Here is a 1,087,731-nt window from a genome sequence, read left to right on the forward strand (position 1 = left end):
ATGAACGTTAAGTTTTCCTTCGTAGCTGCAGCAATTCGTAAAAATGATTGGACATTAGACAGTATTGACTTTGTATTAATTTAATTTGTGTCTTGATAAAATATTACTTGCACTTTAGCAACTACTGTTAGTCTCTATAATATATTTTCGTACGTAACGCGTCGTTGCTTAGTAGAACCAAAGAGTATGTAAACAAACTTAGCAAAACGTATTTATATAGCAGCTTATCCAAACATACTTAACTTACCAGCTTATCTTTGCAGACTAATCGGACATAATTACAATTGATTTTCATTGCAACGTCTTTTATCAGCGGGGTCATTTCGACTGCTAATCTACCGAATCCGTCGACTACTAATTTTCTCGAAACTCGTATAATGCGAACGTAAACACACAATATGGCCGCCGCCATTATATCGCTCCGAATAAGAAAAAGCCGAATCGCCTCGCGAATGCAACGAACTTCCAGACGTATATGCATCGGTTACCACTCGAGATTGAAAGGGAATGTTTTCGGGTTTCGCGGATTGGAAAATAAGTGTAATAAGTCCCCAATGATTTACGATGTGGATACTTTATACTCGCGGATAATTGGAACCCGGCAACAGTGGTAACAACTTTTATGCGTGAAATAAGAAAGGCACCACCACGTAGATCACGGACGTTCATTCGCGCGGGTTAACATCGAATTATCTTTCGTGGTGTAATTATCATTACCCGTGTGTAATTAAATTATTTCTCGAAGCCTTCGAGGAATTTAACCTGTTTTACCGCTTTTAGAATTTCGCTTGATAGCACGATTGTACACACACAAACCACGGGTTTCAGCTACGTAATTACGGGTACGATAATTCATCGCCGCGCGTTGCGTATATGTGTGTGTGTAGGTACGCGTGTTACGGACGTACGAGTTTCGTTAATAACGGTTTGCACCTCTACCATGGGTAATTAATGCTTCCCACTACGGGCGGCGGAGCTGATTTCGTATTCGGGAAAAAAGAGATGTCCTTATTATCTTAAACACCGGCTTTCGGTCAAATCTGGATTTGTCGATCGGCAACGATCGGTTAAAATGCTCTGGCCGCGTCTCGCCATCGGGGCGATAAATTTTCAAACGCAGGGGAACAGCGAATGACCGAAAGGCACGTTTCGCGTTGCTTTGTCCCTTCAACTCCCCTCATGCCTCCCTCGACCGCTTTCCTTTCTGCTTCTCTTCTCTTTCTTCAATCATTCCGTACCGCTTCACCTTCCTCTGCTCCTACTCCACAAATTTACAATGCCCTCGCTTGTAATAAGCGGTTGCGCGCTTTGTTCACGATTATGAGCTCACTTCGGGTACCGAGGGGACTTATCGAGTTAAGGCTCCTCTGACCGCGGAACACCAAAATATCTGCCCTTTGAAATCCAACGCCGCGAGCAGAAAGAAAGATCTTCGTTTGTAAGTACTTGTTGTCATTAATCGGTTCGTCGCCAGTTCGTGGTGAACCGGACGATTTTATAAGTACGTATATCGAACATGTTTTTCAAAAGTTTTCTTGACGTTAAACTCTGTTGAGATAATTTTCGGTAAACTTAGTTTATCCGAGTTAAGTTAGCTATGGAAACAACGTATAGGGTGTAAAGATTTATTTGTCGTTGATGAATTTTCAGACCTCTGATCAGGAAATTTTCGTTACTTCTAGAGAAATTATATTTTCTTTTAAAATATGAATGGAAAACTTTGATAGTTACAGGGACTCGGAAAACTTTAAACGTTCACTGAAATGATCGATACTTATTTCGTAGGTAAGTAACGCCAGTTGCATGTTAACGAAATTGGTGTTACCTGAAAAAACACATGAAAGAGGATCACGATTATAGAACAATAGAAAGGTTATTCTGCAATCGATAACGTAAAAAAAGACTCTACTAAAACAGAAAATTATATACTTTCTCTGCGTGATCGGAGCAAGAAATGAAAAAAAAACGGCAGGTACTAGTTAATAAATCAAAGATTTGCCGATATATCGCCTTTTACGTGGAAAAGGGTGAATATCAAATGTGATAGGAAAATAGCGGATTCTATTCCATTAATATTTAACAAGATCTATGCGTTCGGAGCAATAGAAAGTATATTTTTTAGTGTCTCAATTGCAAAGTGATAGGAATGGCACACGAACGACCAAGATGGGGGAGTCACAGTGTCAGTGGCGGTGAAAAATTTGCCAATTAAAAAAAATCTCATTTCTCCTGGTAACGAGGGGCGGCGTGCAATTAACGTCAGCGGCGAAAATGATTTATGGGGTGAGTAGAGAAGGGTGTGAGTCGTGGGCGAGAGGCTAGCTTATCATAAATTAATGAATTATCAGTTCTCACTGCGTGGTATGAGGACACGAGGGAGGAAGTGGCACACTACGTCAATATTTAAAATATTCGTCGGTGTACTCCGATCTCCTAGAAATTCGTTTTGTGCCAGTTATTTTGTACGCAAAACTTCTACTCATTTCTCGTAGTTTTAACAGCTAAACTGCAATATAAATATTTTCAATAATAAAAATATGTAGGCACATTAAAACAAGACGAGTAATTTTTATCTGTCAAACTTTCACGAAACTTTTTCCGCTCAATTCACTAAATAACATAATATTACAAGACTGAAGTCTCCCTTTTCATATAATTTCTACGTGTAATTACGTATTCAAGATACATCAGAACTACTTACACGAACTTATAACATCAACTGCTACTACAACTTCAACAGAAATCCACGTAACAAACAAAAGCATTCAAACGAAAAATATCATTAGACCATCAAGGGATGCGAATACGTCAGAACCTAATATACACGGCAGATAGGCATAGAATATCGATTATCCGGCAACCTATCGGAAAAGTTAAATAGTGATGACGTACAGGACATTCCTACTTCGTCGACCGTGATCATCTCACGGAGAAACAGGGTTCACGGGTCGGCGCATAGGCGCCGCCACTGTTACCAACATGGCCACGTGCTGAACGTGTTTACGCGAAAGTACGTAATCATTCGTATGTTTCTTGTTCATACGGCGAAGTATTGTCCGCGAGATTACGGTGCTGAGTTTTTTCGACATGCGTGCACGGTGACTAACCGTTATTAGCGTGCTCCTTGAGGGCATGGCTGGTGCAAACAAGATGTGCACCTGCGACATCAAGAATGTGAGTACCTGTTCCTCTGTCAAGCAGGATGCACCCACTAGTAGAGTGGTAAGGAGTTACCGACCCCATGGAAGTCTAGCCCGACTACTTTACGAGAAGCAGCGGGCAGACGAGCAGCTCGAGGCCTACGACAAAACTCAGGCAAGTACAACTTGGTAACTAGGTTACGTAGCCTGTCCAATACTGATCCTCAGTCTCGGGACCGCGGGTATGTGCTTGCATTGCCGCCTGAGGTCACGCCAGCGGTCTCGGGACCGTAGATACAGTAGGTCACGTCGATGAGCGTAATGTTACGTGTACGTATCTTCCTCCTATTTACTTTTATAATAGATCTCTGCAACACTACAACATGACATATTTTTAACAACAAGTGTCGTAACAATAACTACTATATTAATGTAAATACATTGTAATATTAACATAAACTAAACATAGCGTATATAATAATAAACTACAAGCAATCATCGTGATAACCATAAAATCATGTCCAGTACCACGAACTCGTGCACCGAACGGTGTAAAGAACGGTGAAAACTAAAGTGGATCGCGATTCGGATAAGATAATATTGATTTGAATGCAACCGATTCATGCGTTATCGTCGAATTCGATTGCGCGTCCGGCCCGACGTCAATGTTAATCACGCTTAATTATACCGGGCCGAAAAAAATCCCCCTTTTCCGAGAATTCGGTCTTTAAAATCTGGACTCCGGTCACTCCGAAGTGGTGCCGCACGGGCCAGCGATGTAATTAGGATGCTGAGGGAGGAAACGGTCCACCGGGGGAGGGGGGGAGCAGCGTGGGGAGAGGAGGAGGTCAGTAATAATTAGTACAATTACCGCGCAAGGCCAACCACTGACTAAAACCTCTTTCCTCGAAGCTGCTCAAGAGTCGAGACCGCGGCTCGGTAATTACGGGACAATTACGTCCTCGATATTCCTGAAACATCTCCGAAGCGGCTCCGAGCGGTGCGCCCTCGTCTTCGGTTCTGTACGTGAACCACGAGTTGATCCTATTTAGAATTACCCTTGTTCGGTTGTTTTTAATTTCGCTACGATGACGGAAGCACCGGTTGATAGTACGGAGTTCTATCAATATAAGCGATACGTCACGACCCTGCAATTTGCGGTTCGTGGGATTATCCTCGCGACGATTCGCAAACGGTGTTGCTGCATACTAATTTTAATTGCTTCGGTTATACACGGTGCGTACATTAAGTTAGCGTACGTGCATTCCTGTAGAATGTTGAAGAATGATGCAAAAGGCGAACGTAAATCGACGAAACGATAACGTTTCCTGAGTTTCAAGATCTGGGAAATTAAACAGCGTGATTCAGCGTGATTGGCGACGAATGGAAACAACGTAATTGTTGAGTAGAAGACTGGAAGGAAATCCTATAACTGAATCGAAGTCGAAAATTGTATAATCGTAAACAATTATGGTAAATATTTCCTACTGAAACTATTATAAATTTCAGCAAGGAGCGTGCAAGAATAGTCACCGCTATTTCGAACGATCGCATTGCAGAATGACATTGCCAGGACAAAACGTACATACGGTGAATCAAAATTTGCGAACTCGGTTCGACAGGCGAGATGAAAGCCCCAAAACATAAATAACTCAAGACATTTGCGCAACATCGTTTGTACATTGGGCGCAACTCGCACGCCTCCCGCGTCGACAAACAATATTGCTGCGTCCTCACTGTCGCGACGTACACAAACAATAGTTAATGTCCCGTCGCATATCTGGGCCTAAGTCAAATAGAGTGCGACGCGCGCGCGCGAGAGGCGCGGCGGGCAGAAGTAAAATCCATTCGCGGACGAGCCTGACTAGCGGAAGAACGAAGCTTTTATCGATGTTTGCGAGAACCTTCGCTACGACAGAGAGCAAATCGATTCGGAAGGCTGGCTGAGCCGAGTGCTCGAGCAGGTGCCCGCAGGAAAAGAGAAGAATCCCATTCGGTCGCGTGAAACGAGAAATTTGAAATTCGTGAAGAGGGACGTCCCCGCGAGATTTCAACCCCCAACTCCGACTGCGACCAAAATCGACGCAAGACGTTACTTCCTCCTCACCCCCCGGCCCTTCCGCGCCAGCCAGCCAGCCAGCCAGCCAGCTACCCTCCTCTGCCTTCCGCGCTATGTTTCTAGGGCTGCCAACATCTAATATCCCTGAGCAGTCTGAAAACTTTACTCTCAGACAGAGGGGCGTGAATATGTCGACCCGACGGTGTTTTTAGGTTTTTAAAAGGCTGGCGTGCGCGCACCGTCGTCGGCCGCGAGAAAAGGGAGACGGTCTGCGGGAAGGCGCTCCTCTAAAATATTAAATGACTGATGGATGAGACTCCTGAGAGGGAGAGAGAAGCGGCCTTTAGACGACAAAGATATCTACCACCGAGACGTTTGCGTCTTCCTACAAACCGCCGCTTTTACCCCGGGAATTTTAACTTACCACCACTCGCACGCCAGTTGTCGTAGCTGTCGTCGATCTTCGCGCGTCAAGAAACTCTCCGACGTATGCGTAGAGCTTGCGAAATCCCTGCGACGACGCGCGTGTCTCGTTCGAGCTGGCGATGATGATAGCGACACTTGCGATTACGATGTTTGCACCCTTGAGGTAGAAGGAAACACTGTTCTACTTGCGGTTTCCATTGGTTCACGATTGATATTGATAAAGAGACACGATGGTAGATAATGGGATTGTGATGTGATCGTGATTGTGCATGGGAAAATGCAGCCTCTTTAGAAACCTCCATTTCGGGGTAAAACTGTTTTCAATAGCCTTCATGAAACTACGTTTTTGAACGGATGGATGCTGAAAGAACTGTTCCTTATTTTTAAATCCTCTTTTCAAAGACCGTTTAATTGCCGAGTCTTCGAACGATCCGATTCGAAACTCCAAGGAAACCGTTACACAATGAGCAATGAGGAAAAGCAGATCTCCTCAGTCCGCGATTTCTAGACATTTGAAACCAGCTGCAAGATAAATCTCAGTTACGATAAATATACAGGCCGAGTGGACGGGGTGGCGAGCAACGGCGCGCGGCGCGCATGATCGGGAGTAAATGACAATGTAAACAATATCGAGCGAGTGCCGATAACCGGTACACGGTACGCGATGAATGCAAAAGGAGGAACGGTCGTTATCGGTCGCAGGGACGAGCACGCGGAGATTGTTTGAGGAAAGAAGGTGGCGAAGATGATACGTCTCGGGCGTTTATGGCCCGGGAACGGAGTCCCGGGTGTTCCAGGGCAGTTCCAGGCCGAGCGGAATCACAGCGGAAGATCTAGGCCCGATCCACCGATAAACCCGGATGGCCGGCGGATCTTCGTTTATCAATTGGTCTGATCGCGGCGTCCCTTGCGAACGGTCGCGTCAACGCGGCCGGTTTCGCGGGAAAAAACTGATTTCTGGAGCCTCGCGTTGCCCCGGCCATCGAATAGTCGTATTTATGTCTTTATTCGTAACGCAGAATACCGGTTCCAAGCGAAGAACAAGATCCGCCGGGGTGGATTCTTCAGCGCGTACATGATACGCTTTGTCGCCGAAGTTCTTACGCGTCCAACGCCGCGGTCCCCCTCTCCGGAGGCCGGCCGAGTGAGGCCGCTGATTTGAAATTCGAGGAGCAAAAAATCGCAAAAGACGAATCGATGAAATGAAAGATTCCATTAAATCCTGGGCTCCCTCACCCCACTCCCCTCGCTTTTGCTCGCCGGCGTTTCTCATTTCTGTCAATTACTTTTTACCGGTCCCAGCGTCTCATCGCCGGTAATCATGCAAAAATACTAAACACGGCACACCGGGGTTTTTGCGTTTTCTTCTCCCGACTTCGATGAAGTTAGCTATGATGCTAGACCCCTCCGGCTCGCTTCTCCTTCTTCTTCCTCTCGATGCCCGCCTCGTACCGGCTGCTTTTTTCGCGATCGTCGTGGATTAAACGCGACAGTTAATTTTGTACTTACTGGGACCTGATTGTGTGAAATTCAACCGCTGAACTATTGGTAATTGCAATAATACATGTCACGATACAACGAACGAATGACGGAATCAATGATGTCGATGTATACAAGGTCTGAGTTGGGTGTTCGAGCTGTGAATCGCTATAGATTAAACGGAGCAATTGATTATATGTACCATCTGATTGTACCAAGTACTGAAGTTTCCATAGCTATAATACGAATGCTTCCATGCGTATGGTATACATAAAAATTAACTATCACGGTTGGAGGTGTACGCGGTAAACCGATAACATGGATAACTTGAAAATCTAGAAGAATATACATACATACGGATGGAGCTTCTTTCGAGAACAATAATATCTTATTATCAGTTCTACCAAATGCTATCTGCAAATATGTGTAAGGTAATCTAATTATTCCAAGAACGCCGCGAAAGGCAGTCGCGTCTACACGATGTCGACCGATAACCGCTGGGTGAACTCACGTGTACGCGATATCGGCCTCTAAACCCGTTGGAACCGTGAAGAGGCATCGCGATATCGCTGCCGTGCCGAGCGGCATTAACGACTGACAGTTCTCCATGGCCGATGGTGGAGGGTAGAGAGAAGGCTGTCATAACAGCACGGAAAATCCTGGAAATCCTGTTGAAAAAATGCACTTAGAATGGGGCGGATGAGACGGTCGAGCCGCACACATCGTAATTTGCAAGTTATTTTGCGCGGCTATACAGATCGGATAACGAAACCGCGGTACTGACACAGATCGTTATCGGCTCGTTCTGGAAACATTCCTCAGGCGCACGACGTAAATCCAAGGACGTACGTAACAAGAGAGTACTCTTCCAAGCGTTTCACGCATGATCGATCGTGACCGTGCATCAAGGAAAAAGGAGTCGAAAGGATTATATCGATTCCCCTGCGTGCGTACCACGTCCGCGTGCATGCGCCCCATACCTGATAGCGATCTAATTCATTTTGAGCCTATCATTCTCACCGGGCTAAAGTGATTCGAAAATGATACTCGCGAGCAGGTATCGATCCCCTTATTCTTTTCGACCCTTAATCGCCAGGGTGAATTTCTCATTGCCCTGAAATTTCTGCGCGTCGTAAATATTTTGATGTTTTGTCTACAACAGATGAATCGCGTTTCGAAACTACAGTTTAAGAACCAGTGGCGAAGGTAGCTTTACAAAGTTGATATTCAAATTTACTACGTTCTTACAATAGTATTAACTACACCGTTAAAACCCAACGAAAGAAGATAATCAAGCAACTACAGAATCTACGAACTTACCGCGTGCTATCCCGTGGTATACGAGCGTGTGATGAAAAAGAAAGCCGTGTTCGAAGCGGAGCAACAGCAGTTCGATCGTATCGAACGTGAATTGATGCACGAAAATTTATACTCCGCTGAAACGTTAAATGATTTCGCAGGCGGAAGAAGTGAGGATAAGAAAAAGTAGGCGCGGAGAAACGACCAGACTTTGAATCGCGGCGAATTAGCATAAAGTAACTTATACGGATCAGCTAATAGCAGAATTTATGTTCGAATAATTCAGTGGCTCGTTCGTAAAACAGAACCTCACACCGTGCAACTGCTGTAGATGTCTTGGGTCATCGCCGCCTTACGAGTTCGAGGATTTACGAAAGTCGGGACGTCCTCGCGCGCGAACGAACGAACGAACGAACGAACGAACGAACGAACGAATGAACCGATATATTCTAGGTGCGGTTGAGTTCGTTAGCCGATCGTCGATCTCGATGAAAACTCACGGTTAGTTACACCGACGCCTTTTCCCGCGCGGTGATTCTGCTTTCCCAATCAACGGATGCCGCCTGTGCTGGCTCGCGGCGCGGTAACATCTAAAAAGGGGAACCTCCCTCTTCGCTTTTTTGCTTGATTCTGAGGAAGGTCCTCCACTAATGAGACGTTTCGTTCCAGTTCGAAAGGAAAGGTGAACGATCGGTTGGAAAAAGCGTCCAATGCAATATGCTTCGTTGACGGATCGAGATGATCGATTCCGCTCTTCGCATGTTTGCGAGTTTTACTATCGAAACTGTTGATTCTATCTTTACATTAGCGTGTGACCTTATGGAATTTTTCTGCTGTACTTCGAATTGATCATTTACGCAAATGATTGGCTCGTGTGTCTACTAAGAAAAATTTGTAACAACTTCTCGAAGACACGTTAAGCGCTAAGGTAGATGCTGATCAGAGCTGCTGATTCGTTTAAGCAAAAACTACTTGCGCAAGCCGAATCCATTGGAACTTTGCTGCTCTTTTTAGCAGCGTAACTCGGTTTCACTGAGCGTTTTGTTCGGTGAAAATGAGGAAGCGAGGAGAATATTGATTTTTAATGTCTTTAGGGAGAAATGCCGCACGCGCGGGGGAATAAATAATGGGTTATTAATGTAGCTAGTAGTTCAAGGTTGTCTCGGAACTTGACGATTGTTAGCCGGATTTATCGCATGTAGCGAATCACGTTATTGCATCACCTTGATCTCGTGTGGCGTAAATGGACTTAATAAATTCGGTTTTATGACCCATTTCATTTAGACTAGTTTACTGGATAGTGGACGTAGGAAATAATGCTTGAAACATGAACTAATCAGAACCGCGGCACGCCGGTACTGCCGCTTGCATCGGATATTCAAAAACGAAAGTAATAGATCAATTCGAGGGAACTGAGAATAATTGAAACAACAAAATCGCATTACGATTCGATCACGCTAATATACATGAATTAACCTTTCTACCTTATTTCATTTCTTCCTGCAACATCCACTTACGAGCAACACGTTCAAAGCACCATTCACGTATCCCCAAAGATACTCGAAAAATAGGAAACTCGACGTTTACCAATGCGACAGGAATATCATATTACACGAATTATAAAATACTTTTACACTTGGTATTGACGATCTCCATGGACACACGCTGCCTGGGCATAAAGCTTGACGCGTTAGTGAGACGTTCGGAAATATTTAACGCCCGTTGTAAACAATAATTAGCCGAGATCGTGAAATCGGATGGCAGGTCGAGAAAGGTGAAAAGATCGCGTCGATTCTCTCCCACGGCGCCAATATAACGCCCGTTGGCTCGCGCCCGCCACCGCCGCCGCCGCCGCCGCCGCCGCTGCCTGCAGCAATAACATAATGGCACAGGAAGAGAATGCGTTTGACTCGCGATCCAACACGCTCGAGGAATCCGAAGAGCTCCACGTACGAGCGGCCAAACATCCCTAGTATTCCCCGCCGAAAGCATAAACCGCTCGACGGCGTTGTTTATTGTTCACAGTTTACGCCGGGTTTACGCGTGCTTCACGGGGCCCCCCCTTCTCGATCCGTGAATACGAGAGATTTCCAGAAAAAGGAACCCGACACGGCTGGAAAGAAATGAACCGGCCAGAGAGAGGAGAAATCCGAGATTCGACGCTCTCTTGGCAGGTCTCCATTTTATTTTCCCCCCGTCGAATTACAGATACCGGGAAGCGAGAAACAATTCCACGGTGTGACGCGACCGCTGATTCAAAGAACATTACGCGTCAATGCTAATTTTAACGCTTTAACCACCGCGAGCCTGTTAATCGGCTTTCCAAGCGGGAACACTTGATGATCGGTAATTTATTAAACTTACAGAAAGACTCGGGACGACACGGCGTAACGAGATTTCCCCGTATCTTGATTTTAACCCCTTGCTATACGATATCGAGTCACTCGTGAGGAACTTCTCAAACGCGAGTTACGAAAAGCAAATGTTATTCAGTTAGTTTCGACGGGAGTTGAATGTTGTTTTTCTATTATTAATTGTTACGTTCTGGTATAAAGGCGGATATAGAAGAATTGGGAATTTTCCTTTGTTTTTTGATAAATTATTAGCGACGAAGTTATTGTAACGAGCATAGTTTATGGAAGAAACAATAGGACAAAAGGTTAACGCGATCTGTAAAATGATCGATGTGACAGGAATATTTTAATATAAAATTCATACATGTGCACTGAGTTTGAAACAAGAGAAATTACTTTGGACAACTTAACGACTTCTCCTAGCTATTGCGAGCATTGTTCGCGATTAAATTGCATATGTGTAGCACAGATGAATTCAGGCGATTTTATGAAATTAAGGTTAGATAATAGTAACTGAAATTTCTCGTGGAATAATATCGTCGGAACACTGTGGCTTGAAAGGAGAATCTCATTGAACGGCGGTCAGCAAATTGTGGCCGAAAAGGAAAGTCTAGCGGACCGTTATTGTCAGGTATCAACAGGTCAGAAAAGGTTTGGCACTTCGGTCACTGGTCGCTTCCTTTAAGAGATTACAGTCAGAAAATCGGTCATCCTAGAATTACGATCCATAAAAGATGACGGCAATGTAGTCGATTGTCTGTTGGTATCCCGTTAACACTCCAGATTTTATCCAACATTTCCTTGTTAATTAAACCTCGACACTGGATTAATCATTCTATTAAAAATGTTGCCGAACATCAAACTCTCCGCGAGAATCATATCCCGACACTTATCCCACTCTCTTCAAACCATTCGTTTCAATCGTAAATCGTTTAATCTAAAAACATAACAATAATACCGTAGTGCCTATGAAAATCCAGCTTAATAAAATAATTAAAGAATGCTCCCCGTTGAAATGGGTTTTTTTAAAGTTGTCAACTGACAGCGAATATCCGCGTGATTTCTAATTTCCGTAACAAATTTCTAAAATGTACGAATACATAAAAATCCCGTGAGATTTGATTGTAACGTTCACTTTATTGTGCCTTGCGCTGTAAAGTGCGCCGTAAATGCCTGGGTAGCCGCAGTCTAGTTATTACGTTTCATATATCACGCGGAAATTAATGGGAATGTTAATTTCGGATACTCTCTTAACATTTAGCCGAGCGATCTCGCGTGACGAAGGCAGTCAAAAATATCGTATCCCCGGAATGCACCCACTGACAAGGATTCATGCAATGATACGGTTATACGATTGTGTTTACGTTTCGCAAGCTTTCCTACGCACCGTGGTGTGCCGCTATAAAGGGGCGCATAACCATTTCAAACAAAGTGCGCTGCTGAACACGAGTCTCGCTCAATGATCAACGGGAACTTCCATAAACCCGAATTATGACGTCAGACTGCTGTTTCGACGAAAATGACAATTACACTCGCGGTTTTCCATTTATTTTTCACTCGTACGACACGTCGTATAATGAATAATTCATAAAATAATTATCTGTCCTTTCCTAGTTTGAAACAGGTAATACAACTTTTCGAAAAATTGTACAAAAGAAGTTATCCTGTAAATTTCAGACACTTGAATTTTAAATTATGAACTCATTATTCTTGCAATACACTAGAAATTTTATATATTCGTAAATCTTTATTAACCTTTTGCGCTCGAGTGGTGACTCTCAGTCACCGCTAGACTTGATATAGCAAAATTATAGTCTTATATAGAGTATTATACCTCGTATAATGAATCGATACGTGGAGTATTGGAACGAAATAGCCTTGTTACTTAATTTACGTACGTTCTCTCGTTTGTTAGTTTCAAAGAACGTCGCTTATATCTCATTGAAGAATGTTGCACGTTTCTAGTGAAAAACTTTTGAGTGCTAAAGGTTAAAAATAGCCAACAATCCTAACGATGCAATCGAAAATCAATAGTAACGTATACTGTAGAATACATTCCAATAAAAATCTAATTCAATCATCTCGCTGCTTATAGCGTCTTGTTCTATTTACCATTTTACTATTTATCATAAAAGGATTTTAGAACAGCACGAAAGGAAGTAAAACGAAGAAAAGGGTTACCGCCTTTATAAAAAAAAATGGACCCTTTGTATTTTCTTTTGGCGCTGCGCGAGACGTTGATTTAGATGACTGTGATTTCCGAGTTGGCTACTTGTTACCCCGAGTCCGGGAGGTGATTGGCGTGCGGCGGAGACTACGCGGAAGGTGTGCGAATCCGATTCTCTTCTCCTCTACCCTCTTTGACTGATTCATTCCGTCTCCATCCGCCGGTGCGCACCGTCACAGAACGTCGCCACTAATGACGCAAAGAGGAATGCTGTCCGGCTGTCGGTACGGCCGCGTCGGTAGCCATTTGTAATTCGCCGAAGAAAAAATTGACAAAAAGTCGAATCAAAGTGTGATGACGGAGGGAGATGACCAGCTACCTGCAATTAACGATGCTCGCTGCCAGATGTAATTAAAATTGTGTGGTTCCTTTTGTTCATCTTTTTCCCTCATCTGTGCCCAACAGCTCGCCTTTTTTAATGAATCCTTTCAATTTCGCCTTCCATCCTCGATGTTCCAATTCATTTGACCGAAAAACAGTCGTCTAGTTTCTCGTAAACCCGAAGCGTACTTCTATGCGTTTCTTATTTCGCGGATGCAAATAAAATCTTGACGCCTCTCGGACGTTACAGATAATTTTGTAAACGGACGTGCTAAACCGACTCAATTGTCGTAAATTATTTAAATAATAATGAACAGTTCGATACGAGGATGTTTTAATCTTACCGATGGTCAAAAGAACGAAATGGTTGCAGATCTTCGGAATCTAATTAATATTTCGTAAAATGATTTCATTGATATCAGTAAATTCATTGTCCTAAGATTCTTCGTTGTTTCGATAAGTCTACTGCGAGAAACTCTTAAGCAATGCTCCAGAAAAGAAAAGTAACTTCACCAGTTTATAGACATTACTGTAAAACCAATTTCCTACGCAACAACATCGCACACCTCCATTGGTGTTTAAATCCATGTTTAATCATGCACGTACTCGGTAGCTCAACGAACATTTCGCAGTTGAACATCACGGAACCTCGCCGAACTGACGATGCACCGGTGTCACGCAACGTCCCGTGAACACGAGCCCACCAAGCACGGGGCCCGGGCGACCATAAACTTTTCGGGGAACGCGCGCAGGAGGGGGACGGAACTTTCGGCAATTACATTTTTATTGCGACCGATTCGTGCATTTCATCGTAGCACATTGTATCAGTTCCGTGGCGATTTAAAAAAAATCTGGCCCCGGCGGCACCACCCCTTCGCCGACGATGACAGAGTCGACAGAATATTACAGAGATCCTCCAGTGGAGTTAATTCCCCCGGCGGGGCCCGTGCAGGGGTACTGTTTTAATTAGAAAATCTAATTGATGGCCGCGTACGGTGTGGCTGCCGAGCAATCCATAAACGACTTCTTAGAGCTGTGCACCTGGCCAACACGGCGTTAATTACTCACCTTCTGTGGCCAGGGTCCTTCCATCTCTCGCCTCCCTCTTTCTCTCTTTCTCTCTTTCTCTCTCCTATCCCCACCCTTTCCCAGCATCGTTCTACTCATTTTTTACGAGCTCTCTCTTGACTCTGGTGAGCCTGAAAGAGTCACAAGAGTAGGAGAACGAAGAGAGGGGCTGGCGGAAAAAAGAGGAAAACGGTGAATCGGTAGGATGAAGGAGGACAGGTAGCTAAGCTAAAGACACCGGGATGAGAAAGAGGAATAGAGAGACCGTGAGTGAGAGGAGGTTGCAGGGTGGTTGACGAAGAGAAAGAGAACGATAGAGGGGGTGGGAGAAGGAGAGAGCAACAAGTGTCTCCCGTCGCGAGGCGCAAAAGCATTCCTAATTACGCCCCTGCCCTTGGAGCGAGACGAGAACGAGACAAAAAGCGCGTTGATTACATTTTCGTATAATTTCATCGGCCGGCTCTCGCCATTAAGAGCCACCACCGCGCGCAAATTAGATCGATTCTTTAATGCCCGGAGCCGCGTAATTGGTTCTCATTCTCGGAAGCTGACGATGAAATCGGATATCTGTCGTGTATATGCCCAGGCCAACGGGGTGGACCAGCGGGACTCGAACGGGCCGCGTCGGGTGCGCGGCCCACGGTAATTGCTTCTCCGACTGTTTTGCGGTTCCCCGCGCCGAAACCGTGCCACCGAAACCACCCTTTGCGAGCGTATCGTTAATGTCGCGATACGCCCGGCCGATAATGAAGCGAGAAACGCTTTTTGCCGGACAGTTCGCGGGATGTTAATGAATCGTAACGCGCGGCGCGGCTGTTATTTTAACGCGCTCGCACGTTCCGCGATTTCCGTGGGCCCAGCGAGCGCGCAGTCGTTACGCGTGCCGTGATTGCACCGCACGGAATTGAAACTGTTCGGGAACGTTTGCATGCTGCGCACGGTGCATGTGATGATGTTTGGGGGCTTTGATTGATTTCTGATGCTAGAGGTTTGTTGGGGAGATGCAGAAGATGATGGAGTTCGATGTTTCTTGTCTTCGACCCTGTAGCCGTAACGTGGTACACACGTCTTGGTTACTTTATTCGTTTTATAGAGAGCAGGTTGCATTGGTGTTTTGAACAATTTTAATGCTTTCGAAGCGCATCATATTGAAACACGCTTTTGATGATCAACGTATTTTATTTATCTCTGATTGTTTTTACTCTCTCTTTTTCATTGGTATTACAAAGTTTATTGTAATTATTCAGTGTAAACTATAAACTTCACCCGGAGAGAGTTAATAGATGTTTTGAAGCTTCTTCGCGATAGTAATATGTATTCTTGAGTAGAATACGCATCGGTGCTCGGTATAATATCGATTACAAATCAAATTCTTTGGACTTATAAACACAAAGACATCTTAGGCATTACTTCTTCAAGACGATTGTGTTCGCGTAACAGACAGTATAAACAAATTGATAGAACGGTGTGCACAAAGAAACGAAAGCAGTGTTTTGGCACCGAAATCACTTTGGCTGGTAACTTCTCGCTAACATCGCAAGAAATTTGAAGTAAACCGAGCAGGGTTACATCGACTGCGCAAAGTTTGAATATGTCCGTGGTTCTTGTTACAGTGGTACAGGGTGGACGCAACCAAGATTCGGGAGGATTTGGTCCGTTTATGGATCCCCCTTGGATCGGGACCACAGTGCGACCAACCTGACAAAACTGCCGAAATCTTCCTAATGAAATCCGTTGAGAGATCAGACTCTTTACCATTACAAGCGTGGCATTCTCTGGCAAGATCCGCTCTGTCCTGGTTCATCAGCCGCACATCCATAAATGGGTGAGTACCGGGCCCCCGGAGCCCGACTTTCTTCAAGATTACAGAATTTATTCCTTACTATTAGAGTGTCCCGGAAAGTATTAGGTATATCAGAACTTTGGTTTGCTAACAAGGAAACTTTGGTAACCTGAAAATTCCACTTTTGAAACTTCACGGATTTCTGGAGCTCCTCAGTTCAGTTACCAAGCAAATGTTTCTTTTTCTTTTTTTTTTGTATTCGACGTGGAAACACCTCATTAAAACTAATGTGTTTTTTCTTCATTCCCTTCTGTAACTTAATACTCCAATAACAAACGAACGAGGTATGTATAGTATCGGTGAGAAGAGAAACCAGAAGGAATGAGAAAAAAGATTATTCAAGTTATCGAATGTTCTCTGAAACGCCCCAATAATTTTCTTTATTTTTAATATCGAAAGCAAACCATGGTTAAATGTTACCTCAGTTTATAATTTATACACATCCATCGCAATGCGTAAAATATCAAATATCGTTCTATTTGTAAGCCTTAGGATATCCAAAGAAAAGAGTGCCATACAAGCGTAACTAGTTTCTCGCGTTTTTCAATGAACAATCGTCGTTTCACGTTCGCATTTAACCCATCAATTCCAATAATTGCGTAAAAAAGACAGAAAACCTTCGTACTCGAAAACCACGTGCACTATCAAGTAGTTTACATTCATAAACAGTTCACCTAAAGCCCTTAAACCGTCTCATAAACCTCTCGATTGCCCAAGATCCACGCGCTCTTAATCTCTCAATTTATCATGCATTCCGAGGAGAGACCGCTTAACCTTAATCACCCTGCCGATGCATAAAATACCAGCGTTTAAGGACGGGTCGGCCAACCGATAACGCGCATCAAATTCAATTAAACTCTCCGGTGACGCGCCGAAAACCCAGGATAATTTTCCCGGGTGCGATCGCGGAAACGCCGGGGAGCCTTGATCCCCTATTGTCGCGGAGGGTTTTCTATAGTTGGCAGGCAAGGTGTCGGCCTACCGAAGGCAGATCGTTCGCGAGGTGATGAAAGGAGGCTTTCCCTTCTCGCCGGTTAATTAATAACCACGCAGATACGATCTCCGCCTATCTCCGCTGTCCGATGAAGCTCGACAAGCTGGTGGCAAAGGGCCTAGCCATGGCTGTGCCCGTCTGCTGGCTACGGCTCTTAAGGTAGGCCCCGGCCAACAAACATAGTGAGGAAGAGAAAGAGAGAAGAAAACGGAGACGAAACGGAGCGCTGGCGCGATAAAGAAAGGAAGAAAGAAAGAAAGATGGGAACAACGAGCTGAGAAATAAAGAGAGAAAGAGAGCGAGAGAGAGAGAGAGAGAGAGAGAGAGAGAGAGAAAGAGAAAAGAAGAGAGAGGTTTCGACGGGCGAGAAAGAGGAAGAGAAATGGTTATTGATGACCAGCTTTGTTTGCCCCCCGAACCGTTTATTAAAATCCAACGCGGGTGATTAACCTCTCCCCGGCTGCGTCGTCCTGACAGCTACCAGGCGAAAATACCACCGCAGCCGTAGCGACGGTGTATATAGGATTGACCGGGGAACCGTTTATTAAAATCCAACACACAACCAGAGCCTATCCGAGGCGGCTACTAGGCGGAACAGCTCCGCGCCGGCCGCTTCATGAATTAGAATGATGTAGAAGTTTCTTCGCCGGGTTCTCGCCCCGGCCGAATTGAGCAATTAACGCATTACGAGCCGGAGCCGTTTCGGGCCCTGTCCGCGGGAGGATAAATTCCTGATAAAATATAGATTTTCGTGAAACCGTTTTATTGATCGTAAAAGCGGATGAAATGTATCCCCGCGTCGCGCCCCCCGTAAAAGTCAATCCGCCGAGATAGTTAATATTATTCGTAATGCTGTAAATAAAGGTGAGTTACGCGGTGGGGCGTGGGTAGAGGCGAGCCACCGCGGGAAACGTAATTAGACCGGATGCAGGGAAACGTCTCGGAAGTGGAATTAACGGATCGAGCGAGGAGGACGTTAAACCCGGACGCTTCCTGATCCAGCGGGGAGTCGTACGGTTTTGATCCCTTGCCTCGTCGCGTTGTACTGGACTAAGATTCGTTCAATGAAATTCAACACTTGGCGCTCGAAAGTTTTCCACTGGAACTGTTCGATACTTTTTTATGAGATATAAACGACTTTCCTCGAAACCAACTATTAGACATAGAGTTAGCAATGACAGCCTTCTATGGATTCTATTGAGTAAACTTATAATCAGTTGAAAAGAAGAACGGATCTTAATCTCCATGACAATATTTATGAAACAAGTTAATGTAGTTGTCTTTACGTCCCAATCAATTGTACCGAACAGACGTGTTTATTTATTGTCTTAGTTAAATGAAAACTGGTTCATTATTCTCCATTATAAAAGCCAACACTAACTAATGAGAAGCCGTACGTAAATTATGAAACGAAGCTACTTTATTTCAATATTATGTATAAGGTTTTATTAAATTTGTTATATCAAATAATGACTGAAAGTCACTACACAAGTGTAAAGGGTTGCAATGTATATTATTGTGTACTGTAGTGTATAAATGTATCATGTGTTACATGCTATTTGTTGTTACAGTAAAATTAAAGAATGTAGTAGCTTGTTTTGAAACTAGACGTATTATATCGTGTTTTAGACAAATCGAAGGGAACGAAGAACTTTTGTCGTTGATTAAAAGGTTCGTTGAAGTAGTAGTAATCATTTGTAAGAAAAAAAGACTGTATAATTTCAATGTATATTTAATACGCACGTTATATACAATGCGAAAAGAAGAGGTAGCAAAGTGCACACAAGATTCCGCGTACCAAATTGCACCGCCTTATCGGTTGGCCGTGTGCCATGAAATATTAAGATAATCGTCTCCCTCGTATTCAAGTAACAATTCGACGATATCAGTTAATATTAATCATGCTTAATCTTTCGACTTCCGCGACCTCTCAATTGAGCAGGGTGTCTTAACGTCTTAGCGCACTGTCTGCGGAGGACTTTAATTTTTTACCATTCGCTTGGTTCATCACGTCGATTAAATTTATTTTTCTATCAATGAACAGTATTCGTGTACGCTTATCTCGTTTACATCATTGTCGAAAATATAAGTATCTAATTTGAAAAAGAAAATATTAATTATAATTCAAGAGCCTACAATATTTTCCTCTTTTCCCTGCTCTGTATCTTTCTTCTACTCTGTGTCGTATTCATTAATATTTATCATTCATTATTACCAAATATCTAAATATAAGTCCAAAGTTGCACAAGATACGAGAAGACGTGTAAAATATCCAAATCATAGTACTTTTAATGCATTTCACAAAAAAGAATAACGTTCCATCGCACTGCTGTCTCCCCATTTACGATACCGAAAACTTCGCATAAAACTCCTCAGTCTAGTAACGACCGACGAGCACGCCCAAATAAATATAAATCGCAACCGGCGGGGCCGCGGGGGCCTGTTAACGACGTGCAAGGATAATTCACTGTGACCCGCGCGCGGGTAACGTCAATTAACGGACGCCGGTGATCAACCTTGATCGCGCGTATTTACAGCGAGTTTCGCCGTAGAAAATGACGGGTGCCGAGGATGAAAAGAACGACGACGAAAGTCACCTGGGTGACGTTCATGTGACGTTACAACACGCTCCCGCTGAGAATATTCATTACATTCCCTGGTACGGTTGATCTCCTTCGCGCCGGTAGCTCCTGGCTTCGAGGGCCCCGCGTTCGCTCTCTTCTCTCACAAATTAATCATAATTAGTTGCGAGATGTCCTCCAACGGTCCATTCCGGCCGGTGGCCGGAACGGGGGACGGAGGCGAGAGGCCGTGAAAGAGAAACGGTGAAGGAGTGGAGAGGAGGGCAATAAAAAAGGAACGAGAGGGGAAGGACACGAAGAAAGGAGAGACGAAAGAAAATCAGCCGGTCGAAGCGTGCATCCGCTCCTCTCGGCACTCGGGCTCGGGAGGGTGACCGGCGGCCCGGCCCGTTGCCTTTTCGAATCTCCCGACGCCATCCTGATTTTATTTTCGGCCAAATTGCGCGCAATTTTCGACAAATGGGCAGGTGTCCACGTAAGAATCCTTTCGCAGCTCCTGACGTCAATTAACAATGATTGGTCGTTGTCGGATGGTTATTACTTCTAATTGTCGGCCGGAAATCTTCGACGCTGTTGTAACCACGCGTTTCTGCTATTTCCGCGGCCCGCTGGATTGCATCCCCAATGCAAATTCGATCGCTGATGCCCGCCCACCTCCGCCGAGCACGGAATAATTACGTGTGTTTCTTCCTTTGCTCTAATACTGTTATTTGCCCGAATTCGTTGAACACACACTTCCGCGGACTCGGGCCCGCCGCGCTCGAATCTCGCCGGTGAACGGACCCCCTGAGCGGTAGAGGTGCGAAGACGCGTGTTTAACACTTCGACCGCCGCGTCCGGCGAATTCGGCGATGTAATATTTTGTACGGATTTGGAAATTGATCCTTTGCACTTGGACGGTGACTACCAGTTGATATTTGACGCAGGAAAATTATGAAGTTTAATGGTTGATGTTAAACTTTGCGTAATGTTTCGCTATGTGAAGCGTTGAAATAAAATGGTTTTGTTCGTTAAATTGGAAGGTTTAATTTCCTCGGGGAGGTATAAGAGTTTTAGTGGAATTTTGTTGTATTGAGAATAACGATTGCTGTAGAAAATGTGGACCCTTCAGCTTCTGCTTCGTTAGGAAAATTGTTTTGATTATACGAGTCATTTTGTGAGTACCCTTTTGGAGGCCAACATGTTAAGTGGTGGCTAATTAGGAGGGAAGATTGAGGAAGAATTTGTGAACCATGAAAGTAGGAACGATAGATGAAAAAGAATGAAAGAGGAAAGAAATCGAGTGGAATTTTTGTCTTGCACACTATTTATGAAGACATCTTTTTAACATCTTTTCTAGGAAAATAGAAGATTTCTAAACGTTATATTATACTTTTTATTATCGAATGTTCAGACATATTAGATGAAATTTCACGTTTCAGTGGCATGAAAATTAAGAAAATGATTTAAGATGGATTTTCGTAACCATGAAATTCTACGAACTTCTTCATTCCCAAGGTAGCTTAAATGTGTCCCATTACGTCCACCTATTTCTGTTACACCCTGTACGTTCCGTTACTACCTGCTAAAGGAAGACGATCGAGGGAAGGAACTTTTTAGCTACGTATGCCACCTGTTATCTTCTTGCTTTTTCTTCTGCCTCCCCATCGTCCTCATAAACGTAACTTCTGAAAGGAGACTTTACTTTGTTGCTCGTATCGCGTTTGGATTAGCAATTACTGCTAATACGAGAACTATTAGCATTAACCGAATCACCTTATCACTCGCATCGCGTCACTACGGTTTAATTCATTTGCATAATGACTAAAACTCGATCACCTTATTTTGTTTTTCAAAATTAGACGTCTGTTTTTGTAAAGAAACCTTGTTCCCGTCGAACATTTTGTTATAATGATTTTCATGGGTGAAGAGAAGTCTACAGGAGACTATAACCGTGAATGTTACGCAATTAATGTTAATGTTCGTTCATTATTTATGATTATATAGCATCTGTCTGTTACCACGTGAATTCGTGCCCAAGACAGTTTCTGTAACGCGGATTTCTTTAAACACAGGAAGACGGTACAATGATGAGAGAGGAATAACCGGTGGATCCACCTGATCTCCTACATTCTATCCGAACATGCGCAGTTGGAGCGGTCATTAATTCCTGGTATACCATAACTCTATATTTTAATAACCCGTGAGAGGCCGTTACCTAACAGCAACCCAACAAAGCTGAGGCAAGCCAATTGTTTAATTCGTAACACGATTTGTTCTAATGGCCACTTCAGATTTGGTTTCCGAGACACTAAATACCATTCTATAACTTTCTTAATACAGGGTGTTTCAAGTGTTTTCACGCCAAACTAATCATGAAAATAAGTAATATCCATTGTGTTCCACTAGCAACAGTAAAAAGTATTTTCGCTTTCAGTATGTGTATCGCGAATGGGGCTGAACTAAAAGCTGACCATTAATTAGCGACAATTATACGTTTCCCTAGTGAGCTTATTAATTTTTAATTTGGAAATGAAACCGCGACACGTGAATCGTTTATACAATTGAAAACATATATTTTGAATGTCGGACTCCCAGGTGCTGAACCGATGAAAGGATTAATCAGTAATTAGCAAGGCGCAAACTCCAGATGAAAGGAAGGGTGGTGTCTGCGAGTGGTGTGCGTTAAACCGTCAGGCACCGCCCCTCGGTTATAATTAGTGGTCATAGCACAGGAGGCACAGAGAGAAAGACGGAAATCTGCTCGTTTCGCAGGGGTCGATGAGGCGGCGCCCTCACGCTTTTCCATTAGACGCGAGAATTCGCGCCTGCGCCTCTCGATTAATTACGGAGAGGGTTGCCAATCGGAAGAAAAGCTGGAATGCGCGGTCCGGACGCGCAAACGCGCTAATAATAATTATTGACCAATCGCAGGATCCTTCAGAGAAAAAGGACGAATGGATTCGGTCGAGTCACCGGTCATTTTTATTTTTCTTCTTTGGTTCTTAGAGACTGTCGTGGAGGAAATTTTAAAGACTACTGAAATTAATTGCAATGGAAAATTGTCGGTCATTATAATTTTCGTCGCTGATCGTTAATAAAATCTTTCTTTTCCTTGCTTTCTTCTAATAATAAGAGGCGATTTTTCGAACTAAAAATTGTAATTGAGCTGTGGATGTTTATACAAGTTTGTGGTTTTCCTGAATTTTATTAATTCTTGTCTAACTGATAATATAGATGTCAATAACAAATATTCGCGTGTGTAAGTAAAGTACAAGAATTTTAAGCGAAAACATGTTTATATGATAAATATTATATTTGTAATATTTTATTAACATTTGTTGGATATATGTATTGTTTATGATTGCAATTTAAATAGTTCGTTGCAACTGCTAACTCTTGCAAGAAGTTACGGTTATACGTGGAATCAATATAAATTGGAAATTTCTAGATTATAAATTGATAATTATGAGAAGAGAAGTGGTAGCAGTAAAGTAAATCGAGTTTGAACCGAGGACATATATTTGTATACTTAAATAATTCTCGCTAATTAAAAGATGCGGGCGCAGATGTGGGCGTTTCTCGAGGATCTGTCTCATTGGTACAACTGCGCGTTTGCGCCGTGCTAATTACTCATTAATCCTTTCTCGAGGAGCGCATGCTCAATGAGGAAACTGAAACGCAACCAAAGTGATGAAAGGGGTGTGTCCCATTCATTTTTCACATCGGCCGTTCGCACGTTCCGAGTGCCCATCGACGCACGCGATAAATCGAATTATCCTTGTTTCTTATGGAGCAGCATTCGTCAAATCGATTTGATTTGTCTTTATTACACGAGCATAAGCAATAAAATTCAGAAGGTTACCCATCAAGAATGTCACTCAACCCAAAATATCTGATCCTTATGAAACTTTGTGGAACAAAAATTCGTTTCCATTGTTAAGAATCCTGTAGTTACTCATAAAAATAAAAATAAAGAACAATTTAAATTTCATCGAAGTATATGTATCTTCAAATTAAATTACAATATTTCATTATGTCTTGTAACCCAGCAAATATTACAAAATCCGCTGCCCACTTATAACTATCGTCAAACACTTACGTCGAACTATAAAAAAATCAACAACGTTTTACCTGGTAGAAATTTCAGTCACTTCCAAGAAAGCAACCTCTACAAATCAACGCACTTCACAGTCTCGTAAAGTTTCACCATAGTCCGAAGTTTCAATTTGATGAACTTCGCCTGTCTTCGATATTCTACAACCCCCCCATCGAATTAATAGTAGAACTATCGGGTAGCTAAGAACAATTTCAAGTTTCCTCTGTCACGATTATTAAAAGAATAAAAATAAAGACTGCAAACTCGTTTCCACGGAGGATTCTTAAGCCGATTTCAAACCGATTCAACTACGGGGAAATCAAAATCTACAAACGGCTCAAAATCTCAATAAATACACTCTGACGATCCCCATGACAAAATACATAAATAGAAGCCTTCCAATTCGACTGTTGGCTGGTCGCATCCTTAATCACCGGTGCCGGCTACGGTAGAAGCATCCCCAGAATAAAAAGGAGCCCGGACTTTGTAAAAGGCAAGAAAAACCGGGTAGAAGCGGATCGGGCAAAGAACAAGGGGACCCAAGGAGAGGAATAACAGAGAATCCCGGGAGAAGGAAAGTATAGGGAAAGACTCACGTTTAAGGATCCCGTTTAAGGATCTCTCTCTATCCTTTCCGCGACGCACCCTTGCTTCCCCCCTCCGCTCGCCTCCCCGAGAAAACGAGCGAAATAACAGGCACTTGTGCTTGCCACCCACGCATCCCTCTCCCAACCCCCAACTCCTCCTTTCCGTCTTCCTCTCTCTCACTCTCTCCCCTCCCCCCTTTTTGCTTCTCTCTCTTTCTCTCTCTCCGTCTATCCCTCTTCGTCCAGAAGAGAGAGAGAGCATTTGCAAACTCCGACGTGTACAATAATAATTACTGTCCGCAGATACTCCTATCCACCCTTTCTCTCCGTTCTCCGGTCTACCACCACCAGGACGAATGGCGTGGCCTCCCCTCCAGATATCGCGGACAGGGTGGTCCTGGTCCACGCCTACCCAGCATCCCTAGCTCCGAGCAACGTCCCTTTCCCTCTCTTTCTCTCTCTCTCTTTGCCTCGCTTACTCTCCTTCTCTTTCCATCTCCTCCACCTCCCCTCTTCTCTCGCATCCCCTCGAAGGATCTCCCGCGATCGCGCTCTCGTTCACCGTGCTCGCTCTTCTCTGTATGCCAAAGCCGAGGGAACGACGCGCTTCGAGGAGAGAAAAGCCGTCTAACGAGAAGCCGACGCATCGCGGGTGGTTGCGGAGGGGCAAGAGGAAAAGAGGAACGACGGGAGGAGAGGGGGTGAATGCTAAATAGACGTTAGCTACGTTCCTTTCTGTCTCCTACACTTCCGCTCCTCTCTCTCTTTCTCTTCTCTTCTCTAAAGACACCATTGTTCCCATCTTTCTTTTCCTCTCGTTCGCCTCCGTCTGTCCGTCTTCCTTTTTCTCTCTCTGCTCTCGCGTGTATATACACGTAGGGTTACGCACGCGTACACTCTCATTCTTGTAAATTGTCCCCACCCGATTTCCAGTGTCCCCCCACCACCGACAGGCCGGAACCTCGCGTACTCTCTTGAAATAAGCTTGCCCCCTACCCCCGGGAACGTATAAACATACGACGCTCGACGGAAACAACCGAGAGGAACCGAGGAATTCTCTACATTGTCGCTCGCGGACGAACACTGTCGCGCGATCGCGCGCGCACGCTGCGTCAGCCGGTCGCTCGTATCCCTTTCTGATCGCGTGTTCCCTTTTTTTCCCCCTTTTGCTTTTGGTATTTTCTTTTTCTTTTTATTTCTTACGTGTGCAAGTACACAGGTCTAGAGCGTCGATTGTATGATCATGAAAAAAAGGAGAGGAGGCTTGAAAGCGTGGGGGTGGGTCGAGATGGTATCGAGACAAGATCTCCCTCGATACGACAGATTTCGACTTGGTTGCCCCACGGAATTTTTGAGTCTCATCGGAATAGTCGATTTCGGAAATCTGTTTGGCTCTTTCGACGCGTTAATTGCTGAATCAGCACTCGCCGCAGACAATTGGAACTGATTTCTTGATGAAAGAGTACTTGAAAAGCCGGGACTATTTCTTAGCGGTGTTTTCTTAACTACTTTGGGTTAATGAGTCTTTAACTTAAGAGTACGGGGAACTGTTGGAAAATGTAACATTCGCGTAAGAAGTACGCACTATTATAGAACACAAATAATTACGGAATCAACGTAATAAACTGCTTCAGAAATGAAAAACAATAACTAAGTTTATCTTGCGTGCTATCTTTTTGTTGTAAGGTACAGGATTGTAATTTTATTTATTGTATAAAGTGTAACGTTATAATTAACGTAATATCTGTAAAAGACAATGCGTTGATTATTTGCATCGTTTCGGTAATTACAATAATAATTTCACTTTGATGGAAGTATCAGAATGGGAGGAATTAAAGGAAACAATGGAGAAGGGAGGATCCTAACGAGTTCGAAAATCAATCTCAGGCAACTGAGGCTTTGAAACGTCTTCCGCGAAGGGGAAAAGGGGATGACACGGGGAAAAAGGAAGAGAAAGGTCAGGATACCACGTAGCTCGTTCAAAGCGACAAACGAAGGTAAAGATGACTGGATAGATTCTTTAAGCGTTGCTCCAATCAGATCCCATGTCACTCGGTTCATTAATCCATTCAGGGTGTACTCTGAAGTGTCCCACGTTGTATCACAGAGTTACACTCGTCCGAATGTAACGACGTGAATATGTAATGGCGTGCGGAATACGAAGAATCCGGAGCGTGACAAGATTCAATCAAATTATAATTGTACCCTAGCGATGTACCTTTTACAGCAGTTTATGCTGAATCAAAGTTTGCATCTATAAATATACGGTTGTTACGGTTGTAGCTGTATTAACATATCGCCAACCGAACACGTTATCTAGCATGTACGATGATTCACAGGTTTCGTCCAATTGTTTTCGAATGTTACACTTAAATGGCCGCATCATTATTTTCTGATTGCTTTTCTTCGAGGCCAATGATTTTCTCGTTTCAAAATGTAAAAGTGAAATACAGAATAAGAAATTCTTATATCCGCTAAACTCATCGATAATTATCATTAAGAACATACTTTGAAAAAATGTTCTCAAACTTTTAGTAGACAAAATAATAAACTGATAATCTTTTATGATAGATCGTTACTGTAACAATATCTACGCCCACGGTATCAAGCTTCGCCCTGTTAAAAAAATATATTTCCAAAGTTTTCGGTAATCATTGTGTGCTGGCGATGAGATTGTAACTACCCGCATCGGTTCGCGCGACCGATACCAAAGAGTAATCCAGCAGAGAACAGCGCGGTTGAAACGAAGATTTGCAAACAATAGGCCCGAAGCGAGCTGGATTCTTTAGATGGCGGCTTGATACGCATCGAATTTACATATTATTGCTATTATTAGGTAAACGGTCCTTCGAGCGCCTCTTTAACACTACGTGCTCGCCCTTCCAGGTATTTTACGAGCAACCGCGAGAGGTCCCCGCTAAGAAAAGCAGAGTCTATAGCTAACACAACCACTGTCTTCTGGATCGACAGAAACTGAATTAAATAAATAACAAGATAACCATCGGTATCATTGAATCGAAAGCAACAGAGGTGTTGGTTGAAAAGTTCGCACCAATTTTACAAACAATCTTCATATATTTCATCGTTCGATCTTGCCATTCCTACTAAGTTCAACATTCCCCAGTGTTTTACGAAACATTTCTTATTGAGCAATTTCAATCTCCAAACTTGCCACATCGTTCGCAAACAATTCTTTCTAACAATTTATTCGTAAACTTCAGCGTTGCCCTTGGCGTCTCGTATGCGAAAACTTCAATGAACGTATCAAAAAACGGAAAAAATTATAAAAAAAATCAACCAACCGAAGTTTCGATTCGCCAGGTGAAACTACACCTTCGATTTCCAACTTCCGCGAATCCTATAAATCCGCGACCACCGACAGAACATCCAAAATCAGGGTACACCGGTGTTGCTAACAGGCGTGCTTATTCAATTAAAACGCGTTGGTCACGCGTGAAACGCATCTCTCGATCTGGCAACGTTGCACGAAGGCGGATCTGGCCCCTCTAGACCGCGTGACGCCGATATCGAAATTGAAGACGCGGCTTCGGAAGGTACCGGGCCCCCGACGAAGTCGAGGCAAGGCAAAAAAAAAGGGGAACCAAAGAGGGATTGGTATCGCCCGATAAAACAGGGCGACGTTGGGAGCACCGATGGGCCCGGAACGATTCGAACGAAGAAACACTGGGCCCCGGTGCCGGGGCGGGAGGGAACGAGTACGTACATACAATGGGGGCCCCGGAGAAGAGGAGCCGAGAGCAAAAGCGGTGAATTAATTGTCGCTCGCGCCGCCGACGAAGCCGCTACGATCCGCAAGCCAGATTTGTGAGCTGCACGCGTGTATATCGTGTGTGTATCTCCCCCCGTTCAACTCCTCCTTTCTTCCTCCCTCCTCTCTTGCACTTTCTCTTTCGCGCACTCCTCCCCCGCCCGATCCCCGTTTTATTCTTTTCCCTCTTTGTCTCGCGCAACAACAACGAAAAAGGGCCGCGCAAAAGGCTACCGGGACGCTGATGGGGACTGACACCGAGAACAAGCTTAGAGAATGAAGGAGGACAGAGGAAACGGCGGGTGTAGAAAATCAGCGCTGGGGATGATGGAAATAGTAACGAAATGTTTCCAATATTTAATTGTACATTCTTCTTTTTTGGACGTTGATATTGGGAATTTGGTGAGACAGCAACGATTGCGAGGGAATTCTTTGGTGAAGAGTGAAACGATTGATATAATTAAGATTGTAGGATTTGCGATAAAGGGAAATGATTGACGAACGTGGAATTCGAGTTTTCGCTGTGTGCTTTTGGTAAAACAAAAATGGCCACGAAGGGTTTTTCTGTTGAGCTATCAAACAAAATGGGAAGTCGGTAAGTTAATTTTAGGGAATAGTTGTTTCTAGCTTCTTTATAAACGAGGATACTTCTCGGGCAACTGAACAATAAATGAATCTCGGTTATTATTTGTTACACTGTAGAAGAGGTAAATATGCTTCATTGGTTGCCTAGGTAATAAGAAATAGGAAAGGGTTACCAGGTCCTATCAGTAAAGAAAAGAATGTGGTGGAGAAACCATAAGATGTTACGAAATATTCAGCAACCAGGCCATTTCCTCTTTTTCTATTCATCCCTGCCTCGACATAATTTTTTTCTTTCGTGTCCTCTTCTTTTTCCTCTTCCTCTTCTTCTTCTCCTCCTGCTCCTTCTTCTTCTCCTTCTCCTCCTCCGTGTTTTTTTTTTATTTTTATTGATTATTCAATGGAAGCCAGGGGGTGCTCGTTAATTGATGGCACCGGCCATGGCCGAGCGCAGAAAAGGATAGAGAGAAAATCGAGGTGGGTCCCCGGAGAAGGGTCCACGAGACCACCATCGCCTTATTTATAACGCTGGGGGTAACCGAATTTACGATCAAAATCCCGCGTTTCGCGGCATTGATGGATCGCCGCGGCCATGCGCCGCTTTGCGGCGGCGATGGTATTTTCAAATGAACCCACCCTTTTTCCTCGTGAGACCCGCCAACGGCCAGGAAGACTTCCACCACCGCGTGCCGTCATAGAATTCTATCGGGCTTCGCGACATCGGCCTGTCGGTCCGATTTCGTATACAGCTGTCTCCCGTCCCGATGGCCCGCGGAACGTTCGGCGATTCGCAACAATGAGATGTAGAAATATGTGTTACCGTTACATCGATTTATTCGTTTCGGCTGCTTTGCCATTCAGCCTTCCGCTTCAATGATTCAATAAATTAACAAGTTTAAACTCGTAACGCTCTGCCCCTTGGCACAGCGACTACTTTCGAGATTTGGAGATTGTCTATGAAAGGTTCCACGGAACGCCTATTTTTATCCGACGAACGAGTATTCGTAAATGTACCGAAAACAAATCTGATCGTAAGTTTTGTTCGTTTTTTTATGGTACTTTCGGTTGAGAGTCTTTCAGAAGTTTCTATACGAAATTCGATTTATAGGATTCTGCATGCTGAAGCAGGAGTAGAGAATTGATTGTTGAATAGGTCATATTTCTTTAAAATGCAGAAGTTACGGGGGCCTTACAGTATAAGGAAGCTAATGATAATTTTAGGTAAAAATTATAGGCGTTCATGTATGAAAGTTGCTGTAAGGGGATGGTAACGTGATAAACTCGCTAGGATCAGATTTTACTGATTTGGCTCGTAAAAGAACCGATCCACAATGAAATTATTGTTACAGATTGCTGGGTCGAGGTTCCATGCACGTGTTTTCCTCGGAACAATTTCAAAAGATGATGGATGCGAGTGGCTTTACAGGACCGTGGACCTCTTTAGTGGACTTAGGAGCGGGCGATGGTGCTACAACCTCGCATGTCGCACACCTCTTCGAAAAAGTTTATGCTACAGACATATCAGCGCCAATGAGATGGGCATTGGCGAAACGAAAATTTACGTGAGTCTCGTTTTTTTATCTTTCAGCGTGAAATGAAACCAAAGAAGAGAACGCAAGTTTCTGTCTGCATTTGGAAGACAGATCTTCAAACGTTTGCATCACCTTACCATGAATTTATAGAATTCCTTAAATTCGAATTATAAGGTACCAAATGCCATTTTAACTATTACATAAGAAATTCTAAATTTAAAGGGCCATTTTGAGTCTCATCAGTTCTACATACAACAACTTATACATTAAACGCTAACCCCGAAAGATTATCTGTTAAAATCCTTAATAATCTCTTCACGTGTAGATCATCGTTCGATACAAAAACGTTCCACGTTTCTTAGGTCCAAGATTGGTCACTTTCGATGTCCAATATTCAACGTTGCCCTCAAATATCAGGATCCAGAGATCATGCAAACACGAAATCCACGTTCACGTTACCTTTGTTTTTCAGGGTGCTCGACGTAGAAAAATGGCACGAATCCGGGCCATTCAACGTGATACTCTGCCTGAATCTGTTGGATCGTTGCGACCGGCCAAACACGCTGCTGCGACGCCTGAAAAAGTCTCTAACTTCCGGCGGACGTCTAGTGGTAGCTCTAGTTCTTCCGTTCAGCCCGTACGTGGAAGTCGGGGAAAGGGGTGATCACAAACCGTCGGAATATTTGCCGGTTAAGGGGAACGGTTTAGAGGGTCAGATCGCCAGCCTGGTCGACAGAGTATTCGCCCCGCTCGGCTTGAAGTGCATCGCATGGAGCAAGCTGCCGTACCTTTGCGAAGGCGACCTCGGTCAGGCGTATTATTTTCTGGACGACGTGGTCTTCATTCTAGAGGCGCAGCCCGATAGCGCACAACCCAGTGAATAACCAATGCAGCTTTACCTCATTAGCGTCGCACGACTCGAGACAGCCAGCGAGACGATACGGAGCAGAGAAGTGACTTTTCGTCCTCATTGACCGGTTACCGAGCGAACGAAAAAGTGCAGCGTGAACGGGAACACTTATTTTACTGGACGCACGGCATAGTTCCCCCTACCAGAAAAACTATGTCGCGCGTCTATTGCTTAGTCACGCTTAAGAGCCCACTCATTTTTGTTCTATTTCCTTCGCTCGTAGCTGCTTCGCTTTTTTGAAAAGTTGATCACTGCTAGACGTAGTAGAGGTAATGGCCGGCGACGAGGTTCACCAAAGAGTGACGCTAAAAAGGTAACACTGTAGTCCAGTGATTCCCAACCTTCACTCACTTTGCATACCACTCGACGAATTGTTTATCTAAGTTTCTCAAGTTAACAAGACATTTGTATTATTACTATTATTATTATTATTATCATTATTATTATTATTATTATTATTATTATTATTATTATTAATACGGTTGCTGTTGTTTGAAACTGCTATGTCGCAACTGCGAATGAATGATTCAACAATAGGATTAAAGGATACAGTCAGTTGAAGTTAATATTTAATTAACACGCGAAATGCATCACGTTGGTTAATGTATTGAATCTTTTACGTTTAACTTATTAATACACGGAATCTTTAATATACGTTGATATTTATGACACGCGCAACAAATGTTCAATGCGAGATACAGACAGAAATCAGGAACTCCATTCGGTATACCGTATTTATTTCCAATGAAGGTATAAGAAATGACATCCCTCTCCGGCATTGTTCTGTATTCGTGAGTGACAACAGAAACTTAAGTTCAATAAATTAATAAGTTAAAGTCCGTTCTACCTTTTTCCATTGTTACATAATGTTTGTCGCATACCTCAGGTTGGGAACCACTGTCGCGGTGTCGATAGCTTTTCGAAGGTCTCGCACGTTCGAGGATTTTAGGATAACTTCGCGATACTCCCGCTTCCGAGTGGACGGACACCGGTTGCTGGATGGGGACAAAGGCGACGGCCGACATAATACAACGTACACACAAACGCCGCGCACAGGCAAGTCACACTTGTAAAAACTTTTAATGATTGCTGTCATGAATGAGAATTATGCGAGAATACAGAAGAGCAATACTGGCAAGCGACAACGAGCTTAATTTGCAGATACAGCGGTTTAGCGTCTTGGTGTATCATATCGTTAACTGATTGCTCATTCGTTTAAGCGATGAATGAACAACAAACGGTGCACATTTTACAACCATCATACTGTCAGTGTCAGTGCAGAAAACATGTACACGATCTGCGGTATAAATACGACGCGAGAGCAATGAAACTCGGAAACGTATTCTGAACGATCTACATTTGACCTCGCACCGTTCTACTTAGTTTGGTTTCTTTCTTTTTTTTTTACTTTTTTTCAGTTCGACCCCCCCGCGCTTGGCTTTTGTACCATTTGTCAGAGTCAGTTTCCGTGCTCCCTCATCTTAATATCTTTCGCATTTACAGAGTTGTTCCGTTTAATAACGTTGACCACCTGAGATACCTCTGTGTCATGACAAATCGGAAAACAATCTTGGAGAAGCTACAGTTCATCTTTGTAGATCGCTACGTATTCCGTCAACACTTTGAGACTGTAAGTATTTCATTAACCCTTCAGATAGGACTGAGCTTGCTGCGCAGCTACATCGATCCATGGGGAACTCCGAGCGCTGGCAGGATTGCTTCCGCTGCTTCACAGCGAAATGTACTTGTACTGAATAGTGTATTAAATATTTGTTATTGCTGGAGAAGCGTCCAATCTTTTTCAATGCAGTACATAAATTAGAACCATTATAATCACATCTTAACTCGTTTAGGCTATCTGGTACCATTTGAAGACATTCAATGATTAGGGTGAAAGATAAATTGAAGGAATGTTACTTTCAATCGAAGCTAAAGGGTTAAACATAGTAACAATTTTTCGTTGCTTCGTCAAATCAAATATCCATTTCGAGTACAAACGATATCGTCGTTGGACGTTTTCCAAGTGTCATTCGAAGTGAACGAGATATTTCATTTGGTCGAACGATGGGAAACCGCTTGCACGCAGCGACTTAGTCATAGATATGCTTAATCGCGCCGATACTTCGACAGCGAGGCGAACGTTAATACGCTCGCGATAATTTTACATAGCTACTAGAGGAAATAAGTCTGTTTAGTTGCTGTAAATACACTTTGGTGTGTAACTGGTAATCGTGAAATCACTAGACGATACTGCTTTAGACCTTATTACCAAATTACATTAAACGATCAAAAAAAAAACACGGAGCGTACAGGACTCAAATTTCTCCGAGGTTTCGGATGGTGTGCCGAGTAATTCAGTTGATACAGAAGATCCCACATGCAAGAGAGAAGCACGAAATCAATGTGTTAAATACCTGTGTAGTTTCGTTCGTGGTTACCAAGCATAATCCAGCCTGAAGATACAAAATGAAACAATGCACTTCGTGTAAGTTCAACAAATGTCGCTATTCGAAATTCCGTTCGACCGTAGACATCGATTAATTTTACCACAAAGTTTATTGACTCGTACCCCATTGTTTTCTTTCCTTTTTCTTTCTTTCTTTCTTTTTTTTTTAATATTCCGATTACTTGAAACGATTAATAACTACGTGTAACTTCATATCGCTAACGCGTTACATTATCTTTGCACGATATCACCTCCGATCAATAATATATTTCTCCATAAATAAAACTTCGTCGTTTCTTCTCAAAAATTGATTTAAGGCAAAATCTCGAAAGAAACGTCGCGCCTATGATTTTGATAAAAAGGAACATATCACTTCGATAAGGACACGTCTTAGAGTCTTGGTAAAAAACTTACGTGTAATTTTGTGCAACGTAGAATATTAATTGAACACTTTCTATTTATAAAAATAACTCGATCACTCGTACATTCGATATTCTCCGATTCAGCGTACCCCGTGAAACGTGCCCGCACAATGAATGAAACGCGCGTGTACCTTATTTACATCGCAAATTCGATTAAGATAAGAGTAAAGTAACGAAAAAGCTAATTTTCTGTTTGATAATAATATGTACACAGGTATGAACGAAAGCATCGTCGAACATCAAAATCTGAATCCTGTTAACAATTCATCGTCACGATTGCTGCAGCAGGTGTGCGAAATAAATATACGCAAGAGCTTATAACGAATACGTTTACGCAGGATGTTAAAAGAACGGGTTCGAAACGTGGAAAGCCATGTGTTACTCATCGAATCGAATGAAAAACTGCTCGATTCAACGCTGACGGAGAACTTAACTTTGTCACGGTGGAAAATCGTCTCGATTCGCGTTAGAAACGATCTGTTTTCTTTCTTTGCTCGCACACGTTTACGTAAGCATACAATTATTTCGTGAGTATCCTTGGTTGTGTTACAATGTACAGAGAATGATAATAATTCATCGTACAGACGAGAACAAGATGATTCCTCGTAAAACAATAGACATTAATTTCAGAATAAATTGAATCTCTTCTTCGTCTACCTGTCGCTTGACCTGCTTTTTCGATTATCAAGAGGATAGAATTCTCTGTTATAATCATACGTATATATAATACTATAAATAATGAATAATGGAATGAAAGTGTAACAAAAATCGACATGTTTCCGCGAAAATACAGCTCTTGTGCGAAACAATTTCATTCCATATTCTCGATTTGATTTTCACGTTTCGAATCACTTTCTTCTCGATTGTATCACAAATTTTGTCGCCTTCGTGTGTAAGTATCTTGTATATAGGTACGTACAGCTATCAGTCAAAGATACAAGACCCGGTTTTAGAATTAATGAATTAATGATGCTTTATAAAAAGGCTTGACGAAGAAAGTAATTTATTATGTACATTTCAATATACCCTTAGACAAATTTATCATGGTTATTATACGCTCAATAAAGCGTTTCAGAAAAATAGAGGCAGTAAAGAAGCGTTTCTTTGAACTTAGGAGTATTCGCAATAGTTCACGGTTTGTTCATAGCTTTGTTTAGACACTGATTGTTCAAATTGAAGATTATATTGAAAATTATGTCCAGAATGATAGATTTCTAAATTGGAGATAACATAAATATATCAGATGCTGTGAGCGCATACGCATTCGGTGGCTACTTGTTCACATGAGCAAGGAAGTACAGTAAACACTGAATTAAAATGAACAAATCTCGATCGTCGAGAAACATTAAACCATGAAACGAAGTACAGTATTTCCTCAGTTATAGTTACACTCTTTCGTCTTTGTATAACGTTAGAGTATCGTCAGTAGAGTTTTATTACGAAAATTGTACTTTCCTTCATAAGATCATCGAACTTACTGTACTGCCTCTTACACTATTAAGGTTACAGTAAAATCATTAATTATTAATTCTGATATTAATTATATACAACTTGTTAAATCCATTGCACGATATTGCAATATCCATTTCACCGAACAGTAAACGAATCACATTATTAAAGCCAAGAATCATTGACTGCGACAAAGTTAATTTCTCGACCCACGTTCTCTTTTCCTGCGACTCAACGTGTACTGCCCACAGTTAAAATCCTAATTTCTCTCATCCCCCCCCCCCCTCCCTTTTTCTCAGCTTTCTGTTTTCTTTTGCTTCGCCTACATCCTGTAGAAAGATCGTTCAACGCAAACGTACACACACAATCGCACGTGTCCATATAAAAGTTTGCTATTTCATAGCCGAAACTTTACACTCATCGAATCCGTGTGCGAACGGGATTCGTGCATTCATCCGTTTCTTTTTTTTTTTTACACGCTCGGTACGCGAATTCATTGTTTATATTCAAAAACGTTACAGTCCGCAACTTGATAATATCGAGCAGGAAGGAAACATTTCACCGTCGCAGATATGCGCATATAACAATTGAATTTAAAACGATTTCTTTTAGTAGTTTCTTTGTCTTTTCACAACCGAAATAAAATGCATTTCATCAAAAGACATCAATGAGATAACACATAATAGTTTCTTTTTTTCTCTCTTTTCTTCATATTTTTTTTTATCACGCATTCGCGGTTTCCAGAGGTAATCTCGTTTTTTGTTTTTTTTTTTTGCTTTTTTTCTAAATAATTATTAGCGCGCGAAGAGAAAATTTTGAGCATCAGTTCCAAGTCACACCGTAAAGACTTTGTTTTTCTCTTAGTAATGCAACTTGTTCACGATTTAGTGATACATTCCTCAGAACGAATCGATCAATGATTTTTTTTATTGACACGCACCCCACATGTTGCCAATTCTGCCTATGGAGCTTATTCGTTATTACAAGTCTCAACATCGTTCACTTTTTCTACCGAATAATATTACACTTAATAACAATATACATAGTAGGAAGCAAAATTGAACACATACGCTCGGAATCGTCAATGTAAATAATATTGTATTCATTGCTTGAATATGTAGCATAAGAGAACAAAATGTTTGAATGTTTTCCTTTTTAGGAAAAACTTAACCAACGAACAATATCATATCTCAGGAATGATAACGCAAAAAGTACTGCAAAATTAATGAAAAATTGACTGCACATTCAGTCATTTAGAACTTCAGGATAATTACTGACTAATGGAAAATAAAAGAATAGTAGATACCTATACGGAAATATTATTTTCTATAATAAGGAAAAGATTGTGAATATCAAACATTTCACTCGTTTTTTACACTTTACATTCGAACACTGAATAAAATAATGTTTACGCGAAAATTCTATGCACGCGTTCAGTTTTTCCCTTCACTGTACGTTCAATCTATTTTTACAAATAAATAATAATTCGTTTAATACGAATTTCAAGACAATCATATATATATACAAGTTTAATGTTTCACTAGAAAAATCTGTCATGGCTACGATTACTTTAATCAAATATTTCACTAATATACAGAGTGTTTCGCAAAGAACATGCCACCTGTAAAATTATGTCTACGTATTGCCAATAATAAGTATAACTTTCCAGATTGTACTATTTTATTGCAATAATGCAAGATTATCGTAAAAGGAGTAAACAGTTTCAATGCTTTGTGCAAAAAGATTTATTCAAGATATCGAGAGACACGTTGAGCCAAACCATAGGTGCGCTCTTAAATTAAAAAAAAAATACTAATTTTAATGTAAACTTTTTCAATGTATAAATTGACAAACAATTTTCCACTTGTTAATTGATCAACATGAAATCCCAATGTAACACCCTATGACCTTTTTCATGAGGGTGTTATTTAAAAAATAAGATTATTTACCCCCTCTATTTCTTTAAATATAACAAATTTAAAACAGCGTATCACGGACTCTATTACTCCCATTAATAAAGACTTGTTAAAGCGTATTTAGCAAGGATTAGACTAGAGTAAATTGATGTGATCCAAGAGTTATATTTATTAGGAGGAATAGAGCGTATCAACATCACCATTCGATTATTGTGAGATACCACATTCGCAGACAGATCACTATCTCGGTTAGGCAGGTTGTTGATCGAAGACAATAATCAAGCGAACGGTTCCAACAAATACTCGTACCGTGAAAATTCATCCAACTTGCTGAAAGACCAAACTCAAAACCTTCAAACCTGTCTCGATGAGAGTAACCGACGCATCGGAAACGTACCCCTAACAGAAAATAGCAACGACGAACTTTAAGATCAACTATAATCAGTAACTTGGCTGATTGGAGGTAAATTTGCCCGAGTTTATCGTTGCCGAAGATTGGCTTTTAGGAAACTAACAATAATAAAATATCAATGTTTGGGATTACTGACTGTGGAATGTTTTAGAAGAAAATTTCTACTTCAGTCCTCGTCAAAATATCAAAGATTTGATAAAAACAGTAACTTTGATACCACTAGAAGTGGCGTATACAGCGGTAGACGAGTAATAAAAGCGAAAAAGGACCGACTGAAAACGTGTACGTACACGAGAAGTGATCGTTTCGAATAATTTATTAAATTCTTTTTAGGAGAAACAGGCTAAATGAGCAAAAAGGTAAATGAATTTTGAGATCTATTCAAATAAACTAACATTATTGCAATTAATATTTAATTACGTAATAATGTGTAAAAGAGAACAATGCTTACACATAATACACTCACATATCAAAAATATCGGTTACCATATTATAAGAAAAATATTAATTTCTTATGATATGTTTCTCATTTTAAAGCCATTTGAAAAAATCTGTTTTTCATGATGCACTCTGTATAATGAACGTTAGAAGATTCAAAAAGTAAATAGTATAAACTCAAATGATAACAAGAATTATAATCATATATTTATAATTTCATAGTTAAGGTATTCTCAACTATGAATAAGTATCAATTATTTCAGATGTAAACAAATTTCATTTCTAAACATCATTTAAAATTTTAATATGCACCTGACCCTCGATTTACGCAAAACTCCGTTGCACGTGGATTCGATTTACATGAATAAAAATCGCGTACAGTCTGTCGGTACAAGAAAAAACAAAATATTGGAAATAAAAGCTGGTATAAGTTTGAAAAATACATATTTATTCCACATAGCTTAACAAAAAGTTAATAATAATGATATTTCAGAAAACAAACACATTTTATACGATATGTTACTAAATTCAGATCGCGCATAAAAAGTATTGCGTAAATAGTGTTAAAAAACGTGCCGCTTAAATCGAGGGATGAGTGCATATAAAGTTCTTTTATAAAAGGTTTTTCGTAACCGAAAATGTAGAACAAAATTTTTTTATAAGCAGTTTCATTTTTGAGAAAATTTGGATTTAATGGTAGTGTGTAAGCACCAAAATTGTTAGAACAATCTAACTTTAACTATAATAAACGAAATATGCAAACATAAGCAAAATTGCAAACAAAATTTTCACAAAAATGAAGTCTATTACAAAAACAATTTATTCTATATTTTTAACATATTTTCATTTAGAAATATAACCCTCACTTTCTGATTATACGTTAAATTACGAAACACCTTCTATAAATTCATAAATAATATTCACAATGTCTATAAATAATCTTTATGATATATCAATTATTAGAACACAAATGGTGACTTATTAAAATAATATATAATAACAAAATATAAATGCTGTTCTATAACACTTCCAAGTTGCAAATTATGTAATAATTTGCCAATAATTCAAAATTAGCTAGTCATTATTATCAACTAAGCCCCATAGGCAGATCGTAAAGACTCATGAAAAATTATAGCAACAAAGTAAAGCTGTTTTGTATCTGAAATAATGGTATGAGTTTCGATTGACTATATATAATTTTGTTCACTACCCACATTTATCACAGTCCACGCATGACTCATTTTGTCTCTTAGTATTTTGAGGTCCTAAACGCCAACAACATTTGAGCAATCCTTCGGGTGATTTAAAGATAAAACACCCATCTAACCCATAAACACCACATGACTAGGACATCATAAAGCGCAAAGATAGAACCTGGTCTGACACTTAAAAAGCGAAGACATTGTTTAGTCTAGCTTGCGTTGTTCGCACAAGTCTTCTAAACCTCCAGCCTTTCTGCATAAAAATTATAACTCTTTATTTGATATCTCTAGTCATGTAACGAGGGTATATTTATAACACAAACCATATGAAATACTTACAATGACGGGAGATAAGGTGTACCCGTATGATCTAGTCGATGTTTATCTTCACTTTTCCAGCTTGAAACAGGAATTTGTGGAGGTGGCAGAAAACTTCGTAATGACTGCACCAGCTGTATAGTATCAACCAGTGCTGTAATAAAATAAATGATGAAATATACATATGTTTCGTTAACTGATGTAATGGAACAAAATTTTGAAAACAGTATTCGCGAATCATGCATTAATATAACAATGTATAATACAACATTATCACATTGAAAAATTGATTATAGTAAATTAAATGGTTTCTTTTACTTTTTTGCAAAGCTTCTGATTGCTTTCCATAAGGTTTACACATTGCAGGACGTACACAAGCCTTCATTCGTGCCATATTTTTCATAACTTCAGCAAAAGCCCTAACTATTTTCTCTTGTCCACCTGTGAAATAATGAAATTTAAATAAATATAAACTATAATCATATTCACTATATTTTATAAACACTGTGGTTTACTAACTACCTTCTGAGTTTGTAGATGACCGAGATCCTTTCTCATTTTCCAAAGGCCAAGCTCCATTATGTAAAGCTAACAAATCCTTATTTGCATTTCCTATCCCTTGTAAGTTACCTAAACCAAGTCCAGTGAGATTGTCCAAATTATCCAAATTTGTTCTTAAGAAATCCGTTAATTTATGATCAGTCATTGAAATTGTAGGTACTAAAGATTCATAATGTTGTTTTCCAGTGGCAACTTTTTTTTCTTGTGACACAGGTCGATGTGGAATATTTAATGATGGACGGCTTGGAGGACGTTGAAGATTTATTTGATTTCCAGCACCTCTAATTTCTGACAAATCCGTAGTAGATCCTCCTCCCATATGAGTATTTGGATTAGCACCACTTAAGGTCTATAATAAAGATATAAAATATTATTAAATTTCAGGTATTCAATAAATAATAAATTTCCAGACAAATTAATCAAAATGCACGTATACTTACTGCTTGAAAATCTGTATTATGAGGGAAACTACTACGTAAAAGAGAAGCAGTTGTTTCATTGTCTTGGATATACGTTGGTGGCATATGTCCCATTTTTTGAGTTAGTTCCAATTGATTTTTATAAAAGCGACACGCAGGATTTGGACAATTTTGTACCACTTCTACTATAAATTCTTTTTCCATACCAAAACATTCTCTTCCAATAGTGTATGATTCCATAACAGCTCTAACTGTACCCTCTAAGCCCAAATGTAAACCATGTGGACCATTCATGTGCTTTAACATCACAGCATTCGCAAAATGTTCATAGGGCAATATTATCTTTCCATTTTCTCTAAGGACTAGCCTACCCTGAGAGTCCAAAGCTATTCTTGATGCCATCATCCTGTTTATATGTTATAATACACATTATAAAAATACTATGGAAATTTAAATATTGCATTAAATAAAAAGTTTTCTATAATGAGAAAATACAAATAAAAGTTTTATTATATATATAAATTTTAAATTATGTATCCTTACTGCAAATAAGCACCACTTGGGATCATAGATGCATCCTTGAACTCGGAAAAACATTGAAGAAGTTCGATGCTTGAATTCCAACCTTTATTTTGAAGATATGCTTGTAATAACATGTACATCTTCTCCGTAACATAACCAGCACTACTAGGTGCACCAGGATAACCAGAACCTCCGCCTGGTGGTCCCATTTCGGTTTGCATACCTTTGGCAACTATATTTTTCATAGTTTCTGCCAAGTCCATTCTATACAAAGATAATCATTCAATTTAACATTTTTCAATAAGCACACAATAATAAATTTCAAAACTAAAAACATTAAATCATAAATAAAAGGAATGACTAAAATTAATAAATTGGTAGATACAGTAACTTTATATCAGCATTTATTAAAGTGTCATCATTTTCTAGCAATCAAAATTACAAAATTTTCTAACTTGAGTAATTAATTTCTACAAAAATAATCGAAAAAAAAATTACAATGTACAGTAACCGTACCGATGCTAATTGACACAGGTAATAAAAAGGGATCAGGAAAATACGTGTAGGTTGCCAGGGTAGCAAGCTTGGCATTTTAAAAGTCCATGCATATTCGAATCCTCCGGCCATTGTTATTTTCGGGATGAAGACGTCTAAAGAAACGATAAAAAAACACTGATGCGAGCCACCGCCCCCCTTTAAAAACGGGGGGAATGAACGATTTAGACACTCACCCCGCACCAAGCACGATTTTCACTCACTTGAAGTGCAACCGGGAACGCTACAGGGTCCGTATATCATCCTAATCGCCGTTACTTGACATACCCTCATTAATGATTCTTCTTACATTTGCAAATAACATAAATCGCGATAATTATTTCCGCAAGGATTATTTACGTTGCTGGCCGCCAGGGGCGCATTGCCTTCATGATTTTTAGCGTATCCGTTCCGTTGCGTATGTATATATTACACCTACGACACTTCAGCGCTTACGCGACGCTACTTCGCGCATTTATCAATACATTTTACTTTTTGCAATTGATATTGTTTGAAAGCTTTTCAATATTTTGTGCCAAATCAAGCGAGAGTAACATATCAGTTGCGACATCTTCATTGAATATACTTTTTTAATAAACACGAGGTTTATGTAATTTACTAAAATACACTTTTGTATTTCTATTATAAACTACGCTTTTCGATGTATGAAAATTATATCATGTATGTACATGTGTACACGCATGTGTGCATTGCGTACACCTGACATATATATGTACATATTGGATAGCTTTAATTGCTAGTACAATCTAAATCAAAATTAGGCAGTATATTTCTTATTACTTATTTACACTTATTTATATTCTAAACTATATTCGAGATACCTTTCTTTTTTTTAGTATCCATATAGGCAAACAATAATTATATAAATTATGACAGAAAGATGACTTAAAAGGATACGAGATAGCAATGCGTATTTATGTATAGATTTGTGTAAGATTAAAAATAAAGAACTTTTGAGATTTAAAGAGATGATTATAAAAAATAATAAATAAATATTTTACGTGTATTACATTATTTTTGTAAACTACTGATATCTAAACAGTATGAATCCTTTAATATTAAAATATAATGTGTATTTATAAATTCTACATATAATTTATGTATTTAAATTCATAATTACAGTAATGTAGTTTTTATTATTAGAATGAAAATTACATATATACATAAGTATACACGTAGAATAAACGATTTTCTAAAGTTTAATGTGATAAAACGTTTAATAAAGTTTTATGAGGTTTTTATTTTATTTATAAAAATAATTAAATATTTTAAAAAGTGAATTACATTTTCAAAACAAATCGAGTAGAAGCCTTTTTATATAACTTTTATTTATGATGAAAATGAGAAGTGCTCATCATTATTTAATTGTTGAAACAAATCTTGTTTTAATCAGAAATAATATATTTATAGATAACAATATATTTTCTACTATGAACAAATTGTTAAAGGAATATTAAAACTTTTAAAAAAATTACTTCAGGAAAAATATTTTATTAATTAAAAAATTCTACCTAACAATATTTTATCTTATTTCTAAAAGTAATATAATTATTTTGGGTGCAAGTAGTAAGTAGATTTGATAGTATTAAAAAGACAAATTTCTATTTAATTTCAATTTCAGAAAATTAATTTATAAAAATCTGTATTTATATACACATTTAGTTTATTTACACATATAACATATTATTTTTTTTATATATGTATGTTTTTTGTGTACGCAGTTAATTTCATGAAAAGGAAAATTTAAATTTAAAATGCTTTCCGACAATGGTACCAATTGTAAAAGCAGAAGAAAGAAATATTTCAAACAGCGTAAACATGGCCTCGCGGTACGATCACGGTGTTCAGCGAATTTTAGCAAAATTAGAAGCGTCTATAAATTCAGAAAATTTTTATGAGGCTCATCAAATGTATAAAACTTTATATTCTAGGTGAGCTAATAATATAATTAGTCGACATCATCAAAGAACTCTTTTAGTGCAATCGTCGATATGATTGCTTAACCTCTTCTTCCAGATATCTTGGACAGAAAAAGTATTCGGAACTTTTGAATTTACTATATGAAGGATCTACAATTTTGTTACAACATGAACAAGTATGTAATGTAATTTATCGCGTTTCTTTTTTATAAATGTTATAGGTATTTTTCCAAAGCAAATACTTTTCAAATGAATATTATCTTCATTATCAAGTGCTTCTTACAAATTTTATTCTCGAACGATCTATATTTAAATTTTACTATCTGTCGTCATTAAACGTAGTATACTTTATTCTTCATATTGTTACAGAAACATTATAAAATAGTTTATTTTTTTAGTAACTGTATAAATCTAGAATATTCTAGAGACTATTATACTAAATCGTTCACTCGCATTTTTATTTATACATATGTATAGTATATATGTATATATATGTGTATATATATCTAATGTCAACACAGTATTTACATAGCATTTTACAATAAAATAAATTATATATGACACATATATTCTATGATAATATATGAAATAAAATATCTAATACAAGAAATCATTATCCATTGCAGTATGCCAGTGGAGCAGATTTAGGAATTTTATTTGTAGATGTTTTAATACGATCAGAAACGATACCTTTTGAACATTATTTTAAAAAAATTACTAATTTATTCCGTTTGATGAGCCCTTCATTGCCTGAAAGAGATACATTTGTACAATCTGCTCTTCGATGGAGCACAAGGAGTACAGAATATAAGACAGGTCATCCTGATTTACATCAAAAACTAGCACAAGTATTTTGGAAAGGTAATTAATGAGAAAGGAATATCAGTAATATTTTATTATTAAAAATTAATTATAACGTATTTTAGAAAAAAACTATATAATGGCAAGACAACATTTTATACATAGTAAAGATGGAACAGGATGTGCAGCAATGCTTGTGGAATATCATCAACAACGTGGTTACACGAATGAAATAGATCTTTTTATTGCTCAGGCTGTCTTGCAGTAAGCATATGTGCTATTCCTTTTATACGGACAAAATTTATAATTATATGATAATTCTATGAATTGTATGCTCATATAACGTTATAATTATTTTTTCAGATATTTGTGCTTACAAAACAAAGTAACCGCACAGGAAGTTTTTAATTCTTATACTTCGCGACATCCGAAACTAAATTGTGGTCCACCATACCCCCTTCCATTATTAAATTTTTTATTTTTTTTATTAAAAACAATTGATAGGTAAGTGCAAAATAGGAGTTACTAATTTGTGTACTTCATGTACTTATAATTAAACTTTTTCAGTGGTAAACGTACTGTATTCACAGTACTTTGTCAACAGTATCAGACATCTATAGATAGAGATCCATGTTATCCACACTACTTAGATAAAATAGGGCAGTTGTTTTTTGATATCCCATCTCCACGCCCATGCAATGAAGGACTACTTGGTTCTATTTTACAATTATTTGTTAACAATCTAGAAGATGAAGACTCGGATGATGAACAGAGAAATAAAGCTTCAACTTCACATGCAATACAAGAACTCGACTGATCAAAAGTTAGACGTCACTGTGCAATGTGATGAAAGTAAATAATAAACTTAAATACATATATTCGTATATATATAGACATACAGATATATGTGTATATATATATATGTATCTATATATACATATGTACGTACATATATATTAATGTCTCACATATTTTCAAAAAATGGTTTATATTATGCTGTCAAATTTTCAAAAGAATGCTGCATTGAAGTAAACTTTTTTAAATAACTTGTATAGATAAAAATTATTTAATCTAAAAATATGTGAGATGTATTACAAGAGGAATTTTTCAAAGTTGTAAGTTTTGCATTCTGAGTAGTTTTTAAATATTCATAGAAAAATGTATTTGAGAAAGATAATGATTTGTCTGCATCTCTTTTCTCCCATTTTTAAGATCTATTTTGATATTATATTTGAAAAGATATATTTAACATCATTAACCTAAAAGTTAAAAATTTATTAATTATACGTGCAACTGAACTTAGACATTGAAAAAAATCCTTAGATTAATTACAATTCGTACATAACAAACATATTTAAAAACAAATTGTGTTTAAGCGTACTTCCTAAGATGGAGATTTATTTTATATATACCTAAACGTGTGAAAAATAAACATGACATGCATATTTAGTTTCAAAACAAGATTGCTTAATAATATATTATTTGTTACTACATCATGAAATAAGCAAAGTAAATTGAACAGTAATAAATATCACAGTAACAAGTAAAAAATTTATTTATTAAATACTATACTAATATAAACACGTATGTTTCAAGTTTCAGTAAAAATGATATATTTAGTTAATACAAGGAAATTAATGGTCATGATTCTATAATAAAGCACTTTTTAGTACTAAGAAGTATGATATACTATTATTGTGTATTGGATGAAGAGAATACAGAAAAGAACATTACAAAATTGTAAACTTGCAATAAATATATACATATACTAATGTATATTCTATATGCGTTTATGTATATTCTTATACAGATGCATAAGAGTGCACAGAATATTCTTTCATCATAAATATAAAAGCTTATTTTTTCATAATTTATAAATGCAAAAGATATTGTACAAGTATGCGATGCACTAATTATTATAAAAATTTGTGCACGTTAATTTTATGCTGAACATGAACATGTGGTTTCTCTTCTGAGTTTAAACAGATGATATGTAATTGTTTAATTTTCCATATTATTGCATAGTATTTCAAAAGTAAAAATTTATTAAATTCATATGGCACAAACACTAACGTTTACAGTTACATGATTATTTTTAATTATAAATGAAATTCAGAAGTAAAGTATTAAAATATTAAGTACAGTGGGATCCCTGTATAGACTCGCGCTACAAAGTCCAAATAGATTTACAAATTACTATCTTATTAATTGAGATAGTCCCAAGGATCACCATAATTAATAATTTTTTGAAATATTATGTCACTTTTTACCATTTCCGACGGCGTGGCTTAGTAGCTAAGTCTTTTAAATGTACCCTCGTAAAGGTTTAGAAATAATGCAGTGGCGTGAACCTTTACAAAAGTCTTACTGTATATAAAATATTGAATTTAATAATGAAAATGAACTTCACATACCTATATGTACTAAATGTATTTTATTTTATTTCAAAATTTATTCAAACAAAATAATTATAGGATATTGAATGTAGTACTCAAAAGGAAGGAAAAATTAATTAATATAACTTCAAAAATAATTTTTTAGTATTAAATGTGAGTTTTTGTTTCCAAAGAGGAATATAAATTATTTACAAGAACTTATCTTGCTACAAGAATATATGTAAATAATTAGATTCTTTGTTACTTTCACAAAATACTTACTAGCGGAACATCACACTGTACATAGAAGGATGTGACCTTTCTTTTATGTCTATTATACATTTCTAGTAATTCAGAATTTTTCATTAACACCTATATAAGTGAGTACATTACACTGTTCTGAGATTGAAGTATTTAATTAAAAAAAGTAAAACTAATCATTCGGGACAAACATGAAAATTTAGTTAGTTATCATGTTCCTGATTAAAATCTAATGAACATAAAAACGCAAGATCTTATTCTTTATAAATTAAGTGTAAACATTTTTTCATTGTGAAAGTTACATTATTAGTATCAATATGTGACTCTAATTTCATTGAAATTTTAATGAAATATTAATTGCAAAGTAAAAATATGCAGTTTTACAATAAAAATCTATGGAAAGTTAATAATACGCATGATTGTATTAATAAAATAATTCAATTTAACCAAATTTTTACTTGAAAAAGGTAAGCAACAAATTCCAATAAAGATATTTATATTGACGATTGATGCAGATCATTTCCATTTTACAAGAAAAAGTAAAATGAAGAATGAAACAATAAACAATTAGAAATCCTTTCTACATGTATAATTGTAGGAATGAGATAGTAAACATAAAGTATTTATATCTGTATAAACAAAGTTATATGAAAAGATTTTTTAATCTTTTGTTAATAGTAATTTGTACAAATAAACATAAAAAGTTGAGACATTTGTATAAGATACACCTACATACAGTTGCAATAATATATGTATATGTTACTACAAAACCTAAAAAAAGGGATATAAAATCTAATATACTACATGAACAGTGCAATATTGTAATTCATATAATCTAATATTTTAAAAATGTAATTAATCATTTTGTTGTATTCAGTTTCCTAATGTACTCGTAACAAATGGCTTTTTTTAAGTAATTTATATTTGTAAAATATTGTGTCTATAAATACATATTTAACATTAAATTTAATAATGTATCTGTAATCCTTGTCAAATAATTAAGTATTGAACAAATATATTGTCACTGGTAGTTCTTTCTACAAAACTACTTAAAAATAAATTCATAAAAAAAGATTATGTAAACACAAAATATATAATAATGGATTTATTATGATATTAGATTAATATAAAAATTAGTATAAAAAATAAACGATGTCATGTGATTAATATGTTTCATGGCCTGGTATGGGAAATTGACTGCAGAATGTTTCTACTTTTTTCTTTAAAGTTGCAACTTTTTGTTTTGTAGATTCATCAGTGCTCAGTACTTTTTTAAAGTCAACAAGTTTAGGTCCAGAAATCTTTGTTACTTCCTTGGCAAGTAATAAAGCTACAACATTAAAAATAACAATAACACATTTCTACTATTGTTTATATTATAATTGTTTACTTTAATATTGATATACCTTCGTGTATAAAATCAACAACTTTATCAATATCTTCTTCGACCAAACCACGAGTAGTTATTGCTGGAGTGCCTAATCTAATACCACTACAATTCACCGCACTTTTATCACCGGGTACAGTATTTTTATTGCAGGCAATAGAAACATCTTCTAAAATTTTTTCTGCTTTCGCTCCTGTAAGACCTACAGGTCGTAAATTTACTAGTAACATATGTACATCTGTACCATCTGTACTAATTTTGTAACCATATTTTTGAAGTCCAGAACAGAGTCTCTTTGCATTAGCTACAATTTGTTTTTGGTATTGAAGGAATTCTGGAGTTTTAACTTGCTTCATTGCTGTTGCAATGCCTGCAATTGCATGGTTGTGTGGACCGCCTTGTAATGAAGGAAATACTGCATTATTAATCTTATCCTCAAAATCATACATAACTTTTTCTCCTTTCTCTATACTTTTAACTCCTTTACGGTAGAAAATTACACCAGCCCGAGGTCCTCTGAAAATTAAGATATTTAATAACAATTACATTTACCAGATTCGATGGACATTCAATTGAAATTAAACAAATTACCTTAAAGTTTTATGAGTAGTAGTTGATACAATATCGCTATATTCAAATGGACTGGGAATTACTTGAGCAGCAACTAAACCTGATATATGAGCCATATCACTAAATAAATAAGCATTATTTTCATTTGCTATTTCCCTGAAACGCTTGTAATCTAAACATCGACTATAACAGGATACACCAGCTATTATAACTTTTGGCTTAAATAATCTCGCGTTTTCAGCTAACTTTTCATAATCAATTAGACCAGTTTGAGGGTCCACTTTATACGGCATTGATTCAAAAAATATTGATGTTGCAGAAACTTTTTTAACTACATTAAAGAAACCTAAAAGATACAAAAGGAAACTTGTCAAATTTATAGCAGACCATAAGAATATATAAAAATTTTTGATAAATTAATATAAAATCTTGATATTACCATGAGTAAGATGACCTCCATCAGGAAGATCTAAACCCATTATACGATCATGGGGCTGCATTAAACCAGTATAAACAGCAAAGTTAGCTGGACTTCCTGAATATGGTTGTACATTACATCCCCATTCCTCTGGATTTAAGTTAAATGCTTCTAAAGCACGTTTTTGTGCTAACAATTCAATTTCATCAATATATTCATTTCCTCCATAATACCTAAAAAATACAAGCGCATATAAAAATATAGAAAATGTATTCACAATTTTAAAAAAATAATAAAACAAAAATATACCTATGTCCAGGTAGACCTTCGCTGTATTTATTATGAAGACATGAACTTAAGCATTGCAATACACTAAGGGATGTAAAATTTTCACTAGCAATCAATTCAAGACTACATGTTTGTCTTTTTTTCTCTTTCTCCATCAATTCAAAAAGTTCTGGGTCTGTTTCCCAAACATTTTTATGGATTACACTAGTCATGTTCTATATTAAAAATAATAATTTTTAAACTTACATAAAACAGTTACTTTGTATGGAAAAGATTACAAATAAATGTACTCAAACATCAATTATTTATTTTAACAATGCATCTTGTATTTTCATATTGCTTCTTTTTTAAAAGAATCTTACAATCTACTCATTTATTTCATGAAGTTCAAAGGATATTAACTGGTACCCTATTGTACACTGTATTAATACAATTAGGTTTTATTTATTGAAGGATACTTATATTATATCTAAAGCACGAATGAAAAGCAATTATATAAAATCTAATCCTATTATTTCATTTGTTTTAATTAATAATTTTTTAAATTTAATTTAACGAAATTATACAAATCTTAATGAAAGTACTATATCATAATATCATTCATTGAGTTAATTTGTTCTATTTAAAATGCAACATTTCGACAAAATTAAACAAAATATATTTTCAAAGGATCTATATATATATACATATATATTTCACTTACGGATTTTGAAATGCAACAGGTGCACGAAAGGTATAGGTTACGATTTGAAACTCGAAATACTTCTGGAGGGAATCTTCGGATAACATGTTCTTTTATACATCGAGTTTGACTGATTAGCAGATTTTCAACCAATTGAAAGCTGCGCTGATTTAAACTGGACCAATTCCGAAGCATTGCTAAACGTTTCCTAATTCATTATATATAAACATTACATGCGTAATTTGATTGTAGATTTTTTTTTAGTATTCAAGAGTATTTGAGAATTTGTTATCAATTTAATATTGAAGAATTATTATTCCTGTTCTCAAGGAAACGTAAAATCAAATGTAATGTAATTTGATGTAAACATAAATTTGAACTGTTTTTTTACTTCTCTAAAGAATGCACAAGAAAAATAAAAGTATAAGAGTTAAAAAATAAGTCCTTTCTCTGTTACTTTGAAATAGGTACAATAATTCAAGTAATTATTATTAATAACTGATATTAATAATAGATATAACTGTACTTTGATATTGTGTATCGTATTCTATAAATGATGTCACTTGTTATTCACTATAATTCTTCTATTTATAACAAACAATACGAACAGATGTTACGTATCTCCATTAACAGCACTGATTTGAAAGTAGTTCATGAGAGATGTACTTTCTTTCGTTATGTACAAAGTTTGTATGTTCGTATCGCGTTTCATACCGGTCAATCCAGTCCAGTTTTATCAAGACCTTTTGAACGTTTTTTTCTTATCGTTTTACACAAAACGAAATTTCGAATATTTCCGATACGCTCTGTTCTTCTTCAATGTTACTCGAGTAACGAAATACAGAACAGATATCACAAACATACAATAAAAATGAACGCTTTAAAATAATTAAACAATATTATTTAATAAGAATTATATTACAGAACATAATATATTTGCGTTACGCTGAAAAATTATTTCATTCATTGATAAAAGTGTTTATTTTCTTGCACTTGCATTTATCATGTTTTGCATGAAAAAAACATATTTTGATATCGTATATATATACATATATATGTTTTCCAGTAAATTGCAGTAAGAAACGCAGTAAATGTCAGTGAAATAATAACATAACATCTGATATTGTATGTATCTATTTAAGAATTAAAAAATACACTTTTGCTTGATTAGTTAGAGCAAACGGGAATTGGAGAGTTAGAGGATGCTAGGAAAAGAAAATAGGTTGTGCAAGGTTTGTGGTTAAGAGGAAAACTGGAAACACGTATCAGAGATGCATAGACAGAGGAATGCGCAGAGGCTGATAAGGATGGAAGAATGAGAGTGGAGTAATCTTAAGTAACAATTAAGAAATAAGATCAAAAAGAAAGACATAAGTCAGTACTGTCGATGAAGCAAGCAAGAATAACCGGTGGGGGCAACATAGCTCTAAGTGCTGTTGCCGATTACGTTATCGATACATATCGATAACATAAAAATACTATCGATAATTCAGTATATCGATAATATCAAAATATTATTGACAATTAAATGTATCAAAAATATCATTCAAAATGAAAAAACAAACATTTTATGTTCACTTATAGTACGCAAATAATTATTACAAAAAGCAAGATTAAAACAATATTAGAAAAGTAATTTTTATATTTTAATAACGATAACAATAAGAATAACACTATAATAATATATCAATTATCATATCCATTACATTGTATCAATTGTTTGAATTTAGAAGATATTAAAACTTTCTCAATGTTAATGATTATGACTTTCAAATATTTATCTATATGAGCATCCTCTATTCTGACAAATTGTTTTCTAAAACAGGCCAAAATCTTTCTAGCAGATACACAAGGTTACTGCCGAAGGTTACTGTTATTTTCGATAGTAAATTTCAACAGGAATATATAAACTTGGTCGATACAGTTATTAAGCGTTATATTTTTATTTATTCTTATTTTGCTTAACAATATATTATAATTAGCAATATTATCAATAAAAACTATTGTACTGAACAGCTTCTTGAAACCTGTTATTCATTATAGGTTTGAATTGTTCATATAGTTTTTGATTTAGATACGCAGTTTAGCAATACGTACTTACGAAACATAACAGTATATGATAAGATCCAGGAAAAACACAAGGAAGTAGTTTGTCAAACAAATTTTGTTCGGTTGGCGGTAACAACTTTATTATAAAACGAGATCTTTAACATAATTATTGTTTAATGCTTTATTCAGAAAGTAGCATAGTATTCGTTAAAATAATCTCGAGACCTTAATTAAATCGTGTAGTTGAAAGTACATGGCTGATCGTTATCAAACAAAACAAAACATTGAGTCACAAATCATTTGTATAGTTTATAATCCATATGAAATAGTGCAACTTGAAAAAATATTGTTGACTCTTTACAAACACATATTGTTGTATTATAATTATTTATATCACTTCACACGACATTATCGATATTGCAGAAAATATATTTAGAAGTAGATACTCTCCTTAAGAACGTATTTAATTTTCACTTAATTGAATATACTTTTTAGCGTTGTTAATTAATTATACTATAAAAACCTGCTACGCTGATAGCTGTGATGGAGTTAAAAATATCATGAAACGTGGTTGTAATTTGCGATTAAAAATGCAAAAGAGAATGGATTGACAGTAGATAAGTACATTAAAAGCCATCGATCAGAATAGTAAACAATTTCTACTTAATTTATTTAAAAAATTATGTAATAGTACTGTTACTAGATTTATAGTTCTCCGTACGACAGACGATATTTTCAACATAATCATTATTACCATGAATACTGTTTAAGAAAGTCATTTTAAACATCGTGTAATTGCAGTAACACGGCAGTTGATACGTATAATAATATAATAGGTCACTTAATAAAAGATATTTTAATAATTGCAGAATAAAATGCATTATGTAACGTAACAGATATCTGATAAAACGTACCACTAAAAAAAACAACATTCTTACACAATATAATTGATTAAATTCGAAGAAAATATCTACAGTTTTTTTTAAGTTTTCCATCAGTTTTATCCAATACATGCTTCGTGAATAACTAAAACAGATTTTTTGATAACAACGAATTTGCACAAAATAAATAACAAGTAACTTCGATGATGATAGGAAAATATTAAATGTTGTGCATAACAACATATTTACAATTTTAGTATTATTTAAGAAGAGTTTTCATGTAATATTTATGTACAAAACTTTCACCTAGAAATGAGGTCATGTGTAACACAATCTTATTTAAATGTTGCTATTATAAATGTAGGTAGCTTTTATAATACTTTAGTATGATTAATTAGTACAGTTTATAAAATATGACTGTTATAATGTACTTCTTTTCTAATACTATACAAGAATAATATTAGAATGTTGGCGTTAATAAAATTAAGACTTGTAAAATCGAATTGCTTGTGTTAGCAATTTCTTTTTATTATTAATTATTTTATTTATCCACACCTGCATTATACCTTTTTTGCCTAGAAAGTAACTATTAGAAAGTTATAAGTAAAATTTATAATCGCAATTAATTAGCCGCTACAAAAATATTGAAGCATGTTTTAAATGCTTAAAAACAAATCATAGAGTGTTGTTGTTCCTCTGCAGGTCATATATGATATATTCTTATAGTTTCATTTTTTATTGCAGAATAATAACTTAAACAATTCTCTTTCTATAAACTGTTTATGATTACATGGAAAAAATACACAGTTGCTATTAATATCATTATAAGTATCCGTACTAGATTCAACTAAAAAATCATTGTCATTATTGATATTTATGGAGAATGTAACAATGACAATGATATATATAATGAATACATATATGTATATATTAACAACAAAATATATTTTATGTTTTCAGAATGTCAAAATTAACATGCATGTTTTAATTTCCTTCCAGTAAAGCAGTCGCGTTTAGGTATGACTTAACAAAAGACATTCTGTCTATTGTAATGTCGCTTCAAATCTACGTCTTACTAAGAATGCGGTCACACATTCACAATGATTTCAATATTATTAGAAAATTTTAATGTTCCGTGTTTAAAAAACACTTTGCATTTTGCGTCACTTGAAACCCTCGGGTTTCTACATTTTTCATTCCCCTCCCCATATAATATTAACACACAAAAATTGGTATCCTGTTTAGAATTATATTTTACACAATGGTAGTGCCAACGATGTTGCAGAAGATACCGAAATTAAATTTGAAAACTGACGTAACTAGCAATAAGATGTGTGTTCAACGTGTAAAACACATACATAATTAAAATCACGGTTTTAAGTAATCAAGCTACCTGTACAAGCACGTTTCGATTTTTACAGAGCATTGCAACATTTCTTCGCAACTCCGCTACCCAACTTACGTCGTTACCACTGTACGCCGCATTGGTTTTTCATGCATTATTATCTTACAGTTGAACTCGCCAATTTTGAAATGTGCTCAAGAAGCGCTCAACGCAGTGAAGTTTGATAATTCTTCTTCACTGTAAAAACTATACTTAATATTGTTTAACTTTAAAGTTACTGTTTGAATTCGTTTACAGTAATTTATTATCCTAAAAAACTAATAGTTAAATAAACTGAAATTCATTTATAGTTTATGTTTCATGTTAAAAGTCAGAACACTCATTTTTTTAACAATGGTAACAAACTAATATTTCAGATGGAAATTTTATTCGTTAAATAAATTGAATAAATTGCTCCACCTTCTTTCAATATTTAATAGCATTCGTAAGTATTTCAGAACTACGAAAGTTAAATGTGTTTTATCGAAAGACTTTCATCACAGTTAAGGCAGAAAAACACTGATTGAAAAATAACTCGTACGCAATAAAGGAATTTTCGTATAATGTTGTGTGGTTAGTACTAGACAGAAAAATATTTGGAAGCAGATTTGTAATATATCATGAATTATAGACAAAACCGTAAAATATTATATAACTAATAAAGCAATATATCTGACAAAAATGAGCATGAAATGAGTTTTCCATTTAAATAATTGTTTAGCTTTTCGCATATTCAATACAATTACTTGTATTTAATGTGCAATGTGTTGAACATTTGCTATACACGACGCGTTTAGTTTATTTCTTAAATTAAAATTCTGCCTCATTAATGTGTTAGTCTACTGTTATATATTTGCAAAGTTTACTAGAATCTCGGTAAAGTATATTAGGAAAAGACGCATAAAACACACACAGACAAAAGAATATATTCAAACGCAAAAGGCTCCAGGGTGTTTGGAAAGCAACTCAAGAATTTAGTTGTAAAACGTTTAAATTTGATATTCCATATATAAATTCTTTATATAATGTTAAACGATTGTTTAGTTACATTTTGTTTTAATGGATCGATACTTACATTTTCATGTATGAACAAATAACACTATAAACAAAACATTAATGTTTATTTTCTCGTAAACATACTTTAAAGTGCAGAATATAAGATTATAGGACGAGTATCAAACTGCGTTTCAAACATCCTGAATATAATATGAAGGAGGAGTGTATAGACAATTCTTTTCTGATAATGAGCTTTAAATATTACATCACGTAGAACAGTACACAATGTGTCTCTTTGGATCTTATTAAATCAATACAAAGATTTTACGTGGCAGGATCAAATAATGAAAATTTAAAAAAAATTGAGCCCTTCTATGAAAGTAATATGATGCTTCATTCATAAATACCTCTTTCATTCCTGACATGAGGATTCTTCATTCTGCGGTTGTAATCCATATTCGCTTTCATAATGAAATATCAGTTTAAAGAAATTCTTGTTCTTGACTGAATCGAATGCATTGAAAACACTGCCTTCAAAAATACTTATAAACGACTGCCATCAAGCGACAAATATATTTACAAATACAAAAATCGATTTCACAGATAGAAGCGTCTAATCCATTGTTGGTGCATAGTGGAATCGATGTTGTGCCATCGATCCAGCCACTACGTAAAATCCCTGTCGATTCGAAAGGGAGAACTTACATGATTCATAAAGCGTCATTGTATGGTCATAACACTCTCTTAATCCATCGTATACAAAGCGTAGATTTACCTTTCGTTAACATGTTCATAATATTAAAACCACGCTCTATCTGCCTGAAGAATCGAATACGCAAACGCATTTCCAACCATTCTGTGTCAGACGACGCTTTCTTATTATAGAATCGTATAAATTATATGAGTGGCTGCCTAATTCCTCTTCACAGGATGAAAATTTAATTGTAAATTTTAATAGCCTTTTCGAGGTAGTTGATTCGAGAACGCTTTGGCGCTTTGTTGACGTGTTCCAAGCCAAGCCAAGGCCTGTTTGGCGATGTGCCTGCGTTTAAAAGTGGATAAACTACAAAATTTATTCCTTATCAGCATCAATTAAAAATTTATATAACAAAGAGATTGGTTATTTTACTTAAGTTCGTTTGATTCCGTTATCAACTATTACAAATTGCTTCCTTGTTATGTATACTTACTCTGACTTGGATGTGTACGGAAGTCTGCGAGATTCACAATGTATTCTGGCGAATCCATAATAAAGTGTGGCTTTCCCATTGTCACCACCGCGAACTTAAACTTCAAAGTTTTTTTATGAATTCTCATAAAATATCAAATAAAATTAGATTAAGATGCCTACCTTTTCAAATTCCTTTTCTTGTACTCCCAATTTCTTCAGTAATCTCTCTTTCATCTTTGGGAAAGATTCACCCTGCAACAAGTATACATGACATATATAAGTAAACAGATAGATAGATAGATCGAAACTAAATTGTTTACTAAAAAAAGAAGAAATAATAACTGTATAGTGTATATCTATTCAATTGTGATTACCTGTTTAATTTTAAAGAAAAAGGGAATACCAAACGTCGAAAATACATCCTTATGAAAGTGTGCAACAGGAATTAACATTTCATCTTCTGCTAAATTTAATTCATCGTTTGGAATTTCTTCTATCCTGTATAATTTTGTGCCAGTTGTATTTAAGTTATCTAAGGGTACATCTTCTCTTGGGCCAGGCGACAATTTACTAGAAGTGATTTCTAGTATCCTTAATTTTCCAGATCCGTTTTCCGACAATTCTACTTGTTTCTTCGCTTCTTCAAGCAAAGTAGCCACAGTTCCGTTTTTGTTAGGGTAAAGAATGATTTCTTTTTCTTCCTTAAGGGATGGACCAACCCATATACATTTAAATTGTTTTTTGTTTTCAAGCTCATTTACTCTAATACTGAGCTGCTGATAATATAATTTCTTTGTTTTTGGTTTGCAATAAGAAACCAAATCCTTCAGCGAACCTTCATATGTACATTTTAGTGGATGTCCAGGTGAGTCTTTATAGCTACAAGTATATAAATGTGTGAGTGATAATATAGATTTAATAATACCTTTATAAGATATTGTTTACAGTTTTTAAAATATCTGTTATAAACTTATTATATTTGCTCCACAAACATAATGTAATATTTTTTAGTAATTTTGAGAGAAAAAATAAATACCTTGAAAAAAATGTTCACTTTTAGAAATATTCTCTATATAAGGACTCGTTAAATTCTCATAGCTCGTAACATAAATAAGTACAAACTAAATTAGAAAACATACTTAATGCTGATATTTAGAAAATTATAAAATTTCAGTTTTCAAATAATAAACTCCTAAACTCATAATACTAGATCCAGTTAAATAAAATGCAGCTAGGCTATTAAATTAGATACAATTTAAGAAATAATAGAAACGTAATGCGAGTATTTAACCAGTCTGTTCAAGGAACATTAACAATAAAATATCGTTATTGTTAAAAAATTAGAAGTTCTTACTTTTGACATTTAAAAAATTGTAGGAGGTACGGATCAGTGCCAACTCTTTGTGCTACAGCTCTTGCCATTTGATCATATGTCATTCTCAAAGAGAGTTCCATTGTAAAACCTGGATCATTAGGAATCGTTTTGTCACAAAATGTTACTTCCACTCTGTAAAATAGGTCCCTGAAACACGTTAAAAGTTTTTACATATCTGCTTGTAATAAGATAATTTAGCATAAATATTTGTACAACTTACTTAAAATATTCTTTACACGTTGGAAGTTCATACATCTGATTGTCTCCTTCCTTTTGAAAGACAATAATGTCACCGTCCATTAATTCATCAAGGCCTTTTTCTAATGGATCTGTTAAATTATCTATTTTTTCAACCAAATTTGGTTTAATTTCTTCAAAAAGTGCTAATTCTGTATCTGGTGGAAATCCAGCTCTTTCATTCAAAATAGGTATAAGTTCCTCTGTATAAAACACATTATGTAAACTATTTTGCATTATTATACAAATAAGAAAATTCATATTACTGGTTGTGATGTTTGTATCAAGTTAAAGTAACGTTCTTAAAAAATTTATAAATAATACTAAAGAAATGAGTGACTAAAAAAAATGTGATATTTTTAATATTTTTAAAAAATTATAAACATAAGATATAAAAATTAAATTATAAGAAATATGTAACAAGATTTATCAAATTTATCAGTTATTTGGAATGAAACTTACGGACTTTAGTTGTGACAGGCATATAATGATGACCACAATAATGTATCTTCTTGTTTTTGGGATCATATAATTTAAAAAATAATAGAACATCAGTGTCTTTATCAAAAGGTGGCAGTGCCGTTAAATCTGAATCTGGAGGAACAAGTTCAACAAATACATTCCATACATTTGGATTTTCTGAGCACTGGTAAATAGATTTTTGTGTATCAGGTTCTAACTCGAGTGACATTGGTCTACAAGTATGATTCGAACGCACATTCAGTGGCCATAGACGAATTTGCTCTGTTGGATATTTCTGCAGAAAAATCCCACTGTATTAGTTTACATGAATTATACTGAATATATGAAATTATAAGAAATATACGAGAACTGAGTATATTTGTTCCACACAATATTCATTGAAATGTAATATTTAAATTGTTCTTAAATATCGTGTTTCCAATCACCTACCGTACTTGTAGATGATCACAAGAATATAATATACAACCAAGCTAATGGCACATATTAAGAAGTCACACTGATACCTCGATATTAATTAATTCAAAATATAGAAACGTATTGGTGACAATATTGAAAATTGAATATCAGGTAAGTAATAGCATGAAAAATTGTTTAATAATTACACTTACCAAGCTATCACTCAGCAATTCGAGAAACTCGTGCAAGGTACACTGCTTACGTACGCGAAATATACGATACCAAGCATGCTCTGGATCATACAAGTCATTTCCTTGGTGACCGTCAAAGTTATCCTCGAGAAGGACGTTGACGGTTATATACAAGTATGCTTCTGTTCTCTCCTTTCTTCTTATTTGTTCCAGCCTCTTCTCCTCTTGCAACCTCTCCACCAGCTAGACCAACAAAATTAAAATTATCCATATATATACTAAATTCGTCTCATTTGTAATTTTTCCTCATCTGTCTTCTAAAATTTCAATTTTTAGAAAAGCAGTGTACTAGTATCATGCTTTTGCGATTCGAGGACAGATTGTAGTCGAAACACCAAAAGAATGAATTTAATTTCTCATTTTATGTAATTTTAATTTTGTTCATCTGCCGCAATACAGACTACTAAGTCAAACAATTACACAATGAAAATTATTCAGCTATAAATGATGGTTCTAAGTATACTGAAGGTAATGTAAATACATTTAATCTATCTTTAACGAATTATTAGATAACTGTATAAGTAGAAATAATATTTTAATTTTGTGAATGGTACTCTCAAATTCTATGAAGTCACAACATTTTAGAATTTATATTATAAATTAATACAATATTTTTTGCAAAACATAGCACATGAATGTTTTATGCACAAAATTAAAAAAAAAAAGTGTTATACAATTCTTATGAAAACTTGAAAATTCAAACTGTAATTTATGTATTAAAAATCTTTTTTAAGATATGACCATTATTTGTGCCGAATAATAATAAAAATGTAATGTATGATCACAGCAGTGTGGAGATGCTTTACAATAACAAATGTGAAACAAATATGTTTTAAATTAAAGTGTGGCTGCAAATTTTCAATAAGTAGAAATTAAAAATGGTTTCTAAATAACTAATGTCAATTCTATTTTTTAAATGTTCTAGTACTCAACAGTTTATTTCATATTTTTTTTACTTTTTTATGTCTAAAATATTAGTATATTATTTATAGGTACTTTATAGCTATTATGAAGCAGTATTCACTCTGTCGATGATGCATTGAAATTTTTAATTTATTAATATATAACAACAAATAAATAGGTGGCATCTGTTGATGATCATATTGACTATTAACATTGACAATTTGATGAATCAACGACTCGATTAATTGATTCAGACCTTATTGTAAGGTTCACTGCCTACTGTTATTATTTAAGTTAATTCGAGGTGTTAATTTACGAAAATCATGGATCTGATTATATAAATTACGTTTCACTTCACTTGTTAAATAATCCTCATTAAATAATAAACACACCATAGAAGACATGTTAAGGAAGAAGCAGACATTATCAATAAATCCTACTTATTGTTCATTTCTCTCTTTTATCTCTTAACTTTATACGTTTCATAAGTTCAAACTCATTGCTTCAGATTAGAATTCTAATAATTATCTCACTATATTAAACTAATAAGTCTTTCATGCCCTTATTTTGCTTATACTATATTCACACATTTCCAACCTACTCTGCGATATGTCTGTGCATTCTTCACTCAAAGCTTTAAAATACTACAATACAATTATTCGTTTCAGTTATAATATTATACAATATTTATTACAATAAACATTTTTAAATGATACTAAGGCTCATCACGATTACACCTAATAATCAAATTCTATATCAGCCCGATTGTGATTCTTTATAGGATCTGAAGTGTAACGCGTACATTAATTATGGCTGTTTTCTCTTCAGTCAATTAATTAATATGTATAAATATATTATATACAAAGTGTTCGATTATAGATGGCTATCCTTTAAGTGGAAGATTTTACACATATCAGGATAAGACGAAACTTCAATGTGTCGAAATTGCAATTTCGATTTCATCTTCAAATTATTAATAATTCAAAATGTTTCTAAATTATAGCAATTCGCTAATAATGACACGTGTGACGTGAGTCAATGCGAGCGCAGAAATATGCAATCGTCAGATGCTTATCTTGAAGACACAAATACTTCATATAACATGCTTTTTTAAATCGTTGTACAACATTAAACTTGTTTACTACAACAGTATATTTAATCCCTAATAATATTTTGGTCGTACGATCTTTCGTTAAATGATCGTTGTTAGTTTAGTAATTTGAATACTTTTAAAATAATAAAAATTAGTTATTTTTACTTTAATTTAATATCAATGTTTCAATGTGTGATGTGTCAAATGTTTTGTATATAGGTATAATGGATAAAAAAATATTTAATTATTGGCGCCCTCAACATTCACAGTGCATAACAAGCTAAAATTGACATATAGAAACTGTATAAATCTTGGTCAACAAATATGTTTAATACTGTACAACGATTTATGTAGAAATTTTTAAAAAAATCATATGAGGCTTTAGATCACAAGTCTGATAGAAACATATGCGTTTCTCATTACCTGTTGCTGTTCTTATTTCTGCTAACATGATTTACATAACACTATTAATGAATTTTTAATCACTGATAATTTTAAATTGAAATCCTCACTGCAACTTTGTCATTCTTGATTTTCGTCTTATTTTGACAAGTAGAATAATCCCTCAAAAAGATGACCAACTGTAGTCAAGTATACTGTATATAATATATATTCATTATAATAATATTATATATATTATATATATTATATATTATATGTTTTATCATATATTATATATATAATATACATGTTATATTAGTATAAAATTTTCAAGTAACAAAAAAATAAATTAAAAATAAACAAGAATTGTAATTTTTTCATGACTCAATCGTCCATACCGAAAATCCTCTGTCTAACAGTTAAAATATTTTTATTGAAATAGAACAAATCTCTATATAACACGAATTATAATTAATATATATTAATATATTTCAGGTAATAATGATGAAAAATTTTATATGCAATGTTCAGAACATTTGCACAGGACACATTTAGGCAAATTATTACTCAATTCAAAATAATATGTTTTTTTTCTCCATACGTAACAACATTCAATGAAATAATACGCGTGTAACACTTTGAAAAAGATTTAATGTGATATATTACGTATACACGTGTACCGAAAATTGGGCACCATGTATTTAGTATCAACATTTGGTGATATAACAGCCTACAGCTGATAACACTATAAATTTCTGTTCATAAAAAATATTAAGAGAAATCTTATAACAAATATCTGGAAATATCTGTGTATGTATATAGAGACATTAAAAAAAATATTAATTTATTAAATTTAATTTGTAAACTTTATTTTCTGATTAATTCATATATCCAAAATATTTGATCTATTTGGATAGGTTTCTATTTTGATAAACTCATTTCACCTTCGTATGTAATCTGATATTGTGTTGTGAATTTTTGATCTCATATTATGAGCTAATTAGCTTAAAATATATTTAAGAAGTAGGAAGAGTTTCATCAAAAAATAATATAAACAATTTATAACTCTTTCCAGTTCTTTGTATTGGTTTCTCTTGGTATATTTCTTAAAAATCATGAATATAGAGATTTGGATTTCGAGAACTTTGAGTACACGGACGAAGAGTCGTAGTCTCTGTGTGTGAGTCTTTAATTGAGTCAGTCGTGTCTTTGTCACGTTCAAGGTCGCTCAACTCCTGGGAAAGTTCTCTTTGAAGGACGTTTCTGACCTCTTGAGGTATATCCCCTTCCTTAACTTCTTGTAAGACGTTTTCCAATTCAGAATTCCTTATATACACCAGCATATAGGCGTTCGTACAGTGTTTTACAGCCATAGATATGTCCTCATCCTGACCACCATAATTATGATCAATGGCTTCCTGTTTCGTACACCTCGAGACGACATCATCATCAAATTTGCACCACTGTTCGAGAATCGAGAGTATAATTAATGATTGAAAAAGTAATCGTTTTGAAATGCATTATCCTTCGAAAATAAAAGTAAAATAACTAAACACTAATTACACAGACTAAACATACTTTTCCATCACCAGCTGGATTGATGAATACAACATAATGACCACCATGATTATCTCCACTATGAACTAAGACTGCGTGCAATGTATAATCTGCACTCGTTGCTTCTTTATTTTGTAAGTATTTACCAAGACTTATTTTGTCATAGAATTCAAACCTTCGTAAAATGTAACAATGTATAAATGTTTTTAAGTATAACGTAATCGACACAATACAACTTAAAATCATTTTAACATATTTAACATAACATTTCTTACCTGTCATTAAATTTGACTGAACAATCTGTAACTGGATCATACTGAAATCGCATTAAATGCAGGTATAGAACTGGAGGAAATGACGAAAAGATAACTCCCTTTTCTGCTTCTTGTAAACCATGTTCTCCAGCGTCATATTTATTATCGCCATCCAGACTTTCAGTGCTTACATAATCATTAAAGGATTCATAAACTAAAATAACAATAAATATTTACTTAATATAACATTTTACACATTATAATGAACATAAGTCTTTAATCTTAAAAGCAAAAGATACTGTATTCAAAATAATAATAAGCTTACTATTCTTCTTTCCCTTTATATTTAACTGTATATCATAGAAAGTTTCAACTCTAGTTGACTTATAATCAATATTTTTACATTTAATAAATGACACCATTTTCCCTTCAAATAATTTTGGTACTGTTCCCTCTACACAGGTTCCTTTCATTTTAGTTTCCAACTTATCTAAAAGCTGAAGGGGTCATTGGTAAAATAAATATATTTAATAAAATTTGATTCAGTAGATCCAATAATTTTGTTGTTATATACTAAATTATTTCCCTACCACTCGTAAAAATTCTTGTACGTCATGTTGCATAAAGGAATCCAGTGTTTCCCAACCAAAACTTTTAGTTAGTTTTTTTGTACCTACTGGTTTATCAGAAAATTGTAATTCATGAAAAACCCTCTGTAAGGCCAGAGCCACACTCTTACTAGAATCATCACTTTCCGTTGGCATTTTGTAAACAGCTTTTCGTAACTGAAAACATTATGAAAAATTTTATTGTCATTCCTTCATATTTCATATTTTTCTTCTAGTATTTCCAAAAAGTTTCAAACCGCATATATGTTTGTTTTTTCTTACATACATTTATTTTAATCAGAAAAAATTGGGAGACCCTACATACAATGTTTGATTCATGATTGATACACTTAACTTTAGAACATTTTATGTCTCACTTACCTGATTGGTAAAGTACAAAGTTTGAAGTAAAGAATTCATATAACACGTAGCACCTTGATTTTTTAAACCTACAAATCCAGTATGTTTTTTACTATCCCAACTGACACCATGCGGAGCATCAGCCATCACATGAACCTAATTTAATCAGTCAAATATTAAAATTTATATTATCTATATCTCAAAAAAACTAATAAAACAAATCAGTTATAAAAAACATCAAATGAAAAAAGAATTTTTTTATTTTTCATTTTATAAAATCAAATGTTACAAACCTCAAGTGTAATAGAGTCATCTTGAATGTAACCTTTATCAGGATCCAAAAGATCCTGCCATGTCATAAAATGACTAAATCCCCAATCATTCTCTTTACTATAGAATAAATGTTGGATCTCTAAAAAAAAAAGACATATACACGTTTGGATATACATAAAAACATATATTTACTAAAAAAAATTCAAATATAGAATAAAAATATACTTGATGAAAATAAAATACTGATATATTATGGTATACTAACTTCTGCTAAATGGTTCTTGACCTTCTTTGCAAGAAAGTAACCGAAGATCTGCATTCGCGTAACAACTCCAGGACGCTGATTCACTTTCTCCATTGCATTGAAGAAAAAAACCAAGCGATCTTTGAGATCTTTCTTGTGTTTGACTGGATCTCGGCATTACCATTATTTTCCATGGCAAATTACGAACATAACACGGTGGTGACAACTGAGTATCTTTCATTGTAGAAACATTTTCTACTACAAAGCGAAATATCACTTCTGATCTTGCTTCATCTAATAAAAGATAAAAATAATATTAACACAAAATACTCCCAACATTAATATACATGATATAATAAATATTGTCAAATTACATAGTACAATTACAAAACTTCTACCCAACAAAAACTTGTGCAATATTTAAATTAATAATCTAACTGAAATTTTATACATTATTAAACTACACATTGTACAATAATTATCAAAAATAATATTAGATGGTATTCCAATATGCATTGCCAAAGAAAACTTCTAAAAGATATTTTAACCAAGCAGTTCACAAAAATAATGAAAATAATTCCATAATCAAGAAACTGATGGTGTAGAGTCAAGGAGAACTAAGCAATTTATTTATCCCATTCATCTTATCTAGTGTCAATGAAAAATGTGCTCTTACAAACATCTTTGCACTTAGAATAATTTAAAAAAGATTTAAGAAGCAATTAATAGATTATTTTCAAAGTATTCAAGAAAATTATATTTTAGTATGGAAACATATCTTTAAACACTAAAATAATATATTCATATAAGATATATATAAAATATAAATACAAGTCATATACAGGCAGATGAATTGTTTATATGTTAGTAACTGTAACAGAAAAAGTTAAGATGAAGGGAAAAAGATTAAAACATGTCAGTAAAAGATTTTCAAATAAAACAAGCCTGAAAAATATTTATTCAGAATAGAATAGAATTCTGAATAGAAAAAAAAACACTGTAAAAGTGTGTATTTCGACCTTTTACAATGCACTAATAAATCAAACTCTTTAAAATAAGCATTTATATTTGATGAAATTTTGAAACGTCTAAACACAAAGAATATTGTATATAGGGAATTAAGATTTATTCAAATCTTCTTCAGCTCAATATTTAAAAATACCTAGTTTTTGTTAATACAGCAGATAAAAACCAAAAGAATCAATCTCCAGTTAGATAAATTATTACTTTTGGTAATGACATTATTCGTTACAATTAAGTGTCGAATCAATCAAGTTGAAAATATTTTAAGGGTGATTAAAAATGATCTTTTTAATTTTATAAATAAAAACAGTTAAAATTAATTTCATTTTTTTATATCCAACTTTATATTTTCAGTTCTTAACATGTACTTATACATAGAAATATATGTATGTGCATTTTCAAAAATGTAACTTTAATACAGCTGTTAGGAAATTAAATGTTTTCCATTGTAACAAAGAAGATAACATTTTATAAAAAACATTTTCCAAAACAAATTTATGGATACTTTGAATCATATATAAAAAATATATCATATGCAGAAATGCATAATAAAATTGATCTTAATATAAACTTGTTCAAATCTATAGAAGAAATAGAATCAAATTTCACTTTCTGTGTTTATTCTTTCAGAATAAAAAATATGCAGTTATATACATTTCTTGTAAATTTCTAATCTTTAACTAGTACAATATGTTGTACTGTACTGTACTGTACTGTACTGTACTGTATTCTACTGTACTGTACTGTACTGTACTGTACTGTACTGCACTGCACTGCACTGCACTGCACTGTACTGTACTGTACTGTACTGTACTGTGCTGTGCTGTGCTGTACTGTGCTGTGCTGTACTGTACTGTACTGTACTGTACTGTACTGTACTGTACTGTATTGTACTGTACTGTATTGTATTGTACTGTATTGTACTGTATTGTACTGTATTGTACTGTATTGTATTGTATTGTATTGTATTATATTGTATTGTATTGTATTATATTATATTGCATTGTATATGTATTAATTGATGTTTAACCATTCTGAAAAACTACTAATTGTTAAATTCTCATATTTTATAAATAACTTTTAAATTTGTAATAACATGAAAAATGTGTACATTTTTACCTGTTCCAGACTATTGGAATATATTTTATATTATACCAAAAGTGAAAGTAACAGATAGGTCAACAATAACATTTTCATATTTTATTCTAAATTCTATGATAAAATTTCATGAAATAGAATATTCAATATGTTCACTAGTAGTATTTATTTAAATTTATATACGTGTAACAAATAACTGAGTTGCTTACAGTTTTATTGAATTTAAAATTGAACTAAATATGATTATAGTAATCAACAAAAACATCAATGAACTTTATACAATTAAAGTGCATACAGTTTTATACGATCACATGTATTATATAGCTCTTAAGTAATAATATTTATTAATAGTTATACAAAAATTTATTAACACTTACGTCAATTAACTCTATTTTTTTTTAATTTTTATCTTAATTTTTATCTTGCTGATCATTATGTTTTACAAATTAAGAACATTTTTTATATAATACAGTATCACTATGAAAACTATCATTTACCAAAATAAAAACTAAGTACTGTATTTTAATACATATTGAAATCAAATTAATAAAAATAATTTCTTTTCTGATAAAAAATAATTAAACAATATACAAAATCTTATAAAGCTATAATTTTAACAAAATGAATATTTTATTATTCATATATTACCTTCTCCCATTTCTTGATCTTGAACTATACAAGCTAATTCTGATTCTCCATTCATAGGACTAGTATCATTACCATCTCCGCCACCATCGTTTGGTGTTTCTAAAAGGTTAAAATTAATGTATGTCTTTTGAGAATTATGTATATGAAGAAAATAGTTCTTTAAAAGAGGAAATGAATTTTTTTTCATGAACATATTGAATAAGAAAAATCATATAAATTGTGTATAAATGTAAACATGAGTGCATTTAGCATTCATTGTATTTTATGCGTTATTATTAAAAAAAAGAACGATATACATTTGTGCTAAGGATTATCTGTTAGGATATATAAATCTGTAAGACTTATGAAAGTATCCATGTAATAATTTATATAAATATTTCACAGAAATACTAAGTTGTCAAATTTTTTTCATCATAACACAATCAAAAAAAAACAAATGAATGTTCTAACCAAATGAAAAACTGTTCTCAATTCTGTATGTTTGCCTTGTTGAAAATATAAAAATTGTCCTAACCTTCATTATTACTATATTTCAATAAAAGTTTTGTTTGAACGTTTCAAATAATTAATATTTTCAAATAAAAGAAAACATCTACATAACAGGCTATGAATTATTATGATAATAGAATGGAAAAGATTCTAGTCTTATAATAAATTAAAATAATATAGTACACCAATACCACAACTCATGAACTGCTCTATATATGAATTTTTTTCATACTCCATTTTGACCTTTAAATACGAATTTAATTTTGAGAAACAAACCAAGATGCTTTTATGATCCCAAATTATAATATTATAGAACATTGGATTTCAAGATACGAATTTCAGACTAGAACAAATTAAATTCACAAGTTGAGGTACTGTACTTTTTAATCATCAGAATAAAAACTTAGTTTCACATTTGATCATGTATATGTGCTCCTAACTATACCCTGATTTTATTACAAAACTATTACTACCACTGTTTTTATACACAATATAACTTTTCAATTTATTTTATTGAAAAATAAATCTGTGAACAATAAAAAATTATTCCACCATTTCAATTTTTTTTAAGTTACAGAATCTTTCTTACTCCACTTGTATACAGATCTTTGACCTACCCTATATATATAATTCAGTTAAAAGATTTAAAACTTTTTTACTTTTAGCTGTAACAACATAAAAAGAATTTATTTTCAACGTGTTTTGAATACATTTTTATTTCAATGAAAATTACCATAAAAATCGTGTCAAGAATTATTTCTTTTATAATACCCTCTTCTAAACTCCTTCACATAATATTTAAAAGCGGTAACATAAATGAACAAATTCAATAAAAATTGTTACAAAATATAAAATGTGATACATGAAACATATATATTGTACATATATACAATAATATTCAATAAAAACAAAAATAAAAGAATTCGACCACAATTCTTGTAATGCAATGTTATAGAAATGAAAATAGATTGCAATATCTACAGTGTTATAAAGTCAAGAAATATTTTTGATAACCTTAAAAAGCAAAAATAAAAACATATGAAGCTAAGTTAAAAATAGGAAAAAATATACGTAAAATGAAATAGGAAAAGATCAAATATACCTTCTTGTGTGTCCATTTCTTCGACTTCATTGACCTGAACTGGTGCCAGGTTGAGCTGTTTAAGGTTTTCCTGGTCGTTAACGTGGTTCATCGCAATGCCGATATTGATGGTCGTCTTGATTGCGCCGGGAACCTCGGAGGCGGCTGCCGCCGTCGAGGTTACTTCTGTAGGTGTTTTAACTAGTGTAACCACAAATGAATTTTGAGCACAAATGAATTTTGAGCACAAATTGATTGTTGTCGTTCAATATACTGACTATTTTCGTCGAGGACGGATGGTTTTTGCTGAAGCAAATTTTGTTGAGACTGCGGCTGTTCGATTCCAATCGCAACCAGATTCGCGTCACTACCACCACGACTCGAAAATGATGTAGGTTTACTACACAACGATGATTGATATTTGCTTGCAATGCGCCCAATTTCTGCAACTATCAAGTGCCCCCGCTGTTTTGGGGGACGCCCACGACATATATTCTACCTTCGAACGATATTTTCGTAATTCTTACGTTGTTCTGTATCTTGTCGCCACGGTTGTATCTTTTCTTACTCTTACGGCACCTGTCTTGCTTGCACTTCTTAGTTCATACTAGTTCGCTCTTTCTCGCCCGATCCGAGAAACGGTTTTCGCACCGCAGGACCGGCGCGCTACTCATCGGGAGACCTACGTACTTCTTGCGAGCCTCAGCTTCTTTAGAACTTAATATTTGTTCCGATCACTGCTATCAAACCCTTGTGTAAATAAATTTTTTACCGGTACCTCTAGGTTTCTAACGTGCTCACCAGTGCACTCAGCTGACGTTTCCACGAACAACGACAGAACGACCTGCTTGGATGATCGTCTCTTAAGTCTCTTTTACGCGAAAATAAACAAAATGGCGACGGACCGCACTGCTCTGCTGCCTGCCTAACTGTTCTGCAGGCAGTTCTTATAGGTCATGAAATTTTTGTAACTCTTCAGATTGCGTACCCAATGAAGTGTTTTAATTCGTAGTCGCGGGAAATATAAAATGGGTACAGAATACAAAAGTAAATTAACAGTATTACAAGACATTAAACAAAAATTTATCTTTGTTACTTCGATTATATGATATATAGATTATGTTATGTACCAACATGATATTCAATAAAATCTTTAAAGAGTGTTTCTATAATAGATGAAAAATATATGTATATTTTAATATATTTGTATATGCACCAATATAATACATTACTGTTATAACTTCAATTTGATGATGAGAATAAATAATATTACATAGGCATTTAAAATTCTTTCTTAACTGAACCATTCAATTATACTCATGTATGACATTACTACTTAATAATAAATTATTTTCACAAAGTAAACAGTTTTCTGTAGTAAACATTTTTATTGAACTGTGCAGTGAAAATCCAGTTTATATCATAAATGAAATGTAGTGTTTTAACAAATACTCTAAAAATATACTAACGAAATTGAAATTTTAAGCAAACTTTGTACACTATATATTTGTTCATCACTGTTTAATGAATATATTTATTAATTTTTCATCTACATATTTATATAAATTCCAATATATTATACAAATTTTAAAACTAATAAAACATATTGGTTATATACCTACATATATTCCTATATTTACAAGTGTAATAAACTAACCTATAACGAAAATACTAAACGTGAAAATAATTTATGTAAGTGGTTATACTTTGTATATTTTTGTTTTTATATGCATACTACAAAAAATCAATAATATAGGTAGATGTTTTATCAATTAAAATATTTTATTTACATAAGTGCAGTGTACTATTAAATAGTTATTAGTTTCCACTCTAAATTGATTTTCATGTTTATGGATTTATTTCTGAAAAGGTAATTCTGCATTTCTAGCATTTGATTGGTCGCTACATTTAAGCGTAGTGGTTAAAGCAGGAAAGGTGGTGCGTTATTCGCTGACGTAATTTTTATTCTAAATTTACATTGGATCATCTTTTACATGAACATAGACTCGTACTTGTGAAAATGCAAAAATCTTTTTTATATAAAAATTTGATTTAAAGAAAAAAGTCGAACTATTGTTAACGTTACATACCAGTATCTTTCAGTTAATTAAACGATTAGGTATTTTGGTAATTAATTTATAATGCATAGTGTTAAAAATTATTTGAACATTTGAAAGATAAAGTAACAACTGCTAATAAAAATCGAGAGATTTAATTAGCTCTTCCTTACCATTAAAAGAATGCCAGGGTAAGCACAATTATTTTTCTTGTGAAACATACTGTTATAGGATATCTCTTCCACCGTCAAAAAATCGTTTACAGGTATTTAATTTTAAATCCGTTATTATCAAATATTTAAAATCATGTTTCTTGTATTTCGTTAATATAATTAGATCAAATGGCGCAGTACTCGAATGTCACAAAAAAGAAAAACAAGCATTATTTAGAAAAATCAAAAACTTATTCACAGTAATTCATTTTATTGACGTAAATGGTGGGAAAATCATTCATTTTCACATACACTGAAATTTGTATTGACTTGATTATTTTGACATTGTTGACTGCTCACGAGTTAACTCGTGTTTTCATTTCCAAATGTTGTTGATCGATCACGAATTAACTTGTATTTGCACTTGCATTAACTATTGCAATTTTTGAAATGTAGAGCAATATAGAATATTGCAAAAGCAAAATATTAAATGTTACGTAAAAGATGTGTCCAAAGTTTCATTTCAATTCATTATGTATAAATAAAGTACATTGAAGTTTATTTAGATTGTTTCACTTCCACATTTAATTACGGAATAATAACCGGTGACATGTGATAGCTTCTACGTAAAAATAAAATTATTATTATTATTGACAAAACTATTAATCTGTGTAATTTATTAAACAATACATATATAAAGCACCAAATGAAATAATGTTAAAGTTAGGAATAATTGCAACTGAAACATATATTTGATTTATTCATAAAATATTAAAAAAATTATAATTAATAATAAAAATATGTACTTTATTGAAGTGTTACAGAAATGTCTTTAGATCATATGTTTTGTTCACGATGCAGAGAAGGTTTTGTTGCACATGAAAAAATTGTTAATTCACATGGAGAATTATGGCACCCTCAATGTTTTGTGTAAGATTCATTAAATATTATTTTATTTGCTATTATATATAATGCAGTTAAATAAAACATTTGTTTTTTTAAATTTTTCATTTCATTAGATGTGCACAATGTTTCCGACCATTTCCTGATGGAATATTTTATGAATTCGAAGGGTATAAATATTGTGAACACGATTTTCATGTTTTGTTCGCCCCTTGTTGTGAGAAATGTGGTATGTAAGAAAATTTATTTAATCAAATACCACACATTCTATGTAGATATTTAATTTTCTATGTAGATAAATTTATTCAATTAAATTATAGGAGAATTTGTTATTGGTCGTGTAATAAAAGCTATGAATGCTAATTGGCATCCAGGATGTTTTCGTTGTGAACAATGTAATGGTGAATTAGCGGATGCAGGATTTATTAAGTGTCAAGGTAGAGCTTTGTGTCATGCTTGTAATGCCCGTGTCAAAGCAGGGGCATTTGGAAAATATATTTGCCATCAGTGCCAGTATGTGTTTGTATATTTTTCATGCAATATATTTTTATTTTATTTGCATAACCAATATTTAATAATGAATTTTTAGTGGCGTAATTGATGATAAACCTTTACGTTTCCGTGGAGAATTATATCATCCTTATCATTTTAATTGTACAGCTTGTGGTATAGAGCTGAATTCTGATGCTAGAGAAGTAAATTCTAGACCAGGTTATGCAGCCAATGAAATGGTATGTATTTATTACATTATATAATTTTTAAATACTAATTCTTTTAATATATAATGGAAATTATATTATTTAGAATGAACTATATTGTTTGAGATGTCATGATAAAATGGGAATTCCAATTTGTGGAGCATGTAGACGTCCAATTGAAGAACGTGTAGTCACTGCTTTAGGTAAACACTGGCATGTTGAGCACTTTGTCTGTGCAAAGTGTGAAAAACCATTTTTAGGTCACAGACATTATGAAAAAAAAGGTCTCGCTTACTGTGAAACTCATTATCATCAACTGTTTGGGAATTTGTGTTTTGTCTGCAATCAAGTAATAGCAGGCGATGGTATGTATATTATCTGAATATACAATAAAACTTTTTGTGTCGTAATATTTTTAATAATAATTATAAATTCTTCTAATTGAAAACCTTGATTAAAATAATCTTTTTCTGTTTTAATTTTATGTTTCAGTTTTTACAGCTTTAAATAAAGCATGGTGTGTTCATCATTTTGCGTGTGCATTTTGCGATCAGAAAATGAATCAAAAAACCAAATTCTTTGAATTTGATTTAAAACCAGCATGTAAAAAATGTTATGACAAATTTCCACAGGAATTGAAAAAGCGTATGCGCCGTATGTACGATTTAAATCCGAAAAGAATACCAGCTTAAAGAAAAAGATATCAGAATACTTATCTAAGCTATTTAATGCAGAGAAAAGTAACATTCAACACACCAATGTTAATTGCTAATATTTTTTTATATTATTTCATGTATTTGTATTTTATACTTTAATCTGTTAAGTAATTGTTACAGAGGAAATGTTGGTACACATATTGTGGGAGTTAGCTTGTTTGAACTAATAGTCATCTTTCTTTATATAACTGCAAAATTATTTAAAAGTCAAAGTGCCTTATTCTACACATCTTCAATTGCTAAACTTAATTCTTGACTTAGACTACATGTGTAAAAATATATTTGTTATATAATGTCTTTATGTATAAAAAGCTACACCCCAGTGAAATGTTTACATTTTTAAGAAAAATCTAGGTTAATTGTAATATTAATATATTTTTATGATAGAAATTGCATGGTTGCATTTTGTACACAATTTTATAAATTCAATGCTATATTTGTTATATAAACTGTATCGTAATAATAATATATATGTATAATTAATAGATTGTATTTTCATATATTATGTAAATTGCAATGTTATGAACAATGTTCTGTTATGAAAATATGTAGTTAAAATATTATTTAATGGAAGAAAAGTATCAGACACTTTATGTTCAAAGAGGGATACCACAATTTACGTTATTAAAATTTTCTAGAAATTTTATTTATACATATACTTTTCTTCTACAGGATACCAGTTGTGTTTTCTTGATACTATACCACAGTTAGAAATAATTATTGTTTTAATAGGTTTTCCTGTCTTTGTACCAAACTCTTCGATCTGAATAATAGGAAAGATTATGTAACTATCAAGGCTAACGAAATGTCGCGTTAATGAATTTACAAAATACTAAGAAATAATTACTTTATAAATATTTGAAAATCCAGAAATAACTTTTCCAAAGACTACATGTTTTCCATCCATTGTTTCTAAACGTCTAAAAGTAAGATTGAATTTAGAATCACTTTTATTCCCATCATTACACATGGACAATATTCCTGGACCTGCATGACATAAATTAAAATTTTCATTTTCAAATGTATTATCAAAAACGGAAATTCCGCCACTTCCATTGAACTTTGTCACATCACCACCTTGACACCAATAACCCGAAACTATACGGTGAAATGGTGTGCTCCTGTGTGTTAAGCAAGAAATACTTTACTTTTTTATAAACTATCAATTTTAAAATATTATTAGTATCTTTTATGAAGTTTACAAAATTTATTATTACAAATGTGTTTACTTATATGAAAATCCATGTTTTGTCCCACGACATAGTTCAATGAAGTTTGCACATGTTTGTGGAACAACATCGTCATAGAGCTCTAATTGTATGGTTCCTAACTTTTGCTTGTTATTCTGAATTTCTATTTCGAAAAAGCATCTAGTTCGAATAGAAGCATTTAGTTCTTTCATTAATGATAAATCTTTGACCATGCAATGATCTTTATTTACATGAGGCACTGCAATTTGAGCTTGAAATTCTTGAGCAAATCTGAATGAAGGATATTCCTATATACATATAAACATTTTTTTAATTTTTATATTAAAAATGGATAATTTACCTTTTATCCCGAGCTACTTTCTTTTTCGTTGCTTTCCAATTTTTTATAAATTCTCCTGTAGGATAGTTACTCCTAACATTGTAAATATTTTTTAATAAAGATTTATTTAATTTCATAATCATTTTGTTTTTAGCTTCTTGATTTTCTAATCTAGATGTATATTTAGTACATGTCATCCAACAGTCAACCTTTCCCTTTGATAAATAATATTACAAATAGTTATTAGTACTATAATTCGTATATAAAGAGATATTGTTAACTTTATTGTAATAATTCGGTTTTAAGAGATTATCTTATTTTATTTTCATATCAGTTATCGTTAAACAAAAAAATCGAATATAAATAAATAAAATTTTAAATCACCGGAAGTATGTAAAATTAATATGAAATAGAGTTTAATTCTAAATTTTTATATTTTTTTTATTAATGAAACAAATATTTTATAGGTACTTACTCCACTACGACTAATTATGCTCATCCTTTTCAACAATTCCATATTTTCTCTATCTAATTCTTTTATTCGATTTGCATCAAGAATTAAATGATGTTTTTTATAGTAATAGGATATTTCGAACTTTGGAGGCTTATTATCGATTGTAGCTACAGCTTCACGAATTCTTCGTTTATATTCTTTATAAGTCTTTTCATCCATAATTTTTTTATGTTTCAATATTTAGACTTTTAAATGAAAAATGATTTTATGAAGTTTTAAATTAAATGTAACAAGTTATGCTCCTTAATGAAATAATATTACGTAAGTGTATTTCTATCTTAAATAAAAGTTCTTACCATTAGTGTATTGCAAATTAAGTAGAGAAAATAATTTAAAATTAGCTAAAATTTGATTTGAAAAGTATATATCAACTTACGAGAAAATCTGTTATATATTGATAATCAAAATATTTCTACTTTATTTCGAACATCTGAATGGTATGAAATAATTGTAATAGAAATTTCCTGAAAAGATAGTGTGAAATAACGAGAGGATACAACTGTATAAAGAAGTCAAAAGTACTTTTAAAATAAATTGTACTTCCGATAAATTATTCAATAAATTACTTAACACATTTCAACCCTCTCCTTAACTAAAAAGGTAATAACAGAGATACTAGTTTCTCTTTTTTTGTTCAATTTTTTTCTATTTAATCATCAATTTTAGTTCTTTTTTGTCGACTTACCTAATTAATGCTTGTTTAATAAAATAATTTATTGTATTACCTACTTTGTTTACTATGCATATTTGAAAATTCGCAAAATTTCATGTCATTTATATTACAAAAACAAATTCACTATAAATCTTGTAATATTAAAATAAAAAAGTAAAGATTTTATATTCATGTAATTGATGCATGAAAATGTCTACTGTTTATATTTTTCGATTTTGTTTTGCAGATTACAAACTTCACAGCTGGTTTAAAAAATGTAGCACGTCTAGTTACTATCATTAGTAGCAGTTCATAGCACTATTCAATGAATGCTATCGCATAAATACTATTTGAACAATAATTATAGTTCAGTATGCCTAATATCCAAACGTATTCATACTTTTTGTAATCATTATATATTTCCTTTACCTATAAAAGATGACATTAATAGCATAAAAGATCTAAGGTTAATTAAAAAATAATCTTCAAAATACTTCATTTAAACAGGTGAAACTAGTAGAAATTAATTGTAATATGTAATTAGTGACTAATTTAGACTAATTTATGTCAGAAATATTATTGCAGAAATATATCAAGAAAATGACGTCAATGAAGGTTATAAAACGTTTCAAAATGATGGCCGCAGGAGGTAATGTTATTCCAGAATTTCGTGATACATTTCAAATAGCTAATAAAAAACATTTAACGTGGTATCCTGGACATATGAACAAGGGATTAAAAAAAATGCAACAACAATTAAAGAATGTAGATTGTATAATTGAAGTTCATGATGCTAGGGTGCCAATTTCTGGGCATTATGCAGACTATAGTAAAACTTTGACTGGGATAAAACCCCATATTTTTGTGTTAAACAAAGTTGATCTAACAAACGTGAAGTTTAGAAATCCTATAATAGCTGAATTAAGAGATCAAGGATTATCAAATGTACTATTTACTAATTTTAAAGATGAACGTTGCGAAGGAGTTAAACAATTGTTACCATTGGCACAAACATTAATTAAAGAGTCAAATCGTTATAATAGAGCAGAAGAAAAGTCTTTTGCAATAATGATTATTGGAGTTCCAAATGTAGGAAAATCTTCACTTATCAATCGTCTAAGAAATAATAACCTTCATAAAAAGAAAGCATTACAAATAGGCGATGTAGCTGGTATTACAAAATCCGTATCAACACGTGTAAAAGTATCAGAAAATCCAGATATCTATGTCTTAGATACTCCTGGAATTTTAACTCCTACAGTGAAGGATCTTTATTCTGGTCTAAAGTTAGCATTAGTTGGTTGTATGCAAGATCATTTAGTAGGACATGAAGTACTTGCAGATTACTTATTATTTTGGTTCAATCAACAAAAGTATTATGAATATGTAACTAAATTAGATCTACCAACTCCTAGTGATGATATATTATATGTTCTTACTTTTATAGCAGCAAAACTGAAAAAAACTTTAAAGATTAAGAATTATGATGGAAATTATATAGTTAAACCAGATCTCAAATTTGCAGCAGAGTATTTTATTCATTTATTTAGAAAAGGCGAGTTAGGAAGTTATTGTTTAGATGAAGATTTATTACATGAATCAAGAAATCTTGTAGAAATGTAAACATATTCTGTAATAAGTCAGGAAAATAATTTGATATTGTATAACTATACTGATGTAATATACATGAATATAAACCTACAATATATTTAATGTATCTGTATAAAATTAATTACACAAAAATTAACTTATTATTACAGTATAAAATATATTACAGCATATTTATAATTAACATGTAATCATTTAATCAATTATTAATTAAATACGAAAGTATAAACTGATACATACAACATTAAAATTATTTTCCTTCATTAAAACCGAGCGTTGTAAGTTCCTGTTGATATATAAATGGTCCCTCCAATATACATGTAACAGAAGTACTGTTACTTTTACTTAGCATCATTACTTTCTCCAATAGTGGGTCAGTATCATCCTTCGTATATATCGAGAAGTAAAACTTAAAAAATTTTATTTTATTTTGCACTTAATAGTGATTTAATAACGCGAATGTTTGAGATATCGCTAAATTGAATTGTTTAAATAACTATATGCGCGAATTCTTCGGAACCTAAACAAATTAATAATACTTATTAATATATTACAAATTTAGAAGAAATGTTCGCAAGATTAACATTTTATCCAACATTATTTTATAATGTACTGATGGAAAAAGTTTCGTCGAGAAAATGGTACGACAGAATTGATGAAACCGTTATATTAGGCGCTTTACCATTTCGTGGAATGACTAAACAGGTACGTATATTTATGTCGCGAATTAGTTAGAAAATATTTTTAAATTAACAATAATGATTTGAAAAACGTTATTAGCGAAAATATATTTCTGCATACAAATTAAAACTATCAAACAAATACGTTATTAAAAATTTCAGTTAATAACCGAAGAAAATATTGCGGGAGTTATTTCGATGAACGAAGACTACGAATTAAAATTATTTTCAAATACTGAAAAGGTATATGTAATTTATTAAAAGTAACATTTAATATGAAATATTAAGTAGAGTATTTTTTTACTTCTCAAAAATAATATGTATGCATAAAATAATAATATAAAACTTTTTAGGAGTGGCAGGAACATAATGTAAAATTTTTGCAATTATCAACAACAGATATTTTTCAATCACCTTCTCAAGAGAAATTAATATGTGGCGTTAATTTCATTAATAAATTTTGTAGTATGTCAAGTGAATTAGATCAATCTGATTCTGCTAATACAAATGACCTTTATACTGGAAGTGTTTATGTTCATTGTAAAGCCGGAAGAACGCGTAGCGCAACATTAGTAGGCTGTTATTTAATGATGGTTAGTTCAACGAATAATTTTAAGTACTATGTATGAGAAAAAAATTAACGATTAATCTTTTATAGAAAAATCAGTGGTCTCCTGAAGAAGCAGTAAATTATATGAAGACGAAAAGACCACATATACTACTTCATTCAGCACAATGGAATGCCCTTAGACTATTCCATAAAAATAATATAGAAAATACAAAATAATAGAATTGTTAAATGGGTATAATTATGTATTTTAAAAAAAATTAATAAGAAAATAATATATTGCATTTTATTAATTTATTTTTACAATTTTATAATAAATATATTTATATGTTTTTTATATTTGTAAATGCAAAATTTTTAGCTGCACTAACTGCATTAAGCACTAAAGATTCTGAAGAGAGTTTTGGCACATTTGTTGATTTCATACTAGCAACCAATAATGGATTAGAGCCTCTGATTGAACCATATTCTGCATTGAAAATTTCAATAACTACTTTTATCCATGCTCGTGCATTAAAAGTGTCACATATAATTTCCTATAATGAATAGTTGTTATTAACATATGTAAATATTTAAACCTCAAGTTAAAATTCAGTATTATATTGAATACCTGGGGCACAGAACAGCGTGCTTTTATTGTGTCATTGTGATATAAAATAATCATTATGGGAATATTTGAATAGAAAGATATAATTTCATGAAGTGATAAATACATAGGATTTTGTTGCAAGCAGTGAACGATATAGGAATCTGAATTTGTACCTTTGATATTCAAAGTTAAAGCAGACCTTTAAAAATTACAAATATGATAAATTATAAAAAAATTTTAATTAGTTTTTTAATTACATTTTGTACATAGTTATAGATTGTAATACTTACATTTCTGCTTCTTTTGCTTGTATCAAAGCATCCTTATCTAAATCTTTTATTTGCTTCAAACATTCAATTTTAACAAGATATGGTATTGGCCTTTTTTTACTAACATTATTTATTTCATTTTTTATTTCCTCACTAATTGATTTAAATGTGTCATATTCAATCTTCTCATTTTTCAATTTATGTTTTAACTTCAAAATTTTCCTTTGTACATTCTCACCTGCCATTCTAGCAGATCTAGCAAATGATCCTACAACTCCCTTAACAGTAAAGTTTGTCGTTGCTTTTTGATCGTAATCTAGCAAACAAAAGTGTTCCAATATTCCAGTTTTATGTACATGTGTGCCACAACATGCTTCCCTAAATGAAGTTTTTAATATCACTTATTTTAAGAAGGTATGTATATAAATGTATACAAAATAATGAATTAAATATTTATATATTTGGAAATACTTACTTTGATCTTAAGTTAGAAGTATCGATTTCCACAAGTCGAATATTTGTGTAAGGATAAATGGTTCCTGGCGTTAGTGTTACGAAGTTCTCTGCCAATAACTCAGAAAAATTTAATATTTTTGTTTTAACAAAAACATTAGCCTCTATAACATTATTTATAAATATTTCAATTATTTTTAATTGCTCAACGGAGAGTTTTTCTCCAAAAGAATTAAATTGAAATCTTAAAAAATGTGAAAGAACTGAAGAACTGCGTGGGTAAGCAACAGGTAAAATTTGCTTCATAATTACATTCAACAAATGTGCAGCGGTATGATGTTGCATTAATCCTTTTCTATGATTAGAATTGATGGATACTGTACAATTGTCTCCAATTTTTATCTTTTCATTTAAGTTTCTAAATGGAAGAGTACTTTATTTATGTGCTATATGTTTTTTTATGAAAAAAATTTGCCATAATCACTAGAAAATCGAACTGAAAACTTACTTTAAATTGCTGCATGCAAATTTGCCAAAATGTATAACATAATTTGCAAATTTTTGCACATTATTTGTATGGAAAATTAAACCATTTATACAAATAGTCCCATAATCTGATCCTTGTCCACCTTCAACTGAATAACACAATGTTTTATCCAATAGAATTCCAATTTCATCTTCTTCATTCAACTTAATGTCTTCACTTGTAATATTATTCTTATTGTCCAATATTAAATTATCTAAAATAAATGAAATGTATGTATTTTCATGTTTAGTAATTAATGAATTTTAATGAATAATTTTTACCATTTACGATCATTCCTATAATTTTACTTTTAATTGTAGGAAACTGGTAATTATTTCCAACCCAAACATATTCATATTTAAATGTGTCATCAGTTTTAGGTACACAATTTTGTTGCAATAATTTTACGAATTTCTGTATAATTATGTTATTACTTTTATGTAGTCCATATTTTGATTGATATTTAACATTTTGTAAGTGATTTTGGAAATCTTTTTTGTCAAAATGTAAAGATTCAATGTCTGCAAGTTCAGCTACTGTTTCATTGCTTAAACCATATGTGTCATACAACTTAAAAGCCACATGCCCTGGTAATGTTCTAGTTGCTTTCCTATGAAGTTAACAAAACATTTAAACAAAATGCTTTTAAAAATAATTATTATTTAATACCTACAAATCTTGAACTATACTTTGCAGATATTTATATCCATGTAGTAAACCAGGAGCTGTCCAATCAGTAACTAATGATAATTCAGGTCTCATTTCAGTGATTTTCTTCCATTCTTTTCCAGACGTTTTCCTTAATTTTTCAAATAACTCTTCTTCAAATTCTATTATTTTTTGTACCTAAATTAATTATGTTCCTTTATTCCTAAACATAATAAATTATATATAGTAGTATAATCATATTACCTTTTTAAGATTCGTCTGTAATTCTGGATAAACATCGCCCAAATTCTCTGCTACAGTATATGAAAGTTCTGAAAGTATCTTTTCTTTCTTAAATACCTTCTCACCTATATCAATAGCTTTTCTTATTATTTTTCTAAGTTTCTTACTGAAAATGTTATTTTGTATAATACTCTATAATAATAATTATATTTAATGATTAAAGCTATTTACTTTTCCTCTGGTATTGTTCCATCTGCTAAAGCAACAGTAATCATTCTACTATGATCTGCTAATATCCTATATCCACTATCAATACTATTGTGATCATTAGAAAATTGTCCTGTATAAGCTGGCGCTTTTGTGTATATCTCAATACTTTTGAAAAGTGGTTGGAAAAGATCTGTGTCATAATTTGAATTTTTTTCCTGTAATAATGCAACTAATCTTTCAAATCCCATACCAGTATCCACATGATGCTTTTGTAGAGGTATTATTGTACCATCTGTTAATCTAATATAAATTAGTGTAAAATTAATAATTAACTTTTAGTAATTTATCATAATAATAATTATCTATATCTTAATTACTTTCTGCATACCGTTCATATTGTATAAAAACTATGTTCCATAATTCTGTGAGATCTGAATAGCCTTTATTGACTCGCATGGATTGATTTAATTCTTGTTTTTTATGGTCTATATGTATTTCTGTACAAGGTCCACAAGGCCCACAAATACCCATTTCCCAAAAATTATCTTGTATACCAAATGGCAAAATTCTATCTTTGGCAACACCAATATTTAACCAAATGTCTTTACACTCTAAATCTGGTTCTAATCCTAGCTGTTCACTTCCACCAAAATATGTTACGTATAAAGAGTTTTTCTTAATTCCATAATGCTTTGTCAATAGATCCCAAGCATAAATGCATGCTTCTTTCTATAAATTAAAATTTTTATTTACATTTCTTGTTTTAACATCTCAAAGAGGAATAAATACCTTAAAATAATCTCCAAAAGACCAATTCCCTAACATTTCAAAAAATGTATGATGATACGTATCATTTCCAACAATATTTAGATCATTGTGCTTTCCACTAATTCTAATACATTTCTGAGAATTTGTAACTTTCATCATAGGTGGATCATAATGGTTCAAAAAAATTCCCTTAAACTAAAAAAAATATATGTAAACAAATTATTATTGACATAAATTAATCAATTTATAAGTTTTTATAAAACTCAAAAATACTTGATTCATGCCGGCATTAACAAATGCAATTGAATCATCATTGAGTGGTGTAACAGGACTTGATCGGATAAAAGTATGTCCCAAACTTTCTTGAAAATAATCCAAAAATTCATTTCTGATTAACTTTGAACTCTTTTTAATAGAACTGGAAGTATTGGAACTAAACAATCGTGTCGATAATACAAAATTCATTTTTCTCTTCATAACACCGTTTTAATATTTATTAAAAAATTTCACGATTATAAAAGAAATTTTAAAATATTTATTGTTATATATATGTACTTATAATAATATTAGATGTAACATAATTTCAGTTGAAATGTTTGTATTTCATTTTTAACCTCTAACCGGTTAAATCTTAAGTAAATCGAATTTTTATTAAAATATCTAATAGTAAATATAAATTCTCATAAAATTTTACATAAACTTTCATATGTAGACTATTGTTGTATTTTAATTAGTTAATAAGCACATAGGAGTAAACATTTATTTACAATGTAAATTTGAAATCAGATGTGTGGAACTGAAAGTTCAAGAGTTCCATAGTGATTTTCCCCTCACGAAGAGTTGCCCTCTCCATACCTACTTTTACCTGTTTGATTAACAATTCATACAACTGCTCGCAACCAATCTCAGGCAGCTCCTAGAATAAAGGTAGTGGGGGAATGATGATCGAAAATCACTAGCATAAGGAGAAGCAGTTAGTCATCTCTGGGTTAGGGATAAGTAGTCTTTCTGATAAAAGAAATGAATAAATAACAATTGTTAATAATTTTTATTAATTTTCAAATAATTTTATTAATTAAAATAATAGACTAGTTTATATAATAATTACATATTTAAATAGAGAATATGTGTATAAACACTATGAAAACATGCCTTGTTATACAAGTTCTCTAGTGACTTTTTCATTATTCCGTTAAAAGTGGTAACACGGAACACGAACCTTATCGTTTTCCGTCAAAAGTGTTCAAGGTGGAAGTCGTTGACGCCATTTCGTACCTCGTTTCGCTGTTAGCGTCACGAAAGTTTCTTCTCTTTTTACTTTAATTTCATTTCGCCAAAACGTCGCAACAACATGTAAGTATCACTATAATTTCCTAGTAAAATATTTGATAGTGAAAAAGGTCACAAAGAAACTTAAAGTTCAAATTACAAAGCGACTCGCGTATCATCAGTTACTAGGGCACGCCAAGGGCCGGTTGTTTTTAGACATCTTTTGCGTTGTATACTTCGCTTCATAGTATCATACCTTCGAAATTTAGTGCTTGAAATATTAATATATACCTCGTGATAATATTAATAAGTATATTTACTTGTACAATACAAAATTGTTCTTTTTTTGTTTTTAATTTAAGTGAACAAAAATCTGATAACTTTCGTGGCCTTGAAAAATATATAAGCGTCTTTTGCGTTTCCCGGAAAATGGACACCGAACAGGTTTTTAAACAATTTTTTCTATTAATTTATTTTCTATATAAGATTTATAACTTTTTAGGATTAGTTTTAAGGAGCTTTTCTATTTTACTTCAAGAAATTTTTATAATTATTTTGTTTATTGTGTAAGGCGTTTGTTCTTACAATAAAATTAATTAGCGTTGTATGAACCTTATTTGTTATTAATATTCTTGAAGTGCTATAGTTTCTCCATTTCAGGAAGTCTCAAGGAAATGCATATTATACTTCTATGTAGCCATTTCTTCCATGGGTATTTATTTTTAATAAGTATTCAAGGAGATTCTGTAACTATTTGAAATTCTATTTTATATTTCTACTATATGTGTAAATAATTTTTTATTTTTTTTTTTATATATATTTGAGAATAATAAAAGAGTAATATTTAAAGAAACATAAATTATTACTTAAGTTTTTTCGTATATGTGCCTTTTCATCATTTTTAAACTTTGTAACATATTAATGTTCTGATATTAAATTGGAAATTACATTTTTCTTTTATTGCTGCTTTGATTTTATATCAAATATTTACAGTTGTATATATATTTAAAATCTTTTTACCAAAAATATAAATTGAGTACTAAATGAAAAAAATTTATGTAATATTTGTGCAAATACTATACTATAAGATATTTAGATTAGATATTAATATAGAAATAAAATTATTTAATACTAAAATTACGATAAATAAGGAATAATGATTCTAACGTTTTTCTATTTTCAGAAAATGGTTTCGTCTAATCAACCGGTAAGAACAATGCTAATAGTAAATTGTATTTATTATCTTGCATCTGTTAATAATTTCATTATTTATGCATTGTATATAATATTTTATGTATTTAACAAAAAATGTAAGCATAGGTATGTAACGTATAATTCTTAAGTTTATTTATATACTTTAGTAGTATTAAATAATCTTCAAATTAACAAGCTCAATAATATTACATTATCATTATTGTATGATTTTTGTAATTCCATAATATCATTTGAGCAAGATTAAATCTCAAACAGACACCATACTTTCGATGTACAAAAGTATGGTCGATTTTAGGGGTACAAACAATTATACAATATTTTTTTATTTGAATAGTGTCATCTTTAACTACTTATATGTACTATATATTACATACATAAATATCGTAAAGAAATATGACTAACTACACATTTAAATTTTCCAGAGAAAAACAAAAATATTTGTGGGTCGGTTACCAGAGAATTGTCGCAACGATGAGTTGCGACAATTATTTTTACGTTTTGGCGAAGTAACGGAATGCGATGTCATGAATCGGTATGGGTTTGTCCACATGGCCCGAGAGGAAGACGCAGCGGCAGCGATCAAAGCTCTTCACAATTCCAACTTCAAAGGGGCGACAATCAATGTGGAACAGTCAACTGGCAAATCACGAGGGGGAGGAGGAGGACGCAGGGATGGAGACAGAAGAGGTGGACCAATGAGAGGTGGTAGAGGAGGACGAGACGGTGGTAGAGACGCTCGTCCTGGACCATACAATGATAGAAGAGGTCAGTAAACATACGTACATCATTTTCATTTCGATCGAACTACTTTCTCATTGTTCCTTATACTTTTATGTGAATTTTGTATTTATTAAATTTATTAGAACATATATTTATTGCACTTTATTTTTCAATTCACGAAAACCAATTGATCACAATGAGGAAGTAGTGAATTAAAATAATACATGTTTTTAATGCAGACTAAAAGACCAACTGATTATCTCGGCATGCTTTACAGTTCTTCCGATCCAACTCGTTGGTTACGATGGATCTGCTGCAGGTGGCGTCGCAACGGGGTACACCGATTACAATCGTGGCGCTGGAGACTTTAGTGGACGTGGAGCAGACTTCGGAACTGGGTACACCGATCGTGGAGCGTATGGACAAAACGTGGGAAGCGCGGCAATGGGATACACTTCTACAGCGCCTGGAATGGGAGGAGGATATGGACCAGCAACCGGAGCCGTCGGAGGATATGGGCCAACCGCCACCGCCGATTATGGTCGCACTGCAGACTATACCCGCGCTGCAGATTTTGGAGCTAGAACAGATTATGGTAATCCATGTGGTAAGTATCCTTAAATAAATTTCTCGCAAATTAAAAAAAAAAAATAACACATAAGAAGGTATAATTTTGTTACATATCAAAATTTAATCTATTCGATTTGCAGTAGTTGGAGGTGGAATGACTGGAGATTTTAATCGTGGTGCACCAGGTCCTATGGATTATGGACGTACTGATAATTTCGGTGCAAACCGTACAGTTGATTACACAGCCAGAAATGACTATGATCGAACTGCAACTGGACCTATGAGAAACGGTGGTGGCGCTGTTGCCACTACTGGGTATGGAACAGGGTACTCAGATGTAGGATATGATGAAAGTCACTGGTAAAGTAATTTATATTATTTACTTCCCAGCTTTAGATTTAATTTTATGATTTGACGTCGGATCACTTTTCACTAATACACCCGAATAAACCATATTTGGTTTTATCTTTTGAAGTAACTAATTTTAGTAGTAAAGGTTTAAGTTAGCATGTATTACGAAACCAAAGAAACGTGTATACTTTTCTCAAAAATAAAACTCCTGATAAATTTCTTTAACACGTTCGCTGCCATCCAGAAAATTTTAAGGACTACCATAAGCCATTGATTCTATCTTTTCTTAGGTAAATTACTAATACATTCACAAGCTTCTGCCAACAATAATAGCGAATTTCTGATGTCGCAAAAGAAAATGTAATATGATATTAGATCGAAGTGGCATTAAAGACCGTCAAAGAGCTGCATCGATTATTCTGTAGTTGTAAGTGTGTGCGGTAATTCGTCTGTGTATCCGCGAGCAACATTGAAACAATGTCGACGGGTGGGGCACACGAGACGTCCCGTGCCATGTCGACAGTGTTTCTACAGTGGCAGGGGACGTGTTGAAAGAAGTATTTCGTAAAAGAACAGAAGTTTTCGTTTCCTAAAAATTCAAGAAAACAGTTACGAATTGAAACTTCATTTTTATTCTAACCTGTGATGCTTCTACTAATCTAATGTATCTAAGACCAATGTATCTTAAATTAATATTATTTGAGCAAAAGTTTTGGTGCATTATCCAGGATAGAGTGAAAATAAGTTAACGTATCCCAATTGTGTATGACAGGGGTTATCCGGGCGGGCCTGGGGATATGATGGGTGGGCCCGGGGGGGTAAGTCAGGCAGCTTCGATGGCCTACGACAGGAGGGATGGTCCCCCTGTTAATGATATGACTCCATTTAACAGGCCAATGAGTACTGGACCTAGCTACAGCACTGGGGCACCTAGTTACAGCACTGGTCCTGGACCACAAGCAGATATGTTTAGTAGAAGACCCGGCAGTGCCGTCCCCAGTGGTGGATATCCGCCTGTTGGTGGAGGGTAAGTTAAATTCATGTTTATATAACATTGTCATATTTCGATTATTCTCTATAATAATGTAATATTTCATATCCATACTAGCATTTCATTTAATTGTTATTTTTTAAGATTCTCTAATATGATCAGTACATTGAACATCGGATAATTGTAACATCGTTATCCCTACCATATCCCCACCAGGTTCCTTTTAATACACCATAGCGCTTGATAACCGGTCGCGGTCGAATGGTGTAACATGATCGGACTTTCGTCGAACTCGGCGATTTCAACGTCTCTTTCTTTTCTATTCGTAGTCCTTTTCTATATCCGTAACTTTAATCGCTTATTATATAAGCAATTGTGATCGTAATTTTATCGTATTTGGGTGTCCTTTTAATCAGTAGAACATAACAAACACGACGGTGAAAGTTTCATTCATTTTTTCTTTACTCGCGTTGTCTTTTTCTACGTCCGCCAAGTTAAAATCTTCGTTTTTTAGGGCCGATTCGATTCTACCTCTTCATAATTGCAACCTTCCGGTCCCTTTGAGTGTTGCAATTAGCCAATGTTCACTGTAGATCGTAGTGAGATTAAGAACTTCAATGAGTTAAGGAAAGTTTGTATTATTTTTTGGTTCAGAAGGTTGACTTTTAATATGGGTCTCTATTTACATATTTATTGTTGATACTATTATTCGAATAAAATAAAAATGTGTTTACTTTTATTTATAGTTATACCGAGGGATACGACAGACCAGATGCTTATGGTCCCCCGCGCGGTGGTGGACGGTAAGTCTTATTCTTTCTTGTTTTCATTACGTATATTACACTTTACACGACTGCGTTTTCCAAAGTGACATCACAGCGTTGAAGAGCGATAATTAATTTCTGCGAATGATCGTTCGTTAATTATGCGACCACGCTCTTTTTGCGCAATGTATTCTATTCGGTCTAACACTGAAATACCTCAGTGCTCACGTTTTATTGCGGATTGATATAGGCTAAACATTTTCTGTAAAAGTATAAGGTGTGACACTTAGCGCGACGGTGGGTATATCCTTTGATTATAAAAGGCGTATTCTTGTATATGCAACGACACACAAATGATTTATTATTGTCGGAAAAAATAAAAATAATCGCCCTGCAACTTTTTTAATGTTGAGTGTAAAAGAGAACAGAGGTAGTTTGTTCATTTATTCTCTCATTTTATTCCTTTTTTTCACATTCTTGTAGATTGCCATATTTTATTTAATAGATTAATTATCTGAAATTGATATTGTAACTAGACTGAACAGTCGTTAAAGGTACAAAGTACAGGATATGAAATGCGTCTTTAACGAGCAACGAGAATTTAATGGAACCACCTGGATGTGATCTTAATGAAAAGGGATGGTCAATGTTGATATAAATTGCAAGAATTTTAATGATACCATTTTATTCGTTATAAATTAAATAAAACAAAGCACAAGAATATGTTAATATGTTGGTAACAAAGTAAAGATACGATGATCATTACTATTTATTTACAACCGTTGAGGAAAAGTCATTTATCAAATGCTACCTCTCTTCTTTTGTGTACTCTGCGGTAAAAGTTCACGAATTGAGCGCCCACGTGATCGAAGTTAGTTGCGATTTATCATAAACGAAGTTTTCATGCGTTACGACACACTGCGCCTCTAAGCAGCACATACGTTTTCAAGATGCGTGCGGTCAATTTTTATTTTACTTGAAACATAGTTATGCTGGGAAAACGTGTGTATTCTGTTTCAAGATTTATCTAACTACAGCTGAGACACGGGTTTCTTACGATTGCGTTGCGATATTTCTATTGCGTCCGTTTCAAACAATCTAAGGAGAAAAACGTTTTCAACGTTTATAACGGAAATTTTTCTTTAATATGATTGAAAACGCGAATCGTGGATCGAAAATACATATTAACGGCTACTAAAATCGTCTTCTATACGTTCTTGCGACAATGGTAAAAAATGCCTTGGATGCGGCGATAAAATGATTTTCAACATGTGACAACTTATCAGACTTGGGAACAATCAATATAATACGGCTAGTGCTAGCCCATTGTACTACAATCTCAAGTGACAAATATCTCTGATATGAAGATCGTAAAATAATCGTGACACTTGAATTTTTAGTGACTTCAAGTTTCATCCATGAATTACTTACAATGTTTACTCAATAAGGGACATTATTACTTGTTTTTATTATATCACACATGCAGCGTGGATATAATACAATACTTAATCTTATAGTATCGTCCAATGGGTATTATTATAGAATAAGTATTGTGATGCCATAGTATTTTACCCAAGTCTGGAAGTTATATCATTCGATAAATGTGTGTTCCATGCGTTGCGACAAATACTATGAAAAGGGATTAGGTTCCCTTAGTATCTTCAGCGACAGGATTAAATAATCGACGGAAGAAAGAAAGAATTTCTAATTTAATTCGCGCATATCAAGTGTTACATCTTATACTTTCCAGCCTATTGCGCCGCTTGCGGTGATCAAAGAGGAATTAATTGTGCGATTTTTCATTTTTTTGACCTTTTAGCTTCCCAGGTCCGGCAGACGCGATGCCACCGAGGTACTAAAAGCGTACTAAAGCAAATACTAAAGCGCATGCGAAAGGCTCCCTTTAAAAAAATGCCTGTTTAGTGGTGGTCGTTCGCTTACGGAATCGAATACCTAGGAACTGCCCTGCGTCCGACATACAGAGTCCATACCATTACATACGATACTATGTATAATGATAGATACACGATAGATCTAACGTTTAAACGCTAACTTAAGGTACGGTAAGAATGAGAAGTATCAATGAGTAACATAATCAATAATTGATACTCAAGTAAAGATTCTTCGAAGAGCAAGAAGATGATCATAAATTGAAATTGAGATAAAGAATTGTAACATGGTATCATAAAATGAATTTTCTGTGTTGTTCATTTTTTTTCCAGCAAAGATATAGTGGGTATTTTTTTTGTGCGATTTGTATTCGTAGTTCTTTCCTCTGATATTTCCTATGTTTTTTTTCTCTTACTCTCTCTCTTTCTCTTTTTTCTCTCTCTTTCTCTCTCGTAGTGGTACAACCCATCTTGATACGGTGTGGGTTGAATTATTATCAATTTTTATCTATCTTAAGTCACATAATAATTACACACATCCTAGTATAGTTAATTCTTTCGTTATAAGTTAATATTATTTAGATCAACAACAATGGTGACTTAGGCTATTAAGCAAAAAAAAAAAAAGAAGAATATGCTGTATAATCTTTTTTTACACGTAAGAACTTGGATAATGTTTTAAATGTTCATTAATAAAGCGACAAAACGTGTTTGCTGAAGTTATCAATGTACCTTAACAGAATGAAAAATAAAACTAAAACGAGTACGTCTTCAACTCTTTCGGCTACATATTTTGAAAGTTTTCTAAACAATACCTCATGTGCGATTTCTTTGTACATAAAATTTTCTATAGATCCAATCCACTAAATTGATTGCACTGATCGCACTTTGATTTATACTCTCCAAGCAAGACATTGTTTTCAAATTTTCTCTCTGTTGAAACATACGATGCTGATTAGTTATTATACAGAGAAGGGGTCATCGAAGTCGTTTAAACGCAAGATCAGGTGAAATGTGACTCATTCGATTCGAGCTTTACTGTCTTCCAGCGAGCCAACTAAGAATAATCAGCGCGCGTGTAAATGTGGTATAGATAATCATTATTTTGGAGACGTTCTGCATTGCAGAATACTTTGTTGTTCTATAGACGATAAAAGCCTTGCTTCTTTCATTCTTATGCAATTACTTTTATCTTTTAAATGCTTGAAATTGTTATAACAGAATATAATTTGTGTATTTATCGTTTATAATGTTTGACCTAAACAAATTAAAAGCTGAAAAAATATCTGTAAGAATTTGTCAATAAATCATACTTATTTTTACACTATATTTTGGAAAAAAAGTAGAATCATTAAAACAACGAAACAAAGCAAGATGTGATGTAGAACGTTGATTGGAGTTTGATGGAATCTACATGTGTTATACTCAGACAGCGTAATCTTGAATTGTGCGACGAACCCGCGTAAGCGCACCGCACTTCGAATCCTGGTGGCATATCAACGTCAGATTATTGAAGAAACTTATGCGTGTGGCCCGTAGATGCGACACTCTGGTGAATAGTGCAAGCTTCGATATGCGGATTACGTGCTACAAATTGCGTTTGCGCTCAAAGCTGGCGGTGCTTTGAATTTAAACAGAAGGTATGTTTAACGCGTGCGCCCTTTACTCTTTGCCCGTTTAAGCAACAAAAAAAAAAGATATATACACACACACACACACACACACATACACACAGATATATATGTATATATATACTATATATATATATAAACAAACTGAAGAAACAAACAGACACAATGTGTCTAAATATCAATCACAATATTGCGGACACTAAAATTGACGGTAGTAAAAACTACCGGAAACGTTATGATCGTCGATTGTGAAAATACCGTTGCGATGATGCTGCGATAGCGATTGCTTTTAGCATTTAATACGCGTTAGTTCTAATTCCATCTCTTGATAGATCAGACCAGCATTTTTTAAGTTCAATTTGGTTTTCTTCAAATAATGCTGTATTTCAATTTTCGTTTGATTTGATTCCAGAATCAAGATTTTTACGTGGTTAATTAATAACTTCATAATTAAAAGCAAAATTTTACATTCAATTTTTTATGCAGAGTAAGATAACATTATAGCACGTGAGTATTGTAATACAATAATGCACGTTGCTATAATATTATTTACAATTTCAACGTGTTACATATGAACTTAAGTAACGTTATCAGTAAAATATTTTAATTGTTACTATTATTTTTTTCCATTTAAATGGAAATACGGATTCTGAACTGTTTCCTGGTGTTAATAATATTAGTAAATATTTTTAATAATCCTGCTTTTAAAACTATTGCAACTTTTGACAAATGACAAGATGGAATTAGAACAAATTATATTCCTGCGAGTACATTTTTCACGTGAATTAGTAATATATTGAATTAACAAACTTCACTTGGTTTAAGATTTTATCACAATTTGTATACTCGATTCCTGAACCATATGCAGCAAATAATATAATTTTTTTAATAGATTACAAACGGGATGAGGATACAACTGGACTATGAGATGAACTCAAACTGGAAGTATGAGTCCTATTATACCTTCCTATACTCAGGTTGGTGGATTTAACGCCTGAAGGAAGACAGAAGAAGAAGAAGAATCAAAGGAAGAAAAATGGATTGTACTTGTAACCATTAAAGTGTAAGAAACATTATTTTTTACTCCAATATTTCTACAAAAAAAATTACTTTGATATCCCATTAAATTTCGTTAATAATATCTTTATCCCTTCACACAATGTAAGAAATTAATTCTCATATATTATTGAATATTAATTAGCAACTGTTACAAGTTTTCTTTATAAAAAGGGTAATAACAAATCCTTTATACAAATACAAGAACGTGTATTTAATAGAAGTTGCGGATGATATGCAAAGACAAATTGTAAACATTTTCCTTCTGAAAGAAATTTGTATCAAATATTTAATACTTTTTGAATTATAATAAATTCATTTCACAATTGTGTTATATAAGGAAAAGCACATTTGGAATAGTTTTCTACTACGAACTAAAGTATAACTGTACTATGTAAAATAAACTATGTACAGAATGTAAACCAAAATATGTTACTTCACGTGTATATAACATATTTAATATGTTACTTATATTTAATTCTCCTATATTAATGGAAATGCGAAAGATTTTATATTGAAGAGTGTTTAATATGGAAAAACTTAACGTTTGATAATATATTTTTTTTTATTACCAAATATTAAGTTTCTTTGTACCAAATGGTGTTCAATAAACACAATTGCTATATCTTATCTAGACTAAACAATACTAAATTGTGATTTAGGTAGTATTTTTTTTACATATTTTTTTTATTTTATATTGATTTCAAAATAAGGTAATTGGAAACATAATAAAAGGGATATTTTATTTTTTAAGTAATAAATTAAATTCAAATTAGTTTTCGAAACCTTCATTATTATTATCCTCTTGCAAATATACGAAATAAATCCTTTTATGCCATACATTAATTTTTCTCATATGTTTGTTTTTATAAAATACGTAACACATGCATGCACACATAAGCACTCTTATATAAAGTTTTAATACATGGAATCTAATTATTTTATTTAAAGATTGTTTGTATTCTTTAAAAAAATAAGATTATTCATACATTTTATTTAATACTTGCGCCAGACTTATATTTTAAAACGAACTTCGAAACATTATAGAAATGTTTGTTATAAAAGCTGAGGTTCAGGTCCAACTCCGCCTGCACGTCTGTAGACCAGCAACGCTACATCTGTAATTAATTTGTTGAGGTCATTTGGATCTTCACATTCTGCGTATACTCGTACTACATCTTCAGTTCCTGATGGTCTGGAAGTTTGTAATCATTTCTTAATTAGTAATATAGTAAATAATTGATATCTGTTCAACATGTAACAAAATTTTGTTATACCTAACAAAGGATCGACCTTTCCTATATTGTGATACCACTTTATCAATTTCGTTTTGTAATCCTTCTGGTGTTACACACTTTCTTCCAGCATCAATTGTTGTTATAAGATTTTTTTCATTAACTTTTACTATTAATTGTTTATTTGGTAAATCTTCGTAACTCTTTTCCCAATCTATTATACTCCAACCCTTTGCATGTAAAATAGTTTCTACTAATAACATGTCACTAAGAGCATCGCCAACTGTTTGATTTATCACATCAATTACATTTAGTAATGTAGAAGCAGCAGATTTTTGAAAAGTAGACGATCTGAGAGTTTTAAATAAATCATAACATGTTGAGTAAATGATAAATAAATATTATTACTAACAAAGTATGTTTAAATAAAATTTACTTGGGATCTGTAATAGCATTTTTAAGCGTTTCAATAACATTATCCTTGAACAATACAGTTCCATGTCCATTTGCTTCAAAATATACGCCTATATCAAATTTTAATGCTTCATTGTGTAAATGTTTTACACCAGTTGATGCACATACAACTGGAATTTGCTGGAAAATGTAATTAATGGCATTTAAAAAATAATATTAATTAACGATAATACTAATTATTCGCTTATACCAGTATATTTGAGATGTAGTTAGTAGAACCACCATTAGCATAAGCTGTCTGTATCAAGCCAAATTTAAATGATAATCCGCATTCCTGTAAGAGTTCTTTGAAATATCCAGCAATAAGTGTTGCTATTCTATCACCATCCAAAAGATGAAATTTATTATTTTCATCTAAGTAAAAATAGACTATTCTATCTGCATCCCCATCTATCGATACAGATCTAACATTAGTAGTAAGATTAAAATTTATAGGTGGCACTTGTTTGACTTTAACGTAATCAGCTCCACACTGTAAAAGATTTTTGCTTACTGACAGGTGTCAGAAGTAACTTAGATTATAAAAATGAAACATTATTATACCATGTAATTTAATTCCCCATTTCCATCATTGTATAAATGAATTTTTAGAGTTGTTCCTAAATACTTCTGAAATTCTTTTGTAGCCATTGCACCAACGCCATTAGCAGCATCTAATGACAACTCTGCTACATAGCGACCATTATTGATCTTATCTTGTCTTATATGTTTAAATGACTTTGATAATTTTTCATAATAGCCATGTAACGTTGGATTACCATACTTGTTATTAGTGTTTGTACAAGCAACAAGGTAATGTAATTGAGGAGTTGTAACTATTCCGAAATCCTTTACTATTCCACCTGGAATAGATTGAATTCCTGCTACGGCAGCATCAAATAACATTGGACTACTTTCTCTGGTATCTCTACCAATTATTACAGTTGCCGTTATAGACATATTAATATTTTGCTCTTTTATAATTTCTTCTAAATTAGAAACCAAATTTGAATTTTCTATATTAGCTAATTTTGTAGCAATGGGTTCCCAAGAGGCTTCTAACATTTCGCCAGCTGGGTCTACGAGCTTCGCTCCATTATCTGATCCAATATTGTGACTTGCAGTTATCATTAAACCAATTGTAGCTATTAAAAGGTGAAACTTTTAAAATTTAATATGAAAGTTGAAATATGTAAAAAATAAAATTTTATTATATTACCATTTTTAACTTTAGATCTTAAAGCTGCTAAAATTCCCATTCTATAAAGAATATGTCCAAGAAGGTTTGCTCTAGAATAACATATTAATACATTCATAAAGAATATTGAATTAATATATTCAAATAATGTTCCATATTGATTGAAATACTTACGTTGTTCTAAAACCGGCAGTACCATATTGTATATAAACATTATGGCTTTTGTTATAATTTTCATTGATTACAAATTGTAATTGTGAACATTCCATTGCTTATTTGTAATATATTGCTTTTTTTATTGAAATGTAAGTAAAGACTTTCACACGTATGTGCTGGTGACACCTGTTACATCCGTTGTTTGAACTACACATCAGAAAGTGAAAGTTAAATTATGTCTTCAACGATAAGAAAAAAATCACAGAACGTTGGAAATTTTCTTTAACCTAACAAAATTTTTATGCATGTGTAAATTAAGACTCGATTTAAATAGACTTAAGAAGACAATTTAACCTTACTCATTATCTTGTAATTTATTTTAAGAGGATGAACATAAATTAACTTACCTTTAATAATTGGCAATAAAAGATATTTCCTTAATATATGATTTTTCGGTGCTTTGGGTAAAATTGTAGTATTTCTCTTATTCGTTTTAATAATTCTGCTATCTAACTAACATATAACTAAAGTAACTAAAATATTATTCATTGGTTTTTAGAATAATACTATCATATTTTATTAAAATACATTCAGTTCATTTAATTTTTCAATTTTGCTAGACAGATATAACAATTATGGACGAAAAGGAAAGTTTTTATATTATTCTGTATTTCCGAGTTATGAGCTTACGATGTATAAATAATTGAAAAATGAAGATACAAATATTATAAAACAGCTGTACACGACTGATAAAATCACGACGTCATACCATCATAAAAGCTTAACAAGATAAGTTCATATTAAATATAATTTTCTTCTATTTTCAATATTTTATTAAACATATTACATAGTAGAACGACAAATGACTATTGTCAGAATTATTTCATATATATCTAGAAACTACTTTATTACATGGTACATCTAAAGTGGAACAAATCAAATGAACTTAACGTATGTTAGAGTAACATAATATTAATGCAAAAAATTATCTAAAATACATGTAAGGATACATAAATTCTACTTAAATACATTTGTTTATATGTGTTTATTTACCCATTTAATTTTATAGTGACAGAAAATATTTCACTTTTAAATTAAATAATATAAGAAAATAATGATAAATGAAGTCTCTGAAAATTACACACATTTATAAATGACATAAATTAAAATAAATACTTATGTAAGGTATTAAAATAAATAATTAATTAATAAAACTGTATTAGAGACTAGTTTACTTTCATCAATGTTAAATTAAAATCATTTTTTTTAATGCTTTAACTAAAATTTTTATCATCTACTTCAGCTTTTATAGAATTGAGTTCTACTTTTATATTGTCATGAGTCTCCATAATTACATTTTCTTCTTGTACACATTTTCTTATCTCATGTCCAATGGCTGCTCCCAGTGGAGGAGGAACCGCATTTCCAACTTGGCGATGTTTATCAAGTATAGTCCCATAAAATCGGAAACTATCTGGAAATCCCTGAGATCTTGCACATTCACGTACACTGACCACTCGAGTTTGCGCAGGATGTAAAACTCGACCCTAATTCAATTTATTTGATGTTTTTTATATAATCATTACTTATTTTTTAAATAATGTAATACCTGTTTTCCCATAGGTTCAGGATTCGTAATGGTTGTACTAAAAAATCCATCCCATTCCAATCTACCATATAATCCAGCCCAGTGATTGTGTCGATTTCCTGTATGAGGAAGACACCATGGAATCAGGGTGTTAAATTGTCTATCTGTAGGATCACACGATTTTCCTGTGCTACAATTACACACTCCACGATATGCTCCAGTAGAGCTTCTTCCAACCTTCTTATCATCATAAGTGTAGTCCCTTAAACGAACATGAGATATATTTTAAAACACTTGAGTATCTATAAATTTGATGTATTATGTTTTTTACATACAATTTTTTTGCGTATGTACCATCGCTTAATCTCACTGTAATATTTGGCAGATCACGCCAGTCTGAACCACTAGCAATTGGAATATGAGCTATCCTAGCTTCCACTAGGGGTGCCATTTCTTTACATATATGATCTCTTAATAAAGGTTGATATTGTTTTCCTCTCATCTACAAAAGTAGAGATTAGAAATTTTGTAATACAACAAACATTTATTTCAAGTTTTATTACTTTTCGTTGAAAATGTGACATTGGTTCACTGCTATAAGACATCTCTTCTTTATTCCAACCATTTCTGATTTCTGGTAAATCAGACATAGAATCTTTGACGCTAATTGTTCGAAACGGAGCTGAATCTATCCAAGTACAATTAGAACTATACTGAAATAATATGTAACAATGTACTACTACATTATGCTACTTATAAATATTACTTATGAAAAGAATTGTAAAATATAATTATATTAATTAGGTACCTTTTTATCATTGACTAATACACTTAATTGACATGCACGTTTACTAAATACGTGTGTTGGTTCTGGATATTTTGGAAGAATTTGTCCAGGTGCAGCAGCGAAAATGATCATCCTATGTAATATAACAAAATAATATTTACAAAAACATACTCTAGAACCATAATATATACAGTTGGAAAATAAACCTTCGTCTCGTTTGAGGTACTCCATAGTTTCCAGCTTGAAGAATACCAAAAGTACATTGATAGCCCATTCGAACTAGACATCGTAGTGTTAATTTTAAAACCATACTTTTTTTGAAAGATACAAAGTTTCGTACATTTTCCATAACGAAAAACTTAGGCCTGTAGTAATCACAGAATGATAAATAGGACACAACAAGAGAGTTTTTAAATAAAGAATACTGTCTTGAATTGAAACGATTCATGCCACTAAATCCTTGACATGGTGGACCACCACAGAGTAGCTCCACCTGACCTTTTTGAGGGAGTTTTTGACCAATATCATTTGTTATGTCTCCCTGAAAAATGTATTAAATCTATTATATAATAACAAGACAAAAAAGTATTGCAAATAATTCGTTATACTAACATCCATAACTTTCTTTAAGAATACATTACAGTCTTCTGTAAATACTGTTGCATGGGGATTGTTTAACCGGTATGCATGAGCAGCTGGTTCTTCTTTCTCAATAGCCCATAAACATTCAGAGACACCAGCTTGATGTAAACCTTCAGATAATCCTACAATAAAAATGATAGTTAATTTTTAATTTATTAGAAAAGTATGCAATAACATACGTACCACCACAACCCGCAAACACGTCCAGTGTTTTCAATTTATTTGTTATTGTTTTGTACTCTATAGGTTTACTCGCAAATGCTTTCTTCTGGTTTTCTTCCGTTTTTTTACCTTTAGGTTTCAAATTACCTTTATTTTTACTAGTCTTACCAATGCTAATAGCATGATAAGGTGGCTCATCAATTTTTTTTTCTTGAACATTATAAGCATCAGTGAAATAAAATCGATTTGGTCCTGATGCAGACCATTCATCAATAGATTGATTTAAATTTTCGGAGTAAGTAAGATAACATTTACCAACAACTTCAGTAAATTTGACAGTGCATACTACAAAAAAAATATTTTATATGAAACATATTTACATTATTTATTCTAATCTGTATGTATAACATACCTTCATCGCTCCAATAAACCATATTTAAGTCAACTTGTTGCACTAATGTAGGATCTTTATGGGTATTTTCGGGTCTATATAATTTATTTACTTTAATATTAATATCAAATGGTAAAACTATTGAATCATTTGTAGTAGCGTATATCGTATTTATATATCCTATGCAAAAAGGATCAGGAGTATCATAATTTGAACCTTTAATATGATCAGACGACTTTCTATAAAACTCAGGATACATATCTTCATCTACATTTTCTTTTTTTATTTTTGGAACATCTTGATACATAGTTTTATACTTAAATTTGAATGTTCCTGGCTGTAAAAATACTGTGGTTCCAACTCTATAGTCTTCACCTTTATATTTTATAAGTCCATAAATAACTTCTCTGCTACTCTTTTCTTCAATTTTTTCATATACCTTAAAATATTTTTTATTGTTAAAAAAATCGTTACATAATAATTATTTATAATTTTATATACCTTTGGTGTACTGGATTGTTCTAATAATCTTAAACGAGCACAAGCAGGACAAAAACGATGAATATTTTCTTTACGGAGACATTCCGGATCAGGTGAAGGATCCTCAAATCTAGCAGTTTCATGTGTATAACGCTGTTGATAAAAAAATGTTTTACCATCCACATCCTTTATCTCATTTTCGAAGCTTAAATTTGTGTTACCTATCACAACATACATGTAAGATTTTTTAATTGATTCATAAAATATAATTGTTTGAATTATTATATTAAATTTTCACCTAAATCTGCCCAATTATTTGGAATTTTTTTAAATATAACGGTACACTTGGATCTAATCGACGTAAAAGGTACATCATCACAATCGTCACTTAAAAACAATTCTATAGGATCTGACGTCTCTCCCAGAATTGTATCATTTCCTCTATGAAACCAGTTTGCATGAAATTGCTTTCTACCATTTTTATTTTCCCACATGTAAATTACTTTAGCAACATGAAGTGGAGTACTTGGATTTCTGGGCTCAACAAGTACATAATCGTTCAGCTGTATTTTTTCATCGCCTACCATAACAGATTTATAAAATGTTCTCTGGTTATCAATAGCAATTTGATTCTCCATCCATACAATGTCTTTTTTAAGTTCTTTGAAAACTTTCTTTCTGCTTTCTTCTTCATCTACTAGATTTTCAAACTGTTCTTCATTTTCTGGATCAGAATCTTCTGCTTCTTGAATGGCCATATTTGGACATCTTCTTTTAACACAAGCCTGTTTACTTCTTCCACTCCCTCCAAATTTGATCATATCTTTACAAGCATTACAAAGACCACAGTCAGGTTGTTGACAATTTTCACACATTCCACACCTTTGTCTTTTAGGTCCCTGTATTTTGAGTAAACAAAAATTTATACAAAATACATTTTAAAGATTGCAATTATTACAAATATAAGTACTTACCATTGTTATTTTATCATCATGTTTAATTAATTGATCAGCAAAAATATTTTCAAACATATTATTGACTAATTGTGTTGTGGTTGCTTTTGTCCATGCAGGCTTTTTAATTTTCTGTTCTCGTCGTTGTGTTCTACGAAGTGCTGCTCGTTTTCCTAAAGTAACACCTGCAAGATTTGCTAAAGCTCGCATGCACGGACTTGTGATGAGGAGGGAATCATCTGACTCAGCAGAATCATCAAATGATGATACTTGATCACATACAAACTGTGCATGTCGCAATAAAGTATCTTCACTAATTCTTGCTATACCTTTAGGTGGAACAATAGTCTGCAAGTTATATAATTTTAGTATAAGAATATAATATTGAAAAAAGTATTTTTAAAAATATATTTTAATTACTTGAAGATTGTTGAGTAAATCTTCATAAGTTGGATTAGTTTCATCTAAAAGAAACTCAATGACCAGTTTACTCATATATATTTTTTCTTTAATAACATCTATGAAAGGAGCATATACTTCTGATGGTTCCATTAAAATATATTCCGCAAATGCTGTATTGAAACCTATAAGAGCCAATTCACCTCCATCGAAGCCAGAAACGTACCATTCGTTTATTGGTCCCATATCTTTAGCAGGTACTCCACCTTCAGGTGAAGCATCCTCTTCGTAAATTGCTTTTATATATCCAGAAAAATATAACATTACATTTTTTTCTATAAGCCCAGTATCAAAAGAACATAAATGACCATTTTTATCATATACACTAAAATATATAAAGAACTAAAATGTATATCAATTAAATTAAAAAAGGATTCCATAAAATAATAAATATAAAATTTTACCTGAAATGGGTTAATTTATTTTGTGGATGTTCATCACTTTCATGTATGAATGATTCATCACCATTAAATAAACATAATTTTGGATCAGTTAAAGCAATATCTTCGTCAACAGCTCCATTCGGATGTCCTGGATAGAATTTCAATTCATCATTCAATTTTTGCCGACAATATTCACATTTTCTAGGAAAAGTATTTACTTCTTTAAATTCATTTTTTACTACATTTGTGTCAATTTCAATTTTAACTTTTTTTTCAATATTTTCCTCCAAATATTTTTTTCTCTCATGCGGACTTTGATTTTCTTTATCATATTCAGTTTTTATTAAACTGCTTTCTTCTAACTCCTGTAACTTTTCTTGATTCCTGGCATTCAGATCTATTCTTTTTCTTTTAGCAATTTGTTTTGAAAACATATCAAGTATTGATGGTTCATGTTTAGTAGATTTTGAACTGCTAGGTCTCATAACGATATTAAAGTTTATTATTATTATAATTAATATAATTCTAACTGTATTTATTTATTATTAAAATAAAAATAAACTTATGTAAACACAACACTGTAACAGTCTATAATTAAAATATAATTACATACAAATTATACGAGTTATATAAAATGATAATAGTACATCATCAGATAGAAATAATTAAGAATAAAGTTATTATTATTTACTAATTTAGTATATTTTTATTTTTAATATTTTAAACAGATTAACTTTACTATGTATTCCGTTAGTTTTCACATTCTTGACCTCGTACGATTTCCCGCCATCAAACACTATTGCCAAAATAAATTTTCTACTTATAAATATTAAGAATAGGGTAATAAATTATTCATAAATAAATATTTTTGTCCTTATCGGATTTTTAAATTAAATTTTGATAAAAGAAATTTTATTATTTTAGAATTGTATATATTTGTATTTATTAATATTTATAAATAATATTGAAACACATAACTTAAGTTGGTAGAAATCAGCTGTCTGTAACAACACTGTATATATCCGATCGTTCGTTTCAGTTAATTTTGCGCGCGAAAAGAGAATTTGTTTACATTTTATGTCATCTATTAACTAGGATAAAAGTGCCGAAAGTAAATTTTATAATTTCTATAAAAAATGTTTGTATAAACAAAATCTATATCATTAGATACTGACATTATCTTATGTTCTAAATAGATAACCAATATTAATAAGGGGTTTCTCAATTAAAATAATGTTATTTTACATCTATTTACATAAGAACAACTTAAAATGAAATTGAACTGTACTATAGAAGTTAATAATAGAGTTTCCTCGACGAATATAGTACGAAGGAAATCCCAACGTTCCATTTTAGCAATTGGGAGACACACAGTGAAAAACAATGACTTATATATCCTTTGGCAAACGTTACAAAATAAACAGGGTGTTAAATACAAGGTAAAAAATATTTTTATTAAAAAATTAAATAATGAAGAAAAATTAAATATCTTGTTTAAATAATTTCAGATTGATAGTAATATAGATAAAATATTTATCAAATTTATTAATGAAGGAAAAGCAACAATACGTCTAATAGAACCTCCACATGACTTAATTATTCAAGCTGATATAATTCAGTTAAAAAGTTTTATTCATGTATTAAAACTTGGGATGTCTAAACAAATAGATCCATCAATTTTAACTGTTTCAAATTTAAATCCAAAAAGCATAAGTTCCGTTCCAAAAATTAAAGTTGTGATTAATAAATCTTCAGAGTATCCAACTTTAGAGGGTTTCCCAAGAACGACAGAAGAACTACATTTAGTTGGATTAAATAGAAAATCCTTTGATAGACAAATTTTAAGGCTTCAAAGCTTGAGAATATTGAACTTATCCAATAACCAGATTTCATCTGTACCAAAAGAATTAGGTTTATTACAGCATCTACAAGAACTTAATTTATCACAAAATCGTCTTGATAAAGCTGTGAAATGGACGTGGTTGGACCAACCTGCTATAAAAAATAATTTAAAATTATTAGACATAAGCAATAATTTGGTATGTTCACATTATATAAATGATAAATATATATGTATAAAATAATTCTAATTACATTTTTTATGCAGTTAACAATGATACCGAAAGAGATTGGTAAACTGTATGCTATTGTTAATTTAAAAGCTAGTAAAAATATGTTATTGCATTTACCGCAAAGTCTTGGATCATTACCTAATTTGAAATATTTAGATGTATCAAAAAATAATTTAAAATACATGCCAGGAAGTATGAGAAATTTACGACTAATTTTGCTAGATGTTTGTGACAATGAATTTGATGGTGAAAATTTGAATTCTTTGGCTAATATAAATGTACCTAATTTAGTTGAGTCTGCAGGCAAATCAGTCCTTAAATCAAGGTTTGTAAGACTTATAATAAATATAGTTAGTAAACCATTTAATTATATGTGTATTTTTGTTTTATTTTTTTTAGACTTCCATATGATGCAAGTATAATTCCACTCACATTAGTAAAATATTTAGATGCAGCAAAGTATTGTGTGTGTGGTAATCCTTGTTTTGAATGTTTCATAAGAAACTTTGTAGAATTTCACTTAACTACAATTGCTACTAGTGTAAAATCATCAGGACATGTTACAGTACCATTTGATTGTTACTTTTGTTCAAACAATTGTGTATACTGCTATACAAATGTTCATTATTGAAACAGCAAAATTTTTATTTTTATGTGAAAATTTGTATGATCAGGTATAAAAATAAAAAATAACATATAAGTAATTATAAGTAATTATAATAAGTTTATCATATAATTTGTCTTCGTACATCTATTCTTCTTTAGCATGCATAACAAAAAAAATCGTTTAATATATAGCTCGTTTTGGAAATTATCATTACATGTGTAACAGGAGATAAAAATGATTTTATTTGAGATATATCACATACAAATATGCATTACAATACATGGTTTGTCTTAAAATGAGTGGCAATAAAACTTTTACTTTGTTATTAGTATTGTTGAATTAAAATTATGATATTAAATTTATGTCTATGTTACTTTATCACATACAGTGGATAAAGTCAGTATCACCCATGAAGAATGCAGCGTATCATAATTTATTAAATATTAAAAAGATTTTAATTAAAACGATTTTAACTAACCCAGTAGGATGAGAACTTCAGAACAGTTATCAGGAATAACATTTGCAATAATTTTTTTAAATATTGTATGCATTATCACTTTAAAAAAAATTACTTTCAATAAAACTTAAATTCAACAATAACATTTAAAAGGAATTATTTTCAAACTTTTTTAATCAAAGTATATATTCAATTTTCTTCTGTAAATAAAGTTACTTTTAAATTGACGTACAAGTATGTAATTACAATACTTATAATTTTATCTGTTTCAAGCCTATTTCAAATGGTCCATTTATCTCTTTTTTCAGTTCCTTTGACAAAATCAAATTCTGATTCATCCATACTAACATAAAATTTCCGTGGTGTGACGGTATTTTTTTTGCCTATACGTGGTACAGAAAAATCAATATTTTTATATTTATTTTCATCTAGTTTTCCATATGCATGTATAGGTTGAACAAAAACTTCTGAATCTTCTGGATGCGGCACTAATTTCATAGGATAGTTCTCTTCGGTTAAATTGTTTAGCTGAGAAACAGTTTCTTTCTGTAGTATATAATACAAATATTTAAGTTTAACACATTTGATTAATATTCTAGATAAAGGTACAATATTCATAACTAGTATTCACCTGTACATGTGTTTCACTTTTATGTTCCTTATGTTTAGAAGTATTTGGTCTCCGTAAATCATGTAACGATATTTTATGATTTCTTAAAAGTCCTCTGATTGCTGCATTTCTATTAAGTTTATACAACTTCAAAAAATATTCCTCGTTTTCAACATCTCCAGTTACATCATTATTTTTAGAATCATCTTTAACAGAAGAATTTAAAGTAGCTTCTATTTGTCTTGCCTTTAAATGTTTCTCAAGGTTTTCATTTGAATAATTGATGCCACAATTAGCCTACAAAGAAAAATTACTTTATTATACAAAATAATAATAATTCTCTAAGTAATGACATTAACATATAATTAATTTGGGATGTATATATTGAATTAAATTTTTTTGTATAAAAAGATTTTTATTACACTTTATCATTAATAGATGTTTTTACCTGTTTAATAGCAAATGCAATCTCATTTTCGTATAATTGTTTAGGCAAATCGTTGAAATTTTGTTCGAGATCATCAGTTTCATTGTTGTCATCTTCATCGTATAACTGCAAGATCCAACATTTAAAACATTTATCATAAAATAACTGCTAATTTATAATATTAATTTATTGTATTAAATTAATTTTATATTTTGAAAGAAATTTAAACTAAATTATAATAAAATTATAAGTTACAATTGCTATGTTATGTTTTCCAATGTAACACTTTTTTGTATAAAAATGATTACGAACATTCATATTGCGTGGACGTTTTGGTTTGCTTAATTTTGGATTTTTTTTAGGTACATTTGATTTTCTTTGTCGTATAAATGATGAAATCTCATCTGTGAGAGGTATCTGCGTTGCTTTTTTAATGTCACTATATATACTCATTGTAAATTAAAACTAAACTCGGAACAACAAATCTAAACAAAAAAAATACATGTACAAATTTCAGTGCAAATAAAACATTCTTATTCTATTATATTTATGTAATTAGGTAGACATGCAGATATCTTATGGATAAAATGAAAGTCTGTAAATTTTGCTGGTCACCAACGATAACATAAATTTTCGTGTTTTACCTTTCAATTACGTTTGAACTAACAAACTTCTGGGTTAAATGTCATTTAAGGTTAAGAAGTAGCTGTTTGATCATGTTTCATTTGGTAAGCAAAGAAATCCATTGGTTAGTTTGAATGATAAACAATCATAGAATAGACCAATAAAGGTATAATATAAGAATTTCAGTTATTCAAATTTCAAAGATAATTGGAATCATTTTTATGAATTTATTTGATATAGTTTACGTACTTTAATAATAAATGAACGTTTGCGTACATAGTATTAATAAATAAATATTATTAAAATAGAAAGAAAAAGAAAAACAGAAATAATAAGAATTTTATATTCTATGACTTTTCAAGTTTCAATTTATGTATTTCCTATTACCTGAAAATGGGATGTATTCGTGATTTGTATACGGGATTTATCCCCTCCTTTAAAACTAGTCATTGTAGTTGAATCATACAATGACGCTCTTTGGAATAATGTTTGTTAGTGAGCTGTCAACGGTGCAACTGTTTCAGTGGTTATATTTATATAAATGATAATTATTTATTATACGCTACGTTACTATATTTTTAAAGTTATGATTTAACTGTGTTTTAACTGTGAAAAATTGCGATTACTAATTTTTCAAATTACGTAGTCAACTGGAAGATATAGCGTTGCACGTGGACAATGCAGGTTAGAATTTGACAATCGCTTGACATATTTTTGAATGAGATATTTTGAATATATACTTTTGTGGATACAATAGTTTTATTCATAGTATGAATATATAGCATCTTATAATATCAAAATAAAGGTAATTTTAATCGATTTGCATTAAATAATACATTTTTCAATGCTGTGTGACACTAAGCAAATTTTTATCAGGTTTTGATCGCCATTTAACAAAAAATTCATGCTTTTACGAAATTTGTTTCCTTAAGTTTAAAATTTAGATTTCATTTCGAACCTAACTTTGTTTAAATTAGGATCTACTTGTTATATCAACAGTATTTACCATATACATTAAGCTATATAATAAGAGAAAATGAAAAAGAACAAGATAAAGGTACGGAAAGGTGACGTTTAGAGAATGTCAAGCGATGTTATCAAAACTAAAACGAGTTTTCGATTTAAAGATTTTTATCTTAATTGTTATTCAGTTTGCGTTTCCCGTAAAGTAAATTTTAATTATAGGTAATTATGTAGATAAATTATGAAATGGGAAAATTGTTTCCGTGGCGTTTTCAACGAGACCTAAAGTTTACATTTCCACAGAACAGGCATTATCTTTTAATCGAAAATTTGGTTCTTGGTCGTGGTGTTTTGCTCACGTCATGGAATATCAGTCGATTCTGTAGAAATATTTCAATAAATGTGTTATATTATTTTTCGCAAATATTAAAAAGTTTCGAAGTATCGGTATAAATATGTATTTAGGACACAATTAACTATTACCATGTTTTTATTTGGTATCTTCACTATCTGTAATAGCTTTACAGGACACTCTCTTACCTAACAGTAACTTAACCTGTCAGGTCCAAGGATTCCATTTTCCATTTGAACGTGTGAATAGTGAACCGTGAATAGTTTAATCTTACTCGACACATGAAAAATTTGTAATCTGATAAGTTATTAAAATAATATTAATCTATTCCTTTCTAATATATTTTTATTTGAAATACTTAAGAAAAAAGGATTAATAAGTATGTTTTTTAGTAGAAAAATTTAATTAAATTTATACTTGCACCTTTTCTTGAGAAGTTCTTTAAATCGCTTACTTTCTTAGCATTTCAATGAAAGTGTAAATTCTTAATATAGATTTCAAATTGAATTTTAGGGAATAAAATCTTTATACAATATTTTTGTAAAAATTATGTTATTACAATAATTGAAGCTGATGTAAATTACACTTTCAAAAAAATCCTTCATTTCAATTTATTCCACTGTAAAGTAAATAACTATAAAGAAATTGAGAGATGTGTATTACGCATTAATTCAATCATATAATACAACAATTTATTTCTGTAAAACATTTCTAAAAGGTACGATATATGTATGTGCATGTTCAATGACACCCTTCATGTTATTAAAAACAACAAATAAACATTTCAGTTCAAAGCATTCTAATGTTTAATTCACTTATTGCTAATTGGTCGCTGTATTCGGTGAAACGTGTAATTAATACGAAAGTTTTAAATTACACTCCTCGATAGACGATCGGACGTATCCCTGTAAGATCAGATCGAAGAATAATTATATTCGAAGTCGTTTATTCTGTAATAAAAGTTTATGATGTCATAAAATCACACGTCGACCACTAAAAAGGATTCGATTAGCAATTGAATAAGCAGGAAGCAATGCTTTTTTAGTTCATCCGACTTAAAAATGTCGCGATCGGCGCATGTAGTACAATAAAGAGGACATTGATCCGGTGAATGATTTCTGTTATCAAACCGGAGGAACAGTTTTCCTTACGTTCGATAAAAGGATCATTCACATTACGCTTTATAAATTTATTGTCACCTGGACCTACATAGTCTTCGGTTTATCCTGGAACGACCTCTAAAATGAACTTGCCGTCCAGGTTCAAATTGACCCATTTCAAAATTTTTATCTCACTATTAACGGAATCACGAAGACACATTTCTAAAAGATTGCGCAATAAATTACCGTATCTACAGGCGAATAGAACAAACAACATACGCTTCAGGTCCTCCGAAATATATTCAGACAATTTTTATATGAAATTATAAAGAACCAACTTTAATAGGTCGGCAGTCCCAGTGTTAAGAAGCGTTAACGTTAAGCCCACGCGTAGAAAATTGTGGGATCATTCAGTTTTGGACCTCTTACCGTTCATCTTGGTGGTGGTATCGAAACGTTTGTACGTAACCGCACCACACGTGTCGAGTCCTTTGGTGGGGCTTAATATCGGGGGAAGGGGCAGGGCAAGAGGGTGGGTAGAACATTTAATTCGAGCTTGCGAGGGAAGTCGTTGATTGAAGACGAGGTACGCCAGTTGTGCTTGGACGTTGCTTCGAGTTGGATTGCTTTGTGTTTTTGTTTCTTTTTTTTCTCTCTCTCTCTCTCTCTCTCTCTCTCTCTTTCCTCCCCTTTTCTCTTTGTTTCCCTCTTTTTTCCAGAAATGTGTCGTACAGTTTCGTGCACGTGAAACCGTGTCATGAAACCGCGACGATAAATATCCCTCCGCTGGCAGAACGGTTTCCGCGCGTCGAAGGGTGTAAATTCGTTTCACGGTTCTCCCGAATTTTCCGGCAACCCGTCGATTTCGTTTCGTCCGAGTCGAACGATGACCGGCCAGCCCCGTTTCCTCGCCCTTTTCGTTCCGAGCACGAAGTTTCACGAGATAATTCCCAATTCGGGGGTCTGAGTAAGATGTGCGCGGCGGTTCAGAGGTGTACGGTGCTCTCCCCCCATTCACGCGAGGATTAATTAACGGCAGACTGTTAATTATTACGATCGAGGCGAACGTACCGCCGAGTAAGTAAAACACATATAATCTCCCGCAAGAGCATAATGTTAAAATTATTCCGCTTTAGTCGCGTGTTGCTGATTCATTCGTCTTGTGCGTTGATTACCCCTGGTATAACCGTTATTATGCTCGAGAGAATGTTTTGCACGATGAAAATTATACATTCGCTAAACGGCCGAGACGCTCGGGGCACGTGTCTTTCGAAATTTCCTGCGGATCAGCCGTGCCGTACGCGAAAGAGATTACTCGCCTATCGTTGCACGGTGTACGTGAATGAACTAAACTACACGACGATGAGTCGCATTATCGTTTATTTTATCTGCTTATCGAAAGTATCGAATATCTAATCAATTGAAGATTCCAACCAACGCGACACACGTTTTTTTCCCCTGTTTACCGTGATATTATTAGCAATAAGACTTCGGCTCGCTGTAACTAGAAGGTTAGTCATTAAAAGGATATTCGTTTGCTTCTTAAATGTCGCTTGAACTCGATAGAAAATCTATGCCCGTCGTAAGTGAAATTTTTTGTTCACCGTAATTCTTTGTTTTCTTGTGTTCCACCGCGCGCACGCTCTTGGCTCCATTGTTCTCGCCGTGCAGAAAAGAACGGCGCGCTTCGAACGACGCAAATAAATAATAAATTGATGGGAATAGGTGCTCGAGCTCCTATCGTAACGGTATGAAACGCGGCTTTTAACTACGCGTAGATATCAGAACCGTGTGTCGGAGGGTACGGACGCTTTCCCCCCTAATTACCTCTTGTAGCGGCGGCTCGGTTAAAAAATGCTTATCCTCCCTCTTGAAAATGCGGATGTGCTACCATGTTTTTCAATCAAGCGTTATTAATCGAGGTTTTTTAAACCTCGACCTAATTAACGGTGGCGCATTTTTATTGGCACGTGAATACGCGCTGGCTATACCGCGCTGAATGGCGGAACTATTCGCCGCCGACGGTTTTTCACGGAGTGTTTAATGAAATGAAACTTTATGAAAAAAAAAAAAACAGAGAAAGAAGAAAAAATGAGAAAGAAAAATATGAAAGTTGTCTCGAATAAAGAGCGAACGAAATTACTGTAGTTTTCGTTCTTTCTTCTTCTTTTTTTTTTAATACTTTTTTCCGCCGGGGGGAAAAAAGGTAGGCGTCCAGAGGTACAATAGACCGAAACTCGCGAATATTGTATCAACAGGTGGTCGAAATAATTTCACGTATATGTGCAACGATCGCGGGAAGCAGACCGAAAAACTTATTTTTCATTTTTCCTTTTGCTTCCTTTCAGTTTTTTTTTTTTTTTTAATTCGATCGTTTTGCGACTCGTTCCCGCGAATAACGGGCCCGCGCGTTGTTTCTGCTGTTTCTTCACGGCGAATCGGTTCCAGCGATAATCGGAAAGTCAAAAAAATGAAGAAAAAAAAAACATAAAGTATCAAAGACGTTTGGAACGCGCTATCGGAAGACAAAGGGTTTGACCGTAAGTAGGTAATCGAGTGTGTCAAGGGCAGGCAGACGATATTAAGAGGCTAGTTCCGGTTGATTGCTCTCATTGTATCATTCATGTCGCTTCAATACTCCAAATTTTCGACCTTTCTCGTTAATCGCGTGCTTTTTTCCCTTTGTTTCTGTCTGCTTTCTCGTTGTTTTCAACGTGTTGATCGATGTTGTTTTTTCAGCGTGTTTAATCAACGCCGCGTTTATATTATCAGGGGGATCGTTTAAGTCGGGTAGCGAACAGTGTTATTTACATGTTAATTGCTTTACGATCATAAAACATTGTCTCGGCGATTAATATTAAGTACACTTGTGTAAATTAATCGTCCTAACTGTTTTGCACGCGGTATAAATGAGTCGTTGTTGGATTTTCTAATTGTACACGCTGCGGCTTCGGGAAGAGGACAGGATCAGGTCTGTAAGTTAAAATTGGAAGATGCGAAGCTGCATCTGATTTTCTGTTACGACAATTACTCGTTTAACCTCCCTCATTTACTTGTATGTATCGACGGTTCCTCCCTTTCATTATGTTTCATCTTTCATCTGTCCTTCGATTCTTGCCTTCAAAATCTGATGTCTTTGTATTTCTCTTTCTTTTTTTTTTTCGAAAATAAGCGACGAACTGATATTATGACTTGTTGTATTTTCTCTGTAACTCGCGAAGATGTTCAAGAACCATTGAAATACTTTCTTGGAAAGAAATTCATTACCACTGCAGTTGACTCCTAATCTGCTGAATCTATTAATGTAGAAAGCATAACTTCGCGTGACTTCGCTTTCTTTAAAGGCGCAGATACATCAGCAACAAACTTGCGACACTTTTTTCTGATAGCGAGTTTTGCGACGTATATACGTATAGATGCATCTAATATTACCAGTTGTAGGTCCAATTAATTTGCGATAGCAATAAAATGAGATAAAGTTAGAAGTGTAAGTACTTCTGCAAATTGCTGTCGAGAAAAAAATGTCGTATATCACTTACTAATGCATCTGCGCTTTAGTGTTGTCTATAAACTCATGAGTTTTGCAACAGTATTCGCCGTGCAGATGTAATTTATTAACTGACCCGACATTTCCTTCGAATGAATTCAGTTTTTGCCGCTTTTACAGAGATCAACGGAGCAACTGACGAATCGCTGCAGTACAGCGACCCTTGAAGAGGTGCTGGACAATCAAGAGGGAATCACGTCGCGTACCGTCTCCGAAAAGATCATGAATGTCTGCAAAAATACCATACGCTGGGTGCTTCTTGTCGACGTTTTAATCGTCCTATCAGGTAATTTTCTTTCATTTAACCGCTTCACCTTTTCATCGAGTTCGAGTCTCAACGTCTTTCTTGCCGCGCTTTTTTCCTGATTCTTTGATATTACGTTCGACGTTTTCTTCAATCGCAAGATTACTGAATTTTGCTGTCTCATACACGGTCCAAAAATCAATCTTTACCTCAGTCGTTGATAATACCTCTAAGGATCGTTTTAGCTTTCTGCTAAAATCAAAACTAAATTTTAGCTGCCTGTTCTCGGATCAAGATTCGCGTTAGACAATTGTTACTAGGTAATTATCGAATCAGTACCAAAATGAAGTTGCTTCCTACCGTAAGAAGATTCTATTTTCAATAGCAGCGAAACATCATTTCGTAAGTAAACATTTACACCGACTCAGCGAAATGTTAAATCCTATATCGCGCGCAGATCTGCGCGAATGTGACACAGATTACAGTGTTTATCGTATTGCCTTTTATCGCACCTTTGAAAATACGCGATTCATCTGAACGTTTTGTTTTGTAATTTTATCGATGATCGTTGTTTTTCGTAACCGAGCTGCTTATTGATCCAATCGGTCAACTCCGGTTTTCGAGTTTTCAAATGTTTTAACGTTAATGCGTTTGGTTGCCTTTTAACATTTTCTATTTGACATAAACTTCTTTGTTATCGGGCTCAGTTACATGATATAACAAGAATCCTTTCACGCAAAAATTGTAATGATAATAAAGGTTGCTACAAGGGTGCACCATTTTATACACTTACATGTTCAATGGATGAAACCGTAGCTGTTACAATAACAATGTTTACTTGTTCTCCCAGTTAAAGAGGAATTTCCAGAATCAATGTACACTACCGCATCACTTTTCTCTATTTTTTGTAAAGTTGACCGACTTGGTTAATGAGTGGCCGATCCACTGAAATATTAAGCTCGGCGAGACTTCGCATCCGCGTCAGCTTTGATTTTGAAGCGTACAATATCGGATTGCCAACATGTTAAGCGTTCATAATTATGCCAATTGACATTCCGTACCTATTAAATTCACACGTTTCTCTGATAACAACGGGGAAACGAGAGTTCGCCAATTGAAGCGGCGGTTATTACATTAGTAGGAAATTGCGCACTCGGAAGTGCGTATCGTGTACAGTTTCCTAGACGATGCCTGTGATCTCTGGAATTGCAACGGTTGTTACACCGGAACACAAAAAGAACAAAAAAAAAAGGAAGAAACACGAACGATGTTGTCGGTTGTTCACCGGATTTCTTAGAGGAGGCAATTCGAAAAGGAAAATGAGGGTCGAAAGTCCTATAAATAGGCCGCCGCGGATGAATACTCAATGAGATAACCGTTACCGAAGATTAGTACTGCCCGCTTCCTAAAGTTTTAGTGGGTGTTCGAAACGAGACCAACGTTTTCTCGCGCGCAAAGGTCAATTACGACGCAATGACGGTCGACGATTTCTTTTAACGTTTATGCAAGCTTAATAATAATTGAAATAAATCATTGCCGGTCCAATGTACAATATCTGACGCAACAGAAAGTATAAAAAATTAGATCGAATGCTTATTACTTTTTCTTCTTCCTTTGGTTTACGTATTATCATCGTTACCTACTATCATCAAGATGTCGAACTTATTACGTTTAATCGCGTGACTACAAGAAAATTTACAGGTCCGCATAATTTGTACAATTTACAGATTTATAATACGTAAGATAAATAATTTCCAGTTAGGCATATAAGAACAACAATCGTTTCAAAATAGATTTGTCCCTATCATTGAACCAGTTTCCTGATTATATTTAGTTTTTCAAATATGACATAAACGCGTGCCAGAAGATTGCAATGAAAATTCGATTCGGCCTAACGTCCCTTTTATTGACCTATTTGTGCCTTCTACCGGCCATCTTACGTCCCCGTTACGGTACACTAACTTCACCCACCTATTTCACAAACATGAAATATTGGTGCTACACCTTATCTAAATCTATTTGGTCTCGCGTTAACGAACAGTCTCGAGATTCTATATTTAATTACAACTTATTAATAAACGATAGCAGAACAGGGCACAAAGTAACGGATTCAAACAGTTCTACCGCTTCGAGTACAATGAAGTAATCAATTGGCCACCGAATGGGATAATTTACTTTAGTACCTAATTTCTTCACATCTGTTCATTGTAATGACCAGTACCAATTCCAGCGAGTACCATTCATTACATCCGACGTTCCTTTTTCATTGTTTTTAAAGAGGGACATACGCATAAATGATTTAAGAGGGTATCGACGATTGAATGGAAGGCGGTTGATCGATCGTATTAATAGATTGAAAAGGTGGTTTCAAATGAACATACACTAGAAACGAAACCATGCATGCAACGAGAGTTGACTTGAAAACCGCGGGCCGAGTAATACAATACCGAGCTGGACGACAGTCTGCTTAGAATTTTTTCCGGGCGTGCCGCATTAAATAACTAGGCGTACATGTACGCGGTGAGGCGTCAATGAACCGTACTCTTATACAGCGAGTTAAAGGATCGTAGAACAAAATTGGACACCTTGTATGGAGATTCTTTTCCCGGCGCGTACAGAGAGATCCACGTCGCTTGGAAAGATAAAACGATGGTAAACGAAAGATACGGTTAAATAGACTGAAAATAATTACCTCGAAAATAGAGGGGATGATCGTTTCATTTCTATTGTGTTATTCGAACGTTTGGGAGCTAAGCGTGTGAAAGATTGATGATTTACGTATATTCCTCTCTTTAAAATTACAGCGTCATGCAGTGGAACATTCTGTTTCTATTTTCTTTTCCGCGATGCTTTTCTCCAGTTTGAAATAAATTGCACGATTCCTTTGAGATTGAACAGAAAGTTGATCATTTAGGGGATATTTTCGACGATATTCGAAGGAGTATTTTTTCTGGAAGAATAAGCAATGCAATGAATAAAATGTTTGATACTGTTGGAAAAATAAAGCAATACAATGGTTCACTTTCTTTATGTGATTATTATACGTTGTTTTTACGATGCGATTGTCGAATGATTTCTCACATTTTCGTAATTTCGAAATACGAAGCTACACTCGAATGTTAGGAAGTCTGCGAACTTGTCACTTCCTTTTTCTTGATTCGCAAACAGGCAGAAATACTGAAACGATCGGAAACTTTCTGCCAGCAATGTATGCGTTTCGTTTAACGTTCGCTCGTAAAACGTGGAGGATATATTACATATTTATGCGACACGACGCTTGTGCGTATAGCATGAAATTAAAATTCCCAGACATTTAACGCGAATTAAATAACACGCAAGAATTTATTTTGCGCATTTTTATAATAATCGTGTGCAATATATCGAAGTACAAAGATTCTTCGTACAACGTGTTCCAAGAAATCGTAACAAGTGTGTCCTCGGTGCATTTAAGGGACACAATGTTTGAAAAAGAATATATATAAATACTGTAAAGTATGTTTACATTCGTTGGACTCTATAGATTTTTTGTAAATGTAAGAAATGTATGTTTCTTTGCAATGATCGAGTCATGAAACGTTTCTCCGTGATGTTTCAAATGTTCAATGCATCACTTTTCGGTTGAGTCACATAGACCACAGAAATTTCCCAGCACAGACGAAACAGAAACCGCAACGAAGATTTAATCTTAATGTATAATGCGATAGCTTAAACACCGTGGTTTTTACGATGGGAAGTCAATGAAATTTTAAATTGTTCCAGCGAAATAAGTATTACAATAGCTATGTACATCTGTACACGTACCCAAGCACCTGGCTAGCATGTTCATTCGATTTGAAACCCACTTGTCTCCTTTTCTATACATTGTTTAAACTTAAAAGGTATACACGCGTCTCACAAATTCTTTAGGAAACCTGAAAGAACGGCTAACGCTACGCATTAATCTTTTCCTTTTAAAACGTTTTTTCCAACTTCCTGTAAAAAGAGCTATGACTCGAAACCATTACGTGAGTCAATCCGCACAAATGGCGACTTATTTGGAGTACGTGCTGTACACGTTGACATAATACTCGATATGAATTCTCCTAGCTTCAACCGGTCAATTTTATCAAAAAGAATTGAATTCGATTTACTTTGAACGTTAAATAATCGTTCGCCACGAAATTGGCACTATACATCTAACTAACGTATATACGTTTGTCACGCTTGAGCTTTACATTCCTATTCAAATTTACCAATCCCGCGAGGCCTTGTCAATTACGCATCCGCAAAGACTACGCCAGGCGTTTCGATTATTGCGCACAGTAAAAAAAAGCAGTTATTCCATAAGCAATGCTCTGAAGATTAAAAATTATTGCTGAGTCATCCGACGAGCAATTAAATAAGTAAACGTGGGCACCGAGTGTGTCATTTACGAGCGTACGCTATTTGGAATAAGTTCTTCATCGATGGCAGTGAACTCTTTCCGTTGTAGAGGAAAACGCGGGCGGACTCTTTTTATCAGTGATTTATATCTGAGCAATTTGTATGATCGCGTGTGAGATTTACGCATGCGTCTTAAACCGGGTACTTAACAATTGCTCAATCTAATAAACGTACAGTACATTCAACGGTATCGGCTGGAGCGAGCATTTAAGCGAAGAGCGCACGTACATATTTTCCTCGTTTCATTCGTACTCTCCTTCTGTCGTCCTCTCTCTCCCTTTTTTCCTACCTCGCGCTATTTTCTCTTGCCTATCCTAGCTTTTCCTTCGCGCTTGTCATTAGTCTCGTTACGAATCTCCTCATCATCGCTTTCCTTCTTCTTCTTTTCTTTTTCGTTTCTGTCCCCCTTATCCTATCCGAGCTCGCCGAGCCCGCGCATGTAACATTTCCATTAACATGGCCAGGAACAGGAACGAGATCGAAATCAGGAGAGGTGTAAACCGGTTGGTGTTTAGAATCACACGACTGTTTACGTGGAAAAGTATTCTTAATTTCGGTAAGTAAAGAGAGGACCCGCGACGACGAGACGATAGCGAAACACGCTTCTTTTCACGGTTTCTCCGGTGAAACTTTCATGTTTTCACTCGCGCGTCCTAGGCGTGTTCTCTTTTTTCTCCCTTCTTCTTTCTTTGCGGCGTTACGCGCTGCCTTTATCGTCGTTTTTATCTGTGTGACGAATTTCTTTTTCTGCTTGCAGTTATTATATTGCTAACGATACTGGAGTTTGGATCGGTACCGCAACAGCGCATCGGCTTCTACTGCAATGACCCGAAACTTTCGTTTAAATTTATGGGGGATACCGTTTCCATCACGCTGCTTCTGGCTGGATGCATTGTAGCGCCGTTTGTGGTGGTATGTGAGTCCGATTTTTCGTATTTTTATTTTCCATTGAAGATTTCGTTTTGGGAAGCTACGAAAATTATTGAAGTCAATGTAATATTGTTATATTTCTTTAAATGGATTTCATACATTTTTTTTTGTTTAATATAGACGCAACGATAAATTATTTGTATATTCGGAATGTAGACGGTTACTTTATTTACGGATTAAAATGGTAACGAGACACATCCGAATAGGACGTTTTATCCTGCTTTCTTTCTTCTGTTGAGAAACAGTTGTTTTTCATGTGTTAACTGATCACAGAGGGAATATATAAAGGTCTATGTACAAAATTGTTTTATTCGAATGGTATATAATTTGCATCCATTTGAAATGTAATAGCGGTTATTAAAATTCGCGCGATAAAGTAACCTACATTTAAAAATAAAACGTTATTTATGCGCGCGAGGCGAATATGAAAGTTGTCCGATGAAAATTTTAAAGATAATGTTATTGTTTGTTTTAGATGTGGTTGGCGGAATACATGTGTCACTCCGCCGATAGCTACGACATATCTTTAGGATGCGCTGGTTCAAGAGCGAAGCAAATATGGTCGTGGTATGGCCACTACATGGCCGGAATAATTGGTTTGACGTTTTTATGCGATGTCATGAAAACTCTGATCGGAGAACCGAGACCGCATTTCCTGGACACGTGCAAGCCACGCGAGGCTCAGAATTGTACTCACCAGTACGTACTAAGTTCGTTTTCTCGTTACCGTTAAAGATAAACAGTAATCTCTCTCTCTCTCTCTCTCATTTGAGCAAATGTTACATGATCCAATTCGACGTTTTGTTTCAGATACATCGAAGAGTATACGTGTACAAATACAATCGATTCAGAGTGGTTTGTTTCTGACTCTAGTAAATCATTCCCTTCGGGACATTCTGCCCTTTCCGTGTTTACAACTGTTTTCGTAGTGGTAAGTCTCAATGATAGGCTGTATTCACGTTTCTGTTAATTTATAAAATACGTGTTATCGTATAATAATAAAACAAGAGAGGTATTGCATTAAGATGTCGATCTATTCTCCATGCTAGCGCTGCACAACGAGTCGTTTTTTGAGTGCAACTATCCACATTTGACACAATATCAAGAGGGAATTGTTGTTATTGTGGTTTGTTAATTAATTCTGTTTTCGTAACGAACTGAAATAGCGATTCTTCATCTGTTGGTTCTTATTTTATTTAATAACTATTATAGCGTTTCTATATAAAATTAACTTCGTTATACTACATTCTAAATTATAATAATTAAGTTAACAAATATTATATTCTTTTAATGTAAGAGAATCAGAAATGATTTCTATCGTAATAGTGTTATATAATTAATGTAGAGAGTTAAATCGGATTAGAAAACTGTATGATTTTACTTAAAAGATTAAGGTGATATAAGTTAATTAAGAGATTATTGTTCTTATTGTTGCAGTGGTACTTACAAAATCGTCTGCCGAGCCGGACATTCTTCTTAAAACCATGGCTACAATGTATGTTATGTTTATGGGCTGTGATATGTTCGCTAAGTAGGATCATTGACAACAGACATCACTGGTGGGATGTCCTCGCAGGTTGTATTTTTGGCCTAACATTTAGTGTGTTAACTGTCACAGTGCTATGTCGTGCCTTTCATATAAATCGTGTTGGTTCTCATATTTACACTGAGCCAATAGATAATGGACAATTAAATTTCAATGGCAAGAGGCATTCGAATGTAAAAATTCTACATGAAACAACAGATCTTCCAGAAGGTTGTGAATTAAAGAATGCTTCGTCAAACTGGAAGGAATGAGAATTAAATGTTTCACAAATTTACTACCATTCATTTTAATAGATTAGTGGAGGAACTTAACTGTGTGACAGTTTCAGTTGAAAGAATTGAATTTATTTATTTATTTCTTCTATTAATATAGAAGTAATGATTTAATAATAAAGAAAATTCCTTGGGCGGGAAGTAAAAAGTAAGATAAAATTGTAGTAGAATAAAAATCTCTGTTTATTAATTGAATGTTTAAAAAGACTACTATTGGCTTTTTGAAAATTTGAATTAATGAATGGTACTATTAATTGCTTACCTAATATATATGTATGTAGGTACATATATATAAAGAAACATTATTTTACTTGGAGATAAATAAAGCAAGAAATTCTAGAATCTTTCAAATGGCGCTTTTTTCATTCTGTGATATTTGATAATTGAAAAGTAATGCAAGATGATATTATATTTTTTATCACAAAAGATAGATTTATCAGTTTTTACTGTTATCAAGAACAAAGAAAAACATACCTCTATTTTTGTGATTAAAGTCGAATTTGTAATGGAAGTTCTATAGATTTTCTAAGAAGAAATCTTTTAGCACAAGTATTTATGGTACTATGAAGAAAAACGTGAGTAATTATTAGGACGTAAATAACGTTAATCATTGTAATAACAATAATGATGATAATGGTAACAATAGCAATAACAATAGCAATGAAACAAAGAGACACAGTGTTCAATAGTAATAATTTATGATGCACATAGGTTTATTACTTATTCCATTATAGTAAAGTTCGTACAACAAAAAGAAAATGCTGATAGGTACAAGGATCAATCTGGACCTATAAGTATTTGATCTTTAAAGTTATAGTAATTTAACATTCCATTTTAAATGCAGCTAGAGTATATTTACGTAATTAGTACGTGTAGATCATAGAAGGAACTATACAACTGTATAAAGTATTAAAGACCAATATTGTGAAAAATATAGAGGAAACTGTCTATATTTTAATCTTCCACTGCAATTACATTCCAATTGTGATTCAGAATTGTAAATATTGTATAAGTATACGTGTGCGAGAAGAAATCCTTAGTTTAAAAACATTGTAATATAATTTTATTTTAAGGGAATATGTATGTATAGTATATGGTACAACTCTGTATCAATTTATATTTACAATCGTGATGTGAATGTTTGTATTAGTTTATATGAAATAAATAGCGATTACGCACATTCGTATAATATTGAAACATTCAATATACTATTCCTATACAGTAACTCATTTTATAAATATTACATGTTTATCTATTAATACATTTTATATGCTCTATTTTATTTGTTTATATAGAAACAATTTGAAAAGAATTCATCATTAAACTTGAAACTTGACCACAACAAATAATCTCAAAATAAACGAAACAAAACACGGCGCGCAAAAGTTCAAATATTCATTCTGTAACTCCTTAACATTTCTGCTTGCAAAATTCAAGTTTCAACGAATAGTTTTCTCAAAAATATCATCCGATTTTAGACATTTATCAATATGCAACGTTGCAGATTTATTACTCTTTTACCACTTCAAATTCTCAAAATTAAAATACACACCTAATATAAATTCACTCACATTCAGTCTCACAATAGCTAAACTTTTGTTTCCCCTTCCACAAGACTAAACGCAAACGTAAAGTTTCCCGAAACTTCTCACGACTGCCCCAACGGAAACAACAACGATCCGTAGTCACCAGCCAGATCTTCGCGAGTGTCACAGAAAATGCCACTTTCCTCCGGAATAATTAACAGAGACAGCTGCGCGTCACGAAGTAATTTTTCCCCCGCCGACGATCAACACTCGTCGTTCAATGTCATAATACATTTTATCCCATTGCGATACGCGTAGCGGTTCCCGTTGTAAATCGACGAAATCCCGTCTCGTTGCCTAATAAGAGATAAAAAAAAAAAAGGGAGGAAAAAAGGAAGAGCAGCCTACCGACACGCGATTATGATGCATAACGTCCCCGGCAAACCGGCTTAATCAACAGGCAACACGTGTAAACACACAGGTTTATTCATTGAAAACTTTCCCTCTCGTTGATTTTTTCTTTTCTGTTGGCGCGTAAACGGGTGCACCGAAAACGAGCGATTTAATTTAGTGGGCACGCGTACACACCGCAATAGCTGAAGCATTTTTTCGTCAAAGGTCCGCGCTCTCGGCCTCGCTTGTTCCTTTTTTTTTCCTCCCGCCCCCAACTCCTCTGTCCCTCTCACACTCTCTCTTTCTCTCTCTCTCTCTCACTCTCTCTCTTCTCTTTTTCCAACGAAACAATTGGTCAGGGGGTGAATGCGAGGCAGTAGTGGAGGCAGAGAGGGGTGGAGTCTGGAAATGGGCTGGCAGGAGCAGAGAGATTGCACCGAGGTTGACGTGTGTATGTGTGTGCACGGGTGGGTGTGGGTGTGCATGTGCACGGGAGAGAGTAAGGGAGTGAAAGAAAGAGAAAGAGAGAGGGATGAAGTGGCAGATTAACATGAACCGATGTGGGCCATTCATAACTGATCTTTCTCCTTTCCTCCCCCGTGCTCTATGTATACACGGGCCCGTGCACGACGATTTATAGAATTGGAAAAGCGATATCGGAAAAATAGTAAACTTTATTGATGAATCCCTTCCCGACCTCTAAGAGATATCACCGCAATCGAGTCGACCGTGTTCCCCTGCCGCCGTTGTGCCACAGGTGGCATGTAACCAATCCACGATACGCTGTACGGTAATCTTTTATTTGTTATTCGGGATTCCCTCTTTTTTTATCCGTGTAATAATTTTAAGCGTGGCCGATCTCCGACACATCTTCGAAGCTGCGAACCGTGGCGGATTCTTGCTCGACTACGATATCCCGTTTAGCTAGTCGCAAATAAAGAATATTCTTTGATTCGTAATTGGACATCGTGTACCTGTACGGAGCGTGGATTATAAAATTGAGAGGTTGTATTGCAGATTGGGAAGTTCGTTGTATCGTGCGTTGGAAATGAGATTTCTCGGTGTTACTGTTTTTAGAGTTGTCTTGAGAAGATTGTATTTGTTCAGACGTTTTTCATTTAATTATCGTTGTAATGAAGTATTGGTGTAATGTGTTCTATGTAATGTATTATTCGTTGATAGTTATTTCATTTGGATCCACGGGATTGTAGGAAAATTGAAATTATGTTCAGAAGTTATTCTGGTAATTTCTGTTTGTAATTATTACTGGTAACTACGTGGACTTGATCTCAACCGCGCGGTATTGTGTCGGCTACGGTTATATCAAAATTCAGCATCTAATAAGACGACCTTGGTAACCCGGAAAGCAGCGCAACCTATTTCAGATACGTCCCAGACGTTTTAATGTAAATATTCGATGATACTTCGTTACGACGTTTCGTTTTGAAGTTTGTCCAGCACTTTTCATCCGGGGAACCATTAATTAAGTATATCGCGTTCCGTTTTTATTTTAGTCAAGAAATATTTACCTTTTTATAGACCGTTTTATATAGACTCCGAAAATTGGTTCAACAGCATGAAAACGATAAATAAATATACTTACTAATAATGTCGAAAATGAAGAATATTTGTTGCCCTTCACCTTTGCAAAAATCAATTACGAGGGTAACGCTTAAGCACCTTGTATTTCATGAAATACATTCTAAAAAAATAAAATTATTTCGATTCTTCTGTTTTCACATAAACGGCAATAATTTAACGTAATCCAAGAAGAATGTAAACAATTAAGGGTTACATTACTATTCGAAAAATCCTAGGAATGAAAAATCAAAGAAAGAGCAAACAACGGATGTATCGCACGTTAGATTCCATTCTTTACACATTCGCGAAAATTTAATCTCCCTCCTCGCAAACACCAAAAGAAACAATGAAATTCCTTAAGTGTACCACTAGAAAACCAGCGATCGAGGTACAATGAAACATCGCCGATTCGTTAACAGCCGCAGAATTAGGCAGCATTTCTTCGTATCAGAACCTGAAATCAAAGTCTAAAAGAGTACCCGAACCAACGAACGTACGATCATCGATCGTTTCTTGCTTTCTCAGACGAATTCCCAGCGCCAAGAGTGCTTCTATCGCGTAAAGCCCTAAAACCGCGATAAATATTCCCGGAATCGCCGAGAATCGGTCAGAAATTACCATAAATTTCGTGGTTGGACGGTAGTCCCGGCGCGGCGCGGCGGCCGGGTACGAAACGCGATATCGGGTCGAATTCGGCGCATTTACAGGCGAAGGGTTAATATTATCTTCCGCGTAATGACCGATGGTTAGCGGGGGCCGACATTATTCTTAAGACGGCGACGAAATGCTAAGAGGGGGTGGTGCCTGGCGCGGTTCCGCACGGGGGTGGGAATAAAGTATCGAAGTATCGATGCACGGGACACCGTACCCCGGCGAGGACTTAATACGGTGGCATTCCCTTTATACGTGGAATGGAGCACAACGTGAGATCTACTTTAATCCTAATATACCATACGTACCGGGGACCGGCGAAATAATGACTCGTCCCGTGGAAACGTCGCGGGCGGCGTGCGCGCGTTACGAACGGGATCGGGACCGGTCGTCCGGCCGGCGTCATCGATCATCCTCGCTGATTTTCGGACCGTATGAAATTTTCGATTAAGTCGCGTTAGACGGCTGCGCTAGTTATTCGAACTTGTGCGCCGCGGACGAAACATTTCCAGGCAGGCGTGTCTGTTCAGCCAGCGGCGAAACGTTTGTCCTCGAGTCTGCGGTGTAACGGCTTATTATCGGACGCGCGGACGTTGTAAATGAAAATGTTTTCTCTAGAAACTCGTGTACCGCATCGGATATTCGATATTCGTTGGAATCGTTTCGGTGATGTCGACGGAGTAATTGTGGGAAATATTGGGAGCCGGTCGGCCGGTCAATTGTTTCGCGGTTACGGGTAGAGGCGAGGGAGAATGTACGCCAAGACCAGAAGGACGTCCTGTGACGCATTCAATTGAAAATCTCAAGGCACCCTTGTGCACCGTTGGACGATAATTTATAGGGTTACATTACGTACAATATGGATCAGTTATTTTGGTTTAATGGAACGAAATTTTTAACGAAAAAATCCACCGACGGCTTTCGACGCGTGGCCGACCCCGCGATCGGCTCTTTGATCGACCAACGCTCGCGGACGATGTTCAATAAATTTAAAGCGACGTGATCGCATTGATTTTTCGTTCTTTTCTCTTCTTTGCGCGTTAATAATTATTTCTCTGTTTCATTGGCCCCTTCGATGACGATATACGGGTCGTGCGGACGTTTAAAATCGGATGCCCGATTTAAGAGGAACGAGGGATCGTTAAATAAATTGGGCGATTGAGAAAATTTATGATCGTAATGGAGGATGAAAGATGGGGAAATTATGTAATTGTAGCTGGAAATTTCGATCATGGTCCAAGGATAGGATTTTTGGTATTATAATTTTAATAGGGTCTGGGAGTTTCGTATTTTTTCGCGGCGGTGCATTCGTAACGCCGATTATGCGGACAGGGAACATTTCTGTACGAAATTAAATTGTACTTCTGTGAATGTAGAAACTGCAAAGCCAATTGTATTATAGGAACATGGGGGATACACGGTGATGAATAAAAGTATTAAAGATATTTATAGAAGTACAAATCAGAATTTGCTGTGAAATTCCGTGGAAATTTCTGATACATTGTTTGGAAAAGAAAACATACGTTTTTTTCTAAAATATAATCGTTGAGTCTGAAGTTTTACTGCTGCACAATTAAAATAAATAATCAAAAATGCATGAAAGACTATTTTCAAGTGTTTACTATTTTACAATGTAAATTACGATTATACTTTATAAACGATTGGATATTAAGCATTTGATTATACGTCATTCGTCTAAAAATACAGATTTTAATTCGACGTTACGTTAGAATATAGTGATTTCTAGTCTTTCAAGTGATTACACATATTTTCTGCAGACTCTAACTGTAGAAATTATGAAGAGATTGATAACGTATGAGATTTAAATAAGTACATGACATTTAATTATTACTATAATATTAAGCATGTATTAACGTAGTAATAAGTACTATATAATGATACAAAAGTAACATTTAATTATTGATATAATCCAATACTCTAAAAACAGTAGTATTTGATTCTAACAAACGACATTTCAGCATAATCAATATTTAAAGTTGTCCATATCTCTAAATGACTAATATCGGAAGAATTTCGCACGCATTTTTCTTGCGCACTGTACAAACCTTCGCATTGAATTGCACCTGTGAAGGGGAACCCTTTCCGCCGCGCGTTTCATTTAGGGCCGGGCGAATCAAGCGAGCTAGCAAACTGCAAATAATTATGTAACATAAACATTCGCGTGCTCGTTACGCAAATGTACGTTTCAACTAACCGAACTAATTAAAGAAACTATAACGATGTAAACATTTTAAACTAAACGAAACTCGGTAATCTAATAATAACAACATTTCAATTCACGTTTAATACCTTTTTAATGTTCACCAACTATCATTTTATGAGAAACGTGCTTCCAAATGGCGTATTCCATAAAATAAACATAATCAAAACCAAATAAAGGAACCAGTCGAACGTCATAAAAGACATTACCCGTTCGCAGCCGTGCCATTAACACCAAAATTCGACAAAACGACCAAAAACTTTGAAAGGCCCACTTCACCGAACAGATTTGTTTACAAACTTTTCTTGAAAAGACGGACCTCGTATTCACCGAAACTGCGAATAAAACGCGTATAAATGATTCGAATAATTTATACAAAGGAACACCAGGTCTGTCCCGTTGTTCGGGGGGGGGGGGGTGAATAACAGTCAGTGATAAAGGGTCAGCGAATGGGCGCGAGCGAGGGAGAAAAAGCGGTAGCGTGGCAGGCAGGGTGAGACGAAAGAAAGGATGCTCGCAGGCCTAACGGAGCACTTTCACCTGCCGCCCCTTAAAGGGTTAAGTATCCCAAAGAATGGAGGATCATCCGGTGAACGGACAAATTTATCATCTCGAGGGAGCCAAGGAAAGGAACTCGCCGGCCGTCATTAACACGATAAAATGTTTAATCGGTACTCGTCCGGCCGAGTGAACGAAAACCCTTCGATCATTCGTCGAAACTGTCCATCCCCCAACGAACGCCCCTAACGCCTGGAACGCGACCCCCGCGGGGCCGCCGCGAAACGGAATATTTATTTCTTTAATTTCGCGATATCTGCTTGAACGGAAGAGCAGTTGATACGTTCCCTTTAATATATACAACATAAAAAGTTTCACGACGAATAAAGCGAGCCGGGAGTGGGAAGAGAATGGATGCGAGCGAGCCGAGCGTTGGCCAGAGGGAGCGCGAAGAGCCCGAGCGCCGAGGGTGGGTGGAAAGGAGACGGTGGAGAGAGAAGAGGAATCATGGGCAGGGTGTGAGTTAGGGGCGCGAGCAACTGGGAAAGAAAGAGGGGACCGACGAGAAAGCGAGAGGGTGGCTCGCTGGTGGAACAGAGAAAGCGATAACGGCGGCGGGTGGCGGCCGGGACGCCAGGGGAGGTTTATTGAACAGAGAGGGCGGACAGTCGAAAAGATTTTGACCGAAATTTCAGGCTTCGCGGCTCCCTTTTTTTCGTCGAACCGGGACCTGCCGAGCGTTGAAGAAAAAATTATTTGCTGGAACAACCGCCGGTTGCCGGTACGCTCGAAGTCCGCCGGTTCCGACTGACGAATCGAGACGGAGATCGACGGTTTTTCGACGGGGACGGGGGCAATAATTTATCGTTCGGCCGGCACGAAAGATAAAGAGAAACGCGGCACGGGCGAAACGAGAGAGAAAGAAACGTACCAACGGCAGAACGCGGCCGGGAGGGAGACGGAGAACCGGAGACGGAGAGAAAGAGAGACGAAGGGGCAGAGAGACGATGGTTCTAAGCTACAACGGCTTTTATACTGTCCACGCGTACCAGCGAGCGAACGCCGCTCAGAATTTACTGGGACTTCCGGAAAAAATCTTTTTTCTCTGGTTCGATCGGGCTGCCCGGTGCCGACATTACCAGAGAGAAGTTTCATTTTTCCGGCGAGCCGGCGGAATTCTCTGAAAATGGTGTAACGCTCGACGATGGTCAATTCCATGTCGGTCGTCGGGCTCTCGTTTATTTTTGCATTTTAAGGCATTGAAGAAAAGAAAATGTTAAAAATAGGAAAAAGCGGGCGCTCGTACACAGGGTGAGTCGAAGAGAGGGCGGTCGACTCGGGGGAGGAACTTGGCAGAGGGAAAGATGCACACAAAAACGCACTGACGAACGTACAATGAAGCAAAAAGGGATATCTAACATGCGAAGGCGAAGCGGGAGTCCGTAGGCGCGGGAAAAAGTTGCGCTGTAAGCCTCGGGACGGTAATTCGACCGGAAATATAGTAAAAAGTGGAAATTTTCTTTTACAAAATCATCACCGACGAATTATGGGAATATTCGGGAAATTCGGGAAATTCGGAATCGGGAATAGGGATAAAAGGTCGGTTTGTGTATTGATATTTTTTTGTAACAGAGTATTAGTAATTCAAAATTTGGGCATTTCAATAGGACTCTATGATCGATATCAATAAATTGTTAAACAATTCTGTTTCAATGCTTTTATTCTTTAAATATTAATTCGTATTAATAAGTAAAAGGTTTTTAAAAGAAAGGTTTCATAAATTCCGCAGTGTTTTAAAAAAAGACATTTTTAATTATGATAATTCTCCGTCCAAAATATAGTATCTATTGTAATTAAAACCTGCAGATAGTGAACGTTTAATATTTATTTAATTGTGAGAAAGTAATGACGTTCATGGACTGTAATTATGAAAACAGTATTTTTCATTAATACAATGGAAATAAACGTATTCGTACGAGAAGCATATTTCTATATTACTGATTGAAGTCCAATGTGTACATTCGTATATTATATATGCAACGAATTATGATCAGTAACAATGATTTGTGAACAAAGTAATTTCATTAGCAAAATGTACCAATAACACATAATTATATCACGAATAATAGACGAAATGTAAGCACATTCTTATCCCCGACTGAATGGCCTCAGTTACACGACAAAAAAGAAAGTTTAATTCTCATCGTGTTCAATCTTTCGTCATACATTTCTTTTATACTAAACGCTCATTTCCGAACATTCTGAATTATACATAATTTATCGATTAAAATTCAAACAAGGGAACTTTCGAAATAAAAAGATAAGTCACAGAACCATCTCAGTTTGTAACTAGAACATCACAACGGAAATCGGTATAAAACACTCGAGGACTCGCGCAACGAATTTCTACAAGCGAAACGTTCTTTTCAGGTGGAAACATTTAGACTCCAGTACAAGGGTTGAAGTGAAAGAATCTCCAAACACGACAAATACTAGGCCTGCGTCTATTATATATATTGAGTACTTTTGTCTTTCAACATCTCGCTTAGCCGACGAATTTCACTGAAACGACAGTACTTGTTGCACGCCTGGCGAAGGGTCGGAATCATTGGAAAAATCAAAATCCTGTACAGTTTGGAAGGACACGGCGGCAAAAACAAACATAGAGCTCGCGAAGGTATTCAGGTAGTTTCCTACATTGAAGCGAATCCGCTTACTTGTTCGCCCTAGAGCACCCTGCTTTGTGATGAATGTCCGCGCTTCTCTTCCGCCCTCTGCCATCCCTCAACACTCCCCTGCTCCTGCTGCGCCAGACCTCTATCCTGCACCTAGCTGGTTCACTCCTTGGCTCGCGCTTTTGTCTCGAAGAATGTGCACAATACCTCTACCATGGAACCCAGGCCCTGGCCCGAGCCTTTCCTTGCTCGGTCTTTCTCTGTCTCACTCTCTGTCCCTCTCCTTTTTTTTTTCTTCCTCTCTTTCGGCTGATTCGAGTTCCGTGACTCTGTGAAAAGGACTTAATCACATGCGGCACGAGGGATTTGTCCCTTCTCAGGTAGTTCACGGATTTCTTTTCGTTCGACTGTACAGCCCCTTTTGAAAAAACGAAATTCTAACAGGTTCGTTTAACCCTCCTCGACCCATGCCTTGCTTCTCACTGAAAATCCTAGGCGCAGGTCTAAGTTGAACGTTCATCGTGGGATATTAATCGTAAAACGAAAAAGGAACGGAATATTTTATCGCGAAAAAATACGAAGAACGGTACCGGGCTTCTACCCAATGTTCTTGCGATGTTCGGGGGCTTTCGTTCTAAAGGGAGCATCCGTTAGGAAAGTTTCACGTTGTAAACTGTTGTTTTTGTTTTCATTTTATTCTGTACGCGCGAAGCCGTGTGCTTTGTGTCTGGAATTTTATTATTGAAACGTATTTTGATGGAGGAACTTGTAGGTCTTTCGGATTAAGAGTCCGAAGACCAATTAAGATATTCATGCGGGTACTCTAAATTTTTCTAGAACCGTAATATTCATCCGGTCGCTTTCTTCATTGCGCCAAATGCCCTTTATTGCTTCAGATTCTTAAGAAGTCGTTTTCATTAGGCACCCCCTAGCTTTTACCTATTTTTTTCAGCTTCTTCGCTTTCTTTAGAATATTTTCAAATAATCACTTACCACTATTACCAGAACTTCGACGGAACTTAACGTTTATATAATTTCATAACATCTTCAATGAATCTAATCGCTTTTCATTTCGGGGACGGTGGTTATTATCTAAATGAATGGGCCACATGATTGTAGTTCCCCGACCCAATGAAAAATTATTCAAATAAGAATCGATACTAATTATAAAATACAATTTGCCGAAGAAGATTATTACCTAAACCATACATTGTAATTTAAATACATGATTGATAAAATAAAATTGTTCGATTGATTATACAAATCAAAATTTTGATTGAAGGCATTGGTTATATCGGGCCTAATTAATTATGAAGCAACTGTGGTGATGTTTTCATAAATTGTCGAGCACTTACCTTATCAACACTTGTCGTAGCTGCTATTTGTCAAACACCTTTCAGCGGTCGAAGGGAAGGGGATGAGAAGAAATGAATACTTTTTTGAAAAACGTAACGTATTCTATATTTAACAAACATTTTCCTCGTGTTAGATATTTACAGTTACATTGTATGTGTATATTCACTAACACATTTGTCGTCAAATATTTACAATAGGTAATTACAATGTCGTTTCTTTCGTTGACTCCGCGACAAAATAGTCTCAACAGAACGCATGAACGTTATTCACTAAGTATACACAATTTGTATGCGATGCGTTTAGTTTAAGAGCCTTAGACGGCGAAGATGCGTAATCTGTAACCTTTAACACACTCGAGTATATGTGTAGCGTATATTTAGCTAATAAAATTTCTTTAACGGAGGAGGATTTTTGGTTCGGTTGCATTTTGCCAGTCTTTTCGCTCGCATAAAAGAAAAATCTGATGTACGTTTGTACAGGGTGTCCTGTAAGTAGCATTAGCAATCGGAGAGAGCCATTCTCCTATACAATTTATTCTACACTTCCCGTTCATTTCTTCGCTTGATATCATCCCCTCTCGATTGGCAGTACATTTTACGGGACAACCTGTGTATATTTTCAGATATGTTTTTCAGTGACTCCCACTAAAAATTGTTTAATCGAGCATAAACAGAGAGATTTCCCTAGTGCGTACAACTTCACACCATATCATTCGATGTTTTTTTTTTCCTTTCACGAGGTACAATTTACATTTATTACGTATGTCAAGACGATTGTGTGTATATATATACATTTCATGAGACTAATGAAAAGTTCGCAAATGATTTTCGCGTTGAATCTTCGAACACAAGGACTAAAAAATGTTTAGAATGAAACAGGTGTGTCATAGCAGAAAAATACCCTTGTCGTTGTCATTTGTTTTGATCGACGAGAAAATCGATATTTTAATTTCACTTAATTTCGTTATAGAATCCATATATTGCTTTCAGAATTAGAAACACGTATTTTATGTTATACAATACAGAAGTTTATTAAAATCTTTTATTGCGGCATGTGCGTATTTAGAATCAACTGACTTCGTTCATCGTATACTTCTTTACTTGTGATCTTTAATCTATTAAATATGAAATAGTTGCTGTAGCAAATATTCCTGCACGAAGTAAAAATATTCATTGTATAATTATTATCCTGCCACTGCCCCTTTGAAAGAGGATACATGCAAAGACAAATTATAATAATTCGTTTTTTTTTATTAATATTTCTAACATCATTAATTACTGAAAAAGTATAATCTACTCCAGTACATTGACTTTTTCTGTGCATTTTGTTTTCTCCATTTCTAATAGTATCATAAATTGCAGAATGGTTAAGATTATGTATATTTGTGAGATTTTAAAAAACAAAATATAAGATTTCTACTTTAAGAGTAATAAAAAGGTTTAAGTAATGTAAAATGGAAGACAAGATAAAATTAAATATAAATTGATAGAATTAATGACAATTTAGTAATAATTCCCAACTACCAAGTTTTCAACCAAAAACATACTACCAAGTAATTCAAGAAGACACTAATGGAATACCTTAACATGGTAATAACAATATTGTTTACTGCTATTAGAGATGAATGTGATTTAATAGAGAGAACTATTGTCAGAAACCCTCATGAGCATGTCGTTGCCTAAAATTAAAAGTTCTTATGAACTCAAACAATAATACACAATCCAAGTTTGTATTTTCTGTTTATACTATAAGGCATCAAAAGTCGTTACACCCTGAATCCTTTCACATATCGAACAGACCGTCCAGTGCATTGCACAAGACTTGAAATATATGTAATCGCATAAATGCTTGTAAGGAGTAACACTTTTTATTTATCTAACATAAAGTTTAGACGTGACAATAAAATGACTTATTAGTTTAAAGTCATAACAGTAACTAAAACAAAGCTGTTATCGTAGAAAAATTCTATTATTTTTTATAGAACCAGTGACAAAATAAAGTAAACTTTAACATTGTGATAGTTATTAGTTATTGTCATTAATTAAAATAATAACATGCACATTGAATGTATACCTTCATGAAATATTTTGTAACACAACGAAAATATACATAATTGTGGTGCATATACTCACCTTTCGTTAACACAGAATTTTGTGGCAGAGACAATGTTTGATACGTGTACCAAATTTGGAAATAAGGAAAAGGAAAATATTTGATTGAAAATGATTTTAAGAAAGTGCTTTTAGAAAAATAGTCATTTTTATTTATAAAATACTATCACAATTGCATGTGTGCACATATATTTTTGATTTATATTCCTGTCATTCTTGCATTACTTTTTTTATGACTCATGAATGGTAATTGTAAAAAGCGAACTTATCTCTGCAAATAACGAAGTAATAAACAGAATAGTCCTTGTCTAAACGTATTACATGATAAATTTGTTAATATTAAATGAATAAACATAAAAGTGAAAAAGTTCCGATCCAACCTAGTAGAAGTTCCACCAATACGGCGAGACTTCACGATTAAGAAACTAGACGAGTACCTTGAGCAACGAATAATATTGTTGCCTTGCTGTCACATCATGAAAAGAGCTGCCTCCGATATAATACTGAACTACAGACAATCTACAGATAGAAGATTTTATACAAAGTATGGCACAAGATAGAAGTCTCTCATTGTTTCAAATGTTACGTTTTCGCGGAGATAATGAAAGTGTCTCTAACGATCTGCAAACAGAGATACCTCCGATCTTTGCTATCAAAGAGGGCAAATATTGTAAAAAAAGAAGGGGACCGGTACAGAATCGTTTGTACTTTGTGACTGCAAGATACGGTACGTCCAAAATCTTATTATTCTCATTCAAGTGTGCTGCCAATACGACGCTGATGCAGTTATGTCAAACAAATATCTTACAAATCGATCGATGTCGCTTAAAGAAAACAAAATGGCGACCTTCATATAAGAAGCTGATGCTATCGTTCAATTATAACTAAAAGAAAACAGAAAACAAAACTCATGAACGTGTTCTTTGTTCGACTGTGGGCGTGAGTATGACGGGAATGAAAAACTCAACTTTCATTTGTACCAGTATAAAAAGAATTGTATTAACAATATATTACAAACGGTTAACAAACATAGTTACATTTCGCTGCATCAGCGTCCAACGAGAACAGCGAGTTGATATAAAATTCCAGAGCGCGTGTGTCGAGTTTCGAGTTTCTTGAGAATAACCGTAACGTTATATCGCTACATTGAAAACTGCACTTAACGCAACTTTGAAATTTGAAATGAGTAGAATACGCGACGTAAAAAGTTATTAAAAAAAAGAAGAAGAAGAAGAAGAAAAAGAGGAAGAAGATATTCCTCGTTTTTTTTTGTTTTTTTTTTTGTAAAACCGCTTCCAAGAGAGGGAAGTTGTTTTTCGACAAAATGATATGCAATGCCAGCAACTCGAGTAACAGAAACCGATCTCCTTTACGAGACACAATTAAAACTAAATACAACAATTTCGAACTGAATGAATTCTCCGTCTATTGCACTTTCGACTCAATCAAAACAATATTCGAAACAATGGCTTAAATTGTATAACAAAAAAACAGAAAGAAAAATGGGAAACGATGTACCGAGTACAATTTCTCTCTCAACTGAAAATTTCTGTTCGTTCGAAACAATAACAAACCTCGGTTCATGGAAGGACGCCTTTAGACAATAAAATGACATAAAACAATGTCGTTTAAAAATATTATTGTCTTATCTCTTTTCTATTCCCAACTCGGGCTCGAACCGTCATCGAACAATCGAATTTGTCAGTCGTAACGTAAGAACAACGCAGCCCGTTCCCTACGCCTTCAATCCCTGCCCCGCGGTTCGGCGGGAAATTTGAAATCGATACAAATGAACCGGCGTCAAATTTAACGTTGTTCAGGCTCTACCTCGCTCTAATTTAACGCCTATGTGCTTTCTTCAACTCCTATTGTTTACAATATTGTTTTAATTCGCTATATATTCAATCGGTTAACGTACTTTCAACTAAACTTCTTTTTTTTTCTGCTACTTCTCGCGCACGTCTTTCACCCGTCTTCTCGCTCGATTCTCACTTGTTTATCCTAACGCATTTCTTTTCTTCCTTCCTTTCTTTCCGTCAATAAAAAATACGTGTCCTCGCGTAACTCGCATGAAATACAAAGAAACGTACAACCGAGTCGCCTACCTTGAATAATAATAATAATGGTAAAAGAAAAGAAATGAAAATCAGTAACTTCTGTACCAATTAAACACTGCGTTCAAAGGCTTACAAGTTAATCAAGGAAAAAGCGTTTTTTTGAAGCGAGTACAGTATTTACTCCAATAATTCACGGCGGCCGAGCATTGTAGACGTGTGCTTCCCGTGTGGAGAATGTTTCGTTTCGTTTCGGTTCGGAGTGGATCACAAGGGGATATACACCGTGTAACTTTGTAGAAAGTGTTGGTGCCGGTGTGCTTGGAAAGCGAGCAATACTAGAGTAAACACTGTAATGCGTTAAAATGAAGCCGGTGACATAGCAATCGAATCGCGACAAAACAAAAACGAAACAGACGATCACAATGGCTCTCCTTTCGTACTCTTTGGTGTAACATACAAAATAATTGTACAAAATAAACGTAGCTGCCCGAACGAATAATTAAAGGTTCAACAATATCGTCACAGAAGGCACACGAATCGAAAAATCTGAGACAGCGGCTCGCAAAATTTCGAATCAGAACGGTGGTATCGATCTATTTACCATGGACAGAAGCAAGGCGTGACCTATATTTAAAACTTAACAGCGAAATCCCTTCGAAATAAATGTACACGCGCGCGTAGACGTAACATTCCGTAAACGTATACGTATATACACACACAGGGCCATGAAAATCTGAGAAAACAGACGATCCTACGCGCAAGAGTAAGTCGTGCGAATCGACGTAAATTGCACGCAGAATCGTTTAAAAGACAAAAGAGAGGCAGAGAAAGAGAGAGAGAGAGAGAGAGAGAGAGGGTGTGAGAGAGGGTGAGACGAAATAGGAAAAACATATTTAAGTTTGCGTGTGCTTCAAGCTCATTCGGCTATTGTGCAGTTTACTGCCTTAATTGACACCGAGCAAAGTATTTTGCAAGGAACTAAAATGTTTGGATCTACAACACCGGAGACTCTTATACGATGACTTCAACGACTTTCAACGATCGGTTTGTTGATCTGACCGTGGAGGAAGTTCAATGTTAGACGTTCGTAACACAACTGCTATCCTTACTTGCAACACCAACATCTCCGATCAGAGACCAACCAAATTGTTACGAATAAGGCCCATTATTTTCTAGGTCCAAACATGCACAGCTCTCATGGTAACATGTTATGGTTTTCGTAGCAAGGGTATGCCATACGCACGCACATACATTCGCACACATATGCATCGGACACACACGACATGCCTACGCGCGCGCGCGGATTACTTTAAACATATACTTGATGAAGAACTTGCACGTGTACCATTGGAAATAATAAAATAATGCTTTGGCTAAATTGTCGCTCGGTTTGGGCAAAGAACAAACATTTTCCAACGGATTGTGACGATGCGACCCCGGTTGAAAACCCAACGTTCCACCGTTTCCACGACTCCGACCCGTGTTGTTCCTCCTCGAATCGCTCGTGGCTCGTCCGCGATCGCTATCACGGTGACACGGCAGAGACTGGTGTTTCTTGGTAGCAGCGGGCGCAAATGAGACGCGAGCGGTTCGAAGATATCAGCGGAATGGCCGCGGAGACGGGGAATTCCGGATTTCGGCCCGGAACGCATCCGTACACTTGACTGTACGCAAACATGGTCTCCGAAGTTCATTTACAACTATCGGATGTATCGGAAAACGAGTAAGATCAAACGGGAACAGGTTGATCTATGGATCGTTCCCGGTGAAGTTGGTAAATCAATTTAAAATGGCAACACCGCTCGACGTTACCGCTTACTCGGAGTCATTTGGTAATTGTAAATGGGTTCCAACTTCTTGAAATCGTCCAGACTCGATCCGAGGTGATCCCACCTAATATCGCGTGTATCACTGTCATTTTGTGGTTTTAATGAAAAAAAAAAAAATAACAAGACCGGATATCATTCTCATCGTGATTATGCTAAGCCGATACCGCGAATCATGTGATTTACACTTTTCCAGTAAACAAAATGTTGTCGTTCTATTAGTTTACTCGTCGTACGTTACAATCGTTGTAATCTCGACGTGAATAATTGGAAAACAATGTCTGATATTCTCTGTTGCAATGCGATTAGCGTGTCCGATCGCAGCGGCTGGGATTCACGGCGATACCTTATTCGCTGCGTGTTTCGCGAATAAGATCGTCGCTGCGAACGATTCGTCTAGATAATCGACAAAGATCGAGTCCGGACGTAGCCATGGTGCACATGTAGGAACAGCTTGGAAACATGGAAACGAAATAAGAACGAGTTCTGCTCGGTCAAAGGTTTCTACAAAATGAACAAGAAGAAGAAGAAGGAAAAGGAACAGGAACGGGGGGAGGGGGGATAAGAATAAGATTAAGAAGAAACGTCTCAACTAGTGGCACGATTAACACGTAAGACATTGCATCATTAACCCTACATTACTCAGTAACAAGTGTATACGATGAGCGGAGTGTTGAACGATTCGAAAATGCATTTCTGACGAAAATGAAAAGTCTCGTTTTCCCTAAAATGGTTCCGACATTGAAGAGCAACGGCCGAGTCCGTTTTCAGATCTCGCAACGATCGAGCAAAGAAACGACAAAATCGGAATTACACGGCGTGTCTACTAGATCCCCGGATCGTCGTGGACCCTGAACGCCGGGGGGGGCCAAGACGAGGGCCGAGAAGCGTTACGCGTAAACAGGAACGTTATGCGATCGCATTGCGAAGAAAATTGGAACGAAGGTGTCCTTTGGCCGAAAACTCTCGAGAATCGTGAAAAGCGACGGTTAAGAGAAACCTGGATACACCGTCGTCGAGGGAAAGAGCAAGGAAACACCTTGCCCGTTCACGAAGGACGCGAATACTGCTTAGAAAAAGCCATCACCGCACGTGCCATAGACCAAGATTCAACGTACTCAGTTGAGGCAGTTTCATGATTTTTTCGAGTCCGTTGGTACTTATCCTGGTGCATCCGTAAAGATCGATGCATTTCAGGTGTTTCATTTTCTCCGCGATCGTGTAGAGCCCCTTGTCCGTCAACCTACTACACTGGCCGATGTTCAACGTCTCCAAGTCGTGCAACGTTTGAGCGATCTTGCAGATCCCCTCGTCGCTGATCTGGCACGCGGACAACGACAGTGACTTCAGGTTGAACAGTCCCTGGGAGATGTTGACGAGTGCCTGGTCATCGATTTTGTCGCAGAACGAGACGTCCAACGACGAGATCCTGCTCCCGCCCTCCGCCAGATACGCCATGCCGACGTCCGAGATGTTGTCGCAGGACCGAAGGTTCAGCTCCCGCAGGCTGGGCATCTTGGCCAAGTGTTTCACTCCTGTGTCGCCTATGCAGACGCAGAACGACAAATTGATGGACTTGAGAGTGGTCAGGCCGGTGGATATGTGTCTGAGCGCCTCGTCGGACACTCGCTGGCAGTCCTGCAGGTTAAGCTGCTCTAGCGCGAAGTTGCCGCCGGCCGTATCGATGTCCACGATCCCAGCCAACTGTTTCATTACACAACTAGTGGTCGTCTGAGAATGTATGCCCGCCAGGTAAGCGATCCCGTCGTTGCACACCTGCCAGCAACTCCGCAACTCCAGCTTCTTCAGTTTCTTCAGATACCACGCTATGCATAACAGCCCGTCGTTGGTGATGTTCCTGCAACCGCTTAGCTCCAGGTGCTCCAAGTTCGGCAGATACATGGCTATCCAGCTGAGCGAGATGTCCGAGACTTGCTTGCACAACGACAAGTTCAGCTCGGTTAAGGTGGTGTACTCTTGCGAGAACGCCTTCATCAGGGCTAAATCGTTCACGTTGTAACAGCCGGACAGGTTCAATGATTCCAGGTTCGGCACGCCTTTCAGAACGTCGCCCAGGCCTCGCCTCAGCGATAACACTTGGACCCTCTTCACTCCCCTCTTGACCAGGCTGGCGAACAACGCCGGTGCTTGTTTCCTGAGGTGCAGCTTGGCCTCGACGCCGCGCCACACCGACCTGTGGTACGCGGCATCCCTCCACGCGACACACACTTGTGCCGCGCGTCCTTTGTCCCTAACCTCCAAGTAGCTAAAGATCAACGCGAGGATCTCGGGATAGAGGCACGAGATGTGGGTACTGGCCGCGACGCTCTCGCGGTTCCCCTGACCGGAAGGATGCCGGGGCAGACCTTGCGGGAACGTTGGCAGGCTGACCGTACCGCTCATATAATGCGCCTCGTTACCCGAGTTGTAGAGGATCGGCTGATTCTGGGACGTCGGGATCGCCAGGTGCGGCTGATGTAATTGGTAGTAGTGTCCCGAACGGTGAAGCAACGTAGTGCCTCGGTTCCCCGTTAACGCCGGAAGTTCCGTCATCAACAGATGACTTTCCTCCATGTTGACCGGTGTATGTGTACATGGACTCCAGGCCCCACATGCACATGCACACGCACGCACACACGCAAACACGCACACACTGGGGTCTTACGCGAGTCTCTTTAGGCAGAATTCTCCTTATTTTCTCCGTCCTTTGTCCAACCGTTTCGTGTGTGTCCCCCCACTTTGTTACAGTCTCGAGGCTTTTCTCTTACGTCTCTTCCTTTCCGTTTTCTTTCTTATTGAATCACGAACGGCGACCGATACGAACACTGCACGAACGTAACCCTCCACGGATGCGTTAATTCGAAGTCGACACGGTTTAGTCAGTCCATCGCTGTTGTCTCGATCATGTCGATGCATCGATGAAAACCACGGCTTTGTATCTTCGACCGAAGAGCAGTATATCTTTAAAGTTGAAGAAAAAGAATGTGTACGCGTGCATGTGTACGTGTGTACGTATGTATGTTTGCTGTGTATTTTGCGCGATGCGTTTTCTATGTGTATGCGTGCGTTTGTATATGTGTATCTGTGTGTGTATGTAACGTAAGAGACGGAGAAAGAGACAGAGAGAGGAACAGCGTATCGGTTGTTTCACGGTTTACGCAAATATCGCGTCGCACATGGAACACCGCGACAGAGCGTATTTTTTAATTCGCGTTTCCCTTCTTTTACACGTTTCTCGGTCCGTCTTTGTTCCTCCCGGGTTTCCTTGTTCGCTCTCTCTTGCTCGTTTCCTCGCCTTCCCGTCTCTCCCCACCTGGCCGGCCTCGAGACTCCCTCGCAACCCCCCCTCTCTTCGTCGTCTCTTTCTATATACGTAGAGATATGTGTATATATTCATCTACGGGCACATAGCACGCGCGCGCGCGCGCGCGCGTCCTCCTCTCTGTATGTGTAGTGTGCGCACAAGTACTTTTTTCCTTCTCTTTCTCTGCTTGTTACCGCCCCACCTCGTCCGCTCACTATGCCGATCCTTCTCTTTCGCCCGCCGCGGTCAGTTTCTTCTCTACACTGTCCCGCTCGTTGCCACACTGAACACCTCTTTTTTAGACACGCACATCGCCGTTACGTTCCCCTGGTCGGACAGGCACCACCGACGGGAATTTCCATGCGGTTTCGCAGCGACGGACAGACGAATGAACGAACGAACGGGTAAAGCTCTATATCCCCATCAGGCTCGACGGTAAATTCCCTCGGAGATGCAAACGGTGAAAACGTGTCCGTAGAAGTGCTCGGCGCGACCAGCTTCAAACCGACATGTTGGGGAAAACATGAACCGGTGCGCTGCCAGCCGCGAACTGTTGTTCCAGTTGCCCAAACTCAGATGTCGTGTCGTCGTTCCGCGATACAGGCGGAGCAACCGAGCTCCCAGCGGCGCGACGATTGGCCAGCAAACCGCGGCCACGCGTCACGTGACTATGCCGGCGAATATCGATTCGGGTTGCGCTGCGGCGGCATTTTTAAGTTTTCGTCGGGTAGGGGGGGTGCAGGACCTCTCGCGTACGGCGAACCACGTTGCGACCACCACTGAGGAGAAGCTCCTTCAATTTTCCTACGAGTGCTATCCCCCCCTTCTTTTTTTCTCTCTTTTCGAATTTCCGATTGATCCTTCCTGTCCCATACTTTACACCCCTTTCTTTCGATCTTTTCTGTACTACGATTTTGCTCGTCGCAATTCTGCACCGATTCAAAAGAAACGTGTACATAAGAATTTTTGTTTCTTTTTCGTTCTTGGCAATATACGAAATATATTCTACCTTGACGGAGAGAGTTTAGGAATAATATTGATGAAGGTACCAATGTAACATGTACTGTTATGTTATTCGAGGAAGCTGCGACGAGATGCGTGTTTCGTTTTCACAAGGCCGGGCCTGGGAATTTAAAAATGAAATGGATTATGTTAAAAATATGCTGGATACTTTACGTTATTATATAGATAACCATTGACGACTGTGAATATAACATTGGGATAGATTGTAGACTCTTGTAATGTTATGAAATGATAAAACCAAGGTTGAAAACCTTTTTTCTTTTACCTTTTTCAATCCGTTGGAACATATAAAATCATTTTCTATATAGAATTCAATAAAAATTTTACGGCGGACTAGTATTCAATACGCTTCCGAATCAATAGTAAATTACGTGAGGATAAATTACAAGCTAATTACGCGTTTAATGTTAATGATACAAATAATTTATATAAAATACCGAGGTAAATAAAATATCTACACTGACCTGAATATATATGTATAATACGATATTAAAATTATTGAATAGATGAAATTTAAACGATTGCATATTCGAGAATAAAATTGTTGGTTTTATAAGTTAGCAAGAACGAATAATTAACAAATTTGCTATTATAACAATTTTGTTATGACTTGTATTGCAAATATTTTGTATTGGTTGTTGCACCATTTCTTCTTTTTAGTAACTGTGTTAATATAAACTTAATTTGTCTTGAATTTTTAAAATAAAAATGATTAATGAATCGTTCATATAAAGTGGAATTATAAATACATAAATATCCATAGATTCGAAAAAAATTTATTTGGCTCTTATCAATTGTCCACTTATTTATACATTTCAAACGATAGCAAGTAATAAATAATTAATAGGGATACAAAATGATTACGTATATACATAAACTGCTATTTATTTATTTATAGTTTCAAGTGTATAATAGTTCATATTACAATGTTATTTAATAACTGTATAACAGTAAACAATATCGAATATAATTGATTAGAATACTTGTGATATGCCACTAAAACTGGCAAGTAGAATATTTACACGTTGTAAGATGCCGCTTCATTGCCATATTAAAAAGATATGTTGTACAGATTAAAAAGTTGCAACAACATCAATTGTGTTAATTCATAGGGTATCATTCGTGACGGTATTACAGCGGCAGCTGGATAGATATCCTAACTATTATCACAGATGGAAAGAAGACATTTATCGTATTACTATAGCATATATTGAGTGTAACATCATATGTGACATATAGTTCAAGAATAGAGTCAATATTTAAAATAAAAGAATTAAAGGAATTATAAAAACTTGAATACCACATATAATGTAACAAATAATTATAACCATAAATTTTAAAAAATTTAATGACAGTACCGATATATGAATGTATGCCACTATATGTACCTCTTACAAAAATAAATGCTTAAACATTGTTAGAAAGCAAGAACTATACATTTCTATAAACGTATTTTATTGTTTTCTAATTTCCGACTGCATCACAATATTCCCATATAACATGTTACACGCTTTATAGTATTCCATCCACATTGTATTTACTATCATCTTCAACAAATTATTGAATACTTACATGTTTATCTTTCCTGCTTTAATCAAGATTTTTTCTTCATGCTTAACAAATAATAATTTTACTACTGATTTTCATTTCGGTATTATAATTATGCAAACCAAAATGTACACAAATGCGAAAGGGCTACAAAAGCATTGCTTGCTTTCACCATATATAGGATTTAAATTATAATACTATGACAATATAGATCGCTCGCATTATATTTATAAACACTAAAATTTACACATGTGTTCTTATCATTCCATTAGCACTGAACAAACTGTACAAACGTATTATTACACTAAACAAATATGGTGTGTTAATAATATACCACAAAAAAGATTGATTCAACTTCTAATTACTGTGATGTAATTCATCTTGTGCCACATAAAAAGCTTGCCTCTGTTATACCGTAAATACTTCGTATTGTTTATTTTAATTTAATTTGTTTAAAGTGCACTAAAAAGCGTCATCAAATCGCAGGAACCTTACACAATAAAATATGCTAAGTTATCTGTTAATAATATTGATCGCCTCTTATTGATTAAACACTAAATGTTATGTATTTAACATTATTCAGCTCTTATTATGGTAACTCATTAAAAAAATTTGTCCGTAATTACATAAATCTTGTACAACTATACATACATACATACATATATATATACATGTATATATACATGCATTATATATATTATATATAATATATATAATATATAGACATATATATATATATATAAACATCTATATATTATACACATCTAATAACACATATAATATATGTACATATATACATATATACCTTTTCTCTTCTTATTTTCGAAAATTTAGATAAAGCTTAGTACAATGTACTTTATCTTCCACTTTATATCATTTTGTATGAGTTATGGTATACAAAGCACAAATAAAAAGCAATTATATTGTGTCGTTTCTTTTATCTTCTTGTACTAATTTTTTTTGTAAGTTATATAATACAAATAGTTTTTTATGTTTTTTTTGCTGCATTAAAAGCATGCAGCAGTGGAAAGTAAATTGCGTACAAAGTTTTTCTTACTTAATGAATACTACACATTCATAATATTTGCATCCTATGTATATTAAATGTTACTAGCATCAAAGTATAATTCTATAAGAATACAATCTTCGATGTAATTTAAATACAAAACTTAATAGTTTTATAAAACATTGGTGTGTATTATTTTATATGTAAATTTTGTTGTAATTTACTTCTGTTATCATTTCAAATGAATATAATAACAGATCTCATGCTTATGTGTTGCTGTTAACAACATTTCTTTTTATGTTGCTTTGTGCTTTTTCTCAGGTTTACTGTTTCACTGGTTTGTATAGCTTGTCGTTCCTTCCTTTCTTTTTTGGTCCTAAGCACCTGCCGTGTTATTGCCATAAACATCTAAATACAACAGATTAGTATAAGCTGGAATTAATTCAATATACTAAAAAAACATTACAATTAATATTTTTATTACATGCTAGTAGTCAGAACAAAAATAAAATTTAAAACATTTGTTGAATACAAAGAAGAATTAAAATTCATTAGAACAGCTGTTGATTTATGGGTCTTCATATATACTATGAAGAAACATGTATAAATGTCTTTTTTATCACACAGAAATGAAATTGTTACTTACTTCTTGAACATTAATATTGTCTTTAGCAGAAGTTTCAAACAATTGAATTCCCATTTGATTAGCGAATCTTTGTGCATCTTCTGTTAATACCACTTTTTCATTTGGTGCATCATTCTTATTTCCTACAAGTACCCTGTTAACCACTTCACAATTTTGTTCAATTTCATGTAACCATCTTTTAACATCAGCAAAGGAGTCACCACTAGTCACATCATACACAACAATAACACCATGTGCTCCCCTATAGTAAGTAGAAGTTATTGTCCGAAATCGTTCTTGTCCAGCTGTATCCCAAATTTGGAGCTTTACTCTCTCACCATCTACTTCCACAGTTTGTATTTTAAAGTCCACTCCTATTGTAGTTATATAACTGCCATTAAAAGTATTGTCGGCGAATCGTAAGAGCAATGAACTTTTACCTACACCTTGAACAAAAAGTAAAGAAGAAAGTGTGATTAAATAGATGTAATTGTACGATAAAATTAAAATATTTATTTTGCATAATAAAATACAGTTACTGTATATTTGAACATTCAAATGTTCTACTATCTCACTATTGCTTAGTTTCCTAGAATATTTTTATATTTAAAAATCCTTACATTTAAAAATTAATTTACATTTATGAACAAATAATGAAATATTTTAATTAAGTATTCGATCAATAGCAAAAAATTATGTACTCTATATTCATGCAATGTTAAATATTATTCAATTAATTTAGAAAATTATATTACAAATAAAATAAACGTAAGTTAAATTGTGAATGTACTAATATATTATTGTTTATATACAAATTTGAGAAGGAAAGTTCATATAGGGTATTCATGTAGAACCAATTTATATCTGAACCTTTATTAACCAAGTACAAAATATAATTTTACACAAAGTCTAATTGCGATAAATAAATTAAATTCTACAAATTCCTAATTAAACTATAACTTTCTGTAACATTGTGTTTTTTAAAAATGTAATTTTATCATTAAACATATTACACATAAATAAAAATTCGTACACTTACCACTATCTCCTATTATTAGAAGCTTAAATAAATGATCATATTCCCGGGCCATTTTGACATGTATGACGTGCAGGTTTATTAAAGATTCGCTCTCGAAAACAATTCAGAATATAGACGACACGTTCACTGTACAGTAAATTATTTCGTTTGTATGTAAGCAGAATGAAAAAATGAAATATCTGAGTTTGTGCAAATTGCGACAAAGCTTGCGGCTTGTCCGAAGTAAAGAACTCTAGTATCAAATCAGCGCCATGTTTATTTGCTGCGATATCAAAATTCATTATCACTACGGAGAAAAAACTATATTCGTTAAAGATGACGCCTATACCATATCAACTTGTAATAATCTACGCGTTTCATTATTTTAAAAACTATTTTTACTTGTAATGATTTACTTGTGCTTACTAGCAAATATCATTCGTCAAAAGAAAAGCATACGTATAAAAATGATTTTCATTAAATAAATAATTTTGAAATATTAAAAAATAATGTGTTCCTTTATGATATAAACTGAAGTATTAAGTTACTGCACCATTGTTCAATTTTATCAAATATAGTATTATGGTTTTATCAGTGTTTACTAACAAATAAAATGTATAAGTTCGTAAAAATTGAATATAAAAATTTCTTTAATTTCTCTATATTCAATTATTCACATTAAAAGTATTATTTCAGTTAACAATAACTATTACATGGTAGAGCATAAATTTTATCTATTTCTGATTGGCAGACTGTAGTAATGGTGTATACTTTACCAATTAGAAGTCAGAACGTAGTTAAAATACTTTTCGTTGGAGAGTAGTTGAGTGACAAGTATATATTATTTCCCCAACTATACTATAGAAAAATTCATATTTAGTAAAATATAAAAATATAGTAAGTGTAAAACACGTTATAAATTAAATTTTGTAAAATTAAAAAATAAAAAAAGGTTAATAAAAGAATTGTAATTACTACTTAAAATACAGTAGATTATAGGTTGTGTAAACAATGTATATAGATTGTAATTCTAACCTGTTCTAAATGTTTTCTAACTTTGCGTATGCATCATCTTTTAAATCATTTTTACATTGTATCAAGAATAATCCTGTTTAGAAAACAGAAAGTAGATTAAATACGTTGTTATTCAGACAATTTAAATTGCGAGTTGTTATGTTTTATGTTTCATGATGGAATTCTAAGTGTTTTGTTAATTTCAAATAATCATAAACAAGAAAATGTCAGGACCAATGGTATTGTGCCAATTATGGATGGGTGGAGTAAGTAAAAGCTATCTGTAATTTTTAAAAAATACACATTTTATTATTGTAAAAATTATTCTAAAGTTTTGCTTCTGTTCTCATATTACATATTTTATATATAATTGTTTAGTTAGAACCGTATATGACAGAAAGTTTTATAATGAATGCTTTCCATAAAATGGGAGAACAACCACAAACTGTTAAAGTTATGAGAAATCGTTATACTGGTGAACCAGCAGGATATTGTTTTGTACATTTTCCAACTGATGAAATGGCACTTGATGCGATGCATAAATTAAATGGCAAAGTAATCCCTGGTTCTAATCCGGTAAGAATAAAATATTTATTATACGTATAATTATGATATCTCTCTAAATTTTTATTACTTTTATGCTTTAGGCTGTAAGATTTCGATTAAATCATGCTAGTACAACAGGAAAACCAGCAGCAGAAAGAGAATTTAGTATTTGGGTTGGAGATTTGTCGACAGATGTAGATGACTATTCTTTATATAGAGCATTTGCAGCAAAATATAACTCAATTAGAACAGCAAAAGTAATTTTGGACAGTTCTGGATTTAGTAAAGGATATGGTTTTGTGAGATTTGCTAATGAAGAAGAACAAAAAAATAGTTTAGTTACCATGAATGGATATAGAGGATTAGGAACAAAATCACTAAAAATTTGTAATGCTGTTCCTAGACCTTGGAACAAAATATCTGGGTACTTAAAATATTTGCTACATTATTCATATTTACACAGTGTGAATTGTACATATTTAATATTTGATTTTTTCTGTTACTTCAGATCTACCCCACCACAGTCGTCATCTGACTATACAGCATCAAATATGAATTCGGATGCTTATAATTATTATGATACATCGTCATATTGGAATAGTTATAGTGCATGGCAACAGGGTTACTATGAAAGTGAACCTACATCTGATGGATATAACAGTTACATATCAGATCAAAAACCTGAAGAGGATGAACTAGAATTAATTGGTAAGAAGATCTCTATACATTTTATATTAATTGTGTAACAATATTCTACCTGTGTAATTTATTTTTAGAACGTATAAAATTATAATTTTCTTTGCCTTTCATTTTACAGAACATTCTATTCCTGTAGATATTGATAAACTTAATAGAGAAATAATAGAACAAGACTATAATCTGTGGGATGCATTGGAAAGTTCAAAGTGGATACCATGTGATACATTAGAATTATGTTATTAAATTATCATTTTTAAATTTTATATTTATTCATATTTTTATTAATGACTTAAATCAATTTCTAATTCATGTACAAAATTTATACTAAAAAACATCTTCAACTAACAAATTGTGGCAAAATAAATAAAATTTTTAATTTATATACTTCGTATATATTATAAGTAAACATTATATACAAGCTTGATAACAAAGAACAATATTTGCTAGAATATAAATGAACAAAATAACTTAATATTCCTTTAATAGCAATAATCAAGCATATACAGTGTTTCATAATACGTGAGCAAAGCTTTAACATTTTGTAAACTTGTAGAAGGTACTAGGTAATGAATAGACTGCGGAAATTTGCGCATTTATGGTATGTGCAAGTTTACAGAATATAACAAAACATATACATTAATATAAAGACGAGTATTTTTATTCCTATCACAAAGAATCACCTACACTGCGAAAAACATTGTTTCTCTTGTTTAGATTTTTATAAGTCAACCTATGAAAACGAGAATTCACATAAAATTCCGTAATTTAGTGATAGACTTTTAATTAAATTAAGCATTCTGTATATGCCCTCACAGCATTATTAGTGTAAGAACACCTCATTATAATTATAAAAAAGTTATGTATATATAATAATAACTTGTAGCTTACATAGTCTTATAAATCTTATTTACTATATTGCAATTTTGCAAACTCACTATGCAACGTAAAAAATATTATGCTATGTAATTGTAATATTGTGGATTGATAGCGAAATAATAATTATGATCATGAATCAATTATGTAACATTGTACTAATTTATGAAAATGAGCATTTTCTTAATGTTATATATCCTCATAAATAATTTATATTCAATTATTCATATTCTTCTTTTACTACAATTGATTCCATATCTGATAATCTAGATGTTACAGTTGCTAAAAGCTCCGGTGGCAAATTTACAGGCGTTGCAGTGGATTCCTCGATATTTCGCGAAGAGTTAACATTGGAGCTAACCATGTAAACTTGTAAGACACTTTTTCCAGGTTCCTCTGGTGATTCCTTTGATAGAATGACCAAGGACCCCGGTTTTACATGATTAATATTTGGTATGACTGTCTTATCAGAATTTTCATAATCAGTTTCTGGATTAATATTAGTATTTTCAAAAATTATGTTATCTAAAGCTTTTGTAGTATTTTTCGGGGGTATAGATTCTTGATCACTTGATTCATAATTCAATGTTTCATTATCAAGTGTATTTATGTCTGGTCCTTGCAACCTTTTTACTTTTGGTAATCTTCCAGATCTAGTTGGTCGTACGTGATAAATTTCTGTATCGCTATCGAAACCAGAGCAAACACTCAGTGATCCAACATCTTCTGTTTCAATTGAAGATGCTTCTGATGTTCTTTTTTCGTCTTTTACCTTTTTACGTTTTTTCTTTTGTGTCTTTTTAAGCGATTGTTGATGTTCATTACCTTCTATATTTTCATTCTGTTGAATTAAATCCAAACATTCTTCTTCATCTGATGCATCCATTTCTCCAATACTAGTTGCTACAATTCCTGCAAGTATAAATTTTGTTTTTGGTAATATCATAATATTGTGATAAATATAGCAAATAAATCATTAAGTTCCTTTCATATTTGAAAAGAATGTCTAAAATATAAATACTTAAAATTAAGATTCAATTTAGCTTACTGCATTTTCGCTTTCTGTCTAGTTTTTTCATTAGTTTCCCTTTTGATCCTGCACGTTTTTGCTTTTCTTCTATATTAATACGTTCTCTTTCTAAATTGTCCAATGTGGCTGTAAATATAAATTAAATTTACAATTTAGTTACATATACACATACAAAGTTATTAATTACAAAATTTACCTAATGATTTTTCTAGTAATTCAATATCAAATTCTTGATGGTATTCAAGTGCTTTTTCTACCAGATTTCTGTTCATTCTTTCTTCTTTTTTATATTTCATTTTAATTTCCTGACGTGTGCGATTTGGAAAAAGACTTTGCATCAACAGGAAGTCAGTGCCAACTGTATTTAGGGCTTTATAAAATTTTAGAGTTTCCCATTTAGGCCATTCTTTACTTTTATGACGTTTTTTATAGAACCCACCCCCCGTATCATCATCAATGATTGCTTCTTTTGATAACATTTCACGATTTTTCTTTGTATTGGTTTGTTCTATAACAAGACTTTGTTCATCTATTATTAGTTGACCATCCGGTCCAACTTTTACTTGTGGTACAGGCATTGCGGATGATGGATCATCCTCATTTTCTTCTTCTTCTTCTTCTTCTCTAAGTTCTTCAGATCTGTAATATTGAATAATTGTTCAATGTTTTGTTATATTACTTCAAAAAATATTAATTCTTCTTAGATTAAGATACTTACTGACACGTTGAAATTTTTCTTGTCACTGTTTCAGATTCTTTAGATCTTTTCATAGGATTTGTAATAGGATTATAATATATTAGATCATACATAGTAAGTTTACTTCTATCTGGTGTCTTATTTTCATGCTTTAAATTAAATTCTCTTCTGGCATCAGCTAATTTCCTGGCAGATTCAGAAACTAAAACACGTTTCTTCTGACCAACTTTTGATTTTGTTAAACTAGTCATTTTAGTATTATTAATAACCTTATCCTTAACAACTTCGGTTGCATGAACTAAATCATTTTTTACATGATTGGTAACAGTAGAATTTACTCTTTTACTATCATCTTCAGATTCACTTGCACTTGCACCGCTTCCCTGTATGCTATTTCTTCTTACTCTACCACCGCTATCCAATTTAGGTACTGGCCTCATAAAATTTAATCGACTCTGCGTTAATTTTATAGGAGAACCTAAATATAATAAATTACTAATAATTTTTCATTTTCATCCTTGAAAAAAACAGTTATTTATTGTATTGTCCATTAAACTTACCAAGTTGTGTTGTATTTGTGTTTTCTAAAGGTTGTAATGTTTCTTTTCTTGATTCGTCAGAACTTTGTTTAAAATCATCTTTAGAAGTTTGATTGTTCGTTTCATTCTGTATTTCTTCTGTTACTATTACGTTTTCTTGTGTTTGCTTTTCCTGATTTTCTGAAATTTGTTGTTGAAACACCAAAGAAACATCATTAACTTCATTATCAGTTTTTTCAATGGAATCGGTTGTAGCTATAGATTCAGTAACAGTAGTTTCTTGAGTTGTTTTCCGTCTTGTTGGAACAGTAACTGTAGCTTTTATTCGTGCTCGCTTCATTTTGTCAATGTAAAAAGTGAAGAATACCTGTACAGATTTAAAATACATTCATGAGGAAGAAATACTTTCTATCCTTAACCTACACGAATTATTTATTGATGATTATTTACCTGTCAACAGTTTACAATGCGTATTTATAAAAAAATAAGCAATGTAACATGTATCTATCTGTTAATGTGACATTTTATGTTTATTCATTTTTCTCGCCGCTCAAAATAAGAAAATGGTTTGACTATTATTATTATCGTTAACATTTTAATAGTTTTATATAATTCTATTTTATTTTGACAAATTGTTTACAACATTACCATAATTTAGGAACATTTATAACATATATAAAACAATAATAACGATATCATATCTTATATGTAAATGGAAACAGATTTCCAACTTGCTCACGTTAGGTCAATATGTTTCAATGTTTGCACATGATTTTGTGCCCTCTATGATCGTACTGATTTCTAACCCTCTACATCCCTATAAGGTTATTGAATGATGCGATAATATGATTTCAGTATAGCTCATGTTACCGAAAGTAATTCACTATAAATGTATTTAAATGAAAATTGTTAATAAAAAAACATTTTTTAAAGTATTTTAATTTTTCTTTTAATGTTATTCCATCGTAGATATGACAACGATATTGATTTATCTTACACTGATACCATAAAGTTGTAAATTCTTTTAAAGTATACTTATGAAAATGTGGCAAGATAATGAAGTTCGATTTGATATTTCTTATAAGTAATGTTTTTCACGTTTTTAATATACCGATGTAATATATATATTTTCTGCAATAATAATTTTTCAAACTGTTTAATATTTTATTGTAACACGTATTTTCTATTTTTTTTTTAATAAGTAAAACGTTTGCCTTGGCTAGATAAATATTACAACTTCATATATTTTATCAAAGAAGTATCAAAATTTAAAGTTGTATTCTATACTTTCTATATGCATTTTTTGTTAAGGGAAAAGATAAAATTCTTTATATTTTATATAAAGTACTGAAAGAAAAATGATTCATATATTTAATTAAATTTTATTTAGTCTCATGCAATTACGATTGGGAGAGTTTACTGCTGATAAACTTGATTTAATTGAAGATACAAAAGGAAATGCAGGCGATAGTGGAAGACTCATAATAACAAACCTTAGAGTAATCTGGCATTCGTTGCTTCTTCCCAGAATCAATTTAAGTACTGATTCTTATTATTTAAAATTTTTTTCTATTAGCAGTTGCACAATTCTATGAGATTATTTTTTACAGGTATTGGGTACAATACATTTATTACAGTGAATTCTAAAACTATTCACACTGTTAGTAGTAGTAGTTAATGTTATGTAATATTTTTTATGTTTATAAATTAATTACAACAAAACATTAATTTTGTAGTTACAAGGAAGACATACGCAAGCACTATACATTTTAGCTTCTTTTCGAAATTGTAGATACGAATTTATATTTACAAATCAAGGTTCAAAAAGTACAAGACACTATACATCAGTTATTGGTATATATAGGTACAGTTTTATTCTCAGCTTTAAGTATTTGTTTTGTAATTGATATACTACAAATAATAAATATTTACATTAAGTTTATAGATCTTATAATTTTCTTCTAAAAATGCAATATTGCAGAGCTTACACTTCATCCAAGATTTATCGAGAAATTAAATTAAGAAGTGGTATAATGAATGAAAATCAACTGACTTTATTGCCACAGGAAACAGTTCATTCTACTTTACAGGATATTTGGAATCTGTCACTAGAACAGGTAAAACAATGGTTACATACTAAAATTATTTTATTTCAGAAAAATTAAACATTATAATATATTTTATTAGGGAAATATTGGAACTTTTATTGTAACAAATATACGTTTAGTGTGGTTTGCTGATATGAATTATCAGTTCAATATATCAATTCCATATTTTACAATAGCAAATGTAAGTAAACGTATTAAAACATACTATCAATATATAAAAAAGAATTTAACAGTTTTGATTTTCCTAATAGATTACTATTAAAAATTCAAAATTTGGTCCAACTTTAGTTATTGTAAGTACAGAATCTAGTGGAGCTTATATATTAGGTTTCAGAGTTAGTCCTCCCGAGAAGCTTTACATTTTATATAAAGAAGTTTCAACATTGTTTAAAACATTTGAAAAATGTCCAATTTTTGGCATAGATTATACATTTGAACACGAGGTAACACTACAAATACAAATTTACTTTTACTTGATAATTAATTAATAACTCATTTCAGGCACCTTTACAACGAGAAATAAATATAGAACAGTATTCTGAAAAAGAAGACAACCAGATCGAAAATTTAAATGTTTTTGGTTATTATTTTTCTGAAGGAATAAGTCAAAAAAAGCCTAATATTACAGATTATTTAGGTCTTGCTGCAGAGAAACCTAAAGAAACTAGTACATTGCAGAATATATGGGAACTTATACCTCAGAATTAGATGTATTATATACTATATAAAAAATTAGAAGAATTATTAAGTTATAAGGCACTTTGAGGGAAAATACAGAGAACAATAAAACGTTCGTATGTAATTGTTTTTAATATTTCAATAAATTAATAGAAGAATTGCACAAATGTTAAGTATTTTGAAAAAAGAATAATGTAATTGTACCATTTTTGTAGAAAATGTTTCATATTCTTAACAGCATTTCAAATATAGTTTAACATTTTATTTACTGAAAAGTCAACAGCTACAAAGAATTAATAAAAAAATAGATAATTAGAATTAAAGTATTAATATTCTACAATATAGCGTTGAATAAGTCTTCAAATATATAGTTGCAATTTTTAAAAAATTTAACTCGGTCTACAATTCAAAGGTTGTGTAATTGACTGATCCTGTTGTTCATCGCCATCTTCACTGTATTCAGCCTGCTGAATAGGAAATCCATATCCCATATTCATAAGCGTTACCACAAATGGATCGGTGTTCATACGTATCTGATTTGCATTTGCGGCATCCTCTAGATTCTGAATTTTTCTGTCATTAATACTACCATCCTGTATTAAGCATAAAAAATAATATTAAAATTCAGTAAAGTACTGTATTTATAATTTATTTTTTCAATAATTACAAATAAAAACAAATACCTCAGGTAAGGGACTCCATAATCTAATCACTGGATCAATACCACTAGTAGCTAATAAACATGTAGATGGGTGAGGTTGAAGACAATTTACAATTCGTTCATCTCCTCTCAATACACGGATAATATTCGCGGTATTACGATCCCAAATAAAAAAGGAACCATCGTCTGATCCTGCCACAATATATTGACCATTGCTTCAAGAAAAAAAAAATTGGTAATTATCAATGTATTATGAATGGATAAATATTAAAACTGATCATTTAATTATTATCAATATGTATGCTTACTTTCCGAAGAAATTAGCCTCTTTTATATCAGTTGTAGTGTTGCAGTGACCACAAAATCTCATTTTGTAGTCAATTGCATTACGTCGCCATTCTTTTTCATATTCTGATATTTGATACATTGACTGACTTATTTTATAATCTCTACCTGATCACATAAGAATCATGATAAAAGAAAGATTTTAATATAAAATAATAATAGTGTAACAATAATGATTTAAAATATACCAGAATTTATAGCATCCTTTATATCCATTCTTAATGCTTGACATGCAGAATTAGATGCATATTCAGGAAATTTTTGTTGAAATTCTTTAAGTACTTTATCAGCTTCGGCTGCACGATTTAAGTCATATAGACAACGCGCCAGTCTAAAAATATACGTTTAATAATAGATTATATTTTATTTAGTAAATGAAATACCATAATATTAACATATTAATACCTAAAATGTGCTTTCACATGTCCTGGGTCGAGAAGTAATGTCATTTGACAGTCTTTAAGAGCTGCATATATATCACCATCCCTATAGAGTATACAAAATTTCAATAATTGCTTTTTTTAAAACACTATTAATGTATCATTTTTTATTTATTCAAGCATGAAATACAGTAATTAAATGTTCATACCAAGTTCGTTTCATATATGCTGCAGCTCTGTTAGCATAAAGCACAGCAGCTGTAGGACAATAACTAATTGCTTTAGCATATAATGTAATTGCCAATATATAGTTATGTTGTTCAAAACATTCATTAGCCTAATGAAAAAATCAAGTTCATTTCAATGCTTCTTACACTTGATTTAACAAATAAAATTAGTAAACTTACTTGAGATTTTAATTTTTCAACATGAGGTGGCAGGACTTTCACATTTTTTGTAGCATACTCTATATTATCCTCATTATCTTTCTCCATGCAACACTTCCCAAAGTCCCCTACATTTATTCCTCAATAATTATTTATAAACAACTTAATTAAACAATTAGTCAACGTTAATATAATTACCTGAGTAAATATTTGTATAACCGAAACATGTTTTTACGTTCTTTGGATTGTTAATATCAAATAAATAAATTTGTTCACCACCCATGTTAACAAGAAGTTCATTCCCATCAGCACTGAAGGTTAAGTATGTAGTAGTAAAACTCCTATTAATGTCACGCTGTCGAGACCGCAGATGGCCTGTTCAATATCAAACATTAAATCTCTGTTAAAGCAATTATGCTATACATAATAAAAGAGGAAGATAAAGGTGAAGGAGTCGTGTATGCTATTTCTGATCATATGAACGAACCCGCGATAAAGTACTGTGCACAACCCAATGGTATATTCTCATCTGGATCACCTTCACCAGCACGACGTGTATTTCCCCTCTCCCAATCACCGCGATGGCCCCAAATAATAGGCACCTAAGAAATGGTAAAATAATAAGATTTTATTGTAAACCAAGGGGATACATAAATTTAAGCTTCTCCTATATTGATAATTACCTGAGAAAACTTAATCATTCTGCGATCATACATTCGTATATAAGCATCACTAGCTCCAACAGCTATTAATTCTGGTCGTTTTGGATTCACTGTGACACATTTAGCTTCTGCATATCGACCCATATGATTGACAAGATCTATTAATACAGTACTAAATTCATTGCTTTTACAAATGTGTGGAGTACGAATGTCATGTTGTAAAATAAGACCGTCTTCCGCAGCACTCCAAAACAGGAAAGGAACAGTAGACGTAGTGGCAATACGTTTGACACGATTTATATGACAATTGCATATAAGTATAGGTTCAGAGAGCGTTAAATCATGAACTCGTACTTCGCCATCCCCCGCACCCGATACTAGTATACTATCATTTGATTTTGGCATAAACTAAAACATGTATACAATTAAAAAATTGAGTATTCTTATTATTTCAAGAAGAACTGAGTTTTCTATATTGTTAAATTACCTTAACAGAAAATATATTTCCATCGTGACCTGTTTGCAGTACTAATTTTTTTTTATATCGAAATGGATCCCATAAGATGACATACATATCATCCGATGCTGAAGCAAGAATTCTGGAAGTATAAATTAATTTACCTTTGTTATATAAAACTACGTAATCAGGTTATTGCTTTCTTTAAGATATGTATTTTTTGCATTATGCGGTCCATCTATTACAATATTTTTAATTTAATTTAATTAATAACACTTACTGTCCACTTTCATTCCATTCTAAACAGTTCACACATCCAGCGTGTCCAACTAATTCTTTCTCTAACCCTAATCGAGAAATCAAATTTTCTGTAACATGTAATTTTTGTGAAACTGTATACGTTGCAGAATCCTAAAAAAGTTGTAAAAGAATTCAAATAAAATATAGATACATTAAGATTTATATGATTCAAAGATATATACCTGTATTTCACGTTGCCGTACCAAATCCAGAACTCTATAATCTTTGTCATATGCATTAAGCATTTCTATACTTATTTTATATAACGCTTTATTGTATGGAAAAACTTAAATATCTTCTGAAAATTGTAAAACGACAATTATTTTCATTAAATGTATAGAAAAGTTGGTAAAAGGATAAGGATGATTATTTTATGTAAGGGGTAACCGTTCATTGGACATTATAAAAAAAATTGTAATATGAAAAGGTTGAAAATAATTTGCAAAGAAAGTCAATAGAAATAAATAGTTCAGCACATTATAAATATAAAACGTATTCTAATAAAATAATTTGTATGTATTCTGTTAAAAAATGTTAAAACACACATTTGATCGGTGTTCTTTTACATATCGCCGTGAAATTAACAATTTTTATACGTTACCAATATATAACATTTTATTGACCAAGTTTAAAACATAATAATACATATTTACTTCAAACAACATAAAATACAAATTTTTATTACGATTACATTTGATCTTCGATTGAAATTTATTACCCAAATACACTGTTTTTGATTTTAATGTTAAAGTTTATTATTATTTATAATGTTTTACAAAATTTATACCTACTAATTAATACTCTATATTGTTCAAAGTTTTGTTGATTGTTAAAATTGTTCTACACTGAACTTACGTTTAATATTCGTTTGTCTTTCGTAGTTCCATCACTCATTTAAAATTATTCATCTATTGTGTTTCGATAACATTTTTCTCGTTTACAAATTCATCGTTTTCACAATTTAATTAATGTTTGGTTCCGTAAACATTGAAATATATACATATGCACAGTAGCATATACATATTTTTGTTGCAAAAACTTGTCCATATCACTGCAAACTGCAGAAAGGCACTAGTCACGTTTCAACTTTTAATTGGTAGAATATACAGGGTCTATATTCAGGGTGTCACCCTGTATATTATTATCGCATTCTTTCAATTGGAAGTTTAAATTCCACTATCCAATTACATTGACATATTACAGTTGAATGAAGAGATATCTTGCATTTCATACATATTATATATACGTTTAATATATATATTTAACAATTATGTGTGTATTTTAAAAATATATGTAATTATAATGTTTTTTTTGGAACTTAAATATTTTATTTTTTAAAAACTGATGGACCGATTCAATTAAAATTTGACATAGAAGTTTTTGATAGAAGTAACTAGATCTTATCGCCGAATTTTTTTTATTCCACGCTTCATTTTTAATAAATTAAAATAGGATGATTTTTGAGGGAAAGTCATGCATTTGTATTTAAATTATTACTATGTTGTAAATAATATTTTTAAGACTAAAATTTGAAAGAAGTTAATTTTTTATAAAAGATGCATGTTATTTCCATTTCAACGAATACTACTTTAGTATAGTGTTAAGTTTCTGCTATGGTCACGTGGTTTTGTTATGATATGATCCATCCATCACGAATGAAAAATAAACTCGTATCATTTAAATGTAATTGAAATTTTAGAAACTTATGACGTTTGTAACGATAGTTTAAGTATTACCAGAAACGAGGTATAGTATTACCTTTAAATTGGCACACTTTTAGTGTTAATTGTAATAGTCAATATAAACAAAAAGTAACATAAAGAATAAATAACAAATTGTATTTACAATGTAACACTGACATGAGCAAATTAAATTAATATTATTTTGATTATTATTTTATCCAATTTTATTTATAGAGATAAATAAAGAAGGGAATCATACATATCCATATAACTGGTGTTGCTATGACAACAAAATAAGCAAACATAGTGCTCCCAACAAAGATGTATTTTTTTGTAAGCAAAAATATATTTTTAACTTTTTATTTTACCTTTTTTCAGATACTTGTTGCAAATAAAGAAGTTCGTGAATTTTCTCAAATATCAAATTGTAAAAATAATGAGTATTTTGATAGTGCATCAATGTCTTGCAGTCATTGTGATATCAACAAAAATTTGAAACCATCTACTAATCGTAAGTTTCAAATTATTTTAAATAAACCATGTAATAATTTTATACTTATGTTATCACTTGGATTTTTTTTTTATAGGACTGCAATGCGTATGTAATAAGTATAGTAAACATATAAGTTTAAAACATGGTTATCCTGAATGTGTTTTTTGCGGTTACAATAGAACAGTGACTAGAGATGGAAGAGATTGTATTTCATGTAATAATACAATATGTGAATGTAACACTAATGAAATACAAAGTAATGATTAAAAAGGTTTATTTATAGTATTATATTACATTATTATTTTGTTATTTATTGCTATAATAATTTTATAGTGGATAGAGACATAAATGGTACATTACTACATGTTATGTACTGTTTTCCCTGCCCTAAGAATACTTATCCATCTTTGGATGGGTCTAAATGTTTATCCTGTGATGATTTTGAATATGAGTATTACATAAATTACATATATTTATCAAAATATTACACATGGATATATAATCATTGTTTATATACAAATATCTTACCAAATGATCAATATCCAAACATTACAGATGTAATAAAATATAAAAATCAGAATGTCAATGATGACAATTATTTTAGAAAACAAATAGAAACTGCATTATATTTATGTAAGGTAAGCATAAAAACAATGTAGTATGATAGAAAAGTATTTAATAAAATGTATTTTTTAGCGGAAACATAGATCAGCATGTGAACACTTATCAAATTTGTGTGCTTTGAGCTTCTATAATAATAAAATTGCTTGTGCATTATTTGTACAAATACAAACAACACATGTATGGTTGTTTTATAATAAGAATGAAACTGCATCAGTACTAAATAGCAAAAAGATTACTCAAAAATATAGTTTATCAAGAAATAGTAATGTATGTAACATACATCATTTAACACTAGTACAACCAAACCCATCATAATAAAGAATTTTAAATTTCTTGTTTTATATTGTACTTACTTAAAGTTCTGTATGTAGGATATTTCAATACTTTATCAGTCAATATGTTGTTTGTTCTAGTGTTGAAAATATTTCAATTAAATATGATATATTCATATATTATATTTCTTTTAGGATAATTTATTGAATTTTACAGTTGCAACATTTTCTTTATATGGTAATCTGAAATCGTTTGATACACCTGACATGCCTTGTAACTTATTAAAAAATGTTCAATTTGGTGTAAACTATAAGAAAAAATGTAAACTCAGAATCAAAGATTTATTGTCCGCAGAAATGGAATTTATATCTCCCTACTTAACATTTATAGAAAATAAAAATGTGTTAACGCATACATTGCCCGTGCTTATCAAAAATATGAATCGAGTAAGTAAATAATTAGAAAAATATAGTGAAATAATAATTAAATTTGTTAAACACGTAATGCTGTGAACTTATTACTTTGAAATTTCAGAATACTAATGATATATTACAATGGCAATTAGTGCGAAAATTTTTTCTTATTGATAACATTAGTGGCTATAAAACAGTACGTTATATGAAATCTCTAAATATTATGTAAGTTATTCAAACTACTTTAATATTCTTAACATCTAATACGTACTGAACTTAAAATTTATAATTTTTGCAGTGTTAATGTTCAAAGTTCAGAAGCTAGAGATAAAATATTTCCACCTTTATTTATTGTTGAATATACTGACATAACACAGGAACAAATCAGTAAAAATACTGATATTACACTGAATTATAAAATTAAATTTGTTCTAAAAAACAACAGTATTAGCTTTATTTTTAAGGTAAAAATTATATTAACAAAGTTTTTGTATATAATTATAATTATAAATGTATAATGATACATAAAATATTTTTGTAGATAATCATAGGAATTTTCTTAGGATTAGCTATAAGCTTCTCCGCTATAAAAACATGGAATCACAATAAACAACACTGTATTGTTTTTTCATATATAAAAACACTGTTTTGGTTATTTATTTATGCTGTGGGTACTGCAGGTACAACGATTATTATAAGTTTAATCAGCTTATGTATATACATATTTATATTTTATAAAGGGCAAACAACACCATACATAATATTCTCTGATGATATTAGTGAAAGCATCATTATAGCATTCACTGCAATAGCATTTCTTTTTAAAGTGAGTACTTTATTATACAATAAAATAATTCTATAATTATTATAAATTAATCATTTGTCATTTTTTTATTTAGCTTGTAGAAATATTTGGTTTTATTTGTCAATGCTGGAATCTGAAAATATTTTTCATTGATTGGGAACAACCAAAAACTGCAATTAATCAGTTTAAATATGATCGTTCATATATTCCTTTACATAAACTACATACAAACAAATATTCAAAACATAAACAAAAACCTTTCCCAATACTAAAAGATCTAACAACCAGTAAACAAAAGAAATCATTAAATACATTAGACAAATATACTAACAATACATTTAATAAAGATGGAGGTAATTTTCCAGCTGTATATTCATTATCAGAAGATTCTATAGAAGAAGTAAATGAACAAAATAATTTACATGACTTATCTATCAGTATTTGGAGAACATATTATATTGCCAATTGTTGGCTAAATCTTCAAACAATACGAAAAATAAATATTATAGTACAGTTATTTATTGTTTTAAGTGTATTTCAGGTAAATAGGAATTGCATTGAAGTAATAATTTACAATTGAATTTTATTTAATTTTTATATTTCAAGTAGATCATACAACTATATCCATGGATTCTTGCAATACCTGAAATACCATCAAATTTTTCCGATGAGGATAATAATTTTATTTTGTATTATACAGTGTGTATTTTGATGTACGTTATAATATATTGCATTCAATGGTTATTATACATTGGATTTTATGAATGTTGCGTAACAAGTAAAATGCAAGAATTTATAAATTTATGTTCTAATGTAAATATCAGCCTACTTATTTTACCATACAATTATTATGGTTTTTATATCCATGGAAGGTAATGTGTATATAGTAGCTATATTTGGAATGTAGTACCTTTAATTAACTATTACTATTTGTTTATAACAGGTCTGTGCATGGAGTTGCAGATATAGATTTGACTACTTTAATGAATAATTTAAAAAGAGAAAAGAACAACTTGTGTGCATGTAAAGGTCTCTTACCTGGAACAATTGAACAAACATTCATACTGTCATTAACAAAGGCATTCAGAATTGTTTTAACAGATTTTTCAAAACAAACAAAAGTCGTATGTGTTATTATTATTATGTGTATTATAGTTTAGTTTTCAAAAGTATATTAAATATTGTAATGCTTCTATATTTTCAGAACTTAAATAGTTTCTTAAAAACAAATTATACATCTAACAAAAACTGGGAACAAATTTTTCATGCACAAATTAAATTGAAACAGTTTTTATGTAAATTTATAGATCATTGTTTCAAAGATATGGATTACATTATTAAAGATCAACAATTTTATGAAAAATTGTGCAACTTTAGGTTTTCTTGCAATGAAGAAAAGTCAGTTTTTTACATTGGTAATGTTTTTAATTTGTATGTCAATATAAAGGTGTTTTATCAATTATGTAATTTAAATTTTTTTCACAGATAATAATCATTCATTCGATCAAGTATTACTTTATGGGAATGAATGGTTAATAGCTACATTCGAGTTATCAGTATTTGCTTTTATGATAATTCTGTTGAAAGACTGTGTATTAGCGATAACAATTACTGTATTAATATCTATGTTGCTATTCCTAATCGCTAAATATAATGGGAGAAAAATTTTAATTAATAATGTACTACTAGATAAAACATTTTTAATGTAATAATACTAAAATATCAAATAGAAAAAACAATTATATTCTGAAGTATAATTTATTTTATAAGATACAATTTATACTACAATAAGAATGTTATTTTTATGTTATTATATGTATATGTAGTTCATTTTTCTAAAGCAAATTAATGATGACCGCCTTCATGGTCACCACCTCCATGGTGACCATCTCCATGGTGACTGTTATAATCAATTCCAAAATATTTTTCTATCCCTATTGTTATTAAAAATGCTGCGAACCCTAATGCCATACCTCTAGTATTAGCAATTAATAATTGTTTCTTCCTAGGTATTCTTGAGTTTTGATAACGCCAGACTTCATTTCTTAGCCAAGGATCTTTTAATCCTTGTTTTGCTAATTCATCTTGAACTGCTTTAAGTTTTGGACAATTTTCCACCTTATATATATCAGGGCTTGGAATTTCTGGAAGTGGTCCATGTCCATGACCCATTTTCTGCAATTAATTCATATAATGCAAATTTCGTTTAGATTATTTGAATTAAATTATATACATAATATTATATTCTTATATTAATTATATTATTATATTAAACAAATAATTAATATATTTAACATTGTACTGCATTTAAAATTTTCATATTAATAAAATAAGGTATAGAAAAAATAACAAATAATGAACAAAAATTATTAAAAATAACTAAGATTATTAAACAGAAACAATCAAAATATTTATATAATTATTATAAGTTTAAAGAAATATTTATATCAGCGATACTGTAAATTTTGAATATTGAGGTTAGTTTAATATATGTGCTCTATATCAAAGCTATATATTAGTATTATAATATTACTATAGTAAACTGTTTAATCTAGAATAAGTATGTTGACATAAAATGAAATATCTTACACACTAAACAGATCGAAAATTATCGAAGAGCGTAACAATCACAAGTCACTTTACTTTTGGTAATATGATACGTACTACGTGATACGAACGTATATATGCTTTTATTCTATTAAGGTATATATATTTGAATTTGTTTACAGTTGGATTAATAAAAATGTTTATATTTAATATGAATTGTTTATCATCATTATTATAAATAAATGGTATCGATTTTACTATTGATTTTGTAACGTATTATTGTAAACTTACTACCAAATATAAAAATATACTAATTTTTTCATGAAATCAGTCTACACAGAAATTAAAAAATTAATATTTTTGTATGTACACATAAATCCTACATAAACACATTAATTAAATTTGATTTGAAATGCGCACATAACGTATCACCTAGGTATTTACGTGCTTACTATTAGATATTAGTGGTATAAATTTCTGTTAAAATCTATATTACTAAAAAGTATCTACTTTTCTAATTGTCTATACAATTTGATAAAATATTTTCATTCTACATTTATAACAATGTGTATCAATTAAAAAATCTTTATTATAATTTTTCATTTTCTTCAACTACTTTATTGGGGATTTGTAGTATAGTAATGGAATAACAAAAATATTTTTAGTAGAAAAATTATTTTTACAATAAGAAGATTTAAAAATTATGTACATATTTTGTTTATTCAACTGTTTATTTTAACTTTATAATTACGTCGCTAGGTGGGTGTTCCTTCAAGTGTACTATTTTACGTAGATGTTTCACCATCTGTTTTTCAAAGCCTACCCTTCGTACTAGCTTCGAACTGAGCGTTTCGATTGGAGAATCACGTTCGTCCTTTCTTACTATTTCCGCATTGAAAATTTTCCAAGTTGACGTTGAATAGCGACTAACTAGCCTAATTTGGTTGATTTTCCTTGTACACAATGTTCCATCATAAATATGACAATAGACGAGCAATTTAAGTGATTCATAGAAAAAATATACTTGTAAGATACATAATTATGTGACTAAATGTGAGAGATTGTAGTGTAAAAAAAAATGTTTCATCACGAATATGAGAAACGGCTGTTGAAGTCGAACAGCGAGAGCCATATAGATAATCTGGCAGGTTCCGGACTCTATACATCAGCATACTTTTCACCAACTAAAATGGTGAATAATAGTTTTGATCGATTTATACCAACAAGATCTGGCAATAATTGGCAGACAACATTTTCAATGATATCAGAAAACAATCGAAATGGCATAGTCACAAAAAAAGCTCGTGAGAATGGGGAAGGTAGTCGTGATGGTATTGCCTATTCCTGCCTTTTGAAAAATGAATTACTTGGAGCAACTATAGAAGATGTAAAAGGACAATGTGAAGAACGCAGAGTACTTTCACCACTAGTTACCAAAAATCTTTTTAAATATACAACACCCACAAAAGATCATACATTATTAGATCAGAGTTTACCTTATTCTCTATCACCACTGAGCGCTAAAAGCCAGAAACTTTTAAAATCTCCTAGGAAGGCAACTAGAAAGATTTCAAGAATACCTTTTAAAGTACTCGATGCTCCAGAATTACAAGATGATTTTTATTTAAATCTTGTTGATTGGTCATCTCAAAATGTTCTCAGTGTTGGTTTAGGTAGCTGTGTCTATTTATGGTCTGCATGTACAAGTCAGGTGACTAGATTGTGTGATCTGACTAGCGATGGAAATAGTGTAACATCAGTTGCTTGGAATGAGAGAGGAAATTTAGTTGCAGTTGGCACTCACCTAGGCTACATCCAAGTCTGGGATGTAGCTGTAAGCAAACAAGTAAGCAAGTTGCAAGGACACAGTGCAAGAGTTGGAGCGCTAGCTTGGAATGGTGAAGTTTTATCATCTGGCAGCAGAGACAGGTTAATATTACAAAGAGATGTTAGAACTCCTAGTGTCGTTAATGAAAGACGTTTAGGAGCACACAGACAAGAAGTCTGTGGACTTAAATGGTCTCCAGATAATCAATATTTAGCCTCTGGTGGTAATGACAATCGACTTTACGTATGGAACCTACATTCCCTTTCACCCATACAAACTTACACAGAACATCTAGCAGCCGTTAAAGCTATTGCATGGTCTCCTCATCATCATGGCCTATTAGCTTCTGGAGGAGGAACAGCTGATAGGTGCATCAGATTTTGGAACACGTTAACTGGTCAACCGATGCAATGTGTTGACACTGGATCCCAAGTTTGTAATTTAGCTTGGAGTAAACATAGTTCAGAACTAGTCAGTACACATGGCTACTCTCAAAATCAAATTTTGGTTTGGAAGTACCCTAGTTTAACACAAGTCGCAAAATTAACTGGACATTCATACAGAGTGTTGTATTTAGCAATGTCACCGGATGGTGAAGCTATTGTAACTGGTGCCGGTGATGAAACCTTACGTTTTTGGAATGTGTTTAGTAAAGCACGCAGTCAAAAAGAAAATAAGTCTGTATTGAATCTTTTCACTAGTATTCGATAAATATGATAAATTTCTGTAAAAGGACAATGGTTTTATGTATAACATACATATATTTTATGTATAATACATATTGAGTGCAAGTGCATATGTGTGCAAGCACACATGACACACTATATACACAAAACACATACGCGTATATATATATATACACACTACAAATGCACGAATATAGTATTTTAAAAAATTATAAAGTATGCAATATATATCTATAGATAATTTACAAATAAGAATTGGTGAAATTTATAGATTAAGTTTATAAATGCACAATTTACATTTATAGAATCCTATGTGCAATAAGTTATTATTTGTAGAGGATAAATATGCCCTTATAAGGAGAATTAAAAACAATATTATTTTTATATATTTTTTTATATAAATATTTTTATACACAACATACTCGTATTTCGTAACAGTTTATAGGAAGTCTGATAAATACAGTATATACTTTTATGAAATATTTTCTTTCATGTTTTATTTTGATTGTATTGCATTGATTAACTAAAGAAAACGACAAATTGTATATTTATATTGTTTTTACTGTAACAAAATTAATGAAATGTCATATGTCAGTATATTTAATGCAATAATATTATTGTACAGTGCTGTTCATGAATTATGAATAACTTCATTTACTCTGTTTCCATTTACTACATAAGTATGTTTGCCTTAAATGTAACGATGCCTGCAACAGAGATTGAGAAAGAAACGAATTAAAAATTTTTATTCATGAGAAGCACTAATAAAATTCCTTTCAAGGGCGTATTATTCTTTTTATGTAAGATTTCAAAACATTTAGTCACTGTCTAATACAGGCTGATTCAATTTCAAAATGATCATGCAAATCCTTAAAGACTATTTTTTTTAACTCTTGTAAGCACATTAACTTCTTAAGAGTTAGAATATTTCTTTTTCTAAGCAATTTGTATTATTTTATATTTTACAATAAGTAAAGTGTACAAATAATTTGAAATATGACTTATAAAATAAATTCCTTTATTTATGTAGAAATAAAAATAATATATTCACATTTTTAATTATACATTTAAAAAATTGATGCTGTAATTAATAAAAATAATGTGCAAGTTCTTGTAAACTAAAGTCTAAAATTTATATTGATGTAACTAAATATAACTAATTTATAGTTCACAAAATTATGTACAATTTATTTTTCAAAAATTTTTAAACTTCTAAATCATGTAGAAAATAAATATATTCTGAAATTAAGTGATATGGTTTTTTATAAGTGAACTATAAAATGTACAATGTAATTGTACTTTGTTTTATGTAATAATACTTTAAACATTCACTAATGCGTACAGTGTCAGTCATTATACATTCAATTAATATTTCATTTTTAAATATTACTATAATAGTCCTGAATTGTAAGGAACAGTATATTTAAATAAAAAATACATATGTAATTGTACTTAATATTCCATAGAAAATTGAGTTTGGGATAGAAGGTATGGTTAAGTCTATATGTTTGAAATAATTGTACTTAGTTTATAAAATTCTAAGACAACTTGTTAATCAGGTAATTTATAAATCATAAATATTTATGTAAACATAATTAAAAACAAATGAAATCAATCTAATAAAAGTTTTGCTGCAATAAATATGAATGCTATGCAATTTATATTATAAATATTGTAATGAATAAATAAATTATAATACTATTATAATAAGAAAAATAACTGAATAGAAAAATATAAAGATCATTGAAAGAAGTTTGATACAAGCAATGAATTAACTTGTGTTCTCCGTTTAACAAGTTAAACATACAGAATAGAATGTATTCCATTTTTTCTGTATCATATCTTTAATATATTTAAGTATAACTTAACAAAGTTTATATTTGTAATTCGTAACTCATCGAAATGTACATTAATAATTCTCATAAAGTACAATATGCTCTAAACATTACAAAATATATTAATTTCTAAAATGCATAGATTATATAAGACAATCTTTATATTAAGTATTTGAAATACATAATGTTAATAAAATTGTACTGTTATATTGATATAACCAAGCTGTAGTTCTACTCATGCTGTAAATTGTAGTTATTAATGTAAGTTGTAAAATGATACGAACGATTTAAGTATGTCAACATTTTATTTCAAACGTCAAAAGTTTTAGCGCTAATTAATGATTTTAATTCTATGATATTGCAATGTAGAATTTAACTGTTTAATTATCTTTCATAAGAATTTCATTTCTTGACGAAACTATCAACAGTCAAGTAATTATTGTATCCTCTTTCTCATTATATATCGTTATATTTAAGCAAATTAATTACAAGGGAGTTTTTATTTGATTATATACATTATTATATATATATATTATATATATATTTACATCCAGAAATATTTGTGCAATCATACATTTTGTCTTTTGTATGTATTTATAATCTATGATAGCATATAATTGTTTTATTCTTTTTCTTACTATATTTTCTTTTTTATAAAATTTATATTAATAATACATTTTACATATACGTGGCTACATAACTACTTATAAAAACATTTTAGAAGTTCATGGCAATAAATGATTCATGTGTAAAAAAAAGAATTGCATAATATATTTTATCACTTATGTAAGAAAATGATAACAAATGAAATGTACTATATAAATACATTTATGATGTACATTGTATATTAAAACATCTGTAATTATGCTTTTCATGAAAAGAGTTCGTAATTATGTTCTAATTAAAGTATACGTTATAATTGTAATAAATGAACTACAATTTATAACATGTTTTGTTATGAGTATATTAATTATACAATTTTACTCATCTTGGGATTTTTTCTTTTTTTTCTTTTTCTTTTCACTTGAAACTTTATCGCTACTTAATGATGTAGTGTCTTCACTTTTTTGAACATCTTCTGTTTCCTGTTTAGTTTTCTTTTTCTTTTTCTTTGTTTGTTCTGCAAAAAAAATATTAATATACGTAATACAAAATTTTATTTTGGAAAACTTATAATTATATAAGATAGGTTAAGAAAAATGAAACCAACCTATTGTTACTTCAGATGAATCATCAAATGTTTGAGAAACTTCTAATTGTTGATCTTCTGTGATAGATGTGGAACTAGCTTCTTCGGTTGCTTCTGCTTTAATTTTCTTCTTCTTCTTCTTTGTGACTGGACTAGTTTCATCTTCTGTTTTTGCTTGAATTACATCTTGTTGAATTACTGATTCTTCTGTAGTCTCAGTATTCTGTCTTTTCTTTTTTTTCTTGGGAATCTCTTCATCTTGTTTCTCAATAATTTCTTCAATTATTGGCTTCTTATCTTCAATTTCTGAATGTCGTCTTTTGCTACTTGGGAGAGTTGAATCAGCGGATGCTGGATACTGAAGATATTCACTTTTAGTCTGGTATTTTTCAAATTTTGCTTTTGCTTTACCTGTACCACTAATTCTACGAAGATTTCCCTCTTCTAAGATTCTCATACGTGCTTCCAATTTAGATTTATGTTCAGCTCCTAGATCAAAATTACTGTCTTCTCCTAATGCGTCTACCCTGGTTGCTAATGCAGCTTTAGCTGCCAACATCCTTGACATTTTTCCTTTATTTTTTACTGAAGTTTGTCCAACCAGTTGCGCATGATAGATTAAACCATATTTTGGAGTATCTTTTTTAGTTTTTAGTGCTCGAAAGAGAGCTTTTTCTGCTCCAAGTATTTGTACTGTAGAAGCTGGATGCTTAGCAAGGTTGATTAATGAACCAGCATGTGAAATTAATCGAGCTCCAACTAACTCTCCAACTAGTACAGTTAAATTTGGAGCCATTGCCATCATTCTTGCTTTAAGGTAATCATATAATTGTGTTCTATACTGAGAAATTTCAATAACTTGATCACATAAGTGTTGAATATTTAAAATATCATCTTCAGAGATTTCAGTTCCCATAGATATCTCAGCAGCTTCTTTTACTTTCTCTTCTACGTCTTCTGGTAATACATCTGATAAATCTGAATTACCAGTGTTTTCCCTGGTTCCAATAATTTTTACTGTTTTTACAAATGCTATGTTGTCTGTTACTATTTTCCCAAGTTCTGGGAAGTGCCAGCCATACCACTCACGACAACGCATAACATAATTATTTAATTCTTTATCTAAGTCGTCTAATAGACAAACAGCTTGAATTATCATAGTATCAATCTTATCAGGTGAAAACTTCAGTTTATATCTAGATAAACTGTGTGCTAAACCTAATGCCATAGCAGTCATTTCTTTTTTTGGAAGACCAGCAAATAAACCATCTATCTGACTTCGAATACATCTCATTAATTCTTGTATAGCGTTATTACTAATGCAAGATAAACTTAGTTTATCTTTAATAGCATTTCCTAATTTAGCATCAGCAACGGCTAACTGTTCTTGAAGTTCAAAGCAATACTTCTTTAAGATTTTTTTCAATGATTTGGAAAGTTTACCTTCCACTGCAGCTGTAGTAGCTGCTAAAGCTTCAGTAGTATCAGCAAATTTCTCGAAATGTTTTAATTTTACTCTGAAATAATCAGAAAAATGTATTAATTATAAACATATTAATGTATTAATGTATTAATTATATATCATTGCAATTAAAAATTATTTTCATTATTTTTAATGAATTTGAACTTATAAAACATTAACAAAATATTTTACTTACATTTTGCTAGCAGCTTCAGGTGTTTCGAAGTCTTGAAAAAGGTTATCTACTTCCGCTAACTTACTTTCATCGAGTAACTGTATGAAAAAATTATATTTGACGTTAAAGTGTAATTTAATTTATATGTGTTTTCATTTATCATTTCTTTTGTATCTTGTACCGTAATTAAACAATATTAACAATTTTTTTATGTCTGAACACGTGCTAGAATATTAAGGGCATCGCCGCTGAACATATTAAAACGATATTTACCTTAAAAATGGCATATCCAGCTGGGGTTTCAAATAACACCAACATTTTAACCAATTTTATACAGAAGTATAAAAATTAACAACTTTTTAATGATTTTCGCATCTATAGTATAAACTCAAATTATAAGGGAAAGATTTGTAATATAAGTTTATGTGTGATTCTACAAAGCCCCACTCCAGCGCTAGTGGAAACTTGAATAATAGAAGGGCGTTTCAGTTATATTATATTTTTGAAACATGTGTAGTACAATTATATATGTAACATTCTCATTCATTTTCAGCATATTTTTATATTTAAAGCATGAATTTCATAGTATTTTTTAACGTTATTTTTTATTGAAAAGACGAATGCTGCAAGGTCATATTGCATGACCGTATTTCATTTTAAATAGTTGGCATTTCTGTAGTTAAGAAATAGTGGTATTATTTAAGTTTGGTGTATCTGATATTTTTACTACATTAAATATAATTCTGTCTTTTTTTCTCAATAAATTTCGGCTTAAAACATGAACGTAATACCATATATGCATTCTGTATGTGCAATATACTACAAAATATACGTTATTTGTAACATAACCTTTCTTCCAATGATTGTAAACATTTCAAATCATTATTTATATGAAAAGTATTTAATTTTTTCCAGATGTTTATAATGAATCAAAATAATTTCCTAAGAAGGTGCATTCATGTTAGTGCAGTGCATAATAGAACACAAGCTGGACGTTACAGACCTAAAGCCAAACCTCAGCCATTAACATATGAAATGGCAAATCCTCCTCATCATATTGCCGCCAGGAAAGCCTGGAATTCTTGGAATACATGTACATGAATAATTTTTTTCTAACTACTATTTCTACAATTTTTAGTTAGTAAAATGAATCAATATCAATTTGCTTATTTTTTTTAGCAAATGTATTAGGTGGAAACAGACCATCAGAAACTGCTGTGGAAGATATGTTTATTAGAAATTTTATGAATGGAACATGGCCATCATTTATTCTAAGTGAAGTAATTATTAAACGGCAACATAATATGATTAGAATTTCTGCTATTATGGCATTAAAAGTCTCAGTTAGAACAATATATTTCTTAATAGGCTATAGTGAAGAATTATTAAGTCTTTGGTTGCATTGTCCAGTCAAATTAGAGTTGGTTGTGACTGCATCATCAAAAGATGTTATATATAAAGTAATTTAATTTTATGTGTAGGAATGTTTCTTTAATATAATTATATTTAAATTATGATTATATAAATAAATGTATTATAATAATAAAAGTAATTAGATTTTGTTATCATATGAACTTTATAATTGAGTATAGAAAAGCTTCTACTCATAATTCCAGGCGCGTAGTCACGGCCCTGTATATCTGTGGCCGGCGAGCGATGGCCGTGTGGCGCGAAAGTTCCGTTCGCGGACATTTTCTTACCCTGTCCCAAAGAAAAACCAATGTTACGTTTCCCACGGGGGGTTCCTCTTCAGAAATGTCTGCAGAATCCAATGGTGCACAGCAAATTCGTGCTAGCCAACCCACTTTTCGTAGAAATGTAACAGAAGTGCATACAAAGTACGCGCATCTACCTTTTTTAAACTTTGATCACCGTTTACAAACATTTAATGATACGCAAAATTCAAAATTTTTATCGCTACGTGATCGGGCATGTCTCCTTTATTTTTTGCGACAAATTTTAACTGCCTATCGTTTTTAGTTTTCACGTAACACTTGGTTTTCTGAAAAATTCGACTGTTCTTACAAAATCCCAGTTTTTTCGAAAACTGGACCTGACCCAGCAATTTGGTTTTCGGATTTGTATTTAGGGTAAGGAACTCTATAAGAATTACATAGTGGCTATTGCAGAAACTAACATAGGTCAAAATTTGTTCCACAGTGTTAGTTGTTTCAGTGCAAATGTTCTTATAAAGGAATTCAGATATTAAGAAAGTTTATAATTACTTGTTTTACTTAAGGTATTCATTTTACTATGTAAAGTCAGCTTTAATCATTAGTGATGATAAAGTACAACTAATTGGATAAGAAATGCGAGGATGAAACAGGTATTACTATATTACATGGTACCAAATAATTTCATTGGGGACTATAAAGAATATATTCTGTATCCATTGTAAAAAAATTATAGCAGAAGACTAGAAATCTAACAATTGGTTTGGTATTAATTTTGTAATGACTATCATGTAAAAAGAAATATTCTCAAATAAAAATATTGTGCGTGTATTATGTTTAATTTAACTTTAAAACTGTTATTTAGTGCAATTTATACTTAATACAGTTGTAAAGAAAATCATAAGATAACATAATAATTATGCTTCTTGAATATTTTCAATTTATTTTACGTTAGTTAATAAATCGTTACATTCAATCATGATTCAAACGCAGCCCATATACAATCATTGCATTTTCAATAAAAAGTAAATTACATGTCACTTGAAAACAGGTATTTAAATAAAAAGGGTATTTAAGTGCAGACTGACAGAGCATTCAAACTTTTTTTTTATATATATTCTACTAAACACATTCTCTCTTTCGTTATGTCCTTACAACTCTTATCTTCAATATTCAATCAGGACCGTGTTGCTACTTATTTGTACTTTCCATACATCTTTGAGTATTTATATGAGTGTACAGTAATGAGGAATCATTAATAATTAATAAACTATAATTTATTTTGCTATAAAACAAATCTATGATATGCCAGATACTGAAATTATTGCAATAATTAAAACTTAATATATAAAAGTGAATAAAGACTATAAATTGATGACCGTGTTGTATTTTTTATGTATTACATCAACATATTTAATAATTAAAAGTTTATAAGGCATTTAAGAAGATTCATAGATGTATATTTCTTAAAAAAATTTTGTTTACGTTAAAACATTATTTTGTGTTAGAAGATTAAAAAAAGAATTTTATGAAAGAAGTTTTGATTCCAACATTTTTATGCAAATAAAGAATGTCTAAAAGCATACACGAAATCTGATTGAATTTACAGTATTAACACTGAGATTAATTATTTTTATGACGGACGCAACAATTATGTTATAATGTTTACAATTGTTTGATCATGTTTTTATAAAAGTACAGGCTGAAATGTGCTGTGCTTGCCTTATTTTATATTCTACTATTACATTCTTATTAATGGAAGTCAAAAATTTACATTGTTGCACAAAACTGTGTAGAATGTAATAAACATTGCTTGTATATTGCACTTTGTTGTAGCAAAGAAGTAAAATAATTTTCACCAAATTATCTTTGGATTTATATTAAGTATTATTTTTCACCTAACATAATGGGATTATTTGTAAAAAAAGAAGTGATACGCAAAAGTCATTACGCATTGGAAACTCTATTGCAGCTTACAATTTAATAGCTCATGTAAGTTTATGTTTAACATGTGTTCAAAATGAAACTAAATATTCTAGTGAATAAAATTATATTAATAGATCTATATGTTCTGTATGTTGTAAAATAAGGTGTACATTATTACTAAAATATATATTAGAAAATTATTTTTTGGTGTTTCTTATTCTACTGTTTGATAATATTTACTAAATTCGAAATGTACTTTTAGATAACAATACAGTATATTTTGATAGCACATAAATTATCATTTTATGTAACTTATTCACCAAAGCAATATTATTCCACACAGTATTGTACATGCAATGTATTACTTTTATGTATATACCCTTAAATTATGCAGTATACCCAGAATTACAAAGTATAGGTATTTACTACATATAATCGATGAAAGTGTAGAGGATGTCCTAAACATTTTAAATAACAGAACTTACTGTTTGCATCACCTAGAATTGACAATTAATATTAACCACATAAAAATATTTACCTACCATCAACTAATTTAAACCTAGTATTAAATTTTCTATGTAACGGAGAGGCTCAGAAGATTGAGAATTAACATAGTTAAAAATATCTGTGACATTGGTATTATAACAATACTAAAGGTTAGATGAACTACTTTAAGAGATTCATTTTCCTTTAATCGAGTACAATTATTAAAGTTGAATTGAAAGAACTTTGTATTAGTTCAATGAATTCTCATGTTACAATTGTATTTAAAATTCAAGAAACATCACTTTTATTGCGTTGATTCGAGATAAATTAAATTTCCTGAATTATTTTTAATCTTTCTTTATCATAAAAGTTGACAAAACAGTTCTTTTAAAACATTACTTGTTGCAAATTTAAAAAGGATATCTTAAAATTAAATTGTTATTGTATTATTCGTCTTTTTATGAACTTGGAATGGTCTTATTTGTAACATGCCATAATTAAACTGTAAAATAAAATAATTAAATGTCTTCTTAGTAGATATATTTGCAGAAATCATTAAACCTTATTACTAAAGAATGTACTTTTTTTTTATTAAATCTTCTTTATTGTTAAACCATTTTTTATTGAATAAGTAAATACAAATACTTTATGTAATGATAAATTTATAAGGGCAATCAGTTGAATATTTATATTTGAAAACGAATTTTGAATGATTTTTGAAGTTAATAGAAATAAACTAAATGAAACTAATATTATGCAATTATTAAAATAAAATGTTTATTTAAATAATGGTTCTATCTAAGTACTGCATTTATTGTCATACGATCATTTCTTTCTCTAAACAGTTCTATTTGTCATCAATTATAATACACAAATATAGATGTACTAAAATATTAATTACGACATGTAATAACATAATTTTAATATATCACTAGTTGACTAGAGTAAATTGATCTGTTCTAAAGCAGTAATAAGGAATATTTATTGATATTAACAATCTTTTTATGTATAGAGAAATGAAATGGTAAAATATGTTGTTATAGAAATTAAATTGAATGCTTGTAAAGATTTCATAGACTGTTTTCATTTATAATCTTATGTATTTTCATCTATCACAAGTGTTGTATTAAGTATTAATACTGTTGTATTTGACTAAGCAATAAAAAGTTGAACTTGATATTTCTGCACACATGAATGCATTTAACATGCGTGACTTGAATTTATTAAACACTGATATGATATTTCTTCATTCTTTAACGATGCTTTAAAAATGTTTACGTGTATGCAATACACATTTATAAGTTTATAATATATTTGTAAATTTTACATGTCAAAATTAACTATGTAATTAAATATAAACAACTAAACTTTTATGAGAATTCATCGAACTGTGTTAAGAATGCATTCAGTACAGCATAGGACACTTCTAACTCTATTGCTATATTTATTTTGTAAAAAAGAAACCACATTATCCTTAATATAAGAAAGAATTAAATCTTTGTTGCTTCTTATAGTGTACTTTGTATTGAAATTTATATGAATTCACATTAGCAAAAGTGGTGTTATTACACTAAAAGACAGTAGTTCTCAAGACATTGCAACAAGTCAACAAAGCATTAGCTTATGTAAGAAAACTGTTATAATTTACATAAGACAAGTGTTATTCATAAATTAAGAGATTTATGTTTTCTTTATATTTTTTCTATAATGTAATTGTGGATGTGTATATTAAAAAGATTGAGCTGATAACATGAATAATGCTAAAATTAAAACTAAATTAATTAGTATGAAAAACATTTACATCGAGAACTACTGTGTGTAGAATAAAGTACACGTATGATGTCTAAGCCAAAATGTTATATTAATCATTAATCTTCTCGAGCTTCTATTTGATGAAGTTATTTTGAATACTATGGCACAGACTCTGTGTGCCAAAATGCACGAAAACGCATATTGTCGTATAATATTTTCATACTTGTACAAACAAGATGATAGAGATTAAGTGCTTGCTTCGTTAACATTTGAAATAAATTGTTTTAATTTGATTCAGTACGAATACTATTTAAATAATTTGTATTATTTATCTAATCATTTCAAAATGAAACATAATTGTATATTTATATGTTAAAATATTCAAATTACGGTTAATTTTATAAGCATTCTTACTTTGTTGATAAATTGTAATAAAAAGTTACATATGGAAATCCTTAAAAGAAACTGTGATCAAATGCTGTTCATTGTATCTCAATACAACCTGCTTTTACATATCAATGCTATTAGTTTCATCCATCAAAAATAGCAAAGAACATTTTTTAAATAAAATATTTAAAATATTATTTTTACAAACAAAAAATGAAGTGGGATAAAATGTAAAGATAATGTTACTTCCTTGCCGTAAAAAACATACAGGTATTGTCAGGATTAAAAAATGTTTGAATTCTAAACATAAGAATTTCATATTACGTGGAAAACAAATACAATGCAACAATTTTTTTCCTATTACATTAATGAATCTATTAAGATGAAAAAAAAATATACGAATTTCGAACTATTCACGGTTGAGCTCTTGAAAAAACGTTGTTACATGAAGCATGAACATTTAATATCATACATCTTATTGATGTTAAAATAGATACATTTATTGTAAAAAGAATGAAAATTTCGATTCTTTAAAAACTACAAAGTATAATGTGCAGTTTCAATTTAGGCCCCAAATTACGAGTAACCGTGGTAGTATATTTTGTGTATTCATTGTTCATTTGATTGAGTAATAATGCGATTTGTGGATAATATATGAATACATATACAAATAGACACTGCCATTTCTATTCTCATTAATTAAAACTAGAATGTAATTATCTACTTTATACAACATTTACTACACACATGACTTTGATAAACTAATTACATACTACTTGTATAATTCAGTTGTCGTTTTTACCAAATATGAATAGAACACAAGTCTATTTCATTTCGATTATATTCATTATCTATAATGAAGATTATGCAACATGTAGTCATTTCATTTGAAAGATGTTTAAAAGTATTATTGTAAATAAAGAATTTACTTCATTGTTTTATACTTTATGAAATATTTCATATACGTGTTCTATTCTCATTGAAATAAAAATAAAACTTAATAAGGTAGTTAAGTATAATTAAGATATTATAGAACTCGTAGTACTATGAGAAAGATAGGATAAAATTTTTAAATGAATAGTGAACTGTTATGGTGCTTACCATATTATATATTCAATATTAGCGTGGTAAAATATTTATTGCAATATTGGTCTCGTTATTTAAATAATTCGACAAAAAATCTAACAAATTTACTTACAAAATTTTTAGAAAAAGATATTAAATTATTTTTAATACATATCTAAACAGCAGAACTTATACATTAATATTTTAGACGCTTTCATACAATTGACTGTAATTAAAATATAATAATAAATACAATTTTTGTAAGTAATAAATGAAAGTAATATCTATCCTTATCTTCATACCTTTTTAAAATGAAACCATAGCGAAAATAATGAAAAATGTCAATATAATCTTGATTAACATAACAGTAAATTAAATATTAATTAGAATTTAAAGAATGACAGAAAACATCAATTGTATGTACTTAAAAAACAAGTATAAGAAAGCTAATAATCGTGCAGCGCAACTGAATTAACAAGTAGTACATTGGTATGGTATATATTAATAACTGGAACAAAATCTAATAAGTGAATGTTAACTGATTTTCACGATGCTATGATTGATGAACATCATTACATTATCATACTTACAAATACACTCACTACAATATCATCTATTTCTTTATATAACATTATCATTATCAATATACGTGGCCAATAAGAACAGATTTGTACTTGCATTGAAATTGTTAAGTCAACTCCAATCACTTCGCACAGCCCAGTATAGCGTGTATGTTTTCATTATTTTTTGTTTTTGTTTTGTTTAAAAATACAATTTCTTGTTGGATGGCAGCATTCTTATAAAAAAATTGGCTTGGAGAATGTTGTAATGACATTTAGGAAGAGATTAGGGGGTCTTCTAGTAGATACTAACTTGTTAATAAATATGTGAAATTGTTCCAATTGTTAATGTCAATATCACAGAGGCTTGATCGGAATATCTTTTTGTAGGAAAATAGGTATCTACATATTACGATGGTGATAAAGGTTACGATACTCTTAATATGGGAAAGGTAAGTCTTAAAAATGCAATACACTATACATGGGCTAAACGCATTACAACACGACTCCCTTCACCTGGTCATTAGAATTGTTCATCAATATCTGATAATTTGTTGAATGTGCGGTAGTATGGAGTATTTGTAATATTTGCCATTAGAATAGTCGTTGACTGCGAGTGATATTGCTAGAGCCAGAAGTAAGAGAAAAATGTGATGGAGATTTTTTTCTTATTATTGTTTATTTCCTTATTGTTACTTGGGCCTAGTACGCAGCGGCTGCTACCTTCGTGAGATCAATCCATTGCTTGTTCCTACTGTTGGTGTCATTTCTAGTTCCACCAACAGTGGAAAATGATCTGAAACAGAAATATGAAACATAATTATAATTGATAGTGTTGCTTAATATTCTATTTAACAAGAATTTGTGGATATACCAGATGGAACATGAGGGTGTGGACATCCAACTACTTTATGTTCTCTAAACCAATCTGCACTTAATGGACCTAAAAGTCCCAATGGTACCATACTTTGTTTTGAGTAGAAAATGTAGTCTATTATTCCTTTGAAATCGAATCTGTAAAATTAAATGTTATGTAATATAAAATTATATGTATAAGTATACTTTTGATTTAGGAATATAAAACTTACGTATAATTAGTATAGGGCATGATGTCTTCACTATAGGCAGATGCAAGTTTAAAAGAGTGGGTGAATTCATTAGGTTTATCGCAACCAGAGATCTTTTGTAAGCATGATTTATAAGCTAAGTCTTTAAAGTCACGGTGGTCGGCCGCTACTCGTCCGGATGTAAGAAACTCGATTACTCCTGTATTGTAATAAACATGAATATTTTTTAAATTTAATTTAAAAATATCGATCTTACGAATAGATACGCTTGTTCTCACTACGTTAAGATACCCCATACACGATCAACACTATTCAATACATTCTTAATATTATATTTACATTGTTTATATTATATTCTGAGCACATTTCTGAACTATAAATTTAAGTAAATAATAATATGTTGAAAAGTTATTTTTTAAATATGTCTGATTAAATTTAAGGTGCCAAAGTATATAAAGTACCTTGAAACAAAAATTATTGTAAAAATAACTGTGTAACATTTTACCAGAATCAGGTAAGGAATTGAAGTCACCACAAAGTAATAGTTGAACATTGGAAGAGTCAGGCTTGTGACCAAGTCTGAAAGACTGGCCAGCTTGGTCCAAAATGGAACGTAATTCATTACTGAGCATCATTGTTTGAATTAATTTAACATCACAAAATTCTGGATCCCAGTGAATGTGTGCTGTACACACTAAAATTGGTTGCTGAACTTGTGCTGGATCAGATGGCAGACCTGAAAACATGGAGTGTGTTATATAAAAGAAAATATTATTCTACATTTTTTATAAAATCTTAAGTAAAACAAATTTAGCAATTTTAAGATTTCTTAAGATGTTTATATTTGAAAAATGACAATGCATATCTTTCGAAGTTCAGTTTTAGAAATTGAATTCTCTTTATCCGAGGAAAAATTGTCTTTTACATGTAAAACTCTCCAAGTTCATTCTTTATCAATAATAAAATTGATAAAAACAAAGACAAACCAGGTATATGCGAGTGCTGAACAAACTCTAGAATTTTAAGATTTTCTTATTCTATATAAAATGTATTATTAATTAATATCCCATAACTTTTAATCCTGATATTATTATACACCTGTTTTGTTTTCAATTCTAAAATCTATTTTTTTATTAGTATAATGATAGTTAATTACCAGCAATATGTTTGATCACATCATTAATATGGTAATATAGGATAAATTAAAAAAGAAAACACATGTAAAGTTTAATAATATAATTTATTTATAAGCTATAGAAAATAGTTAAATTAATAATTCACATAATTATATTTAGGTACAATATATAAGATATTAATAATGCACAAAGAAATATTAAAGAAGACTTTAACAAATAAAAAATTTCTCTGTTAAATAAAAGTAAGAATTTTCCATATAAGATATAAACTTTTAAAAGGTGATTTATTTATATGTAAAGAATGTTTTATGGTAATATATTTTTTACAGAAATTATATAAATTTATTGAATATTATTAGAATATTACTGTTGTTGTGAAAGCTCCGTAAATAAGAATACAAGGATAAGCAATTAAAGGACGTTGATTTTCTTCTCCACATATGGTAGTAAGTAATCTAGATGAGGAAAGAGTTGCCCAAACAACAGCCAATATGGCAAGACTTAATCCTATAGACCCTTTCAATGTAGTGAATATACTAAAACTAGCAAGTACTACTATAGGTAGTAAACAATATCCCAAAACAGATGCTATAGAAGATAATGTGATATTGCTTCTATGGCTCATTAGCGACAAAAGAATGTACATGAATATACAAAATGTCACGGCTAAGCCATAAACATAACTGAAATTAGCTTTTGAATCTGACAATGATAAACACGCAGCAAATACTATGCAGAATGCGACTGGGCCAGCCAAATCGGAATCCTGAAGTAGATAGTTTGCATCATCAAGTTCTCCTCTTTTGTGAAATGGATTTAATACAGCCAATGTTCTTTGTAATATTCGTTTAGGGTCTATACCCAGTTCTTCCAAGAGTGGAGGTTCTTCTTCTTCGTCTACAAATCCATTTGATCCTAAATTTTCATATGAACTATTATAAAACATGTCTTCAAATATACATATATAACTTTTAGAATGATTTAATTGATCACCTTTTGTAAAGTCATCATGATTATACATATCACTACCGTATGTATTTGGAGTGGGGTTTAAAAAACTTTTTTGGTTATAAGAGGAATAACTCTCAGATTGTTGGTCACTATATGTCTGAAACTCGAATTGTTGGTTAGGTTGACCAAAATCAGAAGGATCGAAATTATACTGTCCTTGGACTGGTTGGCCCAAATAATTTTCTAAGCCAGTATAACCAGACATTTTGACAACTGTTTTACAATTTAACTGCTTGCAATATGTGTTGAGATTTTTGAATGGAGTTTAGAAATTCTTCACCATATAGAGGAATTCACGCCACCTAACGTAAGAAATTGGATTCAAAAAATAAACAGCTTCCATCTGTTGATAAAATTTGGACCTATTGGCTTTTCAATTTTTCTACTATAAAATATAATTAAAATTTAAGAATTTAGTCTAACAGTGAATTCGATTAAGTAAAGAATATTAGACACAATTAAAATGTTTTGTTTACAGTGCACACAACAAATGAGTGGATGTAAACTTGTTTCAGTAAAAGGAATTTCGTTTGCAAGATAAAAAGTACTATTGTTATATACATTTTAAATATTTATTTTAATAAGTATTTAAAGCATAGAGATATTGATAATTCATCAGATAGTCAGATATTAAAAAGTTCTAATATAAATAAAATATAGCAACACCGTTCTCCACTTTTTCAGCGGTCGGTAATTTCTGAAGAACCAGTTTTTCTGATAGCTGTGCTGATAAAGAAGAGGTTTTTCTTAACCATCACAGTTTAGTTTGAATGTACGCGTTTGAATAAATGGGGATAGAGTTTACCTTTTAAATGTAACGTCTAATATTCAGCATCAACTTACAAAAACATTAAAGACACTTTCAACATTTTACATTCTGATGAGAAATATACATACTCTATGCGACCCCATATTTCTTACACGTCGTATATAATTTAATAAATAAACTATAGATGAATTTGTTTTATAAAAAAAAAAATAATAGACTTTAATGCAATGAAATTTGTCTCTAAGTTTCTTCAAACAATAGCAATAAACTTTTTTGACTTTTTAACTTAATAGATTATAAATGATTAATTACAGGTCACATGTAATACATGTGACGGTGAAAATGTTAAATTCAGGATCCTAACGAGGTACAGGCAAATTTGAAAAAGATAAGAGAAAAAAAAAGAAGAAGGGAAAAGGATTAACGATGGTAAATCTTTGCTATAATGTATTCACGAAGTTACACCTTGAGATGCAAATTAATACGTCCTTGAGAAAAAAGAAAATTCAATAACACATGGGGAACGTTTGTAAGATTGGTACGCGCGATAGGATTGGCAGTCCGGCATGAATTATATGGTCACTCTTGTTTATCTGTTCCAAACTCGTACCACTCCATCTCCTTCAGATGTTTCGAATATACGCTCTTCGATGAGCACTACTGGCAATTAATTAGTCAGTCTCTTCGATTCCCACCAAGTCAGATCATTTATTTTCCGGACTAGTTTTATAATTTAGGCGTGTTTCTATCATTTCACCTTTAATATAGCTCGCTCGAGAAACAGAGCAATCCTTTCACGATGTTTTAATTATCAGTATTAGTAGCTCCAATCATAGTTGAAATCTCGAATACAACTTCACAGAGTTCCCTCTATATTTCATGGGAAATTAATGATCGAGTCTAGGTAACGTTCTAACGATGCGTAATACTTTATACTTTTAAAACGAAACGCTTTTGATAGAATTAGAACTTTCGTGTCGAGAGCATGAATCAAATTTTCGCTAAACATGGTATATCTCTGAACTTTGTGCTTTGTTGACCCCTTTAGCGTTCTACTTTTATTCGCAGCATTTAATCATATTCCTCGAAATGATTCCCTTGGTAGACAGCACTTTCATCTCACCTTTAACCACTCTTATTAGCTCGATGATCTTTTAAACATTTCCAATTACATGAAAATGATGTTTTTTAAATAATTTTGGAGTTTCATTAATGAATAAAGTTGCGAGGCTTTTCACTGTAGTTCCTTGTGAAGCAACAAACTCGTTTACATCTATTACACTTCGCATAATGGCCACAATAACTAATCAAGTGAATACTCTGTGACGTAAAGGTTCTCAGCAGAATGGTAAATTGCTTTTATCGTCGCACAGTAGGGTATTTGCCAGATCTGAGCGGCCAAAATTAAAGACAAGTCTATATTGACTTTTTATAAGAAAATATAATGTAATATAATAATAGACAATAAAATGCGTCGTGCAGAGGGTGATCATAATCATTGAAGAAATAATATAGAGAAATTTGTATGAATACAGTTCCATTGCCGTTTGGATACTTCATACGTAGCAGATGTTTTGAAGCATGACTCTGCACGACAAAATAGAATCGAAAATCAACGGAGACGAAATTAATAATAGCGCGTAAGCAAGTCTCCGTCTTTGTCCTTCGCACTGTGCGTTACAGTCGTGTTCGTACTGACCTACCTCACGCGTGCCATTATTGGTGAAACAGAGAGATTTTTTCCCGTTAATGACTTGGAAACGAAGTTAACACCGCAATTTCATCATTCGTGATTTTCGTTTTAATTAACTTGCACAATCTCTCAAGATATCTACTACATACATTTGAACATCGTGTAGGTACGTGTCCGTATGTAATATTGATTGATTTTTATTTTGTTAAAAATATATTATCGATGAATTGATTTTACAAAGAATGTTTGTGTTCCTAAAACTTTAGAAAGTGAGCTATAATTTCTTTTATTAGATTTATGAGAAATAACTGGTAGATAAATAATCGCTTGAACATATCAAGCTTGCCTTTATCTTCGCTGTAATCACAAAATCCGTAAAATTTCTTTAGATATTTTCATAGTTTCGCATAAATTAAACCTTGTTGAAATTTAAATGATTTCAAAAGTTTAAAACTTTTCATCGACGCGTGTACGCGAACGACGACCGGTCATTTATACGTTACAAGTCTAATGCTTATTAGGTCATCCCATAAGCAATCATTTCTTACCAATTTTTTTAATAGAAAATGACAGAACATTTTCGAGAATGGCATTAAGAAATTACTCGAAAAATGGGAAAAGGTCATACGCAACGACGGTTAGCACGTCGACGATTTAAAGAAAACGTAAGTACTAATCTTTCACACTAGAAATTAGCATGAAAAAGACGACATTGCTTATAGAATGACCTAATATTATTATAACATCAGAAGATTCTGTTACATACCGTTGTCCCAAGCAGCTTCCTTCGTTCTAAGCAGAGCGGCAAGTCCAATGTTGTCTTTGGGCATCACTCTATTCAACATATTGTCCGAGCCCTCCGCGTTCGCCATTGCCAATTGATTAAATTCGACTAAATGCTCCTTTATCAAGGTAAATCTATTGAAACAGAAAACCAGAAGCGGAGCGTGAGGATTGTTTACGGCGAACGTTAATCTCGGGCATGCAAAACATTCCATCGGCGAGAGGGAAAAAGAAGTTCCCCCGTTCGATTCGACGATGCGAAAGAAGCGTTGCTACTCGGGGCGAGTCAGACGATTTTCGTGATGCAACTCGTAAGGAGGCGTATTACACGCGCCATGTGGAATATAAACTTCCTCTACGATATGTGTTGCACGTATAGTTAGGAAATATATTCTTTACCGAATACCTATTACCCGCCATCATCCCTCTTACGTCTTTAAACCCGTAAACAAGATTGAATCAACGTCACCGGTAAATACGTAGTTGCTTAACAGATGATGGGCGGGAATTGCGTAAATACTTTCACGAGAATGTCAACTGTGCACGATGGAAATAAATTTATTATCGAGGAATTAGCAGTGTCTTAAACTTGGACCGATCACTGAAGGTGAAACGGTCACGACTATTCGACAGCAAGTATTAGGTAACAAGAATATTGTATAAGACATTTTTCGAAACACGATATTAGCAGAGTAGTATACAGAGAATACAGTTATAAAAAGTAGTTTTATTAAGTTTATCCCTCTGCAGACGAGAAATTTTGAACTTTCGGGAACTCTTTCCATAAAGAATCGAATCATGTATCGAAATCTTAAATATTAGAGAAAAACCACGTTACTAATGTCTAATTATTTGAGTAATTAAATTGTTCGTTTGCACCTTTTACTTTTAGATATGAAAGCTCGAAGTCGTTATCATAGCGATATTCGACTGCAAAGGTATAAATGCGTTGGAATACAGGAACAGGTGAGTGAAATATTGAAACTGATACGACGATAGACGAAAGACGACGATCGAAGTCTCGGAATAATCGTCGAGCACCGGTATTCAAATGTTTCACACTTACTTGGCTGTTCGGTAAAAGATAGCACAACCATCGACGTATTTCCGGTCATTCTCCGCCATTGTCTTCGCCCGCGACTTCGGAGAAAAAATTCCATCGTAGCCGTCGTGCTTGAGCTCGGGCAGAAAAAAATTGTAGAACTGATCTGTCTCCACCTCCTGCAGGCTGATTATATCTGCAGCGTAATGTCTGATCTCGTCCAGAATCCCCTTTTTCCGGTATTCCCAGTCGAGTGCCCAGCTTGGACAGTAACCGTACACCTGACGGGTCGCGTATTTGTCGCATAACACGTTGTAACACATCACTGTGAATATACCTGTAATATAAATCGGAACATCGTATAGGAGCGTGAATGATTAAATCTAGCTAAAAAATTCTACAAGATATAAGGACCCTTTATTCATTTTGTTTATAACATTTGTAAGTTCTTGTATTCGAGGATATAATTAATTCATTTATTAATTTGCCTAGATTTAAGAAGGCTAGGAGACTCCTGCAAAAGAACAGACTTATTTGTAGTTGGAACCTAAGTTGATACTCGGAAAAACGAATTTAATTTTATGAAATTAAAAATGATTAACAAATGAAACAGCTTTGAAACATTAATATTTCCAAAATATTTCCAAGATTCTTAGGGAATGTTTCCCACAAGTAAATCTCCGCTCTTCTACGTAACAGCCCAAGGTTTCGTTTATCTAGAGCTTTCCTCTAGATATCCTCTGCCCCCATTGCTTCATGTTTATTCAATTTTTCATTTTCTCCGCTGCGTTGCAACATTCTCGAAAATTACACGCGTTACAGTTTATGAGACGCAACTGGCGACATCAAATCTCTTCCTCGAGCTTCCGAAAACGTTCGAAACATTCCCAATTGTACGCTAGACTTCAACGACTGCCCGTGATCCCGTGAAATATGAAATCCAGCCGAGAAAATGAATGTTTATTATTGCGATCGTTCGAACGGTACAATCAGTTGGTTGGGGTTCGACGAAAGACGGTTTTTTCCACGATGAGCAAATGACATGTCACAAATCCAATTTGATTTCAGAGGCGGTTTTCGTCGTGCCCATTCGGCCGTACGGCTTTTCTTGAGAAGTGGACGTCGAAGCGTGCTACAGCCAGTGCTTACTTCAGTGCCTGTATACTTTATTGGATTGCGGCAGATACCGCAGCTCAATTATTTACACTCTCTATAGGCAAGTTGCTCCCGGCTCCTAGCAACCGTTCGCAGTAATAGGACCACTGATTTACAGCTTTAACTCGGCCGTCTATCGCGAACCTGCGCTGAAATTAGTTCGAGCGCATTGGTAAAAGCAATATACGGAGATCCTCGCCGTAGAGAATCACGATAGCTCTTGACTAAATCATCTCGCTTAATCCTGATACTGTCACTATCGATCGTTCTCCACTTACGCTACCGGAAACATTTTTCTATCATCACAAATGAACGAGACGTGTTATTGTTAAATAGACATTAAACCTTTTTTAACATGTCTCCGTTAGCATTGGATCCGATTTATAATCGCATCTCATTGGTAATAAGAAATATTGATCGTTCGCAAGCCAGTTCATTAATCGTTTCAACCGCAAGGGCCACGGAACGCTTTCACAATGTTACTACAAAAAATAATTGAATCTTGCGATCCCTCTTTCTTGCATGGCACGCTGCATGTTTTTAAGAACAATAGAACGCGACTGTTGTTCATTCGACGGGTTTAATATTTATTTTACGTGATAAAATGTTTGACAGAGGTGATACGAAAGTGGCGTTTCATTGTGTCCGAATTAAGAAATTGTTTGGTGTAGAGGAGACGAATATAATTGTCTGATGTTTGCGATAAATGAATTTTGTAAAAAGTGAATTTTGTTAACACTAGAACTACCGTACCAGTCAAAATGATTGGTTTCGATTTTCTTGCTTCGCATTTATTGATACTTTAGAAGCGTTGAATATTCGAAATAATTTCGAAAATAAATAGTTTCATTTGAATACTATGACAAATATCGGAAGAAACTGAAAAAATCTGTTATTACAATTTTTATACGGATTACATGTCAACCATATTAAATGCTCGGTAGTTCTCCAGTATTAAATCGTGAGGAGGATATTTATCTACACGCGGGAAAAGTTACAATACGAAGTTCCAAGGGTAATGGATAGGTGGCGGAAGCTGGTACTAGCTGCACACATGGAAAACCATCGCTAAATGACAAGGTACAGGAAACCATTAAACCAATTTATGAAGAGCTGACATCTGATGAATTGTTGGGACGATATCTTGCTGCATTCGTATCGAATAACAATGAATCTTTACATTCATTGATATGTATCCCCGTTATAACCGACGAGTAACATGCCGGTTAAAACTATATTTTATCGTTAAATATTCATAACCAAAGAGTCCAGGTGTATACGTTTATTTAAATCTTTAAAAAAAGAGACATTTCAGAGACTACTTCAAAAAGGTACACCTAGACGAAAGATACATCAAACTCTGATGTCTACAGTACCCATTCGTAAACAAATAATTTAGTTACTCGAACAACCGAAAGTTAAAGTAAAAATGTTCTTTTTCCTAATATTCAAGAGTGCCATATGGAATTTAGCTTCTTCCGCTAAGGATTTCGAATACTTCAGAAGGTCTTCAAAGTATTAACCCTTCGCACTCGAGGGGTGACACTCAGCCACCACTTGATCTGATATAGCAAAATTATTAAGTCTTATGTGTAATATTAACACGTTGAATACCACGCGATTTCATACAGCGAAATACACAAAATGGAAAAAATATAATATTAGATAATTCGATTAAATATCATTATTATTATTGCACGTTCATCTAGGTGAATGTCACAGCATTAGGTAGCATTGTTTATGATACAGAAATCTTTTTAAATAATCATAGTTCAACTGAGTGAGCTACAGTGATTCGATTTGATTGGCTTTGAATAAATATCATTAATATGATTTTCAACAAATATTAAAATACACTTGCTATTAATTCATTCTCCCTTTATTTTTTAATGTGAGCCTTTTCAAATTTTGTAGATGCTATTCGTACATTTTTTAATGATCGTTTTTCAAGCCTTACTAAATTACATCGAATTAGTTCGGCATTTTTCACTTAGATACAATGTCTACGGTCGGCGCTAAAAGGGTTAGGATTAGAACCGATGTGAAACAGGAGTTCGATCAATGGACAATGGATCCAAATGGTCGCTGAATGGTTCACGTGATCTTTGTCCACGGTTGCTTACGCAATTAAGTAAGTAACCCGATCAGATTTTCCGAGACTGGTTCGGCTCGCGGAGTTGCCGGCTTTCACGGTTCCTCTGGCTGCCATTGACAACTGCTTTCTCCGCGGATCGCGTAGCAAGAACACCCACGCGTTGAATATACGGGAAGAAAGGAACGATCCTCCGAAGTCTAGGGATTAAAATCTGCGGCTGACAGGAACCGGATAAGTCTGTTCGGCCGTCGACGATCGAACCCCATCGTCGAATTCCTCGGCCGTGACGCGCGTGTTCGGTAACCGTTCAATTATTAAAGTCGAATCGATACCTTCCTTGGAATTCTATTTCGAACACTTCGTCGGTCTATGCGACTCGTTGCTTTTCTCGGAGGAGGATTTCGTGTTCTCATTTTTAACCAGTTAACTGTGTTTGACGAGTATACACGTCATCGTAAAGCTTGACATGATACTAATTCTTTCAGCGATGAATTCTTTATTTTTTCACATAAACAAGTAATTCTTCTTTGTTTCGCTTTGATCTTTCATTAAAATATACTCTACGTGCATTCGTCCTGCGTTCGACGAGTACACGCTCCATTTTTCGATTTTATCGCGCACAGAATCAGAGGTTTTTCAAACTAAATTCCACAGTTAATCGGTTAATATACACTGTCTGATTACAAATGTCTCTTAAACCTTTGCGGATCACGGTATTCTTGTTTCTACATTGAAAGCGTCGGTGTTATTTAATTTCATTATAGATTAACACTTTCACCGCCACGAGAAGTTTCAGCGTTTCGTATAATACTGCTCATTCTTTTATAGCGAATGCGAATGGTATTAGAATTAATTATTGGAGATTTTATACTATTATATAGTTATTTTAAATATTTTTAAATTACATTACTAAATAGTTTTATTCGACACCGATTTTCTTATTGCGATTCTTTTCAAGGAATTGGGAAGCTCCTGTCATCGGTGACCACCGTGGCAGTCAACGCGTTAACATGACGTTTTAATCATTTATTCAGGAATATTTGGGATATACTAAAGTTGTATTTGCGTTGTGGAATTGTTATGTTGTAGGCAAGTATGGTAGAAATTGGTGAAATGCTTAATGATTCTGTTGATTTAGGATCGCAGAGGGTTAACTCTTTTGGTGCCGAATACTTTTCTGAACTTCGAGGAAACTAGTTTTATTCGTTTTTCAAGATTGCCACGGGTACTCTGTAGATGCAATCCTTTTTAGTCTGTAAGTCGAGACTCCGCAAGTTTGTCGTAAAATTAGAGAAGGACTGTTTCACTAGAGATGACACTTCAGTGTCTACACTGCAGGCTCTACAGATAGTAGATGGTACGGGCAGTGTTGGCAATAAAGCTGAATAAACATGATATTTTACGGGGAAAATCATTCTCTTTTATGCAGGGGGTAATGATGTTTTTAGTAGCTTCTAAGCAACAACGCCGGCGGCGATGAAACACGGAACTGTGCTTAGTAAGCGTTGGATTATGACGAAACTAAGTCGCGCCAGAGTTGAAAAACGTTGACCTGTGACTGCAGGACTTATCTCGTAACAAGAGTCTTAAAAGTGACCACCGCAAACGAGCAAAGAAATAACAGGTGTACCGTGGTCGTTTCAAGGGAAGAGTTTTCAACAACAGAGCACGCTGGAATGCTGGTGTAGCAATTTGTTTCAATTTTTCAGTTCGAGTTGACGCAAACGTGTTACAAGGGTCCAAGCAAATAATCTTTATCGTTAAATGAATAATTATATTCTCGTCTATTTATCCTCGTCTGTTCAAAAATTGCGGGAATTATAACTAATTAAATATCGTTTCATGTTATGAATCTGGCAAATGCAAAACGGTAACAATATTCGTAAAAAGAGCCGCTACGAAGCAGCTTTTTAGTAATATTTAACATCGAGTTCGTAGATCGCGAATTCGTATAACTGTTCCATTTCTAATTATTCATGTTCCCTACATGTTCAATCTTCATGCACGGCCATTTATTTTAATAATCTGGACACGGTCGGTGACTTTATAAGCAAGTATTCAAGTAACCACGTATTCCGTAAAATTACAATATTTAGAACGTTTAACTAAACGAATTGCAAACTGCTAATTATATATATATTTTTTTTCAAATAACGCATTAACACGATTACACTTGCGAATTATTAACGATCACTGCACACCGAATTAGCAAGACCATAATGCTTTAACAGCCGTTAAGTAGCGTTTCACGAATTAACTTATCAATTTAAACATTCCCAACATTTCAGTTTATTAAATGTTTCTAATCAAGGTTACAATTAGATGTGGTTCGCAACGTCTCTAAACTATCCGCCCACAAATATCTCGAAAAGAAAATCAATCTTTCGAAATTCCCAAGTGTCGCAACCTGCCACGCGAGGTGTGAGGTACGTTTCCATATTAATGTCCGCATATTAACGTTTCCATATTAAACGAGTAGAATTTTTAAACACGCCCAACCTTCTCGCGAATATTCATCCGCTGCGAGCGCGCGTGTCCCTGCCATTCAGCGTGCGCAAGAAAAACAACCGGAGCAGGTTGTCACGTTCCATAACTAGGTGCCGGTAGAAAATTTCGCGCTCGCCCAATACGTATTACCTTCCATCCGGGCCTGACCGTTACAATACCGCTGGTTGCCCTTTTTCCTATCCTCCATCTCGACCCGGGAACGCGTGGAATTATTTGAAATCCGTTGGTCGTGATGGGTTGATACGTGCAGTAACGCGGAATGGGACTAACGACCATGCCAGCAGGACCGTGCAAATTACTTCTTGCGGCTCTCGCGACGCCCCTGACAATCATAATCATTACCGGGGCCCGTGCATGGTCAGACGTGCTGCGCAGCTTCTTTGGAAGACAGTAATTATGCGTCATTATCATTCCGACGTTCCGCCCCCTATCCACCCCCAGCAGCTCGACCGACACAATTAGACTCTTATTAGAATGACCATTTAAGCTGCAATCATTACTATTGTCACTTTCATCGTTACCGGCTACCCGGATTGCCAGATTTCATTAATAACGACGCCTTTTACTTTCGCCCGCGCCGGGCGGATCGTTAGGCGGCCATCGCCGCTTGTTAACCCTTTGCCCCATGATTTATTTCTTAGTACTAGACTTACGGACACTTATTCTACATTTGATTTGATCGTTTCTAGAAGACTACACGTTTGTTTATGTAGAAATTAGTGTTTCAAGAATAGAGCATTATAAAGTGTAGTTGCATGATAGCATCCGTCAAGATCGATTTAAACTGTCGCCAAATAATATTCGACAGATTTAATACCCGTCATACCGACGGGTTTCGGAAATCTAGTTTAAGCTCAACTAAGTGTATTGTCAATAATTTGCGACAAATGCGGAGAATTTCATTTATTGTAAGTACACGATAACTTTGAAGCTGAAATAGTGAAAATAGTGTTTCCCCTCGATCCACGTACTGTGAGGAATATTGATTTCTATTAAATTGATCAGAAAATCTTCACCAAGAGTTTCACTGGTCATTACAGGGCAAGGGGTTAATCTAGAAATCTTTATTGCGAGTCTTAATTGTCGTTGTATGATAAAGGGTTAATGCGTCGATGATGAAGCTTCTTAATCGCGAACGCGTCTCTAATCATTGTTAGACCGGTTCATTATTATGCTACCGATCATCCGCGCTCGTGTCCGCGCGTTAACTGGACAAGCGAAAAGGGAAAAACACGGTTGAATATGGGGATGAAAAGTGGCCGCGAACCAAGATACCGAGGAAAAAAACGTCCCCTGTCGAATGGCGAGCCCCCGTGCTCGCGAAGGGTAGTTACAGGGACATATTGGACTATCAGTTTTTCTTCTATTTTTCCTATTTTCGTCGCGTGCAAAAATTCAGGGAAAAAATCTGGCACATCGGGACAGACGTCAAGCAATTTTTTCTGATTTTTCGGTTGAATATGCCGGTCGCACGAAATGGAAAACGATGCGGGGTTCGAAGGAAGGAACGGTTTCTCGTTGCTTTTTGATAGTGATATCGAGTAAATATAATTCTGCGGGGACGTGTTCCAATAGTCGCTACGAAATATTCGGTACTCTCAATCGCCACTTGATTTGATACAGTTAAATTCCAAAATATATAATATCAATCCCTTGCCATACGATTCGTTTTTCAACGATGATCGATACATTTACTTCGTTACCAATAATGGATTACTAATACTGAGAAGAGACAATAATTCTGGATATGTTCTATGTATATGTTTGCTCTGAACTATAATAATTGATAACAGAGGAATAATATTCAATTTGAATTCTCAAGAACCGAGCAATATTTATGCTTGTTAAATTCTATTTAAACACGAGTCTGACGCGTTATTGTAAGGCAAGAGGTTAAGCTTAGTATAATGCATCGATATATACAATATCGGAATAAAATATTTTTGTGAAGAACTTTCGAGTGTAAAGGGTTAATATAAACCTGACCTTCGATTTGCGCGGACCTTTTTCACGTGAGCCTCTTTTTACGCGGTAAATTGGAACACTATTTACACGATAGTTTTTACGCGATCTGAACTTAGTAACAGTATATATAACAATATTTTCTTTTCTCCTGTCTTCACCGACAGGCCCTCTATTTACGCGATTTTCGTTCGCGTCAAACGAACCCACGTGGGACGGATTTTCGCATAAATCGAGGATCAGGTGTATATCCACAACTTACTGTTTCATCGTAGGATTACAATAAACAGTATACGCGTGAAATGAAATCTATCATTTCCTGATCAATTATACCCAACTGCTCTGTTATTAATATTACTTATTATTAATCCCGCGTAACTGTAGACGGGTCACGAAGAAGACGGAATTTAAAAAAACAATGAATGCCGTATCCCATAATGAAATGATCGATCCCCTCTGTGGCGTAGAGGATCCGACAATAGGCGGTTTTTCTATCCCGCTGATGGCAGATTGGCCAGCGTCTTTCTTTATTCCGTTCAGGTGTACCGTTTTCTACCTCTTTCTTGATGTTGCGCAATAAATCTGTCCATATGGCGCGGTATAGCCATCTCCAGAACGAAACCCGCTGGTTCAGTGGCTCGGCGTTGACCAATGGTCAAGGTGTTCGTAGTTGGGGCAGGCAATGTTACCTTGCCTCGCGGGACATTTATTAAACCCCCTGATTCCCCCACACGTTTTATCCTTCACGATATGCCATCCCAGTGCTTTCTATTCACCAGCAGCTAATATTTGTTTAATTTCGCTCGTGGATTACGCCGGTTCCATTAGAGACCTCAATTAGACTATGCTTTATCTCCTTGTTCATAGAACGCCCTAAAATGTTTGTTGACATCTGGGCTACCTGCGAAATCCGTTGCTTCGTACTCTTTTATAGTAATCGTAAAAGTATATTTATTCACGTGAAAATTTCTTTAAATCGGTAATAATTTATTAGAAGGTATTAATATTTCTTTAATAATCGCAGAAGAAGCAACTGTTGTAATTACTGTTAAGTTATAATTACCTTGTATCAATTAATTAGTGACCCTACTGAATCTAGCGTTAGTCATTATCTAAGGAGCAATTGAAAAAATCTAGAACTTCAGTTTATGATCCTTTCATATCAATTAATTAGTGATCCCACTAAATCTAGCGTTAATCGTTATCTACGAACGAATCGGAGCACTATTGTATTTCTTTTTCCCACGAATACCGACCGAATTCCCAATGATGAAACGTGTTTGGCACACAAGTTGCTTCACTCACGTACTCGAAGGGCAATTTCGAAGTTTCTTCCGTCCGCCATTGTGCGCGACGTTGAAAATCGGTGGTTCGACTTGCGGCCGCGGATTTTGTATCTCATGTCAGTCAGCTGTGCTTTTGGCCACACGTACAGGCGGACACACCGACGAAAACGGAGGGCAATGCACCCAACCACGGGTCTCCCCTTTCAACGTTCAGCCACGATTTTTCCGCAGCTTTTAACGTGTTTCCTCTTAATTCCTCGTTTTTTAATAATACAACGTGCACTTGTTCCCGGTAATTTTTCATGCGCCACGCAGCACTTCGACGGAACCTCATTGTAAATGAACCCCTTGCCCTACAACATCGTGCGAGACTCGCGACGAAGATTTCCAACAGAATTTCGCAAATAATAATCTCTTTCAATTCAAATGAAATATCCAGTTTCAATGATCAATCACAGTTCTCTAAAGGAAACATAGACATCGAATGACCGTGAATCGTTCTCCTTCTTCTAGTGAATTGGAAGCAATCAAATAGTTCTATCGAGTGCAACTGTGAAAGAAACCATAAGGCAAGGGGTTAATGTAGAAGACGTGCACGCAACAACTTCGGAAATAAGCGTTCCGCGGTGAACATTCACGCGGATTCATTGTTACGAAAGAATGTTCCACTTCTGGGCGCAGCGTGTTAATCGTTGCCGCGATAATCGAACGCATTGTGCGGCGCGTTTCAATTACACTGATTAATTCGTACATACCACGCGTCTGCTCGTTGCGAAGAACGCGCGTTCGCGTGCGCAGACGAAGGTTTATCACGTTCAATTCTAAAGTGTTCGTTACCGGATCATATTTGGTAATTGTTTCCTCGTTCGCACAGGTTTCGTCGAGATCGTCGGTAAATACCGTTCAGCGAGGAGGAAGCCGGAGAAAAAAATGATCGAACGCCTCTCCGTTACGCCGGTTTTCGAATTAATGACACGCTTCATATTTGATAATCCCTCTTTAATGGAACTTCAATAAATCCTTCTAAGGAAATGTTAAATTCTGATTTAACTGCTGCCGTTATAGGGCGCAGGAATAATAAATTACTTGCTGGCGTTGAACGCGTTCTCGGATTACTTATTATGTTTCTAATAACAGTAACTAAATATATTACCATGCGATAACAATAACGAACCCATTAATTCAGCTGAAAAATTGTTTTCTCATTCTGAAGACTATTTAATATCGTTTCATTAACGTCGGTTTATTTCCGACTCGACGATCCAAACGAACGCGATTTTATCGTTGGAAGAGATTAGATTGTTTTTGTTTAACTTACATGTCGGTCTCGTCCTGTTTGGTCTCGTCAATGGTATCCACGGTCTCTGCGGTGGATGATTTGCAGTAACTGTAAGCAGACGAAAACGGTCATTAATAACAACGCGAATCAACATTTTATTGCGGTGCCGAATAGGGGACGGTTCCCGCAGCGTGTTCGTCCGTGAACGTGTGTCTAAGCCGCACTCGAATTCGAATCAAACTAAGGAAATTATACGTTCGAATAGTCGAAACTGTACGAAATTTGTCGTTCTCCTCAACCGTGGAATTTAGCATTAAAAATCTCTCAGCCATACACCAAACATAAAACATCAAAGCAAAATGAAAGAAGAATCACAAGTTTATCAGACTAAATAAGTAATCAGAATTCAGAAGATTAGTATTATTTATTTCAAGATGACGGCTGTACTCATCGAACACGGTTGACACGTTGACCGCCACGAGAATTTTGAGTGTTTCATATAATGTTACTCATTCTTTCGCAACGAAGGCAAACAGTAATAGAAAGAATGATTAATAATTTATCACAACTCTTAAGTCGCACTATCGTGTAGTTACATACACAACTAAATATTTTTATTTGACATCAGTGTCCTTTCTCTAATTATTTCCGAACAATTCGGAAGCACCGATCATCGGTGATCAACGTGTTAACCGATTAATCCACGAGCACCTAACAATTGCGTATCAAAGGAAAACGAAAAAAAAAGTAAATCAAGATCTTTCATGATCCCTCATGAAAGAACCAGAAAATCGTCCAACCGAATTCCTTATTGAAACACTCCGTGAAGCCAGTCGGTCGACGTTCGAATAAAGATCCCGCGAACTTAGTCTTAACTAAATACGCACGATTTCCCTAGCCGTCCCTTAAGATCAAATAGAGATTTAGTTTGAAATTCTAACGAAACGTTTTGAAAGTTTTTGAACTCGGTGCGTGCGCGCGCGCGCGCGCGTCACTATCGTGCAGCGCCGCGGACCCGGGCAAACGAAACGCGTCGAATGACAGCGCGAACAAATTAGAAGTTCCGAGTTGCACATGCACGAAGGTTGGGTTGGTTAAACCCGAGTCCCAACTAGAAGATTACTAGCGAACTTTGTCAACTGTCGGGATCCGGTGTAAGGAGGCGATGGGCGAGGGATGTGTGTGTGTGTGTGTGTGTGTGTGTGTGAGGGGGGGAGAGAGGGAGAGAGGGAGAGAGAGAGAGAGAGTGCTCTCTCGTCGGTCTTCAACTCGTCCGTAGCCGAGCGACGACGTCGAGGGCTTTGAATTGTTAATTCTGATTACCTTCGCGCCCCGGCGTACTTTGCTTCTGCCACTTATTTAATGTACCGCCATTTGTGCCGGAGTTGAATCACGCCTCGGGATTCTAGGACTTGTTACCGCTGCTTCCGGGGACACCCAAATGTTCTCCGTTACGAGTCATCACGCGCGGCGAGACCTTCGCGAGTGATCGTTTGGAGAAACTTACGTGTTCAGAGAAAAACGCGTTTCAGATTAGTTGCACGGCAGATGTGCGGTGCGACATTTAGCGAGAGGGGACCAATTGAGTAATGCGGGAATTATAGGTGAAGATTAATCCTTTGCACTGGTGAACCGTCGGACGTTACTTGATTTAATGAAATCGTTTAACGTTTGATATTGAGCTTTGTGTAATGTTTGAATATGCAGAATATTGAAATAAAATAGGTTCGCTGTTTACATGTGATTTCTCGTGGAGGTAATTTGAAAGGATACGGTTCATATCTCATAGAATGAAAAGGAAATGTATGGTTTCCTCGTTGTAGATTGTTGAATTTATCAGTAGAGTATAATTGGTGTAGTGTAAAGGTATTTATCAGCTAACTGTACGAGGGACAAGAATGAGAAATACCGTGAGATCTTGTGTTTTCATTTATATCTGTGGCATTACTAGAATCACAGGTTCAGAAATGATTGTCGCATTATACGAGAATAACGTGCATCGATGGCGGCGTATATCATACTGATCGATCATGACGTAAAAGATTGTACACAGCTTGTAATAAAAAGCGGAGTCGAGTCGAATGCTACAATATATAGGCCTCGCTAATGTAACGTCGGAGTCGACCTAATCAGCGATACTGACGCTGCAACGTTGCAGTGATATTGCTGGAGGCAGATAGTAGATCGTGCTGACTGGGTTATTATAATTGCAGAACGATAGAGGATGGCAGAAGGATGCCGTTGCAAGAACGCTCATTAAACTAGTTCATTACACCTGCTTGTACTAATGGGTCTCACTTACGAGAACCCAAGATAATTAAATAATTTAACGAATGTCACTCTCTTTGAATCACCATTAACAGAGGGTATCGGGGGCCGAATGTATAAAATTGTATAATACCGCGGAAATGCGAAAGGGAATTGTGCCTGGCGAGCCTCCTTCGACCATTCTTCGTCACGCAAATATAAAATATTATTTTTAACGAAGATTAATAGCGCACGATTATTATTCTCGTTAAATCCGCACGAGTTACCCGGGACGTTTATGTGTCCACGATTTGAGACTTTAGTAGCGTTCGAATAAAATCGGAAACTGCCGGGTTACGGATTTCTTGTTACAATCATGATCACCTTCAATCTTTTCGAAATGCGACAGGAACAAGTTCTTTTTCGAAATTAAACGATGCACGGGATGAACTGTTTTTGTAGGGAATAATAACTTGCAATACATTGACAAAGAAAAATTGTTCTGATTGAGAACTACTGAATTATGACTAACTTGTTAATTACTATACTTATAAGTACCGTTATAAGTATAGTAGTAAGTAGTTATAATATTTATAACTGCTATATGAATTAAGTATACTAACCTATAGCTATACTATACTAAAAATACTAACTTATAACTACTAATGTAACTTGTATAGTTATAATACTTATAAGTAATAGTAATATAACTAATAGTTACAATACTTATAAGTAATAGTAATATAACTAATAGTCATAATACTTATAAGTAATAGTAATATAACTAATAGTTATAATACTTATAAGTAATAGTAATGTAACTAATAGTTATAATACTCATAACAATATCAACCGATACTAGTACCACATTGGAAGTACGAAATTGTACTTCTAATGCTTCGAAACGAAGTATAACATCATAAATTAAAATTTCCCTTTTCTAATTTGTACTGTGTACGCCATAAACATCCAACATATGAACAGTTTTTTTTCCATGTAACCCTCGCGTGTTATTGAAGGCCAACACAGCGAAGCATTCCCCATGAATGTTCTCAGGGTTTAGACAAAATCGAATGGAAGAGCTGCGGATATCGAGGGAAAATCAACGACTTAGTCTCGCGGCCAGTTTTATCGAGATATAGAGCAATAAATTCTTGTCTTGAGATTGAATGTAGCGAAACAGAAACGGATAACTCGATCTATCTTGCTGCTGGCACACAGTTACAATTATGATGATCGGAAGATACTGGGAGCGGATCAATAACATGCACGACGAAACAATTAATTGTAACTGATCGGTTCGACGTGGTTGCCTGGGAATCGTTGTAAATCGTTTACACTTGTTTCAGCCGCGGTATACGATCTGTTCCAGAATTATAGGACGTAAGACGCTGTTACTTGTAATCCAATAATTTATTATATCCTGTAAACGCATTTCACGTGTGCCAACGTATACACGCATATATTATGCATTAAAAAATTTACAAGTATCCCTTTAAAAACCTCTCTATTTAACCATTTCTTCTTAGTTGGCAGTAGATTTATGGAACCCGTCAATTTGACGGATATTGGATCCGATAAATATTATTAGCTTTAAAGATCGTTAATTGTAATTTAAGAATGAAATCCAAAGGGAAGATTAATAAAATAAAACATCGATGCAATTTGTAATTGAGACGATTAATTACGAATATATTAACACTGATCTATCGTAACCGGTTAAATAACTTGGTACAAAGTAAAGGTAAACAAGTTCGGTGAGAAATTTTTCTTAGTGGAGATCGAAACGGAAGGAAGGACAAAATCAGAAAAATGTTTCAACGGCTAATTAATCAATAAATGATTAATCGAGCAACGTAGGAATTGATTTAAACTTAAACGAAAGGAAGGAAACGCGGCATTTTAAATATATTTTTAAAACCGGTCGACTGGTCGGTTCCTGGTACGAGTAACGTTAAAGATATCAAATGAGCTGTAATTATAAATGAAAGATCACGTTTTTTGTGTTCAAAGAATATCATGTCTGTTAATTTCCTGCATAGATTGAGAGCTTGTCGAAACTAGTTTCGATATCTGGCAAGCCAAGATACCGATACACGGATGCGCGAATTCGATTTCCCGAAAGTTGATTTAGTAGGTCGGTACCGTGACACGCGATTCCAAGTGACAGTTAGAAATTATAGTCGAGTAATAAAAACGCGGTACCGATTCACACGTAGGCGAACATAGACGCAGCTCCCGGTGTGCCGTAGTCTGGACGAAACGCAAGTGCCATATAACTTTTAACTGCTTCCGAGGAACATGTTTAATTTTCAGTCTACGGGCCACACCTTGCCTGATAAGAATCGTTCTTTCAACAATCATATCGGCTGGTATCAGTCGGCGATGTCAGTCCTGGTGAAATGCAACTAGATCATAACGGGACTGCCTGCGAAACATCCGATCCGAGGCAGATAAATGTCCTGCAACAACGCCACGTCACACTGGATTTATGGGGACTGATAACTATTATGTCGCAATACGTTTAGACGGATTTGCTTCAACATCGTGTAAATCAATTTCGAGAGAGGTTTCGCGCGAGTATACTATTATTACGTTTCCCAACGGGTAATCAACTTTGTATAATAATAATAACGGCGATGCTAAGAAATAGTTGACAATAAGATAACTTACAATAGTTTGTTTTATGGTAATAGCGAATATAAATTATTTTCTTTTGTAATATCCAGTACACGTGTGTCTGTAAAGTTTCGAAATAATAGTGTAACTGCGATAGCATCGAGGCTACGTAAATATTTTCAATTGAAGGACAACAAATATTTCTGTATACAGGTGTCCAGTTTCATTCTAAGCTTTTAACGTTCAGATTCAAATTTTTGATGACTTATGATGCTCGTCCGAACCTTCCTCAAGGTGATCATGTTCGACTTACAGTAAGCCTCCACCTTAATACAAGGAAGTTTCACAGTCACTCTGAGATAACGAGTTCTAGAAGCGTACTCTAAATCGTCTCCCGCCGTTCAGGAATAATCAAGCAGTAATGATGTTCGGCGGACAATAATCGGCTGGCTTACCGTCGGTTAGTGGCTAAATCAGAAAAGTTTTCGCAATCTTCCGGGCGTGAAAAGAGAAGCTCTTTTCTGCTGAAACTGTCAACAACTCCGATTAGTTTTAAAGTAAGCTCTCGTTTTCGACCTTCGTCTTCCATCGATCCTCGTTTATCAGTAAGACAAACCCGAAACGTGTTAATAAACTTTTCAAGTTCTTTCTATCTCAATGGCTTCATTTACCCGCGGAACCGACAAATAGACGATTCCGAGCAAAATCATTGTGCAGATAGTCCGAGTGCATTATAAATTAACATTCTTGACCATTAGGTTACTAACACGTTGTATCACGGTTATTAATGACTGTTTCTTTACAAATGAATATAAATAAGTGGTTAGTGGTGTAGGCTGCGATACCCAGCAGTTATGGACAGAAAAGTGAGGATCCTTCAGCCTGGAGGGACACCAGAGCCTCGGGAGCCTAGCAGTGATGAGACCCTAAGGTTGAGGTCTCATTGGGAATGAGCCTCCAGGCGGCCGACTAATGGGAAGGTCGAGCAACTTTTAGCCAAGATCAAATCCAGACTGTGGCACCCAGACATTACGAAGGAAAAAGCTGAGCTCTCTTAGCCTGTATAGCTGATTGAATCCTTGTGACTCAGCAGCTAAGTCTGTGGATAAGTAAGCGGGGATCGTTGAGAGTAGCATAAGCACGATCATCTTTATAGATCTTGTTGGGAATATGTTTAGTTAAGTTATCCTGTAAACTGTATAGCGTATGACTTTTAGTAATAAACCATATAGATAATTTAAATATAAATATATATAAATCGTGATAATTCCAACATAAATTTTCATGCAAACCGTGAAGAACCTGTCATAACTGTTATTGGGAATATCGGTTTCGCAATCGATATTATATTATATTTAATCAACAATCGTTTCTATAACCGTTATTTTTTGGTTTTGCATTTCTTTCGGAACCGAAAAATAAGAGTTATAGAAGCGATTGTTGATTAAACATAATATCGAAATATTGAATGATAGAACAACAGGTTAACGAGGTTACGAGAAGCAGTAACATCCCAAGTTTTCTTTATTCTTGAACTAGGAATCTTCTCCCGTTGCACCACGAATTACGCTCCACTTCGTGTTTTAAATGGTACACGAAGAGCGTGCACGCAAGTGCGCGCACCGTAACCACCGGCGTGTCTTTAAGCACGGCACTCGTACGGTTTTCAGTGGTATCGTCGGTGAAACGTGTCCCCGCCTATCGCGGGTATTAGTGTGCATTTTCAGGAGCACGCGGATGGCAGACACGCGTGGATGCTCGAAACTGTGAAAGGCTCGTAGCACGCGAAACACTTGGGGCTCCATGTCAAGGGGGCCCAGGAACAATATAACGGCGTTGCATAAAGGCAACTCCCGTGCGCCTCCTTTCCAATGGCTCAATGCAAATGGCTCGCCCCGATGCCATTCCCTTCAGCGCCGAACCTTCTTCCAGCACGTGCTTCATCTCGAAACGCCGTTCAGCTCGGCGATTCATCGCGAAACCCAAACCGAAAATTCGCGCAGACGTGTACAAATACGAGACGTACTCTCTTAACACCTGGATTTTTTAACCACAACAGCATTTCTTGCGATTCGGTTCGGCGATAGACGATCCAGATCGATTTACGAATTCTCGAATTGCTTGTTCAACGTGTTTCGCCTAGCCTAGTTCGCGATTTAAGCTTACTCGTAGATTAAAAACACAACTTGATAAACGCGATACTATCCAGATATCGCGAACGTTGCAAATGAATTCGACCGTTTCATGAAATAAAGATGAAACCAAAGGTAAAAAGTATGGTACGTTGCTGTAGCATCACGCTTCGTGAATCATTACTGACGATCCTTCAAGTTTCATGCACGCAGCGAAGCTGAAAAATACACCGAAACATGCAGAAACCGAGTTCGCGGCGGAGTAATTACAATTTGTTGCGCGTCCTATGTAAATCAGGAGCCGAGGCAGCGTTCCGCGCGTGCATAAACAGGGAAAACGGACTTACCGGGCCGCGAATGTTATTTAAACCGCGTCATCGGAATGAATCGCGCTTGTCTAAATTACCTCGGTTGAATTAAAGCCTCGGTCCCTCGCGGCTGATTAAATTTCAACGCGCGTGCCGAAATCCGCGCCCCTTAAAATAGGAATTTGTAGGGCAGCGGCGGGGTGGAGGATCAATGAAAAGGTACCCACGCCTACGTGTATGCAGAACCGGAAGGATATCCATTCCGAAGGCATCCCGGATTTTCAGATAATAAGGTGCTCCGGCGCGCCATAGATCGCGTTCTGAAAGTGGATGGACCTTTTCAAGAGCAGTCTCATAAATAGTGAATTTTCGCCCGCGCGGCGAGTGGTTTATGCCGGCAAGCAAAAAAGACGAGAAAAGAGAGAAAGGGGATGAACGCGAGATTTTCATAGAAAGTGATCGATGGAAACGCGCCCGCTTTCACGACCGACAAGGCGTGACTTGTACAGCATTGTCTGCGGTTTCTTTTAGTAGAAGGGAAATCTTCTTCGTCCCTTCAGTTGGATAATTCTTTATCGAGTGCCCTCTCGAATTTTACAGTTCGCCGTACTCGTGGATTTCTATTGATTAACAAATCTATAAATAAAGAAAATAAAATTGATAAATTATTCATAACTTATTCGTATGTTCTTGTTGATATTTCCCGTAGCAACCTGGAGTAACCGTCTGTTGGTAAAAATGGTCACAATAGAGTTCGCATAAAACTCATCAAGGATCGTTTGAATATTCTCGCGATTTCCTCGATAAATATCGATCAATTTATTTCGAAATTCTGAATCAGGTTCCTGATTTCTCAATATTTACTGCTCTACTAGCCAAGTATTGTCCCGGACACACAGAGCGCACGTGCAATTAGAAAACAGAAACGAGATGTTGGCGAAGGTGTCGAGACTAGGCTCATTAAAGCTCGTTACTCATTCCTCTTTTTAGCCCGGCGTGGTTTTGTGCCTTGATATCACCGATTGATAAAACTGCCCGTCCCTTTTCCACCCCTCACAATTAGCCGGTCCCGCCATGGAAGCAATTACCCGTGCAAGATACATTGTAAGTTGTCGACGGCCACACGCACGAGAGCAACGTCTTTTTCAAGTGCGTATGATGGATCGTTTTGTCGGCTTCGCCGTGATTACATCGCCCGGATTATAGACACCATGGAAAATTGAGTTCATTCATGCGCTGGTATCGATCTTCTATCACGGACAGGTGAACGTTTCGCATGCGGTACGCCGATGGGATCTGAATTGTCTCAACACGTCCCGAGTCAAACAGTTAAAGAGATCTTCAGGTTTAGAAGATTCCTGCACCGATTTGTAGACTTTGTTTTTTTAACAATAGACTGATCGTACGTATTTGAATTTTCTTTTTTATACACGTTTCCTAAGTCTCTGATGTTACACGATTGCTGTTGGAACGCGCTGACTCATCCGTCGTTGTCAATGTCAGCTGTCACGAACCTACTCGTTAAAAATTCATCTGAAGCCTGTATTACGTTTCGTGACAGTTTCGTTCGATAAACATCAATAAATGCATCATGGTTTTATTATTTACAACGATTACGATTAGGATCGTTTGTTTGAATAGGAATCCGTTGAAATTAAAAGTAATTGAAGATAAAAGACGCAATAACGGTAGAACGTTCGCCCAAGTTTCCGTGAACCGTGGATTTCAGGCGAATTTGGTTGTAAACCTGATACGACGTGCTTTCGCGTATGTTCCAAGGCAACCAGGTCCTCAGAAATAACGAACCTTGTCAAGGATATTTCAGTTTTAAAACGTTCCGTGACTAGAAACTCAAAATTCTTGACGCGCTCGCAAGGCCGACGAATAACAGCATTACGCTTTCATTTCTACACGTGACGTTTCTCTGAATCACGTGTGGTCCCCGGCTACAGAACGTCCGAGGCAAAATACGCCGGCAAGTAAGACGTATAATTGACACGTCGCATCCTTGTTTTCTTCGTTGACGTAGAAAATCGATCGGAATGGCGGCTGAATATCAAAACCACACATCGTTCCATCTCCTCGGAGCGTGATTACAGTGTAGCTTGCACCGAACGTTTCCTGTTCCATTACAAAACGGTACAGGTTGCCGTGATGCTGCAACATTTTGCCCCGCGACATACAGCAAAAAGTTTATTAACAAATACGTTTCAGCGCTGCGCACGTAACGAATGGCAGCGTAATGTTTCTAAAAATATTGGAAGACATTTCACGATCACTAGATATACGTAGCAAAAAGATCTTCGGTAAATTCAATGTTCTATTTGAAACAAGTTACAAATGTGTAATCAAGTTGTCGAATCCGGAAGTTCAAAATATTATGAAACCTTTCAAAAATTTCACTTGAAAGTGAAATTCGGCATGAAAAAAGAATTGACATGTATTAGGCTTGACTTACTCTACTTACACAAAGTTTCATAATTTTCTGAATTTCCGGGTTCGATAACTTCCCTTGTATTTACGACAGTCCAACAATTTTTTGGAAGGTCACGAATACCATCGTGATAGAAATCGTTGGTTTTAACGAAACGAATTTATTTAGCCAAGTGAAGCTCGTCCGAAGAACTGTTTACCATTGTCCATTTACACTCGATGACTAAGACTAGGAGTGCAGGTCTAACCGGTTACTTTTCATCTTCTCTCATCTGGTTTTCAGCATTAACCCTCTGTACTCGAAGGTTTCACTAGAAATATTTTTCATACACTTTCCGACGACATTCTTCGAAACCAACAAGAAAACATACACAAATCGAGAAATAAAGCAATCTCATTTCAATATTTCAAATTTCCAGGTGCTACATAGAAAACGTTTTACTTTCACCATATCAAATCAAGTGGTAACAGAGAGTCGCTTCTCAAGAACAAAGGATAAATTCGCCATTCGTCTACGGTCACACGCAACCCCCGAAAACTATAAACAAAACGCACATCGAAAAGTCACCTCTGTCGACCAGCTAGACACCAAGTGGTCCCCAAACAGTGCATAATAACATTCCTCGCGTCGCTGGATTATTTCACTGTTCCCGCACGCTATTCCACATCAATATTTTCAGCGCGCGGATACAGCACCGGCTCCTTTGTATGCGGAGCAAACAGAAGCTTTTTGCAGCATGTGGCATTTCACTGGCAACAAATTGCCGTGCAACAACTTGTTTGTAAAGTCAATGAATAATTCCTATCTTACCCGTTTCCGTGACCCCCAACTTCTTTACGGTTAACGCACGTTCTCTTGTCCTTTTTCTTTCTTTGCCCGTCCCTCCGTCCGTCCGTCCGTCCGTCCGTTCGTGAGTCCCTTCTCTCTCCGTATGAAACATTCTTCGCGATTCACTCTTCACTCCCGGCATGATGTCCATTATGGCCGGTTACGTGCCATCGACGATTTCATTAGAATTCTATGTATCGAGGGATCATGGCAGAGTCCCGCCTAATAAGAGCGTGCACGGCGGAACCCTTTCGCCTTTCGAATAACGCGGTCCCGATAAAAATTCTGGGAAAGTCAGGCGAGCCGACCCTTTATCCGCGACACGGTGCACATAAATCGTAGCCGATTGCTCGACCTTCGAAGAGGGTCGACGCTTTTAGGTGGGCGTAACCCCGTTCGAACCCTCGAGAAATAACTGGGTTTTCCGGATTTTTTATATGGGGCAATTGTTCGGGACCAGTTTGGTATCTTACCATCGTATTGATGCGTTATTGTGAAGCGTTTAACCGTTTTTCTTATAACATCCAGTTAATATTGTTGCGTTCAGAGGATTTAGAACAGAAATTAGCGAATGCAAATTGCCATTCTATCCTTCTGGCAGGGGAATCCTTTAGTTTTAGTTTCGGAGGTATTGTACAAATATACTTTAAACTCTTAGCTTTGAGAGATTTTCAGAGAGTTTCATCAAAATCGGTGTGTGCTGATCGAAGAGGTTCCGTTTTGAGTTAAAATTCAATGTTACTTTTCTATCGCGAATACTGAATCGTTGGAATGAATGTATTCTCTTTTGTTTCCAGTAAATTATTAACAGTAGGACAGTTCTGTCGAGAGAAGTTGCGAAATAAATCATAGAGCAAGGGGTTAAGTAAGAGATTTGAAGCGAAAGATCCTTCTTTTTAGAAAGAAAGTGAAACTTATTTGATTTTAGGTTATCGGCGTAAAACTGGCGGTAAATTGCGGTTGCAGTTAGAAAATCGAATTTATTCCCATTAACCGTGACCATTGTCATTCGGTGCTCGAGCTTCTGTGTAAAATTTCAAAAGGAGAAAATGGCGGAATCTCAAACGAGAAGTTTTAAGCATTCGTGTTAACGAGGGATCCGCTTTCTGTCCTTATGACTAAAGAGTGGAAGCTTGGATTAAGAAGAAGCTCCGTTAACAGCCGCAGAATCTTATTAGAAATTCAAATGCAAAATTTGAAGTCGATTAGTCGACTGTGACTCGAGTTTTCGCGTCCGCTGTAAATGGAAAAGCAGTTTTATGGAAAAAGGCATTTCAAACTCTAGCTAAGACGACGAGCCACCTCGACCGTCTCGTTCGGAATGTTGTAACTTTGTCAATTCTTCGAATATCTACACCGAACGTACCGTATAAAGTCTCTAAGAAGTCAGCCTATAAAAATGTGAAAATAATTATGTATGGTAATTCCATAGAAGACGACCACATTTCCTTCGAAACGCGTTTAAGCCCTTGCCCTACGATTTATTTATCATCGATAATTTAGGAGAAAAAAAGCAATTCTGATGCTTTCTATATCTACGTCAACTCCAAAAGCTAACGATTGATAATAGAAAAGCAATATTTATATTCTAAAATAACACATAGATTCCCCAAATTCAGTTTAAAATCTTTATCGTGAGTCTAAGACGACATTGTAATTAAAACACTGAATCTAACTTCTAAACAAACTGTCATTATCTCCTTACGAAACAACCAACAAGAATCAGAATCACATTTGACGAAAAACGAAAAGACACCGATTGCAATAATAATCATATTTATACGAGATAACTGAAGTGGTCGTCTGTCTCGTCCGGCCATCCCCCGTGATTAGCCTATACTATAATCACCAGACAGTCGCGGCGAAGGGAAAAAATGGGGGAAACAGCGGAAAAAGATGAATGATATGTAAATGGTATGCTCAATTTTTCTCGTCCGTGAACCGAGTTCGGCGTTCGAAGTTTCCCCAGGCGAGAGAGCTGACGGCCCCATCCGCGGAACAACATGCAAATATTATAAAGTACCCGAACTCGGCGCGACCGGAGTTGTTCTTTCACCTGAACGAGGAAGTTAGCCGGTATTTCCGCGTTCCGTGTGCGTACCACCCGCGGTCGCGGACTTGTTTCGGCTTCACCCCGACTGACCTCCATCCATTAGATTACGTCAAGTCAGGATATAACACCTGACGCGCCTCCTGTGTACCTCTCTCCATCTATATGCGAGATCCGCCGGCCTGTTCGGCACATTTGCCGGGCACCGCTCATTTAAAATCACCACGAACGTCCGACCGCGTTTCACCCGGCGTGGCGTTAACGCTCCTCCCCGTCTGTGAAACGAACTCGGAAGTTATTTTCGCACCGACTAAACATACCAATCTCGGGGGATTGACAATTAAAATTGGACTGCGCGTTCCGGCCGTCCTATACCTGGCTTGCTCCGACCAATGCTGGAGATTATTCGAATAAAACTTTGTCCGGGCGACAACAACGAATAAATGATTTATCGTTCTTCGGTGATTTTTTAAATGAGCATTGGTTACCCGTGTGAACATTTATTCATTTGACTTACTGTTCGTTATTCCTTGTTTTTAATTTAGTTGCTTTTGAATGAAATTAGCTTTACCTTTGATTGAGTTGTTCAGATTAAAGGTTAGCGAAGGCTTCAAGACAGCGATTAGGAGACGTCGAATTAATTCGTTTATTGGGAGAGATATTGTAATAAGGATTGCACCGAATGTTAATGGATTGAGGTGAGTTTTATACGGAATTCAAAAATGAGACGTGCAACTTGATTCCGGATAAACGTATAAATGTATGCAGATAATTTCTTCAGTAATTATTGTTATAGTGTCATTACTGTATTCATTATCTCAGGTATTTAACCTTTTGACCGACCATAATGAATGAACTCATCAGTCGAAAGTTTCTCCGCAGCGAACGAGACGAGTTAACTCGTCAGAAACATTTCACGGCTGCATAATCTACTCGAACAGAGGTCGTTTCTCGTCAGATAATTCCTCGGTGAACCTTCGAACGGCCGATCGTCTGGGAGCGACGCGGGAGGTCAACGTCGGATTATTTACGACCCGCATGAAACATTTGATAACGTTCGTTCATACTGGAACGAACTTTTTTACCGACAATGTAACTTATTATATTGATGACCAACTTTTAGTACACATTACTGCGGAATATTCAAAAAGAGAACAAAGTACACCTTTTTCAGAAGATAAATTAGCTCTCTTTATCTGTAATCTAGACAACTTTAAAAGAATATCTTATCAATAGATCACTATCGACATGTCATAATTTTCTATTATTTATTATCAACAGATAAACAATTTTGCAAAGGTTACTAAAAAGAATCAATGAAACTGTATTCAACGGGAAAGATAACATGATTTTTTAAGATAATTGGACTCATTCTAGAGTGTCACAAAGATTGTTTAAAAATTTAGTAAGACCGCTACAATTTACCAAATGAACAATATATGAATACATACAAAAATCGGATTCTTTCTGGAATAACACAAGGATTGTTTGAAAAAAATCACAAGAATCCATCGCGATTCATGCATACACCGACAATATTCCGTTATCCGTGATTGCGAAAAATGGATCCACGTCGATGTAGAGGAACACGCGACAGGGATAACAGATGCGTAAAAAATAAAGAACAGAAAATGGGTAGAAGAAAGATCGGTTCATTTTACCCCCGAACGACTGATTGGCGTATCGGGAATGGTCTGACATTTGCATAACGAAGAGACGGGATACAAAGCGACGGATGTTGGATTCTTTCTCTTAGGCAGGCCGACATCCGCCCTCTCACGGGCTGACAACGATTTCCCGGACATTGATGGCATCGCGCCAGGGTAGAGTCTCTCTTCGGTCATAGATAATCGATACCACCTATCGTGTCGAGCTCTTGGTGACTCGGCTGCGAAGAAAAAGAAGACAAAGCGGGCAGGGACAGGGAAAATCGTGGAAAACCCGGGGAACAGGGTGAACGGAACGCTTCAAAATGCGATCCACGTCGATCCCGCCATGTTTTGCGACTATACCGACGTTTACGAGTATCCAATAATTGCCAGCCCGGTTCATTTTCCCATTCGAAGTATAATTTATAGTTTAGTTTCAAACTGCGAGCGTTCTCCCTGATTTTTATAAAACGTTGGAATTATTTTTGATTTTGCTTCTATCCGAATAACTAGTTAGTGCCCTTTAACATTATGTCAGTATAATTTGCCTATTGTTTTGGGTAACAAGGGGTGTTATCGAACCAGGAAATCCAAAAATTATGGAATTCTACGTCTAAATGGAGTAAGTCAAGCCTGATACAGTGCAATATTTTTTCGTGCCGAACTTCACTTTGCAGGGGTGAAATCACCCCTTGAAAAATGAAAATTCTTCTTTTCCGTAGATTATCCTGGCAACGGTAAAAGATAGTGAAAAAGAGTTACAACAAAAACTACATTGTTATTTCACGTCTATGAAATTGGAAAATAAAATTTTATAGACGCGAAGAAGCAATATACTATTTGTTTAAACTTTTTCTTGCTATCTCTCACCGTTCTCAAGATAATCTACGGGAAAGAAAAATTTGCATTTTTTCAAGGAGTCATTTCAGGCCTTCGAAGTGAGGTGCGGCACGAAAATATATTGCGACGTATTAGGCTTGACTGATTCTACTTAGATACGAAGTTTTACAATTTTTGATTTTCCGGGTTCGATAATTTTCCTTGCAAGACGAAATTTCCATGAATTTTACGAACAACGCTGAAGATCTCTGTATAAAGCGACTCTTTTACAGTTCCTTACGAAGGCAACATTTTCAGTGTTATAATATGATATCACTCTTACAAGAATCATAACGCTTCGTATCAGTGGTCGCAGGTACTGAACTGTCCTTCAGAAACAAGGTCCGGGCAAAGTCACTGATCGACGGGCTACGTTAGAATTGGATTATAATCAAATCGTGACAGAACGTCGATAACATCGGCAACACGAGGACAACGTTCTTACGGCGAGTCTTCAAAGGACATGAGTCAGTGGTAATGTTTCACCGAAAGCATGACGACGCGTAATCATTCTTTGCCCCGCCTTTCACAAAAGGCGCAGCGCCAATAACGACGCATGCCGTTCGAAACTTTTGTACACTCCTACCTCCATTTACGCGGAGTGTCCGTTCCAAATGGACTCGTTTTGCGCGAATGAAAATCGAATAACCAGAGTCTGGTCAGTGCAAAGAAAATAAAATATTGGAAAAGAAGCTGATCTAAGTGTTAGAAGTACATATTTATTTCACACATCACATTCCTCTACTGTTTGTTTTGTGGAGTCAATCGACTTGCCCAATGAGTGGCCCAATTGTACGACTGTAAGGTGAATATACGCGTTTCTTAGCATCATATAATTTTCGAGACTGAGGAATTACAATTACAACTTAATTACACCTCGTACGAAGTTTTGGCTGGGAGTATTCAGTGCTCAAAGGGTTAACAGCGACACGATAATAATGACAATTCAGAGAACAAAAGTAGATTTTACTCCGTGTCACTAAATCCAGGTCGAGTGAATTGCTGTCGCGTGTAAACAATGTTCCGTAAACAGTGTTATATATCTGACCTCGTAAAAAAGGGATTAGCATAAATAGGGGGACGGTTGTACGTATAAGATCAATGTGTCTTTTGATCCGGAACAATTACCCACGGTCTGAAACGGTTCAGAAGTGTGTCGCCGATAATTCCAATTACAGAAACAATAACGGTGCGCGGGGCACGCGGTTTACCCTGTATATAGACGTAACAGTTTGCGAATAATGCCGCGATGCAGCTGCAACACGGGCCGGCCAGCGAAATCATAAATCCTCGGTCAGCAGAAAGCTCGGTGCCCGTGACGATCCCGACTGCATTGGTGGCACTTGATGCTCCACGTGCGGTCTTCAGCGTGCGCTGCGGCTACTCCCCATTAATAATTACAGATACCCGTGCGCGATTGGTCCGCAGGACATCTGGGCTATTTATTGCCGCGTAATGATTATTTATTAATCCCGGTGTACCGTCGACGGCCTGTACCGTCTCGCAAATGTTTGTCGCTCGGAGAAATACTTTGTTCGAACTCTCGAACACGTCAGAACCAGGCGGGCAGCTTCCGGTACCGCAATTCCTTGCCAGCGCGCACCGAAATCCACCGGTTGTTTTATTATTTATCTGTAACCTGTTCTTTCGCTGGGATATTTATCATTGTACCTTCTCACGAGCGATCGATCCTTTTAACTTGTGATTTATGATCGTCGAAGATACACCCTCGGAATGTTAATCTTTACGATTTCACTCACTGAAAGTCGATCGGATCATTGGAACACGGAATTTTGTGTACGTTTCGACTTGGATGTTGCCAATTGTGCTAGATACCGTGTGTCTCATTTGTCTTTACGACAGTGGGACTTTAATTAACGTCGCTGTTAATAGTATTCTAGTTTAATTTAGGTAATCGGTATTTTAAATCTAGAATTAAAGTGAGGTTCTACTGTTTTATAATTAAATTTTGAGCGTAGCTGGAGCCACGCGTTCCTTAACCGACTTACTCGACAATGTGGTAAGTGGAAATGAGGAATCTCGCTGACAAGGGCTCTTCGCGTGAAACTTAATTTTGTAAATTAATTTGTAAATATACATATCCATGAATAAATTTAGAATAAACTTGAATGCTCGTTGGATTTAAAGTAAATAAAAGGATAGGAGAAAGGAATTTTGAATGCGGAGTAAAATTTTTTCATTCGAGTCCTCCCTAGGAAAATGAAATGCGAGTATTTGGGGAACGCGAGTGTGTTTGGCTAATTCTTAATTAAATACGGGAGATAGAATTGACACGGCGTTATTCTACATATGAAATTAAATTAAAAGCGTACAATGAAATTGTTGTATTCGACGCTTCAGAAAAAATTGAGTTCGAACGTGTTTCGTCAACAGTTAGCCGGACGCCGGTATGTTCGGGAAATTTTCGAAATTGCTTTTCCTCGAAAACCTAGTTTCAAATAACAAACTTCTATTTCACATTTTTTACTTATTTTCTCATGCAGAACAACCCGTTGTCAATTGTGTCATCTGTCGAGCGAGACAGCCATGTGTGCGTATTTTCCTTAAAACTGTTCAATTTTGATTTCTTGGATGAACCATTAATTACTATTAAAAAATTTAACATAGAATAATCTACAAAATAATTATACTTATTACTATAAAACAATTAATTTTAAAAATCTAGCGTAGAAGTATATATTATAAAATATTCAATTTTATCAAAACAAATTCAGTAATTTCGAGTATTTTGAAAACATGTAGCAAATACCTGAACGGTCCTTCAAACGTTCACACAGCAAATGCAAAAACGAATCGTTTGTCCGACGAATGATCAAACATTTCTAACGGTACTTTATTCCTAGCTGTTAATGTTGTTCAGTAACCTCGGTTGACGAATATCCAAGCTAAAACAGAGACAGATAAGAACGTCCGCGTATAATGTAGGAATTAAAACGTTAACCCCAGCGATACGAGCATCAACAGGAACGATACCCCGCGGACCGAGTTTCCAACCGCAGTAAAAGGATATTAAACGAAGTTGTAGATCGCTGATAAAGGAACGCCTTTACTGTAATATCCTTCGCGTAAAACAGCCAGATTCCATGTCCGAGATTAAAACAGCGCTATTCCCCAACACGGTGAAGCGTATCTCTTTATCCGATCGAATCGACCTATTTTCTTATCTTCGAATTCAACGATCGTTCGTTTAATCTGCCATTCAAACGAAATTTATAGAAAACCAACGATGCTTGTGTCCACCAAACGGTCTTCGAGCATTGTAACGTTCTTCTAAAAATTATTATGCCATCACATTTCCTTTCACAAACGAATTTCATCTTCGAATTCAACGGTCGTTCTTAACCAGCAAATCAAACGAAAATAGATAATCACCAATGTTTCTGAAATTGTAACCTTGTTCCAAAAATGATCATATCATTACATTTCCTTTTACAAACATACAAAATGTTTTGTACATTGTATCCTCCTTCCCACAATTATCATAATATCACATTTCTTTTTGCTAATAAGTTTCAGTCACCGCACGATATTCGAAAATCAATGTACAGTTTTTTTTTTTCTGAAGCGTGGAGGTTCGTGAAATCGATATTCCGATCCGTAAGAATCGCCGACGATGAAAAAATCGTTTGATCTTTTGTAACGTCCGCGCGCCATCGATCCGGGCGTCTGTAATAATTGTCTTTCCTGTTGAATTTCGTGTCGGACGCGTGCCCCGACAGAGGAATCGAGAATGTTCCGACAGGATTGGCACCATTCATGCGAGCCAGAACGTTCACAGCTGTCGATGGTGTGTTTGATTTGCCAAGTCGTCAAACACAGAGCGGAAATGAATCTGGCCGGTCCGTTGGCAACGCGATCGCGCGCTCGTTGCTCTGTCGCCGTTGCACGCTCGGACCGTGCAATAAAAATCATACACACCGTGTCAGTAGTAACAATTCCAACGCAATTACGAATATTCCTATTCGCGTTTCACTTTTGATAGTTGGCCGCTGTCACGGTGTCGTGACTTCTGCCAATTGACATTTATCGGAAACGTGATTCCTTTTGCTATCCTACACTCTGCCATGCCCAATTCAAATATTCATTTGTACCATTCCGCGTTCGAGCGCAGGTATTCAGTTGTTTTTTTCACGGTAAGACTAAAACGTTGCATCTCGTAGTTGACGCAACGCCGGCGTTATAGGTAAACCCGATGTAACGAAATATTTTTGTATTTTTACTGCGGGAAGCGAAAAATTCAAGAGAGAACTTCACGAAAATGGGTCGCTTCGTGTTGCGAAATTTATAAAGATCTCTCAAGGAAACGTAAAGAAACAAAAGTAACCGGGATCTTGCGGGAAAGCGGCAGAAAGAAGCGCAGATGCTGCAGAGGCAAGCACGAAATAGATATTTCGCGATGAAAAGCGGCCCTAATAAATCGTGGCTGTACGTGATGAAGGAGAAAAGATTGCTTTAATATAATATAAGTTTCGACAACTATCGATACAATTATTGGTGAAGTGCAAACTATCTTTACGTTCGATCTTTACGAAAAATGTCCAACATCTGCAATGTTCAATGACACTTCAACGCTTTATAACTTAGACAAACATATGTTTCTATACTGTAATACTGACTGCCATGACGGTTGATGGCCAACTTAAAAACAATTATAATATGTAAGAAGATACGTAATTAAGTATTAAGTATCAATGTAATTAAGTGGATAACAGCATAATAAAACCATCACGATGCCAAACAACGAATAACCATTCCTATGTATCCCTACTATGAAAGAATAAGCATCACACAAGCAGCTTAAAATTTTCAAAGCAGCTACGCGTCAAAAGCCGCCCGCAGCAGACCGCGCAAAACCGGCGTCAAATCAAAACGTCACCGAACTCTCCTTCCCAGTTCCCAAGGACTGAAAATTCCTCTCGCGAGTCACCAATTACGGAATTCAACGCACAAATAATTTCAAAGCCGCGAGCGCATTACTCAACCGTGTTGCGTTGAATTCCCGCGAACGTTAGGCGTATTGTCGCGGCGAACAACAATGAGCCGAACGATTAAAATTTTCACGGGATAACCCGTCCTCCCCGCGCCGCGTTTTTCCGTCACGCACAGGGCCGACAATGCACGCAAAACGTGGCCGACGCGAAAGCCGCTTTGCGCCCGTCACAGGAGCAATTCCGTCGCGGAGACCTCGCAAATACCGTTGCCACGACGCTGAAGCATTTAATCCATTGCCACGGCTCGCATTGTTCTTGCCTTGCCGTTGCGTCAGGACATCTCTCTCCCTCTTCTCTCCCTCCCCCCCCCTTCACGCCACCCAACAACCCTATTTCTCCTTTTCTCTGTTCCTCCGCCCCTATCGTCCTTTACCTTTCCACGGCTGGTTCTTTCCTTGTTCCCTGTGACGATGGCCTTGCCGGCCAGTTACCGCTCCAAATCGGCTTTCTCTGCAACGCCCTCCGCGGCTATTGTTTTAGCTGAATTTAATTACGCGTCGGATACGAATCGTCCGAGTCCGCCGGATGAAATCCTCTTTGAATGCGCCCTCCCTCCGCGGTCCTCGCTGCTCCAGCCACAGCAACGCAGCCGCCGGTCGCCCACTACCGTTCTAACTCCACGACACTTCGACCAGACCTTTTGTTTCCGGCCCGGGCTGGCTCGCAGGGGTGGAGAAACGAGTGGAAGGGGGCCCGGGATTTATTTAATCGGAGAGCCAGCCCGACGCGACCGAACCCGACCTGTATTCGCCGAGTTGTGTTGCCACCGGGTTCTTTGTGGCCCGTTCCTCCTCGAAGGTTTAGCTCAAGAACGACGAATCGCGGCTTTTTCGCGAATGCGATCGCGCGTTCCTACCGCTACGGATTAAAGGGTCCGCGCGGACAACTGTTTCGATGGAAATTTAAGGGCGGCGATCGTTTTTTGCACGGGCGAGTTTTGGTGAATTATTCTTCGCGCTGTCGGCGGGTGGGATCGTTTGCGGAAGACGATTTGCGGGGTTTTGAAGTGAGCTTCTTTGCGGATGATTCGTTACCGATTTCAAGGCTTAACCCATTGCTTGCCAGCATTTCTTTTAATGACAGTCTCCACGATTGCAATATTTTATTGAATAAAATGTATCGTCTTTATAAAGTATAAGTAATAATCTCTGTGATTTCCTCTAGTTTATAGTACGTGTTACATTAGGTGAAAACACACGTAAATGTAATTTACTCTTCTTTGCACAAAATACGAAACATTGATGGTTGCAAATATGCGACACTGGCAACGAACGTGTTGACGATAGTTCGGTTAAGGTTTTTTGGGGTGACATATTCTTTGTAAGATATGCAATTTCGTTTCGGTTTAAGAATTCTATATATTTTTGTGTACGTTTGAATTCCTTAACAGTGACATTCCACTTCAAATTTGTGCGAGTATATACTTATTTGTTCTCCAGTACACTTCTTCATTACATTTTTATGAGAACAGAGCTGCAATTAAAATTTGTTATACTACGAAAGCAAATATTTACAGCCACGTCGAAACGATAGAAACGACGAATAGTCCCGTTAATTTGCGCAGCAATACATTTTCTGAACCCAATCGACCTAAGAATTTTCGAACAACGTCATCCCATCATCAAGCTCAGACTCCGGCGCAGCAGGCTTTTCTGCGCAGTCCGTCTCAGAACAGAAAGCCTCTAGGAACCGTTACAAATCGATTACACGAATCGGTCCGGCTTCGCTGTTACTGTACCCACACCGGTCGAACGTAATGCACAGTCACCCTTACAATTTCAGAAATAATAGCTGTGTAATCAGTAGCGTAATCAGAGATGTAGGTCAGAAGTGCGAACGTTCCATTGAAATCCTCTTGTACGGCGCGCGAGGAGCATCGAAAACGATCGATCCTTCCCTATGGGAACTGATTAAGGACCGTCCGAAAGGAAAACGGTAGTTTGGAGTGACACACACACAGACAGACAGAGACAGACAGAGAGGGAGGGAGGGAGAGATGACCGGTGGAATAGTTTCGTTGATTTGAACGTGCGTCGTAGGTGTCCGCGTCCGTATTGACGGAATGACGGCGATGCAACCGGTCGATCCGGTCGTCGGCTCGTTCGATTGAAACTAACGCCGAGTGGCAGCCCGTGGACATTGTAAACGGTTCGAACCGGCTTAATCAGCCATTGTATGGTGGTGCGGTTACGACGGCCGGTCGGAGGGGTTGAGTCGACTGTGCACGCGTATTTTCCACGCATAGGCTGATTCAGCTGGCTACCCTGTCGACAGCCCTTTTGATTACGTCACTGGGATTGCATTTAATGATCCCTTAATCCGCTTGCATCATTAGGGAGTTAGAAGAACCAGGTCCGCGCGACCGATTCGATCTGCGTGTTCGCAAGATCGTACTCAAAAATATCTTTAACTCGTTCGCTATCGGCATATTTTTCTGTACGAGTCTTCACGGTTGCAATATTTTATTAACCCCTTGCTTTGCGATTTACTTATCAGCTGTGATCGACACAACTACTTTGCCATTAATAGTTTATCGAAGAAAGACAAATTCTAGGCATACTCTATGCCTGTGTTTGCTCTGAAGTATAATTATTGGTAACAGAAAAGTAATATTTAATTTGAATTCGAAAAAGTTGAATAATTATGCTGGTTAAATTTTATTTAAAATCTTCGGCACCAGTTTGAAAAGTTGTTATAAGGCAAGGGGTTAAATCAAACGTATCACCTCCGTTTACGGAATATAGATACTGTTCAAGAGAAAAAATTTTCTCGATTTCTTGTATATTACACCGTTGGAATATCAGATGAAAACACATGTGAATGTAATTTGCTCTTCTTTAAACGAAATATGAGATATTGACCGTTACAAATACGTGGCGCATGTGAAATGATGATACCCGGCGAGATAGGAGAATATTATTTAAGTAAAAGGACGCTAGAAATTTGAAATTTGATATTGCTGTGTTGAATAAACGCTGCAATGTATGTTTCGAATTCGGTTAAGTCGATCGTTTTGTTGATTAATATCAAATTGCTAGAATGTTGAATACTCGTCATCAGATAGGCTCGGTCCTTCCAATCTCCAAGGCTTCGTTTCTACTTTAAATTCCGAAACTTGCCTGAAGACGAGAAAAAGGACTCCGTGAAACGTTTCAAAAAGATTCAGTGAAAACGGAGGAAAGAAAACCCAGCAGACAACTTTAATGATGAATGCGCTGGCAGGCACAAAACGAAACGCTCCCCATTCTTTTGTCTTTCCGCACCTATTCCTTTCCGCTTCCTTCATTCCGGCGTTTCCATTATAGTCATCAAAGATATATTATATATATATATATATATATATATATATATATATATATATATATATATATATATATATATTCCGATGCAAATGGATCAAAGAAGGATCCTTTGACGATTCTTTTTCCAATCGTAACGAACAATCTGCTCAGAAACCGTGCTCGTAAGCGTCATAATAAATATCCCGAAATTAAGGAATCGGCTTTACAGTCTCGAACCCCGAAGATAATATTGAAACGTTCGAATGGAGGTGTCGTAGTTTCGGTGTAGTTAATATCGTTTCAGAACGATCAAACGACGCAAGGAGATTCCATTGTATCGGATATCCGGCGCGAAGAGCGTTCCCAAGCGCCATTACGGATTCCGCTAAAAAGAGTGCGCGCCTTTAAATTCTTTTCGCTCACCGACCCGAACGTCCCGCTTCCCTATCGATTCCTACCGGCGCCGATGTATTAGCCTTCCCTTCTGCCACGGCATTCGTATCGTTGGTCCACGCGATAACGATAGATTTTATTACGGATCGTAATACGTTCTCATTACAGGACGTGCTCGGAAGGTTGAATGGCGCATCTGGTGCGTGTGCAACGTCGGTCTCGTAGGTCACTCCTCTCCTAACGAGTCGCTTGGTTTCCCATGCAAGCGGAATGGAAAGAAGATAAATTTAATCGATAAGCAACAACGCTCTTCTTCCATGGCGGAGCCAGGGGGAACGAAAAAAGAAAGCGATTTAATAACGCGCCAGGGATTTATCCGAGACGGCGAAATCTGGTATTCCTCCGGCGGATAATTAATTTCCTTCTTGCGTATTTGTTGGTTTAATGGGCATGCGCTATCGGTCAGTCACGGGATCGCTCGCTCGAATCTTCGAGGACTCGAGTTTTGCCTGTTTCTTGTTGTTTTCAAGTTTAATGGTTATCCCCACGAGTGAAAGGTAAAACGACAGCGCGCGTTTCCACGTCAATTGTAACGGGAACGTCTTTGAACTTGATTTTCTCGAGAACGAGAAAATGAACTTTCTTCCGCGTTCGCAATACGTTTTCGCAAAAACAGTCACCTACTGCTGGCTTCCGCTGTGCTTCCGGTAGCGCACTGCATACAAAACACCGGCTAAATCGGGAAGCGCCCGGTCTCGAATCCTTGCATTTTCACGGAAACGGTTCTACGAAGATTGTCTGAAAATCTACGGTTTTTTCAGGTTTCAGAAAAGTTTCAGGATGGGTAAACTTTAATCCTTCGGGGATAATTTCTATGTGCGATACTGACTTCGATATTATTCCTGACGGTCGATAGTTTTTTAAATATTCAAGCGTCATTTCTTCTAGGATTAACCCCTTGCGCTCGAGAGGTGACTACGGTCAGCACTTGATTTGAAACAGGAAAATTATCTTACATACAATATTAAGTTTTTTACAGTGCATCAATACGTGAAGCACTGAAATAAAGTAGCTTTGCTTCTTAATTTATGTATATTTTCTTATTACTAGTCAGTTTCAAAGAATGTCATCTTATTAGAAAATGTTGAGCATTTCCAATGAAAAGCTTTCGAGTACGAAGAGCAAAGTAGCTACGAAAGCCATTGAAATTCGAGAGAATCGCGATAAACCGACGATCGAGCGTCACTCTTAAAGAACTAAACCTACATATCACCGACGACGGATCTATTTCTAAAAGCAATCCCGACTGAAAAACGTGCCAGCATCGGCACCATTATCTCGCCGAGTAAAAGGGAAAGTAAAACACGTCGCTCATTCATTCCCCGGCGAAGCACGCGATCGTCACTCGAAAAGAGAGCTCCGATCCAAGCTCCTCCGAGATTATGTTCGGATCGCGGCGGAACGGGACGGAGGGACGCGGTTTATCGGCGATCAGGGCACGGGGCGCGGTAAGTCGAACCGCGAGCGAGGGGTGGGGAATGGCGGCGGTCGCGGGTTTCTCGCCTCGCAAATCGAATCGATCGTATCGATCGGGGAAAGAAGAGCGATTCGGTTAAGCGGCGTCGAGTAGTTAACAGGGAGGGTCCGATGTAATTCATCGATCGCCGGGCCCGGTGTTACTGCCGGACGCTAGATATCGATAGCCCTTGGAATGCTGTTCGTGGACAGCGGCTCCACCAGCGGCGGACAGCTTTACGACCATCTAAAACACCATTACAAGTCTCACCGATGCAACGCTTCTGTGTCGTCGGCTGTCCTTCCCGCGCGTCCCGGAACCCCCGTCGATTCTCTATTCACTAGGATAGTTCCCCCGCGACCCTAACAATATCGAGTACCCGTGAATTACATTCCGAGGCTGCGCGCCACCGCCACTTAAAAGTGTTAAGACACCTTCAGCTTCCACGGGAACGGGTTATAGGTTTCGTATATCAGGGTATTTCATTGATACACCGCAATGTTTAGTAGTTTTTTCTTCAGTATTACACTTAAAGAACACGCAGATGATGTTTGGGCGAATCGTTACGTTTGAGTATCACTTCGGTTTCAATTAACCTTTTAGCTACTATACGCCACTATAGTGGCTTTCGGGTGTATCGTCTTTTTGAACGGTACGCCATTATAGCGGCATAATTCTTTCTCTATCATCGATAGCTGTGCATATTATAGTCTAATCTAACGTAATTGCACAGGGGAAAATACTATCGGTCTCAAATCGCAGTGCTACATTTATAACATGTAAACCGCGACAAACCTTGTAGTACTAGGGTATAGCTTCGAGGATAGTCCTGTCGTAGCTAAAAGGTTAACACGTTAACTGCCACGAAAAACAAGAGCGTTTTATATTATCACTTATTCTTTTCCTATGAAGAAAAAAAATGAAGAATTATTAATTGTTTATTTTCGCTACTGAACATATTTATTTGACATCGTCTATGTTGTATGTTATAATTATTTTCTTGTAATTTTGAAGCTCCAGTCATCGGTGACCGCCGCGGCAGTCAACGTGTTAAAAACTGAAATGAAGCACGAACAATTCGCAGCGGGTAAACCAACATGGCCGACTATAACCCAGGACACGAGCGATAAAGACGAAGTTATTCCAGCGTGCCGCCCTTCCACGCCGACTAGATGGCGCGCTGACGCGGGATCGAGGGAGGGAACTCTGTCAATGCCGGGTATCGACTACTTATGATTTTCATTTCCGACACGCGTTGAGATTACGATCGTAATTACGGAACGGAAGTCGGCTCGGGGATACTTCAATAGGGGAGACTGAAAGTGGCGTCGCTAATGGCGTGCTAATATTTTAGTTTGACCAGGTCGTCCGTTGACGTTCCCGTCCGGGAAAATTGCAAATATTTCAGCCAGAAACCGAATCAAGATACCGATGCCGGAAGTTGTAACAACTCGGGGGGTTACTAGTCTATTTATCACGAGGGGGCCGGCACGAACGCGACACACGAAGCGAAACATTTTTCTTCAGGCGTTTTTTTTTTTCGCGGGATTTCATTTCTCGTCCGCGTATTATGGGACGACTTGTATAATTAAAATGGCGGGGAGAGACGAGGCGTCCCGCCGAACTCGCGGAATGTCCTGTCGGGTCCCGGCGTAATCCTTCCGTTCCCGGAACACCGTGTAATTCGGTCCGGGCAAGATTCAAACTGCATCCGTTACGGGACTTCTCGTTGTGGATCTAGCGTACCGTGACGCCTTTCCGCGAGCCGGAGCTTTGGCGAAAAGTATAATTGGAACCGGCGAACAATTCTGTCGGGAGGTCCTCGTTAAGATTCTTCTTTAAAGCGGGGACTCGATTCGTGGAAGTTTCCACACAAAGAGATGAAAAAACGGAAGACGCGCTCGCCGGCATATTTTTCTTCCCGCACACGCTCGCGTTCCCTTTTCGATCCTATTTAATGATTCGTCGATTATGTTTCTCCCGTGTATCGTGCGGTGAGCACGGAAATGACAATTTCGGACTATAACGCAATTTTCCACTGTTCTACAATTTCCGTACTGTTAATTGCGCGTGTTCGAATTATGCTACTGTATTATCACTCGAATAAATATATAGAACTGTATAGTAAATATAAACACAGCGGTAAATATTGTTAGAAGGAATGAGAAATAATGAATGTCGCGTTTCACTTGAATATTTCGTGTTTCATTATCATGAATTAAGGATTTCGTAACAAGAAAATCAATAATTTCATCGAACGCGAGTGTGTTTAGCAGCGAAAATCAGTTTGACCCAAATACTCGTTGCTCTCTTATGGGAATTTATACATACCGATTAGATGAATTACGCTAAATGCATGATTCATCGATAAATATGTTTCACGTGATTTTTGTGGCGAGACACACACGGATTACATCGAGAATCGTGAGAAAAGAAATTTCACGCGACAGGTAAATGGATGCCCGGTTGCAGATCCAAGATGGCCGGCCAGTGCGAAGGATGCGGTGGAATCAGCACCGGTGATTCAACCGGCCAATTACGCGTGAACGCAAAATATCCTTAGCGTTACATATTTATGCGAGCAATTGCCTCCTCTATGCGTGCTCCCCGGTCCGTTTTCTTCTTCTTAGCTTCATGTAATCCGATATGCAGATGCACATGTGCATCACGCGCGGCGGTCCAGCGAGGAAGAGGATCCCGAGTGCAACGATTCATGGAAAGGTCACGCGGTAATAATTAAGTAGACGGGGTAACGTGTATCGAAATAGAATTTTAATCATCCTAGCTTAAATGTTTTATATTTGACGCTGTATAGGCCGCGAGAATCTAATCTTCTCGCATGATTTTGCGTGTAACACGAATTAGATATACGCTCTCACCGGGGGTCAACGTTAATGGGGTCGGGATCAAGAGCGAACGGAAAAATGCTTGTTTTCCGTTTCACTGGACAAACACAAGCCAGTGTTGTGTATTGGATTTTATCATGCCACTGATAATACATAGAGGATGAATCAATTGTATATTATTTAAATACATCACAGTATTTTATACCTTTCTCAGGATGCACACCCCGAACAAGGTTCGTAAAGGGGTTTACCTGAATATTAACATTTTCCCTATCATATCCCTCGAATTCGAGCAACACAATGTATTTGTACAATTACAAACTTCAATTTCGCCGATAACATATTGAATAAATCAACCTTTCAATTTGTGCAATGCAAGAAGCTTAACAGAGAAATTACCAAAAAGAATCTTAACTTTCCGGTCTCAGTTTCGTTTAGCAAAATCATTTCGTCTACACAAGGCTGATAAATATTAGTTGCTTCGGCCAAAAATCAATAAGCAACATCTAAAAATTCCTCACCAAATCTTCATCGACCCACTTCAAACATACCAGATCGTCTCAAACATGATTTAACCACATGTTCCATTAAAAAATGAATAACTCAACCGATTTTTTGTATAGAGGACAGTCATCGACAATGCTGTCGATAGCCGTCCGACAGCTCGAGCGTTAATACAAATAATTCCGTCGCACTGAATCCGTCCGAATCGCTGGAGGGGATCGAGCGGAGTCTGGTGCGGGTATATACTACTCGATTCGAGCGGTGGTGCCGCACCGTGCCGGGCGACTTGCTTTTGCCGAGGGCTGTAACAGCTCTATGTATTACAAGAGTGCTCACGCGATCTAGCGAGATAATTATTACGATGAAGTATGCAGTTCGTCAAGTGATACGCGAGCAATTGCGTGCAACTTCACCGCGAGCGATCTCGGCGGGGGGTTGCGGAGGGGGCGAGAGAGATCCGCGGCGAGAGAAAGAGAGCGTTATCGCCTGCTCGCCGCGCGTATTATTATTCCTCGGTGATTATTATTCTTACGCCGGTGCGTATACAACCTCCGCGGCGAGGAATGCTCTTCCGAGAAGTGATATTTAATTAATACGCGGCTGAACGCCGACCAGAACAACGTGTTCGCCGGTTACTTTAGGTCCCATGCGTAAATTTATTCTCGCCCTTATCGCGATAGAAAGCAACAATTATTGTATTTCCCTCGCAGTTGAATTATTCGCGGAACACGCGCTCGTCGGTATTTACGTTTCTGCTGTTTGGAATCCCAGCTTCTACGCTTTCAAGCCCGGGTAAAATATTTTCCTTATAAATAGGATAATAAAGCTACGGACGTGTTTAGGGGTAAGTTACTACCCCGGCTCGCGATCCGACTCCGAGTAAATACGGAATATAAATTGTTTCTGCGCGCTTGACACCTCGTTTTTCGAATAATTTCATTTTGCTGCCTAGTCGGTTCCGCGTGTTATGCGATATAATGGTTGTTCTTTTATCTCTGTTACTGTTATTTGAATGACAATCAACGTGAAACTTTGAAATTGATAAAGCTGATTTTTGTGGATACTGATTATTATATTTAGAATAAAGATATTTAGGATTTTTCTTCGTCATTTATATTAATTTTAGATTAAAGAACACCTATATATAATCTATTTTGTGACGTATTCTCTTATTCAACTGTACCGTGTGTTTTGAAGCGTTTTAATTCAGAATAAACTTTGATACTATATGACTTGATTTATATTCTATTTATTGATATGTACTTGTTATATTATTATATTACTATATTCTAAATATTACTATATGTTCACTATATTACTATATTCCATTTACCATTAAACGCTTACTACATTACTGCATTCTACTCATTAAAATTCCTGATCACTATATTCAAAGCGATCGAATTCACATTGCATCTAGTTTAGATGCCGCCCAGGTCCAATCTACGTAATTTTACTGTTAGCCTTATCATCGTGCTCCGCGTATCACGGAAACGGCCGTCCGTAAGTGCGTGTAATCACAAGGAAGCGGTGATGAAGAATAAAACGGCCGCACATTGTTTCGCGGTAGTACGAAGGAACAATGTGGGTGCCATTGAACACTAACGAACGCCTACCCGCCGCCAGCCCATTGTACACGGGCCCGGTTGTCCTGCTCGGAACCGCATAAGTCGGTATTACCGCATCCCATCCCGTGTCTGCTTTGCATACAAAAAGTGTGGGCGCATTGTCACGTAAATTAAGATATAAATACAGCGTGTAAGGTAATGATGGGTCTGCAGATCATCCGAGGATGATCCAGAGACTCTCTGTCAAGGTCGATTTGCATAAATTCAATGAAGAGACAAAGGTGACCCCTCGCAATCCTGGGACAACGCCAGAAAGACAATGTACACGGTGTTCAAACACAAGGCAGACAATTTAAGGGATGATTTTACGAGAAAAAGATAGAGACTCGGTTGAAACTTCTTCCCTAATGAATTTTAGTAAACTAAAGCAACATGTGTTAACACGTTCGCTACCAGCATTTATTTCGGCGACGATTTTCTGTAATATTTGAGTTTCTAAATATAACGACATAGCTGTATATAACAATATGCACAATAAAATTTACAACAAAAGTAATTAAACCGAAAGCAGGCAACTGTACTTTCCAAATATTCCCAAATTCCGCTGCAAAGAAACACTTAAATCAGCTCTTCACGCGCATATAATCCAATAATTCTGCTCTTCGTTTGAAGTCAACTTCAATTGCGCGTCCCGTAGTTCGTTCGCTCGATGAAATCGAGATTCCTTTAAATCGCTAATCCACGGTGAATCCTTCGCCGGATGGAAAATATTACAAGAAGAATCGTCACCTCGCGAGAGCCGTTTGATTCGAGGGAAGGAAAAAATGCTTGGTTCGTATCGATAGCGAGTCACGAGAGTCGACAGCTAAGAAGGAAGCAGCGGAAGGAAAAGAGAAAAACGTTAGCAGCAGCCTCGACGATTCGCGAGTGCTTTATAGAGCGTGCGGATAAAGCAGGTCCGGAGGAACGTCGCAAATATGAGCTTTCCGCGGTCGTAAAGGACACACAAGCGACGCCTTCCAGTGTAGGAATATTGCGCCGGAGTTCCCGTAATGGCGGTCGCCGTCTTGTATCTCCCTCCCGCCGTTTCATACCCGAAAATCTTCGCGGAGGTGGTAAATTCCAAGTATACGCCTTCTGTAGATCATTTTACGATCGTTTACTGGTTGCGATATTGGCGGGGATACGACGATGAAGGACTTTAATGTATTTGCACTTGTCCTTGAACGGATCGGTACAGTGGAAGCATTCGCCGGCATTACCATATCGACATGCTTGACCTAGACCGGGGGTTGGCAAACTATTTTTCCGAAGGGTCTGATATTCGATATTTTTAGACCCCGCTCGCCAAGAGATAAAATTGAAGCCGTTACGCGGACAGGCGCTCGTAAAATCCGATGTTTCCATGGAATTTTTACTGACGAAAATTCGAGACGCTGTTGTCGAGGAGTTCGTGTTATTCGTACGAATCGCGGGTATTGCTTGCGCCGTCTGTAAAGGGAAATTAAGGTGGCTTAGTTCGGACGAGAGCTGTGAATAAAGTATAGTTTGAGGTTGGACGAACTTTTTGATGAAAAATGAAATTGAATCGGGTAACCGAATTGTATGAATATCATTCGTCTCTCTCATTTTAGGTTAGAATAATCGAACAGAAATCAGTTGATTCATTAATGAAGCGAGGCAAATTGAAACGAGCAACTGAATTGTATAAATATTATTCGTTTCTCTTATTTTTGGTTAGAATAATCGAATAGAAATCAGCCGATTCGTTAATGGGGCGAGACAAAGTATTTTTAATTAGAAAAGATCTGAAAATAATTTTCTTTTCATAGTAATCGGAGATTACGGAAATTTACGAAGAAGAACCACGTTCATTTCACGATAGTTCTGCCGCAATAGGATTTAAATGAGGTTTATTCGAAATCGCGCAACATTGATCCAGTTCGGTACAGGGTGAACTTTCGACGACGGTATTTAGGGCTACTTGCGTGTTTCCGACCACGATCATATCTGACGCGAATTCACCGCAATTGCGTGTATTCCCATCGAGTGTATCGAATTAATTAATGCCCGCCACGCGGCGGTAATGTTTGGCTGGCTAGCTGGAATAATGAACCGCGATCCGCTAAGCTATGTCTATTTTCGATTACACGAGAATCTACTCAATTTCTCTCCCTACGTGCAGACCTAAATTAAGGAACTATACGTGTCACGTTTTGTTCCCTTTTCCCTCTTTTTCTCAGATAAATACGTGACAGCAAATAAAATTTATTAAGCGCATCGCATTCATAGTAAATACTTACGCAATTTACTGAGTTTACCAATTTTTAATCAATCAAATCGGGCAAATATTTGAAGACAAAACAACAGTATGAAAAGAGAAACTGCAAATTCTTTATAAATCAGAATTCTACGTTAAATCCTATTTCAGTTAATTTTTTACTGAATTTTCGTAAAAAATGGACTTACACTGTTTTTATAATAAATGAAGTGAAGAATTGAACTAATTGCTACACTCCAGAATTATTCTTCCTTTCCGAACCGTTCGGAAAACGTTTATTTGCCACGGAACCGTTAGTCGCAAGAAACAAGCAGCATCGGCAACGAGAACGAACTGAAGGGTGCAATGTCGGTCGCCATTACCGGGCAGCCTGCTCCATTTGTTCCACCGTCGCGTCATCATGAAGTCATATTTCACGACTTATGGTAATTACGTTCTACCACCCAGAAGTTACGTTTGCACATGTAGAGCAGCACGCGGGTCTCTTTCTCAAGGTCCATGTATATTTATATGTGCGTATAAATACATGCACAGCGTTATACTGTACAAGATACCTCGTAATATTTCGAATTTTAATGCATCAATATATTTCAATAGCGAACAAATTACGTCGTTAATCTCAAGCAACATGTACAAACAATGTTCGAAGAAACATGCGTGAGAGATGATTTAAAACGTTGATTTGACACAGAAATCGAATAAGAGTATAAATATCTTCATGTTTGAAATAGTTTCACATCGATTTACGTTCGAAGAATAACAAAGTATATACAAAAACATTGTCATTTAACGTTTAAGCAACGAAAAATATTTTAATCGCACATATAAGGGTTGAATGCAACACTTATTTCTCCCTGTCGCGTTTCCATTGGAAAAATAAAGACACTCTGAAATAGTCAGAAAGAAACAAACAACCGAGCGAGCGACTGTTTCCTCGAAATGATTACGTGTCAAATAACATAAGAGGTTTGCAGGTATCACAGAGAGCAGCTTGCAGACGTCCGTCGAGCTGTGCACGTGCACGAAACATATGCACCGGCACATGTGCACGTGAAACAGGAGACCGCACGAACCTCGGCGAGCGACCGAGCGGATGCGTATTACGGTTTTCAAGGGACGAATTGTAGCTATTTGTCGGTTCAGCTGGGGATATCAATCTCCAGTATACGGGCCTGACGCCGACACAAATTGTCGCTACGGATAATACAGCGATACACCGTCGAAAGTTATCACGCTGCCAAGTTTCGGGGATGTTTCAACGTCGCATCCGACGCGTCGGAATTATCACGTTGACCCGTTGCCTTATGATTTCTTTCTCGACCATGATCGATGCGACTGCTTCAACAATAATACTTAATAATTTATTGAAAAAAGAGAAAACAAGGCTTACTCTATATCTACGTTTACTCTGAAATATAATAACTGATAATAGAAAAGTAATATTTAATGAACACGTTGACCGCCACGGCCACCGATGACCGGAACTTCTAAATTACTAGAAAACAACTACAAGAAGAAGACTGATGTATCAAAATTGTTGCGTAGATGGCTACATAAGAGTGTAACTTAAGAGTTACGATACCAAATCGTTGCTAATTAATTCTAATACCATTTGTCTTTGTCACGATGCGATAAGTAACGTTATCCGAAACGCTCTAAATTCTCATAGCGGTGAACACGTCGATAATTATAATTTATACCATGAATAGTATTATAATTTGCCACCGTGAAAAAGAGATTCGCGTAAAAAGGTGGCGCGTAATGGGAGGGACGCGTATTTACATAGCTTTGATCGTTCGAACAGAAATTTCCCTGTTCTGTTGCGACCCAAAAACAAACTGGCGCAACGTTGCCGTTCGGAACGCGGCGACGAAAACAATGTCTGCCCGCGCAACGCTCGGCGTAATTCATAGTCCGCAGTCTAGTCGCTTGTCTCGGGACCGCATTTCAGAGCTGCCTGCAAGTCGCTTTCGAGATACGGAAGACGAGAGGAACGGCGACGGGGGAGAGAAAGAAACGGATTCGCGTTCCACCACGCCGGCTCATTAGCAGTCCACCTTACTACTGTGTTGCGCGCGCGCCGGATGCGTTCTTTGTTAAACATGATAGCCTATTATGCAACATAGAAATATTTACCGGCGAGCCGACGACGAGCCGAAGACACGAACGTTTCGCGTTCTTTCGTCTTTTAATGGCCCCCGCGAGCATTTGCGTACTGTACCTGTGCAGCTAGGTACACGACGCGAGGCACCTGGCTTAACGATCTCGGATTACCCGCGAAATACTTCCCACGCGGGAACAAGTGTCCCGTCTTATCGCGGCGGACACGTGAAACAATAGTTCGTTCTTTGTCACTTTGCATCCTTAGACCAAACGCGCGAGAGGTGTGCGACCGAATGTCGCAGCGGCGATTGTTTTGGGGAGAGACACGAAGTTCTTTTATTTTTCTTTTCTTTTTCAGACGCCAGAGCTTTGTGTTTCTATTGGTGTTACTATTGTAATGCTGCGACGTTTGGTCGGAAATTAGAGGTGGAACTGTACACGAGGAATATTTGGTAACAATGAAATGCAAGACGGGTCGAAGCTAAAGAACGGTTAATTAACCATGTAATTCGTTATAACGGAGCATGGTATATAGAAGCAATATTTGGAATAAAACTGATATCACTATTATACGAGTACATGTAATTCGCATCACCTTATCCACGGCGATGTCAATTTCATTAAAATTATAAGAGAAACATTAGATACTCGTTACAAGAGAACGGGGGAACTAATCTTCGTCCCGATAAAAATGTAAAACGCTCGGAAGCGAACAGTCGTTTTATACGCGCCCTCCTTCCACGCGTTTTCCCGATGGTGGATTTTTCGTCTGAAAAATCTGCTCATCCAGGAAAGTAATGCACGAATAATCCGCAGGTTGTCAGGTATACGATCGAGACTTTTATTAAAACGCAGTGCCGCGAAAAAGTAATATTAGGTTTACGGACCTGGAACCTGTCGATTTCCAATCCCGCGAAGGGGAGAGGGAAAAAAAGAAAAAAAAAGAGGAAAATACGAAGCCTTCCCTTTTCCCGGGGACGCGAATATCGACTGCCAGTCCCATTTAGTCCAAGTCGTTCACCCGTCCGTGGTCTCTTTCCGGACCGGGGAATGTTTGTCGAAGTCCAACCATCTGCCGCAATTGTACTTTCGAGGAAACTTTGAATGATTCCGTCCCGATTCGCGAATATACGCGGCGGCGCGCCTCGTGTATTTCGTGCCGGCCGTGAATGTAACGTTGCCCGATGTGTCGCCATTATTCCCCGCGACCTTTTGCAGAATTTCTGTTTCGAGAAGGGAGAAAAAGAAAAATCGTTTCCGACATGCGTAACACGGGATGTTTTAGCATATTTTAGAACGTTTTTGGAGTGTTTATAAAAAGAAAGGGAAAGAAGAGGAAGAATTTAAACGCGTGGCAAACGCGAAGACGATGAGAGGCCAGAAACACGATTCATTCTCTTAATCTCGTTTCCCACGTTTATCTAATTATCGCCCGGAGAAGCACCTTTACCATTTCAGTAATCGTTAAACGAAGCATCGAGAATTGACCGTTTCCATCGGTATAAGGCATTCTAGCGTGGAATCGGCTATTTATTCCACTCACAATTCCAGTGTAATCGTTAAACGGAATTCAACATTGACTGTTTCCACGATCGCGCTGGTATAACTGTTGAATCGGCGGTTTGTTTCGCTTTAAAATTGCAGTAATCGTTAAACGGTGGAATTAAAAATTGACCGTTTCAATCATTGTGTAGTGGTGCCAGTAGTGAATCGGTCATTTATTTCGCGGCGAACGGGAAGACAATCGTTGCGAGAGAAACTCGAATCAATCTGTCGAAAACAGGATTCATTCTCTTAATATTGTTGTTTCTCGCAATAATTAATTAGGTTAATCCAATTATCGTTCCGAAGAACAACAATCCGTGATAATCTGTAATAATTTGTTTACACTTGAATAATTTCATTTGTGTCACTTATCCCGGGGCGAATGGAAAGACGATCAGTGCGAGGGACACCGAATGAATCGATCGGGAACACGATTCGTTCTGTTAATCTGGTTTCTCGCGTCTATCTAATTACTGTTCGGAGCAGAACAATCAATAATAATTTGTAATAATTTATTTACGGTTGAGTAATTTCATTTGTTTCACTTCGTGACGAATTGGAAGATCTGATCCTCTTCAAGGCTGAATTTTTCTTTTTAGAACAAAGATGATTTTAGTTTTCTTTTGACTGTAGTCTATTTCGTTTAAATTGATACAAATACAAGAATGCGAAGACAGACGAAGACAGTTATGAAAATTATACGAAAATAAAACAGGCGTCCGTTCGATGGATTTTACTGTTAACCTAAAACCAAATGTACACACATGTGCCAGCAACTTTGAACAGGTTAATCTCGTTTCTCCCGTTTATCTAATTACCGTTCTGAACAATAGTCCATAAAAACTCGTAATAATTTATTTATGGTTGAATAATTTCATTTGTGTCTGTTATTTTATTTATTCGATCGATCGCGAGTCGGCTGTTCGTGCGATCGCCACGGGAAAGGCGCATCGATCCGCGACGATGGCGGAAAAAGAAGAAGTCGGTTCATTTTTCGCGGTCATCGCTTATCTATCCCGGGGATCTTGTAAGTTGTAGTTGCTCGACGACGACGCGGAGACGTTCGCCGGCATTGTGCGTGCGACTTCATATCGGGGATGTATTCTATCTGCGCCTTGGGGTCTCTCCGGAGAGCGACGTCATCGCCGTTGTCGGAATGCATCTATTTTTATGGGATCGTAAAGAGTAGACGATCTTTCGGGCCGATATCGAATGACGTCCGAAGATACAGCAACGTCATTTGCCGGTCGCACAAAGGATCCACCGGGCTGGATATCCGGCGAAGTTCCGTCGATTGTCTTGAAGGTCGCGTTGAGTTATTTATACGGTCATCGAGCGAATTTCGATGTCATCTTTTGTTATCTTCTCGACTGGATCGTAGTCTTTTATCGTAGAATTACCTAGTGTTCGCTACGATTGATATGTAACTCTTGTAAAAGTTACAATAACAGATGTTTTTTATTTCTGCTGATATTCGCTACATTACGGAAGTGAAACTATTACATTTTTTTATACAAGCATTAACCCTGGAGTTTAAGGCGCTCTAGTCGCTTAATAGTTTTTTAGTCCAAATGCCATGTTTTCTAAATTGTTAAGAAACTGCACGATCCATGTGAAAATATGCTGAGTAGTTTTTTAGTTTAATTCAATGATTTCGCCTGTTTCTCCATTTATTCCGATTTACTTAACCATGTATGAAAGTGAATCACATTTGCCAGTTGCTCCGTGCTCGTAAATCGATGTGACCGATTCGAAAGATTACGATGGTAGGTCCGGCAACACCCCGTGGGAAACGGGGAACGCTAACTGGCGGAGATCATCCTCTGACCCGTAGATGAGGGAGTATCGTAACTCGGCACTGCAGTTCTGGCTGGTGTGATCGCGGTTTGCTCCGCGGCACCCTCATTTTTGTACTCTTTAATAAGAGACTTCTTCTCTGATTTCTCTCATGTTCGAACCAAGGACTTCTTCCTTGATTCATCCCCTTTGCTTCTTGGCCCGATAATTGCTCGGCGTACTGCGAGGAATATCCAGGTATAGTTTAAGTCATCTTATAAGGCAAGATTAAATTAAAATTAAGTTTGCATCTCCTTGTTTTGCTCTTGTTTAACACTAGAAGTATGGAGCATTTAATACGATTAATATGTAATCCCTATAAAAATTGTAACAACAGATTATTTTCAGTTTCCTTGGATATTCGTTGTAGTATTCAAGTGAAGCTAATTATTTTTGAAACCATTTCAAATATTTGACACTTTCGAGATATCAATAATAGCGAAACGGGGAAACTGGAACCAATCATTTCGACTGGTACGGTAATTCTAGTGTTAATCAGAGTTCTCCGATTTGTCTCATGTTCGAATCATGGACTTCTTCCTTGATTCACTGCCTTTACTGCTGCGACCAATGTATAGTTAAGGCTAAATTAAGTTAGAATTAAAGTTGCGAAAGAAGACGTCAATCGTCCGCCGTGAGATACTTCATTTCATACTCAAGAAAAAAATCAGCTGCCCTGGGAGTATTATTAAGTGCGATATTAACAAATGCGATAACAATAATTGCGTTGAAAATAAGATTTAGAATTAGAAAGGGACGTCGATGGAACTCAATTTCCATAGGTCTCCAATCCATTATCTTCATTACAATATTTTCTGTAAAAGGATCATGGTAAGCTAAGTAGCTGCGATTAGATTAAAAAATAGATAACATTACGTGTGCGACAAAGTAAGGACGTTCGTAAGGACTCGAAGGCAGGGAGTCGAAAGACATTAGTCAAAACATGGGCAGTGGGATCGAGTTCACACAGGCAGATCGCCGTCGATTAATCCACGACACATGAGTACGCGTCAGCATCGCAAAACTTCGGGTGTACCTCCAATGACTCTCCTTCCATGAATCAGAGTATAGTTTCCATTTTTCTTCCACGTCAGTTTTTTAGTCTTTTGCGAGATATTTTAAAATAAACTGCACATGAACTGATGAATACCATAAATCCAAAGATAAATTGCAGTACATACCTTAAAGTCGAAAAAAATGTGTCACGCGACTGAGTCGAAATTAATGACGTACCTGGAACATAAAAAGTGGCAATCATGACGATCACTGATCGACTAAGTACATTACGTTAATTATATTCTTACACGGTAATAAGGACAATTTTCAATTAGTAATAAACAATTCCTGAATACTTTATGTTTACGGTAGAAGATATCTAGAATTAATTACCGGATAATTACGTAGCATTCACCGATTTCGTCGGCGATCCAACGAAAATTTCTAAAAAAAAAGGCGGATGAATAATTAGGCGTCGTGGTTTCCTTGGTGAATTCAATTATCCCGTGATATTCTTTTCGTAATCCCATTATCAAATAATCCTCTTCCCGTAATAAAGCGCATCGTTTTGCGTCTCATTCGATTACCACATAAGAGGCTTAAATTCGAACAGAAAAAACGAAGGTATCGTGTAATAATATTCACTGGCCTCGAGCAAGAACTACTGGCGCTTGTTTACTTGCAATTTGGAAATCAATGAGCGATAAATCAGCAGGGAGCAACACCGCAAAGAAAAGGATTCTGTTAATCAGAAAGGTAATTGTAACCTCGCAACGGTTCAGCGTATTCCAAGCATTCAAACGAAAGTAGTATGGATGTTATTTTCAAGGAAACCGAATTTCATTTATGATATAAATAATATTTATTTTTATAAAAATGAAATTCTTCCCTGCAGATTTTCGTGCTTCGTCTTATTTTCATTAAAACCCGAACGTCAACTTCGTAAATAACCGCTTAAAACTACAGATCGGTCCGGTAAAATCGACTTCGAAGTTCGGAATCGTTAAAACCGCGTTCTCGATAAACTTTTTATAAATTGGAATAATCCCTCCGGTAGATTAGCTTGCCGATAAAAGAGAAGAACGGCGAACTCCGGAGTTTTATAGTGTCGGGGCGTTGCCCTTTCGCCGCGGAGAAATATTTAATTGAAAAACCGAAAGCTCCGCACCGCGGGACACGTGACCGAGTTTCGAGCGATAAGCGTCGCTAATTAACAGATGTATCGAGATTGAATTCCGACGAGGACTGAAACTTAATTTAATTTCAAGCGTGGCCGGGAATAAGTTTCTCGCCACGTGAAATCTGTTGCCGGGTAAGGTCGTCTCGCTCCTTTTGCGCAACTCTATTTTAATCACTGAAAGCGTTCACGCACCGCGCGAAACGTTAATTACACCGCGGCGCGGTATCACACACGATTCATCGGAATTGGTCGATCCCTATGGTAGGAGCTATGCAGAAACAAGCGTACGATAATGTTTCAATTAAGGGGATGCGTCTACTTTGCGCCGAGGTGAAGAAAAATCGTCGGGAATATTGTGGAAAAGTGCGATGTTCCTCGAAGATGAAATCTGATTGAAAGTTTCGTGCCATTAACTAGTAACCAAGACACTGAGACCAATAATTACTACGGTGCATCAAAAATTCAATTTTATCGGAGAACGTCTAATAACGAGAATAATACTTATTACCATCTGTCTTCTTTGTTTGTGAAAATTCTCATTTTTGTGGGTCGTTTCATGGAAACTGTGAGAAGGAATGAATTTATCCTACATGCTTAAAGATTGTTACTATAATACATTCCAGGTTACTGTACTATAACATATAGTTAATGTAATATTTGATACACTTGAAATCAAATAGAAAAGGTTATCTAACGTTCGAACGCGTACGGTTTCGTTTGGTGTTCGAAAGCGTTTAAGCTGCACGCGAGAGAGATTTCTGTACCATTACCGGCGAAGTGAGTAATTAAGTGGTCTGCACATGCATGCAGCACACCCTGTATTAACGAGTAATCTGATGAGGCGACGTTTCGAAAATGAAATTTAAATTTCGTCGATTCAATTCAGGTACAGGAGCGTAACGGTTTTAATGAAAATCGAGATAGTCGACAAAGCCGCCACTGCCAACTAGCGTGGCTTGACGTGGCGTGTAACTGTAGACGGCTTGCTGTCACGCCGTCCGAGAAAGTGCTTCCTAGCCTGGACGGAGATACGATATCACAGAAAATCATTTTCCAGATCGTACCCAAGATAAATCATGAGCCGACTATTGCCTGACCACGCCTTTCTTAGACGTGCCGGCGTTTCATTCTGTTAGGTGTTCCCTGGAACAGAAGTTCAGGAGGTCGCCGAATGATAGATGCGTCCGAGCACCTGTACCGCCGTGGAAAAAATTAATTCCAGCGCCTTCATTGAAAAGTGGATATGGTTCAACGAGACTAACCTTAGCCTGTCCAATCTTAATCGTAATCTCTGATAATGAAACTTGAACTGGAATTACATGGATGCCCACTGTTTTGCTCTATCTGTGCTATAGCTGTGCTCTTCAAATAAAAAGCGTGAAACTTATGCTGAAATGTTAAACATCATTTAATCTGTATGCTTCAGTTTGAACTTGACGATTAGTTTTCAAAGAGAGATCCAATGGAAACGCGTGTAACATTACATCAAGTTTTACGTAGAGCAAATATTACATTCTAGTAACAATAGAAATCTCTGTTTCACAATTTGCTGTGAAAGCTTCTATGAATAGAGATAGTTTCATTAATCAGTTGATAAATTCTACGAAACAATTCACATCGTTATCTTCAATCTTCCTAAAGTCCTTTCCAAAGAACATATTCTTATAATGAAATGCAACTAAAAAACTAATCCCGTGCCATGGACATAAACATCACCAAAAAGAAACCCAAAAGGGAAAGATCCATTTTAACGAACGCAAACTTCTCGTAAAATATCATCAAACGCGGCTGTTCGTCAGAGTCGACGTTCCTTTTGAGGAAGGCGTGGCCGATGAGCAACCGTGACCGGGTCACGCCAGTGTCGGGATACTCGCCGTCAAAAGCGATTTCCGGACTGGCAGAAAAGTGATTTGAGAGACGATGAAGAGAACACAGGCTCTCGCCTGTCCCGCCTGTCCCGGCTGGATGCCCTCTGGACCGGGTGATTAAGTCAGGCAACCGTTACCTCTTGGGTACAACACGCTGTGGATAGTTACGTGCCAGATGGCCGCATATATTCGAGGTGTGTCTGGCTAATATGACTGATTGCAATCTCCCCGAGACAGAGAAGGAGAGAGCCAGCGGAGAGTTAAAGTTTCGTACACACGTTGAAGCATGTTACGATGCATCGACACCTACTCTTCGTTCCGCAGGAGCTGATCTCTGGAACCTAATTTGTCAGCTTATCTAACGTCATTTTCGATACCAGTTTGCTATTCATCGATACAGTTATGAGTGACCAATTGGTTATAAACAAAACAGGGAAGTTACCTCGGACACCTAGGTCTTTTGAAAGCTGCATCAGCATCAGTTTGCCTCTACAGTAACTAATCTTCTCACTTCATCGCATGATTCCAGTTGTTTCTAATACCCAACTATTGGTTCGTAACATAAATACAATTCATAACATATCAGTATTTTTTTGTCTTATTATTTCAACAAAACAATCAAACACCAGTGCTAAGATCACATGGAAGTGGCTGCTTGTTTGTCACAGTTCGCACCACAAGCTATTTAGTTAACACGTAATAAATACATACAATGCAACATGCGCCATGAAACCTAGCAATCGATGCACTCGTCGAAACGTGTTTCAACGTGTGCACGTGGCTTAAGGCTTTGCGGGGGTTAGCTGTGGGTCCTGGCCGGCTGCCGGCTGTTAGCTCTCCGCGACTCCACCCGTGGCGAAGGAGACTTCGCCGCTAAACTCTTGGCCGTTGCTTGTTGCCAACCTCCCGATGGCCTAACAGACACGCTTTAATAAATGGGGTCCGGTCGGGGTTACAACCTTCATCAGCGGAGATACACCTGATAGCATCGGCAATCTCGTCACGCCGGTCCGCGCCATTATTGAAGCGTCTACCGTGCGCTTCGTTGCAACGGAGACACGACCCGGTTCTCTACGACGCGACGTCGACCGGGCGGGATGGTTTTCAGGGGACCCGGTTAATGGAAAGGTGGTTCTGTTTGTTTATCGTTTGGGTTTGTGGACAGTGCCTTTGGAAGATTCTTGTCGGCGTAAAGTATATACCCACGAGTACTCCGTCGCTCGGTGTCGCGGAAATTCTTATTGGACGGCGGCGCTGGAAGTTCCGCGCTAAGTGTCGGGACAAATTAGGAATCTTTAGGTCGAGTTTGATTTCAACTTGTCGCGGTCCTTGATTCCGTACGCTCGAAGCAATGCCGAGGGGCAGGGGATACGAATATCAGTAATAACCAAACTGTGGATCTTTATCGAATTCAAGTTGTCAAGAATATCATTAGAAAACTGGATTTACGACAGAAAACAGTTCTTTTTCATTAGAAGCACTATACTTTGGATGTTTCATGAATTTTCGTCTAGTGCATTCTATGCGATTTAGTAACATGTCAAATGCTCTCAAATGCTTGAAAGTCCGAACACTAGTAGCAACTTTATCGCAGGTTCTTTACATGTGCGTTTCGAAAAGAGAAAAGGACACGATCGAGAGAAGCTGAAGAATCCTAGTAGTGTTAGAGTAATATTCGTTCGTATTATATTCGACATAAAATTCTATTCTTATTCGAAATGTTCACCTCGAAATTACTGGTCTGAATTAAAAGTTCGCCTGCTGACGGATGATAATTTCACGAATTAATGTAAGAAGCCAACGCCTTGAATGAGAATAAACCACAATTGTTACCCTCTTTTTCCTTCAGCGGAAAGTTATGTTAGTCATTCATCCGTGTCAGTGATATCGAAGGGATCAGGTGACGGACCTCGGCGGCCGCGTTGGCCGCATCCCCCATTACCGGGGTGTTTTTATCATACGAGTCGTAAAATTCAATCGCAACGACATTCTACGGCAATAACCCACATTTACACATCATAATCCAGGGTAATGTTTGCGAGAAGCTACCTGATAACGATGTAGCGAGTGTGTAATCATGCAGTTTCGCGTCCCCAGGATGATGATCGGCCTCGGACTCGGAAGAAAGGATGCGAAAAGCGCGCTACGCAATTTCGTCCAGTTCCCCCTGGCTCGAATCAGGTTTTCCGATCCACGACAAGTTGAAGACGTCAGACTTGATGCAATCTAAATTGCAGAGGACGCTGGTCTTCCGACCGATGCCCATTAAAGTACCCGATACTTCCGCCGCACCGCCTTTTTTCGAAGACAGATTCTTTCTGTGTTAATAACGAGCGTGGATGCAAAAAGAAACTGAAATATTGGAATCGTCCAGAGGGCACTCCATTTTCTATCATTCGATTTTTGTTGCTGCGAAAGTGGTTTCGCGCAAATTGTCGGGAAATGTATTGATTATATTAGGATATAGTGCTATTAACTGAAATACCTTTGCAATAAGATGCTAATCAGATTTTATTATGTTACTTTGTTGATTATGCGAGTAATCGATGCGGATGTTATAGGAATCATAAAAATAGATTTATATATATTATACTATTATTGGTGTTTGCGTTCTACGAGATCAGTTCGAATTTCTTTCCGAATTCCAAGCGATCGAGTTATACAATCGAATCGATACGCAGAGTAAATTCCGAACCCGGTCTAATCTAGTTAAGTGAATTAATTTCACATTGAGAGTAGCTGCCTGAAGCAGTCACGAGGGGTCAAGGGAAGCTGCGATTACGCTACAACAGGTTGCCGATGCGGAATGCTCGGGTCGACCGCAGAGCCTTCTACTTTAAGTGTGCAAGTTCTCATCGAAATACTTTTTCATTCAACAAGCATGTGTTAACACTATTGAAATTTACGATGCTGCGGAAGTTTTCCTTTTACCTTGGGAAATTCGATCAGCGAACAAGGAATTACACGTTAAAAATGCATATTGCGAGCTACTTCAACTTCTCTGCTTAACAATTGTTACTAAACAGTCTTCAAAGTGATGCGAAAGTTTAAATACAAACCCTAATGCTAACAATGTAACCATGAAAAGAAGATTTTTCACACGAGCAATGTATGTCGATAGAAGGGATTCTGAGAACGGAATTAACTTTTCACGCGAACAGCATATATATATCAAACAATTAATTTGCAATATGAATGATGCATCTTAAATAGGAAGCATAATTTCTAATACGAACAATGGGTCTGAAAGAAAGATCATGCTTGAAACGATATAAACGTGCATTGTTACCATCAGGTACAAAATTATCCCAGAAATAACGCGAACTACTTTGTCGGATACTGTTTCAACGAATCAACAGAAAGAATAGCAATCCTATAACCGTAATTGTTCCGTTCCGAGTAACGTCTGCACGTTATTTGTGCGGCTGGTATTTACATTCGTAATAAACCGACATATTATTCCGCGAGCGATACAGCAAGAGAGAAGCAATCAACACGTGCGTCGTTTTCGATGTACCGTTAGACTCCTTTCAATTTGCGGAACAATACTGTCATAAACCGCGACCCGCGCGAGACACGCCTGACGATCGGCGTGGCCAATCCTCGGAATCAGCCGGCTAATTAGGTCAGGCCACCCTCCACCTTCAGGAATTTCCGCGAGGAATTGATAATCCGAAGATTCCTAACCCGTTCCTTCGTTCGTGTTATGTACATGCGATTATACTTGCAGAATAAGCCGGTTCCATATTCCGGGCTTACGTTTATTTCGTCACTTTTTGCATCCGTTTCAGCGGATTTCACTTCGAGCGCCTTGCCACGCCGCATTTCTGCTGCCATCGATTTGCATAGGTAATTGAATCACAAAGATTCAAGGATTCGACCTGGCTCCCAGCTCCACGAATTTCTATCTTTATTTCTCGACGTTGTTGCGCGTTAAATCGCATCGAGACCGTTCGCGCCCGGAAATATATTTTTGAATCAGAAATATTTCGTCGATTTGATTTTGGATCCGCTCAACTTGCGTTTCCATTTTTCGAGTTGCTACACGCATGTTAAACTGTATAAAAATTATTGGAATCGCGAGGTTCGATGTATTTCCACAAAATATTTCTATCTCTGTACTGTTCATCAATTGGTTCTCATAGAAATTACCTTGATCGCAGAAATTCGACAATTATCTTAGATCTTAGATATTAAATTACATAAAAATTTCATCCTCCGAACGTCTAAATACCCAGATTTTGTATCTACGCTTATATGACGAAGGAAATAACATTCTCATGATCCATCACGTCGCGTCTCAGCGAAATCTGATAACAAAGGATCAATATATCCGCCGGAGAAACTGTATTAAAACAATTTCCCCGTCCCGACAAAGGAATGCAAGGATATCGAAAGCTGTTATCAGTTACCCGTGAATAGAGCTATCAACCGGGATATTTTGAAATGGGGAACACGTGGCTAAGAAGGTTCCGGCTGCACGATTGCGGGAATACACCGTGCCGCATGAAAATGATCGGTGGATCGTGTATATTTCAAAGGATCCATTTAACCGGGGAAGAAAAGGAAACCGCGGGGAATATTAATTCTTCGTCTGGAACGGCATTCTATTTTTCCGCGGCGTTTCGAGCGAGTTCCTTATACGATCACCGGGAAGTAATCAATTATGCATTTCGATGAAGCACGGGACACGGAGTCGCTATTTCCTTGAACGTTACCACGTAGTCAGCGCCGCTAAAGCGGCTCCGCCATCCTGCAGTGAAAGGGAGGATAGGGAAGAGAATGGTAGGAGGTATCGATCCGATTCCATTTCTTCTTGCCAGGATGGTGGATCGTGCAGGTACAAGTTCGCTCCGTTTGAGCTTTTAATGGCCAGATACGGGGAGCCAGCTTACGCAATTAAACCGAGACCTTTAACGAGTTTCCACCCTTGCGTATCTCGAGAGCTAAGTGAATTAAATCCGTCGGTACCTATGACTGCGGATTGCGGACTGCGCGTCGATGCTTCGAGCGGACAACGAACGATACTATTGCTTGCCCCGACGACAGGCTAATTTCGTTTTACGCCGACTCCAGCGGCTTCGTGGCAAGTATTCGTATACTTTTCGGATCGTTCGTTGCATCCGATTCACGAGATATACGAAATCCCGAGTGACGAAAGTGGTTCGCCAGCGCGGAAGCAAACGATAAAAAATAGACTGATAAAGTTCGACAGCGTCCTCCAACAGAGGCATTTCAAAAACCGAGACCTATAAACGGTGGGAGATTAACTGTTTCAACGAATGGAATTTTCCAGGATCTAGTCGTATAGTCGAGGAGATGTTATTAAAGAAACTGTTTCTGCTATTTGGATTCTTTTAATTCCAATTGTTTACGAGATATTCGATGGAAGATCTGTCCCGAACTAATTCTAATAATTCGCACCTCTTTGATATAAGTATCGTCTCCTCCTCTAATGCGTCAACTGTTTTTTACTACTTGATAAAGCTTATTGACAGGTTTGACAGGCATGCGATATTAAAATTAAAAAGAAAACGGAGACTAAGAAATATGGAGTGGGATCATTATCATAAGTATAGGGATCACCGATATAATCGCTGTATCGGTCGCATTATCGCGTCAAACGATCGCTGGTCACGCCGTCTTAGTGTCGGTATCGTTAATATAATTACCAGTGACGACGACGTGAGCCGCGCGGCTAGAAGACATAGTATACAAGCCCGCGAATAAAAAGGGAAAAAGAGGCGCGGCAGAGGCAGACCGAATTACAGGATCGTGTAGAAGAGACAGCAGGAAATCTGACGTCGAGTGGAAATGTCACGCGAGCCAGAAAACACGGTCTGACGTGTACGTCGTGCGGCTCGATCCGGGAGAGAACCGCATAGTTACGCGAATTTTTCACCGCATTGAAAACCCTCGACACGCCGCGCCGGGAAACAAGGACGCGGAAGCTGAAAGGCAGCTCGGATGAGAGGAACAGGGACAGAGAAGGGGAGGGAAAAAAGGGGAGAGAAAGAACGACGCGCGTCGAGGGAAACTTTTTCGAATAGAAACTGATATTTCCGAGGTACCGGGCGCGCACCTTGGGTACCGAGGGTGACTCAAAGGATCGCGGAGAGTGCTCGAGTGACTGAGTGACGAAATCGAAGCCTGGCTATCTATCTCCGGGTGTTTTACACGGGGAAAAAGGGGCCGACGCCGAGGAAAACAACGTCCACGAGAGACACTCCTGCAGCTGCTAGACTCACTTCCGCGGAGGTTTGTTCTTTGTGAGCTTCCTTTGGTAACTAGTCGCCTAGGGGCTGAGATATATGTCTGTTGATTGTTCGAGAATGATGAACTGTGCAGAGGTTTAAGAAAAAGAATGTCAGAGGGTTTTGGAGTATTGGAATCGAACAATTTGTGGCGATAGGAGAGGTGCTTTGGAAGTTGAACTTCGAGTTCAACTGAGTTTCTTTTGATAACTTGTGGCTTAGGGGATGAGATATGTGGCTGTTGGTTGTTCAAGAATGACGATATTGGGTTTTGGAGTATTGGAATTGAGTAATCTGTGGTGACAGGAGAGTTAGTTTGTAAGCTGAGACGTACAGTCTTTACTAACTTTGAATATATTTGGTGACATTAATAAATAGGAATTATTCTGTACGAAAAACTAAATGAAAAATGCAAAATAATATATTTTCGTATAATACTTGCAATTAGTTTTAGAGACAACCGCGTTGAAAGTCTGGCGCATGTGATATTCGATATAGGCCGATGTGTCTGACCGTGATTTACTATTTCTACTTCTCGCGAACACAAATCTGTACGCGCTAGATTTTCGAAGTTGATTAACTCCATCGCTGTTTCTTAAGAAAGTTATATTCTACATTTGTCATTTATTAATGGAATATCCTATACTTCTATCGCCCTTTAATCTCTGATGTACAAACACCTGTAGACCTTACTCCACCAACAAATCTCTTTGAATTCTAACATCGAATGAACTTACACTTCAAAGAACAATGGACGATTAATATCCCCTTTTATCTTTAATGCGCAAACATAAAAAAAATCTCTCCAGAACTGTCGCAGGACGCAGCACGAAGCTCGAAGGAATCATTATTTCCCTGGCCCAACTTGTACCCTTCCGCCTTCCGAACAATGTCCCGAAAAAAACGGTCTGCTTTTACGAGGCTGCTTTAAAAATTGATAGAATTTCTGAGCGGTTTTCGAGGACACAGCTCCGGCCCTTCCCATCGTGCGCACGATGAAGAGCACTTGCTGCTCGCTTATGTTCGCGCGCGGCCGCGATGCACCGCGAACGCTCTTTCACGCGGAATCTGGAAAACCGAAGTTCGATGGGTGACGCAATATGGACCAGCAGCGATGTCGTTGCCCCACGGGTTTTGTCTGTAGAGTTGGCAAACAGCATGCATCAGGAATCACCGAGAGGTAGTCGAACCCGGTTGGCTAGGTGGCTTGACCTATATAACCCTAGCGAAATACGTTCGCGCGCGGAGACCGAATCTGAGAACGACGACTCCTGATTTATTCCTAAATAAATTGGTACGCCCGAGGAATACAAACGCCGCGGGACCAACGACATCCGAAGTCCTTTGGAATTGTATTTTGGATTTCGGAAGAAGAGCACTGAAATTGGTCGCGACTATATAGTTCGCGTTGCTACCCGTGCGCTATCCGGTTCATTTACAGTAACTTCACTCCCGCATGGTTTATTAAACTGTTCGCGTTTCGTGCAGTGTATACAGGGTTTCCTGTATCGTGGAAAATTGTAGTTTCCGATTGCTTACGTGTTGCTGATGCTTTCTAGTCACTTTAACGTAGGCTGCTTTAGTACTCATTGGATGAACAGTTGATTGTTAATGTTTTGCTCTATTTGTGGAGTCGACTGGTGAAAACTTCAGATTTAGTAGGACACACAAATACGTTCGTAAAACTAATTTTCCTCTGGTAAATGATTAACGATAAAGACGCTTTAGGCTTGCCAACTTCGGTGCGACAAGTTAGGCTAAGTTTGTTTCTCATGAGATCAATTTCTAATCTACAAACCCCAATGACACGCGTTTGATCCTAACAAGTTACACTTGACCCGAAATCTTATCTCCTCGCAGTTAAGGGAAATGCGCGAAGAAATCACGAATCAACCGAGGTCTGCAAACCCAGCTATCCCAAAGGTAAACAACAAATTCCCTAATACCCAGACTGCCAGACACCACGCGCAAACAAGTTCGCTCCTCTGGTAAGAGAAGTCCTCTGGACCCTAAGAAACTTCGCTCGCGAGTATTCCTTATTTGCCAACGAAATTCGCGCAGCATACGGGCGTATCGTAGAGCTCGGAGGCTCAGAGTGGAAAGAAATCTCGGTTGGGTATCTCTCGATAACCGTTCGATTTACAAGGAACACGTTCGCAGAGAGTGGCGGCGCGTGTACGCCTCTGAGAAATTGGCTGATCATCTACAAGCTAAACCGGCACAGAGGCAATAGCAATCGACCATACGCTCCATTTAATCCCCTCTAAAAAGACTCCTAACGCGTAGCAGAGGCAGAGTTGCTGATATCGTACCACTTAAAGTACTTCCAGTTACCGATGCTTCTTCGTAGCGTTCTTTTTAATGAAAAAATATATAAAATGACGAGGGAACCTTACACGTTCGCTACACAATTAACCCTTCCGACAATTAATTACATATTTCATATACCTTCCTCCGAACTTAATAAAGAAACCCCAACACTACCAACAGACACACAGAATTTCATCTAAACTCCATCCGAAGTACTATCCTCCGTCTAGCTATCCAATAGAACGACTAACGGCAATCACTAACACAAAGCACAACTGAGTTACAATTCGAATTCCTCCGAAATAACGCTAATAAACGCATACACTCGTCCCATACACCTACAATTATCACGTAAGATCAAAAGGATGGACACGTACACACCCCAAAGACTCTCATCAGACGCGTGTATGCGTCCACGGCACTGGAAGGGTTGATCAATACCGTGGGCGAAGGACACAGCGAAAGATCCCCTGCTCTAGTGTCGTCCTGAGTGCCAACTCTCCGGTAACGCGGGGTACGTTACACGTCGATGCCCGGCGTAGATCGAGGCCTCGGCCAGAACGCAGGCTAATGCATGTCCGTCGCCGGCGCTGGCGCAGGTGGGCGCATGCCACGATCCGCGTGTCGCGATAACATGGCCAGCTCAGTTTCTATCTCCCCGGACAACTTAATTCCGGTGCCAACCGGCCTGCGCGCCGTTGGCCCCCGTCTCCAGCGTTGGCCGCGAGGCACCCGGCTCCCCCCAGAGAAATGGTTGCACGGCCCCGTGACGAGTCTGCCGGTTCGCCTGCCCCTCTGTTGCTGGCTTGCTACTCGTTTCGCCGGGCGATCGCTGCCACGGAGGAGCTTTACAACCGCCGCATCCCCGATACGCCGCGCCGGCTTGGCTTAAAACGAAGCCGCGCGGCCAGGCAGACCGGGGGTATATCTCGCCGTGCCGCGCCGCGCCGGCCACTTAAACTACGAGTCGATGCTCGTTCCCCATTACCCGCTTGCCCGGAGAGTTAGACCCGCGAGGGGCGCGCGTGACGTTCGAAAAATCTTTGGCGAACTGCGGGAATGCCTGATAACTGATTTCTCGCCGGGAAACATGGCGGGTTATGCTGGTACCGCGACTGGTCTTGGGACAGTTTGGATTCCGTTGATTGGAGGCTGATATGGGAGATCTTCGAGTGATGGAGACTGGATTTTATGTGCTCTTTGGGGAGTTATTTCTTTGAAGTGATTAGAGTGGTTTGTAAGAATGCGAAAGTATGCCTTTTTGTTTGGAGCCGATGGAATGTATGCTTTGGGATTTGTTTTTGGTTAATGGAGAATGATTATCGTGTGCTGTTTAGGAAGTTAGTGGAGAGGAGTGAACGAGGGAAAAATGTATAGGTAAATGCAGCTGGTTGATGAGGATTTCCTGGAAGCAATGATTTTTCAGAGTATATTGAAACTTTTGGGCATCTGATATAATATGGAAATTTGATTTCTTCTGATCAATATGCAAACTACAGGGTATAAGTACTGATATTGGTATTAATAATTTCTCGTCACAAATTCCCGACATAATCGAAAGACATTAACTGTTATTCGATAAACAATAACATTTATGATTTTATAGTAATTGGCTGAAACATAGTACCGTGAACGTTAATATTAACACTTCTATCGATATACAATTCTGGGTAGACCGGCGTCCCGGCGAATACTTAATCATCGACACTTCGCTCCCGAAATGCCGTGAGGATGTCCATTTATCAATGCAGGGTGTTTCCTTTATTATGCCCGTGGAACGGCAATTTTCGATACAGGTCGGATATAATGACGCGCGTATATCATTCTATAGATCATTAGAGGTAGCAAGTTACTTGTTACAGTTACCCAGCGATAATTAGTGTTTCAGCAGTCGGTATTAAATTCTCCCGTTGACAATGCTCCGCTGTTCCCCCGGCGCTAAATCAAAGACAAGATGCGCCGCAAATTATTTGCAGTACTATTGCGTTCCCCGAAGTTGTTCAGTCGCGCGCAACTTCCCGTGATTTACGTTTATATGCGTACCCGCGGCCATTCGCCGAGTGTTGAATAACTTGTCACTTTCCGCTAACAGCGGCCTTTTTCTGCGGGATTCTCACGGACCCCGCTTGATGAACGGGCTCGCTAGGAAAATTAGAAAAGAAACTTTAATCTTCCGACGCTAAAACGTCCCTCGTTACTTACACGGCAGAAAACATCTGTGAACTCGTAATCCCGAGATTTGATTACGGAGCAAGTATAGTTAATCTACAACTTTTTCCCCTACGATAACGAGACTTTCAGGTACAGCTGAAGCAAACTAAAACGACGGTTGACATTTAATTCATATGTACCAGGTACATTTAAATCAGAAGTTCAATCCCTGCAACGAATTTAACTTCACAAATTGCTCGTATTCAGAGCACGAAACAAAGCGTGATATAGTACGAACATATTTCCATATACAAGGTGTTCCCGCAATTTTCAGCGTTCATAAACAGTAACCGCACCGTAAAGAAGGAAACGAGAAAAACTTTGATCACTTCCTACGACCAGTATACTGGCGCGTATAAACTTCTTACGTCCCGACAATACTCAAAACCAGTATAACCATTTCACGAAGCGAATTTCAACGGAAAACTCCCCCCCCCCCCCACACACACAAGCTCCCCTCCTAAGGAATCTAAAAATCCTTATTCAACCCGTTCTCGCGAAGCGTTTCACCTATCATCATCGGAGACGCTTAAAAATAGAATCCCGCCTCGATCATCGTTATATCTCTATTCGATTCGTTAAACATCGATATTCACGATGACTGTCCATTACCATGGTCGTCGTTCCACCGGGGAAAAGAACGCGTCGATTAAAATCGTTGCGCCGGCACAAAGGACATCGAAGGAGGGTAAGAAACAATATCAAAAGTGTCTGGCGGCGATGCGCTCGCGCTCGCGCCCGCGCGTTTCCCTTATCTGCGTCCGATATCCCCGCGGCGCGGCGAAACGAAACCGCGCGGTGAACACGCGGTGCCCCTTTAACGTTTGTCGTCCGCCGGCCACGGCTAGTCACTTTCCAAAGAGGAGATCGGGAGCCGATAGGTTCGGGCCATTGCATCGGGTAGTACGGCCGGCCGACTGAATGCCAATTATCTGATCCCGCGTATTGGCGGACGGTACGCGCGCGCGAGCATTCGGGATGCAACGTACGCAGGAGCAATATCCAGATGATTATCGTGCGCAAGGCTCCGCGGCCGCAATCTTCTGACCGGATCGTGGAGCGTGCCATTATGCGCGGCGTGCTTCTTCTCTGCCCGATGCGCGCATGCGCGGCCGGAGTACCGATTTCGGGGAAGTCCCTATTTCTCCTATAGTCCTCATGCCACGTCTGCGCCGACTGTTGCGGTTTCTTGCATGCGTTTAACCCGTTGCATTCACTTGAAAAATGAATCGATGCAACTGCTTTGTTGTTAATAATTTATTAAGAAAAAGAATGATAAGCATATGCAATATCAATCTTTAGTCCAAAGTGTATTAGCTGATAGTAGAAGGATAATATTTAATTTGAATTCGAAAGGGTCGAGTAATGTTCATGCTTGTTTGATTTTGTTATTTGACACGTTACTGCATGGCAAGTTGATATGACTGAGTGGGTCAAATGACCTATTCTTGAATCTTCTTTCGCAGTTATTGAGAGGGTGACAAATGTTTGTTTTAGAAGTGAGTAATGAAATTGATTTAGTAATAGGCAAGCTGAATGACAAGTCAATTGAAATCTCAATGCACTCTTCGAGTTTCTATAGAAAAATCAGAGAATTTGATTTGAATGCTCGATAGTTTTAGTGTTAACTATGTTATTTGTTACTGTACACGTTGGGCAACTCACCAGTTCGAGCTGGAGTGTTTATATTGTAATTAACTAAGTGTGGTATATCAAAGTATTTATATTAATAAGTAATAAATTCTGGACGGATACTTTATTTTAGGGGAAGACTGAAATGGGAGAGAATGAAAGAAAGGAAGGAAGAGGTGCAAGATAGACATTAGTAGTGAAGTGAGATATTAGTACGTGTTACCACATCTGTGCCGACTATCGTTGAAAGGTGACTTGAATTCTAGGCACACATGAACAAGGGCAAGAGGAGTCTTTCTTCGCTTTGTTTATAGTTTCGATTGATCGTGCATAACCATCGACGAATAGCAAATCACTGTTGCTCTATAACGTTTATACAAGTTTAGCTTGTTGGTATTTGGCACAGATGTAGCACGATGACTATACTTTAGGCTAGCTCGCTCCAGCTCTCCAAGTAAACCACGTTTTACGTTTTATTACATAGAGGCCCGAGTCTTTCTCCCTCTTTCGCCGGCCGTTAAAAAATCGAATCGCATTTTATTACCGTGGCGAACGTTCGATTCGTTACCGATAGCGAGTCCGCCGTTCTTGATTCCCGTTTCCATTCCGCTCGCCCATGGCGGCGGTACGCTCCACGCGATTCTGCCGGTTACACGTGAATATTGAATAGGGGCTCTCGCGAGGAGGATACTCAGAGATAATGGGGGATGGTACCAAGCCGACTCCGTTTTAATTTGATCTGATATCCGGCGAACACCGATCGAAAATTATTTTATTCGTTAACCTTGCTTGCCCGCGTCTGATCCATCGGCTGGTTATTGGAGGGTATCCCGTGCGTATGGTGCCGTCGGCATTATGCTATGTATAATGGCGCGTTTACACCAACCGGATGGGCGCCCGTACGCCCCCCACCTTGACGAACGGATATTTTCTTGTAATCGCATCGGTCTACGTCTAGACCACCGTTAACAAACGACAGGTGCCATTACGGACATCTCTGGTACACGTTGGTACAGCTGCATTTCAAAATGTATTAGAAACTTATCGACTGAGTTCATTACTTGACAAAGTTTCGTTACGACGGGTACATTGGCATTTCAATTTTGAATTCAATTTTGGAAAAAAGCCACTTCAAAGTTCAACAGTGATTCAGCTATTCGAAAGTCGCTCCGAAAGGGTGAAATGGATCGAACGAATTATTTTATTCCGTTTCAACGTTTGTTTCTGTTCTTTGTTTCTTATTCGACAATGGACGAATGCTAGCTTAGTCTGCAATTCTGTCGCAGCAGGGATGAACGAGCATTCATTCGGTTGATGTAAACACTCTTAACGCACCATAAGGCACCACCGCGAGCGAAATTGTTATTCGCGTCCCCCAACCCGCGTTTCCGCCTCTTGAGGGAGCTGAACCTTTGTAATTTCGCGACAGCGGCCCCAGCGATACCCGTACTTACCCCCTAACGGAATCGGACGACAATAATTGCGGCACTGGTGGCGGCGCACGTATACCTGTCCTCTCCATCCCCTCCACGCCACTCTGATTCGATACTACGTTCCAATGAGTACCGGCCCGTAATGTCTTCTGTCATTTCGCCCTGCGACAGTGGGCACGCTAATTATACGCTGATACAGATCGGGCCAATTAGTTTCGTAATTACGCTCTATGGGGGACAGCAAAACGCGAATTTCTACGAGGTATCTCGTTCGACGTGTTCGGGTTCCCGAGTTGAACGGTGGATTTTAATTCTGTGTGGATGCTAGGCGAACGACTTCGGGCTCGAAGGGTTTTCGTTGGACGCGGAGAGAACGTCACGGGGAGAGAGAAGTTTGTTTCATAGCAAGTGTTGTTATAATAGGGATCACTATGGTAACCTCTTGTTGTATTATTTACTTCTGCTACTAGGCTCGTGTTATTTTTTGTTATTAACAGTTTAAAAGAAACGCGAGGAAACTGTCCATTCCAGTGGAAGTGCAAGTTTACTTTGAAAAAATAGATTGGTAATAGCAGAATAGTTATTGATTTTTATCCATGCGCAATGAACGACAACGGTAACTCGAAGTAATTTCAATAGAAAAAACATATTCACGCATGAAAGTCATAGATGTATTTCATTGTTAATATTTTATTGATTATAGATACAAATGTTGTAATATGTTTAATGGCAAAATTTTACTGTTCATGACGACAACTTTTAAATAACTCCGTTCTGGAACCTTCGAGTGCAAAGGGTTAACTACCGTGCACTTTCGATGCGATCCTCCGTTTCACTTTATTCAGTATCCATCGTATCATCGTACGAAAGCGACCTCAAGTTCCTCAATGTCCGATATGCGGGATCTTTAGCGTATTCACGCGTGCCTCGTTAAACGGCGCGTAGGTAGCTAATGACTCTTGAATTCATGCAAATCGCATGCATGTATGAAATTAATCTCGATAGGACGTTCTTAGAGCAAATACGATCGGTCCCGGGGAAGTCGGTAATTAGAAGCCGTGGTGGGGGACGGAGGGGAAAAGGGTTGCGAAGGGTCGAGAACAAGCGAGGGTAGGATCGCAGCGTTAAGGTGCGTTTACAGCAATCGAATCAACACTCGTTCGACTCCCTTCCTAGAGAAGTCGTGTTTGTACGGCGTGAATGGTAACCGAACTTTCCGGCAAACACGGGTGAATGTTCGTGTAGTTTAAAAGGAACTTCAACGAATCATCCTACAGTCGACTAGCACGGGAAAACGAAGGATCATCATCTTACATAGGTATCGTTTCATCGAATTCTCGTACAAGAGATTCAACAAGCGAAAATTTGACTCATTATTCAATTACAAACATATAGAAGTAACTATAACAGAACTTCGAGCATAAAGTTTTATTTTTAGTAAAATACACACCGAACAGAAGATAAATAATCGAAGCTACCTATTTCGAATTGTACGTGTTGTGCTCCTTCTAAATTCAAATTACAAAGGTGAAATACACGTCAACCAAGCGGTAAATATGCAATTCAAATCACAGACCTTTTGTATTTCGAGCCTTGCGAGTAATAAAGGTTTTCGCGTTACAGAGCTCGCGTTACGTAGCTCGCTCCAGCGTTTGTCTCTAAAACCGAGCAATCATCGTTCACCGGGGACGGAGGAATGCTCGTTTAGACTTGAATTCGAACGAGCGTTCGTTCCGTCAGTGTAAACGCGCCATTAGAGCGGACGATCGAATCGACGCGGTGATATATGTAGCAGACCCGCGAAACAGATGTGCGAACACGGGCTTATCCGCGGCTTGATATTCATAGAACAATCAGGACGTAATCAAGCGTAACATAATTATCGCCGAGGGCTCGAATGAATCTTGGTCGAAAGGCGACGACGCGAGTGCTATACGACGCCGCGGCGCGAACCGGGCTCGGACAAGACCCTCCAGCGACCGACTGGGTTATCAACGAGTTGAAAGCCTCGGACTAGCCGCTCATCTACTACTTTCTTCCGTTTCTTTTCTTCCTTTTTTTCTTCATTCTTCGTTCGCCGATGGAAATTAATGTTTCGAGGAAACCCAGTCGAATTAATGATCGACAATTACAGAGGGTTTTTACGCGCGCCGCGTAATATTAACGAGCGGCACTACGCGGCGGCCAGATAACTCAAGATTAATAGTTTCCATGTCGGGCTATTTACGTGTCGCTGAATTCAATTACACGCGAATGTGTTTGTACGTACGTTCGTTTCAATTGAATCGATCCTGTGCATCGATTTGCTCGGGGGACCGTGAAAATCGTAACACTGCGGTCGAAAAGTGTGATGTTGCGTGTGGGAAGATCGAACGTCAGTTTCCTTTTGTACGATCATGTGAAGAACATTTAGAAATTGTTTTAATTGAGTATCTCGCGGGACTAAAGCTTCGTATCGATGGTCTGAACCGAAGCGTTTAATCCATTCGAGACGAATCACATACCAGGTGTGTAAGTACCTGACTAAAAAGACCAATCGCAGGCCGGGCGTGCAATGATCGTGAACTTCTATTATCGGTTAGTAGTGAAACACTAGCTTGCTCTATTGGTTAGTAGTAAAAATTAACCCTTTGCACTCGGAAGTTCTTCGCTGTAAATGTTTAACATTTTCTGATGAGATACGGACGATACTTTTTTAAACTACCCTCAATGGAGATCGTAAACTAAGGAGCAAACCTATTTTATTTCAATATCTCGCATATCGATGCATTAGTGATCTCGTGATAATATTGATGCATTCGATTGATGTTTCATTTTTATTTAGTGAAAATTGTGGAAAAATGAAGATTTCCATCGATTTCAAGCTAAGATCCCAAAATGAGTAACCCACAATCAAAATTGTTGGGGTTGCTAAAAATGAACAGGAATGGTAATAATTTCGAGTGTTGGTTCCGGGGGATCGCGTTTAAAAAAGAATCCTGGTCTCGAATGGATTAACACGGACAGGATTAATTGTGGAAAGGAGAGACGGCTACGAAAACTGTACCGCTGTTTAGTTTCTAATTAATTAAATTCAATTACATTCGTGACTTTATTTATGTCCGAGCGAATGGCCGACGGGTGTCATCTCCGCTGTCTGCGAGTAACAACTAGCAGCGTGCGGCAGCCGCGAGCGAGTTACTCCAATTACTGACTTCATTACTTTACGCAGTAACGCGTACATTGAACGCAGGCCGAGCAAGTGATCATTCGGAACTCTCGTTATAACGATGAGTGGCTCTTAAACAGTAATAATTTCTCCTCGGCCTTTTATTCCCCGTTCCCGCGCTCTCGTTCCGTTGGGATTCTCTTCTCTCCCTCCCGTTGCCCGGAAAACTGGGATTTAGCGTTGGTTTAACCCTTTGGACTGGAAACTCTTTACGCTGCACGTTCTCGTTACTTTCTAGTGAAATATAAATGACATTTTTCACGACCAACAGGAATGTAAACAATATACGAGTCAAAGGTTGGAACAAGTTCACAACATCTCGTGTACAATTGGATAACAATTTGATAGTGATTATTTAGAATTTTAGAATTTTGATGTATCAGTATAAATGGGCGCTGTGAATTATCTTTCGAGCACGAAGGACTAGTTTTTCGCTATTATTGTTTTATATATTTACAGCCGGCCTACCACGTCCAGGTTTCGTAGTTGTTAATTTAAACATGCGATTACGTAAACGTGTAAAATGTAACTTAAACAGTGCGAAAAATTTAACGGCTGTGCAGCCGTAAAAATGGCCGACTGTCTTTTAGAAGTTAATCTCCAAATGTAGGAAGCTTTAACAGTCAGATGGAAAGTGTAGTGGGTCATTACTGGCCTACGATGAAGCTCATTATGTATGTATAACAAACTGATGTATTCTATTATATTGTGCACCGTGTCTCGATAACTGAAACTTCATTTTCCAATAATTTTGTTTCGAAGTACTAATTATTCAATGACCCAATTTCGTTGTTGGACGGTATACAATGAAGCTTTGATAGCGAGCTATAGGCGGCCGTAAAAACGTCGGAACATTTCTGTTTCGTGAAATCATTTCAAAGAATATTTTCCGCGTTTCAAGAGAACGAACAGCGATACGATAATAATGGAGACTCTTTCGGGCGGATTCTCTTTGAAAAAATTCTGTGGTTTCGTATAATAATTTCGTTGCAATTATGATCATTATAAAGCCGTTACGAGCGAGCTTGGGAACGAATCAGTTAATTAATAATCGGACGAAATTCGGAAATGTTCCCGACAGAACGGCCGATAAACGTCAATGGGAATAATTAGATTTGGCAATCAGTGTACCGGAATCAACTTTTTCGTTACGGATGAAATGAAAGTAAAGCCGGGGGTATTAGAGAGTATGAAAACGTTTAAAGGTACGGATGACATTGCAGATGATTGCATCGAGGCCGCCTTTGTGCTCACCCTCGCGAACGAGCTGGCAGTTATGCAACTCGACGATATTGCATCGTATACATGGGAATCGGGAATGCAATCGAGGATCAAAATGGCGGCAAACGTGAGCGCGCCGCGTACATGACCGCGTCAAAAGAATTTCCTCCTTTTTTTTCGAGCGGAGAGAGTAATCCTTACAATTTGAAATAATGTCAAACCAACACGACCGACGCGTGAACGCAATTTCGGCACGCGAGTCTGTCGCCATCATTATCTCCTAGGGAATCGTTTAAATCTCGCCCTCTGCTTAACAATACATTCCGTTTTAGGAAAGTCGAATAAATCGATTTTCCATTCTTTCGCTATTCCACGCTTATAATACATTAAAAACTCTTTTCTGTCACTCGTTTCACAATTTGCAAGTTTTAATTCACTTCATTTCTTTTTTAAAGGTAAAGTCATTTACGTTTCACTAAATTTTTGTTATAATATCAAATCACGAAAAATAGATATTTGGCGAAAGATGATACTCGATTGAAATGATATTCGATATGATCCTAGAAGCTTTGATGTCTTCTAATTATGAAATGAAAGATCCTGTTAGCGGTTCTCCTCTCATTTCCAGCAGCTGGGGAAATAATTGGAACGTTCGTGTGAAAATGAAACGCCCGGTTTTAAACTGATTCATTACGGTGGCGTATTATCATCACGAAATTGGCCGAAACAACTTTCGCAGGGGGATCACGGGGATATGCTCGCGCAAAGGCGAACCGTCCGCAGATGTTTCAGGTATGGTTGATCCATTTCGCGGTGAATTTACTTGCCAGTTAAGAACGTACCCCGGGCAAACAGTACGGGATGTACTCAACCGAAATACATTGTGTTTGGCCCGTAACTGTGGCCTTAACTGCTAGATAAATTCGCCGCGAAGTGGATCAAACGGACATTCGTTGGCCGCCTCTTAAGTCCCTGTAATTCCATAGTTGAGCGTTAAGTAAATTCAGGTTAAGTATCCCCCCGCAATACTGCGCGGGTTACGATCAAAATAAATAAGCCGCGCAGCGGTCCAAATCGTATAATTAGGGGAAAAGAGTGTAAAATTGAACGTAAACGGACACAAGTATCGTTGAATGTTTCGTGTACTGCAAATGCTATTTAATCGCTTAGTGATCTATTATGTTTATAATTTATTATATTATATTTATATTATTTTACATCTGTATTTAAAGTTCTCCATTCTCCGTTGCAGATCTTGTCAGAATTAGTTAATACTTTAGATCTTTCGATATTTTTGATAGCTACCTTTAATTCCAGAAACAAGAAATAAATGATAATTAAATCCTAATAAAAGAATTTTATTGCTACTCCACTTACATCGTCCCTGAAGTCATTCGACAATGATATGAGCCACGAAAGTTACGTATAGAAGTATATTAATATATTATACATTTCCTAGCCTCAAATATCCCCAAGAAAAATGTTTCGAGATCTACTAATCTTATCGATTTTATTTTGGTCACGTTCGATTTAGAATATACGACTGCATAGGAAATGGTATTCTGATCAAACAGAAACAGTTCCGTAATTGTTTCTTCCTCATCTGCAGATCTGAACTATCTCAATTATTGAAGCGCAGTAAAGTTTATGGGGTTTGCTTTTGCTTAAGCCGGGAACGTTTTCGTTGGGCTGGAACGACAGGTGAAAAAAAGGTGAACGGGTGTCGGAACGATCGAGGTTACCGAAATTATAAACGTCCATGCTTCGAGCAGTACTTAAATTAAATTGGACAAACAAATAAACACTTTGCTACCTAGCATCAGTCATAATGGCTCGTTGGAAATATCGTTCTGGTAAGAGTTGAATTTATCAGGTGATTTTTTACCTAGGGAATCACATGATTCGTGTGCTACTTGAGCACTCGCGCGGATATATGTATACAAAATGGTCAAGTCCTGCATGGATTGAAACCTTCAATTGGTTACGCGTCTTAAGATCGTTGCGCTTGTATAATTTGATTTGAAATTAATTTTCTTTAACAAGAATTTCATTTACTTCGTCGAAAGATAACGCGCAAATCCAATACGGAATCTAATTGTCCTTCTCAGCTAAGTAAAAGTTCTGATCGGAAATTTGATGATTGATACGAGCTGAAGCCATGCTTCGAATAAAGGTTCCACGATAGCAGCATCATAATTCGAGAGTATCGAGCGCAGAAAGAAATTTCGTACGCTATCCCAAATCAAAAATAAACAATTATTCAACTATTTCTCATTAAACCTCAACACTTTCAACATAGCCTCCACAAGAAACCATTCAACCAACACTCCGGAAATCCACTACTCCCTACACCACTCGAAAACCCTTTAAAACTTTCAAAATCCCAAGCACCCTGAAAATCTCGAAACATCCTCATCTCAATAAAGAATGCGAATCGACAAAATACTAATTTCTACACGGTACAACCGTTAACATGTTGGTTGACACAAAAGACTTTAGAGTTTTATGCATCGTCGATTCGTTTACAGGATAAAAAGGCACAGTTACTTATCATTTGACATCGCGATCCGTGTATTACATTACCTAATTACTCACGCTAGTAAACATTTATTCTACATCAGTTATCTCACGAATTACAACTGTTTCCATTAATTTGAAAGCTCCGGTCATCGGTGACCGTCGCCAGTACGCCAACGGCACGCGATGGAAACAATTTTTTCCCAGTACAGACGATTAAATTCAAAGTGACAAAGCCAGGTCGCTCACTCCGCGAACCCTTCCGTGCCGAACAACTACATCCCCGGAAGAAAAAAAGAGGAATGAAAAGCGTCTGGAGTTTCCGGCGGCGGTGTGCATTTTGCGAAACGGTCTGTACATAAGTGAACGCGAGGGTATTGCAACGCGATCCCCGGTGTATGCACTCATCGTGCCGGCTGGTTAGAGGCCCGAGTCATTCTCTAGCGTCGATTGTGCCTCGGTTGTATCGCGCTGAACGATCGAATCTCCCTCTCTCTCTCTCTCTTTCGCTCGCGCTCTCTCTCTCTCCATCACCGAGAAATAAGAATACACGCCCGCGGACATGTACATCCATTTCTGAGAGATGTCTGCGAGCATGAACGATAACGGCCGGATCGTGAAATAATTAATTTCACGCCTCTGTAATCTCCGCGATCGCGTATCCCCGATAAACCTTCGGATTTTTTATCGGCCGCCGCCGTCTCCCCGCCGCACGGCGCGCGCGCACACAGGGCGTCGATAATTCGAAAACGTGTTCTGGAGATTATGGCCACCGCCGTTTGTCACAATTATCTGACGTCCGAAGGATTTCTGCCGAGGATCCTGATTTATTTATACCGCCGAATCCCGGGAACACTGAACGAGTACCGTACAAGCAAGTGGCTTTCGATGCTCGCGCGTTTTCTTGCCACGGGAGAATCTCGAACGGCGGATTTGCTAATACGTGGATTCTGCCATGGTGGTCACCGGTGACCATCCGAGATGGTTGGAAACGATAAAACACTAAACACTAAAACACTAAATACTAAAACTACCAGGCGGGTCAAAATGACCCATTCCGGATTTCTTATTTTTACAATTATTAAAAAGGTAACAGATGCTTCTCGGAGAAATTATTAAGGAAATTGATTTAGCAATACGTAAACAGAATTTTAGAATATATAAACGGAATTCCCTTGGAGTTTCTATTGAGGAATTTCAAAAAGTCAGTTTAACTGCTCGGTAGTTTTAGTGTTAATCCTTCGGGCTCAAAAAGTGACTCACAGCCACCACTTGTTTTGATATAGGAAAATTGTGGTGTTACATACATGTAGTGTGAAGCTTTATATAATGCATTAGTATGTGAAATATTAAAATAGAATACCCTTGGTTCTCCAATTATACATGTTTCCTCATTATTTGCTTTGAAAGAAACTTGTTAATATTTCAGCGGAATGTTAAATATTTCTGATGGAAGACTTTCGAGTTTAATGGGTTAGAATACGAAAATTGATGTTGAATGAAAATGCATGTAGCTAGGTGATAGTGTGATATGAGTATTGTGACATTGAATTATTAATAATTATTTCTAATGCTGTTTGTTTTTGTTGTGGAAATATTATTGTATTAAATAATCAACGTGTTAATGTCGACGGTTCTAAAATGTCAGTTATCTAGTGAGAAATTTATTATACGAGAGTGCGCTGCGAGTTACATTCATCGTGAAATGTACGTTTGCAATTGATGATTGTTTTACTGATCGCTAAATATTAGAATATATACGATATAAATTACGAAGCTTATTTTCAGAAAAAACCGATACTGTGATGATTATTGGTACGTTTAATATAATCACGAGTTTTTCGTTGCCTTCGTTTATCCTTCATTTTTAAATAAGAAGATTAGGAACCTCGGAGGAAATCTGCTGGAAATATTGCCTCACCGTTCGGATATTAATTTTCGAGCTGAAAATTCAGGCGAACGCTTTTCGTTAAAGGCGAAAGGTTGCCCGATAAAGTGTTTCTCGCAATTATTTTATTTCTTTTCGATATTAAATTCTTTCGCGAATCAAGGGCGACGTTGCTTCTGGCCAAGCGAGGAAGGGCGTTTTCCGTGGAAAATATTTGTAGCGTTTTAAGTCGACTGCCGTTGCTCCTGTTTGATACCGGAACCCGTAATCCGTGATTGAAATTCTCGAGCGATGCCGCTTTGTACTTGAAACTTTTAATTGGCGGAATTCTCTCGATTTGCTTCCATTCGGTATGGACACAAATGTTCCTCGCCAAGCCGGGGAACAAAGACGGATTCGGTTCGTGGATCCCGTGCGATACCGAGTTTCCGGTATATACCCGTGACTTCTTGAACAATCGTCTATTACTTGGACGAAGAGCTTTGATCGTTGCGCCGTGATATCGAATTAAACTCGAAGAGGATCCTGTCGGAAGCAAGGAAGTAGCTCTAAACCGCAGCACGCCACGGGAGACACGCAATGCCTCCTTCCGGCGTTAAGTAGTGTGAACAATTCGCTGCCGAATGCTTTTATTATTTTCATAAAATAGTTGATAATAAAATTTATGTTGCGAATTTGAAAGCAGCACAAGTCCACTTTTTAACCCCTTGCCTCGTGACAACGTGTCGGACTCGCGGTGAAGATTTTTAACACGATTTAGACGAACATAAATGTTACTCGATTTATTCGAATTGAAAGTGAATGTTATTCTTGTGTAATTAATGATTATACTTAAGAGCAAACATAGATATAGAATATGCATGCGATTTTTCTCTTTTTCCAATAAATTATTAACAACAAAGTAGCCGCGTCGATCAGAGTTGGGAATGAAATTATAAGGCAAGGGGTTAACGATACTCATATGAGTTACTGATGTAACCGCGTTCAGCTCATTCAGATCTATTTAATAACATTAAACATGTACACGTAAGGAAGATGTTTATGTAACCAATGCTTGCAGCAAGAATCAATAGGATACATAACGAATGAATGAATGAACGAAGATGAAAAGAGAGATTGATGTTCTCGTAATGTTGATTGGTTGACTTGTGCTGTTTGGAATTGAAGTTCTCAATTTTCTATTGTGGATGTGCAGCTTCTAATCTTCTTGAACCAAGAAATGTTATTCCATGCTTTTCACTTATTTTTTCGTTCAGAATTACAGTCTTTTTGGTTGAACCAGTATGTTGATTCAGAATGTTCCGTGGTAAATGAAGTATGATGTTTAAAAGTAATTCAATTAGTTGATTGATTCAAAGTAATGGAACGATAAGAGGAACAAACGGCGCAAGGAAGGAAATAAAATGGCGTAGTAAAAGAGAAATGTATGAGAAAGAAGTTACTGGGCGCAGCTTTAACGCGAACTTCCTAGAGGAAGTCTCGTTTTCTTAGAATTACTTTCTTTAATTCGTTCTGTCATAAAATTTACGGTAGAAGGATTCTCTTATCAATGTACAAGATACTTCGTTTATCTCGGTACTCACAGAAATCTATAGAAAGATATTTAATGGTGTTTTCATGCGTCCCTCTGAGAATGTTTCACTTTCCCAGAATTATTTCCTTTAATTTGCTCATTGTCGGTTATAAAGTGTACCAGGAAAAGTGCTTCGTTATCGATGTACAAGATATTTCTCTTATCTTCGTATTCATTCGAACCAATAAAAATACACGTAAGAACGGAGTTACTATGTTATCAAATGCCAGTTCAACGCGCACTTCCCAGCGAATGATTCATTCTCTCAGAATCATTTTCTTCAATTCGCTCATTATCGGTTACAAGTGTACCAGAAAAAAACGTTCTGTTATCGACGTACAAAATACTTCGTTTATCTCGTCACTAATTTAAATTAACAGAAAAAGTACACAGAAACAAGATTGTCGACGCGTTAACTGTCACGGTGGTCACCGATGACCAGAATCGTTTAAAACACAATTACAGCGCATAAGACGAATGACGTCAAATAAAAATCTTCAACAACGTAAATACTACGCAACAGTGTAACATAAGAACTGTAATACCAAGCAATTAATAATTCTTCCTATTTACCTTCGCCACAAAAAAGTAAGCGATTCACAGATCGTTCAAGACTACCATCGCAACTTCAACACGTTGACCGCCACATCAAATTCAAGTGACAACTTTTTACACGTGCAAAAATCAATTTTCTCTATGAAACATCGAACAAACTTTATTCCACTGAATCTAACGTGCAAGAACATTAACAAATCAATCGCTATAAGAAACCAAAAACTCCCAATCTCCATTTCCTTAGCAAAATTGCTCCGATGCTACCTGCAGCTCGACGATCGCCGATCCAGCGATCGGAATACACGACGTTTCACTTTCCCAGAACGACTTTCTTCGATTTCCTTGTTCATAAAGCGTGTGTACACGGCAAAAATCGTCTGTTATCGACGTACAAGATACTTTAGCTTATCTCGTCGCGCGGACAAAATCTCCACGGCGGTCACGCAGACCCTATGCACGGTAGCTTGTTCCAGTGCTTTTTAACGATGCGTGGGGGAGGGAGAGAAAGAGAGAGAGAGAGAGAAAGACAGTGGGGGAGAGAGAGAATGAGGGAGAGAGAGTAGGGACGGTCTAATCGAAACGCGACGAATATCCACATCAGCTGACCCCGCAGGGCAATGCGATGCCTATCTCGCTGACAATTTGTACCGGACCACGCAGCCCGGACGGGCGAAGCGTCTGATGCTGCCCAGTGATTAGATTCTGATAGTCGCGCTGCGTCTAACGGTACCGTGGCTCGAACAAAGTAGATCCGTCGTGGCCTTTTCATCTCGACGCGATGGACATCTAGGGTCAGTTTACCATTGACACGTATAGCCGGGCTCCCCGGAGACGGGAAACAGTTTAAAGCTAGCCCGATCCACGGCTCGTGGATGCCCAGACGTTATTTCCTCCCGGCCAATCGGCCGTTCACGTGAAATATTGATCGAGATGTCCTCTCCCTCTTTCTCTATCTCTTTCTCTCTCTCTCTCTCTCTCTCTCCCCCCCTCTCTCTCTGGCTCGTCGACTTTGTACATTTTCCGATGGAACGGCCGACATCCACCCTCACCGAGGTAACGGGAACGCGTAATGACGGAGATCATCTTGTCCACTCGGGAGTGGATCGCCTGAACCGTCAGCTTTTTACCATTTTTGATCGGGGAGGGTTTGCTGCGGGTAACCGTTGAGTTTTCAGCGGGTTCGGTGACCTTAGAGGTCTTCACTGCTTCAGCGATCGGTACATGGTAGCTATTGCTGGCAGAATGTTTCTGTCATCGCGTATTCAATATACAGAGTGGTTTAGCTTGTCGTTTTCTAGCTCTCGCGTGACGATCGCGGATCGGTGTTCGTGGCGATCGTTGTCTAGTCGCTGTAATACGTGTTACTGTTTGTTGCATTTTATCGGTGCATTGATTTTAATGGGGATATTAGGTTTAAAAGTTCTCTTGTTGTTTTTCGCAGTGGGTTTACGTTCGGAAAATTATGAGATTCGACATTCGTCGAAGTAATGGGTTCCGTGGATCTGGTTAGCATCTAGAATCAACCGTTTGCACTCGAGAGGCGACTCACAGTTGACATTCAGTATCATACATGATATAATACAACTAAACAGAAAATATTAAAGTAAAATAATTTTATCCATTGATCCATGTATTAATCAACTTAATGGAATCAATAATTCAATTAATGTTCCACTAGAAACTAATAAATACATGTAACCAATAGAAACTCTCGCAAAGGGTTAACAATACAGCGAGCTTCGCGTAGCTCACGTACTCGCGGGGAGCGATGTCTGTAACATCGCATCGCGCCGGAGTCCGTTACAGTAATATCAAATTATCTCCCGTTAAGTTATTTAAAGTACCACGTCATAAAAATTTAGTATCGGCGCCGAACCGGTGCCCTTTATTGGAATCCGAAACGCGGCGTTCATTCTTTAATTATCCGCTTAATCATTTCGGGACTTATGTCGATCGAGTAATTACACGTGTCGGCGTATGGTCGAGAATCATTGATGCGCTTTCCGGTTCATTAAGATCGCGTTCATTACCCGGCTCGCGCAACCAGAAACGTGAATGGAGTTTCGGCGCGTAGCTACCTGGAAACAGTCCGCTCGACAGAAGAGTTACTCCCGCGGGTAATTAAGCGAAATGTAGTTAATGAGGTTAATGGACACAGGGGAAAAAGAGAAACGAGGGAAATGCTCGCAGGAAAGAAAGAAGGAAGGAAGGGAAGAAGGAAATGTAAAAAGATTAACGGCTGATCTCCGTGGCCCATCAGTGAAAGCTGGTTTCGAATGGCAGCATCGCGTTCGCGCTCCCAATTGGCGGAGTGATCTACGAGGATTACGAGCGTGTTTTTTAATCGAGCGACAACCCCTTTTTTTTATTTAACGAGGATAACGTTAATCTTGCGCCGGAATTACTCGTTCACATAAACGACGAATAGAAAGAAGCATTCTCGCTTATTTGGAACGCGATCATTGCGAGCCTGTGTAAGTGTATACACTGATGCATTATATTTTTCAATAAAAGACACTTTCCAACGGGATAACAATTTCTTTTTCATTCGGTCGGGAAATGAAACTTCATTTCGTCCCGCGATTATTCATTTCAATACTTTTTATAGAAAGGATATTTTTATTCGTTACGTGTAGGAAGATTATAAATATCCCAATAAACTCCCCGATGTTAATCGATATTTTTTTGTTCGTCGAGCGTGTTCATTTTATTTCAGTAATAGACTGTCTTTCTTTAATAGATATATTTATTTTTTAATCGATAATACTCTTCGATAGAACGATAATGTTTACCATTTGTTCAATGTTCAATCTCGAGGTGTAACCATCCACTATCACAAAGAAATTTGCAGTAAATGCTTCATTGATATATACAATAATGAATTTCTATGAACAAATTTATATAGAAGTTCTCCGGATCTTTTCCTAGTGGAAAATGCTTGATTTCGAATACGTGTATTTGCACGGATCAAATGTATCGTGGCTACAATGAAAAAAGGAAACAATAAATGTTCATGGAGATGAATGGAACTATATCGGTGCTCACGATATAGATGCGCCGAGGGACAAAGTTTTACTTGCAAATTTCATTGTAAGGGCACGGTGATTGATGACTGACAAAGATGTCCTCTGAACCGGAGACGCCTTCGCGTACATTTTTCACCGCGAAGGAAAGAGAAAGATTTATAGCCGCGTCGATTCGCGCGGAATATACCCACGGAATATACATACGTAACCGTCGATGCTTTTGTTCGATGCAACGAGTTTTCATTCGACAGACTACTCCATGAAAGCCGCATAATACGCGCCGGAGTATCCCACGAATATTCACATCCTGATTCCCGAAAACCCTTTCTCCCTTCCATTTTTACGTTAACAACGATTCCGACGTTGCCCCGGCAACCTTATATTTCCCGCTAGATACAATCATTCCTTTTTTCATTTATTCTGCATCGCCTTCCGTTTCACATGGTTTATTTCTTGAATTTCATATAATCGCCTCGAAACGATGGAAAAGGGATTTTATGTTTCGTATCGAAATATTAATGAAATATCCATTAATATCGATCAAGAAGCATTTCGAGAATTTATTATCGAGTCCTAAAATGGTTCTTAAGGGAACCATTTAATAGTCAATGAATAAATTCATAGTACGAAGTAACAAAAATGTTGTTGTTTGTCATTTGATTTTAGTAAAATAACTTTCATTCCTTATTATACACAGTATTTCGAAAATGCCACTGTTTTTGTAAAAGATAAATGGTTTCAGAAAGCCGCATTATTGTTCATTAGGATTTGACAAAAATGAACGGCCACTAAATAAGTGGTTAAACGAAACGAAAACAGAGGTAAACTGGTTTACTGGGGATTTACCGCGCGGCAACAAACAGGATATATTATTTTCAATGGGCAAGGTATCAACATCGGACTTTATTACAAAATTATAGGAAAAGCTGCACCGTTACGCAATTGAATTATAATCAGTATCGCGGAAGCGGCAGTCGTTAATATTCACTGACGTTTAATTGATTTACAAAAAGGATCGGGCGCTGCGCGAAGTAACATGTAAACCAGCTGGTTCTTAAAGTGTTGAGATAGTCTTTGTTGATCGCCGGATCCAAGCCTCTCTCTCTTTACGGTCCCGATGGGTTTACTGCCACGCCGCCGTATCGTTACTTCCGAGTATACGTTCTCCGATAAAAAGAGGATTCGTTACAATATATTTTACGTCACTGCCCTCCCCGAGTGTAAAACATTCGGAATTGTCTCCTAAATCAAATTATGAAACAATTTTTCGATCTTAATCGGAAAATCGTTGGGTCCCCTATAGATTGACGTTATTGTACATACTATGACTAGGATCGACGGATGTTCGCGCAGGTAAAAATGAAAGTTTGTGATCACGAAAAAAAGTAGGATATAATGTAACACTATAATGGAATATAGTATTCGATATAGTATATACAATATAAACTTCGAATTCTTCATGTAATTGAGAGAGTGAAGTTCTCCTATGTTAATATTTATTTTCTAATCCCACGAAGTCGTTCAACGGTAACGCCATGGGTTTCAATTTTTACGGAATAAGTGGCACACCGCAGAAGTCAACCTTACCGCACGCTGAATCATCGCCGAAACTTTCACCGTTTCAAATTTCCTCGGCTGATTTAGAGCGTTCACTATCGAGCCGGTTACAAAAATATCGCAGAACTAAAATATCTTACTTAAAGAACTCGAATTGTCGAATTTATATTAAAATATTACATCCTTCGCACTTTCAATATCCTCACATCCCAAAAATCTCACCGAAATCTTCGTTCCGTGCAAAACTATTTTTCAAGCCTAAACGAACAATCTCGTATCAACCCGCCACTTACCAGACGCACAAGAATATGCAACAGAACCGAAAAGGAACACTCGAGGCAATACATTACTCTCCAGAAAGCTGCAGCACAAAATGGTCCCCGTGAGTGCCACTTTTACGTCCATCATCCAGTACGCACCGAGCCAAGATTCGTCTCCGGACGACATCAAAGCACGAAAGTAAACCGTCCGCCATCCGTTCGGTTTTACGAAGCGTTCCCAAGAGGGAAACCTAAATATTTCAACGGGAACATAAAGACAATTTAAAGCGAATTCACCAGGAGCACGTGCTCGAAGATGGAAGCTCGACCGGGTACCGGCGGTTCATCGGAAACAGGAGCTTTTCAGTCGACTCTCATCGATCCATTATTTCTTATCCAGAATTTGCAGCGTCTCCGAGTCGTTTCTCGGCTGCGTGGTAAAATCGTGGAGAGAGGAAGGAAACGAAAGTGAATAAGAGAACTTCGACGGCGGGCTGCGGCGAGGGACGGGAGACCAGACAAAAAGGTTGGCGGTCGCGTCTGGAACTAATGCATCCATGGAACCGGCCGAAGAAAGAGAGTGGAATAAGGGGAGGGAGTAACGGAGAGAAAGAGAGACAGAGAGACGGCGGAAGAGGAGGAAGAGAAGGAGGTCCATTGACCCAGTGACACACTTCCGTTTCCATTTTCCGTGAAATGGTAACGCCGCTCGAGGTATCCGGACCGATGGTGCCACGCGTGGGCGTGAACGCGAGTGCACGGTTGCACGCGCACGTATACGTGCTGCACACGCGCGCACAGTAATATCCCTTGGCTTTTATTCATGGATCTTTCGTAAATCAGCGACGCGGGGATAAAACTGCAGCGCTGAGTTGGGAGAGGGCGGAACGTTGTTGGACACGGTTCGCTGTGATAAACGTGATATTAAGTGGAGGTTGTTTGGTGATGCATGGCGATAGTTTCGGTAAAGAACAACATAGACCAGAGTTGTGGAAGTTCTTTCAGTCTGATGAGTCGAATGATGGAAATATTGAGAAGATCGGTGGGTATGCGTTAATGGAGAATGTTGAAGGAATGACAGAGAGTTGAAGTTACGGATGACTGGTTTCAATGATTTCACGATGAATAAGGTATGATAATTGGATGCCGTAGAGTGAATGTGTTGTGGTGTTTGTACTTAGAACAGAAAATCGTGTTTGATGGAATATCGTGTTTTCCGTCGATTATTATACTCTTCGTGAAAGTAATATAAATTGAATTACTGGGAAGAAAATCGTATTAAGGTATTTGTAAAAGTGAGTACAGATAGGAACTGGAAATCTCGAAGACAAAGGTACTTATAGAGATTATAGAACCGAAGGTAGATCTTTATAAGAATCGTTTCACATTATTTCGTTTCGACGAGTAATTTATATTTGGACCTGTATTCGTACACACCGCGAAACCGTGTATAATGCAACCATAACCGGAGCATTATTCCGGATAATATAAATGAGTTCTAACGGAAGAAGTGTATTACACAGGTTCGATAATTCTTAATATTATTTAGGGATGGCGCGCGAGGAACACGAGTGTATTAGGGACGATATAGTTAACGTTCCAGTTAATGTTCGAAACACGTGGTCCGTGTTTCCTGCGCCTCGTTTCCGGCAATGAACGGTATCGCTTGAATCGAGAGATACAATATGAAGCAGTGGAGCGTGATCGTGCTCGTTGCCCGGTGTTCATCTCTTAATTCGATTAATTCAAGTAAATGGTGATTCATTGCGTTTCATATAATATACACAGGATGTTTCACTCCACTCGTCAATTTATAAGATCTCCCGTCTCTTCCGCCGTTGCCGCGATATCAGAGAAATATCGTGTATCGACGGGAAGAACTTAAAATAACGTAAAGGGATTAGTACGGTTCCGGGCGCGATGCGACCGATGAAGTTTCTTTTAAACCAATATCGACGCTTGTTTCGAACCGCTTAAGCGCGAAGAGAGATTATTTTTAAGACTCGCTCGTCGATTGTGTTTCCGCTGTATCTGTATCGACGTAATGGATTACCGATATTTTTATTGGCACGTTCGCCGTCAATCGTAAAAGTTCGTGAACTGAACGATACCATCTTCCTGGATGCGTGTAATATAATTAAATCTGTTTCTCGGATGTATCACGTGTCCTAAAAATATGGAGTCATGTGGACAATACTTATTATTTCCAGAAGTGTACACTGAAAATGTCTTCATTCTTTTGTAAATTAAAGCTTCCTTTTAATACACATACTGGATTTAAAAAAAATTCTTGACAGTAAATCTTTCGTTCATTCATTGTTACTATACGATACGCCATAAAGTTGTATTTAAATAATACGAACTGAGGTACAATAAAACGGATTTTCGGTCTATAATCTGAAGGACTATAAGAACCTCGAGAACCTGTCAGCTTAGCGCCGAACCCAGGATCGATGTCTCATCGGAACAAAGCTTTTAGACGGCCGATCATTAGGGGGTCGGGTAACTTTTAGTCCTAACCGAATTCAGGCTATGGTATCCAAGTCTGGAGGATGAAATTTAGCAGTGACGAGATCCTAGGTTCGAGGTTCCATCGAGACAAAGCATCCTGGCGTAGAGTCAATGGGAGTGTCGTAATGCTTCTTATTCTAGCAGAATAAATGTGGAAGTAAAAATGTGAATACCTCGGCATCGGGTTATCATAAATTCAAGAACTCAGCACCGCAGCACGAATGACATTCCAATGTTACAATTTTTGTATTAGAACACGTGGTCGATAGGATAATCGAGGAATGATCAATAATTCATTAACGCCATATCTTAGATCCTTTCATCATGGAATAGTCGAGTACACGAAATTCTATGCTAAATCGCAGAATTCCAACGATCGAAGAAAGAAAAATGCGAATTACCGTCGAAAGCTATACGTTCGCGTGAGTATCGATAATATTGGAAGATATTCTGTTTAGCAGGATGTTCGAATATTAGGATACCTGCGTAATGGTTGTTCAGATAATGGAAGTCTATGGAAGTCTGGGCGCGCGGCGCTTGCCGACAGCATTGCCACATAGAAGTAAACGCGCGTATACGCTCGCGCGGAACGCACGGACTTTCGCAATTATTCCAGAAAATAAATGAACGGAACAGGGCCATTTATAACTCCGGCTGTTTTCACTTAAAGTATTTAACGTAGCTGTGATAATGATTTTCCATCGGGATGGGTGCACTTTTTTTCTTAGTTTTTACGAGGAGTACTTTCCGAGTTGTATGACAGCGCGGTGACTGTAAATCGCGATAGGGGCGTGCAATACGGCTCTCACAGTCGCCTGGTATAGACCGCATCGAAGACCTTCCCTTGTATATATATATATATATATATATATATGTTCACCGTGAGCCCAATATATTGCTGTTCACGTTTAACCTCCATTCCCTCTTTCATCCAGCCAACATCTCCTAAACTGCGTTCGTTCGCACTTTTGATTATTAATTTTTGAAATATCATTTCCATTCCCAGCGTTTAATGAGTTTCCGATATCGACGCGAATCCGACTGCTATTTTCTAGACGATATTCTCCGCGAGATACTGTTCTCCGGAATATACTTCTCTGTGTGAATTACTGCCTTTTACAGAACAGCGCTTTCAACGTTCACTACTGTTCTCTGAAAAAAGCATCATCGTCGAATATTCCTTTCTACGAAATTACATTATGTTATAAATCTATGAATACACGCGATTTATTTTATTCTGGATACGATTTAGATTTAGAATCCATCTCGTTTCGATATTATCTGCTATTCTAGAAAATATTCCTCTTGGAATATCTGTTTCGCATACTATACTCGGTTATAAACAAATACAAAAATAATGGAATAGAAATAAAACGAATACAAAGGACTTGCTTTGTTCTAGATACGACGTAAGTTTAGAATCTATCTCTTTTCAAGATCAACTGCTATTATTTTAGAGAGTATTCCTCTCGAAGTAACTGTCTTTACACACTAAACTCCGTTGTAAACAGATACAAAAATGTTACAATAGAAATAATACAAATACAGATGATTTGTTTTATTCCTCATACGACTCGAGTTCGGATTCTTCAAAAATAGTCCATTCTCGCGAGACGATCGGCTCGACAGTGCGATTTATTGAGAGTACCGTTGTCAGTGGGTCAGGAAATTAGGTCAGGTGGAAGGAAGGCAAGCGGTAAGGGCCAAGTACAGTTATCCCCGTCTGGGCTGATCCATGACTCCTCACCTGGAGGTTCTTTTGTGCGCGGAGAGGAAACGATGGCCACGGATAAAAAGATAAACCGGTGGGGCCGTGGGCGAGATGCATCAGAATCCACGCGCCGTGTCGCGTCGCGTCGCGTCGCAACGGATTTACCTTTGGCGTCCTTTGTAGGGAATCCAACGACGCGGAGAGCTTGTCATGAATTTCGATTCCGTGAAAAACGCGGCGGCGACGTTAAGCTTTTTATTCTACCTCCCGGGCTTTGTTTGAAATAAAATCGCTGCGATATGATCGTAACTCCTGATTTATACGGAAACACTGCACCGCAAGGATGATTGATATTGTTCCTATCGTATGGTCCCGCAAAAAGGAGAATATTTGGTGGGCGATTCGAAAGAATGAGAGAATTCATAGATGTATTAGGTTTTAGTTTATAATGTTTCCGGCGAAGATTAATACACTTTTTTCTTATGTTATTGTATTAATATTCTTGGGGAATTTAGTGCTTGCAATGTAACTCGTAAACCAGAATGCTTGAATTTCGAAGAAAATTTGTTCCAAAGTGAAACTGTTCGGATCTCACCGTTTTATAATCAATTCCACGAGTTACATCTTTCGAGGGGCATTATGCAATATTTAAATATCGATAATTCCAAACTTACAATTTCACCGAGACCGGTGCGAGTTAACGACACGATAATGGTGCATAATATTTATGTATCCCTCGAATGAAGTCCTGAAATCACGCGAAAAACCGAACGCTGCACAATGGTATGATTAATTAAGGGAGCCACTGATTAACGACCCGACCGTAAATTACACGCATACGTTTAAAGTAGATATTGAAAGATGTAACAATTAGCACTCAATCCAGTCGATTCCCGCGTAGACAGCAATTTAAATACGACGATAATAACAGTGATTTATGGTCGATGACCCACAGCTGTGGTACCCTGGTCAGCTCTTTTGAACAGAGTCAATGGTGTTACTTCGAGTAAGGTAGAAGGGGGTCATTAAGCTACCCTAGGAGGTGATTATCCTACCTAAGCAGCTGATTAAGGTATCTGAGTAGTTGGTGCAGCTAACTTGCGAAAATTAGGTATCCCGGAGTGCTGATTAGCCGGATTCTCCAAACTAAAAAACGACGGGCAATTTAACGGGCACGACGCAGGGAGGAGGAGGAGAAGAAGAAGAAGAAGAAGAAGTCAAGTGCTCTCTGTGTAAGAAGTTGATTAAGTTGCTGCTCGAGAAAGAATTTGATTAAACTGCACGGATACCGGTGACGCGTTATCAATGTTAACCGGCGAGCTTTCCGGGACACGCGTAACGGCCGGCCGGGGCTTAGCTGCTGGCGAGCAGGCGATAAGAAAGTAGGAGGCCAGCCCAAATAGTCCTTTCAGCTTAGAGCGGACTTGCTGCCACGATAAAACGATAATAATATCTATTATTGGTAAGCTGAACAGATAAACGTCTCATAAGACCCGTGATTTCGTTGAACGTAAATGTCCCTTATCCACGAACGTGTTCTTAACTGATCAGTCGCTTCTTTGCTGGCATTAGAAGTGACAAATGTCTAAGTTAATACGGAGTATTTTAGTTTTACGAATAACTGATATGCAAACCTTAGATTACCAGTAGTTTCGATGCGTATTTTCAAAGTTATTTATTTTATAAGAGTAATTGATAGAGTTATCAAGTTACATATCGGCTAATATTAAGTGAGTAGATTAATGAAACGAATATCACATAGAAGATAACTTATTCTTTTCTCTAATTCGTCGACATTAATTTTCCTGATTAAAGAGTCTTCCGATGAAGCGTTTGATGCAGCGAAATTTATAATACAAAAGATATTAATCTTCTATCGTTTACGAACAAATCTACGGAAACATGAATGCGAATGTTAAGAAAAAGTTATTTCTATTTCAATGTCTCACCACATATATTATACGAATCCGAGAAAATTATATGAACGCAAACGTGCAACTTCATTCCCTTGACACGTTCGTTCGTGGGCAGGTTTCGAGTGTATCATTGAAAAAATGTGCAACGGTGCTCGCCGCGAGGGAACGCGTCACGTATACGAAGATATGATACGCGCCGCGCAGGCTGTTCCAGCACGTTCATTTTAATTCTCCGAGAAGCGTTCGGCTAAAAGGCGGATGTCCTCCCTGACTTACGTAGGTTAGAATTCAATGAGGCCGTACATTCTGTTATATACCATTTTCGTCACAGCCGCACGCGGCCACGTGGTGTCCTGTCTGCGACAAACGAGTCAGCGACAAGGGGGAAGACACGTGCACGCTCCTCGCGCATATTCGCAAGTCTCATCCTAAACGGTCGCGACATTGCTCAGTCCAGGTACGAAATAGTACCCTGTCACCCTCTACTCTTAAGTAGATCAACGCGTTAATTGAACAAAATTGGGAAACAGGTTGTTGCATGTCGCCAATACAGAAAATAATCTAATTATGTCATTCGAGTATAATAAGTTCAGTGCTACGATACGAAAATATAAACTGTAATCAAATATTATGTCTTTTTTGTTATTGAGAACTAGGTTTTACCTTTCTCTTATTCAATATCTTCTTTGTTATTAGAAACATGCGAAAAGCTTTCACTCAAAATATATATTTCGGATAAGGCAAATATATGTACAACGTGTGCATAGAATAAACATGTAAATTGTATAGATAACGTGCCTGGATATATGTTTATGGTTAAAATTATAAGAAGGTTACGATTAAAATCGTATTGATAACACATTTCGAGAATTTCAATAATATACTTCGATAATGATCAACGATAATATCGGATTTTTTAAAATGACAGGGAGAAGAGGAGGAGTCAAGGAAACCGTCCAATCGAATTACTTCGAAGAGCTCCGTTAGAACAGACGGTAATGTTAAAACAAGCGAACCCAGGAAAGTCTACGCGACGCGAGGTACGTTTGTCGTTTGAACAAATTCTTGGTGAAATATTAAATCGTTCGTCTTGGATAACAGTGGACACGTGGAAGGCACACAACGAAAAAAAGGTCTGTCCGCAATGTAAAAAGGAAACGGTACCGACGCTTCACGCTCGCGGCGATAAACTGACAACATCGCATATCGGAGCATTGTGTCTATTAGGGTAAGTCGAAATCTGGTATTAAAAACCATAAGAGTGTGCCATAGATTCTTGACATCTGACGTGTCCCAGTTTTATTTAAGAGATGATCAATTTAAAAGGGAAGAAGGTATTTAGGTATCTCGAGGATTGTCGCGATTTTATTCGGAATTTGGAAAATTAATGAGACATCGTTATTCAGGGTGATAAGGGTAATCCTTCATTCCCTTATATAATTACGAAAATAAATTAAATTCTTCTTTTTATAGTTGCTAAGAAATACTTACTTCATCCATTGACCCTTAGCGCTCCAATCGATTTTGTAACTTATAAAACTCGAATCTACCGTGGAAAGTAGAAAATGTTATATTATAAGATTTCTTAGATGTTTTGTTTTAATTCTTAGGACGAAATACGTTGGCAACGAATGTAGTGATTTTAGGGTGGTTCCTTAAGTTCGTTCAGTAAAATGTTTAATGTTATTAATGGTACAGTAGTGGAGCCTCTGGAGTGCAAGGGTTAATAAATATACTACTCCAAAAACGAATTAAAAAGTATATTGTTCCTTTTTCTACATTTTTGTTTTAGCTCTTTCTATAGTTTCATAGTTTGCTGCATACTGTCTAATGCATGGTGAGAATATTTTTTCACGTCCCAACGATTTTCCTTTGTGCCCCTTGTTTTGAAAGGGTTTACAGATATAAACGAATGTTTTATACACATTTCAATCTGTTTTTGACGGTTTTCGATCGGGTTTCAGCATCCGGGGCAAAGGAATTCTTTTGCGATCGATACGTCGATTCACATGAACGCTAACACGAGTACTCTTATTTGTTACAAAACGTCATGACCCGTGATAGATGCTGGCCACTCTGTTTTGTGCCGTTGATGATGAAGCGCGCGAAGAAAGTCCGAATGATCTGTCCTTTATGCGGATACGTGTACGGCAGCTATCAGTACAAAAATGCTGGACTGTCGCCGTGCAAGACGGATTCTGAAGAATCGCAGGCGAGACTGTCATCGCCGCCAATAAGTTTTCGACTGCCCACGACGAAAGGAGACTGAAAATCGATGTCGTAAAAATCACGAGAGTCGATTTGTGAAAAAAGAAATTCTGAAGCACTTCTGTGATCCATCATCAATAAAATTCAGCCACGTCGATTAATCATGTCCGGTAGTTAAACTCGAACCTAGGATGTCTCGAAGGAAGTTTCGGAGATGCCGATAAGATAATTAAATTTCGAATAAAAGCGATCTCGGTAAATTGTTCCATTGGATATTGAATAATAATTACAGGCTAAGAAAGATTAATCGACAAAGGAAAGGATCAACTCTTTCGTCTATAAATGTTTCTCGTGTCAGTTACTTCGTTTTTGTTATTCACGAGCGTCGGATCAGAACAATGGTAACACAATTATTGGCAGCGAAAGTTCGACCCATTTTCATTAAGAAATTAAATGTTTCATTTCAAAATCGAGAGTCGATTAGCGTTGTGTGTTTAATTTAGAACTGAAAGTTTATAATTCCTTTGGCATTGAGATTTTCCAAACAAGGAACGAAAAGAATTCTGATGGGAATCAATGGATAATTGTGTATTCCTCATTGAACGTCTAATGTTTCGAACTATCTACCGACCGATTAAAGCTTGCTTCGGTTTCTTGTGTAATACACGACGGTTAAAAGAAACCTTAGAAGAGAAAAAGTTTCCCCGCTTTCGATTTAATCGTTCCCCAGAACCTTTTTCACTTCCGAGTTTCGCGTTTCCGTGCTAAAGAGATGAACTGCAGAAAGCTATATTCGTAATGAAGCCTCAGAGATGCATCTGCCAAGTGTCTTTCAGCAGTGCAATTAATTTTATCTTGATTTCAATGTATAACATGACTTGCAAATATTCCTACATTTTTCTAAGAAATACGAACAATTCGTTTTCCACGGTCAAAATATTTCTATGGATAAAGTTTACACTGAACTTTGCCATTATAATTTGATCATGAAATACACATGCTCGACCACGCTTTATATAATATATGCTTCTTAATTTCACCACTATATATAAATTAAAGTCATATCAAATTGCAAAGTATATTCAATATTCCTCATAGCTTCAAAACAAAACGTTTATCAGCTTAACATTAAAGAAAAACACGTTACTGCTATCGATATTAATTTTACAACAAAATATTGCATTAGGAATGAAATTTCTTTTCAAGTGGAGGATGTAAATCTTCTAAGATTCTTTTATTATAACATTAAGTATGAATATATTCATATAATTCGTTGAATATAGTTTAACAGCGTTACCTACGGCTACAGTCTACTTATAAAAAATTGTCAGGCGTATTTATCTGCGCGTATAATGCATACACGTGATATATTTTCCATATTTCCATTTACGTTATAAATTAGATACGTTACGTACACTATACTATAATTTGTAGATCATTGCCAAGGCTCTAGGTACACAGTTAAGGTTTAACTCGGTTCTAAATGGTTGCACATAATCTGTCTGGTACACTTAATGGAGCTAGTCGCGGCCTGGTTATGGCGGGGCAGTATGAATAAGCTACCAAGTAATACAGTTGCTATTACTTTACCGGGATCTGCCTCACGCGGAAAAGGAATTAGGGAAATGGTATTACCGGGCAAACACCTAACGAAAGCGAGCGTTAACTTTTATACATCGTGTTCGTACAGTAACGCGTAATAGCTTATAATTAGCGGTGTCCTTAAGCAAAAAGGTGTCAGTTTCTATTAAACCTTGCCTTGGAAAACACGTTTTACATTTCATTATAATTCTCGTTGCTCTAAATTCCACGACTTTATTGCACAGTCCGCGTTCCATGCATCCGAATTTTTCAACATTACAGATTTTTAGAAACGTTCCGTATTACGTAATGCCTTGCGCGTTTCCATGCGATTAGACTGCCGTTCTAGATCGTTCTTAGTTCAATAAATTCCTAAACTCACGTCAGAAAGTGCCGTGGACCTTTTCCAAGCTTGGTTAACAGGTTTATAACAGTTTAATTATTGATTATTAGATTTGTAACAGTTCAATGACAGATCGGTTAGTGAAAGGATTGTAGTTAGCTTTGCTCCTTAAATGATGGCTTGAAAGATTCACCTTGAAGTCTGTTTATATTTTATTGTGAAAAATGTATCTCATATATTTCATATATTTTAGAATAACCGATTATTTTCTTTGAAACAATGTTTCAGGCTTGTTTCGTTTAACTGAGTTCGTTTACAGTCACAGTAAGACATCAAGCGGTTAGGCAAAAGGTAAAGAATACGCATTCCGTGTGTAACGGGTTCATATTAGTATATAAAACGAATACTCTTTCTTGGGGCGAGATCAAGTCACAATAAAGAGCAGGATGGGGAGACCTGCATTCGAGTTTATCCTCCATAAACTACAAATGGCGCACGGTGGCAGTGTTATTCGTAGGAAACGGAGGTAAGTTGCGCCCGTGATCCGTCCCTTCCCTTCTCACCTAACCTAATCTTACTGACGGTAATGAGTCAACTCCAGTTTAATTAGGCACTGAACAGGCGTCTGGATACACAGTCTGCGCACTCGGTCTGGGATCGTTTGCCATTCGCCTCTTTCGTAGTATCCCTGCGCGGTACTTACGACGGTGGGACGTTAATTATTACAAAAATGAATAACCACTGATTAACGAAATCCTCGCAATAATGATAATAAAATGGAGAAAGAGAATTCCTTATTTCGTTCCAGTTCAAATTATGAAACTTCGAATGGAGAAGTTTAGTAACTAAATGCAAGGGTTCAGACAAATTGTAGATCCCGGCAGATTAAACGCCGTATTACCGTTAATTAGACGAAACAATTAGGAAAAGTAGAAAGTCGTTTAGTGATACTCCGCTCGGGTTGTTGAAGTATACAGGAGATAATAAATAAATTTAGAAGAATTTATCTACCGTACCTTTTCGAAGTGTGACAAGATTTTCTTGCGCACGAACTGTCTACGTACCTGAAAGCAAAAGAGAAAATATCGTTAAAAAACTGTAAACAATCGAATGAAACAACTGTTAAGTTGCACGGCCACGCTCGAGCCTGATTCCGGTACGGATTACTTTTCTCACGGTTTATACGTTCATTAAGGAATTAACGCTGGAAATGCTGAATGCCGCAAAGTGACACCTCCTCTATCATATATTTTACTCGGTTGTAAAGATTAAATTATCAAAATTATAAAGATGTTCCCGCGGGGAATTATCGGGGAAATTTATATATCCTGTACGCGTTACGATAAAATTCACGCCAGGTCTCAATAAACGTACTCTCGCGATTTTTTTACAAGGCATTAGAAACCGGTAACTCCTAACATTCGGTACTCCCAGGCATTAAGAGTTACGAGCCGCGTAGCTCCCCGCTAATAAACCGCGGCCAATAAACGAAAATAATGAATAAGTGGAAAACCGGCGTACTGAAATCTTAATCTGAAAAATGCCGGAGGAATCGCATCCTCGTCGTAAACCTAACAAATGTTTATACCCGTAACACTTAGCGTCCTCGCCGTAAATGAACTCCGCGTTCCATATGCATGAACCAATTAGAAAAGAAGTTCACGAATGCTTTCTAAACTCGAAGAGGCAACAGAACGGGAAGGGGGGAGCGAGGGGGGGGGGGGGGAGAGAGAATAGAGGAACAACGAGGAGAAAGCGAGAGAACGAAGTATCGTTGCCCCGTAAGTTTAATGGTTAAGTTGTTCGCCAACTGTCTACGCGATAAGTTCATAATGCGACTCGTTTACTATTGATAACCGTGACTGCTCGTCACGCGAACTTCGCAACGACCACGTGAACCTGCGACCAGCGGAGAAGTCACGCCATTCGGTCTAATAGGTTTCGCAGTTGCGGACTATCGGGCTCCGGTTGAATAACTTCGCGCCTCCAGCTTGCTATCGACACCTTTGTTCAGAACTGGCATTGCTCCGTAACAATCCGTGGCAGCTTTAGCTGTTCGCCGCTCCGAAATTCGATGGCTCGGAAGGATCCGGGGTCAATTTGTCGAAAGATTACTAACTCCTCGCTTTGGACGATGTTGCGTGATCCTTGAATGCTTTAGAAAACAACTTTAATGAGTGTTGAAGCATTCGGATTGGGAAGGTGATTCTTAGTTGCCATTTAATGGAACGCAGATGAATTAGAAAATTTGAAATTTGATGTTAACACGTTGACCGCTACGAGAATTTTGAGCGTTTTGTATGATGTTGTTCCCTCGGGACGAAGGCAAATGGTATTGGAATTGGTTGTTAATGGTATCATAGTTCTTGTGTTATACTATTTTTTAGTTACATGTGTTAATACAATTACACATCTTTACAACTATATATCTTTTATATAATTGTCTTCGAGCATTTTGGAAGCTTTGGTCATCGGCGACCACCATGGCGGTTAACGTATTAAAATGTTGTACCATGAACTGATATATGAAACATTGGAATAAAACAGTAATACTTAATGTATGCAGGATGTTTGTTTCTGTTACTCGTGAAACGTGCTATCGACGTTTCGTTAGAATATAGTGAATACTTATAATGTAGATTGTTGTCGATTGTGAAGGGTTGATACGTATATTAAATGAAATATGTTAATGCTAACATATAATATCTAATTTTTGAGACATTTGAAAATTCCGTCGATGTACACAATTGTTACTGTGCAATCATGAACTCTCTTCATATAAATAAAACATGAAAATTATATCGAGAAGGCAATAATAATTGAACAACAAACCTCTCATAGAATTCTCATTTCTACCGTCAAATTTTCCAAATCTGAAATGACATCTCGAAAATAAAGCAAGTCGGATAGTTATATATTCATGAAAACGTAGTTCAAAATGTTTTGTAAAATTTGTTCTCGTAAAATTCTTCGAGAACTCGGTCGAATTCAAACTCTAAAAAGATTTTGCGGAGTGCCCGCTCTATCCGAAGGTTGGATTTTCGCGCGGTGAATCATTGTTCGGGGTGAATGTCTTGAAAATCTTGTTATCGCGAAAAAAAGGGGCCGTACATAAACGGATACACAAGGGACAGGCGCGGGAATGGCGGAAGGCGGCGGCGGGGAACGGGAAGAGCGAGCCGTAACTCGGTTCATGGGTCACAAATAGAACGTACGCTTTTACCGCGCGCGTAATTCGGGAAATTGAAGCCGGCAACGCGGGTAAACTGCTTTCTCGTTACTTTCTTTCTTTCTTAGCTCTGGGCGACTCCCATTTTTGCCCTACGGTTTCCCGTCGGCCCCAGCGACCTCTCTTCTCCGCCGAGATCGCGCCGTTTTTTTAAATTAATACAATATAAATGCAAATTGAACGGCACGGATGGCTGGCGATCAACGATCACCGCGGCGGAAGTTCCTGTTTTTGGAGACACTGGACGAGCGTATTTTTGAAAATGTTAATCACTCATTTTTCGTCGATGCTGGTTTCATTGTTTGGTCGAGACACTTTTAACGGAAAGCTTATGTACGTTGGTAATTCTTAGAGGAGAGGAATATAATAAAGATACAAATACAAAGAAGGATAATAAAGATTACAGAATGAGTTTATTTATTATTCAATTTGTACCTTCGTTGTGTAATTAGTCGCTATGATCTCGCGAGTAATCATGTATTTGAGAAAATTATATATTTTAGCGTTTAGGTTACTTGACTCGTGATGTATGGTCGATTCACGTTGATTGATCACAAAATTTTCTACGGGTTGTATTTCAGAAACACCGAAAAAGAATTACCAAAGATTTATGAAATATGTTTTTTTCAGAGCCCCGAGTTAACCGTTCGTTCTTTCAATAACGGCGAATGAAGAATCGTTTCAGTAGACTCTGTACATAATGAAATTTTACGCGAATGCTAATTGCCCGCCGGGAAACAGGTACCGAACGGGTTGTTAGAGTCCCTATCGCGATACCGTTAGAAAGTAAACGTTTAAGGTAACATTTGGCAAGGAAAATAACGGCGACTGTTGCACGGATTTAATTAAAAAATTCTAGTGGGCCTCTTAACGCCTCGGTTCCTGCGGTTTCACGCTGCTTCACGTTCGAGGGATTTACTTCTGCCACGACACTTGCTCCGCTCTTTTTACCCCCGGCCATTTTTAAATATCGACACGCGATAACTGATGTCCAATACTTACCACAGAAATTTCACTATTTTTCGTTCCGTTAATTAAATCGATACCTGAACTAAGAGTTTGGCGTATAAATTTAATAACTGCTCGTTAATTAAATCAGTAACGATTCCCGGCTCGCCCGTTCGTGCAATTAAAATCTGGGAAGCACTCGTTTCAAACCGGCCCGCAATAGAGTGTCTCATTCATTCGATCTTTACCGCGCGTATCCCTCCTAACGTTTCAAAAGTGAGCGATATCTTTCAACGACGCGATGACGTACTTCCCTCTCCCACAGTAGCCAAAGAAAAATTCGTAGTAGACGCGTTAGCACGTTGACTATCACGGTCATCGATGACCGGAACTTTCCAATTACTCTAGAAGAATTATAACTTGTCAGATAACTGATGTCGAATGCGTACGTTCAATATCGTGAATAACTGAATAACAGTGTAAGAATTTCGGTAGCAAATAATAAGTAACTATTCCGCTGTATCAGTCGACGCGTTAACGTTCCACACGCGATCACGAGTTAAAATGTGATCGGACGAAGGACGAAAAAAGGGGAGATCAATTCGAGAGAACGACGATGCGAGCGGTTTCATTAGGAAACTGCACGTTCAGCCGCGAAGAAAATTAATTGGTGCCCGGTCTAATTGCGTCCAATCCTCTTCGTTTCGAATATTTATTAATGCAAAATCGTTTCGATGTCTGCACGGGTTAATGAGCAAAAGTTTCTCTGTTTAAGCGGAATCGCGCGGTGGACGCCGCGTAAGTACCTATGAAAGCGTGAAATATCAAAGGGCAATAAAACTTGAATTTATACCGGCGGCGCAAAAACCGGCCCGTATATTTCCGTTTGCGCGTATTTAGATATCGTCCGTTTCATTAAAGGCCGAGCGTATCCCGGCGCGGCGCGGTTCTCATCAAAACACGATAGCCCGAGCGTATCGTATGCCGGTGAATAATGGCGGAATCAATTTGCGGGTTAACGAGACTACGACGACGCCGGGGTTAATATCTAACCGCTGTTAGACCGCGACACGGACCGTTCCTTAGAACTAAATGACCTCGTCCAGTCGACAGTTTCAATTTGCGTGCAGAAACGATTAACCGTCCAACCGAACCGATAGGCTGGCATGCACGCGCTCGCCTACCGGCTATGTATTTCGTTCTAACGAAACAATCCCGGCTACGGGTCGTTCATCCTGAAATCCGTCTAGGATCGGTCGAATTGGCTCGCGGCCATTTTCGGTGTCTTTACGAGCCCGTGTTCACTTTTCGAATATTTAGTAGCAGGGAACTGTGCTTTTAATGGATCCTGCCGTTTCGTTTGAGAATATCAATCATCGAAATTGAAATGTTGACGTGTCTTCATAGCGTGATTTTGATATTTCTGTGTATAAGGGTCTTAAATGTTAACTGGAAATACCGTTGGGTAAAGGAGTCGTTTGGTAGTTAGTAAGTTGCAAGGTATTTACGACGATGTGTGCTTCATTAAGTATAAAGGAACATTTTACATTTCTCGTGTGCAAATTGATCGTGCATCTCCATTGAGTGCATCTTATCCTGGCGCAATTTTCAACCTTTATTGTCCAAGTTTCTCGGTTTGTCCCTTTATTCTGCGGCTCCTTTCACCCTTCGTCTACCCAATTATACTTTCCTTTATTGCTGATTTCATTTGGTTTACCGCTTCTTTCCTCGTAATTTCATTCTCGCCTCCATTCCCGTCTTTTTTCATTTCGTCCGCTCCTCTTTTTCTTCGAGGCTCGTAGCAGTCAAGCATCTACGTGAAATTGACACGGAGTGTAAGGAAGAAATGATATCACGAAGCGTCTTAAATCATTAACAGAATTGTACAGCTTATCTGGAAATTAATAAAAGCGATATATTAGCAACGAACGTACAAAATAAAAGGCTAAACAGAATAACGCATGTTTTTAACATAAAACGATAGTATCAAGTTCAAATAACAATTTTACTGTATTTTGAACATCCGCGTGTACTGTAATATGTGAACGAGACATCTTGTATCCGATGACAAAAGACAACTTTTAATATCCATGTCAATAAGAACAGTTGATTCACATAAGAAAGTTAATTTTCAAATGTTTCCAACCAGCGTTACTCAGAACCAAACACCACGAACGTTCGGAACGGAATCGTGATTTTAGTCGCCGCGTCGGACATTCGTTTCTCTGTTTCTGCAAATATAACTTCTAACCTTTCCACGCTGTTTACCATTTGGGGCGCGTCTCCCGATCATTCTTTTCCAATGGGACCGCGAACCATCGAAGTTTAACCAGCCGTAATTTCAGCTGGCAATTACGGATACTCGCTCGTTGTTGTAAATGTAGGGTCGTGAGCTGGCTGCTAATGCACCAAATGACCTAGGTGCTTTACCAACGAAATTCCTTGCTTTAAAGCCCGCTCCCGCGCTTTAAAAGCTTCAAGAAAGACTGTCAGCTCTGGTTCGACTCTTTCACGCGACGTTAACGCGTTGACTACCGCTTCAACGGTTATATGGGTCAGACGGTTCTTTGTTTACACTTAAAAGTGAATTCTTGCGATTATGCATTACATAATACCAATTTTACTTCGGTTCACGAGAGGCACGAAAATTGAAACTACACTTGTATAAGATTTGAAATATCCGAAGTTCTAAACATCCCTTAGATGTCCGTAGAAGCAAATACACTTGCTTCTTAATTACAATCTTTCCTTGAACCCTAATTCAATCTTTCACTTTAGAATATCTTGTCACATCGATGGCAAATACACCAAACAGAATGTAACCCGAATGACAAACGAGACTCACGGCGAAGATTTCCAAACGAATACAACAAAAATCAATGTCCCCTGTTGCCTATCTATATTCAAAGGACTATTCGCCTATTTCCGATAATTCACCTCCAAAGACAACATATACTTTCGACAAATAAAAAACACCTTCGCCTGTTTCACAAGCTATCGATAAAATCAGTTACTCCAGCTTGAAAGAGAATCGCATGGCGAAGGGTTAACGAATAAAATTCCACTGGCAACCGTCTACAAACACAAGCGTAGAGTCGCAGAACTTAAACCGCAGAACTGCCGGCGATAAACCAGACCCATCGAGTCGCAAACTGGATATCTCGGTCGCAAAAGGAATCGCGGAGTCGTTGATGCTCCGCCGTTTCCACGGGGGATGAAACTTTCGCGTTTACGGAAACACGCAGCGCGGGATAAGGTATTATAATCTTCGGGGTCCGGTCGGTTTCATTGTTCAGCCTCGGGGACCAGCATCACTAGCGCTGCGCGTCGCGTCGGGAGCAGCGCCGGAGATTTCCGACGCAAGGTGGGCAAGGCGGAAATTTCTTGGGCTAACTATCGTAAATATGCGGTTACTTTTCTCCTCGGCGGCCGTTAATACTTTCCTTCCTCGTCTGCCGACTCTTTCCCGCCGCCGGCTACACGTGTATATGTGTACGGCCGTGTACTTCGCAAATTAGCACCTTACACGAGCTTACAAATAAGCCATCTAACCGCGCGTTCTCAGCGAACGCGCACCGTGTCTGCTCCTCTCGTTCCAGCCCGATCCTCCGTCCCTGCCTAGCTCTGCGACGCGCGGACGGCCTTCCTTGTCCCCGTCAAATTTCCTGTCATTTCTTCTGCCAACTCGCCGCGCCGGAGGAAGCAATAATAACTGTACCGTGTTCAGTCATTTTTGACACGTTCGCCGGGGTTTTAGCGATAATGATCGAGGCAGCGGTTCGAGGCAACGTTTACGGTCGGAGCGCAGCTCTTCATGTAGACGCGCGTTCTTGTCGGTTGTTTTGCGGGAATCAGATTGAGGATCGGTTTCTGTTGAGGGGTTTTTTTTATGGGAGAGGGTGGGAATGCGATCGAGCTCCGCGGATGGAAACGTTTCGAAGATGACGCGAGAATTGTTGGGTTCAAGGTTGAAGTTTAAAGTGGCAAGTGTTGGACGGTGGGGTCGACCGTTTGATGATCGCGATGTGTGGCAGGTGGACGGAGGAAAGAAGGAAGCTAGACATGTTGTTGAATCGGAATATATTCCCAATTTTCTTAGAACTGAATATGGAATCTCGGAGAAAGTTATGGATGATTTTAGTTGGAATAATGTTTAGGTAGGTGTAATTGTTAGGTACATCCTCGTTGGTTGTTCTGCGAAAACCGGATCAAAGATCGGTTTCTACTGTTGAACGAAGGATCTTTTTACGTAGTTTTGAAGATTTGAAAAATTTTTTAGAGACTTGAAATTAATTTGTAACATGCATGTAATGAAATGTATAAATATGAATACTAAAAAATATAATAACAGATGCTTCGGTAAATCACTAAATGACATCCACCACTGATTATACACTTTTTAATCGTTGCTAGAATATTCGAAATAAACGAATTAACAGTCAATTAACAAGAAGTTTAAACAGCACTTCCTTCGCTCACGGAGAAACTAGTTTGAAAAAATTAAGTTTGATATTCCCCGAAACACGCATAAAAAGCGGAAACTTTAAGATCCATCTGTAAGCAGTTGCCTCGGCAAGCATGAAACTCTGCAGAAATATTTTTCCTCCCTTTTTCTTCGATAATTTCAGGTATCACGGCACAGAACGCCGTAAGATGAGACTCTAATCGTTTCGATAACGAAACGGACATTCCGAGCGGCCGCTCTCGAGTACATCATCGCCGCAATTAAACTGTCTCCGGCGCGTCCCATTTGGAACTAAGTCTCGTCCTTTACGCGTGTGGCTCCGAACGACAAGATAATAATCTCCGCCCCTGAATCACCATTAGCGGATTCGATCGACTTATTCAGCCCGTGTTCGACGCGTAATTAGTTTCTCCAACGAGATCGATCGCGAGGCCGCACTATGGGGTATTTGCATCTCAAACGCGGTAAAAAACAATTTTACCGAATGAAACCGTGTCCGTCTGTCGGTGTGTTCCAGTGAAATGTTCGAACGTTCGCCGGTGTTCGTCGATGTTCGCCCAATTTCGTCGACGTTCACCGAATATATTCGCTTATGTGCGTCACGCTCTGATTGGAATCGATTACTTATAAACATGCAATTACTAATTCTTACTTAATGAATCAGTATGTACCCCACACCATCCCACGCGATGATTCTTATATATATACAGGGTGTCCAAAAAGGTTGAGACTAAACTTGTATTACGTATTATCGAGGTCAAATATATGCAAGAAGTTCGTATAACATTATATCCGAAAATTCCTTCCTCTGCAGGAATATATCTTCCACGACTAAATGTTTCCGACACGATAGAACGACTAATAGTAGAAGTCTCGTATGTCAGGACATATAAACAATAACTGCCACTAAGAATAATACGTACACGATTCTGTACAACTTGTAACACCAATTTTGCCCGTAAATTTATGACTGTCTACATCTTCCCAATAAAGTATTTTCGGACATGAATTTATATGAACCTTTTTCATTTATGTGACCTCAGTAATACATAGTACACGATTATTCCCAACCATTTGGAACACTTTGTGTACAAGGTAGAGGTTCTCTAGTTTGATAAATGTAGAAAATTGGTACATTCAGAATTTTGTCCTGCTAAAATGTCCATTCGTTTTACACTGTGCGCCGGGGCAGAAGACGCGACTTTATTTCCGCGGCGTCCCGACGTGTAATAAACCGGCGAAGAATGGAACGCGATCGTACCCGAGCATCTATATCGCCATGCATCTGTCGTTGACACTATCATCGTCGTTCCTCCACCCCACCGATTCTCTTTCGCTGGATGCTCGTGCGATCGGTCTCCCCTAGCCACCCTTCCTAATCTCGCCGAGCTTCTTCCTTTCGTGCTGTTATGACCTGTGATACGTATGGGACGTGTAGAAATTGCTATATAAGGAATTCCTGGAAGAACTACGTCGTCGCCTGGACGTCTTCTGTTTTTGCTTCAAAGACGCACAGTGGGGTATACATTTTAAAAATTGTACCTAAACCGAAGTATTAACCTTCGTGTTCTGTTAGATTTGTTTTATTAGATATTATATTTCCTTTCTCGTTCCGTTTCTTTCATACGTCTCCGGTAAATTCCCGAGCGACCCACCCTCGCGCTATCCATCGATTGTTCCTCGGACCCCAGCCAATCGCCTACTTCGCCGGGCCGAAGACGCGTGACATATTTCTTTTAGTCGCGTTTTCGCACATTCGTGGGAATTGCCGGCACTAATCGGAGGGCAAACTGGCGTCGGTGATAGAATTTTGCGGTAAACGCTGCGAACACAGCGTCTCGAAATGTACGCTCGCCTCGTTATCGAGGTTGAAGTCAAGTTCACACCTGCTGCGTTCTAGTTTCGCCGAGGACACCGTAAGAAGATTGCTGGAATAAAAATTTACCTCTCGAATAAACGTAGACATAGAACAAGTATGAAATTCGTTTCTTTTTGTAATAGATTGTTGATGGCAAAGTAGCTTTAGCAAGCATAACTGTGAAAAAAATCATACGCCAAGGGGTGAAAAAATCGTAACTTAATCGAAATCTCCTTGAAATGCTGATTCATAGATTCATTAGTTTCTTAGATATTCTATTTCCTCCGATATTAAGTTGGCCGCAAAAAGTATGCATATTTACCGATAACAACATAGCGAAGCAGTAAACCGAACAGAGAAAGAAGTAAACGTGTGTCCGAGGATTAAGATCTCGCGTTGAAGAGATGCTTACGATCGTAAAGAATTAATATTGCCGACAGGAAGGGGTAAGAAGGAAGAACGTATCTAGAATTTATCCAGGTTTGTAGAAAGCTTCTTCTGACCTGGTTCCAAGAAAGAAGAACGTTAAGTTGTATAGAACTCTGCACTGCTTAACCTTTTTGCTACTGGCGCCGTCTACTGGGTATCCTGTACGGGATCGTACAAATCGATAAGTGGCAATGCACAATAAAAAAGATCAGTTTAACACGCAAAGGAAAAGTTTCTTTATACTAATCACTGCCTTCGAGGCTGTTAACATTGAATGTTTATGTAAATGTAAACCGTAAGCGAGGAACGAACATATCGATTAAATCTCAGTCGTTAACGACCGACAGTCAAATTCAATTTTCTTGAAAACGAGCCATGAGAAATCTTTACTCTGCGTTTACGATCCATTCTTACGATAGTCCAGTGAGATTCGATGTAAGATATTTATCAAAACCATTTTGGTCTCCGTAGAATATTTCATTATCAATCATCTCCATTGAAATTTAGAGTTCTTCAACACAAAATCTATAAACTCGAACGGTAAGAGAGGAAAGTATGAATTGATGCTTATGAAAAAAAGGTAACAAACGAATGCGATTTTCTCCTAGCTGATATCAAACCTAATCTAACTTTTTACAGATATAAATATTAAAAACCGCCGAGATAAATTATAAGAAAATTCTTAAATACCAGTGAAGGAAGGAACTACGCATCTTTCGTTACTTAAATAATTCAATTATTGCAAGAATAACATCGCCAACATGATGACGTTTTGTTCCGAAAGGGTTAAGCATCCCGCGCGATTATTCAGCGAAGAAGTTGGCGAATTAAAAATTATCGAATTCAACCCGGTTACTCAGGTTTAATTAGTAATCGCGTTCGAGGAGTAGCGGTAACCGCTAATTAACCGGCTGAGACGCCACGCCGGTCGCGTGTTGAATAAATCGACTGGCCAACGTCATAATCCCTGCGGCTCTCATTCTCTCGTCGCCGGCGTGTGTGTAATTCCAGCTGTTCGATTAAAACGTTCCCGATCTCCTCGTATCTCCGATATCCTCTCGTGCCGGCTCGATAAAAATGTAAACATGGCCACGGATCATTTTCGTTCTTTTCCTGCGGAGCGAGGAACAAGGCGGAGCGAAGACGCCCACTGATATAGAGCCGCCGATTTGTTTGACTCCCCTGGAACGCACCGGCGGAATTGCATCCTGATTAACTTTCTGTAACGGGCGTCGAAAAGATGGCGATTGATCATCGTTACTGTTCATCGGCACGCAGATCGTCAATGATACGAGCGGTTGGAAATAATAGTCTGGCTCCTACTGAGTTCTCGGGGAAAGTTTCTGCGAAATGATCTTCGATTAACGCTGGAACTACCAGTGCCAGTCGAAATGACAGGTCTTGCTTTCTTTGTTTTGCAATTACTGGTATCTTCACAGCATTGAATATTCGAAATGATAGTTCGAAAATAAATAGTTTCACTTGAATACTGAAAATAATTTATTATTGTAATTTTTATAGGAATCACATATCAATCATATTAAATGCTCGGTAGTTCTAGTATTAAACGAATACTGATATTACGATTACTGATGTTAATAATTCATTAATTAAGTAATCTTCGTAGTTGTAATATCACAATTTGATTTCTTACATTGACCATAAATCAGCAACTGTAACAAAATACTTACAGAATGTTTCTGATACGAATAAAATGTTTTTCGATTTTCAATTTGAATATTTCTTTATTCGAAAGTCTGGATTAGGGTTAGGCTGTTTTAATCAGTGACCAAAAGAGAAATCATTGAACCTGTCTTCTGTATATGGAACAACGGGAAGTAAAAGGATAATCGAGCTCCACGCTCGTCGAAATGAGATTTAACCTTGGTGTGTAACACAGATAAGTACCAGTAGATCGTATAGATGAAAGTGTTTAGTGCCGAACCCATATCTGACTTCACATTATATAGACATAACCTTGGCTTAGCCTAGACAGAATGTGTATCAAATCTAGACATCAGCTATATTTAGCCAGTACCTTCTGTAGAAGTAACCTTCATTCGAAACAGTTCCGACCTAGTATCTATGCGAATACCTAAACACTGAATGGTGAATTAAAATTTTCTGTGAATAATCCCGCGGAGAGATAGTCATGTAACATTACAAATGCGCTAATAAACGTGTTAATTTACTTAATGACCTGTATAACAAAAACTAGCCTCAACAATTTCATTTTCCCCAAAGCAAGAAACAAACGAATCCTCTTCTACAAGTGAAACCTTTTATTTAATAATCGCAGAAACAACAATCGAAGTGTATAAAGTAGTCAAACAAAGAAGAAGAATATATCATAAATACGTCCTCGCCACTGAAACGTGATGCCAGAAAACTTCCATAGATTCTCATGAAACGTAAATCACTCGAAGATGTCTAAAGAAATATTTCGGAGCAACATGGAGACACGAACCTGTTGAGTGCTATGTGTCACCGGAGACCCGCAACCAAATCGAATTACTATAGTTCACTCCATTAAACGATGATCATACGAAAACATTTTTATATTACAACATTCAGCTAGCTGACCACGCAACAATAACAATGTAATTCAATCAAACGATTTAATATTATATTTTTCCATTTGGCGCATTCTGCTGTATCAAATCATACGCTATTCAACATGTTAACCTGGAAACTCCGGAACAATCTCGACACGTTGAATCGTAATCCGACGAGGGGTTAATTGTCAGCCCTGCACCGTCGCGTTTTTCGCGTTTGGACGGACAAATCGGTGGAACCAGGGCCGCAATCCACAGCTCGGCGAAACAGTGCACGCGATAAGTTGCGTATTCACCGGAAACAGTTAAAACGGTCGTTACGCGGGTCGACGGCGTCACGTCGGCCGACGAATCCGAAGTTTCTTGCCGTACACGCAGCGCGCCGTTGGTTATACGTCGCGACTACAAACGCCTTCTCATCGCGCCGGGGTACACCGCAGCCTGGATAAATTACGAGCGAAGCCAGCAACGCGGCCGATGAACACGCGGCAACATTAATTCCCGGCTAAAACGCAGGGACTGCAGTCCGCGGAGCGCCGCGCGAGTTGTCCCAGGAAGTAGGAATTTCGGTTCTAAATCTTGCGCGAGTCGTAAACCCGCCGATTTCACTACGAAATGCATCGCGGCAATAACGGTAATCAAGCAATTACAGACGCCCTTTGAACCCCGATCCCGGGCATCGCTTAATCGCCTGATCTCGTTTCACCTTGACGCATCGATTCCACAAACACGAGCATTCCGACCGATCCCCCTCCACCCCAGCCGACGATGATTTATCTCGCGGCCGAGATCCCGCCGCGAGTTACTTTATCGTTCGTAATTCCACCGGTGCGAAATGAAATTACAGGGTGCACCGGGAAGTGTGGCAACGACGAGCCGCGAGCGGTGAGTTCCTCGTGTAAAAGTTAACGACAGAGGCGATACAAATTTCTGCTGCGGAAGCATTGGTTTCCGAAGAGATTATCGGAGATTTTACGAAATTTTAGGAAACCGCTGAGTAAAGGATGCGCGCGGGGTTAACGATTGGTATTTGTGTGTTTTGGAACTGTTATGCGATTTTTTAAAGTGTCATAATTTGTCATAATTTCTCCCTGGAAAAATAAATTCCCCGCGAAGCTCGCGTGCTAGGCGAGAAAAGTGTTCGATTAAACACGCTTTAATTAAAACAGCGGGCCGATAAGACCGCGTTGATTCACTTTCGCATAAAGGGAACGGCCAACGGACTGTTTCGAACTAATCCAACGCGTCGCTCGGGGACATTTGAATTTTTATCTTCATAGAAGCAGATGGCCGGTGTGTCGCGCGCCTTCCGGTATCCGATAGCGTCCGTGTAAATCCTCTCTCGTTCCGTGACCCTTTTATCAAGACGTGTAAAGATTAAAACGGTACCTCGGTACGTAGAAAAAGCTCGAGAGCAGAGCCAGAAATCTTTAGCGTCGCGACGGTGCCACTGTTTATCGCGGGCGGACATCTTTATTCGAAACGTCCACCTCGTAACTCGGCTTACTCTCTCCATCTACCCCTTTTCTTTCCACCCCCGTTCCCCGCGCTTTATTGCAACCGTGTAAATTCTTGTTTGCGCTCGTTCCTCCTTGTGCTTTAATGGATTTTCCTCCTCCTCCTCCCACACCTCACGTCACCCTGCGCCAGTGTTCTCCATCCCTTCGGCGATTAATCGCGAGCGTGCATGCGTGTTCCGGTGTGTTCGATTTTTACACCGGTATCGAAACGTTGAATTATTCATGGTACCGACGACGACATTCTCTCCGCTCGTCCTGGACTCGGAATTGATATTCGTCGTCGCCGGCACGTAAATTTATTACGAAACGCAATCATTTTGCTAGATCGCGGCCAGGTTTCCGTTCGAGTGCGGAAAACTCGAAACCGACGAACTGAATATCGTCGACGCGCCAGGGAAACGAAATCTTTTCGGTCGAATTTACCGTTTCGGGTGAATGTGTAATACTGGCGTACCTGTTTTGCTTAAGTCGCGTAAGTCTGTGTAGTTTCGCCGGGGTAACGATCGTTCGATTGATGTCTGGAGAATTCATTGAATATAACTGTGTGATTGAAGAAATGCAACCGCGTTTTAGTTAGGGAGGACTGATTGAATATGACAGCTTTAAGAAAATGGACGCGCGATTGCGTTAAAAGTGGTTTAAACAACGCGAGAGAGTCGAATGTGTTCGTTTTCCAGAAAAGTTATATTAGTTTTCGGTTCGACCGACGAAAAGTGTTCTAAAATAACAAATTTGAAAAAATGCTCCCCGGATGGCGCAGAATGTACCGGGGATGCAATCGAATAGGGGGCAAGTTGCTCGAGTACGAGAGTGCACCAGGTCAATGTTTGTACTTATGCTGCCTACTTTTAGCGGTGTCGAGGGAATACCTCGAAATGTTGAATCTTTAAAGCTATCTTTTACAACAATGGTAAAGAGTGAGCAGCTAACAGTCGAGACTTTACGTATATAGGGTGTCCCCGGACGGCTGCGGCCGTTGGAGTTGGGTAAGGGCTTACCGTGCATGCAAAAGTAAGTTGAACCGGGAATACGATTTTTCCTTTATTTGGATGGTAAACGGCGTTTTTATCGATCGTATGAGAATGCGATTGTCTTGCAACGGGTACTGTATACTCAATAAATTTGTAGATGATTTTATTAGTAACTGTGTCCTTGGTAACAATAAGTTTATTACATGTGATCTTATTAACAGCAAGTTCATTGGTAACTGCATCTTTATTGACAACTAGTTAGTGATAGTGTTATTTTTAATAATAAGTTCTTCCTTTTGATTTATCGAAGGTGGATGATTTTTGTTATTTAGAGAACGTTCATTTAAATGCTGGTTGTTGTTATCATTTTCTTGGTGAGAATACATTTATTATAGCCGCGAAATGTTTCGTGCGTTATCACGAGCACGCGATTTTTGCTTCTTAGAAAAAGTTCATTTAAATGTTGGTTATTGTTATCATTCGCTTGGAGAGAATACAGTTATCATAACCGCGAAATATTTCGTGCGTTATCACGAGCACGCGATCTATATTTCGTTTAAAGTGTAAGCTGGAACTATTGTAAGGTAATTTGGACCCGGAATGTTGAATCTTTAAAGCCAGTTTTTAAAACAACAGCGAAGAGCGAGCAGCTAACAGAGTTTATGTATATAGGGTGTCCCTAGACGGGTGATAGAACCGAGCAAGAGGTCAATGTGCATGCAAAAGTAAGATGAGTGCCCGCTACCATTTTCGTGCGAGGTAAAAGATACTTCCACGGATTCTAAGCATGTAATTATAATAGTATAACAGAATATCGTTTATCAAACTACAAGAATATTTTACATTCAATTCAATTATAATTAGATTTTAATCATAAACATAACTTCCATAACGAGTGCAAAACAAAAGTTACACTCATCGCCAAGAAGTACTGCCTAAGCAATCAAAGACCCACCGAAAAATGTAAACATTCAAACACCATAAAGCTGACCATAAACTATCAAACAATTTGAAATACTATCATTATCAAAACAAAAACCGTATTCCAAACGCGTTCGACTGCACCGAACATAACGAACGCGAAGATTTATTTATTCCCATTATGCTCCGCTATACCCAATTTCCGTTTCACCTCGAATCAACCCGACGAGCCCCGGGAGCGGGAAATCAAACGAATTCGGGGGGGTCAACTCGATTCGTTTCAATCCTAACTTTCAACGCCTCCGATCGATCTCTATAATGCGCAACATTTTCCGAGAAGCTTTTCAGCCCGTATCCACGCTACTCGTCGCTCGACGCGAACTCTTCCACCGTTCTCGATTCCCCGGCATCAGCGCATCGCATCGCCGCGACGCGCCGCGCGTCCTCGCGCATAGATCGCATTCGTAGACACGTATAATACACACAGCCGCGTACATATGACATGTATATTATGTATAACACGAATACGACACGTGCATGCGTGTGTATTTACACGCTGTATACGTACACACGTTCAGCTGGTTGCGAATCGAAGCTGCGAACAGCGCGAGGGAGCTCGCCCGCGAGGCGCTACTTAAAATTTTCAAGCAAGAATGATTTATGAGGAGGTCTCGACCTCACCAGTAGTCGACCCTCGACGCATTCGTGAAGCATACATTTTAATCTTAGTCACCGGCACATGGGCGGTTTCTCTCTCTCTCTCTCTCTCTCTCTCTCTTTTTCTTTCCCGCTCTTTCTCTCGTTCTCTCTTTTCGATCCGAACGTCGACGTCTTCCGCGTCATGCCTCCTCCGACCGTCCTCTAACGGCCAAACGCCAACTCCTCCAAGTTTTATGGAACGTCATCTCTCCTAGGAGGAAGATCCGTCCTCTCCGCGGAAATCTCTAGCCGCGCAGAGCATAGGAATTCTTGAATTATCGCCGTCGTCATTTATTATAATTATTTTTCATCGGCCGCGTCTGTAATTCCACGGGACACCGGGCGGAGGTGAAGCCTGCTAACCGGCAAAGAAATCGTTTTCCCGCAATATTTCAATATCTCTTCTCGGTGGCACGCTAGCGCTCGAGAGTGTTCGCTGTACCGTGGATGTGTATTTACATGTATGCGCGTGTATTTCATTTTCGTAAAACTTGAGTGGAAACTTGTGCTTGGAATTCGCGTGATGCGCGCTGGGGTTGAGTAGTTGGACGGAATATTGGTCCGCATGAAGTGGATAATGATGGAGAATCAAGTGTTTTGTTCGGTACCTCCTTCTTTCTTATTAATTTTTTGTGTATTGACCCCTTACCCTGTGATTCATTTCTCAACCATGATCGACACGACTGTCATCAACAATTTATTAGGAAAACAAAGAACTTCGATGCTTATTCTATGTCTCCGTTTACTCCAAAAGTTAACGATTGCTAATAGGAAACTAATATATAACTTCTATTTAAAAAAAAGAATAAATAACACTTAGATTTCTCAAATTCAGTTAAAAATCTTTATCACGAGTCAGACACGATATTGTAGGTCAAGGGGTTAATTCGTCCTCTATCGAGACGCAGTATCAGCTTCCCATTACGAATATTCTTCAAAAGTCTGAGACGATATCGCAAAGCAACGAGTTGACAAAGTAATTCCGCATTCAACTCCATGTTACTCCTACAATCAAAGGTGCCCGTGTATACGCACGCGCATAAGAAGGAAGCAGCGAAAGGGATTTCCAGAAAGAAGTTCATCAACGCGCGCTCCCCGTTCCCGTATTCAAAAGCATCGACAAATGACGGCCGGGGTCTAGATAAATGTAGCGTGCCGGCCGAGCTTTTTCCACGGGGGCGAGTGTAACGCATCGATTTTCCGACGACGACGTACCGAGGGCCGTAATTCGCAGACGGCGTCCCGGTGAGCCGTTGTTACTGTGTCCCTCGTGTTGCTCTTTCTGCACCGTAGGATTATTGGTCGAATGTACACCCTGTCAGTGTGCCGAGAGAGGCGGAGGGGAGTTACGAAGGGGCGCTTTCAATTTGATTGCGATTCCGCGGTGTGTGGTTTACGACGCTCCGCCCGGAGCAATGGGCCCTTGATGAGAATTATATGGCGGTCGTCGTGTCGCGGAACCATGGGCCATTCTTCGCGGGCCGGGCACCCGGGCTTGTATTGTCTCGTGAAAGATGTGGATCAGCGGCGCAGAACCACTCGAAGCGCTTCGAAAAATCGCGCGACACCGCCACGGCTATCCCTGAATTTATTTCTGTCTGGGATTTCGAGATACTGTCTCTAATGGAACTTTTTACAGCGTGATTACCATATCTCCGCGCGTCAGCTGGGGCTTATTTAACCCCTTCGACGGGAATTTATTCGAAGGCGATGCTGTATAGGGGGAAGCGAATTTTTTCAAGTTCCAGTGGACAATTTCGAATATTAGAGTTCTGATCTTTGGAACAATATAGTTTTGATCGTGTAGAGTAAAGGAATTTGATTTAATTCTGTTATCGAATGTTTCGGGGGTGTAGTTGATTTTTGTTATTTTTTTTTTACTTGAAGGTAACAGAAGCAATTGTCGCTTTTACGTTGGCATGGATAAGTTGGGTTCGTCGGTTTTAGTACTGTGCTTTTATTTAGTATTTCGTTTTAGTTTGAATTCAGGGGTTCGAGGTATTATAACGCGAACTATCTACTACGAGAATCTACTACGCGAACGCGGAAAAAGCGAAGGAAACATAACTTCGGATTTAGATACATCGAGAAAGGCACAACTATTGTACGGAGGAACGGAAGTATTAGAAGCGAACCGCAATCTGGTCGTTCAAAAGTAATATCGAAAAAGGAAGGTAAACATAACGACGTTTCTGGTTATTGAAATGGATACGCCTGTATACGCGAGTTCTGAGACATATTTTAGGGTTAAATTTAATACTAATAGCCATATTTAAATATCATTTGTTGAATGACAACATAAACACTTAGTCGCATTGTAATAAACAATGTAACAGATAAAACTGAATAATTATAATCAACAAACGTGGACATTAACAATTTCGAATGGCATTAGAAATATACATTTTGAAAATTTGCAATGTAGGACACACGATCGATTACTTCGATTCAGATGAAAGTTCGCGAAATTTAGTGAATCGATTGTTACTGACATTCCAAAGTTCACCGGCCACAATAAAACTGCCCGATCGCGTTGAGATTTCAACTCGTTACTAACGGTACCGTCGATCTGCGTGTACACGATCCACACAAGGTAGAGTCATTTTACATTTACGGTAGCATGGATTACACGAGTGCACGGAGGAAGCCTCTTGTAATATGACCGGAAAAATCGGCAATCTACAAAGAGACTATCAAGCTGGTGTCTAACGTTCAAAAGGACACCGAGCGGAATTAATGTCTAACGGTAGCCAGGATTAGGCACGAACTAACATAACATATTGTTATGTCCGGTAATAATCGCGAGTAACCGGATGAAATGTCTAAATAACGCTGTTTAGAATCATGATTAACGTTTCCCGAGAAATCATTTTCGCAATTAAAACCAGAAAACGTAACAAGGAGGAGTTCCACTAATTTCCTGAATATCATATCACGCGCTATAAATTCGAACAACTCGCATTAAATTCTTTCGGCTTTTTGTATAAGAAATCCTGGATCGAGACTTATAGTGTCGACTGAACGTGTTAAATCGGTCGGTAGTAAAACCGACTGATGTAATCTACCAAAACACAATAGAAGAAACATGTTACGAGAATATACAACAGTGCCCCTTTATCCGTATCAATTCACTGCTTATCTCATCTTTCGATAATTGAAGGTTCAAATGAGTTGTTAAGTGGAATACTAGTTAAAATACTCTAAATAGCAAATTTACGAAATGTTACAACATTACCAAACTCTTACATATTTTAAAATTCTAATATAGAAGCGATTCGTCCACTTACCACCTGCATTTTTTATCTTCTTCACCTAATCGCATATCACTTTCTCAACCTCCTTCGCCCTCTTCCCATTTTATTGAGCCTTTTCACCAAGAACACATTCAAAACTTAACGAAACCACAGAAAAGCGTTATTATCATATTCTCCATCTTCAACAACATTTCAACCTAAATTAACCTCAAATTACAAGACCCAAGAACTAAAATCAATCATTGAACACCAAGATCTCCAACATCTTGGTGCAATATCCAACAGTTACTTCGTCAGCAACGAAACCATCGCGAGGTAGTATGACACAGGCAGGATCTTGGTTAGCAGCGATTCAGCTCAATTCAACGTCGAAGCGTGTCCAACTTCCTGAGACCAGCTCATGTAACGATGCTCCGCCGGAACAGGGGGCATTAGGTGGGCGGATGAATCCGTGACACAGGGCGACAAGCTTTCCGGTCAGATTCTGAATAGATAATGCGAGCCACGATGAAGATCTCATCAGTTCCGCGTAATTAACTCCCACTCCTCGGCGAAAGGTTGTTACACGCGCATGATAGCCGTGTTATCCGGTGTCTTTCGTTAGGCTCCGCGAGCAATCGCATCTCGCTGCACACACGCGTGTGTTAGATGTCAGATGCGAACGGGCAGCAAACGGGTGGATCTGTGCAGCAGCGAGGAGGGCGGGGACTGACCGGCCGGCTGGCTGCCGGATTTTTATCGTCTCGGTAGTGCAGTCTTCGAGGTAATCTGTTCTGAAAGGGTCGGAAGAAGACCAATTTCGCTAAGAGAGCAGTGTCCTTAAAGCAGTACCCGAGCACAAAGACTGCGTTCATTGAATGGTCGACTTTCATGTCCTGGGGAAATAAGTCAACCTAGACAATTTCTTCCCGAACGTGGAATCATCTTTCAAACTGTTCGCCGCGTTGCGCACGTTGCTCGAAGACTTTGGGACTGGGTTATTGATTCATTGTTGTTGTGCGCGCGTTGGGAAATGTGGGGATGTCACCTTTATTTATTTAACCTGGCTGAAATATATTGGTACTTGGTAACTGTTAAATGCAATAGTTCTCTATCGATTTTCAATGAGTTTTCTTTGTAAATGGGGTGAACATATAATTTAATTGAAACCAATTTTTCATCGAAACATCAAATATTTTATTAAGTTTTATATGTCCCCTTTAATTCATTTTGTATTGTTCTCATATTCTTTTCATTATCCTAACATTGCTTTACAAACAATTCTCGTTTTTGACTAATTAACCTCCCAAATTCAATGGACATTTTGAGTCTAACTAAAATAAACATATCGCCACATCGATATAACAGTTGAAGCAACAACAATGGAAAACGAGTACCGTATCGATGCAAATTCAACTCGGACAAATGACTAAATAACAATTTGCCCGTTCAATTTTGAATCGAACGTGAGTTCAACAATCATTCCACGATTTACCTAATAAAGTCTAAAATATTTCCGCCAGCGCGCTCTCGTCGGACCACGCGGTGCAACGGTCGCGTTTGGTACACCCGGTATAACACGCCGATCGGGAGCACCCGGGACAAAACGAGCAAACGTGGGACGCGTGCGTGTGTATACCGGACGAGGGACGGATCGCAAATTGTAAAATCGAGTCCTGTCCCATCCGTCAAATAATTTTTTGTTCCTCTTCCGGGGGATCGGGATCGGGGCCCCTGGAAGCGTATAATGAGCGACGTGCCAGTCGTCCACTCTAATCTCAAAATTACACGATATTTTAAAATAGCGTACACGCTTCCAGCAACCGGCAAGTGTCATTACGCCGGTTCGCCGTGCACCAATATCAGCCGCTCCCATTTATTGTACAAGATTATGCACTTTATTATTATCGTCCCGAACAACCGGTATAATCCGTTCCTCTGGCCGTGCCATCTGCTTCCCGGATTGTTGCTCGTGCCGATCGGCATGCCGGTCTGTTTCATTCCGGCGATGAGCGCATAAACATGTTACCTGAATGGTTTCATTCATTCAGCGCCCCCCCGCCGTAACCCTTCCTAGCCAGTGCACTCGCTCCGATCCCCTTCCCTTTCTCTTTGTCTTCATCCCCCCGGCCAGGCGCTGCCAACGCGCCCGATAGAGAATACGAGCCCCAGATGCACGTGCAACTTGGACCCTTAACATTAAAACTACCGAGCGATTAAATCGACATTTGGATATTCGTCTACAAAAAATTCCGAGAGTGCATCCATTGAGACTTTAGTTGATTTACAACCCAATTTGCGCATTGCTGAACTAATTTCTGTAATAACTTCCCGGAGGAACATCTGTTATCTTTTTAATAATTGCAAGAAGAAAGAATCATGAATGGATCATTTTGACTTGTCTACTAGTTTTAGAGTTAATCTTTGATATCATGATTGTTTTGTGCAACCTGCAAAAAGTCTGATCGTTAAGTAACTGTAACGTTAATGAATACATCGGGTTAGAATAAACATTGTCACATTTGTCTTTTGTTGTAATTGGTAAGGATGATGCGTTAATGTTTGCGTTAATGTCTATATAATGATATGTTTCTAAATGCAAATTTTTGTTATAATTTGCATTGCTAATTGGCTAATATCTACTGTAATTGTGTGCATTTTTGGGGAATGTTTTTTGAGGTGGGTTTTCCTCGATAATTTGTTTGCATGTAACGGAACCAGGTTCATCTTTGTTATTTTGCAATTTAATGAGCAGCTTGTAGAACTGTTTCCATGAAAAATGCGACGATGAAGGATGCGGTTATGATACAAGATTATTTTGCTACGATATGAAGAAGTTTCCGTGGTAAAACTGGTTTAATGAAATATTAACTAAAAGCAAGCTGTCTGTTAGATGATACAGAAACTTGTTTCACAATAGGAACAGACAAAACGGTTGTGCCTAAAAAATGATTCTTACCTCACAGAAGAAATCGCCTTGTATTCATCCTGATCAACTGTGATTAATTGATTATTTTATATCTTTCGAAACTTATCATTATTGTTTGCATTCATCCAATAGTATCAATCGTAAACATTATCCACGACCATAGTTTTATTTCGATCCAGAAATTAAATGTTTATTTTACAAGGCGAGCATTCGGAATGCTTAGCAGTACTCGAAGAAGCAACATTTCAGCCGTCATGAATCGCCAATAGCAACTTCCGCGAATGTTACTGTCGAACTACAGATCACGAACGGTATTTTCCATATTTTATACAATATTTTCGTTCGCAACGGACCGTCTTTTAAATTTCCCTTTTGACCAGCGCAGTATCTACGACACGGAGATTCGCCGGCGAACCGGAGGATTTGCATTCTACCCGGCTCGTTTTACTCCCTAGGATTTACGTTATTTCTGAGTTTGCTACCGCGCCCGACGAGCCATTTCATAAACATGAAAGTTCTGTGACGCAACCGGAATAGCAAAACCAGTCAAAGTGAAATCTCTTCAACGGCGAAGACAAATAACAGCAATGATATCGCTCCTTGGCACGGGGAACGTGACGGCGCGTCACTTCTGCCTTTTTTTTCCCCCTTCCTTTCGTTTCCACTCGTTTTCATCGCGTCGATCCACGCCGCTTCGCCAATAAAGAACTCGGCGCGAGCGCAGAAGGTAAAAAAGGGGATACAACTTGCGAACGTCGCGTTCAAACAGCTCGCCATCCAACGCGATGATTCGCATTTCGCGAAACGTTGTTACGATAATAAACTTAAAGGATGGCGTTCTCAGTTGCTTTGATTGAGTAAGTCGGACCAGGGGAATTGAAAAATTTTATATGCCATTTTTTGATCATTTAGCATTCATTCGACATTTGGTGTTTATTGTTGTTACAGTTACTATTATTGATTGTTCTTTATTGGGAAGTGGAAGATTGGTTTCTGATACGTACTACTTGAATTTGAACACGTATAAAGTGCCTCAAATGTTAAGAAATTAAATTGAAATTTCGAAGTACTCTACAACTGCTACTACTTGGAATTTTTAAGAAAACTTAAGACTACGCAAAACCTAGATTCCTTAAATCAGGAAACCACAGTGAAGGTGTCATCGTGTTGAAGTTTACAGCCACAGATATAATCTAAAAAGAGTAAAATCCATTCCTTAGTACAGGTTCAGACACTAACATTCAATAGCCATGGAGGGAAAATTGAGGATCTTGCAGTCTCAAAGAGTCAGGACCTCGGGGACTTGGTGGTCTAGCACTGATGGGATCCAGATGTCGAGGTCTCAATGAAATAAAGTCTTCAGTTAATAAGAAAGTCGGGGCAAATTCGGTTCAGAAAAAGATCACACGATATATATATATATAGAAGATCAAAACTATGTTATACAACAGAAGTGAGCCTTACAGCAAAACCACCTCGAAGACAATAAGCAACATAATCCTCTTCGAATGTTTGCCTACCACCTATCATCGTATTCAGTAATTTCCAACCAACTTTTCTACGCTCAATTCACAAACATTTCAAAACCTTCAATACACAACCAAATAACCACCGGAAGAACCACGATTAAAACTTACTAACAAAACACCGCCGTTCAAATAACAAGACACGATCCCCCTCAAACGCGTTGCATCTCTCCGTGAAACGCCGAAGGGTCAACAATAAACGTCGAAAGTGGCAGACGCGAAGGGGGACGGAAAACGCGTGCTAGGTATCAGGGAAGTTAGCAGGTAGCGGTTCGCGCAGGCCAGCCTCTCGGCGACCAATTAGTCACTTCCGGGGGAGTAACGGAGGAATCCGAAAGGAGGATACCGGGAATAATGGAAACGAGTGGAAGGGGGACGCAAGAAACCGAAAACGTGGAAAACACGGCGCGCGCGTTCGTGCCCGGAGAAATATATTTCACGTTTAGAGCTGGGGCTGTTTTATGACGCATTCCGTTGTCCAATTAAAAGTTAGATCACAGGAACGGGAGGCGGAGGGGGCCGACGCGACGCGGCGTGGCCGCGATCACCGTCGCCGCGGCCTGACGTCGACGACACACCGCCACCGGGAACAGGTTTCATTTTAACGAACCCGGTGAGCTCTCTCGGTCGGTCTCCCAGCTCGCTCCCTGACTCGGCAGAATTCACCATTTCGACGTAATAACTTCTCTCCCGTGGTGCCTATTGCATCCCGGCCGTAAGGATCCGTTCTCGTTCGTTGACATGCGCGAGCGGCGATGGGGCATAACTTTCGTTATCGCAAATACGCGGCGATGAATCACCGGTATCCGGCACCCGTGCCCGACGTACACGTGGGGGCGACAGGTCCGAAGGCATAGATTTATTCCGCTTTCAATTGGCCACACCCGATATCCCCGTGGTAGCGTTCTCTCTATCCATCCTTGCCCTGCAGGACGCACGCTTGCGCTGACGCGCAGGAGCCAACGACAGACCCGATACACCTGACCACGAGGCAGCTGGGTGTACAGGGTGCAACAGAACCTGTGGCACCCACCAATGGACAGGGGATAGAGGGACAATAAAGAAAGTTCGCAGAGTCGTGCTTCGGTGGGATGCTAATCCGTGAAAATCAGTTTCCGAGGGAAACGCGTTTGTGTTGAATACTTCAATGCACTTTCGTTTAACGGTAGATCTGCGGAGCGGCACGACATTGTCTGACGCATGCTGGATTTTATAGACGTTCTTTGATAAATGTTTTACGCCGATTTTAATCCTTTGCACTCCGATGCTGCGGTTGCAGCGATATTGTAAGATAAGTTTATAACTCCGTTTTTAATCGAACATAACTTTAAAACGTATACACGGTTTTTTCATGACAAAGCAGGATCTTTAATCTTTCACGCGCGCGTATCATTGGAAATACTCCTGAAGTAGCTGGCAGCTCGTAGTAAAAATAATTCGGAGTATATTAAAAATTGCTCGAAATGCAAACGGTTAATTGGTGCAATTACAGGAATATGTATCTTAATTGTCTATTTTTAATACTAAAACTAGCGAGTAGTCAGATTGACTTTTTTTATTCTTCTGGAGATAATGTAAAAGTGTATTTATTATGATTTTCATTGGAGTTTATTTTAGTGATTTCTCGAAGAAACACTTGTATCTTCTCAATGATTGTGAAAAAATGAACCAGGAATAGGTCATTTTGACCTGCCCGGTAGTTTTAGTGTTAAGCTTCTATTTTCTAAGATCTAAATGAACGAACACTAATTTTTCTAGCAGCAATAGGATAAGTTACATAAACGTTCGTGAATCCAGTGTTAATCGCGAATTCTGAAGGTAACGATTATTCCAGCAAATTAAGCTTCTCGCTATTGCGAATTATTTGCGGAAATGATCTTTAACTCCGAAACAACGTGGAAAAGTCAGAATTTGTTTCTTCTTTTATGCCACGCGTTCTGTTACACCCTGTATACCGGCTCGATCGGAGAAACGGGGCTAAAAATCTCTGCGCGGCGAAACCATTGGAGGTTCCTGTAATTATCTGGACAACCAATTACGCCCGTTAAGCCTTTCCAGCCTCGCCGTCTATTATCCCGTATTTTACTTTTATTTAGTCTCGTTCGGGATCTCTTAAGCAGCCACCACCGAGTCGTCTGCTCATGCGAAGACACATGAATTGTCCGTTACGAATTAACTAAATGTATCCGCTCCGTTTCACTGTCGAGCTTTTGTTTTTCAGCTAACGTCCGACAGTGGACAAGACGGGAAAAATACGATATTAGGCCGGCTGAGTTTAGATGCTCGATGTACTCGTAGGTTTTCCTTTGATTCAATGCTGTTTTTTTTTTCAGGCGGATTATCGGCGTTTGCCGTCTGTTGTCATCGGGTCCTCGAGATAATCAAGCTGCACGCACTCGTTAGACCGTTAATCCTTCGCGGCTCGGATTATTCTCGATCTTTTCGCTCCGAAACTCGTATCGCATAAATAATTCCACTGGATAGTTTAACGGCGCTGCCTAGTGATTTATTCGGGGATATTTCAGACGTAATAAAATCGTACTTAGATATACTATAAATATAACAGAGACTGTTGTGAATTGCTCTCCGATATAACGTAAACAAACGGAACAAAAACTGGTAAAATGAATGTCGAGTTCGCCTCGGCAAAGAGCAGCGAATAATTAAAAATTAACGACGATCTCTGATCCACTGCGTTCTTTCAAAATTTACGAGGGCTCGTAATTACTTGTTGTTTCTTTCTGCACTTTCCTAAGTTGGGCGTGTCCTTTATGCAGTATTCGCGTTAGTTAACGCTCTAATGGCAATCGTTTCTTTACTGAATTAAGAATAAACGCAGACAAATTTTCAACGAATACGTATCATTCGAGAGTATATTTTCATTTTTACACGATCGCAGAACGTTTACACCGCGAAGGACAGAATCTAGGCAATTTTAATGCGACGATCGAACGGGAATTTTCGATGGATCATTCATGATTCCTAAACGCGGCCGGATCGAAGTCGTACGTTATGAGGTTAAATACGTAACAAGACGCTTAACGAGGAAGGAAATCGTGTCTAAAAGCTTTCAGCCTCGCATTCTATCTTCATTTATTACTCTTATTTATTTCCGTTGTTAACCTCTTAATTAATTCGAGCATGACGAATTAATTGAATGGAACTGAAGCCGAGCTGGAACTGTACTCACCGCCGTTCATTTTTCTCCATTTCCGTCTTCCTCGTCGCGCGTATTAGGACGCGTTCTCGGCGAATCGGCTGAAAGCTTCGGACACGAGAAAAATCAACGTTTAACCGTTCCCGGCCGGTTAACGATATTTCGAGCGGAAAACGCTCGCCCGGCGATACAACCCGAGACAGAAATAAAATTAATAATGGTCAACCGGCGGTGAATGTCGACGCAATACGCGGATGTTACGGTTCCATAAAATGCAAGAATTGTTGGTCGAACGGGGAAGAAAAAGCGAAGAATTCGAGACTGGACGGAACGAAACGTGAACGCCGGATTAACCCTTTGCACCCGAGAGGTGACTCTTAGTCGCCACCTGATTTGATACAGCAAAATTATACAGTGTTACATATAATATTAATGCCGGAACCATCGAGCATTCAATAGTATTGATACACAATCTTCGTCAAAACAGATTCAATTCGATCTTTTCGACATTCATTATAGCATTTCAGTGAAACTACTTATTTTCATAACCATTTCCGACATTTAATACTGTCTAAACATTGATTACTGCGAGAAAATTTAAACCTGCCGTTTTGACCGGTTCAATAATTCCAATTAAGCTTCGTATAATGCATAAATATATAAAACACTGAAATAAAATAGTCTCCTTTTTTAATTAACGTATACTTTCTCATTAGTTCCAAAAAACGTCGTCTACCCCTCATGGGGAAGTAAAAGTCGGATCATCCTCGAATCTGTAAGATCCGTACAAACAAACATCAACGTTCCCAGAAACAATAGAACAAACTACACAATAAACATCCGTAAACCCGATGCCAATAGTATACAGAGTCGCGGAGATCAGGTTCGATCGGATCGAAGTAACAGTCGACGCGTCGCGCGACGCGGCTCTTTTTGCGCGGTGATCGAGAAAACGGGGCACGTCAGAGCTGCACGTATCCAATGTTGCACGATGCTCCACTTAGGAAAGCGATGTAATGCTTGTTACGCATTAATTGGAGCACGGCCGTCCGTCCAGCCGGCGTGTCTTAAATCCGAGAACGATCGATGAAATTTTCATAAATCTCATAGCGGAATAATCTCGCGCGGGGAACCGGCGAACGCTCGGTTAGATATCGGCGCGCAAGAACCACGATACTAACCGGTGATGTCCCCGCCGCGATATCTGCCACTTAATTACCAGTCCCGTAAGGAACGCCGATCCTGCTCGATGGGGCTTAATTACGTTGCGTCTGTTTTGTGCGCGCGGAAAAAGGATCGCTGTTTGGTAAAAATCGTCCGACATTCTGGCGAGATTTATTCCGTCGCGCGAAGTGGATACATCATCGGGACATCATCCGGAATTCACCGATAAAGCTCTCTATTAATCTTCGGCCGTTCGGCTTTTTCTAATTATTCACCGTTACGCCGCGGACGGTTGGACGGGCGGCCGGATGAGGGGGGAGGCACGAACTATTAGCAGCGAACGGTACTCCAATTTTAGTCCGCGCTGCTCGCTCCCGATGATCCATCGCGTTGCCCAGGGGTCGTGTCTTCGGGTGTCAGACGATGCTTCTTACTTTGTATTACAACGTGTTCGGTAATTGCTGGCATAATTCGCGGCGCGGAGGATCTTCTGGGTGGTCCGCGCGATTGTTGCGGGTAGCTGTCGTCTTCGAACGATCCGGGGGAAATGGGTGGGGGAGACGAGCTGTTCTCATGGGCTTTTTCGAAATTTAGGTTATGTTATGGATGATGATATTGGGTTTTCTAGTTTGGAGGTTGAAGTTGTAATTGAATTCCTTGAACTTGAAGTGAGTTGTATGGCTTTTTGTTTTTATAGTAGGCACTTGAGAGATCGACACGTGATTTAATTTTCTGTATTTTATTTCTGCATTTTCTTGTTCGATTGATAGGGAATATCGCTTTATGATTTAATTTCGGACCACTTCGACTCGAATCGATTGGTTGGACAGATGTTTTAAGTAAATAACTCTGTTAAGAGATGCTCGAAATTCTTCATTACATTTCGAAGATTCTATGTACCGCTTATCTGTTCTTGAAATTTCCTGGGGAATTTGTAGAATGTGAATGGACGTTGCCTTTTAAATAGCTTCTGCGGATAGAACATCGATGGTCAAAGACATTTTGTATCGACAAGAATTTGGAATTTCAATTAGTTCATTCTTGATTTTCCCATGGCGAATTATCTTTTAATCCTTTTCTCACCTGTTAGAGAACTGCCTATATAATTCAAATGCATTTAAATTTGCGTCGAGAACGTCGGCACTTTTGAATTTTCAAATTATTAAAGTGCAAACTCAGAAAATAATTCCACCTCGTGGAATTTATTAAATCAGTTGTAATCCGACCATGCGAGCCAAGGAAATTCTAATATCACTACTCACTTTAATATACGAGATAAACGAGCCATTTCGAAAAGAACGTCAGAATTGTACTAAAGAAAAAGAATCGAGCCGGATCAGAATTCACCAAGGCAATTAAGGGTAAACAATAAAACACTGCAAAGCCATTCTCACTCGTCGTGTAATAAACGTCGCAGCCGAACTTATTGAATACGGGAAACAAAAGAAATTTCGCCAATGCGAAGTCCCCTCGACACGTATCGAGGTTACCATTGAAAAAACAAGCTCGTATTTTACGTAAGTGTTACACGTTCCATCTTCTCACGTTCGCAGTTATTGAGGCACCAATAAAATACGAGGCAGGAAGGCGAGTTCTTCCAACCTCTGCTTTCTCTAATTACCAGCTCGTGAGACTTGGTATTTAACTCTTGAACTAGTATCCTGGGATGATGGCGGATTCTTTGTCTCCCCAATTCACCAAGTACCGAGTTTCGTTATAAGGTTATACTATGTGACGTAGTCGAAATTATTTTCCATGTTCAAGTAGAAACCGACGCGAGGAATAAACTTAAATTTGCCTTTTGGAAAAACAACGTTCCCAGCAATGAAATTCGAGATTTAGCCTGCATAATGTTTGTGTGACCCAGGTTTCAGTAATATATACATCTTCCGGCGACGATCGTATTCGTTTATCTTGGTTCTACAGAGAATCTCGATAATTGAAACTTTCACTGGGATGATTTACATGTGCCGGGATCGTCATACACCGGAGACGATATGTAGATCAGAGTTTTATGTAGGGTAACCGATTTCAATCTACAAATGCTAATTCCATGGAAATTAGGTTGAAGTGAAAAAAACTTGATTATTAGGGGATTAAACGTGAAAGGTGAATGGGAACACTAAATTATGCACTTGGACATTCGCGAACGTAGCTAGGAAGATTATTCTAAGACTAACAAACATAGGAAACGATCAAAGTTAATGAGACTGCACAATACGTTTCAGACATCTCGTGATTTTATATTGAATTTGGAAATTAGAATTTGTACATCAAAATTCTCCATCGTTCCTAATATTGATGAATTACATTTTGACATAAGAAGTTCAAATGGAAAATGCTTTTAAAATTAGACGAACATTATATACTATTACAATCATACCTTTACCGAACACGAAAGAACTTCCTCTTAGCAAGTAATCCACTTACCTGAGAACAAAGTAAAAAGAACGACCATTAGAAAAAACCGTATGCAACGAGAATATCATAATTACTATCAAAATTGAAATTTTAATATAATTCCAACGATATAGGGAATGTGTCCATTACCGGTTTTTTTTTTAAATTACCATTACCAAATTCTATGTTACCAGTATATCGTAATAAATTCCAATCCCTGACCACACCAGGCAATACTTTCCCCTCTGAGAACAACAAGAACCCAACAAATTTTTTAATAACATAAAAGGCACGGTTTCAAATACTTTATCAAGAACTTCGGAGTGGGTCTAATAGCATTGTGGAGGCTGCTGCGTTATTTTGTCGCGAAGAAACGCCTGCTTTTCGTCTGCGCTGCTAATAACAGGCCACCTCTAAGTACTCGGGCTTTACGTCATCAATTATTCGAAGAAAATTTCGCTCATCTTACGAGCACCAGCCACGAGAGCGACCGGAGAACCGCGCGGCCCTTACTGAAAGCGATGCTATCGAGGAAAACGCGGAGCGCTCCTCGTATCATTGACCCGAGCAAGACACGTGACTCATAATTCATGATAAAGTAGCTTGAATTACAGTGCTCTGCAGTACCGAGCGCGTACAGAGCGTAATCGTATATTAATGCCCGAACGCAGCGTGCACGTATTATCGGCCAGGCTAACCCTTGGCCTTGATCCTATTAAACTCTTCCGACTGTCTGCGTTTAAGTGGGAATCCCATTTTTTCCTTGATGAGGAGTATGGATTCTTCGGAATTTTGCGTTGGAGAACTATGAATGTGTTTCTTTAGGTGTAACTTTTAGTTGAATAGGGTAATTATGGGTGAGATGACACAATCTTATGTAAATTGTCAGATATCTATATTTTCAATTGTTTCTAGTATAACTGAGTCTCCAAGCCTATTCAACTATTCTTCGTATATGTAATTTACTTTGATAAATATGTTCTGTTCTGTTAGTTGTCAAGGATATTTATGATGTTCTTTCAAAAAAAGTGGGACATCCTTCAATGACGCAGCATATACTTTTATTAAGTTTCAGGATTTTCAGTTGGATTTATATGTATGACGGTTGACATAGTTACGAGAAAAGTATTGAGTTTTGAGAACAGTTTGAGGTTTATCAGTTTGAGGTTTTAACTATTTGTTACAAGTTAAGGATATACCTATGTCACCACTTCTAGGTAATAATCTGTATGCTGTTTTTTAATTAACACAAACTTGGAGAATTTTTTTAGTAAAATTGAATATTTTATTGACATCTCTAAAAAACAGCTTTTTTGTGTTAATTGTAGGTTGAGTGATAGTCATATGTACACGAAAGGAGAATTTTTCATTTTAAATGATATCGAGGCCAGGTATCGTGACAACCGTCATATGAGTAGCATTATGCTACTCATAAAATGATTGTTCATTTCATCCTTTGTTTGACTGAATATTTGTCTGAATATTTGTCTGAATAAAGGAAATATTTTCCAATATTCAATTCATTTCGTGAATATAATTTCATGGCATTCTTAACTGTATAAGAAATACAGCAGCAAGTCAAACCGGTAATTGTTAAAATATTTCGCCAAGTTGAATGGCAAATAAAATAAAATTTCTAGCATTATTTGCGACGTAAAGGTAATTAAGTGTTTGAAATAAATCATTACTTCGAATAATTGTTCGACATCTTATTTAAAATAAAATGTAAATGGTCCATCCTGTTAGCAAGTAGGATAAATCAACTGGAACGGAAAACCGTTCGCGATTTCACATTTTCATTTTCATTCTTGACTAGGAAGATGCCAGATAATTATGAATAACGGAAATTGGATAACGTATTGATATAAATACACGGCGGATCAAGGGTCAGGCAATATGATTTTTTCTGGGATCTTTGTGGTGGTGGCAACTCTGTATAGGTTTTACGGTTTTTTGTAGATTTTAGTAGACGTGTAATCAGCAAGGCATATAATAGGATGACTAAGCATGTAATCAACGAGGGTTATAAAAAACCGAAGCGAGGTGAGTTGGCATTATCATGGTATAATTCAAAGGCTAACTCAGTTCTATAGAGGAATGGCAGAAACAGTGATTCAATATCAAAGAATTTTTATAAATTTGTTTCATGATACGCTCACTTCAAATATATATATATAGTAGCACGAGGAATGATTCTAATGTTCAATAATGTACTCGGGATATAAGATGATAAATTCCTAAATTGAAACTCATCTTCATTAATTAAGGACAGAACTATTTTATTTCATTCTTTATTAAATTAAACATTGATATATTATACAAACTTTAATATTGTATGTTATTTTCTATGTTCAATCAAATTACTAAAAGTCGCCTTTCAAATGTAAAGGATCGAGTCACAATTTTAAAACCTGTCTTTCAGTTCGAATTCAGTTTCAAATTTGTATCACAAGCCTGACACGATATATAGAACGAGGGGTGAACACCTTGCCCTACAATATCGTGTCAGATTCATGGTGAAGATTTCAAATACAATTTAACGATCACAAATATTATTCAATTCGCTTGAAAGCAAGCTGCATATTATTTCTTTGTTATCAATGATTATACCTTGTAGCATACGTTGACATAGAATAGGAGTGGAATTTCCTCTTTGTTTCAGTCAATTATTAATATCAAAGTAGCTAGATTGATCACAGTTCAGAAAGAAATAATAGGGCAACGGGTTAAAAGTAGTGTTAAACGATATCGGCGGCGATCAAATAATACAAGACACCATCACCAGACCGTTCAACCACGGGTCACACCAGGCGTTTGGACATAGCCCCCAAAGCGTCACGTCCCGCGCCGAATCAATTGCAGCCAAGCAAACAGCCGTGGGCGTTCCGGCGTTGGTCACGCGACTCTTTAATAAATAGCTTCGATCGAATTTCATTTTCAACTGGGGTCAGCAAGTCGGCCGCGCAAGTCTACGAGAAGAGGGCATTTTCGCAGGCAATCGGCGTACACCTCGCGATAAATTATCCCAGTTCGCCGCCGATTCGCCGAGGCATGCCGACATTATTAGTCACGACAATGCCGCTCGGCTAGCAATAATTCAGCTCGTGCTTTCTTATATTTATAATAATTACACCTTGCGCGCCCAGCGGAGACCTCGGCCAGCTTCCGCCATTATTTTCTCTCTTTCCTAGAATCGTCGCTCACACCCATCGATTCGTCTACTTTTCGCTTGCAACACAGTTTATTATTACTTGGTACTCTAGGTTCTGTACCTCGCTATTTTTTCATATTTCTAGATTTCATTACTTAACAATTTCAGGGATTTTTAATATCCGAGAATTTTTAGGAATTTTTGGTATTCAGTGTTCAGTGATTTTGAATATACGATGAATAATTGTTAATCCTGTACGCACTCTGATCATGAAGTTATAGCACTGTACGAATTAATATTAATTACTTGATTATTTTTAATATTGATAATTGTATTTTTTAAAAATACATTAGGAAGGAACCTAAATTTCATTAGATTATTTTTTGACAAATTTCGCCTCCTGTATACAATTTTACCCAATACGTGATTTAATTGGAATTCATTGTATTAGTTACAGTAGCAGCTGAAGAATTAATGGTATTTGAAAATAATGTTTTGAATATTTTTAGCACGGTTCCAACGTCACAGGATGTCGCGTCTATATTTAATAACTGGATATTTTCCCGAAAAATCGTAGCACGTGGAACAATAGGCTCGTTTGTACACCCGCAGAACAATCCCCAGAATTTCTGGGTCACAAATTTCCCCGGCGCAGCCATGAATTTTCGATCCGTAGTAACACAGAGTAAACAAGTCGATTCACCAATCAGAAGTTTTAACCGGGCCGCAATATTTCACGATCTGAAAAACTTTGGAGATCTTAGTGTTCTCGCAATCAGTTGTAGTAGTATCGATATTAAATCATTCGCCGAACTCGTAATTTCAGTCTCTAATAAGAATTTTAGGCTAAAATAAAGGGAGAATTAAAATGAGATTGAAATAAAGGGATCAAAATACCATGAAAATTGTTCCACCTTTTTGGAGTTACTCAACACCTTTGGAAACAATGTTGTTCCAATGCATATTCAATGATTTCTTGTTTAATTATACAGACTGTTGTGGCGCTAGTATACAAAACCGAAACGCCGGGCGCATTTCTCATCGTAAATTCACTGACACGATACTAGCAATACTCTTCTACGTATTCATACATATTTAACGCTTGATCGACAGGGTAATCTTCATATAAATTACTTTTAGCCAGTTTCTGCCCCGTCTACGACAAGAAGAGAAAAAGGCGGCAGAATTTTGATTCGATCACTTCACTATTGACTGATCGTCGTTATTAACGAGACATGACAATATAAATAGGATATTATTATTCATCAATTGCTACCATTCGCAGCGTACAATTTCCCATCGTTTACTTTATTTCCCGCAAAAATTCTAACTTGTTCCTCGTTGTATAATTTGGTTTTCATGTAATTTATATAATGATCACGATTATACTCATATATAATTCAAATTTCATCCGTCATAATAATCTATATTCTTGTCGTGCGTAATATTAGAGTTCAAATGAATATTTCATCCGGCAGATTACATAATTTCAATCAAATAAAAATGTGAATTATTAATGGAAACCTACACATTCGTTAATGGAACAGATTATTCGAAAATAATCTTCATCGGGACTATGGTGTGCTTTATTAATTGTAATACTTCGTGCCGGTGAAGTCGAAAAATCGAGAATTACGGTTACCACGGAATAATGAAGAGTATCGTGATAAGCGAACAGATAGCGACTAATGTAGCATTCATTAATTAAACCGTTACGTCGGATCAAGAACGTATTACACCGTTGGACATCGCGTTCAACGGATTCCATGTAATAAAACTAAATAGTATCGAGATTTATAGGAGGGGTCCGCAATCTTTGGGAGCGCGATTAACTAGAAACTATTTAACTCGATGAAGTCTGCTTAAACTACGTCGTACCCTTACGGCCATCCAATATCAGACCGCCGATATTTCATCTGATCACCGTGATCCGCGAAATTGGATGGAATTGTCTGATTGTTGCAGAGAAAGTGAACCGTTGTTACGGAAGTTATTATCCAACCAGAGTTCAATTGTACTATATAAAAGAGAAATTCGCCAACACCAGGAGCAGATAATCTTCGTTACTCGATTCACAATTAATCAATCGTTTGTTTCATTGAACGACTTCTTTAATTCCTGCTTTCCTATAGAAATTGTACTAACAATTTTCCAAATAGAAATTAATACGGCTTGAACGCTGAATGCTAGAACAAGTGAAAATAAATTGTTCAAAAAGGTTCAGGATTCAAAGGAACGCAATTTTCCATGAAAAAATTTATCGAAAGTGTAGAATAGAATTTGTTTATTCCGGTTTACGAAAAAGCGATGAATTTCAGCATGCGGAGTCAATAACTAATCAAAAGCATGTTCGGTGTATTTTCAACCATGAAAAACAAAAAAATGACAAATAAATGTTTCTCTAGACCTTTTATCTTTTTATGTAAAAAGATTCATTCATCGCATAGTTTTTGTAACGAAATACAACACTCGCAAGTATCCAATACACACGTACTCGCAAATCTGCAATTCTAATTTTTTCAGAATATATTCTGAATTCAACGGTTTAAGAAAAAGAAATCACTAATATGGAAGGTGATTTTTTATAAATATTTTGATAGTCAGATTTCTTAACACTAAAACTACCGGACGAGTCAAATTGATCGATGCGAGGATTTTGATTTTGCAAGTATTTAAATTATGAAGGTGTCTTTGCGAAAGATTTTAAATTAAATATCTGAACCTGTACAGATACAAAACTAGGAGACCCTTCGAATCTCAAGAAACCTATTGTTCTAGTTTTTATAAAAGATTGAAAATAAATCACTCTAACTACTCGTTACTTTTAACGTTAACCCTTTGCGGACGAATGTCGTCAATTCGCCGAGATGACACTTTCACGTTCGCAAGGTTAAGTCGCAAACAGATGATTCAATTACTCAAACAGCAAGAGATCAGCGTGCAGTATCCTTTTTTTCTATCATTTAACTAATCAATATATAATTCAACTTCACCCGCTGGAGGTTTTGTATATTCCAAAAGAATCTCCGTCCGCAAAGGGTTGATAGACTTATTATGAAACTCGCAGTCCGGTTATGGGACAAGAACCGTGCCATATTTTTCCAAGAGCAGGTTGTGTATAGTCTCGCGAGCGGAGCGCGCGCTGCTCCATTGTCGCCCGGCGTTGACAAAAAAAAAAAAAACACCAGGACAAATGGAAATCCTCGAACGTAGACAATGGGCATTGACAGGGCACTCGGTCTGTCCTACTCGCTCCTCTTCCGTTTCGTTCGCGGTAATGACTGCAATAAATTACGCGTAACATCTCTCCTCAAAGCAACAGCGATACACCGTTACACCGTTCGAGAATGAGAAAGCAGCCACCGGCGATGCGAAACAATGGTTAAACGACGATAACCTCCCTGAATGTATTATATTTAATGCACCGTAACTCGCTATCTTTCCTAATCTCTTTTAGTGGAAGGTAACCGGAGTAAACTGTAACTGACTGATTTGTTGCACATTGCATGAAGCGGAGAAACGATGGGATAATAATTCGTGTAACCCTCGGTACTATTAATGCTTTCAACAAAAAGAATCTCCCGTGCCATTCGTCGCGTGTACAAAGTATTATCTAATTACAGAACCACGGATTCATCCTAATTGAATTCGTTGATTCCTATTTTCCGGTAGACACTGCGAGACTGAGGAAACCGTGTGTCGAGATTTCAATTGACTTGCATTTCAGTACGAGTACATTCATTTCTTTAATAGCTTTCCAGGAACGGATCCTTATCTTTCTGTAATTGTACGAGAAATGGGTCAGTTGAGACTGTCTGGTAATTTGTGATTCTGATAATGTCTATTGTGATAGCGTGTATCTGTTATAGTAATAAGTAACAGTGAACGGTGTTAGATTTATAAAGACTTGAGCACTGAATTGTTTTAAGGCTCGGATAAAGCTTTCAAAGTTTCACGGTTGAGATTCGAAGCTTCGAGGACTCAAACTTTATAGAATTCTGAATTGATTCGAAATTTAGCTTTTGCGGTTGAGACTTGAAACTTCGAAAATTCGAATTTTACAGAATTCCAAACTTTCAAGACTCACCATTTGGGACTGAACTTTGAAGCTTCGAAGACTCGAGTGTTATAAAACTCTGAGCTTCCGAAATGTAGTCTTCAAGGCTAGACTTAAAGACTTGAAACTTCGAAGACTCGAACTTTATAGTACTCTAATCCTTCAGAACTTAACGTTAGGCTTGAGCCTTGAAGCCTCGAGGGTTCAAACTTTATAGAACTCTAAGCCTTTAAGACTGAACCTTGAAGTTTCAAAATCCCATAGTTTTATAAAACCCTAAACCTACAAATCTGTAACATTAACACTACAACTGCTGAACAGTTAAAGTGACTTTTTGAAAGTCCTCTACAGAAATTACAATGGTGCATCTACTGAGACTTTAATTGATTTACAATTCAGTCTGCATATTGCTAAACCAATTTCTTTAATAATTTCTCAGAGAAACATGTGTTACCTTTTCAATGTTGCAAAGAAAATACACCAGGAATGAATCATTTTACCCGTCAAAACAGATCAAATTGACTTCATTCTGATTTCTTCTTTTACAATCATTAGGAAGATACAAGTGTTTCTCAGAGAAACGATTAAATAACCTGATTTGGTAATGTGCAAATTAAAATACAAATCAATGAAAATCTTAATAAATACAAGTCCCGATTAAATCTCAATTCCATGTTATCTTCGTTCACCGACAGTAATAAACATTGAAGAAATATTGATCGGAGCAAGGGCGATCCTTTAGCGTGTATCAAACCCCACAGTGCGTGGCATATGTTAATGACAACCGCCGTACACGCTGGAAACACAGAAAATTAGTTAGCAGGACAACCTGTTTAATCCTCCGTTGAACGTCCACGCGTGCAGGCGAAACGAGAGTGAGCTCGACACCTCGGCGATAACGCGTCGTTAGCATATCCACTTGGGCCTCCCCTCGGGTCAAGGTGACACGGTGCCATCGGTTTAACGGTCTAACGTCGTTGTAGCGGACGCTTCTAAATGTTCGAGTCCCGCCGGTTAACAGGCTGTCTCGTGTCAAGACGTATTCTCAGAAGCATCGCGAGCCTCCGCTATCGCCGTGAATTTTGAGCACAAGAACGGCTACGGTCCGAGGTGAACACAGCCCGGCGTCACTGTGTTTTAACCTCTTGCACTTAGGATTTTTCACCTTCCGGCTTGACAAACACGGCGCGAGAATTTTGTAAGAGACGCTGAATGATCCCTGCGAAGATTAATCTGACGTGTTAACGGTCCGCCAAATATGGAGGAGGAATGCGGGACAATGAGGTATTGTTACCCGTTAATTGCGGGACGAACGTTTTATTTTTGTAACGTCTGCGGCACGCGTGCCCGGTAAATGCGAAATGTTTTGCAACAAAGTCACCCCGTAACGACGGGATGAGAATATCATTACTGCAATGAGTAACTATATGTTAGTTATGTTAAGACGAAATGTACCGCAACAAAATTATCTTTTAACGATGGAATGAAAATTTCATTGTTGTAACGGTAATTGTATATTAGTTGTGTTAAGGCGAAATTTACTGCAACAAAGTTATCTGTTAACGATGGGATGAAAATTTCATCGTTGTAATGATAATTGTAAATTAGTTATGTTAAGGCGAAATTTAGCGCAACAAAGTTATCTGTTAACGATGGGATGGAAATCTCATTATTGTAATAAGTAATTATATATTAATTATGTTAAGATAAAATGTACCGCAACAAAGTTATCCGTTAATTACGGAATGAAAATTTCATTATTGTAATGATAACTGTATATTAGTTATGTTAATACGGGAAGTTTCGCAATAAAGTTGTACGCTAGTTAAGGGGGTGGAGCTTTGATTTTTATGGTGATTGTATTGTGTGTTAAACGAGCAGAAAGTGTTCTGAAATGAAATTATCCATTAATTATTGGAGTAGAGTCTAATTTTGTATCGACGCGTGGATGAAATTATTGTAAAATCTTTTATGACCAACATATTTTTGTAAAAAGTTAAATACATGAAGCAATACTGTCTTGTTAAATTGTTACGAAACTTATAAACATGACCGGAAGCGTAGTGACTGTTTTTAAATGTTTGCGCTATAAAATAAGAGAACATGATTCAGTATTTGCGTGTATTTTCCGTTTCTCATTAATTTTATGTGCATATAGAATATTGTGTATTGTTTGCATTCTGAACTATGTTCATGATTTTCCGGTGTTCCGGGCGCAACGCGATATATCCGTTTCAAAAACAGTCGCTGGCTCGAAGAAGCTTTCGTTGATTTAATCCGTACGCGATAAATTTACACGGTGTCAACGTGTATTTTTCAAAACCCTGGCTGGAAATATTTGCCCGATGATCTTCGATGGAATTATTTTATCGTTACTATACCCAACAATTTGCTCGTTCAACGTTGATGCCCGTGCATCACAGGCGAACCGCTGATTTTTACGCATTTGCGTGAAATGCGAACGCGGGGCGCACAATAAAATATAAAACTCAATTGCATTCAATATTGCTTCAACTTTCATATAAACATATTAAAATTACTTCCGGAGGGAATTCAGTTCAACTGCAGTTCATAAATTATTAGCAGCCTTAATTCGCTGCCTTTTCATTCAATTAATTACTGATTCATTTTAAACCCAAACGCCGTCCCATTTCGAGATTTTCCGTTTTCATTCAAGAAGTAAAATACTGTGAATAACAATCATCGTAAATAATTAATGTATGATTAAATCGGGCAACTGTAAATGCCAAGAAAAATTAACTTCTACGTTCAACGAACATTATCACGAGCTACAAGTTTCGAATTACACCAACGGCTAGTTATTCTCGATCAAAGAAAAAGTTGAATTCCTAGTCCAGAAAACAGCGATCGAGAATATTCGAGAGTACGAATAACTTCGATGTAATAGGCCACGCAAAATACAGACGTTGATGTTGCTGACTCTGTTACACGGTGACTAAATCGCTCGGTCGAGTGTTTTTTTTTTTTCTGATGTTCCTTACAGCAGGCCTTTCTAAAGTCCCCAATGTCCGAGGAGCGTTGCCTCGCGAGCGTGTATTAAACAAAACATCATTCTGTGTATGCTCACGTGTAACGGACAACGCTCGGGAATGCAATGAAGATACTTAATCTACCGTGAGCCCGTCCGTGAAGCATCAGTATTACGGTTTCGTTACGGCATTCATCTACCGTGACACTCATTGTCAATACACCGTAGATTTCTGCATAAGGTCCGGACCTTCACCCCTCCGGGGGCTTCTGCCATCACGATTCTTAAGACATCAGCCCTGTAAGTCCTGTAAACCCCGTAGTAAGCCCGGATTGCTGCAGCGGTGGCCCCGTCGCTTCGATTTTCCAGCCATTCCCTGCAATTTTCTACTTTATTTACGTTACCCACTACGATCGATCCAGTTTCATGCGTGCACATTTCAATTATGCATAATCCCAAGATCGCGGACGCTTTTTATATAGTAAAATATAGACCTAGAGCTTTTCATTTCTCTGGGGCAAAGGGACTAAAAAATGAAACTGAAAGTTAGTTGGTGGAATACTTGAATTAATTAATACCGGAATGAATTTTCGTAAATATCTTCGTAACTGTTCGTCATAATGAGAAATATTTTAAATAAGTTTAATGTTTTCTAGTAAGAGGGTATTAAGCAGTTTGTAGTTGTATATTGCGACGAATCATTGGTTCGGAAGAGATTTTAATTGGAATACCGCACGACGTTGTATTACTGTCAAATTCACGGGCATCGGATTCAAGATGCAAGTAGTTGATTACATTGGTCAAACGGTTGTTTACGTAAATTACGTTTGCCCCGAAATTTCATTTCAAAGTGAACGCATTTGTTGAGTCGAACGTTCCGGAAATATCCAAATTGAGCCGATTTGAATTCAACGACTCGTGTTCAGGCATATAATATAATACTGTTTCTCATCTTTGAATCGCGCGCTTCCAATTTTCGTGATTGTCGGCGCACGAGAAGTATGTTGCCAAACAGCCAATTACATTTTATCACGTGTATCGCGCGCGGAGCGACACGGCTGAGACCCGAAAAGGATGCAACATACCGCTGCAAATATTTGATATTGATTCTGCTGGGAGCACTCAGAGACGTTCAAATAACTTCGGATATTCTGTACGCGAGAACTGCGAAATCTATCAATATTCCCGCCGACTGCCGGGCGTATCGCGCCGTTTCACGTTATTAGATATTTATCGGGGGTAAATATACAACGATGATCAAAAGAAAGTCCGCGATAACGAAACGCTCCTCTGTGCACGCACCGAGCTCGCTTGATCCGTTCCGCTCTAGATAAACTCACGCGGCGGAGGAGGCGCCCCTTCCTGGATTGCGTGTGAAATCATTCTTCCATTGATACGTTCATTGAGATATCATTGAAAAGGCCGGGGGAAATTCCAACGTGCGAGACCATCGACAAATATCTTATGAATTCAGCCGTGTATTAATGCGGGATTTTTCGTTGAAAATAACGGGCCATCTTTTTTTTAAATTTTCAACATTTTCACAAAAGAATTTTCTATTAATCTTCTATTAGTTTTGTATTCATTTTCTATTAGTTTCTTGTTATTTCTCTTATTAAGTGATTAGCTAAAAGCGGTCGAAGAATTTTCTGTTAACTTAGACGATCGTTTTTCGTTTAATAATAGGAATAAGAATGAAAATTTTAATGTTGGGTTTCAAGCGTTGAAATTAAGAATGTTTCAAGTTGAATATAAAATAACAGCGTGTTGAAATCCTTCCGAAACTTCCTTTATCCCAGATGTTACTCATTCGTGATTGTTATAGACGAAAACAATCCGCAGCCAATTAGTCGTCAATAATATTTCCTGCGTTTTATTGTTCTACATTCTAATCCGGTAGGAATAAATTAAGTCGAAAACTAGACGCCTGAAAACGCTGCCCGTTTTCTCAATTAATATTTTACGAGGTAACCGCCATTTTCAGGAACACTTAAATCAAACGCAAAACGACCCAATAAAACGACGGAAATTTGTAAAATAAATCTCCTTAAATAAATGTGAAGCTAATTTCGATGCTCATTAATAAAACATCTTTCGCAGCACGAAGGGTCTTAAACGCGGCCATAAAACATTATCTACTATGGTTTTCCGTCTCCTGTTTCGTTCTGCATTAGCTTTCTTTTTGACCGACGGATTAAAGTCCATTACGCTTCAAAAGGGATCAATGTTACCCCTGAAGGATTTCAATTTTCATGAACGGACGGAACCGGGATTCATCGGGGCAGGGATCGTTTAATATCTCACTCGGTGAACGTCGGATTTCCGAATTACAAAACACCGATTATCATCAATGATGCGCGGGCCCGAAAAGATGGCGGACGAAGTGTCGATGCTAATCGAAACGTAGAAGATTAAAGGCGGATAACAAACAAGAGAGGCCGAGGATAAATTCGTTTGTTAACAGGCGGTAGTCGTGCGAGCAAGAAAATTGTTTATTTCAATAAGAAACCGGACGTCAATGTAATCTACGCCCACGTTAACGAGTGCTAGGGCGTGGAGCGTGTACGCGCGTTTCCTGGATGCAAAGTACCATCATTTACGTGGAAGCACGCTATAAAATAGCGCAGCCATTAATTCTTAATAGACAAGGCACACATTCTGCCGCGATTTCACGGCGGTTCGATCATTTAAGCATAGTCGGATCGGTGTCCACCGGTAGCCGAAGAAAATGGATCTGTCAGCCGTTAAATGTCGCCCTCGTGCCATTCTAATCGAACAACAACGTATCACTATGTTTTCATTTCACCCTCCGATCCTCGATTTACGGCATCGAGGCAATTAATTTGAACTCAACGCAAACACAGGTGTAATGAAACAACTCGAAGTTTATGTTGCCCTTTATCTAAACGCGGACTCGACGCTGTCTTCATTTGAGCCTGACTAGTACTCGCAGGAAGCGTTACTATACTTGTATTCGTAGATATTTGTACTAATAACGAAACGCTGCACGAAAGTGGAACGGAAAATATGCAACACGTAGATGTTTGTGGGTGAATTTATTTGGGAAAACGAATTTTTGTTTAAGCGAATATTTTAAATTCTGAATTTTTGCCGACTGATGCATAAATAACGTCGTAAGATTAATTCGTATCGTCCATTTTTCACCTGGAATTATGTGACTTTCTCTCACGGTAATTCTCTTTTGAAAAATGACTACGTCACTTTGAATTTCAATTTATTCAGAATTTTAATAGTAAAAATATTGAGCTAAGAAGAATTTATTTAATATCAATACAATACGTGGAGCTTTCATTTCTATTGAAAATTTTAGTTGTAAAAATTACCGAGCTATGACTCATTCGAGATCAAGTACCAAACCTGTGCGTCTGACTTCTCCCCTTGCTAACCATTGCTTCCCTGCTGTCTAACCCTACCATTCATAAGCTGTACTTGACACACGCATTTCCATAGGGTGCTAAGGCAGTTGCTTTACGCGCCATATTCACCTAATATTCAGATATTATCATATAATATACAGACATTATCAAACGATAAATAATAATTACCATTATACGCACCCTAGTGCCATCGAATTTCCAAAATTAAACCTTTTGAAATACCATCGAATTTCCAAAATTAAATTTTTTGAAATCTCAGCTGCCATCGAATTTCCAAGAAATATATTTCTCAAACAGACAAATGTTCTTTGTGTTCAACCGTGCTTTCATTTTCGTTATTTTTAAAGGTACTTACGTAAAATAGATTCTTTGTCCTCAACTTAAAGGGATGCCCCCACCCCATAAAGTCCTAGTGCAATCTAATTTTCAAAATTAAATTATTTTCAAGTATAGTCTATGGTCTTCGAATGTTCAAAAAAATATTTTTTTGACAAACACGAATTTTGTTTGTATCTAATCTTGTCTTGGCTTAAAAGATACGTAAAACAGATTTTTCGCCCTTGGCTTTAAGGGCTGTCCTTGCCCCGCAAAGAAGAAAACTGGCAGCCATGAAAAAGAAATATACGTCGAATATTTCTGGATGCTCTACTTGCGGGCAACGTTTCATTATAATTTACACGTACGGGTCGAGCGATGTCCCTTGTCAGATGGGACATAACTCTGACCTAAATTTCGCTCAGGTTACGTTAAACCTAACGAAAACCATCGTTCCGCTGTAACACGTTGGTTTTTCTGCGACCAGCCGCAGAGGTGGAGCACGCAAAAATATCCGACATGTGTTTCCTTTTTCAGTGACCCACATCCGCACAAAATGACTGAAATCGTGATACACTTGAGAGTTGCGTAATTAAGAAGCCAACACAGGCGAGAAAGATATTACATACGCAAGCTTTTTTCTCGTCTCGCGCTGGGAATTTGACAATAATAGAGCTACGAAAAACTCAAACGTGGCTGCGGTGTATATTATTTCAGCCCACCTTTTTTTTCTAGAAATATTTCAATTCAATGAAATTTCTCTTTGCTCAAACACTGCTGGCGATATTTGCTGATTATCGGAAAACCTGCGCGTATTTATCCGATTGGTTGAAATTTCTTTACAAAAAATGCGTTGTTAGTTCACGACAAAACAACCTACACATTTTGGTGATACGATCTTCAAAAATGATCAAATCCATACTGAGCACTTTATTTCATCTTTTTTGAAAATACCCGTAAGTCTCACGAGACAAATTAACTAGCCCAGTTACCCCAATCCATACAGATATCCGAAAAAAGCGAAAAGGCGCGCGGTATAATAAGCGAGCAAAGGAGAACATCTTCATCCAACGAGGAACGTTCGTTCGTGTTCCACAAACGCTGCTCTATGCATCTGAATTCAAACACAGTATCGTCAACAGTGTTTGCAAGATACTGGGCCGCTGATAATTAACCCGTAATGAAATTTTAAAGAGGACCGTAATTTTCCAGGCCGCTATTGTTTTGTGTAAATTAAACCGAGGCAGCCCGCGCGAGAGCTACCGGGATTTGCAGATTATGCGAAGATATTTGCGATGCCGGAATTTTATTACCGTATTCGTTACGTCCCGGTGAAAGCAATATATTCTTACCTACAGCTTAATCTCCGCGTAATCGCCGATACTCATAGATATCGTGCAACAATAAAGGAATATCGTCCGTGTCGCGTAATGTTCTTTCGTTTTGCGGTGCAGGTTCGTTTGCCTACCCGGTGGGGCTGGGATTAACCTTAACGTCCGCCCTTTTTTGCCCCACGGCCGCAAAATATAATTTACAATGACACTGCTCTCCGCGGAATATGATTTCTTTTATCTCGCCCCGTTGAATACGATTCGAAATATTCCTTCTTTGCCCGCCGCCGGTGGAATAATGGCGTCGCCTCGCGTCGCGTCGCAGCCTAAGGAGGTGGGGCTCATAGTCCATGACGCGAAGCCGATAGGTCCTTCCGTTGCTAACCGCCTCGTAAGTTGAAGCATGGTCATGCTCAAGGGATCAAAGGAGAGGTGAGCTCTCATAATCCCCAGTCGCTTAATAGCCCTACCTAGGCTGAACAATAACCACTATACCCTGTCGATAGCGCACCGGGAATTCTAAAGGAAGTCCCCGGCCGCCTGTAATTCCCACCACCAGGACACTTCCTTTCACCGCTTTATCAGCCACCGCCTCGTTCTGGATTGCAGACGCAGGATTAAAAATGTGACTTACTTAATGTTATCGATGGGACTCGATTGATTCACTCTCTTTTCGAGTTTTTGCCCATCGCTCGAGTCTGGCGAACTGAGCGCTGACTGGCAAAAAGACTTCCTTCGGCCTGGGGAAGGTTTGAATTAAATGTGTTTTTGACGTGTCGATGATAGAGAAGCTTTATTGAAAGGTGAGGATATTGCCTGATGGCGTTTAAAAGCTCTGGGACCTTTTTGTGGGGGTAAAAACGGCGAAACTGGGGTGAGAAGTAACTTGTTGGAACATTTTCGAAGCTATGAAAGTACGAAATTGCGATTTTGAGGAAGTTTGATTCTGTAAGTTTAATATTAAATTGGAAATTATATGTATATATGGTATGTTTGATTATAAAGGTTCATTAAAACGTGATGGTTTTTACATGTTAGTTTAATAAATTTAGTTACCTGACGTCAAATTGCACAGCTGAACGCTTAATTAAAAATTATACGATTTTCCCTTGTGCTAACACAAAGGGGAAAAGGACAATAGATTTTCTGAAGTTTTATATTCCTTTATTCCTCGAATAACATCGTCGAACGCCTGTATTTACAGCAATTATATTAAACCCTTGGGGAAATCAGAGCCGAACAAAGACGCCAGATTATCCGACCGATCAAGGCGATGACTTGGTAACTTGTTAAGTTCGCGTGGATTCCGTTTCCACTAAATACTTTGCGACGCTGTCAGGTGTGCCAATCGCCGACGCCCTGTGGCCAGGTACGGCCACCTTGGCCCTAATCCCCGATAACTCGGTGCAACTGTCTCTGTAACTTACCGTGAAAGCTTAACTATCTCTAATTGCAATTATGCCAGGAAATTTCTGAACTGAGAAACTCGTGGTCGGGGCTGGGGACGTGTTAATATTCTACGAATACGCTTCGATTAGTGATGCAGGGACAGGTAGATGTAGCCAACAAGCATGAGTACCAAAGAAAGACTAGACTAAAGTAGGTACTACGAGAATTTAACAAATTTACATTTATAAACTGACACCCATAAACGGAATTCCTAAACGCTTCAAAATGTATCTTTCAGACTTCTAAGATGTATAAGTTCAAATACTAATTCGATTTAGCAAATCTATGGCTAAATTTCGCTTAGCACTCAAACCTAACATCCAACTGCATATTAAAGAATAATCTCCAAACATTCTTCCTGAAAATTTCTAAAAAAGACATTTGCAACCTCAAACTTGAGACATTACAATCCACTGCGCAAAGGGCAAATCTCATCTAATTAAGACTAGCTTAGCAATAAAATCCAGCCAGAATCTGGTTAATTAGGTCTACCCGGGGTCTAGACTGGATCCGATTAATTAGGTCTGGCCGGGTCTGGGCTAAACGCAGTTAGTCAAGTCTGGTCGAGATTAAATTCAGCTTTCGGCTAGGTCTCAGGAATTCGCAGCGCTCTCCGAAACCGTTTAATCCCCGGTGTTTGAGTGTAACGCGGCGAACTGCGCGTTCCAGAAACTAAGCCGGTACCCCTTTGAAGCGAATTAAACACGAGCTGAATTTCCGATAACTCGAATCGAAAGTAACCGAATCGATACCAATGACCATCCCCTCTGTGCCCCGAGTTATTACGCGGCGTACAGCGACACGGCGGCGAGCCGACCGCGAAACTGTTGTCTGACATCCTCGTAGAGCGTTCGCATGAGGCGCCGAGACCCGCAAATCTAATTAGTGAATTCCCCTCGACGGTTGACAGAGCGCATCCAGCCTGCCTATCAGCGGAATTCAACGTTCCTATTTCCGTTATAACGCGGCCTGCACGCGGGGAGACCCTTTACTGCTACCGGGAGCATCGGTACCAGCGTAATGAACAAGCGTGTCGTCGGCACAGCCAGCGGGGGAACGGCGATATAACAACGCCGCCGACAGCAACAATGAGGAGGTCAGACACTGGCAACGATGATAACGCGGCGAAGAACCGTGTGCGTGGATGCGCGCGTGTGGACGTCGGTTCCCATAGATGTGTATCGCGCGCCGAACCGGTACACTGACCTACAGCACAGCAGACCGCGGCTACTCACATGGTCAGGCGTCCATTATACGGGTTTCGCACGCGATAATTACAGAGAGAGATGGAAAAATAAGGGTAGAAGCTCACGAACGCGATGCACCAGTTTGGACGGTGAGATCCAATGCGATTTTTGGGCACGGCGTTGTTTCGTCTACGCTATTCGTCTCTTTTACCCCAGTTTTCTAGGGAATCTTTGTGGGAAAATTTTTTTCGGATTTTATTCGTACATTCTTCCCTTCGCTGATTTAATCGCGTTAGTTTGTTAGGATATTTTTAAGTTTCAGAAGAATATTGTTGAGCGCTTAGGGAAGTAGAGGAAGATGGTTGTTTCTAATATTTAGAGACGAATATCGAGCTGAGGATTTATCGCTCTTTCAGCGCGAGGCTGAATTTACATACAATACTTTGAGCTGTTTCTATTGTCGATAGGACAGACTGCGATGCAGGCTCTGTGGATCTATGGGGTCATGCTGCGCCCTTATTGCGACCGTTGATGCGTCCTGCATTCGGTGAAATATAAATCTTCAAAGTTCCGTTTCTCTTCTTCATTGAAAAAATGAAGAAATTGATGGCACTGAAGAAAATCAAGCCTCCTTCGCAAAGGTCATTAAAACTACCTTCTTAATAATTAATCAGGAAAAACTAAATTCTACGTTCATTATACACCTATATTTACCACGAAAATAAAATATTCATCGGAGAAAGGTAATATTTCATTTCCACTCGAAAAAACGAATAATATTCATATTTGTCAAGTTCAGTTTCAAAACGTCGTTACGAGCTGTCATTCTATATTACAATATTACAAGACAAAAGGTTAACGATGGTACACCCGTGAATTAGGATAACCCAGTGCTGGGTAACATGTCGATAGCTGCAATTAGAATCGCGGTCAGAGGACGCCGGCGGAACGACGGGAACGAATTGTTGGACGACGTCAGTGACATGGGAATCCGCACAACACCGTCGTCGCCATCGTCAGCGTCGTCGTCGGCGTCGCGAGAGATACGAATAGTTAGGTGTCAAGTTCCCGTGGATTCTATAGCCTTCGTAGAATGGAATGCTTTGCATAATGTGACACCGCAGTGACACCGCATTGTGAGGAAGCAAACTCTCCAATTCCTGCTGGTTTGGACACGATCCAGAAAGAAGAGAGAGGCTGAAGGTCACGTGACACCGCGCCGGCGCTACTGTCGTCATCGATCGCGTGTCAATGAACAAACTCCAGCCTCTCCCGTCCCCCGTTATCGCCATTGAATTCGTTACTTCGAATTTCATACCGACATCGTCGGAAAATTGACACGGGGTTTCAACTTTTTCTCGAGTCTACAAGTTCCTCTTACCTCGACATTCCCAGACGCTTTCATGGGAAATTCTCATTTAGGTTTGTTATTTCACACTTAAAGCGACCAGTATTTATTTCAGCAGAAGTCTTCACGGTTTTGGATATTTTATGAAGTACATTATATTCCGTTTAAGAAATATAAATGAAATTTGAGGTAGAAATGTGGTCGATTATTCATGCGTTTCGGTAGGTTGAGGAAATTGGGTCATTTTCTGTTTGACGATAGAAGCTTTAATTAAAGAACTGAACGTTCGTGATTAAAAATGAAAAAGAAGCTTTAGATCTCTCTCTCTTGAAAGTATAAAACAAGAAATGAGAAATACAATTCGCGATTCAACGATTCTGGGTTAGATAGTTATTCGCATTGATTGAATCATTAATTTAAAAGTAATTCATTTCATTTTGCGTAACATGAAACATGCGAACGTTGCAAAAAGGAAACAAGGAATTTTAATTTACGCGAAGGATAGTCATCGATCGCGTGTTAGTGAACAAGCTCCGGTTCCCCTTATCGCCACTGGATTCGTCACTTCGAGTTTTATATCGACGCCGCAGAAAACTGACACGTGGTTCCATTCTTCGTTGAGTTTACAATTTCTATTCATTTCGAAATTCCAGAACGGAACGCTTCCATGAGAAGCTCGCAGGCGAGTTCGTATTTCAATGCGCTCGTTCCGCACCGACGCCATTTGTAAACGTTGCAAAAAGAAAACAAAAAGCTCGGTTTCACACGAACGGTAATATTTTACGTAGAATGTCGCGAAATCTTAAGTGCGCCGTCGGAATAATAAATTCCGGGGCGCATATGCAGTCCTGATTTGAATCAGCCGACGTTTATTTATTGCTAAGCTAATTAGTATCATTATGCGTTCGCAACACGTACGAGTTGTCCGACTGAACACGAACAAAGTAAGGAGTGCAATCTTATCGTTCGCCGGTGTATCGTAAACGATACATTTTCCAGATTTATTACTATGAAAAACTATGGAAAAACGGGTAAAACATAATGGATTGTAGATTACTATGAAATATATAGAGTATACACTGTACATAAAATAAAAATATATAAAATCTCCTAAAATAACAATTACAAAAGATCGTAAAGAATATACGAAACACAGTACGCCATACACTATAACGAAGTATATAGGCGATATAAAATATATAAAATACATCAACAAATGTTTCAGAGCTTGATGTTCTTTCTGTGCTCATAAATCCAACGATCCTAATGGAAAAGGCAATGAAAGAAACAATTCCGATAATAACAGGAATCATAAAGGATCATTGTATACTAGATCCGTCGTTATACCAAACAAACAATGCGTAAATTACACAGCCAGTGTTACCGGTTCCGTGTCCATATCAAACAATCCCTTGGACCGGCTAACGGATCATAATTGTTTAATCGTGAAACACCGATATGACACGGTGTACAGTACGTGCAAAGAGTTACACGTAAGCCATTTACATTCCACGCGCTAATATGCAGCGGATAACGGTCGCGGTGCACGTTCGTTATTGTTGGTGGGGGTGTATCGTCGACTTCATAAATAATGATAATAATTCAATTGTGGATTTTTCGACGGTCCGATCGTTCGAGAAATTGCCGGGCACCACAGTAGAAACATTGATTGCATCTAGAATCGAGTAAACGTCCCTGTCCACTTATATTAACGGTACACCGTGGTAGAAAACACATACAATTACAACCTATCGTTACCTTAACCACTGCTTTCGCGCCCACGCTCTTACCACCGTGTCAAGTTAACGATACTAGGCACCAAGAAATACTCGGACGTCTGGGATGCATGCCCTTCACCCATTTTTACGGAACTACTCCATCGGGTTGAACAGAAAGTTCTGTTAGTTGAAAGAAACCAGGTGAGGATTTATTTGAGACAATGTTCTATTTCTCGATATAAAATATGTTTCTGCAAGTTTGTTGCTTGTCAAACGTATGTGAACAAAAGGCAACCAGGAATGTCTGTTCAACCCAATATTTCATGTTAACATCAGATAATTAATGTTTGGCGAATGAATCATGTTGATGGAGATGAAAATGTTCAACAGTTGAGAAGTTCGATAAAAAAGACTTGTTTGATGCATTGGATTTATTCTATTTCAAGAAACCGATATGATAAAGTGAAAATATAACACAAATTGTATATAATAAATAAAGATTATTTTATTCATATATTCGAGGAATAAATTGATGTAGAGTGAAAGATTAATAAATTTGGATACTTGGCAACAAAAGAATGGATTTCTGCGAGGTGCAGGAACGCATCGATTTCAAGCGATATCAATTAGGATTTATTGAGGAAATTTAATCGTTTAACTTACGGACACCCTATGTGTATCCGTTTGGTGTTCAGTAAACTAGTAATAGCTAACAGATGCCTCGTATTAGTGGTGTACAGAGTTGTTTCTTAGAGTAAAGCAGTTTCTCTTGATATAGGATATCTGCCTACACAGCCAATGCTATCTGATGTATCAAATGAAATCAAGTAAGGAGATTCTCGAAGCTACGTCATTTCATTCTATCAAATTTTTCATGTTGATCAATCAAACATTTTTCAACCTTTCAGGAGTGTAAAATCATCTGTGGTAAAAACAAAATTTTAAAACGTTAAAATGTTAAAATTTTATGACGAACCTCGAATCCAATTTGCTTTTATTTGAAATTGTATTTCAAATGAAAATTGTATTTATTTTAAAACTGTGAATATTATTAATGCTTCTACGTTTCGCAGCAATGGTACATGTAGAAGATTTACGTCGTAATGAATATAATATTATCAATTCTAAGTAGCTAGCTGAATAAAATAAATATTGCACGAGCAATTTAAAATTCACAGATGTTACGCATGCCAGGATAATGTTGCGCACTATAGAATTAAACATATTGCAATATTTTTTACTTTCACGGATTACATGTATCAAATATACTTTCATTTAATTAATCTTATAATTACTGGAACGTCAAGTGATGTACCTACTCACAGAAATTTTGAGTTAATCTAAATGAGAATCTCTTCAGATAATTAAACTCATTTTCATGGTTAATTCAAATTCAAGAGTATGCCATGTGCAAGATAAAATTCTCTTTAGGACCGTTTGACTTTACTGCAAGCACTTTACAGAATTATATTATATTCCATACGTGTAGAGTAGACGGGCCATGTACGGCCGCTTTAAACAGTTTCCCAGGCTGCAATGCGTATAAAAATAAATTCTCAAATATTTACAAAAAATTGTGTCGCTGGTATACAATTTATTTATCGTATGCATTCACATCGCTTTTATTTTTTCCTTTAAATTCCTCCAATAACTCCATTTAAATTTAATTTTCCCGAAACATCTCTGCAAAAACAAGTTTTCAAACCTCCACAAAAATCATGTCGCATGCAACTAACGCAGCAATCAACCCAATAAAAAAAAAGAAAGAATAAAAAAAATCAAAACCGAATGAAGCGACCGAAGTTTACTTTCAAAACCGTACTTGTCACTTTACTCTTCCACCTTAAATCCCTCCGATAACCCCTTCAAAATTTAATTCCCACAAATCATCCCTCTAAAGACAAGTTTTCAAACTCCTACAAAAATCGTGTCACATGCAACTAACACAGTAATCAATCCAATGAAAAAAAAAGAATCAGACAGCTCGAAAGAAGCCAGGGTGAAAGGATACACAGGGCATAGAGTCATCAAAGATAATCGGACAACAAAGGACCAATAAAAATCGCTTTCGCGCGGCGGATTAACGAGTTAGGTCTTGTCGGGTCCATTAACTGCATTATGACTGCACGCGTCGGCCGGTGTCGCGCAGCCTCGTTTTACACGTGTCATTCGTATCGCGTCACACGTCATTACCCTTTTCGCCCCCCCTGTATCATCCCCCGCGTCCCTCTGTGTTATCGGCAGTTCAACAAACTTGGAATCGGCACACCTGCGACGCTAATGGTTTCAACGTTGCCGTTTAAAACGATCGGCCGCCGTCGAACGATACACGACGCGCGTATTAGCGTGCGCGCGCGGGCGGGCCCGCCCTTTCTTTCCGTTTACAACCAGCGAAATTGACGAAACGCTTTCCCGAGATATCGCCATTGATTCATGGCCGCGTTATACGCGCCGCATATGGGAGCCGGGATGGTGATATATGGCCCGTGCCGCGCGAACGGTCCGCGGGAGGTTTTTTCGGCGCATTTACATTGAATCGCGAGCGGCCGGGTCACAGCCATCAACGGATATTTATGAAAATTCATGAGTGTTTATCGCGTGCTCGTGAACACGGGATCGGGCAGCGAGAATTAAGTGAAACGAGATTGCTTTTACGCGTTTAATATGCCTTTTTTTTTGGAACGAATGTCGTTGCATCGACATTGCGCTTTTGTAATTTCGTTTCGTCGGTTGGACAACGGGAGTATTTTACAATCTTCTGTTCTGACATTTGGGAGTTTCATGTGATATTTAATTTTACGGTGGAACAGGTTTCAGTGTTTTCGAACATTCGCATTCGCGGAGGTTTAGTTGCGACGAATGGGGGGTTGTTTTCGATTTAACAGTGAATGGGTGTATTTATGGTTGCTTAGATTCTGATTTAATTGTGCGACTGCATATCTGTGTGACTGTAATATACGGGTTGAAAGTAGGTGTGAGATTGAATTTGTAACCTGAAATTTTATTGCTATCGCAGAAATTGCTTTTACTGTTTTACAGAGGATACAGAGGTACGCGAGGGAACGTGTCTTTAATTTTACGGACGAATTTGAAAGTAAAATTTGAATTTATATGCGGTTTACCGTACAACGCTTTTGTTCCCTTTCTTTCCCTTCCAACGACAGTAAATTACAATTAACAAGCTTTATGGCGTAATTAATTTTGACTATAACTGTGCGCATTTCAGAATTCCCAGTGTGCAAGACAATTTGGTCCTCGAAAGGACACACGTTCAGGCGATAACAAAATCGATATTTTATGCATTCACAGTGCATTTGAATGGCGGAAAGCGTAATGTAATATAAATCTAAATTACGTTTAATGAGCTGTAATCGTTTGTTTTTCATTTAAAATGGTTGCCGCTAAAGGGTTTTTACAAACGGTTTCAGCCTTTATAAATTAACCACGTTCTTCCGGGCAACGGGGTCTTACTATTTAATTGATTAACTGCCGAAAGGGGAAAAACCGCTCGCGAGATGTATGCAAGGCCATTATTTCTGGCCGCCGATTCGCGACGTTTCACAATGGAGCCTTTTTTTACCGGCGTTCAATGCGACTCAATTTTTGCGGAGCTCCGTAAGATGTATTAATAGCAGAAATAGAGGACGGCATGATAAGAACTTTATAATAGCCCTGACGGTAGATCTTCATCGTCTATTGTTACCCTGAAGTATCGTTTGCAATTACAGACGATCACATTGTAACCGGCGCAGGTACTTCAAATTATATTTGCAAAGTTAATAGTTCGAAATGAAACATTGTCCGATGACGTCTCCGCCTTCAAATCGTGTAATTCTTTATAAATGATCATATACTTCTGAATACGCGACAAATAGAAACGTAAAGTCAACGTTGCATAAATAATCAATTTATTTAAATACATTCTTTTAACTGAACGATTTTCATTTAGACATTTAATTGATTTTGTAGGTAAATTTAATTTGACAATTAATACATAATTGTTTAATAAGAGGGTGCACTGTCTTTCTGAAAAACATTCTCGTTTTTTCTAAAACATTCACGTATCCTTTTTGTCAAGCTTCATATACTTATCGATTTTTCACAAACCTCGTTGACTCATAAACCATTCAACTTGCTATTCAATCTCTTTTCACACGAACCGCAAAACAATGATCACCAATAAAATCAGTCCAAAGCTACGAACTTCTCGAACCAAATACCCGAAACAGGCAAAGTGGAGGAAAGCGAGGCAACAAAACTACCCGAAAAATAATCGAAACCTGATTCATGCACGACGAACTACGCGCGAGACATTCGACCCGACGTTCCAAATAAACATCATTCTCTATCGAGAGGTTTCGACGTCGAAAAGACGCAAAAAGAAGCAACGGAAGACACTAGAATTCGAGACGCGAGTGGTGCTCGCCATTGTTACCGGAAAATATCGGAGGGATGGAGATGGGTTGGGAAGGAAAATAACGGCGGAGTAAAGGGGGCAGAAGAAAGAAATGACGGCATAATATCTATCGGAAACGGATTATTCTTCCCTTTGCTCGGTTCTTTCTCGCCTTCCTCTCTGTTTCCGCGTCTGCTGCCCGCCCGTCTTGTTCTTCTTCCCTCGTCCGGCATTTTCTTCTCTCGATAAACCGCGGGAATTGGAGCCACGACGACACTAGGAAGAGGATAATGGGCCTGGCCGTTCCGAGGCGTATTTACCTGTTGGAGCGGGGCACGTGGATCGACAGAATGAAGAGTAGGTTCATTGTCTGGCTCCGCGAAGGATCGCGACGCGTAAGGACACGCGGGTGCCGCGTTGTCTGCGGGAGCACGGGAGCCGGTAGCCGGCTTCCTACGGGAAAGAATCGCGATTACGTTCTTCCCCGATCGCCCATGCACAGGGTGTTCCAAACGTAACCCCGCTACGACGTTCAATTTATCTACGCTTTCGAAATATTATTAGCGCTTTCAGCGCCACGAGAATCTGGAATATTTTATGCATGATTTGTTCCTTGGTAGCGAAGGTAAACGAGGTTTATTAATTATTTGGCACCAGAATTCTGACATTACACTATTGTTAACTTATTCATGTCGTTAGATATTTTTAGTCGACTGCAGTCATCTTGCATATTTAACGTGTTAACCCTTTGTACCCTAGAAATTTTTCTCTGGAAATACTCAGTTTCTAGCGAGATACAGACATTTTATGAAACTCGACGAATGAATATTATATAAAGTTTAACAATAAACATCAAAGTTTACGAAGTTGCCGTGTCAAGTCAATTGGCGACTTAGTACTTGGAAATTTATAAGTGTTTTTAACGAAATGAGTGCGCAATTCAATGCAGGAAGATGATACGAACGAAACAGTGGCAAAGTATGGAAACGTGATAGGTTTCTAGTGAAGTTTCATATTCAGACGTCCTTATCGCTGAAAATCACGGTATTTATCTCAATGAACAGTTTGGGTGTTTAAGCTTGGGACACCGTGTACAGCCGGTGCGCAACGAACGAACGCTCTTTAGTGACTCCGCGGAGACTACACCCGTCGCGCGTTCCGTGGAATCTATCGGCACGGGGCATCTTAATTATCGCTCGCCCCGGCTGAATGACTCAATCGGAATAATTGCGCGTGGATTAGCGATCGGGCAACGATTGTTGCCGGTATCCTTTCAAAGGGATTGCCGGATAGACGTCGGGGAACGTGGACAATGTTTATGATGGTTTACCATGTTGAGCCTCAGATGTTATCGTTGAAGTAGAAGATGTTGATGTCATTAATAATGTGTTAATATCGCGAGTATCATTAATAACAAGCTGATATCGTTTAGAATGGAAGAGGATTTGTATGGCACAATGTTATCGGCGTTGAGAGTCAATAAATATTCAGAAAGTCGGTGTTAATGATTCCTTTTAAATAAGTGTTAAATTAGCGTTACTTGTTACTGAAATTGCACTCATTGTAGCATTAATTAAGATTAATGTAATATAGACAATAACGACATATAACGAATGAAAACTTCAATTTAGAACGTTTGTCTGTCTCTAAGATCAAGGAGTATGTATGATTTAATTAAAAATGCAAATACATTTGCTGGAATTATCTGCCGATGCATTTAAAATATTCTATCGGAAATAATGAAATCGTTGACAGTTTCTGATCAACGTGTAAAAAGGCTTTGACAGAATGTTTTTCGATTTTATCGTCTTATCAGATGTGAAAAGTTGACTTTCCGCGTCGAAATAATGTTATAAAATTACAATTATTAACGCCCGATTGGTTGTCATCGTTGAATTCTGTGTGTTTTAAAATATGCCAGGTACACAAACGTTTGTCTTCTTGACAAACACGAACGAATTCACGGACAACTAAAATTTTGTTACTCAAAAGAAGATTCACATTTCGCACCTCACTGTGCAGTGAATAGAATAGCTGCGTCGTTGCGTTGCATCTGGTATAAAAAGTAGCCGCGCCGTTAATGAATATGAAATGCACAAGGTAAATGTATATTTCACGATACAAAACACAGAGAAATGTATATTTGCGCGTGAATGAGCGTTCATACGTGGAACAAAATGCTGTATCGCGGGTGAAATGTGTTTTATATTTAAAATAACGCGGCACGTGATATTAATTGTAACTTACACATTGGTTATCGGCGATAACATCGGATAACGAAATTGGTAAACCGTGCGAATTCAACAAAGAGGTTGTGAATATGTTTGTCTGACTGTACGTACGCGTCTTTATTTTACAACGCCGCGATAAATACAGCGAAATATTATAAATGCAAAATAACAGACGTTCCCAAATACAATGCCGTAACAAACGAAGTGTACTAACTGGCATTTAGAAATGCGCCTGGCAGTTATAATTACTGGAAAATATCAAACGGATTCTAAAAAATGCTCACCACTTTAAATTCTTTTCGAAACAACGTTCACTTATAAAGAAATACATTATCCTACTGACGATTTCAATGCTCTACAGAAAACATAGAAATAAACCATAATCAAACAGAAGAGTCTAACAGAATGAAACTTTCAAAGTATTAAGTGTTGCTTAGAGAAAAAAAATATATTTCTCTACTATCAACTGCTATGATTTAACCCTTTGCACTCGAGAGGTGACTCTCAGTCGTCACTTGATTCGATACAGCAAAACTATGAAGCTGAATATTTAGTATTCTAAATGAAACTTTGTGTTGCTATGTGAAATATTTAAATAAAATAGCTTTGTTGCTTAATTTACCTGTGAATTATCGTTAAATTAGTTTCAAACAATGTCGTCTATATGTCGTCGGAAAATATTGAATGTTTCCAGTGAAAAACATTCAGGCTCAAAGGGTTAAACGAAACACAGCAATGACGACCACGATCAAAAATAAAATTACAGAGCTAAAGTCTCCAATGAAATTTCTCACTCCACGATAACTCGAAAAGACAAATTTTAAAAAATGCCATTGCCAAATTTTAAAATGCCTATATCATATAACATCCATTCAAAAGTAGAAAAGGCTCGAGCGCGTCCGATGACTTTCGTTCATGGCAAAGACATCCAGCGAAACGGACGCGCCGGTGAAACCTGTCGATCCGTTGGGCAACAACCTAATAAAACCCCAGGACAAGATGATGGCCTCGTTTTCTCGCACGTACGGGCCCGCGAGGATGTCTGCCCCGGTTCGGCGAATTGAAGATAAATTCAAGGCGACCGCCTCGCCGGCCAGAATAATTCAAACGAGGGGAGGAACTCAATTTCCTATGAGCGCGCGCGGGGGTCGCGCGTTATCGGCGATCGGCGTCGGCGACAAAAGGCCGCTCGGTACGCCCCTTTTCGCCAAATCGGGATGCGAACAGCCGCGTGCCACTTCGCGGATTGTGCGCGACGAACGGACGGCCCACGTGCGATAGCCCCGCTGCGCCGAGATTACAGGGAACTCGCGGTCAATCCGAGAGGCCGTGTCTACCCAATGGAGCGCACCAGTGATGCGCAATTGCGTGGCTCGTTTCAAAATTTTCAACATTTCTCGCTTCAATCTTGTCTCGTCGAGTGTGTCTGTTAGGCTGGTCCACGCAGCTGTTCGCGAGCAGGTCGTTAAACATGTTCGCCGGCAGTGTGGACAGTTTTGCGATCGGCGAACAGTGTTTGCTCGGGAGACGGTACATTAAAGGATGTGTTCGCAAGCTCGAAACGTGTCTAGACAGTGTCTGTAATATTGGGCATCGAGTGAACAAGTTAGGAAGTGGTTACAATCAACTGGCGAATTCTAGTGTGAATGCAATCCAGTTCTCCAGTAGTTTAGCTGCTGCGAGTAGCTACTGAACTGCTTTTTTTAAGTTTGAACTAGGTCTTGGCTACTAATGCTTGGCGCTTTATTTTGAGGGTGCTAGTAGTAAGCTTTCTATTGAAATTGTGTGTGTTGGATACTTTGGTACTAATAAAAAGGATATTGTTAAAAGTAAGAAGTTGTTGCTATAAGTACTCTTATGCTGTTTTAGCTGATGAGCACTATTGGCAGATCTCTTGATTGCTAGGCTAAGAAATGCAGGTCGGATTCATCAATTTGCATCTTCATTTGACTGATTTTCAACAGCAAGTTACTATTCGTCAATACGGTTCCACGTGACCAAAGAGAACTGTAAACAAGACACTCAGCGAAAGAGCTTTTTTTCTCTATTATCGTCCTAGACATCAAGTCACCTCCTAACAGTAAAGTTGGAAGATCACTTGATGCCTAGACCGAGGAATGCCGGTTTAATTGGACAATTTTCATCTTTTCTCATCTCAGTTTCGATACTAACTTGCTGTTTGTCAATACGGTTACACGTCAAGTGACCTCCCAACAGTAGTCGGCCAAGACACGACAGCCGCACTGTAGACAGGCCTTTGTACGCGGAAGGTTGCGCGTCACTGGCACAGAGCGTTCCCGGAGCGATCCGAGGCTGAGGACGGATACTGTTAAACGTGATAAAAACAACGAACGACCGAGGGAACGGAAAGGCGAGCCAGCCTCTGCTTTCGGCGCGGTGGCAGCGCGTCCCAAGCAAAAAGCCATCAGGACAAACCGTACCAACACGCCCGGTAGCCGCCCCGCGCGCGACGCAGTGGCACGATCTCTTCCGAGCCGCCTCTCCCGGGATCCATCTTTTAATGTTCGCGCACACCTTAGACTACGGGGTAATTGCGAAAAGATAGCAGCGGGTCGTGTTCATTACTTAATTGAAAAGAAGCGAATTAGTTTCCGCTTTTTCTGCAGAATTTATGGGCGACCGGCGAGCGTGAGCTAAAACTGGTAGGTGCCTGCCCGGTTTTCGTTTTTCACGCGGTTATCCGTAAGCGCGTGCACACACACGTACGTACACCAGGTTACATACCGTTATGCTGGCGAGCATATCGTGTCGTTATTTTAATTTTTTGGCGCATCCCCGGTTACGTCAGTCGTGGAACGAATTATAATTAGAATAATTAATTGACACGTTCGTTCTTGTGATTCGCCTCGGCGACCTCTTAGCACTGTATTTTGTACATCAGCAATATAATTCAACACTTTGACTACTATCTCACTCGAATCAGCGTGACACTGATTTTTCGTATAAATTGGAAAATTCATTTTCCAAATGGCATATCGGAGGAAATTTTCGTTGCGTCCGTGAGCTGCGACAAGACAAAGAGAGCAATCGCTGCGAGAAATTGGAACGTTTTGATTTCTGTTTCTTGACAAAAAATGATGTATCCATAATTTTGATATGAATATAATTGAATAGAATTAAATTCATATTTAGGGAGAAACATGAAGAAAATCAGAATATTGATATTCCTGATAAAATCTGAACCGTTCAGTTTCTACTTCGTTAGGAAAACTGCTCTGATCGTACGCGTAATTTGACGAGTGCTAATTTGGTGGACGACCTATTAAAAAGTGAAACAAAATCTTGATATCGAGCTTCCTATGCGCGATCCTCGTGCCGCCACCGGTCGTTCGGTGTTCAATAAAACGCGCGTGGAAATGAGATCCGGCTTTTTTCCCATTCGCGCGAAACGCGCAATGACGGACGTCGTAAACGCACGGGAACCGCTAATGATCGGCGTTAATTACCGTCGGGCGTTATTTTGCGAAGTCGTTAATTATGAAATATTTAGATTGTTGTCGGAACGTACACGCGGGACGTACGGTACCGTTCAAGGGGTTGTCGGGGACGATTCCGATCTTATTAGCGAAGGAAATACGAAGCGACGCTTGAACTCGTTACATGGAAGGTTGAAACGATTGGTTCATATATATCCAAAACGATCGCTTTGGTCGATTACGGTGGACGAGCGATTTTGTCACGGGAAGCTAAATTATTTCATCGGTAAGCGAATGTTATGCCTGCCGGTTGTGACAGTCAAATAAATTCGAACGCGCACCAACCTCTTATATCGTAATCGGTACGCGTGCATAAGACAAAAAAGAGCAATAAAATGGTTAGCGTCGGCTGAAATACGGGATAAACAGGAAGACAGAATAAGAAAAACTTTTAATGGACTTGCTAATGACCGGCTATAATGAACTGAATTATTCGTCGGTTAATTTTCTTTAGTAAAGTGTGAATATTGGAGGCTGTTTCGAACTTCGCGATAGTGTATCTGTTGAGGTCTTATCGGGACGAAGGCTACATCTGGCTGACGAATGGAAAGGTCGGGATACCTTTGGTCGAAAATGAGTCTAGACTATAGAATCCAAGTTTCCCAAAGTGGAGAAGTTGGATTCCGTGGGCCAGAAGGGCCAGGATGGCAAGGGGTAGCCATTTGACTTAGCAGTGATGAGACTCAGGGTCGAGGTCTGATCGGGACGAAGGCTACATCCGGCTGACGGATGGGAAAGTCGGGATACCTTTGGTCGAAAATGAGTCTGGACTATAGAATCCAAGTTTCCCAAAGTGGAGAAGTTGGATTCCGTGGGCCAGAAGGGCCAGGATGGCAAGGGGTAGCCATTTGACTTAGCAGTGATGAGACTCAGGGTCGAGGTCTGATCGGGACGAAGGCTACATCCGGCTGACGGATGGGAAAGTCGGGATACCTTTGGTCGAAAATGAGTCTGGACTATAGAATCCAAGTTTCCCAAAGTGGAGAAGTTGGATTCCGTGGGCCAGAAGGGCCAGGATGGCAAGGGGTAGCCATTTGACTTAGCAGTGATGAGACTCAGGGTCGAGGTCTGATCGGGACGAAGGCTACATCCGGCTGACGGATGGGAAAGTCGGGATACCTTTGGTCGAAAATGAGTCTGGACTATAGAATCCAAGTTTCCCAAAGTGGAGAAGTTGGATTCCGTGGGCCAGAAGGGCCAGGATGGCAAGGGGTAGCCATTTGACTTAGCAGTGATGAGACTCAGGGTCGAGGTCTGATCGGGACGAAGGCTACATCCGGCTGACGGATGGGAAAGTCGGGATACCTTTGGTCGAAAATGAGTCTGGACTATAGAATCCAAGTTTCCCAAAGTGGAGAAGTTGGATTCCGTGGGCCAGAAGGGCCAGGATGGCAAGGGGTAGCCATTTGACTTAGCAGTGATGAGACTCAGGGTCGAGGTCTGATCGGGACGAAGGCTACATCCGGCTGACGGATGGGAAAGTCGGGATACCTTTGGTCGAAAATGAGTCTGGACTATAGAATCCAAGTTTCCCAAAGTGGAGAAGTTGGATTCCGTGGGCCAGAAGGGCCAGGATGGCAAGGGGTAGCCATTTGACTTAGCAGTGATGAGACTCAGGGTCGAGGTCTGATCGGGACGAAGGCTACATCCGGCTGACGGATGGGAAAGTCGGGATACCTTTGGTCGAAAATGAGTCTGGACTATAGAATCCAAGTTTCCCAAAGTGGAGAAGTTGGATTCCGTGGGCCAGAAGGGCCAGGATGGCAAGGGGTAGCCATTTGACTTAGCAGTGATGAGACTCAGGGTCGAGGTCTGATCTGGACGAAGGCTACATCCGGCTGACGGATGGGAAAGTCGGGATACCTTTGGTCGAAAATGAGTCTGGACTATAGAATCCAAGTTTCCCAAAGTGGAGAAGTTGGATTCCGTGGGCCAGAAGGGCCAGGATGGCAAGGGGTAGCCATTTGACTTAGCAGTGATGAGACTCAGGGTCGAGGTCTGATCGGGACGAAGGCTACATCCGGCTGACGGATGGGAAAGTCGGGATACCTTTGGTCGAAAATGAGTCTGGACTATAGAATCCAAGTTTCCCAAAGTGGAGAAGTTGGATTCCGTGGGCCAGAAGGGCCAGGATGGCAAGGGGTAGCCATTTGACTTAGCAGTGATGAGACTCAGGGTCGAGGTCTGATCGGGACGAAGGCTACATCCGGCTGACGGATGGGAAAGTCGGGATACCTTTGGTCGAAAATGAGTCTGGACTATAGAATCCAAGTTTCCCAAAGTGGAGAAGTTGGATTCCGTGGGCCAGAAGGGCCAGGATGGCAAGGGGTAGCCATTTGACTTAGCAGTGATGAGACTCAGGGTCGAGGTCTGATCGGGACGAAGGCTACATCCGGCTGACGGATGGGAAAGTCGGGATACCTTTGGTCGAAAATGAGTCTGGACTATAGAATCCAAGTTTCCCAAAGTGGAGAAGTTGGATTCCGTGGGCCAGAAGGGCCAGGATGGCAAGGGGTAGCCATTTGACTTAGCAGTGATGAGACTCAGGGTCGAGGTCTGATCGGGACGAAGGCTACATCCGGCTGACGGATGGGAAAGTCGGGATACCTTTGGTCGAAAATGAGTCTGGACTATAGAATCCAAGTTTCCCAAAGTGGAGAAGTTGGATTCCGTGGGCCAGAAGGGCCAGGATGGCAAGGGGTAGCCATTTGACTTAGCAGTGATGAGACTCAGGGTCGAGGTCTGATCGGGACGAAGGCTACATCCGGCTGACGGATGGGAAAGTCGGGATACCTTTGGTCGAAAATGAGTCTGGACTATAGAATCCAAGTTTCCCAAAGTGGAGAAGTTGGATTCCGTCGGCCAGAAGGGCCAGGATGGCAAGGGGTAGCCATTTGACTTAGCAGTGATGAGACTCAGGGTCGAGGTCTGATCGGGACGAAGGCTACATCCGGCTGACGGATGGGAAAGTCGGGATACCTTTGGTCGAAAATGAGTCTGGACTATAGAATCCAAGTTTCCCAAAGTGGAGAAGTTGGATTCCGTGGGCCAGAAGGGCCAGGATGGCAAGGGGTAGCTATTTGACTTAGCAGTGATGAGACTCAGGGTCGAGGTCTGATCGGGACGAAGGCTACATCCGGCTGACGGATGGGAAAGTCGGGATACCTTTGGTCGAAAATGAGTCTGGACTATAGAATCCAAGTTTCCCAAAGTGGAGAAGTTGGATTCCGTGGGCCAGAAGGGCCAGGATGCCAAGGGGTAGCCATTTGACTTAGCAGTGATGAGACTCAGGGTCGAGGTCTGATCGGGACGAAGGCTACATCCGGCTGACGGATGGGAAAGTCGGGATACCTTTGGTCGAAAATGAGTCTGGACTATAGAATCCAAGTTTCCCAAAGTGGAGAAGTTGGATTCCGTGGGCCAGAAGGGCCAGGATGGCAAGGGGTAGCCATTTGACTTAGCAGTGATGAGACTCAGGGTCGAGGTCTGATCGGGACGAAGGCTACATCCGGCTGACGGATGGGAAAGTCGGGATACCTTTGGTCGAAAATGAGTCTGGACTATAGAATCCAAGTTTCCCAAAGTGGAGAAGTTGGATTCCGTGGGCCAGAAGGGCCAGGATGGCAAGGGGTAGCCATTTGACTTAGCAGTGATGAGACTCAGGGTCGAGGTCTGATCGGGACGAAGGCTACATCCGGCTGACGGATGGGAAAGTCGGGATACCTTTGGTCGAAAATGAGTCTGGACTATAGAATCCAAGTTTCCCAAAGTGGAGAAGTTGGATTCCGTGGGCCAGAAGGGCCAGGATGGCAAGGGGTAGCCATTTGACTTAGCAGTGATGAGACTCAGGGTCGAGGTCTGATCGGGACGAAGGCTACATCCGGCTGACGGATGGGAAAGTCGGGATACCTTTGGTCGAAAATGAGTCTGGACTATAGAATCCAAGTTTCCCAAAGTGGAGAAGTTGGATTCCGTGGGCCAGAAGGGCCAGGATGGCAAGGGGTAGCCATTTGACTTAGCAGTGATGAGACTCAGGGTCGAGGTCTGATCTGGACGAAGGCTACATCCGGCTGACGGATGGGAAAGTCGGGATACCTTTGGTCGAAAATGAGTCTGGACTATAGAATCCAAGTTTCCCAAAGTGGAGAAGTTGGATTCCGTGGGCCAGAAGGGCCAGGATGGCAAGGGGTAGCCATTTGACTTAGCAGTGATGAGACTCAGGGTCGAGGTCTGATCGGGACGAAGGCTACATCCGGCTGACGGATGGGAAAGTCGGGATACCTTTGGTCGAAAATGAGTCTGGACTATAGAATCCAAGTTTCCCAAAGTGGAGAAGTTGGATTCCGTGGGCCAGAAGGGCCAGGATGGCAAGGGGTAGCCATTTGACTTAGCAGTGATGAGACTCAGGGTCGAGGTCTGATCGGGACGAAGGCTACATCCGGCTGACGGATGGGAAAGTCGGGATACCTTTGGTCGAAAATGAGTCTGGACTATAGAATCCAAGTTTCCCAAAGTGGAGAAGTTGGATTCCGTGGGCCAGAAGGGCCAGGATGGCAAGGGGTAGCCATTTGACTTAGCAGTGATGAGACTCAGGGTCGAGGTCTGATCGGGACGAAGGCTACATCCGGCTGACGGATGGGAAAGTCGGGATACCTTTGGTCGAAAATGAGTCTGGACTATAGAATCCAAGTTTCCCAAAGTGGAGAAGTTGGATTCCGTGGGCCAGAAGGGCCAGGATGGCAAGGGGTAGCCATTTGACTTAGCAGTGATGAGACTCAGGGTCGAGGTCTGATCGGGACGAAGGCTACATCCGGCTGACGGATGGGAAAGTCGGGATACCTTTGGTCGAAAATGAGTCTGGACTATAGAATCCAAGTTTCCCAAAGTGGAGAAGTTGGATTCCGTGGGCCAGAAGGGCCAGGATGGCAAGGGGTAGCCATTTGACTTAGCAGTGATGAGACTCAGGGTCGAGGTCTGATCGGGACGAAGGCTACATCCGGCTGACGGATGGGAAAGTCGGGATACCTTTGGTCGAAAATGAGTCTGGACTATAGAATCCAAGTTTCCCAAAGTGGAGAAGTTGGATTCCGTGGGCCAGAAGGGCCAGGATGGCAAGGGGTAGCCATTTGACTTAGCAGTGATGAGACTCAGGGTCGAGGTCTGATCGGGACGAAGGCTACATCCGGCTGACGGATGGGAAAGTCGGGATACCTTTGGTCGAAAATGAGTCTGGACTATAGAATCCAAGTTTCCCAAAGTGGAGAAGTTGGATTCCGTGGGCCAGAAGGGCCAGGATGGCAAGGGGTAGCCATTTGACTTAGCAGTGATGAGACTCAGGGTCGAGGTCTGATCGGGACGAAGGCTACATCCGGCTGACGGATGGGAAAGTCGGGATACCTTTGGTCGAAAATGAGTCTGGACTATAGAATCCAAGTTTCCCAAAGTGGAGAAGTTGGATTCCGTGGGCCAGAAGGGCCAGGATGGCAAGGGGTAGCCATTTGACTTAGCAGTGATGAGACTCAGGGTCGAGGTCTGATCGGGACGAAGGCTACATCCGGCTGACGGATGGGAAAGTCGGGATACCTTTGGTCGAAAATGAGTCTGGACTATAGAATCCAAGTTTCCCAAAGTGGAGAAGTTGGATTCCGTGGGCCAGAAGGGCCAGGATGGCAAGGGGTAGCCATTTGACTTAGCAGTGATGAGACTCAGGGTCGAGGTCTGATCGGGACGAAGGCTACATCCGGCTGACGGATGGGAAAGTCGGGATACCTTTGGTCGAAAATGAGTCTGGACTATAGAATCCAAGTTTCCCAAAGTGGAGAAGTTGGATTCCGTGGGCCAGAAGGGCCAGGATGGCAAGGGGTAGCCATTTGACTTAGCAGTGATGAGACTCAGGGTCGAGGTCTGATCGGGACGAAGGCTACATCCGGCTGACGGATGGGAAAGTCGGGATACCTTTGGTCGAAAATGAGTCTGGACTATAGAATCCAAGTTTCCCAAAGTGGAGAAGTTGGATTCCGTGGGCCAGAAGGGCCAGGATGGCAAGGGGTAGCCATTTGACTTAGCAGTGATGAGACTCAGGGTCGAGGTCTGATCGGGACGAAGGCTACATCCGGCTGACGGATGGGAAAGTCGGGATACCTTTGGTCGAAAATGAGTCTGGACTATAGAATCCAAGTTTCCCAAAGTGGAGAAGTTGGATTCCGTGGGCCAGAAGGGCCAGGATGGCAAGGGGTAGCCATTTGACTTAGCAGTGATGAGACTCAGGGTCGAGGTCTGATCGGGACGAAGGCTACATCCGGCTGACGGATGGGAAAGTCGGGATACCTTTGGTCGAAAATGAGTCTGGACTATAGAATCCAAGTTTCCCAAAGTGGAGAAGTTGGATTCCGTGGGCCAGAAGGGCCAGGATGGCAAGGGGTAGCCATTTGACTTAGCAGTGATGAGACTCAGGGTCGAGGTCTGATCGGGACGAAGGCTACATCCGGCTGACGGATGGGAAAGTCGGGATACCTTTGGTCGAAAATGAGTCTGGACTATAGAATCCAAGTTTCCCAAAGTGGAGAAGTTGGATTCCGTGGGCCAGAAGGGCCAGGATGGCAAGGGGTAGCCATTTGACTTAGCAGTGATGAGACTCAGGGTCGAGGTCTGATCGGGACGAAGGCTACATCCGGCTGACGGATGGGAAAGTCGGGATACCTTTGGTCGAAAATGAGTCTGGACTATAGAATCCAAGTTTCCCAAAGTGGAGAAGTTGGATTCCGTGGGCCAGAAGGGCCAGGATGGCAAGGGGTAGCCATTTGACTTAGCAGTGATGAGACTCAGGGTCGAGGTCTGATCGGGACGAAGGCTACATCCGGCTGACGGATGGGAAAGTCGGGATACCTTTGGTCGAAAATGAGTCTGGACTATAGAATCCAAGTTTCCCAAAGTGGAGAAGTTGGATTCCGTGGGCCAGAAGGGCCAGGATGGCAAGGGGTAGCCATTTGACTTAGCAGTGATGAGACTCAGGGTCGAGGTCTGATCGGGACGAAGGCTACATCCGGCTGACGGATGGGAAAGTCGGGATACCTTTGGTCGAAAATGAGTCTGGACTATAGAATCCAAGTTTCCCAAAGTGGAGAAGTTGGATTCCGTGGGCCAGAAGGGCCAGGATGGCAAGGGGTAGCCATTTGACTTAGCAGTGATGAGACTCAGGGTCGAGGTCTGATCGGGACGAAGGCTACATCCGGCTGACGGATGGGAAAGTCGGGATACCTTTGGTCGAAAATGAGTCTGGACTATAGAATCCAAGTTTCCCAAAGTGGAGAAGTTGGATTCCGTGGGCCAGAAGGGCCAGGATGGCAAGGGGTAGCCATTTGACTTAGCAGTGATGAGACTCAGGGTCGAGGTCTGATCGGGACGAAGGCTACATCCGGCTGACGGATGGGAAAGTCGGGATACCTTTGGTCGAAAATGAGTCTGGACTATAGAATCCAAGTTTCCCAAAGTGGAGAAGTTGGATTCCGTGGGCCAGAAGGGCCAGGATGGCAAGGGGTAGCCATTTGACTTAGCAGTGATGAGACTCAGGGTCGAGGTCTGATCGGGACGAAGGCTACATCCGGCTGACGGATGGGAAAGTCGGGATACCTTTGGTCGAAAATGAGTCTGGACTATAGAATCCAAGTTTCCCAAAGTGGAGAAGTTGGATTCCGTGGGCCAGAAGGGCCAGGATGGCAAGGGGTAGCCATTTGACTTAGCAGTGATGAGACTCAGGGTCGAGGTCTGATCGGGACGAAGGCTACATCCGGCTGACGGATGGGAAAGTCGGGATACCTTTGGTCGAAAATGAGTCTGGACTATAGAATCCAAGTTTCCCAAAGTGGAGAAGTTGGATTCCGTGGGCCAGAAGGGCCAGGATGGCAAGGGGTAGCCATTTGACTTAGCAGTGATGAGACTCAGGGTCGAGGTCTGATCGGGACGAAGGCTACATCCGGCTGACGGATGGGAAAGTCGGGATACCTTTGGTCGAAAATGAGTCTGGACTATAGAATCCAAGTTTCCCAAAGTGGAGAAGTTGGATTCCGTGGGCCAGAAGGGCCAGGATGGCAAGGGGTAGCCATTTGACTTAGCAGTGATGAGACTCAGGGTCGAGGTCTGATCGGGACGAAGGCTACATCCGGCTGACGGATGGGAAAGTCGGGATACCTTTGGTCGAAAATGAGTCTGGACTATAGAATCCAAGTTTCCCAAAGTGGAGAAGTTGGATTCCGTGGGCCAGAAGGGCCAGGATGGCAAGGGGTAGCCATTTGACTTAGCAGTGATGAGACTCAGGGTCGAGGTCTGATCGGGACGAAGGCTACATCCGGCTGACGGATGGGAAAGTCGGGATACCTTTGGTCGAAAATGAGTCTGGACTATAGAATCCAAGTTTCCCAAAGTGGAGAAGTTGGATTCCGTGGGCCAGAAGGGCCAGGATGGCAAGGGGTAGCCATTTGACTTAGCAGTGATGAGACTCAGGGTCGAGGTCTGATCGGGACGAAGGCTACATCCGGCTGACGGATGGGAAAGTCGGGATACCTTTGGTCGAAAATGAGTCTGGACTATAGAATCCAAGTTTCCCAAAGTGGAGAAGTTGGATTCCGTGGGCCAGAAGGGCCAGGATGGCAAGGGGTAGCCATTTGACTTAGCAGTGATGAGACTCAGGGTCGAGGTCTGATCGGGACGAAGGCTACATCCGGCTGACGGATGGGAAAGTCGGGATACCTTTGGTCGAAAATGAGTCTGGACTATAGAATCCAAGTTTCCCAAAGTGGAGAAGTTGGATTCCGTGGGCCAGAAGGGCCAGGATGGCAAGGGGTAGCCATTTGACTTAGCAGTGATGAGACTCAGGGTCGAGGTCTGATCGGGACGAAGGCTACATCCGGCTGACGGATGGGAAAGTCGGGATACCTTTGGTCGAAAATGAGTCTGGACTATAGAATCCAAGTTTCCCAAAGTGGAGAAGTTGGATTCCGTGGGCCAGAAGGGCCAGGATGGCAAGGGGTAGCCATTTGACTTAGCAGTGATGAGACTCAGGGTCGAGGTCTGATCGGGACGAAGGCTACATCCGGCTGACGGATGGGAAAGTCGGGATACCTTTGGTCGAAAATGAGTCTGGACTATAGAATCCAAGTTTCCCAAAGTGGAGAAGTTGGATTCCGTGGGCCAGAAGGGCCAGGATGGCAAGGGGTAGCCATTTGACTTAGCAGTGATGAGACTCAGGGTCGAGGTCTGATCGGGACGAAGGCTACATCCGGCTGACGGATGGGAAAGTCGGGATACCTTTGGTCGAAAATGAGTCTGGACTATAGAATCCAAGTTTCCCAAAGTGGAGAAGTTGGATTCCGTGGGCCAGAAGGGCCAGGATGGCAAGGGGTAGCCATTTGACTTAGCAGTGATGAGACTCAGGGTCGAGGTCTGATCGGGACGAAGGCTACATCCGGCTGACGGATGGGAAAGTCGGGATACCTTTGGTCGAAAATGAGTCTGGACTATAGAATCCAAGTTTCCCAAAGTGGAGAAGTTGGATTCCGTGGGCCAGAAGGGCCAGGATGGCAAGGGGTAGCCATTTGACTTAGCAGTGATGAGACTCAGGGTCGAGGTCTGATCGGGACGAAGGCTACATCCGGCTGACGGATGGGAAAGTCGGGATACCTTTGGTCGAAAATGAGTCTGGACTATAGAATCCAAGTTTCCCAAAGTGGAGAAGTTGGATTCCGTGGGCCAGAAGGGCCAGGATGGCAAGGGGTAGCCATTTGACTTAGCAGTGATGAGACTCAGGGTCGAGGTCTGATCGGGACGAAGGCTACATCCGGCTGACGGATGGGAAAGTCGGGATACCTTTGGTCGAAAATGAGTCTGGACTATAGAATCCAAGTTTCCCAAAGTGGAGAAGTTGGATTCCGTGGGCCAGAAGGGCCAGGATGGCAAGGGGTAGCCATTTGACTTAGCAGTGATGAGACTCAGGGTCGAGGTCTGATCGGGACGAAGGCTACATCCGGCTGACGGATGGGAAAGTCGGGATACCTTTGGTCGAAAATGAGTCTGGACTATAGAATCCAAGTTTCCCAAAGTGGAGAAGTTGGATTCCGTGGGCCAGAAGGGCCAGGATGGCAAGGGGTAGCCATTTGACTTAGCAGTGATGAGACTCAGGGTCGAGGTCTGATCGGGACGAAGGCTACATCCGGCTGACGGATGGGAAAGTCGGGATACCTTTGGTCGAAAATGAGTCTGGACTATAGAATCCAAGTTTCCCAAAGTGGAGAAGTTGGATTCCGTGGGCCAGAAGGGCCAGGATGGCAAGGGGTAGCCATTTGACTTAGCAGTGATGAGACTCAGGGTCGAGGTCTGATCGGGACGAAGGCTACATCCGGCTGACGGATGGGAAAGTCGGGATACCTTTGGTCGAAAATGAGTCTGGACTATAGAATCCAAGTTTCCCAAAGTGGAGAAGTTGGATTCCGTGGGCCAGAAGGGCCAGGATGGCAAGGGGTAGCCATTTGACTTAGCAGTGATGAGACTCAGGGTCGAGGTCTGATCGGGACGAAGGCTACATCCGGCTGACGGATGGGAAAGTCGGGATACCTTTGGTCGAAAATGAGTCTGGACTATAGAATCCAAGTTTCCCAAAGTGGAGAAGTTGGATTCCGTGGGCCAGAAGGGCCAGGATGGCAAGGGGTAGCCATTTGACTTAGCAGTGATGAGACTCAGGGTCGAGGTCTGATCGGGACGAAGGCTACATCCGGCTGACGGATGGGAAAGTCGGGATACCTTTGGTCGAAAATGAGTCTGGACTATAGAATCCAAGTTTCCCAAAGTGGAGAAGTTGGATTCCGTGGGCCAGAAGGGCCAGGATGGCAAGGGGTAGCCATTTGACTTAGCAGTGATGAGACTCAGGGTCGAGGTCTGATCGGGACGAAGGCTACATCCGGCTGACGGATGGGAAAGTCGGGATACCTTTGGTCGAAAATGAGTCTGGACTATAGAATCCAAGTTTCCCAAAGTGGAGAAGTTGGATTCCGTGGGCCAGAAGGGCCAGGATGGCAAGGGGTAGCCATTTGACTTAGCAGTGATGAGACTCAGGGTCGAGGTCTGATCGGGACGAAGGCTACATCCGGCTGACGGATGGGAAAGTCGGGATACCTTTGGTCGAAAATGAGTCTGGACTATAGAATCCAAGTTTCCCAAAGTGGAGAAGTTGGATTCCGTGGGCCAGAAGGGCCAGGATGGCAAGGGGTAGCCATTTGACTTAGCAGTGATGAGACTCAGGGTCGAGGTCTGATCGGGACGAAGGCTACATCCGGCTGACGGATGGGAAAGTCGGGATACCTTTGGTCGAAAATGAGTCTGGACTATAGAATCCAAGTTTCCCAAAGTGGAGAAGTTGGATTCCGTGGGCCAGAAGGGCCAGGATGGCAAGGGGTAGCCATTTGACTTAGCAGTGATGAGACTCAGGGTCGAGGTCTGATCGGGACGAAGGCTACATCCGGCTGACGGATGGGAAAGTCGGGATACCTTTGGTCGAAAATGAGTCTGGACTATAGAATCCAAGTTTCCCAAAGTGGAGAAGTTGGATTCCGTGGGCCAGAAGGGCCAGGATGGCAAGGGGTAGCCATTTGACTTAGCAGTGATGAGACTCAGGGTCGAGGTCTGATCGGGACGAAGGCTACATCCGGCTGACGGATGGGAAAGTCGGGATACCTTTGGTCGAAAATGAGTCTGGACTATAGAATCCAAGTTTCCCAAAGTGGAGAAGTTGGATTCCGTGGGCCAGAAGGGCCAGGATGGCAAGGGGTAGCCATTTGACTTAGCAGTGATGAGACTCAGGGTCGAGGTCTGATCGGGACGAAGGCTACATCCGGCTGACGGATGGGAAAGTCGGGATACCTTTGGTCGAAAATGAGTCTGGACTATAGAATCCAAGTTTCCCAAAGTGGAGAAGTTGGATTCCGTGGGCCAGAAGGGCCAGGATGGCAAGGGGTAGCCATTTGACTTAGCAGTGATGAGACTCAGGGTCGAGGTCTGATCGGGACGAAGGCTACATCCGGCTGACGGATGGGAAAGTCGGGATACCTTTGGTCGAAAATGAGTCTGGACTATAGAATCCAAGTTTCCCAAAGTGGAGAAGTTGGATTCCGTGGGCCAGAAGGGCCAGGATGGCAAGGGGTAGCCATTTGACTTAGCAGTGATGAGACTCAGGGTCGAGGTCTGATCGGGACGAAGGCTACATCCGGCTGACGGATGGGAAAGTCGGGATACCTTTGGTCGAAAATGAGTCTGGACTATAGAATCCAAGTTTCCCAAAGTGGAGAAGTTGGATTCCGTGGGCCAGAAGGGCCAGGATGGCAAGGGGTAGCCATTTGACTTAGCAGTGATGAGACTCAGGGTCGAGGTCTGATCGGGACGAAGGCTACATCCGGCTGACGGATGGGAAAGTCGGGATACCTTTGGTCGAAAATGAGTCTGGACTATAGAATCCAAGTTTCCCAAAGTGGAGAAGTTGGATTCCGTGGGCCAGAAGGGCCAGGATGGCAAGGGGTAGCCATTTGACTTAGCAGTGATGAGACTCAGGGTCGAGGTCTGATCGGGACGAAGGCTACATCCGGCTGACGGATGGGAAAGTCGGGATACCTTTGGTCGAAAATGAGTCTGGACTATAGAATCCAAGTTTCCCAAAGTGGAGAAGTTGGATTCCGTGGGCCAGAAGGGCCAGGATGGCAAGGGGTAGCCATTTGACTTAGCAGTGATGAGACTCAGGGTCGAGGTCTGATCGGGACGAAGGCTACATCCGGCTGACGGATGGGAAAGTCGGGATACCTTTGGTCGAAAATGAGTCTGGACTATAGAATCCAAGTTTCCCAAAGTGGAGAAGTTGGATTCCGTGGGCCAGAAGGGCCAGGATGGCAAGGGGTAGCCATTTGACTTAGCAGTGATGAGACTCAGGGTCGAGGTCTGATCGGGACGAAGGCTACATCCGGCTGACGGATGGGAAAGTCGGGATACCTTTGGTCGAAAATGAGTCTGGACTATAGAATCCAAGTTTCCCAAAGTGGAGAAGTTGGATTCCGTGGGCCAGAAGGGCCAGGATGGCAAGGGGTAGCCATTTGACTTAGCAGTGATGAGACTCAGGGTCGAGGTCTGATCGGGACGAAGGCTACATCCGGCTGACGGATGGGAAAGTCGGGATACCTTTGGTCGAAAATGAGTCTGGACTATAGAATCCAAGTTTCCCAAAGTGGAGAAGTTGGATTCCGTGGGCCAGAAGGGCCAGGATGGCAAGGGGTAGCCATTTGACTTAGCAGTGATGAGACTCAGGGTCGAGGTCTGATCGGGACGAAGGCTACATCCGGCTGACGGATGGGAAAGTCGGGATACCTTTGGTCGAAAATGAGTCTGGACTATAGAATCCAAGTTTCCCAAAGTGGAGAAGTTGGATTCCGTGGGCCAGAAGGGCCAGGATGGCAAGGGGTAGCCATTTGACTTAGCAGTGATGAGACTCAGGGTCGAGGTCTGATCGGGACGAAGGCTACATCCGGCTGACGGATGGGAAAGTCGGGATACCTTTGGTCGAAAATGAGTCTGGACTATAGAATCCAAGTTTCCCAAAGTGGAGAAGTTGGATTCCGTGGGCCAGAAGGGCCAGGATGGCAAGGGGTAGCCATTTGACTTAGCAGTGATGAGACTCAGGGTCGAGGTCTGATCGGGACGAAGGCTACATCCGGCTGACGGATGGGAAAGTCGGGATACCTTTGGTCGAAAATGAGTCTGGACTATAGAATCCAAGTTTCCCAAAGTGGAGAAGTTGGATTCCGTGGGCCAGAAGGGCCAGGATGGCAAGGGGTAGCCATTTGACTTAGCAGTGATGAGACTCAGGGTCGAGGTCTGATCGGGACGAAGGCTACATCCGGCTGACGGATGGGAAAGTCGGGATACCTTTGGTCGAAAATGAGTCTGGACTATAGAATCCAAGTTTCCCAAAGTGGAGAAGTTGGATTCCGTGGGCCAGAAGGGCCAGGATGGCAAGGGGTAGCCATTTGACTTAGCAGTGATGAGACTCAGGGTCGAGGTCTGATCGGGACGAAGGCTACATCCGGCTGACGGATGGGAAAGTCGGGATACCTTTGGTCGAAAATGAGTCTGGACTATAGAATCCAAGTTTCCCAAAGTGGAGAAGTTGGATTCCGTGGGCCAGAAGGGCCAGGATGGCAAGGGGTAGCCATTTGACTTAGCAGTGATGAGACTCAGGGTCGAGGTCTGATCGGGACGAAGGCTACATCCGGCTGACGGATGGGAAAGTCGGGATACCTTTGGTCGAAAATGAGTCTGGACTATAGAATCCAAGTTTCCCAAAGTGGAGAAGTTGGATTCCGTGGGCCAGAAGGGCCAGGATGGCAAGGGGTAGCCATTTGACTTAGCAGTGATGAGACTCAGGGTCGAGGTCTGATCGGGACGAAGGCTACATCCGGCTGACGGATGGGAAAGTCGGGATACCTTTGGTCGAAAATGAGTCTGGACTATAGAATCCAAGTTTCCCAAAGTGGAGAAGTTGGATTCCGTGGGCCAGAAGGGCCAGGATGGCAAGGGGTAGCCATTTGACTTAGCAGTGATGAGACTCAGGGTCGAGGTCTGATCGGGACGAAGGCTACATCCGGCTGACGGATGGGAAAGTCGGGATACCTTTGGTCGAAAATGAGTCTGGACTATAGAATCCAAGTTTCCCAAAGTGGAGAAGTTGGATTCCGTGGGCCAGAAGGGCCAGGATGGCAAGGGGTAGCCATTTGACTTAGCAGTGATGAGACTCAGGGTCGAGGTCTGATCGGGACGAAGGCTACATCCGGCTGACGGATGGGAAAGTCGGGATACCTTTGGTCGAAAATGAGTCTGGACTATAGAATCCAAGTTTCCCAAAGTGGAGAAGTTGGATTCCGTGGGCCAGAAGGGCCAGGATGGCAAGGGGTAGCCATTTGACTTAGCAGTGATGAGACTCAGGGTCGAGGTCTGATCGGGACGAAGGCTACATCCGGCTGACGGATGGGAAAGTCGGGATACCTTTGGTCGAAAATGAGTCTGGACTATAGAATCCAAGTTTCCCAAAGTGGAGAAGTTGGATTCCGTGGGCCAGAAGGGCCAGGATGGCAAGGGGTAGCCATTTGACTTAGCAGTGATGAGACTCAGGGTCGAGGTCTGATCGGGACGAAGGCTACATCCGGCTGACGGATGGGAAAGTCGGGATACCTTTGGTCGAAAATGAGTCTGGACTATAGAATCCAAGTTTCCCAAAGTGGAGAAGTTGGATTCCGTGGGCCAGAAGGGCCAGGATGGCAAGGGGTAGCCATTTGACTTAGCAGTGATGAGACTCAGGGTCGAGGTCTGATCGGGACGAAGGCTACATCCGGCTGACGGATGGGAAAGTCGGGATACCTTTGGTCGAAAATGAGTCTGGACTATAGAATCCAAGTTTCCCAAAGTGGAGAAGTTGGATTCCGTGGGCCAGAAGGGCCAGGATGGCAAGGGGTAGCCATTTGACTTAGCAGTGATGAGACTCAGGGTCGAGGTCTGATCGGGACGAAGGCTACATCCGGCTGACGGATGGGAAAGTCGGGATACCTTTGGTCGAAAATGAGTCTGGACTATAGAATCCAAGTTTCCCAAAGTGGAGAAGTTGGATTCCGTGGGCCAGAAGGGCCAGGATGGCAAGGGGTAGCCATTTGACTTAGCAGTGATGAGACTCAGGGTCGAGGTCTGATCGGGACGAAGGCTACATCCGGCTGACGGATGGGAAAGTCGGGATACCTTTGGTCGAAAATGAGTCTGGACTATAGAATCCAAGTTTCCCAAAGTGGAGAAGTTGGATTCCGTGGGCCAGAAGGGCCAGGATGGCAAGGGGTAGCCATTTGACTTAGCAGTGATGAGACTCAGGGTCGAGGTCTGATCGGGACGAAGGCTACATCCGGCTGACGGATGGGAAAGTCGGGATACCTTTGGTCGAAAATGAGTCTGGACTATAGAATCCAAGTTTCCCAAAGTGGAGAAGTTGGATTCCGTGGGCCAGAAGGGCCAGGATGGCAAGGGGTAGCCATTTGACTTAGCAGTGATGAGACTCAGGGTCGAGGTCTGATCGGGACGAAGGCTACATCCGGCTGACGGATGGGAAAGTCGGGATACCTTTGGTCGAAAATGAGTCTGGACTATAGAATCCAAGTTTCCCAAAGTGGAGAAGTTGGATTCCGTGGGCCAGAAGGGCCAGGATGGCAAGGGGTAGCCATTTGACTTAGCAGTGATGAGACTCAGGGTCGAGGTCTGATCGGGACGAAGGCTACATCCGGCTGACGGATGGGAAAGTCGGGATACCTTTGGTCGAAAATGAGTCTGGACTATAGAATCCAAGTTTCCAGTGCGAGAAAGTTTAATTATACAGATAAACAACTAATCGTTGGACAAATTATTATCAGTTTATAGTTTAAAGTGTCGAGTAAATTCGTGGAAGCAGTTAACCGGTGAATCCCAGGTTAGTGACGTGTCAGGTTTTTCATTCACTTACCGATCCGCTATAGACAGTCGCATGATTCTAGATCTCGTTGGCCGGATCATAATTCTCGCGAGTGTCACTCGGCCGGCAGTGATCGGTTATGTACCTTCTTTCCCGAGCGCTGAGAGATAACAGGCATTCACATCGCACCCAGGACGCCAGTGAAGCGTAGCTAACAGCAACTAGGTTAATGCCAGGAAATAGTATCGCTAGGTTGTTGCCGAAACGCAGCGCGGCAGTGAACCAGACAATAGTTTCGCATAACGCGAAATAAAACAAAAAAGCCGGTCAGATTTTACCGTTTCTCCCCGGAAAAGCGGACTTCCCGGACTGTTTTGTTCGGGGAACGCGAGGCTCGTGTTCTCTGTGAGAATCGGCAACGATTCTTGAACTCCGGAACGGGCATTGTTGCGCGCCGGGGTTCATTAAAGCAAATTACAGGCGATGCAACAGATTTAGCGCGGCCCGCGCGAAATTACTATTAACGGATATCGATGAACCAATTTACGCCCGATAACGCGGACGGCGTTATCGCGATCGAGATGTAAAAGTGATCGATCGATCGGTCGATATATGTATATATGTGTGACTTTTATTAACCGTTTGAGTCCCGCGGATTTTCGCAAAAGCCCCCGTGAAAAATACCAAGCGGCACGATTGCGCTTCTTTCGTTTCAATTCAGAAACGGAATGACGCTTTTCTATTTTTCCAGTTTTAGCGTGTAATAACAAAACTAAGAATGAATAATTACTAGCACTTTATGACTGGCACTTTTAGATAGTGTAACGGAGAAGCGTTAAAAGGTTAATATTTATGAACCAATAGTTACAGAATTTATTTAGGGAATAGTATTTAAAGTGCATGTCTATTGTTGAGCAATGACTTTTGTTTGGAATTATATGACTGTGAGATAATATTTAAGGGTGGCCATACTGAAGAACAAATTGATTAATTCAGTTGAATATATTATTAATTGAATTGATTTAAAAGTAAATTTAATCTTATGGGGTTTAATTTAAACATATATATATATATTTAAGTATTAATATATAAATTTTCATGTTAGATCGGAGCCTGGGAAAACGCACCGACCGGGATAATATGCAAATCAGCGGTATGAATTCCGATCGCGCCGCTAGAAATCTTTACGCGGTTACCGACGGGAAATACAGAAGTCATGAGCGTCGCTTGTCGAGTTAAATCCTGATAATTATAATTTACCGTGAAAAATCCGGGAATTTGCAGCCCGTCCGCTGTTTCGTTCCAATCGGGAAACTTTCGGTGATTTGAGATCATTTTAAACGGTAGGTCTATATACTCGTTTTTTGATATTTTTGTCCCAGTGGGTCCCGACGACGAAGCTTCCCCGTTTTTCGATAACTCTGGGAAATTTTCTCTGGTAGGTCTCGACAACTGATTAATTATACTCGGCGTATTAAATTTAGGAATTCTTCTTATACCTCTGTAGTCGAATAAAACTTTTTTTCTAATAAACTCTAACAACTGAATGATTATATTCAGTGCTTAAATGTTTTTGAAAGTCATAATTTGTCAATGTTTTTATGTTTTTTTTCTGTTGTATTTCAACGATTGAAAACCGGGACTATTATAAAATTTTTAATTTTCTGGTATTGCTGTCGACAATTTTTTTGTAGCTAAATAATGTTAAATATTAATAATAAATAACGTTGTTAATTATAAATTCGATAATAACGAAATACATTACACTACACGATGATATTATTCACTGTGCAACACCATTTTAGTGCTACTTTTATAATATAATGCTATCATAATGTTATTCAAAACATGTGTTCCAATTATAAACGAGTAAAGCAGATCTTCCTAACGATAACAAGCTGAAACGAAACAATTTATTGTATTATATTTACAGCCACGTGTGTTATTAAAATAATGTTGCCCGAACGAGGTGATTAGTCTGATTTTGACCAGAGAAACCTCATTAATTCACTGATGGTAGTTCCATGAGATACAATTAAAAGTATGGAAAGTCTTGTGTTGCACTGGCACGATGCATGCCTAGATCATCAGCGCCTGTGGGAATGTGAAAATTAAACAATAACGCATTGAAATCAATTCGTAATTGCATATAATTTACAAATTCATGCGGTCTATCACTTTGTTCTGCTGTATTAGGTACACACATGGATTCGTTATTGCAGCACGGCTGATTTATTATTCCAGTGTTTGCAGGCCCAACAATACTTTTCGTTTTCCCCGAGAGGCAGGAAGTGGAGCGTCCAGATTTCATGGTGGCCTAAATTTCTAGTAGGTTTCTAAACAGCCACTGTGCGAAATTTAATGCAGATCTGTCAATGAGTTTAGGAGGCGAAAGAAAACGCACAATGGACGTTCACGCAGTTGTCAGTCAGCAATTATCTTGTAGACAAATAATAAATATACAAGGAAAACTGGAAAGAAGAAGTATCTACTTTTTAATCAGATATTTCGAACTTGAAGAAATCTTTTTACTTGATTCTTTTTTAGCTTCGGTACGGTGGCTGACATTAAAATGCATTCAGAGATGCACAATGCTATGACCTTAATTATTAATGTTCTTTAATTCTTACAATTCAGGTTAACGATGAAATTTATTTCTATCGAAAAATCGATAAGACGAGACTTTATTTAGGCGAGTTACTTTAATGAAGCACCTCTTATAAATAATAACAATAACAATAATAATTCATCGATATTCAAGAACCATAATTTGTGACACGTACATTGTCTCCAACGAAAGTTCAGGGGTCATCACACGCTTGACCCTTTCTACACGAGAGAAAGCAAAGAACATCCGCCATCGAAAGAGAGATAGGTTGACATTGCGAGGGTCAGAACACTGTTAGTATGTAGGTAATTAGTCTAGGTTCTGGGAACCTAGTCTGTACGGACGACTATGGCAACTTGCCCAACCATCTCGTTTGTGGGCCACATGCGTCCAGTTTCAATCGTTTTTGCTAACCCAGCAGAAGAAAAGGATACAATTAACCTACTGAAAAACGATATTACCATTTGTACAAATATTCCAGCTACGACTAATTGCATTTTCAATTCGCACAAACGTTTCCAACTATGAATAATGTAATTTGCAATTCGTCACGCTTCTCGAAATGAACCATTTAAATCAAAATTTAAATCTGAAACCCTAGAGGACATTTGAAATTATTGCATCCACAAGAAAATGTGGTTACTTCTATTAACATTCTCCTTATACTGGAAACAAAAATACACAAAAGAATGTACAGTAGAATAGAACAAATCCTCACGCAAGCTTCCCTACTTCATTTAATTCCAAACAGAGATACACATTCTATTTCACATAAAAATCCATAATCTAATAACACGGAGCACGCAGACCCAAGATTTATTGCACGGTGGACAGCCCGAGTCGGAAACTGTCGCAAGAAGCGACAAGCCATACGTTTTTATCGATTCGTCTACAAAGCAGATATCATTCGATTCCGCGGGGTTCGAAACTGTTGCGGTTTGCTCGTTGCGCCGGCGCGGCGACAAAGTAAACTCGTCGGCCGAATAAAAACCATCTGAGCACGGTGCACGTTGGGGCTAACGATCCGTGAAATCGTGTATTTGCGAAACGGTCTCGCGCGATCTTCTGCGAAAGGGAACAACGCGGAACGAGCGATTCATTGGCCGATCCGTTGTTGCGTCCAGGAATCAATAGCGCCGCTCTGATGCACCCCACTTCTCTTTTCAGAGCCCCGGCGTTAAGTATTCTACAGTATTTTAGGTCACGCGACTAGGAAGCTCTAAATTTATCGATTCGGAGTGCAATAAGATTGTACGCGGAAAAGGTATTAGCGGAGAGATGAGCAAAAGTGTCGACGCGTACCAGATTCCGACTGCGGAATCCTTTGTAAATCTGCGTAATATACGGCTCGAGACTCAGCTCTCCTATAGAGTGCAACACTCGAACGCTAAGTATCGAGATTTATCGGCGTTACCGTTGCCGCCGCGCGATAAAGATAACATAACAATAAGGGCACGATAAAGATGCGAAAGAACTCGGGTCGGGAATGATATATTTCGGAGATCTACAAGGAACTTCGCTGGAAGAATCTGGTACACGTCAATAATTTTCTGCGGCGCTGTACGTGGACTGAATGAATGGTGAAAGGAAAGTTTCTCGTTCACACTTGTTCCTCGTCGATGGAGCTTCCTGTGGAAGAATGATTGTTGCGCTTGACCCCTATTGATGTTTTTATATTCTATCGATAATTCTCTCGTTTATGCAGCATTAGTATATTCCTGATTATAAGCGTATTATATTAAAAGAGTACGAAATATAGGAATATATTTAAAAAAAAGGAACGTTAATTTTGTAAACAAGTTATTTCGAGTTTCGAAAAATTCGAGGAAAGATAAGTTTTTGTATCTTTTACAGGTAATGCAGTGGCGTGTACGAGTTTTTTTATATCCATTTCTCTTTAAGTGACTTTTGAATAGGTTGGGAATTCAACGTTGATGGAAAATTCACAGCGAGCCGTATTGCTGGTACACGTTGCTTTCAAAAAAGGGAATTGGGTTGCGGTGCAAAACCGGCAGCGGTGCTGTTACATGCTGAATCTAATGGGCGAGACAAATAGGTCCCTTCTAACCTCGCAGAAGAAAAGCTTCCGTCTTTAATTAATTGATCGATCGATCGATCGGTCGATCCAGGCGAAACAGAATTGTGTAATTAATTGACTAATTAATTAAATCTGTATCGTATCGTCTACGGTTGATTGTGAGTCCCGGGATCGGCTGTAACAGACAGTTAATTAATTACTTTCAGCGGCGGTCTAAATTAACAGGACTTCGAACTCTTCGAAAATTTATTGGCTGGGAACACTTTCTATACGGCCCGATCAAAAACTATAGAATTCCATACTTTCTCCTTTCAATTTGTTTCAATAGTGCCATGGATATCAATAGTGTTCCAAGAATAAACTACACTGCTGCAATACGCCTCGTATTAATGCAAAAATATCATATCACCATTAACGAACGCTGAACAAAACACCGGTTCGCTCCACTTTGACATTTCGAAAACAGCGAACCGAGAGATAATCAGAAATCTAAATAGAGAATTAAGATATAATTAGAAAATATTGACAGAACATTAGCATCCCAGTATAAGAACATCAAAGTTTCAATCAATTTCCATTCGATAGGAAAACAAAAACTTGATTCGGCTCACAGCGATACGTGTCAGCGACAACAACGGCCACGCAACGGGCTAATGGAATCGACTGATCGATGGGAATTATTTAAATGGTTTACTTAATCAATGCAGTTCATTAAATTACAACGCGCACACGGTTTCAAAAGAACACGTCATAGCCGACTACATAAACAGCGCTCTAGGCCTCCGCAGGGCGTGGAGGAACGACGGGGCGAGGAGGGAAGGAGGGGGGCAGGGATATAGAGTCTAATGAGCGAATACGCCAATTAAAACAGCTCAGTAATTAAATGACTGATCGATGATGGGATTACTGTAATCACGACAAAGTAACGTTGCACCGGACGGCATAATCAATAGATACTTGCTAATGACATTCACGGGAGTCGATTATATCCTACGCGTCCGTGTGTTCGTTTAATCTCCCATTAACTACCGATGCGTCCCGGTGAAAATAATTCGGCAAAAAATCGGTTCAGTTACGACGGACGAAAAGTACGGCGGCGCTGGAAACGGGAAACGCGACCGGAAAGACGAATTGGAATTTAATGCGGCCGGACTGAGGCCTGGGTTCAGGAACCAGGATTATGCAGTCGAATTACGGTATTCAAGCTAATTAATAGGGAGACGTATCCCGTTCGCGTAATCAGACGGTCGGACACTCGAGTCTCCTAACAGTGATTATTCCACGTGTACTTCTGTATTTGTAACTGTCACAGGGGTTACGGTACTTTTACGTAAAATATTACAATCGGTATCATGTGTAAAGTACTTCGGCGTTGCCATAATAATGTGTTACGGTGGCTGTGAATAATAGATCCTAACCTTTGTCTGTTGGAGCTGGAAATGTTATGAAAATCTACAGTTTAATCATAAGTGGTAGTGAGATTTATTATTGGTATTGTTGCAATAAAGTAACGATAATATTCTGATCCACGAAGAAGATGATTTTAGGACAACCTTGACCACTACTGTAATCGTAAGCACTCGATTTTGATTGCATTCGATCTAGATTGTAGAAATACATGAAAAAAAAACAGTATTCTGATCAATTAAAAAAGATTTTAGAATTTTTCTCTTGTGATCTAATAATCTAGATGAGAACTATAACTCCATGCACTCAATTTTAATTACGTTTAACTTCAAATACAGAAATGTATAGAAGAATAGTGTTGCGATCCCGAAAAAGGAGACTGATGTTACAATTTTTCAATTTGAACCCGGCGATCTAGACCACCGTGCGCCGGCACTAAGGATCGGTGATATATTCCTGGGGTATCGGAAGCTCTGAATACCGGTGGTCGATCTAACAAGGATAACGGTTACATTCGGCGAATAAATCGGCCGTGTTACGGAGCGATTCCTTTCGCTAATGCAGACAAGGGGGAAGCACGTGCCGGCGGCGATGCAGTTAGTGGACCGTATAAAGTGTCGGCGAACAGAGCGGGAAAATTTGAATCGCAGATAAGGCTTTTAATGTCGTGTTAAACACCGCCCACAGTCACTCCGCGTTCTGTTGAGTGCTTTGCACGCCGCTGATGAAGGTAATCGGTATGTCTAAGCCTTTCAGCCGAGAGCTTGTATATCCCTACGACCGGGGTAATTAATCCTCGGGAAGATATTGCCCATGTTAAAATTCACGCACGGGAATTACAGTATTAGATTACTATTGGGAATTATGTTTCCGCTATATAATTAATAATTAGCATGTTAATGCGCGATGAATTTAAAAGGTAACACGCGATCCGGTGCTCCGATCTAGTCGCATTTCGTACCGAGATTCGCGCCCGAGTGTTCATAAAATACAAAAGTGTAAAGATTCGCACGTTGCGCCAGCACCTGATACGATGCTCATAAATCCTTTTATATAACTACTATAACTTCAGACGAAACCTATATCCTTATTTGAAAAGAAAAACCTGTTACACGCTCTTGAAGCACACTTCGGTAAGCCTACAAAGTTTCGACCGGACAAACGTTTGCACGCGAAAGTTTCACACTGGAATTATTCAACGTTTTCCGATGAGACATAGACGATATTCTTTGAAACCAACGAACATTCACATATAAATTAAGAAACATAGATTAAGCTATTTTATTTCATTATTTCATATATTGATGCATTATCCGAAGCAGAATATTATTTATAAGACTTTATAATTCATCGAAGTGGTGGCTAAGTCACCTCTCCAGTGTAAATAATTTCTTTGAGTAACAAAGACTCCTAAAATCAACATAATCTTTTACTATCGCAGTGAACAGATGTTTTAAGAGAAGCCTAATTATTTACGACGATGACTCGAATTTCGAGTCAGCTTTCACGGACGTTAAAAAGAAGCTGCAGGCATTGCGCTAAGGAGGATCAGCTGGAGTCATCGTTCAATGCTTCCCAATGATTGGTATTGTCGCTGGCATAATATCCGTAGCAGTTCTTATGACAGGGATTACGAGTTGGCAGAGACCTTATCCCGGCAACAATATGAATCATTAAGGGGCATTGTGCGCAGCGCAAGGATCACGGATCGCGAGGATTGTCGCGTGGAGAGGGTCGAGGACTCTCGAAGTCGCCGTTCCGTTCGCTCGTTTCAAAGTGAATCTTTTTTTGTCCCAGAAGCAGAGCGGGAAGACAAGTGCGCTGCGGAGAGTGCACAGCGCTAATTATTTGACTCGATGCTTGTTAAAGCTAATGGTCGCGATGTAATGGCGTTGCCGCGCGACGCTGCGCCACATTTCGTCTTAACATTCGTTTGCGGGATGGCAACGTACGCCTCGGGGAGAACGGGAACATAACGGCTCCGAGTAATTAAGCCGACCGGCCTAGGAAACAATTCTAAAATCTAACGAGTAATTGGAATACTCACTGGAATCACTACTAGCCTACATACGGGGCTAGGATTTCTTTTGTTCGCCGCGTTTCGGTTGGTCCGTCCTTCTCCGAGCCACGTCTTTTAGAAACTATCGAACATTTGGGTGTAAGGAACCATTCCGAGAGTTTAATTGGTAAAGTGAAATGTATCGATGATTAACCGGTTAATGTTATATAAATATAAATACTTCATATTTGGGTGTAAATATTTTGATACGAATATCTGATGTAAAATATTTCATGTAAATATTTATACTTTAGATGCAAACATTGAGACATACGTTTCTCTGTGTATTGAAGCAATAACTATAATTTTGAATTTCATTAATGTAATACAAACGCTTGTATTCGTTTATTAGTCTGCATTCAAATTAGCGAGTATATTGAGAGACAGAAAATAAATGTTATACGATACTCACTGAAATCAAATTAAATGCGTTATACGTTATTCATTGAAGCAAAATTGGAATAACAAATATTTTCGTTGGAAACCTTCTGTCCTGCGATTACCTTCGACCGCCACTGTAAATTAATTTCAAGACAGTTACGTCGGGGATCAAGTATTTATAAAATTTATCGGCGCCATTCCGCAAGTTTCCAATCATCCATCTTTTTACCGAAGTGCAACTCTTGTAAGGATTTAATTAGACAGCAATTTCTAAAATGTTTCTTCTTCGTTTGCCGGTGTACGCGGAAGTTAACGATCCGCTGTCGATAATTATTATCTGCATTATGCAAGAACCGAGATACATTATTTCGTGGATGTAAAAGCGGCTGAACAACTGATATACTTCCTAGAAGATCAAATTTTCATAATCGCGTCGTTTCTGTTGTAATTTCTTAGAGGTCCGTTCCACTTATATTAAATTCTATCAGTGTCTACACTAGGTACATATTAATTTCTCTTCTAACCTCGCGTTATTCATAGAAAACCTGGACATTAATTTAATGACAATATCATACAAACTCGCGTAATTCATTAAAAATATTGGCTTAATGAAAACTCTATATCAAAAATACCGACAAATATATTAAATACATTTATTCATATATTTAATAAATACATCAAAGAGACCCGATTCAAACAGTACGATCGTCTAATAATCACGAATTTCATATATAATTAAATCATTTTCGAAATGGCACATCAATTTCCCAAAGATACAAAATGTGAACGGGCATATCGAAGTAGACCTCCAAGCATCCTCCGGTAGATCGATTTTCATACAACTTTAGTTACAATTATTGCATTTGCGTTGTTCGATGATAGATAGCGTTTTCATTGTTCGGTACCGAACGTACACGGGATGAAATCGGTGGTAGCGGATATATTGAAAGGAATTACGTGTAATATGTTTGAAATAGTGGGCCAGTGTCAGATGTATTATCGGGCAACCGAACTGTGCCGTTTAACCAAAAACGACGCGAAAATTATCGACGATAAAATATACTTGATCCATCGACGTTCCCTGCTCTCGTTACACGTGGTCGGTTCCGCGTCCATTAACCCATTCGCAGGATGGTCATTTTGTATGTTTTGTGGACAAAGTGAACTTAGGCGATGCAGTGTAAGTAGAAAAGATCGAAAAAAATCCTTAGAAGCTAAGTAAATGGTATGATGATACAGTATTACAGAGAATAACGAAAAATATTACGCGTTAATAACTGTTAACTTGTCAACTGTTGAATTTAGTTTCAAAAATCTTTTATTTTGTGTGCAATAAAATCAAACAATGAAGTGTGTGCTCGTCAATCCTATAAATAATGTACTTGGGGTATATTGTAACGCTAACCGTACTGGAATCCGATCAAATGACCGGATTTAAAATTTTGCGTTTTCTTTTGTTCATTCAGTTGTATATCAATTCTTACATTGTCCAATTAATCGGTTTTTCAACGTTTGTTCGCCCTTTTGTTTCTGTTTCCACTAAAACAAATTTATCATCTAAACCTGCTTACCTCTATTTCGTAGCCAGTTATTTGTCTGGTTAACCAATTAACTGCATTTGACGCGTATACACGTCGTCTTAAAGTTTGAAATGATACTAACACTTTCAACGATGAACTCTTTATTTTTTCAGATAAACGTGTAATTCTTCTTCGTTTTGCTTTGGTTTTTCATTAAAATATACCCTAGCTGCATTCGTCCTGCGTTTCACGGGTACGTACTTTCAAACTAAATTCCACAGTTAACGGTTCAAGATAGGAAAAGTACCGGTAAGGTTGGTGTTAATGAAAAACCGAAACGCAACAAAGAAGAATTACATGTGTATCTAAAAAAATAAATAATTCATCCTTGAAATAATTAGTATTTACCGTTTCAAGCTTTAAGATAACGTACATACTCGTTAAACGCAGTAAATTGATTAATACCCCGTGATAAAATACAAACGTGTACCACGAATCTGACTCGCCATTTTGCGGGAATGAGTTAAATTGCCAACAATGGCCGGTACGAATGACAGGGAACTGTCAATGGTTGCCGTTAAAATCAAAATCACGCTCGTTATCGAGCCATTTTTTCGCTGTTCGAACATCGACATTACCGGTCTCTCGAAATGCATGAAAAATGCTCGCACGCCTCGCGTATATACATAAAGTTTGCTCCTCTCCGAAGCTCATGCATCATTACGACGGGCGAACCGGGCCTGTCGATGCTCATTCTGAATTATACGCGGTTATCCTAACAACTCGGTCGGGCCGAAGCTCCTCTTTCGAGGAAAGTTCGAGGCAGACCGTACAGAGAAATTTTTGCGCTGTCCGACGATTTCTATTATGCTACAACACGATTTTCCACGGATCACGATCACAGCTTTTTTTCAAATGAACAATGAGAACTTTCTCACATAAATGGATATTCCGTGTTAGTCCGTGAGCTGTCACTGAAAGGTGTCCTACAGAACCTCAGAAAATGTTTCGTTGTTTTTGTGAAAAACATTATAAAAGTTAAAAGCATTGTGCACTCTAAGTGTGATATTAATAAATATAATCGATATAAACTGAAAAATCAATTCATTAATTTTGTTGATTCCCAGATTTCATATTTACGATCGAAAATTGGGAATAATTGAATTATTTCACTAACGAGAGATTCCCAACGTGCTTTTATATTTCGTAATGCTTGAGATTTCGATAGTAAAAAATTTCGAATATTCTCGCTTCGAAAGGGTGAAGTTGGATTTAAACTTGGCACCGTGTGTCTGAGTCGATGCTGCATAAAGCGAGGGGTTAAAGTCTCCGGCAGGCTGTATGAGAGAGGGTAGAAGATCCCAAGGAGTTTGTTCTGGAAACAGTACGAATCATTTTGTGAAACGTTGGACGTGCGGACGATAAAGCGACAGAGTGTTAATTTACCCGGGTCAGGAAGCACTAAGGCTCGCAGTTGTGCTCTCAAAGCCTGCTACTCGCGATAAGCCGGTGCAGGAACTGCGTTTAGATACGCGAAAAAGCTTTCTGCCTGTGATATCTAGACAGCCCTAGAACGTTTACGCGTGCACACTGATTGCAAGTACGACAATAATCTGACAGTGTTTCGGTTCTTTGAGGACGCGCCGAGATTTATGTAGCGGAAATGATTCGGCTACAGTAAATTTGCATTACAACGTTGAGCTTCTGCCTCTCTGTTTTATTTGGGACTTCCACGCGAGTAGCTGGGTCGTGATTGTTGTTCCTGAAAGAGAACTTCAAATAAATATCCCTGCTTTCGGTTTAACGTTTGGCTAACGAAACTGGTGCTAAGAGAATTCTCACTATTTCACACGTATCACGTTACTTTCAAGAAGATCCAAAATTCTTCTGCGTTATTATATATCATATATCATAGTCATTTGAATTGGAGCATTAAAACAAGATACTAAATAACATTTCAAATAAAATTAATTCAGCAACTAATGAATTTTAACAATATTTGCTAAAAGAAATTACGAAACATTGAAATTACGAGTGTACATACATATATTTATATATTTAAATACGATTCTAAAAATCATCATTTCCTGCAATTTCCTTTCCTTCTAAAAGAACGAATACATTCTATCGCTGGAGTGTTACTGCATTTAGAAAACCACAATTTCAAATTGTAGATTGTTTAATTAATTTCGCAATTATAACATTTCATTCGCCCGCTATCTCCGATGCACGAATAATTACACATTTGTGAGTAATCAGTTTGTTGATTACGAACAATTACGATATTCTTTCGGCGGGTAACAAATGAACGTAATTGATATGAAGCTCGAGAGGCTGATAACACGGCGAACTACCCCGGTGATATCATGTTTCAGTCATTTCGCTTAAAGTTATGTTAACATTACTTTGCAATCTCGAATCTATATAGTCCCAACATGCCGGAGATCGTTGATACCGCTTGTATTCATTCTGCTCTATCAAGTGACCTTGATCTCTTCGCGAGTGGCGACGGGGTCTAGCGTCTAGCGTCGGTCTATCTCGTTCTTGTAATAATAAATTGATCCCCCTTGATCATTCACGGGCCCACACACACGACCGGCAATATTTTCATTGCGCGTTTGTTTCGGGCCTCATAACAATTTGAATTTCAATTTCCATTGAAATTGGTTTCGTTAACCTAGACCTGCGCCCATGCGCTGTTACCTATCGTGCCATGCCAAAAGAAATTAATAGCCTCAATGTAGAACGAGCTGGATTATAGATTGAATCTATACTGAGCTTAGGTCAGGCTCGGCTATGATGATCTTAACCCGGCCAAGATCAAGGGGAGTGCCAGAACGTGAAAATCATTTTTGGAATAGTAATCAGGCGAACGTTGTAACGTAGTAAAATTTTGTATGGGAAATTCTAATATATTATAGAATTGAATAGAATAATGTTAGCACGTTCCATTCCGTGCCGTTTTTTACGACCTTCCACACTTTTACAATTAAATAAACTTGTTTTTAACGTACGCCTTACAATTTTTCAATAGTACAAAATCATAATTAGCAAATTTTTTAAAAATTCTTCGTTTCTTCGAAAGTTCAGCGTGCGTTGTATACGACCCACGCGGCACGGGACGTGTTGATAATGATTCTTACTTTCATTTTTTATGCATATTTTAATGTGTAATAATACAATATCAGTATTTAATAATACGCGTTTGGTTATACACGTTAAATCGAGTGGACGTCATTTACAAAATATAGACTGATACGAAGGCAATGAAAACATGAACTAGTTACCTTGCACAAAAGCAACAATGACATATTGTTACATTCGCGCATGCTTAATTTATTAGGAACGTAAACTTCATTTGCATTCTGAAATTTCAGATTATTGTTCGATGGAAATGGTTTTACGTGCTATGCATCGCACATAACACCTAATAATTATTGTGAAATATTATTCACTTATTAATGACGTTTTGTTTCATCGCTGATATTATAAGTGACGTACCAGCAATCCAAAAGAAATTGAAAATATTCATTGCTATGTAGAGATACGCAATTTTTAACGTTGTAAATAGGTCTCAGTAACACATAAAACTTCGAAACTGAATTCTCTAAAAAGATGTTCGATTTAGGAAACCAGATGATAGTTTTGTAAGAGAAAAATGCACGCTACAGCTTCTATCTAGTGTCACAGAGGCGCACCACTTGTGCGGACAAGGGCTGTTCTGGTATTCGAGATTTAAAAAATCAACGACTCTTTCCATTCATTGTTTTAAACCGACCGAGTCGAACAATAAGTCTATCAAACGATTTTCCGAAATTTGGTAAACCTGTCACGGCTACGGAAGGCTGAACGATCCGAGACAATGCACGATGCACAAGTGCTTCGGGCTTCAAACGCGTTTTCCTCGAAACCGAAGTTCTTCAACACAGTGCCAATGGCTCTCACAAAAGCAATTGATTCAATCGCTTTCCCTTTTTTATACCTCCACCGCAATCAAGTCAACATTTTCAAAATTTCACTACTTTTAACACTCAATACTAACAAAAGCTACAGGTTAAAAACAGATTTCTAAATTCTGTTTTGTCAGAAAACCTGATACTAGAGAAGAAGATTGCACACCTATGTCTCATTACTTGAATAACGAAGTCATTCATTTCAAACTCTCGATTTTAAACGTCAAAGTTCGACGTCAATATTATGACGGTATACCGCCGCAAAGAGTTGATATATAATATTATATCCTTTAATATCCTCCGGATACCACTGGCAATTTCGATGACCGATAAGCCGGGATAAACCAAAGCGATCGTCCACGCCTTGAAGGTAAAGAAATAAAAACACCGACACGTCACTCATAAAAAGCTGGAAAAGTATGTTCAAATCTTCTTGCAGATGAGAAATAAGAGATCAGAAATATAATTTTCGAAGTAAAAAATACGGATTCTGATTTCGATCCGACCCACCCTGTAATCTAATTCGCCCCGTTTCATCCTAGGTTCGAACGTGTTTACGCGAACGTCGAAACAGGTCCAATCTCTTGATACTGAAATAACGCAATCATTCATTTGCAGCTTCCGATTTTATGCGTCGAAGCTCGAAGTCGCCATTACATCGGCGTTCGGCCGCAAAGGGTTAATTCCGGATTATGCTCGCGTCGCGCGTAGCGTGGATCTGTCCCACGACAGCCGGTGAGATGAAAAGATCAGATCGCGCGATCGCTGTAGAAGGATCGGGCGAAAGAAGCTAGTAACTGCATGGTTTATGTCAGAGGCGTTGATGGGTCTGGCGGGTCACTTCACCGTTGCAAACCGAGGAAACGCCAAGTGGACTTCACTATGCTCAACCTTAAGATATTCCAGACACTCGGTGGTGTGGCAACCTCGAGTGCTCCACTTACGACGCCGCGGTGCTCCCTTGAGCACGTACAGCTAACTAGAAAAATCCTCGGGTTAAGCATTCTCCTGTGCATGATGAAAACTGTGTCGTTAGCAGTTAACGTTCCTCTCTATCGATCCCCCAAGCTTTTCCCCGTCCTTTGCTCGCCGAAGCTAATCTGCCCTCCTCGCCCGGCGGGAACTTTGGGGCTGCGATTTTTTAATAAAAAAGGAAAAAGGTCTATCGGTGTTATACGATCGCGTTAAATTTTCAAGTATCTCTTCGAGAACTTTCGCCGTGTTCAGTGAAGATCTCAGTGATGGTACAATTTGTTTCTCTGCTGAGTTGTTTTAATGGTTAAATTTGGAACGTTTGAGAGCAGCGAAAACAGTCAGAAATCGCAACGGTGTGTAATATTTAGATTCTAGTTTCTTTTTATGTGAAACATTTGAGTACTCCGGTGCCTTGTCTGTTTCAAATTCTTTCGAATAATATAAAGAATCTATTGTTTTCATTTCGAATTCATTGTTTAAGAGAATTTTTCATTTACTTCAGAAAAATGTTTAAGCTTCCTTCCGATGTATCCATTCCGGTTACTGTAATTTATTGTACCGAAGGATAATTATTCCCGAGCTTTTCGGGATTACCAGTGACGCAACGTAAAATGATAATATTCCGCGACACGAACGCGCGAAAGGCGACAACGCAACTTAATCAATTCGGCGTCGTATTACATCGTTCCGCGTGTGTCGAGTCGCGAAAATTGCAGCATCGCCGGTGCAACGTAGGAAAATCGCATTTCAGTTAAGGTGTTGACGGGGGGCGCGGATGAATATCGTATTTTACCAATCAAATAACAACGGTTTCATTACGAGTTTACATACGTGACACGTTCGGCCGCGCTTGTTTCGGAAAAAGTACAGGGACCGATGGCTAATAAATTTCACGGTAAAATGCGCAGCTGTCAAAGTGTTAATTGTAGTGAAAAACGACATTTCGTGTACGCTGGCAGAATCATACGCGGCTGCGGACGCGGAAAGAGAGCTAAACGAACATGGCGTCGAAGAAAAGAAGAGCAACGAAGAGAGGAAGGAAGAAGGGAACGTGGCCGAACACAAAGGCACAATCAAGGTTCCCATTTAGAACAAAACAACAGTTATCTCTGGACTGCCCGGAGCTGCCATCGCCTTGTATCTCCCTTTTTGCTTTTCCCTTTCGGCGCTGGAGAGGCGCTCTCCGGTTACAAAAGCTAACGAGGTGATTCTGAACGTCGTATGTCGTAAACCAGTCACCGAATTTCCTCGATTTTATTCTTATCAGATTTCCCCGAGCGCCGCGACCGATCGTTTTCAATCGCTTCCTGCACCTGTTGTGGCGACAGAGATTTCAAAGACACTACGTCCGGCCGATCCGTTGCTTCGCCACGGAATTCGAAACAGTTCGCTGCAATTTGATTTATAAACTGATGTTAGTTCACTGGACGTCTTAAAACGCTGATTCGATGTTTTATGAAATGTCTCGGAATGTTGGGTTAATACTTCACTGACAATACGGATTATTGAAGGATTGTCGAGAGTCTCATTTCTACATAACTCCGACACGATTTCGAATTTTGCAAAGTGATACGAAGAATTGGATAAAGCGTTATTTGTATATGACATTAAGAACTATTATAAGTGTCTTAGAATTCTTTCAGATCTCCATAGAACTCGCAGTAATGGAAAATCGAGGTATATAAAAGGTCCAATTGCCGGCGGAGGGTTAATATTTTATGAAACATTCTAGGAATGAGAAATTAGAAATGGTGCTCGGAGATTTAGAGAAAACATTGTGAATGGTAAAATTGTGAACCTTTTTAATAAATTAATCGAAATTTGTGCGGGGAGTCTGCAGATTGCATAATTCGCAGCGAGATAACATATTCCTGGACGATTCCATGGCTAATTAAATAGTTTTATTATACTTTAATAAATGGGGAGATAATGAGTGTTACTCCTACTTAACATATTCGCGTTTCTCCTCGTTCCCGGCGCGTTTGTTTAATTCGAAAACGTTGTAGCGAAACTTGCGCAAACACGATCCTTACCATTGAATTTACGCACACTGCTGACGAAAAAGCGAGGCTATGATTCACAATTAATGAAGTAGGATAATATTACTTTGTATAGAGAGAACACAATGACATTATTGATTTTTCATTTTCATCGTATCCTTATATTGTTTCATTTATTCGCGTACGACGTCCTGTCGTTAAATGAAATATAGTTCAGTGAACCAGAGTTAAACGGACGGTGTAAAAATTGTCGGTCTCCCGATGGTCGTTAGCGTTCGACCGCATTAAACATTGCCAGGAGTATGCAGCTCGAGGGTAAAACTCGATGTAACGTCTCGGCACAACTTAATCAACAGTTTATTAATCCGTGGTCGTTGGTAAATTACACATTCTTATACGGGAAACGCATAAATCATCGTCCCCGGCGGATGAATCGTTTACCCGAAGACTAAATAATGGTGAGAACGAAGTCGGTGTTCCCCGCGAAAGCAATCAGGAAGTGGACGCGCCTCTTTGCGGCGAGATTAGAAGGAAACTAAAAGCCACAGGGAGAACTATTGTCTGCCGCAGTGTTGCAGTTAAACCGACGTTTAAACTCCTACGTGTTCGGCGCGACACAATCCACTGATCCTCCATTCCTATCATAATTCACAATCGCCTATCTAAACAACGTGATTCACTCGGCAGTTCGGCCAATTACCAATTAACAGAATGTCCTGCTGGAAGCGTGATCTACGCTCGACTGTGCAATTTTCATCAACATGTTCATTGCAGTCTATAAAAACCCCACGAAATCGAATGTATTGAATTCGTATTGAATTCGAATCGAAGAGTACCATTCGAGAACAATAGACTCTGCAGTGTTCTAAATTCTCATCCCGCGCATCAAATTCAGTTCACCCGGTATTCAACACTCTTCCGATCGCCCAACGTCTTGAATCCGTTCATTCCCATTGCCTCCAATGAACTATATCCGAAAGTTCCACGATTACATACCAAATCTCCATAAACATCGGTTCGCCTCATTCGTTTCCTACGGCGAATCGCCATAAAACTGTATTTTCGAGCCTGTATACACAAGGAATCGTGTCACCGTTATACGACCGATACTATAGAGACAACGAAACGACGGAATATTTTATAGGTGAACCACGCGAGATGATTTTACAGCGGCTATAATAAAGAATTATCTTATGGTTTACGTGAGCCAGTGTTAGACTGAATCCGGACATCGGTGTGTTAATGCCGATCGCCCGCACACGTGCTGGCCCGTGCACCGACTGGAAGTAAGGCTAGATAACGTGCATCTATTGATTTGTCAGCGCCGGTAATGGATTTCGATGCATAACGCGGAATTCCATGGAACGCGAGTGTGCGGTCGCCAGCGGGATTAATACGGCCATTACGGAACGGTAGGTATTCCGCGTGTGTCTGGTATTTCGTAAATGTTAATACAAGTTGATCATGCGATCGACGGGAATATAGCCCCCGCCCCCCCCCCCCCGCCCCGGTGCACTACGGTCCCTTCGAATGCCGGCATCGTGCATAATACATCGGTTAATCAAATAATCGGCCACATTAAATTAATTCCTGCGCCGCGGCTCGCGGCGGACTCGCTGTACGGACTCGGTGGAATCGGATCGGATCGAACCGTTCGCAGCGGAGTCGAGAAGTTTCGTTGTGTCGTTGCTTCCTCTCGCGCGATGTAATTGGAAAATGGAATGTGGATGAAGGAACAATCGTTCGGCGAATCGCTTGCTCCATGCACTGATACGACAATTCGGTAATGTAAATTGTTTTTCTTAATGAACACGATTGCAGAATGAGTTCGTTGATTTCCATCGCAATGCACGTAATTGTATAAAGTTTAGTCGCGGACGATTTCTATTCAAATTGAAGCATTCTTCGGATATTAATAATATTATTTTAAATACGAGTCAATGGGAGATCATGTGATTCTATTGTGACAATTGTCAGGGATTCTTTGAGCTTAGACGGTTAACTGAGTATACTGAAGTTTGTGGCAATGCTTGTTTAGTTTAATTTGTGATTTAAGATGGTGATTTGGTAAGTCATTCGAAAATATTTGGTAATCACTGAAATCTTAATTACATGCGTTATAATTACAATGTTAGAAATAAGAATGAAAAGAATTAATGAATCGTCTAAACTGCATAATAAACTTATTCGTTAAAAAGAGAACAAAATTTTCAAGCATCGTTGAATCAATTTTACGCAAACTCATTTAAAACCACTATAATCAGTCACCTCCAGTACTCGTGCCCTCACTTTAATACCAGATAAGAGATTAAAGTAGTAGCATAACTTCGTTTCGAGAAGTCTTTCTCCCAGCGTCCATAAATAATCGAGATAATTAGGCGTTCCCGTTTAAGCGTCCCGGCCTGTATAACTCATCGTGGAAAAATGATAATACGAGACATTAATCCGAAAAATATGCGCGCTGAGCCAGTACATACATTACTGTGCATAAGTATATTCGGACATTTCTGTGCTGCTAGACATCTCTGACAGTAAAGTCACTTTTTAAATAAAACTCTAATATAATTTCAATGATAATATCGATTATATTTCGTAATACCGTATTATAAAAAAGGAGTTCAGTTCACGTTTCACCCACTCGGTCTATTTCTTCTACAACGGTATTCTAAAATTTAAAATTTAAAACCGAAAATTTAATACTGAAAGCTGAAAATGAATAATTTTATTATTTCAATAACGTGAGTTTAACATTTGCTTTTTTCCGACGTATCATCTCTGATTCTCGTCTCTTTCATGGATCAACTTCAGGCACTCTATCCACTGATCCTACCGTACACGACAAAATGGCGCTTGCCGTTCTGTACTGCAACCAATGTAAACCAATCAGAGTTGCCAGACAATGAAAATGGAGGTGTATAGAGTTGCCCTCACTATCATTCCACTCTTGGGTGGGCGGATTCCATCGTTACCCCCACTATCACTGCCAATGTGTTACAATGTCACGTGACTAAGCTACCAATGATAATGGGGATAATGGGGGATTTCGCCGCAGAAGTAATCACTTCTCCACTTTTCAGTCTACCCTTTTCCGCACGAAGTTTCTTATATAATCCACATTTTTATGATGTGTGAATTAAATTAACCGAAGCAACAAATTCACCAAAGTAACCAAATGGACACGTTGTACGCCGTGGGGGTCACCGGTGATCGACCAAATCGAATTACTGCAGTTCACCCAATTAAACGAGGATTATTTGGAAACATTTCTATGTTATAAATAATGCTACCCAACGTAGTGATAAGTTAGATCAGCGTGCCATGTAAAACTGCAATGCATCGCGCGATTTAACATTATATTCTTTCCGTTTTGTGTATTTTGCTCTATAAACTCATACGGCGTTCAACGTGTTAACTAAAGTAAAAAAACGAATGAACCTCCGGCAGAATGCTCATCGACGAAGGCCCCATTGGTTCGTATCAGCTGCAGCAGTGAAGCGTACGGCAAGCTCCATTTCGTCGCGTACGCTACGAGCAACGGACAAAACGCCTTACCTCTCTGCCTCTCGTTTCTTCTCTTCCTGGATCCGCGGAGCCTGTTGCACCCCTCCACCCCCGCCATTCGCCGTCCCGTTTCCCCTCACAGAGGAACTCTTGTCGAGCATTCATCCTAGTTAGAGCATACCAGCCGGCCCATTATATCTGAACTGATTTGAATTTAACGGTTGCCAGACACCGGCATTGTGCGTACTCGTACACGCCTGGCGCGCCGCGTGTTCTGTTATCGGCCCACCACCTTTCCGCGTTTTCTTTCCGCCCGTGAAATTACGTTCGCGCTCGTACGAGTCCAGCTTATGCGGAGTAATGTTAGGCCGGGTCCACACGGTTGTTCGCGAGCCAAATACGTTCGGCGACGTTGTGGGCACGTTTTACGAATCGCGACCAAGGAACTCATCAGCGGACAGTGTTCGCATGCGCATGGTGTACCCGACGATATGCTCGAGAACTTGAAACCTGTCTGGACAGTGCTTAAAATATTGAGCACCGAATGAACAAGTCACCAACCGCTTGCCATCGATTGGCGGACTTCAGTGTGAACGCAATGCTATTTCTCTCGGCGGCAGTTCGCAGATAGCTCGAGAACAATCCTCTTCAGTCGGGATTGGTCTTACTGGCGTGTTCATTCTTCTTGCGGCTGCCTCTACAGTCATTCTCGGATGAGTCGGGCTGTACGCGTCAAGCTGATTGACGTGGCAGAGTGTAAATTGAGTTTACCGCATTAACTAGTATGAGAAGCATAAGCATTCTGTACCTAATGTTACTTGTTTCTTTATGAGAAAGACAAATGTTATTAGAATCGGTTATCAATGATTTGGCATCGCAGTGCTTACGTTTCAGTGTTAACTGGTTACTTGTGTATTTAAAAAATTATACTTCATTTGATTTGGTTAATTGATCGCGAGGACACGAACGAATTTTGTGTTGTAAGAATACATTTACTTCGATGGTGAAACGATTAGTTTTATTAAACTGAGATGAAAATTTTTGCAGGGAATTCGACTCGTTATTATACGACGAGGATTAACCATCAGTTAATTAGTCGAAGATTATTAGTTAAGGATTAAGTAATGTTTGTTAAGCGAAGTTAAATGTTGCGATAAATGTGGATTCAAGAATTAACAGTTCCAAGGTTGGAAGGAATTTTTCGTTTCTGTTGAAACGAATGGCGTATTTGGTTAAAACGCTCGGGCAGGATTATAAGGGATTATCTTCCCTATTCACACTTTCTATAGAAATTTTATAGCACAGGATTATTTTATACAAAGTAAGCTAATATAAAATCTTCATTGTACGGAATTACGGAATCATATCTACCCAACGAGGGAACACAATTTTTATGAGAGTACGGAATTTTAAAATTGCTCGTCATCCTGTGAAAGTCCAGCGCAATTCTCTAACGTTCATATTTTCTATACATTAGCTCATCTCTCGGGAACAGTTCAGATAATTATATGATACCGCCGTATCCAGCGAACAATGTGAAAAACTAAATCTATATTTTAAAACATTCCTCCGATCCCCGATCAGCCAGAAAAAAAAGCACCACGAAAACAAAATATGGGAACAGTTAATCAATAAGTCAATATCAGAGTGAAAATATCTGAAAAACTTTTTCGCTGCGAGATTATGATTCACCGCTTTCCCATACGTTAAAGGAACGCCGCATTGCCAATTTAAGATCGCCGATGTACAATGTTGCCTTTCCCTTGTCGCAGAAGAACCAAGTGAATTACGGAGTTTGAAATTCATTTCCTTGTCAAACGTGCCACGTGGATCGCGGATAACGTAGGAACAGCCCGTCAGATTATCATAATGCTATATATCGCGGCCGTGGCACATCCTAAATAAACATTTGCGAGCAACGTCGTTCGCATAATCTATTCGCACGTGATCCCCTGTAACCATAGTCCCTGGTTTGTTCGTCGATTAGATCAGCGCTCGGAGTGCATGTTACTACGATCCACGTGTCTATGATTTCGTGGAATTGTCTGCGGTGTAATTTGAAACGTTCGCGGAGTAAATATCGTATTTAATCGAATTCCGTTGCTGCCAACCCCTCGCCCCTCGTGCAAGCCGCGGTGAAACTTGCCTCAGATATTCGACACGTGTAGAAAAATTACTGCTACGCGTACAACATCGTTCGGGGAATAATATATTCCGTGTAATTAAACCTACAATTAAATATTCTTATCATCGCGAACATTACAGAGTGACTACTAAATTGAACAAGAAGATATTTCATAAAATGATTATACAAATATAAAACTCTAAACTCCGAACTTCCATTAAACGAAATTCAACGAATTCCTTTGCATTGTGTGCATCGGACATTTTTGCAATAAACCCACTTTGATAAATCAAATTTAACTAAATTCACTCATAGTTAAACAAAATACGAACATTACTCAATACGTATCCAATATTCAAGCCTAAACAATCTGAAATCAATGCATCAACTTTACGAATACCCGTATTCGCTTCCGAATTAACGAAATAACTACTTAATTAATACAACCTCCGCGTTATCGCTATGGCGGAGAAAAAGAGAAACCATTCTAAAACCTTTCTGGTAACCAGTCCCCCAACCTCCTTTGGAACGGAACGCGCACGTTCAAGTTCCAGCAACGTTCCTCGCGAGACGGAAGCTCGCCGCGTTATCGCGAGGAGGAAACGCTTTCGAGCTAAACGTGGCCGTTCCGCTTTGTAACGATTATCGGCTTAGCTAATGCATCCTCAGGAATCCTCGAAATATCTCCGGCAGGCCAGAGTTACTCCTACGGGTGCGCGGCGCCTCCTACGTTCCCGGTGTCTTATCCGGCGCGGTTGCTTATGTTGCCGGGTCTGGAATGACTCTTGGGCCCCGCCGTTCCGCGGGAGAGACGAGCCGTTCATTCCCGCGAGCGCTCGTCCAAAGACGGCCGTCACTGGGAGCGTCGTAACGATTATTTTAAACAACCCGCCCGACCGGGGAATACAAAGTGGGTTCTTACGTAAATGCATACTCCCTTTTCGCCGCCTTGCCCCCGGACGCGGCGCTCGGAGATCTTCAACGGGTACTTTTCCTTCTTTGTCCCCGGCCCTCCGCGCGGGTCTCTGATTTTTCCCGCCTTTGATTCCGCCACGATAGTCTTTTCCCCCGCACGCGGTAATTCGATGGGAAGAGGCTGCCACCCACCCTACAACTTCCCGACGATTTGCTTTATGTTTTCGTACGAGCTTTCTCGCCGCTCCGTATTTTCCGTTTCGGTTTTGCTCCGAGCGAGGACTGTCCTTAACCTTCAACCCTTTGTTTCGCGGTTTACTCGTCGAGCGTGACCGTTGCGAATGCTTTGTCGGTATTGATTCATTGAAAGTTGTGATGTATCAATTTGCCTAAGTTCGATGTGACGTGTCATTGGTAACAGGGGAATCGCGTTTAATTGGAATTCAAAGGAATCGTGTAATATTTATTTATCAATCAATATCATTCAATCGGATCGTGAATTATTCATTCAGTTTTTTTCATAGGTATCTCTTTAAAGGTATTTATACGGAATGCATCAATCTTATTAAACCTGATTAATAACAAAGTTAACCATCCATCGACCTATAGTATCGCAAATTTGAAGAACATTGTTTATTCTTTTTATATAAATTAAATATTACTTTCCTATTATCAATCGTTAACCTTTGTAGCAAACGTAGTCATAGAATGAGGATAAAAGTTTATTCTTTTCCTGATAAATTACTAATGATAAAGTCGTTGTACCGATCATGGTTAAGGAACAGATCACAAGGCAAGAGATTGATCAAGGATAAGCTAAACGATTTTAAGGCACAGGTCAAAATGGACCCGGCCACCGGCGGGCAAGGATTAGGAGCGCTATCGATGAAACGGTTCTAAGGACGTTGTCTAGAAGTAATTAGGAATACCAGAAACTATAAAGCGTCGGAGGGGAGGTGGTATTGTCGCGTTAAGCCGGCGCCGCGACACGCTGTTCGAAGCTCGAAAGGCCAACGAGGGGGTTCACAGTTAAACTCAATTACACGACCGAATAGATCAAATAATGGACAGCCGGGTCCGGCCTCCTCTCGGGTAATTGAAACCCAGATGCTTCTGGTGGGCGCGATTTTATAGGATTTCCTAGTAAGAGGGTCGCCTCGTAAAAACCGCCCACGTGACAAAACCGAGTGAATGAAAGGCAGCCCGGCAGGCGTTATGCAAATAAAATCGGGCAAGCGCGAAGCAGTAAATTCCGTTGGGCGCTTTAAATCGTCTAATACTCTATTTCTAGCCGAGGGCGGAATCGCCGGGGTTTTTCTTCTGCTGTACCGTTAGGAGGAATAATTTCGCGGGATCGGTGAACCACGTCGGTTACGGTTTCTCGCATTATCGATTTTCAGCGGATCGCCTTTCGGTAACCGTGTCCTGAAATTGCGCGGGAAACTGTTCACCTTTGATTCCGCCGTGCCCTACCCGGCTCGCGGAAAAATATCACCAAAGAATCTCGCCCTCGGGGAGAAACGTTTCACTCGTGTGTAGATCTTGGGATTTCTTTTTTAGAGAAAGAGAAAGAGCGAAATGTTCATTTATATTTTTTTGAAGGCTTGGAATGTTTTGCTAAACTGATACCCGTATTTTTCTTCTGTTCCAGGAATTCCTTGTGTTTCAATGGTAATTGATTAACCATCATTTTGTTTGAAATTTCAGGCTTCCGTTCGCGTCGCTGTTGACCTAATCTTAGAAAACAGTGATCGGAAAGTGTAATGTTTTTGAGTTTTGGATGATGAAAGATACTCTTCGAAATGAGAAAACGGTTTTCTCCGTATCGAGAGTCAGCGAGACGGCTCGGATACTTGTAGAAAATGTTCTTGCATGAGTAAGGTTTATAGTTTCGATTTTTCTAAGCGAGAACGTTCCGGAGTATTGTGAAAACGGGGAACGGGGACCGAATAAGCTGTTAAAAGTGAATTCTTGTCAAATACGAATATTTCCCCAGCTGAAACGTATTTCACTCGTTCGTAAACGGACAACATATTCCTGAAAGAAAGGCCACGGATTAATTTGAATATCTGATAATAATAACAACTTCCTCCCAGCCCCGGCGTAAGGACGCAAGAGCAACCATGCGAATATTTAATTTCGATTTAAGAACAAATTATCGTTGCATACGCTACCGCTAAAAACTTTTGGATCGTTTTAGATATTCACGGTTTACGACCGAAAATGAGGTAAAAGAACGATAAAATTCGTTATTACAGTTACGTTTTATTGTTTGCTCCTTTAATTCATGTGCCTCGAACGGTTCCCTGGTCTCAGAAAATATTTTAATGCGCGTCGGACATGGTATTGGAAGACAAGGGGTTAAAGAACTGTTCAACGACCGCCGGTAGTCGAAACCTCGAAGATATATCCCTCTCGCGATTAGAGATCAGCTGATCCCGAACGCAGGCTCGATCCACAACTGAAATCCCAGCGGACGCTTTCGCCCTCTAATTACGATCGTGGCCGGGACATTCTTCAGCGCCAGAATCTCGGGCGTGGAATTCTGAATAATCGTTCCAGGTGGGCGAACGGAACCAACGGCAGTGCGCGGCCGATTCGTCGTTTATCACTCGACCGAGGCCCCGTCTCCATCTCCGATCCGAACGGACCGGGGAGGACACACCGGCCCGTAATGACATTATACTCGGCTTACAATAACGATCGTCGAAGCGTGGGCACGGTCAACACGCGGCCGGTAACGGTAAAGAGACCCGTGTCGAATACGTTTCACTTAGACTCCTATTCGTTTCCTGAATCGTCCTCCTCCCGCTCGTTGCACGCCGCTCTTAATGGTAACGCGGACTTATGTTCTTCCGTTACTGTCACTCATTACTCGCGTGCTTCTCCTGATTCCGCGGCATTCGAGCCGCTGGTAATAATGGGAAAGACCGCGAAGGATTCGAAGAGAAGGATCGCTGGACCGTTTGACCCCTGAGACGGATGCTTCGGCTGAGGATCGAAATGGTTTTAAAGATAACTTTAAGATTGTTATATATCGGTTCTATGTCTGTTTTATATCGATTCCATATTGCTTCTCTATCGTTTCTAGATCGGTTTTATAACTGTTCTTTCTCGGTAGATCTAAGTTCCGTAACATTCTATTTCCTGTTATTTTCAGCTTTCTGTCAATCAAATCCAGCAGAATTTCTCTTCACCCGGGGATTAATCTTCATCGTGGTTCGTTCAATGAACCGAATTTCAGTTTAAGCTCTATAAGAAGCGAGAAACTGGAGAAAATAATGGTTATAGCAGATTGTGACGTTCCATTTCCGTTTGGTCTTGTAAGATTTCTATTATCTACAGGTTAATGCTCAGGGTTAAGAGCTGTTGATTCAAATGATTCGAACGATCGCGTTGGAACAATGGTTTCGGGTCGAATGCACCTGGCGAAGGGTAACGGAAGGTTAGCATCAACAAAATTCTAAGCGGACGGTGTTCCCACCGCGGCTGAAAAGTTTCGATTCGCGGGGAGCGTCAGGCGCAAACAGTTTCCGACAACGGTGAAGCCTTCCCCTTACGTAATGGTACCCCGCGGGTACCAAGTTTTCGAGCCCCGACGGTATTACTTAATTAATCCTTTCGCTATGGGATGCTTGGAACTGACAGCGTACCCGGCGAGCGTGACAATGTGCTCGCTGCTTTACCGTGTGCGCTATATTATTGCGATAAATCCTCCTGCAGATTTGTAATGGCCGATCGTTAGCTCGGATGATCTTTTTAAGTTTATAATTGGCCAGCCAACCGGAGTTGTGGAATTTCTACCGAGATTTACAGCCGATTTTTAATTTTCTATTGCGTTTAAAACGCCGAGTGTTACGCTCTAGTAATTCCTACCTTAAGCGCGCCGGTTAATTATACTACCGAATATATATATTTTTCGGAGTGATTCCTTCTGAAATAATTGCTGGAACGGATGAATTAAATGCCACGGATTTGGTTGTGAATACGAAACAACGGATAAGCATGCGGCGAAGAATTTTCAAATGCGCGTCGCTTTCACCCTGTTGGATATTTATGCTAAAATTGATATTCGGAATGCGAATGCTTCGACCTCAACCAATTGAGAAATGACAAAATTGATCAAATTTAGGGCCAGAGGTGAAAGCAACTTGTTTTTAATCTTTTAGGAAAATACTAAAAAAAATGACGACGACACTTTCGTATAAATCCGCCGTGAATTTACTACAGTAAATTTACGAATGTATTTACAAATACTGTACTAATAATTCACTAATAAAACATATTTACCAATAGCACACGTAAAAACAAATTTAACCAACAATTCCTCGCGAAACAGAAAATCCGAAAGCACAATCTCGGCTCGTAATCCAGGCGTTAACGTCTACCAACAAGAAGACAATCAGCAGAATTTCCCCCTGTCAGTCTCCGCGTCACGTATAAAACCCTAACTTTTTGTTCCCGGCCCTCCTCTCCGACTCAACGCGTGACCTCGAATCGTTCAGCGACTTTCGAAGCGTTACAGCGCTAATTTACCTCGGAACAGTCCGAACGTTTCCTTCCATTATCTCGTTTCCCCGAACGAGAGACGGGAAAAAAGAATGCGAAGGAAAGAGAAACGCGGGAAAAAATGCAAGCCGAACTATAAAATCGAACCGTGCCCCGCGTAACAGTAATAACAGTAAACGATAATTCAAAATACCTAGCGGCGCCTAGCAGTCTCGGGCCGTTCCACCGGCGACTTCCGTTTCGATTTAGGATTGGTCCAAGTATGGTCGTCCATAAAGATGCCTGCTGGCTGCGCGCGGAACAGTTGCTGTTTTTTTGTTGCATCGGCTGCAACACAACGTTGCAGCGCCGCCGGAAAAGAGCGCGAAAGGGGCCGATTTGCATGCATTGATCGGGGGAAGAGCGTCGATTAAGTTTCGATGAAGCGTAATGGCAGAGGCGGCTTCTGCTCGCTCGGTCGACGGCTGCGAAAGGCCTTTTAAAGCTTCTCTTTCAATCTATCTTGTCATCTTTCCCTTTTTACCTCTCCCCCGCACTTCGCCCCGGATTATTGCTCTGTTTCGCCCTTGTTCGCCCGGCGCCTGAATGCTACGAGGAGAAGGAAAATGGCGGCCGCGAAGAATATTGCGCGCCGCGTGGATAACGATTGGCAGGAAGTGGGCCATACGGCGGTTTATAACTTTCCGACGGGTCGGACGGAAGTTCGCAGAACCACGGGAACCTGTTAACATTTTGATGACCTTCGGATCTGTTCCTAAACGCTTCTAGTGGATGAGTTTTAGGTTTGTTGGGTTTTTTGTAGTTTGGGTAAGATTACGTCAAGTAATGTTTTTATCGGATAGAAGGTTTGTATGGAATAATAGATTTTTGTATCTTTCGTATTTTGTTGATGCTCGTTGAATATTTTGGGAACAATTAGTCTTCGATTATGCGAACTATTTGATTAGCTAAACTATTCTCGGTTTCAGTTAGTTGTGATCCAGGTTCTACTGTTCATCGTTTGATTGTTCAAGCTATTTCATTATCTGGAGCACCTTGTTCGCGATTAGTTCGGCTAATCGAGGTTTTGTTGTATAAATTTCACTGATGTATTCTAATATTTGTTTAGTATATAATAGAACTTGAGGAATCAGCAAAATAATATACTAAACCATATGAAGGTTCATCTTAGAATTTGGGTGATTCTGTCAAATCAAACCAGATCCTGTGAAAAGGAAATAAACATTTCATCTAATTAAGAATTAAATGAAAATCAAACAAATTTTATAAAAAGGGGAAAGTAATTCGCGTTAAATCAAAATTGTGGAAAAACAGAATTGGGTGTGTACAGATTTTCTTACATAGTTGCATCATTTTCGAAAGACGTTCTACACTTTGATTGCCAAGTAAAAGCTCATTAAAACTCGCACACGGTTGAAACAGCTTTCTTAATAAAGCAAAAATTAAAAAGTCAAGGTTCTTCGTAACGACTGCTCTACCGTCTTCCTTATATCTCGCATATCCAACAAACTTCGATTCGTTCGATACGTTATCAAGGAAATGAATGTTTAAGTTTATGAAAAAAACGGTATCACCTGAATTAGGGTGACATAGCAGTCAAAATGTTAAAGACGTACCTGGATAAAGATATCCTATGTACAAAATACGTCTTAAAACATCCAGAGCCATTAATGTGTTGAAAGCAATCCCGAGTTGGATAATTAACAGTAGGCAAGATGTCGCCGGCAACGAATCCCCGCGACACGCGGAAGTTGATCGCGACCGTTTCCGATTTCACCGGGAGCTACGGCCCGGAAGAAGTCACCGGCGATATTTTCCCGAGGACACCAGGCCGACGGAACTTTTTAATTAACCGGAGACGAGTGCGTGACGGGCTCTGGAATGGCAATTGAAATCGTTCTTTAAGTTTGCAGCGAGCTGTTCCCGTCTCGAACGAGTTTCCCGGTTTCAAAGAACGAAGCAACTATTTTTGTTCGCATTCTCTTTCAATCCACGTTACGTCACTGTCCAGAGTTTCCTTCTGGAACGATTTCGTGTAATTTGTAAAATTGAAACCGTTACGCTCTTCTTTGATTGTGTTCCCTTTTAACATAAAAACCTTTCACGAAAATCACTCGTCGGACTCAGTTAATTCTCCGTTTCAATCTACAAGATTCGATTTGCTGTGGAGAGTTAGAAACAAATTTCGATTTTGCAAATTGCATTTTTCAAGTCTCTTATACACTTCAATCGCTGGAACAGAGAGTAACGAATTTAATTATAGAATAATGAATTATAGATGATGATAGTAACTGAAGTATAAAATAATTCGAAAAATACTTTTATTTCGGAGACGCGTGCACTCATCAGAAGGAGATCAACAGTGTGCTTTCATTTAAACTGTCGAAAAAAGGTTCCAAAGATTGCTGCAAAAGGCTGCACGCAGACCCAGAGATTTCAAGAGAAAGTTCTCGAAGAAACTCGAAACGTGGCGCTAATGATAATGTTCTTTAACACCGTTCATGAAATGTAATTAAAGAAGATGGGGGAGGGAGGCAAGGAGCGAGAAGATGCAGAAGCATTCAAGAATATCGAGTTTCTGGGTAGAAAAAGGACCGAGACTCGAGCAGACGCCAAAAGAGTCTGGGAAACGGGAATGCTCAAACAATAGCAATTGACAAGCGAAGTGAACACAGAAACTCGTAGCTTATGGAACGGTTCACGTCGGTCCGCAATCGATACGGCAACCACGGAGAAATTGAGATTTATGCGGGAGGACGCCGCGGAAACCTAGCCATCCTCCTGGTTTTATGGGCGAAGCCGGAATAGAATTTATCGTGAATAGTCCCCGAAAGTAGTTATTATCGAGAGGGAGCCCAAAAGGGACCGATTTCCATCGTAACACGATTCGTATCAATTCCGGGCGCAAATAATGATAAATTTGAATATAACGAAACCGTGCGCGTCGAACGGTAAACGTAACATGCCTCACCGGTCCGTGCTTTCTTATAAATAAAATCGATACTCATTTACATGCGGGAAAATACCAAATTGTTCGATGTACTGATGAAAAAAAGGGGAACAAATGTACTAGCTGCGAATTTCAAAGAACGACGCTGCAAGAGTAGTGCATAAAAATAAAATGATTAATTTACAGATCGCAGTGCGCCGGGCGTTTCCGAGTATCACTTCGAAAACAGATTTTCAATTAACAAACGAACTCTCGCTCTCTCCGATAAACCATTCCCCGGTTTATTGCTTTCGCAAATATTCGACGGCGTTCGAATTCCTTGAATCGGTTGAACGAGAATCGAAATGAAGGACATTAATTGAAACACGCGCTAGCTATCGAACGTCGATTGCCTTTGTCTAAAAACTTTACCTCGTAAGCGCAGTTTTAAATACATTCTCCAGGTCTCGTGCTCGATGAATTTTCGCGCTTCGATTTTCAAAGGGAACGACGGTTACGAACAAAAGCAATTTCGACCCTTCTCGTTCGGCTAATTTTGATATGAAACTGCCCTTCTAGTTGCGCTGCCTGGCCCGAGACACTTCGCGCATGCAAACTCGTGTCGCGCGTCAAAGGTGAGCATGTAGTAAAATGAATAATAATAATAATAATATTTGCGAGGGGCCGCCGGGGTGATACGCCGCGCGGCCGCATTTCCATAACGCGCATCAATATTCAAACGCCAAAACGCGAATTTTCATCTAGCACCGAGATTCTGAGATCCGCATTGATGCATATTCGGCGACGCTGGGTTCTGCATTATGCAGTCACCGGTTATAACGGGTCATCAATAATTCGCGGGTCAAATTTACAGTACGCGACGCGGGAAACGAATGAACGGGACCCGCTGGCGAAAATACTTCGAATAGAACTGTGCACCGGAAATGTTCGAGGAGGGCCGGGATCGAGATCTTCCATTGTTTCAACGGAACTCGCATCGGTCTCTCGCTGGATCGCGGAATTTTCGGACACCACGTATGTAGGTCGTGCAAACATCGAAACATCAATGACGTACACGCGGGCATAATAGAGTGCGGTCATATTAAGAGCGGAACGCATTAATTTTCATTAGCATATGAATAGAGTGAACAGCATTACAAGGATTACGCTTCGCGGCGTGTTTCATTCATACACCCCCGGCCGGATGTGGATCTTTTCATATTGAAATCGGGGTTGATCGATAATTTGGATAAACGTTGTACCGGCGTGCTCGTTCGAGAAATAATTGGACGTAATTATAGATTGGCGTGCACTTTTTCGCGTGAATTTGACAAATTCCGCCGGGAAAAGGAAAATTCATTAATCTTTTGTCCTCGAGATTAGTGTGTATCATAATCGTTTCAATAAATCATGTGGATAGCTTCGAGGTAAATAATTTGTTGTGATGGAAGTTGTATTTGAGGATAGAACAAATTATTAATAGCGTTACGCCGGTTTCGAGTAATATTACATTTGCCATACTATCGGCGTGTTGCATCATTCCAAGAATATCACGCATAAATTTAATATGAAGATAATTTTCTAGTATTCCGCTCAAACGAAGAAACATGGAAAGCGTTAAACGAGCGCAATGAAGCTGAAAGCCTGAAAGCGCTCGTTTCTAACGCAGAATTCGTCAACAAACTCACAGAGGGAAGGTAAATATCATTCATAAACGATTCCAGAAGCTCCACGAAAGTCTCATAGATTGCTTTAAATTACAGTTGCATTCCTCTCAACTCGGAGCCTGAGTTAACAACACCGACGCGATATAAAATTCATACAACTGGCCACTGGAAAACGATCAGCCGCCCGCAATCCAGTTCTCGCCCATCGCGCGGAAACTCACCGAAACGTCCGGGCGCAGGATTTTCACTCTCGCGCGCGCGGGCGACGGCTAATTAGATCCGGAGCGTTGCGGCAATCTTCGAAAGTCGGGTCAGTAAAATGTAAAGTTGGAACAGGGCCGGCAAATGTCAAAGGCAACCAGTCTTGGCAAGGTTCCTCGTTTCGACGGTAATCATCCCGCAGCCAAGTTCAGGGGTGGGCTGCATCGACCGTGGCAAGCTGGGAGAGGAAGAGGGCCGGTCGTGTCGGTACGGACGTACAGGCTCGCAGCGAAAGAAATTCCCTACCGTAAAGTGCAAGGTAAAGCGAGGGACCACCGGTAATAAACGAGAATATTGAGAAACCGACCGACGTGGCGGCGGGCCGGAAGGGAAAACGGTAGCGAGCGGGGTGAAAAGGGGGTGGAAAAGGGGCGGGTGGCGCGCGGGCCAGCGGCAGCAGCATTATTATACGTTTACGGTTCATCTGGTCGTTTTGGCGAGCGTCTGCTGGTCGGTCTGTCCGTTCTTTCCCTTCAGTTCGATACGCTGGACTTTCATTAAAACCTGCTCGCCCGCCCCTTCGGTGGTTCAACCTGAACTTCCAGCTTCCCCACGACGTTACGAAGTCGAGAGCGAGTCTCCTTTCGCGCGCGGACAGGTCGGCCAGCCGCGAAATTGAAAATCCGCGGAGCAATTGTCCTCTAACCGGGCAGGAAGGTCGGAAGAACATTTGTTCGCTAGTCGAACACCCAGCAAGCACGGCCGTCTTTCTTGGCACGGGAGCGAGGGGGGCGAAGTTACGCAAACGGGACGTGCGGATCGAAAACATGTTTGTTTCTGATATAGCCGTGAGATGTTCGGCCTGCGGTTTTTTTATTTGCTTCATGCATGGGTTGACGGAGCGGTGTATTGCGAGGAATGCGGTGCAAGGGTAATACACGGGAAGTGTGTTTCGCTGAGTGTTATTTGTTGTCGGACAATCGGCGGAGCGGGAGTAACAAAAAGGACACCGGTCGAGGGAGGTTGCACAGTGGAATGAATCAGGAAATTTCGAGGGGAAGCTTTTGACTTAAGAGTCTTTGAATGCGACGATGTTTCGAATTGGAACTGTTTTGGGATGTATGTTGGTAGCTTTTGTGGAGGACGATATTTGTAGGTGTTTGCTTCTTGTTAAGTGAGGCGTGTGGAATAAATAGAAGAGTGAGCATGGAATTATTAAAAATGTTACATGTTCAGGACAAATCGATATCAAGAATATTAACGAACTAATGGATTTTCTCGGAGAATGTAAAATGAATATCAGTGAATACGAAAAATTGAAAGATTGGCCGTCGATCGATTGAAACCAACATCGGAGAAACATTTCATCGCGTCCCAGCGTCTTCAAGTTTATTTCATAAAGAAGATTGGAACACGCGGGAACTTACGCTATTCGGTCATCAGAGATGATCACCACATACGCAGACAGCGGACAATTAAACACGTGGCGGGAGTAGCGAAAAGAAACTAATTCCGACGTACTTTCGACAAACAAGTTCGTTGGGGTGGAGGCGGGTCGTGTTCGTTCTTTTGTCGGCGGGCATGAACTTCGGCTAAGTAAAGAAAAGTAATTTCAAGTGGCTATACGTTTCCATCCGAAACTTTTTCCTGCTTTCTCCCTTTTTTCCTCCCTGTTTTTTTGTCGTTGAAGCGACGCAAGCCGCTACCCCCGACGAGAAAGATATAATTTATAGCATCTATGCCTGGCCATTTTAATACGTCAGTGTTCCCGGCTTTCCTTCCTTTCTTCGTCTTCCCCTCCCGGTTTTTATTCCCTCCGTTCCGTTCTCGTTCCACGGGCGAGAATTCACTGGCAAATTAAAACCACGGAGAATTTATCGCCCAACCCCACGGCTCGGCGCGTTTGACACCGTTTAAGATAACTAAGTGCCGAAGACACGTATTAACGAGCTCTTCATTCTTCCCGTTAGAACCGGGGATTCACCTGGCCGCCGAGATTTTTCCAGCGAGTTTCGGGCAGAGCCCGATGACGATGAAAAATGGCCGCAGGAATCGGGATTCTGTGGCCCGACGCACGCCGGCGTAACGGAAAATTCATTTTATAGCGGCAGCCCTTCTTTCTTCATTAAATCCTTATTTAGTCGACGATGACGGCGGTCAGGTGGCGTTTAATGCGAGTTTAATGCCACGTGATTTATTCCGTCGCACTACTTCGATCCCGTATAATCTTGTTCGATACTCTTCATTGGATTTGGGACGATTGTCGGCGACGTTCACCCTTGTCCCGGTAATCCGAATTTTCTGGGGCTTTCAATAACTGCGGTGAACACGATCTTATGTGAAAAATGAAAATGAAGATGAAAATTGAGATGAAAAGTGAAAAATGAGTGTCCAAGATATAAGGATGCAAAATGGCGAAGTAACTCTTCAAAATTATGTTTCCTTAAATACGTACTACTTTCGATAAGAATATTTTCTTTTAAACGTCGTACATTGGGTCAAAGTAATTTCTTCACAATTCGGTACAGTCTTCGACAGTTAATCAATCGTTATTGTTCACTCTTACTGAAAGCAATTAAACACTCATCGTACATGATGTTTACTTTAAAAATGGAATATTTTCAAGCAGTAAATGCTATTCTCCTTCCACCAATAAAAACCGAACAATATTCATATTTAACAGATCAATCTCAAACTCTTTCCTACGACAACAACACAATACCGCAAACCGAAGTATTACCCAAGCAAACAACAAACTGCGGAACATCCATCAAAGAAAACACTTTACACACACCGAAATACCGGTGCCACTAGAATTCTAGTACAGAACATCGGCAAGCGACCCGGCGCAACGCGTTAAACCATGGACCCGCGGGTAGCAAGACAACGGCGCTTCTTTCCCCGCAAATTGGCAAACGGTAGTTCCATATCTCTGTCAAACAGAAGCACTGTGTCAGTAATTTTCCAGTGTAAATAAGAGGGATAGAGGGGGGGGGGGGGAGAGAGTGGCGTGCGTACAAACGCAAACTCGAGGATAGACCGCACGATTCGAAATCATGGATCTCGCATAAGGGTGCGTTTATATTATCCGTCCAGGCACGTAACGTTGCAGTCCAGCCAAGGACACTTGTGTGCAATAAACAGGTATTGAAAAAGTTTTGAAAACAGCTGTTTCAAACTATTATATATCCGACTGAAACAGTTACGGAGAATAGAAACGAAGTTATAACGGTTATTACCTATATGAATTCTGACTTGTATCGGCTTCGGTTTCGATTCTTCAGAGCTGATATAATATCGTATCGATAAGTAACTGTAATCGATACATTATCGATTCTATGACCGTTTTGGTTCTACATTTCACATCTACTGTATACTTCTACTATATTCGACTGCACGTAATATACATTTTATGCATCTACATTTTATCGTTCTACAATGATTATGTATCAGTCATAAATTTATTCTCAAATACATTCTCAAATCACTAAGAATGCAAAACCGACAAACGATAGTTACAGAACCGATGCAGAACCGACATAATCTCGCACTACACTAATGTTTAGCAAGCTGAAAAGCAGCGGTTGCCCTCTGGACCAAAACATTTCGTGAATAACGGTCATGAAGCAGATTTTTGTCTAAACTGAAACATCGCGAGTCTATACGGATAGTATGAACGCAGCCTAAAAGGATGCGGGTTCGGCGGCAAAAGCGCATCCCCGCAACGCTTTTCGGGACGTCATTGTGGTGGCGAGCGCGCTCCAGCCGTCCGGTTCATGGAGTTATCTGGGAAAAGCTCGAGGCTCGTGGGTCCCGTCGACGAAACGCCGCGCCGGCAACCGCAGCCCGCGTTATTAGTGAATAAAGACGCGAGGAAATTCTATTTGCGGACAAACATCACGGCAGCGAATGTGTACAAAACCCTCGACCGGCGGGTTTTGCGCGGTCTTCCTAATACACTCGAGGAAACGTCGCAACTCGCCGTGGAGAACTTCCGTCCCGCCTCCTTTAAATCCCGGGAACCTGCTCAAACAGAACTTCCTAGCCCCCAGCCGCATTAGGGTGCGTTTACGCTGTCCATTCAGGCACGTAGCGTTTCATACAGTCAAAAATTCTGTTTATACCATTAGGCATGGAACGTTTCTTTTTGAATAAACAGCAGGATCGTCGGCTTGCAGCTTATACTCATTAAGAAAAGCTTTTCGAATCTAAATCTTAACGTAGTCCAAGGGTTGAAAAATACTGGTGAAGGGTTTAATAAAATTTTGGAACGAGTTAGATGAACAGTTTCTGGGAAATTGGAACAGTTTCTACAAAGATTTGTAGCTGTTTACTTCGAATCTAAATCTTAATATAGACCAAGGGTTGAAAAATACTGGTGAAAGAGTTAATGAAACGTATAGAGCCTCGACCGAGAAAATAAAAGAACGGAAAATAGAAACTATAATTATTGAAACCAGAGTTTAGTAAATTATAGAAACATCTGAGTAAATTGTAGTATACTACAATTGAATCGTTTATTTTGAAAGTGGTGTAAGTCCATTTTTGAAAAAAATTAGATATCACGTAATTCATGCTTAATTTAATGTAAATTTTTTATGTATAACTAGTTCGTGTTTAATTTCTCAAAAAATTCCCTTGTTTTGTACAATTTAAAATTGATCGGTAAATGAAATTGCATAATCATCGATTATGAAAGTGGTGAAAGTCCAATTGACAGAGGTAGGTGGCTCAGCAGATTATTATAATTATTATGATGTAATAACACAATGTAGAAAACATGATAAATACATTTTACATGTCCAATTATAAAATTTGAGACAATCGTTAACCAATCAACTGTGGAATTCAGCTTTAAAAATTTCTTCCTTGGGTGCGTAATAAAATCAACCAATGACGAACACACGCGTTAAACACAGTTAACTGGTTAAGATCCTCTAACGATAACAACTCGAAAATAATGTTGCAAAACCGGTCGGCCGAAAAACGAACTCCGGCGTTCCTACGTTTTGCCCGTTATTTTGGTGAAAAAAGGGAAAATTAACGCTTCGAATGTTTTTCAACGGGCAGTATCCACCGACGTTTCTGCCCAGGTGAATTCAAAGCAACTGCGAATTACACAGGTAACGCGGGGCAGGCCTGTAAAGCCGGCGGAATTATCACAAAAAGGGAATGGAATATTTTTGAGAAAAGGAAAAGTGGCCGGGGATGCATGCCGCGGGCAAGCGCTAGAACTCCCAGGATTATTAAGCGCGCGCTCATTGACGTTTCCTTCAGATTTAATTTATGGAATCGATGATACAATCTTCCCCGGCGCGTTCCTCGTTAACCCCGGCTGCCGGACTGCCCAGAAAAAAAGTCGTTATCTTGTGAACCAGTGATTATACACTTTAGAGCGTACACTACAAAATTAATACGCCATGAATATCTTATGTGTAGCGACAAGCTATGCGAGGTGCTTCCGTATAATTTACCGGCTGACTATTCGCTCGGGGGTAAAGATGTCAAGGCCCGCGCCGATAAAAGCCTGGGAGACAGATGATAAAAGCGAACGTGACACTCTGAAATGCATGGACGCTTTGAGGGAAATTTATGTCGCTCGGAAATTGAATTAGCGTAATTAAATTCATCCGCGATCGGGAACTGGCATGCAGCACTATTATGTCCGTATCCCCGACTTGTTATTCGAACGACGCTGACATACCAGACGCAGGAAGGATTGTTTTTAACGAACCGTGAGCTTCAGGACATCTTGGGGACATCGGGCGTTCAATAAATCTTAATTAAGGAATCGGGGGGAGAGCTTCTTGAATAATTTTTGGAAAACGCAAGTATGGAACTTACGTTAAACCGTTTTATAAAATTTTCGTTTTTGTATTTTATAATCATATAAAATTATATTAGTTTATATTATATTGTAATATATTATAATAAAAAATTTACGTATAGCACTATCAACATTATAATTACATTAATTCAGTTACACCATAATGTATTAAATTTCGTAAAATACCTGTCGTTATTCTGTTTCACCGACGATTTTTATTATAATAAATTTACATATAGCATTACCAACATTATAATTACATTAATTCAGTTACGCCATAATGTATTAAATTTCGTAAAATACTTTTTGTTATTCTGTTTGGCCGACGATCCGATGTAATTCTACGAAAATTCCTACACGAATTGATACAAATTTGTACGAGCGAACAAGAACTATACTTCGACACTGATATTTGCTCGTCTCATGTAAACTACGAATGATACGTTATTCGAGGTGGAATGAGTATCTTTACGAGGCTCGCGTATAAACGCGATACGTATATTGAAAAATAAGTGTGATTATGGTGCGCCGATATTTGAATAACGGTTATTTGCGTACGAAATTGATTGTACAACGTGCGCCGGGATGATTATCACATGATATACAAATAAGAATCGATCGAATAAAAATACCTTTACGCCATCCCGAGGGGGAAGCTCGTGTAATAGGCGGGGACGTAGTTGGCCGTACTGTCGAAAAATATATGTTAACACTAAACAATTTTATCGGTACCACTTTCTATAATTTGGTAACTGGTTATTTTGTATCGTTACGTATTATATTTAAAGGATCATCTATGTGTTTCATGACAACGATTCTGCGCGATGCACCTCGATGGTTTCGAAATGCTGTTACTAGAGTAATTCCCCTAGAATCTTCTGGTTACAGCATGGATTTCTAATATTTAATCTAAAGTACAACATATTATAAAACCTCTATGCAACTGTTTTCTTAAAGTTTCTATACGCTTCTAAATATTATATTCACAGGATATCTGATCGAATGGAATTTTCAAGGAGATATTCTACAAAATTTCATCTCAAATTTTCTGTTAATTTTTCTTGCAATATGATGCTAAACGTGTATGGCGCGTTGTTTCAAATTATTATTATCATTAATGTGTAATAAATGTTTGCCGCAAACTTGCGATCCTGAAAAAACTGTTCATGACGTAGTTACTTTAATGTCAGGACGTTTCATTAGCATTGACGCGTTTTATGCTATTGATCATTATCAATGCAAAGTATTAACGTTCATATTCATTTTTAATCATTTTATTCGAAGTAAACAGTTTACGTCAGACTGATTGAAACGGATATCTATGAATATTTGATTATCTATATTTGCCTGTATTTCTGGACCACACACAACTTAATCGAATCACGATTGATTCATTCCATTATTCCTTTATGGTGCACGAAAACCTTCGGAAACATTGTAAAATGACAAATTTAACTACTTGCACCGAGAAGATGATTCTCAATCGCCACTGGATTTGGTACGATAATATTACAAAATTGAATATTTAATATACTTTGTATAATGCATCACTACATGAACTACTGAAATAAAATAAAACTTTATTTCTTAAATTACGTGTGAATTATCATTAAGTTAAAAAAACACTGACTATATCTCATCAGAAAATGTTGCACATTTTTAATGAAAACCTACAAAGAGTTTACACATAAACACTCTCTAATCCTCCATCGATTCACGACACGATCGATTTTGTCCTTTCAAACCAAGTATCCAAAATATCGTTTATCCCGATTCCTCTGCCAATTAGTTCACATAGTCGTCAGCAATAATCCTGCAGTAATCATCATTTCCAGGTCCAAACGCATCCAACCATTACACCAAGGGTTGAAGCGCATAAAGAAACAGCCGGCGCCGCTATCCGGACACCATCTTACCCGCGCATGCGCCGGAGTGCGTCAGTACCGCTCGGTCGATCTGTACGTTCACCCCTCAACCGATCAGTATGTCATGCCTCCCGCCGTGTCTCGCTTGAATTATAATTATTATCATTTAGCAGGAAATAAAGAAAATATTTTGGCCAGCGCCGCGCGCCAGTTCGCGATTACATTCGCACAATAAGAATAAACGCGGCGGAATGACTCACGTGTCAAGAACACCGTGGGCTAAACGTCGGAATTGCGGACGAAGCTGAGAACGGGGAAGAAAACGAAAAAAAAAGAAAGAAAAACAGCAAGAAAGGAAAGAAAGATCGAATTTTTCTCTGCAGCCGTGTGTAGAACACAGCTCGCGGTCCAAGAAGGATCCCGGGTGTCTTATCTGATCGAAGACGTACGCCTCGTCGGAGATTCTCAGACGTTGTACCGATCGTCGGAGGATCAGCGGCGAAGATGAGTGTCCGGTCCGCAGACGAACTTCCTGGCTGGACACGGCAATTAATCTTAATGGCGCGCCGGTGTCGAGAACGCCCGTCGCACGGCGATCCGACGCTAATTAATCTAATGCTGTGTTGATAACGCAGGATCGTGGAAGAATACGGCTCACCGAGGAGGAGAAGAAAGGAATAAAATCGGGTAATGTGAGAGAGGCGACGATAAAAATCCCGGTTATCGCACCTCGTTCTGTCGCCGTTGACTAACAGACTTAGCAGACCGTTGACTCCGCCTTTGTCTCTTGATTTTTCGTTTAACCTTATCGAGTCGCCGGACGATCAGGCGCGCGCGCGTTCTCGTACGCGCTGTAAACTGTACTTGCTTGTAGAAGGTGTTATATATTTTGATATAAAAACTGTGCGATTAGAGATACTAGAATTTCGTTCCTCGAATTATTTACGTCGCGTTTGACCTCTTGTACTATGATTGATTTTTCTACTGTGATTGATATAATTACTTTGTCGTTAATGACTTGTTGGAGAAGAGATAAATTATACATATGTCTAAAGTGACAATATTTTGAGAATAATATTCAATATGAATTCAGAAAAGTTGAGTGATACGTTAAATTCTGTTTGAAACCTTCGTTGCGACATATTACAAGAGGTTAATATGTATTAAGTTGGTGCATATGAAATGTCGTTCTTTCCGTAACTTACCTTTCTGAAATTGGCAAGGTGGAAAAAGTATAATATTTATTGAAATATTTATTGAACATTAACAGTATTCTCCCCAAACGCCTGATTTATATTGCGTGCAGCTTTTGCTGCATTATTACCAAGTTTATACTCATATAAAAAAATTACACGAATATCGGTTGAATTCATATCGGTATAAGACTCAGAACAAATAACAAAAGGGAACACTTTTGAGAAAATTTTCTTTGTTGAAATGTGACTCTGGCAACGGACAGTACGACTATAAACGAGGTTATGCCAAAAACAAAAGCATAACAAAAAAAGGAAGACAAACGTTCACGTGTAAAGAAAAACCGACATTTCATATGCACCAACCTAATATTTTACCTCATGGAGCGCAACCTCTGCAAGTCAAATTTCACTTTCATAAAGCCGAACTTCCATTACTCTTCCTTTCACGCATTTTCAACCTAAACAACGTACTAACGCGTCTCTACAATCATTCAATATCTTCATAACCCAAATTGTCGTTCGTCGAACCTTCAATAAAAAATCTCGACAAGAAAATCCTGTGTAATTCGAATGCCTGTCCTTGCGGCTCGACATCCGACTGTTAGTAAACCTCTCGACTCTGAGTATTAGTAAAAGAATGTTGCTGAAAAGCCACGTGGAAACGTCATAAATGCCAATAGGGGACGAACAGTTTCCGTCCGTGCACTGCTGCGAAGTCGAAAGCGGGGAGAAAGAGGGAAGGCGAGCTCAGGGAAAGTTTCGCGCTGCAAATGTACCTACGCAGCAATCCGCAGGAGCCATTAAGACGGCGGGCTATCAAGGGGGGCCGTGATAACGAGCGCGCACTTTCGTGCACGAGGGGGACGACGTTCTCGCTCGTAAAAGGAGTCTCCGCGTTGTCCGTAAATTCCATAAATTTCTTGCCGGTGAACGACAGCGTCCGGCGGTAGTCCGGCACCGAGGTCAGCCGAGTTCGCAGTCTTTCCGACGTTCACCGGATAACGTAAATGAATTTGTTCATAAACATCGGTGACCTTCGGCCACGTAGGCAGCCGAAGGTTTCCGGACAGATTCTTCGGAGAAGCAGCGCTGCGGTCTCTCGCGCAGGACGTTGCGAATGTTTCATTAACCCCTCGCTTTAAGATTCCTCCTGCAGGTATTCTCTTCTACACTGGGTTTACGGAACGTCAATTTGACGGATATTAAATTTGATGAATATCGCTTGGCGAATGACGACGTTGATCGATGTAATCATAGGAAGTTGTATCTTAATTGTTTATTTCTGAGCGACTAATTCCTGAGGTTTAAACGAACGGACATTTTTCTGGGAACAACGGAATGAACTGTATGATGAACTGTTTGTTAGGGTAGCGTTGAAGCTGTATGATCCTTGATGATTAAATGGGAAATAGGATGTTCGCGGAGAGTTTATTATAGAAAATTTATATGGCACTTGAATGAAAAGATTAATACGGATGTATGTTACGTTCAGTTTTAAAACTGCATTATAAGTTCCACTCGATTTTTTACTGTGAAGAGTTAACGCTGGAAATCCTAGAAAGTTATATGTACGTTTGAAATGTATATTCTTGTAGGTATTTGTTTAAACGCAGTCACACTGTAAATGAAATGTTAATGGTCAGAAGATCAGTGTTCTTTTTGGGACATTGTAGAAAACACTGAATTTGGCAAAATATAAATAATGTGTATACACGTAAATATTTGGTAAAAAGAAATTGCTGTTTTTACAAACAAATATTGGAGTATAACCGAGTACTACCGAATAAACGTAAATCTTTGGAAAAGAACGGACCTATTATTGAATGTTAAAAATCCAGATCCGACATAAATATGAAAAATGGAAATGGAAGTTGTGCTCGCTGAACCAAATATTTCACCGCAATATTTTAAATTTAAATTTAAATTCAAATTTCATCGATCGTATTTAAATGCGAATTTCAATTTTGTCTGCGGCTCGGGAAGAAAGGAAGAACGTGACAGCAAACTAGCGGTGCGTTGCTAGTATTGTGCAATTATATGAGGTAATCATCGAATCTTTTTACAATAATCATTTTTTCAAAGGTCAACGTTGTTGCAACAAAAATCCTTCCTTAATGAAGATTTATATAATTTTTATAAGATTTTTTTATATATATATATAAAATATATACAATTTATATAAAAATTCCTTTAATGAAGACGTATATTATTAATTTGAAAGCATCCGTAAAAAGATGAAGCTTGCATCCGTGCATAATATAATCACGTTACCATGTAATTATCTACAGCAAAAATGAGCCACAATAAAACGCGTAGCTACCCTAACTTTGAAACGCCTGTAAAATATTAAACTTGCACCCACGTATAATATAATCACGTTACCAGGTAATTATCAACAACAAAAATTGTCTACAGTAAAATACGCAGTTACTCTAATGAAACAGAATGCCGGGGCTCAATAATTAGCTTAATAATCCCTCGCAGACGCAACAGTAAATTACCTGAACAACACGCGCGGCATCGACGCCGGCCTAATCACTAACAACACGGACATTTTCGGTTGGCCAATAGATTGCGACAGAACACAACACGCCGGGAATCCGATACAACGATCGGGCCATTTCTAAAGGGACCTATTTTTAGCCGCGTCCCCGAAACATTGTGTCACGTGTGCTGACCTTATTAAAGAGTGTCACGCGTGGGCGCGACACGGGGGTGCGGGGAGGATCGCGTTGCGCGTACTTTTTGCCGCGCTGCGTTGCTCGCGAACGATTCAACTGCAAGCTTCGCTAATTGGACGTCCTCGGTAATTTATGCGATCGCGGTAGGTACCGGGGAGGACGAGTGCGCGACGTTCCCAATGGGCATTACAGGCTGGTTCATAAACGCGTCTCCATATTCTAGGGGTGGATCTAAGTCTTCAATGAGTCTTCTTGAGTCTTCAGTGCTCAACCTGACAGGCTGAGTCTTTGAAACTTTGAGGCTCAATGTTAAAAACTGAGTCGAAGCTTCAAGGCTCAACCTTAAACGCTGAGTTCTGAAGACACAGAGTTCTATACAGCTCGAGTCTTAAAAGTTTCGAAGGTCAGTCTTAAAAGCTGAGTCTTTGAAGCTTCAAAGTTCAATTTTAAAGGCTGAGTCTTCGAAGCTCCAAGGGTTAATCTTAAAAACTGAGTTTTTGAAACTTCAAGGCTCAATCTTAAAGGCTGAGTTTTGAAGGCTTAGAGTTCTACAAAGCTCGACTTGTCGAAACTTGAATGCTCTATCTTAAAAACTGTATCATCGAAGCTTCAGGGGACAAGTTCAAAGAGTAAATCTACAAAGCTTCAGAGCTCAGTCTTGAAGCTTTGGAAAGTTTGATTTAAGTCTTACCTGTACATCTTGCTTAATCTTTGTAAACAGTATCCTTCAATATGAGTTTAACAAAATTTGAAACTATCTGAGAAATATAACACGTAATATGCTTGTGGTACTTAATTAAAGGTATATATTTGAAATATTATTGAAAGATAAAAGTAAACTAAAATATATAAAACATCAATTTATAAGACATCTTTTTACATACTTTTATATATAGACTACCTGAAGTATGGGCACGCATTTATGAAGCACACTGTACACGCGCGCGAGTAATCGAAGACCCCTTTACGACCGTGAACCACGCTTAAAACCGAAGACATATTTCATCCGGCCGTCTTCACGTGTTCCACCACCGTTTCGCTGCTGCGTCCCTGGGACTGTGTCGCCTTGTCTCTCTACGCGGACCGTTATCAAGCGTAACCGTGTGATATGCTTTCCCGATCGTTGACGATTTATTAGACGCGTCGCGAATCGCATAATGTACACCTGACGTTGCAAAAATGAGTCCTGAGCCTCGAGCTTTGAAACTCGCAGCCGCGATTCGAGCGTTAAGAATTCGAGCTTTCGAAGCTGAAGCCTTGGTCTTCAAATGCTGAAGTCCTCAACGCTCGAATATTTGATTAAACTTTTTGAATTTCTACTTTCCTATAGTTAACTCAAACTGTCAGTCGATTTAATTAGGTTTAATAAAAGGATTGACGCAACTGGCACAAGTATGTCGAAGAACATAAAATTGGCGAATAAAAGTTGATCGAAGTAAGTTGGATGACATGTCTATGAAGGCAATCATACGAAATGGTCAGAAACGTCTAATCTCAAATAACTGCTCCAAACAAACACAACGACTGTGTGTTTTCAGTGCATTAATTGGAAATACGAAAAGATCGAATTCTTTGGGACGAATTGAATGAATCTAAGTACAAATGTAACAGAAGTTGAAGGAATGAATAAATATAGATTATTAGAACATTTAATGAAACAAGTCAACGTTAAAGTTCAAAGTGATTAGTAAAATGAAGAATCCATTAGAAAATGTATCCTGCGAACGTCTCGTATCGCGTTGAAGGCGTATTGAAATCGTTGTGTGTCACCTGTCCGACTTTTCCTGCTGGATAATTCACCCAGCAGACGATGATTAAAACGGTACGGGAGCGAGCGGCATATAAACAGGGTCATTTCGCACAATGCGAAAGATTTCAAGCGCAATCTGTCTTGCTCGGCCTCTCGCGGACCGATATTCCGTCTTGTACGCGTCCGAGCGCATGCAACGGCTGCCGGAAAAAAGGAAACGGCCATTCATGGCGGTAATACTAACGTGTTCCGTGGCGATGTAAAGTAGGGTCCACGCGCGCGTAACGTTAACTTCGTTGCAGACAAAAACGTTCCTGTAAACGGAACTTTGTAACTGCACCGCCAACGTCGGAACGTTCCGCGACGAGTTTCGCAGCGGTTCCATAGTTGGCCGGTACTTTACTACCAATCAAAAGGTGTTGCTCGTCTGGCCGATCAAATGAACGCCGCGCGTGCTGCGGCTCTTATTATGGCGTAAGTATCATACTTCGAGAACACTCCAACAGCGATGGAATAGCCGGAAGAAAATTCTTGAAGTTTCTCTCCGGAGAAAAATTGGGATTCTTGTGGAAAATCAGTGCCTATATAATTCTAATGACAAGCATAAAAACAATGCACGAAATCGAATTTGTTGTTAGATATCACGAATTTATATTTTCTTAAGTACCACCGGACCAACAGTCGAATGTTGCGTTTAGAACAGTTAATAACAACTTCTTATGACTTTAACACGTCGACGCTCACTTTGAAATCGGTGATGGACGATAAAAGCAATTTTTTTTTGTTAAATAGTTGATTCTTGAAGAGTTCGATCAGGGTTGTATACCTTCAGAATAAAATTATTATTTTACATTTTTTTATGATGCTAAGAATATAGAACGGCGACTGTCGTCATTTGCATCTACTTGGACGGCTATATTCGGCATTTATGTAAACGTGTTAAATAGTTCTAGATAATATATTTAAGCTCTATGTTAAAATTGATTCGTTTAAAATGTATTTTTATATATTATGTTAATTTTAAAAAGTGAAAATATTTTGGTGCATTTCGCTAATGTTCATTACTTAAGGTATTAACCTCGCAATTTTCTGATAAAGGTCCTACTTTCTTTCGTTTGCGAATAAAAGTTCAACGAATTTCAAGTTAAACGTTTAAACAGTTCGGTTCCTTTGAATTTTCAAAAGGAGAAACAGTCGATCGAATCGGAGAAACGGTCGAATAAACGTGACCGTCTTACCCCGATCGTGATTTAAGCACTCGCCGGACACAATATAGAGCGGCGGTTATTGTTCCGTGTAAAAAATAAATTGCATTGTAAGTTGGAAACAGGCATAGGCCGCGTGTTTATCTGTCGGCGTATTTGCTGGAAGAAAATGACTGCAAATACACGGGGAACACGGAAAGCTACAATATATCGAATGATGAACGGGCCAGAAACAAGACCAGGCGTGCGCACGAACCGTACCTTTGAAGTTTTCAGTTTCACGGTCGACCGATAATAAATAGAAGTATCCACAAATCCATTCCCCGCGATCTAACATATTGTTACAATCTCAGGGATCTCCTAGACGTTCGTTATCGAGTAACAATAGATACTACGTCGTCCGTCCCCTCTTCTACCGTGGAATCGGAAAATTTTTAACATGCCCACTTCGAAATCTCTGCAACCGGTGGTCTGATTCGACTGTTATTATTAGACTCCGAATGTCACTCTAAATTCAAACTTTTAAAAATGCGATCGGAAAAATAGAATTGCGACAGAAACGAGATTTTCCCAATAGTTTGTTACAGTTTGGATACATTTTTACATATCGCATGCATTCTATGCAATGTTGAACTTTCAAGTTATGTTATTCACTCGACCTCCTTCGAAAAATTCGTTGCAAACCCCATGCAGAAAGAGCAATATTTTAAATACTTGCATCAATTCCCTTTATTCTATCAAAAATAAAAATTGAATGTCACAGTTTCATTATGTCAGAATAAACCACACCTATGGCAAATTGCATACAACTGAATCAACAGAATCACAGAACAAATTCTCAAAGCGCAGCTAACGACGTGTAAAACAGAAAACTTTCAAATGCCCAAACAATTCAAGACATCCCCAAACATTCGGAACATTTCGTTGCCTCCGTTGTTCGAAACCTTCCTAAAATCCTGGCAAGTAAACCATCAACCCCCAATCATGAAAATCAAAATATGATCAAGCACCAATTCCAAAGCCCTCCACGCCTATCAGCTGAAAACCCTATCGATCATAAAACGGGCGAGTGCCGTAAATGGCGTGAAACGAAATGGTGCAAGGGAACCAGGACATCTTTCTCGGTCTGCTCGTCTGAGCGTGTCGTTTTTTCCGGCACACATACCACGGCCGCCCGCGTCGCACAGACGCATCCAGCTGAACGCGACTCTATTACCTTTGTAGTACGTGGGCTGGCTGGCTGGCTGGCAGGCTGGCTGGCTGGCTAGTACACAACAGGGCAACGTTTGTTTCACCCGCTAATTGCTGACGAGCGTTTGGCGTAACGGGAGCACGTTCTCGTGTCCCAGAAACCGGGTGATACGTGGTGCCTCGAGCTCGCCGATGCCAGGCTCCGAGACGAAAACACGTACCCGCGAGTCCTGCCGGCTGCTTAGACTTCCTTTTCCCTCCTCTTCCGGCCTCGCCGCTCGTTTTTCTCTCATTATTCTGTCTCGGGGAGCCTTCCACTCCTCGCTCTACCCACACGCGACAGAGGAAGCGCCGCGGAGAAGAGAAAAGAGGACGCCGGAATGGAGAAGCGGCGCGGCGTCGCCTTGCACCGTTGCTAACGTTAAATGCACGGAATAACAGTATTTATTACCGCCTCTCTATCGCTTCCACCATAAATACATACGTACAATGCGTCGTTAAGCGATCGCTCAGCCCCGGAAATAGACCGTGACCGAGTGGCGAACCAGAGACAATCCCCGGAAGACCGCTCAGACGGCCACCGGAAGGTTAACGCCGACTCCGCTGCTAGGGGATAACCGTGCTAAGGCTACCGGCCCGCGGATCCATGCTTTCCCGCTTCTTTTCACCGTTCACCGGGACCATATGCAGAGCCCGGATTTTTATTTGTCGTGTGCACCAGAGATGTATCGGCGGACGTTGTGTTAGTGGACAACAAGGCACGAGGGATATCGTTGGGCACGCTCAATCGAATTTACGGTTAGGCGCGGTTTCGAGTGGATCGGTAATGTTCGTTGGCTTGTTGAACTGCAGCCGACGCTTGATCGAGTTCGGTGCGATTAACGATTTAGTAGGTTAGCGGTAATTATACTTAGCTGTCGTAGTTTAGACTTGTGTTGGGTGTACGAGTATATTTGTGTTGGTTCTTTATGGTCGGTAACAACTGTGTCCTCGTATACTGAACCTCGAAACGTGAAAGAGAATTTCAGTAAAAAAGGAAATAACTAAATCTCATTCGACACGGATTTTCCAGGGTTCCTCTATTCTTGGTGGATGATAAGATGGTTTTTGAAGTGTGACTACTTGCTAGGAAGTTTAGTGGATTTAATAGTAAACTTACTGCAACTTTTTCATTAATAGATATTTGTTTTGTTTTCATGGCGTTTAACAGTGCAGATAAAAATCGCGTCATTCGGATAGTATCAGTATTTTCGGTATCGTCACGGTGCCATTTAAATTAGAAGCAATACAGTTCTCATTTACGTTTTTGCTAATTTCTGAATGCCTGGATAATGAGCGCGCGCGGTGGTGGCATTTTATTAGCCGCTATTGTAGTGAGAAAGCACGAGAAAAGTACAAAGTCCCTTAATAAATGTATCCGAAAGGTAAGTTTTGGAGCACTACTCCTCGGTTAACAATGAATATCCATTTCGCATTAATGAACGTTAAGGATTGAGTAAGAAGTTCCGCTACCACAGGAAGCTTGTACAATGAAGTAAATTAACTTCGTCGGAAATTATGCGGGACACGTTTCGAAGGTAGTACGATTTCAAAGTAGTCCGTCTAACTAACGCGTCTATGCGGTACGTTAGCCTGTATGCAAGTAGATTGTATCCAAGTTTCGTACTTCGTTACCAACTTCCACGCTCGTCTTTCCTACAGTCGCTCGGCTTTGTTTTCAGTTAACTTGCGGACTAACCGACGAAACTTTATGCCATGTTACACTTAAGTGGCTGCTGACGCGTTGTAAACTTCTGGTTCCGCGGCCATTTCCGCCGTTCCAATTGAAATTGACGATTCGCGTCACCGATAAACGTTATCAATTAAAACGCCGTTAAACACTGCTGGGAACTTTCATTAAAATCCCCCCAGATCCATTATCGTTTTCGCGAAATTCGAATAAATATTATACCCGTTGCTCGGAAATTTATCGCCACTACGAAATTGACGATCTCGTGCGCCGCTATGGGAATATCGGAATTTTTTCCGTTCGATATTAACAATACCGCGCAAGTTATAGATCTCTGCGAGACACTTCTTGTGAAACTATAATGAATCGAACGCGTTTAGTAATGTTTAGACTATAGAAACCGGTTTAGATCGTAGAAAATTCTTTAGATCATTGATTACTAATATAATTTACAATTTGATTAACTTTCGCTAACCTCACTAAACGACAAGTTACTCAAGCTATTTCTAATTTACAATAACACGAGCTTTACTGGCTAAAGGAAACATCACACATTCTACGATTTATGAAAAAAATATTTAAAATAAAAGAAGTTATATACTGCAGTAGAGATTGACACGCGTACGCAACGTACCTCACCATTTTCAACTTTCGAATACCGAGCGACTAGTTTGTTCGACTAATTGCTGGCCGATCCAGTTCTGGAAATAGAGAGAGAGAGAGAGAGAATGTAACATTCGAGATTTTCGCAGACTGCTGGAAACATTCATATATATATTTGGCAAATGAGGAGTATACACAGTTTGTACCATTAAATAAGAGTTACGATACCTCTGGCATTATTAAGGTCAATATATTTGTAAAAATTGAATATGAAATGTACCGTTTATTTTGAAAGTGGTGTAAGTCCATTTTTGAAAAAAATGAGATATCACGTAATTCATGCTTAATGTAATGTAAATTTTTTATGTATAACTAGTTCGTGTGTAATTTCTTAAAAAATTCCCTTGTTTTGTACAATTTAAAATTGATCGGTAAATGAAATTGCATAATCATCGATTATGAAAGTGGTGTAGGTCCAATTGACAGAGGTAGGTGGCTCAGCAGATTATTATAATTATTATGATGTAATAACACAATGTTGCTTGTAGTGTGAACTTTGTTCTTTAACAATATAACCTCTGGGGGAACCTCCAGGTACCATTTTTCAGATATTATTGTATAACGTAGTCATTTAACAATTTAACACATGTTCGAAAAATGGCACTCTAGTGTTAGGTACCATTTTTTAGATATTACTGTATAACGTAGTCATTTAACAATTTAACGCATGTTCGAAAAATGACACTCTAGTATTAGGTACCATTTTTTAGATATTATTTTATAACGTAAGCCATTTAACAATTTGACACATTTTTATTCTAAATATATTTTCGAAAAATGGTACTTTTAGTATTAGGTACCATTTTTTAGATATTGTTTTATGCAGTCATTTAACAATTTAACACACTTTGATTATGAATAGTATATTTTAAGTTATATTTGATTTTTCAAAATTGAAATTAAACGATTTTTACAATGGTCTAATTTTGAAAGCGGTGTAAGTCCATTTGCAGCCCGTAAGTATACATTAGTTTAGTAAAATACGCCTAAAACAAATTTATATAACCAAATTACATATTGATAAAACAGTAGAAACATTGCCAGGCTTCATATAATTTGCCTAAATTTTTTAATTAACAGATATGTTAACCTTTAATTTTCTCGAAACAAGAGAAAATGGACTTGCACCACTTTCAAAATAAACGGTCCAAATAAGGAAATATATCTAAATCATTGATACAACCTTACTTAACAATATTTTCAAAATTATAACTTGACAAAGCATCCGTTTAGCGCAGTCAGTTCAATAATCTTCTTAAAAGTAAAAACTCATTACAAAAACGTTTTGATATTAATATCCTATTAAGTTCGGTGCTGAAATTTCAAAATTTTCGTCAAAAATTGAAAGACAATAAATTTTTACAAAAATTTACTTAAAAATTACATCAGTGATGGTAACATCATATCCGCCAGAAACACAAGTATACCAATTTCGATGAAAATCCAGTGAAACTATGAATTTTGGCCAGCCTTTCGTTACGAGGCACCACTGCCTGTCGTGCCGCAACTATGACGACAGCATGCGGATCCGGCGCAAGAATTTTCTGCGTTATCGTAAACTGTATCACAGTCGAAAATATCCGTCCCTTTATTGCCTTGTTTATGCGTGTTCCCAGTTTCGTCCGTATCGGAACCATTCGATCTTGGATCGCGCAATAAAGCGTAACGACGCCGCCGCGGTCTCGAGATTAAACCAGCGCCATTGTCAAGCGATCCGGGCCCGCGGTTTGTCATGCAAATTCGGCGTTCCCCCACCCGGGTCCCCTTGGAAATCGGTTTTCCCCCGGAAAAACTCGTTGACCGTGGAATATACCTTAACCCGAATCCGGCGAGACGTTTCTTTTGATCACGAGGGGAGACGAAATTCCACGGTTCGCCAGCTGCGATTCGCCAACTTTCGCGATTTACAAAACATTCTTTAGCTGGCCTGTTCTCGGGAACAGTGGAACAACGGTCGCGGCACAGTCTCAGCTTCCTTTGCTGTTTCTTTCGACCCTCCTTCCCCGGGTATTACTCGTTTAATGGTCCGATTATATCCTCCGGTTCGACGAACATTTCGTACAGAAATATGAAGAGCTTCGACGATTCCGCGAGTACTCGTGCAACGCTCGCAGCGTTCCCTCGGTCACCTTCGTATACCGACAATTAAAGTTTTTCGGGCTCGAACGTTCACTGGACAATTTATTTAGGTTTTCACGCGGTAAAGGAGAATTTGAATATACGGATCTTAGGTTTGTTTATTGCACATGGTTTACGGAGCTTGTTTTGGGAAATATTCAACTCTCCAGAGAATGCTTTGGTAGACATACGAGGATTGAATTAATTGCAACGAAAAAAATTATTGTGCGTTACTGTGATTGCTGATCATAGCTACCGTATTAATGAAAGACCGTAGTGAACAGAATTGTATGTTCATCGTAATCTAGAGAAAGTTTGATTACATCTTTGGAAACGCTAAATACGTTTACTCGACATTATTCTCATTTATTCCGTAAAGATAAGTAGGTTGTACTAAGTATATCACTCGGAGTTGGCAAAAATGTGAATCCATTCGCGGATTCTTCCGGGCTTGACCGTTTCGCGTCATGTTGGGCAGATGCCCACGCATTGCAGATAGTAACGCGTGTTGTTGCCTTTATCGCTTAGACAGTGGCGGGAAACAGCGGGAGTGTCTTAGAGGAACGCACTCCTATCTCACGCTAATTAACGCGGAGAAAACGTGGTGCTGATAGAAGAAGCTATTAAACTGATAATAGCCGAGCATCGCCGACAGACTTCTGGCGAACACTTCCAAGCGGCACCGAGTTAATAATTTACGCTTGATTATACGGATTATTTCTAGACCTCTGCCGCGAGCTGACGTCGATGGAACAAAGTAGGGACTTTGTATTCGCAGCCGATCCATTTCTTGCGTCCTCCTTCCTCGTCCCTTTCTTTCCCTTCTCTTTTTCCGTCGAAGTTGCGGCTCTCGGTTGTAATCTACTTACACATGGGTCCCGATGAGAGTACGTTCACGCTTCGAATATGAACAACCGGCTTTATTTGGTCGGGGATTAAATTAAGACCGCATTATCCCTTACGTTTCGGTCAAATCTTAATTACAGTTGAACTGGAGTATGAAAAAAGGGATTACGTTCGAAACGATTTATAGACGATGAGGGAACATTTCTGATGAAACAAGAAGGTCGAAACTTATTAACGATTGAAATGTAAAATGTCTGTTACTTTTAGATGATATCAGAATATTTTTAGCGGCGAAAGTGTTTGACTTACGATTAATGGAGTCAACAATCTTTGTTGACGGTAATGATCTTTCTTAAGGACCTCTTCCGTAGTTTCAAGGTCATCAATGAACTTTAATATAGGAAGACGTATTTTCACTACCGCAATATTAAAGACAATAAAAAAGAGGAAGTTAACCAGCGTGCAATAATTAACCTTCGGATGAACTTCGACAAAGTTATTTTTAGATCATAATTCGATGTACGCGGGCAACGCTAGACTCATTTATATATTTGTCCGGTGTTATTAAGCGTGTTAATAATTAGTACCATGTGGTACTAATTAATGGCTTTTGTCTCCATAAATTATGTCATAGAAACACTCGCAGACTAATTATTGCGTTACAACCGTGCTACAGTATAGCAAGCGTGCGCATCACCTTCGTACATCAAACGATGATCATGTAAGAATGATTTCGCCCGAGGCTACTCGAAGGGGTTAATTATTAATCCACGCTTTAATTACTCTTTTTATTGACTTAAATATTACAGTCGCAAAAATACGTCATTCCGTTTGAGAAAACATCAATGAACCTTGGTATTAAACGGAATCATTTTCAAATGAATTCTGTTTAAATATTCAAGTATATTTCATGGAACAATACCACGATCTCGAACACGTCTTGCACGCATAAACGTACAGTTGCATCGGTTCATCTAATTTCAGAATTTTTCTTACAACAAGACCACGATTTTGAAAACGTCCTGTACACAAAATCGTAAAGTATAAAGTTGCCTGAAAATACGTAACTTCAGAATTTTTCCACGAACAGTGTACGAATAAAAATTTCCTATGCATGTTTTTCACTGCCTTACAGTACGCTGTACTTTGAAAAGAGAGGAAAGGGGTGGGGAAGGCAGCAGGATGAGGAAACCGCAGTGAAAAATCAGTATCACGAGGTATTGTTGAAAACAAGAAGGATGCAGGGTAACGACTATCGTGCACGACCCACGGTATAACGTAAGAAAACGACCAAATGGGTTTCCGGTGTTTCTAGCTCGAATCTTCGGCTCGTAAGGTGCGCGGCGTGTATGGGTTCGTATACGTGTCAAACGATCAAATAAACTTTCTCCACAAAGGGACCCTTGGGAATACGTGGCCTCCTTTCTGCCTGGTCGGATGCAAAAGTAAGGGAAGGTGAAGTAATGGCATGGGAACTTGCGGCCGAGCCAGACTCGTCTCGGATTCGCCTGACTGGCTGGAACTGCAACCTGCTGGATATCCCATTGCTCGCTCGTTTATCGATTCACGAAGGTCAACGAACAATTCGATAAATAACTGACGTTCCGCGTTGTCATTTCCTATTTCAATACCCCAGCGAACTCGATCCGCAAGCCCCTTGTCTTATAACATCGAGCTGGCCTCGGAATGGATAAAATTGAATTGGATGGAATACATGGGAATATCATTTGTTGTCTTTAACACTCGATCTACGGAATTTTTTAATTAAAAAATTTTTTAAATTATTAAATTTTCAAAATTTCACAATTTCAAAATTTCAACGTTTCAAAGTTTCGATGTTTTGAACTTTCAAACTTTCAAACTTTCAAATTTTCTAAACACCATTTGCTTTAGAACAATTAAAATCCTTGTTTGTTAATTTTCATAGATATTTTTAGAAATGTACTCATACGAAATGCATCAATCTTAGACATAATAGACAAATAATATCTACATTTTTTTAAATTAAAAGAATGAAGTGACAGTTATATTTGTACAATTTTATTTGAAACATTCACCGCGAATAATTGTACGTATAAATCAAAATTAAATGTCATATTGAATAAATCTGAAGTATCGGTTTGAATATACTGATGCATTTATTATTTACCTTCCAATATTGTACGGAAACTGGAGCTTTATGCAAGCGACAGCGTACTGTCAATAACATGTTAATGCTTTGAGTGAACATTGATGTATAATGAACCTGCAATACTTTTTCTTCTAAAAAATAAATAATAACAAAGTAGTTTAAGTCAGAGTTTCCATAGAATCTATACAGAATGAAGTTAATCATTGATATATAAACGTTGTTGATGTTATTGTAAAAAAATCAGGTTTATTAAGGAATTTTATATATTTGTACTAAACAAAGATTCAATAAATCTTGAAGATATCAAACCGAGTTAGGCTGAATCGCTATTTAGAACACTTTAATATTTACAATAGTCATTTTGAAAAACTTACCGAGAAATCCCAAAGCAATAGACTTATCAGTAGCTTACCTGTAACAAAACACAACAGTCTATTAATCTCTTACACAGTTTTCTCATCGAGATAGATAATCAATTACCAAAATTCAAAAATTCTAATCGTTATCACCGTTTGTTGTATTTCAAACATGGAATAATGCTGCATTCAAACTATATAAATCGAAAGAAGTAACTATCAAAGTTTCACGAAACGTTATATTATAAACAGGTACGAAAAATAGTTTTATTCTTATATGTGAATGGGAAGATAACAACAGTAATTCAATTTCAAATAATTATCAAAAATGCTGCGTTAGTAATTGAAGTCGTTCTGAAGCTTGGAACAAAAATGGATATATAAAATCACCAGGCAATTGTTCTCGCCTCAATGATAATGCAGTTTCGATTAATGATAGCTGTATTCACGTCAATCGCATCAATGGAGAAATTATTGTTCTCTGGTGGATGGCATTAGCTTTATACTGGCTGACCCACCTGCAGCTGTCAGCATTGACCCCATAGCACACTGCCATGGGATAATGTCTATTAAAGCCAGGATATAGTTTCCCAGTCTTAGTGGCGCACATTAAATCAAGGACTCCTGACATCCGCCACGTGATCGAGATTCAGTGATCGTGTTGCAGCGTATTCGATAGGGGAGTATGTATCGTTATAGATCGACCGATGCACCTAATGCAGGTACGCTGCTGCTCAACAGCACACAGCGTTGACGAATGTTTCGTATATGAAGACCTTTCCAATGGTCACATCTGTACTGTCGATTTTTATGTCAAATTTAAATTTTGAATTTTGAATTTTAGATTTAAATTTCGAAATTTTTAAGTCTTAATGCAATTATAAAAGTAGAATTATCATAGAAAATGATATTTTCTAAGAAATATTAAGAACATCAATATATTTTGGATATTTCACCTATTTCTTTGTATCTGTGCTATTCTGTACTTTCAAATTTTCTGTAAGTGTGTAAAAGATACTGTAAGTGCAAGAAGACATGAAATAATTAGTGGATTTAAATTTTGTGTGTTCTAGTTTATACTGCATTGGAAAATATATTTCGTGAATAATGCAGTAAGTATATCAATAACAGTAATAAAAAGTAGTTATATTCTTTTCTCGTTGAGGCGAAAAGAACGCTGCGCGGAAGCAGCACGTCGAAATTCGAACACCTGGCGAATTTACAGCTACAGGGAGATGGTCTGTGTCAGGTAGAAAGGTTTCATGGCCCGCATGTGAAAGGGAGAGATTCTTTTCAGACAATTTTTTCGTTGCTCGCGAGAGAAGATAGTTTTACTCTCCTGTTGGTAATAAAATTACCATGATTTTCACATTACGTAACGTTAGTGGGCATTCTTGGTGGTTATTTTGTAAATTGCAGTAATTTACAGCTATTAACACATTCAAAAACGACCGCGCGTTATCTTATCAATAATGGGAAATGAAGAGAAATGGTAAAGTAGTTCGAAGAGTCTCTAAAACGTCTCAAAAAGGAACAGTAGACGGTGCTTTTAACGCAGCATCATGAAAGTAACCGGAAGTAAATATGGAAAAAAAAACTGTATACCGTTCCCTTGAAACCTCTTTTGCGTTTCACCGAATACCGAGCTTTCTGACGTGACCGCCGCGAAATCTTAAGAACTACTGATCCGATTTCCTTCAAGCCTTGCCGTAATGTTCTCTTACTTACCTGATATCTGAATGATTAAACTCTCTACAAAATATTCAAAGACAACTCTTTTAACATTCCGAAAAGAAACAAATTAACTTTTCGCGTTTGTCTTTAATTATACGTTCTACTCTCTTTCAAGATATTATATATTCCTTGTAGACGTATATTCGCAATAAAGATTCGCGAGGCTAAGACAATACACCTTTCAATGGAAACTACGTTACTAAATAACTAATCAACATTACCAAATTACTACATTATAGAAAATTATACGAATTATACATTATAGAAAAAGAAGTATCAATAATAAACTGACAACCCTGCCATCCATTAAATTACTACTGAATTACTACCGAAATCTCAGTATTACTACAGACATCATTTGTACTCTTTCGAAAACTAAAATTCAAATACCCCCATAGTATACAAAATTTTACACATTAGACATACAATAATTTATTATTCCTCGCGAAACATTTCTATCCTTCACCCAATTCCGAAACGCCCTGTCCTTTCCGCAAACTGTTCGCAACAGCGGCGCGCTAACAGTTTCCTAAACTTCGCCGTGCATTTTCAAATGCGGCTTCCCGACTGCTTTTAATTCGCCCCGCTTTTATTTCGGCCGCTCGTAATTCTCCGCGAATTTTCCCGTGCCGCAAGCTACTCCCGGCCAGCCGCTAATGTCATTATCTCTTGGCCGCTTGCTCCTTTTTCCCCCGCGGTTCGCCTCGTCGTCACCACCGCCAACCCCGAGAGAAGACGGAACTTCGGAAACTATTCAAGGACGGGCGCCACGGTGGATTCTTTCCACGCCGGGTCCAACGGAATTTCGAACCGACGTTGTAATTATGAAATAAAAGACAAATCTCGGCGAGTGTTAATCCCGGCCGCCGAGGGAAGGCGAACTTCGCCGCTTCCCCGACCGCTAGCCGGGAACTTTAAGATCGATGCGAAATTAATGGGAGTCCGTGCGCTGAAAAATCAAGCGGCGCGTTTAACTTCGCCCCCGCGGCTACTTCTTTTAGAATGTTTAATAAGACGGGAGTGATTTTAATTGATCGCCCCGAGAGAATTATTGCTCCGCCGGCGGATCCTGCTGGAATTTTCAAGCACGTAAACACCCAGATTGGTGTAATTATTCAGGGATTGTGTATCATTCCACTGCTGAAGAGGCTTCGAATTCGAATTTTAGCGGAATCGTTGATGTTTAGTTGATAGTTGTGTTGCATCCGTTGGAGAGCGATTTATCGTCGGACGGAACAACTCTAGGACAGAACGTGTAGAATTGAATTCGATAGTAGAAAACAGCTATAGTATCGAACGCGTAGCGTTTAAAAAATCATGCGAAGTACCCTATGTTTGGATGATCAATACGCCGAGCAAATATTGACGCGTTGATACATCAACAAATAGCAGCGCGTAACAGTGTTTGCTTAAAATTCAGAAAAACCAAATGCGGTATTTCCATTTACAAAATCGTTTTCCTATTCCCGAAAATAAAAGGCTCTTTTATTTGCGAGGAAAAGGAGCAGCAGAAGTGAAACGCTTCGGAACGTCGTTTAATTTTTCTCAGTATCCAAGCGGCTTAAATCATGTATCGAAATAACTCCCCCCCATTACCATTGTCAACAATTTGAAAACCAAACAGAACCGTATCAAGTTCTATGGAACGTAGCCCTTCGCGATTCTACGCTCTCGTGTACACGCGAAGTTCCACAGCGGGGCAGTAACTTCCAAAAATAAATCATGAATAATTGCTGGCACCGAGAGAGAAGGAAGGAAGGAAGGAAGGGAATAAAAAAAAAGAGAAAGAGGAACGCAATTCCCCGCGGTTACACGACTGCCCTCAATTCTCATGATTCATCATGTCTGGCGTGGCACCAGTCACGACCATAAAAATCCGGCCGCAGCCCGTCAACGCAGATTGAATTCATCCCGGCTGTAATCATCGGATCAGAAGGATGGCGTGTCTCACGGTGAATGCGAGAGCGCGGGGCTGTTTCTAACGGCGAGTTGTCGCCGGTGTTAGAGCGGCGCTCGGTGGATAATCGGCGGCGGCGAAGAGGCGGAGGCCAGGACTACAATGAGTACCTCGGGCAGAAAAGGCGGGTGAAGATGCGGGGAGAGAAGGAAAGACAGAGAGGGAGAGAGGGAGGGGGGGGGGGGGGGGAGAGGGGGGAGAGAGAGAGAGCCGGGCGCAAAATGGGCCGGGATTACAGTCGGTGGTACAATTGCGAAGCCACGCGCAATAAATAGCAATTATGCTTAACAACGAGGACGAGGTCGGCGCTACGCCCCTCTATAAACCACGTCTCCCTGCCGACGACTTTAACCACCGAATTATGCGACTGATTCAATTCTTAGCGGATACCAGCCGTCTAGGGCCGTTTTCGCGGGGGAATTGCATTCGACTCGTGTCTGACGAATTTAATATCCTGCTGCTCTCCCTTTGCTGCTCGACCGATAGAGCTCTCGATGTAACGGTTGATCGCTGAACCGAAGGAAAAAAATGTGACCGGAAAAGGTGTAGAAAGGAAACTTTGATAATTATTGTTGGTTTGTATTGTAGCTTGTTCCTTTTTATTCAGGCCTTTTGATTGATTGATCGAGCGACGGGGTTATTGAAATTAGGGTTAATCGCTGATCAAGGAGGAACAATATATAAAAAGGAAGGTAGAAGATATAGAAAGGAAACTTTCAAAATTACCGTTGGTTTGTATAGTAGTCTCTTTTACCTTTCGTATGAGTTGCGGTCGAGCGTTAAATCGGCGAAGGGAAAACATCGAGGAAAAAGGAAACTCTCGAAATTACTGTTGGTTTGCGCAATATTTTCCTTTTATTTGATTCCCTTACCTTCACCGGTTTAACGATCGACCGTAATTTTCAAAAGAAAAACGAAAACACCGTGCAAACGAAACGCTGGAAATTACCGTTGCCCTCGCCCCGTGTCGTAACGCATAAATTTTAGTTCGTTGAAGAATCGTTTTCGTCAAAGTAAACGTTATGACGAGAATGTCGTGTTTCCTCGAGTGGTTCCTTGTTTCGCCGCTTCGATTTCCACGACAGGCGTTGCGGGTCGACGGAATTTCTTTCGTGCTTTCACGGTGGAAACCGCCCCGGAGCGGCAATGATTCTCGTTAATTTGTTTCAACGCGACGAATTCGCCCGGATAATTCCTTTAGCCTCGCCACGCTCGCGAATAATAACCGAATACACGTGTACCGGCGACCGTTCGGTAATCGTGATATATATTTCCGATTCGTTTAACCGGGTATTAATGACATACCGATGAGGGGACGATTCATATTACTTTGAGGACTTACAGGCGTTGATTAAACGTTACGCGAATATACACGTAGGTATCTCCGATTCAGAGGATTTATGTTCCACGAACAATTGGTCTCTATGGCCTCCAACTTTACCGGTATATTCGCCTATATGTGTATCATAATGTCATAGTTTAATAGTCTCTGTTCCCATCTTGGTAAATTGGACAATAACTTAGCAGAAATTACCCTAACAGCCCTATTCATGTCAAGCTACGGACACTCGGACGGAAATGCATGTTATTGAAGTATATTTATATTTCTTTCATTCCAGCGATAACAACACTCTTTACGGCCGCGATAAATTTCCTATAATGACACCATTACCAATAATACCGATACCATTCGATTTTTCTATTCGCGCGAAAGTTGTTAGCCGTTCGGCTACTCGGCCGATCGCGCGTTTTAAAATCCCGCCGCGATGTGCCGGCAACTAGGCTTCCTGAATTTCCGCCACGATAAATACTGCGCTACGGCAGCATTCGCTAATGCATTTAATGGCAGCGAACTTTTATGCTTCGCGTGAGACTTCTTAATTGTCTGCTTACCGAATGACATACTTTTTTTTATTTCAGATCTCGCTGAGAACCTGTGGAACCATTACCAACACGAGCACTCGAGTGTTTACAACTATAATAAGTTTTCTGGAGTATCGTTGCCAATTGTAAAAAAAATGTCCCGTTTCGAATCTTACGGCAACGAGCAAATAATTACACACGCAGAACCTTGGGCAAGTACTACTATAATAAAAGATCTGTAATGATGTTATCAATAATAACGGGGATAAAATCGAACGCTGATATTCACGGGAAATTTATTGGTTGTCAACGTTTTTAGCAGGATCCTTTGTTTTAGACCTCACAGCAACGGACCACCTGCAAATTATTGCACATATGGGTCGCTATATTTTTACGACTACAATAAACATCGTGTAAGGATACTATCTCGAATAAAACTGATAATAAATTTTTATATTCATGGTGAATTTGTTACTTGTCAACTTCTCAGCTTATTGTTTGTTTTGAATCTCGCAGGAACGAGCCAGTAAACTATCGCGCATACGGGTACCTGAATTACAGAACGCGTGTACAACGGGGAGATGAACAACCTTATCGACACGTAACTTTAGATTATGGCTCCCTTTCTCTCACTCCGTCTCCCTTGCACTCCGCCCTCTGCGGCATTAAACTTGATGTCGGTCGTGCAGTTCGAAAAGTCGTAATCGGAAAAGTTATGTACCCGTTAAGCTGACGCGGCCTGTTCTATCGAGCCCGCGTCACAACTGATCCCATCGACTTTCAGGACATTTTTACAAGCCTTTATAGAGTTCTTCGTACTTGGACACTTACGGGCGGAATCGCGACAACCAATAATGTAAATTTTCTGCGTGACTGGATCATATACCTGCATATGAAAAGGAACTAAGCTGACTGCTTGAGAAAAAATCGAACGTTTCCTTTTGCTGCTTTAGTAGACAGTTTAGTTAAATTCGAAGAAGTAAGGGAGCTATAAAAGAATCTGCGCAGCAGTCCTTAATGCGCGGACAAATTCTTTTTTACCGATTTCTAGAATTTTTCCTTTGGAAATTTGTGAACGTGAGAAGACGGGTTACTGTCTTACTCTCGAAGGAAATATCTGCTTTTCCGTTTTAGATCTTACAGCCAATTTTTTTGTCAGTGTGCGTACTATTATTTTTTAATAACGCAAGTACGCCAGTTAAAAAAGAGTCACGTCGATCAATTCAAAATCTCGACTTCAAGTCAAGAATAGCCAAAAATTTAAACAACCAGCAAAAGAATTCATTCGCTTACAACGAAGAACTATTTTACCCGAACACATTCCAATAAAGAAGCCGTTGACTATTCTCCAGTAACTTCGCCGTACTCGCCACATTCCAACTTCCATCCAAATTGAGCCCTACCAAACGCCGAAACCACCAAAGCAACAATTACCGGCCATGCGAACAGAAAACGCTCCATTTTGTATTACCGCGCTAGTAACCGAACACTAGACCCTAAACCTACCCAGGCCATTCTCCATCCTCCTCCTCAGTCCCACACTTTCAGTAGGTCACGTACACGGAATAGAGTGCAGCGTATCCGGATTTGCATCTGGGTTGCATCAAGTTCCGATTGGCCGTGCATGGAACAATATCAAATTTCACTGAAGTCGGATCGTCCGGGATTAGGTCCGCCCTACAATAATTCCCAACGAAGAGGGACGCGCGAATCGGAGTTTCCCCGAGACGAGGGCCGAACGGTTATGAATGGTGCTCACCCTACAGCTCCCAAGACGACGGAATCCTCTAGGGCTAGGGTTCAGGGTTTCGTCGAAACTTTCCATTCTTCCAGCGAGACGACGGCTCTTCCCTCAAAGTGACTCCTTATTTCGCATTCATCGAATGTAAAGTAGTGGGGAGCAGGGAGATCGAGAGAGGGGGAGAGAGACTCGGTTTTCGAGTGTGAAGGCAATTAGCGATGGTATAAATTGAGACGGACGCAAATGTCTGGTAGCATGTCGAGCAGCTCTATGAGACTCGTCGCTCATGAATATGAAACGAATATGACTGTAAGCCCTTTTGTTCCCAGCGGCCACTCGATCCGTCAGATCGATCCCGTCCGTCCCCTCCCGCCGCACCGGCAACCCGTGCACCCGCCCTCCCAACAACCGCCTATCGGCTGCGTATTTTACTGCGTCTCGTAAATTTAACAACCGGCACTTAATCTCGATTTCCCTCTGACGAATTGATCCGCGGAATGCTCCATTTGCGCGTTTAATTCTTGGATTCGCTTTAACGAGGCCGGAAGAGGGCTATTGTCTCTTTGATGCGCGGCCATTCTTGTTATTCCGTGCCGTTCCCACCGATTTTTATTATTTCCAAGCTCTTTTTTCTGCTTTTCCTTCGGCTCTCTTTTTTTTTCGCCGTCGAGAATCGCCTGATTCTTCGATTTCTTCCCCAGGATATGAGAAGCGATTGGATCGATGAGAGCGAGGCGGCGCGAGTTGATCTGTGTGATTGGATTTCGAAGTGGTGCGTTCTTGCCGAGGGTCGTTGCGTAGGAATCTATATTTTTAATTAATTGTGATTTAGGGAGATGTATTGTACATGGTAGGTGAACTGAGAACTGAACGGAAAGTAGGCGTTGTTTTCAGCGGTGTGAGAGTATTTTTGAGGAAAGATGTGTTTGTGTTAGGGGAGTGGACATTTTAGTACGAAGACTATCTTTAATGATTGTTAATCGTCGAAGAGAGTAATCATTATATTCGTTAGTGATGGTTGAGGGTATCTTTTCACTGGCGTTATTATAGTGACAAAAATCCTATTTAAAAGAGAACTGAAATAACTCCGGCACACCGAAAAATATCCTTTCCGCCGCAATATCTACCACTTAACAACGAATATTTGTTTCGTCAGACACTTTTCAAATACTATTCCTCGTAGCTTTCTAGTTCCAGAGTAAATATAGATTCGTCCATTTTTATTCACGATTCAACGTTCTTCTAAATTGCGACACAAAAAACATGATATTCTATTCGAACGAAAAAAGAACGAAATCGATCTTTGAATCTCTAAAACGTCTGCCGCAAAAAACACGTTCTATATATATAACACACTGCGTCAAAATAAAAACGACCTAACCAATATGAAATCAACGGAATCGATTCAATTGGAATTGAATTAAGTGTGCCGCATTCAGAAATGATTCAAGATCGAGTTACGTTCTAATAATAATAATTTTCATCGATCATTTATTATCAATTAGATCAGATCATTATCTTCTGTTTTTTCGGTTAAAAATAAGTGCACCGGTTGGATTTATCGAGCGGCCTCTTTTATAAACATTCTGCCCAACAAACACAGGAATATTCAAAAGAATACTTCCGAGCGTTGAATAATTACACGAGCCGATAAACCGAGCGCAATCTCCAGCGAGAAAGATAATAAATAGAAAGAGGAAAAAGATGATGCGAGATTAATTGTATATGACCTAAAATCGTCGCGGATTATCAATTACCGCTACCACTCGATCGAAAGGCGAGTGAAAAGGGAAAAATGAACGTGACGACAGAAGAGACGGTCGATTTCGGTGAACGATAATCGACAGTTCGGAAAGGCGGAAGCCTCGAAAGTGATTCGGCCTGATTTGCCGACTGCTTTTGTCTAATTCCGCTTCGATTGCCACGTAAATCGACTTAAGATCCGACACTCGATGATCGGCCTCTGGAACAGTTGAAACTGCTGATTCGATACCTCGATGAATCACGATCCTTTCTCCTGGATCTCACGATGGTGCATCCACATCGCTGTCCGTGTAATTTGTTAACACTTCATGTTCCGTGCAAATTTGATAGTAGACTGCATGCGAATTGGTTTCGTTTATCGTGAGAATTTGTGTCCTTTGTAGTTATTAACCTTTGCACTCGAGGACGATCAATCGCTGATTAGTTTGATACTTTGATTAGTTAGTGAAATTAGTTGGATGTTTAATGTTGAACTTAGCATAATGCATTAGTATATGAAATATTGAAGTAATATCCTTTGTTCCTCAATTTATGTGTGATTTCTCTTTAACCGATCGAGTAGCAAGCGGCGCGATCGCGCTTCTCCGTTACGCTGTTTAACAGTGCCAACCTATCGGTTCTTAGAATCACATTAAGTTTATTTATTTGTTTTCCTTCTAATTATTTATTTTTACTTTTGTTATTATCTGCTTTGAAATGAAAAACCGGAATGAACGCGCTATTTATAATTTCCTTCATGTAAAAATGGAAAAGCGTAATTCAGATTCTAAACTGAAACGAAAGGACCGCGATCGCACCGTGTAGCACTTTTTGGCCGAGTTTTTGCAAATACCCGTGGCACTCAAACAGTTAAGTTTGTTACAAATTTCTAGCGAAAAGTTTCCTCTTTGTAAACTTCATTGGAGAAAAGACTACCACGTTTCTCGTAGACAAAGTGTTAATATTAGATTTCACGAACATTTATTGTATATTTTATCGCGTTGTTTTTAGGAGAATAGGTGTTCAGTGAAAGACCAAACAAAAGCAACAAAAGGAAACTACTGAATGTTCACGTTGCAGTCCAATAAAAAAGCGAGTAGCCCTTTCATTTGAAAAATTAATTTTTCATTCTCGTCCCCTGTAATTAACACTTATGAAGAAACCGTTTGCTAGTTACTGCGTGAACATTCTGTATAGTATTTTAATAAGCACAGCAATTAAATAAACCATCATTAGTTTTAATTAGCTTTTTATTACGACTCCGATTACGAGTTGATCTGATCAATAATACCGACAGCTTAGGAGTAAACAGCGAATAAAAAGTCCCACGGATATCGGAACGGTAAAAAATTGGGCAAAAAAAATCTGAATATTACCAGGAGGAACTTCTTCCGTTGGAGCGATTCGAGGCTCAACCCTTTAACTGCTCTTACACAGTCGACTAGCAATCGACATACACGGTGGATCTCACCCGTCGTCTATTAACGATAGGAAAAGAAGTAATACAGGTTATTTATTACTCAATAAATAATCTTAAATCGATTACACCCATAAATTGAAACCGAAAAATCAATCAGTTCGAACTGTAGAAAAAAAAACCGAAATCGGTAAAAAGATATTTTTTTGCCGTGACGACGTACAGTTAAATATTGCACTAATGGCGTAATTAAACCGTTCATCATCCGAGAAGCTTTCATGATGCACGTGCGCGCCTGCCGTCTGCGGTTCGCCCTTTATCGTTTCGTTAATCCTCGCGTTTGCAACTCGACACTCATTTTTTTTCATTTTCATTCCACGCAATTCGGTGTGTTCTTGTAAGGAATCTGATAAAATTGCTTCAATTTCTTGAACACTCCCGCATTCATGTGTATTTTCACCCATTCGAGACCAATTATGCATCTGGTGTACAATCATCGCGAATTTCGATTATCAATTAGCAGTGCAATTAGCAGTACTTCACTATGCAGTTAATAGTAGAGCTTAAATGTTGAGTGGCAAGCATCGCGGTTGCGCTTCTCCCGTATACTGCCTAAAAGTGCCAGCCTATCGGTTCGTAGGATCAGATGAAGTTTATTTAGTCGTGTTGCTTCTAATTATTTATTTTTATTTTTATTATTGCCTGCTTAAATGCAGGCAAATAGAACGATCGCGCTATTCGGAGTACCTTTTATGTGAAAATAGGAAAGCGTAATTCAGTTTCTGGGCTGAAACGAAAGAACCGCGATCACTTGACATTTTTCGACCGGGTTCTTAGACTTGTGACACTCGAACGGTTAGAGGTGTGTAGAAATTTAAACTTCTATTGGTTTCAAGCTGAGACGCTAAAAAAAGTAACTCGCAATCAAGATCGTAGGGATTACAACAGAATGAACAGAAATGGCAAAATCGACGATTTCGAGTCTCGACTTCCGCAGACTGTTCTGCAAAAAAGAACCCTGGCTTCGAATGGGTTAAAAATAAGAAATTTACAGGAAAATATTGCAACACTGAAGCTCGAACGAACGATAACATTTTGATTACTGACACAAGGGTTAAGTGAGACCGCGTTGAAACGCGAAACTGAAATAATCGTAAGAGAAGTTCGCGTCTACGGTGTCGCAATCGTTATTTTATAGAGGCCGCGAGACGTTCGCGGGAACTTTAATCGAGTCTTCTAAATTGAACGCCAGGGGAGAATATTAATCGACAATTGTATTTAATTAAACAACATTGCCTTGGAAAAATCTCTGCGAACACGTTCGGGAACACAGATGAGAAATTTAATTTCCGTTCCGTGCACACGTAGGTACGCGTTAGTTGTGAACAAACTCGTCAGCTTTCTCTTAAATTATAAATCGGTTAAATGGCCTCCTAATACGGTAATCCCCCGCCGATTTCAACTGCGACGACGCTACGACCTATGAATTCATAATTCCCGCCGAAAGTCACCCCTGAACACGTTAATCCGTTTGTTTCAATTTAAGAAAACATTAGTCGGTCTCGCGTAATCGAAATTCGATGTCCCAATCGGCGAGAATAAATTCGCGTTCTCAGACAGACAAGTTCCGATTGAAATTTGTACAACGACGATCAAATTTCAATTTCAAATCATCAGCTTCAACTTCAGATTTAGAGCGGCGAAATTGAATTTTAAATTCAAATTCCACTGAAATGAGTTCTTCGATGTTAAAGGATTCAATTGGAACCTTAAATGCCATCGATTACCTTCAAATTCCTTGGATTATTTACATTGAAATTATAATATCGCTTTACGACGGTCAAACGTTGCAATCGGAATTTTGGGAAAAGTAACTGAAATTACACTGTAATTTTAAACAATAGTATAATTATTATTTAATGATTTTTATTTGGACATCATCGGATTTCCTTCCAACAAACACTCGATAGATTTTCTGAACAAATTGTAATCGTCCCAGTTGAAAATACGTATTCACAGAGTTTAGAGAAATACTGAGACAGCAAACGCAAAAAGTATTTGTTCCGGATGAGAAAGAATTTTTGTACATCTTCTGCCAGGAAATTTCAATTTGTAATCAAATTTGCATGAGAATGACTTATCAATTTCCTTAAATCGAATTCTTAGTTTGCTTTCCAAACCCCGCATCGTGTACACGCTGAAGCAACTGGTTTCTGCGACACAATTATAAGAGATTACAGCGTCTGAAGTATCTGCAACGGAAATAATCTGGGCTCTCATATTAGGAGAGGCCTCGTATTAGACCACTTTGGATCACGAATCGGCGGATAAACTGCTACATAAATATTTTCTATTAAACCAGACGAGATGTGTTCTGATTAACCCCTAGCCATACAATTTCCATTACGACCAAGTTTGCTTAACCAATTTCACTATCAGCAGCTCGCGAATACACAATCAAATTTTCCATTCACTGTAAATGCAGGTTTACCTTAGAAATAAAAACACTGAGAAAAGCAAACTAATTGTTCACTTCTCCCCGTGTACATCAAACAACATTACCACTCATTGACACGTTAAATACCTTCGTTGAATTCATCCATAGTAACTTTATATATTTCCTTCTATCCACTTTATTCCGTCTTTGTCTCTAAACATTAAAATCCTGGAAATTTGGAAATATCTCAATTTCAAAACCTCGCGCTTGAGAAGTGAGTCGCCAGTTGATTCGATATATCAAAATTGTAGTGCCACATGTAACATTAAGCTTCGTGTAACGCATCAATATATAAAACATTAAAATAGAATACCTTTGTTCCTTAATTTATCTACGTTTCCTCATGATTTACTTTCAAAGAAACCCGCCAGTACATCACGAGAAAATGTCAAATATGCAATGACAAACGCACAGGGTTAATAGCAAACGGTAACTACTTTTCACGAGTATGCTTGTCATACAAAACCACCCGAACAATTCGATGTATTTCTTGCATTTCGTGTATTTCGAAATAATCCATCATGCAACCTGTTAAAATCTAGAAACCCTCGCCAACCAGTTTCGTCGTTACATAACAAGATGTTAAACGAGAGTGTTTCATGGCTAGCCTCAGCTCCCAGCTCCCAGCGTGTACATCCGAGGAAAGCAAAACGCGCGGGCGCAAATCCCGGATAAACAAAGCGTCGCGTAATTAAGTCGCGATCCTAAGTAGCAACAAAGTGGAGCGAAGTTACGGACTTCCGTCTCATTGTTTCGCCGACTCCGTATCCGTAGTATGGCGCGCGTGTAATCAGGATGCAATAATCGAGGCGGGGTCCAAGGCGCTCGCGAAATTTGTCAAACTTGCACCGTTAAAGGATCATCCAGTCTTCGCTTTTCACCCCTTTCGCCGGCGTGCCCGCCCTCTTCGCCGCGCACCACAGAGTCGACGGAGAGGGAGAAATCAATATAGTCCGGGGTTTCCCTCGCGAAATGACGTTGACGTAGTCGGCGATATCTCTCGCCGCTTTAGAAAGTTTCCTTGATACTCGCCTCAACGTCTTTCGTATCCGCCTCCCGTATTCACGCTGACGCTTTTCAGTTTGCTCAAAGCCGTTTCCATCCCCCGCCCCCTACCCTTTTCTCCCCCTTTTTTCGAGGTAGAAACGCGCTGGATGCCTGTTACAACCAGCGCCGCGTGTTTACCGTCGCCCAACGGATATTGAATTTAGGTTTTCGCGGGAATTGTTTATACGTTAGCGAGTGCCTCACTCGCGCTTTCTTTTTCATCCGTGAATTAACGCTATTGCTCGGGTCGCAGGTATTAGGAAATACCGAGGGAAGTAGGAGAGACAAGATTTAAATGGTTCTGTTAACCCATTTGCATCATAAGCACATATCGCGCGCCACCGTTGTGTAATTTGTATATCACAAAAAAAGGGAAAGATATATTTCATGAGTGTAATAATTGCCGTGTGGCTATATAGGTTTTTACTTTTTTATACGTTCCAAACCATTTTTATTTTGATGCAATTGAAACATGGTGGTGAGGACCAATGTTCCACTTGTTTCGTATGATGCAAATGGTTAGGCTTGGAGTGAGATTAAATTAGCGACGGTATTATTTAGACCGATATTTTTGTGAAACATAAAGGAAATCAGGAGAAATAGAATATTTAAATATTTTTGTTCATATTTGGTGTAAAGTTGGCAGGAGAAAGTGTTTAATAGGAAGATGCACCGTTCGAGAGGAAATATAACAATACAGATGCTTTTTTTTTGTTTATAGTTATCGACAAGAATATTCAAAAGTTACATTTATCCATGTTTCAACGACGCTTCGCGGTCCTATCACGATGGAATTGAACGTAACATTAATGATCTTCGATTTAAAAGTCTATTGCTGTGTGTACTATACTCTTCGATTTCATGCCGAAGAAACCTTTCTGAAATTGACATTTTATATCAAGTTTCCGGCCTCTCATTAATTCATATTTTATTATTTAATAGTAGAATAAAATTTGTTTACTCGAGCCTCCATTACGAAGAAAATCAATAGCGAAAATTTAACTGTTACGTGGGCGGCGCGCTCGTACTTACGGCAATTGGGAAGGGTAAACAAGGAATATTTAGTTGAAACTCGAGTCCAATTATTTCAGAAACGAAGTCAATTACAAACCATTTTTATTTTGTATTTTTAATTTATTTCCTCGTAGAGGTCCGGAAAATGCAAACTTTAAAAGTTACTATTAATTAAGGAATGTTTTGCGTACACCATCATTAACGTTCGTTATTAAAGTTCGAAAGAAAATACGTATTTTGTTATTAAAATTAGCAAAAATATTGCGAATATTTCTCTTGATTTTTTGCAACCCTTACAGCTGATCTCGTCACCATCGTCCCCATTTGCAATATAATTTAATTAATCTCAGATTTTACGCTGCTCCGAGAATTTTTTTCGTTTGATCGCGGTAATCGGGTTCCTTGACAACGCGAGACGCGGGAAAGAACATTTTAAGGTCTGCCAAAGGCAAACCCGGAATGTTTTATAGCCGCGCGAGGGAACTATTTTCAAGGAAAAATAATATAAGCAAGAATTGCGCCATTGGGTATTGTATGTTAAAGGAATGTCAGGAACTTTTTTAATCTGTTGTCTATGTAGGGCAGATGGCATAGCGGACGGCATTGTGAAACAATAGGTAACTCTACATATAAAGAAAGAAAAAAAAAATATATATATATATATAGGGATACGAAATGAAATTTGCCAGCGCGAAACAGTATTTTCAGAAAAAATCCACCGCGAAAATTCGTCGAGCGCTCGCGCTTTCGGATATGCCGGACTAATGTGTCTATCGATCACTTACCGTGTCCATTAATATTGAATACAGATGGTGGTACGTCGGTACGAGATATCCATCGATCTTACCACTTCATAACTATCAATATAGATCAACCGATCTTGGAAATCCAATAACTTCGCGGGGATTTTCATGTCTGTAATCGTTAACGCGGGCAGGAATAAATGGTACGCAGCCGCGTTAAGGATTGTTTAGAAGTTTCTCCTCTCGCAACGTAAGCTGTAGCTTAGGAAGAAGATAAAAAGGAGCAGAAGCTGAATGATCCTATTTTTGCTAATTCTCTACGCAAAATCTACCGTTGAAATTGTTTCGGCACACATGTTACAGTTGAATGTATCATATGTTATTGCTAATTTGTTACGCTAAATCCACTACCAGAGTTTATCACCACATTTTCATCAACCTTCCCTAGTAATCCCATTACTAAGATTATTAAAATATTCCAATTAAAAATTATGAGACAAGTTTTTAATGAATGTTTACACTAACCCTCTATCAAAATTACTGCAGTATCCATATACACTAGAATTAAACGTCTCACGATACACTTTCACTAATTCAATGTACAAATTCTACTACAACAATTATTACTGCAAAAACATTCCAGTTGAGCGTTACCCGACACACTTTCATCCATCCTATACATCTAATCCCCTACGAAAATTGCTATAGTGCACACGTGATAGCCCACCCCATTGTCCATGATCAACGATGACTCGCCATCGTGGCTCGATGAGAAAAGGGCTTCACTGCGGATCTGACCCCGCGAACGATCTGACCAACGGTGAAATGGGTTCCTGATGTAATCGAAATCCTTAGCCGAGAAACTTCGACGAAGTTCAGCTGGTCCGTGAGACCTTTGATGGAGCCTGCGTTCGCCCCGTGGGATTTCGAAGAAGTCCGGCTAACCTTCGGTAGCCGCCGACGTTTTCATTTTATTCCAACAGATAAACGGGGCGGGGACAGGATCGAGGCTTCGAGGATCGTCAGATCTCTGATTAAACCGATGATGCTGATCCTCTTCGAAGACAGGTTCGCTGGAATTTTTTGCGGATCGGGATTCGCGATCTTTTTCCAGATAACCCAACGAGGAGGTGAAAGAGACGCGACCGACGGTTTAACAAAGGTCACGCCTGTTCTATTTTATTCGCCCTTCTCCGGAGTACTCGTTTTCGTGGGAGCTGAGTCATTTCGAGAGTCCCAGTCTCGCGCACCACTGGCCGGGAACGCGTGTAATCCGTTAATTAGCGATGTCAAGCACAATCCCGGTTCAAGAGAGTCTCCGGTCTAGCCAACGGAAATGGTGCACGCGACGCGACGCGGCGCAGCGCGCAGATATAGCGTGCCTCTTCTTCTTTCGGCCACCGCTGCCACCCGGGACCGCTTTATTATACTTCCCGCGTGGACTGGCTTTGTGCGCGTAACAGCTCGCGAAATTCGTCTAGTTTGATTGTCTTCGTTCCAAGATAAGTGGATCTTGGATTTTTATGGTAGAAATATGTCTCTTGGGAGTTACGAGGCAGGCGGGTTTATGACACGGCCGAACTCGTTACTTTTCGAGAATGTTCAGGTAATACGGATTTCTTTTAGGCGGTTAGAAGTTAGGGCCTAGAAGTAACTTATTACTATACATTTCTTTGCATAGGAACTTAAGCCATCCTCGGTGAAATTTCGTTCCCCCAAATTTTCCTTTGCCGAAGTGATACGTTAACCCAACGGTATGCTGTTTGCTCGTTTCTTGAATGGATCATAAATGAAATTTAGAGATGACGGTGCATGCGATGTAATATTAACCGTTTCAGTACCAGAGACTGTTAAAAAAGCACGGTCGAAAAAGCCGAACAGCGCAGTGGAGCTACTTTTATTCTGTGTCGGGAAAATCCAAGCAGCGAGATAGTGTTTCTTTTATTTTATGTCGAGAAAAGCCAAGCAGAGTGACAGCGCTTGTCTTAACTCTTTGCACTCGAGGACTTCGTTGCAGAGCCATTTAAAATCTGCCATTACAAATTGTAAAATTTTGTCATTAAATATATTATAACATTTATATCTATAATCGATAGAAAACAGTAAGATACATCTATGACTTTTCTTTTCATGCGCGTATTATTTATTTATACGTTAATACGCTTTTCCTATTAAAATTACTTCAAGTTGCTGGTAATGTCAGTGATATATATATTTTAATTTAGAACCGATAACAACGAAACACAAAATCTGTTACTTCGTATACAAAAAAAATAGCGAAGCGACGTACCTGCGTCTGAAAAGTTGAGCGCGTTTCGTCAGATTGTGAGTGCGCCGTCAGTTGTCCGTATCGTTCAAATGCGCTGGTTTTTTCGACATGAAATCTGAAGAGCGCGAGAGCTAATACTAATATTACGTCGCTTAGTATATAACAGTCCCAATACGTCACAAAACTTCCATTCAGTATAGATTACTCCAACGCAATGTATGTAAACCTCTTATATTTGTTATATTTCTCACATAAAATATTTCTATGAAAGACAACGTCCACACACAACTGTAAACCATCAGTTATTAGTACATTTACCCCAACGCAGTAGCCGCGAGCAATTTTCCCACGCGAACGGAGGATTCCGCGACTTCGTCGTACAAAGGACGCGTGCTGAAGCCAGGCGGCATTGTCGGGATCGCGATCCGCCGTGTCGATGGCACGTCGGGAGGAACGTCGATACTATCAAAACAAGAGGACCCCGGGTCGTGTACGCGGGACGGTTTAACGCGGTCGAAAAGAAGCTGGGCAGGGTGAAGGGGACGCCGGGAAACGGCTCGACCGTGGAACGGAGCGAAAGACGGTTTGCTTTGCTCCCGACGCGGTCTTCTCCTCTCCCCTACGTCATTATCATTTTTCCACGGGCGGCGTTTGTTGGCCGGCCGGCCGCCGCCGGTATTTCTCGCTTGGCGGATTTTCGCACGGCTGATGAGTTTTCATCACGATCCTGCGGTCGCAGTCTCTGAGTAGTCTGCTGCGGTACGGAATGCCAACGGTCCTCCGCCGGGGCCCTGTCTCTCTGGCGTACACCCACAGGACTACGGCGGCGGGTCAGCGTGAGAGAGGCCGGGGGAAAAAGTTATGAACGCTTTGATGGACCGCAGCTGGTAGTAATAAAGCCAGTGAAACGAACGGAGGGAGTCTGTAATTCTGGGACTTCGCAAAAATCAACCTGAAACCAACACCTGTATCGCCCGTGGAAATCTGAATATTCCGGCCGGATGGTACTTTCACTGGCTGATCGATATGCCGGTGCAATGGACTCGGCTGCAGGTTTTTCCGATATGGACGTGTCAATGTTTAATCGCGTTCGATGGTTGCTTCTTCGGTAGCAACGTGACGGGAGAATCGTTTGTGTTTCCGGCTTGGTTTCATAAATAGGGGTGTCGTTCCTTGTACGCAAGAGGAAATTAGAGGGTAGTACGAGTCACGCCATGAGATTTTGATTTTATAGTTCCATCCTGTAACGTGACAGTATAAATGTACGTAAACGGTTCGGGTAAAGTCTATTGTTCTCGGTGAAGTTTGTAAGAATTACACGCTGAGGTAGAGTTAATGAAGTTCGAAATTAGGCATGAATCTCTGTGAAACCCTGCCGGCCATAAAACAGAATTCACACCTCGGCAATGGCAACAAAGCGTTCGAAAATACCCTAAACCCGCGTCCACAAAATTCATCGACGAAAACACGTGACGAAACTCTCTTTACCTTTGACTCGACTCATTCTCGCATCGCTGCGGACGCGTCGACAAATTTCGAAGGCAAATGAGGCGGCTATCAAAGCAACGCCGAAAGGGACACCGTCAACGCGCAACAAACGAGCGAGCGAGCCGAGGGACGCGCGAGATTCTTACTCCGTAAGGGAAATGAGAAAGCGACGAAAAAAGGCGGAGGTAAAAAAAAAAAATCCGAGAAAAAAAGGAATCGCCGGAGTAGAGGCGAAACTCTGGGCTCTGATTAGAATGTTTACCAGCGTCGTCCGTTAGAGGCAGCGAAACACGGTGACCATGGCGGTCTCAAATGACGCAGTGCGGTGTCAAAGAAACCGTGGAGAGGATCGTCTGCGAAAGTTCGCCCGCACGGCCGTGGAAATGGCCCGTGGGCAAGCTTGATTTCTCTTGGGGTACACGGAGAAAACTGAAGATACGACGGGAATATACGGCGCGACGAGACCGGTCAGGGGGCCGCGGTGCGACGCTACGGGGGGAAAAGGGAACGGGATACGCGGACGCGTGTTATCGTTAGACTGAGAGCTACGGTATGTTTCGCAAAAGCGTACTGGTGTTATTTATAATAAAATATAGTGGTGATATATATATATATATATTTAGAAGAAAATGTAGTATTTGTGTAGTTGCAATAAAGCATAGTAGTAATATATATTTAGAAGAAAATATAGTAATAGTATGTGTTTGTAATAAAGTATGGCAGTAGTGTATATTTAGAATAAAATATAATAGTAGTGTGTACTTGTAATAGAGTATAGTAGTAGTATATATTCATATTAAATCATAATAGTGGTATGTATGTACTTGGAATATATTAATAGTATATACTTGTAATCAAATATAGTAATAATGTATGTTTATAACAAAATGAATAAGATATTTGTACAAATTTCATATGCGACGCTCGTGAAGTTTTACGTTTTTAGAAACGCAGGTCTTAACAAGATTTATTGCATGTATGGCCGGAACATTATTGCGGGGGAGATTGCGAGAATTCAAGGGAGAGGGGAAAGGAAGCTGAGGATGATGCGAGAAAAAAATGGGGACCGAAACGAGAGGGAAAGAAGACGTGGATCCGACGGGGAGAACACGTGTACCAGGAATTTATCTCGCCAAAGGCTCCCCGGGAAGCTCGGTTTGCTCTGATTCGCGGATTAGACTCGGCTTAGGTCTGATTGTGAATGAAGAGACTACGAGGATGCGTCTTGTTCCGTGTTATTGCGGAATTGAGCTGAGATTAGTGGACAAATGTGGGGTGAATGTAAAAAGTATTTACGTGGTATCTTCAAGGAAAGTTTGTAGAATTTAGTGCTGGAGAATTTATTCCTACTGTATTGTCGATTCTTGTATTTTTCGTGTTGTTTTTTAAGGTATTCGAGTACATTCGTAGTTTGATTACTGAAAGTAATGTTAATAGGCTTTGTAATTATTGGACTAGGATCAAAAAACAATTTCGTCGTTTCCTCCTCTATAATGACCCGAAAATGATTAGACTATGTTGGCCAAATTATTGATTCACGATTATAATTACTATGGTTATTGAAAAATTTATTGAGAAATTCTCAGTAATTAATCGTTGAATCTTAGAAGATTATAACACACAGGAAGTATTAATATAGAAAGTATGAAAAGTTTTCAAATGCACCATCTTCCCGAAGAAACGAATCTCTTTTCAATTTATACCGTCGCTTCGCTTACTTCGTGGAATCCAAGAAACAACCTACATTACAGTTACGATCAGCTTCCATCACAAAATTCCTTTATTTCTGTTCACCTTGCTGTGATCTCTGCTAACAGTAACAACGAACAAAGGAACCAGGTACACCACTCCCGAGGCTCCCTTATCGAACAAAACACACCGAAAAGAAAATCGAAAAAAAACAGAAGGTGCACAAAAGGGAAACCTCAGTAAAGAAATTCAAAGGATGGAGAAGTCATATAAGCTCGAAAAAACCGAAGGAATTTAAGCTCAGGCAATTTTCGACGTGAGCACAAAGCGCCGGCGAATTGAAGAGCCGCAAACAACTAAGCAGAAGAAAATGACGGAAAAAGAACGGAAAAAAAGGAGGGACAAATACAGGTACGCAAGAAGACTCGAGTTACAAAACTCAAGAGGAAAACGACACAGAGCGGGAAGTGGAGCCTCGAAGAGGGGAAAAATATGTGTTTTGTATTTCGCACGAATAGTAGGTGTTCTCATATACTTCTGACAACGGGTTAGGCCTGATTTAGTACGAAGAATCTATAGCTCTTCGGTAGGCAATAACATAATATATTCAATACCAATAAAACTTGAATTGTGTCATTTATTTTAATATGGCTAAATTGGATGTTTGGTTTCAAAAAGATAACGAAATATTAGTATCCGAAACAGAGAGATTGGCAGTTAAGTTTGGTGTAGAAACTAGCTCTCAAGGTAAGTGAATTCCGATTCTTTATTGTAGTTCTCGACATTGATTTTTAAGGAAATGCTATACTTTCCAAGGCAGTGCTATATAAGACAACACTGTAGTTTGCAACACGATTCTATAGTTTCCAAAGTTACACTATACTTTCTAAAGTGGCACTATAGCTTCCAAATATAGTCATACTTTAGCAACCGCAAGATTCACTCTCGAGAACTACAACTAGAACCTACAGTAATACCTTAAAATTCCCTCCTAAGAACAAGCTTCCATCCTTACCAAACGCGTTGAAGGATAAAATCAGATCTAAATCAAAAAGAAGAGTAAAGAAAACAAAGAAACCACAAATGTACAAATATTCTTGCTAAATCACCTATCCAAAGAAATTCGAGTGTATAATTTCAAGTAGTAACGCATAACCCTACCGACGAATAACAAATTACTATTCAAAATGAAGACAGATGAAAATGAGAAACCGACGAGATCGAATCAGACTTGTATTCCTCAACCTGATCATCGAGTGATCTCCCAGCAGTATGCAAGAAGTTTCGAGTACAAAATTCACTGGAAAACGAACAAGGAATAGCAGGCGGAAGCTCGAATGGGAAAGGAGATGAAGGAAAGAGACATGTGCACCGTCTTTCCAACGAGCGCAACCGTCCCCGTACATTTCTATCAACGGGCTGCGGCGTCGGAAGTGGGATGCGCCTTGGTATCACCTCCGCGAGGGTAGGAGACACGACAACGTGCACCCACGAGAGCCATTTCAAAGAAGACATCCTCCAATTTATCCTGGCCGACGACGGTCACCTTCCACGGGGTAACGGGGCGACCGTAGATGTATGCTCTTCAGCATCTCGCACGATCGCCATACTTCAAGGCAATCGATGCCCCGACACGGTATCCAGACGCAGCTCCGCGTTATTGTGCGGGACACAATGGGAATATGCCGTAGCCGCCACCGCTGCTGCTGAGACAATGCAGCCCCGCGAAATTAATATTAGTGAAGCGGCTAATGAATGTTCCTCGGAAGAAATCTCCGCGAACGTGTCACGACGTTGATCAATTATGTCGCGGTGTTTCTTAAGCGACCCGAGTTGTTACACAAAGGCAAGAGACAATGTGAGGTTTGTGTGCGCGCGCGCGTGTGTATGTGCGTGTGTGTGTTGGGTGTTGAATTGAACTTGTCAATGGAAGGGAGCGTTATGGTGGAAATTCGTGCGGGCCATTGAATCAGTCAGTTCAGTGTTTTTCATCGCGAATGTTTGAAGTGATTTATAGACTGGAAATAGTCCTTGGAATTTTGATGAAGTTTCGTGTCGATGTTTGAATTTGGTTTGTTTTCTTTAAGTGGCTAACTGTAGAAGCAAAAGTTAGAGAAATTATATTATACCGAAACTGTATGAGTTCTTATTCGTTTACTTCTTGTCTTTCCTGGCGAAAGAAGTAATTCAAGGGTGAAATCTAAATGAGACGTTTCGTACCGCAATTTCGAGCCTTCCGCCTGGTTGTAATATAAAAATTATGATTAGAGTAAGTCGGCTTAATTGATGATGTAGAATATTCACTACGATAGTAATTTTACGGTAAGGAGTAAAAGAGAAGCTTAGGCACGCGACAAGAACCTAGAGGGCTCGGTCACCTCATTATCTACAAGGGTGTTTCTTCGCGAGCTTCAGCAAAGAAATATAATATATATGTCTTTATTTCTTACTGTTCTCTGCTCGCGTAGTCACTCTCAAATAGCCTGAGAGCATACATTTCCTTGACTTTTCACAAAGTGTGTAGAAGGTTCATACAAATGAAATGTAATTAACGTAAAATGTTGACGAGTGAACCAACAGGACCAGTAGTTCCATCAATTATACAAGTTACGTACTGATTAATTTATTTAATTTGACGCGCGATTATTAATTCAACTACATAAATTTAATATTAAAACTACCATACGGATAAGAATAACCCACTTACAATATCTTTTTTCACTATTATTAAAATGGTAATCGAAATCTCGATAAACGCTCTCTTGTGATGTTTAAAAGAAAGTACACACTAACCAGTCGATGTGACTGCTCGACGGTTCTGGCATTAATCCGAAAACCAGCTACAGTTTCTTTCTTTGGGAGTTTATAGTGGTCCCGATACGTTTTATCCTTCCTTTATCCTTAATTAAATGTGTACTCAAGGTATACGTATTTTTGCTTGAACGAGACTAATAGAAAATGGCAACGCATCGTATGATGGTAATATAAATTTATTACAGGAAACATAGGCTAAGATAAATAAGCAGTGAATTAGTTGCAGTCGGTCGCTCAGGAAATAGAGTCGTTAGTCTCAAAAAATCCATTGGATCCGGATTTAGAGTGAGCTGGATGTAGGTTAGTATCATCTAAATTAGAATTAGACTCGGTTAGGCTCGAGGTAGATGTAAACTAAATCTAGATTACGATCTGAGGTTGTGTTCAATCTAAACTTGATTTAAAACGGAACTAGTATCCAGATTATGAAACATTAATGAAAACAAGGTGATCCCACGAAAATCCAGCAATTAATCTCCACGAAGACCTTTAAGAAACGCGATAACCGTACCAACTCACAAAGAGAAAAATAAGAAAATCCTATGAAAATGCGAAAAACAAAAAAGAAATGAAAAACTTGAAAACCCAGAAATTACAGATCAACTGGATCCATTTCCAATTTCCCATACAAACCGAAAGAACTTTCCAAACCTCAAAACGACTCCCACGATTAATGAAACAATTCCGAAGTCTCTTCTAAATATCACGAGACATTACAAAACATAGTTACCAATTACGAACTAACAAATTCCAAAAAGCCCATTTCAACCGGCGCCACGTAGTCCCCTAACGCGCCGTATTTCGAGTCGATAAATCCCAGAATTCAAATCGACTGCAATTATAATCGTTGGTCCGCGTCAGTGGCGGAGGTGCGAACATTAATCCGCGCGCCGAGTAAATCACGCCAAGAGTCTCGGTAATACGGACGAAATTTGTAATTCGTGTTGGTGGTCAGCGATCCGCGTTTAATTGAAACATAAAGCAGCGTTCGCGTGTTACGCGCATTATCTCGACCAGCTGCGAGACCCCGGGCCGCGAAAGAAACGCGCTAATAGCAGGGAGGGGGCGGATGTTACTAGCCGCGTCGTGTGAATTTAATCTGTGTACGAGAACGTCACTGTTGGCTTAACTCCGGACTGTATCTATAGGCACGTGATGTAGCGTACGCCTCGGCAACTCGTGTACTTACGTATCGTGTACGCACGTTTACAGGAGGCCGCACGGCCGGCTCGCTCCACTAAGACCCCGTAACTTCTTGGGGGGCTAGCGTAACATGTTACCTAATCGTGCGCACGCTGCTTCCGTTAAACAAGCTTCCCAGGATTGGCTTTATATTACAAATACGACGGTTTCGCTGTTCCCCTCGTTCCTTTTTCCTCCCGTCGTATTTTTAGATAATTGCGCGCGCTCGCGTTCTTTTCAACGATGCTCTCAGGTAATTCCAACGAACGAGTTGATTATTGTTGCACCGGATTAATGCGCATAATTGTGCCGAGCTGTGGACGCGGAACGATCGTTGATGAAAGTTTCGCGGAGCTGTATTGAATGGAGTGGCGTAGTACAGAATGTGTTTGTTGTCTTTTTTGAATGAGTAATATGGTGAGGATCATTATTGAAACGAAGGTATTGTGCGTGACTTCCTGTGGATTCATTTCATTTGACGCAAGGTAGGTATTGAGAGACTTGTCAATGAAAATAATTATTTCGAAGAATTGTTTAACTTTACGTTGTGGAAGAATTGGAGTCAATTTTCATCTTGCCAGCTGATCGAAAGACATTTTTGGTCTGGACGAGGTTTTGGTTATTTCGTAGAGTTTAGGATTTATCGGAGTAAGGACTTCAGTTTGTGAGTTAATATGAAAACCAAGATATTTTTAATTATTATTAGGTCTTGACTACGGTACCCAGGTGCCAGGAAAGTAAAATCGAAAATCTGGAAGGCTGGAGAACAATGAGGACCGTCGTGACCTGGTAGCCTAGCTCTGATGGAATCCCGAGGTTTCATCGATGCCACGCCTTCTATCGAACCTTGGAAACAAGTACTTGGGCATGGCACGGTTTATAACTTATGAAAAGAACTAGTATGACTCTCATCACTAGTTTTTATAATTTCTCGAACTTTTCATGCGTTTAGACCTCTATACTTAAAAGTTTGACCGCGGATCGTCTTTACAGCGTAAGGTCGCTAGGTGTCCTTGGCAAAAGCTGTCCCTAGGTGAAAACTGTCAGAAAATTTACTGACAGCAACGGAAATAGGTGAACGTATGTGTGCTAGATCTTCGACGACAGCTAGTAGGTGGTAGTGTGTCACTGACGATCAATGAATGATGTATATATATTTACTTAATCGAACGTCAGTATACAGCAAGCTCTGTCCGTTTCTTTGTGTCCGTTGCCAACGTTGCTCGATGTTGACACTTCATCCCAGCGTCATTTCCTAGACACGTGATTGTAGGTTACCGTCAACGATTTAATTATGGAAGAACTTGTAGCGGGTGCGACGAAAGAAGGGAGGGAAAGAAAAAAAGGCAAGGAAAAAAGGAAATCGATAGGAAGTCGGTATGATTGATGCGTCCTATAGTGAAGACATCAACGGTCTTTGAATATTGCGCTCGATTACCCGCAGGATTAATATTGCATATCCCCGGGATCCTGTTTTTTCGAATTCTTCCTTATTATATAGTCATCCCATCCTGTCAACCTGTCACGCGTCTCGAGCCCTGTATCATTCTCGGCTCAATTACCATACACGGTTTATCTAAATCGGCGCAAATTATTCACTTAATACCACCGACGGGGCCCGGCTTTTTTGTTGCTACATTTATCATCAGCCGTGAGCATTTCCAGGAAACTCCTTCGCACGACAACCGACCGATGACAAATGTTCTTGTTACTCGGTGACTAATGAAACAGTCGTTATTTCGAACGTGAAATACAATTTTCACGTGTTTTTATCGTACGCTTCTTAACTTATGATGTTGAACTAGACACGCGACTTGGATTTAAAATCGAAGTTAATGGATGAACATGTTATTTTGTTCGGGGAGATCCATTCGTCATCGGGGACAAGGTTGTTCTAGTAAAAAATTGTGAAGTACGGTTGCCAAGGCACGAAGGAATGTTGCTTATTTTATTTTCGTGTAATACGATGACCGTGAATTTAGTAAACTTTTAATCATTGTGTCTAGTACCCTTTTCAATGGACTCGAGTGCAATAAAACATTATTGAAACCCAGCGAAGAATTTCCGCGGAAGACATAAATAGACCGTAGTGAAGAATTAATCGATGTGCATCTGAAAAATTCAGCGTTGCCGTGATTATTCGAGTTCCCAACGAAATCTGAACGTTAATTCGAGAAATTCGTGACAGGAAATTTCAAATAGAATCTAACAAATATAACTTTCATTAAATTTCATTCGGTTTAAATGACATAACCCTTCTATTATCAATTATTACGCTCTACAGTAAACGTATGATTCTTCTATCATTTCACTGAATTATTAATAGTAAAGCAGTTCCATCGAATACGTTTGAAAAAGGATCATAGGACAATGGGTTAATGTATATTCAAATCCCTTTTCCTCGACTACTTCCGGAGTTAAGTTAATTTCCGAGGAGAAGACCCGATCCCTTTCGAGCGAAGAGGTTACACTATTCTACAAAAAAAAAGTGGTGCACACGTGAATGTTCCTTTATAGAGACAAAGTACACAGCGCGGCGTGTACTTAGGAGCAGTTCTGCGATACGAATGGACATCGCTGGCCAGATGGAAAAGAAATGTACAGTAACTCTCTCGGCGTTCCTCCAAGAATCTTCGGGTCCGCGGACGGATGAATTTAAAGCAGATCCGCTGCACGCGTATGGAGAGACTAGTCCGTCCGGCCGGGACATAAACGAGGAAAGACAGGCTGCGGGAAAGGAGAGGAAAAAAAGAAGAGAGACAGACACGTTCGCCGGAAGGCTGGGGTGTCGATTACGAAGGATACGACTTCACGGAGATTTCTGGTCGAGCGTTCTCTTATTGCTGCCCGCCGTCCGTCGCTTTTATGTACCCCTTCATCTCCGGTCATCGATTTCTGCAGTACTTGCACAATCCGCGGGCAGAAAGTTACGTTCCGTTCGAGACGCACTTCGACCTCGATTCGTATTCCTTTTCGTATGCCTTCGATACTAGGTCGACTTCAAATTTATTTTGTCTTATTAACCTCTTGACGTACAATATCGAGTCAAATACGTGATGTTCTTCAATAGAAGTTACAAAAATTGAATGTCACTCAATTGTTTCGTGTTTAACGCTAAAACTACTAGACGAGTCAAAATGACCCGTTCCTGATTTCTTTTTTTTGTAATTATTAGAAAGGTAACAAATGTTTCTCTAAGAAATAATTAAAGAAATTGACTTAGCAGTACGCAGACTGAATTGTAAATCAATTGAAGTTTCGATAGATGCACTCCTGGAGTTTCTGTGGAGAAATTTCGAAAAGTCAATTTAACTGGTCGGTAATTTTAGTATTAAGTAGAAAATATAGGTTGATTAACACGTTGAATGCCATACGATTTCACGTAGCAAAATACACAAAATGAAGACAATGTAATATCAAATTATTTCATTGAATCGTTTTCTTATTATTGCATGTTTGCCTTGTTGAATGTTATCGCATTGCATTATTTATGATATGAGAATATTTGCAAAGAATGATCGTTTAATTGACTGAATTATAATAATTCGATTTAATCGGAGATCACCATGGCGCTCAACGTGTTAAGAAACAAAGCTGTTTTATTTCAGTATTTTATACATTGAACGGATTATGTACTTGATGTTGAACATAAGACTTCATAATTTTGCTGTAACAAATCATGACTGAGAGTCATCCTTCGAGTGCGAAGGCGTAATACATAATGGATGCATAATATTTCGTGTTTTACATCATGTTACTGAATTATGCATGATCTATTCTGATCTATTGCCTTCCTCTATGTCGCCGGATAATTCCGACCTATTACTTTCCCCCATCTCTCATAATGCCATTTTTTTTTTAAATTTCTGCTAGGCTAAACGTTATTGGACAAACGTAATATCAGGTTATCCCAACAAATAGTTATAATATTAATAATTTGTCGTTCTTTCAACAAACGATTTTTCAATGTATCGAATTCCAAATTCTTGGAAAGCTATGAATATAAAACGAAGAATTTAGTGGGCCGCGGGTTATATCGGTTGCGCAGTATTGTTAATGGCAATGCGTTGAGGATTGGTCATAGTTTAAAATATCAGTGCAAAGCAATCTAATATTTTTTTCTAAATCGCAACATTAAATAAAATTCTCGATGATCGGACGAGGGGATCTTTCGAAGAGTCATAAAACAACTTATTTGCTTCAGATTCCAGAATATACGGCATTGCGACGACAAAAAAAAAGGGATTAACAATAATACCCATTCCGTGACGTATCAGAAACAAACAAACGATTGGACAATGAACGATAGAATCAAGTGGACGATATAAAAATAAAGACAAAAGTATAAATAAAGATGCAGTAAAATAAGAATGCACTGACAAATTGATTGCAGTATAATGCAATCAAAGCAAAACACGTTTAGAACGATGTAAGCGCAGGCCTGTTATTATACCTAACCCAGCCCATACGTTATAGTCGAGCCGGAACGTGACTACATAGAGTATCATAAAATTATAAGGTGATACATCAAGCCTACGGTGACTATAAAGTATTCAGCTGAACCGGCGATCGTACACCGAAGAAGCTCTCAACCGATAAAGGAGCAAATAAATCGATAGATCGATGTTGACAGGTGCGGCGGGATGGCAGTGAAGGATAATCCAGATCAAAGGTGATAATTATTTTAGATTTATGCACGCTCCTCAACCATTCGAATCAGATTCCCTCGAAAACGAGACTTCACGCGGCACGACTTCAATCTGCATTTTCGATTTGCCCTCGTACACGCGGTCACGTCCGTTCTACTTCGGATATACACTTCGAGAGTCCACTATTTCGAATAAATGGGCTCCCATTCGTTTCCCATCCGTTTCGCCACAAAAATATAATTACAGCTCAACACAGTAGATCATGATGACTATAGATTAGATGCCGATAGGGTATTGCAATTACGCTGGAATGATCTACAAGAGTGACTATATCCTTGATAGCCCTAAATTACAGTCCCGACGTTCCGGTAACGTTGAATTAATCAAGACTTAATGAAAAATAAATATTACAGTTCTGCCCATTAGCTTTTCTTCTGAGTGGAAAATGCGTGTCGCTCGACCGCACCGCATTGTAACCGAGTTCGAACGGTCCAAGGACGATCGTTAATATTCTACGGGAAGATTCGATAAATTCGAATTCGCGTGGTCCCTGACGACATAACGCTGATCCGCTGGAAACACAGCGAGGGAGAGGGTAAAACGCGACTTTCGACTTCCATTAACGTTTCAAAAATTTAAACGGCCACCGTGGAAATCCCCGACGAGTCTAAATGGCGTGAAACCTCGGTTACGCCTCTCCTCTCTGTAATCCATTTCTGCCGTACAACGGGCGATCGATGGAAATGCTCTGATTGACGTTCGGAACTTAATATTCGAAATACGTTCGACGCGGAAGGCAGAGGAGAGCGCGCGAAGACAACTCTGGGAGAATGCATAATGCATCAGATCAAAGAGACTGAATTATTGGCGAAAACACAGATATCGAAAATCGTAGACAGCGATTAGACTGCGAATTTGCGTGCATACATTGAACATTTGAAAGTGTACAATTATACGGAGTACACCCAACGCGGGAGGATGTATAAAATATTGGAACTGTAGTTTTTATTTATAGTACCGTTTAAGAAACACTATTTTTCATTGTAATTCGATTTTTGTAATTGTGCTCGTAAAAATTTCAACTCGCGCTAAGATTCACAGTTCGGTGATTTATTCGATTGAAATGATTTCCATTAAAATGGTAGTGAATACTTTTCGAGGAAAATGAAATAAGATTTGTATAATTGAGTATTGTAATTATATTACGTGTAATTCTATTTAAATGATTATTTTGAGTGGATTATATGAATATTTTCGTGTCTTGGCTCGACTAATTCGACATAATTTTATTAATTGCGTGATTTATTGGGGACAGGTCGGAGATAATGCAACGAGGAATAAAATATTTATTTCGTATTAGTAATTTATGGATAGATTTGTCCAATGGCGGCTTGACATCACGGGAGCTGTCCGAGGAGATCCTCCCACTAATATCCTACCCGATTTATTATCAATGTGTCTTGGTCCCTATACTTGTCGGATGACAGACACATAGCGAACTGAGCCACCGACAAAACAGAACCACCGACGTCGTGATTAATACATGCGGAAGTTTCATGTAAATTTTCGTTTTTGCGGGTGATCCTACAGGAAGTGGACTCTGACAAAACTCGAACTTCCTTAATCAATTAATTATAAATACCTCGAACGTGCTTGAAGTGTCATTGTATTTTATGTTCTGCTGCTTTCTTTTTGATATTCTAATATTCCAACATTTCTAATTTCAATTTTATAATATTTCTAATATTAATATTTCATAATATTAATTTCACTAGAAAGCAAACTAACCATAGTTTAATCAATAAAACTATTAACACGTTGACTTCCACGAGAATTTCGAGCGTTTTGTATAATATTACTCATTTTTTTCGTAATAATGGCAAATGGTATTACAATCAATTATTAATTATTTGGTTACTTACTTCTTAAGTTATACTATTATTTAGTTGCTTATGCGACTAAATATTTTCATTCAGCATCAATTTTTTTATTGTAATTGCCGTTAAGAAATGTTAAAGCTATGGTCATTCGTGACCACCGTGTCGGTCACCGTGTTAACAAAGTAAATTCTTCTGGCTGCTATCCGTCGAATTCAACTAAAAATTAAAAATACTCGACAACGATGAAGCCTAACCGAAAACCCCCACAGTCACAACAGGTACGTATCCAGCCCAGTCATTTCACGGTCGTCGCAGCCAGTTCCTAGTCACTATGATCCCATCATAGTCGTTACTGGTATTGAGCCGCGCTCAACCAAAGTACATTCCCGGCGTATTTCATATTCCGTTTGAATATCGAGGTGTGAGAACATGCGGGGCACGTTTTGCGTACAATACCAGAACACCGCGTCCTGTCATACATCAAGCACTTGAAATATCGCGCTGATTAAATACACGCGTGTATCGGCCGACTCTGTCTGCGATATTCACAGGTGCAGAAACGTTACACAAAGAGAGAGCAAGAGATAAAGAGAGGGAACGAGGGAAACAGAATGCAACAGAGCAAAATGGAAAGAGCGGCACAAGAGAGAAAAATAGAGAAAGGTAAAGTAAAAGAGAAAATAGAGAGGGACAGTGTGAAAGGGAGAAAGAGGGAGGGAAAGGGAGTATATTTGTCAAAGAGAGAAATGAAGAGAGAAAAATGAGTGTCCGCGTAAAGGGGAAAGAGAGGAAGAGGTGTTTGCAAATAAAAATGAAGAGAAAGCGTGAAAAAGAGAGGAAAGGAGTTGTCTGTCTCTTTCGCACGTAAAGAGAGTGTACGCGTGAAAGAGAAAGGACAGAAAGAGAATGCGCGTGTAAAAAAGAAAGAAAGAGAGATAAACAGTGTACGCCTGAAAGGGAAAAAGAGAAAATTAGTGTATGTCCGAAAAAGAAAGAGAGAAAGAGAATGTATCTGTGAAAGAGAAAAAGAGGAAAAGGGAAAGGAATATGTGTATATAAACGAGTAACAGAGAAGGAGGGGAAGAGAAAGAGAGAGGGTTAAAAACGCAGAGCAGCCCGGTGGAAACGACTGTGTGGCCGGGGAGGGCTCTATGAAAAATGACCTGTCGAATGAGACTTGCTAATCTGAAAGCGATTCATCACACCCTTCCTTCCTTCCACCCCGTATTCAGTGAATAAGTGGGCCGTTCCTGAAAACAGGTATCGGACTGGTTTCTTAACGAGATGCGTTAATATTAAGTATACACGCACGATAACAGGGCGCGGATAGAAAGAAAGGAAAAGATAGGGAGCAGCCGTGAGTCAGACACCGTGGCAAGTAGCAACAGCCCTGGATATCTTGCTCAGAATTTATTCGCGAAACGTTGACACGAGCCAGATTAGATACTAACACTTTGACTTTTAATTATCATATCAACGCCTTTTTTTGTCCTGACCGATGTGGCGATGTTTTTTTCTTCTTTTATTTTTTTTTTGCCATTCTTTTTTTTTTTGTTATTCTCGGTTTCGTGAAGTCTCGGTCGGCGGAACTTCAATGATTTATGCGAATTACCGCGCTTGTACCGCTGCAATGAAGTTGCGGGACGAGAGACGGGTTTCCATGTACGAGCTAGCCAAGAGAATTTGATCTTCTTAAAGAGCTTGTAATTTATGCGTGTATGAAGATATACCGTGTATACGCGGAATCTTGATTTTAATGTTGGAACTATTTTCCTGATGGATCGAAGCAATCCATTCCGGAGCTTTTTCTTCCGTGGTTATTGAAAAGATATGCATATTCCTGTAACAAATTATTAAGGATACTGATTTACTCGCGCACCAAAAGATAAGCGAACTGAGATCTCAATAGGTAACAGGTTGTAATTTATTATTAATTTATACGAGCCGGTCAGCTTAGTTGCTCGGTAATTTTAACCTTAATGGGAATTTCGAATTATTTGGTAACATAATTGACTGTAATAAATTCTATTTTGTTTAACGTAAATCAAACCTCTGATAACGTGGATATTTACTGTTCCTAGAAGAGTAATATCAATGATCTTGGTATTTTATATTTTTGTGTAATAATATCATTGCATTATTAATCATTTGCACTCGAGAGGTGACTCTCAGTCACCATTTGATGCGTAAAATGCATCAATATGTGAAACATTTATATAAAATAGCTTTGTTTCTTAATTTACGTATGTTCTCTCATTAGTTCGTTTCAAATAGTGTCGTCTATGTCTCATCGTAAGGTGCCGAATATTTCTAAAAGCTTCCGAATGCAGAGGATTAAAAATTATTTTGAGAGTTTTATGTATCGTTTATTCTTTTGTAGCAAACATAAAAAGAGACGATTACTTATTTTTTGATATTGTGATCGTTGGGTTACATTATTATTACTTTATTTACACTATTGAACATTGTCATTCGATGTCAGTTGTCTGGTAAATTATAATTGTTTTCAAGTAATTTGAAAGCTCCGGTCATCGGTGACCACCGTGGCAGTCAACACGTTAAATCTGTTAAATTGATGGTTACCATAAATACACTTTTGAAACAATTAAGATCCAGGTGTCCGTTGAATCGTCGTTTCTCAACGCGATACAAGACAATACCAACATAATGAACACGTATCCAATGTAAAGAGTCCCCGTGTCGTATAGAGTACAATCGGTTAAGATAAAGTGTCGATACATGGTGGAGAATTCTTAATACGTATCTTATCGGTTTGCACATTTTACCCGATAACACATGGAACGGTAAACGATACCGGCATTTCCTGGAATTTACATTACCTCCTCTGTTAGATAATGTTCCGCCGCTACAATTACGGCGCGATTTAAAATGCTATCAGCGGGATGATGCACCGGCTCGTAACGCTCCGATCGCAGCAAGATATTTAACAGAGACGCGCGCCGGAAAAATTGATTGCCTTGCTCGTGTGGTTAGAACGTATTTCAGTTTCTCCAGTTTATTCGCTTTAACCTCTGCACAGACACTCAGTCCAATAAAAAATCGACGATAGAAGATAACCGTTATGTTAACACCCTTTTATTTCAACGAATTGGATCAACATTTACGTTCGATTCAGGAAAGAACTTTATTCTATAAAGTTAGCTTCCATTGATTGAACAAATGATTAAATAAATAGACCTTACCAATTTAGTGACACTGCATTAAATTGGAAAAAAAGAACGCATTTCATTGTAATGCTCTTTTTATATTCTAGCACTTTAAAGATTGAAGAATTACGTTCTTATTAGATCAGATAGAATTATCGTTGAATATTCAGTTTTCGTTTAATCAAATATTCAGCGGCGCTTTAGAATATGTGATAGATATTACGTCAGTGGTAGAAGAAAAAAGAACGCTTGTTCTAATATAATCGTAACGTTTACAATTACTTCTATAATCCGCCTGAAGCGCCGATGATCGATACCAACGGAATCGGGTCAAATAACATCAACGTGTGTGGATCTGTGTAACAGATGTACATGACGGTTGATGGTTCTGAAACGAATTCCTGAAAATAACCGGCTGCGGACCGTGTTCTATAACCGCGAGGGCGTCAGTTTGTTGAATCATCGTGTCACGATATCGTGTCAGTTTTATACCGTCTGCTGCTTCTGGTCTGCGGTTACCGTTTTTTTCCCTCTCTTGAATTCGCTCTATTGCTTATTTTTCACAGTCTATGAAGCCCTCCGATAATACACGTCGTTATCGAAATAAAGATCGCAACAGCTATTACCAGCGAACAGAATTTAGGTGCCTTTAACGCATTTCTATTTTAGTAACAACGCCAATTTTCGTGCAAATTTGTTTCGCTGGATTTTATAGTATGGAGATTTTATGTACATAATGTATACTAACAGTATAAAGTGAAGGTAGAGATATTATAGTGATATTATTGAATAACGAGACCTTTTTAAAATAAAACCAATAGTACATTTGAATCGTTTATAATATCTCTGCTTTATAATAGCAGAATAGAGATATTATAAAATAAAATAATATTGTAACGACAACGTCGAAATATTACAGTGATATTAATGAATAATAAAGAGAGATTTGTTTAAAATAAAAATAACGTTCCCACATAGGAAAAAATAATATTCTACCTTGTTTCGTAGCTTCGTAACACGAATGCATCGCGAGTAAAATAACAGAGGAAAAAGCAACCCGGCCGAATATATTATTTCACGATTCCAGGAATCAGCTTTTGTCAGGAAAATTAGTAAAAGGCTCACGTTTGGTCCCGGCGCATACGGTCCGCAGCTGCCCAGGAATCCCGCATCCCAAGATTCATCGACGTAAAACAACGACGCTGCCTCTGTTGGTCTTCGAAATGCATTTCACGGGTGCGACACGCCATTGCAATTGGACAGGCAAGGTCGAATAAATTAGTAACATTAACTGACGTGTTGCGACGGTTACATAATGGAATTTGTAAAACTGAAATCCTGTGCACACCGGTAGTACAGGTGATAGATAATTAATAATTAATCTGATAATTGTTCCTTACGGTGAGAAGATCGCTAAATGCTAATACTAAGTCGCTCCTTGTAATCTGTGTAATTAATTAAGATCCAAATTATACGTAGCTGTGATCGATCGCCGAGTACGCGACGCTTATTACGCGCGTGTTCAATTATCCGGGGAATTCTAAAATATTCGTATCGCATCGTAATTTACATCATATAATGAGATCGGAGTTTTAAGGAAATTCAACGCTGCACGAATGTGAAACAGAGCAAGATAGAATCGTTAGTCTAAAAAAAAAATGATTATACTATAATACTTCCCTCGCGAATTATTAATATTCGATGAATACCCACCCCGAGCTGAGCTTGAAACATGTTTCGGGAAACCAGAATTTCTGGGAATTCCGATATTTTCGTTAAAATACCTGATACTTTCTCGATGATAACGTCCCGACCCGATACTTCCGGCATCTCGCACATCTCTAAATATTTTCTCAATATCGGCGAAAGAGAAAGTGGAAATCAGAAATTTTGATCAACTCGGTAGTTCTAACGTTAACGTCAGATATTATATAATATTAATGATAATGTTAATGCTATATATACCCAATTGTTCAACCTTTAATAAATATCAATATGACTTATCGACTGCAGAAGCTGTATTTCTGGATAAATGCGATACTTTTTCAAACTAAATTCCAGAGTTAACAGGTTAACCGAGAAAATTCAACAACTAAGGGATAAAAGTTCCCTTTCGACTATTCGCGTAATGAAAATTGAAGATGATCAATGTGTTGCTAAGTAGCGCCTGTTATACAAAATGATGTTCACTTCAAAAATAACAATTTTATGCAAATAAATTCCGTTTCTCTATTTATATACCGTTGGGGTCGAAACGCAAAATAGCCATTGCCATTGAAGAAACTTCGTAATATCCCATAATAATGTAAAGAAAATATAATCACCATATATTTAGCTTTATGCCTTACAACTGTCGTCTGAAACATTTGTTTGTATCGCTCATACTTCGTAAGTTATTGAGTTTTCTCCAGAAAACGGTCGTTTGGCCGTACTGTGCGACGAGTCCGAGGATCGGCGTGTCCGCAGTATCCCTCGTTAATTGCATCAACCGAGTCGAAATACTTGGAATCGTGATTGTACGGGCGTCTCTTGTGCAAGGGAAATGCGCAACAAGTGTGACTGCTTCATCACTCTCCCGTGTGCGTGGGTAGGCGTGAGAAACTCGGCGCGGCCGCGGATCAAGAAAGACAGAGGAGGTCAACGGGAGGGAAGCAGAGAAAGAGCAAACGTTCGAAAGGTTGCATTGCTCGGATTTTCTCGAGTTCCCAGTGACCTGGAGCCGCGGCGACTCCACTACGGCCCCGAACAAAGGAAAGGGGAGAGTTTACGCCCGTACGTTCGCGATTCTCTTTCCCGTTTCGACGTGACGCAACTTGAATGCCCCATAAATAAGATTAAATGAGGAACGCGTGTATAGGGTCCGCGCGAAATGGTACAATCCGAGGAAAGGTGAAGGCGTGCGGGGAAGCAAGTAAAATGGTTCGTGAACTTCACATTTTTTTAAGCATTAAATATTATAGAACAGTGAGTATTGTGGGATATTATAATATTATAGGAATATCGAGTATTTCTATATTTAATTTTCAAATAGTGTTCAGAGAAGGTTGCTCCAACGATGAAGATCGTCAACTATCGTAACGTGTTCACCGATCGTTGTGAATTCGCGGCGTCGCGTACATTCCATCGATAAGAGTTCAAGATAATGCCGAATGATAACGCTGAATCGTTTCCGTATGCCGCCGGTACACGGGCCGATATCATGCAAATGATTACGTAACGTACATACGTGTGTCACGTAGGCAACGACATTTGCACGTGGCCGGCGGGGCTGATGACTCGGACTATTGAAATTATTCGCGCGTTAATTGCTTCGTTCGGTGCCCAATGCTGTTAAATCGATTCGACTTACACGTTTGTTACCGATCACATTGCCGGGACTAACAAACAGCTGCCATTTGAATTTGACCCGCGCCCCCTCGAACTCTGTTTGAATTTGAATTTCGCCTCCCGAAATTTGAATCTAAATTTAACCGATTCAAATTGATCAATCGGATCGTACGGATTTACGTAAATTTGAACGGCGGCCTCCCGCATCACGCGGCCGCTTTAATTAGCGCTCGATATCCAGTTTTTTTTTTTACTCGAATCTAAATAGTAGTTCTAGCTCGACGGAATGGACGCAAGAAATTGTTATATTCGAACTAATGCGGGTTTCTTCCTTAATAAAATGGAAATTTGTAACGTTAATAAATCGTTGCCGTCAATTACAGCGGTGTAAAGTGTTAACGAGTTTTGCATTTCCTTGTGCAACGAACAATAATTCAGTTTTTTTTTTTTTTTGTAATTGACGAACTGATTAACACGAGTCGTGTCGAATTTCATAGCGCATGCACGACAATAATTCGTTCTGAGGTTCACTGAACAATTACGGTTATAGTTATTGGAAAAGAAATATACAGGCTCGAACAATTTTTTCAAAGGAAAAACTGTTAAAGATATCGAAATGATCCTTGAACTACTTCATAAGGACACTTTCCAAGTTTTATTGCCGTCGTCGCGTCTCGTGACCGGTAATAAAAAATGGCCGCGTCCGCAGTAGAAAGGACGCTTTAACTTTTTCGATTAATCAACAGAAAAAATACTCGATCACTAGAGGACGATGAAGATACTGAACTTGTTTCACGTGAACAGTTCAATAACCTATCATAATTAATTTACTGATGTGAATAATACTATATAATTTCCACAATACATTCATTATCTCAATTTACAGTTAAACTACTCGCAATATCCTACCTTAAATGATATCTCTTTTTAATAAAAATAATGGAATTTCATTTTCACAAAAAATGAAAAATATCTGACTTCCATAACGTATCTTCCCATCTAAATTTATAGCCAAAATAATGGCGAAATAAAATAATAAATATATTATTGAATGATATTTCTTCTCATTATAAGCCATGAAACGTGATTTTCATGCAAAAATGCTTGCAAATTATTACAGGTCGTCGCAGATACCTGCGTAATTATTATAAATGATAAATCCAGAACGTATAATTTCTGTCTGCGATGGTAAAGGTGAATAAATTGCATCGAATTTGGCGTCGCGTCGTGTGATGTCTGAGCACGTTTTAATCAACGGCAACAAAAACCGTACTGCCGTTTGGCAAATTACTGTCTGACGAAACACCGGGCGAAAGCAAACGCGTATACTGTATTCCTTGTGTTAATCGGGGAATAGTATATCGGCGTGTAGGCACCGGCAAGCGAGAGAACGACAGTGCTAACCAAGAGGCTGTGTGCGTGTGCACTCTTGTAAACATGGCCGACCATGCATAAGGGGAACTTTCACTGAACACTATTAGATACGCGACGGAATGCAACTACCGTGAACCTACTGCTGCGGTGCTGCAACGTGAATATTTCCATCTAATTCCACTCGAGCCAATTACAGATACAATTAAAAATATAACGAGGAAACGAAATTTGTTTTTGCACGGGAACACGCCGAAACGGTACCTGCCGAATTTCATGAAAGTTTGAATTTTCGGGAAGGTTTTTTTTTCTTTCTTTAATGTTACGTGTTTCTTTTCCCTTTTTCTTTTTCTTCCTTTTTCACGATTCATTGTCCGGAAAAGTAAAAATAATTTATTACTGCGAGAACGGAGATGGGAAGCACGTTTGTTTGAATATCTTGAAGAGTAATGCAGGTAGAGATATATTGGCATTTTGATATTTAGATTATACACGAGATTCTTATAACGAATATTTTTGAAGCAAATGTTTGATCTAATTCGAGACAATTAGATACAATTAAGAATACAGCCAGGAAACGAAATTTATTTCTGTACACGTCGAAACGACATCTGCCGAATTTCATAAAAGTTCCAATTTACTGAACAGTATTTTCTTTTTTTTAATATATTACATGCCTTTTCCCCTCGTTTTCTCCTTCTTTATGGGTCATTATTGTCTGTTGAAAGAGTGAAAATAAATTTCGAAGTTGTGAGAATGGAGACGAAAGGTATATTCGTTTCTTGGAAATATCTTGGAAGCTAATGAATCTGGAAATAAACTGGAATTTTCATTTCTAAATTCTAGATTATAGAGGAATTTATTATAGTGCAGATACTCTTGCATTTTCTGCAAGATTGAGTCCTTAAGTGTGTACAATTAACCAGCAGTAAATGTTTCATGATATTTTCAATAATTATTATATCTACGTGAAAAAGCTTTCCACAATTAAAGATTAATTAAAACTTTTTATAATTAATTACCACTTAGACGTTGAGTATACTTGATCGTTACGTTTTATGAAAGGAAATAAAATAAATAAAGTAACGTGTTTCGCTACGTTTGGTATTCCGTGTACATGTTATTTCGATGAAAAGTCTGAGGCGGTAATTATAAATGCATATGGATTAATAATTGCAATCTCATCGTCTTACCAACCCGTACATATCAACTTGCAATAAACAAAACTTCAACCATTCGTCCCTAAACATTTACATTGAAAATCCAACTTTTCCTCTAAACAAAGAAAACAGAGAAACTTCAACAACAAACTTGCACACTCCCCAACATTTTCCTTTTAAAATCTAAAAAATCAAGTAAACAAGTGTTGCCATATTTTCAATAATAAAACAGTCACGCACACTTCCATAAAAGAAACCTCTTAAACATTTACACATTCATTCTACACTCTCCTCACTCTGAATTCTATCTTTTAACGTCCCCTCTTCCCTCGAAACAAATTTTTCAATTTACATGTAACACAAACAGACTGTCAAAACAGAGACAAAAGCAAAGGAGAAACGTTCTCTTTACACAACGTTCCGTTGCGAACGGCGCTTCGCAAAGAGAGTAAGAAAAGTAGAAACTTTCCCCTCGCGGTACACACATTTCACGACAAAAAGGCAAAACAGAAAAACAGAGAAAAAAAAAATACCAGTGGAAACAATCCTGGATTGTTGGAATATTTACAATAGCCAGAAAACCAATACTAAAACCGTTCGATTGAACGGCTGTAGGAGTGCCCGAATTTATCCGTAGCAACGTAAATCGTCTTACGACGCGGAGCGGATATGTCGCATGAAAGATCAGCAGGGGAATTCCGCATACAGAGCAGATGCGGATACAGCCGATGTTCAGGGGATCAGTTCGAGCCGAACACACATCGCGCGCCGCGCCGCGCCACGTCGACCGACTATCGATTATTCAGCGCAAACTAAATTTTCTATAGCCGTTTTTCATCCGATCGCTCGCGCGTATTCAACTTGAATTCATAACGCGCGACGCGACAAGCGTGCGCGAGCACGAGTCGAGGACATTTAATATCGCGGATAAATTGAAATTTCGGATCGTCGCGGTGAGAATTTTCCATTTCGAACAATGCGAATCTCGTTCCGGGAGAACTTCGTTCTGGACCTGCGAAACAGTCGCGTGCGCTTCGCGCGAAAGGGGAAGCGGTGATTCCGAAATTACAGGGAGGCGGAACCTCGAGCGGCCCATCGGAAGGCGATTAACCCTTAACCACGTATGCCGAATGAAGCGTAACAGCAGGCGAGTGCGTGACTGTGGACTGAAGTGCGTGACAATGTTTGTAAAACGAGCATCACGGGTATAACCATATTATAAATATGGTTCTCGGAAAGCGTAGCGCGGCGTAAAAGGGAGAAGAGGAACTTTGAGTTATCGGTGAATCGATAAATCTTGAGTAAATGTTGAATTCGAATGGAATTTATGGGCTCGAGGACGTATTTGGGTGCTTTTGAAATATCAAACATTTATATATAGGGTTACCAGCATGTAATTGAAGTGTTCAAATAATGGAAGATCGATGTACAGTTCTCTTTTTATTTAGTATTTAGGAGTTCGATGCATAACGCAGCTTTCCGTGTTAAGAATTGTGAATATTATAACACTAGATTTACGGAAGTTTATTCTACACTTTATTCTATTGTTCCTAGAAAACTACGTGTTCGTCTATATAAATCGCGAAAATTGTAACTTAAAAACTATAGTATTGCAAAATATTGAAAAAATTCAATATCCGTCAAATTGATGAGTTCCGTGAATCTAGTGTTAAAGAATTCTCGTTCGCATAGGGTTCAATTATGAGTGGCTCTAATTTTTTCGAAGCTGTATCATGGAAAGTGTCTGTTACTGTTCGTTATTTATTTTGGTGATTAAATGCAAATAATTGAAAGACACGCGAGGAGATTATAAGATATTGAGGAACGGGAATAGGGATGAATGAAAATTTGGAGCGATCTCGCAGATTTCCTGCAGCAGGCGAGGGTTAATTAACATGTCCCCTTTTCATTCGCGCTCGCCGTCGACCGCTCGAAACGGCTACCTGTGTTCGACGAGGCGAACAAATCGACCGAGGGGGCTGGATCGAATGATGGTGTTTTAATAATCACGGAGAAGCGGCCAGTGCGTGCCAACATTCTAATCCCATGCTGTCATAAATCTCTTATAATTGGCTTTTGACACGGGGCGAGCAAGGAAAGAGCTTGCCAGTACCTCATCACTCATTTAATCCCCATTTTCTTAATACCGGGATTACCGCGGAACAAATTACAGCGTTCTTGAAAACGCTCGCAAAAAGTCGACGAGTGATACATTTCTCGCCGTTTCAGCCATTAGCGCCGATAATAGGGGACAGCTTTTAGGCTACTAGTGATGGAGATGTTCTCCAGACTTCCGAACTCTAGTACATTCTCTCGTCGCACTTTTCGATAATAATAAAATGCCCAACTAACCGGCTAACACTGGAACTACCGAGCAGTGAAATCGATGTTTTCAAACTCTAAATGTGCATCTATTGAAATTTCAATTGATCTACAATACAGTTTGCATATCAGTAAATCGGATTCTTTATTAATTTCTGAAATACGCATCTGTCACATTTTCTATAACTCTATAATCTGAATCGATTCTCGTCGAACTACGATAATTTATTCAATTAAACAACGGTTATTCGAAAACTTCCTTATATCAAACTAAATGCGACCCAAGCTGCAGACGTTCACCGGGACAAACGTGCGGCAGCGATAACGCGATTCAATTAAACAATCCGATATTACACGTTTCTCATTTGCGCGTTTTGCTCCGTGAAATGGACCGGCGTAAAACGTGTTAAGCCATATTCATTTTTCCCCGGGAACATCTTTTTGCGAGCGTAACGGTAACCGAGTTATAGTTCCAAACAATCGCGTGAACCGCCCTGCGCGCACAAAAACCGACCTGAGAGGACTTATCTCTCGGCTCCGAGAGGAATTTTAAATTGACGAACTTCTTATTTCCCCGGAAAAACGCGTTTTAAACGCGTTCACGGTAAAACGTCCATAAATTCATTGAGCCGGGCACCGGTGTTGCGTGTCTCTCCACCGTTTAATGTGTATCCCGGCTAATCTCGAGGCGAATCTCGGGCCCGTTACGAAACAAGTCGTGTTAGACAGTTCAGACGGAACATTTAATGCCGGATTAGAATACAATATCAGCGCCATATTTCTCTTGTTTGGCAAGACCCGCGGATCTCAGTCGCGCCGGGAGGAGGGGGGGGGGGGGGGGGGCGAAGCGTCGGCAATTAGTACAGTACTTCCATCGGCTGCAAACGCGTTTATTGCCTCGATGCGCAAGAACACACGGAAATCTCGAATCTTGATAAGATTCCACGGGGCAAGTAAACGCTATACAACTTCTTACGCGACTGCCATAAATCTACCCGGCGCGAGCTGTTTCCTCGCGGATATCTTGAAGGCAGCTAACGCCGTGTCTCCACACTTCGGCTGTCGTCCCTGCAGCTGCATTTTCACTTGTAACGCGTTGAACGGCGCGGGTGTCACCAGTGACCGCCAACTAAATCAAATTACTGTCATTTACTCGAGTGAACATGGGTTATTTGAAACTTTTCTGTACTGTTTCCCCTTTATTCAGCGAGATAAGTGTGCAATAATGATAGCAACTCGATTCGATAATTTGATATTATATTTCTTGTATTCTGTGCATTTCGCTATTAGAAATTGTCCGGTGTTCAAGGTGTTAACCTCTCGTTCTACGATTTATTTCTTAACTATGATCGATGCAACTACTTTATCGTTAATGATGTGTTAAGGAGAGAACAAATTTTGATGCTAATTTTATATCTACGGTTGCTCCAAAGGTTAACAATTAATAATAAATAGGATTTCTAAAAATTGGAATGTAAAAGGTTGGATTACGGACTGCGAAACGAAAGCAAGGATATCTGTGATCCATATTGACAACGTATCTCGTTAATTATTCACTGTATGTTATAATTACATTGTTTTAACCTTGTGCCTTATATATACAAAATTCCTTTCGTTCGAGTTGCACACCGAAACTCACGCGAAAACTTGACAAAAACACTGTCTGCCCCTATCGTTTCGATAGCAAGTTCTAGCTCCGCCAATAGTTTTAAACGCTTCCAGCGTTAAACGAGTGTCGATAATTCGAGCCTCGTGTGAAGATAAACACAAGAGAAACGAGCCGAACTCAACGGAGCGCGACAGCGCGCCATTCCACCGGCCCCCAAAGAGACGAAGCTTTCTCACGGGCCTGCTCTATATATTTTTCAGATTGCCGGTCGACCGTGTGGCATCGTGGGAGAGGTGTTTCCGCGAAGAAACGTCCAACTTTCGACGAAGGGGAAACTTGTCGAGCTTTCGACGTGTTTGGAACGGGAACAGGTTCCAGCAATTTTTCGGCAAAAGATACTCGAAATGACGAGTAAAGAACGACGAAGAAATTCCATCCGATCATTATTCGCGAGTAACGAATCATTAATATATTCATTATTGACCTGTGACAAATAAATCAACTCCCGTTATTTCGAATAACAACGCCACACGTAATAAAATAAGAATCGCAAATGACATTATCTCACTATTAACCTAATCTGAAAATCCAAATAAGAAATAAACGATAAATAGCAAATAAAGGTTACAGAAACAACGAGCTTAAACAACAATTAACAAACTCCCGATCTTCATACGAATGCAAATTTCCAAGAATAGATTAGATTATTATAAAACCGAATTGCAATAGAAAATGATTTCTCCTACTGAACACCTGCGTTCTTCCCAACGAACCGAATTTTATATATTTTCTCAAATCGCGTGCATTCCGTACAATGCGGTACTCTTGAATTAATCAACAGTTAATTATTTATTCGTTCCAGTTACTCGAGGAAAGTTTTATTCGAATAACGGCGAGAATTGGGTTCTAAGGGGACGGCAGATCGGTCGAAACAAAATGAACGACCCGAGTAGCTCCGGCAATTGTCCTTCGGAGTCGTTCGACAAACTCGTTTCCGCTTGCCCGATAGATTCGGCACGAGGAAAACTCGAGCAGCCGTGGATTAGCTGAGTCGCGCCGTAAACGGTGCGAAGCCTCGAGTCAGCAGGTGACTCGGGACATCCGCTTCTGGCTCTCCGAATCCCGTGTCGTTACTTTTACCGCCGCGGGGTCGCACTCCGTGCGCTACGGGATAGTCCAGGGAACTGAATTTTTCGAGCGCGTTAACCTTATTTACGGCACGGCGAGATGTTGTCGGACCGAATCACTTTCCTGATAGCACGATTCGTTCGTTTGAATTAGAGCACGGGGAAATTGACTGTTTGATTACGCGTCCGCGTGTTTGTACGCTTCCGTAATCGCTTGTTCAGGTGTCGTGTATCTGTGCATTCACGTGTTCTTACGTTAATATACTTACGTATGGATATATTCGTTACATTTCCTGTCGGAAGATGATCGAGGCATTTACATATATATGAGGTAATTTGATCGCGTTCTATTGCCGACTTCAAAAATGCCATGTCAATATTATATATTAGGTTGTCGCATGAGTTCCGTCCGCGCTGTGCACACAACGTTTGGATTTGTAAAACTTTTAGACAACAGATTAGAATTGATCGAGAATAATTCAATAACACAACGTGAAGCATGTAATATTATTCATTGATTATATACTAATGAAATGAAACTTTCGTGATTTCATGTTTATAAAATACATTTCTATAAATTGAACATATGCTCTTTTTCCAAACTGAATTCCCCAGAAGCAGAAGACAATAAGAAAATACAGTTTCTAAATGAGAATTCAGCGCACGGAAATCGATGAAAACCATGTGCCGGTCATTCGGCTAGAAAAAAATATGTATAGCGCACAGTATTGCTGGCATTTCGAATTAAAAAGAATATTCATCGCAGGATTGTGCGATTCATTAGTTTCGAATGAACCGAATCATTTTATCAATCGCACCGTTACGAGGACCGAGGTACAATAAATTCCGAAGCGATAGAATAAATATAATATCCCCGTTACCCCTTGAAACTGCTCGAATGTTCGTACGCTCTATTGTGTGCGGCGGAACAGTGGGCACAACAGTTCATTCGTTCCTTCATCGTTCGCGAAGATCCATTATGAATTTTCAGGCGCGCGGACGTCGATTAGCGGGTACTTTAAATCGCAATTAATTCTCCAGCCCGTTCGCATTCAGGCGTTCCGATGCGCATTGTTAGAGGTCCTCGAGCTGTTTATTGCCTGTCTGCCAGCACGTTGCTGTCTATAAGTCGTAAAATAAGAAGGGAACGGGCAGCCCGTATCGCGCGCCGCGTGCCGGAAACGGAACGGAATGAAAAAAGGATACGCTCCCCGCGCAATTACTAATTAGCCGTTTAGCGAGCGGCGAGCGTCGTTTCGTTAATTTGGGCGAAAGAGGGTAAACGGCGCGGCCGTGGAAAAAGACGAGCACAGCCGGCGACCCTGTGTAACGACCTTCCGTCCGAACAATCGCTTTCGCTGCATCCCACGCGGGAACAGTTTTCCAAATTGTTTTAATACCGTCGCCAGGTTCGTACAGCTAATAAATTGGCCGTATATGCAAAACAAAGAGAGGAAACGCAAGCCCGCGCACGCAAAAAAAAAGGATTCGATTGAACGAACAAAATAAACCCGATGGAGCCGATAGTTAAAATTTCAGGCCTGAGGGGGTGAAATTAAACACTGATTCCCCTCGTGCTTTTGCCTATTGTTTATGAAATTTCGGGGAAATATTGAACGGTGTTTTATCGTCTGTGCTGCAATGGAAAATACTCGGGACATGGGATTTGTGAGTGCATGAGGAATTTTAAATTTTTGGAGCTGTTTATGAATTTTTTGCGTGGAGAATTTTCAGTTTTTTGAACAATTGATGAATTTTCTGTGCGAGGAATTTTCAATCTATGGAACTATGGAACTATGGAACTATGGAACTGTAGACCTATAAAACAAATCACACAAATATTTCAGATAAAAAATTCATCATCTAAGATTACCAATCAAAACTCAAAAATCCTCTATTTTCAATTAATAATATCCCATGAAACTAGAACTTAAGCATAAGAACCATCACTCCCCTTTAAAAAAGACATCCCTCATCCACATTCTACAGATTAAACCAACTTTCCAGCGAACACATTTCCACCATAATCTGCATTTTTAACAGCGTATCGCATTAACAGAGCGCCAACAACTTAATTTCATTCCTTCAACAGGAACGTTCACCGGCAGCTGCAAAAAAGAAAAGGAAAAAACCAGACAAGAAAGGAATTGTTTCGCGTGCATTCGAGCGTGGCTCGTAATCCCGCGAATGCTTCATGGAAATCCGAATTTTCGGGCTGCACGCCTGGCGGGGGTGGCCGCATATTACGAAACAGTCTGGATAAACGACGGCCGCGGAACAATACGCAACGGTCCACGTAACGGAAGTATTAAATGATATTTTCCAGCCCAACGGCCCACTTAACGAACCGTGCGCAAATAATCCACGGCACGACCCGTCCTGAAAGAGTTCTGTTAAAATATTTGCCCCGTCTTAACAGGCAAACGCGGACTGTTTAATTTGCGAGGAATTAACCGGCCGCGTCCAACCCTTGTTATTCCCGATCCAGCGGCGGGCAATTTTTCCGAAACGCCTTCCCGTTTTCCCGATCGACGGGCTCATAAACTTGCCAACCGCTTTTCTCCGTCTTTTTCACGCTTGTTAAAACAAATCAGCGAACACGCTCGCCTTTGTCTACTTCCGCCATGTACACTCCACGGTTGAGCGATGCCTCGGATATGGCAAACACACCGCGTAACGTGGAATTATCTATTCAGGAAGACGCGGGACGTACACTTGTCCGAACGCTTCTATCGTACGCGAACAACCTCACGCGATCCATTCAGCCCCCGTGCAGCTTTGACAAGTGTTGCCTGTTGATTATCTAATGCACAATTCGAGCAGTCCGGAACATCGTCTTGTTTGAACATCGTCAGTTTTCACGCTGCAGGGATACACGCGCAGGTTGCGTTCGCGCCGAGCGCTCGCTTGTTGGATGAAAGTTGTTGATCGAGATTCTTTGACGAGAGATTGACGGATCGGTATCAGAATTTTGATCCTCCGATGAGGTTTGTTGGTGGGAAAAGATCGAGAATCTTTGGAGAAGAGTGAGAATACTTTAATATGTTTGGTAATTAATCGAAAGAAATCTGTCGCTTTGTTTATTAACTCGTTGCCCTACGATATCGTGTCAGACTCGTGATGAAGATTTCAAATAGAGTTTAATAAAAACAAATATCATTCAATTTATTTGAACGCAAATTAGATATTATTCCTATGTTATCAATGATTATACCTCAGAATACACGTTAACACAAGACTGGAATTTTCTCTTATTTCCAATGAGTTAATAACAAAGTAGCTTCGATCAAAGTTCAGACAGAAAACATAGAACAAGGAGTTAATTAAAATTATTCTTTTTTCATAACGGTATCCTTTTGTTGTACAGGGTGAACTTATAATTAACGATACGAAAATATTTCGAATTTATATTGTGACGGCGGTTGTAGCTGGGATTATTGGGTTGCAGTGGAAATAAAAGTTAAATACGACGAGAAGTGAATCATTCGGACTTCGATAGGTAATGAACGTAGTCACGGAAAGATAAATCAGCGAGATGCATTCACGTTATTTGCGGGGGAAGTTCGAGTTAGCGAAATGACAGCGCAAAAATGGTGCAAACCATTTAAGGAAGGCAACGAATCGCTGGAAGACGAGTCACGTTCGGGATCACGTTTATCTTTAATCAAAGAGATGAGTAATCGCGTGAACACATGAATTCAGTGTTGCGACGCGCTGAGCCCGCGAGAAGAAAGTGACTCGGTTCGGTCGGTTTCCAGAAAAAAAAACTTGGGTAAATGTCTACGGAATCGACAGAGCAGAATAAACAGACGATGCGCGGTGTCTTGAGTTTCTTCTCTGACTCGTCAAAAAATAAAGGGCGCCGGATGGAAAGTTTTACCTTGTTCAAACTTGTCTTCCTGCCTCTGCCGGCTGCCATTGTCTATAATAAACTGCCTTACAAATAAACACTTTGGAATCAAAATGTTTACTTTATACTTCGCTGGCGAAACTCAAGAGTTCCATGTTGAATAATGGAATGGAATAAACTTCTAAATAAGATAACAGGGTAATAGGGAATATACAATAAACTTCTGTATAAGATAACAGGATAATAAGGAATGTAGAATATAATAAAGAATATATTAATATAGTTAATAAATAATAGAATATCAAATAGACAACAGAACAATAAGATAAACTTGTGGAACACATAAGAATAATATTTCAAATCAATGAATAAACGATGATTACTAAATCGCGAAACTTCTATGCAAACTAAAATATTCTCGATGCAGATCACGTATATTGAAATAAAAAATTTACATTTCATTAGAAACTTAGCAAACGAACGTCAAAGGGAATGTATCATCGAATTCGGCTGTACCTTATATTTAATTATCTCATATCCACATTCTACGCGAAGAAACAACGGGCACTCATGATTCAAATGAACAGCGATCACTCTGTGAAATGAAGTCGCGTTACGGAGACTCCATTATTATATTTGAATTCCAAGTGCCTACGTGCTCTCACGGAATAAAGTACCGAAAATGAAATTCGAACTTCGCTTTTACGACAGTTCCTCCGCATAGCTGCGCTATTCCGCGTTTCGGGCGTATATAAGCGAATTTATCGTTATTTACATCGCTATTTACTTATTTGCATGCCGGTGTACGTTTCAGCGGGTTGAAGAAGTTGAAGCACAGTGAACAGCGACAATATAGCGAAGCAGTAAACCCGGTTGGGTCATAAACAGTAGTTCGTTTGAGATTTTAGTCCAGCGGTCGACGAGTAATGTCGCGGCAGTAAAAAGGGACCTCTCGGTCAATACACGAAAAAGAATTCGCTCTCTACGGAGGTGCCGGCGAAAAATAAAATTTCGCTTTATCAAGACTCCGGTGTTCACTTCGAATCCCTTTCGAAGCGGCATTCGCAGGCGTGTTACAGCGAGCCTGACGATTGCTTCAGGTGTCACGGTGCTGAACACCATTCGCGATTCTACTTGGATCCGCTCGATCGTGTCAAAACGGCTACCTTTGAGCCCCGATTTGATCTTGGAAAGTAGAAAGTTGCACAGGGTGAAATCGGCCGAAGCGCCATCTTAGATTTAGTTGCGTTCTTTAACCGGTTCCACCGTTTTCGCACTAGACAAGAGGAAACCTTCATTCCCAGCTGTGTTCAGTTTGAGACTAAATATAACGAATTATCTAGTATTTCCATTATTTTTGTATGAAAATAGTGAATTGCACACATAGAGAACGATGAAAATATCTGTCAATCTCTATTGCACATTGATTAGAACAACTGACAATGTATCTAATTAACTTTCCTCTGTTTGATCGAAAATATTTCCTATAAAACGGTTGCTCGTCAAAATTTTATCAAATTATATTATCAAAAATCCCTATTTCAACGTGAAATAATTAAAATCTTTAATGACACAACTCAGAAATTCTAATAATCCTAGTCGCCATCAATGTTTCTCCCCAAACTTCATGTACCACGTACAAACTCCGTCTGAAATGTTTCCAACATGAAACGACCGAGTTAAACAGGAGATTCTATATTAACCAGTGGTTAACTATTTTCAGAGAGCGTGTCAGACACATTTTTCGAAGCAAACGGCTGTATACGAGCGACACGCGCGTTTATTGCCGTCAAGTAAAATTAGGGATCCGTAATACGCAACACTGTGTAAGTGCGTACAGACGCTCGGTTACCGTTGAATAATGTTGAGCATTCGCGGTTGTCGGTAACGTTGTACATGGCATTAAAATAGTACGCGAGCTCTCAAACACTGCCATCGACGACGGCACGGGAACGCATTAAACGTCTACCCTGTCCTACAGCCGGCTTGCGCCGGAATGATCTAAACGTCACTTGATACAGCGTAAAACCCATCACGGTGAAATTTGTAGTTGCACCGCTGTAATTGCGCCTCGTCCACGCGTCACCGGCACGACGTTACACGAAACGACCCACTTCGCTTCGCGTTTCTCGTTCGCGGGCCCTACAACCAGAGGAAAATTCTAATCGACGCGAACCCTTTGGTCGAAATCATTCAATTGCGGATATTCATGCATTTATGGGAAATTTGGAGGTGTAACATTGCACAGAGTGCACGGAATTTGAGAAAATATGTAAAATTCGTAAAGTGATTTTTACGGCGTTCGTTGGGGAAAAAGGTTTTCTATCGGAATTCTGTTGTGTTAATCATGTTTTTCAAAGATTTTCAAATATATTCGAGTTCGAGTATAGATCCGCTGTTTATTGATCATTTTCGCGAGAAGCAAAAAGCGAACCGAACAGCCGTGAGTAACCGCACGTTCGGCGCACCCAAAGCGAGTTTACAACCCTTCAAACGTGTTTTCGTCGAGTGCTATTCAGAATTTCCAACTGTGATTCGCCACTTCGTGCAGTGAACGTAATTTTGGCGAATTTTCTGCGCGTCCATTTGCAATGATATTTAATTCTGTACTATAGATTGGGCAGATTGCAATTTGATTTTTTAAGTAGCTACATTTGTTAAATCCGATGCTACAAAAGTTCAAGCATCCGTTCCTAACATTTTGCATTACAAGTGTGAAGATCATTGTTTAATGGATAAATAATTAAATATTCCAGAACGGTAACATTATTTATGATATAGACATTTTTTCAAATAACCATCGGTTAATTAAATAAATTATAGTAACTCGATTTGGTAAGGGTCACCCGAACGTACACAAAAAGTGTTTCGATCTTTAACGAATTGTTCCGATGATTGATGAAAGTCGGACGGTACAGAATACATAACAATATAATATAATATAGTATAATATAACATAACATAACGTAACATAACATAACTTAACATAATATAACATAACATAATATAATATATAATTCATATTATTAAAATTATAATAATATAATATCATATAATATACAATACTCATATCATAATAACATAATATAACATAATATATAATTTATAATATTATTAATACAATAAAATTCAAATAAACATAATACTAAAATTCCGCGATCACCCACGTCGCATACCAACGAATCACAGTTCCTTCGCAGAATTTACGAGGGTCCCCTAAAAACGGCGATTATCTGCTGCCGATAAGCAATTAGCGGGTTCCCATGTCCAGAAACGCAAAGAAGAGAATAATCGGCACGGAGCGTGCAGCAGGGCTGCATTACCCGCGGTCTCTAACGGAAAACCGGGGGCCTACGGTACTCGCGGCGATGAGTGGCGAATTAATGGAGTCCGGGACTAGGAAGTCTTGTTTACGAGCGACACAGTTCATTGAAGCAGAAATAGGAAGAAAGAAACGCGGCGAGGCCGCCGCCGGACAGAAAGACAGGGAGCCGACGGGATAGGCGGCCGATAGACGAGGCGGAGAGAGGCGGGTCGTTACGAAATGCACTGGCATTACCATCGCGCTGCACCGGCATTAACGCCGCGACCCGATCGCCGAACATTATTAACGGACTGCGGGTTTTTAAGCATTCACGGGAGGAAATTTGGAAGTGGAAAATTCTACGGAACACGGACAATCAAGTATTCGAAGCGCTTTTTATGGGATTTTTTTAGGTAAACCTATTTTCCATCTCAATCCTGTTTTTTGCGTTCTGCTTTTGAAAATTCGAATTCGCGAGAATATTCTCTAGCATTCGATGGAAATTTGGGTGCGGTGTTTAATAGAATTTGTGGAAGATGTACTATTCTGTACAATTAAGTATAATAATTATTCCTTCGCTCTCGAGAGGCAGCTTTCAGTCAAAACTATGGAGTTTGATATTTAATATTAGGAAATATTGAAAGAAAATATCTTTCTTCCTTAATTCGTATGCGATCTCTCTCTAAGTTGATTCTAAAAAATGTCACTTATACCTCGTTAGAAAACGATGAATATTTCTAGCGAAGAACTTCCGAGTACAAAGGATTAAGAAAATATTCGCATCCCTTGAACTGTGCGACACCCATTATTCGTATGCATGTCGTACAATATAAAGTTGAAACGTTTCATACGTGGTCTGTGGGAACGTGAAAATCGTCCGATCTATTAATGTCACCGTTTTCGCGTAGTCGTGTCGCGCTGTTCGCGGTCCCCGCGGAAGGAGGAAGAGAAAGACAACAAAAAGAAACGGTGGGAACATTCGGGGAAAATCGAAGAAAGGAGACGTGATTGAGTCGCGAAAAGACCACGCGGTTCGGAGAAAGCAATTTTCCTTTCCGCGATAAATGAAAAGAAAACGGCTCGAAAACGAGAACGAGGAAAGTACGGAATAACAAAGTGACCGTACCATTTCTAACGGATGTCATTATCGTTCTGGATCGATCTAATAAAATGAATTTCGTTACGGGGCACGGGCGGTCGCGCTCGCACGCGCGCGCGCCACGGCGATAGGCGAAAATGAAAAACCATTCCCCTCTTTTGATTAATTCCCGCGGCGAACTGGATGATCATTAAGACCGAGTGGATGGGTCCCGATAAGTATAACGAGATAATTGCGTCGATTCGTTAAATTCCATGATTATTAAACGCTGCTTAGTTTCGGGAACATTCCTCCTCGCGTGATCCTTAATTATTATTTGTAATTTCAATTACTTTATAGCTCGTAATTCACGATTCAGTTTTATTAACCATAGTATTAAGTAAATATATTCGCGAAGATTGTTATCCCGACAGGTGTTTCAACGAATCGACGTCGATTGAATATTCATAATTCAAAGGTCTGCGCATACGTACGTTCTCGAAGATTACGATTTTAATAGATTTCTGAATGATTCTGTGTTCACTGAATTCACGTGTACGTTTTGGTATCGGAAGCGACGTAGCAGATTTTGCAAAATACACTTGCGCCCTCTACATTTCAATAGACTACGCGGAATAACCAACGGAGCACGATGGCCACTGGAGAGTGTGACACCCACACCTTTTGCAACAATGGTCTCACGGTAGCTATTACGCTCTATCACGCCCTGTACAAACAACGATACCATACGCTCTGCTGTGTATATAACGCGCGCCGGTTCATTATTCGGATTCACTGGTTCTTACAGTGAAACTGCTGGAAACCGAATTTCAGTTTAGGCACACTGCAATTTGTAATTATGATCCGAGAATTTTCCGCTTCAAACTTCTGTGAAGAAGACGATGAAACCTGACTACTTCGGAGATTCTCTTTTTGGAATTCTCTTCGTTGCGCATCCGTTTCAGGGTGTTCCACAGAACAATTACGATTAATGCGCAAGCTTGTTCATTAACACGACAGTTTATTAACATGGGAACAGGCAGCTTCTAATAAGGCACAGAATCGATATATCGTCTTTGTAATAGATGGAACCACGGCACGGTAATGGAGACGCAAGATAGTCGCCGTGCACCGCAAATTGGTCAATAACAGGGACATCAAACTAAACGTTAATTTCGTTATAATTCTCTCGATACACATTCACGTCGCGATAACCGGAAAATATTAAATTGTAGCGAGAAGTTCTCATGGAAATGTTCCTAACGTTACGAACTTTCAAGAGCACCTTATTCACCGACGAGGAAAATTATGTTCGCGGAAGAAACTTGTTAAAAGCGTTTTTTCAGGAATTCGATTACGTTACATTTTCTTAGCGTATCATCTCGACAAACGAGAATCCCCGATAGACTAAAATAAATTCGAATAATGGGCGGAGTTGTTTACATGTTATTGAGTCGCGCGGACATTCTCATGAGTAGCAGAATGATAGAAAATCGAATTTACCATTTATAATCAATTTCTATACATCTTTGATACATTTATTTGTAATGTTTATTCATGTATGATAATACAAAAGCCAGTTTGGGAAGAGAAACTCCGAGGCTTCCTAGACGATCCAACAGATCGGCGAATTCTGCATGAAAGACGGTACGTTAAAGTAATTTTTTCCCAGCGCCGGCCATCTTGACTTCCTCTTCCCGGTTTGCGGAATAAATAACCGCATTGAATATGCAACACGCCTGGTCACCGGAGGTGTCTTCAAATCGACTATAACTATTACGCGGACATTACAATCGCCTCGCAGCCCGCACAGTTAATGTTTCTATAGCTGCTTTGAAGTCGTAAATGGTACTTTATAGTCGGTATAGTCACTTTATAGCCGATATACCTATAAAGAGACACTATTACTGGCACCTTACAGTCCGCGGACGCACATTACAGTCACATTAAGAATAAATCACGCGTAAAAGACATCGGCGGCTTGGCTCGTCCAGCCATCCGCCCTTGATTGATTCATTTTGGCCTGAACGGAGGTGCATTCGTGTGCATTGAAATCGACGCATAAAGACTCCCTGTAACGCATCTCTTCCATTGGCGGTGTTGAAAATATCGCGTTTAATCTTCGAATAGTTCGACATCTCGTTCGATATGTGAAAAATAGATGACGAACGGGACAATCCTATTTCAAGGTTAGTAGAATTAACGAACAATCATATTCTCCATCGAAAAACCGAGATTTCAGTTGATGTCCATAAAAGCGGAATTAAGTACGACCAAAAAGTGATTTAACGCGATATAATTTGTGGCAGTGGTAATACCATAAATATGCCACGAGTAAGTGGAACTTTATTGCTTCTCAAATGTTCTCGGATAGATCAGTAAAGCGTCGTATTAAAGTCTAATCGAATTAATCGACGTCGTTGCCGGTGTTCCAGATAAAACGAAACACCGAGTGTCCTTCAAATTGCAAATAGTCCATTACAAAATTATTAAATACGCTGAGTCACTGATATGCATCTTAACATGCACGAGCCAATCGAAATCCCGACGAACGCGCCACACCGTAACTTACGTAAGAAGCCGAGTGAACTCGAGCCAAGCGAACTTCTGATCGAGCACAGTCGGAACGAACTCTTTTCTACATTTTTCCTCTCCCATTTTTAGATGCGTACTTCAACGTCATTTCCCGCAATGTCATTTAAAAATCGATTCCCATACCTTGGCCTTTCGCTTGTAAGCTCGGGACAAACAAAGGGAAGGAAACGAACGGAAGTTTCGGCGAGGGACGGGAGCAAATCCCTGCGTCGCGTCGGCGGGGGATGGGACGCTCCATAAGCGGGTTCAGTTGTCTCCACGTGGGCAGAGGTAAAGCCGCAATTTCAATGCAAACTTCAGGCCGAAGAAAAGAATGGGCGAGGGACGAAGGCGGGGCCGGCGGAGTTCCCAGTGCTCTTAATGCGGAAAGTTTAATGATATTAATGAAAGTGGCATAGTAGGCCGGTCTACATTTTCAGCGTGGCAACTTTAATAATGTCTGCTTCATTTACATTCCCCTGAATGAGAGGCCGGGAGGACCGCGCCGGACTCATACCACTTAAAACTGACGTCGACCCAGCGACTCTACCTTTAATTATTCCACGGGAACACGGGACACCGGGAAATTATGAGATCGCAAACTGTGACGTCCATCAAACACTGGTCTACCCTCTTTTCTGGCTGGAATCTCGATTATCCGAATCGTGTGCCAGGCTCATTCGTGGACCCAGACAGTGGCAGAAACCTATATTAACGCTAAAACTGCCGAGCGGTAAGACTGGCGGTTTTGCATTGTCTTGTCAAATTTATAGAAGCATTTATTGAGATTTCAGTTGATTCATCTGAATGAATTTATGTAATAATTTCACAGAAAACACGTGTTTTTCCGATAATTGTGGTTTCGATAATTGGTAGTACCCATTGTGTAAACCATCTGGTAGTTCTAATTTTCGAGGATCCGTTGGAATCGAACAGGTTCTGGTAAGATGACGATGTTTCTTTTGGGATTTGTTTAAGAGGAGATTTAAGCGAATGGAAACGAACAAAAGTTGATTGTTCGGTATAATAATTTTCGGAATTTTATGCGACACGTTTTCACGCGACAATCGGAATGTATCGTTAAGGCTTTGGAATATTATAGAATCGATCACTTGAAACAAATACAGTGGGGGGTTGAATAAAGCACGCGGGGGACTGAGAGAAAAGCAACCGAAATTGATCAATCAAATGGGAGCCATTTTACGGCACGATAATACTCGACCGTACGTCTTTCAAATGACTGTACAGAAGATAAACCGGTATGAAGACGAAGTTCTTCCACATCCCGCATATTCTTTCGATTTATCTCCAACAGACCATCATTTTTTCGAACGCTTGAACCATTTTCTCGCGGAGATGATCTTCATCCCGTGGAATCCTTCGAAAACTTTATTAACTCCTAAACCATGGCCTTATCAAAAAAATGTATAAACCATCTCGCGACTCGAAGAACAAAAAATCGTAAACTATAAAGAATGTCACATTGATGTAAGTACCGTCCGTTCTGTTTCAATCGACCGAATATTATAATCTACAAAACTACTTTTACCTAACAAAAGCCATCTGAATACCAATCTCAACTCGAATACGCAAAAAAAAAAATTGAACGTTCAATCGATGAAAAAAAATTGACGAGCTCTGTAAAACGTATGAAACCACCCTTGTAGAATTTTTTATCGTCACCGGACATGCGTCTCGGAACGATCGGAGCTAACCGTACGTCGGCTAATCATCTGTGCTAAAATGAACAAACTATAAATTAGTAATTTTCTTCACTTCGTATTTAATTACGAGAGAGAATAATTTGAAGGTTCATTACGGGCGAGACATGCTGTACGTAAGGTGTTCCGGTGAACTACTAATGACTGGCCGGCTGGTGCCGGCGGTGGGGGGATTATTTAAAAGTCACCGGACATATTAACAGCGGCGTCGAATAACTGAATCTCGCGTAAAACGCGACGCGAATATCGTTGACGTGTACGGCGGAACAATTACACAGTCGAAATATCGCGTTTTCTGTTTTAATACGACAGCCGAAGCCCGTTACCGCGAATCTCAGCGGATATTCATGCGCAGAACGCGAGCACGCCGGGACGGCAATAAACTTTAATTAACCGAAACAGGTGTGCTACGACTTACAGAATGCTCGATCAAGGGACAAGCATCTCGCGCGTGCTCCGACTAATTATCAGCCCGCCTTACCTGAAACAGAAACAACGTGCTAATTAGTTTTCGTCTTTCGATTGCCTCCGCTTGTTAGCTCGCGCTTATAATTTATCATGCAAATGAACGAACTGAATGCGCATAATTAAATTTAATTTTGCTCGCGTAGCAATCACTTAAGCGTTAGTTCTATATTCTTTTCCTTTTGCCCATCTCTCTTCGTTTCTTTACCGTCGAGGATACAGGGGAAACTCTTTTTGTCGAGAATTTCACTATGGCACGACTGATCGGTCGCGTCGCCGACTTAAGGGGGGAAATACCTTTAGACGGATGAAAACGAGCTTATCTTTATGAATTCTTTTGTAAAGGAAAGGATTGTTTTACATTTTTGAAACTTTGGTTATCATTTATTATATTCTTTCTCTATTACAACGCATTTTTTGTTTTTCAAAATATTTAAAAATGAGTTATGTCCCTGTTTTTCGGGAAGGTTGTGGTGCGACTTATTAAATGGTGTAAGCTCTAGCATTGGCTACATTGATTTGAAACAAACCAGCAAGACATATTTCGATAACTAACATTTACAGTTTGTAGGTGAACCTAAAAAAAGTCAAAAATATTGAAAATTGAAAAAATGGCACGCGTTTAAACAGAAACTTTGAATTTTACATGAAATTTTCGCTATATTTTGCAATAAAAAGGTACTTTTATTTACAATTTATTTCATATCTCTAGGTTCATATAGAAGACAATATTGTTATAGATACGTGTGCAAAATTTCAGCAAGATTGATTGAGTTGTTTTTGAGTTATTGATTCCACCGATTTCGAAAATGTAGTTTTGAGATAAACACGTTCAAAGTTTCGATAAGTGAGAACTCAATAATTTCAATGACTTATCAGATAGTCTGCGATTCCTGCGCCATACAATATTCCTTCTGTTTCCTCATAGAGCTGATTTTCCTCCATACGTTGCTCTCTTCTTGCTTTTCGAGCCTCTTTGGTAATTAATGAGGTGCGTCGCTCCTGTCGAATTATTCTCTGTTCGTCGATTTTGTCGGCATATACTTTTGCTTGTTTTCCAATTACAATATTCAAAGCACTCATAGTTCTTAAAACTGAAGCATATCCTTCGTTAAATAAGCCAGCTGCCAAATATGCTGCAATTTCAATAATTTTTATTCCTGAGTGCAGGTGCTTTGGAGCGAACCGCCAAACAGTTGAGTTGAAACTCTCGTTATTGTTCTGAGTATGTCCGCCCAAGCACCTCTCAAGTAGATTCTCTTCAGATAAATCTTCGTAAATTGGTAGGATGTGCTTCTGCACGTCTGAATGCAGTGGTGCAGGATGTTCTATAAGGTCCAAATTTGCTCCTGTAGCTAGAGCTTTCTGCCACTTGCACCAGCTGTCATTTCCTACCGGGCAGTATTCGTGCCTCGGATTTTTCTTGGTGGAGCATAAGTGATAATACGAGGCCATTATAGCTTTCTTCATATTTTCCACACTATGAATATTTCTTCGTATGACTAAGCCATAGTATGCGGTGAGTTTCCTGATAAGCGCATCAGTCAGCTTGCCTTTTCCACCGAGGTCTTTTGTTTTTTTAATATTTCGAAGCTTCTAGCGCGTGAATATATACCTGCGGTGAGCTATCGCCTATGAATCAGAAGGGCTCCGAATTTCGCTTTAAAACTTTGGCACCATACTCTTAAGATGTTATACTAACATCCTATAGAAAAAAAAATATTGCGACTTTTTAAGGTTCTAAAGGTATTAAAGCGGTACCGACGAGCTTTCCGTGAAAACGAAAGAGCCAACGAATCGACAAACTTAAGTGCAGTTTTATGTTGGAGAAAGGACTGAGAGTCTAATGGCAAAAAATGACTGAAGCTACGGTTAATTGTACGTTACGAGGAAACGTTTACTGATAGGTCTCCTTGCTTTTTTTTTCTCGTTAATACAAGCTTTCATTTATTATGCGCTGATAACGAGCGAGATAAATTAAAATACTTGACTAATGGCATAAAAGACTGTGCAATACGTTTTTCTTGAAACCTGTCAGGATTTTTTGGTACTCGAAATATATATTAAACATTTCTATGCGTTTAATGTAGAAAATATTTACGATGTGTGCTGCAACTTCAATGTTCAAGTAAATCAAATTGAATTGATTGAGTGGTTTGAAACGAAAGTATTTTTCTACAATTCAGTATTGTTTATTTAGAAGTGTTACTGTAGCGTTAGATTAAATTATTTTTTCGATTTTATGTCGAATATAAGTACTTATTAAACGAGATTATCGTTAATGAAATTAATTAAGGATACCTTTGAAACGATGTAACAGTCAACACACAATGGAAGTTCGACGCGATTGGAATCGGATTAAGATCGATTTGGTATAATACATTCCTACCGTAATTTCGACATTCTAGCGGCGGCAGGATTGTATCTTATTGACTGGAATTTAGGGCGTTCGAGGTAATTAGACAGTACCTAGCCGGATCGTAATCTACTTATGAGTGAATGTACAGCGTAATAGCAGATTTATTCTCTGTCGCCCACGATCTCTCTTCCATTGTCCATAACAACCTTCAACTCTCCGAATAATCCGGTGCATATTTCATGGCCACCTTTTACCGCTACACCTTGCTCTGATTCGTACTTCCTTTTCAGTGTGGAACAGAGTCGCCATTATTTCCGGCCGGAACGGCCTCTACATCAGCATCGATAATTTCCTCTAATATTCTCCATAAATACGATACTTATTTATTAGAACTTACATAACTGTACATAGAAACTAAATTGATCATTTTTCTTGTTTTCCCAAATTTAAAAATATTTCTTCTTTAATATAAATTGCAAACAGTAAAATAAAATTGAAAGCATCATAGTGGTAATTTTTCTTTTACAGAACAATAATAGGGTAATTATGAGTTGATTACTTTCGTTGATATTTCAATGGAAATAATGTACCCATATAATAAAATTTCATTAATTAATTGGAAATTAATTAAATGCCAGTCTCATGTTAACGACTCGATGAAAATTAATAGATATTCGGTGCGAAAGAGAAATGATAATTTACGATTGCAGAATATGCGCAGACTCTCGGTAAAAATATTCTTAATATTCCCCAATAGCTTTTGAAATCACGAATCGGAATATTGCATCCGGCGATTCCCATCGCGTGTGGAATTTTGTTTCGTAAAAATAGTGTCCAATTTTCGTCGGCTAACTCTCCCACGCGCGTATAAAGAATTCAGTTTTTGTCCCAAATTGTTATCGAATTGTGTGAAATGTGTAACGGCATGGAAACCTGTTAAAACCGCGACGAAACAGACAGAATATCATTTTTATGTTCGCAGCTAACACCTCGTACATTCGAATACTATATCGGAAGATGTAAATCAACGGCTAAATACATTAAAGCTGCTACTACCTTCACGGTAATCACAAACTGCGTAAAATCATTTTGTCATTTGTTTTTTTTTCCCGAAACGACGCAAATTGTACTGCAAACAGTGATAATGTAGTTACTTGTCGCAATCGTGAAAACATACACCGACCGAAACGAAACACATCCAAAGAGAGAACTGCGTTCGCCGCTCGATGACAAACATTGATCCAGATTTTCGACGTATTCCGCGCGATTTATACATCGAAAAGAAATTTGTTAAAAATCCGCGAACCCGAAGAAAAACAAAACAAAAAGAAAATCAATTAGTAGAAGTACCGTGGACGTTTAATTCGGGGAAAAAGCAGATTAAACGTGTAATTACTTTCGTCCCGCCGGGAAAAATAATATTTGACGTTTACTGCGCGCTTTCCCATGGAGAAGTTGCAAGGTGCGCGTTATCGATATTACGAGGCAAGTATCGCCGTTAATAATGGTATGCAAAACTGGAACAGTTATAACGATAAATGTCGAAGCAGACTGCAGGTGCGTTTTATTTCCCCGAGAGTGAGCTGGAAATTCGCGATTTTCGTCGAGTTTGCAATATGTCTAGTTTATGTACTCCGGGGGAGCGTCGCCATCGCGCGCTGTAATTACAAAGTATGTATACACGACCGGCAAAAAGCTAAAAGTAAAAAAAACAGAGCCGAACGAAAAGGAAAACAAAAATCCAACATCCGCGCAACAGAAAGCAACTCGTATTCAAATGTTTGTAGCGAGCTCTAAGGGAAGCGAATTTTCAATGGTGCGACGCTAATTTATTCGATTGATGAGCAAACATGCGATAATAAAACAAACGTAACCCACGAGAAACGAAATGTTCAAATATCAATTCAAAAATACCGATAACCGAAAATACGTGAAAATAATCCGTGAATTCAGACACAATATAAAAGTCAACGGGCACACGTAGAACAAGAAATAAAGGCATGGACAAAATTTACCGTTTCTGTTTCTATTAAACCGATTAAACTGTAATTCGTGATATGTTAATAACAGTATCGCAGCAGCGTTGAATTTTTCATCGAAATTATCCGCGTCGCGGTAATTCGGTTAATGCGAATACATTATTTAATGGAACCTTCCGCCCGCTTCACAATAGCGAAACGAAACGGGGTTCCCCGAAACCAGGCGATATTTAACCTGCGAACATTCGGAAAGGGAAGGTACGACGGACCCCATTATTACCAATTGCGCGTAACAGCTAATTACCCGTAATCATGCCATGCGATACATCAAGCTTTCAGAATAATGGCGGGCCAGACCGCGGGAAATTACGTGGCTGCCCCTGTCCGACTCGTTTTCACTGTTACTTTTCACTCCTGTCTATCCCGCATTTTCCCACCAGCAACTTTTTGACCTATCCGCGCGAATGTGACTCGACTGGCCGGCCGCCCTCCATCTTTCCTCTCTAATTCGTAATTACAGCAAAAACGCGTATTCCGGTATGACAATGGCCGAAAAAGAAACGAAATTCTTTGGACAGTTCGTAGTCAAGGGAAGGGCGTTCGCAAATTTTTTTTCTGAAAACTGTGTACTACGGTCGCGAAATGTTTACTCTTTTATACTTTGAGACTCTTTTCACTCCATTTTCACTCATTTTCCGTCAAAGAACTCGTTTTCGGATTTTAATTAAAAAATTTGTTCGAAGTTTAATCGCTTTTCCTGAATTTAATATTTGTACATTCTCTTTTGGTCAATAGAGGTGGTCCCGAATTTTAACGTAAAATTATTTTCTGAGTTCAATCGTTTCTCGTTAATTGACTTTTCGATTATAAATTTCGCGTATAAAGACGATTATAAAATTAATTTAATGGTATAAGCGTATATTAGATTCTATTGAACTGTATGTTGAATGAATCATTTATTGGATTATATTATATTACTTTTGAAAACTTTCCGTAAGAATCTGAATTATCGTTATTTCTGTTGTTCGAACGATTAAACTATTCATTTGTAGTGTTCGATTTTGAACATCAAAGCTCGAAGTCGCCGTTACATTCGGTCGCAAAGGCTTAACTGTCTCGCACCAGAAACGCCACGAGGCTGCATCACTTCTGAATTGTATTGGAGCTTTTTATTCGATTAGAAAGGAAAAGTTCTTTTAGATTTTCATAGTGGTACATGCAGATGTATATGTTCATGATTTATTAAGAATATCATTGACTATTTTTAAAAAAAAAAAATTTGACATGAGCGAATGCAACTGTGACGAATGGTCATAAATTCATCCATATAGCGCGCGTCGTAAAGTGTGTACGTGTGTGATATGTATGTCGTATGAATCATTTGGCGATAAAAGAAAAGAAATCTAAAGTGAGTCACCGTCGAGTAACGGGCAGTTAAGCTGATGTAACGGCTTCGTTTACAAGTAATATTTCTTTTGCCATTCTTTTTACTATTGTCAGAATAATTTTTGTAATACTTTAAAACCATTATTCCAACCGTTGCTGTTGCGCGTGGAAATTAAATTATTCCATTCCCGATAAAAGAACAATTTAAACGGATTCAGCAAAAAAATTGGCAACGGATTCAATAAAAAAGCACGATTCCCTCTGAATTCAACCAACCCGATGTTATTACACGAATATGTAAGGAGTCACGTGACCGGAAGAGATTCGTAAGTGAACTGCGAACGAAATATGCAAATATGAAATACGGAAGTGTATATAATATGGCAACATATATAACATGTTGCATGCGTAACAAGTAGACTGCGGATTTTATACATTTACAACATATACAATTTCTTAAAAGCCTACCTAAAGGAACATGATCAGGTTCAATGAACCTTTCGTTCCATTTTGCGACGGAAATACAATTAATTCCGCAGGATAAAATCAAATCGCGCACCCCGCGAATTGTTCTTGTCCGAGCTATAATATTATAAAAACTTCGCGAATTGGAAACGACGAATTTCGCGAACTATCCCAGACAAAACGATACGCGAAACAGTACATTTTCACAACCTCATAAACATTCAAACGCATTCAATCAATCACGGCACGGAACGGCGAACGATAGCCGGATAAAAACCTTTCCCAACCAGATCAGTTCTATTCCCCCTCGAACGTCCACTTTTTTCGCGCGACGCAACGCATCGAACCGGTCCCATATTCGATCGACCGAACGGTACACCGGGAAATGGGGCGCTTCTTTGCGTTCCTTAAACCGCTACAAATTGTTCGACAAATAACGCTCATTGGAGGGACAGGGAAATTAACTTCTTAACGCGAGTCAGGTGATCTATCCAAAATGTGCAACTTTTTAACCCTCTGCGGACGAGAATTTTCAAATTTCTACCATCCATACGAAAACTGAATTTTATAAATCGAAGTGCTATGCGCCGGGTGTTCAAGAGATAAATCGCACTAATTAAATACCGGAGCTCATTAAACTGACAATAAGTGATAAGTCCTTGGTAAATAAGGGTCGAAATCTCAACGATATTCCAGAGATAACTTAGTTTTTCTTTGTATCGTGAGAAAACTGAGTTAATCTGGTTATCTGGAAAGATACGAGTGATACGAGGGAATCTGGTTATCTGGAAAGATACGAGTGATACGTGGAAATATATTATACAAAATATATGTTGTTAATTATTCGGCTGCGAGGTAACGTCCCGCGAAGGTTAAAATGTTTAACCTGTTAACTGTGGAATTTAGTTTGAAAAATACCTCATTATGTGCGCAATAAAATCTAACAATGAAGCGTATACTCGTTAGACGCAGGGCGAATGTACCTGTAATACATTCTAACGAACATCTACAGGAAGCCGGAGAAGAAATACATATGTATGATATATAAACAAGTAAACGATTAAACGCTGAAAACATTAATATCATTCCGAGCTTCAAAATAACGCGTATAATCGTCAAACGCGGTTAATCAGTTAAATAGAATCCCACAGTTTCTACCCCATATTTTTGTGTCTATCGTTCAGACATTAGAAATCATGTCCAAAACGCTAGAAGTGACGGATTTAAACTCGAATGACCAGTGAAGTCGTCATTCTCAGTTCACCAGTTAACTGTGGAATATATTTTGAAAAATCTCTCATTGTGCGCGCAAAAAAATGAAATATCGAAATGAGTTATCGTTGAAAAAATTGGGTGCATTCCGTGTTTTAACCCTCCATAAGCCCGTGTAACTTTGAAGTCACACATCAATAGACTGGGTTAAACTGATTTATTTAATTTTTTACTGCAAAATGACGAATCACATTAAATGATTAATCAACTTGAACTTTATATACCCAGGCGTTTACGTTCAACATCATTGTAACTTCGAAGTTACAAAACATATTCGTTTTAATAAAGCTATTAAACGTATTGAATACATTTTTTATTTGTGTTCGTACGTTGATATTTATTAATTTCATACTGCATAAATTTTCTTATAATCACGAAACAAAATTCGACCCATAGAGGGTTAAGCTGATGTGTATACCTATCGAACGCAGAACAAACGCATCTATAATATATTCCAACGAAGAACTAAAGGAAAACGAAGAAGAATTATCATTGAAAAAATTAGTACCATCTCGCGTCTTAAGATGACGTGTGTACTCGTCGAACGCAGTTAACTGCTTAAGAGATTAGGGGGTAGAGTATCGGTAGCGAGCGTTCAAGGGTTGAAGAATCTTTTCGCGAATAGACGTCGCGGAACACGTTGCACCGGTAAAATATCCGGATACCGAATGGGCGTGCCGCGTAAGCTGCGGATTACGCGGACCTTGTGCTGCTCCGAGTTGATGGCTCTTCTTTCATCCTTTTTTCCTGGCGACGAGGCTAAGAAGTTAAACGAAGAGGGGAGACAAAAGGATGAAGGAGACGAATGACGATCGGAAAGAGACCGCGAGGAGGAGGACAGGGGGGCGGGAGGCGGCAGGAATGCATTCGGCGCAGGAGGAAAGGCGCGGGAGAGCGCACCGAGAGAGGGAAGCGTGAGAAACAGGGTTAATGGTGGAACGGGGAATTGAAAGAATCCTCGGGCTGCCACGTGCCCTGCTCTCACGGCGTAAATCAACACACGTGCCTCCACAACCCGTTGCAGCTCCTTCCTTGATCAATGCTCTCCTGAATAATTGAAATCCTTTATTTAAATAATGAGGATGTTAACGCTTCGCCTGCTGACGGATATTTAGTGGTTCGTTTTCTTCTCTTTTTTCTGTAGCTAACACGTAGGAATTTTCTTCGATGAATTGTTTAACACGTTCGCGGACAGTGAAAATTTTAATGAGCTGCGAAAATGGAAAAAATGAAAAATTCAAACAATTTCAAATAATTACGGCTATATAGAATTAAATGCGTAATAATGTGGCTTATAAATTTGAATGTTATAGCATCCAAGTCATTTGGCATCACAATGAAGATGAATGCTGTAGCATTCACGTCCTAGAACGTATTAATAGAAGTGAATATGAATGTTGTGAAGTTTTCTGAACGATAGTAAGGTTCTTTGGAATTACGCGAGGGAGACTTAAGGTTTATTTTCAGTACAGCGACGGTATTTAGGAGTTAATGTTATGTATTGGTTCTTGATGGGCGAGGTAATAGTATTGAAAAATTCGTTGGAATGAATGTTTCAGGAATTACCGTTGTATAGACGAATCAATTATCGAAGACAATAACTTTTTAATGGGTATAGTAGAAATTATTTGACTTGAGTGAATATTTCTACTGGTGGATAATTCATTTCCAATATTCGGTTTAAATCGGCTAAGGTTTAGTCCGTGATTAAGAATTAATTACCGTACGTCACTGAATTAATTAGCACTGAACCAATAAAGTGAACGCAGGAATGCTTCTGAATCGAGGGAAGAAATCGATTATCGATTACACGACGATGTCTCAACGCCGTGTGTGTCAGAACGAGCGAGAAGGCAGGTACACAGAGTCGTTGCATAGAACGCGGATTGCACGTGCATTGCACATCGCCTCCGCTTCCCCCGGCCAGCCGCAAATGGAAACAGCAGTGTTGGTGCACGAGAATCGAGACGGTTATGTAAGAGATGTGTCGACTGGTAACGCACGGGGAAGAGAAAGGAGCCGAGCGCTGTGGAACGAGATGCACGGGGACCCAGAACATTTAAAGCAGTTCGAGTATCAATCGTTGAAAAAACATTCTATTAACGTTTAACGTTTCAATTCATTAACCGGGGAGAACTAATTAACTCTTCATTTACGTTCGTCATGATTTCTGCAATTTTTCCTTTTTATTCGATCATTTATTCTTTCCCCTCGTTCTGCTTTAGAGATGTATTTAATTGATTCGTAAGTTCAAACAAATACTTGTGCAAATGGAATATGTGTTTATTTTTAATAAAAACAAATTTCATTTCGTTCATAATTTCATTCGTGGCGAATTAGGTCTTTGTATATGTGCTCGAGATGTTAAATGTTATATTCTCAGTATGATTGTAATTAGTTTGTCTCAATTAATCTTCGCGTGAGAATAACATTGCTAATTGGTCAAACGTGATTGAAGTTTATAAGAATTTTACCTGTCCCGCTGCCGGTCGAATTAAAACTCCGTTATACAAAAGACTGTGTGATATAATTATCTTTCAAGGCTGTTGTCTTAACAGAAGGATGATTTTCAGTTTGACGTATATTACTTTCAACCTCTTTCCTTTGTCTCCCGCACTCAGCGCTCCTTTTGTTATGCGCTACTGCCAACTCCTCCACTTTATGCTGCTGTTAACTTTATAATTACGAGAATCGCGGACTCTTGCATTTTACGCTACTGTCAACTTCGTAATTACAAGGACCGCGCAGTTTTATACTTTACTTCCACTTTTACTCCAATCTAAAGTTCCAGCCTGTCCGCTTAATCTAGAAAATGTGCGTAATTACATCAAAAACGTAAGAATGTCGTTTAGTTCGAAACCCGTTGAAGTTTCAGAAACGCATTGGATCAATTAAAAATTCGAAGATGCTTTCTTCCGCGGTAAATGTGCTGGCACTTTCAGAATTCCAACAAGATCATGGTACTCGAGATTTTCATGATTCGAAATCATCGAAGCCGGCGAAACTTTCGACGAAGATACACATTTCAGTGATCGTAGAACTTCGGTATTTTTTCAATTTAACGTTTTTATTCAGTTTAACAGAATACTATTTAGTTACCAATGTATCGAGAGCTACGACGAAGAAAAGAAAATTCAATGTCTCCAAGTCTATTTATAAAGCTTCAATTATTAAGAATATAAAATAACAGTGCGTGGATTTTGAGAAATAAATAAAATAATATTACAAGTTTATCAAATTGCCAGTAATAAATGACATGAGAAAATGTGAGTCTTTGGAAGTAGTTTCAATAAAGTTTTTGGAATGATTAATTACGTAATTTTAGGGCATCAATCAGTACGTACGGAACAAAACGAGTCCAAACTTTGTTAAGTTCTAAATTATCGGTCAGAATATGATGAATTATGCATTTTGGTAATCCGAGCTCATTCTCTTTCATTTCATTTTCGTCGATTCTCTTCGGCAACTCTTGTTCCCGGCCGATTAGGCCTATTATCGTTGTTAATGCATTCCCAACCAGCCTCAAACCACTTATATCAGTCGTAAACCTGCGTACGAGCTAAACAATTATCACTATAAACTTTTTGCATCGATTGATGCGTGTCGATAAATGCCTCGGCAAGCTCAAAACGAAATTAATTTAACGTTTGCTCTTTATTCGAGACACATTTTTCGCTCGACGAACAAAAACCATACTTTGACCGCTGCGATTCGCCTTCTAATGATCCAAGTGTCATAAAACGTTCATAAAACATCAATCTTTTATTAATGAAAGTTTTATGCCGAAACCGATCATTTTATTTCTTACAAATAAACAATCGTTTATGGATTGTGATAGATTTTATTCAAGATCGATGACTTTCTCGTTGGAAAATTCTTATCATCTGGTCAGAAAATATTATTAAATGATAGGATTGGATTATTATACAAATTTAAATTGAAAATAATTAGCTAACTTTTCATTCAATCAATTACCAATAATAAGCATATCAATTTAAAATATACTGAATTTTATAAACATTATTTGACCAATATTAACGTCAATGTTGATTAACGCAATTCCACAAACACGTACCTCAATTCTCTATTTTGCAACCTCCAACTGCCAATATCAAAACGAAGGAACACCAATTTCCCTAGCAACGATACAATAATTTATACAATGAACATCCTGAAACCCAATATCAAACATCAACACCACTTTGCCCAAAAGAAGATAATAACGAATGCAATAAAATACAATAAAATACTATTTTCTTCGTATTTGTACTCTACATTCCCTTCACAATCTCACAAATTTCAAACGCTGCAACCGAACTCGAAAAAACCGATACCCATCTAACCCAATATTTTCGAGTTCCCGCCTTTACTTCGGCCAGAGAAATACCCGAAAATCCACTTTTACCAAGACGAACTAAACATCCGCGCGCCACACCCACACGATACGGCGGTGGCCAATGAAAACAGACGCGGCGCCGATATCCGCAAATCTATCGTTAAACAAGTGAAATCAGGCGAGGCGGGTCCGTTCGCAAAATAACGCCGGCACAGCACGGCGCGTTGAACCCGACAACGCGACCCCGGCGACGGCCGATACCTAATAACAGCTGGCGCAACATTGATTAAGCGCGGCCGCGGATTTTATTCGCGCAACAACGGTCGCCGGGAGCATTGTGTTCAAGCACGGAACGTAATCAAAAAGATAACGCGCGCCCTGGGCCCCTCAGCACTCGCGCGAGCGCGCGCGGGAACATCACGTCCAGCGGAATCGACGAACCATGGAAACCTGAATACGTTTTCGTGCAAATCGCTCGCGCGGACATGACGCTCGTTTAATTTGCATAATCCCATAGCGAAGGACCGTTAGCCAGAAAGTGTTCGCGCGCCGTTACCGCGCTACGCGCTCGCCAAAGGGTGGGAGATGAACAAAAGAGCCAGAGGGAAGCGAGACGCGCGAATCTGAGGGTGAGTCGCGGACCGTGCTCGTATTTCGAACGGGACTGAAGCTTTTTTCGAATTCCGTTCAAGCGAGATGGGAACAACTGATTTATCGCGAAAGAATGTTGTTCGCCAGATTTATTGCACAATTAACATTCGGCAGAAACGATGAAATTTTCTGTTCATTAGCACATTGCGTATCGACTAATTTTCAGAAAACTGAATTGCGCGGACGGCAATTTTCAATGAGATCAACTTATACGACTATACATACAAACATTCAGATATCATATTGTTATATAATATATTTTAAATAGACAATCAATTCGAATCAAATTCAATATTTTTTTAAATGCTACGGTAAACAACAAAGTTGCATGGCTAAATGTCTTTATAAAAAACGAGATTTCTCGTTACCAGTATGCAATGAGTGAAGACTACAAATGTACTTCAGAAGTTAAAGCATAGTTGCTTAACGCTGTGTACGATAAATACACTGATTTTTAGTATAAATTTGCAACAGGAAGCGAGGTTATTATTCTACGGTAAGGGGTTGACACTAGGACTACCAGGCTGGTTGCAGATTGTTCGTTTTACAATTACTGAAATTGTAGGGGTGTTTACGTTCAATACATTGAAATTGATATTTTTATTTATGTTATTTATGTTGAGAATGCAATATAATAATCTACAATAATATTGCTCCTCACATTTCCACCTCTGTCAAACAGCAAACATTTTTCGGTTTAAGTACAACTTTTAAAATGGGTTTTTGGCCGGCCTCATCCAATACCCACTGTGCCTCAGTGAGTGGAGAATGTTTAAACTAACTTATCTACATCTTTCGCGATGTGTATATTGTTTAAATCCTGTTACGTTTGTTGAAATATGATATTAGCGATTTAACAACCATTATTTCGGACAATATCGCAATAAACATAATTCTGTGCCCCAACAATTCCTTCACCCGATGCAAAAGTAAAAGTGCGCTAGTGACTGGTCAACAACGCGCCGGGAACGGAACAAAAGGAAAGGGTGGCGGAGAGCAAGCGCGGAAAACAATGAAAAAGACAGCGAGAGGGAGTGGCGGAGGGCGAACAGAAAAACGGGGAAGATTAATGAACAAGAAAACGTTCGAAGAAGGGATGTTAACGAGGAAGAAATGGACAGGGTCAGAGCGAACGGGAAGAGCCGAGCCGAGGAAAAAAGAATAATTGCGGTACCGAATGGGGAGTAATTAAGAGGAAATAAGGGTTGGAAACAGCGGCGAAGAAGCCGGTTCGAACGGCTAGAGGATTCCGGAGTCGGAAAGTGGCTAACGTTGCTAAGGGAAAATAGAAAACGAGAAGGAAGGGTTGAACTGCCGACAAAAACGCGTCCACTTTACCACCCGACAGTGAAACGGAAGCTGAATCGACAATGCTTCCTATCCGCCCGCCGCCTCCGCTCCATTTCGACTGCCGCGGCTGCGGAATAGACGAACGTAAGCGTGGTTTATAGTTTAACGTACGAGCGGCCGCGCTTTCCTCTCGCCAGAGTATTAACCGTTTGCGGACGAATGTCGGCATTTCGGTAAGATAAAATGTTCGTATTTGGAAGACTAACTCGCGAACGAATGATGTTACTAGTTGAACAACAAGAGATCGGAACACAGTTTCATTTTTTCTACTGATTAAGCAATTCATATGTAATTTAGCTTCATATGTTGAAGGTTTTGTATGTTCCGAAGAATCTTCGTCCGCAAATGGCTAAAACACATACCGGGAGCAAAGTAAACTCGGAAAATGCGATCGGGAACCCCGTAGGCGGTAGTATAGAAAAATATAATAGTATGTATAAAATCTATAATACATTAGTGTGGGATAAAAATTAATTGACCACTCGCGGGAGAACGAATAAAAGCATACATACATATACACAGAAAGGGGAAATAGAGAATATAAAAATAAATCTACACGCAATGGACCGCACCCCGTAGGACCAATCGCAACACAAAACTCTCTCGTAACTTTGACCGCACTTCGCAGGCCGAAGTTCGCTCACGTGCGATATTTTTTTCGATTGTCCGCGTCGTAAAAATCGAGTTTGCACCCTCCACACTAGACACGCACACACGCGCGATTAAAATAATTAAATTAATCAATTTAATTTCTTAAAATTAAAACCAGTCGAACTCTTCATCCAAATTTGTCGAAGACTGTCGGTTTGGACGACGCCGAGGTCACGTTACGAGTTGCTCTCCGTTTCGATTTGATCCGCTGTTTTCGATACCACAATAATATATATACAGGGTGGGGCAATAACTATTAGCACCTCAGATATCTTCGAAATTATAAGTTTCACAGAAATATTTGCTAAAATAAAATTGCACAGTACGAGGGGGGCCATCCGATGGCGATAATAGTTTTTTTGCAGGTGGAGGTGCTTCGTACATTTGAAGGTCACCTCCATTTTTTTTAATGAATCAGTACGTTTTTGCTTCCGTATCATGATACAGGATCTTAAAACGAATTCAACGACCTATTATATAAGGTCATTGAAGGTCATAGAAAGTAGAGAAAGGCGATAATACTTACGGTTCTGGTAGTAAATGAAACAAATGTTTATAGTATATAATAGTAAATATAATAATATAAGTAAATAATTTTATGACATATTTACGTAACGAGGTGAGGAGACTGAAATAGCGGGAAACAGAAAACAGTGTCTATTAAAGTAAAATGGAATAGAAATACAGAACTGGACTCGACTGGAACGACTCGATAGAACTTTATGCCTCATCCTCACATCCGTACTGTTCAAGACTAAGCCTTAAACCTAAAGTACACTAAATAAATCCCGGATTATACTCGTAGAATATAATCGCGGATATAAGCGGAGCGAAGAAGTTTAGGGGATACACGAGGGTGAGGAATATGTTTCGAGTTCGCAAGTACTTTTATTTTCTTTTTACTTCGGCTCCTGACAGCACCCTGGAGACCAGTTCGACGGGGAACTTGATTCAACCATTAAGTGCTACGGTCGGTCTGTCGGACTGTCGAAAATTTTTGTTTATTTTTGTATTGTTGGAATTGCTTTTGAAACTTGTATTCCATTTCGAATTTCTTTCCCGATTGATAGTTTCAGTACTGTTAGGTTGATTTCCATTTGTTGGAAAAGTTTCTTAGAGTGAGTTCGAACACAGTTATTATCATAGAGTACAAGAGGGTTAAAGATTCCAATCATTTATCCCAAAAAACTCGTCAATATGTTAAAATTTATAAACGCTCTACCGCGAATATAACAACACTCATTTATATTCATGGATACTTTATCTCCGTATTATTCTCAGCCAACGGTTGCTCGCAATGAATAAATGAACCGACTAATAATCTAGTCTGCAACGCAGTGAAAACAAGATTTTAAATAACTATCGCGGATCGATATCAGCAAATTCGTAGCAGCGTAGGTATCATAATTTCATTGAAACACTTCTGCGATATCAAACTATCACTGTGCAATAATTTTAGAATATACTGTTCAGTTTATACGTAACAAAAGGAACAAATTATACTCGTTAATAATAACATTTCTACAAGAACCCCAAAAGTTATCAAGTACAAATCAATTCTTATTTAGTCAAATTGCACAGTACACCATTCCATCGGCGAACTCCACAGAATTCTCGAAAACCACCCTTCTACTCACATCTTCGGTAAAAAACCTAACGACTGACGAAGCTAACTTTTCAAATACCCATTCAAACTAGGAACATCGTCATCGTAAAACAGATCGATTCACCTACACATTCCCACAATATTCAAAACTTAAATCGAAGCGATGGCTGAAAAAGTCAGAGGCGGACGAGAGCCACGGACTGTCCCTGTGCAGATCACAGTCCGATCGTAAAGAGCGTATCGCGGAGTCGCGTCGTTTAATCGGTAGATTCGCCGGAATACTTCGTTGAAAAACATCACTGAAAAACTTCGCGAAAGGAAAAAGCTCGAATAAGTGGTGTATCGGCGGACAGCGCACGCTAGCGGTCCGTCCGCGCGGACCAAATATTTTCGGCGGCCTATCCCTGCGACCGACCGACGAAACAAAACAGGAAGCGCGGATAAACCTGGTCCACCGACGGAAAACTGCTTAATTAAATTCGACTGGGTATAGGGGACTCGTGAAATCAGCCCGGGAATTAGCGGCGTGTAAATCTGTGATCCTCTTCGTTCTTCCGAAAGGGCTGTTCGTTTCGTTTTATGAGCGCGCATCGATTGTGCCGCGGAGATTGAACGAAAAACAAAAAAAAAGAAAACGAGAGAGGGGGAGGGGGGAGTGAGTGAGAGAGGGGGGGAGAAGGTGAGAGACAGAGAGGGAGAAGGAGAGGAGAAAACGATCTGACGGAATAGCATTATCCTGTTTAATTACTTGTTATCGTCATTATACGGTGCGTCCGCCGAATAAACGCAGCGCGGCCGGGAATTCCTCGGTCCGCTACCGTTCGTGAATTTCGAAACGGCCTCCCGAGATTTTCCTTTCCCCGTAACTAATTTACGCGGCGAAAAAAAGAGAGGAAGATCTATTACCAGCCACCAGGATTTACTGCTGTTAATGACGCGTTATTAGAAACGAATCGGTACACACGGCTGCGATATCGCGTACACCAATTAGTCCGGGACCGGGACCAATTAGCTTTACACTCCGGATAATGCTGTTCTGTTTGAAAAAAGAAAAAGAAGAAGGAAGAGGGAGGAAAGGGAAGGAGCGAACACGAGAAGAAAAGAAACGCGACGACCGGGGGATCGTGAAATGCCGACGCACAATCGCGTTGTTATTAAATAAATCGCGTCACGTTGTCAACCAAGTTGCCTAGTCACCCGGTTAATTGGCGGACGAAATTGATATTGCCGATTTAACATTTAATTAGCGACAACGAGCCGAGTGGTCGAATTACTAATTAATAGACAGACCTCCTTCCTGGTTGCAATAAATCGAGTCGTAATGGATATTGTTTTCGAGCAAACAATTACGGGTCGCTCATCAACGCGATTATTCCTTGTTGATTGTCTTAAGCTTCAAGCACACTACCAGAACCGTTTGCCAATAACATTAACACGGTTTTACTTTGTCCCATGCGATTGAAATTTTATATTTTAACCCATTTTACTCAAGAGGTGACCCTCGCTCACCACTCGACTTCGTACAGTGAAACTATAAAATTTGATATTTAATATTATACCTTGTATAATGCATCAAATTGAGAAATATTTAGAGTTAGTTTCGCAAAATATCATCTTTATCTCATCACAAGATATTAAAATGTTTCCAGTGAAAAACTTCCGAGTGTAAAGGGTTAACTTCATCGTGGACAATAAAGCACTGTAAAATATAGGAAAAATTGGAACTGTCGATGTCTAATAAAGGGGAGTAGGGTAAAACGGAACAATATTTTTCGTAGATAATACCCGTGCATTAATCTGCAGTCCTTAAAGAGTTAATTGCCCCGAAAAATGAAATTCTTAGACAAACGAATCAGTCAGAGGTGGTTTACCGAAGAGGGACCCACAGATCTACGTCCCCTATTTCCAGAAATGTCCTCCATCGATCAGACCAAGACAGAAGCCCAATGGAACCGTGCGTGGCACCGACAGCGCAGATCAGTCCTCGAAATCTTTATTCACCCACGGATCCCGAAACCACGCTGAACCGCCAGAGAAGAACGGATGCGAAAGCAAAAGGGAGCCGATCGGTGGAGCCGACCGAAGACTTTTATCCCAGGATTCCCTCCCTTGTAATCGTCTTTTTCCGGCCAAACACGCCGCACGCCGGGGGTAATGAAACGAAACAACAGCCTGCCTGGTGTTCCTTAAGAAGCATAACGGACGCCCGTGGAGTCAAACGGTTCCCAACGGTAGTTAAACCTCGTAAAATGGTCGGCATGTCGCTCTTTATTTTGCGCTAAATGCCCGTCATCCCGTTTCGGTCGCCGTCGAAACGCGCGCGCAGGAAGAAATGGAAACGAGGCGAACGACGCCGCGCTTCTCGAGGATGGACTATCGAGGAGTCAGCTACTCTGCCGACATTAAGGTACAAATACACTAGCAAAAACTTGCGACATTTTTTCATTATAGCGACTCTAGTGATGCACGTATGGCGGAGTTCGCATGTCCGTGCTGATTAGCGATAAGCTAAAAGCGCACAGGGTAAGAGGAAGCACCCACTTTGCTTTCAAACTTCAGTATACATTCGATCTATGATCAATGAATATCGATGTTCGGTGGAGACATGAAGAGATTAACCTTGTGCACTCTAATGGCTACTCTCAGTAGCTATTTGATTCAGCACATGCAAAATTATAAAATTTAATATTTAATGTTAAGCTTCGTATAATGCATCAAAATATAGAATATTGAATAAAAGAAAACTTAAGTTGCTTTCAAAACATGTCTGCATCTCATTCGAAAATGTTGATTTCTAGTGAAGTACTTTTCGAGTGCAAAGTGTTTATACGAATTGGATATCATTTTCAGTCACTTTTGCGAAGAGATACGTATAGGTGAAACATCATCTGCCCGGTAGTTCCAATGTATCGTTAGTCTACGACTTGATGGCTAGTCTGAGGAATGCGGGTCTAATTGGTCAGTTTTTATCTCATCCTCGATCCTAATTTGCCGGTCTCCGATACGGTTACACGTAACCAATAAAAAGCCTATAAACAAAACGTGCAGCGCCTAGCCATTAACACTGAAACTACCGAGCAGTCGAATTGACTTTAGTCAATTATCTTGTAGGAACACTAAGAGTACATTGAGATTTCGAACCGTTTGCAATTCAGTTTGTTCATTACTAAATCAGCTTCACTAGTAACTTCTCAGAGAAGCATTCTTTACCTTGTCAACAACTATAAAAACGGAAATTAGTTTGTTTAATTCTCTCGTATAATCTCTAACAGTACACCTATTGATACTTCGCATCATTCGGAACTCAATTTATGCATTACTAAATCAATTTCGCTACTAACCTCTCAGAGAAACCTCAGTTACCTTTCCGACAAAAAGTCAACACTCATTTTGACCCATCCGGTAGTTCTGCTGCTAAGTCCTCGATAGTAGGCAACGTGTTCTTATTCGCTGACACTTCCGCTCAGTGTGTAGCCAGCGTAAGGTTCCTCGAGGCGTTACCCCGAGGCCCGTGCTTTATGAATTTTACACTCCCATTATTATGTGCTTACTGTAAAAAGCGGCGAGCGACGGACTGCCGAGAGCGGAGCAAACCGGAGCGAAGTTGGTGGCCAGGTTTCCCCACGTGCTCCCTTAAGCTGCAGACCCGCCGCAATCGCGAGGAAGCGCGCTAAACTGCCCCGTGCAGCCTGGCGTGCCTCCTTTCGGACCCGTGCCATCCGCGACTGCTACCAGGAAGTCAATTACGTAAAGTACCAAGTGGAGAAAAAGTTCGTGCGGTTAGTGTACCATCGTGCTACTTCCTGGTGTCCAGCGCAGCACCGGCGGTCGCCGGCTTCTTGCGCCGCGTTTTCCGCCGCGATTTTAGGCTTTTTAACGATACGCGTTTACCATTCTAGTGTCATCGCGATCGGGATCATCGATTATCGCTCTAACGCCACGACCAACGCTCTAAACAAGGATTTTCTTTCGTTGCTAGACCGTGGGTACCTGAGAACATGGTTTGTGGCAAATGATTCTGACGAAGTTGAGCAGAATTCTATATTATATATTTGTTAATTCATTTTCGAAGGGAAAATGAAAATTTAAGGGAACGAGGTCGAGTAGAATCTCGAGATTCTCGTAAAGTTGTGTAGTTGTTCAACTGGATCACGAAATAAATACTTTAAATCCAGTTTGCCCACACGGCTTTTATTGCGTAGGAAATTATAATATTGATTGCCATCCGCGAGAACTTGTATGTTCCCCGTGTTGTGCAATTGCTACCTGTTCGCTGTTGTGCTGTCTATAACGCGCATCAGCATAAAAGCAGGTCTGAGGAGTTACTTAGCGAGTTCCTCGCACGTTTGTCATCAACGGAGAGTAAACTCTCGCGGATTATGCTTTCGAGAGAAGACGCCGCGTCTATTGGGGAACAGTAACTGTCGAAGAGTCGCTCTCGGTTTTGTAGCCGTTGGTAAGGTCTGCTACCGAGAGCTGGTCTCGAGAGTAACATTCTTAGGTCAACGCGTAACATTAATGGCGGTGCGTGAAAGGGATCTGAAGTGCGCGAGGAACTCCATCCGCGGATAGCGTACTCCTTGGCAAACACCTGCATTGGTTGCACTGCGCGCAGTCAATTACTGGAAATTCTTAATGATACTTCTGGTACGAGAATCGAATTTTTAGCTGCGTTTTGATTCCGGGGAAATGAAGAACAATGTAACAGGCGAGAAACTCTGGGAAATACTGAATATGAAATATTCCTATCCGCTCGAATATGTTTCTAAACAATTTTCACTCGAAATATAGTAATAGTTTTCGTAAGAAAAAAAATGGTCAGCATTTTTATTCTGAACGGACACGTAAGGTTTAATTGAGATGACTATCGAACGATATTCGACAGATAAGTCAGATTGGCAAATTGTCAAATTTAAAGTTTGAGAAATTGGTACTTTTATTTTCTGAAAATTACTAATCATTTATTATTGCACCGTAATGGAAATTGTATTAATAAATATATCATAAAAAGGGTAATTTGTGCGTTTTCTTTCACAAAAATGGAATTCATAAAATCTACCTCTTATTCAAGCTTTCAAATGGGAAGCTTAAAAACGTGTTTATCATTCAAGCAAACCTCGTCAAGGTGACAAATTCGTAATGGGCGTTACGAGTTGGAAGAAACTACCCCTACTACGTTTGGACACATTTTCTCTGCCGCTTATATTTCGCAAGTCGCTCAAGTATTCAACTACGTGGAAATGAAAGTGTCGTTTGTAATTTGCGATAGCAGAGAAGACGTGGGCAAGGAAGAATTCAAAGCACACCTGCACAGTAAACACAAAGTTTCTGCTTAGTAATCATCATTAGTTACGGCTATAACATCATAATTTGTGATTGATGACGTTAATTAGACAGACACGTAATCTTCTGTGTAGCTTTGGCTCCATATAACAAATACTTAGAGTCATAATAATTCATAACTAATAATTAATAAATCAAGTGAAAACACGCTGGAATCTTATGACACGTAACCGTCACACTAATTATATCACTATTAAAGTTTAATCGTATCACTAACGGTCGATCAAAGATATACGAATTAACGGATTCTAAATCTGTCTCTTTCAACGAACAAGACCAAAATAACTGTTTGAATTTTTACAAATTTAAATTTAATTAAATGGAAATGACGAGATAATTATAATCGATCATCCTTTAATCTTATTTTCAAACGTTGTCACCGTAACGTATCAAACATTTTTAACCGGTAATCTACGTGTCCCGATATTCGTCACAGTACATCAATCCCCAGCCATATCTCCGATATTAACTGATCAACAAATACTACCGTGCGACGAACATAGAATTTATCAAGCATCCCGATCGTTACGTGTACTATACTATTAATTTCGATTACCTAGTAAAATTCGATTATAAATTAAAATTAACAAATTTAACTACAATCTCGATGATTTTAATTTTCGATCAAAATACCGAAAAATCTCCAGAATTTTTCATCGATCGCGAGATTTGGAATTCGTAAAATGCTATTAGGGTATATTGGTCAATGCTTAATTTTCAAAAAATTAACTATAATTTTCGAGAACACGGTTTCCAACAAAAATTCGGAATATTCCATTCATCGCGAAACTGTTTCGGAATCCGTAAAATGGAATTAGGGTATATTGGTCAATGCTTAATTTTCAAAAAATTAACTATAATTTTCGAGAACACGGTTTCCGACAAAAGTTCGGAATATTCCATTCATCGCGAAACTGTTTCGGAATTCGTAAAATGGAATTAGGGTATATCGGTAAATCCTTAATTTTCAAAACATTAACTACACTTTTGGAGAACATGGTTCTCGACAAAAGTTCGGAATATTCCATTCATCGCGAAACTGTTTCGGAATTCGTAAAATGGAATTAGAGTATATCGGTAAATCCTTAATTTTCAAAAAATTAACTACACTTTTGGAGAACATGGTTTCCGACAAAAGTTCCGAAAAACATTCAGAATATTCCATTCATCGTGAGACTTTATTATAACTCGTGAAATGGGGTTAGAGTATATCGGTTAATCCTTAATTTTCGGAAAACTAACTAAAATTCTAAAGAACATGATTTCCGAGAAAATTTCTGAAAAACCTTCCGAATATTCCATCGATCGTGAAACTTTATTGGTGCTCGTAAAACGGGATTATACTATACAAACGTCTCGCAACGTTATAGCTGCCATTAGTAAAAGGATCCCGAAAGCTGCCTGCAGCCAAGGATCGGCCATTTCGGTCGAGTTAGCAACAGGCGTAAACACCTGCACCTAACGTTAATAGGATCATCCTCCGCGAAGAGTCCCATTACTTTCTCACGGCGCGTTACACTGACTCAGGCTACGCACAGACGTTGCTCGTTATGAGACTTTTTGTCTAGACCTCCCGAAGCTACTTAAGAGTACCGTGCCGTTTCGGCGTTAAAGCGAACGTTACCGATCATTCATGAATTGAAGCTTGTTAGCAGCAGCTGAACATGCTGCGCGTGTCATTCCTATTACTGGCATTCCATCTTTCGCATGTTAGTGTTGGCTAACGAGCATGCAATTTCGACAGTTCTGTTTGCATCCGTACGTATATATTCTATATTTCACCAAATGCCATGGACTCAAGTGCAAAATGAACAAGGAGGGAAATTTCAAAAATCCCCAGTCACCACTTGATTTGATTTGCAAAATTATAAAGTCTCATATATAATATTAAGCTTTGTGTGATGCATCAATATACGGAATATTGAAATAAAATAACTTTCCTTCTTAACTTATATATGATTTCTCATTAATTAGTTTCAGAGAACATCGTCTGCATCTCATCGGAGAATATTGAATATTTCTAGTGAAATATTTTCGAGTTCAAAAGGTTAACATTTAATACGTTCACTGCAGAATTGCCCGAGAACAATTATAATATGTAAACTGATGTTGAATAAAAATGTTCAATAAGGTAAGTTGATAATAGTGTAACGTATAGATTGCGATGCTAAATAATTAATAATTCTTACTACAATATTGACTTCTTGACTACGAAAGAACAAGCGTTATGTAAAATGTTCAAAATTTTCGCGGTAGTTAATGCGTTTAAGTATTTTTATTTCTTTGCTGTTAATAAGAAGACCATCCGTTTTATTTCATCTAAAATAACTATTAATAAAATACAAGTAAACCAGGTAGACTACAAATTTCTCTTAGTGAGAACAGAAACAAAAGGAGAGGCAAACATTGAAAAACTGATTAATCAGGCGTATCAGATTAATTAAAAAGAAACACGTAATGCGTCGTTAATTAATACGCTGGAGACATGGTGGAATCCGACTCGCGGGAAACCCGCACAGTTGCCGTCGAGCGATTTATTCGCCCCTTATGGTCGTGCGAGGAGCAATTTCACGTACCATGCGGTCGTTCGTCTATCAAATTCAGAAGAATGAGCGGAATCGACGGCTAGGAATATTAATGTAACAAGAAGTTGAGATAAATGCTTGGAAAATGGTTTTCATTAAAGTCATTTAATTGTAAGTTTCCGGACGAATAATCCGGGATTACTTTTGTAATATCAATGACAACTTGTGAAGGACTTTTAAAAGACTTTTATGAGCGACATCGTTCAATTCATGAATCATAACCTTAAGAACGTAATTATTAGGTGCATCGAAATTTGCAGAAAAATGAAAGAAAATCCGTTCTGATTTAATTAGAAGCCGTTAACCGGTTTCCTCGTAATACAGAGCACGCGGAAAAATAAAAAGTAATAACGGGGAAAACTGTAGTTCGAAAGTTTAGTGATTACGAAGATAGAATCGTGAGTTAGGTCGGATCAATACTCACGACGCTTGGTTTATCATTCGTTATAGCAACTGCTAAAAACTTACCAGCACGTTCCGCGAAACAGACTTATCACTTTGATATATCACTCACCTGGAACAAAACGAAACAGATTCATAAAGCAGTCCATAATTCATAATCGTTATTTTATCTTTCGAAGTGATAACTTCGAGATTAGAGTATTAATTTATCGATGATCATTCTTATCTGTATTAATAGATCTCATTAAAGGATTACACGCTAATCATATTAAACACTCGGTAGTTCTAGTGTTAAGATCCGCATTCTAATCGCGATTATCACCGGTACAACACGATTGGCGCCGAAATCGTTTCAGCGATATTACACGAGAGATCCCGTTCGGTTCGCGTATCAACGAATCGGTCTCCCTCAGGATCATTTTCCCAGGGCAGATGGACGAGGCTCGCGCGGTCCAATTGCTCGGTGACTCGTAACGTTTCGCGGAGCGAACGCATTTATATTCGACACGTTATGTGGAATACCCAATTCGACGGGCACGCTCAAACAGCTTTTCTTTCAAATGTTTTCCTGCATGCGTGCGCGGGTAAATAGCCCGGCTGTTTGCAAATATTCACGAAATCGAAGCGACGCGTGCTGCACGCAGTTTTCCATTCGTTTGTCCCGCGGGGAAAAAACGGCGCGGAGCAACATCCATGAAAGAACAAAAAATTGGAACGCGAACGTCTGCGTCCGACTCCACAGTCGATACCATTCATGACAGTCCTTTCCAGCTGGCCGTGGAGTTTCGCCATTTTGTCGCGTCCGCCCAACGCGGCGCAGTAACGGAACTACACGATCGCGAAACGATTGTGTTCTTAATTTGAAATCGAATCGAATTCAAGGGGACTACGCGTTCAAACGGTTTTACATTATTTTGTAAGTTCCGTGTGGACTGAGAAGGACCCGTTGAAATGAAATACGGAAATGAAGTCAGTCAATGTAGAAATTAACTTTGTGTCTGCACTTTTGCTCTTTGAAGAATGTGATATTGTTATCGGTGACTTTGTTCTTGAATATAAAATTTCAAAATCGCTGGGGAACGTTTAAGTTTAAAATGGATTTTACTGGAGCGAATAGAATATAATACGAATTCTACGTCGAGTCGAATAGAATCGTTGCTTGACACTTCAATTGCTAACAAATTTGGGTGATACGATCTTCTAAAGAAGCATAAGAATCGTCTCGTCGATACGTCGAACGAATCAATTTTTCGTTTTATCCAATAGGTGAGATGCAAGACGAATAACAGAGCAATCGTGAGAAATCTTAACTTCAGCTGTCCGCCCCATTACAGAGACAGTTTCAGCTCTATAGAATTTCGGTGAGCGCTGATTCGGCAGTGAACGTGTCAAACGACCTCCTTGGCGGACCCTTGCGTCTGTTCCAGAACGTCTGATCAGACGCATTTGCTGGGCGAATTCAATTTTGAAACGACCCGAAAAGTGGGAGAAAAGTTCACGGACTTGCAGCTTCGACTCTATCAAACTGTCGAAATAGTTCCCCATTCGTTTGACGTCGATTCCTTCCGTCGTTTATGCACAGCCGAACCCGGCCAGCAGAAACAGTAGCGGCGGAAGGAAAAAGAAAAAGAAAGAACTTCGTTGGACCGGGGAAAAAGGTCAGCGTGCCGTTTCAGAAAGCTCTTTCCCCGAGATTTAAATGTTACCGGATATTAAACTGGTCGGCCGGGATAACCGTGTTCCTGGAGAATGTCAAATCGTCGGATTTGAATGCTAGCAACGACGGCGACCGTGGATCCCCGCGCAATTTCGACGGTCCAGAAATTCTTTCGATCTGTTAATCCTGCGAGTTTTTCTCGCGCGCGGCGTCCGTGGAACTGAATTACTGATATTACTGCGGTGCGCGCTTTTGTATGCGGGCACGCGGTGATGATTTGAAAAGAAATAACGTTTGCCCGACGCTTTAACGCGTGGTTGACTCGTCGTTACTTCATTATTAACATTAAATATTTGACTTCATTATGACTGTTTTAATATTTTACTTCACTATTGCCGTTATAATGTTCTACTTTACTATCGCCATTATAATATTTTATTTCCCTATTACCATTATAATATTTTACTTCATTATTAGTATTTCAATATTTGACTTCACTATTTCCATTATAATATTCTACTTCATTACTGGCATCACAATATTTTACTTCATTATTAACATTTTAATATTGTATTTTGCTATTACCATTTTAACAATGGACTCATCAGATCATTCGGCAACAGAAAATTCCAAATTCTACATGCTAAATCTACTTTAAATTCAAACATTCCTTCGCACCGGGATTCTGCAGTTCGCTTCAAAATTGGAACAAAACAGGCAAAAGTGTAAATATTCGCGAAATCGAAAGATGCCTCTCTCCTAAATTTGTATTTAAAGCATCACTAAACTAGTTCCTACGTCTCGAAGTCCCCCAACCAAAGTCCATTAAACGAACAATCGCTACAAGCAACGATCCAGGTGATCTAAACTCATGAAACGGTTTCGAACACAAACATCAGGTTAGCGATCCACCTTAACTCATTCGCTACCAGCACATCTTTTAATAACAGTCTCCATGGTTACAATATTTTATTAAAGAAAGCATATCGTCTTCACGACAGATAAATGATAATGCAAAGAAAACATCTCTGCGATGTCCTCCACAGTGTGCCATGTATCACAATATTAGATGAAACCACACGTAAATGTAATTCACTTTTTTTTGCATAAAATGTGAAACATTGATCATCGCAAGTATGCGACGCTGGTAGCGAACGTGTTAATACATTTCCGACCGCTAATGTTTTGTTAAAACTTCCTGCGGGACCGGGGATTTTAGACATATACAACTATTTTGTAATAAAACTGGAATAATTTTCTGAAATTAATATACATTTGAATGAACCTTTTCTTATTTACACATAAGTAACTCTAAAATCTGTTTTGTATGATATTTAGCAAAACAGTTGCCTTTGCGTAACGATACGTTACAAAAATGACAGATGTAGACGAGAGAACTAGTCTCCAGTCGACAACGTATATCACATGAATCGGTCAGCAAGGTGTTATATATATATATTTCGCTTTTGCAATATGTTATACTGCGGCGCGTTCCAAAAATTGAAATAGCAGACTCAAGTGCAAACACGAGTTAACACGTTGACTGCCGCGGCAGTTACCGATGACCGGAGCTTCCAAATTACAAGATAATAATCATAGCTCGTGAGATAATGTCGAATCAAAATATTCAGTAGCGTAAGTAACTATATAATGGTGTAACGTAAAAATTAAGATAGGAAATAATTAATAATTTTTCCTCTTTATCTTCACTACAAAGAGAATAAGTAATACAAAAAACGCTGATGTCTTTCGTGGCAGTCGACGTGTTAACTCGTGACCGCTCGCCAATATGTTAAGAACGAACATGAAGCAAGATTCGCCAAGTAGAAACACTCCGTGGACGACAAAGGAAACTCCGTTTCGAAAAATCAGCCCATTACCGGCGATTATATCGGCCCCGAGCGCGAGAAACCCGGGTTAGGGGTGGGGAAAAAACGTTCGAAACGAGGTTCCAATAAATCGCGGGGTCGCGTCACCGGCATTCTCATGTAAATTCGGCGCGGCCGGGGCTGCTTCTCACGGACGGAGATTTCCATTTTACACGGGGGCTCATTGTCCGACATTTGACTTGCAATATGCGCCGCCAAAAAGCAAAAGTCGCGACGATGCGACGCGATGCGAGCGAGCGAGCGAGCCGTGCAGAGTGGTTGCTCAAAGTGGACGCAGCCGGCCAGCGAAGCCGAGCGGACACACCGCGGGTACAAGCACGTGCACGCGACCACAGACGCGAAATATCTCGATAATTAATCGGCCACCAGGTGCGCTCGTGCACGTCCACGATGCAGCGCACTTCAACGTTCCTCGCGCGCGCGCGCGCGCGCTCTCGCACACCGGAGTTCCGACTGATGCATTTGGCACGGAACATTACACTTTTGACCCGTGAAATAGCATATTCGATGCCCCGTTCGAAAAGCCGGACCCCCAATGCCAATTATAGTAGTATCATCGTCGAGGCGATTACACGTTTAATTAATACATTTATTAGTTTCATTAAGGAACACACCGTGTCGGTCGAAAGAAGGGGGAAAAGCCGAGTGAAAGGAAGAGAGATGCGTTTCTTCGGGAATTCGCGGTTTCTTCTTCGCCCCCTTGGCCCCTCCCTCGTTAGCGTCCCACTGTGTTACCCAGGCTGTGGTGTAACGGAGATAAATTAGTCGACGGAGAATCGGGCTGAACGTTTTTCACGGGGTATTAAGTTTCTTGCTAAATGAAAGCCGAAATATTGGTCGGAGTCCTCTGCCGCGCGGAACTAATGCGCGGTTTTTTCTTGTGTGATGCGAATTCAGTATGTGCTATGTATGATGATGTGTATATTATATTATACGTCTTGTTTGTAGAAAATGTGTTGACGTTGTAGACGTCTAAATTGTCTATGACGCTGCTGCTACGGAACGCGAATGATTGAGTTGTTCTTGATTTTGTGGGTTCATTTTGCTCTACTGGTTCAGGAAATTAAATTGTTCGTATAGTCGAAGAATTTGGGTAATTGAATTCATAACTGACAACTAATTGAAGATACTCGGTTTGCAACTGTTGCAGTTCGAAGTGTTTTATCACGTGAAAGGCACAGAGTTCAATTTCTTAATCGTTTCTTTGTTTTTCATCATCTTTGTTCCCTCAAACTTTAATATTGAATATATTACATATATCTGTATAATCCTTTTTTCATTTGAAAGGAGTGAATGTAGAACTATCCAAGGGACCTAGGTCGGAAGCAATTTTGTTAGACTGTCGCGGAATCGTGACAAACCGCGCAGAAGACAATACCAGGGAGCAAGATTGTTAATAGGAAATATGAAAATAGGCGACCGGGTTCTCGGCTGCTAACGCAAGCGTTAATTAATTAGTTGAACTTTTTCGTGTCGGCTTGTCGAAACTTCGATACGCGTGTTGCGCGTTCCCTCGATTCTTCTCGGATCCTTCCTTACAACATAATTTTCGCGTTGACGTAACGCGGCCGTGGATAGGTGGCAAGCTTTCACCAACCGTGTACCAGAGCGCGGTGCTTGTATAATTAGAATTACCGAACTAATTAGAACGCAGGCATAATCGATACACGTTTACAAACAGGCATGATAGGGAGCCCGTACCTTATGCGAATTATTATAATTTCTGCGCGGATAAGTGATTCCGAGATGGTAGGTTTTAGGATCATGGTTATTATTAAGTATTTCACTCGAATGATCTTATATTGTCAAAATATTACTCGCCTCGCAATCAACGGCGGGATAGTCGCAGAAACTTGAATATAATGATACGTTCTGTCTTAAGAATTTACGTCGGGGTTATCTTATCTTGATCATCTGCGCGTAGCCATTTTGTCTTCGTTAAGGCGACCGTGCGCCATGAATGTCATAATGTATTAAGGTAATACCATCGCTTCCTGTCAGTTTTTGCACGGACGCTGATACCGATGCTTGAGAGATACGTTTTACATGGATATGAGGGGAACGCGATCTCTCCTTCGTTTCACAGATTCTCGTTATTTCTTGGCAGTAATTACGAAAACGTCACCGCGAGAACTCTTCTCTCGAGAAAGATTTTAACGTGCGGTATGTGCAACTATTTCGAATACCAAACGGATTAAAATGCATTTTTCAAACGAAATTCACTTAATTCTGTCTCCTTTAACATTCGGTATATTGAGAAAAAGTCTAAACAAATGTTTGATTCACAATTCCCTTTTAGAAATTATATTTGAAAAGAATTCAGTGAAAATTGTGTTTTAAATATATATATATATACTAGTGTATAATTTGTTTAGATCCGTGAAATAACCGACACGTTGTGAAACACAACTCCAAGTAATTAACGAACACCACGGACTGATTGTTCAGTCCAAAAAAAAGACTGCAACGCGAGGATTAGTTTCCACGGTTGGCGAAACTGTTCCACGACCACCGCGAAATGGCAAGTTTGCAGCAATAAATCAACAAACTCCCGCTCCGATGGTTAAGAACCCTTACAGACACGAGGCCATACTTCACGCCCTCCAATGGCTGAATTTACAACATTCAAACACAACGCGCGATCAATCAACGGTATCGAATTGACAAGGGAGCGGGCACGAACCGAATGTTGAACACGAAAAACGCAATAATTCGAAATGCAATGTGTCTTGTAATATTTGTAATTTGTCACATGCAAAATTACACGAAAATGTAACATTGTAAACACGGTGTGGAATGATAATAAATTGTGTTAACATTCTTTAACGCGTTGACTGCCACGTCAGTCAGTAATTACAATTTGTCAGATAACTAATGTCGAATGGAAATATTTCATCGCGTAAATTACTAGATAATAGTGTCACGTAAGCACTCCGATACCAAATAATGAGTAATTGTTCCTCTTTATCTTTGCTGCAAAAGAATAAGCGAGACATAAAACTCTGAAGGCTTTCATGGCAGTCAACGTGTTAAAAGATTATTACAATGCTTATTTTGGTGTAATTTGTATATAATATCACTGTTAAAACTAACGTTCTACAAGGCTTCTGCTATCAATTTCGCACCGCGCGGGATACTAATTAAGGTGCGCCGAAATAAGTGTCGGCACTCCTTCCGTTGTCACTGATAATAAATTTATCTTTACTTTATCAGTCATAAAAATGATTTCGTGCAATTTCAAACTTGCTAAATAACGTGTAAAACCAGTGGGCACAATCAATGCGCAGTTCGATTGGAAGAAACGCGTGACGAAACTCGCTCCGAAACTTTTTCGACGTAATTCGCGTAGGAATTTTTCGTCGAATAATCCCGCAGCAACGTTTCTTTAAATATTAATAATCTTAAACGGCGTGAATATTCGGAAACGATTAGATCCTCTACAAAACAACACGAGCCACTTTGTTGTAATTCCGAAGACAAGATTATTTTCATCGCGACGATGCGTCGCGTCGTATGTAAGAAAATATGCCAAACGAGTCGCGGCTGAAAAAATGTCGAAATGCTTGTGATACTCGTGGTTCGTGGTATAATGTAAAATAATTGATAATAAACTTCGCTATTTACCGTCTTCGGTAGAGCAATCGGAACGCTTATCGCATCGCTGGAATTTTAAACGCGTCACGTCGGCTCGTATCGCTCGTATTGTTAGCGTTCGAAAATTAATTGGAACGGATATTATTGTAAAAGTACGCGGCTCGATATCCCTGCCGTAAATTGATTCCAAGCATTTTTATTAATCACATTCTTATGAAAATCGCGCGTACCCGACGAATTAAATAGCGATGCAATGAATGTTTTCAATATTACCGTAAGTTTATTGGAGGTTTTTCTAGAAACGTTTTATATTTCAGGCGGGCAGTAACGTTTTACCGTGTGCGCGTGTGTTTTTTTTTTCTATTTCCTTCTCTCATCCCGTACACCTCGAGCGGTTTTACGGATCATGCGATTTTCCCGTTTGAAATAATTTTATTACACCGTAAGTGCCATAACCGTTCGTCTCCTCGTTAGGAGGTGATTAGTCTTCCATGATCAGATCCTCATTAAGAGTAACAAAATTTATTTCATCGAAAAGGATCCGTGACCACGATTCCAAAGAGATATGAATTAATAATTACAATATCGCGGTTCTTCTACAGCCGCTCGTATCGACTTCAAACATCACGCGAACCCTCGGACATTCGTCCGCGTTTTCCAGTGCAACTCGAACCTTTCATTTCCGAAACGCAAATCGACGAAGGAATATTAAAGCACGTAAATCCCAAGCGGATTCAAATCAAACGTTCGCAAGAACACGCTAAATTTTGCAGAAGAAAATTCAAAAACGACCCGGTTAACGAACACGGGGATTAAAGGAGAAAGTAAAAAATTCAAGTAACCGTCCATCCGATCAAAAGTGTCCTATCAAAAATTTCTGAACGACACCATAGACAGAGGACATCGAACGATGCACGGGTCGAGCAAACACAGCAAAAAAAAACACACACACACACATTCAGCGAAGAACACAGCGAATGTAACGCAAAGCAAACGAGGTAACTAACAAGTGACCGCTCCACTGGAACTGATAAACTTTCGCGATTTCGTTATCGATGGATTCGCGTGTGTTCCTTTCCTATCTCTTTTTTTTTATGGAAAAAGGACATCAAAAAACCGATCGCAACGCAGTTGGTCCTCAGGGCAGAGAGGGTTGATACGTTTCACGAGCGATTATGTAAGAGCAGAAATAAATTGTGACCGGCGGTTCTAAAATGTGGCTAAATAAATTTTCCGCCGCCGGAGAATTTAGAGGGTGCGTGGTAACTAACGGGTGAAAATGTTTCATTATGAATGGCTCCGAACGGGAGAGGTAGGGCGTTATTTATCGGCCGTGAACTGGCGAAATGTAACGTTGATAATTTAAACGGACGATCAGCGTTCCGATGTAATCGCTAAACCGTGAGCCGGGTCCACGGCCGCTTCCGTTACTACTTTCTCATAACGATCCCCGTATCAATTAAAATGGCCCGCCAGTCGGCTCGTTATACATTATCCGCTCGGACTTATTATTTCCTTCCTCGCCGGCGAGCGGTGACATATTTTTATGCGCGCCGCTGAAGCCTGAATTATATGGCTGTCTAAGAACTCCGTATGGTTTCTGCTGTTAGCTGGAATTCCTCCTAACGAGAGTTTTGCAAGGCGGTTTCTAAATGATTTACGCTTTTACGGGACTCGTTCGTTAAAATCACTCTTTTTCCAATGCCTTTAATTCTTGTTTTTGTATAGATGCGTTGCGTATGAGATGGGGAACTTAACGGTAGGTTTACGAACGTTTCTTGCACAGCTTGTCCTATTGTTCCTAGATTAATTAATGTTGATTTAGATCTTGAAAATCGGAGATTGAGCGATAAAGAATTAAGATGTATACTCGTGTAATTGCGTCAATCAGAATCGACATGATTGTTTATCAAATGACGTTATAGAATTCAATATAAGTCAGATCTATGGGTAAAGTAAACCTATGGTTAAAGTTTTGAATTTAACGAAAGTGTCATTTTATTAGGAACAAGTATATATGTTTCCCGTATAAAGTGTTATTATTAGTGGAAGGGAAATACTGTTGTTTAATTATACTAGGATTTTCAACGACGATTCTTAGGGAGCTAAGAAGGAAAACATTCCTAGGACGTTCCCGGTGATTCTATTGAATTTCATTTCGATGTAGACCCGACGCGAAGTGTTTTCCTCTTCGTCGGGCGTCGGCTGAGATTACCGATTCGCATTTACTTTCGGATCGCGCGGGTGTATAATTCATTTGGCGCAGGGTGGAAGGGAGAGGCCGCGGACGCGACTGTCTATTATAATTTCAAGGATCAAAAGGGCCAGGTCGCGATCCGGTAATCCGGTTGATATGAAGCGCGCCGGAAATATCGAATAAACAAAATTGTTCGTGCCGAGCGACAGCCGTGTCGGAACAATTACCACGCGCATTGAACGTTGTCGCTTCGTCGTTACAGTTCCGCCCGTGGGAGATTTTAATTATCGCGGGCAGAATACGAACGCGCGCTTTTAGAACGGGACCATTACATTCCTGTGTTTTCCCCGAGCAGCGGCTCGTATTTGTCCTTCAAATGCATACTGGTCGTGTAATGAGGATAGATTAACCGGCGTCAATTAAAAATAACTCGGCCGGTCACGCGGTTCGCTGCAACAAACAAAATTTAGAGGTCTCCTCGCACTCGCAAGGCACGGCATAATTATTTTTAACGATGACCCTCATTAATCCTGTCCCACGCTCGAACCTCAAACTCCCTTCTCGATTTTCGAAACGTGTCGCGTCTTTTTATTTGTGAGCTAAATAGGTATTACTTTAAAGGAAACAGGAACATCAAGGATCTTTATGATAGTCATATAAGAGATTGAAAAATGTAATCATGAGTAAATTACTATGGATTGATCGTTACTGCTAATGAATACGGATCGGTCGTCGAAAGGGAATGTCGACCATTGGGTTTAACACACTCGTGCTTCGATCGGGGGACTTCAGATTTCGCGTTTTTAATAAGATATGTATTAATAGAGTGTTTTTACACGTAGCACGGATAAATGCTTATACAGAAAGCTGTTATACAATCTCCAATCTTACTGATGCGATCCTACTGATGCCACTCTGCTCACTAGCTAAACCAACATACATAACTAATCACATCAGAAAACGTGAAAACGTCCATGACACGTCATAATATACATATACCACACAATATTTCCTACATCCAACACAATATTCCCTTTACTACTAAAAAAACAGTCGAACCAGCAGCCCATGAAGCAATGTCCAAAGTTAAACAATGTTACTGACGCCACTTTGCTCGCCAGCTAAGCCAACGCAGATAACTAATCGCATCAAAGAACGTAAAAATATCCATGACACGTACCAATATATGTATGGTACATCAATATTTCTTACATGAAACACAATATACCAATTATTACCAGAAAACAATCGAACCCAAAGCTAAACGACCCCATCGGTACCACTTTACTCGCCAGCTCAACCAACATCGAGAAACGGAACGCGTCGAAGAACGTTAACGCGGTCGTGACACACGGTCATCCCGGTTATCCGTCTCCGCGGACAAACAAGCGAAACAAGAGCACCGCTCCCGTGGACCAACGAAGATGGATCGTCGCGGTCGGGAGCCGCATCTGGCATCACCTAGCCGGGCCATCTCCCAGGCAAGACTTTCCGTGGCTGATATCGCCTAAGATCGTTACGCGGGTAAGAGAAGTGTACGTATCAACCTCCATTCCGTTTCGTGTCACCCGGTTCAAGAGATGCAGCGACGAAGATAAATGACACTGTTCTGATTAAGACCTCGATGCTGGTTCCCTTGTCCCTGCCCACCAGTAGCATCAGCGGCAGCAGCGTTTCCTCGCCTTCTCATTCCATTTCGTTCGGTTTTGTATATCGTTTCGTGCCGCTCTCGCTGAGAGAGAACTGAATGGGGATCAGTGTAATCCTGATCTCGTTTGATAGAGGTAAGCACCAGTCGAGACGCGCCGCGAGCCGAGCAAGCGGGACAACGTACCGTCCCTCTTTCCCGCCCTTTTCTACCTTCTCGTTTTATTGTCGCCGGAACTTATGAATTTTAATGAACCGAGGCTGGTTTCCTGCGGAAAAGTGCCCCGCGCTCCCTGCTTTTTCGTCGATTTTCAACTTACCTACACGACGCAACGGCCGCGTCGAACGCTAAAGCTTAACAGCGGCGGCGTTAAACGCGCGGGCCGGGAGTGGGTCTATTATAGGCGGGAACTACTATCGCCCAATGATTAATCATCCTAGAACACCGACGGTATTTATTACTTCATTCTCGATAAACAATGTGATCGGTCCGATACTGCAGGGGTTCATTCGTCGTTCGAATTACGTTCGCGCTGCCGGTCTTCCTTCCTTCTTTTTTCATCGGGAAAGATACGTTATTTAGTTTACGAGTTTCGCTAGTGCACAGTTTAGAGTGTTGGATTGAAACGAAGACATTGTTAGATCGTTCTTTTTATTGATTAATACCTTTATCCACGCGTTAGGGTTATCTTAAAAATAATACTGTTTCTCATCTTACTTGGTTAGATATCTTTTAACGCCATTTCGAAAATATTCATCTGAAAACGTGAAAAAGTCATGCGCAGAAGATACGTAACTATTAATCTTTTATATAGAAGTTTGGCATGAAAAAGGGTGACATTACTTATGGGATTATCTAACATTTCTACGTTCCGAATTGAACATAATCACAGTCAAGGCGACAGATTACGGCAGTTTTATAGTAGAATTACGTTTGAAAAATATCAACCTACCGACATACTTGTACATTACACGTGATTTAATAGCACCTTCGTCACCGTCGATTAATGTAATACCAGAGATCGCTACGCGTTTAAGTGCCGAGTACAGTACACAAAACGTTCACTGACACTTACATTCGTTCGCCATCAATTTCGAACCCTTTTTCCCCCTAATTATACACTCTCGACCAGTGCGCGGCGCTCCTAACGCGTGCGCAGCCATCTACCGTTACGTTAAGGCGAACGTGTAACTATGGATCGTGTGTTTGCGACTGTTTAGATCGGCAAATGGATCTCCTTAAACCAAGACCGCTTATTTTCGGAATGCCGAGGGTATCTTGTCGTGAACGCGCGGGATTTCTAATGGACCACCGGGAGTTAAGCTCACTACACACGTTGAAACACGTTGCGATCCATGCATCAACTATTAGCCCCTGTGCAACCTACATCAGCTTCAATTTGCTTTAGGATTACCGATTGTTCTCAGTTGGCCGTATAACAATGGTTGCTCCTAATTACGACCTTAACCCCTTGCCTACTGAGAGCGTATTATTCTGCTTATCGATTTCAAATGCTTAACAATAACAACCTGTTAAAATTACGCGGCATTAAGACAAAAGAGGTCGTAACGACTTAATGAGATACCCTTATATTTTGATACTGAAGTTACACAGCTTTGCAAGTAGAAACATACACTCCTACGCTATGGCAAATACCATGTCGATCGTTAGTGAGCTGACTCGATCACGGCAGACAGAAAAGGGTAAGCATCAATTAAGTGTTTCCGCATTAAAATCTAAAAATATTTATAACGTCGACTCCATTCATTTAGCCTATGAGCAGCAGTATGAATAGATATAAAAAGTGAAAAAGACTAGTAGTGTTTCATTGTTTACAAGGGTTTCTGCGCACGATACACATTGTAACATGTTTCACGAAATATGGAATTTTACGTATGCAACATGTTCCAACGTGTGTAAGGGACTTTACGCGCGCTGGGATCGGCCGGGGTGCGGAAAATTAGCGCCGACTCCGATTCAACGGATCAATTGCAAACCCCCGTCCTTTATGATTTGCGGTTATTCGGTTTCCCTTCGCACTCCGGCCGGCCTCTCTCCATCGCTCGAGGTCTCGATCCACGTTCCTCCCCCGTGAGATAGTACGATCCATGGATCCGTTGGTCGGCGCTGATTTTGAATTGAATTATATTCATTCGACGCAAATGCCGTAGGGTGGGATGGAACGTGGCTTTGTTGGTTGGGTTTCTTTTTGTATGAAGTACGAGTGAATAATTAAACGATAGAAATAAATAGATAGATAAATAAAGAAATATATTGAAAAATAGCAAAGTGATGGTAAAGAAAGTGAATTTATTTCAATAGATTTAGTTTTTGAATTTCTTCATAAACAGCATATAGTATTGATTAATATATTATTGTTTAAAACTTAGCATAGAGAAATAATGTTTATTTGTTACAAAGTACACTAGGTTACCACGAGATCTTGTCATTTAGCGTCCAATAATATAGCACATATCCGAGCAATAAAACGTTATAAATAAATAGGTACATTGAAAAATGACAGAATGGTGCCGAATAAAATTTCCAGTGTTTTGCAAAACCTTAATTCATATTAGTTAATATAATAATATAGTAAATCTTGTCCATAAACTCCTCAACAAATGTTAACAGGCTTCCATCAACGACCCGCTTAGATATTTATCCTGCTATTGCTTTGTAATTCGTAGAGCCAGGGAACAAAAATGAAGCACAAAAACTGTGAGAACTGTACAATATTTATCCGTCATAAATTATGCGTATTTATCCTATCAAATCCGTGCGCACGTCTGTACATTCATTACTATTATCGTGATTAAGGATATTGAAATAATGTCGATGATCATAGTTAACTTTGCTTTAATCATTTATCTCTTAATAACTGTATATCAACCTGTCATCGAATTTTTGCGTTTCACGTTACCGATTAGCGGCGTGTAACGGAATTTCACAAAACGGTCAATCGTAACGCCGAGCTTAATCGAGCAGCGAAGAATTTAACAGGATGGAAAGGATAATTAGAGCTTGATCATTAGACTACTAATAACCGTAGACAATCGTTTGACCGCGGTGTAATAACGAACTAGACAAATTAATACGTACGTTTCGGATTATGCACGTTTCAAACGTTCCTATCGGCGAGTCGCCGTATATTAACATCGTTAAACTTCGAACAGGACAGAAATGATTTCATAAAATTTCATAAATACCGAAATCCGAAAATAATCGTCGATCCTACGGATATTAAAATTTCTAAAGAACCCCAAATGTTATTATCCACTTGGTTTCATCATTGCATTCGTTACGCTCGGACAAAACGAAATTTGAACGAATAACGAATACTCTAGCAACGAACTTTTGAAATATTCCTTAAATTCTAAAGAAACCATTTCCTGCCGTTCGATCTGGATCCTTAAATATTTGTATCATGATTGTCTCCATTCTTCAATTATAATTTAAGTACAGCTATCATAGAAAATTATACATGATCATGATTATGAAATTACTTAATTTCTTAAAATCTTTCCTCAAAACAATCAAGCGTTCGATAACTCTTATAACTGTATAACGTATGATCTCCATCTCCAAAACGATTGATACAATCCAGACAAAATTTGAACGACACGAGAAAGTCGTAGCAAACGTTGAGAACTCGAAGTAAATCGGTTGAGCAGTTACCATCCACAGAGGCGCTGATAAAATTGCTATCGCGTGAAGCGCGACGCTCGGAGTTCTGAATGCGGTCTCCGGTCGTGTACGTATAAAAGCAGACTCGCGGCGCGGAATCATCGATGCTTTACACACGCGAGGAACGTTCGGCTTACAACGCGCGGAAATTCAGCTTTACATCCGACCGGTGGCGGAGTGCATTTTACGTTACGTCAAAACGCGGTTTCCTGTTGCACGGTTAACCTCGTTTCGCAGATGGTCTCTCTCGTTAGACCGCGAAGGAGGTCGCGAAAAATGGATTAGGTAGAATACACCTAGCGCCCGAGAGCCGGAGAGCCGAGCGGCCGCTTAACAAACGGTGAGAAAACTGCAAGTGAAGGGGAGATCCCACCACGAGCATCTATTTCCTATTTATAACCCGTGAGTGGAGGTTCCAGCTTACGAAAGCTTGGCTAGACTACGCGAGAGACCGCGTTTGGATACGTCCACCGGGTCTTCTGTCCTTTCTCCTTCCAACACCGTCAACTGCACCGATTACACTTGCTCGGATTCCTTTTTATTTTCAAGCATCTAATATCCATAATATGGATCTTGTAAACAACTTTTTATACTCTCAAGTTGCATTGAAACGAGTATGTAGGATGCGATAGAATCTTGGTTAACCGAGTTCGCCGGTTTCCGCGATCTAGACTCTCCGGAGACTTGGTTAGAGTGGAACTGGGTAATTTCAGACTCGTAGATAACTCGGAATATACAGTGTGCTAATTTGAACTCGAGCACTTAAATTATTTCCGCTGTTATTCAAAGTAAACGTGATTGAATAAAATGGCCGTCGAAAGATTCTTTGTTATCGCCATCGGATGCCCGCCTTAAAACCATGTACGTCCTGTTTAGTCGTTCTTTCTTACTTTCAGAAATAGCGGAGATAATTTAGATGTCTCGGTTAAAATCAACACTCTGTATACGATCGTATTTGATATGTTTTTAAACATTCCTTATCAAGTCGCAATTAAATCGCACAACTTGACGCCTTGTCAGTCGAAACAGATAATTTCCATCTTCTGAATTCAATTTTCGAATAGACTTCAATTCGAAATGAATCAAATCCCACAGTTCTTTGGACTTTGAAGAAAGGCGATGTTAATACTCGAAAGAATATATTTCACGACGATAATAAGTGATGCTTAGGACCATTCGAATTGTAATTTATTAATCTTTTCGTAGTAATCGCGTCGATCTTGTTATTAACACGTTCGCTATCGACGACGCATATGTTCGACACCTGTTATTTTTTAGTTTGTGATAATGTATATTAAAAAATTCAGAAACGAACTGCACTATTAAGCTAAAAACAATACATCCGATTGTAGGAGGAAAAAATTTCATTCAGAAAGTGCAATTTCTTCGTAGTTTTTTACATTATCTTATAAATCCTTTTTTCAAGGCATTTTCTTCGTACAAAATAACAGTGACGTGGTTAATTAAAAATATTAGCATTATAAAAATAATTATATTTATAGTACAAAAGTAATAATATTAATCTTATAAAAATAATCCTATTTATAGAATGAAGGTAACAATATTAAGCTAAAAACAATACATCCGATTGTAGGAGGTCCTCGACCTGGAAATATTTACACTTTTGAATCAGTGAGGAACTGTTGATGACATTGTCAGTTCGGTAGTGCAAGTGTTAAACGAAGGTAAACAAGAATCTGTAGCTGTACGAGTGCGGGAGTATTCGGAAATGCCGCGTTATTCCCCGAATGCAATTTCCGAATCCAATCTCCTTTTATTAAAATATATCGCAAATGTGCGACGCGCGACACGCCAGAACAAATTTCCTATCCACAGCCCAGCGACGCAAATATTTCGACAAATTATTTATTTTCCGTATTTGGAATGTTAGAAATATATTCTGAAAAAGCCCATGTCAATTACGGGTGTATTTCAACCCTCCACAAGTCCGTGTAACTTTGCAGTCGCTCATCAATATACCGGGTTAAATTAGTTTATTTAATTGTTCGTCGCAAAATGACGAACGCAATTAAGTAATTAATCAATTTAAAATTTTATACATGCACATGTAAACGTTCAACGTCATTGCAACTTCAAAGTTACGAATTATATTCGTTTTAATCAAATTATTAAGACCATGGAATACATTGTGAATTTGTATTCATAGGTTGATACTTATTAATTTCACGCTGCATAAATTTTATTATAGTCACAAAAAAAAAATTCAGTCAATAGAGGATTAACCACAATCCCCGTGTCCTGTGGAGCGAGACTTACTTGCCTGGTAGTTAACGTTAACCCCTTGCCCTACAATATCGTGTCAGTCCTGTGAAGATTTCAAAGAATGAAAATTACGTATTATTCCTCTGTTATCAATGATTGTATCTCATAGCACATATTACCATAGAATAAGACTGGAATTTTTTCTTATTTTCAATGAATTATTAATAACAAAGCAGTTAGATCGAGCACAGTTCGAAAAGGGATCATAGAGCAATGCGTTAAGTCGATTGTAACCAAGAACGCAAATTAGGTACAAATAAATGAAGAATCCAGTGGCATCTCAAAAATAACACTTAGTCAAAACGAAGCCGGCTATCGTCGTCCAAGGGTTAAGAAGCGAGTTCTCGGATCAAGTAGCGAGTCATCCGCGCGTAACGAGACTTCAGTTCCCAGGCCGATATTGAACCGAAAACAGGAACAGCCGGCGGATCCATCGGCTTCTCTCCGCGGCAGTTGCAGCCTCCGCCGCGGAAGTTTCGCGGGGGCGGCCGGTTTATAAATACTCCCGCCGCAATGTCACCAAGCGCGGAAGTTGCCGTGCGAGGTTAGGGAAAAGTTTCGGCACGGTCGAGTTGGTACCCAGCCGAGGACAGAGGAAGATGAAGAGGCTTCTCCTACGGCAAGTTTCCGGTTTAGAGGGGAAGCATATTCGGAGATTGAATTCGGAGACGATCGTCTTGAAGTTTCGTCGGCGAGGGAGACACGCGTAGGTACTTACGTCAACCGTTGCCGGGTTGAAACGCCGCGCAATTTCGCGTGACACCTCGCGAGACGTTACGGAATAAAGAGCCAGAGATATTTTTGAAACACCCCGGCGAGAGCCGGAGCAAGACTCGTTTTATTGAAACGAGAAATACTTTACCTCATATTCTGATCCGTACGCGCGCGATGCTTTACGCTGGTTCATTTTTCAAGCTAACGTGTGCTTAGCACAGCTAGGCGTCTGGCGCGCGTAGGTTGAGACGTCTGAGTGTTTTTAATATTCGTGGACAGGCGAAGAAGCTGTTTTATCTCGAAGGAAGTTTGAGTTCTATTGGATCTTGAAGGTGTGTAGTATAAAATGTGGATGGGAGTAACTGTTAAATGACTGATGTCTAATATTTAATGCTTGATATAATAGATACAAATGTTCGTTGCGTGTATGATCGAATAGAAGAGCCCAGGGAGAAGTTGCAGTGTTTGATCGATACAGAACGTTTTCCGTCGATTAAATGTTCTAAGTAATCACTGTTTCTAAAGGTGAAACTGGAAGTGACCAATCAACTGAAATAATCATACAATTTCATTAATCTATATAAATTTAATGGATTTCGCTCAATCATACTTCCATCTGCCGTCCCTAAAGTGCATCAATAACGCGCTAATGACGCGAATTTTGCGCACTCTCTCGAACACCGCCGGCTTCTCGTGGCCCGATTGTCCGCATTACACGGGGCCAGCCAAGGATAATCGCGTTCACCGTAAATAAACAAACTGAACGAATAATTGGCAGTAACATCAGAATAATCCTAAATAATACGTATTAATTGGCCGGCCGGGGAGTCGAGCATCCACGGCCGTCATCGTTTTCAGCTAATTACCCCCGGCTCCTGTTATAAACGTCAAGTTAGCTCCGCCGGTGCGCGCTCCGCTCGAATCGCGTCCATACATTCTCCTAAATACCAAGCATTTCCATTTCTGAACGGAAAATACGAAGAGAAAAAGATCGGCAAGAGAAACAGAGAGAGAAAGAGAGAAAAATAAAGACAGGGAGAAAGAGAGAGAGAAAGAAAGCCGTTCCTCCTTCTCGAGTCCCGATAATTTTATTACGTAACAGGCAAGAGTTCACGGCACGCATAACCCGGCACCGAAGAGGGAACCGTTAAGCCGGTATGCATTATGATATGGCCCCGATGCGTGCGCCTGTACGCGCGAATCGCTCGACGAGTCTATTAATACGTAATGGCCACGGCAACGAAGATTCACCGAGACAGTCGAACGCGTAATGTGGCAGCGACTCGTCAATCGGCTTGCTCCGTTGATCCTGTCGGAGAAAGTGGTCGTCGAATGCGGCGGCCGTCTGTGTGCGAGCCAGAGTTGATCGAAATGTAATCTGATTACGTATCACTGACGTTAAATCGGATGCAGTAATCGATTCGATTATAAATTCTCCGTGCGACTGCCGATTGTTACTAACCTATGATCGGATCCAAGCGATCGCAGTAAGGCCTGCTTAGCGCTTGCGAATGGCAACTCTCGATCGAATGAAAATCGCATTTTCCCTGGTCCTTTCGATTATTCGAAACTTGGAAATGATAGCCTGCGGAGAATTTGGATTGTTCGATATTCTTTGTAGGTATCTATAATTTGAGAAAGTAGGAGATGACGATAATTGAATAATGAGGACGAATCTGTTGGTACTACGCGCCAACGTCGCCTCTGAAGGATTGTTTGTTAGCACTAATTATTTATTGCCTCAACGTGTAATCAGATTATATACTTTGACCAAGTTTGGCGCGAGCAAGCAACAACCAGTTCCGCTGTTGGATACACGCGTCTCGATCATTCTTTCCTGAGTGGCAATAATTTACCAGTCCGGATGACCAAGATTTACCTCCCGGAATTAGCCGGTGATCCTCTTGGCCCGGTTTTCCCTCCGGGTTTTAAGCCCCGGCTATGTATTTTATCGAGCGAGACCGGCGACCGCCTTCTTTCACGGGCGGACCCAGCCTGGATTAAGCTAGATCTTTTCGCTTATTAAAAATTTCTTTGGCCGAGCCCGCGCGCCTGTTTTATGGTAAACACCGTTTAATTTACTACACTTTTATAGCACAGCCTCGGGTCCACTCTTCTACGCTGAGGGATGGGTCTCTTCCCGAGGATCTACGGAGTTTCTCGACTCATAAAGCAACGAATAAGAGTGTACTCGTACCACCTGACAAACATTCTCGTAGCTAATAAAATCGAAGTGTTTCAGAGCTGCGCGAGAGCCCAAAAATATCGGGACGGATGCTTTCTCCCTCGTTCAGGTCGGGTTCCCGGAAGAGTCAGGTTTCTCGACAGAGTCGGGTTTCGCGAGATTCCTAAAACTACTAGGTTGTCCGAAAAATGTCCTCCTTCATGAAACTTTCGCAAGCTTCACTAAATCAGATTTCATTCAACTATACTTCCCTTAATCCATTCGTTAACAATATTTATTCGCAAACTACCCATAATCGCCAAATTGAAAAACGTGACTTTTAAGTCGACCTGGTATAAAGAATAGAATATCGATCAAAATGGTCATCCCCCAAGCAGCGCACACACCAAGCATTTGCATCGGAATGAATAGAAGAATAGGGGATTGAGAATCGAATAAAAATTCAGATGTTCCCGTGCAATGGTAAGGACTCGCTGAAACTGAAATAGATGCCAATCTACCGAATATATCATTTATCTATGGGCAATTCGAAGCCCTGCTAGCCGGTAGCCGACCGGGATGCAAACCACTCAATTATGGAATAGCCTCGGGCCCGCTGGAATCGGCCCCGGGGTGGTTTCACCGCGATTCGACTCGGTGAATGCTTTCGTCCACCCCTCGTAGGTACGTGGCCGCCGCTGCTGCCCTTCCGCCAACGGTCGCCACGGTTTAAGAGACCGTGAACGCCGATCGCCCTCGATTACCCCGTCGGGTTTCGCTGATTTATGCTTATGCAGCCCCGGGACCAGAAAGAGGATAGGGTAATGGAATTGGAGGTGGACCGGTCAGCCGAGGAACTTGGCCGGGATCAATGCTACCCCGGGGAACGGTCGCGTCCCCGAAGAATCTGCGGGGACGTTCTCGTTAGCAGTCGATCTTCGGCGAGCACGCCGCCGTTGTCGGACTCATATCGGCGTAACACGGTGTTCGGGATCCTATGAAGAAGTTCGGACAATTTCTGAACGTAACGGACCCTCGATGGGTCCGAATGCTGTTAGGCATCTGGGGAAAGTTTGAGTGGATCTTGCAGCTGCACAGCTGAACCTCGATAACTCGGAAACCTCTATTTCTCGGGAAGTTTCTCTATTTCCTACCGTTCTGCCGTAGGAACCTCTACAATTCGAAATAACTCTGTAACGGAAGTTGTTTGAGCACCGTTTAGCGTACAGTTCACTTCTGCGAGTTAAATTTGGAAGAGGACTGGGTTCTGCGAATCGAAAATTTATATTCAGACAGTTTATAAACTGAAAAAGTCTATAAGACTCGTAAAATTTCGGTATGCTGTGAGAACCTCTATAATTTGAAATAACTTCATAATGGAAGCTGTTTGAGTAGCGTTTAGCGTTTGGTTCACTTCTGCGAGTTAAATTTGGAAGAGGGTTCTGCAAATCGGAAATATACATTTGAAAGCTATGAATCGGAAAACTCCATAGAATTCTATGATTCTTGGAAGTTAATGTATTAATGTATATAAATTTCTTATGGAAGTGATGTTTTTTGGAGAGGAGGTGAGGTTTAATTTTTCTAATTAAACGTACGTCAAAGTAAATGCAACCATGACCGACACAATGCTTTTCAAGACCATACAAAATTGAGAATGAAAGAAATTGCTTGAATATTTCGTAGTATTGTACTGTTTACTATGGTTTCATCTTTGAAAAAGGAGCCTTGAGATATACACAATGGCTGTCCGAACTGACTGCGGACAGGTAATCAAAATCCACTGCCAATTTGTCGACGCTTTAATACTTGTCGTTTCTTACATTGGCTGAAAGTCTTGAATAGATTACGTCACTTCGATAAATTATACGCTATCGTTCAACTGTCTATCATCTTTCAGTGTATTTATTTGCAACAAAACAAAAACGTCGAATAATCCAATCATACGATAAATTCATCCAAAATTCATTCGATTTTCTCATCACTTTCAGGCAAAATACAACCATTAATGATATACGTCCAATTTAACCTTTTGCCAGTGGTCCTATTGTTATTTTTCCTTTCAAATCTTTTATATCGCGTTTGTGCTGTACATTCATTTCCACATTCCATTTTAATGACAAAGAACCGGCATGTCCGAGAAACCTTTGTTCCAAACTCGAATTCAGGAACTTCATATCCGCATGAAACAACACTAACAATACATCGTTGTTACACGCGGAAAAGAGAACACTGAAATTGAATATTCCTCGCTAAGTGGTATATTATATTAAATCTGAACCATTTCCCGTTAAATGTAATAATGAAATTGCAGAACGCATCGACATTACGTACCCAAACAACTACCTCGCTAAAAGAACACGAACTTTTTAACAAAACAATTTCTTTCGTTTGAATAATTATCAAGCTTCGAAACAAATTATCCGAATAAACTGCAAAACACATAGATCAGAAAATAACAAATTTTTCGGTAAAAAATTGACGTTCTACAAAAATATTCAATAACGTTAACAAACCGATAACACCGTAATCTAACAATATTAATACCAAATAAGTAATAACTATAAGTGTTATATAAAACATTAACCAATTAATCAGTAACTATGCCTTTAATTTCTTCTCTCAGTGAACCTTCAATCTTCTCTTACTGAACCTCTTGATTTATTTCTTAACTATGATCGATACAACTACTTTATCATTAATAATTTATTAAAAATACAACAAATTTTTATACTTATTCCATGTCCACGTTTACATCAAAGGTTGACGATCAATAACAGAAAAGTGAATATTTAATTTATACATCAAAAAAACTAACACTCTGATCTCTAACACTCAATTAGAAATTTTCGTCACGAGTCTGACAAGATAGCCCAAAGTGCAACGCATTAAAATTATTAAGTACAATGCAGATTCAAAGCAGATGGTTCGCAAAGAATTGCAAGGGATTCGAACACAGCCAACGCCGAAGCTTCAAAAATTCCAAAAACTCCCAACTCCGAGAAACGAGAATCACAATTGTTCCAGCATCGAATCGTAATGCGAGGTAAACGTCGGTGACGTAAAACGATCGCTTCGCACGTATGCACGCGTTACCGTGCAGGGTTAACAGGACCTCTCCCAGGCATTCCTTGGCCTCCCCGCTTCGTCCTGCCCTACCGGAGATCATCTTTTTGCGGACTGTCCCCTTGTCCAAGAATGCCCCGTTTTTGTCAGGGGGAAACCCTCTTTCGCAAGGCAGCGTTACGTACATACATCAACCGTGAGGATCGGTCGTGACCGATAAGTAGGAGTGGCTGCGCGCTTCTTCTCTCCCCCGGGCGAGACCGTCTCCCACCGCCACCGTTCCCGGCTCCGTACCTTTTACCAGTTTATCGATCGCTATCTGACCGCATATCGACGCGCCTTGACACATCTAGACCAGTCGCGAAGTTACGTCTCTCGTTAACATTGACGGGCTTAATGGACCGTTACGCGTTCGCGGTAATTACAATACTCGCCACGGCACACCGGGAAAAACCTGGAGGGCGGCCGGCCGGCTTCCGTCTACGTCTTCATCGCGAATGAAGTTCCCATTGATCCTGGGGAAGCTCCTCCGCTTCGCGATTTTTGGGAATCCGAGCTCGGTGAAAGGCGATAGGCGTCGTCCGAACATTCCAGATAACGTTCTCTTATCGATAAATGAAAGAGATACGAATTACCTATCGCTTCGAGCGAATGGGATAAGATTTATGCAGCGCGCGATGTGTATTATTAGGTGTTCCTATTAAAAGAGTTTCTAGTGAAATTGAAGCTGTTAAGGCGGAGGGTGTAAGGAGATTGCAGAACGTTCGATTTGAAGGCACTTGTGAATTTTCTGATGAAATTAGAATGATTCTGGAAGGTAGCGTTATTTTTGGGATTGTTTCGAATTTGAGGGGAGGTGTGAGTATTATAGATATTATAATGAAGCGGTAAGTAAGATATTTTAAATGAGAGATAATGTTATGTTATTTGGGCTCCGTGTCCGAGGAAATTGAGTTTGAACCGTAATCGTGTGTGTCCATGATTTACCGTTTCTACTACTCGTAAATATTCATGCACACGCACCTTATGAATTTCTTATAAACTTTGAAACTATGAACTTTGCAATTATGAATTTTCAGGTTCGACTTTTTTAGAAAATAAAGAGACCTGAGGAGGGACAGCTTTGGTTTTATCAACTTATTTTCGAATGCAGAGTCATCTCTTGCTTGGCTACACTGTTCATCCTGGCATGCCTTGTGTATGCATATTAAAAAGGAAAAAGAAATGTTCAGTTTATCTTAGTAGTTGGAACATGCTTGTTCGCGTGACACTGGTTTATAACGGCGAGCGCCAAGCGACTCGGTACTATGAATTTCGCTCAATCGTGTTGTATTTCGTTTAAACGACATCCAACGTAGATAAGGCTTATCGCATCAGCTATGCAACATTGTGTCTTGCCACTGCTTGAATGATAATCGTAATTTATACGGGCTTGCCGTACGATTCGACTTATGACTCATAAACTGTTGCATCTACGAGCCCTATCACGCACGCCGTGAGACGAAAAATATGTGCTACATACGTTGCTGCCGATCTCTTCCGAAAGAATCCCAAACTATGACACTCTTAATTTACAATACCATTTTAGATTCACAAGAAGAACGTTCACACGAATTTCATTAACATAAACATTATTTTGCCGCAAGTGACATTTCATAAAAATACTCAATCGTTAACCTTTTGCACTCAAGAGTCAGCGCACAATCACCTGTTTTAATATAACAAAATTATAAAATTCGATATTCAATCTCTATTGATTCGCATACTACTTCCGTTTAAAGTACTCGCTCATTTAATCAATATTTCATTAGAAAACGATGAATATAACACATTTCCAAGTGCAAAATAACGTGCAAACTACGGTAAAACGATAATTCCAGAATCCTCTATTATCATTTTCCTATTCTAATATCGATCATTCTCCAGCGCAAGATTGCTGGGTGCACGAAAGGACGATCGATCGGTTGTGATCTGGCACCCGGTATGCAACACCGAGTGTGGGAGAGCGAGCACGCGTGCGCCTCAGTTCGCCGAGAGGTTAACGCGCCAGTTTCGAAACATACTTTCCAATCTTGCGCAAAATTGTATTACGTTGGGAACCGTTTCCTAGCGATGATCACCATGGTCTCGGCGACCGGCCAGACACGTACGACGACGCCGGAAAAATAAAACGGCACATGATTTATCGTATCGCGGCGAAGGGATCATACCTTCATTAGGCCCCGATCCGGTCTCAGGATCACACGGGAGGACAATAAATGATCGTTTGATATCGGCCGGCGACGGATCGAAAGAAAGATTGATTGAATTTCGTTGCTACGTGCCCGGGCTATTAACTATAATCATACTAGTCGCCCGGTAAAATCGAAACATCCATCATTCCTGTCAATGAGCATAAACGCGGGGCCCCGCGGACGAAGCGAGAGACCCGGCGCGAATATAAATGGAATCGACGAGGCAAAGTAGTCGAAAGGTACTATAATAGCTGGAAAGGATCTCGAGTTATTCCGCGGTACAATTTATGGAGGAGCGAAGTGAAAGGCCGATGAACTTTCAATTCAGCTAACCGCTCGGCTCGGGCTCTTTGCGCAACTTTTCCACTTCGCCTCGTATTTAAACGGCGCCGTGCCGCGCGAAGATTTCCGCGAGACCGTGCCGAATTCTCCAGTGCCTGAATTCGTCCGTGATTTTCCTTTAACTCCGGCAACTCTAGAATAATTGCAGGAAACACTCGATGGACATTACCGTATGCGTCTTTGAGAAAGGACGCAAAGAAAGTAGGACTTTATGCCCTTACGTAGATTACAAGAGTACGCCAGAAATTCGACTTGTATTTTGTTATACACTATACTGAATTCTGTTCGTTCAAACGTTTGACTAACCTATATTGCTTACTAACATTTGTTAGCTTATCCTGCGGTTTCTCTTACAATTATGCGACTTCCTCACCATTAACAATTCTTTACGACAACGAAAGTCTATTCATCAAAGCAGACTACTCTACAACCGACGCTCCGAACTCAACAGAATCAAACGATACTCGAGTAAACCCGCCAAACTCCGTTCATCCTCAACTTCCCTCGAGATAACACTCCATCGGCAACAATTATCGAAAAAGAATTCCGAGACGATTCTAACACGGCCATTACTCCCGCCATGAAAGCCAACGCGAACCAATTAAACCCATCGAAATCCCTCCGCCGCGATCGTAAAAACGGTCACACGAAACCCTTGCAAAAAGGAAATCATCGCCGAAGGTCCCGGGATCGGCGTGCACCCGTTTTTCAGCGTGGGCCCCGTTAAACAGTCCTTTTCGTTCGATAATGACGGACATCTCGAAAACCGCATTCCCTCGGAAATCGGATCACTCGGGGGGCCGACAGGCTTCATTAGCCGGCATTAACATTCCGTAAGCGTCAGCCAGTTCGCGCACAATAACGCGCAATCATCCGCGGGCCACTCAATGTCGCGTACACACGGGCACTATCTACAGCCTCGGTCGTAACGCAAACTAGGGATAATTTATTCGTCGCGCGGGGTGCGTCGTCGGAGGGTGGCTCGGGAACGGTCTCGCATAAACGAGTCTGGAGGAGAGGCTCGCCCCGCTCGTCCCTCTCTTTCGCCGATTCGAGGAGGAGCGAGTTTCGTGGACTACTTTGAGATTGAACAGCGATGATCTCCGAGCTATTTCCGTGCAATCTCGTACCAGCTAACCGGATTGTAGTCGCACACGCAAGTATCCTAGGATATATATACGGTTCTCGATATATTCGCCGCCGCCGACGCCGCCTGCCAGGGAGAGGAGCCTGTTCGAACCGAATTGATCTTAACCAGGGGAAGAACGGTATCGCCAGGATTCCGCGGTATTTCGCAGCCTATCTCATTACCGGGATGCAAGCGATAACGTAAAAACGACGGCATCAGTAATATTCCATTATGGACGATTCGATATCAGTCGGAAGAGAACGATGGCGAGGTAAAACGAACGCTTATGTGTGTATGCGTGTTTGTAGCGGGATCAGCGTGAGACGGATCGATCGCGCGCTTGAACCGTTCTAGCGTTTAACCGTTAAAAACCTATGGATCTTTGGGGAATCTAATGGAAAAGTATTTCAAGACAAACATCACAAAATTGATGAATGGTAGAATCGCTGCATATTTTTATTTTTAAATAGATCATAGGGAAGAATAGTGAATAAGTAAACTCGATTTCATTCTACGAAGTGGAGTTCGATCGCAAATATCAGAACAATCTTGGAACAGCAGGGATTAATAAAAAAAGAAAAGGATATTATCATGAAGCTGATAATCAATCATCAGAAAAGTCACGTTCGCAGCAGCTACGGAATCCTGAACGAACAAAACGAACTCGGAAAAAGGACGAAAGCTAGCTGGGGATGCAATATACGTCGCGTCACGCGCAAGTTCGGACCGCAGCTGGAACAAAGCTGCTGAACAACCCGACCACGTTCCAGTTACAACTGACGGGGAAATCCTCGGTGACCCGCTAAGTGGGACTCGACGGTGAAACGGGAAATTTGCGACGTCCCCGCGCGTGTCCCGGGTTGCTTCAAAGGATGTGACGCGTGCTACACGTCGCTAATATCGCGATATGCGCGTGCGTGAAGCTCGAACACGCGCGCCATGTACACACGTATACGCCCGGGCGAGTGCGTGCCGAGCGGATTGATATTTTATCGTCACTCGTTAATGTCAAGAAACGCAGCCGCGCCGTAGTAGCCTTTCCACCGGTGACTGAACGCGTCGAACGACAGTTAAATCGAATCGTAAGGTGCAATTTGTGCTCGCGTATTCAGCCGTTTTATTACGCCACTTATTTCACACGTGTGAATACTTTAAATAGTGATGAATCGCGCTCGCGGACCGCTTGATTGACCGAGTTCCCGGTAATTGCTCGCGTTTAGCATAGATAACCATCGGTCGGGCTCTTTTCTTTTTTCCCTTCCATGCGTAACGCTGGTTATCGGTATTACTGGTTTATGTATCCGCACGCGCAATTATTCCGAGCGTTACCGTACACGGAAAAACAATCGTGTAAAACCAGCTCCGATTGGTGCCGATCGTTGCGTAATGAAGATTGCTTTTCTTCTCCCCTCCACTTCTTCCTTTTTTCTCATCTTTTTTCGCTCATCTTCTCGTGAAATTGTTACGTACACCGAGGGCCTGTTCGTTTGCGGTACGGGACCCGATGTAACGGGTGCGCCGTGAATTTCGGGATAAAATTGGAAACCACTGTTTTTGGGATGTACATGGTAGAGATGAAATTTAGCCTGTAAAAGTTGGTTTTTCGTTGGCTCGTTTTTTACGGTATTTTTCTGATCAGTGAATTTTCGAGTTGGGACCCTGAACGTTCTTTTGTTATTTTATTAATGATGATTAATATATTTTGGTCGACATGGGCGATTTTAGAATCCTCGCTTTCAATTCGGTTGCGATCGTATTAAGAAAAAATAAGATTATACTTCCTCAACAGTCCGGAACAAATTACTAAAGCACTGCATCAAACTATGATTAAATTAGGTCACATTGATGCAAATTTCCAACCAGAGAGAACACTTTCCCACCGCAATAAATCAAGTCACCTTGCGAGGTATTTACTATCTGATCATCACTGCCGTTCACCCGGTGCATCGTTGTTAGATGGTAACAACGATACCCCGAGCAATAATAGGCGACAATGCACGGGACGCAACCAAGCATTTTCGCTGCGAGACAGCGTTCAGAAAGAGTTGAAACGGTACAAAGGTAAATCAGGTGTGAAGGGGCGCTACATCAGCATTCCTCTCACAGCCCAACCTTTTAACTCTTTTCTTTCGTATGTTAATCTTGTAGGATGTAAACAATATAATAGTATCACTCGTTTCATCGCGAATGTAATGCCTACCTTGCAGATTTTTATGCAAATTCAAATTGTCAAGCATACAATTAAAGGAACAGAATTACGATACAAAACGATTACAAACAAACGTTGCAAACATCACTTTTGACATTTTATACATTTTTTCGTACTGAATGCATTCAACCTAATTCTGCACTTTCAAATATCCCATGAATGCGTTCGATGCCATTCTGAATTTTCAAATGTCCTATGAATGCATACAGATCCAAAAGTCCAAGGTCCATTGATAACGGGACGCTTTAATGCTACGATATAAAATGTACAATGAAATGTTTTACAAAGCTGAAGCCCAGATATAATTCCGTATCCATCAGCCATCCCTCACTAACCAATAATTGCTCGAAGAAAAACCCGTACTTCTGTACTTCTGTTAGCAGTTCGAATCTCCAGCCAGTTCGCCGGTTCACCGATCTTTAAAGACGGATGAACAGGTCTTGCATCCGGCTGGTTCGTAAAAACATATCCTCCTTTGGTCGCCAGGGTCGCATTGATCTCTAAACTCCGGGGAAACTGGGTCGTCGCGTTCGCCGAGTGGTATCGCGATCGCCCGGAGATCGGGATTTGTCGTGCTTACCTCTTGAGCGGCATCCAGTGACAACAAATCTTGCCCGGCCGCATTTACCTAGCTGCGAAGTATCAGGTTTAGCGCCCGGGGGATCACGTGACGCGTCTGGCCGTTGCAACGTTGCCCGGCCGACTCGGCCAGCGGGATTCGCGCCGAGGAGAAAAAAAAGGTGGACGGGGTGAAACGATACTACAATTTGGCAACTGTTACGCCGTCGGGTATGGAGCTGTCGATACCAGGTGTGTAACGTTCACTTTGATTACCGCGGCGATTGTTTTTCACGGATGGCGGATGTTGGTATCAGAAGCTGGCCATTCGAGTAGAAAGGAAATTATTGCACCACCGTGTGAACGAAAGAAGAAATTTTCTGGGGCGTTCCAATTGATATTCAATTGGAATATTGTTAGGTACCCGTTACTGGAGATAGTATTAGAATCGGAAAGAAATGTTTATCGACTGATCCGCGTAAGTACGGCAATGGGATTACACAAACGATCGATCTATAATGCGCCGGGAATCTATTCGCTTATGGACAGCTGCAAGCGCGGAAGTCTCTTATTCAATCGCGCGTTTATCAAGAAATCTGATATCGTAATGTAACAACATGATTATGATATAATATAATAACGTGACAATATAATTCGGTGATATAATTCTATAATAATGCTAATAACGACAACAATAATTACAAACACGTCCCTGAGCGCATCGTACGCCGGCAATCCAGTCTAGCACACAACGATGAAGAGTAACTAAATCGAGCGCTCACGAGCGCTAATGATGCGAACGGGTCAATCAAAATTCATCGGGGATTGATTCAGTGGCGCAATGTACTTCGAAGCGATAACGTTTTGATCGGGCGCAGTTTATAATGCAACTCGGATTACGAATTGCCGGGGAAACAGCGTGGAATAGTTGCGGACCGGAGTTTCGTTCGAGTGGAAACTCATTTTATTTGCCGTAATAATATTTTGATATAATGATCCGATAAGATTACCGTTCCGAGAGAAGCTACGAGCACCGGAAGCGCGAGTGCATTCCATCTCGCGAAACCGATCCACGACGGCTTCGATAAGGTTCTTACCAGGAAGAACGAATTAGAGAACACCGGCGCGGAGGTGCTGTCGGCCACCGATCGACCGATTTCCGCCCTTAATCCAGAACATTTCCAGACCTACTTCCGTCGACTCGTGGGTGATGTAACCGGGGGCACCGTCCATTCAGGAAATTGACCCATCTCGCCGGGACGGCCATCAACGAATACGACGAAGAAACATTCGAATAAGCTCCCCCGTTTTATTGACGCTTAAACGACTCGGAGGCACCCTTCTCACCGAACCGGAAGGCTCCTCGCGCGCCCGATACGTGGGAGGAAGGTGAGCTTTCCGAAGAGAGTTTGGCAAGCAGTTTAAATCGACGATTTTATTGTTGCAAGGCATTGCAGTAGACAATCGAGCTAAAGACTTATGTTCTTTGGATACATTCCTTTTGGAAGTTAAAACGTTTTCAATACTCGTGTGGACCGTGACAGTTAGGGACTTGGTTGGATTTTCTATGAAACTGTTACACCATTAGATTTTATTATTAATCCCAATTTAAGAAAAGGAACAAAATAGGAGAAAATGTTATATCAATGTTTCTAAGTTCAATACCAGTTCAGTAAGGGAATGAAAGAAGCTAATGAAAAAGCAAATATTATTTTCTGCGGCAAACCTATTTTCACCTAAAAGGAATCTGACATCAAAAGTCGTGCATGAAGTCAATTTTCCGGAAATTTTCTTTTGAACGCAGCTACAATAGCAACGACAAAACATTTCTTCGCGTCTTGTACGATCACTTCCGACCGTTTATTCGAGGATGACCGCAGCGTTGAAGTTTCTCGAGGCAACAGTGATAGGCGCTCCGGCGAGTGGAAAGTCCGATTTTAGAACCGTCGGGTCGCATCGACGCCCGCGGCGAAGGTACCGATCGGGACCGTTAACGAAGCGCGATGTAAGGTTCATCATAAATCGAGGTTGCGTTCCAAGATGAAAGAGGCCTGACAACGGCTCGATTTATCGCTAGTAATCGATGTTGTCTAGCCGTCAAAACGCAGCGCGGCCACTGCTCGACAAGGTGTGCAGCCACGTCCACCTATCTCTGGTTCACAGGCTCACCGAAATAGAACGCCCTCGTCGATGACGTTTTGCGCGTCAGTCGATGACCTTCGTAGACGTCGACGGTTCCGTGAAAATTCCCCTAGATACGATCAGATTTATAGAACTTAACGATCCAGCTGGCGCTGCGACCTTTTCGTCCGCCGATGACGTTCGAAACGGTCATCGATTCCGCGAATTCCACAGGACCTAGTTCCTCGTAACCGCTTCGTTAACCCTTTCTCTCCAACAAGGACATATAGATCGCATAGAATTTGATAAAATTACTCCAAACATATTATTCCAAAATACATGAAAATAATATCTTGTCTTTACTTCTGGCGTCCTTCCCAACGGTCAAAACCGAAAAGAAACTTCACATCTCTCGAATGATTATAAGAATCAAGATATCCACACTTTCAAGCACACTGAAATCAGTCTATCCTAACGAACCAATTGACTCTCCATTTCCACCGGCTCCCGAATTCATCAAGAAGAACTCCACAAATCCCCCTGGAATGGAATCCGTATGCCCTGACAGCCGATTCAGCTGTCCATCCTTTCATTGGTCGATCCTCTAAGTCGCCGTCGTCGACTCTGGGAGTTTCCCAGGGCACAACGAAATCCGTCTACCTGGGCAGCTAATTCCGCGGCAGCTCGGATAATTACACGGCCAGCCGGACGGCATCGGTCCGTCGAAAGAGAGACTTATCGTTCGAATGAACACATAGGAGGCGAACCGTCGCACGGTTATCGGGAGCGATGGTCGCCGTCCACGACGACAGGCGACACGTAGCGTACGCACCTGCTCATTGGCACCTTCGTGATACGATCGGTTGCCGGGTTAGGAGCTAAATACGGCAGGCCGGGTCCAGGGGCTTCTAGTTTATCGCGATTCCAGCGACGATAGAGGCGGAACGCGGCTCGAAAGATGGGCCTGGGTAGGGGGCTCGGGATACTTAAACCGCGGCCGTGCTGGTTAACTTATTCGGATTTACCTTTAATTGCGATACGTCAAGCAACATCGTATGCCACGGTATCCGCGGCACTATAATTTAGTAGCATTATCTTGGTATGCCGGGGCAAGTGCTCCTAGTTCAATCAATGTCCGCGCGCCAGGCCAGGCCGCTCTCCCTTCTTCTTGTTCTACGCTCCGGCGCGGGTTTCTTTCATCGGTTCGCCGACCCGTTCCCATCTTGCCTCCCTCCCCGCCTCCCTCTTCCATCGAGCCGAGCCCGCATTCATGAAATTACAAGGAAATGCATGAATTACAAGCGTCCGTGTGTGCGCGGCCGGCACACGCTCGCTTGTCGGTGAATGTTTTGTTCTGGGGATCCGGAGCGAGATTCAGGCGTGTTTTCTGGGTTTGGGTGTCTTGGGAGGCATCTGATAGGGAGCTTCGCTCCTTGGACTGACTGACGGGTTTCTGAAGGGACTTTAAATGGAAATTAGTCAGCGTGGATGTTATTTAATTTTGTTTAATTGACATTTAATACGGTTTTTGTGCGGTCGATCAATGTTCGAAGGGAAAGTGGTTAAACGAGTATGGAATTACTTTTCAGCATAGTAAATTATTGATGATACAGGAATTATAGCATTATTACATTCTTCTTTTCGCGACTACTGATCTCTTAACACGTTGATTGCCGTAGTGGTCGCCGATGATGCACGATTTAACGGTGCAACAGCGAGGGTCATCGTTAACCCCAAATAAATCCGTTACTGCAGTCCATTCAACTGAATGATAATTGTTCCCAAACTCGTGAACATTATTAATGATGTAACCGTTATTCTAACGGCGCAACAGATAATTCGGTATTTTGTGTATTTCAATCGGCGGGGAAACCGTCCGTCATCGTACTAACAGAAATTGAGTCGCTTTAATACACAAATACAGAACACTGTTAACAGGGATCTTGAAGGATTCATTCAACCTCCGTCAAAATGTTCATTGCAAGCTTCGAACATTATTCACCCCTTTCACTAAAACAATCCACCCTAAAGTTACTCCGTCCATTCATATTTTCAAAGTATATTAATATATATAAATAAATAAAATATATATATATAAATATACTTTCAAAATACATTCAAAAATCATCTTCGATCACCGATCAAATAACAAAATACACAACCAACGTTGTTCCGCGTCGTCGGCTAATCGAATTCTTTCGCAGCGTAGGACACGAATTCCCGCGCGACAATGTATCTTAATGAATATAGTGGGAGTCAGGAGAGAACCTTGTCCCCTAATATGAATCACGGAGGCTGAGCCCGTGGTTCGGGCCCGGAACCGTTCCATTGTGCGGGCGGCGTGGCGCGCATACTTGCGTCCACGTATCATTATGTGAAAACCTCCTGGAATCCGTGAACAATACGTCTGAGCCGGGCGTTGCGCGGCCGGCCAAGTAAGAGGAAGGAACGTAACAATAGAATTACTAGGTTACGCGATACTGTTAATAACCTCCGTCGCCCACGCGCCGACCGGTGTTTTCCATATCCTGCGAGTCCCTGTTTATCTACCCCGTTCGGCCTGGGTTCGGGAGGTTGTTCGATGTCCCGCGGAAACGGTTCGTTTCCTGCCTTGCTGATGACCGTATATCGTCCAGTTCCCTGCCTCGTTATTAGGGGAACCTTTACCCGTTGTTTCGTTCGTTAACCCTCGCCACTACGACGATCCTGGCTACCGTACAGACGACCACGCCTCGGTTCGCGCAGATCTATGGTCAGACCCTGCTGACACAAATATTTTCAATTTACGTTTTCCTGTCGAAAAGGGACGAACGAACGATTAACGTATTATTGGCCGGCAATTTTACGCAGATGATCACCGGTTATTATTCAGTAATTAAATATGAAAGTGGAGCAATCTAAATAGACTTCAACATATTTTGTTTGTGCATAATGAATTGAAATGAAACTTTAAACATCTTTTACGGGACTTTGAACATTTTGCTTTTGCAATATTCTATATAGCCCTACGTTTCGAAAATTGAAATGGCTAAGAAAACGCGAGTTATGTTACGTTTTAATCGATCGATCATTTGAAAACGAACGTCTGCATTTTGGAGATAGCAGACTTCTATACGCGAGATACAAAGTTAGTGGCACAAGTTAGTTATTCGAGTAGCGAAAGACCGATATGTAGTCCTCTTTTGCTTTGGTATGTAGGAGGTTGATGTATAATTTAGCTGCCTCTGCTGGGGGTTTTGAAAGTTTCAAAGATCCTCGTTCGCAAAGCGTTTACAGAGCGAGCAGCCCAAGTGGTTTGGGATCTCGGTGTAGATTGTCTGTCGATGTTGATCGTTGAGAAGGAAGACAGAGCGAGACAACGTTACCTCTAAATGTATGAATTAATATTCAATCGAATGTTAGTAAACATTAGATATCAAGTGTAATCCAGTTATATCCTCGAAGAATCATTTAAACGTTCCACCGTTGAGGTTCGAAGGAAAATTAGGAAATCGGAGTTACTTTATCCAACGAACTCGCTCTGAAAACCGTCATTTTGTATGTTTTTCACCGATCGAAAAGAAAGTGAAGGTATTGTTTAGCGAAGAGATCCTTTCAGTAAACCACAGCTTCGATTTCAACTCGCCTCATTAACTCGCTAGCGACGAAATTTTATCCTACTAACTGCACGGTTATGACATTTTATTCTCGAGGTCCCGATTCCAGCCGAGTCTCCGCTCGCTCCCAGAAAAGTTGGTAGTGAATACCGCGATCGAGGAAGCGGCGAGCCGGATAAATTGTACCGTCGCTCATTTAATCGGTTCACTCGGCTAAGATATTTGAAAAGTCGTTCGATTCATCCGCCCGCGAGGAATCCCCCACCCCAACAGAGTTTCCCGACTGAACGGATTATTCGAGTCCGTCGACGTGGCTCGACTGTTCCTCGTCATCCGCCTCATGTCGGACGAAAACGGCTCGCCGGCCATTGAAACCACAACAAAATTTTATTAACGACCCGCCATAATCGCGTTTCGAGGACCGATTTTATGGCCGCGATCACGTGCCGCGGATACTGTCATTTATATGGGCAATAATATGTAGCCCCGGCCTTCCGAATGCTATTTATTAACCGCGATCGGATAGCTGCTGACATATATATCATGGATTTACAATTTTCGTTAATTATAACGAGGTAACTCCGCTTCTGGCCGTTCAACGGGCCACTCGATGCGTAACAATTCGCCGAAGCAGTTCTTTCGTGGATACAAAAGTGGACGGCGTGCTCGCGACCGCTGGACACAGCGAGTTATTCGTACCGCGTCGAAACACGGAAGTTGTACATATTCTGGTACATGAAATATCATTTTTATTCGTGTTTCTACTTCGCGTAATTATTGAATTATCGATGAACATTTAAAATTGATACTTTTGATGGAAGCGAGTTCGTTTGAAATTGATGCTGCTTCTATAATAATTCAACTTTGAGCTATAATATATGTTCGTCCTTTTCAATCCAATTTATCTAATCACATAGATCATATAATATATATAAGAGAGTTATATATCAGATCATTCGACGATTCTATTATATATTATTAATTACATGATATAATTGAAGTATTTTTGTTCACTTTTATTCACAATTCTCTCACGTGTGAATTGTATTACAAATAATGCTACCTGAATTGCAACGTTTAAAGTGGAGTAATAATAACGCAATACAACCGGCGAATTTGATATTATATTCTGTTCGTTTCGCGTATTTCCAAAGCGTATTCGACACGTTTAACAAGATCCCTCGTGAACAATGGACACGATGAGGTCCAGATTCGCGACAAAACAGATTCACCCGTCGGCTCGAGCGATCCCATTCTAATGCGGCCGCCCTAAGGCGGAAGGATGTCGAAGTACGACATAATACACGAAGCGGACGGGTGCACAGCGCCGATGGGGCGGAGATTGAAACGTGTTAGACGAGATACGGGGTTCTGTGGTAGGCGAAGGAAGGTCGCTCGACGGGGCGAGAGTTCGGCGATGCAGAAAAAACATTATGTGACAGGCTGCCCGCTTTTATAACAAGCACGATGTATGTGTTGATCGCAGAAAAACGAGCCACATACGCTTCCCGGTGACATACTGGAAAAGCCGATACCGTAATTTATCTCGTTCAGCCACGTAATAACTTTCGGGGAATTCTGTCAGTCCCCACCGCGAGCTTGGAATTTTCCGGGAGATATTTTTCGATCTGATAGCCGGAGATCGTCGTTCAATATTTATTGCATACTATCTTCTATTATTACTCGAAGTATGTCAAATTAATTCTCTAGTAATTTCAATATTCCTCGTACCGATGACTTTACAAAATGACTAATCCTTTTTAATATAGATTGGTAAAGTCATCGGTACGGGGAATATTGAAATTACATATATATTATAGTATATAAAAGTGTATAATAAAGTTTGTTAGTTAATTAGTGTTCGAGGTGATTAGATTGAAATTTCAGATCGTTAATGTGTGAAGATGTTACAATCATTTATTGTTATAAAAATTCTTTCACATTTGTAACAGAAAATCGTCAATATCCAAATTTCACTGAATGCTCTGCAACTTATGACTGATAATATAGAGCAACCACCCCTCGCCATTACGGAACACTCCATAGTTTACTAATACCAAACAATCCTCTTTGAATACCGAAAGATCAATTTTCGGTATAATACGAGGGTCGTTCAATAAGTCCTTAGAAAATCCAAGAGTTGGCGCTCGTAGCATCGAAAATCGTTTGTTTTTAGTTAGCATCATGACTCCCTAGACAGTTGTCAAAGTGTCAGTTATATCCATCACATGGTTTCATATTTATTGTCGACTGAAGCAAGAAACTCTTGATTATTTAGAAAAATGGAAAAAAGTGAGTTTCGAGCGGTGATAAAACACTTATATTTGAAAGGCTTAACGCCGAAAGAGATCAAAGCTGAGTTGGATTAAGTTCATGGCACATCTGCTCCTGTGTTTGCAACGGTTTATAATTGGGTAAATGAGTTTAGACGTGGCCGTACATCCACAAAAGATGAACGTCGTTCGGGACGTCCAGTGGAAGTGGCTACTCCCGAAATGATTGGCAAAATCCACGATATGGTTTTGAGTGATCGACGAATCAAAGTGTACGAAATAGTTGAGGCCACAGGCATATCGCAAGGTACAGTGTTTTCAATTTTGCACGAAAAATTAGGTGTGAAAAAAATCTCGGCAAGATGGGTGCCGCGTTTGCTCTCAGTGGAGAATAAACGCAATCGTGTGGTCGACGCTGAGGCTGTTTTGGCGCTTTTTCGTCGCAATCCTGACGAGTTTCTGCGTCGATACATAACTGTGGACGAAACGTGGATACACCACACAATCCAGAGACAAAGGAACAGTCAAAACAGTGGGTTTTTGAAGGCGAAAGGGCTCCGAAGAAGGCGAAGACGGTGAAATCGGCCGGCAAGGCGATGGCCACGGTTTTTTGGGATGCACGCGGAATCATCTACACCGATTACTTGGAAAAAAGGAAAAACAATTACTGGAGAGTATTATGCGTCGTTATTGCACCGGTTGGGCGAAGAAATCAAGAAAAAACGTCCTCATTTGAAAAAGAAAAAGATTCTTTTCCATCAAGACAATGCACGGGTGCACACCTGTGCAGTTTCGATGGCCAAAATCATGGAATTAAAGTTCGAATTATTACAACATCCACTGTATTCACCGGATTTGGCCCCCAGTGACTTTTTTCTATTTCCAAATTTAAAAAAATGGCTCGGCGGACAACGGTTCACGTCGAACGAGGAAGTCGTCGCCCAAACAGATGCCTATTTTGAGGACCTTCCGAAATCTTAATTTTCAGATGGCTTAAAAAAGTTGGAGAAACGATTGGAAAAGTGTATAGAGCTGAAAGGAGATTATGTTGAAAAATAAAAAAAAATCTACCTAAAATAGCTTGTTTTTCTATATTTTTCTAAGGACTTATTGAACGACCCTCGTATTGCACATCGCGTAATAACTTCATTATGAATACGTACTTCCAGTTTAAATTCCCTTTATTCGTGTAATCGAATACGAAAAAGCATTGAAAAGCGTCACGACGTTGCCGCAGAGCTTGTTCGTGAGTAAGCTGATTTGGTCGCAGGTTTCCAGGAGGCGGACTCAACGTCAAACTAAATCACTTTCGCAAAACTGTTCCGATTTCTGTGAGGATTGCCCTTTAACTCGACCAGCCGGCTGTAATAAGCGGCGCGGGGCCGCGTCGAGGCACATTGTGGCATTATGGCGAAACCTTTCGTGATATGTCACGAGGAAACCGAGAAACGGGATCGCGTCGCTCTCTCCTGGACTGCTTTATATCTCCTTCAATAGGCGAGCGGGGTGCCGCAACCCTTGCAAGCAGCTATCAGATATTAATCAGTCGCCGATAACGAGGTATTCCAAGAAAATTGCTGTATATACGAAAACCTACATAGAAATCGACTATTTCTCTTTTGTAAAAGAGAGTTTCGTTTGTTTCAAAAAGTGCGAAATCAAATACATATTATAACGGTGTGTTTTAATCCTGCAAACAGCTGTCAGATATTAATCACTCGCCGATAACGAGGTATTCCAAGCAAATTGCTCTATATACGGAAACCTCCATAGAAATCGATCATTTCTCTTCGGTAAAAGAAAGTTGTGCGTGGTTCACAAATTTGCGAAACAAAATGCAAATTTGATAAATCTTCATTAACTCACCGACGAGCGGAAACGGTTGAAATGACTCGTCAAACGAATTCGTTTTGTATTTTCGAGCGGAACGTATTCCATGCTGCCGCGTGCGGTACAGGAATACAGTCGAACATGTCACACAATCGAATTCATGATTTAAAAAGTTTCTAGTGTTCAATAAACGTACAATGTTTTCAATAGTTTAATTATTATCATTTTACCTAATTTATTTACGCACTGTGATCACATTGATACGTCCGACGAAAGATCAATCATTGAAAAATACATTAACCGTAAAACTGATTCGCCGGGTATATACCTTTTATTATGAACGTAACAACGGCAACATTAACGTAGTTTCCCGTGATAGTAAACTTTAGGAGTTGAAGCTCATCTTTCTATCCAAACATTCTGAATAAACCAGCGATTGTTGAAGTCAACTTACATATCTAATCTTGAAATCTCTAATGTACAAGAACCGGTCAATGTTAAACAAAACAAATTAATCCAACGCGCAACGCCAATTTCCATTTGTTCCTAATTCCAATTTCTAAAGTCATCCGCCATAAACACCTCCGCGATTTCTACAGTTGCGAAATGAAAGAGCTAAAACCCAGGCTGTTCGACGCGTATAGAAATTGCAGTGTTAAATTAGTTTCGGTATTTTTACAAGGTGAGCGGAATATAATGGAAACCGAAAGGTTATTACCGAGTCAAATTAACCCGCTGCGCAAGGGTCAAATAATAATACGCACTGTTTGGAAACAGTGATGCATATTTACGATTAGCGAACACGTCCGAAGGATGATCCGAAGCGGGCGCGACACATGATTCTCAAAAAGCAGGGGTCGCGACATAATTAAAGTTCACGGCGCGGCGCCCGGCCCGGCCCGTTCTTCCGGTTCAGGGTGTGTCCGTCGGCTGATGATGGATCTGAAAATCTGTAGAGCGTAAGCGCGCTCGTAGCCGAGGTTATATCAACCACTTTCGACTCGTGCGTCCGCACCGTTAATCGTCCCACTGGTAAATTATCATGCTCCACGCGGTCTTTAATATGCATCGCTAATTGAAAGGTTGTAAAAGCTGTATATGCACGGGGAATCTGCATATGAACACTGCCAGCCGATGACCCGGTTTCTAATATCCTCTTCGCTATTCCGAATAATAGATGTCTGAAGGAACGAGATAATACCTGTTGTTACGCGCTCTGTGGATAATTGTTTGCTCAATATTCCTCTTTGATAGGGATCGTGACTTTGGAGTGGAATGTACTTATGTTAACAAACGTTAAATATGTTCTTGGAAGTATTATTAAAGGTATTACGGTAGGACGTTATAGTGTCTACCGCACATGGATGTTTAAATATGCATAAATTGGAATAATAGTCTAACGACTATTATTTCTGAGTTCTCGGGGGAAGGAAAGATTTTGTTGAATGTTGTTGGATCAATTAAATGTTATTATGAGAATGTTATTATTTGTAATTAATTATTGATATTAGCCATTGTAATGTTAGTATTTAATTAATATTGTCGAGTCGAATCGACGAATCCCCTGTTCCAATACAAGAGGAGAACCACAACGTATCGTCTTTCAAAGTTCTAATTTGCATATAGGAATAACAGAGATTGTACTGAGGAAAAGAGATCGTTCATTAGTATCGGATTGCGGGAAAATCTGTAGTGCGTGCTAATTAAGAGATAACGTATTTGTTAACATTAATATTTATGAACAATAAAGAAAGAGGAAATAACCGATACTTGATAATTCTTATTTACTGTTGCATTTACGATGAGGTTATAATATAGAGTTGCGGCAAGAACAGACTGTATCTTTTTTAGTGCGCTTCCATAACATTCATAAACTCATAATCTGAATTTATGCACTGGATCATGTGTTCCGTGCTGTGTGCTTCATCGGAGGAGAAGCAAAACCAGTCCCCTTTATTAACCGAAATGACGGTATCTTTTACAGCGCTAGCGGAGCGCACCTTAAGGCGAACCCGATCTAAATTTGAATTCCTTTGTCAAATGTTTCCTTTAGGTCGTTTCACTTTCCGTGATTTGTTAACTTTCGATGGTCTCCTTTCGACGCTTTAAACCGCGCGGAATGCGTTAAGCGCAGATTCTCGAATCGCAGCGATCGATTTAATTACGAGGCACTGTGATTAGAGATAACAAAAAACCGGAGAAATTCTTGCACTGATTATTAGGCGCAAAAAACGCGAGTCTGAAATATGTCTATATACACGGACGACGTCTTTACCTATGTATTTCAATTACTTAGAAATTTTTATAGTTACACTTTTTCTCCTTTTCTTGGTTTTACGTCTGTCGTGTAAATTCTGATTTCTATTGTTTAGATTATATTTCATTTAAACAAGGAAAATTAAGCTTTAAATATAACAAATTTTCTTTGGCTATGTCTTTTGCTAGCGTTGCTTCACGTTTACTTGATTTATTTCGATTTTATAATTTAAATTATGGCTCTCTTACAACTTCGGTGGAAGAGATAATCGTAATAAATATATACATAAATTTCATTATAACAGTGCTCCCATCGTGACAGTTACTTCGGTAGAAAATAACGTTGAATGTTCTCTTGCGAGTATGCTACACTGAAGAAGTAGTAAGATGGGTTGCAAAAAGATACAGATGGGTCTTGCGGAAAGTCATTACAGTCGAGAAGGTGCAAAGTTTCTCAAGATTGACCTTTTTTGTTTCTTTCGTACACTTTAAGGTATATTTTCCCAGTGAAACCACAAACATTTCTCATATATTCGCGAGTAGCGGGTGAAATTCAAGCTATAGAAGGTGCATCCAGCAATCTTCGAGTTAACGTCCGTAGAAAACGATAAATATCAATAAATTTTAGAAAAATCCGATCAAAATCTCGTACAAAAGAAAACAAATACCAAAGAAGAACAGTAAAATTTCTCATAAAGACAAATCTAATGAGTAAGATCGAAAATATTGGAGCACATCGAAAATCATAATTACTGCCGACACAGAACTCCATAAAACACATAAAAACTAGCTTAATGAAATTTCAGACGTCTAGCATTACATAAAATATTATTTCCTACATCGACGGTCGCAACGCGTCAACAATAGATAACGCAAACCCGCATTAAATTCCATGAAATATCAAGTTTTATCGACTTTTTTCCCCGCGAACTTTATGGCGCATAAATGCATAAACATCCGCAGTCCGCCGGCAATTAAGCATTACATAAGAAATGTAAATAGTAATTCATAAATTTCCGTTGAAGTGACCTAGATTTCCTATATCAAGAGCATAATTAACACAGGATACATAAACGGCGTTCTTTGTAGCCGCATCCTTCTAATTAACGGAAGAAAATACTTTGATCGCTTCGCCACGAGGAAATCATTATGCTCTCGGTGCGCGCGACCGCGAGCGGACCGGCCGCCGGCCAGTCGTCGCGTTTATCGGGCTCGCCGGAAACAAATCGAGACGACAGGAAAAAAGAGGATTGCGCGATCCACAATGACTGATTCAAAAGTTCGTTGAAATGCGATTGGGACGCCTAACTTAGAACCGTTTTATCGTTCAGTTCTACTCGTCGCGTTCGTGCAACGAACAAAACACAGGCGGCAAAAGCTAGGGATAAAATGTTCTTTAACCCGGGATTAATAAGCGTTTCTCGTGCACGCTCCTCGGCGGGTGGAATTTGTGTACGCATTAATGAATCGAGGCCGCACTAAAACGATGGAAAACCACTGCTTCATATAATTACGTGTGACTTTAATTAAATCTCGGCCGGCGATCAAATATTCATAAAATTTCCATTATCATGAATAATTGCCGCGACTGTTTCGTTCCGTTAAATTCTGTAATAATTTCATAATCTCCGTTTAGCCGCTTTAATTGCCACTCCGCGGAACTGTCGAGCACCGATTGTGGCCGCGAATTTTTCGGTTTATTTTTTCTTCTTTTTTTCCCTTTTTTCTTTATTTGCTCGTTAATTGTCCTTCCTTTTTTTTGTCAGCTAGGTGAGAAAAAGGGAGGGGGCAAAGCGGATAAAATGTAGGTAACGGCGGTTTAAAGGCTGAGAATGATGTACACACGCCGCGGTACATTCGCAATCGGAAAGATTCAGTAATTACATAGCAGTACATAGCCTGTACATGGCGTTTTATGACGCATACGCGTATACTGCACCCAGTAACACCGTATCAACATAACGGACAGGGCTAGCTGCTTTGCATATTCCGAGGCAATCATGTCAAACAGAATGTAAGTCTGTGTCAAAACTCGGCGTATCCTCCTGGAATATTTAATGGGAAAGCGTACTGCGTTAATTCCGCCATTTTCCTGCGGTTCTAACACGCGCCTAGTCTAATTCGTTCGGTTTAGGTAGGTACTTAGCATCGCGTGGTATTACGTCGACGAACAGGAATACATGTTACAATTAGGAATTCGTTGGATCATTGAATTCGAATGACAGGATTATTTCGTAATTAAGTACGCGATACAAATGAATTTGATTCAGTCAAAATTATCCACTTCAGAACCTCGTGTTATCCATATTGTATTACTATTGCTTAACAACTTGAGAGTGAATTACTCAAACGGTTAAAAAGTTACAAAGAAAAAGAATTTCTTTAATCCTACGGTACATTTTTGAATGAAATATTTTTAATGCCACGATCTATTTTCTAAAACAATTCTTCAACCCCACGATTTACTTTTTAAAGCATTCAGATATTTTTTCATGCAATTCTTTAATCCCACGATCTATTTTGCAAAACAACTCTTTAATCCCACAATCTATTTTCTAAGCATTCAACGATCTGTTTTTTTAATGCAACGTTTTAATCCTACAATCTGTATTGCGAAACAAATCTTCAATCCTACGATTTATTTTCTAAGCACTCGGCAATCTATTTTTTAATGCAACTTTGTAATCCTACCGATCCATTTTTTAAAGCGAACGTGCGAGCGCCGCTCGCATTGTCGCGCGAGTCCTCCGCGTGCCACGGAAAGCCCGTCGACGCCATTGATTCGGCGCGTCTTTAATTCCGCTAAGCACCAGAGGTGCAGGCCGCACGAGCGCATAAACTGACCGCTTCATTTCGCGCGAGTAATTGCGAACCAATGGGGCGTTACCGCAGAAATTACAGTCGTAGCCGTCCATCAACATCATCGTCAGTGACACACGGGATGCGCGCGGCAAGTCGACGTTACAGTATGTATCTTTAAGCGGCCTGGTCTGGTAAGTAGGATCCTCCGCAATACGTGTATACACACGTACCACGCGGATGGCCTATGTGGAACGTACGTAGCTGTACACGCAGTTATTAGAAGCGGAGATCTGTACTCCGCGCGCACGATAACTGTGCCGCTCTCCGGTTATACAGTCTGTCTCACAAGAGCGTGCTTTATTGGACGTATCCCTGCAAAAATTAACATTTGCGCGAAATGTCACATTGAAAGCATATAAAATACTAGCCGAAATTGGATTCTAAAAGAATCGTCTTTATTCTAAAAGATCTAAAAGAATCTAATTTCTTCCATTATTAATATTGTTTCACTATTTTTCAGGATGTTTCCTATTATTTAGGCATACGTCGAAGAACATTCTGCATATATTCCAACGATCAGTTAGTCACAATAATATCATTCCCCAAGATTTGATCCTCCGATTCATGGTCTCATTTTCATTTCGATTACTGTTCTTCAAGGTGATCAATATGCGTTGGAAGAAAATACGTAAAGATCTGTATGTATGATAATCCTACCATTACTATTTATAATAATTAATAATAGTATTATAACCTTTAATCGGCAGTTGTAAAAGTCCAAGTTCTAGAAGACCTCTATAAAATTTACGTGTTCCAAGTTGTCCCATTGTCAATGCCAGGCAACAATATGGTTACATTACCGGAATCTCCTTGTCAGTGGACATCAGGTTCTGCGCACAATGTCAGTACGCTCTTGTGAGATAGACTGTATCGCTCCTCTCTCTTTTTCTGCTTCTCGATAACTTGGCCCCCTCTCTTTCGCCCCTTTGATTCTCCTTTCATCCGGGCGAGGTATGCGTGCGTTGTAACTCGACGGATTACAAAGCTTCTTAATGTCACTGGAGTGTAGCCCCGAGCACTTCTTAGAACACGAATAAGGAGTTACCGAGAACTTTGTTGGCGGTTACTGGGATAATGTTTCCGCAGATCTAGATTATTATTGAAACGAAACTCCTGGGCATAAAGTAATGTTCCTAGATTCCGCAGACTTTCTTTGTTCCATTTTCCACCTCCTCTTTTTCTTCGTCTCTTATTCTTCTGATTATAGTCCTCGCAATGAGTACACTGAATGTCTATTAGCGATTATTCTGATGATAGTAATTGTTGCTGATTGAAGTTAGGTGTACTAGATGATCATCATCGGTGATTGGGAAAATGGAAGAACGAGCGTGGAACGAGATAAACCGCAGACGCGATAATAGATGTGTTTTTCTGTATGTTAGGGATTTTCTTATAATTGTGAACCACAGGCGTAAGAGAATCATTATCATTTACTTTCGTATATTGTGTAACGCAGACAATTAGGAACTGGTGACGTCGGAACATAACGTATAGCTGAATGTGAAGCATAATAAATAATTTATATTTCATTACTCATTAATATTTGAATAGGGAAGTCATTGAAACTGTAACCGCGAACGAAATTAAAAATATGAATAGAATTTGTTGAATAAGAGTTAAACAAATGTTCTTTAATTACAGTGTACATTTTGGTATGTAAAATGATTTTATTGTCTTATTCTTCAAATTGTGTTCCTCGAATGTTTGCGGTCGATCCAATAATTATGGAGATAAAAGAAGTTGGTTAATTTCACATGAATTTCGCGGAAGCCAGAAAATGGTTTCTTTATCGGTTCAAATGTACATTGATATTCGCCAGGTCGCGATCCATTGTCAACGTCGCAACTCTGAATTAATCCGAAGAGTAACGTTTTCGCTTGAACCATTTTTCCTCGTTTCGAATGAGGCTTCGTGGGAACTCGTTTATACTCATTTCCGCGGCCCCTAAATCTTCTTTCCACGTTTATTTCCGGTCCTTGAAATTTATTACCTTCGCCTCAAAACGGTTTGTCGCCCTCGGAAAATACAAGCGCCACGTTTTGCAAATCGAAGATGACTGGACTGTTAATGGTACACAATGGATAGCGAAATGGCAAAATTAATAATACTCAGATTCAACAATTTCCTCTGGGAAATAAAATAATTTTGACTATTCGACACCATAATTATTAATATCGACGTACATCGTGAATCGATGCAAAATAATTCTGCGTCAATAAATAAGAAAATTTAAATAACACATAAAAACAACATCATTGGTACTGCAAATGTCTGCAAGTTTATCGCCTTTATTGGACTGCTTCGTAAAGATAGCGTGTTATAAAAGAATTGTTTCCGATAAAGGAAATTCATAATCTTTAACTGGAAATATTAATTACAGAAAATGTTTCTTATACCTCACAAATGTATGCGCTTCGTTAATAAAAATTGTTGAACGCCTAATGTACGAAGATAAGCTGTAATATTAGCGTCTGTCCTGCAGAAGCATCCGAATTCCCGGCCACACGCAGTCGGGTCGAATATTAACTCAGTGCTAACCATTTCCACAGATTTCCAGTGGAAGAATGGTTAATGGACAATAATACCGCCGCTTCCGTGGGCGGATGGTCGAACGTGCCAGCACACCATCCACGTTCAGACAATTTTCATATGCGCACGTGTGCTCCGCGGCAAGCGTGACTTCCATAAATAATCACGTAAAATGATTCTTCTTAAAATAATCGTCGCCGGTTTAGACCGAGTTTCATTGGATTAGATTCGCATGAAATCTGGCACGATCGTCAGCGTATTCGATTGACGCGAACGAGATTGCGAATCGTGAGCAACATAAAAGTTGCTTCGTTCCAAGCGGACTGTCGACGACGAATGCTAATGCCGATTTACAAGAGTAATCATAGTGTAATAGAACTTGTATAATACATGAGGAATTGAATCGAATATAAGGAACTTGGTGTACCGTAGACATAAACTTCACAATACACAAATACGACAAAGCTTATACTAATTGGATCGTCAAGGATCCTGGATTAATTATGAGTTCTTTAAAGTATACCTGTAAAAGCTTTTGAATAGTCTTCGAACGTAACTCACAGATAACTTTTAAATTGCAATAATTCGAATTAAAATCTAATTCTCAAACCTCTGATTTCCTTTAAAAATTAAAATTCTCGTAGACTAATGAGAAATACGTTAAAAAAACTAGTGAAATCGCAATAATCGTCGATCGGTTATCGAAACAAGAAACAAATGTGACCGAACAATTGTCCGCGTTGGAAATCAAATTTAAATCCCAGTTTGGTTAAAAAATTCCGAACAAATAAATTTGTCCGACGTGTCATAATGAGGGGGTGTGGCGAGCGGCCATATTGTTTCGAGTGAAAAGGCGCAGCATTGTGCCGGTGAAACATGTTAATCGGCCATTGAGTCGCGGCCGCGCCGCGAAAAGTCCAGCCCGAGCTGATTAATGGCGCATCGGCGTCATAATTCATTAGATTAGACTGTAGCAAATCACGAAAGCGTGCCGTGTCAAAGCAAGTGCGAAATCAATCGTCGAGTAGGTCGATGCACCTGCATAGCAATCAGAATCGGCGCGCTGCGCTCTCAATAACGCGCAACCACAGCAGCGCACCGACTCTATTTTCGCTCGTGATGCCAACGGCGCCTTGTTTCCTTTTAACAAAAAGCTACGGCCGTGATCATTTATTACAACAAACCAATCCACGCCGAGCGCAACGCGCATCTCTTGCGCGCTCCGGATATACGACGAGCCGAAAAGTCATCGCACAACTCAATCCGGGCTCCTTCCACGTGAATTTAACGATAGGTTTACGGAACCCAGAAATTTGGTGAACACTAGATGAACACGGGGTTATTCTTTGTTTCTAATAGTTGTTAAAGTAATCTTTAAAAATAATAAATACTAAAATAATTGTTAATCATGGAGCAAGAGATCAGAGCTTTGCGATCGAATGTTGTAATGATTTCAAGGTTCGACATCTGAAATCGAAGCCTGCGAATGGACGATTTAATACTGGGTTTATAGAACTTATTAATTTGACGGATATTGAGTTTTATAAATGTTATTGGTGAAAGTTTGTACGTGTTTTTGAAGCTCTAATTCGTAAAATCCATACGAACGAACGTCTATTTTTCTATGAATAATAAAGTACAAGGTAGAATAGATGTTCGTAAAACCAGTGTTAATGCCCCGGATAGATTTCGAAACGGTTTTCCCTGTTACAGCGACGTTTGCGAAACACGTTTCGTTTCGAATATCGCTGCGTCGTTTCGATACAGTTTCGCGAATGGAAATTATTGGCTGCGATTGCCATCGGCGCGTTAATTTCGAATGCGTAATATAAATGGTGCTTTTATGGAACATCCGAGAGTGTAATTGTTTTGCGATCACAATTGGCTATTGGATTATACGAATACTTTCGTCAAATGTTAATTAACAATGAAACTACCGAACAATCAAAGTAACTGGTTCATATGTTCTTGCGCAAATTGCAGGGACACATTTATTGACGTTCCGATTCACTTCTATTCTACAAGGATATTTTCATGCCGGGTAAATAGAAAACACTGTTTTTCTTGTGATTAATTGGCGAATGAGTCTTTCTTACTAATCAATAAGTGATTTAATGGCACTATAAACATTTGTTATAAAATAAACGACTTCAAGGGTATTTATGCTTCAACATGGCTAAGTACTTTAGTGTCTGTTCTACCTCGCCACGTTAAATCTTCCCGAGAAGGGTAATCTAGAACTTTTATATTAATTACTCGTACGACGATCAATCAGTAATGAACGATTTTACAACTAAACTATACGTGATCCAGAAATGTTAATTTGCGGGTTTAAATCACAGGATGGAAGCATTTGGTCGTTAATAGGAATGCAGCTACAAATGGGGACAATTATCTTACTTGTTTTACTCATGGCTCGGTATTTGATTTGACAATAAACGTACCTAAGCAAAAAGACTAATGCTCAATACAGACACCCGTCAGCAATCGGAGATTTTTAATCTAAATTGGAAGACGTGCTCCATAAAACAACTTTAATGTCACGATTAACGAGTTCGTATCTTCGTAACAACGGATTAAACGAACATTACAATCAATGCTATCTTTTAATATTGTTTTCATTTAAATATCCTTCACGTAATAGAAATTTGAAATCATACCGGCGCGAATTTACTAGCGTTCTAATGGCGGCTACAAATTTGATTAACTATTTCGGCACATAGTTAAATCGACTAATGAAGCCATTTATTACATCAAATGCTTCTAATCAAGGCACCTAGTATCCCATGTTCGCCAACCTAATGCAATATGTATTATTTCATCTAAATTAAAGTTTAAACTTGGTCACTGAAACTCGATTACAGGTTAATTACGTTGAAATATCAACTCAAAGCTAACAATTCCCATTTCACTTTCAATTATTCTTTTATCATCACGGTAATTCATTAGAAGGCACACTATATGAAAGAACATACAAAATATTCAAAGTGCGGTGTTTTTCTACAGTATTCGTCAGAAAATCATTATTTTCCATCACAATACTATCTTTCCAAATATGTTCTGAAAAATTTGAATTTCCATACGTATCCACAGTCTATTCGTTAGTTATCAAACCTTTTTCGTACACGAAATTCACCCAAAATGGAGGTCGCGCAGAGTAGCGCGCGCGAAAGTAACGTAGCTCGTCGGATCTCTTTCGGGTAATCTGTTCTTCTCGTATCGCACAGAATCACTTTCGTTCCATTACAATTCCATTCAATTGCAATTTCATGTTTCATCATTCCATCCCCCAACCGCCCGTCCCGTAACTGCTGACGAAACCAATCCACGTACGCTTAATAGGACTCGTTGTGCACATACACACTCTTGGACTGTCCCGTACGTATTCCCATAGGTGTAAATTACCTACCGACAATTCGTGCCGTTACTTGTGGCTCCATCCTTGTATTATTAATATACGTGTTTAATGCACGTTTCTCTGCTTCGACTGGCACAATGTGCTTCATCAATATATCTTCACGGCAGCGTACGCTTAATTACAAATTGAAGACGTGTTGACGAGGCGTAGAGTGTCCACGAGCAATTGACGTTTGGAAGTATCTTTTCTTCGGATAACTTGAAATTGCTAATTAATGCAGCATAAAACAATCGTTGGAAATATTATACAAGCTTCATTACATCACGTATGACGGAAAAACAAATTTCTATGATCGATCAAATAACCATTTGCACGACAGAAAAGCGAAATATTGGAGTATTCAGTATGTTCGATTAGCTCGATAATTTTCCCATACGAGTACACGCAAGAATCAGATAACCGAGACTGATCAGAAAAATAAGTATAAAATTTGTCAATTTCCATAAAAAAGGAAAGTGGTGTACAAGTCACTGAAAACATTCCAAGATCCCAGGAAGCTTGAATTTTTCAAAATTCTTTGTCCTAACGACAGAAACGCCGACGAGGCCCAAATTACAAAGAACCTCGCAGCATTGTCCTCCGACATCTCTCGCGACACGTATAACGCACCCGAGGCTCCCGCCGGAAATTTCAATTCGTCCGCGATAACGATAGCACGAAATAAAAGAGCAATGTAGACACTTCTGCGAGTCGCTACCGGAAAAATGTCGCAAATTACTCGGCGGTGCATCAGCGCGTACGCCGCGTCTCTCTTGCCAAAACAACCTTCCCCGGCGAGACATTAATTGAAAATAATCACGAAACAACGGCAAAAACCAAAGGAACCCACCGCTGCCAGCACGGTTCTCCGAAAGCGTAGATTACTTTCGTTCCCCGGCAAAAGGAAGGTGAAAACAGGGCGGAGGAGGAGGAGGAGGCCGCAAAAAATGGCGGAATGACACGGCAACTAGAATTCTTCCGCGGGACAACGAGTTTCCGCGAGGCTCATTTAACCCGAGACTCTCACGGAACGAGGAGTAAGCTCGCTTACGTGTTCATAATTCAGGAGGCACAAGCGCAAAAATTATCAATGATTTCCTGATGCTCGCCCGTTACATTCCAACGCGGATGTTTCGAAAGGTCGTCACGTGCAGGAATAGCGGGAAGGACGAGTTCTATCCCACGGGAGAAAAAATCACCGGTGCGTCACGCACGAAACTCACGGGTTCTTCCCGGGAGATGGAGCCCGGTAATGTGCGTTTCTCGAACGAATCAAAGTAAACACTCGTCCGCGGAAAAAGCCACCGGTGTTTATGCCCGATAGGAAATTAGCTTCTGTCAGGTCGGGTTCGCGCTGGTCACAAGCGTTCGCGAGCCTGCTCACAAAATCATCTAGACGAAAATGAATCGGGCTAACCCTTTGAGAGGAAACGACGAGTCTCGCCTGCACGTGCTCTCCGCGTGAAAATTGATTTTGTAATTGACATCGTAACCAAAATAATTTTCTTATTTTCGTAAGTAAATTTAATTGAACTTGTAATACTACAATTTCCTTCACAATAACTGTACCTATGAAACTGCAACAAAACTAAGTATCGTGAGCAGGAACATCTGAATTAAACACATTCTTGCAGAGGAAGGAATTTTCAAACAATTTTTATCATTACCGTGATAAATCATAAAGCATGTTCAGAGATGAGTTTATAGACCTTTCTTCATCTGTTTGATCTCAGCAATACGTAATATATACAATTTTAGTCCCAACCTCTTTGGGCAGCCTGTATAGGTTCAGCTTTAACTTTATTAAGTATTAGCTTGAAAGTACATAATTGTGAAATGCACAATTAATGAAAATATATAATTCTACGTCATACAAAACAATAAAAAAGAAGTTGTTTTCCTATAACAGTATTTTACCACGCACCGAAGCAAATAGCGAAGTTTGTGTTTCCCGAAGAGGCTTAAAGATAAATGCAACTTCATTAAACCCAGACGGACCATGCGTCGCCCGTTCCGTTGGACAAACTGGTACCATCCTCGACTCTATTCGTACATCCTATTTACCCGCGTATCGCAGCGCAAACATCACACGGGAAACTAAAAAGCCCCGGGTCTTCGCGAAGAACGCCAACACGCGGCATATAAATTTTCTCATCAAATCGTCATTCCGATTTCTTGCCGTTCACGATGCAACTATATTTATACTTCCTTCTTATCCCCGAAGCTCGTGATTCCATCGCGGCACAATTAACCGCCCGCGTTGAAGGGCGTAGTCAGTCTCATCTGGTAACGAAAAGTTTGCCACATTAATGTATCGCGAATCTCCTCATCAAATCGCGATCACTTCGATTTCTTGCCGTGCCCGGCGATCCCAGGCAATATTTATATTTCCTCCGTCGTTAAACTTGCATTTCCATCGATTATATAATTAAACCGTCCGCGCTCGCGCGGCCTGGCCAGCCTTCTTTCCGCCGGGAACAAGGAAAAATGACGGCGCGGCCAGTTTCCCGACTACCGGCTATCGATAACTGGCCGACATCCGTGGCGACGTGCTGGTCCACATTCGTGGGCAGGTTCGAGACGCAGTGTGTACATGAGAGAGAGACACCGGAGGCAAAAAATTTGGCGCGAGACGAGACAGTTGAAAAAAGAGGAACGCCGCACGAAGGAGAGACGATGAATACCGGCGAGGAGCCAGGTGGAACTGGACGGAAGAGGATACCACGGACTTGGACTCGTCTCGCCGATTCAGCGCGAGCCTTAGGCACGCTATCCACTTGTGATCTGGCCGTGTGTACAGTGAACATCGAATAGTCGTAACACTAAATGGGACCGGAAGGTTGCAATTATGAAAAGATAGAACCGAACTCATTCCAAGAAACGAAGATTCCAACATGGCAGACGTAGAAAAGAATATCGCGAGTGAGGGAAAGAGAAAGACTTGAGACTTTTAACTGAAAAATTAATCTTTTTTATTTTTAGCTTTTGACGAATGACATGTTCACCATCGTGTTTATGTTTTTGTATTACAATTCTCACGTTACTCCATTACCTAGTTACTTACTCTACTGGAACACTTATATTCGCCATCAGTTATCTCACAAACTCTATTTCCCAGTAATTTGAAAGCTCCGGTCATCGATGGTCACAGTGGCATTCAACGCGTTAACACTAGAACTACCGAGCATTTAATACGATTGATATGTAATCTGTATAAAAATTGTAACAATTGTAAGAAAATTTGCAACGTGCGTATTATAAGGATATGTGTGTGTGCGCGCGCGTATGGGTGTCGCGTTATTTTTGAACTAACGAGGCAAAAAGGAAGGAAGGAAGGAAAAGCAATTGGTGATGAGTGCTTATATGGAGACGAAGTTTTTGTCGACGACGAAATAAATCCTTATCGATCAAATAAATCCTTATACAATATATTATTTCCAGTCTCTTCAGACATTCACCATAGTATACAATTGAATTTATTTTCCAAATCCGTTCGAATATTCGATGCTTTTAAGGTATCAATAATTGCGAAACAAGAAAACCGAAACCAATCATTATAATTGATACGGTACTTCTAGTATTAACCCTCTATGGGCCGAATTTTTGTTCATGATTATAACAAAATCTATGCAGTATAAAATTAATAAATATCCACATATGAGTACGAATTAACAATGTATTCAATACCTTCAATAATTTCATCAAACGAATATATTTTGTAATTTTCAAGTTATAATGACGTTAAACCTTCACGCCTGAGTGTATGAAAGTTAAAGTTAACTGATTACTTAATTTTACATGGGCCTACAGAGGGTTAAGCAATTGGTTTCGCAGACTACACTTCGCCCGACTCCATGCCAGTGGCCACCAAGCTTAACCCGTTCCGCCGGCGTCCAGACTCGTTGCACTTGTTCGCGGGCCTACTTACTTCTTTTCTTTCCTCTTTCGCCTTTTTCTTCTTCTCTCATCGATCCTCGTTTTTCCCCGCCACTAGCTCAGCCACTGGACATACCTCTGATAACACACAGCCACGTATCAACGATTTTTACAGACACTGGGACGTGCACCGGCGCAGGTGGATCGCGGGATTTTTTGCCGTCGCGTTCTCTCTTCGAATACCGGGTTCTTGCATAATTTCGGCCGCGTTTCCCGCTCGCTCGTAATAAACTGTTATCGCGGTCTGTTTTTACGAGGGCGAGAAGCCCGGATCGCGCTCGCCCGCCAAGTTAAAGGATTACTGAACGTTCGATGAAAAATTGCCGGTCGGTGTTCAGCAAGTTGTAACTTTTCGAAGAAAAATCCCGCGGTAACACACCGGGGATCGTTTAAAGGAGTGAAATTGCCTGCTCTTCGTTGCTCGTGTTGATTCTTCTTGGGGATGCTACTGCGCTGGGAACCGCGGCTGGTATTATTTCTCGAAATTTTTATTAACTCCGAGTTTTCGCAGAGTTCGAAATGGCTTCTTTTGGGAACTGAAATTACTGCGAATTCGGAAAGCGCAGTTTACCCTTTGAAAACGGTTCCTTGAAGTTTGATGTACAATTTATGTTGCCCTTTTGTTGAACTTTGCACGCGAAATTTTTCGCCGGCATCGTTAGTGATAATGAATCGGTTCAATCTGATTAATTTTGTATCGTCGGAGGAACATGCTTGAAATGTTCATTAATTCTGAGCGAAAGACTGATCGTATGATCAAGGTAACTCGTTCGTTGAAATAAAAACTGAAGAGCTAAGATTTATCGTAGTTATCGTCGTTTAAAGCTTCTAACATTTCGCGGGGGTATAATAAAACTTTTATTAGGTGATTGTATCAGAATAAAAAATGAACGGTCAACCTTCGGGATAAAGACTCGTGTCGCACGTATACGAGCAACGCGATCATCAATGTGTTAAAACGGATTCAACGACCGATAGCCTGAGGTCAATTAGAATCGTAGCGCACTATCGGCACAGATCTACAAATCCGAGGTTAATCAAAATCCAAATACGTTATTCATTTGTATCAGGCCGGGTTCGAGCCAAGCTTAACGCGAAACAAGATTAATTTATCTGGACCGATTAACAAACAAATCGTTAGGAAATCAAGTTTCAATTAACATGATAGTATATACGTGTACACAGACTACGGCGAGGTCGAATTAGAAGATATTCTGTTTGCTTTTAACGTCAGCTACATCACGTGTTCCCCTTTTTCCTCGATTCCCTGCACAATTTCATTTCCTGCCAGGAAGTTATTAACAATAACGTAACTCGTACGAATCTGGTCGTAATTATACATTATAAAATATATTGAAAAACAAGGAATTAAGCCCTCGGCTCGCAAGCTTTCCGGATACACGTGTACCATTCCAGAGATTCAAGTACAGTGTTTAACTGACTCCCATTCGACTGCAAACATAAAACCGACATCTGCTCTTAGCCACCGAAGCTTCTCGGTTGCACAAAACATGCGCACTGTCCATCGCACTGATAAAACTGAAGGTCACAGTCGAATCGTAGTTTTCAATTTAAATAAGTTAATGACGTCCGACAGAATTCTTTGTTAATTCACCGTGTGAAAATAGAAAGTGGGAAACGAGAAAAATTGAAATCGGAAAATACGAAAATAGAAAGTAAAAAATATAAAGTGAAAAATAGACAACGCGAGATAGAAGATAAAAAGAATAAAAACAGAACAAAAACTGGAAAGTTGAAAATAAAGGAAAATATAAAGGGAAAGTGAAGTAAAAATTGAAAGCAGAAGAAAGTAGAAAATAAAAGAAATACGAAGTGAAAGTGAAGTGAAAATCAAAAGTGGAAGATGAAAATACGATCAGTGAAAAATAGAGAAACATAGGGGAAGAAAATTAATTATCGGTGCGATAGACTTGTTTAATAACTTAGAAAATCGAGTGGAGCGTGGCGTCCCGAAATCAGCGCTCATCATTCCATTTTGATGCGTCGAGGGAAATGTATGTACAGACACATTGTAAAAGGCACTAAGTCAATTAATACACCATGAGTGTAGGTGAACAATCGATAAGCATAAGTCACGAACGAGAATTTGTAAACAACTGGTGCCGGACGTTAAGTTATTCCGTGTGAACCGGCCCCGCTATTGTATTCGACGCGTGTCCCCGCGTCGACGGCCGACTTTAGCTCGACGTCTCCGATCGGGACACGTGCACAGGCCGCAACATTGTGTCGAAATCAATACGACTCGCTGTGAAAAACGCGTCCTGATCTCACCACCCGATCCGATTTCGATGAAATTCGTCAAGATACACCACCTTCCGCGCGAATCTCGGAGAGATCGCAACATATAGGTCGCGCTGGCTTCATGCTAATATGTCCCCTTTACATCCATTTTGCTACCGAATATTTCTAAGAGTACGTTTATAACGGAACTGGTACAGAAACAATGAGAACATCGATTCGCAACGCTTTTATAGTGGATACATTAAATTATTAATTATTAATCATTACCAATGATTTATTATTATTATTTATTTATTATTATTACTACTATTATTTATTAATTAATATTTTATCATTTTAACATTAGAACCACCATACTCGTAAAAATGAGAACTTTCAGTTTTCTTATTCCACAGTTATTGACAGCTTAAAAGTGTTGAACATCCGAAGTGACTTATAAAATAAATAGTTTCACTCAAATACTTGAAGATTTAATGAATACAAGAAGAAACTGAAGAAAATCTGCTGTTACAATTTGTATATGGATTGCACGTTAATCTTATTAAATGCTAGATGGAGTAATAATAATTCTATTTTTCTAATTATATTCTTAACAATTTGAATTTCCATATAAATCTGCAGTCCAGACATTACTTAGCTTTTTATTTCAACTTTTATTGCTATTTTTTTATATTAATGGCGCCTTCAACGAAGCACACAAGTTCCTCCTTTTATTTCAGCCATTGTATGCAAGTGCATAAAAATTCAGATTTTCATTGAGATCCCCAGCTTTATTACCAGTGCTATCTTTAAAACGTAAGTCCAGTGATTTCCTTGACTTATTCCAAAATTTTTGATACCAACTACCCGTGAAATAAACATAAAAATTATTCCGCAAAAAGTCTCGTGGAGGGTGTTCCAAGTGTTAAGAAGAAATTACCATCGAAATTGAAAGGAAAAGCGATATTCGTTTTTGGAAGTTTTTTGAAAGTTACGTGTCGGAAATTCTGCCCGTGAAAACTTTGTCACCCGTGATACTAACGACAGACTAGATTCCACGAGAACAGAGATCCGGAAGCGACGAGCTCAAAACTCCGCTACGATTCGTGTTCGCACTTTTCGCGCAGACAAACACACTAATTACTGTACGTGTACGTTACGCGCCTCGTATCCTATGGTTTCCCAAATCCTCTGCTATTCGTTTGCCCCGCTCTTTTCACAGAAAAACCATTTAGAATTTCACAATATTCTTTTTTTCAAATAGTCACTCCAGGCGCAACGTTCTGTTCTTCGACTACATAAAATTTTCATCGTACCGTGTAGTATACGAGTGTGTATAGCAAAATGAGACAAAAATCGAAACTGTAAGGATATTTCAAATGTTTGATACGTACTGTTAAAAGTTATAAGAATACTTGGTTTTACTTTTAAATTCCATCTTTTCCCTGTCTCCACTTTTGTACGAGTGTTAAATAACTCATCATTAAAACCATATCTTGCGAATCAAATTGAATCAATGTCAGCAGTTGTCGTAACTATTACGAATAACTGAATCAGTGAACTACTGAACCGTCGAATGTGCAAAATGATTTATGCATGACTTCTTGTTACAAGCTACCGCGTAACGTTCATTGTGTTATGCGAATGGAATTATCCCCTTTTTTAAATAATTTCGAACGTGAACACCTTTATGATCCCGGTAGCCGCTTAACAAGCAAATGAAAACTAGTCAATTTGATTTGCACGGTAATTCCTCTAATGTTAACGACCAGAAATCACTCAGAACTATAACTGTCCACGGTAATGGCACGCGTGAGTTAGGTCAGTGCAGGCGCGGACAGTGGCGCAACCTGCAAAAGTCAAAAACACGGACATAATGCGTCGGTTTCGCGGATGTGAATCGTGAATAACCCAGAAACGATTTCAAATTGCAAAATCTCGTTCTTATCGTTTCATTAGAATTTCCCTTACAGTTTCTACCGGTTAGCACTCCTCCGACAACGATAATTTCACATGAAACAAACAATACTAACTTTGCATACAAAGTTACGTTACGAATAATTTAAAATAAAGAGCAACTTTAAAAAGCAGCACGTATGCATTTATGCAACCCGCATTGGATCAAAACATTGAATTATAACTTCGTCGGTGAAACATTGATTATTACCGCCTGATTATTATCATTACTTATGAAAACGGTTTCAAAGAGTAAAACACTGCCTATTCATATTTCATATAACATACTGACATAATAAACAGAGCGAAAGGCAGCAATCCATAACGAACAATGTATCATTAACGACGTATTAAATCCGGTGAATGGAAATAAAAGCATTTCCACAATTCTTCCTTTTTCTTTTTCTTTTCAATGTGCGGCAGAACTATAACCGGCGTTGTTATTGTTGTTTGATCGTTACAGCGGAAAAGCGGTCGTTTCACAGAATTATCTGCCAGTTGGATCAGCTCTTCCTGCTTCAACAAACGCGAAGATTAATCGCCGCAGGTACGTTAAACGCACGCGTTTCCGGCCTCCGAACTCGTACAGCAACTTTTACTCGGCGGCGAAGTGTCCCAGGAAAGGGAAGTGCTATCCTTTTATCATTCCTTTCGTGCCGTTTCTCCCGTACGGGCCATTTGCATTTTCACCGCTAACGAGTCTGTTACGAATAACGAACGCGTGAACGTGTACGCTTTCTTATCAACGGGGAATCCGTGTTCGTTAAAACACCACGGAACATCAACGTTTGCGACTCTATCATCTTCATTGTGCTGGAGTTCCCTTTTAACGTTACAATTTGTTGTCGTGTCTCGTGTTATATATTTACGAATTATCCATCATATTTGCCATTGAAAACAGACACACGTTTGAATTTTATCGAATTCTAGCTATCTTTCAGATTCTTTTATCAACGGTTTCTTTGACATCTATTTATTCTCGTTTTCAGGCTACGTTGAAGGTTTTCTGGGACTCGATAAGCAACTTCGATGACTCGAGGCAGCATAAAGGATATTTAGGTTGGCAGTAATGTATGTGGAATACGTAAAGTGTTTAGTGAAACTCTTGATATTTTCAATTTTTGTACAAATGGATAATGTTTAATATGCAAATGACAGACTTGTTTTCTATAATTGAAAAATTCCTTTTATATCCTAGCTTATGATTTCTCTGGTAGTTGTGCTGGTTCGAACATTTCTAATAATAATGTTTGAATATAAAGAAGACAAAAGTATAATCAGAAATTTACAAGAAATATAAAAATCCCTTTATCCAAAGTTACATGTCTTTTTTTTTTTAATTTTAAGTGTAATTGTGTAATTAAGTAAGTGTAATTTTGATTTAATTATTTTCTTGCTTCTAATTAAATCTTTATCGAATGTAATTGACGCGTGACATGTTTCTATGTGTTTGTAAATAATTGCGAGTGTATCTCATACGATATTGAAATCCCATTATCGAAACTGTATTGTCAGAAAATTAATTAGATCCAGAACACGTTGTCTCGAGGCACGACGGTGATAAAACAATTTGATCGAGTAATCTTCGCGCATGGCTTTTGGGGTTGAAAACAATACGTTCCTCCGTTAATGGACTGTCATTCGCTAGGGACATCAATTTTCCTACGAAATTTGGTCTCCGATCGAATTTAGGCAACTTCTGACCCGTTTTTACAAAACCGTCTACCATGATCAAACGATAGGCGTCGTATCAAAATTTTTTCCAAAATTAGAGGAACGTCAAAATGTCACTAACTTTTTATTGAGACTTATTTATTTTTATTGAGATAATCCAAGCGTCGAATACAATACAGTCTTCATGAATTATAAACATGTTATGTATACGTTATATATACGTGTTTCTGCATACACTTCCATAGCTTAAGCAAATATTATCATTGATATATTACATCAACGTTAATTAATCGAGTCCTTTAAAATCAAAGAAAATGAACGGATTTGTAATGGAAAGATTATACCAAGCGTACGTTAAGAAGATGAATATTATCAATGAAAATCATTAATAGCTGCTTGAACAATTATAAGTATAACCAACAAAAAACAAAATTCGAATAATGTAATGTCCTAATTTCGTCTCAACGATTACCAGACTTTTAGAAGGGTTATTATACGAAGACGTTTCACAAACACATTGATAGTAAAAAAAAAAAATCGTAAATACGATAGAAAAAAATATGCGCAATATCTAAGAAACGTCACAAGATTTTTATAAGAGGAGTTGTTCTTTCGCAAAATTAAATAAGCAATATCGTGAAAACAATAAGAGAAAAATATACACGACTATTTAAAAAATGTCAAAATACTTGTATAAAAGGGGTTGTTCTTTCGGAAAATCACGAAAAGATCGTAAAAATAATAAAAGAACATCTACACAAACATCCCTTTTACCAGAAAAGGGGGTTGTTCTTTCGCAAAGGTAAAGTATTGAGACCGTAGTGAAAGTAGGGGTGGCCGTGTCGCAGAAGACTGATGCCGCCCCAGACGCAGTGTCCTTCGGCAACGTCACCGACGCCGTCGAGTGGGCTGCGGATGTCGGGTCGCAGCGAGGAAAGAATAATTGAGTACGAGGACACTTACCCTGCTCGACTTTCCCAGGGAAGGAGAATGATTCTAGAGGGATGGGGATCGATAGATGATACGTCTTCGGTTGCAGACTTCAGTTACAGCGTTGGAAAAGACGAGACGTCGTTTTCACGTGAGCAATGTCTCCATTATAGTAGTACAATCGCGAGAAATATACATTGATCGACCGACCTCCGTGATTTATTACACCGAGTCGTATAGCTTTCGCAGATAAAATAAGGAATTTACTCGATTTTATTTTGCGCAACGGTTCGTTCCGTCAAGGCTTTCAACAGAGACGTCAAGCCAACCTCTCGTTGGCAAGTTACAACTAGCTTTACCATCGATTTCAAATCGACGCACGAACACAAATTATATTATCAGTTTCCTCTCTGAGCTGGAAGCGTTCGTAAAACCGAGCACTGGTTTCTTCTTATCGTCGAAAGATTGATAAAGTTTCGTATCTCGTTAACAAGATTACACAAGTCATCCTGTTCGGCCGTACTCGAGCATCTCCGGCAAACATAAAATACTCGAAGCAGCCAATATTCGTGCATCATGTTCTAAGTAAATTATCAAAGTATTTAAATAAAGCCGTTGAACCATCCCCCCCCCCCCCCAGAAGAATTCGAAATTATCAAGCCGGATCGCTGAAGCCGACGCAAAGAATTACATAGGCTGGGCTTGCACTTCATGCTTATTAAATGGGAATGACCGTGACTTCCCCTTCGGTGGACGTTACTATGGAATTCTTGGAACTCGACCGGGAGCAGTTAATTGTCACAATGACCCACAGCTGAGCCCAGGTACTGTGAAGTATTGACGAGGAATATCCCGGGTCTGTGAATGAGCCCTCTAATAAAGGTCCTACGCTGATTTCGAGCGAAAAACCAGCGGCTTTAAGCCCGATTCCCACGGCGCGCGGTTCGTCGTTGAACGCATTAACTGCTGTGGGCGGTCCCTAGAATCGTTACCAGAATCTCATAGTTTATTTCTTATAACCTACTTCTATCTGTGTGTAAATATAAATTTTAACAGAGTCAGAATAAATGAAGATAATACATAAGCACTGATTTCTTATCAATATTTACATTAATTGCAAATAAAGTTTCTTTCTGACTCTCTTAACGTGTTAAACGAGGTTCGTTCTTCGTAGAAAAACATACCGTGGGAACGATTGGTGCGTGTTCGTTCAAGTGCGATCCGAGTGATACTCGTACGTGTTAGTGAACAAGATCGATGTCTGATCGTAAAGATCGTGAACGGTCAAAGGAAAACAAGATCGTTGAACGACGCACACCGAGAATGACCATCACCCAAAGAATTTTAGTTAACCTTTTATGGTTCGCTGGCACATATGGCGTACTAGTGGCACAGAAAGAACCAGTAGTCGACGATCCCAAATATTTTAAATTTTCGATGTTTAGGTTGAAAGATTAATTTCTTACAAAGAGAAAAGAATAAATTATTGTTGATCACTGTAGTCGGTGGTATGACAAAAACTTTGCAAGTAGAAACGCGTAATGTTATTGTAACTGTTACTTCGGGAATTAATATTGTTACTAGAACTGTTATCGTAACAAGAAGTATTAATATTTGTTATAAGAACGTTTGTTTAACTGTTTCGCATTTTAATAGCGAAGAGCTTCGCGTAAACTAATGTAAAAGAAGTGTAGCATATAATTTATATTCAGAGGTTCTTTATATGAATTTATTCCTCGTGGAACGTAATTACACCTGGCTTACGAGGATTTTACATAGTTCCATCCTTGTAAATGACACTTAATATTTCGAATTTGGTGACCTTCGCCATTTTTCTGAGCTGTCCGCCTAGCGCGAGATTAAAAAAAGAAACTTATCAGCAAATCCAATCTGAATGAAATCATCGCAGATTCACGATTCAGGTCTTTTATTCCGATTTCAATGCCCGGAGAATACATTTCCAGCGCTGAATCGAAAAATTGTGTCATCCACGCGTGGGTGACCCAGCTCGCGACGCATAAATACACGAAAACGCGAGAGGAACGTCCAAGAAATGAGAAACACAAGGAAGCGAGCTGAAACCTGAGGATGAAATAGATGTACTACAATATCGGTGGGCGAATTATAACAGTTTACCAGCCCACACAAGGAAAGATGGGCACCATTACTCATTCTGGAGATAGAATAGGTCGTCAGCACCTGGTGTGCATTGTAATTCACCACGGACTACTTAAGAAGTTCTTGATATTATTGTTAGATTTACAATACAAAGAATGTTCGTACAACGATCTATGTACATTAACACAACCATGTATTCTTTGAACATTTCCACATATTCGTTGAATTATTCATGAAACATTATTTAGTTGAATACCTTGACACCTACCAGAGTTACATATCACATTATAAATAGCAAAATGGTGTAATTTTAATAAATAAAGAGTAATTTAAAAAAAGTACCAACGGGAAAAAACAAATTCGGGAGGACTTCATTTGTTTAAGCAATATTCTAAAAAGGAATAGTTTTGTTTGGATATTCTATCGAAAAAACTGTTCTCTATCCTGCACCTTAAATTCACAGAAACGAAACAAATACAACTTCTGATAAAACTGGAGACCATCCAAATTGAACATTTGCGCATTAGAACCAAAGATCACGTTCCAGTACTCTGGAAATCTTGCTACAACGTTGGCAATGCCACAGTGCTCAAAAACCTCCTGTTCTACCGTAAAAGAAGGGAAACAAGAAAAATGTTCCCTACATCTCCGAAAGCATGAAAACCGTATAACATTGTGTACATCATATTCGGAAAGACGTAAAAGAGCGAAATCTACCCCGTATTTCGTGAAAACCGCCCGCTTTTCGCGGGTTAAAGGGCAAAAACGCGGCACAATAGTAAACGGAGGCATAAAGGCAATAAACAGAGGTTCGCATGCCAACAAACCGGTATTTTGCTAGTAAGAAGCTACATTACTTTGTTTCAACAATGCGCACGATGCAAGATCCATCCACAGTACAAAAAAAGGGCATTCTGCAACTGTGCATCAGTACTTGGACACTTTTACATCGCCAGACACACGTGAAAGTAGAATAATTCTTCAACTCTCCCTCATAGTTTACCGAACTACCACCACAAAGTTATAAGCAAACTTTCATTCATTAACCCGTTGCCCTACAATATCACGTAAAACTCGTGACACAGATCTCAAATAGAATTTAACAAATATAACCGTGACTTAATTCTTTTAAGTCTAAATGAAATATTCCTTTTTCGTCGTTAATTATGGTACCTCAGAGTGAACGTAGACATAGAATGAGTGCGGAGTTTTCTCTTTTTCTAATGAATTTTGGACAATGAAATAATTCTGTTGAACGCAGTTATAAAAGTAACATAATGTACGGGGTTAAAGTATGGTAAAATCACGAATTTGCTCAATTCTTTCTCGAACTATCCAACGAATCTCTTTTCAAAAACTAAAAAAGTAAAAGTGTTCGAGGCGGTGACACAGCTCGAAGGTTGCCAGTGTTAAACGAGATCAATCAACTTGACTTTATGCAGCGGCTCCAATGTGAGCAAAAGGAAGGAGCATTCCGCGAAGGCCAATTCCCTGGTAGCCCGGCGCTGATGGAATCCGTCGTTCATCTGAAATGAAATCATGGGGGTAACGTTTACAGCGATCCGCCGCGCGTCGCTCTGTTCCCTGTGCGCGACGTGCTGATGATAGGATACGCGAAACGCCGAGCCGTGATTATTGCTAAGCCGAATGAAAAGATAAATTGAAATATACATTTCCAAGCTGTCCCACCTCACCCGCGAAACACAGGAAATCGCGCGTTGATTAACGCTTTGAGTGCTATGGATGCATGTATGCGCCTGGCGAAAGCCATCGCTGTAAACTGTGCACGCACATAGATATGTTTTTCAGTTACTTGCGTATTATACCCTTGTTTTCAAGGAATAAAATATTAATAATAATAGTATTAATAACGATGATGACAATAATAATAAAATATTAATAATTCAATTTGATGAATGCGAAGAATTAAAATTAAAACTTGGTTACGCCTTGCGCAAGCTAACAGAGTCCTCAGACGGCGAGATAACTGGAAAGAGTATTCCGTTCACACGGAACGTTTCGACTGAGAGTACTCAGGACTCAAAGGGTTAAGCGAACGAAGCCTTCCGTCCGCGGAAAAACAAGAAATATTATTACCCCCGCAGGAAAAATCAGACTCGCTTCCTCGGGATCCAAACGAGAAGTTTCACTTCGACTTGTTTCCCCTCCGACGACGATTTAATTAACCTGCCGCGGCCTCGCGGTCGGTCAAAGGTTGTTAACCCTCACGCGGACAACCGAATTATTTGCGACTGGACGGAGCTCCAATATTAAGATGTTTGTAACGTAAACGGTGTTATGATACTAGTATTTATAACATTTAGTATTGCTAGATATTTTTGTTTTGTATTTGCGGAAATATGAAGAAATTTTTTATTTATCAGATATAAATGTGAGCATTCGAGAACCGAATATGCAGAACGGGTTTTTCCAATTTCCAGGTGAATGTAACGAATTTTGAGAAATATAACAAATTCTCGGTTGCATACGCGAAGGATTGACTCGTTGACAGTTAAGCGAAACAAAAAAAGGTGCTAAGGAATAAAACGAAATTCGGTTCATGGAACAAATTACTGTAAAGACATGTTTCTAAATTCCGGCGACGAGTCTGTACGGCGGTCAACGTGTAGAAGGATTTCGTTAGGGTGCAACGAAACGCATCGGGATTAAATTAAAGACAATTTTTATTGTATTTTTTCTTATTTTTTTTTGCTCGTTTTTACTTTTTTGTTTCTTCGGAACACTGTTACTTGAGACAGTGCGGTACAGCGCTAAAGCGACGTTGGTAGATCGGTGTTGATCAGTCTGGACGACACGTAAGCGGAGTCAAAAGTGTTTGTTTGTGTGTTTTTTTTTTCATTTTAATCATCGTTGCGTTATCACAATACATTGTACCGTCTCGGATGACGATGCGTTTTTTGTTTTTAAATAAATTACAGGCGAGAAAAGGAGAAGGAGAAGAGCGCAAGTCGGCCGAATTTCGTCGGAACGAAAACGTAGAAAAAGAGTATGTATATATATTTATATATATGTGTGTGTATGTATATGTATGTATATCGAAATCGCTTAACGGAACCGATCTCCGAGCAGTTCATTCCATTCTTTCATTTTTCTCTCTCCCTCTCTTTCCCTGTCGCTAGTTCCTCTTCGGAGATCAGATGTACAGCGGGGTGAGAGAGAGAGAGAGAGAGAGAGAGAGAGAGAGAGAGAGAGAGAAAGAAAGAAAGAGAGAGAGAAAGAAAGAGAGAGAGAGAGAGAGAGAGAGAGAGAGAGAGAGAGAGAGAGGGAGAGAGAGAGAAAGGGAGAAAAGAGAGAGCGAAACGACCGCGATCGCCGAACAAAAAGAAGCGAGTGTTCGATGAGAAACGAAAAGAAAAAAAAAGAGAGAGAAGAAAAGAAATCTCGTCACGCGAGAAGAACTTAACGAGTTCGTAGGTGTACGCGTGACCATTCCCGCGGCTCGCGCGATTCTCTCGAACGTTCAACGAGACGCAAAGTGCGTATCATCGGTCGAAATAAATTATAACGTTGCCGAAGATTAACCCTTCACGATCCTTCGCCGAAGTAAATTCGACACTCGATTCGATTTCAAGTATATCGGAATACTTCGCGACAAATATCAATATATTGCGGTTGCATCAGATATAAACACAATCTCAACGCTCCTCGAATAAATTAACCCCGCTACGCTCCACGGTTTACCAAGACACTCGAAACGCCATCGAACAAAATAGGAACAAACGGTGGTAACTATTTCCCCGTAGTTTCCTCGAACTCGCAGGAACCTCCGGCAAAATACGAACGTTATAAAATCGGGGAGGAGATATTAAAGGAACGATGTTACAGAAACGGAAGCGTAATCAGGTCGAAAAAGACCGCAGGAGCGCAGCAGAGTCGTCGAAACAGTCGCGTTGAACAACTCGCAGACGGAAAAACCAAGAACAGCTCTTCGGACCGCGAAGGGTTAAAAGCGAAACCAGCCGCGTTCTTCTCGAGCGAGGACCGTTTCCCTCGAGAAACGAAGATCGAAAACCGTCTTCATTCCTCGGCGAACGCGGCCGATCGATTTGCAATGGCGGCCCGCCGCGAAGGGAAGGAAAAGAGATGTATAGTCGGAACGCTGCAGAACATCGACGCGAATCAATCGAAAACTCGATGGAGAAACAAGGGACAGAGGGAAGAGGAAACGAGAGAGAGAGAGAGAGAAACTGAACGGTGAACGAGGGGGTTGAACGGTGAAACGAGAGTGAACGCGGTTTAGAATCGCGCGGCTCGCTCGAACACGCTCGAAGAATGCCAGGCGGATGCGTTATTAAAGCAGCAGCAGCAACAACAACAGGCCTCCGCGTATCTCATACGCGGCACATGCTGCTTTAACAAGTGTCGACGTCAATATTTGTCTGTTGCTACTTAGCAATAAAACTTGCTGCGTGGCGGCGACGCGCGCCAGCCGGCAACAGATAAATATTGCTCCTGTGCGATCCTTCACTCGCGGTGGTGATCTTTGCGTCTCGTCCGTTCGCATCGTCGCGAGGCGCCCTTAAAGTCTAATTAAAACGGGTTCGGTGATCGCTCGCGGCTCGATTATCCTTCTCGCATACGCGTGTGTGGGTTCGTTACGTTAAACATCGCACGCTCGTGCGCGTATGTATGTACTTTCTCGCTCTCGGTCGATGATCACCGCGCAGTTCTCTTTCCTTCGCAGTTTTAATCCCTAACGGACTAATGGTAAATAAAAGGCGGACCGTTCGACACGCGCCTCTTTCACATTCTATACACATATAGACAACGGTGTGTGCGTGCGTATGTATATATGTGTGTGTGTGTGTGTGTTTGCTTGCACGTTTCGTGTTCATGTGTGTTGGTAATCTAAGTAGATCGCCTTACAATCTAGGCCTTACGCTCTAAGCGAGAGAGGACATGGAACGCGGACGAGGCTTTTGGTTGAACTCGTGTTTCAAACAATCTTGTATCGTTTGTCAATCATTTTGGCTCGGTGCGAGAGATTTTTGGGTACTCAGAGATTTTCGCTTGGTTGGTTATTGTTTGTATGGTGAAAAGAATCGTCGTGCCAGTGGTTCCTCGATCGAACTAATTTTTTTTATTGCATCCGATGTTCAAGCTGACGGCTTTTAGACTGAATGTAATAAATGAGGATATTGTTTGGTTCAAATTAATTGAAATGTGATGCGAATGCATTACATTGATGATTAATTTTTGATAATATAAATACTGGTAATCGATCCTTCAACTTAAATTACAGAACTTTGGGAAGCAAGGATTTTTAAAGTGAATTTCTTTTTTACACAGATGCGAAGTAAAGTTACATAATACAAAACCAGAGGAAATGATTCTGGTAGTTCTCAAAATAATATAACCAGGAATGTACGAGCTAATGAGTATCAATCCGAAAATCATATATGAAATTAGCCTTCCAGCTGCCATTGCGTGGCAGTTAAAGCAGCCGTTTCACTCGGGGGAACAGAGGCAGAGTACAGAATAAAATAATCCACAATAATGTATAGCACAAAATACCGGCATTTAACGGAACGCCGAAAATAAATATATCCATCCAGCGCTCAACAGTATAAATATCCCCGGTGCAAGCGGGCCACGAGAGAACAGATTCTGCGTAAATTCATTATGTTTGCGAAAAAAAATATCGGAAATTTTGCGAAACGATAAAACACCATTGCCACGTCGAAAAACCGTGCTCGAACAATTAGCGTGTACAACGAAATCTTGTCGACCTATTAAATATTTCTCTCGTAGAGATGAATTGGAAATCGTGGGAAACATTATTATATTTTTTCTTTGCGAAGTGATCACGTCGTTTCGTCGCAGGAAACGAACAAACGACGGGAGACGGGTCGATTAACGCGGCGCGAGAACACTTTAGAGAAGTGGGCGGAGTAAATCAAGTGCGCCTCGCCGGAGACATTTAAGTGGGATTTTCAAGAAACCACGGCAGTTAGAATTTTCACCACTATCGCGCGGAGCGAGTCAATTGGTGTTTACGAGAGCGAACAGCGCTGCTTGCTCGGATATTCTTCCCATTGCACTTTTGCCAAATACGGTTTCCGGTTTTATTTCTGTTGGAACAGCGAGTCAAAATTCGATCGGTCGACTTTGGGTCTGTACTTCGAATGTGTTGCACTATTTTCGCTATTAACACGTTGCATTCGATTTTAACAAGGTATAATTATGCAATTTTTAATTCAAGAGTCAATTTTGCATTTGCATTTATGCACAAATTTTCTTCAGGTTAATTACAAAAAATATGGATATTTCATCAGGAAGTAATGAATATTTATGGTGAACAATATTGTCGAGTGCAAAGATTCATTTAATGAATTTACTTAATCAAACGGAAAGATTTTGTTTTAAGGAATTAAATGATGGCCAGTTTATGTTTTGGTAATCGAATGGGGGCAATACTAATTTGACTCAAAGTTCGTGAATAGAATTACACAACAAGAAAATTTCTTTGTTAAGCGGTTAACATGTTCACTGTCGTAAATGGGAATTTTTCATTCTTGTATTATAAAAAAGATTATTGTAATTAAATTTTGTTTTTATTATCTGCGAAAGGCAGTGTTCAAACGAGTCCAATTAAAAAGCAGTGAACTTCCGTTCTACAATGCTTTACGAAAATTCTTCGAATATTCCGCAGCTCCCGTAATTCCCGAAATATTCAACCGCACAAGCTGCTCACTCAACTTCCTAAACTATTTTCATCCCTTCAATGTAAACGATAACCGACAAACAAAATCTGTAACAAATATTTCTATACGATCACTATCCACCGAAGTTTCATCAATCATCCCCTAATAAGCTTCAAACCCTTTAAACCCACCTTAAACTTCCCTGCACAAACAACCCCAAAAGATCTGCCCACTTACGTTACACCCATTCAACTAAAAAAAGGACAAAAAACACTTCTCCATTAATCCCTAACACCCAAAATCCAATTATACGTTAGGTGAACCTCACGCCTCGTCCGTGACGCACAAGATGTATTTTTACGCGTGTGTATGTATATTAAATACGTTGCGCACGTGTTGTTAACCCCTTGCCCTACAATATCGTGTCAAACTCGTGGCGAAGATTTCAAACAGACTTCAACAAATAGGAATATCGCGTAATCCCTTCTAGATCAAATTAAATGGTAATTTTCTATTGCCAATTGCAGCGTTTAGAAGCAAAAGTAGATACAGTATGACCGTGGAATTTTGTTTGTTTTCCAATGAAGAATATACGAATAGTAAAATAATTTTATCCTCTTTTCAATGAACTACGAACAATAAAATAATCCTATCCTTTTGCCAATTAATTATAAACAATGTCATACTTCTGACGCCCGCAGTTCTGAAAGAAATCACAGTGCAAGGGGTAAATCCTCATTATTCCTCTATCAACGCGAAATCCTCGTGTATGTCCGTGTCGCGCACGCAGAGACGTTAGCGAAGAAGAGCAAGAAAAGAAGAAAAGAAAGAAACACGTATGCACGTCGTAATTGTCGCACGCAAATATTTCTAGTGACGAACAAGTCGGCCTATCACGGACGCTGGAACGGCTGCTGCTCCCCGCAGAGTTTTGTGATCGATCGACTCATTTCCCTGTGTGTTCCTCGTTTCCCTCGGTAGGTTTACAGAAATCCGCGGCGGTGCCCTTTGACTAAAGTCGAGCGCAGCTACGCCGCGCACACGGGCGAATCAGTCTCGATAAGTCCCCCGCTACGCCTTATTACGCTCAGTTTTCGTAAAACATGGCAAACCGGCGCGCTCTCATGCGTCAAAACACAGACTCAGTGTTTCCAACCGTTAAACGAACATAAAAACGACACGAGAAAATATGTAAACATCGAGAATATTGAAAAACGCGCACAAATGCTCGGTGCTACGAATTCGTCGCGAAGTATGATCGTTAGGTTTGTTAATAAAGATATTCGCTGGCCGATTTACAAAAATTGAAATTCAAAACGAACTTCTCTAGTTCATCAAGGATCTCGTTGCGTGTTGCTAAAGGCAGGAATCACGTTAATCTCTGTGAAACTTAGTTAAATTGGAGTATCGAATTCCAGCGGATCAAACGAGGACGATATAAATGAGGAAAACGCGCAGTTCAATCATAACTTATTAGATATTCCAAACGAGATTCTTCTGCTCTTTCTCAAATAAGAAAACCGACAAAAGTGAAGTTCGAATAAAACAAGAAATCTCGAATGTCCAAGAGAAAATTAGGTTAATGTAATTGATACTGGTCGAACGAACGTTTCGCGTATTTCTTCGAAAATCGCTGGAGAAATACAAGGCGGTGACAGAAAAAGGAGAAAGTAATGTTCGAGGCGCATGCGAGCGAAATACTGTTTCGAGCCTCGGCGACGGAAAAACCGAACTCGAAGGAAATAAGCACGTAGCGGTGGCGGACGATGGGAAAACAATGAATCGCTGTGCGAGTAGTGCGGCCGCGGGCATCGCGTGACTGCGGTTAGGAAGGGAGAAAACGCGTAGACATGAAATACGAGCTCTCCTGACGATCGCTGGACGATTCCATCGATTATTACGATTTAAACAGTCGCGTCTCTATTTGTCTCGTCGACGGTGGTCAGCGCCGTGTAAAAGACGCCTTATCTCGTTGCAAATGTTTCGCGTCGATCGGACGTGCAATCATCAATTACCCGGAGCTCTCGGTGAGCTTTCCTCCGTACCGGGAGGAAATCCCTCAAGGAGTCAATTCCCGGGCAACGAATAATCTTATCCGACTAAACGATTATTCGTTGCTCTCCGAACAATACGGTTTTTATTCGCGATCTCGCCACCCCTTGCCTCACAATGTTTATCAAGCTGGACCCGCGATGCAACTGTTCCGTTCAATTTAATAAATATATCACATCGATCGGAGGAAAGTGCTTTCCAATGAACATTCAACTTCCGCGACAAATGAACTTTTATCATCTCTTTTATTATCTACTGGTGATTAACCCTCTGATGAACGATAAAAAAGGTCACGTACTCCGAATTTCAATGAACAAATGAACCGTCTATTCATATGACAAGGCCAGCATTCGCTTTCATTCTCACCTAGCATCATCCAACACTTCGATATATAATTTACTTCCACAAGCAAAACATTCGTAATGCGTTTCCCGGAATTCTCGTCAGCAAAGGGTCAACGATAAAGCAGTTCTCGCAAACTTGAACGAATCATGAAGCAAAGGGTTAACTATAAGATGTCCCGAATAACACCCAACCGTGCACCGAGAAACTGCACACGCGGCTGCGTTCATTCTCGTTGGAACAAATATAGTCCCCTTCTAGAAATTTCTCCGGTGCGGTGAAATATGAAAACGAGGAATCGAGCGAGTTTCAATTCACGAAAATCCCGAGCGGTAACGGTCAACCCAGATTCGCAGTCGGCCGGAGAGGCTTAAGAAGCCGTTCGTGCCTCGGGAAAGCCACTATATTTGCTCCGACGATGATGGAGGCCCATTGACGCACCCCTTAATGCACTGGCTTCGTCGAAATCGATTCGATCGAGAACGGTGTCGCCGACAAACGAACAACCGCCGTCGCACTTTGCAACCGTCCAGGCACGATCCTCCAGAAGCTGCTCCGACGCGTGCACGCACGTCACGTATAGTGTCTGTATACAACGTACACCGTTAGGAGGAAGAATCGTTCGACACGTAGTCTCCTCGCTCGTTACCGCCGGCTACACTCGTCGATCGTCGGGGACCGCGACGTGGGCGTCGTGCGCTGAGACAAGTTTTCAGAGACATAGTCAACGGTAAAAGAACATCGTTAATTAATGAAACGGTGACGCGATCGGGAGCGACCTTGCGCTAAATTTAAAGTAGACATTTTCTTTCGGATAATATAACGTCGCCGGTAAATTTCGCGCTGACGTTGTTTGAAGAACGTCGAAAGTGGATTTTCCGCTTGCAGCTCTAAAATATCGTGACAAGAGTAAAATAGTTCTTTTTCTTTTTATCGATGCGAGAAAAGAATTCTGTATTACTTCAAACTCTCGACACACAATGATAAAAATGTAAACTTGAAATCTGCTCTTCACATAAGAATTTCTCCATAAAATCCATATAACCTTAAACTTCAACGATAACGAAAAATCAACTTCTCGTGCAAAGATTGCCAAGAGAAGGTGTAACATTTCAAACATTCAAACACGCTCCCGCTCGCCACAAAACCTCCAACAAGCCCCCAGCCCGTTTACCGTCGACTATACCAGAACCCGCGCGCGAAATTTCGGACGATGCGGGTCCACGAGAGGAATTCCGTCCGTCGCGAACCAATCCTCGCACTCCATTCTTCGTCGCACGCGCGATCCAAGATTCATCCGGGCCGGGCGGCGAGCACACCAACAACCACGAATGGAGGGAAAGAAAATAAAACGGGGGAAGAGTGTGCACGGAACTACTCCGGTTTCCGTCTCGACGATGACCGTACAGAGAAGAATAATCCGTTTCACTCCTCCGCTTGTAGCAGTGTACGGAAGTCCTGCTGCAGCTTGGACTCGTGGTAACTCCAAATGTCGCTGAAGTCCTCTTCGTCCTCGTCCAGCTCCTCGGCGAAGATGATCTTGTCCTCCTCAGGCGCCGGCGCGTTCGGCGACGCCGAATAGAACTTGATCTCTAGATCCCGGTGGCCATTGGGTGACGTGATGATTTCGGTGGAGACTTCCAAACCTTTAGGGGATGCCACGGCGCCGTTAACCACCGGCCCGCCGGGTGACCCGACGACGCCGTTCGTGGGTATGCCGATCGAGTCGCCGCGCCATAGCGTTCGACGCTTGCCACTCTCACTCTGTCCCCTGTCACCGATCACACCGACGTCTTTGCTGGGCGCGGCGATCTCCTCGCTGAAGTAGCTCGATGGGTCGCTCCAGCTGCGTCTCAGCACGACACCAGATCCGGTGACCGGATCTCTTTCGTGATGATGCGCCAGATGATCGTTCAACAGCTTCTCCGCGGCGTGTCCCTGACAGTTCAATCCTGGCCGGGAGAGGTACAACGACATGTGCGAGAAATGATTGGAACAGAACTCCGGGCGCGCGAAGAACGATGGCGGGTAACAGTTCTGATCTACGTCCCAGATCAGCCCGGACGGGTCGCAGTACCTGCACTGACACGAGGAGTTCAACCCGTCCTTGATACCGTCCTCGCAGCCCACCAGGCCATACTCGTGCAGGTACCGCGGCACGGCCACGTGGTGGTGGCCGGCCGCCGCCGCCTGCCTGTACCCTTTCGGTACCGTTCGAATTTGCACCGGCACGACGACGTTTCTGTTGTCGTCGAGCACTTTCACTTCCACGTGCCGGTGTGCGTACCTATGTCGCGCGTCGCCGATCTCCTGCGCTGACATGCCCGCTACCTGCGCTGCTGCTCTGCATCCACCGTATCCGCCGCCGCTACTTTCCCTGCTCAACGGTGGCCTTCTGTGATTCCTGAGCTGAGACGGTGTCTCGTAGCAGCCGGTTCCGTACGGTTTCAAAGGGTTCACAGGCACGCTTGACTCCACCGTCGCGCTGGTTTGTTGCTGATCCTCGTGCTTCGCGTCTCCGACAGCCACGTTCACGCCGGTCGTCGGCTTCCTGTCTTTCTTTCTACGCTTGCGGGGCTTGATTATCCGCGGCAGACTGTTCTCCGAGTTGTTCGAGCCCGAGCTCTCGTCGCTGGCGATGCTCAGCGAGTCGATGTTCGCGATGCTGTTGGTCCCGTTGGTGGCATCCTTGCTCGGACACTCTGGCTTCGGACTAGCCTGCTGCTGCTGCTGCTGTTTTTTAGGCAGCTCAGCTCGCTGGGTCCGCGATAGACACCTCGACGCGTTCATCGTGCCGCCCGTGCCGGCGTTCCCATTGTTGTGAACGTAACTACTAACCGGCGCGGCGCTGCACACCGGGTTGCCAATGCCATTCGCGGCGGTCCCGGTGTTGTTCTGCGGCTTGCCTCGATTGTGAAACCGACCGGTCAAGATTAGCGGCGCTCCCTGTGTGTGGATCGCCAGCCTCGAGAGCGGATTCTTGGACAGGTGTGTCGACACTTGCTGATCGCAGATTTGCTGCTGCTGCTGCTGCTGCTGCTGCTGCTGTTGCTGCTGCTGCTGTTGGGTCTGCTGTTGCTGCTGCTGACAAAGGGATGGCGAGGATCTCTGGTTACATCTTCTAGGGCTGGACGTCATGGATATCAAGGGGGCACCGGCCCAACCACCAGGACCATACTGCACCCTCTGCTCACTAGGGAAACTCTGACCAGGGTAACAGCCACGAGACTTTCCTCGAACTAACGGATCCTTCTTGCCTATGATCGGCTTGTGGGACGCTGATCTCAGGTTTGACGATATCAGACAGCTACCTATGTAACGCTCCACCTCTACGCCGCCCTGTGAGGCTGGGCTCATCTTATATCACCGATGTCTCTACACGGTTCGCTATCTCTCCCCCGAGTTACTTCGATCACACTCGTGTCTCCAATTAACTGCCCGGATACATTACGACACACTGACACATTAACTCGGAGCAACTTGTTTTTCTAAATCTCATCAACGCGCACCGGGGTCTAGCCCATCGTTCACGGGGTTTAAGCGGTCCGGCACTGAACTGAAGGGGATCAGTGGTACACTGGCTATCATAACCGACAACCGTGCGCTCTACGGGCAGGATAGGCTACCTGCGATGACGCGACGACTCGACGGAGGTGTGTAGCTAACCGTACGAAGCCGCAGCCGGAACGACACTGAAGCTGGATCCGGTGAGCGCGCCTACACCGTACTTCGCCTCGTTCTGCGACGCGAGCCAACCCCCACTAGCCCGACGCGGCGAGCTACCACTTCCACCGTCGCCACCGCCGCCGCTACCCACCACGCTCGATGCCGATACACACGTTGCCTCTGACTACCTCACTCGCTCCCTCTTCGTCCCTCTTTCGCTCGTTCTCTCAGCGCACCGTTCGCTCCCACCGCCGCCTTTCTTTACAATGTGGCTCTGTCTCCCTCTCTGGCTGTGTGGTGAGCTTCAACGAAACTTTATGCTTGTACACACACGTAACGTCGGTTCCTTCCGGTGGACGATCCTGTCACAGTTAGCCGGGCGTCGAAGAAAGCTGACGCGCCGCCAGGATAACAGTGGGAGGATCTTCGCATGTGTGTACTCTATGTGAGCATACTCGTCGCCGGAAAGTGGGAATGAATAAAATTAGGAAGAACGGGATGGGGCACCGAGTAACTCCGGAGGTTTGCTTGGGTCTGAGGATTCTGTATTTTGGAAAATGAAAGTGATGCTGCTGGGGGTGCTTGAATCCGAACGAATTGCTCTGAGTGTTCCGTATTTTTTTGGAAAGACGAGGATACCTGCGAGTGACTTCGACATCGAATAATTGATTTGAAGGTGTTGTAAGTACCGTTTTAGTTTTGGTAAATGTAATATGTTTCGAATGAATATGGTTTGCGGAAAAAGTCTGTGGGTTTATATAGGTCTAAACGAAAACAATCTCAAAATGGACCATACAGTTTAAAAATACGAAAGTTCAATTGGGTTTGATATCAGGATTGAGATTTAAGCATTGAATAAATATTTCAAATGACAAACGGAGCTGATGTCTATTGAAATAGATCTAACTATATAATTTCCAATAACATCATTTGTCTGGATGTATTTATAAGTACAATCTCAGTCACTGCTTACTTATTTTTTTGTTTTATTTAAATGAATATGTAACAGGTATTGTTTACACAATTGATTTTTGTTTGTCAAACCAATGACTGTGTAATTGCAATGCCAATAAAACAGGTATTTTTCCGTTGTTTTTCAGGCAGGAACTGACACAAATAAATTTCTTCTTGTTGATCGTAATAGCAAGTTACATGGTCAGTTAAGGTAGTTATTAAGGACACAGCAATTGTCGATGTTATGTAATTGTTGCGTAACCTAATTTACAAGGATTGATGGCGAGAACCTAGCATGAGATTCAAACGGCCAGAAAACAGCGAGTCGATACAGAACAATGATATCCTTCATATGTGCAATTTCGTAAATACAATTCTACGCTGCGCCCATTAACATGTAAATTCCATTTGAAAGTGTGAATATTATAAAATCTCGTAACTAAATCCTCCATAACAAACGGATGAAAACCTTCGAGGAGAATTTCCACAGAAAGTACAATATTTCATACAAAACACTGGAACAGAACTCATTAAAGTAAAATTCAAATTGAAACCATTCTCATCAAACCTCTCTCGCACAGAACACTCCTAAAAATAATCTTATACCATACAACAAAATCGTTCAGGATCGCAAATTGCACCAACAAACCCTCGAAACCTTTAAACCTTTAAAAAAAAACATCCTCGTCAAATCCACAGAACACCAGATCCTTTCCTAAGAACTTTTCCAAGATTTAAATTCGCCACCTTGAACACAGGGGAGACTGCATAAAAGACCATCGAAATTTCGAAAAAGAAAAGGGTGTGAGCGTTGTACGGAGACACGAGTTACGTCCTGGCGATCCACGTCCGGAGAGCCGTCATGTACGAGGAGTAAAGTAAGTAGATGGCTCGAGGACGAGACGAGAAAGAGTAAAAGAACGGGTGGAGGGGAAAAGAAAAGGGAAGCACGGGACGGGTGTCCGTGGGCGAAGAGCAACGCGGGAGAAGGGGGAAGGAAGCCTGATATCTTAGATCGGGCCACGGCACCCTCGCATCTAGGCCACAAGCCTTTAAAAGTGGGTCACAAGTCATCAATCGCCCGAGGCACGCTACCGCCCTGGGTTGAACCCTCGCACACGACCCACCTACTCTCCGGAACGTCTCATCTGGAGCGGAGTAAAGGCGCGTTTATACCATCCGTTCGGACACGTAATGTGTATCAGTTCAAGCAAAGATTCTTGTGGACCATTAGATATAGATGTTCATTTGTTGCGTTTCGATCTGTTCCAACACGTTACGTTCCAAACATGTGATAGGTGGTATTGTTGAAAAGAACGTTTTGACTGAAGTAATACGGGAACACGTACCAATTTTCTGTAAAGGTGCTTTCTTTAAATTTGCCTTGTATTCACCTGAATCTTTGAGTTAACCGTCTGCATTAAAAAGCTTTTCGGGACACTGTTAGACACTGTTTGAAACTTACCAGTAGATTAGAAACTAACTGAGCAAAGCTATTTTATTTCAATATTTCACGGATTGATGCGTTAGACAAAAATTAAATGAAACATCACGCTTTGTAATTTTGCTGTATCAAAGCAAGTGGCAACTGTTAGTCGCTTCTCGAGTGCAAAGGGTTCAATCTTAGGTATTAATTGAGTGTTGTATATGAAGTGATTAGGTAGTAGGTTAAACCTAAGCTTTAACTCGAAACTTAAGGCCCATACACGCTGAAACACGCGGCGTTCGATCTCTACTTTCGTTCGCTCCACCATTATCAAACCTGCCAGAGAACAGTGGATCCTGTCGACTCGCGTTGGAACCAGGATCACAGGATCCGGCGGAGTTCACGTGTCCCCTGTGAACGAGCCTCATGAATAAACTCCGCAGTACCACGTATTTATAGACCGTAAAAATCTTCGGGAAGAAATAAAATCGAAACTTTTCGAACGATGTCGTTCCTTCCTATATTGTTTGGAAAATATTGGAGCTGTTAACGACGAGATGGAATTTCTATTTTACTCGAATTCCGCGATAGTCAGCGATGACAGAAATGGATATCCGAGCGTCGGGGTACGCGTAGAAGTTCCCTTTTTTTCTCACGGGTGAAATTAATTGCGCGAATCGAAGGGAAACGAAGTTCTGAAATTGTAACAATGAATTTGCCGAGTTTCGCTGAGCCCCCGTCGAGCGTGTAATGAATTCCGTGATTTCCGATTCGACCCTGTCGTTCGACGTGTAAAGAAAAATAAATGAAAATCAGCCGCTAGACATTCGAAAATAACATTTTTCCTTTCGCGGGCAATTAAATCCGGTGCAAGGAGACTTTCGCAGCAGACTGTACGCACTCGTGTTGGCAAAACCCAAAGTGAGGCTAATTATATTCAATTAATACCGGCGATATTAACGCCTAATACATAAAATATACGAGCACTTTGGAAATGCTAGAATATTGTTTTATATATACTTATGTTTATATTTATATATACATATATAGAAGAAAGGCGTTCGAGCCGAGCCGAGTTCCAGCGGCGATTTTTCGCTGCGCGCGTGCGCGTTTTGTTCGCTTTTTCGAGAAAGTTTAATACACTTTAAAACTTTTTCATGCCGGCTATAAACATCAAAGATATCTAGATGTGATCTCATTTAGATAGAGGGATAGACGGAACACGCACGGGACATACGCCGAGTGTAAAATTAATGTTTTTTTTTTTTCTTTTCACCGGGTGGATTGATTTAATAACTCCCGAGCATAAGTATTTATTTGCTGTCTTACGGTCGCGCTAGTGGCCGTGGGGCGAAAACAACGTTAAGAAGATTAAATGCGTTCGGGGAACGCGGGACGTAAAAGAGCGAGACTGACTTCCTCGCCGTATATTACCTAAAAAGTATCCCATAACAATCACTAACGGTACACGTCGATCGTAGCAAACGATAACGCGGCGGCACGACCCTAGCGATAACACGGGTAAACATTCGTTCGCTTCGGTACTGGACGTGAGATCTTTGCCCGACGATAGTGATCCCGATACGTATCGGTCGGGCGTTATGCTTCGATTTCATGCGCGTCCTAGCGCGCACGTTTGATTAAGACTCGTAAATAAGACATAAATTAGTTATCGCGACGCGCGCTTCCAACGAATTAATCAAACGACAATGAAACCGTCATGGTAAGAAGGTTCTTTTTCCACGAAGAATGTAATAAGGCGCCATTATCCGGCGAATTCGCTCCGCGTATCATTGACTTGCTAATGACAGCTTATTATGCTGCCCGTGAAAACCATTCCTCTAATGACGCCGAGTCGCGAGCACGTTGGAGTTCGAATCATAATTTGCAGCTTTCCGTGATGCGGAAATGAAGGTTGTCGATGATCGTTTGAGATTCTTTCAGCAGCATTTTTCAGCAATCCTGAAGTTACGTGACGAGTTCGATTTGATGTTTAACCAGCAATTGGTCGAGTAGTAATTTGTTTTTTTTTTTTTAATTTCTTCATTCACGTTTGATTTATAATCTCAGGCTTAAACGATTCGAAAGTGGTTGTTGTGGAAGTGGAAGTTGTTTTAAAAGCTTGAAAAGCGTTTTCATCGGTTTTGAGGATACGAACGTTGCGTTATTTGTGTTTCAGCTATTAGTCAATTTGGTAATTCGTTTTTTCAGTGAAATGCACTTGCTTATTTGTGACGGGTAATAATTGGATGGTCTAAGAAATGGTTGAAATCGAATAGTCGATGGAGAAGATCTCAATATGCCGTAGTGGGCACTGAGAATGATACTTCAGACAATAAATCAATTCGTGGTATACACTCTACTTTAATTGCCAGTACTGAAAATATATTAGAAAAGAAATTTACTTCTAATAAATTCATGATACGTTAACCATCGAGAAAACACCGGCTGATGCCATTTTAGGTTTGGACGGATGCGCCGGCGGCTTTTTATTCGCTATAACTTAAAATAATGGTTCAGTCGTTTCTATCGTGAAACGCTGACAATCATTGTTCTTAGACAATTAACTGGGTGTACGGTACTTTTGACTCAGATCAGGTCTAGATTTAAGGCTCGGAATCAGCTAGGCTAAATATGGTTTGCGGAAGAGACTTGTGGATCTAGATGATCTACTTATGACCATTCTTCTCTCTGCTGTTGATTGACCATTCTATCGTAGCTTCTATCTGTGTCTGCAATCGTGCCGCGGACCAAACATAAAATAACCCTGTATTCAGTTCCATTGTAATTATCATAGTTACCAATTACAAGAAAAACAATGTATATTCTATTTTTCAATACTCATTCATACATTTATATACAACATATGAAAAGTAATTACGGTATAACAGAAATAAAATGACCAATTACCATAGACTATAATGCAGAACAATAAACATTACGTTATTACATTGTCTAACGATCCTTACAAGTCTTCCATTACGCAAAACTTCAGTTTCTACTTTACAAGACCGAAAACCGTCTGCCGAAAGTTATTAAAATTCATAATCACTCGTAACATATCACAATATATACAAAATTTGTCGAGACAAAAACGTGGAAATCTAAAAAAAGATGGAGATCCAAGGCAATTTCGGCAATCTTCACGAGTACAGAACGCAGTTGCCTAAAAAAATGTTTCAAAACGGTACCTAGTCGCCAAAGTAAGGGTTAACAACGATTTCTCCAAAAATTCGCGTAACACCTAGTACGTAGACGGGCCGATCGCTGTGGAAGACTGAAATCTCGTTCGACGTTCGCCCGATTCATTTTTATTCCTCTTCCCGCGGCCTAATTGTGCGGCAGACACATTTCGCAGTCGGCCGGGGCCATCTTTTAGTCGCGTGACTGATTGACTGGCCGGTGTATGTACCTACCTACAGCTGAGTCATTCCACGGAGCGCAGTTTACGACTGTCAAACCGCCTCGTGGAATTCTACCGGAATAAACGTCGACGCGGCATGAAGACTAATGAAGCGCGATAAACCCGACGTCGCTGTCAAGCTCCACGCTTGCAGAAGAGGAGCTTTCTAGGGTCCCTCCGCCGCTGTCGCCGGATGTATCCGTAACGTAACGAAATTTATCATAATTTTATAAACCGGCCGGCCGGACCGGAACGGAGCGAACCGGAGAAACTCCGTTCGGGCATCTTGACACACTTTCCTAACGGGTATCCTCCGTGTAGAAAACTAATCACGCGTCGGACAGCGTTGGCCCCCGGGCCCTCCTCCGAAACCGCGATACGTCGGCTTTTTCGTGAAAGAGAAATGACTCCGTATCAAAAGCGGCGAGCGGAAACGGTGGAAGGAGAGAGTGAAGAGGGGAAGAGAGGGAACTGGAAAGAGGAAAGCAAGTGAGAGAGCGCGAAAGAGGATAAGATTTAGATGGAGAAAATTAAAATTGAAAAGAAAGATGAGAATTGAAGGATATAAGAATTGAAGAGTGGATGAAAGTTAAAGAAAGAGAAAAGTTAGAGAGCGGATAATAGTTGAAGGAAGAGAATCAACGTTAGAGAGAAAATGAGAGTTAGAGAAAGGGAATAAAATTTGGAGTGAATGAGAGTTAGATAGGGAGAATCAGAGTTGAAACAAGAGAAAAAGAGAGGAAGTGAAAGATAGAGAAAGAAAATGAGAGGAAAAATTGAAAAGAAAAGTGATTGAGAGGCAGAGAAAACGAAAGTTGGAGAAAGAGAATGAAAATTAGAGGAAACGAATTGGGAATAGAAAAAAGACGAATGGGTGGTAAAGAGAAATTCAAAGGTAGATAGAGATGGAGAAACCAAAGAAAGAAAAATGAAGAGGGCAGAGAAAAGTGACTAAAAGAGAAAGAGAGAAGCGCGGGAGAGAAAGAGGAAAGAGACCGTCGAAGTGTTACGTGAAAGTGCGCCGTGACCGTTGTGAAAATCTTGGTCGATAAGTACGACTAAACGAGTGATTTTACGGTGAAAGCGATACGTCGAAACGCTCGGGAAACCGGCGCGAGCCACGACAATGACAAACCGCTTTCGTTTCTGGCATGAAGTTTACCGATGATAAAATGTCTCGTATATCACGTTGACTCGCACGAGGAAAGAGGATCGGCTAATATTCGAAAGAAAGCTTTCACCGGTGTTTCGAGATCAGGCCGCGAACGCGCGAGCGCGGGCTGGAATCGGGTTAACGCGGACACCGTCGTCGGGTTCGATTGTCCCGGTAGCTAAAGACAATTGTGTCCATTAGCAAACAATGAACGACTGAATGCCGGGTAATTAGTCATTAATTAATTGTTCTAAGTGTACCGGTTGATAATGCGAAAACGATTTGCGATTAAGATCGTGGGAGATCAACGGGGAAGTAGGAACGAGGCGCGATGTTGCGCTGCTGCCTCGTTAAAATGTCGGACTCGTTTGAAACGTCTGGAGAAAAATTTCAAACTTTACAAACGTTTTTCTTTCTTCCTTTTCCTTTTTTAGAAATTTATATTGATCTCAGTTAGGGAATTTCTTGAAGTGCATACAGCACGGTCGCTTTATGGATCCTCTAATTTCAGACGTCTATAGAAAGGTGTCTTAAATGGATCAGGTTACAGATTGAAAAAAGATAGAAAAAATTGATGCCAGGAGAAATCGAATGATTTCAAAGATTTCTGGGTCACCGGTATTTTTTTAAATTTAATTATATAGTTTATGGGTGGATCGATAGCCGTTCTATTTTGTGTAAGAAAGTATTAAAATACTCATGCAGGGAATTGATCAGTTGATTAATGCAACAAAGAAACGGAAGACAAAACAAGAAATATAATGTAGGTTAACGAGGCATGATTATTTCAGTATTGTTGGAATTGATAAAATACGGTATCGGTAATAAACAAATTTCATTAATTCCGCTGAACTTTCAGTAACGCGCACATCGGTCCATGTTATCGCGATTGCTCCGATAGCCCTCATGCCACGACCAATGAGAGTTGACCAGCGCAATCAATGCTTTGCAAACATACTAATCTCGTAGTACAATCCGAATTGGGTTGTGCGTAACAAAGCAATGTCCTTTACGATAACGGATCGTGCATCAAAACGATAGATAGTGGAAAGGTTCAACATTAATGTCTATTAATAAAGAACTATTCAACAGTAAGAATATAAACCGATAAATATTCAGAGCAACGAAATAACTTAAAAACAAAATAATTAGCAGCAATTTGCATTTGAAAAGGAACAGTAGACATTTATAAGATTTCCAATCACAGTAATATCAATAATCAAGTTTCATTACAGTTTCACATTATTACCGAGCTTGAATGTTCGCACCAAAATGTCCAAAATACACTCAAATGTAGTTTAACAAAGTTTATCGCAATACAAACGCAATTTCAATTTCTATTAACCTACGAAAATCATGCAGCAGAAAATTTCATTTAATTCCACTTTCTTCAAACTTACCCTTAAAAATCGAACTTTACATAAACATTCTCGGTCTAGTTACTACAAACATAAATAAAGCCTCTAACATAACAACTTTCGTAATATTATATTCGCATTTTGCCAAAATTAATATTCGAAACAGCGATCTGTCTACATTAAAAACATCTGCTATCTGAAAACGCTGAACCGTGCGTAACTCCTTTCGAAAAAAAGAGGAGAAAAAAACCGTGTAACAATAACATGACAAATTGTTCGGCGGTTTTCTAAAAACGCCCGTAGATAAATAAACCGCGCTTGTGACAAGCGGTCGCTGGACACCGGTATCGGCGCCACGGGTGCTTTTTTTAACGTAAGTTAAAGCGATTCTATCATAAGTTGTGTGCACGCCCGATGCCGCGGCCTCAGTTTAAAAATAAAATCACCAACCCGTGAAATTCGGCCTGTTTTAAAGCAACGATCCCGCCGAATATATAGCGAGGGGTGGGATGGGGGGTGGGGCTATATTATCGGGGAACGGATTACTCTGGGATGGCCACGGCTGATGAATTTTTCCAGAAATCGCTTGAAAGCCAAACGCGGAAAGTTGAACAATTGCAACAGAATACATGTATATGCGTGTACACAGTATACGTATACGTGTACATATGCACGTGTACATACAGTCAATTGACATATTTATGAGTAATAGATTAAATTTAAATCCGCCCCGATCATTTTGACCCCCGTTCCCATGCCTTTCGTTTTTATTATACGGACGGAATTCAATTTAACCCGTCGAAGGGGGGTGAAACGAGGGAAGGTGTGTGTCTGGAAATTACCACGTTAATCCGTTATGGAGGAATTTATTAACCAAATTCGCGGCGGACGTGACGTTATCGCGTGTGACGGAAAGCATCAATTTTTTGGGGACACCGGTGATGATCGTTTTTCTTCCATTACCATGTCAACCCCTTATCGATGCATTCATAAACTAATAACCGGGAAACTCGATACGATGAAAAATTCATTCGAGCGGTTATCGCGGCGCGCTAATACGCCACAAATTTTACTTTGCCGTTGAATAGTTGCTGTTAATGTTAATTTAAACGCGTTCGGCTGGAAACGGCGCGATTAAACGGGCATCGTAACGCACGCCATCGTTTGTAAGAATTGGAACATATATCAGGATCGCCAATGAAAATGAGATTTAACCGGTATCGCGCGGCGATCGCTGATTTTTTGAGATTGTGCAGTGTGTGATATAATATTTCGCTGTTTCGGTCACAAAAATTGTTTTAAAATGTCTTTGGAACTTTCATTTTACGAACGACGATTCGGTGATGTTTTTGAATTCTTCTTTGGGATACTGCGACATTATTTATGAAACATCAATGGCGATTTACAGTTTCGATATCTAGAATAATAATAATTCGATGCCTAGAATTATGGAAAGCTGGAAATGAATAATGTAATTATTCGAGTGACGAGGCTACCCAATTATCCTTTTCCAATGTTTAATACTTCAATGCGTAATTGAAGTTTTTATGGTATCGTTTTTAGAAGTTCAAAAGATTCCCGCCGGCAAAGGGTTAACGCTTTTTCCAGTCGCTCTAGGAGCAATATCCAGGTTGGAAACCGTGATATGAAACGACGTCGCATCTGACTGGCTGGTATATAGGCAGGTCATCGAATATAGGAGAGAATCACGAGGAACACAGCAGCCTACGAATAGGACGATATACCACGCAACACTGCGGTGTACGCGTGTGCAGTTCTTGTGTATTTGTATGTATATACAGGGTGATCCATTTCGGTTACACCGAAACAATATAGTATTTTCTACTGCTAAAATTAAGATATCATATAAACTAATGATTCTTCTCTAGAAACAGTTTAGAACTTCTATATAAAGAATGATGAACTCCATAAATTAATGAATTAAAAAATAAATGATTCCACTTGAAGAAAAACCAAGTTGACCTTTATATGTCCTTTACAGATCCATATAGAAAAAAGTTACTCATATCACACATATTTTTGTATCATTAACTTTTTGCACTCTAATAGTCACTCCTAGTGTTCGCTTAATTTGATACGTACAAAATTGTAAACTTCGATATTTATTATTAAGCTTTTTATCAACGCATCAGTATGTGAAATATTAAAACAAAAACGAACCTTTGCTCCTTAGTCTATGTATAATTTCTCGTAAATTTGCGTTTGAAACATGTACGAATTTCGTCGGGAAATGTTAAATATTTGTAGTGAAATATTTTTGGACTGCAAAACATTGATATTTTCCAAGATATTCGAATGAGTCAATTTACATGGGTCACCCTGTAGATACATATGTGTACGTGTGTGGGTGTTTGTGTGTTGCGACTCGTATACACCGTGCGACGCGATGGTTCGATACAAGTCTCGTTCCGTCGAGGGACAGCGCAATCATACTGGTTAATCAATACTGACGAATTATCGCGAATAGAGCGGAGATTTGATTTCCCAGACGTGCGCGCTGGTAAAGGAAGTGACAGACGACAGACAGGTTTCACGAGAAACGAAAACATTCGTTCCATACTCGAAAATATTGAAACGGTAAGGATAAAAAATTTATAGATACGACTTTCCCGAGATGACTACTTCCAAATGTAACACTGAGCTTTTCTCCATTCTTTTTTACTTTCCTCTTATCCTTCTCTTCTCGAATCCGATTCGCGTTTGAAAATATTTATAGACTACCGGGAAATGAATCGTAAATGTCAAACGCGAGGTATTCACTTTGAAAACTGTGGAAGTTTAATCGAGGTAAGTAGATTGATCATTAATACCTAATGTATGTAAGTTAACTGGATTCTTTGTAGGTTGAGAGCAAGTATTCTATGTATTCCAATGTAATAATTAAAATTTTATAAGAATATAGATTATTATATGCGAAATACAACTTTGTATTTTTAAATTTAATAACGGTTATTAATAATTTTTAGTACTTAATTTATTGATTTATTAATTGTGAAATATAGTCAGCGATGTTTACCGATCAACTGCAAGATTCAACGTATAATATACGTAGTCGTATAATGAAAACAGTTCGATACTCGATGCTGTACCACTAAAACGTATCCTATTTCGCAACTTTCAACTAGACAAACCACAATTGATCCAAAAAATGTAATCAGATTTATGGTTAATTTCCAGTTCGACATGTCCCCCTTAACAGGCTGAATAAACGGTTCGGTTCGATTTCAGTTTCCGTAAACCAATAAAATCTATCCTCGCAAAAACATCCGCGGTTTACCATATCAACCGGTGGACCATTATGGGCGCAAGTGGGTCACACTGTCCATAAATTCGCCGCGATAACCGCCAGTAGATCATATCGGTCGCCGATACTCGTTTCTTAAGCATCGATGGATCGCGATCGCGTTGAAGATTAGAGGAACGTAATTGCTATCGTTCAAAGGGATCGAACATCTACGAGATTCGATAATAATTTGTGAAAACCTATGCAATTTTTGATGATCGCGAAGTTATGCGTCAAACTATAGATTATCCGTTAAACGTACTATATTGTTGATGACCTGAGTCGATGAAGCAACATTAAACAATTAAGAAGCAAACGTTCGAGATTTACAATGGCCGATAACCTGAAATATTGAAGCAACGTTAAACAATTAAAACACACAATGACTGAAATTTATAGTAGTTGTCTTATGAATTCCAATAAGAATGTTAAAAAATTAATTCAATTTTTGGTAAATACAAAATTTACGTCAAACTATAGGTAATTCATTAAACGCATCGCGTAGCCGATTACCTGAAATATTGAACTAACGTTTAAAAAATCAGAAAACAAATTTTCGAAATTTATTATGATCGATCACAACAACAAAACCCGGGTCGAATGCTGAAACCAGTTACCTCGTTATCACGAACGACGGTCAGTGCTCGATTTTATACGCGGCATACTTCGTTCAAAGGAATAAATCACCCCTGGTAATCGAATACACGTTTGCAAACCATTTAACCCCGAATGGGAGTCCGCGCAACGTGCCAGAAATACAGAAAAAAAAAGGTAATTGAAATCCTTTTTTCGCTCTTTCCACTCGCTGATGCGGTGCTGCTCGTTTTCGTTTGTTGAACGTTTCGGGAAGAAACGGAACGACGTTCGAAAATATTGCGCTCGCAAGCTCGCTAACTTCCCGGCTAGAATGACTTGCGAAGAAACAATTCGTTGGCGAAACTTTCCGGTAAAACCGTTTCCCTGGAGATATCTAGGTCCGCGCGTTATGCTCGAACTGTCTGTACAGTCGTGCTCTTATCTGTGTTTAAATCGTTCGCAGATCGAAGCGATTAACTCCGCTTTTTGAATGTATTCAAATTTCAGTGCTAAAACACTTAGTTCTGAATGTAAAGTTTAGTCACAAGAATATAGTTTCCACAAGTCTCTCGTTGAATTGTAATCATTGGGAATATATGAATCAATATTTAGGATAATATAAATTATATCTGGTAATACTAATGACTGAACCTTATTAATATTTAATACATATTATACAAATAACACCGTCAAACTGCTATACATTTAATTTCGCGCAGTTAATCACTTTAGCAGATAAACGGTTTATTTATTTTTCACCCCAGCCTCGAGTCCCGATTTTGATCCATTCTCTGACCCGCCTCGTTTCGAGAAAGATTCCAATGCGCCGAAGAATAATGTAATTAAAGCTTTATCCGGGGAGTTTTTCCCGCGTCAGAATTATGATCCGGTTACAAAGTAGAAAAATGATTATTCATTACCTTGAACGCGAGGAGGTACGCGTCAGGCTTTCAGCTTATATCTCGCAACAAATTTAAAAGTTGCCTCCCGTAGTTCACTTCAAAACTGGAAAAATATGAAGTAATCTTGCCGCCTGCTGGAAGTTCCCCCCGGCCGGCCGGCCAGGATGATAAAATGAACGACGAGAGCCTCTTTGTCGGGTCATTTTTTAAAATTTTCTCCTCCGGTCGTATTTCTAGTACACGGGGAATAATTAGATTCCCTTGGAATTAAGTATTCTATGGGACGAGAAACTTTAATTAAACTCGTTACGCACATTTACTGAGTTCGAGGTCCGATCCGATGCGGACCGCCAACCATCGCGTAAATACATAACTCGATATTTAGAAACAATATCGAATATGTTCGCACGCTCGTAGGAATAATACATTCGCCACCGGTATCCGTCTCGTGGCAGCCTTCACAGTTTCATTATTTGGAGTTATAGTATAATAATGTTTTACGGAGTAATAGTATAAGGATGTAAAATCCTTCAAATCGTGAAAATAGGAAGGAAAATTGGAACAAAATAGAAAGGGAAATTAGCACGAAACAGAAAAAAATTAGAAAAAAGTAGAAAGAAAAATTAAATAAAATAGAAGGAAAAAATGGGAAAAACTAGAAGGGAAAATATGAGAAAACAATATGTACAGTTTCCTATACGTTAACCATGCATTGCGAGTTTAAACAGAAACACGGGTAAAAATGATTTATCGTTTTTCGATTTTTTAACAAAACGTTAATCGTTCTAGATATGTGAGACTGGTAGTTAACATGTACAGACTGTTACGGTAAAAAGAAAATTAATTTTTTTTTCACGTTCTATGGGGGTATGAACCTTTACGAGGGTAATGTGAAATTTTTGCAATGGAATTTGAAATAGTTTGTCCGGTACAGCTTTTTTAAAGGGGGAACAAGCGAGTACCTCATGGTTGGACCATTTTAAAAACTCCCGTTTATCTTGGAGCACGTTTTCCTAACCGGCTAAAAACGAAAAAACTACTCGGCCGAACGGTCTGCAATTTTAATATGTATTTCGCACTACAGACTATCTACAGTGCTGTAATTAGAATTTTCTGTTAAAAGTTTTATATTTCAACCGTGGAGAAATCTCCAGTCAGTTAAATATGTTCAATTCCGTAAATTTATGAATTTTCTTCTGACAGTAGAAAGGTCCGCAACTGCATTTACCTATATAGATTAAGAATCTACATCGTCAGCGAAATAGAATTTTTAACGAAACTTAAATTAAAAGTAAATGTTCCGAGCTTGGCAATACAATGTTATTATAAACTGTTTCGTTCACTTTTATTTTTATTGTCTTCCTTTAGTATGGGAAAAACAATATGCTTGAAGTTTTACGATACGTGAGGTTATTTCGGTGGGTCGATACTCTTCGCGTTTGTACGTTCAGGCTTAAGTTTTTAGTTACAAGCTGCTCCTTCTACCGCGAAATGAGTACCAGGAACGTCTATAGAATGGTAACAATCTAACAGCGGAGTACATGTCTTGGTCTACTACTCTTCTCTGACCTACTGCCCCACTACCGTCTTGTCGCACATGCATTTATAAAGATGTTCATCCGATACGTGGGAAATCATTTCAAAACCTTGCCATTCTCCTTCAATAACTTTTCATATTACCGTGTGATGTTACCTGACAGCGATGACCCAAAAATACTAACTTCGTTTAATCTTTGCACATTTGTAGGTCTCTAGAAAAATACCGTGGAAACTTGTTCCCTATGATCGATCACTTCTTTCAGATAAAAACATCCTTCCATTTGTAACTCTCAATAATTATTTTCAATTCGAATCCCAAGATTGTACCTTTTTCACCAAATTGCAAAACAGAAGCATTCTACATGTGTTGCCACTGTGTCGATCGGTACTTCGCTATGATCGTACTAATCTTTAACCCTTTACCTTATAATCCTTTCAAACTTAAATTACAGTTTATTCCTCCCTTATCAACGATTATACTTATTCCCATTTTCAATACATCGTTTAATAAAACAGTTGTATCGATCGTAAAAAATAAATCACAGGCAAAGAATTACCCCTTGCCCTACAATATCGTGCCAGATTCATGGTGAATATCTCAAATAGAATTTAACAAACAAATATTATTCACTTTGTTTGAATGCAAATTACATATTATGCCTTTGTTATCAATGATTATAGATTAGAGCACACGCTGACATAGAATAAGACTGGAATTTCCTCTTACTTTCAATGAATTATTAATAACAAAGTGATTAGATCGATCACAGTTCAGAAAGAAATCATAAGGCAGCGGGATAACGTTGTATAACCACGCAAAGCGACAGTGTTTGGAAATATACGACAGTTATATTTTGATAGAACTTTGATAGAACTGGAGAATACGAAGTCACGTCGACCAGCAGGAGAAGAATACTGCGATCGCAGGCACGTAAGTATGCAGTAAGCAGGTTTAACGACCCCTGGTCGTTATGTCTCGGTGTTAATGGGCCTATATCCTGAGAACCTGTCATTTCTTGCATAAGAGAACTCGTCGTCCAGCTGCGTGCCAGCTCGATCCCGATCGGCGATCGCACAATGATCTTTCCTGACCCGTATCGACTGGTATCTGGAGCCACGGTTTATCCAGCATTATGTGCATTTTGATTAATTAATACTCATTCCCGGAGTCAGCAACATTCGTGCAAGCCGTTAGTAACGGTCTCCGGCGTAAATGCGAGATAACAAATAACTGCCACGCGATCTCAATACCTGGGGGTATCTGGTAACCAACTCAGCACGCCTACTAATCCTTTTTTCTCATGGTATACTTATCATTAAATTCCCGTGCTAAATGCGTCCGTAATAAATAAAACTCTTCGGAAATATACTTCGATGGTATTCGGTTTATCTCGTTATATGTATATTAGTTTATTCTTTATTTAGCATATCTAGAAGTATTTCAGAAGAAGATAGAATAATCTTGTAGAGGCAGTATGAAGTTTTATTTTGATTGTAACGTGTTTAGTTTAATTAAATTAAGTTAGCATCGTACAGTACGATTACTAACGGTTAATTACTCTTGTATGTAAAAACAATCTGTGAATTTTGAAATGTCTCAGCGAAATAATGAGTCAAATGCAATCTCGAACAATAAAAATCACTGCAATATTGTTACTCGTGAAAATTAATTCCGTGCCTTCTTGAAATATATGCATCGTTTATCCGCGAAAATTCCTACAGTTTCTAAAAAAATATCCAATAAATGTTCGAATTAATTGCATCAAATATATTCCACCGAAATGTCGAACGAACGTTTAAATCGAAAATAAATTTGTAGCTGAATCAATGAAAAGGCAGCGAATTAATTTTTAAAAATATATATATGTCGTGTTCACCGTGACGTACTCACCAATCAACACTGCAAAATTAATCGACATACCTGAAACAGAAAGAAAATTCAACATTATACCTCTCGTGACAATATCGTGCCACGTGAATTAACCTTTGAACTGAGCATTGCCCAAACGCGAGCATTCGTGAAAGCGTAATTCCAGGCAAATTAAATTAATATAACAAACACTGTTAGTGATACACTTCGCGGTACGGCATGGTTTGTATTAATAAGGACAATTACGGTTCGAAGGAGTAGGAAAATACTTTAATGAACAAACACGAAAACGAAAAACAATCGAGAAATAATACTGAACTTGAATGACGAGTCAATTCTCGTCGTCCCCAGTTAAGCGATTAAGAAACCGTACTAACTACTTAATCGTGATGCGATCTTCACTTTGTAAAATCATTTGCGCATGCCGTGTTGCATAATTTTGCATAACGTGAGCCCGCGTCGAACGTGCAAGCGCGTCGCTATAGAAAGTTAGCGTCTATAACGCGAATTTGTCGCTGGTTACGCAAGTGCGCCGACTATGAATAGAATGTATCGCGAAAAGAAAGGATACGAGAACCGGTTGGTAAATAGTTCTCTTTCTATCCACCTGTTATGGATCGTTAATCGCGCCCAAAGCAATCCCCGCGATCCTCTTTCCCTTTTTTTTTTTGGCCGGCTGGTGGTAGCATCGTTGTATAATAATGTAATCTTATTACATAACAGTCAACGCTTTATGGGAGGCGCTGTGAACTTGTGCAACGGTTGCGCCAGAGACGCGGACAGGGGAAACCGGAACGAAACCTGTACATTATCCAGCGAGTTTAATCGCAGTAAACAGTTTTACTTTTTTTGGGGTAACTGTTCAATATCTCTTTGAACGGTTTTTTTCAAGCCCGAATAAAGGTACAGGGCGTTCAACCCTTTGCCTTATGATAACTTGTCGGACTCGTGACGAACATTTTGAACTGAGTTCGACGGAATGTTATTTATCCCTCTTTTGAATGTAAATTAAATATTTTCCGTTATCGATTGTTAAACTGTGGAGTAAACGTAGGCATAAAGTAAATATCAGATTCTTCTTTTTTTGAAGTGAATTATTAACGATAAAGTGAGTTTATCTACTACCGTCGTGGAAGAAATCATAAGACAATTTTGAGAACATTAAAAATAATTTTTATGAATAGCTGAATGGAACGTCGAACTTTTAAATAACAGAAAATAGAAGAACTGTGTATTGATTACTTATTGTTCCAATAATTAGATTCTTTGATTGTTAATGTCGATTCTAGAAGGTGAGCGACTTTCGTGTTCAAAGGGTTACAAAAAAAGTGATATCAAAAGCACTTTTGTAAGGTCCATTGAAACGTTTCAGTCCATTGCATTGGATTCAAAGGATTTATAGGTTGAACAGAAAGTAATATGAACAGAAAAAATGTTTCGCCTTCCTTTAAGTCCTCCAATATGTCGCTAAACAATTTTTTTAATGTGAATAAAGATATGAAATATGTAGTAATTGAAAACCACGAAAAAAGTGATATTCTCGGTGGTCTTTTGTAGGTTCATTCAAACAGTTTTTTGTATTGTATTCGATTAAAAGGGCTCGTGCATTTGAAAAAAGAAATATTACGAATGAAAAATCGTTCTACCCTTTTTTTAGATTATTCTATATCCAGTGCATACAAAAGCACAGAATATTTAATAATTAGAAAGTATAATCAATGTAGCCGTTCTCGTAATTTTTTCTGCAAAATGTAATAGTCAAAGCACAGTTTGAAGGATCGCTGTAATATTTTATTTGATTCTATTGAAAGGATTCGTATATTTGAAAAAACATGACCATTGTACACTGAATAGAACTGCACAATAAAAAGCGAATGTCGGAGTATTCAAATAAAAATTTTTTGAAATTATTTGCTTTTTCCACGCCCGAAAAACATCCGAATAGAAACCTTATATATAACGTGTTTTATAATTGTACAATGTAAACAAAAAAATTGCTCCAAGCCACAGTCTATGTACAATACTAGTTTCTATAAACCATTCATTGAACGACCAAACTTCTCGCGAACAGTGAAAACAAAAAATATACCACTTTACAGAACAGTAACATTTCACATCGACAACATTTACCAGCAATTTGTCAGTACAATTACTGTAAAACACGTTTGAATAATAAACCATACCTACACTTAAGACACTAGAATACGACAAAGAACCTATATAATCTCCGCATTTCGGAGCGCGTATCAAAGAAAACCGATCCGCCCTTGAACGTCCCCTCAGAACGTCCACCATACTGATGTCAACCCGTTGCCTTCGAAGAAAAGAAAATCGATTCGCAATTACAAATTCCGAACGCTATTAACCATCGTTCACCCGTGGACTCCAGACTAATCGCCGCGGCACGGCGTAACGCGGCATCTACAAAAAAAGGAACAACAAACTTGCAGTAAACAATGTTATCAGGCCCGCGTCCGTACTGTTGACATTCAATTAGAAAGTTCCCGAGGTAAAGTGATTCTATATAAATCGTGTTCCGGCGACCGGCGGCGACCGGCAGGGAAGCGAAAGAATGACACGGAAGCTCGTCACCGGCCGCCAACGCCACCGCCCCGTAATGCACCGTAATACAGTAACTTCCGTCAAGTGGAGGCGCGAGCCATGTATCCAGCGAGTTAAGCACGACGCGACGCGACGCGACGCGAGGCCGCCGTGCCATCAGGTATTTTACTTCGCAAGCCGCCGTTAGGTACCCGCCGGGTGTGTATAGTTTTCTCATCCTCATTATGTATTCTCCTGATGGCCGTTTAAACCCCCACATTTCATGGCTGCGGGGCAAAAGTTTCGCGCGAGCGAACGAGAGAGAGCGAACGCGAGTCACCGGAAAGTTCAATGAAATTAACTCTGCTTTGCATACACTTAATAGCCCGTATCGCGATCTGCGAGCGCGCCGTACGGTCCCGAGCGCGCCCTCCGACCACCCCCTGCCTGCCCTGAACACTCTCTTCCCGAAACGAATTCAACCCTCGCCACGAGGATTTTCCGCGCGAGCAATTTTTGCTATGGGAACTACGAATTTCATTGGGCACTGCTGACACGAGTGCACTTCCCTGTACATTATCTTGTCGTTCTGAGTATCGTATTGGACAGGAACGGTAGCTGAAGGAACGTCTAATTGGTCAGTTTTCCTGTGTTCGATATCAATCTGATGTTTGTCAGTATGGTTAAGCGTTATTTGCCAATGGTAAAGCTGGAAGATTACTTCATGGATAGGCTGAGGAATGCGGATCTAATTGGTCAGTTTGCATTTCAGCTAGTCTCATTTTCGATGCTAATTTGCTATTCGTTAATAGGGTTATACGTAACCAATGTAAACTTTAAATAAAGTACCCAGCGGAGACTGCATTCGCCATTCTCGCCTCGTTAGACATTAAACTATCTACCTAGTAGTAACGCTGGAAGATAACTTGATGGCTAGGCTGAGAAATGCGGATCTAAGTAGTCAGTTTTCATTTGTTATCATTCAATTTTCGATATTTATGTACTGTTCGTCATTTTGATTACACGTAGTTATCTGAAATTGTAAACAAATTACCCTTTAAACAGTAACATTCTCATCTGAAACGCATGATACTTCTATTAGGTCATCCCATAAGCATCGTCGTTCCTTATGTCACTTCGTAAGATATTTTTTCATCCTCAGCATTTCCGAAACTGTTTTGCGTGCGTGTCCGATCGTATTTCAAGATGACATACTGTAACGTTTCTCTAAACGAATAGTGGTAAAAGAATGAGAATGTGATTGGATCAAAAGGGATCGAAACGACACACCGGTTCACAGCAACTTCCGTCCCTGATTTCTCACTTTACAGGAATTCCTTCGACTGCGACGCAAAACTTCATTTCGTGTTGAAGTGTAACGCGATCCCAGGGTCTACGGACAGCACTGTCGTCACGGAAAGTGAATCGGCGCGCCCTAAAAATCTGTTTCTCGTGTTTCGAGGTGGAACGAAGTGTTCGGAAAACGACAAATCGTGTTGCGGAAAAGCTGCAGGTGTTGTTAGACGTGAGGGTAGAGGGAACGTTAAAACTCTGTTTGGAATTTTGAAGAAATAGATGTTTGCTTTGAACACGATTAAAAATACATACAGACTCCGGTTGAAATTATTGTGTGACCAATAATTTAGTGTAAACAAAGAACAATAATTATATTAACCTACATCCATGTTTACTGAAACACGTTGACCTCCTGGAGAATTTGGAGCGTTTTGTATGATAATACTTTCTCTTTCACAACAAAAGCAAGTGGCATTAGATTCATTTATAAACATTTTGATATCATAATTCTCAAATTACACTACTATTTAGCCTCTCATGATACTAAATATTTTCATTGGGCAGCATTCTTCTTATAATTGTTTTTTATCAATTTCAAAACTTCGACTTGACCACCATAGCGATCACCGTATCGAGCCTCTCGCGATCGATGACCATTTTCCTTCAACCTCGTGATTCCTTCAACTGTATTACAATAAAAAAAACTGCTTCATTCTTTTTTTAGCTGAGAAGTCGGTTCTTTTAGCTAAGAACCCGCAACGGAAAAAGAATATTCAATTTCAATTCGAAAGAATCGAGTAACGCCTATTTTCGTTCACTTCCGCGTGACGCGACGTCGCACGGCGAGGGGTTAGAACGCGTCACGCGGCGAATGCATTTAATTTTATATACGTTCCAGCCCGTCGTTTCCCTGTTGGCGCATTCTTTTCCCAGCAACGTTTCCCATTTCTGCTCCCCTCCGTGGACAGGCTTCCTTGTTCCTGTTCGAAAACATTGGGGAAAGAGCCGGCCGGTGGCGTTGACCCCCGGGGGACATAGATCTGCCGTGGCCGGCGTTCACCGTTTCACGGGGCATTATTCTATCCACTTATGCAAATAGGATCTAGCGTGGATACACAAGGTTCCGATCGAATAAAAAGGGCCGACCGCGGAAAACCGATGGTCTCTTAAAGCGAGGCGCGCGGGCACGCTTGTATAAACTTCGATCCCGTCACGTCGTAAATCGAAAACTCGCGGACAGTTTAACGCATCGCGCTGCCTTTCCATATCGGGGCCCCGGCCACTTTATGGACCGCAAGTGAGAGAGAAAGAGGAGAGGGAGAGATGGGGAGGGAGAGAGAGAGAGAGAAATAGAGAGATAGAGAAAGACCCCGGAGAAATGGTCCTTCTCTCGCCGCGTGTTTTGTGTCCCAGCGTTGTACCAGTGCTTTATCACCCCCCCCCTTTAACATTTCTTTAATGTTACGGTGGAAGGACATCGCCTCCTCGCCAATACGATGGTGGACGGTGAATCGGCTCGCGGCCGTGAACGCACTATGTTCGATTGAAACAGTTGATCGGCTCTTATTTCGCTCCAATCGTGTTAGATTGTCCTGCAGTTAACGCATTGATTGCCGCAAGAATTTAGAACGTATTGTGTAGGTGATTCTACTTATTCTTCCGTAGGAAATGTAGGTGGTTTTCGATATAAGTAATTAGTAAGAATTTTGATATCACGGTTGTTGCATTGCAATGTTATGTAGATGTGAATCATGTTTGTGTGACGATGACCACCATGCCAACGTGTTAGCTTTGACGGCTGGTTTTATGGTTTTTCGAGAACTGAGGTTAGAATTTAGCGAAAAGGGAAAGAATTCTATGCCTATTCGATGTACAGGTTTACTGTAACAATAGAAAGATAATGATTGATTTATGTTCGAAAAGACTGATGGATATTTATAGTTGTTAGCATTGAGGTGTTTCAGTGGGTGATTTGTGTCAACGTTGATTCAGGTACAGAGTGACGGGGTACTTTCTTAATTTTGTAGGACACTTGAGAAGCAGTAAAATTACACTAGTACGCGAATCTCTGTGTGCATTAGAATTTTTAAGAATGCGATTAGAAAAATACAATTACGACAGAAAATTGTTCTCTGTTACGAATATTACAAAAAGCACAGCACTTTACAGTAAAGTTTAATAGGGCTGAACGGTGCATTGTGAACACTGAGAAAAACGTGTAATTATCATTATCATTACGCTTGAGGGAACAATCGTGTCGCATTGAAAATATTTACAAAAAGGCAGCGTCGCGTTTCGTTTGCGGTAGCGCCGTAGGGCGTGCAACTTAAAATTTACAGAAGAAAGCTAAAAGGAAGACCGCGATCGTAAGCGATGAGAAAAAGCATAATCTTGATGGCCCGGATGGTTTTCACTGCCGCTTTCACGACAGGAGGAAAAGAAAAAAGGATTATGTCACTCGAGGAGGAGGAAGAGGAGGATCGGTAACGGTCCGAAATGCTTTTACGCACAATTTCAACACTGAAACGGCATTCGTAAATGGTAAAATGAGTGCCATCAAAAACCAACAGATATCATACTGTCATTTATTTCCATTTAAGGCACTAACTGTACGTAAGATTATTTTTAAGCAAGCGAATGCTCGAATTCGTACAGCGAATTTGACTAGAAAGTAGTTCGAAAAATTTTAAGTGAAATTGTACACAACTCTCAACATATTATGGTTTATACTTATTATAAAAAACAAAAAGCCCGAAATTTCGGGCCATCAGTTTCAGAAAATCTCAATGTCTTTCCATAAAGATTCTTGTATCACGGTTTTTGCGTGTACAAATTTCTATTTTCACGGCAAAGGTGAAACTGAAAAAAATGACTACTTATTGTAATGTATTGCATAATGACAGACTTAGTTAAAACACGAAATATTTATCTCTATGATATTATTCTAACTTCACTTGAAACAAAGCAACAGCTTCCCGCAGCTTTTGGAATCTAGTTCAGCGTGTTTAATAGAAAATATTTGTCTTTATGCTGTGTAATTCCATTGAAAGTAAAGTTAGATTTGATCTCGGTTTCTAGGCTCACCAGGTAGATTTAATAGAACACTGCCGCGGATGATTGTCAGTTGGGCACAGATGGAGCATTACATTGGACATCTGCAGTTGTCCAATAATACCAGTTTTTAATGTCCGGTAAACCATATTGGCGGCCTGAATCGTACGGCCCACCGATTGCCATCTTGGCGCGGGCAATCATAAAAGATCCGCAAAGCATAAAACCATTTGAAGTACGAGGTAATCCATAATCGTGCGCAGCGCGCGGGTACTCGAAAAATCCGCCGTGAGTCATCGACAGCCCCGCAGAGTGAATCACGCCCGCGATACCGATCATCGAGAGCCTCCCGCGATCGATGACCGTTTCCCTTCAACCTCTGATTTCTTCAACTGTATTATAATAAAAACTAGCTGCTTCATTCTGTTTTTAGCTGTCCACGCGTAGAAGCGAGTAATTAATGTCTTTAATTACTTCAAATTTTAACATGTAGACTGTCACGATTGTCACCGATGACATCGAATTTTTCGGAAAGAATTACAGTACAAGATGATGGATGTCGAATAAAAATATTTAATAGCGTGAATAATTAGATAATAATGTAACAATATCATTCGATACTAAATAATTAATTATCGTTTCTATTTATCTTTGCCACGAAGGAGTAAGTGATATATTGTTTCGAGGAAATAATCACTTTCACAGGCGAATGTTTCATTTATCTCATTTGTGTACCAGAAAGAAAGCAATCCCGTATTCGTTACAAGTATACATTTATCCTAGACGTTAATAAACGATAATGAGAAAAAAAAGAGTACCAAGAAGCGTATAAAAAGCTCTAAGAAAACAAGAGAAAAAGGAACATAAACGAAGAAATTAAAACGTAATGTCTCGTGTTCATCGCTCGGTTGACCATTATCTCGTGATCGTCCCCTAGACCAGACATTTAATCGAACGATCTTGTGCCGTCTCGCGTGTCGCTGAACCATCACGATCAAGTGATCAATATGGATCGTCGAACACGTTCCGCGCGGTAAGTGCTCCCGAGATTACGTAGATTGTGGACGGCGAACGCCTTTGAACTTGGATGTCCGATTAATCAATTGCTAGAAAGGAGGAAGGAGAAAGCGAGAGGGAACGAGAGACAAAGGGGGCTCGAGTGAGAGAATGAGAGATCGAAACAGAAAATACAGGACTAATAGAGAGAATCGGAGAGAGAATAAGAGGCACAGTGCAGATCGGAGATACAGAGAAAGAGAGAATACAGGAACGATAGACAGAGAGTAAGCGAGTAAGAGATGGAGAAACAATCAGAGACAAAGTGAGACCGAATAATAAAATGGAAGACAGAAAAAGAAAATAAAAAGTAGAGAGAGAAAACATGGGACTGATAGAGATAATTAAAGAGAGAATAAGATAAGAAAGCGACAAAGAGAGACCAAGTGAAAGAATAAGAAATAGAAATAAAAAACGTGAAACAGAGAAAATAAAAGGTAGAAAGAGAAAATACGAGCTTAACAGAGAGAATTAAAGAGAGAATTAGTGCAGACGAGAAACACAGAGAAAAAGAAAGAGAAAACAAGATCGACAAATAGAGAGAAATGTAGAAGGAAAAATAAAGAAAGAATGAGGGCGATAGACAGAGAGAATTGGTGCAGATGGGAGACACAGAGGAGAAGGAAGAGAAAATAAGATCGACAAATCGAGAGAAATAGTGAAGGAAAAATAAAAAGAAAGAATAAGGGCGGTAGACAGAGAGAGATGGACCGGCAGATATTCTAGATGGCGCCGGGTTTCCCGGCAGCATAGAGATAAATAGGAAGAGGGAAAGGGCCAAAGACAGGAACAGGGGCAGGAACAGAGACGGCCTGTTTAGGGGAATAGGAGATTTGGCATTCTGTCCAGATAGTTTCGCGGACGTAGCCGGTGCATACCATCGTCGAATGACTCCTTTGAAAATCCGCATGCGGGTATCGGTGCCCCGCCGCGGTGCATCGGCACGTGCCCCGAAATCATTCTCTAAATACCGTCCTTTTGGAAATGCGACGTCCGGCTGACATAGGCCCCGTAAGTACGCTGAATATTCGACGCTGCATACTTGTCAGTATACACCGGCCGCTAAAGGGATTACGAAACAAATGCTTTAAATATCTTTCGTCCTCCGCGCGACTCGGCTTTGACGGTGGAAGGGCAACCGAGTGAACAATATCGGACTCAGGACCGGTGACGTTACAATTTTTTTAACCTGTGCAACGGTTTGGAGAGTATCGATTTGTCGGCGAATTTTTGTTTCCGTTGGACGATTATGTATGTTACGAACTCGAGACATGCAGTAATTGACATTTCGGTGATTTCTAGCACTAGAACAACCGAGTCAACATGATTAATGGGTAACCCTTATAAAAATTGTAACAATAGATTTTTTTTCCGTTTCTTCGTATATTGATCATGGTATTAATGTAAAACTATTTGTTTTTTCAATCGTTTTGGATGTTTCACGATCTGAAGATATCAATTGTTGTGGAATAAGAAGCTTGAGACCCGCCATTTTTACGGGTGCAGTTGTTCTAGTATTAAGAGAAATATGTAGATCTATGCCGTGTAATGACAGTGACAATGTATTAATATGATAATGTAATATGTGGTAATAGGAAGCTTGGCAACATGGTAATTTGGCACCATGCGAATATTATAGAATGATAATATGAGATTACGATGTGGTAATGCAATTACTATTATTATTATTATTACTGTTGTTGTTGTTGTTGTTGTTGTTATTATTGTATTTATAGTACAATCACAACTGACCCATTTATACAACACCCACAGCACTTACTAAAAATCTAGTCTAGAGCCGCGTGCACATGCTTCAGTGACAAGGAATGAGTAAATCGCGCTAACAATGCAAATGGGATAATCAAAATTCATTGCAGATTCAACTCAGCTACTCCTTCAAATTAAAAACATTCCGATGAAATGTGAACTATAACGCAACAAGGCGTATAGCTGAACCTATTCCGGCGAATAATGGTGAAAAATGCATCATTGTGGATTAGTGAGAAACACCGTTCGATTTAGCGGCGCGTTCAGTTCAATGCTTCCTGTTTTTCGTTGCCGCGTATTACAAAGTGTGACTCACAATCAGCATAAAGGAAACTCGAGCGCTTCCTTCTTCGATGCTACGTAACTCCTCGTACATGCGCGACACGGTTCTGCTCTAATTCAGCCGCAGTATACTTACTCATTTCCTTTCCCTTCGCGTATAAAAGAAGAAAACAAAAAAGAAGAGAAACACTGGAGTCAGGATTCTTAAGTATACGTTACAAGTTCACGTATCTAATTATTTCCTTTTACTGGGTCAAATTGCACTTTGGCTCCTCGCTGCGGTTTATAAGAAAACCATAAAAGAAAGTACCGCGCGGTTCAACCCCTTAAGTGCTCCTATTACGTTCTATTAGCAATCGACATGGCACATTTTTTCCGACGTTCATTATCCCAAGACGTTTATTACCCGATAAGTAATTTCACATTTATTTCACATGCAAATTAAACACGGAAATCAATTAGTTAAGACAAACGAATCGAAAATGTCTGAGAATATATTTTTCGCTACTACTTCTCGATGATCAAAATGTTTATTTAGTAACGTTTATTAATTATTCCTTGGCACACCGTTGACTTTGCACTGTTATAGGATTACTTAAACTGTTCCTTTCAGTTTCTGTTTAATCCTTGCTTCTTCGAATCACTTCGAGGAATTTATATTGTGCATAAAAATCCGCCGTCTACCTATAACGCTTCGAGAAAGAACAGTGGGAACCTTCATTTTATTGTTCGCAGAATCACTGGCCCTTCCTTGGCCGTTCGCGTTTAATCCTTTTCCCTATAAAATACCGACACTCTCGGTGGATGACCACTTGACACGAGGAGGATCGTTCGCGTAAGCGCTCGATAGAGTTGAAAACGAATGACCATTGGCCGATACGACGCGCTTAGTCAGCTACTCGAGGAAGCACCTGCACATAATGTCCGACGTCGCAGCATGGACGCCGCCGGATAGCCGACTGCCTCCCGGAAAATTCGGAATACTCGATTTCACGGACGACGAGGCTCGCGGCATTACGCGTTCGTTTCTCTCGCAAAAGCGAATTCGTGAAACATCGAATCTTTTTCTCATCTTTTCGACCCCTTCTCTCTTTCTTCTTTTTTTTCTGTTCGTACAACATCAAATCTGCAATTTTAATCCCTTACCCTGCAACATCGTGTCGGACTTGTGCTGAAGATTTCGAGTTTAGCAAATATGAATAAGGAAACTTCATTCTTCCAAGTCTGAATTGAATATTATTTTTCTGTTATTAATTGTAATGATTCCGAGTAAATATACACATCGAATAAGTACGGAATTCTTTTCTTTTTTTAATGAATTATACGAAATGTGAATTTTAATGAATTTTATGAACAGTAAAATATCTCTATTGAACGCAATTGAGAAATGAATCAGAGGGCAAGTGGTTAACCTTGATCAGACTCTAGAATCTTTTTCGAACCAAATCGAGATTAATTCTTGCTGTGATTTTATTTTAGGGGCGGATGAAGGATGACTTAAAACGTTGAGACATCAAGAACACCTTCTTAATTACATCATAATGTACAGTCACTGAAATTATGGACAGCTCACGTTTCCGTTGACGTTTTAGCATTGATTTGTAATTTGTCGACTGCCTGAGAGACCAACTGCAGCACTTAATGCTACAAACATGCTAAAACATCAAAGCTTTTTCATAAATTCAATAACTGTGGAATAAAGATAAAAGAACGAGTTATTTTAACCTGTTCGCTAGCTCTAGCAGCCCATAATGCTACGATTACGGAAATAACGGAGAAGTTTTCACGAAGAAAATGAAAAATCTCAATTTTTCAGTTTTCCATTCACTGAGAAAATAGTTTCTCAAACTGTATTTAAATTAAACATTGCCGAATAGAAATTCCAGGAACCCAGTACAAAAAGTTTTTCGTTCCCCGTATTTCAAGCTTTTCCGAACCGTTCGAGATTCAAATTTAAATTCCTACGGTCGAATTCGAATTCCAGCTCCGGCCCGACGATGAAAATTCGATCAGATTCGAATTCCGACGGAAACATCCGAATCTGCGATGCATTTTTCGCTTTTCTTTTTAATCATTTTTTTTCGTTGGAGCGATGCAATCCCGAAAACGTTTTAGACTTCGGATATCGGGGAAGGATAAAAAATTGCTGACATTCTCCTCCTATTTAAAATCATAAATAATCTCCTCGACTATCCTCCACCTCTGCAGTTGATTAATTCCAGATCACTCCGCAAAAACAAGTTCGACGATCCGATATTCAGAATCTGCAACCATGCAAATTTCTGATTCCCGATCAAACTAATAAACTTTTTTCAGGTTCAATTAACAACTGCAAAAACTCTATACTAAGTATCAGGTCATCTCATAAATAACTTCATCTCTAAATAATTGATGATCATGTCTCTTTTAATCGTCAACGTATTGACCGTCACTTCTCCAATTTTTCGATTAATTTTTGAATACCACCTTCGAAAAAGATCTATGGCCTATTAAAAAAATAGAGAACACACATCACTCATGTAATGAGCTAATACATTATAATTATACCCGACTGCCCTATCTCACATCATTATTCCGTTCTGTTATTTTTCCAACACTATACACCACTTTCAACAAAACTTTCAATTTCTTAGTCTTTCCGAAATTTTCTGTATTAATACTCTGTACCAAGGGTAGACACGCATGAAAATAACGACAATAGAAAATATTATTTCAGCACATAATGTCATCATATACTGTCTATCACATTAAAATCTGTCTGCTATTAAAGAACATCCGAAATAATACGAATAAAATCGCATTTCCATGGAAGAACCGCACTTAACTAAGGGTCGCATTTTCCCACCGTTGCTCTATATTGTAACAAAGTGTTAACACCCATTAATTCCTAATAAGTAAATAAATAAATAAATTTTCATAATCATCAGTAACGCGGAGGGGGAATGCGAGGAACGCGGATCACGTTGCGTCAGCGTTAGGCGAATTCTTTTTTCCGTCCCCCGCGGCGGCGGCGGCTTCGAAAATTTCGTCACACGATTGCGATTCCGCGCGGCGCACGTGTACGCGCCGGGATCAAAGGTTTCTAAACGGCGCATAATTTTGCAAGGTATGTTGGTTTATTGCCGAGGGTACGTTTCGCGCGGTGGCTCGCATTTGGTAACCCCCACATTTGAACATTCCGATATAAGACGTATCTCTTTCTCCGTTTATCCGTCTTCAACACTCTTACGCATTCTCGGTCTCTTTCTCGCGAGTCGCGCAGCGCATTCCCCGTTGGCTAGCAAACAGAGATAACGGTGAGGCACCGTCGAGCGAAATAATTGGGAAGTTGTTTACGTTGCGAGTTATTTACGCCGGGGAAGAATTATCGAATAACTTAACGTTTAATCGACTCGAAGGGAAAATCAGTGTGGTGGAATCGTAACCGACCCGCGAATAGGCGAATCAATAATAATTGGAACGATCGACCGTGTAAAAGGTTGTACTAGGAAGAGATTGGCTTAATGAAGCCAATATTTAGAATCACGACTGTCCCTTCTTCTCGTCTTTTTATCCTTTTTTCGTTTCCGTCAGCGTAGTGTTGTCATTGCGCCGTTGTAAACGGGGCGAAAAAGAAAGTGCGCGCCGTTGGCTGTTTGCACGATACAATTATAAGAGGTAAGCGACTTGAAATCCCTGAAGCGAAATTGAAATGCTACCAACGCCGAGACGAGTGGAAGGCGCACCAACGCGATATTCAATTTTGTAATTACAAGTTACACGGTTCTGCGGTCCGATGATTGGCTGAGCCGGCGCGGCGGGGCGCGTCAGCGAGCGGTGAACATTGTGTTGGCCGCACACAGGATTATTCATTATCGATAATAGATTCGCGGATTAAATAAATTACAATTAATTCGAGACACAGCCACGGAATAACAGTTTGTTCTCCTCATTAAAACTGCAATCGGAATCTCAATAAAACGAAGAGTCCATCAAATCGCGTTTACCTTTTTATTATACCGGGTTCCTAGCCGGTCGTGACTGCAATAAATGCATTTCAACTGACGCGGCCCGACGGATATTCGCATTCTCTAAATCCAATTTAAAATCATCACACGTCCGGTCCGATACCATATGAATCGGCCAAACCGATCAACGTTTTTCAATTCCGCCGTTTACGAAATTTCGCGACACCAATTCCGTTTTAATGGCGCGTCCTACGGACAAAGGGGTCCCATCATTTCAGAACAACTGATCTTCGAATCTGGGAATCGAACAAGACAACGACAGCAGACGCTTTCGTTCCGCAGGAAGCTGCAGCGCGCGGGCTATTAGGATTAAAGCGTTGCACGCTAGACGATTTCACGGAGCAAAGTACAGGAAATGCGAGGAATATAATATCAAATTGTTTTATTGAATTGCATTGTCATTATTGTGCGTTTATCTTGCTGAATACTGCCATTTCAGATTGCATTATTTATAGTGTAGAAAAGTTTAACTGCCGGTCAGTCGAATTGATTTCTTCCAATCTCTTTATAGCAACTCTGAGAGCGCGTCTATCAAGGTTTCATCTGTCTCGTAATTCGTCTTGCCTATTACTAAATCAATTTCTTCGGTAATTCCTCAGAGGAGCATTATTTACCTTTCCAATGATTGTAAAAAAAGAAATTTGAAACGGCTCATTTTGACTCGACTGATCTTCTACTGTCAACTAAGTTACTAAGAACTTTGACGGACTTTTCCAAATTTCTTTATAAAAACGATAAACATGCGTTCATTAAGATTTCGATTGATTTACATTTTAGTTTAAATATCACCAAATCACCTACGTTAATATTTTTATAAAGTAACTGTACCTTCTTAGTTACTGTGAAAATAGAAATTTAACCCCTTGCCTAATCTCGTAGTGAAGATTTTAAAGAGAATTTAAGAAGTATAAATATTACTCAACTCTTTTGAATTCAAATAAAACATTATTCTTCTATTATCAGTAATTACACTTTAGAACAAACATAGGCGCAGAATATACCTAGAATTTTTCTGTTTTCAATACGTGATTAACCCTGTGAGTGTTGTAATGACAATTATAAATATAGGATATTAATATACACGTTTCTTACCATTATTCAATTTAGTGAAACTAAGAAATTAAAATTACAACTTAATTACGTCTTGTATGAATTAACCCTTAACGGACCGGAAGTATTTCAAGTTTACTTACCGCCAAAAAGTACCGTAACGTAGATACCATGCGGAAACAAATTCACAGAAGCGACCTAGCACAATACTTAACACGTTAATTATAAATATTATAACAATAATAGTGACAAAAATAATAAAATGATTTTTGCCGTCATATACGCGGCACTGGACCCGGTAAGTAAAAATGCCATGCCGCTTATATGGCGGCATTGGCCCGTTAAGGGTTAACATAGTTTATCGATCTTCAGAGCACAAACTAAGTAAAAAAGTATTCCGTCCACACGGAACGTTTCAGCTGGAAGTATTCAAGACTCAGAGGGTTAATGGCAAAGTAGTCGTATCGATCATAGTTGAGAAACAAATCGTAGGGCAAGGGGTTAACATGAGTCACTATGATCCATCTGGTTGCTCTAGCGCCAACGAAGCTTGGTTTCCCGCGGAACCAAAGAGAAATCCGTCGATCGAACAATTCGTCCGAGCGGAGAAATGCGTGCGCTGGAACGTTTCTTAACAGCGATATCCCGACACGTTCCCCTAATGCACCCGGCGATTTGTTTCTTTTAACATTCCGGCTGTATCCAGCAACGGTATTCGTAACAATTTTGCGCGAGCGAGCGCGCGCTTGATCCATTGTGGATTAGCACGTGATCGTCCCTGGCCGGGGAGATATTCGTATAATATTTGTTTAACGAGCACGCGTGCCGGAGAGTTATTGCTGGCGATTAATCCCCCGGGAACCCGTTATGCCCGATACGATTTCGGAAGCGCGGAACGCAGCCGCTGATAGAAATAAGGGGGATCGAACGTGTTCTATAAACGAACGGCGCACTTCTTTTAGACTCGTTTCACACGACCCCTTTGCACCCGATACCGTACACTTCTGTCTTCGGCGGATGATTCACGGCCCCGGGTCATCTGACTAATGAAACTCCCACTTTTAAAAGATTGTTCCGCTGCGAAACGCGTACAAGCGTTGACCGAACGGAGCGGAAACAGAACGCGCGAGCGGTCGCTGCTGGATCGCGCGAAATCGAGCTTATCGATGAATTTGAATTTGTACTCTAATTTGCACTGTAACTGTTGTAGTGGTTTGTGTGGCTTTCGATGATTGAATTTAGTACTGAATCTCGTTTTCTGGTAATTGAACTCGAATTTATTGGAGGATTTTGAGGTTTTGAAAGGTTCTAATATTAAATCAGATTGATTAGAATGTAATTGTATTCCATTTTATCTTTCGATTGATTCTTTAACACCGTTCTTGAAATGGCGAATAATATGTTAAGAAAATAAGGAATTAGCTGGAGGATGACCTGATAGTTAACCCTTTGCTCTCGAAAAGGTTTTTCACTAGAAATATTTGACAGTTTCTGGTGAGATGTAGATTGCATTCTTTGAAACTAACCAATGGGGAAACATAGGTAAATTAAGGAACGAAGCTATCTTATTTCAATGTCTCATACATTCATGCATTATACAAAACTTGAAATCAAGTGATATTTTAGTCACCTCTCGAATGCAAAGGATTAAGTCTTTCATTCCAAAAAACGAACATGTACGCGATCAAATAATTATTGTTTACGTGAGAAAAGTATACGCTAATAGCTGAAAAGTTGTTTTCGGTTTCATATTGATTTCAAATATTATTATCTTGCATATTCATAGAAGTCACATTTTACTGCAAACATATCGTAAAGGATTAATTCGTAATACAGCACGATTTCCGCGTAGAACTGGAATTTTCTAGTAATTCGAATAGAATTTTTCAATAATAATGCTAGAGCTTGTCCCGTTCTATTCGAAAGACGCATTTGTCTCCCGTAGGGAGACAGGAGGGATCGAATGCGCTGTGTCGCAGCCCTCTGAACATGGAGGAACGAGGCTGCGGCAACGGCAACGGCAACGGCAACGGCAACAACAGCAACAACGTCGAACGAGCGTGTCCTGTGTGCAAATGGCAAGGTATTTCGTGCATCCTTGGATAATATGCGGCGCAATGCCAAATGCCAGCACGTCCGCATGGCAGCCAGCCTTCCAATATGCATGCGTGCAGCCTGCGCTCCGCACGCGCATCCTGCGGCCACAATCGTGTGCACTTACATCTTAAAAACAGCCCGCATACATAACCCCTGACTCTGTCCGAGCTATTTTTCTTTCGGCTATTCCTCTTCCTTTTTTTCTTCCGTTCGAAAACCGACGCGACAGAAATTCCTCCAGCGTTGCTTCGACGAATTCTTATTAACCGTAATTATCCGACTGCGGATCTTTATGGGAAATACAAATTTTTCAGGGCATTATTGGAAAAACAGAATTATAAACATGATGAACCTTATTTAAACCGTTGCTTTCAATTTATAAAGAAATGACTGTTAGAGATGTCTATTAGAAATAATTATTAATGGTTTCGAATCGCAATATTTTTATTCGTTATAGATTTTCTTATCGTAATTATTTTCAAAACATTCGGGAGCTCCGTTCGTTCGTGACAACCGTGGCAATCGACGCACGGTGCGGCCAAACGGCGATTTTCTGGACAAAAGTGAACATAAAAAGTATGCGTGATACAAATACTTCACGCAAAAATTGTAACGTATAGACCTAAGCATATAGTGGTTATATTTTTTTTGCATCAAGGTGATATTATGACATTTTTTCATTGACAATGGGTATTTTACATTTCGATTTCAACGTCATATAAATAGAGAAATGGAATTTATTTGCACAAAATTGTTATTTTTTAAATGAAAATCAGTTTGTATAGCAAGGACTACTTAGCAAAACATTGGTAACCTTCAATTTTCGCTACATGAGTAGTCGAGGTTTGGGGTTTTGTTCATAGGCTGCCGAACTGTGTGATGTGTTAAAGAAACATTATTCCAGATTATGGCAACTCACCCCACGAACGCAGCGTTTAGACGCGCGCACGATGACGCGCTGTCCCGCACCGGAATTTCATATTGCGTACCGGGAGGAAATAGCACTACCGAGTATTAATTTCGAAGTGAAGCCGGGCCGATGGAAGTTTGAGGGATGGCGACGCATTCTGGGACACCGCACCGGTCTCCTGAGCCACTTACAGCTCCAGTCAAAAGAAACTTCAAAATTGATACGTGGCTGTCTCCTGAGAACTCTGCTCGAATACTTATCCCGTAGGAAAGAAATCATCTTTCGAAAATAAGGAAACGATGAGCGGTGGTTTCTCTACGCACGAGTTCATTCCCATAATAGAGTTCCAACAGACGACGACCGACGAATACGGTTTAGACTTGCGACATTTGATTTCAAATTTTGAAACTGAATCTGTGTAATAATTTTTTATTGCATTTCGGTGTGTTTGTTGTACGATTTTCGTTTGTGTGGCGCGCAGTTTCTGTTTGATCGTCAAAACAGTGATGCAGCTTTTGAAAATTGTAATTTGAAGCTTGGTCTCTTATATTTTCTTTTAAAATCGAACATATCTGCCATAATAAGGTGCGAGCTTAAGATGAAAGAAGACTTCTGTTTATATAGATCGTGGAAATTATCGTTTCAAAGACAGAAGATCCATAATTGCATCGATCAAAATTGGCTTAAACTCTCACCAAATAATATTTAAAAAATTCAACACCCATCAAATTGAATATACCTCACAAATTCAATACCTCTCAACAAACGTTCAAACGTTTCAGCGTAGAATTCCGCATCGAAACAATCCGAAGGAAAAAGGAAATACTAATTCGGCAAATGAAAAAGAAATCAATCACTTCCGGCAACAAACGTCAAAACGTCATCACGATGTCAAACGATACCGCTAGCCCTGCCGAACAACCTAACCTAGACTGTTTCTTTCCATCATTCGAACTTTCCGACCGTCACTCCCAGACGGCCAGAAAGTTACTACGGGCATTAATTTCCCCGACAGTCACGTTGTTGAGCAGAGGGGAGGGATTTCGGGAAAGAATAGCAGCTCGGACCCGGTAAGTTAATTAGTTCGCGTGCATTTAATAGCCGCGCGAGCGTCTGCCGAGAAAATGGCCGGATTGTCCGTAGCGTGTTATCAGACGCGAATATTCCACAGGACAATGAAGCGATATTCTGAATGAAAACCGGCTCCGATGGATTTCACAGGACAATACGGTGGTTCGAAATCGAAAACCTCGGGCTGGGAACATTTCGGGTCCGGCTGTAGCCCGAAATCGCTGGAGTCGCTCGCGTGTAATTATCGCGACGCGAAACTTCGGGGCTAAGTAATTGAAAAGTTCCCGTATGCGAGCGTGGAGAAAGAAAGAAAAAGGAGATTTCTCTTCGTCGGCAAGAGAAGCAGCAGCAGCAGCAGCACCTGTGATGTTTCACTGTCGAAAAGTTTCAAGCCCGAGCGCTTCATTCTTTTATGCCTTCCCTTCCCCTTTTCTACGCCCCGCAACGCGCACTCGCGACGTTTTACAGCCGCACTTGATGCTTTGAAATCAAAAGCACCCCGGGGAACAATATGTGCGCGCTCCCGATGTTTATTTTTCCCCGCTGCGTCGTTCCTTTCGGAAATAAAAAGCCTAGCGGAAAAAAACCTGCTAGTGGATTTATCGCGGGAGCCATAACCCGCGCACGCTACACTCGGGTCCGCACACGCTCACGGGCGCGGTGTAATTGTGTTTCCATGTTCCGCCGCCCGTAATTGTACCGAAGACACTTGTAGCTTTCGTTGTTTGCGTTGGAATTCTGTTCCTTTGACGACGAGGCGCGCGCTTTCCACAAACAAGAGTTTTCGCCGGTGGATAGATGGATCAAACGAAAAATGTGACGCGACGACGGAAGCGTTTGTCTAAGGTGGAGATATTAAGTTGGCCGCGTATATACCCGCACTCGTCGCGTAAGTTTGCTTTTAGGATTCCGCCTTTTGCAACAGCGAATTGCGTAGCCGGCATGAATATTAATTGAATTTAATGAATTGAAATTTAAAAGGAGCGCTCTGTTTTGTTCGCGGACTGAGAACTTTGTAGACCGTAATATCGTTTCATCTCATTACGAGAAATTACTGATCACAAAGCGATTCTTGCGGTCATGATTATTACCTATTCGTTAACCATCTTTTTGTTGTCTTTATTTGTTCTTTAGCCTTTGTGAAACTTAATCATACGAATTTTCAAATTACAGTAAAAGGTACGGCAAGCTAAGTATAAAAAGCAAGAAAACGAACAGTTCATCGACCGTTTTCAGAGCTCTTTTCGAAAAGTAAGTTTCGTATAATTTCGCACGAGAAATAAAATCCAGAAAAACGAACGGTGAAACTGATGCTCCGTATCGCGAAATATTTTCTGCTTAAATAACACGTTCCGACCAGGACAACTAAATAAACAGGTCTTTTGTGCGGAACAGGAAGTCTAGCGACCCAACAATCAGGGGTATGAAAGCGTCCGGATGACGAAAGTAAGCTATAGCCTCTCCAGATGTTTTCGTCCGTCGGCTTTTACTTTCTCCTCTTCCTCTTTTTTTTCGTTCTTTTTTATTCGCATTGGAGAAGTGGACCGGTAAAGAAGAAAGCCCCGCAATAAGCACAAAACAGCCAGAATGCCCTGAGAGGGTCTACGAGAATGTTCGTTGAAAAGCAGCCACATTTATTTCAGAAACGGTGTCTGCATCTTGTAATAAGCTGGCCCGACCCGCCGACGCTCCCGTTCCTTGAATAGCACGAACATTTTCTATCTTATTCCTTCCCTTTTTCTTCTCTTTCTTTGTTCCTTCGGCTCGGACGCTTCCCGTTTGCCCCCGAAACTCCATAGAAATTGGCCCCCAGGTATATTCAATGCATTCACGGGAAAAAATTCATCGTCCGTAGATCCCTCCTAATAATTTTGGAGTACAACGCAGCCACGTTACTCGAGTACGCTCGTTTCGGTCGACGCACGATGACCGCGGGCGAGCCATGCGATCAAACATCTTCGTTAAAGTCACGTCCAAAATCTTCGTTGAAGTTCTGATCACGCGTTCACAGGTGAAACCAACTTGTCTACGGCACGCTCGGAACGAAAACCGCCCGCAGTGATTTACACCTGGCAACGATATTTCATGTGAAAAGTGCCAAAACACGTGTGCTAGCGCCGAATGAACTGTGTGAATGTGCACAGACGGCCCTCAGGAAGATGCATTACCGCTCAAAACTTTCGGATAACATATTTCGTCGGAAGGAACCGCGGATATACGTAATTTTGGGAGGGGGAATAACGATGAAGGTTTGAACCGATGTATATAGCTTTAGGAGAATTATAAAATCTTCATTATCGAACTGCATTGTGTAGGTAGATATAAATGAAATATGATAGACTTTAAAGAACTGTCCCTCTCCTCTTCATTATTACATGATTATATAAACTTCGCCCCAAAATAAATGATTTTTTGAACAAATTCACCTTATCACTTTCGAAATCAGCCAACAATAGTTCTACAAAATGCTCATCGGACTATAGAAACTTAAACGAATCCTCAGCTTAGGTCGTTGTTAACTGTCAGGTGTCAAGGAGAAGAATCTAACAGAACTATGAATTATCGAGCTCAAAGCTTTCCATGTGGCACGAGACACAACTCGGATGGAACAGATTTCCTAAATACCTTCCACAATCAGAATGGTAGCTTTCCGTTGCAAACTCTAGCAGCTAGAATAGACCCTACCCCTCAGGTCAATCGTTGTCAAAAGAGACTAGCGGGAAGAAAAACCTAAGGGAGCTATAAGCCGTCCAGATTAAACCCTCCTATAGAACGCAGGACAAAACTCGGACGAAACAAATTTTCTAAATATATTCCGTCGTCAAAACGGTAGTCCTTTGTCAGAGGGACTTCAGCGAACAGAATGGATCCTCCTGGTTCAATCGTCATGAAAAGAAAGCGGCGCGAAGGAAACCCTGAAGGAGCCATAAGCCATCAAGATCAGAATTTTCTGCGTGTCGCGAATCGCAATTCCGACGAGAGGAATTCTATGAAAGGTGGCAGTCCACAATGAGAACGGTAGGTTTTCGTCACGGACTGTAGCAACCCGGGTGGGCCCCCTCGCCTTAGGTGTACCCGTAGTCAAAGGGAATTGTCACATGGTGAAATCGCGCTTCCGCCAAGCCCCATTTTCGTTTCCGTCACCGCGCCGTCGGATTTCTCTGTGCCGGCGCGTACAACGCGTACAACGCTAGGTGTCGCCGGAAATATCCCCGGAGGCGTTTCGCACCGGTTCCCTCTTTGTCGATTATAGAACGTGCGTGAATCGCCCACTTATTTTCCGCGGGCATGTTCGCGCTTCGCTTTAATAGCACAAACCAGCCGTAATTTCGAGGGCGTGTACGCATACCCGGAAAGCTGCCACGGGATTACACGCGGAGCGGCGCTTTCTCGTCTTTGATCTAGCCCGAGAAATTCACTCCGTAACCATTGCCTAAACCGGTGACGGTTAAACGATGGATGAAGAGCTAAACGGTAAACGGAAATTTCTTGCCGTTACACACGCACACACGATGAATTTATTAATGTATTCGAAAAATTCAATCCCCCCGGACAAATCGCTTCGATTATACGTTCGTTATCTGAACATACGAACGAACGAACGAACGGAATCTTCTTTACGAAATATTACGAAAATCCAATGAAAAAGGAATCCCCCCATCGAGCTCGGTGAACGTTATTACGTTTCATTATAATTTTATAGAAATAACGAGGCACGATAGAATTCGTTCGCATTCTTTTGCACGGAATACCGTTGGATTCGTGGCCGGAACAATTTCTATTACCGATTCTACACGTTCTGGATATCGATCCGGGCGTTTACGCGCTCGCGTTTGAGGTTATGTCCTTTCAAGTCCCTTATTCATCTAGCGACGAGTACACATGATCTCGTTTTCAGGTATTTCTTGACTTGTTTCTTACTGGCATTAATGAAATTCATCTCGAATAACAGTGTGAGATTTTAAGGAAAGGAATATCATGGGAAAGGGACATAAATCCGTCCGCCATCTTGTTGTTCGTCCTATGCTTACTATAGCCCGAGTCGAATTCCAACTTTTTTATTTTTCTTCTCAAGTTATACTGCGATACACATGAATATTACAAATGGGTATTATAAATAAATAGGCTGAAAAATAGTAAGAATTCATCGAACAAAATGAACAACGTTTAACCGACTAAAGTTTAATGAGATAAAATTTGTATTTCGACTTTCCGACCAACTTGATAGCTACCCAACGCGCCTGAAGAGACTGGGTGGTCCTGGTCCCACAGTTTAATAGTTTTAATTTCAATTTCCGTGTCTTATCTTTCCATTGTTCTCGATACGCAACGGTCTCGGATCATTTAAATAAGGATCATGAGAGTCCTCGACTCGGCGGCGGGTCCAGGAGATAAAAGAAATTGCCCCTTCATCGGAAACGTATAAAATACGCTAATAAAATGTACCAACAATAACTGAATCGTGCGTATCGTAGAAGCCATTACTGTCAAGACGTCAACGTTAAGGTGATGATCGCGAATTAATCAGCCATAATACTCGCCAATATGTTGCGATTGCTAGCACCAGACCACAGTGGCTGCCATTAAATAACTGATGACCATCAGTGATTCATAGTGATCACAATTGGATTACGATAGCCGCACGAGTGTCATGAAAACGATTTCCATGTCGAACAAGAATATAAGAAATACTATAAAATATAATTCAAAATACTACGAAAAATATAGGACGACATCTAATAACAATAATTTTCTTCTAATTTTCTCAAACTCAAAAGTATTCTCGAAGAAATCAGACTTCAAGCTAAAAAATACATAATAAACAGGATGTCTTTAAAAAATGATAAACTGATTGGAAAACCCCGTAAATTAGCTATACCAAGAAAATTTTATTTCTCATGAAGATCCGCAATCTGACGACTCTAAATCTATGTTCACAGACATCAAAGCTGTCTACAGTGGCCGCAACTGACAGTGCCTGCAAATCCAACAGGCTTCCGATATTTTTTTCGAATATAATATAATCCATCATCGGAACATCACACACTACTAAAAGTATCACCGGGCACCCCGAGTTGATGGATGCATTGTGTATGCCGTGGATATTGTTTAGCTTTAGGACAATGTCTTATCGATCCAGCCCGAGACCATGTTCAATTTAGATTACAACGGAACGAAGTTCGGAAGGGGCTGGCAGCGATTAAGTTCCGAGAATATATTCACGGGTTACTTCACGGTTGTCTGGTGAGCAAAATTAATTACATATCGATATTTAAATTTTTTTAATCATTATAATTTCTAATAAAAGAACAATTGTCTACGATCTCAATAGGCAAACTTGAACTCTACTCGAAAACCGACAGAACTGCGGATCCGCGAGGTACTGTCGCGCGCAGTTTCGCGAAGTCGAACTTTTCAAGACCGCAGTCGCTGTTTCTTTCAGTTCGCGATAAAAATTGGTCTAATTAGTTGGTAACGGAGCGTTTCGTGGGCAGGATGAATTATAAAAGGAGGACACATCGAGTGAGAGAGAGAAAAGGAGAGGGACGGGAACACGGAGAAGGTTTTCGAGCGCGCCGGCGGAGGAGTGGGTCAGCCAGGGAAACGACGAGAAAGGAGAAGGTAACTTTCTCCGGTGATCGTCCTACTAACCGCGATATTATCGAGTCGAAAATTTTTGTTGTGTACGTGTGTCTGTGCGCGTCACTGCTATATTCTCCACTCGCTCGCTGATTTTCCTTCTATACATTTTTATCCTCTCTCGCGGCGAATTGACCTCTATTCCCTATCTTTTATCTATTTAAATAGGTGAAAGAGCTGGCTGAGTATACAGGGTGTCTGCGTTGGAGATATCTAATCTTGGTAGTGCATTCGGTGTCTAAAGATGAAACTGGAGCTTTTATGACTGAATCGTTTAATGACAATGTCAGGACATGCAAACCGCTTTTAGAAAGATACTGTAATTCCTAGGTGTACTTTTGCTTCCGAGACATTTGAGGTGGCAGTCTGATTGTTATTACAGTTTCAAACTGCGAAGTTTACTTGTCTTATCCTTTTATAATATAATTAATTATTTGCTCAAAATTCAACGTATATTCCTCTTTCACAGGTTCCTTCTTACTTATTCCTTCTTCATTCATTTCAAGAATCTAGACTGTTTCAAAACTGAGCAACGACTAAGGAAAACCGTATCGCCATCACCGTAACCAACAATGTCGCCATCGTTCCTCAATAAAACCTGCATAAATCCACTCAGCCCTCAAATCCAAAAGCAAGTTCGCCCAGTGTAAATTAATCCGGACATAAATTCGAATTCGAAAGTACGATATCTTCCTGAAATTAATGCGGATCGTCATTCTGTCGCGCAGAGTAATGCGGGCCCAGCATTATTCATGGATCTACGAGGATTTTCGAGTTCAGTCGTCATGAATCTCGGGCGCAGCCTAATTGGAAAAGTCCAGTCCCGGGATATCGAATCGAATGATCGAAGTTTCCGAGCACGTAGAACGTTTGTTTTCGCGGTGTAGGCGAAGGGGCGAGGAACGCAGGGGGGAAGAGAGGAAAAATATCCTTCCGTCGCGAAACGACGAGTCGCCCGTTCGCTGCTGCGTCCCGACGCGACCACGTGCCACGTGCGATTCGTATTCAACGCGCCACGAAAAAGAAAAGGAAGGGAACGAACCCGGGGCAGCTTTCACTCTCCCTCGTTTCGCAGTCGGCGCTACGGTTTTTCCATAGCCGACGAGAAATCGAAGTCCAATCCCGGCCGGGATGGAACTTTCTTTTAGAAACAGGACTCGACGCGACAGCGACAACAAAAATACGTACTGGGTGACTCATAAACGCGTGCCTGCAAGTATTGTTGGGAGACGACTCGATGACTAGGCTGAGGCACGCAGGTCTGATCGGCGAATTCTCATTCTACTTACGGTGATAGCTTCTGAGATTCGACGATATGGTTACGTGTAACTAATGGAAATTATGAACAAGATATGCAGGGCAGGAGGGATTTTTTGCTGAGCGTTTTGTTTATGGTTTTGATTGGTTTTGTGCAACTGGATTGATAAATAGCGAATTAGTATCGTACGAAATATGGAAAGATGAAAACTGATCAAACGAGTGATTTCTCAATTTATAATACTTGAGGTGACTTTATATATGATATTTTTATTATTGCTACTTATTTGTTATTCTTATTTATTATTCTCGTTCGTTTTATACTTATTACTATATACTTATTACATGTTTATTCTATTATTTATTTTTTTGCTTGTTTCCGCTTGTTTATGGTGTATGTTGTTCTGACATTATAATGTACTTTGATACGTTTATATTTCACGTAATGTTTGTAAACCGTATTCATCAATAATAATTTAACTAAATCTGAGATCATCGGAGTACGCCTGGTATTTTTGAGAGACAGCAAGACTCGACGTTAAGTGGCGTCTAGTGGCGTATATTGAAGCAAAATACAAACATTCTGAAAATTTTCTTTAAAAACTTAAAATTCGACAACTAAGACACGTAGAATGGAAATATTTCGAATTCCCTGAAAAGTGGAGTTTTCAAATTATTGGAGAGCTATTTTAAACTCATAAGATATATACGTTTTAACATTAAAGATTTTTTACGAAGGAAATTGTAAATTATGATTAACTTTATACGATAGGAACTGTAATTTTCGTAATAAGAAATGGAGGTTCTGCATATACCTGCCTATTAGGCCAAACATTATATCAATCTGAGTGATTGAATGGATTGAGCCCAAGTTACATAGTAGCATTACATTACAAACTATTTACTGCAATTTAGTAATAATAATTCGACTCGGGGAAAGCTTGCACTAACTCAACAGTCAGTACACTATAATATCCCTCTATCAACGTTATTATTACCAGATATTAAGAAAACACAGCGAAAACAAGAGACTGCGTTTCTAAAAATATACACATCGTATCAAGCTTTTGTATCTGAAATAAAAGGTTACCCGCAAATAATTTGATTATTTAAACAAAAAAATATGACTACACAGTTTTTCTTTTTCTGATATTTATCATTACTATATATAATTTAATTTTCTATGATAAAGAGCTCGTTACTCAAATAACGATCCAACGTAAGGATCCAACGTTTATTAAAAAAACGAAGAAACAATGATTTCCTCTCGTTTATATAAGAGAATCGTAACCAAGTGATTTCGGAAGTGCCAAAGCACCGAAATCTATTCAATGTTCCTGTAACACGAAAGGCGAATAGTTTGCATTCATATCGGCCGGGAGCCACGGTCGATCCCGTGCCAAGAGACTTATGCCGGAGCACGGCAACGGCCAATCTAAAAATTTCGAATTCTCACGAGCGGCGATCGCAAAAACTGGTTTCCGGCCCTGCGCGCATTAAACATTGGAGCGAACTAGCTGAGAAGGGTGTCACGTTCGGCACACAATTCTTTCGTTCGGATCGAGGAACGGCGGAAAGGTGGAATCGTGTCGGTTTAGACGGCGGAGTCACAGATATTCAAACGAATACAATGCTCCGCGGTTATTTGACAAAGTTTCCGTTCGATTCGATTGCAGGAAAATTTCTGGCGACGTGATCACCGATGACCTTCGTGTTTTACCATATCGTTTCAGTAATACTAAAACGAACAAGTATTTAATACGGCAGATATATAAAGCTTATGCAAATTACAACGATACATTTTTCTCAATTTCTCCTGATAATCATTATAGTATGCAATGAAACTGTTAATCTCTAAAATAATTTCGGACACTTAACAGTTGAACGATATTAATAACCGTAAGATAAGCACTTTGACTGGCACAGTAGTTCCAGTGTTCATGGACATTTGCTAATGAACGTTTCACTCAAGATTAGTGACATAGATATAGATTATCTCTATATTTACCCCAATCAATTCGTTAATTGGACATTTTAATAATGAACATTTCATTCAAGGTAAGTGAGCAAAAACTGAATGAATAATGAACGTAGCCGGGAAAAGGGATGAGACGTTTCCTTAAACCAAACGAAACTGAAATAGACTATTTTATGCCAAGTTTTAACTTTCTATCGGTACTTACAGGGAAAAACTGAATTTTCAAGTTTCCTTGAATATTTCAAATATAACTGCAGGAGTTATAAAGAAGATTTGAATCTTAATTGAGAATTCTAGTCGCAAAAATAGAGAATGTTGCAATATTCGAAGAAACGAGGGTCTATTATTTGAATTTAAAAGTGATATCCGCTAAGAATAATCTTCAACCGAATATCTGAAAGTTCTCAAAGGTTCCTTCAACATATAATACTCTGGAAGCTGCAGAACGAACGAAATGAAAGAAAGAAAAAGATTTTTTTCAGTCTGAAAAGATATTCTTAACATATTTTGCAAATTTCGATTGATCTTTAAAATGTTTCAAACTGTGCGCGTTCTTCTGCGTTCCGTAGCCAGTCTATCGTTATCCATATCAGATTCCAGTGATTAAATATAACTAGACATGGCGTAGTTAAGAAATTCATGAATAATTACTTGGTTTCTTCTGCCTGAATGCGAACAAAGATGACCATGATCCATATCAGTCAAGCAATTTCCTTGATGGGTAATTCGTTGCCCATGGAATGACGAAAGACAGGCTGAACGACGTTAGAGTAAAAAGGGTTGCTACACGAGGCGAACCTATTAAGAGGAAGTTTCAACAAAACATGGGGGCTGTTTTGTCTTCCTCGTACGCTCCGGCTGATGTTAAACTAAGGGTACTGACAGGACAAGCAGTTAGACAAAAACCTTGTTACGACGCGATAAAGCTGAATGGAAAAAATGGAACATGAAGAGGAACGCAAAATTTCATTATTATTATATACACTGAATAAAATTAAAAATAGTTTGATTACTATTACAGTAAGATATATTGTCATATTCAATACGATTCGACTTATAGTAACAATTTAGTATTAATTTCCGTATTATAATATAAATAATATAAGTATTAATATTCTCTACATGAAAAAATATGAAATCTACAAATATCTAAAAAAAACTTCTCAATTTTCACAGTAAGTTTTAAAGTCGAAAGACAAATATCTTTTTCTGTTCAACCCTTGTCGGACAGAAGAGTTATATATGTTTCCAAAAGGTACATATCTCGAACGAAGAATGAAAATTCATTTGACAAATGCTGCTCGACGGTTCGCAGCCGATCACAATTATTGATTCTCCTCTGGCTGGTAAAAGCAATCGCGAGTAAGGGGTGGAGAACAGGTACGCCGTAGAAGAATAACAACGTCGGATACCGTCCCCGTGGATGCATCGACGCGAAATTACCGATAAATTTTTCGGCTAGTACGCTCACGAAAATGTACCGTGATTGATAACAGCCTCCATTCGTCATTCCGATTTTGTCAGCTGCTGAGGAAAAAAATGAAGGTGGCCGTGCGGGGTGGAGAGGTGTCGCGTTACTTTTCGGGCTGAAACGCTCGCAACGATTTATAACATTGCAAAACCAATAGTTCCTGAACGTATTTGTCAAGAGAGGGAAAGCCTCGGAAGACATAAACCAAAACCTTCTCGTTGGAATACGAGGTCCGGTGAAAAAAAATAATAAACGAGATTGGCTTTATATCTCGCGAACCAAGCGCGGGGAAATAAAAGAATGGCTACCAAACTTGCTTTATTTCGTCGCGATGTTATAAAACGTAATGTCCATCAACGACCAGCCGGTCAATTTTCAGCTTATAAAAATATCACTGGGAGAAATGTTAACACGCTCGCCGTCGTCATTCGTTTTGGTGACAATATCCTCAGTCGAGATGTTCCATTAACTGCAGCAAATCTTTTGAACGGAATATTGAATAAATGAGACTAAAAAGAGTCATTGGATTTTTAAATACGGTGTCGTATCTTATGATTTTAAGTAATGTCTATAATGTTAATTTCATTTACTTTGTGTGAAGTACAGGTTTGTGACTGAAATATAAGACATTAGGAATTATTAGTTCTGAAGAATTAGGTCGTAGTTTAAGTTTACAGTCGAAGGTAAGGGACTATTTCGAAGGAGTTAGTAATTAAACTTCAGTATTTGTTCAATAAAATTAGTTACAGCTACAGTCTCGTTTCTTTTTATCGAGTTTCGTATACATCGTACGAAAATTCATCGAAGAAAAGACTTGTTCGTTTTCCTCATTTTTTAGTTAATACAACCGAGAAATTCTATAAATCGTGGATCACTAGGGATCATTTATTTAAAAGCGTGGGCGATCGCGGGGGCTTTGTACCTTCCATTTACGTAATTGCAACATTCTGCCCGGTGATTTATGGTTCGATTCAACGTTTGTCCCTTTTGAATCATCATCCTTCTGTTTGCCTGGACATCACCTTATCCCCCTTCTCAATGCCAACGTATTGTACTCTGAGAGCCTTTCTTGTAACACCTCCCCATTGTTATGTTGTAACGGGGATCACGAATTAAATGAGAATCATTTCGCGGCGATGATGTCGCCGACATCGTTATTAATTCTGGCCGTTTGAGCCGCTCGCACATTAACGCGGGATCTCGGCTGAATTAACTGTGCTGTACGAAAAACATTGTTGCATTTAACCTCTGAACTATGGAGTTTATTGTAAAAATCGAGTCTAATTAACCCGAGTAACGAAAAGTACAAACCTCGAATGCAGAACAAATGCACGTATAATATATTTTCATGAAAACACTATTTAAGCAAACTATTTCTCAATAATGAAATCAAAGAGATATTGTATTTTGCGTTTTAAATAATAGCTATTTTATTATTAGAAATCTATTCAACGTATTTTCACCTAATCAAAGGAATATTGAAGATTTCGAGAATTAAAAACTGTGTGATCTTTTCGTAAATAGACAACCATATTTATTTTAAAACGGTACTGAATTCAATTGTATGATTAATGTTTCTATGTTTAACGAACCAAAATGAGATCGATGACGTATCAACATAAAACTCCGACCCGAAAGGTTCGATTCAACGGAGAAATTTCTACCGTTCTAGGAACACGTCGCTAGCCTTTTATCGGTCAGGTTTAGAGAACGGCGACAATTGAGGAATAGAAAGTGGACGTTGCCTCTTCTCGAAACAATTCTTTCTTCTAGGAATACGGCGTCGATTACTGTACTTTGCGGTGAATACTTCCGAGAAAAAATAGACAATAATGCTAGTGGCAAAACGTATGTTACTCAATATCCATTTTAGGATCTTTAAAATGCTTCAACATAGCCCAAATAAAAACGTATCGTTCTATTTAGGATTAAAAAAAAAACAAATAAAGGAATCTTCCGAGTCTCTACAATTAAAACCTCAACGAAACTTTCTCCTAATAAGAACGATCCTTAAAGAAATCAACAGGTAACGGCAAAATATTAAAATAATTAGTAAAATAAATCACAGCAAAACACGGTTACAAAAGAAAATTGAGAAGATTAATCACCCGCAAATTATGATTTCACCGACGACAAGATTCTCGAAACCGACTCCATCAGAAATTCATCCTTCAAGTTTCCACAACAAAAATCCCCGCGCAGACTTTCTCCCGACAGTCCCGGAAGAGATCAGCGAGGTTTCACCCAAAGGAAAAAAAAACAATGAGAAGAGAAAGAATCCGCCATTATGGTAAGTCCGAGACAGTAAGACCACGGGAAGAGATGGCATCAATACTGACACATTTAAAGCTGTGATCAAGTTATAATCCGAATATAAGCCCCTCTGCAGACGAGGATTATTTAAAGTATTCAGAACCTTCAGCAGAGAAAGCTAGATTATGCATCGAACTCTTTACTGCCAGACCAAAAAGAAAGCTATGTACCAATCTTGTATTACTAAAATAATTCAACAATTCATTTGTTCCCAATATGTTACGAATTCATCTTAACAGCCACTTTCCCTCGACAAACAAAAATCGCATATAATTCTATCAAAAATGCCGAAGACCACCTTAATATCTCAGAAAATATAACAAATCCAAAAAATTGTTATACACTGTATTGGTCTCGCTAAACCTTACAGCTTTATCCTCCACCGTATCCCCTTGTTCTCCATTTCCAAGGCACCCCTGGACAAAACAAACGCGCGCACCGTCTGCAACAGTGGAAACTTCGTAGCGCAGAAGTTCGAACGATCTTTCGGCGGTTTCGGGGGCGTTTAGAAGAACTAAACGGGGAACGCCCTGTCAGGCCACAGGGGGAGAGCAACAAAACGTGGGAAAGAGCGGCGCCGGTTAGTTCTCAGAGATAAGGAGAGTCTCGTTTATAATAGCCATGCTACCCACTGGCCACATTCGCGTCTTTGTTCGCCGGTGTGCGAAGGCAAGTGAATGCCTTATCGTTTGATTCGGTTCGTTTGCCGGGAGTTTGTTGGCTGGCCAGAGAAAGGCAGGAAATCGCGTGTGTGGTTATGTGCCCGTGCGCGCCGTTCACCACAACACGTACGCCCGCCATGACCTGGCCGAGGAATACACGCCGAACGGCGAATGGATCCGTTCTACGGAAAGGATTTCTGACACACGCCGCAGCTCGATCTCGAGAAAGTTAGCCGGGAATAGGAGAAGAAGGGGTTAAAACCGAGTTGTCGTGCACGGACGGTTCGGCTCGGTTCAGTTCGGTTCGAGTCGGGACGGACGGAACGAACGGGACGGGGCCAAGCTGATCATGGTCCACCGGAGAAAAGTTCCGGTGCATTAATTACGGAACGTTTATTAAGTCGGAGGTTTATGGTCGAAGGATAAGAACCGTGGAGAAAGTGGGCTAATGAATTTCTTTTTTCACCCCGGATGCGTTGTTATTTTTCGTTTCAGCAGGCTTCAGGGAAACATCGTGGGAAACCGAGTCACCGGGTTTTTGAGTACGGTGACGGTCGAGAGATTCGCCGCACCGTTTCGCGGTTTAATTTCAATTGCGTCACAGTGTATCGTGGTGTCGGGGGAAAGCTGGGAAGTATCGGGTCGAATCGAAGAATAAATGTTAGCGTTGCGACTGGACGGGACAATGTGATCAGCTCTCCTTTTGGAGGCCTTTTTTTGCTTTGCGTTCGGTTGCGAGGAAGATCTTGGGAGGGATCGTTAAATAATGTAAATACAAATTTTTGAAAATGTACTAGTGAATTTTATGGAATTGGGAGGAAAGTAATCTTACTACTAGGTAATTGCAAAGTTAAGGCAGGTGTTAATTGCTTTTGTTTTTCATGTCAGAGAAAGTTCGGAAGATAATAGATTTAAGTTGTATTGAAAGTATGATAAATAAAAGTACAAGAATAGAAGTATGAAAAAAAGTATATTGATGTACAGTACAATATATTCTCTAATAAAGCTGTAAGAACAATTGCCATTGTTGAACTTTGATGGAGAAAGTACAGGGATGTGCTTATTAACAAGCTCCTCGATATTCGTGCTATATTGAACACTAAATTAATAATTTCCCCTTAAGTAATAACTCCAATGAAATTGGTACGTTATCTCGTTTAAAGCGGTTTCTTGTTTCACGACTATAACAGCAATTACTGTTGGAAGACAGATCAGGATATTTATGCGTTAATCGTCGGTTTAATGTTTGTCACCACTGATATGACTGTACAAAAAGTCTTCCTGCATCGTAGTCGTAAAACAGTTGTCTGACCCACGACGCAGCATCGAAAGGTATAATTTATGACACCCTCGAGCGTTCACGTCGCTTTCCCTTCCTGAGTCTCGCAGTGAAAATCAAACGTCCGCCTGTGCGTTCCTGCAGCCTGCATTCTCTTAATAACTGGCGGTTTGATCGTAAAAGGTGCGATTATACAAGAAAAAATGTGTGTAAGACCTGAAATAAAAGCGTTTCATTTTAAACCACGTTTTTTTCTTTCCCTTGGGAAATCAAACCCAAATGTTCAACGAACACTGGTGTTCTTGATCAATTCATGGCGAAACACGAGTGGTACAATCGACAGGAGGTTACTCCGCGCGTAAAAATGTGCGAAAAATGTACAGCACATTTTTTCATGCGAAATTCCGTTTTCAAAAAAACTCGAGTCTGAACACGTTCCGTGAACAGTTGGGCAAATGCAGGCGTGTCGGCGAATTTTCGAACTCGTTTTGGCTTTCTCAAAAAACGGTGTTTGAAATGGAACAAATTTCATTCTACAGTTTTCGTTTAAGTCTTTTAATTTTTCTTTTTAGTTAATAATGTTTTCCTATTGATTTTTCGGTCGACTATATCGCGCGTGTTTAACGACGACGCTTTCCCAATTTATACAATTTTTATACACCATTGTCTCCCATTCGGAGGACAGTAAAAAACGATAAAAAAAAATGGAAAAGAAGATTAAAAATTAATCATTGAGCGATGTATAATAAATTGAATAGTGCGGTGTGAAAACTCGATACTCCCCATTCAAATGGGAATAATTGTTCTCTATTCCAATCCTACGTTCATAATAATGATCTTTAGAATTTTAACTCGAAGAAAAATCCATACTTTATTCATTGCATTATATAACTAAAAGTATTCATTTTTCAAATAAATGAAAAATGCGTCATTAAATATTCGTCATTAGATTTCTGAAATCCGTCAATTCGATAGATATTAAATTTGCTGGCCATTATTGGATAACAATATAAGCCAGAAATATAAGTTAATTATCTGTTACAGAAGCTCCAATGTCCAACATTCAACTGAATAAACACCTATTTTCCTATGACCAATAAACGAAGTGTACGATGATCATCCATAAATCTACTATTAATCCTTCTATATCAGTAGTCGGAAAATAAAAATTTCTAGTGGCACTGTAGTGTCAGTGTTAACCCTTTGTCGTATGATTTCTTTCGCAACTGTGCTTGATAAAACTACTTTATCCTTAATAATTTAGCAGAGAAAGGAAGGAATTCGATAATTGTTGTGTGTCTACGTTTACTCTAACGGTTAAAGATCGATGATAGACAAGTAACATTTAATTTATATTAAAAATAAATGAATAATCGCTGCCGCGATATTATAGGAGACGGGGTTAAAACAATTTCCCGAAGGAAACGTGTTGGCGGCGGAGGAAAAGAACTGTGACCGACACGTGTAATTCAATATCCCCCTAAACACGTAATTCCCAATATCGCGTGGACCCGATGAGAGTTATTACCGAACGAACGGTTCCCGAGCCCGCCAGTCAATGCAAATCGCTCGAGTGGAAATCCGAGACACGTGATTTCCTCTCCTCTCGGGGACTCTCGAACTTCGGTGCCACGGTATTTTACGGTTGCGGCTTGATACGAATTAGGCTGCGTTTACACCGCAGCTGCGATACTCGATAACAGCTTCGATGGGAGCTACAAATACGTTCCGATGTTTAACTATGGGAACGTTTACGTTCACGCAGAGAGTAAAAGTTTGTTTAACTCTTTACAGCTTGCAAACACCTAATTTCTCTATTATTTCTTGAATCTGCAATGTGATTTCAACCCTGGAAACACGCTTTGATTGTACGAGAAAGTTACCGTTATTATTTCGAGGCAAATAATGAATTCAAACTGTAAAAATATATATTCGTTACAAATATATATTCATTATAAGATGTATCTTATTACAAGATTTCAAACTTTCCTCACACGTTTTCGAAGAGATAGTTACATACGTGTCACAAAGGGTTAACACAACGCTAATCCAGGAACCGACCATCATAAACATACAGTTCGTATTATTTATATGTATTTTAATGTAATTCACTCTTTATTCCATTATCTTCTTTCTCATTGCGTACAAACGCAACTTTAATAACGGACGTAAGAAACTGAGATAGCCTGATAAACGTCCTAAGGATTTTCAGTTCAATCAAATAAAAATCAATTTTATTCCGTTGCGGATAGGTCTAAGTGAAAGATTATTTTATTTTTATCAGTGTTTCACCTTCAAAGTAAATATGCCTTTAACAATGAGCAGAAGCTTTCTTTTAGATTTCATAAGCTATTAATAGTAACATGAATCTAACAAGCACAATCGCGAAGAAAACTGTATAACAAAGAGTTAAACTGCCTGTTACAACCAAAGAAACGCTATTTTTCACACTTCGTTCACCGACGAACGGTAGACGGTCTTGTTCTACTGTCATTCGGTTCACGTTTCCCGAAATCAAGAACAAAAACGAAAGGAAAAAACCGCAGGTTCTAAACTAGGAGTTTCGTTGCAAAGTTTAACGGAGTTTTACGGGCGTTCTTGGTCATTTTTTTGCGTCAATTTCCTTTTTCCCACGCTTTCCTCACTCTGAAAGCGACAGACGTCTCATTAGTCAGCAAATTGCTTGGCATCTGGCTTATTAAAATCGCTTACTTTTGTAGATTTCATTCAACACGGATTTTTTTCGTCGATCTTAATTAAAGATATTTGAAATTTCACCAAAAGAAAATCATTTTTCTCAACCATTAATAACCCGCAACGCTTTTGCATCAAAACTGTATTTTCAACATTATACTAATGTAAACAATCTATGACTTCTATATTGTATGAGTCGTAAATACTATTTCTTTAGGGAAACGGTTCGCAGAGGTAAACGTTTTCGGCCGAGGAATGTTTCAATGAACATCTCGCTAGAAAACTGCAATTAATTGGACATCACCGCAGCTTACGCGCGAACGTTATTAAGGTTATGCCGGCCAATAATCCGCTTACGATTTGTTCCACTTAAAAAGCCACTTAAACATTCACACGCGTTCATTTACAATTAATATATCGTTAATTTGCGCCCTTACTTGAAAACACTTTACGTCACCTTATGTTAAGGGAATTACCGACCGATCGCTATAAAGTTTAAGGTCAATCCAAGGTCATTATATTCTGGCTCATTAAACTCATCCCGGTATAAACTACGATATTATGAAATTAAAAGTGCCACGGTGTCGAACCAACTCACAAGAGTCACTAGATCCTTCCAATTACTTTCAAAATCGAACAAAAAACTATATATTTATTCTAATTAAACGTTCATTATCAATTTTCCATATCATTAACCGCAAAATAATAATCTCTTCAATTCTGGTACGTACCGGAGAACATTCTCAATAAATTCAATTCAAAATTACCGCAACACACCAGATTCAATATTCAAGATAAGAGAATTAATAAAAAAAAAAAAAAAAAAAAAAAATGATCCCAACCCATTCGCAGCCAGTATTCGTATCACCAGCAATCTCTTCGGTTATAATAATTTGTCAAACGAAACATCCGAAAATCCACATTAAAAAATACAAATAACATCAAAAAAACAAAAAGAAATATTTCGGCTTCCTCTACGTTCTGCCGCGTGTAGCATAATCAAATAAAAACACGCGTAAATGTAATTTACTTTTCTCCGCGCGAAACACGAAATACACATCAATCGTCCGAAATGTGCGGCGCTGCCGGTGAACACGTTAATACACTAGGTGTTTGCGTTATTCGAAGCAACCCCGGTAATCGAGCCTCGCGGAATAGAAAATCGGGACGCGAGGTGTAACGAGTGGTCTCGCGCTCGAAGCAATCACGAGTTACCATATAGAGGGAAGGGTTTCGGGGACGAAAAATGCCGGCCAAGGGAGGAGAGAGGAGGTCAACGAGGAAAAAAGGAGGAGGAAGGGAAACTAGCGAATGCCTCTTAACCACGGGCGTCGGCGGCTTTGAGAACCGCGATAACTCGCCACCCCGGCGGAACAGAGCCGTAGTTATCCTTCGTCGAGCGATTTAACAACGAATTTGCTCGCGGTTAATAATAGTTCGAGCAAGGAAAGCGCCACGCCGGCCTATTGGGTGGCACGGGTCAGGTGCTCGTAGAAAGTGAACCGTGTACTTGGAACTCGATAACGAGAACGTGAACGCAACCCGCTCGGTCGGCTGGAACCCGTCAAAACGTGTCCCACTATCGCGACCGGCGTCGTAGTACTACGAACGGGAAGAGACATTCGCCAGACACGCCAGCAGACTCGGGCAACGATTCGTCACCATTTATCTGGTCGAGAGGAAATCAATTTTGGACGGTCCGCGCGGCTTGGGTTAGGTCGTCTATGACTGGCATGGTAGTCACCGATGACCGGAGCTTCCAAATTACTTGAATGATACATCACGTGTCGATGTATAGTAGGTTTAGGTCATTTTGCCGCATATCGAATTTTATAAATATTATTTGGTAGGTAGTCACGTCGGTTTTCATTGATGCAATTGGATGAATATGTATTCTAATAGTCTATTCTTGAACCCCTAATTTCTAGAATCTAAACGAGCATCGATTTTCTTAGAAACAATGGAATAACTGTGCGATAAAAATGCGTAAGCCTCGTGTTAATCAGTCACCGTTACCTTGACTGGTTGGGATTGAGATATCCTTTCTTGGTATCGTATTAATTCATACTTTCAGAGGTGATTTACAATCCCAGAATGTTAATGAGATATTATGCTAAAGCGATTTCGTTAGCTCGCTCGTCTTACGACTTGATTAGCCAATACGTTTGAAAGTGATTATTGACCTCGGAAAGGGGATGGATTTCGCTGATTCCTTGTTTCGTGATTTATTCTACACCACGTTTAGAAGTGATTGATATTCTTAAGAAGTGGGAAACTTGCATTCACACTTTATTAACCCAGTCGTTCTCACATTTTGAATTTTCACCTGATTCTTACAGAACGTGAATTCATAACGTACTAAATGAATTTTTAGACACTTCGAAAGCACGCGAATTCAATGAAATATTCCCATTATGTAAAGACTTTCAGGAAAATCGCCGAAACAAACGGATCCTAACGAACACAAACGATTAACGTTGCGCAGCTGCTCCCTCCCCGTGATTCGTAACCGATGAAGGCTCCGAAACTCCAAAGGCAGCATTACCCTCGTAAACGAGGACGAACGGCGATTCGTTTCAAACCTTTCAACTTAACGAACGAAGTAATTTTTGAGGAACTGCCGGAGAGGATGGAGGGCGATAAAAAGCGTGCAACTTTGAAAAAGAAGCAACTGACGCGGCGCCGGGGGAAGCGCGGGAAACGAGTTTTCCGGCTGAAAACACTCGACGCTTTCCCACGTCCGAATCGTTCGGCGGCTCGCAAAAAACCGCAGAGAACGGCGACGGCAGCAGCGGTTCCGACGCGAAACACAGGGAGTCGCGCAGGGCGTCTATAAAAACGTGGTAAACGCGATCTTTGCTTTTATATCGGCCAAGTCCATTTAAATGTATTCAAGCGTGTACGGGAACTTTATAAACTGAAACGCTCGGCGGTAATGCGATTCAATCGACTCGCATTCACCAGAACATTTTCAATGGACAGGATCCTCCCCCCAGAGATCGGCAGATTAAAATTGTAATCGTAAAATTACGCGTTCCTTTAATGAAAAACAACATTCCAACAATTATTGGCGAATAAAATTAGATTCTGAGATAGGGACTCGGTTAATCGTCGGTTAAAATTTTAGTTGCTGCCTGGAGAGGGTACAGTGTTCAATGATCGTCCGGTTCGACACTGGAACTGTCAGATGGTTCAAAACGATCAGTTTCGGTTTTCTGTTTTTTCCGCGATTACGGGAAAGATATACGGGCGGCTCTTTCAGCGAGATTGTTAAATAAATTGGCTCGACGATACGCGCGACCGGGATACGAGCGAATGGAGACTTCAACGAACGAGCCCTTGTAATTTCCGTAAAAATATACGAAAAGGTTCGTTTCGCTGTTCGGTAATTCCAACGTTGGAACCGAGTTCATCGATTAATACCGCGAGCGTTCCGAGCGAACTGACAATTCGACGGCGTTCTTTTTGCAACCTGATATTTTCTGAATTTTATGCTTCTCTGTGGACCGAACGTACCTTGGAAACTAATTAAACCGTCGTTGATTTAAACGTAAAACACGACGTTTGCTCCGTTTTGCTGTCGAAAAGTATTATACTCCGGATACTTCGCGTTGGTATCGAGCGTTTTAATGGCTAATGGCGGACTTGAAAATAGTGAAACCTGGTTCGAGCGATGCGGGTCAATAAAGGAAATATTACCGTAGCTGTGACGGACTCATCCTGTGTAACGTGAATAACAGTAACCGGAGATCAGTTAATTGAAATCATTGCAAATCGCAAACGCTTTGTAATAAAATATTTGCCGAAATACTTTCCTCGTCAATATTTCCTGCTAGTTCGCGCTAAACAGAAAAAAACGAAACGTTCTCCCTTAATATCGACGTCACGATTATTAGTGTTAATAATTAGCAATAACGAACATCGTCCATAACGTCGTAATATCTGTGTTTAACCCAAGAACATTTCACAAAAGCCTTTTACCCTCGAGAACTCGGGAATAGTAGTTGGACTACTATTCGGAGTCATTCAAATATTCTTCGAAACACCCAAACCGAATACAAACACGGGACTATCGAGTTCCACGGTATATTCGTGATACACCGGCCGGCACAAACCGATCGGCAAAAGTAATCGCGATTCGCGACGCGTGTTCGACGCCTGACCACGTGCACGCGGTATGCACCGAATAATGAATGAATCATACGAGCCCTCTCCACGGTGTACACACAAAACCGCGGTTCACTTTCTCCTCTCAGGCTCGTCCTCAATTACAGGGAGCCCGAGTCCGAAGCCCCCCGTGTAATTATACGGGTGAGGGGCAGTGGGCAGCCTAGTGAATCGCGAGTAATTTCTTTTTTTTTCCTTCTCTTTCCCTCTCTTTCTCCCTCTTACTTCCTCTTTCTCTACGCGTTTTCTTTTTTTTCGGACCGAGGGACCCCTTTCACTTGTCCCGGCGACGCGAGACCTAGTTTTCTTTCCGCTCCTACCCGACCCTTCCTCCTCAGCAGGTAATAACGAAACGAACATTTTCTTATTTGTTCGTGACAAGCGTTTTCTCTGCTTTCTACAGCCCTCCGCCCGAGAACCATCAACAAGACTCTTCCGTGTGCACGCGCAGCAGATGTTCTGCTTTGAGAAAATTACCTAATAAAAGAAACGGTGATCCTTCAGAAAAGAAGAAATAGATAAGAGACGTATAAACAAAACTGTGAGACGCCTCGGGGGATTTCTTCTTGTCGCGTTTGAATTCCCGGCAGCTTTGTTCAAGAGATCTCGTGGCTATCGCGATCGCTTTGTTCGGCGAATCGAATTCAGTGGAATCTCGTCGTTGAACGCGCAATTTTGAGAGACGTTTAATAGTGAGAGCAATTGGATTTAACTCTAGGTTTAAGGAAATTTATTGTAGTTTGAAATTTATGGTGTATTCTGTTCTTCCTAAAAAGTTCAAGTTCGGTCATTTAGATCTTGGAGATCAGAGGTCTGAAAATAGACAATTAGAATATATACTCGTGTAATTGTATCAATCGAAGTCGATCTAATTATTTCCTAGATTATGCTTATAAAATTCAATATTCGTCAAATTGACGCGTTCCGTAGACCTAGTGTTGAGAGTTTGATGTTTCAATTTAATGTACTATGTATATCTTTTTTTACGATTATTTTAGATTATCTAAATGCACGCTTAATAACTACAAAGAATTTAACCACTCCTGAGCGAGATTTGTCTTTGGAAATTTATTTAGGGATTATCATACTCGGAGAGAACATGGATCGATTTAAGTTGTATTTATTTCCCTTGAAACACAGACCTCTCAGATTATTTTTCGCTGCGTTTCAAAATATGGAAGCTTGTAAAAATAACGGATATGTGAATATTTTTTATAGAAGCACCCTTTCACTGTTTATCAATATTACGTGTATCACTTTATTTGACAGAATCTATAAGAGAGAATTCCATGTTCATTGAATATTTACATTACTATTTATAATGTATACGATAATATTTACTTTTGATTCGAGGGAACAAGAAGGGAAGTTTATATCTGTCGAATTCTGTTTGACATCTTCGAAACGAATAATCTGAACTCATCAGTGTCGTATCTAAAGAGCAGTTCTATTTCTAGGGCGAAACTGAAATTGGGTCTAGGTTAAGACAAGATTGTAGCTAAAGTGGACTTAGAGATCTAGCAAAGTTTTGTCTAGCCTAAGGAGACCGAAGCTAATACGGTAGAAAGCCTCGCTCTACCCTGATTCCGGCGTGTTCGGTTCAGTTTCCGTTAAAAGGGTTAATGTTGGCAAAGGTAACGACTATTCGATTGTGTGCAATCCAGAAACTCGGTGGCTCCATCATCGGAGCCGGGGCAGGCTAAATCGTCGCCGTGAATCTCCCATTGAGGAACAAATGTAGACATTGCGATAACTGTTTCGCAGGAAGTTATACGGTTACGGTAGGAGGAAGTTCGAACCAATTTATAAGGAGCTCTCGTCGAATCTATCCCCCCGATTAACTATGCACGCCGGCAATTAAAGAAGATTGAAATAATCGTCGGAGGCTAATAGCTGTTAAAACGGAGACACCTGTCACGACTGCTGTCTTGTTAGGTACAAATAATATGGCTGAGAGGAACTTTATTCGCACCGTTTCGCGGGACTTTTAGGGTGAATCAAATTTTTAAGAGAACGATCACGAATGATCCTCGGCCGTTTGGGCTGTTTTACCGTCGTCCATGAATCTTTCAAAATGTTGTTTACGTCACTTCGTTGCCCATAAAAAAAGTGAACAATTTTTATGTTTGACATTTTTTCCCTATCTGCTTCAGTTTCCAAGAGGTTCCGTAGAATAGGTTCGGCAGCCATTTTCACTCCGTAAACGTGAATATGGCCACCTATAAAGAGAATACGTGTCAGATATTTTCCGATGCTGAATATCTATGACAGATTTCATTGCATACGATTTAATGCACTCTGTTTAACGAACTTTTATAGTTTCCGTGTGAAACGATAAATATTATAATAAATATAAAATATTCGTTTTTTTCCTTTTCGAGGTTCAACAAGTCATTAAATATTTGTCTCTCGTTGAACGCGATTTTAACGGATAAAAGTTTAGGATTTACCGATGGATAACCGAGTGAAGATCGAGTCCGGATTAAATTTTGACTCCACTTATGTCGCGGTAAATATATAACGTCGAAAATCAGAAAATTATTATACTTTAATATTACATTTTATCTTAATCGACATGAACTAAATAACATTCGCGCGTATCAAACTCAACAAAACTTTCATTGCCAGCTGATTACTCAATCTCAACAACCCAATCTTAACTCGACTGATAATCGGCATTATTTCCCAGCATCCCAACCGGTACCACCACAGATTTCTTCAAGTTCCTGCAAAGGGTTCGCGGACACGTCGTTAGGTCCGCGATAAGCTTGCCCTTTCAGCTTGATTCGAGATGTACTAGGTAACAACCCCCTTCCCACCGATACACCGAGTAGAAGTGCGGAGAAGGTGAAGGGCGACAATGGCAAGGGAATATCCTCTGGAAGAGCAGGAAATGACTGGCACGCTGACGAATAGTAAAAGTCGGAGAACAATGGATAAATGGAATGGTACAGCCGAGACCTTTCAAGCAATTGGGTAACTGGCAAAAATCGTGGAACACAATGGATAGAAGTACGCCTCCCCTTCTGGACCCCTTTGCAATTCCCCCACGTTACTCGGTCTAACTACCCGTACACCTAGCACGCCTGCGCCCTGGCACACCCACTTGACCCCGGAGTTAAAAGAAATGAAATTATGTGGGCACTAATGTGCTCCCTAAGCCGGTAAAAGGTCTTCATGAGTCAAGCCCGACTGTCTGAGCGACAGCGAGCTCAACGAAATCCCCTAGATCCTCGAAGACCGATCCAATTCAATGGCATCTTCGCAACTGAACACAACGCGGGTACCGCCGTTTGTAACCCTTTTTAACGCTGAAGATACTGGGCCCCTCGAATAACAAGATATTGGAAATTATTAGAGTAATTTACAAAGAATTACCGTTTCATGAATTATTGGAATAACAGTTTAGGATTCACGCTGAATAACGGTGAACGCGAACTTATTGATATGAACCTTCTTCTTTTTCATAATATTCGTACTGTAGAAAAAGAAGCAGTTGACAGGTATCGTAGCTACGCTTATAAACAAATTAAAAAGATTCGCTCATTTTTTGCGTACAACTTTTCACATTTGGTTATTTAATATTATGCATTTCAGATAGCAATCGTTGACACGTGGAAAACACGTGGGATCCGTTCGACGTGTGGAATCAAATAATTCATCAGTTGTGATCTTAATTGTGAATTCTCAAACTCTCTATTACATTTACGTTGCATTTGATTGAAATTGGTGAATGTTATCTGAGTAATATCCTTTAAAAGTTGAATACATTGTATCTGTTATGTTTAACAGAAAATTTTAAATACCAGAAATTTAAGAAATTGATTCGTTGTATTTTCATATAAATCTTTATTTAAAATTCAATCGTTAATTATATACGATGAGATCACCCATAATCTACTAGCTCAGATTGCACATGCGTTATGTTATTTTAAGATATATGAAAAATGATCAACCGCTTATATACTTTTATACATGCTTTACACAAACTATAAAATTACACACTTTACTTTCCTCTCGACGTACCAAAAACAGAAACTCAAGATATTCCTTAAGAATTTAAAATTTTTGTTTTGACCAATTCCAGACCCTCTATCTCTAGATCTAGAATCTATTATTCTGACCACTTATAATTAAGAACGCAAATGGAAGCATATCAGTATCAAATATTCCTTTAACATGATTTATCTTTCTAAAATAAGTTATCCTTACTGCATAGTGCAACGCAAATTCTATCTTTTTAGTGCTACCAGTATTCATAGTAGACATCAATTATATTACTTTTAGTTACTATCACTTAAAAAAAGAAAAGCATTACTTTCTTTTAACATTTACTAAATTCAACAATCGTAGAACTTCAGCTTTAAACGTTATAAATAATTAAATATACGACTCAAATTTATGTATTAATGGCTTTAATAGTTAAAATTTTATTATTTTGTAAAAATCCATTAAAATATCAACATTACATATTTCTATTTAAGGTCAAATCTTATTATATCATCCCTGTGTACTTAGAAAATCCTAGAATAATATTGTAATTCTTACGGATAAGCTCAAAATTTACACTAGTATAACGGGTCATTCATTCAATGCCCTTTATATAGATTTTAATATAAAACCTTTCGAGGAAGTTACATATTAATGTAATAACAGCAAGTAGACTCCTGGCTATATTCCTTAAAATAGCAATTTAACCACTCACATTTAATTAATATGTACCTTTGTTAGTAATTATATATTACTTGTATAAGTTAACTATAATATTTTAACTATGTAAACCCATCTCCATTTTAAACTTAAATTTTTCTGCTTCTACTTGCAGCTCTCCCTTGTTGCACTTCCTTACCCAGCGACTGGTAATGCAATCTTGAAAACAATATCCAATTTGTCAGTAGTCAGTAGTCTTCAGTCGAAACACCTTGCAATTCTGAATACTGAGAAATCAGGGCTAGTGTTCTTAGGATCACTAGCCCACATACTGCATTCTTTAGAGGCCCTGACAGTTATCCATGGAACTAGCGCCCAACGAATTAAATTTTCTTTGGTACTGATTAAAAAAACTTCTTTTTTTCCAATGTGAACTAACTAATTGTATCTCTACATGACAGTATTATCACTTTATTTACTTATCATAAATATATCATGCTTACATACCTTGTAAGTTGTCCAACATATATGACAGCAGCTTGTGAGTTCCTGATGGTTCACCATACAATGCCATCACTTCTTTGCTAAGTGGATTACCCTGAAGTCCAAGCACTCTCAATTGGAACAACTTTCCTAATTCATACGGTAACACACGAAGGTAATTTTGATTCAATAACAATTCTCTGAAACATAAAACGATTGTATAATAAATATTATTTTAATTTTATATAATTATATTAAATATTTATTTAATAATATGAAACAAATTTAAATGAAAGTTATACCTGAGGTAGATGAGGTCCCCCAGTTCTGCTGGCAAACTACGTAATTTGTTGCTACTGAGATCTAAAGCACGCAGATTGACCAATCGACCAATCTCAGATGGTATCCTTTGCAAACTATTATCATTGAGATACAATGCTGTCAAATGTGTTAACTGCCATAAGTTTGGGCTCAAGTTTCTTATACTGCCTGTTATCTCCAACTCCGGCCAATAAGATTTCTTCCCAGAGTTTGCATCCTCCGTGGACATGAAAGTGTGAGTACGACGTGGGTTAGAGTTTTCATATTTGTCCTTGTGATTGCGGGACATCTTAAATCCTGAAAAAATTTAATAAATCAGTTTAATAATTACATAAGAACTATAGTCTAGTTTCAAAAATACCCTATAACACCTTAATAGATCCAAAAAATATTATGATGCCATAAGACAAATCAGAATTATAATTATAGTCTAATCAACATGGATTATTTTTGAAATTTTTCAATAAAACAAAATTTTATAACATAAAAATCTCTAAACATGAAAATAAAAGTACTTCTAAGTATCAAGAACAATGTAATACATTAAAATACAGATGTATTGGGAAAAGTTTTCTTTTACTGATTAATACATTTGTGTAGAAATTTATATTAAATACAACTTTCTTATATTTCTAAATAAGGCATTATACGTTAATGGAAAATTGGTACCTAGAACAATACACAAAAATATTTGCTGTAGAATCTGTTTATGGTACTGATAAATAGTACAATAATACCAAGAATGCACATGAGAAATGTATGCCTTCTCCCACTTTGACCAATTAAACCTACATTTCGTTCAGGTTCCTTTTCTCAATCAACATATAATAGATATATTGATATTGAAAAACCATAAACTTTATTTGATAAGTTGGAAATTCTTATTTAAAGGAATTCAGAAAATGATGATATTACCAGATTTTACTACAAAGGAAATTACTTCATGTTACATAAAAATTATAAAAATTAAGTATGGTGTAATTTAAACTTCTAGAAAAGTTAAGTAACATAAGAGTAACTATATTTTTAATGCTTCAATAAAAAGTATACTATTTTCATCATTAGATAAATTAAAAGCTCTGTTTTTTTAAAATAGAATACTAAAAACTCTTGATTTCAAAAAAAATATAACAAATAATTTTAATAGTTTCATTCATACAAACCTGTATGACTATTGTTATATTCTATTATACAAGAGTAAAAGAATTTTATTATTTTTGAATTAAAAAGAATATATATTATTTCATCCTTCATATGTTTCTTACATACATAGTTACTCAACAAATTTAGTGCATATTAATATAAAATATTCTTTCTATAAAACAAAAAAGACAAATAAAATTATTTAAGGAAATTAATGTTCAATTTATATTTTATAATTAAATGTTACTAAAAACAAAGACGAAAAAAAGTAAAATGTTAATCCATAGATATAACTGTATATAAATTTGGGATTTCTATGTTCATGTTTCTATTCATTACTTTTAGTTATATTGTATGGAAATCCTCTACTAGGAACCTATGTATAATCTTTTAATTTTACATTAATCCTCGCAATAGCATTAGGATGAAGAAAAATAGGTATTTATACTAAGGGTGTTATAAAATTATATATTACACAATGGTACATTCAAAACATTACTTATTTGTCAACAACATGACTTATTTAGTGTCTACAAAATGATGAATAATATAAAATATTAAAATAGCATAAAATATATTGGATTACAAGGGCTGAAATATATAATTATGACAAATCGAAAGCAACTTCAGTACATGTTAATGAAAAATAATATCAGACACATTATTAAAAATTAAAAATTCTATGTTGCTAGAAACATTTTGCTACAGTTTCAGAAACGGTAGTACGTCATGAAAAAATTGATAAATGAAGATGTATGTAAATATTTCCAAAATAAATTCATTAAAACACTCAAAGTTCATAAAACAACATATAACCTGTGTAACAGTCTCATACTTTCCATAATAAAATCAAGACTAATTGTATCATTTAAGTAATAAAGAAACTGCATAAAGCCCAGCAATTATTCAATTCTTCCTTTTTATAAATGTATACTAAATTTTGTGAGTAACTATAAGTGGTTCCATAACCTATGAAATAAAATTGTAGATTACAAGACTGATCGGTGTATCCGAAATAACCTTACTTTTCATTTCAATAGAACCAATTAAAAGAGATTATAACTTTTTAATGCAAATTTCAAATGGTTGTTTGTGTAGTTTTCCATTTTTCAACGATCGTTCTTTCCTACATAGTTCGTATGTTCCGTACGACAAGCGTTCGCATTATAATACATTTCTCCAAGTCGAGAATTTCCATACCTTTCGAATTTAATACGAAACCTGAGGGAAACTGTTACGCACCTTCATCTACCTCTCAGCACACACAAAACGCGCGCGAAGATGATACCGAATGAAAATTTACGCGTAAACAAAACTACCTTGACAAACACAAATCCTTCATTTATCAACTGCACTGATCGCGAACTATAGAAGAACTTGATCGGATGCACTATTGCCAAATTTTACCGAAACGAGCGATTCAATCTTCAGACCTGTACTAGGAAAATCTAGGGACTTTCAAAATGATTGTTCTAATTGTAAATTTGAATAAATTAAAATTTCCTAATATTGTACCTATAGATCTCTTTGCATTTATATTTCGTATAATATATTTAAATTCTCTTTGTAAATAAGTATACAAATTATATAACATTACTTGCAGGTAATGTTTTACTCTCTATCAAGTGATTTGTTCAACTTAAGATTAACCAAACATTGATAGAGATATAGTTACTTTCTCCCCTCACGCTAATAACATGAAACAGAGTGGGGGCTGTCACAGTTTCCCTACTACTTCTTCTCAAGAAACTACCCCAGACTGTGTATGGGAGCAGTTCTATGGTGTGTTGAATAAACAGGTAAAAGTAGGTATGAAGAGGGTAACTTTTCGTAAGGGGAATGTAACTATAGTGCCCGCAGGCACCAGTTAAACACCTCTACTCTAGAATCTTTTTCGTTCATATGAAGATTGTAATGTTTATTTTGTTCGCTGCTCGAATAGTGGCGCATAAGAACAAGGAAACCATCGTGTAACTAGAACCTTTTTCTTCGATCTTACTTTTGGCAGAATAAAAGAGAAACGATATAGTAGAAGAGATAGTCGTGGATTGTTGTGTAATATAGAGAATAAACTAAACTGTGCAGTGATGCTGTAATTGGGATATAAAGATGTAGGTCTTCAAACGATATGTAAGCACATGTGATCTTTAAAAATATATAATACCTTTGTTAAAACAATAACAGGTGTCTTTTTTCCTTCCTATATTTTGTCATTTAAATACCTGAAATATTTTAAATAGATTTGCTGTTCTAAATAACCAGATAAATATGGAAGATAGTATATTTCGTGGTAAGAACACCATATAACCTTCACTGTTTTTACATTATCGTATTCCTAATAAGTTAATTTTAATGTTACAGATTATTGTAAAGCTGAAAACAGTGATGATGAAGAAGCTAACCGTGATTTACAATCTCATTTGTATGCCAAGATTTACTATGCTTCGAATGACATAGAAAATGTGGATACAAAATCAAACATTAAGTTGGAAACTCCTAGTATTTTCAATGAAGAGTTTTATAACAGAGTGGATACTAGTACAACATTCAGTAACAATTCTTGGACAAATAATGTCACAAGAGATTATAAAAATGTTTGTGCAACAAATGACTCAGTACTAACTGAAGAAATTAATAAATGTAATGTTAAGCCTATTTATATTGAAAATCAAACTGAAATATTGGACATAAATAACAAAAGTAATTTTAAAAAACCTTTTACAATACAACATTCTCAAGGAAATTCTGAGATGTCACAAAATAACAAAGGATTAATAAATCAAAGAGTGGGAATTGATAATTTAGATTCATGTAATATAAACACAGATGTTTCCATTAAACCAGAAGTAGAGAACAAAAGCGAAGTAGAAGAATTAAAATCCACGAATTTAAGTGTTGAAGTAAATGAATCCATAGCTCAATCTTATTTGAAGTCAACAATATGCCATGTTGACAACAATGCTGAAAAACTCCAAGAAATAATGTATGTTGCAAAAACAAACTCTGATCATGATAATATTTTAAAAAAATATGAATTTTCAAAATCATTCATTAATAGATTGTATCAGAAAAAATATCAGAATTTACAACAACAATTACAAAAGTTAGAAGAACAAAAGGAAATAAGCTTGAGAGAAAAAGAACAAAAAGAAAAAGATAAGAGAAACAATACAGAAAATCAACAGTTAGATACACGTATTGGTTTTATGAATCAAACCAAAAGTGACTCAAGATACAGTATACTTGCTAAAAATAAGAAACAACAGAGAAGAACTGATCATTTTAACGAAGAAGTGTTATTGTTATCATCAGATGTAGAAAGTGATTCTGAAAAATCTATTTTAGAAGTACCAATTCCACCAAAACCAAAACCACCTGTCATAAATTTACAAGATTCTGATGAAGAATCAGATACAGTGAGTAGTAACACTGATACAGAAGAATTTATAATTGAAAATGAATATAATGAAAAAACATTGTCTACTAATTTAGGAGAGACAAATTCTGCTAATTATAGGTTAATAAACGATATAACAGAAGATATAATGTTAAATTGCACAGAAATTCAAAAGGGTGTATCAACTATTAAGGAAATAAAGGAAATGAGTAAAAATGTTCAAAACACATTAGAATGTTACAATAAAAATGAGAATGTGTCTGAGAAAAACAAATCTCCTTCTACAAGTACACTATATAACAAAAATTTCAATAAGACTAAAATGCTATTACTTAATGAAAAGGATAATACATCTGTATGTCAATTACCAATGGAACCTACTAACAATAGTAATATTGTATATGAAAGAGATAAAAACAAAAAATTAATTTGTTCTATGGAAGATGTGACAAATTTTGAAAATTCTAATGAAGCAAGTTCAAGTAGAAAAAGACAAAGAGAAAATGATAATGAGTGTTCTGTTAATGCAAAACATAAAAAGCATTCATATATTGAAGATAAATGTTCTGGAAAACACATTGATCAACATAAGGGTAAGGTTAAAAATAAATCAGAAGTTTGGGAAGACTATTTCTTTCGACCAATGTCTGAGAGTCTCAAAACCTTTTATAATGAACCTCGAGGTCAAGAAAATTTTGATGTGCAAGAAATACAAAGTAACATGTCAAGTACGTTTCTAAAAATTCTTGTATCCTGTCCTTGTATGTAAACTTTATAGTTGATTCTTTTGGAATTTTTATGAAGTTTTGCAAAGATGAGTTAAAAGAAATGTTTTTTCATTCTAATAACTGAAAATGTTCCATAAAGTTCCACGTACTTGAAAGTTATGAAATGTACAATTGAATCATTAAAAAACTGTAATAAACATTTGCTTGACAAATTTCTTTAAAATTACATGGGGATCAACTATAGAATCCGCTTGTTATAAATGCAGATTTTATAAATTTGAGAATTTCATATTTGGAATACATTATAGAGGACCCAAGGCTCTGGGCCATTTTAGATGAAGATTTAATACCAAATCTCTCAAGGAAAAATCGTTTTTGGAATGTCAAGTGTAATAATTGTGATCAAACGGGCCACCAATTATATAATTGTCCATATCCTCGCAAACCTGCTCGCTGTCACATGTGTGGTACTCAGGGACATACAGAAACACGATGTCCTCAAAAAATGTGCCTCACGGTTCGAATATATTTCATATAAAATATATTGTATTATAATCTTATAATAACACATTAATACTTTACAGTGTGGTAAAAAGCAAGGAACATTTAGAAAAACTTGTGAGTTTTGTCGTACATTATATTGTAATATGTGCAAAGCTATAGGACACAAATCAACAGAGTGTCCTGATCTCTGGAGAAGATTTCATCAGACAGTCAGTTTGTTATTTATTCGATAATATAAATATTTATATAATTTATTCGATAATATAAAATTTATATCAATATTTTTTTATTTCAGACGCGCAATTCTGAAATAAACATCCCAGAAAATTTATCCGAAGTTATGAAACCAGCAGATTTGCTTTACTGTTGTAATTGCACTAAACGTGGGCATGATTCCTCTACGTGTCACGACTACCGGTGGTCTCAGCACTTTCCAACACCAGCATTTGTATCAAGTTATACAGATGGACCAAGCTGTGAAAATTCTATAAGAACAAATACTATGAGTGAAGATATCATACCATTGGTTAGAAGTAAAACATCTAAAAAAAATGAATGTAGAAATGTAATGTTTCCCCAAGGATCAGTTGATATTCCAAGCAACTACATTTTATATTCATATGGTACTTTTCATACGACAAAACCTAATGGCCAGGAAGTAGATAGAAAACTTGAAAAATCACAATTTGATCATTTAAAAAAATATTTTCCTCCTACTTTCTTGAATGAATTGATAAAAACAGTGAAATTTGAAATCTTAATATATCATTCTCTAAATGGTGAATTGCGAATAAGAATACGATCAACAACTGGTAATCCAACACACATATATAATATTTTCATGTTTTGGTTAAATGTGAAAGATGAAGGAAAACAGTTACATCTGTATGTAGATATTCCACGTGATAGTACACAAATGTTTAAATTTTTGACTACAAAATGGATCGAAATGGAACAGAATTTACGTGACCCTAACACTCTATACAAACAAATAGAGGAATTAAAAAAGTCAAAGTTGGAGGTTCGTGATCCTGTTAAATTAAAGAATATTTCTGAAAAGATAGCAAGTTTATGCGGTAAATTAATATATATTTCTCACGTGAAGCCATCCTTAAGTCGGCATGCAACAGGTCTACGAGGTATTATGAGAAAATTAATAAGGATAAAGCAGAATTCAAAAAGCGGTCAGGTGGACTTCAATGATAAATGGTATTTACGTACTGTTACCACATACAATGAGCTTTTTCTACCGCGTACGTTAACAAATCCAGAATTACGTAGGTTTCTTCATCGATATTCTAATAAGAAAATTGAGGATAAAAGTTCTAAGAAACAGAAAAAGGCTGTTGAAAGATTTATCGCAACTTTAAAAAATTGTAAATCAATGTTACGACAAAGAGAAAAAAGTACCAATGCAAACAATAACAATACATTACTGTCAAAAGTTAATAACGAACAAAGCAAACAAAAGCCTACTGTAACATCTATTGAAACGTTTTCAGCAAGTAATGTTCAACAGTCAAATAGTAATCCATATAATGTTGTTCCAAGTGAAGAATGTCAAATAGGAGAAACTATCAATACTGAATGCAATTATGTTTATCCCATAAAAGTTGTAGAATTAACATGTAATACAAACATCTCAAATAATACTACAGTGGAAGGTACTGTAAAACGAGTTCAATCCAAAAGTGTCAGATCAAACTTAACTGTTATATCAACTAAAACACCACCATCATGTTCAAATACATTAATGCAACCTGACAAAACTAATTTAAATAATGTGTCTTGTACGGAAATAAAAACTTCCGAGAATAACTCAGAAGAAAACACTGTAACTACAAAACATAACAATGAACAACAGTCACAGCAAGAAAATACAATAAATTCCGAAACAAGCATTACAAAGAAGAAAAGAAACAAAAAGAAAAAGGTGAAACCTGAAAATAGTTCACAAGTTATGGAAAACAAAATAACGAATGTTCATCCATCTGTGGAAGACAAGGCTAGGAGGGCAATAAGCGAAGCTCTTCAGTTCAACTTACCGTACATGAACAAGGCTGTAGACGAAATCAGAAAGCGGTTAAGTGATGAAACTATTAAACAAGAGCATATAGATGTGCTGCAAAGACTAATAAATTTAGAAAAAGACCATCGGCAATATTTGAGTTCATTTTGTACTTACTTGCACTGAATCTTGTTTTTCTCAAATAAAATGTGTTCCACATTTAATTAGAAAAAAGTGATTTTGTAGTGATTTCAATATGTAAACTCATTCTAATTTTGCCTACAAAGACTATGTATAAGAATAGACTAAAAGTTCATGAAAGAAAATGGAAAAATATGATTGTATTTACTAGATTATATACAGAATCATATAAAGTTATGATAAACATTAACATTTTTAGTGGATATGAAAATACAAAATAAATTTATAGAACACAGATATTTAATGTATAAAGACTATATCTGATACAACATTGATTTTGAACACATTTAGTTATCAAATTTCTAAATTCAAGATCATTTCGTTTCGTAAAGGTAAAATGATTTTCTAAGAAAGAAAGAATGTTTATAATATATTGTTTCATACATTTTTTTTATATTTTCAAATCCATTAGAGTAATTTGATATAATTCATTTTCTATAACACATACATCTATTATATTATTGTACACATGTTATAAGATCATTTTCTTTTAACCTTTTGCTACATTATGTATTAGTTGAAAATGATTAAAAAAGAATATATAAGAAGGGCAGATGACGTTAAAATTTCAATTGAATTACATGTAAAACAATTTATCCTATTTACTAAAAGCAGTCGTACTATCTATGTGCAAAAATAAAATGGACCATCATATATATACAATACAGCAACAAAAAGCGTTAAAGTAATCAAAATTGTATGTATGTAGTAAATTCAAAATGAATAACCTTGTCTGAAAATTTATCTGTACAGTGAGCCAATGTAATGTTTTAAGAATATGTAACATTATATACTGTATCAAAACTGCATGAATATCTGAATAATTTGGATATTTGAATCTTACATTGCACACTTTTGTTAATTATAACTTAATTATTTGGAAGAACATTTTTATATAGTGTAAAGTTCTATAATGGATAAAATATCTTTAAGAATATTTTTTGTAAGTAAAAAAAAATAAAACGAAATGATTTCAAATAAAATCAAATGTTATTTACACAAACTACAATTATACTTGTATTTTTGCCATTATTAAGTAAGAATCTATTAACAGTAAAATACCCACTTTAATACAAGAATCAAATATAAATAAATTAATTAATTGTTCTTGTTTCATTCAATTTATTCTGCTCTTTCGAAATTTTTTAATTTACTACGTATATCAATATTCACAGAACGTGTACTTCAACTTTTACAATCATAAGTACATGCTCTTACTATATTAAACGTAATATATATATATGCGCATATATATATGTATAAATCTTTCAACACTCTTTTTCTGTTTCTTAGAACTCTTATCCTCAGTTTTCTTATTGGAATATCACTGAAGAAACCTACGTAATTCTAAATTTGTTAACGTACGCAGTAGAAAAAACTCATTGTATGTGGTAACAGTATGTAAACACCATTTATCATTGATGCCTATCTGTCTGTCTTTTGAATTCTGCTTTATTCTTATTAATTTTCTCATAATACCTTGTAGACCTTATATATATATGCACATATATGATCGACAAGTGATTTGTATAAAAATTAGAATGATAAAAATAATATATATTTTCATTATTTCTTCATCGATGGTGGTCCTCCTATAGGTGGCGGTGGTCCATTCATAGGTGGTCTCATTGGGCCCATAGGACCCATAGGACCCATCATAGGTCCCATAGGTCCCATAGGACCCATCATAGGTGGTCTCATGCCCATCATTGGAGGCATAGGTCCATGTGGTCCCATCATCATTGGACCTCCCGGACCCATTGGTCCACCAGGGTGCATTCCAGGGGGTGGCATCATACCTGGTGGACCCTGAGGTGGTACGCCAGGTCTAGGTCCAAGACTCGATGGTGGTGGTATTGCTGCACCTTTATTCGCTGCAAATGGATTAGATGCGATTTTTCCTGCCTTGAATGCTGCAGTTGTTGCATCGATAAGATTCTGTGCCTGTTCCTCCATCCATTTTTGGTAGAAATACTTCACATTGTCTTTATGTTTACGACCTTGACAATGAGTTTTCCGTACACTGGGCGAGTCGTGTGTCAGGTAGGTATCACAATAATCACAGTAATATTTTGGCATTGTCTGTTTAGATATTATTAACAAATCAACTTCGAAATTATTTTACTGATGCACCTTATAATGAATTACGCGATTGTAGGTAAATTACTGGGTTGTCCAAAATTTAAATAACAACACGTAACCCCAAATTGTTTATTCCTGCCTATATTCGTACAATTTTAATACTATAATTATTTGATTACTAGTCACTATTACCAGTATTACCTAGTCAGGTACGTGAAGGGTGAAAAGATTTAAGTGGCGCTGGTGAAGCAAGTCTACAGTGCATAAAGGCTGCGTATAGGAGTTCCAGAAATTCATGATGTTTGTCATGTATTGAATACTCACCCTAATGAAACATAGTGTGTAAATTTTTCTATTATAGTTAGGAAATAAAATTGCTCTACATCAAGAAATTTTAAATAATGAATGTTGCTACTGGAAACCATAAATTTATTTAAATTATGATTTTTATAAAAACAAGTTTTCTTTGAAAATTTTTTAATATGAGAAACAATAGAATAACATTAAACAAGTCAGAATCGAAAATAAGAACTATTTTGGGTAGCGATATAAGTAGCTTTTTATATTCAACGTATTGAATTGTATCGTTAATAGTGTTTTTATAAAACGTAACCTTTTTGTATTGTATTTTCCTATATAATGGTACGGAATTATTTATATTTGAAATTTTACAATATTTTTATATAACAAATTTAAAATCTATTTAAATTTATGACGTTTTAATATTAAAAAAATTACATTTTTACAAATTTTATGAAAATAGAATGAGATACAAAATATTAACATTAAATTACAAAATCAGTACAATTTATTCAATTATGTCAATGTTATATGTTAATACATTAAGTAAATATAATTTTTTTTTAAATGTGGCAAAGCTTAATTAGATATTTTTAATTACAATACACTGTGTAACTATCGCCTGCCTCTTCCTCTACCACGACCACCACGGCCACCTCTAGTACCACGTCCACCTCTTCCTCTACCACGTGCAGCTCCTGAAAAAATTAAATTGACATAAGAATCCATATGAACTTACACAAGAAAGTTTATTTCGAAATACAAACCTCTTGCAGCTTCTTTTTTCTTAGCCTTAGCTTTTGGTGTATCATCTATGAGTAATGTTTCCAATGGTAATGAATCTGGCAATATATAATATCTTACATTGTTGCCTCGTAAACTTAAAGTGTCCAATTGTACAGGATCCCTATTCTTTATAGTCATTTTTACTGTTTTTAAATGAGTGTTCATTGCTACATCCACTCCTAAAAGAAAACAATACAAAATTTGAAGTAAAAATTGTGATTAATTTGTAATAAAATTTATGAATTATTTTTATTCTGTTCGATAAAGAGTTCTATTAACTAAGTTATAAATCTTATAGACAATATTATTCTGTAAAGGTTATGTTGACATACCGGTAATAGTTCCATGTACTTGAGTTCCATTCTTTAATTCTATTGTTACAGTCTCATGACTGAGTTTCATCAAAAATCTAAAATTATCAATAAAAATTAAAAGTACAACAATAACTTTGAAACGAAATTATGTACTACAAAAATTAATTTCTAATAGTCAATATAATATTCATATATTTAATAAATTTATTATTATAAATTCATTATTTTTTTCATTTCACGTACCTTACTAGCTTCATGTTACTATTATATTCTATATTTCAGAATACTTGTAATTTTAGATAGTACCATAACCTCTACCTGTTAAATGGTGTACAATGCTATACGTATATTGGGGTGTTCCAAAACACATTATATAGGGAACAATCGATCATTCGAACCATTTGATTTGTTGAACACTGTTTTTGGCGCCTATCGCCAGTTCACAAATTGTAAAACTTATAAATAATTATCTGTAATGGGAAAACAAAATAAATTTTGTTTGAACTTAAAATTAGTTTATGTTGAAATGAAATTTATTACACTAGCATAAATAAATGCGTTGTATGTATAGATTAAATAAGTTTTTGCCAAACGTTATCAAAAATAAATATAACAGATGTTCTAAAATTATATACTTAAGTATTTTTATAGTTAAATAGAGATAACAATAATAGATATGTAAGTATTTGATTCAAATGATTTAAAAGTAAAATGTGTCAATCCCTCAAGATATTAAAAAATATAATTTCATAACATCAATTTTTAATAATTATTAATTTATTAGCACAATTATAATTTAACAAAAATTTTATAAACTATTAATTTTAGAAAACAGCTGTATTAAAATACAAAAGAATTTTGTATAAAAGTCGATAAATTAAGTAGTACTAATTTCTGTTAAATTAGTTATTGTATAACATGTTAATGAAAATTTTGTATTAATTTTCTTAGCTTTCATTTATTACATACAAAAGTATTATTTACAAATTTATGCCTTTATAATTAATTGTTACATCATCTGCATAACAGAAATGTGAAATTTGCCACTTTATTTAGATGTATTTTTTCCTACTAGCTTTATAAAAATATTAATATAAAGAAAAACCATAAGTTGAAACTTGCAGCAGTTATATGTACAGTTTTGAATACAATTTTAAGTTAAACTACAATACACATATGTGCTGCTTTTGCATTGATCATTTTTAAAATGGTTTTCATTCTACCTTCTGATCCTATATCCAAAGTCCTTGGGAATGACATATTTTGTGGTCTATTATATATACGTTGTATGCATTGTTCCCATTTGACTGGTGAAACCATTTGTTTACATATCAATTTCTTTGCAAATTTCATATCCTTATATGGTTCTGCTTTATAATTTGAATATACTTTACATCTAGGTTCATCAATTGTGATTGAATTTAATGCTGTTGAAACAGCTTTCACAGCAGGTTCCATTAAAACTGTATGAAATGCTCCTGATACAGGTAATCTATTTAAATTAGTTAAACCATATTCCTTTCTGTGGCTTTCAATATATTCTAGAGTTTCTATATTCCCTGCTAATATTTTCCTCTCTGTAGATAAAAATACAGCAACTCTGAAACAAATTGCATTGTTTATTATACATATTCATTCATTATTTTTGAAAGAAATTCATGTAAATATTTCACCGGCATATTGGATTTTCAACTCCTTTTTCTATTGCCCACTGTATTGCATCTTCACAAGCTTTATGAATTTTTGTTGTTGGAGTGCATGTTATGGACAACATTCCTTGAGGCAATTTGTCTGAAGCATATTGCATAGCTTTTCCCCTGACAGATGCCAATCGAATTCCATCTTCAAATGATATAACACCAGAGAAAATCAATGCAGATATTTCTCCTACACTGTAACCAGCCGTAGCAATACAAGAATTAAATACATTAGGTCTCTCTTCACGAACTTTTTCTAAGCCAGCTATTGATGAAATTACTGTAGCTACTTGATTAAACTCAGTTCTGTTTAACTTTTCTTGAGGCCCCTCTAAGCAAAGTTTTAACAAATTATAACCAAGTAATTCATTTGTAATATCAAAAAGGTCTTTGACACCAGGAAAATGGATGTATTTTTGGATCATGCCAACTTTAATAATGCCTTGCCCAGGAAACAATACAACGGAGAAATCTTTTGAATCATTCTTTGGTTTTTCTGTTTCCAAAATATCTGCAGGATATGGTGTTGTATTCCATTCCTTATTATTCATATCCTTGTATGTTGCAGACTCTTTGAGGAGACGTGTAACTTCTTCTGTATTATAAGCGGATTTATCATTATGTACAGATTCTGTGTTTGATTCTGACTTATTTTGAATTTCAAATACATCGTCAGAAAATTTATTGTAATATCCTAACCAAAAATTTCTTGGCAACGGATAAAGTAATTTATTAAGTACTGTTCGTTGTAGCATTTTAAGTGATCTTAACGAATTTCAAAAATTTGATAAATGGTTGCAGGTTATTACAGATCATTAGATTAAAAATAAAAGTGTTAACTTACAAATAACTTATAAACTGCTAACATAATCTACCGGGATAAAATCTGTATTCAAACAATTTAAGTGGCAAATCGAATCTACAATTTCAATTCATTATTTATATATAATACAATTGTATGTAATATAATTTTGTTATATGTATGTTTAATTATGGAATTTAATTTTATATTTATAATGTTAAAGTAATATTTAAGTATAAGCAAAAATATTTTACAAATCTAAAAATTTATGAAAATTTTCTGACATCTTGCAATGTTTCAGGATAAAATATTAAAGTTGTTTAAACAATTATAATGTACATATTTAATACACAACTTCTTATTAATATTTGGCATTCATAAATAATTATTTCAATGTTTTTCAACGATTCGTATTGTAACTAGAACCATATCCCTAGCTATTTATAATCACTATAGATATACAGTAAAATATTTTAGCTATTACACATTTAGAATATCTAACAGACGGTAATTAATAAAAAAGTATACATAATTCAAGACGTAAATAATAAAAGAACATACAAAAAGTACTGGTGCAGATATTTTTAAATCCTCACTAAACATTTATTTATTATTACTTTGCTACATATATTTGTTTTGATCATTATAAACATTATTAATTTATAAAAATCGTATTAATTTGCATATAAAGTGTATAGATATAAAAAATAAACTCCTTATAAATATTTTAGAATATGAAAGATATAACTCAAAATGAGGTTGAACAGTCGGCCATCTGCTGATGTTGCAGCCAAAGCCACGTCATATTTTGTATGCTTTGTGAGTTAGGTCTGTGAAGTCTTTACTTTCTTAGGAAAAATACCTCTGTGAAACTGAAAATATGAATATATTTCGACTATTAGGCGATTTATCGCATATTCTTGCGATCATCATTCTACTACTTAAAATATGGAAGACGCGGAGTTGTGCCGGTATTTGATACAGATACTATTTATACTTTTATTAGATATTAATATATACTTCTTTCCAATAAACATTTCTTCCTATATAGTTAATTTTTCTCAACTTTGCAGGTATTAGTGGCAAGTCACAAATTTTATTTGCAATTGTATATACAATGCGTTACCTAGATCTGGTGACAGCATATATTTCAGCATATAATACACTGATGAAAATCATTTTTATAGCAACTTCTTATGCTACAGTGTTTCTAATGTATATGAAATTTAAAGCAACATATGATCATAATCATGATACATTTAGGTATGCTCTTATATTTTTTAAATATTACATTGTATTTTTTATTACATTATATACCAATTTTCAAATGATAAATTGCTTTCAGAATTGAATTTTTAATACTGCCCACATTTGTATTGGCATTATTAATCAATCATGAAATGAATATTGTTGAGGTTTTATGGACATTCAGCATTTACCTAGAATCAGTAGCGATATTGCCACAATTGTTTTTGGTGTCAAAAACAGGAGAAGCAGAAAGCATTACCAGTCACTACCTTTTCGCTTTGGGCTCATACAGAGGACTTTATCTGTTAAATTGGCTGTACCGTTATTATGCAGAAGAACATTATGATCTAATTGCTATAGTCGCTGGTTTAGTACAAACAATTCTTTATTGTGATTTTTTTTATCTCTATATTACCAAAGTACTAAAAGGCAAAAAATTACAATTACCTGCTTAGCTGTTCAAAACTATTATTATTTGAAAAAAAATGTAAGCCCTCTTCTTGACGGTATTATATTAATTGAGTTTATATAAATTTTGGCAATATTTAAATTAAGGAATGCTGCTGTATAAAGTGTACATTTTATTAAGCACAAAGCATTCCACTTTTTCATATGTTTGCTAAATATTCAATATAGTAGTGCACGGTTAAATTTACATGACTTATTCTCACTTTTCTTCCATTACTCGGTGTTTTGAGCTTGACAATGCCTTATCTCAATGGGCAAAGGTAGAGAATGAGTACAATGAAAAGAAAAGAAATAGATGCACATCAATAGATTGCTGACATTAAAAAAGTAATCATGCCATGAAGAAAATTTCGGTTTACAATTATGAAGGTATGACGAAAATGATTGAAATGAAATTTTCTTTCTTGTATGTTTATTTTTCTCAGTCCTGGAGAATCATCCTGGAGTGTCGAGTTCCTTTCGTCGTTGTTCGACGTACTGTGTCTGACTTCTTTGGTGAATGACAATTATCGAGTCATGCTCGAGTCAGTTCTTGAAAAAAAAAAAGATATCTCATTCACGAAAATTTATCTGCCGAATCCCGAAGTTATATAAATTTAGCTGCGCACTACTGTATATGTAACTTTTCATCTTAATTCCATGTGGTTACATGTACTTTGTAGAATCTTATCCTTATTGATTTCTTAAGATATTACATTTTTTAAAAAATACTATGACAGAATAAAATAGCTACATATTTCACAAATTAGTGAGTAATATATCAAATACAAAACGAACGAAACTTATAACTGTTTTTACAATTTGTTATATTCCTTATTAATTAATAGAATATTTGTGCTAGTAATATATTTTGAAAGCTCAATTCAAACATTTTATTGATATAAAGTATTTAACCACATTGGTTGGTTAACAATGCATTGTTATATATTTTACTAAATCGGTTATGTGAATCGCTTGGTTGAGAGTTGTTGATCTGTTTGTTACATGTATAATGCCATTTTCAAGACTAGTCCTGTCAACTAAGACTATAAAAGGAACTAAGCACACATTTACGACTTCTTCTGAGGTGGTTAATATAGTATTCAGGCCCTTTGTTCTAAGCATGTTATTTAAGTAAAGTACAAAGCGATTTAAATCATCATTTCCAATATTCGTTTCATTCTGTAAATTTTTTATATGAATTGCAACTTTATGTGGTGCTAATTTAGAATGAATACGTATTGTAGCTCTTTCATCTACATCATAAGCATCACAAAGTAGTGCTAAGCAACCCCAATCTAAAGATAATACATGTTCGACCATTTGTATGTCGTCAAGATCTTTTTTATTATCAATCTGAAAATAAAATATTCCATATAAATGATTTTTATTTTTGAACTTTCATGAGTAAATGATTAAAAATTAAAGAACAAGTCACCTGAGTTAATAACTTATGAACATCAGTATGGTAAGCTATTTTTTCTACAGTGATGGTATCATATGGAAATTGAGCTTCTATATCTACCAAGTCAAAATTGTCCACCTTTTTAGTTTCTGTAATCTTAAACCTGGAAGGTTTCTGAGCTAATCTACGCCACCAAGCTTTACGTTCTTTTTGCATTTTATGGTATAAATTTTTAGCGTTTATATTATTCTCAAAAATAACTATTTCCATAGTTTTATGATGTTTCAAATTAGATGCAACTGGTTCAATATTTTCATTCCAAGAAGTTTTTGAATCTTTTATGGTAGCTAATCCAAATGGAATTTTACCCATTGGATTTTTAGTTATGAAATTTAAGGAGTCTGTAAACTTTTCTGATAAAAATATATTGTAAGATGACATTGTAATAGCATGTAAGAACCAATGTTCTTCTAGATTTCGTAATAACATTTTACCCTGAGGTCCATAAATGAAACTATGTTCTGTAAAGTTTATAAAATTTGCACTTATTTCTCTTAAAATCTGTGTTATACTCATGTTTTTTTATAATTATTCAAGGGTGCAACAAAATATTCTTCTTCTAAAACAACAGCATTCTTCAAAATTGATTCTTTATCAATATCAGTTTTTACTTCATCGATTCGTAAAGGAATTAATTTTTCCTCAAACGGATTATACATAGGTTCAATATTGCAGTCAATTTCTGCAGTCCGTATGCACTCTGTAAACCTTATTGCCGCTGCTAGTACAGAAGAACCGTTATTACCTTCGTAATTAACTAAGGACAATTTCTCAATTTTATTGATTGCCCTCTGACTTAAATCTTCTATATATTTTGGTTTATATTGATTATGACGTGGTATATAATGACAAAAAAATCGATTTAACGTTAAACGAATACTCTTCAAACGTGAACAGTAAAAAATTTCCATTTGTGTAGAAATCAGTTATTCACAATATTTTTATGTAATGAAATGTTACGTAGTTATATTTTATTAATTCATTAAGTAAAATATTATTTCTGTGTGCTGATTACTGATAAAACAATAATTATGAGTTAGATGAAGCCGAATAAACATTACTACCGGCACATGGAAGAAACCACTACCTCTTTGACTGAACAATATGGTAAGCTAACTAAAACCACGTGACCGTTTCAGGGACGTAGCATGATGCTAATCCCAAAAAAACTAACCTATCTATTTTGCAATTAAAATGTATGGTTTATTTGATTTTAGTGAATGAAACAGAAGGAAGAAAGTAGGAATGTAGTTTAATGTTCTATCATTTATTTTTGAGAAAAAAGATCTTAATAAATATAACAATTACAATAAGTGTTTCTTTTTAATTCAAGTATCTAAATGTCATGCATAGAACAGTATTTTTTGAAACTACTAGTTCTAGAAGCTGGTCTCCCGAGATACTTACATTTTTCTGTTATACATAATAACAGATATTAAATATATGTGTAATATTATGTAGTTTAATAACTAACTATTCTATTTGGTTACAGTCCGCTTTTAAACTAGGAAATTTTTGGCAGTGTTGGTATTTTAGAACAGTAAACGGAAAAATACATTGTATTCAAAGTCTACACGGATCTTAAGCCCGCGGTTAAGTCTGTGCTAATTGCACAGAATAGATATGTATAGACTGTGCATACAATGTATTTTTCTGTCTATTGTTCTGAAATACCGACACTGCTAAAACTGCTCCAATACCACCGACATAAACTTAAGATACGTAGTTTCGACAACAAGTATAAGTTGTTTCTACAAGATGGCAGAATTGTAGATATATGTGGCGATAGAATAATTTGCATTACTGACAGAGAATGTTATAAAATAAATCGTCATTTTCATAATATAGAATTTGCCGTTGCCATATACAGTTATTTATGTCATTAAAGTCCATCACAGCAAACTGAAATATAATTATATTATAGTTAAACTAGTTAAATATTATATTATATAGCTATAAATATAACAAAATAGCTATAATAGTTGGGATGTGTGTTGGAATTTAAAAAAGTAAGATCTAAATTTGCAATTGAGTAATGTTTTTAAAAAGCCACTTTCTAAATAAATTTTAGAGTAAATAATTTTATAATATGATTATGTAATAACAACGGTAGAAATGTTGATTAAGGACTACAATACTATTCTTTGTAGAAATATGAAGTAGGTTCACATAATATTAAATGAACTAAATACTTTATTTAAAAATGCACTCAAAATTGTCAGATATCCTATATCTAATAATACTATGGAACAAATTTTGACCTATGTTAGTTTTTGCAATAGCCACTACGTAATTCTTATAGAGTTCCTTACCCTAAATACGAATCCGAAAACCACAGAAAACCAAGTGTTACGTGAAAACTAAAAACGATAGGCAGTTAAAATTTGTCGCAAAAAATAAAGGGGACTTGCCCGATCACGTAGCTATAAAAATTTTGAATTTTGGGTATCATTAAATTTTTGTAAACTGTGATCAAAATTTAAAAAAGGTAGATGCGCGTACTTTGTATGCACTTCTGTTACATTTCTACGAAAAGTGGGTTGGCCAGCACGAATTTGCTGTGCACCATTGGATTCTGCAGACATTTCTGAAGAGAAACCCCCCCGTGGGAAGCGTGACATCGGTTTTTCTTTGGGACAGGGTAAGAAAATGTCCGTGAACGGAACTTTCGCGCCACACGGCCATCGCTCGCCGGCCACAGTTATGCAGGGCCGTGACTACGCGCTGTATAGACCTGGACCCCGGTCACTTCTTATATGTATATATGGACCGTTTATTTTGAAAGTGGTTTAAGTCCATTTTCTCTTGTTTCGAGAAAATTAAAGGTTAACGTATCTGTTAATTAAAAAATTTTGGCAAATTATATGAAGCCTGGCAATGTTTCTACTGTTTTATCAATATGTAATTTGTTTATATAAATTTGTTTTAGGCGTATTTTACTAAACTGATGTATACTTACGGGTTGCAAATGGATTTACACCACTTTCAAAATTAGACAAAAAATCGTTTAATTTCAATTTTGAAAAATCAAATATAACTTAAAATATACTATTCATAATCAAAGTGTGTTGAATTGTTAAATGACTGCATAAAACAATATGTAAAAAATGGTACCTAATACTAAAAGTACCATTTTTCGAAAATATATTTATAATAAAAATGTGTCAAATTGTTAAATGACTTACGTTGTACAATAATATCTAAAAAATGGTACCTAATACTAGAGTGTCATTTTTCGAAAATGTGTTAAATTTTTAAATGACTACGTTATACAATAATATCTAAAAAAACGGTACCTGGAGGTTCCTCCAGAGGTTATATTGTTAAAGAACAAAGTTCACACTACAAGCAACATAGAACTATCTAAACAATATTATGCATAAAGTAAAACACACGTTAATTCAATGTGCGAAATGTACGAAAAATCAAATATAACAAAATATACTTCATATTAATCTAATTTTGTTTACAAATAATGACAGGACATAAAATAGAAGTAGTATTTTTAATTTTAGACGCTAATTACATTGTTAAAATTACAAGATATCGATAGTATTTACTTATGCTCTGCATGTGGCAGTGTTTCGAAATATGCACGATGCACCGGAGGTATATAAGGTAATAACTGCTTGATGTCTTTATATTTTTCATAAGTAATAGGCCTGGCATCTTGATACAAAGGCGCCAGGGCGATTTTTTCAAATTTTACCGGTCTTCCAGGACGTGTAGGTAATAAATTTATAGTTTTAAATTCTTTGTCCTTCATCGATGTTTTATATAAAATAGTGTATGGTGCACTTTTGAGAAACCTCATCCAACATATTTGCAATCAATTTACCTGTTCTCCATTAGTGTTTTTTCTTATCTGTTTTTCAATCGCATTTTGAAGATTTTTTATTGAAACGAAATCCTCTCGTTTCGTTTCATGTAAAATGAATTTATCATGTTTTCTACATTGTGTTTAGACATTAGGCCACAGCTGGCCCATAAGTCCATATACAATGTTATATATAAAATATACAAAGAGAGAAAAAATAAAATTCTTAAGACCTAAAATAGTAAGTATACAGAAAGAATAAGAGAAAAAAAATCTTTGTATTCTCTATCACAGCCTTATGTAAACTTGTACTGAGATCAACAAGAGCAACTACATAAAACTAGTTCCTTATATCCTAAGATTATTAATTACTAAAAACTTAGAAATAGCTTTGATGGCCCTCATGTCAGGTCCAATCAGAAACGTTTCCGTTTTAAAAGGGGCATTCCATCCTAACATCCGAAGTTCAGTGGTCAAGACAGTTCTACTTCCATTAAATCTAGGACAATCCCACAGTATATGGCACAGATCCTGAAGCTCAAATCCACATTCACAGGAACTGCTACGAATTATGCCCACTCGAGCTAGAGACGCAGCCAGGTTGTAGTGATTGACTCTGTATCTACTGACCCAAACTGCAGTATGCCTTAACAGATTTCGGTTATAAAACCACGGCTTCCTGTTGTGCTCGAAATATGTGTTGAAATAGGCTGAACCCTTGGATGCTGCTTCACCAAGCCACGTATTTACGGAATCTTTCCACATAATCTCCCTTAACCCTTTTAGTGCCGGAGGCCGATATATCGGCTCTTGATGCACTGGCGAGAAGTGCCAGAGCCGATATATCGGCCCGCGCCTTGTAGAGCTTTACTATTTGCATTGCAGGAGAATTCAATCTCAAAATAAATTTATAATCCGTTATAAATGGTCTAATTTCATTACGAGAGAATTAAAAAAAATAGTTTTTCGTTTTAACTCTTTGTGCACGACGACTTTTTCCTATCGCTTGGAGCTAAAGAAATCAAACATAAACACCATGTACCTCCGAATTATTTTTTATTTTTATTATGTAATATTATTTATCTTGTTACAAAATATATTGGAAATGAAAAGTATATACTTTGTAATAAATGGTCTATATAAAATTATGATGAGAAGATGACTTTTCGTATGTGCAAATACGTTTTGTAAGAGAGAATTCAACTTTTACTTTCTTTATGATCTTTTATACCTTTATTATTTATATAATTTTCAATGAATATAGAAAAACTAGTGTCATTGTTTTGTTCTCTATTTCGTCCTTAATATACTGCTTTTTGAATCATGTAAATATTGTTTCTTGTTTGGTTTTTATGAGCATTTTCCTAAACTCTAGTAAAACCGTGAAATGCGGCCGGTTATTCTCGCATAGGCACCTCTTTTTCGCCTGGCACTAAAAGGGTTAAGATAGGAGAAAAATCAGTATATGGAACCTTAAAATTGAAATTCTCGCTTAAACTAGAAGCTAACTTAGCTGCTGCATCAGCTCGTTCATTTCCCAAAATGCCCCTATGAGAAGGTAACCAAACAAACTCAATCCTACATCCAGGAGAAGCCATTGTTTCAAAAGCGATTAGTTCTTCCTTAATCTCTTTTAACAAGGAACAAGATCGTTGGCAGAAGACTTTGCCATCAAGCGCCTCTAAGGCACTAAGTGAATCACTGCACATTATGTAGGAATTACTCCTATCCTTATTGGCCAAATTAACCGCCATAAGAATTCCATGACATTCAGCGGAAAATATCGATGTTGCATGGTTAAGGCTCCTGGTAAAAGAGCAATCCAACAGAGGGCAGACATATGAGGTTCCAGTTGAAATGGCTCCATCCATCTTTGATCCATCAGTGAAAATCTGGACGTACCCAGGGTATAAGTCACTGACAGCAAGACCTTGTCTGGAATGCTAGATGATTGAAGAAAACGTCCAAGAAGAGTATTTATGCTGATTTTACTAAACTATACCCTAAAATCCGTAAAATTGCATACTAAAGACGAGTTGCAATCCAAAAAAAGAATAAAATTAAATATTTCATTCCAACAAGATCGAATAAAAAGAGAGCGATTCCTTCTATATGGACTAGGGGTGACAGAAGCCAAACTGGAACTAAAGTATCTCGATACCTTGGAAAGGGGATTAGATTGGCAAGAGAGAATTTTAAGAATGTATTTTGAGCCAAGAAATTTTGCTCTGTCATAAATCAAAGGCAGCTTAGCCTCAGCAAGGGTGACATTGTTAGGTGAAGACTTCCTAAGACCCAAAGCAATTTTAGCTCCAGAAACTTGAATCCTCTCTAGCTGATTCCTAAGTTTTTGAGAGTTATGAGGATAGTACCACATACTAGCATAATCTAATCTGGATCTGATGGTACTAGAGTAGACTAACAGCAAGGTCTGGGGTTCACATCCCCACCAAGTATTTCTCAAGAATTTAATTATATTGAGATATTGGCTACACTTTAAAACCAACTGTTGAATATGAATATCAAAACGAAGCTTGTGATCCAAGTAGATACCAAGAAACTTAACACAGTTATTGTTGTAAACGGTTTCGTTACCAATTCTGAGGGAAACCGTTCCTGGATGCCTAACTAATTTATCAAATACGAGGAACTGTGTTTTAGCTTCTGCCAGCTCCAGATCAATTTTCAGTAAATTGCTTTGGATAATGCCAATTGCTGTTTCCATGAACTGTCTGGCTTTCAGAATGGTGGAAGTTGTAATAGTTAATTCAATATCATCTGCAAATTGATTGAATTGTAGAGATACCAAAATTTCCTCCGGGATACCATCAAAGATTCCAGAAACATAAAGGTTATACAGTAAGGGGCTTAACCCCCCCCCCCCCCTGAGGTACCCCCTTGTAAACATGGTAATACTTGTAAGGTTCTTCAAGATGAACATCACCAACAACCTGCGCCTTCCTTACATACATCCAATCCGCCAGGAAATGAAGAATGTTGCTTCCTACTCCCATTTTTGAAAAATTATATTACATCATAATAATTATAATAATCTGCTGAGCCACCTACCTCTGTCAATTGGACTTACACCACTTTCATAATCGATGATTATGCAATTTCATTTACCGACCAATTTTAAATTGTACAAAATATGGGAATTTTTTAAGAAATTAAACACGAACTAGTTATACATAAAAAATTTACATTAAATTAAGTATGAATTATGTGATATCTCATTTTTTTTCAAAAATGGACTTAAACCACTTTCAAAATAAACGGTCCATATATACTTATAAGAAGTGACCGGGGTCCAGGTCTATACAGCGCGTAGTCACGGCCCTGCATAACTGTGGCCGGCGAGCGATGGCTGTGTGGCGCGAAAGTTCCGTTCACGGACATTTTCTTACCCTATCCCAAAGAAAAACCGATGTCACGCTTCCCATGGGGGGTTCCTCTTCAGAAATGTCTGCAGAATCCAATGGTGCACAGCAAATTCGTGCTGGCCAACCCACTTTTCGTAGAAATGTAACAGAAGTGCATACAAAGTACGCGCATCTACCTTTTTTTAAACTTTGATCACCGTTTACAAACATTTAATGATATCCAAAATTCAAAATTTTTATAGCTACGTGATCGGGCAAGTCTCCTTTATTTTTGCGACAAATTTTAACTGCCTATCGTTTTTAGTTTTCACGTAACACTTGGTTTTCTGACCGTTTTTACAAAATCCCAGTTTTTTCGAAAACTGGACCTGACCCAGCAATTTGGTTTTCGGATTCGTATTTAGGGTAAGGAACTCTATAAGAATTACGTAGTGGCTATTGCAAAAACTAACATAGGTCAAAATTTGTTCCACAGTGTAATTGATTCGAAGGTTTGACCTAGACTGAATAAGATATAAATTGACCTTCATAATGAAACCCCTGAGCATCGATAGCCTATTTTTAACGAATTCTAATGGCGTTTCAAATCTGTACGAACTGGACTCCATAACGTATTTCTTACGTGTTTCGTATTGAAAATTAAATATCTCGTACCTTATGATACTTATAGGTAATGTACCAAGTATCTCAGACGATAGAAAAATTCAAATGTAATAAAAAGTTTTCTGAAACGTTCGAATCTTTCTCCATCTTTACTGATTTAATACCAATTTAAAATTTTTAGACATTTCAATTGATTTCGATCATAGGTTTTCACGATTTAACAGACTTATAATATTCAGCATAAATGAAACAAACAGTCTTGAATAAACTCTATTATATCTTCAGTAGTTTCAAAATTTAAAATGTTTACAGAAATGAACCCTGTTTATTCCCTTAGCATAATTTAAGGGGTCGTGTCGCAGCCAGCTGTTTCATATGACCCAGTAACCGATTCCCGCTTAGTAGTGTGCATAGTTTACGACAAGGCTCCAATGAGTTCTGGCCTACCCCTAAACTTTCTTCAAAAGAAAACACATTAGTTTGTTTGTCTTTACAAAAACATCTTCCTAACTTTAGAATGAGCCACTTGTTTCGAACAGATCTACTAATTTTACTATTGGGTAAAAAATCTGAGGCTTGCTATATTTTTTACACACACACAGGCATGGCACACACTTTTTGAAGTAGCTAATAGATTTGCTGCAATGAAGTATTTAAATACTTACGTATCTGGCTGTTGATGTGCGTTAACGACTTAATCATTCTTAACCAAAAAAGCTAAGACAATATGTGAAGGAGTTACTGTCACAAATACCATTACCATGTGGGTACTACCCGACTAAATCTTTTCTACTTCCTTGTTCTTTTCAATTTTACTCGTTTTATTCTCTTTTTCTAGCTTCGAAGCGTTATGATTGCAAAATTGAAACATATCTAATGTTGCTCCTTCTTTGTACTTTGTTTAGGGACCTTTTCCGGGCTTTGAAACATTCCAACAGCGCACACAGGACACTCTGCATATCGAATACAAATCCATGCCAAGGGAGTGTCGACTGTCATAAAAATGTAAGTGGTAATAAGAGGGTATGCTTCACATTCTGCATAATATCGACAACTGTACTCTATAACGTGTCATGCAAATATAGCGAGGTTGCTTCTGGGAGCGCTAGCATCCTCTGTGAAAGGATCTCTAACGTTCTTCTGTAGGATTAGAAACGCATGCTGCCTCATTGATAAGTTTATAATTCCAAAATATTGTCGAGTGAACATTGAACAAACACATCAATGTTTTACGAATTCTCCTTGTTTAATGAGGAATAGATTTCTTCCAACCTTCGTTCTCGAAAATTTATTATTTCCAACGCTTATATACGGTAAAAAAATACAATTATATTCCTTTTTACATCTTTACTACATGAGCATTTAACTTTAATAATACAGTATAAGAAATCGGACTTTAACAATATATGTAACAATAATTTTTTCGCCGATTTCTATTTGAATTGATAGTTCCTACTTTCAGTGTCTCTGAATTAAGGAAACACAGTTCATAAAGAATTGGCGTGGACATTGGACAGTTCGTTGCCTTGCAAACTTTCTATTTCATACATTATTATTCAATTATTCCATTTTCCTTCCGATTTATTATTTTATTCTATTTCTGTTTCTGTGGCAACACTTCGAAGCTCGTCGACACCGTCGAAATTGCCAGTAAATTTTAGCCAGTGGCGTGATCTAAAAACGTCTGATGGTCGTCTAGGATCGGTAGGTCTCCAGATAATTCGCAAGATGATTTGATCTGGATGCGCGGCGCCGGGACGCAAGGTTACAGCGGTCGTCGGGTCAGCAACACCACGGCCGCTCTCCCTCTTCGCCGTTCCCTAGTCCCTTCTTTTCCCTTTCTACGGTCTCGCCCTTCCTTCGTAGCCCTCCTCCTCGACCGGCGACCGAGCCAGTCAGCCCTTCTTCCCTCTCCGTCCCCCTCCTTTATTTATTCTGCTCGTCGCGGCCGTGCCACGTTGCGCCATCTTCTTCAGATCCGTCGAGATTCTTATTAACAGTTATTACGCCAGGGGTTTCTTTCTTTTTAGTGGAACCTTTATTCCTTCGGATAATGTGTCTCGTCCCGTGAATGGCCGAATACCATTCGAATGGTCGTCGTCATTAGCGATTACGTCGCGTCTAGAAAGACGTCGAGGCGTTTTCAGGAGATTAATAGAGAACCTGTCCGATCGGGGGACAGCGGAAGAAAGAGTTCTGCTACCACCCTTGGGAAATTTGCATTTACAGGAGATTCTTTTCCTTACCTTCGTCCCTTATTTTCGCCGCTGCACATCGAAGCACACGTTACAATCAATTTGGAGATGTTGCAAATACTTTCCACTTTCCAAATTTCATACTGAGTTATCAGAATTTCATACTAAATACATCTGCTTCGTATTATGACAGTTTGTATAATAATACTGAAACGCGAAGATGAACATTCGAGGAAATTGATATCAAATAGAAATCTAGGTTTCTCCTAAGGGTGAACTGAAAATTCAATTTCAAATGTTTCAATCTTCTAAGTTTAATATTGAGTGTACATCTACTTCGTATAGTTGCAAGTAGAAATCGAAGTTTCATTTTCTCCTGCAACGATGAATCGAAAATTCAAATGCTCGACGGTTACGCAATTTTCTACTCGCCAATTTGTACCAGTGCATTTAACCCTTCGATTGTTATCCAATGCGGCAGCCGAGCTGCTTCCAAACAACGCGGTAGAGGGGGTGTCTGGGTCACCCCCTTTCATGTTTGTCTGGCTGGCTGGCTGGCCGGCCGGCCGGCCGGCCGGCTAGCTGGCTCGCTGGGGTTCGCAACCCCAGCTTTCGAGGCAGCGTACAATCCGTGACACCGAAATACATCGATTGTTTACATCCAGCCCACGTGTATTAGTCCCGAGTATTGATTAAACAACTGTAATGACTAATTACGAGCTGCGCCGGGCTACATGGGATCACCCTTCGCGAGGTACAAGCCTGACAACGGGTAGGAATTAATTATACGCTGATCATACATCCAAGAGAATTAATCCTGTTCTTAGGTTACAATTTCGAACGGGGTCGCGTTCGTAACGTTCGCTTTGGCCTAACCAATACGATTAATCGAGATTCGTCCTATCCCGTAAATAGTCTGCGAGTCGACGTTTTCTTATCGGTCTCAGAACGATAAGCCCGATCGCTGAAAGCCGACAAATAACAATAAGCCGCCAGCCGGGACTGTTTAAAGCGAAAGATAGCGTAAAGAAAGAGTTCACTGGTCTCCTGATTACGGCACCGTGACCAGAGAGGTTTCTGTTTTGCTACCAATCGTTCACCGTGACGCGCCGTGAACGAAAGGGAAAACCAGAGAGAAAATTTATCACTTTCGAAGCAATTGAAACGATCATCCCGCGCGCGCTCTCTAATAACGCAAACACCCATTAATCTTAATTAACGGAGAAAGTGTAAAGGCTAATTGCGAAACATTACGCGGGAGAGCATGTCTTCGAACGCGTTTAGCGTTTTGATCGCCCCGTGGTCCCGAGTGTTCGGTACACTGGACTTTCTGTTTCACGCATGTGTATTTCGTCTTTTCAATCCTGACTGGGAAACAGAAGTAACACTGTTTGTGTATCCTTCTTGAAAACCTTTAGAAATCGAAAACGAAAGTATGAAAGCGGTTAGAAAGCTCTTCGAAAAGTGAACAATTCGACGAAGAGTACACAATAAATACCTACCGTTGTCGTGATTGCGCTTTCTTTTAGACAAAACGCGTTACGTTTATTACGCCTAGATGGTGCATCCTAACGCAGACCTAGCCTATAAGCTGGCTAGGAATCACAAGCAACATCATTCACAAATCTTTATCCGAAAACTTTAGAACTCCAAAATGAAAGCGCGTTAGTAGATTGGAACTTCTCATTGAAAAACGAACAGTTCAACGAAGAGTACATGGTAAATACCTGCCGTTTCCTAGATTGCATTTTCTTTTGGACGAATGCATTGCGTTTATCGTGCGTGGGTGGTGCGACGATTTATCAAGCGGACAGGATTTTGCACCTCGTGCCATTGACGGTAGGGGTAGGGCTCTAGGAGCGGCCACCGTGGAGGGAGATTCGTCTGCTGGAGGGGGTGTCTGTGGCGATCCCCTCCAGTCTGGGGGTTCCCAAACCCAAAACGCATTTCCCGGGGTTCGCAAATCTCCAGCTCATTCGCGTGTCCCGGCCGACATCGCTGAAACTTCGCCTTCGACGGCACAGTTTCAGCGAACCATGCTGCCGCGGATGCAAATTTGCATTCAACGAATTCGAGGTTCGATTTTGGCTGCGACCGATCACGCGTAGACCAACGATTTAAACGTTCCAAAACGGATATGCTTAAAAATATTGGACTCTGTAAAGTATAATATGAACGGTTTCCTTTGGATTGTTTTGAAAAAGGATATTCCTCGAAGCAAGTATTCGGGCGCTGGTTTTGTTTTTAATTCACAATACCAGTAGTGTACCAAAAAGACGAAATTTATTTTTATGGGCCCATAATTCACAGAAAATGAAAGTAATGTGTAACTCATCGTTGTCTTATATGAAGTTTAAAATTTGAAATTTGAAGTTTGAAATCGGGTCTGTCTATTATGATGGAAATTTCGATACTTGACAGTGTGGAAATTTGGTGTCATCGCGAGAATTAATTTTATCGCTAGCTGTCTACGTATCGATTCAAATAAACATGAATATCGTAAACATACGATTATAAATTTCAGTGTCAGCTAGATCCAGGTTCAAGAGAAGTCCGGATGCTCCGGTGAGCATAGCATATACCCGTCGGTACGTGGAATACGTTGACATTGATCCAGCGAATTCATATCGTATAGCTATCGGTGAGTCACCGTGGCTCAGTGCCCTTCAACCGGCTCCGTCCGTTTCCTAAACTGGATGATTCCAGCGCGGCGCGCACGTTCGATCGGCTCTCGACTGCAGTTATTACTTTCAATTGAGGTTTCCTTTTACGTTCTCTTAATTTTACGTTCGCCCGTTAACAGACCCTGATTTCTAGACTGAATTATTTATTAATCGCGCTATACTTCAATGATCATTCGTGAAAATAATTTTCTATACACTTATAGGAGTGCAAATTTTAGGTGTGGAATCGACCACCATTTTCTTGACAAGTAGACGGCGGAATTGAAATTGAATTATGAACTTAACGGGTTAATGAAGTGTTAAGTCAATAAATATTTTAATGAAAATATTATTCTGCTTATAGTAGTAGAATGAGACTTGGCTGTAATTAAAGCAAAAACCGTTATGTACGTGTTTCCAAACGGCACAGAGTAATCGTAAAAGATACTTCAATAAACAATTCTAGTTCATCGAATATTTGCAGAATTTCAAATTTAACAGTTTGGATTTCATTCTTCCAATCTCAAATTTCAAGTTTCAAATCTCAAATCTCAAATCTCAAATCTCAAATCTCAAATCTCAAATCTCAAATCTCAAATCTCAAATCTCAAATCTCAAATCTCAAATCTCAAATCTCAAATCTCAAATCTCAAATCTCAAATTTCAAATTTCAAATTTCAAATTCCAAATCTCAAATCTCAGATCTCAGATCTCAGATCTCAGATCTCAGATCTCAAATCTCAAATCTCAAATCTCAAATCTCAAATCTCAAATCTCAAATCTCAAATCTCAAATCTCAAATCTCAAATTTCAAATTGCAAATTTCAAATTTCAAATTTCAAATTTCAAGTTCCAAATCTCAAATCTCATATCTCAGATTTCAAATCTCAAATCTCAAATTTCAAGTTTCAAATCTCAAATCTCAAATTTCAAATTTCAAATTCCAATTTCGAAGTTTTAAACTCCAAATATAAAACTTCACATTTAGAGAACGCACAAGTTTAATTTTCAAGCTTCAAATATCCTAGACACCGTGACTCCGATCTCCTCCCGTCGAGCTCGACGCCCAGGCTTCCGGCGAATATTCGGCAACCGGGGATCGTTCGCGAAACCGCGTGCGAAATGTTCCCCGGACGTGGAACGGGCGAAGCCCCGGATGGATGCACACGGACGAGACAGATCGATGGCCGACGAGTGCTAAAACCCGGCAAAAATGAGCGGAGGAGCATAGAAATGGCACAATTGGTTCAGTGGGGCGGTGCCCCTGCGGCCTTGGCTCGGGACAGTGAACTCCGTGGCCATGCGAAACGCGGTGCCCCATGCACTTCTCGTCCCCCCGACACCCCACCTCGCCACTCACCATTCCCCGCAGCCCCTTTTGATCCGCACCATTCCGCCCCGCCGCGCCCGCTCCCCGACGAAACGCGCTGCACCCGTTTCGCACATATGCAACGTCCACTCCCGGTCGTTTCTCTCGGAATTAGGCCCCGCGTGGATGGCAGCCAGACGGGCGCAAGGCTTGCGCGACGCGCCTGGCTGCGTATGCAATCGCCCACGCGCATGCGCATAGACGGACCGGCGAATCGGTGACAGAAAACGGAAAAGGGAGGTGGGTCGGCGAAGGGGACGACACGTAGGATTTGATAGCGTGTCGCTAAATAAAATCGGATCCTCTAAGGCTGTCCAACCCTTTCATTAACGCTAGAACAATCGAGCGTTTGACACGATTAACATGTAATCCGTAGAAAAATTGTAACAATAAATCTTTTCTCGGTCTCTTCATGTATGAATTATAGTATTTAAGGGAAACTATTTATTTTTCAGATCATATAAAGGAAATAAGAAAACTGAAACTTTTTAAATGGAAATTGAAAGTGTTGGAAGAATAGATTTGGTTTCTTTTGTTAGTCAATAGATTTTGGAAATGACGAAGAGCTAGATGATCGGTAGTTTTCTGACAAATGTGAAACGATGTAGGATTGCGTTATCGGTAGTCAACTAAAGAATTTTAAATAACATAGGAATACATTATGTACCTCGAATATGTTGAAATCGAAAAAAAACGATGAGACGGTTTTTCATTTCACGAGATGAATCCGCTTTCCATCGCGCTTAGAGATGGAGAAAACTATCTTTCTCTTTCTTCATCGAGCAATTAGTGAAGTGTTCTGAGAGGATGGAACCGAGATTTCACTGTTTAAATAAACGTTTAGTTACCATGTATAGTAGCTTGCGCGAGTTTCTAAAAGAAAAACGTTCTGGAATTGATTAGTAAAAGGATTTTAGTCTAGCCCACTGATCGCATCATATTGATCAATATTCTTTAATCTATTTGTCTGTATATATGCAACCTGTACTTATTTCTCTACCAAACTGCCTACAAATGATCTATTTCGTTTTCAATTTTAAAATGATTAATCTTCGAGATTTTTCTGTGTTCGTAGAGAAAAGTAGTTGCAGGTTGCAACGTGAGAATTACGAAGATGGAAAATGCAAAGTTTTAACGTGCTAATTATAATTGTTTTTCCTCTCGGGGACTAATAAGATTTTAGTCTCGATATTTTGGTACACGATCGTTTGAGGTACGAAAGGGTTGATCGTTGACCTCGAGCAACATTGTAAATAGTTAGGAGCGAATTCGGCGATGAGAAGATAGCAGTGGAATGACGCTAAAGAGGATGAGCGGACGCGAGAGGATTGCGAGAAGAAAGGGGACGGTGAGATGGGCGGAAGATTTAGCTGAGCGGCGGAAGGATAGATGGGATGAGAGTAATAGTGAAAACTTAAGCAAAACGAACACAGCGCAGATCCGTGGAAGAATTCGAGGGAAGATAGAAATAGAGGAAATTGAACGGAACGATTTTTTGGGATTTTGAGGTTAGAATAGACGAGAATTAGAAGCATTCCCTTTGCTTTATCTAAATTCCTAGCCGAAGGAAGTTTGATTGACAAAGGGAAGATACCCTAAAATGTTTTCCTCTATTTTTAATCATTTGCTTTAATTTCTTATGAATTGGCTATGCATCATTAAGCAAATATACATGTTCGTGATCTACAAACTAAATTCAGTCATCGATCAATTAAATTAATCCATTCTTTTGTAATTATTAAAAAGATGTAGATGTCCTTTTATGAGATTATCAAATAAATTGTAATGTCGATGCACACACTGTTGTAATTAATATAGAAACTTATATAACTTTAGCATTGTTTAATGCTTCCAATTGAAGGAAGAGAGTTTCGATTAAGTTTCAAGTAAAATTAAAGTTTCGTCCAACTTTTTCAAATTTTTAACAACGTCGCGGCATAGAAATGAGTCCCGTGCGTTAGAAACGAACAGAACTCACGATTCACTCGCGAATATCGCGTGCCAGATATTCGTAATTTGGAGACACGCGTTGCCCATTTCGCGATACTATCGAGCAGCACATTGGGCGCCCATCATTAGAAGGGCCGAGCGAGAAAACGCGCGAAGAAGCGAGAGGACGAGTTAGCGAGCTAGACATTGCCGGAGAACGTTCACCCTGCCCGGTGCGTCGGCCCTTCGCAGCGTTTCTCAAACCTAAGCAATATCGTGCATTTATGAAGTTGTCCCTCAGGGAGAACAGCCCGAAGGGTGTCTAGAATGAAGATAAGTTAGGATTGCCTTTGATGGTGAATATTGATGTACGCGATAGTGTCGAAGGGCGGGGAAACGATCGAGTCAAGAGTGATAAAGCAGGGCTCGGAACACGAAGTCATCGGTTTCGGTTTCAGGGATTTCCTATGGACAAATATACTAAAATAAATAAACGGACGGCTCATTAAAAAATACATTCTACTATTCTATTTAACATTAAATCATCGTAAAACTATTCATTGTAACCAGTATGTATGTCTGTGTTAATTTAAAAATTAATCGTGGATAAAGGATAAGAATTACAAGTAAATTCAAATGTTATTGTATTTATTCAAAATGAAGCAAGGGTAGGTGTCATGGGACAAATAGAATTATTACCAAAAATCGAGAAATAATCACTAGACCGCGGATCTTTATGTGAACTCAAATTTTGAAGAATATGTAAGTATTAAATTGAAATGCTAAAATTGAAGTATTAAAATCTAAATATTAAGTTTCATTATGAGAAAATAGTTTTCCTTAACGAAAGCTATAAGAAGCACTATGTTCTGGATATTTTATGTATTTCCTTACATTCTGTGCGATGTTACACCTTCAAGTTGCCCGTAAATGCATAAAAATTCGCAGTCTAATGATCACCGTCTCATGGGCATTCTATCGGGACGTCGCGATCCCGCCGAAATGTTTACGCCGAATCGTGCACGTACATCACCCTCGGGGTCCTGGCATAGTTTCACGATCGTCTTTTTGCCATTTCACCGAAGTCGCAAGAATTCGAAAGCTGAAGGACATCCGCGGGGACAAGAACACGTACGAAAGCATCCTTTTCGAGCGTATATTGACGCGTGCGTCATATACGCGGGCGTGCATTCTTGGCCCTGCATTCCACGCTCGAAGGGGACCGTATGAAATCGGTGCAGAGTAGACGCGCAAAAATGTCAATTAGCGTCGATCGACACAGTACGCTTTCCAGCGACCGTCGACAAACTATAAATCTAACCAGCTTCACAAAATTTCCAACTTCATTCGCATTTACCTGACAACAGAATCTTCGAATTGTATAATTAACCAAACAACCATGAACCTTTCATTTCAAATAAAACGGTACATCGCTGGAAATAATGATTCCACTTAAACGATACACGAAGTCTACCAATCTATCCTCATCACAATAAATAAAACTTTTCGTCCACGCGACTCGTCACTTGGTTTGACACATAAAAATTCCGAAGTTCCATATTTAATATTAAACTTCGTATAACGCATCAATACATGAAACAATAACAGAAATACAATTGAAATAAAATAACATTGTTCCATAATGTGCCCCCTTAGAAAATGTCGAATATTTAGTGACAAACTTTCGAGTGCAAAGGATTAATTCGTGAAATCTTCGTAAAGAGTCTCGGTTCCATGAAAACTGAATCTCAGTCGATGGAGTTTAGAAATCGCCTTCCTAAAAAATTGCATTATACAAGGCGTAAAGGTGTTCAGGCAGCGGTACAAGTATGGGCAGGACCCAGTGGTTGGTATCCGGCGGTCGGCCGTGGTCTGTCCGTCGCGCTCGTCCGGCAGTCTCTGCTCGTTGCAGCTGTTCGCGGCCGCCTGTTCGCACGGCATTGGGCATTGCACTCGGCGCTTCTCTCGAGGGCGGTTTCCCGGGTTGATGCACGCGGAATGCAGCCGAAGCCGGCCGAGGATGCACGAGTCTGTCTCGGAGCGGAGGCGCGGAGCGCGTCGCAGCTGCAACGGTCATCGGGTTCGATGCACTCGCGCGCGCTTCTCCATGCACGATTCTGCACGAATGACTCAGCCGACCCCGGCGCACGAGGGATACGACCTTGACCTGGCTGTACGTAGGTGCATCACACCTTCGCGGGCGTCCGCGTGGCCGAAACCCGTCACGGTAAAAATCCTCTTCGACCGAATCCCATCCCCTAAATATTCACTGGACCGATTTCGAGTCGTGGAACTTCGTTACTTCGCGAATCCTATATTGAACTACGTGTTCGTTTCGATGGTTCATTAGCATAGGACTTTCGATCATTGATTGTACGTAGTTTATGGATACTTCTATGAAGTGTCATTTTCATAGTTTATGTTTTATTTTTTAGGAAGATTAGAATGCGGGAAATGATATTGTTCTGATTTGAAGAATCCTTACGATTTAAATCGTTGCGTATTGAAATGATAATGATATTTATTAAATTAACTATTCGCAATGTTGACAAACGAGACCCTAGGAACGAAGGAATCCTCCGAATGGTTTTTAGCAGATCTCTATGGGAATTATTGGATTCATGCTGGTGTTTCAATGAATGCAGAAAAGCTTGCGTTCTGATTATAGAATCTATCGTATTGTTTCTGGAAAAACAATTTTGTCGTACGCAGATGTTCGATTGTGTATTCGATGAAAATTCATTGTTACCTATTCTCCCTTCACTTACTCGTTCCGTATGTTTCAAGTTCGCTACGCAACGTAGTAAGCTATGCAACTCGTCTATGCTCCAAAAGATCCGTCTAATCTATTCCGGCGCAAGACACTTTCGTAGCACGTTGTGCAACCTGACTACGCCAAGAAAAACTTATGTAAACCGTTTTCCAAGGCGTTTTACTTTCACAGAGCACGCTTTCGACGCGCGTGAAAAAGGTAGCAGCAATTTCTAATTGCCGATTGACCGACGCAGCAGTGAAAGTATCCTCCTTTTTGCCGGTGTGTCTCGGAATGAGAATCGGCGCACGAATTCTCCCGTGAATCTGCTTAAAATACATGTCGTTACCCTTGAAAGGTTCTAACGACGAAAGAGAGCGTCGCGTCTCAGCTGACATAATTTCTCTTATTAATCTCCGGAGCCGGCCGAGCGTGTTTCAATGGGAATTATGACGGCCGGCATCACGCAATGCCGCTGCAGATCGCACAGAAGAGAGAGAGAGAGAGAGAGAGAGAGAGAGAAAAGAGCGCGGTAAACGCAGTAGTCCTTTCGCAGCCAAAGGATCTTGAACGATGTTGAAGCTAATTCGCTGTGTATGTATAGTTCAAAGTGTGTTGTCCTCGGCGATCGAGTTCAACGTCTGCCGGGACGGGAATGAGACAAAGGCTAAAAGGCCCTACCTCCACTGGGTATCTTTATAGAACACAATGTCATCGACATGCGACAGGGTGTATCCATTGTAAAGGTCAACGCATCTATTGTGAATAACCTCGCAAGCGACCGCGCGACAAGGCCTATCAGTAAGGGAATATTCAATCCGCTTCAAGAGTATCTTCGATTCAAATGAAATATCCATTCCCTCTTCTTCAACTCGTCTCCAACCTTGAACCTTTGTTTCTATTCTATTTCCTATTACGAATTACTTAAATAGACTTAATATGTTCCTACATTCTTCAACACCTTCGAACGCAACTTTTTCAATTTCGCTTCACATACTCCGTACCAACGAAAACGGAATGCCAACAGGATGAAACAAAGTTCAAAGGAAGACAAATACAACATCCCCAGATTCATCGACATTAACTCGTTACCAATCGACCGAAATTCTTGCGAACGGTCAAGAATGTCATAGATCGGCCTCTATATCTTTCCATGGGTGTCACAGAATATACAAGCGAGGTCTGATCGATCGAATTCACCCGGAGCAGCCGCGTGTACCCTAACTCCGTCGTTCCTTTTCTTAGATCGTCTCAAAGCAAACATCAGCGAATTTCGGTTGGGGAGCCAAGGTTGGCTGTCTTTGAGGGTGGCCGCAGACGTTCTCTTCCCGAGTGTGTCCGGCGTAATTATTTAAATCAACGCGTCGATCCCGGTGCGAACAGCAAGGTTAGCGGGATGCATCGACGATCTGTCGCCCCTCCGCCCTCCCCGTTCCCCTCCTCCTCGCCCTTTGCCACAGGCCAAGAGCTAAGTATTTATACATCAGCGGAGGGATGTATTTCGGTCCGCGGACGCTGACGCTACCACGCGGTGGCGATGGCCCGCGCGCTCCTAACCTTGAACTGATGAACGTACATACGCAGCCTCCACCCGACTGCCATGTCCTGAGCTATTCCTGGACCGTCACCCTGGAGGACGACGCACTAACTGCCGCGTAAACTCGCCACGCACGTTCTCTTCTCTCGCCTAGATCCATCGACGACGTATCGGGATCCAGCGATGCGAGACACGCGGGCTAGAACCTTCGCGGCCGGCCGGCCACCCTTCGGAACTTTCCTTTTTCACGCGAGGGTGTTGCATAATCGAACATGCAATGGGCACTCGAGAAGTTTCTGGAAAATTGTTGCTGTTTGTAAATGGAATGGTTCACCTGTGATTGACGCGTTGGGGTTATGAGAATGTTGGATGTTCTGTGGGAATGTCATTTGTTGTTTTCTAAGAGGGATGGGTAGAAATTGTTATTAATCGTTAGATGTTGGAACTTTTATGTTACACTGTTAATTAGGTGTTTGTGATGTTGTTGTATTGTAATTGTCGTTTGGATGTGGTGATCGTCAACGTGTTAACCGATTTTGACCAATTTTATTAGATACTTTAAAGAAATGTTTAGCGATATTTTCGAAAGCTTAAATATATTATTCTTTGGAGATGTGTTCAATAAGGAGAACCTAGTTTTCTTCAACTTGATGATGCGTGAACTTGATGTGTACCATTTTTCTTATTCTTGTGCTTTTGTTAGAATTTTTTGAAAATGGGAATAAAATGTAATTGTTGTATAGAAAGAGACGAAGGTTTGTATATTAGGTATAGGAGATCCTACAAATAATGACAAAAATGAAAGGTTGCGATCCGGAATCAGATCAGGAAGATTTCAAAAGTGTGCTATTATAAGAAACATACTTAGTTTTGAAATATTGTATTTGATACTTTAATTACGTCGCCGTGGTGCTCTTCAATTGGAAACTTTCCACAATGTGCGAAGCGATATTCCTATGTCGGTCGCTGATAATGAACGCATTAACTGTCAACCCCGGTATACACGAAGTTCTTGCTAGTTTAAAACCACTCTACAAAATGAAATTTAAATTCCACAATTCAAATTCCATCAGAGTATTTACTCTTCCAATCTCCTTGAATAGTCTGAATCCCAGCCAAACTTCTTTTAATTAATGAATTTAACGCAACGTAGTTTTCATAAAAACTAATTAATAATCCATTTCTCGTTGATGAATATCGCAAACTTCGACAACGAAAAGGAGGGATAAAAGATGGACGCTCCCTGTACTCGTTATCAAAACTATGTAGACTTCTTCGCTCAAAATATATAACTGCAAACACCTTTCTTTCGATACGACAAAATTATCATATTGCACACAAAAATAATTACGTTTAAAATATTGAAATAAAATATTTCTATCCATTGATTCGTGTATTATTTCTGTTTAATAAAATAAATAATTTAATCGATATTTCAATAGAAAATAATGAATATATAAGAAACTTTCGAGTACAAGGAGTTAAATTCGATTTCATAAGATAATAAAAAAGAATTTCTTGAACCGAACACCTCGAAGCACGATTCCCTGAATTAAATGAAGTTGTCAAATTCACGTGACGATGAAAATTCAAAATAATTCAAATCGCAATCGAATGAAAGGGGGGTCGATAATGGCTCTTTAATCTTTCGAAAGAATTTTTTCATCGAGACGCGGCGACGAGGAGGAACGTTGGACGATATCGATTCTGACGAAAGCGAGGTTAGGCGACAAGGCTGGCTCGTTTCAGCGAAGGGTGCAGTCAGCGAGAACAAAGACTCGGCTCTGCGGAAAGTCAAATTGCGGTATCTAGCGAGCAAGGTCGTGTACCCATAGAAGTATCTCTCGTTGTTTACGGCCGACGCGTGTTGATACGCTTCTCTCTTCCCCCGGCGTTGCTACGCCAACCACAAAAATGCAGAGATAACGAGCCGAGATTTCACTGTTGGCACAGTTCGCCGCTGACTCGGAGCGTCCATGTTTTGCTGGCACCGGGCGCAGACGGGGAGACGCGACGTCCTTTCGAAAATCAGGCTTAATCGTTTGTCGACCTGCGCTGCTTGTAAAATATTTGATATTCGTCTCCAAGATCCGGACCGATTTTTAGCGACGGAATGACACAGCGTTTGATAACGTCGAATAGATTATGTATGCCTACAAAAACTTATCGTCGCAAAAAATCAAGTACCGTAGTAACGATACATCATCGAAATCGAAACGTAAGGACGGTCTTTATACAAATTAATCTTTCGACAGCAACTGTCGATAACATCAAAATTTCGTACCTACAATATCAAATTCCGAAAAATCTAATTACTCAAATAACCAAAGTCCATAATTCCCTCTTCCTCCACCATTAAGAGTTCAAACTATAACTTTGCTTTCTCTGATAAACGTTTCTGATACCTCACTTCTCCTAAAGGGTTAAAATCGACACCTCTTTTCTATCTCCCCCTGCATTTGTCTCCAAAGACTTCAACACCTTCCAACCATAAAACCAAACCATCAAGCCCGAACGATTCTCCCCTTGCTCCAGAAAGAATTAAAAATACCCGGTACAATTGCGTCGTCTCGTCCTCTGCGCAATACTCTAGAAATAGCAAATCTAACCGTCAGCGTGGAAACTACACAATTTACGCCGTTTCCCTCGTGAAACGACGTTGCGTCGTGAGGCGGCCGAGCGCGCGCATTAACTCCTAGAGGCCTCGTAGGCAGTGCGGCGTGCGTAGGGTGAACTTGACTTTCTTAATGCAGCGTAGGTTGTCCACCACTGTGCGCGTCGTCATCGGCATCGACCTCGCCGGCCGGCGTCGCCGTGCCGTCGTAGGGGTCGACGCGACGCGCCCGACGGAGAGGAATATGAAAGTCGGCGGGCTGGCGAGGGTTGGTGGGGGCCAGGGCGAGGGAAAGTGCAATGTCTGTCTGCCCGACGTTTCCCTCGGTCGACCGTCGTCGCACGCATCGGGAGACGGCCTCCGGCTCGTCTGTAGCGCGTGCTCGTTGGGGGTGGAACAAAATGCATATCCGCGGGACGGGGTAGAGGGGCGGCGGGAGGATCGTCGGCGGCGGGGGAGGACGCGACGACGACGAGTGGTAGACGCCGACACCGGTAAACATAGTGCTCTTGAAAAATAGAACACTCGTTAGCGTATTCGAGCGTGTCGCTGGGGGTTGGAAGGGCTGACTTTCTTGCCCTTCCTCGTTTTGTCTCCGCGTTCCTCCGTCCCCGTGCTCTTTCGATGTTTTCAAAGAGCGATTTAACGAGGAACCAGAAACGCCATTCAGTTTCGCGTCCCGTCTTTTCAGGCGGCGGCGCGCATGCGAGCGCAATGCAACGCGCGATAATGGATGGGACATTTAGGCTCGTTACGGGAGTAATTGTTGAAACGGTGAGGATTTGTTAAAATTTGGATTTTCATGGTTGCTCGAATGGAACACTGAATTGCGCGACGGTGTTTTGAATACTGGGGAAGAAGGAAAGTAGATCAATTTTTATTTAGACATTTGTTTGGAGAATTTTAGTTTGGTCATATGGATAATTGAGTTTTTCGTTTGCTGACTTCGATTTTGAGCGTGAATGATTGAAGCTGTTATGGTATGCGATTGGAAAGGGTTAGATTTGTTGAAGCGATGGAAGTTTGGGATGCTGGGAGTTTGTTGGTTGAAGAGCGTGGGTGGTTTTTGGGATGAGTTTTGGTTGAAAATAATTTTATTGATTGAGATCTGAGATTCTAGGAATATAATACATTTGGAAATGACGAAAGTAGAATTTTAGAAATCTCACTGAATACTTTTTCATAGCATATACACGCGTAAAGTTCATTGCAAATGTCTGGTGCCAGACGCATGACTTTCTCGTTCCACTTTCTGCTCTAAAATTTCTGTCGATGGTAGATGCGTTGCTAAAAATGATCATAGGTCTTCGTGTCTGAATAAAATAAATATACTGGAATGCAGAACTTGGTGCATTGACTTTGAACGCTTGGATCGTAACGTGTCTGAACCGGTGAAGAATTAAATCGGTTTAATATAAGCAAATTTAACGGTTGTTTTTGATGTAATATTGAACATAAAATAATCTCATCAAAAACTAATTATTCATACTCTAATTATTATATTATCAATTACAGTTATATTTAGGGTAAAAGGATAATATATCCTGCTGAACAGAATAAATCTACTACGAATTCAGTTGATAAGTCTTTGTTAAAATGTTTACAATTGCAGAAAATAAATCTACGAAATGGACAAGTAAAACGTTCAGAGAAACACAAGCATGTTTTTCAATTTCTTGAAATACTTCTACAGAGGCGAGCGTATCACGTTCGTGTAGTCGAAAGACAATTTGTCATGGCAACGTGGAAAGCGTTCGAATCGAGTTTGGAACGGGGGCATTGGTGCCATCCTGGCTGCTGCAACGTCGTGCCGCAGCATCCCGAAGAACAAGAAGATACCAATCGGCCGGGCCCATTTTGGCACAGTTTCAACAGAGTTGAATGCACCGTCTAATTTTATGCACACCCTCCGAGCACTGTTTTTCTCTAGGTCTAGTGCAAATACCTCGTCCTTTCGACGAACGCATCGACCGGTCCTTTCCGATAACAATGTTTTTGCGCGTCGCACTACCTTCGAAAAATTATCATTACTTTCAATCGTTTTTCATAAACTGAAATCACGAGTTTATACGATTACCTTACCGAGACTGACCAATTTTTACAATTCTAACAACGTTAATTGATTTTTTCGAATTGCACAATTTTTTATGTGGACTTCACGCAAATAGTTAATATACCATTTCGCTACAAGTATCGATGGTACTTTTCCAATTCTACTTAATAATTTAAATATTGAATATTAATTTGAAATAAACATTCAAATCCTACTATTTTTTTATATTGTTCAAGCTTTCCAATACTGTTTACCGAACTACTTTTCTTACGTCATTTACACCAATATACTTCATCACCTCAACATTTTAAATCCCTCGTTAACCAATAATATCTCCGATTGTTCTGCAACACGATTTTATTAACATACAGTTTAATTATCAAACTCCTATCCCCCATCGTCGAAACCTCAAGATCAATTTTATCGAATCAAAATACGATTCCCGATTCTCGAAACTTCCTTCAGTTTCGATCGAACCGGGAGTGATCGCGATTGGTCGACAACCGGGTCAAAGAAATTGAATTCACGTGATGCGGCGAAGGATTCGCTCGCTACGGTCACGGCTGCGCCAGGCAGCGCCGTGGTTCATCAAGGATTGCCGGCGCGTTCCCGAGGAATTGCAAAAAGATGCAAATGACCAAGGTAAAGGGGTGAAGTCGAAGAGGGTGCACAGGGCGCACGCGCGCGCCGTCCGGAACGTGTTCTTGTACAGGTTCGAACCGCGACTACGTACAACAAGCATCGGCGCAAACCGTAGGGAGAGGGGCGGAGGGGAGACGAAGAGGGAGGAGGGATTAGCGTTCGTCTGATGTGAAGAGGCACGATAAAGGAGGGTCTCTCTTTTGAATGTCAATGTCTTTGTCTCTTGGGCACGCCATTGCATCCCGCGAATGTGTTCCCACTGGCGTAGCTCCGGGGTTCGTTTCCCTTCCACATTTTCGCCTCCAGACGATTCCAAATATTTTACCATAAATTTTACGATCATCCATCTCGTCGGTCGTTGAAATTTGCTATTTTCAACTGTTTCCTTGCGAACTTAAGTGGAATTTCATTTTTGCCATTTTATTCTTGGGTGCATTTAAGTATTCATAATTCAGATTTATTCCCTTCCAATCGTATTGGTAATAAAACATGATAAAGATTGATCGAGCACGTGGATTTGTTTATTATTTAACCTGGTATGTGTAATTATAGTTACTATGATCGGAAGAAATGGAACTAACGTGTTTTATGAAAATGGTTTCGGTGTGTCGGAAATAAAGTGAAATTCTATTAGAGGTTAACGAATGTTGTTATAGAATTAGTTATAGAAAGAAGGTTACGTTGCCAAATTTTCAAGAATTTGAAAATGGTTGGTACCAACGGTTCCAACGTGATCGAATAAAAAACACAAAATATTGAATGAACCTTGTTCCCTTAAAAATCATTCTACGTCGCCATCTTGAGAATCTTCGTCAGTCGCGTCGCTGCAAAATTCTCTTAACCCTTTGCCCGGTGAACGAGAAGCCTGGTCCAGACCGGCAATGGCGGACAACCGATTAAACGGGGTCGAAAGCGGCGTTCCGCCTTCGATCCGAGGCCATAGTCGTAATCTTGGCAACATGAAAATCGGTTTCTGAGTCCAACCAGCCAAACCAACTTCTCGACCCCGACTGGTGTCGTGCGACGAAGGGGATGTAGACAGTGCGGAGCTGCTTCTGAAGGGGGTGAATGGGGAGCGAAACAGCGACAGAGAAGTCGTAGAATTAAATCGAGGAGACGGGGAAGGCGATCGTCGGATCTGGACAAGGAAGAGCGACGAACGATCGGGAAACTCTGGAAGCAAATTTCTCGACACTTTTATCAAGAATCACGAGGGAAGCAAGCCGAGCTCACGAAAGCTATGACCATGAGACTACGTCCTAAATAAAAATTCCCTTCCGCACATATAAACCAAAAGTCCATGCGCAAGTAAATATAAAGCATAACTGTTCCATGACAGGGAGCAAGATAGGAAAAAACAAAATAACACCCTACGACCAAATTGATTCCAGAATATTCAAAATTTCACGGTGACAGAGCACTATGCGAATCCACGCAAAACAACGTAACGTTTTCGCCTTTCACCCCCGTTTCCAGAAGTTCCGAAAAATTCGACGAATCCCCGGGAAATAACGACGAAAACCGAAAACTACGATCCGCGAGACGTTGGACGCGCATCTACCCGAATAAAAGTAAAAACGGCGCGAGGCGAAACAAAGTGTCGGGGGAAGGAGGGTAAAGGAAGAGACGTGGAAGCGTGTAACGGGGTGAGAGGATGCCGGGGGTAAGGGGTAGGGCTGGCGGCAGGCGGGCTGAGGGGCGGAGAGGAGCGGAGAGAAGCATCGTCTGGCTTCGAAGTTCTGGAAGGAGATTGTAGGCTAGGGAAGGTAGGAGGTTGAGGTCGTCGGCGCTCGCGGGAACGAGGCATTGACCTCCAGTGAGTTAGGATGTCTGCCGGTATTGATTCGGCGGCGGTGCAGCGGACTCGGGGGCGGCGAAACAGGAATACGGGAGTACCGGGATGTCGGAGAGGGTTGGCGGCCTGTGACGCCTGGAGGGACGACACCCTGCGGTAGGGGGCTGCTGCGCGTGTACGCGCGACAGAGACCCTCCGGAAAGAGCCTCTCTGGAGCCGGGCTGCACGATCCAGCCTGAAGCCGAGGGAGAAGCAGACAGAGAGAGAGAGAGAGAGAGAGGGAGAGAAAGAGAGAGAAAGAGTGAGTGAAAGGGAGGGAGTGCAAGAGAAAGAGAGAGAAAGAGGGTGCAACGTACTGGGGCAAACTTTCGTCTCGCTCGCCCTATGGGCGACTCCTCTCCTCGTCGCGCGGAAGCAAAAAGAGGAACGGGCTCTTGCAGACAGGGCGGTTGCCAACCTGCGAGACCTATTAAAAAATTTCACGGATCGCGGCCACTACTGTCGAAAAATAGCCGAAGATTCTGCGACGAAGATGTCCGTTCACGGTTAATCTACGTCGGCGCTGCGTCTCGTCGGTGCATTTTTTGTGTAGAGTGGGTTTCGACTGGAGAACGGACCGAGGGGAGGTTTCGTCGAGCGCCGCTGGTCGTCAAGGTTGAGATCAATCTCGCCGGGGGTTCGGCTCGCCTTTGCGGCGGAGTGGAGGACGTTTAATCAGCGGGAATCTTGCAAATGACGATGAGCGCTTGGTATTGAGCGATTGATGGGACCGAAGCGTGTATCGGTTAGCGGTGTTTATCGGATTGATGCGGTATGCGGCTCGTTTTGGCGATTGTAAGATGGGAGGATGTGCTTGGAATGAAAATCGGTATTTGGAAAGTTTCTGTTTTATGAAATGCTTTGTGTCGGAGAATTTGAAAGTTAGAGGTTCCTTTAATTTATACATCGTTGAACTTTTGTATAATAAGAATGTATCGATATGTACAATGTCATTATTAAAAAGATTTGAATATAAAACTCTAGCTAGAAACTGTGTAATAATATTAATATTTAACTGTTAAACATCGTTTACTTTGCATTCTCCAATTCGCCCCTTCAGGTACATAATCACCCAACCAAGAAAATTAAAATACTCCAAGCTTCGTATGTAGAGAAATCAATGGCCAAGGAGACGATCAATTATTTCCCTTGAATTTCCGACATTTATTCACTTCTCTTTAGTCTGCCAGGTACCCCACCAGGGAATCTCAATATTTGCATAGGTCGGTTAAAAAGCGGGACACCCGGTACACGGGGTCGAGGGTCGAAACTCCCTATTTCGCACTTGGCCAGTGGACGATCCAACAAAGGGTGTCGGTCGTTCATCTGTTGTATTCGGGAGTACCTGCATTAGCGGATCTCGTTACAGAAACCGTAGCTGTTTTCGCTCGGGCCAGCTTTCTCGGGGCTGTGGTGGTGGTGCAACGAACGCTGGGACGGAACGAACGAACGGTGGGTCGCCCGGACACGGGGGCTGGAATTCTGCAGACAGGATGGCGGCACTGGGGCGAACTTTCGCTCTCCTCGCCCTGCACTACCACTATGCCATTGCCACGCCCCGTGACGCAACTGTCACCAGGTGTATGTAACGTTGTCGTCCAGGACTCGAACCCGCTTTTTAAATGTCCTGCCGTCGCGATTCTGGGCCATTTAATCCGACCCAGACCGACTGTTCGGCAGCAAGATTAAAACGGACCTTGGGCCCGAAGGTACAGGCTGCAGATAAATGAATTACAAAAAAGCATCGGTGACTGAGTCAATCCGATTTTTTTTAAGCTTTGCAGGTTTGTGAGAGACTAAAGAGGCATTGGGTATTTTTGATTTGGCCCATTTATGAAGAACCGTTAACAGCTATTTTCGTTTGGGCGTGATTTTACACTGTTCAATCGAGATTGAGCAAAAAAGAATCGTAGGATTTGTTTTGTGGTTTCGTGGAAACTTGCGGAGCTCCAAAGAAATCGGAATTTTCGGGTTACCGAAGTTTCCTTATTAACTACTCTGGTTCGTTTTATATCGCGGCACGAGGTGGCCCCGATGCAACAGGAGGTTAATTAGGGGTGTGGCAGGATAAAGGGGATATCACCTGGATGGACTTTCGCAAATCGCTGGCTGTTAATTGGACCTAATGGAAATGCGGTTGGCTGCTCGGTTTTTGGTGTTTTTGGTGTCTGATATGAATTTGGGTATGCATCCTTTTTACCTAAAGGAATGATGTTTGGATTTATCTTCTTTATTTGCATGGAGATGATAAGAACATTAAATGAACGAAACATTTAAGTCTTTCTTTTTAATGACTATCAACATTCCTGCTCCCACTTGAGATACCAGTTCTTTTTTTAAATGTTTCATTACCTTTCTTGGCAAGAAACTGTCTCTGATTTACTCATTCGTGTTTACCATTTTTTTTAATAATCAGTTTGATAATCTTCCTATGTTATATTCATCTGAGCGTTGCGTGAAATCGAGAGGCAGAAAAATGTTGTAGCGTTCTTTAAGTTTTGTGTTATTTTATATTCTAGTGGCAATGTATGTAATGTATGTAATGTGGCATTTTTGAAGCTGATGCACGATGTCTGCAGTGAAGTACTTGATATTGATAAAACAACTTCTGGGTATGCGATTCGTGTACATATATTTGTGACAGGATATTCCAGGCATTAAAACCATCGTGACGCCGTGGCGAAATCCCATTTACGTTAAGCCACTTGCTATAGGAGAATTTGGTCGCGCAAGGGTTGAAAACGTTCAGGTTCGTTCTCTCGCTGTCATTGAAATATAATCTGGCAAAGCGGGTGTCTTGCTGGAAAACCGTGCCAACGGTTTTCGATGCTCTTTTTCGACCGCGTCTAGATAACACGTTCCTTCACGCTCGCAACCCTTCCTGATAAACGTCATCGAACCGTATGGGGCGTCTTAGAAGATTTTCTTCTCGTAGTTTAACGGAATTGCTTTGGCAGAGTTAAAGGAGCAGGATTAGTGTTTAGTAGGGATTAAAAAAATCTAACTTGTTTTTTAACCCTTTGTACTCGAAAGCTTTTCTCCTGGATATATTCATTAATTTATAATAAAGCACTGATAAAATAGATAGAACTATTTTATTTCAGTATTTCATGTTTAGTTACATTATGAAAACACGATATTCAATATTGAATATTATAGTTTTGAAATTTATTTTGTTTAACCTAATGATATAGTTTTCAGATAACAGTCTTATTTTAATTAAAATTGGTATATTAAAGTTCTGATTAAGGTAACACGAATTTTAGAGGAAAATGTAGGTTGATAATTGATTGTAGATTTTGGGGGTTGGAACTAGTTCAACTTTCTTTGAGAAAACAAGACAGATTTTATGGGGCGAGGAAAAAATGACCCGATGTTGGAGGATTTCCAGAATAGGTCTAGACGATGGAAATCGTTCGTTCGACCTTTGCCACCCTTCGACTTCGAACTTATACGACCTCCTTCTTGGTATCTATGAATAATACTCAAAAGTTTATTACAAGAGCATGAAATACTTATCATGTACTCGTTCAGAATAATAAATTTGCCACATAATTGCCAAGTGAGTTAAAAAATTAATATTATCATTTCAGAAACAGAGTTCAAGTGCAGTAAGTATTTACAGTTGAGCACTTTTACCTTTTATTCTTATGTATTTCACGATATACGTCGTAGAAAATTAGTTTCGACACAACAGAAGGGAAAATATTCCTACAAGATTGTGCGATTCATTCATGCATAATGGAGGACACACGTCCCAAGAGATCTCGCAAGGAAGAATTGCGAAGATTTCTGATCGAAGTTATGGCTAGGATAAATCCACATCTCTAAAAGCTAAATATAAACCTACGTTCCAAGTCGTTCGACTTTCGATACAATCGGCTAATTGCTTTCAAACTTTTCAACCTTCTGCACTCGAAAAGTAACCAACATTCACCGTTTGATTTGACATATTAAAATCATCAAACTCGATAACAATATCAAATTCAATTTAACGTAATCTTTATTTCAATGTTTTATGTATAATTACATGAAATTTGATATTAAGTATCACATTTTATAATTTTGCTATGTCAAATCGGTGACTGAGAGTCGCCTCCAAAATGTTCACTCTATTAAACAGTAATGATACACGAATTAAAGAATAGAACTATTTTATTTCAATATTCCTTGTTCTAACCCTTGATCAATACATTACATCTATCTAATACCCCAAAAATTCTAATTAATATTTCATTATAAAATGATGGATATGCGCAATGAAAACACTTTTGAGGGCAAAGGGTGAATTATCATTGTGATTCGATGACCAAACTTGTCTGTTTATCAATCTTCGGTCGAAAGTGGTGTCACTGTTTCGGAAAGGAAGGGCTCGGCCGATAGGGATCAACGTTTCCACTCGGATTGCGCGCGGTAAAATCGACGCGGTCGGTTCGCCGCGGAATAAAAGTAGAATCCGCCGGTTCGAGTGGAGGTTCCGCGACTGCATACACGATGAGAGTGTCCTTTGCATGAGCGGACATGAAAGGAGTGCGTCCTGTCTGCATAGGATACGTTGCAACACAGCGGACGACGACCCTCTGCGATCGATGCACGCTTTCAGGAGGGTAGAACGCCGGCATACCAAAGCCATTTTTAATTAATTGCAATTATGCGGGGAGCTCGAGATTACCAGTCCCTCCCACCCCCGCCCGCCGGTTCGCTCACCACCCTCGAAGGGGATAAACAATTGAATTTAATTTTCGGCCGCCGCGCCGGGCGCTCGATTCCATCAGTTTGGCGGGAAACATCCAATAAATCCATGTTCAAATAGAGCGTGAAATTTCGGACTAGGTATTTTGTGTTACAAATACCTGTGGAACATCTTGTAAGAGTACCGAACACGTTTATCAAGGTTCACGCGCAACCCTATTAATTTAAATGCAAGGGTAAGTTTTAGTTTTTCTGTGAAACGAAAAGGTTTTGTTACTAGGAATTAATTGGCAACAAATTTATGTTCAGAAGTAAATGAGAACAAGACTGATACTCGACTGGAAATTCACGAATAGCATTGTTTACCAAGAAAATTCGACATTTAAGGGGTTTAAAGAGAATAATGAGTGTTCTTTACGAAAACGTTCCTGAATGATTCTACGTTTGCTTGTAACGAGAGGCAGGTTAAAAGATTCTCTTTTTACCTCTTGCATGCGCGAATGACAAAAGGTTTGGAATATTGTTGGTTTGATGCGCGAGGTGTTTTAGAGCAGGACCAGGCTTCGCGTATACGTGAATACGTTGAAGTAGGCGCAGTATGCTAGGAAAAAAGAAAAGAGAAGAAAGAAAAGGTGGAAGGTTCATCCGTGGAGGGCTGTCTGTCTAGACGGATCGTTGTTCGGTGCAAACTGTGACCGTGAATTGGCGACGGTGTAGTTGTGGTAGAAAGGGACGAAGCAATAACGAATAGTGCCCGTAGACTGCGTGGGCGACGCATTGTTTTCAGATGCGCCCGAAATCTGCGCCGGGGAACGGAATCTTCCCGGGGGACTATCGTCTTGGTCTAATTTGGCTCCTGATCTTTTTCTTCCGTTTATTGTTCACGCTTATCTACTAGACATTAAAAGAATATAGAAAACAATTATTCATGAATTAAGGTATTTTAATCTTTTCTTTTGAACAGTGTATTCTGCGTTGAAGTGCTAAGGTCAAGGTTAATAATTTTAAGATTATACAATTGTTTGCATCAAACAATTGGAAAAGCTATTTGTCGCTTCATGGTTGACAAGAAACAGTTTATATATTTTCGTACAAAATGGTGTCAAGTAATATTTCTTGTAGTACTTACTAGTTAAAAGGCATTTTCACGAAATCTGATACGACATTGCTTTCTTAAAAACTTGTTATCGGACTTCACGAAGTTTTAGTCTAGTGTCCGAAATCTGATTCACAATAACCATTATACATATGAATACACATTAGTAACCATTAGCTTCTGATAACATGTCGAGCGATCATGAATAAACGATCGACGTTTTAGTTCATCCTACGAGTCATCGTGAAAACCGTTAAGAATACGTGCGTAATTAGACACGTTCGGGAACGTTTCAGGCTGGCCAATGCCCCTGAAGCTTAATGACCCCGTGACTATGCACAAGCAGCTGGCCAAAGGCCTCGCATATCGCGTGCACATATAGTTTGCATGGTTATCGCTCGAATAATAATATTCTGCGTACCCTGGCGAATCGGTCTAATCAAATCTACTCCGAAACTGGCGGTGAAAAACCCCATGGAGTTCGGGGTAATCTTGTTCAGTGACGCCTAGGTTCCTTGACCTGCTCACGAAACTCGTGAACCCCTCGCGATCTCCGCAAATTATAGCGCATTACGCCGCTCCGAGCAACTTTTACATTGCGTAGCCTTTATTTAGCCAACGTAAACGCCCTTCAATAACACAGGACGCTAAAATGTTGCAACGCCGACACGATAACGACATACAATAACGTCTACGGCATACAAAAATCCTCGACGATTCGTGAAATACGAAAGTTATAAGTTCCCCATGTGCGTGTTCTGCTTGTCTTATAACACAAAGTCATAAATTCTACTCACATGACACTTTTGTTGTACCATTCACGAAATCCATCTAGAGAAAATCAAATTTCAGTTGTCTATTCAGCTGCTTAATCTTTCGCACTTCAGCCGATTAACCTTTCAGCAAATCCAAGTCATTCTTACAGTATCCATAGTAAAAATACTAAAATCTTACAACATTCCTTAGATTTCCTGCGGCATCCGTGGATAATGCTATAATCTTCGAATAGCATCGTCGACTCTGTTATTTAAATATCGAACAGTAGAAATGGCGCCGCGATGGAACCTATACAAAACATTAAAACCCAGGAAAATCTATATTTCCATAAAATACCTTATCCAACTTATAATTGACTAATAAGAGGCCCTACAAACTCGATCATCTTTTAGAAGCCAGATCGATGGATAATGGAACACCGTTTTCCCCGCCAAGTCGAAAATCTGTCAAGTTATCCCCAATTTTCGCGGTCGATCTCGATAATCTCGACGATAGCTTCGGCTATAAATAGGATTACAAAGATCAAGGGGTGAGGGGAGAGTCGCGTCGACGGGGGTCGCAGTGTCATCCTTCCTCGAAGATTACGAGATGCATTACGGGATGCGTGTCGTTAGATGTCTGGCTACGGTTGTCCGCGTTCAGACGAACACCGTGACAAAAAGAAACACGCGGCGACAGAGCGGTTGGGGTGGGGCGAAAGAGAAAAGGGAGGCCCGGCGGGGATATCAATGCAGTTTCAGTAGCAGAAGTGCCTACGCGAGACGGATTAATTGCGCACTTCATCCACCCTGAGAAAAACCCCCGACGGCATCCATTCGCCCCTGAACCCTCGCCACGGTCTCCCGTTGCCACGCAACTTTCAAAAGTACTGCTGCCTCGATTCTCTAATTAGCAAGTAATTGGATTCGTTACCCGGTAAGCGGCACGCAACGGGGCCTCGAACGGTTGTAAGACTTCGAGCTATGCGCGAACCTATCCCTCTTTGTTCCTCGGATATTTTTGGACACGTTCTTCGGGCTTGACACTTTGCAACACTTCTGGGGGTTTGGCAGGGAATTTTGGTTCGTCGAGGATGAAAGAGGATCAAGGAGTATTTGATAAGAGCACTGAGGATCTTTATGATGATTTAGATTTTGTTAGATCGTTCCGGGAGCACTGATTTTACGCACTAAAGATTTAAATGGGGTATACATTGAATTTTCCTTCAATCTTTAAAATCTCGAGTTTCTGTATTTTATCGATGTACTTTGCGATTCGATGAGACGGTTGAGTTAACCCCTTGCCATACCTGATTTCATGAAAATCAATGTTATTTCTTGCATATGGGTTGAAATAAAAGATTGTTTATCTATTACCAATTGTTTATTGTTAACCTAAACGTACATGTATAATAAATGGAAAACTTCTTCGCATTGCTAGGACGCATTGGTAATAAAGTAAATCTAATGAGCTTGATCCCAAAAGAAAATTGTAAGGGGTTAATGCAGAGGGATGACCCCCTATGATCCGTAATTCCACCGTTACAATTATTTCCAGTGGCACTTACGAAAGCGATTTTTGATGTCAATTTCAACGTCACGTGAGTTCATCAAATGGTTCGTGAGCCCATACATACCGGAAGTCACGTGTTGTTAATGAGGTCTCAATCGACGACTGTGTGGATCGCCGCCTATCAGAGATGCGGATCGACAATGGCCGCCAAGATAAGGGTGTCTCGGCGTTGAATTGCCGTGGTCTGTCCTGCATGGCGTGCTTTTAACCCCAGCTCGACGCACCGCCGCCTTTCATAAACCTCCTGCCCCATCCCCTTGAGACAGAAAAACAGGATCGCGATATTTCAGACCGGTTTCAGCTTTTTAAAACGCATATTGACTTCGCGCTCGTCATTCCTTTCTTGAATTTCCCATTGAAAAGAAATTATTGAATGGTCCGCGTTTGCGATCGCGCGAAGGGTGGTACTGAATAACGGAGAAATCAACGGGGAAGGATGAACGTTCATTTTCTTCTTTTGTAATCGGGAATGCGAAATACCGCTGTGCCGACATGTTGCGTTACACTCGTTGCGACAGTGGCACCGCCCTCTTTATATTGTTATTAACCTTGCTTTTGCTATTCATTTTTCATTACACATTAAAGAACTTGGTTTTGAATTTTTAGTGGTTATAAGTTTCAGAGGCTTTTGAATAAAAATCGGTCGGTGCGAACGGGGTTTAAGACGTTGAATTCTATGGGGGTCACCGGTGATCCCCAACCAAATCAAATCACTATAATCCACTCAACGGAACGGTGGCTGTTTGAAAACATTTGTATTTTATAAATAATATTACCTAGCGAATGTAATGTCACTATATTGGACAAGACAAACGTGCAATAACAATAACACAAATTCAATTCAATAATTCAGTATTATATCTTTTCTTATTTCATGTATTTTGCTCCATGAAATCGTGCGGCATTTAACGTGTTAACATTCCAGATTTTCGATGAAAACAAACGCGCGTCGGTGTTCTATCCCATGATCGTTACGCGCGATACGGTTTTCGAAACTCGAACAATACGGTCGGGCATCGAGACCGAGGCACGAGCATTGGCGAACTTCCGCGCGAACGGCGGGGCATCGATTCGAATTTTCACGTGGCGAACTGCGTGTTCCGATGGTGGTGGATATCGGATGCAAATTGGAGGGCGGACTCGTTTAAACACACGTCGCGGCGCGCGATGAATAACGTCCCCGTACGAGAAAGTGTTGGAAAGTTCTGAAAAGATGGCTGCAGGGTTTTAAGTATTCTTTGGCTACGCGAAATCGGACAGAGAGAGAGAGAGAGAGAGGGGGGGGGGGGATGGAAAGATGGAGCAGCAGACAGAGACAAAATCAAGAGAGAAAATCGAAGAGAAGAAAGTTCAGGGAGTAAGAGAAAATCAGAGAGGGAGAGAGGAAGACAGAAAGATGATTAAGGCGAGAGAAAGGCAGAGAAATAGAAAGAACAAGGGAGAGAAAATTGGAGAGACAGAGGATCACAGAGCAACAGAAAATTTAAGGGCGAAAGAGGAACAGAGGAATAGCATTAGAAAGAGTGGGGTAGAAAGAGAAAGAGCAACGGCGAAGAGGGAAAATCAAAGAGAGAGAGGATAGGAGAATGAGAAAGAGTGAGGAAGGGGATCTGAAAGTGTAGGACAGAGAGAAACGGGGAGGAAGAGAGATAGATCGAGTAGATCAGCAGAGGGGATCGAGCAATGGTCGGTGGGCACGTCTGTGCAAAAGCCCCGAGCGCGTTTCCATGTAGAGGTGCAGACAGGAAGGGGTGAGCAACCCCTTGTCAGCGTCTGGCGCATAGGCGTAGATGCAGCGCGCGTGCTGCCTGTGACCGGGTCAGCGAAACCCGACGGAGAATAAACTTTTTCCGCACCTGTCGATTCCGTCTCTCCTGTCGCAGGTGCGCCTCGGAAATTCCCCGAGTTTCTTTTGGTTACTTCCTTGGAATATTAACGAATTCAAAAACCCAGGGGACCTGCAATCGCAACCATGGATTCCGAATCGCGCGAACCTTTCAATGCAAACGGAACGATGGCTGATTTCTGCATTCGTAATCGTTCCGTCTACAAATGTTCCTATACTACCGTGATAACATTGAAACGTAGTTCTTGATACACGTTAACCATATGATTTCCTTCACAACTCGATAAACTACTTTAATAATTCACTAGGAAAACATAGAAGTTGATGATACACAACATCGATAACAGGGAAATAATGTTTAATTTATGTTCGGAGTAAACAACCTTTGCCAAATTCGGTTTGAAAAGTTCATTACGAGCGTGGCGCCATACTACAGGACGAGGGGTTAAAATTACAGTAAAGCGTATCACTAAAAATGTTCGTTGCACGAAACAGCTCGACTCCAAGAGAATTCTGCGTAGGTATCATGCAGCTATTTTTCTACCCTACGATCGAAATAACATTACGGCGGAGAAGCAGTCATACAATTAAAATCCTCGATTTAATAACGGAACAATTGTTTCATCGCTAATTTACCGTTCTGTTGGAACGTAGTTCAAGAACGGACTGTTCATCCGTCGCAGTATCGATGCTGCGATAATAATATTCCCAGCCGGCCGCCCTCCTTCGCTTTCGCCGAAGGAGAGAGAAAAAAGGAACGAGCCCCTGACAATGCAATCGAAACACAACCCCGCGAATGCCGCCCCCGAAAGTTCACTGTAACCAGCCAGACTATCTTCAGTCTCAAGTTATGACAACCCACGGTCCGTTTCAACCCTCCCCGCCAGCGGCGACCAACCGCCTGCATCCGCGCGTGGCTACCACCCCCGCCGTGTGAGGGGTTGCCTCTGTCTAGGTGAGGCCTGTCGCGTGCGCGCGCATCTACGATGCAGTGGAGGTCATCCACCTGAAAGGTCGGGGTCACACTCTTGGTCGTAGACCAAGCCGCCGCCGCCGCCGCCGCCGCCGCGGAGGGTGGGGAAAGGGATGGTGGCAGTGAGAGGAGGGCGGTTCGCCGGTTCGTTGGCGGGTGGGTGTACGCGCGGGGGTGGTTATCGCCATAGCAACCCCTACGTGCAGTCAAGGCTAGACCGTTGGTTCTCTCGCCGGTGACGCAGTACAATGTGTGCTATCGTCTGACGTTGCCCGAGGGGGGATTTCACCGAGAAAAAGTACTGATCCTGAAGATTTGCCTTCGGTGGCGATTTTCACGCGAGCCCCGATTATCGTGGAAATAATCATATACTCTCATTAATGATAATCTTGTCAAACATGTCAGAAGACGTCGTTTAGAATGTTAACTGAAAATCATTTTTTAAGGTTTGATTGTACTTCCCCGATTGATTTCTTGATTTTTCCTGTAATGATTGTAACATTGGTATGGTGATGTATGTTTTTAGTAGAATAAATTGTTTAACAGATTGTATAGAGTTTCATAGATTTCATCGAATCACCATTTGGTAGAGATGCGTAAAAGCCTACGTCGCTTGCTGTTTTGTTACGTCCTTGATGGGTTTTCAGTTAATTAGTTGGCTGACGATTGCTATTTATTCAATCGTGTTCGCGAGAGTTGATTCAGCTTTGCTACTCGATCGTTTTAGCAGAGGAAAGATTGTTTATGTAGTTACTGTAGTTACATCATTCAAAAGTTCAATATTTGTAATCGATAACGATGGACGATAGTATTCATGCAATCGATTTTGGAGACCTCGTCAGATTACAATATTTATTACCTCCGATCCAAGTATAATTCTCAAATAGTCGGTAAAAATTCGTTCGAGAGGTTTTGCGGTTATCCTCTCGAGCAGACGAAAAATTCATGTTTTTTAGTGCGATGCAACGTTTCGGGGAAACGTGTTCTTCGACCACGGCAAGCGACGCGCGGTCCACCATTTTGTGAAAATTCGGCGGGCTCGGCAGCCGGTTATTAGCGGAACGATAAGTAGTCGGGCCCGCGTGAGTACATAATGCGCGACAAATTGCACGGTGCGGTATTTACTGGAGCGATAGCTTTTAAAAATGCAGCCCGTAGGCCGGAAGCGTAAGGGTGGCATTACGCTCGAACGAGATGGGGTTGAATTGCGAGAAGGGCCATGCCTATTTTCGTAGTCTGCGAGGGTGTCGCGACATGTGACGCTCCTCAGCGAAATTTTTTCTCGATTCATGCCTCCGCCATCGTACGCCGCCGCAGAAGGTCGCGGATAAATTGGTCGCGCCGAGTTCCGGCGAGTAGTTTCGACGACGCTAATGAGAATCGACAACGGGGCTGTTTCCTGCCTTCGCAGCTCGACTTGAAATTAGGCCGCGTTTCTTGGATTTCTAAAGTAACCCGCTTTATTAGTTTAGTTTCGAAATTTATTTAATGCAAGTAACAGATTGTTCATTTCATCGGAGAATAACAACAAATGTTTCATGTTTAATGGAAGAACGGGGCCACTTGAATAATTAATTAGAGGAATATAATGATATGTGAAATGGAATGTTATGGTTGAGGGTTGAATTAAGGGTTGAAATTCATTCATTTGAATCGTGTTATCGAATTGAATGTAGCTAATCGAAATGATTTTGTGCGCATTGATCGAATATCATTTTGATTCTTTCGGTACGTTACTGTACATGTAATTGTAATTATTCCAACGTACATATCGTCAAATTACTCTTTTAACAGGCTTCTTTGAAGCAACTTGTCATTTTAATCTTTTATAGCGTAAGGATTGATCAAACAACCTATTGTATTGAACACTATATTTGTACGGTCTTAAAGAATTTAAAGAAAATATGGCAGTAAAAAAGATTAAAATAAATTAGGTTAGGCGGTAGAAAATTAAAGGAATTTCGAATCCGTCGTGTGAATTCACACGTTGCAGGATTCATACGGTCGCGGAGTTCGTTATCTGGAAAAATAAAAATGCACAGTCACGTTCAATGACGTCCACATGTTTATACAGATGGACTACTATTTTTCGATTCTTGACCTACCGCGTGTTCTTCGACCCAATATTGTCACGCAGTTTTTGACGTACGTGATAATTCGCAGCCGCAGTTCTCGAAAATCATTATCAGCGGCCGCTTATCAAACTTGGCAAATCACAATAGCATGTGAAAACGGCTACGGACAGTCCTACTGAGAAATTCATTCCTACTAGGAAAACAATTGTAATGGAAGGATGTTTAATAACGTAAGTAATTTGATAGCAATGTAATATAAGATCCGTGGTACCAGACGATTAATTATTATTTCTAATTCTTCTATGGAAGAATAACTAGATAATACATAGAACACTAAAACTTCTCATGGCACTGAACGTGTTGAGAATCGACAGCCGAGCCTTGGTAGCCACTTACACTTTCTTAGTCCGAATCAGTGGAATTCTAAAGTTTGATATTCAGTATTCAATTTTGTACAATTTATTAACAAAAAATATTCAAAGAAATTAGTTTTCTTCTTCAATTTATGTACGATTTCCTTTTGTCTCGGTTATAAACAGTGTCATTAAAATATTAGGAACCCGATGATCAGATCGATCAGTTTCCCGAAAGAACTGGATTCAAGTGAAAGAAAATTTGTAAGTTTGATAATAAATAACGATAAATGGAATAAAATATAATAAAGTATCATTTGGCTATTATTTTTACTCCATATTCTATCTTTTATATCTTCAGAAATTTCGAGAATCTGTCTCGAACTCAAGAAAAGCACACCGATATTTTTGAATTCTCGCAGAGCTCTAGAATATAGAAAATTCTCCATTCATAGCGTGCTAACGAAGTCGTTCTGAGCGAGACAAAGAGATTAAGGGGCATGGGCCGTTGGACTGTGCGCGTACGGGCCGTCGCCGTTGCATTTTTCCGTCGTGTAACGAGGCGGAGCGGGATAATGCAACCGCGAGCCCCGCCACCGTCATCGGTATCGATCGGGCGCGACTCTGCCAAAATTCAATGTCACCGATAAGCGAGCCGACATGACGGCCGCGTTAATCGCCAGGCAAACAACAAAAATATCCAGCGACAAAGGCGGCTGCACCCGGGGGATCAGAAAATTGATACACAGCGTATACATACATACTCCGTGGACGTACATAGGCGGCCATGGCGGTTATATTCCTATCGCGTTCGTCACACGAGTCTCCTCCTTTCGTGCACCGCGAATCTCTCGTACGATAACAAAATGAAATTTTCAATTGCCGAAAGGAATATTAAATGCTTGCTTCTGTCGAGCTGTCTTCTGGAATAACTGATACCTTTGGAATAAATGTATTTTAGCAATAGAATTATAAACGGTTTTTGCACATTTTATTTTATTTATCCAAGAGATATAGAGATTTGTTCGTGTAGATTTTGGACATTAGAGTTTCAAAAATAGAGAACTAGATTATGTATTCGTATAATCGTATGAGACGAAATGGATTTAAAATTTGATAAATGTAATGTTTATGATATTTCGTATATGTTAGATTGAAGGATTCCATAAATCTACTAATGGCTCTGGTAATGGAATAATATTATGAAAATTAATTTCTTTTATTAATTAGAAAGTATGTGGTATGCGTCTGTTATATAGAGGGTACTATATTCTGGCATATATTATATAAAATATAAAAGAAATAAACGGTTTATTATAGACAAATGATTTATAAGATATTTTTTGTGCCATGAAAAAGAGCATTTGAGAAATTGTTGTGTTTTTTTTAAATTGTATTAACATTTTTGTTTATTTTTTATGTTTCTAGGCTTTGATAAATATGTGCTATTTTATGTATTGAAGAACTTTTTGTGGAAAAAAATTCAAGGGCACGTAACGAATATATTTGAAGAAACTTATGGTTTTCGTATCAGACAATTCGATAAGGAATTCAATGTCAAACCAGGTGAGTATCTTGATGGTGCACGATGCTTCGCGCGTACAAATTTCAATTGGCGCTTGACTTTGTCCTAGGTCGCTTAATTAATCGTTAACCGTAACACAAGGTACGTTAATTTCATTTCTCCAGCGATATTAAAATTATTCGACAACGTTGTCAAAAATTTTTTTTATATTAACTTCGAATCGAACATTGTACACAGCCACAAAGCGTTCAAACTAATCAAGAATCGTTAAGAATTATTGAAATAAATTTCAAATGAAATTTACGCTCTTAGAAATGATACACTTTTTAGATAAAAGTGTACTACCATTCCAATATTAGATTATTATTTAGATTAGAATTGCTTATTGTTAGTCGCAGCTTATGGAACACTCTGTATACCTTTTATGAGAACCGACGATGTTCCCGGCTCGAAAATCGCATACGCGTGATCAAGGCTACGAGGTTAAGGAAACAAAAACGTTGATACGGGATGCATTCGCGTCTGTAGATATGATATCTGAATCGGGAGGGCCGTCCTCTAATCGACCGTGCTCTGTCTCAATGCTAACAGAAATTATCGCAGGTGATAGAAGGCTTACACCGTCATCTCTGTCGCCCGATAATTTCATAACCACTGGAGACCTGTTATTTGTTTTCGTTCCCGCGAGACGCCCAATTTGCTCGAGTGAAAATGTATCTTGTACCCTGCATGTTGCTTCGTCTAATTCTTAGTTCTGCACTTCTCTGCCAGCCTTATTTGCCTGTTCGTAAAAATGCCCTTCGCTAGGTTTATTAACCTCGAGGTTTATTACACTAACGAAAATGATTTACGCGTCAAGCGTGCAGCATAACAATGTTGAAAATTGGTTTATATAATAACTATCTGTTGACACTAGAACTACTTTCATTGGTGTTGATATGTAAACCTTATAAAGATTGTAACAGTACATTGTTTGTCAATTTCTTCAGATGTTTATTACATTATTCAAGTGAAACTATTTATTTTCAAAGGCATTTCATATTCAATACTTTTCAAATATCAGTACCCGCAAAATAAGAAAACCAAGACTCGCCACTTTGACGGGTACGGTAGTTCTAGTGTTAATTATTCGTTTGAATCTTTAGCTTGTTCATTGAACAGCTTTGTAACTCCTATGCTATTTTTAATCAAATACGCGGTGATTGCACTTTCTGACGCATTTAGAAAGGAAAATATTGCTGGCATTATTAATTTTATTCTATTTTCGTGCGAAATAGTAGAGCACTGAAATGTATGAAGCGTTACGAGACGAGAGATTTAACCGAGATCGTGAAGGATTTCACTTTTTCTTTCACTTGAACCATTTTCCCAGTTGATAAGGCTGATCTTTCTTTTACTTCGAGTTGGATGTTGCTCGCGTGGTACCGTCAGCGAAATCAGATACGCGTGTGTAAAAAGGGGATTTCAAAATTCTCGAGGATTGCTCTCGTACGATTCAATTATAGAGAAAACCGAACACTCGCCACGCGAGCGAATTAATCTTCCGATTAAATCGTATTCCCAGCGTGCGACTGGATTCGTTGAACCGGTCAAGTAAGATAAATCCCGTACGTACGAGAAGAAGAAATATTGCGAATAACAGTGGCAATGTTTACTATAAATCTAAAAAGGGGGAGCGATAAGCGGTCGTTATTGGTCGAGCGTAAATATAAATGCAAAAAAGTTATTTCTCCTCGGTTTGAGCGCAGATAACCGGGTGAAACTACCGCAAACAACTTCGCTCGAGATCTCAGGATGCCTTTAATACTCTTTCGCTATGGCACTGCAACATGTATCCCACAATTTTTCTTATTTTACAATTGTTTGTACACGGATGAACCTTTAACACGTTTAATTAAAAGAAACTGGTGAATTCTATTCGAAAGGGGAGCGAAGTAAAAATTCCGAATGCCAGCATTCTAATTTCTTGTTAATTCGAATGTGGATATTTACGCAGACATGGTCTTTCACGAATAAATTTATTGGAATTCGAGTAGAACGTATATTGTTTTCGTAAATGGTTCACAGTCAATAAAATGGGAATATAAAAACTTTCCGGGATTCTTTACCACTCTGGATTTCGGACATTTATGAACGTTATACATGCATTTCAGCTATTAGAGGCGCAACGGTTCGGCTCATAAAAATGTCGTTCCAGCACAGAACGTCCGATTTAAATGTCACCTTCAATTCTTTTAATATAACCGCTCATTTTTATTCAGTCCGCCTTATTGTTTCAAGGTTGACTTAACGAGGTTCGCGAAGGTTCGATCAATCAGTCGATCGTATACTCCTCCGAATTTTTGTTGAAACGCGCAACCTTTCTACAGTCGTCAAGCTTTTTAAGAAGTATAAAAATAAGTTTTTCTCAATGTTAAAAATGGTGATGGACATTAAAAGAATTGTTCGACTGCAACGATTTTCGATTACCATTCAAATATACACTACCCTTTGCACTCGTTTAACAAACTGACCTCGACATTGCATTTCATTGCATTTTTTTCTCATTCCACGTGTGTAAATAAAATATTTATACTTGACAAAACACCTCGCTAAACCTTTGGAACACATAGTTCGTTAACTTTATATGTACTATAATATTTACTTATAATAATAACAGAACCAAGAGCTGGCGATCGTTGTCGCCATTTTGAGAACAGAAAGAGCGGAAAGGAGATGCAGATTCAAACTACGAAAAGTTCGAAGTCCAATTACTACGATCGTTGGTTCGCGATAATTTTGGATTAACGAAAGGATCAACGAAAAAAGATTAAGAAATGAATTAAAAGACTGAACGATGTACGCGGAATTTTCTTGAATCTCCGCGCGAAATCGCGTACGGGCACGGCCCATCGCGAAGTGGAAAGTGTTAAGCAGTCGATATTGGACGCCATGAATTGATCCCGCGAAAGTGTTGCGCGGATTCTGTAATGCGGACGATTATCAAGCTTTTTCTCGAGACGCCTATCGTTCACGATTTTCTTGGATCGGGGAGTGAAAGCCGTTGAACTACATAATCCCCTCGCGAAGCACGCAAATCGTGCGCAAACCGGTGCGGAGATCACGCAAAGCTGGATCATTTGGGACAGGTCATGGCTTCGGCGAAATTAAACTTTGCCCGCCTTCGATTTTTAGCCGGTCTCGTATCAGTAATAATTCTGATAAGCGAACCCTTTGTGTTTCATGCCTTGTAAACAACGGAAACTTCACCATCGCTAATAGGCACTCGAAAACTGTTGAAATTTCGTGATTCTTATGAAAATGATAAATTAATGCCTAATGATCGATTAACGATCGGACCTGTCGCATTAATTGCACAGACACAATTGATACGAAATATTTAGGAAATTAATTTCAATTACTTCTGACGCTTCTACGGTTAAAAGTCCGTTCACAATGAATTCCGATGTCTTCATTGTAAACAATAGCGACGCCGAACATGTAAAACACAATGCATACGCAATTAATGTGTTCATTAGTCACGGTAACCCGGAACGATATCATTTTAATCGATGAAAGCATATCGTGCTCGGTAAAACCTATATTGAATAAGAAAAAGGATCGAAAGATTTTGCAATCTTGAAATCACACTGATAAACGAAAGTGATTCTTGATCCTCGATGTATTTTCGATGCAGCTGGCAATTAAGAGGCGTCAGGTTTCTAAAGATAACCTTCAGGAAACATTAACATTGACTTTCCTCCACTTTTCGTCCCGGGAATCAAAAATGAATCACGTGTCATCGTTCGTATCGCTTTTGACGCGATCACGTGACCGAACGTAACACCGAATCGAAGAAAAAACTTCCTCCGTTATCCGTAATATACTCATATAACCGAACCCAATTTTAACCGGAACGAATGTGGATATTTCTTTTCTGTCTTTTTTTAGTTTACACTGATCGTTGCTGTTTTTGCATTTTCTCGAATACACCTTCGCGCATCTTAGAAATAAACAAAAAATAGTTCGAAATTCAAACTTGAATCGGTACTTTTTACGGAACAGGGTTCCTTTTTCTTCGCACGATCCAATTTAGAAATAAGCAATGAATTGTTTCCAAGGCTATCTTCCTCGACATTTCAAGGTAGACACCATTTTCGTTGGTTCGGTGATAAGTTTCAATTGCGACGCGGTTGTGGTTGACGTAGAAAAACAATGTTAGTGATATATTGTACTTTGATCAATCTGCAGTTGTTAAAGGTTCGATCTAAAAAAGGAATCAAATGCTCGATACATCATCCTATATTTATCCCTGTACACCCTAAATAACCCACACACTTTCTTCATACACTCGTATGTGTCTAAAAAACATAAAAGAATAATTCGTCGTTTTACAGAACTAAAACCAAACCAAAATAATAAATAAAGAAATAAGAAGTGTATTATAGAACTCCGTTGTTAATACTCAGATTTTAAAACGGTGTAATATTAAATGACCGACATTCCTCTAAAAAACATATGCCCGCGTTACCAATCTCAAATGCCTTAACCTTTCACTCTAAAGAGGCGACTATCAATCACCACATAATTCAACAGATTAACATTCTAAACTTTACCATTTAATATTAAACTTTACATACCCCACCACAATATCAAATATCGAAAAAAATTTCTTTTATCCCTTAACATACGCTCAATCTATCGTTAAGTCAATTTCAAAAACCATCGTCCACGACTCACCAAGAAAATATCAACTATCTCTAACCAAAACACTTTTGAGGGTCAAGGGTCTAAATTCATGGCAATGAAAAATCGACGAAAAGCGTGCCGGCCCGGTACGGCGTTCGAAATAGGTGGTGGGGGAGCAAGAGCGTCGTGGTCGATTAATCAGGCTGTGTCGTCGGGCTAATGAAACGAGGTGGGGAGGGAGGGGGGAGGTGATTCCGAAATTGGTACAGGAAGCGTGCAAAATCCCGATCGGACGGAGAATATGCAAATGAGCGAGGAGAGTCTAGAACGAGGCCTAGCGGCAAGGGTAGGAATCGGGTCGGTGGCTCCGAAGACCGTGAACAAAGACCGGTTTCTCGTATGAAGGTCACTAGTTCAATGGCGCCCATATACGCGCCGTGGAGCCTCGTTCCCGAAGGCCGTTTCACTTTCGTCGAACGCGACCAAAAACCGTTTCTTTAGGCCGGGGTCCCCCTTTCTCTTTTCTTTCTCCGCTCCTGTCTCGGATTCGGGCCGCGCGCGCCCGGCCGATCCACTTGCACTTTCGACAACAGGTTCAAGGCCAACCGCCGCGAGAAACGGCCCAAGGAGAGAGGAGAGGATTATGTACTCTTCGTTTCGGGACGACTCGAGCCGCGCGCTCGAAAATGGAGAAAGTCACTGTGCAGCGCCGCATTCGCCTCGGACATATGGGTCATGCGCGTGGACCGTCCGATCGAGCCGAGCCCGATCGAGAAACGGTTTTCTAAATCGGCCCGTGCGCCGCGTTCACCGAACGAACGGTTTCTTTTGTTTCTTTGTCGCGTACCACGCTCTCCGTGGCACTGACCACGACTAACTCGGACTAAACGCGCTTTCATTTCCTCGGCTGCTGGTCGTTGATCTAATCGTCACCTCGGTGGATGTATCAACCGGCTGAGACGCTTAGTTTGCGGAATCGATGTGCAGTCAGTTTTGCTTTCAGAAGGTTTCTATTTAACGCGAACTGTCACTCGTTTTTCACGGAATTTCTTTGGTTTAACGCGAATCAGGGAAGAATTTATATTCTTCGATCATAAGTTCTAATGTGAAGTCTCATGTAGTTTATTGTATTAGATTGATTTATTGAGTTTAGAAGCGATTTGATTCACGTGAAATGAATGAATAAGAATTGCACGTATAATGTTTCATGTTTTTCCGAGGAAAATGCTGTTTTCCGTTTGTGAATGTTTAATCTTTACAGTAAATTCGACTTCAGGCTGTATACAGAATTTCCCTTACTTAGGAGATTACTAAGGAAGAAGAAAATAAACCTAGAGATTGAATGAATTGATCTATTAAAACATGATGTGCAAATTGATTAACACTTTATCTACCGTCAGTTATCGAATAGTCCTTTGAACATATCTGACCAACAGTTAAGATCCAACCGTAACTCTCGACGTTATCCAATAAGTCACCTTGCGCAACACATCAAAATTTGTTTATGCTTGTTGCGTAGAAGAAGACAATTAAATCCTTTCTCGTGTACTCCAATTATCGAGAAACCTATTAATAGGTTTTCGATAGATAAGTGTTAAAAGCGGCAATGACACGTGCAACAGAATCTTCGAAGTGAAAAACAGCAGCGATCGTCTCGGCAGTGGGCAAACAAGCGCGATTGTGCGCGATGCAACGCCGCGGAAAGAAGGAGAGGATTGGTATCAGCGACGTGACGGCGAGTAAGGTTCGCAGAATCTCGAAGATTGTCGGGCACGAGCCGATTTCACTTTGGGTTTGGCGGGTGATAGCGAGGAAAGTTGTATCGGCGTTCACCGTCCGCACGGAGAAACAGAGTTTCGCTTTCTTAAACGACTCTCACGCTCGGTCCCGGCGTTCCCCGGGCTCGGTGGCGGGTTCTCAAGACCCCCGGTGATCGCGATCCGGTTTCTAAAACTCTCGCCGCGGTGTTGTCTCGCTTTCGTTGGGCGATCGCCATTCGCGTCCCGCCGCGTGCCGCGGAGAACGAAAGTGGCGAACGGCCCGGATGACCCGGCCGCCGGGTCGACAAACCCCGTCGGAATTCTCTCGCGTGACGCCATCCGGTGCAGAATTCGAACTCGTTTTCCCTTTTGGCGGGAACCGGCGAAAGCATCTCCCATGTACCGTGGATCTTACCGGAGCATCGGACGTTTAATCACGTCGATTTTTTAGATTACGCTCTCTTAACGCTAACACTACCGCGCAGTCAAACTGACTGTTTGAAATTTTCCTGTAGAAACTTCAAGAATGCATCTATTGAGACTTCTACTTATTCATAATTGAGATTATATATTGCTAAATCAGTATCTTGAGTAATTTCTTAGAGAGTTGTCTGTTATTTCTTCAATAATCGTAAAAAGAAGAAATCAGTAATAAACTGGTGTTAACCAAAATTTCAGGAAGATTGATTTGAAAATTATTGAAATTAATTTTTAGAATTATCGATGAAAAATGTTGTTCAGTGTTTTACATTTTCTTTGTGAAATGGTTATGATACTTTTATGGAGATTTCAACTGTAGGTATTATATTTCAGTTATATTTCAGTAGGCATTATATGTTTTGTTTCATTTGTTTGGCTGCTTGTCTTATAATAACATGTGAGACACGTAGTGAAAGTTTTAAACAGAATTTAACAAGCATAAATGTCACTCAATTCTTTTGAACTCGAATTATATATTATTCTTCTGTCAACAGTCATTATACTTTGAAGTAAATACGGACGTAGAATATACCAAGAATTTTTCTCCTTTTTTCAGTGAATTATTAATGGCAAAGTAATTAAATTCATCATAGTAGAGAAATAAATTATAAGAAAAGAAGTGAATAATTCCTCGAGAAATGTTTTTCTATATTTCAATTTGTTGGGGTGCTTTTATAGTTCGTGGGCAGAATCTAAAATTGAATACTGAAGTAGTTAAACATTCCTGACTATTTGTAGAGGATTTGAATTAACCTTTCGTGGATGTGAACTTTGTTTAATGTCGAGGGTATGTGTATGATATTCTTGGAAGGGGAGAAAAGAATATTGAAGAATATTTTTCCACGCGAAGATATGCCGGATATTGGAAAAGATTTTCAATCAGACCTGCTTTAACGATAAATATATCTATTTTAAAGTATCAATTTTCGAAATGAAATAATGATATTAATGAAAATATATTGTACATAGTAATTCTCTTGGAAACACTTGTTAAACGCAATAAACAATTTAACAGATAACTCGACGTTCGTTAACAATGAATTTGAATGATAGAACTTCGTACTATCTTCAAGATGAATGTAGCTGGCCTTTACACCCGAAATGCCGATTATCATGAAGTGCACAAAAACCGAGAGGTTTATCGGCGACAGAATTACAGATGAACGTAATTTAAGGTTAATCGAGCCTGTATTTACGTGGGATTAAAATTGTAAAAAAAATGTTCAAGATTTTAATAAAACGCAGTAAACAATCAATTGTTGCTTGTCCAGACGGTTCATTGGTTAAGCTCTTTATCCCTGATAGATTAATTCATTGCGGCCTGGCTTGCAATAAAGCGATATGTTTCCGTTGCTAAAATCGCTACGAACGAGACATTTATGCAACCATGACATGCACTGCGCCCATTCGTTTCTTTGAGCTTCAGTTTACATAGATTTTCTAAAATCTCGATTGCGTCAGACTCAAGAGGAGCCGTTCACACGGGAATATAGCATACCGGGTGTCCAAGAATCTAAGACACCATCTCTCTCTATATTAACTAAAACAAATACACTCCCAAAACCTTCCTCAAACCATAAATTACCATACAGAAAATCAATATCGTCATCTTAAAGTTTTCATTTTTCCAATTCATTTAAAACATTCTCGAAACTATACAATGCACTCTACTTTTAAAGCTCGTTAGGTTTAAATATTAAAAAATATATTTCCATTCAGACCGAATTTCACGCGAGCTTTCTATATTTAAACGAAAGTTTACACTCTTACATACGACGTTCGAAGTATTAAAAAAAAAAGCTAACATCGACGTTAATGTAGAAGTTTCCACATTCCGTTCAACCAGTTATCAAGTCATTATCCCGAGCATTTCTCCAATAGCCGATGTAAACGAAACGATTTACAGGACTGCTCGAGGACGTCGTTTTTCCGATGAAAACTGCCAACAGCCCGAGAAGTCATTCATCTCTTTGCGCAAGGAAACTGCGAAAAAACGAATGGAAAGTAGGCTAGTGTGGTCGCGGAACGAGCAAACCAAGGAAAGTCTCATCGGGACAGGCTACGTTGGCTTGTAAAGGCGTTCTGACCGAGTGGGTCTAGTATGTGCGGTATCGGGTAGCCCGAACACTGTATCGGCAACGAGACCACGAATAAGGAAGGCTTTCTCCGGCGACCTTGAGTCCCGGCTAGAGCCCCGGAGCTACGTGAACTTGAACCAGTCTCACGTTCTCTCCCAGCGTTCGATCTTCGCTTCCTGCTGCTCGATGCTTTCGGGACAATTACGCAACGCGTCGCTCGCATTAATTCGTCTTCTTCCCATGGGAATCCTTTGGCGTCCTCGCAGGGATCTCCCTTCGAGGTCGCCGAATCATCGGAACGGTTACGGTTGCGAATATTGTCATGCTTTGCCATTTTGTTCGGTAGCACCGTTCGTTTCGGTGATTTGAAGTTGGAATATTTTATTAGAGATATTAATGTTAATATTATATTTAATAACTTATTGAATAAGTGATTGAATAAGTGATTGAGTTTGTAAATATGTTATATCTTGCAACGTTGAAGTGCAATATGCATAGTATTAATCTTACCGCGTTTGTGTAAGACAAGGGATTGTGGTTACAAATATGTGACGCTGGTAGCGAACATGTTAATTTTTAAAAAGATCTCAATGCTAGAATAGTTATCTGATATTGTACTCATGATCTCTTCTAATAATTTCAACTTGTAGATTTCATTCATCTTTTTATAATGACAAATGAGGATTTCTCTTTATTTTTCGATACAATAACGCGTAGAAGCAAACGGTTTTACGTGGATGCCGACTATAGGCGGTGCTGGTATTGAAAGGGTTAATAATGAATAATAGCTTCTCTATATACGCTGATTTCATCAATTCGAGCTCAAACAGCGTAACAATATGGTAGAAAGTGTAGCACAGGTATACGCAGTGAAAGTGTGGTTCGAGCGAGACACGTTACACAAACTGCTCTCTTTTCAAAGCAGATGGTCCAGTGGCTGGAACTCGGGCATAAATAAATGATAAATGAAAATTATTTGATTTCTACTAAAATACAAATAAGTTTAATATGTTTCTTTTACTGAAAGAAGAAAACATTCGATAATTTTCATTCTTCACATCCATTCTCTTGTTTATTCATTTCATTTAAGAATGTAATGCGTATCGAATGATCTTGAAGCATTATTCATGATTTAAGAAGTTATAGCGTATAATTTTGCTGCCGGTCGTTAATAATCGACGAACGTTCGTCATTAATCGATCGTTTGATTACGTATAAACCGAGGAAATTATTAATTATTGAAACAGTGGTTCGCGAACGTCGAAAGGGAGACAAAGTGTATCGGCTGGTAACGAATAAGCATGCAGTGGCATTCTGTAAATAGATTAAACTGACGAGGACCTCCTTCGAGCGTAGACCGACCTTGATGTCCAAATGCTTCTCCTTGTCTCGAATATTTTACCTTCTTTTATTTATAGAACCGTGTCTACCATTTTTCATTTTCTCTTAATTCCAGAAGCTCGATCCCGATTTCACTCCAATGCGTACCGAGTGCCCACTCAGAATACCGATGAAAATTTGATTACATAATTATTCTTAGGAAACGGTAAATCAATTTTTATTCGCTTCTACAGCCATATATATATATATATATATATATATATATATATATATATATATATCATTAATTTCGAAATTGTAAATCTTAGACTGTTTACGAATAACAGTATCGGCAATCTCGGAGAAACTCAATTCACCGATTTCGACGAATGAAGACTCGTGCTATTAACATTACTATAAATAAGTGATAAGTCAAGGGTTTTCTCGTTACCGATTTACATAATCCGATTGCCGATTCGCGTTGTCCCGATTAAACGTACAACCAGGAAGGCGTTCTGAATTTAAATCGCATTGCCACCCCATTAAGCCGCGATGAGTATCGTTTATTACCGCAATTAATATTTATTTGTCCTATCGTTTCCACTTGCCTCCTTGTAATCATCTTTTCCTATATAATTTTCCCGCCTCTCAATTTGCATTTCATCGCTATATTTTCCATTAACCTTAAAGAGATTACGAAGAAAAATGACGTAAAGAAACTAGCAATATCCAACGAACCCATGCACAAAAAATAATTACAAAAACTGAGTGATAAATAGTTTTCTCTTATTCTTTTTTCTGATTCAATTAATTCGTTTATTTTAAACAAATAATGCACAATATTGTTTTTTGAACGCACTGCGATAAACAATTTTGATGACCGATAAAAGACTTTTAATTATAAATATCGAACTAGGTTCAATGGACCTTTTTAATCTTTTATGGGTCAATATGTTATTCATTAAAACGAAGAAATATTACACTCCGCCTTTACTTTATCTATTTTACTTTTATCCATTTCATTATCGTCGTATCGTATAATTTTTTCTCCGCTTCTTTTTGCCTTTCCAGCATGATATCAGTCCTCCCACTTATCTCGGAGACATTCCGTCTCGTTTCCTCCTACATCACTTGGCTCGTTCTCCCCCCTCTTTGTTCCTTCTCTATTCTAACCCAAGCGTGCCGCGAGCTACACAACAGATCTTGTCCCTAACCTAATACAACGAGAGCCACGCTGAGCTACATCACGGACTGCAGCCCGGCCTGAGCACCGCATTCAGATCGGCGGTCCCATGAATCAGGTTCATCTAGATCTAAACAACTGCGACCTCGGACACGTAATACGCCAGCGACGAGTCGCCGTCAAATCTCACCCCTGCGGGGACGATCCCGGCGTGCAACGCCTTTGTGCGGTTCCGATGAACGTTTATCATTAGATCACGGATGTGCGTGGTTTTATTGGATTTTTTTGAATGCGTTAAATGAAATTCACCTGAATCCTATGCTGCAACGGTTGCAATGGAATTCTTGTTATTCTTGCATTGAATCGAGTTAATAAATCTTTCTGCTTTGCGTTGAAGCTAAATGTTATAAGGATTTTAATGAAATTTTCATATTATTGTACTTTGGTATTAAATTTCTTTTTGAGTAAGTTAATATTTATTCAAAATATGCATGGTATATCGGGTACATTTTAATTCCGTACGCTTTGATTTTTATCTTATTTAGAAGACTGTGCTCAGAATGAACATTTGAAGCTTTGTTCCGATTTTTTAGATAAGGAGAAGATTGCGTATCGACTTCCGAAAGTCTTTGAAACTTCGTGAGATTTAATGATCGCGAGCGTGCTGTGTGTGAACGATTGACGAGCGATTCTATCGAACAGATATATTTTCGACGCTGAAACTTGACGTGAATGGATGAGAGATTTTCCGAGAGATTCTTTACCGAAGATCACAATCGGCGGTGATAATAATCTGACGATAAGAACTTGTCGTTGACTGTGTGCATCGAAAGCTGAATTTTTTGTCGCCGGGAGTTGAAAGTTTTCTCGTGTTAGCGAACCCCTCAACGGTTAAGCGGCGGCGCACAATTAAGGCGTCGGTTTTGGCAAAACCGGCGCGATGTATTTCTTTGATCTGGCAGTCACTTGTTAAGGGTTGAAAAAATACTTTCAGACGAAGCCGGAGACTTTAAAGGCGCGTTTCACGGAAAAAGCTGCAAAAGAAAGAAAAGAAAAGAGTAACAATATAAAAAGAATATTATTATATTAAAAAAATAATATTGATATGAGTCGCTCAGAAGCGGATGTGGTTAAATCCACTTTTTTATATTTCCTGATTTTTTAAATTTTAATGAAATGAGTAATATTCTTTTTAGTTACTAAGGGATTTACTTGTTCCTTTTTTTTTCTAGGTTAGAAAGCCCTTCTTTTTATTTCTTCTGTATATGTTGCATAATAATTTCAGAGGTCAAATTATTAATTTCCTCAATTTTCTTCTCTGGACTTAATCGCATTGGCTTCCGAGCGACTAATGTAATAATATTAAAATAATAATATAATATAATAATATAAGGTATGATGAAAATATTGAATTATATTACTACTTTCCGAACATTGCCGAAAATTTCGTCAGAAAAGAGGGAATAAAAACGTTGGTATCACAAACGGAGAATTACGATTGTTTTGTTGTACAAAGAAAACAGAAGATAACGATCGCTCGCAAACCGCTTCTGTCACAGGAAATTTGACCGATTGCTGTTCATATTTTTTATCTCATTTTTATCTTATTTCTTTTATCTCGCCGCTTTGCCTCCATTTTATCGGGTCAGTTACCAGAGTGTTCTCGTTCGTTACGTTCAAAATGAACAAGACAGTCTAAGGGACAACAAATGAGCGAAATAAAGTAACCGGTGTAGATTAATCAAAATCAAAATGAACTAAACGAATGAACTCGTTAAATATCATCTCTCCAGTATACCATCAAACAAGAATGAAGGGCACGATTAAAATTACGTTTCAATCACCCTTTTACAAATACTTATTCTTTAATTATTTGCTACCTTAATTTCAATGAATTATTTACTGTTTGAATTATAAATAAACACGAAATATACCTATCTCAAGATACACTTCGAGAATGAACCAAGACCTTATTTATTTACCATAATAGTACTTTAAAACTGTTTCATCTGTCAAACAAGACGATTCGCAGGAATGAAGATTAATAACCGCGGCTGACAATCCCGAGCTATTTTTTCTAATTAATTTGACATTGTAAGCAAGAGGAAGAATGGAGGCTAGTTTTCATGGCCCGTATGCCTGCCGTCGTACGTCACTCTATTAAGCCCGAAATTTCGGGGTTTTGGGATGTTCAGGGACAGCGGGACGCGGTGCGGTAACGAATGTCAGGCCGAGGGGGGACCTTGACCTTCGGTGGACGACCTACAGCACCCGCCTCGTCGAATTCCCCGTCTAGGGGGATCCACGGACGAAATTCGGAGCAGTTTAATGTTCACGCTATTATATTTATATTCCATTCTTCCGCGTCCCGCTGCGACGGGGAAGAGAACGGAGCGGGCCGTGACTCGAGGAACCAGCATCTTGTAAGTACGAATATTTCGCCGACGAGGAGCAGTCCGTGATCGTTACGTAAATAAAATTAACTCGGTGAGTTCTTCGAGCATTTAAACATCGACGTAATCTTGGAGCTTTAATATATTATGTACATAACAATATGTATGTAAAAGGTAGTGTTTTGGAAACGTCAATATTTATGACTTGAATATGTTCGATAATTATCAAGGTTAGGTTTGAATTGGGATTAAAAGGTTGATTTAAATTTGGGGACATATGATTTATTACCATGAATCGAGTAAGTTAAACTGAGTATCCTTCTTGCTCGATTTTTAAGTGGTGTACTGTATTGATAAATATGGATACATTGGCATAATTTTATTATTGATTGATTGCATGATTGATTACACATGATATTACTAACTTTATTACTGATGAGACATTGTAATGGATTGTTTGACAGTATGAATTACTTTAGAAAATTACGCGGGAATAACATGTAATTACATAACGTTCGATTATAATTGCTGATAATGATACGTGGAAATCCGTGATTAGTGGAAAAGTAAATAGAAAACGTGACACAACAGTTTTCCAATTAAAACCTGCAGTTTTCGAATACGTTTCCCTCGAAAACGCAGATCCAAACTGAAAACAAAATTTTCTATCTATTTATTCTCATAGAATAATACCTACATGTTCGACTAACTTCCTCATTCAATGCATTACATCATCCCCTTCTGCAGTACTAATCACAGATCATCCCATGCCAGAAGTATCTTCGTGTCCTCTTTCTATGGTCGAATTACGTAATACAGAAAAAATCCAAGACGTATTTAACATTCCACTAAATCTTCGTAAATCGCTGTATCCGATAAACCGTAACAATATTCTTAACGAAACGGTGTTACAATTATTCACTTCGTCCCTATATAATTGAAATTTTCATTTCTTCTTTCACGTGTTTTATATCAATGTTTGCGGGACAGTGTTTCTGTATTGTGCCTGAAAGAGAGATCTCGCTCGTTTTGTGGGCAAGTTTCGCTGTACCGTGGCTCGTAGGAGGACCCGTTTGAAACCGCTTCGCTGATCCGGGAGTACTTTCAGCTAGGTACGCCATTGCACCGAGATAGATGGATGGTTATAGCGAGTGCGTCGAAGCGGGATGCGGGGGCTGATCGATAAAAGCGGCAGTCGGGTTCACGAGCCTCATTCAAGGACAAGGCCATGTGATAGCGGCCGCGCAACCGCGACCGCGCACTCAACCACCCCTGCCTATCGGCTGGTCGTTTGCTCCAGGCTTGTCGCTACTCTGTTCAAAGCCCTGGCCATATTCGACTGAGACTTTGATGGAATATCGCTATACCGAGTGAAACCACAGCGAAATTTATAGTCGACCGAACCCGTCAACTTCAAATTCTTTGCTTTCGACCGAACGATCGGGTTTGATCAGTTTTCTAGTCTAAGTAGAGGCAGTATCATAATTCATCCTCAATATTTCTACAGCATTGCAAACATATTTGGGAGAATTATTATCAGTTATTAATTAATTGAGGAACGGTGATCGTATTGTAATGGAAGAGACTAGAATTTTGATTTCAGAAGTTTAGATGGATTTGTCGATATGTTTTCTGGAATAAAGGGAAGGGATTATGATTTGGGATATAAGAATAGAGTTAATGGCGATTGGAATACGTTTAGGTTATGAAATGTCTTCGGAGTATTCAATGTTTTTCGAAGGAACTGAGATACGCTAATAGTTGTAATGACTGCCTACCCCACTCGGAGCAGTCAAATGTTATCAATAGACTGCGGATTATCGGTAGAATGTTTATGCAGATGTTGATTGAATTCGCGGGTAAACCGACGGAAACTGAAACCGTACAGAAATTGGTATGCCCACCGCTGAATATTTTAACTAAGATCTGGGGGATACAAAAACTTAGGCAAACCTTGTCGATCTTGTTGATATGCTGAAATATAATCTAAAATCAGAATCAATGATTGATTCACCCAACAAACTCTTTAATAAGGCTTCAAATGATAGAAGAATCTGATCAAACTCAGTGAAACCTCTCAACATACCAAGCTGAACTCGTATACAAGAACTGTACAACCATAAATCAACAGACAAAGGATCAGAAAGAAATGAACTCAATCAACAGAGAATTCCAATGAGAATTCAAACTACCGAGAAACTTCGTCAAACTTCGTCAAACCTTTAACGTACCAGGTGGCCCGTGATCACCGGCTAGTATGTAGCTACCGCACAGAATCCTCGGTCTAATCGTGACACTCTGGGCATCATCGATCGCGAGTCCTCTCGATACCCAATCCGTAGCGATGATCCACTCCTGCGTTCGGTTACGTATCCACGCACCAGCCACGCACACGCGCCTAGGTCAACCGTGGGTGGCACGGACTAGCTTCCCCGTGGTCTGCCCCCCAGCAACCCTCTTCTATCCCACCGGCGGAGAGAGTTCGTTTGCACTTGTCGTAGGCGACTCACGCGTCTCGGGAGCTCGTATGAGCGCGGGGTCTCTTCATGGCACACATACGACAAACCTTGCGACGTACACGCTTGTGACTTCCACCCTGCGCATGTATATTTAAACACGCGTTTTCGGGGACACATTTTCGCTATGTCCGGCCGAGCATTGCCATCCTTTATTAAGATGCGCGTATTCCTCGCATCATCTAACGCGATTAGAAAGACACTCCCATGACGTGTCCAACCTTTTGGCGTGTCCACCAGAGGAGACGATATTGTCTTCGGACTGCATATAACACAAGTATTTATGAGAGTTTTTATAATTTGCTCATTTTCCAATCTGGCCTTTGATACCTGTATCCAGGAATGAGGCTTAATTGCTTATATATAATAATTTTAAGTAGAGGAGAACAGTTCTGGAGCTGTCCGTATACTTCTGCGAAGTTGCTTCAGTTTATATTATAAGGGTTGAATGTTGACTCAGATTTTGTATTTTCCTTGTGACATCACCGTGGAAAATCGAGATAGACAGCACGGATGATTTAGGTAGCAGAGGTGGAAGTAGCAATCTAACTTTCATGTGGACAGACATGTTTTTCAAGGATCATTTTACTCTGTACCCGTGTATGTACGTCAAATTTATCCACTTTTGGGAAATTACGCTCTAAGAAAACGCAAGGCGAAAAGAAGTCAGATTCTTTAAATCATCGCAGTAGGGTAGTCCCTTAAAGGGGTATCGAAGCGACGCGACCGCGATCGTGCGTTTCCGTTCGGAAGTGTGCGTGAGCGTGCACGTGCTCGCTCCCTCGCGTCTCCGATCGGAAATGCATCGTACAACTATGGTGGTCCAAAAATCTCGATGTTCAATTGTTTTAAACGCGATTTTTTTATTATAATGTACGAATAATTATTATGAATACATATATTGGAAAAAGACGAATAGTTATCGAAGAAAATGAACAAAACACGAAGCTCAAAAAAGCTCGATTTAACGTAAGGGAGTTTGTTTCTAACTTAGTCGCAATTATCAATATTAGCGTATATCAATGATGATATCCTGAAATTCAAAACCGTTCTATGAGAAACGAGAACGCAACCGAATAAATTTATTTTCGCTGAAGGAATGATCACGAGCGAAAAGAGACCCAAAGGAAGCTGGAGGGTTGATAATCCCTAAGAAACTCAAGAAAACTTCCTTACCAACCCCACAATGTCCAACCAACTCCAAACAGTCTCTACACAAAGACAGCAAATTCCTTTCAAAAAGAAATGACTACACAAGAACACTCCGCAAGTGTATCAGGAGAATGCAAAGCTACGGGAAGCATCTGCACGGGGAAACAAGCATCGCCGAAGACGCTTCGAAAGTGTGTATCTGCCTCGGTCCTGTTCAAAAGGGAGCTAGAGATCATCTACTCTAATGAAAGAACAAGAACAAGAAGAAGAGATTGTAGCAAGGAAGAGTGACTTAACCGAACAGAAGAGACATCATCACGGTGAAACAAGCGCCGTTGAAGACGCTTCGAATGTATCTAGCTCCTGTCCACAGCGGAGCTAGAGACCATCTAACCTGGAGGGAGGAGGAGGAGAGGAAGAAGAAGAAGACGAAGACGATGAAGAAAAGGAAGAGATGGTAGCAAAGGAGGGCGACAGACGAAACCGAAATGAAGAGATGTTGGCACGGGGTTGAGCCAGTGGTCGAAGGGAGAGACAAACAGGGAAAGGGACACTAACAGAGCAGACGAGGATAGAAAGAGAGAGCAGGCGCGGTGGTGGCGTGTGCGCGCAGCCAGCACAGGGAGAGAGAGCGGATCGTGTTGCGTGGCCGTAGTGTGGGGTCGGTATCGCGAGCCGGTCATTTTATATACGCGCGCCGGCGGTGTGCGCGCGGGATAGCGCGCTGGAACGTCGAACGCTATAGGTCGGAACCGTGGCGCGCTCGCTCGCCTCGCCACAGGCTATAGGCTAGCCGTAGGGGCGAGATAGAGGCCCGTGATAGAGCAAGAACGGCCCTGGCCGTACGGGGAATCGCTACGGCGCGCGCGAGGGAACGAGCGAGATCGAGGTGTACGCTCGTTTATGGAGCACAAGAGGGACGAACGACTGGCCGAAAGAGGGAAACGGAGAGAAGATAAGAACGGGAGCGAGACAGCGCGTGACGAGGGAGACGAGGTCTAAGGTGAAGGAAGCGAGAGAGACAAAGAGAGAGACGAGACCAGTGGGAGAGGCAGACAGACAGGGAGATAAGGAGAGAGCGGCAGAGAGAGAGAAAGAGAGAGAAAGGAGAGCGCTTATGCACCGCTGAATCCACCGCGGCCGTCCGCACTCTCACTTTCGCCGGCGTCGATGACGGTTCTCGTCGTCGTCGGCTCATTGCCGTCTGCCGTTCTCCAACCACCGGCTTTCACGCCCCTCTTTTTCGTTTCTTTTTTCGTTGCCTTCTCCCCCTTCTTTTCTCCCTTATTTTTCAAGATACCGGCGAGTGTGACGCGCGGCGTACGCATCGGCAATCAGTGATTATTGTCCACGTCGGTCTTCTTTTCCTTCGTATACGCGGAAAGGAGAAAAGTGTTTAGGGGATACAGTGGTGGAGAGGATAAAAGAGACGGCGATCGAAGGATGATCACCGAGTGATCGCCTAGTTAGCCGGGATCACGTGGCCGGTTTCACCGTATCAGTGATCCAAAGAAGCTCGGTCGCGGCAATCGTCCCGATCAAAGATCGGGGTGTACCATTTCGCTACTGGGGCCGGGCAGCAGCTCGGAGTAGTCGTGTTGTCGCTTTCGTTTATCTCTCGTGACGAAACCTCGAGAGAGAGCGCGCGAGGGGGTTGACGCTCTTGGAGGCCTTCGCGACGATAAACCCGCGGTCAGTCGCGCGGCGATGCTGCTGCTAATGAAGAAGAAAGAGGGACGTATCTAGTCCTCTCCGTCCGTCTCGCAGGCTTTTCTCCTGTCCCGCACGCTCCCGCTCGGTCTTCTTCTTTTCCGTCACCGACGACGGCGTGTGTGCATCAAGGGTAAGAGAGGGAAACCGAGAGTGGTCGAAGAGAAGGGGGGATAGAGAGAGCGACTCTGCTGCTCTCCCGGCACCCGAGGGCGGGAGCGAGAAAGCCAGAAAGGGAGGAGGACGACGCGCTGGCTGCGTGGGTGGTGGGAGAGAGGGAAAGGTCGGCGGTGGCTCGTGAGGGACTACTCGTATTCCGAGGACTGTTGTTTTCGGCGAACTGGCTAAGAAACACTCGTCCACGCGGACCGACCGACCGACCGATCGACCGAACGACCGACCGAAACGGCCGTTCTCCGTGTTTCTCGCCCTCTCGCGCGATCAACCCTCGCAGCGATAGGATACTCTACCGCTAGTGGACCTTTGGATGATTTCTGGGATTGTAAGAAAACTGTGTTTTGCCACACGTGTTTGTCGGAGTTATGAATCGGCTTTCTTGTGCTAAAGTTCGAGGATGCTACTCGCTGTCAACGGTTCGAGGATCAGTGATAGGATGAACTTGTGATTTAGATTGCAATTTCGCACGTGCGCGCTCGGTTCGCAAGAATTGTAAACATTTCGCGGCAGTGAGATTCAGTATATCATTCTCGAACTTGTGTACCAGTGCTTAGGAGACGTTTGGAGTATTTCTGACGCGCCGGACACGTGCCGGGTGCATTTCGGAGCGGAACCGTTCAGGTGATTTACGGGATAAGACGGCGACTCGGCCGCCTCTGGATCTCTTCTGGTGGACCGGTGAACCGCAGCGCGTGGCCGCACGCGTTTAGCACAGTTCTTCGGTGGCGGGTCGCGGGTCCGCGGGACCGCGTCTTCGTCGTTGCGCGTTTTTATTCCGCGGTCGCCGGTTTCCCGGCTCGGTAGAGCCCAGTGATTACGCATCGGGCGACGGGATCGGTTCGCCCGGCGGGCGGCGGACGCGCGCGTAAAAGTGAGTGACTAGTTCGGAGTGCCACCGCGAGGGCTTCCACTGCAGGTGTCACGCCGCCGTGAAGACATTGACCGTGACATTCGAGAGACATCCGCGCGCCGGTGATACGGCGGCTTGGCGAGCAGCCTCTGGCGCGCTGCAGTGACGGACACGCGTTGTTCGCTGATTATACATTTTTATCGTTTTCTTTACTTATCGGTCGTCGTTCAATTTTCATTTTGAAATCGGTTATTCAAGGTGTGGACGTGGTTCGGTTCGACGGTTCAGAGGACATAGTCCGATCGCTTGAACTCGAGGATCCCCGATCGATGTGCCCGCGTGTTTCGTGAATGAAGCCGATCGGATCGCCGCGATTCGTAACTGGGATTTTCACGAGAGTTACCGTGACCCGCGACTAGCGGGTGCAATCGATTAAAGGTGGCTCACACGGCGAGGGACAAGGCCGCCGAACTCCAGGCGGAAGTGAGGAGCGCGATCAGGGTGCTACATGGTTGGTGCCCCAGGCCGCCCCAGGGGCACCGCGGTGACACGGTTGTGATGCCGCCGCAGACTCAGATGCGAGCCGGAGCGAACCATCGGAACGGAGCAGCAACACAACCACCACCGGCCACCGTCGTAGTCAGTTCCACGTCCAGCATGAGACCGCCACCCCCGCCGCCTCCCCCCAGAGCCAGGGCGTCCAACGAGGGCAAAGGACACCACGAGGAGCCGACCAGCTCTATCCCTGATCTCGGTGAGTCTTGACTACTGAGATCTTCTTTGTTGAATATCATTTTTTTCGGTGAATGTGCAATTTAGCGGCGTTTACACGCTTCAGACTATTTTGTTACAGTTTCCTTTTTTATATGCTTCAATTTGTCGTTAATGTAGACTTAACATAAAGGTCGCCAAACTGTACATTTATCCATTTTTCTTAGGTATCTTTGGGGTATATCTTGCAGGATGCTTGGGATGGAGATTATAAGTTCTCTGGGCACTCTTTCTTTGAGATGAAAAGCGCTTATTCTAAGTTTTAAATAGAGTAGACTCCTGTATAACGCGAATTTCTATAACGCACTGATGATTTTGTGACCGCCGTTTTCATATAACACGGTTCCTCGTACAACGCGATATGTAAAAGTAAAGTTTTATTGAGCATTGTATCGTTTTTTTCGTTATTACCAGTTTCCCCTGTTCTTTAATTCTTTTATTTTTCATACAACACAAAGGATAGAAAAATTTCGACCGACGACTTCCTATAACGCGAATTCATAAAACATACAACATATTAACCGCGTTATAGGGCAGTTTTCTGTAATATCATAACTATTGAAATCATTCGTTTTTCGAATGCATTGTTACTCGAAAGATATTAAGGTAAAGAACCAAAGTTAACGAAGAATGAAATGTATTATAAATGAGTATCAATATCTTGGATGCGCTTTAATTGAATAAATGGAAACGATGTTAACTCAGAATCTAGCATTTCGACTGTTTTTATTTTACGTCCGTTCGAAAGATATCGAAACGACCTATCAGATGTCCAACTGGGACAATTGATAATTTTAGGATTTTGTTCTCTCATTGGCCGTTATCGGTATAACCTCACCACTAATTTTCGAAGATCGATAATTCGGATGAGACGCCCACAGAAATCGTTGCGGTGATAACGTTCTTTATCAGATAGCCTTTCTGCACATATTCGCAGCACCTCGTTGGAACGGTTTGTTTCATGGACAATCTTTCGATCAAAATTTTCGGAAATATCGATACTGAACTTTGAACTTTGATATCGGATATTTATTCTTCTTTTCTGTCGAGATGTCGCGCGATAAAATTTGGAAATTTCTAGAATCGCTGATTTGAAAATCCTGCAGAAACCTTGAGATAAGCGATACGTCAAGAGAGGACAACTATGCAATTATGCAAAGTCAGTTTAAAATTAACTTCTCGTGCAACGAGTATTTTAAATACCAGCCGGTGTTAATCAGACATTAAACACTTGTATTTATCGTAAAACGATAAAGATGAAACGAAACGTTCCTATAGTAGAAAGAAATCACTTCAGCGATATTTGACAAATCGACAAATCGCATATTACAATCACCCTACACACATCGGTAGTGTCCTGGTATCACCAGAAAGAATACAATAAAAATGCCGCTATGCATTCATAGCAGAACACTTTATTTAAGCCTCCGACATTTTTCTAAGAATTCCCTTATCTCGCTTTCGAAGAATCTTGAAATCGTCGATTCCCACGAAGAATATATTAATTCTACAAAGAAATTCGTCATTGAGTCTTTTTATTCAATCCTTACCGATACGTCAAACGAAAAATTTGTTATTTTAGCAACCGCAACATTTCGTTTGATAATCAGCTAAGAAGGAATGTCCCTCCGAGCACACCGAGAGTTTGCTCAGAAAATTAATCATTGATATCGCGACGTACGACCGATAAATGATGACGCGAGGAGTCCAGATGGTCGCGCGGTGGACTGGCAAGCGAATTTGGGTAAATTCATGTCCGTGATAGCCCTGGAAGCGTTCCCGAAGACGCATAATCCGATGGACAGGTCGTCCCTGATCGGGCTTCGCAGAAACACTTTACATTCTGACCGAGTGCACTATGTTTAGTGTTTACGTCTGTACGTTTCATTAACGATAAGCCCCGCTAAGCGCTATCGTTTGCGCTCTTCGTGACAGCCGGACGTTTGTGTAACGAAGGATGAAGGTAGACGCGTGAAAGAGAGAAGGACGGGGAGAAAAATAGCGGTCGCGCCGCGGGTCGCTGGCGCGTTTCGCGCCTAAAAATAAGCATTTTCGGGTCTTCGACAAAAGTAAAAGCTCTTTACTCGCGGGCAAGCTTTATCCGGTGCACATTTTGCTCCGAATATATGTGTGTACGTACCTAGGTATATCGGGAAGGCACACGGTGGTCGGTGTGTGTGTAAACAGAGGACGTTCGCGACCTCATGCGTACGCGCCATTTTTTCCCCTTGTTTTTTGCTTTTGGTGTGTACGATGATGGGACGGAAGTGATGTGATTCTTTCGAAAATGTTTCAGACTTGATGTTTACATCGTTGTTTCCTTTTTCTCCTTGCTTTTGAAACATTTGGGTACGTTGATACGTTGGCCGGACGAAAGGGAAAGTGGAATGTTCAGATTCATCGTGGTGATCGATTTTTCAACTTTCTTCGTAGACTCCAATCGATATATTGAGAGAATTATATTTCCGTTATTAATGAATCGAATGAATGTTCAAGTTGTTTGATTTTCTTTTCGAAGAAATTTGCATCGAACATTTATGCAGTATTGTACAATTCTGTATAACTTTTAGCGATATCACCGATGGGTTCCCAGAATTAATTAAACCGAATGTCCGTTGGAAATACGTGTGGCTCGTTATCGTGGTTGAAACAAGTCGCGTACGAGACGTTCTGGCAATTACATTATATGGAAAGCGTACGTGTTATGCGTGCTTCAAGTATGATATGATATAATTACTTTCAGCGCTGTAGATTTAAAATCGAAAGTAAGCGAATCGATTCACTCGGTTAATAGGTACATACCCGCGAGGAATCGAGGCGAGCGATTCACGGGGCTTCGTCCTCTGAAAGTTAATACCCGTGTACCCTGATAATCGATAATCGATCCGTCGTCGATGAGCCGAGGCCTCATCGCCGGCGAAACAATTTGCATATCCGACTGGTCGATTCGCGCGAGCTTTATTGATTCCGAACGACCACGAACGAACAACAAAATTTGCGAATCCATTGCAGTCGTATTCTTGCCTTCGCTCGGTACGCTATATTCGTAAACTGTTTTCAAGACTACAATTAGCGTTTTTACCATTTCTAAAAATATTACAGTATCATTATACTCTATGTTAATGATAAGTTCACGGAACACGTCAACTCGACGCATATTGAATTTCGTTGTGCGATACGTTATACGATAAACGTTTATGTCGATTTCGATTGATGCAATTACACGACTATGTATACTAATGGTCTATTATGAAAGCTCTAATTACCGAGGTTTAAATGAACGAACATCAATTCTGCTAGAAGCAATAGAACAAACTGCAATAAGTGTTTGTAAACCTAGTGTTAACGCCGTTGCGTTTAACCTTTTGCAATCCAATGGCCACTCTCAGTGGCCACTTGATTCAGCACGTAAAAATGATCAAATTTAATATTCAATGTTAAGTTTCGTGTAATGCATCAATATGCGAAATATTCAATAAAAAAACTGTGCTCCTTAATCTATGTACGCTGTCTCATTAAGTTGCTTTCAAAACATGTCGTCTGAGTATCATTAGAAAACGTTGAATATTTCTAGTGAAGTACTTTTCGAGTGCAAAGGCTTAGTAATACACTTGTTGCTCGAAATCTTTCTACCTCTTATTTTTTCAATTTTATTTCGAAGTGCGATACACGTATATACGATGAATAAATTTCTTCTATAAAAGAGTGATTAATGGAAACGAGATCGTTAAGTCGGTTAACTAGTAAAATCCATCTGAACGCATCACTTGATAGAACTTTTGAGCTCGTAGTACGGTTTATCGATTCTTAAAAAATGATCAAACCGATCGATACATCTTACACACCGCAGAATATTTTCTTCGGATTCTAAACGACACAATGTCACGCGACTATCGATTTCGCGCCGACTTGAATGGAGTTTATCTGACAGCTTTGTACAACTAAATACCGTCTGGCATTGTTCAATGCCGTGTTCAGATAAAATTTCGTATCGCCCCGTGAATCGTGAAAAATACGTGTTACGCTTACAAATGACCATCGTCGCACCTTACTTTCGTTTTCTTTTTCATTTTCAATAATGTTTCTCCGTTCGTACGTTTCTTCAGGTTTCTTTTTATTGGTTTTCCACTGTATTTCTTCGTTTTTTGAAATGAGTAATCGCCAAACCGAGATAACGATCTGTTGATAACACGATCGTCGCTCGTCACGGGCCAAGAATTAATCGATCTGTATCGACGCGCGAAATCCCGATCATTTATCGATCCGGTGATCGACAGAGCACAGCGACCTTGACATTAGACGCGGCTGCATCGATTATTTAACTTGTATTTGCGTGTCGAGGTCACCTTAACAGACGCATCAACCTCCGCGACGACTCTGAAACGGTTTGTTATTTAAATTTTCGAACAAAACCGAGATGCCTTTCAGATTAATATTTGAAAAAAACGTGAACAGGTTCCCGGCCGGGTCTAAACAATTCCACTTCGTTTCTGGTAACATTCGACTTCGATTTTATTGTTGTCCTTTTGCGTTTCGATGGAAATGACTTCATTTTTCCGACCGTTACTCACTTACCAACACATTCTGCTGTTGATTCGTATATCGTATATTCGACAGATGTTGATTTCGATTTAGATTGTTCCTATTTTTTAATAGATACTGACTTCAAATATATCTCGAATAAATTTTCGTACTTGTTATTCTTACTTTCGATACCTTATAGCCTAACGTTCGATATTTCATACTAACTTTAAGACTTACAAAGTGAATAAATCTTCATCCGCTGAAAGGTGAATGTAATTATTTTCAAGCTGCATTATTTTTGTATAGATCGTATTATATTGTATTTATTGTCTTATTATTTTGGATTATTCAATTTGGCTAGTAAATATACTGGCCCACGAAAGTATTTAAAATCGATACATTCGTAATAAAAATAGACATCTCAAATATTGTTATTCCATTTCGAATGAAACGTACATTTACAAAACATTTCTAAATTTCTAAATATCTACTATTCGACGAATATAATGTTTCCGGTAGAAATGTATCGATTTTAAATCATTTGATCAACATAGATCCTTATGGAAAAGTATCAAGAACTGCTCGCCTCCTTCGACGCCTGTATCCGTGACATGGCGCCATTTTTTATCACGCAGTTGTTCTGTTTACGAGGAAAAATCGAAGAACGGGCTTGGGAATAATCTACGATTTACGTTGACGCTGTATTTCTCTCGGGAAGAAAAAAAACCGAGAGTTAATCTACTGGCTCTAAATATAAATTGGAGGAGATGACGCGAGGCCCGGCCTTGGCCATGAGAAATTCCGGAAAGCGTTGCCCGAAAACTCGCTGATACATTTCACGATGTGGCGCCCGCATTATTAATAGCATTATAGTCGCGTCCGGAATGAAATTTTTATTGGTAGGTGTTCGTCGCTGTCCTGTTGCTCAATTGTCTCGGTCAACTTTGGTTTCTTTCTCGGCAACGTCTTTCGCCTTTGTCTCGAGGAAAAGAGGATCTCGAGACATTGAAACATTGAAGTTGTTCATTGTTTTAATAGACTTAAAAATGTACGTTTACCTGAAACTTAAATATAATGTTGGATATAAAAAGATACATTATTTTAATTAATATTTAATTTTCTGTAGAGTTTCGAATATATGTTTATCTTTTGATAAAAATGTGTAATTGATTATTGAATTGCAAATATTATTAACAGCTTGAAGAAATTTACAAACAGCGGTTTGAAGAGACTGAAGATGGAAGAGAATTTATTTTTTCGAGAATAGATACATTGTAATTGCCGATTGAATTTTCTGAAATTTCGTAGTTTCAGGTGTTGTAGGAAGATTTTGATATGTTATTAGAACGTATAGTCTCGTGGTTGATTTCCTGGTGACGTGTTTCGTAAACAGAAAGAAATTTTTGACATATTTAAGCACGCATCAGCGTATCTTAGGTCCTGTCTGTCGCTTCAGAATTAACATCGTATCGAAACCGTTCATTTGAATATTTATTGCATTCCATCGTCATTACTGCATGATACCATTCTACGATAAAATCCTGTTGAGCTGTCTGCGTCATGGGAACCGCGTTCGTAGGAACAAACATGCCACGAGTGAATTTTTATGTGTATCCACGAATCTAGAATCCGCTACTCTTTGCCACGATTCTCTGCTTATTCATGCAACGTTCAGATTGTCATTTCGCATTGCCTTAAAATTCACCATCAAGTAAAGCTCAATTCAACACTTCAAAGTTGGAACTTAAAAATGTTGCTCCTTCCTTCTGCATTTCTTCATATATTCGTCATAATCAAGCGAATTGCATTTGTTTTTAAAATCATTTCAAATATCCCTTTAAGGTATATTTATTTATATATCCATACCTTTAAGGTATCAGTAATTGCGGAATAAGAAAACTGGAACAGGCCGTTCTGGCTGTTGCGGTATTTTCTGTGTAACCCTCTGTGGGCCCATATAACTTTGAATTCACATATCAGTATATTGGCATCTTATTGATTTATTTCATTTTGCACTCAAAGTGGCGAATAAAATGAAGTAATCAGTTAATTTCAACTTTTATATGCTCATGCGTGAAAGTTTAACGTCATTGTAAATAGAAAGTTACAAAATATATTCGTTTGATGAAATTATTGGAACTATTGAATACATTGTTAAGTTGTATTCATATGTGGATACTTATTAATTTTGTACTGCATAGATTTTGTTATAATCATGAACAAAAATTCGGACCATAGAGGGTTAACAGATTTTTCACGTTAACCTGTAAGGTCGCATCGGTCGAGCGGTGTCTGCACAGCTGAAGAATTCGAGCGCATCGGGAAAGTGGAGGTCGCCGCGGCTGTTGTCGGTCTCGAGTGGGCCAAATCGGTATTTTAAAATAGTCTCCGGTCTTATCGAGGTCTCCGCGTTATCGGCTCACTGGAGGCCAAGGTCTACTGACGTATGCCAGCTCGGAAGTGCGTCGGTTCTCCTTCCCGTTGGCCCACCGTTTCGATAGTCTTCTTCCCCGTTGCGATACACATCTTAGGCTAAAACACGAGTTCCCCTGTCTTGCTGGAATTTCGATCTGCACCCGTTGCTCCAGCGTATTAACGACCATAACGACGCTTCGTGACGTAACCGTGGCAGAAGTGAAGCATCGAACACGGACTAACACGTTTGCTACCATCATTTGTTCCGCTAAATTTTAGTTTTCATTTTCACTGTTGGAATATTTTGTGAAAAGTAACGCGTGCTTTTAATGAAATATGTAATACAATAAAATTAATGTAAAATCATAGAATATAATGAGATTAATATAATACAATAAAATATAATGAAATATTGAAAGAATCTAACTACAAGGATTTATTAAGCTCTTAATATATAATGTTATTTAATTCTCAAATTAAATAACTTTAATGTCATATTTTAATGGAAGGTGAAGGGTGTGTTTAATGAAAGGAGAAAATTTATTGTTTAACAGAGTAGAGGTACTCTAAGGTGTTTAGAGAAATATTTTCTTTTAGGTCTTATTCGTGGGTAATGAGCTTAACCTTGTTTTATGAATGCATTTTGAAATTCATTTCGCAATGAGGGTATTGTGCAATTTTGTTATGAATAGATTACGTTTATTTACGAAAATTTCTTAAATTCGTTGTCTTGTATTTCTTTTCGCAATCGTCTTCGTCGGAGTTACATTATCGTTAATATTGTGGTAGAAGAAGAAAGATATTTTCGTCCATCTACATTCACTTAAAATGTTGAATATTGATAATAGGAAGATAACACTTCATTTCGCGTCGAAGGAAAAATATAATTTTCATGTTTACAAAAATTGATAGGACTTCGTCAGTTTAAAGGAATAATGTTGTTAGATAAATGCAATTGAACGTTCTTAGTGAATTGCTAAAAAACTCGCCTCAACATTGAGCAAGTTAATGGATAGAGTGACAGATTAATCGCGTTTACGAATTTATTTTTCGGTTGAAAAGAATATTAATCAAACTCCGCGACGGATTAAAATAGTTTCGCGGCGAACACTTCCAAAAACATTCGCGCTAAAGAAGATAAGACACAATATTAGCATACCAATATATCCAACAGACAATTTCAAGTTTACCATTTTATTTTTACTAGTAACCGAACTTTCCGACCACGTCCTATTTCACAAATTCCTTGATCAACTAATTCAGAAATAATTTATTTATCTTAAAAGATATATTTCAAATGAACCCTCTGCACTCGATCATATTTTTGAATATAAATATTTTCTGATGAGACATCAATGATACTGATTTGCAACTGACATAAACAAAGCTATCTTACGGTATCAACACTTATGCGTCGACACATTGCGCAACGTTAAATACTGAATTTTATGGTTTACAATTATGCAAAGAGAATTATAATTATTTAAATTCATACGATAACCGGGAAACGCAGCTAGCGCAGCCGTTGCATCATACAGTCGATTCCAGAGGGTGCGCGCCGCTGCATCGTGTGAAATGGGCGCAGACACCCTTCAGTCCTCGTCTCAAGATGCGTGCGTGTGCGTGCATTTCCGACTACATGCACGCAGCACGTGCGCGTCAAGTGCGTGCAGCGCTGTCGCTTGTACGCGGTGAACAGTATGCACCGTACAGTGGTTTCCAAAGTTTACATTTCGAAATCTACCCTCGATCTATATCCCTCGGGAAACCATTCGCTCCCTGTTACTTTGAATTCAATATCACAAAAAAGAAGTCACCCTATCATAAACAAACATCGCCTTGACAAGCTGGCTGCATTACCTCTCAATTTCGTTCAAATTGAAGTAAGCTGGTCGAAAAGTCATGTCGTTTCACTTTTCAATGCGGCGTTTGTACTGTAACGTACAGATAAGTATTACAGACACACGAATTAAAAATCTTTGGTTTCTACAATAAATTAACGTAGTCAAATATTCTTAGAAACTTCATCGAAAAATGCGACGAGACTTTTTGGCCAACGTAATATTTACGGTTATCAATGGCGGAGAGACGTTTAAAAGGGAACAACGGATTTTATCGCGAGTACATTTCGAAAATATCTTTCCCGTAGAAGACTTTCAAGGTTCTTACGATTGAAGAGCATAGCTGATCCGTAAGCGTTTAGACCGGCTGATAAGAAGGACAAATATTTTTAGGGCCGCTATGTTTATCTTCGAGCCTCGGAATCACAGAAACCTGTTCGCCCTTGGGTGCTCCCTTCTTTGTCATTCCCGTTTTGTCCCCTTTTGTTTATGGTTTTCATATCTATTCTACATTAATCTCTGATCTTCCCTTGTCATCTCTGTGTACTCCTAATTCACAGTTATCTATCCTTTCTTCGTTTAATAATATCATAGTATATTAGAAATAAAACTATGGGACGATTCATTGAATGTGAAATGTAAAAACAAACGAATGACATTTCTACAGAGATTAGTTTTGAATTTTTCTGAGAAGACGCAGGTTCGGGCAGATTCGTGAACTACAATCCAGTATGGGAATAATTAATTAATGCATCGTGTAGCATGGGTCGACAGGGTCATGGCAAAGCGTGCCGACCGTCCCAGACACTCCACCCTTGCCCTTTTTTCTCCCTCTCACCCCAGCCGGCTGTTTTTTTTACGCGACGAATAGCTGTTCCACGCACACGGAAATTTAGCGGGTGCAGGAAAAATCACGAACCGATCGAGCACGGTCGATAAAGTGTTCGAACATCGACAAACGCGTTGAATATAATGATATCTGCTAGCGTTTTTCCGCGAACATTTTCGTCGAAGCTTCAATGTTGCGAAGAACGAAGCACCGAATTAATTAAATGTCACGTCACCCTCGAAACGACCATATATTTTCGCAACGTCTGACTTCTTGGAAAGAGTATTTCAGGAAAACCAAAATTTTCATCCAGTTTGTAAATCCATTGTCCCCTTTATCGTGTGCAACAATTTTCTTCTCGGAATGATCATTTTCTTTCTTCCATGTTTACGCATGTGCACCTGCAGATTTCGTGCGTTTGCAAACACGAGTGCGTGACATAAGAAACGGTGATAATTCTATAAAAATTACAGAACACTTTTGAATTGAGAAAATAGTATGAACTGCGACATTATTTTTATATAATTCATTTTTAGTTTCTTAAAAATCTAAACCTAGAAACGAATTTCTATTTAAGTGCTGTTTTTTCGAATCGCTTCGTAAAAACTGGAATTTGCATAACGATCCATAGTCTACTGACTATATATCAATAAATTATGGATCTTTTCGCAAATCCTTGATTAACGGGCAATTAATTATTCGAAACATTCTGATGGAAACGTTCTTGATCAATGAACGAAGTGCACGATTTATATGTTGCTTTTTATACATCACTTCCAATTTCCCAGGAGAAGCAATTTGACAAAAACGATTCTGCGTGGTTTCCAAAATGTTGCTGAACAATTTTGAAAATGACGTCGAGACGTTCTTTGTCAGTAGTCACGCGTACACTTTCGGCAACTTCACGCACGAGCTTTCGGACCCCCGCTTTTATCTTCCGCCATTATTGTCCGCCCTTTTCCTCTGTCTCCCTCTTCTCGCTCCCTCGATGTCTCCTCTTCTCCTTCGTCGACGTGTGTCTGTCTGGCCTCTCCTCCGGGGATGGGGAAACCATCGGTCGGATATGCATCCGTCGACATTAAACATTTTTCATCCCTTTACGCGTCAATCGCCCTTCCTCGGCTTCGTTCTTTCAATTTTAATTCGACCTTAATTACAATTCGTTGGATAACATTCCTGGGCTTTGATGATCAGGAAAAAAACTTTCTGCATATGCAGACTCATCAAAAGTGGCTGCCTTCATTAAAAATTGCAATATTACAGCTACATTCGATGGCAATAGGAAAGCTTCCAAACTGAAGTACGTTTAGTATGTTATGAAAGGATTTTTAGTACTGGTTTCACTGGTTGAACATTAATCAGTTTTAGTAAGTGTATACAGTTATTTGAATAATAATTTTATATATTTCTTTTGTTCATTTTATTTCGTCGGATATTTTAAAATTCTTGAAAATTACGAATATACTATACTTACTTTTCACTGAAATCCTAATTTTAATAGTAAATGGCAAATATTCCTTACGAGTACATTTTCCATACACGACTAACTGGTTGATTGAAATTGAGTAAACATTCGCATATTTAAAAGTCGATATTATTTCCAACGAATCTATTTTTAATTGAAAAAGGAGTATTCTTGTTTTACACATGTAAAGATTGGAAAATAATTCGAATATTACAGAGTGGATACATATTTAGATCAACCTGTGATTTTGTTTCGTTTTGAGTTTGCCGCTTTTGTCAGCGTAAGTATGTACTCGATCGATAAAATTTGACTGAAAGCGACACTTCCTATCGCTTAGCCTCTATTGATAACGGGTTTCGATCCGAGACGTATTCCGTTGCTTCGATCGTTGATTATCGGCGGTTCAGATGTCCATTCCTATAAGCGACACTTTATAAACCTTCGCAATTGTTCCTCATTCGCGTTTTAAAACCACGGTCAAAAGCGGAAAGGTTGCAAATAACTGCACGTAAAATAACTCGATGTACTAATTATTCGCTCATTGCTCGACGTCGTATTTGTTGAGATCTGCGATCAGTGATTTGTTATTCTTTATTTATGCGCTATCTTGGCGGCGTGAAGCTCGGCTCGATAAACGGTAGATAAATTAAAAACGATAATGCGATTGAAAAAATGTATTTTTAAAGGAATATCTTTGACAGAGAGCTTAACCAATGTCAATAATCATTAAAAATACATATAAAGCAATTAATTAATAAAATGGAAATTTGTTTGGGCTGTTAAATCTTTCAAATTATCACGAAGTTAAAAAAAAGCACATTATGGACATAATACTCTTACAGTCTCAAACATGTTTACTTTGAAATTAGAAATTAAAAATTTTAATCTGAATTAAAATGTTTAATCCGCCAGACTTTAAAGGTTTCTCAAAATCGAAAGGATGCGTCCAACGAAACAAATTGAAAAGTCAAAATTTATCGTAGCGATCATTTTCCAGAGAAATGCGTGGATCGCCATCTTAACTATACGTAGTTAGGAAAGAATCGTTTTATCGAATTCGAAAGCAGTGCAACAAACGTGTCCTGCAGTAAGTAGCGAACACAATAAAACAAGTATATCGAGAGATCCACGTCGAATATCACACAGTGAAATCATTTTCGTCGAACCGGCGTTCGCACCACGACGCTCGCGATCTACGTGACACGAATCCGCGCCGCGCGCACGACCTGAGACCCGGCTCGGCGCACCGGATATTTCGAGCGCGAAAATAAGTCCATCGATTTAGCGAGTATAATTATTGTTTCTTGAAACGGCCGACCAATTTCGGCCGTCGGGCCGTCTGAATGCGTCAATCGTGATGGCATTGTTCGTTCAATGAAAACGACGGAACCGTACCGAGAGCAATGCTCCTCAAGTGCATCGGCGAAGTGCACTGCCTTGACCCTGCCGCCGCTGCAGCAACGGCGGGCGGCAGCGCCGCTTTTGATTCCATGGCCCAATTTAAACGAGCGGAACTCGACTATGCGTGTGTCGAACGCGGCACCGGATAGAAAACACTGGTCCTCTGAACGATAAACTATTATCTGCACTATAAACATCACAATTAACAAGCATTTTTTTATGTAGCTATGATAGCTTGATTAGAAAGTATTGTCGCGTTTTCGAATAGAGATCAAAGAAATTTCGCAATTATCAATTTTCCGTTAACCTTTGCTGGATAAGGAACTCATAAATGTAATTTAATTGTAAATTGAATACAAATTGCAATTCAAGTATACCACGGTTCGGAATAATATCAACCAATTGTTTATTGAAGATCAGCTATAGCTTTAACAATAACATTTGAACTTATCAATTCGACGAATATTTAATTTGATAAACATTAGCAAAAGTGTAAAACAATCGTCGACGGAACTATGAGAATATGTATATCTGAGTCCTCTGTTTCTGAAGCTCTAGTTTCCAATACCTACATGAATAAACACCTATTTTTCTAGGGACAATGCAACGAAGTGCATAGTAAAAATCCCTAAATCTATTGTCACTGTGGAGTTTATAAATGTTCAATGGGGTGGAAGATTCGAATTCATTCCGGATTTTTATGTTTCTGGCCCACAGTGCGTCTGGTCGGTGTATCGCAATACCGCTCGGCTCGCTCTGAACCGCTCGAATAGGAGTGCGCGCGCGCAAGCGAGCGAGCGAGCATCGCGTACGCCACGTCGGTGGAAAGGGTGACCATTCGAAGGGTTCAGTGTCTCGCAATGACCCCTGTTCGCTCGGTAGTGTAAGTCAAGGGGGAATGACCTAGTCCCCTTGCACAGCACCGCCGGTGCTGGTACGCTTCTCTCTCCTGCCGTGCCGCAACCCGCTTCACCTTCGCGTCACGTCGACATTGCGGTTCGCCCTCTCCAGAGGGAGGCACGATTCTTCTTTTCCCGGAACTTCCTTGGGCATCCCCCGACGCACCTTGGATTGATGACCGGTAAATTTCTGCTTCGGTGCGACACGCGAAATTCGCTGATATATAGAGTGCCTCCGAAACTGTAGCACAGCTAAGAAGCGAGAGAATCCACATGTAAAGAGAAGGGAACATATGGGATGAAAGTTTCTTATGCGAGATTTCTTCCTTGAGAAAATTGATTACGAAAGTTTATCCAATCTGAACGTGTTGGTATTTATAAGTGAACGTGGTAAGCCACATACAGACATATAGTAAGGATGAGATCGTAGTGATCGAAGGAAAATGATATTTTTAATTTACAATAGTTCCATTTATTTACATTGTACAAAAGTTCCCGAAATTCCTAACATCGAAAGATTGAAAGTTCAACGGTTTCTTCCTTCTCCTCTAATTATCCGAATTAAAAAAGGAGAGCAATCAATTGTCCAATAATCCCAATGCCAAGCACAACGCAACAAATCCCGCAAACATATCCAAAAGTCTCATTCGATCGCGAGACCTGCGAGCAATAAGTAGCCGAGGATAAAAGGGAACATTAAAAAATGCATGAGGCGGTTGGCGAAAGGTTCGAAGCCCCGTCGAATAGGCGGTCGCCAGGTACACCGAGGCAGGTAAACAATTGCACCCTTATAGCGGGTCGGACACGCGAATGAAACAACGCTGGCTGGGAAATTAGTGCTCGCGGTGCAGGTGCAATCGGTCGTCGTGCTATCGTATCGCGTCGCATCGCGTATCGTACACCTGAATAATTCACCGAAATTACCCCGACGTCGAGTCAAAGGGGGACAGAGGGTCGGGGTGTAAGCGCTCGCCGTGCGGGCGGGGGTAGAAAAGCAGGTACGTACGCCGGGGAATCGATCATTGACCTCCCCGAAGTTTAAGGTCCCGACCAGCCATGGATGCCGGAGCTCTCATCAACCCTGGCTCGCGAGAGGGGATGAAAGTGTCTGCGTCTCTCTTGCTGCCTCGAATCAGACTAAAACGGGGATGGATTTTATGATAGCCTTCTTTCACCCCCTTCTCTCGTTCACCCTGCCAGCCTCCCCTCTCGTCGCGAAGTTTCGTTTAGACCTTTTTTTCCCTGGTTTCTCGCGAGAGAGAAAGAGAAAAAGAGAGGGGGGGGCAGAGAGAGGGAGAGAGAGAGAGAGGAACTGATCCGCTACCAGTCGAGACATCCTCTAACCCCTTCAGGCGCGAACAAAGTCTTCGTGACCGCCCCTCTCGCCCCGATTGCTGCGAGAACGAAGACGGACAGGGGGATGGAAAGCGTGCGCGCGCGCGCGCGCGGCAGTGGCAAGGGGGAGAAGAGGGGTTGTCGACGATGCCATTGCACTGCACTGGGTGAGGGTCATTACTCCGAACAAGGCGAGCCGGTGACCTCGGCGCCAACGCCCGGAATCGATTCAACTCCCCCTCCTCCCGTCCGTCTCCCACTCCCCGCTTCTCGTACCCTTACCCTCCGTGTCTGACACACGGGGTGCAATGCACCGTACGATTCTCCTTTTATTACCCTTGAGCGTCACGTACACGTTCGCGACATTTTTTTCAAGCGACGTCCGCGGCGAACGGGACGATTTTTCGATTCCCCTTTCCTTTTTCTGTCGGTTTCTTCGCTGCTTTTCCGGAATTCGCGCAGAATTTATGAACGATTTATTTTGGAGCGTTCTTTCTTCGAGTTGAGGGAAAACGGAGGTTTAGCGTACTTTTGAGTTGATCTCTTGCGACGAGTCCTTTTGACTTTTGTTTTCGTGGGGGATGATTCGGGGTGGCTTGCTTCGTTTTGGAGACTTTTGGAAATTCGATTTTGTTTTCTGTGGTAAGCGTTTTTTGGGAAGAGATTCTTCGAGTTTTTAATGGTTGTCGTTAGATATTAGAGGATAGGGAAATTAAGACATGGTGATGAGGTGTGATATCAAGTGAAACGATTAAGGAGGACTTGTTGGTTTCTTGTATTGTTTGGAAGACATGTTTTCTAGTTCGAAGTCAGCTCAGTTATAAATACTAACCACTATCAAATTATAAATTATAAATGTAGTTCGTATTAATATTCATAACTTATGTATCGTGTTACAGATAGCCACTTTCAAATATCCTTATGAAACAACCCCTTTTTTAATAGTGCACTGTTTCCACGGTTTCCGCATTTCTTCCTGCTTGCGTCCTATATCAAGTTGTAGGGGTGAAATTTATTTCGTCAGATGTTTTTTCGACAACTTTACACAGCGAAATAGATTGTACGTGGAAGAAAAATTGAACTAAATCCATTCAAGGGCGGAGCACAGTCGTTAATGGGAGGGTGAGAAGGTACCGGTTGGCGCGAATGCAATCGGAGTCGTTCCGTGTAATCGACGATGAGGGACGTTTCGTTCAGATTAAGGGGTGATTGCGTGACTGGCCGAGAAGCTGAATTGGTCACAAATTTTATTTTTCTTGGGGTAAGAATCACCTATTTAGAAGCAACTATTAATTCTGCCAAGAAATTTACATTATGAATCTCAGAATTGAATTAATTATTACGCAGATATACTTGTTTGTTTATCTATAATGCTAAAGCTTTCTTTTTTATCGCAAAAACATTATTTTCCTAGAATAATAAAAGTAAAATGTCTTAAAGTAGGATCGTACAGCTGTTTGCCAGAGAAATTACATTGTTATATTTTTGTCTCGGAAATTACAGGTTAGAGTGAATATTATAAGTTTAAAAGCCATCAATTTCGAACCTTCTTTCCGTCGCGTCCCAAAAAAGGGAAACGACCGAAGATTTATGAAGACGGCCCCGTTCCGATGCATCAGTGTTACAGAAGTTTGCACGAGGTTGCACCTGTTAACTGTCGACCGTCGCTTGACTCGAGCGGGAAAGATTAATCAGGCTGAAGTAATAATTTAAGAGGCTCGTTAAGTGGCAGTGATGGGTGGACGTATGATACTCTCCACGAGATAAATATTCATGATCAATCCCTCTCATTTTGTCGTACCATTGATTTTTATTCTGATCAAGTTATCTAGTTGATCCATGCGGTTTTCTTTATTTATTCTTGGTTTCTTATAATAGCGTTTCTGTGTTGTCCAATTTGTCGTTGAAAAATAAAATTGACGCGATTTTCTTGTCGTGTCAGACTGACATTAGTGATTAGGTCTTCTGGTTACCGGTTACCTAGGGATATCCGTTTTCGACTGATACACCGAACGAAAATTGGTTTTCAAAATTTGCCGGCCGAGCTTTCTGGCTTCTCGACGAATCTCTGTACTCGCACTACAGATGGCTCTTTCGTGACGGGCCCAAACTGGGCCCTTTTTGAGACAAGGTTACCGCTAGGTGTCGACAGAAGTTCCAAAAAGGGCACTTCGCACCCTTAAACATTTGAAAAATATATTAGAACCGATACTTTATTAAAGAAACATAAAGAGCGATAATTAATATTAATATTTCGAAATATTATTCATGAAACTTATGTACTGAAATATTTGTATAATTTCAGCTCTTAATAAATTTCTGAAAACAGTAACTTATACTTACAAAAGTATGATTTAATAGTTCCGAATCATTTTCAAATATAATAATAAATCAAGAAAGAAATTTAAGCGAATTACAATGTTCTAACAGTTTTAATTAGAAGAAAAGAAATTGTAATTAATTATCTTAGAACCACATATCCAATTAAATAGTTATCGTTTCTATTTCGAAAATTGAATATACCACGAAGTCAATTGAAACCTGAAAATGACAGAATCTCTAACGATCGTTGGATTCGTCTCGTGGAACGTTATTGAAAATTAATGAAACCTCAATTTGTGAGTCAGTGATTCATCGCAGTGTTAAGGTTCTAATGATGATTGATAAATATCCCATAATTTCCGGTTCTCGTTGCCAGAATGGGAGAACAACCATGTGTTGAGTTGTTACATCCGTTACGTAAAATCATCTCTTATATAAAATGGTTTCGGGTTACGGGGCGCGTGTCACGTTTTGCGTTTCCTCTTATAAAGCGTGGCCAGATGTATCCACGAGTTGCAGAAGCTTACCGCTAACCGTTTGTTTCTTTGTTCGATCTCTTGAGTATCGGAGCATTATCAAACATAAACAGATCGCATATGCACTATCTCATTCTGTAAAGTCAAAATCTTTCAATTATGCCAATTTAATGGACAAAACAAATTTGTTATCTCAACGACAAAGAATCAGTTTGAAACTTTTGACATTAACCCTTTGCGGACGAATGTTGACATTTCAGCGAGATCGGATGTTCGTATTAGGAAGACTAAGTCGCAAACAAATGATTTAATTAGTCTGATAGCAAGAGATCAACACGTAGTTTCCTTTTTCCTATTAATCAAGCAATCGATATATAATTTAACTTCATCTGTCGAAGGTTTTGGACATTTCAAAGAATCTTCGTCCGCAAAGGGTTAAATTCACTGGTTATTTTTAAACTTTTAGAAAAATAACAAAAATAAGATTGGCAAGTTTTAACTATTGTAAAGTTCTCGGTAATACTAGGACGAAGGTGTTTCGAAACGAAATTCGTGGGAACTCTGGCGAAAGGGTTGTTTGCATTAAGGGTTGCGCGCAGATGCATCTTTGGGCGACACGTGTGTCCAGATTTCTATTTCCACCATACATCGAAAATATGTACAAACGGAGTATCACCTGTGTCCGGTTCCGTGCGAAAAAGTGCATGTGCTTTTCAATGGGAATTCATTTACTCTAAACATCTGTTTTCTCTATTTACGTTAATATACGATATTGCATAAAATAAATCTTCAAACGAATAATCTGCATCATTCTTAGAGTTTATTTATATTTATCTCTTCAAACTTTCTACTGAAATATAGAAAAACAGCATTTTTTAAACTGTAATTGCAAAAGTATAATTGTAGTGTCATTTCTCAAGCTGAAACGAAAAAACAGCACCTCTTAGCATTTTCGACCAGATTATCGCGAAGGCTCATAGTTAGATTGCGGATCTTCATGTAAATTCCGATTTCAAAGAACCTAATTACAAAAATAGAATTCCAATAGAGAATAGTTTCCCCTAGGAAGTATTATAAAAAGCACTGTATCCTGAAGACTTTATATATTTGTTCAAATTTTCAAATTTCACGTAAACGCATAAAGAACCGCTGTCTGCTTACGGCACTCCGACGGTTGAGGGGTAGCGCATTTAACATAAAAATGAATCGGGACACGCGGAAGTCTCTTTCCACACGTGGACGTCGAGTTACACGTTGCACGTGTCGCGCCTCCGCAGCAGGGGTATCCAGCAGCTTCCGAGGACCTCCTCCCGTCGTAATAAGGGGTTTTCGGCGTTACATAATGCCGGGACACGGGGCACGCGTGTCTGGATGCAGCTGCTCGATCGCGTCACGCGTGCCTCGTATTGTGCGCCGCGGAGGCCGGAAAAGAAGCGAAAAGGGGGCACGCTCGTAAAGGGAAAACGAGCCGCGGGAGGACGCAGGAGGAGGATGTTACGCGAAAGATCGAATTCTAGTTCGGATCCGCCTCTTTCTCGTCCCTTTTAACGGCGCGCGAGTAAGCCGCCGCGCTGTTGCACCTGCCGCACTCTCTATACGCGCATTCAAGTCTCCGACATGGGATTTCACGCATTCACGCGAATCACGATTCCTCCGCAGGAGATAAGGATCATTATTGCCATTTGGGAATTAACGTTGTTCACATATTGTAGTTTTAAACTGATGTTTTACGGAAATATGATAATTTTAGCTTTCAGGTGTTCACTCTAGAAATACAGTAAGTGTAAAGTAATATTTTATGGAAAGACGATAATTTTGGTAGCTCTTGTTTCATCGTGGCAGTTGACATTGGAGGTTAAACAATTATTCTGTGAAGTTATTGTGTAGGTATGCGTGAAATGAAAGGATTAGGCTGGTAGAGAAAGAATTGAGAAAAATTGAACATAAGTATCGGAAGTGTAAGAGAATTATTAAGTGACGAGAGTTTCTTTTTCCCAGCCAGATGATCGAAAATTGAAGAAAAATCAGTATTGCGAGTAGCGCGCACAATTTCGTGCTCAACAGCCGAGAATTGCATAAAAGGAGGTATCGGGAAGGTTCGGCGTGCAACAAAGACTGCTCGGCATCTGTTCACTCATCTTGCGCAAAGCTGAAGACTCTCACAATGGACACTCGCTCGATTATCAATCGTCCCTATTCTTTCGTTGGTTTCCTGAAATTTCGTAAATCTCAGCCGCCTGGAAAAGGGTGAACGGAAAAGGATTTGTCGGTTTGTCAGCGTTCCATATTGGGTACCTGATCGGGAAATCGTTGCTGCTGCACCGATCAGATGCAAATGTTTCTATGGAGACGCGGCATGCGTTTCGCGTCAATCCCGGGAGCAGCTGTCGATAGGGTGTTCGGTCATTCTCTGTGGATTTTACGTAAACACCAGCTGTAAAGGGTTCAAAAGGCACTCTCGACCACCGCTGCCTGGAAAGGGTTTGACCTGTTGCAATCGCAGCTGCCACAGGATTCGGTGCTCTCGCGACCGGAAGTTTGCATCATCGATTCCCAAACATCACCGTCGACGTTCCAATACTTTTACCGAGGAATTTTCCGACCGCTCTCATTCCATATCGAAACAATTCAAACGAAAGCTGTATTGGAAAGGCACGAACAGTAGATGTTTACCTACTTTCATTCCGCTGTTACCGTAAAACATTCTCCTTGATTGATAAAAGAAACTTCTTCTTTAATTCGATTCTACTAAAGTAACCCATGAAACTGAAAACTAAACGTTCACCAAACAATCTCTATGAGATGGTATTGTTCTCCCGAATAAAATACTTCAACCGAGTGCGATTGTGAAAGAAATCAATACAGCAGGTTAGCCCTTTATTCTACAACCTCTTTCACAACATTGCTTGCTAAAGCTACCTCATCACCAATAACTTGTCAAAGAAGCAAAAAGACTTCGGTACCCATTCTACATCTGGATTTACTTCTAAGCTTCCAACACAAGTCACATTACATACTCAAAAAGATTAATAAACAACAACCAATTTTCTAAAATTCATTTCAAAACATTTATCCCGAGACGACACTAAAGGACAACTGGTTAGTCGCGATCTTAAGATTAGCCGATCGAAGTGACGCAAGGATCGTTCCAGATTCGGGGTTAGATACCGGCCAGCGATCGTGAGGAGGACGCGGGTCCCAGTGGGCGACTTGGAAGAGGGGTTAATCGGCAGATCTGTCTGTCGGGTTGGAGCATTGGCCCGAGACGGGCCAGGACGGTGCATCGGCCTGCATATCGCTCGCCGGCCAGTGTGTTAGTGAGGTTATGTGTCGTCTATGTTCCTCTGCAATACTGGTGCACGATGCAATCTGCGGCTCCTCCGTTCCACTCCCGCCCGCTCGCCCGCCCGCCCGCCACCGTTGCCGTTTCTGCCGCCGCCGCCGCCGACGCCGGTCCGCTCGTCACTGTTGTCCTCTCCTTCTCTCCTCGCGTTCCTACGCGACGTTCGTCGCGCTTCTGCAAGGGCTGCGAGCGCCGGGAGGGGAGGCAATCCCGATGGATAAGGCAGCCGGAGGCGGACGGGTGGAGCAAGAGGGTACTCTCAAGGTCCACGGCGTGCATTGATCCTGTTCGGTCACGGACCCTCTTCCCTCTCATTCTCTCGCTCCCACTCCATTAACTCTCGCGAGCTCCTCTTCTTCGTCGATTTCACCGTGTTCCCTCCGCGCGCGCGCTGCCCTCTCTTCCCCCAGCACTGCGCGGTCTTTCTCCTCCTCTTTCCTTCTTTCCCTCCTTCGTTCTCTCCCCGACTACCATCCGTTTGCTTTCTTTCGCTTTCTTTTTCTGAGGCTCCTCTCCCGTCTCGTCCTTTTTCTCCTCTTTCGTCCTTTCTTCGGTTTCGCGCGTTTCTTCGTCTTCCACACCTTCCTCCTCCTCCTCCCGCCGTACCTTGCAGGTTCGCCGTTGGCCTCCTTTCCTTTCCACGCTCCCTTTACTTTTTCTATGAATCCCCTTTCGCTCTGATCGCTCCCTCCTTCCTATTATTATCTTTTTTGTTCCGGCGTATAGGTGCCCTCTTCTTCCTCCCCGAGGAGGATTTTTGCTAATCTTCCCCCCGCGAGCCCGGAGTGCTTTATTCCAGACGGATCGGAGGTGAAAGGATGCGTCCCGATGCCTCGCCGTTCTTCCCCGCGGCCCTTCCCCTTTTCTTCCATCTCGCGATCCTGCCTTCCACGGGTCTCTGTTATTATCCGATCCTCTTCTTGCGCCGGACGCTCGCTAATTTTCGATGCCGTAAGTTCGCTGGACTTTTTCGTTCTCCTGGCTTTCGGAGCGATCATTTTGCGCCGTTCTTCCTTCCTTCGCCTCGGCGATTTGAATTTCTGCTGCGGCGTCTCCTGGCATCCGATACGTTTCATCTTTATTCTTCGGTAATACGACTTGGAATTTCGATGTTATCGCGCACGGTATATTGTCGATCGATTCGTCGAGTATTTTTATTCCGAATAATGTACCCGCCTTTTTCTAAACGCTTGACGTCCAGCTTTCCGACGTCCCAAATTGAACTTCTCGTGCAACATGGAAACTTCCATTAACTCATTCCTCTGCATTTTACTAATTGTACTTTCTTCAACGCGGGTACGATCCCGTTGTACTTATACAAGTATATACATTCGTCAAATAAATATCAACGATATTTTCAAAAAACTTGAATATTTTAATCTCCGAATATATCTTCAATTATAAGAAACACTTCCAGCTTTTCAAAAAGAAATTGACTGTGGTACATATTGACTTACACCACCAGCAATACCTTCTCCCTTTTTAATCTCCACCAATTGCAACAACAACGACAAGACTGCCAACACAACGAATCACTTATTATAACCCATACTTTCTACTGAACTGTTCGGAGTCTCGCGAAATCTACCGATCTTCGTCACTCAAGATAAAAGGTTTTTATTCCATCGGGAATCGGAGCGAAAGGATAGGACACGGCAGGGACATCGGTGATTCATTTCCACCGGTGGAACCGAGTCGGGCACGTCACCGGCTACCGTCCACGCGCGTTATCTCGGTCATACGTTGACTGGCCGGTCGCGAAAGGAAAGAAAGAAGAGGAAAAAGAACGAATCGCGGGAGACAAGTGCGCGATTACGGGCGAGAAAGAGTCCTGTCGTGATAACGACGGGTAAACGAACTCTCCTTATCCTATTGCCTCACGCTCCGCCGCGCAGCGCGTGTCGACCGCACGGGCGATACAGCTTTTCGTTTCACTTTCTCCTTGGCCTGGCCGTCGATTTCCTTATTTCCCGATTTTTATCGGCGCTCATACTACTTATGCGCTTCCCTTTTTCCTATTTCTCACGTCGCGCGAACTTATCCGCTCGTTATCCCTGGAAGTCAGTGTCAAGAGACGAAGTATCCCCGCGTAATTAATGACACGTTAGGCGACATTGGCGCAATTAACGACGCAACAGGTTCACTTCGCAGCCGCGGCCACGGAACCCGTCCCTCCGCTCGCCCCCCAGTAAATTATAGGGACGCAAACATCGGTGTAAATCGATCCGGTGGGACTGGCCGCTGGAAATTCTATTCCAACTTTCTCTAAGCTTTCTTTCTTGTTTCGGGCGCGAGTTAATGTCGCGTTCGCTCTCGTTCGGGCTCGGTGGAAAATCCCGCGTTATCGAGCGATTTTGCGACTTTTTATGGTGAAAGTTTTTCTGCAAAATCCTCGCGCGATTAACGTTATTTCGATTAACGCTGGAATTTTGTGCCAAGCAGGTGAATTTGACTTTTTGACTTTTCTGTAGAAAGTTCAGGAGTGTCTGTTGAGATCTCAATTGATCTATAAATCGGTTGCGTTTTCGATAATTGCGAATAAAGAATTTGAGAGTGGCTCGTTTGAACTTATCTGGTAGTTGTAGGGTTAATACGAACGTAATGTATTTGGCGAATTTGGTTTCGAAGAGATATTGATGAAGAGTAAATGTTCCATTCGGGAAATGCCTTGAAGTGTGCGGAAGTCGAGATAGCGGCAGAATGTGGATGATCGATTTATCGAATATATGGATTTATGGATTACTGTACTAGAGGAATGGCTGTGAACGATTTCATAAATTCAGTGAGTACTTTGAAGCGGCAAGGATGAAGTCGAGAATAAATGTGTATGGAGAAAGTATACCGGGGAGCGGAGATTAAAGCAAAGCATGGCACAGTTGTCGAACGGAAGTTCATTTTGGGAGGACATATGGGGTGAAGGAGATATAAAAGCGATGACAAAGGAATCCGAAGACGTCAATTTCCATTTTCCGACTCGGTTTGACTTTATTGAATCGTGGAAGTCGTAAGGACAGCAAAGTCATCATAGGGGATGGAAAATTTGGGGCGAACAAAGAAGGGCTTGAACGAGAAGGCATGAATGCTAACGACGGCTTGGGTATAGGAAAAGTGCGCGGGACGAACAATAACTAGAAAAAATCGGTTGACATCGCGCAAGATGTCTACCAATCATCCCCGTCTCTCCATATACTTGTTTTCCGTACAATGGGAAATAAAATCATCTCGCTGTCTTCATATTTTTGTAAACTCAGAGGAACTAACATTAAATAGAAACGAATCTGTTGTATTAATTTCTACAATGCGTTTGAATGATATAATATAGAAGTTCCTGTAATTCGTAACCGCAAAAGAAATTATGAAATTATTTATTTTATACCTGTTACTTAGTTACATCAATATATAAAATACTTGTATATAAAATACAATAGAATATAAAATTCCATAATATTTCATAACTCTTAATATCTGTTAATTCTAAGTACGATATTATTATTATTATCATTAGAAGAATCCAAGGTGATAATATTCGGCGACCAAAGCGTTACCGAAAGCTCCTCGAAGCCAAAGATTTCGTCGCGGCGACGTTCAAGGTCCCTCCTTCCCCTGGGATGGTTACTAGGGAAACAATCCTGTTTACCAGCCCCGACCTTGGCCACTCTCGCATAGCCACCCTCCAGGAGGCAACGGAGGGTTAGCTACCCGTCTTATGCCGTTTCCGCTGCTTCTTCCGAAACCCTCTCCCTTTGTGAGTTGAAAAACTGCTCGAACGCGATATTCGCACCGCCATAAACTAGACCCGACGAGGAAAAATCGCTTGTCCATTCATACCTCGTAATGGATACCGATAATTAGAAGAATAGAGGGACAGGGAGAGTCGAACGATGAATATGCGTGTTTACGCGTTAGGAAATTCGCGGGGCCGTTACGTTTTATGCAATTCCTAGCGGTACACGGAGAGACCGGTAATTTACGGCTCGTGAAGGGTTGAGAACTCTTCGGAGCCGGCCATATTTAACTACCATTCTGAGACACATTTGTCTCAGTTACGGGACAATATCGAGGGCCCTCGGTTCGACGTAATAAATCACCGGAGGCCGCGAAACACGCTAAGGTGCAACAAAGAGCCACAGAGGAAATTTACAGCGCGCCGCGGAAAAGGGTTCCTCGGACCAGTTTCTCGTCAATATTCAAACCCCCGCGTGCTCGTGTCCTGCAGTGTCCGAGCGTGTCGTAAATCCGTGACATCTGAGCCGGTAACTCATCCGTGCATGGATTTATCTTTGTCTTCTGTGGATGCTTGTAATTCAATTTTGTGCGGTTTTTGGTATGTTCGTAGCAATTGTTGGTCGGAATAGTGTGACTGGGTTTAATTATTTTTCCACGATAGTTTTTGATTAAAATTGTTGATTGAAAAATGAAAGAATGAAAAAAATGGAAAATGCAACAATTTTCAAATGGAAGAATGAAAGAATGGAAATATGGAAATATGCGAGAATACAAACATTTGAAAATATATAAACATATTATTGTAAGATCTATAAATTCATGAACGTTTGACGGTGCTTCAGAATTACAAAAGCAGGGGCGTAAAGTCCACAATGGGCCACTAGGAGAAATGCGCAAGAAATTACCGAGGAAAGGGGAAAATTCGGTTTGCCGAGGGGCTCATTGTGAAAGGGTCGTGGGAGAGGTGCGGTATAATAGCAAATCTGGAGCAACCTGGTCCCTGGTAACGCCAGACCGAAACCCTTTCCGGTCGTCTCGACCCTCGCCGATAAACCGGTCGGCGCCAGTGTGAAAAGGGGTTTCCGAATTTACGAAATCCAGGTATCGGGATCTTTACCTGCGTGTACCCACCAGCTGGATCTTTGCCGTCGGAATAGTCTCTCGTCGAGATGAAATAACATATCGGCATTGATGAAAATACCCGCGCAGATTCCACGCTTCCTCTTTTTTCTAGGGAAATCCTGGAAAAAGGGGTTAAACCGTGGCATCGACGACAATAGATAGATGGTTTGGGTTATTCGCGTTGATAAATCGATCAACGATCCATGGGAAAGTTTAGATGTCCTCGTTTCTACTGGGAATCACCTGATCGTCATCTGGGCCACCAGGGCCAGTGGGTGGGAATCATGTGATTTTTGGGAACGCTATCTTATTTCAACGATGAGAACCATGAATTTATTTGGGTCAATGGATTTTAGAATATCCTTTCCGAGGATTTGCTATTGATTCAGCGTATAAAAATAGAAAGGCTTAAGCTATGACAAACAGTAAACAGCAATATTGTTACAAAAAGTGTATGAAATGGAGAAGATTTCTTTCTTCGAAAGAAAAAGTTTCCTTACCTTACGAAACAATATAATTTTACGAAAATAGCTATATTGTCTTCTTAATGTCTTGATATTATATGCACACAAGTTACACTCCCTAGAACTATTTCATCGTTATTAATTTACGCGAAAAGAAAAAGAATTCTGTGTTTGCACTATATCTACATTTACTCTGACGGTAATCAATTGAATGTAAGAAAGTAGCATTCAATGTCAATTCGAATGAATATAACGCCATTTGCAGTTGCTAAGTTCTGCTCTAAGTTCTGTTCTGTAGTTATCTATATTCCAACTTCTATTTTAAAATCGTCAGTTAAGTACGCGGCAAAATACGATCTTCCCGCTGAATTTTCATAAAAAACAATCCGGTCGGTCTGACCACCGAAACAGTCGTTCCACCGCGGCCACTTCCGGTCGTTACTGGTATTACATAAGGTCCACGCGGGAGGCCGTGAAGATCTCGGCTAAGCAAGGACGAATTCTTTCACGGTGGCCCGTAAATTTCCTGGGACGTTTCCTTCGACACGAGGTCAGTACTTTGCCTCTCGATCCCGACAACTGCCCCGTAAACCAATAATACTATTTACGCTTCGAATGATGCGAGCCCCTTAGGCCTGATTTACGAGCGGCCGTTATTTATTGCCGCGGTGGCAGTTGCGCGAAAATATAGCCCGTTATTTATGCGAACGCATTGCCATCTTCTTGGTGCGCTGCAGCAGAACCTGTCGGGGTTTCCTGGTGGGACTCGCGTTTCCGGGCAAGTCGCGCATCGAGGTGCCGTTTTAGAGGCAGCAATCAAACATGAAACAGCCGAATACATTAAATTAAAAAATTATGATTCGTTTAATATTTAAATAAGAAATCGGAATTATTTATAGGATTCAGCATGGAACACGTGGTTTGAATTCTTTGGGATTCCGATAAGGATGGTAACGATAAATGAATTACCCGTGAATATTTTTAGATATTATCTATATTTATAATGATTCATAAAGAAAAAATTTCTCCATTTCTTTCTAATACTATTTGTAAGTTTTGTTGCGATGTTACATATGAAGTCCATGTGACACATTCAGATTTATTTATATACCTCCTCGTGTTTTTTGAATTCCATTATTTCTTTTGTATATTTTTAATATATCAATTTTTTATTTCAAGCTTGATTGCGTCGTGGAGAATTTATAAGTCTCTTTTTTCCCATTAAGAGAATAATGGAGGAAATCGCGAGAAGCCAACGAGAAAGTGAAAATCTTCATTCACCCGAGATCTGAATCCTGATGGAAGTTTAAAATCCTCCCCCCTCCATACTCGGTGAATATTTAACGACCGAGACATAGACACGGTTTAAATTATAAGGGAGGCAGTCGTGTTTTTCGTTGGAATGGCTGCTCAAAAATGGCCTAATTAAATTTGCATGGTAATAGGGGCACGCGCGGGATCCTTCGTTCCCCATACCTCTTACCGATGCGTATCTTAAGCAGCCGGGGAAATTTATGAAGTTAAAAAGGAAAAGTGCTCGTGAAAGTAAATTCCACCGACGGTTTCGACTTTCGATGAATAACATCAGCGTGTAATCGCATTTCTTTGCTCGAGCAACGTTACACGAATTGCAAGATGTCGAGCATTTAGAAGTCTCTGTTGTACTACCCTTATTAACTTGTTCGATTAAAATGTTAAACATTATCTCCGAAGGAATAGTTTATAACAGAAATACTATAGTGTCACGTGTGCATGAAACGAATGCAATAGGAACGTTGCCAGTATTAAACAGGAATATCAACGAAATGATAAATATCTTTGTCCATTTTGAATATAAAATATTTTTCACTTGCATCGGTGAATTCTGGGAAACTTAGTGAATTATATGTAAAAGTGTTCGAACATGCTTAATAGCTAAGGCAAAATATCATTATTCTGTATTGTTATCATTAGCAATTCCCGAAAATGATTAAACACTTCTTTAAATCATTGCTCAATTTCTATGTTCTATGCTTGGAGACAAACCAGAGAAGCTTCTACTTAGAATAAAGTATTCTACCTTCAGTAATTGAAGTAAACGAATAATTACTGTAATAAACGACCAATTTGCTCGATCGAAATACTTTTTGCCGGAGGATAGCGGTTAATCGTTGTATGTAGAGCAGGTGGCGCGTTCTCCCGAACACCGATAAAAAAGGAACTGTCCGCTAGAAGAAAAATGTGTCTCGTTCGATGATCGTCTGGCCCACATATGGGCCAGTTTACGTCTTGATTCGTCGCGTGGTCCGCATAGTGGAAACCGTAGGAACGGAAATCGTTCGGTTCGTACGCGGGGACGTAGCCCAAAAGGGGATACGTAAGAATGTAATTCTGCATTCTATGGGTTACATAACACGCGCGGCTTATTCCCGACTAACAAATTCAAGTAGTTCTGCTCACCGGGAACAGATATCCTTGCTAGCATTACACAACTTTTATTCCGTTTAACACAATGAACGGGCAACGGGGATATTTATGTAAGTTCACGCTCTTAACGTGTTACAGCGAAATCTATTCTGTTCACTATGACTTTCACTGTACGAATAAAATATTTTCATATACACGAATGAAGTTCGTTCGACAATAAAAACCGCAGGAAGTGTAAGATTTAATGATGTTTGCACTCATAAATGACGTGTTCCACTTTCCCTGTTATTAGATCGGTAACGTTGTTGATGTATGGTCGAATCGAACACACTATGTAATTAATTATATCGATATATAGGAAGTGCAATGCACGAGGAAATCGCGTGGACGTCTTTATGTAACCGATGCCACCAATCCCTGAAGCGTTTACGTGCAACGTTGTTCCCAGAATGTTTAAAAAGATCGTGGCTCGTTCGTTCATTCAACGATCGTCTGGCCCACATAGCCAGTTGTTTACAGCGCGATTCATCCCACTGCATAGCCGTCGCGTACCAGTGCACTCGTGGTGCAAAGACCTCCACGCACAGGACGATGCACCCTCGGCCTTGTCCCAGCTTCTAAGCGCTAACCCTCTCGCGAAGCTAATCATCATTCAAGACGATTTCTCCAACGTTCTCTACTGCCACTTAGTGTCTTCAACTTTCTTTATTGTCACGAACGAAAATTCTTCACTTTCCGATCGTCAAAAGCGGATAAAAAGAATCGATTTTTCATTGTATGTTTAACATACACGTTTTCTTCATTTTTGCGATGCATTCCACACACTTCGCTGTTATCACAAATTTACTAACAAAAGGTTCAATTTGGACAATTTGTAACGAGAAAATGATCGAAGAAAACCATTTTCTATGCAAATAGAGAAATCGAGGGTGAACAAGTATCGATGGAAAAGTTTTATTTCTTTTCATTCATTAGCATAGGTATAACTGAATAAACATGACAAATGAATTCTCTGGAAAATAGTAGACAAATGTCGAATAAAATGGGCAACGCATTAGTTTCATGATGTTTAATTGAAATTTAATTTAAGTTCAATTTCATTCGGTTTATTCGATTCTTTTCGAGTTGAATGGATTATCTTTAAGCATTCTTGAAAATATGCGTCTGGATCTTTTGGTTAACCTCATAGTTTCCTTACCGTTAGAGTTCGATGTGCAAGGGGTTTGCATACAAGATGTGTTGAGGGAAAGAAGGCACATGGCTGCAATTTAGCCACGGTGAAGCGTTACCGAAACCGCGACGTATATTATACTTGCATAAGGAGGCTTAGCAATTCAAATGATGGCTACCGGCCGATGTAAATTGAGGCGTGCAGCCGAGCTTTATATGTATTAATGGGTCAGTGGCATCGCACGCCGAGTGTACACTGAACCTTGTCCGAGCGTTGCACTTTTGCTGCAGCCCCACTCGTCCCGTGCCACGACTCTCCCAGTCCTCGCCCTCTTGTAAAATCATTCTTTAAGAATGTTTCGGACTCTCCACAATTTCTAGTCTTCGTAGAATCATTAAAAACTGTTTAGAATAGAAATCTTTCACGTTCCACAAACGTAAGAAAGTCTTCAATACCTTGGAATATGAATAACAGAAATTTCATTCGACTACAAAAGTAAAGAAATTTTTCAAGAAGTTTTCAAATACATACACTTGGAGAAATAAAATATTAATCATAACTCAAGATTCTGTGACAACCAGTTTTACTATGACATTTTGGTGTAAATAAAGATTCCTAGAATGTTTCAGCAGAATTAAAGACATTCGAATCCTCTTTTAACCCTTAAAAACTGTAAAATGAGAAATTTTGAAACAAAACACTGCTAACACTAATTTGTCGACTAATTATTCGGTCAATTATTATCATTATTATTTGGTCATTTTATATATATATAAAATGTAACAATTCTCCCACATGCGTCGTTATAAATGTTACATGTTATCATTTGATGGTTTAATTTAAAGAATAAATGTACCTTTAGTAAGTTTATATTAAATATTTTTTGGATATTTTTATATAGAAATATCCAACTTTTTCAGATGAGATATGCTATTCTCTGAAACTAACCAACGAGAAGACATACCTAAATTAAGAAACAAAGCCAGTTTATTTCAATATTCCACATATCGATACCTCAATATTATATATTATACATAGTTCGATAGTACATACAACATTTTATAATTTTTCTATGTCGAATCAAGTGTTAACTGAAAACCATCTCTCGAATGCAAAGGGTTAATTTTCAAAAGATTATGCGTGGGAGGAGGGTGAATCCACCAGTGGTCCGTCGTCGAGCGAATCGTGTCGGGGCTGACGATTGTTCGCGACGTTATCGAATTATCGACGGAAGATCGAGCTTAAACTGGTCGATCCTGGCATCTGGTCCGGTGAGAGTCTATCGGGCAGGTGCTTGCAAAAAGAGCCTTGGCGTCGCGAGAACGCGCTGAGGGATGGAGGGGGGAACGGAGCAAAGGAAGGAGACAGCTTAGTCGTTGAAAGGTCCTCGACCTTCGACGTTAAGGGCAGGGACCCCATCTAGGGCGCGCGAGGCGCCCTTTTACTTTGCCTTCTCAACGTGCACTTTCTCGCAGGTTCGAAGATCCTCGCTCGTCTTTTCAGCGCCGGCGAGATCGATTCGCGTGGATCTTCAATTTGTGACCGCAGGTCGCGAATATTCGGGATATGGAGGGAGAAGAACATCGGCTAACAGTAGAACTGCCGAGAATTTAATGTAATTAATATGTAGCCTTTATTTATGCGAAACTATTTATTTTTCAAAATCACTTTGGATAATGAAGACTTTCAAGATATTGATAATTGCGAGGGAAAAAGATTGAAACACGTCATTTTAACGGGTAAGGTAGACCTAGTGTTAAAGTTCATTCATCATCTGAGTGTATCTATCTTATAGAGAAAAGGATTAGTAAATTTGTTATATAATATTATGGTTTTGTTGCTTTGTATTTATTTCATGAGAGAAAACTATGTGTATTATATTGGATGGTTTTCATATTGGTAATCTCTACCTTTGAGAGGGTACGCCGAATGATAAATGTCTAGAGCCACTGTAAATAAAAGAAAATACAGTAGATACTGGATCATAACCTTCTACTAAAATATGGGTGATACGACCAGATCACAATAATTGAAGTTTTTCCGATGAAAAGAAACGGAAGATTCACGCAGGAGATCGAAATCGTCCAGTGTCGTTGCAACGATAGGATTGTGCGTCGATAATCTCCGGCTCGATTATCAGTTAACCCATCTACATCATTAGCGTATGCACGGGCTCGATTTTCTTCGTCGGTATCATCGGAACGCACACATCCGCCCTTAGATTACGTTTTGATTGCCAGTTAATAGCATGGTGCTATGGACGTGTTAATATCGCGATTATGATAGTATAATACGATAAAGTAATAATACAACAACGTGTTAGCGTGTCAACCTACCGTCGTATCATCATACTATCAAACTATTGTATCATCATATTAAATTCCATTACATTATCCTGCATAACATCATCTATCCCGTTTCTCTAAAAGCTTGTACGCGCTGCAACAAAAACTGATAACGACAGAAAAATCAAAAACTCGATTCGGAGTGAAAATATATCACGCCAAGGCGCAACGCATTGTCCTCATCTCCGGCTCGATTGAGCTCCAACCCTAGCGCTGCATAATTATGTAATTAAAACCCCACTGTTTTGCTTTTCGACGGATCGCTACCATCTGTAATTACGAATTTGCATGAACGTCCCCCGGGCTAGTTATCGGCGTCCCCCTTGTCCGCGGATGGACACGAGTCGATCAAGCCTCGAAGGTACCGTAGGGTCTTCGACCTCACCGCTCGCGGTGAAGGTCCGCGGATAACCTACTCCTTGGTTACTGCACCCGATGTCGGTGACCGGGACGTCGATCCCTCGAAGGAGGCGAAGGACCTCCGCGGAGTCCTCGGAACTGCGAAATAGAGGACTACGGTATTCGCACGGTGCAATGCAAAAAAAGGGCAGAGAGGAGAAGCGAGCTGGAGAAAGAGAAGAGAAAGGAAGGAAGAGAGAGGGAGAGAGAGACAGACGGTCGGGGGGTGACAGTGGAGAAGGGGAATGACGGCGGGAGGGAGGGGCGGCGTGGCGACCAGTCGCGCATCTCCTCCGAGCTTTCTTCCTTTTTTCGAAAGCTTGAACTGGATGCATTGTCGGCACGAAACTGGCTGAACGTGGACGCGGCTATTGAAAATGCAATGCGTGCGCTTGCGGAGAAAGAAATGGAATATTCAAACAGGAGATTGAAATCGACCAATGGACGAACGGACGTCACTCGGGCCCGGCCGGCGAGACAAAGGACGGGCCAATTGCTGAAGACATTTTCGAGAAACGTGTACACGCTGGACGCCGAAAGGACTGGTTTTTTTTGCTCGGCGAGCGAACGGGGGACTCGTTCGAGCGAGAGGGGAGTCGGCGAGGAATTTGTTTATTAACACATTCCGCGCGGTCTCACTTTCGGGAAGCAGGGGATTTTTAATGGCGTCGACTCGCAACTTTGGGAATAGGAATATTTTATGGTTGTCTCATGGATTTGAAACGTGGAATTCGGTTTTCGTAAAATTTCGTGGTTTCCTTGAATGTTGGGGGATTGGTAGAGGAGATTCGTGTTCATGGAAGAGCGGGGTTGAGAGTTTCTGCATTTTGATGTGGCAGTTGTTTGTTGGTAGATGAACATGATTCTTTGAGGGTTCGTAGGAAATTTGCGAAGGAAGTTCGTGTTTTGAATCATTTAATTGTTCGGAACGGTTCGTTGGCAAAGAAGTTGTAGGTGCAGATATTAACATTTGAGAAATTGCCAGTTTCTATGAACTCGCTAAAAAATTGATCCACTGTAAATTCGAATTTTTAAGAACGTAACTTGAAAGATAATATTACGATAGAGAAATACTTTTCCTAAAAAACATAAAAAACACAATACTTTGAATATTCCATATGTTTTTCCATGTCGTACGCATATTTCATACAAGAATCTTTATGCGAACTCAAATGTTCAAGAACACAATTGAAAAACCAAAATTACAATAGGAAATGAATCTTCGTAACAAATCTGCTGAAAATCACAACCCTTCGAATATTTCGTATATCGCTTCGTAGTGTATACATTTCGTCGAATTTTCCAGTCTCGAATTTCTCATAAATGCGTAGAAGTTCTCAGTCCAATAACCGTAGACAATAATGGACAAAAAATCTCGGCGTGAATATCGTGACAAGCAGCGAAGTCGCAGGGAAAAGATGACGGGAGCAAGTTCAGCATACCCTCGTCCACGGTTTGCCCTTCGGTTCTCATTCAAGGTCTGTAATGGGGGTGCAGTGTACGCCGAGCCTTCCGGGTTGCCATGACGACCGCCACTAAAATACCCTTGCAACGCCCACCCGGGGGTTGCGTTTCAACTTTCCACCCTCTGTCTCGCCCGATCGACGACCATCTCCGGCTGCACCGCTCCTGAAAAGAAATCACTGGAATACGCAGCTCGAGGAATCTGCCGTCCGATCCTAGGCCTGCCGCAATTTCACGTTTGAAGGTCACCCGTGTTCGTAATGACCAGAAAAAAAGACCCTCCCACGACGATGTTGCGTCTTCTCGCGCGATTTGCGACCGGTCACCCGACACGCTGCTCCATTACTTCCTACCAATGAGATTTTATTGCGTTTCTAAGAAATGTGTATTTTCGGTTGGAAAATTGGGGATCGTCCCATGAAAATTCATTTTCGGAATTTGCTTGATGACACTTTACGTTTCACCGGCTCGAAGTATAAATTTCGAACGTCGATTTGTATGCATTTTTCATTTGTTTTTCATCGATACAACGAATGTATGTTTTTAAGGGACGTATTGTGGTATTCAATACACTTTTCTTTGCATTGAATAAGGGCAATGAAATTTTTTGATCGTAAAACGGAAAATTTGGATGGGATTGGAAATCTGATTTGTTTTCGTTTGAAGAATATACGCGTGAAATATATGCTTCTTTCTTAAATGTAGATTTTGTGTTTCGTTGATGGAGGATACGTGGAAATTGAGATGAACGGCTTGCGATATCGGTGATTGTTTAGGGTAACGATTGAACGTGAATGTTCGATTTAACAAAATCTCAAGGAGAATCGGCAAAGCGGTTAAATAATTTGTGACTTAATCGCGTGTGGGCCGCTCGGCACACGTGCGACCAGTGTCTGAATGTTCTCCGAATTTCCAGATTCTCCCCGAATGGCCCTATTGGGAAATTACTGGCAGAGTGCCGGCCTCATTTTGACCAGCCGTCACGGCAACCCGAGTTTTTGGATGCGACCTTGCTTGTATCAATCTGTTCTATCGAGCCTTTTCCTTTGCCTTGAAAATGGAGCGTTCTAATATAAAAATTCAATGTTATACAAAAACTAACGCAAAACATTCGGAATACAATGGATATTTATCTCGCAACAATTCTTCGAATAAAATTGCGTTGCAATAAAAAAGAAACAAATGAAAATGTATCTCCTGGTTCTACAATACTATACATAGATCAAATAAGAGAGTTGACATTTTTTGCATCCTATAGTAACCAGAACTTTTCAATAAAATCGATTCACCGAACAAAATGATTTCCTTTAGAAGAGCAACCCTTCACATTTCTGTATAAACGATATACGTTCGAGCAGTCTCTTATTATTCATTCAACGATAGCAACGAATAATTCTGAATGGTTGATAATGAGCGGGATTAGATCCCCGCCGCGATTTCGATCGGTTCCTGACCTTAGCCTTCGCTGTGTGAGTGTGCGCGCGCGCATCAAGAGAAATATATAGAGAGAGAAACAGAGAGAAACATAGAGAGAAAGAGAGAGAGAGGGAAAGAGAGCGAGCTTGGTTCAAGGAGAGAAGCCCCGGCGACAATGCCGGAAGCGCGCGCCGAAGCGGGCAGACAGACGATGTCATAGAACGGTTTGAATGTTGCACTTTATCGATTGCGTGGTAGAACGGCGAGTTGCTATGGCTACACGTATATACACCCCTAAAACCACCTTCGGCCCTCTGCGTGCTCGCCCTTTCACGGTATGCAGCTTTTATGGGGTGGTTTACGATGCATCCCCCAATCAGCCCTTCAAGGCTACGCTGACTGAGGATCTTGATCTTGAACAAAGGTTTGGCTTGCGTTTCCCGTTCTCTCTCTCTCTCTCTCTCTTTGTCTCTCATCTTCTTTCTTTCTCGTTCTCTCTTTATCTTCTTTCTCTCGCATCGCGGAACAGAATCCCGAAAGCACAAAGCGCGACATAAACCGAAGTGCATGCACCCCTGTGCGTCCTATCGGTCCGGTCCATCCATATACATGAAAAGCTATATTTTATGTTCCTCTTTTATCGGTGCCTTCTTTTTCGACTTTTCACATTTGCCTGAGCGAAATGATTGTTAAGGATTGTTTTAGTCGACACTTCGATCAATATTCTTTCGAGATGATTATGTGTTAAAGTGATGCTAATTCGTTGGATTTGGAGTTTCGAGTTTCTCGCCGTTTCCCTTCTTAGATTGTAGGGGTGTCCACGTTTTTCGAGAACCCCGCCACATCCGTGAACTTGTTATTGGGGATTTGAAGGGATTTCGTGGTTGCGAGGGGACGTCGTTTGAGAATGTTCCTGACGTTGTTGGTTTGCTCGTTAATTTATTGTTAACAGCGAATTACTTGTGTTATATGGAGGTTGAAGTAGTTCTAGATTGCCGAAAGGGCTTTTGTGATTTTTGTTCGAGCGGAATTTATCGATGATTAGAAGCAGTTACTAGTGGTTTCCTATCGACATTTAAAACTGTTTAGAAACCGTCGACAAGCATCAATATTAATAAGAATCCCATAAATAAGACAAAATTCGAAATCATTTCCGAAATGAACAATGTTACCTTTAATCTCTATTTTTCGAACACTTCTGTCTTAATATGAATTTGGAACCAAAGGAAATATATTTTTATGCCCTATCAAGATATATTAATAATTTTCACTCTACAGACACCACTACCATTTATATTACCAAATATTGCAACGGACAAATATGAAAAAACTACCCTAAGATTATTCCATTCGCTGAAAGCCAAGAATCTATGAAATGTCAAAAAACAATACTTACACAAATATCTTACAGAATCGGAATGTACAAAATCAGCTGGAGCGTTAAGGGTTAAAAAAAACCATTTCTATCGCACATGCGGACGTCGAAACCATTGATAATAAAATTCAAGCAAACATTTCGGTTGCCAACATAAGGCTTAAAGACTGCGAACAGAGTCCAGTTAATGCAGAAAAGAAGCCTAAAAAGTAAGGGGGAGCAAGGGGTGCAGTGCCCTGAAGTCTGGTCGACTTGGCCGCAAGCTGGGGTGCAGAAAATTAAAGACGAATAACGGCACACGTGTCTCCGAGCCGGGCTCGAACAAAGCGTCGCGATCGAATTAGGAAACGCCTTTGTTCCGAGACGCGAAGCGTCGAGGGTGTCGCGCGCCGGTATAGAGCGAGACAGAGGGATAGACAGACAGACAGACATACATACAGACGGAGCGTGCGTGGTACGTACGTGCGCGCCGACCCTTAGTTTCCTCAGGGTCGAGGGAACGCGATCCAGGCTCGAGGGGTTGCGTCGGCTCGTCTGGAGGGGTGGCGGTGCGGGACGGGGTCACGGAGTACACTGCGCGTCGTCTCGTGTCCCACCCTTGTCTGCCGGGGCGACTTCGTACACCGAGGGTGCAAAAACTTTGGAAATTGGGGCGCGTTCAGGGTTTTCTGACTTCGCCCGTCAGATTAATTTCAACGATACCGGCGATCCGTTTTGTTCGCCGGATATTATCGTTCAGAAATGGGAAATGAATTTAAACGTTGGATTCGGGGATCTCGTTAATTTGACGGTTCCCGAATTTCACAATTTAAACGATGGATTCAAAGATCTCGCTGATTCGAGGACTCTTAGGTTTCATATGGTTCATTATCTTTTGATCGCTGGTGAGACTGGTTCGTGTGGTAATATTAATATATACTTTCATTCGAAATTGCGATCGCTCTGTAATTTGCAATGTTAGAGATTTAGTGTTATACGCGAGGAGTTGACTGATGCTTTGTTGAGTTAGATTCTAGCCTTAAACTATACTTTTCTCTTTCCATCGTCGTGAATATGTAATATGTATTCTTAATTATATAGGTTAATATGTAATACGTAAGTAATTCTTGTTTTATTGTTATACTAAGAAAAGTACTGTTGATTAAAGGGGACGTGTTGAGTTGATTGGAAAATTCCTTTTGCTCGGTGTTTCTTTCATTTCTTTTTAGCGAGTAGATTGATCATTTATAGTTTAGAAATAAGAGCAAAACTGAAGCATCGTTCCTCGATAATCTGTGCTCTCCTCTTCTCGCGCACCGGCGCGTGCAAGAAAGCGACATGATCGGTTCGTTCTCTCCACGTGCCGTGACCGTTGTCAGGGTAACGGCGTCCTTGTCCCGCGCAATCATTCTCGGAATCCGGAGCCCGGTGGAAAAGCTTCGCTTCCGGTATTGTGCGTAATCGAACACCAACCCGGTGGCAATGAAATATCGTTTCCATTCGATTGTGAACTGATCCTGATTGTCCTTCGTCCTTGTTCCCTCCGGGTATTTCTCGGTTGTTCAGCCTCCGGAATTTCGCTCGCTGATTCCGTCCGTTAAGATTTCCAATTTCATTTCTTTTGTCACGTGCATTCAAACGATCGCGAATAAAATTAAACGCTAATCTCTACGTATTCCTTACACTCGTACCTTTAACCTAAAGCAGAATCGTCACTTTTGATATTTCATACTAAATTTCGTATAATTCATCACTACGTGAAGTATCGGAAGAAAATAGTTTTCTTTCCCAATGTACGTGTGATCTCTCGCTAAATCAATTTCATAAGTTGTCATCTGCATCTCGTTAGGAAATATCAAGTGTTCCGAGTGATAAACTTCTGGAGTGTAAACGGTTAAGCTTCGTGAAGGTTTACATGCGAGTGTCACTTAATTAATAACGCGGTAATTAAAAATCGGTAATATAAGATACGTTAATACCGTTAAATTTTATTTCATCAAGTCTATGAAATACAAAGTACAAAACAAAGAAAACAGCAACTATCTTTAGATTCTTCAACAGTTTCTTAAATTTAGATAATCCAACAGCTTTTCAAGTAAAAAAAAAGCGACACTTTTGTTGGCATATTATTTTTGATGGGACAGGAATGAGCAGTGAGTGTCGGTTGGGCGAGGGATGAAAATCGACCAGGCGTGACCTTCCAGTGAATTACCGTCTAGTCTGGCGGTTTCGAGTAACTTATACGGCAATCGAGAGAAAATCCCGTTGGAAAGACAATCGCTGCGGCTATGTATTATCCGACCCGCTCAATGACAATAACCCGAATCCCGGTAGGATCAGCAAAGTGATCGTCGCGCGCACATTTTGGGGTCAGTAGATGAGGAGGAACGTAAGCAGCACGTGCCGTTTTCGTTGTCAGGGCAACGATGACCTTGTCCCGCGCAATCAACCCCGGAATCCTAAGTGCTCTCTCTGTTCCGGTATCTCCGCCAATCTCGAAAGACCATATGGTGATAATGCGAGTTCGCGGGTTCCAGCTAACCCAGACCTTTCGCTACCTTCTTTCCTTTATCGTTTTGCTTATTGTTTCTGTGTCGGTTCGATTTTATTCGTTTTAGATGCGAGTTTATATTCCCTGTGCCAATAAGTATCCACCTTGAACGAAACTTTGCATCGAAGAGCACAAAATAGGCATATTCAATGCAGATTCCTCTTATATCATAGTTCATATACGAATCCTTTCCATCTTTGATTAAAAAAATTCACATGCAATATTATTTGTCCTAAGAAAATTTCAGTTACTCTTAATACAAATCGAGCAACTTGTTCACGAACACTGAAATAATTGCATATTATACAGTAATTACATTGAAGATAACCTTAATCAAATTACTTCATAATTGTACAAATCATCGAATAAAAATCCTCAAAAACTGAATATATCGATTCAACTAATTCTACAATCAATTATCCTCAACAATACCCTCGAAGAACAAATGTGACGTAATTTAAATCCGGGTATTCCGTAACACAAACCTCTATTTGTGAACCACTCACTTATACCGAAAATACAATTAACCAATTCGATGGCCTGTATTTCAAACGTTAATACCGTGAATGCTTTGTCTTTTAATCAAAGGCAGCGTGGAAGAATGTAATCTAATTCCACTTCCATCGATTCCAATTCCTTAATCAGTGGTCCGGATTCTTCTGCGTTGGTCTGATAATTGAAAACAATTTTCCGGATAGAACGCGCAGCCTGCCGTCCTTCATCCCGGTTTTCCAGTCTCGTGCGCGGCGTGGATCGGCGGCAGCAGCGTTTCATAGGCAAAGAACCCGGGTTACGGCCGCTGATATATAGTCGCTCGGAAGCCCGGAACACCGAGCGAGCTCGGTGAAGGCTAAATGGGGTGAAGGTCTCCAGGGTTGGAAGTCCTGGCAGGGTTGTAGGGATGCTTAGTGTGGAGGATCGAACTTGCTGTTGGAAGGTTAGCCGGCCTGGAGTGGGAATACGCGTTCAATTCCGCCTCTCTTTCTCCGGCCGGCTCGTGATTCCGCCTCCAGCGTCCTCGCGGCATTGAATCAATCGCTTTTCGGGAAATGTTTTTTTTCTATAAGCCTTCACCTTGAATGTCGATTCAAATTGTTGTTAAAGCCGTTCGTTCGGGGAAGAGGTCAACTCAGCGAAATGGAGAAATGGAGTAACATCTCAACGAAATTAATTCCATGCACGGAGATTTATTAATTTACCGTTGAGATTCGAGAACATTTGAAGAGTGGAATTAATTAGTTTGGCGTCTGGGAAAGAGAATTAAAAAAGGAAGATTCTCGTTGGACGATGAAATTATTGGATGTTGTTCGACTGGTCTTAAATGTTTAAACGAAAGGAATATTAATTTATATGTTTGTCTCAATAGTGCATGGCATTCGCAGTTCAATCACGACTTCTGCCTTCTTTTACGAAGGAATAAATTCCAATACGAACGATGGAAGTAATTCATAATGCAAGTTAGCATTGTCAGATTCCTGGAAATTAATAATGGCTGCTCGAAAACGCGTTCGTAATCTTCATAACCGTTATTGCTTCCGCCGGTATGCTCGGCCTTTTTCATTGTTTTTGCGTCGCGATAAAAATTGGACTTTATAAAACTGAGCGATGATAAGGATACGGAGATACGGATGACGGTTAATAATTTACAATTTCGAAACGATCGGATGACCTTGTCTAAAAAATCCAGGGAAGATATACATAACTTCTTTTCTTCAATCTGGAATAGTTCTTTAGAATTGTTCAGAGGTAAAATTCGGATTCACTAGTGTGAAAATTGAATTATTCTATTTGCTGACTATCGCTCGACAAACATGAAATGATGTGAGTTCATTCTTTTCTTTGAGTATTTTATCAGTTGATCGCCTGATACGTTGATTGATGCGTTAATACTGGAAATACTGAGGCGATCAATATCTCTGCTGTATTATTTGTCAGAGGCTGGATGTTTGGGGATGCTTTTAATAGGGCATTTATTAGGATCAGCTTTCGCGAAATTACTGGATTATAATCTTCTCGCTGGGACCCTTCGAAGATGTTCATTAATTATTTAGATGAGACTGTCCTTCGAGATCTCTGAAGCATGTAATTAGATTATTCTGGATTAGTGATTGTTCTTAGAATCCCCTCGGCTTCTTCAGATAATACGGACATTCTGTAAGAACATTTGTAGTTTCAATGAATTCGACGGATTAGTTGAATGTGTAGCAGCTGCGCATTCCTTTCTATTACAACTCCTCAACCCAAAGTTACTATCCAATAGTTTCAAATAGATGACAAAGTATAATTAACACGACCACTATAAACTATATACAAAACTGAAAGTAATTTCGTAGATTATCTAGAAATCAAGTAGAATAAGTCGATGACTGGTCGGGCATGGAATATACATAAGTCCTTCTGGAATTTGATAGTCACAATTTATTTAATGTTTCCGTCGTAGTATGAAATTAATGGAACTAGTTTTATGTTCAAATATGAGAATGACAAAAACAACATTAATTAATACTTATTAGTTAATGTAACGATTTTCAATCACCCTGAGATTACAAACGAATGTACTTTAAGTTCAGCGGGTAGTAATTTCAGACTGATAGCGTTGCTTACCGCAGAAGAAAGTTTTAAGAATTCCTGCTGCCATAAATCATCATTGAACCTGTCCTTGATTCCATTCTTCCAATTTCGGCGATCGCCGCGCGTGAATTAAGTTAGTCATGTTCACGACGGCGTCCCTAACCTAGACTAAGTGACGATGCAGTGTCAGTGCACGAGCTGATCACACTCTCCCTATCTTCCCTCTCCCAGCTGCTCATTACTCGGCTTTCCTGCGATCTAATAACCGCGTCCAGCGCTTGTCACGAGATGATAGCGTTATATTGACATCGACAGAATCGTTCCCCTCTTCGTCTACCATTCCACGGCTCGTATCTTTCTATTATCCGCATCATCTCCTGCATTCAAATGCTCGTACTCTAAACATTCACAACATTTAAATTGTCCAATGTACTTTACGTTAACAAGAAATCATCTTTTACTTAAATTACTACTTGAAACTAATAATTATTAGTAATTATTCTTTGTTTCAGGTAAGTCGATGTCTACGCTCACAGTTATTGCAATTTGAAGCCTATGAGACTACTTTTGTTGTAAGTACTGTCTTTTTTTAAATCACTATACACGTACACAGAAAGTAGATATAAATTTAGTTATTTCATTCAGTAATTAACATTAATGCCTTATAACATAAATTTGGAAGATAGATACAATTTCAGACAGGTTTGAATGAATATAAATATAATTTTTCAATACTGAATTGAACTTAGATATTGTTTTTTGGTTATGCATCGTTTAGTCTTTAGTGAAAAAACAATGTTTTTCTCTGGTTCTAGTGCATTATTTACGATAATGTAGTGCAGGGAGAGTAGTCGTTAAAGCAGTCAAATAAATTAAGTTTGTAGCTGCAGTTTGCTGGTGAAGGCCGTACACGTGAGTCTCGCGTTGCACGTGCGACCTGTTGCAGTTGCAACGCCCCTCGCGATTCGTCCCGCGGTCAGCAGATGTCAGACAACGACGCGACGCCAGCACTTTCTGTCGGCAAAGTCGTAAACTACCATCAACTTGATTCGTTGGCTCGTTCGTTTGCGGTCTGACTTGTACTGCCACCTACTACTTCCAACGGACACGCGCTCGTGGCTTACCCGATACGGAAGCTACCTACTTGCTGCAGCGAGTGTCGCGTTTTGTCGTTTGCCTCCGGAAGCGGCGCGTTGATTGATCACTGATCGCTTCGTGCGTATCATCTCTGGATATAACATTTTTTGAATTTTATTAGTTTTCCTATACAATGTCGTTAACATGCTAGGTGCAATCGTAGATAGTTGAAATATTGACAGACTTAAAGTTATTAACATAAATAGCAATTTTTTAATTGAATCTATAGATAAATTATACGTCGTGACATTCACAGTTCTATTTAAGTATATTTATATAATTAACAGTCTTAGTAAGAGTATTCAGTTTTAACACTTCCATTATTATAATACCGAATTCATAAATTCTTTCTATAATAAAAATCTTCCGCTTCGTTCATTATTAACTGACTCAATTAAACTAATATTCATAGCTGTCCGTTTCTAAAGTAAAGCTTCCTATAAAATAATCTGTTCACTGCCTATTTTTAGAGATCAGTAAATTATAAGTGTAAGTTTCGAAATTATCCATTCCTTTATGAAACTATTAAATTTTATATTGTCCAGCTGTGCAACACCGTCCGCGAATAAATTGCAGTAGAAGTGGTTAAGGGTGGGCAAAGGGAGATTTGTCGAGGCCGTCCCAGTGTTCCCCGCCGGGCCCCGGGGTCAATGCACTTCTTCGAGCCGCCGCTTTCCGTATTGTTGACGAAGTGAGAGGGTAGGCGGTCAGATTAAGTATCCTTACCGCAAAAGTGGGTTGCGCAACTGCATTGCTATGAATCGTGTGGCAACTCCGGCAGCAGCTTTATAGAGGCGAGCACCGGCGAATGGGCGGTTTCGCTTTCTTCAATGTCCGACGCTAACATTCTTGTCTACCCGGCTCGCTAGATACCAGCGAACCCGACGACGTGAAAGTCGTCGCGATTGCAGTTTTCACTTCTTCGTGCAGCCGTCGCGCTGTCCCGTTTCGCAAAATATGGTGCAGTGATCCAACGATTTTCTGGTTCACCCACTATCCGCTTTTTCTTCTTCTTGCACAGGCCGGTCGGAGTCCAAACACCGAAAGCTTGCTCCCGTTCGTCTTGCAACAGATTCGTATCCTTGTAATCATAGAAAACTTAACGGCATAAGCGTTACACCGATTACAAATGACAAATTTTCATTGCCAATGTAAAGGGCGACGAGAATTTTTTCTTATGAAAATTGAAAATAGAATAGAGAATTGTGATAATCACCTTTATAAATGAAAATATGAAGGCATTTTTTAATTAGAATTGTACGATCTATTTGTAAAATCAGTTCTTTTGCAACTTTGGTAATTTTGCGGGGTTATTAGAATTTTTAATGGTACTCGAATAGCTAATAGTTATGACCGTGTCGTACGAGGTACTTAAAGTCGAAACCAACGACAAACGTAACTTAGTGTTTCCTAAAAAGTGTTAAAATTGGCAGTGGAATGCTAGTCGCCTTAAAATGTATATAGACAGATTCAATGGTCATGCTTAACATGCACTTTCATTTTCTTTCAGGTATCCGTGTACATATTAGATCATAATGTATCATACAAACAAAGATCATATTATCTAATTTTGATATTTAATAATAAGATTCCAAGTAGCTGTATTTAATGAAATCGAAGTAGAAAATTATGATTTTTAATCACCGAGAATTGTCGATTGTAAAGGAAAATTAAAGATTACTGTTGCAATTGTAATTTCTTTTCAAAAGCGCGATCGGGGGTTGAAGAATCAACATGGAGGCTCGCATCGCGTCGCCTGGCGTCACATAGTGGCGGTCTGCGAAACTACAGTGATTTCAATGCGCCGACAAGCGCGAGCAGTGCTCTTTGGGATGATGTTGGCGCCCCGTGCGTGTGTGTGCGCGTGCCCGTGTTGGTATCTGCTAAACGCGGGCCGTGTGTGTCCTCGTATACGTGGTGTCTCGCACACAACTAAGCCAAAGTTCAGTCACTCCGTAACCTCCTTTCGATCGAAACTATTACACACTAGCCAGTGACTCTCAACGAGGCGAGTTTTTACTTTCGTTCTCGTTTCTTCTCACGATTCTTCTTTTAACACGTTCGACCGACACCGAAATTAAATTTTAATTTTGATCGGAGATATTAACATGTTAATGAAATTTCGACGTTACGTCAAAGCTTCTAAATTAAATACACAAATAAGTATATATTCAAAATATACCTTATCAAAAATATTACACTTCATTCTTTATAACTATCTTCTATCTTTCTGGTACAAAACGATCCCCATCGGAGGAACACCTCATTTTCTACATTTGCCATTTCCGTTTCTCGAAGCAACAAACACTAACACTGACATTACATCGATATTAATGGTTATTCTATACGTATAAAGCAAAGTTATTTATCACGGAACACATTTCATTAAAAGCAAACGGTACACTTCGGTCTCGATATTCTCTACAGTTGCCAGAATGTTTCATGAGTTTCCGGCATCATCGTCACCTAAAGCTGTTGCCGATTGGAAATTTCGTGAATATCAGAGAGCGAAAATCTGCAATTGCGTTCCCAAAATCGACTTGATCGCCGAGCATAGAACAATTCGGAGTTAGACGTTACGTCACTGGCCCATTATGCGTCTAGATCAGTGGGACGGAATGGCCGGGGACCATTATGGCGGACCAGAATCTCGCTTGCTCGGGTCCAGAATCAAATGGTGTTCCTGCGGTCCCGTAATATCGGTCAGAACGCGTTGCACGCGCACGAAAGTAAAAGTAGGCGGGCAGCACGCGCTGAACTGCTCGAAACACGTCCTCGAACGGTCGCTGCACCGCGAGGAGTTACCCGGCCTCCGTGTTGTGCAACCGGTCCGGTAACTGTAGTTTAGTTTCGCGCCGCCTTTCAAAAGTTTCTCGAGTACGCCATGGTAATCTCGTTTCGTCACTGGGTCACCCCCGGGGAAACGCGTCGATCAATGGTTCAATCTCACACCTGAATTCCTTTCGCCACACTTGGGTCAATTGTTCGAACGCGGCGCCAATCGATCGAGCGGATTCCCGTGGCGGATACGCGCACAGCGCGCTGAGGTGTCCAGGGGAGGTTCTTCCTCGGCCGCCGCCGTATCGATCCGTGAAATCGACTAGGAATTGAGTTGTATAACCGATGAAGATGTCGGACGCCGATTTCAGGAGATGCGCGTGGGAGTCGACGGCGCGCCGGTGTTAAGTAAGCCGTTACGACTACGTTTCGGCTTCGCACGCGGCGAACGAAAGGACAAAGAGTTGTGTGACCACTTTCTCTGATCGCCGGTTGCGTGACACTTTCGCGGATCAAGGATTCGCAGCCGTTACGTTTGCTTTCTTCGAGAACTCTCCACGTGTAACCTCGTTACTCTTCCCGACGCGCGCTGCCGTCGCCCCGTTCGCCCGAAATGTAATCAGCCATTAAACGCCCGATGAACTTCTCCGCCGGTGTATGTGTGTTTTTAGGCTAGCGTTACGTAACGAGTTAGAAACTAGAGTTGTTTAAACGTGCCTGATAAGATAATTCGATTAAGCATGGCTCGCAGGCAACTTTAGGGGATGAGTAGTTTGGAATACATAAATCTAACGAGACAAACGTAGACATCCACTTAATCCGTTCAAACATTGATCATACTTCGCATCTTGATCAGAAACACTAAGATAAGTCCGCGTGAATGTACTCTATTCGAGTCTCTAACTCTAATTCTCTAAGCCCTAAGCAAACATCTACAAATCGCTAAAAGTACAATGTTTATCGATCACTTTTGTAGCTACTTTTAGTGTATTCCGGACAGAAGAACGATCAAAATAGATCTAAATGGACAAATTTGTCCAGCGAATCTCCTTAAATCTATCAGTTCTCAACCAATTCAACGTTAAGGAATCTCTCTGGGATCCAAGTAATCGTCTTAGCGAGGAAGCTCGCCGGAACGGCGAGCCGGTAGCAAAGGAACCACAGCGAGCGGTGTCCGGAGGTAGGAAAAAGATCGGGATTTGTGGTGTCTGGCTATCATCTTCCGGGACGTTTCTTCCCGGGATGGAAGGTCTTAAACGTTCCCCGCGTGTACGTGCCAAGCGGTTGTTTGCCCGGCCGAGTTCGCGCGCGAGTCGAAGAGGTCCTAGGGACACACCGCGCCGTTCCACGAACGGTGGCTGCGCTCCTCGGTGAGAGCTTAGTCGGTCGTTGGGTTGCGTTGAGCAAGCCGAGAGCGAGCAGCAGTCACCTCGATAGCGAGTGTTGAACCCGCGGGAATCTAGGCCGGCGCACTGACACACCGCGTATACGAAAGGCGCGCTCGGGCGATCGCGAGCGAGCGAGAGCGCGCGCGTTCACGCGGCCACACATACGGCCGCGACGCGACGCGACGCGTGGAAAGCGAAACTTTTTGCCGTGCATTTTGGAACACCCGTTTTTCCGACCGATATGGGACGAAGGGGATCGCGGGATGAAGAATGGGGCTAGGGAGACGTAACGTCGAGTCACCTAACGGATGAATGATTTCTTTATTCGCGGCGAATGCACCGGTGAAATTCAATTATTACAATGACTTGTATGTAATATTTCGCGCGGAGTATTGGAGTACTATAACTGGAGTCATGAGCAGCTTTATGGAAGTTTTTATTTTTATAGGTCAGTTTCTTCAAACTCGGAATGAAGATACAATCCATTTCAAAGGAAAGATTCTTCGTGGCAAATACAAAGTCAAAGCATCGCAAATGTTCCTTAGGAAACCTTGTATTTTAAATGGCCGCGCGAATATTCGCAGTTTAGTTACGGCTATTCAAATGTTCTCGGCGATTACGGAATGATTGACAAGATAGCTTCTTTACAGGTACACCTGCAATTAAGATTTCTGTAAGAATTAATCCTATAATCCGGTAATAATCGCATCGGTGGGAAATGAACGACCGTTCTGCGTACTTGAAATGTTATAATTCTACATCTTTCACACGGTTCTAGCCGGCTAATCCGCTGATACGTTTCAAATCGGCTCGGCCCGATCGTGCTGCATCGTTGCTAGAACAATCCAGCAGACGGTTCGAGAACTTTCGGCGCGGCGGCGCAAACGCATTTTCAAACGGGATTCGTTCGTTCCTGGTGATATTCCGTGAAAAAATCGGCGTTGCGTTGCGCGGCGGTCAATCGAGATCCCGTGAAACGTGAAAACCGATCTGCGCGTCGCACCGGAGCGAGCAGAATCGCGCGAAGAAGGATAAAAGAAACTCGCGATCGGGAATACGAAATCGAGAACCTTGGCGCGAGGTGTATGAAAGTGTCTGCATAACGGGCGGCCGTACATAGGCAAGATTTAATGATCGATAATCAGAACGATTTGCTAATGTTGCACAGGCAGAAGGTTACAATTTTAACGGAGAAAGAGAACGTGGATACGTGCACGGACGTGCAACCGTGGTGCAACGTGCAAGCGCGCGCTCGTCGAAGCGAATTCCATTCCCGGGACAGATTTCCTCCGGGTAAAACGCGTCTACCTGATCGATCCCGAGGATTTTCCAGCGATGATTCCAAAGATTCTTCGCGCGCGCGTACATCGCGCATTGATTTTCATGAAACAGCTTGGAGCGGGACGAACCCAGACACGAATCTAATTGGAACTCGCGATTGGAAATCGATTCCTCTTTATGTTGTTTCAATCCTCCTGTCGACGATCGGCCGCTTCCGACTGTTATATTGCTAATCAGATATTTTTCGGAGAATACCGGGAATCTTTTCTTCCGAGATCTTCGAATTTTCTTTATAAACGACTTTGGGGATAGAAATTTTCGAAGATCGTAAGATTCTTCGTCCATAGAAAACTGAAATGGTCGGATTCTAGAAAAATAGAAGAAACTATTCCCATCATTCCTTATTGAAAGAAACGAATCATTCGTTCGTGTGTTTCAATTTCAAATACTGAATTTCGATCGAAATAACAACATTGATTCTCATAGATGTTCGTATCCTTGAACTGTAACGAAAAACAGGCTCCAAGACTCCGACGTCTTTGTCGAGCTTGAGAGATGAGAAAATCGAACGTTCGAGAGCATGTCGACGCATCGTTTCCAGCAACTGTACGGATCGTAAACCGTGGAATAGGGTCTATTATATAATTCTCAAACTTAGTAATTGGAATCGATTAATCGAGGAGAATTCGAGCGCAGGGAAGAGAGAGTGATAGAGGGAGAGGGGGAGGAAGAGGGGGATGGAACAGCTCTCGCATGACCGTTGTTCGTGTGTGCCTGTGCGTGATCCCTGCCAGTTACGCCGAAAGTGTCCCACTAATGCGAGGGAACAACGACCTGGCGTGTCTCTCCCCTCTCTCCTCGGCCGGCCTCACTCTCTTTGCGTCATCAAACGCCTCTAATAACGCACTGTCGTTGTCACTCGGCTCGATACGAGCCCGACCTGTTTCGCGCGAGGACCGACAACAAGTTTCGCTATGCGATCGCATTCGTAACAGGCATTCCTCTGTAAACGCATTCCGATCCTCCGGTTCCTAGGAACCTCCAACGCCGCAACTTCTCCAACCCTCTCCTAAATCGCAAATTTTAATTTCTCATATTTTCAGTTACATGTTATTAACGTTAGAACCGTTAAACGGATTTAAATGACCCATTTTTGATTCCTCCTTTCGCGGTGATTGAAAGGACACGAATGCTTCTTCGAGAAATTATTGTTCTGAATAACTTGAATCGGTAATACGTAAATTAAAATATAAGTTGATCGAGGTCTTAATAAACGGAGTCTTGTCATTTCTGTAAAAGAATAGAAAATCAATTTAATTTTCTCTGATCCTCTTTGATCTTTTCTTGTTCTTTTTAACTCTCGTGCCTTTAGCAGAGGACCAGCTTTGTGTTATGACTCTAGCACTGACAGAAAGTGTATCGGATGTGGACACATATCCAAGTAATATAAAACGAAACTTTATTTTTCAAACGTACGTTTTATTAAAAGTCATTGTTGATTATCAGGAGCAAAATTGAATATGGAAAACTGCAGATGTTTAATCTATTTTGGAAGATTTTACAATTGTTTAATGAAACTTTCTAGCCGACTGCATGACTCAGTTGTTTGAATTACAGTTACCATATCATAATGACAATCACGTAATTCCACGCCAGAATGTTTTGTATGGTGTCAGAACGAATACATGGTTCTTCCGTTTCTCTGCTTCTGCGATAGTGTTCCATCGGATAGGTTGATCATCGGTCAGTACGTATTTCTGTTGTTCCAAGGAAGTTTCTAGGAAACAACGAAGGACATAAAATCTCGCACGCCGGTGCCAGCCGACGAATATTTCCGTCACTTTCAAATAAATCCGCTTCAAGTCTGGCATTAATGCCGCTTGATCTCCTGCCAAATAACCTTCATTGATAGCAGCCCAAGGATTAACGCGAATCCGTCATCGCGTGAAATACATCGGTTCTGGCGTTACCACTGAACAGGAACTAATTCCCGTTCAACGAAGAATCGAAAGAACAATGTAACTTATCGCCGGTCTGAAGTAACAGAGAAAGGGGTCTTTGAGAGTTTTCTGTCCTGCACGTTTCGCTAAGTAACTAACAATGGGTCCATCCATCTCTATCAAAATACTCGAAAACAATTGCACCAAGAAAACTGACGTCGAGCAAAAATATTTCATACCGTAAGTAACTAAATAATAGTGTAACTCAAGAACCATGATATCTAACCATCTAATGCCATTTGCCTTAATAATCCAAAAATAACCAACATCACAGAAAACACTCAAAACTGCTATAGCAGCCAACCTTTCAGTCAACGTTTCGATAACGGTAAAAGTACTGATCAAGAATGCACATTTCTCATCTATCAGATAGTTCTATCGTGAAAGTAACATCGCGCCAACGTTCGCCGTAAAAAGGACACCTCGGTTTCTAGTGAAAACCGTTCAATTTCGTCATCGATTTCGCGCGTCTAGTCGCGAACGCGTCGCGAATCCCGTCACGTAGACGTGTTTCATCCCCCCGGCGGTGCGCGGGACGGTGTCAAGAACCCCGCAAGACCTCAGAAAGTGCACGGGGGACCAGATGCACGTCGAACGGAGGCTCGTTAGAAAGCCCCAAGGATAAGACCACCCACTCCCGTACCGATGGTGCTCGGCGGCGGCGGCGGCGGCGGCGGCGGTGCTCTTACGAAATTCATTAGCGGCCTAAATGCAGCCAGGCGGCGGTGAGGCATGCGGACCCGACCGCGCCGGGGCAGGCAGTTCGGTATCTTTCGTTATTAAACGTGCGCATGCAAAAAGGAGATCGAGGCTTTGTGCTCCGGCTGGAACCTGGCGCCTTCGCGGCTCGATATACACGGAATCGGTTATCTCCGGCTGTTTATTGCCGATCGCGGCCGGCCGCGCTTTTGCGCAATCCTCCCTATCTCGCTCGCTCGTTAATTCCGCCGCTTGACTCGGAGTCCCGGTGTCGACGAACTGTTCCCCCCGTGTGTTATCCCCTTTTTCGTTCCCACGTTACGCGACGTAAACAGCGCTATTTTCGCGGCGATTCGAGCACTGACGATAAACCCCGATGGATTTTTCGCGGTTTCCCGGCGAACTTGGTCGATAAGCCGGATAAGAGGGTCGGAGAGAGCGGCGATCGGTCACCGAGCCGCGATTTTATGGTCTCGGTCTGGGTCGAATTCCGTTTCACTCGAAATTTCCACGATGGAACCGCTGTCCGAGCGGTATGCTACTTTTCACGTGCATTTGAAGATTGCGTTTGTCAGGGTATCGATTTGATTCTATCGTTGCATCGTGGATCGAATAAATTAGGAATGTATGTATGACTCTCGAAAAATTGAAGCAATTTAAATTCACTGATTGCTGTACTTTTGTAAGAATCATTAGGTTTATTCGATAATTCTTTCAACGCTAGAATCGTAATAGTGAAATTTCTTTAGTAGTCATCCCGTTGAGAAATGATTCTACATGACAAAATCAGAGTTTTCGATGTTAAAATTACTCGAAACGATGAACTTCTGACATCTACGAATATTCTTGACATTTTTTTACGAATTCTTATGTACGATCTCTCGCAACAGCCTTTTGATGTTTGCTTTCTGCGCGGATCACTCGAACGACGACGTAACGCGGTTGAAGAAAGCAGAACGATTCGGTCTTGTTCAACACGTAATGCAGAAGAGGATTATGAAAAACGAAGGTGCGAGTTGCGGGCAGAGCGCGGAGGCAACAACGTCTACTTAGACTTTCCCGGATGAAGGAGGATAGGAATCGCGCGGCGTGTTCAATCGACTGCTATGAAACGGTGGGTTCGAATCGGAGCGTGTAGCACGGCCGTCGAACTTTCGGCTCCGTTCGCGTGCGCCGTTACGAAATCAGGAACTTTCGAGTTGACGTTCGTCGCTCGCTGGGATGAATTTCTATGATCGCCCGGGAATCGTCAATTCCGGCGAACGGCGCGCCGAGCATCCCCCGGAGACTTCAACGCCTGTCACGGTTTTCACCGCGGGATCGTTTTCGTGACTGCCGAATCTGTGTCGCCGATCGAGTTCGCGAGTTGATCCTTTTTCTGCTCGCTCCAAATATTATCTGAGAAACAGAAAGTTCTCTTGAAAGAATTGTATAATATTTCAAGCGTTTCATTTCATTTATTCTATAATATGCATGAAATATATACATAGGTATGTACTTAATCCTTACGTTAGCCACCGACAGTTCCCTTGAAACGAATCCATAGAATTCAATAATATTTCATGCGTTTCGTTTCATTTATTTTATAATATCCATGAAATATACACTCAATTCTCACGTCAGCAGCTGAAATATTTGCGTTCGTTCAAACTTTGATATTGCAAAATTCTTGCGTAACTGTTTCATTTTCAAAGTATAATTCAACGATAAGTCTTAGAAAAATTGAGATTCGAATCAGTTTTGTCGAATTTTCATATTGTGTCGAAGAAAATTTGAAAATGGGTGCCTGTTTATTAACGTAAGGGTTCAAACTCAAAAGTTTGAAGGGAGATTGTTACCGTTCACTCGGTAAATCGACAATCGTGCTGCATAAATGATAGTGAACACATGTCAGTTAACCTAGATAATTTAGCTGTATGTGAAATGATCGTTCGTCGACGAACGAATGTATCTCTCTGATTTCCACAGAGGAATCGAAACGGAACGGTCGCGTTTCCTGGGCGTCCGCGGTCCGCGAAGCGACTTGCGGCGCGCTTTTCGCAAGTGCACGAATCAATTTATGGCCAGCCGGAGGCAATGCTCGTAAGTCGAACGCGGAGATAGGCGGTGCAGTTAGCGGCGGGTATGCAGAGCGGATTTGCATGCCGCAGCACGCCAGGCGAAAGAGCGCGTCGGGTTGTGAAACTTCTCAGTTGCGCCGTGAAACTTACCTACGAGAGGGACCTTTTACGCTTCTAACTTCCACGGGTTCGTTGACTCGGTTCCTTGGGCTAGCCGGCGTCGATCCCGCGGAATTTCCTATGGGATTTCAGAAACCATCTTTCCCCGCGGCGAAATTGAATTTTTGAATTTGATTTTCGCCAGTTCGACCTAGCATAATCGTATCGAAGCTCGAAATACATTATTCGAGGAAGATTGTATTATAATATCAGGCTCGTAGCGAGGACTTAAAAATATATAATTGCTAAATCTAAATAGAATTAAAATTACTAACCAATTCGTTTGAATTAAAATGCTTTCATTTTATTTTTACAGTGAATATGCATTGCTTCGTTGTTTGAAGAATTATTAACAATGAAAAGCTTTTGTCACGTTAATTAGAGGAGCAGTTATTTGGTTAGAGGTAAATCATTTTCGGTTTAATTATTACGGTTTGATATAATATCCAGTATGAAGGAGCATGTACATTAGTAATATTGTTTTATATTTTTATAATATATAATATATTTGTACCATATTACAGAAGTTTTTAAAGAAATGAGAACACAATTAGGTCGGAAAGAATTTGCGGACAATGGTAAAGTTGGGAAGATGAGAACGCTACTGGGTCAGGAAACAAGCAAAGAGACTAGGTAGATTAATATACAATAATGCGTATTGTTCTTGTAACATAGTGTATTTAAAGCATATTAGAGAATATATTGCCAATTCCATTTTTAATCATCGTCTAAACAAATGAGCTATATGCAAAGCATTTATAAAATCCGACAAACTTTTATCTAAAATACAAATTTTTCATTAATTTCCAATTTTCTTTGCACTTCGATGAAATATTTGAAATTCAAACACATGTACGTTGTTGAAAGAGAAGTCAAATCCCCAACTAAATAACCACAAGCCATCCTAAAAGCATCATCAATATCACTTTACCATCAATCCTTTTTTGAACTTCTAGGAATCGAGAAGTACCATTAAATCTCTGGTATGATCATTTTCAACACCCTTTTCAGCACAAACGCTGCAACTTAGAGTCTTTGTAAGAGCTATAGGGAAAGTCGTTCGAATTATATTAGAAATTATGTAAGTCTGATATAAATTACATCTTACTGCATATAAAATCAAAATTCAAAGAAAAAAATGAAACACAAACGAGCTGCCAATGAATAAGAAAAATCTCGTGTTCAGTGTCCGCAATAGTGTTTCCAGTCCCGAGTGGTGTAACCGTAGAAAGTGAATATCCTACTATTTTCTTTTTCAGGAATTTGATATATCCACCGAGCGTCTAATTTGTCGCAATATTTTCTTGCGGTTGTAACAGCTCCCATACCTCGCAGCTTTCCGCATAACAACGGGAGTACGAGTAAAATGGTTTAGAATGCAAGAATTTTTCCTTCCGCCGCGCATTTCGACTTCGGGAGTAACAGCGACCCGCGACTGTGATCATAAAACTATTGGGACTAAAAGGATTTACGTGGCCTGCGGATAATGCCGCGGCGAGTACAGCCGAAACCCGTTATTAAGAAACATTCGTGCTCAATCGTAAAACGAAACGGACTGTCGATTACTAGGATAGCAGACTATATTCGCAGCTGGGTGAAATTTAGAAGGCATTTCAAATGCTATTTAAAACAACGAATGTTATGATCCAAACGGAGAAACATTTTTAAACGGGAAGCAAAAGTTTGGCGAGAGAAAATCTTATTTTTGAATTTGGCAATCTCAAGTGGTAAGATAAAATGTTTTAATCTTGAATTTCAGATGTAAGTTCAATGTATTTGTTGAAGAAACTTAATTAGCGGCAAAAACGATATAATAACGGAATGTTTGAAAAGAAATGTACCAAAGGTTTGAAAATAAAGCATCATTGGTCCCTTAAGATAAAAGCTTATCTCGACGAATGAGATATTTTACTTTCAAAGTCGCGCGCACGATTTGAAACGGGACAGCGTATTCGCTATTCAAAGTATCATTTTTTCTAGCACCGACTGCGCCCCTTACGAAGCGACCGGTAGTGATCCGTCGAACATTTCCGATTCCACGTGGAACGCTCGATTCTCGTAACCAAAGACGAACTGTTTTGTCGTCGTAAACGCGTAACGAAAGTAGCACGGTTGCGAAACTTCTCGCTTTTTCCGCAATGATATCGCCGCTGTTCCCGTAACACAGAATTTACTGCCACCATAACTATGTGATCTCTGCCACCAGTGAAATCTGAAATTCATAAATTCCATGTTTCGCTCGTTTTTTCGCCGATCATCTCGTTATACATAAAACCAGAAGTACTCTATAATTCCTTATCTGCTTACAAGTCAAAAACGTTATTCGCGGTTACATTTGTTCCCTACCTGAAACATATGTATCAAGAATCACTCACATGTCTCATTACTTTTTGACAAACATCAATTTCCCCGAACAGCAAAATATTTATACGAATCGAGATCTTCCCAACTCTACCGCATTCTCCGAATGTTTTTAACCCAATCACGTTCCCATTTCCTTATCACCATTTCATTTCTACGATCCTCTTCAACTTCATCGCATTTCCATTTTATCAGACACTTTCGAATTCGACAGCATCACGAGAAAATTCTTACTATTCCACTGTGTTCCTATTTCCCCGATAACACGTGAACCGTACGAATAAATCGAAGATAGCAAACTTAACCGAACTCATTCGACTAATCTCAGATAAGTATTTACTCTACAGAAATCGAACAACTAGGAGCAATGAACCGAGTTTCTACACGTTTACGCGAACCAAGGTTCGTATTATCCGTCGAGGGGGCGACAAGGATACTGGGTGAAGGAAAAAGGGGAAAATCTTTACCCCACTGCCCTAGGCCTACCTAGCCGACAAACACTTGACCGAAGGTTACACCGTATAAAAATACTTTGATCAATGGAATTCTAATCGAGGAGTAGCGGGCGGGGGACACAGGAATATAAGATGAGTTGAGGATCGCTGTACGGTGCAAGACCTCGGGAGTGCATTGCGCCCCGGTGCACAGGGCGCGCGATCGAGCGAGCGGGGCTGCACTCTAACGCACCGCAGAAGGGGGAGCAAACGCGGGCGCAAATGTGTCAACTAGCTCCGCTCCGCCCTGCCCTCCCCCCTGCTGTCTCTGCCGCGCACCCTCTCGAAATGTTTCATCCTGGTTTCTTTTCCGTCGGGATTCATTCTACATCTGAGCGGCGCGCTGGAAATTCTCCGCTCGAATTAGATCTGTTTGCGCTACGAATCGATGAACCGGCCACGCGAAACCTTCGATTCTTTACGAGAATAATTGAAGGCCTCTCTCCGATTATTCGCGCTGACACCGCGGCCACGATCGCGTCAGCCAGAGAAAACAATGAATATGTTAAACGGACGTTAAATATATCCTCAATCGTGAGACTCGAGGTGATAGTAAATATGTATAATAATAGTTCTCCGGTAGAAAGTTGTACCGACTATTGCACGTTCTCTAGATATTCGGAAAATTATATGGATGGTTTTTATTGGGGAAATTGTGAATGATTGGTGACAGACGATAAGTTAGTATCTAGTGTGATTACTCTCTCAGATGGAACGTTGTTTATTGTTAATTTTACAAGGTAATCGGATAGTCGAGGTTTTGGGGATACATATGAGTCGTTTTACTAATGACAATTGAAAGCATTCGACGATAATAATCTCGAATCATTGTAAGAGTTATGCATGAATAATTCAACTTTGTCCCGCTGTGAAGGTGATACTAAAAAAAAGGTCAGTGTTACTTCATCCCCATTCGTGACACCAAAACACGATTTCAATTCCTCTTCGCCGCGGGATTCGAATCAACGGCAACCTCGCAGCTCGTTACGCTCGATTTACCGGGGCAATCGAAATACCCCAACAAACAAATATTCAGCAGCAGTAAAATCTTACGCTAGCGCGAGGATATATCATACGGACGAGTTCTTAGCTGATCGAGTTCCGGAAGCTTAACACTTTAGCTACCGGAAAAATTGTATGTCAAATATTATAGTATTTTGTAACTACTTCCTTTTATTGACCTAACCAAAAAATTCTATCTTCTTAAAATGAAGTTCAGAAAGAAGCTTTCCTACGTTAAATTAATCTTCATCGAGCAGTGCTCTACATATTTTCTTAGAAATCTGTTCACTGCCTATTAGTTTGTTTATCCGCAATACTTATTAGTACACCATAATATAAGCGTCAAACTGAAAACTAAACCTACAAGACCTTTCGACTATCCTAACATAATGACTCAAAGTAATACATCGCCAGTATTAGTGACGTATTTTCATTCCATTAAACTGATAGTCGAAGTGTTAAGAAACTGGCCGCGTCTCCGGGAAAACGTTCATCGAACTTCCCGCGGCGGGATTAACGCGGGCAGCCTTGTATCCCGGTAGCGTTGTTCAAACTGCTGCCGCGGATCTGTTCGACTGCGCTCAAGACTGGATCGAGATCAATTTCCCTGGCGGAGTCGATTTAGTTAAATCCGAGCCGGTTGCGGACTTTCATCTCGCTTTTCGAATATCTCCTTCCTCTCGGGAATAGGAGGCGGAGATAGAGACAGCAGAGAGGGAGGGGGCAGGAATATAAGAGAAAGAGAAAAAGAAAGAGAGAGAGAGAGAGACCGTTCCGCGAGAAAGCCGGAGGACTTAGCGAAAACTTGTCCCGGAGATATTCCGAACCGGCAGTTACCTTCGTTTTTCTCGTTGCTCCTTCTCTATCATTCCCTCCCGTTCTGTGTCTACCTGTCTCTCTCGGTCTCTCGCGTGCGCCAGTGTTCACCGGGATAAGTCTGTCTCAGTCTGGCCGAGTTGCGAGCTCCGCGAGGCTGCGAACGAACGCCCCCATTTCCGAAGGCCGTCAGCGGACGACGAACCACCGACACCGAGGACGGGGTGAGCTGCTTCTCTCGGGTCGGAATCGCTAGCCTTAGGCCGCGTTCATAATCGTACGGGCTTATTGAAAGGGTTACCCAACGTTTCACTCTTCCTCACTCCCCATGCCGAAGGCGTGCGCGCGCTCGCGCGCGCGATAGAGAAAAAGAGAAAGAAAAGGAACGCGTGGAAACACTCGCGGAAGAATTTTTCACCCTTAGGCTACTTTTAATCCATCGACGGATAATTGTTCACAGGATGTGGATTATACGGATGCCTGTACGCTCGATTTGCTTATTCTGGGTTAATGGTAGCTTTGACCGAGGTTTCGACGAGTTTTTGCGGGAATCGAAACGCGCTGATACGCGCGCGTTATGCATACATTACTCGGATGTTTTTATTGTTCTGTATCCTGGATCTTGTGTCGTTTGAACCGCGAAAGACGTGTATTATACTAAAATTCGATGTAGAAGTTAGTTGTGTAAGTAAGTAGACCGTGTATCTTTATGAACGTTTATTGTGTTAAAAAAATGAATTAATTGTGAATTGATTATGAAAACAAAATTAGTTTATTGGAAATTATTTAGGATCCTAGTGAATAATCATCTGATGTGTACAAGTTCAATGAATTTAAAAAATTATTAATGATGTTCTCGATTGTGGAAGCTTATAGCTCGGTGCACAGGACATCTGGTACGCAACAGAGATTTAAAAATGGTCGTTGGAATGACGAAGTGGTCGTCTTTCCTTTGACAATCCACCGTGTATCGCGCAGGAGTAATATAACACTCGGTGAGATTGCAGGATACTCGGTATTGAATTGATCTTTGCGGGGGAATGAAAAGGTTTCTGGCTGGCGATCGTCGAAGATGCGCGAGTGCGGACGGATCACCCCGTTTCCCGATGGTTAGTTCGTCGCCTGATCGACCTTCGGAATCGAGGACACGTATTACATTGCGACTAAGGGGTGGAAAAGGACATCACTGACGTACGAAGATGAACGGTATTCGTGAATAAAAAAAGGCCCACCGGTACACATTGTTTCGACTGATTTACCGAACACTCCAAACTGACCTCCCCGCGGTTCAGCCAATTTGAATACCGTTAAACGTGTTTCGCTCTGGAACTCTGAAACTCATGCGCATTGTGACGAAGGTCGCGGGGAATAGATTGTTTCAAAGAGAATAATGTACGTTCTAATTTGATAGAAAATAATTAAATAAATAATAAATAATAAAATTCTGATCATTTTTGTACTTAGAAAAAATATCTTGTGTTAAGTTTGTTGGATGTTTCACACAAAATTGTTAACAGATCGAGAAATGTATTTATTTTAAAGGAAATTGCAGAACTCTTCTATGCAATGTTTAATAGTATAAGTAATAGTAAGATAATTATTGCGACGAATGTTCGAAATGAAATTATATAGTTAAAATAATACATGATACTTTTTAAATCCAAGATTTTATTTCAGAGATATGTTACAGAGAGCATTATCTTAATTTTTTTCTGTTAATTGAAACGATTTTCGGAAAGGGATCATTTACTAAAAGTGATATAATAGTTTTTCCGGTGTTCGTCGATGTCGGCGGAAACGTTTACGGGGAATTCGAGGTTCGCGCGACCCGCGGATGGAAGCTACAGAGGCCCCGACTAATCATCCGTGCTCTCGACCCCATTTGTCTCGGTGAGCACGAACAATCGTTGAAAAATCTTTAATCTTCCCAGCGATCGCCGAAATGAGCTCTAACTTTCGGCTACGCCACTTGGATCGTTCACTAGCCGATTTCACGGCTTGCCAGAGCTAACCTTGGTCAAAGAGCCGCTGAATGAAACGTTCAATCATCCCCTCAAAGAACAATACAGTCCGCTTCTATAAAACTTAATAAAAACTTTCGAATCACTGAAAAAAAGCAATTACATATCGATACATATCCAGCCTAGAAATTGATTTCTATTTACTTTACATCGCTCCCATCAGAAACTTCATCTCAATCACATCCTTCCTCTATCGTATTAATTGTCATAGTGATTATTCATTACTAATTAAGTTATAAACCGAATAACGTAGCGAAAGAAAAACTAAATTACGTTAACCTCCGTTTTTATCTGAAATCCAAGATGACAATATTTTTTTTATATTTCCAATTGTACCTCGTAAACATATATTGCATCCTAATAAAATACAAAAACTACTATTGAAACAAATACCGGTATAAACGTGTCAACGTTCTTCTAACAGTCATTCTTAAACCTCCAGAATACTGTCGAATGCGTCGGAGATTGCGCTCTGAAAAACTTTCCTCCGATGTAATTGCGTTCCGCGCACCTTCGTCGATTGAATTCCAAATTCGCGGGACGAAAGTGAAGTTAGGCGTCCGAGTAACCGACGAGGGAACTTTTCCACGCGGCTTTGAACTTTCACCGTGCGCGCGGCCGCGCGCTCGATAAAAAGCCGCTTCTGATTCATTAACAGCGGGCGTATCTATGTACGTGCGTCAGGGAGGATCGGCAGACCCTGATCGCGTAGTATATCGCGTCGCAAGTTTCACGGCCCGCCCGCCCCGCGTCTTCGGGGCTGGAGAGAGCTTCATGGCTATTTCGCTCAGCGGTGGCTCCGCTAAAGCGACTTTCCAACCCCATCTCTCCCGGCGCGGAATCGTATGTCCCCGATTACGAAGGTCTCGCGGACGTTGAACCATCGAGGACGGGGTGAACTGCTTTTTCCCGGAGATATATCCGACTTTTAGGTCACAGTCAGACATAGCACTGTCTCAACGTCGCTCGCGAAGCCGTTTCCAGATTAATCGTCCCCTGGTTATTAACCGATTACTGCCTTCTCCCGGCTTTTCTTTTCTGGGACGCATCGCCACCGTGCACTCGACGCTGCGAAGTGACACGTCCGTCGAAAAGAAACCGTGCATATATTTCACATTTCTATCGGAATTGTATTACTCAGTATTTTGGTCTATATTCGAACGAATTCGTTACGAATAAAAAATTGTATTAGATTAAGATGATATTATATACGTAAGGTTGTATATTTCAAGTTATGAATAATTTGAAAAGCGAATGATTCGGTGTTAGAAGGAATACATTTTGTATTGTTCTGTTTAACGCTGACACTATGGAGCAGTGAAATTGATTTTTTAAAATTTTTCTATGAAAACTACAAGAGTTCGTCTATTGAGACTTTTATTCATTTACAATTGAATTTACGCATTGCTAAATCAATGTCTTTAATAACTTCTCAGAGAATCATCTGTTATCTTTTCAATAATCGCTAAAGGAGGAAATTAGGTATGGGTCATTTTGACCTCTGTGGTACTTCTAGTAGTAATTCGTCTCTACGTGTGTCTTTGAACTTGTTTTTTCGTAATGATCGGTATATCGGGTTGTCGTTGACGCGTTATAAACGTGTGCATTCTCGTTGTTTCAAGCAGAAAGATGTAATTGACATTCTCGGAACGTCCGAGTAGGATTTCATTGAAATAGAACGTCGTGAGGGCAATTTGTCGAGGCTTCCTCGCAACCGGAAGTGCAAGGCGCTCGGCAGCTAGGTGTGCGCCGACCGTTGAAGAAGAATTAACGCTCCCAGTGAACGATCGAGGCCTCACCTACTATCTCGTTGCGAAAGCGTTCGGCTGCAGTTTACTTTCATCTAAATTATGCGGCTCTTGTGCGCTCGCTTACGAACACAGCCAGCGATTTCGCGTCACGTTAATAATGCACCGACTCGACCAGTATGAATTATGATAAAGAGGCTGATACGAGCGGATAGGAGCGGCCCAGATACGAAGGACAGGCCGATGAACCGGCAAGAACAAAATTCACCATGCGCTTGTCTGTCACTGATACTCCTCGGACTAATATGGTTTGCTTAACCCTAGAAAGACGGAGCACCAACACTGAGGGACTTAACTACGCACATCGTCATATATTTTTTAATATCGATGAATTTTAATCAATTATGCTTTTTCTAAATTGCAAATCATGTTCTCGATATCGATCTTAGAGATACTGGTAGTTATAAATTTAACTTCGTTCTTTGGTTCCTTGAGTCTATTTTAATTAGAACATTACTCGATGAACGAGTTTATTAATATTAGTATTTTATTTATTCAAAGTAGTAATTTTGATGATAATTTATTAATATTTACTATTCTTTTTCATGAAATAGAGTTGTGAAATGTATATGTATTTGTATGTTAATCTGCAGTCTAATTGTTGTACTTTCGTTAAACTGTACATGTACGAAGTTCCCTCGAAAGTAAAGAAAAGGTTAGGAGCAACCTATCCATTGCTGATTCTACTTACATGCCTCTTCGTGCAGGGGACTATTATCCACTTATTGGGCCTCGAAATTATTCATTCACCATTTGCATCTTCAATCATCTCTAATACCTACAAGATTATAGATTGAAACCTCGGCTGCCCTTGTTAGATATTTCTTTCAATCAGAAGTGTGAATTGTTCTACACCTTCAAAGATTAATTTGTTGAGATACATCGTTGAATCAAAATAATAAAATAACAGTCTCAGAATGCTTAATTAATTGGAATTTTTAAATTACTTCGAAACAAAAAATATCCAAAAGATTCTCTAGCTTAGCAAGATTTTACTCAAGCAATCAGATTACCGTACACGGAACAGAAGGAATGCTAGTGAAATTATTTAGACACCTCACGAAATAAGTAAATTCAAAATATCATCTGCCGCTGCCCGGGTCAAAATTGACCCGTTCCACTATATCATCCCTGTGTATACGTATATAAGTGGCAATTTCAAGAAATTCGAATTAAAACGAGATCCATATGCCGCATCAAGAATACCGTTACCTCTCGAACAAAATCAAAAGAAATTCGCCGCGACCGATCGCGGTTAGATCGAGTTCCAGAGAAGGAAAAGGAAGCGAATTGTATCGTACTACGCAAGAAAATCCGCGGTCTAATTATCGCCGGCAAGGTCGTCGAAAGCCGCGAAGGGTTAACGTGGGCGCCCTAATCACGACGCGACCGCATTAATATCATCGCTCGCGGGATAGAGAAAACCGTTCCCCGCTCGAACATTTTTCCGGTGACAAACGGACTACGTGGTCGGGGACGCAGCCATTAATCGGGCTTAGAGCGGGAGATATTCATTTATCCCGTTCCACCCCCGTGCATCTTTAATCGGCTCCAGGGCTGCACCGGCGGCGCGGCGCGTCACCCGAGGAAAGCATGCAAGCGTGCGGCTGAATGCACAGGTTGACTCGACTGGTTGAGTAAGTGAGCGAGTGAGCGAGCATGACGTCAGAGCACGGTTACAGCGCCCTAGATTGAGGGAGGTCACCGTGTGCCAGGCCGACGGCCCGGCGAGGTCGTACCCTCGGTCTCTCCGCGCCGAGTACGCTTTTCGTCTAGCCGTTTCTAGGTTAGGTTAGGTTACGTCTCCAGAACGTGGGAGGCCGCCGTGTGCAGCCTCGGAAATCCGATACGTTGTCTACTGTGTGCGGCCGGCCTCTAGGTCATCCAGGTATCCGTGGGGCCTCTCCTCGGCCACTCGACCGTCGATTTACACAGGCCGCGGTGCTCCACTTGCCACCCCCGGATTTCGGGGGATTCGCGCCTAATGGGGGTGGAACGACCCCGCTCCGGATACACCGCTGAACCGGATTCAACGGACGGGGTCGGGGAGACCCGCTGGACCACTTTCCGACTCGTTTTCGGAGGCCTGATAAAGGATCCTCGACACCCGAATTGGCAAGATCCACGTTCGGTTAACGTTTTTAACACTATTTTTGTCGAAGGTGTCGGGAGGGAGTTGTCTACCGTTTGCGATCGAAAAACGAATCAGTCATTTGATTTGATATAAGAATATTGTGAAATTTAATATTCGATGCCAGGTTTTGTGTAATGTAATTCGATGTGTAATGGGAAAATAAAGTAGTTCTGTCCATTGATTTGTTGTGTCAATTAATAGAAATGATAGGATAAAGGAAATTTCGTAAGAAGATAGTGGATATATGTAAGAGAAAGAGTTTCGAGTGCGAAGGGTTAGAACTTGAACTTGGTAATAATATCTTACTATTTTTATCACTATGTTATATCTTTAAGTTTAAATTGTCCTGGATAATATAAGGACGTGATGAATTTTGGGAGGATTAAATAAAGGAAATTGGGAAGTGAATGGGTTAAATAGAGCCCAAAGAAGAGTTTACTTTAAAGCATAACAATTGATAGTAGGGATAATTGATGAATGAATGAATCGAAAATTTTGCTAAGAACTAGCTGCCAGCAATGTTCAGTTTCAGTAAAAAATGGAAATAGAGTATTAAGGCGTAATCAAAGAGTTGGGATTTTGGAGTAATTAAAAGGCTGTGACATAAAAGGAAGGAAGTTAGAGTTGTATAAAAAATGGCGCTGTCCTGTTTTATCGATAGATTATTGTACGACGCTTGTCCGCATGAATGCACTATAACTCATTTGATTCACAGTCCAGTGAGTAGACTGCACACAAATAGAACATGTATGCAAATCAGCCTATGTGGGTTATTACATGGAACACCGAATATCCTTGAATTTACACCTATCGAGTCTCAAACTTTTCTCCGAGCAATGAAAGACTTGAAGGATACCAATGACATCATGATTTACTTCGTGAAGTTCGATCAATGAAGTCGTCATTAGTACTATTTGCAAGATCCTTTACTTTATCTTTTATAGAGAATTCGATCGAAAAAATAAATTTCTCATAACTATTCCTTTAAGTATTATCCTCAATATTTTCCCACAATGATAAGAAATTGCACATCAGCGATTTTTTAATACTTTCGCCATAGTCAAGAATCACTTTTACCATAATCAACCGTAAGCAAAGGTAAATTCTCAACTTAATATGGTTTTCGTCGAACGTAATTTTCTGAATAGTCTCCACAATCAGAATACACCGTAACACAGCAGGAAGGAAGTCTTTGGAACTCCCTGGCCACGTGACGTTTTACACATGCGCATTGCACTTCCTGTTCCGATTGGTCCAACTACACATTAGCCGTACAACCGCGTAATCCTTTGAACTGACCTATATTATCCAGTGTTCACGAAAGATTCTCGTGACTATTTAAACTTCATTTCCAGTATGAATGCTAAAAAAGCCCAGTGGTTCTAAAGTTAAAACATAAATTCAATATCATTGAATTAAATAAATCAAATTCATTAAAAAATCAAATACTATCGAAACTGAAGGTATATCTAAACATGATTTCTTTAACACACCGATTATCCGGAAGGGTTTATCTACAAATTTGTTAGTATACTCGACGTTCAACCGTAATTTCTCATAAAGATCGATGAAGGGAGTGTTCCTCGATTCGAGGCTGGAACCGTTACCGGTCCATGGAGAAGGGCGATCGTTCGATCCGCATGTCGCGGAACTAGAGAGATAAATCATAACGTATAAATCACATTCAAGGAACTATCCGCGGTATCTGCAATCCTGATTGAGGGTGTCTGCATGGACCTCGTCACGTACAACCGTAACGTAAAAAGCACGTAGACAGAGGGGACACGTGCCAAAGCTCGAAATAGCGAAGCCACGGCACACCGATTCGCAGATATGTCTGTTATCTGGTATTCGCGGGCGGGTGTGCGCTCCCCCGTACAGTCGGTGAACAATGACACCGTCTCGGGACGATCCATTTGCGACGGTGTGTCCCTCACCTATATTTAGGACAATGTAGAATATCGGTTCGCGGACTTCCGCGGCCCCGACCACCGTTACACCGCTCTGGCACAGATCGAGCAAATTGCGGCCCGTCCCGGCGTTAGGCTCAAGTCGCCCGACGTCAGCTGTCGACGAATTTCGGATGAATTCGGTATCCTGTGAGAAAGTTCAAATTTTGTAGCTTGTACAGGGTGATTATAGATGGCCACTTCGATCGTCTTGCATAAATAATTGATGCAATCATTATTGTGCTATTGATGTTTCTTCATTTGTAAACATAACTCTTGTTGATTGTTTTGTAAGAGAGTAATTACAGTTTGTTTAGAGATCAAATGTGATGTTCTTTCTCAAATTTATCTAAGAAGGTTTCGAGTTTCGAGAATTTGAAACCCTGCACTTTTTCCGTGATTAACTCAGACGAGGAAAAGTATAGGATCAGCGAGTAAAGAATGATTCGCAGTGAATGTTAGCATCAGATGAGACTCTGAATTAGATACTTTTAGATTAGTATCTTTAAATAAGAATCTGAAGTAGATATTTACTTTTTATGGACGGGTGAATCGCGCAGGGATGTTGATTGGGTGCATCTTGTTACATTTGTGTACGTGGAAAATGAAATCAGAACTCTGTTAGTAAGGAGTCAATATTTTCGTTCGTAACGTCTTACACAAGGATCCTTATATATTTTAATAAAAAAAATATTACTGTTAATATATTATTCATAGTTACAATTAGAGTGAAATCGGGAAAACCGAGTGTCAAGTAAAGTGTTGAATTATCTATAGTTTTGTAAATCGTGTCTACAGGTTCATCGTTATTACCGGCTAATTGGAATTAGCGGCGTTATCAGTTTGAATTTAGTCTCAATTCGTCGCTCATGATCAAATGACGGGATTAAGAGGGAAGGGAATGAGAAACAGCGGTGGCTTCGCGATCGCGGCGACGGGGGTGAAGGGGAGAGACTTCTGTCAGTGGAACAACGTACCGCCGTGAACCCGCGACGACTCCGTGCACCGCGGAATCGCGTATCACGCGCGTCAAGTGCAACGATGCATTCACTGCAGATGCATGCCTACGGACACTCTCGCCGCTACGTGCATACGAGTGCACGCCTGCTTTGTACCGGGTGTCCAACGTATTCTCTGTCAACAGCGGAACACTTTGGACACTTGACAATTATCGTTAACTGCCAATTTACATTCAGCATCTTCCTTTCGAATTACATTTTCAGATTAAACATTTTATTTTGAGTTCCATTGCTATTAGCACACTTTCATATACCTAATAACAATGTTATTAAGTAAATAATTTAATATTCAACTCAAACTCGTTTAACACGTTGTAGTAACAATTACGTTAACAGGTACTAGTGTCTTCCTTCCGATCATCATAATCAAAATCATTTTTCAAAGATCATAAGGATAAACTTCTGACGTTATTGGCATGTTTACAACTACTTACACTCCACCGAACGCGTTCTCCACAATTTTATTCAGGAAATCCGATTTCGAAACGAAGGGAATAAAAATAAAAACGGAAAAAATAATCGCGCGCCCGGGATCGCGGGGATTAAAGATCAATGTTAGACGAGCGTCCATGTTTTTGATGTCACCGTGATTAATCGCGAGCCGAACAGCGTTTCGAGTTGCGCGGATGAAAACGATCGTTACTGGACGAGGAAGCGCGGAGGGCGGTGTTTATTCGATTCGGCGATTGAGCCGTTTATCGGGGCGCGCTTTTAAAAGTCACCGGCGACGCTCTGCACACGAGGTACATTCGTTCCAAGTGTAACGTTCACCCGAGCCACCTCAAGGCTCCCTCAAAGAGAACGCGCGCGTAAACGGTTTTGATCGGTATCGACGAAAAAGAATTATGTTCTCAAGTACGCGGCACGCTCGAACGTGCGAGACGTTCTTGCTCAGTTCAGGGGCCGCGTCGACGCGGTTGGCATTCAGCTCTGCGATAAATGTTATTAATTAATTAGGGAACGGGATGAAAAATTGATGCGTCCCTCTAGCGAACTCGCGCGCTAAATTTCGCCGTTTCTCCTTGGGATTATTCAAATTTCTTTCCCCCGCGAATACTGTTCAAGGATACCTCGTTTCTTCGTACGTCCCGATATTTTCATGTCGATACTCCTTGACGCTAGATCAACCGCACTTGTCAAAATGACGGGTTTAATTTTTGTTATTTCGCGGTTATTGATATTTTTAAAGAGTTGTATGTTCGGAGTGATTTGAAAAATAAATAATTTTGTTTCGATACTATAATTAAAGTATTAAGAAATCGAAGAACATTATTGTGACAATTTTTATAAGGATTCATCATGCTAAATGTTCGGTTGTTCTAATGTCAATTATCGTGGAAGACTGTGGATTTATTGCTCGCGTTCAAAGCTACCCGCGATTATTGATACTTTTCGGTACCTTCTTTTTAAGGAGCACGACGTTCTTTACGCGTGTGTAGACAATCAGAGACAGCGATGTCGATTTTATATCCGAATAAGGGGGTCAAACGTGTCCTTGAACCAAATTAAATCGTTCGATAGCTTACCAAGAAAAAACAGTCTGTGCCAAGTTTCAACCCTCCACCTTGACCGAGGGGGTAGTTGCAAGGAAAATTCGAATTCTGAGACTTTCTTCTGGTAATTCCAGGACAAACTCTAATCCTTCTACTTTTCGCCTTTGATCGAATGTAAAGGCCCCAAAACAAATATTCATGAACCAAAAATTGTCTTCAATTTGTTAATTCAGAATCGCAATCATAAAAAATTAAAAATACCGATCTAGTGGCACAAAAGAACAATTACGAAAATGATTATCAAGTAGAGTAGAGTATACTTTTCATTTAACACGTTGACTAGGAAATCTACGCTCATTATGTTACCAATACAAGTCAGCGATTATTCTAACGAAACAAAAACTGAAAAGTCAAGTGATTGTACTGCTTGCATCTCGTAGATCCAATAAAGCTCGATGAGATATATCATTGAGAAGATTAATTTAAAAATATATTGTACATAGTATATAGTATAATATTATATATAGTTAAATTATATAGATTATAATATATCTTAATTAAATCTATACAAGAAGCTATGTCACACAAATTTGGACGACACAGTGATTAAAGGGTTAAATCACGAACGTTCGATACGGGCGTTGTAATCAATACACCGAAAACTCGCAAAGGATAAACGTCTCGGCGATCAGAGGTGCATGCAGTTGTAGCGGAGAGCGTAGGATCGTGTAATCCGCGCCCCGCATCGGCTTAAGTGGCAAATAATGCTCATTGTTCGCATGCGTCACGATCGATGCGCGATCAGCCGGCTCGTTTCTAATAAACCGGGGCCAGTCGCGTCCCTTTCCCTTATTACGCTCCACATACGGCGCGGCGCATACGCGTATCCGCCTTGCGAGTTTCTACAGCCGAGCGAAACCCGTCTTGAGAAATCCCTTTACCTTCGTGCTCCTGGCCGCTCTCGTTGTCCGCTGAAAAATCGATCGGACAAAGTGCAACGACATCGAAGGGGGCGGTCGACGTGCACGAGAGTATCGAGCAGGGTGTACGGAAAGACCTCGAATTTCGAGTCACGAATACTAGAGAATTTCATCCACTCCAGGTTCAAAATATTCAGCAATAGGTTAAACATGCAAATTAAGATGTATGGATATAGAATTCATTCGTTTCAATTCTATCAGAAAACTTAAATTTTACCAATGGTCCTTTAGTTTCAAGTTTCCACTTTTATATATAAATAAATATTGTACACTTTTTCAAAATTATCGAAAAATTGTCAAACAAAGCAGTACACCTAAATTCTTATTAATTAGAATTTCATAAGACAAAAGTAAAGCTTCCACATATACAGACACTCCACGTATACCTATTCCTACCGCGACCAGTCAAATGACTGGTCTTTAGCACAACTTATATTTTTTAATATAGAATGAAGATAATAACCAATCTGACAATATACAAATATAGTTTCTTTTATTTAGAAGTATATAATTTACATTTTATTCGTTTTCACCGCATTTTTTACAAATAGGTTTGTCGATTGTACATTTCTCATACACGTACTTTTTTCATTTTAGACAGATTTTGTTAGTCTTATTGTTTGTGCAATATCTTATTTGGCATGGTTTCCGTTCGGGTGAATCTTTACTTGTATTTGTGACGGGTGTTGCTTGATTTTCTTTGTTTAATTCTAGTTCTTATTGATATTTAATGGCAAGTTCTTCTGCCAATTGAAATAAAAATTTCTGCCTCGAAATTTCTTCTCCCGTGGATTCTTTATATAAAATCCATGTATTTATTCCGGCTAAATCTAGGATGTTGAAAAATACCTGTAAAGGTCATTTCCGACATTTAGATTTTACCGATTTTACTGAGGTCGATAGGCGAGCGAGAACTGTAAACATTCGGAAATACCGTAAAGCAGTCCCTGAAGGCACTTTTTGGCTAAAATCATGTCACAACTGCATTGCCTTTCGTTTGTAACGACTTTATACCATCGGAATTAAGTCTTTGAGAGAATACTATTACAGAAAGATACAAATTGTTCTACCGGTCAAATGACCGGTCGTGGTAGGTAAAACAGACTACAAATTTTTCTCAGAAAATAAACAATAAAAAAAGGTGTGAATATTGAAAAATGTTTTACACATATATTTTAGGAAAAGTCGTGAAGTGTAAAAGCGATTCAATTACGTTGTCTATAGGAAATTTTAATCGAAATTTTAAAAACAGTCATTTGACTGGTCGCGGTAGGAATAGTGTTAAAGAAGTGGAATTAAAATTTTCAACGGATTCAATAGTGCATTTAGCATCGATATGTTCAATGTACAAAATTGGGTGAACAGCAATCGAATATCGAGGGAGTTAATCGTTGGTGTAAGTGTAAAAAGGTGACGTACTTGTCCGCGTAGGAACTTGGGGCGGTTGTTGAGTGAAGTGGAGGCTCGTAGCGTACGTTAAGGTATGCCGTGGATCACATAAGCGCAACCCATTCGCTTGTCAGCAGATACAAGATAAGAGTCAGTGGCGCTGCCTAACCCGACGATTTCACCATAAACCGGGCCTGATATTTCTGCCCGACGACAGCCTCGGTTACCGTAATTTGTCGCTGCCATGGCCGCTTAGCGTTTCGCTCCCTTATTATCCGTCGATTGCACGATCCGACCGGCCTCGATATGCTGCAATCGTTCCAGCAGGTGTTGCATCTAGCCACGGTTTAACCCTTCGCGGACGAACACCACTGTCACAGTAACTTCGAGCTTCTATATCTAAAATCGAAAGCCGCGAATGAATAATTTAACCCTTCCAACCTCGTATTGGCGACATCAAGGTTTCGTATTTAGAATACAATGGCAAACGAGTAATTTCATTATTCGAGTGACTAAAGATTGATAGTTTCCTTTTTTTGTAGTATTTCAGAGTTCGATATGTACTTTAGCTTCGTCTGCTATTTTTGAGTACTTGAGTTTTTAGAAGTTTCAGATATTCTCGTGCAGAAAGGGTTAACGTTCTTAAAAGGGAAGAAACGTTTGCGTACGGATACAGATACGGATATTACTGAGTATAATAACGCTCGGGTAACATACTGTGTCGGACGATATCCTCGACGAAGTGATGCAGGTCAGTGGCTTACTCCTACGCAGATGCACCCACACGGTGGAACCGACTCTTATACACGCGTGCTGCACCAAGCGATAACAGCCCGTCGGAAAAAAGTCGAACATTGCTCCTTCGAGATAGACATAGCTCGCCGGTGAGATTGCGATCCGCGAAACGGTCGTTTTTGCGCGACGAGGCAGCGAGCATCGAAAGTATTCGAACGACAAAATTCTGTAGTTGCGCTCTTACAAGAAAGGTTTGTTATTTGCGTGCGTTGTTGCTAGAAAGTTTGAAGTAGTCTTCGTTAACTCGAATTTGTTCTGCAGTTACTATTTCCGTAGGAGGTAAACACACTATGATTGTAACTTTTAATTATAATTACTTGTTAGTTTAAGTGCTGCAGTAGAATATTTTCGATGAAATATGCAGTTACTTAAGCGACACATTGTTTGTCCTAGAATTCAGGTACTCAATGCTTCGGTTGACGGTGTACACGTTCATTTAATTTCTTTTGAAATTCCTCAGCGTTTAAGGCTAATTTTCCTATATTTATATTCATATTTGTTTATATAAAGTTTGTGAACGTGGAATTAACTTACAACTATCCTATTGTTCTAATACTTTCGTTGCTAACAGTACATGTAGTAATTAAACTAAGGCGATTATACTCTCGGCTTAACTGATAGAGACACGTATTGCATAATTTCTGAACGGAGCGTATCGATTGATCGCTTGTTTTTTAAATGGCTGGTAAAGCCAATTTTAATGGTGCTAGTGACGTTTATAGGATTAATTTCAAACTGCTACTTATTATTTCATTAATACCGACTCATTAATTCATTTTTTACATTTCCAGGCAAAGATCAGCGATGTTCTATATTCGCAATGCGTTTGCTCCGGAATGTTCGAAAATAATCAATAATTAACAAAATTATTGATCCATATTTTTAAGAATTCTTCAAAATTAATGTTTTCAATCGTTAAGGCAAAGGTAAACGAGATTGAAATAAAGAACGATATCGTATGGATTTCGACATGGTGTCGCAAAGAATTAACGCAAGGTGTAGATTTGAGTTAGGTAAAATTTTCTAGGCGACTCGAGCAAGGGGAAATCGCGGTAGAAAGTTATTACATTTCGATGACTTTCTAGTTGCGCCCACGATGATCGTTGTCGCGGCCGTACTCGCTGTTATCGAGTGCAACTACTTTATCTCTGTCTGCCTGTCGCATGGGCAACCATTCGCAACGGCGGGAGAATTTCGAATCCCGATTTTATCTGCTCGCAAACAGAACCGCTGCTAGCTACGAATTACTTCGCACACTGACGCAACCGACCGATACAGTTGGGTTAGAAAACTATCAATGATCGTATTTATTTTTCCGGACACTTCAATCTCTCGCGAAAAGATTGCGCGATCTCTACCCCCTGTCTCCAATGACGCCAATGATTCTTTTTCTCTGATTTTATAAAACTGTGACTTTAGTACAATTTTTAAAGTGTTCTTATTATCACGATCTGTTACATGTGTTTCCTGAATGGTTGCAGTCAATTTTTGGAAAGTTTCTCAGATTTTTCGTAATTGTAGTAGGATAATTAATTTTAAATGCTGGTGGAAATTATGTATTTAATAAGGAGGCAATTATCTATGATACCTTTTTGGAAAGGATTTCAGTGCGTGAACAGTAACGTCAAATAATTTATTGATCCAGTGATTCATGAAAGGAATAAAAGAATAAATTACACGTTGCATTGTATTCTCTATCTCCACGAGTTCCAGTAGTCAGCCTCATGCTTCTAACGGTAACACGCCGTTTATAAGTATTAGGGCACATTAACATAAATATAGTCTACTGTGCTCTGTTAGTCTCCGGTTTAATATTCATGTAAAGCCTTTCATAATTTCATAATATTTCTTTCAACATTACGTCACATTCGACAAGTGTCCCAACACGTTACAACGAGACTGTACAATTATAGTGTCTCAATATTTGCGGAACGTTACAAATAACCCCAAATTATTCCCACAAAAATGCAGAAACAGTTAACTAGAATTTGCTTCGATAACTTCCAGTCACGCTTCTAATTTTAATGAAAAATAAAATACAAATTTCATTTCAGTGATCATTTGATTCACATTTCATAAGAATATCCTTTGCACAGTCACGATTCTTTCAATCCGTTCCATCTCAATCGCGCTCAAGCGTGAAAGGGGGTGCTCACGAATAGTCCATAGAAAAATCACAAACATTAGATTCTTCCTTCAAATCCTTCAAATCTTCGACAAATCTTATAACCAGTAACATTATTAAACACTATTTTACATACTATTACGGTCAACCATTACTTCCCCAAAAAAAAATTCTCAACCACCAAAAATAAACCAGAAATTCCAAGTCAATGATCATTTAAATCAAATTCCATAAGAATATCCTTTTCTCAGTCACAATCCCTTCTTCCAATCCGTTCCACCTCAATCGCGCGCGAGGGTTTGAAGAATTCCTCGCGGTAAGTCCGTGGAAAAATCGCGGGCGCGGTATCGGTGCTGAAAATCGAGAGGAGTAGCCCCGGCACGCAGCGCAGATGGTAATCGGAGCGGCGATACCCGCGCGTCCTCCACCACCCGTATCAGCTTGTGTCTTATATTAGACGCGGTCAAAGTGCAACGTCCTCGGTCGGAGCACGGGGTCGGCCGCGAGGGAGCTGCCTCTCGGGAATATTTCGAGTCCGAAGATTTTCGCGGTTTGTCCACCGAATCGGTTATTTGTATCGTTCGCCGTGGCCGCGGCGCTCGCTCGCGCGCTCGCGTGCGATCCCGCCCCTCGAGCCTCTCTGCCACCAAAGAAAGATGCAAAACGCCGGTTTAAATCGGGAGAAAAGAATTCCCCGTCCCGATCCGAGTCGGGGCGGCCGAGGCGAGGACTCTGCTCGGCTTCGGCCGAGCTCTCGGACCCGAGACCCGCGGGTGAACGACCGCTCACTGGGACAACCAGGCCGTTGCATCGGAATCGCATATACGATGCATTCGTCACGTACCATGGCCGTGTGCAGGTGAATGCGATCCGGTCGATTGATTTTTAAACCCCGCGTCCGACCTACCCCCTTCCGACCACCCTTCTGTCCCAGCTGTTCGCCGGTGATTAATACTTCTTTTTTTGTTTCCCTTTTTTTTCCTTCTCTCGTTTCGATCGCGGGATTAGGCAAGATGAGCCGAAACGTTTCTGCGTGTGCATTTAACGCTCCGCGGTGTTCGCGCCTCCGTTTCATTGTATATTCATTGTATATTCGTAACGTATCAACGTAGCCTTTAAATATTTGATTCCGTATGTTCTTGTAGGTATGTGCTTCATGTGTTCATTCGTTCGATTGATTTGTTGAAGTATTAGGAAGTTGGGGATATTCGATGTTCGGATGTTTTTTGGATTTACTTGGGTGATTGATTTGGCGCCCGTGAATCAGTGTGATTAATGGGCTGGGTAATTTGGGGATATGTTCGGGGAATTGGAGAATAATGGCTTCTTTACTGGGATTGAACAGGAAATAATCCTTTTGTGCCATTTATGAATAATTACGTATTCTATTGTTTGGTGGATTATACGTGGTAATGGAATTATAAATACGAGACGATAATAGCAATTAGATTAACCCCGTATTGGCTTCAAATGCGTTAAAAATGGAATCAATTTCGTTTTTCTTTGTTGTGTTCACAAAACTTGACCTTGTACCGAATTTTTTTTTGAAGCACACACGTTACCCAACGTGGACTAACCGGGTGTTGCGCAATCCTTTGCCATTTTACGTAAGCTGACAATCGGTTGGTGAGTCGTTCAAGAAAAATTGGACAACAATCTCTGACGTACATACCTCTTTTTTTTTTGTGTGCGCGAAAACATGCTCGCGGTTTCGCGTTATCGGGACCGTGGCACAGGCAAGAATTTTGGCGGCGGAAAGGTTCGTTACGAAACGGACACATCGAATGGGGTACTCCTGGCGAAGTAAACTCGCCCCGATTCGTCAACCGGATAGTTGCCTCTAGAAGGATCGAGAAAGGATAGCGGAAGAATCGAAGTTTTCCTTATCATCTCAACATCATCGATACTAGACGATCAGACATCGATAACGTTAACCCCTTGCCATACAGTATTAAGTTAGACTCACGAGGAAGTCCTCAAACGAAAGTTACAAAGGTTAAATGTCACTCAATAACAAAGAAATCGTGTTTAATTTGAATATAAAATAATTGAGTGACATTTAATTTTTATGTTATGTTATATTCAGTGACATTTAATTTATTTATGTTATGTTCTAAAGGTGGATACCGATGAATTGGAATTTTTTTTGTTTTTGCTAAATTATTTAATGACAAGATTATACAAGGGAGCACAGTTATGAAAGAAATCATAGGACAACGGGTTAACTCTGAAAAATATGATTAGAAGTGACTTCTAACACTTCTCAAATGAGCACAGAAAATATTGGAATAAATCTTAATTAATCGATTTTTCTTTCAAGTTTCCTGCACCTCCGTATTTAATGGCCCTTTTAGAAACTGCGAAGTTATATTTCATTTATGGTTCATACTGTTTTCGCTGTAAACTATTTGTTAATTTTATAACCACGAAAGCCTACGAATTTCAAATTCTCGCCTGTCACATAAATCCGCCAGGAGGGAAAATCATTTTTCCACTTTATTCGAGTGAAATTAAGTATCAGGAAGTAATAACGTTCGTCAACGAGATTAATAGTTACTAATTTCAGGGATTATTGCTAAATGTAGGTACCAACATCAAATGTTTTGAAACTATTAGCCAACAGGCGGCAGGGTAATTGAATATTTCAGAGGTAGTAAAGTTCGCTTTTATGCAAAATAATATTAACAAAGGAAAGTGTGTCCGGCATGCCTCGGCATACCTTGGGTCGGATATTGCTCAAGTGGAGACACGGCTTAAGAGCCGACGCCGAGCGTTCCCCATTGCAACGCGAACTGATGCATAAACGTCGTCGCATATTGGAAAGTTTACGAGCCAGGGGACGCGCGGTGGTTAACTTTCCTGCGAATTCGATTACACTTTCGCCCCGTGTCGCTGTCATAAAGGGAATATCGGCTACGAAACGATGATTTTCTGGCTTGCTTCAACAGAAATCTGTAGGCTACGAAATACTGTCAAAATAAATCCAACACACCTCGAACCACAAAAGAATCAACCACAACGTAAAATTCTTTTGCAAAATTATTTTAATATTTTTATTTTACTTCAATTTATTTTAATCGCACCCATGCGGGTGATTAAAAATTTGAATAAACAAACATAAATCGGCAATATAAAGTCTTAAAAAAAGATCTTATACGTTTTTTAATTTATGTGAAATAATATGTAAAATCTGAAGCTAAAATTGCCAAAAATATTACAATAATTCGGATATTATTGCGCCATGAGGATGTATAATAGAGTGATTGCAATACGATTGAAATAACTCGAGGAATCTCTATTCGATTTTAATGAAACGGTCGCGATCGTGCCATTATTAAGAGGCTCCCGCGCGAAGAATCAATTTGTTCGAGCGTCCAATAGATCTTCGACACTTGGCAGGTTTCCCACGACGACGGTGATTTACAAGACACAGATACGATTCGTTCGCCATTAATGAATTGTACCCACGTGAATGTCGCTGCGCGTGAACAATACGGTAGCCGTGCGATTAAGTTGAACCGAGCAACGGTTTCGCTCTGTAACGGGAAAGTAAAAAAGAAAAAGAACATGCAGGTTTTTTTGCTCGCCGATAGAAACGAAAGCAGATAAGTGGGTAATAAAGTTAATTGAGTCCGACGATTCTTAATTTCAAGTATACGACATTGCGCAATGTTGTGAAGCATTAGAAAGTGGATGCCGGTTACATGATCGGTATAGCACGCGACCGGGTGCGTGTAACCAGCCAGGATTTTCTTTTTCGATCCGGCCATTTCGTGCATTTAGATGCAAGAATTTCGCAATCTACACTCTCCGTCACTAATTAGATAACGTGCAGGTTGTTTAGAGACTCGGCACAACGTCAGATTCCATGACTTGCAGTTTTCGCTGAATGTTGCGTGATTTCGAAAGTGAGAAGAAAGCTGCGTAACGCGATTGAAGTTTATTGAGAATCGATTATCCGAAAAATGACGAAGGAAGAGATCACAATTGATCTAATTTCAATTTCTTTTAATAAATTAAACATTTCTTTTAATATCAAATACTTTCAATTTCTGGCAGTTTCAAATGCTTTCAATTTCTTTTTCACAAATCATTCAACACTACCAAATATACTATTTAAACTGAATTATTAAGAGTAATTAGTAGTAACCGATATAATAACTCGAGCAACCAAGTTGTAATAGGCGCAATGTAACCAACTATAGCTTCGCGAAAATGCAAATGAATATACAACAGGGGTGAAGGAAAACATCAAATGAAAAATATCAAAATTTTTGTGAACATTCTCGAAAGCAACGGTGAAGAAGTTCTGGGGGTGTTATCGATTTTTCGCGGGTCCTTCGAGCGGCTGTCACGCGGAGCGGTAGGAGACGAACCCGTCGAAAGCAGAATGCATAATAATAAATGGCATTTGCGGTGGCGGGCGAGGCTTGACGTCGACTCTGAAACTGGGCTGTAAGGCAAAAGGTTGGCGGAAAATCGGCGGCTATTTAATTACCGGCCAATATCTGGCGCAGAATGTGGGTAACTAGGTCTCGTCCCTGTTTCGTAACAGAACCGTAGAAGCGTAGGCCTGGTAGGTTGACTGGAACGATCGAGCTGGGAAAGTCTACCCTACATCCGAAGTTGGAAATGAGGCGAGATATCCTGCGCTAATGGGCGGACGGGTCAAGCCGGACGTCCGATTTCATTGGCACATCGTTTGAACGTCGTCGATCTCGGGGAATCTCGGTTTCGTTCGCAACTGTTCAAAGTTCGAGGAAATGGAAAGTACCGGAAATCGTGTATCAAGATTGTTTTAAACTCATTTCACCGTATTATACTTTTCTTCGTCGTTTTTTTTTCCGATTTTGACTTTAACAGCGACTTTTCAATGTAACATTAAGATCATAAGAGTTAAGAAGATTAATAGTCCTCAGAAATTTTTTATTGAGCAAGTAGACGTTGATTGAAATGGACTCGAAGATCTTGGACTTTATACATTGGGAAGAAAGAGTAAAATTTGAAGGGAGACGGAATTGAGACAATTGTGTAATAAAGGAACGTGAATTAAGATTTCGTTTTAACTTTATATTGAGAGATGTTAGCGTAACGTACCTACTTTCGAGACTGGAAAATTCGCGCCATTGTATAGATATATCATTTCAATTATGCCGATTTTCTTCTGAAATTTTTGTCGACCAGAAATGTGTGTCACTGGTAAATCTGCAATTAACGCGTGTTATTTATTTCTGTTTTAATCGTGATCCGATTTAGTTGCGCTAAATTCACGCGCCAGTTCGTATCACCGATTCGTGAATACTTGTGACAGGTAATTAACGAAACGAGGAATTAATATGATTCAACGGTCTGCGTGTCTATATTCCTTGCTCTTGTCCGTTCGTATTCTATCAGCACAGAAATATTATCAAAATTATAACAATTTGCAGTTGGAAAATATGTCCGGAAATTACGCGCCTCATTACGAGAACATAAAACCAAAGTATCAATTTTTTTTGTTAGACAATTTAAACAAATAAATTTTTTTCGTGTGTCACGAATGAAACGCATCGAGACTGCTAGAGGCCCAGCTAAAATTGCTTTAGGCGTTGAGAACGTTTGACATTAATCAATTAAGCGGCGGAATTTGGTGGGTTTTCAATCTCGTTCGATGCGTGTTTCGTCAGCAGGCGGTCAATTTACCGAATCGAATCAGATGCTGGGAGTTGGTGACCGGTGCACATACCAACACGGCTCATTGAGCAATTGCATCTGCAACGGCGGCTGCGTGTGCGAGGCCGCATCTCGCTCGACCCGTACGAGCCACGATTACGCGACGCAACGTTTTCGAAACACCTCCGCAACTTTGCGGTCTGCCTTCGATCTCTTTTCTGCACCCGATTCCCTCGTGGGAATATATTAAATTAGACGCGTAAGCGGTTCGATAGCCGTTAGCTAACGCAACCCCTTCCCGCGGAATTATCGCCGATTCCAGATTTTATCGGCGATGAAAAATTTTTGATGGTGTTCCGCGCGTTCTCCGTTCGAACCGCATGAGAACGTAGCAATGAACAAGAGATCGTAATATTTTGAAATTTCAAGCTGCAACACAAGCGTCTGAATGAACGAGATTTCACATGAACCAATATCCTTCCATTCTTCCATTAGATGACTGAATAACAAGATGACCAGTAGCCATGAATAATTAACACAATTATTACAAAAAGAATTATTCTCTTTCTACAAACATGCCAGCTTATATAGAAGACACCGTTTATAAATATCCCTGAATATTCCCTGCAATTTAATAAGTCACGAATACACGAATAAAAAGCGCAACTGGAAACCAGCTAAGAGCAATGATTTCCACTGCAAAGTTCAAACAATCAGTTACTATACAACCGAAATCCTGGGTCGCTCGTCGAACCTCGATCCCTCGTTAGACTGCTCCGGTCCTCGACGGGTCGAGTGGCAACGCGATGAGGGAAGTAATCACGCGATCGCCGACACGAACGGAAATGACGAGGACAGAAGCCGGGCAGAAACGCGGAAATCGGCTGTAACCGCAACACGTAATACGCTAAGAGGCGTTACGCTACCGGATAGCGTCGGCCGAGTCAGATAAAGTTCTTTCACCCGTGCCGCTCAGTCGTTTAACTTCGCGTCGTAAACGCGTTTCCACCGGCTGATTGCCGGGTTCCCCCGTTTATCGTGTCCGATCGATCCACGGATTTATGCGAACCACCGTAATTTTATGGTAGCCGGTTCCCGGCACGTCGAACGATATTTAGCTGCCGTTGTTTTCATCGAACAGAGAGAGAGAGAGAGAGAGAGAAAGGGAGACCGAGAGGAAAAAAAGAACAGTTGGCCCCAGGTGGTCCGATGTAGAATCACGATACCACCCCGCATCGCTGCATTGTCGGCGGGCAGCGGTTAATTCGGATGGAGGAGATAAATGAACCGCGGCCCGGTCGCAAGCCGGGATGAATAGCGGTGCAACTGGTTTCAATGGGAACGATTTTTAGCGGCTGTCTTGATTCCACTCTTACCGCAACCGCCGTTCAAACGGCGGACAGGCTGTCGAACCGATTTCTAAATTCTCCTATCGTTTGTTTCTATTTGTTACTGTGTTCGTTATTAACGCCGCGCGTTTTCCGGAGTATTTGCTACCCTTAGCGGTAAGCGTTCGAACGGAATTGTGAACGAATTGGTTTGTATATTTGACCCTTTGCACTCGGAAGTTTTTTAGTAGAGATATTCAGCGTTCTCCGATGACATGACACTTTTTAAACGGACTTAAAAGAAATGAGACAGAAATTATAGAATAAAGAATTTTTAAGAATTTCCTGTTACGTTTACCTTTCACGTTTGCCTATACCGGATCGCAACCTGAAAATTGATGGTTTATTTAGTAGCGGATGCAGCGCCGTGCGCAAGATAAATCGCTATCTATTAGCATTTGAATCGAGAACCCGGAGACGCTCGGTGTTCACCGTATCACCGTCACGACGCAATTTTCCCTCAGTGCGATGGGAGTCGCGGGAATCGAAAGTGCAACCTGCTCGTCAAAAATTTCCCGTAGCGGTGGGTAGCTGTTGCAACGGCCGTGAAGACCAAGTCCCACGCGAGTCTCCTGGCACCGGGTACGTTGCACCGACATATCTGTTCGGGCCGGTTGCATATCTCGCTGGGACCATTGTCTCGATGCAAGTAGGCCTGCATCAGAATGCAATAAAATTCTACCCCTCCAGCGGTAGTGCGCGCGTGGGCGGCGAGCACGTATTTCACGCCCATTCGTTTTTCCTTCGATTTATCCGCACCCCTTTCGTCCCTTTCGATTTTCGATTATTCAACACTTGAAAGTTCTCTTGTGTTTTTATATTATACTTGCTCTGGAAGTAGTTTTGCTGGACATTCAAAAACATTGGTTGTTAAGAATATTACTGAGAAATTGAATATAGTTACGAAGTTCTTTATTACGTTCATTAAAGTTTTTGTACGTGTATCCTAATGTTTTGTCGTTTTTTCTGTTGCAGGTGAGTCTGAGTGCTGTAATTTTTAATTACGAAGACAAAGGTTCGTCAGGTAAACCAGAAAATATTATTTTACAAAATTTGTCCTACCGGTGTAATCTAGACAGTTAACTTAGAGTTGTAGGTAAAGCTAGGTGCCAATAAATAATTCATGTTATTAAAATGTTAACTTCCTTCAAGTTAAAAATTGTTCTCATGCTTTTCGCCTTCGGAAAATAAATATTACATTCATCGTAGCACATGGGGATTATTTATTGGAACGATTGATGGGGCAGCGAAATTCGAGGGTGAGAGTTTCTACTAGTTTCAACTTCAATGTCTCACAGACGAATTGGTCTACAGAGGGAGGAAGTCAGGTACCCTCCATTCTGAGAAAATTTCTGCCCGCAGGCGAAAAGATTTTCATCGTGATTTACGGGTGCGTAACGTGGGCACCGTTCTTCCAAAATGGTCACCGCACAAAGAAAGTGCGAAAACCACAGCCATAAAATTTGGCCGCAGCCCGGTAACTACTTGACTCGAATCGTCGCTCATAAATTTTCCCTACCTGACGATTTTGAGCGGAGTGAACTCCCGCGGCGGGTGTTGAAAATGTACGGATTTCCGGTCGAACCGTCAGCCCACGTAAAAACTAGCAACAGCAGTATAAGTGGCGATTCTTTTCGAATATAAGAAAATCGTGGTCAGCTTCAAACGGAAAAAAATAAACAAAACTTGTACGCTTTTGCGAAGTTTCCAAAAAAATTTCTGTTGCGATTTTATAAGAACAATCAGACGCACTATTTTATCGCCACTGTTTAATCTGCAAAGAGTTTTATTCAAAGTAAGAAGCTACAATGTTGGACATTTTGAAAAATGGAGCTTCGTCTCGAATCTCATAATTAATAGACATTTTGGAAGTTGAATCGAACGATTAATGATCGCGTAATAATAACGGGCGACGTGAAAATCGGCCCTAATTTATTACAAAAGTTCGCTGTGCAGGTCGTCATGCTAGATCAGCCAGAAAGTTTGATCCATCATTTGCTATCGCGCGGTTCGTTGCCACACTATCTTATCACCGGCATTACTACCTCTCAATTATCCCCGCCAATGTTTCTCGGTTCCCCCTCTTCGCCGCCATCTTGAGCGTTTATCGTTCGTTGCGCTCTCGATCCTTTCGGTAACTATTCAAAAACGTATCGAACGTGGCAGGTGATTACTCCGTATATCACATTTCGAAAGAAACAAGAACTATACAATGAATTAATGGACGTACATTAAAATTATTTAATGAACACTGTAACTAGTGTTCGCCAGGAAGATCAAACCGCGAAGCTTTGCCACAGTGAAGGGAAGAAAGTGCTTTCTCATAAAAAAGAGAAAAGAAAAGTTTGTCATCTACGGTTTTTCTCGTCCCGACCGGCCAGCCGGTTGTAAAAGGACGGAGACCTTTAACGAAGTTTCCCGAACGACTAGAGCCCAGCATGTTAACGCCGTCGCTCGAGAATTGCTTTCACGAAGGGAAAAGTTTTCTTCCACGCTCCATTCGCGGCCGGAATCCTCCGCTTTCCTTTTCCACGGCAATCGGACAGAGAACAGAGAGATTAGCTAACAGGTGTTGCAGGTAAAGCTGGCAGGGTCGATTACACGCTCGCCCGTAGAACCTAGAAACCTCGAGTGATAAATCTTCTGGCTGCACAAAAGGGATCGGAGAAGCACCAGTTTAACTCGGGACTTTTAACCACGGAATGCGGTAAGGAACCGGGGTGCACGAGTGTCGTTTTACGAATTGTGACTCCTTCGCTATCTTTCTACCTCCTTTTCCATGATTAAATATGTCATAAATAATCCCTTCGCACTATCAGGAACGTTTACTTTTGCACGCGAAAGTTTTTCTGCTGCATATATTGATCGTTTCGTAATGAAGTACTCATAAAGTTTGTTATGGTACTAGATATAAATGATACCCGAATGAAGGGTTAAAGCTACTTTATTTCAATATCTCATTTCTAATTACATTACAGAACATTTAATATTCAATATAAAATTCTATAATTTTTCTGTGTCAAACTAAATGGCGACTAGGAACCACCTCTCGAGTGCAAAGGATTAAAACTTTCTACAATTAACTTTCTTCTATCACTTATTAAACTTTTTTAATACTATAAGTATATTATTATGTAACAGAGTTTCTTACATCTATATAATTATTTCTAAAATTAAAAACGGAATCGTTTAAAAACAAAATTTTCAGTTCAAAATGAAATCGGGTGGAAATTTCGTAATAGGAAAAACGAATTTTACTGAAATCGAGTGTGCAATACCTGTAAATTATCATGATGATAAAAAAGAAATTTTAAGTGGTTTCAAATGAAAGAAACAATGAAGACCACTGGAAACCTATTGGAAGTCTCCTTGAACGTTTGAGTTCAATCATGACGTGGCTCTATGCTCGCAGGCTGTTGTTGGGGTAGGTCAGCCGTTCAATTATATTTAGAATAGTCACGTACAGTATATAGTAATATATTCAATTCGAGCCATTTAACGAATCTGCCGGATGACCATGATCTAGACGCGACCGAGTCGACCAATAACGCGCGCGGATCGTTTACTTCGAACTTTGTCGAATCAAGTAATTAACCCCTCCGTGATCCTGGCACGGTTGTCCTATTTTATATTTTATAGCACCGATAATTCCTTACCAATGAACAACGATACACCCGGTGGGGATTGATTCGGTCGTATGTAGATTCGAATAAAGTAACATTGTTCGAAATGTAGATCAGGAAGGTCCACTCATGCCAGGGAACTGGAAAAAAAGATGGGGGGAAAGTGAAAGTGAAACTGTAGGAGCTCTGAATCCGAGAAAGAATTCATGTGGCGCTAAAAGCATTACCGTTAGCCGTTAGTCCATCATACCGATCACGCTAACTATATATTCAAGGCTCGTAGTTAGGGCAGGTTAGACTTGGACAGCGCCCAGTTTACATCAATTTAAGCTCAACCTTCCCCGCCGACTGCTAGGGTTAACGCGTCCAGCTACAGTTCGTTCGAAAAATCGGAGCATGCGGGCATCCTAATGAATTACCTTCAAACACAGCGAATGATACTCAGTAATCTTCCTAATCATCTCGAAAAATAAAAGGAAACTGATCGAACGGTATTCGAAGATTGGGAAACTAATGACCGCGTAGCCGGACCTTGTTGATAATCAGCTATCATCGTGTCCGCGATCGTTTTAGGAAGAGATTGTCGAGTACTTTCAATAATTCATCGAGTCTGTTACATCCAATTAGGCTGGAAGATATCTGTCGTCGGCTGAGCAAACACGAGAAAAAAAACTGTCCGATGAACTAAGTAATAGGTTGCTATCAGTATCGTGGAGCCGGTCGATCGTGTTAGGCGATAGAACACGGAGACGTCGGTCTAATAGTTAACGACTCGGGGTTTACGGCAGGTTATCCTGACCTACGAGCGGCAGAGCCGGATTAGGGAGTCGACGTTTAGGTGTGCGTCCGAGCGCCGCTCACCTGTAATTTAACTTCTACTTTCTGTGGACGTAACCCACGTGCTCCGCGGAGATGTGAAGTCGCGTGTGTAGGTACACGCGCCGCCATGTGAGCGTCTGCCAGGGGTTAAAGCTGCTTTCACTCTCGGAGTGTTAGTGAGTCAACATCGTGGCAGGGGAACGCACTATATTCTCCGATTTTGTATCGGAGAGATCAGTGCCGTGTTCTTTGCTACCATCGATGGGCATATTTCATTAAATGGTCTTTTTATCGTGGAATTATTGATTTTTCTGCATTTAGAGTGACACTAATATATATTTGTAACGCTTGTCTTTTGAATTGTTATTGAAAAATTTTATTTACTGCAGATTCTTGTCTAAATAAAAACAAATTAAATTTGTTCAGATCGGTTCGTTTTGACCTAAGAATAATACATACGTGTAATATTGTTATTTAAGGAAATTCACCCATACGATTCCGTCAGGCATATTGTCCTAAATTTCAAACATTATTGTCACGACTATTGTTTACCGTATAAACGTGGAATTTTGAGTTAGCGAGATATATTTGGCGCGAGGTTGGGACGAACAAAATAGGACCACCCGTTTCATGGTGACCTCCGCAATCTCTGAGTACAAATACTTTGTTCTGTGTGTTAGGACCGCGGTCGTGACAATACACCGGGACTCTGTCAGCGTGCACGCGTGCACGCATAATAAAGGCTAGGCCAAGCCTCTTCGTACTGCCGATAAAAATCCTTGATCCTAATGACGGGTCAGCCGTGCCAATTGGCCATAGGAATAAAACAGTTATGCCTTTGAGGATGCTATCACGGTGGAATCCCGCGCTGATAAGCTCTGGAACGTTATCATTGGATCTCATCGTCCGAAAAACGAATTTTCAAATGCAAACTTCACTGCAACCCTATATTAATCCGAAACAACAAGAAAACTGATTTTGCCAGATAATGGTTACCACAACAGAAAACATTTAAAAAGTTACAACACATTATCGGAAATTAAATTGTTAAAAATCGGTGTAATTGTGAAATAAAGTAGCTGCAATAAGTTATCTCAATTGCTCTGGTACTTACGATACCAGTGAATACAACTATAAATTCGAAATCCATAAATAGTGAAAAAAGCTAGAAATCAGAAATAAAAAACATTCGTTATTGCGATGAAAGAGTGAGAAAGGAAAAGGGAAGTATTATTCGTGTATTATAAAACTATAGAGAGAGATGAAATTTTAAACAGACTCCAACTAACATTGAAATTTCTACATACTCAGTATTTTTTTGAAAGTTTTAATTTCAAAATAAAGTTCTAAACGAGTACTAGTTCCGATTTTCTCGTTAAGACGCGTCAAGGTGGTCCGCACGCGACGAACAAAATTCAATCGGCGATAGAAAGTAAAATGTCGAGGAACCGCGACTGGAAAAATAAAAGGGGGGGCGCGAGCACGGTGTGATACACCGGTGTCCATCAACGGTGCAACGCGCAGGCGCCGCGAAGTCGCGGCACACCACGCCGCGGCGAACTCACTCGCGCACCGCATCGCACGCCACACACAACACACCAACTAATAACGTGCAAGCTTCGATTTGCAGTTACCGCGAGGACCACGCGGTCGCCATAGGAAAGCAACAGCTCCGTTTCGCCGCGTTAGTCGTGTTGTTGCGTGTGCGCGCGAGAGAAAGAAAGGAAGGGAGAGAGAGAGAGAGAAAGATCAAGAGAGCGCGAGAAACAAGAACGAAAGAGAGAGAGAGAGAGATAGAGAGAAAGAGAGAGAGAGAGAGAGAGAGAGAGGGCGAGAGCACAAGAGAGAGATAGAGAGAGAGAGAAAGAGAGAGATAGAGAGATAGAGAGAGAGAGAAAGCGAAAGATAGAGAGGAACGGTTCAGTCAGCCGACCGTTAAAAAGGGGGGACTGTTTTCGAACGACACGTCCGCCGTCGGACGGAGCACAGTCGACAAATCAAAACAAAGCCCCGCGAGTTTCGCGCCGGTGTCTCGTGGCCAGCATTGCGAGGTGACGGACGAGTGAATTGTCAAAGAGAAACGGAAAGAAGGGAAAAAGTGGCGGGACGTTCGCGAGGCTGATATTCCGGTACGTTCGCTCGCATGATATCGCGTCGTGTTATGCCAACGTCAATCTTGTTCACGCGTGAGACTATCGGGAGGACTATTCAAACCGTACATCGTTGACGTCTGCACGGAAGGAGGCGAGGAGCAAGAACGAAACGGAAAAGAAAGAAGTGCAGAAGGAACGAAAAGAGGGAAAGCACGTCGTCGCAAACGAAGATTCAGTGTGAAAACGCGGGAGACATTCGTACCGAGAAATGACCGTGCAAAAGTTTAAACCCCGCGGGAGTGCAGCGGAGGAGCAACAATCCGGCGATATCCTGTCACCGTCGAACGAGCAGCTGGACAACGACAAAGAGCAATCGGGTCAGATCTGTTACCGTGGTGCGCCGCAGGATAGCGAGAATCTGCTGGGACGTGTGCTGGCTGGTAAGCTTGTCCATTACGAGTCATAAAGAGCGCGGTTAGGCGGCGTCGAACGAAAGCGAGAGTTTCGAACGGTTTTCACGTGCCATTGTCGTCGTCGGCTCGATTTCGAATTTGCGGGATAAATACACCGGTCAGGCCCGGTCGAATTGGTGAAAACATTCCGAGCGTGGCGCATAGATCACGATTCAGGTAGGAAGGAATAGAGAAAGAGGCGGTTTCACTTTCCAGCGAGGTTGGAATGTAGGTCGCGGGGCCCGGGACGAGGCTAGTTCGTTGCCCTCGGTCGGCGGCCTTCCACTCGGCGCTCCGGCAATTTTTCTCTCTTTCTCTCCCTCGCTCTCTCCTCGTCACGCCGTCGTCGGCTATCTCGGTCTCACCGGACGGTTTGCGTCCCCTCTCTTCTTCTCTCTCGCGGTTCTAGCCTAGATAGTGAGTCTCTCTAGTGGCGCTCCCACCCTAGGCTTCTCCCCCTACGCGTTCGCTTCTCCCTCTCCCTCTATCTGTCGGTCTCTCTCCCTTTCTCTCTCTCTCTCTCTCTCTCTCTCTCTCGCTCGGTCGTTCGAGTGCTTCCACGTATCCTGTCCTCTTCTACCAAGCGCACCGGTCGTCTCGCTCTGGCCTGAACTCGTCGTGAACTCGTCGTTACAGAGAGGCAGAGTCGGTCTCTTTCCATCGCGTTGAGTCCGTAGAACAAGAAAGTAGGTCGGTGGGGCCTTGGCGCGAGGCTAGTTCGTTCACCCCGCCTGGCCCGTAACTGGGGCAAGATGAAATTAACCGAGCGGCCCGCCGCCCCCCGTTCTCCCGCCTCGTCTTGCCCCGCCCCGCCACGCCGCTCGCCACCCCTCGCTGCCTCCTACCCTCCGTTCGGCAAGTAGAGTGAACTCCCGCGACTCGTGTGGCCAATCGCCGCCGGGCCGGTTCAACAAACTCGAACTGGGTCTCCCTGCCGACCGCGCTTGTCCCTCGCCCACCGTTCCCCGCTGAGTAGTTTAGCTACTCGACCAACCTCCCCACCCACGGCTATCATCGAAGGTCACCAACACATTCGGCCTGCCTGCCTGCCTGCCTGCCTGCCTGCCTGCTTGCCTGCCTGCCTGCCTGCCTGACTGCCTGACTGCCTGGCTGTATTCGCCCTCCCTATTCTCTTTTCTCGCGTAAAAGAGAGACTGATGCGCGCGGCTCTTTGTACAGTTACAATGAACTGTTCATAAGCGTTTGCTACCTTTTTGTTCGACGCGACCTCCCTTATTTTCTATTTTCGCCATGACGGGGGGGGGGGGGGACGGTCGACGTCGTGGACACTGATTTTTTCGGGGGTCGCTCCAATTTTATCGCGTACCGTGCGTGGTATCTGACGATCCAGGGTTTAATGAGATTTCGACGATACATCATAATGGAAGAGGAAATTGTAGTCCTCCTGTTCCGATTATTAAATTTCAATAACCAAATCACGTGTTCGAACGTTGTGATCCTGATCGGGCACGCGTATCAGGATACTATGTCGCTCCGCGTCGCGAGAGTGCGTGCTAGGCGTTCGAGGAAGAAAGAGAGAGAGAAAGAGATGGGGCTGTGACGATGCGTGTACGCACTCGCGTCACATGCACGAGGCGCTCACACACGTTCGCTTAACCGGCTGAGAATTCTCCTCGTAGGCTCCGTTACGTAACCCCGCGATAGTGAATTACGTGTGGACTCTACCTACTCGTTGGACCCCCTCCGTTTCACCCCCTTCCCCTAGCCGCGGCTGATTTCTTTTCTGACCGGTCCCTCTCCCCCTGTCTCCGGAGAAAGTACGTTACGGTCGCGCTGCTGGACCGTGGATCACTCTCGCTAGGAGCCGCGGAATGCTTTCACCGTTTCCCCGCGCCGTTCCCTCGTCACGGTTGCATCCGCTGCCGGAGCACTGACCTGCCTCACTGAGCGTAACTACGCGGTGGGTCGAGCACGGCTCCCGTTCACCTACCAATTGAATCGTTCCGTTCGGTTTTCTTTTCCGTTCGCCGCCGAATCCGATCACCCGGTTCGTCGTTGGATCTGTCGCCGAATTTGTTAGCGACGGAGATCGGGTCACGGCACGATCCTCATCCAGCGTAACGATTCGTTCGGTGGAGACCCATGACTCGATCTCTTTTGTCCGCGGAGGAGCAGACGCGTAATTATAGCAACTCGCGAACACGCATGACGCAATGATTCCTTCGGATCTTCTTTGCACCTTGGTGAGCACGAATCGAGGGTTACCGAACTGTCGTCGATGCGATTTCAAAAGACCTGAGATTCGGCTGGTTCGGTCACGCGAATCGTGTGCCCGCCTGGGGATAGCGGGGCGGCCAACGGGTTACTTGGCATGAGGTTCGCCACGTGGCTTTCATAACGGTGTTACGATGATTACCGCGTTCAATTTCCTCCGTCTATTAATGTTGCTCGCAGTCACCATTCTACCCGGTGCTGGAGAATTAAAATTGGAGCGTACATTTATAATTAGCTTGGTACCCTGAGGACACTTCGCTATTTGATTTCAACGACCGTCACGGTCGAATGATGAGATTTTTTATCGGTGACTGAAGTTTACTAATCTCGGATTTAGCAATGGCTAGGGTGGAATAGGCGGCGAAAGACACCACTCGAGATGAAAAGACTGGTTTTGACACTGCGCGAACTCCGTTGGGCATTTTCTAATTGCGCTTGTGCTGACTACTGGCTAACCTCAAAAGCAAGGCACACGGGCAATGGCCTGGCCTCCTCCCGGTCCCCAGTGACCTCGATTGATGCGCTGTGTCCTCTCCCAGTCCACGATTACCCCCGGGTTCCGCCATCCCCCTCCTTCGCGTTCCCCAACCCTAGCGACCCAACCCCCCTCAGCCGCCTGTTTCTTCACTCCACCCCGTCCCGCCACCTGAGAGGAGCGTTGACTCGACGTCACCCAATCAGGGGCCAGTTCGTCGACTCTCTGAGCTGCTCTTGGGGTCGTTCTAATCTCGCAACGTACCTACGCCACAAGCCAAACCGACGAGAAGCCCGATAAAAGTTCGATCCCCTGCCCCAACTCCTGTCCCTGCCGTTTTTCTCTCTTTTTTTTCTCTTGCTCTTGCTCTTTCGGTCCTCCTCTTTTCCTATTTCTCTCTCATCTTCCTTTCTCTCACCTCTAATCACTCGCCTCCTTTTCTCGCCTTTATTTCTTTCGGCTGATTCGCGCGGCGCGCTGCCGCGTGCCCGCGCGCCATCCTCGATTCACTTCGCTCTCGCCTTCCAGCTCATCACGCCAAGGTGAACAACCTCGAACCGTGTCGGTGCTGTTATCGCCCGCGCGCGAGCTTGGACCCTTATCAAGCTAGCGCACGTTCGCGCGCTTCTTTTATCGAGTTCGCTGAACCGGTTCGCGAAAATTCGGTGCTGACCCGGACCAGCGGAACATGTTCGACGATCCCGCGGGGATTTTTGTTCGGAGATGATGTCGCTAGGGGCGACGATCGGGGTTATCTGAACAGCATTTTCCCCGGAAACAACTGACATCGTTGAATAGAAGAATCGTAAGAGCACGTTGGTTTTTAATGTCGTTTCTTTTTTTTATCATGGGCAATGTTGAAATTGTTTATGTAAAACGCTCGCTAGGCACCCGCGTCGAAAGACCAGCCAGGTAATTTTTAGATGCGAACGCAAAAAGTTTTCGCAACGGAGCGGCGCGCACAATTCCGTTCTAATTCCCGAGTTTCGAAAATCCTAGAACCCGGATTCGCAACCGTCCCGGCCTTCGGCCGCGCGAGCCTGCTCCGCGGCAGTAGAACTTTCGAGCACGGCACAGAAAAGGACAAAACGAAACGCACAATTTCGTGTCACGGTTGCGATCGTCTTCGCAGTGATTCACGGCTCGCTTTCACCCCGTCCGTCGGTTACCTCAGACCCTGGAATGCGAATAGGCACTCTGGTCCGCGTAATAGCCACCGGTCAACGCGATCACGTCGTTCATCGTCTCTCCCCCTGCGGCTCGTTCCCTTTTCTCTCCTTTTTCTCCTTCGAACCATGCACGGGCTCGATCGGAACGACGGTTCGCCGAGAGGAAAGTAAGAGTGATTCTACCAGGAAGTTAAAACGCTGCTGTAGCCAAAGCGGTCCGTCCGGATGCCGATGAAAGGGATGCATTTCTCTTTCTACCGGTCAGCGCACGTTCGTCTCCTCGCGGACTCTCACGTGCCTGGTTACTTTCCCTCAGTCACCCAGGTCCTATTCAAAAGACGACACGGATTTTTTCTCTTGACGAATGGATACCGTTCACTGATTTGCACGGTGTCGTTAACCTCTGGACGACATCGTACAAAATTGTTGTGCAATTACTAAGTTATAATCTTGAATGTCACATGCAGATGTGTGCTCGGTTAAGTCTAAAATTCGGGTTCGAATTTGGCATTGGTTTCATCTTTCTATAGGGTACTGACAATTATATTTATGGCCTGTAGGTTAAGTTTATATTGTACTTACAAACGCATTTATACTAGTCCTTATAGTCGGTAATAACGGTAACCTCGTATACTCAGCCTCTAAGTACGAAAAGAAACTAATCTCACAAGAAAAGAACCAAGTAAATAAATCTCATAGGATGCGGATTTTCTATATTTATAGTACCGCGCTATAAAGGATTAAGAGATCAGGACATTTATGGTGTCCATTTCATCCATATCTTCGACCTAACCATCGTAAAAGAATGTTTGTGGGGCAGTTATCGAGGAGATCCGGTCGGTTCAGCGAATTTTCCCGGTCCGAGCTAACCGTGGATCGACCGAACGCGATAATGAAACGTACGATTACGGGTCCCGCGCGCGTATTTCACGGAAATTCGAGCAAGCTTCACGACTACTCGCACAGTCAACTCCCGGAAACTCGGTTGAGGAGCAGGCTACGGGCGAAGCCGCTGGGCAGGCGCCCGCTGGGGTGAGAGGGTAGCAGCCCCTAGGGCAACGACCTTTGACCCACCAGCCAGCCCCGGTATTACTGCCCCCTTCCCTCCCGCCCTCAACCTGCCGCCCACGTATAGAACATTTCCACCAACATGTCGCCCCGTGCTACAGATATTATATCAACACCGTGTCCGTCCCCCTCCCGGTCCCTGCTCGCGGTCGTTCGACCACCGTCTCTTCTCGAAAGCTCGGTAATTTCGTCCTCTTACCGCGTTAAACCCGTGATACAGTGGCCGGGTTTCCGTCGCGAAGTGTTTCGCGCGCGAAAATGCGGGATTTCGCGGAATCGAGACACGTGCCAGCTCAACGACCGTGTTGCGGACCATTTATCCTCACTCCCGTCGCGGCGAATCTTCGCGGGCTGATGGGATTTATGCGGGCATAACTCCGGAATGGAGAGAATTGAATTTTCTTCGTGACGCAAGAATTCAGTGACGCGAAGTGTATGCGAAGATTTTTTATGATGCTAGATCGTTATATACAGTAATTACCATTCAGCTAATTACTAGTAAAAGAAAAAGATAATTGATTAATAGTTTCAAGACCAGCTAGGATAGAATTTGTATTGTTACACTCGCAAGAACAAGCAACCTCTTCTCTGAAAACTGAAACAAGTTTTTTTATATAGACCAGTAGTTCCAATTTTGAATCTTTCCAACAGCTACTGATTTTTCACGATACATGCGTGAATTTAAAACACAACGACCTATATTCTAAATCTCAATTTTTACCTAATCGAGTAACGCATCAAATACTTACCTTCAACGAATTACACGAAAACATTTACCGCGATCCCTTTCAATCGTTCGGTTAAAAAGAAAAATACTGTTCTCAGGTTACAGATATTCCACCTTTTCAGAAAGTTTCGTTCAACAACGAACGTAAAACCGATAAGGCGGGAGCATTACCTCGCCATGGCTATCGGTCATATCATCGCGGTGCTCCAAAAAAAAGGTTCACTTTCGGTCAACCCCCTCAATGACCCCGCACAGCCGCGTGTGGCGGTGTGACCGGAATAACGGGGGCTGGTGGAGCGATGCCATTTACCCGCTCCCGAAATCCGGCCGCAATCGATGCACTCAGCACTCGGCGCGGGTCGCGGGAGCACGTGTGCGCGCGTGCACGAAGCGGCTGAAACCGTCGACACTCGTTACCTCTGTCCCCCGGCTCCGTTATCAAGCTCCTCGGGCCCGAGCAGGGATACCGCGAAAATATTCACCGGCCGATAAAAGCCGATAGTAATTATCGTAATTCATCCTGGCCCGCGTGTGTGCGTGCAGGCCCAAAGAGGCAGAGGGAAAGAGTGAGTCGGTTGGCGAGGGGGTTGGGAAAGGGGAACGGAAGGGATCAGCAGGAAAAAGCAGCGCGCTTTCCACCCGGCAGTTCCGTCGGGTGGCACATTGTAGGTGGCGGGAGGGTGGATGGGTGGGCGGGATGGGAGGTAGGCGGAGAGAGAGAGAGGGCAGGGTGGAACGGCCTCAATAACGTAAATTATCCCGCCAAACGTAGGCGGACCGTATATATCCGTGTCGAGTGGTCCCCGCGAAAATAGCAGAACCATGGACCGTCCGAGAGAGACGGTGGCGAGAGAGATCGAGCGAGAGAGGAGAATTGGAATCCCGGCCGGGTGGGGGGAGGGATTCAGAGAGAGTGAGAGAGGAGTACCGTAGGAGGGAGAGTTAAGAGAGGAACGCAGAGAGAGCCGCCGCGAAGTGGCGAGAGAAAGAGAGAGATCTGTTGGCCTAGTTAGGGTGAGTGCTACCCTCGCCGGTCAACGACCCCGCGACCTCGGCGCTCGCAATCTGAGCGACTCTCCTACTCCTACTCCTCCTACTCCTCCTACTCCTCCTACTCCTCCTCCTCGTCCCGCACCCTGCGTTATCCACCAGCCGACCCTGCACACTGCGCCTCCCTCTCATCCCGACACCGACGAGCATCACTTTCCGCGCGCATTTTCCTCGGCCTGATTAGACCACTGGGTGCACGTTTCCCACCTCGATAATTCAGCCTTTTCTGAACTGTTCGCGCCCCCAGCACCAGTGTCACGCGGATACGGAGCGATGAAGAGGGATGCGACGCATGGGGATGGATCTTCTTATTTTTTTTTGCCTGTTCGACGTATGTTCTGTGTGTGATAAGATTGTCTTTCGGTTTTTAGGAATGACATGGTCGCGCGAAATTAGGTATTTTTAGAGCGGGATTCTCGAAGTTGATGAAATTAGGCTGTCTTAGGCTTCGAACTGTTTGGTTGTGTGAAGAAATAAGTTGCGCTTTATGAGTTTTGCTTAAAAAGTATTTAAATTGGGAAGTTACCAATATTTTACGTTACCAATAATTCCCGCGTTTTACGTCTACACAAAAATTGACCTTGTGTCAGATATATTGTATAATAAGGGACATTATGACTCAGCAATATATTTCAGCAAACCCTTGAAAGAGGGAAATAGGAACAGAGGGGCTAAGGAAAAGACCCGCGCCAGACTGTACACATTAAGGTACGCGGGATCGAAACCGGAGAAAGCAATTAGCTCGTTCACTCTCGCTCGTGATTTCGTTGAGCAATATTTCACGAGTCCATGCCCGACATCTTTTTTTCCCAGTCATTCTTCCATGCCGTTTTTCTCGGAGTCGGCCAATAAAATAAAAAAAAATAAAAAGGCGAGGAAAAACGAAGAGGAACCCGTTCGTACGGGGAGCGAACTCTAGGCAGAAAACCAAAGTGAAAAAAAATGTAGGAAGAGACGCGCGTTCCAGTGACTTCCAAATTAGGAGGTTGCCGGGACTTGGAAACGCTGCGCGATACTGAGATAAAAAAAGGACACAGAAAAACGAGGAAGGAAAGGGGAAAAAGAAACGTGAAACATTTTACTGCTTTTTACGAACCGCCGTTGCCTTTTCGTTAATCCGGCCCCTGTGTCGACGGTGCCGGAGCGGCGTTAAAAATTAGAGGGATGAGAGAGACCCGCGTTTAAAAAAGGGTTGGCTACGTGACGTTCGTCTAATCCTTTTGCTCTTTACGCGTTTACGAGCGGAAAGCATGGCTGTTTGCGAGCCGGATTAACGGCCAAAGAAATTGACTTTGCGACTCGTCGAAGGAACCCCGTCTTTTTAAACCCGTTAGCAGCCGTCTCCAAGACTCACCCCCATCTTCGTTTCCGTTGTTTTTTTCACGCTGACCGATATTGCTACGCACGAAGAACCCTTCCATTTTTAAGTGTAGTTAAAAGCCCCGACGAATTGCACGCTGCTTTGTTCTTTACCGTTACCGGAAAAATTACCTCGAACCCGTCGAACCCTTCTCCTCTACCAATAAATCATCGATTTTTTTTCTTTGGAAGTTTTAAGAGAGCTTTGTGCGAAATTCTGTTTCTTTTTACTGTCCTAAAAATTTTATCGGTGCCACGACGGTCGAGAGATGGAGGGAAAAATGTTTTGACTGGAAGATATTTTTTAGTAACAATCCGAACTAATAAAATTCGTTGGATATAGATCTAAGACTGTTTGTCTTAGAACCCTTCGTCGCAGTTCATGTTCTCGATTAACAATAAATTTCACATTCCTGACGTTATCAATCCACACTACTGCCCATAGCCTGCGTTTGCAAGATTTCGAAGCTAATTAGATGATAGCGCGCAAATCTGATTACCGCTAGACGCAAGGCCCGTGGAACAGAAAGTTAATAACAGGTGACTTTAATCTTTTTGGATACGAAACTTTCGTTACGAATACATTTCTTCCGGCCTCCGTATTTATTTCTACAGCGAAAACCTTAACTAGAATTTAAAGCAAAAAGTAACAATCGCATTAACACCGAAATATCTAGCACATAAAAAAAGTAATAAATAAATCATCATTTATTAATATTACTTAAGAACCTATTAACCCTCAATGGTAAAAAGTTCAAGAAAAATCTGCACATTTCGGGCAAGGAAAATTCACTGAACGAAACAATCAAGATTAAATTGTAGCAATGTCACCTTCCCTGGGAAATATTCGATAATCCTAAGATAAATTTTAGGAAACCGCAAAGGGTGATTTCGTGGGGAAGAAAAATCAGAGAACTTAGCGTCCAATTTCTGCAGTACAAACTGTCCCCGTTTTCCGCCGAGGCACTTGTTGAAACAGCATCAAAACCGGCCAAAATGATAACGGCGAGCCGGGGCTCGTGATCGGCGTCTGATAACGGTGCACACACCGGGGTGAACGAACCGCCCGGGAAACTGCGGGGCTGTCCTTGAGTCCGCGACTCAACTATAATTAATAAAACAATCTCGCGGTGCGATCGCCACAGCGGCCTGCGAAACCCAACGATGTTGCGCAACGATTTCGCGCGACAGTTCGCGGCCGTTCCACAGGAACGGAATTAACGCGCCCGGCTCAGCGCCGTAGAAAGTGTGCGAAATGCCGCGGCTTTCACATTCACCGGGCCTCGCCAATTTACTTTCCGCGTCGATGCAATCCCGATGCGATTCCGCGTGGCGCGGAGGCTTGTCCCCTTTTCCTTCCTTAGACAGAAATCGATCGCACCAGTTTCGGCATTGCGAAATTATTTCGGGAAATTCCAATCTGATCGAAAGTAGCCGATGTTTCAATACCGCTCGATTTTTATGGGATTCCTCATGAAAAACGTTAGGAATTGATCTACTTACCGAGGTACGGTAATATAAATCGAATTAATTGGATTGAATATCTTCGTTTCGAAGTATTTTTTAGCAATTAGTATTGAATGTAGTTCTGGAATCTTTCGTAGTCAAAGCGAAATTGCTGTGATTTTGCATTGAAAGTACGAATATTAACATTCATGTGTATTTCCAATTATATAGAAATTTCTTGAATCTAGTAAACGAAACTTGTTTAGTACACGATAATGTTACAGCTTTCTCAATTGTTTAATTAATAAATAGATAGTCTTCTTGCGTTCGATCTAAAAATCGGCAGGCCACTAATCGCAACACGCCTTTGCCATCAAACCAATCAGCTCGGTCCGAAACCTTTCACGACATCGGTGAACGTACGGTAGCCGTCAATTATGATAATCGACGGACGTTAATCGAGGGTGTTGATCGGTACAAGGGGGAAAAACTCCGCGAAACGTTGTCGGCGAGTAACAGAGCGAGAAGGAGAGACGCGAAGGGGAAAAAAGAAGTAGATGACGTGTGGATCGTGGAGCGATTATCCTCGTTCGATGTCGACGAACCACTTGCTGCTTGGATTCCGGTTCCGAAGGACGCGGTCGCCGATCCGCGACCAACTCCTCGCGATCGGCCGAGAAATCGCCGCGCCGCTGATTTTTACCCGGTCCCCCATTGCATCTCGTTACTTACTCGTCCGGCAGCAGGTTTGTGCAATATGCAAATCGGTCCGCTAACGGTTAATCACCGGTGGTGAGTAACTCGCGCCGGCGACAAACGAAACACGCACCAACGCGATCGTTCCGTTTTTTCTTTTCTTGTTCCTCGCTTTTTGCTTTTGCTCTTTTTTATCCTCGCTAACTTCTCTCTCTCTCTCTCTCTCTCTCTCTCTCTCTCTCTCTCTCTCTCTCTCTTTCTCTCCGTGTCGTTGTGCCGCCTGATCGCGCGGCATTGCATGCAACAACAAGCGGTCTTCCTTAATTAGAGCCGTTGACTTGATCGATTATTCTTCCCTTCACTAAGCACTGTCACGGCATTTACCTTTTTCTTCCTTTTTTCTCGCGATTTGCGTTCAACTAGGGAGCGGGTAATACGACGTTGAACAGATTATTTTTGCACTGGTATTTCGTGAACGAGACTGTTCTCCATTGGCATAATCGGTAGTTTGATTAGGTTTCCCTAAACCAGCCGTTAAATTCATCATTGCATCGAATCGCGGAACATCGAATGGCAAATCTATAAGGCGAAGATATTCAAAGGAATACGAATATTTGTTTTCGGTGAAGTCGACTTTAATCTCGTACCAAGATCAAATGTAAATTTCATGTTTATTTGTTTCTGAGTGAAATTTGAACAAATTGGAATTGTTCCGGTGATGCTCGTGATATGGGCGTATAATTAGAATTAGTGTAGGTATTATTTTAAGCTGTCGATGCATCGGTTCTAATTTAGCCGCGCGTTTCACTCGTGTTCTTCGTCACGCTCGTTCCCGAGCACGAAGCGGGAGAATTAAAAGAAAACCTGACGCATGCCCGAAGCCCAATTCGAGTGACGAATCACGCTTTCTTCCATACGAAAATAGATCCTCCGTGTCACGTTTTCCCCCCGGCGTAGGTCGTGGGGTCATCCCTGGCGTCCCAAGGGTGCCGTTTCGCTTCCATGCGTTCGGTTTTCTTCGGCACACGTGGCTGATCTGCGAAATATCAACCCTTCCTTCTTTATTTAGCCCCCAATTCCAATTACCCCTTGTAAATTACATGGAAATATCGACAGGGAACTAATTTCGGAAGTATTCGCTAGCTTATTTTATTTCTAGTATGCTAGAGTTATACTTTTAACCATCGAAAGCTTAAACTACATTTTATGTGTTTCCCACCAACTTCCTTGCTTCTTTAAATTTCATTTTTAAGCTTTCTTTGCATTTGTCAATTTTAATCGTGATCAAATCAATCATTCATGAGTCAATCTACCAATTTCCGTATGTGCATTCAATTTACATTCAATCCGGTATTCCCGTCCAATCGGAGAAAGTTCAGATATTTCATAGCAATGTGGATCGCGAGTAATTTCATGCCGCGATCTACAATCAGTGTTTCTTCCTTCTCATTCGACACACAGTACCGTTCTGATTATCATTATCAATCTGTTTACCAGAAACTGTGAAAGAATGTACACCGCGCGATTGCATCTACAGAATCCTATCCAGAAATTTCAACAGAAATTAGCTGCAATTTCAAACGTCGCCTTTCGTCGCGATTTACCGCGAGTCGAATATAACTAATGCGAACGCAGTAACGGAGGATCGTTACGCGGATAAATCTGTGAGTCATTGCCCAGCAATATGTCTCCCGGGTTCCACGTAAAACCCATTAGTCACCAGTCGATCGCGAATTCACAAGGCTCCCGAAGCTTCCGGGTAGCAGAGCCGATTCGAATCGCCGCGATAAAAATAACGAGGAAATCGGCTTATATTAAATTTCCCAGCTTTGCAAGACATATCTCCGGGCGTAATAAAGATACCGTTCTCCCCGAGCCCCCTCTTCCCTCCACCTCTTTCTTTCGCTCGTTCGACCCTAGAAATCCCCGGGGTTGGCGGTATCGGATCGCGGGGTCAACGAACTCGCCGCGATCCCTAACCCAGTCAACCGCGTCACAATTCCCACGTAGCGCACCCTACTCCTCCCCCGCGCGCCGCCAACCCTCTCTTGTTTCTGTTTATGCGTTATCGTAGGATCGATTCCGCTGAATTAGAACACGCGCGAACAGGACCGCGGATGTTTCGAGAATCGTCCAACGATATTGCTCGACGTACCTCGATTCACCGTCCGACTTCATCGTCCCTTGATGTTTGTAATTTACAAGAATAAGTTACAAATGAGTTTATAAGAAATCGATCAGTCGACTTCTAAAAGTCATTCTCGTTTCAAAGGAAACAGTGCCATTAACACTTTGCACTCGAGAAGTGATTCTCAGTTAGCGCTTGATTCGACATAACCAAATTCTAAAGATTCATATACAATATTAAGCTTCGTATAACGCATCGATATGAGAAGTATTGAAATGAAACAAATTTGTCTCTTAATGTACGTATGTTACCCCATTGGCTAATTCCAAAGAATGTCGTCTACACCACATCGCAAAATGTTGAATATCTCTATATACCATAAACCTTCCAAGTACAAAGGATTAAGGATAAACCCAAGCGACGAATCGTTCGGAGACCGTCGAAAGAGGAAACTTGAAATTCCTATCGAGTGAAAAGAAAGAATCGAGGGGGAAGTTCCGGCGCGTGATTCATCGGTCTAAGAAGCTCGGGGAAAGAATAATGGAATGAACGAGAGGGACTATCCCATGACCGGTATCGGCATGCCCGAGTCGTGCGAGCGCGGTTTTCACTTTGCACAATCGGGGGCCGTGCGTGCATTCGGTCAGTGGAATCAGCCCAGACGGGCAAGAGAAGTTTCATCAACCGCGTTGCATTATGCAACTATTTCATTAACGCCGGGACGGCCGGGTCTTTGACCCGCGGGGGCCAGGAATAGAGCAGCCCGGTAAAAACTAGGGGGGAGGGAGAAAGAATAACGTCGAAGTCGCCGGAGCTTTCTCTATTCGCGGCCTCCCCCTGTTCCACCTCCACTTGCCACCGCCCTCCCCCTTATCCGCCGATCGATCTGCCATTTCGCTCGAGTGCAACTCGCACACCCTCGATTCGTGCACTCGTTTCGCCTTCCGTCCACCTTGCGTAACGACGACTCGATTGCGTGTCGCAGCGACGCGTGTGCACGCCGCCACTGCTACTGCTGCTGCGCCTCCTGAAACGGTACCCGTCGAAGGAATTTGATCCGCCGTGCGGGCAACTTTTCACCGGAATCTCGTTTCGCTGCCGCTTGGGAGAAATTAAGTGAAATTTTCGTCCGCGTGAAAGTGTGATTCGCGATCGATCGACGGTACCAGCCAGGTTTTGTTGCCGTTTCACCCCTTTGATGGCGACACGCGGGAATTGTAACCATTCTCTGTAGGATTCATTGATTTATTTCATTACAGTAAATGTAATATTTTCATTTGTTTTGTCGTGGATTTTACTGTTCACGTAGAACTCGATTGGAACTCTGAATATAATTATCGAAAGAATCACGTGCATAGGTTTAGAAAACTGCAATGACCGTGCATCGAGGAAAGTATATATAATATCGACAATGGTTCAAAGGGAACGGTGAATGCATTGGAAAATTGCAAACAACTTTGGCAAATATTTCCGAAAAATCGATTTGAATCGTCCGTCCTCCGAGTTCTCTCTGAATGAGGGAAAAGCCATTTGAATTACGTGGCTGGTCGCAAAACCAGGCTAGATCGAGCATTTTTCAGCGGCGTTGAAGAGCGGCAGGCGAGTGAGAGAGGGCCGAAACGTGGCCCGAGGCGTCGTGTAACCATGAAGTTTACAACACGCCGCCGTCGGTGCTTTCACTTTCCGAAAAGCATCCGATTGACATCACCGCCGCCGCAGCCGCGTTGTCCCTCCCCGTTGTCCCGAATACCGCCGGGAATGGATCCGTCCGACTTCCGGCAAACCAGCCGGTTTCGCAAGGCGAATTTATTTGGTTCGTCCGGCGCGCTCTACGATCCAACCATCGAATCAAATCGACTTAAACGGTTCAATTAACCGGCTCGTTTGTCGAATCGTCCTGCCTCGAGAGCGCGTTCTCTCCCCCTCAATCATTCCACATCGCGTCCCGAGGCCCCATCCCTGTCCCTCTCCGCGCGTCCGTTCCGAACCGTTTTCCGTAAACTAACTCCTCGATCGTGAAATCGCAGGGAGCCCAGATCATCTAATTAGGATCGATGGACGTTTTGTTCGGTTGTCCCGATAACGAGACACTCCCCAGGATAGTGAACCGTGAACACGCGGCCGGCGTATCGAACCCGCGCGGGTTTTAGCGAGATTAAAAGCGCTGACTGCTGCGTTGCGGAAACTGACGCCCGCCGAGGCCTTATGTAAAAACCGAACGAGCTTACATAAATTCGCTCGTGTCGAAACGCGGACGAACGCGCGCCGAGATCACACCTTCTTTCTCGAGAAGGAAAGTATTAATTATCGGCTGGGTTAACATTCATTTTGAATGTACAGGGAAAATTTTTGCTCTTAACGGACTCCGCTTTAACATCTAAGTCGATAATTATGTATACCGTTCTACAAGTTATAAATCAGGATTTTCAAAATAGAAATATCAACTAAAAATAGTTGATTCGATATTTCTATTCTATCTATTCCATCTTCCCGTCAGAATAAACCAACACATTAATTCGATTTGAAAATAATACAAATGGGGAATGTTCACGACATCCGTGACAACCGTCCCAACCGTGCATTTTATCTTCAACTCAGCAAAGCCGCTCGCCATTCCGCCTCTTTTAAAGGTTCACACCGAAAGGGGTCGAGACGGTGAACAACCGTGTCGAAGGCACGTGGTGGCGAAAGAAAAAAAGAAGAATAAGAAAAAGAAAAAGGTAGGGGAGAAGAAGAGGGAGAGAGAGGGGAGAGAGAGAAAGAGAGAAAGAGAGAGAGAGGGAAAAAAATTGCAATCATATATCGAGGTCGTTCGCCGCTCCACTTTACAGGCGTCGATATTAAAAATTAGCGCGGCTTGGTCCGCCGGCGATTAAGGAGCACGAGCAGGCCAGCGAGCAACGCGTCGGGGGATTACAGAGAGAAATTCACCGAAGGATAACGAGAGTGAAGAATCCGGGCCGTTCTGCGGCAGCAGATGCGCGCCGCGGGAACCGATTTTTCCTCGTTCCCTCGCGTTCTGTTCGCAGGCGCGCGCGCGCGCGATCGGAGGAGAAAGGACGCGTTTCGATTCGCCCGTCTCTCTTTCTCTCTCTTTCTCTCCCTCGCTCTGTGTGCCGCACTCGGTTCTCCGTCTTCGTCCGCGGATGGTCCTTCTCGATCTCTCCGTGCGGACGCATGCGTCAGTGATCTCTCAAGGCCTTCGCGCATTAACGCTGAGTGCTGTTTGCTTCGTCCCACTTTCCTTAGCGCCCGGTCAACGACCCGGGTAGGTAGGTGAGTTTCCAAGGTGCACCAACACGAGCACTCGTCTCTCCCGATTCTATTCCATTCGAGAAGCACGGTGGCGCAGTGTCTCTCAAGCTGAATCTCATTGCACGCTGCTTCAACCCCCTGGAATCGATGCTCTCCTCGTCCAGCGTAGCAAACCTTCTCCGGAATGGCATCGTGACGAATGACTCCCCATCACCCGGCACGGATTGCCTGGAAAATGCTTTTCGGTTTTTAGCTCGGTTTCTCCGGGCTCGGGAATTGCCACGGTTTTCTTCCTCAATTTCGATCAGCGTTGTTCGTGAATCGGGCTAACTCGGTGTCACGAGCTACCGGAAGCTGCCGGGAAGCGACACCCCTAGGAAGTTATAGTTGGAATCGGAACAGTGGCGGGAATTATGGTCCCCTGGGTCGACCTAGTTCGGACTCGTTTTCTCGGTGGATCGCATGAAGCTATTCTTTCAATCTTCGGGAATTTTTGTTGACTTTTCAAGTTATTTGTCGTAGTTTTTAATTATTTTTGGCATGCACTTACGTGGATATATTTTTGTACTTTCGGATACTGTCGGCGTGTACGGGACGCACGTAAATTTATATTTTTATGTACTAAGTCATTTAAGAAAGAAAGAAATTGAGAAAGGTGCAAATAAAATGGAGGATGATAGTGAAGGAAGGAGATTTACCAAGTTTGTGGCTGCAATTATCATTTATATACAGATAATTCAATTGATTTTTCGTTGACAATGCGTTTGTCGTGTTTAATAATGAAACACGCATAAAAATCGTCGAATGCAATGGCAAGAATTGTAAAAATGATGGAAACTAAATTAGGGGATGATAGTGGAAGAAGGTTTGTCAAGTACGGTCACGTTCGCATGCGAACGACAATTGCGAAACGGTTCCGACGCGCTCCGCAGCGAGGCGCCACAATCCTTTCGCGAATCCCAACCCACGAGTCGGTACGACAGGAAATTCGCGACTCGTGAGTCGGTATCGGGATGTGCAAATTCCTTCTGATAACGTTATCGCATAATAGATACCAGGAGGACTGTTTCCGTATCGTTGGAATGCGCGGGACCTTTGAATCACAGGTGCATGCCTCTAGCAAGAATGAAACAGGGGTTCAACTACCTGCCCAGGGATCGTGTCAGGTATAAGGGATGAAATCAGCTAAATCCACGAGGACTAGGATCCGTTAAAAATAACTGCGGTCCGCTTTTAGTTTTACAATGGAATTGTCCAAATTGTATTAAAATACAATGGATTTTTACGGCTATAATTTTGTCATAACGGTTTGTACACAGTAATTACATAATGGACAATTTTCGTTTGTCGTTAAAAGAAAACAGTCCATTTCTAATTCTGCTATTTCTATATACAAGTTATATGCCCGCGAAATAATAGTAATTTAATGAAACTGCAATATGAATGGTCATGGAAAAGAAATGATGAATGATCGATTAATTCATAGTTACTAACATTTTGTAATGTTTTTCTGTTACAGGTAAGTCGATCCTCGTCTTACTGTCGTGCCTACCCAACCCGTAAGTAACTTGTACGTTAATCGCAGATTAAATGATTAACTCGAATCTCACGCAAAATCAGCTCGGGTCGAGCCAGCGTATAAATAGGCGGCTTTGTATCAAAGTCAAGTTTCAGGTTAAAGCTTGACGCGATGTACGGGGTGAGTTCAAAGAAGCATCGGAAAATTGAAATACCTACTTTAAGGCCGTACAGGAAAATCTTCCCACATGCAGATCTCACGATATGTACATACAGTTCCCTCACATGAAAAAATAGGAATTCACAAATAGACTACGGGTCTTCTTGAATTCGCAGGAAATTCGATTTTTTCAAAAAATTTGTCGAAGTTCCGCAGGAGTTTTATATAGTCTTTTATAAGGATTCACTAATACATTAAACGTTAAGTTGAATACATATTTCTTTAACTTCAGTTTTTAAAAATCATCATGAGCATCCGTGGTTTAGTCTCAAGGTTTCAATCTCCCGTATGTCGCGTCGCATTCTCGGTACGTTATCTGCGCACTTTCGCAAGATCATCAGTCCGCACCGCGTCTTTTCACCCCATCTGAAAGCCGGATCATAAAAATGCTTGGACAAACAGAGTCCGTGCGTCATCAGTCCTACGCAGAAAACAGTCGCGAAAGAACACACACGTATCTCCGGCTAAGAAGGGTCACTTAAAACAGGCTCGCGTGGGTACATCGACGCTTGCGCAAACAGCCCCTCGGTCACCACCTCGAGCCATCCCACCACCCCATTCATGGACATCAACCCTCGAGTACGCGCTGCCTACCATTAGTGCCAACAGTGTCCGACACGTTGCCATTAGTGCGGGTATGTCAGCGATCGTGGCGCGCGATGATCCGATCAAAGGCGAGATCATCGATCACGACATGAACCCTACTGGCAGCCTCTACCCCATAGACGTATGCGAGGCCACCATTGCGATCACCGAGACGCAGAATCCTACCGAGAGGCGTCAACAGCGCATCAGAGGTTCGTCTTTGATTTCCCTTCAATCACTTCATCTATTCCATATCAATCTGGACTCGCCTGACGTCAACGCGTCGTTCTTTCATCAATCTAATTCCCTAACAGGACGCGAAAATAAGTTGATGTTTCTTTAGGACATTGTATCTTCAAGAAACAGCTTGTTGTTTTCGGTTGTTCTTAAAGATTCTTAGAGATGCGGGGTAGAGATTCGGGGGATGGTCAGGTAGTCGGGTACTTGATTCGTCTATTTCACCAGGGATTCAAAATCGCTTCTCAATTCGGCAAGGTTATTTCTATCGCATCTGATCGTTCTGGCGACTTGTTCCGCGCAGGACCAATATCATGGATGATTAGCTACTGATATCTAAACTTTGCACAGTATGTTTAAATACAACGTTGGCATTTGCGCAAGGGTCAACACAACTGATTCTTCCGATTAAAGGGTCCCATGCAAAATGTTTCGTTGTGTACCTGGTGCGATTTCTTGAAACTAAAAGGCGATGAATTAACTATTTTGTTGATAGAGTATCATTTCAAACGACACCATCTGGATCGACTAGTCCTACAGAATTTCCGTAGCAATGTCGCTTGTGTACTTTAAGGTTAGCAATGGTACTCGTGAATTTGATTTATTTATTAAATCGAGATGGGATAAACGCGGAAGAACAGCTCGGGTCAAGTTCTCATCAAGAGTAGAAAGAGGAAGAGGGTCTAAATAGACGTTTTATCGCTTCGTTGCTGATCCCTCGGATATTCCCGGGATCCTTTCGCATATGCAGCTACCCCCTTTTCGCCGGGAAAAGCTTTGACACTGAGGCGTATCGATTTTTCCTCGAGCGGGGCTCACGTGCTCATTGACATTGACATTGCCCGCTACCACGGCCAGCCTACCTGCCACCTAGCGTCGGCGAACCGATGCGAACCTGCCGATGAAATTCCGCGACGCGCTGCCCGATGGCGCTGCGAACGTTCGCGATTCACCGCGCTCTAGCCTCCCTTGGATGTGTTTCTCAAGTTCACCGTCTTCGCCCGGGAAAATGACCCCCCGAACTAATACAACCGGAGCGTGAGTCGCTACCCCGCAGCTAACTTTACGTGAAACTCGCGGGATTAATTCTCGGGACTCGTTATCCATGATTCAAGCGGCCATTAACGGTCCCAAGTTACGCGAATTTCGGATTAGTTTCCGAGGAATTTAGGACTGGAACAGTTTGGTCACCCGAGCGGACCGGTTTACCCCCCAAGCGACTCGGTCACCTGGGGTACTTGAACCAAGTAATGTTACTCGAGCATTTTAATTGCCTAAGAAATGCAACCGCTGACTACCTAGGCAGCTCGGTTTATTATGTAATAAAATCGGTCAGGTATATTAAAGCTTGGCGAATCGGGAATTAACCCCTCGGCGGTCGATTCTGTTCAGAGGATCTTGTTCGTAGAATTTAGCAAGTTTGAATCGGAGTTAGAATACCCTTTATCTCGATCGAGGACGGCTAACGATGTTAGAAGATAAAGAGGGACAGCTTCGATCCGGCACCAACGATGACTCAACAAGTTAAGATTTAGCAACGGAAGCACCGGAATCGGTACACCAATGAACGTCCACGTCAAATAGGTCGTACGATCTTGCACTACGGCATGTTTTCGTGGAACGAGAATGTGCCGATGGCCCACATTTTTAACGGCACGACGGATTTCCCAACACGGCCTGGCCGAAACACCCAACGGGGTCATTGCGCAATGGTTTACGTCTCTTTATCCAGACTAGAACCCTGGCAGCATTACATAAAAGCATTTATCTGTCAGGAGCCAAACGCCGAGTCCTGTTGAGCGACGACCACGCTCGGCACGCCGGCTCTTAAGCGGCTCTTTCGGGTCGCGCATCTCGGTGCTTGAACTACATTTAACCCCTTCGCCTTTCGGTTTCTCCTAATCATGCTCTTGGGAGTTGCCTCAGCGTTAGAAATTTCTCAGGAGAGGAAGTTCTAAGTTGCAGAACTTCCTTTCTGCAGTAATAAAAGAATCAAGCTCTTCATCGAAAGATCTACTTTCTAATGATAAATAATTATTTCAATTTTACTGTACTACGGTATATTCTATCAGCACTACGTATACTAAATCAAATCTTTCTAAAATTACCGAAACGCAATCTATTTTATTCATACCGTTACGAAACCATCCGCAAAGGGAATTGTATTGCACCTACACGGAGCTAATTAAAATTCACAATGGTGTCCTCTAAATTTCTGCATAAAAACGCACATTTCCATAAATTGCCTATTGAACGAACGGCCCTGAACGAAACGTTTTAATAGACGAACAATTAACCTTTTCCGCCCTGATCCAACCAGCTATTCGCGGCGGAATCGTTGCACCGTTTAATCCCATTTTAATCGAGCCGCACTAAGGTGTGTAGGCGCGAGCCGGACATCTGATCCCGATGGAAGTAAGGCTACAATTGCCGCGGCCCTGAGTCCGTCGGCGAAAGAGAAAAAAATGGGGGAAAAAAAGGAAACGTCACGTAATAATAGATACGAGAGCGTGCACCAGCGGCGCGGCCTGGGCTCCCGCGTGTTTCGCAACGCTTCACAAAGGCTCAGGGCCGTTGTTCTACGACTAACCAACAACCGCCTCGCGAGGTCTACGCCCGCTATCGAGGTCTCTTTATCCCTTCGCCGCTATTCAAAACTCGCTGCTCTCCGGCGTCCCACATAATGTGCTCGATATGACGCGACTTCCGGGACTCCATCGCCGGGCCGCTAGTTACGATTCCGTGGCGCGCCGCTCGCGATGACACGATACCGGGGCATCGGCCGCCGTTGTGTTCGGGAATTTGTTCCCGCTAGGATTCTTTTTCGTAACGGTGTATGCCGACTCTTCGTAGATCCGATTTACAAAGAAATTAATCACGATCAGCCCCTCGAGCTTAGCGTGTCCTTCACAGTTGCTTTGATCAAAGCTACATCATCCCCGACAAAGTTACCAAAGTAAAAACGGTGTGAAATAATAAACACTGACAGAACAAAGGTGGTAAAATTTTAGAGTTTAACCTTCCTATTTAAAGTCTTTGATATAGGTTTTGCTAGATTCTATGGTGGCGATAATAGTTTCTCCTATAAAGATCCAACTGGACAACTGAACCTCAAGACTTTCTAACGAAGACGGAGACAATTAGAGTGTAGAGACATAGGGGATCGTTGTCCTGAGGGAAAGCACGCACGAAACGCGGTAAGGCTAATGAGTTCGCGCGACGAAGGGGACTGATTGCGAAATTCCCGGCCGCGCACGGAATTCAGGGAAGCCAGTTCTTGCGGATGCCCCGGACGCGTCACGTGCTGGCGCGTGCACGGGCGGACGAGAGCTTGGACTCTCGATCAGGATGATGAATCGCGGCGGGACGCTGCGCTGCCGGCGCGAGACGTAACTGGGACGAAGTCCCCGAGGCGCCGGGCGAATCGTATTCTCCGAGGAGTACCACATAAAAACCGAAAAGATCCATCCGTGGCTACGAGGCCGAGGTGAGAGTGCTTTCACCTTTCTCCCCGGCTGTCTTTCTCCTGCCTGTGTCCGGGCTCTCGCCGACCGGCTCTTCCTCTCTCTTTCTCTCTCTCCTCCTCTCGCCCCGGCGTCGCTTTTACTCTCGATCGGTGCTACCTGCTGCTGCTGCCGGCTGCTCCTCCTCGGAGAAAGCAGGTCTGACCTCGTCGCCATTTCCGACGACATTTCTTTCCCCGCGGCTTCTTTCTCTCTCTCCCTCCTCGAAATTCCCGCCGCGTTCGACCCGTGAGCTGACTCATCCTGCCAGTGAGTTATGTCATATCTGCCTCCAGATAGACCGCTCTCTCAGTGGGTCACGACATCCTCGGACGGTGTTCGGCTTCCGTTGAATCGTTTGGATCGGTTTCATTAGGAATAGCCAGTTCTCCCTTCGTTGCTTTAGGGTATCTGCGTTTTCATTAAAAAATCTTGGTTACTGACAGATTATCTTCGTGTTCGGATGGATGATGATTCACGGTAGGTCACGTCAGCTTAAAGGGACTTGGAAGTTTAGATAGATGACCTTTTGTTCGAATATTTAGATGATTTTACTTCGATTTTGGACCCTGAGCGTTTCTTTCTTGGGAGAATTGCCACGACTTGACATCAAAGTGAACGAATTCAGACGATAAATCAAGTTTAACCGTGCTAGATTCTAGAGCGATAGGCTGCACGGCGGTTCTATCGAAAGCAACGCAGCGCTGAAATCGCGAAATCCTACTACATTACTGCCATTTTTTCATGCGTGATTAATGGGTTAACTTCTTTGTTATAGATTTACGTATCGCCGCGATGAATCACCTGATTGAATAACCCGCGCGCAATTTCTTAATCATTACACGTATATCGATAAACCACCGGAGATTGCGGTCGAGGTATTTGCGGTCACAAGTGGAATAAATTCCTCGGTTAATTACAAAACCGTTTGGACATTTCTCCGGTTATCGCGCGCGTCGTTGGGGGCTTGTCGAAATCTTCGCGATTAAATCCAAACATTTCGGAGTCCTCCCAGGAACCATCCAATTGAACATTGTTTCCATTGTGCCCTTGCCGTTCCTCAAACCGCGAAACAAAACCATGTGTGCACGGTGTCGATGGCTGCCTTCTGTAACCCATAAAAGAATATTATGAAGCCATCGCGTTGGGACTCGATCACGAGAGATCAGCAGTGAACTGATTACGACTCGTGCTTTCACTCGTGGCCCATGGTTTCACTGTCTATTGACCTCGAAATGGAACCGTCTATACCCGGACTCACGGACGAAGCCGGCAGATTCAGAAACCGTCGAAGGTATTCGAGAACCTTCGAACGCGAATAAGCTAACCAGTCCTCGAGTAATCGGTCGAACCTAATGAGCACTTTCACTCGTGGGTTCCGCTGTCCCTTGACCTCAAAAGCCGTCCATACTAAGTTCGTAGGCCACCTAAGGCCAGACGAACACGCATCCGAAATCGTGACGAGGATCTAAGGAAAAAAGGCCTGTGAGATCGGAGGAGGACGGGATACGCGTCAAGCGAGTCCCCTTCTAAACGCGCGAAGGCTGGCGCTAAAGAGCCGGTAACAGGAATTTCGTCACGAAGGCTCGCGAGGCGGCCGCTTTTACGATATATACCCGCCGCGTTATTGAGCAACGTCAAACGGGCCTGGGCCGTCCTGGATGTCGGACGGTAACCCCAGCCGAATCAAGGCCGGCGCACACCGACAGCTCTTACTTTCACGCGTTAGAGACGCCGCTCGGTGCCCGTTTACATCAGCCGGCGGAGCGTTACGTGGACCATTCGGCGGGACCACCGCGGAGATCCTTTTTCTCTATCCACACGACCCGTCTGGTGACCCTTTCTCTACCCCCGGCCTCATTCGGTGATTTACAGTCGCACCACGAGCGGATTTTCAAATCTTACTCCGTGACGACTGAATTCTTCAACTCTTGCTACCTCTCTTTACTTTGTAGACGTTGATTCTTTGTCATCTATGTTCAATATTTGGAGTAATTGTGGGTTATAGTTAAAGTGTCCCTTTCTGACTATTAACCCTTCGCACTCAAGAGAGGACTCTCAGTTACCACTTGATTGGATACAGAAAAATTATAGTTTTATATATGATGTTAAACTTTGTATAATCCATTAATATGTGAAATATTGCTTTTCTCAAATCATCCATGCTGCTCCAATCGTCAGCGAACGGTCGCTATCAACAAATAGGCCGAGCGCGATACCTACGACCCTGATGGCCTTGCTATCCGCGCCGAACTGGAACGGCTTGCGAAAGCCGGATTATTTTCGATCGTCCACCTATCTGCTCGAATCTGCCTCTGATTCTACTTCTACGAGCTACTCCTTAGCGAATGGTATCGTCCCACGATCCGTCCCAAGACATCGCGGAGGATTGCCGCAACGAAACGTGATTGATCGTTTCCTCTCTTCGATTTTATTTCGCTCACTCGATGCTTGGAATACGGATCTACCGAGTGATCTGCGAGCCCCTGCATTCGCAAGGTGGAGAAGATCGCTTGGCGCCGTTGATACCGTCGCAACGAAGTTTCTCACAGAAATTTTACAATCTTCGGTGAATATTAAGCGAAGCGCTGGTAATAAATCCTCGTTTATTTAAGTATGCTCGGCGACTATATCAGTCAGCTGATCTTAATCGTCCACAAGATTGAAACTAATTGTTTCCACCACTTACCGTTCTTCATTCGGACAGTCAAAGATAGTCCGTGTAATTGGGTTCACTCTCACATTCGTCTCATCAAAGTCAATTTCCATCGAATCTATCTAAATGCCACAGCTGAAACAGAGTTGAGATAAAAAGGAAATTCGGAAATTCGGATAATTGGATTTCTAGTGGAATTTCCTCCCAACAGATGGAATTCCGATTTAACGGATTGACTGACGAACAGGGATCTCGCTACGACACCTTGGTTTCCCATTAATTTTCTCGAGCTGTTAGCACCGATTCAAGCATTTCTCCAGGCGACCGAACCGAAGGGCACATACAAAAAAAGGAATCCAGAAGAGGAAGAGTCCGCGGGTGGAAATTTTCCATAGGCGCTACTAGACACCGATATACAACGGACGATCGTGGAGCTTCGTCCCGTTCACCGGCGCGCCGGTAAACACCGTGACGATCCTAATCGCTTGAGCAATGCCTCGACGCCCTTAATGAAATTTCAGGTCGACGGTGACGAAGCCCGGTCATTGCCCTCTCGCTCGTTTACGTTCCACTTTCGGGCCTTGCCAGTTTCCTGGTCTCTCTCCCCGTTCCCGCGACTCGGTTTTCGCGCTGTTGTTTTGGCTAGACGGCTTTGATCGACGCGGCTGACCCACTCGACCGACCATTTAATCTGCGATTGACATACAACGAGCTAACGTTTCCTGTTCCTTGTTTCCATATTCGGAATTGTTTTCTTTTTTTATTTTAAATAAGATATTCTTTTCATATTTTTGATATCTCATGCGGTTTCTTTCGTAAAAGAGGAAGATAGTTCGTAAAATATATTGTTCGCTGTTTATATTGTCGGAGACGTAGAAGTTCAGTGAAATTTTATTATTTTTATTTCTTTTTTTGAATTACTGTTCGTGTACAATGAGCATTGCACATTATACTCTCTGATGTGTTGGATAAATTAAACAATCTTTTTGGAAGTATTAATTGTGTTCATTTTGCGAAGTAATTAGGCAATGCACATGCTTCACGCTCACATGTTCTTTTCTGTATTTACATACAATAAAGTGTAATGAGGGAGAAGGATGGAACGAGTATTCACTGTGTAATGTAAAATTATAATGAACATAAAACTCACATTGAGGAGCATTTATAATGTTATGTACAGAACACAATGAGTACAATTACGCGTATACGCCGTAATAAGTACAACGATTTTAATAAATAATCCATTTCACCGAATTGAGATTTTGAAAAAAAGCGCATATTTCCTAATGATTACAAAAAAGACATACTTAAAAAATTCATCTTGACTCATCTGTGAATTTTAGCTCTCTTCTCGTTCAAAACTTCAAAAACTCGCGAATAAAGAAGTACCGATTGGAAGCTTCACAATTAATTAGCTAACATCCTTACATTGAGAAGCTTCTCATGTTTCCTCCGTTGTCTGACTCTTACAATCCGAATCTCCTGATTCCTTCATTCGTCACTTGTTCCCCGCTAAGCGTATTTTGAGCATGAATCCTAACTTTGGACGTCAACTAAACTGCACGTGAATTCGTGTCACAACATCACACAGGTACCCGTAAATTAACCCTTTGGTTACGGCAGATTTTGATACATAATGCATGTGGCATACAGCAGAAGGTCAATTGCGACCTACACTGGGAATAGCGGAATTTTGCGCCGGCAACATTACAAAACGACAAGAATTGAACTAAATTAAATCAGTATAAAATAATCACATTTATATATAATGTATGACTAACGGAAGATGTAATTATTGAAGTAGAATTCATTTACATTTGATGCAAGCGAGTTTTGCTGCAATTATTGTCAGTAATAGGCTTTCAGTTCACTTCGAGCACTGAAAATCGAGCGCCTTTAGTCGCCAACAGTAGCCAAAGTGTTAAAAACTTGAGGAGTTGAATCAGTTCAGTTGTAACAGTTTGTAGGAACTGTTTCAACGCATTTTTGATATTCATCAAATTAAATAACAAAGGACACAAGTGAAACAAGATCGAGATTTCCACTGTATTTCTACGTTTCGCTCTAATCGAGCTCTACTGGAAACGTACCTTAAGCAATTTCATCTGAAAGCTACTATTAAGAAATAGCTTAATGTCTAGCAAGACTGCACAGGGTCAAAAAGGGTCTTTCTCCGTACGTTTTATTCGTAATTTAGATTAATTACGCGCAACCGTATTAACGAACAGCAAACTGGCATCGTAAATAAGATGAGAACCGACCAATCATTTCCACATTCCTCAGCCTAACCACCAAGCGGTCTTCCTACAATGCTCGACCAACTTTAAGGAAGCGTATTTACGCGTGAAACTCTGATTCCGACGAACGGGTCGCAGGAAGAGAGAAAAGAAAGAGTGGGAGAACGATTCCGCTCATCAAGATTCGACCGGTGACGCAACACAGCCGAACACCCGGAAAGTTCGATCGCTTATATTCGCAGGACCTGGCACGTGTGCCCCGAACCGTGATTCCGTTAGCCGGTAGGATCCTGCGAGTGTACGCGTCAAGGATGCGAGAGCCGGCGCGCGGCTGTGTGCGTCCGAAGGGGGCAAAAGACGGCGGCTCGCGCGCGACACGCTGCACACGCCGCGCGGTGAGTGACCTATGGCTCCTCTCTCATCCCTGCCCGTCCGCGGAGGACATTCCGTGTCAACGCACTTGGACGCGCCTTGTCCTCGTGCACGCGCACGTGCACGGGCCACGTCCTCGCGAAAATGGGACCGGTTTTCGGCCCCGCAGAACTTCCCAGGCCGGCTCTCTCGGAAATCCTTGAAACCGGAGACATCTCTCGGCCCAGACGCGGGAAGCAGAGTCCTTTGACCGACGTGACGTAATCCTGTCGTTTCGTGGATCCCATTAACATTTTACACTGAAGAGGTGATTAGCATCGTTTGATTTTATGAAATTATTGTATACAATATTAACGTTTCGGGGGTTGTCTTTTAATCGAATCGAATACTGGAGGATTAAGAGTTGTATGGTCCGAGTGGTGAAGCTAGTACGAATACATATACATTTTTTAATACCTTCTCTTCACGCTTGTTTGATTGATGGGATGAAAATAATTGTTAAACTTTAGAGGAATAGGAGCGACCATGTTTGTATATCTTGGGAACTCCTGAAGCTAGGGGATCGCTCGAAACAGGATAATTATGTACTTTATTTTCAAGGGAATTAGTTGCATAATTTCAGAAGACTCTATTGGTCCAAACGTGTTAAAATACACGACGATTTTGCGAATATCTGAGGTGTTACTGTACTGTTCTGTGCATCGTGTGAGAAGTATGTAAGGATAAGGGTTAATGCACTGTTCAAAATTCACCGGCAAGTAGAAGCACGCGTTTCGCTATTTATTAATGAACCTGTGAGAGCGTGCATGTCTTTCACAGTCAAAGGGTTAAGAGACGAACGGTCGTTCGGCCGTTTCGCGGGTTCCCGGGAAATGGGAATGGGAAGTGCGAGTTCCTTAATGGGGCCGAGATCGTGTGAGTGGAGTTCCGTGGCTAAGATCTCCGGCCGATGGTGGTTTTTGCTGTTGATTAGCGTAACGGTGAATCCTCGCGAGCAAGATCGCGCGCTCGCGCGGCAGGCTGCCGTCAGGCCTCCTCGGAATATGATCGCCGGGACTAGATTCGCGATGTTATTAGCGTGAGCCGCGGCAACGCGCTCGCGCGAGCTTGTTCCTAAGCGGCGGAGAACCGAGGAAGGGATGTTTAATATTTATGAGCTTTTCTAATTAATAGATCGCCTAGCATGGGAGTCACGGGGAAGTAAACGTATCGTAATTGCCCCGTCTCTGATGATTTCACGTCGCTCCGCGGATCCCGACGAGCTGAACGAACAAAAAGTTCGCACGGTTCCTTACGTTGATGGGGTAGAGAGTAAAATATCGAAAATCGCCTTTTTTCGTTCATTAAACAGCGAACAGGTAGCGGACGGTTTTTTTTTTAAAGATGAAAGGTAAACTTACTTCGTTTTTAAATTTGTGGTTTGAAAAAGGAAGAATAGAGGGCAGTTATTGAAGAACGTTTATAAAAGGTGATATAAAGGTATCGTATATCGAAGCGATTAAAAGAAAGAAGGACAGTAATATAATCTAAAGAGTGGAATAAATAATAGAATTTATTGCATTATGTCTTTATTAGGAAACATGGTACTTAATGATAGCGTAAGAAATGATGAACCGTCGGTCGATCGAGGTTTAAAAAGGAACAGAACAAAAGTTGATTTGTAAACGCGGAAGTCTGGTAAGCTTCGACTCCTTCTAACGTCCACACGGAGAGCCGTTTCTAATGCCGGCGAACGAGGCCACGGTGACGCGGTGGCAAAGCCCGAAAGTAACGTCTGTAAACAGTAAACACTTTCGTTCGCGTTTAGGCCCTGTGTAGATTTAGGATGACCCCTTTTGACTCCTGGCCCCCTTCGCCGGCGTTAGATTCGTGTTAGACGCATCTGCTGGATACTTTCTCTCTTTCGTTGGCGACGTCGCGATGTTTTGATGTCTTATTGTATCATCACTCGACTCTCTACGAATTTGCATAAAAAAAGGCTTTCAAGGAAAAAGCTAACGTTTTGGAGTAAATTATGGCATGTAAGAGAAGTAACAATGATTTTCTGTAAGTAACGTAAATAAAATAAAAATAGAAATTTTTCAGAAGAAAAAACACGAAAAAACACCTTGTAATCTGTATGTTGAAAATGGTGAATGAAACACATTACGAGACAAGTGGGCGATCGTATCGAGTTGAAAGACGAGAAAACTTTTTACCTGATCCGATATGTCATAATATTTTCATCGTTATTTTAAACCGTCGAACGGTAGGTTTTATTTAAATCTATTCTAGAAAGTTCCTGATATTTCTTTAAGAGCCCGTATCCGAGATCTCGATCTCGAGGTCTTTGCTTCTGATTCTCGAGACCCTGCAACTTATGAATATCAAGCGAGAAACTGAACCATTGAAATAAGTTTCGCAATCTTCCTGTATAACACGATAGACTACGTAATATTAGATTACAGCTAAGGACTCGGCCGTCTGAGTCAGAACGCTTGATGCCTCTACTCTTTTGAGTATCATCGGATCACGCAGCTCTCTAGCCTCTATCGATTACAAATCCACGCCGATAAATACAAAAGCCGGGTGTCTGCAGCAGCTAGCGATCCTTCTAGCCTTGCTAATCTTTCTGATCCCGATATCGGGTGACGATACTGTCCGAGAATGCACTTTGCATCCTCTGTTCCTAGAATCACCAGCTTAGGTAGCTCAAGTGTTCCTCTACTAATTCAGAAACCGACAAAATTCACTAACAAAACAGCAGTCGCAACTTTCAATTGTAATATTAACCATGAAATCTGAAATCCACCAAAGGTGTAAATTCAGTGGAAACTACCATTAAAACCACGTTAACGTCGTCATTGCTCAAACAGTCAAAAGATTAATGCTACCACTTTAAAAGGTTTAACAATCTTGTAGAAATATCCCCAACACGTTGAATGCCGCCGATTTCACAGAACAAAATACACAAAGTCTAAAAATTATAATATCAAATTGTTCAATTAAGTCAAGTTATCTTACTATTTCATATTGCATTATTTAGAGTGCAGAAAAGTTTTCAAATAACCATTTAATTGAGTGAACTACAATAATTTAATCGTGACCCCTACTTAAATCGTGGATTCAACGTGATTAACAAATTATTTATAACTCATGAATCGGGCTTCCAGGCCTAACTCAACGAACCCAAAACGCAGCAGTCAGAACCGGAAGCTTGTTCGTTAGATCCCTCGGGTTCCTAGACGCGAAGCAGACGATCCGAGTCAGCGTTTGAATATTCATTACCGGTTCAATGATGCGTCGCGTGGCCTGCACCTTGGTGTTATGCCAGTTCTTATGACGATTAGAAGGCTCATCCAGCTAAGCTAGCCCCGTGGTCTCACAGGTCGTCGTTCCAGCGACTTTCCAGATGCCAATGGCCAAGGAGAGGGGACAGGGCCAGTGACCGGGGGTAGGGGGAGACACGTAATTCCCATACGATTCGTAACGAAACCATTCGTCGGTCCTTCCGGCTCGCGAGACCTTGACCAACGCCGTTCACCGGGACTGGCCCGGTATTTTCGACTCGTTGCCCGTAGAGGAACAACAACCAGGGACGTTGACCCGCCGCGACCGAATACCGCTCAGGGCGTCACAGAATCGTGCAATATAATTCGCAAACGATCCAGCGTGAGTGCGCGCGCGCTCACCGTCCGTTCCGATTCGCAGAATTTCTGATACCCACGGAGGGAAACGAGGTCGACGACCATCGCGCCTCTCGCACCGGGAATCCTCTATCGATGATCTTTGACGCGTACACACCTCATCCGTTGTTCCTCGGACACCTCGGGCGTTGAGACGTTTTGGAGCAGTCAAGGTTTCCTTGGAAATCTATCGATCGATCGATTGGTAATTAATTAACACCTCGCACTATGATTTATTTTTCAACGATGAATGATACAGCTACTTTGACGTCAATAATTTATTGTAAAATCAGAAAAATTCTGCGTGTGTTCTGCGTATATGCTTGCTTTGAAGTGTTGTAGCAGTGGACTGAGTAGTATTTATACTTGTTGAATTTTGTTCGAAGTGCTCACTCCGAGCCTAATATATTATAAAGCTATTATGAGTATTTTTTGGGAATCTTTGAACTCTGATTTGTGGGCATTGGAAAGACTGAAAGACGTGTAGGAAATTTTCGTTTGGGATTATTTTTTAAATTGATTGGAAGAGATATTACATTCTTTTTCGATTTGATTGGATTCGTAGTTGCTGGAGTCTTTAGGAGTGAACTTCATTGAAAATTGGATTTTCTTGGGCAGCTTTGATTGTCTGGAAATATAGTATGTGTGTTTGAATATTCTGTTGGGCTGGTCATTGCCCCAGATTTCTTTGGTTTTAGAACTACCGTGCGAAGCGAAGTGACCCATTTGAGATTTCGTACTCGGTCACTGATGTCATTGATACGCTTGTCCGGAAAATTGTGAAATATATTCATTTATTGTTGTTGCCATCGCGAAAAATGAAAATACATTCGTTTAAGAAATGAAAAACGAGTCGCTTTCACTGCTCCGTGTTCCTAGCGTCACATTCAGTTCCAGATGCAACATTAACTTTCTTGAAACTCGATTTATTTGAATTTCTTAGTATTTTTTATTAGCTGGTGCCTTTGAAAATTAAATTCCTGGGACACCTCCGGGATTCAAAGTGCATTGATACAACCATTTTAAATTAATTTCAAGAAGTAACGTTAGTTTTCTTAACACTATTTGTTTCAAAGTCATTGAAATCTACGTTACGAATTCCTGTAAAAATGAAATATCGAGTATCGAAATTCAAAGTATCCTGTGTACCTATCTTGATGCACCGTTCGAGCACAATCATTGTCCGAGACCACTTTAAATTAATTTCGAGCGGTGATATTAGCTGTTATACGATCGCTCGGGGATCGCCTAAACTACACCGATACCGAGGAATCAATTACCAGCAAGTTAAGTGGGTAATGCTAGTGTGGGATACTGTTACTTATATAGATAGTGCAATTTCCGGTTACAAGATGGACATTCCTTCACGCGCGGTTTTAACGATCAGGACTGTCGGGAATCGGCGTTCGAATTAGAAGTAGTTATGTGAACTGTCTTCTATTGAAACGTTCGATTCGCGTGCCACTATGCGTATGACCAATTTAACGCTGTGAAAGATACGTTGCTTTTAATTCTGCTGAAACAACTAAATCCAAACTTTCTTTCGAATAACTTCTTGATCACAAATTCAAATAAACATAGGTCAACCCAGTGTGCTGGATATTAAAGCGAAACATTTCAAGAACTCCAAAGACTCGATTCTTACAATAAGTCTTTTCTACCAATACCACCAAAGGATAATTTCCGAAGATTCTCCCTGAAAATATCGAAACAAACCGTTTCTCCATACTAGATGCTTCAAGAACCCAACAATCTCCCACAACAAACTGTAATAACTTCGTTATTATAGAACTAAAATATTCTACAAAGTCTCAAAAGTCAAATAATCAAAAGTCCTAGACCATTTGCTAAATTCATGTAACAAAGCCTATAGTAACTTTACCCAATTAATAGCAAAGAACAGTTCACGTGATAAACATCCTTTGAAAGCGTCAAACATGACGCGGACCTACTTCCACCATCGAAATCTCTGACCTCCTAATCGCCTAATCCTTCACCTGAAACTCAAACTAGGCGTTAGACGAATGTAGATAGTCTCCCTCGCGAGTCATCGACATCAACGAGCGTGAAACTTCAAGAGCAGTCATTCAGCTTCGGCACTGACGAAGGTTTTTGGCGGGCTCTTCGCTAGTACAGCGCAAGAGGGAGGAACGTGGAGCGTGGGGAGAGAAGAGGGGTAAAAAGAAGCGTCCTCGCGACGAAGGTGTCACTGACTCCCCGTACGTAGGTGATCGACCTCCATAGTCCCCACCTTGCGCACGAACGCTCCGCAGGGTCCCCTCTTTCGCGGGGCCCTCTTCCTCTTTCACCGGTTGGCACTGTTGCCCCTCTTTCCTCCAGGCGTCTGCGAACGCGTGCGGCAGTGACGTAACGCCGGTTATTCAACCTGGTTGGCCGCGGCCAGTGACGAAATGCCGATGCCCACGCTACGCTTCGCGAAAGTTCCTTTTTTGCCGGGAACATTCGCCGCCATTGTTCGCGGGAATTTGCGATAAGCCCTTCGGGATCCAAATGATTCATTTAGCATCGTCATAGATGGTTTGTTTGAGATCCAGAAATCGAGATTGTGATGATAATGGACTGCGATCTCATTGGGTCTTTATGTTTATTACTCTTATAGTATTTTTAGGTGTACATAAGGTACCGGAAGAAGCTCCTGCGGGCTCTTAAATCAAAATTTAAACGGAGAGAACGTTTTTGTAAAATAATTTTAATTTATTTGAAAGCAACGGCGTAAGTATCTACATACCGATCCGCATTGCAGAAGCTTTCAAATTTGATAGTCGGAAAATCTAATGTTCATCTGAATTTTTCGTGGAGGTTTTCTTATTATTAACGATAAGCAGATGTTTCGAAAGAATAAACGATTGCTCGGCGACCTTCTTAATTTCTTAAAGTTACAGCGTTAAGATGTTCGAGGAGCTCGTAACGATTCCACTCATAGTTTATTCAGAGAACGATACTCAAGAAACACTGTAACAGCTTCCGCCTGGCACCATAAAGTTTCGAAGGACCGCTAAAACGTCCATCGAGCCGATGACCGACGAAGGTCGACGGACACTGACGCCCCTGTACTTTGGATCGTTTCTGGCCTCGGTTAACGATGTTACGCGCGCTCTTTGGTTAAACGTAATAGCCACGTTTACGTTTTCTCCGACTCGTCTGAAACGCCCGTAATCGTTCGCCCCTGACTCCGCAGTGATCGGATGAATCGGGCATTGTTCCCCGTCCGGGATGTGAAACTCTCATCGGGCGATAGCCGACAGATTTCAGATTACATTTTAGAATTTCGTCGAACGATTGCGCTGGGAACGCTTGATTATTCTTTCTGAAAGAATGAACATTTTCATCGCGGAACCGGCGATTAGATTTCCTCGTGGTGCTAACGCGTGAACGGGTAACCTTGCGAAACAGAACGATTTCAACAGGAATTTCACACAAATTTTCGAACGCAGAGAAAGAATGATTCGAAGCTTCAGTCGAATTCAGATTCTCATGTTTTACAGTACGAAAAGCACGATAACGAATATTTCATGAAGATTATTATAAAAATCACATTAAAATTTGTGTATCATAGACTAATGGGAAATACCCAAAACGCGATTTGTCGTTTGAAACTCGGAAATTAGCTTGATGACCGTCTCGAAACACGAACATGAAAGTTAAAGTTCTATCGTTCAGAAAACATCGCACGTCGAATGCACTGATGAATTGATTTCATTACCGAGAAATAGATCGTGACTGGTTTCGTTCTAATTAAGAGGCGCTTGCGATTCAAAGGCGACATTGCGAAAGGCGTACAGATATCGGTCGAGAAAAACGAAGGATAGAAAAAGGGTGCGCGCGATTTGCATACAATGATCGGCTGGTCGTTCGATATTGTTCCGCGTTATCCGCGTAAACTCGCTTTCATAGCAACGGCAGGTGCCCTTTAAAGGAGAAGTCGAGCAGATCGCGTGGGTGGGATCGACGGGATCGAGCGCTGCTCTTGAGCGCTGGATCGATCGAAGCGGGTTAATCGGAATCGAGAGCGAGCCGCGCTCTCGCTCGGGGCTGAACTGACAAGAAGGAGGCGAAACTGAATCAGAAACGTGAGAATCACGGCGGATCGGTGTCGCGGATCAATTTTTTCGACGCGTTTTACCTTCACCGACGCGGACGATTCGATCCTACGTTGAAAAATATTTGGCTTCTGACGAGACATGGTCGATTCATAACGAAATTCGATGGCGTTCAATCGAGGAGAAGCAATAGCTATATAATATACAATATTTTCACTTGTCAACAAACAGAACTACATTTCTTTGTAACACGTTAAACGCCTGAAGTTGTCTTGCGTTATTATTATTGCACAGTTATTCACAACAAATACACATACAAATATAAATCTTTCCAAATAATAACCGTTTAATCGAGTAAGTTATAATAATTCAATTTAGTCGCGGGTCTCCGGTCACCCCCACAGTTCCACACAAGCTTCGTTCGATAAACTCCAACTCGGAACCTTCGTCGAAATTCTATTAATCATTTTCTCTCTTAGTAAACGCATGAAACGTACCTAGTGAAAGAAAGCGGCGATAACGGAGCGTTTCGAAAAGCGTTATCAATGATCGCGTTGAACGGAGAGTGGATCAGTCTCGAAGCGGAGTAAGAGTAGAGTGCATCTGGCCGGCCGGTATGCTGGCACGTGATTTTAAGGAGGGCGTTCACCCGGGGCCAACGAAAATAGGGGATCGATTTCCGGTCTCGAAAAAGTCGATGAATCACAGCACACGGGGACCACGGAAGAAACCTGGCGACGGAGGAATGACGACGCGCGGAGCGGGACAGAGGGGCGGAGAAGGTAGGCCATTTAAATTTACGCGGGGCTGCGCGTTCGTGGTCCTAAAAATAGGTCGGCCGGTGAAGATGCGGTTGACTTCCTCGTTCATTGTCGCGAATTCGGTTCGCCTAACTGTAGATCCGTCGGTGCACTAGCCGATGCATACGACCGGGGAGAGAGAGATAGAGAAAGAGTATCGCCTCGAGAGAGAGAGAGAGAGAGAGACGGAAAGAGACGGAGAGGTCGATGCATCGTTAGAGGCGAGCGCGAACGCCGCTGGGAGAATCGCAGGACCGTTGTACTTCGCGATACACATTCCTTTATTCTTTCCAAACCGACTATGAAACGGCTGACTCACCTAACTCGACGATCCGAATCTCCTCCGCGAGATACTCGGACCACAGGATTGTTACATGGTACGCGCACGATGAAATCACGCGAAATCGAGCATTTCGTTTCTCATGAAAATGTAAAGGCGATTCGATGCTTGGGAATACAAGATTTCAATTCGGGGGAATGTTGCTGATTGAATATCGAGTTCTAACTCGCCGCAGTAGGTTCTGTTTAACAACGTTGCCTCGGAATGTTTTTTAGTTTCTCACATTGCCACCTCTCTATAATTCTTATACTTGATCTCGAGATTGTATCCTATAGCTTGCAACCATGCGTCCACGTCGGTGGAAGATTATTAAATTACCGGCATTTTCGTTTGGCAATTTTTTCAAATTCTCCGCTCCACCGTCGAACAGGAGACCCACAAACCACACATCCGACCGACCGTTCCATCGAGCGAGTAACTACCAATTACCTGAAGCACGCTTGAAATTCTTCGGCAGCCGTGAAACCGGCTAAAATCCAATACCCCGACGCATCGAAGCCGAGCAAACAAACCATCACGACGCGCGTGACAAGGAACAGAGTCCGCCGCGATTACCGTGCAGCCCCTATTAACTCCTCGGAGCGGCGCACCTACGGTGATCGGCGACCTCATCGCTGACCAATGACCCCCGCGGCTTAATAACGCGCCGCAACGAAATATTTCACGGCCGGGATTCCGTTACCTCGGGAACACCTCGGTACACGCCCCGGAGTACGGGGGAGATCGATCAGGGCCCGGCGCGGGTACGATCGGGTCGGCCGGTGAGTTTCTCACGAGGAAGGAGGAACGGGCACCGCCGGGAGAGCCAGTCAAACTGTCAAACGCGCCCGGTTAAACTGTCTCGAAAATCCCGCGGCGGAACGAGTGCCTGGCCGATCCGCTCGCGCGCGAGCGGGCCTCTCCGGTTCGCAGCTCTCCAGCTGGTAAATTTACTGGCCGACCGTTCCCGTTCCGACGAAAGGATGCGTCCCTTCCGGACAGTTAGGCTAGATACCGAAGAGCATCGCGAGCTGAACGAGCGACCCCGTTGCGGTAACGTGTATACCTGCTACGAGTGAATCGTGGATCTCCGTGTAAATTCACATTTCCAACGGCGTAATTCAAAAATCGCTGTTCCAGTATTGCTTTTTCTTGTTCATTTCGTGGAACCCTTGTTCGTTGCATTCCGTCGGTTCTCGTGAGGAATAACATCTTTGGCTAGTTGAGATAGGAATTCTGTTGCGTGAAATGTACAGATTGGAGAGAGTTACTTCTTTCGTTGCACGCATCTCGCTAGAGCGAGCGTTGAACGCAACACCCGTCGAATACAGTATGATCTAATTACCTATTGTGTAATGAATCACTGCATGGCTGCGTGCTAATTGCCAGTGTAACGAATTGTCGCTTTCTTCATTTTCGCCGTGCATTAGGGACGCGTGAAAGCAAGTAAAATTCTTTTACTGTACTTCGCGATCCGAAGATGCGACGGATTTTTGATTGTGTACAGTGCAACAGGCGAGGTTCTTCCGTAGCTCTAGTAACGAGCGCGCTGCACGCCGCCGATAGTCGACCGTTCGTTCGGTCCCCGCGCTGCGTTGGCGTGGTCCCGCATTAGCATCGATATAGCGAGGGTCAGGTCGGGTTCGCTGAACTCGGTACATCGCGCCGCCCGCCCGGCCCGTGCGCCCGGTGCATCGCCGGAGAAACGAGCGAAGAATGAAAAGTGGCTCTCCGCCGCTGTGGCGTTAGGACGAAACCGATCGCCCGCGATCCGCGCGCTCGGATTCCTTCGATAGCGAGGAATTTTTTGGGATCTTTAGAAATTGAGCGGTTTGAAGAGTTACAGATAATAGCGATAAAAATATAGTTGAAGCTTTAAACTTGAAGATTTCACTTGCTAGAAATTATTTAAAATTTTCCTGAAATTAATGATTCCTTCACGGCTGCTAATTCCAGTTTCAGTTTCTAAATACGTGTCATTAATGAACGTAGAGTTCAAACACGGAAGTGAATATAGAAGATATTGATCTGTAAAGATATTTCCCAACGAAATACGATTTTGGTAAATTTATAAATCAACGATAGATGTTGGGATGTTTAATGGAATGTTTGTACAAAGTGGGTCACGTACACAAAGATCGAGCGTGTCGAAATATTTTCGCATCTTGCCGTTAATTGGTCTCTGGGAGAGGGAGAAAAAATGGAAGAGCTGTGTTCCCTTCTATTTTTACGGCTATTGTGGTCCGGCGCGGAGTATACACGGTGGCCCGAGGCGCGCGGGATCGGTCCTCCGGTCGTGCTGCTGACCGAATAACCAAATTCATGCTCTCGCCTACTTTCGTCGTTATGTAACGAAACGGTGTGCCGTCCGAGTCGGTCGACGTGGGGGGACCCACTTCGAACGGGCCACGCGCGGCATTATTCTCCTTCGCGGGCCTTATTCCTACTCCTAGGCGGCGCGAAAGAAATTCGCGAGCCTCCGTCGCACACCGGTTACGAAACATGTTGCGAATTTCTGATCGCAAAGTGGCGCACAGAAAGTTTCACCGATTCGTTTCGGTCGGAATACACTTCCCAAGCAAAAATCAATTGTTAAAGGATGCTGGAAGTTGCGGAAGATTGGAATAAAAATATTTGCTAATTAAAATGTTCTATTAAATTCGGTAGTCGATAATTATTCAGTGAAATCCATGGATCTTTCTCAAATACATGTACCCATTTTCTTCGTTGTGATATTCGGAAAATAAGTTTTTCAAAAGTGGAAAGTAAAAATGAAAAATGAGAAAGTAAATGGACGTATTAATTATTTGATTTGATTTGAAGGGAAGTATACTTTAGATTTAGAATAGCTTCAGAGGAGATATTTCACGAATAAATAATTATTAATCATTTCGTATATTTGCGATTATTGCCTGTTGAAGTGACTTCAGTAACAAAGTAGTCAAGTCGATATTTTTTCGCTTCGAAGTCGGCGAAGTATAGTCGCGCTCGCCCGATGACAAGCTTATCCGTCACGCAATTGCCGCGTTTTCCAGATCCACGCATTCGCGGATACTTTCTCCGCTCCGGCATTGTGTATTGTCTCGTGACACTCTCACCAGTCACTTTGTAGTTAGCCCGTGGCACGGAACAATAACCGTGTAAATGGTCACGTACATGGAAACTCGATCGTCTGACGAAATTTCAACAAGAACTGTTTCCGACCTAGATCCACTTGCCGCTTATAGAAACGCGGCAAATACGTGCCCGAGCGCCGACACTGTTACTAGTGAATCCAATTTGATTATCGATGCCTCGCTTGCAAAACTCGATCGTATAATTAAGAGTTGCTTTTTCTCTTAAAGTTCATTCATCGTTGCACTATTTTATTCTAGAACGAATATATTTCGGGATCTCTAACACGGAAGAGCACATTAATCATCACTTTGTTTTTATCGGCAATTGAAATTTATCATCGTATCTTCTTTCACTAATTTCATTTCGAATGAACTTTTTTTTTCATCTTCGATGCCGAAGATAAGTTACGCATCATTACCGATTCATTTCTCTTTCAACGCCAACAGAAATTTCTCCTGATATCCTCTTTCACCATTGCGAAATCGAAACGAACCTCTTTCGAGTTTTGCAACGTGAAAAGTAAATCATACAATTAATTGTATTGCCTACTGCAATATAATATTAAGAGCAATGAACCATTTCTATCCCAAATTTTCAAAATTTCTTAAACTTAAAAACTTAAACACAGTACAAGTATAAAACTCTTTCCCTCTACTGAATTATCAATAGCAAAGCAGTTCTACCAAGCATAATTTAAAAAAATCATCATTAGGGGCTAAACATCTATTAACACAAGGAACAGTAAAATACATTCGCATGTATCTTTATCTAATACCTTAACGCACACTATAATACCCAGAAAGTTAACATCCTTTTCTTCCAATATTATTTGCATTTCGTATAAAATAAAATACGTTCCATTGAATAAAATATTGCAAACGCGGAGATCACTACTGAGGGAAACGCTAATATCGAATGGGTCAATTATCAGATACAATTATCAAAGGGCGACGAGTGAAATTCGCCGCAATTACATAAGTCGGGTCCCTCGGAGCCGATGCATAGCTCCGCGCCTCCTCCCGGCGAAGAACCTTCCCACCCTTTCCGCGCGTTTATCTTCCGTGGATGTAGAGCAATATGGTTGGAGGTGAGTGACCGGCGTCCAGTTGCGTTCACCAACCTCCCTCCTCCTCATCCAGCGTGTCAGGGTATATCTCGCGGCGCGGCCCCCTCCTCCCGTCACTGCACGCGTGTGCGCTCCCCGCTCGGCCGCCTCGTCTTTGTTCCACCCGTCCGCGAGCCATCTTGCCGCGCCTTCTTCCCCTTTCACGCTCGTTGCAAAACTCGAGGCACGCGAGCGAGCGAGCCGCTCGATCCACGGATTGGACTCGATTACACACTGTCGGTACTTATGAATTTAGAGCGACGGATCTGGAACGGCCGTGGCTCGTTGCGTCGCGATTCACCTAGCCTCTCGCTGACTTTGTTGCCTCCGAGCGTTTTCCTCTCTTCGCGTCGAATACGCGAGGTCTGGGATGATTTGTTTCTGCAATATCTCTGTGCGTTAATATTTTCGTTTTCTCGTTTTAATGGAATTCAGTTTTCACGCGTGACAGAATGTTTCGAGAAAGTCAATAGTTAGGGGTTCAAGGTTCTAGTTAGTATACGTCGGTTTCATAAATATTTCTGTTTTCGTATCTAATAATCTTGAATATTTATATCCGAGGAAATGATTCTTCTGTGTTATTGCTTCCTTCTTTTTTAAAGAAAAACTGAGAGATATTCATGAGAATGTACCCTGTATTCTCGTGTTACTAAGATTTCTAGTTACTTAATAATATACATCACTTTCCAATTAATCCTCGTTCCTATCTATTCGGAAAATTTTGGTTTCATAGAAAAATCCTAGGTTACATTTCGCTGAACCTTGAACGGAGAGCTAGGAACGTAACCTGACTAAAATTCTCTATCGTTTGTTTTCCTAAGAACGAAAGTAGTCCCCGGTAAAACCACTTTCGTGCCGCGCGATACGGAGGATTCGCGGCCGGTTCGATCTTATCAGGGCCGGTTCGTTGTTCTCCGTGTTCGGTGGCCCGTGCGATCGGCCCAATTGGGCCGCAGCGTTTCGCAGTTGAACGTAATGGGACGAACAATTACGGCCGCGGAAGAAGAATGCCGATGGGGGAGCCCTGATCCGCCGCGTTTCCGCTCTATCCGCAGCGAATACGCGCGGACGGTTAATCGGGGCCCGACTCCGATCGCTCGGCCAGTCGTTCCGGCGTTTTATCGCTTCACTTTTACTCGGCCGAAACTTACTTTCGGCAGTGACCGTTCGTTCGATCGGGACTTGCGCGCGCGCGGCTCCATTATTTACAGTCACGGCCGTGATCCTGGCCGGACCAATTCTACTTGCGAGTTTTTCGTCGCTAGAGAACTAAGACATCGCGAAATTTTCCGAACATCATCTTTTGTTATTACTAACCGCTTGAGTGATACGGATCTTTGCAAAAATTGCGATCCACTTGCGATTACCCATAGAAATCCCAGAAACTCGAAGGCAGAATTATTTCATGAAATACAACCCGAAAGCTAAAGACAGAGCGACTGATCTCTCAACTGTCTCGCGTGTCACGGATACCAGCGGACGTGTTTATCCCCAATAATCAGCGCAAAAACAGATCCCCGACTCCGAACAAAGAATCATCTCAATGCTACGCGACTATCGCGTCGAATCATCAGAAAGATCCTCCACCCAACGGAACAGTTCTCATTCCTCCATCGACGAAGCGCGGAACCCAGGACCGCTCCCTAGAACCTATCCTCCGCGATGACTAATTACCGTCGAGCGATCGTCGGAGCAGGATCCCCCGTTTCTAAAATTAATCACTGTCCGCGGGATACCGATCTAGCGATCATGGTGTCCGCATTCGTAGACCTGGCGATCGTATCGTCCCGATACGATACGTCGGGACGAGCATCGGGCCGTCAGCCCGACCGAGGAAGAGAAGCTTGAGCCTGCCAGGACAACGATCCTGGCCAGGTTTTCGCTACAATGAACCCCATCTAATGCGAGAAGGAGCAGCGCCGCGTCGCGGGAACGTGTGTGCAGCCGCGGCCCCTTCCCCTCGGCATTCGGTCGCTCTCCCTCTTCGTCTAGCCAGCGGTTGCAGCGCGAGTGTATGCGCCGGTGCACCTACAGGACAACGACGCGCGCGGGCGTGTGTTGCCGCTGGCCGAGGGTCGTGCCGATGACCGATCAAAGAGAAGTTCGCGTTGTGAATACGTGATACGTAACCGTCCAAGGCACACGGCCACTGACCGACGCTGTACCGACTCAGCCCCGTGCATTGTCCTCGCGGCACACCGCCGATACACGCCGGCTCTTGGGCTGTTAGGCTCCCGTGGCCACGGATCTTCGATCGAAATCGAGGGACGGCGCGGCTGTAATTGAGATTATAGGAAACTCGTATCTCAAGGTCGTTGAACTCGATGTAAGCCGTGACGGCATCATGATACAGGGACGCGTTGATGGAGACCTTCGGATAGCCTTGAATGCGACTTTGAACAAAGGATTTCTTTTTCTCGGTGTGTTTGTACTATTGGACTCGGAGATTTTTGGTTTGAGATTTTCTGGTGTTCTTGAATTGAATGGTATTGGAGTATTTCGGAGTCATCTTTTTTGCTTCGGATAGAGGGATCACCTTCGGTGTATCGAAATCGAGAATTGGGTAAACGAGTTTCGAAATCCCCGAGATGGTACTGGCACGAGTTACCGATAAGATCGACGATCATCTCCGAGTAACCTTGAATATGTCTGAGAGATTCCTTTTTATCGCCGTGTTCGCTTCGGTTATCTTCGAATCCCACTTTTCCACCGATACAAGGTTCGAGATATAGTACATTTACAAGAGTTCGATGAGTCTCGGCGAATGCCGATAAGCATCAAGGCTTCGCTGTTTACCATTACCTAAACGCAGGGAAAAATCTATATATTTCAGAGGTACGGTCTACGATCCGTCTCGTTCGAGTCGTGTACGATTCGAACCTGGCAATGCGCGCTAGCCGTAAGCTGAATGACCCAACTCCTCGAATGCCAATTACGTTTTTACCAAGATTTCAGCCCGGCAACGATTAAGAGGCCCGGTTCTTGCAGTTCGTTTTACGAGGCAGCGCGCCGGTGCTTTATTGGATTATTATATTCTAGTGCCAGCTAACGTTCGGGCATAAATCGCGGCTGCGATGGGAGGAACATTGGCCGGCGATCGCGATTTAGAAGCCGCGGGACACGAGGCGGCCGGCCGGGCAACGAGCTAAACGCGACGCGTGCGCGAGCGCGCTCGGTTTAATGTTCACTCGGCGCGCGCGGTTCACTGAACTAACCGCCCGATACAGTTCATATTTCCCGGTGACCGGTAAGACTGGTCGGGTCAGAAAAATCGGTTGTGTATCGCCTCGAAAGTTTCTCGGGAGATGCGCGTCCGAACGGAGCGTCGAAACGCGAAAAGAGGATCGGCTGGCCGCGGCCGAGAGAGCTCCTCCGAGAGCTCGAAAAGTGGGATGCAGATTCAGTTATCTTGCCCACCGCGCACGGGGTGCAGTGAACCCGTGAAACTAGCGGGGATCTCGATTACGAAAGATCGAGCCGTGTTTTCTGCTGTTTTCGCGACGGAGCGCGGCTTCATCGTAGATCCAGCATCTTTTCTAGCTTCATTTTTATTATTCCCCCTTTCGGATACTGATTTCGTGTACAGTTTACCGATCTACGTATGCCTTATATTCTGTTGGATTCGCTATCGGGAACATTAACATGACGTACAGTATTATCTGTGTAGCTATTTATGTTAGTAAATATTTTTATTCGATATGAATTTTTATATTGTAATTGCTTTCAAGCAATAACCATGTGGTAATCGATGTGTTGACAAACGAATTGATGAAAACTGTACCTACAGCTGGTTTCACAGTGGATCACGGAAATTCAATTTTATGGTTATACTTGTCTTATTCAACTAATTCAGCGTCAATCCCTGAAGAATCTTCAATATTCTATACAGAGATTCGCTGACACGAATATTCATTTCTGTTATACGAATCACGTTATATTAACGAGTAAACAACAACGAGAAGGAAAATTGTCGAATTTTTTTTAATCGAATTATGCAATTCATTAATCGTCTTATTCCACAACAAATTAGAGTCTTGACAGTGCTCGTCTGTCGTAGCAGAGATGATCGGAGAAATCGTTAAAATTCTCAAAGTGAAACGATTCGAACGATAGGGAATGAAATTAGTCGGCGGGTCAGATGCTAATGGGATCACAGTGGAATAAGACAGTCATGGTCATCCGGGTGTCCTCAGACGGCAGCACGATTCTTTATCCTCCGCCGCGGCCGAGGTCGGTTTCCGCTTAGACGATCATTGACTAACGAGACGGATGAGTCCAAGGACTGATAGACAAAAATTCTAAAGGCCAGACAAAAAGAGGTAGGTTCACGGTCGCCGTCGTCCTCGGTCGAGCGTGTAATTCCCAATGAGACAACCGATTGACGGTCGAATCGTTAAACCCTCGCTCTGAGCCAGACACGTGACGAACGTTTCGACTTGAATTCAATAAATAAGAATACACTCGTCGTATCATTTCTCATTCTAAACCTTTAAATTTTCCGGTAGATGTACACGTAACTTCCTTTCTTCCCTGTCAAACTAATAAATTCTCGATAAACTGTTCTCATGTCTCTCAAAATTGGAAACCAATACTATTTCATTGAATAAAAGTTAATCAATCTATACATGTATCATACAATAAAGAACAAATGGAACCGAGAATTGAAAGCTACAACCAATCCCAATCAACAAACGTCCCAAAAAATTCCTTTTTCCGATGAACAAGCGAACATTCCAGTTTCCGTTGCACTCCAACTGAATTCCATTGCTCCGCAATTTTCAGGTAATTTTCAATTCAATTTTCACTATTTCTACTGAAACATATATTGTCCGATTATTTGAAGAAAAAAGTGTTTAAAGACGTTACGAGAATCTTTCGAATTTTCCATGCGAAAGGGTCCCCGAAACCGCGAAGCGAAAATGCAATGTATACCGTTAAAGACGCGGCACGGTCTTTTCTGGGGATCTGGGTGGCGGGACTGAGCGATTCCTTATTTTTTCGATTTCCTTCGGGTCGGGGCAGCTTTCGATGAAAAAGCGAGTCTCGTCGAGGCGGCTCTCTCGGCCGCTTCTCGAAGATTCTCGATTTCGGGGCATCGGCGGCGAGGAGGCGATGAACTCGGTCACCGGGCAACAAACTGCAGACCCCACCAACGCGGCCCCCGTCCGGTGCCTCCCGTTCCCTCGACGCCCCACCGATGCCTACCGATGCGCGCCCGTTCTCTCTTACCTTCTTTCTGTCTCTCTTTCTCTCGGAGAATGTTCCCGTGCACACACCGGCCACGCCACCGTTTCGTAATATACCGTCATGATGCCTCTCAAGGTGACCGTGAACTTCTGAACACGTTTCCCCGGATTCCTGTCACCTGGAGAAAAAATTCAGGGGTAGGGGGCTGGGGTGGGGGGTGATATTGAAGAGTACGTAGGAAACATTGAGTCGTACGCATAAAAAGAGGTATAAGCTTTTACTAGGGATTTTATGGGTAAATGCTCTGGTTCTATAGGCGTCAAGAATGAAGTATTTACTGTGTACAGTGTTTATTGAATTTGTTGGTAACTAATTAAAATTCGTACGTGTAACACTTAATGTTTAGTAAAATATAGAAATATAAATTTTTGTTAGCTTTTTGTTCCATTTACTGTAGATTTGCTGCATTAATTTTTTTTTATGCATAGTTCGACGACTGTTGAGAAATTGTACTTGCGTTGTGTACGGCAGTATTACCTGACAATATAAATTCATTTGATATATTAATGGCCGTTCGAGGGGAAAAATTAAGTTTAGGGGCTATTAAATGTTGACGAGGCGAGGTTGAGAAGTAAGTGGTACGTCGAATCTTGATTCATACACTTTCCGTTTTGGTAGAAAAAGAAGTGTGTTAAATATGAAAATGAACATATGAAACATGTCGGACGGGATCATTAAAGGAACTCGTTGAAATGATTTCCTACGAACATTGATACCAATAGCAGGAGTACCAGTTCAACATTTACTATTTCATTCGAATAGTCATAATTAGCGGCACAGAGAATTCGTTATTTATACCACTATCTCGGTGAATATTTCATGTTTCATAATATTTTAGATACACCATGTTTCCAAACGGAAGCATTTAACGACTCGCATGAACTTCAAACACAATTATCCTGTAAATTAGCGATCCAATCGAACATGCGTGTAAACGCTACAATATTTTTTTCATTTATACCTTATGTCATTAATAAAGAAAAAAATTAAAATCGCGAACATTTTCAAATGTCCGACCCATCATTCATATCTCGCTAATACGAAGACTCCAATCGCTCTCAACGCTTACTTCAATTTCAACGTTCGATTTCTGAACAATGAAACTTAACTATTTTCTCTAACAACTTCAACCATTCAACTCGAAACTGGCAAATAGACAATAAACAACATTTCTTACCGATCCTGAATGACAAATGAAGGGAAAAAATTGAATTTCCTGCCTCTGAAATCTCGCTCTAACGAAGGATTCGAGGAAACTCGCCCCGAAAAATCGGTCAATTTTCCATTGAATGGCGGCCATTTCAGAATTCGGCGTCGGTGACCCAACGACACGATTCGGGCAACCGGCATTAGGTAATTCGGTGACGAAACGTGACTTCTCGCCGGTGGAGTGCTATCCCCACCCCCTCCGAGCAGTCTTTTCCTCTCAGCCCCTCGAGGCCATCCTCGTCACGCGTTGGATCGTACGTGAACGCCCGTGCGGAATAGCGGTTCTCTTCGACGTTTCGCAACGTCTCGAAGCTTCCTCGTCGCCGCGACGATCCGTTTCGACCCCTTGAAACCCATCGAGGAACTGATTTTTGCCACATTATTAACCCCTTGCTCTCGAGAGGTGACTCTCGAATTGATTCGACTTAGCAGAATCATAAAGTCTGTAAAAAAATTTGAATTCGCCTAAAAATCCGTAAACGGTGCCCACTGGATTTTTCCCTGCGTTCGACGTGCATACTTGTTATTCGTTGATTTTACAACATCCCATGAGAAATAGTTTAAAAGTAAATTTTACAGTTAACTGGCTAATAGACACCGTTTACACGTGGAAACGTTGAAGAATACTGATTACGACGCAGGAAAATGTACGAAGGATTGATGAAAACAGATCGCGAATCGGTGGCCAGTCGTCCAACCGATCGGATCACGATCGAAAGTTCCGGATAATCGCGCGGAAGATACGGCCGATGATCGACTGCATCTTGTTTCTGCCGGCGACCGTTATCAGCGTGTACCAACAGGCCGTTAATATTACGTCCCGTGCCGTGAGCTAGAATCCCGCGTATGTAGAGGGAAACAGGGTTAACAGTGTCCGCGACAAAGTTTTCGTTTTGCATCGATGTTTGCCCGCGCAGGATGGTTTGGTAGCCCTGATTTCTTACCTTGTTCGCTTTGAATTCGTTTGGAACTGAAATTGAATAGCATGATCCTTTAGAATTTGAGAATTCTAACCCTTGATACGAAGGTATTTTTATATTATTGATGCAGGAACACTGTCCTGTTCTGTGCAGTTTTCTCAGACAGTTAAGGTAGATCAAGTATAAGTTAGCCACAAATTCGAGAAAAGTTCATCGAACACACCAGAAACAAAGTGCAACGTTTGTCGACTGTTTACAAGCAACACCCAACCATCAAGGAGTTAAGAACGAGAGAAAGAAGCAAGAACGATAGGAAACGTTGCACAAACGTTTCACGCAGCGCTTACACCGCCGCGTTTAAAGTTGCACAATGTCTAAATCTCGCGAACGTTTTCTTTGCAAACAAAATTGAAACCCTAACGTAGACATCAATGTCACATTGCAGCTCAAAATTTACTCGCAAGCCGATCCTCACTCGCATCTTCTTTTCAATAAATTCCTTGAACACGACAGTCAAAGGTCAGTTTGAACACCTAAAAAATTCTACGTAACGCATTCGAATCGTCAAAATATTCATCGAGAAACCCTAAAATTCACGTTCAGTTACGAACCGATCCGTTCGGCGCCGAAGATTCTCTCGGCAACCCGGTTAACGCTCGCCTGGCTCGGTGGATCGAGTTCGAAGGCAATAGGTTGGCGGCTATCTTTCCCGGAAGAAAAGGGAGCGACGCCGCGGCGAAAAGGCGGTAGCGAGGGACCGAGGCGCAGGAATCTCTCGGGTGCAATTACCCGCGGGTACTCCGCGTATCTATCCCGGCTTCCACGGTGAACGCCGCCGCGGAGCATCGCGGGAACGTTTGAAAAAGCCTATAGCGTAAACCGTATGCCGGTCGGTTGGTGGTAGTAGCTGTGCGCGGTGCTGCCGGCGTTGCATAGCACGTTGACGTTGTTGCTAGTGTGGGTTACCTGGTTAGTGACCGGCCAACCGAGTTCACTGGCATCGGCCCTCTTCCAGGTTGGCTAATCTCGCGACGAACGGAGAACGCCTGGCTCCCTTCCTCCCGCCTTTCCCTCTCTTCCTGTCTCTCTCTCTTCTTCTTCTCTCTTTCTCTCTCTCTCTCTCTCTCTCTCTCTCTCTCTCTCTCTCTCTCTCTCTCTCTCTCTCTCTCTCTCTCTCTCTCTCTCTCTCTCTCTCTCTCTCTTTTCCTCTCTCTCTTTTTCTCTCTTCCCGTCTCCCGTGTACACGCTCTTCACCCTCCCCCACCGACTCGCGGCAGCCACGCTTCTTCCTGCTTGGTCGTTTTGCTCGTTTTTAATGAGAAATTCCCTTCATGACTCTCCGCGCGCCCCGGCGTTTCAAGCCCAGGCACCCGGTGAAACAGTTAAGGACACGTTTATTAATAGATTAACGAGCATGAGAACAGGGAATCGCTACTGGTCTTGTTTTTCACGGTGTCGACGCGCCGCGCACCACCGATGGGAATTTCTTGCCGTCCTACCGATGATCGGCTCCTCTGATGTCTAATTGGACCATTCCTACGGACCTTGGTGTCGGACGAGTCTAGGGTGATAGGGATTTTTTGGGGGGTTGCGTGAAACTTTTCTTAAGACTTTTCTTTTCTAAAGGCTTGAACTATTTCACTGGAGGGAAACGTTGCTGGGATTAGAGTCTTTAACAGAATTACGTGTTTCTTGATTGTTTGGAGAAGAGACGCAAATTCGTCATAAATTTCTTCGAATCTTCAGTTTGCCTTTGAAGATTTTTGTCAGTGGACATCTAAAGTAATGAGACTATCTAGAAAGATACCTACGTTTGGTTAGCTTCATCCAACGAATTGGAAGTTCTTTGAGTATCAAACTGCTATTGAATAATTCGTGCATCCCTAAGTTCTTTGACCCATTCCTTAACCAGAAATCCACCTAGTATTCCACCGATCACGTTCCAACAGCCTACTTCATAGAACTATTCGTTTCGATGCAAGCATCTGTCGTTTCGTATTCTACCACCTTCTTCTCCAGACTTCGGGAAGCTTCTCGAAATATTTCTGTACGTTTCGTGAATGATTAAACGGACCCATTTCCGATATATTGGATTCTAAAGTTATCGGGTCTCGAGCGTTTGCCGGGGTCGGTGACCGAGCGCATTCAAGAGTCCATCGGGAAACGCCCGTTCGGGATAGTCCTTAACGCGAAGCGTTCCCTGAAACCGCGGCCGATGATTCAGAAGCTCGGTAACGAGCGCCTGACTAATCTGGCTCGTCCGATTGGCCGAGTGACGCACCGGGTACGGCTAGCCGGCCGTGTCCGCGCGGCGCGGTGGCACGCAATCCGCACGCACGTGCGTGCCGCTTGACCCCGGGGCTAGGTGTGAACCGCCACGTCAGATTTATCGAACAGAAAACAAGTGGATTCCTGGGACCCCGGTTCAGTAACCTGTGCGAGCGACGCACACTGATAGCCCCCGCCTTCGCGACTATTTCTGCGCGACGATTTATTTCCGCAACGTTCGCCAAGAATAGACGTTCCCTTATCTGCCACCCCCGATGATCAATCTTGAGGTTGTAATTCAAATTTTCGAGAGACGCGTTGATTGCTGTTTAATCGCGTAAAATTATACCGCAGAAGTTCAAAGATCCTTAACCTCTCACGAGGATTCGCGAAGATTTGTAGTTCCACATCAATCTCTCCGACATTTTTCCGTATCGTTTCAATCATTTTCATTTTATCTGTACCAAGTACCTCGAGCCGACATACGCGATATTGACACTGATCGATGTACGAGGTAAAAATATCGAGGAACTTCAAAGACAAACAAAATGCAGAGATAAGGTAAAACATTCCACGAATCGAATCTCGTACTTTCAACCTTTACGATCATCAATTTTGTAAATGATATATGAAATACCATTCTAAACTTATTTTACAGAATAATTCCTTAATTTTTACCATCTTCCCTTTCCTGTCCAACGGAGTTCATCCCATAGAAGAAATTAATAAACAGAAAAGGAGTTAAAAACCCGATTCGTTTAGCATCCACGTTAACGCGTGGTCTGCGTCGTTCGCCGGTTCGATGACACACCATGTTCCCCGGCGGATTTAATTAAAACAATCTCATTAATTCCGACGGGCGGACGGTTTCAATGATTTCCGTAAATGAGGCTGCCCCGTGGCCGACGCGGGTACACGTGTCTTCGGGAGAGATCCTCGAGGAGGATCGTTACATCACGCGACAGGATATGGTCGATGACGACGGATCCTTCTCCGGATCGTTCACCTAAGCGAAACTGCGCAGCTAAACCCCGGGGCCCGAACGTCTTGAGGCAACGAACTTTCGGACCGATGTGGGTCACAAAAACAAAACCGGCCAACGGCGCCACTCGCCTCTCGTGGCTTAACCCTTTAAGTGCTACGGTCAGTCTCCCAAGCCGCTGGCGAATTATAAGTCAATGCTAAAACACAGAGGCGGCTCGTGCATAGGAGCTGAGGGGTCGCAGATGCCGTGGAATAAAAAATGAAAGTTTCTTGTAAAGTTCATTTAGGACCTCGTATAACCTGATTAAAGATTGTTGGAAAATAATTCTAAAAGTGGTATTCTTCGTAATAGAATAATACAAGTAGGAGATAAGTATTTAGAAGGCGATGTCGGCGGAAATTAAGGTGAAATTAATTATATTAATAATAATTGTATGGTAATTTCAGTGATTGAAGATTATAGTGTAATCAAAAGGTACTTGAAGTTTCAATGTTGTAAGTCGGGCTCGAAAGAAAATATAAATTAATGAAACTTTTCAGTGGTCTGACAATAGCACTTGAACGTTTTTCGGAGAAGAGATGGTTGTCCTTTGATTTCATTATATTCTTTTTCCTGTTTTTCTATGACTATGAAAATCCGAAAAAGAATATTTCATTACGGTTAATATTATTTTAAATTTAGACTATTTCGAATTTCATTGTGAAAATTTCGTAGTGCAACCTCTTATAGACTCAAAGATTCGAACAGTGGAAAAAACTATGAATTCTTTGGTCGCGCTGTTTTGTTAATCGATAAAAGCACGAACGTTCTGAAAACGTTGAGAAGCGATTCGTCCGTGCGTCGTGCAAAGGAAGGAGAATACGGCGTTGAGTCAAAACAGAACCGACCGCGAATGAGCCGTTTTCAGAAGACAACGTGTCGGTGACGCAGTGGCCCGGGTCGACGACTTTGTCATTCATGGCTCTTACGCAAGCGTGCGTAAGCGTAGAGCCGCGAGAGTACTGTTATGCAGGTACACTGTCAGAATTTTATAAGAGGCCGGCCCGCGAAACTTGACTTCTGCAACGACAGCGCTAGTTCTTCTTAGAACTAGCGTTCCCCGGCGAATTCTAAGGGAATACAAATATCTGGATATTTTGGTACGCATTAATTCAATGGAAAAGTCATTTGTCGAATACAATGAGACATAAAACGAGGAACTATTTCCAATACACTCTACACATTCACGCGGATACTCTTTTTCACGGGCAACTTTGCAGAACCAAGGACCAAAGAAAAGTGTACATAGAAAACTAAACGCATAATTAAACGTAACAAAGAAGGAAACAATGAAAAGTTAAACATCCAACCCTCAGAAAAAAAATTCATATTTCATTTCGAAATAAAGTAGAACATTCTTTATTAACAGCAGAATTGATTAATCGTATTCATTAGGAACATCTAGAGGCGAAGACATAATAAAATTACTACTTGAACAAGAATTCTTCGGAAAAAATAAAGTTAAGTACAGAACAATTGTAATGAAGGAAATCCACGTGCACCTGACTCGAAACTTTCTTAGACTTTTTCTTTTGCAACTTTCCGTGAGCTCGAAGTGTTTGAAAAAGGAGAAAGCGGAGTGTACCGTCGGCGGAACGGCAATATTTGAAATGGAGTGGCGGGGTAGAAGTAGGAAGCGACGGTATTATCGTCTCTTTGGTAAGAAAGGCACTGTTGGCGGGAACAGCGTGTGCTGGTAGTGCACTGGCCCAGGGTCGACGCCCGACGGCTCTACGATCGTTATGTCATTCATGCTCTTACGCACGCACGTAACCTCTCGCTACGCAACCGTGTGAACGTGTGCATGCGTTCTAAGCGTAGAGAGACGTAGGAGTACTGTTACGCACCGTGCACCGTGCACCGTCGCGGAATACGATGAATTTCGTACCCGGTGATTGTAGGTCGGCCGATAGCTACGACTTGCCGAGCGAATTCTTCTTGGACACACTCGTCGATTAACCCTTACCTTTGCAACCGAAATATTCTCGTTCGTTGGAGCTTCGGTGTTACCATATTTTTACATAAATTTATTACTTTGGAAGCATCGATCGATATTACAGCGCTGAACGGAATGCAGATTCGAAGAATTTTCTTCATTTTCAGGAGAATATTACGAATTGCGTGGAAGAAAATGTGAAAGTTATTACACTAGTGGTAGGTTAACAAAAGGATTATGTTCCTTTACGATGCAATTCTTGAATTATTAATCGTATCGAAAGCAAGGAATTTTTCCTAGTAGCGCAACACTGTTCGAATACATGCATTCTCAACTCAAGAAGGCTCATCGCAAGTTCACCAAGCATGACTCAGTTCTCAAGGATTTCATTCCAAAGACTAGGAAACATTTTCGAAAAGCATCTCCGAAACCCAAAAATCAAATCCTTAAACCAGCTCCAATCGCGAAAAACTTAAAACAATCTATTACACTACAAACTAAACTACCCCTAGAAAATACCATCTCCAGAACTGGAAAACAACGAGTCGAGCCAGCTGTCCCATACTTCGGTATTCCGAATCGAAGACACGACGTTGTCGAAAAAAGAAGAAGCAGAAGAAGAACAGGAGATTAGGGGAATGGGGAGAGGGGGTTAGCGAGAGTTCAAAGGCTGCTGCAAAGGATTCTGTCCGCGACGAACCAGGTGCGAGAGAAGTAACCGCGAAGAAAGAGAGGTCTCTTCCTTCTCTCAGACGTCACCCTCCCTGCGAGCGAGTTCAAGGACTCGGTTACGGACGAAAGATGGAAAGAGTGACAGAGAGAGACAGAGAGGGAGAGAAGATGGGCCAAGGGTGGTGGCGATCGGAGCGGAGGAAGGAGAGAACGAAGAGGAGGAAGAGAAGGCCGAGAAAGAAGCCAGACGAGGCAGGACACGAGAATGTGCAAGGGTAGCCGAGAGCGTTACACCTAGGTAGGGCATTGCACCGGTGCGACGCTGCAGTCCGAAGTCTTTGGCCGACGCTCGCGGTGCAACTGCAAAGAGTTGCATTCGCGTAGCCGCGTGCAGTGACCCGCCCTACCGTTAGGACGGCCCCGAGGATGCGTTCCCCTCTTCTACTTCTTCTTCTTCTTCTTCTTCTTCTTCTTCTTCTTCTTCTGCTTCTGCTTCTTCTTCTGCTTCTGCTTCTGCTTCTGTTTCTGTTTCTGCTTCTTCTTCTTCTTCTTCGTCTGCTTCTTTTTCTTTTTCTTCTTCTGCTTCTTTTTCTTCTTCTTCTTCTTCTTCTTCTTCTTCTGCATCTTCTACATATTTTGCATCTTCTTCTTCTTCTTCTTTCTCGGCTTGCTCTTTTTTCCTTCGCCGTTGCCTGCTTCTTCTCCGTACTCGTCTTCTTCCATCATTTTCTTCTCCCCCTCTCCCTCCCTACTCGTCGCGTCCTCGGCGTGTCCCTCGTCATTACCCACCTTCTCCACCTCCATCACCTCCGTCTGCACATCGGCGTCTCTCCTCCGTCATCGTCGTCTTCCTCGCGTTGCCCGCGTATCCGCACGTTTCCACAATGCCCCTCGAACCTTCCTATGCACCGGGAAGCGAGTTGTCCACCTAATGACCCCTCCCTTTGCCTCCCTTCCCTCCACGTTCGAATGAAAGATTTGACGCCGAAGGACACTCGGTGCTCCGAGGAGTCTGTTTTTTTCCTTCTTGTTCTTGTTCTCGTTCTTGTTCCTCTTTCGTGGTTGTATCTCTGAAAGGCGTAATGCTGCACGAACGAAATACGATTGACCTCGAGGTACATCCAATGGCCTCTAGATTAGATTCGACGGGAATGCATTTCGACGTTCGCCAGATCCTTTTATCTGATCGAACACCCTTGACTCAATGCGGCGGACATTGATCCCTTCGAGCGTGCCAGGTGAGTCATTGACGAGGTTTATTGGATTAATTACACGGTGCGGAGCGCTACTTTGATATTACGCGAATACAGTCTTTTCGGTGTTAGACTGGGCAACAGAGAATTACTTATTGAAATATTTGAATTAAAAATCGGAAAGAATTGGAACATTCGAAAGCTGTTGAACAAGGTTAAACGGACTGTCCATTCGATCGATGAAGTTACATTATTCGCTTTCATTTACCAAAATACGTAACGAATATAGGAAAACCGAATTCATAAATGTCATTGATTTCCTAACCCTCTGCTATTTGATTACTTTATTGTTTAGCGTAGAATACAATAGATACCGAAATTTCATGCAGCATCGATCCAAATAGCGGCTGAAAGGCGCTCCCTAAAAGAGACACCCTGTGCGCAGCGTTAAATGGGGTCTTACCGCATTTCCAGGTTTCGCTGTAATCGCCGCCCCGAGTCTTGCGCCTGGACTGTTCCTGTAATAGGTCATTACCTTGAACCAGAAAAATGCCGACTCAGTTACCGGATGCGGTACCAGCGGCCCATGTCCAATAACGAATTAGCCGGGCTGGTTCGGTTCACGGCGCTTTATTCGACAACTAACGGGGGTTCGATCAGCCGCGCCGCGATAAACTTTTCGGAGCGCGTTCTCCCGCGCCACGGGTTGACAACCCCGCGACGCTTTATCGCCGCGCGCGCGCACCGGGGAATCACGTAGATAAACCGCGCGCATAGAAATGACGGTTTCGCGCGTCGTGTCGCGGGTTCGATGGAAACGCGAGATCGTGAGTCATGCCTTCCTGTTGCTCGCGTTCGACGAGGAAACGCGGCCCTGACGCGCCGTTCGGCCGACGACTCGCGCGCTTCGTCACCGCTGAACTATTTGCTCGCAGACGTTTCCCTTCGATTTAACTCGTCTCGACGAATCTTTAATCTTCGATTTTTTATCGATGACCTTATGGAAAATGGGAATCATGTCAAGTTAACAACAGGAATTGACAAAATAGGTCCAACTGACTCTTTCACTGCGGCTACACTTTGTTCTTAGTGTCCACTATAAATCTTGAACATTAGATCCCTAAAGTCAGCGAATTAGGGTATGCATTCCTATAGTCACGTCAGTTGACAAAGTCTTTCATAAACCATATTCTTGAAGTTTGGTATCTGGAAAATAGGCAGCTTCCACGAAACCATCGTCAAGAGTTAATGTTCGGCATTGAACAATTCAATCGTCGAGGTCGAATCGACGCGGAGTCGGCTAGTTAGGCCGGGTGGGACCGGGATTTTTCAGCACCCTCCCTCGGCAACCCTCGGCGGCGGCGGCGTCGTCGGCCGTGGTCGCAGGTGCGGGACGGGAAAGGCAGGTTGCGGGCACGGGGGCGGCCGGGAGAGGGAGGTCAGTGACCGTTTTCCATGCTGGTAGGGGTCGGCGCACTCCCAAGATCGGCGCGTGTGCACGTGCGTGCATGTCGGTGCAAGACGCGCGCCGGTGCAGTCGCTACACTCCCACGTCGCTATGCAGTCCCGTAACATTCGCGGAAGCCGTTTCTCCCCTCCCTCTCCCTGCTGGAGGCTCGCTGCCTCCCTGTCGCTCCTTCTTGCACGCGCGCTTCATTTCCACCCCTCCATCGGGGCCCGTGGCTACGCTCTCGGAAGGTTTCTACTTGTACCTCCTCCTCCTCCTCCTTCTTCTCCTCCTCCTCCTCCTCCTCCTCCTCCTCATCCTTCGCGGTTCCGCGGCATAGAGCCGCTTTGTGCATGGACCGATTTCGACTTGGCAACCGTACGCGATGCACCCGTGACCGACCTTACCCTCCTTGCGGGCCAAGCCACCTACGGCTCCCCTTCTTCGACGAGCAAGCCGCACAGTTCGCTGTTTCGCCCATGGAATGACCGTCGATCGAACTTGTGATTTTGAATTTCAAAACGGGGAATGGAAATTGTTTGCTATTGGATTTAGGATTTCGAATTGTCGAGAGTTTGATTTCGTTCGCGTGGATGATTGTGTATGCGCTTGGGGGTTAGTGGGATTTAGGTTTAGCCAGTTGCTGCTTGAAATGCGTATAGTAAATTGGAGAGTAGCTTTGTAATAACTTATCTATAACTGTGTAGAATTTAGCATTGAATTTCTATTTTAATTTGTTACGTTAATTTGCTGCGATATTGAACACCGGTAAACTTTTAGTTGGGGAAACATCTAGCTTAACAGAATAAAGGAATACATCGGGAAGCGTAATATTGGGGGTTCGACGATTTAAATAAATATTACGAGTGTTAATAAAAAAATTATAGCAAGGAATATTTTTAGTGAAAAAAGGGTTAATACTAAGTATGTATGTAACTAAAGTGAAATAGTGAAACGAATCTTTTATAGATTGATAATAGTAATTAAATATATATATATACACAGCTTAAACGAAATAATGGAATGAATTTTTTATATATTAATAATATAGCGTGTCGAAGGCGTTAGTCGTACCTATTTCGATTTGGTCACCGTATCGCGATGCACCCGTGAATGACCTTACCCTACTCACCGGTCGTACACCTCCAGCTGTCCTCTTGAGCGGCTCGCGAGCCGGAGGACCTACCTAAGTCCCCCAAGCTGATCTCGGCCAGTCGACTCACCCTTCTCTGTCTCCCGGGGTGGCTTTTAGGTAGCTCTGCACCGCTTTTTTAGGGATCGTCTTGCAAACCTGGTTTCGAGGGTGGGGAGGATCTGTGCAGTCCGCTTGGGTTTCGGTCCTCGACGCATCCGAGGGGCTGCACGGTGGAGATTATGCATCTCGCGTGAGATGCAGTTTTTCGGTGTACTAGTTTCTCGCTCGGGATTTCTATAGCATTTTTTGGGGGAAAAAGATTGAGGGCCGGAAACGTGTCGGTGACTATTGTAGATCTCGCGAAATTTATTCTGCTCGTATGCAACGATCACATCTATGTCTTGCAGTTTTCTCGATTCCACGGATGTAAATTTGTAGAAACTCACTTCTAAAAGAAAATACAGAATTATTTTACCAATTAACGCCGTCCCCAGAACATTTTCAAAAACGCGGTGAAATGTTAAAAAAATACTTAGTTCCGAAACAACGTTACAAAAGTCTGGAAGGTAAATGTTCCACGAGCATTTCCAACTGCAACAAACATTCTTCGAATTTTCTCACAGTCGAATCTCAACATCAAAAAACAACTCGTCCTGAAGACAATCCTCTTTACCAACTCGATCAAAGAAACCTGAAATTTTCGGCTCGAATCAAAAGGAGATCGCTGTGACGTGTCGCGTCGCGATAAGTTGGGCGCCTCGGGCGAACGAGCGGGGCGAAAGACGATTCCCGGGGATCGAAGATCGATCGGCCGGAGGCCGGTTATGCAAAGGCTTCGTTAATCGTTCGCGGACTCGTTCTCTGGGTCAACGCTCCGAGGACGGCGACTCGGTCGGCGTTCATTGTCTCCGGCTTCGGCTCAAGGACCGAGCCTCGTTCAGGGTTTCTCGCGGTTCTGGGATCGATGACCGTCAGAGGAGATCGCCTCTCTTCTTCCTCTCTTCTTCCTTCCCCTCTTTCTCCCTCCCCTGCGGCGTCTCACCGCCCCTGGCCCACCGATGATACCCCTCCTCGCGACCGAGCTGCCGCGCCGTCGCGGAAGGAGTATACGTTCACGGGATCGGATCAAAGCAACGCGGAAATCGGCCTGCCGACTGCTGTCAGTGCTCTTCAAACTGTATTCAATTAGGGATTTTTCTATGCACACGGCGAACGGCGCGAGAATTACGCGGCTGCGCGGGCGGCAGGCCGAGATGATCACTTCAACAAGAATTAATCCCTTCTCCTGTAATATCGAGTCAGACTAGCGATGAAAATTTGCAACTAAATTCGACGAATCTAAATGTTATTTATTTATTTTTCGTGCGAATGGAATATTAGTTGTCTATTATCAATCTTTAACCTTAAGAGTAAACGTAGATACGGAATAAGCATCGAATTCTTTTGTTTTGCTTTTTCTACCGAATTATTCATGATAAAGTAGCTTTATCTGGTGCAGTTCTGGAGGAAATCATGGGACATGGGGTTAACCCTTTACATATGAAAATTTTTTAAATTTCTAAAATATTTTCACGGAAAACTGAATTATACACCGAAGTCTTGAATATTGGGGAACAATTTTCAATTCGAGAGAGCTACATTTATATTTGTATATTGAGCGATTACGAGACGTTCACTTTCCTACGAATTCAACAAATCCAAGATTAATGGTTGGTATGATTAACGCGTGAAGATTGAAAGTAACCTCCACGTAGTGGCCAGCGTGACCGTCTAGGTGGGAATTACTCGTTTTCCTTGATATTTAAAATAAACAGAATAATTCATTCATCAGGAGAAAATTCTAATGAACGCGTACAGCAAAGCGATTCACCTATAACCATTAATCATTGGATGATGGTCTGGAATAGTTGAGCAATCAAGCGAGGGACGAACACACGCGGAAGTCGCGGCTGACCTTGTCTTTCGGCAACGACCGTCTCTAAGGCCGTTTAGGCGGTACGTGATGAATCGTTTGGAGCTACGCTCGATTTCACGGGCCCCACTCCGTGGATCCTTCGATCCGAATCATTTAGTGCCTTTTACATAATACGGTTGGGTCATCGTTGAAGCGTTAACAGCAATTTTCTTCAAATTAACAGAATCTTGATTCTTCGATTCGACGTTTATCGTCCCTGTTGAAACAAAGATTTCGTTACAGAGTAAAAGCGATTCGTTAATATTTCCTAATTAATAGCACTCAACAAAATAACCCTGTACAGTGTAATTTCCAATGCATTAAAACATGCCAAATATGCTATAATAACGCAATACAATTCAACAAGTTCAATAAAAAGGTAAAGACTTTTAAGAATCACGAGATTTACTAACTCAACCATCGATCCAGACCAATACACCCGATGATCATCGAATTCCTCCTAAATTAAGCCGAAACTCCAAGGATCAGCAACATATTGCAAGTTAACAGTAATGCTTAAACAAACTTGACCGCGCCGTCCGTCACGGTGGATTCAGAAACGGAGTGGGCAACTCGTCAAACTGTTAATAGAATATTTCGCAGGTCAGGTAGTAAACACACCCTCTCTCGGCAGAATCAATAAAAACAGTAGCGAGCGGTCCTCAATTATCCACGCTGAATAATTCATAGTTGCCACCCTCATGCGCCCGAGACCAGTCTCGGACGCAGCGCCGAGTTTCGAGAAGGATCGGGGCGCGGCAGCGGTTGACTAGCGTGAAATGTCAAGCGCAGCCCGGTGAGGAACAAATTTACGAGCGTGTCTTCCGTGACCGATTGACTTCTTAACCCTTTCCCGGCGGCCGCCACGCCCACGAGGATTCCCGCAATGTAACGAGCCGCGCATTGTCTCCCAATTACGTTGAAATCTCCGTGGACCACGGCTAGCAACAATGCCGGGGCCCGGTACCCTTTTCCGGTATCTTCGATCTCAATCGAGCCGATTCTCTTTTCTTCTCCCTGCGGGCCTGCCCGTTTGTTTTGGATAATCCTTCCGTGGACGGCAAACAGACGCCAGCTAATCACGTCGGTCGGCGACAAACAACGTCCCCTAATCGCATTACTGCTCGGCCCGACGCAGGTACTTACCTGCAGACGGACGAATTTTCACTGCGGGTCACCGATTTTCTTACGGGACTTACTTCGGGGACAATAAAGATGGAGATTCTTCAGCGACGCTGATTGCTGATGGTTACTGTTCACTTTTAAAGAGCCGACGGCCCGTTTCCGAAGAATCGAACTGTTTTGGGAAGAAATTGTGGAACGTTGAAGACATCGAAGACTTCCACGTTGAAAGATATTTGTTTGGCGTTGGTGTTTTCGTTTTGCAAATTAGAAATTGACTGAAAATGTTAGGTGAAAGTTTTTCTTTTGTATTTCTGTGACTGATTACGTTGAATTATACTTTGACACGTATGATTATGTAATAGATATATTGTAATAGGAAAATAATGTTGTAGAAATAATATAACTTATCGACATATTCACGAACGACGTGCTGGATTTCACGCGTTCGTAACTGCCGGCCAAACGACCGCGCGTTCCCGATTTTCACTTTCCGCCGCTCGTTTTCGGTAAAATTCACGAAAAGTAGGATATGATTGGCTCCGAAAACCTGATCCGGTCAATTTCTCGTGATTCAACAAGTGGCGCGGCGGGAAGGGGTGGCATAGTCGCCGGCTGGCCGGCCTGCCTTCTTGTTTCTCTTCGTTTTTCGCGATTAATCGACGGAGGAAAAAGCGGTTTACCGCGGACGTCCGTGAGAGAGGAGGTGGAATGAAGCATGCTCGGCTGTAATCGGCCAGAAGCGGCGCGGCGATACGGAGCAGGCCAGTTCGGGGCCGCGGATAGTGGCACACGCTGCTTCTCTTCATCTTCGTCTTCATCTTCTTTCTTCGTATTTTTTTCGTTTTTTATCATTCTTTCTTTCTTCTTTTCCCGTAATCCCCTTTTGCAACGTTAAGCAGTTTTTACAGTCAGGTACCTCGATTGCATTCCAACGTTAACGCTTTCGTTGAGATATTCAGGAAATATTTAATTTAATTAATGCGCTAATTTAGAAAATCGATCTTCATATTTCAGTTGCATCTTACACTTTTCTATGGAATACGTAAGAATTGAGTTTCAACTGGGTGAGAAGGAATAAGTACTCGGTTTAAGCAACATTTTTATATTATATTTGACTTTATTTTTTATCGTGAAGAGAGATGAACAGAAAAGAGGATGTTATATAGGTTCAGCAATATTCTTCAATTTCATTGGTAATAAGGAAACGTTGAATCGTTTGTTAATGACCCCAATGAATTTACAATTTCGAAATTCAAGCAACAGTGATTTATTCAAGAAACATCGTAGTCGCGGAAAAGTCATATTTACTAGACGGAAATAATCGTTACGGAAAGTTCGGCCGTTCCGCGAAATTTGGAGCAGCGACCGTGGCCGTTCCATTTCAGTTGCGGCCAGTTTCACGGCGGAGAGCCCGTTCACATGACTATGTATTATCAAATGAAACTGTAATGGAGAAACTAGTCGGGTAACAGATGCAGGCGTGTGCACGCGTGCAACAAGGTGATCGAACGGCCTCCTTGCCTCGCGTTTGCAGGTCGCGGCGCAAGTCGTCCATCAGCCGACCTGCAAACAGAGGCGCCACCAGAGAAATTACTTTTTCCATTTTTCTTTCGCCGCGTCTGACACCACTTCGCCGATTTTCATTGGCGCGAACGCTACGTTATGAAATCGTTCGACGCTTTTAACAGATTGTACTTTTTAAATATGATCTCCTATAAATTCGTTTCATTACAGAATTCGATTCAAAATCACGAAATTCAACAATATCATACAATTTTTGTGCCTCGAACTTCCGCCATACGATACCTTCTTTATTGAATCGAGTTTTATACTATCAGAAGAAAAGTCACGTTTGCATCTTGCCTTAGCGAATAAGGGAACGCGATATTATCGATATATTATAATTTGACCACAGGAGTACATTCTTTAAGAGGAAATATTTAATTTGAAATATTTATGAATATTTAAGCAAATATATTTAATTTGAAATAATTAAAGATATTTAAAAAGTTATTTTTTATATTTAGGCTCATATAATTCACGCAATAATGATGTGCCGGGTAATGCGTTAACAGGAAAATTGTTCAGCAACAAGGTAGAACCGAAGATCGCCGGTGGTTCGAAAGCGAGGTGGTCAGCTCTCGATTTCGGAGTGGCCGATGATTTAATTCGGCGGCCGGAACGGAGCGGACCGAGCTTACCGAACCCGTTCAGCGACGTTGACACAGATCCCGGGCCAGTGTGGTTCTCGGACGAGATATGATCAGGGACACGCGTCGCATGAAAAGAATTACGCCCGCGGAGCGCAAGGCGCATCCTGATGCGCTTGCAACGGGTGTCCGAGCCACGTCGCGACGCAGCTGCCTCTCCTACACGCTCACTGAAACCTTCCGCTTTCCTTCCTTCCCCTCGGCCATTCCTTTTTCTATTCTTCCTGCTCTTCCGTTCGATTTTTCCGCTTACGCTGTGACCGGTAAAAAACCGCTGGGTCACGCGAGACTTGCCATTCTGCTGATAAGGAGACCCACTTATATCAAATTATAACTTACTTTTAGACATACGACTGCTAAATGGTTAGCAGAATTTGAAATACTGTTGCATTCTACAATTCCTTTTTGTCGGATCTGTACTCTTTACTAATGAATCGACAAAATTGGGTATGTAACGTAATTATATACTTTATTAATCGGTTGACTGCCTATATATATATATATATATATATTCATAACTTAGCCATTTATAACAAACTCCACAATTCTATAAATTCTTAGCAAAAATGATAATACATAATTCAAAAATATACGACATACAGAATCAACGGAATCGTTCGTTCCAACAAGTCTCCGTCTCTGAACGTAATGTTCAGGCTGCAGAGCCCAAAGGAAATTCCTTTCGGAAACGATCACCGGCGGCGGTTTTACGCGGGATCGAAGAAACCGATCCGAATAGGAGGGAAAACGGCGCGTCGAGTGATTAATCGCAATGTTAAATCGGTGTTCGATCGTCGCGCGCACGGCGTGCCGACAAGTATATGGTTATACTTCCGCAGTGGGCGCTATAGGGCAGGCTATGGGCATAACGGTGCGCACGTCGCGTCACGCACATGCGTGCGTTGATGTCACTGAACTTGCAGCAGCAGCAGCAGCACCAACTTACAGCAGCACCAGCACCAGCAATACCAGCAACAGTTGCCGGTGGTGGTAGCAGCAACGCGCAGCGGGTGCGCTGGCAAACCGCAAGGAACATCGAGCGGGCACCGTTCTCTTTTCTGCACGCCTCGTGCACCTTCCCGAGATTACCACCATATTATCGCGATATGCAATCTTTTCTTCATTCTTTCTCACGAAAGAACGGGCCCCAGGACAATAGAGGCCCGCTAAGGGGATCGCACGGACCATCCTCCGCCACAACCGCCCGTAAGTGCCCATCGGGCCGCGACACACGGAATTAACAGATCGGTCGATCGGTGACGGTTCCTATCGGAGGTCTCGACGATTCGTGTCTTTTCAATCTTTGGCAGGAGGATTTTATTGGTATTTCATTAAAATCGGGGCATTTATTTTGGTATTGTCGTATATTTTAATGCAATATGTATTTTTAGTGGAGTTTGAAATGTATACTTTAGTAGAATTTGTTTTTTCTTCGGTATCCTTTCGTCAGCAGTCTGGGAAACTTTATGTGAATTTTTATTTCCATTGTTACGACAGAAAGGACACAGGAAGGAACAAATTTAAGTACTTCGATTTGTATTTATTCTTTTACTTATATTTTTATTTTGTTTATTTTAATGTGTAAACAATTGCTACCCTTACGCTGCAGGTCCTTACTCGATGATGTTGACGTTCTGGATTTAAACCTAGTAATTTAAAGGGATACGCCACAAGGTCAACCCTTTGACTTCCAGCCCCCTTTTCGTCGGACCTTGAAGGGTCCCGAGTGATTCGGGTCTGTAGGTAATTTATTAGGCATGCGAGTTACGTTACCAGGGGTTACGTTGACAGCGAGAACATTTGTCAGATCTCGTTGACCTTTGTGAACATTCAAGGACTTAAAAGCACGAAGCACTAATACCGTTTAATAGATAAAAGAGGTAATAAAGAAGAACAACAATTTTTTAAATTATTTCCGATAATATTAACACTATATTAATAATAGAAAATCTATTAATACTAGATTTACGGAAATAAGTATTAATGATTTCGTATCACAGTTCTAATGTTACACTATTATCTAATTACTTACCGTTCTAGATATTCTTATCTGACATCAATCATACTACTACCTAGATATTCATATTTCTATATATTTTTATTCTATACCAATTAAACTATCATCTAGTTACTTATGTTTCTAGATATTTTTATTCAACATTTTTATTCGACATCAATCCCTTTACTATGATTATTTTCGAATAATTCGGAAGCGCCGGTGATCGGTGTACACCATGCCAGGAAACTTGTTAAGAGCATTCCCCTTTCGTCCGAGATTCGAACGGAGCCTCGAGAATTCCCTCGATCATCGGCAAGGTCCAAAATCAGCCGGCAAGCGGAATCGCTTTTTCCGAACGAACGGACGTTCAAGGTGGCAATCGGCGCGTGTTCATCCGAAAAAGGGAAGTTCGATAAATTGTTGACAAGGTCAACAAATATGACGGAACGCCACGGACACACGCCGAGCCGCTTGCCAGGCTGTCAACGATCTAGGAAGCTGCCGACGAAGGTAAAGCGCCGGTCGGCGACCGGACGTTCAGTGCCAAGGACACCGGCAAGGTAGACAATGAAGCCTCCATTGCCGCGTGAAAATAGCTTCTAATTATGCCTCCACCTCGTTACATTTTTATCTCTGGCGCGCTGGGTACACGCGCCGCTGGCTGCGCCATGCGATTCCAGACGGAAAAAAAGGTCTAATTGTTCTCGGGTTTTCTCTGTTGATCCACGGACGCGTCAACCCGTTCACGTGCAAACAATTTCTCCACTCTTCCTTTTCGAAACTTGTTTAACCCCTTGCCCATTGATTTCTTTTGCAGTCACGACGATCAAAACTGTTTTAATGTTTAGAATTTTCACTGGAAGAAAGAATTACTTGTTCGTTCTGTATGTACGCTTATTACAAAGCATCGAAAGCTATAAGAGAAATTATGTGTAATTAAAACTGGAAAGGGTTACGTGATATTTATATTTTTTCAATTTTGTTCGAAATGTTCGCTGCGAGACTGGAGAATTAGTTAAAAATTTTTTCCATTTTTTTCGTTGGATATTCTGTACGACTCTGCGAGAAATTTGTGAATATTCCTTTGTTACTGTTTGTTTCTATTGTTTTTAGTCTTCTGGTTGGAACAATTTTTGGGGTGGTTGGCTGGTTGCTCACGTTGGTCATTTTCGAGTAAGGAAATTATCATATAAGAGAGATAAGAATATGTCATTTTGATTTTTTGCGAGAATCATGTCATCCGGTACGGTGTACCATTTAATTGGCTTCCGGTGACCTCGCATGAATATTTATTTCTTTCTCAGGTATCATTGAAGATGTTTCAAACTGACTGATTTATGTCCATTGTAAAAGAATTTCAATGTTTCGAAGAAGTTACATGTATTACATTAAATATTTTTTTTTGCAAAGTAAAAATTAGAATTGTCGAAAAAATCGATTAACACGAATTAATGTTAATTCTAACGAATCCAATGCGACGAAATGGAACAATTCTCGGTAGAAGGGAAACGCGAGTTAAAAAAATGTTAAAATCATTCAAATATTTATAATTTTTAAATAGTTCATTTATAATTTAAAAATAATAATTATTAACCTATTACAATTACCGATCGTGTCATTTAATTAAAAAGAATTAAAGAATTGAATTTAAAACATTTATAAGGTTTTAAATATAAATTAAGTTAAATAAATAGCATAAGTTAAAACATTTCAAGGTTTTCATACACGTGAATAGATTGTGAAACGTTTTTATAATGTGCCGAAGCCGCTAAACAATGTTAAACGCGAGGGGTCGTCGACCAACCAGAGGATAGGCGATCGTATAAATTTCTCTGTAGCCGCGATAGATCACATTGATGCGGCACGCAGTCGATTCACCGGGATGTCCTTATTCTTGAACCCGTCGCGGGAATTCCTTGAACGGCCGTGATTCAATCGATCGGACGTAATCAAACTCTTCGGATCCATTCGCAGCGAAGTTTCATTCGATTTCACTCGATAAACTGGAAATCTCATTACACTTTCGAACGGTTCTCGAGCAACGATAAAATGAAAATATATCATTGTCAATTCGACAGTCGAATTTAACATTAAAAGTGGCCTTTATAATACAAGAAAGAAAATTTCCTGCGCGATCTCCGTTTTCGCAAATCAGTTCTTAGAAGCATCATGTTTGCATAAGAATCCGTAGTCCAGTGTGTAATCAGTGTACCTGTTTCAGTAATTAATTTCGTTACATGGCTCGAGTAATTACGACAGATATAATTTTATAATTAGTCCAGATAATTAGCTCGGGATTCTAAGCGGAGTGTGAGTTCGCTTCGAGCAAAACGGAGGAAATATGTAACTGATCAGTTGAGAAGATTCTCGTGGAGTTCGCGAGCAAATTATTTCTTTGTTTATTTATTTGCAGGGTAGAGCTATTTAAATATCGTTGCTACAATTAAGTAAGATTCGTGTGTGCATGTTACTTATCGTGTTTCCTTAAGTATCGACCAAATGAACATCGAATTAACGTCATACTTAACAAGCGAAGTTAATGTTTCGGTCATTTTATGGTGAAAAACTTTTTCTCGTTTAATTCAGTCGATCTCTTATTAGTTCGTATATTATTTATATAACTTATATATAATGTCATAGTCTATTTTTATATAAACATTTATATTATATAATAATTTTTTATTATATAATTAATTGATTATCATTCAATGTTTTTCGAAATCTTTGTTTCCCGTTGCTTACATTTCCATGAAGAATGTCGTAATCGTAGTTTTACAAAATGTCATTTTGCACGATAGAAAATGTAGATTTTCGATTCCAGTGGATATCATTCTGCCATGTTTTACCCTAGTTTAATTCAATTCCATTCGCTTAGTTTAGATCTCTCAGTCACGTTTTCACCGATTACTCTTCACCGGAGTCCAATAATGCCGACACGTGCGATCGCTTTACACTACTCGATTAAAAATAGATGCCACGCGAGGGCCATGGTGTATTCGTTGCATATAAATGCGTATCGCTGCAGGTCGCTAGCCGATTTCAAGGAAACGAGTCCGTCTGACCTCCGTCGTCGCCGGCCATTATGTTCGAGGTCTGTCCAACTTCGCGGGCGAACAGCGATCGTTCGCCGATTCGCGTTTGTTCGACTCGCGTTACCCCGTGCCACCGGAATTTTATGTAATAGGACTTTCTTTCTGTTCCACTGATCGTTTCGAACATTCTTTTTAAGAGAACGAACCTTCGGCAATACTTAGAAGAAACAAGAATCAGTTTATCTTAATACTAATTCTTATACAATTTAATAATAATAAACAAATTTGATATTAGGGAGAAATGAAATTCAAGATTTTAAGGGCGTTATCTTCTGAGAGAAATATTCATAAAATAACATCAAAAGAAAGAGGCCGATAATACAGAAAAATAAATTCAAATTAAGTGTCTTTTTTCTTATATCTCTTGCATCTTATTCTAGATAGATGTATCAAGCTATAATAACAAGAAAATAAAACAATTAACAAGACATTTCAAATTTTTCATGAATGACGCGCTTTAAAGATATTCCAAAATATTGAGAATATCTTATTATACACTATTATGAAGTAAAATAACTATATTACGTTTCGCAACGGAGATTCCTCGGCCCGTTCTCGAATCGATCGCGCCGCGATTTAAGGTTCCAGCTGCGACACGATGGAAAAACTCCTGATCGAATGAAAAGTGGTCGCACGATCGATCGCGGGGATCAGCGGGAAAGAAGCTACCGAGCTGAACTGAGTCCTCGGGCCGCGGCGTATTCTAATTGAAAGCAGTCCACCGCGCTGAACGAGGACAAAGGAATAAACGGGAGAGCCGAGGACAGAGTGTAAAAAGCAATCAGGCTGGCTCGGAAGAAGAAGGTCGGGCACGCCGGAGGCGAGGGACAGGGTCAGTGCTCGTAATAGCAGTGCCATAAAATCATGAAAATAAATTATTGCATAGATGATGGCGGACGTTAACTTCCAGGCTGGTCTCGTGACACCTCTCGCGTAGCGCGGCCAACCGTTAAGCCGCCTTAGGACCGTGCCTCTCTTCGTGTGCACTCACACACCGCCGGTGAAAGTTTACGTTTATGCGTTTATGAAGCAGCAATAAACGACAACTATGCCCCCGACTATACAGGCGAAACAGAGAGATGAAAAAAGGGAAAGAAAGAAAGACGAAAAGAAGATGAGGATGGGGAGAGGAGAAGTGGAGACTTTTACGAGGACGGGGAGAGGCCAGCAGCCCTGTCCCATGGTCGAAAGGGTTGGCCGGCTTGCAAGGGTTGAAGGGGCTTCGTGTTTGGGTTTCCACTTTATTGTGGCCGACCCTTTCGTTCCTCGCCTCGCCATCCCCCCCCCCCCCCCCCTTCAGTCGCATGCAACGCTTCCTCTGCAGAGGTTTTTCAGCGAAATATCGAGTTTCCGAACTTTGTCTCACAATAGGAGATACTTCCGGTTCCTGCGGAAGACGCTCGCCCCCTTCACCTTTCCATTGACAAGCGAAATCGAATCCAAGGAAACTGGATTGTGATTTTTTAACCATTTCTGTCAGTGCACTTTTGGTCTAAATTTGAAATTGATTGGGAAATATTGAAAAGATCGTTCAGGGAATTTTAATCTATCATCGTGATTTTATTTTGATACTGTGATTAAACTCTTTTTCTATATTTGAGTCAATCGATAAAGCTATTTTGTTCAGTGTAATAAAGTAGCGGTAGTTATTTGTGTCAGAAGCTACCGAAACATCCTTTAAACTAATGGTTTTTCGCGAAGTCAGCTCGAAGCTTCTTTACTCGTAGAATTATTATAATAAAAAGTGATTTACCACTTCGGCATGGGACATTTATACTCGTTCAGAAAGCGTGATGCAAAATAAAAGGAGAATTCCTGTTGCACGAATAATTATGATGGGGTGCGGTGCGCGGTGATAATAACCATCGGGCCAAGGCTCCGCAGCCAGCCGTCCTAAGGCGTCACCTTGCCCCAGTCAAGCCCCGCGGTTAAGCCGCGAGACGGCTAACACCTCGCCGCCTCGGCGATGTCCTCGTTGACGCGGGAAAGGAAAGTTCTGCGTGCTAAGTGTATTATAAAAGGCGTGGGTGGCCGTCATCCGACAGGTGGCTGCGACAGCTGACCGCGTAGGAAGCCTAATAATGGACCACCGAAGGCAGCCAGCGAATCAAAGCGCACAAATTGCGGAAGCTCGCGACGCACGATTAATCGCGACATTATTGATCTCATACGATTTGATTGGACCTTAAGCGGACACGTTCGTTCCTCGGAAAACGAGCGCATTCCTCGAACGCTATTCTTTCTTCGCAGCTTAACACGTTTTACTTACTTCACTGTCACATTAATTCACGATCAACGAGCACTCGAATGACCAGCCTTAGCTTTAGCGGCATTTTCTTTCTGAAATGTTACATGCGTCGTTAACAAAGACAGTTATGCCTGTCCGTTTTTCAAAAAAGAATGCGCGTTCTCCTTAGAAACAGTCGTTCTACATTCGCATTGCGAAATTGGTTAACAGGTTTGATCTAAATTTTGTAACTTCGTCGGATCTTCATATTTTGGTATCATTGCATTTTATCTTCTTTCGTGGTGTCGCTCTGACGTTGGCTTGTGATGATATTTGAAAAAATCGATTTTAAACGTTTTTTGGAGTGGTGTGAAGTTTCAACTTGAGCGGGCTCAACGTTTCGAACGTTTTGTTCAGCGAGACGACGAGGATATCGGACCGCAAGTCGCTTGATCAGCGGTAAATCGATCCGCCTGCAACCGTAAAAATTCCGCAGGCCTCGTCCCAGTCACGAGGACGCTAAGCCGAACGGCAAACACGATCGACGAAATCTCGAGATAGTTTCGCGCGATCGTGAAACGAAACCAGCCGCGCCAGCAAGTTCATCGAACCGCCATCACGTTTTTTACCGGGCACCGCGCACGTGCCTATCGTCCTTCGAATCGGTGCTCTGGACACTCGGCTCCTCGGTGCAGTTTCGGTACCTCCAGATTTCGTGTTACCGCACTGCCCCGCGAAAGGGAAATGAACCGGCGCGCCTCGAATCGATTCACCGCGCCGCTCGCGATTATTCGGACAACAGCGATTTTGCAATTTATCCTATATTCAAAGACGTCCACATTTATAACAATCGTTTATATAGGATAATGTATAATTATTAAAAAATATAATGATAACAATGTAATTTTTTTTAATAATACAAAATTGTACGATTTTTATATTGGAATTTTATTGAAAAGGATTATGAGAGAATATTATTTTTATGAGAAGAGAGTAAAGTAGAAAATTAAAGAAATTATTAAATGTATATGTGATCAGATATCAGTAAAATTGTTAATAATCTTTTATTGCTCGTGTATAACTGTCGTACGCAACGTTTCATCATTTGAACACTATTTCTTACGAAGAAGTCAAGTTTGTGAAACAAATATAACTTAATTAATTAGTATATACATTTCTACGGGACGTAACATAAATTGGTTCACTTCAGATTAACAGGGAAATTAAAGCCGTTCTAACTCGACCGACGGTGCACGAAACCTTGAAATCCGAGCCTATTCAACGCGTTTCAAATAAAATACACAGGACATTCTACGAAACAAGGACGCTAGCTCCGAGTTCAACGAAAGGAGTAACCTCAAGCAAAAATGCACATGCAAAAAGATTGCACATATGATCTACCCATACACACGCACGAGTGCACGCGAAACAACACGACGATCACCTACAGAATAAAATCAATTCACCGCCGAACGCTGCGTCCGTCGAGCATCAAGAGCAATTTCCACGAACAAAGGAGGAATCCTGCGACGAGTGCGCGAAACTGCATCATGCCACGAGTACCAGAAAACTCCTGAAATCGAAGTCGATTAAAGAAACGGACGAAACTAATAGCTATAAAAAAAAAACAGAACAGAAGCAATGAAATAAAGAAAGAAACAAAAAGAAAAGAAAAGAAGATCACAAGGGGAATTCAGCGGCACGGGACAGAGTTAGGCAGCGTAGAATTGGTCCGCCAGGACAAAGACAGAAGAAGAGCGCCGCAGAAGAGAGGCCGAGAGGAAGCCGGCAAGGTTAGAAAGAGACCAGGAAGGCATGAGAGAAACGCAGACGAAAAGCCGCGTACAGCGACAGAGAGAGAGAGGGAGAGAGGGAGAGAGGGAGAGAGATGGGGAGAAGGAAAGAGAAAGAGAGAAAGAAAAAGAGAAAGAAGGAAAGAAAGAAAGAAAGAAGGATAGAAGGAAGGAAGGAAAGAAAGAAAGGAGTACGAGCGAGACAGAGGCAGAAGGCGAAACGACAAGCTACGATCTCGCGGTTGGCTCGAGCGAGAGGGCGCATGGCCTTGGCCGCTGCTGCGGGGTAATTCAGTCAAGGTTTCGGCCGATGAACTTCCTCCGACGGGAGGAAGGAGAGCCGGCCGGTAGAGGTCCGACGTCGTTGGTGGGGGTACGGGACGACCAATCGGAGCGGCACGCGGCCCAGCGAGCCGGCTCGTGATTGGCCGGGCCCGCGTACGCCAGTGCCCGGGCCCGCAGCCGGTTGTCAGTGACCTCCAGCATTGAAAATACGATGAACTCTCTCGGGGGGCTCTTGTGAGAGCACACCGGTGCACTGTGTGTCCTCTACTACATACTAGGTAGCCAGGGCGTAGACATTGTAGATGGTCGAGGTGGCCTGGCGAGCCAGGCAAGCCAACATCAATCCCTCCCCTCCACCGGGCCGCGTTCGGTGCCGAGTAAGGGCTGCACGGCCCCCAGGTAACCAACACTCGGCAGCGCCGAACTCCAGTCAGACCAACGCGAACCTCCCTCGAGCGAACACTTACTTTCACTCTCTCTTCTGCCTCTTCCATCCGCGGCGGCGGCAACAGCGAGCAACAGCAGCAGCACCAGCACAACCAGCCAGCATCGCCGCCAATATCATCACGTACGCGCGCGAATTTTTCGCGCACGCCACCGTCCACAGATAACACGCGACAACGGACGGTTTCGCGTCTCCGTTTCCTTCCTCCCGCGTCTCTCGCTCTTTCTCACTCTTTCTCCTCTCCGTCCACCTTCCTCCGGTTATAACACCGAGCCGGTGTCCGCACGCCGCCACAGAACGCACCTGCCCTTCGACTCGGCTAGGTACCTGCACCTGTGGTGCCACACACACGAGAAGATCCAGTTCAGTGATACGCGGCGGAATCGATCCGGGAATTTGTACGGTACACGCGCGAATTCGATTTGGTGTCTACGGGAAAAGTTCATCATCCAAGAAACTGAACGCGGGGATGTTAGCCGATCGCGATGAGAGGCCCCAGTGAGTTAGCAGTGATTATTTGAGTCAGTGATTTTGCTACCGCGGGAACACTGTGGACTAAATGTCGGTGATCAGCTCAGTGCAGTGCCGTGACCAGTGGATGCTTGATCCTGGAAGAAGAACGTAGAGGGTTCCTGTTTTAGTCTTTACACACACGGGACGCGGACTATCAGCGAGGATGATACTGACGCCGGACAGCAGCGCGCAGGCAGCCACGGCAACGTCGCCCGCGCCTGAATCGCCGATCTCCAGCATCTCGTCCCACGGTTCGCGAGCGTCCAGCGTGTCGCGCATGTCCTGTGTCTCTCAGGGCATGCCCAGCGCTTATCACGTGGCCCAGTTGCCCCATCACATCAGCCCTAACATGCCCACCATGGATTCCACCGTATCCTCCGCGAAACCTGAGCCTGAATTGAACATAGGTACGGATCGGGTGTCAATTTTCATTTGTTTCTTTAGCTTCAAGAGGATCCTGCGAATCTTTCTTGTTCCCTTTTCTATCAGTCGAGAAAATTAGTCGTTCGTCCACCGAATGTTTCTGTTTCTCTCACGAGTACTACACGGAGTAGAGAAACTGCGGTCGAGTTCTCGGCCGAGAGATCTGTCTGTTCGGCTGTTCGGCGAACAGAAAAAGGATCGCGCGCCGTGACAGGCCGAGTGAAAGCAGAAAGTTGTAACACAGCGATGCTGTAACTCGCCCTCGAGAGAGGAGAAAGTGTTCTTCTTTCTCTCCCACCTTTCTCTCGCGGGACCGGGCGGGCGCGCGCGCGAGAACCAGCGAGCCCGCTTTACGGGCCCCACGTGGATCGCCGCGGCGGGGCACACACGCGTCGCGCGACACCATCGCGTCAACGTGTCCGAGTGTTAATGGACGGTTGTCAATGTTTCTCTTCTGTTTCGTTGCAGAATTCGATGGGACCACGGTGTTATGCCGCGTATGCGGGGACAAGGCGTCCGGTTTTCACTATGGAGTGCACTCGTGCGAGGGATGTAAGGTGAGTCGATCTTTCGATACTATACGACCGATTCCGATCAGCGATTTTTTTTTTGGATCTTTGTTCTCTGTGTTCGATTCTGCTATGCGGTTTCGTGGATGGAAACACTTTTTGCAATTACTAGATTATTTATTGTTTACATATTTTTGTGGATTCAAGAATTTTGCGATCGGAATCGGTTTTCATTTGAGCTGTACGACATTTTCGATGATTCTTCCTCGCCTCGATTTTTCGGGAAACCAAATAATCGACCGGTCGACGAAAAATATCGAATATGTCAAATACGTGACGCCATGTGGCCAGGAAGTGAACGGAGCTTGAATGTGAATGTACGATGCGATCAAGGCTGCGAAGAAGCTATCGACCGAGCTCCGGCTCGACCTTGTGCACGCGGAAATCGCGAGACGTTTACGCCGATCCTTGACGTTGCCTCCTCGACTGGCTAGGCGGACGAAAAATCTTCTCAAGGCTCCTTTTCTTCGGTCGAGTGAAGTCGTTGAAATTCCTCTCAAGGATCAAAAATCACCGGAGCGTATTTAGGGGATTCTTAAACTGTCAGGGATATTGGTATTCTATATTTCTGCAAATCGATACTTTGAATAATTCTCTTTCCAACCGTGAAAATTGGTTTCATTTATTAGCGGAAAATAATAAAATCTTTTTCCCTAAAATAACGATGATTATTTTTTATTATTATATAAAATACATTAGTGGCATCTGCACGTCAAACGTCAACAGGAAATTTTTCGGAGTTTGCAAGAAAGTAAATATTAGAAATGAAATTGCATTGTCATCAAAATTTGCATTTCGCTAATTTTATCGGCACTTGTCGACAAACATCTTCACTAATTCAAACATTGCAGAAAAAACATTTTGCAGTTTAAACTGTTTCGATTCAAAATTACAAAATTTTGGACGTGAACTGTTGGGATACAGGGATAGGAACTATCGAGGGAACCTACCGGAAACGTTGAAAAATGTCCGATGGACGGTGACACGCGGTCACGGGGTATTTTTCGTGGAAAATGGGGTCGAGCTGGGGAACAATAGCGTTCGCGGGCGGTTACGCAAGGGGAGCGTGAAATGTGGCGAAATTCTTTGAGGACCGATAACCTTCGGCCGTTTGGGAAAACGCGTGAGAAGGGACTGGACAGGTAGCAGAGACTCCCTGGACCTACGGGGAACGCTTTTGTGTCACGGTGGTTTTCATGTGGCCGAGTTTCGGAAAATCGTTGGGCCCCAGGGGATTCGTCTACACGATTTCCTGTTCAGCTTCCTTTTCTGTCCTGTCTCCTAAATCACGGTCTTCCTGCTGTTAAATGATCTTCCCCGTCAAATATAAAATGTTTTCCAGTTTCAATTAACACATAAAAAATTCAGGGATTCGTTGAAAAAACGGCGCAAAAGGGAATAATGTATGTCGTCGATCGGTGACTGCGAAAGAGATCTCTCCTCCCGGCGAAACCTCAAATCGAATGTAAATCGTTTACCTCGAGACTGATAATTACATCCCGCGAAGGCCAACGTCCTCGTGATCGTCATTGTGCGACTTCAAGGAGGCGCACGGGTGGGGGCAGCACAACTCGCGAATATCGTTTTAGGAAGTGGTAGAACGCTGCCACCACCTCCACCGCTTTGCCACCACCACGGCGCACTTTCGTGACGGCGGTGGGGATGGCTTTGCCAGGTGTGTTAATCGGTGACTCGCAGCACTCAGATCTTGTTCGTGCGTCGACCCGATGACTTCGAGCGCTACCCTCCGCGACGCAAGCGTCCCCCCGCCGGGTATTCACCCAATAAAATTTCTTACAATCATAAAATTCCTCGTGGCTGATAAAAGAATCAAACTCTTACGAATCTAGGTTACGATTGATCAATTTGTTTGTACTTTTCCTTCTTTCCAGTTTTATTCGGTATATTTTAAAGACAATTTCCTGCAGAGTCATCGTAGAATAGAGATACCCCTATTTCCAAGCAGTATCCATCTTTTATGCTTTGAGGGATTGTTGGGTCAAAAGAAAGAGAAAGTGGACCAGCGGGGACCCGAAAAGCCAAAGAGATGATCGCTGGCTGACCACGGGAAAGAGAAAGTGTCTCGGTTTTCTGGTGTCGTAGTTTAATCCTCTCCGACTCGGGTTGCTCCCCATTGTTGTCCCCGGAAAGAGAACGAGATTAGGGACGGTTTGTGGCAGATAGCGTTCGGAGGATGCCGGTTTTTTTTCCGTCTGGCTTCCCCCACTCGAGGGGACACACGAAACGAGGGACCGAGCCCGGGGCTGGTTGACTGGGTCAGTAACTTATGGCGGCGCGGCGGGCCGCGGAGTAGTCGTCGAGTGACCTAGCCGCTAGCGGTAGAGACCGTCTTATGGGCACTGGAAGAGGGACCCGTGGAAAGGGAAGAGAACGCGGAAGAGTGTTGGATATCTTTAAGACTGGGTCGCTCGGTCGCACTGCTGTTGCACTATTTCGCCATAGCGAGTCGCGCTGGCCGCAAGCTACTTTTCCCCGGCCCGTTCATGCCTTGAGGAGGTTCAAGAAGTTTTAGCTACCCCATTAATCTTTTATCGAAAAACTCCTCGAATCTTGTCATTTTTGACGCACTAGGGATTCGTATTAGGGACCATGGTATTCTAGGAAAAAGTAATTTTTGGCGCGAAAGTTGAAAATAACTGAAGTATTCGACGAGAAGAGATAAACGCGAAACTTGGATGATCCGCGTTAGTTCGAAGAATTCGATACTTTCAAAAAGACTTTCAATATTCGATAAGCCAACGATTTGGTTCAACGATCCTCGCAATCTCGACACACTATTTCTGGCACGAACGTTGCAAATAGCAACTAAATGATTCCAAAATGATTACCGATAATTTCGCCCCAAAACCCCCGGAATTTTCCAATTTTCGACGCGATGGCGATTCGTTCCGGCGCGAACCGAGCAGATTATTCGGCGGGAGAAGAGATCGACGAGAAAATTGAGTGGCTCGCGTTGGCCCAGATTCGTCGGGTACGTTGCTCGCCCCCCGCCACGACACTTTTCGTGCACGCGTCACTGACCTGAGTTCAGTTTTACGGCACGAGAGATCCTCGTTGCCGCAATCACGTGGCCGCGATAAACGCGCGATAAAAGACACGGCATCCCGGCGGGACCGCGTTCGAATAAGCGGCTTGATCCACGAAACCCTTCTTTCGAATCTGATCCCGGTGTACCTTCTGACTTATGCATCCCTAGACGCGTCGGCCTACCCTAATCTCGCCTGCCGCGTATCTTTCGCGATGCTTGCTCGCGATACCTTCTTACCTGAACGCTTCATCACTGCTCGGGGGGGACCTCTTTTCAATCGTCCGATTTTTCGTCTACCGAAACTTCGTGTGGGATTGATGATTTTTCGATCATCCCTCTAGATGTCAGCAGGTTTAGAGTATAGATTCGAGGCATAGGTATATCTTGATGGTGGAACTACGAAAAATTGGGAACTTTTCGTTCTTTTTCTTACCCGTTACCCGGTAAATCTCCCTGGCGGGACAATCAACGGTGGAGGTGCGCGGCCGACTCTTTTTCCGGAGGGTTGAAACCAGGCGACCGGTGCATTAACCCTCCGGTCGTCGACCCCCGAGCCAGTTACGTCACACGGCTGTTCCCACCTCTCCTTCCTCACGATGCCCCCTCCCCTCCCTGGGACACGGAGTGTGCGAGCTCCCTTCCTGTTCTCCGCTCCCTCCACCTTCTCCGCCGCCACCTCCTCGCTCACCTCCTTCCCTAACGCCGAACTCTCTCCCTCCGCCCTCGCTCTCACTCATTCTCTCTCATTCTCTCACGTTTTCTCTCTTTCTTTCTTTCTCTCTCTCTCTCTCTCTCTCTCTCTCCCTCTCTCTGTCTCTCTCTCTCTTTCTTTCTCTCTCTCCGTCTCTCGGCTAACCATCATTTTTGATGTCGTAACGAATCGTGATCTCATTTTCATTTGATTGCGCGGGGTATTTCGGTGCTCGGTGTTGGGGTTACTGACCCCGGTGCATCTACTTTAGAATCGGGTCAGCCGCTTATTATCGTGGTAGGTGTTCGCTCGACGCGGTATCTCCGGACGGCCCGGAGCGGGAGCGCTTTAAGATAACGCGGTGCCCAGCCGAGAACCGCTCCCGCCACCCGCCCGCTCCCGCCGAGGAATCGAACGTCACGGTTTTCTGTGCCGCGACGATAAAACCACCCCCGTTGAAACGCGACACTCCGCGCCGGAGGGATCGAGAACTTTCGCGATTCGGTCGTCTGAGTTACTTGGGGACAGTAATGCTGCTTGGATAGATAGGATGTTGGATACGTTAGATGCTTGATCGATCGGTAGTGTTTTTCTTCGAAGAGAAAGTTATTAGAGAATAAAGTTTTGTTTATTGGTGAGGTAGGGACGTTTATACGTAGAAAAGGCAACCGGATAAGCTTCTTAATGGAAAGGATTTTGATGAAGCTTGATGTGGGTTTAGTATTTTTGTTTCGAGCCTTAGTAACATAATTTTGCATAAAATAGTGTGGTCTGGTTGTTAAGATGTCCTGAAATGGACTGGTATTCAATGTGTAGATTGTAACTTTAATTTTTGGGGTGGAAACGACTCACCATTGTTTTTTATGTGATCGATATCGTATTTGTACATAGCGCTTACATTTTGAATTGAAAAGGTGACAAAAAAATATGAGAGATTTTTAGATGAGTGGATAATCCCTTTGATATATAATCTAATTATGTTTTTGGTAATAAATCGTTCTTCTATGTTGATAAATTTGTTAAAGTGTCGAGTATTATCATCGAGAACATACATGCACCTGTATGACTTTTTTAATCACGCGAATGGTATAGTAGATTCTCAAACTGCGGCAATGGGAATCAGCTTGAAATCTGCAAGACATCTCGAGCATCATGGAAGTAGAAAATAGTTCGTGTGATGACCTCGGCGGTCGACTTCCCCGGTATCGATGCCCGGGGAATAGGGCAGCGAACTGTTCGAGGTCAAACGAGAGTATTAAAACTGGTCGGTCAACGGCACCATTTCTTTACAGCCGAGTTTACTCGATTATACACTATTTTGACCAACTATGATTTCGAGCGTTTTTCCTTCTTTGATCGTTAGTTTCCAATTCGCCTTGTGTAGTAAATTATCCATTTCTTCGCAATACACTTGTAAAAGTCGTCTTTCCTAAAAACTCGCAACGATAAATTCAAACTTCCCTCAATCCCTCGCGAATGAGGATACTTCGAACAACTGGAAACCTTTACAGACAAAAAAACCCATAAGTACCGGAAAAGGGTCACAAACTACATAATCGCTCAGAGTCCCAAAACAAGATCAAATCATTTCAAAAAATAGAAAACTCATCTCACAATCACCTTAGAAAACCCCGAATAACCCCAAACCCAATTTCATCCGTCACTTCCCAAAAGCAACATTCCCTTCATCCCCCACACTGTTTCCAAAAACAGCAGCGACTTATTCCCTTCCGGTCCTCCCCTAAACTAGAATCGACCTCGCGAGGCGAGCGCGATCCAGGAAAATTTTCCATCGTCCTCCTCCGGGACCCGGGAGGGGGCGTCGGAGAGACGACGGGAATTTTCCACGCGATTTCCCATGGCGCGCGGATTACGCGATCAGCATCTCTGACCTCGGCGATCGACTTGGCCGATACTTCGCGACGGTTCAGGGGGAGTGAGAAGAGCCGGAGAAGAGCAGAGCAGAGCGGAGAGGATCGAGGCAGCAAGCGAATTCTTGGGGTCGTAGGTGCTGGCCATCGGAGCGAGCGAGTACGCGCGAGCGGTTAATGCCCCCGAGCGAAGCGGAGAGTATATATCGTCAGCAGCGTTCACGAGTCGTGGCGCATGCGCCCGCAACGGCGCGCGCATTATGTACGTCACCGTTACTCTGTTTCGTGTCCTGTCCTCTCTTCGCCGTTCCCCTCACGGCTCCATTGCACTGCAGCGCACACCTTCCCCTCCATCCGTTGCTCGCCACACGGTGCACCGTAGTGTCTCTCACCGCGCGAGATTCCCTCTTCTTCTACGCCGTCTTCTGGTCCTTCTTTGTTGCCACCGCTCTCCCTTTGCCCGTCTCTCTTGCTCGTTGTACGATCCTCCGTCTTCGTTCCCCTCTTCCAACCCCGTGGGAGCAGCATGGATAGCAGTACGCGCTCACCTTCCCCTACCGCGCTCTCCTTCCACCACCAACACCGCTGAACGGCTCGCCATTCCCCTTCCGCCCCTCCCCACACCCCACCTCGACGATGCAATCGCGCGCGCTCCGGTCGTTGGCCCCGCGACCACGTCGTGTGTACATCCCACACTCTCCTTACCTACATACACATGAGTGTGCCGTGTGTGTACGTGGCCTCCCGTGTGGGTTTCGGCCGAGCCTGTACACGTATACGCAGACATGCACCGACGCACACGCACAGGAGCCCGCGCCTCGAACTCACTCCTTTCGCGGAAAATAAAAGCGAACCGGTGAACGTGACTCGCGATGCAGCGTTGCGCGGGACACCGATCGTACCGCGACACCAACTCATTTGGACGCTTTTCGGGGAGGTTCTCGGGGTAGCTGTGGGATTCGTATTTGGTAGTTTTCGAGAGTTTTCTGGGAGCGGAGAGATGGTGGATTGATCGCGGAAGGTCCTGGTTCAGGGTTGAATATGTGGAATTTTTAATGAAGGTGGATTTAGATTGATGGATAGGATGAAAAGAGGATTGCCTGGGAAAATGCTTATTTGAGACTCATGATAGAATGTCAATGTGAAATTTGGGATTAGATAAGAAAGAAATGGTATTGCTGGTTATCTTTGCCTTAGAAAACATGAAATGTGTTCCGTCTATCTTTGAAAGAATTGTGAAGATGAAAGGAATCAGGAATTTTCGAAAATTCGTATAGTTCTCATTGAATTTCTCCGATGTTGCACCCCCTAGATCCGTCGTCAACGGTTTAAATTTAGATCGAAGAAGCTTCCCCGCGAGCGTGCAATTTCTCGGATTCCAATTTTTCGGCGAATGGGAAATTCTCATGAAAGGATCTCGGATATGTTCCCATACTGATCTGTTTGCACTTCCCGAGGAGGTGACACAATGGAGGCGCGTGCGCCAGCGAACGTAAGTCCGCGGCAGCACGCGAAGGTGGTCGCCCCCTGACCTGTCAGGGGGAATGCACGGTTTGAGAGATCGATGCACCGCATTCTCCCACAATCCCGCCCGTCCAACCCTCCTGCCCCGGCTGGTTCCACCTCTGCCGGATTCCCGCCAACCCAAGGGGTTCACCAGGGGTTGCTGGCCTCGTCCCGGACACCAGCTCCAGCGACCGATAACTTTGCCGTTTCCGAGATCCGATCGGTCACATTACAATAATGAAAAAAGTAACCGAGAACTATAAGTAGACGCATGGAATCCTTGATCCGCATTTACTTTTAATCGTTTCATTTTCTTCATTAGGCTTCCACGGTTTTATGCTCAATCACTGCTTAGTTTGTTTGCATTTATTATAGATAAATATAGATCCTTGCTCATCGAACAAATTCCTTGAAAATTAATTACCTCGAGAAGCAACGGTCGAACGCAAACAAATTGTCCAGTTACATTTCCATAGAAAATCAATAATCTTCTACGCTACCTTCCCATATATCCAAAAAGACCGTGATACATCTTACAAAAATTCGTTCGTCGAACTATTTGCGATCAACAGATTAGTATTCGTATCAGTTTTTCGGTTTCTCGGGACGAAAATTACGAACGGAAACGAGCGCGCAACGCCGCCGGCGGGGCTTAACATTGGCAACGCTGACAGTTCATTGACTTGCATCGAACGTGTGCACCGATTGACAGGCCGGGCGCGGAGGTGCAACGGTACATCGTTCTCTCGTCTCTCTGGGGCCTGGTGTGCACGAAGTTGAGGTAGGCGAGGTCGCGTGTCTGACGTCACGAGAGAGTCACTTGACGACGAGTGTCGCCAATTCCGTACGCGTACGTGCACGCACGCACACGCGTGAGCGCCTGCGCCCGCCCCTGTACTAACACGTCGCGACGCGCGAGATACGACAAACACCGCGCGCACCGCCCCGAGACAACGACACGAGGGGTACGACACGACCACGACCACGACCACGACGACGACGAGGAACGGCCCGGGAACGAACGACGACGGCGACGTTCCACGCGTCGCTCGTTACGTAACCGAGCCCGCGCAGGGTCGTTGACCGATACGCGGCCGGGAAGTGCCTCTGCCCTGACCTACCTCTTTTCCCATTCTCAATTAGTCGCTCCCGCATGAGAAACCTACTGAGCGAAAGAATCTCTTCTTCGTTTTTTCTCTCCTTTTACCTCCTCTTTCTTGTTTTTCGTCTCCACGCGTCGCTGCTCCCCTGCAGTTTTCGTTATCTCCGATTCTCGTCGGTTCTTAAACCTCTTCAGTTTTACCGAGATTTCGTTTCTTTCTTTACGTCGCAGAAAATAATCGAATCAATCGAATTGTATTCCGTTTACATACGAGTTGCGAGCGTCATATATACAAGTTGACGTCTAACCTGTTTCATTGATTCATCCCTTTTAACCCTTAAAAATGAATGCAAGCAACATTCCCTGGTGGCTCCGGAGAATCGTTTCCAAATCTTCATAAAACCAGGGAATCTGGTATATCCTCGGAATTTCCTTACCAAGGCAAACACGATCCTCCAGTTCTAGAAAAAATCCCCAAACATGGGCATAAAACAGGGTAACCGTTCGAGGCAACCTCCATTTCCCGTGTTCAGATTCGTAGCTGTCATTGTGGTATCGGCGATAAGGTGCGTAGCGAGGCCAGGGCGGGACACACTTCGCGAGGGTAGTTCCTCGCAGAATGCAGTAAGTGGGGGGATGGGGCAGGCAGCGTGCGGGGCACGAGGGTGGGCGGGCGGTTGGGAAGGAACCCGTTAGTAGAGCGCTGGAAGCGCGCTCGCGCGCCCCGCGTCGGGCCTGTACGGTCGACGGGTGCGCGCGCGAGTCGGGTCCGTTTGCGGGACAAGAACCGCGCGATGCCGAGCGGGTACCGCGAGAGCGCGGCGCGAACGGGACAGCCCGTCGCGGGACGGAGACCGAGATAGAGCAGCGGCGCGCGAGAGAGACGGCGGATCGTTCGGTCCGCGCAAGGGGGACTCTCACTTTCACGCGGTGAACTGCGGGTGAACGTCCGGGAATTGGGTCAGAGTGTCCCCCACCTCGCCGTGCCAGAGGCAATGTGCCGAGGCTCTATGCTCTCTGTGCTAGAAAGAGCCAGTTCACAGCCGAGCTCCGATACAAACGGTCGCTTCTCTTTCCCCCGGCCCGCCCCTTACACCCGGCCCCTCTCTTTTTCGCGCACGTATACACGCTCTCTTTCTCTCTGTCTCTCTCGCGCACGGCTCTCTGACCGAAACTCGCGTCCGAGTCGCACGGATCGCCAACGACCGCCGAACGTCGAACAGTTACGGTCGGCGCGTTGTTGAGTTTGGTGGTTTTCCCGGGCGTGTGCGTGGCGTACGGTGCCGTGGGGTGCCGTGGCGTGTTGTATACTGTACACTGTGTCGCGCGTGCATGCGTGCGTACGTTACATATTGGTTCGTTCTTATCAGTGATCCACCGGACGGGGAACTGTGACAAGGTTCTTGCCGACTATCGTTGCAGCCAAGCACGTTCGCGAGTTTCTTTATCCACATCGGTTCAATTGAGAACACCCCGCGAGTTGTGTGGTGTCCTCGCATAGACAATCGAGGAGGGATCGGTGGTGCGCGTCCCGATCGCGCGCGAGCCGTTCGTCTCCCTTCAGCGCCGCTGGTGTTTGGTTTCGAGCCGAAACGATAAAGGCGAGAGAGGAGATAGGAGAGTTAGAATAAAACACGAAACACGGGACACTGGAAGAGGTGAATTAATGGGGTGCTTGTGCGAATGTGACCTGGCCACCCCGCGCACGGGGACCAATTGCTCGTCGGGGTCCTCCTCGGACAGTGACGGTCAGACTGACGAGGGTTTCGTTGGTGATTCGCAGGGATTCTTCCGGCGGAGTATCCAGCAGAAGATCCAGTACCGGCCCTGCACCAAGAACCAACAGTGCAGCATCCTGCGAATCAACAGGAACCGCTGCCAGTATTGTCGTCTCAAGAAGTGCATCGCTGTCGGCATGAGTCGTGATGGTGAGTCTCTTCAACGTACCGTCCCCCGTTCTTCCCTCCGCTACCCTCATCGAACCTGTTCGTCCTATACTAAATCTTTCATAAACGATACGGTAAAACCGCCCAACGACCATGTCGTCGAATTCCGCGCGACGTTTCTCACGCGAGCTTCGAACGGTTCGATAGCCGAACGAACAAGTCATCGAGCGGCGGTCGAACGTATCCCGTGTCACTTTCCCTCTAGAGCAACGTCAGTCGTGGTGTAACCGCGCATTTCTCCGAAAGAGCGATTTCTAAAAATCTAGAGTGCCGGGTCGTTGACCGGTTTGCGTAACGACGACTCCCCGCGACACGGCAAGAATGTCGCAACGGGCGAAAGTGGCCGGCAACGACGACGCGTTCGAGAAAGCCGCGATTATCCCCCTGATCAGACCCGCGCGCGGCTACGAGCTTGCTTTCTTTTCGAAACATCGCGCTCCGGCCTGTTTTCCGACGCGCGACCCATTTCGACTGGTCCGGCCTCGCCAGTAGGTTCGTCCGACGCGCGGCAGACCCGCGCCCGCGCGCGAGGTCAACGACACCGGCTGCCCGCCGCGCGCCGTGCATCCATCCGAACACCGCGGTCTGATCTATAAACGTCTTATCCGCTTGCCGATTTGAACCGATCATAACGCGCAGTGGCTCTCAAATTTCCCGTCGTCGACAACGGCCGCGATCGGGTACTTTCATTTCCTAGGTAAGGTACATCGACGGACGACGAGCGAAGTAAATAGACGACGTTTCGTTTCTCTAGAGTAAAGCGATCGGAGTTCGAGAAAACAAGTCGCCCCTGATAGGCAACGTGGACTCGCCGGGGTCAATAGACGGGCATCGCTTAGCTTGCATGCGGCTCCACGTCCGTAGAAAGAGTACCGCTACTCGCCGCTACGTACCCGGTGACCCTTCCACCTCCTTCTACGACTCGCATTCCCCCTCCCGCGGCTCCTAGACGCGCGAGTACTCCGTCGCGACCGTCTCCCCCCGTCGTTCCCCCACTCCGAGTCTCTCGACTACCCGTCGGGGCTTCCCCCACCGCCGGTTCACGGGTCCGAGTGACAACGCGCCGTCGCGTGGCGCAACGCTCCACGCGGAGACCTCGCGAACTACGGTCCTCTTCGCGGGCGGTTCGCTCGCGACTCCTCGTCTCCCCACTCCGAGCGCAATGGAACTTCTCCTCCTTCGCTCGAGCGCGAGAGGGAGACGAAGACACATCTGCCCCCTCCACGGGTCGCTCGGAACCACCTGGCGCTCAGGCGCATGCTCCTCTCGGGTCGGCCCGCCAAACCAACATACCCGACTCCGACGCCGCACAATTTGCGACTGGACTCCCGCGGGGAACCTGCGCCAGCCTGCGCTCCGTCCGCACGATCGTACGCGCTAGCTACCGTCGTACCGGCGCGCGGATCAACGCGCAGAGGAACTCTTCTTCGTCTGATCGTTTGCTCGTCCTTTTTCAATTGAGCCACGTTTCCTGCGATGGCACATGATCAAACATGAAAGCCCACGAGCGGTGAAGATACACGTTCGTCGAGAGAACATGCCGCCTTTGAGGCGATCTAGCCTACCGAAGCAAGATTGTTCACGGTGACCCTGTAGAGTTCGTACGTGATTCGAAACACGCTGCTTAGCGGCCGCTCGTGCCAGCGATGACCTCGTCCACTTCCGACGACGGGTCCGATCCCGCGATACCCGCCCACCGAACCAGTGCTCGAGCTTCCGGATAGAGCCCCATGGATCCAGAAGTGTCCGCACCGATGATGGCGAATCGTACAGTTTCCGGCCGATCGATCGGCAGTGTGAGCTTATCGCGGCGATACCCAACGGTGAGAGGGAATCGATCGTCCGTGAACGGATAAGCTGTCGCGGCAGCAGCTGGTGACAGGGCAAACAGCCAGAGAGCACCAAGGGGTTGCCCAAGGTCGTCGAGGGTAACTTACCCCCGGCATAGGGTACTCTTGCATCTGCGCACGGGAGAATCACTTCTGACAACGAGACCGATCTATCCGTCTTCTCCGTTTCTCTCTCTTTCTCTCTCTCTCTCCCTTTCTCTCTAGCTATCATTTAATATCTACACGTCCCTTTCTGCATATACAGACGGTCTCCCCGTCTCTGTCGTATTCAACGAAACGAGCACACAAAGAGACTAGTCCATATGTAGTCATAGGAGAACACCGATCGTTCTCTTGTACACAGAAGTATACGCGAGCGAAGAGAGATAGACGTAGACGCACATAGACGGATAGACAGGTACGCGCACCCTCTCCGTCGTGGCGTGGTTATCGGTGGTGGTGGTGGTTGGTGGGGTGGTCGCGACGCTCGGCGCGCGTAAGTACATTCGCGTCGGCTATATAGTATATATAGGTCGGCGGTACGCCTCGTGCGGCTGTCGCTGAAACCAAGTTCAAGGCCAAAGGCTCAGCAAAGGCCACACAATCGTGGCCGGGGGCCGGGTGGTGGGAGTCGTTGATGGCTGAATAAGTGGAGGGGCTGTTGAACGCAACCCGCGGAACATCACTCAGTCGGCGGTGATGCTGTCTCGCGTCCGCACGTGTCGTGCTGTCGCGCTCCTTTCTTGAGCCCACACCGCGTACACCGGGCCCACCGTGGTGCAAAGGCCCCCGTGACAAGACCAACCGTGTGTGTGCGCGCACGCGTGTGTGTGTCTGGCGGCGCGCCGTCCACGCCGCGCTTTACGCGAATAATCGTCGCACGCCCGGAGTGACTCGTCGTAGTCAGCCGAGAGGAATCTTCTTCCGCGTCTTCGTGTTGTTTTCATTTTTTTTTTATTTTACTTTTCCTCGCGACGTAAAAGAGGAAAACAGCCGGATCGAACCGGGGCCGATCAAACGCCGGGATACACATGATCGGAGTTCTCGTCGTATGGTGCGCCGTACGAGCACGACCGGCAGTGACATTGGTGTGACCATAGATGATATGAAAAGTTGAATCGTGCGCAGTGCAGTTGTTAAACGAATCGTTGCCGCGTTTCGAAACGGAAGGAAGACGAGTTAAACGCTTCATCCCCCGCGTGCTTCTTCGACCGTCATGGGAGACGAGTTGCCCATACTGAAGGGGATCCTCAACGGAGTTGTCGACTACCACAATGCACGTAGGTGTCTCCGTGGAATAGGGAAACGAAAGGGAAAAGACGATTCCAGGAGTCGATCGAACGCGAAACTTTTCGGTGCGCCAATTCGTAAAACACGTTCCCTTTTCACGCATCCCCACGGTGCAGGCTGAGCACCGCTCGCGAGAGGGGGACTTTCTATCGGAGGACTCTCAGCCACGAGGCGAACACGGTTAGGTGCCGCACTTTCATTTCTCGCGCGCGAGAAAGTCGTGCGCGCGCTTTCCCCTCTCGGTTTTTTTTCTTTTTTCTCTGCGTTTCTTTCTTTCTTCCTTCTTTCTTCCCCGAAGCGGCCGGCCGAGCAGTGTGTCCGGTGATAAGAAATTTCACAAGAGAATCTCAAATTCTGATCATCGAAAACCGACTTTCCTCGCCGGGGAACGCCGGAGTTGACGCGCAGCTGAAAATTCCAGCATCACCTCGCGGTACCGTTCCGCTTTCAGGTTTTTCCGCGACCGCGGATCGAAGCGACGCGCGCGCGGGCACCGATGCGACCCGAAGGTCGCCGCGAGCGATACACCGCCGAGCACGGTGTGTCCGTTGCATGATTCATCCATTGATCCGCATTAACTATTCATCGACGCGTGTCCTTCGTGCCCGTTTCTGCTTTTACCCCCGTCCCGACCCCCTTTTTTCTCGGTGTTCAATGTATTTTTGATCCTCATTCATCGGACTTTCCGATGAATCTTACTAACTCGTTCTTTCCGTTTTTCTCTGTTTGTTCGGGATTGTAGCGGTGCGATTCGGCCGTGTGCCCAAGCGTGAGAAGGCCAGGATCCTGGCTGCCATGCAGCAAAGCTCCCACAGCCGTTCGCAGGAGAAGGCGGTAGCCGCCGAGCTGGAGGACGAGCAACGGCTCCTCACGACCGTTGTCCAGGCCCATCTCGACACATGCGATTTCACCAGGGACAAAGTCGCGCCGATCCTTGTCCGGGCTCGGGAGACACCGAATTACACAGCGTGTCCGCCAACCTTGGTGAGTAACAAATTTTCAAATGTTTTTTCCTTTTGACAATGTTCTCGGGGAAATTTTATTTTGCCAGCTTCGTTTTTCACGTCACAAACCTCCTTGTCTTGAAATCTCTTTCAACGATGCGTCTATTTTAAATAACTTTCGTTCGTTCGTTTAATTAATCCGTTTTCGAATTTCGGTAAAGCAATTTTACCGATGAACTTTAGTATCGATAATGCAACAATGCGTCGCTTTGAACTTGGGTTTTATACGTGTTTTATACGAAGTCGGCTTGATTTCATATTGGAAGGCAAATGGTTAAATTTGTGGCTGTTATTGTATTCCGTTCGAAACAAAACGCAAAAATTGTAGAAAAACAATTCGTGTAAATTATTATATGAAAATTATTCTCCCATACATATTACTCGATGTGTCAATTAACGTTCCCGTCGAATTATGTCGAAATCCAAGCGAGTTCGTTTTCGCGCTTACGTCAACGGAACCTTGAAGAGACGTCCACGTTTCACGCGGAAATCAAACCAGTCGTCCTCGACGGGCCTCGTACAAGGAAGCGCGCGTATCTTTCCAACTCGAAGCTCGCGTCTTCCCCAACGAGCTTCAAACGTTCTGGAATCATGACTAATTTTTAATCGCAGCGATCCTTCCTCTTGTTTGTCGCAGGCATGCCCCTTGAACCCTAACCCTCAACCGTTAACCGGTCAGCAAGAGCTACTACAAGACTTCTCGAAGAGGTTCTCGCCGGCTATTCGCGGCGTGGTGGAGTTCGCGAAACGTATTCCTGGCTTCAGCCTGCTGGCACAGGATGACCAGGTGACGCTACTGAAGGCCGGTGTGTTCGAGGTGTTGCTGGTGCGGCTCGCCTGCATGTTCGACGCCCAGACGAACAGCATGATCTGCCTGAACGGGCAAGTGTTGAAGCGGGAGTCAATCCACAACAGCAGCAACGCGAGATTCCTGATGGACTCGATGTTCGACTTTGCCGAGAGGGTGAATTCTCTTCGACTATCGGACGCCGAGCTCGGTCTCTTCTGTTCCGTGGTGGTGATCGCAGCGGACAGGCCTGGCTTGCGAAACACGGAGTTGGTCGAGCGTATGCACAACAAGCTACGCAACGCGCTACAAACCGTGCTTGCGCAGAACCACCCTCAACATCCGGACATCCTGAGAGAGTTGCTGAAGAAGATCCCCGACCTGAGGACCCTCAACACCCTCCACTCGGAGAAACTGCTCGCGTTCAAGATGACCGAGCAACAGCAGCAGATGCAGGCTCAACAACAACATCAGCAGCAGCAGCAGCAAGCGCAACACGTGATTAGTGCTCAACAACCCCAGCAGCAGCCACAACAGCAGCAACAGCAGCAGCAACACTGGCCGATGGAAGAAGAGCCGTCTGCATCCTGGGGATCCGCCTCGGACGTCACGTTGGACGAAGCCGTGAAAAGTCCCCTGGGCAGCGTGTCCAGCACCGAAAGCACCTGCAGCGGCGAGGTAGCCTCTTTGACAGAATACCACCACGTGGCTCCGGCGAGCGGGCACCACGCGTCCAGTGCACCCTTGCTCGCCGCCACGCTAGCCGGAGGCCTCTGTCCGCACAGACGACGAGCGAACTCCGGCAGCACCAGTTCCGGTGACGACGACCTCCACCGCGCCTCTCTGTCCAAGACGCCCCAACCACCTCAGTGTCCGCGATTCCGCAAGCTGGACTCGCCCAGCGACAGCGGCATCGAGTCCGGCACGGAAAAGCCTGACAAGCCGGCGAGCAGCAGCGCAAGCAGCGCGCCCACCTCGGTCTGCTCCAGTCCCAGGTCCGAAGACAAGGAAGTGGAGGACATGCCGGTGCTGAAGCGGGTGCTGCAAGCGCCTCCGTTGTATGACACCAACTCGCTGATGGACGAGGCGTACAAGCCGCACAAGAAGTTCCGCGCGCTCAGGCAAAAGGACAGCGCAGAGGCCGAGCCGGCCGTGATCGTCCAGCACACGCAATCCCAGCTGCACCTCCATTTGACCTCGCCGCCTGCGCGGAGCCCATCGAACCAGGTGCAGGCAGCTCAGTGTCCGCAGACCGCGAGCTTGCTGAGCAGCACGCACTCCACCCTAGCCAGGAGCCTGATGGAGGGTCCTCGGATGACGGCCGAGCAGCTGAAACGCACGGATATCATCCACAATTACATCATGCGCGGTGAGACCAGTCCAAGGTCGCCAGCTGTGTCGCCATCGCCGGCGGAACAGTGCGCCTCGACGACCACGATCACCGCTCGTTCGCCCCAGGGATCTCAAGGACTCTTGCAGTGCGCCACCAGCAATTACTCGACGACCAGGTGGCCGGCCACGTCGGTGATCACGACGACGACCGGTGCACGGCAGCAGCAGCAGCAGCAGCAACAACAACAGCAACAGCAGCAGCAGCAGCAACAGCAGCAGCAGCAGCAGCAGCAACAGCAACAGCAGCAGCAACAGCAGCAGCAGCAGCAGCAGTCTTCCTCGGACTACCTCATGGTCGGCAACTCGCCAGCCTCGTCGCCCAGATACCTATCCGCGGCGGCGTCGAGTAGTACCAGCACGAGTCCAAGGCCGACCTCGAGCACCGCCGCGACGCTGATGCTGTCCGGTTGCCCGAGCAACATGATGGAGCTGCAGGTGGACATAGCCGACAGCCAGCAGCCGCTGAACCTTTCGAAGAAGTCGCCGTCCCCGTCGCCGAGGCCTCTCGTCGGACCCTGCAAAGCGTTGTCTCTCGAGGCGTAGTGGCCTCGCGTCGACTACCACCATCAGGAACGATGAGAAGAAGATCGAACGGGAAACGTCGCGCGGATAATCGTGACTTCGCGGCACCGGTCGCTTCCACGTGGCGCGCGCGCGGTCGAGCCTCTTTTGTTCCGTCGGAGTTTCGATCCGTGGCGTCGCTTCGCCCCCTCGAGGAGGCGGGGAGGAAAAAAGAGGACGCGAGAAATGAGAAAAGTATGAAAGTGCCAGGACGCTCCGAGCGCGTGATAAACCAAATAATTTATTAATTTAAACTATTAATCGATATGCAAAAAAACAAACGTTGCGCGACGAGACGGTCGGGAGGGGATCACACGCCGCGGGGAGAGACCTCCCGCGGCACTGCTCACCCCCCGCCCACGGAGCCTCCTTTCGCCGTAGACGCGCACCCTCCGAGGTTGTCCGGTGCACGTCCATCATGGATTCTTCTGAATCTTGGTTCTTGAACCGGGAAATTGTGTGGTGAACAGAAAGACACGGAAGGGACACGAAAGAAACGCGGACGCTTGGACGAACAGTGACGTTCCGGGTACAAACAGTGCCGTGTATAGGATTCGAGGGAAGCTATCCCTGTCCGTTTTATCCGTCTTATCGCCCACAATCAGCCGCATCGGGACAGTCCCATCCGGCACATTCGCGTCCCAAAACACGCGGACAGCCGTGCTCCACGGTTGACCCGGGCCCGGCGACGAAGGAGGGTGAACGAACGAGAAGAAGAGCATTGAATGTTTAAACGGAAATTAATAATCTATCTACATGTGATAATCATGGAAATCGCGCATCCTGTACAGTCTCCACCTCATTTCATCGATCATCTTACTCTACTATAATTATTGAATATTATTAAAGTAATTAATTATTATTGTAATATGTGTAAGGTATAATAATCATAAAAAAGTTATCATCTTGTGTATGTGCGAGCGTAGGGAAGAGAAAGAAAGGAAGAAAGAAAGAAAGAAAGAAAGAAAGAAAGAGAGAAAGATAGAAAGAAAGAGGAAGAAGAAGAGGACGAAGAAGAATCAGAAGAATAATAGAGGAAGCACGAGTGTGTGCGTGTGTATGAGGAACGCGAGAGAATGGGAGGGAGAGAACAAATTTTGCGAAGCGAGTGAATGGAATTTAAGAAAAACCGACCAGGAAACAAGAGAACGAATGGGTTCGAACGTGAGAGCGCAGCGTGCTTGTGCAAGTGAATCGGGGCAAAATTGCAAAAAAAAATATATATATATATATACATATATGTAACGACAAACAAGCAAACATACAAACAAAAACGAAACAACGGAATACGAAAAGAAACGAATGGAAAATGATACAGGCTTTTCAGTCGAAATGAAAAACCCAGACCCCTGAAGAACCGTTCCCGACGAGGAGAAAGGAGCGTGTCGGAAGAACGAACGGCGATCGCGAGAACGTCTCGCGGATCGAGTATAATTACATTTCAGAAAACGAGTTTCAAGCGTAGCTTTGTTTCACGATGAGACTGACTCCGGCCCGCCGCGGCCCCCGAGAGTTTGCGATCGAACGGTACCTTCGCGCGAATGATTCCTGCCGGTCTGTATACCGGCCTGTACACCGGGCCGAGCGGCAAGAATTAATCGTGCGTTGTAAACACGCGTGTCGTGCCTCTCGTCTCTGGGCGATCGGGAGAATCAACACGATCTCCGTTCGCATTTTCGGATACGTACGAACAGCGTGAAGATAACCCGGGAATAGAAAATGTTCGAGACGAGAGTCGACGTTATCGTGCGCGCGCGCGCGTGTGTGTGTGTGTGTGTGTGTCAGATTTGAGTGAATGAGAAAAGATAGAAATGGCGAGAGAGAGAGGGAGAAAGAGAGAGAGAGTGTGTGTGTGCGAGAGAGAGAGTGTGTGTGTGAGAGAGAGAGAGAGAAAAAGAGAGAGAGAGAGAAGAACGAAGGTAAGAAAAGTCGCGTGCAACAGTTCGGCAGAGATCCGGCGTACAGCGCAAAGTGTAAATAGTAAACTCCGTAAGGCTAAAGTCGTAGAAGCCGCGAGTGTGACGAGAGTTCTTTTTTTTTTCTTTTGCTTTCGAGGGAAAAATCACTCGGCGAGGAAGTTCGAGAGCGAGAGTGAGAGTGTATGCGAGAGAATGAGTAGAGATCAGCGAAGAGACAAAGGAAAAGAATTGAACGCGGCGGGCCGCCGCCGATGTGTTATTGAGACGCTCGCCCCGCCACCCCCTTTTTGCCCCGGATGATAATAAAGCAGAGAAACGCAGGAAAACAAGCTAAAACTGTCGAGTAACAAACCGAATTTCAAACACACACACGCATCGTCGTCGCGAATAGGGCAAAATGAAACAAAGCGAATACAAAATAGGAGAAAAGAATATATGAAACGATACAAACCGTACACGTACACAAGGGACACGGAAACCGCGAATGCATAAAGTGAGAAACGTTAAAGAACAAAAACAGCAGGAAAAGTGAGAATACACGCGTGGTATTAGCGTCACGGAAACCAGCGAGCCGAGAATCCGATCGATGGAAGACAAAATATAAAATCGTTAGGGCAGGGGAGTATTGAATCGGAAAAGAAAATGAAAACAGTTAGAACAATGAAAACCGCGAACGTAGAATGCAGAAAAATCCCGTAAATTGCTCGATGGGCAGTAAAGAAAACGCAAAAAAAAGAAATGAAACGCGAAATACCCTCGTTTATGTCTCGCTACTTTTCGAGCGCGCAGCTCCGTCGACAAAAAAACTCCCGAACGTATACGTATACGTATACGTGACACGCGCACACGAGACAGCACGCGCGCGCGCGCACGCGCATACGTACGCGTACGCGAGAGAGAATACCCCTGGACGAAGTTCGTCGTAGTGGAAATGAAAATGAACACACACACAACACGCTCTGTATATTTATTGTACTTGAGGAAACAAAGTCATTCCCTTTAACGCTCTGTGTATCACCGTTCTCCACTTTAACCGCGCGACTCATTTCGATCGCACCGCCCCGAATGAACACGTAGGAAGAAGAAATCCTTCTATTGCTGCCCGAGTCCACCCCCTGAAACGGGGAAACCCTCCCCTGTACCGTTCGAATATTGGAACAAACCTCCTTTTGCGTTCCTTTCGCCGTTCCTTAGCTAACCCCTCACCCCAAGTGATGTTCGCGAAAGTTTGTGGCACGTGTACGCCGAGTCCTCCCAATCAGCTCCGTAACCGATCGAGAACCACCCCTTATGTACGCATATAATACACACGCAAGCACATATACACGCGGAGATGTGTATATTTATATATGTATATTATTATATATGTATACGTATACATGTGCCTCGTAATTTTCCCTATAACCGTTTCCAAAACGAAAGAAAAGGAGAACATTCACATACACGCATACACACATTAATATGATTCGAGACCGAAGTTTTTTCCTGTTTCGTTTGAACTTTTCTTGCTTTTGTTTTTCGATCGACTCCCGAGGAGTGAAGAAAAGAAAAAGAAACTATTATTCCTCCGACACACAAGCCCCGTCCACGATCAACCCCTCCCAGCATCCCGCCCTCCCAGCAGACCACTCCGATTATCCACCCAGAAACCCCCCACCCACCCCCGAAGCGAACTAGCGTTGATATTCGTAATACTTGTTATGCATAAACTACACATAATGATTATTATAGTAAACGATACATAAAGTATGATATATTTCTCTATCCATTAAGAAGGAGGATACAAGCAGCTGTTGTTTCTGGTGGAACAATGGAGAAACATGCAGACGAAAAAAAAAGTAAACGAAAAGAGATGAATGGAAAAAATCGCGAGAAATAAATATCGACGAGAGTTAAAGCAAAATACCGAAAGTGTACTCTATTACATTGCAACGGATAACGAAATAAGGCAGAAATAAAATAAATAAGGAATGTAAGGAATAAAACAAAAAAAATACGTAAAAAAACACGCAGCCCCGCATATTGCCCAGTGAGCACGAACATTTTGTACGCTTGGGAGTTGTGAGGTCGTCTGAATAAACATTGTCTGGTGAATTATACAGAAAAAATATATACATCTTGTCTCTTATTTATGCGATCCCCGAGATATCCATCCTATAAATAGAATAGTTAATCGCGTTCTCCGACCTTTATGCCTTTTCCTTGAGCCACGCGGAATAGTCGATCCTTTCTTCTTCGAGTATTCTTGGCCGTGGACTTTATCGGACTTTATTGAAGTAACTTACGAGTTCCACGTACGGAACAAAGCTCGGAAAAGGTGACAGGAAAAGATTAGTAGCAGATCAGTAGGCGACGTAATATTCGTGCGAGAAATAAAAATTAATTGATCGATTATACGAAGCTACCGAATCGGATGAAAGTAACAGAAATAGAGTAATCAGCTTTTTCGGATGAAAATAATATTTATTGAGAAGTTAGGAACTGGAAAAATTAAAGATTCTTGGTCTGTCATTTTTTGGAACGTTTTTTATTTCTTAAATACAGCCTTCTTTAGTACATTTTTGCTCCAAAAATGAAGGAAGTGTATTCGTTCCTAAATTGCTTAGATATTTTGCACATTCGATAGAAACAGCATTAGAAACAACATCGAAATTTAGGATGGACTGATTTGAGGAAGATTCAGCCTTGAAGATAGTCACCGACGATTTCTTCCTTCAAACGAAGAAGACAAAAACTGAAAGCGAAACGAATTCGTAAGAAGTTCTCGGTTTCCTTTGTCCACAGAAAGGAAATCGTTTCACGGTTCAAGGGTATCTGCTTTGATTTGCAATTAATACGGGGGGATCGCGATGCGCCAAAAATAAAAGCGGATTAATGTTTGCAATTAAACGGAGCAAGCATTGTGGGTAACTCGAGGTGATCGGTTTTGGATCGGGTTAGGTAATTTTCGAATGTTATCAGAAACTTTCCAAAACTTCACCTACTCAATATTTTATTTTCATATTTCAGTTGTATTCGATTGAATTTATTAATTTCAAAAAAGAGCTATAACAGTTGAAGTGTCATCTATTAACGGCGACCGGTTTCTAATTTTTACCTCAAACTTACTTTCCTCTTTTCGTTGGAAGGACAACACCGGTTTGGTAAAAAGGAAGCTGAACATCTGCGGAAATATTCCAAAATAACTGAACGACAACAGGTAACCAATGGAAGGTAAAATTGTTTCGTTAGCTTCAAACAATCAAGAATATATAATAAAATATAAAATATATGAAAAAGTATCCGTGTACTTCTTTATTTTCGAATCAAACTGAGAAAGATCATCTCTTTATCAGAACACTTCCTCGAATCCTTCGAGAAAGCGTCGCTGGATATTCAATATCTCGTGAAATTTCGAAACAACAATGTCGCAATCTATTCTACATACTGTTACGCGAACAGGTGAATTGCAGTGATTATTCGATGCACGAGCCGTGGCGAAGTTACATAATTGCCCGGGGCGGGGGTTGAACAGCGCGGTCGACTTTCGTCTCGCGCGCGAGGAGCCGACACGCGGGGGTGGAAACGTGGTCGGCAGATATACCGAATTCCTGAAGAATATGGCGGCGCGTGGCATCTCGTGGGCGTCGGTTGCCGCGCAACCTGTCTCACCTCTCCGTGTCCTACGGTGAACTCTCCCCTTCTATCAGCTTTCCTCCCTTCCTCGCCCGCCGCCGCCCCCGCCGCTACCGTGCCGATACGCCGTTGCATTATATTCGGTGCATCCCCAGTGTTTAAGCTGCCACGCGCACCCCCGGATACGCGTGGGCGCTACCGACGTCAGAGGTATCCTGATAGAACGACAGGATGATCCTAATGCGTTAGGTTCTCTCAGTGTCGGTTTCTCGTCCGTTCAACACTTTCTCTTCTTTTTCAAACTTCAGCGTCAGCGTCACACTGTTACGTTTGCTCCCAGCGTCATGTACTTCTGACGATCATGATCTTAGCTGCGAGTGAGTCGATTAACGGTTTATCCAACGAAAATCTAATAATCGGGCTTCCGGGTAATATTATTTTGAGTAATATATATATATATATTAAATAGAAACATACGCTACTTTGTCGAGCATTAAACCTTTTTTCTGTCTTTTAATCTTCTGATAGTAGCTCCACGATTTTTCTGTTAATATGTTTGTTTAATACGTTTACTAACGTCAGCGTTACATTGATTTTACGGATTATTTATTTTATTCATTGGCGTAGATATCTAGTAGACGGTGCTTATTCGTGTGAGCTATTATTTCCAGAGATTATTTGCTGAGAGTCAGAATTGTAGCATTGACCGAAGGATTTCTTTTAGTACGTAAATATGAAACAGATATTTTATAAAAATCGTGGTCCAGGGATTACTTAAGTCTCTTAATTTAAATGTTGTTAAACGTTAAGTATTAAAATCTCTTAGTTTAACTTAGGTTGAACGTACTTACCTACGCAGCTTGTCACCGAAACAAATACACAATGACAGGAACGTGTTGATTATTGATTTCTCATGAAAAATGCCCATCTTTTGTTCCAGCTTTTTATTCACAGGGAACGGAAGACACTGAATCACGCAGGAATAGGTTCTGTGGATGTTCATATTGATCGCCAGCGAAAAATATGTGTTATTTTGTGTGCAACGCTTTGATCAGGGGAGCGCTTTTATTGAGAGTGACGAATAATCAAGGTTAATATGTTTCCAGAAAAAAGTTCTAGACAATCGATCTGGAACGAGCAAAAATGTTTATTCAGTCCCGCAGGAAAAAGTGAACAGAAGCAAATAAAAATTGGACGTAACGAAAATAACTCGATTTATCCGCGATTCCGGTTAATTACATGCCCACGCAATTACGTCATAATGAATTTCTCTGAATACTTGCAGCCAAAGGAGCAAATGTATCACACATGGAAAAAATGTTCAGGGCGGCCACGCGTTTTACGCACGAAATCCAATCATCAGCTAACACGGAAGACAATACGATCCATATGCGCCGATTATAATAGAACTTCATACATGTAGAACGTATCCTTTTATAGCAACGTTGGGGATGGAAAACTCACTTTAAAAGTGTCTTCAGTATCAACAGAAACAGAAAAAGATCGAACTCCAAAACACTTCGTTTTTTCATAAAGAACGAAGCAACTGGTCAAATATTTCACCGCGACATTTCTACAAATATAACTTGAAATTTGGAAAACAGAAAATACTCATTTTCTATAAACAATTGTGAAAAATTCAACCGCGACCACACACTTTCACCAGACGAAAATTAAACTAACCCTCATCGAACTTTCTCACGTATTCAACTTTCGATTCTAAGCCACGACAGGAAAATTACTCAGGACTGTTTCAAAACGCTGTTGTACATCATTCGAATAACACTTTCTTTAAATAACAATAATGAATAAATAATCAATCATTCTTCGGTTACTCCTTATTCCCGTCATTCGCGCGAGGAGACTATTCGTCATCTATCGTATCGTTCCTTATCACGTTGACTGCCATGAGAATTTCGAACGTTTTCTGTAACAATACATATCCTTTCATAACAAAGGCAAATGGTATTAAAAATAATTATTAATGACTTGGTACCACAGTACAGGTGTTACACTATCATCTAGCTGTTTGTGCTACTGAATATTTTTAATCGACATCAGTTTTCTTATTGTAATTGTATTTAAGCAATTTTTAAGCTCCGGTCACTGGTGACCACCGTGGCAATCAATGTGTTATTCGGGTTTGCAAGTTCGGTTGACAGCAACATATAATCATATTTAACGTAAAAGTTATTCAAAACAGCGAACAAAGAATACCGAATAAATTCAATATATCCATTACTTATCACCGATTAATATATTCATTATTCACAACAAATGACAATGAAATCAAACTTACTTATTACTCTGAATAACTCTTGTCGAACACTGTTGGCATAAAGTCCCGCAGCTTCCAGACCACCCTGCAGAACGATGGTTCTAAGGCCTGGGGAACAGCGTCCGGCGGGACACGCGAGGAATCAAACCCCAATTAGCATTGTCGGGGGGATTCGTTGACATTTTATTAGCGTCGGTAACGCCTATCTGGATACCGGCTCCCTAACGAACCGAGACGAGGCTCCCGTCTCGCATCTGTCACCACTCGTGTATAGACAGATGGCAGGGTTCGACGGAGGCGTTCGTCGGATGGGAAACGTCCGCCGTTAGAGCGGCAGAGGGGTCGCAGCGAGAGAGGAGAGTGCGTCGTCCCGCGACTCGTACGGAACGGACAGGCGAACTCCTTCTCGTTCATACTCGGAATTCAATTATCGGCTGGCCCGATGGCGGCCATTGTCTCCTCAAAGGAATCGCTCCAGCGGACGCTGCCGGCTCGAGGCCACCCTTGACTGCCAGCTCCGGCCAGTCCGCGCTCGCGCGCCTGTCCCTGGGCAAACGCACTACATTCCCAGACTGGGATTCAGCCTCCAGGACGCCCTCACTCACGGACGCACACCACGTGGCCCTGAGTGTGTTCAGCCCTCCTACTCCCCTTTTCGAGCACGGGCCGCGCGTAAAGCACGGTTCACAATCCGCCCGTGAACAAAGCACTTTGTCCTGGTTATCCTGGCTGAGAATTTCTCAACGCTCCTCCGTTGATATTCTTCTGATCCTTTTCTAGTCTTTCTCTTATCTTCGTATAATCTTCTGCCATCCTTTCCTTGGCTGGCAGAGATATTTTGAATTTAGCTTCAATGTAAGTCATTTAGTGGATGTCGGTTTTGCATTGATGTTTTGCTTCTTGGGTCTTGGGGCCTCGTGAGTGTAGTATTCTGGTTATTTACATTGATTTGGGACTTTGACGATTTTATTGGTGTTCCATTTTCTTCTTGTTGTGGAATTTATTGACGACAGAATTGTATTAACAACGCGTTGATCTCCTTGATTTGTTCGGCGTTTAGGCGTCACGTAAGTGAACGAATCACGTTACTACTATATACAGGAGCTGCTTTCGTTGTGAGCAATCAAATAGGAACAGCATGAATGTCCGAGATCCTTGGGTAGCAATGTACACCAAGAAAATTCGTTCGTTCAGGGGTTAATGAAAGAAACCTGTAGGTCCATTCACGCCTCGTTTCCAGGATCGAAGGCGACTCATCGCCGGGTGCGCTTGTGTACAGACGTCGAGTCTTCGGAACGGACAAACAGAGAAGTTTGAATGACGTGTGAATCGGCCTTAAAATCCGTGGTTCGGCCGGCGATGCCACGGCGGAGGAACGCGTTCAAGGTCCGAGCGAGGTCACAGACATATTCGAGAACGAGCAGCATCCCCCCTTGCAACAGAAACCCTCCCCCCTTATCAATGCACGAGACAACGAGGCGGCGGATGTGAATCTCAATGAGAGCTTCGCATTACCCCGGTCTCTGTTTCCACTTCGTGCACCGCGCTCCTCCTACGGGACACGCCGCGTTGTACTTTGTCCTCGTATGCTTTTCCTTCCTCCTCCGCCTCTCTTGCCCGTGAACAAACAAAAAGTAAGAGGGAAACGGGATTAGTTTACTAAATTTCGTATTTTTGGGTAAATATTAAGTTAAGTATTACGGAAATGGATAAACGAGTTTTCGTTTGTGAGTGTCAATGTTGCAATGCATGAAGTGTCCCAGGTAATAATGATAAATGTCTTTAGTATATGTAACAGTAGAATGACCATTTGTTTTTAAGGTGAATCCACAGATGAAAGATGATTGCGAGAAACAAAATGAACTGATACTTGTGTGTAGCTATTTGCTGTAAAGAAGAATTTAATTTCGATTTTAGTGTATTCTTTAAAAGGTGAGTGGTCTAAAACGGAAGCGTTTAATCGAGGTTAGTTTTATGTCGTTCTTTCGGTTTATTTCGTTTTAATACGATCGGCACTATCGTATCGGTTATGGCACGAGAGTTTCCGTTGAATTCAGATAACACGGGCTCCTATAGCTAGACTTTTATTCAGATTAGAGTTTAATGTCTTTTCGATTCGAGGAAGAGGCTTTTGTTTAGACGCGCGGGTAACGTCGTCAGTTGTTCTTTAGAATCGATTTATCTCACGATTCGGTGGACGAGGCCGAGGTAAGTAATTCCGGCTCGATGTTCCACGAAAATCCAATAATCTGCTCGAACGAACAGACGTCAGTGACAGCTCGACACCACGCGATTAATCCATGATAATTCCCAGATAACGACCCACCCCTCTCGTGTCGCGATGGATTTAAAACAAATACTGAATTACCACGACATGGATTACGCTCGCCGCGGTCACAGAGGAATCCATGCGATACCCGCCGCGTGTCTCTTTCACTGCTGTTTCTTCTTTTCTTATCCCCTTGTTGTCTTCCGTATTTTTCTTCATTGACGCATCTTTGATCGTTCACGAATATATACTCGCGCGTCAATTGTTGAAATATAAAACTTTACAGACTGCGATGTTGTTTATCATGTCGGGCAACGTATGTTTAAATAATCATGATCGTAGAGAATTCAAAATTTTTGGTAATTAAGTAAAAGTTACGTCGGTTGATCGATATTCTTTTTATCATTGATATCCATCGTAATAGAATTTATAAAGATAGGATTTTTTCCCTTGCAAACTTATTTATGTTGCGATCCGCTAATAGTCATCGATCTTACGGTTCGCTGAATAAGGTGAATCGTTCATAGCGAACACTTTATTTTCATTCACAAACCCAGCCTATGTTTACAGTAGTACGTGGAAACTGATACAAAACGAGGATTGTGGATGGCATTGATGCCACTTGTCAGAACAAACAGATCAGATAAAAGTAACCGCAACAGTTCTCGATCGCCTGATCGCTATAAGAAAATTTGCTTCTTTGAACTGTAAAACACTCTTGGAAATCTCGTCATAAGATCGGTAAATGTCAAATAAAGTTGAAAGAAAATGGCTGGACAAGTAAAAATAAATTCATTCTCTAGTAATAATGAACTATTTTTTAATAATTCCATAAAAACTTAATAATTATCTTATATAAACTTATTCGCAATTAAAGATTAGTACCATTACTAGATATCCAAACTACTTTATTAATGCGCACGACTCGACTATTTCGCTTTCAGTTAAACAGATCATTTAATTTCTTTAACACGTTGACTGCCACGTTATCCAAATTCCTCACCGTTTTCACACAGACTCAAACATTCGTTTTCTTGCTGACATATCGAATGAACCAAACTTTATGAGACATATGAAATATAAGAAGAACAGCAGAGCAATGGTTATGAAGAATTCCGACTAATTTCTTCTTTAGTAAGAAAACTGTTTCGACCGCATAGTTGTAATGAGTGTTCATTTGGCAGTCAACGTGTTAACTCCGGAAAACTGATTTTTGGCCGCAGAAATGTCGGTATTCTACCAGTGTGCGCCGATCGAACGAAGCTCTCGGAGGCAGATCAAAGGGTGCCGAACCTGACGCTCCCCTTTATTAGACTCGTGTCGTTCTTCCGGGTTAACGTTCCCTCGACCTTCGAGGACTCCCACGTTTCGCCTCCACGTGGCAAGGTCACGATCCCCCGCGAAAAAAGGCAACCTCGCCCGGATCTTTCCACCCCTCGTCGAAGGGAGAATATACGGTGCCACACGCCTACTCGCGCAAGCTACTCGATGCCCGAGTGGCTTTCCACGTGCCGCCGACCCGCGCGACCCGGCCATTTTCATCGGAACTGCGCGTTATTTCATTCGATTCTTGTTTATTATACTCTTACCTCGGCGCTCTTAACGCTCTTCCTGTCGGAAGTCCATTATCCGCTCAGGTACCGGTGGTACAATGTGGCGCAACACTGAGAAACTCGCTTCCGACAGTTTAAGAAAGTAGCGTTTTAGTTGAGAACTCTACATTTAATCCTCTGCATACGCAGGCTCTTTGACACATACAAAACTTGCAGCATATGAAGTTAAATTATATACTGAATGATTGAACGACAGGAAAAAAGGAATCTGTATACTGATCTTTGAATTTTACCTTGGAATTAGAAATTTAAAATATCCGATGAGAGAGAGAGAGAGAGAGAGAGAGACGATTATTAGTGATATCGAACGAGAATTTCAATATTAGGTTGATAAGCTTTCCAACGTTTTACTAGGAAGGATAGAAGCCTGTTGGTTATATTTAAAATAGACTTTAATTGTGAATTTTAAATTGAAATTTTCCGATAGCAAAGAAGGGTTCTCTGAAAAAGAAAATAGGGGAATGGAGATTGACGGTTACAGTACGCCATTAGTAGAGTTTTTCATATTTTACCAGGGGTATTAGTTTTGAAAGCATCTAAGCACCCGCTTTAATGGAACTTAAATATACTTCTTTGACAAACGGAATAACGTAAACACGAGGTTTCTGGAGCTTCGTGTGCAGAGTGCTTGCACGAATTAATAATTCACGAGAGCTTTCAGTAACGAAATCTTTTCATTATCCTAAAAGCGTGATATATATTTTCGTAACACTCAGCAATTTATACATGGAAATACAATTTTACATTTCACACAGATTTATCTTTTGCAAATTACTATTGCAATATCGTCTTCATTATTTTCTCTAAACCCACAAATATACACGTTTTATTTATGATTATTTCAGCAGTACAATTTTTTGTGAGGCACCCCTACATGATTTATATTTATTTCCCTTTTCCCGGAAGCGATGCGAAAGCAACTTCGATCTTCTCTAGAAACGTTCCTCTCCCGATTCTACCCTCTCTATCCCGATTCAATGGTATCATCCTTCGCCGAATGGCTCCCTATATTTTTTCACTCCGCGCCCACGTCGTTGAGAGAGGGGTATGAGAGGGATGAAATCTCAAAGAGGAACTTCCGTGTTCCTTTAACGCTCGATATCGTCCCGTTTTTACCGTTTCTCGTGGCAAAATGAAGGAAAATTTCCTGGATTCTTTGCCATCAGCGTGGAAAAGTCTGGTATTACCATAAAGAATATTTCTTATAATCTAAGATAGATTCCTGCAGCAGGAACGTCGATTTTAGACAGGAGAGATGAATTAGTCGAAATTAGGTTCTACACAGTGAGACAAAATTGATTGTAGAATCTATCATTTTGTTTATAATAAATATCGTCGATATTTCATAGAACAATGAAGGGAAGGTTAACCTTTCGTGGACGAGCAACATCTAGTGCCTTAAAAAATACTATAATCTTAAAATATTTAAGTTTATTTGTAGAAACGTGAACTGTACATTAAACTCGTAAATACTGGAAAGAAAAGGAAACTGTGCATTAATTTTCCGTTGTTGAAATCATTGAATTATCTGTTTAATACACAAAACATCGTGAAAGTAGCGCCATTCGTTGGGAAGGGATTAAATTATTTTTTTCATATGAAAGGAGTTTTCCTACTTATTCGAATAAATTAAAGTCGTTTCCGTGGAAATGACGGAGGGCAGGTGTCATTAATCGGCAGAAGAACGCGGAAGAGTAGGTGAATCGTCTTAACCGTCTGTCCGACGTGTTAGGCGTACGGGAAATAAATGGATGCAATAAGGGCGGGTGGTCGAGGTTAGGGGCATAACAAGGTATATCGAGGATTTACTATGAATTTCGCTGGATATTCGGAAATTGAAGGGATTCCGTTTCCCGGCTATGCGACCAGAAACTGGAATAAAGGAAAGGTTAACCGTCGTTGCCCTGTAACATCCAGTTGGACTCTTAACGAAGAATTTACAATCGATTTTATAGAATTTAATAAATACAAATACTATTACATTTCCAATAATCGAAGGAAAACATGGCTTTGCACTCGCGAATATTTACTTCTTACAGTTACGACGAACACGTAAGTTCCTTTCCCATCAAGGAATTATTGGCGGTAAAGTAAACGAGTTGAACTGGTACACATCATTAAGATGTAAGCGGTTGAATGTTTATGAAAAAAAGAAGTCTTAGAAATAACTGCAAGTACGAAGCAATCTAGTAGAAGCTACGTCGAATTTAATTGCACATCAGATTGTAATATTAATAATAAGACTTTATGTTTCATTAAGTTTTATAAATAATACGATAAACGAAACATTCTGTAGATTAATTTCATGTTAAGTCACTTTTAACAAAAGATCTCAACTTCTGCTGCGTGATTTTATACAAAAATCAAAGTAAATAGAAAACTCACGATACACATTCATTTGCATACGAAGATTGTTTAGGAACAGTTACAAATGTTTTTAAGGATTCCGATGGAATTTTCGAAGTTCACAACGAACGTTTACATGTAGAAACGTCAAGTGTCGAACAGACGGTTAGTAAATATCAACGAAATTCGGTTCGAGCGACAAAAAATCACTGGACGTTCCGTTTCTTTGTCCTTTTTCATTAAGAACACACGATATTGAGTCACACGCGCGAGAGCCAAGGCCAGCGGCAGTTGTGCAGCGAAACTCTTGAATCACGTTAACTCGCGAGGCACGGCCGACTACTCACTAGACGGGAATTTCTATTAATCGACGAGGCTCTCTCGTCGTGTTCCCATCGACGGTGATGGCATCGTGTGCGTCAGCGGACCGTTAACGTCGACCTCGCCCCGCGTAAACAATCTTCGAGCTAATTTCACCGCGGGCTTAAGTAGCGCCTCGGGTAACGAACTCAATTACAACCGTGCAAGAGTTCGCTGTTACATTAGTAACGCGGTGTCCCTGACACTTTAGCACCGGCCCTGACTCCGTAGGTACTAATGAGCGCAAATAGGCATAGGAAATTAATGGTTCTCGCCGCGCACCACCGTAAATAGTAACTTTGCGTTGTACACCGTTCGGTCGACTATTCTTTCACAAATACAATTTTCATGCGAAACGCGAGGAAACCGAAAGAATCGTTTCCCACGAAGTAGCAGTGTATATTTGTAAATCCAATCTTTGAGTCGTTTCAATTCCGAGTGTTCGGGGTAGGTACTTTTGAGATTAAAATACTTTGTTTTCATTTTATCTGTATGTTCTTCGCTTTTTTTTCCGTATAAATTTCCTTCCTGCACGATTACGTATTTACACATGTATATCTGACGATACGTATTTTAAACAAGTCGAAGCGCTAAATAAATTGACGTACACTTAATGCGAGCGCCGTCCATGGAAAATAACTGAAATATGAGGAAGCTTTCAACATTCGAACGAGGTATGGAACGAACGATTTGAATTTGAGTGATCTTCAAGGAGAAGGGGGTACGAAGTAAATATACTTTTTCCATTGAAATGAACGATATTCACGGGAATATTGATGGCCTTTGGTTTTACATGAAACAATTAATCAATGTTGCACGCGTTATTCTGTTCTACGACCTTCCACAATCTTTTGCATACGGTTACACTTTCAAAATATTTTATTTCAACAATTTTGACTCGTCCCTGTCGGCCTCTTTTACTTGTTGAAACCAGTTTTCGTTGGAATTATAAGTTGTAAATGTCAAATACTCAAACAATGTTTCGTTGTTTACGTTGTATTTCAATTCTTATTGTTACCTACAAACCTTAGGAGCATGAAACGTTCAACGTTTCCACTGTATATAGTAGAATCTAAATCGATATTCCACTCGTTGGATCACATGTGATCAAGGATCTACATTATGAAAGGAAAATTGCGCGTTCATGAATGAAACGGAATACAAATTTTATTGAAACCAATGTCTGTACGTAATTGGCGGTTTTAAAATTTCTGAAGAAATTGACGTTTTCATTGAAATTTTTATGTAACACAGTCGATGTAACGATATTACTGTGCGTGCGTATGCAAAATTACAATTATAGTCACGTGAAATGTGTGGACCGTTATCGTTCACGGTTATCTGCGTAAATACGGACTTGTAACCGCTATTCTTTCTACGATAACGCTAATCAGGTGGCGCGCGTGACAACGATCGCCAAATGCAGCTATGCATTCTAAAGCGAATCACAGTTGACGCTGTATCACGTGAATTAGTTTATAATACACTGCATTTAATAGTCTTAAACCTCGCGAACGACTATATTGAATAATTCAATATTCTAACCTTCTATTGCAATCCGTTCCCAAACGGAAACTTTATTTCAAATATTCCGTAGTCTAATATGTCAAGCAACACTGCGAATTGAGAGTATATTGGTATATATATGAAGTTTTCATATAGGGACCGTCATAAAATGCAATAAATAACGCTGTTTATTAATACTTTGTTATTTGTGTCATTATTACGCCAACATTTAAATAGAACATTATCTGTTTTTAACATCTGATCAACTTTTATGCAATAGAGATATTTTAAATGTCGTTTTCTTTATATTTTCAGTGGAGATACTTGAAATTGGTCCTTTAATGGTTGAAAAATAATACGAGCACAAAATTGCAAAAATTGTTCAACAGAAAAATCAAGCGCGAGAGGAAAGGGTAGGAAAGGAAAATTAGAAATATAAATGTTTCTAAAAATGATAGAATAGGGAATAATAAAAGGAATGGATGAACTGAAGTTTAGAGATGAGGTGATAGACAGAAAGATCAGACACAAGTTGAAATAGTTGCAAAGAAAAATTTGAAATATAAACTCTCGTAAATGTCTGGGGACCGATTAGCTTGAGAATATATGAAGTAAGAATAAAATGGAGATGAAGGAATCAACAGTAGTTTGAACACAAGGTGTTGAATAGATAAAGAATTTCAAATATAAACCTTCATAAATGTCGGGACAAGGATTAACTCAAGGAGAATTCGGAACAGAATAAAACGGGACGCGAAAAATTGACGGAAATTTGAGAGAAATGAAGCGTGAGCTGAAATGGTAACAATGAAGAAGTTGAAATATAAACGCTCGTAAATGTCGGAGTGAGGATTAGCTCAAGGAGAATTCGGAATAGAATAAAATGGGAAGGAAGGCACCGATAGAAGTTCGAACACGAGGCGTGGAAGATTGGTTAGCAATGGGCGAAACCGCAGTAAGGCTAAATGCACACTGGCGACTGCTTTGGAACAGAGAGGTAAAGACCTTTTGTTTCACAAAAAGAAGGATAAAAGATCTTTATGTCTGTTATTCTTCTAAAAGAATCGCAGCTGCGATATTTTGCCAGAAACTGCTCGTGTGCATTTAGCCTAAGGGTGGAGATACCCTAGTAAGAAACTTATTATACATATATAATATTTTTAATATATAAATATATATATATAGAGAGACTTCCAGTCGCCAGATGATTTGATACAGCAGAATTATAAACTTTGGTATTTATCATTAATTTTTATATACGGCACCAATACGTGAAATATTGAAAGAAAATAGCTTTGTTACCTAATTTATGTATGATTCCTTGTTAAATTCATTTTAAACAATCTTGTCTACGTATAAATAGAAAGTATAGAATATTTCAAGTGAGAAACTTTCGAGTGCAGATGGTTAACACTAGAACTACCGAGCATCTTTTATTGACATGTAATCTCTATGAAAATGGTAACAATAGATTATTTTCAGTTTCTTCGGATACTTATTACAAAATTAAAGGGAAACTATTTATTTTCAAAATCATTTCGAATATTCAAATGTTTTTAAGATATCGATCATTGCGAAACAAGAAAACCGAAACCAGTCACTTCGACTGGTAAGGTAGTTTTAGTGTTAATGGCGGATCAAGTGGACCGATCGAAAGGCAAATCGCGTCGCGAAGGAGTCCCTCATTGTCTCGAGCCGCGAGAGTCCCCGTACTCTTCGAATTCAGGATGTAAAAATAAGCGACGGGCGTGACCTTGACACCCGATTGAATCTGATTCCCGCGTGTCGTCGCGCAATCTGTGCAAAAAAAGAAGAGAACGGCGTTCGTCCGTGTCTGCACGCTCGCTCGCTGCTTTCGACATAATGTATACCGATTTAGAGATCGCGCATTCAAACGAAAAAGTTCTCCTCTTGTTTTTCGTAAAGCTTTCTTTTCTATTTTTCCGCAGTCGCGTCGCGATGGACGATGTTTAGGCTCCAGACCCCAGGCTCTCGACAACCGGACGATCGTTACGTCCTGGACGATTTAAGACGATCTTTCTTAATTGTTCTGCGAATCTGCAGCTGCTTCACTTAACTTATCTAATGATATCTTTTCTTCTTAATGTATTTATATAAGTCCGTAGACGGCGGGTAGCTTTCCAATGGATTTTATTTTATTTAGTACATTTTTCTGTAGTCTGCAACGCCTCGCTCCGCTAACAATAAGAAATTAGTCATGTTCAATTTAGAATTGCACAGAAACATTTCAAAGTTCAATGAAATATCGTCGAATTGAATCGAAGAAACTCGGGAAACTTTCCACGAATTCGACGTAACCTCTGTTCATTTCAGACGTCGCAAAGGCAGAAAGGTTAAGCGACACGTGTTTTAAGAATGCCAAGAAACACGAGGAACTTGCGTAACGAGCAAACGAAGCTGATAAAAATATGCATTATTCGGAAGCCTGACTTTGCTGCATCCTTGAGTACGAGTTGCAAATCGATGGCTTTTTTCAACGGAGACCTTGATCTTGGAGTTGTAATGAGAAACTGCTAACGCGGAACGACCGTCGGTCTTAATAGCGTGAAAATTGAACGCGTTGAAACAAGGTTCCCCGCGTTCATAAGCGTTTTTGCTGGGAATACGCGTCGCTGAATAAAATATCGCCTCGAATGCACGACTATTGGCTGGTGCTCGCTCTCCCGAGCATAATTTCGTTACGATTTATCGGGGACAGCGCGCCGTGCGATCGGCAAGGACAATAAGGGGCAAGGCGTTCGATTTACCCGACTTATCTAGACCGAGCAGATAGAATGTTGAGGTAAGCCGGAATGGAATATCGCGATCAGGGTTACAGGAAAGTGTGAGCGCGAGGGCCGGGGGAGCGAAGAAGGCGAAGTCGTCGCAACGTCCAAGGGTGCGAAAAGCGAAAAGAAGTCGAGGAAAGAGACCTTCGCGAGCCGTGTATCTATTTCAACGAATCCGTTCCAGGGAACTGAATCGCTTAACCTTTCAACCAGTTAATTGTGGAATTTAGTTTTAACACGTTCAGAACACTGCCACGAGAATCTTGGCAAAGATGCATAGAACAATTATTAATTATGTAATATGGCAATTACGTTACGATTTATCTAATTCGCTGTATTAGACATTTTTATACGACGTTAATCTTGCATATTGCAATTGTAGCTTCAAGGTATTTGGAAGTGATCATAGGTGACCACCATGGTAAATTGGTTAAAAATCTCTGGTGGGATGTATAGTAAAATCAAACAATGACGAGTATAGTCAAATATATGGAACATGTATTTAATATATATTAAAATGAAGAGAAATAACTTTCGAGTATTGGCTTTTCGAATAAAAGTTAGGAAGCCTATTGTATTTTATAAACGAAGTAAGCAGTGTGTAGCTGAATATTGCGGTAGATAATGGTAAAACAATGAACAGAGAAAACAAATGGAAAACAGAGTGGGAATGATACAGAGCAATGATGATTTAATGGGTGACTATCTATAATAGATTGGAAACACGGAATATTCCGTTACTACTAGCAGATAAAGTGTCGAGAGTCCATTCATATGGATATGAGGAACAAATTGTACAATTAGTACATTGATTAATTAATTGAGAAAATTAATACTGTTATTTGATGAAATTATGTGGAGTAGAATCCTATATCCTTTTTGTGTGGATTTTCTTGTATTCGCTTGGTTATAAACTAAAAACGGCTATGAAAGAATTCACATATATTTCTCTCATTGTTATACTTCGTGAAAATGAAAGTAAGAGAAATCCCTTTCGTGAAAATATTCTGTTAAAAATCAAATACAGATGTTATCACGTTTTACGCAATTTCCGTTGCATTAAATATTTCCTTTATTACGTTGTATTCCCTTAAATAAAAAGTTCTATCGTGTTTGCGAAAACGATGCATTTAATTTCGTTCAATTTCCTCGATCCAATTCTCACGATGTAATTTCCACACAAACGATATCGGCACCAGCTCCTACATACGTTGCGCGTGTATTCGACAATCTTATACGCTTCCCTGGGATGCTATAAATCAAACTGAATTCCGAGGGTGAAGAAACGAATCGAACGAGCTTGAACCGAATCTGCGAAGCTCTCTAAACCTTCGCCAAATTGTATTTAAGGATGTTAAGGCTTGTTTCGATTGTGTTCTACGAAACTCGACACTCAATATAATATGGCGTCTGCGTTTCCCCTGCACGGCGAGTTGGCGCGTATGGATGCCTCGCGATAAATGATAATATATTCGAAACACAGACAAATCCATTGACGCTAGATTATTGTAGAAAATATTAAGTAGCAGTCTGTTATCACGAATATTTTTAAACCTGAAGGTAAGTAGCATTAGTCAGCAATGCACACGCATAGTCGAATAAAGATTGCATCGTTGTTACGCAAAGATTGGAAACCTGTTCGTTTAGAAATGAAACGAACTGTTCTAAACTTTATCTTCCATTGTCGATTTAAATGACTGCAATAAATTTAAATAATTTCCTTTAAATTTAAATGAATTTAAATACTTTTAATAATATACAGGAATTCAAGTAATCTTAATAATACGAATGGTTTCAAATAATTCTCATAATTTCAATCATTCTTTTATTTCATTAGTACAAATCGTCTAAATGCTTACGTTACAACGCGCTAGATCTTTTCTCTATCGTTTTCTCATCGTTACCTCTCTTTCAACGTTTCCATGGAATCTTTCTGCAACCCGATGATCCGAGTTGCGAAGGTTCACTTGTCTTTCGTCTATTTTCTGGAAAAAGTTGAAGAAAGTCGACGACGATCAAGGACAGAACGCGTCGCGACGATAACGCGGTCGATATTATCGCGAAACACTATCGGCTCCTTGGTTCTATTAAATCCACGGCTGCTCGACTGTCGCTCGATTCGAAACGACACACCGGTGAAATCGATTCCCGCACGCGTGCGAATCGATTTTATCGTTCGCGGAATTCTTTACTATAAATCTTACGAAGTACGCCGGCATTTCTGGAGATAGTCATCTAATTCAATTTAAGATTGCGCACCCGTCTCTACCGCTTCAGATATTTATTATAAAAAATATTCTTCTTCCAATATCTGCGTGTATGTGCGGGTTAAAATAAGAATATTAAATAATTCTATACATTCAGTAATATATAAACTGATAACTTGTTCTTTATTCTTTTACAGATTACAACACTTTCCAAGAAAGGGTCACTCCGTCGAATTAATTACAACTATGATCAACATTTCATCCGACACAACTATTGATGTAAATTACTGATGTACCATTACTGATGTAAATGTAGAAAATCGTTTAAACGACTAATTTATATTACATTCTATTTTCGATATCATTCAATATCGGGAACACTCGTGAACACACACAGATTCAATAAATTACACAATGTTATCGTGTCGGTTCGAACGAACGCGAAATGTAAGCAAGTTGGTCGAAAGGAGTACAGTTGCGACAGAAAAATTGAAAAAAGCGCAGAGAAATTAATATCATTATCGCGATCACTTATCTGCGATCCATCGATCGCGGCAAATTACGTATGTACATATAATCTGTGAGCAGCGTAACGCGACCAAGTCATTGTCCGGTTTGTTTACGCGCTCGTATGCGAACAGCGCATGAGTTTCTTCGCGCTAAATTTTGAAATCATTTCGATCGGAGCGTTAGCCTACTTTCCGCGACGGTTGTGCAATATGGAGTAAACCGTAATCGAGCTTAATAAATCGTGTCACATTCGCGATTTCTATCGCGTTATCGGCCGTCGCAGTCCCCCTCCTTCCATAGGCCGTTTCTCTCTTCTCCCGACTACCTATCGTGTGTTTTCACATGTTTACCGGTGTAACCTGATTAGACGCCACGTGTATCGTTTTTTGGTACATTCTGAACCCGATCTCCACGATAATCAATATTTTCACCATCAAAGAGAAGATAAGACCTTTTAACCAATCAATAATAAATAAAGAAATGAAAGTGTTAAGTGGAATGTTCGAAAGTAGATGAAGGGAGAAAGAATACTGTGAAGATACCGCGGAAGTTTAAATTATAACACTTCATAACGACTACAATAATTCAATCCAAATACAATTTATCAGTAGCCCATGACGATTCCAACACGTGTCAAATTTTAATCTGGTAATCTAGTAAATGTATCTTACTTTACTAATTAACGATCGAGTTACTTAGCGAGTACAATAATTCACTCGAAATACGTTAAATCTTAATCGTGTGACCTGTTGAAAGAATTCTGTTCCGCTAATTACTGATCAACTTGCTTCAAAACAATAATTCGTTCAAAATACGCGACCAATTTTAATCGTATAACCTAATAAAAAAAAAGGATTGCTCTATATCATGGTTCCACCTTCAAATCAGCTATGAATCATAACAACTCTTATCAGTCTTTTAACAGTATAACAATCATTACATTACCGCAGAGCAGTCATAAACTGATGACTACTAAAAAGCAGTTACAGACAAAGAACACACGAAAATATGAAAAATTTGCTATAAGTTGGGATAGATTCTGCCATATCGTCACCTTGCATAGAAGCATAAAACATCAACACGAACGGAAAACTAAACGCTAAACCGAATATTGCAAGACTTATTTTCGAAATCTAATATGTATCATTAGAATCTAAATTTTAGATGAAACCGTGAATCGGAGTAGTTACCAAAAATAATTCTACTCTAACAATAAGTGACCAGCACAATCGACCAAGCATCGATTTCCAGCAGTCCCGAGGAAATCGCTGTAGAAGCGCTCGCCGAACGCTGCCGGCAATTGATAACTAGTATCTGCCCCTTCTCGGTCGAAGGTCTCTCCAAGCCCCACCAATGATCGGTCCGGGTCACCGGTAAACGATTGGACCGGTCATTCGTCGCTGGACAGAAATAATAATCCTCCCGCTTCGGTCGCGTGTGACGGCCAAGGATGATGGGTCAAGGTGTGCACGCACGCTCCCCTGTTTCCACGCTTCCCTACCCCACCGGACAACCGCCGCTGTTGCTACCGAGCTATTGTCCATACCGATGAACATTGAAGCACTTCGAATCGCTTCGCATTCGAACAGGCGCCGGAAGATTTGAATCACTTTGAATATTATTCGATTCTATGAAAGGTCTTGAAATATTTAGTCAACCACTATTCAGGATTGAAAATTATTAACTTCTCGCACTCGGAAGTCTTTTGCTAGAAATATTCAATATACTTTCGATAAAACTTGGACAATGTTCGTTGAAACTAATTCAATGAGTCACACGTGAATTAAGGAATAAAATAATTTTACTTCAATATTTTATATAGTGGTACATTATAAGTTCAATATTAAATATCGAAGTTTATCATTTTATCGTATCAAACCAAGTGGTCATCATGAGTCATCTCTCGAGTGCTAAGGGTTGAAGGTTTTAGAATATTTTACTTATGCCTTTCACATATAATTGAAAGTATTCCTATCTGCAGTTCAAGATCCCGAAAACATATTGAAGAATAAATAAACCTGATCGTAATTGGTACAAGTTGAAACAGGCAAACTAACTTGCATGCAATGTAACCTTATGTTGAGAGGCGGGCTACTTTCCAGTGACCCACCCTGTCTAACCGTATCAACGAATAGCAAATTAGTATCGAAATCGAGAAAGATGAAAACTAGCCAATTATACGCGTATTCCTCCGCATAGTCGTCAAGCTGTAGACGGACATTATCAAACGCGTCGCGAGACCTCGCGACCGTGAAACATGTTTCGCAGAGCGATTGTCTCTGTAAGCCGCGTCGGGCCGTACTCGCACGTCCAGCAAGCGCCAGAAAAAGGTGTCTTTACGACGCCGACCAGATACGCTCTTATCCTGCGGACTTTATGGACCGTAAACACCCAAGTTTATTGGGTTCCGGAGTGAAGAGGGCGCTTCTTTCTCGCTTCGGAATGATTACGGGAGGAGAGACTATTCTTCTCGCACGGGGTCGACGGAAGGACGGTTCTTTTATAGTGACTGGGCTCTGCCGTTCCGCGGGACACATTTCAGTGGGGGACCTTAATTTTCCATCGGGATTTCGGAGGGGTGGATCGATCTTAGTTTCTTTTGCTGGAGCGATTTCGTGGGCTGCGAGAATGGCCATGGCGGGAATGGGGTTGGAAATGATAATCCTGGACACTTGACGAAATATCAACCCTCTGCGGCTCGACTGGGTTGTACCATGTGTCTCCGTCAATTTGAGTGACATTTTCTGGCATAGCTTTGAGAATTAACCCCTTGCCCTATGATTCCTTTCTTCACTGAGATCGATCACACTACTTTGTTATTAATAATTTATCGAAAATAAGAGAAAATTCCAGTCTTATTTCATGTCAACGTATGCTTGAAGCTGTAATAATCAATAATATGGGAATAATATGTAATTTGCACTAACACAGATTGAACAATATTTATGTTTGTTAAATTCGCTTTTGTAGGGCAAGGGGTTAAGTTTCTTGGCGATGTACCGGTTGAACGTGTCTAGTTTTCGGTTTCTGCTTCAGTTAGGGAACTGTTTCGACCATATGGGATTCCGATAAATGTTGATCTAGCGGCGAACGTGTGTGTAATGATGTCAAGCTTCTCTACTTGAAATCGAATGCTGACTGTTTGTCGCTACTTCATTTGATAGAGCACAGGATGGAGTCTTATATAGAATATTATGCGTTGTATAATGCATCGATATGTGAAATATTGAAATGAAATATCTTTCTTTCTTAATTTATGTGCGTTTTATATTAGTTTCAAATGATGTGGTTTATGTCTTATCCGTAAACGTTGAAAGTTTCTAATGAAAATAAGAGCATAAAGTAATTGTAATTTCTAACGAGAAACTTTCAAGCGCGGAGGGTTAATGATGAACCGAGTTTGGAAAGAAAAGCCGACGCCGTGTTCCGTTAAAGGAAACTTTCCAGAGACTTTTCTCTCCGGTTCGGGCGTGTTTATCCTGCGACGCCGTGTGCTCGCCTACCGTGTGAACCGTGATAAGGATTATCGTCGGTCTAGCAAATCAAATATTTAGCTACAGAGAACGAGAGGGCCGCGTTGGCTTGCTGTTCGGCCAGGAACGAGGTCATTCTATCGGCGGATTATCGGTCGATCGATTTTCTACGCATTTATACCACGCATGCTCCTATTTCTCTGGCCCCTATCTGTCGTACACTGTGTTCCGCGAATTTTCGAACGCTAAACCTGGATTCCCGCTATCAATAGGCGCAGCTGGTCGCTGGTTTTCGTTGGAACATTTTTAATTGTAACGGGAATGCCACTGCAAAAACCTATTCAAGCTGTTAACGCGGAATGTTTGCGGAAAAATATTTTATTTCTAATTTTCTAGCTCGGAACTTGTCTTTTATTAAGTGATACATATTAAAAATTTAAAGGAAATTTCATAAGAAATATTTAATCGTTGCCTGTTGATTCGAAATTTCTATTAGGTAAAATAAAAAGACTGATCATTTTTTGTGGAAGATTTATTAAAGAATAATTAGCTTATCGTGTCGATGAATTAGTACCTTGTTGTTGATCAAATAAAAGGAATGAAATGAAGATCGGAACAATGATCATTACGGCAATAATGAATCCGCGGTGTAGTAATTTAAAAGTTGACCGTCACGATTTATTATTTCTTTATCCAAGTTTCGCGTAAAGTAAATAACGTTTACCGGCGTGTTTAATGAAAACTCCGCTCAAGGCTACGCTCTTTGTATAATACCGCAACGATAAAGAAGAGTAAACAGGTATAAAGTAGTAAAGATAAAAACTTCAATACAGGCGCGATTAAACATTACGAACAAACTTTCAAACAAGCTCCTACGATTTCGAGGGATATAAATAACATTACCGTACGTGGTCATTAATACGGAATTCATTGTTACGAGCATCGTTAAATTTAATCCCACGCCAAAAGAGAATCGATCGTTCTAAAATTATTGGTTTTTTTTATTTAAAAAGTTTTATTGTGTACGAAACAAAATAACAGAGCGCGGTTATTATTATCGAAATGTTTCCCCTATTTTCTGTATTAACCCCTTAAAGGTTCTCTGCACTTGTATTACCAGCTTCGTATTTCGTTCGAAAACTTTCTTTATCTTTTAGTTCATCTGTTCGCAATACTTGTAATATAAATACTATATTGCAAAATAAAACGACAATACTTCCTGGCCTTGATACAATATTAACATAACTCCTTGTACTATAGATTCTTTTACAACTATGCTTGATGAAACTACTTTATCGTTAATAATTTACTACAAAAAGGAAAGAATTTGATATTACATCAATATCTACGTTTACTCTAAACGTTAACAACTGATAATAGAAAAGTAATATTCAATTTATACCCGCTAAAAGCAAAGAACATTTACCAAATCCACTTTAAAATTTTCATCGCAAGTCTGATACGACGTTAAGAACAAGGGATTAATAAAATTATATAGAGCACTATATGTAAGACACTAAAAATTTAACAATTAAACATGAAGAAATTCTTTTTAAATCTTTCTTTCACTGGCGAGCAATAAAAAATGAGAAATACAATTTGTGTTACAGCAAACGTGAACTGGATTCTTCTTCCGATTCGATTCTGCCTAATATTATTTCATTAACCCCTTCTCCCATGATATCGCGTCTGACTCGTGGTGAAAATTCTAACCCGCGAGTTGCTATACATTCGCGAGAATAGAAAACGAGGCACATTCGGCCAGGAAACAAATGGAAAAGCGTGAGAGTGAAATGGGAACGCGGTGCGAAAGAAAGCGTCATTAAAGCGCGTGCACATGGTTACCGGGTTAAGAAGGTCGTCGACCGGCGCGCCGCCGAGGAAAAGAGATAGAAAGGAAAATCGCTACTTTCCACGATTAATGATCCGCTCTTGACGTTCGTTTTCCGCGATTGCACGCGGCCCGTTCGAATCGGTCTATGTCAATCATCGCGGACGACGCTGACTAATGGGACGGTCAGTGATTTTCTGTACAAATACAGAATTTTCCTCCAGCCGGGAATAGAACCGAGCCACAACAAAGTCACATGACTCGGTCGCGATCATGTGGCGACACGGGGATATTTTACTGCGAGAATATTTTCGATCGAAACATTTTTATACTTTGTTCAAAACCCCGGAGTAATCGCTCTTAATTGGTTCATCTTTATTCTAGAACTTCAACACCGCTCCGTGATCAAAAAATCTCGAATACGTTATAACGAATAATGTTATTTTGAATGAATTTTAATTGAGCTGGTTTGTAAATTCGTTTTATTCACAGCGATATTTTAATGAAAGTAGAATCTTGAAGTGCAGCTTAAGTACTACCTAATAATACCCAATTCTATTAGGAAATTATCATGAATACAATAGGCAATGATGAAAAGATTCACTAGGGAAACGTTTATCAATTTTCTTTTATGCTTTCTCTTTGCAATCCAAACTTCATAACAAACTACTCTCATCAACTGTCACTTAGCATATGCACCGTCAATTGGAAATGTATTATTACGTTAGAAACCGTAGAATTAAGTTAATCAACCAATTAAGCCACATTACCTGACATGACGTGAATTGAGTAACAACCTGTGAAAGGTAATCAGAACGAAATAATAATACACCATGTCTCCTCGTTGAATTAAAAGATTGATTAATCGGCGAACACGAGCCCCGTCGAAAAGTATATACTCGACGACCACTCGGCTGCTCGATCAAAAGCGTCATCGGTTGATTGTTCGTTATCTCCGCGCGGCGTCCGCGAAAGTGAAAGCGATGGAAGAGTGAAAACGCGGGTCGCATTCGTTAATTCCGCCCGACGTACGGTAAAATGGCACGTTCCGCGAAAGTTCGCTGGCACACGCTTCGCGAAAACTGTTTGGTTCCGCCGTGACGGAAATCTGCAATCGTGGTTCGATTACCTCGGCTTCGTTTCGCTGCGGTTCTGTTTTCCGCTGCCGCTTTTCAATTTTATTTTATGCAATCGGACTCGGTTTCAATTGAACATTCTGGGAAACACAAGTTTTTCAGCGGACAAAATATTTTTAAAAACGTATGTAATATGTTTAAACGATTTGTATACATATATTTAATACAGAACGACTTCGTAATTTTAATATTTCATTTATAATTTTCATCGTTCGTATCGTAGATGTGATTTTAAACGCTGATATTTTTTTAAGTAATCGTCTCATGGTATTGTTGATCAATTTCAATCTGATTAGTTTTTTAGCAACTACTGGTAGATTTTACTAGACAGATATTTTATTAAATATATGTGATTAAGTTGATTGACTGATTTGGATGTGTAGAAGATGGAGGAGAGAAGGAAGTCAAATGAAACAATTATGATGAAAAATTTCCGATTTGCACAATGTCCTGCGTGATCTTGGCACGTCATTCTTCTGCGTTTTCCTCAATTAATAAACTGGACACCATTTGCGTAGCTTTACGTCACTCTATATTTGTTAAGACTTTATGCGTCAGACTTATGAACACCGCAGCTATTTTAAAATTAACTGATATGGCCGTATGTATTCCAAGTTCAGTAAGTGATTCCATTCTTTATAGAATAAAACACCTTGAACGTTGAATAAATTCTCATTTGTATCACTAATTATTAATTAAAATTCATTTTTCAAATCATCTCGTTCAATTACAAAACACATTCATCAACTAATGTATTCGAATGATTACTTATTCGCTGAATTTTATTCGTTATTCGTAACTTTCATTCATAATTCGAATCAAACATTGCCCATCGCTGATTCTGAAACGTCTAATTATCCAATTAACACTAAATTTATGCCCCATTATTGACCAGTCCATTATTCCTAGAAAAGTATCTGCCTGAAAATCACAAAAATGAGAAAAGATAAAGAGAAACGGAGAATTAAAATCCAACTAAATGACCTTCATCAAATTTAATATCCGACAAATAGGCGAGTAAATTCTATCGCCAAAAAAACTGATCGATTCGAATTCGTCAATGAAACTGTAGCACGCGAAGGAAACACGTTCGTACGCAGAGGAGCAACGATTTTGTGATTTGTATCGGAACGAGCACGTGATCCAGTGAGTCAATATCGAACTACCGATCGGAAGACCGAGGCGTTTCCTGTCTCGTTTCGGTTTCCGATTCGTGGCTGCACCTTGACGCGAAGAGTCGATTACTCACGATCCCGTTAAAACCCGTTGATATCAGCTTGGAGCGGCTCCGACTAGTCTGAAACAGCGACCCACTTACCTCGAACCTCCTGTTTGCGTAAGAATTTCTCATGTTTCCCGTGTACTACTGGAGTTTCGCGTGTCATTACGGGTAAACGTCTTCTTCCTCTCCTCTGCCTCTGCCCTTCCGCCATCGCCATCGATTCACTCGCGTTCCCGCTGACCACAGACGGGTCGACGACCTTACATGTCTTCAAGAGACTTCGTCTGCCTCACCGGCGTGCCTTTCGATCCCGACACCTCGACTTCCCTATAACCTTTCCGCTAAAAAAGCAGGGAATATTCAACATTTCTGGAAGGAAATAGTGTCAGTCGTTTCCGTGATTTTTGTCAGATGCCAGGAGTTCTTTTTTTAAAACAGGAACTACTTAAATAATAATGCGACTGTAATATACCAATATTAATCAACGAGTAACCTCGTGGACAGGTTCAGAAATTCTACTATTACAGTATTAACAATTTACTTATGACGTTCTCACGCTTTATTATTATCCTTATTCTTACTGTTACTGTTATTTCCTTGTTACCTTCGCGTGCAATTACGAAAGGGTTGAAATATATTATAAAAAAATACCTTTTATTTAATATACTCACTATACTCCAAAATATATATTGTTTTATTGCATGCAACTCTGCATTCAACTAATATTCTCTTTTACAAGTAAACCAAACAATCGCTACAAATCCGTCACCCGTTAAGGGTCAATCTCAGCACCATTATTCCGCTCGACAAAACCAATAACACGATGAAAATATCGAACACACGTGATCACATTTAAGTTACAGCCCAACACTCCTCCGGTCATCTCCATCCGAATCAATCCACGAATCTCGCCAGCCGCTATTTTTCCCGGGCGACCGGTATCGATCCCGCTTGTTTGAGCAGGGTGCACCGACCCCGGTCGGAGCGGAGTCGAGTGTAGTCGAGAGGCGACCAGGCGGGCTGCTGATCGAATAAAAGAAAAGGAAAGGACTTTTTCCCGGATCGATCCGGCCCGTTCGGCCGTGGCTCGGCCGAGTCATCCGTTTCCAGGCGATCGGAGTCGTCTTTTGCCAGGTCGTCGAACCGGAGGGATTTCCTCTTCTCCGGCCGGTGATGAGAGAGGTGACCATACGGTATTTCCTTCGGCCTCCTGCACAAACTCGCGCGCGCCTGCACCGCCGCGCGCGCGCGCGAACTCATTGTCGGACGAGGAGGAGGAAGCGACGACCGATAGAGAGCGAGAGATAGAGAGGGATCGAGAGATAGATAAGCGGATAAATAAAGATAGAGGACCGACGAGATAGTGGGAAGGCGAGAGGGAGACGGTTGGATGGATAGCTGGACAGAAAGGGAGGATGGTAGGTGAGAGGAGTATAGGTAGTTGGATGGTTGGAGAGGGGCAGCGCGAGAGTGGAGGGATAGAGGGGGAGAGAAAAGGTCGAAGGAGGAGAACGAGGAGGAGGAAGCAGGTGGAGGAAGACAGCATAACTGTACCATCTATCCCGTGGTCTGGCAGCCCTTTTCAGGGTTCACGAACCCCGTTGACCGGGCCGAATTCGAAGGTCATTGCTCCAGTTCCGTTCTCCGCTGGAAAACTACCCGAGAATTTTAGACATGACGTAATTATCCCGTTGCCATCCGCGGACGGTGTACATGTATGTCACCGTGTTCATTAGCCGGCTAACAGTCGGATATTCGGTGCCATTTTCGGCACGAGTTCACACGATTATAATTGGTTCTTCTATTTCCGAGTGAAATACGCCCTGCAGCTTGGCTTGCAATTAGAATATCGGCCGAGAATCTTCAAAATGGGTTCAACGAACGTCGGACATCGTCGAGTTCGGATAATTTCAAGCTAAATGTTGCTTTATGGCTATATTATGGGTTTAACGCGCGGGATCGTGTGCGTCTGGAACGAACGCGATCGGTTATTACCGTGCGGCGGTATCAGTGATGATTTCTGTGGTTGAATGAGGCCGAAGGCATTCCGAGGTAAGGAGTTAATGATTGATCTAGTGGAAATGGACCATCGTTTTTGCGATCAAGGGTTTCAGGTGGCCTGTTTGGGGAACAAGCGAAGGGAATTTGTTTGGTCGGGGAAATGTGGTGAGATTTATTGGACATTGTATTTTCTGGCGCGATGTAATATTGTTGGATAGGAATGCGAAGCTCTAGAGCTGATGAGTTCTTTGGTGATGTCATTAACATTATCATCGGTGCGTTTGGTAGGAATTTCTTTAATGATCTACCGATCTGGGATTTCAGAAAGAAATCATTCAGCAAAAGTATTCAAGATTTTTGTATACTCATGCGTAGGGAATTCGATCAGTCAAAGTATCACTAGTTTCTACTGAATACATCGAATGAAATGACTAGCAATCGAATATTTTGTACTAATCTAAAATCATAGGCAAAAAGTACCTAACAGAAGTACCAAAAATCACAATTCTCGCTCAAAAAATTCTAATAATCAACGCACTGTCAATTCAAATATCGATCAACAAGAAACTCATTCCACCATTGACATACTTCATGTATTGATTCAAGATCCTAAAAGATCGTCAGACTGAATGACTAAAGATTATCACACTTGTACTAAAAATTTGAGCAGTCGATCCTGCGGTTGATCGCGCCGAGATGAAATTTCGAGGCTGACACGGCCGTGAGTCTTGATAATTACGGCGATTCGAATTCGTGGCACGAGCGAGGCAGCGAGCGATGCCCCAAGTACTTAGAGTGCGGTGGCGGCGGCGGCGGCGGCGGCAGCGGTGGCGGCCACGAAGACATATTTTTCCCTCCTTTTGTCTCTCAATGAGACTACGAGTCATCGCCCTTGATCTGACAGTAAGCCATGAACGCTCTATTACACGAGGCTGCGGGGACGAACGACCGAGCGGCCGAGCCTACACTCGAAAATTCGCGATATCATTATCCCCGCTGTCGTTATTCCCGATAAAATCTGACCTAGATGCGGTTCACTGAACCTTCCGCGGCCGTGTAATCTCTATTGTCGCGCCGATGACGACGGCCCGATGTTATCTAACGTTTTCGATACCAGCCACGGTTACCCGGCACCTTCTTACGCCGTCCGATCCCCTTTTTTGCATCCCGATTCGCGACGCTGGACCACGTCGAATTCGCGCAACGTCCGTCAAGCCAATAAGCATTGCACTTGCCGAAGACTTTCCTGATTCTTCTTGTTTCACGTTTATATTAGTTGAATAAAGAACCAATTCACTAGTTCTTTGGATACAGTTTAATATATATTTTTAAGGAAATAATTTTACGATATTTCTACGAGTTGAACGCAGAAGCGCTATTAGGAGTCTCAAGATTGGAACAATTTGAATAGTGGCTATTTAAATTCATATCGTACTGGGCCATTGTTAAACGTTAATACGCAAGTGGGGGTACCAAAAACAATTAAATAAATTAAATAATTATTTGTAAACTACAATATAAACTGTGTAGTATAAAGGTAGCAATAGTATTAGGTTAACTAAAACATTTTGGTTCGACAACATTCAACGATCATTCAGTTTTATTTATAATAATTATTTCAGTGCTCCGTTATTTGTTCGATACTTTCTGTAATTTTGTGTTTAAGATTCTATATTGTAACAAAGGGCTAATGCCCGTTAATCCGAGATAAATAAATACTTATTCGCTTGCATAGTAGGAGGGCCATATCGAAACAGAAACGGCACGACTATTTAGCCAACTTAATATACGTTGCAATGCGCTGCATCGATTATTTAATGTTCCTTGAATTGGACAGCTGGTGACCCGCCCGCCAATATTCGTGTCGGGAACAACTGATACACGAGGGAGCAGCGGTAAACCGCGAAGGGCGAAATCGCTCGGCCACCGGACATTCACCCGGCGTTCTTGAACTTTCAGGGTCGCTTAACTCGCCTCAGCCCGAGCCACTCGAGAGCCAGAGTCTTATCGTTTTAGCGAAACGCCCGATAGAATTACGCCCCCGACATTATCTCTCCGCTTTTAACTATCATCGCCGGTCGGCTCGTGTCCGTCGTATAACAACGTGATCAGATCAAGGTGAATCCTTCAATCAATTCAGCAGCGAATGTCGCATTTTTTCATCCGGGTATAATTAACATGTCCCCTGCGTAGGGTACATAAGATGAATTCATAAAAATACAATAATTTTATTGGGAACAATGGTAAATTGTATTTTTCCTGAAAACAACATATGCAGTTCCGTGATTTGATCGAGATTTTCGAAGTAATTTTCGAATTTATTATGTTCTTATCAGTTGTTTAAAGATTCAAGTTATCGTTCAGAAACATTGTGATATTGGGAATAATTATAGAGATGCATGAGCAGGAGAGATATCGTTTAAATCAATTTATTATTTGGTTAGCAACGTATTTAATATCAACTTTGCGTTCAGAGTAGAATCTTATGTTCAATAGATCTGAATTATTTAACCGAGTTGCCTGCTGGATGAAAATTTAATTAAGCTGAGAAAGTACGCCATTCGAAGGTACTTATTAACGCATTATGTGTCTCCTCCGATGTTATGTAACTCATGGTTTAGTAACTTTCTGTTCGCGCTGCTTAAGAGTCACGCTAGGTCAACGCGAGGTGATTCACCCCGAGTTTGTACATTTTGATAAACAAGGAGACAACCTCGACATCTACACTTTGCTCTAAATTAGAAGCGTTATTTTAATTCGAAGCGGAACATGGAATTGATAAAGAGGCCGGGTTGGTCTACAACTGGGAGCATTTAGTCGATAAGGAGTCGATGAACCGCGATAAAGGTGCAATAACACCGTGACAGCGATGTTTGGATTTCTCGTAAATTTAGAACTCGCCTTTATATCTGTATTAGTTTCGCAGGATAGATACTGGGGGTTTTTCCTTCGAACGTTCGCCGTGCGGCGCTATTTCGGCAGCGATGAACTTTAAATTCGTGTTGCCATCGAAACGCCTGCATAATTTTGAACTGATCGGTTCTAAATCCAGCGGCGTAGGTAGGTAATTGGACTCCAAAATTGTTGAAAATGTGTTTGACCGATCTGGTCGTGCCGAAGATAACTTGACAGAGTTCCGTGACTAAAATACACGTAGAAATTGTTCAACTCCTCGCTGTATGTACAGTTAGAAAAGAGATATAAGAACATATCCATAAAACGATACTGTGTGTTTCTATTCTAAGACGAACTTATGAATTTTAAAATTCAACGAGCTAACATCGCTCGAACGTTGCGATTCCCACAGAAAAAGCAGCTACAGAGACGACATATAACAAGGTACACAATAAAAATCTTAAAATAAACTCGACAACTGGCAAAAATCTTTCACGGTGATAATCGAAACAATGAATAGGTATGTTAACACATTGATGACAAATAACGTACTTCCGCGTCATCTCAGATTCAGCAATTCTATTGTTTTCATACCAACAAACTACCCGTTCCTTCAACTTAAAACAAGCTCCAAGCACGTGATTAACACTAGAACAACCGATCGTTTAATACGATGAGTATGTAATCCATATAAAAATTGTAACATTCCATTTTTTTTCAGTTTCTTTGTATATTAATCATGGCATTGAAGCGATACTACTTACTTCCCAAATTATTTCAAATATTCAACACTTTTAAGATACTAACAATCGCGAAATAAGAAAACTGAAATCCGTCGTTTCGACTGCGGTTGTCCCACGGTTAAAAAGCATCATATTCAATTTTCGCTTTCATCCGACCGCCTGAGCTGTACACGTGGAACGTTCAGCCGCGGATTCTCAAAAATCGTATGCAACACGGAAGAGTTAATGACCGAGATTTAAATCAGGGAGCGATTTAATAATCGGCCGATCGTTATGCAGAATATTTTCATTCTTCAACTGTGATATTACGATATATTGTTCGCCCCGTTTAAGATCGTTCGAATAATTATGAACGGTGTCCCGTCAATGGACACGGCGGCGGCGGCTGCGTGTTCGTGGGAATTGTTGAAACCAATAGTGAAACGTAACACGCTTCACCTTCGACACGCGCCGGGGTCGCGCCGCTGGTCTCGTCCGGGCACAAATAAAAGATCGTTGAACCCGGCGCAACGAGCGCCACAAAAGTGGGCTAGCCATTTGCATTTCACGTTCACGCAGAGCGGGACGGCCGGCCGTTTCGCTGTACGTCAAATTCGAGCAGCGACAAAAGGAGAACCGATGACCTGCGCGGATCTTGTCGATCGACGGTCGCTGCTCCTTTCCTTCGTTTCTCATCGAACAGCTGAACACAATGCCTCGATTTTCGGTTGGGCACAGCTTGTTTCGGCGTAATGGCTCGGGAGAAGCTAACACTTCATTATAAAGTTTATGCGGTAGGCACGACTATGCGAAATTTTTTGTTCCTTTGTTGACCTAGATCGTTCACTCGGTAATCTAATTTATTCTAAAATAGAATGATGCTGATTTTCGATAAGACCTGTTTATAGGTTGAAGTAATTAATACTACTTTTCGAATGTTTCGACATTTTAGTGTTAATATATTTAGTTGATCATTTATTTACGAAGGTTTGTTAAAGCTTTCTGGATTCTACTTTGCGGAGCTAATCAATTGAATTTGGCTGATGAAAATGAAATTATAATTTCTCGTGGAAATTGAGTCGGGAATGTCATCACCTTAGTTGAGTAATAAGAACTGAACGAATAATTAAGAAATGTTTGTCATACGAATATTTTAATATACTTGTAATAGTTGAATTTTGGAATATAAAAGATATTGTACACGTATAGTGATAAATATAAAATAGAAGATAATTGTCAAACATCGTTGATCGTAATCACCGTTAAAATAAAAGTTATTTATGAATTCAACGTCGTAATTGCCGTTTGACACGAATATGAATGGGAAACGGTCGTGTATAACAATAACGACCGGCCAACCACGATTGAATCGACGTGGAGAATTCAAGGTCAAGCAGCACCCATGACCTCATATCGGAAAAAATAGGAAAAGGTATAACGGGCCGATGGCGGAAGCGTAAATCGTTCACCGTTCGCATAATACCTAATTTTCGGGGGTCACATTTATTCAAATCGACTCACATTGTCGTGATTCACAGACAAAAGTTTTGAATAACAAAAGAAGCGGCAGAGTTAAAATGAAACAGACCAAATGACACGTTCAGTTTATTTATATTTATTGTCATTCAAAGTCACGTATTCCAAATCAAGTTTTAAATACTAATACGCACGGATGTTACTTTCTTTCCGTTGACAGCTTCATTATGGTGAAAGTCGAGCAAAAAACTGTGTTGAACGTTCTAAATGATTGACTGTTTACCGCGTTATCTCAACTCAACTCAACAACCGCGAACTCAACCGTTCAATTTACGTACTCTCAAAATCAACGTCAATTGTCCCAATCCAAAAAAATGTCAATATCTTTCTGACCCAGTTTCATATCCTACGAAAGTAAAATCTCCACCAATACTGAATGATTTACTGAGTAGAAATGGAAGTATAGTCCACTGTTCTTTCACGTAACAAATGAGTTATCCCATAGGCAAATCAGTCAACTACGTTTCAAAATTTCTTAAGATACCTTACCGTCAAATTTCCCGATTGACTCTTAACTTTTTACATTTAAAATAAATTTCCTTACTATTTGACTTGGTACTGCGGAATAACAGAACTTCTTTCATTCGTGCAAAAATTGGAGTGGCTGTAGATTACTTTAATACACTATTTTATGCAATTTAAATTCTTTTGGATAAAGGTACACCTGTAATAATAAGTCAAACTACACTGTACAATGTTCATTCGATTTTCCAGTTAAACGGAAATTTTAAAAAACAGTGTGTACCATTGTATAATTGTTTTCTATGTTTTGTTTCGTGGAGTCAACCGATGCGAATGATTAATATGTAATCCTTCTAAAAGTTGGAATAATAGATTTCTCCTGGTTTTTCCGTATCCTCGTTTCAGTATCGAAGTGGGACTATACATTTTTAACATCACTTTGGAAGATCAACACTTTCAAGATACCAATAACTGCGAAATAAGAAAACTAAAACCCGTCATTCCGACGAATGCGGTAGTTTTAACGTTAAATCGAGAAACAGTGATTCGAACAAGTGACTTTCGTCTCTCGTCATTATCCGAGACGCGTAGTCGTGCATCGTAAAATAGTTGAACGCGGATCCGTGTTTTACAGGGGAAGGAAATAGCGTTATCGGGGAAAGGTGGCCTAATTTATGGAATAGTCCATCGATTAATTATTTCGGCCTCGGTTCCAGGAAACACGCGACGAGGTTACGTCGCGCGGCATAGGAAGAAGCCGGCGAGGGGTCGTTGACCGCGCTCCTTAACTGGTATATTTTCGTCATCCCGAAACGTTCTCCGGTGGCTTCGAGAACTCTGCCCGCTTTTGTGCTCCGTTTCGGAGACCGGGGATCATGGGTCACGGAGAAATCTATTTCAAACGTTCTTTTTTTTTGGCAAATATCGTCGCTCAACGAAATTGATCTTCGAACGTATATATAAATCCATGGCTATTCAAAACGGAGGGAAATTATTATATCAGATTCTTTAATCGTTTGTAGGGTTAACCCTTTACACTCCATAGGCGCCACACGATTTGATACAGCAAAATTATAAAGTATAATATTTAATGATAAGATTCGTATGATGCATTAATATGTGAAATATTCGAATAAAACAACCCTTTTCTTTGAGTTACGTACGATTTCTCGTTCAGTTAGTTTCAAGAAATATTGACTATACTTCATCAGCAAGTGTGTTGGCTATTTTCGGTAAAACACTCTTGGAGTGTAAAAGGTCAAAGGTTTCGATTCGCAGATTGTTGGAAAGGGTAAAAGCCTGTTCCGTGGAAAACTAAATTAGATATCGAATTATTAAGTATTAGAAAATAGGAAAACCTATGTGCTGGTCTATTATTGTTTATGTAATTAAATTCTTTGACAGTAATTTTCAATTCCCAATATGTAAACTTGACGTGGCTATTAGTATGACACTCGTTTTCCGAAGCAAATATATTGCTTTTAATACATTTCTACTTCTTTGACCTACTTCACCTATTTGCTGGCGAATACTATTTACTCGAACTTCCAACATAATTCGATAAATTAATAGAGCTATTAGTTTACGTCGAAACTCAGTTGAAGGAAAACGAAGAATGCTCAAACGTAACTGATAAATTACGTCTCTCAATATTCGAGTATGATTCTATTTAAAGAACGTGCCGTAATACCTACAGCGCATTATCTTCTAAATACGTAATAAGTGTAACGCGAACACGACGAAACAGAGTGAGATAACAAAAAATCCTTTAAAATTCTGTTTCTTAATAGATTAGACTTCAGTCTCACCTACCCTCCTTACTATAAGTTATTGCGTACATAAAATGAATGAACTCTACGTTGCCGTTATTTCCAAGTAAAATGCATATTCCATCTTTCCGTGTCGAAACAACATTTACTCAACTCTAACCCCCTACGCTCTTCATTTCGAATAACGCGATAGGTACCTCTCACAGGAAATCCCACCGTAATCTCAAGCTGATCATCAGAGCATCATGAAAATAATTTAAAAAATCAATATTTATTAAATGCGTGGGATTAAAAGAGAATGTATTCCCCGAATACAAATTCTAAATTACAGAACAAACTGTTCAAGCCTCGAGGATATCGGGGTAACATTACAACATCGAGGCCTCGCGAGTGTTAGCCGCGCAAAGAGAAGTTGCTAAAATCGCTCGATTCGGCTCGGTCCCGTAAGAATTGTTACCGCGAAAGGGTTAATGGATGCACGACGGTTTCTCGTGGGACGCCGCGCCGGGTATCGCGAGAGTAATCGCGAGCCGACATTTCATTGCCCGAGTAAAGCCGGGTCGCGGGATTCGAACGCGAGCGAAACCGTGTCGGTCGTTGAACCGCGCCGCTCCGGCACGATGTAAACTACGCTTCGGTATCGACGCTTCACGGTGAGAGTCCTCTATGAATTTCATCCGACGCCGGGCTTAAAACCGCTTGCCGGCCCGTTGCTCTTCTTCCGTATTTATAAAGAGAGGGAGAGAGAGAAGGAAAGAAAGAGGGGATGAAAGTAGAGGAGGAGAAAGAAGGGAAACGTAGCGAGCGAGGCGCGCGAATCTGGTTCATATCCCACGACTCTTTTCCTCTCGTGCCTTTTTCCTTTCTTCCGGTCGAAATGAATTTCAAGCCGGTAAGAGTTTCCAGTTCGAATATGAAGTGTCCTCCAGGAATCCTTTTAAAGATTGCCTGGGCATTCATCCTTCCGCTGCTCGATTTAAGGGCGGCTGCACGGCAACGGTACTAAGCGTTCCTTCGCGAATGTTTGCGCGCTCGAAGATGTCTCGCCAACTCGTTGTCTCGTTAGAATTCATGCTTGAATGACTGCGCAGGATGTACAAAGAGATTCTTAAAAACATTCCCTCCGCTACGATCGTCGAAATTACTTTAGTAGAAGATTTTAATTGTAACCTGGACAGAGTCGTTTAGTCTGTTCGGTGGTCTTAGAGGATAGCGGAAATAATATTCAGCGTCGTGGCTAGTCATTACAAACGCACGACTGAATTAAACCCGCAACTAAGTTCAGTGGAACAATCAACGTAAATAACACACCGAAAGTGAGATACTCCATATTAAAAGTATATCCCCGTATCATGCGATTACGAGACGACAAAGAGAAACGAAATCGATACACGCGTCCCAGCGAACCGGCGGCAATTAAAAAAAAAAAAGAGGTATGGAACGAACAAGCCGAGGGAAAAAGTAATATTTCCAAGCCTGTCAGCCGGCGACGCGTGGCCGGGACAAATGTCAAAATCGAGAGAGAAAACCGGACAGAAACGTTGCCCCGGAAAAGTGAAAAAGTGCGCGCGGCGGGCTCGATAATGAGCGCGTGAACGTGAATTTACGGCGTGTCCCGGATTTACGGGCGACGCGTGGCAAGGGTGGGCGGGGATCGCGCAATTAGACGGATCAAGAATGTGCGCGGCCGAGAAAAATGGGCAACGGAATAAATAATTACGAGCGACGACGCCTCCGGACCGGCGAGATAACGCTCCCTGAATGCAACACGGAGGAGAGAAAAAGGGTTGAGCGACGGCGGCAGCTAGGGGGGGGGGGGCGGGGCTGGGCGGGCGAAGCGTCGAGAGTGTGTACGCGCGATGCTCGGGTGCAACGACCGGAGGATTGTCCGCGGATTTCGAGCGAGGAACTCCGCGAGTTTCGCGTACACTCGGTCACGGTATGCTACGGCGACGCGTTTCCCTCGTTGGCGCTCGCCACGTGCCGCCGCGCATGCGAGCAATGGCGAACTTCTCGAATTTATGAAAACCGAAACGGGAAAGTGAAAATTTCTCGTTGAATCGCTCGGGGGTCCGAGTTTCCGTTTACACGTCATATGCACGCGAAAAGCGAGAAGGTTTTATTTCAGATGAATTGACTGATAGGATCTTTGTTGAGGCTCTACGGATTGGCACAGGGAAAAGGGTAATTTGGTGATGCAAGACGTAAGGTTTCAGTAAGAATCTGAATCATTTCACTGAAATGTATAAATGTTGACTTGCATCGAATGCTTTGGAAATCTCGTGTTCGGTGTATGAATTGTGAGGTAATTTGTATTAATTTTTAACCCTTTTTTCCTGAATGGTACACGTGGATACCATTATGGCTGATAGCTTAAGTGCCAATCAACTGTTAGTACGTGTATTTTGGTTGATTACTGCACAGTCGTACAATTTTTTACAAAATTCGTATTTATAGCAGATACATATTCAAGGACGAAGGGGTTAAAGTTTCCCAAGTTTTAGACACCAGCTGAAATTACTATCTTCCATTAGCATTCACTTCATCCAAAAGTTATCCAATGACACTCGACGAAATCTCCCAACATTATTCGACTATACCTGAATACTAAATATTATCGTTCCAGTTACTCGAACCACATTCATTAGCAACCTCCAAAATTCGCCATACAATTAACCGGGATTCCGGCATTAATTCCGACAATGGCGTCAGACGCCGGCGGAAGGTTCGCGGACCGTGTCGAACGGTACGTTTGTGCGGCCCGTTCGGCGGTTAGATCGTAGAGCAACGAAAATGGACCGCGTGATAGACACGTCCGAATCAGGTCGGTCCGTAAGTAGATCGGCGCGTTCGTGGCGCGTACAGTCGTGTGTAAGTACGGTAGTGGGATCTCCTGGTCAATTTTCAGACGATCAGCGCCGCGTTCGCGCGAGCGAGCGAGCCAGCTAGCTAGCTAGTCGGCTGACGTTCGATACACTTGTGGCTTCAATTAACGTGGATAGGTAAAGAGGCTATCGTGGAAGTCGTTCGTGGCACGATTTAGATATCACGTGATTTTTGCCGAGAGACCTATTTGTCGATTGAACCGCGACGAGCACTCGCAATTATACGGTCTGCCGTTCGAAAACGAGTTGGTGGTTCGTTCACCGCACGCTCTATGGCCCTCTATTTCCTCTACGAGAGCCTCCCCTCCTCTCCTCAGCGGCCCCCTTCCCCACCACCCTCTCACGAGTACTTAACATACTGCTCTCGATACATTTTTAGGCGTGCACTCGAACGTATTTTACGACGAGGACAGAGGGGCGTTCCTCTGTGGGAGTGATCATGGTCACCCATTATGGAAGATAGTTTTTTGCTCCTGAACCACGCCGCCCGTGCTCGTCGAATGTCTCGAAACGTAAATTTAATCGTACTGAATTAAAAATACTATGGATATTCTTTTGCTTCGTGTTCGTTAGAATTGGTACTTGTTTCTTCTGTAAAATATAAGGTACTCGTAGCATGTTGTACAACTGGCAATCTACTTGTACGCGGTTGTAATATAATCTAGTTGAATTCAGTTGAGTGTAGTTATAACATAATTCAATTTCTATTTAAATCACCGACTTTCATTGAAATTTCATTCACATCTTACGTGCTGACTTATTCCCGAGCAGATAAAAGACTCAAGCAATTTCTTTGCAATTACACCATTTCCGGTTTCTATGTTTTCATTACGTACTCGAGGACAACGCATGGTTCACACTTATTTCACCCACGATCCCCTAAAAATCGGTGGAAAGAATGCATAGCTTTCGATCTCGTCGATCACCGTTGCGAATATATCCACGTCCGGTTATCGTGTTCTCGTCGCGAAACTGAGAATAGCGGGAGATCGATATCTGTCTTGTCCGACAACGCGTTCGTCGCACGGGCAAGTGAAATAGAATGGAAAAAAAGAATGAATCGTTGTGCAACGAACACGATCGGGAGCAGGGCGGTTTGAGATTCGACCGCGCGATAGATCGTTCTTTGGTGTCGTCGAAATGGTCGTTCGGAAGTAACGAGATACAAATAGAACCCCCTCGCGATCAGCGCGGCGCTACGGAGCGAGCCGGAGGTGACTGCCCCCGTATTAGGTCACATTTGCGCCTGCCCGAGCACTGGCTCGGCCGAGCTACCGAGACCGATTATGCCGCGTGTTCACAGGACCGTCGAACCTTTGACCCATGGCCAACGATCGCTGATCCGAATTAACCGGCTACCCCGCCGGCATTGACAATGCATCGATCAATCGCTGGACAAGCGATCGCGACACCGATGCGATTCAGCGCTTTTCGAGCCTATCAAAATGTTCCGCAATACGAGAAAAATACCGCGAGTACTTTAACATTACGTTTACGAATGTTTCACTTCGTTGTATCGTTTCTAGATAAATATGTGCTCGTTCGATATAAATCTTGGAAACTGGAGCTACAAAGATAGAGTTTAAACATGTACCCGTTTAGCTCTGTTAATTAAAATCGACTTAAATGTCTAACAACTAACCTTTATGGAATGTAATTTCTGTCAGACTGACAGGTTTAAATCTAGTGGCAAAATTTGAGAAAATAGAAGGTAAACGACTGTTTTGAAATGCCTCTCGTGTCTAGTACGCTGGTCGTGTAGGTAATACAAGTTAAATGGTAATATTGAATACGGAGTAAGTGGTTTATTTTCGTAGCGGTAAAGCAGTGAATAATGTTGAATAAGAGAGACGAAAAACTGTTTGATTAAACGGAGTAGTTGACCAAATAAAGAAATGCTACAAAAGTTTTGAAGTAAGTATATCGGTAAATATGATAATAAGATAGAACCGCAGTTTAAAAAATTTTGAACCATGTACACGTAACCAAGATTCACTACTACACGTGTAATTAAGAGCGGTACTAATGATTGATCAGTAAAATACAATTCCGTGAACAAGGTAAAATCGAAACGTATAAACTAACTTTTCTCGTTGACGTGGATGCACGTGATTCCTTAATAATAGACAGTATTTACACGTCACTCGAGAAACGGCTCGAATATCCGCTCACAAAGGTAGCTGTCCAACAGCTCGGACCCGAGCCGATGACGCAATTCTCACGTTCACGTTATTATCGGCGAGCATTGGGAATAGTGCAAGGAAAAAGTCTCGTATCCACGTAACCCGCTCGTCGAGAAAAACGCGAGTGTACCAGAGGTCGTTGCCACGGCGCCCGATGCCTCCTCTCGGCACACTCTTCAGCCCCTTTCGTTCTTCCTCCTTCCTCGTGGACCCGGTTAACGCATCACCTCGCTCGTTCCGTCGGGTTCCTTTTACGGATTAATTAAACGTTTCCATTTAGTCCTCGCCCTCGTCATCTTACACATATTCGAACGACCCGTTTACTTAACCCTTAAAAGACTAGGAGGGTCCGTTGAACCCATTTTGACATTCGCGTCCCCTCAGAAGTTTTTTACCGGTAAGTGCGAAGCATTAACAGAAACAAAACAGACCGTTACATGTGTTATTTGAACTGATGAATAAAGAAATATACAAATACGTATTTTCCTAACCATTTTCCATACGTGAATTTATTAGGCACGATTACTCTTACACGTCACCTTTCCTTGTTACTATCTCCTATACAATCATCTATTGCCTGCTACTACGTTATCATTAGAAACCTTACTGAATAACAATTCAAGTCGATCTTGATCACTATGCAAATACGTATCCCAACTCTCCACATTCTAAACTCCGATTTCCAGGATTTACAGGAATAGCCATTCTCCTAGAAACGATACGATGAACTGCACAGTAAATGTCTGTAAGTCTAGCGTTCACGGCGAAGCAGTTTCATGGAGCGCTACCGTGCAAAGGGTTAACGACGAGACTGATTCCCTGGTCGCCTAAAATTTATGCCGAGGGACGCCCGATCGTTCGCCAAAGAGACAATGTCATCGCGTCCAAGGACACTGGGAGTCCACCGCGTCGCTCGGCGTCAAGTTCAGGCAGAGACAGTGGACAGGGGTTAGGACGCGCTACTGTGCAAGAAAGAACGCGAAACAATACATTATCCGGCCGCGAGGGAGCGCGGGGGGAGGGAGAACAAGAAGAGAGAAGAAAGAAAGACGTGGGGACAACGCGAAGAAGAGCCGCGGACGGACGGACGGACGGCGAGGCAACGACCTCTAGCACTCTATCGTCGCGACGCCTGCGCCAGCGGCTGACCAGCGAGACCACCGCCGCACTTGCGCTGAATAGTGGCCAGGCCGTTGACACAGCCCATCTCCTCCTCGGCATTCTCTGCCACCGAACTCCCTTGCGCCGGCGACAGTGAAAAAGTTCGTTCGGTTCGTTCCCGGGATCCAAAGGAGACGACGCCGATTACCCGGGGGCTGGCATCGAGGTCAATCCTTTCTTAGCCGGCGCGAAGCTTCTGGATAGGCGGACCCGTGATTCGAGGACACGTGGCCGATCGTCACAACTTTGGTTAACGCAGTCATTTCCAAACTTTACGTCGCTACGCCCCCTTTGAAAAATCTAATCTTGGCACCTCTTCCGCCCTTTATTTCGTAAAATGATACAGATACGTTTTTAGGACGTGTGCCGCATGATTTCACGGGGGAAAATATGTGAAATGTAAAGAATATATTATTAAATTACTATTACTATTAATTACTATTAATTATTTGTAACAGAAGAATGATTTACAAATAATCCTTGTTTCATCGAGTGATTTGTAGTAATTCTATTTGTTCGAGGGTCACTGGTGACTCGCATGGCATTTAAGGCAAATAGGTGCTTTACCCTCTATGCTGATCGAAATAGAAATTTTTACTCAGATTTGTTCTTGTACAGTTGTAAAAGTTTGTAAACCAGTTTGAAACAACTAAATAAAAGTCAGTTACTTAATTATAAGTTTCCCATTGATGTATTCCTACGTACAATGATTAATCCCCCGAATATTACAGCTAAACGAATAACTGCGAATATTCGCGAGCAAACATTCAACGCGAAGTAACTTCCTCAACTTCCAGTCCACTTTGTATCAACAGTTCCAAAATAAATTATCCATATCATCGATCAACTTCGTTAATCCCTTTCCTTCGATCAGATAATTATTGTCACACCCAACCTCCTATCAAGAAGTACAATCTAAAATCCTGTACGTTAGTCACAAGTGTCCTTAAAAATATAGTAACCGACTGCAACAGGTGAATGAAAAACTATTCGTCTTCTTTCCCTCTGACATTCGACGGTTACGATGCACGCGTTCTTTTCTGCCGGTCGCATCGCAGGTCCTCGCGTCGGATTCAACAGGCTTCGATCGTTCGCGTGTTGCCAGGAGCGTTTCCACGTACGAAGCGGCAAGGAAGACGGGAGGATGTTGTACCGCAAACAACGGATGTGTAAAGACACCCGATATTCGTAATCACCTGTCGTCCGCGTTATCGTCCGGCCGGTGCGGTGTCGCAATTACCAAACTGAAGTCTCGGTAACGCCGATACCCCGGCCATCCGCCAGTGTCCGATTTCCTGTTATTCCATGCCGGACGTCCCCATGAGTCCGGTCGGCACCGGCGATGATATCCGACTCGCGTAAATTGCGACCGTCCGTCGATCCGCCGATATTTTTAGCCTTATCGATCGGCTGAATTGATTGGACATTATTGCCGGCCTACACGATTTTTCAATATGCCGCGATGCTGCAGAGCCATCGACCGGACGCACAGTGCTCGATCTCGAAGTTTTAATTCGTCGGAATTAAAAGTAATTGTATATCGTGCTTTTTCGATAAAATATGATTATACATATGATAATTATAAAATATATAGTAAATAAGTGAATATTGCATATTAATAATTATGTATACTTATATAAAGAAATTATGTATTTATACATACTGAATGAGTTACATATTAAATAGCGTATAATAAATAATAATAATACAATAGGTACCAACATATATTAACAATCAATGATATACTATGTAACAGGTTAATGAATATTATATATGTACCTGACCGCGACCAAGTGATTAAACGATTTCTCTCGCAGTTTAAGGAAGAGAAGGTAAGTATGGATAAAATATTCTTGTGGCCTGCATAAATGGTCAAATCGGCCACTGTGGGACGTCACGATCCTCGGACAACATTCTGGATCGTTCGACGGGAACGAAAACAAACCGACGTCTTTTCTGTTATCGGGGACAGACGTGCTGACATTGCGCGATGTTTGCGAGACATATGATGGGGCACACGTATACTTGGTGACGCGGGGCGAGAGAATTCAAATGCGTCGCGCGGAGCGATTTGAAATCGATCGGGAGCAGTGTTTAGTGTGTCCTTTGCATTAACGCTTTGTCCATTGGAAGCCTGTTAACACGTTGATTACTGTGGCCACAGATAACTGACGCTTCCGAATTGCTTGGAAATGAGAATGTTTCATAGCGCTAATAACTGGATAATAACGTAAGACGTTGATTCCTAATAATTAATGATTGTTTTTATCTGTCTTTGCTACCAAAGAAGGACTGACACATAAAACGCGCAAGATTTTCTCAAAATTCTGTGGAGGGGGAGTCTGAGGAGGACGATACAAGCAACAGAGAATTTAGAGTAGGACTAATTATGTACCAGCAATCAACAATTACACCACAATGAACGCTAAGATCAATGTCACCATGACTCGAGAGAATCTCGGTTGGGTGAGCGAGATTGCTTCTTCGGAATCGCAGTTTGTTTTCCTCGTTTCTTCTTCAGATAAAGAAAGTGGAGGCTGATAATGTAATCTCTCGCGAAGGACTGTAAACTAAGTCTGCCTTTTGGTACGTTTAGTATCGCCGAAAATGCTAATACCTCGACAGTTCTCAGTTGCCGATGGATATACTAGCATTCAACACAGTCGACGCACCCTCGTTCATATACTTAACATTCCGGAATACATAAATTCGTTTCAGTGCAACCACCAATATTCCTCAAATAAAAACTTTGTTTATAATCTTGAATTTCTCGAGTTAGAACGAACGTAAAACAAAAGTATCCAAAAGTACAAGAAATTCTTTTAATCCTTCTTCGACGATGAATTTTTGAACTTTCAAAAACTCTTTCCACAGAAAACTGAGTTGTTTGAAGTCTTGAACACTAAAAAGGTAGAAAACCACGTATCAATCTCTCGTTATTCGAATAACCAAATGATTCATTTGCAGCTGTCGGTTTGACTAATTTTAGTTATCGAAGCTCGAAATCGAACGGTTAAAGTAACGTTTGCAAATCATGGAACCACCTTAACGGCTCGCTAGGCAGTGTACGCGAGGCGAGATCTAACGGAAACCCGATTGAACGTGGAGTCGGACCGATCACGGTTTCCCGTGGAAAAGCACGCGTCATACGCGAAGTCGATTAATTATTTTCACATTCGTCTGGACGGTTACGTTCGGATGGCGCCGCGCGTCGCCGTCTCCACGTAATCGTCTTACACCGGCGCTGAAACGGAAAGCACCAAAAATAACGTAATTTATATGCCGAGCGGATAAGACCGGCTTCGCGATGTCCGAGCCGACACTGACCGGGTCACCTATACGAAGTTCAAGGTCGCGGGATACACAGCGGAGACGCATTTTCACGAGCGGAACACACACGGGTGACTCACGTGTTTCTTTGAACGGTGAACAATATTATTTATTCGGCCGTATTGCGCGGGGATCTTATTCCCGAAAAGAAGATTCCTCGAAGCGCACGGAATCGACTTTCGAGAAATGTTCGTGAATTTCTCTCACACATGCTGTACATTCCGCGCAACCGAACACGAACCTGTGAGACTAATAAATTACAATACAAAATGAAAATTACATTAAAATCCTACTGTTCAAACGAGAAATCATTTTTCGGATTGCAACGAATTAGATACCCTTTCATTTAACCGATTGAAAAATCCATTTGAAATTGTGAACATTATTATATCGAAGACTGAGCGCCTGAAAAATCTCTGTTCGAGTTTAGAATATTTTTTCACTTCTGTTACTGTGATCAGATACTTTGTTCACTGCATCGATACGTATGGTTGGCAGATGACTTGATGTCTAGCGGAACCGTAGCAATAGATGTCTTCCTAGTTTTGTTTCATAGTTTCGACTGGTTATATGCAAACGTGTTGACGAAGAGTAAATTAGTGATTTATAATATTAGGAATTAGAAACTAACAGCGATAGAAAATTAGATGAGACGAAATGGAAACTGATCAATGGGCCTATTCCTCACGTTAGCTATCAGTGATTTCTTAGCAGTACTCGCGCGGCCATTTTCTTCCACGAGCGCAGCGTTAAATATCTGCCGCCCGATAATTTCGCGGATGGTTTACCTAGGAAGTATCGGTCGATCGCTTCGGTTTATAAACGATTACTTCGAATCGATAGAAGAATTGTAAGTAATGGGTTATCGTTGTCGTTCTAGCTGCAGAGATAACCCGAGCCGCGGTGGGAACAGAACGCGGGTGCGAGCCAATTAAGAAATGAGATTTACGTGGGAAACGTTTACACGCGATTGCGCCCTCATGAATATGCTGATGACCCGCAGAAATTATTCGACCGATAGCTCTGCTCGCTCTCCAGTGGTAGAAACGCGATATACTCAGCGCCGCCGCTCGTCCTTTTAAAAACCCATGATTCCTCCTTTTTCGTCGACCCGTTCCATTATATTCGGAACGCGTAAAAAGGATAAGTGCCGTTAGCCGGCGCGGACCCGCGCGCATAAATAAAGGGAAAATGTCAAACGATGATAACGTACTTAGATAACGGACAGAGGAAATTTTCAGATAATAATTGAAATAATTCTATATGAATAACGAGATTTGTCTCGTATATCGTACTCTGCGAGATTTTATTCTATGTAACTCTTTATATTCATGTTTCTGGTACATCAAGAATATAGAATACTGGAAAGATAATTGTTGGACTCGAATGTAAACTTTAGAACTCAAGATTATCGTCTTGTTTTTGAGAGAGTCTTCTTTCTGGAACATTTAATAATGGTGTATCCAATATGTAATTGGAGTATGTTAAGATGAATTAGAAATATTAATATATGCACTTTCCCTTCGCTATCGCAATATCGATAGTATTCGTCTAAATAGAATACGAAAGCTCTTGAAATCGAAGTGGTTGGTTCTAATTGGCTGCAACGTTGTAAGCAATAACATTTATTCGACGATTAACTTTATCGAAGAACGAAGGATTAATTTCATAGATTAACCACGAACGAGCGAGTCTTCTGTAGCTGACTCTAAGCTCGTTTAATCCTCAGAATTAACGTCAATGATCTCGGTCGCAGCACGCCTCGGCAAGGAAACGAATAAGACAGAAAAACCAAGGGCAGTTTCATGTTTTCCCAAGGAAGCGCAGGGTGTGCGCGCGGTTACGGGAAGATCGGGTTCGAATCCGTCGCAGCGTTTCCGGAACACCGACGGTTCCGTTACGATACAACGGACCGCGCCGGAGTAACTGTAAAGGACTCGGCTGTGTGTTAACCCGTCGTGCCGGGAAACTGTTCGCGGACTGAACGCGGATAATTAATTATCATTACCGAACGAGCTTACTTCACAATCCAACGAAACAAGATGAAATCGCGTGTAAAGGAAACGCCGGGCGAAAAAGAGATGGACCATTTGAAACCGGGAAATTTCGATTCGATTTCTGATCGAGCTAACACACGATTGTTCCCTTATTTATTAACAATAAGAATTCATTGAATCGGCAATGAATTAAAGAAACTTACAGAACAGTGGGTCATAATCACAGAATACGGTATTAAATAATCGATCAACAAGTGAAACGGTAGCAACACAGCGACTTCGCTTACTTTCCAATCGACTGGATGGAATAAAATTCCTTGCGCAACGTCGGATCAATTGCATCCGATCGAGACGTAGCTAATTGGAGGGAGGAATTAAAAAAACAAAGAGAACCGACGAATTCCGTAATAAAGATTCCTGTCGTCCGTGTTCGCTAGGAGCAGAGCAAAAACGGCGAGATAAACGCAGAGGCGCCCGATCGGAACGTTAACTATCGGCTAGATGTGTCAGCACCGCGTAGCGTCTGAACTGTGAAGAGCCGCGGTAATGCGAACTGCCGCCTCACTTTTAAACAAAGTTTACGATTACGGGCGTAAAAATAGAATCGGTCCGGTCGATAGCGGCTGGCCGCCGGTTCGGAAAACGGGGCATGGTTTTGAACCGCGTGGACAGGAGGAAGGATATACGTGTCAGTTTTCTTTGCAAGAAAACCGATAAAAGCCGGCCACCTCGGCGGACACGAGCCGTCATCTCGAAACGAGCTCTGCGGACTGTTATCAGCGATATACCCCTCTTGTTCTAGGAAGCGAAATCGCTATCGCTGACCTTGGACAGAGAAATACTTCACGCAACGACACGTGTGTGGCGTCGCGAACGAGGCGCGCGGCTGGGAAGGAGGCTCGAACGGAAAGAAACGGTTTCCCCCTTTTCAGTATGTATTGCAGTGAAAAGTTCTCTTCGATTTTTCGGTGGAATCAAAGATTTATTTAAAATACAGTGCGAATACTGGATCGTCGAAGTAGCCATTGTTATTTACGATATTCAGTTTTCCTGGAGACGATTGTAATAAAAATGATGGCTTCGATGTAAAGAATTTTAGGTAAGAGATTCGTTGCAAGAACTTTCTGCTGGACTTAATATTCATATTAATTGTATTGTTGGTTTGTCTATTGATTAATGTCCTGGCGGATATAGTTGTTCCTTTAGAATCTATAACCGATCGCCGTAGTTTTATGTTATTTCGTATTTACATGTGTAGTGATTGGTTCCTGATATATTGTTGAATATTATATTAAAAGTTATCGTAAATATAGGTATTTTTAGTTCTTCAGAATTATATTTTTCATCGAAGAAACGAATGTATGTCGTCGTAATTTAGAGTGACGCGCTCTGTAAGCAAGGATCGTTGTAACTGAAGAAAGATACGAAGTACTATAGCCCGCGTAAAAATAAAAGAACGACGGCGACGGTTCGAGTATAAGAAAAGGGAAAAAAGAACGGAGAAAGAGAAGGAAAAAGGAAAAATGTAAGAGCGAAGTAACCGCTTGAAGTAGACAGGGTGGAAAAGTGCGGACGGAAGTACAACGGATACACGTGTCGAAGTGAAATAAGCAACCGGGAGAGAAAATGGTTCTGACGCGCGTTAAGTGGAAACGGATGGGAATGCACAGACAGGCATGAGAATAAAACGCGCGCGAGGGGAAGTCTGGCGGTGAAGTGCGCGTACAATGCGCACGTGAAAGTGTGCATGTAACAACGTAAAAGTTACGTACAAACTGTACGAACCGAAATATGTATTAACTTCGGGAAGCTTGTTGTCTTAATAAAAAAATGACCTTTCGGTACACGAGCTTCTAATGAAATCTTTATTTTCGTTTATCCCGAATGTTATGCTGCATAACATTCACCTACATTTGATACAATTTACGTGAAATCGCTAGTTCGCGATTTATATAAAATTCATTGTTCATTGTCAAGTATTAAACTAATAGTATACTATTAATTTCCTCGTCGTTCAAAGTATTCATGATTTACATCTGATGATCGGAAAATTCATATGAAATTCTCTCGCCATGTAAATTCTTTCATACCATAAGTTATGAATGTAAAAGCACATCCAATTTATTTCACATATCTTACGTCCAATGGTTACCATTCAATTTTTACATATATCACTCGCTCCTACCCCCGATCACATGGAAAGCACAATTTGCTTCAGTTACGTATGTCACTCTGTGTTACAGCACCGAGCGATCTTCATTTCGCAATATCGTAGGAGAACCTTAACACGATGCGGTCTACGACTATGCATCAATGAACGCGATGCAAAGAGAGTAAAATAAGAGGCCCATAAATCATTTTAAAACGCACGGGTCAGCGCTGCCGTGTTACGTTTCGTAGTTGAAACGGGCGAAGAAATGAAAAATGGTCCAAGCGAGGAGCCCGCGTAAGAGGAAGCAGACGGAAGAGAAACGGAAGGAGAAGGAGGAGAGATAGAACTCGGGAGAGACGCGTGTTGCGGTATTTGCGAAACGATTTGGTATTATTATTAGTCGGATCGTTGGAATCGCACAAGGTCGGCGTCGTTCCCGTTCCACGCCCCTGTGGGAGCCACCTCCATCCCCGCTGCCGCCCCTTCCGCGCGGCTTCTATCATCGTCACGATCGTAAAGACAAGCTGCGGCAACGGCGGCGGAGGTGGGGGCGGGAAACGACCTTTTCATGGGTGCTAAAACCGATGACGAATGCTCGAAATTGAATATTCGGCTGCGCGTGAACGGATCGGTCCTCGTGCCGGCGATTAGACCGACCCCCCGATCCGCGCCCGTGAACGGCTTAAACGAAAGAGATAACGATCCGCGCGTCGTCGTGTCCCACACTTCATTAACGAGACAAACTGTTCGCGAACTGTTATTGACGTTACTCGTCAGTTACTAAAATCACAGTATCGTCTAGGTAGAACGCAGACTCTAGTTACGGTTGATCGGTAGCTGGTTTGCCTAAGTTTGTATCCGTAATAATTCTATCTACAAAAGGAGTAGCCTTCGGAAAGAGTAGAGGAGGGAAAGTATAAGACTTCTATTGGAGTACAAAAATTAATAATATTAATAACAGTTATCGAGTTAATAATATTAAGTTAATGTTTTTGCGAAAACATGTGAAATCGGTTAACTTCTGTGACCTCGGCGAGCTGTCTTCTTCTGAATTAATATTAACCTTCGCCTAATAAACGCGTATATTATTAGAAATACCGATAATAAAATAACTCCTGGCCGTCTCGTCCAAAGTATAATGGGGTTGAAATACAGTATCTCGCGTATAGGTGTCAATTCAATACATTGACCAGATTAATATGATTTTTGCGAGAGACAGATAACGAAACGATAGGATGGTGAGAGGAAGAGGACGCATTAAACATTGACTCATTGCGATCGTTACGGGGGGGGGAAGGGCGTTGCTCCTCAAAACAGCGACCGACGAAAAGCGCGTAAAAGCTGGCTCGTCGCCTCTTCCCCCGTGATAATTGGCGCCGCTGTTAGGGCTGGCCGTTCCGACGGCCTTGGCGTGCCCGGTTGGATTACGTGGCCACGGGCTTCCGGCGTTCTTTTTCGTGGGTCACTTCTCCGCGCAGACTCTTTCCTCTGCAACGGGTCACCTCTTCTTGACCGCTAGAACGCAAATGCAGAACGCTGACTCACATCTGGCCAACGCGATGTCGATTAGTAAACGACGATTAAAAAAGAGCCGAGGATATCCAGTCCCCGGAATCGGCCTGTTCCTAACCGGCGCGGAATGGCGCACGTAAGATCACCCAAGGTCGCAGGATTTCAGAAAAAAAATGGACTTCCTTGGGACTCGACCTTTCGCTGCTCGATTTTTCAACTTTTTCTTTTACTTCCCTTCTTTCGGTTTCCTTGTACGTGCGACTTTACGTTGTCTATGTTTAGCCTTGTGAGCGTTCGAATATTCGGGCTGATCGAACTATTAGGACTGTTTCGATTAGGAACTTATTGTTCGGATGGCTTGAAGTGTTTCGATTTGGGATTGTGCTAAACATTTATAATCGTTCGAGTGTTGTTCTTATCGAGAACTGTCCGTTTGTTGTTCCTTCACTTATCTGTTTTAGATATTCGCCTGGAGTTGTTCTTCATTATTGGTAGTGACTCGAGGCTGGTTTAGACTATTTAGAATACTTTTGAAAGTAATTCAGTTTGACTCGCAATGCTAATGAACTTGTAAAACTTTTGCTTTCCACGATGGAGTAATTTTATATATTTATTTTCGTAACGGGACTGCAAGTTACTCAGATATTGTATTGAGTCTTATCATGCGGTCATATGCATAGATAGGCTGTTTGGCTCGGTTTTGTAGTTTTAAAATTTACGCGCTTTAGTTTAAAGTGAAGAAAGGAATTTAAATTTAAAATTGCTCTTTATCAAATATCTTACGGAAGTTTCAAGGCGTTTCTATATATACATCCTTTCGATCATACGACTGTGCCCATGGGTATGCGGCGTCCATTAAAAGTACTGCATAATTCGTAGTTTTTTTTTAAATTTTAATAATTAATGCGACCATCGCGGAGAAACATTTGTCTCTTCGTTCCGCGTTAAGCTGTGATCGAATTGACGTAGCAAACACGGTCCCGATATTGCGCGTTGATATGTCGCTAATGGTCCCTTCTTAAATTCGTGGGTCGAGGTTCAAGTTCGCAATGATGTTATTTCGCGATCGAAATGGTGCAATACCATGCAACCCGTGAGGATTTCGACGCCACGTGTACCTCTCGACGTAGTGATAAATTTATGAACTATACAACGTAACGGCCACTTAAAAACTTCATTTCAATACCAACATAACACTCGCTTGACGGACTCGATCGGACGAAAAAACAGTTGTTTATTAATTTTCACCGCGTGATCGAGTAAAACAAATGCGCGTGACTGATATCTGTACAGCAGGAGCGTGCAGCAACGTGGACAACGTATAGAGGTTTCTGGCATTCGATCAACAACAGCAGCAATAACAATGTATCAAGGCAATTTCATAACCGGTTCAACAAAGTTTCTTCGAACAGTTCTGCCAGTTAAGAAAACACGTATAGCCGGAATGTTAAGTATAATAAACATAGGTCAACTGACCAAAACAGTAATAACCCGATCATTACTAATAATGACGCTAATTCAATGACACAATCTCGTCATCGATAAGGTAACGCCTCCATGCAGCCACGAATACAACCATCGTAAATTGTACATTCAGTTTCTACATAACAAAAACAAACAAAATAAAATACAGACGTCTGTCCCAAGCTTGAATGGCAACAATTAATTTCCTACTCCCGAAAGCGCCACGAAAGTTTGACTCCGAATCGAATCCGCCCAACCGAATATCTCCCGCCCTCTATTCCATAAAAAAAAACAGAAATAAACAAACCAAAGATACGAAAGCAATTAGCAAAGTGACAAACAATAGCTCGTCCGCCGCATCGATCCCCTGAAACAACCACACACACGGCTGCTCGAAAACTTTCCTCTCCACGCCCCACGGCGACGAGCATCATTCGAGACTAAACATGACCACGAAAATATCGATTGCGAGAGTCGAAAACGGTCGAAAACAACCGTGCAACGTAAAAGTCGCCCGTTATCATCGTGAACGTAGCCATATAACAACCAGTCGATATGGCGATGCCGCTCAAGATCATGGGAGACGAACGGTGAACGGAAAATGGGGAATGAAGGAAAAGGAAAAGCAAAGTAGGAGGGAACCAACGGGACCGATTTCTCCCGGTGGACCGGACACGATCGGCTGAACGGCGGACGATAAAACTGGGGGACAAGGAGGCGAATCTTAACACTTTGTTCTTGTTGACAAGTTCTGGCGGTGCCGCAAGGACGTTGAGCGCGAGCGCGCCGACCGTGCACGCGCGCGTGTGTCCCGCGCCCGCGATTTCGTCGCAATGTCTCTCGCGAACGGGATAAGCGAGCGAGCGAGAACACGTATATACACGTTCGTTCGCTGGCAGAGCCGGCGCGGCCTTGTCCTTGGGCATAATCTTTCCTCGTTATCGGACGACGCCGAGGTTGCGGTCGCGTCGGACTACCAGCGATTAGCGCGCGACTCCCGCTCTCGAGCGTCAGCCTTCCTTTTATATTCGCGGCCAATAATGTGCTCGCTCTTTTGTTTCCTCTGTCGCTGTTGCTCTTCTCTCGCTCTTTTCTGTTTGGCATCTTTGACTTTTTAGAACCGATCGGTTATTTTAGTGATCCTTCTGGTATCGGGACCGTTACTGTGCCTTCTGTCATGACGGCCACTAATGGCGCGTGGTTTACCGAATCGTTTGACGATTTCATCCATGCCGTTCATTAATCAAATCGGTTAACTCCAGTTTTTGAACGTTTTTAGATTTCATCGGCGATATGTTTGATTGGTTCTTGACTTTTTATATTTATGACAAATTTTCTTATATTTTCATAATAGTAATAAAGATTAGTTCTTGGATATATTGTTTTATGCTACTTACATATTTTCAAGATTAAAGATACACCTGTAATGATAAAGTAAGGTGCATTCTATAATCTTAATTTGAATCTCTATTTAAAGGAAAATTTTAAAAATCAATTTATACTACTGCGTCACTTTCCTCTACGTTTTGGATCACGGGGTTAACCGAGTTGGCCAATAAATAGCTCATTTGTTGATTTTGAAATGTGAGAAGAAACGTTCATAGAAAAAGAACCATTATATCGCGTTAATCGATTCTATTTTCAGTCCGTGTTTGAATAAATCGTTGGACCTAAACAGACCCGTTAAACGATCCCCAACGAATAAAGGTTTAACCGTATAATTCGAACCAATCGGTGGTAGTTGTCGTAGAAATTGTCAAAAGGAGAAGGGTGCGCGCCATTGGTTAGATTCTTGGCCGATGATCTACGATCTAACTTTGACGTAGCCGGAGCCATTAACAATCCCGCCGAAAGTAAACGCGGCGAAGTCGGGAATAAAATTAGACACCGCGTTACGACTGCGGGGCATATTAATTTCCCGATTCGGCTGTTGACACAGTTTTCTGTGCGATAGTGGTAACAATAACGGTACAGCTGATAACGCGGCGCGATGACTTTGGCAAATCCGCCACGTGTCTTTGGTCACAGTCTTGAACCAGCCCGGCTAATTACAAACCAGCTTTGATCATTCTTTATCAAGTAAACCTACTACAATTGATATTTTTATTTTGGTCCATCTGAAAATGTGTTTCACACCAACTGGTCATCCTCTTACCATTTTCATTTAAAAAATAATTAAGTCGACGACTACTGTTGGTTTAGAGAAGACAACTTGTAACATTTTGATTAGCCCATAATATGTATGATGAATTTTCCTTCATAATTCCTATTTTACGATAAATTTCCCGATCCTTCAGACGGTCATTACCGAACGATCTCTGCTCGAAAGATGTCTGACGGTATTATCGAAATAAATTCTCGTTAAATGAAGTCCAAAAGATGTCGGACTTCATCCCCTGCATAATCGACACGTATTTTGTACAACTTCATTGGCACGACCTCGCACCCTCGTTACAAAATCACTCGATTATGTTTGTTTCCCGCGCTCTTATGTTCAGTGTATGCACACACGGAAGCATAACAGACGTCCGTTTCCTTCGGTTTCCACGCCCCATCTCGTTTTTGTGTATGCGTACGCCACGTTACGACACGCTATGTGTTCGCTGTTTCTGGCCGTTTACGTCACGCTCGTGTTCCGGCTTCCCAGCATTTCGTGACTATTCCTCGAGCTTAAAGAATAAATTAATCTTACACGGGAATCGACTGTTGGAAATTACTCCGCTGGACCAATGCGCGCAGCGGGCGAGGGAAGTTTGAAAACAATATTGATTTAGACTCGAGCGGTTTAGACACTTTTTTGTAAATGGTCAATTAAATTATAATGTTATTAAGTATTTAAATTGTTCAAGTTGTATAATAATATTGTCCGAATATTATTATTTGCCGTTGCAAAAACGAAATTTTTCTTTAAATGTCTGACGACGAATCTTTATGCTTTACAGATGTTTGATCCCTTCATACTAGATTAGCAACCCTCAGCAAGTTGAGCATATCACAATCAAGGCTCGTCTACGTTTTCTGAACCTTCTTCTCAGTTCATTCTTTAATTATCTCTGTTAATTATATTTCTAAACTTCTTCCCCATTTTTAAAGAATACATCGTGTATCGTAAACAAATAATGCGTGTTCCTAAAGCGCTCGAACGGTACCGTAAATGGTATAAGCGAGCCACGAGTAAGACAGATTTCAATACGGAGCGTATCAATGGAAATTCGCGAGTGAGTCGGTGCCCGTGCGATTGTACGCGATAAATCGATTGTTGAGTGCTACGATTACGGCCAGACGTTTCTTTGTTTACCGGATTTCTACGTGAGGATCATCGACGTTTTGGAATTTGGAATTTTTTAAGCCGGCGAAACTGATTCCAATAAGCGATTGAGACGTTGAGTAAATTATACGATAGGATTAACCTGCTCTTCAATGAGTGATATTAATATTCGAGTACAAGAGTCTTGAAACTTTCCGTTTTTTTTAGATAAAAAAATTACCTTCTCTAAGGCTTTAAATATATTACATAGATTATAGCACAGATCATAAGTGATGGATAAGAAACAGATTACTACGTACAAAAATCTACAAAGAAATCTGTCCACACGACGTTTCGATTTCAAAAAACGAAAATGCTCAAACTTTCGAATTCATCGCGTCCGAATGCCCCTCACTCACGAATTTCTTCCACAAAGTCTCAATTCCGATGTAAAATTCCATGTCGAACGAAACGAGCGACTCTTCCAGATTTTCTAAGAATCGCTACCCTTCGTCCTTAAATAACGAAAGTCGAATTCAGCACGTTCGAGTGCTACTCACTCACAAATTCAATGTCTTCCACAAAGTTTCCATTCCGATGTAAAATTCCATGTCGGACAAGACGAATAACTCTTTCGGCTCTTCCAGGAATCACCGAAACAACCCTCCGTCCTTAGGGAACGAAAGTAGAGGGAATCGGGAAAGGTTGGCCAAAAATAGCGCGAGGCCTAATTAGAACGACCGGTATCGGCGTCCTCCGAAGATATCCGGTTGTCCGTGCGGTCAGAAAGAACCACGCCGTTCCTCGATTACTTACATTGGAGAACGCCGCGGTGACGCAACGTCGCCGGTGGCGTCTTCGCTTACGTAAATTTTTCGCGCTCGATGTGGCCTCATGCCATCGGGGAATCGGGCGATTAAAGCGCGTAACAGCGGTCGACCGCTGCCTCCCTCGCAGTGGAACTCCCCGCGGAACTAAAACTGTCGCAAGGACGGCGAACGGAATGGCAACGGTTCGGACGGTTTCGGTTAGGTTCAGCGCAACATCGTATGGCAAAATAGGGCAAAATGCGATCTAATTGATAAACCGTGGATTTTTGTGCATTTATGGGAATCTTGAAAATGTAGAATGCAGATGATACAAATAAATTTGGGAACTATCCAAAACGTAGTGATTACTATAGTATTTTTTGGGAAAAAGAATTTTTCATCGTGGTTCTATTTCTCTAATTACAGTTTTGGAAATTTGAAGTAGCATAAGGTTCGGCGGTTTAGTAACATGTTGACCGATTACGAGTTCACTTATATTTCCACGAGCTAAAATTGAAATTTAGTAATAGAATATTTTCCCGTAAATACAATTGTTTTCACAGTACAAGTGAAAGTGGAAAATGGAAATCGGAAATTTTGCCATGTTTTCACGGGAACGCAGTAAATGTTGTAAAAGACAATGTAAAAATAGTTATTATACGTAGTTATTAATATAAGGATTAAATCGCAACTGCTGATTCAATAGTGAATTATTATGTCACTAATGATCAATTAAGATACACTGTGATCACTTCAATTTGAATCATAGATCAGCAATGGTTGACGAGTACAAAAGATCACTTGTAACCGAATCAGTTGTGTTACCTTTGTGTCGCTGTCGGTGATATGTAATTGGATTACATTTTGCTGAATTCTGCGGTACAGTTCGCTTTGAAAGCGCCGCGTCCGGGGACTGGCGTATGTGCGCGACCTTCGACGCGTGATTTCTGGTCAAAAAGATCGAACCATCGGCCGCGTACAAACGCTCGCGCGCGTCTATACATAATGCTTACATAATACCTAGACGCTCTCTCAGTATCCTGGACCGCGTTAAAAAAGAAAATTCCGTGGTCTCGTCAGCCTTGGGATTTCGTTCGCGGCCGGTCGTTTCGTGGAAGGAGACGAGATCTGTTCAACAAGAAGAATTTCGGGCTGACTACACCGGAAATAAACGAGGATGTGGTGTTCCTCTCACCTATATCGAAGTACAAACCGAACGATTTCCACATTTATTCGTGTTCCGATATTATACACGTTCGTATTTCGCCGATAAATAAATATCTTGACGAAATCAGAACAGTCCTGCGAGGATATCGGTGACCTCGACATTTTATCTGACGGAAGAAGGTCACGAAGAACAAAAATAAGTGATGAAAAGTAGCGTAGGAAATTGTATTCACGTGTTTGTTAGTGTTAACGGGAAATAACGATCGTCCGACTTATTGATAGATTATCTGTGTATCGCGGATGTTTGAAACATGAGATCTTCGTGGACCTGTTCGCAGAAAACGGAATTCAGCAAAAAAAGTCATTTAAATGTGAGGAGTTTCTTCGGGGTTGAAATGTAGGGAAAATTGCATTAAACATCGGACGTTTTGATGTACTGAAGCTTGGTGTAAAGTGTAATGCGGAAAGGAACTGTGTAAAAGGAAAGCTTCACGCATCGAGGGGATCGATACCAATCTAATGGTATCAAACGCATCTTCGATCCTTCAAATCGCCATTCTTTTATCTTTTTCTCTGTGTTTCTTTGTCTCTCTCTCTCTCTCTCTCTCTCTCTCTCTCTCTCTCTCTCTCTCTCTCTCTCTCTCTCTCTCTCTCTTTCTCTCCCTCTGTTTCTCAAGGTCAGTTCGACCTCGATCACGAGGACCATACACGCGCCGCCTCGATCGCGTTGATCGAGGTTATGATCGAACGACGCACCAAATCTTCGCTCGACATCGTTGCTCCGCGATAACGCGAGCACGCGAGCTATCGGAGATCTGCATTCAATGAGAAATTTAAATGGCGGATGGAAACGGATCAACCTTCGAACTACGATAAACGTATTCGCTCGGTACAAATATTTCTCGTTGCAGACGGGACTCGTTGATGCGACTTTTGAAATTCTGCGAATCTGCGTCTGAAAAGATAACTCGATGATACCTTATAATCGTCACTTCCACCGAGTTCAGTATTTGTCCCGGAGAAAATCGGAGGCACGTGCCCGATTATTTCGACCCCTGCTTCCCTGTACAAGCGAAATGGAACGGATTAATTCCGAACGGTTTATTTATTGAACCACGAAATAAACGGCAATTTCTCGAATACGCTAAAGGTGTATGCATAAACTTAAATACAAGGGTAGCAAACGTTAAAATAATTTAATTGCAAAATACGATAGTACTCAACTAAAGTTGACATTAAGTTTTCATGTTCAAGGTTCCAGTAGTCATGAATATTATTCTTTAACACTGAAACTACCGCACTTTTCCAAACCACGGGTTTTCTTATTTTCTTCACGTTCTAGTGTCAGCAGTTTATATGAACATCGATCGCCGTGATCATGAGAATATTACCTACAGTATAACGCGTAGAATGAAGAAATAAGAGAAAAGTTCAGTTCAAGCGAAACTTTATCTGTTTTAGAATGCTCAGTCCAGCAGCGTCGCATTCGTGAGAAGAAAAGAAGTTGCGTTGGAAAAAGCGAAATCGCGGCGCACCGTGAGGATCCGAGCGATTCGTAGAGCGCATCTCCGGTGTCAAGGTCGCGGCGACTGCGGATAAAGTTTCCGCGAAGCGGCCAGGATAATCAAACGAACGTGACGTTGTTCGAGGTTAAGATCTGACGACGCTCTAAATCCGTACTTGAACCTGGCCCGTTGAATCACACCGATATCGTTGCTGTACGGGGCCCGACGATGATAACGAGCGCGCGATACGGACAGACTGTTCGCACGCGCACGCGTCCGACAGCTACACACGGTAGATAGCACGTACCACTCAGTGTGTACCACCGGTGGTTCACAGTTAATTTACGACAACGAGCTAATATCATTAGTCGTCGTTGGATTTTCAAGCAGATTCGAATTTGTGGCCCTTTTCATTCAGAAGCCTAGAAATATATATAGTTTATTTATTATTTAGAATATTCATTTATAATATAAAATGTTCATTTGTAATTTACAATATTTATTTATGATTCATAATATTTAGTAACATTTACAATTTCCTGGTAAAATATCGGTGACACTTCGTGCAACAGATACATAGTAAAACCATGCATAAACTGAAAATCAGAATCATTAGAATATTTCATGTATTAATATATTATACAAATTTTAATAATAAGTATACCAAGGTTTTGAATTTGTATGCGATGAAATAAATGACTGTCGCGTTCCGAGTGCAAACAACGCAATCAATATCAATAGTATTGCAATAGAAAATGGTTTAACGACTGTAATAAACCGCATTACATATTGAATATTTATATGTTCCGTGTTACGCGGATTTCATGCAATTTTGAACTTTCGAGTTTCCCATAAATATGTAAAAATCCGCGGTTTAGTTATTGGTGTACTCAGGATGCCCACATATGGCTCGCAGCGGCGAGGCGAGTAAAATAGAGAAACAGCTTCGAACTACTGTTCAGCGGTTCGCACCGATTTTTATCGGATTAGGGTAATAAGGGATTTTCGAATTCCTAGCACAACGCCGGCCGATAAAGCGACATATGAATTACAGTCGCGGTGTGAACGCGATAACCTTCCTCCCGGCCGGCCGGCAGCCGAAGAATCCGTTTAGAGGCCTGCGGTCACGGTAATCCGCCGGCGGAAAAATGCGAGACCGATCGATCATTCTGAGAGGACAAGGGCAGACCCGTTTTATGTAATCGCGGCGGCGGCAGAGCGGCAGCTACGTCAGAGATCGCATGGCAGAAAGGTTAAAGCGACCGTTCAGAGCTCGTTCGACTGTGCTCGGCCGCGATTAGCCGATGGAAAGCAAGGTGTTCCGTCGACTCGACTTTTAGGGACCACGTCGAAGGTCAAGGTGGCCGTTTACCGGAATAATCTAATTGGTCGTCCCTTTCAGGAGGAATGTCGTCGTTTCGTTGAAATTTCATACTTCGAGTACGACGTAGGAAAACATTCATTTAATTATTCTAACAACAAGCGATAAAGACGTAGTTCTCCATTTCCTTCGCACTCAAGAGCGTCTGACTTCCTTATTTCAAATACAAACTAGCAAACAATCATGTAATTATTCTAATAAGAGATCGGAACAAAGTTCTCTTTTTCTACGGTGCTTACGAAGAACGGATTTCCTTACTTCGAGTACAAAGTAGTAAAGCAATCATTTGATTATGCTAATAACAAGAGGTTAGAACGTAATCCCCGTTTTTGTTGCGGTATTCAGGTATTCGATGTGCATGTAAATGTTTTGTAGAATATTGTGTGAGATTTATTTTAGTTACATGTAGATGTGTTTCGGACGTGTGTTATATGTTGAATTCTGAAGTTGTAGTTGTGGACGTTTTTTTACGAGTGTATAAACGTATGAACTGGTAATTACGCGATGAAATACAAGAGTATGATATTAGTGAGTTTGTGTTGCGATTCGTTGATATCGTGAGTTTGTGTTTTATTGTGGAAGAGATTCCAGGCTTAATGGTCACTTAATGATAATTGAATGAACGTATAAACATTAACTTTTTATGCACGTTTTTTTACGTATCTTTGATATTTCATGAGTATTTTTAGAACGACGTATTATTCGTCGTTATCTGTTGAAGCGATCGGCGTTCTCTTTAGTCGTCGCAAGTGTAGTTATAGTTGCAAATGGAAAAAGCAATTTATACATTCAGAGGTTTCATTTCATGTTCATAATAATATATAGGTACACGCATATGCGCATTGTTTGGTTTGATGAAATCCCTGTTTTACCGTGTTTATCACGATAATAGCAGCTGTAAATGCATACGCGATCTAGTAATATGATACACATTTGCTATCTCTTTAATCAGGTAACTCATAATAAGGTTTCCCTACAATCAGGTACATAATATTTGCTTAATGCCTAGTTAATAAGTATAGCATAGTGCTAGGCATATAATTGTGATGCATGTATTTTTGAAGAAACAATTAAATTAAATAATCAAGCATCAATAATCAAACAGTATTCAAGCACAGTCACTTAAAACTCTAGTATTGCCCGCTACTAATTAATAAAATAAAGTTGCAATTAACCGGAAACAGGACGGAATAAAGCATTTCAAATTCCAATCAATCACAACCCCCATTGTTAGAAATAATAAATAATTCGCCTGCCATTCAGAAGAAACCCATAGAACTCCCAAAACGGAGACACCGAAGATCGACCGATCCGAAAGTAAAATTGCCGACAGAAAAGTATCTCGTTTGCGACCGTGATCGACAGCATTCGTGACACGGCGCCGTAAAAAGCCGCATTATCGCGTTTTCATGCGAATTCGCGTAGCCTTTGCTGAGTAACGCACACGCGATCTTTACGATTTTACGATAAATCGCGAGCCAATATATAAAGATCTCCGTAAAACGTTCGCCTGATCGCTCGTGACGAGCAAAGTACAAGAGAGAGGGAGCCGAGGATCTGAGATCCAATCTAGATGTCTGTTCTGTTCCGCGATCGGACCGGACCGGACAATTCCAGTAACATAATACTTAACCCCTGACACACGATTTTCTTTACGACTATCCTCGCCTGATTTATCCAACTGCTAATAATAATCCCCGGGAACGCGGAGGAACTTTCTCTTCATTGTGAGCATATATTTACTTCGAAGATGAAACATAGGTAGCAACTAGTCCTCCACTCTGACCCATATGCAAACAATAACATCTATTTATATCGAATCGACCTGGAAATATCAATACTAAATATGAATTTCTAATTGTAACATAGGAGTGTAGAAGTTCGTAAAAGAATTCTGTTAGAATGATTCGGGCGACAGCGGTGGTACTATGATATTTTTCTTGATTTCTGTGCTGATAAAGCTGTAATACACCGACGAGTTAATAACTCAAGGAATTATAGGGCAAATCGAAATAACAATCCAGTCTACATTGTTCTATTATGAATTATGTTTATCACTTCTTGTTTCCTCTTTGTTAAAGGAAGATTTAAAAATACTCTTTCATTCTGTATCGATAACACGTCAGTATTTTTATTGTTTTATATCAAAAGTCATCTGATTCGTCGTCTATCCTATAAACGAACAAATGATCGATTCGATTGACTCCACGAAACAGGGAGCAGAGAAAAATTATGCAATTGTATATACTGACTCGACAAATTTTCCTTTAAGTGAAAAATTAAATACACATTATAGAATATATTTTACTTTATTATTACGGGTACAGTCTTAATCCAACAACCATGTAAAATGCATAAAGCATTATATTCTTCCAATAATTTTTATCATTAACGTAATCGGACAGGACCAAAAGAATTTATTTAATTTCGTGGAACTAAACCCAAGAACACAGAAATGTATTTCAACTAGGAAAACATAGGTATTAATCAATCAACGATAAAATTTCAAGAAATTTGTAAACTGGAGTTAACCGGTTTCGCCAATGGGCGGCTCAAATCTTGCAGTGTATGTGCCTACAACTACAGAACTTTATACACGGTTTTATAAGGTTGGAATGGGAGAAGGTTTCAAAAGCGAAGAGAAAAGTGCAACGCTCGTGCATAGCAGTTTCCCGGCACCCGTGGACGAAGATTATCTTCCCGACGTAGGCGTCTCGGGTGTCCGCGACGGCGGTGCTACGCCGAAACTGTCGATCCGTACAAATTTCAAGGCCACGGCTCGAAGCACGGGAACACGTGCGTCTTCCCCCAAGGCCGGACGTCGCATGATCTTCGTGTTCCCTGTCCCGGGGTCCTTGAAACGTGAACGAAATAGGTGCGCGCGGAGGGCGGCGACAGAAGACAGACCCACGCGGAACGCGACTTCTACGATGCTCGACGAATCCGAGGCGATTACGCTTGTAGCGCGTTCGAGTAAAGGAAGCGGGAAGATATTTCAGATTTCAAATCATTGGGACTTTTTTCCTCCATTTTTCTATCAGCTCTTTATTTTATCCTTACGTCCTATAGCAGGACTTCTATTATTCCGCGTATCAAATATTCACAATCGTTCTAACATTGCATTTCCGATATTAAAAAATCGAGGTACCAAGCAGTTTCGCCAAACTTCACGAGAACACGATAAATTCTGTGTAGAAAAATTGAAAAATGGGTTACGAATAGATCAAGGCTGCCTGTTCCTAAATCTCCCCGTAAAATCCATCTGCTACACCGCTAGGCACAATAAGCTACATCGTAAATAAATATAGATGTCCTTGAAATTTTTTAGAAACCCACACTCTCAGAAAGTAGTCACCGGAGAGATCGCGGAACTGGCGATCGGACAGGATCAACGCGATACAGAACGCAAACGTGTGGTAATAACAGTTACAAAACTTTAAATCTTAAGTGCGCCTAAAAATAGATCGAAACTTGTGAAGTTTATCTTCTGAGTTCCAGTGAAAAGGAAATGCATACGAAGCGCAGCAACGAATAATTCGAATCCTAGAATCTTTGTGTATCCAGTTTGTATCGGAGAGAAACGAAGAAACTCCAAGAGTTACAGAGGATTAACCGGGCTAGGAAAAATTGTCCTATCGACTTCGAGGGAAAGACGCAAACGGGCTTCGTATTGTCATCCCTGCGAGTGACAGAGGCTCGTCAGCCCCACCCCCAGGTCACGGTGCTCGAGAATAGTGCAGCGGCGGTGGCGGCGGCGGTTCGCGGACGGGTCAGAGGCGGCGGTGGCGGTGGCGAGGCGGTGTGCGCCGATTATAGGCACTCGAGGCAGGCGGTAGAGAACATGACTGGTAGCCGATATATCTATACGACGTGTTCGCCCCAGCCGCCCGTGACCACGTGGCCTTGTCCTTGTACGACGTCGACGTCGAGCACTCTGTGCCACCGACACCCGCCGTCGTCGGTCGTCGTGGAACCTTCCTATAACGAGCCTCGCAGCGGTCGCGGAGAGGAGAGAAGAAGAAAGATAGAGAGGGAAGGAGGGAATGAGATGAACGCTGGCTCTACATGTGTGTTGGTATATGCGCACTACACTATCCACATATTTCTATGCGAAGTACGCGCGCGCGCGCGCGCGCGTGTGTGTGTGTGTTTGGTTTAGCAGTGGAACGTTTGCGTATTGCGAAGGCGCCGTTTAACGCGGAATTACGAGCGGGTAATCCGTCTGCCAACATGGAACCGCGTCATCGTAACTGTAAATCGTGTACCTATTGATTGATCGGCTTGTAATTGACCGGCAATTACACGATTAACAAGGGGTCACTGATTGGAGAACGTTACGTCTCGTTATACTCCGCCAACCATGACATTACCTACAACGCGTCGTAATTTGCGAACGGTTCGCCGCGGTAGCGGCACCGAATCAGTCTTGTTTTTTCGTTTCGACCGAGCGTCCGGCCGTGCTTTTGAATTAATGAAGCGTTTTGTTTGTTTGCCAAAAGTGTTTGTCGGTTACAGAGCGTAGCTTCTAGTTGCTCTTCCAATCTCCTTTTTAGGATATTTTAGTTTTTTGAGCCTCTTGTGGCATCTCGAAACTGGGAACGTAAGTTTACTTTGGTTATTTCAGGAACACGGTTGAGTTCGTTTTTTGACACGAATAACGTAGGTCTGTTTGTCGGTGCGTTCTAGCACAAATTACGAAAGAAATTGCAGGGAAACGTTCAAAAGAAACGAGTTATTGAATATTTAGAAAAAGTCGCGGAAAAATGACCAAGCTTATTATTGAAGGCCATTCCCGATGATAATTGTTGATAAATTCAACGAGCATACGAATGCTTTATTGCCTCTATTTATTTTTCATTTTCAAGCTGGAATATAAGGCTATGAATTCTTTATTGCCTGTATTTATCTTTCATTTTCAAACGAGAATATAAATCATTCGAGCCTGGAGAAAGAGGCTATGAGAAATAAATACTCGGCCGTTTAAGTGTGAACAGACTGCCGCGCGCATCGAGTAAAAAATGGTTGGCACACAGAGCGTAATGGCGTTTCGCGGGCAGCCGGGAACGTTCCCTAATGGGTCTGGGCTCGCGTTCGGTTCTTTGGCCATTCAATTTGTGATTCTCCGTATCGGCGGCGCGCGAATTGTCCTACCGCGAACACGGTCAATTAACGCGACATGACTATCAGGTTTACCAGGCTTAACCGATGCGCTAACTCGTGCCGGACACTCAATAAATTCTCGCCCGTGGTCGGTTACGCTTTACCGTTTGAACCCCGAACAATCCGGCATGCTTTCACATCGTATCGTCCAACGTACACATTAGACTTGTTACGTTCACTTTTCGAAAATTATCGAAATAAAGAGGAAATTCTCTTTTAACCCCTTGACCTACGATGTCGTGTCAGACTCGCGACGAAAATTTGAAACTGAATTTGGGATATCTTCGTGTCACTCATACTTTTTACATATGAATTAAATATTACTTTTCTATTATCAATTGTTAACTTTTGGAGTAAACGTAGGCATAAAATAAGCATCAAAATTTGTTCTTTTTCTAATAAATTATGGACGATAAAGTAGTTATATCAATCACAGTTCAGAAATAAATCATAGGGTAAGGAATTAAGAAACTTTGATAAGGGAATTTGACTTAGCAGTAAAACACTTCTAATTTTATCTTATTATTTTCAATCAATTTAAAAATGTATCTACTGAACACCGGTAGGTTGTTTAATGTTAGCTATTATATCAATTCGATTTACGGTTTGAATCTGAGAACTAATTTTCTACGAGATCTACGAGATTAAATACTTTTCCCGATGGATCTACGAGATAAAAGAAGATCAAGAGAGAAATTACCGTGAAAAATCTTGACTTTTCAGTTTCTCCTTCATTAATATAATTCTTTCGACTGTACAGTACTTCGAGGACTACTCGACAGTCGACGCAATGTATGGCAACCGTTGGTCGCGAGCGATTCGCGTGTCGATCGCGTCGGTCGGTCAACGTTGCCGTAACTTTTGCGATTCGTGTGTTTTTTCCTTGGTTTCTCGTCCCGTTAATGACACGGACGGTTCGGAGGCAGAATAAAATTGCTACTTCACCTCTTATCTAGCGTAATGTTACGCAATCCGACAGACCAGAGACGCGATCTTCCGGTATTGAAGACAAATGCGCGCATGCTCTTCACCGGCGAGTCACGTAAAGATCTCGCGTTTACCTTTGTACGCTTCACCTTTTTTGTAAGAATCGATGGAAGGCGATACGCGATGAAATATGTTGATCGTTTCTATTATAAAAGAAGTGTCTGCTTTATAAATGATCTGGATGAACTTGAAGTCCTATTCGATAATGTATTTATTTTTACCGCGATATCGTTATATTTTATATTTAGATCCTCTGCTCGCGATTCTCGGTGACTTTAAAATTAGATGAAAAATAATTATCGGTAGATATATTTGTGACACACGAGAATGCGTTCAACTTGTCGGAAATGTTCTAATAATCTACTAAAGAATTTATCATTTTAATCACGAATTATCATGTTTCGTCAGTTCGATTCAAACTTCGATACAGTCAACTCTCGGAAGACTGAACTAAATAGAATAATCACGAGAACAAACCACGATGATTAAACTCGTTCGAATAATAACAATCGCTATTACACGTGTCCGTCACTCGAGGAACGAATAAAACTGCCAACGATCGTTCCGCGGGAGACTGATCGTTGAGTCACATTGATTCAAGTTGCGCGAATCTACGAAACGAAAAGAATTGTCTCTTAATTCACTTTGTCCACTTCATCCACCTCGTTTTGTCTTACAAATGATTTTATCAAAGTTTCCTAAAAGAAAACAAAAGTACACCCAACTATTCCATAAGACAATTCCAAAAGTTCATTTACTTTCATCGTTCAATTAATTAATCTCCCGATTACAACTTTCGATTCCGAAAGCTAACTTTCAACTCCTCGCGAACGAGGATTTTCGAAAGTACCAAAAACCTATAAGCTAAATTAATACCGAACCCTGAAATACTAAAAACTAATAAAACCCAACACTCTTTCACCATTCGAATAATCAAATTCATTAACCGCAATTTTCAATTTTAACACTAAAACTACCGGACAGTTGAATTGACTTTTAGAAATTCCTCTACAGAAACTTCAACGGTGCATCTATCGAGACTTTAATATCTTTATATTTCAGTTCATGTATTACTAAATCAATTTCTTTAATAATTTCTCAGAGAGGCATATGTTTTTGATAACTGCAAAATGAAGAGATCAGGAATGTCTCGTTCCGACCCGTCCGGTAATTTTAGCATTAAAAAGAAACTCTCAATACGTCGTACTGTTCGTCCTCGATGGGTTAAGGGTTAACGTACAAGGTCCCAGGATTTCGAGGATGGTTCCGACCGCGATACGAAGCACGCGATGCATCTAAACGGGGAACACGTGAGAACCAGTTCGGATCCAGTCCCCCCCGCCAGCCCTCCTCGCCGGCCGCGGCGGTTGCAGTTGCACCGGCTGGTGGTCGCGCATCGATCGGTCGCCAAGGCCGCGTCTTATTCGGGCAAGGCCAAGGTCGTTGGCTGGCATTGCCGGCGAGCGAAGGTGAGATCGCAATTTCTCGGCGCACGGGGGTTGCGCTTGCGGAAAGTGCGGCCGAGGTCACGGTGATCGAAGCGCATTCTTGGCATTGGGGGAGCCGCGTACATCGCGTTGCGTGGCACCCACCGGAGAAAGGGGGATCGTCACTGATTAATTAACCCCCTCCCCCAATTCAGCCGCCGGTGTCAACATACGACGGACATTCACTGGCACAAGTGACTAACGCTTTCCGAATTTCTTTCCAACTTTACCGGTGCAGCCAAGTGGGTCGTTTTATACTAGGGTCGCTGAAATTGGAAATTGATTTTGAATTCCATGTGATAGGGTAATTCTCAATGAGATAACTCTGCTGATGAGATGGCCTATCTCACACTGTAAATATATATATATTTTTTCTGTTGTTTTTAGTGGTACTGAATCTTGTACAGAGGCCTATTTAACATTAGGTTTACGGATGTTTCTTGTACGGTTTATTCTATTGTTCCTAGAACAATTGGTGTTCGTTCATTCAGATCTTGGAAATTGGGGATTTGAACATAGACCATTAGAGTACATGATTGTATAATTGCGTCAGTTAAAACTGAAATATATGTTTATGAAGTAATGCTTATAAAATTCAATGTGCTTTAACTATTCTTTTTATGTATGTTTACTTTTGTAACTTTTTCTTTCTGTTAGGTATTAATGGCATTTACGATGTAACAGTTCCTTTAAAAAGGGGGCCATCTCTCCAGGACTTACCTTATCGATTGAACGCGAAAGTACATTTCGTACAATCGACATTTCTCGAACTTTGAAAGCTTGTCGTTGAGAAAGTGATTTCTTTTTGTAAGAGTTCCGATAAGGTGAAAGTATAGCGACAGTTTTCTTAATATTTTGTAAATACGTATTCATATATTTCTTCTTTGGAAAGGACGCCGTATAGTCTACCTGTTATTTATGATTAATTATATAATAAAAGGAATTTACGAACGAGAGTTTCGAGAACATTGAAAGTGGAAGACATTCCTGCTGTATGTATCTCGATTAATTTTGTGAATATTAATTTAATAAGGTCTCGTTGCGTCAAGAGAGAGTTTTTGTAATTTTATAGGCTTCGGCCCGATGCTCGATGCTTTAATGAAAGTTTTACTTCGTTTTTCATTACATACGAATTAATATAAAATTCATATATTCATCCATTAAAATACTTCATCTGGAACGTCATTAGCAATTATGTTAACTGATATTTGCATGCTACGTATCACCTGTTCACGTGTATTCTAGGAAAGTCGTTTATCACCGCGCATAGACTATTTTTCATTCAAGTATATTTTTATTTCTTGCAAATTGAAATATACATTAATCTTTTCACGTAATCTTCTTCATAAAATTATTTAGATGAATTCGATAACGGTGTTACGACACCTATTCTGAAATTTCAATAAGGAACTTGGAAAATATGGAAGGGTCATATCTAAGACTTATTGTTCAAATATCCGGAATAACAGCAGGGTTATGCAATAATGACCACCTCGCCGATGACATAATAACGGTATTGCAAACAATATTAGTCAATAGGACGTTTCCTGGTTAGATAATGGCGGCAAGGTTACGCGAAAAGAAGCAACGCGCGCGAAGGTGCTGTTGGAGGTTAGAGCTGCTCGAAACCGACTCGTGCCTAATCAGCCTGTAACACCAGTCTTAGCCAGTTATAGTTCGTTCGTATATCTCTTCAGTCGTTTCGTTTCTTAATCTTTTAAACCGTTTAAATTTTAACTGGAAACAATTACCGTAGCTTGTAACACTTTTGCTTCAACACCGATCCTTCGTATAATTATTTCTTTCAATTGACTCGTCTATGTTTCAAACGGATTTTCATTTTATTACGTTGTAACATTATTTTTTTAATATATCGTTAAATAATTAACTCGATTTTCAGACCTAAATTCCAATAACTTCTAGTTCTTCGAATCAAAAGCAGAAGCATTATTTCAAATGTAAGAGTTTAAAAGCGTTGTATGTCTTCATTATACTGCTTATATTTGCCTTTAAGAAATATACAGCTACATATGTACGTTTCATGTATAAACGTAATCACGTAAGTACGTTGCATGTCAGCTTTAAATACATCTTCGCGTTATAAATAATTTGTGTCCTCTAGCTTATGCTATTCCGCGACGAATCAACTGTTAAAGGATCAAGTCGTAAACATGTCGCTTATATGTAAAGAAAAGAGAATATAGCAGAGGCCGGTTTAAATATGGAAACAAGATCATTCGGAAACAACTTTTTCATGCCGGTTCGGCTCGGTCCGTTCTTTCTCTAGGATCATCGAAACAGGAGATCGGCACCTTTTGTTTCATTTGCTCAAGACAGACAGGAAGGATCATCCTGTTTTGATCACACCATTTTTGCCTTAGCTCGTGCAGCTGTTAAGGTCGACCGGATCTTTTTCCTATTTTCGACGGTGCTACGAATTCGTGTAGAGTGTCGTAAAAATCGAAGACCTCGACTCTGTTCCTTTGTATTACATCGTCGCACCTTTGTAAAAAAGATTCTCTTTTTCGAATCATTCGTGAATGTCAAGCGAGAAGTTATAAAATGTTTGAATGGAGAAGTTATCGACACGATAATATGAATTCGTTAAAAAAGAATCTGCTGGTAGAATCTGTAAGAGAAATAATTAGAATAAAACACCGTGAATTTGAAGTAGTATAAATCTTAGTGATATTACAAATTTTAAAGTGTTATTTTTCTGTAAGTTCGACTTATCTAAATGGTGCACGATAAATAACGTTTACCTGCGGAAAATTGTTGTGATTTTATAAATTCATTTGTAGTATTGATGATTAAACAAACATTTCTTTTTCTCAATAGGCGTCTTATTGAAAAGTGTAAAATAAATTCCGCGATGTCAATCTTCATTAAAATTTTGAATGAATATTAATTTAACAAAGGCTGGCTCGTAAGTTATAAGACATATTGTTCCGCTGTTCCTTCCTTTAAAGTTTCTCTCCTACTGTAGCGTTTGGTCGTTCCTTTAATTAATGCGTCGCACCTGCAAGGTCAGCCACTGATAGCGAACAGGTTACCAGAAATTAACAATTAGTACGAATAATTTCGAATTTGAAAAATTTCATTTATTCTTCACCGTAAAAAAACACATTAATGCATTAACCTTCGTGCAGTATTCAATAGATATCGGAGTCCACGCAATTTTTAAGGCCGACCAGAATTCTTTTTTATCTTGGGCAGTTCTATAAATTCGCGGTAAAGCGTCGTAAAAATCGAAGGTCTTGACATTGTTCTCTGTTAGCATGGAAGTCAAAACTGAGAAGCTAAACTTAGGATATTTTCAAACGTATCCGCGCAAAGAGTGATGGTATTCGCGAAAATAGAAGTATTCAATTTAATGCTTCACATTACGATAAAAATATTTTAATCGTAGAAATATCATTTTTCTCGATATCTTCTATTCGAACTGTTTGCAACATAAATTATTTATTTACAGAATCTTCGTATAACAAGTTATACGAAATTACCTATCATACAGCAAGAAATATAAGATTATTAATCAACTCATTTTATTCCGTAAACATTATTTGAATATTTAAATATACAGAAACACAATCTAAATAAAAATCAATAATAGCCATCGAAATAGAGTATTAACAATAAGTCAATTCTTTGCGATCCTCTGTCCAATGCAAATAGACACTGATTTTGTCCTAATTTTCATTTCTCTTTATACCCTTGAATTTCTTTGACATAATGCTGACCAATAATTGGATCAATATGTGACAATAATAAAAAATCAAGACTATAAACACTTATACATTAATGGAATTAATAGAGTAACAATTCTTGCACCATTTAATAAAATTATCATTATCATTATACTTGTATTCGAACAGAATCTCTAATTATTCAACAAGCATCGTAAGTTACTTGCTAAACGAATTAGCAGGAACATTTGCATTCTATCAGTTACTTTGTAACGTCTCCTCGCTGCGAATCGTTCGATCAATTTTTCGCGGTGAAAGGGTTGGATTCAGCGGAAGCAGAAGCGCGGACAGAGTGATCCATCCCTCTTTAAAGAACTTGAAATCCTCGCGAATATAGCGGACCCACGCGATTTCGTACATATCAAGGCTTGTCTGGCACACAGTCAATAATGCACCCAGTCGGTTGTGTGCAATCCGTGTCCGCCGCATACTGAAATATTTTAGTCTTATGTTTCGTAGTTTCTGTTGGCACTCTGGTATCAAGGACAGCCTTCATTCTTGACTCGAGCCGGAAACGCGCAATCTTTCGCGGCTTTGATCGTTTCCCGACGCCGGTTGCCGACGGATCGACATCAATCCTCGTTCAAATCGCTATCGACAATCGCTCGAAAATTATTTTAAACGGAGTTTAAGTTACAACTGCACATCGTTCGATCACGCGTCTTTTATAATGCACACGGTAAAAGCTATCGCTAATTAAAATTTCATTCGTCTCAATGAAAGGTGTACCACTAAATTAAACTAATTCTTGTATTATGTACATTTCGACGTTCATGTATCTTCGCTGATCAATTGTCATCTCATTCGCTCGTTAATTAATCTCCACGTGTATAAATCTGTGGAATGATTAAAATGGAAATATTCGAATGTGCCAAATATCAATATATCAATTAATTAATATTCCAGTTTCAAGGTTTATAGGTATACGGTGTCCAATCGAACGTCACAAAGGATCGATCCCATCGAGCCTCGCGCGCATCGTTTTGATTAAAACACGAAGAATTTGGATTTTAGACATTGATTGATGCCGATCCCGGCTGATTTTTCATTTCGCGACACCGCGAAACGTTCGCGGTCAATTGACGTCACGTAATTCGAGTTGGAACGGTCGACAGTTACTGCTGGGCATCTACGAGGTACACGATTTATCGATTTCATCTCACGTCATCGCGCCACGTGTCGCTACATAATGCAATTTCCCGCGAAATATAACTCATTCCGCCCGTCTATTATACTATTGTGAACCATTAGGCCGAGCGCGCCGATCCCACAAGCTTGCGTCGCGGCTTTCCGCAAGGCGCTTCGCGCGCAGGGGAAAGTTTTCTCCGTCCTGACAGTGAAACAACATGGAATAAGTGCCGCGGCGGAGAGAGGACCACATTAACTGGTCATCTGCACGTGATGTTATATTAGGCGATCCTCGCGTTCAAGAGGGGTTACAATACTTCGCACGAGATCGGCTTTTGCCGAATAAAATTCGTTTATGCAAATACTTCACTCTAGAGGGATATCATCGTGGTAGGAACAATTCGAAAAGATTCTTTTGCAGTTTTAGAAGCTCGTAATAGTTTCTAACATTCATAGACTACGAATATAATAAAGCAATAAGTGAGATGGTCCTCTATTTCTTTGCTCTGTTTTAGTTTCTTCTAACATATTGTAAACATAACAATCATCCATAGCTTTGGAAGCTTTGGATCATCTCCAATATTCATAGATTACAAAAATAATAATACAAAAAGTAGTATGATCCTCTATTTCTTTACTCTATTTTAGTTTCTCCCAACACATTGTAAACATACCACTCTTCTATAGCTTCGGGAGCTCAGGCTCATCTCTAACATTCCCAGATTACAAAATGAATACTACAAAAAGTGATGCGGTCCTCTATTCCTTTGCTCTATTTCAGCTTCTCCTAAAGCGTAAAAAGCTTTCTTTATATCATATTCCTTTTTTCCTCTGATAAGATCAGTACAGAGGGTCAGGAATTCTCGAATTGTTCTAGAATTGTTCGCTGTGCTCGTTCCTAGAACATCAGAAAAACCGAGTCCATCGAATGTCGCTTCTGCGAAGTGTATTTAACAGTTACACAGAGGCTCGTGTCATCGGAGAAGCCATTTAGGCGATTCGTCAGCGAAGCAATGATAGCTTTATCTTGCGGGCGGAGTTAGCTGCCCGCTTCCCGGCCAGAAGGTAGCAGGTCGGGTGAACTTCGCAAGGTTTCCGAGCACCTTGACTTCGCTTTAGGCTTCGCCGACGCGACGTTCTGGCCGTAAGCGTGATAACTCATTTCTCAAGAGAAATTTATCTTCGGCGAAATAAGAAGCGCCTCGCTGCTCGGATAATATAGCCGGCCGGCGGAACAAAAATTTCCGTCGAAAATATTGAACGTACAAGATAGTTGTATAGATAAATACGCGCCAAGGACGCGTGGCTCGTATCGCGCGCGCTTGCAAAATTCGCTCTCTGAAATACACGCGACGAGTTCGAGAGGGATTTTCTTCTTTCGCGGGGAAATCGGGAAACGCGGGGTGACTGTAAAACTTTTAGTAGCACGGAACGAAATATAGTACAACGTCTATCGAATATTTCCTACTGAACTGCTACTGAAAATCCGTTTTATTCTAATTTCTTATTGCTGTTAGTAATAATCCTATAGATTTGAAAAATGAATCTAAATTCATTGTTTTAAATATATACATGTAAATCCTATCCCACCGACTTATTATATTTTTATTATTTAATAAAACGTTTCTTGAATTTCATAATTCCACCTAAGTAACAATTTCCGCGTCACTGATTATTATACTATAAAAGGTTTTACTATACCATTACAAATGTATTATATTATATTATATTATTAAAAATAACATGTTACTTTTCAATGCCCCAAAACTACTCATCCCATATTAATACTTGGACCTCCATATCATCTAACTTTGAATCACATAAAGTTTCATATAAATAAACTTACTAATTAATCTTTTTTATAACACATAAACTGAATTTTCTCGGACCTATGATATCGAATTATCACCATGGTATCAAACATCTTAATTGAACATTAGTTTTCCATTATCAATCGTTAAACTTTAGAGTAAACGTAGACATGGAACAAGCGCCTATCAGATTTCTTTCTTCCTCCACATTATTAACATCAAGATAGTTTTATGACGCGTAGTTCTGAAAGCAATCATAAGACAAGGGGTTAAATAGAATGAAATTGAGAGTTGGACGAAAGTGGCTTCGAGCGAACAGCGTCTCCCGTGACGGATAACAAACGAGGGAGGAACAAGGGGGTCCATCCATGAACCGTCTCCGTTTTGACCGTAAGTTCGTATCCTTGACACAGAAAGCCGCCGGCAACCGACGCCGGTCTAACCCGAGCAAAGCGGTCGTTCCATTTGCGTTTCAAATACCAAGAGACGAAGACAAGAATGCCGTCGCAACGAGGCGAGAGCTCGAGGGTTCACGACTGTCGCGCGACATTTCCTGTTCGACGCTCGTCTAGGATCCATCGATTTCTTTTTAAAGAACTTCCTTTCCTATTCCCCTCTCGCCATTTGCCCGCGACTTGTCCCACTTCCGCCCGTTTTACTGCGCTTAAACGGTATCGCGCCGAAGATTCTCGCGTAAAAATAAATAATATCTTTTCGAAAGTATTCTCGCGTCGAAGAATAGACGCGAATTTTCATTTCGAATGACGCTCCAGTCGGCAACGGCTCCGCGGGGTCACCAACGGAATAAGGCACTTTGAATGAGACGAAAATATTTGTATCTTTTTCGATATTATTCGCGGTTTAAATGTTGCTGATATTTAGTGAAATAAATATACTTATGATGTGGTAGTGCAACTTGATTGGATAATTTTTGTTGAATACTTGATTTCATTTTGTATACTCGGGTAAGTCACTACAGTTAGGTGCGGAGGAATTTATTTGTATTGATATAATTCTATTTAATATAACTCTTTCTTAACGTTTACACGATACGTTGTTATTTTTATGTTACAGTGAAATCGAAGATTAGTGTTTGAAGAAGGTGTAAATCGTGACGTAATGAGTGAGTTTCAGAAAATATCGCTTCTCCGGCACTTACACTTTATTCCTTGCAACTGTTTATTTTGCTAAAACGTTTCTAACATTCTTCGTTTCTCAGAAAGAATTCTTAAAATAACATACACATTTTATCCAGTCAACAACGTCCTGCGTGAATATTCCGTTTCCAAACTCTACCGAAAATGACCTGACCCTCTATCATTCTCCATTACTAAAACGAAGTCACACGGTTGCGCAAGAGCGGTTCTAGATTGAAATGTTAATTTCGATCGCGCAGGGAAGCCGGCTCGACACGCTCGGATTTCCATAGTGTCTGGAACGATAACCGTAAACACGCGACTGAAAACGGACGCGCGTGTGCGCTAACCTTGGTCCCTTACGAGCTGAAATGTCTACATTCCGCGGCCACGCACGTATTCACGCGCGGCAAAAAGCGCGGAAGGTCGCCGCCGAGGGAGCAGAAAAATGGGGAAAAAGTGAAGGGAAAGGAATCGTCGCTGTCGGACGTGTGAAACCTCTCTTTCAAGCTTCCACTTTTTTTCCACTCCCGCTGTCTCGTTGTTTCTCGACGTTCGTATGACAGTGGTCGTTGAATAAGCACCCCCATCAATCTTTTCAGCGGATTTGTTTCGCGGTCGTGCAAACAGTGTTCGAGAAATTATACTTTTCGTCACTTTCCTCGCCAACTGTGTGCGTTTCCACAAATTCCGCTATAATTACCAGCAACCAGCGTTTCCTGATACTGACTTGTTTCGAAATGTACACGCTGTAGTATCTGAAGAAACACGAAGTTAGATAAATTGATTATCGTGTCTAGTTATAAATGAACTAATGGTTGATGTAACGAACACAGATTCCTGTAGACTGACAGAAATTGAAAAGGGAAGGATAGGCAAAATTAAAGTAAGTCGAGGCAGGTGATCCTCTCTTGGTGACTATTACATCATAAATATTATCGATAGGTAACAAAAAGAAATATATTTATGGAAGCAAATATATGGAAGAAGAACAGTTAAATAGACCACCGTGCAGGATTCAGTATACTACTAAAAACAATTAAACTGTTAACACGCTTGTTAACAGTAAAAATCTTTTGAGCTGCAAAAATATTCGGTACTAAGGGTTAATGCATAATAATTTCAAAAAATTAAGGCTACATAGAATTAAAAGCATGATAATGTGATTTATATATTAGAATGTTATGGCATTCATATTATTTTGCAACACAATTAAATTAATGCATTTACGTCTACGAACGTGTTAAATAAGATTAAGTCAGCTCACCTGCAGATCCATCTCACCTAGAATTACTCTATAATTCAAACATATAATTGAACATTAATTTTCACCGATAATATAGCCATATTCACGAAAGCGATCGCGAGACGTTCAAACCGTTTCCATCCTTTCGAACTATGCGACGTGCAAAATGGCGGTCGGGGAATGTTGAAGCCGCGTGGGGGGTAACGATCTTCTTGATCCGGATAAGGGTTAACTTAATGGAAGAATGAGTCACGACAGTTCACCCTGCCCGTTCAGGTCAGAATCGCATGCACGAAAAGCGGCCCGCGTGGGCGTGCTCGAAGTTAAGAACTCGTTACGTATACGAGGCGTAATGTGTCCTGCGAGCGGCCATGCGCCTAAACAAAAATTTAACGACAGGCTGACGAGAGCAATTCGCTGATTCGCCTAATTCCCATTATAGCCAACCTTGCCCCGGATCGCGACGGGCTCCTTCGGTCTAATTTGTATAATTGTTTTCAACAATAGCGCCACGGGAACGCTGGCCCGATGGCCACATGACTCGGCACGTCGGGGAGCCGTCCGCAAGGAACGCGCTGCTAAACCAGCCGCTAACCGAATTATACCACCGTGTATAAATATTTTGGATATGGTCTGATACGGCAAGCATCGTTTTAAAATTTCATCGATTATTTAACCTTGGACAAATCAATAACTTTTTAGTGATATTCACCTCAGCTGCTGATAGGACTTTTAGTAGAATGAAATAGGACATCGATGAGGCTTTTATCCCCTTGACCTACAATATTGTATCAGGCTCGTGAAAATTTTAAACTGAATTCGATAAATACAAGTGTTATTTACTTTGTTGAAATATTAATTAACTATTACTTTTCTATTACCAATTGTTAACCTTCTGAGTAATCGTGTATATAAAATAGGCACGAAATTTTCTCTTCTCTTAATAAATTATTAACGATAAAGTAACTGTATTGGTCATAGTTAAGAAATACACCGTAGGGCAAGGGGTTAATATAGTAAAATAAGACACCGATAGGGCTTTTAATGTAGTACAATGGAAAATATACCTCAAACTGCAGCAAGTATAATGAATAGAAGTGAAAGCAAACTTTTTACATTTATATTGTAAAGGGTTACCGCAACATTCCAAGTATAAAGGGTTCAGCACGGAGGAGGCGCGTCTGTTCTAAGTTTCTGTTCTCTTGCGCTCGAATTTCGTTGTCCCGTTTCCAAAATCCAATCGAAATGTCCACTCATGGATGGGTTTATTAATAGAGATGCGACTAAAATTCTGCCGAAAACAAACAGGAAAGAAAATGGTGGAGGGGTAGGACACGAGTTTGCCTTGTCGTTTATTTACAGTCCGCGTTCGGCGGTTGGTTCCTCTTCTGTATAGGTTCTCGGTACGCGATCGGGATCGTGGAGCGATCAGGAACCATCGGTCGGCGAGCGAGTCACAGAGAGAGAGGGAGACAAGACGGCCCTGAGGATGACGAATTCCAGAATGTTTAATATACTAACCCTTGCTCTATCAGCGCGCGCGCATTCTGAAATTCGACGTTCTTCTGTATTCTTTTTTTCGTTTTTGTTCGTTTTCGCTTTAATATCGGCGATGCGCTCGCCGTGACTTTTTCTCTTCGTCCTTTGGGACAGAGACATAAATCTGTCTTTATGGTTTTTCGGGCACCCTTTAAAAATCCTCTATCGCGGTCCGAGGGCGACGGAAAAAGGTTGATGGAGACCGTAATTTTATTCCGCCGCTTAATGCTTCCCCCGAGCTAATTAGGAACCGAACACACCGAGGTTCTTCTGCAATTTCACGTTTCACGTGTTTGATTTAAACGTTTCTTTTTTAAAATATCAGTGACTTGTTTCATTTTTAATATAGAAAACGAAATTTTTTAACTTAAGACTTAAAAGTGTTTCTTGGCGGCTTAATGTTGATGCAATGTGAAGAACAAGATGCTGGAATTGAAAACGAAACGTGAAATATCGTTTGATTTGTTTCTAACTGAACAGATTTTTCTGTAGAAGAAATGAATGGTTTTCGGCGTTTATATTACAGTAAATGGAAAAGAGGTGTTGAGAAAGATAAGGTTATTCATGGTGTTACGAAAATAGATAAAGAGAAGCAGGAGGGGGACATATTCACGTGCACGAAAGATTATTGAATGATCGTTGACCTCGACGGTCTTCTAAGGCTCAAGGAGGAATTCTCTGCTCGCGACGGGTGCCCATTTTATCGCGTTATTTGACCAATTAAAATCAACCGTTTGACGTTTGTTGCCCTAATAATTCAGAGAACGAAGGCGGACCCAAGGTCTCGCCGGCCGCTTGTATCAGCGAACAATGCGAGTCGCATTGATTTCAAACCCGCAAGGTTAACACATCGTGCGTCGACCTCGCGATAAATGAATGATCCAGAAAATCACGTGCCCCGACAATTTCCGGCTTAAACTGGAAGATTTCAAATAATAAAATCTTCAACAAACAAATAAATATGGAATATTTATTACAAATAAATATTACAAAATAAATCCAAAAAGTATTACAATAAATGTCAATGTTAATAATCGTTATCAAAAATTAATGTTGAAATTAATATTATCAATAACCTTAGAAGACCGATATTAATATTAAATTAATCAAAATTAAATCAGTGTCCGAAACAACTTGCACAAGATCCAGTGCAAGTAATCAGTTTCATTTCGAGACGCCTAGCAATCAATATCGTAACCGCGGATAAGAAACGATCAACCAACTGAAGAGGCAAAAAAAAGAAATGACAGAGGTATGAAACAGGATGTACCTGCACAGAGCATTGTAAACTTTGCTAAGGTCACAGTGATGTGCACATTTCAAGAGAAACAGGTAGAATTTGCATATACCATTGAAACGGGTACGAACGGCGAGAATACGTCGCATAAAGTTTGTAGGAAGTCATGAAGGATCGGAACGATATTGAGGTGTAAATATAGAAACGTGTTTGTCAGAACACAAACATAACGTCGACGGTACACACGCGTAAGTGTCCAATCGGTTCGCCGTCTGATAGATGATTTTCGCGTGCGAATAAATGGCTGACGTTCGAGTGTTCAGCCATTTGCTTCATATGGAAGTATGAAAAAGGTGATAGGACCAGGAAAGTTGAGCTTATACATACGCTAATGATGCAAATGGGTTAATGGCGATCGTTTGCGATTTGAAGAAATTATTTTTGCGAGCGAAATTGAAGCGCGGTTAGAATAAAGCCAGAAAAAAAGGTTTCGCTCGGACGTTCAACAGGTTGTCCATAATACGTTCGCCGATATACAAATTTTCAAATAAATATTATGATAATTAGGTAAACCAGTTCTTCTCCGTTTCACTATTCCCCCGTTACATTGCTTCTTTTCTGTTCCGAAAAGGCCGACTCGTTTGCAGTATATAATGTTTTTGCTTCGAAAAAGTTCGGTCATGAATATTGCAACGAGCCAACGAGCACGCACGCCATTTTGGATTTATAGAGAGAATGGTAGCGGACTTAACCGACGCTCCTTTCGTTCAGCTTGTCCTCTTAGCCATTTCTCCTTCTTTACGTCCTTTTTGTTATTCTGTTGCCAGAATTATTTCACATAGGACATTTTACGTTGATTCAGGAAATAACCTTCGGGAATCGTTTTAATCTAACAAACTTAGTTTCAAACGAATTGGTTTTAAGTTTATGAATCTACTCCAAAAATACCGTGGGCTGTTCTGCAACATTCTCGATCATTTCTTCATAAATAAATAAAAGTCTTCGGTATGCCTATAGTTCACTGTTAGTAAAAAGAAATCATTTGCCTTCCACGTACTAAGTACATATTTCAACTGTATTAATATAATTTATAAGAAAATAAGGGCAAATGTACATCATCCCACTAAAAGAACACGTAACATTCACATTGAAATTGAATAATGCTTCTCTGAACTCACCACTTAATCGCGAATGATGTTTTTCATTGGAATGGTCCATTCTAAACGTGCCAATCTCTGATCGCGCGTATTTTAACTCGAAGTTTTACAATTTTTATCAATTTATGCTCCAAAATTGACGACAGTTCTTATTCTTAAGATTCTCGGAGTACTGTAATTAAAAAATAATATAAAACCTCGTCAAAGGTGGTTTAATGCTCGACTAAACGGCGTGTGAAGCCTTAAAAAGATTTCTTTGTCCCTCAAATTGGAAGCCGATAACGCTTATCACGGTTTACAGGCGAGCGTCGATCGAACGGACAACGTCTCGTTTTCATCGTCGATTGATTCGTCAGACTGGAATTCCAACGGAGAACAGAAAGGGCAGGCAGATAGCCACCGACTCGCCGCGCGGCGCGCGAGCGGCTGACTCACGCGATTATCCGTGCCAGGAGTTGAATCTCAATTAAGGAGCCGTCTTGTCGCCGGTCAAAAGCCCGCCGGTAGCGCGCCGCCACTTTCTTTATTCTTAACCCCTCGTCGCGACGTCGATACCTTATACAATACGAACGAGATCGTTTTAGCCGTCGCTGCTGGCGAAAATGGATGTTGATCGGCCGCTCCGACGCGACCGCAGCATATTCTGCACGATGGATCTTTGAAACGGCAAATATCACGGTAATATGGTAATATAATATAGTATGATAAGGTAAGATATTACGAGTAAGAAAATATAATTATAAATAAAATACCATAAATATGTAGTATAAATAAAGGGTAATATAATAAGATTGTAGTGCATATATTGTTTTACCTCATATATAAATATCAAATATAAATATAAATAAAATAATATAAATATATAGTGTAAATTAAAAATGATATAATAAGATTTTAGTGAATAGATTGCTTTCCTTATGTTTATCCTTGCTTTACAGGTACATAATATGGCGATTCAATATTTTTAAATGTTAGGGAGAAGCTACCAGATGTATTTCTCATAAAATATTGTCGACATTTATTACATTTATTGATTTTCGATTAGAATTTTGTTAAGCATTGTTAAAATTTATTAGGATATTTCACTTTGTACGAAGGAAGAATATGACTGAAATCTGAATTTATAGCGTTTAGAACATCCACAATGGCGGCTGCGTGATGGATCGTAGGACGAGCCCACTAGATTAGATTTTTCACAATCTATCGAGGTCCATTAGACTGCGCGTAGTCCTGCGTTCGGATAGGCAGGTCAAGGTTTCTACAATTCTTCATCGCCGTGCCTGTCCATAGGTAGGTCAAGGTTTGGTCGTTGTTCCATAATCTCTCTTTTTGAAGAGCCACGGTATGGCCCTTTACACGGCCACCAGCGATCGAGCGTGGAAGGTTATATTTGCCAACGCCGCTGTTAAGTAATCGCGATGACCCTTTTCGAAAAAAGGGTATCTCATTAAACTAACGACATTCCTTGCGGCGGCTAATAATCCTCTGATGGTTCCTCGACAAGGTCTTGTCCGCCCATCGCTTTGCTCGTAGCCAGGTTCACCGACACGGTTTCAGAAATAGAGTGAAGATAGACACGCGTAAATCAAATTTAAAAGCACGAATTTTTCATTCCTAAACTTTTGACAAATTCGCCGTTCCGTATAGAAAAAGCGGTGCTATCTAAAGAATATTTATCGTTGCCCGTGGATAACTAATTAGCTACCTTGTGCCAATCGAACTGACAGTGAGAAATTAATTTGATCCCAAATTCGCAACCGATTTCTCAAGATTGAGAAGTTCAATTGGTCAAATTTAATTTAAATTATTTCAATGAATAATCATATTGACTATTGATAGATTATTGGCAGTCAGAACAGAAAGCGTTCCAAATCTCCCAGAGGATCACCTAGATGCACGTGTGCAAACGATTCGAATTTCGTCAATGTCCGATCTCCTCGAGTCCATGTTTGATTCTAATTATGTAAAAATGAGTGTACCATCGATAAGAGACGATCGGATCTCGTAGGTGTGGACGCAGCGGGATAGACACTGTGATGACACGTTTACGTTACCGTTACATAATGTCCTTTCCCATCAGGATCTCCCCGTCGACTTTTTACATTCGATTCGCACATGTTACGGTCACGATTGAAACGGCTGATGGATAAATGTTGGAGACCTTGTCCTGAGCAGACATCTGCACCGGATAGCTGCTGGGTCCGCGTAGTTTAGCCCCAGTTTAATGGGATTAGTTTCGTTGCACACCTGATGATTGAAAGTTATCAAACTTATCGATCCCTTAATAATTACATCTCGAGAACTTACAAGTGTTGCCCGCTATATTGACACGAAAGCCTAAATAAATTTCAACCAAGCCACAGTACGCACTCGCAAATAACGCTGTTTCCTACTTCAATAGCACCAGTGATAATATACACGGTACAAGAATACATTAACTCGTCTATTTAAAAAAATACAATCAGATATACCCATTAACCGCCAAAACCCGCAATCAAACTGTCACTTTAATCTGACACACTCCTCAAAAGAGATCACCAAAACAAAGACAATCCAGCTTGATCCAAGATCTTAAACCCACACCCAACCACTCAAAGAAAAAGAACCTTCCATTACAGAAACAGGACCGACAAATCATTGAAACATCGAAGATGACATCGCTACAGATACCAAGAGTCGAAAGAAGGAAAGTCTCACTAACAGGGGAAAAAGCTACAGGAGCGACGCAGAAAAAAGAGACGAAAAGAAGAGGAACCTCTAGTTTTCGAAGAACCTCCTGTCATCGTCGCGTCAAGGTGACCATCCCTCTGAGAGTCGTAATCTCGACTGAGGCCGTGTCAAGGTCACCGGGGAGTAGATAGGATCCCGCAGAAGCGTCTGCGATCGGGTAGTGGCCAACGGGTTCCAGTACGTTATCTGGAAGGAGAGGAGACTGTCCGCGAGTCTCTCTCCTTTTATCTTGATGTTTTCCTCTCTTTCTCCGCCGGAGAGTCTCGTCCGTGCGCGTCCCGCCTATTTTTAGACGTCATTGACATTTCACAGGTTTGAAGAGTAGCGGCCCGCGGGTCGCGTGTGCACGCGTGTGCACCCGCGCCCGTGGCCTGCCCGCTCACGCACCGCCCGTCCGCGGTACCACGCCCACGCGTGCCCTTCAGCGGCCCGCGCCGCGCCGCGCGCGGTCCTCCTACGGTCGGCCGGGCAATAATAATAAGACGGGGAGGATAAACACACGGTTGCTCATTGTTCGCCGGGCCGGGTGCGCGAAGGTGATTTTCGCGCCGGGTATTTTTAGTGTCGTCGCCGGGAAGAGGGCCGGCCGGCCGACCGACCGGGTCCGGGCCGCGGAAAAAATCAACGATCCCGGAGAGAGGCGTCCCGGACCCGCGTCCTGCGAAGAGCGAACGACTCACGGGCACATGGGTGTTCATTGTGCCGATGTTCTGGAACAGAGTTTGCTGTTATGTACTGTGCGCTATTCAGAGACGAGCTCTGAAAGAGATGTCTATTTAGTCAGTTTTCGTCTTTTCGAATCTCATTTTCGATACTGATTTGCTATTCGCCAATACGGTTACATGTACATGTCTGTTCACGTGTCTAGCGAACTGAAGAGACAAGTGCGACAAGAAGACACGGTCACTTGCGATGAACGTTGACGCCTCGGTTTCGATCGTTTTTGTAGTTGGCTGATTTGCGTAAACGAAGGTTGCAAATGGAACAGAATACGACGAAGTGAGCTCGAAATGAGTAGTTGATGTCCGTATTCGTTCCATATCGTTGCACTTCATTTTGTGGTATTCTGTTTCATTTGCGATCTTCGTTCATGCGAATCAGACAATAACAAAAACCAAGGCGTCAACGTTCATCGCGAATGACCGTGTCCTCTTGCTGCATTTGCTTCTTCAATTTGTAGGACATGTGAACAGGCGTTGTTTGTGGATAATACTGTGCGTTGTTTTGAAGATGAGCCGTGCAAGAAATGTCTATTTGGTGAGCTTCGTCTTTTCGAATCTCATGTTCGATACTAATTTGCTGTTCGTTAATACGATTACACGTAACCAAAGAAAACTATAAACAAGACGCGCAGCGAGAGACCCATCTTGTAGATTACTCGATGGCTAGGCTAAAGCATGTGGGTCCGATTGGTCGGTTCTCATTCTTGCGATGCTAATTTGCTATTTGTCAGTACGGTTACGCGCGAATAATTACAGATCGCTGTTGTCTTTGTACCTTCCCGCTAAATATCAAGATACCTACCAATAATATTTGACATCATCGCTAATGAACCTTTTGCACTGGAAAGTTTTTTACTGGAAATGCTGAACATTGTCTGATGAGATTTGTGCGACTTTTTCTAACCCTTATAGTACTGAACAACGGTATATCGTTGGCAACATTCAGTTTACTAAATGCAACAGGGAACATATTGTGAAATAATGTGAGAGTATGTTAATGACAAATGTATTTCAATATTGGACAAATTTCTTTCGCAAGGTTCTAAGTAGATGATTTGATATATTTTGAAGGAAGAAGTGTAGAGCAGTTTTAATAATAGTATCTTTTGTCTTTCAAGTCTATGGACGGTAGAATTGCAAACTGCCGGTACGTTGCACGGGCTCGGTAGTCAAAGGGTTGATATATTGATCACCAAATTGTTCATTCAATCAGAACACTTTTACTAACGAAACAAATACTGAAAAGACAAGATTTTTCACAGAAATTTCTCTCTTAACCTTTCTACATTCCATAGATACAACAAAATTCTTACGTGATTTCTTTTTTTAGGCGCGAGTTCCTCGGAAATGAGGTTTCATTGAAAGACGTTTCGTTCTACATTTTCGACTTACTTTTTCTATGTACGTCTATAATTATCTCCTCATTAACCCTCGGTCACGAGATGCTTCAGCTGTGACGCACTACCGAATGCAGGTCAAAATGACCTGTGACGCATATTGCTAGCCAAAAGCATGACACCAGGCCACTCTTGATAATGGGGTAAGATAATATTAATTTATCAGCGGTTTATCAAACTCGTATAAAACTCTATATTTTGGTACTTGAGAATATTTTTGTATGAAACTTTCCTTTCCTTAAGAAATATATATAGAAATATGTAGTAATGAAAGGAATAAAAGTACACGTGATCCACGCCACTAAGAAATTAAATTTAATCCTTTAAATCTTGAATTATTCTGTTCCCCAAATTCAACGCTTTACGTGTTGAATTAACAGCCACTGCATGAGACAGACTTCATTCTAACTAAAGCGACTAAAAAACACCATGTATAACGAGAGCTATAGGGATCGCTGCGTATTCCCAAAAAGTTTCCAACAATCCCAGCAAACATCCAAAGTCAATCGCCCCATTACCAACGTCCTCCGCTTTGTTCCCCGAAGATTGCTCGGTTCATTCCACGAACGACGAGCAAAAGAATCGAAGGCAGCGGGGAAAGTGAACAACAGCGACGAGACGCGATGTACACGGTGTCCGAGCAATAATGGAACAAAATCGAGAACGTGACATTTCCTCAGAACTGAATTCAATTTAAACCAGTACTACATCAAGTATCTCTAAAAATTAACCATCCCTTCAAACATTCACGTTTAAAACATGAAATATTAAACAATTTTTCCAAACGGACGGGAAATATATTCAAACGCTTCTAAACCAACAAAAATAAAAATATAAACATTATCAGCCGAATTAAAATTTGTCAGTCCTCAACCATTACTTCAATCATATTCGAAATACTAAACATAACAAACCAATTCTCTCAGAAAGGACAATATACCAAAAAATCTCTAAACCAAAAGAAACGAAAAATATTAACTTCCGTCGGATGATAATATTTCTATTTTCAATGTTTCCCATTACCTAACGAGATAACACCGATAAAGCCAGGACACGCTGTATAGCGGAGTGACGCGCAGCGCGACAGACACCCACCGTGTCTCTTTCATACGAGTTCGATAAAGTTGTCAGAAAGGTTCGCCGGCGTGTTTACAATCCGCGGGTAGCATGGCGACAATAAAGCCGAATCACGATGTCGAATCGCGGCGGCGGCGACGAAGACTCGATCCGCGGGGGAAAGATGCTCGCCGGCGCATCCGACCGGGCTGAAATTAGGCTGCCCGATATTTTCTGAACTTTCTCCGTTCTCGCGTGACGTCCGCGCGATTACACGCGCTTTTTCTGCCGACTTTTTCTCTCGTTCGACGCCCGCCCGCCTGCTCCGCTCCGGCTGGTCATCGCGCCGCACCGCGCCGTTCTTGGCGGAGCGGCTCATCGATGTCGTAAACCACCCACGAGAGGCCCATACTTTCGGGGAAATTACGCGGCCACCGCTCGGGCAAACAGGACAATCAAGTTCGCGGGTTTACAGTCGGCACCGGGCCATTACGGAGAACGGAGGAGGCGAGGGTGGCGTTTTGTTCTCGCCACCTCCCCCGCCGGTCCCGGCTCCGATTCTCGGAGTTCTTTTATTCTTTTAACCTTCGCCAGCCGAACACGAGATGATTCCAGTCGACTGTTTTCGTCGCGAATGACTGATCCGGAGGCATCGAAACGATAGAGGAAAGTGATCCGCAAGCGTCGAGGAATAATGTTGTATGGCTATTATGCGAGTAGGACTATGTTTAACTAGAATTAATTATAGGTTATCCTTGTTTAACAGTAGAACAACCGTATTCGTCAGAATGACGGATTTCAGTTATCTTATCGGGCAATTATTGATATCCTGAAAGCGTTAAATATGGAAATAGTTTGAAAGATATATAGTTTCACGTCAATGCTATAATCAATATATGAAGCAATCGAGAAAATAAATTGTTAGAATTTTATAAGCATTATATATTAATCATGTTGAATTTTAGGTTGCTCTAGTGTAGAAGGGCATGTCTTTAACACGTTCAAATTTTTCCAACACTTATTTTAATTGAGTTTTTGTGTCGTTTTCATTTTCATTACTGAACGTATGTAGAGGAATTATCGTGGAGTACCTATTTGATCCTAGGACTAAGTATATTTTACTGGTAAGGTCTCATTGCGAGAAGCTTTTAACCATCTAGTTAAAAACTGAGATGGAATACTTTTGGTTAACATTAAGTTTAGACTATGTGTCCACATGTCAGAAAAAGTTGAGAATTCTTTGACCTGGCTGGCTGCCAGAGGCTGGGGAACCTGGCAATCTAGAACTGACCGGATCCCTAGATGATAGTCCAATAGTCTAATTGGTTCAAGGCCTCCAGGTACCCAGCCAAGGGATAGGTCAGGCAATTTTTATCATGACTTCCAGACTATAGTATCTAACTTTCGAGGATGGAAAAGTCGAGATTGGCCGGTCTGAAGTTAACACTGATCCTTTGGGCCAAGGTCTAAACGGGACGAAACTCCTGATTAGCTATTGATCTGGGAGAACATGTTCGGTCCATTTTTATTCGTTTGAACTCTTAAGTGATCGAGTTATAACTTTGATCCATTATAGTTTAAGAACCGATTTACCATCTTCCGATGCTTTTCTTTTAGTTTATTCCTCATCGGAATTAGGTGGTGTGACGAATGAGGAGTAGCGATAACCCGGGATCGAAGGATGGGAAGTTCATTGTCGGGATTTGGATTAACCTCCAAGGAATAAGGGAGGAAAAGTAGTCTTCCAAAGAATAATGCTATCTCATTGGCACAGAATAAAAGGGATAGAAAACAGAGAAGCTTTCCGGGGGACGATCGTTGATTTCGCGCTCATTCATGCGAGAAATCCTTTACTGTTCCCGGTAAGCTTGGAAGGCAACATTTGAGAACTTTGTAGGAAAAAGTTGCGCCATGTCATTCGTGTAACAAATTCGAATGTTCTTGTAATCTCGGTTCAGTTGAAGTCGAAATTACCTTTCTTTTTGCTGGTAGGCTTCCAGGCTGGCACGGTTACCGGGTTCTGGTGGCAAAATGGTATAGAATTAACTTCATTCAGCCTAGTTCGTCGATGATCGTTGTTTCTAAACCATTTTCTCTTTCCAGTTTTAAACGTCAATAGATTTTAAAAACGTAATTCACCACGTGGTATTGACTTTAATCATTCTCTCACAGATTTTTGTTCCCTCCGATCTCAAGCCTGTACAAGCTCTTCGTCGAGCTATTCCACTTTCACGTTTAACAGACTGTAATTGCCGAAGAGGCAGTTTCGGATTCGTTCGGTTACCGTTCTTGTTTGTGACATGACATTTTCTCTCAGAACTATAAAGTGGTTTTATTATCAGTTTTATATCGCCCGAGCCACTAATATGAAATTTTGTTGTTTCCAACGAAGCCATCCTTGATGAGCTCTTGGCCGACGTTAGCTGGAATCAGTAAACATTACATCCCATTTTAAATTAAACGATATATTGTTGTACGACACACGTTTATATCCCGTAAACGAATAACTTTCATCTTCAGAATTATTTAATCTTCACGTTGTTATTTGAAATGATTATTTCAATAAGTTAACGCCTGTTTCCAGTTTCTCTGTTCGAATACAATTCTACTCGAAAGAAGTTTTACTTATTATTCTCATCTTTGTAAAAACCCATTCATTTGTTCCTTTCTTATAATCTATTAAATCTGTCAGGATGAAAGATCCTCCACCTCGTTGTTCGCCGTTCCAAAGATTCTCGCTGGCTCCTGTTGCCAACCAATAAAGAAGTTGACACCGCGAAGATGGCCAAGTGGCTCTGACAAAAGTAATCTCTTTACTTTCATCGAGTCGGTGCGAGCGGTGTCTCTGTCAGTGAGAGTAGAATATCGCCCGGTGAACGTAAAACTCTTCCTCCGAGCATAATCACGATCCACTCTCGTCCGATATAAAAAGCTGTTCGTGTGCTGGCTCCTTGTGGCCCTCGATCGATTCAGATTAGCCCCGTTTCTATCAATACTTAGCAATCGGCGAAAAAAGTAGCCTAAAACGGCGAGGAGATTAGGATCGGGGATCCTTGATCGACAGGTCGTTTAAGGGTGTCAAATAAAGGCCAACACCGTGGTACTGGATTGAATATTCGGGGACAGGAGAAAGTTTTCGAATCAGGTTCGAATTTTAGTTTAATCATTCGGATAACTCTACCTAGAACGAACGAAACGAATCTTCGTTAAGAACGAAAATAAAATTCGACGAATCGGAGAATTTGGAAAATTTTCGGTCGACTTTCGAAGTAAAAGTATTCTCGTGTATTATCTAATACGTATACACACTTAGCCATTCAAAATGAAAATCCCGTTTAGTTTAAATCACAACGAATTTCGATGGCAAAGGGTTGAAGGTTAACGTAGAGCGACGTGTAAAATTCGGTTAGATAAAAAGTTGTCGAGCCACAGAATCGTTCCAAAGAGAATATAGTACAAAATAATAATGGACAGTGTCAAGCAAAGGGTCAAGTGGTTCACCTCATTAATTGAAGCAAGGCCTACGGAGCTAATTAAAGTCAATTCCACGTTGCGGCGTAACCTTTTATTTTTCATGTTCTTGCCCGTGTTGCGGGCGTACCGTGTTAGGCTTGATTACGGAATACTAGAACGCTAAAAGCACCACGTGTAACCATAATTAATTCGCGACCTTGACACGTGGTCTGGTTACCCGTGGCGAGTCAATGTCGGAATAATTAAAGCCAGGAAGCTACATCAGCGAAATGGTTCTACGTGAATGAATATACATGGAACCGACATCGGCATCAAGAGTGTGCTTATCTTCGACCGTCGAGGCGGGAACACGTGTATTGGCATGATCGCGCAAGTGTTTAATCCACGAATCGTGGAACGTCTGGAAATCAAACGAACGTCTGAGCTGAGGCGCCTTGGACCAATATTGAACGTTTTTATTTTTAATTCGTCAAACACCACTCTCTACATCTCGATATTCTAAATTTTGTTTTTCAATTATTGTACTTCGCTGAAATTTACTTATGCTTGATACATTTTTCTCCATTGTTCTATTCTCTTTTATTTTAATTTACATATTCTTTATCTCTTATGTTAGAATGATAATTATTTATTTTGGCACGATGATAATCTACGTGTATCTTTGTGTAACATATTACTGCATCCATTAACTTTCCATTTCATTAGACGAACATTAGTATGGTAATATGATAATGTAATCAGGTGTTAATCCATTAAGGTAATAATATATCATTATTTCTCTATTACTAGCATTAATTAATATACTCGCGAATGTCTTTATTTTCATCTATAATACGAGTCGAAAGCGATCCAGCTTCGTACCGAGATAGTTAAGATACGCCGCGGGACCATAGCCGACTGAAAACGAGTTAATCAGAATTCCAGGCTCTGATTTCACCCGAAGAGGTTCGTTACTTTTGTTTTCGTTTTACGACCAGTCCAGTTCGCATTAATGTATGTGAAGTAGCGTCGAACGACGGGAAAATTCAGCGCCCGACAAATACGGAAATGAAATCGACTACTGATGGCCCGTAATGGGTCGTTGGATTGGTTGATCTCCGGTGAAACTCGTTGAAAGTAATCGAACGATACGCATTTTGTCGGTCACGAAGTAAGTATCTGCCCTGTTTGTAATTTCTCCTTTATTCTCCTCCTGAATCGGATTACTTAAGCCGGGCCGTAATTCTTTGTGCCCTCGAGTGTCTTCCTCTTTCATTTTTTCCTTAGCAGGTACACCCGTAATCATTCAATTTTCTTATTATTATGTTTTTTGTTTCCTAAGCAAGGAGAAGTATTTCTAGGAAGAGAAAATTTTGTTAATGAATATTGTGGAAGATTAATAGACAGAGTGCTCAAAATTGATTCGTGATTGATTGAAATAATGTCTGATCTCATTCTAAATACAATAATGCTAATTAATAAGGATCTCTCATTTCAATTCGATATTGTTAATTAATAAGCATCTCGTCTGCTCGATTTTCAGTGTGAGACAATTTACTTGAATAGAATTCAAGTGTCAATTGTAACTTCGATAATATTTAGACGTTTACGAAGCCTGACTCGCGCGGAACATCTCTTCCTGTTTGTTTCAGAAACATTGTAGTTAATTTGACATCATTTTGGCACACGCTGTGCCAATGATTTAGTGTGGACGTCTCGACATTGCGTGCATTGATCGTGGTCTATCACCGTTCTCAACATTTTGTTTCTCTCGAATATTTGACGAACACTTGACTATCGGCTGCATGGGTCTATTCTGACCCAGATTTTTAGACTTCATTCAATTTTCTTTGATTTATACATAATTTATGCTCTTGGTTCATTATATCAACCTAATTAACAAAATCGACGCTTCTCGTAGAAGAACGTTTCAGGAAGTGTACACAAAAATTTTAATATAAGGAAAAACTAATTAAAAATTACTAAGTAACGATCGAAATAATCTAAAACATCGCTGCCCACGAAGTCGTCAACAACATTTGCCGACAGAGAGTTACAGAAAAGTATACAGAGTGGCTTTTCGAGAAGCAACGTCTTACATTTCCGCGTATTTAACATTAATCAGGAAGCAGAACGAACAAATTGGACGTGATTCGTAACACACGTCGCGTCGTGTCGATGACAGACCGGTGGCCATCGCGGCACCGACAAAATATCTTATGTAATTAGGTAATGTGCGCTCAATGATACTATTTGCGTCAGACGCGGTCAGAATCGTCGTCTTTATTGAAAATGTATTGCGTAACTCTGTGCAAATTCAAGACGCAACGAAGATTTTCTTTGAGTGCCACTTACACATTTATTTTTCTTCTTAGCGTCGAGTAACATGTCCAGCTTTAGATCGCGGACGAATTAAAAAAGATCATCCTTTCTACTTAAATGGCGTTCCAGCGAACGAGCAAATAAACAGATGCAGCTGCCACTGTGTTATAAATTGGAATAGCATTCGACGCACGGAAAATGTCCAATTTAATATTTCTTTTTCCATAGTTTCAGCTTTTTACTCGAAAATCATTAACCATATAAAACTACATAAAACAATCAGTCAAAATTTAAAGGAAATGCAAAATTAGAGAAACAAATAATCAAACGAATAAGAACACGTGCAAAAAAGAATTTCAATAAAACAATTACTTTGCAATTTATTAAATCAATCGAATAAATAAAGATGAATGACTCGAGGAAACGAATAGAATAATTTGCTAAGAATAATTAATTCCCGTGTAAAGTATTCGCCTGGTGAGAATTTACTCGGCCAATTATCATAAATAAATATTCACTTGAAACGGTTCGAATAGCATCGAGTTCTGACGTGCGGTTAAATGAGTCCATGAAAAGGCTATAAATTGCACTAATCATTAATTCAATTCAATGGACACACTTCGTCTGTCGGGCAATTCGATAGACGAGACGCTCGCGTGGTCCACGTGGTGTCAGCACACGCTTTCACAATATGGCGACAAAGGCGGTCGTTGACCGTGCCTGGGCTCGTTTGCAGGTTGTGTAACACAGTCAAAACAATATGTAGGTCGCGTCTAGTTGTCCCGGTTTGCCGCTCCGCTAGCAAGACGCGGTTACGTCAACGTTTCTCGCCGGCTAATGCCCCAAAAACTGTTAACGGTACGCCCGTACAAAAAGACATTTCATTTCATTAGCCACCCGCCCGCCGTTATGTTCTGCGGAATCGTTTCAGTACCGTTGATTAAGACGACAGAAATTATTTAATTATTTGTAAATCGAGGAATAGTATTTTACTATTTATTTTTTTTATCATATTATGATGATACATTGATCATACATTGATAATTTATTGACGATTTATTGATGAATTACTGATGATTTATTGATGATTTATTCTGCAAGGTGTTTCAACAAGAACGATGAATTTTCAAGTAAAGTAAAGTAAGAATTATAAACTTTTTAATTTAATTCTTTTTATTTATAATTATAAATCTTCCATGGAATTTCTTTGAAAGAGTTTCAAAAGCGTTTCCTAAATTTTTGGATTCGTAACACCTGAATGAAAAATAAAATTTAATGCGAGTAAAGTTGTTTATTATTGATTTATTGACAGCCTGTGGCGCTACGTTCTCTCAGTAGTTTGATATGAAACTGATAATCAGGAAATAATAAGGTCAATAACAAGCAGATGATATCGTGGTTGATGTTTACAATAAGTAGAAACAGTAAACAACAGACAGACACGATTTAGCTTTTATACAAGAAACGTATTTATTGTATGTTCGAATTACAAATGATTTTTATTTTATTTATTTATCGTTCTTTTAAATCTTTGGATAATTTATTTTCTTGTGACATTTATAACAACATAAACACGATAGTCCATAATTAGTCCACGAAATCACTGTAAATGTAGATGTACAAGGATACTGCGACCATCGAATACCTTATTCGCAATAACACTAAAGCAACAAAGTGATTCGATTAGGTGACCCAGTTACAGCGCTTATCGAGTTGGTTACAGCGGGTAGACAACCTAATACGATAAAATTCGCTGGTCTGTTACCACAACACTATTTTTAGCGGCACCGTACGATTTTTATGATAATTGTTTCACGCAACTTCGCCATTTGATATTCCGCTAACCCTTCACTCTACGATACGGTTCATTTAATTGGATTCTACTAACTTTTATTACGTCCTTTCTTTTCTTAATAAACTTCTATAATTCATATAAATAATGACAATTAACATTTAAATTCGATCTGTCAATAGTTCCTATTTTATAACGAAATTTTATTAGATACCCGATTTTTCGCCAAACTATAGTTAACACCAAAATTTGCAAAAAACTCTGGCAAATTTTCGTAGGTTATTTAAATGGCTTAACAAAGTAGAATTAACAAACAAAGGTATCTTTCCTTAAACGTAATGTGCTAACAGGTATTCAGGTTTAGACGTTGTAGCGTGATAAAGATTCGCGTTCACAGCTACTGGCCAGATAACCGACATATTTTCGTCTTGAGGCACATGAGCATACGTAAGCACATTAGGAGCGACACACTACTGTTGATAATAAATGAATGACCTTGCCGTGCGTAGAATTGATAAGAATTGTAATTCACGTATCATGGCCTTGCGCATATTTACGGCTCGCGGGACCTTGACGCGATTAACCGGTAACAATTATTTCTCGAAATTGCCTCGTGATTTATTTCACTTTTTTCTCGTTGATCCTCGTTGTTTTGCCAGCTTTCGATCTTTCCGGTGAACGTGTGCGCCGGAATAAATCGGACACGATGAAAAACGACCGAAACCGGGAACCTGTGCAATCTGAAATGTCAAAGATCAAATTTGATTCATTTTCTTGGGGACACTTAAACTTTTTTAATGAATCGGAAATGTAAACATTCAACTGTTTCTTTTATGTTGCATTATAAATATTCATTACAGCGTGCGAATAAATAATAAACTGAACATTTAATGTATTTGAAAACTTGTGCGATGCCATTGAAAAATATCTGAGTGACCTTTGTGTTCGTGAAGGCTTCATTAAAAATGTAATGTTATGATATAATGCATTCAGTGACTCGAGATAACTTCCAGTGAACGAATTTTACATATTCAGCTTGGCTACCACGATATTTTACTCTGATAGACTAAACTTGTCATCTTAGCAGACCGTATTTCATTTTTACTGTAGCTTTTCTATATTCTCAGGACATTTGCATTTAATTCTAAACGACAATATCTATTTTTCTGTCAAACTTACATCGGTCAACTTCTGATTCGGCTCTTTTATGTAGTTTAATCGCTGTCCTTCAAAAATCCTATACATAATACATTTTACGATAAGACCGTAAGTAATTGAAATAATTATGTACATGTAGATATAAGATTAATGAATTAAATTAAACGAACACGGTCACCGATTATTATAATTACGGCAAACTTCATGAGTAAAACAATTACATTTTCATTAAAAATTTCAATCCAACTACATTTCCATGAAAAATTTCTTCGAAAAAAATCATTATACTCTAAAGTATAATAATCCATAACAGAATAATTCTATTTTATTTAAATTCAAAATAATTGAATACTTGTATCTACAAAACTTTGACCACCGCGAAGATCTTCAGTATTGTATACAATATTACTTACTCTTCCGTATCAAATACAATTATATTAAAATCAATTATTAATAATTTAGTACCATATCGCTTAAGTTCGATTACCATTTACTTACTTATACAACTTAATATTCTCATTTGATATCAGAAATGGAAGATCGAATCAGCAGAAGTTAAAATACGAATAAGTCAGAATAAAATGAAAAACAAGTGAAGTAAAACTACCAAAGAAAATATCTATCTACAATATATAATACTATGAATCTGTGAAAGCGTCAGAAGCTAAGACAGCTCGAAAAGATTAGAACATATAAACTAAATCCTTTTCTTAGTCGTGACGCTGTAAAACAAAGAAATGTATCACAGCGAAGAACCATTGCCCGTTAATTTCTAACAAACGAATCTTCCTCGAACTCTGCCGAACGAGTTTCCCAAGAAACAGCAGGCCAGCTCTGCGCCGGCAGTCGCGAGCGAGGAGTCGAGGGTCAGGTGAAATTCAGGCTGTCCCGATTGGCTTTTCACGCCGCGCTCCGAATCCGCTCCGAGATCCAGGAAGATGAAACGAGCGTCTAGGAGAAGTTAGAGTTTCACAGGCTACTCTCTCCCGTTTCTCAGGTCGGCGGGTCACCCACACCTCGATCACTCGGGTTCCATCGAAGCGAGACCCGCCTCCCCTCCCCGTTGATTCGATTGCGACACCTCCGTATTCGCAACCGGCCCGCTTTCGGTAAAACTCTGCAGATGCCACTGGGTCAGAACACCGAGGAGACGTCGCGGCCGATCGTGTACTTTCTTCGGGGGTACTCTTACTTTTCTTCGGGCTTCGTCGGGCATCTCGCTGGATCAACGACATCGACCGCCGCCGCCGCCGCCGCCGCCGATCCAGGAAGATGAGGCGGCACCGGCTGACTTTCACCGCTCGAACGGCTCGTAACGAGTTTGCTTTATTGTAACGAGCCTCTTTGTCCGCGGTGAAATCAAACTCTTGTTTACACCCGATGTTTAGCAATGGCGGAAGAACCGACGGTGATCGCTGCCATTCGTTATTGGTCTCGGAGAAATTAGAGTCCCTTGCCTCGTGATCGAGTGTTGCCTCGATTTTTCACTGGTATTCGGTGTCTGTTATTAGCAGTATTAGATTTGCTGGTTTTGTCTTGTTTTTATGGTTGAATGGAGTTTTTGTTTTGGAAGCAACTGTGGGGAATAATTGATGGTGTTGATGGGAAGGTGTCACATTTGCATCAAATTGGAGAGAGTTCTCAAAAGAACTCTTTTTGTAATAACTTTATTTTCTTAGTGTCAAGAGGATCTTTATTTGTTTATTCATTTGAACAATATTGTTTTCTGCACTTCTAACTTAGAATGTTCCTTCAATTATTTCTATCATAATGATGATCGTTATTCTTTTTTCCCTTGGCAATACGAGAAGCTTAACATTTAAGAAAGCTGACTGTCGAAACGTCGTGTTCCAATTTTGCAACGGCTGACTCACGGTGTATAATAAAATAGGGTTGGTTTGTCGCGTGTGTATCGTGTTTCTTCTTCGAGGGGAGATTCGGTAAATCGTTCAGATATCGATAGCTCCGAAAATAGGTGTACTACGAAAGGGACACGTTTCCGAGAAAGGGATCAACCTAATTACCCACGCGTCCGTAATGGAAAGTAGATCGTGCGGTGGAACTTTCAGTTTTGCTGGAGTTGTCTTTCACTCGGTAGCCTCCATTCGGGCATTGTTAGCTTCGCGCGTTCCCCTTTAACGACTTCATCACGAATATCCATATAAAGAGCGTCCTCTAATTAATTGTACAATCAGGAAAACGGAAAACGTCGCTCGACTGTGGACAAATAGAACATCATACGAAAATGCTGTATGAACGTATTAACGAAAAACCAAAGAAACGTGAATTCGAAGACAAAGAATGACGAAACTAAATGTGTTACATATTCGAGGCAGAACAAATATAGTTTATCTCTAGAAAGAAATGAAATAAAAAAGAAAATCGGCCATTTCTCAACGAAGATTTGAAACAGGATTAAGTGTCACTTGAATCCAGTGTCGGACGAAGATGAAAATATATTATATCTCGGACGGAATAAAGTTCTGGTAACGATCGTTTTAAATCATTGTATCGTTATCAATCAGCTCATCTGCTATTTCATTATTGTTCCTTTCGAGCGCATCGATACTCGCCGCTATTTATTGCTCGTCTTCATAGAAGAAAGTTATTGCGTCTGGTTTCTATTTGATTCCCCTTTTACGAGCGGGTCGGAATCACGCGAGCGGGCAGCCGATATCGTCAGCGAGTAGTCGATTCGTGTGACACGACGTTTAAAGTCTGACGCGTGCAGTAACGTGTCTAATTTTACGCAGAATTTTATGATCACGTTTCCCCGCCGGAATTTATACTCAAGGTGAAATTCCCAGCGTTTGTACGGCGATCCTTTAAAACGTTTCACACGCTCGGTCTTGCACGAACGACGACGATTGGGTCAGTTCTGACCCTGTTCGTGGATCCTTTTAATATTCACGATTATTTCACTCTTCCACGACTGAAGTTTCGACTTCGATATTTGCTAGATATTTATAACATAAATAGTAAAATCAGACATTTTCATTGGTGCGGTAGTTCTAGTCTAATTCGATGCATTGAACCATTCGAAGTGTTACTAATTCTTGAAAATATTTTTCACAAAGTGCTTCTACGATCTTTTGCAGGTTAAGTACTGAAAAGTAACTCACTCACCATTCGATTTGATACAGTAAAATTATAAAGTTAAATAAAATTAAAATAAAATAGTTTCGTTCCTTAATTCACATGTGAATTATTAACTTTCAAAGAACGTCGTATTTATCCCATCAGAAAATGTTCAACATGCATAATGAAAGACTTTCGAGTAGAAAGGGCTGATAATATATCATAGTCATTTACGTATTCACTCCTTATCAGTAAAAATGAATCTTTCCGTCGTCACCGAATAAAGTATTTTTTCATTCTCAGCGAACGATGCGTCGCGAATTACACGGGGTCTCAAGTGTACAGACGAAGCTCGGGACCAGGCGTACTAAAAATGAGAATGACTCGGTTATGGTTGTGTTGTTCTCGGGCGGTTGATTTCTCGATCGCCATTAATCAACGTTCAGTCCCGATCTCTGAGTCACCTCGGCTCTCTCGGCACGACGTTAATGAGTCTACGGAGCGTTAACGGGCATTGTACTTTTCCCATTTAAGGGGCGACACACTTTCCGTAGCCACGATCGCGAGAAAACGTGCAATTCCACTACGGTTCATTTCATTTCCTGGTTGGAGCAACGATCCGGCCGGTCGTTAGCCGCCGCGCGGCGTGCTGTTGCATCGGGCGCACTTTGTTGCACACTGCATCGTCCGATTGTCTGGTTGGTAATCGCACTGACAATGAGAAACGCGAGACGGCCGGCCGTGTTGTAACCGATTTTTTTTACGAAAAAACGTGAAATGTTCCTCTTTGTTCTTCAAATTCGCCAACTTGTAAAACCTGATGGAATTTCCAACGTGGACGAATTTGGAGAGAAAGAAGCGCAGCAGAAGACGTTATTCGATTTTTGAGGATGTTGAATTTGAAAACTTGAAAATGAAAAATATCAATTATATTTCTTCTGAATGATATACTTTTCGATAGATGTATTTTTCTTTTCAGTTTACGTGTAACTATGTAATACGTAATTTTTACAATATATCAGCCTTTAATACATTACGTATGACATACGCTTAATTATTAAATAATTGAGATTACTCTATATATAATTGCGTGTTCGTTCCAAGGATCATAATGTAACATGAAATCTTGTATATTTTTTGATACCATGACTAACGTTGTCCATTCGTAATGAAGGAACTTCGGGGACCTCTTAAAACGACACGAAAAAATACATTTATTGCGTCCTCGAAATATATTTTATACCGGAAACATATTTTAATATTTAAGGAGATAATCCTCGGATTGGATTTCATAATTACGAGAATACGAACTGTATCGACTCTCTCCGGCAACTTATATCGAAGGTGGTCCATAAAGGCCGTTATGGCCCGATTTCTCAGAAACTATTAGGGATAGCGACGAAAAGTTTCTTTTTTTTTGTCCACGGTCCAACGGAACGTTTTACATGTCACGCATAGGTGGAATCGACAAAGGCTCTCCTTGAAGGACACAGAATGGTTCACCCCGGCGACTTTTACTGGAATTCCGTAAAAATATGTGCGGTTGTTCGTGGGCACGTGTTCGCGTTTCATCGATTTTAATAACTAATTAATTATCCGGATAATTAACTTGATATAATGATCACGTTCGTTCAGAATAATAACCGGATCATGGTTGTACGTGTTTATTGCAGACGAGAGTATTCAGAGTATAAAAGGATTACCAGATTAAACAGTCTCGAATGATATTTTTATTTTTCCATCGGCCTCGGTGTTCCTGGATCAAAGGGAAACGCGTATCCACCGAATTATAATGTTTCATCGGATATTCCATTCAGTTTTCATGAAACAATTCTAATAATAAGTAATCGTATTAGGATTCTTTTATCTTTTCGGTCTACTTTATATCGAAGATCAACGTAGAAAGTCAATGCAATCTGTATCGAGGACTATCACGTTTCTTCGATCTTCATAATAGACGTGCTTATAAATTCTATTTTTTCGTAAGAGACATCGATGAGTCGATCATTCCAGGAGGAAAGAAAGAGTTCGTGTATAAATAGAACTGACCCGCGCTATCGAATCCGACGCGTGTTTCTTTGTCCGATAGTTTCTGGGAACAACGACCGTTGTTCTTTATGAAATATTGATCGACCCTTCCCGTTAATGAAACCTGAATCATATTCCAGTAAAATCACATACCCTCGAACTGACAGTTTCAATTTCAACGATCCTCTCGCATGCACGAGGAATTTCGAAAAAATCATTTCATCCAATATTTCCTGGGCGTGTATCTTATCCAAAGCGTCTATTTTAATTATACACTCCATGCATTTATTTACCTTAATCAATTCCTCTCTATCATACGTTACAGATCATAATTCTCTTTAGAAATTTTAAGACCTCGCGCCGTTTAGAGTACACAAACACGCAATTCAACAAGTTTCAAATTCTGAAGGATCACTTTCAACTAAACCATCTTCAAAATCGAATTCATTAGATATTCGGTCCCAAGCTGAATAAATGTAAATTGGCTCAGAATAACAATGGACTAACTACTAATTCTAAATTCTCCAGAAAAGAAGCTGTAAAATTAAACATTTCAATATTAAATACTAATATTCAAATCTCATTAATAATCTTAATTATTGATATAATGAATCATTTTAATCATATGAATTACTATTAATCATTACGATTAACAATCGTAATCTTAGTTAATCCAACAACATCTCAGAAATAAGAGCTGGACCGCTATTATTCCAAGCCACTCAATTATCGATCGTATCAAAGAAAAAGTAGCTCGTCGATTATTTGTTCGGACCGTAAAATGTAAACCGGCCATAAAAGAAACGCGAAATAAAATCAAACGGCCGGTTCATGGAATGGAATAGGCGTTAATCCGTTCCGTTCGCACGCGTGCCCCGCTAGAGCACGAATTACACGGCGCGCTGCATTCTGACCGCGTGCGCGCCGGCGGAATGGAGATAGAGGTGGCAAGAGTGCACTTTCTCCCCGGGTAAAAGTAAAAGTTTCGCCGGCGACAACACGATGCAGCAATATGTCTAGCCGCGAGAACCCACGGCTTTCTATTATTGCGAGAGAACGTCAACCTCTGCGTCGTAGCTTTTCGTCGCTCCGGCTCTCAATTACGTTCAAATCAGCACGATTTTACGCTACCCGCGATTACGCCGCCATGCTAATTTCCGAGATGCTGCGAAAGCCTATCTTTTGCAACCTGACCATCTTGCATGACAATTCCCGCCGCTGTTTGAAACGGAAGGACCGGGACAGAGATACACTGTTATTATTACGCTTAATCCTTTACACACTAATTAATTTGTGGCATTTTCCTTGCAGTAATTTTCTGCTGTTTGTTAGGTACAATTGAACTTCAGTTAACTGATTGTGGATTTCTATTTGTCGCGATCTGGATAATTAATAGTTTGAGTTAAATTTCTGAAATTAGTTATTTGGTTTGTCCGATTGTATCCCAAAACATATACAATCAAATTTTACGAATGTGGGTTGAAAAATCTCTTTTCAAATTATATTTATTGCGACTGTTAGTCGCCTGATTAAATCGGATAATCGAGGTTTTTCTATGGTTTTGAAATGTTGTTCAGAGGACAGTTCATCGATAAGAAGCGAAACGAAGAATTTTGTTTTCTTCATTATATTAAAGATAGATTAACGCAGTTAATTAACGACTTACAAATCTTCGCTAAAGATCAGATTATTGTGTGTAAAATTTCAGTTACAATGTCATTATAAATTAGATTCCACTGCGTATGTTTGTTACAGCAGCATCTGCAGTTTTTTGGGGAGGTAATAATAACTGAGGGATCTATGAAGAACATAAAAAGTGACGATTAGTATAAACTGATAAATAAATAAATTCTGATCAGTCAATATCTTATCTTAACTATATACTGCAAGATATTTTCTTACAATTAGTTATTATATACTTTTCTTGATGAATAAATTAAGATATGGTAATTTCAATTATAAGGAAAAAGTTAGTTTTCAACGTTTCCGTAGTGTAGTGGTTATCACGTGTGCTTCACACGCACAAGGTCCCCGGTTCGATCCCGGGCGGAAACATTTCTTTTTTCTCCACACCAACAATTCTCAAATTTTTTAAAAAAATTGAGAATTGTAATAAAACTTTTTAAAAGAAACTGGTCATTATTATCATAAGTTTCATATATTCACCATTTGTAATTAAAATTAAGTACCAATGTATTTAATTCGAAGAATCTAAATATTTGCAAATATCATAAACACGTGTAGAACCTATAATCTTATATCTAAGAAACAGAAAACATCTATTTCACCATACACGATATTACCTGCTACACATTAATTACTCCATCAAATTACTCGTTAATAATTTCGCACAAAATCGTTACGCCGATGGTCCAAACTAAATCAGAGTAACAGTTCTTCTACTAAATCCAATTAATAATGGATCAATGACTTACACTGAAAACACTATATTACAACAAAACGAAAAGAAACTGTGGCGTGAATAATTTCTTCTCTCCACATACAGGGTGCCTACCACTTTATATAAATTGGAAACAAATTGACGCAACATTGACATCTCCTCGGCACTTAAAATTTTAAAAATTCGTTTATATCATCGTGTTGCTCGTAAAATATACTCAAACTTTTTCTCCTTTCATCTTTCTCTAAAGTGCTGTGAATTAATAGCGTGAGTAGCCTGTATATTAAAAAAATAAGAATTTAACAGGCAAGATGAGTTAGCATACCACAAGACAAAATGTTCATTGATCGATCCAGCGAGCAGGACCGCACGAAACCAACGAGGATACGAAAGGGACGTCCTGAATATGATAGGCGGACGCCTATCCGTAGGATTCCTAGAGGAAGGGGCCTTCCCGAAACGATGAAATTCCATTTGCAAAATTCCTGTTGCAGGGAGGTGACTCCCGGCGAGGCGACAGTCTTTGTGTTGCAAGGAGAGGATGCGTTCGTGGTATGGGGCCGGTGTGTGGAGTCAGGGTATGGCGAAACGGGCTGTCTCAAGGTCGGTTAGGCACAAGGGCAGCTTCAGTCTAGCCTGAACTCGACCGCGCCCTTCGAGGTCGTGCCATCTCTCGTTCCCACACGGTCAGCTTTGTTTCTTTTTCTGTCCGTGGCCTTTATTAATTGCCAGTTAAGTGTCCCTCTCTTGGACGGTTTCACTGCTTCAATTGAAACCACCTCGAGCCTCTCCCTCTCCTCGTTCACACCCCGCAACCCTTTGTCACTAATCGATATGGATAATTTCGATCGTTTTGTTTCTTTCAGCTGAACGCGTTAGCCAATGGAGATCTAAGTTCTCTTGGCAACGCGTTCCTTTGTGACTTCTTTCTTTCTTTTCTGTTCTTCTCTTATTTTCTTTGTAATCGAGTTGTACAAATAAGGAATGGTTGTTGTTAGATTATTATTTATTGTTAATACGTGCCCTGTAGTTTAGTGTGTGTAGGTTACTACACGTTGTCGAGAAATGTGTTAATGTGTCAAATTTTTGTATTTATTTATTTACTTGATACAGTCGACGAACTATTGCTTTATATTATAAAAGAATGAAGTTGTAAAGTATTATACCAAAAGCTTAACGGTATTAAGCGTAACTAATTTGTATGAAATTATTTTTAATCGATTAGAAATCAATGTAGAGAATATAGATGATATAATTAATCTATTTTATGTATATGAAAGTACTTCCACAAACAATCATGAAATAAACGCACTAAAAATCACATTTCGATACACGCAACCTCATAATTTTTTCGACCAATATCGTTCCGCCGATCAACAATTGTAAATTCAATCAATCAGAAAATCGGCGGAATCGATCCGACGATCAGCCAAAAGAGATTGAAAGCAACGGCGAGACCGATACTCGTGGGAAAATTTGACGAAAGTTTCATGCGATCGATCGATGCATCGTTCACAAAAATCCCAGCGACGGTTACACGAGCCCTCGGAGACCGGGCGGTCCAGAAACGCTGTTTCAAATGACGCGTGGAGGAAACGCTGAAATAGTGTCCGGGAACTTGTGAAAATTCGAAACTGGCGACATCTGTGCGCGGAGCGCCGAAAAGGGTATTTTCGAAACATTTTCAGGAAGCGTGACTCCCCAAATGACCGGGGCATTCGATTCTACAATTATCGCGAAATGGTAATTCCGCGATTTAGACCGCTCCGAACTCTCAACGGCTCATATAGCGCGTCGTAAAATCATTTAGAGCCGTCCTTCCACGAGAGCGTTGTTCGCGGACTGAAAATAACCAGCTCTCCGAGCAATCTCGTTTCTTTAATCGGCAGGACCTTGATCCGTTCGTCGTTCCCTATCGCGTGCCGGACGATTATGAAGCGATTCGAAATTCTCTCCTTCTCGCTCTCTCCCTCTCTCTCTCTCTCTCTCTCCCTTTCTCTCTCATTCTCACTTTCTCTCTTGGGGGGTATACACCCGTGGGTTTATCTGGCTGGACGGACGGGCAATTAATTGAACGGCAATGATCGCTGGAGCTTCTCGCGTTAATTAAGTCCGTCCCCTGGGTCTAGAGAGTTCGATCCTTTCGACAAGGCCGATAATCGCAGTTACCGTTTTCGGGTGTTGCATTGTCATTGGCAACAAAGTCGTAGATTGTTAGCTTCGTCTTGGATTAAAGATTACGCATCATCGAACGCATTATCATCGTCAAGGCTGTATTTGTATCGACAAATATTAGCCAGTAATTTCGAACTTCGTAATATTCGCGAAGTTTGTATTGCTTTTGTGTTAATTTCCCTTTTGCATTAAATTTTTGGTAACAACCTGTGGAACTTGGAGCTTGATGAAACAAGATGATTTTGTAGGGATATAAAAACTAGTTTCCTCGAAGACATGCGTCGCAAACGGAATTTTATTGTATCTATAAATTTTCGTTTTTTGTGTCGTTAGGAAAATTGTTTTCATTGCATGAGTAACTTGGCGAGTGTTGATTTGGCGTCGAGCTAAGAGTTCTTCTCCATTTACACCTAATTTACATTGTTAGTTATTCAACCCGTTGCCCTATGATTTATTTCTTAACTACGATCGATACAATTGCGTCATCATTAATAATTTATTAGGAAAAGAGGAAATTTTGATACTTATTTAATTTATATTAAAAAAATATAAATATCATTTAGATTTATTAAATTTGATTAAAAATTTTCGTCACGAGATTGACACGATATTGTAAGTTATTGAAAGAAAGTGTTAAGGAAAGGAAATGAATGCGAGGGGTGAGATCAGTGTTCTCAACAAGGGTTGAAAATTGTTATGATATCGATTATGATTCTTGAAACAGTTATGGTGAACCGAAATAAACTCATAACTATTATTTGGTATATTGGTTCTGAACTGTATCGGTTTTGATCTATATCCATTTCGGTTCCGGTTCTATAACTATTACTTTCCACTTCCGAAAGAAATGCAGAACAGAAAACAAAACAGTTACAGAACCGGTATACATAATAGCAGTTATGACTGTTTCGGTTCTCCATAACTTTTAGTCGGAACCGATATATAACAGTTTCAAACAGTTATTTTCGGAGGATTTCCAATCGCCTGTTCTCAAACAGGAAAAAGAACTTCCTATGAGCAGACGGTGGTGGGTGAATCAAGAACGAGTCGAACGTTTCGTAACATCGTGTAATTCCGCGTTCGCGCGACGCGAGGATACGTGAAACGCATCCCCGATCGAGCCCCGAGCCCTATCGGCTTCTTGATCTCTCGGCGCGCGGACACGTGAATCGCGGACCCCGTGTTGCACCGGCCATTTTACAACTGCCATCAAGGTCATGACCTCCGGATCGCGTGGAGCGATGCACGCGCTATTAGGCAGATGCCACGCACGTGCGTGATGCTTACGTGCCGCCTAATCTGCGGGATGCATCGCCGCGCCAGGGCTGGCTCGTCGTGTACACGCGCCACCAACACACCACGCCTAGCGATCGGCGAGATAATCCTGTAATCGAGACATCGGTCAGATCAGTCGCAATTACTCGCCAAATTAATCTTTTCCCGAATTAACTGTGAGAAATTGGAATTAACCCCTTCACCTACAATATTGTGAGACTCGTGACGAAAATGTAAAACTGAATTTGAGGAATCTGAATGTTTATTTTTCAAATATAAATTAAACATTACTTTTCTATTATTAATCATTGACCCTCGAAGTAAACGTAGACACAAAATAAACATAAAAATTGTGTCTTTTCCTAATATGCTCTTATAAAGTAGCTGCATCGATCATAGGTAAGAAATTAATCACAAGGTAAGGGATTAATCGAACTTGTACTTGAATATTAATAGCTACACAAAGTTTCAGTGATAAAGTATCTTGCAAAGTACCTTCGCCTGTAAATATTCGATCGCGAAGGGTTGAACAAGTCTTCCGCTTGACAAACTCGAGCCACATTCTCTCCGCACATTTTCCTATGAATACACAATTTCCCCTGTCTCTTGATGATCTTCACCGATGGAACTTCCAAATTCTCAAGCTACGAGGACTCACGGTTAAAATATTGATTTTTGAGATAGAAATTCTCACGGTCACCGTGGCCGTCCGACGATTCTTCGTACCGGAGGCTAGAAAAATGCCGCCCCTGGAGCGTGAAACGGGAGAGAAGGTTCCGAGGGTGAGGCCGGCCGGCGATTCCCGGCGAGTTTCAGCCTCGTGTGAGCGTGGAACGAAGACGGCAGGAAAAAAAGGGCCGTCTACGAGGAGCGGTGGGCAAGAGTTGGGTGGAAGAAGGGCCGTGAGCGAAAAGAGGGAGACAAAGAGCGGGAACGAGCAAGCGAGCGAAAAGGGGGAGTCGCGTTTCTCAGCACGGGCACCGCTGACGGGGTGAACGTACGACGGTAGACGCAAAAATCCCTCCAAGGTTGGTGCATCCCTATCGGTACCCCGTACGCTCTCGCCCGTCCGCGCCACGGTTCATCGTCTCACTCTCGAACCGCCCTCTTTCGACCCCCGTCTCTTCCACGGGATACACCGACAGTTATCTCCTCCGATTGCCCGAAATCACCGAAGTCACACCGGCACCCAACTTCGGGAAAAGCATGGTAGGATCTCGTACGCTGCTACGATGCGAACTAAAATATACTCTATCGACTCCGTATAACATGATTAACACGCTAGTACGCTGGTGCGCTGAATTAAGGCAATGATCGGTCGAATAATTTCCATCTTCTTTTCTTTTGTAATGTATAAAGTAATTTGCTGGTTGTACAAAGACATGAATACAAGACTGAAAATGAATCACATTTAAGTGTACCCGATAATATTTTATATTAAGACGTTTAATGCCGCACTATTTCATAGAGCAAAATACACAAAATGGAAGAAATAAAATATTAAATTATTTGACTGAATTGCATTATGATTGGGCGTTCATCTAGCTGAATGTCATCGCATTAAGTAGCATTATTTATAATATAGAAATGTGTTTAAATAATCGTCGTTTAATTGAATGAACACTGTAGTAAGTGCACTGTGCTTTTCTTGCAATTGTTTCGCGTGATGTGTTATTACTATAGTTTTTATATAGTTAAAAGATAATCAATAAATCAGACAAAATATTTTATATAAATGTTATATATGTATGATATTTTGATATAGTGGCAGTAGGGTATACCATAGATCGAATGTATGTTAATATCATCATCGTAACGGTAATCAGCAGCGTCACACATGTGTGAGGTAATAATTGCGAAGTAAGAAAACTAGAATCAGTTACTTTGATTCGATAGTTCTAGTGTTCACCAGTTAACTGTATTTAAAGGATATTAAAGTATTACAGATTCTATGAAATTTATTTATGATTTTGGTTACGACACAAAGGATTTGTGAAATAATTGACAAGATATTCATTTAACTCGAGGTTAGCGTAACACAGATCAGATTCATTGATCAGGTACTTATTCATTGAGCACTTTACATTTGACGCCTGATATCCCAAGATCGAGATAAGAATCTGTAACAAGGAGGCCAATCAGCAGGCTCGTATTCGAATAGAAAGTGGTCCTCTCAACGTTTCATGCCAAGATAAGCAGATATATAGTATATGCATGAAATGGTAAAGTGTCTACAAGTAGGAAAATAGGTCACCTCTTGCTTCTATTTGATTCTATATTCTCGTAGCAATATATATATATACTTTTACCTACATTTAATTGCCTTTCAGTTTTCTTGTTACCATATAGTTGCAATATCCACTTTACAAATATGGTACAATTTTTATATTAACAGCTACGAAACTATCACTATATGACGCGAAGAATATAATTCAATAAGATCGATTACTAACTCAGGAAACGAGTTTTTAACCCATTCAGTCAAAATAACGAGTTAGATTCATAGTGCACGAGTTGAGTGAAATATGTTACATCAACATTTTCAATGCGTATTGTGAGCTATAATACCGAAAATGATACTCCTTTTATTTCATGTCATTCACCTTCACCGTAACCAGTCGAATAACTAGTTACAAAAGAAAGTAAAACAACTTAAACGATTTATATTTCGTAACGGAAACGGAAACAGAAGAAAAGACAAAAATTGAGAAACTGATTAATCGGACAATATAGGAATTGATATGAAACCAAATGAGCGAAAGGAAACGCAGAATTTTAAGTTAAATTTGAAAGCCGGTCATTCGACCGGTCACGGTATATTTAGTGTTAAGTTAGCGAATAAATTAAATATAAACGACGCTTCGAACGATGGTGATTGTATAATTACATATAACCGACATGTCAAACAACATTCGAAACATTCACTCTGTATCACACTGATACCAGTCGCCTGTCGTTAATTCACTGTTCACTGGTCGCCGGTACAATATTACAATTAAGCCAGCGAGGTTAAAACAAAAAGGCAACGTCAGGAGAAAAAGTGGCGCCGCGCGAAGGCGTTTAAGGATACGGTGCGGCTCGCATTCGTAAATCGTCTGTGAAGGAGTAAGGTGACAGCGGAACACGAATTACTTGGCACGAGAATTCGAAACCACCGGGAGACGTTTTCGCTCGCCCCGTGTGGGCCACGAAGCCGCTTCGACGAAGCAAGGCAACAGAAAAAAGGGGAAAAACGAAGGAAAAGGGAAGAGGGAACGATCCGTCGCGGTAATTTGCGGTTTCACGGTTGGACACGTGAGATGTCCGCTAAAAGTAAATGAAAATATTTCGTCGGACGCGATAGGATCCAGGCCGGGCGTCGCAATTAAACCGTTACGCAACGGCGTAACGAGACGACTCGCCGTTTCGATGATACAATGCGTCCGAACGCGGGTTAGCCGAATCGCTCAATATTTTTGGCGACTCGCTGGTGTTATGGGGCATTACTCACTCGAAATTCGGTATCATAAAGCACGCCGACGGAATAATTCCGCAGTTTCAAAAGATAAATGGTGGTGTGAGGAAGTTGCACGTAGCGTTAAAAAAGGGACTCGAGTATTTAGAGGCTGATAAACGTCGCCCAGAGGAATAAAACGTGATTGATGAGTTTACATCGTGCGCAAGTGTGAATAATATAGTTTAATCGTTGAATCTTTCTTTATTATGCTTTACTGTATCAGGAACGCTGCGAGATAGGATGAATTATATTAATATAGTATATATGATTTTAATAATACTGTATCCATTATAGTAATAATAACCATGAATTCGATTATTACAAAGTAAGAACAATTAAAACGCTTCTTCGTTTTTCTATGCGTTCTAGTTCTACATTAAAGAGTAAGCCTTTTTCCAACGACACCAAGAGCAACACCAAATTCTACTAAATTAACATACATACGCACGATTTCATTCAGAAAATGTTTTCCGCCGCGTTTGGGTGGCAAATAACCGATAACGCGTTTCGTCAATTCACGACGAATGGGTTTCGCCGGTTAACGAGAGGCGTCTCCCCCCCCCCCCCCTGGCCTGGTTATTCGACAATAAAAATAATTTAGCGATGAATGAGGGTAGACGGTGTTTAGGACAGAGCGAGAAAGGGCGAGGGCGGGAGATGAGATGGAGAGGGATAGTTGCCGGCGTAAGATATTTTTATTGGACGTCTGCAGTCTGGATGCGCAGCCGGCCGTTCACCCGATGCACTTATTGCTCCGTGCCAATCCGTATGGGATCCTTGCACTCGATCCCTCTTCGCGCGATTCTTCTAAAGCTCCTCCGCACGCCCTCGCACATCATAACATTCGCCCGTTGCGAGTTGCGTTGCTGCGTCGCGTGACCGAACTCTCCGGCCGCCACTCGACTGGTACGAGATACGCTCGATTATCGGCTCGAAAAGCTTCCTAGAATTCCATTATGATTCGCGGATGAGTAACGCTGCTGCTATTTGCATTCAACTAAGTGATTCACGCAGGCAACTGAAAGAAGTTGCATCCCTTTTCTAGATTACTATGAGACATGGTGAGTAGTTTGAAGACTGTTTTACTGTTGTTTCTTGGTAAGTATGTTTACTTGAATCGGGGAGTTTTGTAGGTGTGCGTTATGATTGGCAAATTGGTAGCACTGTTGATATTTGCATTCAACTATGTGATTCGTGTAGATAATTGAAAGAAGTTGCATCCCTTTTCTACATTACTGTGAAAGAAATCGCGAGAATAATCGTTATACTACTGACTTTATTCGGATGGAAAAGCTTTATAGGACTGTGTTATGATTAGTAAATACTATTTCCATTTGCTATAATTATTACATTGCTATTAGTATTTGCAATACTGCGAGAGAAATGGTAAATGATTCAAAGATTGTATCCTCTTTAGAACAGTTCCCCGGAATTCTACTGTAATCCGTAAATGAGTAATGTTATTGCTGTTTGTATTCGAGTCATTCATGTAACTGATTGCGAGAGGAGTCATAGGAAAAAAGAAAAAATAGTTGGGAGATTTTTATACCATTATTCCTTCTAGACCACATTTTTCATAAGATTTGCTTATCTCGCGAATCAAAATTTCTTTTCATAGATTCTGTTTTATCGGGGTAAATGAGCGTGTACGGTGTGTAACGATTTATCTCTTTCTGTTAAGATGAACAGAACGACCTATAACATGGGGTCGTTCAAGATCATTGATGGCCAGTTTTAAAAGAAAATATTTTACTATAAACTTACTACGGTATCTGCCCAATGGTGTTTATCTTCGTGCATGAGTAAGCTTCTCAATAATAAATGCGATTACTGTAAATCAGTGGTTCGAAGATTAATCGGTAATCTTGACCTTAAATGGCCTTATTAGGTTAAAGATTTTTAAACACCGACCGCGTCGAATTAATGATGTTAAAACACCGGTTATGTTGGACGAGAAATCCTTTTAAATTGTCAGGTATTAACCACGCATTATCGTAAACCCTAAACTCAGCAGGCATATTGATTCTACTATCTTAGAGCCATATTAGATTCACTATACAATATTTAAAATCAACGAAATGAGTGTTTATAACACCAGTATCATTTATTTAATAAATTCATACTACTAAACACCGTATTCAATCAATAATTACAAAAACATTTATTCTTCCAAATAAACTCATATTGAACACGATTAAAATTCTTTTCTCTTTAAAATGAATCAAATTTACTGGACACAATCCGCAAACAGTTCTCGTCCCGTCGACGTGAAGTTCCTTGCCCTGTTCCTCATTCAATGTCAAACTAAAAGCGGTTTAAGTGGATAGTGAAGGAGCCGGTGCATCGTGCACGCGCGAGCATTCGATGGCACTTCGCTGTATGGACGCAGACAGGCGCATCCCGCGTTTACGGCACTCTTTCGCCACTATTTCTGGAGAGTCAACATCTAGATGAATCGCATATGTCTCGTTTCCCTGTATTCCCATCTTCAGACTTTCGTGTTATTTCAAAATTTCTCGAGCATCTCGTGAAAGGTCTGCTGGGGAAACTTTACACTTTTGCTTCTCTTGTTTCACTTCCGAGAAACGACTCAAGCGCGTAACTTTTTTGGAGGAGACCATTCGATCTTAGTCGTCCTCTTTCCGAAAGCAGTAGGAAAGTTGAATAATACACTGATTAATATAAAACACATTAATCGTAGGGGGTAAAGGAAATTCTGTCAATATTAAAATTTCAATGTCCTTTCTGAGTTTTCTATTTTATTGGATCACATAAATAATGCGGTTCTTTGTATATCTTTTATTTTTAAGAATAAAGGCGTACAAAACTTTGTAATCTACAACATATTCTCCTTTATTATTTATTAATTGTCTATCTATACATTGTAATTACTTTAAAAGAAGTTCTGTGTGTGCGTGTGTGCGTGTGTGTGTGTGTTCATCTTTACTTTTCAAAATAATAGAAATATGAAAAACCGTTTATTTATGGAATGACCCAATAAATTGCGAATTTATAAAGAATATTTATATTATTTATACGTATAGTATTATAAATAAAGGTATAAATAGAAATTAACAATTATTATATAGGTATTATTGTAGAAATCTAATAATTTCTTACAATCGTCTCGAGATTTCCATAAAAGAGTCGCGTCTTCGTTGGTTATAATTAATGAAAAAGTAATTTAAGCTCCGGAGAATCTTGACAGAATCGTTCGCAATTCCCTGTTGTTAACGAAGATCTCTCGCCCGTAGCGCGAAGCTGGAAGCGTGTCCTGAGCCGATTCTGCAGTTGTTTCCAAGAAGCTACTGTTGAATAATTAATGTTAATTGCTGGCCTGACGTGATTTGATTTGCTGTAGCAAAGAGCACTGCCTCGTTCGGCGTTCTCCGTCATAAATCCCGGCATGATCATCTAATTAAGGAACTTTCTGCGACAATGCTCGGTGTTCGCGAAACACGTATTTGTTTCTGTTTTTGCGAACGTTATCGTAGCCGGTGCCGCGATTCGCCGAGCAAACAGACCAGATAGTCTTTTGCACCGGTGCAGCGTCTTGCCGGGAATCCTTCCGAGAACAATGACACGTACTTTCTAAATAAAATGGGGAGATCTGGCGGAGAGTACGATTCAGCGAAAGTTAATTTGGAATGACAGTTTTAGTATTCTTATTTCGGAATTACTGATGTCTTAAAAGTGTCAAATATGCGAGATGATTTAAAAACTGAATAGTTCCATTTTAATTCTACGAGTATATGATGAAACTGAGAAAAATCTGTTGTTACATATTAATCATATTAGGATCGGTAGTTCTATGGTTAACAATATAATATTTTAGTTATTACTATTCTAACAGCTGAAACATGTTCACTTCAAATCGCATCGCGCAAACATTTAATTGAAATTAATCAATTCATTTAGAATCCTTAAACGAGAAATTTGTTCATGAGCTACTGTCTTTGTTTCAGTGAAATAAATTATTTTAAGTGTAACAACTTTCTATTTATAAAACATTACATAGTCGATTACATCATCAAATAAATAAAATTAATATAACGTTCCTTTAGAGAAACAGTCTAAGATACTTTCTTCTCAAATATGCTCTCTAATGGCGTCCAGTAAGAATCTAGCGCCATCTCGTTCATGCTAATGTTTTAATAGAAATTTTCCCTCGTTAATATTCCAGAGAAATTGATCGATGCATTCCACATTGACTCATGTATAAATGAAAATCATTTGTTAAGTATGTTAAAACACATATTGCCAATATTGTTCAACCAAGTAAATTTTCCTAATCTTCATTTACAGAAGTAGATTACAATTATTCGAACAAATCAGCTTCAGCCCAAGTAAGGTACAGATTAATCGATTAATTGGCAGTGAAAAGTGCGGCGATTAACATTGTATTCTTGTAATTTGAAATTCGATCGTGTAGATTGGGGAACTCGATGGAAAAAAGAAGAAATTGTAACGATGAACATAACCGCCTCCAAAAATACCAAGGGAGGCACGAGTCCGCTGGAGAGCGCGTGTGAATCATCTTGATTGAATGTGAACAGTTTGTTGCAACGGCCAAGGCCAAGGTAGTAAGCGGTTATCAATAGCTAAATTAATGTTCCCCTATAATGCGACGCCCACACGGATTGTTATAATAAAATCGCGCATCTGCAACTATCTGTGACGCATCTAATGTAAAAATACCGTGAGGTTTCTCGACGCGATCAAAAATGGAATTGCTGGTCAATAGTGTCGCAAATTTCCGCGCCGCGATCTCGAATCTCTGAACTTACCATATAACTGGTAATTCATTATAAAACAAATAAACCTAACGTTTCCTTGACCCAACGAAAAGTGTGTTAAATATTCTTCAATTTATTCATTTTAAAAGTAATTCTAAAAATCCGAGGAGAACACTCAATTAACATTCATTACGTATTTAAAATTATATACTCAAATTAATTATACTCTTCCAACATACAGGAAAACTGTTCATAGTGTATATATGATTATAATAATGATAAAATTAATTATAAAATCAATATATATACTACTGAATTATGAAAAAGTCATAAAGTCAATTCAGAAAATATAGTTACTCTTGGAAAAAAATTTTACGTTAAAATTTTAAAACTTGTTTGACATCTTCGGTAAGAATAGTATTAACTGTTAATAGCTTTTCCACGGGTAAAGCGTTAACATATTCCGCCTCACGATCTGGCGAGTTCCTTCCCGCCGTCCTTGGAAAGAAGACACTTCGACCTTAAACTCCGACCTCCAAGTGGTTTGACCTTGTCACGTGTTCGCCATTGCCATGCAACGCGTTGCATCCCCTCGGAACGTCTTCTGCATCCCTCCGACGTTAACGTCCACCGGTTGAAAATGATAGAGTACCGCGGGCAAATTCTCAATAAATGAACGTCCCAAGGCAGAAGCGAGCCCCCGTGGATTTACATCTTAAAATACGAATGTGCGCCGTTCGGTGCAAAACGTGAGACCACGCGTGAACAAAGTGTCTCTCCTCTATTTCCGTGTTTTCTCGGCTTTAGCGTCGCTTGATGAAAATTCCTAGAATCATTTGTCGTTCCCTGCATCCGAGGAAAATTGTCTTGTTTCGTTTAGACGCGTTGCCTTTGTTCCTTGATCAGCATCAGCATTAGACCGCAAATTTTCATGTATTTATGGAAAATATGGAAATGCAAAATTGCACAGAATACACGCAATACGAGGTAACATAGAAAACATCCAGGATGTAGTGCTTTATAGTATTTTTTTAGGAAAAATCATTTTTCTTCCTAGTTCTACTTTCCTAATTATCTTTGTAAACATCTGAATTCGCATAAATATCTACAGTTTAATTATCATACTAATGAGACTTCGTTCGAAGGAGAACTCAAGAAAATACTGCCGACTGCTGTATTTAATGAACGTTTTCATTTGGATTTAAGCACATGGTTTCTTCGTGGAATCTGAGTAAAATATTTGGTTGGAGTAGAAAAAATTGTTTATAATACTACTTACAATAACATGGAAGAACTATTATTCAGCCGTTGGTAATTGATTTTTAAATAACCGTTAAGTAATTGCTGGTAGATGAAAAAAATGAATTTTCCTTCTACTCGAGACAAATGTTAAAAATTATATGGTCTAATGTGGAATAATAGAATTTAACGTAGAATAATATAATAACGTTCGTTACCAATAATTATAAATCTTTCAGTCGCGTACGCGAGTTACAATTATTCATGAACAGGAAACTGGAACCAGCGACGGAGAATTAATACAACGGATAGTTATAATTATCGATTTTCCATGAATAGTTGCTTCTCGACAATTCTACGATGAAGTCTGGGTTGTTTAATTATAGAATTTGTATTTCCGTCGACGTGGAACACCGCTAATGTTAGCGGCAAGAATAATTATTGCAGAAAATCGTTCCGATCGTAAAGCATCATTTCCGTAATTAGTTTCGATAAAATTGCATTTTCGTTTCAAGCATCGCGCGCTGAATATTTTCTCAAGGCATCTTCTTTGTACGACGTAAGTACACGATTGATCGATTTTCATTCAGCGAATAGAAACTTCCTTTTTTGAGTGGCGTGTGACCAGTGATTTCTATTTTGTGAAAGTGGACTAGTTGTTAAACAAAAAGAACCTTGGCCGGGCGATTATGTATGTGGGCGTAATGCACGTATCGAAGAAAGTCGCGGAGCCGAGTGAAAGTATTTACATAATTAAATGCACATAATATCAGCAGCGTTTCTAACGTTAACAAAACCAACGGCCAATGGTTCGCGTTACAGCGCAACGAACCTAAAACTCGACACGATTAACGCCGTCCTTAGTAGAAAGTTACTGAATCATAAAGAAAGAAATGAAACGACGAAGTGCGTTCAACGCTTGAGCAGAAATTTATAACCGTTAGGACAGCCGTGAACTTGGGCACAAAAATGTTTTTATCCGTGAGACTTTTGAAAAATAACATATTGAATTCACTTTCATAAATCAAAACGTGCAGGAAAATACTGAATAATTTATGAATGAATAAATATACTACGTTATTCTTTAAATAGTTCAAGTGTGAAATGTGATATATGAATTAAATTGAATACATTCATTCTAATTTTGAGATAATTATTAATGTTTATGAAATACGACGGAAGATACAATGTTAAAGATATCATCCACGCACGTATGCCACTGACATTTAATTTAAAATTAATTAGTAGTGTCGTAAGGAACCTTCTTGTCAATGAATCATACATTCCTAGGAGTAGAACATTAAAGTGTCATTCACAAGTAACTGTCGCGCTTATAGTAATATCCTGTGTAATTTATCCTCGCTGATAACAATGTGAACCCTCTAAATGCAAACCGACATTATATATTCTCGTTCTTGGCGTCAACGAATCGATCGCGCTCCCATAATAGAACGGAGAAGGTAAATCATTCGAACAGTTAAGATCTCTAATAAACCAATGGAATTTTACACTTCTCCCTCTTCTCTCCGATAACAGCGAAGTAAACGATGACTAATACTTTAAACCGTTTCAACACGTCTACATCGAATACCACATTTCGTGATTTTAAACTTATAAAAACTGTTAACAATTAAACGCTTCAATTTAAATATCGTCCGATTAAACGGTGTTAAAATCACGGTCATTGTTCATCAAAATAGATTCTCCATGAACCCGTATTTTCCATTTCTGAATACACTTTCTCAACGAGAATCCAATCTCGATTTCTCCTGTCCAGCAAACATAGGAAAACATTACCTCATATAATCTCATTATTCCAGTTATCCAAACATTTACAAACCCAAATTAAGTACCGATAACACACTCTCTCATCAGAATTCTTAAATAACACTTATTCAGGTACTCATACTATTGAACAACTCATACAATGTACCAATCACCAAACACAGCTCTATAGATCGCTTCACCCCAAGAAACTACCAGTACGAACCAAAATCTTTTATTCCAACGTGCAACTTCCCGCTCTGATCATGTGATCCACTGTCACAGGTCGCCGTGAGCATACCCTAAATCTAAATCGTTTGATCGCATAGGTGGGCGTCGCGTCGCGTCGCGTCGGCCAGTTTCGATCGATAAGCGGTCACGCTTAATAGAACCGGGGAGGAAGTAATTCACTCAGATGACCTCCGATCAAACAACGCCGGCGAAACGGTCGCGGTGACCCTCGCCGGTCAGCTCTCACCTCGTTCGAGGACAGATCGATGCCTCGAGCAGTGTCAATGTCAGTCCTAGGGCGGCGAGGATGCGCGAGGCGGCCAAGGGACGGGGGTTGCAACGGTATTGCGTCATCCTGACGTCAGAGCAACCCCTTTACAACCGCCGCCCCGCGGACGGCCTCTTTGCCCTTGCAACGGGCGGCCACCCTCTAGCGCCCCCTTGCCCCCGACCCACGTTTCACGCCCCCAGTCGAGCGCCGACCGCTCCGCCGACACCGGCGAAACCGGGCCAGACCACGTTGCCCTTTTCCCTCGACCGGGAGCCAAGCTTCGCTCGTCTCGCTCGCTCGCTCACCCTCTTCGAACGCGCCTCTCCCTCTCGCGCCCCCTGTCGGTCGGCTTCTGTCGACGAGCCGGCCCAACCTGTTGATCTAGACGAGAATAAACTCGAACCCTCATTATGGAAAATACCGAGATCCCTGGAACGGCGAGTGCACCCCCCGATCGATGGACATCGAAGGAGGCAAGGGGGCGGCGGTCTGACCCGCGGCTTAAAGTGTTCGACCGAGACCAGCTAACGATTCAGCGGGAATCGCCACAGGTTCATCGCAGGGATTTGTTGGAATTTTGCACAATTGGTGGTGATCTTGCTTTAACCCCTTGCCATATGATTTCTTTTTGAACTGTGATCGATCTGACTACTTTGTTATTAATACTATATTGGAAATAAGAGAAACTTCCAGTCTTATTATAAGTCAACGTGTTCCCTAAGGTATGGTCATTGATAACAGACGAAGAATGCGTAATTTGCACTCAGACGAATTGAATAATCTTTATGTTTGTTAAAGTCTATTTGAAACCTTCACTTCGAGCCTGACACGATATTGTAAAGGGTTAACCCTCTACTGTTACGATTCTCTTCGAGAGTATGGTTGATTTGGCGTTAGCCCCTTTGCACTCGAGAATTAAGGGAATTGTACTTTAAGACTTAACAACGCTTGGTTTGATCTTCAATGGCGAAGTTTAGTTTTGTTGTTTGATTCGTATATCATTTGTATTTATGTTAGTTATGGAGTATACTTGTGCATTTTGATGAAAAGTAGGAAAGTGTGATTTATATTTGGTTCAATGATGAGATAGTTCGTTGTTTTAATATTCTTCCACTGGCAGATTCTTGAGAGCATTCTTTAGAAACTTATATAATTGGAAACGTAATTGAGAAGCATGATAGAAGGAGATTACGTATTCGTTAGTCGAATCTGGTAGATTGAATTGTGCCGGTATGGAAATAATACACGTAAGAATGGATTCAGACAAGGCAATTGGAAAATGGTGGAACTGTTCCAAACGTCTCGTTTCGGGGTTAAATTGATCCTGAACAGAGAGAACGTCGTGCCAGATTTCGAGCATAGCGATATGCCTTAGCCCAGTTTAAAACGGCACCATTGTCTTTCGGGAAAATACGGACACCGGCAATTGATTCTGCTCCGCGAGGGAAGCGACGCCATTGAAACGTTCTAATCGTATCTGCCCGAGGGAGGCTCCGATCAGCTATTCATTCGTCCAAGGTCGAACCTCGAGGAACACCGTGGAAACTCTTCCAATAATTGGCTTCGTGCACCGAATACAAAATAAAAACGCCTCCACCGGCGTCACCTTTAAATCGGCCTCGATCTTTATACTTTATTTACGGAATCTCGAAGGGTTGATCATTGCGCCTGCAAATTAGACGATCTGGCGCAATCCAGAGAAATTGTTACTCAATCCTACTACCGAGTTGTTCTAAGCTGGTACGCTAAATTAAGTCAATGATCGGTCGAATGGTTTCCATCTTTTTTTCTTTTGTAACGTATAAAGTAATTTGCTGGTTATACAAAGACATGAATACAGGACTGAAAACTAATCGCAATTACAGTACACTCGATAATATTTAATATTAACACGTTTAATGCCGCAGGATTTCATAGTGCAAAGTACACAAAATGGAAAGATTATAATATTAAATCATTTGTTTGAGTGGCATTATTATTGCACGTTGATCTAGTTGAATAATGCCGCGGTAACATTATTTTTAATATAGGAATATTTTCAAATAATCATCGTTTAATTCAGTGAAGTATATTAATTCTATTTGGTTGGTAGTCTCCGATGATCTCCATGGCATTCAACGTGTTAACTAGCACCTCTGCTATTTTGCGAATAATACAAATTAGATTTCAAGTTAACGTATTGTTACGTTGAACCCCGGCTCTTACACCTCTTTTACATTAAAAATGTTTATTACGCACAGGTGGAACCTTCGCCAGTGACGAGAAGATGAAAGGTAGGACGACGAAACTAGAAGATCGCAACAAGGACCCGGCAGAACTAGAGCCTAGCGTTTAAAGCGGACCCTACATCCTCAACGGCCACCGGAGCTTCTCTCGAGAAACAAAGAGCAACGGAAGAGCCCTGACATTGGGTACAAGCGCCTCAGAATCTCGAATTACCCTGGTCTACACGAATGGGTGCACCGCTTTCGGGTGGTCCATCGCCAAAGAAGAAGAACTCGAGAGAGTGGGGCGAAGGTAGGTCTGCGACCAACGAATAATCGAGCAGGCCGTAATTGATTACATATTTTACGGACCTGTAGCATCCGCAGACATGCGAGACTTAATTGATTAAAAAATTTCACTACAATTTTCAATCGTTTGATATTTATGTACATCGATTTCAATAAAAATTCGCAGTTTGTAAAATCTTTACGTTTGCATTCGAATTCACAATCTAACAATCAATAGCTCGTTCTAATGAGTTCGAATCCTCCAAACTAGGAGGATTCTTCAGTTGTTCTTAATCTTAACTTGAAACATATGCACACAGTGCGATCGTATCGAAGCCAACAGCGTCGAGCGAAATACAGATTGACCACATTACATTTTCTGGACGCCACCTGCCCAAGGATCCTGCCCGAGGATCTTGCTCGATTGAGGTCATTGCTCAGTTTCAAAAGACACGTGGTACATATGGTAGGATTTCAAAATGTGCAACCTTGATGCCCGTTTCATCATTACAATGCTATTAATCCTTCGCACCCGAAGATTTTAATATTGCATTTAAAATGTCTCCTCAGAGGTGGCAGTCGAGCGCAAAGGGTTACATTACAAGCGAAGTTTTCAACAAACCATAGAAAATCAGTCTTCAAAAATGTCTGTTGAAGTATGAATTCATTACAGTTAATATTGTCAAATTGCTAAGAATTTACCATTAATTCAGTATCAGTAAGTATGAAAATGGGCACCCGAGTGCTGATGTAAGGGTTAACAATATTCGCGAGCACGATGCAATAGGAATTCGCGTGGAAAAGTGGATCCGGTTGTCGAAAGAGATCGAGAGGAGGATCGAAGGACGGAAAGGCCAACGGAAGAAACGGAACGTCGAAACGACGGAAACAGGTAATTGGATTCACTCGAGGGAAAGAGCATTTCCCAAGCGGATGCGATGGCCAGCCGGATATTATTGCAGGGCAGATTAAGCGTTTCATTTTTAATAATTCTTATATTTGGTCAAGGCCTGGCACGGCTGTTGAGGGTCGCCTATATAACACGGCAGGAGCGTCAGCCAGGTAGGCGGCCAGGTGTTTTCAACGAACCGGGCGGCGTGCGCGCGGCGGCAACGCCGATTTTCTGGGTCGTCACGCCAGACGGACACCCCGAATCCTGTGTTTGGCACATGACTGTCGGGAACACATTTTACTGGCCCCGATGTAGGTCACACGCGCCTCGCCGCGCCGTTGACCTATCATCTACTGGTTTAATTGAAGCTATCAACTGATCTCTGGATTACGCCTCGAAAACACACACCTCAAATTGTCCTCTTTTACTTTTCTTTTCTCTGTTTCTTTTTTCCCTGGTTATTTTTCTTTTTTAGTTTTTCTCTTTTTCTTTTTCTTTTCTACTTTATTCTTTTTCTTTGCCTTCTTACTTCTCCTTTTTCTTTTTTCTATTCTATTCCTTGCTCTTTCTGACTTATTTTATTACGCAATTACAATATACGAGTATAATTACTGTATCCACCCACGTGCTTGTTATTGGTTTTTCATAAGAATCGTATGACTACACTTTCGAACTTCCTGCTGCGATTGAATGTTAAAATGAAATTTATAGTATAAAGGATATTTCGTTGAAATATTGTTACACAACTGCGTAATACGTATTTCTGCGTATTTATTCATTGAACGCACGGTAACACGATAAACAATATTCTGATCGCAGTTTAAACAATTTTGTGTTTACATTAAATGGATATAGAAAGTGCTTCGATTTTCTTGGTGACTAAAAATGTGGAGATATATTTAAATACGAGAAATTGTGATAATTGATTAGCAGATAATTTAGAATGAATAAATGAACAAGATTTCCCTCGAAATGGATCATATTTTTTTAATCAGCACGTAATTTTCAATTATATCATTCCGTAATTTTCTAGCGCAATGAAATCTGTATGGGAGATCATTTCCAGTTGAATATAGAAATTTAATCCCGCGCGAGGTAATTGAATCGCTCGTAATATTCTTCGGAATGCTTAACATATTCCACGATGAATATTTTATTGGATTGTCTGCATTAATCTAATCGGTATCCCCTATTAATTATTCACCTGCGAATTGAACGGCAAGAGTCACACGGGACATCGACACGAGAATCGACGCAGAATGTAACAATGGCCCCATTTCGTTCCAGTTGCTTTCCAACCTCACCACTTTTTGCTCGTTATTTTGATTTTTATTCGTTTATTTGAAATTTAACTCGCCACGTTCTTACGCTGACTTATGACCCATAAATGACTCATAACTTCACCCTAAAACCTTCAATTTCAAACAGCCATCGAATCCTTTATTTCTTCCCTTAACAAGCTTACTTCCCAGAAAAAATTGTTACTTAAAAACTGACTTTTACAGTTTTACCTATAACAAATCTATTAAACAACAGATGATTAATATAAAATAATAAATCTATATAAATAATATAAATGTCTACAGAGATCCACAGATATTCAAATCGATATTGACATTGATCTATAAATATTAAGATCCGCATAGATAATATAAAACAGTAAATCTATCAAATTTTACCTATTTGAGAATATCATGGAACACTTTCTCGACTTTCCCTTATTCCCGTATTTTATTCGCGTCTACTAACAAGTTCATCATTATTGCCACCGTCGCCGTCCATTGTTCCAGGAAATGAAATATTATTGCTTTCACCGGAGTTCTTCCTCGTTGCTTATTTTAGATAAGTTCAATCACTCCGGGAACACGGAACGCCGCAGAATGATTATCGAAGGCAGGATGGCCGTCGTTTGCAGCTGACAGATGATTTGTGGAAACGTATTTATATTGTTATGTAGGTCATAAGTCTAGCATTGGGTTATAACATCCGCAGCCGTGGACGAAAGAGCTCCAGGTCACTACGTGCTTCCCGTGTACACGTGCACAGACACACACATTGGTTGATACGTACGCGGATTATATACCGTGTGCGTATGTGCGAACGGCACACATGCCAGGGATGTACTATCAAACCTCAATCACTCGCGCGAACCGAGAAATCGAGCGTATTCCGTTGATTGAAATTTCTACCCGTAAATAATGGGACGACAATAGTTACTCCCGAATTAGACCATTCTCGTAATTTATTAGGCTCGTAAAACGAGCCGGGAATCGTGGCGTGGCCTTAATGAAATTTTTCTTACAACGGTAATATGTACCGGAAAAATTAATTCCTTTTGACACCAGAAGTACGGTATCTGTAAAATGACTGGTTTTAATTCTTAATTCCTTGTCGTGCGAAGTGCAATTTATTTTAATGTGATAGAGAATATATCTTAAACGGTAACAAATATAATAAACAGGAATGGAAACTAAATTTTGTTTATATTTTATCATTGTAGAACCTTTCAACTGTTAATATTCTTATTTTGCAATTGGTGATATTGTAAAAGTGTTATACATACGAAATTGTTTCGAACAAATTGAAGTTGTTTTGAAGAGAATTGGTGGTGGATGCCGGCAGAAACTTGAAAATATGTATCAGTATATATGTCGATCGTATTAAATACTTGGTAGCTCTAATGTTAATCAATTACGGTTTAAATCGTAAATTTATTAATACATTTAATTCAACGTTAAGGAAATTGAACAGCGAATATTGGTGTTTCTCGATAATTAAATGACGTTTGGTGACGTTTATCATTTTAGGTTTAAAGCAATGAGACTTGATTAAAGACAGAAATTGCTGCTGATTGGAATAAATTGTGATTTTTATCTAAAGATCTTGGATTGTAACACTGTTACTTTACGTTCTACGGTGTCCCTAAAGTAATGTACACAGTTATAAATAACGAAATGAAGAGAACAGCGATGTATAATTTTCTGAATTAATACGTTTAATAAAGAAACATCTGTAGACACTTAGTTGCAGCATTAAAACGAATACACGTCATGCTCGTTGCTTACGATGCTAAAGGCTGTAATAAATAATGCTTGCGCACGACCATTGATTATATCTATAATTTCTCATGAAAATTTCCCGAAATATTTACCCTTCGTGTACACATATTCTCGAGGCCCTCTTATTTTCCTAATTAATTGCATTTTGGGACCGTGCCCGCAAGTCCCACGTGTGATCATGCATTCATAAAAGATTGCATGTTTCTCAAACGCGAATATCATTAAAACTTAAACATTGAAACAAAATACAGAGGTGCACATGCCATGAAATTTATCGCCAGCAATATTTTAAAAACGCTCAGATTACTCGGAACTTAAGTTCCCATGACGTTCCAATCCAATTTCTTTTCGCTTCACACGAATCAAATAAAACTTTCTTAAAAACTCTGACCAGATAATAAACTACCATCATTTACAATAAACTTCAAAATTGAACAATTTCAAAACAAAAGAAATATTTATAAAAATTGACTTATTCATTACAAGGCAACTTTCTTGAAAAACATTCAACCAGAGTACATATCAAACATTAAAAATGCACAATTAAATAAATAAATATTAAGGATCTCGATGAAATATCTCGTAATTACAACTGTCCCGACATAAAGGTACTAAAATTCCGTTTATTATATTGCATCCCGTTATTTCTATAAATTATTAATCAAGAAGAGTACATATCTCCGTATCTTATCGGGAACGACGCTCTCAAATACAAATGCGGCCCCATTAATCGGCCTTTGCGGTTTGTTTTCGTCCATACAAGGGGTGATAAAAGTGGATTGATCATGACCGAGATCCCTTAAAAACGCAGGATGTCGGACACGAGTTTGATACTCATAAAAAGCATTTTATTCTGGCAGGTGTTGCGGGGCGACCGCTGTTGTCCGCGTCCCAACCACCTGCCCATTTTTTTTTATTGAATGTATTCCACGCGTTGTATTCACACTTCTGGGTCCCAGTTTACCCTCTCCATGGGAGGAGGCAGCCCTCCACGTGCCACGGGCCGGCTTGCTTTACCGTTGCCCGTTGCCGCGAATCGAACTTACAATCCCGCCGACCAGAATCCTCTAAATCAGTTGAGTCCAACACGCGGCTCTTGATAAATAATAGATATACAATTTACATTTGTAATATAAAATAATTAATACATGTTACACACTTTATCTAATTCCACCAGATTATATATTTTTAAGCAGGAGTTCGAACCTAAGTTTCAAATGTTTGAAATTCGAATTTGAAACTCTCGTTGCTTTACTGATTTAATTATTAATTATTTTCTGCTCCGCAATGATAAACTATAGAAGTTTCCAAATAGAAATTTGGCATTTAAGCTTCTACTACCGCTGTTGTCACCGTTGAATCGCATATGAAAATAAATTTGACTTTCGAACGATATTTGAAATTTCGTAGGCTTTTCTAGTGTCTGATTTCGATATTATTTACAGTTAGAGCGGAGGAGATAGTAAGTAACCATATACGTTTAACCATATGTAATATTGATTTCGAATCTTCGGTAATATGATAAATTACGAAAATAAAACTGTCGAATGAAATTTTAGAATATTTAATTAACGTAGGAATTGATACTTCTTACCAGACGCAATGAATTCGTGTATGCCAATGGTGACCCTATATTCTCCGCAAGCTGCAAGACATCCATTTCTCTCATTTTTTTTCGTTTAATTAAAGGGGAGTTCACCTGTTTGCTTCGGATGACGATCATCTGGTATGTGAGAGATCAAATGGTTCATTTCAAAACGCGAAGGACGATTTCTCTTCCTTTCGTCACCTTAAAGAGTCTGGGGGACAGAAAGTATCCAGGACCTTGAAAAGGGGGTCGCACCTGCAACCAGCCGTGCTCCTTCAGGGTCTTTGGTGCTTTCCACTTGAGATAGATAAACTCGGACAGACTCTGGTCGATTAACATAACGAGTCCGTTCTTAGTAGCTCTACACTCTCAATATTTATCACTGTCGCCGCATTTGCATCAGGATACTAGAATTAGAACATTAGAGTACGAAGTAGATAAATAAAATATTCAATTGCTAAACGTTACGTTTATTATCGTTATTTATTCTTATTAACATCGTTACTACGAAGTTGAATATTTCCTGTTATTTAAGCTTAACGAATGCACGCCAGATGCGCGAACAGAAAATTTTCTACTACCATCCAATTCACGCCTAAATAAATAAGAAAGTTTGGTTAAACGAATACAGCTTACTGAATGAGTGAAAATCGTGTTTCGAATCACAGTCTATTAAGTAACAACAATTTAACACGTTAACTCGTCAAGGGATGGTATTTACAGAGCTTATTTCACGGAATAAACGAATTATTTTATATCGTTACATTTCATTTATCTTCCGGATTCACAGATTTATATTGCAACATTACTAACATTGTAAAGTTACCAACTGTTACAGCTTACTTAAACGAAGAATTCCAGTAAGATCGTGTACAGTAATCAACGCGTTAACGACTGGATGGAAGAGTCAAGGGTGTCGATTCGTAATGACAGTTCAGAATTCACGCGTGTCTGGTCGTCATCAATACGTGTACACACGAATAAACACCATAAAGCATTTTTCGGCCCAGTTGTCTCTTCGTGCCCGCCGTCATTTAGCTCTTCCACCCAAGGAAGACGAAAGTGCTGCGCTTAATTGACTTTACGGCGCGAAAGCGGCACAAAATTAATTAAACCATTAACCCTTCCAGCGAGGCCGTGAATATCCCTAAAAGCTGTACTGCATTGAATGGCAATTCCCGCCAAGGTTGCACTTTATGGGGATAAAACGCTCCATGGAGCAACTTACATCGAATTACGGCACACTTGGTGATCGGTTGTAACTCACTGCCCCTGAATGAGTTATCTCGCCCATAGAATCTCCCTTCGCGTAGAAAATATTTTGCATCGCGGACATTTTCAACGATTTTATGGCGTCCTCGTGTTTGCGAAATTATAGTGTGCCACTAAAGACGACGATATTTTCATGGAAATCAGCCATTCGATGAAACTGAAGGTTAAATTTGAAAGAAACGTTACGAATCCGCATAGAAATATTATTTCGAAAATATTGATGAAAATTTTCCTTGCTAGTAATCAAACTTCATTTATCTCACGATGTATAATTACTCTCCACCTTATCGTTAAAGATAAAGTTAAAACCTAATCGAACTTTACGATGAGAGCAGTTCACTAGTGACCTTGAGCAGCCTATTAATTTCGTTTCAAACGGGGTTGGGAATTCATTACGCGTTCGTGAAAGCTTGTCTTCAGGATCTACAGGATTCCTATTAGGAAGGTTGTCCTTCAAACCAGAAAACATAAAAAGTATAAACTAAACTTGTAAAATTAATATTTCCTTGCAAAGCGCTAAAAGTGCTTATCTACTCAAAAATATATAAAACAGAGGTACAAGGTGAACCATTAACGCGCAGAACTTCCAAACAAGCGACCACCGGTCATGGACAAAGAATTCATTGCACAGTCCGCGTTCTAAAACTGAAAGTCTCAAAATAAAGTTATTAATTTCACGTTATAAATATCACCCTACACAATGCTATGACTAAATACTTAGCAAGATAAAAATTGATGAAAAAGAGGTGCAAGACAAGCAGTCATTGAGCGAAACTTCCAAACAATAAACCACCGCCCACAGTCGAAGAATTTATCCGTAAAATCCGTATTCTAAAACTGAAGGTCGCGAAATGAAGTTGTTAATTCCGCGTTGTAAATGTAGTATCACCTTGTATGGCGCTAGAAGACGTCCTGGAACGAGACGCGAGCGTAGCTTATTGAATAGCAAACCGACCGTAACGAGAAAAGAAACGGGACAATGGTTGACAGGGACGCGGAGACAATAAGATAGCAATCGTAATATGTATTTTCCATTTAGCCGGTGTTCGGGGCGGTGCACGCGCGCCGCGTGTATCGGGCACGGCTTTTGTTTCGATCGGCCGCGTTTAATTAGGTGGACAGACCGGCGTTCGTGTTAACGCGAAATTACGGGCTGCCCAGGAATTATTAACTAATTGTAAGACCTTACGCGCCATTCTTGTTGGCCTCTGCTTCACCTCGCTACCCTGACCAACAGAGAACGGTGCCAAGGCCTCCTAGCTGGACTAAACTTCGATATTATATATAGTCGGGCGTCACACACTGGTAATCTAGAACACGGCTCTGTGCTAATGGACGACATACTCGAGCAGAAGCGAGCGAAGGGTGGCCACCCGGCCGGAAAGAAAGATAAATTTTCATGCAGATTTTGGTCACCGCCGGTTCTAGCCTTTCGGTAAGCGGATGGCGACCAAGGAAAATCGCCCCGTTCGTGACCGTGTTCCCATTTCTGACCAATTGTTTGTATTTTCAAGCGTTAGCGCGTTAACTGTCACGAAAATCTTTTCAGCGTTTTACGTAACGCTTATTCTGTCGTTGCGAAGATAAATAAGAGCAGTTGTTAACTATTTGGCGTTACGATTCTTATATTTATATTATTGTCGATTTACTTACGTTATTAAACATTGCAATATCGATCATGTCATCATCTCAATTGTTTTCGAGCAATTCGGTAGCGTCGGTTAACGATGATCGCCAAGCAGTTAACGTGTTAATGCATTTGGTATACTTGGAAACTAGTTTTCGAAATAGATGAATTCTGATTTTTATGTAGTTCTATGGTTATATAGTTCTCTAGTTCACTAGTTCTTTAGTTCTTTAGTTCTCTAATTCTCTAGTTCTCTAGTTCTCTAGTTCTGTAGTTCTATAGTTCTCTGGTTCTATAGTTCTATGGTTCTATAGTTCTATGGTTCTATGGTTCTATAGTTCTATAGTTCTATAGTTCTATAGTTCTATAGTTCTATTGATCTATAATTTTATAAGTCTATAGGTCTATAGGTGTTAAATCGATAGATAATTCACAAAAACGTAAAGCAAGTATATCTGTAAAGTTGTTTGAGATGGTAAAATATGGAAAGTGATACGTTCTGCGCCACAACGCGTTAACTTAACAAATCTAAATGACTATTTGCCTCGCATAATCTTATTTTTTTCTTAGGACAGAAAAAGAAACTGCTTGAAAGACAGAAAAATCATTCTTCGTAGTCTCGACAAGAGAAAAAATATTTATCGAAGGATCTAATAATCATTCTCGGCGCACGTAACGAAACGCAATACGTTCGAGGAGAGTCGAACAAAGGAATTATTACTGTGCTTTCGAAACTGTATTTTGTATACCTGTCAAACAATACCGTTTGGCCGTCTTTAATGACTCGCTGCTCAATTGTGAGAAGTAGAAGAATCATGTCAAGGCTCGGCTGCGCTAGCGTTACACCGATATTAAGCTCGAGCAAGACTCGGTCTCGCAAACATTGCAGGTGTCGCACGTTCGGCACTATTTTGTCCTAAATGGACACCACCGATCAGATAATTTCTACCATCTTGACATATAATTTCTAATCATTTTTGAAAATTCAAAATCAACCATCTAACGTTACAATAGATATAACAGTTATATTAGTTATAATTTTCCATAATTCTTTTCGAAATCCATAGGTTTCTTGTTAATAAATAATTATAATTTCATCGAATCGTAACTTCCTTTAATTCATTCGCATTCTCTTTCGTGAAGAAAGTCAAGTTTACTGTTCGTTAAGTGTATGAACGTTTTTACGGAGGCGTGCACCATCTGCTTGTCTACTTTTTGGAGAATAGCGATTTAATCAGCTCTCGTTGCGCTCGTTTCACCGGAAACTGCGCATTAACCTCAATTAACACCGATATCCCCATGCCATAATAGCTCGACATGAATAATGTGCGGGTGACTAAGATTTCTTCTTCCTCTTTCCACTACTGATTCCAGAATGATTTCATCGTGGCGACCCATCAAGACCTCGAATTCATTTCACATGTCATGCTGCTCTATTTAGCAAATTCGTTTAAGTTTCAGTCGCAATTGAAACATTTCTAAGCGTCCGGTAAATACAAGGCTGAGTAATATAAAAATAAGATTAAAAGTCAAATTACCAGATCGAATCTTTATAAAACAACCAATTCTTAGCATAAAAATAAAAAATCATATTTTCTCTACCAAGCATTGCAGCTAGACAAAATTATAACGAACACATTGTCAAACATTATTCCAGTTATTTTTTCGTTTTGCACAGGGTAATACCATAGGAATGCATAAAATTTACAAAATTTCCTCGTCGATCATACCATTCCTAATAATCGAGTCAATTCCAAGTTTCAACAAAACAAAGTATTGTCGGCGTTACAATTGTCATGCAAGCGAGACAATATTGAACAGAACAAGATATTGTCTCATTTGCATCACAATTGAAACACCAAAGACAACATGTCATGTTGCAGTACGTTCACTCACACCGAATATGCGTCAAAGGGCAAAAGGATATTTCGATTTGGTGGGCTCGAGCCATGCGTCGCGAATGCACGTTTTTTTATCGCGACTGGTAAAGCCGGCCGGTGATTTACGAACAACAAATTATTAACGATCGATAAACCGGTAAGTCCGAAATTAGACATTATCACGACCTTGCCCCGATAAGCGGGAACGTGTGACGCGAAGTTCCCCTTTGACATATTCCAGGACATGTTACCGGGTCGCAGGGGGTAAGTGGTTGCACCTGAGAGGTCATTTGCGATCAAAGGAATTTCTAAGCGAGTTGCATAAGGACCACGGACGAGTGGCAATGGCATGCGTTCCGCCGGAATACCGAACTCCGTCGGAAGAACTCTTCAGTGTCGACGTATAAATCGCGCTTTCAAGCAGTTTGTATCGAAAAGGAAAATTCCTCGCTGCGCAGCTTACAGGTGGAAAGATTGAGGACCAGGGAACGATGAGAAATATTTAATAATACACTTAGAGAACGTCGCTTCCCAGAATTTTCCTCAACATTTCACTCTTCATCTTCGAAAAGGATGTTTCTCGTGCCGGTTGAGCCGCTGGACTGTCGTTGATTCCTTTTAATCGGGAATGAAACAACATTTATACATATATGTGTATCATTTCCACGTAAATTAATTTCTGTTTGTATTTCGCAGACAGAACGGAGCTGTGTACTGTGGTTTTTATCATTTACGAATGTACAAAGAAATTATCTGAACCGAACAGTAGCCTCATTTATTATGTACAAATTCATCGTGTTTTAATTATCATTTATTAACTCGTTATTATTCAGGACAAATTGAACAGAAAGAAAGGAATATTTCCTGTTTACGGTAATATGAGTAAATTATTTAGAGCACGGTGAAATGTTAAGGTCACTGTAAATTAGTGATACAGGTTCTAGGACAAAGCAAAGGAGAAGCGTTTTTATCAGGAAATATTTCAAATGAAAGCAGTTCTTACGAAATGATTAATGGCTGGTGTGACCCTTTAAGTGAAAGTTCGTATGAAAAAGCATAGGGAAGATAGAACATCCAGATAATAAGGATGGATAGGCATTTAATGTCTCGTGGCCGCGCTCGCGTATCTCGTCCCGCTGTTCAGCCAGAACAACCTTTGACATACCGAGGAATTCGTTACACGAGTGCTGCGCGTTCGATAACAGGAGGTCAAATTTGATCAAAGCAAACTTCGACATGCCGGGTAACGACGAAAACAGCTGTTCTCGCGCCCCCGGTGTTTCTTAATTACGCATTCACAGTTTATTTGCTGCACGCACGATCAAACTGAATCTACATCGAAACTGTACAGATTTTTATCGAAACAATTAAATATCGAGCTTGTTTGTTTTCTATGACATAAACGAGAAACGTTATCGCGCGCTTGAAATAATGAAGTAAAAATAAAACAGATATTCATTTTACATTTATTTAATATTTCATTTAATCGAGTGCAACGATTTTATTCCACAAAACTGAAACAACGAACGCGGCTGTTCGTAAAAAACATGAATTATTCTTCGCTTTACGAAATGATTAATATTCTCTTTATTGCTTCCAATTATTTATTAAATTATTACAATACGTTGCTAATAAAAAACATTCAAGTAAACGTTTTAACAGCAATATTCATTTAACGAGTAAAATAGTGTTATACCATTCCTAAAGTAATTATTCTACTTAACAAGCAAAAACGAATCGATATGCCAACATGGTCAAAAAAAACATTACATGAAAAGCGTGTTAATCACGATTCTACTGCGGTAGAAAAATTTAAACACTGTGCCGAATTTTTCAAAGTTAGTGCCACAGTCAAGAAACAATAACGAGTATTGTATAATCGTGAATATCAATATTCCAATCATTTTCTTTTCTATCGACGTTAACGCTAGAACTACCGTATCAATCAAAATTACTAATATTACTTTTCTTACTTCGTAATTATTGACACCTTAAAAATATTAAACACCCAATCGTTTTTAAAAAATGAATAATTTCACTTGAATACTGTAATAAATATCTGTAAATATTCAACAGACATATTGCTCATGTTTTTATAAAGATTGCATACCAATCGTATTAAATGCGCGGTAGTTCTAGCGTTAACACGTTGATCGCTGCACGATTTCACGGAGGAAAATGCACAAAATAAAGAACATAATACATTGAATTAGTTGCACCGTTACCTTCCTAAATACCATGAAATCAATCAGCGTTATTTACAATATTGAAACATTTCAAACGATCATCGTTTAATTGAGCAAATTATAATTGTCCAATTTGATTGATAAACATCGGTAACCCTTGTGGCATTCAACGTGTAAAAGTCGATCACAATATCGTCGCGGAAAAACGTCGAAGTTCAAAAGCTCCTTGAGCCGGCGATCCTTCCGGCGAGCTTACAAGGACGCCTGGGGTCACTACGCGTGGGTTGTTGCTCCGGCTAGAACGACGGATCGATGCAGCTTGCAGCGAGGTGCACAACCCGGCTAGCAACGACCCGTCACGTTCCACCCCTTGAACCATAGCAACAGGCAGTTATTTACGCGTCTCCGGTAAACGGGTTATCTGCTTTTTGAAGACGGATTAAATTTACGGGTGACGAGACAGATTCCTAGAAATCGCTAAATAATCTCCCAGTTATGAATTTTTAATGTCTTCAGGGAACAAGGTAGAAATTCGAAGAAACAGGAAAGGAAGAAATAAAGAAAAGATTTATCTTTTATTTATCCAAGACTATTATGGCTGGATGATGTTCAAAACATTAAATTCTTCTTTATATTTGCTTATTTCCCTAATGTAACGATGTAGATTGTAAATTAGTAGAGTTTTCACTTGAAAAAGAAATCGTTTATTTCATTTCGTCGATCGCTTTCGATTTAAGGAATAAATCGTTACCCTTCTTTCCTACTCCATTGCCTTTCCCTTTTTACCACTTTTGTTTATGGTAAACACACTTAATTCGTTTCGAGCATTTAATTGAATCTCTTTAACGAAGTGGATGGCCGTTGAGGCCTTCAAGATCGTGGGGACGCGAAATGAGGGTAGTTAAAAAGAGTTTCATTAAAAACGGTAACGTATCGAAAGAACCGTTCAATGTCAGTCGGTACTTTCCCCTTTAACATCTGCCGCTTTTTCCGTTTTCTCGTTTTATCAGCGCGACACATTCTCCGTGAGAAATTACTTAACTTCGTGTTGCTCCGATTGGATCGCGGACGAACGATGAATGAACACGTTAGGCTTAACTTCTTACCTCGAGAATGGGTTTAGTTTAATTTTTAATTTGAATTAAGGGTAACGTAAATTTGAAAAATGGAAACGATTATAATCAAAAATAGGAATTGGATTCTTCTATTCACTGCTTCATGATGATGGTTATTATTATATATGGTTTATTAATAACAAAATTATTATCAAAAATTACTTTAGATCGATCCTAGCAGTTTAACATCTGTATCATGTATAAAATATATAAAAAGCCTAAGTACAATGAGAATGAATGTTTAAACATCAATTTCGTTTTTCATTGGCCACAATCCTTTAATAAACGTACTAAAAGAAAAATATATTGTTCTTCGATTTCAGTTCTTCTAGGTTAACGTGTGATTAAATTAATTAAGATTACAACTCGCAATGAATTTTATTCGCAATTCGAGCTAATCCAATTAGATCATTTATTTTAATGAATGGGGTTGGATTTCCACGAAACTCGACTCCAAGAAAAAAGGTACTTCGGGTGGATAGCGTGGGTGGATAGTAAACTAACCCCGTGAAGAGAAAGTCTGAGCAGTCTCTCAGCTCTGAAGAAGTCTCCCTGCGACAGAGATGGCGGTGCCTCCGAGGATCTAAAAATAGAAACTATGTATCTTCATCAACGTTCATTCCTAAACATCCTCAGCTGCGACGCCACCCCCACGCTGTCTTATTAAATGGGACTCAGTATCTTTCCGTTGCTGTTGACGTGATGAGAAAATCGAGAATCGGAGCAACTTGTTGCATTAATGAAAATTAAAGCGTCTATCCGCGCAAGGACGACAGGATCTACGAAAGAAATTGAAAATAGAAACTCTATTGATACCATCGAGCTTCTTGCGAAACGAAAAGGTATTGTAAAAATTATAGAGCATTTTATTAACCCCTTGCTCCGTAATTTATTTCTCAATTATGATACACCTACTTTGTGTTATTAATAATTATTAATTTAAAAAAGGCACAAATTCTCTGCACATTCTTTGTCCACCTTTGCTGTGAAATACAATAATTGACAACAGAAAAATAATATTTAATTGGAAACCAAAAGAATTGAATTCTTATGCTTGTTAAATTCTGTTTAAAATCTTCACCACTGACATGTTATTATATACCAAGGACTAAAATAATAATCGTTTTCTCAAACCGAAGAAGAATTTTCTCAAATACATTTCAAACTGTAGAAGAATACTGAAAAATCAAGCACTAAGACGGTTTTGTGAAAGTTACAAAATGTGACTTGCAGTTACTTAAAGTTAAAAGAGGAAAGAGAATCCTGAATATTTGCTGAATTGTAAAAGTTGCCAAAGAGAATTTATGAAAATCTCGTGAAAATAAGAAATACTTGAACTCGGATAATCTTAATTCATTCAGCAGAATTAAGTGGGATTGATGGGAACATGTAATGGCTCGAGGAGAGTGAAGGCACGACGGAAAAGCCAGTCAAGGTTTCAAAAAAATTCAAGGACCAAAGTTGTCCTAGCTGAATAGAAGAGGACAGGGTTAGTTAGCTGTGAATCGGAAAGAGATAAATAGATCAGCGAGGGGTGGCGGCGTCGTTTTCACTGCTGACCGACCTCCAAATTCCCCAAGAGCATGCACGTGGCCGTGTAACGCTCGTGCTTCTTCCCTTTCAAGGACGAAACATTTTCACCGGCTGAAATGGCGGTCGTTCAAAGAGGGTTCGAAGAGATTGAAATCTGAAATCTCCGAGCAGAGGGAAGGGTGCAGGGTTCATTAATCACAGTTACCTCGAAAACAAACCGGGGGTTGGACGAACGACAATAAATGTAAAGGAGAAGAGCCGTTGACTCGAACACGTGGAACTGATACGAAAGATTTAAATAATTTACCGTCGTGAATACTAACTTTCATTCTGTAGTTAAAACATTCATTAACACGAAAAATAGGAAGAATAAGGAAGAACATGAAATGGAGAAAAAACAATTATTAATCTTTAACGATTGATCATTTTTTAGCAATACTTGTTACCTATAAAAGAAAATGAATGAATATATCTCAAACTACAGTGACTATGATAAATAGAAATGAAAACAACATTTTTTTATATTTCCGCGTGGTGCCGTCTTTCGATTATTCGACGTTAAACGGGAAGGAAATCGTTTGAAGTAAGGTAAAATAATAAAGAGCAGGAGAATGAATGTTTTTTAGAGCGAGTTTGATTGTGAGACCACCACAAAGAGCAAGGTCGCTAAGTTTAAATTGGAAAAGAAAGGTGGCGAAAATCAGCAACCAAATTGAGGTTATGATTACCCTCTTCGTTCAAAGCGGGAGACCGTGAACTTGTATAGAAGAGAAAAAGAACTGAAATCGGGACAAGGATCCACAGTTTTCCTAATTTCTGGTCCTGGAAGTCTCTGAAAACGGCATTCGCTATTTAGCGAAGTAAACTGGCAGGGGGAGAAAGACTTGACGTAAATTAGGATCAGAAACTGGTTGGGGGAGACAGGTCATAGGTCAAGGCCGATATAAATTCGTCCAGGGAATACATACCCGGCTATTCAGTCAAAATACTTGCGACGATTTCTTAACATGACATAGTTCGCTTGAAGAGCTATTTTTGTGAGAAGAAATCTCATTCTCTTGCTTTGCTGTGTGCACCATTTATGGTTACTTTTACATCATATCAATGCAATTTTATACTTTAAATTATTATGTCATATCATCGTTTAAATGGCGTTTAATGCTAACTTAACACTAGAACTATCGAGTTATTAATATGATTAATATGTACTCCTTATAAAAATTGTAACAATAGATCCTTTTTTGGTTTCTTAATATATTTGTTATAGTGTTCAAGTGAAACTATTTATTTTTTTTAATTATATCGGATATTGAATTCTTTTAAGATATCAATAATTGAGAAATAAGGAAACCGGAACCCGTCATTTTAGATGCGATAATTTCAACTTAATTTTTTCCTTGATGTCAAATTGATATACTTATTAAAAGCCCAGTATAATAAGAAGGTAAATGAATATTGTAATAGTTAGAAACTCTTCCATTAAAAATAAAAAACAATGAAATTTCGCAGTTCTTACAATTTTGTCTATGTCAGTTTATAGAAATAAGTTATGTTCTCACAGAATGGAACTATGTATACACGATATTTCGCGAGCGTTGCAGTTCCACCGTCTGCTGACATCCTGTTACCACATCATCCGCAACCTAGCAAAACATCGGTATCACTTATCAACTATGCCAAACTAGACAGGGAAGTCTCAAATAATGGCAACACGAACTGCTCGGACTACAACTATTGCGTTCAATTTTCTAAATTCCAAGTTTTACTTCATTTCTCTCCTGTCTCGCCTCAAAATTCTGATCTCCGATTAAAGATATATCTACGTACATTTGTGCTAGAAACATATAACAGCGGTTTCATCAGAAATATACAATTAAATTCAACACTGAGTTTAAATATCATCAGATCATGTGACTCGTGACCAAACTTGTCACTCTACTCCTAACAAGAATACAAAAGCACAGCGAGTAGCGTCGACCTTGACCATTGCTGTGACTGCAAACCTGCAAATAAAAAAGGTTGCAGTTAATAAAATCAGATCAGTAGCTCCATTACAACTTCTACTTACAAAAATAACCCACGAAACACGATACAACTGAAAGCAAAATGTCAAGATCTCTAAACTCGCGAATAAAAAGACGAAGAAACGGAACAGAGGAGCGTTAAACGCGTGCGAATTTTTCTGACGGCGTCCCGCGCGATAAGATAAGATCCCGATGAACTCGTCGTGGCTTACGCGCGTCCTGATTTTTAATTCACCGATTGCTCTCCCTATGGTACGCGTTTCCCCCCGCGAACCGCGGAATAATCACGCAACTTTCCGCGAGAACGCGTAAACGCGCCCCGTTATCGCGGATGATCCACGCACCTTCGTTTCATTCGAGCGATTCGCGGGATTGTTATTCCCCGAGGGAACGATCGGTTTTAATCGCCGATTATCGCAAGTACGCGCGCGGAGTTCACGCCTCGTGGATCATATCGGCCAATTAATTTCACGTCGCATCGTTGCCCCCTATTAGGGACTGCGTCTCCGGTGACGAAAGTTAGCTCGTAACGGGTGATTTGCTTATCCATAGGTCTGTATGGAAATTCACATTTGTAAGGATACGATTAGAAAAATAAAATTACGATGAAATGTAGGTTTTCTTGAGAAACATTCTAAAAAACTGTATTTTATGTTTATATCTTCAATTGTTTTTACTGTTATATTCAATCTTATGCTTATTTATCTATTATTTAGTTATTCTTTTTATATGTATTTATTTTTATAAATATATGTTTCTTGTGGTATGTATCAGTGAAATGTGAATCAGTGGCCTTAGTTGCACAGCCACCAATAAAATCGATATAGTAATCGCCACTTAATTCTCCTCTTAATAAAATTGAATAATAAAGAACTGTACTAAAGTAGATTCATTTAAAAAAAGAATTAATCGATGTGTTACCATTAATTATTCCACGGATCCCTCCGGAGTTCTTAGTTTGAAAAACTCGAATTGTCAATTATTCTTGGTCCCATCTTCAATTAGATCATCTTTAGTTCTAATTAATACTGCTAATAAAATTCTACTATACTATACATCATCAATTCCTAAACCCTACGATTTCGAGGACCTCTGTGACATAACATGCATTTTGCACCCCTAAACTCTAACCTCTATCTCTAATAAAATATAAGAAAATATTTCATGCACACAATCCATTAATTTCAATTTATTTCAATAATACGAACTATTACAACCTCAAATTTACTTTACACTGCAAAGCTTTCCAAAAACCAATTTCATTAATAACAAAAGAGATTGCCCCCTCGAATCCCTAATCATAAACTCAAAGATCCTGGTATGTCCGCGGACAATTTCAGAATCGCTATAGATCGCAAACATTGGGAGGAAAAATATAACGGCTCGAAGGATAGCGGAAAATGACACGTGAATGACAATCGTGTGTTATCAGCCACGTGGCGCAAATAGTCGAGCTAGAGTTAAGAACCGGTGCGTCAGCGCCACCAAGTTCAAGGATACGCGGACACGTGACTCCGTATCTTCGCGGTGGAATTATTCAAAGAAATGAAAATTTCGAAAGAAAAACGAAGAAGACCGCGCACAGACCAGGCAAACATCAATCCCCCCCACTCAGGCCTGTTCAGCAACGGCGCAAAACTTCGCAGACGATTTCGCGTTTTGCCCTTCCTGACGGTCGATCATTTTTACCGTGATTCCGGATGCAAAACTGTGTACACACGCTCAGCCGCGTCGCGTTACGTTAATTTGTCCGTGAAAATCGGCAAAACAACTCCGCGTATGTCTCCCACAGCACACTTTAAAATTAGCGGCGAGTCTCGCACATTCGTCCGCAATTGTTGGGTCGTTTGTGTCGAAGGTTTCGCATGAATTATAGATTCTTGCATAAACTTCATTAACGCACATTAGCATGAGCGCACCTCGATAAGATTCGACAAGTAGCTGACATTTATTCGGAATATGTATTTATTATAGAGCTTGGAGCGTTACAATGTAACGTTCTCCGTTTCACGATTTATTTCACGTTCGTTCAGCGGTTTAGCATTTGATACGAGGGACGAGCATATTTGTTAAGCTAATGTTTAACGTAAACGTGCGCGAAGAAAAAAGTTTGTATCTCCCAGTTTACGTATCCGTTTCGTACAATATCAGCGTCTATGAATATCGTGCGAAGATTATTGAAATGAAATGAGCATTTTAACGAATGTTTTCCCAGATTCTTTTTCACTCTGATGCATCGTTGCCGAGCATCGGATGCAACATAGTTCGCGGATCATGCTAACGAGGTGCTAGTTGTGTAATACGTCCTGTTTCGAAGTGACTTTGAAACATTGCTGTCTCTCGACTCTTGGTTCCAGTTAAGAAATCATCCATCTTCGCCAGGAATGAAACGTTGATCCTTTGAATTATACTCCGCTCGGTAATGGTAGTCGAACCAACTGCCAAACGTGGCAGTAATTATTTTCACTCTCAGCTGATGCGTTCAATTAATAATTCGATGAGATTACTCAACACTCGCGAGATAAATTTCTTCGAACATGTTGCTCCGTCTGATTCATCAATTTCCGATGAATGTTCAAGAACGATACTTAAAATTTCTGATTGTCTAGTTTACTTGAGGATCAGGCCGTTCAAATACATAGTTGCATAAGTCTTTATGAGACTTGCATGACTCAATTGAAATAGGCTGAAGTGACTGTAGTCTTGGTTTCATGTCCTGGACATTGTTCTCGTATATTAACATGTTTACTGACACGGTGGTCCTTAATGAGCTTCCAAATTACTTGAAAACAATGCTAGTTTGTAAGATAAAGTCGAAAAAAATATTCAACGGCGAAAATAACCAGACAATAGTGTAACGCAATGTGATACCGAGTAATGAATAATTATTTCTTTTTCATCTCTGCTACAAAAGGATAAGCGATACGTAAGAAGCATAAATTCTTCGTGGCAGTGAATGCGTTAACTACAATATTACACAGCTGACGAAATCTATTTACTGTTTCATGAAACCAAGGTCGCATAGAATGCGAAGAAAGTAAAATGTCATCGTGGACATGACGCATCAGCGTTACGCGGAAGTAATCAGTGTGCAGATACGTACCTTTTACAATGAAGCGTAAAAGTACTATTGACGTTTATCTGGGGCAAATAAAGGAGAATCGAGATGAAAAACCGGCGCCTAGATGTGCGCCGTGTTAATCTTATCCAGACATTAACGACGATAGAACGATCCTATTAAGGTCAAGACAATGACTGTTTATCAATCGTGACTGATAAACTAACAGGTTTCATTAAGAAAAAAAATGTTAAATTTCAAAGAACGCGCCAGATAAGTATCTACATTGATAAAATGTTGCAGAAAACTGAGAACAAAGAGACAGCAGCAGAATAAGATAGTACAGAAAACTGTTATGTCAGGTCAGGGCTACTGGTGTTCTAACAAATATAACAATAGTCACTAAATTCCAGAAGAAAGAAATGATTGGAAATAAAATAAGAAACTCAATAACTTTGGTATACATCTATTACAACTTCTATAAAAGTATATTTACTTTCGAATACAAATAAAATATTTCCTTTCAATTATCACTCATTAACATTTAAAACAAGCACAGACACAGAATACATATCAAATTTTTTTCTTTCTTCAATAAATTATTAACGATAGAATAGTTTTAACCAGCACAGTTGCCAAAGAAATCATAAGACAACGGGTTAACATTAAAACTACCGAACAGTTAAATTGACTTTTTGAAATTCCTCTATAGAAACTCCAAAAGTGCATCTATTGTGACTTTAATTGATTTATAATTCAATTCACGTGCTGCTAAATCAATGTCTGTAACAATTTCTCAAAGAAACATTTGTTATATTTTTAATAATTGCAAAAAGAAGGAACCAGGAATGGGTCATTTTGACCCGTCCGGTAGTTTCAGTGTTAAGGATCAATCCGTTGTCTTGCTCGTGGGACGAAAATATTCGAGTTGCTGAAATTTTCAGAGTTCCACGAGATAACCGCCACATGTTTTCCAGCGAATCGGAAGGACGGGCCGTGTTTCCATTGCGATATCTCGCTTACGACACGACGCCGGAGCCTCTGGTCACATGTTCGACGGACACGTGAATCTTATTGAACGGCCAACTGATATCTATGTACACGCGTATTCTTCGTCTTGTAACGCGAGTACCAAAGTTCTCAGTATCGTAAGGTCAATCGTTTCCGGTGGCAGCACGCCGCGCTCGACGTGTAACGTAAGCCTATTCACATGCGACGGAGACGCGTCACCTTGACAGTGAAGGAAATTCATTATGCAGGCCGGCACGCGGAGGAAGAAATATCGCTCGATTAGACGATAACGGTGTGCAATTAAAGTATATTGCCACTGTTCCACGGCACGTATTGAAATCCGGCGCCGTTGGAGCTATTTCTGCCGGAGGTGTCGAAAGGCAACTTCCAACGTTCCAACTTAACCTTTTGTGCTCGAAAGTTTTCCACAGGAAATATTCAACATTTCTCGATGAGATAGAAGCGGTATTCTTTGAAACTAACTAATGAGAGAATATACGTGAATCAAGAAACTATTTTATTTCAATGTTTCGCGTGTTGGTGTATTGTACAACACTTGATGTTATATATAAGGCTTCATAATCTTGCTATATCAAATCAAGTGGTAACGAAGGGTAAATTGTTTGTCAAGTTTAATCATTTTTCCTCTATTGACTTTTCGACTTTGCCTGTAGCGATTGTAAAGTTAATTTAACGGTATCTGTTTTCATTACATTTGATTCTGTATTCAGACTGTTCAGAAAGTTCGTTTCAGACTGCAGATATGATGATTCGCGTTCTTGTGGATTAGTTGGCTTCACTTGAATGAATGGAAATATACTTTCAGTAGAAAAGATCAATTTTGAGATACAATGAAAATTCGGAGATTTGTAATTTTGGAATCATTTACCTGTCACGACATTGAACTAATCTTCAAGATTTAACAGTTACAAAGAATCCCTCAATAATTTATTCTTCAAATTATCTTCGAATTTACAGAACAAAATCAGATTCATTCGAGAACACCAAAAGACTGCGTCCACTGCACAGGCAAACCAATATATAGTCAGATTTGTGTTTAAGGTGATTCTCGGTCAAGGAGGTGTCCTTGAGCGATCAGTTCACTTCGATCCAATTATTGTAGATGTGTTTACGTCGTTGGTTTCAAGGGTGCTCGATATTCCTGGAATATAAACCTAAACACGCGACCAAATCCCTTGATCAACTACGCAGCTTCACGGCGCATGCTTCAGTCGCGAGATAACGCTGTTATAATTATAGGAGATATCGCTGATAAGCTATTACAATAATGACCTAACGACACTTTTATTGGAGGGACGTTTCATGGAAATGCGTTATCGTTGCAGAGCAAACGGCGCAAGGTGGCGTCGACCGTGGTCGATTGCGATAAGGAACGGCCATTGTCTCTTCCCACCCCTGAACTTGACTCCACCTAACCAACGTGCGCGCCGCGGACAACGGCGAAAATTATATGGCGGTAAATTACATCGCCGCTGGTCTCGCAACGCGCGTAACTGCCTCAGGATATCCTGTCATCGAGTCTGACCCTCTTCGATTTCCACTAGACACCGGGCGAAAGTAGGTCGAGGGGATCGCGATGGGCACACCCTGCAGGACGAGCCGTTTGTGTACGCTCAACGGACCAACGTCCTCTAAATGGGCGAAACTTCCGATCGACCAACAATGACTATTCTCTCTTTCAGCACGGTGAACCGTTTCAATCGGCCGAGCACAGTCCCGAATTTCATTTGGGGACTGTTTACGTAACCCTGAAACGGCGTGTACGTTTTATTTGTTGCTCGCCTTTCAACGTTGTTGTATACACGTGTTTTACATGCTTCTAATGGGTTTCATTGTGTATTATATTTTGATTGGTTTACACATTGTACTATATATTACTTTACTTGTACTTTGAATATATTTTAGACACAATTTAGTATACTTTTACTTTATTTATATTTTCACTATAATTTACACAGTTTAGTATATGTGTTGTGCTATTGCTCCTCTTTTTCTTTTAATGTCTCTGAAATACCTGAGGTGGTTAATCCTGACATAATAATGAACGCTTAAAAATAGCGAACAGTTTACTGTATTAAAATTTATGGTATTCATTTAGTTAATTAATGACGAATTAAATTTTAGAAAGTGATAAATCAGAATATATGATACGCCTGATTGCAAGTATGTAGGTACCTATATTTTCGTTGATGTGTAAGCTATTTATGTGTTTACATGATTGCTTGTCATAATTTCTTATAGAAGCTAATAAATCTAACTCAGTGACGTCAAGATGAGTTTCACGACCATTTGTTAGAAACAGTGTAACTGCGAGTGACAGATGAATACTCTGATTTTCCAAACTGATTTCACGACTAAATGGGTATCAAACCCAATGAAGTCAGCACTCCAAATTTAAATTAATACAAATTCATAGGCAAAATACAATTGTGTTCAAAACGATTTCAATTGGAATTGAAATAAATTTTGCTCCATTGAAAATGTAACAAAGATAATAATGGTGCGCGTTGAAACAAATATATATTTTTTGATTTTTCGAAAAATCATTTGAAATACAATTCAGTGTTATTAGAATGGAAATTTCACCATGTAATAGAACTGTATTTAATGTTTCTCGAAAATTCTAATATTCTAGGACTTCTTTCGATACCATCAGTACATTTTGCGCTAAGTGTTTTCATATTCACATTTTACATTAAACATTGTTCGTTAAACGGAAATGATATCCGTGCAAAGTTTCTCGTATCTTCCTCCATATTGCACGCAGCCGAGACTACCCAAGGGAAGCAAAAAGAAAAGACAACGGAAACTGTATACAAAAAATTGAACTTTGTTTGAGTGACGACTGCGCGATATTCGCTATGTCAACTATTATTGTCTCCTAACGTGTTGGGATAAGACTTGGAGAGGTCATTCCGTGAGGCCATTCGAGTTTACTTTGCACCTATCAGTAGGATATCGCCCCCTGAGAAAGGTCAGTCATGGACTTCGATCGCATTCTTGCGAACAAGTGGTTAACATCGTATACACGGTGTCCAAATTATTTTCATCGTAAATTCTCAATACTTATCTTATCCAATGAAAAATATATCCCCTCCCCCCTTCCAATAAACTCGACGATGAAAGCGACTTCATCCACACATGATAAAATAACCTTCAACATGGAACAAGATCAATAATGAAAACATAAAAATGGTCGACTGCAAATTGAGTCAAATGTCACGTTTCGCCTCATCACGGACACATTCGCAGCCGCTGACGTGAAATTACGTTCATCCTCGAGCTATAACTCTGACGACGAACGGCAATAAAACGAAAAAAACTACCAGCAACTCTAATGACTATATTCAAACATCTTTACTTTCTCGATTCAAAACAACTATACTCATTCACTACAATATTTCAAACAAAAATTTCAAGATGCGTTCCCTTTTCTAATCCTCAACTACACCTTAATCCCCAATAACCTTTGAAACAAAATTCTCGGACATAGTTAAAAACGCTGAAGTCTCCACGCCTAAAGCGAGAAACCTTAAAATTTCGAGGCACGAGCTGTCGAAATGATCCGAAGAGAAGCTAGGTTTATGGCATTTGCCTCGGAGACTGCGATAATTCAGTCCATTGTTTCCGTTGCCCGGATTCCAACGGCGAGTCCGCCGTTTCTCGGTAGCCTCGCGAGTCCCTCACGGGCAGAAGAAGCGACGCCACAGCCTGACCTTCCCCAGGGGGCAACGTCCCGGCGAAGAAAGTAAAATAAAAGGCTGATAATATGGCGTGGAATGACCCCCGATGCTCGTCGACGACGACAGCGTATGTAATGCGCGCGCGAGCGCGGTCGCTTCTTCGCGTTCCATCAGAATTTGTCGCCGCCTTACGCGAACGGTTATCAATTTTGCCCGGCGCGCGCGCACGATGAGCAGTCAAGGACGTGGACCTCGTTTGAATATGAATTGCGCCAATTAGGCTCACCTTTATTCCCGGCGCGTCTGTTTGTTCGCTGATTGGCCAGGATTGCAGCAATGTTCGCGCGCGTTCGCTTTAAGCCCCGACTTAAGTTCAATTTCGATCCGAGGTCAGGTCAGATCTTGAAGGGTGACCGAGATCGCCGCGAATTGCCGCGCTCCGCTGATAAACGAGCGCCGAGATAAACTTTTGCTTTTCTATTCGGGAGTTCAGGAGTTTGTTGAACCTCCCGATGATCGATGGGAGCGCGCCCAGTTCGGCGAAACCCCGGTTCGCGGCTCTCGGCAGGAACAAGGAAATCCGAAAGATAAAATTTCGTCGCGGTTTTGTGTTCCTTTTTTGTTATATGGTGATTTTAGATTGTTACATGATATACGGTATTGGTATATTGATAGTTACAGGCTATATTGGTGAATTAATCGCTTGCCAAATTGTAGCTAAACAAGTGAACACATTTGGTGCCTACAAGCTAATGAAACTTCAAATGCAGCTGCATTGTAGGTACAATATTTATGTACTTTAACACAGTTTGAAAAGAAAATAAGTAGTTTTCTTAGTTCCTTAGAACCAGATCTCTCGTATAATACAATTTTTAGGAACGTAATTATCATGTTATATAAGCATTTAGATAAAACTGTACAGCTCGCATCGCCCAGCGTTAAAATAAGGACACGTGACTTGACCTAAATAAACATTTAACTGTTTCGTCAGTAATTACATAATGGAATCGAAACTTAAATAATTCTCGCGGGTAAATATTAGAGGCTACGGGTAAAGTGGTTTCGACACGGACGTTCTCTTCCGTCCGCCATTTTTACGGCGTGCGAGAGAACCAGGGTCGCTCGTGCGACACAGGTTAATATATATTGAATATTTTCGACCGTGTTCGTTCGAATTTTATGCAAACCTGATTTACATAGGTTACCCGATGTGGAAATATACCAATGAAGGCCTTCTTTTCCCGCAAAGCTCCGGAACAAACAGATTCCCCACGCTAGAAGGGGGAAAGTGTGTGCACGCTGTCCTCGAATTTGACGGCCGGAGGAAGTTGCGGTTTTTTTAACGCGATTGTCGTTCCCATGCGGATGCATCTTAATATTGCGCGACGGTTGAAACGTGACACAGGACATTGCGGCCATCCTTAACGTTTACCGGCTGTGTAAATGCGTAGAACAGAAACCAAGGATTACGTTCCCATCCTCGTTGCCTTCATTTCTGGCGTTCGTTTTCGGTAACCATTTCTTCTCTTCTCTTTTACTTGCAATTTGACAGTACAATTTACACTGATGTATAAATTCATATAATTAAAATTAACGTATCCTTATAGCATGTTTCTATAAAAAGAATGTTGTATCATACACAGATATTATTGTATAGTAATCGTCCTCGTTTTACTAATTTAATATCTTACTTGGTATAATTGAGATGCCCTCTATTATTATAATTGCCACTAAATTTATAATAACAGTGTAATTGTAGATGAATCAGTGATGCACATAAATAAGGTAATTCTTTCAAATTTAGGCAACAACTTTACTTACGAATGTTAAATGTCATTAAACGCGGTAAATAATGAACGGTTTAGCCAAAACTACGTGAATGCCTGTGATTGGTAATTGACAAGTGTAATGGTTTTTTTCGCGTTCCCATCGACCCTGACTGTTCGTAACGTGACACAGGACGTTGCGGTTGATAGGTACCTTCCTTTAAATATCGTTTCTGTCTAGACGAGCCGTTAACGCTTCCTTGAAGTCGGCAATCTGGACGCTGCTGCCAATTAATTGCCGAATTATCCTTGACACTTGAGCAACGCAGAAGGACATGTGTACCTAATTTATTTGTATGTACATATCTATATATTCAATAGTTCAAGAACGAAAAAAAGCTAATATAAACGCAGAAACAGTTAACTAGAATTAATGCAGTGATCTTTTAAACATAAATATCGACGAAGCATTCTTCAAACCTAATTTGCTTTTGCAATTCTCAAGGTTCACACTTTATTAACCGCCTGACCGCAAACAACGGTATTATTTTCCCCTATGAGAATGCAACGTTATTCGTTATTCAAAGTCATCGTGACAGCAATGTTAATGGGATATAAGAAAGAAGTATGGAAATCGAAGAAACACGTATAACATTTATTAATATTTAACTTATTAACTTTTATCGTGTTAGTCATTTACTTTTCTTGAATGCAAATTAAATATTGCTTTCCTATTATCCACCTTTAATCTCTAAAGTAAACGTAAACGTAAACGCAGAATAAGTGTTAGACTCTTTCCTTTCTCTAATACATTATTAACAATGAGATAGCTTTATCGAGCACAGTTGCGAAAAAGTCATATGCTAAAGGGTTAATTGAATCGCGTTTTCAAATCATGTCACATGTCGCGTCCATTTCGTGCAATGGCGTGCCAGGGGCACTCTGGAAAATTGAGAAAACAAACAAACATTTGCATCCGTGTCCCTTTATGTTAAGTGGCACTCGCGATATCCATCGCGACGCGGTGGCCGTGAGCAAATGTTTTTCAATTACGATGAAAAGAATGTGACGCGACAAAGGTCAGCCTGATTGTTAGGCGAAGGTCCGTTATGTAGCAGACCGCCGCACTATAGGGTGTTCGCCTCCCAAACACGGTAAAAAAACATTTTCCGAATGAAATCGTACGTACAAGGTTTGTTTAGTACAATTCAGTGTTATTTTTGCATATCAATTTTGCGTATCATTGTTTTTGCTATCATTGAAAAGAGAAAAGCCTGCTCTTTAATATAGAATAAAAATCGGCTGCTACTAGTTGTATGTGGTTGTGGCAGTTATACGTCATAGTGCGCCGCGCACAATGCGAAGCACAATTCCAAGATATCGATCGTTTCATTTTCTACGCTTGTCTGTCCTTCAAGATGTTAATGGAGATAAACAGTGCTGACATATCTTCGGCGCAGTTATCTGCTTAATCGTAAACCTATTTTTCCGATCGAACGAGTAGCGAACGCGCGTAAGACACTGTCCCCTTCTGAAAATTGATCATCGTCGCCGAAGGAACCGTAAAATGACACGAAATCGGAAATCAATGCGAGACGCCCTCCTATTTCTTCGCAAGGTTGCTTCAATCTTTCGCGGGCATTTCGTAACCACCTACACTTTGCACACATTACCGGACGAACCTATTCTATCTCGCTGATATTAATCCGTACTAATTTGTTCAATATTGATCGATCAATATTAGCTCGGTTCATTTTGAATTAGTATTCACGGCGACTTTGGTTTGGCTCGTTCATGTGTGCCCAAGCGCGAGCTTAAACTATTGCCTTAATAAGAACGTCGGGAGTATTCGAATCTAACGTAACCGTTCACCTTGATTTCTTCGAGAACGTCCTACATAAGACAGTTTTGTTCTCCATTTTCAATTTACATTTTCATAGAGAATCGTCCCATTGCATCGATTACAAGACACCTTGTACCGTCAAGCTATAAATTACGTTTAAATTGTAATCAGTTTTCACCCAATTTTTCACGACAAAGAAAACATTTGTCACACTATGTTTACGGAACGCGTCAATTCGACGGATATAGAATTTTATAGACGTTACTTCGCAAATGTTTACGCCGATTTTGATTGATGCAATTGCACGACTATGTACTCTAACAGTCCATTATTATATCCCTAATTTCCAAGATCCAAATAAACGAACATCAATTTCTCTAGGAACAATGGAATAAATCGTACATTAAATGTTCGTAAACCCAGCGTTAACGACAGAACAAACAATTCTTACTAGATTCAAGTTTCTACAAAGCAGCTTCGAAGGACGTAAATTTCAACGAACGTCCGCGAGCCAATTATTACACCGTTTCTCTCCGCGGCGAGGCAACTTTCACCTTCCGTGCCCCCGGTTTCATCGCCGCATACGAATGCTGCCCACAATTTTCACGACCGAGGAATAATTTCGAGCCGACGCGACGCAACGACTCTGCGAATAAACAAATCCGTCCAACGTGTTCCAAATGCAAGAACCGTGTACACGCATTCCCCGGCCGGCTCACAATGAAACCATTTTCAAGATCGCACGCGAGCCAGCGTGGAAATGTAGACCATGGTCAGTACGGACCGCAGGAATATTCTAACGTGCACTTTTCACCGAGCGGGCGCGCGCTCGCAACGTATTATTCGCGTGAACGCCTCGTTCCCGATCGACGCGTTCAAGAGAATCAATTTATGTCAATTGCGGTGGTCACCGGTGACCGGCGCTTCCGAATTGCTTGGAAACAGTTACGTCGTACCACATAATCGATATTGAGTGAACGTGTTTAACACTTGGACATTTTTTTTCTTATCTATGCGTTGCCTTTCATTCTGTTAATTTTTCTGTTGTTGTTTAATCAGTCTTCAATTGAGATTATTTGTAATTAATCAAATATTTTTTCGAAATTGTGTACCTAAATTGTGTATTGTGTATACAGTTTTTTCATAGTAACTTCGTATATATTTTTCTATTCGTTTTATAATTAACGCTAAAACTACCGAGCAGTTGAATTGACTTTATGAAACTTCTTTATAGAAACTCTAAGAGTGCATTTATCAAGATTTCAATTGATTTACAATTGAGCTTGCGTGTTGGTAAATGAGTTTCTGTAATAATTTCTCAGAGAAATTTGTTATCCGTTCAATAATTGCAAAAAGATTTTTGCAATTATTTTGATCCGTCTGATAGTTTCAGTGTTAATAAACGTGAAATGTATCGGCGAGAAATGGAACAAGACGCGGACCGTTCGCGCGAAACCGTCGAACGAAAGTGTCGGGCGGGGAAAAAGGCGGCCGGGAGAGATGTGGAACAATTACAGGTGAATAATTAAGTCGCGCGGTGTCATTGAGGGATACGGTCAGCCGCTCCAAGGCCGATGAAGGACACCTCTCACGCAGGTGAGAGGATAGCGGTACCCGCGACACGTCATCGCGACCTCCTGATTCTCCGATCGAACGTTTCCCTTTTTTTCTTCTCTCCTTCTCCACTCGAAAAACTAGACCTAACGTTACTCACCAACCGCCGCGCTTTTGTTTCTGCAACCACGTTGCCGGAAACGCGATTTACAAACACGGATTTGATTTTTCTTACGTGCAACTTGCACGGAACTTGTATAGACATTATGGCAGCATTGTTCTTTGGAATAGAATTATTTCAATTACTCTGGAACATCTTAGACACCATGCAGATTCTTGAAAATATTCGTAACCACTTCAAGTATACTGGCATATACGTATACATTTGATTTTTGTTCAATATTAACGTCCATCAAATGAACATTTGCTTTTTTTCGAATGTTTCCCATAACTATTTCTATTCGACTTCGTATCGTTCGATTCGTGTCAATTTGAACAAAATAAACTGTAGCAAACAAAAACTGAAATCATCTTAGTCTGGTCTCTCAAAAAGGATTCGGCCCTAAAGATGTTAACTGTATTATTACTGAAACTTCAAATCGAAGTCATGAATTCCAAGACAGCACGAGCCGATCAGTCAACATTTTGACAAGATCAATCTTTCTTTTCATCTTCGCTGATTCGTTACATGTGGATTTTTGTTATTATTAAAATAGATCTGAGTAAGCTGGAAATGATTGTATCAATAACTCATGTGGATAACGTTGAAAACTTAGATGGAAGTTATATAAAAATGATTATAAAATTGTTCTGGGGAATAGAATTATTCAAGAACCATGCAGACTCTCGGCAATAATCATGAACCCTTTTATCCCTAAAACTTCAAATTGTTCGTCACTTTCATTTAATCGGTTCATAGAAAATTCCTTTGTAAATCGCAATGTACGTATTTACATTCATCTCTATACCTGCGATAAGAAATAGAATTTCACGGACGCCTTTGATTTATTCGTGTCCAATGATCGATTATTGCATCGTAGATCCGATTTTCCTCGCGACTGACGGAAGTATGAAGCGTATCGAGAATAAAATGTCGATCAAGTCTAACAGACGTGTTTTTAGAATACTTTCTTCGATGGAAGAAATGAATCTGTATGTTTCTATATTTCTGTTGTTTTATGAATCGGTTAAAAACGGGAACTTTCACGGGCGATTTATAAGACGGTAGCAACCCTGTCAGCCGGAATATTAAAAGGATAATGGATGCCCAACGTTTCTAATTAGATTCTGGAGAAAGTTTCCAGCGCAGCTATCTTCAGATCACGTGAATGATGAAATTCAGGGTGAGGAAATTGTGATAAATTGTGTCGCAGCGGAAGGTTTAACATTAAATTTACAAGCCAATTTAACTCATACTGACTTTTATAAACATTATTTGGTGAACGTTTGGACAGATTTTGATTGTTACGGATACGCAAATATGTATCCCAATTATCTAATTTTCAACCTCTAATTTCCAATCTCTAAACGAACGAATATCAATTTCTCTGAAAACGACAAAAACAACTGTACAGTAAATATCCGAAGTGAATAAATATCAACCTATAAATACGAATGTATAAGATATTCAACAATCTTAATAATCATATTAGGAGGAATATATTTTGTAACTTCGAAGTTACAGTCACATTGAACGTTTGTATCTATGTGTATAAAAGTTTCAGTTCCTTAATCATTTCATTTCATTCGTCAATTTTGCAGTAAAAAATCAAATAAATCTGTTTAATCCAGTACATTGATGTGTAACTTCAAAGTCATACGGGTCTATAGGGAGTTAATAGAATTCATCGCTCTATCCTGATTTTGTTAACAGACCGGTCACAAGTTATCTTGTGTTCGCACTTGCATTAACCATTTCAATTTTTAAAACGCAGGGCAATATAGAATAATGCAAAAGCAAAATATTCAAAGTTATCCAAAAGATATGTCCAAAGTTTCGTTTCAATTCATTATGTATAAATAAAGTATATTGAAGTTTATTTAGATTGTCTCAGTTTCATGTTTAATTACGGAATAATAACCGGTAACAGGGGATAGCTTCCGCGTAAAATCGTCGGTCAACAAACTGTTAAGTTCTTCGATTTTTTCACTGATGTGGCCGAACGTTCCCAGTGCGCGACGTCGAATGGAGTCACCGTTTCCTCCTCGAAGCCGAGCAATCGTCAGGGAAGAATGCAGCCGTGAATGCACGGCTTCGAATCGGCAGAAGGTCGTTGCATAAAGGCCTGCGTTGGCTCATTCACGCGTGCTACGGTATAACGGATCCCGCGAGAGAGAATATTTATGCGATCCGACAATCGGCCGGTATTACGTAACAGGCCGGAGTAAAACTGGAATAGCGGGAACTGGTCCCCGTGCGATAATTGCGCCCGCTTAATCGGTCGACGCACGCGTTCTCCGGGCAAAAACGGGCTCACCGAGAAACCGGGCGTGTGATCCGAGGGTGTCCTTATATGCATACGCAGACGCCGACAGTAAAGACATTTGACGGCCGCCGCTGTCGTTTACAGTCGCTAACAACGGACTTTGTTAACCTCTCGCCTTATGATCTATTTCTCTACGATCGATGCAACTATTTTGCCGTTAATAATCCATTGGAAGAGAAGACAAATTGTAGGCATAGTCTACGTTTGCTCTAAACTATAATTATTAATAACAGAATAATAATATTTAACTTGAAATCAAAAGGATTGAGCAATGTCTATTCTTGTTAAATTCTCTGTAATATCTTTGTCGCGAGTGTAATACGTTGTTATGTGGCAAAAGGCTAACCCTGTGCACTGGAAAGTTTTTCACCGGAATTCGACATTCTTCAATGCTTGATCATTATGATTCAGATATTGTTTTAACTGTCCGCGGACGAATATTCTCTAAAGTTTTCGAACTTTTAGCATAAAAATTGGATTACGCATCAAAACCTTACGTCTTGCTGCATTACACGTACTAGATTGTTTTGAAACATCCACTCTGTAAAAAATTATTAATAAACCAAATTAGTGTACATATCTGTGTAAAATAAGTAAACACAAAATGATTCGCGCAACACTTTGCTAAATCTCCGAACGAATTTCCAGCGTAAGAGGATAAAAGGAGAAACCAATCATCGCGAACAGAGATATCCATCTTTTACCTGGCCGCGGATACTGTTCTCGCATAATTAGTACGTATGAAAACGATCGGGGTTGACCTCCATGTGAGATTTTACTTATAGCGACCTCACCACACCTGTTTTATCTACCTGCAACAATCACAGTAATAGCACGGCCGGATCCATGGCCGATCATCATGCGTAAAGGCTAAAGCAAATATCACACGTCTAACCGAGCGGCTCCCGGCATTGTCGCGGAACAAAAGCCTGTTAGGACCTTCGAGTCTATACAAACCGGGCAGATGTCCTCCGACAACGCAAATTGTCTTTGTCCTAGTTCGCCGCGTAACTCCCCGCAAACTTTGCTAATTCGTCCATTACACGGCGCTAGCTCTAATTTCAATTACACTGATAAGCTTAAACGTCGACCGAGCGAATTCGTAGGTATACAAATGATTAGCCGGCAAACGCCGTCACGTCGATTCGAAAGTGTGAAATCAAAATATTCTGCCAACATTCAAATAGAAACATTTTGAAAGGCTTAATTGATTCTTGTGTGGATCAGAAATTTAACTTACCTTCCAGTTTCATTCAAATTACTTAATGAGTTGCATGATAAGGACTATATTTGAAGAATTGTAACAAATCGCATTGGACAATAAGGAAATTCTGTAGGATTGTAACTGTGGACAATTTTCAGTTATCTCAAGGCATATTAAAGACCATAAACTATCAACGTGCAATGTCTTTAAAATTCAAGTTCTCGTAAGAGATCCTCATCGGTAATCATTGCTCCGTTACTAGAAATTCCAATCCTCTCTCCATTTTCATTCTATTGTTCAGTGCAAGGCTCCTCTGCAAGTTGAAACGTGCAATCTAGATTTCCATAACTACAAATGAGTTTTCACGAACGCCTTCGGTTTATCCGGGCGTAATCATCGATTCTCGCGTCGCAGAAAGCAACGCGTGTAGATATCGAGTCGGAGCAGAGTTGAACGAGCAAAGAGCGCTGGAATGCATGGACGCGTGCGTTTGCAACGTTAGACGGATGTGTAATGGCGACAAGGTTGCAGCACAAGCCGTTGAACGAAACGCGTAGACAAAGGAATCGCGAGCCAACCAAGACCTTCGCAGCACGTGCGTAACTCGCCTTTAATGCTATGGGGAAACATAAATAAAGTCAGGGTCGGGTGACCACATGTCATTGTCCCTACGTGGCGCGCAGCCCGGAACCCATACCAGCGGACGATGCTTTTTCACTAAATATCGCTTAGCCCTTCAACAACGATTCCCGATGTCTTCAATTACTTCAAATCCTTCCACTATTATGAATTTTGATATCTGTTGCATTCCGAAAAGCATAAAGAATAATAATTCAACAATAAAAAAGTAAAAGCTGAGGGAACGATGTCAAGGTTAATATCCTGTCTCTGAGGAGTCAATTTTTTCAAATCCTTCATTCTCTTTTATCGATAAAGAATTAATTAATTAATCCTAAAGACTAGGCAAAATCATAATTAAGTAATAAAAAATAGTAAAGACACTGTGAACCGTATCCAAAATCCTTTGAATCCAGACATCGCCTCTTTCTCTGTTATACTTGTTATCATAATTTGGTAATTCCAATTTTTATATTTTCCGTAGCTACTTTTAATTCTGGAAAGTAGAAGAGAATGATCATTAAATAATAAAGAAATCGTACGGAAAATATTGTTCGAAGAAAGTTTCATTTCTCTCAAATTTCGGACTACATGAATGTTGTCAGTAGTCCCTGTCGTGGTTCTATATAAGCGCGACGACGATCTGCGACGCGATACGAAAGGTGTCACGTTATGGTTCGCGGGCACGAAATCCAGAGCTTTCAGTGTCACGCGAAAATTATTTGCATGGGCAATTATACTTAAACGGGAAGCCGAACAGTCTGCTATGAATCGTTCGTAACTCGGCGTTGCGCTGGGAGCAAGTGTTAATAATTGCATGCTTGAGCCGGAATGCATAAATGGACCTTTTATCTCGTTATGTACGTGGCTCCGCTAAACTAGCGGCATCGCTCGTGCTGCCTCTTGCTGCATCCTTGAAATTGTTTGACTCATTTGTATACATTTGTAGACAATCTTCCGTGCTAACTACAGGTACCGTATACCTATATAAATATTGTGTTTCGCTATGAGAACGACGATAGTTTTATTAGTCCCTGAGCAACATGCGCGTACATCCGTTTTCAGTGCTCCAATAAAAGCTGAAACCTCGTTACTTTCGGTACACCATGTTCTTCCTATTATAAATATACATTAATAATACGTATAACTACAAAAATGGTAACTCGAATAATAGAAGTTCCCTCATAATAGCCGTAATACCGTTTACCTAATTCAAAGCTACACGAATTGCCCTAAATTATGATCTTGATCACGTAATTCCTATCTTCTACGTTTACTCTGGATAGTTCAAACTTGCCAAGTGTAAATCTCACTTAAAACCGTTCAAGCGTGAACTTATTTAATGGTTATTATACTATATTACATAAACATGTATGATCACATAACTTGAATCAAACTCTGTAAGGCAACATTCAATGAAATGATACGTTCCTCGACAGACATGTATTATAGCTTAAGGTATTGAAACGAGATTTACTGTCGAAATGTTAATGCTAATTAACAGTTACATCCCAATGCCGCGGCCGATAGAGATTATTATAATTGTATTCGGGCAGGGGAAAGGGAGTTTCACTCTCGTGAACGGGAATCACTGTCCGCTGCTGCGCGCGATGCATCGGGCCTAATTGATCAGGGAATTGAATCGCCTGAGGACATCCAGCTATCGGTTGACATCCATTCGGACGCACATGCATAATGCGTTCCATTGAACGTAATCAACTAGGAAACGCTTCGGTAAACCTTGAATACTGACCTTGACTCACGTAGGAAAGACGCTTGGTGTGTTGGACAATCAGACACATGTGCAACTTGTATAAGTACGTGCGCCAACGACGTTTCCAAGAGACCATGTAAATGTGGGAACACGGACAAGTAAGTGTTTTCTTTCTTTTTCCCTCCGTTTCTCTTTCCACAACCGTCACCGAACGAAAGTGCATTCGTTTACAACAAAGGCAGCGTGTTTACGCTGTCGCCGATGACCGTCGCGCACCATCCGTCATTTCAATTAAGCAACGCGATTTGAATAATGCAGCTCGCTGGACACTAGGCTGTTTCATCTAAGACTATTTCTGGAAAACGCATCTAACGAGAGGATATTGTTGGTACAAATTTGAATGTTCAATGAATTTTAATGGTCGTCCCGGTTTCCTTATGATGTTCCTTCTTTTCGAGTTAACGCGTTGACAGGGAAATTTTCTGTGTTTCGTGTAATATTACTTATTCTTTCGTGATAAAGGCAAATGTTTTTGGAATTGGTTACTAATAAATTATTAATAATTTGGTATCATAGTTCTTACGTTACAGTTTTAGATAATAGTAGATGATTACTTAAATAGGTTGTTCAATATTTTTATTGCCATTGTTTTCGAGCAATTAAACGTGTTAAGGAGAAACTGGGAATCCTATGAAAAAAAAAGAAAAAAACTGATTATTAATGAAGCAAAGAGTAACTGATACATTTAATTTTGTACAGTATTCCATACGTTTCGTCGAATGCAATTAACTCCTCATTATCCTCGGGTTCAATGTTTATTATGCAACTATTACGGACAATTCTTATGTCGTCCACAGTTGCATAAATAATTAAAAGTGTTTAGGTTGAATATAATTGTAGGGTAATACGTTGTCATAAGTGAAGCACCGCGTTATTATCCGATGATATGGCCAATGACAATGATAAGTTCGACAGTCACCTACGTATCAGCGACATGAAAGACGTTTCAAAGAATGCTAATCAAAATTTTGTTACGATAGTGAAGGTATGTATTTAGTTTAACACGGTCACTGCCAATGTCACATACTTGTGACTACCATAATCCCATACTTTACTTGAAAGAAGAATTAAATTAATGCTATAGATATTTAAAATTATAAAATATCGCATTATACTTAGAAACTGACTCCTTTCAATATTTTATTCGCTGGATTTAACTCCTTCTGACACAATATCTAATCAAACTCGTGAAGCTCTGAAATAGAATTTACAAACATTAAATCTTACGCGATTAATTTGGATTCGAATTAAATACTATTTTTCTATAATTAACCGATGTGTTCTGAAGTAAAGATAGACACAGATGAACCAATAACTCTTCATTGTTCGCGGTAAATTATTAATAACCGTGTTATTCTAGCGAGCTCAGTTATAATAAATAATTCTATGAAAACGAATATACCTTGTGATTCTGAAATTACAATGACGTTGAACTTTCACGCCTGAGCGTATAAAAGTTTAAGTTAATTGATTACTTAATTTTATTCGCCACTTTGCTATGCAAAATAAAATAAATCAACAAGATGTCGATATATTGGTATGTGACTTCAAAGTTACGCGGGCCTATAGAGCGTTAAACAACGATGTATAGGGTGTAAAGTGATAGACTTCGTTTCATTTTTTCATTCGTTGCAACGTTGTTCGGTGACAGTTAAATATAAGCATCGTGTATCGAATGTAAATTGTTCGAGCGACCTCCCTAATAAACTACTTCCTCTATGACTTTCGTGCTTTCCTCCTGCGACGGAACGAACCGCCGACCTCCGGGACAATGCAGCGTCGTTTGTGATCTCTGACGTCACTCTATCTTTGCATTTGACATCCTGCTGAAAATACCAGCTTACGCGGCGGACTCCTCTACCCAGGGGAATACCGTATTTTTGTAGTTTTCCTGTTTCCAGTTCCGAAACGCGTGTCCGATAACGATCTTGTCGACGGCCATTTTGTCAGTTCAGTTCTTAAATTATGCGCACAGCATTCGACGTTATGTAAATACTGGAGGCAATTCTCTAGATCTGGTACGAGCGACTAGTCGAATGTAGAATCATATTAGAAACGAATAAACCTGGAAACGTTGAAAATTAATTTATTACGCGCACTTAAAGTAACGCTCGGGGAACGCGAAGCATTCTGCGCAAAAAATGGCGGATCGACTCTTACAGGGAGCAATAAAATAACAGGAGAAAGTGATAATTAGAGAGTGAATGTTAAGGGAAATTTATATTTCATAGGAAAGTGTGATATAAACAGTTATTAATCCCAGTTTTTATGGTTTTTATTAGGTTGCAAATCGCGTGTAAACACGATTGACCCGTTAATATGGGAAAACGGTTACCTTTGACTCTGTTCCTCGACTGTTTCTTATTTTTTTCTTCACGTACGCGTAATTGTATCGACGAATAGCGAATTAATATAGTAAATAAAATGACAACTGGCAAATTAATCTTTCGCAATCGGAAGTCTTTCACTAAAGATATCCCACGTTCTTCGAGGACGGAACACACATAAATTAAGAAACAGAGTTATTTTACTACAATATTCCACACATTGATGCGTGATACAAAACTAAACACTTTACACTCGATAAATTCTTTCACAATAAATATGCATCAGTTTCTAATGAAATATTCCTAACGTTTTTCAAACCTGCCACACAGCAGAATCATACAAAAATTAAAGTACAGAATTATTCTATTCCGCCATGTCATATATTAATGGAATATATAATATTTGACATTGAATATTTAATTTTATGATTTTGCTGCATCGAATCAAATGGCAACTGAAACCCGCCCCTCCAGTGCAAGGGGTTAATACTGTATATAAGTTTTTACAGTTTCGCTATATCGAGTCAATTGGTGACTAAGAGTCGCCTCGCGAGTGCAAGGGGTTAACAATACCCAAGAACACCCAGACTAACGATAATCTCGACAGCTCCGTCGAGGCAGAAGCGTGGTAGTGAAAAGCGGGCCCGTATCGAGCTTTCTCCGTGCGGCGGTCTAGGAAATCGCCGAAACAGATTTATCACCCGTCGTTTCTCGAAAGCAATAATTCCTCCGCGGGTCGCTGATTACCGTGTCGCCCGCGCGGACAAAAGGTATCGCGACGGGTCTCACCTACGCGGCAAGGATTTCTCCGGAGTGGACGAGACGGGGGCGGAAGGAGGGAGGACCAGCGTTCACTTTCTCGTTTGACGGAGCGAACTGTGTCACCCGAAACCAGGTCGCCGGGAGAATATCGCAGAGAAAGTGAGAGTAGGTACGATCGGCGTGTACCTTCCTCGCGATCGTGATGCAGCTGCTATTTAAATGATCCCGTGAATCGAGATCTACCGCGCCTCGTGACTCCGGGGAGACGTGGCAGAGGGCAGCACCCTCTTGACCGAATAATAATAGTGCCGGAGATCGTATCCTAAAGGATGGTCCCCTAAAAACGATGAATACATGGATGCATGGAAATAATTAACGACGAAATAGATTCAATCTTTTGCACTACAAGCTGTTTTTTTCTTGATACTACCCATTCTGTCGTATTTTTAAAGAGAGAAATGTACATGTATATTTTTAGATCGCTTCATCAACCCCTTGTCCTACGATTCCTTTCGCAACTGTGAAAGTACTTTATCGTTAAGGATTTATTGGAGAAATACATTGTGATACTAATTCTGTGTCGATATTTACCATGAGAGTTAACGATTGATAATAGAGAAAAAATATTTAGTTTATATTGAAAATACAGTTAACATAGAAAATAGTTAGCCAGTTCTACTTCTTAGTATCTATGAACTATTTGTATATTAAGAAACGTCAAGAAAGCCTTAATCTTGTTTCGAAACTAATGAAACCTTCAAAGAGGAGATCAACGTCACTGTAACCGGCATTTTGAAAAATGAATTTACGAAATCGATGGCCTCTATAACGCCCTTTCGAGTTCACCAGAACTCACGGGACTTTTACATTTGGTAAAGTATCACAGGCGAAAGCTAGCGAGCGAGCAATCAGCGACGAATTTCAATAGTGTATCAGTCCATAAGCTTTCCCACACACACGGCGCCGACTTTCGATTTAGTCGGTCGTCTCTCGGAGTCTCCTCCGCCCGACCGGAGAAAGACTCACTCCGCTTCTACTGTAACTTCTTCGTGACCTATTCACCCACTTCGCGTTTAGCTTATTCGGCATCGTCCGCGGCCAGACAATGAGTCCCCCTCTTCCTCCCGGTGGAATTTGTCCCGGTGTGCTCGCACGAATTCTACTTTCGACGATCGGGAAACAAGGTCGACACGGAATCGTTCCTCCATGCTCGGGCTAGAGCTGTTACTCGCGAGTAGACAGCGAATCCTCGTGCAACATCGAAATCCTCCGAAAGTAATTTGACGCTAAAACTACCAGATGGGTCAAAATTACCCGTTCCGGATTTATTCTTTCTGCAATTATTGGAAAGATAACAGCTATTTCTCTAAGCAATTATTAAAGAGGTTTATTTAGCAACACGCAATTTTCTAATTTTTTTTTATAGAAACTCCAAGAGTGTATCTATTGAGATTTCAGTTAATTCATAATTCGGTTTATGTATTACTAAGATCATTTCTTTAGTAATTTCTTAAAGAAGCATCTGTTACCTTTTCAATAATCGCAACAGAGTAAGTTAGGTATCTAATTAGGATATCTCTATAAAAATTGTAACGATAGATTATTTTCAGTGTCTTTAGACATTCATTATAGTATTTAAGAAAAACTATTTATTTTCAAAATTATTTCGGGTGTTCAATGCTTTTGAAATATAAATAATTGCGAAATGAGAAAAGCAAAACCAGTGATTTTGACTGTTAAGGTTGTTCTAGTGTTAAAGATACTAGCTCGCAACGCAAACTGAACACGATCGAACAACGCGTACATCGGCGGATGATCCGGCGCAAACGTTCGCGCATAAAACTATGTATGGAAACCACGGTAGAAAGTGAATCGAACTCACCGATAGGCGAGGGTGTCCGTTGTTGTCCACCAAGCGGTGCAGTTAGAAAGTCGATAAATCCAGCTGGCCAGAAACTGGATTCCTCGACCATTGAAATTGGAAAGAGACGCACGCGATCTCGATAAGACACGTGGTAATTAAGTAACGAATTCAATTTAGAATCCCACCGATCGATATTAAGATTACGGCCACCTTAAAATTAAGATTTCAGTAACAACGTCCGTTTAAAGTACGGTTGATTACAATTAAGATTGCGAGACTTTTAATGTGAATGCATATTCATAGAGTGAATTGAATTTAGAGTGAGACCGATCGAAATTAAGATTATTCAACCCTTTTAAGATAGAATATCTGGCGCAGCGGTTTCAGTGGAGGAGAATTTGGTAAATAGTAGAACTTTGTCCGAATGACATTCCTCAATCTTGATACATTAGTAAAACATTCTCTTACTATTATATTTTGACATATCAGTAAGGTAGTTTAACCCTTCGAAAATCAACCCTTCAACCCTTTCTAACGAAATATGAATGATATCCTTTAAAAATAACGTTAATATAAATAATACACGAATCGAAAGAAAAAAATTATTCTATTTCGATATTTCATGTATAATTACATTATACGAAGTTTGACGTTGAATATCAAACTATAATTTGGTATATCAAACCAAATGGCGACTGTGAATAGCATTTCGAGTGCAAGGGATTAACAAAAACAGTTCTTTCATCATTGCATTTAAACGCGAATAGACGCAGCAATAGAGAAAAAGTGGCAATCTCTATAAATAGATCTTCCGTTTGACGTAAATGTTGGCTGACCTTTAACCTCGAAAGGCAGACGGCCTAAAATCAGAGTGGTATAGAGCCGAGCGGCGAAGTAGACAGTGCGGTGGCATATATTTCGGGGTCGTGACCGACTTAGCTCCTCCGAAGTGTGCTGCCGCGTCCCTATTCGATCCCTTACGAAGGCCGCCGAATGACGGTATAATACATTCGATGTCAATCCGAATAATACATCTTGATGCGCGTGCTACATTCGTGTCCCTGCCCGGTTTCGCATAATAAAACTCTTTTGTATACGACGAGCATCGACCTCATGTGCGCGCCGAACCGTTTTTCATCATACGCCGTTCGACTGACCCGGTTACACTTCTGCGACAAAATATGCTCCGCGCACCGGTCGCGAGTTCAAGATCGTCGTTTTCACTTCTACAATTCGAACCGTGACATGCACACATACGTGTCTACATAAAAATATGAATCGTTTTGAATAATAGTCTATTGTCAGAAGGAAAAAGAAGGTTTTGTAAGGTGTTTTTCGATTAATTAGATACCAATATTGCAGTGGTATTATTTGTATAAATTATTATTGAATAATAATATTAATAATTGGAAAGTTAGTACTTAGTGAAAGAACATTTCATAAAAGCTGCTTTTTTCTCGGGAATTCAGAAACAATAGTAAAACTATTACTCTAACCCACACATATAGCATATTTAGATTTTTAGAAGAACTTAATGCAAATCATTAGTTACCAATAATACATATTGATTCACAAAAAAAGGAACCCACTAAAACCGCTATATAAGAAGTCTCAATATTCCCAATGCTTCGAAGCAACAGGTGTAATCCAACCAAACTATCTATCATGTGTATCTTCACAGATACACTTTACCCTTATCCTCAATCTTGTAATCTCAAGGAACATGTCAGGAATTAACAATGAATCCATTTCTCTCAAACAATCTTCCTGCTAATTTCATTACCGCCTAAAACGTTCCTCCAAAAAACCGAATGTGCAAGTCTCTCGAACCGCAAGGATCGCCTATGAATGCCCCCAAACACGTTCAAACCTGCGGCGATGCAGATATCGCCACAAGTAATGGGTTTGAGTCTTCCAAAGTTTCGTGATACGTGTTGCACTCAGACAAAAAGTAAAAAAAGCACAAACCCATCGCTTGTAGCGATACCTACATGTTTCAGTATGTATTGGGACCTTAACACGCGTCCGTAAGATTCGGTGGCAATAAAAGCGTGTCATCCCCCGAAAAAGGAAGGAAGTTATATAAGGTCGCGACGACAGCCCGGGGAATCGTCCGATGAAGAGAATCCACCGAACGGTGCGCGCGCGAGAGCGGAGGCGTTTTTCGGTTCTCGGCGAGGCCGGAGACGAGCGTGGCCCTCGCGTGCCTCCTCGTGCCCGCCATTTACGACTTGATGCATTTACGATTATTGACACGAGCCCTCGATTGCCGGCCATAATTGCGAGCGTCCGCGGTCGTCGGCGCAGAGCGTATCCGCTTTTACAGCCACTGCTCGGGGCCTACAGACCCAGGATTATCCTGGAAAAGCGCTGCCGCACACGGCAACCCCCGGTCGTGTTGGTTTCTCCGCGCAAGCTCGTTCGCGCACGCGCGCCGCCAGTGTCGAATAAAATGGCGGCGACACGGCCGCAGATCGTGAACCACAATGGTCGATTCTCGAACAAAATGAAAGAACGGAGGAACAATTGTTTTAAGAATTGGAAATTTCATGTAATTTGATTTATTACAGTCTAATAGATATAATTGATACATTTTTTCCATTTAATCTTATTTATAATTGAGAAAAATGGAAATGTTTACAAATTATTCAAATCTTGAAAGTTATTTTTCTTGTCCGTCAAAATAAATATGTTACAGATTACTTAAGGCATTAAAAATAAGGTTTATAAGTATACAACAGTGAAGGAATTATTTAACAATTGTGCAATTTGCGATACGAGCCATAATTTACGTATTGTTAAGTACATTTTTTGGAATCTGTTTGAATAAGTTCTTTCTTGTTAGGTGTACTTCAGTATTTATTACTATAATTGCCAAACCTAAATGCGGCTTGCGGTTTAATCAGTTATGTGGGTTTAAACTCATAATTAAAGGAGTATTTTCATTAGGAGCAACAGTATGTAAGCTTGATTTAGAAATTTTTTGGATAAAAACTTGACCGTTAATTTTTGTTGACTTTTTAGTTATATTTTCTAATATTCGAATCATATTATGCATTTTTTTGAAGTCAAAATAAGTAAAAGTTTAGAAATTACAGGTTGTTAAAGGAAGTCTTCTGCAAAGACCATAACTTAACGGTTTACGTGATTCCGCCCGTTCTAGTGAATAGAAAAAAGGACGATCTGATTTCCTAATTATTAATACTTACGTTTTACTTTAGGACATACCCCGAAAAAAAATAAATTTTCAATTAATATTGATTTTTGTCCCACTTTTAACATTAATCGGCCACTATGCGACTCGGCCAATCTCGATTCTGCGACGTTCACGCTCACGGCGCGTAACGTATGCTGTCCTTATCGGCAATAACGAAATTCAAAACGGCTCCGCGAGTTTACGGCCCCTCCGGGCTCCCCTGCATTTTTGCGGGTCGCTTTTGATTACGGTTATCGTAAAAATTTCCACGGTGCTTCAGCCGGTAAATGGCTCCACCCGGGTAGCATCCAACGAGAATAGCCGCGGCGCACTCGGCCCCAAGATGGCCGAACGGGGAATCGGAATCACTGTGTCGCGAGCCGTTTATCGGACTCCGGTTTTATTCGTTAAACTTTATTCGAATCTGTTTTTATATGTTGATGCGTCCGATTTTCTGCGAGTACGTAAAATTCACGGTCCATTCGTATGCGGGCGTAAGGAGAAAACGTAAGATCTCGGCCGGGAAAACGCGCGACGCTGTTATTTCCACGCGGGAAATTTATCTAACGGCTGGGGCCCGCATGTAAAATCTGATATCCGGTGTAGAGCGGCCATTAATACCTGCCCACCGTGCCGACGTTTAAATTCTTTTGCTCCGCGCAGCGGTAATAAATTCATTTCAATGGCGCAACGTCGTAAAACTGGTAACACAGGGTGTGCATTGTCACACTTTCCACTGTAATTACTTTATCGGTTATACTCGGGATTTATTTTCCACTATGGAAGCGGGATTCCTGCGGCCTGCCTCTCGTGCGTCGAACCGCGATATGCGAAGCCCTAGATTGATCTGTTTATCGCAACGCGTTACAATTTTATGCTGAATTCCATTGCGGGAAACTAGAATGTAACAATAAACATTGGTTCGCTCGGGCGGGAGACAAAAGGCTTCGGAGAATACTAAAGACACTAGAGGTATCAGATAAGAAATATCTTTATGCGAATTCCAGCTTCCAAGAGCCGCTCGTAAAACTTAGCGAAGTTCTGAGTATAAGAGACGGGATTAGACTGTTTAGAATTTTGCTGTGTCAAGGATGGAATTGAGAAGGTGTTGATCTTTAATATAACGGTAGAAGGTATTCGCGACTCTACCAATGTATCAGTAATCATTGTGTAATATGAAATACTACAACCCTGTCATTTATAAGTCCCAATGACAAGAGTCCTTTCCATTATTTTAAACCGACAGACCAAAAAGGGGGAAGAATCGTCAGAGAATTGATTGGACCAAGCAGAGTCCATTCGTCTTCACCAATCATTAAGAACAAAAAGTTCACGATGGAATCATTACACTTCCTGTGCAGCTACGCAACGCAGCGTGGGCATTCGGATCGCGTAAGAAAATGCTCCAACGTGTAGGAACACAGTCCCGGAAGCCCGCGTAATCGAGTGGTTATTAACACTTTACTGTACGATTTATTTCTCAACTATGATCGATACAACTACTTCACCATGAATAATTTATTGAAAGAACAGAAAAATTCTAGGCGTATCCTATGTCTATACTCCAAAGTATAATACTCCCTCTGCTCAAAAATAAGTTCCCCATTTACACATAACGAGTGCACATTCCGAATGCAAAAGGCTAACCCGAGAATTTTCAAAATCTCCGGAAACCCTTTCTATAAGGAACCGAATGACGCATCGAAGTCTCGAATACTCAAAAAGAAGAAAAGCCACGTAACAATCTCTCGTTGTTTGAATAACTGAGTAATTTATTTGCAGCTTCAATCTCAGGTGTCGAAACTTAAAGTCGCCATTATGGTAGCATTCGACTGCGAGGGGTTAATATCAGTCCTCTTCCCGCGTTACATAATATCACTTTATGGGGCCATAATGACATCGTTAAACGGCGACATAGTATTCTAATGCGCGGCTTTATCGTCCAGCCAGGACGATCGTAAATACGCTTGACGGATGGACAGAGATCGTGTAATCGGGTAGCCATTAATATCAGTCCGCCTCTTCGATATAATCTCGTGCCCCGGCCCGGCGCTCTTATCCCGGAAATGGCTTTCACTTTCTCCCCACTGCCTGTGCGCCGGGGTAACTTTCACTAACGAAGCCCCGCGCGAACGCGAAACGGCTCGTGCGCGCACCTACGATCGTGGACCGTGATGAAGAGAGAAAAAAGAACAGGAAGAAAGGAAAAAGAAAAAAGGGACCAGAGGAAGGAAGAAATAAGGTTTCTGGGTCGGACCGCGGACAAAGAATTCTTCCCGCCCTCTCATTGTCCGACGACCTTGTGAACTTATTTACGAACCCCACGTTTAGAATTTCGAAATTTCCCCTCGCATCTCTTGTTCTTTATTATTGGACAATCCAAGTTCATCGCGACTTCGTTGGTCATCGATTTTCATGCGTTTGCGGGAAATTTCAAAGGGCGGCAATGCACAAATTGCGTGCGGTATGAAGAAATATGTGAAAAGCTATTTTTCATGGTAATTCTATTCTTCTAATTACGTTCTTAAACATTTGAATGTAGTAGGTAAATGTCCGCAGTCCAGTCATCGCCGTTAAGTAGACCGCAGATTCGAAAAGATTATATCGATGTATTATGATGCTATAAAATAGACTATAAAGGTTTCGATTTGCATGCATGTTTGCGATCCGCCTCGGAGCAGTGCAGTGGCGTTTACCTTTTTTTCTGGTCATTGCGATCGACTTTTACGGTGTATACTTGTAAATGAAACAAATGAGACAGATGCTGCGTTATTAATGAATGGAATGCAGCATCCATAGATACACAGGGGAAAATTAAATTTAATTTGGTGTGTATTAAGTGAAGCAACGGATTACGAATGCAATTAGAAATTATTTGAATTACGAATATAACCAGAAACGATTTGAATTACAATTGAAATCGAAAACTATTTGAATTACGAATGAGTTCAAAAACCATTTGAATTACAAATGAGATCAAAATTTATTTAAATTATAAGTCAAATCAAAAGCTATTTGAGTTACGAATGGAATCGAAAACTGTTTGAATCACGGATGAAATCAAAAGCTATGTGAATTACAAACGAAATCAAAAGGTATTTGAATTAAGAATGAAACGGCATTTGCATAATCTCGTTAATAGATCCAAGTTCACAGTTGGTCAAACGAACGGTCGAACACTTTCGACCGGTGTGTTTATTTACAGGCATACCGTCGCCATGTCCGAGGGTGAAGAAATATTGTCCGATAGGAAACGATCGTTGCGAAACGGAACCGAAAGAGGCGCGCGCGTGGCGCAAAAGTAGGAAGGAGAAGGTACTTTTTTTTCCTCCTCTCCGGCGTATTGCTTTCCTTTCTCGAAACGCGAACGGGCGAGGCGGCGTCGTCGCTCGCTCTCGAAAAGGGAAAGGGAACTGGAAAGTGGAACACGGCCAATGGCCCGATGACCTCCTGACACACATTTCCTCGCTCGTCCCAACGAAAGTGAAAAGAATCGGCCGTTTATAGCCGGAGCGAGGATTTATGGCCCCGGAGGTACCTGACGAATTGTATTTCATCCAATTACTCGGACGCTCCGCGACCGAGCATAAAACGCTCAATTTGCCAACGCGTGACGAACGCCACGATATACGATTATTGCTCGTGAAAATCGTAGGACCAGCACGCAGTTTATTCCCCGGCATCCCACGCGACAACATCTTCGCCCGTATCGGCTCTTACGGAAAACGGTGTGAGTCGTATTCGCTTGAAGCGATTGGCTCCATAAAGTGGAAAGTGGAAAAATTGGACGAAATTGTGGAGAATAAATTATATACAGACAGATTCAATTATTTCAGCACTAGCGCCCATCCATCATAATTATATAAATTAATAATTAATCAGATATGATATAAATCATGTACAGGAAGATTTAATTGTTTTAGCATTAAGATCTAGAAACGTTCGAAAAAATGGAGTTGGACACATTTACCTGTGAATAGATGGGTAGGAGGAAAGATAAGAGACAAATTTTGATTGTATGAGAATTGTATAATAACAATATGCTCCACGACAGCAAAACAAATGGGAACAATAAAATAAAGGTTTAATGAATACAACGGGACAAGAAAAGTTCCGTCCTGAACGAGCGTGCTGAGGAACCATGAAATCTTGGGCTTGGTCCTCGGGATGCAAGAAACCGCAAAAAGGTGTGTCGAACGACTCGTGCGGTGAAAACTCGGTTTCAAGATGTTGCCCTTGGAGCCTTATGACTTTCGTAAACATCTGTAGAAAGTCTCCGAAAGTCTTGCTTTCTCTAGGATGAGGATGACCCTTGACGAATCATCGAGATTACCTTGGCCTACCCTCGCCTCGACCAAAGATGTTTAAACAGGAACAGTAATTTTAAGGTACGCAACAAACAGATGAACCGGGGACCCATAGGAATCAGCCTGAACCGGACGTCGAAATAATCAAAGATCAAGGATACAATTTAAACTCATATAAAACTGTATAATGCTCGCAACGATAGAAATTACCTTACGTTTCAAAATACACATTTTTCGAAATTCCAAATCTTAAACGTTTTTTTGTTAGAGATCTCGAAATGTTGATTGTCGAATTCGTAATGAAACTGGATCGACTGTAATAATCAGTAACAATACGTCTTTGTTACAGATCGAATTACTGAACAGATGAAGAAGTTACTTAAGAAAATAATAACAAGACACGAAGATTTGATTGAAATCCTCCGTAACAAGGGAATTGGAAGAAAAGAATGTTGAAATAGATGATTGGTAGTCCTTGATCGAAAAAAAGGATAACAGCAGTGCCGAGTCTGAATTACCCTAACCCTGCTCTTTGTCCCGATATCCTTGGCTCCGTTTTTAGCCTGAAATCGCGGGCATAGATGCACTTTGGCCTCTGTTTTACACACATGCTCCTAAACACGGACACGGACGCGCGTGCACGGACACACACATACACACGGGTCGGCACATCAACCACTTGAATAAACGAGCACGTAACATCGTCGTTCTAACAATATCTCGCGAGGCACACACGGAAATCGAACCGACTTTGGTAACTGGAGTAGCACGTCATGGTTTTTCGCCGCAAACATCGCGATCTTTATCCGTGAACTCCGACAATTATAATTTTACAACGAACAGCGCGATCTCGAGGTCAAACGGTGCTCACCCCGGTCACACCTACATCGATACTCGCGAAACACGCGTGTTAATCATTCTGCGATCCGATCTCTCAACGAAAACAAATGGAACGCTAATCCATTTCAAGGTGATCTTCAACGTGACAAAACGTTCGGGATATAACGCTCGGATTCGGAATATTCTGCTTCGTGGAAGATCCATGAAGATCGTGGCATCGTGGATCACAGAGCGTTTGAGAAATAATTATGTTTGTGGTTGTATAGGTGAAAGATCGAGTTTATGTTAGAATAATAGGTTGAGTATTATATAGGAATTAAGCTAGTTCATCGTAGACTGTGTAGAAAAGTTTTTCGTTAGTAACTTTAATAGAAAAGGTTTATTAACGGGATCAACCGAAGAAAAAATTGCCGATGATGAAATGAAAATCAGAATTACATACTGTATTTTATTGAAAATATTAACACAATTATAATAAAATAAAATATGTTTATACCATTGCTACAATGAGGAAGTCACATTTCTATAATAAATTTTGTACCTAATACGAAAACTGTGATGTTCTTACAACGGTAATATTTCGTATCTTCTATGAAAGTATTTAAAAAACTGTAACAGACATATATAATTATTCGTAGCATCACATTAACGTTTCTTAGGAAGGAGGAAAGGGATACAAATACTGCTCCAGAAGCCAACGAGTTAACGGTGCAACTGAAACCCGAAAGGAAATGCAACGGACGTCATGACAATTGGCGAGGGTTTCCGAGGAACGATCAGGTTTCCTGAAGTCACGCTTAATAATAAACGTTTTCCGTTAGAGTTCGACCGATTCTATCGGCCCGGAGGACGGCGTTTCATTCAGAAAACCGTCTATTTCCGGTTTCGAAGTGTATCCCGCTACGAAATGACACGACTTTCGCCGTTGGCCACGGTTAATAATAACAACTGTATAACAAGTTGACCTTGTGTGCAACCGTGCATATGTCTAGGACGATTTTAACTCCAGGAAGGAATTCGTTTCGTTCATTTTAAATAAATGAATTATATGCCTACACCGTTGGAACAGATCGCATGAAGCAATTCTACTTCCTAGTTTTTCGTAATAAAACGGTTTTACGCTTTTTACAATTTTGCTATAGAATATGAAAAATACATGTCAGTACGTTAAAAACTTACGAGATATGAAGGTTTTAATTGAATGAATCGATGGAATATATCTACCTTATATTTATTTAATTAAACATTTCGGTTGTCTACTTGTTATTTTAATACAACTTTGAATTGACCATTAATATACTACGTTAACAAAAATACTTCATGGTCATTGTAATTGTCAAAGTCATTGCTGCAAAACTGATGGCAATAAAACGTTACTGACACGAGCCTCGAGTCATCGATCGTTTTAAGAACCATTCGAAAGTAATTTCGTGCCGGTTGTAAAACGATCCTGCCCGAATAAATCGAGAAGCATTAGACAACTTGGAGGAAGGTTCAAGCACAAATTAGGACCATAATTTTTTTGCAGGTAAAATCGAAGGACATACTTAAATACTTTTCACGAGTACTAAATGGTTCGTAAATTATTCACCTGTTTTGGAAGGAAAGATTATTTCCGAAGTCCAAAAATTCTTCACAGAACTCTACTATCAAATAATACACAAAAGAAACATTAAACATCAATATAAATTTTTAAACAATTTTTAAAGATACCAATACATTAAAAGCTCCTCGTTCGCAAGGGATTCAAAATTCTAAACTAATTTACAATATTAATAATTTACAGTATCAACTGAAAATAGTCGCAAACATTTACCATTAGCATCATTTACAAAGCTAATAATACGATACAAATATATACAAGTATGTTCCATAGACAAATAAACTATCAAAAACACAGCACCATTCGATCAACAGATCGCACGTCGTCTCCCGATCCTCCCGATCTTCCGATCTTCACAGGGTGCCTGAAAAAAGAATTACAGCCGATCCCTCGTTAAGTTACCTATGTCTCAACGGTAACAAAAAAAACCTTCGAAACTTTGCCTTCGTACGGTGAAGTAAACGGTGTCGTAAATCATTTCCAGTTACCCTTCGACCCTCCCTCTCCGAAATCCATTACGACATTTCAGGGCCGCGGCTCTTGCGAGTATTCAAGGCGTAACGGTCCACGAGTAGTCGTAAATTCCCCGACCGGTCAAAAGAAGGGAACACGATGTTTTCCCAGTTTCAGGTGTAGTCGATTATGAGAGAAAAGTCGAGGTCGTAAACGCTCGCCAGTCTGTTCTCCCCGGCCGTTTACAATGCTTTATGAAACTGCGAACTCACGGACTTCTAACGGATGAAAGACTTTTTCTCTGTAAGCTGCGTTCATCACTCCGAGCAACCTGACCGACGCAGGAAACGACGGTTTAAGTAACACGATTATCGGAATGTATTTTCTCCATGAAACCTTCAGGCGTCTATTAATGAATTCATCACCGTCGTGCTTCATCTCGGATACTCCAATATATCATGTCACTAATTTGTTTAACCCCTTCACCTAGATCATGTCAGACTTGCGACGAAAATTTCAAGCTGAATTTGAGAAATCTAAATGTTATTTATAGTTCTTAAATTAGTTAAGTCGACGTAGACAAAATGAGCATAAAAATTGTGTCTGTTCCCAATAAATTATTAAAGGTAAAATAATTGTATCAAACATAGCTAAGAGATAAAGTATAAAGCAAGGAGTTAACCCATTTGAGACTAGGGTCTTATTTAATCCCTTGCCTTATAATAACATGTCAGACTCATGGCGAAGATTTTGAACAGAATTTGGCAAGCATAAATGTTACTCGATTCTGTTGGGTTCGAATTAAATATCATTCTAATGTTATAAGCTTTTTATGCAATACTTTAAAGCAAACGAGGTCATAGAATATCCCTAGTGTGTTTCTCCTACTTTTCAATGAATTATTAATAACAAAATATTTATATCTATTATATTGTAGTTGAGAAATGGGACTGAAGGATCTATGAGTTTACATATACCGCTAATTTTCGCGTGTATTTATTATTCTTAGTATCTAATGGGAACATAACTATATTATACGTAAGCACGAATATTGCCGTCTTTCCTGTCACTTAGAGCTAGCCGGAATTGCCTAGAATAAATACGAAACAATGAATAAACAACAGTTATGAAGAACATCGTAAAACAAGACGTTCGATAATATATGAATAAACAACAGTTACAAAGAAAATCGCAAGAGGTTTGAAAGCGTGCGCTTCCTTTCCCCAATCGCTATCTGAATTTCTGCGTGTCAAACAAACACGAACCACGTACTTTTCCAATGCGCGTCGCCAAATAAAACCGAGCCGCGTTTTTCCGCTTGTGGAGTAATTCCGATCGGCTGAGAAATTCCAGATTCCAATTAGCATGAGCAGCGAGCGTCGAAACGATCGCGGAATACCATAAAGGAGAGAAACAAAGGAATAAACTGGCCGACAATGCCGCGAAACGATCGTCGTCGTCGGAAATGCAAACTTTGCGATTGCGTTCATTAGAGCCAAAGAGACCGCCAGACAGATACTCATTAGAGCTCCTATGCACTCATGATTCTTTATAGCAATTGTCCTAGCATCCCTCTTGTATGTAACACACCCAGAAAAATTCGATTCGTTCGATACGTCACCAAGAAGATTAATATTTAAGGTTACGTAAAAATGGAAGCAATAAATTTGATGAACGTGACACTCAAAGGGTTAAAGTAAACGTGGACGTAAATGAACATATAATTCTTCGTTTCCAGTGAACTAACTCCTTGCCCTATGATTTCTTTCACAACTGTTTTCGATCAATCTACTTTATCCTTGATAACTTACTAGAAAACGAAAATGAAAAAAAAACAATTTGATAGCTGTTTTATATCTACGTTTATTCCAGGGGATAACGATTGATAATAGGAAAGTAACGTGTCATTTATATTCGAAGAAAAGTAAATAACATTTAGATTGTTCAAATAGTGCAAGAGGTGAACGATAAAGTAATTCTAGCGCGGTTCTGAAAGAAATCATAGGGTTAAAGAGGATCTCTAACGACGGGTCAACCGGTCGTGACGATCCTCTATCGCGAACACGTGCGTAATGTCAGGTAAATAGGTAGATACGAACGAGTAGTACATGCGCGCGAGCGCGGTTGCTCACGTGTAAAGCGGCCTTGACACCCGGCGGCCTTGTCAAGAATTTTTCCGCATTCGATTGTTGTTCCCAGCGCGCTCCGCGAATTGTAGCTCGCTGGTCGGCGGCGTGGTGCGGAGGAAGAGGATAAAACCGTGACCAGAAAGCAGGAGGAAGACGAGGAGATCGGCTACTGAATGGCGGCCGTGTCCGCGACCTTCTCGACCGACCGCAGGATAATAGGGTAATTTCGGGTAAGATGGCCATATTTTTATTGAAATGTATTTCGCAGTGAAACTGTCATACAGACCGAAATCACCTATTTCAGCATTTTTATTTCGAAAGTCTTTAAATTATGAACTCTTGCTAGAGATTGCAAACAGTGTATTTCTACCTATAAAAAGAGGAACAGAAGAGAGAATGTATCGTTCAAATTTCGATAAAAGTTTGGAAATAAGTCACTTTAATTAATGGTTAGTTCTAGTGTTAACACATTAAGCGCCATGTCAATTACCGATGACTGGCGTTTCTGAATTATTTGAAAACAATCGTAAGATGCAAGATAACCGAATGAAAATGTTTAGTGACGTACCTATGTTAATAATAATGTAATGCAAGGATTGTAGCGCCAAATAATTAATAATTGTCCCTACTTTTCTTTGTTACAAAAGAATAACTCCACGGAAAAACGGTCAAGATTCTCGTGGCGCTTAATGTGTTAAATGGAAACTAATAGAGTCGGAACGCTAGATTTTATTCCTAAATATACTTTGATCACTTTCTTGCAGAGTGATCGATAAGTATTAAATTACGAATGAAGGAACATCGTAATTGTAATTTTAATTGTAATTGTAAGTGTAAATGTAAGTGAAGCGTAAGTGTAACTATAAGTGTAAGTGTAATTGTGTCGATCATTTATACAAGATAATTCAACTGACCGCCTCTTCCGGAATTAACCTAAATGGAGACGTATCTTAGTCGGGAAAAGGGTGCCGCCATGTCGCTCTCCTTCTCTCCGAGCTTTCCGAACCTTGGAATGCTCCGGTGATACCAATGCCTCGTGTGTATCACGCAGTGCCACTTTTTATGAAGGTCTAAGCCGTTGCGAACAGTTAGCTGTCCGCAAGCATGTTTAGAAACCCTTTCCCCCGGACACTATCCCGATTTGCATAATTTCCCGTCGATAATAATAGACAGGTAATTCCGCGATTGGAACTACTACAAATTCATGAGGTAGAAATTGTACAATGGAAAGAAGCAGAAATTCCAGTTCGTTGAATAATGAAGGTGTAGGCGAATCGGAGTGAAATTCGTAAAAGGAGATTTATGTTTATGTATGTGGTTCGAGCAAAGCTGTTTTGAGAACGTAAGGAAAAAGATACACAAGATATAATAATAAAACCCGATTCAGTTTCATGTTTCCAACGTATTCGTCTTACTATTTGTTTTGCGATCGGACGCGCAGGAATTGCTTGATCGTTAATAATCATCCAACAGAAAAAATTCTTCATTAAGCTATTCATTAATCAAATCGGATAACTCTGCAAAACAAAGTACAAAAAAATAATGATGCAACAGTGTACGTTGCTTTTTAAAACTTCCGGTTCTCTGGAAAATCAAATAAACATTGTACAGTGTATTTTACTTTGTTATTGCAGCTGTTGCTTTAATCTAACGTACATATGGAATGCATAAAATAGAGTATCCTTAAAGTAATGTTTACCTCAATTTTCACATGGATGAAAGAATTTTCTTATTTCATGGTAACAAACTCAATAATAAGGAAATTCGTATAAATATAAGAAGTTAAGAATTATTCAGGTGATTCGCAGATACAATTTTTAAATATTTTTAAAGTGCAGTTGACTGAATTGGCAAATGATATACGGTTCATTTATTAGTCGATTTGAAACTGTTTGCAACAATAACGTTCGATACGTCGCCGATCGGCGATCGTTTCCAATCGAACGTCAATTTACCTGGTATCAGCGAACGTCTTCTTTTCCCGGCGACATCGCGATCGTAATTTTCCGTCGCGATTCCTCACATCGACGGCCATGCCCTTGAGGCGTCTCGACACGGCACACGTAAGTTCACATCGCTGACGTGCACTACGTGCACTAACATTATGTACGGGTCACGAGGACGTGACGTCTCGCTGGAGCTTGAACACGCGGCGGCCTTTACGCGCGTCAACAAAAATCGTTGGTAACGCGACGGAGAGACCATCCCGGAAATAATGGCCGCCAGCTGATCGAGCGGGCACCTCGGCGAATCACCTGCGATTGAACGAAATTAGCGCTTGTGTAATCGCTGAACGAGATTGTGTCGCTTCAGCGATCATAAATCGCATTGTACAATAGGCAAGCCACTAGTTCGCCTTCCTCCATGAAAAAAGAACTGGATAAACTTGATGGAATTGTATACGTAAAGAAACAATCGAGTATTTTGTGATGAAAATTTGGTAGAATTCGAAAAACGAAGTTAGTCATCTCTTAACTCTTCGAAAGTTTTCCACCGCGAATATTCAACATTTTCGTTTTATCGATGGGTTATGGACGACATTCTTTGAAAGTGACTAATGAGAAAACAGACGTACATTAAAAAACAACGCTATTATATTTCAACATTTCACACTCCGATGCATCATATAAAGTTTAATAGTGCATATAAGGTTGTATAATTCTTTCAAAATTTTTCAAATCAGGTGGTGATATAGTCACCTTGTTTCATGATTTCTTTCTCAACTCTGATCGATACGACTACTATGTCACTAATAATTTATTGGAAAAAGAGAAATATTGTAGACGTATTTTATGTCTATGTTTACTGTTACATAGAACAATTGATTACAGAAGAATGATATTTACTTTAAATTCGAATGAATCGAGTAACATTGTTTGTTAAATTACGTTGAAAATTTTCACCACGAGTCTGGCACATTGTTACAAGACAAGAGGTTAACTTTAGAAAAGATTCGTATAGTTTGGTCGCGTCGGTTGGATGAAAGTTGATAATCGATAGGTTGTCTGTTTAATTAAGATCATTGGCAAGCGCGCGGCGCGCCAAGGACTGCATAAATCGAAATATCTCTGGAGCCATTCAACGCGTCCTCGATATGAAGAACTTTCTTTCCAAATGGACACGAAGAGGCCGCATCAAAGGGAACGGCGGGTAACCAATGCAATCCGGGAGATTGCGCGCGGGTTTCGGCGCTCAATCGGCCAAATTGCTCCAGATTTTTACTGTATCGTAGTGGCTCGGAAAAGTTCGGACATGCAATCTTAGAAATTACTCTGACCGGTCTCTATAATGTACACAGTACGTCCGGACCAATTGGAAATCGAACAATGCGATAAACCTTAATGCATCTTAGATCCTTTGTTGCGATTCGAGAGGTTTCAAAAGAAGCCTTCAATCGGAATCGCTTTATCGAGAGAATTGAAGAACGCGACGAATCGTCAACCGCTGTGCCATTCGAATTCGAATGACATCATTTTTATTTCACGATGACGTATGGAGTCGCTTGAATTTTATTGGACCCGCGAGATGCAAGAAGGTCAGCAAAGCAATCGCTACAAGGAACCTTGTATTTTCGGCTAACTTCTCATCGACGAAATATACTTTAACTTCGTAATTAATAAATCACTCAATGATCAATTAAAATATAAATTAATGTAACCTCCCATTATATTCCATACCCGGCTGGAAACCTAATTTATACAGACTAATCATTTCTTTTGATTTTGTACTAGTATACGCATAAACTTCCCATTCGGGACCAGCCATAAAATGCAATGGATAACATTGTTCATTAATATTCTCCTATTTATATCATCACCGCACCAACATGTAAATAGAACAACAAACATATAACTCTTTTTAACTCATAAATATTCATACAATAGAGGGTTAAATATAAACCGGTAAAGCATCGTTGATCGCGATTATTGCACACCCCATCGAAACGGAGAATAGTATGTCGATAGATTCCGACGGCGGCGAACGAGTTCCATCGTCGTTCAATGCCACCGTGGAACTGCGCTGCTCGCCGCGATAAGACGGAAGTGTGCGTCGCACACCGGCGTTAATCGTGCGTGTGCACACGTATGTGAATACGTTACACACCTACACACGCGCACACAGACAGAATGCACAGGTATGCACCGGGCGTCGCGTCGCGTCGCGTCGCGTGAACGTACCTATAGTACACGTGCCGGCGTTCCACGTGCACCGGTCGTCTATATTAATAGACGCGGCCGACGGGCGGCGGGGTCCGGGATTTCGGGTCGATAGCCGTGACGTCAGTGGATCAAACGAGCGAGAAAAGAGAGGAGAAAGGGAGAGAGAGAGAGAGAGGAAAAACGGAAAAAAAATGAGTGACCGCGACGCGCGGAGTGTTAGGTGGCTCCGATAGGGGAGAGATAAGAGCGAGAAGGAGGGACGCGGGCTGTTTATAGAACGAGCACGCGAGAGAGAGGGAGACGGAGAAGCGCGAAGAAGAAGAGAGATCGAGCGCGAAGAAGAACAGCGGATAAAATGGTGGTTCGCCCGGGGTAGGGTGGGGAAGATGACGGTGCGCGGCGGGAATGAAGTTCAAGGTTATCGCGTTTGAATGCACGTCCCATGCGGAAAATAGGAGAAGAGGGCGAATGGATTTCCCAGTTACCAGGGAAAAACTGTTAACCAAGACCAGATGGTGGGCGGCCCCGGTGATTTCCGTAAGGAAATCCCCTCGGACGCGGCTTTGAGCTCCGCGACTGCGGGAGCAGCGATTTCCTCATCGACCTTTCGAAACTTTAATCGAAAGTCATTCTTCCTATGTTCACTTCTGCTCGGATCTGTGGCCGGATTGCAAACGAGACTCGCGGGAGACGGATTTATTAGGGACATTCTCCAGTGTCTTCAATTTAGGGGTTGAAAACGGTTACGATGGTTACGAGTCTTGAAACAGTTATGGAGAACCGAAAGGAACTGATCTCAGACCTGATATACTTAATAACAGTTATAACTCGATTTTGGTTATCCATAACTGTTTAAATCGGAATCAATATGTAACAGTTACAAACAATTATTTTCAGAGCCTTTCCGACCCCCGCTCGATTTCGACGGTGACCGGTATTACCATGAAATCGCTGATTCGCAGACTTTTTCTTCGCGCCCCGCGACGTCTGGGTTTCCTCCTGGAACGTGTTTTCAAGGCCGCTCAGCTGATTGCGAATCTTCCGATGTTATCGCGACTGATGTAATTCGTAGTTAATGAACGCGATTACTTGGCAGTAATGATAATGGCGCGATTCGTTTTGTTTTGTTTCGCGGAAGTCGGAGTCGGGGATTTATGTTTCAGCGATCGAGGATCGAATCGACTCTTCTGTTCACGTGGAATTGTTATTCTGATCATTACTAGGTGGTGCGGTGGAAAATAGAATAGTATTAAATTAGTTGTATCATTTAATTCTGTGTAATTACTGTGTATAAATTGAACAGTTCATTTCTTTTTATAGTGAATGTTTATATCAGTAGCTTTCAGTTGTATTAAAAATATTTCGATTCGTGTTAAGAAATCACGGGTGTGCGATACAATTTCTGATTACGTGTCATCGTCGGTGCGCCTACAGAGAGGCAGGAGCAACTGACGAATTCGAGGAAGCGACAAACAAGAATATTTGCTCGTCTGGCTTGCTTATTTCCGAGAAGAGCATGTTCTGTGGGCGTTTTGTGACGAGACGTCCTGGTGACATTATTACGAGACGATAATCCTCGTGACTAAGCGCAATGACGATGTCAAGCTGGCTTATGTTGCACTTATAGAACGATAAAAATGTTCGATCATAGTCATCGTGGACTGTAATATTTTCTTCAACTAAAAATTTATGTAGTAAAGTTTTTATCAAAATTATCGTTGGAATGGAAAAATGAATTTCATTCTTTGCCTACTTCTATAAATTAATTAAAAAATAAATAAAAATATTAAATTAAATATAAAAAAAACAAATAAATCAGATTAATCCAAATTAATAAAAATTAACCAATTAAATATAAATAAATAAATATAGATTAAATAAATTATTTTTTAATAAAATTTTTACTTCTTCGTCACACTGAAATATCCAATGGCCTATACTTGTATATTGTTGCCGATAACATTGATCGACGCATATTGCGCACACACCATTTCCTTGATTATGTTAAAACGTTAAACGCATTAACTCCGATGTTCAAGGTAATCAATGCGTCACAACCACTATGCGCCGTTGTTCTTTCCCAGAAGTGATGCAATTCCGTGAATGACAACCGTGAAACCAGAGTTCGACTCTCATCCACGGCAACATAATTCGTGACATCACACACCGGTCTATCGTAATATCTGAGGCATTTTCGAACTGACTTCCATCTGTCTCAATTATTAACGTGTATGCATGAGTAAACGGATGGAAATCTTCAATGCTCACCTGGCAATTATCATCTCATTATACAAACACATATGCGTACAGGATACATATACGAAATACACTCGCAAACTGTCCACGCGATCTTGTTTTATTTTCGATTCACCGAAATCAATAATGAAAAAATATGAAATTGCACTTGGCTCGTATCACCTTTGATTTACCTGTAAAAACGTAAAATTCGCCAAAAAATGATAAAAACGATGTACAATAAAATAACTATAGATACCGAGAAGCAACTGTAAATTCTACACCATGAACAAAAAATCAGCAGAATAATTGGAACCACAAAATAACTACAGAAACTATAAAAAGCACTAAATTTCTCGCAAAACGGACGCCCACTCAGACGCTCTAGCCGTTAATAAACGAGCAACCCTGTACGGCGATAAGCGCGGGGTGGTAAAGGAGGTGGGAGAGAAATCACCGAAAGGAGTATCCTCTATAAATATCCGGGAACAAGGCGACGTCGATGGAGGAAGGTCGGGTCAAGATCCACGAATATTTCATGGAACATGTTGTTATGAAAAGCAGCTCGATTTTGGCGCGCAATTAAAAATTTCCACGTCATTAGCCCCCGAGAACGATTAAATCGCGAAGTGAATCGTGTACGAGACGCAGCCAGATTCGTTTGGTTGTTAAGAACGGCAGCTGATTTGCTTGGGATTAGTCCCTGAACTGGGAGTCAGGTCCTAGATCCTTGTCCTATTGGCCCGGCGAACTCGAACTGGATCTCTCGAGTTTGTTGTGTCGAGTTTTCTCTCTTTCTCTCTTCCTCTCTGGCTGTCCTCAAACCGTAATCGTATTTGGGTTAGCACGCCCGGACGTGGCCCGGACGAGGCGACCTTGAACTTGCCGCCCCCGGACGGTCAACATCAACCGCCCAATCCCCTTTTGTCGCGGGTAAAGGATAGATACCGGGAACACGTTTCAGGAAGCGGGTAAAATAACCGGAAACCTAAAGATACGACGAGGAATTTATTTTTCAGTGACGGAATTCCGTTGTCTGGAGGTTGAATGGCGACGAAGTCGTCGCGTGTCAATTGTTACGTAATTAACTAATTGCGCGTTTTGCTGGTTTCTCGTGATATTGACGATCAGGACGTTGGAACGATCAGGATTGTAGGAAGCAGTGCGTTCAACAGAGGAACCTTTGTGTTCGTTATTTGAGTTTTGTATATGCGGCAAAGGATATTTAGGTATTAAGTTAGATTTAAATTTACATTTGAATGTAAAATTTTATATTTATACTTAAATTTAATGTTTTACATTTACGTTTAAATTTGATGTTTCTCTAATGAATCCGACTAGAATGAATTATAGGAATTCAGTAATAAATTAGGGATTCGTGATTCGTCGTGTTCTGCATTTTTCCCTCGAGGAAAACCTTGACAAAATTATCTGAGGTGTCGAGGATATTTTCTGAAACGATCTTAAGGCAAAAATATGAAAAGCCGTGTTGGTGGAATCGTTCTGTGTCCGTTCGCTGCGCCGAGAAAAATATCCTGAGCAAAAGGCCTACCACATTCCACGGTGGGTCACAACCTTCCGCGCCTACAGGCCGCCGCCAAATCGAGAACTGACCTACACGGCCAACAACGTCGTTCCGCAGAAACACGGTATCTGGGGACGAGTGGAATTGAATTAGAAATTGGTCACGATCCAGCGAGATAGCCGCGGCCTAGAAATATGGTGTTGTCACCTGTTGAAGGTGCCTTTATGTCGGTAGTTTATATACCTGTCCCCCGACGTCTAGAATTCTTTCAGTGTCACGGCGCAGCTCTTTCGGCGAACTCGATTCGCTATTGTAAAGTCAAAACCCGAATTGCAAAATCTGTCTCGGTGCAACTCAATCAAACAAGAATGTGCGAGGCACACGAGATAATATCCAACGAAACTCACCGAACAAACCCTAAACACTTATTCTAAGAAACTCTCGGATAAATACGCTACACGTGGACTATAAAGATATGAATTATTGAATAATGGAGACAGAGTCTATGATAATGCTAAAAGAAACTGATGAAATACTCGTACATCGTAAGTCATCTAAAATTACATCTACGCGGCGATCATTAATTGGACTATGCTCACGTGAACTATTTATCAGATGAATATAAAGTGTATATACTTCAGTCTACTGATAGATTCTGCTCACGGGCATAATTTTGCACGTTGTGATTAAAGAGGATAGATAAATATATTAAGAGATAGTGTGAGGTGTAGAACAGCTGTTTTTTCCAGGGTTAACTTCTTGTCTTATGATTTCGTTTACAACTATGCTCGGTATGTGACTTTATTACTAATAAAATAGTAGAAAAATAAAAGAATTTGATGCTTTTTCTGTGTTCACGTATTCTCTGAAGGTTAAAGGTTAATACTGAACAAATAATAGTTCATTTACATTAAAAATAAATCGATGATTTGTCGAATTCGATTGAAAATTTTCATCACGGGTCTGACACGATATTAGAGGAGAAGAGGTTAAACGATGACCTAAACTCTATTTCCACCGGAGACTATGATCCCGATGGTAAAATTAAACGTTCGTCTGACTTTGCTTCACTTTATTCTCTGCGGAATTGAGGATTTTCTAGATATCCCTCGTGAATTACGAGAGCAACACTTGCCTCCATGAAGGCAATATCTTTCCATAATGCGCTACCGCGGGTCCTGTCCCGAGATCAACTTTTCTCGAGCCTTGGGGCGAACAAGACAATCGTGGACGACCTCGAGCGTGTGTCGGCTCCCGGCTACGTATAACGGGTTGCCCGTGACCGGGGAGGACCTTGGCCATGGATGTACGCCGGGTGTCGTGACGCAGGCGCCGCGACGCGCGCTTTTGCTTCTTTTATGAACCTATCTCCCCGTCGTGATTAAGAAAGGAAAGGGAACAAACGGACATCACCCCACGAAAGATTCTCGATCCACGAATATCGTACCGATTGTCGCGAATCGTGAATCAATCGAGACGACAGATCAGGTTTCTTGGTGATTTGTATTTGAAATTAATGTCTTTCCGGCTTGCTTCGAACCTTAACAACGTGAGTTTCACGTCTCGTTCCGAGTCATTTAATTCGAATCGATGTGAACGTGAATTTCAGCGCGATTAGAAGTATGTTTTGATGTAATTCTTTCCAGACACGAAAAATTGTACGTTGATTCGAATGATGATGCAATAACGTTTGTAACAGTCTGGACTCCTACGCTGCGACGTGTTGCAAAATGGAGAACGCGGAAACATAGCATTCTATTAATGGAAGATTTGCGTAAGTTTCCCTGAGCGAAAGATACGTCAGAGAATTGTGTGCAAGGATAAAACTAGGTTACATCAGAAAAAAATTGATGCGTTTTTTTTTTAAAGACCGATATCAGATTTGCATCAAGACAGATCTTAATTCATGAGGGAACTAGTAAAAAACAGGCAATTCGCTGGTACAGAGCGACACTGATTGTACGAGTTTCATAATATCAAAGTTTAAAACCTTCATTAAATATTCCTCCTTCTTTTTAAACAAAGAGAAATAATATTTCTATGACAAACAGAAAATAATAGACGTAACAGTGGACGACCAACTAACAGGCAGTTAAACGCTGATTAACAAATTGCGATGTATTATGCGTTGAACACGTGAGAACACGTGCTTACAACTTGGATTTTATTTTCAAGATTTGCTGGCTGCTTAATTAACATCGGCGATTGCTACAGACACAGCTAACCACGCGATCATTTAGACGACGAAAATCAAGTTTCGATGGGAAAGACGTTAATGGTACAGCTTATCCTGAAACAATCATCGACGACCTCGCGTCAGTCTCGACCGACAACTAGCAATGGGGACGACACCCACGCATTCGACAACTCTTAAATTCTAGTTCTTCGTTAAATTCCGAAAAGGAAATAAAAATCTAATATTATCAACAATTCCAACAGCTAATTCAGTAATATCAATATTTAATCAATCCAAGAGCATTTCGCGAGAGAGCTTTTATCTTCCCGAGGATTCAGAAATAGAAGTTACACAGCTATTATTCCGAGCCACTATACCCATCAATGAATCGTCGTAGTTCGGGTCCAATTCAAAATGTTACACCGGAAAACTTAAAACACATTTCCTCTTTGTGTATTTTGGATCGAGCCCATCGCTACTTATAACGGTTTTGCCCGTGACCAGTGGAGACCTTGGCAATGGCTTGTGCGACGTGCTGCGACGTACCGCGAAGCCGGGCACGGCAGGGGAACGCATGCGCGGGCTGCGCGCGCATCTCGCTCGATGCATCCGGAGGTCGCATATCCCGTGCACACACCGTCAACGGTAACCTTGACCTTATACCTCGGCCCGCTGGCCAACAAGGTCCATCCACTCCTGAACGGTTGAAGGTCACCGGTACCGTGGCCAGGAAGCCGGGGCGTGGAGGTTGGAGGGGGGCAGAGAGAGAGAGAGAGAGAGAGAGAGAGAGAGAGAGAGAGAGAAAGAAAGAAAGAGAGACGAGCGACTGCCGATGTCGGGCGCACGGTTGGAAGCGCGAGAGAGGAGACGGAGCAAAATCCAGCCTGCTCGATCTCTCTCCCGAGGACGTGTTAACGATTCCCAATTACCGCACGTCAGCCCTTGTCTCGTTATATCTGTCTTCCCCCTGCACCCCCCTCCGCACCTTTCCGCCGTCGCCATCTTTTATGCCATTTTCTATACCGATCTCCAACCCCAATCTCGACGTCTGGTTCATTCTACTGTGCCTCTAGTTTTATCGAACCGACCCGAACTTCGATCGTCATATCACCTGACTTCGGGATAACATTTTGTACGAATTTAGAAATGAATTTTCCCGTGGATATCAGCACGCTGAACGTCGCACGATTTCACGGAGCAAAATACATAGAATGAGGAAGATATAATGTTAAATTATTTAATCGAATTGTTTTCAAATAATCAGCATTCAATCGAGTGAATTGCAGTAAGTCGATTTGGTTGGAGGTCATCAGTGACTCCCATGGCATTCAACGTATTAATCGAGTTTTCTTGGATTTATGAACGCAAGAAGGCTGAGAGGACAATTGCTCTCTGAAAAGTGTTAACTTTTCAATTTCTGTTTCGTCGGGAGAATTGCTATGATTGCTTCAGTAATTTGATGAGTGCCGATTAGGCGATTATCGTATTAATGTTAGTCGCCCAAATTTCTCTTTTGGACTTCATACTCAACATCTATTTACGATCTGCTGGACATATACGCAGATATCGATTTTTAGGGAAAATTAGTAGGAACTGGAGCAAAATGGGTATTCAACTCATCAATGGCGCGTTTCTATTTTCTATTCTACGATTTCCCTTTTCCACTATTTTCTTTCGGACCGTCCGATCTTTCAGATCAATACTCTGACTCTGCTGTAAGTTCCGCCTAATTCCTTGTGAATAGAATACAACAGCAGACGAGCAACGATATCGGTCACGTTTTGAACGAAGGAATTTGAATGGGAACGATGGCACAATTTTGCAGCAAAACTTTTGAAAAGAGTTTTGTTTTCTTCGGTAAAAATAGAAATCGAATATCGCCACTTGAAATTAACCATATGGTACCCGGAATACGAATTGCGTAAGTTTTTAATAGAGGTTGATACACTGATGCTTTAGCTTTTAGATGCGCACCGATGATCATGAATTAATTGGAATATAGATTGAACGAATTAATTTCTGAATAACAGATGAAATATCTTCGGATCGTCGGATTTCATAATGTTGCAACGAAAAAGTTGTTCCTGCTTTTAGAAAGTCAGGGTCGCTACGGTAATAGTAGTCGGTCGGCTTTAACATAAGCAAAATCAATCAGGCATCTCTCGTGTTTTCAGCAAACAAGGAACCATTCGGCTGACTGTGTGTGTTTAAGAACACGTATACGTAATTAAGAGTAATTTAAAAACCGATCAATGCTCCATGGTATAAATAGAAAATGGAATTCACGCAGCTATTCTAGTTACGTTATAATTGCCTATAAAACTATATAAAAATACATCAAATATATTTTCAAAACACATTATTTGATGACGGTTAACGAAGTTTCCAAATTTCTTTGAAACCCGATCGAACTCACTGAAATGAACAGATACCCATTTTGCTCCGGTTCCTACTAATTTTCCCTAAAAATCGATATCTGCGTATATGTGCATCCAGCAGATCGTAAATAGATTATAAAGTCTTGAGACAATGTCAACCGGCACACAGTTGAAACGAAATGCTTGTCTCGACCGATTCTTGTACAGATTAGAAACGGTGGAAAGTCGAGGTCGACCTTGACGTAAGCGCCAACCGCGTAAAGATACCCAGACACATTGACAGCCTTTCATAAAAGCCAGGAAACACGACCAAGTACCTTGCATCAATCGTTCCTCGTTTGCGCGTACAATGCAAAAAGTGATCACCGTGAACAAAGGGGGGTGCCATTTTATCGGATCATGATTGGTGTCCCCACCCGCGGTGCTCGGGTCTGTCTTGACCCGGGATTTTAAAGATTCAACTTTAGTGAAATTCTAGCGATATTATTAGGTCTGATATAAAGGCAGACATTGCTCGAGGAGAAATGTAAGATCTAGATTATATTTAGAGGACGGGATAATCTATGTAAATAGACCCGGGCGCCGATGTCTGTGTAGGACAGCTAAAATTGATGAAGCCTATCGCCTGTAACTCACGCGGCTCGAATTATTGCGGCGTCATTCTCTTCGTTTTCGTTGATAACACTGTGGAACAAATTTTGACCTATGGTAGTTTTTGCAATAGCCACTATGTAATTCTTATAGAGTTCTTTACCCTAAATACGAATCCGAAAACCAAATTGCTGGGTCAGGTCCAGTTTTCGAAAAAACTGGGATTTTGTAAGAACGGTCGAATTTTTCAGAAAACCAAGTATTACGCGAAAACTAAAAATGATAAGCAGTTAAAATTTGTCGCAAAAAATAAAAGAGACTTGCCCGATCACGTAGCTATACAAATTTTGAATTTTGCGTATCATTAAATATTTGTAAACGGTGATCGAAGTTTAAAAAAAGGTAGATGCGCGTACTTTGTATGCACTTCTGTTACATTTCTACGAAAAGTGGGTTGGCCAGCACGAATTTGCTGTGCACCATTGGATTCTGCAGACATTTCTGAAGAGGAACCCCCCCGTGGGAAGCGTGACATCGGTTTTTCTTTGGGACAGGGTAAGAAAATGTCCGCGAACGGAACTTTCGCGCCACACGGCCATCGCTCGCCGGCCACAGCTATGCAGGGCCGTGACTACGCGTTGTATAGACCTGGACCCGGGTCACTACTTATATGTATATATGGACCGTTTATTTTGAAAGTGGTGTAAGTCCATTTTCTCTTGTTTCGAGAAAATTAAAGGTTAACATATCTGTTAATTAAAAAATTTAGGCAAATTATATGAAGTCTGGCAATGTTTCTACTGTTTTATCAATATGTAATTTGTTTATATAAATTTGTTTTAGGCGTATTTTACTAAATTGATATATACTTACGGGCTGCAAATGAAATTACATCACTTTCAAAATTAGACAATTGTAAAAATCGTTTAATTTCAATTTTGAAAAATCAAATATAACTTAAAATATACTATTCATAATCAAAGTGTGTTAAATTGTTAAATAACTGTATAAAACAATATCTAAAAAATGGTACCTAATACTAAAAGTACCATTTTTCGAAAATATATTTATAATAAAAATGTGTTAAATTTTTAAATGACTATGTTATACAATAATATCTAAAAAATGGTACCTGGAAGTTCCTCCAGAGGTTATATTGTTAAAGAACAAAGTTCACACTACAAGGAACATAGAATTATCTAAACAATATTATGCATAAAGTGTTATCCATTCGCGATATCGCTTGTTTCTCAATTGCGGATATTTCTGGCGCAATTTCTCATCATAATTTTAACTCAACTCATAAGCTGCCCGATCAGTTCAAGGCC

The 1,087,731-nt window shown here is 40.1% G+C and overlaps 39 protein-coding genes, 2 long non-coding RNA genes and 1 other non-coding gene across 121 annotated transcripts; 19 read left to right on the forward strand and 23 right to left on the reverse strand.

Moving 5' to 3' along the window:
• Nucleotides 1-2,969: 2,969 nt before the first annotated feature.
• LOC116433235 (protein-L-histidine N-pros-methyltransferase) lies at nt 2,970-31,900 on the forward strand. Its single transcript, XM_031991125.2, has 4 exons — nt 2,970-3,315; nt 15,987-16,198; nt 30,158-30,370; nt 30,813-31,900. The coding sequence occupies exons 1-4, from the start codon at nt 3,133-3,135 to the stop codon at nt 31,222-31,224; spliced, it is 1,020 nt and encodes a 339-aa protein (XP_031846985.1). The 5' UTR covers nt 2,970-3,132; the 3' UTR covers nt 31,225-31,900.
• Nucleotides 31,901-36,269: 4,369 nt separating this feature from the next.
• Nucleotides 36,270-42,339, reverse strand: LOC116433234 (uncharacterized). Of its 6 annotated transcripts, none has more exons than XM_031991124.2 (8): nt 42,114-42,339; nt 41,872-42,005; nt 41,377-41,619; nt 40,855-41,239; nt 40,376-40,763; nt 40,172-40,294; nt 39,875-40,007; nt 36,270-39,788 (listed from the first exon to the last, which is right to left on the reverse strand). In XM_031991124.2, the coding sequence occupies exons 3-8, from the start codon at nt 41,616-41,618 to the stop codon at nt 39,740-39,742; spliced, it is 1,320 nt and encodes a 439-aa protein (XP_031846984.1). In that variant the 5' UTR covers nt 41,619; nt 41,872-42,005; nt 42,114-42,339; the 3' UTR covers nt 36,270-39,739. The 6 variants fall into 6 exon arrangements, with proteins under 6 accessions (XP_031846984.1, XP_031846982.1, XP_031846983.1 ...); XM_031991122.2 differs by having other exon boundaries at nt 42,087-42,339; XM_031991123.2 differs by lacking the exon at nt 41,872-42,005.
• Nucleotides 42,340-43,680: 1,341 nt separating this feature from the next.
• LOC116433236 (Golgi to ER traffic protein 4 homolog) lies at nt 43,681-48,251 on the forward strand. Its single transcript, XM_031991126.2, has 6 exons — nt 43,681-43,841; nt 43,927-44,005; nt 44,456-44,690; nt 44,756-44,894; nt 44,994-45,134; nt 45,198-48,251. The coding sequence occupies exons 1-6, from the start codon at nt 43,729-43,731 to the stop codon at nt 45,445-45,447; spliced, it is 957 nt and encodes a 318-aa protein (XP_031846986.2). The 5' UTR covers nt 43,681-43,728; the 3' UTR covers nt 45,448-48,251.
• A 105-nt stretch (nt 48,252-48,356) lies between these two features.
• Nucleotides 48,357-56,681, reverse strand: Shmt (serine hydroxymethyl transferase). Of its 10 annotated transcripts, none has more exons than XM_076367122.1 (7): nt 52,709-52,734; nt 50,633-50,819; nt 49,951-50,144; nt 49,663-49,874; nt 49,245-49,569; nt 48,673-49,169; nt 48,357-48,596 (listed from the first exon to the last, which is right to left on the reverse strand). In XM_076367122.1, the coding sequence occupies exons 1-7, from the start codon at nt 52,717-52,719 to the stop codon at nt 48,430-48,432; spliced, it is 1,593 nt and encodes a 530-aa protein (XP_076223237.1). In that variant the 5' UTR covers nt 52,720-52,734; the 3' UTR covers nt 48,357-48,429. The 10 variants fall into 10 exon arrangements, with proteins under 10 accessions (XP_076223237.1, XP_031846979.1, XP_031846977.1 ...); XM_031991119.1 differs by lacking the exon at nt 52,709-52,734 and adding an exon at nt 51,994-52,072; XM_031991117.1 differs by lacking the exon at nt 52,709-52,734 and adding an exon at nt 51,994-52,048 and having other exon boundaries at nt 50,633-50,808.
• Nucleotides 56,682-56,837: 156 nt separating this feature from the next.
• Nucleotides 56,838-70,909, reverse strand: Usp7 (Ubiquitin-specific protease 7). Of its 7 annotated transcripts, none has more exons than XM_076367116.1 (20): nt 70,648-70,880; nt 70,125-70,583; nt 69,868-70,047; nt 68,277-68,375; nt 65,529-65,801; nt 65,284-65,402; nt 65,012-65,146; nt 64,613-64,807; nt 64,348-64,519; nt 64,044-64,236; nt 63,790-63,943; nt 63,480-63,674; nt 59,796-60,017; nt 59,167-59,461; nt 58,688-58,907; nt 58,447-58,614; nt 57,467-57,971; nt 57,273-57,344; nt 57,112-57,211; nt 56,838-56,984 (listed from the first exon to the last, which is right to left on the reverse strand). In XM_076367116.1, the coding sequence occupies exons 3-20, from the start codon at nt 69,956-69,958 to the stop codon at nt 56,860-56,862; spliced, it is 3,333 nt and encodes a 1,110-aa protein (XP_076223231.1). In that variant the 5' UTR covers nt 69,959-70,047; nt 70,125-70,583; nt 70,648-70,880; the 3' UTR covers nt 56,838-56,859. The 7 variants fall into 7 exon arrangements, with proteins under 7 accessions (XP_076223231.1, XP_076223230.1, XP_076223232.1 ...); XM_076367115.1 differs by having other exon boundaries at nt 70,125-70,311; nt 70,374-70,880; XM_076367117.1 differs by having other exon boundaries at nt 69,868-70,032; nt 70,125-70,883.
• Nucleotides 70,910-71,726: 817 nt separating this feature from the next.
• On the forward strand, nt 71,727-77,717 carry stck (LIM zinc finger domain containing stck). Of its 7 annotated transcripts, none has more exons than XM_031991103.2 (9): nt 71,727-71,784; nt 72,872-72,985; nt 73,075-73,187; nt 73,279-73,471; nt 73,548-73,689; nt 73,763-74,021; nt 74,149-76,677; nt 77,316-77,575; nt 77,654-77,717. In XM_031991103.2, the coding sequence occupies exons 2-7, from the start codon at nt 72,882-72,884 to the stop codon at nt 74,346-74,348; spliced, it is 1,011 nt and encodes a 336-aa protein (XP_031846963.1). In that variant the 5' UTR covers nt 71,727-71,784; nt 72,872-72,881; the 3' UTR covers nt 74,349-76,677; nt 77,316-77,575; nt 77,654-77,717. The 7 variants fall into 7 exon arrangements, with proteins under 7 accessions (XP_031846963.1, XP_031846966.1, XP_031846962.1 ...); XM_031991106.2 differs by having other exon boundaries at nt 71,781-71,801; XM_031991102.2 differs by lacking the exon at nt 71,727-71,784 and adding an exon at nt 71,808-72,168.
• On the reverse strand, nt 74,978-76,575 carry LOC116433226 (uncharacterized). The gene is made up of 5 exons (XM_031991099.2): nt 76,378-76,575; nt 75,924-76,117; nt 75,602-75,853; nt 75,220-75,493; nt 74,978-75,135 (listed from the first exon to the last, which is right to left on the reverse strand). The coding sequence occupies exons 1-5, from the start codon at nt 76,573-76,575 to the stop codon at nt 75,016-75,018; spliced, it is 1,038 nt and encodes a 345-aa protein (XP_031846959.1). The 3' UTR covers nt 74,978-75,015.
• On the forward strand, nt 77,488-80,199 carry PTPMT1 (protein tyrosine phosphatase, mitochondrial 1). 2 transcript variants are annotated; one of them, XM_031991111.2, is made up of 6 exons: nt 77,488-77,575; nt 77,654-77,717; nt 79,239-79,381; nt 79,519-79,599; nt 79,710-79,949; nt 80,015-80,199. In XM_031991111.2, exons 2-6 carry the CDS (start codon nt 77,669-77,671, stop codon nt 80,141-80,143), a joined length of 642 nt encoding a protein of 213 aa, XP_031846971.1. In that variant the 5' UTR covers nt 77,488-77,575; nt 77,654-77,668; the 3' UTR covers nt 80,144-80,199. The 2 variants fall into 2 exon arrangements, with proteins under 2 accessions (XP_031846971.1, XP_031846973.1); XM_031991113.2 differs by having other exon boundaries at nt 79,242-79,381.
• On the reverse strand, nt 80,189-84,505 carry AlaRS-m (alanine--tRNA ligase, mitochondrial). 3 transcript variants are annotated; one of them, XM_031991091.2, is made up of 13 exons: nt 84,398-84,502; nt 83,904-83,992; nt 83,652-83,825; nt 83,251-83,591; nt 82,884-83,162; nt 82,674-82,818; nt 82,435-82,607; nt 82,043-82,371; nt 81,744-81,975; nt 81,258-81,653; nt 80,804-81,160; nt 80,535-80,712; nt 80,189-80,460 (listed from the first exon to the last, which is right to left on the reverse strand). In XM_031991091.2, exons 2-13 carry the CDS (start codon nt 83,910-83,912, stop codon nt 80,248-80,250), a joined length of 2,826 nt encoding a protein of 941 aa, XP_031846951.1. In that variant the 5' UTR covers nt 83,913-83,992; nt 84,398-84,502; the 3' UTR covers nt 80,189-80,247. The 3 variants fall into 3 exon arrangements, with proteins under 3 accessions (XP_031846951.1, XP_031846950.1, XP_031846952.1); XM_031991090.2 differs by having other exon boundaries at nt 83,904-84,505; XM_031991092.2 differs by lacking the exon at nt 83,904-83,992 and having other exon boundaries at nt 84,398-84,490.
• A 316-nt stretch (nt 84,506-84,821) lies between these two features.
• LOC116433237 (uncharacterized) lies at nt 84,822-95,283 on the forward strand. 7 transcript variants are annotated; one of them, XM_076367158.1, is made up of 9 exons: nt 84,822-84,983; nt 85,262-85,343; nt 86,083-86,106; nt 86,537-86,879; nt 87,112-87,441; nt 87,545-87,764; nt 88,528-88,782; nt 89,493-89,549; nt 93,923-95,283. In XM_076367158.1, the coding sequence occupies exons 2-9, from the start codon at nt 85,329-85,331 to the stop codon at nt 93,936-93,938; spliced, it is 1,260 nt and encodes a 419-aa protein (XP_076223273.1). In that variant the 5' UTR covers nt 84,822-84,983; nt 85,262-85,328; the 3' UTR covers nt 93,939-95,283. The 7 variants fall into 7 exon arrangements, with proteins under 7 accessions (XP_076223273.1, XP_076223271.1, XP_076223276.1 ...); XM_076367156.1 differs by lacking the exon at nt 93,923-95,283 and adding an exon at nt 91,330-92,174; XM_076367161.1 differs by lacking the exon at nt 93,923-95,283 and adding an exon at nt 91,330-92,174 and having other exon boundaries at nt 88,648-88,782.
• On the reverse strand, nt 95,136-98,078 carry nst (phosphoglucomutase 3-like protein nst). Its single transcript, XM_031991161.2, has 8 exons — nt 97,536-98,078; nt 97,147-97,335; nt 96,994-97,064; nt 96,339-96,919; nt 95,986-96,267; nt 95,758-95,915; nt 95,364-95,672; nt 95,136-95,281 (listed from the first exon to the last, which is right to left on the reverse strand). The coding sequence occupies exons 2-8, from the start codon at nt 97,239-97,241 to the stop codon at nt 95,143-95,145; spliced, it is 1,635 nt and encodes a 544-aa protein (XP_031847021.1). The 5' UTR covers nt 97,242-97,335; nt 97,536-98,078; the 3' UTR covers nt 95,136-95,142.
• A 108-nt stretch (nt 98,079-98,186) lies between these two features.
• Nucleotides 98,187-103,580, reverse strand: Dnmt1a (DNA methyltransferase 1a). Of its 3 annotated transcripts, XM_031991158.2 has the most exons (15): nt 102,995-103,580; nt 102,552-102,915; nt 102,153-102,479; nt 101,477-102,077; nt 101,200-101,399; nt 100,720-101,137; nt 100,329-100,652; nt 100,116-100,267; nt 99,816-100,044; nt 99,710-99,743; nt 99,525-99,636; nt 99,280-99,429; nt 99,052-99,218; nt 98,738-98,978; nt 98,187-98,675 (listed from the first exon to the last, which is right to left on the reverse strand). In XM_031991158.2, exons 1-15 carry the CDS (start codon nt 103,456-103,458, stop codon nt 98,403-98,405), a joined length of 4,056 nt encoding a protein of 1,351 aa, XP_031847018.1. In that variant the 5' UTR covers nt 103,459-103,580; the 3' UTR covers nt 98,187-98,402. The 3 variants fall into 3 exon arrangements, with proteins under 3 accessions (XP_031847018.1, XP_031847016.1, XP_031847019.1); XM_031991156.2 differs by having other exon boundaries at nt 99,710-100,044; XM_031991159.1 differs by having other exon boundaries at nt 99,710-100,044; nt 102,552-102,826; nt 102,995-103,118.
• A 664-nt stretch (nt 103,581-104,244) lies between these two features.
• On the forward strand, nt 104,245-105,872 carry Lrr47 (Leucine-rich repeat 47). The gene is made up of 4 exons (XM_031991163.2): nt 104,245-104,412; nt 104,482-105,012; nt 105,081-105,370; nt 105,445-105,872. The coding sequence occupies exons 1-4, from the start codon at nt 104,245-104,247 to the stop codon at nt 105,674-105,676; spliced, it is 1,221 nt and encodes a 406-aa protein (XP_031847023.1). The 3' UTR covers nt 105,677-105,872.
• LOC116433260 (uncharacterized) lies at nt 105,750-108,355 on the reverse strand. 5 transcript variants are annotated; one of them, XM_031991168.2, is made up of 5 exons: nt 108,158-108,302; nt 107,459-107,631; nt 107,168-107,272; nt 106,741-107,016; nt 105,750-106,655 (listed from the first exon to the last, which is right to left on the reverse strand). In XM_031991168.2, exons 2-5 carry the CDS (start codon nt 107,597-107,599, stop codon nt 106,389-106,391), a joined length of 789 nt encoding a protein of 262 aa, XP_031847028.1. In that variant the 5' UTR covers nt 107,600-107,631; nt 108,158-108,302; the 3' UTR covers nt 105,750-106,388. The 5 variants fall into 5 exon arrangements, with proteins under 5 accessions (XP_031847028.1, XP_076223288.1, XP_031847029.1 ...); XM_076367173.1 differs by lacking the exon at nt 108,158-108,302 and adding an exon at nt 108,020-108,141; XM_031991169.2 differs by lacking the exon at nt 108,158-108,302 and adding an exon at nt 107,791-107,979 and having other exon boundaries at nt 105,750-106,637.
• LOC116433258 (phospholipid phosphatase 1) lies at nt 108,302-122,319 on the forward strand. 11 transcript variants are annotated; one of them, XM_076367165.1, is made up of 7 exons: nt 110,737-111,262; nt 112,925-113,160; nt 113,853-114,018; nt 119,156-119,310; nt 119,804-120,027; nt 120,139-120,259; nt 120,766-122,319. In XM_076367165.1, the coding sequence occupies exons 3-7, from the start codon at nt 113,955-113,957 to the stop codon at nt 121,123-121,125; spliced, it is 924 nt and encodes a 307-aa protein (XP_076223280.1). In that variant the 5' UTR covers nt 110,737-111,262; nt 112,925-113,160; nt 113,853-113,954; the 3' UTR covers nt 121,126-122,319. The 11 variants fall into 11 exon arrangements, with proteins under 11 accessions (XP_031847024.1, XP_031847026.1, XP_076223280.1 ...); XM_076367167.1 differs by having other exon boundaries at nt 112,925-113,156; XM_076367168.1 differs by having other exon boundaries at nt 113,144-113,160.
• Nucleotides 122,320-132,132: 9,813 nt separating this feature from the next.
• Nucleotides 132,133-141,951, reverse strand: Ppa (F-box and leucine rich repeat protein partner of paired). The gene has a single exon (XM_031991128.2). The coding sequence runs from the start codon at nt 140,613-140,615 to the stop codon at nt 139,125-139,127; it is 1,491 nt and encodes a 496-aa protein (XP_031846988.1). The 5' UTR covers nt 140,616-141,951; the 3' UTR covers nt 132,133-139,124.
• Nucleotides 141,952-143,226: 1,275 nt separating this feature from the next.
• Rab35 (RAS oncogene family member Rab35) lies at nt 143,227-146,736 on the reverse strand. Its single transcript, XM_031991144.2, has 3 exons — nt 146,587-146,736; nt 145,569-145,993; nt 143,227-145,330 (listed from the first exon to the last, which is right to left on the reverse strand). Exons 1-3 carry the CDS (start codon nt 146,636-146,638, stop codon nt 145,202-145,204), a joined length of 606 nt encoding a protein of 201 aa, XP_031847004.1. The 5' UTR covers nt 146,639-146,736; the 3' UTR covers nt 143,227-145,201.
• A 39-nt stretch (nt 146,737-146,775) lies between these two features.
• Secp43 (tRNA Selenocysteine associated protein) lies at nt 146,776-149,204 on the forward strand. 6 transcript variants are annotated; one of them, XM_076366644.1, is made up of 7 exons: nt 146,776-146,925; nt 147,317-147,462; nt 147,769-147,845; nt 147,958-148,155; nt 148,227-148,549; nt 148,634-148,833; nt 148,943-149,204. In XM_076366644.1, the coding sequence occupies exons 3-7, from the start codon at nt 147,804-147,806 to the stop codon at nt 149,065-149,067; spliced, it is 888 nt and encodes a 295-aa protein (XP_076222759.1). In that variant the 5' UTR covers nt 146,776-146,925; nt 147,317-147,462; nt 147,769-147,803; the 3' UTR covers nt 149,068-149,204. The 6 variants fall into 6 exon arrangements, with proteins under 6 accessions (XP_076222759.1, XP_076222763.1, XP_076222762.1 ...); XM_076366648.1 differs by lacking the exon at nt 147,317-147,462; XM_076366647.1 differs by lacking the exon at nt 146,776-146,925 and having other exon boundaries at nt 147,183-147,517.
• A 155-nt stretch (nt 149,205-149,359) lies between these two features.
• On the reverse strand, nt 149,360-152,737 carry Bdp1 (transcription factor TFIIIB component B'' homolog Bdp1). Of its 2 annotated transcripts, XM_031991129.2 has the most exons (6): nt 152,612-152,737; nt 151,985-152,330; nt 151,446-151,902; nt 150,924-151,366; nt 150,746-150,853; nt 149,360-150,609 (listed from the first exon to the last, which is right to left on the reverse strand). In XM_031991129.2, the coding sequence occupies exons 1-6, from the start codon at nt 152,612-152,614 to the stop codon at nt 149,918-149,920; spliced, it is 2,049 nt and encodes a 682-aa protein (XP_031846989.1). In that variant the 5' UTR covers nt 152,615-152,737; the 3' UTR covers nt 149,360-149,917. The 2 variants fall into 2 exon arrangements, with proteins under 2 accessions (XP_031846989.1, XP_031846990.1); XM_031991130.2 differs by lacking the exon at nt 152,612-152,737 and having other exon boundaries at nt 151,985-152,303.
• Nucleotides 152,738-152,766: 29 nt separating this feature from the next.
• On the forward strand, nt 152,767-154,924 carry BBS5 (Bardet-Biedl syndrome 5 protein). 4 transcript variants are annotated; one of them, XM_031991138.2, is made up of 8 exons: nt 152,767-152,838; nt 153,354-153,502; nt 153,574-153,623; nt 153,700-153,827; nt 153,945-154,080; nt 154,151-154,252; nt 154,323-154,514; nt 154,573-154,790. In XM_031991138.2, the coding sequence occupies exons 2-8, from the start codon at nt 153,358-153,360 to the stop codon at nt 154,777-154,779; spliced, it is 960 nt and encodes a 319-aa protein (XP_031846998.1). In that variant the 5' UTR covers nt 152,767-152,838; nt 153,354-153,357; the 3' UTR covers nt 154,780-154,790. The 4 variants fall into 4 exon arrangements, with proteins under 4 accessions (XP_031846998.1, XP_031846997.1, XP_031846996.1 ...); XM_031991137.2 differs by having other exon boundaries at nt 152,771-152,854; XM_031991136.2 differs by lacking the exon at nt 152,767-152,838 and adding an exon at nt 152,864-153,047 and having other exon boundaries at nt 154,573-154,924.
• A 72-nt stretch (nt 154,925-154,996) lies between these two features.
• Nucleotides 154,997-159,041, reverse strand: adp (WD and tetratricopeptide repeats 1). Of its 4 annotated transcripts, none has more exons than XM_031991133.2 (14): nt 158,732-159,041; nt 158,123-158,238; nt 157,921-158,051; nt 157,671-157,782; nt 157,205-157,591; nt 157,009-157,123; nt 156,720-156,896; nt 156,543-156,649; nt 156,345-156,472; nt 156,161-156,241; nt 155,944-156,086; nt 155,719-155,863; nt 155,433-155,625; nt 154,997-155,342 (listed from the first exon to the last, which is right to left on the reverse strand). In XM_031991133.2, exons 2-14 carry the CDS (start codon nt 158,183-158,185, stop codon nt 155,139-155,141), a joined length of 1,986 nt encoding a protein of 661 aa, XP_031846993.1. In that variant the 5' UTR covers nt 158,186-158,238; nt 158,732-159,041; the 3' UTR covers nt 154,997-155,138. The 4 variants fall into 4 exon arrangements, with proteins under 4 accessions (XP_031846993.1, XP_031846992.1, XP_076222754.1 ...); XM_031991132.2 differs by having other exon boundaries at nt 158,796-159,038; XM_076366639.1 differs by lacking the exon at nt 158,732-159,041 and adding an exon at nt 158,542-158,698.
• A 479-nt stretch (nt 159,042-159,520) lies between these two features.
• On the forward strand, nt 159,521-164,203 carry LOC116433246 (meckelin). Of its 3 annotated transcripts, none has more exons than XM_031991146.2 (14): nt 159,521-159,686; nt 160,001-160,133; nt 160,210-160,371; nt 160,449-160,753; nt 160,812-161,006; nt 161,207-161,458; nt 161,547-161,650; nt 161,724-161,889; nt 161,967-162,251; nt 162,325-162,771; nt 162,840-163,102; nt 163,174-163,354; nt 163,435-163,645; nt 163,716-164,203. In XM_031991146.2, exons 2-14 carry the CDS (start codon nt 160,082-160,084, stop codon nt 163,937-163,939), a joined length of 2,847 nt encoding a protein of 948 aa, XP_031847006.2. In that variant the 5' UTR covers nt 159,521-159,686; nt 160,001-160,081; the 3' UTR covers nt 163,940-164,203. The 3 variants fall into 3 exon arrangements, with proteins under 3 accessions (XP_031847006.2, XP_076222752.1, XP_076222753.1); XM_076366638.1 differs by having other exon boundaries at nt 159,522-159,686; nt 163,435-163,628; nt 163,716-163,843; XM_076366637.1 differs by lacking the exon at nt 160,812-161,006.
• Nucleotides 163,970-166,493, reverse strand: ND-B12 (NADH dehydrogenase [ubiquinone] 1 beta subcomplex subunit 3). Of its 4 annotated transcripts, none has more exons than XM_076366650.1 (2): nt 166,358-166,493; nt 163,970-164,405 (listed from the first exon to the last, which is right to left on the reverse strand). In XM_076366650.1, the coding sequence occupies exon 2, from the start codon at nt 164,400-164,402 to the stop codon at nt 164,076-164,078; it is 327 nt and encodes a 108-aa protein (XP_076222765.1). In that variant the 5' UTR covers nt 164,403-164,405; nt 166,358-166,493; the 3' UTR covers nt 163,970-164,075. The 4 variants fall into 4 exon arrangements, with proteins under 4 accessions (XP_076222765.1, XP_076222766.1, XP_076222764.1 ...); XM_076366651.1 differs by having other exon boundaries at nt 166,274-166,411; XM_076366649.1 differs by lacking the exon at nt 166,358-166,493 and adding an exon at nt 165,069-165,230.
• fzr (fizzy and cell division cycle 20 related) lies at nt 165,573-169,807 on the forward strand. The gene has a single exon (XM_031991148.2). The coding sequence runs from the start codon at nt 165,856-165,858 to the stop codon at nt 167,314-167,316; it is 1,461 nt and encodes a 486-aa protein (XP_031847008.1). The 5' UTR covers nt 165,573-165,855; the 3' UTR covers nt 167,317-169,807.
• A 68-nt stretch (nt 169,808-169,875) lies between these two features.
• On the reverse strand, nt 169,876-172,415 carry nop5 (nop5 ribonucleoprotein). Its single transcript, XM_031991147.2, has 4 exons — nt 172,226-172,415; nt 171,974-172,050; nt 170,337-171,832; nt 169,876-170,246 (listed from the first exon to the last, which is right to left on the reverse strand). The coding sequence occupies exons 1-4, from the start codon at nt 172,268-172,270 to the stop codon at nt 170,107-170,109; spliced, it is 1,758 nt and encodes a 585-aa protein (XP_031847007.1). The 5' UTR covers nt 172,271-172,415; the 3' UTR covers nt 169,876-170,106.
• Nucleotides 172,416-172,518: 103 nt separating this feature from the next.
• mRpS24 (mitochondrial ribosomal protein S24) lies at nt 172,519-173,520 on the forward strand. The gene is made up of 3 exons (XM_031991149.2): nt 172,519-172,757; nt 172,868-173,045; nt 173,132-173,520. The coding sequence occupies exons 1-3, from the start codon at nt 172,731-172,733 to the stop codon at nt 173,419-173,421; spliced, it is 495 nt and encodes a 164-aa protein (XP_031847009.1). The 5' UTR covers nt 172,519-172,730; the 3' UTR covers nt 173,422-173,520.
• A 5,131-nt stretch (nt 173,521-178,651) lies between these two features.
• twin (CCR4-NOT transcription complex subunit 6-like twin) lies at nt 178,652-639,576 on the reverse strand. Of its 7 annotated transcripts, none has more exons than XM_076366640.1 (10): nt 639,417-639,576; nt 637,013-637,328; nt 636,735-636,910; nt 197,627-197,695; nt 187,327-187,639; nt 186,244-186,395; nt 181,374-181,604; nt 180,890-181,067; nt 180,676-180,815; nt 178,652-180,597 (listed from the first exon to the last, which is right to left on the reverse strand). In XM_076366640.1, exons 2-10 carry the CDS (start codon nt 637,318-637,320, stop codon nt 180,521-180,523), a joined length of 1,644 nt encoding a protein of 547 aa, XP_076222755.1. In that variant the 5' UTR covers nt 637,321-637,328; nt 639,417-639,576; the 3' UTR covers nt 178,652-180,520. The 7 variants fall into 7 exon arrangements, with proteins under 7 accessions (XP_076222755.1, XP_076222756.1, XP_076222757.1 ...); XM_076366641.1 differs by having other exon boundaries at nt 639,375-639,541; XM_076366642.1 differs by lacking the exon at nt 197,627-197,695.
• Yip1d1 (Yip1 domain-containing 1) lies at nt 182,090-183,343 on the reverse strand. The gene is made up of 2 exons (XM_031991153.2): nt 182,998-183,343; nt 182,090-182,919 (listed from the first exon to the last, which is right to left on the reverse strand). Exons 1-2 carry the CDS (start codon nt 183,218-183,220, stop codon nt 182,360-182,362), a joined length of 783 nt encoding a protein of 260 aa, XP_031847013.1. The 5' UTR covers nt 183,221-183,343; the 3' UTR covers nt 182,090-182,359.
• On the forward strand, nt 270,253-277,714 carry LOC116433254 (uncharacterized). Its single transcript, XM_031991155.1, has 5 exons — nt 270,253-270,349; nt 275,742-275,902; nt 276,374-276,485; nt 276,547-276,673; nt 277,510-277,714. The coding sequence occupies exons 1-5, from the start codon at nt 270,253-270,255 to the stop codon at nt 277,712-277,714; spliced, it is 702 nt and encodes a 233-aa protein (XP_031847015.1).
• On the reverse strand, nt 475,171-475,891 carry LOC116429617 (uncharacterized). The gene has a single exon (XM_031982744.2). It carries the CDS (start codon nt 475,774-475,776, stop codon nt 475,171-475,173), a length of 606 nt encoding a protein of 201 aa, XP_031838604.2. The 5' UTR covers nt 475,777-475,891.
• LOC116429609 (uncharacterized) lies at nt 564,009-574,607 on the reverse strand. Its single transcript, XM_031982728.2, has one exon. The coding sequence runs from the start codon at nt 574,192-574,194 to the stop codon at nt 572,263-572,265; it is 1,932 nt and encodes a 643-aa protein (XP_031838588.2). The 5' UTR covers nt 574,195-574,607; the 3' UTR covers nt 564,009-572,262.
• On the forward strand, nt 574,769-576,128 carry LOC143174432 (uncharacterized). Its single transcript, XR_012998388.1, has 3 exons — nt 574,769-575,184; nt 575,266-575,512; nt 575,604-576,128. It is a non-coding gene; the product is annotated as an uncharacterized LOC143174432 (long non-coding RNA).
• A 337-nt stretch (nt 639,577-639,913) lies between the features above and the next one.
• On the forward strand, nt 639,914-645,006 carry LOC116429614 (uncharacterized). 4 transcript variants are annotated; one of them, XM_031982741.2, is made up of 6 exons: nt 639,914-640,304; nt 640,415-640,464; nt 640,536-642,299; nt 642,608-642,816; nt 642,884-643,012; nt 643,099-645,006. In XM_031982741.2, the coding sequence occupies exons 2-6, from the start codon at nt 640,443-640,445 to the stop codon at nt 644,995-644,997; spliced, it is 4,023 nt and encodes a 1,340-aa protein (XP_031838601.1). In that variant the 5' UTR covers nt 639,914-640,304; nt 640,415-640,442; the 3' UTR covers nt 644,998-645,006. The 4 variants fall into 4 exon arrangements, with proteins under 4 accessions (XP_031838601.1, XP_031838602.1, XP_031838599.1 ...); XM_031982742.2 differs by having other exon boundaries at nt 639,914-640,285; XM_031982739.2 differs by having other exon boundaries at nt 639,934-639,979; nt 640,117-640,464.
• A 126-nt stretch (nt 645,007-645,132) lies between these two features.
• snRNP-U1-C (small ribonucleoprotein particle U1 subunit C) lies at nt 645,133-647,358 on the reverse strand. Its single transcript, XM_031982714.2, has one exon. It carries the CDS (start codon nt 647,089-647,091, stop codon nt 646,579-646,581), a length of 513 nt encoding a protein of 170 aa, XP_031838574.1. The 5' UTR covers nt 647,092-647,358; the 3' UTR covers nt 645,133-646,578.
• Nucleotides 647,359-647,873: 515 nt separating this feature from the next.
• SmD1 (small ribonucleoprotein particle protein SmD1) lies at nt 647,874-648,904 on the reverse strand. Its single transcript, XM_031982737.2, has 4 exons — nt 648,738-648,904; nt 648,513-648,589; nt 648,162-648,359; nt 647,874-648,092 (listed from the first exon to the last, which is right to left on the reverse strand). Exons 1-4 carry the CDS (start codon nt 648,749-648,751, stop codon nt 648,010-648,012), a joined length of 372 nt encoding a protein of 123 aa, XP_031838597.1. The 5' UTR covers nt 648,752-648,904; the 3' UTR covers nt 647,874-648,009.
• Nucleotides 648,905-649,426: 522 nt separating this feature from the next.
• Nucleotides 649,427-651,411, reverse strand: beg (malonyl-CoA-acyl carrier protein transacylase beg). Of its 2 annotated transcripts, XM_031982705.2 has the most exons (3): nt 651,036-651,411; nt 650,168-650,786; nt 649,427-650,094 (listed from the first exon to the last, which is right to left on the reverse strand). In XM_031982705.2, the coding sequence occupies exons 2-3, from the start codon at nt 650,740-650,742 to the stop codon at nt 649,653-649,655; spliced, it is 1,017 nt and encodes a 338-aa protein (XP_031838565.1). In that variant the 5' UTR covers nt 650,743-650,786; nt 651,036-651,411; the 3' UTR covers nt 649,427-649,652. The 2 variants fall into 2 exon arrangements, with proteins under 2 accessions (XP_031838565.1, XP_031838564.1); XM_031982704.2 differs by having other exon boundaries at nt 649,431-650,094; nt 650,168-651,404.
• A 313-nt stretch (nt 651,412-651,724) lies between these two features.
• KdelR (ER lumen protein-retaining receptor) lies at nt 651,725-654,653 on the forward strand. Its single transcript, XM_031982743.2, has 3 exons — nt 651,725-651,964; nt 652,067-652,256; nt 652,339-654,653. Exons 1-3 carry the CDS (start codon nt 651,874-651,876, stop codon nt 652,694-652,696), a joined length of 639 nt encoding a protein of 212 aa, XP_031838603.1. The 5' UTR covers nt 651,725-651,873; the 3' UTR covers nt 652,697-654,653.
• Nucleotides 653,616-654,669, reverse strand: DNApol-gamma35 (DNA polymerase subunit gamma-2, mitochondrial). The gene is made up of 2 exons (XM_031982713.2): nt 654,127-654,669; nt 653,616-654,044 (listed from the first exon to the last, which is right to left on the reverse strand). Exons 1-2 carry the CDS (start codon nt 654,667-654,669, stop codon nt 653,616-653,618), a joined length of 972 nt encoding a protein of 323 aa, XP_031838573.1.
• Nucleotides 654,670-658,318: 3,649 nt separating this feature from the next.
• On the reverse strand, nt 658,319-660,984 carry LOC143174455 (uncharacterized). Its single transcript, XM_076366900.1, has 5 exons — nt 660,865-660,984; nt 660,132-660,785; nt 659,480-659,913; nt 658,705-658,899; nt 658,319-658,616 (listed from the first exon to the last, which is right to left on the reverse strand). Exons 1-5 carry the CDS (start codon nt 660,982-660,984, stop codon nt 658,319-658,321), a joined length of 1,701 nt encoding a protein of 566 aa, XP_076223015.1.
• A 143,267-nt stretch (nt 660,985-804,251) lies between these two features.
• Nucleotides 804,252-899,994, forward strand: E75 (ecdysone-induced protein 75). Of its 2 annotated transcripts, none has more exons than XM_076367342.1 (5): nt 804,252-805,232; nt 878,833-878,921; nt 888,936-889,080; nt 892,960-893,201; nt 893,859-899,994. In XM_076367342.1, the coding sequence occupies exons 1-5, from the start codon at nt 805,061-805,063 to the stop codon at nt 895,941-895,943; spliced, it is 2,733 nt and encodes a 910-aa protein (XP_076223457.1). In that variant the 5' UTR covers nt 804,252-805,060; the 3' UTR covers nt 895,944-899,994. The 2 variants fall into 2 exon arrangements, with proteins under 2 accessions (XP_076223457.1, XP_076223456.1); XM_076367341.1 differs by lacking the exon at nt 804,252-805,232 and adding an exon at nt 878,090-878,348.
• A 101,571-nt stretch (nt 899,995-1,001,565) lies between these two features.
• TRNAV-CAC (transfer RNA valine (anticodon CAC)) lies at nt 1,001,566-1,001,638 on the forward strand. Its single transcript has one exon. It is a non-coding gene; the product is annotated as a tRNA-Val (tRNA).
• Nucleotides 1,001,639-1,017,389: 15,751 nt separating this feature from the next.
• On the forward strand, nt 1,017,390-1,020,854 carry LOC143174468 (uncharacterized). Its single transcript, XR_012998436.1, has 4 exons — nt 1,017,390-1,018,911; nt 1,019,412-1,019,688; nt 1,019,984-1,020,129; nt 1,020,234-1,020,854. It is a non-coding gene; the product is annotated as an uncharacterized LOC143174468 (long non-coding RNA).
• Nucleotides 1,020,855-1,087,731: the final 66,877 nt, after the last annotated feature.

This window comes from Nomia melanderi, chromosome 4, assembly GCF_051020985.1.
Source record: "Nomia melanderi isolate GNS246 chromosome 4, iyNomMela1, whole genome shotgun sequence".
Taxonomy (NCBI): Eukaryota; Metazoa; Arthropoda; class Insecta; order Hymenoptera; family Halictidae; genus Nomia; species Nomia melanderi.

Excerpts from the sequence above, each read along its gene's own strand:
- LOC116433235 (XM_031991125.2), top strand. The coding sequence starts at position 3,133 with ATGGCTGGTGCAAACAAGATGTGCACCTGCGACATCAAGAATGTGAGT. Across the intron at positions 3,316-15,986 it reads AGGCCTACGACAAAACTCAG|TGGTACAGGGTGGACGCAAC; the intron begins GCAAGTACAACT and ends TTCTTGTTACAG. Across the intron at positions 30,371-30,812 it reads TTGGCGAAACGAAAATTTAC|GGTGCTCGACGTAGAAAAAT; the intron begins GTGAGTCTCGTT and ends TTTGTTTTTCAG.
- LOC116433234 (XM_031991123.2), bottom strand. The coding sequence starts at position 41,618 with ATGGACTTGGCAGAAACTATGAAAAATATAGTTGCCAAAGGTATGCAA. Across the intron at positions 41,240-41,376 it reads CCAAGTGGTGCTTATTTGCA|GATGATGGCATCAAGAATAG; the intron begins GTAAGGATACAT and ends ACATATAAACAG. Across the intron at positions 40,008-40,171 it reads ATCAGAAGCTTTGCAAAAAA|CACTGGTTGATACTATACAG; the intron begins GTAAAAGAAACC and ends ATTTTATTACAG.
- LOC116433236 (XM_031991126.2), top strand. The coding sequence starts at position 43,729 with ATGGCCTCGCGGTACGATCACGGTGTTCAGCGAATTTTAGCAAAATTA. Across the intron at positions 43,842-43,926 it reads TATAAAACTTTATATTCTAG|ATATCTTGGACAGAAAAAGT; the intron begins GTGAGCTAATAA and ends CTCTTCTTCCAG. Across the intron at positions 45,135-45,197 it reads TTATTAAAAACAATTGATAG|TGGTAAACGTACTGTATTCA; the intron begins GTAAGTGCAAAA and ends AAACTTTTTCAG.
- Shmt (XM_031991117.1), bottom strand. The coding sequence starts at position 52,033 with ATGTTGCCCCCACCGGTTATTCTTGCTTGCTTCATCGACA. Across the intron at positions 50,809-51,993 it reads TCTTGCTTGCTTCATCGACA|CAATGCTTCGGAATTGGTCC; the intron begins GTACTGACTTAT and ends GGAAACGTTTAG. Across the intron at positions 49,875-49,950 it reads GAAGGTCTACCTGGACATAG|GTATTATGGAGGAAATGAAT; the intron begins GTATATTTTTGT and ends TGTATTTTTTAG.
- Usp7 (XM_076367117.1), bottom strand. The coding sequence starts at position 69,958 with ATGAACCACGTTAACGACCAGGAAAACCTTAAACAGCTCAACCTGGCA. Across the intron at positions 65,802-68,276 it reads AGATCAAGAAATGGGAGAAG|ATGAAGCAAGATCAGAAGTG; the intron begins GTAATATATGAA and ends ATCTTTTATTAG. Across the intron at positions 64,520-64,612 it reads TACAAGAATTTTTACGAGTG|CTTTTAGATAAGTTGGAAAC; the intron begins GTAGGGAAATAA and ends TGACCCCTTCAG.
- stck (XM_076367154.1), top strand. Across the intron at positions 73,472-73,547 it reads TATATTTGCCATCAGTGCCA|TGGCGTAATTGATGATAAAC; the intron begins GTATGTGTTTGT and ends ATGAATTTTTAG. Across the intron at positions 74,022-74,148 it reads TCAAGTAATAGCAGGCGATG|TTTTTACAGCTTTAAATAAA; the intron begins GTATGTATATTA and ends TTTATGTTTCAG.
- LOC116433226 (XM_031991099.2), bottom strand. The coding sequence starts at position 76,575 with ATGGATGAAAAGACTTATAAAGAATATAAACGAAGAATTCGTGAAGCT. Across the intron at positions 75,854-75,923 it reads AAAGTAGCTCGGGATAAAAG|ATTTGCTCAAGAATTTCAAG; the intron begins GTAAATTATCCA and ends TCCTTCATTCAG. Across the intron at positions 75,494-75,601 it reads AAACATGGATTTTCATATAA|GAGCACACCATTTCACCGTA; the intron begins GTAAACACATTT and ends CTTAACACACAG.
- PTPMT1 (XM_031991111.2), top strand. The coding sequence starts at position 77,669 with ATGACGTCAATGAAGGTTATAAAACGTTTCAAAATGATGGCCGCAGGA. Across the intron at positions 77,718-79,238 it reads CAAAATGATGGCCGCAGGAG|AAGAAATGTTCGCAAGATTA; the intron begins GTAATGTTATTC and ends TTACAAATTTAG. Across the intron at positions 79,950-80,014 it reads TAGGCTGTTATTTAATGATG|AAAAATCAGTGGTCTCCTGA; the intron begins GTTAGTTCAACG and ends AATCTTTTATAG.
- AlaRS-m (XM_031991090.2), bottom strand. The coding sequence starts at position 84,107 with ATGAAGAGAAAAATGAATTTTGTATTATCGACACGATTGTTTAGTTCC. Across the intron at positions 82,372-82,434 it reads CAAAGTATAGTTCAAGATTT|GAAAGCAACTAGAACATTAC; the intron begins GTAGGTATTAAA and ends TTAACTTCATAG. Across the intron at positions 80,713-80,803 it reads CAAGCAAAAGAAGCAGAAAT|GTCTGCTTTAACTTTGAATA; the intron begins GTAAGTATTACA and ends TAATTTTTAAAG.
- LOC116433237 (XM_076367156.1), top strand. Across the intron at positions 88,783-89,492 it reads TATCCGCCTGTTGGTGGAGG|TTATACCGAGGGATACGACA; the intron begins GTAAGTTAAATT and ends TTTTATTTATAG. Across the intron at positions 89,550-91,329 it reads CCCCCGCGCGGTGGTGGACG|CTTCCCAGGTCCGGCAGACG; the intron begins GTAAGTCTTATT and ends TTGACCTTTTAG.
- nst (XM_031991161.2), bottom strand. The coding sequence starts at position 97,241 with ATGGAATGTTCACAATTACAATTTGTAATCAATGAAAATTATAACAAA. Across the intron at positions 96,268-96,338 it reads ATGGGGAATTAAATTACATG|TGTGGAGCTGATTACGTTAA; the intron begins GTATAATAATGT and ends AATCTTTTACAG. Across the intron at positions 95,282-95,363 it reads AAAGGTCGATCCTTTGTTAG|ACCATCAGGAACTGAAGATG; the intron begins GTATAACAAAAT and ends ACAAACTTCCAG.
- Dnmt1a (XM_031991156.2), bottom strand. The coding sequence starts at position 103,458 with ATGAGACCTAGCAGTTCAAAATCTACTAAACATGAACCATCAATACTT. Across the intron at positions 101,400-101,476 it reads AAATAATTGGGCAGATTTAG|GTAACACAAATTTAAGCTTC; the intron begins GTGAAAATTTAA and ends ATGTTGTGATAG. Across the intron at positions 99,430-99,524 it reads TATTAGTCAATGATAAAAAG|TATAGTTCTAATTGTACTTG; the intron begins GTACCTAATTAA and ends ATATTATTTCAG.
- Lrr47 (XM_031991163.2), top strand. The coding sequence starts at position 104,245 with ATGAAATTGAACTGTACTATAGAAGTTAATAATAGAGTTTCCTCGACG. Across the intron at positions 104,413-104,481 it reads AACAGGGTGTTAAATACAAG|ATTGATAGTAATATAGATAA; the intron begins GTAAAAAATATT and ends AAATAATTTCAG. Across the intron at positions 105,371-105,444 it reads AAATCAGTCCTTAAATCAAG|ACTTCCATATGATGCAAGTA; the intron begins GTTTGTAAGACT and ends TATTTTTTTTAG.
- LOC116433260 (XM_031991168.2), bottom strand. The coding sequence starts at position 107,599 with ATGAGTATATATAGTGACATTAAAAAAGCAACGCAGATACCTCTCACA. Across the intron at positions 107,273-107,458 it reads AACGTCCACGCAATATGAAT|TTATACGATGAAGATGACAA; the intron begins GTTCGTAATCAT and ends TGGATCTTGCAG. Across the intron at positions 107,017-107,167 it reads TTGCATTTGCTATTAAACAG|GCTAATTGTGGCATCAATTA; the intron begins GTAAAAACATCT and ends TTTTCTTTGTAG.
- LOC116433258 (XM_076367164.1), top strand. The coding sequence starts at position 111,732 with ATGTCGCTTGAACTCGATAGAAAATCTATGCCCGTC. Across the intron at positions 114,019-119,155 it reads CGTTTTAATCGTCCTATCAG|TTATTATATTGCTAACGATA; the intron begins GTAATTTTCTTT and ends TTCTGCTTGCAG. Across the intron at positions 120,260-120,765 it reads TTACAACTGTTTTCGTAGTG|TGGTACTTACAAAATCGTCT; the intron begins GTAAGTCTCAAT and ends TTATTGTTGCAG.
- Ppa (XM_031991128.2), bottom strand. The coding sequence starts at position 140,615 with ATGGAGGAAAGTCATCTGTTGATGACGGAACTTCCGGCGTTAACGGGG.
- Rab35 (XM_031991144.2), bottom strand. The coding sequence starts at position 146,638 with ATGGCCCGGGAATATGATCATTTATTTAAGCTTCTAATAATAGGAGAT. Across the intron at positions 145,994-146,586 it reads TCTAATAATAGGAGATAGTG|GTGTAGGTAAAAGTTCATTG; the intron begins GTAAGTGTACGA and ends TTTTTGTTCAAG. Across the intron at positions 145,331-145,568 it reads ACAATATTAATGTTCAAGAA|ATGTTTATGGCAATAACACG; the intron begins GTAAGTAACAAT and ends TGTTGTATTTAG.
- Secp43 (XM_076366644.1), top strand. The coding sequence starts at position 147,804 with ATGTCAGGACCAATGGTATTGTGCCAATTATGGATGGGTGGA. Across the intron at positions 148,156-148,226 it reads TAATCCCTGGTTCTAATCCG|GCTGTAAGATTTCGATTAAA; the intron begins GTAAGAATAAAA and ends TTTATGCTTTAG. Across the intron at positions 148,834-148,942 it reads GGATGAACTAGAATTAATTG|AACATTCTATTCCTGTAGAT; the intron begins GTAAGAAGATCT and ends TTCATTTTACAG.
- Bdp1 (XM_031991129.2), bottom strand. Across the intron at positions 151,903-151,984 it reads CACAAATACAACACAACTTG|GTTCTCCTATAAAATTAACG; the intron begins GTAAGTTTAATG and ends TATTATATTTAG. Across the intron at positions 150,610-150,745 it reads AGACAGAAAGCGAAAATGCA|GAATTGTAGCAACTAGTATT; the intron begins GTAAGCTAAATT and ends TTATACTTGCAG.
- BBS5 (XM_031991135.2), top strand. The coding sequence starts at position 153,020 with ATGAAGTTCGATTTGATATTTCTTATAAGTAATGTTTTTCACGTTTTT. Across the intron at positions 153,828-153,944 it reads TCAGTTATTGGTATATATAG|AGCTTACACTTCATCCAAGA; the intron begins GTACAGTTTTAT and ends GCAATATTGCAG. Across the intron at positions 154,253-154,322 it reads CATATTTTACAATAGCAAAT|ATTACTATTAAAAATTCAAA; the intron begins GTAAGTAAACGT and ends TTTTCCTAATAG.
- adp (XM_031991133.2), bottom strand. The coding sequence starts at position 158,185 with ATGCTTAATGCATATGACAAAGATTATAGAGTTCTGGATTTGGTACGG. Across the intron at positions 156,897-157,008 it reads TGCACAGTACTTTATCGCGG|GCCATCTGCGGTCTCGACAG; the intron begins GTTCGTTCATAT and ends GATATTGAACAG. Across the intron at positions 155,626-155,718 it reads GAGGCTAATTTCTTCGGAAA|CAATGGTCAATATATTGTGG; the intron begins GTAAGCATACAT and ends TTTTTCTTGAAG.
- LOC116433246 (XM_031991146.2), top strand. The coding sequence starts at position 160,082 with ATGTCTTGCAGTCATTGTGATATCAACAAAAATTTGAAACCATCTACT. Across the intron at positions 160,372-160,448 it reads TAACACTAATGAAATACAAA|TGGATAGAGACATAAATGGT; the intron begins GTAATGATTAAA and ends ATAATTTTATAG. Across the intron at positions 163,646-163,715 it reads AAAGTCAGTTTTTTACATTG|ATAATAATCATTCATTCGAT; the intron begins GTAATGTTTTTA and ends TTTTTTTCACAG.
- ND-B12 (XM_076366650.1), bottom strand. The coding sequence starts at position 164,402 with ATGGGTCATGGACATGGACCACTTCCAGAAATTCCAAGCCCTGATATA.
- fzr (XM_031991148.2), top strand. The coding sequence starts at position 165,856 with ATGTTTCATCACGAATATGAGAAACGGCTGTTGAAGTCGAACAGCGAG.
- nop5 (XM_031991147.2), bottom strand. The coding sequence starts at position 172,270 with ATGTTGGTGTTATTTGAAACCCCAGCTGGATATGCCATTTTTAAG. Across the intron at positions 172,051-172,225 it reads CTGGATATGCCATTTTTAAG|TTACTCGATGAAAGTAAGTT; the intron begins GTAAATATCGTT and ends TTTTTCATACAG. Across the intron at positions 171,833-171,973 it reads CCTGAAGCTGCTAGCAAAAT|AGTAAAATTAAAACATTTCG; the intron begins GTAAGTAAAATA and ends TGATTATTTCAG.
- mRpS24 (XM_031991149.2), top strand. The coding sequence starts at position 172,731 with ATGAACGTAATACCATATATGCATTCT. Across the intron at positions 172,758-172,867 it reads TAATACCATATATGCATTCT|ATGTTTATAATGAATCAAAA; the intron begins GTATGTGCAATA and ends AATTTTTTCCAG. Across the intron at positions 173,046-173,131 it reads CTGGAATTCTTGGAATACAT|CAAATGTATTAGGTGGAAAC; the intron begins GTACATGAATAA and ends TATTTTTTTTAG.
- Yip1d1 (XM_031991153.2), bottom strand. The coding sequence starts at position 183,220 with ATGTCTGGTTATACTGGCTTAGAAAATTATTTGGGCCAACCAGTCCAA. Across the intron at positions 182,920-182,997 it reads TCATGATGACTTTACAAAAG|GATCAAATGGATTTGTAGAC; the intron begins GTGATCAATTAA and ends ATGAAAATTTAG.
- LOC116433254 (XM_031991155.1), top strand. The coding sequence starts at position 270,253 with ATGCATGGCGATAGTTTCGGTAAAGAACAACATAGACCAGAGTTGTGG. Across the intron at positions 270,350-275,741 it reads TGGAAATATTGAGAAGATCG|GCCGTACATTCTGTTATATA; the intron begins GTGGGTATGCGT and ends GAATTCAATGAG. Across the intron at positions 275,903-276,373 it reads CGCGACATTGCTCAGTCCAG|GGAGAAGAGGAGGAGTCAAG; the intron begins GTACGAAATAGT and ends TTAAAATGACAG.
- LOC116429617 (XM_031982744.2), bottom strand. The coding sequence starts at position 475,776 with ATGAAGAAAGCTATAATGGCCTCGTATTATCACTTATGCTCCACCAAG.
- LOC116429609 (XM_031982728.2), bottom strand. The coding sequence starts at position 574,194 with ATGAGCCCAGCCTCACAGGGCGGCGTAGAGGTGGAGCGTTACATAGGT.
- twin (XM_076366640.1), bottom strand. The coding sequence starts at position 637,320 with ATGTCCCGCAATCACAAGGACAAATATGAAAACTCTAACCCACGTCGT. Across the intron at positions 187,640-197,626 it reads AAACAGGACGAGACCGACAT|GTATATTCACAGTGATGTGT; the intron begins GTAAGTTAAACA and ends TTTATATTACAG. Across the intron at positions 181,605-186,243 it reads GGAAGCTGCTTGGGACAACG|GTCTGCCATCTGATCCAGCA; the intron begins GTATGTAACAGA and ends CCATGTTTTCAG.
- LOC116429614 (XM_031982741.2), top strand. The coding sequence starts at position 640,443 with ATGGAAGATAGTATATTTCGTG. Across the intron at positions 642,300-642,607 it reads AATACAAAGTAACATGTCAA|AGGACCCAAGGCTCTGGGCC; the intron begins GTACGTTTCTAA and ends AATACATTATAG. Across the intron at positions 642,817-642,883 it reads CTCAAAAAATGTGCCTCACG|TGTGGTAAAAAGCAAGGAAC; the intron begins GTTCGAATATAT and ends AATACTTTACAG.
- snRNP-U1-C (XM_031982714.2), bottom strand. The coding sequence starts at position 647,091 with ATGCCAAAATATTACTGTGATTATTGTGATACCTACCTGACACACGAC.
- SmD1 (XM_031982737.2), bottom strand. Across the intron at positions 648,360-648,512 it reads AGTACATGGAACTATTACCG|GAGTGGATGTAGCAATGAAC; the intron begins GTATGTCAACAT and ends GTTTTCTTTTAG. Across the intron at positions 648,093-648,161 it reads GAAAAAAGAAGCTGCAAGAG|GAGCTGCACGTGGTAGAGGA; the intron begins GTTTGTATTTCG and ends TAATTTTTTCAG.
- beg (XM_031982704.2), bottom strand. The coding sequence starts at position 650,946 with ATGCTACAACGAACAGTACTTAATAAATTACTTTATCCGTTGCCAAGA. Across the intron at positions 650,095-650,167 it reads GTTGAAAATCCAATATGCCG|AGTTGCTGTATTTTTATCTA; the intron begins GTGAAATATTTA and ends AATTTGTTTCAG.
- KdelR (XM_031982743.2), top strand. The coding sequence starts at position 651,874 with ATGAATATATTTCGACTATTAGGCGATTTATCGCATATTCTTGCGATC. Across the intron at positions 651,965-652,066 it reads GAAGACGCGGAGTTGTGCCG|GTATTAGTGGCAAGTCACAA; the intron begins GTATTTGATACA and ends TCAACTTTGCAG. Across the intron at positions 652,257-652,338 it reads CATAATCATGATACATTTAG|AATTGAATTTTTAATACTGC; the intron begins GTATGCTCTTAT and ends AATTGCTTTCAG.
- DNApol-gamma35 (XM_031982713.2), bottom strand. The coding sequence starts at position 654,669 with ATGAGTATAACACAGATTTTAAGAGAAATAAGTGCAAATTTTATAAAC. Across the intron at positions 654,045-654,126 it reads TTCATAAGTTATTAACTCAG|ATTGATAATAAAAAAGATCT; the intron begins GTGACTTGTTCT and ends TTTTATTTTCAG.
- LOC143174455 (XM_076366900.1), bottom strand. The coding sequence starts at position 660,984 with ATGGGAGTAGGAAGCAACATTCTTCATTTCCTGGCGGATTGGATGTAT. Across the intron at positions 660,786-660,864 it reads ATTACCATGTTTACAAGGGG|GAAATTTTGGTATCTCTACA; the intron begins GTACCTCAGGGG and ends GGTATCCCGGAG. Across the intron at positions 658,617-658,704 it reads TTCCGTAAATACGTGGCTTG|GCATACTGCAGTTTGGGTCA; the intron begins GTGAAGCAGCAT and ends AAATCTGTTAAG.
- E75 (XM_076367341.1), top strand. The coding sequence starts at position 878,105 with ATGATACTGACGCCGGACAGCAGCGCGCAGGCAGCCACGGCAACGTCG. Across the intron at positions 878,922-888,935 it reads ACTCGTGCGAGGGATGTAAG|GGATTCTTCCGGCGGAGTAT; the intron begins GTGAGTCGATCT and ends GGTGATTCGCAG. Across the intron at positions 893,202-893,858 it reads CAGCGTGTCCGCCAACCTTG|GCATGCCCCTTGAACCCTAA; the intron begins GTGAGTAACAAA and ends TGTTTGTCGCAG.